The 1,080,702-nt window shown below is 48.1% G+C and overlaps 1 protein-coding gene across 2 annotated transcripts; it reads left to right on the forward strand.

The window, feature by feature from the left end:
• Nucleotides 1-18,881: 18,881 nt before the first annotated feature.
• Nucleotides 18,882-945,658, forward strand: RASA1 (RAS p21 protein activator 1). 2 transcript variants are annotated; one of them, XM_086960861.1, is made up of 26 exons: nucleotides 18,882-19,523; nucleotides 92,730-92,882; nucleotides 110,041-110,176; nucleotides 117,699-117,769; nucleotides 123,920-124,037; nucleotides 151,662-151,693; nucleotides 179,643-179,695; nucleotides 197,182-197,332; nucleotides 216,619-216,697; nucleotides 240,216-240,336; nucleotides 264,360-264,516; nucleotides 275,097-275,184; nucleotides 301,060-301,137; nucleotides 351,468-351,625; nucleotides 372,921-372,997; nucleotides 432,274-432,446; nucleotides 518,865-519,024; nucleotides 547,703-547,845; nucleotides 586,248-586,363; nucleotides 592,256-592,342; nucleotides 677,338-677,405; nucleotides 716,582-716,670; nucleotides 743,234-743,281; nucleotides 844,170-844,247; nucleotides 887,148-887,282; nucleotides 944,455-945,643. In XM_086960861.1, the coding sequence occupies exons 1-26, from the start codon at nucleotides 19,273-19,275 to the stop codon at nucleotides 944,536-944,538; spliced, it is 2,904 nt and encodes a 967-aa protein (XP_086816987.1). In that variant the 5' UTR covers nucleotides 18,882-19,272; the 3' UTR covers nucleotides 944,539-945,643. The 2 variants fall into 2 exon arrangements, with proteins under 2 accessions (XP_086816987.1, XP_086816988.1); XM_086960862.1 differs by lacking the exon at nucleotides 743,234-743,281 and having other exon boundaries at nucleotides 944,455-945,658.
• Nucleotides 945,659-1,080,702: the final 135,044 nt, after the last annotated feature.

Raw genomic sequence — 1,080,702 nt, forward strand, 5'->3', positions numbered from 1 at the left:
CAAATAATAGTGAAGAATGAAATTAAAATTTAACAGTCCGGACTCCTGGAGGCATTGCAGCAGAAGTGCGGGTGTCAAAGATTAAGAAGCAGCACGCTGGGTAGCATGACTACCCTCTAGCGCAGTGTGATATGGTCGACATGTTTCAGCTTAAGGGCATCTCGCCCAGCTTTCTTCAGGACCGGTGACAAAAAATCAGCTACTACAACTACATACAAGGTGTGTAAATGATGAATAATAAACCTGTACTGACAAAGTTACTTCTATATCGAGAGTAAGAATACTTAAGTGTCCTCTGCAGGGAGAGAAATGAATCTTCTTCCTGTTAACAAACAAAAGACACTGTATCAGACAACACCAAGTTAAACACACACAACACGGCGCACACACATAGAAACCGTGCAGGCACACATACATGAAAAATACGATTTTTACATGAAACTAAAGCATATATGCTTGATCCCACCGAGGCATTTCCTCAGCGTGATACTCACCCAGCTTTGTGTGGGTGACGACCTCACCTCACCCGGCAACCGCTCGGGAGGAAGAGGCCCCGCTCTGTAGTGTAAAAATAGAAGACTCAGTAAGCACTAAACTTTACCGTGTCTTAGCCAAATGACTTTACACTGAGACCCAACAGACGTGTGATAGTGACTCTCCTACCATGCCTACCACTGACAGTGCCCAGGGCGCGTAAATCTCGCATATTTAATGACATTCAAGGAATAGTAATAATACCCCAACTGTTTTTATGGAATGAGACCTGTAGATGACCATGGCCTATTAGCAAACAAGGCGCAAGGGTGCTAGTAAAATATCTAAACCTGTGCCTATAACTGGCTGCCTGGAAAGTATCCCATGTGTCCAGTATTAGATTGTAGGGGAAACAAGAAAATAGCCTCCCCATCCCAGCGCAGAGTCTGTGACAAATACAGGGCTCTCTCTGAACCCAAAATTCACAATCCCCTTAACACAAAACCTAGATCCTAGTAAAGTAAAAAAGCAAGGTACTGGGCATCCGGGCGTCTCACCTCTCCGTCGGTACCTCGATACTGTTGGCGAGCGGAAGTGGAGGCGAGTTTAGGAAAACGCCCTCCCTCCTAAAATAGCCTCGCTGCACAAAGCATTAACCCTCTGTTATCGAGCGGCTAGGCAGGGTCGCGCAATAATTCCGACCAGTTCCTCTATTCGGGAGCGCATGCGCGGAGAGATGCGACGCATTACTCTCTCGCGCATGCGCATTCGTCTGAAACTCAAACGACCTTGTTGCAGACATCGCGTTCTAAACTACCCACTGGCTCACAAGAATCCATAATGATGGTTCTATTACTGTATGGGTTGGTTTAGCGAGTCAGAAAATTATTTTATTTGGCATAAATGAAACTGGGGGACACAGTCGTGTGTCCTTGAAGGAGGCACTAGTCCTCGAACATAAAACCGGCAGAATACTCCACTAAGGGTTCGGCCAATGTAAAAGGTTTTATATTTGTTGGGAGTGTGAAATGTGAGCGCACATTATACCGCTCTAAAATCAAATACTGCCAGACAAAATTTGTCGAGGTCATCTTTCATTCACATGAAAGCATGTAATAGATATATGTAAAGAGACCTATATGGGGGAGTTTCTCTTCAGATAACATGAAGGGTTATTTTTATTTAAATTTAAACATCGATGGATGGGATGTTATTATCCTGGGGTGTACAGTGGGGGCAGACAGAAGATCACACACACAATTAGGTTGGGTGAGCTGGAAGGAGTAAACTATACAGCGTTTACATCCTGATTAAGTAGACCCGCAACTGAAAAGTTGCACTAGATACTATAAACAAAAAGGGTGTGTGGGGGTCAAGGGGAAAGTTTTATGACCTGTCTGCTCACTCCCCAATATCAAGATGCAAAACACACAAGAGCAGATCAAGTCAGAGAAAATGTGTGCCTACAACAGTAGCCGTGTGGTACTGGTGGTGCATGCGTGAGACAAGGGTTGCCAGAGCCATTGACTGGAAGTCGAGGGAGGCTGACACAATTCCCATCAGACCACCCATGTGGTGGAGTTTACGTCATGTGGGAAATGTTGATCATGCCATCCCAAGACCGACCATGTAGTGCCGGTGCAGGAATGGATGTAAAAAGTATCATCGTAGACATGCATCCTAAAGTGATGAAAATGAAAAAAGTGCAGTGCTCAAATAATAGTGAAGAATGAAATTAAAATTTAACAGTCCGGACTCCTGGAGGCATTGCAGCAGAAGTGCGGGTGTCAAAGATTAAGAAGCAGCACGCTGGGTAGCATGACTACCCTCTAGCGCAGTGTGATATGGTCGACATGTTTCAGCTTGAGGGCATCTCGCCCAGCTTTCTTCAGGACCGGTGACAAAAAATCAGCTACTACAACTACATACAAGGTGTGTAAATGATGAATAATAAACCTGTACTGACAAAGTTACTTCTATATCGAGAGTAAGAATACTTAAGTGTGCTCTGCAGGGAGAGAAATGAATCTTCTTCCTGTTAACAAACAAAAGACACTGTATCAGACAACACCAAGTTAAACACACACAACACGGCGCACACACATAGAAACCGTGCAGGCACACATACATGAAAAATACGATTTTTACATGAAACTAAAGCATATATGCTTGATCCCACCGAGGCATTTCCTCAGCGTGATACTCACCCAGCTTTGTGTGGGTGACGACCTCACCTCACCCGGCAACCGCTCGGGAGGAAGAGGCCCCGCTCTGTAGTGTAAAAATAGAAGACTCAGTAAGCACTAAACTTTACCGTGTCTTAGCCAAATGACTTTACACTGAGACCCAACAGACGTGTGATAGTGACTCTCCTACCATGCCTACCACTGACAGTGCCCAGGGCGCGTAAATCTCGCATATTTAATGACATTCAAGGAATAGTAATAATACCCCAACTGTTTTTATGGAATGAGACCTGTAGATGACCATGGCCTATTAGCAAACAAGGCGCAAGGGTGCTAGTAAAATATCTAAACCTGTGCCTATAACTGGCTGCCTGGAAAGTATCCCATGTGTCCAGTATTAGATTGTAGGGGAAACAAGAAAATAGCCTCCCCATCCCAGCGCAGAGTCTGTGACAAATACAGGGCTCTCTCTGAACCCAAAATTCACAATCCCCTTAACACAAAACCTAGATCCTAGTAAAGTAAAAAAGCAAGGTACTGGGCATCCGGGCGTCTCACCTCACCGTCGGTACCTCGATACTGTTGGCGAGCGGAAGTGGAGGCGAGTTTAGGAAAACGCCCTCCCTCCTAAAATAGCCTCGCTGCACAAAGCATTAACCCTCTGTTATCGAGCGGCTAGGCAGGGTCGCGCAATAATTCCGACCAGTTCCTCTATTCGGGAGCGCATGCGCGGAGAGATGCGACGCATTACTCTCTCGCGCATGCGCATTCGTCTGAAACTCAAACGACCTTGTTGCAGACATCGCGTTCTAAACTACCCACTGGCTCACAAGAATCCATAATGATGGTTCTATTACTGTATGGGTTGGTTTAGCGAGTCAGAAAATTATTTTATTTGGCATAAATGAAACTGGGGGACACAGTCGTGTGTCCTTGAAGGAGGCACTAGTCCTCGAACATAAAACCGGCAGAATACTCCACTAAGGGTTCGGCCAATGTAAAAGGTTTTATATTTGTTGGGAGTGTGAAATGTGAGCGCACATTATACCGCTCTAAAATCAAATACTGCCAGACAAAATTTGTCGAGGTCATCTTTCATTCACATGAAAGCATGTAATAGATATATGTAAAGAGACCTATATGGGGGAGTTTCTCTTCAGATAACATGAAGGGTTATTTTTATTTAAATTTAAACATCGATGGATGGGATGTTATTATCCTGGGGTGTACAGTGGGGGCAGACAGAAGATCACACACACAATTAGGTTGGGTGAGCTGGAAGGAGTAAACTATACAGCGTTTACATCCTGATTAAGTAGACCCGCAACTGAAAAGTTGCACTAGATACTATAAACAAAAAGGGTGTGTGGGGGTCAAGGGGAAAGTTTTATGACCTGTCTGCTCACTCCCCAATATCAAGATGCAAAACACACAAGAGCAGATCAAGTCAGAGAAAATGTGTGCCTACAACAGTAGCCGTGTGGTACTGGTGGTGCATGCGTGAGACAAGGGTTGCCAGAGCCATTGACTGGAAGTCGAGGGAGGCTGACACAATTCCCATCAGACCACCCATGTGGTGGAGTTTACGTCATGTGGGAAATGTTGATCATGCCATCCCAAGACCGACCATGTAGTGCCGGTGCAGGAATGGATGTAAAAAGTATCATCGTAGACATGCATCCTAAAGTGATGAAAATGAAAAAAGTGCAGTGCTCAAATAATAGTGAAGAATGAAATTAAAATTTAACAGTCCGGACTCCTGGAGGCATTGCAGCAGAAGTGCGGGTGTCAAAGATTAAGAAGCAGCACGCTGGGTAGCATGACTACCCTCTAGCGCAGTGTGATATGGTCGACATGTTTCAGCTTAAGGGCATCTCGCCCAGCTTTCTTCAGGACCGGTGACAAAAAATCAGCTACTACAACTACATACAAGGTGTGTAAATGATGAATAATAAACCTGTACTGACAAAGTTACTTCTATATCGAGAGTAAGAATACTTAAGTGTCCTCTGCAGGGAGAGAAATGAATCTTCTTCCTGTTAACAAACAAAAGACACAGTATCAGACAACACCAAGTTAAACACACACAACACGGCGCACACACATAGAAACCGTGCAGGCACACATACATGAAAAATACGATTTTTACATGAAACTAAAGCATATATGCTTGATCCCACCGAGGCATTTCCTCAGCGTGATACTCACCCAGCTTTGTGTGGGTGACGACCTCACCTCACCCGGCAACCGCTCGGGAGGAAGAGGCCCCGCTCTGTAGTGTAAAAATAGAAGACTCAGTAAGCACTAAACTTTACCCAGCGTGCTGCTTCTTAATCTTTGACACCCGCACTTCTGCTGCAATGCCTCCAGGAGTCCGGACTGTTAAATTTTAATTTCATTCTTCACTATTATTTGAGCACTGCACTTTTTTCATTTTCATCACTTTAGGATGCATGTCTACGATGATACTTTTTACATCCATTCCTGCACCGGCACTACATGGTCGGTCTTGGGATGGCATGATCAACATTTCCCACATGACGTAAACTCCACCACATGGGTGGTCTGATGGGAATTGTGTCAGCCTCCCTCGACTTCCAGTCAATGGCTCTGGCAACCCTTGTCTCACGCATGCACCACCAGTACCACACGGCTACTGTTGTAGGCACACATTTTCTCTGACTTGATCTGCTCTTGTGTGTTTTGCATCTTGATATTGGGGAGTGAGCAGACAGGTCATAAAACTTTCCCCTTGACCCCCACACACCCTTTTTGTTTATAGTATCTAGTGCAACTTTTCAGTTGCGGGTCTACTTAATCAGGATGTAAACGCTGTATAGTTTACTCCTTCCAGCTCACCCAACCTAATTGTGTGTGTGATCTTCTGTCTGCCCCCACTGTACACCCCAGGATAATAACATCCCATCCATCGATGTTTAAATTTAAATAAAAATAACCCTTCATGTTATCTGAAGAGAAACTCCCCCATATAGGTCTCTTTACATATATCTATTACATGCTTTCATGTGAATGAAAGATGACCTCGACAAATTTTGTCTGGCAGTATTTGATTTTAGAGCGGTATAATGTGCGCTCACATTTCACACTCCCAACAAATATAAAACCTTTTACATTGGCCGAACCCTTAGTGGAGTATTCTGCCGGTTTTATGTTCGAGGACTAGTGCCTCCTTCAAGGACACACGACTGTGTCCCCCAGTTTCATTTATGCCAAATAAAATAATTTTCTGACTCGCTAAACCAACCCATACAGTAATAGAACCATCATTATGGATTCTTGTGAGCCAGTGGGTAGTTTAGAACGCGATGTCTGCAACAAGGTCGTTTGAGTTTCAGACGAATGCGCATGCGCGAGAGAGTAATGCGTCGCATCTCTCCGCGCATGCGCTCCCGAATAGAGGAACTGGTCGGAATTATTGCGCGACCCTGCCTAGCCGCTCGATAACAGAGGGTTAATGCTTTGTGCAGCGAGGCTATTTTAGGAGGGAGGGCGTTTTCCTAAACTCGCCTCCACTTCCGCTCGCCAACAGTATCGAGGTACCGACGGAGAGGTGAGACGCCCGGATGCCCAGTACCTTGCTTTTTTACTTTACTAGGATCTAGGTTTTGTGTTAAGGGGATTGTGAATTTTGGGTTCAGAGAGAGCCCTGTATTTGTCACAGACTCTGCGCTGGGATGGGGAGGCTATTTTCTTGTTTCCCCTACAATCTAATACTGGACACATGGGATACTTTCCAGGCAGCCAGTTATAGGCACAGGTTTAGATATTTTACTAGCACCCTTGCGCCTTGTTTGCTAATAGGCCATGGTCATCTACAGGTCTCATTCCATAAAAACAGTTGGGGTATTATTACTATTCCTTGAATGTCATTAAATATGCGAGATTTACGCGCCCTGGGCACTGTCAGTGGTAGGCATGGTAGGAGAGTCACTATCACACGTCTGTTGGGTCTCAGTGTAAAGTCATTTGGCTAAGACACGGTAAAGTTTAGTGCTTACTGAGTCTTCTATTTTTACACTACAGAGCGGGGCCTCTTCCTCCCGAGCGGTTGCCGGGTGAGGTGAGGTCGTCACCCACACAAAGCTGGGTGAGTATCACGCTGAGGAAATGCCTCGGTGGGATCAAGCATATATGCTTTAGTTTCATGTAAAAATCGTATTTTTCATGTATGTGTGCCTGCACGGTTTCTATGTGTGTGCGCCGTGTTGTGTGTGTTTAACTTGGTGTTGTCTGATACAGTGTCTTTTGTTTGTTAACAGGAAGAAGATTCATTTCTCTCCCTGCAGAGGACACTTAAGTATTCTTACTCTCGATATAGAAGTAACTTTGTCAGTACAGGTTTATTATTCATCATTTACACACCTTGTATGTAGTTGTAGTAGCTGATTTTTTGTCACCGGTCCTGAAGAAAGCTGGGCGAGATGCCCTCAAGCTGAAACATGTCGACCATATCACACTGCGCTAGAGGGTAGTCATGCTACCCAGCGTGCTGCTTCTTAATCTTTGACACCCGCACTTCTGCTGCAATGCCTCCAGGAGTCCGGACTGTTAAATTTTAATTTCATTCTTCACTATTATTTGAGCACTGCACTTTTTTCATTTTCATCACTTTAGGATGCATGTCTACGATGATACTTTTTACATCCATTCCTGCACCGGCACTACATGGTCGGTCTTGGGATGGCATGATCAACATTTCCCACATGACGTAAACTCCACCACATGGGTGGTCTGATGGGAATTGTGTCAGCCTCCCTCGACTTCCAGTCAATGGCTCTGGCAACCCTTGTCTCACGCATGCACCACCAGTACCACACGGCTACTGTTGTAGGCACACATTTTCTCTGACTTGATCTGCTCTTGTGTGTTTTGCATCTTGATATTTGGGAGTGAGCAGACAGGTCATAAAACTTTCCCCTTGACCCCCACACACCCTTTTTGTTTATAGTATCTAGTGCAACTTTTCAGTTGCGGGTCTACTTAATCAGGATGTAAACGCTGTATAGTTTACTCCTTCCAGCTCACCCAACCTAATTGTGTGTGTGATCTTCTGTCTGCCCCCACTGTACACCCCAGGATAATAACATCCCATCCATCGATGTTTAAATTTAAATAAAAATAACCCTTCATGTTATCTGAAGAGAAACTCCCCCATATAGGTCTCTTTACATATATCTATTACATGCTTTCATGTGAATGAAAGATGACCTCGACAAATTTTGTCTGGCAGTATTTGATTTTAGAGCGGTATAATGTGCGCTCACATTTCACACTCCCAACAAATATAAAACCTTTTACATTGGCCGAACCCTTAGTGGAGTATTCTGCCGGTTTTATGTTCGAGGACTAGTGCCTCCTTCAAGGACACACGACTGTGTCCCCCAGTTTCATTTATGCCAAATAAAATAATTTTCTGACTCGCTAAACCAACCCATACAGTAATAGAACCATCATTATGGATTCTTGTGAGCCAGTGGGTAGTTTAGAACGCGATGTCTGCAACAAGGTCGTTTGAGTTTCAGACGAATGCGCATGCGCGAGAGAGTAATGCGTCGCATCTCTCCGCGCATGCGCTCCCGAATAGAGGAACTGGTCGGAATTATTGCGCGACCCTGCCTAGCCGCTCGATAACAGAGGGTTAATGCTTTGTGCAGCGAGGCTATTTTAGGAGGGAGGGCGTTTTCCTAAACTCGCCTCCACTTCCGCTCGCCAACAGTATCGAGGTACCGACGGAGAGGTGAGACGCCCGGATGCCCAGTACCTTGCTTTTTTACTTTACTAGGATCTAGGTTTTGTGTTAAGGGGATTGTGAATTTTGGGTTCAGAGAGAGCCCTGTATTTATCACAGACTCTGCGCTGGGATGGGGAGGCTATTTTCTTGTTTCCCCTACAATCTAATACTGGACACATGGGATACTTTCCAGGCAGCCAGTTATAGGCACAGGTTTAGATATTTTACTAGCACCCTTGCGTCTTGTAAGCTAATAGGCCATGGTCATCTACAGGTCTCATTCCATAAAAACAGTTGGGGTATTATTACTATTCCTTGAATGTCATTAAATATGCGAGATTTACGCGCCCTGGGCACTGTCAGTGGTAGGCATGGTAGGAGAGTCACTATCACACGTCTGTTGGGTCTCAGTGTAAAGTCATTTGGCTAAGACACGGTAAAGTTTAGTGCTTACTGAGTCTTCTATTTTTACACTACAGAGCGGGGCCTCTTCCTCCCGAGCGGTTGCCGGGTGAGGTGAGGTCGTCACCCACACAAAGCTGGGTGAGTATCACGCTGAGGAAATGCCTCGGTGGGATCAAGCATATATGCTTTAGTTTCATGTAAAAATCGTATTTTTCATGTATGTGTGCCTGCACGGTTTCTATGTGTGTGCGCCGTGTTGTGTGTGTTTAACTTGGTGTTGTCTGATACAGTGTCTTTTGTTTGTTAACAGGAAGAAGATTCATTTCTCTCCCTGCAGAGGACACTTAAGTATTCTTACTCTCGATATAGAAGTAACTTTGTCAGTACAGGTTTATTATTCATCATTTACACACCTTGTATGTAGTTGTAGTAGCTGATTTTTTGTCACCGGTCCTGAAGAAAGCTGGGCGAGATGCCCTTAAGCTGAAACATGTCGACCATATCACACTGCGCTAGAGGGTAGTCATGCTACCCAGCGTGCTGCTTCTTAATCTTTGACACCCGCACTTCTGCTGCAATGCCTCCAGGAGTCCGGACTGTTAAATTTTAATTTCATTCTTCACTATTATTTGAGCACTGCACTTTTTTCATTTTCATCACTTTAGGATGCATGTCTACGATGATACTTTTTACATCCATTCCTGCACCGGCACTACATGGTCGGTCTTGGGATGGCATGATCAACATTTCCCACATGGACGTAAACTCCACCACATGGGTGGTCTGATGGGAATTGTGTCAGCCTCCCTCGACTTCCAGTCAATGGCTCTGGCAACCCTTGTCTCACGCATGCACCACCAGTACCACACGGCTACTGTTGTAGGCACACATTTTCTCTGACTTGATCTGCTCTTGTGTGTTTTGCATCTTGATATTGGGGAGTGAGCAGACAGGTCATAAAACTTTCCCCTTGACCCCCACACACCCTTTTTGTTTATAATAAAGGAAGTAGAGTACCCTGTTCCCAATGTGTGCTGTATGGTGTTACCAGTGTATGCCTTTAGGGCACATGTGGGTTGGTGGGCAACTGGGTGAAAAGAGGTACCTCAGTTTCCAGAGTTGTGAAATTGGTGCAGAGCAGAACTTTGTCACATGAGGATGCATGGGTGAGTACCCCGTGGTATTAGAAATTTGGAAGGACTGCTAGCCTGTAACATGAGGATACGTGTGGGGGCTACCTCCTAGTGTGTGACAGTAGGGAAGAGTAGTACCCCATAACAAGCAGGAAGTGTAGAACCCAGCGTGTTGTGACCTGAGGCCGGACGTTATTCTTCGTTGGACTCTGGGACCAATAGTCACTGTGTAAGAATAGGTTTCAACAGGTGCATGGCACTGGAGGGAGAGTATGTTACTGTGAGGTTTACTGTGTCTTTGTTTTCACCTATATGTTCTCTGGATCCGTCATTTATTTCAACTAGGAGGAGATGTGTGACGGCATTGACTTGTCTGGTCATTGAGAGGGAGGAGTCTAGGATGAATCCCAGGTTGCGAGCATGGTCCGTTGGTTTGGGTGCGCTGCCAAGGGCCGGTGGCCACCATGAGTCGTCCCATGCTGAGGGGGATGATCCTAGGATGAGGACTTCCGTCTTGTCTGAATTCAGTTTTAGGCGGCTCTTCTTCATCCACTCGGCTACGTCTTTCATCCCTTCGTGTAGGTTGGTTTTGGCGGTGTTTGGGTCTTTTGTGAGGGAGAGGATCAGCTGTGTGTCGTCAGCGTAGGAGATGATGTTAAGGTTGAGCTGGCGTGCGATGGAAGCGAGGGGGCTCATGTAGACGTTGAAGAGGGTGGGGCTCAGGGATGATCCTTGTGGTACTCCACAGATGACTTTGGTGGCCTCTGATCTGAAGGGGGGGGGGGGGGAGGCGGACTCTCTGGGTTCTTCCGGCGAGGAACGAGATGATCCAGTCCAGTGCTTTTTCTTGTATTCAGACATTGCTGAGGCGTTGTACAAGGGTGCTATGGCAGACCGTGTCAAATGCTGCAGAGAGGTCCAGGAGGATTAGGGCAGCTGTTTCCCCGTTGTCGAGTAGTGTTCGGAGGTCGTCTGTGGCTGCGATGAGGGCGGTCTCGGTGCTGTGTTTGGCTCGGAAGCCGGATTGTGAGGGGTCGAGGGAGCTGTTAGACTCGAGGAAGGCGGCGAGCTGGTTGTTGACAGTCTTCTCTATGACTTTGGCAGGGAATGGGAGGAGCGAGATGGGGTGGTAGTTCTTAAGTTCGGTGGGGTCTGCTGTAGGTTTCTTCAGGAGGGCATTGAGTTCGGCATGTTTCCAGCTTTCCGGGAAGGTAGCGTTGTAGAGGGAGCAGTTGATGATATTTCGGAGTTGGGGTGCGATGATGGAGTCGGCCTTGTTGAAGATGTGGTGGGGCATGGGTCGGTTGGTGATTCGGAGTGGCTGGAGTTCATCAAGCGGATGGTGTCTTCGGTGCTGATCGGGGACCAGGCACAGAGGGTGGTGGTGGGGGTCTTCAGTTCGGTGGTGAGGGCAGTGAGTTGTTCGCCGAAGCTGTTATGTATGTCAGCGATCTTACTGTGGAAGAACGAGGCTAGAGAGTCGCAGAGGTCTTAAGAGGGAGTGATGTCGTTGGTGCCGGCGCTGGGGTTGGTAAGCTCTTTGACAATGCTGAAGAGTTCCTTGCTGTTGTGGGCGTTGTTGTCGAGTCGATCCTTGAATGCTGATTTCTTGGTGGATCGGATCAGTTGGTGGTGTTTGCGGGTGGCGTCCTTGAGGGCGGTCATGTTGTCTGTGGTAGGGTTTTTTCGCCAGGCTTTCTCGAGGGTGCGGCATTTTTGGGGGGAGTTTTTGAGGTCGTCATTGAACCAGTTGGCTCTTTTGCTTCCTGGCTTGTTGTGATGGTTTTTCAAGGGTGCTAATTCGTCAGCGCAGCGGGTGAGCCATTGTGCGAAATTGATGGCTGCATGGTTTGGGTCCGATACTCTGGCGGGGAGGTTTTGGTTTAGCGATGTGGTGAGCTGGTCGATGGTAATTTTGTTCCAGTTTCTGCGGGGGACTTGTTGTGGGTGGTGGTGTGTCGTGGTTTTTCTGAAGTTGAAGTGGACGCAGCTGTGGTCCGTCCAGTGGAGTCCTGTGGCGTGATTGAAGGAGATGTGCTTGCTGGAGGAGAAGATTGCATTGAGCGTGTGTCCGGCATAATGGGTGGAGGTGTTTACCAGTTGTTGAGTCCGAGATTGGCGAGGTTGTCCAGAAGGGTGGTGGTGTTGCTATAGTTGTTCTTTTCCAGGTGGAAGTTTAGGTCCCCAAGGAGAATGTAGTCCTCGGAAGGGAGGGCGTGTGGGCTGATAAAGTCAGTGATGTCTTCGCAGAATTGTGTGCGGGGTCCTGGGGGTCTGTAGACGAGGGTGCCTCTAAGTGTTGTCTTGGGGTCGGTGTGAATCTGGGAGTGAAGATGTTCGGCGGCTGTGAGGGTGTCGTCGGTGCTGGTCGTGATGCGGATGGAGTTCTTGTGGATGATGGCGATGCCTCCTCCTGTTTGGTTGATGCGGTCCCTTCGGATGATCTTGTAACCGTCCAGGATGGCTATGGTGATGTCCGGCGCTGATGAGGCGTTCATCCAGGTTTCTGTAAGAAAGGCGACGTCCGGCGATGTGGTATCAAGTAGGTTCCATAGTTCAATGGCGTGTCTGTGGACCGAGCGGGTGTTGAGCAGGATGCACTTCAGGTGGTTGTTGGTTGGGCTCTGTTTGGTGTTTGTGGTTGCAGTGTGGGTTCTGATGCAGCAGAACTTGCAGGATTGGCAGGTGAAGGGTCCATGGGCGCGTCCTGGGGTGGCTTGGTGGCAGTCGGGGAGTCGGCCGGTGTTGAGTGCAGTGAGGGTTGCGGCGTCGTATGTTAGGCGGGTGGAGTGGTTATTGCGTGGGCCAGGGGGTCTGGCGCTGGGCGCGGTCCAGGAGCGGACACACTACCCTTTGGCGCGCCTTCGGCGCGCATAGGGCGCGCCCGCTGCGCGTGAACGCTGCACGTTTGCCACTTTGCCATAAGCAGAGCGTGGTGGGGGGCGGAGCGAGGGAGGAGCAGCTGGGAGGCGGGAGCGGGGTGGGTAGGAGCGGTGATGCAGGAGGGGACGGGGGTTGGGTTGAGCAGCGGCAGGGAACGGGGTGGAGGGGCACAACAAATGGTGTCAGAGGATGAAAGCGAAACTGACCAGAGAGTCACAGCGGCTAGCGGTGGCGGCAGCAAACAGGGGGCACGACTATATTAAACCAGAGCACACGAACACAGGCACAACAGTCAAAATTGGCGCAAAACTGAAAATAGATTAAATGAATTTTTTTCAATAAATAAGTGCACAAGACCGGATCCTTGGCGGCGATTATCAGGGGCACAGCAGCTCAGGGGCACACCGGAGACACAGCGTCACAGCAGCTCAGGGGCACACCGGAGACACAGCGGCAGGGGTCAGGCACGAGGCGGTGTGTATGCTGTGAGAATGTGTTGATGCATGGAATGTTGCTATCTCTGTGAACCCTGGGGGTTGATTATAGTTGGGTGGAGAATTGAGCCCCAACTGGATCTACCAGCTGTTGCTGTAACCTATGGGTCTAATATGAAATAAAGAACTTAACTCTTACCTCAGTTGCTTCAGTCTCTTTTGTGAAGTCCATCTCCCCCAATTACAACTGCTGTGTCCACTCTTCTCTTCAGTGTACGGTTCTTCACCGTCCAGCCATAGGAATGAAGGCAGTACACTTCCACTCTCTAGTGGAAGTCCTCTTCATCTTGTGCCATGCTACACCATGGACATCTAAAATGGACCCCACTGACCCAGTACTAACACACATCAACAGAAACAGTCCTACAACCATACATGTGCTACACATGCAATGTACACACACTTGACATGTAGAAGGGATGTCAGTGCCAGATTCTGGGTTTCATATCACAGCAAAATGTTACACAAGGAAAATGTCTGGTCACTGTATAGATTCAAGACAAGGTATGCAGCTACTACTGCTCAAAGTAATGGATCCTGGGCATAGGCAGTAGTTTACTACCTACTTTGAGAACAGGCTTGATGTGCCCCCTTCATGTCATAGGACAGGTACCCATTTCAGGGACAAGCCAATGCCTGTGTGTACATACTTCAAGCCTGACACCAGGGCCAAAATAAAACTCAGGATAACAGTTTCACGTGCAATCAGGCACTCAGGGCAGGCATATATGTCTGTTCGCCATTCAGAGAACTTCCTGTCTCAACAGGTGGTCAACTTGATGTGTTTGCTCCAGTTGTCATACTGATGGGGTGGGATCTGTGAGGACCTGTTATAATTTAGTGGATTCAAGCCAAACTTGCCGCTGAATGCTCCGAGAAGGTCTGGATGAAATTCATCAGAACACTCATAAGAAGTACCCAATTAAAAGGGGTTTATTACACTCGTGCCCAAGAGTGGCACGATCAGCCTGATCATGACCAATGATCATGATCACGACCAACCATCCCTCTCTCTCACTGGTTGATCAATTGCGAGAATTACGCTCAATAATTAGGGCTTTCAACAAGCAATTTGCTACAAGAAATGTAAATGATAAGCATATCTAAAAAGTTGGTGTGGGAGCCATACCCCAATTATAGCTTGAACTCCAATATTTTATACACCCAATTTTTGCCTTGCGGTTCAGCTCTGCAATCTCTTGTTGATCTAGCAGTAAGAGACTACACTCCTCATCAATAAAACATTAATTTAGCAGAGTAAAGATCATGGTTAGGTCATATTGGCAAATTAAAAACAACCATGTAATAAATTTACGTTTTTTAGCACTAACCCAACTTTTAAGGTAAAAAAAATATTTTTGCTTGCTTCCTCGATAACTGCAGTCCGGAAATATACAACATAATAATATGATATATTTACTCAAACAATAGCTCATAGAATTATGTTCTTTGCACGCCTGCATGGTAGCGCCCAGTGGAAATCTTTAAAAACAATACATTAGGTACACAATGGAAAGCTTCATTCACAATACATGCTTTATAATACAATCGTCCCCTTTTATGTAATAACATTGTATGCACCACCGAAACTATGAGGAGAGATGAATCGCAGTTGGTTACTGTTAGAACTGGCTATTTCTGGTAGGCTAAGGCTGACGCCAAAGCCAGGCAGAAACCACCATTCTAGTCAGGGCAAGGAAGTCACACGCCAAGATAACCTCTGCTCACCCCCTTGGTAGCTTGGCACAAGCAGTAAGGCTAAACTCGGAGGCAATGTGTAAAGCATTTGCGCCAGCGCACAACAGCAACAACATACTAGGCACACCACAGAAGAGACTCCACACAAGGTTATTATAAAAATAACTTTTGTATTGTAAAAACACATCAGATAAAATCACACATATACATGGTGCCAACTGGCACGGGCAATATTCACAGGGATTATGTACACAAGACAGGGCCACAAGGGCCACTGTCATATTCAGATATAGCACTTCTAGATAAAATGTAGAATATAAAATCACTTCTAGAATGAAATAGTAAAACATAAAATGGTAATCACAAAGATAACAACCAGTAACCACTGGTAACAGGAACCAGGACCTTACTAGGACCACCTGTACTAAGAAAGAAGAACCACCTAAGTATCACACAGCATTAGGGGTCTAAGAAAGAATACATTACTCATGATGCAATAAACCTACATTCAGAGGAGTAGAAAAGACAACCACCTAAGTATCACTCAGCATTTAGGGGTCTAGGAAAAGGACACATTACCCATGATGCAATAACCTACATTCAGAGGAGTAAGAATAGAGCACATGATGCAATAAACTACATTCAGGGGTGCAGCGCAAGAAGACACATGATGACTAACCATTCAGAGGTGCAGCGCATGGAAAGGAAGACACATGATGCAGTAACACATTCAGAGGTGTTAAGAATAGGGCACATGATGCAATAAAATACATTCAGGGGTGCAGCGCAAGAAGACACATGATGACTAAACATTCAGAGGTGCAGCGCATGGAAAGGAAGACACATGATGCAGTAACACATTCAGAGGTGTTAAGAATAGGGCACATGATGCAATAAAATACATTCAGGGGTGCAGCGCAGACTCCCATAAGCCACCACCTGTGGCAGTCCCTAGGCCAAGGGCCTTGTTGGGGCTCAGACGCCCTGAGTCTCAGTGTCAGGGTTGCGCTGCCATGCAGCGCCAGTCTTAAAGTTCAAAAAGCCTAAACGTGGCAGGTGCCCACTAAGTGCTGGGCACCTGGAGAACAAAAGAACTGCGCCAGGGCCCTCACTGGCCCTTAGGAGCAAACTGCGCCCAGGCTGGAGCCTCACAGGCTCTAGAACACATACACTGTGCACGTTGGAGCCACACAGGCTCTGGCCAACACTGGTCAAACGTTGGAGCCACACAGGCTCTTAAAAACACATATGGCCCCTCTGGGCCACACAGGCTCTCTCAAAGCGTTGGGGCGACCCACTGCCAAACGGGGCCGCCCTGACTCTCCATTCACTTCATGGAATGCCCCCAGCGCCTCTCAGGGCGCGAAATACACACACGAATGGGGCGGGGAGCCTCTCCGGGCTCCGTGCACGTTGGGGCGACCCACTGCCAACCGGGGCCGCCCATGAAGCCTTCATGGCTTCCTTCTGGCACTCTTCGTAACGTTGGGGCGGCCCACTGCCATCTGGGGCCGCCCTTGAAGCCTTCGTGGCTTCTCTCTCGAGCGCGAGCTCGCGCTACTGCGGGGGAGGGGCGGACACCGACATCGCGTCCCGGCGCCCCTCCCCTGCTCTGCCCCACTCCAGCCCAGACTCACCGGGGCTCTCGTTGCTGCCGGTCTTCCTCCTGCAGCAGGGCTCCCTCGCATCCCGGGAGCCCTGCGATCCGGCCGCCATGCTGCCTCCTCTCTCTCGCCGGGGAGCCTCGCGGTGGGGGCAGGCACCGACAAATGTGCCTCGCGCCCCCTCCGCTTCCGTCCTCAGGCCGCTCCTCTCGCTGCAGGGCTCCCTCCGCTCACGGGAGCCCTGCAGACCAGCCGCCATCACTCGTCCTCCTTCTCTCCCCCGGGCAGCTTCTCTCCTCTCGGGCTGCGGGGGCGGGACTTCCGGCCGGCCGCGCTGGGATTGGCCGGCCGGCCATCCACTTCCGGGTCGCTGCGGGCAGCGCAGCGGCCCTTCTCCTTTAGGCAGGCAGGCGGGGAGGCATTTTAAAAGATCGGCAATACCGGCGTGGGCAGCCGAAGTTTAAATAAAGTAACAAATAAGCGAGGTGGGCACTCGCCAGGCTGGCAAAGCGCTCCTCAGCGCTAGAATCAAAAATAAAGCGCTCGAAAGCGCTATGGGCAATAAAGCGCTCCCAAAGCGCTAGAATAAAAAGTAAAAAGGGTCCTTCCAGCAATGCAGCTCCACCATGCTGCACAAAGGTCCAGAGAGTCCCAGGGGGCAAAGCAAAGTCCCCCCCATCAGCCCAGCAAGGCAGAGGGGTCCCCCAGGAGTCCAGGAAAGTCCATCAGGTGCCCAGGGGCTGGGCAGAGCCAGGGATTCCCCTTAGCTCCAGCAGCAGCAGCCCCTGGCAGATTCAAGTTGAGAACAAGAACAATTTGGAAGGGGATACAACCCCTTTTTATACAGTGCAAAACCTTTGAAGTTCTTTGAAGTCCTTTGAAGCAGGCAGTGTGAGAACCAGCTGGACTGGTTTAGAGGGAAGTCCCCTTCAGTATCAGGGACAGAGGTGTCAGTCGCCCAGCGGGAGGTGGAGCCAGCTTTGTAGTTACACAGGAACAGCCCTTCACTATCAGGTGCCATCTCCTCCCACTTCCCTGGCAGCAGATGCTGCCTTTCATCCATGGGCTGACTTCAGACAACCTCCTGGGCTCTCCAGCCCCTGTCATCCTCAAACCAGACAGTCAATCCACAAGCAGGCCCATGCACTCTGGGCCAGGCTCACCAGCCAATCACACGCTAGCACCAACTTGCACAAATATGCCAACTTCCAAAAGTAGGACTTCTAGACTAGACACAGCCATGTCGCATACATCATTTTGCGGCATTCATTCTCACGAGTTCTCTCATACCAAACTCGCCCCTGCACTCCCCACGCATCAGGAACTACCATGGGCATACATATTCCCCATTCATTCCTATGGGAGGGCAGGTCACTCACCATTCATCCACAGAGAGCTCAAGCACTTTACACTGTACCACAGTGAAAAAGTGCGCAGAGGCCTAAAATCACAAATACCAGGTTCCATAAATAGGCTAGGAAAACGCAAAAAGTCTAGGGGTGAACCTGCCTAATGGGCCGGGTCCAACAGTTACTGATTGGGTAGAGGGGAATGAGCAGTAGCAAGATGGTCAGAACACCAGACACTTGAAATAAATGGTGTCCCGTCCGAAAATGTAGTCTAACTATTCAACATTATTAATCAAACGTCTGAACAAAATAATTCAAAATTGTTTGAAGTGCAACATCATTAATTCACCGGTTACTACTACATTCAATATTAAAATTAGTAATTTGCATACTGACCCAAAATTGCACGTCAGAAAAACTTTAACATAGGCACAAAACTCAAAGTGCCACAAATGTCGTTACTGGCATAAACATACAACCTTATACAGAAATGAACAATTAACCAAACAGATGCGTACCAGACGTCAACATCAGCCAATCGCGTTGATTAAGAGGTTTGAATGAAAGGAGGGATTCCAGCTAGTCATAAATCTGTAAAATACCTATTTTAAGTTGCTTTGAAAACGTAATACTCGTTTACGGGTCAGTAAAGACCGCGATGCCATCCCTCCATGAGGTCACGAGGGGAGCTGGCAAGAGGCGCAACAAAAAGGGACATTATCGGGCGTGCCACGGCCCGATTTGTGGAATTCGGCTGACAGGGAAGAAGCCTAAGACGGGAAGCAAAGCGTGGCGCAATTGTCACGATACTCATTCCGAGCTGGACGTCGGCAGGGTCAGAACTCAGGGCACCTACCGATACCCTGCAATGGAAAGTCTTAGCACTCCCGCTCTTCAAGTCCGGACATGAAGGGAATGGGAAGAGCCCTCTTTTTCAACGGGGAAGGCAGTCTGCAGATAGAACCTATGAACCGCCCCCCACCCCGCCCCCGGCAGCGAATCCAGCTGAGAGGAGAGGCGGCCCGCTGTGACCGCGGCGGCTGGGACAGTGCACGCACAGCTAGTAGCCAGAAGGAGGCGTGCTCGCGACAGGCTGGGGAGCGCGCGCACAGGTTCCAGGCAGCCAGAGAGGCCTGGCGCGCACCGCCTCCCTGTGCCGTGTCGCGCGCCGTGGGTCTCGTCCCCTTTTCCTCTTCCGTTTGGAAGACTCCGCTCCTGGTAGTGCCCCCCGCCCAGTGTGTGCACCGCGGGGCCCGTTTCCTACGCTGGGGGCCTGCAACCGCCGCTCCCTGCGATGTCGGCGGAGGCTGGCGGGGATGCGCCCCCGGTCTGGGGGAAGCTGCCGGTGTTGCAGCCGCTCTCGCCACCTTCTTCGCCAGCGGGAGATGATCCTATCGGTCCTTCCCCTGAAGCCGGGCCCGCCTTCCCACCACTGCCTCCTCCACCCGGAGCCTCCGGAGCTGCAGAGGAGCCGGACTCTCTAGACGGGCCGGAGTACGAGGAGGAAGAGGTGGAGATTCCGCTGACCGCTCCGGCGCCTAACCAGTGAGTACCGATTCGGGGGTTATGGCAGATCTCCCGGTGCTTTTGACCCTTATGCTGCCCGCCCTGTGAACGGGAACATGCTTGTCTGTTTCAGCACGGCAGAGTTGCAGATCCATATGGGCTTTGTGTGGACAACTTAAACACCTTCTGGTATTAGCTCGCCTCTCAGAAGTGTTGGTGAGAAGAGGGCGTACTGCCCTCTGAGCCCAGGGTTCGGCCCGATCCTGCCCAAACTTTGGGCAGGATCGGGCCGTCAAGTTCCCGTCAAGTTCCAAAACCGTGCCGGGTGTAATGTTTGCGGGAACGTGTGGTGTGTATGCGGCCTCCCCAGCGAGCTGTCACTGTCAGATCTGATCGCGGGCTCTGGGGTGGAGAGCAGTGATTGATGGTGCACTCTGGGACCGAGGAGCTGTCCTAGTGAATTGACAGCAGGTGTCCAAATGACGAACAACGTATTTTTTTGCCGTACAGTTGTGTAGCGAGCTTTATGATGTACTTTTCATTAGTGAAGATGCTTACTAATTTGCTCAGTGCGTTGGAAAACATTCGTTGGTCTCTCATTTATGTGAAACTATTTTCCAGGGCGATAATACTCGGGACACTGTAAACAAGATTTTTTTGACTAATCAAATTCGCGAAGGTTGATGTTCTCACGATGTCCACGTGTTGTTCTTATTCTATGGTTAGTGGCAAGTGTACAGGAATTATAGGCAATACCGTTGCTCTTGTTAGAGAGGTGCAGAGAGTGAGATGTTATAAAGCTGCGAACTTTTGCTGAGAATTGAAAGGGCCTGAGTACTGCACAACGTCGCCAAGCTGTGTCGAGCACTAAAAATTAGTCCTAACCATTCCCATTTCATTATTGAATTTTATCTATACTAACACAGCATCGTATAATTCACATCTTATCTTCCAACTTAATGTCGCTCACCACCACACACAAAAAAGTGTGATAAGCAATGGAATGCACCATTTGAGAATATTAGGATTTATTTCAACCCATCGACTCCTATTGAAAATACCAAGCAAAACATTTCCTTGGTACCGCCCACCAATATTTTATTGCTAACAAGCGAGTCACCTTGTAGCCAAAAATATATTGACCAGAGATCATGTAGTTCCCAAACTGAACTGGGGTCCGCGGACCCCCAGGCCAGGGGTCCTTGACACAATCCTAGGGGGTCCGCAGACAGCAGTCTTAAAAGCGCTGCAAAGTTCCTTGTATGATCAGCAGTTTTTGGGCAGCAATAAAAGTGTCAAGATAAATCTGGTGATTAATGTACCTGCTGTAGAGAGATGGGGTTTTTGTCCAGTGGCAGCTTTGACTCATCTTAGTTAGTGCTGATAGTTAATATGCCAGTGCAAAGATTGTCCACCACGCTTTTTTTTAAAACCATTATTTTGTTTTGTGCATAGCTCAGTGGGTACCTGCTTTTGCCACAGATATTGTTTTATTATTGTGCAGTTTAAAAGTTCCAATCGTAGTCTAGCACAGTGAGCTATGAACTGCCATCAAAGAGCTGCATGCAAACTGCATGGTACAAGTCAGTAAGTTAAGCTTTTTCCCAGGCTTTCATTTTCTCGATGCTGCAAATAAAAGGTTTGTTACAGTACAAATAAATCCTTATTAGTAAAGTCAACTCTAACCCCTATGTTATGTTCTGAATCCTGAGTTTGTGCTTCTCCAGACCAAGCACTCTTAAAAAAGGCCCACTAGAATGGATGACATGTGAATCCTACACCTTGTAGTCCCCTTTGCCTTATGTAGCATTTTCTATTCAATGATTTACACACATATGATTAATTGTCTCTGATCTTAACTATGAACTGTGATTTTTTTTTTTTACCTTGTTATGGTCATACAATTGGTCGAATACATTTTACTTACTAATTGTCTGTGTATGTATTTGATGTAAAGTGCTCTGACAACCTGTGGTATGAGAGATACTATTACAAAAATTAAATACTAGTGACTGGGGCTATGGAGAGATGAGAGACACTGTGGGAGGGTAGTAGTGAGGGAATTACTGATGATTGGCAATTATTGAAGATTGACAAAAGATTGTTGTATCCTGGTGCATAGTAAGGTCATTGTTTACTATGCTTTAAAAGCTAATACCATTTAATATATAATGACAAATGTGTTGTAAAGTGCACCATTTCCCCCCAAATGTTTTTGGGGAAAGCCCCACTAAAAGCAGCCTTTGTAGTGGTCAGGCTCACTTGTTGTACTTTGTGTGCACTGTACGGGGACTGGTCTGACAACATTTGCCAGAGCAGCTTTAGGTTTCCAATTCACCCATGGCAGGAGCCTCGGGCTGCGAAATAAAACCTAACGATGAAAGCTAGTTGTGGGGTGCAGCACCAACCTTCCCAATAGGATTTTTCAATTTTTGCAAATATTTCTAATATAAAAATACTAAAATTTTTAGTATGTCAAGTTTAGTCTTTGTTTGATGTGCACATGTGTGTTTTTTTCCCCCTTCGAATTACAGTTTTAATGTTTGAGATTTAAATCATACAAATTGCTTGGGTCCACTGCTTCCAGTAGTGACTCAAAGGGGGTCCTCAGGAGTGAAAAGTTTGGGAACCACATAATTTTCCCTTTTCTGTAGGTCCATTGCACTTTTCTGACTGTGTATGTAGTTGACAAATTATAACTAACAAGCTCTATGTTTCTGTTTGTTTATAGAATCTTTTTTTTTCTAGTTATCCATACATTACATTCAATTATTTCCTTTTGTCTTTTTTATTTTGTGGAAAGCATATCTTGACGAGATAGCTAATTGAGTTTTTTAATTTTGTTTAAAGAAAGCGGGTGCTTTGTTATGAAAGATCTAATGATCTATGCACGTTGAATTGAATGCTTTTCTCTACATACAGCTAGAGTAACCTCTTCACTGATTGCAAGATCTATTCTCACGGGGAGCTTTTGTGACTACCCACATTTTAAAGTCACTGGGGTCTTTTCATCAAGAAGCATGGTAATCCAAATTAGGTGTATTTGCATAGATCAGTTTGCAAATAATCAAAGAAGGTGCAGTTTGAATTTACAGGACATCATCAGAATATAGTAGAAGCATTATCATTTAGGTGGGAAGCCTTTCTAGAACATACTGGGTTTGAATAACATATGCCATTGCAATGCGAGCTCCATCTACACAATGGGTACATCACAATCTGCAGTGCAAGCATCCTTGGCACAGGCATGCACACAAAAAATTAAATTGTATTGAGTCGGTAGAGTAAGAGCATGCTTCTCTCTTAGAGACATGACGGGTACAGTCTGACCGGTTTCTCAGACACCTGCACATCAGGTACAACATCAACACAGGGGTTATGGAAATAGGAACAGCTTTTCAAAATCCATTACAGTCCTACCTACGATTTACATGGTCCCAAAAATACACAAGGACGTACAAAAACCATCATTCTGTCCAATTGTGTCCACAAGAGGCAGTATCCACCAACCAATCAGACAATTACAAGATAAATACCTGCAACCAAGCGTCACGAAAATGAGAACATACGTTGAGGGCACTACCGACTTCTTAAACAAATTACGAACCCTTACACTTACACCGGAAGAACCAATCTTACTGTGCACTATGGATGTCAGAGCGTTATACACTTCCATATCCCATAAAGAAGGGATTGAATCCTTTGAATATGCACTGCTACAAACTGAGCTAGACATGGAAATGAAAGTATTTTTCATGGTACTTCTATGTTTCACTCTATTCCATAGTTATTTTAAATGGAAGGAACAATACTTTTTGCAACAATCTGGAACCTCCATGGGAAATTCGACAGCTCCAGCCTATGCAAATCTTTTTATGGAAAGATATGAGGAATAACACATCCTATCACAGCAACCATGGAAAACGCACACAAAACTCATTTTAAGATACATTGATGATGTGTTAATACTATGCAGTGGATCAAAAACAACCTTAATAGAAGCAATCGCAGATCTCAACAAGAAAGATGACCGAATCCAATTTACATCAGAAATACACGCATCAAAAATTGCCTATTCTGGATGTGGAGATCACAAGAACCAACACAGGTTTCAATACAGATATATACAGTAAACCTACGGACCGTAATAACCTCCTACACTACCACAGCTTCCATCAGGAAAGCCTAAAAAAACATTTACCGTACTCACAAATGTTGCGGGTGAAAATAATTGCATCATCACCAGAAATAGCAAACAACCGAATTGTGGAAATGGAAACCAGATTTCAACAAAGAGGGTACCCTCAGGATGTATTAAACCAAGCTAAAACGCAATGTGCACAGAAGACCGGAAATAAACTCCTGGAGAAAACACCCAAAAAAGAAAATACCAGGGTAGTCATAGTCTCTAAATATTCCACCAAAAGCAAAGCATTCAAGAATATCATTAAACGACATTGGTCTATACTGGCACAAGAACAAGAATTCAATCACATTTTTATGGAGGAACCAATTTTTGCATACCAAAGAGTGAGTAACTTGGGAGAAATACTAAAGCCTAAAACCTTAAAAAGAGATGATACATACCACAAAACAATACCTTGCTGTAATTGCAGCAATTGTAATAATGTTATAAGAGGAGCGATCATTACCCATCCAAGGAAAGGACACACAATTAAATTGAAAGTATCAGCCGCATGTGACACTATGAACGTTGTGTATCTTCTAAAATGTCCCTGCGGTCAAGGTTATGTTGGTAAAACAGAACAAAAAGTTAAGACCAGAATCAATGCACATAAATCAAACATACGCAACAGAATGACTAAATCATTGGTAGCAAGTCATTTCATGGAAGCGTCACACATCAGTCAACTCAGATTCACGGTACAAGAGAGAGTACCAAAAACGGAAGGAAAAGACAACAACAAACTATTGTTGCAAAGAGAGAATTATAGGATTTATAGACTAGAAACCCTCAAACCGTTGGGGGTGAATGACAGAGTGGAATATAGTTGTTACCTATAACCATGTATTCATTTACGCTTTAGAACTTTTTTCCTACATGCCCCTGAGAGATCTCCCTTGTAAATAGGAAATTAATAATTTATAGCTTTTTTTCATACAGCAGTTAATGGAAGTAGTGATTTGTTTTGTGTCATAACATAATTTGTTGTTCAACACAAGATTGATTTATAAACTGCAGACACCTATAATTGAGGGATCACTATGTTTACTATGGAATTCTAATATGGCACTCGCAGAGTGGCTGTAATCTAGTCTTTACATAATTTTTACCACTCGCGACATAACAGACTTCAACATGCCCCCCACTGTCTAGTCCATTTATTATTTCACCATTCACAAACAGGCATCTACTCATTGCATGGGACTTTTGCAAGCAGCAACATTCTACCACGAACATTGTGAAAGGCACACAACTCCAAGTAAGTTAAAGCGCATCCAATTGAATTTTATTAAGGCTAAAGCTAAGCGGTGTCTCACTGCGTTCTACATGAGCACGTTTAACCTTGATACACGGCACCGCCATTAACCTGAATCATAGCGAGGTCACTGCCACATTAAATATAACGTAAGCCGCTTAGAGTCCGAATACAGATTATGCACCGCAGCACTATCACAGACACCCCGAGCAGCTCACCATGTTGGCAAAACGTTTAGAAGCCTGTAACCAACCGCGTTATAATAGTAAACACAATGGAACACCAAGGTTAATACCCATTTGGTTCTAAATCACCTTGCCACTGTTTTCGGTCACTTTTGATCACACCATAACTTCATTTTTATGGAACAGTCTCACATTACCTATTAGAAAATTACCGTTCTAGTAACAAATCTTATGCTTTCTCATGTACTAAAATTATACATTTATTTTTAGACACATGGGGGTCCATTACGATGTCGGGCGGATCGCCACCGCCATGGTGACGGTGGCAATCCGCCCAACATAAATGCCCGCACGCCACCCTTTTCCCCCCGCCACATTGCAATGGCGGGGGAGACCGCAGCGGAGGCAAGCACCGCCGCCACCGGGGCGGAAAAGGGTTCATATGGTGGCGGTGTCTATCAGACACCGCCAGCCATATTTGGATGGGCGTCTGCAGTTGCTTTGCCACCACGGAAAGGCAGGCAGACTTCATTCTGCGGGCCCGTGCGGGCCCCCGGAGTGAAGGAGAGTAGGGGGTGAACACGGGGGGGGGGGTACCTGTGGTACCCCCCTTCATTTGCATTTACAAAGCGGCAGGCACCACGCAGTGCCTGCCGCTTTGTAAATGCAAATGCTTACATGCATTTTAGCATTGTGGCGGGCGTTGCAGAGAGCACCACCCGCCACAATGCTAAAAATACAGGATGTGCCCGCCACTGTGGCGGGCACATCCTAATACCCCCCACGGGACCCCCGCCCTTATGGCGGGCGGTCCCTATTACCACGAGGATGGCGGACAGGCAAAGTCCGCCCGCCATCCTGAGGCCCATGGTCTCTGACGAAGGCTTGTAATAGCCGAAATGTATTGGATCAATCAATAACATGTATTTGGATAATGAAGGCATTTGAAATAAAGTGAATAACAACTCTAACTACGAAAAGAAATGAATAAATAACAAGCATTTACAATGCAATAGGTTTCACATTGACGTGAGTTTGAGCTATTGACATTGCAAATAACAATGCCTTTTATTTTTTTTTAAACAGTATTTACAATGTTAACAGCTCAGACTTGTGTCAATGCGAGACCTATTGCATTGCAAATGCTTGTTTTCATTGGAGTCTAAATGAGCATCTTAATCTGTAGCTGCACAATTATTCTGACCTAATTAGCTTGAATGGGGGTGGGGCAGGTGGCGGTCTGCTCTCTGGGCGAACCACAACCAGGTGTGTTCTGTGCTGGAACAGGGGCACGTCAGCGGCAGCCCCGATAATTCACAGGGACATAGTTATCCGTGTAGCAGGTGCAGTGACGCCGGGGCAGACTTTAGAAAGAGCCACAGTCACCGTAAAAAGGAACTTGTTGCAGGAAGTGGAGTGAGGCGCTGCTTCCAACTTCCGGTCACACATTTCTCCGGCCCCTGTACGCCCGCCCCCCACCCTGGGGCACCCAAGGGCCGTGCGGGGTGTTATGGTGCCTTTTGAAAGGTTGTTTTATATCCTACAAATATGCCTTTTTTTTCTTCTTTTTTTTTTTTTACATAACCACGTTATTGTAAATATAAAAACACTAATCAGAGGAGCCCTCGCATCAAAATCTCCCAGAACCATTTGTGGAAAAATAGATGCCCGTGATGCCTTCACCTGTGGTATTCTCCTTTGAATCGCTAAACTCGCCCCATTTAACGTAAAAGAAATACGGGAGCACAAACCTCTATCAAAGCAGGCGGGGAGGTCGGATTGACATGGTGTTCATCTAACAATGTGTCCACTGTATGGTCAGGTGAAGTGTAATAAATGAGTAAAATGACAACTCAACGGGCGCCGAAAAAGTCTGCATTCTTTGAAACCCAAGAAGGTAGCACCTGGAAAACAAACGGATTTAAAGAGAAAAAAATGTGAGGGGAGGCACTAAAACTCAGCGCACAATACCGGTCTCATGGAGAGGTAGAGATTAGGCCGGTTGGTTTCGGACTGTAGTTTCAGCGTCCCACGGAGATGAGGTTGGCACAGGGGATAGCGGGCGAGGCCCGGCTGCTGCCAAGCACCCTGGGGTAGAAAGGAGCCCGGGCACCGGGAGAGACAAGGCCACGGGTGGTGCCAAGGGCACCCAGTGTCCGCGGGAAAGAAGAGTGAACTTATTTTGCGGCGACTGTTGCAGTGCTCCAGATTTACTACCGGATTTCTAGAGTATGGTTGGAGTTCAGGAGTGCAACTAAAGCAAAGCACTATATGTGCATTGGGTTCGGGGGGGGGATTTCTTCATACATGACTTATATGTAACACCGAATCACTACATCTATCTATCATTTCGATAAACTATATTTATCTGACAGGATCGCAGCTCTCCGCGCACTGTGAACACCAGGTCACTTTTACCAATATAAAGCGCAACTTTTATCCAACGCGAAAGTGCTTTATTAGCTGTGAAGGATGAAAGACTGAACCTACCCCGCCTGTATTCCAACCAGTGGTCGGTCATACGCAAAGACAGATGCCCCACACTAGACTCATGCCCCACCAAGCAATATGTCCATAAGTGACCTGTGTGTTATACTGCTCACTCGGGAAACTCTTCAAGAAGCAGGGACAAATCTGCGTAATTGCTCTGCAGTGAATCAAGTGCCGGTTGGCGGCAGTACAGCCAATGGCAAGGTTAGGATGCGTAACCGAAACCACGGTTGTAGCGCAGGAGAGGCGTTGCCGTGCGCGTGCACATTGGCTGTCCCTGCGCAAGCTGTGATGAGAAGACACGCCGAGCCGAGGTAGGGGATGTGTGTGTGTGTGTAAGCGCCGGGCGATTCTGTATGCATGCATGTGTGTGTGTGTGTGTGTGTGTGTGTGTGTGTGTGCATGCATGTATGTGTGTATGCGCGGCTGCGGGGGGGGGTGGGTGGGGGGTTCTCTATGTGAGTGCGTGTGTGTATGCGCGGCGGGGGGGGGTCTGTCTGTCTGTATGTTTGTGCGTGTGTGTGAGTCTGCTTCCAAGGAGCCATGGGAGACAGGAAGCGCGCGTGACCTGATCACTTGTCTCCTGTCTCCCATGACTCCTTGAAAGCAGAAACGATCACAATAGAGTTTCGCAGCGACGATCGCTTTGCAATCGGTTCGCAGTGCGAAACCTTAAAGGGGGGGGGGTACCGCCCAAAAAAGCAGGCAGTGTAAGGGCACAGTGTTTGTTCTCGATTGACGTGACAAACATGAAAAGGAAGTCAAAGATCACACTTACTAACAAATAAGCAAGAAAATTAGATTGACAAGGCAACAAATAAGCAACAACAATAAGCAATGGACCCCTTTAAGTTAATACTATGTTTGGCAATAGACAGAGGACCCCCACAGAATTCTATCATCAGAAACCCCAAGGATTATATTGAATTGTCCAGGAAATTCGACCAGCCCAACAAGAATCCATGCCCAGTGCACTTGGAGACAGGCAACAAAATGCTAGAACGTTACAGGTCACCTGGAATAAACTTGAAGCTTGTAAATTCTTGCAAAATACCAAACTATGAAAACAAAAGCCACTGCCAAACATACGTATCCAAACACTGATATAAAACCCATAAGATAGAATTTGCCAAACGTCACCAGGGATACGTTGAGAAACTTTTTTTGCACTATTGTGTCACTAACAAAGGCCTTCCGAAAACATACGTAAAGCCAAGGAATAAAGACAGATAATGAGAAACTTCACTGTTCTAGCTTCTATGCCGAAGACTGCTGAGGATGGAGGGATATAGATATGATTGAGATAGCGCATAAAATATAGAACACAAATTAGCTCGAACTTAAAATCACTCCCTTCCATCGAGTAGAGCCTTTATAGTTGTGTAAAGCGTTTTTGGTTCTACTGCTGGAAAGTTGTTGCATGCACTTGGTAAACTCTCCAACAACAATCACTTTACTCTCCGAGCTACAACAGATCTGGTCTCGTACTGCAACCTTGATTTCAAAAAGCCCTTGTACACCAGTGAATGGATTTCTGAAACATAGTAAATTGTATCTATATTCAAGCAAAGGAAGCATCCTTGGAATGGGATATACAACAGATAAATACTGACACACTAGTCATCTGTAGAAACATGTATGGTAATGGTATCCGAGAAGCTTAGCGCATACAACTGTACTGGACACCTATACCTCGCAATCACTAATAATGTAATACTAAAAAGGTCTGGGTACGTTATACTTATACTAATAACCTCTATGGGTGTGCTGCTCCACAAAGCAGTTATGTATTGCTGCCTAAATGTTTGAAAAATGTTATCAGGCACGAACGTGATGCATATTATCCTATACACATAAGAAGCTGCTAATGTTTAGTATGGTCCTAAACATACGCTACTTGCTTTGGTAAAGGTCTTTTGGGCCTCTGTTTTTGCCTATGAGCCAAATGGTATTATTGTTGAAAACCTTAGTTGTCTCGCTTATTAGGGTAAATGACAATATCCACTAATGTTATGTAAGAGAAAATCTAGACTATGCAGCAAGGGCACTAAATAAACATCCTTCCTTGTTTGTATAACAAGTGTGTCTCCTATGGGAGTGTTTTCCTCGGCAACCTAAATATGGCATAAATAGACCACTCAATGTTCTGATTAAGTGACAGACACCAACTACCTATGGTTCTACGTCAGACCGAATTTAAGGACTGATTTAGATGATCTTCCAAATGTTCAGAAAGACAATCTCCTTAATGAGCATCACTCCCACAATTCATCAGTAGAAGTAGTAATGTGTTTCTTGAAGCAGCGCCTTGTTAAAATTACTTTAAAAGTTTAAACAGGACTGATTTCTTATGTAGCAACGGTACAGATTCACAGTGACAGACCTACCTTCCAAGAAAGAGCCTTTCCATGACAATAATAAAGAAAACTGTAAAACGGTGAAATAGGCGAGACTGTTTTATGGACCAAGGGCTGTAGAAAGCAGAAGACCGTTTTAGTGCTTTCACCGTTTAAAGCAAAAGAGCAAAAAACAGTAGGCGGGATGTGAGGGCAAGGTGGCACTCTTTGGAGTCAGGTGGTAATCTTTTAAGCCCTGCCATGACAACATATCCGTCAATAGCGTGTGAAGCTTAAAAGTCATAACGGGAAAATGTCAGGTTTTACGCAGCAACATTTGTATACATTCACTACTGCAGGTAAGCATTGGAAGCAGCTGGTTAAATCATTTTGAGGATCTGGACATCACATTCTCTTGGACAGAACGGTGCCGTCTACACGAAAAAAGATCGCCATATTGCTGTAAGAAAAAAACAAACCAAAGAGTACTAGTAGTGACGGAGCCTTGAGCTGCCCAGAAACCCTGGCAGCAACGGAAAGAGTGAGTAGGTCTTCAGTGCATGACTTGCACACTGGAGGTTTACTGAAGAAAGCGGCTAGTCTCCGCTGCTGTCAAGCAGTTAAGTTAGCACAGGAAACTTACCCTTTAAGTCAGCACTTCAGAAGTCAATGGGGATAGTTTCTTAATTGGACTCGTCTTTTCTTTGCCCGAGTACATATTAGTTTACCAATTATCGTCAATGGTTATGAGTTTGCCACAACACCGGTAAGACTCCGATCGCAAAAGTAGCAATTTGGTATAACATGTTCTCGTGTATTAATCACTGTACATTCCAGAGCCTGTGGGGCCCAATGTTCCATGTTCACTTTGTTCCTTTCTCAACATTTTCAAATCTCCTCAAGAAGCAGGGACAAAGCTGCGTAATTGCTCTGCAGCGAATCAAGTGCCGGTTGGCGGCAGTACAGCCAATGGCAAGGTTAGGCCGCGAAACCGAAACCACGGTTGTAGCGCAGGAGACACCGTCGCCGTGCGCGTGCACGTTGGCTGTCCCTGCGCAAGCTGTAATGAGAAGACACGCCGAGCCGAGGTAGGGGATGTGTGTGTGTAAGCGCCGGGGGGGGGGGTTCTTTATGTATGTGTGTGTGTGTGTGTGTGCATGTGTGCATGCGTCTGTGTATGCGTGGCTGCGGGGGGGTTGGGGGTGTTCTCTATGTGTGTGTGTGCGGCGGCGGGGTGGGTCTCTCTGTCTGTATGTGTGTGTGTGTGTGTGTGCGTGCGTGTGTGCGTGCGTGCATGAGTCTGCTTCCAAGGAGCTATGGGAGACGGGAAGCGCGTGTGACCTGATCCGTTTACGCGCGCGTGCACATCAATTGTCTTCTGTCTCCCATGACTCCTTGAAAGCAGAAACGATCACAATAAAGTTTCGCAGCGACGATCGGTTCGCGATCGGTTCGCAGTGCGAAACCTAAAAAAACACTGAACTAAATGAATGGATTAGTGGATGATTCATTACAACTTTTGTAGTAACAATCAAGGATTGAAACATTACAGCCCCTATCCGGGACACAGCAGTGACCAGGGGACGTTCCCCAATTCAGGGGCACGCATTCGAAAATTCTTTCCGTGAAGGCCACTACAGCACCTTCCTACCTTTTCGCTACCTCCTCCCTCCAAAGAGGAGGAGAGACTTCCCTTTTAGACCCAAAAAGAGCGTTGTTCTACCTTGATCGTACTAAAGAGTTCCGGGTGGACAATCAACTCGTAGTACCCAAGAAATAAAAGGCTGTGCAGAAATGGACCATCTCAAGATAAATAGTGCTTTGCATTAAGGTCTGCTATGCATTGGTCAAAAAGCTGACCCACCTCCTAGGAGGCATTGCTTGGGTATCTATTCTAAGGTAAGGAATCTTTGGCTAGAAGGCTCTATCGGTTGAACAAATTACTTACCTTCCGTAATGCCTTGTCTGGTAGAGATTCTGTCTAGCCACAGATTCCGAGGTTCCGAGGCTGTCATAGGTTCTTTCCTACTATGGCTTAGCAAATATGGCCAAGTACACCCCTTTCTGCACTTGATTCTCTCTAGTAACGAGAGCGAGCAGTCAGAGGCGTGTCAGAGTGGTTAGTATGAGGGTTACTCATGCTGCAGAATCAATACCAATGCCAGCAGTGCAATAAGATCAGTGTCCTGCCCTGTGTTTCTCTTGGCAGAAGACAATGTACTCTATTGCACAGAAAACATAGAACTCCACTACATATTTAATAATGCACATGGATAAGTCTGTGGTTTCAGGAACCTCTGCCAACATGATGATAGAGACACTACCATCCCTCTGGCCTCAGCACACTTTGCATCAACCCCCTCTGCTACCTCACTCTGCACCTCTATTCCACCTCTTCCTTCACATAAATCAGTGGAAAGAAGCAACGCCAACACTCCTTCCTTTACTCGCACTGCACGGACACCATCTACCGCAAGCAGCACCTCTCGGGACCTTAACAGATCCCCCTCTGCACCTTCCACTCCGGAAGAACATCGACCCCCCCCCCCCCCAATCCCTCAGAACTGAGGAAAGAAGCAAACATTCCATCTCCTTATCATGTACTACAATGACACCCTCAGCGTCTTTAAAACCTCACAGCACGTCTAGGGACCCCACTACCTCCACCACTGTCCACTCTTCTCTGGAAGATGATCAAACACATCCCTCACCTAGAACCAATGATCGAGGTAACAACTCTCTCTCCTTAGCACACTCTACTCCGATATCCTCATCATTCTCTCGCAACACCTCTCGGGACCCTACTACTATTACCCCCACCACCCTTCCCTCTCCTGAAGAACACTGACCGCGTCTTGCACCCAGATCCAGGTAAAGAACAATTAAAAATTTGCCCTCATTAGTACGCACTGCACTACCTTCCTCAACTAGAACTACTATGAGAACCAACATTAATACTACACTACACCCTTTATCCTCTCTTCCCCACAACATCAAGAGACGGAACAAGACTGTCTCATGACCTCATACGGCACCTCTAGAAACCTTCAAAATGCACCTCCACAACTCAAAAGAATTCCCGACAAGGATAAGAACCCATGGTTCAGTGAAGCCCTGAATGAGGAGAAACGCAAACTCAGATCAACTGAACGGAAATGGAGGCAACCCAAACCCCCAGGCTGAAACTACTCTAAAAAGCAAGAACATCATACAATAAAAGTATTCTAAAATCAAAAAAAGACTTCTTCAAATCAGAACTAGAGAATGCTAAAAATAGACCAAAAAAACTCTTCGAAATTCTGAATCAACAATCGAACAAATTGTCCAAATCTTCAATCCTAACATCAACCACACAGCTAAGTAGTGACGAATTTTCCACATTCTTCACAGCAAAAACAAATTCCCTCCAACTTGAACTCAATATGGCAGCAAGCAACGTAGATATCCCAAAGATCAGTCAAACCTCTAACCTGGTGCAACTTAAGCGATCTCTACCCAAAAATAACTCTCACTGGTCCAACTTCAAATGTTATATCACCAAAATTCTAACAACCACTAAACTCAACAACCACTTTAATAACCCTGTCCCAGCAAAGTGCCAACCCTGTCCCAGCAAAGTGCCTACCCCACATCTCTCATATCATATCCCCTCTCTGGACCAAGAACATTAATGCCTCGCTATCACAAGGTCACATCCCTGACTGCCTAAAATCTGGTCAAGTTAGGCCTATCCTAAAAAAAACGACAGCTAGCAACTCTGACCTCAACAACTTCCGACGAATAACAAACATTCCCTTGCTAGAAAAAAAGGCCTTTGAATAAATGTGTTCAGCAACAACTGAATTTACACATCACAAACTTCAATTTATTGAACATCCACCAATCGGGCTTTAGACCTGGCCATAGCACTGAAACCGCCATCCTACATATAGTAGACCACTCTCTATTAGCTCTTGACCGCAATGAAACATGCTTGATAGTCTTGCTCGATCTCTCATCAGCCTTTGATACGGTCAACCATGACAAACTTCTAAGAAGACTAGAGGACAGAATGGGGTTCTCTGGCACAGTCCTTCTATGGTTAAAATCCTTTCTGGAAAGTAAAACACAATCGTTCCTGACCGACAAGATCCTTTCTCTTTCTTCACCTAACCTACTAGGAGTACCACAAGGCTCTACCTTGTCACCCACACTATTCAACTTATATGTCGAACCACTAACTGATCTAATACAGCAGGCGAACATCTCCTACCACATGTACGTGGACGACACTCAACTTTACATTAAAACACCTCCCTTGAAGAGATAAAGTTAATGAATCTAGCTCTCGAAAAAACCGTACAGTGGCTAACGTCCAACTTCCTCAAACTAAACTCACTAAAAAGTGAATTTCTTTTAACCTCTCCCCCAAATAACTCTCAAGAAAAAAAGGAATGGACCAAAATGATCACTGCCTTAAATTGCCTGCCAACGTTGGTAGACTCCACAATATCTCTTGGAATCACTCTGGATAAGAACCTTAACATGCAAGCGCACATTAACTTGATGGCTAAAAATGCCTGCTTTCACCTCCACTATCTGAGAAAAATGAAGCCATTTATCGAGATCCCTGACCTCAAATCTGCAATTCAGGCCTTAGTCATTTCAAGGCTGGAGTACGGGTGTTCCACCCTCACAGGGCTTCCCAAAATCTCTACCGCACCCCTAAAAGCCTGTCTCGGCGCCACAGCAAGACTCATTACAGGATCAAGAACATTTGACCACATATCGCCACACCTGAAGGCACTCAACTGGCTACCCTATGAAGCTCGTATTCACTTAAAGATTGCTTGCATTACTCACAAGGTGCTACACCACAACACCCCACAGTTCCCAGCCCAAAAACTCAGACTATCTGCCGGAAACAGACATTCTAGGAACACAGATAATCTACTCCTGAAACCCACATGGTTCAACAAAACTAAAACCTCCAACAGAGCATTTTCGGGAGCGGTGCCAAGAATTTGAAACTCTCTTCCGCCATTCATCTGAAAAATCGCCTCGACCCTTCTCTTCAAAAAGGAAGCTAAAGCTTTCCTGAAAAGCAAATTCCTCCCAAAAAATCTGCATAAATACGATGCCGGCTTCAACTTTTAAATCGTCTATACTCTTCCTCTTATGACTTCTAGAAGATAATGACTTGCACAAGCTCTAATTGACTCCTTATCACGGAGCGGTTATCTACCCTACCTTTATCCACCAAACTTTATGATGTTTTTTGATGTCTTATTTTGCGTTTTCTGATGTCTTATTTTGCATTGTTACTATTTCTTTTGTTATCAAATGTACTTTTCATTCCTTGCTCACTATGTAAAGCGCTCTGTTACCCTACACTTGGGCCTGGTTCGCGCTGTAGAAAACTTTACAAATAAAATAAATAAAATCAGGATACACATCCACCTGGCCCTTTGTGCCCCACCCCTTTCTTCTCTGGTTGGCCCCCTTCTGGTTCAGAGTTCGAGATAAGGTTTGTAGTTGCAGCTCATGCTTCTCCCCTCTACACCATGTTTGGTCCCAGCACCCTTCCACTCGGGCATGCGTCTGCTCAGTTTCTCATCCAGTTCTTAGGAGCAGCACTGGGTTGCGTGCGGTCCACCTTCGGCAGCAGGATCACAACGGTTGCAGTAAACTTCCAGGTAGTACACAGTAGTCTTCCAGGGAACTGCGCAGCAGCTAGCCCCGCAGTGCATCATGGCAGAAGCAGAGATTTCTGTGGGAGCACTCTCTTCTGGGCGGCAGGCTGTAAATCACGGCTCACTCTGGTGGGTATTTGGTTTTCTGGTGCTTCTTCTTGGGTGCGATGGCCACACACATGCAGAGGATTCTAGGCATAGTAAACACCAGGCGCTGTCTCCAACACACAGTGCTTCAGGCGGTGACCATGAATCTTTCTGAAGTGCCAGCCTGGCACCTCTCTGGTCTAGTAGTCTTCTGGACTGGTCTTGACCCAACTACACCTTTGCAATACCATGGTCATGTAGCCCATTTGTGGGGCACTCAGCCCACCAGCAGGTGCTTATCCTTTTTTCAGTTGAGCCTACAACATGGGCACACCGCTCCCGGTCCCGTGGCAGCTACAAGGGTGATAAATGACTGAGATCACACTGCCTGATCCGGTAATACTGCAGTACCTTCTGTGCTCTTGCTAAGTGAGTCATTGCCAGTCAGACTGCACACCAGGGTCAATTACAGCAGTCTCTTCCATGATGAGCTCCTCCTGCACGGTTGGCACTTCCTTACCTCGCTCACTGGCAGGATGCCTTGGCACCTAGAATAGTCCAGTAATTCTTCCTTCAGATCTGACTCCAGGTGGTGCTACCTCACCTCTGGGGAGTTGGCTGTCAGAACAACACCAACCCTTGGCTGGGTAGTAGTCCCTGAGTACTCTGCAGGGTACCCCCTCCTCGGTAGACGAGAACACAACAGGAAGCAACAATGGGTCTTGGGCTCCCATCTTTCCACTGATTCCTTAGACACAGGATGTGTATTGCAGGTCTGCTTCCTAGGATCTGGTTTGTGTGAGTACCCGTTTCATGTGCTCTAGCTAGTACATTTTCATAGCCTGGTCTTTGTCTACATTGCTGATATTCCCAGTGGTACAGGTGGAGTGCCCACCACAGAAGTGCGCAAAGGTGTGAGCAGGCTGCACAGAACTATGTACGATCCCTTTCTCATAGATATCGGGGAGAGCGAGACCAGATCCTGTGTCCCTTAAAAGAACTCAGTTTTGACCTCTATTGCCAATAGAATAGTGTCCCATTCTGTTAATGCCACAGCGATCATCAATTTCTTAACATCCTCTAGCAAGGTTTTAAGATCTGGCACGTTTCTGGGCTTCCCTTTCATTGCTATATTTCTTTTGGCTAGTACCAGTGCCGGGTCAAGGTACCTACAGGTGTGCCTGTTGGTTTTTGGTCTATGCATTTGACCTAGTATACTGGTCTGACTTTCTTGTGCCAAATGCTTCCCTGATAATTCTGTAAGTACTGATTGAAGCCACTCCATAACTGAATTGTGTATTGATCCCACATGCCCAACCATATGGTGGATGTCTGCCTGTGGGGCCAGCCATTGCAGGCAATGGTTGACTAAGGCTGGGTATATCTTTGCAATCGCTATAGATGTTCAGTGTGTTTGGTGCAGGTAGTTAATAAGAGTAATTTAAGTCTGGGCTTCCTTGTGGCTTTTTTAGTGTATGTCAGGATGTCTGCCTATTACCTTACCACTTATCTGATCCTCTTTTCCCATTTAAGGTTAATAGTATATATATTAGAGTAGAAATAAAGGGATGAAGCATTATAGAGTGTGGACATTTCCTGCCTCCTTGTACCAAAAGTGAGCAGTAACCTAACCGCTTCAGAGCTAGAGGATTCAATATCGTCTTACCCCAAAGTTCCTCTTGTCCCATAGAGCACTGCATCATGATTGTAATGAAGTGCCCCTGTTCCAGACGTCCTTGAGAGAGCCATATGTGTGAAGTGTTACATTGTCGTATAAAGCTCCCATACTCAATATTCGTACCTCAGTCCATGGTTGAGTGTTGTCTTACTTAACACCTTACATACAGTAAGCCGTCATAGAAGGATCTCTGGAGCATAGGCAGTCTGCACTCACAATTGATCGGACTGCCTGATCACTTACGCATAAAAGTTTCAGTACTCTCATAAATAGTTAAATGATGTATAACTTTATTTTACTAAAGTATCGCTGTTTTTTTATGAACATATCTTAAAAGAAGGTACTTACGAACCAACCCTGTAGTTGCACGGGCCATATGTTAAGATCATGTAGTGCTTGGGTGGGTGGTTTTTTGGTGGTTTTTAGGTTGAGCTTTCGGGACCTGTTCTATATACTTTAGTGTATACTTTTTTGTGGGCTTAAAGCCTGCCCACTGCTTTTTATTTGATTGTTCACTGTACTTGCTTGTTAGGGGTCAATTCTTCCTCATTGTACCTCCTTTTTGCCTTTTGTTTTCTACCAAGGAACAGAAACCATGTCCTGTATCATTACGTTTTGGTTGTCTATCTGTTTGGGGGACTATTTTTTTGTTTCTTTCCTGCTCATGTTACACCTCAGGTGCATGTTCAGCTCGGTTTGTTGCATCTTCCCTTCCGCCAACTCCTTCCCCTGTTGTTAGTGCCATCATTTCCGGAACCCCATCTCTGTTGCTTGTTTTAAATTTTCATTTCATTACATCGAGTGCATGAGGTATTCCAGCCCCTCCCACTCTCCCTTATGCCTGGTGCTCCTGTCCCCGCCCCTGACCTACGCCATGTTAATTGTTTACATGATTAGGCAGTGATATTACTTCCTCTTTGCAGATAGATGTTTCTGCTTCTTGCATGTTCGATCTCAACAACTGGTGAGTGGTGCCCTAACTCGTGGGGCCGGGTGCAGGAGATGGGCTGCGGCGATTGGGGCAGCGGCGATTGGGGCAGCGCACATATTCATGGGACTCACCCTGCAGCGTGAGATAGAGGAATTTCCTAGCTCCTGGAATGTTCCAGATGTGGAATTGCTGCTGCCTAGAGTACTCAGCTAGCTTGTGCACACTTCATGCTTCGACTAGATTTGTTTTCCAGGGCTGAGGGGGTTGTGTGTTTGAGTTAACTCCCCATGCTCTGTACCTCTAATAAAGAGTTGCTCGAACATCTGCTTTTCTAGTTAGGGCTGGGTTAGTTAATGCTCTTCGCTGACATCTGTTGTGGTCTGCGGATCACAAGTTTGAATCCTTGCAGGGCCATCCCTAAGGGGTCGGTAACATAACTAGCTTTGTATTTGGGAATAGTTCAAGTTTACAGTGCTTGTTTCACTTAGCACTGCCTCATACCTTGTCCCGTGATGCGTTGCATAAAGGCTTCAGGTAAACGCTGCTGCTCACTGTCCCTCATATATTCTATCCTTCCGTTCGCCCCAGGACCGTCTTAATTATATCCCTTCATCCCTGGTCACACAGGTACCCTTCCCACCACTAAAGAGCTCTCATATTTTCAGCAACCACCACTCTCATCCCCAGCTCTAGTGTGATTGAAGAGTGTATTTGTAAGGCACACTTTACCGTAACCGGTCTCCAGGCGAAGATGCTGCGCCCTTAGGTCAGCCTTTTAGCAACCACGCTTCAGCAGTTTCATTAAATGGTCCATTGAGTAAGTGAGCGTCCAGGTGGGGGCTGGTAGGACAGTCAGCATTTCATTTTGCGATATGGCCGCTGTTCATGCTCTGTTCATCAACTGTTTAGATATTGGCATACGAGTGCTAGGTATTATGGAGCTACAGGCTCACAACTGGATTGTCCTGAAATCTTGGATGGGACAAGTCACAAAATTGCACTTGTAAACTACATTTCTGGTAGATCAACAGGATATACTACTATTTTTTAAAATGTATTGTTTTTGCTTTCTTTAAAAAAAAAAAATAAGTTAACTTAACTGGGAAAGAAAGCGTTCTTAGCTACATGTAAACATGTGTACAAAAAAATAAAGAATTACCAACGATACAAAAGTAAAGGCAGTCATTAAATGGTATGCCTTTTGAGTTGATGGCACATGTTTTTGAAGTACATTGTCAGGATAGATGATGAAAAGTAGTGATTGAAGGGCTAACGACGGAAAACGGTTATTTTAATCCTTTTTCGCATTGGTATGATTTGCAGTGCTTTCCATGATTTGCAGAGAGATCATCCACTTTAACCAATAGCACCATGCCCTCCAAAATGTTCTTACCTTTGTGTTTTAGAGGCAAAAATGCCCCTTCCTTGTTCCTTGAGTGCGAATGTAAAATTTCCTAGCAATTGTAAAGTACATTTTCAGTTCTATTAAGAACCTTGGGTGAGGATTAGGCATAAACATTTGTCTTTATTTCACACCAGCAGCTTCAAATAACCAACAATAAACTACATTTCCCATATCCCATAGGGAAATTAACCAAACACTACAGTCAATCAGCATCCATGAAGCCTTTTTTTTTATTTTTATTTAGGCGATTTGTTAAGCGCTCAAATACCCGTGGGTGTCTCGGCGCTGAGTGAATGAACTAGTCCATGAGGAGTTATTGCGTGAACAGCCAGGATTTTATCTGTCTGCGGAAAGAAAGAAGAGATGTAGAGGTTTTGATGTGAGGTGGAAGACTGTTCCATAGTTTAGTGGTGGTAACTATGAAGGATCTGTCTCCCCAGGAGACTTTCTTAGTCCTGGGGACCTGCACGAGACCAGCGGTTGAGGATCGAAGGGATCTAGCAGGTTTGTACGGGCAAAATGAATCTTTCAGAAACGCTGGACCTTGAGCGTGAATTGCCTTGTAAGCAATGCAGAGAGCTTTAAACTTCTCTTCTTTACAGGCAGCCAATGAAGCTCTCGAAGTGTGCCAGATATGGAGGCATACTTGGGGCATCCGGTAATCAATCTGGCCGCAGCATTCTGCACCAGTTGTAATTTCTTTAAAACACCTTCTTGAGCATTGACTAGCAGACCATTGCAGTAGTCAATGCGGGCCATGACAAGTGCGCTGATCAGAGTTCTTGCCATATTCATGGGAAGATAGGGTAGAAGTTTTTTTATCATTCTCAAGGTATAGAATGAGGAGGATACTACCGCATTGACGTGGTGCATGAAGGTGAGTTTGGTGTCCAGTATAACTCCGAGATTTCTTGCCTTGGTCACTGGGGGAGGGGGTGGTCCTAGGGCGTCAGGCCACCATGTGGGAGACCAGGCAGGGGAGAGATTGCCAAACAACATCACCTCCGTTTTATCGGAGTTCAGTTTCAAGCAATTTCTGGCCATCCAATTACTTATTGCCAGCATTCCCAGATTAAAGTTGGAGGCCACTTCATCTACATTTTTGTTTATGGCTAAGACAATCTGGGTGTCGTCGGCGTAGGATGTAACCGCCAGGTGATGGATTTTTATGATCCTCGCTAAGTCTGAAACATAAATGTTAAATAGTGTGGGACTTAGCGAGGATCCCTGGGGAACACCACAAGGAAGAGTGAAAGGAGGTGAGTTGAAATTGCCGAAGGCAACGGATTGAACTCGATCGGTAAGGAATGAGGCAATAAGGTCTTTCGCCGCACCTGTGATGCCTGCCGCTTTGACACGGTCGATCAAGGTGGAGTGATCGACCGTGTCAAAGGCTGCAGATATGTCCAGTAAAATGAGCACTGCTGATCCTCCATTATCGAGAGACTTCCTAATTTCCTCTGTGGCTTTAATGAGAGCAGTTTCCGTCCCGTGTCCCCTCTGGAAGCCAAATTGTGTTTCATCCAGACAGTTGTTTTGATCTATAAAGTCAGAGATTTGCGTGTTCATAATTTTTTCCACAATTTTGGCGGGGAGCGGGAGGCAAGCAATTGGACGATAATTAGCGACTATCATCGGATCAAGTGAGCTTTTCTTGATAGGTGGTTTGACGATGGCTTTTTTCCAGATGGAGGGAAAAGTAGTGGACAAGAACATGGCATTAAAAATTTCAGTAAGTTTAGGGCCTATAATTTCAGGGAAGCTTTTGAGAATGGAGGGGGGGGGCATGGATCTTCCGGAGATCCGTAGTTCGTGGTACATAAGAGATGAGATACCAGCTCTGAGGAGATCTGAGTAAATTCCTGGAAGGAACCAGAAGGGCTTGTTCGAGGGGGGCTAGTACAGTTCCGGGCCAATGGAATATGGGCATTAGAAACGGAGTGAGAATGTCCAGTGCCACTAGCATGCGCTTTAAATTGGGAGAAAATGTCAGTGACTTTTTTTTGGAAATGATTTGCCAAAGAGTTACATAATTCTTGGGTGTATGTGATAGGGGTGGTTGCTGCTTGTCCAGAGAGACGCGTCACTACCTGGAAAAGTTTTTTGGTCGAGTCTTGTGCAAGATTGATTTGATTGCTATAGAAGTTACTTCTCTCCTTGATGATTAATTGCTTGTAATTAAACAACATAATTTTATAGAGGGCTTTTTGCTCGGAGTCGTAGTCACGTCTCCATTTGCGTTCTTGGCGCCTACATTGTTGTCTTTCCTGTCTGAGAGTGTCATTGAACCAGGGTGAGGACTTAATGGTTCTATTGGAGGATTGTTTCTTTAGTGGGACTGTCAGATTGACAGTGTTTTGTATCCAATTAGTATAGTTATTGGCACCTAGTTCAGGGTCAGTCGCAGTGGGTGGCAGGGAGGTTAAAAGTGAGGACTGAGAAGCAGGAATGTCGATACTTTTCCAAGCTCTAAATTGTTTCAAGGGTAGGGGAGTGTTAACTCGCGGGGGAGTAGGTTGTAGTGAAAAATCAAAAAGGATAGCAAAATGGTCCGTCCAGGTGAAGGGAAGGAGATCCTTTATCACTAGAGATTTCTCGCTAGAAAAAAGACCATCCAGGAGATGGCCCGCAGTATGCGAGGATCCGGTGACCAGTTGTGGGAGTCCTATAGCATCTAATTCAGATAGCAGGGCTGTGGTATCGGGATTATCCAGCAGCTCAAGGTAGAAGTTAAAATCACCCAGACTGGTGTACTGGCTTTCACCTGCCAGTGGTTCTAAAAGCATGGGTAAATTAGCGAGGAAAGGACTGCGAGGTCCAGGGGGGGCGGTAGATGAGTATACCTTTGAAAGGGGGCGCGTTTGGAACAGAGATAGTAAAAGTCAATGCTTCGCAGCATGGGGAGGGAATAATTTCTGTTCGTACTGTTAGGTTTCCACGGTATATGATGGCTAGTCCGCCTCCTTTTTTTGGAGGTGGTCTGTCCAATCTGACATTTGAGTATCCTTCAGGGGTAGCTGTAGCGAAATCGGGTCCGCAGGAGAGATCGCCCCACGTTTCGGTAATGAAGAGGAGGTCGATATTGTGGATCTCAATGAAATTAGAGATCTCATATTTGTGCTTAGGGAGGGAGCGTACATTTATAAGTGCAGCTATACATGGTTTAGGTAGTACATTTTTGTTTGTGGTCGTTGTTGGTAAGAGTCGGTAATTATTAGTGATGAAGGAGCATTTAGGGCAAGTGTAAGGAAGATGGAATGGCTGTTTAGCCAAATTGAGACGCTGGCATTGATGGGAAGTGGTATTTAGCGAATGTAGATAGTCGGAGTTGTACTTGGTGGTAGTTGCTGGGTTAGTAGTGGTAAAACGGGCAGGGGGGTGGCCCTGGGCCCGGTCCAGGCGCGGACGGGTGCAGACGGGCTTGCCTTAGGCGCGCCTTTGGCGCGCTGACGGCGCGCCCGCTGCGCGGCCGAGGGTTGCACATATTATATAGGGGAGGCGAGGGGGCGTGTCTAGAGCGGTGGGCGTCGCCTATGAAGAGGTGAAGCAGTTTCCTGTTTGTTCCTCTTTCTCCACACGACAGCTGCCGTTTAGATTAACTTCTCCTTTACTCCATCTTCTGCTCATTTCCTAAAAGATAAATCGCAAGTTGTAATAACACTGTAGTAACCCAGGCATCATTATTAATGTTTTCTCAACATGTATGAACATATTGTAAGATGTGTTTACCTTACTTTACAACGAGGAATGTCGCCACTTACAAATCCCATCCAATGTGGAGGGGAACACCTCACCAAGGGTGTGTAGGTGGGATAATCCTCACCTCCGAGTTCTTAATAGAGTTGAAACTTTCCTGTACAATTGCTAGGAAATTTGTCATTCTATAGAACCAGAGGCGAGGATTATGCCGTTTTAAAGCTTACTTAACAGCAAAGAGGCACCGTCCACAACAGTTTTGAATACAACTTCTTGAATGTGGACTCCAAGGACCAGTCCGTAGCATTTATAATGCCCTCCAGTCTGGCCCCGTCCAATAAGAAGCTGCACTAACTACCCTCTGGACCTACCCCCTCTAAAATTGAGCAAAGATGGCACCCAGTGGACTATGAGACCCCTCCCGGAGACCAGGAGATGTGAACCGCGAGGCCGCTGGTCTCCACTTGGGTGCCCGGTAGCGCACCCCCCCCCCCCCCTACCCTTTCCATAGGTTGGTGTGGCGCAGCCTGAGGCTTCGCATTGACGCAGAGGCAGGTTGGCACCATATCCACCCCTCTGGCATGATCCCGGCGGAGGACTGCGACGGCCTCGCAGGTGGTTGCGAGAGCGGAGACAGCGTGTTGACCCTCACTCCATTATCAGAGGTGCTGCTCCAGCCTCCGGCGCCTATGCCGAGATTGCAGTCCGAGTGAGTTGGACAACATGGCGGCGCCTCATTCTTGAAACAGCCCGGACAAAGGGTCCTTCCCTCAGAGATTCTGAAATCGAGATGGCGGCCCCAACAAGGTGGCTGGGATGGCGGCTGGAACTGGCATCACACGGGGAAGCGGTGGCTCTACAAAAGTCCGGTGAGTGCAGGGCGGCAAGGATGTGGCAAGGACGCATACCGTTGGTTTTTCTGCAACAGAGCTGCTGAGGAGAGTGTGGTTTCTGGGCAGAGACACTGAAGCCGGGCCGAAAGGGGGCATTGCCCCCAGGCAGTCGGAAGACCACAGCGCCAGATTGTAGCCAACCCCCATCATCCGCACCTCTCCTCAGCTGCACAGGGATTTGGAAGGCTGATCCCGCTGCGTATGAATCTAAAAGAGGAACCGCTGACAGAGCGCAATCTGGGTCTAAACCACAACAGAAAAGAAAAGAAAGTCAAATAAAGCAAAAATATACAATTCTTAACTTGCATAAACTGAGAGGAAAGAAATTATACTCATCAGCTGCTGGAACAGGGAAGAAAGAGAAAAAACCCTACCTCTGCTTAAGGACTCTGGTTGGTTTTAGTGTTTGGTTTATTTCCCTATGGGATATGGGAAATGTCATTTATGTTGGTTATTTGAAGCTGCTGGAGTGAAACAAAAAAAGTGTATGGATAATTCTTGCCTCCAGTCCTGACGGAGAATTGCGAGCTAAAGCCTACTCTCTTATTCTGATACTGCTCATACTCATTCTTGTGTGGCCGAGACAACCAGCCAGTGGTTTATAGGTCATTTAGCCAATCAATTCAGAGAAACATAGCAACCATTTTTAGGTCGCGCCTGCAAGCAGCGCATTTGCACTGTCGTTTGCCAACCTATCGAGTAAAAAAAAAAAAAAAAAGTTTAAAAAGGAGCTTTCAGCTTGCCCATTACTTACCATTTGTAGACCTCATTATCACTCTTCTTTGCTGCCTTTTAATTTGGCAGCACTCCCTAGCCCACCTCCTTTTGTTTCTGTGGTGCGTGGGCCAAGTATAGATTGATTCGTAATAATTAGTGTCTGTCCACTACTCACGGTCTGATTGAGGTACCATTTCTTCTTTTTTTGACATTTTTATATAGCGCAAAGTTGATCAGACGTGAAGGTATTGGAGCGCATTACATGAGCACCAGTTACATTTCACAAGTTTACTTTCATTTTGTTTTAGGCATGGGAAGATTCCGTGATTTGGCCAGAATCCCAGGATGTTGAGCTGGCCCCATCCCTTGTTTTACCTTTAGATGTTTGTAGTGTTCTTCCAATGATTACAATACACCAAGGTAAGTTAACCTTTTAGTCAGTCTTGGCACAGCAGCAAGACCACTTGAGCAGATCTTTCTCCAGCTCTGCCTCCAAACACTGCTCTTCGAATTCTCTTCATATTCAAACTTTTTACCATGTCATAGTACATCATGGCAGGGAACAAGAACGTTCTGCTGTAAATATCATGCATCCCACTTCAAAAGTATTACTCCTGCCTAATACTTTTAGCAACAAAATATATTTGGAACCATTAAAAACTTGAACATAGGTTAAGTAAATGAACTACTTCATATATATACATAATCTTTTACATCCCCAATTGTTTTTACTCAATGAAGACTTCAAACAACCATATTCTAAAATCAAGAACATATTTGGGAAACAAAATCTTCCAAATAAGTGGGTTACCTAATATTACGACCTGACTTATTGCATTTGCTCACACCCTCCATCCTTCTGTTGGCCTCCAGTTTATCTCCACCCTGTTCCCTCTGAAAAGATTCCTCATACTCATGGACATCCAATTCTTCCCTGTCCTCTATCCAATCATACATCTTTTTGCACACTTCACAATTTTCTTCTCCCACAGTATTCCTACATTTCACCATCCTACCCTTTCCAGTCACATCCATCAGTCAGTCTAGCTAAATAGCAATAAATCTTCACTTCCGATGTAGTAGAAAATCTGCTTTCACCTTTCTTTATTTTACCCATTTTGTTCCACACGGACTATCTCCTCAACTTCCATTTGCACTCGTTTTACAACAAAGTTTCCATCTTGATAGTCATTGTATTTCTTTTTAGAGTTTTCAGTATTACCCTTCACCATGTCCAATGGCCATTTGGCTCATCTGGACTCCATCATCCAAACTTAGATGTCCTTGGTGAAAGGAACTCACCCGCACATTATGATGAAACTACTATAACTCGTAAATGTGGGAGTTGGGATACATTCAGACCATTTTCTTAACCTCCAACATCCACTCTTTACTTTTATGTACAGCCTTCTGAAGTGTACCCTAATGACCAGGTTACATTTTTCTTCTTCTCCATTACCCTCCGGGTGATAAACTAACACAAAACATTGGTAAATACCTTTAAGACCGACACATTTCTTCAGGTCTATTGATGTAAATTGTGCCCAATTATCAGTCATGATGGATTTTGGTAGACCTTACCTTAAAAGAACTTCATCCAAAAACATCACGATACTAGACTCATTAGGACACTCTGCAAATTAAATTTCCGGCCACTTTGAAAAATAGCCACTACGACATACACGGACGCACCATACTCATTCACCCCTGGCCCGATAATATCCACTCTACTGATATCCCATGCCATCCTAGGACACTTCAATGGACACACGGGTGACTTTAGTAGTGTTTGGGACTTAGCATCTGGACATTCTTTCACTATACGCTCTATCCTAAAGTCCTTACTGCCCACCAATAACTTTCTTTTATTCATTCTTTCCAATGCCATAACCTTCATGACAGAATTCCACAATTCTTTTCTTCACTTATTGTGGAACCGTTCTCTCATACATTTTGTCCAGCTGGGTCAGAGGTGAAGGAGACTGAGCAGGAAGCTGGGCTGCTCATGAGTAGGCATTCTTCTTACCTGGGTACTTGTAACTCCTTCATCCACATGATTCGTACACAATCCTCTCCTGTTAGACCACCTACATCCATTTTAAATTCTGCTGACCTGGAGGTCTCTTACTTCATCTGGGCCTCATAGTCTCCCAGCCAGCCTGTTCGCTTTGTGGATCGGTGCAGCCATATCTTGAACTGTTTGTGCCCATAAACCTGCCGTCATTTTAGCAAAACATTTTACAAAGCTTTTGTTCATCTGGTGATTTAATGACCATTTGGCAATGAGCATTAGCAAAAAACATTAGGTGTTGCCTATGCAGAATCTATTGGCAACCTTATTTTTAGCCATGTTGTACTGTAGCCCAACATGGATGAAAGTTTATAATGAAACAAAAAAAGCGATACAACACAGCCATCGCTGGATGAGCCATAGAGCTTTCATTTCTTTCTCCTTTTAGTCTTATTGCACGCTTCTGTACAACATGGCTAAAAACATTAACAAATCCAGTAGATTCCATATTTGGGAAACCTGTTAGCTTTGCCAATGATTGATAAATTCTCTTGCCAGTTCCATTGCTCTGGCCATATGAGTGAGAAAGGAGTATACTTCCATCAACTCCTCATGCCCCTGACAAGTAATGGTGTGGGTCTCGAGGAGACAGACAGTGACGTCTAGACCATCATGATTTCTTTTAATGTCATATACATCACTGAAAAATGTAATGTTTTAATTTTATCATCTGTGAAAGTCCAAAGAAACAATAATCCCATAAAAGTAAATGTCATGGGCATCGAGGGTTGAGTAAAACAGGTGTCTGACAGCTTTTTTTAATATATTTGATGCTCTAGAAATTGTGCTATGATAACCTTTAGAGTTCCGACAGTAGTCATCTTTAGCTATATTGAGGACACCACGTATCCAGTTCTTTGAGAAAGTAAAATAATTGGTACATAGTGAGTGGACTTTGTGTCAGACCCATCCATTTTTTGGCTTTCAAGTGTTTTTTTTTATTGCTTGAATGGTCAGCCATCAATGCAATAATATTTTGTGGATGTTACATTGTCCCATTCGTGTTCCCTAAACACATTGAAACCTGTTCATGCGTGGGGTCTCCACACTTGAGCACACATATGGGTTGGCCTCAGCCTAGCACCTGCTCTATGTGAGGGAGGATGAATGCAATCTGTGGGTCAAAAAATTATAAAACATCTGAAAATCCCCACAGTCCACACAGTTTTCCAGCCAAGCCATGTAAATGAAGTTCAGGCTCTATTGACGGTTTTCTTCAACTGCACATATGTTGAAAATACATGGTCGTGTAGGTTTCTATAAGGATTCTGCAATGACATGGGGGTCAAATAAGTTGCAACATTTCTGCTTAACTTCTTTTTCTGAAACTGGTCACTTGCAATGCATTGCGGCATTATACATTTTGGAGGCTGCATCCGCCATTAAGCAGCTATTTTAGTTCATCAAAATAGATTCAATTTGCGCAGCCAGTAATTGCAAGACAGCACAAGCATAATCATTGAAGACCTTCTCATGGCTAAATCGGATATGGTCCTAGAGACCACAGGTGAAAGACTCCAATTTTGATTACCGGTACTACCATGAGCCCTATTAGCAGTTTCTGACTGATGAATGTGGACCCTCAATAGGTAACTTTCCAGACCAGGGCGGATCATTAGTCCATGTGAGAAAGCAATAAGTCTGAAAACCACAAACTAGTTTATCATACCGCTGTACAGACCTTCCTTTTATACAGGACTAGCTTTAACAGTTGCATCCAGTCTTTTGTTTAATGTATTTACACTTTCTGTTAGTCTGAATATTGACCAATAGCTGCCCAAAAACCTAATGAATGGAATTAAAGGTGTTAGAAATGTGGGTCTCTAGTTGGCAAGGGTTTGCACCTTTGTCTAAATCAGGACCCTTCTTCCTAGTCAGGATAAGGGAGTTACATTCCTAAAATAACCCCTGCTCCCCCCCTTGGTAGCTAGGCGTGAACTGTCAGGCTTATCTTAGGGGCAGTTGGTAAAGCATTTGCACATAACCAACAGTAATACAGTGTAAGCACTACAAACGGACACCACACCAGTTTAGAAAAATATCCAATTTTTTTATATACTTAAGACAAGACCGAAAACGATAAAAATCCACCATACAGTACTTAAAAATCTTCAGTTATCAAAATAACCTTGAAAAACAGTTCTTTGATGTCGATGGCTCTGTCTGGGGCTATCACTGCGTCGTGAGCACATAAATCCAAATAGTTCTGGCTGACCACGGTGTCGCGGGCCAGCTACGATGCCGGGAAGATCCGCAAACAGTACCTTTTAGAAATGCAGGGCGTCGGCGACCTCTCCTTGAGCTTCTGAAAGCACGGCGTCCGCAGGCTTCTGTTCCGGAGGTCGGTGTAGGAGTCATTGGGGACCTCTAAGTCACACACTTTGCAGGTCGAACTCCACTTTGTTGAAGTCAGGAGCGCTGGCGTTGGCAGGCGTCGGGTGCTGTGGTGGGAAGTGCAGCGGTGCGACGTGCGGTGCCATCCGGTTGCGGTGCGAGCAGCGGCTTGGTGGCGGCGTCAGATGACGTCGTTGGTGAGACCAGAGTTGGGGTGCGAAATGGATGCGGTGCTCATCACAGTGCTGGCAGGTCGCGGTGCAGGCAGCGTCGTCGTCTTTGCTGAGGCAATGTCGTCGGCTGATTAACTGGAGTCGATAGCACTGGTGTCGGTAGACCATGGTTGCGGTGCGGGATGAGGGCGGTGCGTCGTGTAACTTTACGAGCGGTGCCCCCGAGGCACGGTGCAAGCACCGGCACCGATTTTGGTGTGGAGCGGCATCGTCGGGGATACCAATGTGTCATTGTGAAGCGAGGCGGTGCCGAGTACGGTGCCCACAGGTCACGGTGCGAGCAGGCGTCGGTCAGACCAGTGTCGCACTGCGGCCATACTGTGCGGTGCTGTCCGGACACTGAGTTGGCAGCGGCGTCGTGGATGGCTTCGGATTGCTTTTTCTTCTGTTGCAGCACAAAATACACAGTCACCTATGCGAGCTTGAAGTCTTTGCTGTTCCTGAGACTTCTTGAACAGGGGGCAAGCTCTACCTCAAGCACTTGGAGAAACTCACAAAAGTAGATTGCAGAAAATTCAGTCCATTCTTTTCACTGCCCAAGACAGAAGCAGCCAGTGCAGGCCAACACAGCAAAGCACACAGCAAAGTGGTAGTTCCTCCTCACAGCTTTTCCAGCTCTTCGTCTTGGCAGTCTTCTTAGTCAAAAGGAGTTCTAAAGTTCTGGGGTTTGGACCCCAATATTTATACCAACAAATCCTTTGTTCTCTGAAGGCAGAGAGTGTCTGTACCCAGCCCGAACCAGTTATGTCCTCCCTAGTGCAGCTTCCTGGCAGGAGGCGGAGACTGCATTGTTGAAAGAAGACCTGGCCCAGGTAGCTGAAAGGAAAACTCCTCCCCTACTCTCTATTCTATTAGGCTCAGGCAAGTGATCGGAAATCTCCTCCCCCATGCTCGCTATTCAATGCAGGGCCTATTCAGCCCAGCCCTGACCTATCAGACTGCTGGAGCCAAGGCCCTCTCCAGCCCCTGTCACTCACAAACCAGACATGGAATACACAAACCTAGCAGAGGCATACTGGAAGGTTAGGCAAGAACATTCCTACTTTCTAAAAGTGATATTTTCAAACACAGAATGTAAAAATCACCCTCACTAAAAGATGTATTTTAACATTCTGAGTTCAGGCATACTAAACTCATGTTTCTACCTTGTTCCCTGGGTCAGTTACGATTATAAGATGTTATAATCAAACTGCCCATTCTGGCCTATGGGAACAGGTAGCCTTGCAATAGTGAATTTCAGCCAATTATGTTTTTCACTATCTGGACATGCCACACACACCTGGGCATGTCCTACCTTTCACATACAATGCACCCTCCCCACAGAGGTCCCTTGGGCCTACCTTCGGGGTGACTAACATGTAGAGAAGGGAAGGTTTAGTGACTGGCAAGTGGGTGCACTTGCCTAGTCGACATGGCAGTCCCAGTCTGCACACAGGCTCTGCAATGGCAGGCCCGAGTTACATTTACGGGCTGTTTGTGTGGGTGGCACAATCCAGGTCTTCAGCCCACCAGTGGCATTTGATTCACAGGCCCTGGCACACTCAAGCCTCATTACTAGGGACGGACACATGAATCAAACAAGCCAATTATGCTGCGGGGGCCTGGCCACCTCGGACATTTTATCCTATTATCAGGTGGCGCACCTGCTGGTGCTTAACGACTGGTGGTATGGGGATCGGGGTGACCCGACCTATGCCCTGGAACGGTACTTGATGGACCCGGACATAATCCACACCATTCTTTACTCGGCGGCTATCAGGAAACGGCTCCCCATGGTCACTCAGGTGGTCTTTCGGGTGTGGCGCGCTGCTTTGCGCCGCATGGGGTGGTGGAACAAATTGACGAGGGAGACCCCGCTGTGGCAGAACGGACGTCTCCCGGCGCTGGCGTCCCTACAGGGATTCACGGGCTGGGACGATATTGGCATCTCCACGCTCGGCCACATCATGAGGGGCACCCCCCTTAAGTCTTTCCAGATGTTGAGGGAGGAATATGCCATGCCCAAAACCCAATTCTTTAAATATCTGCAGCTGCGTCATGCACTATCTCCCTCTCTGGTGGGCTTGGAATCTCTGCCCGAGTTTAGCCCCCTGGAGGCCAGGGTGTTTATGGGGGAACTGGAGGAAAAGAAAATTTCCAATATATACCAGACCCTGGTCACGCACTGCTCCTCCTCCCTAGATGGACTGCATGCTGCATGGGAGAGAGATATTGGAGCTCCCGAAGAGGAGGACTGGAGGGAGGCCCTGGAGGCCCCTAGGGGGGCGGCCATTGCGATGCGCCTCCGCTTTATTCAGTTTAAATACTTACATAGGGCCTACTTTACCAGAGAGCGGCTGTGGAAAGCAGGTTTGATTGCCTCCCCTGAGTGCTTGAGGTGTGGACGGAGGTTGGGACGTTTGTTCATACTGTGTGGTCATGTGCGAACCTGGCCAGATACTGGATGGGTGTCTGGGACTGCTTGGCTGAGGTTCTGGGCTGGGACCTTCCCCGATCACCGCAACTCGGCTTGCTGCATGTTATGGAACAGGTGGGAGGTAACATATACAAGCGTCACCTACTGGTCCTAGGCCTTACTGTGGCTAAACGGGATATTGCCAGGGCCTGGAAAGACCCCAGGGCCCCCTTATTGGAAGTTTGGAGACGGGGGTTGGACTTTTGCATGGGACTGGAGCCCCCGATCTTTGAGGCCAGGGGATGCCCCCGGAAACATTTTAGATATGGAAAAGATGGGCGGATTACAGGGGACTGTGGCTGGAACCACCGTTGGCCCAAGACACTGGAGAGGATCTTTAACAGCTGTACCCTGGGCGACAGGGAGTGCACACACTTGGTATTATCATGCTTTATGCCTTGAGATTAACAGACACTGTGTAGGGGACGGGGTGGGGCCGGGGGGGGGGGAGGGGGCAGGGAGTTGGGGGTTGGGGGGGTCGGGTAATTAATATAATACTGCTTGTACTGAATGTATACCCTTTTCATGCTTAAGCTCATTGGTCCTGCGTTGTGATGCGGGACGATGTCCCTCCATTTTGTGTTTTGTCAGTACTTGAATAGAATTTTGTTCTGAAAAAAAAACAAGCCAATTATGGAAACACCAATCCATAACACATTTTACCACAGGAGCACTTGCATGTTACCACTGTTCAGCAGTGAGAAAGGTGCGCAGAAACACTACACCAGCAAAAACCGGGAGGTCAGAAAGCAAAACTCTCAGGGGAAACACGACAAAAGATGCAAAGTCTAACACAAGATGACAAGATTTATTTTTTAAAGAAAAAACCTAGAGCTTGGGAAGCCCTACATCCCATTTAGGCAAATAATCGTATGAAATGTAAAACGTCCACAGCAGTGAAATTATTAGGCAAAGAAAAATCCAATGCTTTTTTCATCCAGGATGGTAAGAGTGTCCCAGCATGAATGCTTCATTTAATTGAATGCTGGAGACAGAATGAGGAGCACTAAGGGGATTGCCCTGATCCGTGTCCCATCGGTGGTCATTCAGTGTGGAAATGGTGACTGATTCTGTTCCGAGTTTGATCAGAAGCCAGCTTGAAACTTTTCAAACTGAGGACTACAGTTGAAGCGCTACTGTTCTTTTCTACAACTGGCAAATGTAAGAAATACTGGATTGCCTCCCATTCCATTCGTTCAAAACCTTTATTCTATCTTACACATAAGATCATAAAAGTATTCACAGTCACAGTTTAAGAAAAGATATAGATAAAGATAGCAAAAGTCCTGATACTTAAAAATGTGCTGACATCCAATTTGGTTAAAATCCATTTAATCTATATACATACACAACTACAATAAGAGTTGATAACCAGTCCTAAATCGTCTTATGAGCCAACCTACTTCCTCTTTTTCAAACATGCCCATATAAACAATGCTAGCGAGAAACACACAAGAATTCTGCAAGGATTTGAAAAAAAGCAAGACAGAATTTGAAATTGTAAAGCTTACAAATCGGTACAATAAAATTATGTCTTCGCTGGCGGTAAACACCACAAAAGAATAAAAGATGATCATTTTGTGGGGATAACTTGTCACACGGACACGGGGAAAGATCGGAATGTTTATATTTCTTCCCTGGATATCCTACCATCAGTGGCATCAAATTTAGGCGAAATCTCAATAAAATATATTTGTGATGTGGCAATGTAACATCAGCCTCCCATTTGTGAACCCGAAGAATCCAGGCCTAATTTCCTAAATAATGGTTGAACAAATGCCCTTTTAAGATTCAGTTGAAATGTGTTTACTTTAGTACGTCGCCTGATGTATGACTGATATGCCTAGATGTGTGTCTCTGTCACTATGCTACTGGAACCAAGCTGCACCCAACATAAAAACCCTAAATATGGTGAAACCGATCTTGAGTTGCTTGCGTTTTAGTGCGGAGAGGCCTTTGCTTGGTAATTAGGGCTGAACTGTACCTACTGGAGCAGAACCAAGGCTGGTTTATATATGGCTGGGTCTAAGCTGAGGTAGCATGGATTGCCAAAGAACGATGGACTGGGATGCAGCCTGAGTAATTACCAGTGCCTCAGATTAGTTCAGGCAGTCCACCCATCACTTTTTTTAATTTACTTTTAAGATTGTGTGGCACTGCTTCGTGCCCTGGCGACTAGGTGGTACATCTAATCACTTGCTCAACCATTGACAGTGTCCATAAAGTGGATTACTTTGAAGAGATCTGTGTTTGCACTTATTTTTTATTACCACTTTTTAGTAAAATTTTCTCTTTCTCAAAAATTCAGTAAATACTTTCAAAATCTTACATATATACAGTCCCAAAGAACGTCATTTGGCTTCTATAATCACATCAGGGTGCAACATCCCAATCAGACGGTAGATGTAGTATGAATTCAAGGATGTTCATTGATTCACAGACAACAGGTTACAAACAATTTAATCAACTATATAAGAACGTCCACTGTCCTCCTCTCTCCCCCCCCCCCCCCCCCCCCCATCCGTCCCTGGAGAGAAGTATTGCTTGCTAGATCATAGTCTTAAACTGTGTGGGCAAGCTCCTCCTGTGATCCACTTAAGGATCAAAGTTACTTTGATTTTTTATTTGGGCTATCATGTTATGACAGATGTAGTTGTAGGGGGCACCTATGCTTCATCAATGGAGTGGTTGATCGTCTGGGTCCGGTCCTGAGGTTATGCTAGGTGCAAAAGCGGGCTGAGAGCGTTGTGCCAGGTATGCTCCAACCCCCCTCCCGAGACCCATGGTGCAGTTAGCGCCATATTCTAAAGTGCAGAAACACTCCTAAACCAGGAGTATTTTTGGAATGAGCAACCTGCTCTCCCCCCCCCCCTTTTTTTATGCACTTTATTACATTTTTTATTTTTTCACTTTCACGCCCCCAGGTTAGGGTGGACGATTATAGAGTCCATACCGCCTGGGTATAAACTAGTCCTGATGAATGCCGAGGTAAATTTTAGCCACTGTAAAGGCAGAAACATGTTGACTGACTAACTTTAATTCTGAATTAACCAATCCATTACCTTTGGCAAAAAAATTCAGACACATAACCCCTTTTAATCGTGTCCTAGGGATCAATCATTAAAATATTTTTGCAGATACCCTTTAGGCACTTTTACTTTTATACCTCACTGCACGCCCTTTTCACACAACCAGCTCCGCAGTCTTCTGGCGTCGTAGCACACCAAAGAGGCACTCGGCCTCTTTTGGTGGGTTCCTATGATGAAGCATGACACTGACTAGTTCGGTGTGTGAGGGCTTTCTTATCCACCCAAAGTGGGTGTGTGATTCCCCAGTTGCATCGCTCCGTCTCTGTGGCTTTTTGAGACCTATTTAACCTCTCTTTTTTTGTTTATACGTGGTTGCATTATAGTCATGCTTTTCAGGAGGCGTATCCTTCATCAAAGGACTAGCGGTATAGTTTATTCAAGGCATCCTATTAGCATCGTCTCTACCCTCTTTGTCTATATGGGATTAATCCTGATTTTTTTTTTTCATTTTTTTTCAGAAGCCTTTACTTTTTTCCCTTCTGAGTGCTCTACTTTCTATATGTGCCCAATGTGCCCAATATAATGCCTCTCACTTCTACTTCCAACTATAGAATGTGAGTGGGTACATTTGCCTTGTATTTCATTGTAATTGTCCTTTTGGCCAACAACAATGCTGAGGTTGTAAACTTAAAGGCCACTGTTTTTCTTGGGTCTCGTCTGTATCCCCAACAAACTATTCTCTGCTTCACATCCATTTATCCCAGTGACATATTCGAGGTTCTAATAACTTCAGTCCCCTAGTTCTTTAGTGTCTGACAATCCCATTAGCACCTATCTTTATGAGTGCTGAAATGTCCTTATTAATCTGCAATGTTTTTTTCTGTGAAATATGTGAAAAGCTAGTAGTCTAGCTACTGTAAGCATTCTGTATTTACTTTCAATGTTGTAGCACAGTAATCTTGGGTCAAGGTCACAATTTGAATTTATCTCCAAAATAGCCAACCCATGGGGTGGTGCTTTATATATGTAGGGTTTGGAATTCACTACTTGAAGTACAACAAGTCCAGGCAACTGAGCGGTTTTCTAGATAAACTTGGGAAAATATCAATTTGAGGTTTCCTAGGATGACTGCATTGTTGATGTGTTCTGTTTATTCCACAACCAAGTCAAATGGTGTACACTGTACCTGGAGATTCATATAGCAGTAGGAAATAACAGGTTTCTGTTTAAAAGTAGGATCCAATTCATAACAGGGTTCATATGCAGAGGTCTGCTATTTTCACACAATTCTTGTATTGTCTGCTGCCACAATTTTAGAATTAGTCTTGCAAACGAGATTAATTAAATAATAGGCTTGTAATTGTCTCTAATTAGTCTTTGTAATGTTTCAAAACTAGGACAATCAGAGCCTCTTTAAGAGATCCAGACATGTTTCTGTCTGAAACACACTGATCAAGAGGTCATTGAAATGCAAAATTAAAATCTAGCTAGATTTCATTCTAGTTGTGTGACTTTGAGGAATTAACAATTTTAGTTCTTATCGCGGTGCTGTTCAATAAAAATCCATCTCAGTTTTGTTAGGTTTTTAGAAAATTCGATTTAGACAGAAACAATCACTCGTAGAGGGCATTTTCATATATTTGTTTTGGGAAGCATGAAAATATTAGAGCTCCAAAGTTATAGCTTACAAAGAAGGTATCGGCTCATCATTGATCTAACACAAATAAAAGCAATGTGTCATGATTTCTTTTTAAATAGGTTGGCAACAATTTCATGAGTTTTATTTGCAACAGCAGATTTATTGGGTTTACCATTGGTCATAAATACATGCTGTTCTTTTCTTAAGAATGGAGTTAAAACAATGTTTACATTTTTAAAAGGAGACTAAATTAATTTTTTAAAGTATATTTTATTTATTGATTTTCCAATGTCATTAACATCTACACAACTGTTATACACATCAGTTTTCAGTTACATGTACATAATAAGCACTGTGTATTGCAGCCAATGGAGGAGCTTTGGGGAAGGAAGAGTAAAGAGCTAAAGAGCGCAATGACCGCAATATTTTCCTTAATTTTATGGATTTGTGGTATGGTGCTTAGCGAAGGCTGTAGACCCCCTTACGGCTCCTCTTTCTGAGGTTCTTCTGTCTTTGGCCCAGCAGGGCTCTGCTCTGGGCACTATCAAAGGTTATCTTTCTGCTGTTTCTGCCTTTCTGAGGCTTCCTGATCAGTCTTCTCTTTTTAAGTCCCCGGTTGTTAATCGTTTCACCAAAGGCATTACACACATGTTTCCTCCAGTGCCTTTTTATAATACTTCAGTGGGACTTGAATCTTGTCTTGACTTTTCTGATGTGTGCTCCCTTTGAGCCTCTTCATAACTGTCCTTTGCGTCTTTTTACTCTCAAGACTGCTTTCCCGGTTGCGATCACCTATACCAGAAGAGTGAGTGAGCTCCATGCTCTTTCTTCCAAACCTCCTTTACTTTCTGTTCATCCGGACAAGGTGGTTTTAAGGACCCGTCCTTCTTTCTTGCCAAAGGTTGTTACGCCTTTTCACATCGGGCAGACCACCTTCTTTCCGCCTCTGCATCTTTCCATGGAGGAGGAGAGGCTCCACCGTCTGGACCCAAAACGTGCGCTTGCTTTCTATCTGCAGCGTGCACAACAGTTCTGGGAGAAAGATCAATTCTTTGTTGGTTACGTGGGCGCCAAGAAAGGTCGGCTGTGCACAAACAAACCATTTCTCAGTGGGTTGTTTTGTGCATCAAAGCATGTTACTCCTTGGCAAAGAAGGAACCTCCTGTGGGGCTGCATGCCCATTCGACCAGGGCGACTGCAGCCACTTCTGCCTTGGGACGCGGTGTTCCCTTGCAGGACATTGGTCAGACAACTACGTGGGCTTCGCTGCACACATTTACCAAGCACTACTGCCATGACAGTCCGGTCCGGAGAGACTGCTTCTTTGGACGCTCTGTGCTCCGTGACTTTTTGGTGTAATCTTTTTCGCAGACCCACCACCGGGGTTGGTATTGCTGGGGTATCTATTCTAAGGTAAGGAATCTATCAATAACTGTCTCTTTCAGATGCACAAGTTACTACTTGTGTAACGATATATCTGTAAGAGACATTAGTTAGTGATAGATTCCTTACCGCCCCACCCATCCACCCCTTTCTGCGAGCCGATTACTAGGGTTAAGGTAATCCCCTTTTAGGGCCCTAGTTTTATGCACCAATGGTCAGTTTCTTGCATGGCTCTGCGTTTCGGCGCGGAAAGTCGTGTTCAGAACTGACGTCGGCGCGCATGGGTGGTGCCTAAGTAGTCTCCATGACGTCATTCTGGCGCGTACCACGCCAGTGACGGACGCGGAGCCGCATGACGCCACCTACCGGCGCGCCGGGGTACTGCTAAGCAGAAAACTTTCCGGATCCAGTCTGACGCCTAGGGAATATTCTAAGGTAAGGAATCTATCACTAACTAATGTCACTTACAGATATATCGTTTCACAAGTAGTAACTTGCCCATTTAGATGTGTAACTTCGATCACAATGCACTATGACTTCTAGAATGTTAATAATCATCAACGCCTATCTAAAGTGGATTAAATACTAAATTTAAATTGTCTCACTTAGTAAGAGAGTGATAATTTTTTCATATACATTTTTTATTTAATTTTTTTAGCCATAAGTACGATGATTGTCAAAAATTAAAAAAGAGCAAGAAAAAAAACTATCTTAACATTTACTAAGATTAAGACAATTATTAATAGGATAAGAGACTGGAGGTAGAGGAACTAAAAGAAAAAGAAAGAAAAAAATTGCAGTGATTAATACTGCTAGATTTCAGCAGTGAACCAAAAAAAATAAGTGAACAACTAAACCCATTCTAAACTAGACCAAACCCATTTGAGCCTACACAATGCGCGGGGGCTTCTGGCCTTAGCCAGGGCTAGATCAGATTCAAACATCTGTCTGAGCAATGCCCAAAACTCTTAAACATTGGGACTAATAGGGTTTATCCTTGACCTAGCGATTCAAAGACGGGCAATAGCAATAGAAAAGAAGCCCTCTTGGAGTTGATGACCTCATGCTTAAGGCTAAGAAGGATTTTTTTTCAGTGAGTTGGAACTGGCGGCTAAGTTGCTCTGCTAATATAGTACAAACATCTCTCCAGTATGTCCTAAGCATTGGACAGTCCAAAAACATATGCTTTAAGTCTGCAGTATATAAACTATATTTAGGGCAATGCGACTTACTAGAGGATCGAGATGTTGTCCACTTAGAGGCACTCAGGTGTGTAATAAAGCATAAAAACAGTCTAATGTTATTGCAATTTTAGATTCATGGAATAAAATGCTCATCTAAAGTATCGAGTGACTCTTGCACTTCGTCTGCCGTAATATCAGTATTCACAAGCCAACTTAGTTTAACAGATATGCGCAAGTTACATCAAGAACTGATGCAATAATTTTCTGATATAATACACCAATGGCTTTTCCTCTCTTGTAAATATGGAGGAGTCCCCAGCGCCATCACTACGTTACAAAAAGTGACGTACTGGTGGCGCAGGGGGCTTGTAAATCTGCCCCATAAGTGCTTAGTTATTGGCAGAGCGATACAATAAGAACATAGTGCTGAATGGCTGATTCACGGACTGCATGAGACTGACAGGAGGTATCGTAGGCTGCTAGAGATTTGTAGAGATTTTGCACAGAATATTGTACGTGTACTTGTGTTGGTGCCTAGGTCATTCTATAAGAACATCACTAGTAACTAGAATGATGACTGTGCTGCAAACAGAGTGCTCAGATAATTTATAAGTGCTCGGTATTGTCTCAGGGCCTGAGTCATTTTGCAAGTGCATAGACAGTGACTGGGTTCCTAGAGTGCTAGTAGTTGACAGCAGGATAAGTTTATAAGCGCTTATGTTTCAGCAGAGTTATCAGATAAGGACATGCTTCTGTCAGGATGATTATAGGAGTGGATACAGACTCAGTGTGATTCCAGACCAGCATTACTATTACCTGGACTTTTGCAGGAATGACTCAGTAGTCTGCAAGGGTTTAAGGGACCGCATACATTGTGCACATTTGACAGTAACACTGCTTGTCTAAATGCTGGAGTCATTTTGCAAGTGCATAGACAGTGACTGGGTTCATAGAGTGCTAATAATTGAAAGCAGGATAAGTTTATAAGCACTTATGTTTCAGCAGAGTGATTTAGATAAGGACATGCTTCTGTCCGGATGATTGTAGGAGTGGACACAGACTCACAGTATGATTCCAGACACGCATGACTATTACTTGGACTTTTGCAGGACTGACTCAGTAGTCTGCAAGGAGTTAAGGGACCGCATATATTGTGCACATTTGACTGTACCACTGCTTGTCTCAATGCCTGCGTCATTCTGCAAGCGCATAGAGAGTGACTATGTTCCTAGAGTGCTAGTAGTTGACAGCAGGATACATTTATTATGACTTATGTTTCAGCAGAGGGATTAGATAAGGACATACTTTTGTCAGGATGATTGTAGGAGTGGACACAGACTCACAGTATGATTCCAGACACTCATGACTATTACCTGTCCTTTTGCAGGACTGACTCCGTAGTCTGCAAGGGGTTAGGGGACCGCATATATTGTGTACATTTGACTGTACCACTGCTTGTCTCAATGCCGAGTCATTCTGCAAGTGCATAGACAGTGACTGGGTTCCTAGAGTGCTAGTAGTTGACAGCAGGATGAGTTGATAAGCACGTATGTTTCAGCAGAGTGGTTAGAAAGGACATGCTTCTATCAGGATAATTGTAGGAGTGGACAGAGCTGCCTTAGATCCATAGAACAGGTCAGCAGAGCTGCTTTAGAGCCAGAGAACCAGGTCAGGAGAGTTGTTGTAGAGCCAGAGACCCAGGTCAGCAGAGCTGCTGTAGAAGCAGAGAACCAGGCCAGCAGATCTGCTTTAGAGTCATAGAACCAGGTCAGCAGAGCTGCTGTAAAGCCAGAGAAACCAAGTCAGCACAGCTGCTTTAGAGCCACAGAACCAGGTCAGCAGAGCCGTGGTAGAGCCAGACAACCAGGTCAGCAGAGCTGCTCTAGAACCAGAGACCCAGGTCGGCAGAGCTGCTCTAGAGCCAGGGACCCAGGTCAGCAGAGCTGCTTTAGAGCCATAGAACCAGGTCAGCAGAGCTGCTTTAGATCCAGAGAACCAGGTCAGTAGAGCTGCTTTAGAGCCAGAGAACCAGGTCATCAGAGCTGCTATAGAGCCTAAGAACCAGATCATCAGAGCTGCTCTAGAGCCGGAGAACCAGGTAAGCAGAGCTGCTTTAGAGGGAGAGAACCAGTTCAGCAGAGCTGCTTTAGAGCCAGAGACCAAGGTCAGCAGAGCTACTGTAGAGCCAGAGAAACCAGGTCAGTAGAGGTGCTTTAGAGCGCTAGAACCTGGTCAGTAGAGCTGCTTTAGAGCCAAGGGACCAGGTCAGCAGTGCTGCTCCAGACCCAGAGAACCAGGTCAGCAGAGCTGCTTTAGACCCAGAGAACCAGGTAAGCAGAGCTGCTTTAGACCCAGAGAACCAGGTCAGCAGAGCTGCTCTAGACCCAGAGAACTAAGTCAGCAGAGCTGCTCTAGAGCCTAGGAACCAGGTCAGCAGAGCTGCTCTAGAGCCTAGGAACCAGGTCAGGAGAGCTGCTCTAGAGCCTAGGAACCAGGTCAGCAGAGCTGCTCTAGAGCCTAGGAACCAGGTCAGCAGAGCTGCTCTAGAGCCTAGGAACCAGGTCAGCAGAGCTGCTCTAGAGCCTAGGAACCAGGTCAGCAGAGCTGCTCTAGAGCCTAGGAACCAGGTCAGCAGAGCTGCTCTAGAGCCTAGGAACCAGGTCAGCAGAGTTGCTCTAGAGCCTAGGAACCAGGTCAGCAGAGCTGCTCTAGAGCCTAGGAACCAGGTCAGCAGAGCTGCTGTAGAGCCTAGGAACCAGGTCAGCAGAGCTGCTGTAGAGCCTAGGAACCAGGTCAGCAGAGCTGCTGTAGAGCCTAGGAACCAGGTCAGCAGAGCTGCTCTAGAGCCTAGGAACCAGGATAGCAGAGCTGCGCTAGAGCTAGAGAACCAAGTCAGCAGAGCTGCTGTAGAGCCAGAGAAACCAGGTCAGTAGAGCTGCTCCCGAGGGAGAGAACCAGGCCAGCAGAGCTGCTCTAGAGGGAGAGAACTAGGTCAGCAGAGCGGCTCTCGAGCCAGAGAATCAGATCAGCAGAGCTGCTCTATAGCCTTAGAACTAGGTCAGCAGAGCTGCTGTAGAGCCAGAGAAACCAGGTCAGCAGAGCTGCTTTAGAGCCAGAGAACCAGGTCAGCAGAGCTGCTTTAGAGACCAGAGAACCAGGTCAGCAGAGCTGCTTTAAAGCCAGAGAACCATGTCAGCAGAGCTGCTCTAGCTGACACTGACTGACTGACTGACTGACTGACTGACTGACTGACTGACTGACTGACTGACTGACTGACACTGACTGACTGACTGACACTGCTTGACTGACTGGCACTGCTTGACTGACTGGCACTGCTTGACTGACTGGCACTGCTTGACTGACTGACACTGCTTGACTGACTGGCACTGCTTGACTGACTGGCACTGCTTGACTGACTGGCACTGCTTGACTGACTGGCACTGCTTGACTGACTGGCACTGCTTGACTGACTGGCACTGACTGACACTGACTGACTGACACTGACTGACTGACACTGACTGACTGACACTGACTGACACTGACTGACACTGATTGACTGACACTGACTGACACTGATTGACTGACACTGACTGGCACTGACTGACACTGATTGACTGACGCTAATTGACTCACTCTACTACTCACTCTCTACTACTCACTCTCTACTACTCACTCTCTACTACTCTCTCTACTACTCTCTCTACTACTCTCTCTACTACTCTCTCTACTACTCTCTCTACTACTCTACACTACTCTACTACTTACTCTACTACTTACTCTACTACTCACTCTACTAGTCACTCTACTACTCGCTCTCTACTACTCTCTACAACTCACTCTCTACTATCTACTACTCTCTACGACTCACTCTCTACGACTCACTCTCTACGACTCACTCTCTACGACTCACTCTCTACGACTCACTCTCTACGACTCACTCTCTACGACTCACTCTCTACGACTCACTCTCTACGACTCACTCTCTACGACTCTCTCTACACTACTACTCTCTCTACTACTCTCTCTAAGCTACTACTCACTCTACTTCTCACTCTACTACTCTCTCTACTACTCTCTCTACTACTCTCTCTCTACTACTCTCTCTACTACTCTCTCTACTACTCTCTCTACTACTCTCTCTACGACTCGCTCTCTACGACTCGCTCTCTACGACTCGCTCTCTACGACTCGCTCTCTACGACTCGCTCTCTACGACTCGCTCTCTACGACTCGCTCTCTACGACTCGCTCTCTACGACTCGCTCTCTACGACTCGCTCTCTACGACTCACTCTACACTACTACTCACTCTACTACTCTCTACTACTCACTCTACTATTCACTCTCTACTACTCTCTACTACTCACTCTCTACTACTCTCTACTACTCACTCTCTACTACTCTCTCTACTACTCTCTCTACTACTCTCTCTCTACTACTCACTCTCTACTACTCACTCTACTACTCTCTACTACACGCTCTCTACCACATGCTCTCTACTACACGTTCTCTACTACACGCTCTCTACTACTTGCTCTCTACCACTAACTCTCTATTACTCGCTCTCTACTACTCTCTATTACACACTCTCTACTAATTTACTACTCTCTACTTTTCTCTCTCTCTCTCTCTCTACTACTCTCTCTCTACTACTCTCTCTCTACTACTCACTCTCTACTACTCACTCTCTACTACTCACTCTCTGGTACTCACTCTCCACTGCTCTCTCTGGTACTCACCCTCTACTACTCACTCTACTACTCACTCCTCTACTCGCTCTCTACTACTCACTCTCTACTACTCACTCTCAGTGGCGGCTGGTGTCATTTGAAAGTGGCGGGGCGTAAAAAAACTGTCGTACTTCACTTTGGCTTATTAAGGGCCTGCCCGCCTGCTTACAGCAAGAACTTAACTGCATTTGTTAAGGGCGGTGTAGTGTCTAATTAAAGGACTGTCAATGTGCCGCATTTCACAGCAAAAGCGGGCCAGTGCACCACAAAAACCTACAAAGCAGGCCAGAGCCCCCCCCCCCGCAAGCTAAAAGTAATCACAAGTTGTTTGAGCCTCCGCCAAGTAAGAAGGAACCCTCTGTCTCGAGTCTCTTCCCGACGCGCGTGCTGGGACCTACTGTGGTGCTGCCTTCCAAGGCCGCTCACCATCCACTTCTCTCCAGATCGCTTCTTTAGGCAAGGGGAGCACCAGCCCTCTGCCCCTGCCAATCATTGCCCCCTCCAGAATCAGAATTGTAGCTTCAGCACACCGACACAGCCCCCCTGGCTCCAGAGTCGCTCCCTCCATGCCAGCCACCTTCTCCAAGGGCAGCCGCCAGTTCTCGCTCGGGTTTCCAGGTGAGGTGACCTCTGCAATCGCAGCAGCGGGGCAAGGCTAGCTCGGGGGTGACCCGCTCCATCTTCTCAGCCACACTCAGTCGCAGCCGGCATTACGGGGGGGGGGGGGGGGTGAAAAGGGATAAGTCGCGCCGCGGATGGGATGGGGCGGGAGGGGCTTAAGGGAAAAAAAGATATCACATAAAGTAAACTTACCGTCCAGGAGACTCCCGACTCCCGTCCTGGTTTTCAATTCCTACAGTGCACATCACGTCATCAGGAAGGCGGCAGGCAGCCTCCCTCCCCTCCACCGCAGCCTTGTGATTGATTAGGCCGCTGCCCCACCAGCGTCATTTTCTCTCTGTATACTGCAGTATTCAGAGAGAAAGGGGTGAGTGGGCGGTGTTACTCGAGGGCAGGGGTGTGTGGCTTGCCCACTGTTGTTCATACTGTCTGTTTGGGCGGCCTCAGGCTGCCCAAACTGACAGTATTAACAACAGTGGGCAAGCCACTTCCCCCTGCCCTCGAGGAACACCGCCCACTCTCAACCAGGAAATTATGCGTTCTCACCGTGCTAGAAGGCAGAAACAAATGGTAGTTATTACCATTTGTTTCTGCCTTCTCGCACTGCGAGAAAGCAGCGGGGCTGCGCCCAAACGCCCATATAGAGGAGACGCCACTGCTCACTATGCCACTCACTCTCTACTACTCACTCTTACTCACTCTCTGCTTCTCTCTACTACTCTCTCTACTCTCTATTACTCACTCTGTACTTTACCTCTCTCTACTACTTTCTACCTCTCTACCTCTACCTCTCTAGCCTCTCTACGTCTCTCTACATGCACACATATGCACATTATGCATTTATATATATATGTATGTGTCAGACCCCCCAGGATATAGCGGCATGGATTAGCAAATTTAGCGGCACAAATATGGAAATTTAGCGGCACAAATATGGAAATCTAGCAGCATTTTTGTGGCACTTTATTTTACTCATAATCATTCATTCTCAGCCTTAAATCAATGGAAACTGTTTTAGCAGAGTAGTCCGCTTTGAAATAGGCAACCTGTGATATGGAACAGAGGAAGCAGCCCACCAGTGAAGGCTGTTATCCCTTGGAAATGCAATCCTCCATTTGCTTTAGTATAGGTTCTGAGAAGCCCAACAAAGATGGCCTGGTAGCATCCCATGGGAAATGGCATTCCAGAAGCTACCTTAGTGAAATTAAATATTTGCCTAAGATCAAACAATGTGCGATGTTACAGCCAGCTCGGAAAGCCAAGGTCAGGCAGCCCAGGCCAGGGCCTTTCGAATGTAAGCGGCTGGACAACTTCTGAAGGTCCCCCAACCAGGGCCGTTCTGGGAAAGCAAACTAGTCCTGGCAATTATGTCTGATTGGCCGGGGGTGAAGAATGGCTGGTAAGAAACACTGCTGCTGTGTTTTTGTTCCAGGGGAGCCGATATTGCAGCATTGCTGCAAAACCGGCCCCAGTAACAAAAACTGCATTCACTGATCCAAAACCGGCCCCCACTCTCCTGGCCTACCGGGAAACCATCATATGCCCGCTACAGCCAGTCCCTTACAGGCATCTATTTCACCTTATCTGAAAACCCCCCCACTGGTTGTGCAACTGCAGCTGTGACCAAAAATGCAGGAATGAAAACAATGCTTTCCTTGCATCATAAATACAGTATGCTACTCTGAAAAATTCAGTACAAAAGGGGGTGGTGATGGACGGAGCATCTGAATCAATCAAACACTCACACCCAGTCAAAAGATCTGGGTTTAATCCATCACCGTTCTTTAGCCCACTCTGCCACCCCAGTTCAGACATGGCTCTATGCAAATCAGTCTGACCCTGTGCCTCATGGGAACAGTCCATCCCGAACTGCCAGGTCATGTCTTCCCTGGACCGGAAACAAGCTTCCGAGGACCGGTTTCTGGCATTCCAGCCGTCTTCAGCCCGGCTTGCTTGAATCCAGTGGCAAAGTGAGCAAGGGACTCGGGTCTGAGCATACCCTGCCACAATTATGGCGGCCAAAAGCGGTAAAAAAGGGGGTGGTGATGGACGGAGCTTCTGAATCAATCAAACACTCACACCCAGTCAAAAGATCTGGGTTTAATCCATCACCGTTCTTAAGCCCACTCTGCCACTCCAGTTCAGACATGGCTATATGCAAATCAGTCTGACCCTGTGTCTCATGGGAACAGTCCAGCCCGAACTGCCAAGTCATCCATAGAATTTTGGAAAATCATTAAAAGTACAGAGTTTATCACAAATAGTGTAAAACAGCAGTCAGCTAAGCATGAACAGTTCTATTTATTAGATTGTCCAAGAGAGGTGCATCAACAGAACATTGTAATTTCAGACCAATGCATCGTCAGGAGGGCTTATTTCATGAACAGTAAATAGAAGTAGTTATCGAAGTTCAGATCTTATAAGGCGATTTAACAATCCCACACCCACTAGAGGGGCATATTGAACAATTCCTTTCATTGACGATTCTAACATTACGCTAATAGTCAAGACATAAGGCAATACCAGTGCATACTCAAACAAAAAGAATTCCTTTCTGTGTGTTTCAATTTATGTACTAGCATATATTTTGCACAGCATCATTTGTTTAGACCAATTTCATCACCATAACCCCATACAGTATATTTAAATCACAACATAAAATTGTATGTCTCTAAGTAGTTTTTTATTAAAAAATGTTTTTCTTATAGTGTGTGAGCAATTCATTTAAAACAAATCATACATATTTTTCAAAACAACATATTAAACAAATTTCCTAAATTTCACAATAAATCAATACATGTTTCTCAATACATCACCTTCCTCAGGTGTTCTATAAAAACGAAGCACCGAAACGCGTCGACACACAGATTTTTAAATGTATAATTATGTTTTTAAAATGATGTATTGAGAAACATGTATTGATTTATTGTGAAATTTAGGAAATTTGTTTAATATGTTGTTTTGAAAAATATGTATGATTTGTTTTTAATGAATTGCTTACACTCACTATAAGAACTTTTTTTTTAATAAACTACTTAGAGACATACATTTTTATGTTGTGATTTAAATATACTGTATGGGGTTATGAGGATGAAATTGGTCTAAACAAATGATGCTGTGCAAAATATATGCTAGTACATAAATTGAAACACACAGAAAGGAATCATTTTTGTTTGATTGTGACATTTCCCGGTCCTTTCTGGGTTTATTTGGGAAAACCATCTCTCTTCATAGCAGTACCAGTGCATACGACAAATCATGGGCAGGCTGGACCACACTGATCCAACAATTTAAGGTGTCTGCATATAAACACCAGCAGTGACAGTCTATGAACAGGTATGTGGTTGTATCCTAACTGTGCCAACTGGTCCAACTGCCAAAGCTCACCTAATTTAACAGATGACCAGCTTCTGAATATACCAGCTTTGTGCTAGGATGTTAAACTTCTTATTAGCCTCAACTGATTTTGGACACCACTACCTGCATTTCCCAAACACCAGCATGCGACTGCTTTTACATACCCTGGGCAACTTTAAGACACTGATTCCCAGTTAGAGAGTGGGAGTCAAAACCCACCCATTCCTATGCTTGTCACCATGCAGTGTTCGTAAATAGCCATAATAAGAGATTAGGACCCCCCACCCCCAACGATGGATCTCACTGGAAGAGAAGCCATTAAACTGCTGAAGAGTGCCAAGCCTCCATCAAAACAGGTATGCTCCTTTGATGTGTGAACTGTAACAGTTCAATCTTTTTTTGAGTTACTCTGTGTACTTGGATATGAGCCTGGAGAGCATGCTGCAGATCCCAGACGAGAAGTCCAGTCATGCGAGACATGCAGTGACCTCATTCAGACAGACAAGCCATTAGAGGTTAAACATTATTGTGCTGTGTGCGGAAAGCTACAAGGTGACATAATCAAGTTACTCAACTTGATGTAAAGAGTTTCTGCATACTAGGACACTCCACATGCATTCTGCAGGAAGTGACGTCAATGAGACACGGCTGTCCACCTGTATTGGACATTGCAGCAACATTAACTTCTGAAATAGTTTTTAAAAAATGCCGATTTCGCGGGCACTTCTGTAAAAATTGCAGCATTTTTACAAAAGTGCTGATTTTGCTGCAAATCGCGAAATCCTGGAGGGTCTGGTGTGTGTGTGTGTGTGTGTGTGTGTGTGTGTGTATATATATATATATATAATTGCTGTTGGAGCAAGACCAAGTTGCGCAACCCTCCTGGGTTGCCAAATGGGCAAGGGATAGGTCACTATCCCTGTTTACATGGTTCAGCACTGGCACTTTAATACAAGCAAATATTTGTACATTGTAACGTGACATTGGATTGTAATACTTGAGTAAGCTAGCTCCAACTGTAATGAATGAACTAGATACACTAAGGCTATCTCAGCGAATGTGGAATACACTGCCATTTTTGCACAATGTATTTTTTAGCATAATATTTATTTATTTATGCATTATAAATTATTATCATGGACTTTTTATATATTGTCTTTTTAGAATTTTAACATATTTATATGTTATATATTTGATGCATTGGTGTAAATAATTGCTTCGCTGTACAGATACGTGTAGTAATATCCCTTCTTTTAAAAGAAGTGTCATTTACATAGGAAGATGCTGCTAGCTCACCGTTACACAAACTTTTAACACGCATTTAGGCGGTTATAAATGTACATCGTTACTTAATTGTTATTTTAAATATTTGTGTTCAGATGCCCTGTACATAAATGCTGCCAAGAGTTACAAATAGCCCATAGACAGCGCCCAATTGTATGCACATGTAAAACACCTCACATTGGTAGTCTACTTTCTATGTCTATGTATAGATCACGTGGTGTCACTGTGAATTGAAAAAAATGAGTGTGTGCCTTATTTAAATGAAAAAACACTGCATGTCCGTCATGTGATCAAGGGCAGACTCTGCCCGAAACGCGTCATGCCAAATCTAAACTGCAAAATGGTTGAATAAACGCCTGCTGTGACACTCTGCAATTCGTGTGGTGGTCCGTATTTTCTGTGGGTTCATCCTGGAAACAGAATTTGATCCATATATATATATATGTGTGTGTATATATATATCTAGGGGACCTCTGGATTGAAGAGGAATTAATTCCCCAACTTAAAACGCGCCACGTGTTTGCATACACGTCACCTCAGGCCCCGCCCCCTTCCTTCACTATAGAGCAAAATATTCCTCTAAAATCACCCGAATTACGAATTCCGATTTACTCACCTGTTATTAGGAGAGACCTCAGTGCTGCATCTTTCAGCCCACTACTGATCCTGAAAAGTAATTCTAACCATACTTATAGTAACCTGAATTTCCTTCCGTAGGTTAACATTGACTGGTTTAACTTGGAAATTCTTCTAAGTGTTGAGTTTTGGAACTTTAAAATATTCCTCTAAAATCAGCTGAACTACGAATTCCGATTTACTCACCTATTATCAGGAGAGACCTCAGTGCTGCATCTTTCAGCCCAGTACTGATCCTGAAAAGTAATTTTAACCGTACTTACCAGTAACTTGAATTTCCTTCCATAGGATATCATTGCCTGCTATATAAAATATATATAAATTAAAAATATATAAAATACAGAAAAAAACAAATATTACAATTTCAATATTTTTTAAACATTTTTTTCAATTTATATTAAAAATATGTAATGAAATTTAAAAAATAAAATATCTAAAAATAAATACTTTAAAACAATCTAGTAAATCTGTATTAAAAAATATAACAATTAATACATTCTTAAATTATCATTTACAAAACCTTTGAAATTCAATAAAAAAACATAGGTTTCAGCCACCTAATAGTTAGGAATTAGCATTTAAAAAACCTTAGAAATTCACTGAAAAAACCATAGGTTTCAGCCATGTTATAGTTAGCAATTAGCATTTAAAAAAACCTTAGAAATTCACTGAAAAAACCATAAGTTTCACACATGTTATAGTTAGCTGGACATTTCACTCATACAAACCATTGAAATTCTCCCGTTATAGTTAGTTCAGCTAACTATAACTCGCGCGCCCGCAATGCACTGCTGATGACGTCACATATTACATCACTCATGACATGGTCAGTGACATCACTGATGACATCACTGATGACATCTCAAATGACATCCCTGAAGCCATCACTGATGACATCATCCTTGTGAAAGAGTGGCAGACCTCCTCTCACCGTAATATAACCTTTCATACACACATTCAAAAATACACTGAAATTTTCAAAAAAAGAGATCCCAATACCAGTTACAACAACCTATTCAGTAATTCCAACCTCTACATACGCATCCACTCATTCACTAACAGTTCTATATAGTCACTCAATTTCAATTTATAATCTTTATTCGGTTCTTAAAAAGACACCATAAAAGCACAGATACAAAATACACACATAAAAATGTCTTTAAAGAAAGACATCAATAAATTTTCCATAAAAAGGGTATAAATGTTAAAATTATTTTACACTCTAGCAGAATACGGGAATCGTTAAATAAGATGTTCGTGCAATTTAAATTTAAATCGTCATGGGAGCAGGCAGATGTTGGGGGTCAATTTTCTCTGGTATTTCTTAGTCTTATTGCTACACGGATAAAGTTTATGGTGCAAAAGAGAGTGTATGCATCCTCCGCTTCCTGTAGGAATCTCAGAGCCAATCTTGCATGTTTGAATTTTAAGTCTTTCAAGATCCCCACCAGGAACTTGCGTCTTGGCATGGTATAAAATGGGCACAATAAAACAAAATGAAGGGTATCCTGCGGATCATACTTGTACTCACTCATCATATGTACTCATACACCTATACATCCTGTTACACACCGATATTCATCCATAGTTACTCACACATGCAAATAAACTATGAAACATCCATTTATTTGCATATACAGCTATACACACACCACTACACTTCTACAGAAACGTACACATACTTACTCTCTTAAACAATCACTTATAGAAACACATACTTTTTTATACAGGAACTCTTCCAATCTCTCTCTCACATATTCTCACTTATATATATCAATACTCGTTTCGAAAAACTTTATTTCGGTCGAAAAGTATACACAAATTAACAGAATAACAAACAAATATGAGCAATTCATACAATTGTAGAGAGCACTCTATTGAATATTACAGATGCGAGTTATAACTCATAGTACTCGATTTTACATTCTGCATGATGGGCCCTTTGCTTAGGAGATTGTGTACTTACTTCCCTGTCTGCCACCTGTACTCCCTCTTGTGAGAAAGCTAGAGGTCTGGGACACGATGAGTTGATGCGGTGTCCCATGGAACTCAATATGGAAACCTGTCACGGTTTGCAACATCCAAGCAGTCCTTGTAATTGCGGCCCAGTTGGGCCAGAACCATTGCAGTCTTCCCCCCTACCTCTGGGAGGAAACGAGGGATACTCCTTACCGGTGGATCCACCAAGTGCATTGTTGGCTCCTCTGAAGTTGTCTTTTCCCCCACGCCCTCTGCCGTGGCCTCTCAAGGGATAAAACCCTTTGAATTTCAGCTGGTCTTGCCATTGCATGTATTGCTTGGTCTGGAGCTTGTGGTGGTTGGAGTTGTAAGGACAGCCGGAGGAGTGCCCCTAACCTCTGCTGGCCCGCCAAAAATGTTGCTGGCCTAAAACCTTCTTAATGTACTGTTGGGCCTTATTTATGAAGGAGATGGTATTAACAAAACGAGACAGTTCTTTTATAAATAGTTCTCCAAAGAGACCCCTGTTTGCCACATGGAGGCCAGCTCGCCAAGTCTGGGCTCAGTCTTGATCAACAAAGAGCGGAGCGCTTACGCCCTGTTGATAATGCGCAATTCGCTTTGCCAAGAAAACATAGGGCTCTCTGCTCCCATCTCGAGAGGATCGTGGTATCTAGCAAGTGGCCTGTCTCTTTGGCATAGATACACCTGTGTTGTTGTTTTATTGGGTGATTGACCTATACAATTTGCTCTCCATACTTGTATGTACTATATTTGTTTGCGTTTTGGATGGTAGTATTGTGGATATTTTTCTTTTTTTTTTTTTACCCGGGTGGACACCTTGCATTAAAATATTCTTGATGTACAGGCAGGAGACTAGTTGAATCGGAAAATGTCGCTTGAAGAGAGATTTTTTGTGCAAACTAGTTTCCCAAATGGATGTTTTTATATATGACTCGCTCAGTTTAAAAACATAAATAAACTGTTACACAAAATTGTGTAATGTGAATCTGGGTAACAAGAAATTCTGGTATTTCATGAATTACACTGGCATAGTTAAAATTGTACCCAGGGTTAACTGCAATACATTTGTAATTATGTATTTCAGTTTTCATACTTTAGGGGCCTTTGTTCAGATTGGACTGTTTTATCCGCTGCAAGAAATAACTTTTTTAGGTCTGGCGTAGATGCAACCTTTAGGCCTCAGTAACCTCATGTTCTCTTATTTAAAAAAATCCTTAAATGAATACATAAAGGAACTTTTGGCCAGCCCTCTTCATCCATTGGTCTATTCAAATGGTATTCGGAATTTGCTTCCACCTCTGCAACATACTGCATGGGGCTGTGTTAATCCATTGGTTGTATTTCACTGTGAGTGGCAGCATTTGGCCAATTTGCATGAGTACAGTTGCATGAAAGTAGTTCCTATTGATCCCAGGGCTGCCTGGTTATGTCTGCTTTTATTTGTGCTTTTTTTGCCAGCTTAATCTTATTGTAGAAAAAAGGTTTACCCTGAGCACATAATAACAATAAGGTTCAAGGTAGAATCTTCACACATTGTTCTGAAAAGTTCATATTATTTATTTCAATTAATTCTTGCAATATCTGCACAGCTTGTCATAGTATAGTACATCACAAATTGGCTTTTTATCACAATTCTTCATAAGAAGCAGCCTTCTCAAAAAGCAGTCGACACGTGTTTTGTCGTGTGCCCTTAAGCACAAAAAACGTATTCAGGGCTGCAGAAACCCAATAAATATTATATACAAAATTAATATTAATTTGTACCTTTTTCCTATTTTTATATATTAAGCAAAGCGGTCATCTGTATTAGAAATTAGTGAATTTCTTCACCCAGTGATAGAGAATAGCATTATGTAAAATGAGAGCAGAAACACATTATAACCAAGGAAAGAATAGGAGAAATACTGTGGAGGAATCAACTTATTAACATAACCCAAAGTAAGATCAATAAATCAACTATGCTAAGGTTAGTTAATCACCCAAGCTAATATAATTAAAGTAAAGTAATTAACATTACCTGATAAATTGATGTAACGCTCCGCAAATAATGATCAAAAGAAAGTAAGATGTGTCTCCAATACTTATGAGATAAGACCTAACCCGTTACCTACAGCTTGAACTGCTAATTATACAATGGATCCTAAACTGAAAATTGACGTATATAATGTACCTTCACACTTGCTAAATCACTCTTTGCAAGTGAAGATTAGTCTAGCTGCATCAAGTTCCGTATTCCACTTCCAAAAATAAATTAGAAGAAATGTAAAGTTACCGAGTATACGTATACTAAGCACTCTAAGTACTACCCAACATGGACTGTTAGAAATACCTGTCAGTGTGCAGCAATTATCTTAACACGTCAGGGTTAAATATCTTGCCTTAACGTGATAACAGTCCATTCCAGAAACATTAGCTGCTTGTTATGTTGCAGTGCCCATGTTCCTGCAGAAGAATAGGCTCATTGACCGCTTCCACCTGTAATGTTTAAGTCGCGCTTAATAGACAGCACATGATCTGTCTATTACTAGAATTATTGTTAACTTGCAATGGGCTTAGTCCGCTCATTATCCATTGCTTTTTAGGTTGGCTTCATTGTCACTCTTATCTGTTTGCTTCTTGTTAGCTTGTGTGGGCGTTCCTTCCTCTTCTTGTGTTTGTCCAGCCCCTGGAGCATGGATGCATTACTGCTGTCCTTCCACTGCTCATTTTTCAGGCTCTACTATTTTCCTTTCGTTTAAGCACTTCTTGATAGCTGGAAAATACACTCACTGTCTCCCTTTTGAGCTTCTCTTCTCCCCTGCTTGCTCTGTTAGTGCTCTCTTGCCACTTTGCTTCTCCATTGTCTACTCCCATTGCTCTCTCGCCAGTTTGCTCCCTACCCCCTCCCCTCCAGTGCTCCACGTGCTCACTCTTCCCTATGTCTGCATATCCTCGGAAACATCTGTGTTGCTTTGTTTCACCTGCGCCCTATGTGTGGCTTCCCCTGTGGACAGATGTAGACGAATTTGCCTTTAGTGAGCTTTTCATACACATTTGATATGGCAGTGGTGTGCCAAATACACTCTTCTAAAGTGAGTCTCTGTGTAGCTTGGATTCTATGGTCCCCAGCTGGCAGACACATTTCACCAGCAAAAAACTCTAGACTCCTCCCTAGCAAATCTAGTAGTTTAAAAGAGGCAATACCTGCCTTAGGGCCAATATATTATCCATAACGGGTGAAGTAAGCCTCATACATTTATTTATGGGAGGCGGCAATATGGAGGTTTTATTCAGGAGTCTGATATTGCTTCATAGTTTCAGATGTTTGACTTTGATACAACACGGAAAGACAGTTTAGTTACTGAATTCTAGAACTCTCGTCTTGTACACAGATGATGCAAGTGTTCTAATCAAACAGGAAAATCAATGCACTGACTAATTATACGTTGCCTGCAATTCTTTCAGAAATACTATTTGATATTCAAATAAATTACTACAATTTATGTGCCAAAAAAGTTTAATTCCATGCAAAAAAAGACAAAAACGGTTGTAGTTGGGAAAACAAGAAGAAATTGTATTTTCTGGAGGAAGGATCTTTAGTTAAGGCAAATCAAAATGTGATTGCCTTGATCTCTCTTTCTATGCTAAAAAGATATCTCCCACTATAACCAAAATGTTTGTACTGAATTTATATGACTCAACAGTAGGATGCTTGGGTTTGGTGGGAGCAATGGTTTAAAGTAGACATCTCATAAAGGATAAAGTAACTTATCCAGTCTCTTCTTTTCATAATTGTTGTGAATTAAATCATGTGTTACTCTTCACCTGCTTCATATAAATGGAAGGCAATATATTGGTCTTCATTGGGTTTCACATTTTCCAAAATTATTAGCTACATAACTGAATTAGTGTTATATAATGAAATGGATAAAAATCAATCTGTTCCTAGGGGTGAAGGGTATTCACCCTAGGCTCCTTATTGACCTTTTTCAGAAAATACTAGACCAATTCCATTACTGCAGCACATAGTCGGCTCCTGAACTTTTCATTCACTTTAGTGATACACAGTGGGTCTAGGCGGATTCTCCAAGAGCAGAATCTGATTACCAAATAAATTGCCACTGAATGTGTTTGCTTGTAATGCCCATGACCTGCACGAATACCAACATTAAAATCTATGACTTCAGTTAAAAAAAATGTATATTTTATTGTATGGGGATTTTCCTATTTTCGCTAGTGAAAAGCACAGTTGTGTTGCATGATATTTGAACCCTTCCCCTCTGTCTATTGCTCAATTACACAATTCTTCATTGTCGTCATAAGGATGTTGGGAGCTCAAGTCAGGACATATTTTGGGTGCTCCTGTTCAGGACAAATTTGCATTTTATCAATAATTTCTCGCTAAGTCAAGTCCACCTGATATCTAACTGTACTGCTTTATATGTAAAAATTTCAGAAACCGAATTACACAAAACAGCAGAAACTTTACACATCCAAAGTATATATGGCAGTGTATAGGTTTTGATCCCCCACTAGTATACGTGGCTCACTCGCTGATTCCAAAGAAGAGTAACAGTGCAGTGATGTGTTACATGAAGGGCAAAATTTAATTAAGCGGCTGTTTCATCCACCTAATTGGTCGATGTTCAACCTCCCAGCAGCATTCTGGCAGCTCATGCCACTGTTTATGGGTGTCACTCAGGAGGCAAAACCAAAGGGGATGATGGATGGAGTATTTAACATTGCAAGCACTCACCCCCTGTCAACTGATCCGGGTTTAATCCATCATCATTCTTTAGCTCACTTCGCCACCCCAATTCAGACATGGCCATTGCAAATCAGTCTGACCCTGTGCCTCATGAGAACAGTCCCGCCCGAACTGCAAAGCCATGTTTTCCCTGGACCGGAAACAAGCATTCTGGGACCGGTTTCTGGCTAATCAGCCGTCATCGGCCAGGCTAGCTTGAATCCAGTGGCATAGTTTGCAAGGGACCCACATCTTGGCATACCTTGCCAACTTGGGGCAAACAAAACAAAACCAAAGGGGATGATGGATGGAGTGTTGAACATTGCAAGCAGTCAACTGATCTGGGTTTAATCCATCATTATTCTTTTGCTCACCAGGCCACCCCAGTTCAGACAGGGCCATATGCAAATCAGTCTGACCCTGTGCCTCATGGGAACAGGCCAGCCCGAACTGCCGATTTGCATCCCTTGAAACCCATACTATATCTCTTAAGGAAAGAATCACATGTCTTACTACCTACTTCCTAATGTTAAATGAGATAAAATAATTACAAGTATTGGCAGATATTGAACATTAGCCGTATTTATTTACAGAGACCATTATTTCTTTTTAAGCTGTCAAAAAAATCTTGTAGATATATTAGTCCTTACCAGGCCAAAGAATAATGCCTTTCCAAATCTATATCTACCAGCTAGGGTTTACTACCTATTCCTGGACATTTTCCATGTGGCCAATGCAATATTTGCCCTTTAACAATTCAAACATAAGTACTAGACTTTGGTCCACCACATACTTGGCAGCTGAGTGATCAAATCAAATGTAACGCAACAAGTTTACATGCTCAGGTAAACTCCAAAACATCAGCTTGACAACACTCCAGATCAAAGTAGAAGTCAATCAACATTATAGGACTATGTTGTAAACTCATCACAAGCCAGCTAACCATTAATTTTCTGAAAAAAGGAAATACAGTTAATTATGTCAAATATGTGGTACTAGACACACTACATGATGGACAAAACATACAGTCAAGACTTTTTGGAAAAGAACAGTCCTGGATTTACAAACGCCAGACACTTATCAGTGGATTAAATGTTGCTATCCCATGGTCCCTACTGACAGACAAACCACATTCTTGGGGACTTTTCTACTGTAACAGATGATTACCATATAATACTGCTCTTGCATTAATCGCTCCATAGTGATGCTCATCCGCGCTGAAATGAGATTTGTATTGTTGCAGAAGGGGATAACTGCAGTTACGGAGGTGCATCCTATTTGTAATATGTGGGCTAGCTAGATGCATTGTAATCATTTGTTTAAAAGTTTAACATCATGCCTTGACAATGAAAAAGAATATGGAGAGTATGGCACCATGCCGCCATAATGATTCCTTCAAATAAACGGATGCCACTATGTTCAACATTTTGGGGCAAGAAGACTTAAATTCATAAGGCACACAGGCCTGTGCAGTCTCCAGATACAGTGGGTACTAGACATTCACTCCAATAGAAATGAGATATTAATCTATGGCCAATTTTTGTGTGATGACCAAACATAACTACTTGCAGTGTGACCTAAAACATCTGGTCCCTACATCCCATGGGGCCCTGACCAACTACTGCTAGGATAAGCTGACGGCCCTTCTCGACGGTCGACCGTGGCTGAATGTATTAGTATGAAAGAATGCATGTACGTTTTATCTTCTCTCTGAATATCTTCAGCACTTTTTATGAGTGGCATGAACACTGGCACTTGCTGAAATTTGTTTTCTCTGTTTTCTTAACACTTTGCATGATACGAGCTAAGCCTTAGAATGCTCTTTCGTCTGCCCCGGCCTGTATGTCCGGACGCCAGATGACTGAGGTGCGCGGTGCCGAGGCCAACAGCGACAGCCTGTCGGGGGAGAGAAGGCGTTTCCGTCTGTCTTGTTCTATATCCTGTTGCTTTTACCACGGAAAAAAATGCTGCTCTTTCACTAAATACTTTAACTTTAGGGGCAGCAGTGTGTCTGTAGCGGTGTAAAAACAAGCTTCCAAAACGCATCTCCCTGTTTTTAATGCACTTCCAACTCAGCTGAGGCTGTAGCCACACTTTAGTGTACGCCTTTTAGAGATTACTCTCCACTACCAGAGGCCTCTCTCAAGCAGGGAGGTTCTGCTCTTGGTGTCGTGCTTGCTTAGATTTAGTGAACTTTTCTGTTCGTTGCTCTGCATGTGGTTGCGTTTTGGGCGCTGTTGCCCGTTTCTAAATGTGGTGCTTGTGATTTCAAAATCGTTAATACTAAATGAAATGAGGAAAGCATTAACACCGCAGCTTTCTGAAAATATGCTCTCGGGTTGGCCCGATGTTTCTTTCATATTTGAAATAGAATGGAAGCGGGATTATTTGGATCACTAGTGAATTCAAATTTCGGTTCCAAACTTTAGTATATAACCTGCTTGCGCGTTTGCCATTTATAATTGAGAGAAAAGAATGAAAACGCACCCATTTCACCAGCATTTTAGAATAGGGCTTTAACAGAGGCGCAACTAGAGCGAAATTTCGGGGGGGGCGGGGGGCTCAGAAAAAATTTCGGGCGGGGCTTAACCTTTAATCAGTAGGCAGAGTGGAGCTGCAGGGGCTCTTAGAAGGGGTGAAACAACTGCAAGGCCTAATTAACATTCAAATGGTCTTTTAAAGACCTGTGAAACGTTCGGGTGCGGCCCTGTGTGTCTGTCTCATCCTGGGGTGCCACACACGACGGGGGGGGGGGGGGGGGGGGTAATATTTGCTTAAGCAGTATTTTCCACTGTTGATAGACCCTCGAAAAGACTAATATGGTTCTCTTTTCAGAAGCAGCAGCTTTAGGTGCAGCAGTATAACTTTGCATGAGCTTTCTTGGGGTCCCTGATTATGTGAAGTGAGCCCAGTTAGTAATATTTTTAGTAGATAACCCAACATTAAGTGGAGGGATGGAGCAATGACTCTTTTCAAGAGCAAGCTTTGTGGGCAATTTGTAGCGATATAAATAGATTTGAAGGGACCAATCAAATGCCATTGGGTTGTCTTGCATAACTGCTAGAAAGGGCCTCTTTTTGCATGATAACCCCCATTTTTTTGTGGACTGGAACTGCTGTTTTTGACTCTGCTCAAGGGTACTAATAATCCGGTCTCAGTACATGTTCTCTAACCCCTGAAACATTTAAAATTGGATAACTCCTAGTTAGCATATTTGACTTTCCTATAACACCACACTACATGGTTCCCAAAACATGACTCCAGGCCTGCTACTGTACCCAGACTGCTTGTAGTTTAAAACCTACAGCTAGACCTGTCAAAATGAAAACTTAATCACAGGAGAAAACCTTCCTTTTAAATATTAATAAGTAACCCCTATGTAGGCTTTGTTGCCCAAACGGTAGGGGGCATGGTATTTAAAAGTAAGGTATGTAGAATTTAGAGTTAACATGTCCTTACAATGATTAGCACCTAAAAGCTACTTTCATTGCCCAATTTTCAATTGTCAACGCAAATACAAAGAGCAACACCATGGCACAATGCAATGAGCAATTATGAAAGTTTCAAGGTGTACAGAGCCCGCGACATTTCAATCCCATTTAACTTGATACCGGGATCTTCATCGGGACATAGATTATATGCCTGAGACTAACGCCTGTAAAACAGTTCTGAATGTCCAAAAATAGAGAACCCGGATATTAACTAGTCCAGTCCGACACACCTGTGAGTGCTGGAGTAGCTGGGGGGTTCCAGAGGGAACAGATCTCCTTTGTTACTTTACGAATGCTATGCCAGATACTAGGCAAGTGCTGGCAACAAATCTATTTTGATTTTAGACATGTTCTCTGCATCCGGGCCCTGTATTTTTTCTCCCCCCTAATCTTAGAGGTCGCTGCTCGTGTTTTTGGCTGTCAGCTTTGCATTTGCCAGCAGGGCAGCTGTCAAGTATGGCGTTTTTTTGGGGGGGAGGAGGGGACATGTTAATATCCTCCACTGTAGGGCAATGTGGTGCTTCAAAAATGTTGAGTCGCTTGGGCAAGGCCTAGAAGGCAACTAATACCCAATCCTGGGCATAATCAGGAAGTTGGGTGCAATATATACCTGCCCCTCCCAAAGGCACTAAAAAATCCTGCGCCTTTTGTGCAAGGTGGCTGGAGTAAAAATTACATATGCTCCCTGGAGCAAGAGAAGGGCACAATGTACCTTGTGACCTTGAAAAGATGTGTGGGCCTAACCAGTCTCCCATTCTTTCGACAGGTGTGGGTGCACTAAATAACCCCCAGCCCTTGGAAAAAGGAGAGGGACTAGATAGTCCACACCAGGCAAACGATAACAAATAACCCTGTACTTGGGAAACACAGAGGGCTACAAAATGCCTTTCCCAGACTGCTTGGCATTGTGGGTGGGGCACTAAATGAATCCCCCTCTACAGCCCCCTCCTGGGGAATGTTGCACAGTATTTTTAGGTCTCCCAGCGCCAGCGCATGCGCTGCAAGAAATTTAGTGAGTGGCTTTTGAAAGTGCTACCAGAGCCTTTTGCTGGCCTCAAGCTTGCGGTCACGTGCGCGTGCACGCATGCAGCCACCATGTGGGTTTCTGTCAAGGCTCATTAAGCCTTGCGTATCTTGCACTCCCTCCTTCTTCCTCTTTTCTTAAGGCTGTAACGCAATGAGGCTCGAGAATACTTCTGAGGGAGGCAGGGGGCAACATGTGTGGGCATGGTTGCCTTTGTGGCCGATCGGGGTCAGACTCTCTCTTCCTTACTGCCCAGAGAAGACGCAGACAATGTCCTCTTCTGTAGTAGGGGATCTCTGTGTATAGTCATAATTTAGTGAATAGTCCCGCCCATGTGCGTGGACCCCGGCAATCAAAAATAATCTCTTAAGTTGTCAAATCATGCAGAAACTGCAAAGACACTTAAGAGAGAATTTAAAGACAAATAATGCAGCCTATATCCACAGGCTACACTGTCCAGTACTTCAACTAGAAATTCCACCAAATAACACCACACACAGCACAGCCTGCCCAGTTTCTACCATAGAGAAACTTGCCTCCACCAGTAAAAGACTCTGGAATGATAGAGAAGAAGGCATGGACAGACAAGCCCAATAGGCTGCCATTATGTGGCTTAAAATAGGATACTGTGCCTTTGAGAGAACTTTCCAGAACTTCTCCCAGTATCCCAGAATGCATAGCAGGTCCCTCTACTTTCAGTTCTTTTTTCCGGCTCCTGCTAACAGGACCCTGGCATTGAGCTCTCCCTTGTTTCAAGGGTTTATTGGATATTTTGGCACTTTTGTGTTTTAAAAGTGTTTCAGTTTACTTTCTTGGTGTTCTCTCTCTCTTTTGTGTGCTGGTTCAGGCGTTTTGGGCTCTAAAATGCCTGGTCTTTTTGATAAGTGTCCAGCATGTGGGAGGAAGAAGGCCAAGAGTGATCCACACGACGTCTGCATCGTCTGCCTCCCTGAAGATCATGTCCCTGAAGATTGTGTCATCTGCCAGCAGTTCACTGCTCGGACTCTGAGGGACAGGATGAAGATTAGGCTCTCAGGCCTTGAGGAGAGACGTCTGCAGGCTGCAGGTGGGTCAGGGCAGGCTGGGATGGTTCCCTCTGCCTCTGCTGAGGCCTCTGGGGGGCTCCCCAGAGGCAGGAAGTCCAGCAAACGGCCCCGGTCTCCGTCGACGTCGATTGCATCGACGACGACGTCGAGAGGGATGACGGCGGTGTGTTCCCCTTCTCCCCGGGGCTCCGGGTCGAGACGGCGTGACGGCTCGACGTCGAAGGGCCTGGAGAGGTCGCCGTCGAAGCCACCGTCGACGTCATCATTGACGTCCAAGTCTTCCTATCGACGTCGGAGACGAAGTGACAAGCATCGGCGCTCGCCGTCGAAGCGACACCCCCGATCGCCGTCGAAGCACAGGTCGACGTCGAGGGGCTCCTCTACGTCGAGGGCATCAAGACGGAAGCATCGACGCTTGTCGTCAAGGACAGAACATTCGACGTCGCGGAGGCGGCGTACGACGTCACGGAGGAAGAGGTCGACATCGCGGGGACGGCGTTCGACGTCGAGGAAGAGGAGGTCGACGTCGCGGAGGCGGCATTTGACGCCGGAGTCGCGGAGGCGACGTTCGACGCCGGAAAAGCGACGCTCGGCGTCGAGAAGGAAGAGGTCGGCATCTAGGAGTCGTTCTGCCTCTCCAAAATGGCGCAAGAAGGATTCTGGTCCCAGAAGTCAGACTGCTTCTAGTGGAGGACGCAAGCGGAAGCGATCACCTGCTGATGGGGCTGGATCTCACCCCCCTTCGCCTAAGGAGTCGCCGGGCTCGGTGTACTCAGAGGTGTACACGCCATCTCGGCCTAGGTCGCCACCTCCGCCGGTACCTAAGGAGGATCCTCCCCCCAACCCTCCGCTTCCTTCAGGCGACCCTCCGCCTCCAGTTCCTCCGCATGGGCCCGTCCCTCGGTCGGTGGTCCCTCCGCCGAGGTCCACTTCATTGCCTTCTCTGCCTGTACCTCCTAAGGGGACCCCGAAACCTAAACCCCGAGAGGAACCAAGGAAGACCCCACCACGGAAACCGGTGGAGCGGCCACGGGCTAGCAGGTCTCGCTCTCGCTCTGGGAGGAGGGAGAGATCGCGACACAGATCGTCCACGCGGTCGAGACGCCGCCATAGGAGGCGCGACACTCGCTCTCGCACAAGGTCCTCTGGTACCAGGGACTATTCTCCGACCTTGTCGGGGTCACCAGACAAGAGGCTGTCCCCGATTGATGACCTGGTGGCGTTCCATGATGTCCTTTTAAGGGGCGCTGCGAAGTTGGGCATCTCCTTGACGGTGCCTACCCCTAAGACTTCAGTCATTTTTGAGACATTGCATCAGAAACACCTGTCTCGTCCACTCCTGCCTCTGGTGCCGGGCCTGGAGGAACCGGCTATGGCCCTTTTTCTCACCCCTGCGTTGACGAAGGCGGCTCCATCGAGGTTGCTGAAGAAGTACCGGGCTCCCGATTCGGACCCGGCCTTTCTGAGGGCGGAATCCCCTCCGGACTCTGTAATTGTGACGGCGGCCCGCAAACAACATGCCACCACCCAGTCATCCACGGTTCCCCCGGATAAGGAGTCCAGATGGATGGATTCGGCAGGGAGGAAAGTGTTTGGAACATCGGCTTCCTCCATGAAGGCTGCGAGTGCCACGGCGCTGTTGGGCCGCTACGACCTCGCCCTCTGGGACTCCCTCGAGCAGTTTGCGGAGCACTTACCTCGCGAGAAGCGCGAGGACTTCCAAGAAGTGCTGAATGAAGGGATGCTGGTGGCGAACCAGATCATCAGCGCTGCAGCGGACTCTTCCCTGTTGGCAGCTCATGGGTTTTGCCATGGCGTTAATCAACGACGTCACGCCTGGCTCCGTCTTACGTCCCTGAAACCGGACGCACAGCAGAGGGTAGCCAACCTGCCATTCTCCGGCGAGACCCTCTTCGGGAAGCATGCGGACGATGAGATGGCCCGCATGAAGGCGGAGGCCGAGACGCTCACGGCTGTGGGCCTGGAGAAGCCTAAAGATACAAAGAAGTCGTACCGCCCGTTCCAACAGCGGTTCGGTGGCAAGGCTTCGGGACAGTCGCAACATCAACAACAGTTCCGTAAGCCGTTCCAGAAGCGCCAGAAGGGCAGAGGAGGCCAGCAGTCGGCTCCGGCGCCCAAGGGCCAGGCTGGGTCTAGGCCCTAGGAACCTACTTCCCCCGGATCTGTTACCCACTCCGGTAGAGGGAAGCATTTAATTTTTTCTGGCAGAGTGGAGAAAAATTATTTAGGATAAGTGGGTGCTGAATATTGTTTGCAATGGATACAGTCTTCGGTTCACGAGCCCGCCTCCGGCGATCCCTCCAGTCAGCTCGCAGTTTCAGCTGCGCGAGCTCCAGGCGGAGGCCGACATCCTGTTACGGAAACGGGCGATAGAAGACGTGCCTCTGTCCCAGAGAGGAAGAGGCCTGTACTCCCGGTTCTTCCTGGTTCGCAAGCAGGACAAAAACGAGTTCAGGCCCATTCTGGACTTGCGACAGGCAAACAAATGGATTCGCAGGGAAAAGTTTCGCATGCTGTCGTTGCATCAGATTTATCCTCAGTTGCAACAGGGAGACTGGCTGTGTGCTATAGACCTACAGTATGCTTACTTCCATGTGCCCATTGCACACAAACACAGGAAGTTCCTGCGGTTCCAAGTCGGCGCCAATCATTATCAATACACAGTACTCCCATTCGGACTGAAGTCTGCGCCAAGAACATTCTCGAAGTGCATGGCGGTGGCAGCAGCACACCTGAGGAAGAACAAGGTGTTTGTCTACCCGTATCTGGACGATTGGTTGATCAAGGCATCCTCCTTCTCGGAAGCTCGAGCACACTTCCAGAAGATGTGCGTTCTCTTGAACAAGCTGGGGTTGCACATCAACATGGTCAAGTCTGTCCTGACTCCGGTCCAATGCATACAGTACTTGGGAGCCTCCATCAACACGCTGTCAGCAAGCGTGTCTCCTTCGGAAGAGCGACGATTATCTCTCCTTCGGAAGGCCCAGGCTCTTATGACAACTCCATCTACAACAGTGAGGACGGTGTCTTCTCTACTGGGATCGATGGCCTCTTGTATCTTCCTGACGCCACACGCACGGCTACACATGAGACCGCTGCAGGAGTGCTTGGAAGACCAGTGGGATCAGAGGACAGGATCTTGGGACGACAAGATACGACTGTCTCTGCATGCTCTTCAGTCTCTGAAGTGGTGGTGTTCGGCGGAGAATCTCCTGAGAGGGGTTCCCTTCCACAAGGGCATTCCCTCGCAGACTGTCGTGACGGATGCTTCTCTCCTGGGATGGGGAGCGCATTCCGGGAACCTACAGATTCAAGGAACGTGGTCACTGATGGAGGCCACGCATCACATCAATTTCCTGGAACTCAGAGCTGTTCACTTGGCACTGAAGGCTTTTCTTCCGTCCTTCCAGACCAACTCCCTGCTTGTACAGACGGACAATACCACCACAATGTACTACCTCAACAAGCAGGGGGGCTCGAGATCACGCACTCTGTCACAGGAGATCTGGCACTGGCTCCTAGCCAGAGGACTGACGATAACGGCTACCCATCTGCCAGGTGTGCAGAATGTTCAGGCAGACGCACTGAGCAGGCTGGTTCAGGAAAACCACGAATGGGTCATAAACGACGAAGTACTAGGAGAAGTCTTCGCAAGGTGGGGAACTCCAGACGTAGATTTGTTCGCCACCGCCGAAAACAGCAAGTGCAGAGACTTCGCCTCCAGGTACTACCAGCAGGGGACGCTGGGGAATGCGTTATGGATCGACTGGACAACTAGCTTTCTGTACGCCTTTCCTCCCGTTCCCCTGATTCCGGCGGTGCTCATCAAGCTGGCCCGGTCCAGGGCTCGGATGATACTCATTGCCCCGGAGTGGCCCAGGCAGTGGTGGTACACGGACCACTTCACCGGTCTCTCCTTCCTCACATTCGGCTGCCGTGCAGGCCGGACCTTCTCACGAAGTTCGGGGGACGGATGTTACACCCCAACCTCTCGTTTTTGAGTTTGGCGGCATGGCTCCTGAGATAGTGCAATATGGCCATCTGAATCTGCCTGAGGATTGCAAGGACATACTGAAGGAGTCTAAGAGGCCTTCCACTCGAACTTCATATGCTTACAAGTGGAAGAGGTTTTGTATCTGGTGCCAGTCTAAGAACCATGACCCTACGACCTGTAAGGAAGATGTCATCCTTCCTTACCTTTTACATTTGGCGCAGTCTGGCCTTAATGTTCATTCCATTAAGGTTCATCTAGCTGCATTGACTGCCTACAGGAAATGCCCTTCACAGACTTCCTTTTTCCAGATCCCTGTGATCAAAGATTTTCTGGAAGGATTGAAGAAAGTATTCCCTCCTGTCAGGCTTCCTTCGCCTTCATGGGAATTGAATGTGGTGCTGTCCAGATTGATGAAGGTTCCTTTTGAACCTATTCATAAGGCTTCGTTGCAGCACCTGTCCTGGAAGGCGGCGTTCCTCGTGGCCATTACATCGGCCCGCAGGGTGAGTGAAATTCAGGCGTTGTTGTACTGAACCTCATACTGTATTTCATGCTGCTAAGGTTGTTATGCGTACTCACCCTAAATTTCTTCCCAAGGTTATTTCTGATTTTCATGTCAACCAGACCATAACTTTGCCTAAGTTTTTTCAGAACCCTTCATCTCCAGCGGAAAGGTCTCTCCATTCCCTGGATGTTAGGAGGGTGTTGACATTTTATCTGGATAAAACCAAAGATATTCGTAGGTCTGACCAATTGTTCATTAATTATGGATCAGTCAGGACGGGTCTTGCTACCTCTAAGCAGTCCATCTCTAGGTGGATTGTGTCCTGTATACAATTATGTTACCAAAAGGCTAATAAGACCTTAGGAGGTAAGCCTAAGGCTCATTCCACCAGGGGCAAAGCTGCCACGACGGCTTTGCTCCGTAACGTGCCAATTGCTGAAATCTGCAAGGCAGCCACTTGGAAGTCGGTTCATACCTTTGCTAAGCATTACTGCCTGGACACTGACGCCAGGGCAGACGCTCAGGTTGGGCAGGCTTCGCTGCGGAACTTGTTCGCAAAGTAGTAGCGTTATTTTCTTTCTCCACCGCCGCTTTGGTGTGGGGATGGGCTTGCCATTCTATTCACTAGATTATGACTATACACAGAGAGATCCCCTACTACAGAAGGAGTAGTTTCTGTCCTGTAACTCCAGTTCTGTAGTAGGGGTATCTCTGTTATAGTCATAAGCGCCCGCCCTCCTCCCCCGTGGAGATATTTCTTCATGTAAGGAATGCGACAGGTCTGGCGGGCTTAGCCTTCAAAAAGAACTGAAAGTAGAGGGACCTGCTATGCATTCTGGGATACTGGGAGAAGTTCTGGAAAGTTCTCTTAAAGGCACAGTATCCTATTTTAAGCCACATAATGGCAGCCTATGGGGCTTGTCTGTCCATGCCTTCTTCTCTATCATTCCAGAGTCTTTTACTGGTGGAGGCAAGTTTCTCTATGGTAGAAACTGGGCAGGCTGTGCTGTGTGTGGTGTTATTTGGTGGAATTTCTAGTTGAAGTACTGGACAGTGTAGCCTGTGGATATAGGCTGCATTATTTGTCTTTAAATTCTCTCTTAAGTGTCTTTGCAGTTTCTGCATGATTTGACAACTTAAGAGATTATTTTTGATTGCCGGGGTCCACGCACATGGGCGGGACTATTCACTAGATTATGACTATAACAGAGATACCCCTACTACAGAACTGGAGTTACAGGACAGAAACTACTCCTTCTTTTCTGTGCTGGCAGCTGACCCCCTCTTCCTATTATTCCCTCTCTTACTGTTTTGCTCCTCACTTACTGAAAACCGTGACTTGAAGAAACGGTTCACAACCTCTTTCCTTCTTTCATTCAGTTGCTTACCTGTGAAATGGATTCAAAAAAGAAAATAACTCTTGCGGGAAATGCCCCTTTTCTGACGTTTTTCTATTCCAAAGTGCAGCCTCTGGATGGAGAGAAATAAAAGGTTTTAAACATGAAAAATAAATACATGAATAAATAAAGCAAGACAGAGTGGTTGCAAAGTGGCCACATTGGTTTTATTCACATCCAAACACATCAGCCTCACTTTACAGACTTTGCAGTGAAGTGCTACTTTTCTTTTCTCATCTTTCTTTGGACAGCATTGTTGTCCCCATGTGGGGAAGTGCACCATTCCTGGATGTATTGCAATACCTGGTTGATGGGTGGATTAGAAAACAAAATGTGTACCTCCTGTGTTTATGGATTTGGTCTTTTTAAACCATACTGTTTACGTTTATTTAAGGATATAAGCAATGGACATTGAAACTGTTCCCTTCAGGGCCCTGTAGTCATGTCCTTAACTTTTCAGGTAAAACCACTTGCTGATTTCTGAATAGTGAGTGAGACATCGTTCAGGTAACCATGTTGTTTCTGCTTAAATTTCACATGCTTTACTTAATCTTGCACTCCCTCCTTCTCTCTCTTTTCTTAAGGCTGTAACGCAATGAGGCTCGAATACTTCTGAGGGGGCAACATGTGTGAGCGTGGTTGCTTTTGTGGACGATCAGGGACGAGCAGAGAAGGAAAAGGACTCTGTCTCTTCCTTACTGCCCAGAGAAGACACAGACAATGTCCTCTTCTTTTCTGTGCTGGCAGCTGCCAACCCCCCTTCCTAATATTCCCTCTCTTTCTGTCTTGCTCCTCACTTACTGAAAACCTTGACTTGAAGAAATGGTTCACAACCTCTCTTTTCTTCTTTTATGTAGTTGCTTCCCTGTGAAATGGTTCCAAAACGACAAGCATTGGCATAGCCAATAGGTCTCGCTTTTGTGACTTTATAAATATTTTGTTATGCAGCACAATATCCTTGGTGCATCAACATCAACTGTTGCATGGCTAAACACTTTTAGGGTCCCAAAGGCGAGACCTATTGGCTATGCCAATGCTTGTTATCTCTTGTTCCTGAACTCCACTAGCGATTCAGAAATGGTGCTGAACTTCAGTACTCCATAAAATGGTTGCAAACACAGAGAGGCATGTACCTTAGAAAGGTGCTTTGAGCAGTTGGAAACCTATAAGTGGAACAGCTGTCTCGGTAATCAATCTCTCACAAATGAGAGTCTAGGAGTGCTGTTAGAGCTGGCAGCCCTGTTTGCAAATTCAAGTCAGCAGAGGTCCCGATTTATGAAGGAGGAGAACAAGCCATCCACCACCACCCTTAGATTCACTTCATCCCTCCCAATGGCAACACCTTATTTTTCCAGTATCCTTTTGAGAGCTCAGTTTCTATAAACAGGCCTGTAAATCTTGTTCTTATCCCATCACATTTGCTGTGCATGCAGAGACCGAGGTCAAATGTAAAGCTATGCCTTCTAGGGGGCATGGTGTTTATTTGGCTTACAGATGACTTCTAAGTAAGAGCTTTTATAGGAAAGAGGAATTCAGATTGCTCTTCTCATGGAGTAAGGATGTCCTGGTTCTTTATATGGCTGTCCAGTTAGATAAGAACGCTTGTCCTTCAGTAAATCAGTCATTTATAAAGCGCACTACATACTCGCGAGGGTCTCAAGGCGCTTGGGGGGGTGGGGGGGGGGGGGGGGCAGGCCCGCTACTGGTCGAACAGCCAGGTCTTGAGTATCCCCCTGAAGGTCAGCAGGTCTTGGGTCTGTCGTAGGCTCAGTGGGAGGGAGTTCCATGTCTTCGCGGCGAGGTGGGAGAAGTATCTCCCGCCGGAGGTTGTTCTTCGGATGCGTGGGATGGTGGCGAGTGAGAGCTCGGTGGAGCGTAGCTGGCGGTTGGGGATGTAGAAGGAAAGTCGTCTGTTGAGGTAGGCTGGGCCGGTCTTGTTAAATCTAGGGTAAGTCATTTTCTGAGTGGTGTTGGTTTAAAAAAATAAACACACTACTTTATTCTATGTTATAGGAGCACTCAAGCCCTAAAGTTGAGCTGGAAGGCCACACTTCATCAACTTGGTGTGCTCCTCTGCCCAAGTTACAACTGATTCAGAAAAGGGGGTGGTGATGAACAGAGTGTCTGAATTAAGCAGACCACTCTTACCCAGTCCAAAGATCAGGGCTTGATCCATCACCGTTATTTATCTCACTGCACCATCCCAGTTCAGAACCTGGCTATATGCAAATCAGTCTGTCCCTGGCCCAGTGCATCATGGGAACAGGGCAGACTAAACTACCAAGCCAATCCTTCACTAGAAAGGAGACAAGCTACCGGGGACCGGTTTCTGGCATTTCAGCCGTCGTAGGCCCGGCTTGCTTGAATCCTGATGGTGCAGTGAGAGAGGGACTCATGTCTGAGTATACCCTGCCACACCTATAGTGGCCAAAAATGATTCAGAAAAGGGGGTGGTGATGAACAGAGTGTCTGAATTAAGCAGACCACTCTTACCCAGTCCAAAGATCAGGGCTTGATCCATCACCGTTACCGTAAGAGTGGTCTGCTTAATTCAGACACTCTGTTCATCACCACCCCCTTGGTTTGCCCTGTTCCCATCATGCACTGGGACAGGAACAAACTAATTTGCATGTAGCCAGGTTCTGAGCTGGGATGGTGCAGTGAGCTAAAAAACGGTGATGGATCAAGCCCTGATCTTTGGACTGGGTAAGAGTGGTCTGCTTAATTCAGACACTCTGTTCATCACCACCCCCTTTTCTGAATCATTTTGTCCACCATAAGCGTGGAAGGGTATACTCAGATGTGAGTCCCTTGCTCATTGCACCATCAGGATTCAAGCAAGCCGGGCCGACGACGGCTGAAATGCCAGAAACCGGTCCCCGGAAGCTTGTTTCCTTCCCAGTTTAAGAATTGGCTTGGTAGTTTGGTTTGCCCTGTTCCCATCATGCACTGGGACAGGAACAGACTAATTTGCATGTAGCCAGGTTCTGAGGTGGGATGGTGCAGTGAGCTAAAAAACGGTGATGGATCAAGCCCTGATCTTTGGACTGGGTAAGAGTGGTCTGCTTAATTCAGACACTCTGTTCATCACCACCCCCTTTTCTGAATCCTTTTGTCCACCATAAGCGTGGAAGGGTATACTCAGATGTGAGTCCCTTGCTCATTTCACCATCAGGATTCAAGCAAGCCGGGCCGACGACGGCTGAAATGCCAGAAACCGGTCCCCGGAAGCTTGTTTCCTTCCCAGTTTAAGAATTGGCTTGCTAGTTTGGTTTGCCCTGTTCCCATCATGCACTGGGACAGGAACAGACTAATTTGCATGTAGCCAGGTTCTGAGCTGGGATGGTGCAGTGAGCTAAAAAACGGTGATGGATCAAGCCCTGATCTTTGGACTGGGTAAGAGTGGTCTGCTTAATTCAGACACTCTGTTCATCACCACCCCCTTTTCTGAATCAAGTTACAACTAAGGCTGAATTGCCATCATTTCAATAACGTGCTCTGAAGTTCTCATTCTCGATTGTCTCTATCTGTATTGCTAATCTTGGTTGAAGTCCTTACTGCCGAACCGCTAGTTTCATTTTGAGAGACCGTTATTTGTAAAGAATTTGCCATTAATACATTTAAATAGACCATGCATAGAAATATCATTTGTCTTGTAAACAAAAAAAACCTAAAAACCCTTTATTTGGAGTTTTGTTCCAGTCTATGCTGATTTATTCTGTGATCGCAAACTTAGTCATTGGGATATTTTGATGCTGTTCGGATTTTTTTTTCTTTTTTCTTTTAGTCTACTTGAGGATTTCACCACTGTGGACTATTCTGAGAATACTTGCTAGGATGTATACACTTTTCAGAATAACTTAGTGGTAAAGTGCAGTAAATTCTATTTTTCTGCAAGCCCCATGCATTTGTCAAATCAACAGCTGATCACATAGGTGTATTTAGTACTATAAAGTTATTGGTATTAAAGTAGCTTGTTTAAAAGATTTCAAGACTTGAGAATCCATTTTTTTTAAAAAAAAGTGTTTTTATTTGCATTTAGGTCAAACATAAGGGTATGTACTGATAAACATAAGGCTCATAGAGCAGGGCACAGTCCATATCAACTATATTTTGTGGCACATGACAGGTAAAAGGGCCAAAACTCCAAAAACCCTCCTCCAAACCATGATCATCGGCCAGTTTTCCTAGCTAAGACCCAGGGATAGAGGCCACTGGAGGCCAATCCCTATAGACCCCATTCTTCACTCTAAAATAAGTCCCCTTTCATGTTTTGCTAGCGGCCCAATATGTCTTATTTATCTGTTTCTTAACAGATTCTCCTATTTAACAAATCCCAGTTGTAGTTAGCTTAATATACATTTGAGTTTCCTACTAATGTTTAAAAAGTAACGAAATATAATACGCTTTCGTAGTTTTAGTGACTCTATGATACTGATACTGACTCTATGCCCTGTGTCTCTGTCTGATTGATTTTGTGTGTTGTACTTAGTTTTGGAACTTAAGATTCATAATCTTCTAGTAGAGTTCATCATATACCCATGTGTTTCATGTCTCATATTTTTTCTTTCAGGTGGTATCATGGAAAACTGGATAGAACAATTGCAGAAGAGCGTCTGCGTCAAGCTGAAGTACCTGGCAGTTACCTAATTAGGGAGAGTGATCGGAGACCTGGATCATTTGTGCTATCTTTCCTTAGCAACACAAATGTTGTGAATCATTTTAGGTATGTAGACTTCTTCCATTAGACTTAAATTACTGTATTAAACTCTGGTTTACATTTATTTTAATAAACTTAGAATATAAGATTTAAAACCTCACTGATAACATGAAATTGATTTATAGTTTAATTGTGTTTATTGTTGAAAGAAAAGTCAGCGTTGGCATTCTCCAGAGGAAAAGTTGGACAGAATTCCAATGTTGAAGTAACCCTGTTCCCCACTTACCCGTATTGATATGTTTAACAACACATTCACTTAACACGTCATGAGTCCCTTTCAAGGAGGATTTCCTGGCTTCAATGCGGTTTGTAGCACTTTACATCTTCCTTAGTCCTCTTAATCAATTATTCCCCTTGGGTAAATAAGGCTTTCCCCTTATCTAACCGTCGTTGTCAACTCACCAGTGTAGCCCATGAAGTGTGGCGCTATCTGATTAACACTAACTCTTACTTTTAACTCGATTTCCATTTTAGAGTAGGGAGAGGGGTAGCCCAATATTTCTTCCCTGCACCCTGTAAACTGTTTGATCTTTGATACACAGGGAGTAGAGCACCAGAATGTGCTGGTTGTGTGTGTGTGTGTGATACGTTATTCTCTCCTTTTTGTACCACAGCCGGGGTGAACGTTAAAAATGAGCTAGCAGGTTCAGCATCCCCCCTGAGTGCTCATTCACCATCCACGGCTCACATCCACTTCATAGGAATAAAGTGCTTTGCCACTGCGTCAAGCCACGTGCTCAGGACCGCTTGCAGCCGCCATCTTGCCAACCTACGTGGGAAGGGACTCTCCAGTTAATCTGGTTGCTTGCCCCTACATTGCTGAGTATGGCAGTCACCTTAAAAAAGTGGCATCTCCCTGCCCCTTATTCAAGCTGCCTTTACGTGTGCCACTAGCTCTTTCCACAGATATACGGCTCAGAGAATAGGGTTGTCTCCGAGTTTACAAGACCATGCTCATCTCGGTACTTGGTCAGTTTTGCCCCAGTTTCTATTTTTTATCCCAGGAATGATACTCCTCAGCCCAAATTTTAAAGTACATAACTCCAGTCCTCTCAGCAACCGGGTTGTACCACATGACATTCACTGTTCGGATTCACTCTGCAAGGGTACATTCTTGGCCGCCCAGTAACGTTACAGTGAAGCATTTGTATGAATAACAAAGCTGAAAAAAGTTTTCTAATCATTTTTGTTGAGATTTTACAATAAAAGGACCTTAACACGGGAATAGGCCATCTCAAATACACTTTATTCATTAAAACTAGTTAGTGTTGCATGAATAGCCTATTTCTATGAAAAACAAGATGTAGAAAAAAATCCCCGGTCACCCATCATCACTCCCTGTTTCTTAGAGCGCTTGGTAATTCTTGCAAAGTTGTTATACTTTTAACTGATAAGGTTTGTTTAGGGAGAAGCTCACCAGACTTTTGAGTCTCTCCTACCCTTCCCTGCTGCAACATTACTCCCTGCCACCCACCCCATTCAGACTCTTGCAGTCCTCTCCATCTGTTGGAAGGTGGGTTATAGGGAGTGGTAGGTAGGCACCTAACACCAGTAATAAGGCCACCATCAAGGTACTGGGTCCTAAATAGGGTCTCTATAAATTCGTCCCTAGCTCAACCCTTGGTAGCTGACACAGAGCTTAAAGGCTTAACTTAAGGGACAGGAATGTAAAGCATTTAAAAACACCAAGACAGTGAATAAGTAAGACACAACACACAGTGAAAATCCCACATCAATTTATATAAAAATAGGAAATATTTTTATCTTTAAAATGCCACCAACACCATGAAAATCCACTGTAAGGACCCGGAGATATGAATTTCTAAAGAGGAAACACTTTCTAGTGCTTAGAAACCAATAGTGGCACCTCTGGACTTCTGGTCGCTCTTGACCGGTGCAAAGTCAAAGTTTGAGACTGGCAGTGGTGTAGCCCTGCTCGTATACCCCACACCATATGCTTTTGTCAAAATTTTACCATTAGACGTAGACATTTTTCTGGAGCTTTTTTAGCCGGGGGCCCTCGCTGCTCTTCACCATTCCAGATTCAGTTAGGGTTTGCCGGCTTGACTTTCAGGGAGCTCCCGGTCAAAATCTGGAAGTCGGACCTCCGGAGAGCTTCAGTGGGACGAACCTGTAAACTAAGCCTACTCGTGCTGGAAGGTGGGCGGTTTGGATTCCACAGTCAGGTTGGCAACCTCCTGGAGCTTTATCCCAAAAGTTTCCCAAACTTTCTTAAACTTTTGGAGGTCCTTCTTGAAGGCCTCCTGGTGGGTTCAAGTGTCTGAAACACAAACCCAATAGTGCAGCAGGCACAGTCTTCACCAGGCGTGCTTTTGGGTGCCGATCAGAATTCCTGCAGGACAATCCTCCTCCTTCTTGTAGTTTCAGGCACCAGACCTGCGAGGCTCTTCACCTCTCACATATGTATCCATTGTTCTCTGGCGACAAACAGTGGAGCACCCCTGTCCAGTGAGGTGCAGGGCAGCACCTCAAAGCATGACAGTTTCCTCCAAAGTGTAGCATGCTCTCTAATTGCCAGCTGCAATTAAAAAAAGAACCAGGCTGCAAACATCTTAACCTACAGAATGGCATCCAGTGTGCAGTCTGAATTAAAGTTCAAAAGGGGGCTTCTGAAAAGCTTGGAGAACTGGGGGTTTATATCTGGCAGACGTTTGGGTAAAAGCAGGGGATGGCAGGTTAAAGGGAAAAGCTTCCATTGGTAAAAGGAGACGGGAAGATGATGTGCAGAACCTGGAAGGATGGAGAGATGTGAGGTAATCATGAGGTGAGCATGAAGCAAATACGATTAGGGGGCAGGTGACTAATGCAAAACAGGTATAACCTAGCAAGCAGGGAAAGCAAAAGAAAGTAGGATGAGGGAAATATCCCTCATAAGAACTCAAAACCACCCCTTAGGAATGGGAGGAATAGAATATTTTTTTTTTTTTTTTTTTTAGTAAAATCCCTCATTACCACAAGAAAATGAGGCGGTACAATATTCAAGGTCAAATCCTAGCGAGGACCCGATTAGAAATATGTTTGAGGGCTTTATGTAGAAAGTACTTAAGATAGCAGTGTGTGACCAGGTAGGTGTCCTAAGAATACAGTCTAGTCTGTAATCTGCAAAGAAGGCATTGGAGGCCATAGATCTTCTTGTTGAGTGAGCACAAAAGCAAGTGTTGATGCCTGTGGTAGACAAGGTAAGCGTGACCCAATGTGTCGGGCTAGCAAAGGAGGCTGTGTTATGAGGACTTCTCAGGGAGAGTATCCAAATTAGAGTATATCTCGTTTAGCATGCAAATTGCCCCTTACTGCATTTACAGTCTGCCGACTTGATGTCTACGCCAGGTACTTGTGCGACTGCTGAAGTCAGAGTATTAGTCCTGCTGTCTATAAAACGTATCATCTCATTCGACTATATGCAAACATTCGTTTTTGAAATAATTGTCATAATTGATTTGTGTACAACTTTGTATGTATGGATGCAGTGTGTATGCAGTTAGCACTGGTGTGTAGGTTCTGGAAGACTTAATAGAGCCATTGTAACAGGTTCTCCTACCTGTGGTAATTCTCCATTGAACTAAAATGCATGTTCCTGATTGCTTATCCGAATTGCAAGGCCTTAATATGGTTTGTGTTATACAGGAGGGTATATTGGTTTATATTACTGAAGACTTTTATTTTTTAAATGATAAAGTTTCTGGTGTTCGCACCAGAAGTATTTTCTTTTGGAGTATGGAGGATGAGCCGTTGGCATCCTCCTCACTGAAGTCACCCTGCAGTAAAGCTGCAGAGGTGAGTTTCATACCCACTTACTAGTTTACTTTCTTTTTGGTGTGATGCCACTTTTACACTCTTAATTGTAGCATGTAAATCTTTGAATAATTCAGCTAGAGACCTATAGTTACAGGTAAGTATGTTTTTTTCCCTACTTAACCATTTAATACTGTTCCCTTACCAATCAGCTGTCTTCAATCTTTCTTTCATTGTAAATTTGTGTTTGAAATCTGTGTTAGATTTCCTTGCTTGTCTGAGTTTGAATACGTGTAGAATAAGTGTACAAACTGATTCATTGGGTACCTGTTATGCCAGTTGTTTTTGCTGTGAAGCTGCCTGTGGACATCTAGTTCAAGGTATTGCATTCTGGTACCCTCTGAAGTAATCAGGGTTCCCAAGGCCTACATGCTCCGAAGATAACCCACTTACACTCAAGAACTGTTGGCACGGAAACTGTAAAAGGCAAAGAACAAGTTTATTAAGACCCCATGGGGTGGTGGTACACTCAAACAACACCCTTCGGTAATGCAAGAGGTATCACACCGAACACCGGTGTGACCCCGATTTATATACAGTTTTGGGGCAATAAAAGATAGGCGGCACAAGTTAGAACACATTTTAAGGACATATATGGTCATGTTTTGGAATACTGCCAGCTCATTGGAGGGGGCACAACTCCGCTGGTCAGTTTGGCGCACATTCCTAAGGGCTTACTGGTCAGTTGGAACTGCGCATGTGCAGCTTGACCAGTACTAAAAATAGCCTGTTGCTGGGCAGACTGAAGTGGTCAGTGGAACGGACAACGGACTAAAGGGCACGCCGGCCACGAGGCCGCTTATGGTCTAAGATGGCCGCCGCAACATTCAAAATGGCGTTTTCATATATAGCCAAGTTAAAGGAGGACAACGTGTAGGTTCAGCTAATCGCTAACGCGGCCATGCCAATTACGACAGACGACCCTTTTAGCGTTTAGCTGAATCTACTTCATAGTGAACATAATCAGGATGCTCGTCCTCTATGTCTATTAACATGATTTGTGTTACTTCTTTATGAAGCATCATTTTGTCATGAGCAAGAGCTCGTCTTGATGGTATGCAAGCTGATAGGCACATAGAACATAAGGCTGGGCCACATTGAATACATAGGCATATAAAAAATATTGCTCCCACAATTGTACATAGAATCGTCAACAGTTTCCAACCCCAGGTAGCAAGCATGGACCAGAACCATCCTGAAAGTGTCCAAGTTCCATTGTCCGGGTGTATCTCAGCTGCAATCTTGTGCAGCTTGGATATGGCATCATAAACAGATGGAGAATTGTCCGGAATGTATACACAGCAGCTGCTTCCGATGATTCTACATGCCCCCCCCACGATCAGCCAAAACTACATCCAACACCATCCTGTTTTGGAGCGTAACAATCCTAGAAATCTGTAGTTCCTCAGTGATGTTTCCCAAGGCAATGGCAGTGTCATTTGCTACAGCCTCAACAACACGTGTCAGTCGTCTTATTTTCCGGCTGTTCAGTGCAGCCCCCACGAAGGAGAATAGTCCCAAATTACAGTCCACATATTGTTGCAAGGCAGTATCGGTCTGGTCAATGTCATCCAGAACAATAGTCCGCTTAACCCTATTCAGGACGAAATCATGATATAAAGTATAATCATTGTGATACATTGGTGGGGCAATGAATACAGGAGGTAGTACAAACGATACATAGCACGTGCCCAACCATCCCAATGGAAGCTGATGATAACCCTTCGTTCCACAAATAAAATAAGTATTCCGTGATGCTACAAATGAGATGCCATTCGGGCTATCAAAAGTGAGAGTAGTGTTACATTCGCTTTTCCCTACTGCAATCGAACCCTTGTTTCTAATGCACAAATCGGCTTTAGTAGCAATAACATTAATAACATGTGCGCTGGATACATTAACATTTCTCTGGTTGCTGTACACACGTGGGGCAGACACATTATCAGGCCTGTACTCCTCCCATTCAAATAGAGTACCCTCAGCCCGCGGAAACCCATCCTTGTCATGGGTGCATACTTTGTTCAAACGGAAAAGCACCCCCCCTTTGGTTGGCCATCTCCAGGTAAAGAGGAGGGTGTACCAGGCGTTGCATGATCCATTGTGCGAAAACGGGAGTGGAATAAGTGGGGTGCCCCCTCTTTTCTGGTGCCCTGGCAACATCCCACACACCCAGCAATTTGAGGTATTGGTCATATTATGTGTGTGATGCAGAATCTGAATGAAGCTGTTATTCAGATAAGTTTGCCGATGCCGTTCTTCGTGATAGGGTAATGTAAAGTGAAAATGTTCAGAGGGAGCCGGGGTAGTCGGCAGCAAATGTTCACGTACAGGCACCACAAGTTCAACTACCCAGGCTATTACAGCTATCACCACAATAGTCAGGACAAAGAGAAAGGCACCCAATACTTTTTTGTCTCGTGATGCCGTTGATGCCATAGTTCAGGAATGTTCGTGCAAAGTCTTAAATAACACAAATTGTTCACAAAGTCTCAGATACACATGCGTGTATACCTAAAAAAGAAAAATGCGGTGCTGAACTCCGAGGTAGCCGTTGTTTTCTTCTCCGGGCCAAGACGGGTGTCGCTACACTGGCAGAACTGATCCCCCCCCCTTGGAATTCCCGGTTTCCGTTTCACAAACCTGGAGCGGTAACCAACCAGTCATTAAAAATACAAAAAATCTTCTTATCGAGGACGCAAGTTGTAGCGCTCTCGTCCGGCAACAGCGTGGTCCGGGAAGGCTCCCTCAACTTCGGCCGACGTCACAGCTGGGCTCTTTTCTTTCTCCAAAATCTCCTTGTAGTCGGTCAGCACAGCAGGAGTCACCAGATCCGGAGAGACACGGCGGCAGTGTGTCGAATGCACCCACCGCTTCCTGTTGGTCACTCGTACAGCGGTTCGGGTTGCAAGGAGGACCTGTTCGGGGCCCTTCCACCTGGGCTCCAGACTGCTTGCTCTCTCAAACGACCGAATCATGACGTGGTCCCCAGGACGGAGATCATGGCCCTCTCCAGTAGAGTTGTCAGGGAGCGCTTCTCGAACCTGTTGATGAATAGAGAGTGAATCATTTGTTAATCGTGCCAAATAGTCGTTCATCATAACACAAGGCACATCATGTATTAGTCGCGGCTTAGGCACCCCCCAGATGTTCATGGGGCGCCCAAACACCACCTCATAGGGTGTAAGGCCAGTTCGTGAATGGGGTACTGATCTAAGGGAGAGCAGTGCTAGCGGCAAAGCGTCTGGCCACTTCAACGATGTAGACGCCACAATTTTGGCCAGCTTAAGTTTCAACGTAGCATTGTACCGCTCAACCAGACCTGCCGACTGAGGGTGGAATACAGCATGGAACTTTTGCTGAATCCCTAACCCCTTCAGTACATACTCCACAATCTTTCCAACAAAATGAGGCCCATTATCGCTCCACAGAAATTTGCAAACTCCAAAGCGAGGAAAGAATTCCTTAAGCATCACCTTAGCTGTTGTCAAAGCCGTATTGTCTTTCGTGGGGAAGGCCTCAACCCATTTGCTAAAGGCACATACCACCACTAGGACATACTTCAGGTTGTTGCAGCGCTCGAGTTGGATGTAATCCATTTGGAGTACCTCAAATGGTGCAGAAGGTGGAACGAACCCTCCTTTCGGAGTATGGGTCCCCTTTTCCGGGATTATGTTGTAAACAAACCAGGCAGGTCTGCACTACTCTCTTCGCAGTATTAGCAATCTCAGGATGTTCCCAAACTCGTGTTAACAGTCGAGTGATTGCAAGAGCTCCGACATACGCCAGTCCATGTGTCATCTGGACCATTGTCTGCAAGTAAGCCGCAGGCAATTTCCATTTCTCCATGTCTTTGCTTCTCCAACAACCCTCGTCATCTAGTACCCCATCTGCTGCCCATGCCGCAAGTTCAGATTCAGTAGCTGATTTTTGAATATCCAATATTTCTGCTCTAGCATCACTCCATCGCTCAGCCTGCGATTGTACCACGTACATGGGGGAGCTAGTTCGGGACATAGCCGTTTGTCTTGCTATACTGTCTGCAAAGGCATTTCCTTGACCCACTTTATCCGTGATCTTTTTGTGAGCACTGCATTTTACTATCGCTACTTTCTTTGGGCCAAGCAACGCATTTAAGAGATCACGCACTAGCTCTCCGTGCATAATGTGTTCTCCGTGAGATGTCAAAAACCCACGCTCTCTCCAGAGTAGCCCAAAGTCATGTGCTACTCCGAAGGCATATCGGCTGTCTGTGTATATGTTCACACATAGGCCAACACTCAGTTCGCAGGCTCTTGTTAAAGCTATCAGCTCTGCTGCCTGAGCCGATTTCTGTGGTATCCTAGCTGTTTCTACCACTGTCTTAAGTGTCGTGATCGCATAGGCTGCGGAAGTCGTACCATCTGGCAGCCTTACACACGATCCATCAACCCACAGTTCCCCATCCACATCTGGAAGTGGCACATCCTGTAAGTCGACACGACCCTTTGTCTGTTCTTCGGTCAGGAAAACACAATCGTGATGTTTTTCTTCCTGACCCACCTCGGCCGGATAGGGCAATAAAGTGGCAGGGTTCAGAGTAGCGCATCTTTTCAGTGTAATATGTGGCGCCAAAAGTGTCAGCTCATATCCTGTTAGCCGTGCACTCGTGAGGTATTGGGTCTTTGTTTGGTTTAGCAGAGCATCTACTGCGTGAGGAACTAACACCAGCAGTTTGTGCGATAACACTATTCCCTCACTCTGTCGTATGGCAACTGCTGTTGCTGCTACCGCTCGAAAACACCCAGGCAATCCTCGCGCTACAGGATCCAGAATGGCAGAGAAGTATGCACATGGTCTCTGCTTATCCCCGTGTAATTGCACTAACACTGACAACGCGCACCCATCATTCTCGTGCACGTACAATGTGAAAAGTTTCGTGTAGTCTGGTGTACCTAACACGGGTGCGGAACAAAGGGCCTGCCTCAACTGTTAAAAAGCCCTCTGACATTCATCTGTCCATTCTAGGGGCATTGGTGTAGCTTTGGACAATAACGCTAGCAAGGGTTTTATGATGTGTGAAAAACCCATGATCCACTGTCTGCAAAAGGACGTCAACCCTATGAAGGCACGTACGTCTCTCTGCGTGCGGGGGACTGGTGTGTCTAAAATCGCTTGAATTCGATTAGATGTTAATGCACGCCCCTCCTTAGACAACAGATGACCGAGGTAGGTCACCTGAGGTCTACAGTATTGAAGCTTTTTCTTCGAAACCTTATGATTGTTCTGTGCCAAAAAGGAAAGCAACACAAGTGTACTTTGTTCACATTGTGCATAAGAGTCAGCAGCAAGCAGAAGGTCATCCACGTACTGGATGAGAGCAACGCCAGACTGCAACTGAAAGGAATCTAGCTGCCTTTTCAAAGCCTGGCTGTAGATGCTAGGACTTTCAGTATAACCTTGGGGAACACGACAAAATCTATACGATTTATTATTTAGCGTAAAGCCAAACAGGTATCTGCTATCAGGATGAACAGGGATGGAAAAGAACGCATTCTTTAAATCAATTACGCTAAACGTGGTGGCCGTGGGTGGTACCAATGTAAGCAAGGTCGTAATATCGGACACCACCGGGTATTGGGGAATGACAATTTTGTTGATCTCTCGCAAGTCAATAATAAAGCAATAGACTTTGTCGTCAGTATCTCTCTTAAGAATCGGAAGAATAGGACTGTTGCAAACATTATAAGGGACCTCCTCCACAACCCCTGCAGAAATTAAATCCTGAACAATATGTGTCAATGCAATTTCACCTTCCCTCGAAATCTTATACTGTGGCACTCGTGGTAGAGGGGCCCCCTCCTTAACAGTAATGTGTATTGGTGGAATACGCATCTCTCCCACATCCGTATCTGAGGTCGCCCATAACGTGTGCGGTAGAGAGGCCAAAGCTGAAATATCTGAGATGGCGTAAAACCTGTCGGGATCAGGATAATTGTCATTCAGGATAACCCGCACTCCCTCAGGAGCGCAACGTATTGTAGCTCGAAAATATTTAAGCAAATCAATACCCAGGATATTATCCGGTGTATGGGGTGATAACAAAAATTGACCAAAACTAAAGTATTTGTCAAGACATAGTGCAAGGGGCTTGGACAATGGGCTGGGGGAGGGTGTGCCATCAAACCCTACACATGTAATCATTTCGCCAGACAGGGGAGCCCTCGGAACCAAGTTTTTCGACAAAGCGCTACGTGTAGCTCCTGTGTCAACTAGAAATTGATCAGTAAAACCCAGAATACCCGCTGTTACATATGGACCCTGCTGATCTACCGGCACTTCAACTGATTCCTTACCCCATCCTACGCAGTCCTATGCATGCACATAATCCTGATGCTCCACATTTTCACCCTCCGAAATCTGATATTGATTCCGCCTATCAAACGTGTTTCGTTAATCCTGGCCACGGCCCCTCTCCTCAACCCTTCCACGATCACTTCCGCCACCTCTCGCTCCCGTATAACCTCCTCTCGACCTTCCTCCTCCTCGACCACGCTGACTACGTTGCTCACGAAGTACCGGACAATCTTCGGCCCAATGCCCAAACTCCTTACAATAAGCACACTGATCCTCCGCTATGTCCGTACGACCATACGACGTATTCCCTCCACCTCGTCTACCTCTATCATTCCCTCTACCCTGTGTTCCCCGAACCTGCGCCAACATCACCTTCGTTTTCAATTCCTTCGCCTTTTTCTCTACACTTTCTTTAGCCTCCAATTCCTGCCGCTCATAGTACTGAGCCATAGTTAACAAAGACGCTGGGGTCGCCGTGGCCCAGGAACTTTCACTCGACTTCAATCGTTTTGCAATCTCCGGTAGGAGATTAGCCACATACTTATCTACAAACAGATGCCGACCCGTATCGTCTGTTAAAGATTGACCACTGTAATCATGGAATGCCTCCTCAAAGCGTGTAAAGAAATCTGAGACCGTTTCATCGGGTTTCTGTTTGCACGACGTTAGCATAGTCCAATCGATCTTTTTAGAGGGAACAAGCGTCTTTAATTTAATCAAGATAGCTGCCGGAAGATCTAGAATTAACTGACAAGGCTTACATGCCGGTTCCCTATCTAAATCGGCAGCATTTATTTCTTTCCATGTGCCCCCCAATATTGTTTCATCATTATTTTTACGAATCTGCCTCCACATATCAGGTGGTAAAATTAACCCAAAGAACAAATCTATATCCACAAGAGTCATCACACAAGACGAAATAGCCCCTTCCACTCCTTCATAAAATGCCGCCGGATTTTTCCGAAGATCAGGTAGAGAATTTTTCAATGCCATAACATCTGCTCTATTCCAAGGCGTGTATACCCAGTTATATCCAAAATACCCTTTCGCATCCTTTGACAATTTATCATCATCTGTACCTTCCCCTTTCGGTGGAACATACAAGGGCGCGGCTTCACGCATAGGCATAACATGCAATGCAAAACTCTTATCTGAACCCCGGAGAGAACACTCCTTAATCTGCCCATTATTCTCCGATTCGGACTCCTTTTGCCTCCTTTTCCGCTCCTCCCGCAATCTGGTTGTCTCGTCTCGCAGCTGGATCAGTTGCTTGAATAGGTCGTCAACATCTGCAAGATCAAATACACCTTTAACCAAATTCTCACGATACACTGACAACGATTTAGGTTCTAACACGTCTGAAAGTTCACGATACGCGGCAACAACTTCATCCGCCAAACTAGACAGAAAATACATTAATTCAAGATCCGACCACCCCCTTTTCTCCGCAAGCAACTCATCCTGAGAAACACATTTCTTATTCACTTTACGAGCCCAACTGCGTAAATGTGCGGACCTCTCCGTAGTAAACCTGAGAGCAGATACCCCCTTCTGTTCCGACTTATCCTGTCCATCATCCTCCGAATCTGCAGCTGGTGCCGTCGGCGAAACGTACGGAGGCGGTGACCGATCTAACAATGAAAAATCATCAATGTCATTATTAAGGACAGGATAAAGCGGTCGGCGAATAGGAAATTGACCAGTCGTTTGCAATTTACGCTCCCGTTCCTCCCTCTCTTTCTTCTCCTGAGCCTCCTTTTCCTCAAGCTGTAAAGCCTTATCCCGAGCAGCCTTGCGCTGCTCTTTGTCCGCCAAGGCAACTTCACGCTTCATACGCTCACGCACCGCTTTCTCCCACATTCGCACACAATCAAACATGTTTTGTCTATACCTGCGTTGAAACAAACATTGCTCTACAAACTGTACTTTACGTAAATCGAATGACCCATGTAGAGGCCATTGCAATTCAGGATCGGCCTTTGTGTACTTATGCCATAATTTACTGTACATAATAGGGGGAAGGCCAAGTTTGATGTACATCTCACGATTTGGTGTTCCCTCTGGGGGAGCCGGCTGTGCTTCCGCTAACCTAATTGTGGTACCCTCTCCAAGACAGCACATCCCTCGGAGTGTGCTGAAAACAGGCATGTTCAAAAAGTATCACAAAAGCGTGACACCGTACAAAATGGCACTTACAGTACTTCACACAACTGTGCCGCTCAGAGGAAAAAAACAAAGTTAGAGAAACATCTCTACATGCCTGCCTATGTGAAGTGCACTACACATATAAGTTCAAAGATCACAAAATCACAATGTTAGCTAACTCAAATCAAAACGTAAATCGTAGGACTTCGGCAAGCGTCCGAGGACTACCTTACCGATCACAAATCATAGAACTTCAGTAAGCGTCCGAAGACTACCTTACCGAACACAAATCTTACCCAAATTCTCAAATGTCCAGATTCCAACTGCCAAGGTCTTGTAAGCCAAATCAGCCAAACGGCACTTTCTCAGCAACGCAGACACTCGAGAACTCAGTCGGAGACCGGCGCCACCTGGAAGGTCAGATCGGAAGGAAAGGAAGAAACACCGTGGCAGCCAAGACTCGGGTCACTCGTGGCAGCGCGCGTCCATGGCGAGTTTCCCAGCCTTCGTCACGACCTCTCCTTCGGGCATCCGAGTCGCCGATGAGTCCCTTCGTGGTCGCCAATTTGAAGTAATCCGGGTTCCCAAGGCCTACATGCTCCGAAGATAACCCACTTACACTCAAGAACTGTTGGCACGGAAACTGTAAAAGGCAAAGAACAAGTTTATTAAGACCCCATGGGGTGGTGGTACACTCAAACAACACCCTTCGGTAATGCAAGAGGTATCACACCGAACACCGGTGTGACCCCGATTTATATACAGTTTTGGGGCAATAAAAGATAGGCGGCACAAGTTAGAACACATTTTAAGGACATATATGGTCATGTTTTGGAATACTGCCAGCTCATTGGAGGGGGCACAACTCCGCTGGTCAGTTTGGCGCACATTCCTAAGGGCTTACTGGTCAGTTGGAACTGCGCATGTGCAGCTTGACCAGTACTAAAAATAGCCTGTTGCTGGGCAGACTGAAGTGGTCAGTGGAACGGACAACGGACTAAAGGGCACGCCGGCCACGAGGCCGCTTATGGTCTAAGATGGCCGCCGCAACATTCAAAATGGCGTTTTCATATATAGCCAAGTTAAAGGAGGACAACGTGTAGGTTCAGCTAATCGCTAACGCGGCCATGCCAATTACGACACCTCTATGGATAGAAGTTGCTAGACTCTGTCGCTTGAGAGACAAATGTTGGTTTTCCATGGACATAGAGGCACTTGGAGCCCGCCCATTGCTTACCTTTGGTTGGCTTTCCTTTGGTTGGCTTTCCTTGTCACTTTCATTTGCCTGCCCCTTAGTTTGGTCCCAAATTCTCAACCTTTTGGTTGCAACCCCCCCCCCCCCCCCCAATCCCCCCCAACCCATGGAGTATTGCTTCTTTGACATTTGTGTAGTCGCTTTGTGTCTGTGCTCAATGATAATGAACTACATTTTACTTTAAGCGCTCACAGAGTGCATGTGTTTTAGACTTGTCTCCCTCATGTACTTCTCTCCCCCTTGTGCTACCAGTCCCTGCCCCATACCTGTTGCGCTTGCCCGTTTACTTTGTAGGAAGGTAGATACCTGACTATGGTTACCCCCAACTTTTTTGCCTGGTGTTTTGCTGGTTTTCCGACTTAGTTGGCCTGGGGCCCTGCCAATCAGGACCCCAGGCCTACTGCTCTCTCTCTAAAATGGATTCCATGTCCCTTAGATACATTTCCAATTGGTACTGGGCCACCTTATCAGACCCTGTAACTCCGGGCATAGGTGTACCCAGGGCCTACCAGGGGCTGAAGCATGTATTGTGCCACCCCTGGATGGCCATCTAAATCTGACACAACTGGCTGCACGACAGCGGGGGCAAGGTGGTGTAATCACCCTTTGCTTTAGATATAGTATACCTATATCTAACCCTAAAAATGGACACACAGATTCCTATCAGTCACTCCTATGGCAGGCCTTGACAATCCTGAAGGCAGAGTGCTTGGAATCGTGTGAAATGGTGCTCTGGCATGAGCTGAGCCCGTTTGCAGCTTGCGGAACCAAGTCCTAATAGCTGTTCCATGATAACGCATACCATATACTCTTAAGTGCATTATAATCCTCGCGGTTAAATGCTATCTTTGGTATTGCTTTATCAAAACATGTCGAGTAAGGTGTCATACGAATTGGAATACTAACCCCTCGCCAACACTGGCGACTGGGTTAGCATTCCACCCTTCTAGAGGGACACGACATGTATGTAACTGTGAACCCCGGTTAAAGTTAACTGAAGCCTCCGCTCCACAAAATGGATGCTGCCACCACAGACACAAGTCTGACCTCCTGCTGCTGGGAGTCCTTCCAGCGAGGAGAGCTTGGACAAAGGGTTTCCTGTCCGGGGCGGTGCTAGCACCATCCCAGACAGGGTTTTGTGTATCCGGGGTAGGCAGGGCTTTACAGGAAGGTGACTGCAAGTGGCACCCCGATGCTCACTTCGCATCTGCCGGCTAGAACCAGTTCCAGGGGCACACCAGCCCCTGGCCTGGGGAAAGTCCGGCATGGGAGAGGGGTGTAACCACCCCCCTTCCTGGTCCCACCCCTAGGGCAGGACCTAGTCGCGTACCCACCCCTTTCTTTAGGATAAAGGCAGGAGCGGGGACCCTTCCAAATTAGATCATCTTTGAATCAAGAAACTACTTTCTACGAAAGGAACTCTCGACTTCTTCTCAAGATTTCTCCCTTGTGGCTAAGGAGTAGTCACCCTGCATCCGCAGGCACCATCTAAGAACTCTGCGGTTTGCTGCACGTCCTTCCTCAGGAATCCGACCGACCAGCACGACGAGCCCCGGCTTCCCTGGCACCTCTGACCTCCACCTACCTCTACAACTAAGCTGAGAACCGTAGGTGCGACGAGACCTCGAGGGACCGGCCATCATCAGAACTGCACGACTTCTATCCAGCACGACCGCCGAGGGATCCTCTGGTGAGTGCTTTGGGGTCCGAGAAGCCCCGACCCTGAGCAGCTTCAGCACCGAAGTCCAGCCTCCCAGCATCTCCACGATCTGCGTGGGGCCCTTCTGCTTTTTGGCTGCTCACCGCGTTGTTTGGCTACTAGCCCGCTGGCTTGTGGCCTTCTTAACGACGCCCGACGACATCACTGCTGCTGGTCTGGTTGCTCCAGACTGGCCCTTGCTCCCTTCCAAAAGAGGAGCAACCCGGACCCTCCTGGTCCACTCCAGACGCCATTTTAGGTCCACCGCGTGGGCTTGAATTTGCCAAGACTTGTTGCCCCAATCCTGGGTCCAGCGACGTCGACAGCATCATCCATCGTGGGACAGCTCGCACCTCCATCCTGGTCGCCGACAACGCCTCCTGGTCCGTGAGACTGCAGAGCCCAGCGTCGCCCACTCACCTAGTCAAGGTGACTACCATCCGGTGCCCTCCTGGTGCCACCTGACTACTGGCTAGTAGTCACGAACTTGGTCCCCTCTGCTTTCAGGTGTCATCCATCTTCGATCCAGGCTTGGATCACTTGAACTATCTTCACTGGTCGCCTGCCAGCAACTCCTTTTCTTCAGGCTCCTGGTTCATCTACGAGGATTCCCGACGTCTTTTGAGACATATGCAGCTGCAGCCCCTGGGCTAGGTAACTTCGGCATTTCGGTGCCCCAGCATAACCTCACTATCCAAGGGTCAGGATCCACTGTCGTTTTCGACCTACCTTATCGGGTTCGCCCGAGAACACTAACTTTGCCTTTACTAGCTCCCATAGACTTTGTCCCGCATCCGGCGTGAGAGTGCACACTCTGCACCCGAGTCCCCTAGGCCTCCTACTAGTAATCTGAAGGTTCAGTAACGTAGTCCTAGCGATTCCAAAGCCTATTAGTACAGTACTTACCTGCTAGTAATTTCGCATTCCACTTTTAGAGTATATGGTTATTCGTGCCCCTCGGGCATTTGTGTAAATTGTGCAACTTAAAGTATTTTCGTAAGAGTTTTGTTGTGTGCTTAGTACCCTGTCCTCATAAAGAGTACAGGGCTGTTGTGATCTAAATAAATACACTGTTTATTTTCATAACACTTGTGTGGTGTCCTTTCACTTGGTGTTCAAGGGGTATATGTGATGGTATAACAGCTGGCTTAACACGCCCTCTAGAGTTTAGCCCGAAGACCTCTCGTATCCACGCTACTAGGATAGCTGGTCTATAAGGTTGACTTACAACCAATCACCATAAGGGTTGTTTGGACTGATACAAAGTGCTCACTAGAATAGTGAACTTTATATATCAGGCCAACTTCTCACATACTTCTCCATATTGTATCTGCTCTGCATCCGCTGTTTGTTGCTGCCTTGTTCTGGTGCCCTTCCCCCATGTTGCTTACATCCCTGTTGCTTCCACCCCCCACACCAGCTTTAAAGATGTTTTTTTTTAAATACTTTTGTTTTGCTTTTAGTTACTGATCCTACTTGGATTGATGACTAAAATTAAAAAAAAGTGGCCCTATCACATTGTAGGTAGGCAAATGCGTGTGTGCACATACAAGATGATGCAGGTGACGGCTCAAACATTTGTTTTTGTTTTACTTGGCCATGCTGCACAACGTCGAGGATGTTGTGCAGCGTGGCTAAAAAACATTGGCAAAGCGAGTACGTCACAAAGGTGAGATCTTGTGGCTTTGTCAACGCTTGATTTATATGTGAGGCAGCGTAGTGCCAGGAGCTATTTTAAACGCTAAGGAATCTGCCCTCATCTTATTTCCTGGTCACACGAGAATATTTATAACACAAAAGGGAATAAAAAGGTGATATTGACTTTTTTCTTCAATACATTGTCATACCAAAATGCAGTTGCAGGGCGATGGATTAGTAACGGGGTATGTTTTATTAAATGTTAATTTTTTTTCATATAGGATAATCGCCATGTGTGGTGATTATTACATTGGAGGTCGACGTTTTTCTTCACTGTCGGATCTGATAGGCTATTACAGTCACGTCTCTTGTTTGCTAAAAGGCGAGAAGCTTCTTCACCCTGTACCACCACCTGAGGTAAATAATGCAAACCTGATGTTGACTAGTACCAAATAGATACTGTTAAGCATTATTTGTTTTGTAATTGTACATGCGGATTTGGATGCTTCGTCCTCTAATTTTAAATCTCAGTGAAAAGGATTTCGCTAGTAGCTTGTTTGCTATCAGTGCATGAGCTTTTAAGCTTTGACCAGGGCTGACTATTATTTTACCACAGGAACGTTTTCAGACATTGCCTCTTCTCTTTATCTGTTGTTCATAATCTGTCTCGAATCCATTCTGAGCTTTGGGTTTTTGAACTTTTTAAAAACTTTTTTAGCTTGTTCCCATTTAGCCCACAATGATTTATTTTCATTTATCAAAACAATGTTCTAAACCTAATAGAATACCTTTTTTAACAAAACCCCCGCAAAGTGGTGGTAATGATTGCTATTCCTTATTCAGTGATGCTCCATTCATTGAGCTCCAAATGAGAGGGGCCCTGACAGGATCCACTGCGATTTAATCCTTTGACCTCCAAGTTACACATAGAGTTCTACAGTTGATGTGTTTGTCCACAGAAATAACCCTGTGAATTTCTACAATTTTCTTTAGATTTGTCCTCTGTGGAGTTGTTTGAAGCTGATCCCAAAAATTACCTTTTGCATGCAATCAAGAAAAATCTCACAACTTTATTGTTCATGAGAAGAAGTACATATACCACTTAGCATAAGTTTAAAAAGCAGTCCGCTATGCTGGCATTGCATTAGAGGTACAGAACAAAACTCAGAAACCCACCTTGCAGTTTATGCCGCAGTGAGTTAACGGTCATATCAGCAGCAGTATGCAGAATACCCCCCTCCTAACCTCTGTGGTGAAAATTGATAATTTTTCTTCGTCAGCAAATTTCTTTGCAATTTTATTTAGGGAGAATATAGCGTTGAAGGCATTACAATGCTTTAGAGTGAGAACCATTACACAAAATGATACAGAAAGATAACAAAACTACACCAAGAAGTAGATTAGGCAGATAAATTAGAGGGATTATCAGCAGAGAGCAATTAAACCACAGAATGAAAATGTCTCTGAAACAGGAGAACTTTCATTTCCCCAGAATTGGATTTTTCATACATTTACATTCTTGAATCGTTCTGGTCATCGACATGGGAGTCCCACTATAATACAAAACAAAAACAGTAGTTCCATATATAAAATATAACTCTAACACTGTAAAAATAACTTTAAATATCCCATTCACAAAAAGACCACACCCGGGGAGGATAATATCCTTCACAGTTCTTCTGCAAGTTGTGTAAAAAAAGTCCCCGGTTCCAGCTCTATCAATTCACTGATACGTGGTATTTGCAACGTTTTACTTAAGGCACTGTCTGATGTCTACAAAAAAGGCCATTTAAAATTTTGGGGAACCTGTTTCATAAAGAGGCTTTGTTCTGAGGGCCTTGATAAAGAATATATTTATTGCATTTATCCTAACCAGGAAGCCAAAATTTGTAAAATGTCTTGAACTTTCTAACCCAAAACTCTCAAAGGACCGAGAGGGATGACTTTCTCAGCTCCATCAGTCCGAATCCAAAGGATCCATCCTTTTAGGAGAAATCTGATGATGCCTCAAAATAAAACAGAAACACCATATGAGAGATGTCTTGATTTTCCAAAAGCACACAGGCCATCATGTACCTTTAAAGAACCCCAAAAATGGTTCAGATGAAAAATAGAGATGACCATCCTCTAGCTGATGAAAGAATTATAATTGGAAAACTGATACACTTGAGAAGTAATTTTTTCAATATCCTAATTACGGAATGTTTTTTTTTTATTTTAAACCTTTTTTATTGATAACACAAGCAGCCAATAGTTAATAAAAAAAAAGAAAAACAAAAGAAGTATAAACAAAAATGCATTTGATCAGTACATATTATCTTTTGAATTTCTTCGTAATACAGAGAGTAATACATAAAAAGAAAAGAAGAAAAAAGACATCAAATAATCAGAGCAGATTCATATATCAACTAAAAGACAAATAATAACATATCAAGGTGGACAAAACCCTTAATTAAATCAATTCATATTTGAACAAGTAAAAAGACATCCCCCATATTCTGTCAATTTTCTTAAGTGCTTTATCACCCCTTTTCCTAGCTAAAGATAATTCCATATCATATATCTCCTTCACCAAAAACCACCATTCGTTCACATGAGGTGGTTGGTCCGAGATCCATGCCCTTGCAATAACCAATCTTGCGCATGATAACAAAATAAAAACAACATCTCGAAATGTGGAAATAGTAGGTTGGATACCAAGAAGAATCATTTCAGGTCGTAATGATGTGTCAATTAATAATTTCTGTTTCAGAATGTTTTCTAAGCTCTCCCAGAATGAAACCAAAACCGGACATGAAACAATCATGTGTTCCAGATCAGCAGCCTGTAGTTGACATTTTGGGCATTTCATACGATCATTGTGAACATTATTAGAAGACCATTTACAAAATTGTTGCGGGGTGTAATAAAGCTGACAGATGGTCTTATAAGCTTGGAGTTTTAAACTGGTTGAATGGACTAAAGTATCAATATTATTTAAAAATGAAAAAATGTTTGATGAAATACCGGTCGTAAATTTTAAGGTCCATTTCTGAGCCAATTTAGGGCAATCATCTATCTTATATTGACTGAAACATTTATACCCTAGGCTGATCATAGCTTTGTTCTTACCGCCTCCTCCATACATACATATCCAAAAATCTGAATCTAAGATCTTTTTAAGCTTTAGTTTTCCGATAAGAAAATCTCGGATTTGTATGTATTTAAAGTACGCATGCCCCGGTAGTTTATATAGTATCCTAAGTGTTTCAAACTCTAACAAGCCAGAGGAGCCGTATAAATCGCCCAGTTTAGTTATGCCTAAATTGGACCAGATCCTACACCCCAAGTCATTAAAAATACCTGGTAAACCCAAATTGTTCCAGAGAGTTAAATCAGGGTGAAAAATTGACGTTTTGTTGAGTACCAGTATTATATTCCATATATTTATTATACGGAATGAGCTCAAATTCAGCTACACTCGCACTCTGTCCCCCTGTATTTGTAAACGAGGTCCAACAGGTCCTTGAAGCTGTGTACATGTGTTACTGAACGACTTCTAAGAGGATTTAATGATATGTTCCTACATTATAAAAAAATGGTTAGTTAAAAAAAATCATTTTATTGAACAAACCAACATATAAACAACCCATAGTTGCACTTAATAATGATTCTTTACATCATCATCAGTTCCAGGTCAAACATACAATATTACACATCACAAGAGGGTGGAATCGCTGCTCCCTCAGTTGGTTTGCGCTGTTCTACTGTTGGGCTCCTTCAACTGTGCCTATGCGTATCAAAGATCTATATTTATCCCATGGACACCATATCTTCTCCCATTTTTTGGGGCACCCCCTGCTCTGGTAGACAGATTTTTCAGCCAGGCAGCACCAGTCTAGATCCTGCTTCCAGTTGATGAGTCCTGCAGGCCCGTGCCCACCGAAGTCTGGTTATGTTGCGCTTCGCCATGCCAGTGCTAGCCATGTTTTTGTGTGAGATGGCCATCTGATTTCGCCTGTGATGCCCACAAGTGCCAACGAGCGTCCAGGGGTATTTATGTACCTAGCACTTCAGATATCACTCCAGTAATGTGAGTCCAATATCTTTGTATTGCAGGGCATTCCCAAATAATGTGGAAGTAAGTGCCTATCTCGCCTCATGTCCTCATGCAGTGATCCGAGTCTTACCAGCCAAGTCTGTGATGGAGCATCCGTGGGGTGTAGGATCTATGCAGGACTCGCAACTGAACCAGTCTAAATCTTGCCTGTATGGCAAAATCCCTAGGGCTCTGAATTGCTTCTTGCCACTCATCATCCTCTAAATCCCAGGTCAGTTTCCCAGTCGGCTCTGAGGGAGAGGAGGGGATCTGGGAGCATGGGATTGAGTAATAGTCAGTCCTCTAGGGGAGAGCACTCCGGTATGGTAACTCCTTCTGATATGTAGCGGCGTATAGCATGTCTGAATTGTATGTAGCAAAAGTGTTCCGTATCGGCCAGTTGATATTTAGTCTTAAGTTCTTCAAAGGTTAGCATTTTCCCACCCGCCATGTGTCTCCAATAGTGTCTAGGCCTATCAAGCTCCAATTACAGAATCCCTGCAGGCGCCCTACGTCGCCCAGTCATTAATGGATAGTTAAAGTGCTTGAATGATGTGTTTGGAATTGGATAGCCCTGATGATGTCTGTTGATGAAACACATGTTGTCTATACCACACAACTGAATAGTTGGCTAGACCAAAGCAACAGAATGGATATTGCGAAGCAACTTAATAAAGAATAATCAGGGTATTGACAGGGTTTGGATCCTTTGTACATGGACTACAATGTGTACTGTGTGCTTAAGGGCATCAGTTTAATTTAAAACCCTTTTGATTTATATGGAGTATATATAAGAAGCAACCAGCACGTGTTTTGTAAACCTGGACTTTTTCAAGGCTCCAAAACCATATACCTCAATTACGTTTTGGAATGTTTGAACCTATTCAGTGTACATACCCAACCTTGTTTTAGTGTGCCATCAATCATAGAGATGCAACAAAGAAACAATGTTCTGAGAGGTAAGAGTCAGTAGACAATTAAAACATGCATGCACATAGCATTACTTGGAAAGAAATAAGGAGAATACTCGCTGTTATGACAAAAGATAGTTACTCATCTTTATATTGTAACATTAGTTCCATGGTAGGATGTATACAGTTGAAGACAGCACTGCATAAATTGAATTGGTGACAACCATATAAAACTTGGTGCATAAAAGTGTACAAAGTGCAAGTGGCGCGCAAGTGAAAGTGAACAGCGTTGGTGGCGCACTGTGCATAAGGTGCAAATTATTTACAGTGAGTGGCTCAGAGGCGCATGTGACCGTGTGATATCACAGTAGGCAAGGTTCTTTAAATTAATTGTAGAGCCACAAGGGAGAAGTGCGCCTATTGTTTAGGCTGTTAGGTCGACGGCGTTTCGATCCGGGTTAGTTCGGATCGTCATCAGGACTTGGTTGTCTGAGTTGGGGAGTGCTGGAGTGGGATCCGGATAATGCGAATCCTCTTTTTAGCTAGTGTCCTCGAAAAGGAGGCCATGGCAACTTATGGAACCCCAATCAAGGATCGTCTGCGGGCTGCAGGAGGGCACTTAATTAATCTGTGCCCCGGTCGGCCGTGTGGTTCAGCCGTTTTCAAGTGCGTACGCTGAGTTAATCGGCGTGCGCAGCGCTTCTGTGTAGGAAGACGCCGAAGTTGCCACAGCCTCCTTTTAGAGGACACTAGCTTCGAGGGTAGTATGTGATGAAAGGGGCATTTAATGTAGCCTTCAATGTCTTTTTCTGCGTCATAGGGTGCTCCTCGTATCCTTATGTTAGATCAATGTGACCTGTCTTTGAGATCCTCCAGGTGGACCTGAAGGTCCATGTTCTGGTCTACGAGTTCCAGAATTTCTCTCTGAAATAAGTCCAACTCCTCCTGCGTCACCGGCACCTTCCAATGAGGATACCGTAGTCCCAATTCATGAATGTCTCATTGCATATCTTTAAGATCTTTTGAAGTATCTTCCCATAGACAAGCAATGTCATGTCGGAAATAGATCCTACATAAAAGTTTTGGTGAGCAGAGCCCTGTGGTAGCCTTTGTGGGAAGGGGTTGCGACTATCTCCTCCATCAGCAAACTCCTCCATGTGCATTTCCTGTTTTTCATTGTCCGCCTTATCTTTGGGAGTCTTTATTGTGCTTGTGGGAGGCCATCATTTCTTGAGATGATCAGCAAGGCTTGCTCTTCAGCCTCAGGCGATCGAGTATGACCTCACTCGTGCTCTTGCAGCTGGAGGCTCACACACATCCCTTCTCTATAAAGCTGGTCTTCAGGGTGCAGTTGTGTTGTAATGGCTATAACTACTCTTCGTGTGGATTTTAGACAAAGGCTGACCATAATGCAAACTGGTCTAAACTCCGTGAGTGTTTGTGGGGAAAACAATCTCAGGCCTGGGCCCTGTCTCTGACACCTCAGAAAGGTTGATCATGGCTTTGTGTTGTCTACAGGAAGGCCCTATGTAGTGTACACTTGTGTATGCCCACCGGTACAGTACGCGGTCTGCTCTCTTACAGTATTTGTCCTGGCCACTGATGGCTACAGCAGGCAGTGGCAAGTTTGTCTATATGGTCAGTTCATGCCTCTGCCTGCACGCAAGTCTCCTCAGCTGGCTCTGCTCAATTTGGCCTGCTGTAGTGCTTGTTTTAGTTCACTCACCAGGGTAGGTCTCAGTCTCTTTTAAATTAAACCTGGCTGCTGTGTAATCGCAGGGACATCTGGGGAGAGTCCATTTCTGCTTTTGTGCAAGCCGGGGCCAGCCTACTCCCATTCTCGGCTAGCAGGTGGCATACATCTTCTCTCCGCTCAGCTCACGTTGATCTAATGTCTCGGCTGTACCCAGAAGCCAGTGAACAGCTCCACTGCATCTTGATGCTCTTTTCATGATTAGGGTATCCTCTGCCTCTGGTGCCACAATCATTTACGGGCTGGGGACACGCTTTCTCCTGAGTCTGCCATAGAGCGGGAGGAAGAAACTTTCTCTGTCGCCATCTTGGCCACACCCCAATTGTATTTATTTTGAATAGTTTTGGTGTATAAGCGAAGTCCAAGGCCGAGGTGGAGCAATTCTTGTCTGTAAAAAATGGTAGTAGCAGAGTTCATCTTGGGTGTTGGAAACCTGTATTCATCTTGGATCTCTGCAAAGCTCTTTCTTCTCTAGTCGAAACACTGACTCTGTGTGGTGTCCCACCTATCAGTAAAGAATATGGTCCAGAGAGGAATGCCTCCTGCTACAGAACCATGTCATTGGGGGTGGGGGTGGGTTGGGGGGGATGTAGTCAACCCTTCTATCACACATAGATTCTGATTAAGCTCCTTGAAACCAGAGGTGATAGATAATTCCCAACTTGCTAAAAAATAACTTTTAAGGAGAACTGGAAATTGTCAATGAAGGTCAAAATAAAGGTAAAGGGTATAAGGATTAGTGGGAGATGAAGCCCTTACATACATGCACACATGCACACATACATACATACATGCATACATTTATTTATTGCTGTTGAAGGGTGGTCTGTTCCCACTAATTACCCCCAGAGGACCACCTTTATTGTAGACTCATCCAGCATTAACCCATTAGGCATGCACATTTGAATTATAGAAGCTCCTATAAGTGTGTAATTTTGAGTAGAAAGTGTTGACGTTTAAATATACTGTTGCTCACAATATAATTAGAATCTGATCTGTGTTTCAATTATGTTGCGGCAACACAGCAGTGTTTGGTGACTCTGCTTTTGAATGTAGCCTGCATCCATTTTTGCATATCTAGCTGTTTCACTGTGTGCTTATTTTTTATTTAACTGTCTGAAAGTTGGTCTTCATCTACAATTAACTGATTATGACCCTCATCCTTTTTTTGTCTTTTCTATTTTTGTTTATTCTTAGCCAGTAGAAGATCGACAGAGAGTGCGAGCCATTTTGCCATATACTAAAGTACCAGAGACCGATGAGATAAGGTACTGGTTACTAAATTACAGCACAAATTATACATGTGTTTCATATATAATGTTAATCATACATATTAATATCACAAAATATGTAGTAAATTGTGTTTTTATGAATTCATGTTCCCTCTATTTTGGGATTTTTGTTCAAATAAAAAAAATAAAAATTACAGCACAAATTATACATGTGTTTCATATATAATGTTAATCATACATATTAATATCACAAAATATGTAGTAAATTGTGTTTTTATGAATTCATGTTCCCTCTATTTTGGGATTTTTGTTCAAATAAAAAAAATAAAAAGGGGGAGTGGCTATCAGCCGTGTAAGATGGCCACTGCTGCCTAGAGCTCTGTGAGCCCGGGTGATTTCCCCGATTAATCCGTCAACTAATCCTGAATCCACAGGATGGCACACAGTGGAATGCTGACCCGCCACGCTCCCGACGTGGTTTGAATCGCTCCGGAGTGCTGTGAGTGGTGTGGAGACGGAGCGCGATCGGCAGCGGACACGGGGCCTGTGGGCAGAGCTGTGACCGGGACCTCGAGTGAATCTAGAACCCAAAGGCAGGTGAGCGGAGGAAGACCCGGAGGCGGCGGGGGACCGGCGTAGTTGCAGCGGACCCACCGCCTGCATAACACCCTTTGCGCACCACAGTGCAAATACAATATAAAGCCCGCGACTAATCTCCCAGTGCTGGGGGAGGCAGAAAGGACGCGGCTCGCGAGCGCTGGACAGTGCGGAAAGCACATGCAGAGCCTACACGGGCCCAACACCCGAAACTACAGTGTGCGCAGGGGGCATTACAAGAGACTGAGGTGTAGCCCACCAACAGCAATTCAATACTTCTCGGCGAGTGCTCCTCCCTCCCCCCCTTCCCCCCCGCAGCGTACAGAGGCAAGCACGGAAAGACTCTCCTCGCCGCCCTGCGATATCGCTGAGGGACACAACTTGCGGCGGGAATGATAGCACACCGCTCACTGGGCTGGCGTGAACGGAGGGAAACCTGGAAGGCTGCGAGTGCAGGTAATCAAACGACGGGCAACAGCGACGTCTACCGCCCATGCAAGGCAGCAACATAACTGGGTGTGATAGCCGCAATGGGGGGCAGAGGCCCAAGAACTCAGTCAACCGATAGGTTGGATAAAAAAGCATACTTCAAGAACACTGAGTGCTTGCAAAAGGAAGGGGCGCACGCTACTGGCCTGGTTACAGGTAAATCAAACGCTCCAGATGAAGTCACCCTTAAAGATGTGATGGCGGCTTTAAACAAGGTGCAATCCTCCATTGGCTTGATATCAACAGACCTCTCCCTGATAAGGGCGGACTTTTCCAAAATGACTGGATAGGCTGGTGAAGGTGGAAAAGACTACGGCTGACCTCACCACTAACACAACTACTTTACAACGGCAAGTGAAGCGCCTAGAAGCGGACAATAAACTGATCTTGGCAAAACTGGACGACCAAGAAGGGCGTTCGAGGCGCAACAATGTACGCCTAGTGGGAGTGCCGGAGAAGGCGGGCGGGCCAGCACTGGACCTATTTGTAGAAGACCTTATCAAGACCCAACTGCAGCCCCGGGGACTGTCCAGTTTTTTCTCGGTGGAAAGGGCGCATCGGGTGCCAGGCCGCGCCCAGGGGCTCCCCCTCGACCTATACTAGTGCGGATTTTCAACTTTCGCGACCGCGCGCCTAGAAGCGGACAATAAACTGATCTTGGCAAAACTGGACGACCAAGAAGGGCGTTCGAGACGCAACAATGTACGCCTAGTGGGAGTGCCGGAGAAGGCGGGCGGGCCAGCACTGGACCTATTTGTAGAAGACCTTATCAAGACCCAACTGCAGCCCCGGGGACTGTCCAGTTTTTTCCTCGGTGGAAAGGGCGCATCGGGTGCCAGGCCGCGCCCAGGGGCTCCCCCTCGACCTATACTAGTGCAGATTTTCAACTTTCGCGACCGCGACGCCATCCTGCAGGCAGCAAGAATCGCACCCCCAATATGGATCGATAATGGAGTGGTTCCGTTCTATCCGGATTACACGGCGGAGGTCACCAAGCAAAGACGTAGTTTTATGGAGGTGAAAAAGGAACTGCGCACAAGAGAACTCAAATACTCCATGCTTTTCCCGGCAAAACTACGAGTAGAAGCAGAGGGGAAGGCATGTTTTTTTTTGCTACACCCGAGGACGCACAGGAATGGTTGGATGGATGGCGAACTGCTCCAGAGCACGTGGTAAGAACCAGGAACGTAGACTGACCGACTCGCAACTGTCCGGGACCAGAGAGCAAAGCGAAATTGAGGACTGACTTCACACGGAACTCCAGTCATTGAGGTTGGGTAGCCTCTCATGTGCGCTGTAAACCTACCACTTTAAACAGCTCCTCTAATGATATTCAATCGGTAATGCTCACTTTCCCCTCTAAATTAAGATTTGTCATTATTAATGTCTATTCGTGGCCAGCAAGCCTGGCGCAGGAATCCAAAACCCTTGAGGAACTAAACTTTTTTTATTCCGATGGTGCCACTCAACTCGAGACTGATAGTCGGGGGAGACTTAAATTGTCACTTTGAACCCCTTCTAGGCACCTACGATCTGATCATTAATGAGGAGGACTTACAGTGGGCCATCCCTGATCCACAAGCCCATCCAGTTAAGACATGGTCTCCTCTAGTACTCCAAATTAATGCTATCCTCTTAAACCACTCCCTGAGGGCTTGTAACAGTCGCACACCTTCGGATAGGCTGGGCAAACCCACATTTAACAGAACCGGCCAGGCCTCTCTTATAGATTACATTTTGGTAGAGTGTAGGTCATGTTATAGGGTTTTGGACTTCGAGGTAATCTCAAATGCCGATAGTGACCATAATGCCCTGATATTATCCCTGAAGGTCCCGGATTCAGGTATTCTCCCTGCTATCAGGTCTCCCTTGGATGTTAGGCTAACCCTCACCAGTAACAGGAGAAGAATTAAGTGGGGGGTAATTAAACAAACACCGGAGAAGCTGGGAACATTATATGAAATGGTTATACCAACTTTGCAGGAACTCTGCAGCGATCCTGTTAATTGGGATAATCCAGCCCTTATCCAGTTGGTCGCAACACTCCACAAGAAGCTGACCGATCACTTAGCCGACATTCTAAACCGGATTGGCCGCCCAAAAAAAACTTACATTGTAACCCACATGTGGTTCAATGAAAGCTGCCGTAAGGCCAAACGTGCGCTACTAGCGGCCATTTAAGGGAAAACAAGCCTCTAACTAAAACCATGAGGGCTCAATACAAAGAAGCCGTTTGTAGTGCTTAACTGTCCTGGGAAGAAAATAAATGGACAGACATTATAAAACTGCCCTTTTGAGCCGGGACATAAAAACATTTTGGGCCATAGTCCGAACTGGTAGTAATGAGGGTAATCTTTTGGGTGAACCAAATATACCAGCAGATTTGCGGGCTGACCATTTTCGGGCACTGTATGCAATAGATTTTGATCAGGACACATACCCTTGTCCAGAGAGCAGTTGCGTAGAGGACCTACCTGTTTTAGTTTCCAGACAGTTCACTGAGGTGGGTAATGGGATAACTCTACGTGAGGTCATTTCAGCGATAGAAAATTTACCAGCAGGAAAAGAACCCGGTTTAGATAAGTTGCCAGGGAATCTATTTCGGGAGGAACCAACTATCTGGGGTCCATATTTGTGGGTGCTATTTAGTTCTATCGTGAACGGCATGCCTATCCCCGATACCTGGACAGGGTCAGAAATCATCCCAATTTTCAAAAAGGGCTCCCCACTACTCCCTGCAAACTATACACTGATCAGTTTGATCGTTGTCACACAAAAACTCTTTGCATGGGTAATATTAGATCGGATACAGGGTTGGCTGGAAGTGAATGACATCAGCCCCTATCAAGCCGGATTCAGGAAAAATACCTCTACTGTGGACCAAATATTTAGATTCCAACTAATTTCTTGGAAGACTGTATCAATAGAGGGTGACAGCCTCTATCTGATCTTTGTGGACCTGAAAATGGCTTTTGATATGGTGCCCAGAACCAAACTCTGGGGGGGTCCTAAGCGATGTAGGGATTCCTACTTATTTGTTCAACCTGCTCCTCAAGCTGCACAATGCCACCTATGCCCAAGTAAGATGTGGAAGGGGGGGAGAATTAACCAACAGGCTCCCAGTTGACAGAGGTGTGAGACAGGGCTGCGTGCTTGCACCAACCCTGTTCTCCCTCTTTGTCAACGCACTCATCCCACTACTTACAGAGGTTGAGGATAATGACGCCCCCAAGTTAGCAAACCTAAAGGTTCCAGCATTGATGTTTGCTCTGACGATACTCTTTTGTTGTCCAAGTCGCCGATGGGTATCCAGAGGATATTGGACAGGTTTGCCTTATCCTGTAATAACAGGGGTCTGGTGATTAACCCCACCAAAACCAAGTTCATGATAGTCAATCCGCCTAAGAAAACACGCCCTAACCCTCAATTAAATGATAGCATAGGAAAGGGTTTCTGTGTTTGACTATCTAGGCGTCAACCTTACAGAAGACCTGGAGTGGGCGACCCAGATAGCCAAAGCCAAGCTTAAGTTAGCCCAGATCGCTGGGGGCATAGCTAAAATGGCAAGGGAATCGACAACTAAACCCATTGGTCCGCGATGGAGATGTATAGGGCGCAAGCGAGGGGAGCTAAGTTGTATGGGGCGGAACTTTGGGGGCACTGTTCTCCCGCTTCTTTAACAGCAGTGGAGAATAGCTTCCTTAGACAAATTGTGGGATTTCCAGCTAGTACCCCGCTAATACTCTTGCGGCTAGATCTTGGCATTGCCCCGATTGAAGATGAGGTCGCTCTAAGACCCCTAACCTTTTGGCGCAGGTTGTGGGCGACCCCTGAATTAGCAACATTGCTAGCAGAAACCAAAGAGCTATTATCCTACCCTGGGCTATTGAAAAAAGTTCCTTGGTTTGCACATGTAAAGCGCGAAAGTGTAAGGTTAGGCAAACCAACTCTGTGGAGTAGTCCAGTGGAGATTAGCCGTTTGGTTCCCCGAGCTTTATTACCAAGGATCTATCAAACCCAAATGTTTGAGGCCATCCTGTCAAATCCGAAACTAGGTGCCTTAACGACTCAGTTCCTCGCTGTGAAGCACAACTAAAACTTGAATCCTTCTTGGACGATATTCTACCACAAGTAGCAAGGAAATTGTATGTGCAGTTCAGATATAGTACCTTACCCCTACGGGCTTTTACAGGGAAATGGACTGTGCAGTCTGAACTTGGGTGCCCAGCGTGTAATAGCTAAGAGGAGTCTGAACTTCATGTTTTATTTTTCTGCCCGGGTACCAGGCAGCAAGGCGGTGTTGGCTTATACAACTCTGCTGGAACGTGGGGTTTGAGCATTGTAGGGAGGCTTTTCGAGTTTTAAAGTATGACACCTCCAAGCCCATTGTTTTTGCTGTTTCTCGATTTTTAAACACAATGGGGCTTCCTTGAAAAGGAAAAACAATTAAAAATTGCCAATCAAATTGCACTATTAAGATAAGTGTCTGGTATGTGACTATCATATTGTCTGGTATGGAATACAGGGATACAGTTTTTTTTCTCCTTTTTTAAAAAAGTTTTTATATGAATGTGTTTTAACATAATCTGGTAGTTTTAATTATTTTTGTGAAATATTGCTGTTATCTCTTCTCCACTGAGCATACTCAGACTAAATGAATTGATTTGCTCCTGGTATTTATGCTCATGCAATGTGTTTTTCTCCCTTTCCTCTGCTACGTCTACGCTGTATTGTCTTGGTGAAATTGTTACGCTTTTATGTGCTGGTAACTAATTTCTTCTAGAATTTGATGTCTTTGCATTGTTTGGTCCGCTCAATTTTTATATTCACTGTTTTTCTGTTTTTGTATACTTTTATGGTCCTAGTGACCGAAATAAAGGTTTTTGAACGAACGGAGCATGTTTATGCTGTGGAGTTGTGATCCACTATAGTAAGTAGTGCACCTCAGTGCTGGAGTGAGAAATGTGTACCACTAACTAATGACAAAATGAACCAACCAAAGCTCTTTAATATTAGGTTTTCACTGATCTTTAATGTGAAGGTTTTTAACGTGCATGATTCAACTGCAACCTAAAATTAATGTCTTGATGATTATTACAGCTTCCTGAAAGGAGACATGTTTATTGTGCATAATGAATTGGAAGATGGTTGGATGTGGGTTACCAATTTACGAACAGATGAGCAAGGACTTATTGTTGATGACCTGGTGGAAGTAGTGGTAAGTAACGTTTTATTATTAATTGTGAAGAACACATGCAAATGCAGCAAGAAGTGGGCACAAACATGTTGAATTGCGTAAAAATGATTATGTACTGATATTATAGAGTGGAGTCTAGATACACATTTTTTTTTAACTTTGTTCATACATGAGAGCAAACCTGAGTAAAAGATGGCTTTGTACAATTGGTGAGAATGCCTTTGAGGTTCTTATTTTGGGTCTTGAATTTATTGGAGGATTAGGGTAACTTTTATTGTTGCAGGCATTTTCTAGGCCCATTGCTCCTGCAGATGTATCTGATAATGCAAGTGTACGTGAGGTAACTTAGGGTGGCCAAAGGGATGTTGTTGATAGTTACATTAGTGATATTGAGCTGTGGCAAGGAAGAGTTCACGCTGTTGAATGAATAGACCTCTCAAACCTTCTCCTCCTTACCTGTAGAATAACTTCATGATTCACAGTGTTTCAGGTGTAGCCACAGAGTGATTTAACATGGGTGGCATTTTAGAAGAGTTAGGTGTCTCTAGTCAAGGATGCATGACCTGTTTGGACTGAATCACCCTAGACCATATTGCAGAGACATATGTATTCTTTTCCTTCTAGAGAAAGCAGACTATGCAAATGTTTTCAAATTTGTCCTTTGCTTCTGTTTATATCTTGGGTACTGAAGGTCAGTAAGACTTGTAGTTTCTATTAAAGTTTCTTGTTTGTGAGGAAGAAGGCATGTGAATTGACGCTGATCCTGGACCCCAGGGAACTCAGTAGGTTCCTCAGAAAACAGTCCTTTTGGAGGGTCACCTTGCAAGAGGTTCTTCTGTTGCAGCAGGGAGGTAAATTCCTCAGCTCCCGGGACCTACTGGACACCTGCTTCCACTTTTGTGACACTCAGTGTTTGAAACTTTGTAGTAGTATAGAATTACCAGGTCAGAGCCCTCCCTTTTGACCTGAAATCCACCCACAGCTATTCACGAACTATGCCACCCGTAGAATTATTTTGTTAAGGACATGGCCACTAGGTATTTCCACAACTGGACGATTGTCGTGTGAAGGCTGCTTCAGTAGAGGAAGCATAGACTCCTTCACAGCATGCAGCCATCTTTTTCATCGGCTGGGCCCAGACAGTTAAAGTTTGAAAATTGTCCACAGATCCAGGTACACAACTCCAATTCCCCATGCTCTAATTACTATATACTTTTACAGATTCCAGCACGGGTTGCCTATTTATCGTAATCTTTTCTTGTTGTGCCTTTGTTTGAAAGCAAGGTCTGTATGGAATGACAGAAGTGTTGATCATTTTTATTCAGATTTAACAACTGATGTTCTTAATATTTGTAGGTGAATGTGTAACCATTTGACCACAAACTGTGCTGATAAACATGTGCAGCTTTATTTTCTTCCTCTTAAGTTTATATTTATTTAGTTTTGTGCATGGAATGCACATCTATGCTGTGGTGGTGTGGTCCACTATAGTATGTTTAACGCCTTAGCTGCGGATGTTATTTCGGCGCAGTGCTGGGCGTTCTAAAGAGTGGGCGGGGCTGTGTCGGCCGTTGAACTTTTGCAACACCAGCCAGGTAGTGCTCCGAACGTTCGGCGGCCGAGGGCAGAGGTGAACAGAACAGATAACTTTATGTTTGAGGCATGTGGGCTGCTGAATTCATATCTTTGCATAGATCGCCGCCTAGTGTTGGGTCCGGATGATAGCACCTTGTTGTCTTGGAAGAGTCTTCGAAGTATCACGAGATAGGTGACTCCTCTCTTGGACTACAGTGCGCATGGGCATCCACTCCATCCTCAGATTGTTTTTGTCCGCCATTGTATTCGGATGTTATTTCCTCTACTCAAAATCTGAATCGAAACTGACTGCTTTCTAAGGCCAAAAGGCCTTCGAACTCGACGGTATTGTTCTCGCTCGGTACCTTCTCGACTCCATCCAACTTTCATCTCGATCCGGTCGTCGACGCAGGCTGTTGGGCCTTATCGACGCCACGTGCGACTTCCGTCGATGGAAAGGAGTCCATTCAAAAGGTGCCCACAATGCCACTCAAAGTTCCCTCATACTGACAAACATACAGTATGCAACAAGTGTTTGTCACCTGAACACTAGGAAGAAGATTGCCAGGCGTGTGCCCAATTTCGATTCAAGAAAACAATCCGGAATCGACGAGCGGCCAGGCGAGAAATGCGGAAGTCGGCACCGGAACCGGAGAATATCTTCGAGGACAACCAAGATTTCCCCGAAGCCGCCGACTCTGATATCGAGATCGTGACTGCTGAGGACCAATCGGGCTCCGATGACCAGATCACGCCGGGGCAAACTGTTAGTACTCAGCCCCCCACTCCACTCCGCCCAATAGAGAAGGCTCCGCTCGAAGCATTGCCGAAAGGCCTTAGCCCAGATCGAGATATTCCTTCGGAGACCCCACCATCGGTTCCAAAGAAGAAACACACGCCTTCCAGTAGCCCGGGTCCAAAAAAAGACATCGATCCAAAAACAGTTCCCCAGCCAAAGGTCGTCGAACCGAAAATACTGGTCGAACCAAAGGGCGCAGACCCAAAGAAGGTGGTCCAACCAAGGGTCATCGACTCGAAAATCAAGGTCGTCGATCCAAAGGGCGCACACCCGAAGAAGGTTGTCGACCCCAAACAGCCCTCTGCACCAAAAACGTTGGCACCGAAGACTGTTGTCGAGCCCAAAAAGCTCTTGACGCCTAAAAGCTCGGCACCGAAGAACGTCGTCGAGCCCAAAAAACCATTGGAACCACAAACATCGGTACCGAAGAAGATCGCCAAGCCTCACAAGGTAGTCGATCCGAAAGAAACAGACGAGCCAAAAAAGGCTGCCGATCACACAAAGAAGATAATCGAACCGAAAAAACAACTTGCTTCGGTAAAAAAAGTACAGAAACAGCGGTCGATCCAAAACCCCTCGCCGACCCTAAAAAGGGCGCCGAGCCAAAAAACGACTTAAAAAATACAGAAGGTATCGAACCTAAGTAGGCTACCAAACCAAAAATCGTCTGTCGAGCCCAAAGAAGCTCCAACACCGAAGGCCTTAGAGCCACAGACTCCAAAGAAAGTCCATAAACCAAAGCCTTCGACGCCAAAGCCACGGACTGTTGAGGAAGAACTATTCCATCCAGATCCAGTGACTGAAGAGCAAGCCAAATTATATATTGACCCGGAAACAAGACACGTGGTAGTTTACCACCGAAAGAAGAGACCTTTTCCACAAGACACTCCTTCTCCTGTCCCTCCAAAGAAAAAAGACTTTAGTACATCTCCCTGAAGACCTTTCACTCCTCCTCCTTTTCTTCCAAATATGCCTTTTGTACCTTACTCTCCCACACATTCAGATTACAGTGAGGGAGAGGAGATGGGGGGGAAAATCCTAATTACACTTAAGAATGACCAGGGGATCCTGATCCACAAGATAATACATGGGATGACCAAAATGATACTGATGATCAACAGCCCATCCCAGATCTTTCCCCATACCCTACAAAGCCGCCGCCTACAGACGACAAAATCATGTTTAATCAGATTCTAGATAGGGCAGCTAAATATCACAAAATAGATATGCACACTGACCCTACAGAGGATGATTTCTTATTTGACACTTTCTCCACCGCAGAGAAAAACGTCAAAACTCTCCCTATGCTTAAAGGGGTCCTCAAGCACGCCTCAGATATCTTTAAAGATCCTGCTAGGGCGCGAGTGCTCAATCCAAGGATTGAGAAAAAATAGAAGGCAGCACCAGCAGACCCCACTTATATTAAGCAACAGTTGCCTTTAGATTCTCTAGTTGCTGCAAATGCTCGTAAGAGAGCTAACTCCCAGACTACAGGAGATGCTCCACCTCCTGATAAGGAATCTAAAATCCTAGAAGCCTTGGGAAAAAGAGTAGCTTCACAGGCAGCAAATTCATGGAGAATTGCTAATACACAAGCCCTATTAGCTAGATAAGATAGAGCACACTACGGCCAGCTCGAAGCTCTAATGCAACACCTACCTGAACCCTTTAAGGCACAAGCCAATGACCTCTTGAAGGCAAATTCATAACCAATGCCTCCATTAAATGTGCCCTAGACCAAGCTGATACAGCCGCCAGGTCTATCAACACCAGCTTACTGCTACGCAGGCATGCGTGGTTCCGCATATCTGGTTTCAAGAATGAGGTGCAATCCACCATCCTCAATCAACCAGTGAACCAGGACTTCCTGTTTGGCCCTGCAGTTGACACCATTTTAGATAAAATGAAAAAGGACACAAACTGCCAAGTCAATGGGGGCGCTTCAGTTCCAACATCGGGGTTCCTTTTGTCGCTCCTCATACAGAGGTGCCGGAAGAGGTAACATCGTAAGGCTCCTCTACCTTCGAATCCTATTCCCAGAGCACTTTTAACGAAGGCTCCAATAGAGGAGGTTACAAGGGAAACAATAATAAGGGAAGGGGACGTGGAGGCAATAACACCAGAGCCTCCACTGCCAACAAACAGTGACTTCACAACACTTCCTCCAGACCATATAACACCAGTTGGAGGCAGAATCACACAGTTCCTACCTGTCTGGAACGCAATTACCACAGACAGGTGGGTGAGACAAATTATCCAGTATGGTTATTGCCTGGAACTCACTTCTACTCCACCCAATATTCCACCCAAACACCGTCCTATGTCCAAAGATCACATAGCACTGCTACAGCAAGAGGTCCAATCCATGCTACAAAAGGGCGCCATAGAGCCAGTCCCTTCTCAACATCAAGGAACAGGAGTATATTCTCTATACTTCCTAATTCCCAAAAAGGATGTGTCGCTCAGACCCATATTAGACCTCAGACCTCTGAACCAATACATACTATCAGAGCACTTTCATATGATAAATCTACAACAAGTACTCCCGCTGCTCCAGCAAGGCGACTTCCTTGCCACATTAGATCTCAAAGACGCATACTTTCACATACTATACACCCAGCTCACAGGGAATACCTCAGGTTCACAATAGAAGGGCAACACTATCAATTCAAAGTTCTCCCCTTGGAAGTAACTACAGCCCCAAGGGTGTTTACAAAGTGTCTAGCCGTAGTGGCAGCACACCTCAGGAGGCAACACATCCATGTGTTTCCCTATCTCGACGACTGCCTTATAAAAGCCAAATCGTACGCCCAATGTGCAAGTCACACGTCTCAAACACTCCATCTGCTCCACAGTCTGGGATTTTTCATAAATTACCCAAAATCTCATCTGCGCCGGAGGGACTCAGCAACAGTGGCTGTGACAATTCCCAGCCTTTCCTGGACACGTGAAAAGTTGACACGGTGTCCTACAGAGTGGTGCCGGTACATGCACCCTCAAGGTCCTGATTGTTTTGAAAAGACGGAGAATAGATAACCCCTCTTATGCCCTGATGAAATTGCTGAAATTCGGAGCGATGAAACATGTCGGCTTGAGGATATAATTCATTATGGTATACAAGTAACCATTTGCCTCGACATTACCAGCGAGGCCAAACAAGTTTGTGCTCTACATCTCATCTATCACCCGCCTGGTGACAATCTCATATTCACCCAACAACTCATGGACATGATCACTTCCAATGCCGGTCGGCAGACCACCCAAGTCTACCTGGGTGACTTCAATCTCCACTGGAACGACCAGAAAGACACAGTGGTAAACAGTCTCAAAACTTTCCTTAATGCACTTGACCTCACCCAAATATGCGATAGACCAACACAAGACAAAGGCGCGATACTTGATCTCATCATTGCCAAAGAGAATTCTACACAACTGGAGACGATTCTACCCTGCGACTGGTCAGATCACCACATTATCACCTTCTATATCAATGAAAAAGTTAAACCTAACCCGACTCAACCAATCAAATCCAAAATATGGAAAAGGGACATGAAGAACCTCAACGCCTCTACTCTGCCTCCCCACATCGGCAATCTGCTCCTTCCCCCTTCAGGTGCCGCGGATGTTCAATCACTGACTGACCACTACCTTGAATCTATGAATACATTAGTCAATGAAGTCGCCCCACTGCAACTGAAGAGAGTCTCCACCAAAACTTCCAACCCCTGGTATGACGACAGACTCAATGACGATAGGCGTTCGATGCGAATGGCAGAGCGCACTTGGAGAGCGGACCCCTCAGCACTGCACCTCAAAAGGCTCAAAAACAAGAGAAATGCCTACTTCAGGATAATAAAGCGCACAAAATTGGACTTCTTCAGCCGCCAATTGGACCAAGCAAAAAACAGGCCAAGAAAACTCTTCGAACTAATCAAAACCCAAACAAAAGCACAACCCCTACAATCAAGTAGCACAACAAGCGACACCCCACACTGTGAAGACTTCTCTGCTTTCTTTAAGCTAAAGACTGACAACATAAGAAATGACCTCATCATGGATGTAAGCCGATTCCCCAACCACACAAGAATGGCTAACACTCAACCTAAAAACATGGCTTCCTGGCAGTACTTCGATACCTACTCGGAAGAAACAATACACAAACTGCTCTGCACCTTGAAGCCCTCTAACCACCACACAGACCCTCTACCTGCTAATCCTGTAAAAGACCTCATCCCCCTGCTCCTCCCTCTCTGGACCAAAATCATCAACTGCTCCCTGCAACAAGGCCTCATTCCGGACTCCCTCAAGGTGGGGCAAGTCACTTCTATACTCAAGAAACCTACAGCTGATCCGACTGACCTAAACAATTACCGACCCATCACCAATATTCCCACCCTGGCCAAACTGCTGGAGAAATGTGTCCAACTCCAACTAACAAGACACATTGACCAATTTGACCTCCTCAATTCTCATCAATCAGGATTCAGAGCGAAACATAGCACGGAAACAGCTATGACACACATAATTGATGACGCCCTCCAAATTCTTGACCGCAATGAGTCCTGTCTCCTCATCCTTCTTGACCTCTCGTCAGCATTTGACACGGTCAAACATGAGAACCTGCTGGAACTGCTAAGCACTAGAATGGGTCTATCGGGAACGGTTCTCAAATGGTTTTCGTCCTTCCTTCACAACCGATCTCAGAAGTTCAAGATCGATAATGTGCTATCTGCACCTGTGCCTGCGGATCTAGGTGTTCCACAAGGATCCTCCCTCTCCCCCACTTTGTTCAACCTCGTCATGGAACCGCTCGCCACCTTGCTCCAAGCTTCTAATGTCCAATTCCATATGTACGCCGACGACACACAACTGTACCTAAAGCTTCAATCTCCGGAAGATATCAAACATCTGAACTCCACGCTTATTAACACTCAATCTTGGCTAGCCGATAATCACCTCAAACTAAATGCTCTGAAAACGGAGTTCCTTCTCATCTCACCCCCGGCGAAAATTTCCACCACCCAAACATGGCTCAACAACCTAACAGCACTTAATGTCCAACCCACCATCGTGGACTCAGCAAAAGCTCTAGGCATCACACTGGACGCCAAGCTCAACATGCAGCAACACATCAGCAAAGCCACAAAAGCAGCTAATTTCCAAATAAACACACTGAGGAAAATCAAACCCTTCCTTCCAACTGAAGACTTTCGAACTGCTGTACAAGCGTTAGTCATCCCTCGAATCGACTACGGAATTGTGACCCTCAGTGGACTCCCGCTATCCACAACAGCACCCTTAAGAGCCTCCCTGAACGCTGCCGCAAGACTCATTACTGGCTCAAGAAAACATTCGCATATTTCCCCAGATTTAAAGTCCCTAAAATGGCTGCCGTTTGAAGCCAGAATACAACTAAAAATTGCAGTTATGACACACGCGGCCGTGCACCACAATGCACCCAACTACCTCGCTCAAAAATTGTCCATATCAGGAGGTTCGAGGTCCAATAGAAGCTCAAAAAATCTACTCCTGAAACCCCGTAGATTCAGGAAAGAGAAAACCTACAAGCGCTCCTTCTCAGGAATGGCACCCAGGATCTGGAATGCGCTCCCGCCTGAAACTAGGCGTATCTCCTCCGCTGCACTCTTCAAGAAAGAGGTGAAAACCATCCTTCTGGCCAAGATCTCCTGAACCTTATAGGTAGTGGTTCAGAGACTCTACATTGCCTGGTATCAATGCTCACCTTGTCCTTTGGCATTATACCTCTACCTGATGGTGACACTACTTCGCCTCTTTCGTCCTACCGACCAATATATGAGACACATTGGGTCACAGATTCACCCTCCCGATGCCCTCACTCAGTGCGCTCTCTACACTAAAACACTGTTATAAGCTTGCCACACACCCAAGGTGTACCTGAACACCTATATAATGTGATCCATGACTTGTGCAGTTTTATTACCTGTTCACCTGACTGTATATTGATTTGTTTATGTATGTTGTTTTATTATTATCCTTCATGTTAGTGACTACTACATTGCTCCCATTACCACTGTTCTTTCCTACTGCCCCTACCCTGCCATTGTGAAGCGCTCTGATATCTGTAAGGATCTTGTTCGCGCTATATAAAACTTTGAATAAAATAAAAAAAAAAAAAAAAAAAATTAGCAGGGTTTGCTGCAACAGAATAAAAACGAAAAGCAAGCAAAGCCCGGTCACACACATTTTTTGTTGGTTGGATAGGGGTCTGTTTGTGTGTTTTTGTACACAACATCTTGGTATCATTGTTTATATGTCTGTCAGTATTGTGTTTTCACCACTATTCTCACGTTTGGACGATTACTTTATTCTGTGCACTTCTGTCTTTTCATATAGAGAGAGTGGCCGATGATGAGAAGTGGGTATACCGGTAATTGCTAACCGGGAACCCCCTCGGGTGGTGCTACCGTGAGGTACTCTCTCTATTTTCCACACCTTTTTTTGGGGTGAGTTGTATGTGGACCTGTGTGATTTTTTTTATTGAATTATTACACATCTTGACCTGAGGATTAGTGTTATTTGACACATCCTGGGAAGTTATATTGATAATCAGTCCCTGTCGCGTGGTCTTATATATAGATGTGCTTTTGTTTAGGTGAGGCCTCAATTGATTGACTACTGTGTGAGTGGGGGGCAGCCTCTCCTATTCCCCTCCCCTCTACCCCTTGAGAGAGGTTAGTGGAGGTCTGCTGGAAGTCTGCAGGGGGGAAGGCAACCTCACCAGAACTGCAAGTGTCCTGCAGTGGTCAGTTTATTAGTTTGCTAGTTATGCTGCCGGCAATACTACCGACCTGCGTGCCTTGTCTGTATGTATCTTTTCTTAAGACTCTAGGGGTTCCGATCAGCAGAGGCTTCCCCCACAGTTCTCCCTCAGCCCGGTTATTAGATTTTAGTAGTGCGAGTTCGCTGTTAAGTCAGCTGAAGCAGTGAAAAATTAAAAGGAATTTTAAGGCAATTGTGGCAGTTGAAACGGTTGTAGCCCCAACCCTCTTTCTGCATACAAGGCTAGGCTGGGCTAGACAAAGTTTTTTATCTCGCAGGGTGCTAAGACGCACTCTGAAGGTGAGCCACACTGCCACATGCTCACCACTGCCTCATGCCACATGCTCACCGCTGCCACCCACTACCTGCTTCTCACCACTGTATTGCAGCCGGGGGGTAGAACTCCGCCTTCACTCCCTGGAAACCCCCCTGGAGACTGCCTTGAACTGCTGCGGGCCTCTGCAGGATGCTGCGGTGCTGTAAACCCCCTATAAAACTGCCCGTCATCCGGGTCGCGGGCTGTGAGGCGGCCGAGGCTGGGAGGCTGCCGTTGGGTGCTCGAAGTGGCCGAGTGCTCTGGACTCTGGGTGACTTTTAGTACAAATGCCGGGCCGAGCCTCGGGAACCTCCGAAAGCCTTGCCTCTCCTCTATGCATTTCCTCTCCAAATGGTTGCAGCGGCGGTCAGGCGAAAAACCAGAACTGGAACAACCTGGTGTTGTGGGTCCTGGTGTTCACTCTCCAGAATGATATAAAATCCATGAAGGACGGTGCAGCCGGCGCTCACGCGCTGCTGTATGGCATGAGCCCGGTGCACTGGGGGACGGGGCCTCCCCTTGAAACCCTCCTCCCCGGGGTCAGCTGCAGTTTAGTCCCCGCTCCAGCAGCTTGCTGCTTCTGTACGGCACGCGCCAGGGGTGGCAAGAAACGGCACCTCCCCGTAAAACCCTCCTCCCCGGACTCAGCTGCGGGCGCCGGGCGTGAGTGAGTTTGGTCCCCGCTTCAGCAGCGTGCTGCTCCGTACACCTGCGCTGCTGCAGTGAAGGGAGAGCTCCGCTTCCACCAAAGCCCACGGGCGGAGGGTGGGTGCGTCCGGGGCATAGACAGGAAATAGCTGACAGCCAGAGACGTCAAGTGTGGACAAGGGGATGGGACTGGGTCAGCTTTGCTGTCTTTCATATATTCACATGCAACCCAGACGACCACTTGCTTCTTACCCTCCCCTGTTGACATACCGTTCTTCCCCCATCCGAGGCGCACTAATTTATATGTATCATTTAAACTTCTGAACTCTGGTGCCATGTATGGGAAATAGTGCTCCGCACATCCACCTCATTGACTAAGGTGTCAGTTGTTTCTAATGTGGTAGTTGTGCTACTAAACCATTATGTTTGCTGAATATCCTTGTTAATTCTTCTGGGGTGGAAGTGATTCTTGCAATTATTGATTTGCGTAGTAGCATCTTAACTTAGGTTAGGTAGGAGAGAAACATACATTTGGCAATAATAGTAATATAAACCAATGAGTGCAATTTGACAGCAGAGTAGCTTGTTGGATTCTTATAGTTTCTTCAAAGAGCCACACCCGAACATGTTTTTCGCCACTTTGTTTCACGCAAGCATTGGACTTTTTCAAGGTATACAAGGAAAAGAACAGAGAACTCCTTTTGACTGTGCCGAGGTAGTGTGCCAACCAAATGGGGTCGGACAGCTGTTTGCACATCACTTGATGATCCACTAACGAAAAATTATGCTATTAGAAATGAAAGGGAACATGGTGCTATTTGTGATAAGTGAAAACTCTTGATGTGAGAATGTTGCTAAATCAAGTATATAGTGTTTGTTGTATGGTAAGCAATAACTTACTGGTTGGATAAACAAATTGATGTTTTTATGTTTAATATTAGTATTATCTCTCGGAAGTGAATTTGGGGCTCATGGATCTTAAAGGCTGTTATCATAATAGCAGCTGTGTTGTTGACACTCTACATTATGATACAGGTCTGCCCAGTCTGCTGTGCATCCCTTGTCTCCTACTGCTTACGCTCTATGCACCGTGGCCATAAGCCAAGCCATGAGCCAGGGCAACAGGCAGTGACTGAGATGCCTGCCATGGGTATGAATCTGTTGGCTTGCAGGGTATATTGATTTGGTATCAGATTTGGGAGATGTTGAAGCCATCTTTTTCTTTGATACCAAATGTAGTAGCTTCAGGCCTGTTAACTTAGCCTACATCTAAAAACCTCCATCTTGGGAAGTTTTGCCCTTTCACCGTCTGAGAAATGCTGTCCTTGCATTTCTCTACGCCCAGACGAGATACGGGACACACCGCTTGCACAATACATTTTATCAGCAATAACAGATTTCGCAATATTACTCATCGCCTTACTTATGTCACAGTTTGTATGGAAATATACCTGGCCATTGCAGCTCGCATTTTGATTGACTGACCCCAATACTGCCCATTCAGATCACATGGTTAGCTACAGTATGTGTGCATCAGATGTATCAAACCTTACAAGGAGATTTCTTGTTACAGATCTTTGTCCATTGGCTGTGGGAATCATGGTGGACTGTACTACGTATAATACTTCTTGCTACGTGTCATATGGGTGGTCTTGTGGTTTGAGTCTATAAAGTATACCAAGCACATTAAATCTTTGGACATTCATGCTTCTATGCTGATTGTCACCGTGCTGCACGTTAATTTGCTATTTGTTCTGCTAATAAATCTACCATCTTCTGTGCTGAAAAAGAGCTGTGGTTGTGTTATCTCTCTATCATTTATTATTCCTTATATTACAGATTTCACTTCTACAGTGTCTGAGTGGGATGTTTCTTATAAGCCTCGCAGCCTGGTTCTGAATTGTTTGCAGCTTTCTGTACAGATAGTCTGGTTGGCCCAGATATAAACTATTAGCATAGTCTAATTGGGATGTCACTAGGGAGTTTTTCTGCACTCTATGGGTAGTAGGTGGAGGAATTTACGCAGAGCCTTTAGTTTCCAGAAAGAAGTGGGAGAGGCATGTCTTATTTGGGATTTACACAACAGAGTGTTGTCGATTTTAAAACCCAAGTTTCTTGCTGAGGTAACAGGGCAAGGGGGGGGGGGGGGATTAAGCACCGAAGGCCACCAGAGGTCGGATCTGGGGGGCGTAGGTTGGTTAAAGAAAAGAACTTGGGTTTTATCGGCATTCAGCCGTTGACAGTTGGTAGTCATCCAGGTGGAGATGTCAATCAGGCAATGCTTAAATTTGGAGAACGCTTCCTCTGAGTGGTCTTTAAAAGAAAACATCAGCTGAGTGTCATCAGCATATGAGATGACACTCACATCATGTTGTTCGATGAGTGGAGCTAAGGGAGTAAGATAAATATTAAAAAGGGTGGGGCTGAGGGCCGACCCCTGAGGGACTCCGCCGATCAGAGGGCGGGGAGATGAAACAAACGGTTGTAGGAAGGACTGACGCCATGCTAAAACTGTCCCTGAAATCCCTAGTTGTCTTAGTCTGTTAAGAAGAATCTTGTGGGCCCTGTGTCAAAAGCTGCTGACCAGTCAAGCAGCACCAACATTGCACAGCAGCCCTTGTCCAAGGTTTCTCAAATAGTTTCCGTTACTTCCAGGAGTGCAGTCTCAGTGCTGTAACCATCCAGACTGTGTATCATGCAACAGCTTGTTGGTTTCCAGGAAATTCGATAACCGTTTTTGTACCTCCTTTTCAAGAACCTTGGCTGGGACAGGCAGATGGGATATAAGTCTAAAAAAAATGTTAATGGTGGGGTCTGCGTTTTCTTTTTTTAGAATGGGTTGGATAAGGGCTGTTTTCCACATATCCGGATAAATGCCTGTTTCCAGTGAGGCACTCCAGAGTATATTTAATGAGGGGTTGAGCAGGTGGGCCAGTTTATTGAACTGTTTGGCCGGGAGGGGATCCAAGGGAGAGCCAGATTTGATTTGCTGCAGTAAGTTAAGTGAGTTTTCAGGGCTGAGTGGGTCGAAAACTGACCAAGTTACTGAATGAGGGGAATGAGGTGATGTCGAGATTTCATTCACCGTAAATGAGGTATAAATATCCTCAATTTTTTCTTGGAAAAAAACTTGATAGGTTTTCACAAAGGGCCTCTGATGGAGTAATGTTACTCTTCATAGTTTCCTGTCTCATGAAGCTTTGGACAATTTTGAAAACTTCCTTCGAGGTGTTATTAGATGCTTTTATTTTAGTAGCTATGTAATCTTTTATAGCTATGTGCTTCAATTTGTGAAATTGGTTCACCGCTTTTCTGTAAATATTTTTGGTTTCAGCAAAGTAGTTTTTTTGCCATAATCGTTCGAGTCGTTTACATTTGCTTTTTTCGGTTTGGAGCTGCTGTGTGAACCACGGTGCCGAGGGTTTTTGTCTGGCTCTTTTAGTGGTTTTCATAGGGGCCATGGTGTCCAGAGCCCTGGTAACCCAATGATTAAAGGTTGTGGCATCCTTGTTTGGATCACCTGTAAATAACATTGGTGTATTAAGAAGTACTGGGCCAATAGATTCAGAAGTAACATTCCGCCCGTTTCGTCAGACTTCCGCTTGTTATCCCTGTTGTCCAGGTTTATAGTGAAAGTGAGATTGAATGGAACCAGATGGTGTCTCACCATGCCAGGGGGATGGGTTTTTCTACTGATAGAGTAGGGATGTTCGTGAAGACAATATCCAGTGTGTGTCTGGCTGTATGAGTGGGGCCCGTAACCAATTGGTTAAGATTAAGACCGTTGAGGTAGTCTTATTAATTGGGAGGCGTGGGGACAATGAGCATTATTTATATGAATGTTGAAGTCCCCTAGGACCAGGTAATTTGCGTATTTCAGGGAATGATCAGCGATGAATTCGCATATATTCCATAACTCAGTTGGTTTAGAGTCAGGTGGTCTATAGATCAAGGTTCCTGAAATGTTAAGTATGGGTGAGATGGTAATCTTAAAAAACACGGCTTCCAGTGACTCTTTGGTCTCAATCCTTTTGTGTAATATATACCAATCTTTTTGAATTATTATGGCTAGTCCTCCTCCTAGCCTGTTGCCTTCGCGGTTTTCAGTAACAATTTTATAACTGTCAGGGATGGCCAGATTAATGGGTGAAGTACTCTCCCTTAGCCAGGTTTTAGTTGGGAAGACCAAATCCCAGGTTTTGGTCTCTAGGAGTAGCCAAATATCGTCAGCATGCCTGGGGAGTGACCTGCAGTTAATCAAGCAGGCTTTAATAGGTATAGCAGTCGAATTTCTATTTGTTTTAAAGTTTGAGGTAGCAGATGTTTCTGATGGTTTACATGTATTGCTTAGGGTATCCTTGAAAGTAAAAGAGCAGTTGTTACATTGAGGGATTTGGCCATCGCAGTTATGAGCAAAAGTGATAGGGTCTATACAGGTGGGGTTATTGCAGCCTTGGAGACGGTATGCCAGGATTTGTTCCCTCGTTGGTCCTAGTCCGGAGGCTGGCTGCCTATGGGCAGCATGGCTGGCGCTGGACGCGGTCCGGACGCGGACGGGCGCAGACGGGCTTGCCTTTGGCGCGCCAGTGGCGTGTCCGATGGCCCATGTGTTAATGAAGGGGGGATCCGGAAGTGCTTCAGCCCCTTCCCCGCCTCTATGGTAGCAGCTGAAGAGTTTGGCCCCGCTCTCCACTCAAACGGCTCCACCCAAAGTCCAGTTGAAGAAAGAACTCGGATTAAGGGCTGTGCAACTGAGCAGGTAAAGGAGTCTTGGGGGGATAGTGGCTGTGCCGAACCTTGCCATGTTTAGTATCGAACATTCTAAAATCATACCCCAACACCGTTGGCACCCTCATGTTCATTGCCAGAATATTGAATAATAGGGATTGGGACGCACTTTTGCAGGTGGTGCCCCACCATGGAGAACTGTGTATAGAGAATGCAACAATTAGCTTCTTCCCAGCCTTCACCCTGCAAGTTCAGAGCTTTGAGGCAGTGAAAGGAGCTCTACAGGAAAAAGCCATTAACTATATGATGCTCTACCCTGCCAGGCTGAGGATCATTAGTGACTGCAAAACACAGCATTTCGACACTCCTCAAGAAGCCTGGGAGTGAGTGAAGGGATGGCATTCAGCAGATTGAAAGGGTACTAAGAATAAGGGAACCTGAAGACCAGAGGCAGGGGCTTCCCTCCGGCGGACTGACTCTCCTGAAGGCCGTCGATCCCCGGAGTAAAGGGCGGATACGTGAGGAAATCATACGAGCATGTGTTAATTTACCTGTATATTCTGATTATCTTGATTTGTGAGTTGAATGGTCTCTCGTTACACACATGAGTCGAGGAGGGGGGCTGGGTTCAGGGAAAGGGGACTACGGTCTCTGTACAATTCCCCAAAGTAATGTGTTGGTTATAGACTACTTTAACGCAATCCTTATTGAAGGAGATGCTGCTATTTGTTGTTAGGCCAATCTCCCTCCTCAATGTGGAGCCTAAAGTGCTAGCCAAGGTGCTGGCGACTAGGCTGAGAGGGGTTATTACGACCATAATACACCCGGATCGGGCTTCATGCCCTTCCGTAGTACCCGGCTTAATCTCCGATGTCCTGAGCCAAACCAAGCCAACCTTCTCAGAGAAGGCAGTAGTGAGGGCCATCGAGGCTACGATGACTTTCAACAGCATCCAATAAAACTACATTTTTGCTGTATTACCTAAGATGGGCTTTGGACCAACCTTTTCGTAGGTGGATTAGGCTACTGTAATGGAGTAACGTCTCGGTGTTCCCCTTGGGTAGAGGGACTCACCAAGGCTGCCCTTCGTGCTAGCTCTAGAGCTGTTTGAAACATGGATACGTGGGGACACCGTAGCCAGGGAAATGCCAATGACTCGCGGGTGGGAGGAGCGCAAATCGCTTTATGCGGAGGACGTGCTCCTCAGCGTCACACTCCCATAGAGATCGGCTAGCCTACTGCGCCTTTTATGTGCAGAATTGTGAGATCATTCAGGATACTGAATCAATTGGTCCAAATATGTGGTTTTTCCACTCATGGCGGAGTTGCCCCGACTGCCGTCATATTGTGATGCTCTAGTAGTAGGTGACTGGTTTCGATATCTGGGTATTCATATCACCTGGGTTCCTGCAGGCGTATCTTCGACTGAACATGCATCCTCAATTCGAGCTATTGCTAGATGACGTGGCCCACTGGCATAATCTACCCCTCACACAGTCAGGGAGGGGAGAGCTATATAAAATTAACCTTCCACTTCTTCTATACGTATAGCAAAATATGCCATTTTGCCCCCTGGGAAAGATATTTCAAAGGCTGGACTAGGAGGTACGATCACTACTATGGCAGTGATCTGCCCCTCGTATAGTTTTGCGCATAGTTCAGAGTGGTGTGTATAAAGGATGTCTCGGAGTCCCAGATGTCCAACTCGATTATTGGGCAGCACAGTTGACCGTGATTAATGACTAGGTGTTTGCAGATCTACAGGAGCCCGCACATAGGTTAGAGAGAGATGCGATGGGACACAGGAACTTCAAATCTATTCTCTATCAGCAGAGAAGGGAAACCACAATCCGTCCCCGAGCATACCCGCTTGGTGGTCAGAGCCTGGCGGGAGACACTATACTACCTGGTCTGGTATAACAGCCTGACAGAAATAAGGGTATATCACTGGTCTATAAGAAACTACTAAATAACTCCACAGATGTGATACTATCTCTGCGTCAGAAATGGACAGACAACCTGGGGGACATATAGGTTGAAGAGTGGGTCGAGGCATTGCAGAGCCCAAGGGAAATTGCCATTATAACTAAATTTAGCTTGATTCAGCTACAGATCTTGCACAGGTCCTATTACTCCTGAAACGTCCTCGTCAAAATAGGCAAAGTATTGTCACCTCTGTGTCTACGGGGATGCGGTCAGAAAGCAAATTGTTTCATATACTATGGGCGTGCCCGCTTATTCAGTCATTTTTGGACCGAATCATAGAGGAGCTGGTTCAAGTCCTGTCTGAGGAGGTCCCAATGAATGCAGAAGACCAACTTCTGAAAGTATCTGGGGAAAAACCTAGATCCTGGTATCCTCGCATATGGGTGACCTTAACCTTGGGGGTGGCGAATAGAAACGTTGCCAAGGCGCGCAGGGAAAGTGATAGCCTTCTTTATTAGGGGAGTGGATGTCAGACATGGGCTGGTGTCAGAATGCGGAACAAGTGGTGTACCAAGGGTGCCCTAAAAAGTGGGAAAAAGTATGAGGGGGCCTGGAAGGACTTTAAAGGGGTGCAGTGCTCCAGCTGTTTTAGATAGTTATCAGAGTATTCACCCGTCCGACGTTACAGACCCCCATTGCGGCGGATCCTGAATCGATACTAACAAGATCGGCCCACGAGCTTCATTCGGGACCCGGGTAACAATTGACTACCCTTTAAACGGTCCCCACTTGCCTCAACCACCTTAATTTGGACGGCAGGACCTGTTTCCCTATTGATACATTAATCGGTCCTTGCAAAGGTGTTTTAATAGACGACCTTGCTATTTTTCTTGACACTAAGGCATATAATTATAAGTCCTGATGATGATCCCATACTAACAGGGATCGAAACGTTGTCGACATTTTACACTTGATGATTTTTTACATTGTATTGATAAGATCACGTAAAGTGTATTTTTACCATCGTCTGTCAAAATTTAAGCATTTACAGACTGCCCTGTTCTTTTTCTGTTTGCCTTATATGTATGTCATATGTGATAGTAGGACACAGGATGTGTCCCGCTTGGCAATTGTTTTTCATCTCTTTTGTCACATATATATAAATATTTATACTATTAAATCCTGTCCGGCTGGACAGTAAAAATATATATTTCAATTTTGGTCTATATTCATTCCGACTTCATATATTTTTGCTAATGTTTGGGACTACTGTCTTTTGAAACATTAGATAGTTATCCAGCACAATAGGTTTGGTGGGCATTTGGAACTGGGGCCCTGGGCCTGATAAGTGCTAAAAACAGAATGACTAAATGTGAAGGACATTTGATGAATACCTCCTGATTGTTATGCTGCTATGTATGTAACTTGAAAACGCGCCTATGACCTGTACAAACTGTATGATGCAAAATCAATAAAAAACAATAGGTTTCCTGTCATAGGAAGGGGTGACCACCTCCCAGACAATACTTTCTGTATTGGGCTGGGGCGCTTGCCAGCACCACCAGACTGCTTTGAAGGACACATTTGGTGCCCTCCTTGCATACTCCAATTTAGAGCCAGTTCAGGGAGCCCTTGGCTCCCGCTCTGGCGCAAAACTGGACAAAGGACATGGGAGTATCCTCCCCTCTGTCCAGGCCCTCATCTGGGAGGGACCCCTGAGTCGTCCTAACCCCATTCTTAGGGTATAAAAGGGCTTACCTGTGGGTGGGTCCTCAGATATGTCGTGGGACAAGATTCAAGCCTGAAAATATGTCATATGTGCTTCTTCCAGGATCTTCAACAGACATGGGGGCCATCAAGGACACACAAAGTAATCTCCCTTGGAGTGAAGGAGTCACTCCCCTGCATCTGCAGGCACCGCACAAAGCTGACCGGTCTGCTGCTCCTGAATTCCTACGGACATCAAAAGGCTCAGCAACACAGGTGGTGATACTGCAACTCCTCAAGGCCTGACCTGTCCTCTCTGCAATGCTGAGGCCAGTATCACTCGTCGGAACCACTGGGACTAAAAATCTTTGCACACCTATCTAACTTGTTGTTGCCAAGGCTTGTTGGGCTTTTGGCTCTGCACTCCAGAGATATTTGGGCTACAAAAAGCTCCGGCCTCCAGCAGCTCTTGCTGCCAAGATCTTCGTCCTCACCGCATATCGGGCCTACATCTTTAGTGAACTGCTAGAGGTCCTCTTGCGTCTCCTGTGCCTTTGGCCGGAGGACCCTCTTGAGTGTCTTCTCTTCCTTCAGTGGGCTCCCTGTCTTGCTCAGGGCCTGGTCTGACTCTCCTGCACTTGGTAAGTCTCTCGGACCTTGCTGGTCCCATCGTCTCTCTGTCTGTTGCTGCTGCCAAGGCTTATTGGTGCTCCCGCCGGGCACAAGCCCCTGGTTCTCGACTTCAGACGTGGGACAGCTCGTGCATGGCTCCTGGTCTTCCTTGGCGTCTCCTGGTCCTCACAGCTGTGGCTACAACGTCATTGTCATCACTCCTGCATCTTCTCTCTTCGGTAGGCATTATTCTTCCGTGCCTCCTGGTCACCTCGAGTGCCATAGACTCTGTCCCCTCTGCTTGCAGGTTCTTCTCTTCAAGAATCCACCCTTTGATTCCCCCGAATTCTTGCACTGTCTTCGACAGCGGGATCTTTACTGAAGCCCCCCATCGTGGTCTACGGCTGTGTCCGATGTCACTTCGCACCTATGCACCTGGCTTCCCTAGTGTAGGTATCCTGGGGTCTCCACGGGTGGGGTGACTCTCCAACCTTCTGTCTTCCACTGGGTTTCTTCAGGGTCCACTGGGAAGGGTCCTTCTCCAAAACTGCAACTGCTACTTTTCTGTTGACTTGTATTGAGTATTCAGCTGTGTTTTCACTCTGCACACAGCCTCCGTGGGATTCCTGGTACATAACTTGGGTGGTTCTTTGTGTACCCAGCTTTTCTGAGTCTCCTGGTCCAAGTCTCGACTTTGGTCGCAGTTTGCATTCTACTTTCTTAGCATATGGTTTGATTTCCCCTGGAGACCACTGTGTATTGTGCTTACTTACCTCTTGCAAGTCCAGTATTATGGTGTATTTGTGTTGATATCTCTGAGCAGGAGATATACCAATGTGTTAGAGAGTGTTGTGTAATAAATAGACCTATTTTTATAACCACATTGTGTGGTTTTTTCTTGTTTAACCTACACTACATGATTTGATCTGGAAAAAAAGCGGATTAACACTCCTTCTGGACTAAGCCTGAAGGCTGCTCTCCACAGCTACCACTTGGAGGGCTTTTCTATGACTGTCTAAGACCACAAAAATCCCCATAAGGGCTGTCTGGATCAGTGCACAGTGCTTCACGTAAAGTGTGCACCATAGCTAAGCCAGCCTCCTACAGTCTTGCAATCCTATAAGGCATGGAGAATGGAGAGGTAATATTTTAGACTATTGTGGTCAAGTTATCAGTGTCCCTAAATTAAAATATTCTGATATTGCCTGGCCTCTGATAAATGGGATTTTGTTGTTTTCAATGTAGGTGGTGAGGTCATGAAGGTTTGTCTGCTCCATCTAGATTGAAAACAATAAAATCCAGATAACACTGTACAGAAAAGAAACTCAAGCCTATTACATCCAACTACCATCATTCAGCAATTCGGAGTGAGAAATGCTAAGAATTAGACAAAATTGCTCTCAGGAGGACAACTACAGAGAGAAAATTAGGAAACTGAACAACTAGTTGGAGCAATGGGGTTAGGAATATCTATGCTTAACAAAATTTCAAAAGAAACTCATAAAACCCTTTGCAGAACGTTAATTACAGAAACAAGACAACAACCTAAATCTCAGTACAAAATGGTCAATGCTCTAAATGACGATGAACTAACCTTTCGGGTTGGCTCTTTTCTGAAGGCGGCGGTGCGCACTCGTAACTCAATGTGCCCCAGCTGAATTATAGCACTTTACTTCATCGTTTTTAACCTGAATGTTATATGTTTTTAATAATTTGTTTCATTATTAGTTTGTGCACTGTATTACTGGAGGTCCAATTTTAATCTTAATTTTAGTGGATATCTCAACTGTTTTTGTGTCTCTGTACTTTTATGGATATGCACTTTTAACCGAATAAAGTGTATATTGATTGATTGATTGACTTCTCAGTACAAAATGACTTTAGGCTTCTAACAAAATATCACAATGGCCATTACCAAATTTGACGAATACTGCAAAAGCACTAGCATCTACTAATCAGTAATTCCTCCATCAATGACAGCATTCCAAAAGAGCCTTGAATGGGCTTTTGGGGCAGAACTATGAACCTGAAACAAATGCTTGGCAATCAGTGATTTGGGCAAAAGGAAGGAAACATGATCGTTACTTGATAAACTCGCCATGACTGTTTAATTTGTAAACAGAGACCAAACAAAAAATGGTATTTGCACCCAATAAAAATTCCGGAACGCCAATAAAACAGGGGATCAACTGCAATCACACCTATGTTGTGTATATCAAACTCTGTCATGTTCCAAAATCTATGTAGGCAGTATGACAAGGTAACTAAAAACAAGAATCTAAGAACACGCTCGACATATACATATACATAAAATGTGTTCTGGAATCCCGTTCACCGTGCACTCTCTCAAATTTCATGAATCCAGCTGATAATTCACAATCTTTAGATTAGAATATATCACACAACACTGTGGAAAGCAAATACATGCTCCAACTGGACACAGTCAGTCATGGATTCATCAAGGATGCTGGAATGCATTTGTGGCACAGATAGCTTTCATCAATATTGTAGTGATTGATGATTTGCAGTAACCTACAATTATCAACATCAGTTCTTTCTGAACTCTCATTCTCCAGTATTGAATCTTTCAAAGATTCACATGCTTGTATCTTCCCCGTCGTCATGGGGGAATCTCACGGTAACAAAATGACTATAGCAGTATCATAGAGTAAAACACTGCATGGAAACTCTCAAAGGGTACCATAATATTTGGCTCCCAAACCTCCTCATTATTTGGACCAAATCTAAGCCAATCAGCTGCAAGCCCTGACATCACACTCCCCAGCAGAGCCATCATACCTCCAACTGCCTTTGTATGAAGAGCAGTCTCCCTGAGCTCTGCTCAGTTTATTCCTGTGAACTTTTCACCTTTCTCAACTAAAAGTTTTCTTGCTACTGGATTGAGGTACTGTGCTATTTCCTGTACCTACAATGGCTGAAAGCTCTAAAAAGAGGCTTTTCAGGCCCTGCAGATCCTGTGGAAAACCTAGACTATACTCTGAGGATCCACATAAGGACTGCTTCTACTGTCTCCACCCTAAGCATGTCCCTAAAGACTACAAGCATTGTAGAACCTTCTCAGCTAAAACCTTGAGGGACAGGGAGGCACTTTTATTATTATGGCTTCAAAAGAAGAAAGCCACTACAGATTCGGACTCTGAAGAAGTTGATCCTCAGACTCCCAAGAAAAGAAAGTCATCTGCACCTAACGAGAAAATGATTGCTAAAAAGCAAAAAACCAAAGAAAGAGAGGCTTCTTCACCTTCTTTGCCTCAAACACCGTTGAAAAGATCCTCTGTTTCTAGGGAGGTGTCATCTGCTCCTTCATCCAAGGTAGGAGTATCTCCAGCTGTAATTCCTGTCAAAACGTCGACACCGTTGACGATGAGTTCGTCGACGACTATTTCGACGACCGCTACGTCGACGACGAAGACAACACCGTCGATGAAGGGTTCGGCGTCGATCTCGTCGACTGGAAGATCAACGTCGACGACCGCGCCGTCGACGATAATCTCGTCGACGCCATCTGCGACGACGGCACGATTGGAGCCAACGACATTGTTGACGATAATCCGAAATTGGTCGACGAGGGGAACTTCGTCGGCGGGAGACTCGTCGACGACACATTTTAAGTCTCGGAAGACAGTCATCCATTACTCTGAAGTCCTTTCACTCGTCGACGGCGAAGAAATCTACTGACTTTACCATTTGGACCAAGGTTTCACCGTTGTCACCTTCAACTCTGCAGGAAATGCAGTCGGAGGATGAGGAATCTGGAGTAGCTTATGGTCCATCACAGCTGCAGACAAGACACTGATGATGAGGAGTACCAGGAAGTTTTTTCTTTCCATGATCATCCAGTGACAGAAAAGAGATATGAGTCTTTTCAACAGTCTTACGACTATGAGGAAGAAGTACAGCAGGAGGTGAGAGAGGAAACTGTTTCAATGTCAATTCCCCTTGGTAACAGATCTTCGCCATCTGATAAACGCTTACTATCGTCGTTTCCCAGAGGCTAACACTCCTGCCTCAAAGTCTGTAAGAAGTCCTGTTCAGGTTCAAAAGGCTCAGCCTCCACCTCTACCTACGCCATCAACTCAAAAAATGCGTTCCCCTCCTATTGTTACCATCAGAGATGATCTAATAGAAAGTGATGGAGATCAACCAGAGGAAGGTGAACTCCTTCAAGAAAGCCCAGTTGGGACTGAACGGGATGAATAAGTTATCCCTACTACGCCATCTCCATCGTCGTCTCCAGCAACTTCTCCTCATCAAGATATTGGGGGATTCCATGATATCATGGAGAAGGCCTCAAAAAGGTTTGAGCTCCCGCTTTCAGTCAAAGAAGCAGAGTGTTTTCTTTACGATTTTAAAGAAGAATCACTAAAATCCGTCCGGTCAATCCCAATTATAGATTTCATTTGGGAAGAAGGGTTAAAATTGATGAAGAACCCAGCCTCCATCGCAGCCTAGGTGCCGAGGATAGAAAAAAAGTATCGGGCACCTGAATCCTCTCCAGCGTGTTTAATTGGGCATCCACCGCCGGAATCTGTGGTGATGCAGGCAGTGCAATGCAATTTGAAAAATCCGATCTCAACAACTGCAGCTCCTCCGGATAAGGAAGGAAGACGCATGGATGGAGCGGGGAAGCCTTTTACTGTGCAGCGTTTAGGGCTGCAAATGCCTTAGCTCCCCTCAGTAGATACAATCGCCAAATGTGGTCGGATATAGCTCCTTTATTGTCACATTTGCCAGAAGATAAAAAGAAGAGGCAGCCACCATAATCCAGGATGGCTCCAGAGCGGCTTCTGAGTCCATCGATATAGCAATGGATATGTCTTCGCTTTCTTTTCGAAAGATGGCAGCAGCTGTCAAAAGATAATACTGGAGAACCATAGTGTACAGGTAAGTAACTGGTTTTTTAAGCAACCTTCTAAACGACATTCAGCCACGTACTGCCATCAAACAGAAGCCCGCACACCTCTCTCGAATCAGTCATCTCACCATGATAGGTCAAATGGAAGTAGAATGTTTTTGTTCATTGGCTATCAAGTTGACATCTCAGTTTCCTTGGTGCTGATACAGTTGTTTTCACTAGACGAACAGTGGCCAGGCATTGCCAATGGTCTTTACACATTGATATCTTCAGTCACTTTACTTTGCAATTTCATACACATATGCTACCCTCTTTGAAAGCACATACAAAAAGATATTTCTGTGTGGTTTATTGTACAATATTTGCAGTTATATTTTGTATTCATCTGACTAACTATGGCATTGTTTTATCTACTGCTCAAAAAATGTACAAACATATGATACTATATACACCGGATCGGTAATGATCAAACCATGCTTATGTACTGCAACTTCTTGAGTCACTTTATCTTCACATACATATGTTCCTATCTGGGAGAAAACATTGAAGGTATGTTCCTGACTGAAACACTGAATATATATATAATATATGTATTTACATACATCTCTCTCTTGGTGAATAGGCTCACCACACACAGAGAAACGGACACTTCGAACTCGACTCCCTGCAGGCTGGAATAGTTGCTTAAATTATTTATTCTTCCATCAGCGCAAAAGAACGAGATGACGCGTTTCGGCCAACAAGGTAGCCTTGCTCTAATAGGTGCCATGGTAAGATTAACACCGCAAAAGTATATACATATATATATTTTTGCGGTGTTAATCTTACCATGACACCTATTAGAAATGTCTGCCAGAGTACATTTAGTTCTCCCACTTGCTAAATGCTCTCTATACTAATTAATTCTTAACTAATAAAATTGTTATATATATGTCTTGTGAAGCAACAATAACTAATATGTAGTGTCGCACCACAATGTTTTAACTCCTATTGAACTGCCATGTTCAATTTATCTCATTTTTCTTATTAAAATGTCAGTTCATCTTGTATATTATCGAAGCATTCAAAAACCCTGTACACTATCTGGGTGAATATTCCCAAGGATTTTGGTAACGCATTTCATACTCTCATTAGAGCATGTTATGATAAACATCACACTGTTACGCAAGTCACTTGGGTTTTTCCCTTACACAACATGACCGCCATACGTGGAATAAATTATAGCACACCTATTAAAAAATTCAAATATAGTTAGAACATATATCCCTGCAGCTAGGTTAATATATTTAAATCTAACCGGTTGGCACCCGTTCAAGATTTTAACATGCTTTTAAACTACTGCACACTGACACACTAAAACTACAATATGGCTGCCATTCTAACTCTAAGCATCACAGGTCTCTTTGTACTTCTGGTGGTTGCCACAACTGTGTCACTTTAAAAGAATACTTTCAATCCGTCTCCCTCTGATCACCTTTACTGACAGTCCTTGGATTTGTCTCTGCAGAAGACCACAGACTGAAGGAGACTGACACAGACACCACTCAGAACTAACGATTTAAATGTGATTTCTCTGTCTCCCCATAGTTTAGTCTTTTCCTTTCAAGCCCACATACCGTGGTTCGGTGTATTCTCAGACTCCTCCTTACCCTAACTGCTTTGCATTCATATCACTGACTCACTATTTTTTCTCTTTTAAATAAACTGTCAGAAACCCAACTTTAAGGTCACATGGTGTCTTTGATTGATTTCACTGTTTCAACATTAACATAGAGACTTAGAATGTGATTATGTGAGGACTACTTTCTAAGACTTATGACCTGATCTTCACTAAAGCTTCCTGACTGCTACCCCAGTCCTACCACATAGGACAACAGGCCCTTTGTCAAATACATGGTGTACTTTTGGCTTCAAACTGATTATGAACCATTGACTTACAATCGCAATGGGCAGTTACTTATGGGTCTGTCTAACCCCGTTAAATACTTTCCAGCTACCAAATAACCCCGTTAAATACTTTCCAGCTACCAAATAATTCTGTATGCATACTCAAATATTTATACTGCCATTATATATTACGAGTTTGACTCCACATTAAGATGGATACTCCGAACATCAGAATCCAAGCAATATCAGCATCTTTGATCTAGGGACACTGTGAACCTGACGTTCTGATCACGATAGTCTGATACATGCTATCCCGATTTTCCATGCCTTAGAAGATTGCAAGACCCTGCTAATTGATCCCTCTTTAAAATTTCCCAGATGTAACATCCGTGTAACTGCAATTCCTCCTACTTCACTTTCCAAGAGCTAATACCATCATTTGGCATAAACAAAAATCATCAGTTCATCCAACCACTATTTTATTGCTTTTCACTCAAGTACTAAATGCTTGGTTTGGTGGCAACATTCTCACTTCATTAGTCTTTACTCTACATAAGTAGCCCAGTGTGTCCTTTCATTTCTAGTGGTATAATTTCACGTTTTCAGTGCATCACCAAGTTATTTGCACAGAGATGTCTGAGCCGATTTGGTTGAGATACATGTTCTGTACGATCGAAAGGAGTTCTCTGTTCTTTCCCTTGTATGTCTATTTTTTATGTATAACAAATGTTTTGCAGGCTTGAAAAAGCTCCACCACTGCATACCACAAAGTGGTGAAAAAAATTGAGCCCTTTGCTCAAAGAAACATGAATAAAAAAATTCTAGAGGCAACTACCGTCCTACTGTACTCATTAATTTACAACATTTAGGTTTCTCTTCTACCTGACCTGAGTTAGATGCTACTATGTAAGTCAATAAGTTAAAACATACCCCCGCCCCTAGCTAATACTTTGAAACTTAACTCATGAGTGAGGGGTAATGCCCATCAAGGTGTGCTAGGTGATGCATAAAACATGCCACTCCTAAATAAGTCAATTGATAGAATCTCTGGGACCAAAGGCCTCTCATTTACCTGATCTTGCCATTGTAATGAACTAACTCTTGGGGGATTTACAGGCTGACTATATGAAAGGAAAGCAGGTAAGCATGCAAATCCATGAGAAATACTAATACTGGAGATGCGTACGTTCCAGGTGAGTAACTAATTTCATCCTCCATTTTGAAAGCAAGGGAGAATGGCTGTTAATGTCATTGTGTTGGCAAAGTCTAGCATAGCACTTATGCAGAGGTAAGGATAGAAAGGTTTTGATCTACAGTGGTTGCATATAAGTCATAAGCTGATGTAGTCTTTTTGTTGGCCCAAAAGAAAAACATGACACACTCCTATGTAACAGTGACCGGTCCTTGCACCAGCAGGTGTCAGGGGGCAAGTGTCTAGAGGTAGGCTTTTTTCATATGTCTGGAAATACCACCTTCGGGGGTGCCAATCATCCTAAACAAATGACCACTACCCATTGAAAGAATCCACAAGATATTGACACATTCGATGACTTAACACGGTCAGAAGTGCCCAATTATCCATCCCCCTATTTCATCGCAGAATGGCATTGCCTTAAACCTGAAATGATAAGGCCACATGAAAGTCTCATAATACAATGCTTCATTCATGTATTTAGAGAGAAGTGCTCCTGCGTAGAATTACTCAACGTTTGGCAGTAACAGAACATGCATTTAATCAGCAATTCTTTACTTTTTCTTGTCTTTTAATAGGGAAGGGAAGAAGATCCACATGAGGGCAAAATGTAAGTTACTTTACTACATTATGAGCAGTTATAGTCTTCCACATTACCATTTGCTTGCTGTAATCATTATTGTTAGAAGTTTGCATTTCAGTCCTACTGTTCTAATATATGGATAGTGCACTGTTCTTACCTCCTACCTGTCCTGTTCATGAGACTATCTGTGCATACTAAGCATGGCTCTTCCTCTTCTCATGCACACTCCATTAGGGATGTCCTCCATCTGTTGTTTTTTATTATTATTATTTTATTTTTTAAGCTTCACCCTGTTATTTACTGCTATGTAAACTTGCCTATTTAGGGCTGGTTCATCGGTCTCCCCTGCCCTTACATATTCTGATAAAGGGTGCAGATGCCCTTACTTCTAGATATTCCTTTGCCCTTTAAGACCTTTCATCCAACATTTTCCCTAGGAGCATTTCTCATTGCTACTCTATGACTAAGGTTCTCTCTTCCTCCTAGATTTTTGGTCTGTCTGATGTTGGTGTCCCTGTTGAGTGGGTGTACACCCTGTAGAGCAAGTAAGGGGGCTACACTCTTTGATAACCCCTGCTCAACCCTGTGGTAACGTAGCACGAGCAGCTAGGCTTATCTCGGAGGCAGTGTGTAAAGCATTTATGATCATGCACAGTAACACAGTGAAGGACACTACAAAGGGACACCACACAAGTAGTTATAAAAAAATAAGTATCTTTATATATAGACTTAACACAAGACCAATAACGGTAAGAAGCCACAGGACTGAAAAAAGGGGGATACTCTTGAAAAGCTGGAAAAAGAGTTCAAAGTGTTCAAATAGGGGTTCAGTTCAAAGCAGGGGTCTCTGCGAACCTTCAAATTACAAAGTAGCTGGATTTCGTTGCAAAACAAGCAAAATGTCGCAAACGAGCTGTAGCGATGATTTTCCCCACGCTAGGCCAGCGATGCGTTAAATCCTTGCCACAAGGGAGGATGATGCGCTGGTCTGCGGGTGCGTGCGGGACGAAGCAACAGATTTTTTCACGCTAGGCCAGCGATGTGTTGAATCCTTTCCGCGAGGGAGGATGATGTGCTGATCCTGTTGCATGTGCAATCTTGTTGCGACGAAAGAAAATGGAGCCCAGCATGGGAGCGACGATCCGGTTGAGATGCAAGGAAAATGGCGGATGCACGGCGCCCGCTCTGCTATGATCTCGATGTGATGATCCGGGGTTAGCGAGCCTTCGACAAGCCCGCAAACGTGCGATGCGATATCTCTGGCGTTAGCGAGCACTTTGTGGCCCGCAAGCATGCGATGCGATGATCTTCGGTTTGCGTGCGCTTGGCGGCAGCAGCGTGATTATTTTTCCTGCGCTCTTCAGCTGTGGCGGCTCGCAAACGACGTTAGCAAGGATTTTCAGCACTCTTCTCTGTAGTAGAACTAGAGGCCCTGGAACTCACACGAGTTTCACCTGCAGATAGAAATCCCCGCTGGGAGGAATCAGGAGGCTGGTGGGGGGAGTCAGATGTGTCTGTGACTCCAGCAGGAGGCTAGCTCTCTTCTAGCCCTTGGGTGATTGCATAGCAAAATATAAGTCTCTCAAACGTCCTTTTCCCTCTTCTTCCAAGTTCAAGGGGAATTACTCCAGGCCAATCCAAGAAACAGCACACAAGCACAAGGATAGTCCTCTCTTGCAGATTCCTTCAGTAACACGGATAGAGGTTCTTCTTGACATCAAGGAGCAATACAAAAATCAGGGGTTTGGGCATAGATATTTATACCCCAAAAGTCTTTGTTCTCAAACGTCTCTAGTCACTGAACCCAGCCAGAACCAGTTCTGCTCGGGCTTGGAGCACTTTGTTTACCAGGCTGCATTCTTCCTTTCAGAAAGAGGGTGTCTGCCATCAGACTCACAGTAGGAGGTGGAGCCAGCATTCACCTTGCCAGGCACAGCCCTATTCAGGTCAAGGAGCTACCCCTCCCCAGTACTCAATACAGATCTCTATTCAACCCAGGTCTGACTCGGCCTGCCTTGCCCCTCTAAACCCAGACAGCCAATACACATAACAACAGAGCACACTGGAGGCTTAGGCAAGAAAATACCTACTTTCTAAAGTGGTATTTTCAAACACAGAATGTTAAAACCAACTTCACTAAAAGATGTATTTTATCATTTTGAGTTCAGGCATACCCCCCCCCCCCCACCCCCCCCAAGTGAAATGTGGGGAGAACTACCCATCTCCTTGGGGGCTCTCTTCACTAAGGCAGAGAAAATGGACAGACCATCAGCATTGGCGTGTTCTGTGCCAGGGCGGTGTTCCACTGTGAAATCCATACCCTGTAGGGAAATGGACCACCTCAACAACTTGGGATTCTCACCCCTCCTCTGCCATCTGAGGGGCCTGTGGTCTGTCTGAACCCGGAAGTGAGTCCCAAACCGGTATGGTCTCAGCTTCTTCAGTGCCCAGACCACAGCAAATGCCTCCCGCTCAATTGCACTCCACCTCTGTTCCCGGGGAAGTAACCTCCTACTGATGAAGGTTACAGGTTGGTCTAGTCCTTCCTCATTGATTTGTGACCGAACAGCCACCACCCCATGCTCTGAAGCGTCTGGCTGGACAAGAAATTCCTTAGCAAAATTGGGCGCTTGGGGGACGGGTGCTGTACACATGGCAGTCTTGATGGCATCAAAATCTTTCTGACAAGTGTCAGTCCAACGACAAGAGGGTCCTTCCGTGCACTCTGTCTTTGACTTGTGTTACAAACTGTATCTCTTTTTCAACTAACGGTGCTACACCATCCTGTTTCCTTGTCTCGAGAAGCCCTCAACAACTTGCAATTAATGTGGTGCAGAAAATTCTGTTCCCAAAGGATGTGTGCACTTCACAAAAACGTAAATCTTTCATCGAGTGTTCAAATCACAATCGATTCAATTGTTTCTTCTTTGACAGTGATTTTTATTCCATCTTAATTCATCACTTCATTCGATTTCCATATTCCATATTCCCAAAATAAGATGTATCTGTGTTCAATCAACAGAAAATTACATTACCCAATGCATTTTGGGTCAAAAACGTGACCCTTCCTCAGGGGTCTGAAAAAAGAAGAAAGACATGGGAAACTTTGAACTAGTCGCTACATTGATTCTAAGTCCTTTTTTACAAAAACAATGTCCAAACAATTACCAGCATCATTCGGTCTGGACCTACAAACCTTTGACAGCATGTTGAATCGACTTCATCAAGCTAGTTCACATACATACAAAAAAGCATTCTACTTTTGCAAAGAAACCGTTAATTCTATCTTCTAGCTGAACGCTAAAGACGCGATGATTGTGGCCACTTACTTAGAGGTGTAATTATCTGTCCCCCTCGTAAGTGAAGTTGGATACGACATCGCAGTCAATGGAGCGATCCCTGATAACACATCACTTTGAGGGAGTTGAGATAGAGCATATCACCCATATATTAGATTTGGGAGATAGTATTACATGGGTTATGGCGAAACCTCAAATTGGTTGACTTGAGGATCACGGTATCTTTAATATAGACCACCACGATCTTTTATGAAAAATTGAGGTTTTTAATGTCAGTAGTATATCACAGCAATAAAGATTTCATGAAGTTGTTGAAAAAACACGAGCGGATCATGTGACTCGCATAACCAAGGCAGTCTGCACACTAGAATGAGTTCCCACGCACCACCCGATTGGCTAAATCTTCTGATCACGTGTTTTTATCGTAAACACTGCCATCGTGTATTAAACTAAAAAAGACCGTATTCAGTTTAATTGCTGGTAAGCAGGACAACTTCAATCCATAGGTTGCTTTTAAGACCATACATCTCATGAGAACAGAGATGAGTTAGTGTTAACAGACTAAGGGGAGGACAATCACGTGACCCACTCCACCAATCCAATTCCCCCACATATAAAAGTAATAATGGCTGTCAGAGGTGTACTTGAATTTTCACTTGAATTCTCAACAGACTGGGACTCACAGGAATAACGAGGGAAACAGATAATTACACTCTAAGTAAGTGGCCACAATCATCGCGTCTTTAGCGTTCAGCTAGAAGATAGAATTAACGGTTTATTTGCAAAAGTAGAATTTTTTTGTATACATGTGAACTAGCTTGATGAAGTCGATTCGACATGCTGTCAAAGGTTTGTGGGTTCAGACCAAATGATGCTGGTAATTGTTTGGACATTGTTTTTGTAAAAAAGGACTTCGAATCAATGTAGAGACTAGCTCAAAGTTTCCAGTTTCTTTCTTCTTTTTTTCAGACCCCTGAGGAAGGGTCACGTTTTTGACCCGAAATGCATTGGGTAATGTAATTTTCTGGTGATTGAATACGGATACATCTTATTTTTGGAATATGGAATATGGAAATCGAATGAAGTGATGAATTAAGATGGAATAAAAATCACTGTCAAAGAAGAAACAATTGAATCGATTGTGATCTGAACACTCGATGAAACATTTATGTTTTTGTAAAGTGCACACATCCTTTGGGAACAGAATTTTCTGCACCACATTAATTGCAAGGTGTCAGTCCAATTCACAATCTTTGGCTGGTTCTTGGAAGTCAGCTCAGTCAAGGTGGCAACAATGTTGCCATACCACTTGACAAACCTCCTGTAATAACCCCTGAGACCTAGGAAGGCTCTCACCTGGGTCTGGGTCCTGGGGGGCTCCCATGCCAGGATGGTTTCAATCTTAGGCTGTAGGGGTGCCACCTGGCCACTCCCAACCTGGTGTCCCAAATATACCACAGAACTCTGCCAAATCTGGTACCTCACAGGCCTTGATTGTGAGGCCTGCTCTGCGCAGCGCCATTAATACTTCCCAGAGGTAGCGCATGTGGTCCTCCCAGGAGGAACTAAACACTGCAATGTCATCCAGGTAGGCGGCACTGAAATCCTCCAGCCCAGCCAACACCTGGTTGACCAAACTCTGAAAGGTGGCAGGGGCATTCTTCATTCCAAAGGGCATCACCCGGAACTGGTAGTGCCCATCTGGTGTGGAGAATGCTGACCTCTTTGGACCCATCTGTTAAAGCAATCTGCCAGTACCCAGACGTTAGATCAAACGTGCTGAGGTCCCAGGCAGCCCCCAACCGATCTATGAGCTCATCAGCTCTGGGGATGGGGTGCGCGTCGGTCTTCGTGACCGAATTGAGACCTCGGTAGTCCACACAGAATCTGAATTCAGGGGTGGCACCAGGCGCGGCAGCTTTTGGTAACAAGATCACAGGGCTGGACCATGGGTAGCTAGAGGACTGAATCACCCCTAGGGCAAACATTTTGGAGACCTCCTCCTTAATGTAGGCCCTGACCCGGTCAGTCACTCGGTAAGCCTTGTGCTTGACAGGAGGACTGTCTCCTGTGTCCTCATCATGAACGCACCACTCAGTGGCACCAGGCACCAGGGAAAACAAATCAGATAATTGCCCCAACAGCTGGTGACAATCTCTCTGCTGCTCAGGGGTCAGTGTGGTGGAGAGGACTACACCCTCTACTGACTAATCCTTCTCTCCTGCACACAGGAGGTCAGGAAGAGGCTCACTCTCCTCCCCCATCCCAGCATCTGTGGCAAGAAGCATGCCCACTTCAGACCTCGCAAAGTGGGGCTTCAAGCGATTCACATGCAGGACCGCAAGGGGTTCCTGAGAGACTGAAAGTCCACCAAGTAGGTATCTGGACTTTTGCGCTCCACCACCTCAAAGGGACCGGTCCAGTTATCTTGGAGCGCACCAGGCTCCACAGGGGCCAGTGTTCGAGGCATGTGGGCTGCTGAATTCATATCTGTGCATAGATCGCCGCCTAGTGTTGGGTCCGGATGATCGCACATTGTTGTCCTGGAAGAGTCTTCGAAGTATCACGAGATAGGTGGCTCCTCCCCTGGACTACAGTGCGCATGGGCATCGACTCCATCCTCAGATTGTTTTTTTCCGCCATTGGGTTCGGATGCATATTGGTTCACTCAAGTCGGAATCGATATAAAAGTTTTCTTAAGGCCAAAAGGCCTTTAGTTTTTCGTCGGTATAGTCTTGCGTTCGGTGCCCAGTTCTTTCCAGCTCAGTTCCAAGCCGGATATCCAGGAGACCCGCGTGCTTTTCGACGCTGAAGGCCCGGTCGACGCCAGAGGCCTTATCGATGAACCATCATGGAACAGAGCCCGTTCAAGAGATGTCCCGTGTGCAACTCCAAGTATCCCCACATCGACGTCCACCCGGTGTGCAACAAGTGTCTGTCGCCGGATCATGATGAAGCCAGCTGCATGGCTTGTTCCCGTTTTCGTTCCAAGAAGACACTTCTGCATCGACGTGCTGCGCGCAAGGAAGCCCAGCAGACTGCACCGGAGCCTGTGGACATCTTCGATGCTGGGGATGATGAAGGAGCAGACCGGGAGGTTCGAGAGAACCTGTTGAATCCCGCGTCGGAGGTCGACTCCAACTACGACGCGGATGTTGAAATGCTCGAAGCGGAAGAAGTCGTCGACGAGGTAGGAGACGACGACGGGGCCTATGGGTCCATGGAAGATAGCTCAAGCGAGGAGCTAGGCACACAAACTGACATTGGGGCCGAAATGCTTTATAAGGCTCAGGTCGAGGGATCGCCACAAGGCCTTACCCAAGATCTTCCAATACGTTTTACGGCCCCGCCTTCGGGCTCGGCTTCGGACATATCTAAGGAGCCGCAAACTGCGAAATCGAAGCAAAGTGAAAGCTCCGGAATCGACGCAAGCAAAAGCACTGCTGACTACATCGAAACCAAAAGTGCGTATTGCTTTGGTCGGCTCGAAGTCCTCGGACCTGTCGGCACCAACGAAGCAGAAGAGCGTTATCGACTCGAAGAAACCGCTCAAGGGCGTCGAGACGAAGTCTAGCACGCCGAAGGCAAAGGTCAGGGCAGTCGACCCGAACAAATCGGCGCCGAAGACAGTCGACACCGTCAAAGGACTCGGTGATCCGAAGGTTCTCGAGCCTCTGCGTCGACAAGACAAGGCCAAGAGCGGAACAACCCCCGAGTCCACGCCTGGTGGTGCATCGAAGGATTCCGTCGAGTCGACGCAGCCGTCCGCCTCATTCTCGAAGCAGGTGGCAGACTCCCTGAAGCGCATCAAGGACAAGGACAAGGCCTCTAGTGTCGGGCCAAAAGATCCTCCACCTTCGAAGCCTGCCGATAAACCTCAGAAGACGTCGACGCCCATCCACTTCATGCTGCCGCCGAGAGTGGTGCCGAAGGCTTTTGCCCCTGAAATGGCCGCTGACGTGCCCAAGATGGTGTCCTCGGTGCCGAAGTCAACAACTGTGGTCCCGGCCATAAAGCATCGACAATCCTTGTTGGAAGAGCAATAGGAACAGTTTATCGATGCCGAGACAGGCAGACTTTCTCTTTATAAACGGAAAATCGCCCCGGAACAGCCAATGGATTCCTATAAAATTCCACTGAAGAAGAAAAAGGATTCTACTTCATCACCTGTTCTTGTATAACCTGTATCTCCACGTTGCCATGATGTCTCACCCACTTATTCAGATGTGGACACTGGGGAAGGTGATAATGATGAATACAGCTATCCTGTGGACACTGATCCAGATGATACAAATAAACCCTGGGCAGATGCTGCTGACCCAGGTGATCCTCACTCTACCCCAGACACTCAAGTGTATGCTGTAAAAACGTCACCTACTGAGGATTCGGCCCTCATTGAAAGGGCTGCTAAGAATCATGACTTCCAGCTCCATGCTGACCCCATTGAAGTAGTCTTTTTTTTTTTCCACCTTTTCCACCTCAGAGAGGACTGTCAAGACTCTGCCTATGTTGAAGGGTGTCTTGAAGCATGCTGGGGAAATCTTTAAGGAGCCTACAAGAGCCAGGGTGATAAACCCCAGAATTGAAAAGAAGTACAAACCGGCGCCTGGAGACCCTACTTACATTAAGGGACAGTTGCCATTGGACTCTCTTGTTGTTTCTAATGCCCGGAAGAGGGCTAATTCACAAACAATGGGTGATGCTCCTCCCCCCAGATAAGGAATCTAAGGTGTTTGAGGCATCAGGGAAAAGGGTGACCGCTCAAGCGGCCAATATCTGGCGCATTTCAAACACTCAGGCACTTCTAGCCAGGTATGACAGGGCCCATCACGACACACTTGAGACCCTGATACAGCACCTACCAGATGAATATAAGGAGGCAGCTGAGATGCTCATCCAAGAAAGGAAGCTCATATCAAATGCTTCTATCAAATGTGCACTGGATGCAGCAGACACCGCGGCCAGAGCTGTTAACACTAGTGTCATGCTGAGACGACATGCCTGGCTCAGAATCTCCGGGTTCAAGCCAGAGATACAGAGATACAGACCACCATTCTAAATCAGACAGTAAACCCTGATCATCTATTTGGCCCAGAGGTGGACACCACCTTCGAAAAAATCAAGAAAGACACTGAGACTGCAAAGTCTATGGGGGCTCTACAGTCGCAGCTGTTCAGGGGTGGTTCTTTTCGTCGCTCAAGCAATAGAGGTGTTTCCAGAGGCCAGCTTTCCCAAAACACACAGTACTATAAAGGCGGCGCGAAGATCACATACACCAAGCAAAGTAGAGGTGGATATCGTGGAAACAGCGCCAAGGGCAGAGGTCGTGGAAACAACAACTCCAGATCCTCCGCCACTAACAAACAGTGACGCCTTGTCACTGCCCCCGACCACGCTACACCTGTCGGGGGGAGACTTCAACAGTTCCTGCCAGTCTGGAAGTCCATCAGCACAGACAGGTGGGTCGCAGAACTTATCCAGTAGGGTTATTCTCTGGAGTTAATTTCCACTCCACCCAACATACCCCCAAGACACCGTCCTATGTCCGCCGAGCATTTGCACTTATTGCAGCAGGAGGTACTCGTCATACTGCAAAAAGGGGCGATCGAGCTCGTGCCTGTGGAAGAAAGAGACACAGGAGTTTACTCACTGTACTTCTTGATACCAAAAAAGTTCGGGTCCCTCAGACCCATACTGGACCTCAGACCCCTCAATCAGTACATTCTGTCGGAGCACTTTCACATGCTAACACTGCAGCAAGTCCTACCGTTGCTCAGTCAGTGGGATTTTCTCGCAACTTTAGATCTAAAGGATGCGTATTTTCCTATTCCGCTGCACCCGTCACACAAAAAATACCACGGCACCCAGGGTGTTTACAAAGTGCCTGGCGACGGTGGCGGCACACCTAAGGAGACAGAACATTTACGTCTACCCTTATCTTGACGACTGGCTAATCCAGGCAAAGTCAGCCCAGCAGTGTGCCGCCCACATGTCCCACATCATTCACCTTCTTCACGTTCTGGGATTCTCACTGAATTACCCAAAGTCCCACCTGCAACCCGCCCACATACGGCAGTAGCTGGGTGCGACGATAAACACTCTGGCAGCCACAGCACAGCCAAATTCAGTGACGGTCAGCAGCATTCAATCGCTGATATAGAAATTCAGACCTCAACACTCGCTTCCAGCACGAGTGTTCATGCAGTTGATAGGCATGATGGCCTCCTGCATCTCCATAGTCCCGCACGCGAGACTACATATGCATCCGCTTCAGGAGTGCTTAGCACATCAGTGGACTCAGGCTCACGGACAGTTGAAAGACCTAGTGTTGGTAACCGGTCGTGCATACAACTCTCTGCATTGGTGGAATCCACAAAACCTTTGCAAGGGACGACCGTTCCAGGAGCCTGTGCCACAGATCATTCGGACGACGGACGCTTCTCTCCAGGGTTGGGGAGCTCATGTACTCCACTACACAGTGCAGGGACTATGGACACCACAGCAAAGGAAGATGCACATCAATGTTCTAGAACTGATGGCTATCTTCATGGCAATGAAAGCATTCAAGGTACATCTGTGCAACAAGGTCGTGTTGATCAGGACGGACAACATGACAGCCTTGTACTACATCCAGAAGCAGGGAGGTACACACTCTCCACAGTTGTCTCATCTTGGTCATAGCATGTGGAAGTGGGCCATTCAAAGGAATATCTTCCTCATGGCGGAACACCTCCCGGGCAAGGACAATCAGATGGCGGACCTGCTCAGCAGGTAGAGCCACCAAATGCACGAGTGGGAGATACATCCATCAGTACTCCACCCGTACTTCCTAAGGTGGGGTCATCCAGAGATGGACCTGTTCGCCACAAAGGAAAACGCCAAATGCCGAAGCTTTGCCGCCAGGTTTCCACACCCACAGTCGCAGGGCAATGAGATATGGATGAACTGGTCAGGCAAATTTGCGTACGCTTTTCCCCCAGCACCTCTAATACCGCTGGTGGCACGCAAGCTGAAGCAACACTCGATGACTCTCATCCTGGTTGCTCCGACGTGGGAACGCCAACCATGGTACACCACGTTTCTGGAACTATCCGTGGTACCGCATCAAAGGCTGCGCCTCACACCCCTGCTTTTGACGCAGAGCCATGGCGACATTCAGCATCCAGATCCGCAACAGCTCAACCTGGCGATCTGGCTCCTGAGGTCTTAGTTTGGCTACCTCAACTTACCTCCTGACTGTATGGCCATAATCAGGGAGGCAAGGAAGCCCACCACCAGAGCATGCTATGCGGCGAAATGGAAGCGGTTTGTCATTTATTGTGCAGACCACAACATTAAACCGCTGGACGCATCTATTCAAAACATCATTTGTTATCTCTTACATCTGTACAAATGCAATCTGGCCAACTTCCATTCGTATACATTTATCCGCAATGACGGCTTATCTCCAAAACAGGCAGCACCTCTCCCTTTTCAGGGTGCCCGCCATCAAAGCCTTTCTGGATGTACTCAAACGAGTCATTCCTCAGCGGACCCCACCAGCTCCCGAATGGAACCTAAATGTGGTCCTCACCAGGCTGATGGGTCCCCCTTTCGAGCCACTGCATTCATGCGAGATTCAGTTCTTAACATGGAAAGTGGCTATCCTGATAGCGATTACGTCACTACGACGAGTTAGTGAACTCCAGGCACTAACTATCAAAGAGCCATTTATTCAAATTCATTCCAACAGGGTGGTGCTTCGCACTAACCCTAAGTTCCTTCCTAAGGTAGTTTCTCAGTTCCATATCAACCAGATTATAGAACTACCTGTGTTCTTCCAAAATCCAGAGTCAGTTGCGGAGAAAATGCTCCACACGCTTGACGTCAAGAGGGCCTTAATGTACTACATTGATAGGACCAAAGATTTTCGAAAGACGAAACAACTATTTGTTGCCTTTCCGCCACAACACAAAGGCAACACCATTTCCAAGGCTGGTATAGCTAGGTGGATCGTTAAGTGTATTCAGATCTGCTATCAGAAAGCCAAGCGCACTCTAACCATTCCACCGCGGGCCCACTCCACCCGGAAGTTGGGGGCCTCCATGGCTTTCCTTGGAAATATTCCTTTGGAAGACATATGTAGAGCAGCCACATGGTCTACCACACACACATTTACAAAACACTACTGTGTTGATGTGCACTCCAAACAGCAGGCAGCTGTAGGGCAGGCTGTTCTAAAAACACTTTTCCAAACTGCTGCAGCTGGCTCAGGCGGCCGCCGTTAATGGAGGGACTGCTATGTATTCTATGCACAGATATGAATTCAGCAGCCCACATGCCTTGAACCGAATATGCTACTTACCAGTATGCATCTGTTCTTGGCATGTAGGGCTGCTGACATTCATATCGCCTGCCCTCCTCCCCGGCGCCTGTAGCGGCTGCAGCATTCACACATACTTCTGGCATGGTCATCATTCACAGAGTTTCACTCCATCTTTGCCCCAATGGCTAAAAACAATCTGAGGATGGAGTCGATGCCCATGCGCACTGTAGTCCAGGGGAGGAGCCACCTATCTCGTGATACTTCGAAGACTCTTCCAGGACAACAATGTGCGATCATCCGCACCCAACACTAGGCGGCGATCTATGCACAGATATGAATGTCAGCAGCCCTACATGCCAAGAACAGATGCATACTGGTAAGTAGCATATTCGACCCAAACCTTCTGACCAGGTTGAAACTCGACCAGAGTGGTGTTCTGGTCGTGCCAGCTTTTCCTTTCCTTCTGGCTGGCTTCCAGATTTGCCTCAGCAATTTTCCTGAAACGCTGAGTCTGGTTCCTGAAGGCCAAGATGAGGTTGAATACATCTTGTGGAGGTTTCCTGGGAGATTGCTCCCAGCCTTCCTTGACCAGACTCAGAGGCCCTCTTACCGAATGGCCATAGAGCAGTTCAAAGGGACTGAACCCTAAGGACTTCTGTGGCACCTCACAGCAGGCAAACAACAAGCATGGCAAGATGACTTCCCACTTACGCCTCAGGGGCTCCTCTTGGCCCATAATCATGCCCTTCAAGGTCCAGTTGAACCTTTCAACCAGACAATTTTTTTGGGGGTGGTAAGGAGTGGTGAACTTATAAGTTACCCCACACTCCCTCCACAGAGACTTCATGTCCTGGGAGATACAATTGGTCCCACTGTCAGACACCACCTCTCTGGGGAACCCCACACTGGAGAAAATCCCCATCAGTGCACGTCCCACCACGGGGGCTGTCACCGTCCTGAGTGGGATGGCTTCGGGGTACCGGGTGTCATGGTCCACCAGGACCAGGATAAACCTGTTGCCCATGGCTGTCCTGGGATCCAGAGGCTCCACAATGCCAATTCCCACTCGCTCGAATGGGGTACTACAACTGGAAAGGGTTGTAATGGGGCCTTGATCTTCCCCCCCACTCTTCCCACTTGCCTGGCAAGTCTCACATGTCCTGCAATGAGTGTCTGAACTCTTACGCATCGGGGGCCAGTAAAAGTGGGTGACCAGCCTTTCAAAGGTCTTGGTCTGCCCCAGATTTCCTGCCCTGCCAATGGAATGTCATGAGCCAACCCCAGTAGGAAGGCTCTAAAGCATGCGGGCACCACCAGCACACAGGCTGACCCCAGCTCAGCAGCCTTAGGCTCGCTATACAGGAGACCGTTCTCCCAATAAATCAGATGTGAACCAGACTGGTCACCTGCTGCCTGGGCTGCAGCCTGTTGTTGCATACCCTCAAGAGAAGGGCAAACTCTTTGCTGCTCACAAAACTCCTCCCTGGTGGGTCCTCCTTCCTGCTGCCAATGGGTCAGCTCAGGCAGGTCCCCCAGCTTGGCACTCAGCTCCCCGGTAGGCTCCAGGGCATCCCCCTCGGGTTCTGCTCCAGGGGGCCGGCTTCCCACGCCCCCTGCCCTTTCTCTCTAAGGCAGGGATCTGGGCCATACTCTCAGGTCCAAGATCCTTCTCAACACCCTCCTTGGCTGCCATTAACTTCGTAGAAGCACACGCCCACTCAGGCAGACCCAACATTTGCAAGTGAGCTCTCCTCTCCACCATAGCCCACGGGGAGTTCTCTAAATCATTGCCCAACAGACAGTCTACAGGCATGGCGGGCCTCACAACTACCTGAAGAGTTCCTGAGACACCCCACCCCCCCCCCCTCAAAGGGAACCTGAGCCACCTTACATTGGCTCTCTGAGTTGTCTGCTGACACTACAGGGTAGAATGCATGAGGGACAACCTGCTCTTTGGACACCGACTGGGAGCTGACAGCAGTTACACTGGCTCCTGTGTCCCTCAGAGCCTTCACTCTATGGCCATTGATGGTCACCCACTGCCTGTACTACTTAGTGTTTTCAGGCAGTGCAGGTTTAGGGACCATCTCAAAGTCTCGCAATGAAACAAGGGTCAATTCTACGGGGTCCCACCCCTCTGGTGGACCCATCTCTTCCTCCCCCAGGGCTACACTAGCAAGCTGGCGGGGTGGTGCACGGGTTGGTGCGGGGTGGTCCCTCAGGGGACACTGGGGATCAAAATACCGCTAACCCGCTTGGCCACACTTATAGCAAGTAAGGGGCCCCCTCTGAACAGGCCTACAAGTCGGGGGGGGCATTGACCTCTGGTCTTGGGGATGCTGGTACACCACTGCTTGGTTCCCTTGGGGATTACTTTGGGGCCCTCTCGGAAACTCCCTTGGTTTACCCCTGTCCACCCCACTTCTCTGCTGGGGACCCTGCCCACCTTTGGCAAAATCTCCCATCGGACCCTTGCGAACCCGGGTGCTCACCCAGCGGTCCGCCTCCTCTGCAAGCTTCCTAGGGTTAGTTAGCTTGCAATCAATCAGGTGCTGGCGTAGCTCAGGATAACAGTTACTACATAAATGCTCCCAAGCAATCAAATCGTACAGTTGCTCAAAAGTTTCTACTTTCCTACCTTATACCCAGCGCTCCATTGCTCTGCAAAAAAAAGACACATATTCAACCCGCATGGTACCCTCTTACTTCTTCACTAACAAAACGCCCCCACAATCCAGCTCCCCAATCCTTCTCAGGGACCCGGTGGGACACCATGCCTAATTCATATACTGCAAACCACTGTCCAATATCTTCACTCTTGTTGTAGAAAATAGAAACCTTCCCAGGGGTCCCACTGATACTTGGTCCTTTTAAACCAACAAAGAAGAAATTGGCACAGAATCTGAAATACAAAAACAATACATTTATTGACCTCAGATGAGGGAGACTACGTTACACAGAAGCCTAAGCAACTGTATGAGGCAGTCTAAGGAGTACAGAAAACAGGGGCTTTACATATGCTTACGGTTACATAGTCCGCATAAGACCAAGGGGCAGTCCTGGCTCATGTAAGCATGCAAAATGCCTAAGATGGGCATGCAAGATCTGCTTGCTCAACAAAGTGGGAGGAGAGTTACTTCTCCATACAGCAGCAAAAATAGCCTGACAGTTATACTAGAGAAGCAGGTGCATTCTACTAGCTAGGCCCTTCTGAGCGTGTGCGAAGGTGGAAGATGCTAAATATAGTTTGTTTCTAGGCAGATTACAAGAGCAGTCAACACTGAGGGAGGACAGAGCACATGGCGAGCATGTGGCAGCACATGGCAAACAAGATGGCTGCCAGAATTAGAAAATGGCTTTCAGCTCATGCTAACAAATCCCTGCAATATTTAACAGGTAGTCCTTTTAGCATGAGCTAAAGACATTCCTATGATCCAGTAGGAACATTAGACAAGATTTGCACATTAATTTTCATAAATTTATCAGTATCCTAATTCATTGCTAGGTGGGTATTTTCCATTCTAAACATTTCATTAAGCGGGTATATATAAAGTATAAGCATGAATACAAAGGGAACAAAGCATTAGGTCATAATTAACATACACAGTAGGAGAGAGTAATGACCACTATTACAAACAGACTTATAATTTTTTTTAGTCCTAAGCAAAAGCAAATTCTAAAACCATCTTGTCCATTTTCCTTTTATGAGGGCTAGAACATCAATCATATCTGGGACCAGGAGGACCACACAGGGCCATAAGAATTAGATCGAAGAGCTGCAAAGGGCTGCTCCTCCTCAAAAATGGGACGACTAAAGGGGTACATTGTTAACAAGAAAAAGAAGTCCTTGGGGGAATTGAAGCCGCTGTAACATGTCTGGATTAACATGGTGCAAGAGTGGCATGGCAGGGGCAAAGGGCGGGAGTTTCCGCGCCTGTCTCCCCAGTTCTCTCCAGGCATGCACAGTACATTGCACTGAGTCGATTTTCCCCTTTTCAAAGACAGTACTATTGTTAACAAGCATTACTTTAAGCGGTAGTGGATCGACTGCAACTGCCTCAACCGCAACGTGAGGGACGTAATCTGGGGCCTCCTGCCAGTAATAGGCATAGTTTGCTTGTGCACAGAGATAGTACAACTTAACCGCATCGCTGCTGCGGTGATATTTCCCCTACGCGGCTTTTTTCGAAAAGCCGCGTTAGATGACGAGCTCAGCTCGTCATCCGCACACGCCCCCCGTGGCTGATGACGAGCTGAGCTCGTCATCAGCATCGAAGGGGTTAAAATCTTGGGCTGTAAATCTACCCATATCGTATGGTAATGTCAGTTGTGCCCACTTTACTCCCACTTTCTTCCCTCACCAGGTTAGGGTGATGAGTAATGTGCAAAGTGTAGTGAAGAAGTGCTGCGTTATTCTAATGGGGATATTTAAAAACAGGTATACAAATTTCGGCAGCACAATCATTTTAATCAATTCTATTCTATCCGCAAGGGCCAGAGGTAGCTTAATCCACTTAGACACCTGATCTTCAAATTTCGTGATTGCTGCGCCATAATTGGACCGGATACCCTCTTGTGGGTCCCTCCTGATACAGACTCCCAGATATTTCACCAAGTCACCCCCCCATTCCAGCGGGTACCCCAGATCCATGTGTGTCATGCAATCAGTGAGCGGAAGAATGATCGATTTATCCCAGTTAATACCTATCCGGAAAGCCACTCAAAGCGGATATATTCACATATTAGCTGTTCAAGATGTGTAGTGGGATCGCGAACATACAAGACCATATCATCGGCATACATCAGGACCGCCAGGGGGCGCTGATAAAAGCGCAGTGCCGCTGACACAGTTGACGCAAGATGTAGGCTATGGGCTCAAAAATCACGGAAAAAAAGAGGGGCGACAAGGAGCAACCCTGCCTAGTGCCTCGCCTTATCGAGAAGGGATCCAATATTTGTCCATTTATGTGTATTCTCGCAATTGGGTTTCTGTACAATAACTTTATCCAATTAGTTTATATAAAAGGCACCCCATGAGATGTAGGACCGCAAACAGATATTGCCATGCAACGGAGTCTAATTCCTTGGCAGCGTCCAGCAGGACCTCCACCGCAGGCAATATAGGCTCCAGGAGATGTAGCACCATGAATAGCGTTCTAAGATTATACGAAGTGGGGCGCATGGGCACAAAACCGGACTGGTCCGGAAGGACCATCACCGGCCGGCTCAGCGAACCCAAACCAAGCCGCCAACAACCTCACGAGGTGGATCAGCAACTGCGCAGACGACCTTGCCCCACTGAAGACCCCTCCCAGCAGACCCGGCAGCAAGAAAGCATCCTGGTTCACCGACGAACTCAAGAACTCCAAGAAGAACTGCCGAGCCCTCGAGAAAACCTGGCGCAGAGACCCGACACCAGACAACATGACCACCCTCAAGCTCGCCACTCAAAAACACCACCAACTGATCCACGCCACCAAGAAAACCGCATTCAAGGAACGACTGGACAACAACGCCCACAACAGCAAGGAACTCTTCAACATCATCAAAGAGCTCTCCAATCCCAGTGCCGGAAACAACATCACTCCATCGAAAGACCTATGCAACTCGCTCGCCTCGTTCTTCCACAGCAAGATCGCAGACATACACAACAGCTTCAGCACACAACCGACGCATCCTACGACCACACCAACGCCCCCCACCACCACCCTCCGCGCCTGGACCCCGATCAACACCGAAGACACCCTCCGCACGATGAACTCCATCCACTCCGGATCACCAACCGACCCCTGCCCCCACCACATCTTCAACAAGGCTGACTCCGTCATCGCACCCCACCTACGGGACATCATCAACGCCTCCTTCGACACCGCAACCTTCCCTGAGAGCTGGAAGCACGCCAAACTCAGCGCCCTACTGAAGAAACCATCAGCAGACCCCACCGACCTCAAAAACTACCGCCCCATCTCGCTCCTCCCGTTTCCTGCCAAAGTCATCGAGAAGACCGTCAACAGACAGCTGGCCGCCTTCCTCAAGACGAATGGATCCCTCGACCACTCGCAGTCCGGCTTCCGGGCAAACCACAGTACCGAGACCGCCCTCATCGTAGCCACCGACGACATCCGAATCCTGCTCGACAACGGGGAAACAGTGGTCCTCATCCTCCTGGACCTCTCCGCGGCATTCGACGCGGTCTGCCACCGCACCCTAGTGCAGTGCCTCAACAACATCGGAATCCAGGAGAAGGCACTGGAATGGATCACCGGATGGACACAGAGAGTCCGCCTCCCCCCGTTCAGATCAGGAGCCACCGATGTCATCTGCGGCGTGCCACAAGGATCATCACTCAGCCCCACGCTGTTCAACATCTACATGAGCCCCCTCGCAGCCATCGCACGCCAACACAACCTCAACATCATCTCCTACGCCGACGACACCCAGCTGATCCTCTCCCTCACCAACGACCCCGCCACCGCCAGAACCAACCTACACGAAGGGATGAAAGACGTAGCCGAGTGGATGATGAACAGCCGCCTGAAACTGAACTCAGATAAGACGGAAGTCCTCATCTTGGGATCTACACCCTCCGCCTGGGATGACTCCGGGTGGCCCCCCTGCCCTGGGCAGAGCACCTAAACCTACAGACCACGCACGCAACCTGGGCTTCATCCTGGACTCCTCCCTCTCCATGACCAGACAAGTCAACGCCGTCTCCTCGTCATGCTTCAACATCCTACGCAAGCTACGTAAGATCTTCAGGTGGATCCCCACTGAAACCAGGAAGACGGTCACTCAGGCCCTCGTCACCAGCCGACTGGACTACGGCAACTCCCTCTACGCCGGAACCACTGCAAAACTCCAGAAAAGGCTCCAGCGCATTCAGAACGCCTGAGCACGACTCATCCTGGACATCCCCCGACACAGCCACATCTCCGCACACCTGAGAAACCTGCACTGGCTCCCCGTCAGCAAGAGAATCACGTTCCGACTCCTCGCCCACGCACACAAAGCTCTCCACAACCAGGGCCCAAGATACCTCAACGACCGCCTGAACTTCTACACTCCCACCCGCCAGCTCCGATCGACCACCCACGCCCTCGCGGCCGTCCCCCGCATCCGAAGAGCCACAACGGGAGGAAGATCCTTCTCCTACCTGGCCGCCAAGACGTGGAACTCCCTCCCCACCCACCTCCGCCTGACCCAAGACCACCTCGCCTTCAGGAAGCAACTCAAGACCTGGCTGTTCGAGCAGTAGCGGACCCCCCTAGCCCAAGCGCCTTGAGACCCTCCGGGTGAGTAGCGCGCTATACAAATACAATGATTGATTGATTGATATGGGCCCATACAGTTTTATCAGCCCAGTCTGGGTATAGCAACGCTACAGGCACATAATCTCCAGCTATGTGAAAGGAGAAAAGAGTTTTGTTGCTTACCACTACCAATGCCACCTAATCGGCCCCGTCGAGCCTTCCCACCCGATACAGCCAGGCAAGCTGACCAATCAAACGCGCCTGCCGAGAGTCTTGTAGTACACTATTACCTTTCTCAACACAAGCATGGCCCCGCGGATCAGAGGCCTAGGCAAAGTATTAGGTTCTCACCCATCACTGCTCTTGTAGACCTGCCGTCTGCCACACAGCATGGTCAGCACAGGAAGAGAAGGCATCAGTCCTCATTGTCTGCATCGTCACCTGTCGAGTGCGAAGCCGCCTGACGCTCAATCTGACAGACAAACTGCATAGCGTCTTTGGGCGAGGAATAAATCTTAACTTTATCCTGGTGCTGAATCCTCAAGTGTGCTGAATACAGCATTGCATACTGTATTTTCTACGCCTGGAGTTTTTTCTTTGCCGGATGAAACTCTTGCCGCGCTTGCTGCATTGCGGCCGTGAAATCCGGAAACAGCGCAGCCTTCACCCCTTGGTAGATAGCAGTGCCCTTTTCTCTTGCCAACCGCAGCGCAGTATCTCGGTCGCGATAATTTAGACGCTTGGCTATGATAGGGCGCGGCGGGGCGCCAGGCACTGGTTTCGCTGCCAGAGATCTATGCGCCCGCTCCACGATCAGCACATTGGAGAAGTGTTCTGCGCCCTATATGTCCTTTAATATAGCTTCAGCATACAGCTCCAGCTTGCCTGTGTTGGTCGTTTCGGGCACTATTGTGATGCGAAGGTTGTTGCGCTCGGAGCAAGCTTCAAGGTCCTTGTTCTTTGCCTGGGTGACTGCAAGGAGCTTTTCCATTTGTGCACTAGACTCAGCTACAGCCCCCACCCGGTCTTCTGTAGTGGAGATACGCTGCTCCGCCTCCTTGATGCGTGAGCCATGCCGATCAAGTTTTGCCGCCATAGTGGCCATACGCAAATTGAGATTATCTGTTTTGCTGTCAATGGCCTGTAGACTATGCTGCATGGCAAGCATCATGAGGTCTAGTGTACTGCTGGTACTGGGTTCAAGCTCCGGTTCAGTATCCGACGCAGTTGTTGAGTGTGTTTTGGTGAGGCGTTTGGTTTCAAACAAAAGCTTTGGCTGCTGCTTGTCTGGCTTACCCATTTTCACACTATCAGTTCAAGCACCCCACCAGCGCGGAGCTTAGGCTGCCAATGTAGTGCAGTGAGCACTTTCCTCGGTGCGCTCTTCAGGCTATTCAGTAGATCATGGCCTCCTGTTGTGCCCAATGATGCACGCCTTCAGTGACCATCTCTGCCTTCGAGGCACACAATGAACTGTCCTCCTATGAAGCCAAGTCAATCAAATGCCTCCTGCCAGCGCTATATCACCAAGCCTTGTAGTGATGTTACACAATAGTGTCAAGGCTGTAGTACTGGCCACCTACCAGCGGAGTCACACCAGCAGCTATGATGTGCAATGTGCAGCGTCAGTATAGGCAGGAGAAAACAATCACCGATAGCGTAGTTGGCACCAGACACAGCAAAGGGCACTGCAGCTATGATTTGCCCAAGACTTACAAAGGGGCCATTTAAGTGCAACTGCCTGCCTCACAATTGCGTAGTTTATCGAAGCCCGACTTCCACTGCCGTATTTCAGCTGCTCTTCATCCAGCACCCTGCTGCAGTTCCCTCTCTGTCCCTGACATAGGAGCGCAGTGCACTCAACACCAGGGGGCCGCTGGGGTCTAGAAGTAATAGAGAGACTTCCGTGTTATTGCCGCCTCAATCGGAGCTCCTCTCTGCAACACCGGCATGGCACGTCTCCGGTCTGCAGCCCAGCTGTGCCACTCTCCGACCGGCACCGCACGCATAATCTGCCGCCAGTAACCCACACCAGTGCCAGCCCAAGAGCAACCACGCGGCCAGCACAGCCGCACCAACGACCGCCTCACCTTCAGCGCGATACCTGGTCAGGCGTGCGACAGTCAGCAGGATTATCTCCAGTGCCACCAATGGTCTCTCCGCGTCTTCCACTCCTGCATCAGAGGTACGAGGGTCCACCCCCAGCCACAGGACCACAATGTATTCAAGTCGCTCAGGGCTCAGCTGTCCCTGTTGCGTTCTGTCTCGTCCTCAATCCGCCATGTTGTGTCAGCCATGAGTGTCACACAAAAAAAAAACCAGCAAGATGAGCTTCAAAGGCAGATCCAGTTAAATGAATGTAATCCTTGCGTGTAGGCAGGTCACAGCGTGTGTTCTCTGGATGGTGAGGAGTATGCCGCATTTTGACGGATGAAAGCTTCGACTGGCTGAGCAGCACTAAAGTGCGACCATTTTGCGTCTGGGTCTCTAGCGCCACTTCTGTCCTTTTTGCAGATGATTAGAACTCACTTCATCCATCTCCTCCACTTTTCTACATTAAGCTCCATTGAGCTATCACGCACATTCTTCCATGTCTCTTGTTCCTTTGACTTAATCTCATACATATTCCTGAATGTAAATGGTATGATTTTCGTGGGTGGTGTCTGCGTTTAATGCCTCCTGTTAGCTGCATCCCTTAGTTAATCCCCTTGCTCTTCCACGTAACCTGACCAAAACCATAGTCTTTGTTCTGGAAATAGCCATTCTATGTCACCTAGCTGGATACACTTTTTTTTTTTAGCAGAACACCTTTGTTTTTCAGGGGAATATCTTATTGGATTGAGTGGAATCCCATGGCATGTTAAAAACCCAATGTGAACTGGCAGAACAAAACAATAGAGTAAAAGTATGCTGTCGGCAGGCATGGTGTAAAAAAACACAACACACTGAGCAGGCAGCAGCAGGGGTATGCAGTGAGAAAGGTGCTGCCACATGGAGTGTGGTGGTAAGATTTGTCTGCGGAGCCTAGAAGAGGAAATTGCACCAAGCCCCCATTCTCTGTTTTACTTTGTTCCCTAGATGAGACCAATAGGTTGTTTATAGAGTCACTTAGTAGGGCATAAATATAGTCCCACAATTCATAAGATCTATATCTGAAAGAAACAGGTTAGTATTAGATTCCTTACATTAGAATATCCTCAGGCGTCAGACTGGATCCGGAAACATTTGCGTAGCAGTACCCTTGCGCGTCGGTAGGCGTCGTCTGCGGCTCCGCGTCCATCGTCGGCGTCGTTGGCGCCAGGATGACGTCGCCGGAGTACTTAGACGCCGCCCTCGCGTGCAGACATCAGTTCTTTTTCCCGCGCCAGCAAGCGCCGATCCTGAAAAAGTGGTACCCTTAGTCAATTTTTGACTAAACTTTTTCGATCATTTTTGATCTTTCTTCGAACGACTTAAACGGTGCCGGTAGGGATGCCTGGGTTCAAATCCTACGTCGACGGCAGCCGACTGATGTCGGTTACCGACCCCCATTGTCGGTATCTACATTGCCTGGGGCCTGACCACGATGACAAGTTGTGCCCCGACTGCCGGGCATTGATGTCGAAGGCTAGGCGGGAGCGGTCCCGCAAGCGCCTTGAGCTCCGGAAGTCGGCCCGCGCCATTCGAGGTCCCGGTCCGGAAGGAGGTCGAGGGACCGGTCGTGGGGCCGAAGTCATCACAGCTCGGAGAGTCGTCACCACTCCTCTGGCTCCAAGTCCTCAGGTAAGAGGCACAAGAAGTCAAAGAAGCGACGTCGCTCTTCTGACTCCCCCCGACGCTCGCGGGTTCGTACGACACCGCCCAGGCGACTCCGCCGGAGCCGCAGGCTTCGCGGCCTGCTCCATACTCGCCATTGTCTGGGCAGAACGTCTGGTGTCACGGCGCCTTCCGGCCCCGCGGTCCTGACTGGGAGCCCAAGTGAGCCGGGTGCTTCGGCCCCGGCGCAGATGGGTGCTTCGGCCCCGGCGCAGATGGGTGCTTCGGCCCCGGCGCAGATGGGTGCTTCGGCCCCGGCGCAGATGGGTGCTTCGGCCCCGGCGACGATGGGTGCTTCGGCCCCGGCGACATTGGCTACTTCGGTCCCGACGCCGCAGGGCCCGCTGTATCCGGTTCCGAATCTGGCACGTCGCCGCTCGACCTTACGACCTCGCCAGCGCCGGCCCCTAGGGTGTCGCCCCGACGCCGTCCCCTGACTACGCCGTCCCCGGACGACGTGGTCCCCGGTCCACTCCTCGACCCGGTTCCAACGCCGGAGCGGCACCGCTCGACGCCTCATTCGATGTTGAGAGAAGAATTTTTCTTCTATGATCCGGCCCCATCATTTGACCCTGAGTACCAGGAGATGGGTGGCGAGGCGAATTGGGAGGGGGTCTGAGGACCCTCTGGCACGTGAGTGCCAGTCATATCAGGACTGGGCAGATGAGCTAGGGGATGCCAGTGGTTTGGACACTTCGCCAGACACTGCTTTTGTTTCCCCTCCTACCATGGCTACGGAGGAGGGGGCTGTCTATAGAATGGTGTGGACGCGGGAGGCCAAGGCCTTATCCCTTGAACTCCCCGTCGCTGCCGTGAGGACTAACCTCCTCACTGAGGTCCTTAAACCGCAAGCAAGCTTTTCGGAGCTTCTGTTGCCGTTTAATGAGGCCTTCTTTGACGTTCTTTTGGGCACTTGGTCCAGGCCTGCTACAGGTCCCCCTGTAGAAAGGAACGTGGCCAGACGCCACCGCCTGGCTCCGGGCGACCCTTGCTTCCTGTCCACCCACCCCACTCCCCACAGCCTGGTCATACAGGACTCTAACTCCCAGACCGCATTCCCGACGGCTCCCCCCGATCGGGAATCCAAGAGGTACGAACAGTATGGTAAGAAGATGTTCTCCTCACTGAGTTTGGGGCTGCGGTCAGTTAACACCGCGTGCCTCTTGGGCCGTTATTCCCACTCTGTGGGACACGGTCGCGAACGTGCTGCCACAATGTCCGAAGGAGGTCCGGACTAAACTCGCCCAAGCCCTTGCGGAGGGTCGAGATGCAGCACAGTATTCCATCCGGCGTGGACTGGATACAACGGACTCACTAGGCAGGGCGATGGCAACGACGGTGACGATTCGTCGCCACGCCTGGCTGAGGTCCGCCTACTTTTTGGCTGATGTCCAAAACACCCTTATGGACATGCCGTTTGATGGCTGTCGCCTCTTTGGTGACAAGGCAGACAGTGCGCTTGAGCGCTTTAAGGACTCCAGGGCTACGGCCAAGTCCTTGGGCCTGTCGGCCCGCGCCAGCAAACTGCTGCCTTTTGCTCCTTTCGTGGCCAATGATGTGGAGCTCCCACACGTCCTGCCAGCCACAGGCCACATACATCCAGCGCGGTGGCGGACGTGGTAACCGCCGTGGCGGTGCCCGGGGACAACGGCGAGGCCAGTCGACATCCACCCCAGCAGCATCCGCCTCAAAGCCCTCCTAGTCCGACCTTTCAGGCCCATGTGACTCCAGTGGGGGTCAGGGTTCGCCATCACCTCCTCCACTGGCGCACTGTCATGTCGGACAGGTGGGTGCTGCAAATCGTCCGAAGGGGCTGCTCCCTCCCCTTCGAGGCGAACCCTCCAGCCATGCCACCGTAGTACCACCGCATGTAAGGGGATCACTTGAATCTTCTGCGAGAGGAAGTTACGGCCCTCTTGGCCAGGGGGGCCATCGAGCGTGTTCCTGGGCCAGAAGTAGGGTGTGGTTGCTACTCCCACTACTTTCTGGTTCCCAAGAAGGGCAAAGGGGGCCTACGCCCTATCTTGGACCTGGGGAACGTCAATTGCTTCCTCCGGAAGAAGTTCAAGATGCTGACACTTTCTCAGGTCTTAGCTTCCCTAGAACCGGGAGACTGGATGGTAGCGTTGGATTTGCAGGATGCTTATTTTCACATCCCCGTCCTGGCGGCCCACCGGCGCTACCTGCGGTTCACAGTAAGCCACGAGCATTTTCAGTTTACCGTGCTCCCCTTCGGCCTTACCAGCACCCCACGGGTGTTCACGAAAGTGATGGCAGTGGTCGCAGCTCATCTGCGCAGGTTAGGGGTTTCAGTCTTCCACTACCTCGATGACTGGTTGTTGAAGGCGGGCTCACCCCAGACAGTCGTCAGCCACCTCCAGACTACGGCCTACCTCGTGCACCTGCTGGGGTTCTCCATCAATGTGCCGAAGTCACACCTGTGTACCTATCAGAAGCTCCTCTTCATCGGAGCGGTTCTAGACTCGCCGCAGTTTCGGGTTTATCCTCCCGAACAGTGGGTTCGGGATATTCAGGCTCTGATTCCGATCTTTCAGCCGTTATCCCGAGTCTCGGTCAAGTTGACGCTGTTGCTTCTGGGGCTGATGGCCCCCTGCATCTTTCTGGTGCATCACGCCAGGTGGCGGATGCGGGCTCTGCCGTGGTACCTAAAGTTTCAGTGGGCCCAGCATCAGGGCAGCCTGTCCGACCATGTCTTGATCTCGGAGGGCACTGCAAGACAGTTGCAGTAGTGGCTCACGGACCGCGACTGGGTCAGCGGCAGATCCTTCTTTCTACCCCAACCGGAGCACGTAATTGTGACGGATGCCTCTCTCCAGGGCTGGGGGGGCCACATGGGAGAGGCGGAGATCAGAGGCCTCTGCTCTCAGGTGGAGTCCCGGCTCCACTTCAACCTTCTGGAGCTGCGGGCGATCCGACTTGCACTGAAGGCATTCCTCCCCTCTGTCCGGGGGAGTGTAGTGCAGGTGTTCACGGACAACACCACCGCCATGTGGTACTGCAACAAACAGGGCGGGGTGGGGTTGTGGAATCTATGCCAGGAGGCTCTGCGCCTCTGGCAGTGGCTGGAACATCAGGGCGTGACCCTAGTGGTTCAACGCCTGGCAGTTTCTCTGAACGCCAAGGCGGACGAACTCAGACGTCTGTGCATGATGGATCACAAATGGGGTCTGAACTCGGATGTGGCGCAAGGCCTCTTTCAGCAGTGGGGAGAGCCTTGGTTAGAGCTATTCGCCACAGAAGAGAACGCGCAATGTCATCAGTTCTGCGCGTTGGAATTTCCAAGGCGGCACTCGCTCAGAGACTCTTTTCGTCGCGAGTGGAGCTGCGGTCTGTTGTACGCCTTTCCGCCTATACCACTTCTGCCCAGAGTGCTGAGGAAGATCAGGCGCGACCGGGCCCAAGTCATCCTTGTGGCTCTGGACTGGGAACGAAGATACTGGTATCCCGATCTACTCAGCATGTCGATCGATCCCCCGAATCGCCTGCCTCTTCAGGAGGACCTTCTGTCGCAGCAGCAGGGGACGGTCCTCCACCCGAACCTGTCCAGTCTCCACTTACGTGCGTGGAGATTTAGCGGCGGCAGTTGAGGCCATTTGACTTGCCTCCTGAAGTCTGTAATGTGATTCTGGCAGCCAAGCGTCCCTCCACAAAATCGGTATACGCCTGCAGGTGGAACAAATTTGTGGCATGGTGCACAGCAAAGGCTGTGGATCCCCTTTCTGCCCCTCTTTCGGAGGTTCTCCTCTTTCTTCTTTCTCTTGCCCAGCAGGGCTCTGCTCTGGGCACTCTGAAAGGCTACCTCTCCACCTTCTTAAGGCTCCCTGATCAGCCCTCGTTGTTCAAGTCCCCAGTTGTAAATAGGTTTTTGAAGGGCATCACTCATATGTTCCCGCCTGTTCCTTTCGTGATGCCTCAGTGGGACTTGAACCTTGTTCTGACTTTTCTGATGTGCACTCCCTTCGAGCCACTTCATAACTGTTCTCTTCTTCTCCTTACTCTTAAGACTGCATTCCTGGTTGCCATCACCTCTGCCAGGAGAGTGAGTGAGCTCCAGGCCCTTTATTCTCAACCTCCTTTCCTTTCTGTCCATCAGGACAAAGTTGTGTTGCGGACGCGACCCTCTTTCTCGCCCAAGGTAGTCACTGCCTTCCACATCGGGCAGTCCATCACCATGCCCACCTTCTTTCAGCCTCTGCATCCCTCGAAAGAGGAAGAGAGGCTCCACCGTCTGGACCCAAAACGTGCGCTCTCATTCTATCTGGATCGCACACGCCAGTTCCGGGTGGATGACCAACTCTTTGTTGGTTACGTGGGCGCTAAGAAGGGTCGGGCGGTGCACAAGCAGACCATTTCTCGATGGATCGTCTTGTGCATCAATGCTTGTTACTCTCTGGCTAGAAAGGAGCCTCCTGTGGGGCTATGTGCCCATTCCACTTGGGCAACAGCGGCTACTACTGCCCTGGGTCGGGGAGTCCCCTTGCAGGACATCCGTCAGGCAGCTACGTGGGCCTATCTGCACACGTTCGCATGACACTACTGCCTGGACAGCCTAGTCCGGAGAGATCGCTTTTTCGGCCGTTCCGTTCCCCAGGACTTTCTGGTGTGATCATTGGTTCGCAGACCCACCACCGGAGTTGGTATTGCTGGGGTATCTATTCTCTAAGGTAAGGAATCTAATACTAACCCGTTTCTTTCAGATGCACAAGTTACTTACCTTCGGTAACGATATATCTGTAAGAAACCGTAGTTAGTATTAGATTCCTTACCGCCCCACCCATCCTCCTCGTTCTGCAAACTGATATCTAGGGTTAAGGTTCACACCTTTCAGGGCCCTAGTTTCTTGGCACCAGTGTTGGTTTTTATCATGGCTCTGCATTTCTGGCACGGAAAAGCTGTGAATAAGAACTGACGTCAGCGCGCGAGGGCGGCGTCTAAGTATTTCGGCGACGTCATCCCGACGCAGGCGACGGACGCGAAGCCGTAGACGATGCCTACCGACGCGCAAGGGTACTGCTACGCAAAGGATTCCGGATCCAGTCTGACGCCTGGGGATATTCTAAGGTAAGGAATCTAATACTAACTACTGTTTATTACAGATATATTATTACCGAAGTTAAGTAACTTGTGCTTCTGCGTTCCTGACATGGGACTGTTCTCTTGTTTATACTGCTTTGCGACTTTCATATCCTGTAGCATATTGTGTATCACTTCAATTAATTCTATGTAGGCTCTTTCAGAGATGAGTAGTGTAAGACAACTGAGATGAGAAATTGTTAGTGTTTCCTAATTGTACTTTTTTCTTTAAGATGGTTTCATGGGAAGATCTCCAAAGATGATGCATACACTCTGCTGATGACAGGTATTGTATCTTTGCCATACTAAGTGCGTGCCTTGTTTTTTGTTTTGTTGATATCACTCTCCACAATGGCGTCTCAACACTCTAGGACCGATTTTTTTTCAGTTTCACTATGAAAATGAAATAAGTATAATTTCTTTGTCTTGAAGTGTGCAAACTCAAGCTATGCTTTCTTGCACCATTTATGGGTGGTTTACATGCAGTGAATATCCGAGTATTTAGTAGTTGCTGCTGACATTGACTTGTGCTCTGCAATCTCCCGCATGATGGCACCATCTTTAGATTTCAGGAAAATACAATCCGGTGTTTACAATGAAAAGGACAGGCTTGAAGAGTTTGCTTCCTGAATCAAGACCATGTTTTTGTGATCGATGTCTGAATGGTGGTTGTCAAAATGCTTGAATTTTTAGAAAGTTTTGAAATTTCAACAGCTTTTGAAGCAGTTACCTATGGAAGATACTCGTTGTAATTTACAGATGCAGTTAAGGAATTGGATGAGCCCGAAAACTATATTGATAAGCCAAAAATTATACTCTATTTGAATGCCTCTCATTAGACTTCCAAAATAAGGCGAAAATATCCCCAAAAAAACGCCCGTTCTGTATCTGAGGAAGCATTGCAGTGTTTCAAGGGCCCTCAAGAGTACCAACATTGAAACCGACTTGAAAAAGAATGAGACTTCTGATTAAGAGTTACCCACCCACAAGACTCTAAAGGGAGGAAGGCTCTCAATGTCAGAGGGTTGGACACATATCAGTACGAAATTGACCACAGACAAGAACTCAAAGCCATCTTAACTTCTCCCCAGAAGGCCAGAAACTATTGAACAGTTGATTGTTCCAGATAAATATTAAGGAAGAGCTGCACATTGTCTGGGAAGGTTTATGAGTGGCATTCCCTCCGGTTGTCAATCAGTCATTTGTAAAGTGCGTGACTGCCTCGCCAATAGCGTCTTGGCGCTTAAAAGCGGAACAGAACCGACCACTCAAATCTACACTTGATTAGTGAGCCAGGCTTTAACTTTTTCCTGAAACAGTGCTCAGACTCCGCCATGGGAAGATGGATAGGCAAGGTAGACCTGCCACCCACTACGAACCTTGGCCAACTGCGGAAAAGCGCATAAGTTGAAGGTGGTTGGATCTTGGGGATCTCTCCTGTTGGTACCGGCCTCTCTATTTCTCAGGTATCTCTGACTTTTGCCCCCATTGGTTCTGAAAGCCAATGCCAGGGCCTTAAACGCAACCCTCCTGGCAATAGAATGCCAATGAAGCTGCTACAAATGAGGTGAGATGTGTTGACGGAAGGGGACTCGTCGGATCAGTCTGGCCGCCGCATTCTGTATGATTTGAAGTCTGATTCCGGTAAGCAGGAAGACCCAGATAAAGGCGGTTGGAGTAATCCAAACTCCATGTCACAAGAGCGTGTATTATGTTTTTTCAGGTCTCTTCCGGGAGCAGATGCAATAGCTTTCAGACTTCTTTTAACTTCAGAAATCAGGATAATGAGAACTGCCAGATTTGGTTAGCAAAGACAAGGTCAAATCAAACATGATCCCTAAATGTATAGCCGGAGCGGCCGGAACCGGCGGTGAGTTCAGCTAGTTGGGCCCACAGGCTGGAGGGGGAGGAGCCAGCCATCCGACTGAAGAGCACCTCAGTTTTGTCCATGTTATACATACAAAAATCACACCACATATAATTCTGAAAATCAGTGTGCAGCAGCATACATTTTTACATTGAGATTTATTTTGTAGTGGAATCTTACAATTAGCAATGCTCCTGAAGCAATTTTCCATGCTGGCACATTCAATTGAAAATATTTTATTTAGACATTCAAGTTCATTAAAGTACCAAAAACGTGCATAGATAAAAAATAAAATTTAAATATGGTCAACTGATAGGAGATAGTACTTTATACATTCCAATCATTTTGATTACTTTATACATTCCAATCATTTTGTAAAAGGGTTTTAAAAAAAGCAGGTGAGAGTCATGGCATACTAAATTTGTCAACAAGTCACTTCTAGCTTGGGTAGATAACAATGGTTAGAGTAGTTATTTGCCCAAAACGCCTTATAAGCACAGATTACTAGAGTGGGTACATATGTAAGATGCAGTCAACTTTGACCTTAGACTTCGATATCATAGCTTAAACTGTGACAAACTAAGATTTTTTTAAGACAACCTATACGCCAACATGTTTCATTGCCCGCAAGACTTTTGGCAATTTCTTCAGGGCCAAGTGTGTTTGTCACTGCCTCGAAATTGGACACACCATTCATAAAGACGTTATTCAGCCACGGCTTCTCCTACCGGCTGTAAGGTCCAATTGAAAATTAGGTAACTCCTTGTGTGAGTCTGCCTTTCACAAACGGCGCCCCTTTTGTTCAGTCACTATCTGTATCCGTCGGAGCTGCTCCGACGGATACAGATAGTATAATAAGGTCTTTATGAATGGTGTGTCCAATTTCGAGGCAGTGACCAAAACACTTGGCCCTGAAGAAATTGCCAAAAGTCTTGCAGGCAATGAAACATGTTGGCGTATAGGTAATGGTATGCATGTGCAGCAACCAGCCGTACCTTTTTTTTTAATAAAAACTTTATTGTGCAAAACAAAAGAATTACACAGATGGGCCTACAACCACAGGGGCTGGCCGCTAGTGTTTGTCGAGTAAATATGCAGTGAACAAGGCAGCAGCTGACCTCGGTAGGTCCAGCAGAAGTTCAGGATACAATTTCGGCAACACAGAATGTATGCAGGATACAAAATTTTTAACGTTTTTGTAAAGGAACAAAGAAAAAACAAGAGAATAAACAACTCAAGGCGAAAAACATTATATAAGAAGTCGAGCTCAGACACTGGGGACCTACCATAACGGATAGGGAATCAGAAGGACGTTGGAGAGAACCAATGGGGGGGAGGCAGTGGGGAAGTCAGGACAATCGGATAAGGAATATGGTAATCAAGGAACCTCAGAGGTCAGGGGGACAGAGAAACGTCTGGGATATCTATGAGGGGGGTCGTACAGATGTTTCCTCTGTACGCGTTCCACTGGCCCCAAATTGTACTCCATGCCCTAGGCTTGCCCCTAGCCAAATATACCGTCTTCTCCCTGAACATGCACCAATCCATGTTCTCCCTCCACGACGACACAGTGGGAGGCCGTTGGGAACCCCAAAGCTGTGCAATGTCCCTTTTGGCAATCATGTTCCCAAGTGCCGCCCACCGGGTCTGGGCAACGTTGTAGTCATTCGGCTCCCACACATTCAACAAACATCTTCGAGCCTCAGGCAACAGAGCGACCCCAGTGACACATTCCATCACAGCGTGCGCGCGGCGCCAATACGCAGCGACCTCTCGGCACTCCCAGAGGATGTGAAGGAAAGTGGCACTCATTCCACAACCGCGCCTACACAACCCATCCAACGAAAAACCCATGGCAACCGAACGAGGACCAGTGACATACACGCGGTGAAGAATTTTAAGCTGGACAAGGCGGAGACGGGCCGGAATGGCAACCTCTTTAGGGGAGGATAGTGCAGACTGCCAGTCTTCGTCGTCCAACTCAAACCCGTCCCCAGTCCAGGTCTCCCTGAGACGCACAAGGAGATCTGCCCGATTGTTGATCAACTTTTTATAGATCAAGGAAATCGTACTATCGGGCAGATGACCATCAAGTATACGGTCCTCAAGCGGGGAAGATTCAGGGACCATGGTACCGGCCGCGAAGACCGACAGTAAAGCATGACGCACCTGTGCATATCTGAAGAACTCTCGCTCACTCAACTCATATTCACTCTGAAGCTCTGCAAACGATTTCACCGCACCTTTCACCCAAAGATCACCCACTCTGCTAAGTCCAATCGTGTCCCAGTTCTCAAAACCATTCGTCGTCCAGAGGCATCCCAATCGTTCCGAAGCAAACAAAGGGGTCGCTTGCGTCAATCGATCATTCCACCCCATAGCCACATTAGCATCCATCCATACACGCGCTGCAATTTTAGTGGGTCCCGTGAGGTTCCTTCCCGACGTCCGAGAGTAGAGTACTCTGTTAAAGTCGCCACCGGGCAACAGGTATTTATCCATGGCATACGCTGGATTCGGCCCAGGTGCGTATGCAGCATGGTTAATGGCGGACAGCTGGGAGGCCCAATAATACCTCCTGATGTCCGGGAGTGTGATACCCCCGTCATATCAGGGGAGGGTGAGTTTTGAAAGAGCAATGCGCGCTCGACCGTCCCAAACAAGTCCGCTGTAGTCCCTCCACCTCCCGAAAATAGCTCGCTGGAATAATGTCAAAGGAGTTCTGGAGTGCGTAGAGAAATCGGGGTAAGGACATCATTTTAAACAGCGCCGCTCGACCAAGTGGGGACAGCGGAAATCTATGCCAACGGGCCACGTCAAGCTTCAAGCGCCGGAGAGGAGGAAGGAGATTATGCTCTTAACGGGCAGCCGAGTCCAACGATACGTAAACCCCTAAATATTTGAAGCCAGAGTGAGAAACTTGAATGGGGAAAATGGTAGGCAAGGGAGGAAGACCACCGGAGATGACAGATACACACGACTTGGACCAGTTGATAATCAACCCGGAGTTCTTGCCAAAGGAAGTTAGGACGTCAAAGAGGACGTTGAGGGACTTGCGAGGGGAGGTAAGATACAGAAGAATGTCATCTGCGTACAACGACACCCGGTCTTCAAAGTCAGGGGTTCAACAAATGCCCTTTATCGAGGGTTCCCATCTGAGCTAGGCCGCGAGCGGCTCCAGGGCATGAGCAAAGAGCAGGGGGGACAGCGGACACCCCTGTCTAGTGCCCCTCCCGAGAGCGAAGGACTGGGAGACCCTACCATTAACAGCCACCTGAGCCAGCGGATCCGCATATAAAAGCCTCACCCAACTAATGAATCCCGCACCGAAGCCAAACTTTTCAAGAGTGGCCCAGAGGTACGGCCACTCTATCGTATCAAAGGCCATCGTGGCGTCTAATGAAGCCAAGATGGCCGGTTCGGACAGAAGCGCCGCCCTCGCAAGAACGCCATGAAGGCGACGCAGGTTTAAAGCAGTGTTCCGGTGCGGGATGAAGTCAGATTGATCCGGATGGATCAGGTCACAAATAACAGTGAGGAGGCGGTTGGCAAGAACCTTAGCGAGAATTTTAGGCTCAGCGTTTAGTAAGGAGATGGGCCTGTATGAGGCACAACAGTCACGAGGTTTGCCCTCCTTGGGAATTACCACTATAGTGGCCAGGCGCTGATCAATAGGGAGAAAGCCAAGATCACGTGACTCCGTAAACATATCCCGAAGATATGGTGCAACCTTGTCCGGGCGAAGTTTGTATAATTCAATGGGCAGGCCGATTGGCCCCATGGCCTTGCCGGAACGGAGGGAACGAATGGCGATCGCTATCTCGTCGACCGACAACGATGCCTCCATGCTCTCCCGATCCTCTTCAGACAGGCAGGGCAGCGCGATGTCTCTCAACAAAAAACGAGTCATCCTCGTCCCTGTCGGACACCGGGGAGTAGACCACACGAAAATAGTCAGCAAAACATTCCACAATCTCACCAGGGTCAGTCACCTCCACACCATCAGGATTCTGAATCACAGGGACAACACGATTCGCTCTCTCCTTCTTATCGAGCCATGCAATCAGCTTACTCGCCTTGTCACCAACGTCATACAATCTGCCTTGCTGTTCTCTGTACATAGTTTTGGCAGCCTCTGTCACAAGGGATTTATAATCAAACTGTTTCAAGCTAAGGGCGTGGAGTTTGTCCCGGGTGACACCCGTGTCCAGGTCATCTTCTAAATCCAATATTTCAGCCTCCAGACTCTCGACCTCCCCATCCCTCGCTTTCTTAGTCTCTGCTATTAAGGATAGGGCGTGTCCGCAAATAACAGCCTTAAGGCTTCCCACACGGACAACGAGCATGAAACAGACCCCTCATTATCCAGGAAGGTGTGGTCAAGTGACTTCGTGAGGCTGGCGCAGGTCTTGGGGTTGCGCAAATGCCAGGGGTTGATAGGGGCGACCCGTCCCGCAGTATGTAGATCCATATCAAAAAGAAGCAAAACAGGAGAATGATCGGAGATACCCCGGGCCAAGTGGCTAATTTCCCCAATGTAGGAGGACTGGACAGCGGGCATAAGGAAGTAGTCTAGCCTGGAGAGACTCCCATGAGCGCCGGAGTGAAAGGTGTAGTGACGTAACGTCTGGTGCATTAGCCTTCAACAATCCACCAGACCAAAGGTATCCAGGAACCCACCGAGCCACAAATGAGACGCGGGAAGGTTCCTGGGGGGGTGACGATCCAAATCGCCGGAAAGTACCGAATTGAAGTCCCCGCCCACAAGGAGATGACCATCAGGGAGCCCCAGCATCAGCCGACCAACATCTGAGAAAGTAGAGGTCTGGAGGCCCGGGGGTACATAGACAGAAACCAAAGAGAGAGTCTTACCCTCCCACCTACCAGTGAGGGCGTCGTAGCGCCCTCTGTCGTCAAGAGTGACATTATCGATCTCAAGAGGGAGGGAAGCCCGGATAAAAATACCCACACCCCTAGAACCAGTGGTGAATCCGAAATGTGCAACCAATCGGTAACCCCATCTATTCATCGCGTGACACACATTGCCAACTGGCTGCGTCTCCTGCAGGAGTACCACATCAGGGGACAAACGTCGTAAATATTGCAGAACACCACCCCGTTTTATGCGATCACCCAAACCATTGACATTCCAAGATATACGTTTCAGCCCATTACCCCCCATTCCCAAACATGTTGCATGGGGTTCCCCATGAAGAGCAGGACCTCAAAATCAGAGAAAGAACCAATACGCCGCCTTGAGAGAGAAAAACACAAACACCGAATACACCCCCACCCCCCAACTAGAACCCGTTACAACTCCCCCCTCCCTGCACTCCTGCAGAAGACTTAGAAGCCACCCCAAAATGCAGTGTGCCTGTCGCCCTAACAATCCCATTCTACAAGAAGACCCCGGAGGAGGAAAGAGGCCCGTCCCCACCCACCTCCCAAATGTGGACTACTACAGGGCAACATAAACAAGAAAGATAGTACCCAGCTGAGCAAAGTCCAATGTTCAGAAATCAGGGACCGAAGAGTCACTTGTGCGTAGGCTCACCACCCTCGGCACCGCTAGGGTGCTCCGTACGATCGCCTCGGCCCGGCAGGAAATCCAACCAGTCACTCACAATGTCCGGTTGATCAAAAAAGAAGGTCCGTTCCTCATATTCCACTTGAAGCCTGGTAGGGAAAAGCATGGCGTACTACAGGCCCAGGTCCCGGAGACGTCTCTTCACTCCAAGAAAGCCCATCCTTTGTCTTTGCACAAGTTGCGTGAAGTCCGGGAAAAAGTTAATCGAGGAGTTTTCAAATTTCACCGGGCCATGCACTCTCGATGCCTGCAATATCGCCTCACGGTCTCTAAAATGAAAAAGTCTCGCAATGATAGGCCTCGGAGGGGCGCCCGGCTTGGGTTGACCGCCTGGGACTCTGTGTGCACGCTCGACTGCGAAGAATTTACTCAAGCCAGAAGGGGCAAGATGGGTGAGGATCAGATCCTCGACCAGGAGATCCACCGAATGAGTCTCGGGGTTTTCTGGGACCCCAATGACGCAGATGTTATTGCGTCTTGCCCTGTTCTCATAATCCTCCAGCCGATGGGACATTTGGTCATTCACCAATTTTAGATTTCCTAGTTCGGTTTGGAGTTCCGCCACATCGGCCGTGAGGCTGGAGGTCTTCAGATCGAGTGATTTGACCCTTTCGTTCGTTTTAGACAGGTCGGCCCTGATCAGAGTGACATCCACGGCAACCGTGTCAATTTTGCTAGCCAGGGCCTTGTACTGCTGGCCGATGGTCTCCCGCATGCCGGTGATGGCGCCCATAATGTCCTGCAGGGACAACTCAGCAGGAGCAGAAGGGTCATCTCGGGCGTCCTCCGGGGTACGACTGGAAAGCCCAGGGGAGCCTTTGGCTTGGGTATACCGATCCATAACATTTGTCTGGACCGGTCCACCACGAAGAGACGTCTTGGTTTTCCGCCTCTCTGCGTCACCCCTGCCCACCATACTGGAAACTACTCCCCGGAGGGGCCCACACGACCTGGTGAAAATGGCCGCCGACAGTCCGGGTGCCAACAAAACTACAAGAGCTGGCTCGTATGACCAAGAAAAAGTCACGATGTAATCCAAAAGGGATGAAATGAGGAGACGGTTCGAACACTGAGTGGGGGCCGGACTGGTCCCCAGCCGGGCGAAACGGTCTCTCAATCAGAGCATGCGATCCGGAAACGAAAGCGAAAGTAGAGATGCGGCCACCAGGGAGGCCCCACTGCCGTTGTTGTTCAACTCCGTCCCGGATCCGCAAGTAGCCAAGACCCCGGCACAGCCTCCAGGTGGGCCAGAAAAGTTCAAAGTGCAATAACTTCGGTCGCCGATGTCCGATTTCAATTCTGAGAAGAGTGATGGACTCAGCTGAGGTTCATCTTCGAAGAAATCAGAATATCATCAGGATCAATTGCGAGGAGTGGCGAGGGTCCGGGGAGCTCTGTGCTCACGCGACCATCTTGGATGCCCGCTAAGCTCCTCCCTCCCAGCCTTACCTTTTTAATGTGATAGTTCTCACGAAGTCAGGAATAAAAGTTGCAGTAGCATGTTACCTATCATTTTTATTACACTTTTTTTGATACTTTACACCCTTTTCACTGCACGTTTTTGTTTGGACACATTCTTTTATTTTTTGAGTCATGACCGCCTATGCGTGAACGCGTGACTTGCTATCCCAAATATATAGGAGAGAAATTTGTTTATAAAAAGTAAATTGTAACATACAGTCCACGTTTACGTTAAAAACAGAAATAATTGCCATAGGGAACTCGGTCAATTTGTTGTTGAAGCCCAAAGTGTGGAGCAAAATTTCCACACAGTGACCATCACGAGGTCTGTAACCTGTGCTTATCGCCAGAACACAACAAATCCAGCTGCACAGCCTGTGCATCCTTTCAATCGAAAATGACCATTCGAGATCGGAGGGCCCGTCGACGCGAAATGCAGAGATCAGCTCCGGAACCGGTGGATATCTTCGACGAAGGTCCATGCGTCCCAGAAGATGATTCCGATGATCTCCAGATCGTATCCGAGGCAGATGACTCCGATGACTCCATACCTTCAGGTCAACGCGTGAGTACCACTGCCCCTACCTCAGTCCAAACACCAAAATCAAAGGCAAAGGTCAACACTCGGCCTGCGGGGCCCAGTCGAGACCGAAAAAACACTTCGAAAGCCCCGCCATCGAGCCCAGCTCCAAAGAAAATAATGAAGCTTTCCGGTAGCTCCATACCGAGCAGACCGCATGTGCCGATACCACCTGCTCCCTCAGCACCGAAACAAAAAGACCTGGTTCCGTAAGACACTCCAAAACCGTCGACTCCGAGAGACAAAGCGGCTCCGAAAACAACAAAGACTGTTTCCGATGCCCCGAAAACAGCTTCCACAGCGAAGCTGATACCCTCCATGCCGAAACAGACAAAGCCTGCCAATGCTTCCAAGTCCACGAAACAGGCTTCGGCTCCAAAAACAATATCTTCAGTGCCGAAATCTTCGCCAAAGGACTCAACATCAGCTCCTAAAGCTAAAGACAAGCAATAAACCGCTTCGGAACTGAAAAAACGGCGCCGAAGGCTGTGCCTCAAGAAGAGGAGCTTTTCCAACCAGATCCTTTACAAAAAAGGATTTACATTGATCCAGAAACAGGACATGTTTCCACTACACCGCACAGGAAGAGGAAGTCCGATACAGCACCTACACCTCCAGTGCCTGTCAAGAAGAAGGATTCTGCCACATCTCCTATGCACCCTTCTTCTCCTGTATCTCCTTCTCCTCCTCTTCCTTTAAACATTTCACCTCAAAATTCTCCTTCTCATTCTCCACCACCTACACCACCTCAGGATGTTCATGATGATGAGTATAGCATGGGGGGAGGGAGAGACCCAGATGACCCTTTTCCCTACCCAACAGGTTCACCAGACTGGGAGTATCCAAACCCACAAAATGTACCAGATATTCCTGACCCACATACTTATCCATCTAAACCTTCTCCTCCAGAAGACAATATTGGGTTTGGACACTTAATTAATAGGACTGCCATCTATTACAATGTCACTATGCATTCAGATGAGGCAGAGGAAGATTTTGTATTACACTTTTGAACACTCCCTAAAATCTGTGCAAATACTGCCAATGATTAAAGGAGTCATTAAGCATGCACCAGAAGTGTTTAAAGATCCTGTACGAGCTAGAATCATAAACCCAAGGATAGAGAAAAAGTAAAGACCAACTCCAGTGGGACCCTGCCTACATTAAAGGACAGCTACCCTTCGATTCTCTAATAGTTTCAAACGCTAGAAAAGAGCAAATTACCAAACATCAGGCGAAGCACCACCTCCTGATAACGAATCAAAGATAATAGACGCTTTAGGGAAAAGAATAGCTGCCCAAGCTAGCAATACATGGCACATTGCTAACACACAGGCCCTCCTTGCAAGATGAGACGGGTCTCACTATGATCAGTTAGAGAAGCTCTTACAACATCACCTGATCAATATAAGGCACAAGCAAATGACCTCATACAAGAGGGTAAGCTTATATCAAATGCCTCTATTAAATGCGCACTTGATGTAGCAGACACTGCATCCAGAGCAATAAACACCAGTGTCCTCCTTAGACGTCATGCGTCACTACGCATTTCAGGATTTAAGCAAGAAGTGCAAACTACTATCTTAAATCAACCATTCAACCAACAACAATTGTTTGGTCCAGAGGTAGACACAGCACTTGAAAAAATGAAGAAAGACACTGACACAGCTAAGTCAATGGGAGCTCTGCAGTCCACTCAAGCACGAGGCTCCTTTCGTCGCTCTTTCTACAGAGGAGGCTCCAAACAAGTTGGAGCAGACAATTCAGCTTCCTTTAAGACAAATACACAAACATCCTCCAATAGAGGATACTTTAGAGGAGGCTGCAGAGGCAACAACAACAAGGGAAGAGGTCGAGGTAATAACAATCAAACCTCCTCCACCACTAAAGAGTGACTTCCTTCAGCTCCCCCAACAGCTTTCTACTCCTGTAGGAGGGAGATGAACACAGTTCCTACCTGTCTGGAATTCCATTACAACAGACAAGTGGGCAAGACAGATTATCCAGTATAGTTACTGCCTAGAGCTTACAGCTACGCCTCCACATTTACCACACAGACAGGGTCCAATGTCCACAGAACATCTAACACTGCTCCAACAAGTGGTACTCTCATTGCTACAAAAAGACGCAATAGAGTTAGTTCCATTGCAAAATCAAGGAACAGGGGTTTACTCACTCTATTTCCTGATACCGAAGAAGGACGGGACACTAAGACCAATTCTAGACCAAAGGCCTCTCAATGTGTATATACACTCAGATCATTTTCACATGATCACTTTACAACAAGTGCTCCCACTTCTGCAACAAGGCGATTTCCTCACCAGACTAGACCTCAAAGACGCCTACTTCCACATTCCTATACATCCTTCTCACAGGAAGTATCTCAGATTTGTACTACAAGGACAACACTATCAGTTCAAAGTCCTTCCATTCGGGGTCACAACTGCACCACGAGTGTTTACGAAGTGCCTAGCAGTAGTAGCAGCACATCTCAGAAGACAACATATGCACGTCTTCTCATACTTAGACGATTGGCTCATAAAAACCAAGTCAGTCAAGCAGTGTGTCCTACACACATCTCAAACAATTCAAACACTGCACAACTTGGGGTTTACAATCAACGACACCAAGTCACACCTTCAGCCCTCTTGTGTACATAAATACCTAGGGGCTGCCATAAACACCAATACAGCTCTAGCTTATTCCAGTCCAGCCAGGATACAGAGCATTCAAGCCTTAGTCACAAAGTTTCAAAACCAACACACTCTCCCAGCCAGAGTGTTCATGCAACAAATAGGCATGATGGCATCTTGCATTTTTATTGTACCATATGCAAGACTGCAAATGGGCCCATTGCAGGAATGCCTAGCACATCAAGACTGGACTACGGGAATGGCCTATATGCCGGACCTAGGACAAAAATCATAGCCAAATTACGACGTCTGCAGAACGGAGCAGCCAGGCTGGTTCTAGGCATACCCAAGTTTGAACCAATCAGCCACAAAGTAAAAACCCTGCATTGGCTGCCAATTGCAAAAAGGGTGCAATTCAAATCACTGTACCTGGCCTACAAGGCACTTCAGGGAACAGGATCACATTTCCTGAAGTAACATCTAAAACAATATGAACCAACCAGACTTCTTAGATCCGGCCAACTGAAGCTCATTAGGGTCCCAAAATTCAGACGAACTAGTTTGGGTGGAAGAAGCTTCCTGGTACATGCAGCGCGAACCTGGAATCAGCTGCCTTTTGCTATAAAAATCAGCCCATCCTTGAAATCCTTCAGAAAGGAAGCAAAAACCTGGTTGTTTTCTGCACAGCTCTAGCTACCATTCTCGAGAGCCGGGGGTCTGTCATAGCGCCAAGCCGCCTTTGGGCATTCGCGCGCTTTACAAGTTGACAAATCAAATCAAAATCAAATCAGTGGAATCAGTCTCAAGGACAACTTACAGACCTGGTGTTGGTGGACAGCCGCACACATCGGTCTCTGCAGTGGTGGAACACCAAAAACTTGTCCAGAGGGTGGTCGCTCCTCCAACCTGTTCCACAAATAGTACTGACAACAGACGCATCCCTCACAGGATGGGGAGCCCATCTGCACCACCATACAACTCAAGGAAAATGGACTGCTCAACAAAAAGTGCTTCACATCAATCACCGAAAGCTGCTAGCAATATTCCTAGCACTGAAAATCTTCCAAGTACACGTACAGAACAAAGCTAGTCTTGATCCGCACAGACAACATGACAGCCATGTACTACATTCAAAAACAAGGAGGCACACATTCCCTGCAACTTTCCCAGCTCGCTCAGAACATTTGGAGATGGGCCATTCCACAAAACATATATCTGTTTGCAGAACACCTTCCAGGAGTTCACAATCAGATAACAGATCTGATAAGTCGACAGACGCAACAGATTCACGAATGGGAACTACATCTGCAAGTTCTTCTACCATTCTTTCACAAGTGGGGTCATCCAGACATAGATCTGTTTGCCACACACGAAAACGCAAAATGCCCATCCTTCGCTGCCAGGTTTTCACACCGGCTGTCTAAGGGCAATGCGATATGGATGAACTGGTCAGACAGATTTGCGTACGCTTTGCCGCCAATACCTCTAATACCACTAGTAGTACGCAAGCTGAGACAGTAGTCTCTCAAACTCATCCTAGTAGCGCCAACCGTGGTTCACCACACTGCTGGAACTCTCTCTAGTTCCACACCAAAGACTGTCTGACACCATCCATGCTAACGCAGAACCATGGAGACATCAGACATCCAGATCCAAGTCAACTGAATCTGGCCATCTGGCTCCTGAAGTCTTCGAGTTTGGTTACCTTAACCTGCCACCAGACTGTATGGTTATCATTAAAGAAGCCAGAAGGCCTACTATTAGAGCTTGCAATGCTGCAAAATGGAAGAGATTTACCATTTACTGCACTAATAATCAAATTGATCCTCTAGATGCTTCCATCCAGAATATCATCTGCTACCTTCTCCATCTACAAAGATGTAATCTAGCATATTCATCTATACGTTTACATCTTGCAGCCATTGCAGCATATCTACAAAACAGACCACATAGGTTATTATTTAGAATACCTGCAATTAAAGCTTTTATGGAAGGATTAAAGAGAATCATTCCTCGTAGGTTACCACCCTCTCCAAAGTGGAACCTAAACATTGTACTTACAAGGCTCATGGGGCCCCCTTTTGTTACCTTTACATGAGTGTGAACTGCAATTTCTCACATGGAAAACAACTTTCCTTATTGCTATTACCTCTCTTAGGAGAATTAGTGAAATTCAAGCTTTCACTATACAAGAACCAATTTTTACAATTACAATGTAACAAAGTCGTAAAAAGAGCTGTTCTCTATTACGTTGATAGGATCAAATTGTTTCATAAAACAAAACAACTGTTTGTAGCTTTCTCTCCACCACATAAAGGCAACCCCATCTCTAAAGCAGGAATTGCAAGGTGGATTGTAAAATGTATACAGATATGCTATCACAAAGCAAAACGTACATTAACAGTTCCTCCTAGAGCGCATTCCACACGCAAACTAGGAGCCTCCATCGCTTTCTTGGGGAACATTCCCCTAGAAGACATCTGCAAGGCAGCAACATGGTCTACAACATACACCTTCACTAAACACTATTGTGTTGATGTGCAAGCTGCAGTAGGCCAAGCTGTCCTCTAAACTCTCTTTCAAACTACTGCAACAGATACAGGTGACCACCGCAAGGGGAGACACTGCTTTACAATCAATGCACAGTGTAAGATCTGCAGCTCATATGCCTCAAACAGAAAATGCTACTTACCAGTATACATCTGTTCTTGACATGTAGAGCTGCAGATTCTTACATGCCCTCCAGCCTCCCCGGGGCCTGTATCTGTTCCAGTTCTATCTTCATTAGATATACACGCATAGACATCCCTTCTTTATTTCTACTGACTCCATCATTTCCTATTGTGGCGAAAAACAATCGAAGGATGGAGCTGATGCCCATGCGCACTATCGTCTAAGGGAGGTGTCACCTATCTGGTGAGTACAAAGTTTCATCCAAGACGACAACAACATCCAATCACCCAAGCCCAACACCAGGTGGAGATCTAATGCACAGTGTAAGAACAGATGCATACTGGTAAGTAGCATTTTCCTTCACTCACATATTGCTTTGATTGTTGTGGGGTGGTTGCAGTCCAGCTGGTTTTCTGTCTCGAGTTGGCACATTGAATCCGTAGTGATAGAGGGTCTAGAAAACCTAAATTTGAGTTTAGAGCAATCCAGAAAAAGTATCAGAGGACTCCTCGTTGGGACGTTTTAAATGTATCAGAGTTCCAACGCAATTTTTGGGGCTGTTGACCCCTGCCAAACAGGGTTTGCACCAGTTCTGGCAGTTAGAGGCCTTTGCAGGGGTCTGGATTAAAGACACCCTGGTCTTTTTGAGGTTGTGGGCCTCACAGGCAGTGTGCCGGCCAGCGAAGACATTAGTGTTCCAACTCCTTCCTCCCCTGCTACAATGGCTAATAAACTGCTTTAGCTTGCTTTTAGTGGTAAATGCCCAACCTGCGGGAACTGGATTCAGTTTTCCTCCCGGGTTGGCAATCCATCCTGTCTGCCAGATGAGTCTTAAAGATTGTTCAAAATGGCTATGCCCTGCCTTTATTTTCTCCCCAGCCACTATTCCTCGTACACCAGAACGGATTTTGGACAACCATCTGTCCATCCTATTACAGAAAGTCCGTCTGCTGCTTTCCAGAAGTGTCATTGAGAGGGTCCGGGGTTTCAGAAGAGGCGTGGACTATTGCTTTCACTGTTTCCTCATCCTCTCCAACTTTCAGCTGAATTAAATGTGGATGGCCTTGTTCTTCCCCCTCTCCTTGTGGACTTTATACTTTTGGTCTGTTCTGTAGCTCCCTGAGGAAGGTGGTACCATATTTTGGTCTTGCACCGAAATGCGCATTGGTGCCACTTCAACCTGAATGTGAACTAGAAGAGCTCACTGTATTTGTCATTGCAAAATAATCGTGAAATGAATAAAATTGCCCTGTTTAATAGAACGGTAATTCTTTATATCGTTAGAAACAAAATCAGTGAAGAGCATTAAATGATACATTTATTAATTGAAGTTGTATACAAAATTATGGCCTGGTTCCACTTTTGTACTGTTTTTAATGGTCTGTAATGTGAATGAGTAAGAATGATTGAAGTATGACTGGCACAATTTTGAATATGGATATAACGTTTTAGCACAAGTGGAATGTTGGCTGGCCTGTGAAATATTATATATTTGTTCTATGTATTTTGTCTTATTTGGTTTGTGAAGCCTATATTCACGTTAAATATGTATATGATCTGTAGAAGGCTTTTCAATAGAGTTGAATTATGTTCAAGAAATCAGTCTAAAGTCCAACATTGATACCCGCATCAGAACTAGTTAGGAAGACTGATTATGCCTACTTTTAGTTTAAACTGAAATTACTAATGTATCCTGGAATAATCATCACATAAACTGTGAAGTCAGTTAACAACACTAACCTGAAAATAGTCTGTGATCACATAACAAGACTTTCAGCTTTTTTGAGGGTTTAGATCTAATGGTCCGAGCTGGGATAAATACAATCATGAACATCAGCCCATATTTCAAAATGTTAATTTTCTTTCAAAATGTCACCCTCCTTTGTAAAATCTTTTTTTTAAAAATTATATATATGTAATAGAAAATGTAATGAAAGACTTCACTTGGTATCTGGAAAATAAAAGTCTGATTTGGAATTCCTCTATGACAAATGGTGCCTTGGATTTCCGCAACAGAATAAACTCCTTAATAATTCATATGTATATGTTGTTAAACGCAGCAGCAACTAAGAAACTCAACTACAGTTCTTTGAAACATTTATGTTGTTCTCTTGTTAAGATCATCCTCATACTTAATGGTTATTGCATTTTGATGTTCTCTTAACACATTTACGCATGGGGCTCGTCAATATTGGGAACGAAAACACCAGGAACTGTGAACGGAGAAGTTGTAGGATCAATGGTGTTCATTGAATAAGTTTAGCTATTTCATCTTTTTGTGCAAAAGGTATTATATAGCTTACTGAATTACTAAGATACAATGAAAAAGTGTACTAGTGGCCAAAGATTTTTTGTTACACAAGGATAAGTGGGGTGGCACTAAAAATCATATGATATACGCCCACTAATCAGCAGTGGGTAATCCATATTGTGCAGTGGTATGAACTGAAATTGTATGCATCTTTGGTCATTTGAGTTCATTGACACCTGGGCTCCAAAGCTTATGCACCAAGTGTTAATAGACTGGGAAATACTTAGGGGGTTATGATGAAAATGTCCACAGCTTCCACTGTAATCTGAATATTTTGTTACTATTAACCATCTTGACATCAAGTTTGATTCTATACTTTACAGACGTTAGATCAAAGATAACATTCAGAGGACTATGCAATTTAAACAAGTTCATGTGGTCATCTTTAGAAAGCATTGAGTATTTAAATGTGTAAGTGAGTTTAGGACTTTGGCCTATATGGTTAATGATTAATTGCTCAAATTGTTAATATTAGTTGTCAGTTGAAAAAAAACAAGCAGATCACAAATATGGTATTAATTAATCTCAAGTATATCAAAGTTAATTTTGTTTTGCCTGTAACTTCAGAAACTGAAGCTAATGCCAGATTAAATTGTAATGTCACATTTGTATTGGTCTCAACAGGATTGTCTTATTTGCTTTTTCTAATGTTTTGTGTAGTTCGACAAGCAGGCACTTTCCTTGTGAGGCCATCTGATAATACTCCTGGTGACTACTCCTTGTACTTCAGAACCACAACAAACATTCAAAGGTTTAAAATATGTCCTACACCAAACAATCAGTTCATGATGGGAGGCAGATACTACAAAAGGTAATTAGTGATTAGTTATATATTAAACAACTGCAACTAAAATCAAAACATTTATTTTATTATTAACATAATATTGCAATTAACTTGACAGCCTTTTTCAAAATCTCATGAAATCTCATAAAAAGAAAATTCTATTGAATATATTTTCACAGTTTGAATCAGATTGAATAAGGGTACTGTCTGTTTCATTGCTATATTAATTACATAATACATAGGTTACTGTCTGTACACAATGCTTTGTCTTGTGTGTTTGTTATGGCAGTGCAGCGACTTAGATTTATTTATTTTGACTTTTTAGATCGCATTTCATATCGCTTACAAATCTGTACAGTTTGAAATAAAAGTCGATGATTGTGGAGTAGTCCAATAGTCTATTGGTGATCCCTGTTTGAGCTTCTAAATCATTACCACCAATTCTGTTTTATATCCAACTCTTTTCAACAGAGGATGAATTGTATTATACTAACACTAATCATTTATTGGTGACTCTTCATCATTAAAGCAATTATAATTGTGATAGAAGGAATGCTTGAATTAATCTCAACCACTTGTGATCACTTTTGCTGTATTTCAGTTCATGTCCTGTTCGTTTGTGCTGGACCCATTTTCTTTGGAGTGAAGTTGATTTGCATATAGCTGCCCTCTGCCTAGAGTGGTAAACTGGGCGAAAAACAAACTCCAAATACCTAATATGTATTTGAATAAAAAAATTAAAATATTTAACTAAAACTAGGGTATATGTTTTAAAGTATTGCAGATAAAAAATCAAGTTGACGATGCTTTATGATTATTAATCCACATTTCACAGAGACCTGTTGTCATAAAGACAGGCCCACGCCCCCCTGTCCTTTGTCATTGTAGTACTAAAAGTGAAGGAAAATCTGATCATTGCAATTTTAAACTATGCTCTTTGTTTCTCCTTGCAGAGAAAAAATAAATCCACAATCTCTCCATACTACCAACTGCCTGCCAATTTTGCCAAACATGTTAGAGGGTTGTATACATGTGCCTTTTCTGCGTGGCCATCTTGTACTTTTCTCCTTTTTCTAGACCCTATATTCTTGTTCGCTTGAGACCTCTGCACTGTACCCCCGATAACCAGTAGTAAAGTGCCTGTGCTCCTCTTTTGAACATGGTCGAATTGGCATATTCCTAATTGGTACATTTAACTTCCCATTAGGTCCCTAATAGACGGTACAGAATGTACCCAGGGCCTTTAAGTTAAATATCACTAGAGCACTGCAGCAGCTATTTTGCTCTCCACCTAAGTGAGATTGTAAAATATGACTTCAAGACTACCAGTGTAGACTGATTGTAGCAATGTTAGAATATTGCAATTTGACTTGTTGAAATAAACTCATTTGACAATTTAAACCCTCCATTTTAAAATATAATAAGTCATCCCTAAGTAGACCTTCTAGTCCACAAGGCAGGGTGCATGGCATTTAAAGGTAGGACATGTAGAAACCTAATGTTAATGTACTTACAATGACTAGCACCCAAAAGATATTTTCACTGCAGCAGGCAACCAAAACCAGAGTGCAGAGTAAATTCCTTATACTATATGGAATGGGACGAGCTACAAAAATAATGAACAAACCATTTTTTAATTGTTATTCAAATTCAATTCAGTGGTGAAGTTGAATGTTCAATAAATAGTAAGGAAAAGTTACTTTTAGAAAGTTCTCTTTCCCAGCCTGAAGTTCCTAGAGGCTAAATTTGCATTTGCTCTCTGACTTCTGCAGAGCAGTAATTTGCATCTGAATAGGCGTGAAAAAGGGATGATGTGTCTCCCGGTAGCAAACAATAGGCTGAACTGAATGGGCAGAAATTACTATTCTGGACCTGGTTGAATGTGCAAGGTGGAACTGAACACCCTTTTTGCTATTACTGTGTCAAATGCTATTTGTGTGTCAAACCATCCTTATAGGACGGCTGCTTGTTACATATAACATCACGGACTCGATAATTCTCGCTCCGGTGCCTACTCGACTCACGGGTTCACACTCTGCGACTCTGGGCAATAGCTTGCTTAATCTCCACATCGGCCCCTCGCGGCAGGATGCCTGGCTTTCACCTTGTGGATACCCTGCCGGGGTTATCTCACAGGGGAATAACAGGACGGGTTCCCTAAGCAAGCGCTTAGATGCCTGCGATGTGGGTGGTTTGCGCTATATAAATACTTGTACATTTACATTTACATTTGTGGGCACACTTTAAAGGAAGGGTAACTGAATGCTAAAGCAATTCTTTTGTGTCCAATGTTTGCAGAAGGACCTACTTTGTCCCATCAAACTTACGTCTCTAGGTTTCTATAAATATATAAAAATGGGGGTGCACTAGAAAGGAAGGGAAAAAGGATGCCAAAACAGTTCTTCCGAATCCGCTGTTTGGTTCCTGGAAAACTCTCCTTTTTTCTACCAGACTTCTGCCTCTGGTTTAGTGGGGGTACAGTGACATTCCCTAAACTAGAAATTTATGTTAGATGTGGGAGGATACTAAGATTACCGTAGTACATCTCGCAACCGCACCCCCAGCCTAAGAGCCTATGATTAGTGTTGTCAAACACTTCAGCCGTCTTGAAAATGGGTAGGGTTGGACCCAAGTCTTTTACTCCATTGGTTAGGCTGTGCTCGGGAGTCACTAGCACCCACTAGCCCTTATAAGGCATACATGTGGCATCTCCTGGTCCCTGATTCAGAAAACTGTTTGACCTGAAGAAGTTTGGAAGAGGGTTGAGCCTGCTGTCTGCAACCTGATAAAAGCCCTGAATGACAAGTATCACGCCATTCATGATGAACTTAACATTTGAGTTCCATGTGTCACACGAGTTGTGTGTGTAGCACATATACTCTTCACCACATTCTTTTCTTTCTTCAGTGAGGCATTTTTCTTCAGTTCTGTCTCTGATCTCCAGCGATGGTTTTACCAAGAGTTAAAATAGCAACCATCAACAAAGTCTTGGTAAATTGACCTACAAAACTCAACATACCCATTCCAACTACTCCCGCCAAAGACTTCAGTTATCTTCAAAACCAATAATCATTGTTCCTCTGCAAGGTCCTTGCTTTCCTTTCTCCCTGGTCTGTTGACACCCGCTACGGAGCTGTTCTAGATGCCAGCCTAATTGAAGTGTACCCTAGTGTGCATGTGGAAGAAATATAAACTACCAGAACAAGGCCCCTTGTTCCGATGGAAATCCACCCTTGAATTTTATTATTGTCTATGCTGTGACTTAATACCATCCCATCTCTCTTTTGTCCACCATACCTCCTGAAAATGGAGAGTAAAAAAACTGGGCATAGTGGGAGAAAGTTCTGTGGCTTGTCTGGGACTTTCAAGAAGACTGCGAGTGCTACTGTCCTTTTCAGGTGTTATGAAAGAACCCTCTGGGAGATTCTCCAACACTTTAAAGAAATAAGGACATGCAGGATTTTCAAGAAGTGTTACATGAGGGGATGATGGTAGACCTAAGTGATTAGTGTTAGTGCTCATAGCTGCAACCTACTGGCTTGAAACCATAGGTACAGAATATAATCTTAAAGATACTGTTCTCTGGAACTACTGTTTGAAGTCCAAGACTATGAAAAGATGCAGCCCCCTAAAAGCTGAATTGAATAACCTCAGAGCAGTGGAATTTGATGAAAGGAAGCAGCACAGGTAACCCTATGGCTGGTGTAACACACAACAGAGGGTTTAAGCCCCTCTTTGGCCTCAATTATACCATCAAAAGCAACAACATCTGAAGGCCTTCCAGCCTCATAAGTCGATGTAATAGAGAGGCAGCCATCAAACACCAGCTGCTGCAGACACCCCTGCTACCTAACCATGTTGTGTTCACTACTTCTTTGGGGGGGGAACTTCTCCTCCATCAATTCCACTCAAGAAAACTTTAGTATAGTCGAGTTACTCCAACCTGAGGCTAACACCATTTAGCATTTTGAACTTAGAAATGGTTACATTATTCCCAAAAGGGAAATGAAATGTACTCTTGTTTCTTTCTGATTTGAATGACGGGACTAAAGCAAGAATAATGACCTATTTGCAACCCAATATCAGCAAACAAATATGGCATTCACTGTGTGCCATAGATTCCCAGACATCCCTATCATACAGAAACCTTGCAGATTGTAAAGATTCCTGGTGGGCAGTGTGAACTGTTAATACAAAGGTCTTCCTTTTGATCTCCAGTCAACCCCAAAAACCTTTTCAGAAAGCTTAATGGTAGTTGCTACACATTTTAGGAAGATAAACATTTTCCTGAACTCATACATTTTATAACCTATTTTTTTCATTTTTAGTTGCATTAACATTCCAGCATCAAGAAATAGTCACAGTATAATACAGTGTGCAGCCGAGTAAACACATCCACAAGGAATATGGTATTTATAAGCAGACCGAGGTCAATGATGCAGCCTCAAAAAGAAGCAGAGCTCACAAGGCAACCAATATAATGCCCCCCCCCCCCCCCCCCTCCCCTGCCACTCCTTCCCCCTCCCGGGGTCATATGCAGCCTAGATTTCAGGGTCAGTGGTGTCTACCTCATTCAAGAAGGCATCATCTGGGGTTGCAAATCTTTCTCCCAAGGCCGTCCATGTGGCTAGCTTTGTGTCTCTTCTACTTTTCATGTGTAGTTTCCTCCACTAGAGACTTCTTACGTACAGTTCAATGCCAGTGTTCTTCTGAGGGGGTGCATGGACCCATCCACGTGACAGCCACCCTACAGCTGGCCAGCACTGATGCCAGCTGCAGATATTTGTATGCCATTTTGAGACAATGAGGATTGCTAATGTTCACTATCTGACAAACTGTGAGGTGAGAACGCCCACAATGACATAGTCACATGGGGTCTGTGGGCACCTCCAGGCCATATGCATGAAGTTAGCCCCAGTAAGTCCGCAGCACAAGCTTGCATCCGAATGAGTACGAGTCATCCGGTGGAGCATCGGGGGCATCATATAACTGCGATGGAGGAAGTTATAATGGAACATTGCTAGATACAGTTTTGATAAGGGTACCAACACAAGTCCAGCTAGCATCCTCTAGGGCAGAGGTCTTCAAACTGTGGGGCATGCCCTCCAGGGGAGCGTGGAAACATCTCTGGGGGAGTGCTAGCACCACAGAAAGATTTCCCCTTTACATAATTCATTCCAATGTCTGAAGCACATTTAGTGCCGTATATTCTGGAGAATCGTGGCCTTCACAAACAGGACTCTCTTCGATTGGAGGCAGCAGTCAGAGCAAATAATAACTATGTGGAGGTTTCGACTTTGACATTCCTTTAATCCGAGAAAAAGCAGCTTAAAGGCAGGAAATGGCAGCGAATTGCACTTCCATACAAAATGAAACTTAACAACATATGCTGCTTTGCAGGGATAGCGGTACTTCTTCCCTGCCCTTCACCTTTCTTGCTGGTGCCTTTTGGCATCCTTGCTGCTGCCTTTTACATCGGTTCATTGCACTGCTGTCTAGACATTTGAAGCTACTCGTAGATCAAGTTTAAACATTTTCCTGCAATATAATTTCCTTATCCCCCCCATCTCCGCACTACTTCTGTTTTTTTACCACTGCCAAACCAAAATTTAGTTTTGCCTCACAGCACTTGTACAAACATTATCACTCAACATGCGTTCACGCTGTCAATCAAGCAAACATTCTTTCACACATAAATACACACACACACACATGTAGGGCATGCAACAGTTCAACGGACTGTACACGTACTTGAAATAGGGAAAGGTTCACGTAACTTGGGTGGGTTTAAACACCACCAGAAGGGAAAGGAATATTAGTGACTCAGAATATAATATCCAGAAACTTTACCACTTGTTGGTACTTTCAGATTGCAGCCACTGAGTCAATCCAGTTCTACAAATTATGGGTCGCATCGAAGGGTACAATTCTGGAGTTCCCTCCGTCGACCTTCTCAAGTTCTGGGAGATTCCTTCTTTGCTGGGATTCTTTCTAAAAGACAGAGGAACACCATGATAACCAGACAAAAAGGAACCATTAGATAAACATAAACTGAAAAAAATAGAGCGCTCTGAGGTCTAAACAGGGCATAGCTGTGCTGTTCAAATGCTGATGACCTAATGGCCTTGCAGTTTGTGGTCAAGAGGTCCCAGTTGAGTCTTAGCTAAAATCCAGGACTCGCAGAGATAACAGCAGTTTGGCCTCCACAAATCTGCTGTGATGCAGTTTGAGGCATAATTTGACCATTTGTCATAGTATTTTCCATAACAATAAGGCATTTTCAGGCCATTTGTTGCAGTTTTGCACCCCTTTCTGTTGATTTGTGATAGTGCTGTCAAGAAGCTTCCTGCACAACCTTAATGTAGATCCGGCCCATTAAACACTGATAGTTGCTGTGTTTTCCTATCACAGCTCTAGTCATAGAGGCGATTTTCGTTGCCTGCCCCAGGGCCCATGGAATCTATACTGCTTTTGCATGGTAATACAAAATAAACATATATGGCAGTGAGAATTTCAATTGATTGAGATGTATCTTCAGTGCAAAGACTCTGCCTCAAGAATGATGTGCTTGCCAGGTATGCCAACATTCTGCTTGTTCGCTGTATCAGGCTGCATGGTTTTAGATGTGGTACTGAAAGATGGGGGTACATGCACTGACCTTGTGGTGGTTCTCTCTAAAAGAAAGTGTTTGAGGCATGTGAGCTGTAGATCACATGCTTTGCATACCCTAATGATGGGTCCAGATGTTTGCAAGTTGTTGTTCTTCGAAGAAGTCTTTCCAGTCACAAGGTAGGTGACTCCTACTTTCGGTGATAGTGTACATGGGCATCGACTCCATTCTTAGATTTTTTTCCACCGTCTGATTTGGAAGTGTATTGCTGCGCTCCGGTTCGAAACCCTTCTCCGGGGTCCCCTCTACCCTTGACGGTATTTTTCTCGTACATGTATCCCACTTCTCTGCGTATTGCATTGATCTTCTATTTCGATCAGAAAACTTGTGGAAGGCAGTCGGACCTCACAATGTTAGTCCACCTCGTAGTTGATGGAACAGACTCCATTCAAATTCTGTCCTCAGTGCCACTTGAAGTATCCGCACACTGACACACCAAGTGTGCAACTTGTGCTTATCTCCGGAGGACAACAAACAGAGCTTCAACACATGTAAATCTATCCATCTTCAGAAAAAGCTCAGCGATCGTCTGGCTCAACATCATGAAATGTAGAGCCAAAACATTGAATCCACGCCGGACATCTTCAGAGAAGGTTCTGAGCAGGAAGATTACGATGCGCAAGGGGCCAAAGAAGAAAAGGAAGAACTTGTATCTGTTTCGGGATCGGACTCAGACATGGAAGTTAACGTGCCACAAGGTCAACGCATCGTGAGTACAGAATGCCCCTTACACCAAACATCTATTCAGCCCAAGCAAAAGGCTCCGGTCCCACCTCAGCCTTTGGGCCACGGTTGGCACTGAGAAGATGTTTCCAATGCCCCGCCTTCTGGCTCGGCACCGAAACATGCACCAAAGCCTTCCAGCTTGGGATCGAGTTGGCCAAAGTCGGGCACCGAACCGAAACCTTTGGGCTCGAAACCAAAAACCGCTTTGGAGCTGAAACATTTGACACCACAACCGGCTTCTGAATTTAAACCTTCGGCACCAAAAACAACTCCGGCACCGAAAAGTTCATGTCCGAAACATCAAAATGCTCCTCTGCAGCAGGAAGACATGTTTCGAAGTCCCACCACCGAAATCCATCCCCAAACAGAAAGAACTCTATGTTCCACCAAGTTGCCTCAAAAACATAAATCAGAAACAGAGGACACTTATCATATTCCTTTGAAGAGGAAGCATGTTGGTGCTAACCCTTCTCCTCCTCCTCCTCCATCACCTCCTTCCCCACAGTTACATCAATTACTTATTAGACCAACTAACTCTCCTCAACAACCTTCAGATGAGGATGATGGGAATGGAGGGGATGATCCTTTGCCAGCAGATACCTGGAAGGACTATAACACTGATTCACCCACAGATAACGATCCAGACCTTTCCCCTACAAAGTCTTCCCCTCCTGATGACAATGTGTGGTACATAGAATTACTATCTAGAGCTGCAGAGTATCATGAGGTACAATTACATGAAGAATCCCTAGAAGAGGACTTCTTATTTGTAACCCTTAGTAGCTCACAAAGGTCCACTCACACTCTCCCCATGCTCATTGGCGTAGTGAGACATGCAGACCATATACTTGGAGATCCTGGTAGGGCTTGCGAATTCACCCCCAGGATAGACAAAAAGTACAAACCTGCACCATCATATCCAGTTTTATTAAAGGACAGTTACCACTGAACTCTTTAGTGGTTTCTAATGCCCATAAATGGGCCGATTCACAATTTCAGGCGACGCCGACCTCCAGTCAAAGAGTCCAAACTGATAGACGCCTCCGGTAAAAGGGTAGCTGCCCAAGCAGCAAATCACTGGCGTATTACCAACACACAGGCCCTTCTAGCCAGGTATCATTGGGCACATTGGGACAAAATGGAGCAGTTGCTCCAATTTCTACCAGATGAGCATAAGGCTAAAGCTCAAGACCTAGTCCACGAGGGAAAGCTCATCTCAAATTCATCAATGAAGTGTGTTTTAGACGCTGCTGACACTGCAGGTAGAGCAATCAATACTAGCGTGCTATTAAGGGGGAATGCATGGTTAAGGATCATTGGATTCAAACCTGAACTCCAGCATTCCATTATAAAACACACAATTCGATAAAGAGCATTTCTTTGGAACTGTAGTAGATACGTCCTTGGAAAAGATGAAAAAGGATACAGAAGTAGCTTTATAGTCTCCTTTTAATCGTGGCTCCTTTCGTCCTTTTAATCGTGGAGGGTCCAAAATCCTATCTTCAGACACTACTGCTGCGCCCTACAAAGGCAACAATCAAGCCTCCTCCTCCAGAGGCTTCTTTAGAGGAGGGTACAGAGGTAACAATAGCAAGGGTAGAGGTAGAGGTTCTACACCACGTACCTCCCCCTCTCCTAGCAAACAGTGACTTACCTTCACTTCTCCCTGATCATCTATCACCTGTTGGGGGACGCCTTTTGCAATTCCTCTCCATCTGGCGATCCCGAACTACAGACAAATGGGTGATAGAAATTATCCAACATGGTTATAGCCTGGAGCTTACCACCAATCCTCTAAGCATTCTGCCACGTTCCCACAAAATGTCACCAGAACATTTACATCTACTTCAGCAAGACTTCTAGTCTCTCCTGTCCAAAGGAGCCGTAGAACCTGTGCTGTAATAACATTAAGAAACAGGTGTGTACTCCCTGTTCTTACACATACCCAAAAAGGACAGCTTCCTCAGACCTGTTCTAGACCTCGGAGAACTAAACCTCTGACAAATACTGTCAGAGCATTTCCACATGGTAACACTTCAACAAGTGCTCCCCTTTTACAGCAGGGCAAATTATGTCCACTCTAGACTTAAGACGCATAATTCCACATTACAATTCATCCTGCTCACTGCAAATACCTCAGATTCATCATAGCGGGCAGCATTACCAATTCAAAGTACTTCCGTTTGGAGTCACCACCGCTTCCAGAGTATTTACCAAATGTCTAGCAGTTGTCGCAGCACATCTAAGAAGACAAGTCTGCCCATACCTGGACGACTGGCTCATCAAAGCCAGCAATTACCAAATGTGTTTCAAACAGACTCAAGCTACTATATACTTACTTTACCAACTAGGGTTTCCAGTAAATGCATTAAAGTCTCATCACAGCCTTCCAACACACAAACGTAGTTAGGACCCACAATAAATGCTCAAGCTCTAGCATCTCCCAATGCAGCCAGCATTCATAATATTCAGTCCATTCTCACTCAATTTCAACCCAACCACTCAATACCAGCAAAAGTATTCATGCAACTACTAGGAATGATGGCGTCTTGCATTTTGATTGTTCCCCATGCAAGACTTCACATGCGTCCCCCTAAAGAAAGAGCTTTGTAGGCAATGTGAGGAGCTTGAGGGTGACTCTCTTGTTGACCAGGAGCCAGTGGAGTTGTTGGAGGTGTTGCTTGATGTGGCTGCGGCGGGGCTGTCGAGGACCAGTCTGGCAATGGCGTTTCAAATGTCCTGTAGTTTCTTGAATTGTTTCTACATGACGCTGGTGTAGAGTGCGCTGCCATAGTGGAGTTTGCTGGTGATCAGTGTGCGTGTGTGTCTTTCTGGATTTTGTGGGTATCGTTCTGAGGGTCTTTCGAAGCAGGCAGAGTGTTTTGAAGCAGGCTGAGCAAACTGTGTTGATTTGGTGGTTCATTGTCAGCAGTGAGTCCATTATGATGCCAAGGTTGCATGCGTGGTCTGTAGAGGTACAAGGTGGGTCCCAGATCGACTGATCACCAGGAATCGTCCTAGGCTGAAAGGGTGGGGTCCAAGATGAATACTTTGGTCTTGTCAGAGTGGAGCTTGAGGCATCTGTGTTTCATCCAGGTGGCGACGGTATTCATTCCTCCGTGAAAGTTGGTTATGGTGGTTGTTTGTTAGTTGGAGAGGGATACGCTGGGTGTCATTGACATAGGAGACATGTTGAGTATGTGCCTTCTGACGATGTCTGGGAGAGGGACCATGTAGACGTTGAAGAGGGTGGGGCTCAGGGAGGAACCCTGGGGCACTCAGCAGCATATATCTCTAGCTTCTGAGAGGAACGAGGGTAGTCTAACTCGCTGTGTCTGGCTGATGAGGAAGGAAGTGGTTCCAGTCCAGTATCTCGTGATTAGGGTGCGATGGGAGACAATGTCAAAAGCGACCGATAGGCCCAGTAGAATGAGGGCTGGGGATCTTTCCCCGGTCCAGGAGCGAGCGGATGTTTGTACTGTAGCTCTTGCAATATGGACATATCCATTTCTCGTAAAAATGGCAAGAGCATTGTGAAGAGGCACAATGTCCATACACCAGAACATCTTATACAACCAAATGAAAGAGGTTCTGCAACTAGTGTTTCCAGAAAAACATTGAACAGCCTGAATAGATAAACATAAGTGGAATAATAACTTATTGGGTAATCAATGTTAATGCGGGTAGGAGCTGAATCGGTCTGTTTGCTGACACATTAATTAGGGAGATAGGACTTCTAGGGACTTCAATAAAGTAGAAAGAAGGCTTGTTAAGTCTAGGGCCTCATTGTCTTGGTACAGTAGTCCTTGGGAGGCAACAATGCTTCATTGGCTTGTTGAATTAAGCATCCAGATCATCTTATCTTGGAAGTCTGCTCTTGAATCAGTGAGGCAATGCTTGAGATGAATTCATTCATATGAGAGCGCCTATTCAGGGTGGTATCACACCTGTCAAATTTCTTGTGGCTTTATTAAATAGCACAAATGTTAGAAGTGAGAAAAGCTTTTTAATTTACTTTGAAAAATTCTGGAATATTTTTTGGGGATTTGTTCCTAATAACTACTACAACATTTCAACAAACTGAATGAATTTACACTAGCTCAGCTTGCTGTTATTATTTTTTTGTTTTTTAGTGCAGTGGAAAACAAACCTTTCCGCAAGCTAAAATGGTAAATGCTACTTTTAGTTCTTCCCAAGTAATGTTGACCCATCTCTCTTCTGATCCCATTAATCAACCGTTAGTATTAAATCTTTTTATTGAAAAATAGGCTCCAACACAAAGCAGAAAGTGTCCAGCATACAAAGCATAAACAGTGATATCCAGGCCAGTAGCGGTATCATCAGGACAGAGCCATACAGGAAGCCCACATTGCCAAAAAGACTCCTGAGACATTCGATAGATCAGCCAAACCAGGACTGTTATTCGAAGAGCCATAACAAGGAACATCCCCACCCCGACCAACCCCCTGCCTACCCACCCCCAATCCTCGTTCCAGGTCCCACTCCCCACACCATTCATGCATCCAGTCATTCCAATCTAGATCAAGCATCAGTTTGTGATAGTCGCAGCAACAGCAGGTATCGGCGGCATGTCACCTCTCTGAATTCCGTGGCCAAAAAAGACAAGAAGGGCTGCCACAACCCCGCATACTTAGCCCCTTCCCCCGCTTTAACTAAGGACAGTTTTTCCATACCCAGGACTGGCCAAAGCCGACCCAGCCAATCCTGAAAAGTAGGGACATGTGAGGTGCGCCATAAGGCCAGCATGTTCTAGACGGCGGAGCCCAGCGCTATTGCAATTAGTCGGCCTCTACGCTCTCTCAAGGGGAAGGTGATAGCATTGGGGAGTCCTAGAAGAACATAGGCCGGTAATTTTGGGATGGCGGTTTCGAAATGTGCATCTATTTCATCGAGGACCAATTTCCATTAACCCTGAATGTGCGTACAATCCCACAGGAGGTGTGTCAGTGTGCCTTTCTCACCGCAGCCCCGCCAGCAGGAAGCGTCCCTGGTGTGATCCATCTCTTGCAACCGTTCAGGCGTGTAGTACCAGTACGTCACCAGCTTAGTGAAAGTGTCCGTCAGCCCATATGATAGGCAGAATGTCTGGCCCGGTAACAAATGTCCTCCCATTCCTTGTTGCTCAAGTCCCGTCCCAGCTCCCTCTCCACGCGCGACTTCCCTGAGTTTTAGACACGGGAATTTCGCTCCAGTAACATGCTATAGAGATCTGAAATGAGTCGCCTGTCCATTGTTCGTGTAATGAGCCAGTATTTATACCGGTTAAGCTTCCGATCAGCCCCCTCCCAAACCTGGGGGTTGAGCGCCCAATGACGCACCTGTAAGTAGCGAAGTCGCTCTGTTTCTTGCAGGCCATAGTCCCAACGCAAGCACTCGAAGGGTGCCACTCCCTCGCCAGAGTAGATGTGAAATAAAGATAGACAGCCTGCCGGGCGCCAATGAGTTGATCACCCGGACGTCTCTACCGGGTCCGAAGTCTGGATTGTCCAATAGGGGCGTCAATGGAGACGGAAAAGTTGTTAAGTTGTGCCTGACACTAGTCTGATCCTACACCTCCAGCGGGATTCTGGTAATATAAGATGCATATAGGTTAGGAGGTCGGTGCTGTCTACGGAGGAAGGGGACTTCCTGAAGCGGGCCGCCCGCCACCGCTTGATCCTGGAAAAGCAAGTGCCGCTCCGACTCCCACTTATTCCATTCCACCAGGGTCCGAAGCTGTGACGCCTGGTAGTATAGCAGCAAGTCAGGCAGCCCCAGTCCCCCTTTCTCGGGGGGGGGAAAGCATTGCTAGCTGCAGCTTCATCCTAGGGCTCCTCCCGTTCCAGATAAACTGCGCGAGTTCTGACTGGGTTTGGCGGATCCAGCCCTCTGGGGGGGGTCGAAGCGGAACAGCCCGGAAGATGTACAAAACTTGGAGAACAATGGTCATGTTCACCGCTGCTACCCGCCCCAGCCAGGAAAGTGAGAGATGCTGCCATCGCCCCAGCTCTGTGCTGAGGGTTCGGCGGAGGTTGGCATAGCTGATATGCACCGTATCATGCAGGGTTGCCACCATTTGTATCCCCAGGTACGGGACCGCCTCCGATGACCAGCGGAAGGGGAAACACTTTTCCAGGGAGGCGCGTGTCTGTTTTTCCAGGGAGAGGTCAAGAGCCAGCGATTTTGCCATATTAACTTTAAAGCCTGATGCCCCTGCAAACGCGTCTAGGATCTCGACGTTGGCGGGCAACAAATCTCTTGGAGCGGCCAGAGAGAGGAGTACATCGTCAGAATATAAGCTGATTGTATGGACGTACGCCCCAAATTTGATCCCCTGCACTCTAGGGTCCATGGTTCCATGTATAGCGCAAAAAGTAAAGGGAAGAGTGGGCACCCCTGCCGGGTCCCGCGTTTGATGGGAAAACGAGGCGACGAGCATCCATTAATGCGCACCGTCGCCGTGGGGAAAGTATAACAATTCAACACCCATGTGCGAAATATGGCTCCCAAGCCCGCTTTTATCAGCACTTGTTCCAGGTACGGCTAATGGACCCGGTCAAATGCCTTTTCGGCGTCAATCGCCAGCATCATGTATTCACCTGGCAATCTCGTGGCCCGTTCAATCAGGTGGATCCCTCTCTTAGTATTATAGGCAGTCTGTCGCTCGGGGATAAAATCCGCCTGGTCCGGGTCGACCAGTCCCTGCATAAGCGGCGCCAGCCGGACCGCAAGAATGAGATCTAAGTTAAGGAGGGATGTGGGTAGTCTTGCATTGCGTACGGTCTTTCCCCGGTTTAGGGATAACCGAGATAGTGGCATCCATCAAATCTCTCGGGCTAGCACCTGGGTCTGAGAACGAATTAAAAAGAGCGGTCCGCAGCGGGGCCAGTTGGTAGCAGAAGGTTTTGTAAAAAATTGTGATAAAGCCACCCGGGCCCGGTGCCGTAGCTAATTTGAGGCGTGATATCGCGGATATCACCTCCTCTGGACGGATCGCACCGTCCAGCAGTTCTGACTGTTCCGCTGACAGGACTGGAAGAACGTCAGACTTTAAAAAGGCCTCACTATCCGCGGGATCGAGCCGGGCCCCGGCATATAATGAGGTGTAAAAATCGCTAAAGGCATTCGCTATGTCCCTGTCCCCGGACACTGCATCCCTCCGGCGTGGTTATCTCCTGCACCGCTTGTCGCTGTTGCAGTTCTCTGAGCGCCCGCCCCAGCAGGCGCCCGCACCAGTCTCGGCCCGTGTAATACATGTGCCGCACCCTCAGGGCAGCGTATTCGGCCCGATCTTGGTCTAACGCCGCTAGCTGTTGGCGCGCCAGACGCAGCTGTCTCCAGACCCGTGGTGCCCCTGTCCGCTGATGTATCCTTTTCAGTTCGCGGGTTCGCGCCGATAGTTCCTCCCGCTTGCTCGCCCGTTCCACATTTTCTGCCGGCGAGAGCACTATAAACTCACCCCGTAGTACCGCCTTGAGTGACGCCCAGCGTGTTGCCAGGGAAGTGTCAGCGGGTTGATTGTGTGCTAGATAATCGGTTATGGCCCCCTTAAAGCAACGTATCGCGCAGTCTCCAGCAGCGCAGTGTGCGGGTGAGGGGTGGGAAGGAGAACACCACCGAGAGCGGCGCATGGTCCGAAAGTGCCATTGCCCCTATATCTGCCTGAGACGCCAGCGCCGTAAGGGAAGTAGATGTCAATAGATAGTCCAGTCGTGCATACGTCTTGTGAGCGTTAGAGAAGTATGTGTAGTCTCTGACTCCTGGATGTAAGCTCCGCCAGAGGTCAGTCTTCCCCAATTCTTTCATTCTACCATGCCCTCCCTCCGATAGGGTGCCTGACTGCGAGGAGCGTTGCGCCGACCTATCCAAAAGGTTATCAAAGACTAAATTGAAGTCGCCCCCAACTACGACGTGTCTATCGAGTGATGTGGCTGCCTCGCTAAGCGCTTCGTGAAAAAACTTCTCTTGTACCTCATTAGGTGCCTAGACAGAGCTGACTTTGAAAGTGTCGTTTCCTAGTGAGAACCTGTAAGAAAGCAGCCGCCCCTTAATTTCAGCTCCCTTCTTTAGGACCTACCCTTGAAATGCTGGGCCACCAATATGGCCACTCCTGCTGTCTTCGTGGGGGCAGAAGAAAATAATTGCGTTGAAAAGTGGCGAGATTTCAACCTGTCGCAATCTTTGGGCAACAGATGTGTCTCCTGGAGAAGGCAAATATCTGCTTTCGAGTTCTCCAGGAGCGACAAGACCGCCCTGCGCTTTACTGGGTTGTTAAGGCCCCGCACATTCAAAGTGAGGAGGCGTAGTTCAATCATCGGCATAGCCAACCTTCGACCCTCTAAGCTCTGCAACTCTGTTCACTGCCAGGCCTGCAGCCCGTCCCCCCCCTGTCTCTGGCAAAGCCTCCATCGCCCGCCTCTCCCATGCACAACTGCCAGCCACCTGTAAAGTTTCCCCATCACACGCAGTCAACCATACTCGGACCTGGAAACCCCCCCACCCCAACAGTGCTACCACTAAAAACTCGCACCATCCCCTGATCTCGAACTCCCATCTCCCACCCCGTACCCTCCCTAACCCAAACTCTGGACCCCCAAGTGTTCAGTTTAGTCCCGGGCCAGTCACTACCTTGTTCAGGCCCGTGGTATAAGTCAGTAAAGGGATACGTGACACTGGCGACCCCAGTGGCCCCCGCCCAGCCCCCTCAGACCTGCATTGTGATAGAGCTAAGAGGAGAAAGACCCCCCCCCCCCACCCCTTTTCAATGAAACGCATCAATCCGACATAGCTGTGTCTTTGGACACCTCTTGGATGGCCGCCGCCTGTTCCTGGGCCATTGTCGTCGGATCCGGCCTGAGTGACACCTTGGGCGACCATCTGCGTCGCACCCGCTGCCATCCATCCACTGAGGAACGTGGAGATCTCCCCTGCGGGGACCCCCCACTTCTTCGCTTCCTGTCGAAGTCTCGGCCATTTCAATACCCAACAAGGCACACGTGTCTCGTAATGACCGGAGCTGTTGCAGGGCACCATTCCACTTGAAGACAAGCCGGAAGGGGTGACCCCAAGAATATGGAATCCCCTTGATGTGTAGGTACTCTGTTAATCACCACCCCCTTTTCTGAATATTTTTTGGCCACTATAGGTGTGGCAGGGTATACTCAGACATGAGTCCCTTGCTCACTGCACCATCAGGATTCAAGCAAGCCGGGCCGACGACGGCTGAAATGCCAGAAACCGGTCCCCGGAAGCTTGTCTCCTTTCTGGTGAAGAATTGGCTTGGTAGTTTGGTCTGCCCTGTTCCCATGATGGACTGGGCCAGGGACAGACTAATTTGCATATAGCCAGGTTCTGAGCTGGGATGGTGCAGTGAGCTAAATAACGGTGATGGATCAAGCCCTGATCTTTGGGCTGGGTAAGAGTGGTCTGCTTAATTCAGACACTCTGTTCATCACCACCCCCTTTTCTGAATCGTGTAGGTATGTAGTGGCAATTTTGAAGGCCTTCCTCTTCTGCAGGGTGATGGCTGAGCGGTCTTGATATAATGCCACTTGGTGCCCTTGATATCGGAGAGGTTGTTTCAGGCGTGCCTCCTTCATTATGCGTTCCTTCAACGGAAAGTCAGGTAGGAACGCTAGGATATCCGCGGGGAGAGCGGGCGCTCTGCGTGCCAAGCCCACCCTGAGCGCCCTGTCAATGCGGGTTACGAAATTTTCTCCTTCCCAAAGGATCTCTCGGAACAGGCCCTGCAGAAAAAGGGTGACATTATCCACTTCCGCCTATGTTATTTCTTCTGGAATGGTTTTCGAGGTCAGCCGCGTGTGCCTGTAAGTCCACTTGTTGTTCCTGGAGGCGTAGCTCTTCTTGCTGTAGGTGTTCCACTTCCTTGCTTCTGGTCTGGTCCGCAACTTCCACTGCGGCTACCCGTTCCCCTAAGCCGTCCACATCACGGCGGAGCTCACAATACTCGCCCACCATGTCCTGTTTCAAAGTTTGGAAGTCCTCCCGCAAGGAGTTGAATAAGGATTCCAGGAATGCTTTAGTTATGGGGGCTCCCTCATCTTCCTGCCCTACAGTGTCTTTCGCTACTGCCGGGGCCGACGGGCTCTTCTCCCCTTTAGGGGTCCCTTTCATCAGCATGTCCGTTATTGTGCGGCCACCCCTGGGTGGCCCCGCCGACATGGCGGACCAAGCACTGTGTCCCTGAGTATCTCGCTGTGGGATGGCTCCAGAAGAGGTGCGATGTTACCAGCCCGCACCCACGTTGGGTCCGCCACTGCCACATGGGCCAATCGCCTCCACAAGTATCACACACCACAGTACCACGCCGAACAGTAGAGATCTCAGGCTCGGCTGACTAGGCCCCAATCATTCTAGGTCTTCTAGGAACTCCACCACTCCCGGCCCCTAACTCTCCTCACGGCCTGGTCACCAAGGGGAGTGGGTATCTGCAGACTTTGGATCTCAGCTCCCGGGCAGGGACCCCCCTGGCCGCGTGCTCTCTGAGGGCTTGCGGTTGTGCCGCTGTGCCACACCTGGCCATGACAATCCGGCTGCTTCCCTGAAGAAGGGCTCGGGACTTAGGCTGTGGATGGGCCCCTGATACCGTCCGGGCCCCTCGACACTTGTTGGTGGGTGCTCCAGAGAAACCCCCGGCGCTGCTGATCGCTCCCTGCCAGTCCCAGTAGGCCACCGCAGGCGTGAGGAGGCCCCCCTGCTGCACTGTGCTGGGCCTCGCGGCTGTAGGGTAACAACCACGAACCAGTCTCCCAGGGGCAGGCCTCAAAGCCTGGGTTTCGATTTTCAAGAGAGGCCCGCCGATCCCGGCCGGCCTCACTCTTCTGGCGGCGTTGTCCTCGTCCCGCTCCTCTCCGGTCTCCGCGGGATACTGTAAGCTAGGGAGACCCCCGGGAGCACTCTGTTCCTGACCTCGGGGCGCTGGGTGCCTTCGCCACCGTCACCCCTCCAGGGTTAGGCCCCGAAGCCTGGTCCTCGATTTTCACGCTCCCGCGGTCAACTCCAACTCCGACCGCGAGCGCTCGCCCCACCGCTCACCTCTCCTCCAAGGGCAGCCATCCTATGTGCTCGGCAAACCACCGCACTCCGGACCCATGTAGCCCCCGCTGTCTCCGCTCCTGCCAGCCGGAGGGGATAGGTGCTGTACTCCCCGGGGCCGAGTCACCCAGGCAGCGCGGTGCACGGGCAGAGTCTGCGTCGCTGGAGGCAGAGTGCCACGCCGTGCAACTGCAGCAGTCCCTCCTGCACAGGCGAGTCGTGCTCTGAGACCCCCGACGTGCGGGCCTCAGGAATCTTTGTCTGGGGGGGTTTAGAATCTATTTATGGGTCAAAACTGGGTCCGGGAGCCTCACAAACCTGCGTCCATCGCAGTCGCCATCTTGCCCACGCCCCTAATCAACCGTTTTAAATGGTAAAAATATATTGCTCTAGCTGGATGCATCAGACATCACTCAAATCTAATGCCCATTTATTAAATGGTGCTAAAGTTACCATCGCCGCTGCGTGAGACACAAAATACATTATGAAACTGCACCTGTAATAATGTTTTCACAGATATTTCTCCATTGCTGAGATTTTTCAAAGTTTAAGCGTCTTATGAAGATCCCGTTTTGAAGAAATGACACTTCAGACTATTTTAATAATTAACTGTAGAGGATTGTATTTGGGACCCATTTATTTCCATTTCCATATAGGTTTCTGATGGAAATGAATGAGATTAAAGAGTGACTACTACTACTAATGCTACCTTTTTATATGCCTCTAAAGTGTGAGAGTCCAATGCCCATGTTTGTGCTAACATTCAGTAGAGAACAACACATTTTTGCAAAGAACAAGATTTACTCAAGAATGCTAGTAGATATGTTTTCTTTTTCACAACAGTATTTCTTTTTCATAACAGTATTGACGACATCATTGAGCACTACAGAAAAGAACAAATTGTAGAAGGATATTTCCTTAAGGATCCCATACCCAAGCAGGTAATTCATTGAAATACTGTTTGCTCATGTATATGAAAGTAACTTTCTTAAATAATTAGCAGAGTCAACTTGATTAGATGAAATTCACTAGATTTCTATTTTTATTTCAGGCCCTTCATTATGTTTAAGCCAACTTAATCGGATGATTTCAAGGTTCAAAACTAACTGCATCGTTCTTGCAGAGTTTTAAAACCATTATTTTTCTGCAGCGCACCAGTGTCTACAGGAAAAGTTTTGATACTGGGTTAACTAGTTTATGGAGCGGTTTTTGAAACAATTATAGGTATAAATTAAAAGGGTTCTCATCTACATTCAGAACCCAAAGATCTTAACTAACAGATTTATACTTTTCAAGTACCATATAGTATTTTTGCCATTTAATAGGCAGGTTTAGTATATTCCTGCTTGGCACAAGCTGTTTTCCGATGGTAGATGCTGCAGTAGCTCCTCCACCAAGGCTTCCCATGTGCAACTCGTTGTTTTAGAGGGTGAACTCCATCTCTAATCTACTAAAAAAGAATCCCTTCTAGATGGCTACGTCCTGGACTTTGAGTGAGGTTTCAACACCAGTGATAATTCTTCATCTACCCTGTGTTTTCCAAAGTCCTTTGTGTTGAGTGTTTTAAATTCTATGATTTTGAGCTTCATGTTGTCAACTATGAGCAAAGATGCTATGTTACGTATTTGGAGAAAAAACTGTCTGGGTGTGAGACTGGGTCTTACAGGGGCACAGTAGGATCAATAGGGCCATTCCGCCCTTTCGGTTAAAAATGACCCTCGGACCCTTTAAGCTAGAGATCAGCACTTCCCAGTCTTCCCATGGAGTGCAGTAAGGCAGACTGTCACTCTGTTGCTTTACCTTTTGTTTGACATCTCATGGCAACTGCAACATCATTTACTCCAGTATTGGAGCTTTCATAGATTCACATGCCTGAATCATTCCCAGTCGTCGAGACGGAGTCTCCGGTACATAAAAAAGCAATGCTTAGTAGTATAGCAAACTGAAAAGAGGCCTAGGCCCATTTCCTTTTTGCAACCCATAACCTTTGTTATGTAAAGGAGACCAAACTTCTCCCTGAACCAATCAGAGCTCCTCACCCTCTACAACACTCCTGAGAGAACCTCTTGCCTCTCAGATTTTCTATCGCACGTTGTGCTAGGGAGTCTCCTTTGAGCTCTGCTCAAACTCTACAGTTTTCTACTTCAATTTGGATTGGATTTCATTGTTCAACTGATTTGGTAATTTTGATTACTGCCTACTTGTTCATCATCTCCTGAGAATGGCTGACAAGGGGAAAACGTTTTATTTAGAGCCTGTGCCACCTGTTCTAGGAAAAGGCTCTATACAGACTACCCTCATAAGGATTGCATCTACTGCCTTTATCCAGACCATCAAGCAAAGGATTGTAAGGTATGTCGTACCTTTTCAAATAAAACACTGAGGGATCGTGAAGGAAGGGTTTTACTATGGCTTTAAAAACTAAAGACCAGGAAACAAGTCCAGTCCAGTGACAGTGATGAGGTATCTACAACGTCTAGGAGATATCGGAAAAGAAGCAGATCTCGTCATCCTCATACCTCAGGGGAATGACCTGAGAAGGCCCTTAAAAAGACCACTCTAGGGTCTTTTGGGTGCAGTCCCTCTAAATCTCCTTCAGGCAAAGAAAAGTAGAGCAAGGGTCATGCTTCAGGGGTAAAACATACAAAGAGGACAAGCTCTGAGCCCTCAAAATCACCCCTAAAGTCAAACATTCCTTCAAGAAGCCGGCCTCTACACCTCCTGAGGTAAAATTGGAAAAATCTGCGTCGTCGATGGGAGCGCCGACGAGGAAAATGGCATCGCCGTCAACGAAAACCGAGGTAAAACTTACTTCTAAAGCGATATCTCGGTCGACGCAGTGTCGACGGCGTGATCTTTGACAACGACGGCATCGACAGCTACGATCACTTCATCGTCTGGATCGTCTACGACAACAACAACAACTGGATCGTCGACGGTGCAGGAGAGTAGGGTCTGCTTCCTATGGTCACCCCCACTTTTTGCTTTTGCTTTACTGGTTTTCGACTTAAATGTGGCTGTGGGCCTGCTAATCAGACCCACAGCCCAGATGCACTCTCTCTAAATTTACCATGTACTCTAGGTACATCCACAATAAGGGAATTGGTTCACCTTGTCAGCCCCTGTAGAAGTGTACCATAGGTACTCAGGGCATAGGTGTAACCAAGGCCTACCAGGGGCTGCAGCATGTATTATGCCACCCCTGGCTGGCCACTCAAATAGACACAACTGGCTGATCACTCAGCTGGGGCAAGGTCGTGTAACCACCCTTTGCTTAGGTGTAGTATTCCTATACCTACTTACATATAGACACATAGTAACCTATAAGTCACTCCTATGGCAGGCCTTAACAATCCTTGAGGCATAGTGCTTGGTTATGTGTGAGATGGTGCTCTAGCATGAGCTGAGCCTGTCTGCAGCTTCCTGAACCATGTCCTTATTGCTGTTCTATGATATTGCCATACCATATACTCTTAAGTGCATTATGAACCTCGCGGTTAAATGCTAACTTTGGTTTGGCTTTATCCAAACATGTCGTGTAAGGTGTCATACGCTTTGGAATACTACCCCCTCACCAATTCTGGTGATGGGTGTAGCATTCCACCCTTCCAGAGGGAGAAGACATGTTAGTTCTGACTATCCCGGTTAAAGTTAACCGGAGCCCCAGCTTCACAAAATGGATGCTGCCGCCACGGACACAAGTCTGACCTCCTGCTGCTGGGAGTCCTTCCAGTAACAGAGGTTTGGACAATGGGTTTCCTGCTTGGGGAGGGGCGAGCACCACCCCAGACAGGAGGATGTGTATTGGGACAGGGAGGGCTGAATAGATTGAGACACTGCCTGGAGCACACTAGGTGCTTCATGCATACCCCAGTTCAAATCGGTTGCTGGGGCAATCCAGCCCCAGCTCTGGCGCGAAACTGGACAATGGAAAGGGGGTGTAACCACCCCCCTTCCTGCTCCCACCCATAGGAGGGACCTAATGAGCAAACCAGCCCCCTTTAGTTGTATAAAGGTAGGAGCTGACCCAGGAGACTTTAGATTAATCCTGAAATCGATTTGAACCGAAACTCTGGACCCTTCGACATTCACCTGAGCTGAAGACTGAAGAATCTCCCTTGTGGCCAAGGAGTGACCACCCTGGGCAACCAGGCACCATCCAGCAACTCAACGGCTTGCTTTGTCCCCGTTCCCACCGGACCCCGAGCACAGAGCCTGACAAGACCTAGACTCCCGGACCTCTCTGACCCCACTGCACGACTCCAGCACAGCTGAGCCCCGTGGAAGGCGTCGGAACCCGTGGAACCGGGCAACTTGGAAAGTCGTCAACTTGCTAACAGCGCAGCTCCTGAGGCATCCTCTAAGCTGTGCACTGGGGACTGAGACACCCCGACACCGAGCTCCACCTGCACCGAAGACCAGCCCTCCACACTCCACGAGATCTGCGTGGGGCCCTTCTGCTGGTGTTCTACTTGACGCGTTGTCCGGTTGCTGGTCAGTTGGCTAGTAGCCCTGTGGCGACAATCCTTTTACAAATCCATCGCTGGTCTGGTTGCTCCAGACTGGCCCTTGGTTCCCTGAAAAGGTGAAGTACCTCAGACCCTCCTGGTCTGCACCAGAAGCTCTTTGTGTATCCTGCGTGGGTTGCCTTTGCTTAGGCTTGTTGGCTCCGATCTTGAAGCCGACCCCTCCATCTGCGAGAACCTTCGTGGAACAGCTCCTCTCCAGCACCTGGTCGTCCTCAACGCCTCCTGGTCCGCGTGGCTGCAACAAGCTTCACGACAGCACCCGATTGCTCCTCGACGACGTCTGGTTCCTTCCTGGTTCCACCTGGTCACTGGCTAGTGACCCAGACTCTGTCCCCTCTGCTTTCAGGTCCTTCCTCCTGGTCGCCTGCAGCATCTTCTTCCAAGGCTCCATAGGAAACTACGAGAAAACCCGACACACTTTGACACCTATGCACCCACAGCCCGTGGGTGAGGTAATGCGAGTACTTCGGTGCTCCTGTAGGGATTGACTATCCTAGTGTCTAGTTTTGTTAGTTGTGTAATCCTAGTTAGACTGGAAGTGTCCTAAAACTTCATTACTTACCCTTTTTAAGTTCCTATTGACTTTCTATTGACTCTTGCGTGAGTGTACTGACACTGCACGCGCCGCCTGTGGGCCTTCTACTCCTAACCTAAGGGTCAGATAGTGTAGCCTCAGCGATTCCCTAGGCCTCTTCTTTTCCCAAGTCGTGGTTCTTATACCACTTACCTAGTATATGGTTTTACGCGCCCCTAGGGCCTAACTGTAAATTGTGCTATTTAAAGTATTTCTAAGCGTAACTTATGTGCTTTTGCCTCTGATCTCATAAAGAGTTCAGAGGAGTGTGTTAGTGAATAAATACATATATATTTTATATATATCCTGTGTGGTGTCCTTTCATCTGGTATTCAAGGGGTTGCATATGGTAAAACAGTTGGCTTTACACGCCCCCAAGAGTCTTTTAGCCTAAGACTGTTCTGTCCACGCTACCTCTAGGATAGCTGGTCCATAAGGTTGACTTTATAACCATCACCATAAGGGTTGTTTGGACTGGTGCAATGTGTTCACTAGAATAGTGAACATCATATACCAGGCCAGCTTCTCACATTGGTGTGCAGCGGTTGGGATTAGAGCTTGCTGTGGTTTTACCACTTGTAATCTTGAGATATCATTTGAAAGATCACATAGGTACCTGTAGGTACATATAAAACAAGTTTCAGTATACTTAAGTTCTACTGAACTTAGTTGTTGTAGGACAAGGGCCTAGCACACCCTGACTACAACTCCTAGAGAGGTTCTATAGAAAAACATATAGTGTAAGTAGGTGCAACACCTCCACCTCACTAGAAACCATGTCTCAGACAATAAACCACGGTGGTTCACTGACTGTAGAGGTAGATCTCTTGAGGACTGCTTGAAGATATGAAGCCTTAGCCTTTCCAGAGTTGAGACAATTGTGCACCTCCAGAAGGCTAAAACAGGGTTCAAACCCTACCCTCAAATTCCTGATTGAGTTATTAGAAGAGAATGATGCTCAACAGTAACCTAAGACAGGTGATTCAGGTAGCGCAGATGAAGTCTTTCCCTCCTCAGATGGTAACACTGATACTCCAGTACCAGATTAGGAAGAAGAAGAAGATGAGTCTGATCCTGAGGTAAACAGCCAGGTCACAGTCAGAAGACTTAGCCAGGCTAATTTAAGCACACATGGGAGTCAGTATGGGCAGCCCTCATACAGACCCCTACGTGGGCTTAACCAGAGGCAGAGAAGAGGGAGGTCCCACTCTGGGGACTCTTTCCACTCACAGGCCTCAAATGGCTCTCATGGTTCTGTTCAAAGAGGGATGACCTCACCTCAGAGAAGGGAACATGAGGCCAAAATGAGAGAAGCTGCTCTTAGGATTGAAAGACTTGAGGTTGCCCTGCCCAAAGAGAAGCTTGTTCGTGCTAAAGAGCATAGAGCGAGTGGGTTAGAACCCACTGGTGGCAGCAATATCCCTAAGGATCAAGATAGGTCCTATGAGAATAGACACCTAAGCAAGATTGTGCCCCCCTACAAAGAAGGGGATGACATCCACAAATGGATTACTGCTTTGGAGAGGGCCTGCAAAGTGCAGCAGGTACCCCAAAGTCAGTGGGCAGCAATCTTATGGCTCTCCTTTTCTGAAAAAGGTAGAGATAAGCTCCTCACAGTTAGTGATGGGGATGCTAACAACTACTCTGTCCTGAAGAGTGCTCTGATTGATGGGTATGGCCTAACCACTGAACAGTATAGGTTGATGTTCAGAGATACCCAGAAGAGACAGACTCAGGAATGGACTGATTTTGTTGATTGGCCACTAAGGCTCTGGAAGGCTGGTTATTGGGAAGTGAAGTTAAGGACTATACAGAATTGTATAATTTGATCATGAGAGAGCAAATACTTAATTGTCATAACCAGTTATTGCATCAATACCTGATTGACTCTGATCTCTCCCCAAGAATCAGGAAAGAAGGTAGACAAATGGGTCAGAACCAGGATTAAGCAGAAAAACCAGAACCAAGTGGGTGATCAGAAAAAGGCAGACCAGAAGGGTAATGAGCAGAAACCAAAAGACCAGAAGTCTTCACCAGGTCCCCAAAAGGCACAGGGGGAGGGTGGCTCCAAAAAGAACAAACAGAAACAAGAAGGCCAAAAGAAGCCCTGGTGTGGATACTGTAAATCAGTCTCTCACTGGTGTAGTGAGTGCACCAAGAAGGGCACAGCACCAACCACAATTACCCCTAAGGCAACTGTTCCCCCTAGTCCAGCTGTTAGTGGTGGTTCCCAGCAAAAGGTTGTAGTAGGGTTGACCCTGGGAACTGAGATGGACTCTAGCCTAGTCAGAGTACCAACTCGGGCTGTTCTTGTCTGTGATGGGGACATAGCCATGTCCTCTACTGTAAGTCCCAGTAATCTGAGCAAGTACAGGCAAACGCCTTTAATTAATGACAAGATGGCTCAGGCCTACAGGGACACATGTGCCAGTGTCACCATGGTGACACCTAACTTTGTGGACCCTGAACAGATCATACTAGGTGAGAAGTACCTAGTGACCAATGCTAGCAATCCCACTACCTCCCACAGTGTGGCAGTTGTTAACTTCTCCTGGGGAGGGGTAACTGGCCTCAAGAAAGTTGTTGAGAGTTCAGAGCTTCCAATAGCGTGTCTGTTGGGAAATGATCTTGAAGCCTCAGTTTGGGCTGAGGTGGAGTATAGGACCCAGGCAGAAATGCTGGGGATATCAGCACATGTCCTTGCTGTGACCAGGTCACAGGCCAAAAAGTGCTTACCTGAACAAGTGCTGGATCTTGGAACAATAGACCAGACACTACCCAAGAGAAAGAGCAGGAGGGTTAAGGCAGTGCCTTCCACCCTGCCTCAGGTTGAGGATCAGCCCTCCCAGGAGGATGATTTTGAGATGCAAGAGGGAACTGTCCTAGAAGAACTTGAGCCTGATCAGGTTGAGTTTCTTGGGACAGGGGGACCCTCAAGAGCAGATCTGAGGCAGGCACAGTTCGATTGTTCCTCTCTTGAACCCCTCAGACAGCAGGCTGCTGCTGAGGCTGCTGGGAATGCTCAAGGTACCCATAAAGTGTATTGGGATGATGGGGTCCTTTATTCAGAGGCTAGAGACCCCAAGCCAGGTGCTTCCAGGAGGTTGGTCATACCTCTGCAATTTAGGGGCTTCCTTCTTACCTTGGCCCATGATATTCCCTTAGCAGGACACCTGGGCCAGAACAAGACTTGGGACAGGCTTGTCCTTCACTTTCCCTGGCCCCATATGTCAGAAGATGCAAAGGAGTTTTGTCGCTCCTGTGTTACCTGCCAAGCCAGTGGCAAATCAGGTGGCACAACAAAGGCCCCCCCACATACCACTACCTGTGGTGGGGGTACCCTTTTTAAAGAGTGGGGATAGACATTGTAGGACTAATGGACCCCAAACAGCATCTGGGCACAGATTTATACTGGTGGTAGTGGATCATGCCCCCAGGTATCCAGAGGCTATTCCCCTGAGGACCACAACTGCTCCTGTTGTGGCAAGGGCCCTACTTGGAGTTTTCTCCGGAGTGGGATTTCCAAAGGAGGTTGTTTCAGACAGAGGTGCAAACTTCATGTCAGGATATTTGACTGCAATGTGGAAGGACTGTGGTGTCAACTATATGTTCACCACCCCCTATCACCGTCAGTGAAATGGGCTTGTGGAGAGATTCAACAAGACCCTCAGAGGGATGATAAAAGGGTTATCTGAAAAGCTGAGGCGAAGATGGGGCATCCTTTTACCCTGCCTTCTGTTTGCTTACAGAGAGGTCCCACAAAAGGGGGTTTGCTACAGCCCTTCTGAGCTTTTGTTTGGGCATCCTGTGAGGGGACCTCTATGTCTTGTGAAGGAAGGATGGGAGTTACTTCTCAAAAAGCCTAAGCATGACATAGTGGACTTAGTACTTGGTCTCCGCTCCAGGATGGCTGAGTACATGGAGAAAGCTTCCAAAAACCTTGAGGCCAGCCAAGAATTACAAAAAGCTTGGCATGACCAAAAGGCTGTACTGACTGTGTACCACCCAGGATAGAAGGTATGGGTGTTGGAGCCAGTGGCCCCAGCAGCACTCCAGGACAAATGGTCTGGACTCCATACAATAGTTGAACAGAAGGGAGAAGTCACCTACTTGGTGGACCTTGGGACTCCCAGAAGCCCCCACATGGTGCTTCATGTCAACAGATTTAAAGCATTTGTCGACAGGGCAAACATGGGCTTGCTCATGGCTACAGATGAGGGGCAGGAGGAAGAGATTGACCCTCTCCCAGACCTGCTTACTCAAAACCCTGATGATGGCTCAGTGGATGGTGTGGTCTTTTCAGACAGCCTCTCTGACCATCAGCAACAGGATTGTAGACAAGTTCTGCAGTCCTTCAGACATTAGTTTTCTCTGACCCCAAGTCAAACAAGCTGGTGCACCCATGAGGTGGACACTGGTGACAGTCTGCCTGTCAAGAGTAAGATCTACAGGCAACCTGACCATGTCAGGGACTGCATAAGGACAGAGGTCCAAAAGATGTTGGAGCTGGGAGTTATTGAACCCTCAGAGATCCCTTGGGCCAGTCCAGTAGTCCTGGTGCCAAAACCTCACACCCAAGATGGTAAGAGAGATGAGGTTTTGTGTGGACTACAAGGGTCTCAATGCTGTCACTAGGACAGATGCCCACCCCATCCCCAGGGCAGATGAGCTCATTGATAGATTGGGTTCTGCCAAGTTCTTGAGTACATTTGACCTGACAGCAGGCTACTGGCAAATCAGATTAGCTGAGGATGCAAAAGCCAAGACAGCATTTTCGACCCCAGGAGGACATCATCAATTTGTGGTAATGCCCTTTGGTTTGAAGAATGCACCTGCCATTTTCCAAAGGTTGGTGAATTAAGTTCCCACAGGACTGGAAGACTATTGTGCAGCTTATCTAGATGATATTGCTGTCTTTAGCTCCTCCTGGGAGGACACCTGGTCCACTTGTGGAATGTTTTAAAGGCTCTGCAAAAGGCAGGCCTCACTATCAACACTGGAGAGTAAGATCCAGACCATCAGAGACTGGACTCCTCCAACCACCCAGACACAGGTCAGAGGTTTCTTGAGCCTGTCTGGGTACTACAGGAAGTTTGTGAAAAACTATGGGTCCATTGTGACACCACAGAATGACCTCACTTCCAAAAAGATGCCAAACAAAGTTCAGTGTAAAGTTAGCTGTCAAAAGGCATTTGATGACCTGAAGCAGGCCATGTGTACTGCCCCTATTCTGAAAAGTCCAGATTACTCCAAAGAGTTCATTGTCCAAACAGATGCTTCTGAGTTGGGTGTGGGAGCTGTACTTTCACAACTGAATATAGATGGTCAAGACCAGCCCATTGCTTTCATAAGCAGAAGGCTGACCCCTAGAGAGAAACGTTGGTCAGCTATAGAGAGGGATGCCTTTGCTGTGGTTTGGGCCCTGAAGAAGCTGAGGCCATACTTGTTTGGCACTCACTTCAAGATTCAGATAGACCACAAGCCCCTCCTATGGTTAAATCAGATGAAGGGTGAAAACCCCAAACTTCTTAGATGGTCCATTTCCCTACAGGGAATGGACTTTACATTGGAACATAGACCTGGGACTGACCATGCCAATGCAGATGGACTCTCCAGATATTTCCACTTAGAACATGAAGACTCAACTGGTCAAGGCTAGATATATATATATATATATATATATATATATATATATATATATATATATATTCTACAATACACAAACATTGACCAGGTTGTATCGGGTGTCCACTGTAACATATTTATGGATGCAGCTCCCCACAATAACAGCAAGAAATTTAAGCAAGAGAAGACGGGCCTAGGCATCCTCCCGATCTATGTCTGTAGGTTCGAGTTCCAGCGGCTTACATATATCACCGCGATAGGCATTCCAGGTTCCTCAGATCTTGACCCATTTGCGGGGATGCCCCCTGGATACATACACTGACTTCACACGAAACATACACCAGTCAAGATCTTCCATCAACTCCCTTACCCGAGGTGCCAGAGAGGCACCCCAAAGCTGCGCTATATTTCTTTTAGCAATTACACACGCGAGAGCCACCCAGACCTTACCATGGCTTGGCAGGTCCGTAGGCTCCCACACATTCAACAAGCATCTCCTAGCCTCCAGCTTGACATTCACTCCCCATACTTCACTCATTTTTGTGTGTATCTTAGTCCAGAAGTCGCGAACCCTCTCACACTCCCACAATATATGCAGTAACGTTCCAGGCAGCCCACACCCTCTTCGGCAGTCAGCAGACCCAGCCAGGCCCATCCTCTGCAATCCCGGAACCGTGACATAGGAGCCATGTAAGATTCTAAGTTGGACCAAGCAGAGCCTCCTAGGGACCGCCACTTTCTTGGGGGACGCCACCGCCTCCCTCCAGTCCTCTTCGTCCAGAACAAAGCCATCAGCAACCCACTGTCCACGCAGCACCACCAAGGGGTCCTCAGTAGGGTTGATCAACTTGCTATACGTTAAGGAGATCGCCCTGGTGGGTACTAGACCATCAAGTAAACGATCCTCCAGTGGAGATGCCACTGGAAGCGTCTCACCTCTGGGGACAACGGCGCTCAAAGCATGACTGATCTGAAGATATCTAAACCGTTCTGTCTCATTCAGCTGATGTTTAGCCTGCAATTCCTCAAATGTCAGCACCCTGCCCTTACCCTATATATCACAAACCTGGGTTATACCGATGATGTCCCAACGATCAAACCCCTTGGTTTTCCAGAGCATCCACAACATCTCAGAACTCCACAAGGGAGTAGCCAATGTCAAGCGACCAGCCTATTTGAGGTCTCGGTTGGCCTCATGCCATACTCTTATAGAGATCGAGGGAGACCCCACCAACGGGAACCGATCACGCTTTGCGTAAAGAACGCGGGTGTACTCTCCCCCCGGCACTTGTCAAGGTTAGTTTAATGTCCCTAAGTTTGGGGGGGGGGGATTGTGTAGGAGAGTAGGGTCTGCTTCCTATGGTCACCCCACTTTTTGTTTGCTTTTGCTTTACTGGTTTTCGACTTAGATGTGGCTGTGGGCCTGCTAATCAGACCCACAGCCCAGATGCACTCTCTCTAAATTTACCATGTACTCTAGGTACATGGTAAATGGTTAATCTTTATTTCAGATCATTTTCAGTGTAGAGTTAATTGTTTTCTCTTTGTATTTTTCCCTAAGAGGTATGTTTTTTGCTTATGTTTTCTTATTTGTTTTTGTATTGGATTTATATTATTCTAATTTTTTATGTGCAGTGTTAGGGAAAATGTGATGGAATGTTCTGTGAACGCTACTGTCATGTTCCACTTCTTGGTTGTAATGAGGTCAGAGTAAAGAATGTTCAGTTTTTGGAATATTCATAATTGGGAATTGTCAGTTGGGAGGAGATTGCGAAGGAGAGGACTTCTGGCGGTCTGTGCGGCAGGTCTTTCTACTTGTAACTTAAGAAGAAATAAAGTACCTACCTTATTCTGCCTCTCTCTTCCTTTGAAGACTGCTACAGAATGTAGTCTCTTTTGCGTTTTGGAGTTCCCGGAAGGCTAGCTCCTAGACGCAGTCATTCTAGCGTGTAGCTCCGGACTCCTGTACCTATTCCCTCCTCTACCTTTCCTGCCCAGAGTTCTGAAGAATATCATGCACAACCAGGACCAAGTCCTCCCAGTTACTCAGGACTGGGCCTGGCGAATGTGGTACCCTTAACTACTGGGCATGACACCTGTCCTCCTATCAGGCGACCCTTCTGTTGCAGCATCAGGGCAGAGTCCTGCACCCCAGTCTTCACAGTCTACACCTCCATGCATGGAGATTGAGCAGCAACATCTAACTGATTTGACCTCCCTTCAGAAGTCATGGATATTCTCCTAGCGGCCAGGTGTCCATCTACAACATCTTTGTATGCTGGATGTGGGATAACTTTTGTTGCCTGGTTTAGTTCCCACCATACAGTCCATTTGCAGGCGAAGTTGTCTGATATTTTGCTTTTTATGGTGTCTTTAGCGGAGCATGGACTTGGTGTGGGTGCTCTTATAGGTTATTTGTCTGGCTTTCTGGCCTTTATGCGTAAGCCAAATCAACCATTGTTATGTAAATTACCAGTTGTAATGCATTTTGTTAAGCTGTAGTTCACATGTTCTCACCCAAACCCTCTGTAATGCTCCAGTGGGACCTAATTTGTTTTTCATATTTCCTATGTGCACCCCATTTGACACTATTCTCCTTTTAAAAATGTAGCAAAATCGCGGCCAGGTTCGATTCCCGGCGCGGCAGGTTTCTGGACCAGGGTCAGCGGACTCGATAATTCTCTCGCCTCGGTGCCCACTCTGATCAGCGATCACACTCGGCAACTCTGGGCATTAGCTTGCCTCATCTTCACTAACGGCCCCACCAGACCGCCGGGGATGCCTGGTCTCACCCTAGAGATACCCATTAAGGGACCATCTCTCAGGGAAGCCAGGAAGGGTTTCGCAGCGGTCGAAGCGCCTTGGGACCCTACGGGTAAGTAGTGCGCTATATAAATGCCTATACATATACATAGAGGAAAGCCTAGTGGCTAAAATTTTGGAATACAGCTTACTGTCAGCGTTTATAGAGATATTGTAGCAAAAATGTAGCAAAATCGCGGCCAGGTATGAACCCGTGCTGAAAGGGAGAAACTACTGAGGTCGGGGATGACCCAGCTTTTGCCCCGACACATACTTTCAGCATATATTTCTTCAGAATAGGAAGGAAAGTTCAAAAAAATGTCAACGGGATCCCGTCGGGACCTTCTGCTTTTCCTAAAGATGAAATTGCCTGGTCTAATTACTGCTCTGTGTACTCCAACTCTAAGACTTCCCTCTGTGTATCAGTAAGTTTGGAGAACTCTTGATTGCCCAAAAACGCAGCTACTTAGTCTTCTGTATCAAATGAGTCCTCACTAGAATAGAGTTGAGAGTAGAACTCTATGAATGATTCCAAAATTTTACCTGGTTCCGTATGTATAAGGCCATTGGCATCCTGTATTGCGTCTCCCTTCCTGGCCGCAGCTTTCTGCCTTAATCGTTTGGCTAATAATCGGCCAGATTTTTCCCCGGCTTCCAACAAATTAGAGCGAAAAATCGCAATTTGGGCTGCTAATTTCTCAGCGTAGCTCTCATAAATTTTCATTCTCTGAATAGCGAGATCTCGCACCCTCTGTTCGAATTCTACAGGGTTAGAGTTTGAAGTTTTCATCAGCGCCAGCTCTAAATCACACAATTTGGTCATCTCAGATTCTTGTTTGGCCCTAATACGCCGTTGTTTGTTTATAGTATAGCTTAGCATTTCACCCTGCACTCCGGCCTTAAATGCATCCCAGACTACAGCTTGGGACCATCCACGCCGTTCTGGTGAGGCGACCGAGGAAACTTTTCCAGGTTCATGACTTTGGAACCTACAAACGACTGTGGGAGGAGGAAGCGACATGACTTCCCTCACCAGAAATTCTAAGCACCGGAGCGTGAGACGCCACCTATAGGGGATTCCATATTATCCTTATCATGAGGTTTGTTGAAGAATTTAGAACCATCAAAAATGAAAACTAATCCATCCATACTCAATACCAAGGACAAGTAGAAAACTCAACCGTCAGGAACAAGAGATATAAACTCTGTTTATGAAATTTGGAGGATCCGTGTGTGCCCCTCCGGTGTAAACTCTAGTCACCCTGAAGAAACTCCCTGGTAGGGAGTGAAACGCGTTGGCTGATTTGGTTGTAAAGTACACGGTGACTACTTTTAAAAGAATGAACAATAATAAATAAAGAACTTTTCTATATACACAGTGACAATCTTTCTGGACTTTTTTTCTTGTGCGCCCCCATAGAAAGCCAAACAAAGCATCCCAGACTATACCTAATTCAGCAGAACCAGCATTGAACTAAAAAAAGTCTGGGATCCATTTGGCCATATGCTGACGAAATCCCAAATCAAGCAATAACTGACGATCGAAGGTCCATGAGCTCCTGGTATTAGACAACAGAGAGATATCGGCTGTAAGTTAAAAAATAACCGGGTTATGATCAGATATAATTTTAGGATGAATATCAATTTTGGCCTCAGTTAACAGGTGTACTGGGGCAAAAAAATGATCAATACGAACATGTTTTTGATGAGGGGCTGAGAAAAAAGTAAAACCAGGGATGGCGGAGCACTTAAAACTCCATACATCTACAAGCCCAAATTCGTTCATGATACCCTTTATTGATTTAAACATTTTTGGCTTTCTACCTGTATACGTGGAATTAAGACGGAAATCAACATCTCTGGGTAAATGCAGATTTAAATCTCCACAGATCACAGGTGGAGAGGGCCATTGAGCAAGATCAATACTAATCAGATTAAGGATCTCAGGATCATCTAAATTGGGGGCATATATGGTACACGGGTTAAAAGAAAAATGACCAATCTTAATTTCCACAATTGCCCACCTTCCATATGGATCAGCTATAGCACGTTTGCACTCACCCCACCCCAGTTTTTTTAAAATTGCGACCCCTTTAGTAGTTGTGCCCTGGCGAGTGCAAATCAGGGTTTCGAAGCATAAATCTTTCAGGCGCATCCTGTTGTTCCATACTATGTGATTTTCTTGAATACATAGTATCTGTACCCCCATACTCTTAAGAATCTGTGCCGTCACCCCCCTTTTCTTTCTGTCATTCAGTCCACATACGTTCCAGGAGCAAATAGAACATTTAGCCATTATCAAAAAGGAAGTTGACATTCTGTGTACACCATTCATTGTTACAGCTACTCAACGGCAATCTCAAAAATATAGTAAATTAAACTTTCTGTCCCTGCGGTTCCTTGCCCCCCACCCCTACCCCACCCAAGAACAACCCTCCCAACCCACCCTACCCAAGCACCCCCCGCAACCCACCGCTGTGAGGCAAAGGGACTGAAAAGTCCCTATTGAGGATAAACAAAAAAAAAAACCAGACCAATAAGAGATATAAGAGATATACGTCAGCCTTATATCTGAGAAAGAAAGGGAAAAAATGAAGAAAAGCCCAAAAAAACAAATGTACACTCCGGCGGAGCATCCCGACTCACAAGGCTATTACAAGGGCAGCACAAAAAAAATACTACACGCCCTTAAAGAGAGTCTAGAAATGCCTTAGCCTTTATTTCGGAAGTGAAAAACATAGTTTTATCTTTGGTGATAACCTTCAGTTTGGCTGGATTTAATAAATAAACCTGGGCTCCCTTACTTTGAAAAGTCGGGATAAGTTGCCACCTGACAGTAGTCGGGTCTAACAAAAAATTCGCAACCTTTTGCCTTCCGTTTGCGATCTGGACAAGCCAGGACGTATAAATGCTCGCGTAAGAGAAAATTGTTGAGGCAAATAAGAATAGCCCGAGGTTTGTTTTCGGCACCCCCAGCCTCCTTCCGAATCTGAAAAGGAAATCTATGAGCTATTTGAAGCTCCCTCCCCCTCTTTTAACTCAGGGAAAGCTTCACCACAGAGATCTAATACAAATTGTCGTATATCTATCCCCTCAACCCTTCCGGGATCCCCAAAATACGGAGATTATTCCTTCTCGCACTGTTCTCCATATAACAAAGCTTCCAATTAATATCATCACGCAGAGTATGTAATGCAACAACATCAGCTTAACAAGAACAAAATTCATCTTCTATAATTGAAATCCTATTTTCGGCCTCTGCAACTCTAGTAGATAGTTCAGAATTGGATTTAGCGATGCGACGAACAGAGTTCTCTAATTTTCAAACTGCTCCATGAATGCGAAGGCTCTCTGCCTTCGTCTCCTCACGATGAGTCATGATTTCCTGATAGACTGTCAAAAGAGAGACATTGCTAGAAGCATCGTCATTTGAGGGCAGATTACCCCCCACATCAAAACTATCAGCCATAGTTGTGCGTTGCTCGACAGGCACTTGTGTTGTTGAGGAGTTACCCAACCCTGGAGCAGTTAGAACAGTATTTTCCCCATTGGGAGATCTAGCAATCTCAAGTTCCGCAGTTGCTCCCTCTCCCTCTCCCCCCTCCCCATCAGAGACCAGTGACACATCTGACCTAGAATAAAATTTCCCTCTTGAGTCACATGATTCAGCATCATTCAATATATCTTTGTCCACGGAGGGATCGGGTAATTTAGGTATTGCAGGAAAAGACATTGTGTCACTGTCCAAGACAGCAGAGCTAGATGACTCGAGAGTTATACAAGGTGAACAGCGGAGGGGGATTCTGAAGTGAGGTGACTATAACCGCTCCAATATTTGGCTGAGTGGCTGACGTCGACACTGGGTTCTTGTCTTCCCTTAACGGAGTCTTTTTCTTCCACTTATTAAAAATAGCCGGGATTGTTACCAGTTGCAGTTGCGGGGGCTCCTCAGAAACTGGCACATTCAGAACACCAACAGACGAAACTAGAGGAAGCCTTCCCCTGTTGTAAAAGTGCCGGCCAATAATAGAATACCAAATTAGGGACAGCCCACCCATCCCTCTCCTGTGGAAGTGTGAGAAATTGTAGAGATCGCTGTGTCTTAGAGAAATTAGATCTAATTTTTTTAATATTACTTCTTCAATCTCTAGGGGAATAGAACCAAACAGGTACAATATCTTCGAGAGAATGACCATTTTAAGAATATTACATCTCCCTATTATCAACAAGTGCAGCTTGTCCATACGTCTTAAATCAGTACTGAGCTTACTTAGAAGGGGATCCAGATTAATGGCCCATATGGAATCCACCTTGCAATTTATCCTATATCCCACATACGTAGCCTTATCCGTCCTTCGGACGTCTGTAAGATTAATATTCTTAGAACAAACAAAATCTGTGTTTTCTCTTTATTCAGGAGATACCCTGAGTTCGTTCCATATTCCCCTGCTAGAATTTCGACCGATGACATCGCACTCTCTGGGTCCGATGTTACTATGGCAGTATCGTCTGCGTATGCCAGCACTGTTGTGCCATACCCACTGACACATACAGATTTTATTGTTTGACTTTGCAGGATCTGGTTAATAAATGGGCCAATATACAGGGAAAACAAGATTGGGGAGCAAGGACAGCCCTATCCTGTCCCTCTAACTACCTCTATTTTACCAGACTTTTTATCCATCATTTGAAGCCTGACATACAATTTATGATACATTGTCCTAATAGCAGTTATAAAGCGTGAGACAAATCAGTTTTTTTGCACCAGAATTACTTATAGGTACTGCCATGACACCTCATCAAAGGATTTCTCGGCGTTAAGGAGGATCATAGCCATCCGGTCACCTCTTACTTCCGCTATATCGATCAACATACATACATACATTCACATACAAGGATATAACGCGTCTTATGTGATCCGTAGTTCCTCTACCTGGTAAAAATCCATGTTGCCATGGATTTGCTAGATGAGCTATGATCCTCCCACACCGGACAACCAAAATTTTAGAACAGAGTTTCGCAGTGGCATTTATTAGGGGAATTGGTTAGTAAGATGTGGGGTTTTCCAATGGCTTGCCTTTCTTTGGAAAGAGGACTATACCTGTACCTTGCCAAGATTGAGGAGGGATCACAATTTGTTGTACACCCAAGAACAGATACAAAAGTAAACGTGCTAGCTTGGACAGCAGCACTTAATATAATTTGAGAGGAATTTTATCAGGGCCTGGAGACTTCCCTGAAGCTATCAGGTGCAGAGCATCTATGACTTCCTTCAATGCGATGTAAGCCTCCAACTCCCGACGTACCACTGGATCAATCATTCCCATCTCCTCCCTCACACTTTCTTCACCCCCCTCAGAGGTAGAACAGAGGGGGGTCCTCTTGATACAGTTCTTTATAGAATCTTTCGGGTCAGTTACATACAGACCGCCTTTCTTTTTAATTTTAATAATATTGTTCTTGGCTGTGTTATATCTTGTGCGTAATGCTCAAAACCTTCATGCTGACTCTCTATATTCATAATTTTCATTTGATGTGCTTGGAATCCTTCAGCAATTCTCTTACTATAATAGCTATAGTCATCGCAACATCTAATTGTAGCTGTTTTAAGGTCGAGCATCAGCGTGCATGCAAGACCTGGTGTAATCAATAAAAGGACTGTATTCCTGCCTCCTAATTACCCGTTGGTGCACTCCAGCTTCGCTCTTGTTTCGTTCCTGTAGCCGATAGCTCACTTACTCTCCAGGCTGAGGAGCACTGGTAAAGTACAGTGTAAGTACTCTTATTTAATAAATGTTCCTTCCTGCATACTTCTTTTTGCTTTCCAGGTCACCCGTTTCACGATGCTAACAATGCTTGTTCTGTTTGGTGGCGGGAATGTTCGTTTCATGCATTTTAAGAGCATTAACATTTCTGTAAAGTTCCGGGTGGGCATCAATGTTCATCTTATTCTTTTTTCCGCAGTTGGAAGATAATTTTTTAAATATCAGAATGCATGGCGATGTGCCTCGCTTTTTGAGGGTTTCTGCTTGTTTTCCCCTTAAAAAGAAGAGTTTTACTGCACTCGGAAGAGGCGAGCGTGTGCTGCCTGTCGTGTTGGGATCTGGGTTTCGAAGGCTCTCCCATGCCAGTCCTCACCCCCCTCACCCCCAAAAGGAGAATGGAAAAATTGCTCGTTGGGAGCATAATTAAGCTATCTATACCTCCCTCTCTTCTGTTTCCACAATCTTCAATATTGCATTTTTTTCATTGCTGTAAAGGGGAAGCACTGGATCATATATTTTCCTACTTGCGTGTGGAGTGTTAATTTCTAAATTAGGTGTGTTTTTCCACCTCTCGTATGCATATTTTATTTGTTTTATGAAAGAGGAGCGTGGGGGAGACGTGCAAGACACGCTCATTAGCTTTTCCCTATGTCGTGTGCACTACTCACTGCAAGTCTCCCTGGGTTGCACCCCCCTTGAGGGGTGGGGGACGGGACTCGGTCTGGGGTCTGTTATCTGTCTTTTTCCGCAGTCTTCTGTTTAATACATTTTCCTCTAACACTGAAAGATAACAGAATCCGCTTTTGCCAGCTCGTTTCAAAATTCTCATTGTGAAGTGTCACAGTTTCTATATACACCGGCACCCGCTCTCACTTTATTGCTTGTTCTTTTTTTACCCTGTACTTAGTTTTTAGGGCTGTGTAACGGGATGCAGCCCTTACTATCATTTGATCCTTTCATAGCAGCATGCAACCCACGCTTTAAAGTTTACTTACTCCGCGCCCACTTTCACTTTTAGATACTAAGTGCAGCGTCCGGTGCCTTACCTGGTTATATTAAGGTAAAGTCTGATAAGTACCTTTGTGATCGCTGTGCTGTGTTACTTCCTCTGCCTGAACCGAGAGAAGCTCTGCAGCAACACACACACAGCAGAACACCTCCTATCATTCACAGCACTCTTCCAGATCACCCAAAACCATTCAGCATGGCACGCAGAATGTTCAGTTCCTGAGCACTATACAGCAGCATTTTTTTCATTCCCTTGGCAAGGTTAGCCCACCTTTTTTCTTTTAACAATCTTTATTAAGAACAACTAGATGAACAGTTGCTGTACCCATTAGGAGAGCCGAGAGTAACCCATCGTTTGATCTTAATATCTGTACAATATTATGCTCGGCCGGTTCGGTTTTGACCGAAGACAAGGAATTTTATATCACTTGAAATACACTAATCAGGGCTAGAACTATCTTCCCTAAGTGCAATACCCAACTTTGATTTCCTGCTATTAAAAACGTTGATGATTTACCGGTCTAAATTGTTCTTTTAAAAACCCTATATAATGTCGTGAGTGAAACAGCTGATTCAGAAAAGGGGGTGGTGGTGAAGCAGCCGGCAGATATTTTGTCTGAAATTGTTACACTCACTATATCTGTGGTGCAGCTGCATTTTGGCTATTTTTCGTCATTACAGTTTCTCATTAAACTAAGCTAGGGTTTTATTTTGCCCTTTTCTGCTACAGAAACCATATTATTTTTTAAGATAATCGCCAGGTTCACATTGACAGTGAGTTTAGTGCATCCTTCAGATTCCTGTAAAGGGCATGTTCTTAACAATACTTCCCAGACTGGTAATCCGTTTCCTTTTCACAAGACAATATACATTTTAAAAAAGATAAAAACTTTTTATTTTGAACTATGACCTTCGCAGTGCAGGTCTCTCTCGTATTCACGGTTACAGAACTACACAACATGCTGACTCTGAATTAAAGCCCAGGTCTCTTTTGTTCACATTCAGCAACTTAGCCACAAGGCTCTATTTCATCACAACTTAGGTTCTCCCTTACTTCGAACTCCACCAGGTTCTGAATAAGGTTCACAGGCTAGTCTCCAGCCTGCATTGTGTTCTCTAAAGACCACTGGAAGTCATAAGAGACCCTGGCATAGAGAACTGAATGCAAAACTCTCGCATTTGCAAGAGTTTGAGCTATTGGCATTGTAAATGACAATGCCTTTTATTTATCTGTTTTGAAAACCTGCAAGGGGTATGTAAACACGCACTTTGTACATATAGTCGTTGCATAAGAAAATCAAGGTTGTCAGTAACTGCACCGCTTTTACTGCCAGTCTTGCTTCTCATGACTATGACTAGTAGTACAAAGCTCAAGTTTACACAGGTTTTCAAAACAGATAAATAAAATGCATTGTCATTTACAATGCCAATAGCTCAAACTCTTGCAAATGCGAGACCTATTGCATTCAGTTCTCGCCAGAAAGGGCGAGTAGGCCCTAAAAAATGCTCATCCTGATTAAATCTGGTTTGCCATAGCCAGTGGGAAACTGCATTTTTCGACCCCTGGATCACTATTTCCTGAATGTGTGACATTTGAAATTCTGTTTACAGAGAACCAGAGACTCATGCTTTTCAGAAACAGCTAATTGCCTTTAGCCAGTCTAATAAAGGACAGCCACTAGCAAAGCATGGTATAGTCAGATATATCCCTGCAAGCGTTCCTTCAGCCTCTCAAAAGTCAGCCACCCACACAACAAGGCAGTGACAGAAAATTCCATACAAAGCAAGATTATGACGGCAGTAGTCTGTGCTGGAGTTCCATTACAAGAGATCTGCTGTCTCACCTCTTATAAAAATCTATCACACCAAGCACCATTGCCTGGATGTGAGGCCACATGAGGCCTAGCTGTGCTTCAGAACCTATTTAAGTAAAGTGAGGATTACCCACCTCCATTGATGTGTTATTGCTATCCTCTGCTGATTTAGGCATGATAATCTGTGAAAGATCCAGTTTTGTAGAAGAAAATGTTTTCTATCTGTATCTATAGCTCTCCATCGTATTTATCTTCCCTAGGTAAGGTTCACTTGTTCTCTGAGTTTATAGAGCCCTACTCCCTTGCCCATAAATGCATGTGCCACCAACGCTGAGCTATCTTGGCCTCTATTGGATGTTGCCATTGGAGCAGTCCCCTCATTGTCTGGGGTTTGCCAGTTTACAGTGAGGTGAAAGCACAAATAAAAACTCTTGAATTTTTGTACATACAGGTTTGTACTGTACAGGTATTTATATTGTTACTGGGACTCCCGGACCAACGATAAGGATTGATTCAAGCATGGGTACTTTTGATTCGCTTATATTACATTGTTGCTTTTGCTTACCGTAAACTTTATGAAAACCCACCATACTTATTACCAGACTCCAAGAATTTGGGACAATATTACTCTAGTTGTTCAAGGATTTTTTTTTCTGTTTGAGAAAGGATACTCGGGTGGGAACGTTTATTAGCAATATTCTTTTAAGACATCTTTAATTGTTGACAACTGAGAAACAACAGTACAAATTAAAGAAACAAAAGAACTACTGCCAGCCCCAGATATTTGACATGGAGTAACAGGTTATCGTAGCTCCAACCCACAGAAAAAAACATGTATCCTGTCCAAGCACTCTCCTCTCATGGTACCGCAGGTGCCGCAACACTGAAGACAGGGAGTAAATGCACCTCTTCCTCTGAGGAAGCATCCACTGACGACCTCCCCTCTCCCCTGTCTCACAAACCTAGTCAGCAACGCCTACCAAGCCTGCAAGTCCTCCTCCACCTTCTCATTATGTCGACATTTCCTGAGGTGTACTTCTTCCACAACCGCCCACTCATTCACATCCCTTACCCAGCCGTCCCCACTGGGCCCAGCCTGCCCCATCCAGGCAATTGCAATTCGCCCCTTCATTGGCAACCACAGCAAGAATTTAAATTTGAGTTTTTTGCCTTTATGCCATTTGACATTCCCCAACAGACAAAGAAATGGGTCCATCACTATTGTAGCCCCAAAGACTGGGGCCAGCCGCATCACAATAGACGCCCAAAAGGAGTTGACCAGGGGACAGTACCATGCAGGATGCAATAAAGATGCCACCTTAGCCTGACAACAGTGGCAACCATTAAACCTACTGGAATCTATCCTGTGAAGCAGCACTGGTGTGATATATGTGTGGTGCAAGAATGTTGAAACGGACCAGTTTAAATCGTGCATTACAAGATACAGTCTGGACCATGGCACAGGACCTATTCCATTGAACATGCTCCAGGGGTAACCTTAGTTACTCATCTCAATCAACCCTAGCTGGGAACAGGATTCTGGGTCTGTCAGCCGTCCTGCCCCTATATAAATTTGAAACTAAGTGCCTCCCCCATTCCCTCCCATCTCCAACAACCCTCAAAGCAAAAGTGAAGCAAATGGAGAAGCCGGGAATGTGAGCCATATTTCTCGAGTTATGGCAGCTATACTGGCAATGGTAAAACATTGCCCGTTTCCGATTCCAAAGACGACCTGCGCCGCCTTAAAGGTGATAAAGTCCTCATTTTGATAGAAGTCTCCAAGAGTCTTGCATCTGTCCCCGACCAAGCAGTAGCATCTACCGACTCATCAAGTGTATGAAAGGCTGATAGGTCCAAAAATTTAAACTCCAGCACTACCATGACTGCTCAGTCTCAAGGGGACGCAGTGTGTCTGATGAGGTACAATACGGGCGCCATATCCTGCCCACCACCAACCCAAATCAGCGTCATAAGAAGAGAGTGCAATCTGTTAGTAATATTATTAACTGCGTTCCAGGGGCATTGCAACTATGGCTGTTATATATTACCAAGTAGCTGCTTTTTACATTGACACAGCATTCTTTTTACATTACTGCTACCAATCATGCCTGATGCACGGAGGGGATGACAGCTAGTAATCTTGCATATGGTCACTATGTAACATTGTCTGCTGTGGTTATTATTCAGTATAATTATAGAAGGCTTTTTCTGTATAGCTTTCACCCAGTGTAGTTAGTTTTTTTCTCTTTTGTGACCTTTACTTTAGAACTAGGCATTAAAGTGTAACAATGTTGAATCTAAACTGTGTTGCTCTTAACAGAAGTATTTTTTTGTTTTACCAGCATCAAGAACAAGTGCTCAATGATTCAGTGGACGGAAAAGAAATTTACAATACCATCCGCAGAAAAACAAAAGATGCTTTTTATAAAAACATTGTAAAAAAGGGATATCTGTTAAAAAAAAGTAAGAATTTTGTTCATGAAAACGTTCCAACTATAACCCGATTTCATGTAACTTTTTATTTACAATGAAATGTAAAGTCTGTTTTTCTGTGACCTGTTTTGTTGCACATAAGATATGGTGCCTTAGAATTTCAGATGGACAAGTACAGAATTGGTCTACGCTGGCATACATGAACACGGTCAAAGGGATTTCTTTTTGAACAACCGTCAATGTGCAAATTAGATTTTTTGACTCTCAAAAATTGAAAACCTTCCATAACAGAGTATGTATTTAATGTTTTACAAAGCATAAGTGTAGGTTGCAGGATATATCTGGAGAGATCATCAGCGTGTCTGAGATGGGAGTGCGATGAGGAAAAAGATGCTTAGCTATCCATTTTGCTTTGCTTTTATTTCTTGTGAATAGATTAATGGATGCAGGATTTAATAAATGGCCAGCGGCTGATGAGTTAGTGGAAGATTTAGGTGAATGGCTAATACCATCCAATATCTATATGGTTGGGTGATATCTATCTTCGTATGGGTTAACCTGCAAACTTTAAAGGTTTTGGGATTCACAGTGGGGTCTATTTGATTTATTTTATACTGTGCATTTGCTTCTTTTTTTAATTTTGAAATGGAGAAAAGAAAAACAATAACCATTAAGAGCAATAAGCAGGCTAAGCCTGAGGTGCGTTCAGGTCAAACTTTACTGAACTATTTAACAGGAGCCATGGGTGCCATCGAACAACAGATCTTGACTGTAGAAGAGTCATTAAGCATACGTAACCCAGTCCTGGTCGGGGCACAGTAATGGACATTATGCCCCAGACGTGTGTTGCCCCATACCCAGATGTTCCCCAGCGTAGCTTAAATGGCTGCATTGTAGATACCTCTGGGCATATCTTAGGTAGTGATCAAGAATATGGTACCCAACTACCCCGAAAGCGTGCAAGAAACCCAGATAAGTCATCTAATATAACAGAGGTTAAAGGTTTACTGGTTAGGGCAACCCCTGAAAAGCATGAAAAAAGGCTATTAAAAAAACCATGTCCCTTGTGCCACAAAAAGTTGAAAGCAGAAAAAAACTGACTGATAGCGCCAGTACTAGTACTCAGAATGAGATTGTCAGGATAAAAGCTAAATTAGACTCACTGGACACCTTTCTTAGAGGTACATTAGACAACTTAACGTGCAGAGTCGGACAAATAGAAGTATTATTAAAATGCTTACCGAAAGCTCAGACCCGGGCACAGGATCAAAAGAGGCGCCTAGGAGTTACCAAGTACAGTGTGAAAGTAGCTTGGGCCAGCATGCCACTCTCCTTATCCCAGACCGTAGTAAGGACCCGATGTGTGTTCCTCTGAAAAGAGCTGAGAAACAACAATCACGAGGCCCATGCTAACTTAACCTCCTTAGTTCCATTAAATCTCCCTCACCGTTCAAGTCTTAACCATAATAACGCTAGCTCCCCGAATAAAAATAAAGCTGAGTGGCTTAAAACATATCTTGATTTACCATCAGACACCACACCCTATGTAGTGGTGCTAGCTAATTTACCTATACTGCAGGTGGGGGAGCTAGAGTCATGGGAGAGTCTTGGGAATAGATCATTACACTGGTTGGGTTCTAGAACTGACCTAACCTAGAGATTATTTGAAGAATTTAAGATGGTCAGGAGGGTTACGTGGGTAGGGAGAGGCCGAAAGAGCTGGAATGGGGATTGTGTGGTATTGACGTTTAAAACACTACAATTATGAGGCCATTGGGATATTTCTATCAACCACCGTGTAACAATACTGGTACTAATTTTAAGGAATCTCAATCACTGGGCCTTAGACACCATTTTACGGTGCCCACTTTTAATCGTTTTGAGACTTTTAATAACCTTGACCTAGTTGACTGACTACGAATGGGGGAACAACAGCACTCAGTAATAACTAGTAGTGCGGATATGTTGCATATTGCATGTCCACTGGGATCATTATTTAATAATTAAACTACTCAACATGGCTCCGCCATGACAGAAATTGTAGAGACTGGTAATTATACGGCACATACCAGCACATTGGAACCCATTATTCCCCCTCCTCAGCAAACTAACTCAACCAATTCTATCATTGGAAGGAATAAAGATCATGGAAGAGAACAGGGGGATATTTGTCAGCTATTGTTTTGTAACGTAGCAGGCTTAAAATCTAAGGTGTCAAATGATTTATGGATTGAGTTTGTGAGAAATTTTTATATCATTAGCCTACAGGAAACGTTGGTGACAGACCCTATTCATATAAGTGGATATAAAACCTTTCGCAACCCAGCTATTAAATCTTCGCATGGAAGAGCTAGTTGAATTTTTATAATAATGCAACTCATGAGATGATTAAAGAAATTTTAAAATCTTTAAGTTACCATTTACATAATTTACATGCGCGCATAAAGAAGAAGGTCCTCATTGTTTGGGGTGTGGATTTTAATTATCCCTTATGTAAATATTCTAACAATGAGGTATGTGGTCTGACTTTCGAAAAAGACGCCAGTTTCGCCCATTTTCCACACATTTCGTATGGCGATTTACTTAATGATATTATGTTTGTTTGATTTAGGATTTGTTAATCATCTGTGTTTGCCTATGGTTCCTTTCAGCCCTACTTTTAAAGGCCGAGGCACATTTTCTACGATGGATTTTATAATATCCTCAAGTAGATATTCTTCACATGTTAAAAACTTCAAGACTCATGAGATTGCTCTAGCGATCATTTTCCTCTAAGTGTAGATGTGATGCTGTATTGACAGGGTGTTAATTCTAGAATTAATTCAGCCGATATTGTCGACAATGTTGATTTTAGTAGACAAAATGGATATGCACTTAGATGGGCTAATGTGGACACTGAGGAATTTATTACTAAAACTGTGGAGAATTGTAAAAACATGCTCCTAGTGTGTCTGGATGAAAATTCATCCAGACAAGAAATTATGGATACTTTTTTGGCCATTTCTAAGTATATAAAAAAAGTCACTGTTTGTAGAAGCGAAGAGGAAACCCACTATTAAACTAGGGAGGTTGATACTGCTTGCACAAAGGCATACACTCAACTTAAACTCTCTATTCACGCTATAGTGAAAAACAAGGAACACATTAGAGAGGCTAGAAGAAATTATAATCTTGAATTTAAATCAAGAAAGAGTGCCTTAAAGGAGGAAGCTTGGCGTGCACTGCACGACGCTTCTGAAATTCGTGATTCTTCTGCCTTTTGGAAGGTTGTGAATGCCTCCTTCTTAGCTGACAAAGATATAGCATCCATTGAGATCTCCATTCTGGAAACAGAATGGATAAAACATTACTCTAAACTATATACCAACCCTGTATCAGATGACCAGGGAATCACACATAACATGGGCGTTAAAGCATTAGAACTTTCTCTAGACTTCACACTTAGTGAAGTTACTGCGGCAATTAATTGAAGTTTGGGTGGCAAGGCCCCTAGGCATGACGGTATTCCTGTTGATCTTTTTAAATCAAATGTCGCCTTAAGTGGACCACTTTGGCACAGGTTTTTAATGCATGCACTCAACGCAGCTTCCTACCAACTTGGTACGAATTTGTTATTGTCCCCATTTTTAAACAAGCATTTACAATGCAATAGGTCTCGGGTTAATTAAGTTTGAGCTATTGGCATTGCTAAATATTGCAACACCAACTGCAACAAAAGTCTATAATTTGTAGGCCAAAAAAAGTGTATTTCTTTTTGTAGCAATGGTGGCATGCTGCTCTTTAGATGAATATGTTTAAAAGTAAAGTGCGCCATACTGCGATTGCTGTGCAGTGACGAATAGTTATGTGTGCCTGGTGAAAGTATGCATTGATGGCTGGAGGAGTGTACCTGCTGAAAACGTGCACCGCCTACAGCACCACTTAACCCCAAACGCGTACAGCACCACACTACCTGCAACGTCTGCAGCACCGCTCAACCCGCAACACTAACAGCACCGCTCAACCCGCAATGCCTACAGCACCACTCAATCCCCACCGCCTACATCACCACTCAATCCCCACCGCCTACATCACCACTCAACCCACAACGGCTACATCACCACTCAACCCGCAACGCCTACATCACCACTCAACCCGCAACGCCTACATCACCACTTAACCCGCAACGCTTTCATCACCTTCAATCCCCCACCGCGTACAGCACCACTCAATCCCCACCGCGTACAGCACCACTCAACCCGCGACGCCTACATCACCACTCAATCCCCGCCGCCTACAGCACCAGTCAACCTGCAAAGCCTACAGCACCACTCAACCTGCAACGCCTTCATCACCACTCAACCCGTACTCCTACAGCACCACTCAATCCCCACCGCGTACAGCAACACTCAATCCGCAACACCTACAGCACCACTCAATCCCCACCGCCTACAGCACCACCCAACCCGCAACGCCTACATCACCACTCAACGCCTACATCACCACTCAACCCGCAACGCCTACAGCATCACTCAATCCCCACTGCATACATCACCACTCACACCGCAACGCCTACATCACCACTCGATCCCCACTGCGTACAGCACCACTCAATCCCCTCGCGTACAGCACCATTCAACCCACAATGCCTACATTACCACTTCACCCGCAACGCCTACATCACCACTCAACCCGCAACGCCTACAGCACCACTCAACCCTCACCGCGTACAGCACCATTCAACCCACGCCGCCTACTTCACCACTCAACCCGCAACTCCTACAGCACCACTCAATCCACACCGTGTGCAGAACCACTCAACCCGCAATGCCTAGAGCAACACTCAACCCGCAACGCCTACATTACCACTCAACCCACAACGCCTTAAGCACCACTCAATCCCCACCGCGTACAGCACCACTCAACCCGCAACGCCTACATCGCCACTCAACCCGCAACACCTACATCGCCACTCAATCCCCACCGCGTACACCACCACTCAACCCACAACGCCTACATCACCACTCAACCCGCAACGCCTACATTACCACTCAACCCGGAACGCCTACAGCACCACTCAACCCGCAATGCCTACAGCACCACTCAACCCGCAATGCCTGCAGCAGCACTCAACCCGCAACACCTAGAGCACCACTCAGCCCGCAACGCCTACAGCACCACTCAGCCCGCAACGCCTACAGCACCACTCAGCCCGCAACGCCTACAGCACCACTCAGCCCGCAACGCCTACAGCACCACTCAATCCCCACCGCGTACATCACCACTCAACCCGCAACGCCTACATCACCACTCAACCCACAACCACTACAGCACCACTCAACCCGCAAAGCCTACAGCACCACTCAACCCGCAAGGGCTACAGCACCCTGTTTTATGACTGTGCGTGCCTCTTTGGCACTGAGACAGATCGTTGTTTTGTGTCTGCCTTTCTGTCTCCCCCCCTCTTCCATGACACTTTGATCCTGCCTGCCTATGTCACTGAGTCACATTTTTGTCATGTGGTCAGTGTGTCCATGACTGTCTGATGTTGTCTGCTTTGACTGTTGTTGTGTGTCTTTCTTTCTATATTCTGGTCTTTTCTCTGTGTGCCTTTGTCTGCCCCTGCCTGTGTTGCTGAGTCAGATTGTTGTGTGTCTGACTTTGTCTTCCTGCCTCTTCTATTGCACTCTACCCACCTCGTACAAAAGAGGGGCCTATCACTCTCCCATATCTCACAAATAGTCATAGGTTTTGAGTGGAATGGGCCCCTCTGAAGGACTTGGGGGCCCCTTAAGGGTAGGGAACACCCCCTCACCCGTTCTGCTGCAGCTGCAGGGGCCTGTGCTACATCCATGGGTCAGAAGAGTGAGGTGTGGACAAGAAATAAAAAATAACAACAAAAAAAAAGAATAGGCCTACAGGAGGACAGGCAGGAGAGGGGAGTAAGAGTTGCAGGAGCATCTAGTAAATGAAAAAGAGAGACTTCAGGTGAAGCCTGGAGCAGGAGAAAGGTAGTGGCGGATTTTGAGGTGAGACATTAAGTGAGAAGCTAAAGGGGGAGGGTGGCCATAGAAGGTGAGCTGACATAAATAGGTAGAGCCGCAGGAGGAATCATGAAAAGAAGTGAAAGCTGCTAGAGAAATAAGAGTGTAAATGGGACGCTGCAAGAGAAGAACAAGGGATAAAGAAGATAGGCTATAGATGGGAGGACGTGGGAGCTGCAGATGGCGAAAGTGAAAATGGGGAGTGAACAGTGGTTGGAGATGTGAGAGGGAAAACATCAGTGGAGGAAGAGTAAGAGGGAAAGTTACAGCTGTTAAATTTGAGAGGGGGAAGTGAAACGTGAGTAAAGGTGTGAGAGGACTAAAGGAGTAGCAGAAGGAGAGGTAAGACGGTGAATGGCTGCAGGAACAAAGTGTCAGGAAGAAAAGAGAATAGGTGAAAAGGCGAGAGGGAGACTAAAAGCTGAAGTCTGCGGTGGGAAGGAAAAGGGAACACAAAAGAAGAATCCATTTATGTAGTTACAAATATTAAGGAATATAAGGTCCCTGTAAGTATCAAAAGGCTTGATAGAATTTTTATAAAGCGGAAACAATGGTTTAGGGGACAACAGTCACCAAGTAAAGAAAGGTCAGCAGTAAAGTGCGGCACATTAACGAACAGAAGGGATGATCATATTGTAAACCAGGAGGCTGGCGCAAGCAGTCCCGGTGGGCCCGCGATTAACCTGACTCAGGCCTGATTACCGGAGGAATGCCCAACAGTGTGTTACCTGGCGCCAGAACGAGGCTCCTCCGAGCATTTGGAAAGCAGTAACCCGCACCACCTCGGTCCTGTAGCCTGTTCAGCGTGACACCAGGCGCAGTAGCAATACTAGAAAACATTCCCTCATGACCTATCTAATTGTGGTTCACCAACATTGTTTATATTTTGCAATTTTATTCAAACACAACAACAGGACTAGTTTATAACATTTCTTCAGTATATTTTTATTTCCTCATTATTTCTTTTTTCATTTTCAATTACTTTCTTATAAACTATTTGTATCCATTATATCAGTGATACATATATTATTTCATACAAAATTCATATTAAAAAAAGTGCAAAAAGTTTCATAACAAAATGTCCCCTTGGCTATAAAAACCTATCAATATTAACCCAATTCCACTCACTCAATATCATTCATTCCAATTCATACCCTTTTACACACACCATACATATGTAGTATCTGAACAAATCTTTATTTGTACGGCAAAAAGTTCTCTACCTATGAACCATGAGTTATTACATTTAGTTCCACGCAGGGTCGACGCGCGTTTCGGTGGGTTATCCACCACCTTCCTCAGGACCTATGCAGATACACACATTCCACGTAAACCAGATGCCAGGGGATCTTCTATTTTTCTCTCTAATGCCATAAAGTGATGGTTCCTGTGAGATCAATCTTTTCTCAATGGTAGTTAACCGTGGGAAACTTTCAATAATTCCTTTTTTCCAAATATAGAAATTGCAATCCGATATATTCTTATCGTTTCACAATGGATTCCATTTTCTATTGGGAAGTGATTGTTCCTTGGATATCACTGCTGCAACCTGCGGCGAAATCCTTCTCCTCATCCGGCGTATCCGCAACCCTCTACTTTCAAATGACTAAAAAGCGGTAGCAGCTGAGACTTGGAAGCGCGGTGGAGGTTCCTGGCGATGCCTCACGTTTCCTTCTCCGGACACTGCTTCCTCCTTGGGACGAGCCCTCTCGTAGCCAGGCAACGCCTTGGGAGGGAGCCAATCCCAGCGCGGCCTCCCCCTGGCGTTTGGGATGATGCGCGCAAGGCTCCCGAAGCTCCTGGGCTGCGGCAGTGCTTACGGGGGCAGAGTTTACTACATTTAAACCCCGGGAAAGCGGCGGTAATTATGAGGGAACAATTGTTTAGCTGGAACACGGACCCAGGGCGGTGATTTCTACAGTGCTTTCAATGCACTCGACCCCGGGCCCGCAAAGGAGATTCCTGGACCAATTCAGCCCCCACGCTCAGCTGGGTGGGAAAAAAAAGCTTGCGAGTGGTGCGTTTGTGCGTGTCAAGCTCCTGCCCAACCCACACACTGCAGGAATGAGGAATAGTCCAGTCCACTTCCCCGACTCACCAGCCACTCACTAGATGATACATATGAGTAAGCTAATGACCCAGAAAAGGGGGTGGAAAATCAGAAGGCACCCAAACCTTCCACCCATGTACTATGCTGTAAGATGAACACCCGTCTCCTCCTTCTGCACCTGCATAAACAGTGAAACAAAAAGTACACCTTATGGTAATTTCTCAGTCCCCAATCCGACCTCTGAGGCATATGACCATATCCACTACACACCACTTCACATACACTTACCAGAAGATAATGCAGGTTTTGTTTTCGGGGAGTTGTCAGTCCAGAGTTTCACTGACCCAAGATAACCTCTCTTGGGTGAATTTAAATACAGGACTGATCGTTTTGTATGGGTGTGTGGTTTGGGCGATTAATGTGCTTGCAGGGTAAAAAACACACCTTAATTCCAGGCATGTGCAAAAAACCCCTGTCAAACGTGGGATCGGAAATGGAGCTAGGGAACTCCAGGGGACATGAACTCTTCCGCTTTACTGTGCTCAAGAGAAAAAACCCAGCCGGGTTTTTCTCGCGGAATGGCCGGAATCGTCACTTCCGCCTAAAACGAGGCGGACCGGTTAAACAATAACAAGAAGTCTCGCGCCTCTCCGCGCGTACTAGCGGTTCTCTCACCGCGTCTCCGTAATAGGAGCGAGACGCGAAACCGGCCACAACTAAACAGGAGCCCCTGAAAGTTGGTGACGAGTGTCACAAAAATAAGGTTTCTAAAAAGGGACGGGACACTAAAACTAAAGGACGCTAACTAATCTCTAACTACAATGGACACACAAGAAGGAAAAGGGGCGGTCAGGCAAGGGAAAATACAAAAACGAAGCACCAGGACAGGGAACTAAGCAAGGATAAGGGATAAAAAAGAAAGGGGAATTCTCCAATGTCTCTCCACGAGCCCGTGAAAAGACAACAGCAGCCAACAGGAAACACAGGAGCCAGGATGCAGGAACCCACAGGTAGCAATAACAAGCATTGACATAAGGGTAGGACTCCTTTTTATGCTACTAGTGTGTCATGTGATGGTCTAGGACATGGTCAGCAAAAGAGGACTGGGGACCGGATCCTAACAGTGCGCTCCACAGCAAGCATATGTATTCAATTATCGCGGCCGTAAAGACATATGGCCTCTGGTGCGTGTAACAGACACCAATAGGCCATGGGCGGAGCTACGCGACCGCCCATGGCGTGTTCTGTTTTAAAAGTACACGCAGGCAAAGGCCAATGAAAATGGACCTAGAAAATAAAACGCACGAGCTGCGTGGAATTTCCAGGTCCATTTTCAAAACTCCCAGAAAAGGACTCTGGCTGCGCGCCACTGCTGCGCAGTGTACGCTAGGCCCGAAACCTAAAAAGGGAAACTGGGCAGATCCTGCGTGTTACCGCCTGATCTCATTGTTGGATTCAACAGTTAAGATCATAGGGCGGGTCCTTTTAGACAGAATGCTGGTATGGGCAGAGGAAGAGGATATTATAAGTGACCTCCAGTACTGGTTCTGGAAGCGACTCAGCACAGTGGAGCCGGGCCTTAACGTACATATTTTATTGGACAAATATACTAGGGCGAAAAAGGGAAAACTTTTTATGATTTTTGGTGATTTAACAGCTGCCTTTGACTGCGTTATTCAGGATAAGATGTGGTCAATTTTAGAAGGTATTGGGAGTGGATGTTGTAGTAATTGCATTCCTAAGGCAGCTCTATTCAGGGGCAAAGGCCAAGGTCTATTATAGGTTGGGGGGAGAGTGCACTAATCACTTTAGGGTGAGGAGAGGTGTGAGACAAGGATGCGTCCTTGCCCCATTTCTTTTCACCCTAACTTAGAATCTATTTTAATTAAGGAGTGCATTAAGGAGGGCATTTTAATTACGGACTGCACTCCTGTATGCAGATGACGCGGTTTTAATGGCCCGCACACCGCTTGGTCTCCAAAGGGTTGCTAACTCCTTATTAATTTTATGTTGAATTTAAGGCTCACGATCAATTGCACCAAAACTTTTACTATGTATAGCGGGTGTTGATCAAACATGAGGAAAAAATCTCTCTATCTAAATTCTAGGCCAATGGAGTGCATAAACACATCTTCATATTTAGGAATATTATTCGATAGGACAGGATCATGGTCTTAGGAAGTTGAAACTAGATGCCTGCCGTTTATTAAATCTCTAATGGCATTAGCTAATTATAGCCTTAAATTAGGAAGACGCCCACCGGTAGAACTCCTACATTTCTACAGGGCCAAATGTGTGGCAATAGCCATCTAAGGTGCAGGCATATGGGACTATGCCGATGTAAATACATTACAGATTGCGGAAAATAGATTTTTCATGTATCTTCTGGCCTTACCAGAATGTACTTCAAATTAGAATTGTCATCAGGAATTGGGTATGCCATTTTTGGAGGATATTAAGATCCAACCTGCCATCCTTTGGCATAGAGTCTGGACTTCAGAAGAAACTGGTATTAACTGCTTTTCATTGGCAGATGCATTAGGGAATGATGGTTTGAAACAAATAAGATTGTTGAAATATGTCAAAATGTTCATTTTAAAATTATGATACCCGGAATATTTTACTGAGCCCCCAATAATGTGCAGTGTACCAAGAGAAGCCCTTAAAGCAATCTGCATGCGTTTCTTGGGTGAAATCAGAGCTGTTACTGAAATGAGTAAACTCACGGTTCAAACTCACCGTCTAATTTTACTGACTCCAGCCATATATATCTCTAGTAGATAATGATTTTGACTGTTTCCTGCTAGTACGTTTTAGAATGAAATTTTATATAGATTCCTAAGCTTCCCTGAAGTAAATGATTGGTCGAGAATTCTGAGTAAATGTCCATGCGATGACATCTCTGTACAATCAACCATTCATATTATGTTTTTTTGTAAATACTATATTACACCAAGAAAGAAATGGATCATCCCAATTTTAAAGAATTTTTAACTTGAACAGTGCCGACCTGCATTTATAGCTTTGCAATTTTTAGAAAGTGAATTTGTTATTGCATCCGTTACTGCTTTTCCCCCAAAAAATTTTACGTTTCGGAAAACAATTTTTATGTGAATTGTATTTATTTTTATGTGAGACAGAAATTATTTTTTTATTATGACTGTACTGTGCTTTTATGGTTGTCTTTCTAAAGTAACTGAATAAAGAATTTGACTTGACATATGTCAAATTATACTTGTTGCAGTGTTTGAAACGGAGAAAACTAAATTGTGGGTGTAATTTTACATTCAGAAGAATCTAGTAGTGTACTAGTAATGAGCGTTTGAAGCATGTGCTGCTTTAGATCACATACTGTGCACATACCTACCATCTAGTGTTTGCCTTGTAAGTTACAGGTTTTCTTATAAGAAGGTTTCAGTTTTGAAACAACTTGTGATCTCTTCCAGAACCAACAGTGCACCAGCACATAGATTGCACTGCAGATTGTTTTTTTTCTGCCATTTGTTTTTGATGTATCTTCATCTGCTCCAAGGCATACATGCTGCTAAAGCTGAGACACCAGTACCACTAAGCAAATAAAAACCTTTTACGCCCGTCAACTGCATTGTATCTGAATCATATCAAGACTTTTGGGGCAGTCCTTATGACAAGGACTTGTGAGCAGAAAGGTATGGAGAACATGCCATTTAAATTGTGCCTTATCTGCAATAAGTTCCCATGTTCAGACGAGCATTCGGTCTGTAATTCTGCCTCTCAGAGAACCGCAATGAGTCTGCCTTTCAGCATCAAAAAAAGATCTTCCAGCACCAATGGAATAGACGGTGGGCACATTTTAAGATGCAGCATCCAGACAGGGTGTTGAGGCGGTTGGCGAACGGGATGGGGTCTGTGGTAGTCTAGATGCATGTGGGGAGTCGAGTCCAGAATATGTACCCTTCAGGAACTTTGGCTACTGAGATCATTCATCTCCAGGGCTTGCATCGATACCTCCACCCAGATTAAAGACTGCACCTAGGGTTTCCGAAACATCACACACAGACGATCTTCCCTCCAAGGCTTTACCTCGAGCTGAGCCTCCTCAGCAGGGAAAATAACTGCATCCAGAGAGCTATTCCTTGAGCCCACAACTTCATTCAAAATGGACTCCATATTTGACGTTGCCAACTGAAACTTCTCCTTTGTCCTCCTTGAAAAGCATGTTTACCACTGAAGGCTCCTTAAGCTGCAGAACCCCTTCCTCAATGTGGCGATGCCTCGAACAGAAATGTAATCAAAGACATCTTTGAGGCCGGCACTCAGTGTTCCCTTTTCTGTTGAAGAACAAGGTGATCAGTCTCACATACGACAAAGAAACTCTATATTAATTTGTCCCCAGCCACATACGTTTATGGTCTGTCAGCTGGGCAACCCCACACAAAAAATGTTCTCACCGTAGGAGGTAATTCTGGCAGAATTTGGGTATTTCACTATTCCAAAAAGCCCATGGATTCCACACCACCACAAGCACCGTCACCCATGAATTAATCATACCCCAACCAAGTCCATTCACACAGATTCAGACCCAAAACCCATCAAATATCAGACAAACCAATTAGAGGATCCTATGCTCACGGACAATGGAAGGAAAATTGGCATGATAATTGGGATCCTACTGATGACCATTCTTTGGAGCTATATACCATTAAGCCCATCCTGCCCAATGACGTCACTGTCTATCACATGGACATCCAGCAAGCAGCAGACCTCCTCAAAGTAAAACTTCACTTGGAGGAAGACTTGCTTATTGAGACACTCTCAAAAACAGAATTGTCTTTCCATTATTTGCCCATGTTTAAAAGCATGGTACAATTCCCTGCAGAGAATTTAAGGATCCCATGCCACATACATTGTTCTGCCCAGATTGAAGAAGGGTCTATTGCGCAAGTTTCTATCTACATTTGCACACATGTTTACTGGACACTTTTGTGGTACACATGACATTTAGGATGGCATTGGTGCTATGTACTGGAGATATCCTGTTACCTGTTAAAGAGAGCAAGAAAATAATTGCTGCTTATAGATGTGGGGGCAATCACACAATGACAAATTCCCAACTCGGTGGACCTTAAGTTCAGGTATGCCAGATACCAGTAGGAAGAGGTGGAGGAGCTCATCAAGTGCCTTCCTGACCCTTATAAGAAGTAAGAAAAAGCAATTCAACAGGATGTTAAGACAATTTCTAATGCTAACATCGGGTGTGACCTTCATACCGCAGATACGCCCTCCCGCGAGACCAACACGGTTTTCCTCCTCTGCCATGCTTAGCTAAAAGTGGCTTCCGTACAGAGGTGCAGCAGTGCCTCATTGTCTTGTTCTTCGATAGTGAAAACCTCTTTGAGCTACTGGTTGACTCTATGCTGGAGAAAACCAATAAGGACACAGAAGCTGCAAAGGTATGGGGTGCTCTCAATACTCCATGAAAATGGTAATAAAAATGCAAGTGGTGCCTAATGCGAAGGCCTCTCAGACTCCAAGCACTGCCCTTCTGCACATCTCCTCTGACCAGTCCATACCTGTCGGGCAAGTCGTCAGATTATGCCTTCCTCAGTAGAAGGATATAACCTCAGGACAAGGAGATATTCACGCTCCACATTTGTCAGCACTACCGCAGATAGTTAGGCATTGCACCATTTGTCACCATGTTCACCTCTTAGCTGGACACCTCCAGAAGTGGACAACAACTTAACGGAGTTGCTCAGCTGGACTTACCAGCAAAAGCATGAATGGGAAAAACACACCTAGGTGCCTCAGCAATACTTCCACCATTGTAATGGACCTCTTTGCAGCAAAAAAGAATGCAAAATGCCAGAGCTACTCCGCTATATGCCCACACTAAGAACCCATTACCAGTGCACTATAAATCAGTTGTTCAGGTATGTTTGCTTACTCTTTTTCTCGACCACATGTAATTCCTTATGCAAGCAGGAAGATGCTGCCAGATGAGGGTAATCCTCATACTTCTTATGTGAGCGAGGAAGCCATGGTACTTGCTGTTTCTAGAGATGTCTATCCATCTCCATGCAAAGTTTCTGCTGTGCCCAGGCATTCTTGCTCAGTGCCATTGTCTGTTGCATCACCACAATTTCATAGCAATTAATCTTGCAGTTTGGGACCTGAAAGAATTTAGTGCAATCCCACTTTGAGGAGTGCATGGCAAAAGAGTTGGAAGCCCACAACTCCAGCATCCTATGTGGCTAAACGGAAATATTAGCTAATTTCCATAACATTCTTCCCATATAGGCAAAATTGTATTTGTTGCAAACATCTGTTACTGCTTGCAAGCCACCCCCTTATGAAGCTGTTTACAGCTTTAGCATGTAATCTACATCGGCAAATGCAGCAGATGGAAAAAATTACTTGTAACAATCGGGTTACAGCTTGTAATGCTGTATATTTATAAGTACCCTTTCTCGGATGTGAGCTCAAAGTGAGACATTTAGCAATTAACTTTCTAGATACTGTTTTCTTGGCCTGCATTCATTTTTCTCTGACAGTACAGACAATTTGCTACATTACATCTCTACACCTACTTACTCTTGTCCTTGAGGAAAAACGCAATCTAAGGTGCTGTCTGTGTACTGTTATTTTGTGGGTTTTGATGGTGGTCTCGTAAGTCACCAACACTGAAAACTCTTCTACATAGAGAAGGCAACTTTCAACAATTTAAAATATCCACACAACAATAGCTGTCAGATGTGTGCACAACATCTTGTTACCAGTCTGGTAAGGTAACAAGATGTGGAATAAAGAGTGCCACCCAAACATACAATTAAAAACCTAAATTAAAATTGTAATAAAAAAAAGAAAAATACATAAACCTTCCACCCAAACTGCCAGAACTCCACCTGGCCAATTCTTCAATATCCTGGTTGACCAGGTTAAGTGACACAGTCCTCAAAGCTACATTTCCTGGAGTCTGACAGTTCAGGATCCTATGGGTTGCTATAGTTTTTACAAATACAAAATGGACATGCCAACCAGTGCTCACTACATTGGTCCCAAAGTACCTTTTTATCTCCAGGAGCCTGATGTTGAAATGTAGATGTCACTTTCAGTTTTTCAGGGGTCCCCATGGGGCCAATGGTATCCACAGAAATCGCTTGCCCAAGTGGACAATGTAATTTTGGGTTAGGTCATAGCTGTGACTAGAAATAACCGTCCTTCTAGAGCTGTGGGGGCTAGGAAGGTATTTCTGACTGAATTAAGGCAAATTAAGCAGCTTGTCAATCCAGATGATGCTCTTGGTACTTCCTGCTTCCTACTAGGTAGTTGAGTTATGGAGAGCTCATGTCTTCTGGGTCTTCCAGTCTGCTAGGGCGTGTGTGCATTTTCTTGGGGATCAAGTAACTTTCCCTGGGAGGTTCAGTACATCTGTTGGTCAGATATGTAAGCTTGCCTTATTTCCCCAAGTAACAAGAGCAAGGCAACTTTGCAGACTTCAAATTCTGGACGAGGGGTAACATCCACCCGAGATTGTATCCCTGGTTCGATTTCTCTCTCATGTATGTTTCTTTTTTATTTTTATTTACGGGAAGTATAAATCCCTGAGCAAGTCCACCATTTTGTGGGAAATCGTTTGGTCACTTATTAACTTAAAAAACGGCACAAACATTGCTTTATCATTCATTGAACAAGCATACCCCCAAGTGTACTGGCCCTACCTTCCTTGGGTGGCCAAGGGCACGTAAATACTGAATGGGTTGCCGGGAGCCAATCAAAACTTTTTTTAGACTTTCAGTTGGTCAAGGGCAGCCAAACAGAATTGCTGAACACGCTGCTCTTTCAGAGATTCTGATTGAGGGCCATCAACGTTTCAGAACGAGTCTCCATGGTTAGACCCGTCTGATAGCCTAATAAAAGCCCACTTAGACTAATAGTGGCCTTCTGTCAATTCCTGGGACAGTTTTGAGGTTCGGTTAAGGCGGGCATTCCGAACGCAAGTAGTATTTTCCTCCTTTTTTTTTGGGGTACTTTGATCTGCTTTGTAGGTGAAATAAAGAGAATCATTGTGCTCAGCTTGTTGTCCAGACTTTGCTGACTTCAAAGCCCAGATTCTCTAGTCTGACTTTGTCAGTGAACTGCTTCCCTTCCTGCACAGCTCCTTCTTGTAACTGCTTCCCCTGGACCTTACAGGACTGTGTGCTCGAGGTCCTCCTCCACTCGAGGGCACCAGCCTACACCTCATCCCCGGTGGTCCAGTAGAGAGCATCTCTGCTTGGCTGCTTCTCTGCCCTCTGTCTCTCTGACTTCTGCATTTTTCTCCTCTGATATATTTTTCCTTCTTTTCATCTTTTCTGCTTTTGTCACTTTTTAAATTTTTTTTGTCTCTTTTCACTTTTTGTGCCTTTTTCCTTCTGTGTTCTTGCTGCTACTCATCCCCCGAAGCCCGCCCCCTTCTGCAACACTTTTCTGCTTTTCTGCCTCCCAATTGTCCAGCCCTCCCTCGCACACTACTTAATGGCACCCGCTGCATGGTGAAAGAAGCAATCTCACTGACCTTGTCAGTGAACTACTTCCCTTCCAGCACAGCTCCGCCTGGTAGCTGCTCCCCCTGACCCTTGCAGGTCTGTGTGTTCGAGGCCCTCCTCCACCTGCAGACACCCGCCTGTGCCTCATCCATGGTGATCCATTGGGGAACATCTGTGCTCTGCTGCTGCTCTGGCTCTCTGCTTTCCGCATTTTTGTCCTCTGATCTCTTTTTGTCCTTCCTTTCATCTTTTCTGCTTTTTGTAACTTTTTTGTCACTTTTGTCTCTTTTTACTTTTTAGGTTTTTTGCCTTCAGAGGCCTGCCCCCCGCCACTTTCCCGCTTCCCCACCTCCCAGCTGTCCAGCTCTCGCCCTCTTACTCCCTGCTGCTGCTTGTCCCCTGCGGCCCGCCCCCGCCAGCGCCACTTTACTGCTTTCCCAGCTGTCCAGCCCTCCCCCTCCTAATACATAATTGCGCCCGCGCCAATGGCAAACCGTCTGCACCTGTCCATACCTGGACCGCGCCCACCCATTGGACCTTGGTTCTCTGGCCATCCACCGGTACGATGCCATCACTCTCCACACCCTCAACAATGGACACCAATCCACCTGCCACCTTCCGTCGCTGAAGAACTCCAAAGGCCAGTTCATCTGCGGCACCTGCAATTGCACCTTTACCTTCTTCCACATACCAGACCTACTGACCGCACAACCCTCAAAAGCCGGGCCTGATCACCTCAGATGTAACCTACTCAACACCCACTCCCTCTAAAGACACGCTATGGAGATCTTGGACCTGCTTGACTGCACCTCCACTGACTTTGCCTTCTTCACAGAAACCTGGATAAACTCCAGTTCAGCCCTGGACATCGCAAGAACAATCCCCTACAGATACAAAATCATCCACAAGGACTGCATCAACTGACATGGAGGAGGCATCATCATCGTATACAAAGACGCCCTCCATCTCACAACCACCTTTGACGACCACTCACCCTACATGGAGCATCTCCGCTTCCAGAACGAGATCAATGCGAACACCAGCCTCCAAAACACCATTGTGTACAGACTTCCCGGACCCCGCCTCACCCCTTCAGTGGAGCCATAGCCAACTTCATTGGTCACCACTCTCTCACCTCAAAGGACTACTACCTCCAAGGCAATCTCAATTTCCACCTGGACAACCTAAAGACCGCAACACCTTATCCCTACTGGAGAACCTCACCATCGGACTCGATGTCGCAACACCAGCCCACTCAGCAGGACACATACTTGACCCCATCTTCTCCGCAAGCACCACCATCTCAGTCAGCCACACCTCTGAGCCACACTGGACCGACCTCCACTGCGCCCACTTCTCCTTCACCAAACCCACCATATGCCAATACAGAGATCCTCGCAGAATCCGGACCAAGGTCAACAAATGCCAGTTCAACACCTCCCTCAGCAAGACCCCACCATAGATATGCACGGACGCCAACACCTAAACACGCAGCCTGCACTGCTGGATCTCTGACTGCGCCAGCAGAGTTGCTCCCCTCAAGAAACCATTAGGCAAGAGGCCCTCAAAGAAAGCCATTTTCTTCTGCCCTCCAAAAGTGAAGGCGCACATGCAGATGGCTCAAGAAAAGATGGAGGAGCAGCAAGATCACAACATACCACGCAGCCTTCAAATCCGCTGTCACTACACACCACTGCCTCATCAGAAGAACAAAGAAAGCAGCCATTGAGGAACACATCAATGCACACAACAAAGAACTGCTTGTCCTAGTCAACGAATTCCCCAAACCCAGCACAGAAAAAGACACCCCTCCAGCGTCCTAAGACCTCTGCAGCAAACTTGCAAACGTATTCTCACGCAAGATCAAGGAGATCTACGACAACTTTGCAACACAAGACCCTCCCACCCCACCCTAAACCACCGCGCCCAATGGCTCCAGCAGACCGTGACCAACTGGACTACCCTCACCTCTGACAACACCTCCAGGATAATGAATAGCATCCACTCCAGAGCCCCCTTGTATCACTGCCCTCACCACATTTTCAGCAGAGCTCGCACCTCCATTGCACCCAAACTCTGCTGCACCAATTGCTCCATCTGGTCCACAACTTTCCTGGAAGACTGGAAGCACGTAGAGATTAACCCCCTGATGAAGAAACCTTCTGCCGACCCGACGGACCTCAAGAACTACTGATCCATCTCTCTGCACCCCTTCCCAGCCAAAGTCATTGAGAAAGCCATCAACGCCCAACTCTCGAGTTCGTCGAAACAAGCAACATCCTGGGCCTCTCACAATCGGGCTACAAAAGCAACCACAGCACTGAGGCCGCTCTCCATGCCACTACAGATGACATCCGCACCCTTCTCGACCAAGGCAAGACTGCATCCGTCATCCTCCTGGACCTCTCGGGCTCCTTCAACAGTTTCCCGTCGCACCCTCTGCGTAAGACTCCACAATGCCTGATCCGCTCCTTCCTTATTGTCCGAACGCTGAGAGCCTGACTTCCACCCTTCAAATCTGAACCTACAGAGATCAGCTGCTTAATGTCTCAGGAATCCTCTCTGAGCCCATCCCTCTTCAACATCTACATGGCCCCGCTTGCAGCCATTATCAGAAGCCACGGACTCAGCATAGTCTCCTACGCTGACGACACCCAGCTGATTCTCTCGATCACAGACGAACCCACTGCCGTCAAGAGCAACTTCTGTGACGGAATGAAGGCAGTCGCCACCTAGATGAAGGACAGCTGCCTCAAGCTTAACTCGGACAAGACCAAAGTCCTCATCTTGGGCTCCTCCCCCTTTGCTTGGGACAGAGCTTGGTGGCCTGCAGTGCTCGAAATCCCCTCCATTCCCACAGTCCATGCATGAAACCTCTGCATCATCCTGGACTCCTCGCTCTCAATGAACCGCCTAATCCATGCCACCTAGTCCTCCTGCTGTCACACGCTCCGCCTCCTTCGTAAGATCTTCATGGGGATCCCCATTGAGTCCAGGAAATCAGTCACCCATGCACTAGTCAGCAGCAGACTCGACCACGGTAACACTCCACGCCGGCAACACCCAAAAACCGAAAATAAAACTTCAGACCATCCAGAATACCGCTACGTGACTCATCCTGAACATCCCACGCCGCAACCACATCACCAGCCACCTGAGAGACCTTTACTGGCTATCTGTCAGTAAAAGAATCACTTTCAAGCTTCTCATGCACACCTACAAAGCCATCCACAACGCTGGACGTGTGTACCTCAACCTCTTACTCTCCTTCTGCACTTCCACAAGTCATCTCTGCTCGGCCCAACTGGACCACGCCACCATCCCACAAATCCGCAAGATCACGGCTGGAGGAAGATCCTTCTACCTCGCTGTTTAGAGCTAGAACTCCCTGCCACTGCACCTCAGGCAATTTCCATCGCTGCTGCAATTCAGGAAGAATCTCCAGACCTGACTCTTCGACTGAACCACAAACCCTGTGCCCCCCAAAGCGCCCCACCTCCCCCGAACGCCTTGAGACCCTCATGGGTGAGTAGAGGCTCATGAAGATTCGGATTGATTGATTGACTAGTTCAGACTGGTCCAGGTGTGATGTGCTAAGGCCTCAGACTGAGTTATGAATCTATTACCATAACCACGGGAGTTGAGCAGTGCTTAATTTGAGCCGGTGCTAAGCACGGCACTTAATTGGCTTAAGGTGCTCGGTACCGGCACCTAATTGTCAACACTATACAGAGAACAGTCTACCACATGGTGGCGCTGCTAATCTAATTTAGAAATGAACAGAATAACAGTTGTTTAGGAATACAATATACATTAAAATTGCTAATGATCTTTAGCTTTGGGGACTTGGAATAATCTGAACTGTCGTATTTACACCCGAGAGATGGTTAAGAGTTGTTTTGGCAGCGATGACCAGGGCGATGTGGAGTGCATGTTGCGGTGGCCTCCTGGTGAGAGTCCTGGCACTTAATATTTTACAAATTAAGCACTGGCAATAAGCATGGTGCCTGAAATGTGGGTGTTACACCCAGGTCAGGATAAACCTACTCCAGACAAGGAATGGGCTATATATCTCAGCTCCCCCTCCCCCCTTTCAGGTACAGATACGTTTTGGTAGTGGGACAGGAAACGTGTCAGTGCTCAAAGGGATACAATTATGAAGGCCTGCTCCTAGACTGTAATCTTGCTGCTACTACTGTCAGTCAAAGAATACCAGTGATACCGCCATCATAATGCTATTAGAATGGTGAGTATTTTTCCCTCATAGTTGCTCCTTTCAGTAAGGCAAAAGAGCTTGCTGGTTCACCATGCCATGGGGACGTTCTCGAACTCCTCGTGTAAATGTTGTACCTGAAAATACTCGCCCAAAGTGAAGGGCCATTTCCACAAACTACATACAAATGCCCCAAAATAGCTGGGATTTTTCCCTCTGCTTTTGTGCATTTAAAACTATTTCTGTTCAAACCACCACAATTTTGATAGCCATCCCACACAGAAGGAACAGTTTTGGAAATTATGTGGAAATAGGGTGTATTATATGGTGTGGTTGTGCGACCTTACCTCGTGATACACTTACCAAAACCTTAGCACCCTTAGGCTTAGTTTCTCAAACCTTCAGCTTAACCCCGAGTAGCTGTAGCTCTAACCAGCAAGGCTTACACAAAGGAACAAGTGGAAAGCATTTAAACAGCACCAAAACAATTGAAGACGAAATCGACAAGACGCCAAAGAAATCCAACAACAGTTTATAAAAAATAGACTGTATTTTTTTGAATTTTTAGACACTACAATGAAAAAGATCAACCGGAGGATTCCAGGAATATAGAATTTACAAGATATAGTAAATCTGAGCCTTTCAATCAATTGCGAGCAATGATTGTCAAATTAAACGAATTGGACTCTTAAAACCTTTTGAAGCAGAAGGTTTATGGTAGCTGTAATGTGGTTATGTAGAGTCACTCCAGGTGACCAACTCTAGTAGGAGCTAGTCAGGGGGACCAGGAAGGTCCTCAGAAACGGATACCATAGCAGGTAAAAACAGTCTACATTCAGTTTCAAGGCACTTCTATCTGATGCAGGGCCTCCCTATGGAAGAGGCCCTGATGCAAGGGATGAGGTATGTTGAAGATGCTCAAAGGATGCTGTTGATGGGGATGTTGCTGTGACTACTACTCAGTCCAAGACAGGGTTGATGTTGTCCTGCTAACAGGATTGACGTCCCTCAAAGTACTCTTGGTGCTGGCAGAAGTTCAGACGCCACTGGCCTACCAGTCCCCTAGTATCCGGGCCACTGGCCTATCCTTCCTGGGTGGATAACTCATCCACTGGAGGTCCCAGCTGTTCTCCAACGACACTACTGAGCTCAGTGAACTCTGGTGCAACTGTGTGCAGCATGTCCTGACCCTTAGTTCTGCATGTCCAAAGCGGGATGAAGACTGTGGGCTACCAATTGCCCCAGCCGGCTTTTCCTGCTTTTGTGCTGTGAACAGGAAGCCAGCTAGCACTTGGAGTCTCTTGGATTGGTCAAGGCTCTGGAGATGACTTCTCCCTGGGCAAGACACGGAATGCCCAGTCGCTCTCCTTTGCTAGCCAGCAGGTGTAGTCCACAATAGTGCAGCCTCTCTTTGCCGGCTCCACAGTGCAGCAGGGCAGTTCTCCCTTGGTCCTTCTTCTAGTTTGGGTTGCCATGGGTGTCCTGTTTAGGCTAAGAAAGTGCCCTCAGGGCATGATGTGGTGGTTAGCCAATAGGCTGCCATGTTCCATCGCACCTAATGACAACTTCCTGTGATTGCACCCTTATACCCACATCCAATATGGCAGGATCCCTCTCTCGATGTATGGCACTCCTCAGCCCAACCCTGAGGTGTGGCTACCAAGGGAACTATCCCCCTTGTAAAACAAGTTGGGCACCTGGTTTGCCCTCTCCTGGCTCTAAGGCCAGCCTGCCTGCCTAAATAATGGAGCAGCCTCTCTCCCAAGTGTTACACATTTACTCTTCAAAGACGGCTTCTCCCTTGAAGCTCACGTTTTGGGCCAACACCTATGTGGCTTATTGCAGACGGGAGGTAACATGTCCTCCAGGGCAGGCTCCCATTGTTTCCTTTCCTGGGAGTTGTTAGCTCGTCTCCCCAGGAGGGCAGAGCGCTGTCTCAGTGACGGGGCCCTCGTGTGCAATTAGTTTGTGCTTGGGAGACTAAAGGCAACAAAGTGGCAACTTTGCTAAAGTTGTACACTGTAACCTGTTACATTAATTTCGACCTGAGAATCAAGTTGAGCTTAATGTAACAAGTTTGATACAATAGATGACCCACTATGGTCTCACTGTTCCACATTTAGTACAACTGAGGGGTCAGCATGTAGCTCAGTACTTGCCAATGGGGCGACCAGGTTTTTCCAAAGTAAAAAGGGCATTTTTACGATTTCACTATCAGAACAATAAAAATACATGTTCTGTCCATGAGATATGTTGCACCCTGCCTTAGGACTCACTAGGTCTTCCAGAGGCGTGACTTACACATATGCCAGGGGAAAGTTTGGCTTTGCCATTACTTGAAATGGCAAAGTCGGACTAACAGTTTAAATTGCTTTTCCAGTCTGCAAATTGCAGGCTTGGGGTCTCGTTTTACTCGCATCACACCCAGGGTGGCACAACCAGTGCTGCAGTCTCTGGGGTGACCCTCTAACTTACAGGTCCTGGGAACTGTTTACTAGTGACTTATAGGTTAGTTAGCTTAGCCTGTTGCGTATGAGCTAATTCATCAGACCTGCTTAAGGGTAAGGGCACAAGTACCGACGTCTGTTTAGCAGGCCTCACTGCACACTCTGAATCGAAAAACCAACAGCATCAGTCCAAAAACGTGGGGGTAACCATACTAAAAGAAGCATTTCCTTTTAGAAATCGAATCTCTTGAGCTTCCCTAAATTGTCTCTCCAGTCTTGCCAGTTCTAGTGCCTGTTAAGACTTCCCAGTTGGTAATGTTGAAGGTCCGCAGCTGTGCAATAGGGACACTATCTACTACAAATGTTATGGGGTGGTGGAACGTAGGGAAGGCTGATATTCTGTTAGTTCTATCCTTTAAATTTGGCTGTTTTTGCATGAGATCACTTGAACACAGTTTTGATTCAACCTCAATAAAATAGAATTTAATGAAAATATGCACAACTTTCTAAGCATTACTTAACAATGGTAAGTAACATTTCCTATTGTTAGTCAAAAGTCATGTACGATTAAAAAGAAAATATATATATATATATATATATATATATATATATATATATATTCAGTAACAGCGTGCTTGTATTTGCCACCTAGAAAACGTCCTAGTCTAGGATAGAGTCGAGCAGAATTTAACCAGTGCGGTCTTGAGATCTAGTCAATGACAGTGCTACAAGTAATATTCAGCTGAATAATAGTTGGCTTCCAGGCTCGATTTATTTTTTACCATGGTGTTTTTAATTTCTGGTTCTCCGTAGGCAAAGGCAAAAGATGGAAACACTTATATTTCATCCTAGAAGGAAATGATGCACAGCTTATTTTTTTTGAAAGTGAAAAACGTGCTACCAAACCCAAAGGGCTGATAGATCTATCAGTTTGTTCTGTTCATGGTGTCCATGACAGTCTATTTTCCAGGTAAGAGATTTCTACCTTTCTGTTTTCAGTTATGCTGTTTGTACCTTATACTGAGCAAAATTCATTGTTTTCCTAAATAATTTCTGTGACTAAAAATATTGTAATTTACAAACAAATGTGAAACCTTCTCTCCCCAATGGCTCTGGGTATCCGACAAATGACAAAACATACCGTTCCCTGAAATCATTATAACCAGTGAGTCTCTAATTACGTGAGCCATGTCCATGCCTTTGTAGAGTCTCCAGGGTTTAGCTTTAGTTAATTGTTTCGATGTACAGCAGTGCACCGATCAGGATGGACCAGTGATCTTATGAAATGCTTAAACATACCCGCAAACATGTTATCAGTTGTGTAGGCCGGTAGATTATATAAAGAAATATGAATATATGTTTGGCAAGACTTTGACTGCTGTTGCTATGAAGTCACTGTTGACTTCCATTTTTCTTGTTTCAAGTATTTTCGGAATTGCGTTTCAGGGCTTTATTCTTTTCTTATGATGCTATGTCAGCTTCATCCCACATGCTATTGATTCCTTGAATTCACTTTCAACCACAAATACTCTTGGGAATTGGTTGATGATGGCCAGCAAGAGCTGTAGATAACCAATGCATTCTTCATAGAGAACTTTATTATGTATTTATTTCATAATTTTATATAACCTTCTTGCACTGTGAAGTAGGGGTGCTTTACAATAGACTCCCGAACAATAGCGATCGTCTTACATAAACTAATGAAAAATGTATGAACAAGCAGATTCTCAGTAAATGAAAGTAAGGTAATGTCATGCAACAAGAGAACTTGGGGGCTGATGGGTGATAGCAAAGGTAAAGAAGAAAGCAAACTGAGTAAATAAAAAGCAAAGGAAAAAGCTCTGGTGGGTGGTATAAATGGTGAGGGAGGAAGATGGGGCGAGAGAAGACCAGGGTAACTGAGTTGACAAGCTGGAGAGGAAGTGCAAACGAACTATGAGATCGTGGTTGAGGTTGATCGGTAGGAGGAATGTGTCAGAGGGAGTCCTGGAGGTTCCCTAGAGCGACAATTGTGAGAAAAGGTAAGAGTTTCACAGGTTTATGTGGGGAGAGAGAGCATTATGGTGGGGTGGGGAAAGAACCGCATGTTTCATTTATAGAAGAGTGAGGTGCACAACTAATAATCACGATTGGGCTTTGTTGGAACTGGGGTCACCAGTCCCCTAGGGTAGCATGGCACGAGCGGGTAGGCATCCGAAAGCTTATGTGTAAAGCGACCATACAGCACACGCAACCACTGAGTCAGAAACATGAGCACGCAATTAGGGACGCCACTCCAGTGAGCTTGTGTAAAAACTCAAGTTAACTTTATTAAGATAGAGCAGGATCAGGGTATTAGGAATTCATCATAAAATTAGCTTATTAGCTTTCCATTAAAGTACATGTGTGAGAACATTTGGCAATAAATACTGGATGAATAAATAATAAATATTAAATATTAAATAACCACAGGCCTGACCTTGGCCTGGTTTCTCATCATCACCTGTAAGAAATACATTATAAGGTCATGAATACAACACTGCGTTAAGTACCAATCTTCATTTCCTCAGGTAAGCGAAGAGCATCTCCATAACAGTAACCTCTCTCCGTGGTAGGAATAAGCAGTGCATTAAGTAATGAGAAAACATTTCACTAAAGGTGTAACATCCTATTAGCCTCAGCATTAAACTCCTCTTCCTCTATTAGGGGTAAAACTTAGGAAGGCATAAATGACGTATCATAAATAACTGTAGGTCAGAGTTATCATTCTTCTTACGCCTATGAAGAACTTCCTGTGAAGTCAACGTAAAACAGTTCATTAGGCCAGTATTACCTATCTTATCAAGTAAGAATTTCCTTCAATCAGGGTAGCCTTTCTCTTAGCAGAAGTAAACATTTAATAATAGATCAACCATTTCATGCCTCAGACCTGCACATTCCATTGGGCCTATGCAGAGCATTCCCATAAATAAGGCAGTAATAAATAGGCCTATTGTAATATGTGCATTTCCTTAGGGCACTTCCAAAATTACTACAGCCTTAACTCCTTATGAATTTCATTTAGAGCACAAACACTGCATTTCTCAGCAATAACATTTCCAGAAACGCAAGAATAAACATTGCCTCAAATGAGGGTAAACCATTCAATTGGCAGAAGCAACCCCTTCCTTAACCCGGAATGACATTTCAGCGGATAAGGGTAACCATTCCTTATTCAGTGCCCAACATTTCAATAATCCCAAAATAAGTCAGGCTTCAAGCATTAATGAGCATTACCTGGGATTAAATTACAACCTTTTCTTAGGCATAAAACAGTTTGGCCCCGCAACAGTACTCTTTTAGAACCTGTCTAAGGCAGAGGGGAGCAACCAGTCCCCTAACGTGGAGTTAACTCGACTCACTTAAATCCCACAGGGGCCTCCCGGGGTTCTAGCCTAGACTCAGTGTGCATTTCATTAAAGGAATCAGTGTTCCCCTCCTCAGCACCAACCATTCCCTTAAGCAAGGATAACCATGGTATAGGGCAAGTACATTTCATCTATAAGCAGTGCACCCCTCATTATTCAGGTCTAAACATTCCATTAATTAGGCATCACCATTTTTGTAGGAATAAGCACTGCATTTGAGATCAATAGTTCTTCAAAGATAGCCATTTCATCAGTCAGGGGTTCGCTTATAAACACCATGCCTGGGCAGGAGTAATCCGTGCCATTACAGATAAACCAAAACTCTGGCCAGCCCCTAACCATGTACAGGGCTCTAATAAGCATTAAACTACACCCCAGACTGGGGTTAGCCTTTTCAGTGTGGCCCTCATAGTGTTTTAAGGGGCCCAATTCGGGCTCACGGGGCCCAGTCTTAGTTCTCCCGGGGGGAGGGGGGAGCACAGGACCTCACCGAGTCCTCCGCCCTCCCTCAGGCTTTACCTGTCGTCTTCGGCTCCCGCGGGGGCCCTTGCGAAAATGTGCAGCCGATCCGGATGAGGAGGGGGGCTCGCGCTTCTCTGCGGTCCTCCTCATAGATATCAGGTACCTCAGGGGCCTGCGCTTGTAAGTGGGGGCGCGGGAGCTCTTTCCGAGCCCCCTCTCGGGTGTCTCACTCGGTCCTGGGTCTTCCTCGGTGGTGGAAGGGCTCGGGGACCAATCCGCAAGCTCCAAAGAAGGGGCGCGCCCGCGGCCGCCGATGGCAGCGCGGCTTGCAGGGCGTCCCGGTCCTTCCCCAATCGCCGTCAACCAAAGCCGTGACGCAGTCGATGACCCCCACACCACGTGACAGGGGAGATGCCGGCTTCGGGCCTAACGAGGCCTACATGGGGGTTGCGGCGGCCCTCTCCTCATACTGGGGGCCGCCGAGGAGACTCTTCACTCTTCGGCCGGGCTGCGGCGGTGAAAGCGGCTCTGGGGTGCGCCGAGGAACGGCGTCTTCTCGGTCCCAGCACACAGCAGCGGGAATCGGGACAGCGCCCACAGGTGCCCGGGCTACAGCAGTAAGTCCCCACTCCCAATCAGCTCTCCTCAGGGCTCCAACAGTCTCGTGTGCTCCAGCGCTGTGGGGGGGGTTCTAAGCAAAAGCTCTCTGGTAGATAACCACACCTTGGCTAGCGCCATGTAGGGCGCAAAAGCAATCTAGGCAATAGCGCTTCGGGATTCCAGCGCTTGAAGGCACAACAGCAGTCTCAGGCAGAGTCAGCGCTCATCAGGGCAAAAGCGCTTCAGGCAGGAATAGCGCCCAGGAGCTTCTTGGTGCTGTAAGAGGATAGCGCTTCTCACGGGGGCACACCGCGCAGAGGCTTCGGCGCTAGGAAGGCCACAGCAATTCTTGGTACCTGAGGGATGTAGCGCTTCTCAGGGCACAGCCATTCCAGCAGTTTACAGCGCTGGGCAGTTTCAGCAATAGCGCTTAGGGCAATAAGCTGGGTACAGCGCTTCACAGCCACAGTCTCTATTTGTAGCATTCTGTGGAAAAAGGACAGCGCTTCTCAGCAGGTTCCACAGGACAGGTCACACCACAGTGGTAAACCAGAATAAGGGATTCCAGGTGGCGTCAGGGGGCGCGGGGAGCGACAAGGCGCCAGTTCCTGGTTAATTTCTTAATAGTTCTGTGGTGATCTTGTTTCTTCTTGGCGCAGCTGTTTCTTGCGCCCTTGTAAGTTCCAGTTGCTTGGTTTCTTGTTCCTTGAAGGGGGGATAAAGTAGTGGCTGGTGCTCCAAGTTCTTCTCAGCCAATCCCTTCAAGTGGTCCCTGGGGGTTCCCTTCCGCGGGGTTAGGTCAGTGGGGGGGGGAACAGGATACCTCAACACTTGTAAAGCAGCACACTAGGCCCTGTCATTCCAGCATCATAAGACCCTGCCCTGACCCCCACTGCCTATCCTCCTGCGTAGGTACTTCCCCAGGTCTTCTCCTCAGCTTCTCCCTCCTCAGGAAAGTTCCCTCCCTTTCCTTTTATAGTGCCAGTTGACAGTTGGTAGTGGCAGTTGGTGTCACCTCACCTCTCCCGGAAGGTTCCAGAGGCTTACAGGAAGTTCCACCATTCTACCTGTGGACAGGCTGGCAGGCTAAGATGGATACATTGCCTGAGGGTTCCAGCCAGCCCCTGGCTACTAGAATGCGCCCTCTAAACCACGCTGCTACAGCAGTGGTCTGTGGCAGCCATATTAGGGGTAGGAAGTACCTGTATTTTAATACTAGTTTTAAACTTCACAGGGCATTCTCCACCACCCAAGGCCTATACAGTGTTGTTTCAATAGGGGCATTCTAAATTAACAGGGGATAAAAAGCGAAAAATTTTGGGGAAAGGGCCAAGTCTCACACATCTCCCCCCCCAGCCAAAAGCCAGGGTAGACTGATCATTCCCTTGACGGGCTTCCCTGCTTGGGGCGGAAAAAGGTGGACGCAGGCCCAATACCACCATGACATCCTCGCTAATCCAACCACCCCACTGGTGTTCCTAGTGGGATGCGGCCAGGACAGACCTCCAATCCAGATGTCTCTGGCCCTTACTCTCTCTCAGAGTGGGGGGCAGTCGCCCCAGGCCCGTGGTACCTTTTTCCACTCTCCTCCTCAACCTAGGGTCTAAACCCTTAAGTTGAATTGGTGACAGGGGCGAGACCTACCTCTCCCTGCACCCCCTCCCAGGGTTCCGCACCCTCCCTCCTGGTTGACACATCGGGACAGCCTAGTCTCCCAACCTGGGGTTCTCTTAAAGAACACTCCAGGCCCAGTGACCACAGCTGGGGCACCTCGGGACACCCCTGGGAGTCACAACCGGGGGAACTCTGAATACAGAGATTCCTCCCGCCAGGTCAGGCAACCCCTGAACCTGGCCACCCAACCCAGGATCTTAACCCCGTGGCTGGACCTGTGCCAGAGGAGAGTCCTTCCTCCCTCTGCACCCCCTTCCAGGGTTCCGCACCCTCCTCCCCGGATAGGTACCCCTGGAAGTCACAACCGGAGGAACTCTGAATACAGAGATTCCTCCCGCCAGGTCAGGCAACCCCTGAACCTGGCCACCCAACCCAGGATCTTAACCCCGTGGCTGGACCGGTGCCAGAGGAGAGTCCTTCCTCCCTCTGCACCCCCTTCCAGGGTTCCGCACCCTCCTCCCCGGATAGGTACCCCTGGAAGTCACTCTGGTAGGGTCCTCAGTTACCGGTACCCCACCCTCCAGGTCAGGCAATTCCTGATCCTGAAACCCCAGTCCAGGTCCTACACTCTGTGACTGGTCTAAACTCCGAACCTCGGGTACGCTGCCACCATTGGAAGCACCTGGTACACATAATTCCAAGGCCTTCAGCTCTAACTCTTCTAGCTGAAGCCTGTGCACCAGCTTCCTCTCATCCATTGCAAGGCTCTCACTCTCCCTCTCATGCTCTCATCTTAGACGACGCACACCCCCAGTTACTCTACTCCCTGCCCCAGAACATCCTCCCGGTAGCACATTGTCAGACACAACAATTTTGAGTAGGCCTGGGTCTTCTGGTGTGCCCGCCTCCCTGGGTGTGACCTGCCCCTCCTGTTCCCCATCCCCTCTCCCCTCTGGGTGGGCTCCTACCCGTGCCCCCAAAGTGGTACGGAGTTCCTTCTTTCTGGTTCTCCGCCCAACAGGCACCCCCATCCCCTGACAAAACTCAATTATGCCAGGTGGGGACTCAGATAAATCTGGGAAAAGATACCAGGACGTGGGTGACAGGATTAGGTCTAACAGATCTTGATACACTCTACAGACTAGACAATGGAGGGGTCAATTACTTTGGCTTACACACAATAATTGTGCAGCCCAATTGCTGTGCACCCTGTCCCAATGGAGGGTGCTGCATGGTCACAAGTCCTGGATCCCACCGCTCGACACCAATATGTTGGAACTGGGGTCACCAGTCCCCTAGGGTAGCATGGCACGAGCGGGTAGGCATCCGAAAGCTTATGTGTAAAGCGACCATACAGCACACGCAACCACTGAGTCAGAAACATGAGCACGCAATTAGGGACGCCACTCCAGTGAGCTTGTGTAAAAACTCAAGTTAACTTTATTAAGATAGAGCAGGATCAGGGTATTAGGAATTCATCATAAAATTAGCTTATTAGCTTTCCATTAAAGTACATGTGTGAGAACATTTGGCAATAAATACTGGATGAATAAATAATAAATATTAAATATTAAATAACCACAGGCCTGACCTTGGCCTGGTTTCTCATCATCACCTGTAAGAAATACATTATAAGGTCATGAATACAACACTGCGTTAAGTACCAATCTTCATTTCCTCAGGTAAGCGAAGAGCATCTCCATAACAGTAACCTCTCTCCGTGGTAGGAATAAGCAGTGCATTAAGTAATGAGAAAACATTTCACTAAAGGTGTAACATCCTATTAGCCTCAGCATTAAGCTCCTCTTCCTCTATTAGGGGTAAAACTTAGGAAGGCATAAATGACGTATCATAAATAACTGTAGGTCAGAGTTATCATTCTTCTTACGCCTATGAAGAACTTCCTGTGAAGTCAACGTAAAACAGTTCATTAGGCCAGTATTACCTATCTTATCAAGTAAGAATTTCCTTCAATCAGGGTAGCCTTTCTCTTAGCAGAAGTAAACATTTAATAATAGATCAACCATTTCATGCCTCAGACCTGCACATTCCATTGGGCCTATGCAGAGCATTCCCATAAATAAGGCAGTAATAAATAGGCCTATTGTAATATGTGCATTTCCTTAGGGCACTTCCAAAATTACTACAGCCTTAACTCCTTATGAATTTCATTTAGAGCACAAACACTGCATTTCTCAGCAATAACATTTCCAGAAACGCAAGAATAAACATTGCCTCAAATGAGGGTAAACCATTCAATTGGCAGAAGCAACCCCTTCCTTAACCCGGAATGACATTTCAGCGGATAAGGGTAACCATTCCTTATTCAGTGCCCAACATTTCAATAATCCCAAAATAAGTCAGGCTTCAAGCATTAATGAGCATTACCTGGGATTAAATTACAACCTTTTCTTAGGCATAAAACAGTTTGGCCCCGCAACAGTACTCTTTTAGAACCTGTCTAAGGCAGAGGGGAGCAACCAGTCCCCTAACGTGGAGTTAACTCGACTCACTTAAATCCCACAGGGGCCTCCCGGGGTTCTAGCCTAGACTCAGTGTGATTTCATTAAAGGAATCAGTGTTCCCCTCCTCAGCACTAACCATTCCCTTAAGCAAGGATAACCATGGTATAGGGCAAGTACATTTCATCTATAAGCAGTGCACCCCTCATTATTCAGGTCTAAACATTCCATTAATTAGGCATCACCATTTTTGTAGGAATAAGCACTGCATTTGAGATCAATAGTTCTTCAAAGATAGCCATTTCATCAGTCAGGGGTTCGCTTATAAACACCATGCCTGGGCAGGAGTAATCCGTGCCATTACAGATAAACCAAAACTCTGGCCAGCCCCTAACCATGTACAGGGCTCTAATAAGCATTAAACTACACCCCAGACAGGGGTTAGCCTTTTCAGTGTGGCCCTCATAGTGTTTTAAGGGGCCCAATTCGGGCTCACGGGGCCCAGTCTTAGTTCTCCCGGGGGGAGGGGGGAGCACAGGACCTCACCGAGTCCTCCGCCCTCCCTCAGGCTTTACCTGTCGTCTTCGGCTCCTGCGGGGGCCCTTGCGAAGATGTGCTGCCGATCCGGATGAGGAGGGGGGCTCGCGCTTCTCTGCGGTCCTCCTCATAGATATCAGGTACCTCAGGGGCCTGCGCTTGTAAGTGGGGGCGCGGGAGCTCTTTCCGAGCCCCCTCTCGGGTGTCTCACTCGGTCCCGGGTCTTCCTCGGTGGTGGAAGGGCTCGGGGACCAATCCACAAGCTCCAAAGAAGGGGCGCGCCCGCGGCCGCCGATGGCAGCGCGGCTTGCAGGGCGTCCCGGTCCTTCCCCAATCGCCGTCAACCAAAGCCGTGACGCAGTCGATGACCCCCACACCACGTGACAGGGGAGATGCCGGCTTCGGGCCTAACGAGGCCTACATGGGGGTTGCGGCGGCCCTCTCCTCATACTGGGGGCCGCCGAGGAGACTCTTCACTCTTCGGCCGGGCTGCGGCGGTTAAAGCGGCTCTGGGGTGCGCCGAGGAACGGCGTCTTCTCGGTCCCAGCACACAGCAGCGGGAATCGGGACAGCGCCCACAGGTGCCCGGGCTACAGCAGTAAGTCCCCACTCCCAATCAGCTCTCCTCAGGGCTCCAACAGTCTCGTGTGCTCCAGCGCTGTGGGGGGGGTTCTAAGCAAAAGCTCTCTGGTAGATAACCACACCTTGGTTAGCGCCACGTAGGGCGCAAAAGCAATCTAGGCAATAGCGCTTCGGGATTCCAGCGCTTGAAGGCACAACAGCAGTCTCAAACAGAGTCAGCGCTCATCAGGGCAAAAGCGCTTCAGGCAGGAATAGCGCCCAGGAGCTTCTTGGCGCTGTAAGAGGATAGCGCTTCTCACGGGGGCACAACGCGCAGAGGCTTCGGCGCTAGGAAGGCCACAGCAATTCTTGGTACCTGAGGGATGTAGCGCTTCTCAGGGCACAGCCATTCCAGCAGTTTACAGCGCTGGGCAGTTGCAGCAATAGCGCTTAGGGCAATAAGCTGGGTACAGCGCTTCACAGCCACAGTCTCTATTTGTAGCACTCTGTGGAAAAAGGACAGCGCTTCTCAGCAGGTTCCACAGGACAGGTCACACCACAGTGGTAAACCAGAATAAGGGATTCCAGGTGGCGTCAGGGGGCGCGGGGAGCGACAAGGCGCCAGTTCCTGGTTAATTTCTTAATAGTTCTGTGGTGATCTTGTTTCTTCTTGGCGCAGCTGTTTCCTGCGCCCTTGTAAGTTCCAGTTGCTTGGTTTCTTGTTCCTTGAAGGGGGGATAAATTAGTGGCTGGTGCTCCAAGTTCTTCTCAGCCAATCCCTTCAAGTGGTCCCTGGGGGTTCCCTTCCGCGGGGTTAGGTCAGTGGGGGGGGGGGAACAGGATACCTCAACACTTGTAAAGCAGCACACTAGGCCCTGTCATTCCAGCATCATAAGACCCTGCCCTGACCCCCACTGCCTATCCTCCTGCGTAGGTACTTCCCCAGGTCTTCTCCTCAGCTTCTCCCTCCTCAGGAAAGTTCCCTCCCTTTCCTTTTATAGTGCCAGTTGACAGTTGGTAGTGGCAGTTGGTGTCACCTCACCTCTCCCGGAAGGTTCCAGAGGCTTCCAGGAGGTTCCACCATTCTACCTGTGGACAGGCTGGCAGGCTAAGATGGATACATTGCCTGAGGGTTCCAGCCAGCCCCTGGCTACTAGAATGCGCCCTCTAAACCACGCTGCTACAGCAGTGGTCTGTGGCAGCCATATTAGGGGTAGGAAGTACCTGTATTTTAATACTAGTTTTAAACTTCACAGGGCATTCTCCACCACCCAAGGCCTATACAGTGTTGTTTCAATAGGGGCATTCTAAATTAACAGGGGATAAAAAGCGAAAAATTTTGGGGAAAGGGCCAAGTCTCACAGACTTGAAGAAGCAGAAAGGGACAGTAGATGAGAGCAGACAACTGAAGACAAAGCACAATAGACCGCAAGGGTAGAGTGAGGATAGAGAGGGCAAGGGAGTAGAATAGAGCGGTAAGGCTAGCACATCCAGAGTGAAGAGAAAAGAACAGACCAAAAGAACAACATAGGCAGGATGACAGGACGATGAGAGCATAAGGAGTGGAGATGATTGCAGATAGGCATTTAGGACTTTTGAGATAAGAGCAGTCCGAAGAGGTGTCTCTTTAGATTTTAACAGAATGATATTGTTAGAGGCTGTTCTGACGTAATCTGTTGTGAATTGCACGCACTGCCACGTTCTAATTTTGTTTTCAGTTGAGAATGTATTTGTGAAAAATTACACACAGCCCTCTTAAAGCTCCCTGAATGCATTTTAACCTTGATACTTGAACAAATGTTCCGCAATATGGCATGTTCTCTTACAATTGTGCTAATTAAACCATTTATTTTGTTGATAAAAAGTGCATTAACAATATTTGATTATCATGTTTTTACGTAAAACTTTTTTCTTTCTTTGTTTTAAAGGCCAAACTGTTTTCAGATAGTAGTTCAGCACTTTAGTGAAGAACATTACATCTTTTACTTTGCAGGAGAAACTCCAGAACAAGCCCAGGTGAGAAACTTTGTCACTACATTCAGAGTAAGCTATTGATTTAATTTGACGTATTCCTGATCTGTTCTCGCATGCCAAAATGTCAAGCAAAATTGATGTCTTTGTGTATGCTCTTAAAATTGTATTTATTTGGTCTAACTGGGACAATTGAACAATTGATGCCACTGCTTTTTTTATAGTAATGTTTGATTGTGTGTCTCAGCTGCATTCTACTGCAGTTGCTGGCCACACCAACAATTTAGGCCAGTTCAATTACAAATAAATGGGTCAGCTGTGAAAAGGATTGCTGCTTTTGCTACGGTTTAACTACAGAAAGCAACACTGACTAGAATGTTGAATTGCCTTTCATAAATAATTTTGTGAAGGGATGTGGATCAGCTTCTATAGGCCATCCTCTTTCCATCTCATTAGAAACATAGTTTTCCCGAAAAAGGAAGTGCCAGTATACTCCAACAAGTGTATAGTTGATCACATTAACTGGTACTGTACCAGAAGGCATGGGATTTCAGTGGAATTGGTTGGTTAGAGTTGCTTATCTCCAGTAAATCACCATGAGTGTATTAGTAGTCTTGGTAATAGTCCAGAGTATCTTCAGATTGTTCAAATTCATAGTATTGACCATCGGTAGAAGGCGAGTGCCAAAGACTTGCCTTTCTTATTTTCAGTGCTGCTATTAAAAGGGGTTTTAGTGGTATTTCCAGATTCCCCTTTTTACAACATTTTGCCCATTTAGCCCATGAATATGCTTTGCTAAGCAAGCTGATGGATTTAAACCTTGTATCATACCATTTAACTCTCCCAATCCAACATTAACCTTATTATCCCGTGACAAAGATGCATATTTTTGTTATCTCCTGTATTATCTGTGTTTTTGTAACTAGGTTGATTAAGAGGAGTAGTTCTGTGACCTTTCCCATCTAGTAAGGTGACATTCCCAGTCTTAGAATCCTAGGTTAAAGATGTTATATGTCATACAGAGCATATTTTCACTGTTCTATGATTTTATTTTTGTGTTTAGTTGGAATAAGCCAGGCCTATAGTTCATCCTGTTCTGTAGTGTGGGCAGGGTCTTGTTACGCACATGAAGTTAGCATATGCTTATTAGAAGTTTAAACGCCATTTTACCTTTTTGCACACAACACTGCATATAACTGTTGTTGTACGTTAGGCTGCGTGAAATACTTCACATGAGAATGGCTTTTTATCAGCATCTCTAGACTTACATCGTGACTCTAGTCTGCACACTGAGTTCTAAAGCCTACAAGGTCATCATAACAAAGTAGCTGTTGTTCGAGCTGATCGACTCACGTTCTAGCCTTAACATATATGCAGCGGCAAGCCAACGTGATTCTGGCACCTTTAATATCACACTGTAAGCATGATTTGAGGCACTTGGAAGAAGCCTGTTTTATCAGCGAGACAGAGAGCTTTTGCAGATCCCGATGCGATTCACACCTGCTGATCATGGAGGTATGGGGTGCCCCAAACAAGCCTAAGAGACTTTCTATATTTTATAAAATATAGTTCCTAGCTAGGGAGGGTGATTTACTAGGTGCTATAGGACCTATTTTCACCATCATTGTAATATGATTTCTCCCTTTGTTTTATGGAATTGTAACAATGCTGATCATTTTATTTCCAATCATATATCTGCTTCTGTTAGCAAAGACACTGCATCTTAGAGCACGTTGTTAAAATAAATATTTTAATTTTGCCCGTGTCTCTATTTACTCCTGTTGTGGACTGGTATGAGAGTATAATGAAAGAGTGTTCTTGCTTCCCACCATTCCTGAGTATAACCAAAGTCGCATGTTCTGAGTTGTCTAATCATTGGTTCCTTTGCTACAGGACGAAGAGCTAATGTGACACTGATGCTTTGTTAGACTCTGCAATGTACTACGAAAATGGTCAAAGTAAACCTCTTTGTTTCGTGTTCCTTAGAACTAGGAAAATGTATGCCCGTCCCTGCTGCCATATGTCCCTCTCAAAAGAAGGGGCATTGCTGTGCACCATGATAACATAAGGTAGCTTTTGAGGCACTGCCATCATAGCAGAACATATTAGCAAACAAATCTCTGAAAGATGACATCAGAAACATTTTGATATTTCTGAAGGCATGTGTGATAACCGACATTTAGATGGGAATTGTCCTGAAAGTGAAAAGCATAATGTATGCCTTGTATGCATCTCTCCGATGCTGACGACAATACTTTTTTTATTTATCCTCTTTCTGAACTTGGTATTAGGTTGTCCTCTTCTTCTGGTACCATGCAACTTGGAATAGATTCTAATGTCTGCTACCATGCTGTAAATTTTCCTTCCTGCACTCCCAAATAAAGTAGACTGCAACTCCATGTGTGGCTAAAATCCTTGTTTAGGGCTGCTCACTAACTTGACAGCATTTACCTTTCACTCATCCCAGGATTCATACTGGATCCGGATACGTTTGCAGTAACTCTTTCACACTGGTTGGGGGTGCCCTTTTTTGCTCTTTCAACACAGGTTTGGAGCTCTCTTTGTAAAATTCTCTTCAGCGTTTTCTTTTTCTTTAACATGTTGGTAGCAGTGCTAAAATATCTCCCTCCCAAACGTTAAGTGTTTTAGCCCTCTAAGGATTGTGATAGCCAGATGTTGATCACTGACATGACATATGCTGGGGTTAAAGCATGAATCTAAGTCCTGTAAGTCATTTTTTAGCATGCACCCCATGGCCTTAAAAGACAGGAAGGCAAATCTGTTCATGGCCAAGGCCTGGGACGGTCACTGTGCCATATGCTTGTCCCGTCTCCTATCAAGCTCTCCAGAGTTGCTCTTCTAGACATCCTCCAAAAAATTAAAATGCAACCATAAGAAAGAGGTGACATGGTGACTCCTCCAAACGGTGCTTGCTACGAGGTTTCAGAAGCTCTCCAATGCCAGGTGTTTGATCTTTGGACCCCGAACCTTTCAAAGTCAAATGCATGGCTCTAGCAGGGCCATTGGACTTGGCACTGATGCACACTCCTTCTGTCCCTCAGGAGCCAGCTCTAGGACCACAGGCCTAACTTGAATTCACTACTCCGGTGTTTGAATGCAATGCCCGACATTTTCAGAAGGGCCATGATCCTCCTTGGGCCGCCTTCGTTCCATATGGGACCTCTACCAACAGCACATTTTCTGATACAGAAGCCAGTGCCAACTGCCTCTTTCAAAGCACTGTTTATGGCATCACTTTTGCTGGCTCGGAGTCAAACGACTCCTGTACATAGACTGGACCAAACTTGCCCTTCACCTGACTCCCTATTAGTAAAGTCTCATAGAGAGGCTCAACGATTGTTAAAAGAGCAGTAAAGTAGGGAGTCAAGTCACTACATAGAGACAATCCATAATCTTTATTGAAGTGACTTGAACCCAGTGGAAGATGTCAGACATGACACAGATACTAGTGACACTGTGCAATCTTGCCACCTCATTCATAGTAATCTGTAACGGATGTTGGAGTTAAGAGAGTAAAGTAGTCACTGTGGTCTGCTTGCGATCAATCACACCACACCACATTAGTGACTGACTGCAGTCAGATTCTTGGAGCAGGAGCATGGATATGTGAATGTCCACGAAAAAGTCAGTCTTTGAAGTGTGTCAGTTTCTCTGGAACTGGGAAAATATCAGGATCATGGAGGAATTATTGTGCATTTAGGTAATAACTCTTGGACAGGTGTTTAGTAATATGATGCAAGAAAAGGCCACGATGTGAAGGTGATCTGTGGTGTATTTTCGTTGTATGTTCATGTTGGAAATTGGCACACCCCTCAAAAAAAGTTGATGAGTTTGTATTTGAGACGTTCTCTTATGAAGCTGTGTGTAATTTCCTTTTTATCCTTTTGCGATTTTACAATTTACAAAGAAAAGAAAAGATGTGGGCGCCACACCAAATATTTCTGTACCAACACTAAGCGGATTGACTCTGGGCAATAGACTTTTATATTCTAGTACCAAGAGGCACACATGATTCCTGAGATTCTGATTTGGCAGTGAGAATTACCTGTATAAAGTCCTTATTCTGATGTCAATACCTCAAATTTCATCAGAGTGATAGGTAAGGATCTTTATCTAGTCTTCTCTTACTCTTTGTCTCCTCATTCCCAGCTGCTGCTAAGTCTGGGTCTATATATCAAATAAGACACATCCTATCTGGTTCAAAGCAAAACCATTCAATACATAGACGCAGTCATGTGTGGAAAAAATGTGTTTTCATAATGGGACTTGATATGTGTCTGTCACAAGACCCCATTTCGTCCCACATTCAAACAACCTTCCACTTTTGTGGATTCAGTGGTGAATGACAGATTACACACAACCTTTAAATTAATGGCTAGATCAAAGATGTCAGAAGAAGGAAGATTGTGAGAATTAGAGCTTGAGGAACACAACACTGTTTTGTCTCCATCGTTGAGTGGTTGCAAGAATAACATTTTGCGAGGAGTTCCTTTCTATCCACCCATATAGAAAATCTGATAGAGACGTCTAGCCACAGATTCCTTAATTTAGAATAACCCCAGACATCAGACTGGATCTGAAAAATTTTGCGAAGCAGCGCCTTTGCATGTCTGGGGGGTGGGGGTGGGGGGGGGGGGGCTGTAACGTCAGCGGAGCCATATATGCCCCGCCCCGGCGCACCAACATCAGTTTTCTTCTTTTCAGAGTCACAACATGGTTCCTGGGAATCAGTAGTTCCTGGCCAATTTTTGGGCCTTCTTGGCACAGTTGGTGTCATACCGGAACAGTGCGCATTGCCCTCCCGGTTCAAAGCCTGTGAGGCCTGTGCGCGTCAGATGTCTGGCACTGACCCCCACCTTATTTGCATGTGTTGACAGTGCGGCGACTGTCAACAGATGAAGCCGAAGTCCCTACGGGAACGCCGTATGAAGCTGTTGGCCGCACGTCTGTCCAGCCCAGCCTCTTCTCGTCACCGCTCTCCCTCTCCATAGGGGGCTCATTCCAGAGGCTGCTCCCGCGACCGGCGCCCTAAAAAAGGTAAGCAAAGTCACAAACGTCTACTGATGTCTCCCTCTACTAGGCGTGCCTCTGTGGCCCATTCCTCTCATAAGGGGTCAGCTAAGGGCGCCCGGAGGTCACCTCCTCCATACCCTTCTTTTCCAGGAGTTGGAGCGACGCTCGCCCAAATGGAAGCCCACTCCGGGGCTGTTCAGGGCCTACTTGAAGTCCCCCTCTCTCGCTGGCATGCCTTCGGGCCCCACAGAGGCGAAGGGTACTCAGGCTTGGCCCTCTTGGTGGATCCTTCCCCGACCAGGGCTGTGTGCACCGACTCCGACTTCGGAACCGAGGCGATGACGTTGGGCCGTTGCCCAGACCATCCTGGTTGCTCTAGCACACTCCACCAGTCAAGTCTTTTGGGCCTATAGGTTCAGTTCTACTTCTTGCGAGGTACTCAACTCCCTTTTCACACATTTTGTTTTACTGGGTGTGTTTTTGTTCCATATCGGCCCCTGCTGGGCAGGGGTCAGTATCCTGCTACCTTCGCATCCTTACAGGAGCAGGTTCAACAGTGTTTTACGCTATTCGAGTTGTTTCGCTGGGACTAGCTCTGACTTCTTGTCAACACGTTGGATCCTGCGGATCCTTCATGCCCCTTTGCTCGTCTTGTTTCCAAGTTTGGCATTTTATACTCAGGCACCAGCGTTCTGGCTTGGTGTTTTCCTGCTCTCATACCCTCTACATATAGGGGTTTTTGTGCTATTCTGGATGGGCTGTGGTGCCCTAGCCTCCCTTTATTCCCACTCTCTTCAGAGCATAGGGGTCTGGTGGTTGGCTGCACTGTAATTTCTGTCCCCACTGTGTTTCGCCTTTGGTTGGCGACACTCCTTTGGGGATGTTATTGACGACTAGGTTCTCTCTGGACCTTAGTGGGGTTCAGTCGCAGTCCCGCCTCCTCTAGGGTATGGCTTTGGTATTAATTAATGAATGAATTAATTAATATTTGAGCTTGTAAAGCGCACTGCTACCCGTAGGTTTCCTGGCGCTGTATAACGCTGGGGAACCCGTCCTGTCTTTCCCTGGGAGTCCCCAAGGTGGAGCCAGGCATCCCCGGTGTTGATGGGGCCGTTGCTGAGATTAGGCAAGCTAATGCCCAGAGTTGCCGAGTGGGACCCCTGGTTAGAGTAGGCACCGAAGCGAGAATTATCGAGTCCGCTGACCCAAGTCCACGACCCTGCCGCGTCGGGAATTGAACCCTGGTCCCGGCCGACTTCTGCTCCCGGGTCTGCCACCTCTAACCAGTGAGCCACACCACTCCACACATTTGGTATCAATTCTAAGTTAAGGAATCTGCGGCAAGACGTCTCTATCAGATGAACAAGTTACTTACCTTCGGTAACGATTTATCTAGTAGAGACATAGTCTAGTCCAGTTTCCTTACCACCCGCCCGTCCTCCCCGTCCTGCGACAACCGTTTCAGTTTGGGCTTCTTGTCTTCGCCTCCCTTTGGGTGGCTTTATTCCTCTGCAGGATGACGTCGTCCTCACTCCGACTCACACGCCTACATTCTGTTTCGTGGCTCTGTTCTACCCATCCATGTGATTGGACGGGATGCTCATATGCCATGTGTCCTTTACAACCCCTACCCTGGGTTGTCCGATGAGTCTAAATTCTTCTACCCCCCACCCTTCCCTTCTATCTTCTTCAACCGCTTGAGGTCTCTTGCCTCCCCTGCACTCTAGCTGTTGCAGTCTCTGACAATGCTGCATTCGGTAGGTACCTTATTCGGATCGAAAGTGTCCTTTTGGGTGAAGCCTTCATGTAGCTTGTCCTTACTCCTGGGTTCTGGACTAGTTGTCCTTCTCGGTCATATATTGTGGTTGCAGCCTTTTTGCCAGCTGCTGTGATGGTTCACCAAGGAGCTATTGCTCAATGGTAAGTCTTGTGCCTCTGGTGGCACAGGCTCACACAGGCCAAGGTTTCAAATCCTGCCTTTGCTCAGGATCTTCTTCTGCCTCCGGGGGAGGTATTGGACTTAACAATTGTGAGGGGTCCCCCCAGAGTGGTGCTCTCTTCTTTTCCCTCCCTCAGTTTGCAATGTACGGTGTCTGGCACTGTTCTTCTATGGTGATGTTTTTCAGCATGCCTTGTTTTTTTCTTTTTCTGCACACTGTTCCCGTATTTTCACAGTTTTTGGTGGCGACGAAAACTGAAGTTGGCGTGCCGGGGCGAGCATATATGGCTCAGCTGACGTCCCGTCCATGGACAACGTCAGGGCAGAGCTGTACGGCGCCATACCCCGGTGCGCAGAGTTGCTGCTACGCAAAAGTTTTCGGATCCAGTCTGTAATGCCTGGGGAGAAGTTAAGGAATCTGCAGCTAGACTATGTCTCTACCAGATACATTGTTACCGAAGGTAAGTAACTTGTTCAACAGTTGTAACAGATTACTTCCCTAGAACCGTGTTGCCCAAGTGGGTGATCTGACAGCACAAGACAATTTGCCTACCTAAAAACAATTTCTTATCAACATGTAGGAGATGGAGCACTGCATGTTACCCTGCTGATGATACTCAGCATAGTTTCCTGCCGATAGCTGACAATACAACCATGTATTTATTGAGCAAAGTAGGAAGAATGCAGCTCCGAATTATTTCCAAGGAAGTGCATAGCATCCGGCAATTTCTGCTACAAAGTTTGCCCAAGTCTGCCCAAAGTTTCAAGTCTTTCATATGATCTTGTCCACCCTCTTATTCATCTTCTGGCTGATACTTGCTTGAGAGTCTACTCCCACCTGACGTGCCTTTATTTCCAGTTGTTTCCACCACCTTCAAAATCCAAGAATTTCAGACACTTTAAGTATAAATACTTGGTGGGACAAATTCTTCTCCAGAGTCTCCAAGAGTGTTGTCCTTAACGTTTGTTTTTCTGGCATACCTCATGGTTGTACTCCATTGAACAAATGTGCAAATCATCGATTGTGCTGCAGGTCACTTTTGACTTTATCGACGTCAGAGCTGGGATGTCGTGTCATGGGCTACACCCTTTTGAGTTTGAATGGTAGTGTATTTTGTATATTGTTTACACATTGCTTTTTCACTTTTACCTCTGTGACAAGACTGCTTAGGAGGTGTTCCCAGTAAAAGTGTGTCCTAGACTGGGTTCCTTTTCCCTAATTATATCTGGGGTCATGCATCAGCCATGTATATTGTGTGTGTTGTCATTGGTCAACGGTGGGTCAGTTGATCTCTATTTTTGTGAATGCTGGTGAGCGGAGGTCTTTTTGTTGAGATGGTTATGTCCACTTAAGACATACCAGGCAGAAATGACATCCTTGGTGTTCTCCCTACAGCATGCATTTATGGTGTGTGAGGAGGTTTCCAACCCCTTTCCGTTTTCTAGAGTAGGATTCTCCTGCCTTGGATAGCACTTACCCATCCCCCTGTTTACTTTGTTTTTGTCATCTCCTGCGGCAGGGAGATTATATGCAAGAGCAAATCTGTGACCAAAACATATTACCCCTAGACAGAACCGGCTTGATCATGACTTTGAGCACAGTAGTATGCAAAATTGATCCAGCAACAGAAATTGAATACTTCAACTGGATTGGAGGAAACTACAGACTTGCAAAGCTTACCAACTCTGTTTTTAGGTCAAGCATTTGAGACCTCTTGTATATACCTTAGTATATACTTATATTTGTATAGACTTCTATGTGAATGTACTTTGTGGACTCTGGAGATCAACCCTAAGACTCTCTTCTTCTGCGTAGGGACTTTTTTCTCTTCCACTGCCTCTATTTAATTGTCTTAAGAGAAAAGGACCAGTAGAGGTCAGTAAAATACCAGAATTGCTTTCTGATGAGGGACTTTCTTTTTGCGATTTTTTTTCTGGCAACTGCCTCTATTTAACTTGCTTGATCGAAAACGACCAGCAGTGGTCAGTAAAATACTAGAACCACTTTAGCATTCTCTAGATTCCAGTCCATAGAAATTGTCTACCATGAGCACCCGTAGACAATATGTTTTTCAAATCTTGTATTTTAAGTGATATGACCACCAAAGGCCCTGGTTTTATATTAAAGGCAATATTTCTCTCCGTGTGTTCCCATACCTGGCGTGTCACACAGTTTGGTGCTTACTTTCCCTCCATGTTCAAGAACGTAGATGTTTCAGCACCCAGGCTAACGTGCTGCATAGCTAAATACATATAAAGTCTCAAAGGCAAAACCAATTGCTTTCAAATGCTTGTTGGTACTGGCATCCCAGAGGGCTGTAACTACTGGTGCCCTCAGGCCCTACTAAATGTTTTCTTGTCATCTTGTCGCTGAGTTTGGCCTGTGCACTAGTGCAAGAACACACCAGCCAGGAGTGAAACCTCTTTGGTTGCCATCTTCTCTCCTGTTATTGGTTGAATTGTGTGAAGTCTTCTGAGTTGCTTTACGGTGTGACTTGGGAAGAGACTGAGTTTCTGGTAATATTTCAAACTGCTGGTTCCTCACCTTTTGAATATTTCCAGGTGTCTGACTAGTTTTGGAATGTTTCAAAGCAATTAAATATTCATTCTGGCTGGTGAAAACATCGGATTCGGCTATGACCTCATACTGCCTACAGTTGTCATTACACAGAGCTGCAAGTAGATGCCATTTCTGCATGCTGACGTCAATTCCTTCCTGCACCCTTTGACGTGGATACACCCCCTAAAACCAGAAGCTTTAAACTGTGCTGAAGGCGTCAGGTGTCAATCACATATCCGCATGTTTATGTACAACTCAATTATTTATTTATTTTTGTTTAAATTTCGTTATTTGCTTTTATATATTGTTGATACAGAATTCACTTGGTATAAGATACAAAATATATGATGAGATCAGACAAGTAGGGTCCGTACATGTTTAACGTAATAGGGCATGGCAACTAGGCTGTTAGGTGTGCACTTAGTTTCTCAGTACGTAGGCAATCATTACAATATGGCGTTTATGCCCAACAACAATGATAAGTATCGTCTATTTCTGCTATTCGCTATGTCCCAACAGAATCATGAGTTGATCTGGCCTCTGTGGCGTGGGTGGAACCGCACAATCTTTATTACAGGAGATAGTGCAATGCAAATTTCACATGAAAATAAACATTGCAACAAACCAACACACTATGATGGTTTTAGGTTATTAATGCTGCTTGTACCATGCAAGTACCAGTCTCTCAGTCACAAGCCCCCTCCAATCTGCTTTTCCATCGTTTAGTGATTGGTTATTTAGCTACAATAAGGCCTACATCTATGAAACTGGTGGTGACTTTGTGCTTCTTGGATCTGGGGAATAAGCCATTCCTCTCATGTATGCAATTGGGGTCTATCAGTGTAGGCTGCCAGTGCGGCTGTCATCTCCTGCCAGTACAGTTGTATCGAAGGGCAGGACCACAACATATGCAATAAACTTGTGCCCACCTACACGCATCGCGGGCAAGCGGAGTTGGTTAATTGGAAGTAGCTGTTTTGTTTGCCTGAGGAGAAGTACTCTCTGTGCGTGATGTATGTCTGAATTACTCGAAATTTGGCGTTTCATGGTATCTTTGTGGGGCTGGCCAGAATCCTGTCCCATTCGCCATCCGTCCATGGAGTTCCCCTCTCGTCTTCCCACCGCGTGTGCTGGGACGTCAGTGATTGTATGGTGTGGGTTAGCAGAGCCTCCGTCAGCCAATGTATAATTTGACTTCCGTTGCCCATTACAATCAAGTACTGGATCAGCAGGTGCATTTCTGGCTCAGTGGTCATGTCTTCCCATGATATTGTAAGTGATCGAATGATTGAATTAAGTAGTAGGTTATGGTCTGCTGGTAAGTCCTACTCGCATGACCGATTGTCAAAAGGTATCAAAGCACCGTCAGCGTATAATCGCCAATTGTGTGAATTCCAGATTTGTGCCAGTGTAAAAGCGCACCTTTGGAGGTACCAGTTTTATTTCTCTGGGTCCCCAAAAGGAGTAGCGCTGGGGAGTATGGAATTTTACTCCGGTTAAGATATATGCTGCGTTTGTAACAATGAATAGCTATGGCCAGGTAGGTTGGAGATTGGTTAGGGGGTCGAGTCATTGGATGAAACAGATGGCAATTCTGGGAGTGTGACCATGGCTGTCGTGTTGAGGCTGTGTCGGGCAAATTAAGACCGGCAAGCCATTTCGTAACCCACTGAAGCTGTGCTGCTAAATAATAGAGTTTCCATATTTGGAACGACTAGCCCGCCCTTGTCTTGGGGTGCATATATAATTTCCAGAGCACTATTCTATGACTACCTGAACTTATACACTCTTGCTCACAAAATATTTTATTTGTGACATAGATGGGGAGGTTGGAGAAATCGTACAGGAGCCTAGGCAATATTACCATTTTGGTCAAGGCAATTCTGCCCATCACATACAATGGTAACGTTTTGCAAAATTTTACTTGCGACCTGATGGAAGATTGCCCTCCAAGATATCGGGAGGACTAGGGTAGATAAAAATGCCTAGGTATCTGAAGGTGGCAGATTGCCAGTTAAGAAGTGAGTTATTTATGAGAAACTCGGGGTAAAGGGTCTCACTTCTGAAGGGGTAAAGACACAATTTAGTCCAGTTTACCTTCAGGCCAGCTGTCGCGTCAAATTTTCCTAAGGTTTCTGCTATGAGGCTTGGTATACGATATAGATTCCTGAGATATAATAGGAGATTGTCCACATACAGCAAAACCACATGTAAAGTCTCACATTTGAATACACCAGTCTCCACCCCATCATGAAATTGTGTTGGCAGTGGCTCCATAGCCAGCGAGAAGAGCAGTAGGTACAGGGGGCATCCCTGCTTGGTGCTTCTGTCGATGGCTATGCTTTCCGATGTTGTACTTCCTGAAGGAAGGATCCGGCACGCTAGGTTTTCTTACTTTGGAACCCCCCGTTTTTCCTTTTAGGCTATCAAATTATGAGCCCTGTCCCTCAAGACAGCATTGTAAACTTCCCAGAAGCTAACTCTGGAGAGTAAAGTACCTTTGTTTCCAGCAAAATATTACTCTGTATCTTCCCTAAGATCCCTCTCTACCTCTCTATCTTGTAGATCCCAGGTGTTCAGTTCCCAAACTTTTTTTCCATTATAATTAGGAGGGGGAATGATCTGGTAATTTCCCGGCTAAATGTTCAGCATGAGCTACCTCCCCACTTCACCTGCAGGTACAAACACATACTCTAGACTAGAATAAGCTCTGTGTGCCCCAGAAAATACAGAAAATAGGAGTATTTGCTATCTCGTGGGTGTTTACATTGCCCGAGGTTAGACAACCCTAGTGTGGTCAGAATCGGAGCCAAGGGAGTGCTGTGTGGAGCAGCAGCAGCAGATGCTCCAGCTCTGTCAAGTACTGCTAGCATTACATTACATTGTTTAACTCCCCATCTACTATATATAATGAGGAGTACACCTCCAAAAGGATGTCGATGGCCTTGGCAAGAGTGGGGGCCTCTATTCAAGGAGTGACGTAGACCCTTACCCGGTTAACCTCCCTGCGTCCTCAGATACCTGTTACTCCCACATATCTGCCCCCGGGGCCATTCCAGCTTTTGGTCACCCTAAAGGGGGATTTTTTAAAATAAAAATTTCCACTCCTCGAGACTTGGAGGTGTATCCTTCGTGTGTTAGGGTAATGTACGTACTCCACCTCAGGAATGTGTTCCCCGCAAGTGTGTCTCCTGTAGCATAACTATGTCTTGTTGCATCCATTTAATATATTGGGCCACCAAAGCGTGCTTAATCTTATTCCCCTGGCCATTACTATTCCATATCTGGACTAAGAGGCCTGTTTTTATTTTGTTTATTTATTTGAAAAGTTTTATATGGTGCTGGCTAGATCCTGGGGTATCAGAGCGCTTTACATGAGCAGAAGCAATTAAGGAAAACAGTTGATTCCTAGAATCACACAGACGGACAAGAAGAATACATAGTAAGTTAAAAAGGGGCCAAAAAGCAATTTACATGAAATAGAGGCAATCCAGAAGAGCGATTTTACAAGGTAACAAAAACGCAAGAAAAAACAAGAGAGGTACTCAAAGTCTATGAAGTGAAGAACTGACAGGACCAGATTGTGTCCAATGTGAGTGTTCAGATCAGACCGTTGATCTTGAGCACATGACACTATTATGTCGTAGAGGTGAGGAAAGGAAGATACAGGGTCTAGAAAGTTAGAACAAAGTACCCATCCGCCCACTCATCAGTGGAATTTCGTCATCTGGGTTGGTGAAAAGAAAGGTGTCCTTTGGGCTCCTCCTCAGGGAGAGTCTGAGGTAGCCTAATATTGGACCCTTAAGAACAACATCCAACCAACAGAGGATAGTGTGTGAGTGGAAGGGGCAAACAAAATTGCAGTGCTCAGAAAAGAAAAGGAAACTAATCCTAGTGATTAAAAATACCTACTTTGATGACATAAGAAAACTTTATTCGGTGTGACCATCAAAGTGGTATCGTTAAAAACAGTATGCTGATAGCATGTAAGGAATTGCTATCTATCACGTATGTTAATTGGTCGACATGTTTCAGCCTATACCGGCTTTCTTCAGGACCTATGATATGCTACTGCAACATATACTTATCGTGAGTTGGGACTTGATTATGACCAATCTCCAACAAATGAAGGTGTATCTCCTCCTGTGCACAAAAATGTGGGAAACAAAAAACACAGTGTTAAATACATACAAACTTTGTAGTGTTAACCTCACCCTCTTGAAATGCAAAGAAAACATAATCTTCACTCACCCCAATTGTGGGGAGAGAGAACCTCACCTCGCCTGGCAACAGCTCAGGTTGGAAGGAGGCCACGCACTAAAAAATAAGTGCGAAAATAGGAATTAATAGCGCAGTAACTGAATAAGTCCTGCGTTTTGTTTTAGACTTTTACAAACAGTGACACCAACAGGCATAAGGAAGCGGCTGGATTAAGAAGCTGATGTGAAATTCATCTCTGAGAATTGCATCAAACCCACTAATATGTCAAGGTTGTGCTACCAGTAGAATTATTCAAAGAGGGCCAAAAAACGCAGTGCTATATTGTTAGCGTTAAGTTAAATCAAAGGGAGTTGGAGTCTCCCTGTTTAGAGCCCTCCCAGGAAAAAGCGTAGCATGGAGCGCTAAAGAACTCACCTCTCCGTCGTTACCTCGGGTAGAATCCTGAGCCGAGGGGGAGGTGACTAGCTCGTTGAGAATAGCTGTTAATAACAGCCGGTGGCGGACCTGAGAGAGAACTCTCAGTGTGCGCGCTGCTATAGGTTGTAAGAAATCAGCCAATGGTAGCGGTGCAAGCTGAGCCTGCAAGAGCGCGGACCTCTTTGCGCGTTCTCATTGGTTGGAAGTTAAACCAATGCCAGCGGATGAAGGCTTATGTGCGGAACTGTACAAAGTACGTACCGCTAACCTTCTATAAGTCATTCATGGTAATTACAAATCTATTCAAGAAAAGGACCTCATCTGAGGACTGTAGACAAAGTATTCGCATGGAGAACGTGTGCCGCCCATTAGCTCTAAGTGTGTCAGGAAGTTGTCTGAATGGGTTATAACACAAGGTGCGTGATTGGTGAGCTTGCAGCCAATCACGCACTGTTTGATAGATAAAAACAGTTTGTTTTGTTTACTTTTCGTGGTGCAAGAGTAGTGTGTTACAGATCAGGTCCGCCCTCAATTATAGCTCCGCAATTGCAGAGAAATGATAGAAAACAAATTAATGCCGATCTGCACTACATGTTTACACCGAGTAGTGTGTAACAAAAGAAGTTGTCGTGTATAGCAGGCCGTATCCGAGTGTAAACAAATGAATAAACAGATCGACCGGCATGTTGCAACCGAGTCGTGTGTAACAAAGGGAAGGCAGTATATTGGAGGTTTGTCCAATTTTGTGTACAATCCCTAGGCTACGGCTGCGTGTAACAGTAATGGTGGGCGAGGTTATGTTTGCATGGTGCCAATTCGAAACGGAACGTTAACTCTGTGGACCAGAGAGAACGGACCTGGATACTGACAACCTCCCCCGACAATTGAAAAATCCTATGTGGGACCAATCAGGTGGAGATGGTGTGCACCCATGTCTGAGATGTTAGCCCAAAGTGACCAAAAAACCAAGGTGAACTGTAAACATAATGATGTTAAGTTGGATGCTCACAGTTGCATCCAGGGTATATCATCGTTTAGCCCTTGTGTGTCGCTTCGCAGTTTGTAGACCCACCTTTGCTCTTTCCTCAGAAGGAACAATGAAATGTCTGTGATGTGACTGGGTATGTGTGGTTGTTCCAAGATTAACCACCTCAGTTCATCAGGATGGTGTTTTTTCTCCAGAAAATGTGAGGTAAGGCGGGTAGCCTGTTTTGTGCGTCTGATAGTGCTTTTGTGCTCTTGGATGCGCAGTTTGATTTTTCTTGCTGTCATCCCTATGTACCTTAAGCCACAAGGACAGGTGATTTGGTAGATGACTCTGTCACTATTACAGTTAGTGTGACGTTTAAGTTTCCAGGGTGTAGTGGTGCCAATATCAACTTCCAGGATTTTACTGGTTTGGGCACACACTGAGCAGTTGCCACAAGGATAATGGCCCTGCACTGGAGGAAGATTCCACAGGTTAGAAGTGGATTCTGCAATTACATCACGAGGCCGTTAATCTTGGAACAACCACACATACCCAGTCACATCACAGACATTTCATTGTTCCTTCTGAGGAAAGAGCAAAGGTGGGTCTACAAACTGCGAAGCGACACACAAGGGCTAAACGATGATATACCCTGGATGCAACTGTGAGCATCCAACTTAACATCATTATGTTTACAGTTCACCTTGGTTTTTTGGTCACTTTGGGCTAACATCTCAGACATGGGTGCACACCATCTCCACCTGATTGGTCCCACATAGGATTTTTCAATTGTCGGGGGAGGTTGTCAGTATCCAGGTCCGTTCTCTCTGGTCCACAGAGTTAACGTTCCGTTTCGAATTGGCACCATGCAAACATAACCTCGCCCACCATTACTGTTACACGCAGCCGTAGCCTAGGGATTGTACACAAAATTGGACAAACCTCCAATATACTGCCTTCCCTTTGTTACACACGACTCGGTTGCAACATGCCGGTCGATCTGTTTATTCATTTGTTTACACTCGGATACGGCCTGCTATACACGACAACTTCTTTTGTTACACACTACTCGGTGTAAACATGTAGTGCAGATCGGCATTAATTTGTTTTCTATCATTTCTCTGCAATTGCGGAGCTATAATTGAGGGCGGACCTGATCTGTAACACACTACTCTTGCACCACGAAAAGTAAACAAAACAAACTGTTTTTATCTATCAAACAGTGCGTGATTGGCTGCAAGCTCACCAATCACGCACCTTGTGTTATAACCCATTCAGACAACTTCCTGACACACTTAGAGCTAATGGGCGGCACACGTTCTCCATGCGAATACTTTGTCTACAGTCCTCAGATGAGGTCCTTTTCTTGAATAGATTTGTAATTACCATGAATGACTTATAGAAGGTTAGCGGTACGTACTTTGTACAGTTCCGCACATAAGCCTTCATCCGCTGGCATTGGTTTAACTTCCAACCAATGAGAACGCGCAAAGAGGTCCGCGCTCTTGCAGGCTCAGCTTGCACCGCTACGATTGGCTGATTTCTTACAACCTATAGCAGCGCGCACACAGAGTTCTCTCTCAGGTCCGCCACCGGCTGTTATTAACAGCTATTCTCAACGAGCTAGTCACCTCCCCCTCGGCTCAGGATTCTACCCGAGGTAACGACGGAGAGGTGAGTTCTTTAGCGCTCCATGCTACGCTTTTTCCTGGGAGGGCTCTAAACAGGGAGACTCCAACTCCCTTTGATTTAACTTAACGCTAACAATATAGCACGGCGTTTTTTGGCCCTCTTTGAATAATTCTACTGGTAGCACAACCTTGACATATTAGTGGGTTTGATGCAATTCTCAGAGATGAATTTCACATCAGCTTCTTAATCCAGCCGCTTCCTTATGCCTGTTGGTGTCACTGTTTGTAAAAGCCTAAAACAAAACGCAGGACTTATTCAGTTACTGCGCTATTAATTCCTATTTTCGCACTTATTTTTTAGTGCGTGGCCTCCTTCCAACCTGAGCTGTTGCCAGGCGAGGTGAGGTTCTCTCTCCCCACAATTGGGGTGAGTGAAGATTATGTTTTCTTTGCATTTCAAGAGGGTGAGGTTAACACTACAAAGTTTGTATGTATTTAACACTGTTTTTTGTTTCCCACATTTTTGTGCACAGGAGGAGATACACCTTCATTTGTTGGAGATTGGTCATAATCAAGTCCCAACTCACGATAAGTATATGTTGCAGTAGCATATCATAGGTCCTGAAGAAAGCCGGTATAGGCTGAAACATGTCGGCCAATTAACATACGTGATAGATAGCAATTCCTTACATGCTATCAGCATACTGTTTTTAACGATACCACTTTGATGGTCACACCGAATAAAGTTTTCTTATGTCATCAAAGTAGGTATTTTTAATCACTAGGATTAGTTTCCTTTTCTTTTCTTTTCTTTTCTGAGCACTGCAATTTTGTTTGCCCCTTCCACTCACACACTATCCTCTGTTGGTTGGATGTTGTTCTTAAGGGTCCAATATTAGGCTACCTCAGACTCTCCCTGAGGAGGAGCCCAAAGGACACCTTTCTTTTCACCAACCCAGATGACGAAATTCCACTGATGAGTGGGCGGATGGGTACTTTGTTCTAACTTTCTAGACCCTGTATCTTCCTTTCCTCACCTCTACGACATAATAGTGTCATGTGCTCAAGATCAACGGTCTGATCTGAACACTCACATTGGACACAATCTGGTCCTGTCAGTTCTTCACTTCATAGACTTTGAGTACCTCTCTTGTTTTTTGTAGCAGTAGTTGGGGGACAAGGTACTCTCATTGTCTATAAACTAACTCCCCTAGGACCCCCCAGTACTCTGTTTTATTTTTGAACAAAAACGCAAGTACAGCTCGCAGTTAAGTAAAGGGAGGGAACAAAATTTCTGGGCGGTAATGAGGGAGAGAGATTAAAGGAAGACATGAGGGGTAGGGATAGGAAACTGGGTGGGTAAAAAAGGGGGTAGGGTAAGAGTGAAGAGGGTGATATGTAAAAAAAAAAAAAAAATGGAGTGACGTGAGAGTCAGGAAGTAAATAAAGGAAAACCAAAGTAGGGGAAGCAGAATGTAAGGTCAGAGGTGAGGTTATGGACCCCAGTGTTTGTTTAGAAGGTGATGTTTCAGGTCTTTTTTAAAGCAGAGGTAGGAGGGTTTACAGCGCAGGCCCCTAGGGCGAGCATTCTAGATATTTGGGGCATTCCCAGAGAAGGATTGAGATTGGGTGGTTTTCTTGTTTAACAGTAGGTAGACGAGAAGGAGTGCATTAGTGCTTCTGATCGGTCTGGAGCAGCCTACTTTATTGAGTTTGTTTGTAAGGTACAACGGGGTTTGTTGGTAAAGAGCTTTGTACGTAATGCATGCAGTCTTCCTTCAACGGGTAGCCATTTGAGGGCTGGGGTAATGTGGGTAAATCGTTTACAGTCCGTGATGAGCCTGGCCGCTAGGTTGAGCACAAATCTAAGGGGGGCTAGGTGAACTTTTTGGGGTTCCGGTGAGGATAGCATTACCATAATCAAGTTTCGAGAGGACTAGTGATTGAACAACCCATTTGAAGTCAGCATATGGAATGAAGGGTTTGATTTTCTTGAGATGACGGAGAGTGAGACGAGCTCCTTTAGCCGAGTTTTTTATGTAGTCATTAAGATTTAGGTTTTTGTCAATAGTGAAACCAAGTGATTTCACGAAGTTGGATAAGGAGAGCGAGCAATTGAGGGCATTAAGATCCGTGATCCAGCCTTGGATAGGGAGCTGGTTGTTGTTTGGAGAAAAGAGAATGATTTCAGTTTTGTTAGGGTTCTGTTTGAGATGATTGCTCAGGGTATTGTTAAGATGAAGTACATCAGAGTGGGATCTAATCTTATAGTAGAGTTGGTTGTCATCAGCATAGAGATGATAGTTTATTCCATCTTGCTTCAGAATGAGGGTAAGGGGTTCCATAAAGAGGTTGGAGAGAATAGAGCCCGAGGGATGCCCAGGGAGACAGGTGTAGGATGAGAGAGATAGTCATTGATTTTGATTTGTTGTGTTCTGTGTTGGAGGTAAAAGTCGAACCATTTGAGGACTAGACCATTAAGGCCAAAGCGGTCTTTAAGCGAATTATTTAAGGAAGAATGGTAAACTGTATTGAAGGCAGCAGAGCGGTCGAGGAGTATAAGTAGGCAGGTCTCACCATTGTCAAGGGAGCAGTGGATGTCATCCACTATGAATAGCATGGCGATTTTTGTACTGCAGCCTTTTCTGAAGCCGGATTGCAAGGAGTCAAGTAAGTTGAAATTGCCTCTGTGTTTGTCAAATTGAAGCAGAGCACATTTTTCTAGGGCTTTAGAAAGAAGTGGGAGGTTCGAGATAGGGCTGAGATTATTAGGGTCATTGGGGTCTGCAGTGAGGTTTTCAAGAATGGGAGTCGTTTGTCCCGAGTTGGAGGGAGTCAGGGACACATCACGTGACAAGGGAGGTATTAATCATATTAGTCCAGTGAGGGGCAATTATGTGGTTTAGATTTTTTTTTTTCACAACCGTATTTATTGAGAGTTCAAGCATGATTTGGTACAGCCCTCCACAGTCAGGAGGAGACTGTCAGCAACCGACAAATAGAAAGCATAGCAATGAACCCAGAATTTTAGATAACATACCCTAATCCCCTCCCCAAAAACGCCCTACAACACCCCCCCTCAACTACCCACCCCTTATCCCACCCTAACCCAGTGCACGTGTTCACAGTGTAGCAATAGGAGACGGAAAGCAAAGGAGGCGTCAGCCAGCTGCCTAAGGTGTGGGGTCCGCATCAGGGGGCAGCACATCATCTACAGCAGCCAGGGGATCGAGGGCCAGACCCCTGTAGTCCGCCCATCGTTTCCAAATTTTATAGTGTTTCCGGGGACACCCTCTGGCTTCAAAAACAGGTAGTTCCAGGCCCATAAGAAAGTCCAGGCCCGCTTTCCATGCACTGAGGGGGGGTCACGCTCGCTCTTCCAGGCCTGGGCCAGGTCTCGCTTGGCCACCACTAATCCCAATAGCAGCAAATGACGTTTATAGGCGTTGCCCCCAACATTCTCCAGTACATGAAGGAGACCCAGTCTTGGGGTACGGGGCAGGTCCCACCCCAACACCTCCGATAGGCAGCTCCAAACCCCCGCCCAAAATCTGGTCAGCCTTCCACAGGACCACACTGTATGGAGAAGCGTCCCTCTTTCAACACCGCACCTCAGACACTCCGGAGCGGCATAAAGACCCGCCTGCCACAGCCGCTCCCTAGTATAATAAGCCCTGTGAAGGTATTTGAACTGAATGAATCTAAGACGGACGGCTATAGCAGCACCCCGGGGGGATTCAAGGGCCTCGCGCCAGTCATCATCATCCAAGGGGCCAACATCATTTTCCCAGGAGGCCTTCAATGTTGAGAGAGAAGGGGAACAGTGCGTTACCAAGGAGCGGTATATCTGAGAGACCTTCTTGTCGCCCATGAACAGTTTTGCCTCGATGGGACTGAAGTCGGGGAGTTGCTCCAAGTCCACCAGGCTAGGGCCGAGGGCATGGCGGAACTGAAGGTACCGAAAAAATTGGGACTTAGGCATATTGAATTCAGAGCTAAGGTCTTGAAAGGATTTAAGTGTAGTTCCAGCGAGAACGTGGCCGAGGGACGAAATCCCAATCGCGTCCCAGCCGCCAAACCCGGACAGGGAAGCCAGCGCCGGAAGTAGGCCATTATGCCACAACGGTGTCTTGGCCGTCAGCCTGCCCCACCACCCCATACGATGCAAAGCCTGCCGCCAGACCGCAAAGACCACCTGAGTGACCCTCGGCAACACCCTCCTCCGTCTGGCCGAGTATAGCAACGTGTGAAGTGTGGCACCACCCATCAATAAATGTTCCAGAGCATATGCCGGATCACTACGGTCCCCATACCACCATTCGTTGAGCACCAGGAGATGAGAGGCCTGGTAATATGACAATATATCTGCGGACGCCAAGCCGCCACAGTATGTAGAGAGAAAGCAAGTACGTAGCGCCACCCTAGAGGCACCTCCGGCCCACAGGAACCTACCCAGCACCGAGTTGACACTACGGAACCATCGCGGGTCGATTCTGTGTGGATGATTCTGCAGTTGGTAGAGGAGGCGAGGCAGGGCCACCATTTTGAAAATGGCCGACCGACCATTGATATTAAGGGGCATACGCGTCCAGGCCTTAATGTCCATCTGGACCCTGTCCCACACCGGCTGGATATTTCGATCCCACGCCACCGTGGCCGAGGCCGAGAGAAAGACACCCAAGTATTTCATGCCATCTACCGCCACCTGAAGGGACGCAGCCCACGGGTAGCGCACTGAGTCACTCCCCAATACCCACAGAGTTGACTTGCGCGGGTTAAGAAAGAGTCCCGACGACTGACCAAACTCATGCATTATCTCAAGAACGCGAGGGCCCGTACGATGCAGATCGGTCATAAAGAAGAGCACGTCGTCGGCATATAGAGCTATACGGTCCGAGTGGTCCGCCCCCCACACAAAGCCCCGATAGAGCGCGTCCTAGCGCACTCGGGCGGCCATGGGTTCCATAGCCAACGCGAAAAGGTACGGGGAGAGGGGGCATCCCATGTGGTTTAGATTTTATTTTTTTCTTCACAACGAATTTTATTAAGTGATTAAGCAGCATAAGACACGTGGCTCCCCACAGTCAGGAGATCACCACCAAGCATCATGACACATTTACATCACCAGTATTCGGTTCAATCAATGAAAGGAGAAGCAGGTCTTAAGAATAAAAACAAACAAACCCCCCTCCCCTCTCCCGCCACCCATCCACCCACACCTCCAACCAACCCGCTACCCACCCCTTATCCCTCCCTAACCCCCTGCACGTGAGAGTAGCAAGTATTGTACATTTTGGTTATAGTGTGTTCGGCATGACACAGTTCTTTAGGCCTATGCGACATCCTCCTCCTACAGTTCTTCCTCAAGTTCCACTGGGGGATCCAGTTCCAACCCCCTATAATCCGCCCACCGCTTCCAGATCTTAAAGTGTTTACGGGGGCATCCTCTCGCTTCAAACACCGGGCGTTCCAATCCCATAAAATAATCCAATCCAGCCTTCCATGCACACAGGGGGGGGGGGGCTCGTACTCCCTTCCATGCCCGGGCTAGGTCCCTTTTGGCCACAACCAGACCCAATAACAATAAGTGGCGTTTTTATATGTTCCCACCGACACCCTCCAGTACATGAAGCAACCCTAGCCGAGGGGTGCGGGGAAGATCCCAGCCCAGTACCTCCGACAGGCAACTCCATACGCCCCTCCAGAAACCAGTCAATCTAGCACACAAGCATACAGTATGTAGCAGCGTACCCGTTGCAGCCCCACAGCGCAAACACTCCGGGGACCCAATCAATCCCGCCTTCCACAGCCGCTCGCGGGTGTAATAGGCTCTGTGCAGATACTTAAATTGAATGAGCCGAAGCCGCATCGCAATAGCAGTCCCTCGCGGGGACTCCAGGGCTTCCCTCCAATCATCCTCATCAAGGGGACCGACATCTGCCTCCCAGGTCTCCCTGAGGGGAAGTAGGGTGGATGAGCAGTGAGTGACCAGTGTCTGATAAATTCGAGAGACTTTCTTGTCACCAAGGTCCCCCATAAAGATCTTAGCTTCTATCGGGCTAAATTCCGGAAGCGACTCCATGTCAGCGATGCTGGGCGCGAACTCATGGCGAAGTTGTAGGTATCGAAAAAACTGGGTCCATGGCATGTGGAACTCAGTGCTGAGCTCTTGGAACGATTTGAGTGTGACCCCGGTTAGGACATGACCCAACGCCGAGATCCCAATTGCGTCCCAGCTATCAAACCCCGCAAGGGAGGCCAGTTCGGGGAGCAACCCGTTGTTCCACAACGGGGTCTCTGCCGTCAGTTTAGCCCACCAGCCCATGCGACGCAGCGCTTGTCGCCACACCACAAAAACAATTCTCGTGACACACGGCAATGTCCGCCGCAGCCTAGCAGAGTATAGGATCATGTGTAGTGCGTTGTCCCCCATCAGCGAACGCTCCAGGGCATACGCCGGGTCGCCTCTGTCTCCATACCACCACTCATTAAGCACCAATAATTGGGAGGCTTGATAATAGGATAATAAGTCCGATGTGGCAAGACCACCACAGTATGTGGACAGGAAGCGTGTCCGCAGCGCCACCCTGACTGCCCCTTCGGCCCATAGGAATCGGTTCAAGACTGAGTTGACCTGTTGAAACCACCGGGGACTAATTAGGTGGGGATAGCTTTGCAATTGGTATAGCAGACGTGGGAGCGCAACCATTTTGAATATTGCGGACCTACCAAAAATTGTTAGGGGCATCCGAGACCACGTTTTCACGTCCGTTTGAACCCTCTCCCAAACTGGTACTATATTACGCTCCCAGGCAATGTCCACTGACTCCGAGAGAAATACCCCTAAATACTTCAAACCTCCGGTCGCGACCTGCAGTCCCGACACCCAGGGGTCCTCCACAACACCGCCTCCCAACACCCACAGAGTGGACTTGCGTGGGTTCAGACAAAGGCCGAAAATCCGCATGATTTCCAACACTAGGGGCCCGGAGCGACGCAGATCCATGAGAAAGAATAGGACGTCGTCAGCATATAATGCAATTCTGTCCGTGAGGTTTCCGCTCCACACAAAGATGTGGTTTAGATTTTGACAAGGTTAGAAGGGAGAGGGTTTTGGTCTGTGAGGTCGGCTTTAGTTTAGCAATGATATTAAAGACTTCGAGCTCAGTAATAGCATGGAAATGATGCCAGGAGGCATTATTTCTCAGCTGTTGAGTTGGAAAGGGTGTCATTGGGAGTCTTTGAAACGGGTAGGTGAGTGGGTTGATTAGGTGGTGGCGTAGTAGACAAGGAAGGTATGTCTATGGCAACAGCATATTGGTGGATGGGCGGGACTTGAGTTAGATGGGAGGATTGATCTATTTTGGCGATTTTGTCTGAGAGGAAGTTCGCAATTTCCACACATCTCTGTTGAAACCATCAGCTCTGGAGGGGCAGAAGATGTTTGTTTTCTAACCATGTTAAACAATTCTTTGGGCCTATTTTTGGCACGGTCCAGTTGAGCTCGAAAGAGGGTTGCCTTTTCTTTGAAAATGTGCTTCTTCAGTTGATCTTGCAGATCCGGGGAGGGCGAGATGAGAGGGAGAGTGGTGTTGTCTCCATGTTCTTTCTGCCAGTCTGAGTGAACGTGTTTCGTTATTGAGATCAGGATAGAACTAAGATTTGGATGGAATTTTTCTTTGTTGCTTTCTTTGTGGCCTTAATTTTGTACTTTCCAAGTGTATTCAGAGAATACCATGATTTTGTGTCATACTGAATTTCTCCTTTGTTGCGTACTGCTCGGAGGATCCTGTCATAATCCAGGAAATTGTGGAATCTCGCTGTTATGGGTTGAGGTGAATCTCCTGGGAGTGGCCTGCCACCCAAGGTTTGTTTGCCCTTTTTTTCACAAAGCAGGCGAATAATTGATCAGAAGGGAGAGTGTCTTTCAGACATTTTGTCAAGAACGTACCCATATTGACACCCTCAACCCCCTCTGAAAAGCCAACAAAGCGAAAATTATTTCTTCTTGCACTATTTTAAGCTTTTCAAGGGGCCACACCACATCCTTGTTAGGGGCCCTAAGCCCCCCTAGACCTTTTTTAAGGTATGAGATAATGTTCTCCACCTCAGAGAGCCTGTTCCCTGCCACAGTCACCTTCTCAGAGATATTACATAAGTCTTGGTGCAAAAGGGAGACCACTGAGCGTAGCAATTCTGATAGCCCTGTTGCTTTATGCATGAAGATAGAGACTGCATTTGTACATAGTGCGAAAGAGACCTTGTACATGATAGTCAGGGCATTGTGATAATGTTGCGCGGAACTGGATGTGTAAACAAGTTTAGATTCAGATAAACTAATCCAACATTGTCGCTCAAGCAATATGTGCAAAAGGTTACTGCTGTAAAATAGGACAAAGTAAGAAAGGAGCTGCTTCGCTCCATGGGCCTAACCCGGAAACATAGCACTATCTTCCACTCCGTCAATTCATGGGATGACTGGATCGCCTGTAGTAGATAGTGTTATCGGGCATAGTATGTGGGTCCTTCGAGAGAGTCACAACCTTGGTTTAGCCATCTATCCCTGTCTAGGGTGTTGAGTCTTTGTCTATGGCCATCACTCTGGCTGACTTATAGACTTACCAGTGATATAAGAAGGCCGGCTGAGAGTCAACAAGCGGGTATCTGAGGGTGGGGTTCAATACCCAAGACACACTCCCCTCTCCTTCATCCACTGCACCAGCCACGTCCAGGAAGAGGCGCCGCAAGTCTTGGCTTTGCGAAGAAAGGATGTACCTTTCATCAGCTAACCTTGCTTTAAGAAGTAAAAACTAATACTATACAACTGGTGGTGATAGGCCGTCAACACAAGGAGGCTATCTGCATGTTGTAAGAGTTATTGCAGTGCCTTGTCTGTCCTTAAAAAAGCTTAAAATCTTGCCTACCTGGACTATGAACTTTTGTGAAAAGTTGAATTTCTTGTTTGAGTGACTGCTCCTGGAAGACTACTCTGTTGCATGTATCTTAGCATTTCTTTCCAGTGTTAATAATAACATGCAGACAAACCATGCTCCTATAAAAAGCTGTTGATACTTTAATGCTGTAATTTTTAATATTGTCTTTATCATTTTAAAGAGAAGAAATAATACTTCATTGTTTCTTAATTTAGGATTGGATGAAAAGTTTACAGACGTTTTGTAATTTACGGAAGACCGCTCAAGCAGCATCTAGCAAGCGTCTTCGGCAGGTAAAAAATTGTGCACTATCTTTTTCTCTTTTCTTACTAGCTATTCTGTTTAATAATAATACGAATATGCAAGTTTGTAGAGCGCCTGGTTACACTAGGCTAGTGTGTCCCCACGCTGAGGTATCGTCCACCAAGAGGCTGGCTGCCAACGCCCTCCCCACCCCCCGTTTCAAAACCTTGCCACTCATAAGCTATTCAGTGAGGCCTGGGGAGGAGTTTAAGTGGGGAAAAGGAAGGTTTTGAAGTTTTTGCGGAAAACCGTCTCTGAGGCCTCCTGCCGAAGGTACCCTGGGAGTTTGTTCCACTGTTGAGCCGCCAGAAAATAGAAGGAACGGCCGCCCATTCTAGCCCTCCTGATAGCGGGAATCTTGACCTGCCCCATTCCGCAGGATCTCAGTTGGCGTGAAGGGGTATACGCGGTCAGAAGGTTATGTAGATAAGTGGGCCCCTTCCTGTGTAGAATCCTATGGCTTACACATAGAGCCTTGAACAGGATTCGCTCCTTAATTGGCAGCCAGTGCAGGCAGCCAGGGCCCTTCTGGAGGAGGCTCTCTTGGGTAGCATCGGAACCATGCGGGCCGCTGTGTTTTGGATATGCTGCAGCCTCTGTATGCAGTTTACATTAGCATCCAGGTAAAGGACATTTCCATATTCCAGCCTAGAGGTTACCAAAGCATTGGCAATGGTTTTCCTCACTGTAGTGGGCAGCAGGTCCAGTGTCTTACGGAGAGCACGCAAGACTCCAAAACATGTGCCTGCCACCCGCCTTGTATGGTGCTCGAACGAGAACTTGGGGTCAAGCCACACCCATAGGTTCTTGACCTGTTCACTAGGCTCAGGGGTCGGGCCACCACTTTGTGGCCACCAAGCTGATGTCCAGACAGAGGGAGCTTTACCAACCACCAACACCTCCGTCTTGCTTCCGTTCAGTTTGAGGCAGTTGTTGGCCATCCATACTGCTAGTTCCTGCATGCATGAGTTGAAGTTGCAGGCTGCCCTATTGTCTTCCTGCGCAAGGGATACAACCAATTCCGTGTCATCGGCGTGCGACATGACTTTGACGCCAAACTTCCCGGCAATCTCTGCCACCGGAGTGACATAAAGATTGAATAGCGTTGGACTCAGGGTAGATCCTTGGGGCACCCCCTGTTTCAGCCCGATGCTCTTCGACAAATAGGGTCCCTGAGCTACCTGAAAACTGCGGTCACGCAGGAAAGATTCCATCCATTCCAGAGCTTTGCCACCCACTCCTCCCCTTCTTAGACATTGTACCAACGTATAATGTGCCACCGTGTCGAAGGCGGCACTCAGATATAATAAAATTAAGGACGCAGTCTGTCCCTCATCAACGTGCTTTCTAATAGTCTCGGTGGAAAGGAGCTGGGCTGATATGATAGAGTACAGTGCTCGGAAACCGGACTGGGTGGGATGAAGAAGGCCATGTTTGTAAATATGAGCCATTAACTGGTTGTTCACTACTTTCTCTGCAATTTTTGAGAGATATGGAAGTAAGGAGATCGGCCGATTTTGCTTGCCTTTTGGACGCTTTGGCTGCCCAGGGTGCGCAGCTATCTAGTGCCTCCCTAATAGGCCTGTCTGAGGCTTTGCAGGCCGAGTCAATCTCCTCTCCGCCTGGGGGTCCACCCTGAAGGAGTGCTTTGTTGAAGTTCCCTTGTGAGAAACTCGCCCATCTCCTGTGTTTTGTCCTATGTTCTGCTGTCTTTTGAACTTTTAGAGCCTCCATCTGCGCCTTAAAAGGATCAGAAAGTGATCCGACCAGGGAACCGGATGCGGCTGCTCCATCTCTATCGCGTCCCAGTTTGCAAAGATTGGATCGAGTAAGTGGCCTAGTAAATGAGTGGGAAGGTCTGATTTGAGTGTCATCTGAAATGCTGCCAGTTCTTGGCAGATCTCTTGGACCTCGGCCTCGGCCACATCATCGAAGTGTAGGTTCAGGTCGCCTAATAAAAGCAGTTTCGTATATCTCATTGCTGGCTGGACCAGATGCTCAATCAGGCTGGGAGCAAACTGTGTGGGAGATCCAGGTGGTCTATACACCAGAAGCCCTTTTATGATGTCGTTTTTAGATACCGTTATGGTAAAGAACCCTGCTTCGCTGTCCGTGATGTTAGCGGGCTCAAGGGTGCACTGTATAGTGTGCCTATGAATTATTGCAATACCCCGCCTCTCCCAATGGATCTATCCACCCTCGCTATGCCATAATCATTGGGGAGGGCTTCCAGGATGTCGGGGGCTGCATCCTCGTTTAGCCATGTTTCTGTGAGGAACAGGACATCAATCAGTTCATCAGTTAGTAGGTCATAGATGTCCCGTCTGTGCTTCCGAATGGACCGACAGTTGATCATAGCTCTGCTCAGACTCTCTTGGCTCTAACTGTGGGCTAAACGTAAAGGAGCAGTATTGCATTTCCTGCTGTTACTGTCCGTCCTTAAACTGTGCCTGCACTCCTTTCCCATCCTGGCGGCGATTGTATAAAGCTGCTGAGAGCTGTAGCGCACATCTGACTGATCCGGCAGGGGTTCTGGCCCCTGGCCCCGGTGGGGCGCGGACAGGCCCAGACGGGCTTGCCTTTGGCGCGCCATCGGCGCGCCCACCCGCTGCCTGTACGCTGTGGGATGTGCTTTAAATAGGGAACTTCCCTATCCCACTAGAGATCTGACTGCCGCTCTGCCCTGGGACCCCAGAAGTGCTCCGCCCCTCTTCCCAGCCCTCCGTAGAATCGGCACAAAATCGCCGCGACAGACCAGGTCGTGGAGGGACTGACACTCAGGGTCAACACGGCCGCAGAAGGTAACTGGCTTCACATACAGCCCCCTGCAGATTAGTGCCAGAGTAACAGTGCAGATACAAAAAGTTAAAAACGCCTACACATTTAAAAACCGCTTCAATGCGGTAAAAGGGTCAGAATTAGATGTGTGTAGAGAGCGTTTACTTTTACCAGCTTCGTGTGATACCACCCATGCAGGTTTAATAGGAAATTATTTTGATTAGATAAGCTTGGCACTAATGATATGAGCCTGGATAAACTTTTGGTAAAATCCACTATTAACCTTGTAAGTACTCTTCTTGGATGTCATGGAGTAAAAAATTATTTGATTAATCTTGATGATTTCAAAAGCAGTTACTGGCCCCGTGGAAATGACAACCCAGCAGGCTCACATCAGGTTCGATGTATTTCTCCTGGAGATGCCACCTGATGAAAACGGCTGGAATCTACAGGGGAACTACAGGTAGTGTGACAAATGACCCGGAGAAGCAGGTCAGGGATTACAGATTCAACCCCCCCCTATTTCCCCTCCCAAGAATTCCTCCTACCTCAGCATACCCTTAGGGTCCCACACATAGCTCGACCTCCCTAAAGTTACAAATATTCTTGAATTTGCCAACTATACATGGGGGGTCAGAATTACCAGGTACAGGAAAGGCACTCCGAAAGAGGCTAAGACCTTCAAGTTTTTGGGCAACTTATATCTGCGATTCTGAATTTGCATCTACTCATTTTCTGTGTAAACCTCCTCTGTACTGTGTAAGTGTGGGTGAAATGATTTGTAGAGCCTGCTTTTGTACTGTGGTTGTGAAGCAAGCATTAATCGTATAAAAGTTAATTCACATGAAATGCTTTGTAGGACATTTGGGTCTTGCTTCTTGCTACTTAAAATCTTGGCTATCAAAGTGTTATCTTGCATTTTGGAGACAGTGGATAACCGCACAAGGTTAAGGGCCTTGTCCTGGTCCAATATACTCTATGGCAGTGTGACTATATTTGTGTAGTGATATTCTATGACTCTGTGTAGTGATATTTTATATCTGGAATTTGTGTTCCTGTGACATATTCTATAGAACCTGCTTCTCCTGGCTACTTGTACTCTGTATCCTTGTAATCTCAGGTCTTCTTGCTCTGTTTTCTATCATTTATATTATGTTTTTTGTGTTCTTAATCTGGCACTTCTTGACAGGGTGACTCATTGCCAGAGTTTCTGTGATTCTGTGTTCCCTCTTTCACTATTCCAAAGGTAAATCTCTCAGCAAAATGTTGATGTACTGCATCATTAACCCTGCAACCGGTGGGCATGAGCTGCAGAACCAAGATTGTGTTTGGAATTTAGTTCACAGAAATGTGTAGTTAATCCTTATCTGTTGTACATTCACATGCGTGAATCTTTACCAGTCACTAGGCTGACAGTCCCATAATTTTGAAATCTTAATATTAAACGTCATTGCATGCCCGTAGGCAAACTATAGTGTTTCTTTATTAATACAATAATTCACCTTATTGAAAACTTCCCAAATTTCAACCAATGAGGTAAATATGCTGCTAATTAAACACTCCACATATACTAGAGGCGCTATAGGTCAGATTTTGACACTCTTGTGTGAGTAAGGATCGAGTCCAGATGGTGGGAAGAGGGACAGCTGCATGTAAATCTGTGAAAGCCATCAATGCTGGAAAAATGTAATTACAGGTAGGAATTGTTTTCTTCTCTAGCAGTAGCTCCCATAGATTCACATGCTTGGTTGAGATTGTTGTACAGTGCTATACATAACAGCTAGATGTAGGTGAGTAACTCACCTTACTGAAATAAGCATCACAAGACTGCATGTCCAAGTACCAATTCTCTTGTAACATGTCACCTAGTAACTAATGCAGTGCTCGAAAAGGGCCCTCTGCTGTGGGGTGCAACTGTTTCAGCAAAGGTCCTGGTAATTTGCACTCTGACCATCCCTTTGAAAATATACTTGGCTTTGGCGTATCAAAAGGTAATGAAAGCTGAGATCCATCTTGCAGTGCTCTATTTGGATAGTGGGTGCTGTTTTCCAGGTGTACCAAAAGAAGAAAACAGCAAACCAAAAAAGTGTTTGAAAGCCTGAATTCCCTTTTTCTCTCAATATAGAATTTTAGACAACTGTAAACATTTTTTGTTATTGTAGAGACCCCAAATATATTGACATTCCAACTACATTGCCAATGCTACATCTCCCAGGTAAGCTTTACATTTGATTTACCATTACACTTTCTACCATTACATTCTCAATTTCTTTTAATATTAAGTTTACATTGTTGTTTTAAATGCTTTTATTAGGTCAAGTCTAGGCAGCGCTTGCGCTGTCTCTTCGAGTCCTGCTGTATTCACTCTGTGTGCTTACAGCCTTCCCCCTGCTTCTGATTGGCGTTTGCCAGTGTCATTAAAAAATCATTGTCTCTAAGAGGCTAATGCTTGTTGCGTGTCCCACCTTTATTCAAAAGTAAACTTCCAAGGAATATCGCTGCAGGACTTGTATGCTTAAACTTTTGTCATACAATTGTCTTTGTCACTTTTTTTCTGGGCAAAACAAACACTTCAAAGTGTTAATGTTTTGTTGTTTCCATCTCAGCACTGCACCCGTTTCATGAGCGCTGCGCTTTAATCACTTGTTTTGTCGCTTGATTTAGTATTATTTTTAAGCTGACCAATGCAGCTACCTGTGTCAAATTCATGGACACTGCAGCACCCTCCACTTTTATTTGCCCCCTTGGTGATGACTAGGGCCAGTGGCTCCTTCTCGGCCGCCATGACAGAAATGTTCAGTTACGTAAATAACTTAATCAACCCCTATGGTGGAGCCTCTGTCGATTTACTGAGGGATATAAGATGAACGTCAGCAAAATCCATTTGGTTGAAGGAAATCTGAGCTGAAGGGAGAGGGGCACGAGCCGCTGCTTGTGAGTTTCTTTTTTTTAAATTGTGTTCGAGGCATGTGGGCTGCTGAATTCATATCTGTGCATAGATCGCCGCCTAGTGTTGGGTCCGGATGATTGCTCATTGTTGTCCTGGAAGAATCTTCGAAGTATCACGAGATAGGTGGCTCCTCCCCTGGACTACAGTGCGCATGGGCATCGACTCCATCCTCAGATTGTTTTTTTCCGCCATTGGGTTCGGATGTCTATTTGTTAACTCAAGTTCGGAATCGATAATAAACTTTCTCTTTGGCCAAAAGGCCTTTAGTTATTGTCGGTATTGTCTTGCGATCGGTACCAGTACTTGTTCCTGCTCTGTCCCGAGCCGGACATCAAGAGGAGCCGCGTGGCTTTTCGACACTGAAGGCCCGGTCAACGCCAGAGGCCTTAGCGAAGATCCATCATGGAACGGAGCCCGTTTAAGAGATGCCCAATTTGCAACTCCAAGTATCCTCACATCGACGTCCACCCGGTGTGCAACAAGTGCCTGTCTCCGGATCACGATGAAGCCAGCTGTATTGCTTGTTCTCGGTTCCGCTCCAAGAAGACGATTCGCCTTCGACGCGCTGCGCAGATGGAGGCCCAGCAGACGGCACCTGACCCGGTGAACATCTTCGATGCCGAGGAAGATGAGGGAGTCGAGCAGGAAGATCAGGAGAACCTGTCTGATCCAGCTTCGGAGATCGACTCCAGTTACGACGCAGATGTAGAAATGTTCGATACTGAAGACGTCGTCGACGAGGTAGGAGACGACGATGAGGCCTTCGCGGCCATGGAAGATAGCTCGAGCGAGGAGCTAGGCCCAACCGTTGGTACGGGGGCCGTAACTAAAACACTGGATAAGGCTCAGGTCGAGGGATCGCCACATGGCCTTACCCAAGATCGTACACTTGGTTCTACAGCCCCGCCTCAAGACCCGGCTACGGACATTTATAACGAGCCATCGGTTGACCGATCGAAATCAAGACCGAAAGCATCGGTGTCTACACAACCGAAAGCGCTGGACGCTAAATCAAAACCAAAAGTACGTATCGCTTTGGGCGGTTCGAAGACCTCTGAACCATCGGCACCGACAAAGCAGAAGAGTGTTATCGACCCGGTGAGGTCGCTAAAGGGTGTCGAGCCGAAGACCGGGTCACCGAAGAAACTGGTCAAGGAACTCGACCCGAAGAAGTCTGAGCCGAAGGCCGTCGACACAGACAAAGGACTCGGAACTCAGAAGGTTCTCGATCCTAAGCGTCGAGCCGACAAAGCTCGTAGCAGTACAGGCCTCGAGTCCACACCCAGTGGTGGCTCGAAGGAACCCGTCGAGTCAACACAGCCATCCGCCTCCTTTTCAAAGCAGGTGTTGGATTCGCTGAAACGTATTAAAGAGAAGGCTACTACTGTCGGACCAAAGGCTACTCCGCTCCCGAAGTCGGTCAGTAAACCTCCAAAACCGTCGGCACCCATCCAGTTCACACTACCGCCGAAAGTGGTGCCTAAGGCCTTCGCCCCGAGGACGGCCGTCGGAGCGACCAAGAAGGTGTCCGTGGGGCCGAAACCTACAACTGAGGAGGTGGCCACCAAGCATCGACAGCCTCCGCCTGAAGATCAGTCGAGGCAATTCATCGACGCCGAGACGGGTAGATTTTCTATGTTCAAACGAAAGATCACCCCTGAACAGCCTATGGAATCATATAGAATTCCATTGAAGAAAAAGAGGGATTCTGCTACTTCACCTCTTCTCTATGAACCTATAGCACCACATGGACAAGACACTGCCCCTATCTCACCCACATACTCAGATGTGGAGGCAGGGGAGGGTGACAATGAGGAGTACAGCTATCCTGTAGACACTGATCCTGAAGATCACGCTGAACCCTGGACAGACGCTGCTGACCCAGGAGATCCACAAACTGCCCCAGACAGTCATGTCTATGCTGTTAAAACCTCGCCTACTGAAGACACGGCTGCGTTTAATGCACTTATTAAAAGGGCAGCAAAAAATCATGATGTCCAGCTCCATGCTGACCCTGTGGACGAGGATTTTTTGTTTGACACCTTCTCAACCTCAGAAAGAACTGTCAAGACTCTGCCAATGCTAAAGGGTGTCCTAAAACATGCTGGGGACATTTTTAAGGAGACCACAAGGGCAAGGGTGATAAACCCCTGAATTGAGAAAAAATGCAAACCGGCACCTGGAGACCCTACGTTTATCAAGGGGCAGTTGCCGTTGGACTCTGGTTGTTTCCAATGCCCGGAAGAGGGCGAACTTGCAAACAACGGGTGATGCTCCTCCCCCTGACAAGGAATCTAAAGTGTTAGAAGCATCAGGGAAAAGGGTGGCAGCTCAAGCGGCCAATATCTGGCGCATCTCCAACACACAGGCACTCTTAGCCAGATATGACAAGGCTCATTATGATACACTTGAAACCCTAATACAACACTTGCCAGATGCATATAAGGAGGCAGCAGAGATGCTAATACAGGAGGGGAAGCTTATATCAAACGCATCTATCAAGTGTGCACTGGACGCAGCAGACACCGCGGCCAGGGCAATTAACACTAGTGTGATGTTACGGCGACATGCCTGGCTTAGAATCTCCGGTTTCAAGCCAGAGATACAAACCACCATACTGAATCAACCTGTTAACCCTGATCACTTATTTGGCCCAGAGGTGGACACCACCTTAGAAAAAATCAAGAAGGACACTGAGACTGCAAAGTCTATGGGGGCTCTACAGTCGCAGCAGTTCAGGGGTGGTTCCTTTCGTCGCTCCAACAATAGAGGAACTTCCAGAGGCCAGCTGTCCCAGCAGACACAATATAGTAAAGGAGGCCCGCAAACCACCTACACCAAACAAAGTAGGGGTGGCTATCGTGGAAACAGCACCAAGGGCAGAGGTCGTGGTAACAACAGCTCCCGATCCTCCGCCACTAACAGACAGTGACGTCTTGTCACTGCCCCCCCGACCATTCCACACCGGTCGGGGGGAGACCTCAACAGTTCCTGCCGGTCTGGAAATCCATCACCACAGACAGGTGGGTGAGGCAACTTATCCAGTACGGTTATTGTCTGGAGTTAACATCCACTCCACCCAACATACCCCCAAGACACCGTCCTATGTCAACAGAGCATTTGCAATTATTGCAGCAGGAGGTAGTCGTCATGCTGCAAAAAGGAGCCATAGAGCTCGTGCCCGTGGAAAAAAAAGGTACAGGGGTGTACTCGCTGTACTTCTTGATCCCAAAAAAGGACGGGTCCCTCAGACCCATACTGGACTTCAGACCCTTAAACCAGTACATTCTATCAGAACACTTTCACATGCTCACATTACAGCAGGTTCTACCGTTACTCAGTCAGGGAGATTTCCTCGCAACACTAGATCTGAAGGATGCATATTTCCATATACCGCTACACCTGTCACACAGAAAATACCTCAGGTTCACCATTCAGAATCAGCATTATCAGTTCAAGGTCCTCCCTTTCTGAGTGACTACGGCGCCCAGGGTGTTTACCAAGTGCCTGGCGGCAGTGGCTGCACACCTACGGAGACAGAACGTTCACGTCTACCCTTAGCTGGACGACTGGCTTATCCAGGCGAAGTCGGCCCAGCAGTGTGCCGACCACATGTCCCACACCATTCACCTTCTTCATGATCTGGGGTTCTCACTAAATTATCCAAAGTCCCACCTTCAGCCCGCTCACCTACGGCAGTATCTGGGCGCGACAATAGATACTCTGGCAGCCAAAGCACAGCCAAATTCAGTGAGGGTCAACAGCATGCAATTGCTGATACAACAATTCAAACCACAACACTCGCTTCCAGCACGAGTGTTCATGCAGTGGATAGGCATGATGGCCTCCTGCATCTTCATAGTCCCGCACGCGAGACTACACATGCGTCCGCTTCAGGAGTGCTTAGCACGTCAGTGGAATCAGGCTCACGGACAGTTGAAAGACCTAGTGTTGGTGACGGGTCGCGCATACAACTCTCTGCATTGGTGGAATCCACAAAACCTTTGCAGGGCCGACCGTTCCAGGAGCCTGTGCCACAGATTATACTGACGACGGACGCATCTCTCCAGGGATGGGGAGCTCATGTACTCCCCTACACACCGTGCAGGGACTATGGACAGCACAGCAGAAAAAGATGCATATCAACCTTCTGGAACTGATGGCTATCTTCATGGCAATGAAAGCATTCAAAGTACATTTGTGCAACAAGGTAGTGTTGATCCGAACGGACAACATGACGGCCATGTACTACATACAAAAGCAGGGAGGTACACACTCTCCACAGTGGTCTCATCTGGCTCAGAGCATGTGGAAGTGGGCCATTCAGAGGAACATCTTCCTCATGGCAGAACACCTCCCAGGCAAAGACAATCAGATGGCGGACCTGCTCAGCAGGCACAGCCACCAGATGCACGAGTGGGAGATACATCCATCAGTACTCCAACCGTACTTCCAGCAGTGGGGTCATCCAGAGATAGAGCTGTTTGCCACAAGGGAAAACGCAAAATGCCAAAGCTTTGCCGCCGGGTTCCCACACCCACAGTCGCAGGGAAATGCGATATGGATGAACTGGTCAGGCATATTTGCGTACGCTTTTCCCCCAGCACCGCTAATACCGCTAGTGGCACGCAAACTGAAGCAACACTCGATGACTCTCATCCTGGTTGCTCTGACGTGGGCACGCCAACCATGGTACACCACGTTTCTAGAACTCTCCGTGGTACCGCATCAAAGGCTGCACCTCATGCCCAGGCTTTTGATGCAGAGCCATGTCGACATTCAGCATCCAGATCCGCAACAGCTCAACCTGGCGATCTGGCTCCTGATGTCTTAGAATTTGGCTACCTCAACCTGCCTCCTGACTGTATGGATATCATAAGGGAGGCAAGAAAGCCCACCACTAGAGCATGTTATGCGGCAAAATGGAAGCGGTTTGACATTTATTGTGCCAACAACAACATTAATCCGCTAGATGCATCTACTCACAACATCATCTGTTATCTGTTACATCTATACAAATGCAATCTGGCCTATGCTTCAATTTGTATACATTTATCCGCAATAGCAGCTTATCTCCAAAAAGGCAGCATCACTCACTTTTCAGAGTGCCTGCCATCAAAGCTTTTCTGGAGGGACTCAAACGGGTTATTCCTCCCCGACACCCACCAGCACCTGTATGGAACCTGAATGTGGTCCTTACCAGACTGATGGGACCACCTTTTGAGCCTCTACATTCATGCGAGATACAATTCTTTTTTTGAAACCTTTATTGTGCAAATGCAGCAAACAAATACGGGCCCACAACCACCTGGCCGGCCGCGAAACATTTAAAGCACTGTTGCAAACTATACGATGACTCAGTAGCACGTCAATACCAATAAGCAATCGATCAGAGTTACACTGGACCCAATCGTACTACCGAGAGACAGGAGAAATGAAGGTACATTTTTTAAATTTTTTTCAAGGCATTTTAAAAAAAATATATAAACAAGAAGAGCCATAGTCCAGTCAATCCCACTACAGCGCGAGTGTGCAACGATCAGCAGGTGAATCCCATGAGACAAAGGGAAAGTTATAATTGGAGTAGCGGCATTACGAAATACACATCAGGATATTTAAGCACACATTATGTCTTATGCCGGTCAGCGCCCACCTCGCATCAAACCAAACTACAGACCCAAATACAGAAATAAGACGAGAAAAGAAGTTGGAAAGAAGAAAGAATTAAGGCCCATAGAAACGAAAACGGACAAAATAAATCCCCCCCCCCCACCCCCCACCCTGCACGCATGTGCAGAGGCTACGGCCTACCCCCCCCTAGCAGTGTGCCTGTCGCCCATAAAGAGTACCCGAAATATAGAAACAGAGACATAGGAAAGGAAGAAAAGAAGAAGAACTTCGTATAAAGCCGGAGGAGGGCCAAATCTACATATTCCCGGTTTTCCCCGCCATGCATTCAACCTCCACCCCATAAACAAGGATTAATGATATCAAACCTCAATTACAGCATTAAATGGGGAGAGACAGCACGTTTCGCACAGTCAAACGTATCGTAGAAGCGTTCCAACCCGAGTCCCCGCCAGCCAATCAGTCACGGATCATGAAAAGGAATCGCTCAGCCCTGGCCAGATCGTGAAAATCCCCTTAAATATGGCATCCGAGGAGGGCCCGATCCAAACAAAGCAGGAGAACAAAATGGCCACCATCGGTAAAGAAGAGAGAGGTGAAGACAAAATGGACGTCTCCAGTCACCAGTAGAGCCGCAGGCACACAGGATGAGCACCCCCAAATGCATGAGATGGTACCCAGTCCATCGCAGGGAGAAAAAAGCTTGCGAGGCAGCAGGTACAAAGGGGTCTAATGTCTGCAGGAGCGGCGTTTGAAACAACAGTAGCAACCTCGCAGACAGAGTCTCAATCCTCGGCGAAAATGGAAACAATGTAGCACCACTGAAGCTAGCGGGCGGCCGTTCACGGGCACCGTGGCAGCTAGGGACAGTCCGCTTCTCCCTGCACTCACGCGGCAACATGGTATCCCCCTCAGAGACTGACAAAGGTAGTCCAGTACAGCGCTGGGAACTGGCCGGTCTCGACCGCTCCGACATGAGCGCAACATCATCGAGCTGCTCGCCCAGCTCACAGGAGAGTGCACGCCATTCAATCTGTAACTCGGCAAGTGCAGCCAGAATGGCCCCGCAGGTTGGCTCCGGCTGCAGGTACAGTAGCTCCTCAGCCCGAGATGATCCACAGAGTCCAGCACACTATCAGGCAGGGTGGCACAGTCGTGATGCGAGGTAGCACTCTCCGTCCCAGGGGAGGCAGCCGCCATTTCTCCCTCGTCGGGAGATGCACAAAGAGAAGGGGGCGAGATCGGCACTGAAAGGTTGCCGTCCAGGCCGCCGTTGCAGGCATAACACACTGTCACAGAGCGATTCTCAGGGGAGGCCATTGCTGCTCCGTCTCAAGGCGGGGGCGAACTCGGAGGCGGCCCGCAAGTATCGGGCAATCACCAAGATGGGGTCGGCTCAGCTCAGTCCCAGCGCCGCACAGGGGAAGAAACCGCAGCGGGCTCCCACGTCTCCAATGCGAGCAGACCGCATGGAGCGAGGCTCTGGGGTGCTGTGAGCAGGATCTCGTCCGACTCCTCCTGTGACGGCGGCGCGGAACAGAGCACCAGGTCTCCTCGGGCTCAGCAGACTGTTGCCGATCCAGCGGCTTCCGGCGGCGAAGAACGACACGGGTCCCGGAGCCAGGGCTATGGAGGCCACCCAACAACTCCGACGATATCTCCTGCAATCCGGCAGGCAGAGACCTCGGAGGAACACGGACAATGTCAGCGCGATTATATCATCGTCCCGCTGCGGCTCAAACACAGGAAAGAAGGCAGGATGTCGGTGCGGGATGCACAGGCTTGCGGAGCCGGGAATCTAAACGTCCGTTCAGGTCGCCATCTTGGCTCCTCCTCTCGAGATACAATTCTTGATGTGGAAAGGGGCTTTCCTAATAGCAATCACATCGCTACGACGAGTTAGTGAACTTAGGGCACTAATTATCCAGGAGCCATTCATACAGATTCACTCCAACAGGGTGGTACTACGCACTAACCCTAAGTTACTGCCTAAAGTGGTTTCACAGTTCCATATGAATCAAACTATAGAACTGCCAGTGTTCTTCCAGAATCCAGATTCAGTGGCAGAGAAAATGCTCCACACACTAGATGTCAAGAGAGCTCTAATGTACTACATAGATAGGACAAAAGATTTTAGAAAGACAAAATAAGTTTGTTGCCCTTTCACCACAACACAAAGGCAACCCCATTTCAAAAGCAGGTATAGCCAGGTAGATCGTTAAGTGCATACAGATTTGCTATCAAAAGGCTAAGCGCACATTAACGGTTCCCCCAAGAGCTCACTCAACACGTAAGTTGGGGGCATCCATGGCTTTCCTTGGAAACATTCCTTTAGAGGAAATCTGTAGAGCAGCCACATGGTCTACCTTACACACTACAAAACACTACTGCGTAGATGTGCACTCCAAACAGCAGGCAGCTGTAGGGCAGGCTGTTCTAAAAACACTTTTTCATACTGCTGCAGCTGGCACGGGCAGCCGCCGCTAATAGAGAGACTGCTATATATTCTATGCACAGATATGAATTCAGCAGCCCACATGCCTCGAACCGAATATGCTACTTACCAGTATGCATCTGTTCTTGGCATGTAGGGCTGCTGACATTCATATCGCCCGCCCTCCTCCCCGGCGCCTGTAGCGGCTGCAGCCCTCAGAATTACTCTTAGCATGGTCATCACTTACTGTACTACACTCCATATCTGCCACAATGGCGAAAAACAATCTGAGGATGGAGAGGATGCCCATGCGCACTGTAGTCCAGGGGAGGAGCCACCTATCTCGTGATACTTCGAAGACTCTTCCAGGACAACAATGTGCAATCATCTGGACCCAACACTAGGCAGCGATCTATGCACAGATATGAATGTCAGCAGCCCTACATGCCAAGAACAGATGCATACTGGTAAGTAGCATATTCGTTTCGAAACCTCTTTGATTGAGGTTGTAGTGTGATGTTCGGGGATTGTAAAATTAGGTTTATTTCCCGACAATGAATGTGTTTGTGTCTGAAACCATGTGGTCCCTTTAGTGACCCTCTTAGTGGTTGCCTCTGAGGTGCTTGTCTCTACATTCTCTTAGTTGGTCTGGCACTGGTGTCAGTAACAATGCCTCGGGTGCCCCGCCTGCCTTTTTCTTTAATGGATATTTTACTTTGACAGGTATCAGTCTCATGGTGTCCACTGTACCTCTACATGCTCATTTGTTTCAAGCTTCTGTCACTTTCTCCCCAGTTGGCTCTTATCATTGTTGGTAATCTTCTTTTAATGATTTTGTATTTTCCACTGTTTCTCTACGGTGTCATTGACACTGTCATTCTGGATGTCTTTCTCTGAAGTTAGTGTGCCTGTAATTTTTGGTAGCTGTAATAGTGTCACTTTGGTGTTTGTTTCTGGCGACGGTGCTACTGTACTTCTTTGGGTCGTAGCTGCTGTTTCTCATTGCTACTCACTGTGCACACTTAGTTGTCCCTCTGTCTGTCAAGCTGCACCTCCCACTTTCTCTTATGGTGTCCCTCTGTCTTCTCGCTTTAGTTTTTCAGCAGGTGTTGTTTTGCAATTAAAGGAAGAGCTCCAAATTTGCTTTTGCACATTTTCCAAGTAACTTTAAGGTTTAAAATAAGGTATCAGCAGTATATTTCCATTTTGTGAATTTTAAATCGGTTTTGAGGTGTTTTATTTGCTGATTTTTTTAAAAGTGTTTAATCAATGTGTTGGTTAGTTTTTAAAGCGTTGGAGTTGTGGATATTTAATAGCTCATGCTTTAACGTGCCACTGTTGTATCTTATGTCACTAACACTCTTTTTTTGTCCTTATCTTGTATAAAAACACTTCCAGATAATACAAGTTCAGACTACCAGTTGTAACACAAAAACAACTTTAAATAAGTACTTCTCAATGCAGTACTATAATGTGCCCATTAGTGCCAACGCTTTATTGTTCAAGAAATACCATTTATTAAATTGTGAAGATATTTTATCCTATTTTCATTAAATTGCCTGAAACTATTTTCATTAAATAGCCTGGAAGCCCAACCTTCGGTGTCTGGCCGTTCAACAGTGGCACGTGAAGTAACAATAGATGTTATAGCCCCCAGGATAATGTGCTGCATGGCCAAATGCTTAGAAAGTCCCAAAGGAAAGACCTATTGGCTATGCCAATGCTTGCTAAAATTGATTTAGGTTAATTGAAAATGTATTTGTTTTATGTTTTTAATTTTGAAATATTTTTAATTTTATTTTGTTAGTGTGTGTGTGTGTATATATATATATGTATATGTGTGTATATATATATATATATGTATATATATATGTATATATATATGTATATGTTTAAATATTTATAATGAATACTTTTAACAGCAGAGTCCCCACCTTCTAAATGTTCCCCAAGCATTAGCCAGGATCTGCAAAACTCAAAAACAGTATTCCTGCAAACTGTTAGGTGGCATACAGTTGCCAACCATGCTGACTGACGTTAGTTCCTTTCTCTGCGTGCCTTTAGAGGTGGATCGGAACACTACTTCTTTGTCTATGATGGCATATTCTTAACTTTCTTTCCAAAATCTGATAGTGTGCCAGGGCAATTTCTCCTAAAACAACATGGTTTACACATTGTAGGGACAGTTGCATGTAGATGTCTATGATAGATGTTTGCAAGGTATATCTTTGGGACTTGCATGACTCCAGGACGTGCAGCGACTGCTCCCAGATGAACCTTAAGGCCTGATGTATTCGCATAGCGAAGTACTACTTCACTAAACATGCAAGATTCCATTCTGTGACCGGTCAAGGATGAAAGTAAGGTACCATTTGCGGTTCTGAAGTCCTTTCCTCTGCAGATCTTCAGCATGGTTGAAGTGTTCGGGTAAGTCTAAGAAGAAGTTTAAGAAATCCAAGCAAGAGTCAACCTCTTTCTGCCAGTTTTGGTGTCCAGGTGCTGTAGTGGTCCTAAGGGGAATTGCCTCTGGGTACCTGGTGGCATGATCCACTATCACTAGGATAAACCTTTGCCCAGATGCAGTTTGGGGATCCATTGGTCCAACAATGTCAATCCCTACTCTTTCAAAGGGAACCCCCACCACAGGTAGTGGTATAAAAGGGGCCTTTGTGGTGCCACCTGCTTTACCTCTGGATTGGCAGGTTACACTGGAGCGACAAAACTCCTTGGTGTCTTCAGACATGTGGGGCCAGTAAAAGTGAGGGACAATCCTGTCCCAAGACTTGTTCTGGCCCAGGTGTCCTGTTAAGGGAAATCATGGGCTAGTGTCAAAAGTAAACCCCTGAATGCCAAAGGTATGACCAACCTCCTGGCTGCACCAGGCTTGGGGACTCTACTTTCTGAATACAGGAGCCCTTCATCCCAATAGCTTCTATGGGTGCCACTAGGATTCCCAGCTGCCTCAGCAGCAGCTTGCTGTCTTAGGGGTTCAAGGGAAGCAGATCTGCCCTGGAAGGGCCCCCTGTCCCTAAGAACTCAACTTGATCAGGTTCAGGCTCCTCTGGGACAGGTCCTTCTTCAGGCTTACAATCCGCTTCCTCAGAAGGCTGATCCTCACTCTGAGTCAGGGGGAAAACCTACTGCCCCTTTTCTTGGTAGGCAACTGGTCCATTATTCCAGAATCCAGTGCCTGTCCAGCGTGAGACTTTTTGACCTGTGACCTAGTCACTGCAAGGACATGTGCTGAGATTCCTAACATTTCTGCATGGGTCCTATACTCCACTTCAGACCAGGCTGAAGTCTATAGGTCATTGCCAAGCAAACATTCTACAGGGAGGTCTGCACTGATCACGACCTTCTTAAAGCCAGTTACCCCTCCCCTGGAGATATTAACAACTGCCATACTATGGGTGGTACTGACGTTGCTAGCATTGATCACTTGGTAAGTCTCACCAAGTATGACTTGTCCAGGGTCCACAAAGTCTGGTATCACCATGGTGACACTGGCATCTGTGTCCCTGTAGGCCTCAGCCTTTTTCTCATTTATTAAAAGTGTTTGTCTGTACTTGCCCAGATTAATAGGGCTCACAGAGGACGTCATGTCCATGCCTCCATCATAGATCAAAACAGCTTGAGTTGGTACTCTGACTAGGCCAAAGTCCATCTCAGATCCCAGGGTTAACCCTACTACAACCTTCTGGTGGGGACCACCACTTCTAGCTGTACTTAGGGAACAGTTGCCTTAGGGGCAATGGTGGCTGGAGCTGTCTACTTTTTGGTGCAATCACTAGTCCATTGACTATTAACCTTACAAACTTTGCACCTTGGTATTCTTTGGCCTTCTTTCTTCTTAGATTGAGGACCCCCACCATTAGAAGCTTTTTCGGTACCTTGTGAAGGCTTCTGGTCTTTACCTTTCCCCCCACCCTTTTGGTCTTGCTTCTTTTGGTCACCACCTTGGTTCTGTACCATCTGCTTCACCCTGGTTCTGGCCCATTTGTCTGCCTTCTTTCCCAATTCTTGGGGAGAGGTCAGATCAGAGTCAACCAAGTGGTAATGCAACAGCTGGTTCTGACAGTTATTAAGAATCTGTTCTCTCATGATTAGTTTATACAATACTGTATAGTCACACACTTTACTGCCCAGCAACCAGCCCTCCGGAGCCTTAGTAGCCCAAGCTACAAAATCAACCCACTCCTGAGTTTGTGCCTTTTTGGTTATCTCTGAACTGCAACCTGTACTGTTCAGGGGTTAGGCCAACCCCATCTATCTTCTGAATGATCCACAGGCACCTTGTCCAATTGGGATAGGTTTGAAAGTTGGAAAACATGAGGAAGCAGAGCAACTGGTTGTGGACTGGATGTAGGGGCAGCCAGCACCCCTGGCTGTGTTAGATCTACTAGCTTGCAACTGCATTAAGAATTGCAAACTGCCAACTTGTGTCTACTGTCTAAATGACCTCAAGTGCACTGATTCACAGACTTCCTGGCTGCAAATGTCAAACGGGTACAGAGAATGGTGCGGAATGCAGTGGCGCATATGTTCCTAAAGCCCCCAAGGTGTTCATCAATATTGAGTCATCTTAAGACTGTTACACTGGCAGCCTGTGTATACGCGCATTCAGTTTGAATCTCTGCCTCTGGTACATAGTATATATATGTCCTGAGGTCTTCCCAAAATACTTGAGACAATGCTGTTAGAAATCTGAACTCTACTAAAGCAAGCTTGTTTCAGCTTCACAATTTTAGATTGAAGAGAATGGGAGGTAAAGCTGTTTTTTATTTGGCAGCTAAATTATCGAATAACCTTTCCCTACCATTGCTGGGGTTGGATAATGAATTTATATTTAGGAAAACTGTTAAAAACATGGTTGTTTTCCTCTCAATAGTTTGATGATGGGTGAAATATCATACTGTTCTTTTCTTGTTAAGCTCTGAGATGCCCTTTCAGGCAGCTGTTTGCGGTATACACATGTAATTCATAAATTTGTTCACATATCCAGTTCCCTGTTTGAGGTATGCAAATTTCATCATTCATTCAAAAACATATCCAGTTCCCTGAAGGACTCTCTGGATAACAAAAGTGGGAGTTTAGAAATATAATAAAGCGGTCAGAGAAGAGGACCATTTTTGCTACTCTCTATATTACAGACAAATGCACACGTTTCCAAAACTTTGGCTGGGACCTTAGGAAGCTCACAGTTTTGGTCAGGTTATCCTCTTCTATGTCCACTTCAGCATGTTACATAATAAACCCTAAATAGTGAAGGGTCTTGTGCTCCTACTTATTCTTTCCCCATCATATAGTGGGATGCCAAGTTATATTCCTTTAATCTCATTCTGGCCGCTGTTGGTTCTATGTCTAGGACAAACAACACCTGACCTCGCAGTATTCATACCAATATATAAAACCTAAAAGCATTTATAATTGTTCTCTGTCAAAGTAGTAAGCCTAATGTGATATGTAATATCTGTCATGTGAATTAAAACATTTGCCACTGTTTCTTTTTCATTAGGAAAAAGGTCACAAACACTCCACTTTTTGGTGCGTTTTTGTTTACATGGCTGGCCCAGGTGTCCTGTTAAGGGAAATCATGGGCTAGTGTCAAAAGTAAACCCCTGAATGCCAAATGTATGACCAACCTCCTGGCTGCACCAGGCTTGGGGACTCTACTTTCTGAATACAGGAGCCCTTCATCCCAATAGCTTCTATGGGTGCCACTAGGATTCCCAGCTGCCTCAGCAGCAGCTTGCTGTCTTAGGGGTTCAAGGGAAGCAGATCTGCCCTGGAAGGGCCCCCTGTCCCTAAGAACTCAACTTGATCAGGTTCAGGCTCCTCTGGGACAGGTCCTTCTTCAGGCTTACAATCCGCTTCCTCAGAAGGCTGATCCTCACTCTGAGTCAGGGGGAAAACCTACTGCCCCTTTTCTTGGTAGGCAACTGGTCCATTATTCCAGAATCCAGTGCCTGTCCAGCGTGAGACTTTTTGACCTGTGACCTAGTCACTGCAAGGACATGTGCTGAGATTCCTAACATTTCTGCATGGGTCCTATACTCCACTTCAGACCAGGCTGAAGTCTATAGGTCATTGCCAAGCAAACATTCTACAGGGAGGTCTGCACTGATCACGACCTTCTTAAAGCCAGTTAACCCTCCCCTGGAGATATTAACAACTGCCATGCTATGGGAGGTACTGACGTTGCTAGCATTGATCACTTGGTAAGTCTCACCAAGTATGACTTGTCCAGGGTCCACAAAGTCTGGTATCACCATGGTGACACTGGCATCTGTGTCCCTGTAGGCCTCAGCCTTTTTCTCATTTATTAAAAGTGTTTGTCTGTACTTGCCCAGATTAATAGGGCTCACAGAGGACGTCATGTCCATGCCTCCATCACAGATCAAAACAGCTTGAGTTGGTACTCTGACTAGGCCAGAGTCCATCTCAGATCCCAGGGTTAACCCTACTACAACCTTCTTCTGGGGACCACCACTTGTAGCTGTACTTAGGGAACAGTTGCCTTAGGGGCAATGGTGGCTGGAGCTGTCTACTTTTTGGTGCAATCACTAGTCCATTGACTATTAACCTTACAAACTTTGCACCTTGGTTTTCTTTGGCCTTCTTTCTTTTTAGATTGAGGACCCCCACCATTAGAAGCTTTTTCGGTACCTTGTGAAGGCTTCTGGTCTTTACCTTTCCCCCCACCCTTTTGGTCTTGCTTCTTTTGGTCACCACCTTGGTTCTGTACCATCTGCTTCACCCTGGTTCTGGCCCATTTGTCTGCCTTCTTTCCCAATTCTTGGGGAGAGGTCAGATCAGAGTCAACCAAGTGCTAATGCAACAGCTGGTTCTGACAGTTATTAAGAATCTGTTCTCTCATGATTAGTTTATACAATACTGTATAGTCACACACTTTACTGCCCAGCAACCAGCCCTCCGGAGCCTTAGTAGCCCAAGCTACAAAATCAACCCACTCCTGAGTTTGTGCCTTTTTGGTTATCTCTGAACTGCAACCTGTACTGTTCAGGGGTTAGGCCAACCCCATCTATCTTCTGAATGATCCACAGGCACCTTGTCCAATTGGGATAGGTTTGAAAGTTGGAAAACATGAGGAAGCAGAGCAACTGGTTGTGGACTGGATGTAGGGGCAGCCAGCACCCCTGGCTGTGTTAGATCTACTAGCTTGCAACTGCATTAAGAATTGCAAACTGCCAACTTGTGTCTACTGTCTAAATGACCTCAAGTGCACTGATTCACAGACTTCCTGGCTGCAAATGTCAAACGGGTACAGAGAATGGTGCGGAATGCAGTGGCGCATATGTTCCTAAAGCCCCCAAGGTGTTCATCAATATTGAGTCATCTTAAGACTGTTACACTGGCAGCCTGTGTATACGCGCATTCAGTTTGAATCTCTGCCTCTGGTACATAGTATATATATGTCCTGAGGTCTTCCCAAAATACTTGAGACAATGCTGTTAGAAATCTGAACTCTACTAAAGCAAGCTTGTTTCAGCTTCACAATTTTAGATTGAAGAGAATGGGAGGTAAAGCTGTTTTTTATTTGGCAGCTAAATTATCGAATAACCTTTCCCTACCATTGCTGGGGTTGGATAATGAATTTATATTTAGGAAAACTGTTAAAAACATGGTTGTTTTCCTCTCAATAGTTTGATGATGGGTGAAATATCATACTGTTCTTTTCTTGTTAAGCTCTGAGATGCCCTTTCAGGCAGCTGTTTGCGGTATACACATGTAATTCATAAATTTGTTCACATATCCAGTTCCCTGTTTGAGGTATGCAAATTTCATCATTCATTCAAAAACATATCCAGTTCCCTGAAGGACTCTCTGGATAACAAAAGTGGGAGTTTAGAAATATAATAAAGCGGTCAGAGAAGAGGACCATTTTTGCTACTCTCTATATTACAGACAAATGCACACGTTTCCAAAACTTTGGCTGGGACCTTAGGAAGCTCACAGTTTTGGTCAGGTTATCCTCTTCTATGTCCACTTCAGCATGTTACATAATAAACCCTAAATAGTGAAGGGTCTTGTGCTCCTACTTATTCTTTCCCCATCATATAGTGGGATGCCAAGTTATATTCCTTTAATCTCATTCTGGCCGCTGTTGGTTCTATGTCTAGGACAAACAACACCTGACCTCGCAGTATTCATACCAATATATAAAACCTAAAAGCATTTATAATTGTTCTCTGTCAAAGTAGTAAGCCTAATGTGATATGTAATATCTGTCATGTGAATTAAAACATTTGCCACTGTTTCTTTTTCATTAGGAAAAAGGTCACAAACACTCCACTTTTTGGTGCGTTTTTGTTTACATGGCTGGCCCAGGTGTCCTGTTAAGGGAAATCATGGGCTAGTGTCAAAAGTAAACCCCTGAATGCCAAATGTATGACCAACCTCCTGGCTGCACCAGGCTTGGGGACTCTACTTTCTGAATACAGGAGCCCTTCATCCCAATAGCTTCTATGGGTGCCACTAGGATTCCCAGCTGCCTCAGCAGCAGCTTGCTGTCTTAGGGGTTCAAGGGAAGCAGATCTGCCCTGGAAGGGCCCCCTGTCCCTAAGAACTCAACTTGATCAGGTTCAGGCTCCTCTGGGACAGGTCCTTCTTCAGGCTTACAATCCGCTTCCTCAGAAGGCTGATCCTCACTCTGAGTCAGGGGGAAAACCTACTGCCCCTTTTCTTGGTAGGCAACTGGTCCATTATTCCAGAATCCAGTGCCTGTCCAGCGTGAGACTTTTTGACCTGTGACCTAGTCACTGCAAGGACATGTGCTGAGATTCCTAACATTTCTGCATGGGTCCTATACTCCACTTCAGACCAGGCTGAAGTCTATAGGTCATTGCCAAGCAAACATTCTACAGGGAGGTCTGCACTGATCACGACCTTCTTAAAGCCAGTTAACCCTCCCCTGGAGATATTAACAACTGCCATGCTATGGGAGGTACTGACGTTGCTAGCATTGATCACTTGGTAAGTCTCACCAAGTATGACTTGTCCAGGGTCCACAAAGTCTGGTATCACCATGGTGACACTGGCATCTGTGTCCCTGTAGGCCTCAGCCTTTTTCTCATTTATTAAAAGTGTTTGTCTGTACTTGCCCAGATTAATAGGGCTCACAGAGGACGTCATGTCCATGCCTCCATCACAGATCAAAACAGCTTGAGTTGGTACTCTGACTAGGCCAGAGTCCATCTCAGATCCCAGGGTTAACCCTACTACAACCTTCTTCTGGGGACCACCACTTGTAGCTGTACTTAGGGAACAGTTGCCTTAGGGGCAATGGTGGCTGGAGCTGTCTACTTTTTGGTGCAATCACTAGTCCATTGACTATTAACCTTACAAACTTTGCACCTTGGTTTTCTTTGGCCTTCTTTCTTTTTAGATTGAGGACCCCCACCATTAGAAGCTTTTTCGGTACCTTGTGAAGGCTTCTGGTCTTTACCTTTCCCCCCACCCTTTTGGTCTTGCTTCTTTTGGTCACCACCTTGGTTCTGTACCATCTGCTTCACCCTGGTTCTGGCCCATTTGTCTGCCTTCTTTCCCAATTCTTGGGGAGAGGTCAGATCAGAGTCAACCAAGTGCTAATGCAACAGCTGGTTCTGACAGTTATTAAGAATCTGTTCTCTCATGATTAGTTTATACAATACTGTATAGTCACACACTTTACTGCCCAGCAACCAGCCCTCCGGAGCCTTAGTAGCCCAAGCTACAAAATCAACCCACTCCTGAGTTTGTGCCTTTTTGGTTATCTCTGAACTGCAACCTGTACTGTTCAGGGGTTAGGCCAACCCCATCTATCTTCTGAATGATCCACAGGCACCTTGTCCAATTGGGATAGGTTTGAAAGTTGGAAAACATGAGGAAGCAGAGCAACTGGTTGTGGACTGGATGTAGGGGCAGCCAGCACCCCTGGCTGTGTTAGATCTACTAGCTTGCAACTGCATTAAGAATTGCAAACTGCCAACTTGTGTCTACTGTCTAAATGACCTCAAGTGCACTGATTCACAGACTTCCTGGCTGCAAATGTCAAACGGGTACAGAGAATGGTGCGGAATGCAGTGGCGCATATGTTCCTAAAGCCCCCAAGGTGTTCATCAATATTGAGTCATCTTAAGACTGTTACACTGGCAGTCTGTGTATACGCGCATTCAGTTTGAATCTCTGCCTCTGGTACATAGTATATATATGTCCTGAGGTCTTCCCAAAATACTTGAGACAATGCTGTTAGAAATCTGAACTCTACTAAAGCAAGCTTGTTTCAGCTTCACAATTTTAGATTGAAGAGAATGGGAGGTAAAGCTGTTTTTTATTTGGCAGCTAAATTATCGAATAACCTTTCCCTACCATTGCTGGGGTTGGATAATGAATTTATATTTAGGAAAACTGTTAAAAACATGGTTGTTTTCCTCTCAATAGTTTGATGATGGGTGAAATATCATACTGTTCTTTTCTTGTTTAGCTCTGAGATGCCCTTTCAGGCAGCTGTTTGCGGTATACACATGTAATTCATAAATTTGTTCACATATCCAGTTCCCTGTTTGAGGTATGCAAATTTCATCATTCATTCAAAAACATATCCAGTTCCCTGAAGGACTCTCTGGATAACAAAAGTGGGAGTTTAGAAATATAATAAAGCGGTCAGAGAAGAGGACCATTTTTGCTACTCTCTATATTACAGACAAATGCACACGTTTCCAAAACTTTGGCTGGGACCTTAGGAAGCTCACAGTTTTGGTCAGGTTATCCTCTTCTATGTCCACTTCAGCATGTTACATAATAAACCCTAAATAGTGAAGGGTCTTGTGCTCCTACTTATTCTTTCCCCATCATATAGTGGGATGCCAAGTTATATTCCTTTAATCTCATTCTGGCCGCTGTTGGTTCTATGTCTAGGACAAACAACACCTGACCTCGCAGTATTCATACCAATATATAAAACCTAAAAGCATTTATAATTGTTCTCTGTCAAAGTAGTAAGCCTAATGTGATATGTAATATCTGTCATGTGAATTAAAACATTTGCCACTGTTTCTTTTTCATTAGGAAAAAGGTCACAAACACTCCACTTTTTGGTGCGTTTTTGTTTACATGGCTGGCCCAGGTGTCCTGTTAAGGGAAATCATGGGCTAGTGTCAAAAGTAAACCCCTGAATGCCAAATGTATGACCAACCTCCTGGCTGCACCAGGCTTGGGGACTCTACTTTCTGAATACAGGAGCCCTTCATCCCAATAGCTTCTATGGGTGCCACTAGGATTCCCAGCTGCCTCAGCAGCAGCTTGCTGTCTTAGGGGTTCAAGGGAAGCAGATCTGCCCTGGAAGGGCCCCCTGTCCCTAAGAACTCAACTTGATCAGGTTCAGGCTCCTCTGGGACAGGTCCTTCTTCAGGCTTACAATCCGCTTCCTCAGAAGGCTGATCCTCACTCTGAGTCAGGGGGAAAACCTACTGCCCCTTTTCTTGGTAGGCAACTGGTCCATTATTCCAGAATCCAGTGCCTGTCCAGCGTGAGACTTTTTGACCTGTGACCTAGTCACTGCAAGGACATGTGCTGAGATTCCTAACATTTCTGCATGGGTCCTATACTCCACTTCAGACCAGGCTGAAGTCTATAGGTCATTGCCAAGCAAACATTCTACAGGGAGGTCTGCACTGATCACGACCTTCTTAAAGCCAGTTAACCCTCCCCTGGAGATATTAACAACTGCCATGCTATGGGAGGTACTGACGTTGCTAGCATTGATCACTTGGTAAGTCTCACCAAGTATGACTTGTCCAGGGTCCACAAAGTCTGGTATCACCATGGTGACACTGGCATCTGTGTCCCTGTAGGCCTCAGCCTTTTTCTCATTTATTAAAAGTGTTTGTCTGTACTTGCCCAGATTAATAGGGCTCACAGAGGACGTCATGTCCATGCCTCCATCACAGATCAAAACAGCTTGAGTTGGTACTCTGACTAGGCCAGAGTCCATCTCAGATCCCAGGGTTAACCCTACTACAACCTTCTTCTGGGGACCACCACTTGTAGCTGTACTTAGGGAACAGTTGCCTTAGGGGCAATGGTGGCTGGAGCTGTCTACTTTTTGGTGCAATCACTAGTCCATTGACTATTAACCTTACAAACTTTGCACCTTGGTTTTCTTTGGCCTTCTTTCTTTTTAGATTGAGGACCCCCACCATTAGAAGCTTTTTCGGTACCTTGTGAAGGCTTCTGGTCTTTACCTTTCCCCCCACCCTTTTGGTCTTGCTTCTTTTGGTCACCACCTTGGTTCTGTACCATCTGCTTCACCCTGGTTCTGGCCCATTTGTCTGCCTTCTTTCCCAATTCTTGGGGAGAGGTCAGATCAGAGTCAACCAAGTGCTAATGCAACAGCTGGTTCTGACAGTTATTAAGAATCTGTTCTCTCATGATTAGTTTATACAATACTGTATAGTCACACACTTTACTGCCCAGCAACCAGCCCTCCGGAGCCTTAGTAGCCCAAGCTACAAAATCAACCCACTCCTGAGTTTGTGCCTTTTTGGTTATCTCTGAACTGCAACCTGTACTGTTCAGGGGTTAGGCCAACCCCATCTATCTTCTGAATGATCCACAGGCACCTTGTCCAATTGGGATAGGTTTGAAAGTTGGAAAACATGAGGAAGCAGAGCAACTGGTTGTGGACTGGATGTAGGGGCAGCCAGCACCCCTGGCTGTGTTAGATCTACTAGCTTGCAACTGCATTAAGAATTGCAAACTGCCAACTTGTGTCTACTGTCTAAATGACCTCAAGTGCACTGATTCACAGACTTCCTGGCTGCAAATGTCAAACGGGTACAGAGAATGGTGCGGAATGCAGTGGCGCATATGTTCCTAAAGCCCCCAAGGTGTTCATCAATATTGAGTCATCTTAAGACTGTTACACTGGCAGTCTGTGTATACGCGCATTCAGTTTGAATCTCTGCCTCTGGTACATAGTATATATATGTCCTGAGGTCTTCCCAAAATACTTGAGACAATGCTGTTAGAAATCTGAACTCTACTAAAGCAAGCTTGTTTCAGCTTCACAATTTTAGATTGAAGAGAATGGGAGGTAAAGCTGTTTTTTATTTGGCAGCTAAATTATCGAATAACCTTTCCCTACCATTGCTGGGGTTGGATAATGAATTTATATTTAGGAAAACTGTTAAAAACATGGTTGTTTTCCTCTCAATAGTTTGATGATGGGTGAAATATCATACTGTTCTTTTCTTGTTTAGCTCTGAGATGCCCTTTCAGGCAGCTGTTTGCGGTATACACATGTAATTCATAAATTTGTTCACATATCCAGTTCCCTGTTTGAGGTATGCAAATTTCATCATTCATTCAAAAACATATCCAGTTCCCTGAAGGACTCTCTGGATAACAAAAGTGGGAGTTTAGAAATATAATAAAGCGGTCAGAGAAGAGGACCATTTTTGCTACTCTCTATATTACAGACAAATGCACACGTTTCCAAAACTTTGGCTGGGACCTTAGGAAGCTCACAGTTTTGGTCAGGTTATCCTCTTCTATGTCCACTTCAGCATGTTACATAATAAACCCTAAATAGTGAAGGGTCTTGTGCTCCTACTTATTCTTTCCCCATCATATAGTGGGATGCCAAGTTATATTCCTTTAATCTCATTCTGGCCGCTGTTGGTTCTATGTCTAGGACAAACAACACCTGACCTCGCAGTATTCATACCAATATATAAAACCTAAAAGCATTTATAATTGTTCTCTGTCAAAGTAGTAAGCCTAATGTGATATGTAATATCTGTCATGTGAATTAAAACATTTGCCACTGTTTCTTTTTCATTAGGAAAAAGGTCACAAACACTCCACTTTTTGGTGCGTTTTTGTTTACATGGCTGGCCCAGGTGTCCTGTTAAGGGAAATCATGGGCTAGTGTCAAAAGTAAACCCCTGAATGCCAAATGTATGACCAACCTCCTGGCTGCACCAGGCTTGGGGACTCTACTTTCTGAATACAGGAGCCCTTCAGCAGCAGCTTGCTGTCTTAGGGGTTCAAGGGAAGCAGATCTGCCCTGGAAGGGCCCCCTGTCCCTAAGAACTCAACCTGATCAGGTTCAGGCTCCTCTGGGACAGGTCCTTCTTCAGGCTTACAATCCGCTTCCTCAGAAGGCTGATCCTCACTCTGAGTCAGGGGGAAAACCTACTGCCCCTTTTCTTGGTAGGCAACTGGTCCATTATTCCAGAATCCAGTGCCTGTCCAGCGTGAGACTTTTTGACATGTGACCTAGTCACTGCAAGGACATGTGCTGAGATTCCTAACATTTCTGCATGGGTCCTATACTCCACTTCAGACCAGGCTGAAGTCTATAGGTCATTGCCAAGCAAACATTCTACAGGGAGGTCTGCACTGATCACGACCTTCTTAAAGCCAGTTAACCCTCCCCTGGAGATATTAACAACTGCCATGCTATGGGAAGTACTGACGTTGCTAGCATTGATCACTTGGTAAGTCTCACCAAGTATGACTTGTCCAGGGTCCACAAAGTCTGGTATCACCATGGTGACACTGGCATCTGTGTCCCTGTAGGCCTCAGCCTTTTTCTCATTTATTAAAAGTGTTTGTCTGTACTTGCCCAGATTAATAGGGCTCACAGAGGACGTCATGTCCATGCCTCCATCACAGATCAAAACAGCTTGAGTTGGTACTCTGACTAGGCCAGAGTCCATCTCAGATCCCAGGGTTAACCCTACTACAACCTTCTTCTGGGGACCACCACTTGTAGCTGTACTTAGGGAACAGTTGCCTTAGGGGCAATGGTGGCTGGAGCTGTCTACTTTTTGGTGCAATCACTAGTCCATTGACTATTACCCTTACAAACTTTGCACCTTGGTTTTCTTTGGCCTTCTTTCTTTTTAGATTGAGGACCCCCACCATTAGAAGCTTTTTCGGTACCTTGTGAAGGCTTCTGGTCTTTACCTTTCCCCCCACCCTTTTGGTCTTGCTTCTTTTGGTCACCACCTTGGTTCTGTACCATCTGCTTCACCCTGGTTCTGGCCCATTTGTCTGCCTTCTTTCCCAATTCTTGGGGAGAGGTCAGATCAGAGTCAACCAAGTGCTAATGCAACATCTGGTTCTGACAGTTATTAAGAATCTGTTCTCTCATGATTAGTTTATACAATACTGTATAGTCACACACTTTACTGCCCAGCAACCAGCCCTCCGGAGCCTTAGTAGCACAATCTACAAAATCAACCCACTCCTGAGTCTGTGCCTTTTTGGTTATCTCTGAACTGCAACCTGTACTGTTCAGGGGTTAGGCCAACCCCATCTATCTTCTGAATGATCCACAGGCACCTTGTCCAATTGGGATAGGTTTGAAAGTTGGAAAACATGAGGAAGCAGAGCAACTGGTTGTGGACTGGATGTAGGGGCAGCCAGCACCCCTGGCTGTGTTAGATCTACTAGCTTGCAACTGCATTAAGAATTGCAAACTGCCAACTTGTGTCTACTGTCTAAATGACCTCAAGTGCACTGATTCACAGACTTCCTGGCTGCAAATGTCAAACGGGTACAGAGAATGATGACACCTATTCAGAAGAATATGATGATGATGATTGTGAATCATAAAATTGTTTATGCTCACTCATGACATACATTGCCTATGTAAGATGTAACAGCTATTATTATTTAAACTTGTAAGTGAAAATATTGCATATAATTTATATCTGGATCTGTCCTTTCTTAAACTGAATGGTGCCAAGACAGAAATTATGATACTTGGCCATGCTGGCCCCATGAATTTAGATCTCAGGTGACCTAGCTGTCTTGGCCCTCCTCCTGCACCAAAGAAACAAATTAAGAGTTTGGGTATATGGTTCGACGTGAACCTTAATTTGACAGTTCAAGCACGTAAATTTGCCGCTAACTGTTATGGTCTGCTTAGATCGATAAGGAAGATTCTGCCTCTTCTCCTGTTTGAAGCTAGGCGCATGCTGGTCCAAGCCCTTATTCTATCGCGGCTAGACTATGCGAATGCAGTCTACGTGGACGTGCCACAAGAAACGACTAAGATCTTACAGACTGTTCAGAACTGCGCTGCACGTCTCTTAATGAATGTTCCTAAACTTAACTCGGCTAAGTTAGCGCTTCGCCGGTTGCATTGGCTTCTGATTTAAGGCTATGCGCATTGTCTATAAGTCCATGCCCCCCTTCTAATTCAGCCCATGGTGCAATTATATTGCACCACTCGGGCACTTAGATCTAATAATAAACAACTTCTGCTAGTCCCTAGGATTAGGCTGTCGCGGATGGAAGGTCGACAATTCACTTACAACGCTGCAAAATCTTGGAACCAGCTTCCGGACCATATTCGCCTGGAACATAACTACCTCTGGTTCAGGAAGCAGTTGAAAACTTTTCTTTTTCAATGAACAGTTGTGAATGTTAAGGTGTCACAGGAATGCGCTATACAAGTGTGTAATCTTTAATTCATATCAATATATAAGGAATACAATTAAGTGTTATTCCTATTTTAACTACTATTTTGTTATTAATACAATTAATCATCATAATTATTTTTAAATAATATTGAATTTAACAAATCTGGTGGTTTCAGATTTATTTTTCCACATATTATGATGGATTTGTATGCTATTTATCAAAAAATGAAAAACGTTATGTTTTTCAGCTATGGTTGCTAAACCAAAAATATCAGATACAAGGCAAAGAGTGATGACTTGCTATTACATATTTTCCATCTCTAGGCATCCATACCTTGCATGCAAATCATGTTAGAACCCATCCCCCTGAATGGTACCAACTGCCTAAATTTGGGGCCCTGGCTCATGGCATAAAACCCTCATTAAAACGTTATAATGACTTGTCAAATTTCTTTGAGGATAAAGTTGGAAAACTTCAATCTGGCTGTGATTTGAAAAACCAAGAATATAAGGAGTGGCAACTTCCTTTAATTACGGTGTAGAAAAAAACCCAATACTATTTTGTCTAGTTTTGAAGAAGTTCGCCTACCGCAATCTGAAGAAGTCCTTGGAGAATGTAACCCATATCCTCGGCGGATCCCTGTACGCCGAGGGAGTTGGCTAAAGCTATTGAGGTCCTTAATCCTGTGTTCAATCTGATGTTTAATAACACTCTGCCTACAGTGACTGTGCCATCAATCTGAGAACAGGCTATGGTCAAATAGTTACTGAAAAGACCATCTGCTAACCTGGAGGTATTAGCCTATTTCCTTACTACCAGCTTTATCCAAGATGCTGGAGAAATTAGTGAATGTTCAGCTGTCTGAATACTTTGAAATGGTACGACTCTTACATAACTCAGGGTTCAGACCTAAATTTAGCATGGAATCTGCTCTGCTAGATGTTTCAGAATACTTAAAGATCACCTTCGATAGAGGTTTAAATACTGTTTTCGTTCTTTTAGATTTTTCTGCAGCGTTTTATACATTATGCCATATTCTTCTTCAGAGATTGGCGTAGGTGATAGTCTGCGGCCAGGCATTGAAATGTTTTCAATCCTTTATGTGCTAGTTATTATCTGTGTTGGTATCTCAGTAGTCCTTAGAAAACATAGAGCGTAAGTATGGGGTTCCTCATGGCTCCTCCCTGAACCAGATGCTTTTTAAGGTGTAGATCACCCACTTAGCTCTGTAATTGAATCCTTCAGGATCTAAACAGTGTCTTATGTGGACGATATGCAGCTCATCTTATCAGTGAATAGAGCTTCATCTGGCATTTCAGAAGAAACCTTCATAATCTGTTTATCACAGGTCATGAGGTGGCTGCAACAGAGTTTCTCGAATTGTAATTCAGAGAAGACAGAGAATTTGGTCCTCAGGAAAGCAAATAATTCTACCTTTTATGAATGGTGGCCAGAAATGATACCAACCCCAAACACCCCACCCCAGCAAATGTGGTAAAAAACATTAGGGGGAAATGTGACAATAAGTTGTCAATCCACTGGCAAATTATTAACACGAAGGGGTAAGTGCTTTGCCTTACTACAAATCCTGAAAACATTTCTTGATCTCTTACCTCATCACTATGCATACTAACTAGGACAACAGTCTCTCTGTTTTTTTAGGACTTAGATCAATAGGCTGCAGGTAGTGCGGAATGCAGTGGCGCATATGTTCCTAAAGCCCCCAAGGTGTTCATCAATATTGAGTCATCTTAAGACTGTTACACTGGCAGTCTGTGTATACGCGCATTCAGTTTGAATCTCTGCCTCTGGTACATAGTATATATATGTCCTGAGGTCTTCCCAAAATACTTGAGACAATGCTGTTAGAAATCTGAACTCTACTAAAGCAAGCTTGTTTCAGCTTCACAATTTTAGATTGAAGAGAATGGGAGGTAAAGCTGTTTTTTATTTGGCAGCTAAATTATCGAATAACCTTTCCCTACCATTGCTGGGGTTGGATAATGAATTTATATTTAGGAAAACTGTTAAAAACATGGTTGTTTTCCTCTCAATAGTTTGATGATGGGTGAAATATCATACTGTTCTTTTCTTGTTTAGCTCTGAGATGCCCTTTCAGGCAGCTGTTTGCGGTATACACATGTAATTCATAAATTTGTTCACATATCCAGTTCCCTGTTTGAGGTATGCAAATTTCATCATTCATTCAAAAACATATCCAGTTCCCTGAAGGACTCTCTGGATAACAAAAGTGGGAGTTTAGAAATATAATAAAGCGGTCAGAGAAGAGGACCATTTTTGCTACTCTCTATATTACAGACAAATGCACACGTTTCCAAAACTTTGGCTGGGACCTTAGGAAGCTCACAGTTTTGGTCAGGTTATCCTCTTCTATGTCCACTTCAGCATGTTACATAATAAACCCTAAATAGTGAAGGGTCTTGTGCTCCTACTTATTCTTTCCCCATCATATAGTGGGATGCCAAGTTATATTCCTTTAATCTCATTCTGGCCGCTGTTGGTTCTATGTCTAGGACAAACAACACCTGACCTCGCAGTATTCATACCAATATATAAAACCTAAAAGCATTTATAATTGTTCTCTGTCAAAGTAGTAAGCCTAATGTGATATGTAATATCTGTCATGTGAATTAAAACATTTGCCACTGTTTCTTTTTCATTAGGAAAAAGGTCACAAACACTCCACTTTTTGGTGCGTTTTGGTTTACATGGCTGTTGTCCTAGTTATGAAGTGTGGTACTGAAGATAACTTGTAAATTTCAATGGTTTTCAAGGTCAAATTGGTAGCCATAACTGCACTTTTTAGGAGTATATCTGAGGTTTCTTTAAGCATGCGTTGAGTTGTTATAACAAACTCAACCATAACTTCTCTTTAACCTTTGTTCTTTTTCAATGATATTCATATGTTTGTGTGTTGTATCTTTATGCTGTAATGTACTTTTTATTACAATTACCTTCCTCAGGAACGATAATAAGTAGCATATTACTCTATCTGTATTTCCATATATGGTTGATACCATGTTATTTTATGTGTATTATTTCAAAACTTAATTACTTAAGCAGTCTAGCACAATCTTAGTGCATAGGTATCCATTGTGAGTTAGTGATGATCTGGGGCATGTTCATGGTACGGTCAATGACCTAGAAGATGAAGCTCTACTATGGCAAAAATATTGTGTCTTGTTGTTGCACTGTCGCTATAACCAATAGAATCGGCATGCAGTATTACTCTTGCTCCATTTAACATGTTTCTTGTATGTGTCTTTTCATGTTTAGTTATATATTTTTGTATGTCTTTTTTTGCAATATATCCTAATTGGTTTATGTACAAACAAGTAAACACCAAAAGGGGGTTCCGCGATATAACTTGTAAGCATGCCCATTGCAACATTGAACTCACCATCTGTACCTATTGTCAGGGCATCGTAACAAGATAGAGAGTATCAAGCTGACATATGCACACAATGGACTACATAACACAATGTTGAGATCCAATATGAACAATAAACAGGTGTCAGTAGAAGGAAAGAAGGAAGGCAAGGAGCAAAGAATGGGCTGTATTCAAATGGGGGCGTGAGAAAAGGAAGGGATGGGTAGGAAGGAAGGGAGGAATAGGAAAAGAGAGGGCTAGGGTGAAAAGCCAATTATGCTACAGATAAATATCAACAGCAATTGGTGCCCAGTATTAAGCATATGCAGTATCGAAAAGGGATGCAACCACAGTCCCCAAAAGGTATTGGGAATTACATTCATCTACAAGAGTTAGGAGAACTAAGGAGCTGCCACCCAAATCCTGAGACATACTTTGTACGGTAGAAGAAAATAGTATGGTTTTACAGTAACACAACAATCAGAACATCAAATACTAGATTATACCCTGCAGGAGAACCTGCATCTTGGCAAAGTATTTTGCGCTCACGGAGGGTGGTGGACGCAGAGTCCTGTACTCCTCTCTGGGAGTGAGCTAATACGCTAATAACTGATAAGAGCTTTAAAAGAATGAGATGCCCACGGCCTAAGAGGAGGGTTGGACTAGAGTTCCATATCTGTAAGAATATCGACAAATGATTGAGCACTTTTTCTGTGGCCTATTTTGAGGATGCCACCAAGTTTCAGTGAGCCATTCATTCAAATCTGCATTTGGTGCCTTCCTCCAGTCTCTTATGACATGTCCTGAAAGCCATCAAGACTGTTGCCAAATATCCCTTCCTATTGTTGGATAATCTCACTTATTCAGAAATATCATGTTAAAAGGCCAGTTAGTCGGAAGGCCTGACCATCAGATTGAAGGGCTCCAGTTGCATGTCTCACATATTGGTCAGTAGTTTGTGATGTTTCGTTAACAGCAATTTTGTTTTTAGTGTGGTAAGCCTGCCCCGTTTAACCTTAGTGGCTTCCAATGCCAGTTATGTTAGTATTTGTTAAGTGAAATTTTAGACAAGCTTACCCAACATAAATGGTGTAAGTTGAAAATAGAGAGGCCCATTCGTCCTCATGATAATCGATTCAAAGAGTAGCCTGCAAGTAGATTTTTTGACCACTGGGAGCAGTTTTGAAAAAAAAGGTAGTTTATGAGAACTCCATAGAAGCTGGACACTACTTTCATAAATATCATCAATGTTTTAGAGCTATTTAGGTCCTCATTAATATCGAAGGCAGTATTTATTGCCCCTGATAAATACCAATGCTGCGGGGTCCTTTATTTATCAGGTACAATAACACCTCCTACAATTTGATGGGGGGGGTAACATGCAGATTTTTGTGTTTACTACACCAAAATCTGCATGATTTTGTAAATACTGTATGTTTCCCGTGTTACATTTCTGCCTAAATTTAACAAAGGTTGCGTATTTAGCACATCTGATAATTATCGGATATGTTTGATGCCTTCAAAATAGTAATTCTGACCAACAGCTTTAACAGGAGTTTACACATGGGTCAGAATATTAGGTAGAATTCGTATTCAGGCCCTTACAGTTGAGGCATTCTGGCAGCGCAATCGAAGGGGGACTCAAGCTAAGTGATAGGCAGTGTGTAAAGTTGTCAGTAACTCCAAAAGTCTCTGGTATGGATACAGATTCAGCTCGGAAAGTGTTGAAGGGTTTGAGTGTACTATGCCAACAGTTGTTGATCTCCAACACTGTTAGTGTGTGAGGGAACAATGCCCCCTCAAAAAACAACACACTTCAAGGTACGGCATGACTGCAGTAAGCAGATGTTGTTCATGAACCTATGATTTGTGTTTTTAGTGCCTGGGCTTTCGGGTGTGACTCCTAAGTTGTGTGACAAGTGTTTCCTCTTGCACCTATAGGTGATCTGAGGGCAGGAGGCTAGCCTGTTCATCACCAAGCACAAGAGATTGTGGTTGAAGCACAGGTTTCTCTGCCCAGCTAAACCATGGGTCTGATCCTGCAAACAATGTGCTTCCTGCGCAAAGTCTTTGAGTAAGTCATTGTCCAAATGCCCCAAAACTTAAGTGGGTCCTGACTCCATCCTACCGTTGTAGTTCAGAAAAGAAGACATAAGGGTTTCAACATGAACATCGCTGCCTGTTGAAGTTCCCGCTTCCTGAAATTATTTTTCGGGTGATCCCAGTGTTCCCTAGGTTGTCGTAGAACCTGCGGCAGATGGCTGCCTTTAAGGAGGCCAGCTGCAAGTTTTTGATGTGATTCTGGCACTCTCTGACCCGCCTTCAGGCCCATAGAACTATAGGGACCTCTATTGAGATTGATGCTGACAAGTCCATCTCGATATACTGTTTGCCCATACTAGCTCCGGTGCAGTCTACAACACTGGCTCCAAGATTCTCGCCAGTTACCTCCACACCGGCACAGATACAGACTCCACCAGTGGAGAGCCCAGTACTAACACCCATGTCAGACCCCCATTTAAATCTGCCTGAGCTCAACCAATGTCACACTACAAGATTACAAAAGCTTGACCAGTTGTTTTAGAAGCAGACTCTCCCCTGGGGCTTTTAGGTGAAAGCAACTACCAGCTCAGGCTCTACTCTTTTTGGCTCTTATCCTGACCCTATCCAGAAAAGCAAATAGGGCCCCTGCGGACCCCTTATTACACTGTTGAGGACCACGAAGGGGAAGAACTATTCCCCCTGCAACTATAACCAACCCGCCCACTATCATGATGATGTACTATTCTTGGATTTACAAAATGCCAGTGTGCTAGACATCTCAGAAGCAGAGCTTCACTTGCTATTTGTGCCACCACCAGAGGAAAGTGCCTTGTCTGCAGGGTGGTCCATAAAGCATCTGAGTTGCTAGATCTGCAGCTTCCCTCCATTGAGACAGAAATCAATGTTTTGACAGAAGTTCTCCAACCAGGGCCAACTTCACCTGAGCCCTTGCTTCCATTTAATGAACCCCTCACTGACCAGAAGCCTGCGACATAGACCTCACCCACAGCCCAGAAACATAGATTTGCTTCCAGTGATATGCCTTCCTAAACAAACACCCTTTCACCTGACAGTCTTATTGTGCAAGCTTCTACTAGCAAGGTCAATTCTTATGTCTTCCTGAACAACCCTCGGAATCAGGATTACAAAAGAATTGAGACATTTGGTAAGTGAATGTTTGCTTCAGCAAGCTTGGCCCTTAATATGGAAATTCAGTTTGTTTATTGGGCAGGAACATACATGCTCTGTAGTACATGGACAGCGACATCTTGCTGATTGTCCTGAAGGATCTCAGAGCTTCTTTGGTTCAGGTAGGCAGGATGCAATGAAGTATGTAAGCTGTGCTGCTGTGAGTACTACTGAGTGTATAAGCAGGGCTATGGTCCCCAGTGTTGTGCTTAGAAGGCATGCATGAAGTGGACTATATTATCTGAAAGAGACTGTAGGTATAGATTCCTTACCTTAGAATTACCCCCAGGCGTCAGACTGGATCTCGAGAATTTTTTTCGTAGCGGTACCCATGCGCATCGGTAGGTGGGGTCGGTCGTCTCTACGTCTGTTGTCCTGGTCGCCGGGAAGACATCACGGTGTCTACTTAGACACCGCTCCTGCGCGCTGACGTCTGTTCATAATTTTTCCACGCCCGATCCGGAGAGAGAGTGCCCCTTAGTCAACGCCTTTTTCGAGTATTCGACTCCAGGGGCACGAGGGATGTCCCATTGTCGAACCGGCTTCAAGCCTTGTGACTCCTGTCACAAGTTGATGTCAGTCATCGATCCGCACCTAGTGTGCCTTTGGTGCCTGGAGCGTTACCATGATCCAAAGTTGTGCTCCGACTGCTGGGCCCCATCGAGAGGAAGGTCGCGGGAGCGGTCGTGGAGTGATCTGTATTCCTCCTTGAAGTTTTCGCTCTCATCCGGTAAGTCGAGGCACAAGAAGAAGGTGAAGAAGCATAGTCACTCTTCGCCTTCTCCCCATCCATCGGCCCATGCGACACCGGAACCGGAGCTTCTGTTTTCTCCGGCTCCATCGTCAGAGCTCACTGGGACGGCTCCGTGCTTCACTCCCTTTCCTGGAGTCTTAGCGTTCCTTGCCCAACTTTGTGCCTTTAACGAAGCGCTCCATAGCATTCTTGGGCAGCCCAACTCTGATTGGGTGCCTGCGGGCCCTGCAGACTTGACTGGGTGCCCTGGGTCTCTGGTGCCTCCAGCTTCGGCGCTGGAGGGCCCCCGTGGATCCATGCCTGGATCAGCACCGGTCGACCTCACTGTACCTTCCCTCGCGGCGATTCCAACGACGACGCCCCCAACCAGCATCCACCCCAGCCTCACCTCCAACTCCACCATCCGACGTCGGTACCGGCTCCGGAGGCTACTTTTCTACTGCTGTTCATTCCTGGAGTTCCCTATCGCCCTGAGTGACAGCCAGAGGAGGGTGGGGGGGCGGGATCAGTTGACCCTCTAGCAGACCAACTTGGAGAGCCGGACTGTCATGAAGAGTTGGGTGATGACAGTGATCTGAATACTTCCCCACACCTTGGTATGCTTTCTCCTTCTACTGTGGCTACGAAGGAGGGGGCTTCCTACTCTGTGGTGTTGGTTGCGTAGGGCGGCTGAGGCCTTGGCCTCTAGCTTCCTACGGTGGCTGTCAGGACTAACCTCAAAACTGAGGTGCTTCAGCCGGCAGCAGCCTCTTCGGAGCCCCTGCTGCCTTTTAATGAGGCTCTCACTGACATCCTTCTGGGCACTTGGTCCAAGCCCTGCACAGGGGCTACTGGGACAGGATGATTGCCTGACACCACCGCCTGGCACCGGGTGACTCACTTTTCCTCTCCTAACACCCTACCCCTGAGAGCTTGATGGTCCAAAGCCTCATCCTCAAAAGGTGCATTCCCTACTGCTTCCCCAGATAGCGAATCCAAGAAGCAGGGCCATCTTGGGAAGAAGATGTTTTCTTCCGCCAGCTAAGGACTGCATTCGGTGAACACCGCATGTCTCTTGGGCCGTTATACACACACTGTGTGGGATACAGTTGCACAAGTGGTGCCACAGTGCCCGGAGGAGGCCTGGGCCGTGTTCACATGCGCTGTTGCTGAGGGTTGAGACGCAGCTAAGTTTACCATCCGGTATGGGCTTTATACCACCGACTCGCTGGATTGGACAGTTTCCACGTTGGTAGCCCTGCGGCTCTACACCTGGCTGAGAATGCCTAGCTTCTCTGGGGATGTCCAATCCACACTTTTGGACATGCGCTTTGATGGCCGTTGCCTGTTTATTTACAAGGCGGACAACGTGCTCGAGCGCTTCAAGGACTCTAGGGCCCTGGCCAGATCTTTGAGCTTCGTAGCAACTTCTCGCCCCATGCAGTCTGCCTATTGCCCCTTCGTGGCTACATAAGAGTGCCCCACCACTTTCCGCCTTGAGCCACAGGGCCGTGCAAGCTACCCACCCTATGCATGGCCGAGGACGTGTGGATCCAGCGTCTGCGTCTGGAGGCCAGTGGGTTGGTCAGTCAACCAATGCCCCCTTGCAGCAGCCTCCAAACCTTCCTAGTTTGATTTATCAGGGCCACCAGTTGCCAGTGGGTGGCATGACCCGCCATCACCTCTCCCACTGGCACAACATCACATCGGAAAGGGGGGTTTGGCAAATAGTCCAAAGGGGCTACTCCCACTTCTTCAAAACTACCCCTCCCTCCATGCCACAAACCCTCCATCGCAGGTTGGAGGATCACCTGGCCCTCTCTGTCAGAAAGTTACTGCTCTATTGGTCAAAGGAGCGATGTACGAGTCCCTGTGCAAGAAGTAGATTGTGGTTGCTACTCCCATTACTTCCTGGTACCCAGGAAGGACAAAAGCCTACGTCCTATCTTAAACCTCAGGGACGTCAACCACTTCCTTTGAAAGGAGTTGTTCGAAATGTTAACCTTGGCTCATGTCCTATCTGCCCTTGACCCTGGAAACTGGATGCTAGCATTGGACTTGCAGGACGCTTATTTTCACATCCCCGTCTAGCCTGCCCACCGAAGTTACCTACGGTTCACGGTAGGCAACAAACAGTTTCAGTTTACTGTGCTCCCCTTTGGCCTTACAAGCGCCCCTCGGGTGTTCACGAAAGTGATGGCGGTGGTCTCCGCTCATCTTCGCAGGTCAGGGGTTTCAGTCTTCCCCTATCTTGACGACTGGCTGTTGAAGGCAGGCTTGCCCCAGGCTTTCGTCTCCCACCTCAAGACAATGGCGGATCTCCTACATTCACTGGGGTTCACTATCAACGTGCCGAAGTCGCACCTGATTCCCTCTCAGAAGCTCCATTTCATCAGGGCAGTTCTGGATACAGTGGTTTTTCGGGCATATCCTCCAGAACAGCGAGTCTGGGATATTCGGGCTATGATACAGATGTTTCAACCTCTGTCCCGGATTTCGGTGAGTGATTCTGAGGTTGCTGGGCCTCATGGCCTCCTGCTGGTAGCTCATGCCAGAAGGCATATGCAGGGTCTGCAGTGGGACCTTAAATTCCAGTGGGCGCAGCATCAAGGCAATCTGTCCGATGTCGTCCAGATCTCGGAGGGGACTGCGAGTCAGTTGCACTGGTGGCTAACGAACTAGGATAGGTTCGGCGGCAGATCCCTCTCCCTTCCCCAACCAGAGCTCACAGTGGTAACAGATGCGTCTCTCCTGGGATGGGGCAGCTACATGGGAGAGGCAGAGATCAGGGGTCTTTGGTCCCAGGCGGAGTCCAGGCTCCACATCAACCTTTTAGAACTCCGGGCGATTCGTCTCGCACTGAAGGCATTCCTTTTTTCTGCCTAAGGAAGAGTAGTGCAGGTGGTCACAGACGACACCACCGCCATGTGGTACTACAACAAACAGGGGGGTGGGGTCGTGGACCCTATGTCAAGAGGCTCTGCACATTCGAACATGGCTGGAACATCAGGGCATATCCCTGGTGATTCACAACCTGGTGGGTTCCCTGAACGCTAGGGCGGACAAACTCAGCAGCCGGTGGATGATGGATCACAAATGGCATCTTCACTCGGAGGTTGTGCAAGGTCTCTTTCAGCAGTGGGGAGAGCCTTGGTTTGATCTATTTGCCACCTAAGAGAACGCGCAATGTCAGCAATTCTGAGCGTTGGAGTTTCCAAGGCGGTACTCGCTTGACAACGCCTTTAGTCGCGATTGGAATTGCAGCCTCCTGTACGCCTTTCTACCTGTACCACTTCTAACCAAAGTGCTGAAGAAGATCAAGCGTGACCGGGCCCAAGTCATTCTTGTGGCTCCGGACTGGGCACGTAGAGTCTGGTACCCTGAGCTCTTGAGCATGGCCATTGATCCTCAGATCAGACTTCCCCTTCAGGAGGATCTGCTGTTGCAGCAGCAGGGGGCGGTTCTCCACCTGAACCTGCCCAGCCTCCCCCTCCTTGCCTGGAGATTGAGCGGCGACAGTTGACATCTTTCGACCTTCTTCCCGGAGTCTGTAACGTCCTCTTGGCAGCCAGGCGGCCCTCCATTAACACGGTATACGTCTGTAGATGGAACAAATTTGTGGCATGGTGTACAGCAAAGGCTGTGGATCCCCATTTGCCACCCTTTTAGAGGTTCTCCTCTTGAGTCTTTCTTTGGCCCAGCAGGGCTCTGCTCTGTGCACTCTTAACGGCTATATTTCGGCCTTTGTTCGCCTTCCTGATCAGCCTTCTCTTTTCAAGTCCCGTAATGTAACCAGATTTCTGAAAGGCGTTACTCATCTCTTTCCTCCTCCTCCTCCTTTCGTAATGCCCCAGTGGGACTTGAATCTTGTATTTACTTATCTTACTTGTGCTTCCTTTGAGCCACTAAATAATTGTCCTCTTCGTCTTTTTTAGGTCTCGCCTAGACGAAAGCAAAACCAAAGCTTTTGCTGTCTAGGGCGAGATAACTTATGTTATCACTTTTGGGGGAATGTGGACAGCAGACTGTCACGCGCTTCTCCTGCCGGAGATTTGACCTCGTGGGCGCGCACGCCCATCCCGGCGCCGTGCATGTCCCCTACCAAAGATTCCCTGAACACACACATACACACATGCACACGCAGGCAGGAAGGCACACATACACACGCGCGCACCCCCCCTACTTCCCCCCACCGCACACACACACACCTACACGCACACACACATACAGAGCCCCCCCCCCCCCGCCGCCGCATACATACAAGCCCCCCCCACCCCCCGGCCGCCGCCACCGCATACATACAAGCGCCCCAGCCCCACTTACCGCCATTCTAAACTCTTGCAGCCTCCGCGGGGCTCTCCCACGGGCATGGGAGCCCCGCGTCACCAGCACTGCTTCTCTCCGTGGGCGCGTGCGCGGGCTTCCGAAGACGGAAGTCCCGCCCCATGGAAGGTTTTGGTTTCAGTCCTAGCAACTTGCCTTTAAACCCGATCTTTAATTTATTATTGAAATATATATTTATGGACAAAGTTAATTCCTCGTTGCCCATGCTGTAACCTCGAGCTGTTGACACATTTTAATCAAGACACCCGTATTACTCTTATAATTTATTTCCAGTGCAACTGCGTTAGAATGCCGTTGTTTTTCCGAACATGATGACGCGTTCTGAAATTCAAAGCGCTTCTAACCGTTAAACCAAAAAAATCTATTTCTCCACTCAATTTCGCCCGCAAACCCTACAGTAATCATTCTTGCAGCGAACTGACCCTTCCTAACGGCCATTTAGAGGCGCTAGAGGGCACGAGGAGTTGTGTTGATACATGTGTGTCTGCGGTGATAGTGCCTGCTGCCAACAAATACAGCAGCTGCCGCCTCCTGCGGTCCTGGCGTTGTACCGCTGACCTGGGAGATTGAAACACCAACTTGTTGCATTCCTTGTAGGTTTGCATGTCCCCTCGTCCTTGCTTCCCCAGTTCGCCTTTGATCTCACCCTTGCTCGGGAGCCGCTTCTCTCCCAGGTGCATGTGATGCGTGGTGCAGCCGCCGCCGCAAAGTGTGCGGAAAGTGTGTTCTTCCGGCGCGCGCCTCCTCCCGGTGACGTGCAGTCTGGAGCGTAATGGGAGACGCACCGCACCGATGCAGCTCGCCGTGCCCCCGCCGCTGCCGAGCCGAAGGGCCCCTCTAACCCCAGCATAAGCCGTGCGGGGCGAGGTGGCACGCCCGGGGCCAGGAGAGGGACCCCCAGGATGCCATTGCGCACGTCGGCGAGTACACGCGCCGGGGGAGGGGGGGGGGCGTCTGGTTCACACGCATGGCTGGCGCGCCTCAGTGCTGCACTTTAACCTCTACGGGCTCCGGAGCGCCTGCTTGGTACTCGAGGGGTTAAGGGCTTCCGTCTGGAGGTGCCCGAGCTGCAGAAAGCGAAGGGACAGGCTCGAACAAGAGCAGAGCCAGGCGGACTTTTTCTGAGTGAAACTGTGCCCCGGCGGCGCCTGCTTCAGTGCGGACCTGTCGGCATGTCCGGCACCCCCACGGGTCCTTAAAGCACATCCACCGCAAGGGGCAGGCGTCGAGTGTCTGTGTGGAAACAGGTGTCGCGCAGCCTTGCTGGCCTGGCTGTGTTGACAGAAACCGTAACGCGACGTGCACTACAATTTCTAGCAGTGCACGTCTGTTTACTGTGCGGGAGCACCCAGCATCCTCGGCTGCAGAGGGCACCTGTGGCGGCCCGGCAGGCTTCAAAAAATCACATGATTGTTTAGGGCTTGTAATGCTCAACAACCGCCCAGGGTCCAGGTTCGATGCGCAGCGCAGAGCACCGCAAACGATAGAAGACAAATAAAACAAGCATAAAAGGTCAGAGGCATACAGTAGACAGGCATGAGGGTGAAATGAGCGGTAACCACAGCCAAGTGGGGGTTAGGGGGCAGCGCAGAGTCCTCACAAAAGGTCATAAGGCAGTCTTGGCAAATGCGCAGTGGAAGGGGAAAACTGATCCATCACTGGACTTATTATTTTTGAAAAATTTCCATTCCCTAAATCTCATTTGAGCCCAACCCATTCCATTTGGGTATATCGATGAATTCTCAGTAAACTGCTGTCCCTCTGTCTGACACTAACAGCAATTCGCCCTGAACGTCCTCCTGGAGTGGACAAGGAATGGACAAACACGCCACACGATTCAAGATCATTGAAAAGCACACGTATTCTTTCAGTCTCCGTGGGGTATTCAATTTGCATCTTGGAGCGCTAGTTTTCGAAATGCCATTAGGTGTTCTTAATTGGTGTCAAATTATGTCTCCTTGTTTCAATAAATATTTTTATTTGGCTAGTAACATTTCACAATTTTTGCTGTTTACCTTTACTTTAATGTCCAAAACAGCCCCATATTGCAGCAGTTGGGTTAAAAACAGTTATAATGGGTAAACTGGAATTCGTGCCAGGGATGTTGAAGTGAACACTGAATGTGCTATTTTCTATACTTGTGTTTTCATCCTGTTGTTGTTGCGTAATGTGTTTCTGCGTTGCACCTTGTTGGCATCTGCAATAATCTTCTTATCAGGGTGGGGCAGGCTGCTCTTGAAGTAGCAGTGCAGACTTCCTGTTCTAGCTGATCTCCGTGAAGTTTTCCACAAAGTTACTGGGATGGCTATGCCTGATTTCTGTCACCGTATACTTGTGTAGTTCTGTTTTTGTTGAGTGCCCACACCACTATTATATGCTTCAAACCACTGGGGTGGAGGTAGGGAACAGAAGAGGGAGGAAACAGCTGGAGAAACCCGCAAGAGGCTCAGATTGTTCAGGATCCGTAGGCAAGCCAGGAATGCCTGCAAGGGTATGGAATGTCATTCATCACAGAATATTCACATTACAACCGTTATTAATCATAGCAGGCAACATATCCTGTCACCCAGTATTTCACTCAGTATTTCAAGCCTCCCTCCCATCACTTCTTTTGTTTTCCTTAGTGTGATGCCTTCGATGCAACGGGTATCCTCACACATGGATCTCGTGCTCACTGTGCTGTTTGGCTCGAGCTGCACCCCACTGATGAGGCCTAAGTAGGCTGAAACCGCTCTAGGGTGTCTTGTATTCCCTTTCAGAGGGGATCTGGCCTATCAGTCAGGCTGGACTTTTCCTACGGGAGGAGGAGCAAGGCTGATTTGCATATGGCTGGATTCTGTTTGAGGTGGCACTGTGGGCAAAATAACAATGTAGTGGAATGCAGCCCGAGTAGTTACCAGTTACTGAAAGTAATTCAGTCATTCCGCCCACCTTTCCCCCCCTCAGTGTCTCACAGTAATGCTGTCATACATTCTGTTCATTTATTGTCTTCAGTTTATGTACATGAAACCAATGGAACCAGCTATGAAAATATATTTTGGTAAAAGGAATGCGTTTAGGCTGGTGATATGTTACTTGCAGAGGCTGCTATAGTGCACCTTTCATGCAATATGTAGGGCGTATAGTCTCAGACACCTTACCATGAACCAGTGGTCATTTGACACATCGAAAAAGCCACATTCAGTTTGGTTCTTTTTGGGAGCTTCACGTGCAACCAGAGTTGCTAATCGTGCTGGACTATCAGGCAGTCGGGGTAAAAGCCTTGCGCTTGGACCGGAAAGGATTTAACTTTTTTATTTCTGGATTTGGAACAAGTGAAGAAAAAGATCGTTTTGTTCTCAGGCATTCAAGTAATACTGAAGTAAAATGTTTTAATTGGTAACTCTCACAGTTTCCTAATCTGAGTGATGGAAAGTAAATGTTTGCGCTGGAAATTGTCCACGTCTGCATTCCAGGAAGAACTTGAGGTTTGTAGTGGCAAAAGTTCACAACTAGTTCAAGGAGGCCTCTTCCAGTCTAAGCATGGCTACTCAGCTATTTGCCATATAAACATCAGTCCTACAATGTAGAACCATGCGTCGGTGTCTCCACGTGATAGTGCTAGGTGTATGTGCGCTACAAGTGACCACATACATAGTAACTGTACAGTTTAGATACATTTTGGGACCAATTCAGAATATCCAACAAAAATTGCAACAATTAAATTGGTAATTTATTTTTATTCCTATGTAATTTCTGACTTTTTGCTAATTCACAAATAATTCCATTGAATGGGGCTGCTAAATAAAAAAAAATATTTAATATCATTCTTCTATTCTCTAGTACAGACATTGTTTATGCTACCCAGCCTTTTTACTTCACTCGCACCATGTCTACAACCTGAACTGGCAACTCAATCAGATCTTCAGTGTTGTGGGAAACAGGGAAGACACTATGGGTGTGCAGCAAGTTGCAACCCTTCCCTAAGAGTAATATTTTTTGTGTGTCACATGCTTCAAAACTACTGGGAAGTCTGTGCATTGCCCTTCCAAATGTTTCATCTAGCTTTACCCTTTAAAAACCTCCAAGGTACCCTTGACAAATTTTGCTGATAGTCCTCAGAGAAGAAAAGAGACCGCAGTTCAAAACCCAACCAGCAGAAGAGAGACCGCAATAGAGGCTGCCACTGCAGCCATGCACAACCATAGGATGGTGCTTGCATTGCTGCAGCTCATTTGTTGCATTCCTCCCAATGCATGTTATTTACAAAAGTTTAAGCTATTGCCATTATAAATTACAATAACTGTTATTTAAGTATTAATTATTTAAAAAAATTAAAAGCCATTGTTATTTGTAATATCAATACATCTTAGTCACGTAAATACAAAACATGTTGCATACAAAATGCTATAGGTGTCACATTTGCAAAAGTTAAAAGTATTGGCATTGTAAATGACAAAGCTATTAATTTCGCTATTTTCAAAACCAACACATAAATAAAAAATGTGTCCTTTACAAGACCAATAGCTCAAACTTTCCTAATGCGAGACCTATTGCATTGCAAATGCTTGTTCTTAAAGACTGTATTCTTGCTTGCCATCACCTCTGCTCGCAGGGTGAGTGAGCTTCAGGGTCTATCTTCCCAGCCTCCCTTTCTTATTGTTCGTCCAGACAAAGTGATCCTTCGCACTAGACCCTCTTTTCTGCCATGTTTACCTCTTTCCTCATAGGTCAGACCATCACATTGCCCACCTTCCTCCCGCCTACGCACCCGTCCAAAGAGGAGAAACTCCACCATCTGGACCCAAAACGTGCGCTGTACTGCTATTTTGATCGCACTGAAGAATTCTGGGTGGATGATAAACTCTTCGTGGGTTATGTAGGCACTAAGGAAAGGCTGGGCTGTGCACAAACGTAGCATCTCTCAGTGGATTGTCCTATGCATCAAGATCTGTTATTTTTTGGTGAAAAAGGAACCTCTGGTAGGACTGCGTGCTCATTCCTCCAGGGCAACGGCAGCCACTACTGCTTTGGGACGTGGAGGCCAGCTGGCTAACATCTGCCAGGCAGCCATGTGGGCATCCCTGCACACGTTCACTAGACATTACGGCCATTTTGTTCTCCAGGACTTTCTGATGTGAACTTAGTTCGCAGACCCACCACAGTGGTAATTATTGCTGGTGTATCTATTCTAAGGTAAGGAATCTATAACTACTGTCTCTTTCAGATGAACAAGTTACTTTCCTACGGTACAATGTATCTACAAGGGACATATGTTATTATAGATTTCTTCATGCCTCACCCATCTTCCCCATTCTGCAAACTGACTTCTAGGGATAGGGACTCCCTTCTAGGGCCCTAGTTATGTGCACCAGAGGTCAGTGTCTTGCATGGCTCTGCTCTTCTGGTGTGGAAAGTAGTGTCAGAACTGACTTCAGCGTGCAGGGGCGGCGTCTAAGTGGACACCGCAACATCATCCCAGCGACCACGACGACGGACGCGGAGTCGACCGACGCCACCTACCGACAGGGGTACTGCTACAAAAAGATTTCTCCGGATCCAGTCTGACAGCTTGGGGTAATTCTAAGGTAAGGAATCTATAACTACATATGTCTCTTACAGATAAATTGTTGCCGAAAGTTAATAACTTGTTCATCTGGAAATGTGCAAACATCCTTAATGGATATGTACTTTGTTGGGTTCAGTCTTTTCGTGGGAAAAGCCAAGTCTGCATAATAAAAACTTGGACAGTCAAGCCAACGCATAATCTCTGGGGTTATAGACGCCAGGAAGACCATTATACTTGCAGGACACCTGTTTCCATACAGCCATCCTGTAGATTCACATGCGTTACCTGCTGTTCAGTGTGGCCAGTAACACCTTCAATTTGCCATGCTCCCTTTTCGCTTTACCTCCGTTCTTCAGATAATCACAAAACTGGTGGCAGTGGTCACGGCTCAGCTTTAGGACTACGCATGTCTTGGGGGAAATGGCTCCAAATCTGTAGTGGTGGCTGTCAAATGCCATTCTGATCCACAAGTGGATGCTTTGCTTTCCTCACCCAGAACTGCCCCTGTTGTGACACACATGCTACTGCTAACTTGAGGTCATACTAGGAAAGGTGGTTATCGGTTACCTTTGAGCTCCGGTTGAGAACCCGCTACACAACAACCTGCTGGAACTTTGTTGATACGCTTAGCCATCAAAGCCACCCTTCAAAAGAGAGGCTAGTGCAACCTCTCACAGACGACAACAATGCTGTGTGGTACTAGAGAAAGCAGGGCAGCCTGAGATCGCCCATCACCTGACCAGATCACAGAATGCCAGATCGAACGAAATGAGCAGGTGTCTTGATGATCCCAGGGTGGTGAAGGATGTCTTCCAACACTGGGGGGGGGATGGGGGGGGATGGGGGGGGGGGTCGACCTGGCTAGATTCACTTGCCATTGTCAGGAATGTGCAATATCTGTAATTTTGTGCGTTGTTTACTGTAGGACACTCAATAGTATATTTTCTACTTGAAATGTAGCAATGGACTAATGTACAACTACTAACCGATACCTCTACTGCCTCGGGGTATGGAGATCAGCAAAGACCTGGCCCAAGTCACCTTGATTGCCAGACTGGTCCAATAGTCTGTGGTAACCAGAGCATCTGAGCCTTTGCCCTCTGATCGAGCTTCTGTTTCAGAAGGACTTCATGTCCTAGCTGTAGAGTAGGGTCTTGCATCCATATCTCCACAACTTAGCTCTTAATGCGTGGAGATTAAGCAGCGAAAATTAAATATGTTTAAATTGCAGATCAATGTTGTGGATGTTAAACTTGCTGCCTGACGCCTGTCCTCAAAGTCCATCTATACTGTGTGCTGGGGACAAATGTGTTGAATAGTTTAGTGCCCAAAACTCTGCCCTCCTTACAAGCAACACTTTCAAATGTTGTTTTGTTTGTTCTCTCCTTAAACCAGCAAGGACTTGCAGTAGGTACAGTGTAAGGTTACTTATCTTCCCTTTAAGCCTTTCTGTTTTACTGGGTAATCTATCCTTGTTTAAGTCACCAGTTATCTGTTTAAAAAGGTTTTGAAATGTATGTTTCATTCCAAACCATTGTGATTTCCCAATAGGAGCTTAAGCTGGCTTTTCCTTATATGCGTGCCTCTTGCGCCTATTCACAGCTACCCCTTCAGGATCTAAACGCTGAAATAGTCCTCCTTATCACCATTGTTGTCATACGCTTTTGGTTTAACCACTCCGCACTTTCTTGTGTTGAGGACCCGGTGGCTTTCCTTTTTAATATCATGATGAACTTCCATGTTGACCAGTCAATTATCTTGCCTACATTTTATGCCTTATCTCATCCTCTGAAAGGGGAGGATAGGCTCCATTGTCTTAAGCCAAAGAGGGCGTAGAACTTCTACTTCAACCAGACGAAAAATCATCAATTAGAACCATCTCCTCTTCAGATTCTCGTGAACAAAAAAGGAGTGTGTATTAAGCAGCCCTCTATGGCCCGAGCCCCTGTTCCATCTGGGCAAAGGCTGCTACAATGGCATTGGCATGAGGAGCACCTGTTCTCTATATCAGTTAGGCTACACGTAGACGTATGTACATACATTCACTAGCACTACTGCCTTGACAGCCAAGTCCGATGAGAAGTTTACATCTCTTGCTCAATTTTGCAAGACTATTTGGTCTTAGTCCACTCCCCACACCTCTATCTTTGATAGGTATTGCTTTGGTATGTCTTCTAAAGGGATCTCCAGTTAGAAGTGCCTCTCAGAAGTACAAGTTACTTCAGCAGTACCAAAGGTAAGTTGTGAGAGAATTTTTTTTTTAAGAGGGAAAGTTCTTTCCTTTCTTTATTATACATTTTGTCTGTAGAAGTTACATTTTTGAAGCACTTTCCAATAAGTTATAGAGCAAGCAATGACCCTCAACTGCAGTCAGAATATTCATATTTTCATAATGTGACCACTGATACAGTAGGCAGTGCTTTAGCTAAAATTGTTAAAGCTGCTCCTGCAGTAGGATTTGATTGCATATAGAATATTTAGGTTTTGCTAAGCTTTGCTGATTAAGTTCCTAATTAAAGAAAGGGAATTGGTAGGGATTTGTCAAGAGGTGTTTGGTTGTCTAGCTGGAGGAAAGAAAATTAAATGTAATCTAGCCCTCCTGGATTAAATCCATCTTTTGAGTGCATCTTTGAGATGACCTCTTCTGCCTGTAAAGTATGATTTTTTTATAGGCACTAAATCATTTTACTGTAAAAGTACCCAAACATATAAATGTATGATTTATATGCTGTATAAAATGTGTGCATTGCTACTTTCTCTTTGTTTGTGTGAAATAAGAGAGAACAAGTATTCAGTAAGAAATTTAATAAATGTTTGAGCTCATAAAATGTTTTTTTACCTCTTAGGTTAGCAGTCTGTCATTACACGTTGAAGAAGCACACAAGCTCCCAGTAAAACACTTTACTAGTCCATATTGTAACATCTACTTGAACAGCTTACCTGTAGCGAAAACACATGCCAGGGAAGGGCAGAACCCTGTATGGTCCGAAGATTTCTTTTTCGAGTATGTGCCTTTACTTTTTGTTTCATTATTGTCTATGAGCTAAGTGTTTAAGTCTCTGCACAAGTTTTGTATTGCATTAGTCTGTTGAGCTTTTTAATTAATCCACCTATTTCCTTCAGTTGTTTACATGTTATCATTTAAAAAAATGTTGTGATTTTACTCTCACCAGTGAACGTAATACATGTTGCAAAAACTATATTTACATGTCATCTCTCATTTTTTTATGTAATAGATATTCTGGAGAACAAGAGTTTGGAGTGGTTAATGAGAGTTTAATTTGCAAGTTATTTTTTTATTTAATGTATTGTTGGTTTAATTAGCCTTTAAATCAGAATTGTACATATGTGAATAGGTTAGATAACATTGTGCACAAGTCCAAAAAAGGGTGCAAATACAGTGATCAGCATATGCAGTGAGAGCTTGTGACACGAACTATTCAATAGAGTTATACAATTAGTTCATGGTTTAACCCTTCTTGTATAGGATGCCAATCGGCACATCTGGATGACCAAGCTGATTAGTGATTCAAGGAACATCTGGTGATAACCATTGACCAATGATTGCTTTTGGTCTTCACAGTATTGCTAAATATCACCACTGAAAGAGTATTCTCTAGCAAAACCAAGATGAGAGTCCCAGAAATGGCCTACTGGAAAGGAACAAGAACACAACCAAATGTCTCGGATTAGTGCAACAGGCAACCAGTAATTTGTGATTAAGCGAGTCTGCAACAAGATTTGTTGATGGGTAGAATCGCCAAAAGATCCCCCCAAAATCTTTCAAAAATCCTGATTGGCATTTTCTGGAAATTGCTGCTCGTTTTTTAATCCACACTGGTACCTAGGAGACTGCTGTCAAAACGTTACAACCTCATTTCTCTTGTGTGAACTGATTGGTAGTATAGTTCATTTGTTCTTGTGCCTATTTCATTTTACCTCACTAAAGCATCAGTGATGATTTTACCTCCCAGGGGCATCAGGTATGAGTTATGCAGTAGTGGCAAAAGGATGCCTCCCCATCCTCTTTGCAGTTGCTATTGTAATTGGGCCCATGCACCCTTCAGTGTTACAATGGTATTAAATCTGTGGTCAATATATTCACCTTAGATGCAGAACACCTTAATTGCAAAGTGCTGCCGTTCTGGATAAGTCCATGGACATATCAAGGAAGGAATCAACCACCAACTGTTCTTGGTCCAACATGGAATATCAGGAATCCATGTCTGCTTTCTGTGTTTGCCAGTCTATTGAAGCAGAGTTGACCAATTAGTCCCACACACACATATGCTCTATGTTCAAGGTAATCACTACTCGACTCATTTTTCTATTTCAGAGAGCAAATGTGGAGTCTGCAGACCAGTTGTACCCAGAACAGTTTGAGCCCCTTAAGCAGTGTCACACCGACCCTTGCTGTGTGGAACATTAGAGTGACTGTCCACTCCTCTCAGAAGTCTGTGTAGTAGTATGCACATATCAGTGATGTCAAATGTAATACTTTTCCTCAAGTGATGCTCTAGAAGTCTATTGACTGGCCATTCATTTTCTTATCTAGAGTAGTTGTCCTCCCTCTCGTGAGGGACAGTAGAGGTAGCTTATGTTGGGTAGCTCACTGCATTGAGGTTTATGATTAATATTTTTCATGCGTTGGGTCAGCCTGAACTTTTGGTGTATGATAGTTGAGTATAGCTCTACATTTATGGAGGAAAGAAACATCAAGCACTGGAGGACGTCCTTATGTAATCTCCTGCATATGGAATTGCGGAATGATCAAAGCTCAAAAATAGTTTACATTTGGTGAATGCCCACAGATTACTATGGGAGAATGTGATGGAAGAAATGTTATGGTCATGTAGGAGCACAGCACACACTACTAGATGCGGTCCGTGGAAGTAATGAGAGGAAGCAAAACGAAACAAACGAGAACAAAGTTATGGGTGTATAAGGATGATTTGTATGAAATGATTGATATGAAGAGGTTTAAAGAACGAGTTGAAAAGAAAAGAGTACAAGAATTGCACAGTGCTAGAGAAGATGCTTTGTCAATAAGACATTTCATGTGGGTGTAAAAGGAACACCTGTTTAGTCTTAGCCTATAGGTGCCAGTAAAGTGGGTAGAAAGTGACCTTTTAAAGGACATTTCTTTATGGACTAAAGTTAAACTTGTAAAGGTACAAGCAGATAGAGAGTGGGAGGTAGAAGATTTAAAAGAACTGCGGCGAAATTGTGGGTCTGAGAGGACATTGATTCAAAGAATGAATTCTGAAAGAATACATTTTGCAATAAAGTTTATCATTTAATAACCCATAGTATCTGTCATTTACATTTTATGTCCTTTTTCACATATAGAACTTTTGTGTTTTCTTTTACATTTTCTTTTGTGCATTCCATTTTCTTTCTACTTGTTACTTGCTTGCTATTGTTTGTTAGATTCCATGTACAGGAAAGGGCTGTGTTTTATGCAGTATATGTGACACAATTGGAATTTATAATGTAGAAAATGTTGCTAAATGATCCTGGCCTGAGTCAAGGGCAGCTAGATTTGTAGGGAGAAAGAGCTGATACAGACAAGTAAAGTTTACCTTGAATTGAATACCTTTTTTATCTATTTTGTTTGTGAATACTTTCTATGGAAAATCGAGGCTCCGCAAAGTGAAGTGTTGAGAAGTGTCACAGGCAGTCTATAGCTGAGAGAGAATTGGTGATTCCAGTGAAATAGAAAGAGATGTTCATGTCTTATGCCCAAGGAGTCTGGGCACATCCAAGGAGGAATAATAAGTGGAATTATAAAGTAACCCTGTCCCACTGTTTACCCTGGTCTTGGGCATGATCAGCCTCAGTAACTGCAGAAGAAATCCCCCCAAAATATGCCATGCCATTCTGCACATGTACACCATAGGCAGACAGGCAGTAATTATGCACATGTAGGTTATTTTTCTGAGTAGATATGAAAACTTGATGTTCGAGGCATATGAGCTGCAGATACTACACTTAGTGTTAGATCGCCACCTGGTGTTGGGCTCGGATGATTGCATGTTGTCTTCTTGGAAGAAGTGTCGGTAGTCACGAGATAGGTGACTCCTCCCTTGGACGATAGTGCGCATGGGCATCGGCTCCATCCTTAGATTGTTTTTTTCCGCCACTGGGTTCGGATGAAAGTTTTCTGCTTCGACTAGAAATAGACTTTTCAAGTACTTTGAAGCGCAAAAAAAGTACTAAAACTTACCAAACTACATTAGATATCAACTAACATCGTTTCGACTCCATCAGCTTGATTCCGGTCGTCGATGCGGGCCGTTGGGCCTATCCACGCCGTGAGGCCTACACCTCATGGAAAGGGCGCCATTCAAGAGATGCCCCGAGTGTGGAGCAAAGTTTCCACACAGTGACCACCACGAGGTCTGCAATCTGTGCTTTTCGCCAGAACACGACGAATCCAGCTGTACAGCCTGCACGTCCTTTCGATCCAAGAAAACCATCCGAGATCTGAGGGCCCGTTGACACGACGTGCAGAAATCAGCTCAAGAACTGGTGGATGTCTTCGACGAGGAGGTTCCGCTCGTTCCCGAAGAAGATTCCGATGATCTCCAAATCGTATCAGAGGCAGATGACTCCATACCATCGGGTCAGCGCGTGAGTACTACTGCCCCTGCATCACACACAGCACCCAGATCGAAGGTAAAGGTCAACACTCCGCCTCCGGGGCCCAGTCGCAACCGAAAAACAATTTTGACAGCCCCGCCATCGAGCCTGGCTCCGAAGAAAGTCAGTAAGCCTTCCGGTAGCTCGGTACCGAGCAAGCCACATGTGCCGATCCCACAAGCTCCCTCGGCATTGAAATCGAAAGAAGTCTCGGCTCCGAAACCGTCGACTTCTAAAGACAAAGGTATGAAGCCAGCGTCCAACGCCTTGAAGCCGACGAGACCAGATTCCACTCCGAAGCAATCGTCTTCGGCGCCAAAACCGAAAAGGCCTGATTCCGACGCATCCAAGCCCTCGAAACAGCCTACAACACCGAAAACCACACCTTCAGTGTCAATCAATCAATCAATCAGTGACACTTATAGAGCGCGCTACATACCCGTAGGGTCTCCAGGCGCTGGGGGGGGGGGGGGGGGTGCTGCTACTGCTCGAACAGCCAGGTCTTCAGCTTCTTCCTTTTCTTCCTGTGTCAAACTATGCCAAAGGACATTGTAACACCTCCTAAGGCTAAAGACAGACAGCAACCTCATCCGGAACCAAAAAAATCGGTGCCGACAAAGGTTATACAAGGAGAAGACCTTTTCCAATCAGATCCTCTGCAAAAGAAGATCTACATTGACCCAAAGACAGGTCATATATCCACTACACCACACAAGAAGAGGAAGGCAGATGCAACATCCACACCTGTAGTTCCTGCCAAGACAAAGGGCTCTGCCACATCTCCTATGCACCCTTCTTCTCCTATACTTCCTTCTCCTTCATCCCCTGTTCCTCTTAACAATTCACCACAGATATCTCCTCCACATTCTCCTCTTTTATCTTCACACTCCTCAAAATGATGATGAGTATAGATTAGGGAGAGAGATAGACACAGATGAGCCTTTCCCATACCCTATAGATGATACAGACTGGGAGTATCCAAACCCACAGGATGTGCCAGATATTCCTGACCTACAGTCATACCCATCAAAACCTTCTCCCCCAGAAGATAATATTGGTTTTGGTCACCTGTTGAACAGAGCTGTCATTTACCATGGGGTCACTATTCATTCTGATGAGGCAGAGGAAGATTTTCTATTAGACACATTTGAACAATCGCTAAGGTCTGTTCAAATTCTTCCCATAATTAAAGGGGTCATCAAACATGCTCCAGAGATATTCAAGGACCCTGTACGTACTAGGATCCTAAACCCTAGAATTGAGAAAAAATATAGGCCTGCACCTGCAGATCCAGCCTACATTATAGGACAACTACCATTAGATTCACTAGTTGTGTCAAATGCTAGGAAAAGGGCAAACTCACAAACTTCAGGTGAGGCACCCCCACCTGACAAAGAATCCAAGGTAATAGATGCTTCAGGCAAAAGAATAGCTGCTCAAGCTACCAACATATGGCGTATACCTAACACACAAGCCCTCCTTTCACAAATATGATAGGGCTCATTATGATCAGTTAGAGAAACTACTACAACATCTACCTGACCAATATAAGGAACAGGCAAACAACCTTATACAAGAAGGCAAGCTAATTCATAATGCCTCAATCAAGTGCGCACTAGATGTAGCAGACACTGCATCTAGAGCACTAAATACTAGTGTCGTACTTAGGAGACATGCGTGGCTACTCATTTCAGGTTTTAAACAGGAAGTGCAAACTACCATTTTAAATCAACCATTTAATCAAAACCAATTGTTTGGACCAGAAGTAGACACAGCACTTGAAAAGATGAAGAAGGATACAGACACTGCCAAATCTATGGGAGCTTTACAGTCCACACAAGCTAAAAGTTCCTTTCGTTGCTCCTTCTACAGAGGAGGCTCCAAACAAACAGGTGCAGACAATACTACATCCTTCAAATCTAACACACAAACATCCTCTAACAAGTGATATTTTAGAGGAGGATATAGAGGGAATAACAACAAAGGAAGAGGTCGGGGTAACAACAATAATCGAACCTCTTCCACCACAAAACAGTAACTTCCCTCTGCTCCCCCAACAGCATTCCACTCCTCTGGGAGAGCAGATTAACACAATTCCTGCCTGTCTGGAACTCCATCATCACAATAGACAAGTGGGTAAGACAGATTATCCAGTATGGATACTGCCTAGAAATTACAGCAACCCCTCCACACATACCACCCAGGCAATATCCAATGTCTACAGAACACCTTTCTCTGCTCAAACAAGAAGTTCTGTCACTTCTACAAAAGGACGCTATACAATAGTTCCTTTACAAGAACACTGTACTTTCTAATTCCCAAGAAGGACGGGACACTAAGACCAATTCTCGACCTCAGGCCCCTCAGTCATTACATATAATCAGATCATTTTCATATGATCACTTTACAAGTGCTCCCACTGCTGCAACAAGGCGATTTCCTTACAACACTAGACCTAAAGGACGCTTACTTCCACATTACTATACATCCTGCTCACAGAAAGTATCTAAGGTTTGTGCTGGAAGGACAACATTATCAGTTCAGAGTCTTTCCATTCGGAATGACAACGGCACCACGAGTATTCACAAAGTGCCTAGCAGTAGTAGCAGCACATCTCAGGAGACAACAAATAAATGTCTTCCCTTAACTAGACGATTGGCTCATAAAAGCCAAGTCCTTCAGTCAGTGTGTCCAACACACTCATCAGACAATTCAAAAATTGCACGACTTAGGGTTCACAATCAATTACACCAAGTCGAACCTGCAACCCTCTCATATATATCAGTATCTAGGGGCTACAATAAACACGTCTACAGCTCTAGCGTATCCCAGTCCAGCAAGGATACAGAACAGTCAAGCCTTAGTCACAGCCTTTCAACACCAACAATCTCTGCAAGCCAGAGTGTTCATGAGACTAATAGGCATGATGGCATCTTGCATCTTCATAGTACCGTATGCAAGACTTCAAATGCGTCCGTTACAGGAATGTCTAGCACAACAGTGGAACCAGGCTCAAGGTCAACTAACAGATCTGGTGTTGGTAGACAGCCGCACACATCGCTCTCTGCAGTGGTGGAACACCAAAAACTTGACAAAGGGGCGGCCGTTCCTCGAACCTGTTCCACAACTAGTGCTCACAGCAGACTCATCTCTCACAGGATGGGTAGCCCATCTCCTACATCATACAACTCAAGGACAATGGAACAGTCAACAAAAATGGTACTATATCAACCATCTAGAGTTGTTAGCAATATTCTTAGCACTCAAAACAAGTACAGGTACAAAACAAAGTGGTCTTAATTCGGACGGACAACATGACAGCCATGTAATATATACAAAATAAGGTGGGGGGGACACACTCTCTACAACTGTCCCAGCTCGCACAGAACATTTGGAGATGGGCCATTCCACAAAACATATATCTGTTGGCAGAGCACCTTCCAGGAGTTCACAATCAGATAGCAGATCTGTTGAGTCGGCAGGCACAACAAATTCACGAATGGGAACTACATCCGCAAGTTCTTCAACCATTCTTCCACAAGTGGGGTCAGCCAGACATAGATCTCTTCGCCACACACAAAAACGCAAAATGCCCAACCTTCGCCGCCAGGTTTTCACACCCGCTGTCCAAGGGCAATGCGATATGGATGAACTGGTCAGGCAGATTTGCGTACGCTTTTCCGCCACTACCAGTAATACTATTAGTAGTACGCAAGCTCAGACAACAGTCTCTCAAATTAATCCTGGTAGTTCCCACATGGGCACGCCAACCGTGGTTCACCACACTGCTAGAATTCTCTCTAGTTCCACACCAAAAGTTACGACTGACTCCATTTCTGCTAACTCAGAACCATGGAGACATCCGACATCCAGACCCAAATCAACTGAATTTGGCAATCTGACTCCTGAAGTCTTAGAGTTTGGTTTTTAATCTACCACCAGACTGTATGAATATCATTAAAGAGGCCAGGAGACCTACTACCAGAGCTTGTTATGCTGCTAAATGGAAGAGATTTTCCATTTATTGCAACAATAACCAAATTGATCCCCTGGATGCTTCCATACAGAATATCATTTGCTACCTTTTACATTTACAAAGGTGTAACTTGGCATATTCATCCATACGCCTGCACCTTGCAGCAATTGCTGCATATTTACAAAACAGACAATATCTGTCTCTTTTCAGAGTACCTGCAATTAAAGCATTTATGGGAGGATTAAAAAGAATCATCCCACCCAGGTTGCCACCTTCTCCAGTGTGGAACCTAAACGTTATTCTTACAAGACTCATGGGACCCCCTTTTGATCCTTTACATAAATGTGAACTGCAATTCCTCACGTGGAAAACAGCTTTCCTTATTGCTATTACCTCTCTTAGAAGAGTAAGTGAGATACACGCTTTCTCAATACAAGAACCATTTTTACAATTACATCGTAACAAAGTGGTTTTAAGAACAAATCCAAAATTCCTTCCAAAAGTCATTACTTCTTTTCATTTAAACCAATCTGTAGAGTTACTTGTGTTTTTCCGAAACCCAGACTCTGTAGCAGAAAGGGATTTACACACATTATATGTTAAAAGAGCTCTCCTCTACTATATAGATAGAACTACGTTTTTTCGAAAAACAAAACAACTGTTTGTGTCTTTCTCTCCACCGCATAAAGGCAACCCCTTTTCTAAAGGTGGAATTGCAAGATGGATGGTAAAATGTATACAAATATGCTATCAAAAAGCAAAACGTACATTAACAGTTCCTCCTAGAGCGCACTCCACACGCAAACTAGGAGCCTCTATGGCTTTCTTAGGAAACATCCCCCTAGAGGACATATGCAAGGCGGCAACATGGTCTACAACACACACCTTCACTAAACACTACTGTGTTGATGTGCAAGCCAAGCAGCAAGCTGCAGCAGGCCAAGCTATCCTTAAAACTCTCTTTCAAACTACTGCAACAGATACAGGTGACCACCGCTAGGGGGGACACTGCTGCACAATCGATGCTAAGTGTAGTATCTGTAGCTCATATGCCTCGAACAGAAAATGCTACTTACCAGTATGCATCTGTTCTTGGCATGTAGAGCTGCAGATTACTACACGCCCTCCCGCCTCCCCGGGACCTGTATCTTTTCCAGTTTATCTTACTTAGATGCACATGCATGAACATCCTTTTCTTTACTTCCCATCATGGCGAAAAATAATCTAAGGATGGAGCCGATGCCCATGCGCACTATCGTCCAAGGGAGGAGTCACCTATCCCGTGACTACAAATACTTCTTCCAAGACAACAACAACATGCAATCATCCAAGCCCAACACCAGGTGGTGATCTAATGCTAAGTGTAGTAATCTGCAGCTCTACATGCCAAGAACTGATGCATACTGGTAAGTAGCATTTTCCTTTAAGAGTAGACTCTGCCTTAGTCATCAGCAAGGTGCAGTTTGCATTAGATTCAACTTCCTTGAGTTATCAGACACGAAGAACCTTTTCCTGAACGTTTTCATGAGTTAACTGTGGCTCTGGGATTGCCAAACATTTGCACCTTTCATATCAACTGTAGTAATCTGGTATGGTGGAGTGGTTGAATCTAGACTTTGAATTGGTAATAAAGAAAATAGTTGAGAATGCATAGGTCCCTGATATTTGTGATGATTGAACTAATAGACCAAGGACCAGTACTGTACTGTAGGTGTATAACTCATGAATTCCTGTTTGACTATGAAATACCCTTGTGGTGGAAATGTAACTTACTACTGGAGGACAGGTGTTCCATTGAGTGGTAGTTTACCAATGAAGGCAATGCTTTCTGAATACCTTGCAGCATATCCTCCTAGATATTAGAAGAGGAGTAGTGGTTGAATGTGAACAGAAGAAACAACCTCCGTTTGTGTTTATATATGCATATTACTGTTAACTGTTCTCAGTACCTAACTTACACTGATAGTTGTGTTTTTTTGAAACTGCCAAATGGACATTGATGATATAGAGTGTTATTCACTGTATTACACTGTATCTGAACCCCGCTGCCATCTGGAGACTGCCTTGACTGCTTCATCCCATTCCTTTGAGACAGTGGAGTTCCCTAAAGGGGTAATGTTGGAGTGTTAGTGTTGTGGTCTAGGGACATCGGTGGTAAATTACATTGACTACCTCAATAACAACGGTATTCCATTGCCGCAGAACAGGTGATTACCCTACGAAATCAAAGTTAGCATTTGCCTCGCTGTTCAAGAAATATACAATGTAAAATAGGAAGGGAATAGGTTGAGGTGCATTTAGTGGGAAAAGGAAAGGCCAGAAAAGTGTGTAAAGAAAAGAAAACGCACACATGCACCACGATTTACAAGGGATTGTCATGAAAGATCTGAAAGGAGGAACAAAAATTAGATGAAACACTACCCTATGTGTGGTTTTTGCTGGAACTATTCTTTTTATTAACTAACTTTATACCTATACTAAAGCTTCACAGCTGTTTTTGATGATATGCAAGATCCAATGAAAGACAAATTCTCCAATAAACAGGGTCCTAACACCATTGTACACAATAGCGAGTCATGCTACAGTTGTTCCACAGTCTAGGAAAGAGAGGTAGTGGTTCTCCAGCATTAGATCTTTCATAGATTGGAATGCTTGAATTGTTCACCATTGTTTAGGTGGGAGTTCTACAGTAACATTACACTAATAGCATGAGAACACAACCAGTCTGAAATGCCTTCTACCAGTATTACTTTAGTAGCACAATCTGCTTATTTGAAAAGACCCACTTTCGCAGTCCAGACCTCTTCAAAGAGACTTTTCTCTAAAAAAAAAAAAGTTCTCCTACAATAGACAGAACATGTCACCTGCTAAACGCTCAGGATTCAAACCCCATAAGGGCTATGTGAATACGATGTTGGATACCATGAGGGTTGCTTCTGGTGTCTAAGTTCAGTCATGACTCTCAGACCTGCGAGTCGTGGCAGAGTATGCATATGAAGGCCATTAAAATGAGGGAGACCAAACATTTTATGGTCTCATCCAAGAATGACAGGTAGGGCAGATGCAGGTTGAGGCCTCAGTCAACGATGAGGCATCAAGGTCATGAATGTTGAGATCTCCCCACTGTAAACATAAGAAAAAGAGAGGACATAATAGTAGGAGGAAAGAGAGGCAAGTCTCCGGGAAGTTGCTCTACCCGTCAGGTTTCTCTTTGGTGCTGGTGTGGTGCAGCCATTTTCAGTAGTGTCGTCTATGGTCCTGGGCCAAGCCCTGACTCCAGTGACCAGGATGCAGAAGTATCCTGGCACCCAGTTCGTATCCAGCACTATACCTGAATGCCATGCATGAGCGGGTAAGGCTGGCAGTGGTCCCCTCTAGACCCCGTCTTGACCCATGGGTTCCTTTGGATTGCCCTTCAGTTTTCTGCTGGCAGGTTATTCCATTACGCTGTTTGAATCATTCGTGCCACTGGTGCTGTTAGCTCCATTGGTGCTCTCAATGGTGTAGACACTGACTCCAGCCAAGTCTTTGCCGCCATTGAACCCGGATTTAGCCTGGATGCCATTGGCGTCAGCAAAATAATTCAATGTTACAGCCTTCGGAGCACATTCAGGTCGAGAAGAGTGACACAGTGCCTTCTAGAAGAACAACATTATAAGGATAAAAAAACTACTCCTTATATTACCTCTTTGGTACAGATGTGGACTAGGATGCCCCTGGAGATCCCTGTGAAAATTCATGAGGAGCTTCTAGAGCTGGCGGAGGCCAATGGGCTCAACACCTCAGCTGAGTTGGAGTTTTTGGACCCATTGGACACCCTCTACCCAAGTTTAGCCATCTACCATATCATCTTTAGAAGTACACAAGAAACATTGGGCTTATCCTTGGTGTTAGATATTGGATTTCCGGTTAGCAGAGGTATGCACCTTGTCCAAGCAGGAACTACAATCCTAGTCGGGGGTAAGTAAGATGAACACCCTAAATTAACCTATGCTCACTGTTTGGTAGCTTGCCATAAAGCATTCAGGTATAACTTAAGAGGCAATGTGGAAAGTATTAGTGCAACACTGGAAACAGTAAAACAGTGAAAACACAACACAAAAACATAACATTCCTGGTTAGAAAAATAAAGCTTACTTTAATGTACAAAACAAGACAAAAATGACAAACATCCAATAGTTAAGACAGGAGTTATAAAGTTTAAAAGAATAAACTGAAATGTAGTGTTTAAAAGCATAAAGCGCCAATTGGGCTATCTGGTCGTGCTAGACTGGATCCAGTCCAAAAGTTCAGGCCAACTGCGATTTTCTACATGGGCCAATCTTGTCCTGCTGTAAAGCACCTTACTGTGTCTTTGGCGAGGGCCTGATGCGTGAAGCACAGTAGACAATAGGTTGCTGTTGATCCCTTCGAATATAGGTGATACGTCCGTTCTGAGCAGCAAAAACCGGGAGATGCATCAATTTCGAACCACAAGATGTAGGTGATGCATCATTGTCGAGCCACGCAAGTCAAGGATATGTCGGGAACTGGAGGTGATGCTCTGCGCAGTCGACGATGTGATGTCATGTCTTCGGTCCTTGAAGCCGCTTCAAGGGAGATGCACCGGTTCCGAGCCTCGCAGCAACAGGGATGGGTGGATTTTTACTGGAGCAACACCGTATACCCACTTCCAATGACCCAAGAGTGGGTGGGCACCACTTGGCAGGGCAAGACTCTCAGATGGTAGAGTCCAGTTGCTGTAGGTGGATGGTTGTAAGTCTTTGATGTCCCTGAGACTTCAAAATAGGAGGCAAGCCGACAACCCCCTTGAGTCACTTTGGTTCTGTGTTGGATAGGTACAGGTCCAGCCCTTCTTAATCCCATGCAAGAGGGCAGCAGGTCATGCCAGCAGAGCAGGAGTCCAGCACATTAGCAGTCCAGCAGTGTGTGAGAAAGTGCCCTCTTTCTGCATGGTATGCCCCCACATTTTGCTGAATTGCTGATGTTCTTTGACTGAGTGTGCCCTGGGCTCCTGCTAATCAGGTGCCCAGGGCCTATGTTCCTTCCCTAATATTGCATTGAAGCCTAACCCCAATTGGCATCTCTGGCCACATGTCAGCCCCTAGTAAATGGTACCACAGGTACCCAGGGCACTGTGACCAGAGAAGGCCTCTAAGGGCTGTAGCACTTATTGTGCCACCCTTAGAGGTCCTGTACCCTGACACTCACACACTGCCTTTGCAGGCTACGTGTCTGCAGAACAAAGTGAAGAGTCGACATACCTGTGTGCCATGTGCACAAAACCACTGCTCTGGCATAGATCAGTCACCCCTCTAGCAGGGCGCACTATGCCAGTGGTGAGGGTACAGGTGCATGAGCCCTGTACCCCTACAGTGCCCAAGTCAATTTTTGGGCATTGTAAGTGCAGAGCTGCCATTAAGAGTACATGGTGCTGGGAGTTTGTCATTACGAACTCCACAACACCTTAATGGCTACACTGAAAACTGGGAAGTTTGGTATCAAACTTCTCAGCACATTAAACCCACACTGATGCCATTGTGGGATTTAATGTAAAATGCACAAAAGAGGGCATCTTAGAGTTGTCCCCTGAAATTCGACCAACATCTAGTGGCCCGACTTAGTGGCTGCTTAGGCTGCCACCAACAGACATGTTTCAGGACCCCTGGGTCGAGAGCCTGCTGCTCTTGGGGGCCTGAAACAATGCACATCCTCGGACGAGGTGCCAAGCCTCCTCTCCCAGGTTGGGCAGGGTTCACGAAGGTAAAGCTTCAAAGGCATGCCTTCTTTGTGAGTCTCCCCAGACCATTTTCTGCTTTCAGCAACTGGTCCTCACTGGTTCTCCCCCTCCCCCCCTCACCCCCCTCCCCCCCAATTTGGGCAGGAGAGCAGGCGGGAAAAACAAATGAGGGAAAGAGGTGTGCCCACCTCTGCCAACCCCACCCCTCAGGTGGGGGAGGCGAGGTGAAGCACAACTCTGAGGCCCTGCTATCTTGAGGATGGGGCGACCCAACCAACCAGGGACAGGCTCCTGCCCCCCTTCCATTGGAGGGTTGCACGATATGTTATGTATCCACCCTTGGGAAGAGACCCATTGGTCCCCGCCCTTTTTCTACCTGTGAAATTCCTTAATATAGTAATTAGGGGGCACCCTGAACCTTGCTTCCTGAGATCCAGAAACGGCATGAAGAAAAGAAGGACTTAACAGCCGTGCAGCCAGCCAACAAGAGGAAGATGCCCAGTGACTTGGCCCCAGCCCTACAGGCCTGTCTCCCCTCAAACCTGCTCCTGCGAAATCCTGGTGTCCTGCAGCCAGCAACCTTGAAAACCCCGGAGGACCTGCCTGCCTTCACTTCCAAAGACTGCTTCTCCCGTGAACACCGGATTTGTTCATCTGCAACCTATGGCAGCAGCCAGAGACCGCGAATCCAGCCTACTCTGCACCTGCCGAATCCGCCCGAGCTTGAGTGGAAAAACACCACGAGGAGGTCACCCTGGCGATCCTAACCCGAGATCCTGAGACCCCTGACCTGCCGCAAGGCTCCAGCCGACACCTACAGTCTAAATCCAGAAGAACCCCCTAACCGCAACCAGGAGCTGGTAAGAAGATCCGACCTCAAAAGGCACCCCTGCACCCGACGCCCCATGGCCTTGTGTGCCCAAACCAACTGTGCCTAACCAACTCTTAACTTCGCAACTTACCTCCCTAAGTGTTGGTCGCACCCAGAAGTCCTTAGTCTCCCTGCCTGCAGTGCTTTTGCAAACCGGAGGTTTGCCATAGAAAACAGGGTGCCCGACATTGAAACAGCACTCTGCACCCTGCCGCCCCAGTGCTGCCGAGGGTGCACCATTTGTGCTACTTTGTTTCCCCATTTGCCCTGACTGAAACCCTAGGAGCTTTGCTCCCACAACCCAGTGGCCTGCTTGCCAGCAGCCACCAACCGGAGGCCTCCTATCCCCTTTGGATAACATTGGGCCTCAACACTTTGCACTCGGCCGCCCTAGAGCTATAGAATGATCCATTGAAATCTTCCTTGTCGGATACCTTATAGATCACACTTTCATTGGCACAAAAAGGATGTGGCATGTGTACGGAGAAGGGGTATTTTGCAGCCTTGTTGACCTTTTTTTCTGCCTCCCAGACCAGCTGTCCTTTTTTCAAATACCCCTGTTATGCTGAGGGTTTAAGGGTCTAATCAACATCATGATTCCCTTTCTTATGCTTCTGCTAGACTCAAGTAGCTGTTCCTTACATCTTCTGACCCTGAAGGTGAATTTGCTTGGGAATCTATTTGAGGTGAGGAATCTACAGGTAGAAGTATCTATCAGCATAAAAAGTGATTTCATTTATTTGGTAACAATGTTTCTGGTGTATACTATAATCTACCTGCAGATAGCTCACCTATCACACCCACCACCTTGTTTTTTTAATATTACACTTCTTAAACTGTTGCACTATGTTCACATAACAAAAGAGTACCAGAGGGTCTAACAAGAAAGTAGGTTAATAGTGTGTGCAGCCATTCAACAAAAACCTGTAATCTTTCTAACTGACCTATATAAGATGGTAATCAATGACACCCTAATAGATGGTCAAAGATACCCACCAGTCACCACTCGGAACCGCCCTTCATCATTTGGGATTCCTTAAAGACCATCTACTCAGATGTGCTATTCTCAGCAAGAAGGAGACCATAATGTTAATAGATCCCTTCGACTGAAATAACAGGTAGTATGGCGTACCACTTCTCTAAACTAATGAGTGGTAAAATGTAAGATGACTAGTGGGGTGCAGTGCAGAAAACTACGTGAAAAAATAATAAAGTAAAGAGTGTGTTAAAATTGGATGAGGGAGTACAGAACACATTTTATTCGGGTGGTACTCACTTCACCAATGTTAAAAAATTTGTTAAGACAGTTTAAAGAATTAGCTGTCTAGAAATCGAACCAGGTCGACATGTTTCAGCAATTGGTGAGACGCCGGCTTCGAAGTACCGACGGACAGAGCGGTGCTTCACTCTACTCCTGAGCCACTGCCAGGTGGGGTGAGGTCGTCACTTCTTACAAGTTATGTGAATTACATGACCTGTAAGAAACTGACACGACTCTTCACCTAGAAACTGCAGGTGACCTCAGTACTTGTCTTTAAATCTAGTTTCTTATGGTCTTTTTTCACTTATTATTTCTTTTATGACTGCAGTAGCATACATTTGTTGTAAGGTCCTGAAGAAAGCAAGGACAACCTTGTCCACCAATACCAAGGTTTAGTAGTTTACTCTCTATATTTCCTGATCCCCAAAAAGGACGGATCATTAACCCTTTCGATGCTCATGACGAGCTCAGCTCGTCATGATGCACAGTTGAGCTGTGCTGATGACGAGCTGAGCTCGTCATGACACCAGCAAAATGGCAATTTCCAGCACAGGGGGGGAAAACGCCTGGCAGCCAAGGTGTTAAGACCAATTTAGGATCTCAGAGAGTTAAACCAGTACATACTGTCAAAACATTTCCATATGGTAACGCTTCAACAGGTTTTCCCACTTCTACAGAAAGGCGATTTTATGTCCACACTAGACTTTAAAAAACGCATATTTTCACATTCCTAATAATCCAGCTCATCGCAAATATCTCAGATTTGGGATGGCAGGCAAACACTATCAGTTGGAAGTACTCCCATTCGGAGTAACTACTGCTCCCAGAGTGTTTACAAAATGTCTAGCAGTAGTGACAGCTCATCTCAGGAGACACCAAATTCATGTTTTCGGTACCTAGACGACTGGCTCATCAAAGCCAGCACAAACTAAAAGTGTTTACAACACACTCAGACCATGTTACACCTACTCCTCCAATTTGGTTTAACGGCCAAAGTCTCCTAAAGATAAACAGCGAGCAGGCATCTTTTAGACCTTCTTGGCATATAGAGACGCAGGGATCGAAAAAAACGACCGCTTAGAACAGGCTCCGCACCAAGAAGGTCTCAAAGATGCCTGCTCCCTGTTTATCTAGCCTAAATTATTGAAGCAGAGAGATCCATCCATCACCGTATTTCTAACTGGCAGGAGACTTTAGGAAAGCTTTTCTAAATATACCGACATGCTGCGATACTAGATAAGGGAACGGAAGCGGCCTTTGTTAATGCTACATTTTAAAACGAACAACCGAGAAACTTTAGGATATCGCTACATACGTAATCCCCCCTTTTTTTTGGAATCTGATTCTTCGAGACCAGGACCTCTGTGTTCTCTCGTCTTCCTACAGTATTATTCATCTATCTACACAGAGATCTACATATGTGTGCAAATTACTTCCTCACTGTGACCACCGGTATCTAGCTGGACTCTGCCTTGCTCTTTGCTTTTGATTTGCTGTATTAAGAAGCTGTCTGCCCAGAAAGTTTTGAAATTGGGATTCCTCTATTCACTTTGATAGTCTTGAGGGACCTGTATGGCTGCAATAAACTAAACGACTGGCGCCCTGATGAAGGAGTTCCCCACTGTGGCATTTCCGAAACGCGCGTCGGCGACTGATGAGAGTCTGGGTGTTTTTTTGCTTAGTTGTTGATACTTACATGAATGTTTTGCTGTATGAGTATGACTGCTATGTTCTTGCGTGGATGAATGAGTCTGCAGAAATGTTTTTAATGTTCCTTTGAGTTCTGGGCTAACGCTATATCTATTATACATGTTGTGTGATTCACTGAAATTATGAACTTTTTATAAGTAAAAATGAAAATAAAATAATTTTAAAGATTATCAGCTTTTCTGTGGGCAATTGTTAATTTCGGAACCTACTGGTCCGTTTTAGTTTTGGGAACCTCCCTTTCATGTTGTTACTTATAATTACTTCCCTGGTGGGTTGTTCCCCTCCTGTATCCTTCTCTTAGGTTCTGGTTCAGGGTCCCTCTTCTGTTTTTGTATATGGACCCCCTGTACAACCACTTCCTGTGGAGAGTGGGTATAATCCAGGCCCTAGGTTCTTAGTTTCACCAAATTCAAAATGGTGAAACCCTTTCTCGGCTGTCCAGTTCAGGAGGCCCACCTTAGGAGTGTGCCCAGCCTGGAAGTGCAACATGCCTGACTAATTTCCTGCCTAATGGGCCCTAGGTCTGGGGGGAAGCCACAGTCGCATATCAAAGGCAGCAGAGGCTTTGAAGCCTCTGGCCTTGATATGCTGAATAACTAGCCATCATGCTAGAGGAAGTGTGAACACCTTCCTACTGAGCTTGCAATTGTTGTAGCCTCTGAAAGCTTGGGCTCTCACTTACATGAGGTCAGAAACTTGTATGTGGTTGCAGGCTGTATGATACCAGTCAGCCAGCACACTAGAGGACTAGTAGGTGTTTCCGGGGGCACCTCTAAGGTGCCCTCTGGGTGCATGTCAAAATAAGTCTGATTTATTAAAACAAGATTTTTGATACCAAACAACATTATTTTCAGTTCAGCCATTATGTAGTTGGGTAACTCGTAATGACCAGTGCCCAGTACATGCCTTTAACATGGCTGCCTGATCACTTGCTATGCCCTAGTAATGGCACTAAGTATCACAGGGGCATACCTGCTCATGCAGATATGCCCTCTCATGTATTATAATGCATTCTGCCTTCGGGCTCTAAGGCATTGCTGTAGGGGTGACTTACATATAAGACCAGTAGCGGTCAGCATGATTCACGGGTGGGGAGTGGCGGGGGTCGCGCGGGGGTGTAATTTTATATTTAAAAAAAACTTTCCTTCTGCGGTCAGGTCCCGCGTTGTATCGGAAGCAGCCACAGGCAGCCTCCCTTCCCTAAGCCAATCACAACGCTGTAATGGCAGCTTTGTGATTGGCTGGGGCGCCCAAGGCACAGGCGTCTATGGGAAGGCTGTTTTCTCCATGCAAGCTGCGTGCATCTTACATGGAAAAAAGGGAGAGTGTGCATGGCTGGTTTGGTCGGCCCTGGGGCCGACCAAGCAGTCAGCGCCCACAGCATTGGGTTAGCCACTCCTCTCCGACCCGCCCTCCCGCCTTCAACCAAACCATTCTTCTGCTTTCTCACAGTGTGAGAAGAAGAAACATCAAATGGTATTTATACCATTTGATGTTTTTGCTTCTCGCAGAGCGAGAAAGCAGTGGGGTGATGCTCCTCCGCCCACATGGGGGACCCACCCCTGTATAAGACATGCAGTGTATTTGGGCATTGCACACAGGTAGTGTGCAGTGTTGTTTTTTTCAGAACGGCTTGTGCCCTCACATCTCCTGCAGTGGCACTCTGTATCCTGATTTTGTGGGAAGATGTCCCTTTGAGTGGCATAATGCTGCAGCCCATTGAGGCCCTCTTTAGTACCCATGCTCTAGTTACCATAGGTACCATTTATCAGGTACTTGACAGGGTGCTAAAGTCCTTGTCACTTGGTTTACAGTTGAACACATGTTGCAGTTTTTAGGGAAAGAGCACTAGCACAGAGTTCTCTTTAGCAGGGACGCATTGCACATCCAGTCAAGAACATAAGTAACAGTGGGCAAAAAGTGGGGGTGGCCATGTAAAAAAAAAAGGGGCATCTTCCTACAATAATCTCTTCAAACATTGGTGTCCCAGGGAATTTGTTTGCTCTATGCCTCCTACCCTAAACTGCCCCACCCATTTTACTAGTTGCCCCAGCAGCGGCTCTGTTCAAGCTGCAAAGTCATCTACAGAGGATTCTTCATGTCCTGCTACATCAAGCAGTTGTTGGCAGTGGCAGAGGGAGGCAACTCGCTGCTACTGATTACTACCTCATTGAACAGCTTGGTCTTCAGTGAGTCACCTCGTTATACTTGGTGGGCTACCTGTTTTGAGAGGACATAATGGAACCATGTACAACTGTTTCCGGTGGCTTAATTTTGCTGAGGTTCTGGAAGTGGATGTTTTAAATATATATATATATATATATATATAGTTTTTTACAGAGTTTTATATAGTGCGAACTTGACCCAAATCGAGTATCAGAGCGCTTTACATAGTGCCAGTTGCGTTACACGAGGACACATTCATTTTTTTTGTTAGACATGGGGAGTTTAAGTGATTTGCCCAGAATCACAGGATGTTCAGCGTCGTTGCCGAGACTAGAACCCAGTTCCCCAGATTCGAGGACGACCGCCCTACTCCAGCTTCAACACTGAGCAGGGCCCTTTGAGCATGAGATTCAACCCTTGCTGGCAACTTATTTATCCCAACCAACTAGCTCAGCAGACCTCACTAGTCTTTTTTCCAGGAGGGATAATGTGACTTGAAGCACATATTGGGTTTAGGCGCTAAAGGTTTATTGCATTGCAAAAGGTCATTTAAGATTTGCTTTTCCTGCCAACTTTGTGTCATATCATTTGGACATCATAAGTATTTTATGAAGTTCATCAATTCAGACTTCAGAAAGTCAACCAATTTAATTATACAATTCACAGAGTTATGCTGGTTTATTTTAATAAAATCCAAACTACATAGTAGTAGGTACATGTTTTATCCTACGTCCTAAAGTTGTCTCATCAGCCAAGGGATAGCAGGCCAGACATTTTCCCAGGCACCAGCTTTCTAAAGTAAGAGTGCTATGAGTTTTGACGGTTGTCAAATGTACCTTTTTTATGCAGATGAAAGTGACAGTTTTCTTATGTTATGGTTGCCACCTTACTGGTCAGGTTTATACACTTGTGTTACCTGGCTGTATAAATGTAATGCAACTCTTCTCCAAATGCAGAGAGGACATTCTATGTTTGGCACTATGTGATGATTGGGAATGTTTTTTCCGCATACTCTCAATGAGAAATGTTACGCAGTCTCAGATATTATCTTTCTATTCAGCTTAAGATTTTTCAATTTCTTAGTACTCTTTACCAAGAGATATAAGGGCAGACAATGTAATAGATCATTTTGAGAACCCCTACTGGAATTCTATCCCCTGGGTTTGTCCTCACTCTTGTTAATATCCCTCATCCAAATTATTTATGACCGTCTGTATTATGATTGATCCTTCTATGTTTGTGGAATTCAAATCGATATCATGGTGGATAGTTACTTGTATGTTTCCACTGTTGCTGAATATAATTGCCTGTTCAGTTTTTATTTTACTCCTCTTTCAGAAAAGTGTGTAGTTATTGGCCAGTCAAACCCTTTTTTGTTTCCGTAAAGAATTGAACAAATGTTTTCTTTTCAAATTTTCATAGATTTATTTTTCATTTTTTTCTGGGTATCTAAGGGGTAGTTGAAATCGAGTTTTTATTTAGTCTTCCTGGAAGTAGGTTGGGTGGAATTAATTTATTGGATTGCATTTTGATGGAGATTTTCTTCAGAGTATTCATCGATGCTTATTGGTGCCTTATTGCAGTGATATATTTTTTTATACTTTTGCATTTTTCTATACTATTGTATTAAGCCTGCTCAACAGTGCCTTGAAACATTACTGCAAGGTTTACGCGCAACCACAGCTATATAAATATAATGAGGTTCACTTCTTATCTCCATCCATAAACCTGTACTACTCTGTAAAATTGTTATGACTTAGTGGCGTAAAAGGACATTTGAATAAATGTAAGGGAGAAGAGTATTAGCAACTGATCTCCATTCTAAATGTTTATAATGTTTGCGATGCTAGAAAATCCGAACAGTTGAAATAAGTATTCTGCATTATTTGAGAAAAAAAGATTTATGGCAGTATGCTCTTCTGTCTTTCTCTAGTGACCTCTCCGCTGATTTCAACAGATTTGAAATAAGTCTTAGCAACAAAACCAAAAGAAACAAAGATCCCGATCTGCGTAAGTATTGGTACCTTAAAGATTTCCTAAAATCATGTTTTTTTAATTAGTTGGCTTTTGTAGGAGTTTGGGAGGGAAGCTTAATAGACTCATGATGAAAGGTTTGGAAAGTGCTGATTTTCATAATTTAAGGGGCGCCTCTAGACTTTAAAAAAAAAATCTTGGACGACAACAAATCCGCATAAAAAAACAAGCTTGTAAATGTAGCTGCTTCCAGATTGACTTAAGTATAATAACTAAGCTTTGAACACCCTTAGATTTCCTTTAATGATTCACCCACGGCAAAACCCCTAAGCTGTATAAGCCTTTTTTAAGACCAGTATATGCTTACCAGTTTTCATTATCCTGAATGTTCTTTCAGCACTAGTTGATGATATTTTATGGAGAGCCATGTGTGGATTACTAAAGAAACCCATTCTATCATTGAGCCCATCTGAAGTCGACATAACAGGGACTTATTGTACTTCACTTATTTCAAATATTTTCTAAGCCTCATTAGAGTGCCTCCTTCCCACGCCAATAGATGCAAAAATTATGGATGGCAATTCAAGTGTGAGGTAATAAGCATTTCTTTAGGAATGTTGATAAGTGGAATATATGTAGATAGGTAATACATCTTAATATATACTATGTGCCTAAACTGGCACATTATCTATCATGGGCATCCGTATCCACTGTATGTGGTGATTGATGCACTGCCAGTCAAAAATAAGGTGTCCGGGTTGTCACTAAATGGTAAGTATCTAAATATTGGAACTGAAATTTTCGAAACATTTGAAATATTTGAATTTGAAAGAAATCATTTGATAGAGACTACTGACCGCAGATTCCTTAACGTAGAATGTCCCCCAGGCGTGAGACTGGACCCGGAAAACTTTCTTGCCCAGCATCTCTGAGCGCCGGCGATAGTTGCCACGCGACTCTGCCCGATGTTCGCCACGGGCGTGACATCAGCGAGGTCACAAAAGCCCCACCCGGTCCCCGGATGTCAGTTTTCTTCTTTTGCGCGCTCAAGAACCGGGGACTGCGTCTCCGACATCGTCCTTCTCCCAGGCTGCAAGAGCATTGCTCACCTGTTGGTAAGTGTTGCAGTTTGTCCCCGAGGGCCGGTCCCCAGCCTTTTGGGGGCATGGGTTCTCCGCGGGTGGTGCGGCCCTCACGCCGCCACCCTAGCCGCCGTTTCTTAGCGCGGGGGGAGACCAGAGCCCAGATGGAGGCCTATGCGGCAGCCTTGCAGGCCTCGTTGGCTCCTCCGTCTCCTCCTGGGATGTCTGTGGATCCCTCGCTGCGTGCAGGGACTTCTGCTGCGTCGCCGGCGGCTCCAGCGCCGACAGGTTCGGCTCCAGGTTTGCAGGATGTTGTGCCGTCGGGGTGCGACCCTTCGGGGTTCCCTCCTTTGGACCACTGCGCCTCTGCCTCGTTGCAAACCCCTGCGGTGTCGCACTAGGTTGCCAGGGCTAAGGGCGTGTCCCCCTCTGTCCTCTGGGCTATACGGCAGCCTTGTCCGAGGCCAAGGTGGCATCGCTCGGGTGCCGGCGGTTGCTGGCCCTGGCGGCACTGCAGGGGCCGGCTAGGGGTCGGGTCATGTCCTTGAGCCCCCCTAGTCTCTCCTCGCAGGCGGCTGCCTTGGTGGGGGTCGGGATGACACCTTTACACCGCCGTTCCTTAGCCGCTCCGGCCCAACAGCGGTCCCCTGCGTCACGCGTTGTGGCGGAGGTCGTTCCGGTGTCACCTTCGGCGCCGGTCGCCATTGACCTGCCCCCAGACTCTTAGGCGGCAGGCCAGCGTCGGGTTGTTGATTCGTCTTCGGACGACCCCTCCTTCCCAGAGGTTCGGCGGTTGATGGTTTCAGTTTCTCTGGAGATGGGTCGCCGCGTCGTGTCTTTTTCCCCGGTGTTGTCTAAGGGTGGTCCTCGCCGTCGCCGTGACCACAGTCTTTGCCTCCGGTTCCCCATTCCTCGGTCCCTTTCCCCCCTTTCTGGACTCGGCCTTTCCTTCCTCCAGTGGGACTGGTGGGACCTTAGCTTGCAGCCATCGCCCACAGAAGAACTGCTTTCCCCACCTCGGGGTCCCACGGAGGCTTGTGCTGCCTTTGCTCGGGCTGTTTCCACGGCAGCGGGAATCTAGCGCATGGGCGATCCGGCTGCCCATTTCCCCACGGATCATCTTCTGGAGGTCCTCCATCAAGGTTCTGGTGGTCGGGAGCTGCTCTCCCCTTCGAGGCTTCGCTCCACATTTCGCTTTTGGGGGCTTGGGGGCGGCCCGCCACGAGGACCAGGTGCCCCAACACCTTCACCGCCACAGCCCTGCGCCACATGATCCCGTCTGTCTTCCCCTCCACCCCTTTACCAGGGGCCCGCTTTTGCAGACTGCATTTCCCTCTCTGCCATGGGGAGGGGGCTTGCCTTGGTTCTACCTCTTCTCCTTGGAGTCTGTGGGTAGCTCTTCTTTCTTGGGCTCCTCTGCTTTGCCTATGCCTCTGGGACTTCTGGTGGAGATCCTTGGTACTTTGACGGGGCTCTGAGTTCTCTGGCCTCCCTTCGCCTTGTCCTTGTTCCCTCCTACTGGGGGAGGGCGGGCGACTCTTGCTCATCTTCCTGCATCCCCTCTGGGACTGGTGGTCTTCTAGATGAGGGGGCTCTTTTTGCCTGGGGGGGCAGGGCTCTGTTCCCTGTCCACTTGACTCATCCCCTCGGGCCCTAAGTTGAGTCCAGGCTGGTGGGTCCTTTCAAAGACCCTCTTTCCCTTTGGGTATGGCTAGGGTATCTATTATACGTTAAGGAATCTGCGACTAGTCGTCTCTATCAGATATACAAGTTACTTACCTTTGGTAACGATGTATCTGGTAGAGACGGTTCTAGCTGCAGATTCCGTCACGACCCACCCTTCCTCCCCGTTTCTGTGAGGACCTTCTGCTTGGGTTTCTGTAGTTGCCTCCCTCTGGGTACCTTGTCTTCTGTGGCTATCCTCTTCGTATTCTTCCGGTCAGGCTCACTCCAGCTGGTTTCTGTTCAGCGTGGGGGCCTACCTTGCTCTTTTCCTCTGTTGTTGGGGATTCTGATCCCCACATGGTCTTCGTCGAGGGTTTTTTTTTTTACCTGTCCTTGGCCTTTTGTTTCCTTCAGATGGCACTGTGGTCCGCGGATGGATTCCCTGTTCTTGACTCCTCCTCCTTTCAGGAGGTATGCCCTTCTTTGGCAAGGTGATCTGGGGTTGGGTTACTTTTGCTCCTCTGTCCCGTGGTTGTGACCCTTCCCCTTGTGGTTGTAGTTGCGGACTTTCTTCATCTTTTTCTCTCTCTCTCCTTTTCTGTTGAGGCGCTTTCACATGCTTGTGCCTTCAGGATGGCTCTAGCCTTGGCTTGCCGGGTGGTTCCACTGAGTGGTGCTTGGCGCTTTCTTGCTATGGCCCTGCTGCTCTGGCCTTCTGGTGGCTTGCTGCCACCCGGTGTTTTCGCCTTGACTTGCGCAAGTTGTCCTTAGTGTGGTGCTCTGCTTCTTTTCTGCTCTGGCCGGCTGTTGTCGCCTTCTGGTGCCTTTGGACCATCGAGTGGTGTCCCTCGCCTTTTATTTCGCTCCATTTGTTCTCTGGTTTTCGCACACTGTTCCCATGCTCTCCTCAGTTTTGTTGTGATGTCTCCGCGTTGTGGCGCGGAAAAGTTCTCCAAAGCAAACTGACGTCAGCGCGCTGGGGTGGGGCTTATGTGACCTCGCTGACGTCACGCCAGCAAGCAGAGATGCTATGCATGAAAGTGTTCCGTGTCCAGTCTCACGCCTGGGGGATATTCTACGTTAAGGAATCTTCGGCTAGAATCGTCTGTGCCAGATACAACTTGTACTTCCATTCTTGAAAGCAGAGAGAAATGTTGCCCCAAAAGTCTAAAATGGCAGTAGACTTCCAGTTACATGGTTCTTGTGCTTTCTCTCCCGTTAAACGACCAACACTGGACATTTCCCACCTGATTTGATAAATGCTCATCACATTCTCAGCAGAGTAACAAAGATCTTTAAGACCATTTAGGGCACTCTTGTTACGTTGAGACAAGTGACATTAACACCCTATCCCTTATGCAAGGGGTAACGTGCAGGCCTGCCAGTACTTTGAAAAACGAGAATATCTCCTCCATTCTCCCCCAGTCCTTGATTCCTGTATCTGATATAGACTTCTAGCCACAGATTCCTTACCATAGAATTTTCCCCTTACGATATTTTTCGTGAGCATTGCCTCTGCAGGCCAGCGGGTGGTGGTGTTTGGCTCCATGTGACGTTGTCGGCGCCATAAGTGATGTGCGCAGTGCCTAAATAGGTGTCACCCTAGCACGCTGACATCAGTTCTTTTCTTTCCGTACCAGTCCCTGCAGATCTTGAGAGAGCTACCCCTGTCATTTTTTGACTGTCTTTTTTTCTCTCTACTTTTGGTCAACATTTTGTGAGATTGATCTCCTGGTTTTGCAGGGAAGTCTATAAGGAAGGCTGGCTTCAAGCTCTGCGGCGCCTGTCACTACACCTTCTGCTTCAGGTGCCTTGAGTTTGACCACAACACCAAGACCTGCGTCAATTGCTGGGCCGTTGTGAGAAAGTGCCATCTTTCTTGATTGATATGGCCCCTCTTTTTGCTGAATTGCTGATGTGCTTTGAGTTTCTCCTGGGCTCCTGCCAACCAGGTGCCCAGGGCCTGTGTTCCTTCCCTAAAACTGTGTTAAAACTGAAACCCAATTGGCATCTCTGCCCGCCTGTTAGCCCCTGGTAAATGGTACCCTTTGTACCCAGGGCCTTGTGACCAGAGAAGACCCCGAAGGGCTGAAGCACGCATTATGTATGTATGTATGTGTGTTCTTATATAGCTCTCGACTTACCCTAGGGCATCTCGGCGCTTGCCTTGGGAACCCGTCCTGGCTTTTCCCTGTGAGATAACCCGTACTGGGCATCTCCAAGGTGAAAGCCAGGCATCCCGCCGCGGGGGGGCCGTTGTGCCACCCTTAGGGCCACTGTACCCTGACACCCACACCCTGCCTTTGCAGGCTGTGTTTCTTGGTGCAGAACTAAACAAAGAGTCGACATGGCACACATCCCTGTGTGCCATGCCCCCAAACACACTGCCCTGGCATCCATCAGTCACCCCTCTAGCTGGGTGCACTATGCCAGTGGTGTGGGCACAGGTGCATGAGCCCTGTGCCCCTACTGTACCCAGGGCCATTCCTGTGCACTGTTCGTGCACTGCTGCCGTTAAGAGTATATGGTGCTGGGAGGTTGTCAGTACGAACTCCTCAGCACCATGATGGCTTCACTGAAGACTGAGGAGTATGATATCAAACTTTTCAGCACATTAAACCCACACTGATGCCAGTGTGGGATTTAATGCCAAATTCACGACAGAGGGCAACTTAGAGTTACCCCTTGAACCTAACCTACAATCCACGTCTGGGCTGAGAGGCTGCCTAGGCTGCCACACAGCAGACATGTTGCTGGACCCCTGGGTAGAGAGCCATCCGCTCTCCTGGACCTGCAACAATGCACGTCCTGGACGAGGTGCTAGGTCTCCCCCCCAGGATGGGCAGGGGAAGCTTCAAAGGCATGCCGCCTTTGTGAGCTTCTCCAGGCCACTTGCTGTACTCAGCAACTGGCCCCCACTGGTTCTGACCCCCACTCTGGCAGGAAGACTGGCGGAAAACCCTACGTTAGTAAAGGGGGTGTGCCAGCCTGTGCCAACTCCACCCCTCAAGTGGGAGAGGCGAGGTAAAGCACAACCCTGGGCTCCGGCCATCTTGAGGATTGGGATCCCTGCCCAATCAGAGATAGGCTCCTGCCCCCTTCCCACAGGAGAGGAGAAGGATAGGGGGTGTACTCACCCCAGGACAGGGACCCATTGGTCCCTGCCCTTACTCTACCTGTAGCGCCCCTAAATTTAGTATTTAGGGGCACCCTGAACCTTCCTTCCTCAGATCCCGATTTGAAAACAAGAAAGAAGATCAAGATGCAGAAGACCTGCTGTGCAGCTGCTAAAAAGATGACAACACCAACTGACTTGGCCCCAGACCTACAGGCCTGTTGATCCTTGAACCTGCTCCTGCTAAATCCTGGCGTCTCCTGCAGACAGCAACCTTGAAAACCCCGGAGGACCTGCCTGCCTTGAACATAAAGACTGTGACTCCTATGAGCAGTGGTTCTGCTCAAACAGCAATACCCTGGTTCCAGGCAAGAACCACGAATCCAGCACACTCTGCACCCGCCGAGCCCAGCCTGTGCCTGAGTGGACAAAGACCCTGAGGACATCCCCCGGCGATTGTGACCTGGAATCTAGTGCCCAAATACCCTCCTCGACGACCCAGACGACCCCTGCAGCCTCACAGCAAGGGACCCTACAACCGCAACCAGCCGAGGGTAATCTACTTCCCCATTTTCCCTAAGCAAGTGACCAGGAGCCAGCTCCCAAAGCTGTGTGGCCTGCTTGCCAGCAGCCACCAACCAAAGCCCCCCTGCCACCCATAGGCTGACATTGGGCCTAACTCTCTCTGCACCCGGCTGCCCCTGTGCCGCTGAGGGTGTAACAACTGTACCTACCTGACCCCGGGAGACCCCTGAGTCTATGCCCATAACCTTAACACTTCCATTCTAGTGCTTACCCAAAAGCAGATAACTCACTTTCCTTCCATAGACTAACATTGACTAGTTTCACTTGGAAATTCTGGTGTAAACTTAAATTTTTTAATCTAAAATCAGCCGAATCACGAAAACGAAAATACTCACCTGTTATCAGGAGAGATCCCAGTGCTGGATCTTGGTGCCCAGCACTGACCCTGAAAAGTAATTCTAACTGTACTTACCGGTAACTTGAATTTCCTTCCATAGGATAACAATGCCTGGTTTTTGCTGAAAAAGTTTAGATTTTTTAAACTTAAAAATATTCGTTAAAAATCGCCTGTAGGACATAAATGCATTCTTTCAATTGGTTACAGGAGTTGCACCAGTGCTGGATCCAGGACCCAACACTGAGTAAGAAAAAAAGCGACAACACTACTTACCTGCTAAGTGAACTTCCTCCCATAGCATAACATTGGTGATTTTATGTGAAAAGTTTTTAGTGTCAACTTTGAAAATACAATAATATTCCTTAAAAATCACAACTGTAACCAAAACGCTTTTACACAACTGTATACAGGAGATATCCCATGACTGAATCTATGATCCAGTCCTGTGGTTAGAAAAGTAATCCATTAAGTAATTAATTGCTTTTAACTAGAAATTCCCATTGAGCTCAATGTCATATTGTGTTTGGAATTATGTTGCCTATTACAACAACTGTAACTATTGTAATCAAAATTTGAAAAGTATTTAAAGTAACTCATTCTGAGAAAGTATATTTTGATACCCATTGTTGGTTCTAAAATAAAACAACTATATATATATTTTACAAACCATTGGCCTGGAGTTCAGTTCTTGAGTGTGTGAGACCATTTGCTGACTGAGGGTGTAAAACAAATCCTCTACACTGTCCTCTGATACTGCCTTACTGCTCGACCAAACTACCACTTTAGCGAGTAAGGTTTTATTAAACTTTATCCTCTGCCAAACCTCCTGGGACTGTGGACTCTGTGCACACTGTACCTTACTTTGGTCCAGTATATAAAGAGCCACTTTCTTACAAGGGACCCAAGTCATTCTTGTGATGCTGGACTTGGCTCGGAGAGTTGGATATCCCGCGCTGTTGAACATGGCCATCGGTCAGGCTGCCCCTTCGGGAGGATCTTGTGTCGCAGCAGCAGGTAAGGGTTCTATACTCGAACCGGTCAACGGTCCGCCTTCATGCATGGATATTGAGTGGCGACAGTTGACCGCTTTAGACTTTCCACCCAAAGTCTGCAATGTTCTTTTAGCAGACCCACGTTACCTCCACCATGATAGTATATGCTGGCCATTGGAATACATTTGTGGCATGGTGTGCTGAGAAATAGATTGATCCTTTATCTGTCGCCCTTTCTCAGGTTTTGTTGTTTATCCTTACCTTTGCCCAGGAGAGCTCTGCACTCGGCATCTTAACGCGTTAGTTATCTGCCATTTCCGCTTTCCTGCGACTGCCAGATCAACCTTTCCTCCTCAAGTCCCCTATTGTAAATAGGTTCCTTTATGGTCTCCAACATGTTTATTCAGAGTCCATTTGTAATGTCTGAATGGGACCTTAATTTTTCTTTTCTGATGTGCGCCCCTTTTACGCTCTTCATACCTGCACCCTTAGGCTCCTTACCATCAAGACAGTATTCTTAGTGAAAAGTTAATCTGCCAGCAGGGTCGGCGATCTGCAGGCGCTGTCATCTCATCCTACATATGTGTCTTTCTTCTCAGACAAGCTAGTCCTTAGGACTTGCGTATCCTTCTTGCCAAAAGTAGTCTCCCCTCTTCACGTAGGCCAGTCCTCACTTTGCCTACGGTTTACGCCCTGCCTCATCCCTCTAAAGAAAAGGAGACACTCCACCGACTGGACCCATAAGAAGCATTGTCCTTCCACCTGGACCTCGCAAACTTTTCCAGGTGTACGATGAACTCTACGAGGGATATGTCAAAGCCAAGAAAGAAAATGCTGTGCAAAAGAGAACCATCTCCGGATGGATCATGCTTTGCATCCAGCTACTCATTGGCCGAGAAGCAATGTGCATGCTCATTCCACCACAGCAAAGGCTGCGACCACTGTGTTAGCACAAGAAGTTTCGGTCCTGGACATCTGCCAGGCAGAAGCATGAGCATCGCTGCCTACATTCACCAAACAGTACTGCCTGGACAATCTTATAGAGACGTCTAGCCGCATATTGCTTACCTTTGAACTTCCAGGCATCAGGCTGGAGCCGGAAGATTTTTCATACCAGTACCCTGCCCGCCGGTAGGTGGCATCAGTTGACGCCGCTTGACGTTGGCGGCGTGTTCGTCATTACATCCGCTTCGTCAATATAAACGCGACTCCGGTGCTCTGACATCAGTTCTTTTCTTTCCACGCCAGTCAGTGCTGTTCCGTTGAAGAGAGCTACACCTCTGTCATTTTTGACACTTTTTTCGACTTTTGTTGACTCTGGCGCGTTAGGATGTTAAGTAAGACCCCCTCAGTGTTCAAACTGTGCAGCACCTGTCACTACGCCAGGTCGGTTACAGACCCCCATTTGGTTTTGTCTGTGGTGTCTGGAATGCGACCACGACTCCAAGTCGTGCTCCGACTGGCAGGCCATGGCGCCGAAGGCTTTGAGAGAGCGATCCCTAAAGCTTCTTGCGGCCCGGCATCCAGCACCGCAAAGGTTGCCTCACCGGTCTCTATCTCGGTCGAGAGGAAGGTCCGAGCACCGCAATGGCGATTCAAAGTCCTCTTCATCTAAGTCAGGTAAGAGGCACCACAAAAAGCACAAGAAGTTTGTGCCACCCGTCTCATGAGGAGGAACCTCGGCGCTCAAGGCCCTGCTTCGCGTTTCCCTTCCTTTCCGGGGCTGGGAGCGAACCCTGCCCAACTTAAGGAATCTTCAGACACCATGTGTGTCATATTTGGGCTGCCTGACCCTGCCAGCGAGCCTTTGGGCCCGCAGGCTCAGATGATGGAGGGCCCCCTGTGGTTCTCGCGCTGGCGGCTCGGGCCCCGGCTCCATAGCCTCCAGGCAGACCATTTCCCGGGTCAGGACCAATGCCGGTCGCACCTCCCTAGCGACCTTCCCCTGCGTTGTGTCCGACGCTCTTGGCGCCGGCGGTGCCTCCTGATCCTCATTTGCAACGACACATAGCCGGTCCACCGACGCCAAGACCAGCGCTGAGAGAGCCGTACGGTTCCATGTTGTTTTTTCTGCCCTAATCTGAAGGGGCAGGAATGGAGGAAGAGGATTGGGAGGGTGAGCCGGACCCCTTAGAAATTCCACCTAAGCCGGACCTGGGACTGATATGAGGAATTGGGTGACGCCAGTGGTCTGTACACCTCCCCAGATTCTGGCATGTTTTCCCCTCCTACCCTGGCTACGGAGGAGGGAGCAACTTTTGCCATGGTGATGTGTGGAGAAGTGGAGTTCCTTGACCTACAGCTTTCCACTGTGGCGATCAAGACTAATGTCTTGACAGAGGTCCTGCAGCCTGGGGTTTCGAGCTCGGAACCCCTACTGCCTTTCAATGAGGCTATGACAGAGGTCCTTCTGGGGACATGGCCCAAACCAGCACAGAAGCTCATGTGAATAGGACGATCGCCTGCCGCCATGGCCCGAACCGAGGGACCCACTTTTCTTAACCCCCTCAAGCTTGGTAGTCCAAGAATCTACGTCCCCCGGCGCATTCCCTTCTGTACCCCTGGACAGGGAATCCAAGTGGCTGGAAAACTTTGAGAAGAAGATTTTCTCTTCTGCCAGCCTAGTGCTGCAGTTTGTAGGAAGGTGGATATCTGACTATGGTTGCCCCCAACTTTTTGCCTAGTGTTTTGCTGGTTTTCGACACAGTTGGCCTGGGATCCTGCTATTCAGGACCCCAGGCTTCCTGCTCTCTCTGTTAAAATTGACATCCATGTACTTTAGGTGCATTTACCAATTGGTATTGGGTCACTCTTGTAAGTCCTAGTACAGTGTACCATAGGCACCCAGGACATAAGTGAACCCAAGGCCTACCAGGGGCTGCAACATGTATTATTCCACCCCTGGCTGTAATTTTACCCCTGGCTGGCCATGCAAATCTGACACAACTGGCTCATCAATCAGCTGGGGCAAGGTGGTCTAATCACCCTTTGCTTTAGCTATAGTATACCTATATCTAAACCTAAAATGGACACATATACTCCTATAAGTCACTCCTATGGCAGGCCTTAACAATCCTGGAGGCAGAGTGCTTGGAATTATGTGAGATGGTGCTCTAGCATGGGCTGAGCCTGTCTGTAGCTTTCGGAACCAAGTCCTTTAGCTGTTTCCATAATAACGCTATACCATATACTCTTAAGTGCATTATAATCCTCGCGGTTATTGCTAACTTTGTCATAGCATTATCAAAACATGTCGAGTAAGGTGTCATACGAATTGGAATACTACCCCCTCGCCAATTCTGGCGACGGGGGTAGCATTCCACCCTTTTAGAGGGACACGACATGCATGTAACTGTGAACCCCGGTTAAGCCTCAGCATCACAAAATGGATGCTGCCACCACAGACACAAGTCTGACCTCCTGCTGCTGGGAGTCCATCCAGCGAGGGAGGCCTGGACAAAGGGTTTCCTGCCTTGGGAGGTGCTAGCACCACCCCAGATAGGATTTTGTGTATTGGGTAGGACAGGCCTGAAAGGAATGAGACATGCCTGGGGCACACAAGGTGCCCTGTGCATACACCGGCTCAAACCAGTTGCTGGGGCACTCCAGCCCCAGCTCTTGTGCGAAACCGGACAAAGGATAGGGGGTGTAACACCCCCCTTCCTGGTCCCACCCATAGGAGGGACCTAGTGATAGTACAGCCCCCTTTAGGAGAATAAAGGTAGGAGCTGGTCCCATTCCAAATTAGATTAATCCTGACTTGAAACTTTACAAGAAGAAACTCTGGACTTCAACGTTCTGCTCCACAGAAGACTGAAGAAATCTCCCTTGTGGCCAAGGAGTGACCACCCTGCACAAGCAGGCACCATGAAGCGTCCCAGCGGTTCACTTTGTCGTCTTCCCTGGTGGATCCAGACTTCAGAGCCCGGCGAGACCCGGACTTCCAGACCTCTCCGACCTCAACTCACATCTGCAGCACAGCTGAGATCCGTAGGTGCGACGAGACACGTGGGACCGGCCATCTTGAAGAAACTGCACTTCGCTTCCAGCACGACTTCAGAGGCATCCTCGACGAAGTGCGTTGGGGATTGAGAAGCCCCAGCCCCGAGCAGCTCCTGCACAGAAGATCAGCCCTCCAGCATCCAGGAGATCTGCGTGGGGCCCTTTTGCTTGATTGCTGCTCGACGCGTTGTCTGGTCACTTGCCGGCTGGCTAGTGGCCTCCTAGACGACGATCCTTGAAATCTACACCGCTGGTCTGGTTGCTCTAGACTGGCCCTTGCTTCCCTGCAAAGGAGAAGCACCCCGGACCCTCCTGGTCCTCACCAGATGCCTTTTCCACTCACCGCGTGGGTTGCCTTTGCCAAGGCCTGTTGACTCTGAATCCGGAACCAACACCGCCGACAGCGAGAGCCTGCGTGGGACAGCTCGTGCCTCCATCCTGGTCGTCGAAGATATCTCCTGGTCCACATGGCTGCAGAGTCAAGCGTCCACTCTTCAACTGATCGCGACAACAGTATCTGGTTCCTTCCTGGTTCCACTCCAGTCACTGGCTAGTGACTTTGAACATTGTCCCCTCTGCTTTCAGGTCTTCATCTTCCTTGATCCACCCTTGGATCACTCCGGACAGCTTCCTCCTGGTCGCCTGCAGCTTCTTTCCTCAAGGCTCCATAGACTTCAACGCGGAAACCCGACACACTTTGACACCTATGCACCCGCAGCCCGTGGGTGAGGTAACAAGAGCATTTCTGTGCTCAAGGATAGATTGACTCTCCTAGTGTCCAGATTTCCAGTCGTTTTAGTCCTAGCTAGTCGGAACTGTCTATTACTTACCTTTTCGTAATTTGTACTGTCCATTGACTTTGTTACGCATCTCATGTGTCAGTTCACACTCTGCACACGCGTCCCGTGGGCCTCCTATTACTTACCTAAGGTTAGGGTAGCGTAGGCCCAGCGATCCTACAGCCTCTGGACAGCTCTATTCCTTCTATCGACTTCCTTATACCACTTGTTTAGTATATGGTTTGTTGCGCCCCTAGGGCAACATTGTAACTTGTGCAACTTAAACATATTTTTCTTAAAAGTCTTGTCATGTGCTTAGCCCTCTGATCTCATAAAGAGTTCAGAGGTGTTTGTTAGTTAATAAATATCTTGTTTATTTTCATAACTACCTGTGTGGTGTCCTTTCATTTGGTATTCAAGGGGTTATATGTGGTAAAACAGCTGGCTTCACATGCCAAAAGAGTTTAGCCGAAGACTGCTTTGTCCATGCTACCATTAGGATAGCTGGTCTATAAGGTTGACTTTACAACCAATCACCATAAGGGTTGTTTAAACTGATACAAGGTGATCACTAGAATTAGTGAGCATCATATATCAGGCCAACTTCTCACACGATTGATAAACACCTCATGCCTCATAGAGTGTTATTACGATTCTCTATGGGATACAGTTGCGCAGGTGCTGCCCAGAGTCTCGGAGGAGGACCAGACTCTGCTCTTCCAAACTTTATCAGATGGGAGAGACGCAGCTAAGTTCGCCATCTGATGTGGCTTGGACACAACGTCCTCGATAGGTAGAGCGATTTCCACAACGGTGGCAGTTCGTCGCCTTGCCTTGCTGAGAACACCTATTTTTTTTTTGGGATGTCCTAGCCAAACTCACGGACATGCCCTTGAGCGCTTGAAGGACTCGCTGGCCAAGTCCTTGGGCTGCACTACTGCCCCCAGGGCTTCATCCAGCTTTCATTCCTTTCGTGGCTACGGAAGGGGCTACCAGCCTCACTAACCCTATTCTGGCCGGATGGCCCCTGAGTTCAGCAACCTCTGCGGGGCTGTGGACGCGGCTCAAAACCGGCCTCATGGGTCCGGGTACCAGAAATCGAGCCAAGTTGCCATCTTGTCCGCAAAACCTTCCTAGTAAAATGTTCCAGGAACACTCTCTGCCAGTTGGTGGCATAATACGCCATCATTTCCACCACTGGCAAACCATCACAGCGGCTAGGTGGGTGCTGCAAATAGTCCGAAGGGGCTACTCCCTCCCCTTCGAGACTACACCTTCTTCTATGCCTCCAGCATACGATCGGCTGACGGAGGATCACTTTGCCTTACTCCGCGAGGAAGTCAATGCTCTCTTGGCCAAGGGAGCTATAAAGAGGGTTCCCGAGCTCGAAGTAGGCAGTGGTTGCTACTCCCGCTTATTCCTGGTCCCCAAGGAGGACAGAGGCCTTTGTCCTATCCTAAATCTCAAACCCCTAAATTTTTTACTCAAGAAGGAAAAATTCTAAATGCTCACCCTTGCTCAGGTCCTGTCTGCCCTGGACCCAGGAGAGTGGATTGGACTTGCAGGATGCATTCTTTCATGTCCCCATCCTGTCTAACCATTATCTCTACCTGCGGTTTACGGTGGGTCATGAGCACTTTCAGTTCACTGTGCTCCCCTTTGGCCTCACCAGTGTCCCTTAGGTGTTCACGAAAGTGATGGCTTTGGTCGCAGCTCATCTGCGGAGATCTGGGTCTTCCCCAGTCTCGACGACTGGTTGTTGAAGGCAGGCTCGCCCCAAGCATTAGTCTCCCACGTCCAGACGACAATGAATCTTTTGCATTTGCTGGGGTTAACCATCAACATGCAGTAGTCACTCCTGACTCCCTCTGTCACTTCTTTTTATTTGGGGCAGTTCTAGACACGTTGCAGTTTTGAGCCTATCCTCACGAACGGGGAGTCCAAGATATTCAGGCTATGATACTGATGTTTCAACCTCTATCCTGGGTTCTGGTGAGGCTGAGGCTGTTGGGCCTTATGGCCTCCTGCTTCCTGCTAGTGACCCATGCAAGGTGGTACATGCTGGCTCTGCAGTGTTACTTGAAGTTCCAATGGGCACATCATCGAGTAAATCTTGCCCACCTGGTCCAGATTTCAGAGGGAGCTGCAAAAGATCTGCAGTGGTGGCTGAGAGACCGCGAGTGGTTCAACGACGGACCCTTCTCCCTTCCCCACCCAAATCTCACAGTAGTGACGGACGTGCCTCTTTCTGGGCTGAGGTGGCCATCTGAGGGAGGTGGAGATCAGAGGACTCTGGTTATGAATGGCATCTCCATTCGTAGGTGACTCAAGGTCTCTTTCTGCAGTGGGAGCGCCTTGGTTAGTCGCCTCCGAAGAGAATGTGCAATGTCAGCTGTTGTGCGCATTGGAGTTTCCCAGGATTAACTCTCTCTGCGACGCCTTTTCACCAAGAGTGGAGTTGCGGCCTTATGTACGCTTTTCCGTCTGTACCACCTCTACCCAGAGTGCTGAAGAAGATCAATCGCGACCGGGTCCAAGTCATTCTTGTGGCTCCGGACAGGGCACATCAAGTCTGGTACCCCTCGATTCGCCGATTAGACTGCCTCTTCTGGAAGATCGTCTGTCAAAGCAGCAAGGGACGGTCCTCCACCCGAACGTGTCCAGCCTCAACCTCCTTGTGAGGAGATTGAGCGGCGACAGTTGACAGCTATCGACCTTCCTCCCGAAGTCTGTAATGTCATCTTGGCAGCAGGAGTCCCTCCACTAAAACGGTATACGGCTGTACATGGAACAGATTTGTGCAAAAGATGTGGATCCCCTTTCTGTACCTCTTTCAGAGGTTCTCCTCTTCATTCTATCTTTGCCCAGCAGGGCTCTGCTCTGCGCACCCTTAAAGGCTATATTTCGGCCTTTCTTCCCCTTCATTATCACCCTTTTCTTTTTAAGACCTCTATTGTAAATAGGTTCCTGACAGGCATTACTCATCTCTTTCCTCCTCCTCCTTTCATATTTCCCCAATGGGACTTCATGTCCTTACTTATTTTATGTGTGCTCCCTTCATGCCACTTTATAATTGTCCTCTTCTTCTTACTTTAAAGACTGCTTTCCTGCTCACCATCACCTCTGGCCGCAGGGTGATTGAGCTTTAGGCTCTGTCCTCCAAGCCTCCTTTTCTTGCTGTTCATCCGGACAAAGTGGTCCTTCGCACTAGGTTCTCCTTTCTGCCCAAAGTGGTTACCTCTTTCCACATAGGTCAGACCATCACAATGCCCACCTTCTTCCCGCCTCCACACCTTTCCAAAGAGAAGGAGAGACTCCACTGTCTGCACCCAATACGTGCGCTGTCCTTCTACCTTGACCGCACTAAAGACTTCCGGATGAACGATGAACTCTTCATGGATTATATTGGCTCCAAGAAATGTCGGGCCGCGCACAAACGTACCGTCTTTCGATGGGTTGTCCTATGTATCAAGCTTTGCTAGTCTTTGGCTAAAAAAGAAACCTCCAGTAGAACTGCGCACCCACTCTACCAGGGCGTTGGCAGCCACTACTGCATTGGGACGTGGAGTTCTGTTGGTTGACATCTGCCAGTCAGTCACGTAGGCATCTCTGCAAACGTAAACCAAACATTACTGCCCTGACTGCCAAGTCCGGAGTGACTGCTTCTTCGGCCGTTCTTTTCTCCAGGACTTCCTGGTGTGAACTTATTTCCCAGACCCTCCACCGGGTTTGGCATTGCTGGGGTATCTATTCTAAGGTATGGAATCTATAACTACAGTTTCTTTGAGAAGAACAAGTTTTGCAGAGTGACTCTTTCTGGATTCACAATGCTGTGCATTATTCCGCCTTTTAGTGGTTAGGTCCGGAATTGTAGTCTTTTTTTTTTTTCGTAGCCCAGGTGGGCGTTGACAAACCACCATTTGGTGTACTTCGAGACGTCGACATGCTTCCTCCAGAAGCTCCCACCTTTGGTCACCATCTTCAGATTATTTTTTCCCCTGTTGGGTCTGGATCGTTGCCGAAGAGTTCCAGAGTTTTCGGAAGAGGATTCAAGAAAGTCGTAAAAAAGCAACGAAAATCAAGTTTTCAGCTACACCGGACTACAGGTCACGTACCGGGACAACGAGGGAGAAGGTTTCCGACAAAGACCTCAACGTTCTACAGAGAATGCCCTCACAGGGGGCTCCCTGAGCGCGTGGATGGACAAAACACAGTTCAAGTTTTGCACCAATTGCCACCACAAATACGCCCATAAGGGCCAGCATCCAGTCTGCAACCTCTGCCTGCTGCTCGACCACAGCAGCAAAGACCGCAACGCATGCTCAGCATTTACACTCAAGACCCTCAGAGTAAGGGAGAGGCAGAGAAGGGCGAACCACAACATGCAGGGGCAGGGACCACCTCCATCACTACGAGACTTGGGCCTCTCCAGTGGAGAAGAGGACAACATTGCTGAAGGACCGGAAGATTGCACGGTCGTCGAGGTCCATAAGAAGACATCAAAGGAGGTAAGTGAGTCGTCGACCCCTACACACTTGAGCGACACTCGAAAGGGTGAAGCTAAAGCCCCGAGCGACACTCGTAAAAGTGAAGCTAAGTCCTCGAAGGGAGCTTTGCCGCGGAAACACTCTACAAAGGCAACAGCAACCAAGCGGATACTTTGAAAAGAACTCCCAATCAGCAAAAGCCCTCGAAAAACCAAGATCGTCTAAGGTTGCCTTTGGAACGGACACCTCTGCTAAGACCTATCCTGGATCTAAGGTTCCTAAACAAATTCATAACAACTTAAAGATTGAAGATGACTTCCCTACAAGAGGTAATACCAGAAATACAGCAAGGGGATTCCATGCCTACTATAGATTTAAAGGACGCTTACTTACACATCCCCATCAACCACAAACGTCTACTAAGGTTTGTGATCAACCAAAGTCACTACCAGTTCACAGTACTGTAATTCGGATTTAAATCCGCACCAAGGTTGTTTACAAAATGCCTAGCAGCTGTCGCAGCACACCTACGAAGGCAAGGAATACACGTATGCCCCTATCTTGACGACTGGCTCGTAAAGGCAAGTTTGTACAGCCAATGCAAACTTCACATCCAGCAGGTCATACTAACGCTGACACCATTGGGTTTCTCGATCCATTGGGAGAAATAGTCATCAGAACCAGAGCAAATCAAGATATTCTTAGGGGCAGGGATCGACATCATACAGGTCAAAGTATTCCCCAGCAGGAAGAGAACATTGGCGATACTGAATGAAACACGTCATTACTGCAAGGGGCAAGTTCTGACAGTGAAGACGGTGAGCAAGCTGATGGGAATGATGGCATCGTGCATTCATCTAGTCCAAAATATCCGACTGCATATGAGGCCATTCCAGTAATGGATACAGCAGCAATGGTCACAGGCAACTGGGAGTTGGGAAAATCTAGTGTTGTCACACATGCAGTGCATCAGGAAATAGCATGGTGGAACAAATAAAACATATCATAGGGAAACCCATTTACACATCCAACTCCAACAGTGACCATCACGACGGACGCCTCCCAGCTGGGGTGGGGTGAGCACATGAACAAGCTCAAGGTGTGGGGGATATGGTCGCAACAGGATGCGGTCAAGCACATCAATTACTTGGAACTAAAAACAGTGTTCCTAGCCTTAAAAGCATTTCAAAAGGAACTTTACGGAAACAGGGTGTTGATACAAACAGACAACACCACAACCATGTTCTACATCAACAAATAAGGAGGAACACAATCAGTAGCACTGTCGGGGGTAGCAAAGGAAGGATGGACATGGGCCATTACACTGAGGATAGACGTACTAGCAATACATCTCCCAGGGAAGGACAATGTGGAAGCAGACAGACTCAGCAGGCAGAGGTCAGCATCCCACAAATGAGAGATGAACCAACAGGCATTACAGAAAATATTCCGGTAGTGGGATACACCACAAATGCACAAGTTACTTACCTTCGGTAACGATATATCTGTAAGAAACAGTAGTTAGTATTAGATTCCTTACCTTAGAATATCCCCAGGCGTCAGACTGGATCCGGAAAACTTGGTGGAGCAGTACCCCTGCGCCTCGGTAGGCGTCGCCTGCTGCTCCGCGTCCGTCGTCGGCGCCGGGATGACGTCGACGGAGTACTTAGACGCCGCCCTCGCGCGCTGACGTCAGTTCTTATACACAGCTTTTCCGCAGAGCCATGATAAAAACCAACACTGGTGCCATGAAAACTAGGGCCCTGAAAGGGTAATAACCTTAACCCTAGATATCTTTTCGTAGAACTGGGAGGATGGGCGGTAAGGAATCTAATACTAACTACTGTTTCTTACAGATATATTGTTACCGTAGGTAAGTAACTTGTGCATGTGAAAGAAACAGGTTAGTATTAGATTCTTTACCTTAGAATAGATACCCCAGCAATACCAACCCCAGTGGAGGGTCTGCGAAATAATGATCACACCAGAAAGTCCTGGTGAACGGAACGGCCGAAAAAGTCATCTCTCCGGATTTGGCTGTCCAGGCAGTAGTGTCTTGTGAACGTGTGCAGCGAGGCCCACGTAGCTGCCTGACAGATGTCCTGTAAGGGGACTCCCCGACCCAGGGCAGTAGTAGCCGCCATGGCCCGAGTGGAATGGGCACGTAGCCCCACAGGAGGCTCCTTTCTAGCCAGAGAGTAACAAGCCTTGATGCATAAGACGACCCATCGAGAAATGGTTCGTTTGTGCACCGCCCATCCCTTCTTAGTGCCCACGTAACCAACAAAGAGTTGGTCATCCACCCGGAACTGGCGTGTGCGATCCAGATAGAAAGAGAGCACACCTTTTGGGTCCAGACGGTGGAGCCTCTCTTCCTCTTTCGAGGGATGCGGAAAGAAGGTGGGCAAGGTGATGGACTGCCTGATGTGGAAGGCTGTGACTACCTTGGGCAGGAAAGAGGGGTGCGTCCGCAACACAACTTTGTCCGGATGGACAGAAAGGAAAGGAGGTTGAGAAGAAAGAGCCTGGAGCTCACTCACTCTCCTGGCAGAGGTGATGGCAACCAGGAATGCAGTCTTAAGAGTAAGGAGACGAAGAGGACAGTTATGCAGTGGCTCGAAGGGAGCACACATCAGATAAGTCAGAACAAGGTTCAAGTCCCACTGAGGCATCACGAATGGAACAGGAGGGAACATATGAGTGATACCCTTCAAAAACCTATTTACCACTGGGGACTTGAACAAAGAGGGCTGATCAGGGAGCCTTAAGAAGGCGGAAATGGCAGAGAGGTAGCCCTTTAGAGTGCCCAGAGCAGAGCCCTGCTGGGCAAGAGAAAGAAGAAAGAGGAGAACCTCTGAAAGAGGGGCAGAAAGGGTATCCACAGCCTTTGCTGTGCACCATGCCACAAATTTGCTCCACCTGCAGGCGTATACCTATTTTGTGGAGGGACACCTGGATGCCAGAATCACATTACAGACTTCAGGAGGCAAGACAAATGGCCTCAGCTGCCGCGGCTCAATCTCCACGCATGTAAGTGTAGACTGGACAGGTTCGGGTGGAGGACCGTCCCCTGCTGCTGCGACAGAAGGTCCTCCTGAAGAGGCAGACAAATCGGGGGATCAACAGACATGCTGAGTAGCTCGGGATAGCAGTATCTTCGTGCCCAGTCCAGAGCCACAAGGATGACTTGGGCCCGGTTGCGTCTGATCTTCTTCAGCACTCTGGGCAGAAGTGGTATAGGCGGAAAGGCGTACAACAGACCGCAGCTTAACTCGTGACGAAAAGCGTCTCAGAGCGAGTGCCGCCTTGGAAATTCCAACGCGCAGAACTGACGACATTGCGCGTTCTTTTCTGTGGCGAATAGATCTAACCAAGGCTCTCCCCACTGCTGAAAGAGGCCTTGCGCCACGTCAGAGTTCAGACACCATTCGTGATCCATCATGCACTGACGGCTGAGTTCGTCCGCCCCTACGTTCAGGGAACCTGCCAGGTGTTGAACCACCGGCGTCACGCTCTGATGTTCCAGCCATTGCCAGAAGCGCAGAGCCTCCCAGCATAGGGTCCACGGCCCCACCCCGCCCTGTTTGTTGCAGTACCACATGACGGTGGTGTTGTCCGTCAACACCTGCACTACACTCCCCCGGACAGAGGGGAGGAATGCTTTCAATGCAAGTCGGAACGCCCGCAGCTCCAGAAGGTTGATGTGGAGCCGGGACTCCGCCGGAGACCAGAGGCCTCTGATCTCCGCCTGTCCCATGTGGCTCCCCCCAGCCCTGGTGGGACGCGTCTGTCATAACTACGTGCTCCGGTTGGGGTAGGGAGAGGGATCTGCCGCTGACCCAATCGTGGTCCGTGAGCCACCACTGCAACTGTCTTGCAGTGACCTCCGAGATCAAGACATGGTCGGACAAGTTGCCCTGATGCTGGGCCCACTGAAACTTCAGGTGCCACTGCATAGCCCGCATCCGCCACCTGGTGTGATGCACCAGAAGGATGCAGGAGGCCAATAGCCCCAGAAGCCGCAGCGTCAACCTGACCGAGACTCGGGATAACGGCTGAAAGATCAGAACCGGAGTCTCAATATCCTGAACCCGTTGTTCGGGAGGATAAACCCGAAACTGCGCAGAGTCTAGAACCGCTCTGATGAAAAGGAGCTATTGAGAGGGACACAGGTTTGACTTCGGCACATTGATGGAGAACCCCAGCAGGTTCAGGAGGTCGGCCGTAATCTGGAGGTGGCTGACGACTGTCTGGGGCGAGCCCGCCTTCAACAACCAGTTGTCGAGGTAGGGGAAGACTGAAACCCCTAACCTGTGCAGATGTGCTGCGACCACTGCCATCACTTTTGTGAACACTTGGGGGGCGCTGGTAAGGCCGAAGGGGAGCACGGCAAACTGAAAGTGCTCGTGGCCTACCGTGAACCGCAGGTAACGCCGGTGGGCCGGCAGGACGGGGATGTGATAATATGCGTCCTGCAAGTCCAATGCTTCCATCCAGTCTCCCGGGTCCAGGGCAGCTAAGACCCGAGCCAAAGTCAGCATCTTGAACTTCTCCTTCCAGAGGAAGCCGTTGACGTTCCTTAGGTCCAAGATAGGGCGTAGGCCCCCTTTGCCCTTCTTGGGAACCAGAAAGTAGTGGGAGTAACAACCACACCCTACTTCCGGCCCAGGAACGCGCTCGATGGCCCCCTTGGCCAAGAGGGCCGAAACTTCCTCTTGAAGAAGTTGCAAGTGATCACCTGACACGCGGTGGTACTGCGGTGGCATGGCTGGAGGGGTCGCCTCGAAGGGGAGGGAGTAGCCCCTTCGGACGATTTCCAGCACCCACCTGTCCGATGTGATTGTGCGCCAGTGGAGGAGGTGATGGCGAACCCTGCCCCCCACTGGCGTTAAATGGGCCTGAAAGCTCGGACTAGGAAGGTTTTGAGGCGGATCCTGCAGGGGTGGATATGGACTGGCCACGCCGTTGTCCCCTGTTACCGCCGCGACAGTAACCACGTCCGCCACCGTGCTGAATGTTAGTCTGCGGCCCATGGATGGCAGGACGTGTGGGAGCACCCCTTCGTGGCCACGAAAGGAGCGCTGGGCAGAAGATTGCGGACGCGGGCCGACTGGTCCAAGGACTTGGCGAAGCCCTGGAGTCCTTGAAGCGTTAATGCGCATGATCTGCCTTGCCACCAAAGAGGTGGCTGCCATCAAACGGCATGCCCATAAGGGTGTTTTGGACATCGGCTGAAAAGTTGGCGGACCTCAGCCAGGCGTGGCGGCGAACCACCACAGACGTGGAAATTGCTCTTCCTAGCGAGTCTGTGGTATACAGTCCACATCGTACAGAGTATCGCGCTGCATCTCTTCCCTACGCGAGGGCTTGAACGATCTTCGCCCGGGGACCTTGCGGCGCCGGGACCGAAGTCGTCGACAGCGCCGGGGCCTAAGCACCATACGCCGCCGGGGCCGAAGCACCCGGTACAAAAAGGGGTGGTGATGGACGGAGCATCTGAATCCATCAAATACTCACACCCAGTCAAAATATCTGGGTTTAATCCATCACCGTTCTGTAGCCGAAGCACCCGGCCCGCTTTGGGCTCCCAGTAGGGGGCGCTTGGCCCGAAGGCGCCGCGGAATCCGACGGAGGAGAGAGCAACCTCCTGGCTAGGAGGAAAGCCTCCATCTCCTCCGGCGTCGCGTTCTGCCCAGAGACTGGCGGGTATGGAGCAGGCCGTGACGCCTGCGGCTCCGGTGGAGTCGGGTGCGCGGTGACACCCGAACCCCCGGCCGCGTTGTGCGAGCATTAGGGGGAGTCAGAAGAGCGATGTCGCCTCTTCGACTTCTTGTGCCTCTTACCTGAGGACTTGGAGTCCGACGAGTGGTGTTGACTCGCTGAGCTATGATGACTCCGGCACCGCGACTGGTCCCACGACCTCCTTCCGGACCGGGACCTCGAGCGGCGCGGGGATGACTGCCGGAGCTCGAGGCGCTTACGGGACCGCTCCCGCCTAGCCTTTGACTTCAAAGCCCGACAGTTGGGGCACGACTTGTCATCGTGATCGGGCCCCAGGCAATGTAGGCAGCGGCGATGGGGGTCGGTAACCGACATCAGTCGGCACAGGGCTTGAACCCGGGCATCCCTACCGGCACCGATGGAGTCATAGACTCGAAACGGATCCAAAAAGGATCGAAAAAGTTTAGTCAAAAAGTGACTAACGGGTACCACTTTCTCCGGTCCTGCGCTTGCTGGCGCGGAAAAAAGAACTGACGTCAGCGCGCGAGGTCGGCGTCTAAGTACTCCGACGTCATCCCGGCGCCAACGACGCCGACGAGGGGCGCGTAGCCGCAGACGACGCCTACCGATGCGCAGGGGTACTGCTACGCAAAATTTTCCGGATCCAGTCAGTCGCCTGGGGATACTCTAAGGTAAGGAATCTAATACTAACCTGTTTCTTTCAGATAGACTTATTTGCAACACACCGAAATGCAAAATGCTAACACTTCGCATCCAGACAACCAAACCATCAGTCACAAGGGAATGCGCTATGGATAAGTTGGTCATACTCATTTTCATACACTTTTCCCCCCGATACCACCGATACACAGGGTACTCAACAAGTGCAAGATCAGCAACATGTTACTGATACTAATAGCACCTCAGTGGGCCAAACAGTCATGGTTCTCACAAATAGTGGAGATGGCTCAAGCACCAGCACACAGATTTCCAAAAAGAAGGGACCTGTTAACAATCCAGAACGGAAGGGTGCTACACCCAGAGCCAGAGAGCCTCAGTCTGGTGGCATGGCTCCTGAGGACCTAGAGTTTGCACACCTCAAAGTACCGGCGAGCACAATGGCAGTGCTCAGAGAGGCGAGAAGACCTACCACAAGGAAATGCTACTTAGCAAAATGGAAAAGATTCTCTGAATGGTTCTTCAGGGAGAAACTGCAAAGGAAAATTACAAAGGAGTCAACAGTACTAAAATACTTAACACATCCACTGCAAAGTAAACTAAGCTACACATCCCTAAGGGTACCCTTAGCGGCAATATTGGCTGACACAAGAGGAGAAACAGGGAAAAGTTTCTTCTTCTCCCAAGTAGTAAAAAGATTTCTAGAAGGAGCAAAGAGAATCGCACCTCCAAACAGAATGCAAGCACTGGCATGGAACCTCAACGTAGTGCTAACTCAACTGATGAAAGCACCATTTGAGCCAATGCACAAGGCTAAACTCCACATGCTCACGGCCTTCTAAGTGGCTATCGCATCACTGCAAAGAATAAGTGAGTTGCAGGTGCTAACACTTCAAGAGCCCTACTTGCAGATACACAGTGATAGGATTGTAATGAGAAAAGATCCACACGTCATGTCGAAGGTGGTGTCACGGTTCCACATCAACAATTGTGGCACCATCTCACAATCTTATAATGGAGCATCATCTGTCCTTTCTCTGCAAGGAAGTCACAACTCTCTTGGCCAAGGCAGCCTTAGAGAGGGTGCCAATGCCAGAAGTGTGTTGTGGTTGCTATAACCGCTTATTTTCTGGTTCCCAAAATGGCTGGAGGCCTTAATTGTATTCTAGACCTGTGACCTCTCAACTACTCCCTCAAGAAGGAGCAGTTCAGAATGCTCACATGAGCTCAGGTACTGTCTGCTCTTGACCCAGGAGACTCAATGGTAGCGTTGGACTTGCTGGGCCCTTATTTCCACCTTCCATTCCTGTCTGCCCACCGGTGTTACTTGCGGTTTACAGTTGGCCAAGAGCATTTTCAGCTTACTGTGCACTCTTTTGGTCTTACCAGGACCCTTTTGGTGTTGACCAAGCTGATAGCGGTGGTAGCAGTGCACCTGCGGAGATCAGGGGTGCTAGTATCCCCCTATCGCGATGACTGGCGGACTCACCCCAGGATTTCGTCTCCGGTGAGCCTCCTGCACTCGCTGTTGGTTCACTATCAACTTGTCGAAGTCACAGCTGACTCCCTCTCAGACACTCCCTTTCATTGGAGCTGTTCTGGACACAGTGCAGTTTTGAGCTTATCCTGGATTTGCTGCTCAGGAGGATATTCATCCTTGGGAGGATGTTCTGTCACAGCAGCAGCGGAGAGTCCTCCACCAGATCCTGTCCACACTCTGCCTTCTTGCCTGGTGATTGAGCGGCGGCAGTAAACAGCTTTCTTCCTTCCTCTTGAAGTCTGAAGCACCAATATGGCGTCGCGCCACCAAGACAGTATATGTTTGCTGTTGGGAAAAAAATTATGGCACGGTGTGTAGAAAGAGACCTTGATTCCCCTTCCGTCTTCTCTCTGAAGTTCTACGTCCCATTGTTTTCCTTGCCAGGCAAGGCTTTGCTTTCTGGGCTATTTTTCTACTCTTTTTACTTTGTTGTGGTTTCCTGACCAACCCTCCCTTTTCAGATCCCCTATTGCACATAGGGTTCTGAAAGGACTTGTTCATCTTTTCCCTCCTTCATCATTTATCATGCCTTAGTGGGACCTTAATCTGGTCTTAGCGTTCTTGATCTGCGCTTCTTTCGAGTCTCTCCAATATTGTCCCTTCAGGCTTCTTACGATTAAAAAAGCTTTCATTGTGACTATTACATCTGTCAGAAGAGTGGGTGGGCTGCAGGCCTTGTCACCCAAGCTGCCTTACCTCTCAATCTATGCAGACAAACTGGTACTTCGCTAAAGAATCTCCTTTCTCCTAAACGTGGTCACTACATTTCACGTAGGCCAGTCCATCACACTGCCTACATTTTACGCTTCACCACATCCCTCAGAAAAAAATGAGCGACTCCACCATCTGCACCCAAAAAGAGCGTTGTTTTTTTTTTAACTTGACTGCACATGAAATATCCAGGTGGAGGACCAACTCTCTGTGCGGTATGTTGGTGTGAAGAAAGATTGGCCTGTGCAGAAGTAAACAATCCCCAAAGCTCATTCCACCTAACTAAAAGTGGGACTACTGCTTTAGCCTGTGGAGTTCCAGTCCTGGATATCTGCCAGGCAGCACGCAGGCTTTCCCTGCTCGCGTTCACCAGATTTTAGTATTGTAGGACTGTCAAGCGGTGATAGAGTAATATGCACCTCATGACAGTCCTATAATGTTATTCATTAGTGTTTCCATCATTCTTCCTTCTCCAAATTTAAAACCAATTATAGCTGTCATTGTGATACTTGGTGAGTAATCCATTAGCTATTTGTATTATTATTATTATTATTATTATTATAGTTTTGTAGAGCGCATAGTAACCCGGAAGCATCCCAGCGCTGAGACCAGGACAGTCAAGCAGGTGGATTGTCATGGGGAAGGGGGATCAGGGGAAGAGGTGCGTTTTCAGTAGTTTCCTGAACCGGAGGTGATCTGATTCCATCCTTAGTTTACGGGGGAGGGTGTTCCAAAGGCAGGCTGCGTTCACGGAGAATCGCCGTCCGCCTGTGCGCGCCTTTTTCACTCTGTGAACTGTGATGAGGTGTTCGTGTTCAGAGCGGATGGTTCTTGTAGCCTTGTAAGGCCTGATAACGTTTTTAAGGATGGCGTGGGGCTTTATCCTGCAGGAGTTTATGGGCCAGACAGAGAGCCTTAAATTAACTCTTTCTCTTACTGGGAGCCAATGCAGGTGCTTAAGAGCTGGTTTGGCCGAGGATCTAGCCGGAGTGTTGGTGAGGAGCCGGGCTGCGGCGTTCTGAATCCTCTGTAATTTATTGAAGGTGGCTTTGGGGGCTCCCAGGTAGATGGCATTGCTGTAATCCAGCCTAGATAGAATGAGGCCTTGGATAAGCAATCTCTGGGAGATGGGAGGGAGTAAGGGCAGGATTTTCCTGACTGATCTAAGGAGCCCGAAACAAATCCCAGCGTTTTTTTTGGCTTGGGTTTTGAAGGACAGGTCTTTCTCTAGCCAGATTCCCAGGCTCTTGATCTCGGTTTTGGGGACCGGGGGTTCACCCAGACAGTAGGGCCAGATGTTAGGGGGAAGGGAGAGCCCTTTTTGACCAAGGAGCAAGATTTCCGTCTTGGACCCATTGAGTTTCTCTGGGTGTCGTCCGCGTAGCTGATGATTTTCACTCCGAACGGGGTGACTACCTCCTCCCATGGGGACATGTAGACATTAAATAATGTCGGGCTTAGTGAAGAGCCCTGCGGCACTCCGCATTGGAGGGGGACTGCTGGGGAGCGGATGTCGTTCTCCCAGACCTGGAAGGAGCGATGGTTTAAGAATGATGCGAACCAGGTCAGGGCAGTGCCCTCCACACCGATGTCTGAGTCGCTGGATTAGTACCCAGTGGTTGACAGTGTCAAAGGCCTCACTGAGGTCCAGGAGGATCACTGCCACTGATCCTCCTGCGTCCAGAATGCATCTGGTCTCCTCCACTGCAGCCAGGAGGGCGGTGTCCGTGCCCTGACCCAGGTGGAATCCAGTTTGCGAGCTTCTGAGCAGGTTTTAGACTCCAGAAACTGGGAGAGCTTTTTATTGACTATTTTTTCAGTGATTTTACTAATTCCGGGGAGGAGGGAGATTGGCCTGTAGTTGGCCAAATCCAGAGGGTCTAGTAGAGGTTTTTTAAGGAGGGCCTTGACAACAGCCGTTTTCCAGCTGGGGGTACCTTTCCCTGAAGTAAAGGCGAATTGATGAGGTCAGTTAGAGGGGGAACGATCGTAGGATCCACTTTTTTGAGGATGCGCAAGGGCACCGGGTCGCTAGGGGAACCACTTTTGATTGTGGCGAGCGTAGTCGAGACCTCTTCAATGGTTACCGGGCCGAGGGTGTTTAGGTGGATGGTGGTTGGGTCGGATTTGAAGCAACCCTCATAGTTGAAACTGTGGTCGACTGGGGGTAGAGAGGCGAGAATTTTCTAAATTTTCTCGTCAAAGTATTTAGCCAGCTTGTGGCATTTATCCTCAGAGGTGTCGGGATCTGGGAGTTTCTCTGGCCGAGGGTCCGGGACTTTGAGTAGTTCTTTTAAGATGATGAAGGTTTCTCTGGCGGAGCAGGAGGAGTTTTTTATTCTTTCATCAAAGAATTGGCTTTTGGTATTGCGTAGCGCAAGTTTATAATTTCTTAGGGAGGCGCGGAAGGCAGCTTTTTTGGCTGTGGATTTGTCCTTCCTCCATGAGCGCTCTGTCCTTTTGCACTCCTTACGTAATAGGTTAAGCTCAGGAGTGTACCAGGGGGCCGGGTTCACTCTTTTGGCTCGTTTCAAGGTACTTGTTTTGGGGAGGAGACCGTCCAGTGAATGAGTGAGCCAGGAGTTAAACTGCATATCCGCAGTAACTGGGTCACGAGCCGGGGGTGGGGGGGGGGGGGGGGGATTGACCATGAGCGTAGAAGCCCATTCTTCCGGCGAGAGTTTGTGCCAGCGTCTATCGGTGACCCGGGTTTTGGACGGTTGGGGTGGTGGGACAAAGAGATGCCAGTCGATAGGAATCAAGAAATGGTCTGTCCATGGTAGGGGGAGGGGAGTACATTTCCATACTCACTCGGCCTTGTACTAGCATGGAGGTTGTCTACTTTCCCTGAATTACCTTTAGAGCACAGATGTTATTTTTCTCGTTTTATTTGACCAATAGGGTTAAACTTACCTCCTCCTTGTTGGGGTACTCCCAAGATTTTACAAAGAAACTTTCAAAAACTCTTCTCTGTGACTTTCCACCTGGCAATAATGCTTTAGGAGCTCTCAATTAACTAAATGATAGCTTGTGCTTCACTATACTAGCACCATAATAACACATTACTGCAATTCTATGAAATCGATTATTTGTGTGTGAATTTGCAAGTCACTCCTACAGCAGGGCTTAAAGCCGTAAGGTAGGGTGCATTACATTACATGTGAGGGCACATCTTCAAGAGCAGATATGCCCCTGTGTTGTCTAGTTCAATTGCTACATATTACAGGTGATCAGGGAGTCATTTTAAGTACATGTACTGGGCACTAATCATTACGAGTTACCCAGCTACTTAATCACTTCATTGAAAATAATGGTGTGCCAGTATCTGATTTGTCCTGACATGCTCTCAGATGGCACCTTAGAGGTGCCCCCTAATCCTACTAGTCTCTTAGTGTGCTGGCCATCTGGTATCATCCAGCCTGCCACCACAGACAGGTTTCTGACCATATGCAGGTGGGAGCCCACGCTCTCTGAGGTCAGAAACAATGCCTGCTCTGGAGAAAGGTGTTCACACCTCCACCAGCAGGTTGTATAGTGTTTTAGCATGTCAAGGCCAGAGGTTTCATAGCCTCTGCTGCCGCTGCCATGTGAAACTGGATTCCCCCCAGACTTGGGAATGCCACCCCCTGCCCTGTGGCCTGTTTGGCACCAGGGCAGGTGGGAAACGTTGCTAGTCAGGAGGTGTGCTCACTTTCAGGCCAGTCATTCCCCTAAGGTGGCCTACCTGAAGTGAACAACAAAGGATGGTTTTTCGGGAAACTAGGAACCGTGGGTCAGGTTTATGCCCACTCTTCGCAGGAAGTGGTCATAGAGAGGGTGTAGTCACCCCAGGAGTAAGTTGCCAATTGGCTACTACCCTGCACTCCTCTTAATGCCCCTAAATTCAGTATTTAGTATTGACACCAGGAACTCCGAATCATCTACTAGGAACAGAAGAAGGACAAATAAGAGCCAAAAACACAAGAATTGTGTACCAGCTCTGGAATATTGGCTCCAAACCCTGACTGCTTGCTGGTGTCCCGACTATTGCAAGCACCTCATGCGTCCAGCAGATGTGCCCCCACCCAAAGCCTTGGAGGGCCAGCCAGCACTTTGCCAACTAGTTAATATCTCCCTTGAAGTGGAGTGTATCTGCCCAGTACACCGTTCTGTTGACAACCCGGTCCACCTGGCCCACTGTTGAAGCAGCACTAGAAGGACTTTGTTGCTCCCAGAGGTCAGCCTATCTCCCTAGTAATTGTCGAGCTTCTAGACCCTTCAGGGGCCACCCAGCCAGTGCCTAATTTGTAATACAATAAGTGCTTGGGCATAATGTTTTGCTCATAAGTCTGTGGCCGATGCTACGTATACTAGAGCGACGAATACCAGGAATGCGTCGTCTTGATTCCTTCTCATAACCCTTTCATCGACCACTGGTCTCTGGCCTATATTTCACTCTTGCAGGTTATTTTTCATCCCCGTTTTCTTCTTCTTTCATTGTTTTTCCATCTTTCTCTTACCCCCTTAACTGCTGGGCCTTTCCCCCCCCCCCGTGCTGAGCCGTTTTTTGGTAGTTCACACTTAAGCCTCTTAACCTTTTGACCACATGAGGTATCCATGCCAAGTTTGCGTCCTTTTCTTCCTTCTTTTTTTTATTTTTTTAATAAATTATTCATTGTTCAGTACATAACATATATAGCAATTGTAAATCATACATAGATCAACGATCAAAGTGCTGTAGAGACGTTGCAAATTCCATAAAGAATCAAAAATAGATATCATCTAAAACACAATTTCAAAACAACATCTCCATATGTTGTAGCATGGGCTGCTAAATTTTTACCCCTAATTGTTTTTTCTTCAGCGATTTAATACAATACAAATTAAATTCAAGATTAAACACATTATAAAACTTTGCTCGCCACATTTCATATGATGGCGCCTCTGGTTTCAGCCACATCGAAGCAATACATAGTCGAGCAACGGCCATGGCCATAGAAATAAAATATCGAAATGGATAGCAAGTCTGCGTAGTTTCCCTGTCCTCGCACACCCCTAATAGCATCGTCTGTCTAGATATAGAGACATTACCACTCGTCGTTTGAAACAGAAATTGTGCAATACATAAAAACATTTGTCTCAACGCAATACAATCAAAAAGTATATGCACACTATCTGTTACATCCGACTGACACCTAAAACATTTTCCATCATGAACACCACCCCACGTAATCAATTTAGCAGGTTTATGGTATAGATTAAACAAGGTTTTATGATGTTGGGTGCGTAAATTTGCCATCAATATAGCTTTGCTAGCCATATCAATCGATTCTTGCACAAATAAACCAGAATTGCCAAATCTATCCCTCCACTTCTTATCTTGAACCTCTATATTGTCACGCTGCATTGCCAACAATAGATCATACAGAATCCCGATCTTAGCCCTTTTAATCAAAGCTTCTAGAAGTTCATTAGTTAGAATAGGTAGATTTCTACAGTGTTTATAAATAAAGTCCTGTATCTGTAAATATTTTTAAAAAATCATTCTTAGATATTGAGAATTGTGCGACTAGTTTCACAAAAGAAGCCATTGCCTCAGCACTATAGATATCCCCAAGGCGGTGAATCCCCCTATCCCTCCATGTTGTCATCTTTGTATCCCAAAAAATCAACTGGAATATTTCTGTGGATTCTAAAGGCGTATAATAACAAATCTGGTTTATTGACATGATTTTACGCGTCCATTTCCAAGCTTTATATGCTGCAAGTACAGTTTTAAATAGTGTTCTTTTAAAATAACTTGGTTCAAAAAACTTAAGCAAGACTTCTCGCACCTGGACTCCTAATAGCATCTGATAAATGTTTGGGGATTCAAAGAACATTGTTTCTCCCCAATAACCAAATATTTCATATTTTGCAAAAAGCAAACCAAGTTGTAAGAAGCAAAATTCGGCACTCCCCACCCTCCTCGTGCCGATGGTAACATCATATATTTTGAAGCATGCGGGCCTTCATCCAGCCCCAAATAAACCTATCTGCAACCGATTCCAACTGCATTAATTGTACTCGTGTCGGCTCCAGCGGTACCGCCGAAAATAGTAAAGCGCCCTGGGGAGTATACACATCTTTAAAACATTCCGTCGACCAACCATTGATAAATGTAGGCATTCCACCTGTTCCAACTGTCTTTTAACTGATCCTAGTATATCGGCCCTGTTTACATCGACTATCTCCTGGAGTGACATCCTAATTTTAATTCCCAAGTACCTTGCTTCTTGTGTCACACGCGCCTTTCCAGGGCAAAGCCCTTCGGTACAAACGACCTGGGTTTTTGAGATGTTTAACTTATATCCAGCAGCCTTCCTAAACTGCTGGGTCAAATGCTCAATCTCTCTTAGTGCTTGCTCTGGGTCCGATGATACCACCGCTATGTCATCAACGTAGGCGAGAACACGCACTTGATTCTGGCTCACTACAATTGACTGTATCCCATTGGTGGTCTCCAGTATTTGCAGCAATGGATCAATATAAATGGCAAAAAGTAAAGGCGAACATGGGCATCCTTGCTGTGTGCCCCTGGTTATATATACAAAAGATGATTCTTGCCCTATTGTAAAAATCTTATCCCACGCGCGTTTATACATAGTCTGTAATGCGAGCAAAAACTTGGGGCCCAAACCCCATCTTAGGCATTGTAGCCCATAGACATGCCCATGATACACGGTCAAATGCTTTTTCAGCATCTAAAAAAATTATGCCTATGTTTTCTTGTAGTGAAGTGGCATAGTCCAGCAACGCTATAACCCTATGCAGATGGTTGACCGTGCTCCTGCCAGGTAGGAAACCATGCTGATGCCGAGATACCAGTGGTGGAAGGACTTGCACTAGTCTAGTTGCAAGTACACTTTGGCATCTGCATTTATTAATGATATAGGTCTATATGACCCAGGAAGTCTGGGGGACTTATCTTTATTTTTAAAAACCACTATATTTGCGTCATCCCAAGATGGAGGGAGATTTTCACATTGAGCCGAATGTAAAAGTAGCAAGCATATCATCCTTTACAATAGGAAAAAGCATCCGATAAACCTCCAAAGGAAGTTTATCCGGTCCAGCTGCTTTACCTAGCGCTAAGTTATCTAATGCTGTCTGTAATTCTTGCATAGAAATTGGAGCTTCCAGCTCTTCTCTTTCAGTAGGCCCTAGCTCTGATAGGTTAAATTCACGAAGTTATTGCTCAATCTGATCCTGAGCAACAGGATCTTGAGTATATAATTCTTTATAGTATGAATGGAATACCTCCATTATATCTTCCATAATCTTGGCTGTACCCCCTCTATCATTCTCCAAGACTTCAATTCGTTGAGATGCCTGCCTACCCTGCAGTCTTTAAGCTAGACATCTACCTGTTGTTTCTCCATATTCGTATCTTTCAGCTTTATGTATTTTGAACTGGGTTGCTATTTCTTGACTCCAGACACCATTAATCCTAGCCTTACTACAAGTTACTTTAGTTTGTGCAGTTTGACTGTCCATATTGGCACTGATCACTGAGATAAGCTCACACTCGGCCTTTCTTAAATCCTCAAGTAAATCCATTATTAATGCTTTCGGTTTCTTCTGTTTAACCCAGCCATAACTAAAAGTTTCAACCCTTAGTCCGGCTTTAAAAGAGTCCCAGATTATTGGTTGGGTAGCTGTTCCTCTACTATATTCTAAAAACCTCGTAGCCCAAAGTTGGATATGGCATATATATTCATCGTCGCTTACAAGCTTTTTACTAAATGTAAATGATCGCTGTTCTCTCCTAATGTTAAAGCGAGCCAAATCCATAACCACAGGGCCATGGTCCGACGTAATACGGGGCATTACCTGCATCTTTGCACCAACAGTTAAAAATCGGGGTAAAAAAATATAGTCTAACCTAACAAACTTATTATGTGAAGAAGAGTAAAGCGTATACCCTGAATCTCCATGATTCACCACCGTCCACCCATCCACAAGACCATGTTGCTGTAGCAGCTGATGCAGAGCCCTTAATACTTTCGGCTTACGACCTTTGTAGTCAGCAAATTGAGCTTCCCATATCTGAGAATCCCCATGTATATTAAAATCCCCCAATAATAACATAGGGTCCCCCACAAAGCTAACTCAACATTCAAAGACTCCAAGATCTCTGCTTCATCTAAGTTGGACCCATACACTGTACAAATTGTAATCTTCGTGTTCCCTATAATACACTGGGTGATCGCCCATCTCCCTAAGTTATCCACCCTCTCTCTACCAGTACTGATTACAGCCCGACGCCCCAGAATTGCCACCCCCCTATTCATAGTAGATTGTCTAGATGCCGATAGTAATGTAAATCCCAACTCCGATAATATCCTACGATTGGACGAAGGAATATGCGATTCCTATAAACAAAGAATGTCGGGCGTAATTAACCGCAGCTCAGCAATCACGCGTTTCCTCTTGTATATATTATTCAGCCCTCAAACATTAAATGAACATAAACGTAGACTCCTATCTGTCATTAAAGCTTATATATCGCTGGCCATTACCATACAGAAAAAAAACAGATATATTCAGAAATTCCTACAGCACATACTTTGAACTGACATTTTACCCTTTTTACCCTTTGACAAATGCCTACCCAACCCACTACACCACAAGTGTCCCTCTAAACCCCCCTTCCCCCACCCAACACAACTCCCCCTCCCAACCTGCACGTGACCCTCCCCCTTAAATGAGGCAATAGGGCCATCGCCCTTGTGATGCCCGGTGAATGGCTTGCTTGGTGCTCGGCCCTTCTGTGATCTTAAATATACAAGACTAGAGACATCAAAACAACAAGAAGATTAGTGCACATAACCACAAATTAAAATGTCTCATTACAGGTGTAAAGCATCCATGCCTATACACTAGTCCTTCAAGCCAAAGAGTGAAGATGTTCTTTAGCAGCAGCTTCAGACGTAAAGAATCATGTCCAGCCTTCATTAACTGTCTTTAGAGTAGCTGGTTGCAATAGAAAAACTTGCAGGCCCTTTGTTTGAAACGGGTCGATCAGCTGTTGTAACTGCCATCTCTTTTCGACTGTGGAGAGGCGTCCTTTTCTTCCAACATCATGGGGATTCTAAAGGTGCCCAAGGTTTGTGAATTTCCCTAGAGGGGACCCAGAAATTAACTAAAATACATCTATTTTTTTTTTAGTGGGGAGAATGGGGGAAAAAAGGGCTACAGATGAAAGTATCTGTTTTTTTCCCTGCAAATGGTATCAACAAAGGGGTTGTGGTGCTGAAATAACCATTTTCTCAGCTTGTAGAACAAGCATACTTTTGTCAGAAAATCAATTTTTTTTACACAGGTTTGGTATTTTTCAGGAACATAGCTTATTTATGGTATTTTTTGTGCCTTCCAGTTAATGGTAAAAATGGGTATGAAAGCAATGATGTATCCTGGAAAGCTGTACATTTCTGAAAAGTAGACAACATAAATTCAGCAAGGGACATTTGTGTAGATCCTTCAAGGTTTTTGTATAGAAACTAACAGTTGAAAATAGTAAGAAAATCTTTAATGTATAGTTAATTAAAACTGTTACAATATTCCAAAACATAAAATGCATTTCCTTCACGTGCTATAATGCATTAGGTATAAACTGTTGATACCACATTTTTTTAAAAACATGTTTTTATTTTTTTTAAAACCATGGCAAACTTGCTGGGTTATGACTGTTATCATATTGTCCTTTCAATAAATTCTCAAAATTGATTACAAAAATTGGATTATTTGACAAATGAATTGTGGATCAGAACCAAGAGTAATTTGCTGAATTTTAACTGTAACCTATATTATCCTTTCAATAGATTCTCAAAATTGTTTACAAATTTGATTATTTGGCAAATGAATTGTGGATCAACGGAGTCCAAAGCTTTTAGTATTGCTGAGCGACAGGTGCGAATGTCTTTTTTATTAAACTTCCTCCTGAGTAAACTCCGGCGATCGCACTCGAACACCGGGCAGATGCATATCCGGTGTATAAAATCTTAAACTGCTACGCCACATAGGTTACAATCCTTTGGGCCCGGGGTCCTCCAATCAGGTTGATCGGCATTTGTGGGCAATTTCCCCATACGCAGCTTCATGTACTTTGATTTTAGATTGGGGGGGGAGAAGCAAGGCCTAGGTAAGCTGCTGGCTCCAGCCTTGTATACGATTGTAAAATCATCCATGCGTGTGCACGTCGTCTTAGCGTTGTTTTTTCTTCAATCAATGAGTGCGAGTTGGCTGCTTTTTTCAGTTGAAAATAGAAAAAATTGAAAGTGAGTTAAAAGAAAACTGCCATTTGTGCCAACGTTTTCACCTGTAACTTCTACTAAGTATGACAGATGTTTGAAAGCAATATACTGTTACATCCGCTGGACTCTTCTGGTTGTGGGGATATGTAGGACTTGTAGGTTCACCAAGAACCCGAGGAACCCAGAGCTAATAACTGAGCAGCGTCTGGCAGTGGTTTTGTATTGTGCACCGGGTATATAGCAGTTATTTTGGGAAACTATAATCAGGGAAAAATCAGTATGAAAGTCACCTATGTATTTCTGAAATGAGAACAAAAAATAGAGTTTAGCAACTGTAGCTATTTGCTCATCTCCGAAATTGTGGGTTCCCATACCAGCATGTGAATTATAGGTCATTTTTCAAATTTGGAAGGCAGAAATGCATTTAAAGTCAGTAGGTAATAATAGTTGGTCTACAATGTTATGTTCCCTCAAGTCTCCCGATAAAAATGGTACTTCACTTGTGTGGGTAGGTGTAGTGCCCGCGACAGGAAACAACCCAAAATGCAATGTGGACACAACACATTTTCACAGTGAAAACTGACCCTTTTTTGCAAATTACCTAGCTGTAGATTTTGATCTTTAACTCTGCCGGCACCTAGAGAAACCAGACAAACGTATACATTTTTGAAAACTAGACACCTAGGGGAATCCAGGATGGGATGACTTGTCTGGCTCTCACCAGGTTCTGTTACCCAGAATCCCTTGCAAACACATTTTCCTCATATTTCTGTGGTGGAAAGTTCTGGAATCTGCATGGATCCACAAACTTCCACCCACACCAAATTCCCCAAAGTCTTCTGAGAAATATGGTACCTCACTTGTGTGGGAAGGCCTAGTGCCCGTGACACTAAACGACCCAAAAGGCAATGTGGACACACATGATTTTTATCGGGAGACCTGGGGGAAAGCTGGGTGGTAGAAAATGCGTGCCAGGCCGGTGATCCCACAACTTTTCCACACAAAAGTGTGTGGGAAAAGTGATTTTTTTTAAGCTAATTTTGAAGTTTGTAGGGAATGTTGGGTTAAAAAGACCAGTGAGAGCCGCGCAAGGTAGTCACCAATGAACTTCCCTCCTTGTCTACTACTCAAAAATGTGAAGGTTTGCCTAGATGACGACTGAGCTAGGACCCCGCCCCAACGAAAGAACAGCTCCCAAAAACCAGATCAACTCACAGGTCACTGAGGAGGAGGAGGCCGAAGCCACGCCAAGAACCTCCGGATGGCCGAGTATGCCAGGGCATGGAACAAAAGAGTGCCATCGAAGGGAAAATCCACCAGCCGTTCCCGCACATTTTCCGGGAACACACTGTCCCGAAGCCAAGCATGGCGGCGAAGGGCAACTGAAAAAGACTTGGCACAACCAAGCACCTCCGAGATGTCCAGAGCGAAGAATAAATGCCGCCAGCTCCCGGCCATCTAACGCATGGTGCCGCAAGTCAACACCAGCACCCTCCTGGGAAGCTGCAGATCCAAGGGACTCCGCCGCGTACCACAAGCAAGAGGTGGCCCTAGCCAACACACAGTGTTAAGGGCCCGCAGAGCCGCACTGGTCTAAGCAAAGATATTGCGACCCGAAGAGTCCAACCAGCGAGCCTCCGGTGAAGGTGGAGACAACAGCGACGGCAGGGAGGGGCAGGCAGTCCGCAAAAGGGTGCCACTGGCAGAGGGGTGGAGGGAAAGACACGCATGGTCTCGCAGCGCTGGAAGGTGACGGCGGAGAAGGTGTTGGGGCACCGGATCCCCCGTGGCGGGGCGCCCACAAGTCCCCATTAAAGAAGAATGGAGCGAACCCTCAAAGGGAAGACACAGCTCCCTCCCAACAGAGCCCTGGTGAAGAACCTCCAAAAGATGATTCGCGGGGAAATGGGCAGCCGGATCAATCCATGCGCAAAATTCCCACAGCCGTGGAAATAGCACGAGTGAAGGCCGCACCCACCTCCGTAGGGCCCCACAGCGGGGAAAGCAGCTCCTCTGTGGGAGATGGTTGCAAGCTAAGGCGGCCATCCCCTAAGCCAAGCGGAGTAGGGAAGGGCCAGGCCCGGAAAGGAGAAAGAGGCGCCGGGGAGTTGGGGACCTGTGGTTCTTCCAGCGAAATCCGCGGCCGTAGCAACGGCGAGGAGACGTCCTTCGATGACGTTGGGGAAAAAGCCGCGGCGTGGCGACCCCCATGGTGGCGCCAAGGCCGACTCGACCTCCGGCGAGGCAGCGGCCTGCGTGGAGGGACAAGAGGGACCCGGGAAGTGACAGTCCCCTGCCAGCCTCAACCCATGAGAGGACGAGAGGGGCCCACCGACCCCTGTGGCGCCGCCAGGGCCGACTCTACCTCCGACGAGGCAGCCGCCTGCGTGGAGGGTCGTGAGGGACCTGGGGAGGGATAAGGGGTCCCCCGCCAGCCTCGACCCATGATGGGATGAGAGGTGTCCGCCTAATCCTGTGGCACCGCCAGGGCCAGCAGCTGCCGGCACGCCATCCCCCGGGCCTCACACAGAATCGCCACCCGTCCAATGAGCCGAGAGGGGCTCGTGATGCAACCCGAGCCCGGCGACCTCCCGCGACACCACCGGGACTCCCGCAGGAGTTTGCAGCGAAGCCGGAGCGCCGTGGTCCAAAGGAGGGACCCGCGAAGGGCCGCACCACATCCTTCGAGCCTGGATACAGACCAGTTGGCGCCAGGGCCGAAGCTGCCGGCGACGCCGCGGAGGGCCCCACACAGCGCAAGGGATCTGCCGCCGTCCCAGAAGGGGAAGGAGGAGGAGAAGCCAGTGAGGCCTGCAAAGCTGCGGCATATGTCTCCATCTGGGCTCTCAATGCCCCCTCACCTGGAAACAGTGGATAGGGGTATCATACACGGGCCCGCATCACCCGCAGAGAGCCCACACCCCCAACAGGCCGGAAACCAGCCCTCCGGGACAAACTGCGACACTTACCAACAGGGTAGCAACGTTCTTGCAGCACAGGAGAGGGGTGAGGATGATGACGGCTGCTTTGAAAACCTTCCGCAGAAGCTGATCAAAGTGACGAAGCCGATCTGGACATGCGGGCCGAGAGAAGTTTCATCCGGCGTTCCCGCCGCGACTTCAGCTTCAACCGTTAGCACGCCTCGCAATCAGTGGAGCCGTGATCCTCCCCCAAGCACTGTATGAATGTACTTTAAGCCCACATATGACAACCACTTCATTACATTTGCTATCACTGCTGCAGGCCCTCCAGTACACGATCAGTTCAGCACGTGATAAATAACTCGCGGCTCCTGCAGCGAAGGTCAGTCTCTCTGAGTGAATTATCTGACTGCACTAATGATTAAGCTCTAAACAACACAGCGTAGCAGCTGAAATGTCAAATCTCTGCATTGCGAAACCGTGAATGGCCGAGATCTAAATTCCTTCGAATTCAGTTACACTTATGAATTAACCAGGGAGCAGCTGCGCCGGCCACTGCTTCAAGCAGCGTTGTTCAGAGACAGGAACGATTTTCAGCAGTGGTACAGTCCATGAAAGTCCAGCCTTATCATTCGAGCTGCGAACAAACGCTTGTAGGTCATGAACAGAGATAAACAGATTTTAACATCAATTATATTGAATTTGCATGGAGGCTGCCTGCTCCCCAGACCGAGGCAGATGTTATATTCGGGGGCTCCCTGCGTATTGGAGAGCTCGCAAAGGACTGTCTGCCAATACACTGTAGAGCGACGTGTTAGATCTTTAAACCCCTTTCTCTCATGCCTGGACTAAGTGGAACTCGCTCTGTGCAATGGCAACTGATATAACAATACCAGGGGAGCTACAGGCTTAGTGCGTGTACTTGAGCATGAAAAAATAATCTTGTTCTTTGTGGTTCACCATTGACAAGTTATTGTTCTTAGTGTGGAAAGTACAAGGATGTTTCTGGACTCTTTAAATAAACAAGCGCACGCGCGTCGCGCAGCAGCAGGGAGAGAGGAGGGGGCCAGCGCCAGTTTCCCTTGCGGGGCGAGCAGGAACCATTTATCCAAAGCTTGCTCTCGCAAGGGAATCGGCAAAGGTGCACGCGTTGCCATTGAAGGCAATGCAACGTGTGCACCTTTTTGGCTGAAAAGGCGAATCAATTGCTAAAGGTCTCCTTCCTATGCAGCGCATGCGCAGCCGAGACCTAAAAACGATCTCTGCTCACATATGGTGCGAAGATAGTGGGGTTAACCAAACCGTGAGAGTAGACCAGTAGGATAGCAATGTTGGTTTATGCACTACCCCCATTTTAAGCGTGAGTCCCAAAAATATCTTCGACTCCCCTAAAGAAGTGGGAGTCCACTTGCGTGCTCTAGAATGATGCCCAAGAGTACCTTGATGCTCACTCAGAAATTGTTCGGCACACAACTTTGTTTGCTGCACAATTTTGTCAAGGAAGTCAACTTCCAAAAAGAGATGGACGTAGTCAATTGGCAAAAAATTTGCTGTATCGACTTTACATCTAGCATCACCAGTGAAAAGCGGAATTTGGGACTTAACTAAATTGGGAGGCTGCCAAGACAGCGCTCCGTCTGTGCTTGTGGCCGCATGTTCCTGCGCTCTGGGTTGCTCTAACCTGCTACTGGTGTCCTGCTGCACAGACTGTGCTGGCAAAGGGACAGCACAACTGACATTGTCTCCTTCAGAAGCGCTGGAAGATGAGTCGTCAGATGGAACTGCGCCAACTGAAAAATCACTCTGAGATTCGGCTCCATTGTTCTCTCCCTCAGATGCTGTCTCAGTCTCTGATACTGCCTCAAAGCTGGACTCCAGAACCAGACTTAGTGCCTAGGCATCATTCATCCAACAATATGCAATCTCTGCTAGTGTCTAAAACTATCCTTTTAAAACACTATCCTATGTAGAATGCAGATAAATTGTTGGTTTCAAAGTGTAGATGGGTGTGTGAGTGAGTGAAGTGTTTTAACAGTCTCCTTTGCAAAATCCTTACGCTCTCCAAAAACACTAAGAAAGAGAGAAAAGAGACACAGTATTACTTTACCTTGCACATACCCATAATCACAGCCTTTAGCGCTTGTGAAAGCCAGTGCAACAGTAATGTTGGCGCCCTCCCATAACTTTCAATAAATATATGTTATCCAGCGCCAAGATGCCTACGGGTGAAGGTGTGCTTTACATTTGCACACTATGACCTCCTTTGATTCCCTCACTACCATCCAGCAAACATGCCCCTCATCTCTCTATATCCCCTCTCTCAAATACATTTCATCTGTTTCAAAGTGATTCTAATGCGTGGCTTTACTAATCCACTTAGCTATCCACATAAGACCGATCTGATCTTTCCAGCATGCCCTCTCTGCATTACTCTATGGTGCCAAAACTGCCTATCTCTAAGGAAAAGAAAATTATATATATCTCATGTGATCAAGCCTCTGGCTAGAGGCGAAACCTGTCATGTGGGCTTGCTGGGTGTTATTCTATTTTACGGAATAAAACACTAATTACGCACCAGAAATTGGGTCTGACTTATTCGTTCTTTAAATCAGTCCAAGCAGTGTGACTGGGATGCAGAAGCGTCGGACGGAGTGAAAGGAAATATATATATGTATATGTACATAGATACATATATATCTTTCTCTGTAGATGACTTGTGTATACATAGGTGTTCAAGGCATATGAACTGCTGATCTTTCACTGTGCATCAGATCGCCACCTGGTATTGGGCTCTGATTGCATGTTGTTGTCGTCTTAGAAGAAGTCTTTGTAGTCACGAGATAGGTGACTCCGCCCTTGGACGATAGTGAGCATGGGCATCAGCTCCATCCTTAGATTGTTTTTTTCCGCCACTGGGTTCGGATACGACTTTTCGAAGACTTCGACGCGCAAAACTTTCTACAAACAAACTTTAACTTCTATATACATGGACTCAACCTCATCACTTCGATTCCGGTCGTCGACGCGGGCCGTCGGGCCTACACCTCATGGAAAGGACACCATTCAAAAGATGCCCCGGGTGCGGAGCAAAATTTCCACACAGCGACCATCACGAGGTGTGTAACCTGTGTTTATCACCTGAACACGACGAGTAGAGGTGCACAGCTTGTGCGTCCTTTAGATCCATGAAGACCATTTGAGATTGGAGTGCCCGTCGACACGACATGCAGAGATCAGCTCCGGAACCGGTGGATATCTTAGATGAAGGTTCATGTGTCCCGAGGAAGATTCTGATGATCTCCAGATCGTATCTGAGGCAGACAACTCCCTACCATCAGGTCAATGCGTGAGTACAACTGCCCCTACCCTATCCCAACCACCTAAACCAAAGGCTAAGGTCAAAACTCCGCCTTCGGGCCCAGCTGAGACTGAGACATTGCTTCGAAAGCCCCGCCATCGAGCCCGGCTCCGAAGAAAATATTAAAGCCTTCCGGTAGCTCCATACCGAGCAAACTACATGTGCCGATACGACCAGCTCCCTCAGCACCGAAACTGAAAGAAGTCCCGGTTCCGAAAAAGACCCAGAAACAGTCGAGTCCTAAAGACCATACGGCACTGAAACCAATGAAATCTGCTTCCACCCCAAACTCTTCTGTGCCGAAACCCACAAAACCTGTTTCCGATGCCCCCAAGCCCTCGAACCAGGCCTCGACTCCGAAAACAATACCTTTGGTGCCGAAAAGTACACCACAGGACTTTAAAACAACTCCTAAGGCTAAAGACAAACAAAAACCAGGCCTGGAACCGAAAAAATGGGCACCGAAAACAATTTCTGAAGAAGAGCTTTTCAGACCTGATCCTCTGCAAAAGAGGATATACATAGACCCAGAAACAGGACATGTTTCCACCACACCACACAGGAAGAGTAAGCCAGATACAGCACCTACACCTCCAGTGCCTGTCAAAAAGGACTCTGCCACATCTCCTATGCACCCTTCTTCTCCTGTATCTCCCTCTCCTGCTCTCCCTTTAAACATTTCACCTCAAAATTCTGCTCTTCATTTTCCACAATAATACCTCCTCAGGATGCTGATGATGATCAGTATAGCATGGGTGGAGGAAAAAACCCAAAGGACCCTTTTCCCTACCCAACAGGTTCACCAGACTGGGAGTATCCAAACCCACAGGGTATACCAGATATTCCTCACCCACATATATATCCATCTAAACATTCTCCTCCAGAAGACAATATTGGGTTTGGACACTTGATTAATATTCCCATCTTATATTGCCATCTATCACAATGTCACCGTGCATTCAGATGAGGCAGAAGAGGATTTTTACACTTTTGAACATTCCCTAAAATCTGTGCAGATGCTGCCAATGATTAAAGGAGTTATTAAATATGCCCCAGAAGTGTTTAAAAATCCTGTACGGGCTAGAATCATAAAACCAGGGATAGAAAAAAAGTACAGAGCAGCTCCTGGGGATCCTACTTACATTAAGGGACAGCTACCCTTAGACTCCCTAGTAATTTCAAGCGCTAGGAAAAGAGCAGACTCACAAACATCAGGAGAAGCACCACCTCCTGATAAAGAATCCAAAATCATAGATGCTTCAAGAAAAAGAATAGCTGCCCAAGCTAGTAATGCATGGAGCATTGCTAACACACAGGACCTCCTAGCAAGATATGACAGGGCTCATTATGATCAGCTAGAGAAGCTATCACAACATCTACCTGATCAATATAATGCACAAGCAAATGACCTCATACAAGAGGGTAAGCTTATATCTAATGCCTCTATTAAATGCGCACTAGATGTAGCAGACACTGCATCCAGGGCAATAAACACCAGTGTTGTTCTTAGACGTCACGTGTGGCTACGCATTTCAGGATTTAAGCAAGAGGTACAGACTACTATCTTAAATCAACCATTCAACCAACAGCAGTTGTTTGGTCCAGAAGTAGACACAGCTCTTGAAAAAATGAAAAAAGACACTGATACAGCCAAGTCTATGGGAGCTTTGCAGTCCACCCAAGCAAAAGGCTCCTTTCGTCGCTCCTTTTACAGAGGAGGCTCCAAACAAGCTGGAGCAGAAATACAGCTTCCTTTAAAACTAATACACAAGCATCCTCTAATAAAGGATACTTTAGAGGGGGCTACAGAGGTAATAACAATAAGGGAAGAGGTCGAGGTAACAACAACACTCGATCCTCTTCCACCACTAAACAGTGACTTCCTTCAGCTCCCCAACAGCATACCACTCCTGTAGGGGGGAGATTAACACAGTTCCTACCTGTCTGGAATTCCATCACAACAGACAAGTGGGTAAGACAGATTATCCAGTATGGTTACTGCCTAGAGCTTACAGCTACCCCTCCAAATATACCACCCAGACAGCGTCCAATGCCCACAGAACATCTAACGCTGCTCCAACAAGAGGTTCTCTCATTGCTAAAAACAGATGCACTAGAGCTAGTTCCATTGCAACATCAAGGAACTGGGGTCTACTCAGTCTACTTCCTAATATTCAAAAAGGATTGGATACTAAGACCAATTCTTGATTTTAGGCCTCTCAATCTGTATATTCACTAAGATCATTTTCACATGATCTCTTTACAACAAGTGCTCCCACTGCTGCAACAAGGCGATTTCTTCACTACACTAGACCTCAAAGACGCCTACTTTCACATTCCCATACATCCTTCTCACAGGAAGTATCTCAGGTGTGTGCTAGAAGGACAACACTATCAATTCAAAGTCCTTCCATTCGGGGTAACAACAGCACCAAGAGTGTGCACAAAGTGCTTAGCAGTAGTAGCAGCACATCTCAGAAGACAACCGATCCATGTCTTCCCATACATAGACGATTGGCTCATAAAGGCCAAGTCATTCAACTAGTGTGTTCAACACACATCTCACACAATTCAGACCCTGCACAACTTGGGGTTTACAATAAACCACACCAAGTCACATCTACAGCCTTCTCATGTACATCATTACCTAGGGGCTACCATAAACACTGATACAGCTCTAGCTTATCCCAGTACAGCCAGGATACAGAGCATTCAAGCCTTAATCACAAGGTTTCAAAACCAACACTCTCTCCAGTTCATGCAACTAAAAGGCATGATGGCATCTTGCATTTTTATTATACCATATGCAAGACTGCAAATGCGTCCATTGCAGGAATGTCTTGCACATCCGTGCAATCAGGCACAAGGACAACTGACAGACCTGTTGTTGGTGGACAGCTGCACAAAACATTTGGAGATGGGCCGTGGAATGACCCATCTCCAAATGTTTTGTTGAAAAGATATATCTGCTTGCAGAACACCTTCTAGAGGTTCACAACCAGATAGCCGATCTGTTAAGTCGACAGACGCAACAGATTCACGAATGGGAACTACATCTGCATGTTATTCAACTATTCTTTCACAAGTGGAGTCATCCAGACATAGACCTGTTTGCCACACACGAAAACGCCAAATGCCCAACCTTCGCCGCCAGGTTTCCACTCCTGTTGTCCAAGGGCAATGCAAAGTGGATGAACTGGTCAGTCAGATTTGCGTACGCTTTTCCGCCAACCCCACTAATAACACTAGTGGAACGCAAGCTCAGACAACAGTCTCTCAAACTGTTCCTGGTAGCTCCCACATGGGCTCGCCAACCGTGGTTCACCACACTGCTAGAACTCTTCTTTAGTTCCACACCAAAGACTGCCTCTGTCACCATCAATGCTAACGCAGAACCATGGAGACATCAGGCATCCAGATCCAAGTCAACTGTGTGAGAAGTTGGCCTGATATGCAGTGCTCACTATTCTAGTGATCACTATGTATCAGTCCAAACGACCCTTATTGATGATTGGTTGTAAGTCAACCTTATAGACCAGCTATCTTAGTAGCGTGGACAAGAGCAGTCTTTAGGCTAAACTCTAGAGGGCGTGTTAAGCCAGCTGTTATACCATCACATATACCCCTTGAACACCAAGTGAAAGGACACCACACAAGTTGTTATGAAAATAAAAGGATATTTATTTAGAACACAACAACCCTGGACTCTTTATGAGGTCAGGGTGCTAAGCACAATACAAAGCTCTTAAAGAATTTCTGAAAGTCGCACAATTTACACAAATGCCCGAGGGGCACGGAAAACCATATACTACAAAAGTGGAATGCGAAATACTAGCAGGTAAGTAACTAGTCTCAAAGGCTTTAGGATCGCTAGGACTGGACTACTGAACCTTCAGATTACGAGCAGGAGGCCTAGGGAGATCGGGTGCAGAGTGTGCACTCTCACGCGGGATGCGGGACAAAGTCTATGGATGCTAGATTTCGTAAAGTTAGTGTTATCGGACGAATCCGACTAGATAGAGCTGAAACGAAAAAGGATCTGGACACTTAGATAGTTAAGCTATGCTGGAGCACCGAAATGCTCAGGTTACCTAGCCCAGGGGCTGCGGCTGCATAGGGCTGAAAAGACGTCGGGATTCCTCGTTGCAGTCTATGGAGCCTGTAAGAAGAAGTTGCTGGCAGGCGACCAGTGATGAAGTTCGATGTGATCCAAGCCTGGATCGATGATGGAGGATACCTGTAAGCAGAGGGGACCAAGTTCTGAATCACTAGCCAGTGATGAGATGGGCACCAGGATGGCACCGGATGAAGTCACCTCGACCAGGTGAGTGGGCAACGCTGGGCTCTGCAGTCTCACGGACCAGGAGGCGTTGTCGGCGACCAGGATGGAGGTGAGAGCTGTACCACGAAGGTATCTGCTGTCGGCGATGCTGGACCCCGGATTGGGGCAACAACTCTTGGCAAATGCAAGCCCACGCGGTGGACTCAAAATGGCGTCTGGAGTGGACCAGGAGGGGCCGGGGTGCTCCTCTGTTGGAGGGGAGCAAGGGCCAGCCTGGAGCAACCAGACCAGCGATGGAAGTTTCATAGTTCGTTGTCAAGAGGGCTACAAGCCAGCAGGCAAGTGGCCGGACAACGCGGTGAGCAGCAAAGAGCAGAAGGGTCCCACGCAGATCTCGTAGATGCTGGGGGGCTGGACTTCGGTGCTGGAGCTGCTCAGGGTTAGGGCTTCTCAAACCCCAAAGCACTCACTCGAGGATCCCTTGGCGGTCGTGCTGGATAAGCGTAGTGCAGTTCTGAAGATGGCCGGTCCCTCGAGGTCTCGTCACACCCACGAATCTCAGCTGGGCTGATGATGCAGGCAGAGGTCAGAGGAGCCAGGGAAGCCGGGTCTCGTCGTGCTGGTCGGTCGGATTCCGGAGGAAGGACGTGCAGCAAACCGCAGGTTACTTAGGTGGTGCCCGCAGATGCAGGGTCACTACTCCTTAGTCACAAGGGAGAAATCTTGAGAAGAAGTCTTGAGTTCCTTTCATAGAAAGTAGTTTCAGGATTCAAAGATGATCTAATTTGGAAGGGTCCCCGCTCCCACCTTTATACTAAAGAAAGGGGCTGGTACGGGACTAGGTCCTGCCCATGGGTGAGACCAGGAAGGGGGGGTGGTTACACCCCTCTCCCATGCCGGACTTTCCCCAGCTCAGGGGCTGGTGTGCCCCTGGAACTGGTTCTAGCCGGCCTATGCGTAGTGAGCACCGGGGTGCCACTTGCAGTCACCTTCCTATTCAGCCCTGCCTACCCAGGATACACAAAACCCTGTCTGGGATGGTGCTAGCACCGCCCCTGACAGGAAACCCTTTGTCCAAGCTCTCCTCGCTGGAAGGACTCCCAGCAGCAGGAGGTCAGACTTGTGTCTGTGGTGGCAGCATCCATTTTGTGATGCTGAGGCTCGAGTTAACTTTAACCGGGGTTCACAGTTACATACATGTCGTGTCCCTCTAGAAGGGTGGAATGCTAACCCCGTCGCCAGAATTGGCGAGGGGTTAGTATTCCAATTCGTATGACACCTTACTCGACATGTTTTGATAAAGCGATACCAGAGTTGGCATATAACCGCGAGGATTATAATGCACTTAAGAGTATATGGTATGCGTTATCATGGAACAGCTATTTTGACTTGGTTCCGCAAGCTGCAAACGGGCTCAGCTCGTGCCAGGACACCATCTCACACGATTCCAAGCACTCTGCCTTCAGGATTGTTAAGGCCTGCCATAGGAGTGACTGATAGGAATACGAGTGTCCATTTTAGGGTTAGATAAAGGTATACTATATCTACAGCAAGGGGTGATTACACCACCTTGCCCTAGCTGTCGTGCAGCCAGTTGTGTCAGATTTAGATGGCCAGCCAGGGGTGGCATAATACATGCTGCAGCCCCTGGTAGGCCCTAGGTACACCTATGCCCTGAGTTACAGGGTCTGATAAGGTGGCCCAGTACCAATTGGTAAATGCACCTAAGGTACATGGAATCCATTTTACAGAGAGAGCAGTAGGCCTGGGGCCCTGAATAGCAGGGTCCCAGGTCAACTAAGTCGGAAAACCAGCAAAACACCAGGCAGAAAGTTGGGGGCAACCATAGTCCGGTATCCACCCTCCTACAAACTGAATCTGGCGATCTGGCTCCTGAAGTCTTAGAGTTTGGTTACCTTAACCTGCCACCAGACTGCATGAATATCATTAAAGAAGCCAGAAGACCTACTACTAGAGCTTGCTATGCTGCAAAATGGAAGAGATTTGCCATTTACTGCACTAACAATCAAATTGATCCTCTAGATGCTTTCATCCAAAAATCATCTGTTACCTTCTCCATTTACAAAGATGTAATCTAGCATATTCATCTATACGTTTCCATCTTGCAGCCATTGCAGCATATCTACAAAAGAGACAACATATGTTGTTATTTAGAATACCTGCAATCAAAGCTTTTATGGAAGGATTAAAGAGAATCATTCCTCCTAGGTTACCACCATCTCCAGTGTGAAACCTAAACATTGTGCTTACAAGGCTCATGGGGCCCCCTTTTGAACCTTTACATAAGTGTGAACTGCAATTTCTCACATGGAGAACAGCTTTCCTTGTTGCTATTATCGCTCTTAAAAGAGTTAGTGAGATTCAAGCTTTCACTATATAAGAACCATTTTTACAATTACACCGTAACAAGGTGGTTCTACTGACTAATCCTAAATTCCTTCCTAAAGTAATTACTCCTTTTCTTTTAAATCAATCAGTAGAATTACCAGTGTTTTTTTCAAAATCCAGACTCTGTAGCAGAAAGAGCTCTACACACACTAGATGTAAAAAGAGTTCTTCTTTATTACATTGATAAGACCAAATCCTTTCGTAAAAACAAAGCAACTGTGTAGTGATCACGCCGCACTGGTATGATGTAAACCAAGTAGGTTTATTCACAGGTTGGATAACAAGTAGTGAAAGTCTTCATCAAGTAATCATAACAGGTATATAAGTCCTGTAGGTGTTAAATCGCAGCCCCACCAGGAGCAGCCTGCTAGCTGCTCAGCCCCTCTCACCAACTGTCACTCCTCATCCAATCACCCAGGCATTCTACACAAGGCCCACACACCAACATTCCACTCAGAACATACACACAGGCTGAGCAGCTAGGGAAAGGGAAACATAGGAGAAATACCATGACATGATGATACTACAAACTGTTTGTATTTTTCTCTCCACCACATAAAGGCAACCCCATTTCTAAATCGGGAATTGCAAGGTGGATTGTTAAATGTATACACATATGCAAATACGCACATTAACAGTTCCTCCTAGAGCGCACTCCACGCAAACTAGAAGCCTCCATGGCTTTCTTAGGGAACATTCCCCTATAAGACATCTGCAAGGCAGCAACATGGTCTACAACACACACCTTCACTAAACACTATCATGTTGAAGTGCAAACCAAGCAGCAAGCTGCAGTAGGCCAAGCTGTCCTCAAAACCCTCTTTCAAACTTACTGCAACAGATACAGGTGGCCACCCCTCGGGAAACACTGCTGTACAATCGATGCACAGTGTAAGATCTGCAGCTCGTATGCCTCAAACGGAAAATGCTACTTACCAGTATGCATCTGTTCTTGGCATGTAGAGCTACAGATTCTTACACGCCCTCTCGCCTACCCGGTGCCTGTATCTGTTCCAGTTCTATCTTAATTAGATATACACGCATGGACATCCCTTCTTTATTTCTACGAACTCCATCATTTCCCAACATAGCGAAAAACAATCTAAGGATGGAGCCAATGTCCATGTGCACTATCGTCCAAGGGAGGAGTCACCTATCTCGTGACTACAAAGACTTCTTCCAAGATGACAACAACATGCAATCATCCGAGCCCAACACCAGGTGACGATCTAATGCATCGTGTAAGAATCTGCAGCTCTACATGCCAAGAACAGATGCATACTGGTAAGTAGCATTTTCCTTCTATATACACATATATATGTATACCAACAGTCTTTCTTGTCCAAAAGCATCCAGAAACAAGAAGGCAGGCCCAGAGATAGTGCAAAGGTCGGGTTTATTCAATGAATGCCCGCACCACCGCCATATATGTATACATGCATGCACATTTATCATCTACAGAGAGAAAGAGACTCTATCACATACTGGCGGTCCATAGGAAAATAATTCTATTTCCAATAACTTTGGCGCCGGTTGATGAATCTTTCCGCTCCTATCCTGAAAGTTTCGGGGTGATTCAGCAAGCAAACCGAGAAAAAAGGGGGTCCCCCAGCCCCGGGGACCGCAACCCCCCCGGGCTTTCTGAAATTAATGGCGGGTGGGGCTCATAGCCCCCTCAGCCCCGCGGACCACCATCCCCAAGGGCTTCAACAAAACATGGGTGGGAGGGCTCAAAGGCCCCTCCAAGCCCCGTGGACCGCCACCCCCGAGGCTTTAAGAATATTTTTGCGGGTGCTTACCACCACCCCCAGGGCTTCTCCTTGATTTAAAGTTAAAAAACCTGTGTGGGGGTTTAAGCCCCCGCCACACGCCCCTGGTACCGCCATCTCCCCAGAGCTCTAAATATTAAAATAGGGGGGGTCTGTGACTGACCCCCTCCCCAGCCCTGGGGACCACCACCTCCCCAGGGCTTTGGAAATGTTGGGAGGGGCCCGTGTGGCCTCCCTCCTGGAGCCCTTGATAGCCCTGGGGACAGCCACCCCCCAGGGCCGGCTCCTGCAGTGTCCTGGGGTGCCCACCCAGAGACACAGTTTGTTTGTTCGCGGCTCCCGCCCTGCCATAGCAAACTTGGTTTGGTTTTTGAAAGAGAGAGCAGAGAAACCTGCTCTCTCTTTCAAAATGGAAACCAAATTGCTTTTCCACATGGGGAGGAGCTGCATCTTAGTAGCTCCCCATGTGGAAAAGCAAAGCCAGCTCCCACGGTCACGCGGGGAACCGGCGGGACCGTGGGAGGATTTGGGCCCCCCCCGTCCCCAATGGAAAGGGCCAGCCCCGAGGAATGGGGTCCCCGGGGCTACAAGTGGACCAGGAGGGAGGCAACGCTGCCCCCCTCCCCAAAATGTTATTAAAATTATATATTATTTTTTTAAAAGGCCTGCCCCGGGGGCTGGGGTCCCAAGGGCCATAAGTGGCCCGAGGAGGGGGGCAGCGCAGCCCCCCTCCAAAAGAATGAACATTTTAAAAAAAGGCCATGCCCCGGGGGATGGGGTCCCCGGGCCGACTAAGACCTGGGAGGGGGGCCATGTGGCCCATAAAATGTTTTTTATTAAAAAAATTGGGGGGCAGTCCCTGTGGGTTGGGGTTTCCAGGGTCAAGAAATTAGAAAAGGAAGGGGGGCCACACAGCCCCCCTTCTTAAAAAAATAAAATAAATAAAAGACCAGCAGTGCCCCAGAGGTCACGCCCCCTCCTTGCAGCACTCTGCAAACGCGCCAGGGGGCGCGCTTGCAGATAGGAAACAAATTCCCCTTGAATGCTGGGTGTCCCTGGGGGCCAACTAGCCCAACAGATATCTCTAGGGAGCTGCGTGGCAGACAGGTGTTCTGAGGCCATGCCCCTTTTACACCTCTATAGGGGCGTGGCCTCTGAACACCTCTCTGCTATGGAGCTCTCTGCTTTTCAAAGTACAAGGGGACCCAACGGGTAGCTAAGTACCATGGGTATAACTACGTTATAAGGAAACAAGGGTTACTTAGCGTATTTGAGATTAAAACTGATGTAGTATAGGAACACAATGGAAGCTATACGAAAAAACAAATTTCCAAACCCAGCCGGGAAAGGAGTTTATTTTCTGGAGGCAATATCCAATCTTACAATATAAACAGTATAACTTGACACAAGCCTGTGCCGTACAAACCAGAAGGGAAGAAACAAGGATAGCGTAAAAGTGAAAGGGGTGTTTTTCAGGCAAAGGAAAAAGAGCAAGGACAGGGTACTGTAAAGAGTTAACAATTAATCACAGTATCGCCTGAGAGTTGGGTGTACACAGTCACAAATGAAAATAATCTAGGTGTGACCCCACTCATGGGTGTCGACGTTTCGATCCCTTAGCTCAAATAAATACATGGGATCATCATCAGGACTTTTGTAATAGACAAAAACATGCCTGAATGTAGTCAATAACGCCTCAATGAGGTCTAGAGCATAATCTGTAATGGTAAAGCGTCCTTCACTTCAAGATGTGGTACTGGCTCACGTGGATAACGCGATTGAGAGCCTTAATGGGGGATCCGGTGGAAGGTTCTTGCGGTACCAAGTACCTCGAAGTCCGTTTTCAACTGCGGAGGGTAGCAGCTCTTAGTTCACTTTGTATGTGAACACGAATCCGTTTTTAGTAATGCAGGCTGCGATGGCCGTGCATGTCGGCGCGTCTCTCGTGGGCTGCTCGGTCGGTGCCTGATGCTTAGGCTAAGCATCAGGCACCGACCGAGCAGCCCACGAGAGACGCGCCCGCATTCAGACGTGCGTCACTACCGCTACATTGTTGGCTTCCGACATGCACGGCCATCGCAGCCTGCATTACTAAAAACGGATTCGTGTTCACATACAAAGTGAACTAAGAGCTGCTACCCTCCGCAGTTGAAAACGGACTTCGAGGTACTTGGTACCGCAAGAACCTTCCACCGGATCCCCCATTAAGGCTCTCAATCGCGTTATCCACGTGAGCCAGTACCACATCTTGAAGTGAAGGACGCTTTACCATTACAGATTATGCTCTAGACCTCATTGAGGCGTTATTGACTACATTCAGGCATGTTTTTGTCTATTACAAAAGTCCTGATGATGATCCCATGTATTTATTTGAGCTAAGGGATCGAAACGTCGACACCCATGAGTGGGGTCACACCTAGATTATTTTCATTTGTGACTGTGTACACCCAACTCTCAGGCGATACTGTGATTAATTGTTAACTCTTTACAGTACCCTGTCCTTGCTCTTTTTCCTTTGCCTGAAAAACACCCCTTTCACTTTTACGCTATCCTTGTTTCTTCCCTTCTGGTTTGTACGGCACAGGCTTGTGTCAAGTTATACTGTTTATATTGTAAGATTGGATATTGCCTCCAGAAAATAAACTCCTTTCCCGGCTGGGTTTGGAAATTTGTTTTTTCGTATAGCTTCCATTGTGTTCCTATACTACATCAGTTTTAATCTCAAATACGCTAAGTAACCCTTGTTTCCTTATAATGGAGCTCTCTGGCACATACTGGAGGTACCTGGTGGGCTAGTTGGCACTCAGGATTGAGGAGGAATTAATTTTCCAACTTAAAACGCGCCACAGGGCGTTTTTGCCGACATTTCATCTCAGGCCAGGCCCCCTTCCTTCACCATTGTGCAAACACGCCCGTGGGGAGTTGTAAGTTAGGGAATTCATTTTCTTTCTATACTGAGGGTCCCAGAGGGCCAACTAGCCCAACAGATATCTCCAGTATGCGCCAGGGAGCTGTGTTGCAGACAGGTGTTCAGAGGCCATGCAGCTCTGTGGTGCTTACTGGAGGTACCTAGTGGGCTAGTTTGACCCTAGGGACCCTTAGGATTCAAGGGGACTTAATCTCTCAAATTATAACAGCCACAGGGCGCGTTTACACAGTGGTGAAGAGAGGGGACGGGGCCTGAGGTGACGTGTTCAAACACGCCCTGTGGTGCGTTTTAAGTTGGGCAAATAATTCCCTTTCAATCCTGAGGGACCCTGGGGGACAACTAGCCAAACAGGGGCTTCCAGTAAGCGCCACTGTGCTGCGCTGCGCTTCAGAGAGGTGGTGCTGGCCCTGCCTCTTTTTACACCTCTCTGCAATGGCTGGAGGTACCTAGTGGGCTAAATTGCCCCTAGGCACCCTCAGGATTCAAGGGGATTTTATCTCCCAACTTAAAACGGCCACAGGCCGTGTTTACACAGTGGAGAAGGGAGGGGACGGGGACGTGGCCTGAGGTGACGTGTGCAAACACGCCCTATGGCGCGTTTAAAGTTGGGGAAATAATTCCCCTTCAATCCTGAGTGCCCCTGGGGCTATCTAGACCACCAGGTGCTTCCGGTAAGCGCCACTGCGCTGCGTTGCAGAGAGGTGGTCCAGGCCGTGCCACTTTTTACACCTCTCTGCAACGCAGCTCTGTGGCGCTTACTAGAGGTACCTAGTGGGCTAGTCGGACCCTAGGGACCCTCAGGATTGAAATGAATTTAATCTCCCAACTTAATACGCCCACAGGACGTGTTTACACAGTGGTGAAGGAAGGGGACAGGGCCTGATGTGACGTGTGCAAACACGCTCTGTTTCAGCAAGCAGGCCGAGAACAAAGGGGGTCCCCCAGCACCTGGGACTGCCACCCTCCCCCCTGTGCAGGTGCTTCCAGTAAGCGCCACTACGCTGCGTGTCAGAGGTGGTCCAGGCCGTGCAACTTTTTACACCTCTCTGCAACGCAGCTCTGTGGTGCTAACTGGAGATACCTCGTGGGATAGTTGTACCCAAGGGACACTCAGGATTCAAGGGGACTTGATCCACTAAATTAAAACGGCCACAGAGCATGTTTGCACACGTCAGCTCAGCCACCCCCCCCCCCCCCCCCTCCCTTCACTAGTGTGCAAACGCACCCTGTGGCGCGTTTTAAGAGGTAGTTTTAATCCCCCTGCCCTATAATATACTAGGGGCTTACAGAGGAGGTCCTGCTAATAAAAGGGGTACCCGAACGCATAGTGTTCCCTAGTGTACGTAGGTGTTTTAACTGTTTTCTAAGTGTCTTTTAGCATAGCACTGGCTCTAGGACTGGTAAGTCTGTCAGTTACCACCAGTACCCATCTGAAAAAGTTGAGGGTACAGGATGATTTTGCAACAAGGCCTCTTTCTGCTCCTCCCTTTGTTCTTACTGCATGTCTTCCTTCTTCCTGCACTTTTCTTAGTCTTTGATAACTTCTTTTGCTTCTTTCTGCATTTCTTTTTCTGCTTTGTGTTTTTTTTCTTTCTTCACATGTCCTACCTCTGTAAGTATAGATAGAAACTAGCATTTAAAATACCTTAGAAATTAACGTGCCTGAAACCATAGGTTGCAGGCATGTTATAGTTGCAAATTAGCATTAAAAAAACATTGAAATTCACTGAAAAAAATAGGTTTCAAGCACGTTATAGTTAGAAACTAGCATATAAAAAAAACCATAGAAATTCACTGAAAAAACCATAGGTTTCAGGGGCGTTCTAGTTAGTTGGACATTTCGCTCTTACAAAACCATTGAAATTCCCCCGTTATAGTTAGTTTCTATTTTTGAGTGTGTGTATCAAAGGTTATATTAGGGTGAGAGGAGGTCTGCCACTCTATCACAAGGATGATGTCATCAGTGATGTCATTTGAGATGTCATCAGTGATGTCATGAGTGCTGTCACTAACCATGTCATGAGTGATATAATATGTGACATCATCAGCAGTGCATTGCGGGCGAGCGAGTTATAGTTGGCTGAACTAACTATAACGGGGGAATTTCAATGGTTTTGTATGAGCAAAATGTCCAACTAACTATAACGCCCCTGAAACCTATGGTTTTTTCACTGAAAAAAAAATAGTTATATAGATATCTATATATCTTTCTCTATTTTTGTATAGTTATGGCTACCATGGGGGCCGATTGTGTCCCCAGCGGAGATCACATGACTATAAACAGGGGGGCAGGCCACAGAGCAGGGGGACGACCCCCCTGTCAATATTGCCGCAATTTTAATTTTACAAATTTCCCATAAATAATTTCATATTTTGGGGGGGTGATCGAGCCCCCCAGGGAAAGTCAAAGTATTTTTTTTTATAATTGCCTTTGGGGAGGGTGGCGACCCATTCCCACGAGGGTAGACCACCCCCAAAGACATCCCTGGTTTCTAGTGGGGCCAAGAAACCTTTTCAAACGATCTCGTTTGAAAGGGGAGACTCTCCCCATTCAAACAAGGCCTCCCTGAAAGCTGGAGAGGCCATTTTAGTCATCGTAGTCAAGCACAGCCTTACCTACTGCTGACCTCGGTTCCGGTGGAGAAAATAGTGACATCAGAGTGCCTCGCAGCACACGGACGTCACAGATGGACAGGAGGGAGGTGCTGGGGAGACGCGGAAAGTCTTCTGTGTCTCCCCCAGGGGAAATGTTAGAAAAAATAATCTCTTGTGCTTTGCACTGGAGGATTGAATGGGGCCCTCCCTGGTGATGGCCAATTTACGTGCGCCGCACCAGGGAGGTAGTGCTTGCACCAAACAGGTTACTCATTTGCATTTTTCTCTCTTGCTCTGGGTGAAAATCCGATGAGCGAAAATAAGTGCTGGTCCCCAAAACCTGTTGCGGGTTGGCCTAACCTACAGTAACCAGCCCAATTAAGTGCTGTCCACAGCACAAATACCCTGGGTACTGGAGCCCTTTCAGCAGCCAAGGCTTGTTAAGTGTCCTGTCCGGTCACCGACCCTGCCAAGACTCGCCTAACGAAGAGGCACGTCAGGATTACCGAAGCCAGCACCGAGAGTGGCCCTGTTCTGTTTTTTCCCCATTACCATGTTAACCCCAAGAAGTGAGACCCTTGAATGCAAGCAACCCGCCGGACAAAACAACTCTGCACGGAGCCCCACAGCCCAAGTTCGAGCCAACTGAAAGTGCCTCCTTGCTCCTGACAGACCCTCCATAGCCGAACCTCCTTTGGGTTCTGCTGGACTTGTCCCCAAGTCCCCACTTGCAGCCTTTTTCTTGTTACTGGTTTCTTCATTGACTTTACCATGTAGCGCTTGAGCCAACCATCGCGAGCAGCACCTCTGCACCCGGGCACACTAGGTCAGGTTAAAACAAACATCTAGAGGTTCTATGGCCTTTGATCCCTAAGCACCTTAAGTCCAGTAGATCAATCCTAACAACCGTTTGCAAGTATATCTATGCAGTGTGTGCCTCTCCTGTAGGATAACATTACCACGTGCAAGGCTCATGCCTCAAATTTAACAGCATTTGCTATTCTACTGTTTTTGTGTAAAAAAACTCAGTAAGTACTTACCTGATTCCGAGGATATTGGTGTCTAATTTAATATAAAAATCTGTGCTATATTTATAAATTGCTCTCAAATTTCTTCTTGAATGTTTGTCTTGTTTGACTCTGAGTGTACAACAAAGGCTCAACATCCTCCTCTGATACGCCTAAAGCTGCTCGACCACACTACCACAAAATAAAGCTCTTTGGGATTGTTAAAGCAGGCCCCTGTAAACCACTGAGGTACGCCTGCACTTTCTGCACAGTATACCTCATTTTGGTACACCATATAGAAAGCCAGTTTTCTACAGTCCTCACATGTATATAATGCACCATCTTAGGGCTGTAATACCTGCTGTAGGGGTGACTTATATATGAGAATTTGAATTTGAATTTAAAAATATTTCTAGAGCGCACGTACACCCAGCGGTTTCATGGCGCTATGCAGTACTACAAGACCCAAGGAACAGAAAGACTAGGGAGCCAAGGGGGCAAATTAAGAGGGGAAGGCCTGAATAAAAAGAAAAGTTTTAAGGGCTTTGCGGAAAAGGGAGTACTGCGAGCAGGATCTCAAGTGGATCGGGAGGGAATTCCAGAAGGCAGGTGCCAAAGTAGAAAACTTAGATCCACCCCATTTTTTTCGTTTAAAGCTGGGAACCACGAGAAGTTGTTGGGTGGCTGAGCGCAACTCTCTAGACGGGTTGTAAGCGAGAATTGCAGAACCGATGAGTGCAGGGGCTGAGCCAGACCGGGCGTTGAATATAATACAGCCCAGCTTGAACAGGGCATGTTGCTGTACGGGGAGCCAATGTAAGGATTTAAGAAAGGGTGACTTATATATGAGAATTGCATTGTGCTTGGGCATTGCACACAGAATGTGTGCAATGTTGTTTTCAGAAGGGCTTGTGCACTCCCACACATCCTGGAGTGGCAGTCTGCATGCAGTTTTTTGTGGTTCCATGTGGGTGGCATAATGCATGCTGAAGCCCATAAGGACCCTCTGTAGTACCCATGCCCTCGGTACAATAGGTACCATTTACCAGACACTTCAAGAGTGCTAAAGTCCTTGCCAATTGGGGTACTAATGAGCATGCTGTAGTTTTTAGGGAAAAGGCACTGGCACTAGGGCCTGTTTAGCAGGAACAGAGAAGCCCACCCTTGGTTTGCCAGGAGGGGACTCCTCAACACTGCCTTCAGCCTCTTTGTGGAGCCCACCCTCATGGCGAGTGACTCTCCGGAGAAAAACCTAATGCTATGAGACACCTCTGCACCCATTGGCCCAGGCCTGAGTGGAAGTGGGCCAAAGGTGTCCCCATCTTCCAGAGCATCATGAGATCTCATATCCTCTGTTGGTTCAAACTGACTAGCCTCCCAATCCAAACCCGCAACCTCTTTTCAACCAGACCGATCCCTGTTGACTAACATTGGGCACCCAAGGCTGTATGGCACCTCTGCAACCGGCCGCAACAGTGCCAGCGTGTATGACCCCTTGGTGCTGCCTTTCCCTCCACTCACCTTAAGTCCAAGAGATTGGTTCCATAAGTCACTGTGAAATAGCTGTATGTATTATTTGTTTTTCCTCCATAGGATAACATTGCCAACTCTGGAAATTGCCAGATCGACTTTTGTGAACTGAACGTTTTTCTATCTTGAAACGTACTTACCTGATTGTAATGATTTTGGTGCCAAATATTATGTAAAGATACATTTTATTTTTATAAATTGGTGTGGGCCTTCTTATTGAGTGCATCATTTATTGACGTATTTGTGTATTGCAGATGCCTAACACTCTCTGATAAGCCTTAGGCTGCTCGACCACCCCACCCCTTAAAAGAGCACCTTGGGATTGCTCAATCAAGCCCCTGTCTACTTCTAAGGGATACTTTGACTCTTTGCACAGTATTCCTCTTATTGGTATACTATATAAAGATCCAGCTTCCTACTAAAACCTATTAGAGTTGTTTGTGCAGAAAACACAATGTTTTTCGTAATTTCATATAATACATTTTGGCATTCACAAGCTTTATCTGTTCTTCTAAATGCCCTGCTTGTTTTTTTTTTCCCAAAGTATTTATGCGATGCCAGTTAAGTCGACTGCAGAAAGGACATGCAACAGATGAGTGGTTTCAGCTCAGTTCCCACATACCATTAAAAGGTATAGAACCAGGTTCCTTGCGTGTCAGAGCACGATATTCTATGGAGAAAATCATGCCAGAAGAAGAGTACAGTGAGTTTAAAGAGGTATTTAATTGCCTTGCCAGTTTTAGTTTTGTGTTTAATGAAAAGCTTAAAATATGATAGCATATTTGTTGTGCTCTTTTCCTAAAGTGATATATGTGTAGCTAATTTCTAATGACCCAAAAATATGTTGAATGTTTTCTCTTGGTAAATATATGGGGAATGTACAAAATGGTTGTTTTCATCCTATTTTTTTTACAACAGCATTGATCGCTTCAATGTCTGCCAAATTCAATACTGAAATATTAAAAGCTCAGGGGAGACTCTGGTTGCTAGGATTCATTATTGAATGCTGAAAACAATAAAAAGAAGACAGTATAGAACATGGCAACATACATACAAATGTCTTCAAAGGTGATATTAGTGAGGGCTTTGAGTAGTTTGGATTTTTGAACTAAGCTGACTGAGATCTGATTGTTATAAACACCAGGTGAAGATAAAGACTGACATAAAAACATGAATGTACCTCCGATTGATGAAATTTGTGATTTCTCTGACAACAAGGATGTTCTTTAACTAAATTGTTTTATAGCCTGTCAGTATTTGTAGGCAACCTTTTGCATGATCATAAGGGCCAGCACCATGTTTCAATCTTGGTTCTCTGGGTTCATGAGTTCCTCTAGTATCTTGGATTTTTTTTAAAGTCATTTATTACAAGTATCTTTATAGAATGGGTGTAGCTGCTGGGGCAGGGCAGTACATTTTAGAAATAAGTTATAGTTTACAGTTTATAGGTTACAGTAGTTGTGTTCTACAGGAGAGCTTGTGGTGCTCAACGGGGGTTGCTGGGCCCAAGTTCGCTCATTGGTAGCCCTTACCTTTTTGCTTTTAAAATCGCCAAGGAGCGCTTTAGACCACGCCACCTCACATCCCCGATGATGGGCTATAAAGCCTGCCTGTCAGTACATTCGTGCAGCCGAACGAGACGGAATCTGACATCGTTTGATTTCCTTGTAGGCACTACTGTGTTGGGAGTGCCTGACTCCCGCATCCTGCTTTCACCACCATTTTTAAAGGGCGGTTTTTAGATCTCGCCTGAGCCAGCTCATGCTCTGCTCTGGGAGACATTTAGTAGTGGGCTTTGAAAAGTCCTACCACATGCTTTTTGCTGGCATGGAGCGTGCGGTTACGCCCACATGCACGAGCGGAGGCGCCATCACGCACGCACCACACGAGTCCTTTTTTTTTTCTTTTAGCACTCGCACATATCTCCCGCTTCTCCTCCTCCCCCAGCACATATCTCTTCTCGCGGCCACTCACTCGTGCACGTCCAATGCTTGTTTTCTTTTTTGCTAAGCACATTATATGTGCCTTTTTTATTACTCGCTCTTGTGTGCTTCTCACCCGCCTTCAAGTATCTGCCCACCCTTGTTGCTTTCCTTTCACCCACACCTCAGTATCTTCCGTACCCCTCGTGGCCCTTCTACTACATTGATCTAACTTGTTTTTTGGTCCATCCACTAATTTTTTCTAACTTTTTTTTCTATGGCCTGGCAGCTTCCATTTGCTGCTGGGCTCTAACAAATGCTTTTGTGTGACTCAAATGCTCCCTTGCCCCCTGCCCACACTAATTTGCTTCACCACACCACCTGTACCTCTGCTCCTCCACCCACTCATAGGCTTTTATTTTTTTCATCTTTTTGGAGAGTCGCGCAACTGCCATTTACTGACGGGCGCTCTGCTAAATGAAAAGGTCTTCTACATACTGTTTGTTTAATTATTTGGCAATCTAAATTCTGTCAGCCATGTTGGTAAATGAAAAAAAATAAAAAATGGGCCTATCCTCAGTTGCATGCATGCATGGTGATGCTTGTGCGCGCCTACAGAATGACGGGACAGTCAACACCAGCTGTTTCCTCTTGCCTTTTTTGCATTTGTATTTTTTTTATTTTTTGCCGATGCTCGCTCGCATCACTGCCAAGCATTGGCATAGCCAACAGGTTTGGGTTGACATCTATAGGCTTTGAGAATGTTGGTCTAATTTTGCTTCTCAAGTCATGCGTTTAAAATAGAGGCACATCCAACATGCCAACGCTTTGAACAGGGAAATGGGAAATTTTGGAAAAAAATCTGGGACATTTATTTTCCCCATTGCATTTTATTGAAGCAGAGGCAGTTTTAGGCAGGAGACATTTCAAACAAAGCCATTTATTGCTTCAAAAACCTGGAGTATCCCGCCTGAATCCGGTACGTTAATATGTATGTACGCCCTCCACAGAAATAGTTTACATTTTTGGATTCAAGATGAATGTTTGGTTACTTTATTTTGCTGTAGTACTACTACTATGCTAAAAGAGCAGCAACGCTTACTGTTTTTTTGTAGTTTTATATAGCCTGAACTCGCCCAGAAGGTATTCGAGCGCCTTACATGTGCACCAGTTACATTACACAAGGACACCATTTTTTGTAGGAACAGGAGATTATGGGCTAGATGTAGGTAATCACAATTTACCGATTCTTAAATACCGAATTTTACCGATTTGGTATTTAAGAATCGGTAAATGTGATGTAGGTAATAAATCGGTAAAATTTACAGATTCTGTAATATTCCTAGAGGCCCATAGGAATGAATGGGAAGCCATTCACTAATACTGATTCGGTAAATACCGAATCAGTAATTGCGGGAGCATATTCAAGAGTGGCAAGGTGCCACATTGACCCCTGAATCGTGCATTTGTGCACGTGGCGCACATACATGCCTTAAGGCCTTGTATGTCTGCCACATGGCACTTTTAAAAAAGCAACTAATTGCTTTTTTAAAGGTATTCGGTATTTACCACCAACTTGTAGTTGGTGGTATATAACGAATCCTTAAAGCAAAAGTGCACTCACTTCATAGGTTTTAAGGATTCAGTAATTTACAGATTACTTAAAATAAGGAATCAGTATTTTACTGATTCCTTAAAATAACGAATCGGTAAATTACAGAATCCTTATTTAGAGCTTCCTACTTTGGAAAGGGCTAAATACAGGTCGGTAACGGAAAATCACTGATTTTTGGCCGTTACCGACCGGTATTAAGCTACCTACATCTGGCCCTAAGTGATTTGCCCAGAATCACAGGATGTTGAGCCAAGGCCGAGACTCAAACCGGGTTACTTAGTTCCATATTCGGCAGCTCTGGTTGATACGCCATATACTCTCGCTTTATTGGCCCCATGTGGGTATTATCAGTAGTTAATGTAAATCGATCCGTGGTCAAACATAGGGCCTCACAGACTACAAGGGAGATGAGCCAGTTTTTCCCAGACAAATGTCTCACCTTAGTGTATCCTTGTGTGATATCCTGAGTGTCTCAGCAAATCCGAAAGTGCCCCCCTCCTTTTTTTTGCATTCAAAGAGCCTAGGCTTGTGTTGTGATTTAATTGGAAAAGGGCCGATGCCACGTTGTTGCAAAGTACGTGCTCTTTCCATTTAGTTGATATGCACAGCGTCCCTTTGTAGTGCAAATGTTTGAACACCTGCGTGTATATATCTGCCTGCATCAAGGCGATTGCATCTGTGAAACGCATTTGCCATAATGCTCTTCAATCTCTTCCACTTTATGGGGTATGAACTGTCTCTGAAGTGCTTCTGCGTCACATACCGTTTTATGGGTGCATGGAAAACACGACCCCTCCTTTGAATGCCTGTTACAGATGCTTGTTTGTCTTGTCCTGTTTTTTGTGTGTGAAGAGACAAAGCAGGGCCTCACATGATTGATGGCCACAAGAGCTGCAGAAGGAAATGATTCCCCAACAATCCTGTAACTGAAGAATTTCCAACAGCTGATTAGAAGCCACCTGCGAAGGAGATTCTGTTTCATCTGTATATATTTCGAATACTAATCTCTGCGGGTGGGAATGTGTTATGTGGAGCACTGAAAAAGTACACTTGTATAAAAGTTTTAATTTAAGACGACTCGTATATTGTACGCCCTAGGTCTGATAATGCATGCGTATCTCACTGTAAAACAAACCGCATCGACAAAAGACAAGCGAAAACAGTAAGAAGCAAGTTACAAGTTAACTGGAAAATAAGGAAAACAGACTCTGGTCTCGGGGGTGACCCGGGGTTAGCAAATCTCCCTACAGCCCCTGCAAGAGCTTATTTGGTGCATGCACGAAAATAAACAAGAATTAGCATAGCCAGTAGGTCTCGCCTTTGGGACCTTATAAGTGTTTATCCATGCAACACTTGCTGTTGTTGCACCAAGGTTATTGTGCTGGATAATTAAACCCTTAAAAGGTCCCAGGCGAGACCTATTGGCTATGCCAATGCTTGTTATGTATATGGTTTACTTTTTCTCCCTTTTACTTTAGTTGTGCTTTGTTTTACCAGTAGTTGTGCTCCACAGGGGAGCTTGTTCTGCACAGAAGGGGTTGCTGGACCCCAGTTCGCTCTGCGGTTCCCCTTCGTTATTACTTTGAAAACATGCCGAGGAGCAATTTAGACTACGCCCCCTTCACACCCCGATACTGGGATATAAAGCCGACCTGTCCTTGCATCTGCTCCGCTGGCTAGCCTGAGGCGCGTTCTTACCACACTCAGCACCAGCCCCCTGCAACTTTTACTGCTGATCCGGGGATTACAATTTGTTATTCAAGGTATACATTACTTCGCATTAACCTTCTAGGTGAGACCTGTGCTGGCCCTTGGCTAAATCCACAACCATATGAAAATTTCCTAAAATGTTATCTGTGATCTATCAATTACCAATTTTCCTATAAGACACCTTGTCCACATACACTGAAGCACAATGCCGCCAGTAAACTAGGTCTCAGGTACCACGGCGCCCTTATTAAGGCCAGTTCCCTAATTAAAAGCACACCAGAATGTGTCAAGTTCATGGAGACAAGAGACTCAGTGTCTTGATCTGGCCTTCATTACCGAAACATGGGCTGATGCAGCATCAGACCCGGACTTAATCTGGACCTTACCATCGGGCTTCAGGATCTTTAGACCAGACCGTGTAGCAAAAAGGGGTGGCAGACTCCCAGTTATCTTTTGTGACCATTTCAAAACTTCCTTTAAAGCCCTCCCTGATGCTGAGAACTGTTAGGCTCTGATATTTAACATAAAACGAAGTAGTAATTATTTGTTTGATGGATTCCTACTCTGTTGCCCACCTGGACTCAGAGCCATGTTTAACCAGTCTATCGGTAGCGTGGTAGAACTGAAAGCCAACCTATCGGATTTTACTATTCTTGGAGATTTTAACTAACATCTGAAAAATCCATTAGACAACGACTCGATCAACTTGATAGACGTTATGGCTAGTACAGGCCTTACTCCGGTTGTACAGGGTTCCACACATTACGCAGGCAACCTTCTCAATGAAATCTTCACGGATAACCCACAGTCTAAATGGCTGTTTTCCCTCCCTTTGGCCTAGTCAGACCATAAGGCGGTCATGTTTGAGATAGGGGAAGTGCCTGGTGAGTTGGAAGTCAACCGGCCCACTGGACTCACTGTCTGATGCCCCTGACACACTGTTAAAGCTGAACAGCTAAGCTCTTCTCTTGCTCACACGATACCTGAGATTCCATCGGATGCTGATACTGCCATTGATAACTACCATCAATGGGTGTAATCTTCATTAAATCGGCCAGTTCCAGCCAAAAGCCATCACAACCACAAGACTAATCTCTCAGAACCTTAGACTTAAAAAACAGGAATGTAGGAGACTAGAAGGAAAATGGAGGCTGGACTACAAGACGGTAGACAAAGAAATCTACAAAACCTCCATTCAAGCTTACAAAAAACTAATCCAAGCGGGAAAAGTTTGCTATTTATTACTAAAATAGAAGCTGCAAAAACTCACTAAAGGAATTGTTAGCAACTGTTAAGAAACTTTCTAAGCTTAGAGAGGCCACAGTTGTGTATTAAACTGGCATTGTTCTTCCAAGATAAGGTTAAATCTGTATATGACTCTTTTTTTGGTTGCAAGCCTGACCAAACTATTAACCAGGAAAGGTCCTCCCAAAATGGGAGTGCAAGCATTTTATATAACTTTTCTGCACTGGCTACAGATCAGATGCTAGAGCTCTTAAAAAAGTCATATCTGGCTCCCCACAGGACCCATGCTCCCCTACCCCATCATGAAAAATGCATGTGGTACCCTCTGTCCTTCCACTCCTGAAAAAACCTAGATACTAGTGACCCTAATAACTATGGGCTGATCTCTTGTCTATCATTCACTGCCAAAATCATGGAAAAATGGTCAATCGGGTATTGACAACTTTTATAAATGATAACCAGATCCTAGCCCTAACCCAGTTTGGGATTTGGAGCCATCATAGCACTGAGCTTGCACTAATCACTGCCACTGAGGAAATCAGGCAGACTACAGATTGTGGGGGCTACACAGCCTTGATCTTATATGATCTCTCTGGTGTGTTTGATAGTCAGTGTTGTAGTTGACCAGCTTGACACAATTGGAATCAAAGACAAGGCCCTGGACTTTTTAACAATTTTATTAACGGAGCAATTTCAAACAGTGACTATAGGTGCCTTTTGGTCGCCATCTTTCTCCACGCCCTGCGGGGTTCCTCATGGGGTCGTCCTTGAGTCCTACTCTATTTAATTTGTATGTCACCCCGATCCCCAATCCCATGGCTTTGCTCTGGCTTCCTATGCCGGCGGTACTCAGATCATTGTGTCAGTAGCAGGCAACCCGGACTCCACGGCAGCCATATTTCATGACTGCATGCTTCATATAGGCAATTGGATGCAGAATAACTGCCTGAAGTTAAATTCTTCAAAAACGCGGGTCCAACGATACACCCCAATAAGATATCTTCGCTCTTCTACCAGTGGACATCATGTGCTCCCCCAATTTAAAAGAGCCAATTGGGGTGGGAAGAGCTTCATAACCTGCATGGCGAGGCTGTGGAATTTTCTCCCTCTAAGAACCAATTACATTTATTGGAATTTAGGAAAAGTCTAAAAACCTGGCTTTTCAATAAGTATCCCTCATCTTCTTGATGGCATTAATGTGTTCTCTTAGCTCGCTCAGCGACCCGATACTGCCGGGTAGTAGCCTCGCTTTAGAAATGTTACGTTGGAGGCATATGAGCTGTAGATCATATACTTCTGCATAGATAGACATCTGGTGTTGGGCTTGAATGTTTCCACTTTGTTTTTGTCTTGGAAGAAGTCTTTGAAGTTACAGGGTAGGTGACTCCTCCTTAGGAAGATAGTGTGCATGGGCATCGACTCCAACTCCAGATAGTTTTTTTCCGTCATCGTGTTTGGATGTGATTTGCTGCCTCTGGGTCGACATCGGTTTTGAACCCCCCCTTCGACGCTCAATTCCTCTCCACTCGACGATATTGTCTCTATCGCATTTCCCTTTCAACGCGCATTTTTAAAAACAAACTCCTCGATCTTTGACGCAAGCTGTTGGACCTATCCATGCCGACCATGCCTGCAGTCAATGGAAAGGACTCCCTTTAAAAAATGCCCTGGGTGTGATGCTAAGCTCCCACACACGGACTTGCACGAGGTTTGTAATCTCTGCCTCTCCCCGGAGCACAATGACAGGAACTGCGAGGCATGTGCAATGTTCAGGCCGAAGAAAACCATCCGTGATCGTCAGGTTCAAATCACAAAATGTCTTGCGGAAGCAGCTCGATTCCGGACATCATCGGAGCAGATTACAATGTTCAGCCGGAGCAACAAGGTGATGAAGAAGACATCTCTGTCTCCAAGGCTGACGACTCAGACGTCGAAGAGGAGACAATCACCCCGGCGCAGCGGTCCCTGAGTACCGAATCTACTCTCCCAAAACCCAAATCTAAGGCTCCGGCTGTGCCCTCTGGTCAACACCGGCAAAATGTTTCAGATGACCCGCACTCGGTCCTGGCTATGAAACCTAAAGACAAGCCTTCTGGCTCTGGCTCGAGCCTGCCCCATTCCGGTGCTGAAAAATCACCTTCGGCACCGAAGCGGAAGAACAAAGATGTGCCCAGCCCTGCTAAACTGGCACTGAAGACCGCCCCAACGCCGAAAACCTTGGCGTCGAAACATACCAAAGACAAACAGTCTGAACCTAAAAATTTGTCGGAACCAAAAAAATAGTCAGAGCCGAAATAATCGTCGGAGCCGAAAAAAGTCTCGGAGCCACAAACTCCTATAAAAACGAAGGAGTCCAAGCAAAAAGCCTCAGGAACTCAGTCCAAAGAACATTCTGCCCCAAAATCTTCGACACCGAAAAAAGACATTTTACCCACACAGTCTCTACCTGACTTTTTGGAACCAAAACAAAAAACCCTTTTTATCGATCCAGTGAGTGGCAGTCGTCGCCAAACCTCCAAAAAAGAAAACTGGACACTTCAGAGGAACCTGAAATACATTTGAAGCGAACGTAGATGAGTACTAACACCTCCCCACCACCTTCTCCTCCTCCAGCTGATCCAAATCTTTCAATTTCTCCACCACACTCCCCACACATACTTTTTCACCTCAAACACCAGATAATGAGGATACCGATGGGGGTGGGAATATAGATCTAAATGGGGATGATAATGATGAACTTACCATTCCACAGGAAGTAGGACCTTGGGATGACTACAACACCGATCCCGACCCACATAATAACCCGGACCTCTATCCATCTAGGCCTACACCACCTGATGGCAATATTGGGTTTGCGCAACTAATCAATAAGGCTGCAGAATACCACGGGGTACAGTTACATTTTGATCTCATAGAGGAAGATTTTTTACTCAAAACTTTTGCACCCTCGCAAAAATCCACCCACACCCTGCCAGTGCTAAAGGGCATGCTCAAACAAGCTCCAGAAGTGTTTAAAGCCTCTATCAGGGCCAGAATTCTCAACACCAGGGTAGACAAAAAGTATAAGGCAGCTCTCAATGACCCAATTTACATTAAAGGTCAAGTCCCTTTATATTCTCTTGTAGTGTCTAATTCACGCAAGAGGGCAAACCTGCAAAGTACAGGCGACCGCCCCCCCCCCCCCCCTCCCTCCCGATAAGGAGTCCAAACTAATAGATGCATCTGGTAAACATATTGCGTCACAGGCTGCGAATCATTGGCGGATTCCCAATGCCCAAGCTTTATTGGCCAGGTACGACAGGGCACACTATGATGAGCTAGAAAAGCTCATGCAAAACCTTCCTGACCAGTACAAACAAACAAGCCAACGACCTTATACAACAGGGGAAATTGATCACAAACACCTCAATTAAATGTGCGCTCGACGCAGCTGATACTGCATCTCGTGCCATTAACACTAGTGTTTTGTTGCGCAGGCACGCTTTGCTCAGGGTCTCCGGATTCAAACAAGAGCTGCAATCGGCTCTTCTTAATCAGCCCTTTGATCAAGAGCATCTTTTCGGGCCCTCAGTTGACACATCTTTAGAGGTTCTTTTCGCCGCTCCTTCTACAGGGCTGGCTCTAAAACCATTGGCTCAGAACATCCCTCTTCTTCCTATAAGAGCTCCACTCAAACGACCTCCAAAGAATACTTTTGCGGAGGCTACAGAGACAACAATGGTAAGGGAAGAGGTCGCAGCAACAATAACTGCAACTCCTCTACCACCAAACAGTGACTTTGCTGCACTTCCCCCTGATCATCCCACTCCTGTCGGGGGACGTCTCTCACAGTTCTTACCTGTCTGGAATTCAATTACAACAGACAAGTGGTTAAGACAAATTATCCAGTATGATTATTGCCTGGAACTCACCTCTAGTCCCCCAGGCAAGACAACTTCCAATGTCCTCGGAACATCTGACACTTCTCAAACAAGAGGTTCTGTCTCTATTACAAAAACATGCAATAGAACCAGTCCCCTTGCCTCATCAAGGCACAGGGGTTTACTCCTACTTCCTAATTCCAAAAAAGGACGTCTCTCTCAGACCCATATTGGACTTCAGACCCCTAAACCTCTACATTCAGTCGGATCACTTACACAGGTGCTCCCACTGCTTCAACTGGTCGACTTTCTCTCCACTCTGGACTTAAAGGATGCCTACTTTCATATTCCCATTCACCCCGCTCACAGGAAATATCTCAGGTTTGTCATAGACTGACAACCCTACCAATTCAAAGTCCTCCTATTTGGGGTAACTACAGCACCCAAAGTCTCTTCACCAAGTGTCTAGCAGTAGTTGTGGCCCACTTACGAATGCAGCACATTCATGTCTTCCCTTATCTGGATGACTGGCTCATAAAGCCAGGTCACACAGCAACTTTGTGCAACACACACACACACAAAACAACACAACTGCTTCACGACTTGGGATTCAAGGTAAACCTCACCAAATCCCACCTCCAACCTTTCAGCATACAACAATATCTAGGGGCAACCATAGACACTTCAAAAGCTCTAGCATACCCCAGCCCAGTCAGGATATCCGCCATACAAGCTCAATTGACAACATTTCAGCCTCAACACTCACTGCCAGCTTGAGTGTTCATGCAGATATTCGGGAAGATGGCCTCTTGCATTTTCATCGTCCCTTATGCAAGACTCCAAACGCATCCCTTACAGGAGTGTTTGGCATGTCAGTGGAACCAGGCTTAATGCCAGCTAAAAATTCTGGTGTTGGTAGACGACCACACCCATCGCTCTCTGGTGGAACACACAAAACCTTTCCAAAGGGCGACGTTCCTCGACCCAGTTCCTTAGATAGTGCTAACAGCAGACTCATCACTCACCGGCTGAGGAGCTCATCTTCAAACCCATACCATTCAGGGCATATGGATCCCTCAACAGAAACAATTCCACATAAATTACCTGGAATTGTTGGGGATCTTCCGAGCGTTAAAATCTTTTCAACTCCACCTCGTAGGCAAAGCTGTCCTGGTTCATACAGACAACATGACCGCAATGTATTACATAAAAAAACGAGGTGGGGGGGGGGCGGGGACAGGGGGACACTCTCTCCAGGTTTCACACCTAGCTCAAAGCATATGGGGATGGGCCATGCCTCAGAACATATATCTCCTTGCAAAACACCTACGAGGAGTACACCATCAGATTGCAGATCTGCTCAGTCGTCAGAGACAGCTGACCCACAAATGGGAACTTCATCCTCTAGTTCTGCTTCCATTCATTTAAAGGTGGGGTCACCTAGAAATAGACCTGTTCGCCACTCACCAAAACGCAAAATCCCCAAGCTTCGCATCTAGGTATCATCACCCGTTGTCCTAAGGCAATGCGCTATGGATGAACTGGTCAGGCAAGTTAGCTTAAGCTTTTCCGCCTCTCCCACTCATTCCACGAGTGGTTCAGAAGCTCAAACTGCATTCCCTCACAAAGATCCTCATTGCTCCCACATGGGCCCGTCAGCCATGGTTCATAACCCTCTTGGAACTATCAGTAGCTCCTCATCAAACGTTACGCCTCTCACCCAAGCTTCTCACTCAGAACCATGGAGAGATAAGACATCCAGATCCCAGTCAACTCAACCTTGCGATCTGGCACCTGAAATCTTAGTTTGGCTACCTCAATCTCCTGCCAGACTACATGAACATCATTAAAGAGGCTAGACGTCCTACCACTAGAGCTTGCTATGCTGCAAAATCGAAAAGATGTGTAGTTTATTGTTCAAACAACCAAATCAACCCACTAGATACTTCTATTCAAAACATCATCTGTTACCTCTGGCATCTACAACAATGTAACCTAGCTTATACATCCATTAGACTACATCTCGCTGCCATATCAACTTATCTTCAAAACAGACAACACTTGTCTTTGTTTAGAGTACCAGCTATCAAAGATTTTATAGAAGGACTTAAAAGAATAATTCCACCTAGAGTTCCACCCGCTCCAGTATGAAACTCAAATGCGGTCTTTACCAGACTCATGGGTACCCCATTTGAACCTATGCATAAATGCAAATTACAATTTCTCACCTGGAAAGTTGCTTTCCTCATTGCCATCACCTCTCTCAGAAAAGTCAGTAAACTTCAGGCATTAACCATACAAGAACCATTTCTACAAATTTACCATAACAAGCTGGTTCCTACCTAAAGTCTTGTCTGCTTCCCTCCTTAACCAGTCTGTAGAACTCCCAGTTTTTTCCCTCTTCCAGACTCAGTAGCAGAACAAGCTCTTCACAATGTGAAAAGAGCGATACTTTACTACATTGAAAGAAGAAAATCCTTTAGAAAGACTAAACAACTTTTTGTGTCTTCCTCCCACCTCATAAGGGCAAACCTATATCAAAAACAGGAATTCCAAATATTCTATGCTAAAGCCAAACGTACATAAACCATTCCCCTAGAGCTCATTCCACATGTGAACTTGGGGCATCTATAGCATTGTTAAGGAGCATTCCCCTAGATGACATCTGTAAAGTAGAAACTTTGTCTACACCACACACGTTCACAACACTATTGTGTAGACCTGCAAGCAAAACAATAGGCTAGTGTGGGCCAGGCTGTATCTGAAAGAGACACGTTAGTGATAGATTCCTTACCTTAGAATTACCCCCAGGCGTCAGACTGGATCCGGAAAGTTTTCGTCAGCAGTACCCCTCCGCGTAGGAAGGTGGCGTCATGCGGCTCCGTGTCCGTCGTAGGCGTCATGATCCCCGGGATGACGTTGCAGCAGCTACTTACACTCCGCCCTCGTGTGTTGACGTCAGTTTTTTTTCTGCACCAGCAAGCGCAGATCCGGAGAGAGCGGTACCCCAGTCAATTTTTGACTGAGTTAAGTCAGACATTTGTCTCTGTTCTTTTGAGTCTTTGACTCCTGGTGTATAGGGATACTCAGTTTCAAGTCTTGCGAGGCCTGTCCCCGCACGATGTCGGTGACGGACACGTACCAAGAGTGTCTCTACTGCCTGGGACGCGACCACGACTCTGCGTCGTGCTCCGACTGACTGGCCATGGCTCCGAAAACTTTGGGGAGCGGTCCCGAAAGTGACTAGAGGCCCGGGAGTTGGCTCTGTGCCGTTCAAGATCCCGGCCCCGTGGGAGGTCGAGGGACCGGTTGCAGAGCCGCCACCATCGTTTGACTAAGTCTTCGCACTCAGGGTCAGGTAAGACAAAGCATAAGAAGTTGAAGAAGCGACGTCGCTCTACATCTTCGCCTAGCCTGTCATGCGACACGGCTAAGGGTGCGGTTGGTGCCACCTCTGCGGCTCCGGAGGAGCCTACGCAGTTGCCGACGGCCTAGCCGCCCCTCCCAAGTTCATCGGCGACTCTGGCCCAGCTGCAGGAATTCCTGTCAGCCATGGTCTGCCTCTTTGGCCTGTCTGGCCCCGCCGACGCGCCTTTGGGTCCTGCGGGTCCGACTGGGGATCCTCACCCTTCTTCGTCGACGTCTCTGGCCTGACGTCGTTGACGGCTCCGGTCTCTGCGCCGCAAGAACCCCATGGATCTTTGCATGGATCCCAGCCGATGTCTGTTGACCTCGTACGACCTCCATTGACGTCTACGGCACTTCGGCCAGCTCCCCAGCTGATGTCGTCCCCGGCTTCCGCCCCGACTTGGAGACGGTGCCGGAAAGGTGTCGATTTATGCCGATTCCGATGCCGATGGCGAATTTCTGTCACTTTCTGAAGACCCTCTCGTAGCCCGACGTGAGTTAGACCCGGACTGAGAAGAGGATTTGGAGGACGCAGGTGAACTGGATTCTCTAGAACCTGGCACACTGTCTCCTCCTACCGTGGCTACGGAGGAGGGTGGTACTTATTAAGAGGTATTGAATAGGGTGGCTGAGGTTCTCCACCTCGAGCTCCCTACTATGGCCTTCAGGACTAACCTCCTGACAGAAGTGCTTCGGCCGGCGGATTCCTCTGCAGAACTACTGTTGCCCTTCAATGATGCACTTACGGACGTTCTTTTGGGCACCTGGTCCAGGCCCAACACAGGGGCTCCTGTGGATAGGAACATGGCCTGATGCCATCGCCCGACCCAGGCAACCCCATTTTCCTCTCCCAACACCCTACCCCTGAGAGTTTGGTTGTCCAAGCCTCTGTGCCCACAAGCCCATTCTCTTCTGCACAGTTTGGGAAGAAGATTTTCTCTTCCGCCAGTTCAGGGCTACGGTTTGTGAAAACTGCATGCCTCTTGAGCCGTTTTTACCTCTCTGTGTGGGATACGGTGGTGCAGGTGCTGGCTCAGTGTCCGTAGGAGGCCCGGATAGTGCTCTCCCAAGCTATTGCTGAGGGGAGTGATGCAGCTAAGTTCACAGTTCGTTGTGGCCTTAACACCGCCGACTGGCTGTGCAGAGAGATTTCCACAACAGTTGCGAAACACTGTCACGCCTGGCTGATGACGACTGGCTTTTCTGAGGATGTCCAGAACACTCTGATGGACATGCCTTTTGATGGCACTCTCCTTTTTGTCGACAAGGCAGCCAGTGCGTTGGAGCGTTTAAAGGACTCGCGGGCTACGGCCAAGTCCTTGGGCCTTTCGGCCAAGCGCACTCCTTTGGCTTCTGCTTTTTGCTCCTTAGGTGGCCAAGGAAGGGGCACCCAAACACATTTGTTTCAAAGCCACAAGCCTGCGAAGCAACAGTCTCAGCGGCGCAACCGCGGATGTGGGACCCGCTGAGGTGGATCACGGAACTAGCGGGTGGGTCAGTCCACCACCACTCCTGCCACCACTGCCTTCAAACCTTCCCAGTCTGGTGTTTCAGGCCCACCAAACTCCAGTGGGTGGCAGGATTCGCCATCACCTCCCCCACTGGCGCACCATCACTTCGGACAGGTGGATTTTACAGATGGTCCGAAGGGGTTACTGCCTCCCCTTCGAGTCTACCCCTCCAGCCATGCCACTTCAGTACCACCGCATGTCTGGGGATCACTTGGCACTTCTCCAGCAGGAAGTTACGGCCCTCTTGGCCAAGGGGGCCATTGAGCGTGTTCCGACGCCAGAAGTAGGTTGTGGTTCCTTTTCCCACTACTTTCTCGTGGACAAGGCCTGCGTCCTAACTTAGACCTCCGGCAAGTCAATCGCTTCCCCTGCAAATTGAAGTTCAAGATGCTCACTCTAGCTCAGGTCTCGTCTGCCCTAGACCCGCATGACTGGATGGTAGCGTTGGACTTGCAGGACGCTTTTTTCATATCTTTGTCCTGCCGGCCCACCCGCGATACCTGTGGTTCACGGTAGTCCACGAGCACTTTCAGTTCTCCGTAGTCCCCTTTGGCCTTACCAGCGCCTGTTCATGAAAGTAATGGCGTGGTCGCAGCTCATCTGCGCAGATCAGGGGTTTCAGTCTTCCCCTATCTCCCCACGACTGGCTGTTAAAGGCAGACTCGCCCCAGGCAGTCGTCTCCCACCTCCAGACTACAGCCGACCTCCTGCATTTGCTGGGGTTCTCCATCAACGTGCCAAAGTCGCACCTGGTTCCCTCTCAGAAGCTTCTCTTTATCAGAGCAATTCTGGACACGCGCAGGCTCTGCATCTCTGGACATGGCTGAAACGTCAAGGCATGGCCTTGGTGGTTCAACACTTGCAGGTTCTTTGAACGCCAGAGCGGACAAACTCAGCTGCAGGTGCATAATGGATCACGAGTGGCATCTTCACTCGGAGGTGGAGCACAGTCTCTTTCAGCAGTGGGTAGAGACTTGGTTAGATCTATTCGCCATGGAAGAGAACGCGCAATGTCAACAGTTCTGCGCGTTGGGATTTCCAAGTCGGCACTCGCTCTGCGCCGCTTTTCGTCACGAGTGGAGTTGCGGTCTATTGTACGCCTTTCCGCCTATACCACTTCTACCCAGAGTGCTGAAGAAGATATGGCGCGACCAGGCCCAAGTCATTCTTGTGGCCCCGGACTGGGCTTCAAGAGTTTGATATGCCGAGCTACTCAATATGAGCGTGGATCTCCCAATCCAACTGCGTCTTCGGGAGGGTCTTTTGACGCAGCCACAGGGGACGGTCCGCCACTCGAACATGTCCAGCCTCTACCTCTTTACGTGGAGATTGAGCGGTGACAGTTGATTCCATTTGACTTACCTCATGAAGTCTGTGATACCATTCTTGCAGCCAGGCGTCCCTCCACTAAATCTGTATACCCCTCCAGGTGGAACAAATTTGTGGCATGGTACACAGCAAGGGCTGTGTATCCCCTTTCTGCCCCTCTTTCAGAAGTCCTTTTGTTCCTTCTTTCTTTACCTCCGCTCTGGGCACCATTAAGGGCTACCTTTCAGTAATTTCGGCCATTCTCAGGCTCCCTGATCAGCCCTCTCTTTTTCTCAAAAGGCATTACTCATCTTTTCCCTCCTATACCCTTTGTGATGCCACAGTGGGACTTGAATCTGGTTCTTACCTATTTGATGTGCACTCCCTTTGAGCCGCTGCACAACTGTCCTCTTTGTTTATTAACTTTGAATACTTCTTTCCTGGTTGCAGTCACCTCCCCAAAGCGCGTGAGTGAGCTCTAGGCTCTTTCCTGTAAACCACCTTTTCTGTCTGTTCATCGGGACGCGGTTGTGCTTCGCACGCATCCTTCCTTCTTGCCAAAGGTTTTTACTACCTTCCACATCGGGCAAACTATCACTTTGCCCACTTTCTTCCCATCTCCGCATCCTTCCCGAGAGGAAGATAGGCTCCACTGTCTGGGCCCAAAACGTGCGCTCTCATTTGATCTGAATCGCACACAACATTACCGGGTGGATGACCAGTTCTCTGTTGGCTACCTAGACGCCAAGAAAGGTCGAGCTGTACACAAGAGAACTATCTCCCGCTGGGTCGTCTTGTGTATAAAAGCCTATAATTTTCTGGCTAAAAAGGAACCTCCAGTGGGGTTGCACGCCCATTCTACCAGGGCAAAAGCAGCTACTACTGCATTGGGACGTGATGTCCCCCTGCAAGACATCTGTCAGGCGGCCACCTGGGCCTCGCTGCACACTTTCACTAAGCATTATTGCCTTGACATTCAAGTCCGGAGAGACTGCTTCCTTAGCCATTCTGTTCTACGTGACTTTCTGATGTGATCTTGGTTCACAGACTCACCACCGGTGTTGGTATTGCTGGGGTATCTATTCTATTGTAAGGAATCTATCACTATCTTGTCTCTTTCAAATGCACAAGTTACTTAGCTTCGGTAACGATATATCTGTAAGAGACTTCAGTTAGTGATACATTCCTTACTCCCCGTTCTGCAAACTGATTTTTAGGAATAAAGTCATCCCTTTCCGGGCCCTAGTTTCAATGCACCTGTGGTCAGTATTTCGCATGGCTCTTGCACAGAACTGACGTAGGCACGCGATGGTGGCATCTAAGTAGCTGCTTTAAAGATCATGACGCCTACGACGGACGTGGAGCCGCACAAAGCCACCTTCCTACGTGCAGGTGTACTGCTGACGAAAACTTTACGGATCCAGTCTGATGCCTGGGGGTAATTCTAAGGTAAGGAATCTATCACTAACTAATGTCTCTTACAGATATATCATTACCAAAGGTAAGTAGCTTGTGCATTAAGAGCACTTTTTCAAATCACTGCAACAGATACAGGTAGCCAGCGCTAAGGAGAAAACTGCTGTATAGTCTATGCATAAGTATACGATCTACAGCTCATTTGCCTCAAACGGAAAATGCTACTTCCAGTGTGCATCTGGTCTTGACATGTAGAGCTGTAGATTTGTATACGCCCACCCGCCTCCGTGGATACCTCTGTCTGTTCCAGTACTATCTTACTTAGATACATTGCACATGAACATCTTTTCTAATTCTTACTAACTCCATCATAACCGATATAATTAATCGAATAAAGTGGATTAACTTGACTATCATAACCCTCCTTGGCAAAAACAATCTGAAGATGGAGTTGATGCCCATGCGCACTATCGTCCTCATGACTACCTTGTGACTACAAAGAATTCTTCCAAGACAAAAACAAAGTGCAAACATCTGAGCCCAACACCAGATGGCGATCTATGCACAAGTATAGGAATATACAGCTCTACATGCCAAGAACCGATGCATACTGGGAAGTATAATTTTCCTTTCATTTCATTTAGTTATCCATGAAGTTAGATGGCAGTGGGGCAGAATAGCTTTAGGCAATAACAGAGGGCTAAATGTATGTGTATGTTAAGCTTTTTCAAACCAATTAGTAGATAAACTAAACCCAAATCTGTTGGTGACAAAACATCATATTTGACTTCAGTCTCCTGAAATGTGTGTTGTTGGTGTTGTCACCTCCTTTGGGTGCATTTCACAGTTGAACAAAAAACATGCTGTCAGAGGTGCTTGAAGGGTGAAGAATCACTTGCAATTCTAAGTATTTTTAATCTTCCACCTCTTTGTCCATCTCCGCTTTTGTTCACAGGCTTGTATATCACTTTTATGTATTCTCCTCCTAGATTAGAAACATGGGCACATTGTAATGTTTGAGACTATTATATTAAAACTCAAGAAGTGTGTCAGGGTAAGTCTTTGATAATATTTTTTTTACTGACTTTTGTACAGAACTGTGACTTGCTTCTAGTGGTCTGTAGTCCTACAAAAAAAAAACTAGATTTGCCTTGTAAGTCTTGTTAACCTTTATTTTCTGGATTCTAGTTTTCATTACAGTATAAGAAAAGAAAAAGGCAGTTTCAGACACTATCAATTCAAAAGTACGATACAGGATATAGCTGTGTCTTCAGTGTGAGGATATGTGGTTTATTATATCTATCCAGTACCTTTAATGAAGCATCTACAAAGTTAACTCAGGCTTGTGTTTCCCCCTTGTATGTTGTCCTAAGCTCCTGTCTGTATTCTTCAGGTGTGAGTCCAAAGAGTTTTACAAGTGTGCCTTCATAGATGGGAAGAATTTTGATACCTCATCATCTAGTGTTAGCAATCTATCCCTGACAAGTACTGGCACTAACTCTCAGAGCAGTCTCCACAGTGTTGAGTACACACCTTCTTCATCCTAAGAGCTCTCACATAGGATGTTGGCCATTTGCTTATTTTATGCCCTGAACATAGCTAGGAACACTCCCTTTGTGCAAACCGATCTCTTGGGCACCCCATCAGATACCTCAGGCACTTTGTTGCTGCCACCATTCTCCTTGGGGCTCATGCCCAAACTGGCCCTCCTTGCTTCCAAGTCGACTTTCTTGTCTTCTAGGGCCAGGGCTTTCTTCTCCAGCTCCAGGGTTGCTACTGCTTCCCGAAGGGATGGCCTGCTGCTGATGGTGCTCCCGACACTGACCTGTCTAGAGGGCACTTTGGTCCTGGTGCTGTGGGTAATGATTTTGTCCCCTTCATCGCCTTCCCCACTGCTTTGTAGTATCTCCCTTTCCAACACTGGTGGACCTTTGTGGGCTCCCTCCCAAGCCCTGAAACGTATCCACTGTATGAAACTGACAAACACAAGTTCTGAATCATACCACTATGCAGCATTGTAAGGAAATGTGGTTTATAATATGCTGTGGTTTTGAAACCTACCGTGAAATAATCTAATAACTTTGTCTTGGGTCCATTCAGGCTTGTTTGTCAAACCTTAGCTCAACCCTGGTTAGCTGTGACTATGAGCAGTCAGGCTTTTACAAAGTAGCACATGTAAAACATGTAAACAGTACCAAACCAATTGGAGAAGAAAGAGATATGACTCATGAAATCTGACACCAATTTAAAAAAATAGACTATTTTTTATAAATTATTAGATAGCAAAAAGATAAAGATCCACCTGGGCGTTGCAGGGATGTAATTGCTTGAAGAAACAGTAAAACACAACTTTTCTCTTAGCCACGTACAAGCTTTGGCAAATTCAACAATTTGACTCTTGGAAATATTTTCAAGAAAACTTTGGTTAAAGTGGAATGCAGTCACTTCCAGTTACTTTAGGTGACTAACTCTGGCAGGAAGCAGGTCAGTATACCTAACAAAGTGCCAAAGAACAGTTACCTCCAAGAAGAGACAGCCTGTGGTCCATTTCCAGGGATAATGGCAACTTGTCATGGTCTTCTATGGAGTGGTGCTGATACAAGGGATACATGATGCTGAAGGATGCTGTGCCATTAACGGGAGATTTCCTGGGGCTACTCCTTGCTCCATAGTCCTGGTAGGGCAACTTTGTCCACAAGGGCCCATGTCCCTCGAAGACCTGTTTGGTCCAGCAAAAGTCCAAATGCTACTGAAGTACTGGGCTTTCGACACAACAAAATCACAGGTTTCCTTCTGGCAATAGTTCTCATTCTGGGCATCCAAACTATACTCTAATGATTCCTGGGAACTTATGCAAGTATATTTCTGTGTCCTTAATGCACAAAGTTATGTATATATGTGCAAAATGTGGAATGTTTTATTATTGGCCTAGATTCTCTGGTCTTTCTAGTCCCGAGGAGACCTCTAATATAATTGGCTGAAACGCTTCAACCTCTTGATTGAAGGAGTCCAATAAACTCAAATGAGCCCTGAATAGTGCAGTCGTAAACATAACTCTTATGAGGCGGTTGCCTTAAGACTCACTTTATTTTGTCACTACCTCCCAGTGGGATGCAAGCTGGATTGATTAGCACCCACTTTGGGCTTAGCAATAACAAGTACGCAAGGAGATTGTTAGACCTGGCACCTTGGCGTGAGTCTCCCTTCCACTTTTTGCTGATGTGCCTCCGATGTTTTGCTGGTTTTCCGATACTCAGGGCACTGCGCCACGGCTGATCCGTGCCGCAGTGCAAGTGCTCCCTACGGTAAATTGTACATACGATTGGTATCCATGATTGGTGCATTGGATTTACTGTTAGTCCCTAGTAAAGCGCACGAGAGAGTGCCGGGGCTTGTAGATGCCAATACTGCTGGTGGGCCTGCAGCGCTGGTTGCGCCACCCACCGAAGCAGCCGTAAAGATGTGTCTGGGAACTGCGACCGCAGAACCCGCGTGCGGTCTCGTACTGTCACGCTAGCTGGGCAAGTGTCCCCACTTGCCAGCACCGACCCTTCCCTTGACTGCATATTAGTCACCCCTATGGTAGGCCTACGGGCAGGGTGCGTTGTAGGTGCAAGGTAGGACAAGCCCTGATGTGCGTGGCATGTCCTAGTAGTGACTTACAACGAAGACCGTATTTCACTACTGAAGGCTACCTGCTCCATTAGGCCAGACTGAGCTGCGAGGGTTATTACACCCTATAATCCCCGCAGGCTCAAGGAGCATGGTAGTGAGTCATGTTTAGTATGCCTGAACTCAGGATAAGGAGATATTTCTTGTAGTCAAGTTTATTTCAGTATCCTGGGTTTGCAAATGCTACTTTTAGAAAGTTAGCATTTGCTTGCTTAACCATTTCAGCCGCCTCTGCTGGTGTGTATCTGACTGTCTGGGATGTGTGAGTGACAGGGCTGGAGGGATGACAGGTGGTGAATGCGCAGATTACACCTTAGTGGGAGGTAGGAGTGCCTCTTGACTCGAGCTGTCACTGTGCTCGACCTCCACAATGCTGGCTCCACCCTCCTGGGGAGCGGCGGATGACTCTGCCGGCACCTGGCCCAGGAAGGGCGAAGCCCCCATCAACAAGGTACTGTGGCCACTCCTGTCCGGACAATGCTGGCTCCACCTCCTGTGGGGCGTCTGATGCGCCTGCCCCTCACACTGAAAGCAGAAGCCGGAGTACACCCGCGGGGGTACTCCAGAACTGAGAGTGGCTGCGCAAAGGCCCCCCTGGCCTGCGAGAACAAAAGAATTGGCCTATAAAAGACGGAGCCCTGCTCCTTGAAAATTAGATCCGGTTTGGGCCACAGAAAGACTCTGCCCTACGAGAAGGACCGTGAGAGACAAGGAAGGGTGCTGACTCTTGCCTGTGTCTGGTGCCTTGCTGCTGAAGGAGAGGAAGACAATAAGACTACGAAAAGACTTTTTGTGCTACTTGTGCCAAACTCTGCAAAGAGATCTCCAAGGGCTTGCAACTGAACTTGCCCCCTGACCAGCGTCCCAGGACCAGTGGACGCTACCCCCTTGGAAGAAAGCGACTGCGGGTGCTGACCATCGCCGCGGCACTGACGAAGGAATCTCCTCTAAGGCATCAACGACCTCCCGACCACCGTGACCGGGGCCCAAAGCAACAGCGGAAGCAAAGGGAGGACCAGCCGCCGCTGGCCCGAACACCGTGACCGCAACTGCACCGGGAGCCCGAGAGCAAAGCAAAGGAGGACCCGTCCGGTCCGAGCTATCGAGGTGACTGCATAGCGAGCAGTCACTCACCTGCAAGGACGGACAGTTGCCCTACGAGAATCCGCAAGGTCGGTAAGCCTGCCCGACAGCCCAGCTGTGAGCCCACAGCTGCACCGACATTTGGCTGGGTACGTCCTGCACTTGGGGACCGTACTGCCACTTGTCACCACCACATAGCCGCCGCCTCCAGGGTCGGAGCGGACGACGAGGAAAGGACCCTGCCGCCACAGAACACCGCTGCCCCGGACGACCAGTGACCTGCTCGGCCGAAGAGCCGCAACGATCAGCGACCCCGGGAAGGCAACGCGACGTGGGACAGATCCCTTGGAAGCCGCCGGCTCCACAAGAACTTTGAATAACACCGGCCTACGGGCCTCAAGAGAACTTCCATAAGAACTGTGGTAACCCGAATTAAGTAACTTGCAACCGTCTTCATAAAGTTATTGACTGTATTCACAAGCCTGCTTAAAATCTATATAAAGATATATATTTTTACAAGAATACAGTCTGGTCTCGTTGTGTGGTGGGTTGGTTGTAAAGGTGTACTGTTGCAAGTGTTTAACCCTATGTGCCCCAAAGATTAGCCTACGACTGCTTAAGCCACACTACCTAGAGGGTAAGCAGAGGTTGTCTGGAAGGTAACCCTCAGCCCTGACGAGGAAGAGAGAGTCCCTGCTTGTCGCTAGTGCTGCACTGCGCCAACTAGAGCCTCCCCCTTCCTACAGAGATAAAAAACGTTTATCTGAAAGAGACACGTTAGTGATAGATTCCTTACCTTAGAATATCTCCAGGCATCAGACAGGATCCGGGAAGTTTTGTTAGCAGTACCCGTGTGTCAGTAGGTGGCGTTGTGCGGCTACGCGTCCGTCGCTGGTGTCGTATGCACCGAGATGACGTCACGGAGACTACTTAGGTGCCACCCATGCGCGCTGACGTCATTTCTGACTTTTTACGCGCCAGTAAGAGCAGATCCGGTTAGAGCAGTTACCCTAGTTACTTTTTGACTACCTTTTTTGGGACATTTTCTCTTGTTGGTCTTCTCTGGTGTGTAGGGATGCCCAAGTTTTAAGTCCTGTGGGGACTGCCGTCGCAAAATGTCGGTGGCGGACCCCCACGACGTCTGTCTCTAGTGCCTGGAGCGCGACCACGACTCCCGGTTCTGTCTGGACTATGATGCCATGGCCCAGAAGGCCTTGAGGGAGCGGCGCCGGAAGTGGTTTGAAGTTCAGCACTCATCCCAGCACCGCTGCCGGTCCAGCGGCCGCTCTCGTGAACGCTCTCAGGGCCATCATCACCCCTCCTCGGGCTCCAAGTCTTCACCTTCGGATTCAGGTAAGAGACGACACAAAAAGAAGTCGAAGAAGCGTTGTCGCTCTCCGACGTCCCCCCTTGCGGATGAGGGGGACAGGGGTTCCGCCCCTGCGGCTCCTTCGGAGCCTGGGAGTCCCGCAGCCTACCTCCCTTACACAGGTACGTCGGCGGCTCCCGCACAGGTGCAAGAGTTTCTTGCTGCCATGGACCGCCTGTTTAGGCCTCGGGCTCCTGCGGTTGTGTTTTTGGGCCCCGCAGTCCCCTTTCGGGATCCTGCAGGGCCGTCGACACCACCATCGGCTCCGGCCCCGGCGCCAAGAGGTCCTACACTGACGGTTCTGGCCCCGTCTCCGCCTGTGGCGTCGCGGTGGATGCCGTTGGTTCTGCCTCGGCCCCGGTTCTCGGACGGTATTGTCCCTGCTTGGGATCCGAATTGGGACATGGCGCCAGTTCAGTCCCAGCCGGCGCCGTTCCCGGCGGAGTTTCCAACGCCATGCGTTCCTCCACTGGTCCCTACCCCGCCGCCGCGGTCGGCACCACACACGGCAGAGGCTGAAGACGATTGAGAGGGGTCCGAGGATCCTCTTGCTTGTCATTGCGTCTCCGAGCAGGATTGGGTAGACGACTTGGAGGAGGCTGGCGGCCTCGACGTCTCCTCTGACCCAGGGTTTGCCTCTCCACCGTCCCCTATGGAGGAAGGTGCCTCGTATACAGTTGTGCTCCGTCTGGCAGCTAAGGTCCTTAACTTTGATCTCCCTGCTGTGGCCCTGAAAATTAATCTACTCACTGATGTGCTCCAGTTGGCGTCCACTTCATCGGAGCCTCTGCTGCCGTTCAATGACGCCCTCACTGATGTCTTGTTTGGCATTTGGTCATGGCTGGCCACAGGGGTGCTTGTGGATAAGAACATCGCCAGGCGTCATCGACAGCCGCCGGGTGATCCTGCCTTTCTGACAACTCATCCTACACCCGAGAGCCTGGTCATTCAAACTTCGACGTCCCAGAGTGCCTTTCCCACGGCACCGCCGGATAAGGACTCTAAGAAACTGGAGCAGTTCGGCAAGCGGTTGTTCTTGTCGGCTAGCCTGGGGCTGCGTTCGGTGAACACCGCCTGTCCATTGGACCACTATTCCCACGCGGTGTGGGATACTGTTGCTGAGGTGTTGCCCCAGAGTCCTGAAGAGGTCGGACGGATGTGCTGTCCCAGGCCGTGGCCGAGGGTAAGGGCGCAGCTAAATTTGCCATTTGTTGTGGCTTAGATACCGCGGACTCTCTCTGTAGGGTGATTTCCACGACTGTGGCACTTCGTCGCCCCGCCTTGTTGAGATCTACTGTGTTCTCCCCGGAGGTCCAGAGCTCGCTCATGGACATGCCCTTCGATGCCACTCGCCTGTTTGGTGATAAGGTCGACAGTGCGCTTAAGTGTTTTAAGGACTCTCGAGCTACAGCCAAGTCCTTGGGCCTTTCCGCCACACACACGGCCACGGTTAGCTTTCACTCCTTTCGTGGCCAGGGAAGGGGCGCCCCTACCCGGTCGTTCAGTCAAAAGCCTGCGCAGAACCAAACTCAGCGTGGGTGTGGGCTTGGTGGCCACCGGGGCAGCTCCGGGGGCCAGCGTGAAAGCCAGTCACCTCCGCCCCTCGACTTTTGCTTCAGAGCCTTCCTAGTCTGAGCTTCGGGGCGCACCCTACACCTGTGGGTGGCAGGATTCGTCATCACCTTCCCCATTTGCGTTCTGTCACTTCCGACAGGTGGGTGCTGCAACTCATCCGGAGAGGTTACACCCTCCCCTTTAAGTCTATCCCCCTTACCCCCTCCTGCCATGCAATCTCAGTTCCACCGTATGTCGGGGGATCACTTTGCGCTTCTCCAGCAGGAAGTTAGGGCCCTATCGGACAAAGGGGCCATCAAGCGCGTTCCTGGGCCAGAAGTAGGGCGTGGTTGTTATTCCCACTACTTTCTAGTCCCCAAGAAGGACAAGGGGGGCTTGCTCCCCATCTTGAACCTCGGGTACATCAATCGCTTCCTCCGGAAGGAGAAGTTCAAGATGTTGACTGTGGTCTTGGCTGCCCTCGACCCCGGAGACTGGATGCTAGCGTTTGACTTGCAGGACGCTTATTTTCACATCCCCGTCCTGCCGGCGTTACCTGCGGTTCACGGTGGGCCAGAAGCAGTTTGTTTGCCGTGCTCCCCTTCGGCCTTACCAGCGCCCCACAGGTGTTCACCAAAGTGATGGCTGTGGTCTCAGCTCATCTGCGCAGGTCAGGGTTGTCAGTCTTCCCCTACCTTGACGACTGGTTGTTGAAGGCGGGCTCACCCCAGGCAGTTGTCACCCACCTCCAGACTACGGCCGATCTCCTACATTTGCTGGGGTTTTCTATTAATGTGCCGAAGTCGCACCTGAGTCCTTCTCAGAAGCTCCCCTTCATCGGAGCGCTTCTGGATTTGACGCAGTTTCGGGTTTATCCTGCCGAACAGCAAGTCTGGGATATTCGGGCTAGGATTCCAATCTTTCAGCCTCTATCTCTGGTTTCGGGCAGGATGACCATTTGGCTCCTGGGCGTGATGGCCTCCTGCATCCTGCTAGTATGACATGCCAGATGGCATATGCGGGATCTCCAGTGGGACCTGAAGTTCCAGCGGGCACAGCATCAGGGCAACCTGTCTGATCACGTCCAGATCTCGGAGAGGGCACTGCACGATAATTGCAGTGGTGGCTCACGAATCGCGATTGGGTCAATGACAGATCCCTCTCCCTTCCCCAACCGAAGCGCACAGTTGTGACGGATGCGTCCCTCCTGGGATGGGGTGGCCACTTGGGAGAGGAAGAGATCAGAGGCCTATGGTCTCCGGCGGAGTCCAGACTCCATATCAACCTTTTGGAACTTCGGGCGATCCGACGTGCACTGAAGGCATTCCTTCCCTCTGTCCGGGGAAGTGTGGTTCAGGTGTTCATGGACAACACCACCGACATGTGGTACTGCAACAAACAGGGCGGGGTGGGGTCGTGGAACCTATGTCAGGAGGCTCTGCGCCTCTTGGCATGGCTGGAACATCAAGGCATTTTCTTGGTGGTTCAACACCTGGCAGATTCTCTGAACGCCATGGTGGATGAACTCAGCAGCTGGTGCTTGATGGATCACGAATGACGTCTGAACTCTGACGTGGCGCAAGATCTCTTTCTGCAGTGGGGAGAGCCTTGGTTAGATCTATTCGCCACCGAAGAGAACACGCAATGTCAGCAGTTCATGTCATAAGTTCTGCGTGTTGGAATTTCCAAGGCAGCACTCGCTCGCCGACGCTTTTCGAGTTGCGGTCTATTTTACACCTTTCCGCCTATACCACTTCTGCCCAGAGTGCTGAAGAAGATTCGACGCGACCGGGCCCAAGTCATTATTGTGGCTACAGATTGGGCACAAAGATACTGGTATCCCGAGCTACTGAGCATGGCGATCGATCCCCCAATCCGTTTGCCTCTTCCGGAGGATCTTCTGTCCCAGCAGCAGGGGACGTTCCTCCAACCAAACCTGCCCAACCTTCACCTCCATGCGTGGAGTTTGAGCGGCGACAGTTGACAGCTTTCAATCTTCCTCCCAAAGTCTCTGATGTCATTCTGGCAGCCAGGCGTCCCGCCACAAAAACGGTATACGCCTGCAGGTAGAACAAGTTTGTGGCATGGTGCACAGCAAAGTCTGTGGATCCCCTTCCTGCCCCTCTTTCAGAAGTCCTTCTGTTCCTTCTTTCTTTTGCCTTTTTACGGCTTCCTGATCAGCCTTCTCTTTTTAAGTCCCTGGTTGTTAACCGTTTTCTGAAAGGCATTATGCACAAGTTTCCTCCTGTGCTGTTCATCATGCCTCAATGGGACTTAAATCTTGTCTTGACTTATCTGATGTGCGCTCACTTCGAACCTCTTCATAACTGTCCTTTGCGTCTTCTCACTCTCAAGAAGGTTTTACCTGGTAGCTATCACCTCTGCCAGAAGAGTGAGTGAGCTCCAGGCTCTTTCTTCTAAACCTCCTTTCCGTTCATCCGGACAAAGTGGTTCTGAGGGCCCGTCCTTCTTTCTTGCCAAAGGTTGTCACGCCCTTTCACACCAGGCAGACCATCACTTGGCCCACCTTCTTTCCGCCTCCTTACAAAGAGGAAGAGAGGCTCCACCGTCTGGGCCCAAAACGTGCGCTCGTCTTCTACCTTAGAACAGAACAGTTCCGGGTGGATGACCAGCTCTTTGTTGGCTACATGGGCGCCAAAAAAGGTTGGGCCGTGGACAAACGGACCATCTCTCGGTGGGTCATTCTCTGCATCAAGGCCTGTTACTCGTTGGCTAAGAGCCTCCTGGGACTGCGTGCCCATTCCACCAAGGCAACAGCAGCCACTACTGCCTTGGTACGAGGCGTTCCCTTGCATGACATGTGTCAGGCTGCTTCGTGGATCTCGCTGCACACGTTTACCAAGCATTACTGCCTTTACAGTCAAGTCTGGATAGATGACTTTTTTGTCCATTCTGTTCTTGTGTCTTTCTGGTGTAATCTTATTCGCAGACCCACCACCGGGGTTGGTATTGCTGGGGTATCTATTTTAAGGTAAGGAATCTATCACTGTGTGTCTTTCAGATGCTCAAGTTACTGCGTGTGTAACAATATATCTGTAAGAGACATTAGTTAGTGATAGATTCCTTACCTCCCCACCCATTCTCCCCGTTCTGCGAACTGATTACTATGGATAAGGACATCCCTTTCAGGACCCTAGTTTCTTGGCATCAGTGGTCAGTTTCTTGCAGGGCTCTGCGTTCCTGGCTCGGAAAGTCATGTGCAGAACTGACGTCAGCATGCATGGGTGGCGCCTAAGAAGTCTCCGTGGCGTCATCTTGCTGCGTACGACGCCACCTACTGACGTGCAGGTGTACTGCTAAATAAAACTTTCTGGATCCAGTCTGACGCCAGGGGATATTCTAAGGTACGGAATCTATCACTAAGTAATGTCTCTTACAGATATATCGATAAACAAGTAGTAACTTGTGCGATAATGAACTTTCCTGTACCTTGCACATACTTGTACTGATGTGATAAGTGATGATTTTTTTAATGTTGTAATTTGTGTTGTTGTCCTATTATTCTTTTGTCCAGATTCCTATAAAGATGATGGAATGTTAACAGATATACAGACAAGCTTATGTAATTGATAACGGAATTGTTGCTTGATTGAGTCGATATCCCAGTGGAAATGATTTATTTAATTGTGGTATGACTCTTGTTTTATTACTCTTTCCCTACGGTGAACCAACCCTTTTTCATATCTTGAGGGGGTGCTTGAAATCAGTCTGACTCCAGCCCGTTTAATGTTGTCCTCAAATCTGCAGTTCCTACTGAAAAGTGGGAACTTAATCACAATCTGGCTGGCATTGAAAGCCTTTCTACGCTTAATTAAGGTAAGGTGAGTGTTCACCAAGAACCACCACTGCCATGTGACTGCAGCTAACAGGGCACGGTGGGGCATGGACCCTCTGTCAAGAGTCCCTTGCCTCGGGGCAAGGCTGGAACAGCAGGGATTATCCCTGGAGGATCAACACCTAGCTGGTTCTCTGAGCAACAGGAGGTACTAACTCTGCCGAAGATACTCAACTGATCATGAACGGCGTCTCCATCCTGAGGTGGGGCAAGGCCTCTTTCAAAAGTGGGAAGTGCCTTTATTAGATTTGGTTGCCACCCCCAGAGAACACTCAATGTCTGCAGTTTTGCATGCTGGAGTTTTGCAGCGTGAATCTTTCTGGATTCACTATGCAGTGCATTATTCCGCGATCTGGTGGTTGGGTCCGGATTCGTAGTCTTTTTTCTCTCTTTTTTTTTTTTTTTTTTGTAGCCCAGGTGGGCGTCGACGTCCCACCATTTGGTGCACCTTTGTGACGTCGGCACGCTTCCTGCGGAAGCTCCCACCCTTGGGGCGCCATCTTCAGATTCTTTTTTCCGCCGTTGGGTGTGGATCGTCGCATGAAGCTCCGGAGAAGTTTCAGGAGAAAAGAAGGAAATGCACCAAGTTTTTGAGGAAAAAGGACCGAGGGAAGTCGGAGAAGAAGACCTCCTAGAGCCAGAACGAAGAAAGAGGAGAAAACCTTGTGATACTCGACGGCCAAGGAGAAAGCGCGTGCAGGGGGCCCCCTGAGCGAGCACATGGACAACACCCCATTCAAGTTCTGCCGTAATTGCCACCACAAGTACGCGCAGAAGGACCAGCATCCGGTCTGCAACCTGTGCCTGCCGATCGACCACTCTAGCGAGGATTGCAACGCCTGTTCAATCTTCACGCCGAAGACTCTGAGAGTTCGAGAGAGACAGAGGGTGGCCCACCACACGATGCAAGGGAAAGGGACCACGCCGACCCTCTACCAGCTGGGTGCCTCCTCCGACGAAGAGGAGAACATCGCCGAGGGACCAGATGACTTCACGGTCGTAGAGACCGATGTGAGACCTTCAAAAAAGGTAGGAGAGTCTACGACCCCGAAAACCCAGACAGGGCCGAGAAAGCCTGAGGGAGAACCCCGAAAAGCAGAGGCTAAGTCCTAGAAAGGAGCGCCGGTGACGAAAGTTTCGACGTCCGAAGCCGCATCCTCCGAAAGGCCCAGCGGATCCTTCGAAAAGGACTCCCAGATGGCAAAGACCAGCGAAAAGCAAAGGTCGTCGAGCCAGGCCCTCGAGAAGGGACCCTCGAGCGAGAAGACGCTCAGAACGGCCTCGACGTCGAAGGTACAGTCGAAGAGACCTGCCGAAAAGCTCGACGCCGAGCAAGCGGCAGAGATGGAGAAAAAGAGAAGAAGGCTCGAGGCCGAAATGGAGAGTATGCTCCAGAGGAAGAGAGTCTTCGAGGAAACAATGAAGAACTATACGATTCCCTCGAAGACCTACTCGACTCCCTCGAAGACCGCTGCGACCGCCGAAGAGGTAGAGGTGCAGCAGGACTTCGAAGCCGAGGAGCCGCCGAAAACTTCAAACCCCAAAGATGAGGGAGAAGAGGAGGATTTCTACCGCTCGGAAGGAGATTACCTCCGCGAGAGCTACTACTCAGAATCCTCGGCGTCGCTAGAGGAAGAATGGCAGGATCTCGAGGCCGATAACCCCGAGGAACCTGTGGAGACATACCCTTCGAGGCCTTCGCCGCCAGACGACATCGGGGCTTACTATGAGGTCGTTAAGAAGGCTGCAGCAGTCTACAATGTGAAGTTGGAGGAGGAACAGACAAAGGCTGACTTCCTGCTAGAGACTTTGCTCCCCTCACGGACGAAAAGCAGCTTCCTGCCCATGCTGAAGAGCGTCACGGCCCAAGGGACTGAAGCCTTCAAGGAACCGGCCACATGCAGGTCAGTGACCCCGAGGACGGAGAAGAAATACAAGTTATTCTCCGAGGACCCCCCTTATATCCAGGGCACCGTGGCAGCTGACTCCATAATCGCGGCAACGGCCAGAAGAAGGGCCAACGTGCCAACCACATCTGGGCCACCACCTGATAAGGAAAGCAGGAGGATGGACCTCACTGGAAGGAAAATTGAAAGAAATGCCGCTATGCATTGGAGGATGGCAAACTCCAATGCACTCCTGAATAGACACCAATATCAGCACTGGGATGAGATGAGCCAGTTGCTGAAACACATGCCTGAGGAGTACAGGCAGAGGGCAGCCCACCTCGTGGAGGGGGGAAAGGACATAGCAAACGCATGCCTGAAGACAGCCCTGGATGGGGCAGAAACATCTAGCAGGCTGATGGCCATAGGCATCACTGAGAGAAGGCAAGCCTGGCTCAGAATATCAGGCTTCAAGGCAGAAGTGCAAAATAACATCCTGAACACCCCCTTCGACGGGGAGACGCTGTTCGGGGCATCAGTAGACGTCAAACTGGCTCAGCTGAAGAAGGACAATGAGACAGCCAAATCGATGGGAGCCCTACAATTCAGGGGGATGCGGAGCGGCACCCCCACAAGGAGGCCAAATGGTAGAGGGGGAAACCAGCAATCACATTCGCAACAGTCGCACCACCATGGTCAACAGAGTGACAATCAATGGCACCAGGGTAAACAGAGGCAGAATTGGAACTCCCAGAATAGGGGCCAGTCCTTTCGAGGGAGAGGAAACGGACGGGGCCAGAGACGGAGAGGGGGTGATCAACCCCCCCAAAAGTGACTCCGTGAAGAAGGAGGCGCTCACCCACCCAAAGCCTCAGGGGGGAGAGCACCAACAGCTAAGGGGAGGCTCACACGGACATGGCTCAAGCGAACACACAACACCAGTAGGGGGAAGGTTGAGATTTTTTCTACACGAATGGAGAAAAATAACCACAGACAAGTGGATACTAAACATTATACAGCACGGATACTGCATAGAGTTGGAAAGATATCCACCAAGCAGAAAGCCCAAGAGAAGGGGTCACAAGGGTAAAGAACTGCAGTTGCTCCAAGAGGAAGCTCAAGAACTGCTCCTCAAAGAGGCCATAGAACAAGTCCCGCACAGAGAACGGAACAAGGGGGTGTACTCAAACTACTTCCTAGTACCAAAGGCGGACGAAAGCCTAAGACCCATCTTGGACCTACGGTTCCTGAACACCTACGTAAAAACTCAAAAGTTCAAGATGACTTCCCTGCAAGAGGTCATCCCACAAATAAGGCCCGGGGACTACTTGTCCACGATAGACCTAAAAGACGCATACCTGCACATCCCCATGAACAGGAAACACAAACACATGTTAAGATTCAAGGTGAACAAAGACCACTACCAGTTCACAACCCTGGCTTTCGGGCTCAAGTCAGCGCCAAGGGTCTTTACCAAATGCCTCGCGGCGGTGGCCGCACACCTACGAAGGGAGGGTATACACGTGTACCCCTACCTGGACGACTGGCTCGTGAAAGCAAGCTCTTACACGAGATGCAAAGCTCACGCAGAACAGGTCACAAGAACGCTCACAAACCTGGGCTTCTCCATCCACTGGAGAAAGTGCTCCATGGACCCAGAACAAGTGAAAATCTTCCTGGGAGCCCTGATCAACACGGTCGAATGCAGAGTGACACCCAGCGAGAAGAGAACACTCAGCCTGCTGAGGGAGAAACGTCACTACCAGAAGGGGCAAGTTCTGACAGTGAGGACGGTGAGCAAGATCTTGGGGATGATGACGTCATGCATCCACCTGGTCCCCAATGTTCGGCTAAAGATGAGACCACTACAGGAGTGGCTGCAACAGCAATGGTCACAAGCAGAAGGAAGTTGGGAAGATCTAGTGGTTGTTACGCACAATGTGCAGGAGGAGATGAAATGGTGGACGAAGGAGAATATAACGATGGGGAAGCCTCTAACGCCACCGGACCCAACTGTGACCATCACCACAGACGCATCCCAGAAAGGATGGGGCGCACACATGAACAGGCTCAGAGTGAGGGGTCTGTGGAACCCAGGAGATGCAGTCAAGCACATCAACTACCTGGAACTGAAAACAGTGTTGCTGGCCCTCAAGGCCTTCCAAAAGCACCTTTACAACAAAAGGGTGATGATACAGACAGACAACACCACAAAGATGTTTTACATCAACAAGCAAGGGGGGACTCAGTCATTCCCTCTGTCGAGCTTGGCTCAAGAAATATGGAGATGGGCGATCCCACTCAGGATAGACCTGCTTGCCATACACCTGCCAGGGAAGGACAATGTGGAAGCGGATTGGCTCAGCAGGCAAGCATCGGTGTCCCACGAATGGGAACTGAACAACCAAGAGACAGAGAACCTGTTCAGGAGGTGGGGCACACCAACAATAGACCTGTTTGCAACACGCCAGAATGCAAAATGCCAACACTTTGCATCGAGGGAACAGGAACCAATGTCCCATGGGAATGCCTTATGGATAAGCTGGTCAAAGAAATTTGCCTACGCTTTTCCACCGACGCCACTGATCCCCAGAGTCCTGAACAAGTGCAGCTCGAGCAGCATGACTCTCATCCTGGTGGCTCCCCAATGGGCGAGGCAGACTTGGTACTCTCAGATTATGGAGATGTCGCAGGGCAGAGCACACAAGTTCCCAAAAAGAAGAGACCTTCTCTCCATGGAAGGGGGACAAGTTCTACGCCCAGAACCAGAAAGCCTCTGCCTGTCAGCGTGGCTCCTGAGGACTTAGAGTTCGCACATCTAAAACTACCAGAGAGCACACTTCGGGTGCTGAGAGAAGCAAGGAGACCCAGCACGCAGAAGTGCTATGGGGAGAAATGGAAGAGGTTCACGCAGTGGTGCCACAGGAAAAACCTGGAGAGAAAACGGACTAGAGAGTCAACAGTACTCAGATACCTCACGCACCTGATCAAAGCTAAACTAAGCTCGTCCTCGCTGAGGGTTCACCTGGCAGCGATTGTGGCATACACAAGAGGAGAAACAGGAAGAAGTTTCTTCACTTCCAGAGTAGTGAAAAGGTTCTTGGAAGGAGCGAAGAGAATAGCGCCACCCAAGAGGATGCCGCCGCCGGCATGGAACTTGAACGTGGTACTGACGGAACTCATGAAGCCACCGTTTGAACCCATCCATAAAGCGTCACTACAAATGCTGACAATGAGGACAGCCTTTCTAGTAGCAATAACATCGCTACGCAGAGTGAGCGAGCTACAAGCTTTGACGCTGCAAGAACCGTACATACAAATACAGTGACAGGGTTGTGATGAGGACAGACCCGCATTTCATGCCCAAGGTAGTATCTAAATTCCACATGAACCAAAGTATCCAGATACCTAGCTTCTTCCAGAAGCCCACGTCAAACGCAGAGAGGGCGCTCCACACTCTGGACGGAAGGCGGGCAGTAATGCACTATATAGAAAGGACGAAAGAACACAGGAAGACGAAACAATTCCTTGTGTCCTTTGCAAGGAGTCTCCTGGGTAGACCAGTGACTAAGAACACCATAGCAAGATGGATTGCCAAAACAATACAGCTCTGCCACATGCAAGCTGGTGAAGAGCTCACGGAGGGGCCACGAGCCCACTCAACCAGAAAGAAAGGGGCAACGATCGCCTTCCTGGCAAACACGCCCATCCAAGACATATGCCTGGCGGCAACATGGGCTTCAGTGCACACTTTCACTAAACACTATTGCGTAGATGTGCTGATGAACAAGGAAGCACAAGTGGGCCAAAGAGTGCTTCAACATATCTTTAACAACCAACGCTCATCTTCCACCCAGCCGCCACATGAGTGACAAAACCGCTACGAAATCTATGCACAGCATAGTGAATCCAGAAAGATTCACGCTGCAAAACGAATAGTTTCTTACCTGTCGGTGTAGTTTTGCAGCTGGAAGATCTTTCTGGATTCACTAGCGAACCCACCCACCTCCGCCAGAAAGATGAGGCTGGAGAAGGTGGAAGGACATGGAGTAAGATAGGAACGTTTAACAAAGACAAATATACGTGAAGAAGTTTACGTTGAAGGAAAGTTTAATACACATAGCCATGGATTCACCACAAAAGAGAAAAGAAAAAAGAATCCGAAGATGGCGCCCAAGGGTGGGAGCTTCCGCAGGAAGCGTGCCGACGTCACAAAGGTGCACCAAATGGTGGGACGTCGACGCCCACCTGGGCTACAAAACAAATGAGAAAAAAGACTACGAATCCGGACCCAACCACCAGATCGCGGAATAATGCACAGCATAGTGAATCCAGAAAGATCTTCAAGCTGCAAAACTACACCGACAGGTAAGAAACTATTCGTTTCCAAGGCGGTTCTCACTCTGAGACACTTTTTGTTTCGAGTGAAGCTCAGGCCTCCTGTACGCCTTTCCACTTAAAACACTCCTACTCAGAGTTCTCAAGAACATTGGGCCCAAGTCATCCTTGTGACTACGGACTGGGTTCGGAGAAATTGGTGTCCCGAGCTGTCGAGTATGGCCATCGGCCCTCCAATGTAGAGACTTGGCAGCGACAGCTGATAGCTTTTGACCTTCCGTCCGAAGTCTGCAATGTTATCTTGGCAGCCAGGCATCCCTCTACCAGGCAGTATATGGCTGCCATTGGTGCACGTTTGTGGCATTGTGTGCTGAGAGACAGGTCGACCCTCTTCTGATTACCTCTCTCATGTCTTTCTCTTTATTTTTTCCCTTGCACAGCATTGCTCTGCTTTAGGCATCTGAAAGGGCTATCTTTCTGCCTCCTCATCCTTTTTGTGATTGCCAGCCATTTTTGTTCAAATTTCCTGTTGTACATAGGTTTTTGGAAGGTCTGCAGCATGTTTCCACCTTCACCCTTCATTATGCCTCAGTGGGATTTTAATCTAGTACTCAACTTTCTAATGTGCGCACCCTTTGAGCCACTGAACAGCTGTCTCCCCAGATCCTTACCATCAATACGGCCTTCCTAGTGGCTATAACATCTTACCAGAGGGTCAGTGAGCTTCAGGCTTTGTCATCGAACCCTTCGTTCCTCAACATCTTCCCATACAAGCTTGTTCCTCAAACTAGGGCCTCCTTCCTGCTGAAAGTTGTCACCGACGGAATGTGCCCTGTAGTAAACTCTACTACACAGTAGCCAAGAGGCAATCCTTTGAGGCCTCCTCCGCTCAGTCCCCCAGAGCCAAGTCTGGGACAATTGCGTTAGCACAGGGAGTCCCGGTCCAGGACTTCTGTTAGGAAGCAACATGGGCGCCCTTGCTCACATTCACAAAACACTACTGCCTGTACAGTCGGGTCCGTTGGGGACGGGCACTTGGCCTGTATGATCATGCAAGACATTTTGGTTCGAAATTGTTTCGCAGACCCAGCTCCGGGGAGGTATTGTTTGGGTATCTATTCTAAGGTAAGGAATCTGCAGCAGAACTCTGTCACATGAACAAGTTATTACTTTTGGTAACTCCTTATCAGTTAGAGCCTCTATCCAGCCGCAGATTCCGAACCGACCCACTCATCCACCCTACCTTGTGAATTCATTTCTAAGGAGAGGGTTTTTCCCCTTCAGGACTGTATTTTTCCACACCAGTGTTCTTCGTGGCTCCGCGCTCCTGGCATGGAAAGTCTGGAAAAGAACCTACGACCGCATCCTGGGTGGCGACTATATTGGCACTGTACATGTTCACTTATGGTTCCCATGATGCCACTTGGAGCTGAACGACGCGGCCTACCGTCGCGCAGGTTTACTGCTCACAAAAACTTTCTGGCTCCAGTTTGACACTTGGAGATAATTCTGAGGTAAGGAAACTGCGGCTAGATAGTCTCTACCAGAAAAGGCATTACCGAAGGCAAATAACTTGTTTTTTAGGACCTTAAAAACATAAAACCACAGGTCCAACCGTTGAATATATTGCACTCTGCCCTTAGGGCTCAGTAGGCCTGCTCTGGGGTGACTTACAAACATTAACAAGCGTTGGCAAAGCTAATAGTGTGCGGCAATCCAAGAGCTATATGCAAAGTCAATGCTAATGCCTATAGTGGTTGTCAATAGTAATGGCACATCAGTGCTGCCATGCGCACCAGGGATGTTGTCCTGTGTGAGTTGCATGCCTCACGGAGCCCTTACATGCTCTGAAACATGTTTTAACACAAGCCTCCCTTTCACATTTCACATGGCAACAAAATATTTGAGTTGCTGTTTGTTTCTAGTTTTTAGAAGTGAAAGGTGATAGGAATGAAATTATAAAAAAAGTGAGCGGGCATTAAAAAGTCTAGCTCGAACCTACACTCTGAGCAGTTGAACTGCTTCTTCCAACGAGAGCATGCAGAACAGCAACCTAGGGGGAAATGTTAATACAGTGAAAAGAATATGATGGAAGAACACAGCAGAGAGAATCGAGTAGTGCTGCTTGGGTGACTGCCAGGTACGCAATCTGTGGTGGTTCTATTCATAGACTTTAAATTAAAGGATACTGTTAAACATTGCGTTGAAAGGCCTCCTCTAGCAGCTGCATTCAATTTGTGTTTCAATTTCTCAATGCCTTTCTTGTTTATTAGCTGGACCTCCGAAGTCAAGATTAAAACAAATATACTGGATAAAGATATCTAGCCACAGATTCCTTCCCTTTGAATTTTCCTAGGCTTCAGACTTGCTCCATAAGATATTCTGTGTGCAGTACTTCTGCACGCTGGTAAATGGTATTGGTCAGCTCCATGTGGAGTTGTCATCTGCGCCGGAAGTGACGCCTGCATCCCCAAAGTTGTCATCTGCGCCGGAAGTGACGCCTGCATCACCAAATAGACGCCACCTCAGCGCACTGACATCATTTCTTTTCTTTCTGTGCCAGCCAGCACTTGTCCAAGAGAAGAGCTAACTATCTGTCAGTTTGAGACATTTTGTTGTTCTTTTTTGAGGTTTCCTCCTGGTGTGGCCAGTTTTTCGGAAAGGGAGACCAGTTTTTAACCCTGTGGGGCCTGTCTCCGGGCCATGCTGGTAATGGACTCCTGTGTTTGTGGTGCTTGGAACTCGACCACCACTCCAAGTAGTGCTCTGACTGCCGGGTCATGGCACTGAAGGCTTTGAGGGAGTGGCCCCTGAAGCTGCTGGTGGCCTTGCAGGTGACTCCACAGAAGTCACAGTCCCGCTCAAGAGGAAGCTCTCTGGACCGTTTCAGGAATATGAAGCCCTCTTCACCCACTCCCCTTGAGACACCTAGTTCTGCCATTCAAACAATAATGACCTGGTCCACTTAGGCAATATATACTATCCAATCAATGTATCTCTAGTTGCAATATTTTAACAACACCCTCCCCTTCTTTTTTTGAAACCTTGGGGTAGAGAGTACAGTGTTGTCATTTCAAAATTAAACGGCCTCCATCCCTTTTAAGACAGTCAAGAAAAAATTCACCAACAACATGGTGTTTGGTGACAAAAAATGTGAGAAAGCGAGATGACCCCTCACGGGCGCACCACCAACGGGAAACCTGGTAGGTACTCACCAGTGTTGCCCTGTTATCATCACAGGTGGGATCTCGGCAATGGAGACCGAGTTAAGAGAAGGCTTGAGAGTATTCATGTTAACTGGTGGAGGTAACGCACATGGTCTTTTGAAAATCGGTAAGGAGAGGGGGGGAGCCCTAAATGCAACTAGGCTACAACAGCATTGTTGGGTTAGTGGAACGCGTTGATATACGCTAGCAATACACGTTTTTTATATGTCCTTGTTTTTAGTTACGAAACGAGACCTGAGACAACCCACTAAAAGGGTTGAGTCTAGATCTTAATCGCAACCTCATGGCCGGTAGGAGTTACCTTGGCTGTGTAAGGGTAAATATGGAGCGATGTGACGTTTTTCTGTACATTTGGTGTACTATGCTTTGTTATACATAATTTTGTATGGGCATGTGGCAAAGGAATTTGAATTTCTGTTTGTTTTCTGACAGTCATGAAAAATGGTGTGTCCAGCATTTGATGCAGTGGTAAAATTACTAGCCCTGAAGAAATTGCCCAAAAATGTACAAGGCAATGAAACATTTTGGCATATGGTAGTAGGATATATATAATTGATATCCAGTTCCTGCTTTTTTAATTGATAGGCTGCACTAAGAAGGAGAATAAAGATTGCATACGTGTGTAGACCCTATCTCGTCGCATTACACTGTTTGTTTTGTTTTGTGTGTGTTGCACTTCGATTCACTGCACTATAAATTGCACTTTATAATGCACTTACACGTTGTTTTGGACACTTTACCTTAAAGCTTGATGACCGCTGATGATAACAGGGCAACACTGGTGAGTACCTCCCAGGTTTCCCGTTGGTGGTGCGCCCGTAAGGGGTCATCTCGCTTTCTCACATTTTTTGTCACCAAACACCGTGTTGTTGGTTGTTGATGAATTTTTTCTTGACTGTCTTAAAAGGGATGGAGGCCGTTTAATTTTGGCATGACAACACTGTACTCTCTACCCCAAGGTTTCAAAAAAAGAAGGGGAGGGTGTTGTTAAAATATTGCAACCAGAGATACATTGATTAAATAGTATATATTGCCTAAGTGGACCAGGTCATTATTGTTTGATTGACTTTGAGTGGAGGGGGACCTGGGTCCTTTTCTTCCCTCTATGCTCCTCATTGTGTACACACCTATTTCCGCGCCAGCGGCTCCGGCCCTGGCTCCAATGGGCCCCCATGGATCCAGTCATGGATCTGGACTGGTGCCAGTTGTGCCACTCTGACGTTCCTCGTGCACCCCCTGCGTGCCAGCCCCGTTCTAACATCCGACGACATGGAGCCGGAAGTGCATCACTGATGCAGATTCCAGTGCCAACAGAACCCCTGCATCCTAGATTGGAGCCTGAGCCCTATTCTGAAGGGCTAGGCCTCTGGGAGGGATATGAGGGGGTGATGCCAGCAGACTGGGCATGTCTCCAGATTCCGGCATTCTTTCTACCCCCTGCAGTGGCTACGGAGGACGGAGCTGTATATGAATGGTGGTACAGAGGGCGGCTGAGGACCTCGACCTTCAGTTGCCCTCAGTGTGACAGAGGTACTGCAACTGGAAGTCTACTACATTGAACCCCTACTCCAATGAATAGGATAATTGCCCACCGTCCAACTCCATGGGACCCAGATTTCCTCAGCCAGCACCCTACCCCAGAGAGGTTGGTGGTGCCAATCATCCACTTCCCGTCGTGCGTTCTCTGCCACTCCTTGGACAGGGATGCCTAGAGATTGGATAGCTTGGGAAAGAAAGCACTTAAAGTACTCGCGGACTACGACCCAGTCCATGGGCCTCTCGCTGCCCCATGTAATCTCCAGTCTGCCTTTCGTGGCCACGGGGTGTTCTTCAACAGCACCAACCTTATCCCAGCGGTCACACAAGCTTAATTTCTCTGCATGGACGGGGCGCTGTTCCTACCGGCCTCTGGAGTCAGGTAGCCAGCGGTCTGGTCCAGCCACCACAACCCTGCAGCTTACAAACCCTTCTAATCTCGCCTTTTTAAATCATGGGTTTCCAGTTGGTGACAGGGTCCTCCCCTTCGAGACTACTGCTCCCCCCATTTCTCCATTTTATGAACTGCTGACAGAGTATCATCTGTCACTGCTCCAGGAGTAAGTCATGGTTATCTTTGCCCAAGGAACTATAGAGGGAGTGCTGGTGCCAGAAGTAGGTTGTGGTGTCTATTCCTGCTACTTTCTGGTCCCGAAAAAATACAAGAGCCTTCGTCCTAATCCTTGATCTCTGAGCCATCAACGTTTGCCTCAAAAAGGAGAAATTCAGGATGCTCACATTGGCGCAGATTTTGTCTGCCTTGGACCCACGAAACTGGATGGTAGCATTAGACTTTCAGGATTCCTAGTTTCACAATCCTTGTCTTGCCTTCACATCATCGTTACCTAGAGTTAACGGTAGGCCATGAGCATTTTCAGTTCACCATACTCCCCTTTGGTCTTAAAACTACCAGCTCCCATTGGGTGCCCACCAAGGTGTTGGTGGTGGTCACAGCAGATCTGCACAGATTAGGGATGGTAGTCTTCCTCTATCTTGATGACTTGCTGCTGAAGGCAGGCTCACCCCATGCTTTCGTCTCTGACCTCCACGCTACAGCGGACCGCTTGCATTCACTGGGGTTCACTATTACCATACCGAAGTCACACCATACTCCTGCTCAGATGCTTCCTTCCAAGTTGCAAATCCCCAATATTCAGGATATGATACCGATGTTTCAACCTCTATGCTGGATTTCTATTAGACTTATTGAGGCTGATGGACCTCATGACCTCATACATCCTGCTGATGACACATGCCAGATGGCATATGCGGTCTCTTCAGGGTGAGACCTGAAGTTCCAGTGGGTGCAGCATCAAAGGAATCCTTCTGGCATGATCCAGACCCCGGAGGGAACTGCAAAGGACCTGCAGTGGTGGTTAACAAACCACAATTGGATCCGAGGCAGACCCTCTTCCTTCCACAACCAGATTTCACAGTACTGACATATGCCTCACTCTTGGGATGGGGCAGCCATCTTGGAAAGATGGAGATCAGAGGACTCTGGTTTCCGGCAGAATCAGTCGGTTAGAGCTTCGAGTGAGATGACTGGCATTGAAAGCCTTTCTGCTCTCCTTCAAGGGAAGGCTGGTACAACTTCACGGACAACATCATCCCCATGTGGTACTGCAACAAACCGGGCCGGGTTGTAGACACTTTGTCAAGCGGCCCTGACTCTGGGGACACGGCTGGAAAAGCAGGGCATTTCCCTGGTGGTTCAAGACCTGGCAGGTTCCCTGAAAGCAAAGGCGGACTAACTCAGCCGTCGATGCCTAACGGATCACAAATGCGAGGTGGCGCAATGTCCCTTTGAGAAGTGGAGAGAGCCTTGGTTAGCTCTGTTCACCTCTGCCAAGAACGCGCTAAGTCAGCAGTTCGCACACTGGAGTTTCCAAGGCAGCTTGCGCTCGGAGATGCTTTTCGAGCTTGTGAACATGAGCATTGATCCTCCTATCAGGCTGGCACTTCAGGAGGCTCTCCCGTCGCAGTAGTGGAGGGTCCTCCACCCGAACCTGTCAACTCTTCGCCTTCTTGCATGGAGATTGAGCAGCGGCAGTTGATCGCTTTTGACCTTCCTCCCGATGTCTGTAATATTATTCTGTCAGCCAGGCGTCTCTCCACCAAGACGGTATATGCCTGCAAAAGAAAGTTTGTCATACTGTATAGAAATCTATTGACCCTCTTTCTCCATCCCTTTCTCATATTTTACATTTTATTTTGTCTCTTGACCAGCAGAGCTGTCCTCTGGGCACTCTGAAAGGGTATTTTTCTGCCTTCTTGCGGCTGCCTGACCAACCCTCCTTATTTAAATTTCTCATTGTAAATAGATTTCGAAAAAGTCTTGTGCATATGTTCCCACTTTCATTATGCCTCAGTGGGACCTTAATTTGGTTCTCACATTTCTGATTTGTGCTCCTTTCAAGCCTTTACATAATTGTTCCATCAGGCTGCTCACTATCTAAAAAGCCTTTCTTGTGGTGATTCGGCCAGGAGGGTGAGTGAGCAGCAGGCATTATCATCCAAGCCTCCCTTCCTATCAGTTTTCCTAACAAGCTGGTGCTTCGTGCTAGAGCCTCTTTCCTGCCAAAATTGGTAATTCCATTTCTTGTGGGACAATCTGTTACCTTTTCCACTTTTTATGCTCCTCCACATTCATCTAAAGAAGAGGAGGAGCGACTCCTCAGGCTGGACCCCAAAAATGACTGTTATTCTACCTTGACTGCACACGAGTTCTTTGTAGGGTATGTTGGTGCGAAGAAAGGTCGGGCGGTGCAGAAACTGACTATCTCTCCATGGGTGGTTCTCTGTGTCAAGACCTGCTACGCACTAGCAAAGAAGCAGCCTCCAGAAGGCTTAAGAGCTCATTCTACCAGAGCCAAGGCTGCGGCCACTGCTTTAGCCCGTGAAGTTCCAGTCCTGCACATCTGTCCCACAGCAACGTGGGCTTCCCTGCACATGTTTACCAACCATTACTGCCTGGACGGTCAGGTTCTGCAGGTATGGGCACTTGGCTCGTTCGGTCCTGCAGGACCTCTCAGTCTAAATGTGTCTGCAGACAAATCTCCGGGAATGCTATTTCTTGGGTATCTTTTGAAAAGTAAGAGGTTTGCAGCTAGATGGATCAACTGAGGAACGAGTTAATTACCTTCGTCAATGCCTTATCTGGTAGAGGCCATATCTAGCCACAGGTTCCTTACCAGCCCACCCATCCTCCCCACGGATAGATTTCTTGGATCAGGGCTGATCCCTTTCAGGGTCCTAGTTTTTCAGGGTCCTAGTTTTGGCCATGTAATGGACGCCATCCTTCTCCTTTTCTAACGAAGCCAGATACGCTGCTCGCTTGCATCTTTTTCCGCTGGAGGACTTCATTCGCAAGGCTTTGGTGAACCCGTGGCTGTGTTTCTAGTGGTTGTCGCCTTATTTTGCTCCGCTTCGATTTGGGCACCAGACTTCTCAAGCCCGTTTGACTGCTTGTGTATACCGCCCACTCTGATTGACTCGTGGAACCTTATTCACTGAAGCGACCCAGGAGCTGCTGTATTTAGTTTGCTTCAGCCGGGGATCACTTTGTTTCAGTTGCTTGAATTTTCTACTTCTGGATGGTATTTGGCTTGAGCCCTTTTCTTCAAGTATTTGGGCCACCTACTCTCCAGGCTGCCTAAAACTTCATACTACGCTGTTTGCTATTTAGTTTTCATCTGGATTTCATCTCAGGCATTGCGGTTACCTGATTTACTTGTGGATAGAACGTCCTGACTTGGAAGTTATCTTACTCTGGTATCCGTGCCGGTCTCTGGACTATTGGCACTATTTTGAAACAATGCTGTTTTCCTTGTGCTGTTTGTGTTAAAAGAAATCTTTGTACATTCCTTTTTCTTTTGTTCTCCCCACTTGTGTTCTTGAATTACAGAGAATTGTATTTTCAGTGCCCTGAGGAAGGTGTTGGCTACTAGTTAGCCTTGACACCGAAACGCGCGTCGGCACCGTGCAGGATTGAGACTCTTGGACAAGGACTTCTAGTTAATGCCCAGGCCTTATTGTCCACCCACATTACTCGGTTGTGGTCTCGGTCCTCGCTTTTTTGTACATATGTATATATCTTTATTGTATAAATGCTGGATGTAAGTTGGTTTGACTGAGTGAGTAGACTGGTGATTGTGAGTTTTGCTTGTGTATGTCAGATATTTATTTTCTATTTTCTGATATCTCTGTTAGTGGGGACTAAATATTTTGATTTGTCTATGTCAAAAAATTATCAAAAAACTATTTTGTGGCTTCTAGATTTCTCCTGTTCAGCACAGTATATTATTGAGATCTGCATTTTCTTTTGATCTGTCTATACATTGTATTATTGGTTTATTCTAGTATATTGATTGCATCTTTAATACATTTTGTCTTATTTGCATCTTTTTTTTTCCTTTGTGTATATTCTGTACCACACTCTCTCTTGGGTCATAGGGTATTGTTGTGTTCTATCATTTCTGAGACGTTTCTATGCTCTATTACTATCAGAAGGCAGGTTACACCCTTCCCTTGCTATTATGAGGTTAAGCTTTTCTTCCTAGTTTGGACACACCAGTGTCTGTGCACTTTATGGCTCCACGCCTCTGGCAAGGTGGTGCTTATGTAGGTGACTCAGACGTCACTTCAAGCGTTGATGCAACGCGGGCCGACAAATGCCACATACTGGCACGCAGGGGTACTACTTGCAAAAAGTCTTTCGGATCCAGTCTGGCGCCTGGGGAAATTGAAAGGTAAGGAATCGGTGGTTAGATAGGTCTCTACCAGGTAAGACTTTACCGTAGGTATTTAACTTTTCTTTATTGACAGGCTTTATAAAGCCAACGAGGCAGGCTTGGCCCAGGCTTGTGATGTAGAAAGGACCTGCTGTGGGTGGCGAAAGGTGGTCTCAGTCGTGACACAGAGTAGAACGGATCTCCAAGAAGGCCGCCTGCCTATAAATCACACCGCTGATAAGCATTGTGGAATCAGTCGTTGGAAGTTACGGTGTGAGGAAGTGTTCAATGTTTGTAAGCTGGACAGTGAGGGTGGACATGCAGTTTAAGAATAGTTGCAGGGAAACAGCTTCATTTAACTTTTACTATCAATTTAATTCCGTACTTTTGCACTGCGTGAACTAGGGTGCAGAGGGCACAAAGTGTACAAAAAATGTCCTGTTGAGGCAGCGCATGCACTTTCTAGCCGAGACCTAAAAAGGAAGACTTGGACTTTGCCATGGCTTGCAATTGCAAAGTTGAGTTAACAGTGTAAAATTGGTATTGCAGGCAGCAATTACTGACTGGGAGCCATGCTCTTGCCTTGTCACACTTGTAGTGGCATTTATAGTCTGCAAGACACACTTTAACTTGCAGGCTCTAGGTACCCCTGCACCATATTCTAGGGATGTACACGGATGTCGAGTTATGCGAATTGGGGATATGTCAATTTAACATGCAAGGCAGGTGGACACCACAGCAAAAGTTACTACATATCAATCATCTGGAGTTACTAGCCATATTCCTAGCATTGAAAGCTTTCCAAAAGCAAGTATCAATCAAAAGCTGTGTTAGTCCGCACGAACAACATGACTGCCATGTATTACATACAGAAACAGGGCGGGACACACTCCCTGCAACTCACTCAGCTAGCGCAGAACATATGGCGGTGGGCTATACCTCAAAACATTTTCCTCTTAGCCCAGCATGTTCCAGGAGTGCAAAACACCATAGCAGATCTGCTAAGTCGTCAGACATAACAAATCCACGAGTGGGAACTTCATCCGCAAGTACTTCAACCATTCATTCAGATGTAGGGACAACCTCAGATAGACCTCTTTGCCACCCGCGAAAACGCCAAATGCCCATGCTTCGCTGCCAGATATCCACACCCACTGTCCAAAGGTAATGCGATATGGATGAACTGGTCAGGCAAATTTGTGTGCGCTTTTTCGCCTCTACCGCTCATGCCACTAGTAGTACGCAAACTACAGCAGCATTCTCTAACCCTCATCCTAGTTGCTCCAACGTGGGCCAGACACCCGTGGTACACCACACTGCTACAATGGTCTGTAGTGCCACACCAAAAGCTATACCTATCTCCACGCCTTTTAACCCAGAACCGTGGAGAGATCAGACACTCGGACCCAGCTCAACTCAACCTTGCGATCTGGCTCCTGAAATCCTAGAATTCGGATATCTTAACCTTGCTCCTGACTTTATGAACGTCATAAAAGAAGCAGCCAAGTGGAAACGCTTTATAATATATTGTCATAATAACAATATTAATCCTCTAGACCCGTCTATTCAACACATCATAGCATACATATTACATCTTCAAAAATGTACCTTAGCCTACACGTCTATTAGACTGCATCTTGCTGCCATAGCAGCATATCTACAGAACAGACCGCATCGATGTCTGTTCAGAGTGCCTTCTATTAAAGCTTTCATGGAAGGCCTCAAGTGAATAATTCCTCCCAGGCTACCACCTTCACCAGTGTGGAATTTAAACATCGTTCTCACACGGCTAATGGAACCTCCCTTCGGACCTTTACATAAATGTGAACTGCAATTTTTAACATGGAAGGTTGCGTTCCTGGTAGCTGTTACTTCACTACGGAGAGTTGGTGAACTACAAGCACTAATCCAAAATTCCTTCCCAAAGTCATTTCTCCCTTCCACCTCAATCAATCTGTGGAACTTCCCGTTTTCTTCTCTCAGCCACAAACAGTAGCAGAAAGAGCTCTTCATACCCTAGATGCCGAAAAGCATTGTTATACTACATTGAGAGAACACAACCCTTTCGTAAGACCAAACAACTTTTTGTGTCTTTCTCACCACCACACCAGGGCAACCCTATATCAAAATCTGGGTTAGCTCGGTGGATTGTTAAATGCATACAAATTTGCTATCACAAAGCTAAACGTACGTTATCTGTTCCTCCTAAAGCTCTACAAGGAAAATGGGGGCTTCAATGGCATTTTTAGGGAACATTCCCTTAGATGACATCTGCAAAGCAGCTACATGGTCTACACTGCACACTGTCACAAAACACTATTGTGTAGATGTGCAAACTAAACAACAAGCTAATGTGGGCCAGGCTGTTCTTAAAACACTATTTCAAGCTACTGCAATGGATAGGGGTGGTCGCCGCTAAGATTGGGTACTGCTATACAATCTATGCACAATGTGTAATCTGCAGCTCATGTGCCTAGAACGGAAAATGCTACTTACCAGTATGCATCTGTTCTTGGCATGTAGAGCTGCAGAGTTACACACGCCCACCCGCCTCCCTGGCTACCCTTATCTGTTCCAGTATTATCTTAATTAGATACAGCTTACATGGACATCCTTCCTTTTCTTGCAAAGCTCCATCATTTTCTTAATGGCGAAAAACAATCTGAGGATGGAGCCGATGCCCATGCGCAATGTTGTCCAAAGGAGGAGTCACCTATCTCATGACTTCCAAAGAACTTTTCAGGACAAAAACAAACTGCAAACATCCGGGCCCAACACTAGGTGTCGATCTATGCACAGTTTGTACCCCTGCAGCTCTACATGCCAAGAATAGATGCCTACTGGTAAGTAGCATTTTCTTTCTTGCTTTCTTTCCTTCTTTCCTTCATTCTTTCATTCTTTCATTCTTTCTGTCTTTCCTTCTTTCTGTCTTTCCTTCCTCTGGTATATGGCTCCTGCCGTTCTACCTGTCATTTTTAAACCGGCATGGTGAAGCGCCATTCTGGCATTTTTAGGATATCTACCATCCCGTTATTTCTGCTCTTCCGAGCTGCTTATGTTGCTGTCTGGCTGTTCCGCCACAGCCTTCCCCCTTTCTCTGTCACTCTGTTGCCGGATCGGATGCTTGATGCTTTCTGTTGCCCTGTCGCAGACCCATCTCCCCTTTGGGGTATGGCTGTGGTGTCTATTCTAAGTTAAGAATCTGCGGCTAGATGTCTCTATCAGATATACGAGTCGCTTACCTTCGGTAATGATGTATCTAGTAGAGATGTTGTCTAGCTGCAGATTTCTTAACGCCCACCCAGCCTCCCCGTTCTGCGAGGACCTTGCCGAGTGGTGTTCTCCACTGGCCTCTTCAGTTGCCATTGGGTTATCTCTCACGGGAGTTCAGTTTGTTGCACCCCTCTGAGTGTTTCCATATACAGTTAGCTTCTGCTGAGGGGCTTTTTCCTGAAATACGGTGCCTTTCCTTCACGAGGAGATTCGTTTTCCTCTCCAGTTACCTTCCCTTCCTTCCGTCTTCTCTATTGACTCAGGGTCCTGGTCTCCTCTTAGTCGTCCTCTTCGGGGGTAGGTTGTGCTCTGTTTTCAACCTTCGTTTTTATAGCGGAAGGGCCAGTCTTTTCATACCTCCCTATGGCGGACTGTTGTTCTTCTATGCTCCGTTCTTAATAAACTGCACAGTTCTACATGGCAATATCAGTCTGTTTCGGTTTGTTGAGATGTTCTTCCCTTGTTGCACTCGGGGAAGGGTCTTGGCTTAGCTTGCGGGGCTCTTTCTCACAGCTTTTCACTTAAATGTAGGCAGTGTCTAATTCTGTCTTTTATGATGGTGTCTTCCACCGTCCTCCTTCTTTGTTCACTGATTTTTCAACCTTCGCACACTGTTCCCATACTTTCACAGTTTTATGTTGGTGGCTCTGTGTTGTGCTGCGGAAAAGTTTCTCCAAAGAAAATGAACAGCGCGCCGGGACTGACTTATTTGACCTCGCTGATGTCACGTACATGTTCGACGTCAGGGCGTGGTTGTGTGGCGCCGCCCCCGGCGCGGAGAGGTGCTGCTGCAAAACATTTTTGGATCCAGTCTGACGCCTGGGGATATTCTAAGTTAAGGAATCTGCGGCTAGACAACGTCTCTACCAGATACATCGTTACCAAAGGTAAGTAACTCGTACTTTTATCAACGTGCCAAAGTCACACGACTGCTTCACAACACCTCCCCTTCATTAGAGCTATCCTGGACACAGTGCTATTCCACGGTTTTCTGATGCTTGGAGTCCAGGACATTCTGGCTATATTACCAAATTTTCAGTCATTGCCCTGGGTCTCAGTAAGAGTGGCGCTGAGGCTTCTTTGCCTTCTGGCCTCCTGCATCCTGCTTGTGGACAACGCCAGGTGGCACATGCAGGCTCTGCTGTGAGATATGAAGTTTCAGTGGGCTCAGCACCAAGGGAACCTTACAGATTCCATCCAGGTGTTAGCGGAAACTTTAAAAGACCTCAGTGGTGGTTTCTATACCTCAGTTGGACTGCTGTCTAACCACTCTCCCAACCTCACCTGGAGCTAGCTGGTGTGCGGATGCACTGTTGCTGGGATGGTGAGGTCATCTACAAGAGGTGAAGATCAGAGTACTCTAGACTCTGTGGAAGCCGATCTCTCATCAACTTGTTGAAGCTGCAGGTGATACACTTAGTACTAAAAGCATTCCTCCAGTTCATGAAATTAGACCTTTGGAGATGTATATAGCGCAGCTCATCACCCGTGAGGGTATCCAAGCGATGTTCATGGGCATGGGGATATTAAGTGGTTTGCCCAGAATCACCGGATGTTGCACTGAGACCCGAACCTTGATCCCCATCTCTGCTGGCCACTGCCCCACATCAACTGGTAATGGGTGCATGTTAGACGGGGACCCGGAGGGTCGGCCGAGGACAGGGGGAGAGGCCTCCGGTGAGGGCCGTCTCCAGCGATCGTACAGACAAGTAACTTCCCCCCCACAGATGGACACCACACAAGGATGAGGTCAACACTCTTTATATACGATTCTTGAAGCAAGGTTATCAACGGTACAGTGAGATCGGGGCACGAGGGTCCACTCAATTCTAGTCTCTGAGGGGGAAAAGGTAGCGGGACAGTCTTTGTACCGGTCTGGTACGGTGGTGGCAAGATCGGTAGCTCACAATCCTCGAGTTCGGAGTTCTGGAAGGTCGGGCCGCGGCAGCGCCGGCAGGCTAGGATGATAAGTCTTGTTTGAGAAGGGCCGCGGCAGGGCCAGCAGGCAAGGCGATGGTTCACTCAAGGATGGGCCGCGGCAGCGCCAGCAGGTCCCGACGACGATGTAGGTTGCAGAGGGCCGCGGCAGCGCCAGCAGGCAAGAGCGATGGTTCACAAGGATGGGCCGCGGCAGCGCCAGCAGGTCCCGACGAAGGTGTAGGTTGCAGAGGGCCGCGGCAGCGCCAGCAGGCAGGAACGATGATTCACAAGGCAGGGCTGTGGCTGCGCCAGCAGTCCGTCAAGGATGAGTTCTTCAAGGTGTCTCTCGACTCCAGGATACAACTGCCTTCCTGCTCTGGAGCTGCCCCAGTTATAGGTCTGGCCTCCTTTGATGTCCGGACCCTCGCTCTTGGAGGTCGGGAGGTCCGGGATGAGGGAGTCCAGACACCCAGCAGGGGGGTGGAGCCAGCGCCCGGGGAGGCTGGGGGCGATCGGCACCTGGCGGGGGAGAGCCATCGACACTCCGTTCTCCCATTGACCTGCCAAGTGGTCTCTTCACCTCCTGGGTGGATGGTGGTGCCTCGATGTCGGGGCCTGGCCAGGCCCAGGGTTGGGGTCGAGCTGAGGCCACGCGGCCTCGTGGTGCAGTGTCCAAGATGGCGGCTGGGCCGGGGCAATGCTGCTGACGGTGGCCCGGGCCGGCCGATGTCGGGGTGTTCGGGAGCAGGCGTCCCGTTGGGGACGGGTTGCGGTTGCTTCTGTGGGTTGCCGGGGTCGTTCTTCTGGTGATTCCGGGAGAGCCGGTGTTCGGTCCTTATTATGCGGGGAGGGAGCGGCCCTTTCACGAGGCCTGTCCAACATGCGTCCTCCCCAGCTGAAGGCAGGGAGAGTCACCCATCTTCTTGGGTACTCTCTTCGCCGAGGCGGAAAAAGCGTGACAGGCCGTCCGCGTTGGCGTGGTCTTGGCCAGGGCGATGCTCCACAGTGAAGTCCATCCCCTGCAAGGAGATGGACCATCGCAACAGTTTTGGGTTCTCCCCCCGCATCTGCATCAGCCATTGCAGGGGTCTATGGTCTGTTTGTACCCTGAAATGGGTACCGAAGAGGTAGGGCCGGAGTTTCTTGAGGGCCCATACCACTGCGAAGGCCTCCTGTTCGATGGTGCTCCAGCGCTGCTCTCGGGCCAGCAGGCGTCGGCTGATGAAGGCCACTGGTTGATCGACTCCCTCGGCGTTGAGTTGAGAGAGCACTGCCCCAACGCCATGATCCGAGGCGTCCGTCTGGACGATGAATTCTCGGCTAGTCGGGGGCCTGGAGTACGGGGGCGGTGCACATGGCGGCCTTCAACTTCTCGAAGGCCGCTTGACAGTCCGGAGTCCAGTTGACGGTTTGGGGGTTTTTCTTGGATGTGAGCTCTGTGAGGGGCCCCACAATGCTGCCATAGTCCTTTACAAACCGCCGGTAGTATCCGGTGAGCCCTAGGAAGGCTCGGACCTCGGTTTGGGTGACAGGAGGTTGCCAGGACTGGATGGCAGCGATCTTGAGCTGAAGGGGGGCCACCAGACCGCTCCCCACTTGGTGTCCGAGATAGGTCACGGACCCCTGGCCAACCTGACATTTGCTGGCTTTGATGGTGAGGCCGGCCTGCTGGAGGGCGTGCAGGACTTCTCGGAGGTGGTGAAAGTGGTCTGCCCAGTGACGACTGTACACAGCGATATCGTCCAGGTAGGCGGCGCTGAATTCTTCGAGGCCCACCAGTACCTGGTTCACGAGGCGTTGGAAGGTCGCTGGAGCGTTTTTCATGCCGAATGGCATCACTTTGAAGTGGTAGTGGCCATCCGGGGTAGAGAAGGCGGATCGTTCTTGGGCCCTGGGGGTGAGGCCGATCTGCCAGTAGCCTGCTGTTAGATCGAAGATGCTCAGATAGCAGGCAGCCCCCATGCGGTCAGCCAGTTCATCCGCCCGGGGTATGGGGTGAGCGTCGGTTCGGGTAACAGCGTTCAGGCCCCGATAGTCTACACAGAACCGGAGCTCGGGGGCGACGCCCGGGGCGGCAGCCTTGGGGACCAGTACGACTGGGCTGGCCCAGGGGCTGTCGGATGGCTCGATCACTCCTAGGGCCAGCATTTTAGAGACTTCGTCCTGGATGCAAGTGCGCACCCGATCTGGCACTCGGTACGCCCTGTGTATAATAGGTGGACTATCCCCAGTGTCCACGTCGTGAAGGCACCAGGAGGTGACCCCTGGGGTGAGGGAGAACAGGTTCGCAAATTGTAGCAGGAGAGGCCGACAGTCTTGGCGTTGTTCCGGGGACAAGGCCTCGGAGAGTCTGACCCCTTCCACTGAGCCATCTTTTTCACGGGTCCTCAGTAGGTCAGGGAGGGGCTCGGAGTCTTCTTCTGTTCCACTATCTGTTGCCATTAGTAGGCTGAGCTCCGAGCGTACGAAGTGGGGTTTGAGTCTGTTGGCGTGGAGGACTCGGAGTGGGTTCCGGGGGGATTCCATGTCTATTACGTAGGTGACAGGGCCCTTGCGCTCTATCACCTTGAAGGGTCCTGTCCATTTGTCCTGCAGGGCACACGGTTCGACTGGAGACATCACCCATACTTGCTGGCCTGGTTCGAACTCGATGGAGGAGGCATGTTGATCGTACCATTTCTTCATGTCCTCCTGACTGGCCTCAAGGTTGGCTTTGGCGAGTTCCCTGAATCGCCGGGTCTGGTTGCGGAGGGTCAGGAGATACTTATAGACGTCCGGAGGGGTCTTCTGGGGGGCCATCTCCCATCCTTCCTTGACCAGGCTGAGGGGGCCCCGGACGGGGTGTCCGTACAGGAGCTCGAAGGGGCTGAAGCCGATGGATTTCTGGGGAACTTCTCGATAGGCACGGGAGCAGCACGTCCCATTGGCGGCGTAGGGGCTCTTCCAGGCCCATGATCATCCCCTTGAGAGTGTGGTTAAACCGCTCGACCAGTCCGTTTCCTTGCGGGTGATAAGGGGTCGTGAACCGGTAGGTGACCCCGCACTGCTGCCAGAGAGACCTCATGTACTTTGAGATAAAGTTTGTGCCCCTGTCGCTGACGACCTCCCGGGGGAAGCCCACTCGAGAGAAGATCCCCATTAGGGCTTGGCCTACCACGGGTGCTGTCACGGTCCAAAGAGGGATGGCCTCGGGATACCGGGTGGCGTGGTCCACCAGGACTAGGATGAACCGGTGCCCCTGGGCCGTTCGGGGGTCATGGGGCCCCCCCAATGTCTATTCCCACCCGTTCGAACGGGGTGGTGACGACGGGAAAGGGTTGCAAGGGTGCTTTGATCTTTCGGCCGCTCTTCCTGCTGGCCTGGCAGGTGATGAGTTACAATGGGGTGCACCCTAAGAACTCTCTGACCTGGGTCAGTAAAGGTAGGTACAATAGCAATGGTCAGAGTCTATCGATTCACTGTAACATCAAATGTTAAACAAGCAATTAATCAGGTATGGAACAAAAAATTGTTACACCCAAAGTGTGCCACTATTTTTATTCATTACTTTAGCACAATATTAATCGAGTACCCAGCTCAAATCAATGGGTACCTAGGTTTAAGAAGTATCAATACATTCAAACATAGAAAATACGTCATTCAATTACGTCATTGAATCGTATAAATGCCTGCGGGCATTGCTCTCATATAAATATAACACTTTAGAGCTTCATGTGGAGGAGAAAACAAACATTTTTTCGCCAAATATTAACATTTGCGAGGCGCTCAAAGTGATGGAAACAGGGAAACAGTTAGGTGGGATAGGTGTGATGGGAAAGAAGTGAGGACTAGGTAAAGGTGGTTGTGACTTTGAAACAATCACAGTGGTATAAAATAGGCCCTTTACAGTCTGTATTTCGATCTGTAGTTCCAATATGCTCATATACATAGAATCCGTTTTATTCCGTTAATTAGTCCTGTGATTAGAGAATGGATATAGTCTGGTCTACGTTTCGACCCCCTGGTTAAAGGGTAGATTCTGTCCTCATGCTGGGGTCTTCTTCAGGACAAGGAGAAACCGGAGCGCCTATGGATAATAATTCTTAATGAGTGTATCATGTTGTAAAGGGGCTCAATAGCACACTAAAGGAACTTGTCAAGGTTGAAGATTGCTTACTTTATTAGAGGCCCTTGGGTGGCCATTGTGGTGGGACCGTCATGGGTTCCTTTCTTTTCAAGTGGTGATCCCGCAATCATCTGAAAGGGTCGTATTAATTACTATCAGAGGCCGTTTTGGCGTGTGCACGCGTTAATTATCTAGAAATCCTAACGGGGTACTTACTGGGATAGAAGGCCTTCCATCCAAACGGTTGTTTCTTATCTTTCAATGGTCACATCTAGACCGACGTTTGTGCGGTAATGAATCACGCACCCCACGCGGTTCTAGAGGGGAATGAAAGAAAAATAGCCTGGTATTAATGGCAAGTGCCTTGGCAATTGGGATGCACAATGTTATGCCAATGGTGGTAATTATACAATATCTACCCATTTATAAAGTCAATGGGGAACCCCATAGGTTGTACATAAAAGCGCTGAAAAACAGCGTTAGTCATGAAATAGTCAATGTGAAGCAAAGTTACGACCGCCGCGGTCATGTAATCATGAAAAATGGGGACCGAGTGGTGTCTCCGTATTCACTGTTACAGCGGCGAGGGTTGAGTGTACAACCCGGGTCCTAGGATAGCTCACCGTTAGATTGGACAGATGTTGATTCCTACACGATGCTTCATCCTCGCTCGAAGGGCCGTGTGTGATCGGCCGCGAGGTGCAGCCGCCGGATACTTCCTAGGGGCTCGTCTGAGTCTAACCAATCAGAGGGCACTAACGTTAGGGAGCGTGTGGAAACCTCTGCTGCTTTCTGATTGTGTAAGGGACTATCCGAAGGGATAGGTCAATGGTGCTTGTGTCGTCCTTTTTTAAGGGACAGGGTGTCGGTTGCTGGTCTAGGATAGTTGTGCTTAAACGGTATTAGAGTGTTAAGCCACACAGAGTATTTAGGGTACATTTGCACATAGAGATTCCTGAATACTGTTTACTGAAGTGAAACAAGGCATCACCTCGCTAGGATGCATGTTCCTTAGTGGACTAATTAAATGCTTATAGGAGTGGTATTGTCAGATGCGTTGTACAGTAGGTGTCTTAGGCAAGAGACATGAAAAAGTGAAACATGGCATCACCTCGCTAGGATGCAGGTGGGGCAGGCCCGGCAGTGGTTGGAGACATCATTTCGCATTTTGGGCCAGTAAAAGTGTGTTACTAGGCGGTTGTATGTATTTTCTTGTCCCAAGTGTCCAGCAAGAGGGACATTGTGCGCTAAGTTCAAAAGGAAGTCTCTGAAGCGGAGGGGCACCACCAGCACCCAACTGGCCCCCAGCTCAGCAATTCTTTGCTCGCTGTAGAGCAGGTCATTGTCCCAATAAATCCAGTGGGCCCCTGCGGTGTCTCCTGCGCTCTGGGCGAGGGCTTGCTGCCGGAGTCCCTCGAGGGAGGGACAGGTCTTCTGTTCCTGTCGGAATTGTTCCTGGGTGGGACCACCCTCTTGACGCCACTGGGCCAGTTCGGGAAGGTCCTGGAGTTGAACGGGCCCTTCGTCGTTTTGTTCTGGGGGATTGGTGCTTAGGGCGTCTGCCTCCGGGATGATCGGGGGAGGAGGTTCTGGCCACTCGGGTTCTTCGGGACGGGAGATGGCGCGGGCGGCCATGGACCGGGTCGTTATGCAGGCCCATTCAGGGAGGCCCAACATCCTCAGGTGCTCTCTTCTTTCAACGGCGGCCCAGGGGGAACTTTCGAGGTCGTTTCCCAGGAGGCAGTCCACTGGGGCATCATCGCGGACAGTCACCTTCAGCATACCGGACACTCCTCCCCACTCGAAGGGGACGCAGGCCATCCGACACAGGCTCTCTGAGTTGTCGGCTGATCGGACGGGGCAAAGGACGTTTGGCAAGATCTGCTCCGGGGTTACCAGATGACAGCGGACTGCCGTCACACTGGCCTCGGTGTCGCGTAGGGCTTCCGCCTTGCGCCCATTTATGTTTACCCACTGGCTGTATTTCCTCGTGTTGGCGGGTAGGGGAGCCCGCGGAATCATGTCTATTTCCCTTAGGCAAACCAGGGACATGGCGGCTGGTTCCCACTCGGGCTGTTCCTGTTCGTATTCTTCGTAATCCTCTGGGGCTTGCTCTTCTCCCAGGGCGGCGGCAGCGACCTGGCGGGGTATAGGACTCTGGTTCTTTGGGCAATTAGGGTCGTTTGCATAGTGGCCAGTCCGCTGGCACCGGTGGCAAGTAACGTTGGCTCGGAACCCTGGACGCATTGGGGGGTTTCCCCTGCCGGCCGGGGGCGGGGTGTTGCTGGCGGGAGCCGCCGGGACGGCATCTCTGCCCCGACCCTGGCCTCCTCCTCCTCGGGGGCGATGGGGACCTTGGTTGGTTCTGTTTGGCTCGCTTCAGGCAACTCGAGTGCTTTCCCAACGGTCAGCTTCGGCGGCGAGTTGCCGAGGTTCAGTTAGTTTACTGTCGAGGAGGTGCTGCCTGAGCTCGACGAAGCAATTGTTGGAGAGGTGCTCCCACACAATGAGGTTAAAGAGTTGTTCGTAGGTGGTTACCTGGCTGCCCTTGATCCACCCCTCGAATGCTCGGCTGAAAAAGTTCACGTACTCCACCCAAGTTGTACCCGGGATCCGTTTGCAGTCACGGAACCGCTGGCGGTACATCTCTGGCGTGAGTCCGTATCGAGTGAGGAGGGCGGCCTTCATGTGGTCGTAGGAGGTCATCTGATGGTCCGGGAGTTGCAGCAGGGCGTCGCGCCCTTCGTTGACGAACCTCCCCCATAACCCGGCTCCCCAGTCACTTCGAACAATCCGGTGGGAGGTCATGGCTATCTCGTAGGCTTTGAACCATTGCTGGATATCGTCGTTCCGATAATATTCTCTGACGACATCCTTGGGGATGTGGACTTTAGGGTCTGTAGTGCCAGGAGTGTTCGGGCGCTCGGGCACCCCGAGATCTTTATTCTGCTTCCGCAGCTCTATTTCTGCTAGATTGCGCTCATGTTCGTAGGCCAGTTTTTTCTCTTCTAACTCCCTCTGTTTTTGCTTCTCTTCCCGCTCCTCTCGGAGCCGCAAGTGTTCCAATGTTATCTTTTGTTCCGCCAACTTCAGTTCTCCGTCCAACCGAAGTCGTGCCAGCTCTAATTCATGGAGTCTGCTTTTCTCTCGTTCTCGGATCTCCTCCGGGGAGAGACCCGATCTCCTTCCTTCTGTCGGAGTGGTGCTCGTTTCTGGCGCCTCGAGGTTTTGGTTTTGGGGTACGGTCGTATCTGTCTCTGCCCAAGATTCTAGGGCCTTTTTGAAGTCTTCTTTTGTGCTCAGTCCTGTGGTAGCAATGCCTAGTTCTATGCAAAATTGTTTTAGCTCTCTGTGGTTGTACTCTTCTAGTTTCTCCATCTGGAATTTTTCTGTGGATCCGCTCTCTTTTGTTGTCATTGTGTTTGGGTCGTGGGGTGAGTTACTCTCTGTACGATTACGCGTTGGTTCGGATCCCACCGCTGCCACCAATGTTAGACGGGGACCCGGAGGGTCGGCTGAGGACAGGGGGAGAGGCCTCCGGTGAGGGCCGTCTCCAGCAATCGTACAGACAAGTAACTTCCCCCCCACAGATGGACACCACACAAGGATGAGGTCAACACTCTTTATATACGATTCTTGAAGCAAGGTTATCAACGGTACAGTGAGATCGGGACACGAGGGTCCACTCAATTCTAGTCTCTAAGGGGGAAAAGGTAGCGGGACAGTCTTTGTACCGGTCTGGTACGGTGGTGGCAAGATGGGTAGCTCACAATCCTCGAGCTCGGAGTTCTGGAAGGTCGGGCCACGGCAGCGCCGGCAGGCTAGGATGATAAGTCTCGTTTGAGAAGGGCCGCGGCAGGGCCAGCAGGCAAGGCGATGGTTCACTCAAGGATGGGCCGCGGCAGCGCCAGACGAAGGTGTAGGTTGCAGAGGGCCGCGGCAGCGCCAGCAGGCAGGAGCGATGGTTCACAAGGATGGGCCGCGGCAGCGCCAGCAGGTCCCGACGACGATGTAGGTTGCAGAGGGCCGCGGCAGCGCCAGCAGGCAGGAACGATGATTCACAAGGCAGGGCTGTGGCAGCGCCAGCAGTCCGTCAAGGATGAGTTCTTCAAGGTGTCTCTCGACTCCAGGATACAACTGCCTTCCTGCTCTGGAGCTGCCCCAGTTATAGGTCTGGCCTCCTTTGATGTCCGGACCCTCGCTCTTGGAGGTCGGGAGGTCCGGGATGAGGGAGTCCAGACACCCAGCAGGGGGGTGGAGCCAGCGCCCGGGGAGGCTGGGGGCGATCGGCACCTGGCGGGGGAGAGCCATCGACACTCCGTTCTCCCATTGACCTGCCAAGTGGTCTCTTCACCTCCTGGGTGGATGGTGGTGCCTCGATGTCGGGGCCTGGCCAGGCCCAGGGTTGGGGTCGAGCTGAGGCCACGCGGCCTCGTGGTGCAGTGTCCAAGATGGCGGCTGGGCCGGGGCAATGCTGCTGACGGTGGCCCGGGCCGGCCGATGTCGGGGTGTTCGGGAGCAGGCGTCCCTTTGGGGACGGGTTGCGGGTTGCTTCTGTGGGTTGCCGGGGTGGTTCTTCTGGTGACACCAGGAGAGCCGGTGTTCGGTCCTTATTATGCGGGGAGGGAGCGGCCCTTTCACGAGGCCTGTCCAACAGTGCAGGTTGTCACAGAAAACACTACCCCATGTGGTACTGCAACAAACAGGCTCGAGTATGATTGTGGGACCTGTGCCAGGAGGCTTTGCAACTTTGGAAGATGCTTAATCGCCAGGGCAACTTCCTGATAGTGTAACCCCTGGCAGGATCCTTGAATTCCAGGATGAACCCACTCACCCAAGGTTGCCTAGTGGATATCAAAAACAAGTTGATGGATGGAATGCCTGAATTAATCTCAGCCACTGACAACTTCTCAGGCCGCATTCCAGTCCATTGTTTTTCACCCTCCATGCCACTGGGCCGCCTTATGCCAGTGAGTACTGACTCTGCTCCTCATGCGAACAGTCTGTCCCAAACTGCTAGGTGAAGTCCCATCCAGAAAGGACCAAAAGCAGATCAGTTTCGCCCTACTTGGGGTGCATCAGTTGGGATTGTACTTTGAGAACTGTGGTACAGTGAGCATGGGACCCACATCTGACATACCCATCTCACTTAGGGCTTCAACTTCAACAACAAGGTAATCGTTGGAATGGTTGACTTCTACTCAGCTATTGGCAATCGATTGAGCTGCCAAGGGTCCCTTCACTAAAACAGCTTATGCAGGATGCTCGGAGAAGTTTATTGTCTGGTGTTCCTCCTGAAATGTCTAGTCTCTACATGCCCAGTTTTCTGACATACATTTGTTTTGTCTTTCATTAGCCCAGCACGGTGTTGCTGAGGCAATGGTTAAAGAATGTTTATTGGCACTTTCTGCCTTCCTACATTTACCTGAACAACCATCTTTATTCATATCACCTGTTGTGATGCTTTTTTTGATAGGGTGGACACATAGGTTCGTTCCAACGCCATTTGTGATGCTTCAGTGGGGCCTTCATTTTGTTCATAGTTCTCCCTTGCCTTTCCCATTTCAACCAGTACAAAGCTGCTCTTTCTGCCTCTTTAAGTTGAAGATGGCATTCCTTATGGCAATCACGTCAGTTCGGTGCATGAGTGAATTACAGCACTGTGTCCTGTAGCCATACACCACAACCTTCCTAAACATTTCATTCATGACAAATGTAAATCTGTATTAATACAAGGACATATATCATGGGTGCAGTTTCGTGACTTTAACATTTGAGACCCTAATTTGAGTTAACAAAGACCTTTTGTTTTTATTAAATTGCTATCTCTTCCTATCTGTGAGCTGGGTTCATTGTGTGTGACAGCATTCTTCTTTTTTACTGCGTAGTTTTGTTCAGTGCCAGGAATTTCTATGGCAATGTGGCCTTAATGAGACCAAATACTAGCTGTATTGTAAGAACGCACTGGCAAACAGCACCACGCCTACCTGATAATCCCAAGGTAGAGAAAGGAGTGTGAGAAGTTAGCCTCATATATGATGCTCACTAATTCTAGTAATCACCTTGTATCTGAAAGAGACACATTAATGATAGATTCCTTACCTTAGAATATCCACAGGTGTCGGACTGGATCCGGATATTTTTGCGTAGCAATACCCCTGCGCGTCGGTAGGCGTCGTCCGCGGCTCCGCGTCCGTCGTTCGCGCCGGAATGACGTCGTCGGAGTACTTAGACGCCGCCCATGCGCGCTGACGTCAGTTCTTCTTTTTTCTGCGCCAGCTAGCGCAGATCCGGAGAAGCTCTACCCCTAATCATTTTTTGACAAAACTTTTTGATCTTTTTGATCATTTCTTTCTTCGAGTCTTCGACTCTATCGGTGACGGTAGGGATGCCAGGGTTCAAACACTGTTCGAAGTGCTACCGACTGATGTCGGTTACGGACCCCCATCGCCGGTGCCTGAAGTGTTTAGGCCACACCACGACGACCGCACCTGCTCAGACTTCCGGGCCCTGACGTCTAAAGCTAGGCGGGAGCGGTCCTGCAAGCGACTCGAGCTCCGGCAGTCGGCCCCGCGCCGTTCCAGGTCCCGTCCCACGGGAGGTCGAGGGACCGGTCGTGGAGTCTGAGTCAACGCAGCTCCGGGAGTGGCCATTGGTTGTCGGGATCCAAGTCCTCAGGTAAGAGGCATGACAGGTCGGAGAGACGTCATCGCTCCTCCGACCCACTCAGACGCTCGCACGATGCGGCCTGGGGTTCGGGCCCACGCGGCTCTGAGGGAGTCGCAAGCGTCGCCGCCTGCCCCACACCTTCGGGTCCCTGGGCACGGTGCGACGCCGGAGGAGATCGAGCGGTACCTCATGGCCATGACTTCCCTCCCTCCTCAGTCGGGTTCCATGGAGCCTCTGGGCCCAACGGTCCCGGCTGGAGACCCTAGCGGGTCGGGCGCTTCGGCCCCGACGCCGCCTGCGACTTCGGTCGCGGCGCCGCAGGACCTCACAGGATCCGCTTCCAGATCCGGGTCGTCGCCGGTCGACCTCACGACCTCACCGACGCCGGCCCCACGGGTGTCGCCCCCAGCGCCCACTGTGGACACCGTTCCAATGTTCCCTTTGGTCCGACTGTGGCGCCGGAACGGCGCCGCTTCCGACGGCCTTTGGAGATTTTTATTTCCATGAGGAGGCCCCGTCTGTTAATCCTGTTTTGCAGGAAGCGGGTGACAAGGGAGATTGGGAGGGGTCTGAGGACCCTCTGGCACTGGAGTGCCAGTCTCAACAGGACTGGACATATGAGCTTGGGGAGGCCAGTGGTATTGACACTTCGCCAGACCCTGGATTTGTCTCCCCTCCGACCATGGCTTCGGAGGAGTGGTCTACTTGTAGTGTAGTGTTGACGAGGGCGGCCAAGGCCTTAAACCTTGAGCTCCCTGTCGCGGCCGTGAGGACTAACCTCCTCACTGAGGTCCTCAAACCGCAGACAAGCTCCAGCGAGCCTCTGCTGCCGTTCAATGAGGCCTTATGTGACGTTCTTTTGGGCACTTGGCCCAAGCCCGCCACAGGTCCGCCTGTGAATAGGAACGTGGCCAGACGCTACCGCCCGGCCCTGGGCGACCCCTGCTTTTTGTCCACCCATCCCACCCCCGAGAGCCTGGTTATCCAGGCCTCCACTTCCCAGACCGCATTCCCATCGGCTCCGCTCGATCGGGAATCCAAGAGATATGAGCAGTTCGGGAAGAAGGTGTTCTCGTCCCTAAGCTTAGGGCTGCGGTCTGTCAATACCGCCTGTCTTTTGGGCCGCTACACCCACACCCTGTGGGACGCGGTCGCGGACGTGCTACCACAATGTCCGGAGGAGGTCCGGGCTAAACTCGCCCAAACCCTTGTGTAGGGCTGAGATGCAGCGCGATATTCCATCCGGTGTGGGCTGGATACCAAGGACTCACTGGGCAGGGCGATGGCAACGACAGTGGCAGTTTCGGTGCAACGCCTGGTTGAGGTCCGCCAACTTTTCGGCCGATGTCCAGGCCACACTTCTGGACATGCCGTTTGATGGCGGTCGCCTCTTTGGCGACAAGGCAGACCATGCGCTTGAGCGTTTTAATGACTCCAGGGCTACGGCCAAGTCCTTAGGCCTCTCGGCCACACGCCAGCAATCGGGTGCCTTTCGCTTCTTTCGTGGCCAAGGAAGGGGCGCCCCCACACGTGTTGCCAGCCACGCGCCGCAGAATGTTCAACAGTGCAGTGGTGGCCTTGGAAACCGCTGTGGCGGCGGTCGGGGACAACAGCGAGGCCAGGCCACACCTCCCTCCGCAGCACCCGCCTCAAAACCTTCCGAGTTTTCAGGCTCATGTGACGCTGGTGGGAGGCAGGGTTCGCCTTCACCTCTCCCAATGGCGCACTATCACGCCGGACAGGTGGGTGCTGCAAATCGTCCGAACAGGCTACTCCCTCCCCTTCGTGGCGACCCCTCCAGCCATGCCACCGCAATTCCACCCCGTGTCGGGGGATCACTTGCAACTTCTGCAAGAGAAAGTCACGGCCCTCTTGGCCAAGGGGGCCATCGAGCGCGTTCCTGGGCCGGAAGTAGGGTGTGGTTGTTACTCACACTACTTTCTGGTACCCAAGAAGGGCAAAGGGGGCCTACGCCCTATCTTGGACCTGCGGAACGTCAACGGCTTCCTCCGGAAGGAGAAGTTGAAGATGCTGACTTTGACTCGGGTCTTAGCTGCCCTAGACCCTGGAGACTAGCTGGTAGCGTTGGACTTGCAGGATGCTTATTTTCATATCCCCGTCCTGCCTGCCCACCGGCGTTACCTGCGGTTCACGGTAGGCCACGAGCACTTTCAGTTTACCGTGCTCCCCTACGGCCTTACCAGCGCCCCACGGGTGTTCACGAAGGTGATGGCGGTGGTCGCAGCTCATCTGCGCAGGTTAGGGGTGTCAGTCTTCCCCTACCTCGACGACTGGTTGTTGAAGGCGGGCTCGCCCCAGACAGTAGTCAGCCACCTCCAGACAACGGTGAAGGACTGGGTTCTTTAAGACCCAGCGGTGCCAGGGGACAACACCTGAAACCTTCGTGGGTAACCTGCTCCGGCGTACGAATGACAGAGACACGGGACACTTCCTTCGGCGTCAAAGATTCAAGGTTTATTTGCTGCAGGGAAACACAGAAATCACGGAAGAACAACGAGTGTAGTTCGGGGAGACTGCTTCGAATTGGTTCTGTGGATCGCTCCTTTTATACAAAATTCTCCCATAGGTTTACATAGCACACAAAGGTTTACAACCCGGTTCCCACAATTATCCCCGAGAGGGGTCGCTTTGGTCACTTTGATACTCATAAGGTCCAGAACATAAGTGCGGAAACATTTGGCGGTTCCCAACTGTAAAAACCCATCTTCCCACCATTAGTACATTCCAATCAGCAGTAAAACAGATCGAAAAAAGGAACAAGGACAGGTGCAGAGGAAGATGGAAACAGTGGGGAGATTGGAAAGGGTGTAAAAGGGGAGGTATCGGGAAACACGAACTACAGGCATCAAAGGGACGTGCCTAATGAGATGCACGGCTGAGACAATAAACCGGCACGGCGAGATGAGCCTCGAGCGGGGCCATCTGCCTTACAGTATCATCCCCCTCATCATAAAGACACTTACAAAGGACATGTGTCTTCCACAAATATCTTGGGAGCCCCAGGGTCGCGAAGCGGACAACGTCCGTTCGCTGGCTACTTGAGGGCAAGAGACAAAATGGATGCCGTATCTAAGATGGAACCCGTGGGTACAGATGAAAAACCCACATAACAAACGAACGGTTTAAGTTAGCACAGCGAAACTGCGCACACTTACTAAACTCGTCATTTGCGGTTCGTAGATACCAGACTCGACCATATTCGTGCGAGTCGAAAACATCACTTACAATTGCCACGGAACGTCAGACGCTCCTTTTGCCCTCATGTAGGCAAGCACTAGTCGGAATCATACTCGATATTCATCAGACCATCTAGATGTTGCTGTAGCATAGCCCTGTCCAACCGAGTTCCATTGGCAACAGGCGGCTGTCTCATACACGTTGTAGCGCAGAGGCCACATAAGGCAGGACCGCACTGCACACAAAGGCAACACGTGAACAGGAACGCCACAACGACTCCGATGACCATCAGAATCTTCCAACCCCAAGTCGACATCAGGCCCCAAAACCACCCAAGTAGCGTCCAATCCCCTACATCCACGTGTATGGATTCAGAGATCTTATGCAACTTTGAGATGGCTTGATAAACAGTCGGAGCGTTATCAGGAATGAAAATACAGCAGCTCGAATGGATCACCTTACATACCCCACCTTGATCTGCTAAGATCACGTCTAAAACCATACGGTTTTGTAACGTCATAAGTCTATCCGCCTGAAGTTCTGTGGTGATATTACCAAGGGCACTGGCAGTAATATTAGCTGTCGATTCTACCACTCGAGTCAATTGTCTTAGGTTCCTACTATTAACCATAGGTCCCCAAAACGGGAGGAAACCCTTGAAAAAGTCTCCTGCCTCTTGACCGGCAGTATCCTCTTCGCTAATTACGCCTCTCACAACTCTAGTCTTGTGATAATCTGCATCTACAGTAAACGTCGGAGGCAACAAGTTTGCGATAAAACATGAGCCCATGAAGTCAGAGGGCAACCATGCATACGCACGATCATGACAGACAAAGTAGGTACCCTTGGCAGCCAGAAACACAGGGGACGAGATCATCGGCAGCATGTAATTTTCAGTGCAAGCACTCTCTCCAAGTCGGGCTTTCGATCTTCGGCCACGACCCATTAGACAAAAATTACCGATGTGGGGTACGACCCATATCGGAGGCGAGCTTTTAAGCTGTTTATCACTCGTGAGCGCACTGTACTCGACCTTACTCAGGACCCTATAGGCTTGTACCTCTTCCACTGGAATGAGCGACGGCTCATAGATATCTCTATCTAAGTCTTCTATCGCTATAGACAAAGGCTTATAGTACGAGCCAGGGCCAAGGTAGAGAGAACGTGGCTCTCGATTGGGTTGAGAATCTAATGCGCTTCGAAACATTGTTTGAAATGCTTGAGCAGACCCTTGGGAACTATACGGTAACACCAGATATGGAATTCCCTTATCCGTGGTATGTGGCATCAACCCACACACCCAACAATTCGTAGTGTTAACCACTAACTGATGCTGGTGAAGGAGCTGAATAAAGGAATTGTTGCGGAATTCTGCACGTCTAGCCTGTTCGTGTTCGGGTAAGAAGTGAAAAGAATGGGAAGATGCAACAGTGGTAGATTTAGGATTAGGGGTAGGAGTAGGTATGGCAGGAGATAAGAAACAAGACATCATGTAATACACCCCACCCGCCAATAATGCAGAAACAGTGAAAAGCAATACGAATATTTGGAACATAAAACATTTGGTACGACTAAGTTGTTGCAACTTGAACCTTTGCGCCTGAGCTTCTTCCAAGTCCATCAGCTTCGAAAATGCCATCCCCTACGACCGTCCGCAACGTTTCTTGACGCACTTCGTTCTGTGTAGCAGTAGTCAATCCCTAGGAGTTCCCAGGAACCGACGGTCTTTAACCTAGCGTCAAGACCTACTAACCAGAAGGAAGTACACGCGCGGCCCTACGGCCTTTATTCACAATTATGTGTATGCAAAGTGTCTCTCAGCTGTGGAAGCAAAAATATGAGGAACAAAACTCAATGTATATATACAAGAATAATTACAATGATACGAGTGTTCAAACTGATCGTGGAAAACGAGATAATGCAATTGTCAAGGGACAGAACAGGATCTTTTATTAGTCTTTAGTGCTGGATGGCAAAAAGTATCGGGTTTTCCCAGGACGTGTCTGCTCGTCAAACAAAGGATCCGTTGAAGAGACAGCGTTCTGTTGATCAGTTGAATGTTCTGGTCTTGAGTCTTTTGATGACAAATGTTCAACAGTGTCTTTCTGCTGCACTGAGGATTCTCCGACAGGTTGTGCGTCGCTGAAAGGTACAAACGCCGGCAATCCTTCGGTTTCAGTTGATGCAATGCCTCTCCTCACCCACGAGTCTGCCGGCAACGGAATAGGGACTTTTTTGGTATGGGTGGCATGCACCCAGTTTTTCCGACCCTCTAGACGAACAGCAGTTCTCGTGGCAAGGAGGACCTGGAAGGGTCCAGTGAATCTTGGCTCCAAATTCTTCTTGCGCGAAAAATTGCGCGTCACCACCCAGTCTCCGGGCTGGAGCTGGTGGCCTGGACCCTCCGTCTGCGTCGGCAATGCTTCGTAAACCTGTTGGTGAATTAACCTCAGTTTAGCAGTCAAGTCATGGAGATAATCGATCAACATTGGATACTCAAGATCACAGAACACACCCGGTCTAGGGACCCCCCAAACATTTGCAGGACGACCGAACACTATTTCATAGGGGCTGAGCCCTACTCGGGAGTGTACAGTTGCCCTGGTTGACAGTAATGCTAAGGGTAAAGCGTCAGGCCACGAGAGACCAGTCGTAGCCTGAATCTTCGCTAGCTTTAGTTTAAGGGTGCCGTTATACCCTTCAACCAAACCAGCTGACTGGGGATGATTGGCGCTATGGAATTTTTGATTAATTCCAAGGCCCTTACACACACTCTTCATCACACTCCCCACAAACTCACTTCCGTTATCCGACCATACAATCCGAGGCATTCCATACCGAGGAAAGTATTCCTTCAGTAGGATTTTTGCAGTTGACAAAGCAGTGTTGTCCTTAAGAGGGTAGGCTTCGATCCATCGGGAGAACGCGCAAACCACAACTAAAACGTATTTCAGGTTATTGCATCGCTCCATATGGATGAAGTCTAATTGGATCACCTCAAAGGGACATGAAGGGGGAGCAAAACTACCAGGAGGAGTTGGGGTTCCCTTACCAGGATTATACAACATACATACCATACAATTCTTAACCAAGCGTTCAGCACACTTCGTGATACCATCGTTCTTCCACACAGGAGACAGCAACTTGCAAATACCTTTCGCGCTAATATGTGCTAACCCATGTGCCATTGTCACAACAGCCAGCACATACGCATCAGGCAACATCCATCTTTTCTGATCTGATAAATCAATCCAACAACCATTTACGTCCAACTTTCCCGTACTTTCTTTCCACTTCGCCTTTTCAGTCTCGGTGGCCTCATTCTGAATTGCTTTCACACTCTCGATAGTGTCCTCACACATACTCGATTCTGTAGGCCACCTAACCGAACTCGTCACATACATTCGAGTGCTAAGGTTCCGGGCAGTCTCCTTAGCAGTCTCATCCGCAAACGCATTACCACGACCAACATCATCCGTCACCTTGCGATGCGCACTACATTTAACAATCGCTACCTGCTTAGGCAACGTAAGTGCATCCAAAAGATCATTCACAAGCTGACCATGCTGAATCTTAGTACCATGCGATGTCAGAAAACCTCTCTCTCTCCACAACCGTCCAAAGCTATGCGCGACGCCAAAAGCGTATTGGCTGTCGGTAAACACATTCACACGTTTCCCTTTCGCTAACACACACGCTCTAGTTAGAGCGATCAGTTCTGCAGCTTGGGCAGAATTCTGATTTAATCGTGCAGTCTCAACAACAGTATTCAACGTTACAACAGCATACGCAGTAGTCACATCGCCATTCGGTAATTTAAAACATGAACCATCCACATACAGCGTTCCATCTGGGTCTTCCAAAGGAGTGTTTGTAAGGTCCACTCGACCTTTTGTTTCTTCCTCTGTCCTCAAATAACAGTCGTGTTCTGTTATTTCGTCTGACTCTGAGCTAATTGGTAACAAAGTCGCCGGATTCAGAACATTGCAACGTTTTATCTGAATATGACTTGCCAGCAGCGTCAGCTCGTACCCAGACAATCTCGCACTCGTCAAGTGCTGGGTTTTCGTACGATTTAAAAGAGTGTCGACTGCATGCGGAACCATCACCGTAAGCATATTATCCATGACCAATCCTGCTGATTGTCGGATGGACACCGCAGCTGCCGTTGTTGCTCTCAAACAACTCGGCAATGCTCTAGCTACCGGGTCCAAGGTCGAGGAAAAATATGCACATGGACGTTGCTTACCACCAAAAGGTTGCGTTAAGACACTCAACGCACAACCTTCCATCTCGTGAACATATAATGTAAACGGCTTGCTATAGTCAGGAGTACCTAACACAGGAGCCGAACACAAGGAGTCACGTAATTCAGAAAAACTTTTCTGACATTCTTCCGTCCATGGTAAAGGAGTTGAAACATCCTTGCACGTGAGAGCCACCAATGGTTTCGCTAGCAATGAAAAATTTGGAATCCATTGCCTGCAATACGACGTGATACCTAGAAAGGCACGCACATCTCTTTGGGTTGTTGGCACAGCCATTCGCGCAATTGCTGCAATTCTCTCTGGGGTCAACCGCCTTCCCTCCTTTGACAATAAGTGACCTAGATAGGTTACTTCTTGACAACAATATTGGAGTTTAGAAGGTGACACCTTGTGATTTAACTCGCAGAGATGTTGCAGCAGCGATACCGTAGCAATTTTGCAAATGTCCTGAGTATCTGCAGCTACCAATAAGTCGTCGACATATTGGATTAAGGCCGCACCAGCCGGCAGTGAAAATGCATCCAGTTGACCCTTCAAGGCTTGACTATAAATCGATGGACTTTCACAGTAGCCCTGAGGAGCGCGTTTGAACCGGAAGCTGCGTCCACCAAGAGAGAAACCGAAAAGGTCTCTGCTCTCTTCTGCAATGGGAATGCTGAAGAACGCATTCTTCAAATCAATCACCGAAAACCAAGATGCAGAAGCTGGAATCAGAATCAGTAGTGCCGTGATGTCCGGCACAACGGGGAACTGAGGAATCACAATTTTATTCACCTCCCGTAAATCGATAACAAAACGATAAACAGGTGGTTTCGAAGGATCAGTACGTTTAAGAATGGGCAGTACAGGGCTGTTGCACACGTTTCCCCGCGTTTCCTCAATAACGTCTTTCTCGATCAAATCATAGATGATCGCTAACAATGCTCGTTCACCATCAAGAGAGATACGATACTGGGGAATACGTGGCAATCGCACATTAGATTTCAACTGAACAACATAAGGGGAGATGTCAAGCAGGCCCACGTCATTGGGACCTGTTGCCCACAAAGATGCAGGAAGAGAACTCAATTCCGGTGGAAGCTTATCGAGAGACAAGTACATAGGAGAGACGACCCTCTCTCCTAAAGTAAGCTTTACACCCGCAGGAGAACAATACAGAGTTGCATACAAACGTTTAAGCAAATCCAGGCCCAAAAGATTTTCACCACAGCCCGTGGTCAAAATCAACGGAGCTTCTAGCTCACGAGGCCCAATAGTAAGGGGCAGAGGGCGCGAAACTGGATTGCTAACGGGGGCGCCAGAGAATCCAACGGAAACATTTGTTAAGCCAGACAAAGGTGCGCCAGGGAGTTTCGAATGCTTTATGAAACTTTTCGCTGCACCAGTGTCCAACAGAAAAGGCTCAACGACGCCCGATGTAGCAACTGCGACGTAAGGCCCTCTCTGATCAACCGGAACTGATACCACTCCCTCTCCTTGTCTATGGCTGTCCTAGTAATTACTGTCGTCAGTTCCCTGATCGACGTAATAATCATCTACATTGTACTGCGCAGATCGTCCTTGCGATGATCCACGTTGATCAAAACAATTATCGGAAGTTGATGAGGTATCTGAACGGTCATTCTGAGCACCACGACCCCTACCGCGTGATGTCTGCTGTGAACCACCACGACCTCCTCTGGATGAATTACCGCTATTACGATCGTTTAGAACAGGACAATTGAATTTGATATGACCCTCCTGTCTACAATAGGCACATTGATTGTACCCTAACGAAGATCTTTGGGAAGAGGAGTCATTTCGAGATTGTGATCGAGTCGATTGTGGCTGCGATCTATTTTGTTGCGAAGCATTCTGATTCGAACGTGGAGGATAGGCCTGCTGTAACAACACTTTAGTTTTGAGTTCTTTCGTCTTTTTATCAGCACGGTCGTTCTCCTCTTTCTCTCTATTCTCATAATATTGTGCTGTGGCCAATATCTGAGCTGAGGTAGAAACGGCCCACACACTTTCTGAATTCTTCAATTTATTGCTCAAATCGGGCAATAAGTTTGAAACAAATTTGTCTACGAACAACCGCTGACCACCCTCAGTACCCATATCCTGACCACTATGGTCGATGAATGCCTCCTCGAACCTCGTAAAGAAGTCGGAGACACTCTCGTCCTTCTTCTGTCTACAAGCTGACAATTTGTCCCAATTTACTCTCATAGCTGGCATAAGAGTTTTCATAAGCGTAATTATTCTCTGGGGAAGAGCAGCAATCAACTGCTCGGGTTTAGCACCACCAATTTGTCGACCATCCGCCGCTACAATGGCAGCCCAATCACCACCTAATTCGTTTGCGTGATTTTCCTGACGAATCTTAGCCCATACCGGTTGCGGTACAACATTACCAAACAGCATGTCAATATCAGCAAGATTCATTACCGTAGCATCTACGAGCTGCGATAATTCCTTGTAATACCCTGTAGGATTTTTGCGAGGGTCAGGCAATGATTGCTTCACCTGCAATACTTCTGAGCGTTTCCATGGGAGATGTATCCATACTCTCTGAAAGAACGGCAAGATCGGTGGAGCAGCGTTAGGATTACCTGGCATCCATACTGGTGGAACTTCAAGCATAGGAAATTGACCAGACTCATCTGGCTGTCTTTCAACATCTTCAACAAAGAGGGCTTGAGGTATAGGAGTGGGACGGAAAGATAGCAACCGCTCAACAGCACGTCGAACATTGGTATCCACTATCAGTCCAGTCGAGAACTGAAGCTGTAGGTCAGACAAAGCAGTCAGCACCTCGTCAGGTGCATCGGCCGATATCTGATCACGAAGAACCTTAGACATTTCTTCGAACACGAATCTTTGGGTTGGTATATTGAATTGACAGAACGTATCGAGTACAACACGTGGTGGATTTCTAAGAGGATGTGTCATCCAACCCATCGCCATATTATATAGAGAAGCGCGTTCCCTGTTACCAGGAAGCTGACTACGTCTTTGAGGACCATCTGAACCAGCAGACCCAAGAACAGGTCCGAGAGAATGAAAGAAGCTAGCCGCAAGAGGAGAAGTACGACTACGAGTAGAGGGAGAAGTATAGGACACAGGACTAACAAGCGAAGGAGTGGAGACAGAAGCAACAGCAGGAGTTAACAGAGCAGGAGCAGTAGCGGGAGCAGGAGTATGTGGAAGCGGAGGGGCAGTAGGGATAGCAACAGACAGAGGAGCAGGAACAGTTGGAAGAACGGGTGCAGGTTGAGGAACAGGTGGAGGAAGAATAGGTGGAAGAATAGGTACAGGGGGAACCACAGGAGCTGCGGTACCCTGTACATACGGAGGGGGCGACTTCATAAGATAAGACATTAAAGGATCCTCAACTGCTTCTTCCTTCTTTCCGACTCCGTAGGCAAAGCAGGATAGCATTTATCTATGGTCATACGCTGTAGTCTATCAAACACTTCCTTTTCCTTAACCTCCTTATCACGCTGAAATTGCTCTGCTTTCTTTACAATGGTAGCAACACCATCTCTCTGATTTCATTTAGTCTGTCTGATTTCTTTCTGTCGGGCTTCTTTACGCCACAACCGAAAGGCATCAAACATGGCCGGCCTCGACTTTTTCTCGAACAATTTAGCCTCTAAGTTATCTAAGATCGGGGTCTCAAAGCTACCATGGGGTGGCCAACTAAGGACACCATCCTTCTTAGTATAGCGAATCCAATAATCATTAAAAGTAATCGGGCCTAGCCCATGTTTGCTGTACAGTTCATAAGTCGGAGTTCCAACCGGAGGTATCGGACACGAGTCCTCCAGTCGGGAATCCGCACCACAACGTCTGAAACAACTAAACAAAGTACTACGACCAGGCATCTTGCACACTAGCCGAGTTTCACAAACGTCAAGGGTTACGGGATTTACCAAGTCCCAGCAAAAAGCGAAAACCCTCGGTTTTTGGCGGCTGCAGTCGTCAAACAACACAACAAAGTACCAAGAACCACAAATGCAATGGAACCATGCAACCACTAAGCAACCACAACCAAGAACTCTGGGAGCGACCCACAAATACTTAACTCAAAGATCGATGGCGTCACCAGGAAGGCCCGTCAGTCGTCTCGCTCTACCAAGGTCTACGCCAGGCGCCAAAACAGGTCTACAGTCAGGGCAGCAGTCCGTCGCAGCCGTCAGGAGGCGGGAATCTTCGCGGGAAAAGTCTTCGGGCCACTTGTTTCGACAACAGGATCGATGAAGCGGAGTGCACCTTCCCTCGGAGATTTCACACGAAGTTCCTCACGATCGTCGGGCTTGGACCGGTACCACTGATGCAGCCCTACGTTGAGCGCCAACTGAAGGACTGGGTTCTTTAAGACCCAGCGGTGCCAGGGGACAACACCTGAAACCTTCGTGGGTAACCTGCTCCGGCGTACGAATGACAGAGACACGGGACACTTCCTTCGGCGTCAAAGATTCAAGGTTTATTTGCTGCAGGGAAACACAGAAATCACGGAAGTACAACAAGTGTAGTTCGGGGAGACTGCTTCGAATTGGTTCTGTGGATCGCTCCTTTTATACAAAATTCTCCCATAGGTTTACATAGCACACAAAGGTTTACAACCCGGTTCCCACAATTATCCCCGAGAGGGGTCGCTTTGGTCACTTTGATACTCATAAGGTCCGGAACATAAGTGCGGAAACATTTGGCGGTTCCCAACTGTAAAAACCCATCTTCCCACCATTAGTACATTCCAATCAGCAGTAAAACAGATCGAAAAAAGGAACAAGGACAGGTGCAGAGGAAGATGGAAACAGTGGGGAGATTGGAAAGGGTGTAAAAGGGGAGGTATCGGGAAACACGAACTACAGGCATCAAAGGGACGTGCCTAATGAGATGCACGGCTGAGACAATAAACCGGCACGGCGAGATGAGCCTCGAGCTGGGCCATCTGCCTTACAGTATCATCCCCCTCATCATAAAGACACTTACAAAGGACATGTGTCTTCCGCAAATATCTTGGGAGCCCCAGGGTCGCGAAGCGGACAACGTCCGTTCGCTGGCTACTTGAGGGCAAGAGACAAAATGGATGCCGTATCTAAGATGGAACCCGTGGGTACAGATGAAAAACCCACATAACAAACGAACAGTTTAAGTTAGCACAGCGAAACTGCGCACACTTACTAAACTCGTCATTTGCGGTTCGTAGATACCAGACTCGACCATATTCGTGCGAGTCGAAAACATCACTTACAATTGTCACGGAACCTCAACGGCCGACCTCCTGCACTTGCTGGGGTTCTCCATCAACGTGCTGAAGTCGCACCTGTGTCCCTCTCAGAAGCTCCTCTTCATCGGAGCGGTTCTCGACTCTGCGCAGTTTCGGGTTTACCCACCCGAGCAGCGGGTTCGGGATATACAGGCTCTGATTCCAATCTTCCAGCCTTTATCCCGGGTCTCGGTCAGGTTGACGCTGCGGCTTCTGGGGCTGATGGCTTCCTGCATCCTTCTGGTGCTTCACGCTCGGTGGCGGATGCAGGCTCTGCAGTGGGAACTGAAGTTTCAGTGGGCCCAGCTTCAGGGCAACTTGTCCGATCATGTCTTGATCTCAAAGGGCACTGCGAGACAACTGCAGTGGTGGCTCACGGACCGCGATTGGGTCAGTGGCAGATACGTCTCCCTACCCCACCCGGAGCACGTGGTTGTGACTGACGCGTCCCTCCAGGGCTGGGGAGGCCACATGGGGGAGGCGGAGATCAGAGGCCTCTGGTCCCCGACGGAGTCCCGGCTCCATATCAACCTTTTGGAGCTGCGGGCGATTCGTCTAGCACTGAAGGCATTCCTCCCCTCTGTACGGGGGAGTGTAGTGCAGGTGTTCACGGACAACACCACCGCCAGGTGGTACTGCAACAAACAGGGCGGGGTGGGGTCGTGGACCCTATGCCAGGAGGCTCTGCGCCTCTGGCAGTGGCTGGAACATCAGGGCATGACCCTGGTGGTTCAACACCTGGCAGGCTCTCTGAATGCCAGGGCGGATGAACTCAGCCGTCGATGCATGATGGATCACGAATGGCGTCTGAATTCGGACGTGGCGCAAGGCCTCTTTCAGCAATGGGGAGAGCCTTGGTTAGATCTCTTCGCCACAGAAGAGAACGCGCAATGTCATCAGTACTGCGCGTTGGAATTTCCAAGGAGGCACTCGCTCGGAGACGCTTTTCGTCGCGAATGGAGTTGCGGTCTATTGTACGCCTTTCCACCTATACCACTTCTGCCCAGAGTGCTGATGAAAATCAGGCGCGACCGGGCCCAGGTTATCCTTGTGGCTCCGGACTGGGCACGAGGATACTGGTATCCCGAGCTACTCAGCATGTCGATCCCCCGATTCGTCAGCCTCTTTGGGAGGACCTTCTGTTGCAGCAGCAGGGGACGGTTCTGCACCCGAACCTGTCCATTCTCCACCTACAAGCTTGGAGATTGAGCGGCAGCAGTTGAGGCCATTTGACTTGCCTCCCGAAGTCTGTGATATCATTCTGGCAGTCAGGCGTCCCTTCACAAAGTCGGTATACGCCTGCAGGTGGAACAGATTTGTGGCATGGTGCACAGCAAAGGCTGTGGACCCACTCTCTGCACCCCTTTCTGAGGTTCTCCTCTTTCTTCTTTCTCTTGCCCAGCAGGGCTCTGCACTGGGCACTCTCAAGGGGTACCTTTCTGCCCTTTCCGCCTTCTTACGGCTACCTCATCAGCCTTCCTTCTTCAAGTCCCTCATTGTAAATAGGTTTTTGAAGGGCATGACACACATGTTCCCTCCTGTTCCCTTCGTGATGCCCCAGTGGGACTTGAATCTTGTGCTTACTTACCTCGTGTGTGCTCCCCTTGAGCCGCTCCATAATTGTCCTCTCAGTCTTCTTACTCTGAAGACTGCTTTCCTGGTTGCCATCACCTCTGCCAGGAGAGTGAGTGAGCTCCAGGCTCTTTCTTCTACACCTCCTTTCCTCTCTGTTCATCCGGACAAGGTTGTGTTGTGAACAAGACTTCCTTCTTGCCCAAGGTTGTCACAGCCTTCCACATCGGGCAGTCCATTACTTTGCCCACCTTCTTTCCGCCTCCGCATCCCTCGAAAGAGAGGCTCCACCGTCTGGACCCAAAATGTGCGCTCTCTTGTTATCTAGATCGCACACGCCAGTTCCGGGTGGATGACCAACTCTTCGTTGGTTACGTGGGCGCTAAGAAGGGAAAGGCGGTGCACAAGAGGACCATCTCCCGGTGGATCATCTTGTGTATCCAGGCATGTTACTCCATGGCCAAAAAGGAGCCCCCTGCTGGATTGCGGGCTCATTCTACTCGGGCCACGGCGACTACAACTGCTCTGGGCCGAGGAGTGCCCTTGCAGGGCATTTGCCAGGCAGCTACGTGGGCCTCGCTGCACACGTTTGCAAGACACTACTGCCTGGACAGCCAAGTCCGGAGGGATGGCTTCTTTGGCCGTTCCGTCCTCCAGGACTTTCTGGTGTGATTATTGGTTCGCAGACCCACCACCCGGGTTGGTATTGCTGGGGTATCTATTTTAAGGTAAGGAATCTATCACTAACGTGTCTCTTTCAGATGCACAAGTTACTACTTGTGTAACGATATAACTGTAAGACACATTAGTTAGTGATAGATTCCTTACCGACCCACCCATCCTCCCCGTTCTGCGAACCGATATCTAGGGTTAAATTCTTCCCCTTTCAGGGCCCTAGTTTCATGGCACCAGTGTTGGTTCTATCATGGCTGTGCGTATCTGGTGCGGAAAAGCTGTGTATCAGAACTGACGTCAGCACGCATGGGCGGCGTCTAAGTACTCCGACGTCATTCCGGCGCTAACGACGCCGACGACGGATGCGGAGCTACGGACGACGCCTACCGAAGCGCAGGGGTATTGCTATGCAAAAATTTCCGGATCCAGTCTGATGCCTGGGGATATTCTAAGGTAAGGAATCTATCACTAACTAATGTCTCTTACAGATATATCGTTACACAAGTAGTAACTTGTGCGTTAGTGTTAGATTCCTTACCGCCCCACCCATCCTTCCCGTTCTGCGAACCGATATCTAGGGTTAAGGTTCTTCCCTTTGAGGGCCCTAGTTTCATGGCAGCAGTGTTGGTTTTTATCATGGCTCTGCGTTCCTGGCGCGGAAAAGCTGTGTATAAGAACTGACGTCAGCGTGCGAGGGCGGCGACTAAGTACTCCTACGACGTCATCCCGGCACTGACGACGGACACGGAGCCGCAGACAACGCCTACCGACGTGCAGGGGTACTGCTACGCAAAACTTTCCGGATCCAGTCTGACGCCTGGGGATATTCTAAGGTTAGGAATCCAACACTAACTACTGTTTCTTACAGATATATCGTTACCGAAGGTAAGTAACTTGTGCAACAGGTGCTAAGCTACCTACCACTGGTATATCCCTAGTGACTTGCCTGCCAGGGAAGTGAAACCACCTGTAATAGAAAGAACAATTAAAAAAAACATCAGTCCTGATGGTTTGCAGTGTGAATCATAGGACGTCGTACGCAATTTGCTTGAATGTTGATTAAAAACACTTTGTTTCAATGTGGTGTCACAAAGTATAGTGCTCACTTGAAAACCACAGTGTAACTTCAGAAACACAGGGAAACATATAAAACACCATGCAAAACGTGGGAACTCTCCACCCCAAACACGTGAGTGTATTGCGAACTCACCTAAAGTGGTATGTAGGTTGGCCTCGTCTGGTGCAGCGGATTAAAAGACACCCCTAAAGTGGTGTCACTGTGGTAAAAGGAGGAGGTTTGAAACATACAGAGAAAGCGATCAGCAATCAAGATTCTGGAGGCTCTGCACTGGTTAAAACAGGAGCACTGTGGGGAGAGCCATTTCCTCCCAGGGAGTACACAAGAGCAACCGAGTGGTTAAACAGAAAGCCCGCTATGTCTTTGTACAGTAGTACCCCATAATGACACTTCGCCAGCATGCCTGGTACTAGGAGCGCGGTATCAGCGCTGCCTATATTACACTACTAATGTTGAAAAGGCCAGGTCAGTCACTAAAGGGACCCGCTCCCATTACAGGTTGATTAGACCAGTGTCAAGTACTTCTGAACAAACGCACACAACCATGCGATCGTGGTATTACCACAGTGAAACTGCATGTGGCAATCAGGGATTCAAGGCGGCATACTACTTGAGCGTCACGCGTCCAGTCGAGACCCCAGCATACATCCAGAAGTTTGTATGGAACCCGTATTGCGACCTACCCGATCCGCTGCACTGTCAGGAAGGTACCGGAGCCTGGCAGCGCGCGGCATTATATATCTTGCACAGTAGCAGGAATCACTGGCATGGCCATAGTGGGGATGTGGTCTCGTGACTAGACAGTGACAAAGGTTGGAAGGCATATCACCAAAGCAAAAAAACGCGGCGGCCATCTTGGAGTGTAGCAAGACACGCCCCCCCCCCCTGACAGAAACTGCACATAAGGGATTCAGCATCAGCGACGCGCGACTGAAGCTTTGCTAGTCCTGTTACTGCCGGCTGCGCTCTGCGCTGTGTGTTGTTTTCTATGCTTTTAAACTCATTATTTGCATTCTGTGAACTAATTTAAATACCTGGCACTTGCTGTTGGAAGTTGTCTTGATCCTTACTGCGCCGCACGCCTCCCGCTCCAACCCCGGTCCACCGCAGCTGATAGCTGTTTGAGTGGAGGGCGGAGCGGTAGAGCGAGACATGCCCCCCTCTTCCTTGCAGGGTATTAAATTGGCCCCATGTCAAGAATGCACAGCGGGCGTGCCAAAGGCAAGCCCGTCTGCGCCTGTCCGCTCCCGGTCGGGCCCGGGGCCATGGACTATGGCCAAATTATAAGTTATTCACCCGGCAAGCTGAGATCACAAAGAGCATCGGTGAAATTATGTCCTCCCTTGGACCCCACTATCCATAGTCTCATTCTAACTAATGGTATTTCATTATCCAAGATAGACCACGCTCTTCCCACCACGCCTGTCTAACACCCTCTTGTAGCTACTAAGACCATAGCAAACCGTCCTCCGCCTCCTTTACCTTAACATGCGTTCCCTGGCAAAACACCAACTTGACATCTTCCTGCTGCTTACCTCGGATAAACTGGATATCCTTCTGATCACCGAAACCTGATAACCCTGGATTCTTTACCTGACATCCTAGCAGCCCTCCCCTCCGACTTCTACTTCTTGTTGGTTAATCGGACGCCTGGGAAAGCGGGAGGAGGGGTCGCTGCCATAATTAACAAAAACTTAAAATATACCACCATGACCTCCCTCATTCTCCCGAGGTAGACAATATGGTCATACAACTTGACATGGATATAGGTTCCTTGGTGCTCTGTTCTCATGTACCGTCCCCCTCAGGCAATGCCTACCTTCCCTACTTCCCTAAGTGAACAAATGGCCACACTTGTGATAAACTACGCAAAGGTGCTCCTGATCGGGGACCTGAACTATTGGTTCAATTATGTCTCTGGGGGACCTCCTGCAGCTGAACTATCCGAACTTTTATCCAATCTGAACCTAGTCCAGCATCTACACAACCCCACTCGTGAAAAGGGACATATTCTGGATCACTTTGGTCTAACACTATTTCACTCTACACTCCCCTAATCTCCCCATTCATCTGGTCAGATCATCACTTGATACAATTCACAAATACTACCAGTGGCTATAAAAAGTCTACCCCCTCAGCGGTGTGTGTAACCAGGAAGTGGAAATCCTTAATCAAATTGGATTTCATCAATACTTTGGAGAACTCTGTACCCATTTTTTGTTGGGACGTCAACTCCATGGAGGGAAAAGTCAGAGTGGCTACTATCAGCTAGCAATACTCATACCCCAATTGTTACATTCTCCCATGCTCGCCACTCAGAGGCCCACAAATGGTTTACCACTGACCTCAAAAAACAAAAACTCGAGTTGCGCCAAATCGAGAGAAAATGGAGATTAAGATACTCAATCGAAGACAGGGAACAATTTTCCACCGCCCGTAGAGAGTATAAAAAAAGCCATCCTGTCCACTAAAGCAGCTTACTTCGCTACAAAATTACTCAATGCCCACAACAAATCCAAGCAAATCTTTAAAATAGTGAATGATTTATGTAATGACGCCAGAACCTCGCCTATTCAGACCCCTCTCAAGAACTCTAATTCCCTGAATGATTTTTTCCTGGACAAAATCTCTTCCATTAAAGGTAGTCTCCCCAATACCATCAACTGAGAACCATTGGATGATATTTCTAGCAACCAATGCATATTAGATACCCTTCAACCCATTTGTCCTAAAACACTATCAGAACTTATGACGCGTGTCCAATCAGGATCCACCAATGACTGCTGTCCTCCGCACGTCTTAAAAGAGATATTTACCATCTTGCCTCAGAGCGTGCTTCCTTTTCTTAATAAATCACTTGCCCAAGGCAAGGTTCCCAGTGCCTTTAAGCATGCAACGGTAGTTCCCCCTTATCATAAAAACAGGGGCTGATCCTAGCAACCCTGTCAACTCCCACCCTATCTCTCTCCTCCCTTTCCTGGCAAAAATACTAGAGTCCCATCTAGCCCGGTGTGTGTCTAGCTTCATTGACCGCTCGGATTATCTAGGGCCAAACAAAGCTGGCTACCGCCCGGCGCATTCAATGGAGGCTGTGATCCTTGTAGTCTTGGACACTCTTAGAGCAAACGCAGATATTGGCTTCCATCAAGCTCTGGTGCTTTTGGACTTGTCGGCCGCGTTTGACACGGTCGCCCACAAAATCCAGTTGAACCGTGTCGAGCAGGCGGGCCTGCGTGATCCTGCACTCGGCTGCGTCGAATCCTTCCTTGCCGACCGCACTCAAGCAGTAAGGCTGGGAAATTTTACCGCCCCCAAGCTTACCTCCACCTATGGGGACCCACAGTGTTCCTCTCTGTCCCCGCTGCTTTTCAACTTATATTTAAGCCCTTTGATTCACTCATTAAGAAACAGAAACCTCACCATTTTTAACTAGGCTGATGATCTTCAGATCATATTTCCACTTGGCTCCCCTAATGCTGCAATTGAGTTCCAGTCAACCATGCTTCACATCCAGCACTGCATGGATGTGAACCACCTGAAACTCAACCCCGGCAAGACGGAGTTGGTTCTGCCTGGGAAAAGTGAGAATAGCTGGGGAACGCATTTCTGGCCGGTAGAACTTGGGCCTCCCCCCACCCCCTCTTCCTCGGTGAAAAGCCTAGGGGTCATCGTCAACGCCGATCTCTCGCTTCGTGGACAGGTGGCAGCAGTGATCTTCTCCAGCGGCCACCAACTACGGAAAATTAGGAAAATCGCTCACATATACATACACATACAACCTGTGGTTTAAAGGTTATGTTTTTCTTGGTACCATACAAAGTTGGAAACATGCAGTTTCCACAGCTAAGAAGTAGTATGCAATGCCAAACGAAATATCTAGAAAGGCTTTATAAGCTGCAGCATACTAATACAGTAAGAGTTGGGAGTTTCACAGAAGTCCAGAATTCCTCCTAGCTTCTACTGAAAACAAGTAAAGGAAAGTGCCTGTAAATACATCTGCTCCTACACAGACATTTTCTCTGCCAGCTTGATGAATTATCCCTGATATTAGACACCCTAGATAGAACCACACAACTGTCAACAAATGCTAAAGGCAAAAACGACTGGATAGGGTTAACCTTACCACTTGCAACATGCACTATCATAGAATCTATGGGGGAAGCAACTTGACACAACTCTATCACACTCACAAACAGTGTCAGAAACGTAATACCAACCACCTCTCCATAGAGTCCACAAACCAGCAATTGAATTATCAAGACTACTACACAGGCATGAATACCCACAAAAGAAAAGGCAGAAAAGTTGTTGCATATTAAAATATACTCAATTAACACTTGCTTGGCCACCAATCAAACCTTTGTGGAGAAGTGTGGCTCACGGTGTAGAGCAGGCAGACCCAGAAGCTGAGGTCAGACCCGGGACCAGGATTCAATTCCCGACGCGGCAGGGTCTTGAGCTCAAATGTCCACGGACTCGATAATTCTCGCTTCGGTGCCCGCTCTAATCATGGGTTCTCACTCTGCAACTCTGGGCATTAAGCTTGCTTAATCTCCACAACGGCCCCCTGCGGCGGGATGCCTGGCTTTCACCTTGGGGATGCCCTGTAGGGGCTATCTCACAGGGAAAAGCCAGGACGGGTTCCCAAGGCAAGCGCCGGGAAACCTCCGGGTAGCTGTGCGCTCAATAAATGCAATAATAATAATAATAACCTTAATAGACCACAACTGTATTACTCAAGACAAACAAGTGGTTATGTTTCTAATAGCCCAACAAAGCTATCATTTTTTCTGGGTTTCCTCTCTGGAAGGATAGGTTTTTTTCTTCTGGAACATTTTGCTACTGTTTTCTACATGACTACTAAATAACTGCAGGTTCATGTATCCTTGAATCAGTTACCCAAATCTTAAAATTATTGCTGCAGAAAATGCCGGACCTAAGTAAGGCCTCCTCCCCCAACCCTGAACAATCCGCACCGGAGGGGGAATTTAAAGCCACTAGAAGCGAACCAGTTAGGAAAAATGAAATACACCCTACGGGTTCTCATGAGGAGACGCCTCATACTGCAGCATCTAACTGTATCAAGCATATAGTCCTGGAGATCGAGGAGGAGGATAAAGTCTTGCCCGACCTCAAACCGGCTCAGGAGTTATTTCCCATCTTTGCCCCGGATGGCGGAAAAGATCTCCTGGCCGACAACCCCGAGGTCACTGTAGAAAAGAGAAAATACGGTAAACAAATAACTACCAAAGCCAGCAAGAGGAAACCAGTTCGCAAGTATAGAAAGAAGAAGCAACGGAGGATCATTTTTCAAAAATGTATAGAGGCAAGGGGGAATGAAACAAGGAATGGGGAACCCTCATCTACTTCCTTAAAAGGGGACATGGAGGTGAACCTAACCACATCAACATCTGTGGAGGAGGAAAATGATCAAGGCAGCTTGCCTTCTCAAGAGGATTTTCCACAAATTGGGGACTCTTTACCCGGCTCTCCTGCTCGGAGTGCATTAGGAGGACTACTCGCTCAGCCATCCGGGACCTTAAACCCTTTTGCCCCTCCCTTTGTGGTAACAGTTGACTCTGTAAATGCTCGCCCCCCGGCCTGCCCTAAAGCAAGTATGTCTAAGGCACCTGCGGATGTGCGTATACTAGATTTTGTGCCATTATTTGATACTGACCTCTTACTTAATAGAGCTTGGCTCCTTAAGCGTTTTAGCGAGGTTGAATGTCTCTATCATATTCAGTCTAGAGACATCGAACTGGTGACTCTGTTGGGAGGTAGTCGGGTGTTGAGCATTCGGGTGAAATTCTTTTCCCCTATTATAACAAATCTGATACTTGAACAGGCTGAAAATTTTCAACGCTTAGGCATTGATATTCTCCCTATCGCCACCCCCGGCAAGCCAAATTCTGTTGATAATCTGGGGTTGAGAGATGGTGAGCTAAATGGGGTAACCTCTCCTCTGCGAGACCTGAAAATCTGGGTCTCCAGGGGAAAACGCTCAGTATCACACGTGATGCCTCTCCCACCTGTTGAGAATTCCACACTTAATGACGACCGGTGGAATTGGCTTCATAGTGCATTATCCAAGAAAAATAAGGATAATCCCAAATTGTTCCAACATCTTTAACCCAGCCTTAAACATAATCTCTTGGAACGCGGCCGGATTTCATTGCAGCCCGGAGAAAATGACCTTTTTATCCACTCTGGAGCCTGATATACTGTGTATCCAGGAAACATGGTGCATAGATAGGTTAACGCCTTTAAATGATTTCTTTATTTTGGAAGTCCCGGCTGCGCCCTCTAAGAAAGGGCATGCCAGGGGGGGGCTTGCCTGTTTACTATCAAATAAGTTTCAATGGAGATTTTCCCACTATATCGATCCCAGCAGACTTTTTCACACAATTACATTGGAAAATATGTTTTATGATAATGTAAAATATTCTATGGTAATTTTTAATGTGTATATTCCGCCTGAGGAATGTTTTAACGATAAACTGCAGCGGGTTCTCCAGTATATGGATAAGGTAAAAAATTCACCTCCTTTCCCGGTAATTCTGCTTATTGGGGATTTGAATAGCAAAGTCTCAAATGCTAGTCTAGAACTCTTCAGGGATAAACCTAAGGAGGAAGCATATTGCATCCCCCAGACGCTTTTTCCTGAAAATTTAAGAACAAATAAAAGGGGGAAGATTCTGTTAAAAGAACTTGCGATCGGGGATGGCATTATTTTAAACGGAAGATTTCATTCTGACGTCCCCGCAAATTACACCCATAAATCCCCCTTCGGATCTTCAATTTTGGACTATGCTATCGCCAGCTATAGTCTGTTTCCCCAGATTCTTGATCTAAAGATCATACCCACGACCCTGAGCGACCATAGCATTTTATTATTATCTATTTCGTTAAAGTCTTTGAATACGGCATCCTGGTCGCTTAACGGCAAGGAGGTTACCTTCCACCCAACATCTGGAAGATGCTTCTGGAATAATGCCGCCATTAATGGGGTGCAGGAGTTAGTGACGGATACCCTCAGGGAAATAGAAGAGTGGCACGGAAATGAAATAGTTCGTTTTGAGGAATTCATGCAAAAGATTTTATCGAATGTCAAAAAAATTGTCCCCCCTAGGAAAAAAGGAGAGGCAGTTCCTCTGACCCTCCGTAATTTGAATAGGGATATAAACAAACTAATCCGTGCACAGTACATTGAAAGGGTACCTGAACGTGGGAAGGATATCGCCAGGTTAAGAAGAAAGAGAAGCAGACTTAAGTTAAAAATTAAAAAGGACAGGGAGGATGAAGTATGGATTAAACTAAGGGAATCTGCGGCGCAGGGTAACATTAAAGATTTCTGGGCAATAATCGGGAAAGGATGTGGTACGCGCCACTCCCCTTCTCCCATAGCTATACCTGAAGACCTATGGTCTTCCCATATTAGAGAATTATACGCAGGGAATGAGCCCACAGGTGGGGATCTCTTTACGCACGCTGACCCTGATGACTCGGTCTTCTTTCCCTCTGAGAAGGAAATCGAGTTCGCCATAAAAAATATGCGACCATCTGGGGCGATGGGACCGGATGAGCTCCCGATGACGGTCCTAAAACAAGACCCTTTAATCTGGAGCAAAATCCTGTACCCCCTGTTTAGGGCATGCCATCAGTCCAAATGTGTCCCTGCATCGTGGAGAGGAAGCATTCTGGTCCCCATCTTTAAAAAGGGGGCTAGGGACAGCCCCAGTAATTATCGTATGATTGCGCTCCTCGACTCTATCGGAAAGGTATTTGCAAAATGCCTCCTGAGTTCTCTCTCTGATTGGGTCGAGGAGCACAATATTTTGCCACTGGAACAGACTGGTTTCCGTAGGGAACATGGCACTCTGGACAACCTGACTGCCCTTCAGATTATTACGGATAAATATGTCCAGGTGAGGGGGGGTGTTGTTTATGCCGCCTTTATTGATTTCTCCACAGCGTTCGATAAAGTAGATCGGAGAACGCTGTGGAGAAAATTGGCGATGCTGGGTGTCCCCACGCCCCTGCTGGAATTGGTGCGGGCTCTGCACACAGAGACCTGGTGCAGGGTCTTAATGGGGGGGCGAAAGGGGGCTTTCAGCCAAAATACCAGCTCAGAATGGCCTGAAACAGGGTTGCCTATTGGCGCCCCTGCTGTTCTCCCTGTATACATCGGACCTCCCTGAGGCTGTGTCCCACAGTGAGGGGATCGCACCAATGCTAGGAGGAATGCCAATAGCCTGTCTGATGTATGCCGATGATGTGTTATTGCTTGACTTAACTCCTGTGGGTCTGGCAAATCGGCTTCAGGCTCTTCAGGACTTTGCTGGGGAGCATTTCATGAAGATCAATACTAATAAAAGTAAAGTGATGTGTATTGCCGGCAAGAAGAAATGTCGCTCGACAAATTTTAGTTGGGCCATTGGAGGGCATAGATTGGAGGTCGTAACCAGTTATACTTTTCTGGGGAAAATATTCTCGGCCAATATGAGCGAGAATCTTCATATAGAGCATTGCTCCCGCAAAGCTCTTGCCCATGGCAATGGGTTAAAGTCCCTATACCTGGCAACGGGGAAAAGACATTTTTCTAGCCTTCTGGAAGTATTCAGAGCTAAAATCCCCGCTACCATCCTGTATGGTATAGAAATAATAGAGATTAAGTACTGGGACTTTTGCCACAAGGTTGAGGGAAAACTCCTGAGATCCCTCTCGACGCTTAATAATGCCTGCCAACTGGCCGCCTGTAGGCTGGATTTTGGACTCAGGAGTGCCTGGGTTCAGGGGCTGTACGCCTTAATAAGGTGGGTAGCCAGTTTGGCCAGAGCAAGAGAGGGAACCCTGCGAGTCTTACTCAAAAATGAGCTTTTGGGCAATTTTAAGGAGTTCTCCAAACTTGTTAGTAACTTTAGAGGGGCTGTGAAAATCCTTAGACTGGATGAAAGCGCTCTTTTCTCCTACTCTCCCACGCAGTTAAAGCAGGTCCTCAAGGAGGCTTCGTGGGAGTATTGTTTTCTATCTGATAAAAAAACAGTTAGTGGTAAAAGGAATGTGGAGCTGCTCATCTCATCCTATAGGATGAAACAGCCCCAACCGTATGCCCTGTGGAACTTACCACATGGGGTACGTAGGTTCTGGTTTCTATTACGTTACGACTTAATCCCTCTTAACGTGCTGCTGTCCAAATGGCATGGCACTTCTCCGCTGTGCAACTTATGTAAATTGAATATCCAGGACTGCATGCATGTACTGTTGATTTGTCCTATGCTACGTAGTTTGCGTAATCGATGGCTTAAAGTAATTTGTCTACGCCTCAGCATTGTCACTTTACAAGATTTTCTTCATGCACTTTACTGCCCACCTAATGAAATGTTTTGCGCCTATGTTTTTAACTTTTTTAAAGGATTTTTAGCTATTTATTAAATTTTCTGGAAGACGGTGCTGGCCTGGCCCTGTGGGACTGATGGTTTGCAGTGTACCTATTATGGCTTGAATACTATGTTTTTAAGTTTGTAATTCTTAATATCGATTCTGTTGTTTTGTATGTACATGTTTATGTGGCCCTCTTTGAGAGCCAAAACATAATAAATAAATTTGAAATTTGCAGGTTCATGTGTCTAACATTGGAATCTTCTTACAGATCCTCAATCTGCAGACGCATGCAAGGAGGTATCCAAACATTCTGCCACTAGAGTCTAACCAAACACTGTGTTGAAGCAAAGTGCTGCTCATGAGCATCAATGGCAGATGCTAAGCCAAGTTTTACAGAGACTCAGTTGCATCTTTTCTTCTATGACATTCCTTTTGCAGTAACTGTTTTCAATACATTAGTAACCTTAACATGTTTTCTATCTTATCACAGCTTATACTACAAAAGGATCTGCATGTTGTCTATGCCTTATCACATGTATGCGGACAGGACCGAACATTACTGGCTACCATTTTATTGAGGATCTTTTTGCACGAAAATCAAGAATCACTGCTGCTTCGAACACTAAATGATAGAGAAATAAGCATGGAAGGTGCAGTATTTTTACAGAATGTTAAAAATATATATATAATTTTCTGATCATATTAAATGTTCATGAAGCTTGACAGGTATGGCTATGGCTATACCAAGATCACTTTTTCGTCCAGTTGATAAGAAATGGAAATAGTATCATAACAAATGGAATTATTTCCTCTGTGTAGATGTTATCCAAGCATATAATGAAACATGAAGAATAAAAACTACCTTGAAGATCAACATCTTGCTTCTAATTAAAGTTTGTAGATCATACCTAAACGACTTATCTTGGTGTTTTAGTATCGGAGTTGTACTTAGTGTTGTGAATTGCTGAATGCAGAGAGCAGTGCTGAAACTTGTGTTGGTAATTTGAGTGTCTCTCAAAATCCTTCTCATATAGTGTCTGTACTTAGACTGCTGGTATGTGGAAAAGGAGGAAGAACAGTGATGGGAGGGATAGGGAAGAGTTTCAGAGCTCCCATTCTTTAGAGTATACAGGCTGCCTCCGGAATCTGACATCAAGGAGGTGCAGGTGCAGACCCATCTCAAACAACATTATCCGCTCCGGAGGGATGTCGACTGCACCTGGTTGGGATCTTGTGTGCGGGATTCTCTGAAAGGCTGGGTTTCTGAATGCCCTATGTCTTTGTATCTACATGGTCTTCATGCCCTTCTCTGTGTGTTTGTGCTCTTGGTCAACCGCTTTGTGTCTCCCTCTGATGTGTATAGGGTGTGGGTTAGATTGAGAGGGGCACCTTTGCATTTCTCTCGCTCTCGCGTAGCCCCACTTGTATATAGGGTTCTCCTCTATGTATAGCCCTCTGGTTGTATATCCCAGCACTAGTCTCTAAGGTCCCTGACCATCCCTCCTGTATGTGTGTGTCGGTTTCAGACGTTGTTCTAGGAGTAACACATTTTATTCAAATACAAATGTACATTCGAAGAAACAGGAAAAATGCTTGTTTAAAATTCTCTGACTGGTGGGTTTTAGCTGTTCTCAACCATCCATGGAATTCTAAATCATCAGCATGGACTTGAGTCAGTACCTTTTAAAGGGGAAGGAAAAACTATCCCAGTAATTAAGTTGAGTTTATTAGTAGATGGATGTGAGAAAGTGCCCTCTTTCTTGCATGGTATGCCCCAACTTTTTGCTAAATTGCTGATGTTCTTTGACTGAGTGTGCACTGGGCTCCTGCTAATCAGGTACCCAGGGACTATGTTCCTTCCCTAAAACTGCATTGAAGCCTAATCCCAATTGGCATCTCTGGCCACATGTCAGCCCCTGGTAAATAGTACCACAGGTACCCAGGGCACTCTGACCAGAGAAGGCCTATAAGAGTTGCAGCACTCATTGTGCCACCCTTGGAGGTCCTGTACCCTGACACTCCCAAGCTGCCGTTGCTGGCTGAGTGTCTTGGTGCAGAACAAAGTGAAGAGTCGACATGGCACACATCCCTGTGTGCCATGCCCACAAACCACTGCCCTGGCATACATCAGTCACCCCTCTAGCTGGTTGCCCTATGCCAATGATGAGGATACAGGTGCATGAGCCCTGTACCCCTACAGTGCCCAAGTCCATTCCTGGGCACTGTAAGTGCAGTGCTGCCATTAAAAGTATATGGTGCTGGGAGTTTGTCATCACGACCTCCACAATACAATAATGACTACACTGAAGACTGGGAAGTTTGGTATTAAAATTCTCAACACATTAAACCCACACTGATGCCAGTGTTCGATTTAATGTAAAATGCACCATAGAGGGCATCCTAGAGATGCCCCCTGAAACTCGACCAACTCCTAGTGACCTGACTGAGTGACTTCTTAGGCTGCCACCAACAGACATGTTTCTGAACCCCTGGGTCGAGAGCTTGCTGCTCTCGGGGACCTGAAACAATGCACATCCTGGCACGAGCTACCAAGCCTTCTCCCCCACGATGGACTGGGTTCACGAAGGAGAAGATTCAAAGGCATGCCGCCTTTGTGCGCCTCTGCAGACCATTTGCTGCTTTCAGCAACTGGTCCCCACTGGTTCTACCCCCCAGTTTGGGCAGGAGAACTGGCGGGAAAATCAAGTGAGGAAGAGGGATGTGCCCACCTCTGTCACCTCCACCCTTCAGGTGGGGGAGGCAAGGTGAAGCACAACCTCGAGTCCCCGTCATCTTGAGGATGGGGGGACCCAGCCAACCAGGGACAGGCTCCTGCCCCTCTCCCACGGCAGAGTGGCAGGATAGGGGGGTGTACCCACCCCAGGGAAGGGACCCATTAGTCCTTGCCCTTTACCTACCTGTAAAGCCCCTAAATCTAGTATTGAGGGGGCACCCTGAACCTTGCTTCCTCAGATCCAGACAAGAAAGAAGATAAGAAGGACTGATAAGCCATGCAGAGCTAACAAGAGGACAACGCCCACTGACTTGGCCCCAGCTGTACCGGCCTGTCTCCCCCTCGAACCTGCTCCTGTGAACTCCTGGTGTGTCCTGCAGCCAGCAACCTCAAGAAGCACTGAGGACCTGCCTGCCTTCACTTCTAAAGACTGCATCTCCTGTGAACACCGGATTTGTTCAAACTGCAGCTTCTGGCACCAACCATAGACCGCAAATCCAGTCCACTCTGCACCCGCTGAGCCTGGCCTGAGCTCGAGTGGAAAAACACCACGAGGAGGTTCCCCCGGCGATCCTGACCGAGATCCGGGGACCCCTGACCTGCTTCAAGCCTCCAGCCGATGCCTGCAGCCTAAATCCAGAAGGCCCCCCTAACCGTGACCAGGAGCTGGTAAGAAGATCCGCACCCGAAGATCTGCACCCGACGCCCCACGGCATTGTGTGCCCAAACCGAAGATGCCTAACCAACCCTTAACTTCCCAACTTACCTCTCCAAGTGGTGGTCGCTCCCAGAAGTCCTTTGTCTCCCTGCCTGCAGTGCTTTTGCAAATGGGAGGTTCTCCATAGAAAACAGGGCACTCAATGTCGAAACAGCACACTGAACCCTGCCACCCCAGTGCTGCCAAGGGTGCACCTTTTGTGCTACTTTGTTTCCCTATTTACCCTGACCTTAACCCTAGGAGCATTGCTCCCACAACCCAGTGGCCTGCTTGCCAGCAGCCACCAAACGGAGGGCCCCTATCCCCCCTTGGATAACATTGGGCCTCAACACTCTGCACCCGGCTGCCCTAGTGCCAATGAGGGTGCAACAACAGTGCATCACTGACCCTGGGAGACCCCCGAGTCTACCCCCAGAACCTTAACTCCCACAGTTGATTACTCACCTGTGAACCGTTTCCTGTTTTCCCACCATAGGATAACATTGACACTTTTTCTCCAAAAAGTTTCACAGTGAGGAGTTTTGAAATCAAAAAATATTGTTTAAAAATCGTACAAATTAACAAAACTTATTTACTTACCTGTTTGCAGGAAACATCCCAGTGCTGCATCTATGTATCCAGCACTGAGTTAGAAAAGTATCGTGAAAAGTAACTTGCCTGCAATTTACTGGAAAAGCCTATTCATTTCAATGACTGCTCCAAAAAGTTTTTAAGTGTGCAGTTTTGAAATCTAAAAATATTCTTTAAAAATCATGCGACACATTTTACAGCATTTTACCAATAACCGCCATGGCTCGGGTTTGCGGTACTACCTTGGTAGATGTAGTTCATCTTCCTCTTAAACGTTGACCCTCCCCCCCCCCCCCCCCCCCAGCCCCCCCCCCCCCTCGCTCTGCAGGTGACTTCACAAACCCTGCGTTTCTAGGAGTATAAATTGCAAAGAGATTGGCATTCTTGTCTACATTTTTACTTCAAAGGCCTGAGCACAGTGTGGAAACAAAAGTAATTAATCCGGGAGAGAGAATGGTAAGTGAACCAGGAAGAGGCTCTATGCATGGTTTAAGAAAAAAATGCATGGCTGCTTTAATTAAGTCACTAGTTAACTAATCTGGGCCAAGCCTATATCTACTTCTACAAATGTTTGTGAAGACCCGTTGCATGTTTTAAGGCAGAAATGCTAAATTTTCACTGCCCATTGACTTAAATTGTATTGAAAGATCTGTTGTATAAGGGTGCAGTAAAAAAAAAAAAAAATGAACAATTGTAAAGAAGCAATGGTACATTCTTTTTCAACTCTACACACGTGCCTTTGAAATCCCTAAAAATATTTAAATTAAGATGTAGAAATAACCCAAAGCTAAATCATGACCATAACTAGGGTTTACACTCTTTAGGCTATAAAGGTCACAGGAATCATTTTCCAGCTAGTTAGACCTTTTGTCCATTATTTCACATGAAGATAAGGTTTTTAGTATGAGACGGTGTGTTGAAGAGGGTTGTATGTGTGCATTGCTGTAGCATCCTCTTTAAAGGCTTTGCACTTATTAAGGTGTCATCTATGTTCTTGTGATTATTTTCACTAGTTGAAACTAGGCTCTATTTACTCCCCAATTGCAGTCAAAGCTGCCTACTGCTCTTCAAAACTGAAAGAGACCATAGTTCTAGATTTCTTACCTTAGAATTATTCCCAGGCATCAGACGGGATCCGGAGACATTTTTTCTTAGGAGAACCCCTGCACATTGGTAGGTGGCGCCAGTCATTTCCAGGTTCGTCATCCGCGTCGTGGTCAGTGGGATGACATTGCAGCGTCTACTTAAACGCCGCCCCTGCACACTTACATCAGTTCTTTCTTTTTTCGTGCCAGCCAGCGTAGATTCGGAGAGAGCGTGCCCCTTAGTCACTTTTTGACTAAAACGTCTTCTACTTTTGTGGACATCTTTTTCAAGTCACTTCGACTTCTAGTGCCTGGAGCACGATCATCACCCTAAATCGTGTTCCGACTGTCAGGTCATGAACCCGAAATCTTTGCGAGTGCGGCCCCAAAAGCTTCTGGAGGCCCAGCAGTCGGCTCTGCGCTGCTTGAGGTCCCGGTCGAGAGGAAGGTCTCTGGACTGGTCGCGGAGCCATCACCATTTGTCATCAAAATCTTCACACTCCTCAGGTAAGTCGAAGCACAGGAAGAAGGCGAAGAAGCATTGTCACCTTCTCCCCATCTGTCAGCCAACGCTACGCAGGAACCAGAGAGTCCTCGCTCTCCGGCTCCGCCTTCGGAGCCTGCTTCTGGGACTTAAACCGTCGACTTGATAACACGGGCAAGCGTTTTTCATCCATTGCTAGCCTTCTGGTTCGCGCCGCCAATGCTTTGGCAATATTGGGACGATATGATCGCCAGTTATGGTGCGATATAGCTCCATATTTGGAACAACTTCCACCAGAGTCAGGGCTGGAAGCCAAGAAAACTTTACAAGAAGGTGAAGCGGTCTCCATGGAGATAATAGACTGTACCATGGACATTGCCACAACGTCCTTTCGGGCTTTGGCAGGAGCGGCAGTGTTGAGACGCCAAGGATGGCTAAAGGCGACTTGGTTTAGGCCAGAAATCCAAAACAAGGTCCTTGATCTACCTTTTGATGGCGAGGCCCTCTTCGGTAAATTGATCGACGATACTCTTCAAGAGATCAAAAAAGACACGGAAACAGCTAGATCGCTGGGAACCCTCCAGTACCGCAAAACTCCTTTTAGAGGGGCAAGAGGCAGAGGAGGTGCTTACAGAGGCTCATACCAACAACAGCGCTATTCTTCGAACAGCTCTGGATACCAGCCTAACTGCCAGTCATACCAACAGAAACAGGGCCAGTCTTCTGGTTACTCACGGCCTTACAACAAAGGCAAGCAGGCTGCCCGTGGACGGGACTCGTCCAAACGCCAATAGCGGCCTCCTGGCTCTGCCTACTGTTCCCTCCTCCAAGAGATCATCAGTTGGAGGCAGGGTGTCAAAATTCCTTCAGAACTGGTCCCAAATTACCGTTGGGTGCTCAACATCATCAGACGAGGACATACTTTGGAGTTTATGGAAGTCCCTCCACCCAGTCCCCCGACAACCATTCCATCAAAACATCTGCATCTACTAAGACTCGAGGTACAATAAATGCTCCGCAAAGGGGCGATAGAGCCGGTTCCCTCCATCCAACAGGGCTAAGGTTTCTATTCCAGGTTCTTCCTGGTGAGAAAGACCTCAGGGAGTTAAATGCCTATCTCATCTCCTTATCCTTCCGGATGGTGTCCCTACAGGACGTTTTGAAGATGGTCAACCCGGAGGATTTCATGGCCACACTCGATCTGGAGGATGCGTACTTCCATGTCCCGATTCACCCAGCGCACAGAAGGTTCCTTCGCTTCACAGTAGCCAAGAGCCAATTTCAGTTCAGAGTTCTGCCGTTCGGCCTTCGCTCTGCCCCAAGAATTTTTACGAAGGTGCTGGCACCTGTAGCAGCATTTCTGCGAAAGAACCACTTCCAGGTCTTCCCTTACCTGGACGATTGGTTACTAAAGGCCCCGACCAGAGCATTAGCGCAGGACGCAGTGCAGGCCTGCACCAATCTGTTCCAAAATCTGGGTCTCACCTTGAACACAGAGAAATCCACGCTGGTGCCATCACGGACAGCGCGGTTCCTGGGAGCAGTGTTGGATTCGCAGCTCTCAAAGGCATTTCCTACTCGAGAGAGGATACAAAAACTGCAACGATTAGCACGAGGCCTTCAAGGAAAAAAGTGTCTTTCTGTACGCAGCTACAAGTCGCTGCTGGGGGTGATGTCATCATGTATTCCCCTGATTCCGAACTGCAGACTGCGGATGCGCCCCCTGCAGGAGCAACTGGACCTCCAGTGGCAGCAAGTGCACGTATCGTTCGACGACAAAGTGGTTGTCACTCGAGAGATGAAAGAGGCAGTGCTTTGGTGGTCCATCAACAAAATTTATGCCAAGGTCTATCCTTCGCAAGCGTTCCATCACCTCACATACTGACAACGGATGCGTCATTGGAGGGATGGAGAGCAGTGATGCAGGACCTGCAGATCAGCGGCCATTGGTCTCCAAGCGACCAAAAGCTACACATCAACCTGTTGGAGCTGAGAGCGATCAGACTAGCTCTTCAAGCATTTCTTCCGCAACTCCAGGGTTCACAAGTGCTAGTGAGGACGGACAACACCACGCTATGCATTATGTGAACAAGGAAGGAGGAACGAGGTCACTCCTCTTGTCGCGAGAGGCTCAACAGATTCTGGAATGGACAATTCTTCACGGAATTTCTCTAAAGGCAGAGCACTTACCAGGAGTGCTAAACGAGGGCGCCGACAGGCTGAGCAGGCTCACCAGGCTCACCTCAGTCAGTCACGAGTGGGAGCTGAAACAACGGGTTCTAGATCTGCTCTTTCAAACATGGGGCACACCAGAAGTGGACCTCTTTGCGACGCCAACCAACAGGAAGTGCCGAGCCTACGCCAGCAGGTTCCACCATCAAGGCTCATTGGGCAATGCCCTATCAATAGCCTGGACGGGGAGGTTTCTCTATGCGTTTCCACCGATTCCCCTGATTCCTCGCCTCATCAGGAAAATGAGGACGGAACCATGCAAGCTAATCCTTATAGCCCCGGCATGGCCAAGACAATTTTGGTACACCGAGCTCCATCTGCTATCTCTAGTTCCTCCGATAGGGCTGGAGGATGTTCCGGATCTCCTGACAATGTCCGAAGGACAAGTTTGGCATCCAGACCCAAGATCATTACACCTGACTGCATGGCTCCTGACCAGCGAGAATACATGAATGTTCCTCTTTCCAAGGAGATCAAAGACATCCTTTCCCAGGCAAGGGGGCCGTCCACGAACAAAACATACAGACTGAAGTGGAAAAGATTCTGTATTTGGTGTAAAAAAGAAAAGATTGATCCTTTCACGTCAAAACCTCATCAACTCCTGCCTTACCTGCTCTCGCTAGCTAAGTCTAATCTGTCCCATTCTACAATCAAGGTTCATTTAGCAGCGATTTCGAGATTCAGAAGATCTGATTCTGGTCCTTCGTTATGGTCTTCAAGAATTGTCAAACAATTCCTCAAAGGCCTGTTCAGGGTCTATCCGCCAGTGCGATCTCCTCCTCCAACGTGGCATTTAAACTTAGTCCTGGCTCAACTAATGAAGGGACCTTTTGAGCCGATTCACCGCTCAGACCTAAAATACTTGTCATGGAAGCTAGCTTTACTCTTGGCCATCACATCGGCAAGGCGAGTGGGGGAGATGCAGCCCCTTACTATCCAGGAACCGTTTTTGCAGTTCAAAAAGAACACTACCATCTTGCGGACAAACCCAAGGTTCATTCCCAAAGTTCCTACTGACTTTCACCTAAATGAGCCTGTGATCCTAAAGACATTTTTTCCGCAACCAGTCACTCCAGCGGAAAAGACATTGCACACTCTGGATTTGCAACGATGTCTAAAATTCTACATAGACCGAACCAAAGATTTAGAAAGTCGTCGCAATTGTTCATTGCCTTCGGCGGTCCAAACAAAGGTCTCCCTCTGTCCAAACAGGGGATCTCGAGATGGATTTCGAGTGCTATTCTGCATTGCCACAAGATAGCAGGAAAACCTCTGGTGGGCAGGATCCGTGCTCACTCAACAAGATCAGTGGCATCTTCTACGGCCCTCTTTGCGGGGGTACATATCAAAGACATTTGCAGGGCTGCTACCTGGAGCAGGGTGCACACGTTCACTAAGCATTATTGCTTAGAGTCATTGCAGCAGGATGATGCGGCAGTGGGCCAGGCTGTCCTGAGAAACCTCTTCAAGTGATTGGTGAGCTTTCCTTTCTATCCCACCTTCCATGGGTAACACATTTTGTACTGTTCTTTCTAATGTTATGATGTACTTCTTTACAAAATGGGTTTATGGTGTTTACTGCTTGCTATTCTGATACAAAGCATGGGAATCTATGAAAGTTCCAATACTGGGGCAAGAAAACAAGTTACTTACCTGTAACTTTGGTTCCCCAGTATTGGTAACTTTCATAGATTCCCATGCGCCCACCCACCTCCCCGGGGAAAGCTCAGTCTGATATGTTACAAAAGGGAATGAGGCCTTTCCTTTCTCTTTTGTACCTACTACTATGGTATTTTTTATTACCGAGACTCCCAGTCCGACAACGGGGAAAGATACAAAGCATGGGAATCTATGAAAGTTACCAATACTGGGGAACCAAAGTTACAGGTAAGTAACTTGTTTTCTTCTGGCTGTCATCCTGACAAAGTAGTCCTCTGTACTCTGCCTTCTTTTCTGCCCAAAGTGGTTACTTCCTTCCTCATAGGTCAGACCATCACATTGCCCACCTTCTTCCCCTTCTAAAGAGGAGGAGACACTCCACCGTCTGGACCCAAAGCATGCGCTGTTTTTCTACCATGACCGCACAAAAGACTTCCAGGTGGACATCAACTCAAGTGTAACGAGGACAAGTCGGAGATCCTCCTGTATGGCCAATTCCCGGTGGGATTCAGGGATTCCATCTGGCCCATTGGACTGCCCTGCCCACCTGGAAACTGTGGAGTTGCTAAGAACCTTGGGATTTGGTTTGGTGCTGACCTGTGCTTCCGAGACCAGATCTCGAGACTGGCGGGAACCTGTTATGGGACCCTGATCACCCTCCGGAAGTTCTTTCCTCTTCTCCCCCAGGAAGCGAAGGAAACAGTGGCTAGAGCACTCATCTTGTCGCGCCTGGATTACGCTAATGCACTTTACGTGGGCGCTCCTGATTTCCTGCTCCGCAGATTGCAGGTAGTCCAGAACGCGACAGTGAGGCTCCTATTCAACATCCCCAAATGCCATAGTGTACGAAGACAACTGGCGGATCTTCATTGGCTTCCAGTTGCTCTTAGAGTGCGCTTCAAGGTCCTAACACTGGCCTTTAAGGCCTTACATGGTCCTTGCCCACCATACCTCAGTGCCAGGTTTGCCTTCTATCATCCCCCGCGACAATTGAGATCGGCCTCTCTCAGACATCTGAAAGAGACACGTTAGTGATAGATTCCTTACCTTAGAATATCCCCAGGCGTCAGACTGGATCCGGAAATTTTTGCGTAGCAATACCCCTGCGCGCTGGTAGGCGTCGTCTGCGGCTCCGCGTCCGTCGTCGGCGTCGTGAGCGCCGGGATGACGTCGTCGGAGTATATAGACGGCGCCCATGCGCGCTGACGTCAGTTCTTCTTTTTTCCGCGCCAGCTAGCGCAGATCCGGAAGAAGCTCTACCCCAGTCACTTTTTGACTGAAAACTTTTTTGATCTTTTTGATCCTCTATTTAGTCGATTCTCGACTATCGGTGCCAGGGATGCCCGGGTTCAAGCCTTGCTCGAAGTGCGGCCGACTCATGTCGGTCACGGACCCCCATCGCCGGTGCCTGAAGTGCTTAGGCCTCGACCACGACGATCGAACCTGCTCCGACTGCCGGGCCCTGACGTCGAAGGCTAGGCGGGAGCGGTCCCGCAAGCGTCTCGAGCTGAGGCAGTCGGCCCCGCGCCGCTCCAGGTCCCGGTCCCGGTCCCACGGGAGGTCGAGGGACAGGTCGCGAGGTCGGAGTCATCGACGTTCCGGGAGTGGACACCGATCGTCTGGTTCCAAGTCCTCAGGTAAGAGGCATGAGAGGTCGGAGCGACACCATCGATCCTCCGACCCGCCCCGTCGCTCGCACGATGCGACCGGGGACTCGGGCGACACCGCCCACGCGGCTCCGCGGGAGTCGCAAGCGTCGCCGCCTGCCCCACACCTTCGGGTCCCTGGGCACGGCGCGTCGCAGGAGGAGGTCGAGAGGTACCTCATGGCCATGAGGGCCCTCCCTCCTCAGTCGGTTCCCGTGGCGCCTTCGGGCCGATCGGCTCCGTCTGGAGGTCCTTCCGGGTCGGGCGCTTCGGCCCCGACGACGTCGGGTGCTTCGGCCCCGGCGCCGCTGGCGACTTCGGTCCCGGCGCCGCGCGACCTCGCTGGATCCGGCTCCGGATCCGGGACCTCGCCGGTCGACCTTACGACCTCGCCGGCGCCGTCCCTTCAGGTGTCGTCCCCGGCAGCCGATGTGGTTGCCGACCCCAATGCTTCCTACGGTCCTACTCAGGAGTCGGAGGGGCGCCGCTGGGCGCCGATTCCGTCGGCCTTCGGAGAGTTCTATCTCCATGAGGAGGCCCTGGCTGTTAATCCTGGTCTCCAGGAGCCAGGTGACGAGGAGCAATGGGAGGGGTCCGGCGACCCTCTGGCACGTGATTGCCAGTCGAATCAGGACTGGACATATGAGCTTGGGGAGGCCAGTGGTATTGACACCTCGCCAGACACTGGATTTACGTCGCCCCCGACTGTGGCTTCGGAGGCGGGTTCTGCTTACAGTGTAGTGTTGACGAAGGCAGCTAAGGCCTTAAACCTTCAGCTCCCCGTCGCGGCCGTGAGGACTAATCTCCTCACTGAGGTCCTCAAACAGCAGTCCGGCTCCGCGGAGCCCCTCCTGCCGTTCAACGAGGCCTTGTGTGACGTTCTTCTGGGCACTTGGTCCAAGCCCGCCACAGGCCCCCCTGTGGACAGGAACGTGGCCAGACGCTACCGCCCGGCACCGGGCGACCCTTGCTTTTTGTCCACCCACCCCACCCCCGAGAGTCTGGTCATCCAGGCCTCCAACTCCCAGACCGCATTCCCGTCGGCCCCGCCCGACAGGGAATCCAAGAGATATGAGCAGTTCGGGAAGAAGGTCTTCTCGTCTGTGAGCCTAGGGCTACGGTCAGTGAACACCAACTGTCTCTTGGGCCGCTACACCCACACTCTGTGGGACACGGTTGCGGAGGTGCTGCCACAATGCCCTGAGGAGGTCAGGGCTAAACTCAGCCAAACCCTTGCGGACGGCCGAGATGCGGCACGTTTTTCTATCCGGTGTGGGCTGGATACCACGGACTCACTGGGCAGGGCGATGGCAACGACGGTGGCGGTTCGACGCCACGCCTGGTTGAGGTCCGCCAACTTCTCGGCCGATGTCCAGGCCACCCTCCTGGACATGCCGTTTGATGGCCGTCGCCTCTTCGGCGACAAGGCAGACCATGCGCTGGAACGTTTCAAGGACTCCAGGGCCACGGCCAAGTCCTTGGGCCTTACGGCCCCACGCCAGCAATCGGGTGCCTTTCGCTCCTTTCGTGGCCACGGAAGGGGCGCCCCACCACGGACCGCCAGCCACACGCCGCAAAATATCCAGCAGCGCGGTGGCGGACGTGGGAACCGCCGCGGCGGTGGTCGGGGTCAGCGGCGAGGCCAGTCCACACCTCCCTCAGCAGCCCCTGCCTCAAAACCTTCCTAGTCCGAGTTTTCAGGCCCATGTGACGCCTGTGGGAGGCAGGGTTCGCCATCACCTCTCCCACTGGCATACAGTCACTTCGGACAGGTGGGTGCTGCAAATTGTCCGAAGGGGTTTCTCCCTCCCCTTCGAGTCTTCCCCTCCATCCATGCCACCTCAATACCACCGTGTGTCGGGGGATCACTTGCAACTTCTGCAAGAGGAAGTTTCGGCCCTCTTGGCCAAGAGGGCCATCGAGCGCGTTCCTGGGCCAGAAGTAGGACGTGGCTGTTACTCCCACTACTTTCTGGTACCCAAGAAGGGCAAAGGGGGCCTACGCCCTATCTTGGATCTGCGGAACGTCAACGGCTTCCTCCGGACGGAGAAGTTCAAGATGCTCACTTTGGCTCAGGTCCTGGCTGCCCTGGACCCAGGAGACTGGATGGTAGCGTTGGACTTGCAGGACGCCTATTTCCACATCCCTGTCCTGCCGGCCCACCGGCGTTACCTGCGGTTCACGGTAGGCCTAGAGCACTTTCAGTTTACCGTGCTCCCCTTCGGCCTTACCAGCGCCCCACGGGTGTTCACGAAGGTAATGGCGGTGGTCGCAGCCCATCTGCGCAGGCAAGGGGTGTCAGTCTTCCCCTACCTCGACGACTGGTTGTTGAAGGCGGGCTCGCCCCAGACAGTCGTCACCCACCTCCAGACTACGGCCGACCTCCTGCACTTGCTGGGGTTCTCCATCAATGTGCCGAAGTCACACCTGTGTCCCTCTCAGAAGCTCCTTTTCATCGGAGCGGTTCTCGACTCGGCGCAGTTTCGGGTTTACCCACCCGAGCAGCGGGTTCGGGATATTCAGGCTCTGATTCCTGTCTTCAGACCGTTATCCCGGGTCTCGGTCAGGTTGACGCTGCGGCTTCTGGGACTGATGGCCTCCTGCATCCTTCTGGTGCGTCACGCCAGGTGGCGGATGCGGGCTCTGCAGTGGGACCTGAAGTTTCAGTGGGCCCAGCATCAGGGCAACCTGTCCGATCATGTCCTGATCTCGGAGGGCACTGCGAAGCAACTGCAGTGGTGGCTCACGGACCGCGACTGGGTCAGTGGCAGACCCCTCTCTCTGCCCCAGCCGGAGCACGTAGTTGTGACGGACGCGTCCCTCCAAGGCTGGGGAGGCCACATGGGAGAGGCGGAGATCAGAGGCCTCTGGTCTCCGGCGGAGTCCCGGCTCCACATCAACCTTCTGGAGCTGCGGGCGATTCGTCTTGCACTGAAGGCATTCCTCCCCTCTGTCAGGGGGAGCGTGGTGCAAGTGTTCACCGACAACACCACCGCCATGTGGTACTGCAACAAACAGGGCGGTGTGGGGTCGTGGACCCTTTGCCAGGAGGCTCTGCGCCTCTGGCAGTGGCTGGAACATCAGGGCGTGACCCTGGTGGTTCAACACCTGGCAGGCTCTCTGAATGCCAGGGCGGACGAACTCAGCCGCCGGTGCATGATGGATCACGAATGGCGTCTGAACTCGGACGTGGCGCAAGGTCTCTTTCGACAGTGGGGAGAGCCTTGGTTAGATCTATTCGCCACAGAAGAGAACGCGCAATGTCAGCAGTTCTGCGCGTTGGAGTTTCCAAGGCGGCACTCGCTCGGAGACGCTTTTCGTCGCGAGTGGAGCTGCGGTCTGTTGTACGCCTTTCCGCCTATACCACTTCTGCCCAGAGTGCTGAAGAAGATCAGGCGCGACCGGGCCCAGGTCGTCCTTGTGGCTCCGGACTGGGCACGAAGATACTGGTATCCCGAGCTACTCAGCATGTCAGTCGATCCCCCGATTCGTCTGCCTCTTCGGGAGGACCTTCTGTCGCAGCAGCAGGGGACGGTCCTGCACCCGAACCTGTCCAGTCTCCACCTACAAGCTTGGAGATTGAGCGGCGGCAGTTGAGGCCATTTGACTTGCCTCCCGAAGTCTGTGATATCATTCTGGCAGCCAGGCGTCCCTCCACGAAGTCGGTATACGCCTGCCGGTGGAATAGATTTGTGGCATGGTGCGCAGCAAAGGCTGTGGATCCCCTCTCTGCACCCCTTTCGGAAGTGCTGCTCTTTCTTCTTTCCCTTGCCCAGCAGGGCTCTTCTCTGGGCACTCTTAAAGGGTACCTTTCTGCTCTTTCAGCCTTCTTGAGGCTACCAGATCAGCCTTCTTTATTCAAGTCCCCTATTGTGAGTAGATTTCTGAAGGGCATCACGCACATGTTCCCTCCTGTTCCCTTCGTGATGCCCCAGTGGGACTTGAATCTTGTTCTCACCTATCTGATGTGTGCTCCCTTTGAGCCACTTCATAACTGCCCTCTTCGTCTCCTTACTCTAAAGACGGCCTTCCTGATTGCCATCACCTCTGCCAGGAGGGTGAGTGAGCTCCAGGCTCTTTCTTCTTCTCCACCTTTCCTGTCTGTTCATCCTGATAAGGTGGTGTTGCGTACACGACCTTCCTTTCTGCCCAAGGTTGTCACGGCCTTCCACATCGGGCAGTCCATCACCTTGCCCACCTTCTTTCCGCCTCCGCATCCCTCGAAAGAGGAGGAGAGGCTCCACCGTCTGGATCCAAAACGTGCGCTCTCCTACTACCTAGACCGCACTCGCCAATTCCGGGTGGATGACCAACTCTTCGTTGGTTACGTGGGCGCGAAGAAGGGAAAGGCTGTACACAAGAGGACCATCTCCAGGTGGATCATCTTGTGAATCCAAGCATGCTACTCCATGGCAAGGAAGGAGCCCCCGGCTGGATTGCGGGCTCACTCCACTCGGGCCACGGCAACGACAACTGCCCTGGGCCGCGGTGTCCCCCTGCAGGACATCTGTCAGGCAGCCACGTGGGCCTCGCTGCACACGTTCGCAAGACACTACTGCCTGGACAGTCAAGTCCGGAGGGATGGCTTCTTTGGCCGTTCCGTCCTCCAGGACTTTCTGGTGTGATATTGGTTCGCAGACCCACCACCGGGGTTGGTATTGCTGGGGTATCTATTCTAAGGTAAGGAATCTATCACTAACGTGTCTCTTTCAGATGCACAAGTTACTACTTGTGTAACGATATATCTGTAAGAGACATTAGTTAGTGATAGATTCCTTACCGCCCTCCCATCCTCCCCGTTCTGCGAACCGATATTTAGGGTTAAGGTCATCCCCTTTCAGGGCCCTAGTTTCATGGCACCAGTGTTAGTTCTATCATGGCTCTGCGTATCTGGCGCGGAAAAGCTGTGTTATCAGAACTGACGTCAGCGCGCATGGACGCCGTCTATATACTCCGACGACGTCATCCCGGCGCTCACGACGCCGACGACGGACGCGGAGCCGCAGACGACGCCTACCAGCGCGCAGGGGTATTGCTACGCAAAAATTTCCGGATCCAGTCTGACGCCTGGGGATATTCTAAGGTAAGGAATCTATCACTAACTAATGTCTCTTACAGATATATCGTTACACAAGTAGTAACTTGTGCATTTGGTCACTCCGAGATTTAAGAGAGCTCGTCTGGGAGGAAAATCCATGACGGTCATAGCCGCACAGCTATGGAATAGCCTCCCTGACCATTTGAGACACACGACTAACCTCACTTATTTTAAAAAACATCTTAAGACTCACTTATTCAAGCAATTTATGTAAATGCACATCTTCTCTCCTGTTATGTTATCCCTTTGTTACTTTCTGACACTGAATCCCTTTTTCGCGCCAGGACAGTCTTGACTAGCAGTGCGCGCTACAAGAAATATATAACATAACATAACATAACATAACTCTAATTGGGTTATGTGGGCGCTAAGAAAGGGTGGGCAGTGCACAAACATGCCATCTCTTTATGGGTTGTCCTATGTGTCAAGATCTGTTATTCTTTGGCTATAAAGGAAATTCCAGTGGGACTGCCGACTACCAGGGCGACGGCAGCCACTACTGCTTTGGGACGCGGAGTTCCCTTACTTGACATCTGTCAGAGAGCCACGTGGGCATCCTTGCACACGTTTACCAAGCATTACTGCCTGGACAGCCAAGTCCGGAGAGACTGCTTTTTCTGCCGTTCTGTTCTGCAGGACTTCTTGGTGTGAACTTAGTTCGCAGACCCTTCTCCAGGGTTGGCATTGCTGGGGTATCAATTCTAAGGTAAGGAATCTTTAACTACGGTCTCTTTCAGATGAACAAGTTACTTACCTTTGGTAACGATGTATCTGTAAGAGTCATTAGTAGTTATAGATTCCTTACCGCCCCACCCATCCTTCCCATTCTGCGAGCTGACTTTTAGAGATAGGGACTGCCTTACAGGGCCCTAGTTATGTGCACCAGTGGTCATTATCTTGCATGTCTCTCTGCTTCTGGCGTGGAAAGTCGTGTCAGAACGGACGTCAGCACGCAGGGACGGCCTCTAAGTAGACACTTCGTCATCCCGGCGACCACAACGTCGACGACTATTGGGGAGTCGACTGCCGCCACCTACCGACGCGCAGGGGTACTGCTAAGAAAAAATTTCTCTGGATCCAGTATGACGCCTGGGGGTAATTCTAAGGTTGGGAATCTATAACTACTAATGTCTCTTACAGATACAATATTACCGAATGTAAGTAACTTGTTCACTAGGCTGTATGGAACCTAATTGCTGCAGTTACGTGTCATTTTACCTGAATTTTTGGAAAGACGAAGGTCTATTTGTCTCTTTTATGTAAAATCAATGCACTTGCTTAAATGCAATCATAGCCCTCCTCACTTGTGTATGTAGTCAGGGCACAGCTTCATATGTGTTTTTGACGGATATATCTTCGTGCAAATCACCACCTCCAGGTTTCAGACTACTCCTGAAAGCTATTTCCTAGCAATGACTCTCAAACACTTGCAGGTGATGACAATTGGATCCACCTGCAACTCCTGATGTGATTTCATTGTTGTACATTGGGTGCCAACCGACGCACTGGTATCAGTGTCTGTTTTCCTGTGCCTCATTGACGTGATCTAGATGTGCCTTTTCACATTCCCAGTTGTTCCACACAACTAGGTTAGGTGACTCCTCAATGTTCTTCAAGCCTTACAGATGGTGCCACGAGAAAAATGTCCCTTTCAGACCCCCATGATGACGTTTATGGTGTCTGGAGTTGGGACATGATGCCGCAGCCCTGGACTCCTGTGCCCACATGCTTAAGAAGGCTATTGGGGAGTAGAATGGCAATTTATTTTTGACTAAGGCTCCCAGTGTGACTCCCAAATGGATCCCATTCTTCCAAAGGTAAATCACCTTCCAGGGAACATTCTCCTAAGATCGTGTTGCAATCAGTTTCATCCTCTGGACTGTTTCAGAGTGTCACCAGTTTCTTTTTTGATGTCGTAGGACCCCCTTCCCAATGCCCACCCCCACCCTGTTTTCCCCACCTTTACCCACTCACCCTACCATCCTCGCCCCCTCACTCCATCGGCCCCACCACCACCCCCTCAGCCCATCCCTACCCACTCTTACTCAATCCCTCCCCACCCTTGCTCAATTCCTCCCCACCCTTGCTCAATCCCTCCCCACCCTTGCTCAATCCCTCCCCACCCTTGCCCAAACCCTCCCCACCCTTGCCCAAACCCTCCCCACCCTTGCCCCATCCCTTCACTCCCACCATACCTAAAAAGATGAGAGAGGAGTTCACTGGTCGCTGTGGCTTTTCATGATGGCTTTGCAGCCCTCTGGACTATTCCCCAAAGTGAGGTTGGTTCCCCTGGGCTTGGCAACTCTGGCCGTTCCAACCTGGATTCTCTCCGCCACAGGCTCTGATACCTAACATGATGTAAAAATGTCCAGTGTGGCATCTCCCCATTCACTCAAGCACTTCTTTGGTGCTGCTTTTTAAGTCAATAGTGGTGGTACTCCTAGAACCTGTGCTGACCAAGGAGTCTATACCAGAGAGTATCATCTGTGTGACGAAGGAGGTGGTCAGGACACATTTTATTGATGAACCATATTGATAGCACCTACCTAGGGCCAAAAAGTTTGCCTGTTTGGATGAGAGTTTCATTTCTGATTAAGGTGTCTTTGAATAAGGACTACAGTTGCACATACTGTGGATGAGCATCTCCTGTGACCAAAAAATACTGATATCCCCACTTATTTGGACTTGCAAAATGCCTGTAAACTAGATATTTTACCATTAGGGGACAGTTCCTATCCCTCTGGCCATGCTTCAGAGAAGGTTTTATATATTACAACTGTTGCTTGGCAGCCGAGGGAGGTCATCGGAGAATCTGACTGAAGTATTTCTCTGCAGATTCTGCTGAGGCATTACTCCTGTGTAGTGAGGCTCTCCAAGACTCTGGCTGATGGATGCATGAAATAAACCTTTTCATGCTTATATGTTTTCCATTGGATTTGCGTGTGATGTCCAGGCTACGCTCATGGACAGTGCCCTTTGTCGAAGAGCAGTCATTTGAAAGGCTACTTGTTGAGAAGACCAACTCATCCTTGGAATGTTTTGTGAGCTGCAGAGCTAAAGCGAACACCTAAGGTCTAGTTCTTGTTCATGAGAATTTCAGCAACGGATTCAGACTTTGTGATTCTCAGCAATGGCAATCAACTCCGCCCGTCCAAAGGCCACAGCAAATGTATTGCTTCTTTTGCTGGAGAGGTGGACTAGAAGGCAGCAGCAGATCAGGTCACTGTCCTTTACGGCCTCTGCCACCTCCAATTCTCTTGAATCCGCCCCTTTATCACATTACCTTCTGTTGAATGGGGTGAGGGAAGTCACCTGTTTTGTCACTCAGTGAAAAGTTATCAGCGCAGGCCACTGAGTGCCCCAGCTGATTTTCTGAGGCCATGTCCTTACCTTTCTAGCCACCTTACCCGACTACTCCCCTCTTCCTTCTGAGCATGCTGCATACTCATGTCTCAAAGAGACCAAGACTTCACATGCGTTCCCTTCAATCCACGAGTTCGAACTTCATCCCCAGAGTCTTCCCTCCTACTTTCAGAAATGGGGATTTCCTCACATAGACATGTTCGCCACAGCTCAAAATGCAAAATGCCCAAGCTTCGCCTCCAGGTTCCCACACCTGCTCTCCAAAGGCAATGCCCTATGGAAGAACTGGTCAGGGATATTTGCCCATGCTTTTCCCCCTCTCCCACTCATTCCGTTGGTTGTTAGGAAGCTCAGCCAAACAACCCTCAAACTGATTCTTATAGCTCCCAATTGTTTCACCACTCTGCTGGAGCTCTCAGTAGTTCCACACCAAAAACTGCATTTCAACTCCAGTCTCCTCATTCAGAGCTATGGAGAAATCAGGCATCCAAATCGCAAAGAAATCATCCTAGCGCTTTGGCTCCTGAAGTCATAGCGTTTGAATATTTAAAATTACCACCAGACTGTATGAATATCTAAAGGAGGCTAGAAAACCTACAACTAGGGCATGTTATGCACAAAATGGAAATGGCGGTTTGTTATCTATTGTAGCAATACTAATATCAATCCCCTGATACTTCAGTGCAAAACATCATCTGTTATCTTTTAAACTTACAGCAATCCACACTAGCCTACACCTCCATTCGCTTGCATCTAGCCGCAGTACCTGCATACTTTAAAAACACATAACACTTATCTCTGTTGATGGTACCAGTGATTAAGGCTTTCATGGAATGATTAAAGAGAATGATACCATCCAGAGTTCCACTTGCACCAGTATGGAACTTAAAAATAGTCCATACAAGGCTAATGGGTCCACCTTTTGAACCAGTGCTCAAGTGTCAATTACAATTCCTCTCATGGAAGGTTGCTTTTCCCATTGCAATCACTTCACTAAGAAAAGATGTTGAACTTCAGGCACTAACTATAAAAAAAAAAACCTTTCAGCTTCACAAAGACTAAGTGGTTCTTTGAACCAATCCCAAATTTCTTTAAGTAGTTTCTGCTTTTCATATCAATCAATCAGTTGAGTTACCTGTGTCCTATACTCAATATGATTCTGTAGCAGAACAAGCTCTACACAAACTAGATGTTAGAAGAGCTCTACTATTTTATGTCGAGAGAACAAAAGATTTTCGTAAAACAAAACAGCTTTGTTGCTTTTTCGCCACCACTGAAGGGCAATCTTATTTCAAAATCAGGCATTGCAAGATGGATCGTGAAATGTATCCAAACATGTTATTTAAAAGCTAAAACAACATTGCCTATACCACCTACAGTGCATTCCAACCGCAAAATAGGGGCTACCATGGACTTCTTAGGGAATATTCCCCTAGCTGACATCTGTAAGGCAGCAACATGGTCTACACCGCACACATTCACCAAGCACTATTGTGTAGATGTGTCAGTGAGGCAACAATCTGATATAGGCCAGGCAGTACTTAAAACACTTTTTCAAACAACTGCAACAACTTCAGGTTACCCACCGCTTTGGGAGTATACTGCTGTATAGTCTATGCAATTTAGAAAAGGGGGTGGTGATGAACAGAGTGTCTGAATTAAGCAGACCACTCTTACCCAGTCCAAAGATCAGGGCTTGATCCATCACCGTTATTTAGCTCACTGCACCATCCCAGCTCAGAACCTGGCTATGTGCAAATCAGTCTGTCCCTGGCCCAGTGCATCATGGGAACAGGGCAGACTAAACTACCAAGCCAAATCTTCACCAGAAAGGAGACAAGCTACTGGGGACCGGTTTCTGGAATTTCAGCCGTCGTCGGCCCCGCTTGCTTGACTCCTGATGGTGCAGTAAGCAAGGGACTCATGTCTGAAACCGGTCCCCGGAAGCTTGTTTCCTTCCCCGTATAAGAATTGGCTTGGTAGTTTGGTCTGCCCTGTTCCCATGATGCACTGGGCCAGGGACAGACTAATTTGCATGTAGCCAGGTTCTGAGCTGGGATGGTGCAGTGAGCTAAAAAACGGTGATGGATCAAGCCCTGATCTTTGGACTGGGTAGGAGTGTTCAGCTTAATTCAGATACTCTGTCCATCACCACCCCCTTTTCTGAATCGTTTTGTCCACCATAAGCGTGGAAGGGTATACTCAGATGTGAGTCCCTTGCTCACTGCACCATCAGGATTCAAGCAAGCCGGGCCGAAGACGGCTGAAATGCCAGAAACCGGTCCCAGGAAGCTTGTTTCCTTCCCAGTATAAGAATTGGCTTGGTAGTTTGGTCTGCCCTGTTACCATGATGCACTGGGCCAGGGACAGACTAATTTGCATGTAGCCAGGTTCTGAGCTGGGATGGTGCAGTGAGCTAAAAAACGGTGATGGATCAAGCCCTGATCTTTGGACTGGGTAGGAGTGTTCTGCTTAATTCAGATACTCTGTCCGTCACCACAACCCCCTTTTCTGAATCGTATAGTCTATGCAAAGCATGTGATCTACAGTTCACATTTCTCGAACAGATAATGTTACTTACCCAGTAAGCATCTGTTCTTGGCATGCAGAGCTGTAGATACACGTTCGCCCACCACCTCCCCGGGTACCTATACTGTTGCAGTTTCTTAACTTACATACATACGCATGGATATCTCTATTCTACACTTACTAACTCCAGTCTCACCCTCTGCGGGAAAACAATCTAACAGAGGATCCGATGCCCATGCGCACTATCACCGAAGGGAGGAGGCACCTACCTCGTGATTGGAAAGACTGATTTGAAGAAAAGCAACTTGCATACATCCGGACCCAACACTAGATGGCAGGAGTATGCAAAGCATGTGCAGCTACAGCTCTACATGCCAAGAACAGATGCTTGCCTGGTAAGTAACATTATCCTTTTATGGGTGTTTTCTCATATGATTTTGGACGAATCACAGTGATGCAGAAGTATATTAATCATAACCAGTCAGTGAATCTCGATTTTATAGTTTAAGAAAAGTGCCAGTTATTGAGAAAACCCCAAGAGTTTGACGCTCACTTTGTACTGTATGGAAAGACACAGATCCATTATTAGCACACCTAGGCTGTTATTGTATACCCTGATGTGAGAAAGTGCCCTCTTTCTTGCATGGTATACCCCACTTTTTGCTGAATTGCTGATGTGCTTTGACTGAGTGTGCCCTGGGCTCCTACCAATCAGGTACCCAGGGCCTGTGTTCCTTCCATAAAACTGCATTGAAGCCTAAACCCAATTGGCATCTCTGGCCACAGGTCAGCCCCTGGTAAATGGTACCACAGGTACCCAGGGCGCTGTGACCAGAGAAGGGCTGCAGCACTTATTGTGCCACCCTTAGAGGCCATGTACCCTGACACTCGCACACTGCCTTCACAAGTACCAGCAGCCCAACTGAACTGGCTTTCTTGGACCTGAACATCAAAGCAGACCAAGACGGCTTAACAATCACCACTTTTTACAAACCTATAGCAAGGAACTCCCTCCTCAGATTTGATAGCTTCCACCCAACCGACTCCCAGTAACCTGACTGAGTGGCTGCCTAGGCTGCCACCACCAGTTTCTGGACCCCTGGGTCAAGAACTTGGTGCTCTCGGGTGCCTGAAAAAATGCACATCCTGGGACGAGGTGCCAAGCCTCCTCCCCCAGGATGGGCAGGGTTCACGAAGGAGAAGCTTCGAAGACATACTGCCTTTGTGTAAATGTAAATGTACATGTACATGTATTTATATAGCGCAAACCACCCACATCGCAGGCATCTAAGCGCTTGCTTAGAGAACCCGTCCTGGTATTCCCCTGTGAGATAACCCCGGCAGGGTATCCACAAGGTGAAAGCCAGGCATCCCGCCGCGAGGGGCCGTTGTGGAGATTAAGCAAGCTATTGCCCAGAGTCGCAGAGTGTGAACCCGTGAGTCGAGTAGGCACCGGAGCGAGAATTATCGAGTCCGTGGAATTATTGAGCCCAAGCCCCGTCGAGGCGGGGAATTGAACCCTGGTCCAGGGCCGATCTCAGCTTCCGGGTCTGCCGCCTCTAACCCCTGAGCCACACTTCTCCACACCATTTGCTGCTTTCAGCAACTGGTCCCCACTGGTTCTACCCCCCACTTTAAGCAGGAGACCCGGGGGGAAAAACAAAGTGAGGAAGAGAGGTGTGCCCACCTCTGCCAACTCCAGCCCTAAGGTGGGGGAGGCCAGGTGAAGAACAAGCTCGAGTCCCTGCCATCTTTAGGATGGAGGGACATGCTCCTGCCCCCTCCCACTGGAGAGTGGCAGAATAGGGGGTGTATCCACCCCAGGGATGGGAACCATAGGCCCCTGTTCATTACCTACCTGTAACATCCCTAAATTTTGTATTTAGGGGCACTCTGAACCTTCCTTCCTCAGATCCAGCAACTACAAGAAAAGAAGGACGAGAAGCCGTGCAGAGCTAACAAGAGGACGACGCCCGCTGACTTGGCCCCAACCCTACTGGCCTGTCTCCCCTCGAACCTGCTCCTGCAAAACCCCAGCGTGTCCAATGGCCATCAACCTCAAAAACCCAAGAGGACCTGCCTGCATTCACTTTCCAAGCTGTTTCTCCCGTAAACACCAGATTTGTTCAAACTGCAGCTTCTGGTACCAGCCAGGAACTGCGAATCCAGCCCACTCTGCACCTGCCGATCCCGGCCCGAGCTTGAGTGGAAAACACCACAAGGAGGTCCCCCCGGCGTTCCTAACCTGAGATTCGGCAACCCCTGGCCTGCCTCAAGCCTCCAGATGATGCCCGCAGCCTCAACCCAGAGGTCCCCCCGCCCCTACCGTTGTGAGAAGGTGGCCTGATATGCAGTGCTCACTATTCTAGTGAACACTATGTATCAGTCCAGCAACCCTTATTGATGATTGGTTGTAAGTCAACCTTATAGACCAGCTATCCTAGTAGCATGGATACGAGCAGTCTAAGGCTAAAGACTCGAGAGGGCGTGTTAAGCCAGCTGTTATACCACACATATACCCCTTGAACACCAAGTGAAAGGACACCACACAAGTGTTATGAAAATAAACAGTGTATTTATTAAAATCACAACAGCCCTGTACTCTTTATGAGGACAGGGTACTAAGCACAAAACAAAACTCTTACGAAAATACTTAAGTTAGCACAGTATATACAAATGCCCGAGGGGCACGGAAAACCATATACTCTGAAAGTGGAATGCGAAATTACTAGCAGGTAAGTACAGTACTAATAGGCTTTGGAATCGCTAGGTCTTGACTATAGAATCTTCAGATTACTTCTAGGAGGCCTAGGGGACTCGGGTGCAGAGTGTGCACTCTCACGCGTGATGCGGGACAAAGTCTATGGTAGCTAGATTTCACAGAGTTAGTGTTCTCGGGCGAACCCGACCTGGTAGGAGGAAAACGAAAGTGGATTCTGACCCTTGGATAGTGAGGCTATGCTGGGGCACCGAAATGCCGAAGTTACCTAGCCCAGGGGCTGCAGCTGCATATGTCTCAAAAGACGTCGGGAATCCTCGTAGACGGACCAGGAGCCTGGAAGAAAGATGCTGGCAGGCGACTAGTGAAGAGAGTTCGAAGTGATCCAAGCCTGGATCTTGAAGATGGATGACACCTGAAAGCAGAGGGGACCAAGTTCGAGACTACTAGCCAGTAGTCAGTGGGCACCAGGAGGGCACCGGATGGTAGCCACCTCGACTAGGTGAGTGGGTGACGCTGTGCTCGCAGATCTCACGGACCAGGAGGCGTTGTCGGCGACCAGGATGGAGGAGCGAGCTGTCCCACGATGGATGAAGCTGTCGGCGTCGCTGGACCCAGGATTGGGCAACAAAGCCTTGGCAAATTCAAGCCCACGCGGTGGACTCAAAATGGCGTCTGGAGGGGACCAGGAGGGTCCGGGGTGCCTCTCTTGATGAAGGAAGCAAGGGCCAGTCTGGAGCAACCAGACCAGCAGCAGTGATGTCGTCGGGCGTCGTGAAGAAGGCCACAAGCCAGCCGGCTAGTAGCCACACAGCGCGGTGAGCAGGCAAAAGCAGAAGGGCCCCACGCAGATCGTGGAGATGCTGGAGGGCTGATCTTCGGTGCTGGAGCTGCTCAGGTTGGGGCTTCTCGGACCCCAAAGCACTCACCAGTGGAGCACACGGTGGGCTTGTTGCAAAGAAGTCGTGCAGTCTTGGCGATTGTCGGTCCCTCGAGGTCTCGTCGCACTCACGGTTCTCAGCTTGGCTGTAGAGGTGAGTAGAGGTCAGAGGTGCCAGTGAAGCCGGGTCTCGTCGAGCTGGGCAGTCGGATTCCGGAGGAAGGACTTGCAGCAGACCGCAGTGTTTCTTAGGATGGTGCCTGCGGATGCAGGGTGACTACTCCTTAGCCACAAGGGAGAATCTTGAAGAAGGAAATCTTGATGTCCTTTCGCAGAAAGTCTTGTCTTGATTCCAAAGATGATCTAATTTGAACAGGGGGCCCGCTCCCATCTTTATACTAAAAAAGGGGGCTGACCCGGTGACTAGGTCCTGCCTATGGGTGGGACTAGGAGGGGGGTGGTTACACCCCTCTGCCATGCCGGACTTTCCCCAGGCCAGGGGCTGGTGTGCCCCTGGAACTGGTTCTGACCGGCCTATGCGTAGTGAGCACCGGGGTGCCACTCAGCAGTCACCTTCCTGTAAAGCCCTGCCTACCCAGGATACACAAAACCCTGTCTGGGACGGTGCTAGCACCGCCCTCGACCGGAAACCCTTTGTCCAGGCTCCCCTCGCTGGAAGGACTCCCAGCTGCAGGGGGTCAGACTCGTGTCTGTGGTGGCAGCATCCATTTTGTGGAGCTGAGGCTTCGTTTAACTTTAACCGGGGTTCACAGTTACATACATGTCGTGTCCCTCTAAAAGGGTGGAATGCTAACCCCGTCGCCAGAATTGGCGAGGGGTTAGTATTCCAATTCGTATGACACCTTACTCGACATGTTTTGATAAAGCAATACCAAAGATAGCATTTAACCGCGAGGATTATAATGCACTTAAGTGTATATGGTATGCGATATCATGGAACAGCTATTAGGACTTGGTTCCGCAAGCTGCAGACAGGCTCAGCTCATGCCAGAGCACCATCTCACATGATTCCAAGCACTCTGCCTTCAGGATTGTCAAGGCCTGCCATAGGAGTGACTGATAGGAATCTGTGTGTCCATTTTAGGGTTAGATATAGGTATACTATATCTACAGCAAAGGGTGATTACACGACTTTGCCCCAGCTGTCATGCAGCCAGTTGTGTCAAATTTAGGAGGCCAGCCAGGGGTGGCATAATACATGCTTCAGCCCCTGGTAGGCCCTGGGTACACCTATGCCCTGAGTTACAGGGTCTGATAAGGTGGCCCAGTACCAATTGGTAAATGCACCTAAGGTACATGGAATCCATTTTACAGAGAGAGCAGTAGGCCTGGGGTCCCGATTGGCAGGGCCCCAGGTCGACTATGTCAAAAACCAGCTAAAACACAGGGCAAAAAGTTGGGGGCAACCATAGTCAGGAGGTACCTTCCTACAACCGTAACCAGAGCGGGTAAAAAAATCCGACATCCAAAGGCACCACTTCACCCAACGCCCCACAGCCTTGTGTGCCGAACTCAGCGGTGCCTAACCATCCCTCTACATCCCAACTTACCCCTTCGAAGTGGTGGTCACTCCTGGAAGATCCTCGTCCCTGAGCCTGCAGTGTTTCTTTGTCCAGGAGAATCTCCATTGAAATCAACAGGGCACCCAACCTCAAAACAGCACCCTGCACCTGGACGCCCTAGTGCCGCTGAGGGTGCCCCTTTTGTGCTAACTGTGTCCCCAACTTGCCCTGAGCTTAACCCTAGGAGCTTTGCTCCCACAACCCCGTAGCCTGCTAGCCAGCAGCCACCAACCGGACCTCCCCTATGCTCCATAGGATAACATTGGGCCTCAACACTCTGCACCCGGCCGCTCTTGTGCTGCTGAGGGTGCAACAACAGTGCATCACTGTCCCTGGGAGACCGCTGAGTCTAACCCCAGAACCCTAACTCAAAAGACTGATTACTTACCTCGAAACCGATAACTAATTTTTCCTCATAGGATAACATTGACACTTTTTCTCCCAAAAAGTTTCTAAGTGTCGTCTTTTGACAACTGCAAATATTCCTTAAAAATCAGCCGAATAACAAAAACTAATTTTTCTCAACTGTTTTCAGGAAATGTTCCAGTGCTGAATCTAGGATCCAGCACTGAATAAGAAAAAGTATTGATAACATAAGTTACCTGCTAAGTAGATTTCCTCCCATAGGCTAACATTGATGGTTCTATGTGAAAAGGTTACGTGTCAACTTTTGAAATACAATAATATAAGTTAAAAATCGTACCTTTAACCAAAACGCATTTACTCACCTGTTTTCAGGAAATTTCCCAGCACTGAATCTAGGATCCAATCCAATGTTAGCAAAAGTAATCTGAAAATGAACTGCATTTTACTTAAAAAAAAAACATTCAAATAAATGTACTATACCTGCAATGTGTTGCAAATGGCTTACTTAAAACTGTAAGCAAAATCAGTACAAGGTACACTGCAATTTTGAACTGTGTTCATACAAGTAATTTACTACTGAAAAATATTTGTATGCTTACCTGTACCAGGCTTGCTTTGTTCTAGAAATAAAACAACAGTATATTTTTGTATACAAACAATTGGTCTAGAGTTCTTGAGTGCATGGATTCATTTGCTCACTGAGTGTGTACATCAAATGCTGTACACTGTCCTCTGATACTGCCTTACTGCTCGACCAAGCTACCACTTTAGAGAGTAAGGTTCTATCTAACTTTAACCTCTGCCTACCCTCTGGAGACCCTTGGACTGTATACACACTGTACCTCACTTCGGTGCAGTATGTATGGAGCCAGTTTCTTACACCTGGTTAGCGGGCAGAAGTTAAGTTTGATGAGTGGTGTTTGAAATGTGGTCAGTAATTATGCGTGAATGATGTGTTAGTGGTAAAAACAAAGTTCGTAAAAATAATAAAGTTGGTGATAGTTGTTTGTTTAAAAGAGTGTGTTTAGCCTAGCTGAGGAAGTGTTTTAGTGAGTTTTTATGACTAAGCTTTAGCTGTGGTTCGTATGACTAGTAATATATGGCACGGTTTTATAGTGATTTGTGAAATTTCCTTTGCATTGCTGCAGGTTTATAACTAAGATTACTGTGTTATTTCAGTGATAAACATAATTGCCTAGAGAGAGTTATCTGTTGTGTTCAGAGCATGTGTTCTTGGCTTATGATGCTCTGACTGCAAGCAGCTGACACACCAATGTTGAACTTGCAGAAGTCGAAAAGAGACCGACCCTTTCTTGGTCGTTTGCCTGGGGACATCTTTGCTCTACTCCAGCAAGTATTTACTGTATTGTGTATCTGATATCCCTTATCGGAAATTCCTGCATGTTCGCTGCTTTATCACAATCTGTACACGCTAGAAAAAGAAGGAAAAAACGTAGGGATATTCAAATCTCAGAGAATTTCTACTTTTTACACATTTGTCACAATTTCTAGTTATGCAACAACAGCAAAAAAATTAATTGGTAAGGCGCTTAGCTTAAACACGGTTTCCGGTTAATTCTGTTATTGACAGCTAACCTAATTTAGGTAAAAGAAAAGATACATAATTTGCGTACACTAAAATATTTTTTTTTTATTTTCTAGATGAAGCCACAACATTATTTCGTGCTACTACATTGGCAAGCACCCTTATGGAACAATATATGAAAGCTACAGCCACACCTTTTGTTCAACATGCTCTGAAGGACTCTATTTTAAAGATCATGGAAAGTAAACAATCGTGTGAGGTGAGATATCCTGTTGGTTTGTGCGAGTAGTATACCTAGATAATGATTCAAATCTGATTGATTGTCTGTTCTGTGTTTTGTAGTGATATGCATGACCATTTATTGGATAATAATTTCACAGAACTGTACTATTTGTACATCGAACATTATCTAGCTTTACTTGGGTCTTTACCAGATAATTTTCTTTATTTTCCTTTGGCGATTTTTTATAAATGGATGATAAATGTTAAAGTATTTACTTTTTATTGCTTATGTTTTTTCAAAGATGCTATTTCAGTTTTGAGATAACTTGTTATACCTACCCGTGAAACCATCCATGTGCCGGACAGTTTTATTACATAAGATTGTTTTATTTCTGCCCATACCTTAGATTGTTTTATAGGTCTCGCCGACTCAGCGCGCATGTACTGCATAGGAGACATTTAGCCGTCGTTAGATCTTTTTCGAAGCACATATTCGTGCTTGTGGCGGCATTCACCTTGCAGAGTGCGCAGCGGTGTGCCACAAGTATGTGCTTAAAAAAAAATATCAGACTGCGCGTGCATGCACACGCGCACGCACCACTCCCGGGCCAGTAAACACATAATTATAGTACTCCTCCTCTGCCGCGGCTCCTGTCTGCATCCTTCTCCCTCACACATGCACGCACCACTCCCGGGCCAGTAAACACATAATTATAGTACTCCTCCTCTTCCACAGCTCCTCTCTGCGTCCTTCTCCCCCGCACGCATCATTTCTGTGCCTCCCCCCCGCCCCCCCTCACTCTTGGTTCTGAACCTCGCTCTGCACCGAGTGGGGAGCCCAAGACCCGGCCCACTTAAAGCCCTGCCAACCTCGCTTTCTCCTGCTGCACTGCTCCACTCTCGCTCTGCACCTCTAGTTCCTTCTTTCTAATTCCGTAGCCCCTCCTCTTCGCCTGCATGTGATCTCTGCTGGGCGGCTACGCTCCGTTCCTCTGCACCTGACAGAAGACAGGAAGCAGTACTGTTCTGTTGCTACCGCCTCCGGGGGGAATTTGTTGTCCTTAGCTACCAGTGTTTACAGACAGGGAGATCTAGCCCAGTGTTAGTGCTGCCGGCCTCGGAGATGCGGGAACTCTCCGGCCCACGGGCCCTGCTGCTGCCCCACAGCCCAGGCCTCATTCTGCTTCTCTTCTACCATCTCTGCTTGGGCTCTGGCAGCACAGCTGTGCCGCCTGCATCACAGCGTAAGGACATGGGTGGGCAGGGCACCGGGTAATCAAAGGACTGGGCACAGCTGTAGTTCATTGAAGTAGTGCATGTGGGTTATTCAGGCACTTGTCGTCTTATTCCCGCACACCGTCAGTGTTCGAGCGGCATTCCTTGTGGTGCCTGTAGGACTTTATTTATTTTTATTTATTTATGAAGCTTATAAAGCGCACGGCTACCCCCAACGGGGGTGTCCCGGCGCTGTAGACTGCAGACTAGAAAAGGAAAGGGCAATTATGAGGTAGAGAATAGCCAGGTCTTCAATCGGCTACGAAAAAGAGGTTCAGAAGGAGTGAACCTAAGATCTAGAGGAAGGCTGTTCCAGAGTTTGGCCGTCATTACAGTGAAAGCTCTACCGCCCATTCTGGAGCGGCGGAACCGAGGGACTGTGTGAAGACGTAGATTGTTAGACCGCAGAGATCTGACCGATTGGGAGAGTACAAGTCTCTTTCGCAAGTATCACGGGCCTGACCCATTAAGGGCTCGAAAAGCAAGAGTCAGCATCTTAAACTGGATGCGCCTGGAGACGGGGAGCCAATGCAACTTTTTACGATAGGATGCAACCGACTGACGGTAGGGGATATTACCAATCAGCCTCGCCGCCGCGTTCTGAACGATCTGTAGACGTTCAATTTGATACAAAGGGGCCCCGGCATAGAGACTGTTGGCATAATCCAAATGTGATGTTATTAGGGCGTGGGTGACCGTTCTTCGGGCATCCACAGGAAGGTACGGAAAGATCTTTCTCATCATGCGCAATTTCCCGAAGCAGGCTGCCGTAACCTTGTTTATTTGGGCTTTACAAGAGAGAACATCATCAAATTGGAAGCCTAAATTGCAAACTGTTTGGACAGGGCAGGGAGGAGGATTAAGCACGGTCGGCCACCTCAAAATGGAAGGTATAGTGTTTTTTTGATTAAAAAATAAGACCTCCGTCTTATCGGTGTTGAGCCTAAGGTGGTTAGAGGTCATCCAGGAACATATGTCGCCAAGACAGTGGCGGAAACTGGCGAAGCTGGAGTCAGAGTGATCTCTAAAAGAAAACACTAGCTGTGTATCATCAGCATAAGAGATCACTCTGATCCCCCAGGACTCCACCACCTTAGCCAATGGGGCAAGATACACATTGAAAAACAGTGGGCTCAACGCAGAGCCCTGCGGCACGCCACAGACCAGGGGTTTACTCTCAGATTCAAAAGGTTTGAGAAGAACCCTCTGCGTTCGTCCTTTAAGAAAGGAACCGATCCAAGACAGAGCGGAGCCACCCAATCCAATCTGCCTTAGGCGATCCAATAGTATCACATGGGACACCATATCAAAAGCGGCGGATAGGTCGAAGAGGACCAACATGGCCTCCTCGCCCCTATCCACACACTCTCGAATAGTCTCAGAGACCTCTAGGAGCGCCGTCTCAGTACTGAAACCAGTTCTGAAAACCGACTGAGAATCGTGTAGCAGAGAATTGGTTTCCAGGTAGTCTGCAAGTTGTAGCTGCACGGCCTTTTCCAAGACCTTCGCTGGTTTAGGGAGAAGGGAGATGGGGCGGTAATTACGAAATTGCGCCGGATCCGCATCCACCTTCTTCAGGATGGGGACTAGCATGGCCTCCTTCCAAGCAGTCGGAAATTGGCCCGAATGCAGTGAGGAGTTCCAGATTGAAATGAGTGGTTCGGTCAGAAGGGGAGCTAGGCTACCCATGACCTTGGGCTGGACCGGGTCTAAAGGGGAACCGGATTTACACTGAGTGAGCAGCTTAAATGCAGACTCAGTAGTAAGATCTTTAAAAGCCACCAATGACGATGTTATATGGTTCTTGTTCTTGGCAATGGGATGGGTTAGAACAGGTGTCAGAGCAGATGGAAAGGAGGACGTCATTTTCTCAATTTTGTCTTGAAAATACTCAGACAAACCGTTACATAAGGCCTGGCTAGAGAAGTTCTGGGGTGTCATAGCGGGAGGCTTAACAAAGTCGTTTACAATATTAAAAATACTTTTTGCCGAGTTCTCTGCATTTTTGATTTGTAAGGCGAAGAAGTCTCTCATTGTGGACCTTTTTAATTTGATAAAAAATTTTAAAGCAGATTTGTAGATACTTTTGGCCTCTGGGTCATAAGTGTGTTGCCATCAGCGTTCTAATTTTTTACAGTGGCTTTTTTCCTCACGCAGGGCTGGAGAAAACCATGTTAATCACTGTATAATTTATTTAGCGCTTCACTCTTCTGTCGAAGCCACGAAGCGTCCCTTTGCATGGTTGAACGCAAGTATGAAGTTAAGTTCCTTTGACTATAGTTGGCGGACACCATTGATGAGCCAGCTGGCTGTTGGAGTTCTTTACTAAACCTCTGATCTAAACCGCATAATTCAGTGACTTTCAATGAGGACAGGCGCTTCTGCTACTTTTAGGAAGTAATCGGTCACTACTCACTAACAATGCTGTGGGTCAGTGCTCTCAAAGCCAAGAGGTCCCACTGGCATACTACATTGAAGAAGAGATTAAACGCATTGTTAGGGGTAGTAAACACTATAAATGTAATTACAATTAAAAAAAATCTTCCATTGCAAATGACGTTTCCATATTCTTAAACCCCCTACAACTATTGGGTTTGTCCTGAGATGCCCCAGGGCCGAGTATAACACTCTTTCACATGACGTTCTGTGCCCCTTGTTAGTTGTTAGACTGATATTGACATGACAACATTAAACTTCAATGATGGAATGATTAATGGAACAGAAAGATTACTGTGTAGCAAGGAACGCCAAGCCTACTTCCCTATGTTTCTAAATTGTCAGCAATGCATCTCCTTGTCCAAGTTATACCAACCTATTATAACAAGCATTGGCATAGCCAATTCTCGCCTCTGGGACCTTATATGTATTTAGTTATGCAGCACAATATCATTGGTACAACAGCATCAACTGTTGCATGGCTAAACACTTATAAGGTCCCAAAGGCGAGACCTATTGGCTATGCCAATGCTTGTTCTGATAGAGACTTCTAGTCACAGATTCCTCATCTTTTGAATGCTCCCTGGAGGCCGAAACTTAATCTTTGCCCATTGTACCTCTTTGTTCCAGAAGGTGGCACCATGTGACTCTACACTGACACTATGCAAGCGCCACTCCTGCCCGCTGACATCAGTTCCTTTCTTTCTGTGCTTAAGAAATTGCAGCTTTAGTTATGCTCCCTTTGCACCGTTTCTACTATCCTGATGAAACGCATGGGCGACACCAACAGTCCTGTTCCCGATGTCAGACAACTCCATAGCTGATTCTTAAGATGGTCCCAGCACAACTCGAGTTTCCAGGGCCTTCAGACACATGGTGTCAGATCGAAGAGTTCCACACTGCTGTGCTCCGACTCTTTAGTTCTCTTCTTCTTCCCTCTGGTACGCCTTTGGGTCCAAGGAGCTGAGAGCCCTTCCATCTGATTTACTGCCAGCTGGTTTGCCTTCTGCACCACCTGGTCTCTGTGAGCCACTTCTGCTCCAGTCCCGATGCTGCCCCTGACGACCACGCCAGATCCAGGTACATTGACCCTGATGCAGGCCTTGCCAGACAAAAAGGTGGCCTGGAATGTCCTCTCCAATGTCGACTTCGACCGACGTCACAACTGAATCTGAGTGAAGTTTCTGCACTTACTTACCACAAGGCAGGCAACATTCTTTACACTCCCTTTTTGGGATAGACTGATAATGATTGCATCCAGGATAATGAGTTTAGTCAGCCTTATCTCAAAGATAATTGGTATGATTGCTTGCAAGAGGCTAGTGGACAACGTACTTGCCCTGAGACAGTCTTTTTTCTCTCCTCCTAGCCTGCACACATAAGAATTTGCCTCCTGTGCCAAGGCTATTCTTAGCACGGATGAATTTCTGGGCCTTTACCTCCCCAAAATGGAGGTAAAAGCAAACGTCTTTACTGTAGTCCTGCAGCCTGGCCTGGCTGCTTCCGAGACTCTGCTTCCCTTCAGTGAAGCCTTGGGGAATACTCACCTAGTGGCCTGGGCTAAGCCTTCTTTTGGTTCTCCAGTTAACCAGCAGACTACTAGCTGCAACCATCCTGCCCCTGACTACCCACCCTTTATGTCACAGCACCCCTCTCCGGAGAGCATTGTGGTGCCAGCTTTTATGAGCCAGACCAACCCCAACAATATCCCCACCACTTACCCTGACAGGGAATCACACAGAATGGAGACTTTCATGGAACGCTTATCCTCCTCAGCTATTTTGGCACTGCGATCAATCAACACCTTCTGTTTGTTGGGCAGCTATACACACTCCCTTTGAGACTCAGTGGCACAAGTCCTACCCGATGACCATCTCCCAGTTCTTTCGCAGGTGATTCACGATGGTCATGATGCGGTTCACAATTTGTTGTGGCTTAGATGCCACCTACTCCTTTGGGTGGGCTATAGGCACCATTTTTGCCGTTTGTTGCTATGTATAGCTGTGTTCATCTGGGTTCTCTGTGACATCCAGTGAACATACCACTCGATCAGACTCGCTTGTTCAGGACAAGACAGAGTCTGTCCTTGAACATTTCAAGGAGAGAACAGCTACCGTTCGCTGTCTGGGTCTCTAAACCCATATTCTCCATGCAACAATTCCAGCATTTCTTTTGTGGCCTTGACGAGGTATTCCCTACTGCGAGTCTGTTTTACACCAGCAGGAAATCCAGCAGTTTCGCTGAAGAAGTAGATTTGCCCACTGCCCCCTCTGACACAATCAGCATGCTGCTCCGTGTACCAGCCTCACTCCTACACCACCTCACTTGCCATACCGCTTTAATGTACCCTTACAGAATCACAACCACCCATTGGGAGGCAGAATCCATTGATTCTAGCTGGATTGGCAAGCGACCATGTTGGGCTGGTGGGATCTGCTGATTGTCCGCAATTGTTATGCCATACCCTTTCTTTCTATCGTGTCGCACCTTCCACCATCAATCCAGCAACTGACTAAAGATTATCTCTCCATTTTGCTGCAGGAAGTGCAAGCCTCTTCAGCCAAGGGGGCTGTTGAGAGAGTGCGAGCACCAGAAGTAGGGCATGGTTGTCATTACTGCTACTTTCTGGTGCCAAGAAGGACTTAACATCTTCAGCCTATCCTAGATCTGCGCCCTATAAATGCCTTCCTCTGGAAGGAGAAGTTCAAAATGCTCGTCCTGGCCTATATCTTGTTTGCCCTCGACCCTGGAGACTAGACTGTGGCGTTAGACCTGCAGGATGCTTATTTCCATATTACCATCCTGTTGGCCCATCAGCACTACCTGTGGTTCGTGATGCTTCCCTTTAGTCTAACCTGTGCCCCTTGAGTGTTCACGAAAGTGATGACTGTTGCGACAGCACACCTTAGGAGGCCAGGGAGCCAGTCTTTCCTTACATCGATGACAGTCTGTTGAAGGCAGGCTTGCCCCAGGAAGTTGTCACCTACGTCCAGACTATGGCGAATTAATGTGCCAATTTAATTCCTGACTCCTCCTCAGATGTTCCCCTTTATGTGAACCATTCTGGACATGGTTCAGTTTTGTGCCTTTCCCCTAGAAATGGTGTCCAGGACATTCAGGCTTTGATTTCGATCTTTTAGCCTCAGTTCTGGATTTCATTAAGCTCAACTTTGAGGCTGTTGTGACTGATCAATTCCTGCATCTTGGTCGAGCATGCCAGGTGGCATATGCGAGCTGTGCAGTGGGATTTAAAATACCAGTGGACCTTACATCAAGGGGACCTCCCTGACCATATTCCAGTTTGAGGAGACTGTAAAAAATATACAGTGGTGGTTACTTGTTGGGCTCTTCTTTCCATTCTTTGAACGTCCGGAATCTTCATACGTCAAGAGAATGGAAAAGAATCTAGAGATAGATTAGATAGTTAAATAGCAAAGCAGATAAATAAAAGGCATTGTCATTTACAATGCCAATCGCTTAAACTTTTGCAAATGTGAGACCTATTGCATTGCAAATGATTGTTTTTTATAATATTTGTTATTAGTTATTCTTGTGTATATTTTGTTTGTTCATGCTGTTTTTCCACTGTGTAAAGATGAGATGTGTTGGGTTCTTCTTTCCATTCTCTGAACATCCAGAATCTTAGTACGTCAAGAGAATGGAAAAGAATCTAGAAAGAGGGGGATTCTGGGGCAGTTAGAAGATCTTTATCTTTAAAGCAGTCTGTTTTATTTCCGTCCTTTTGATCTTACAATAAATCCAATTTATTCACTTTACCTGCGTATGATCTTCCTTACACTGGCGACGGGCTACCAGTCTACAGGACCAAGACTTCCACGCATGCGATGGTTGTTGCCGAGGATGCTTCCTCCATTCACGTTGGCCCCGAGTAGTGCAGTTGCTGTTATGCAGCACTAATTTGTGTGAAATTCTTCGCCATCGAGGATTCCCTGAGGCAACATTTTATATTTTCCTTAAACTGCAGTATCCAAGCCTGCTATGACGTCAGTCTTCAAACCATGAGTTGGTTATTCAGTGTGTACGCGTTCTCTGCATGCGCTAATCCCTCACGCGCGGAATATTACCAAGCTGCACCACATGTTTGTCGTTGCCAAGCAGCATCTCACGTCGTTGTGCAACATAAAGCGGCCATTTTGAATATCCTCCTCAATCATTGGCATCCATGGTAACGCATAACAACGTATTTCCAACACAGTGATACGCACACCAGCCACTGTCACAGATATTTTTCCAATGTTTAATGTGCTTGTCAAACGGTGACCCGCTCACCTTTTCACAACGGTTGGCATAATTTCATCGTAATAATTTAATAATTAAACAGACTTTCTTCCAAGTGCGGGTCATGGTGACACGCACACCTTGTCATCACGTTATTTACACGTGCAGCGTCCAGCAGCCATCTTTAAATCGGGCATTTTCCATAGCCTGCAACGTTATTAACTTCATAACCCAGCATTTTTGCTGGTGCATCTTTGGTGATCAGCACACCATTTTACAATCAATAAAACGGTCTGCTTCATTTCTCTAAGTGCTTGTTAATCGGTGACACACACATCCTTACAGTGTGTATCATATATTCATTTTGTAATTCACACTAACATTCTGTTCGTTTTCATTTTGCACTGTCTTTACAACTTATTTAGCAAGCATTGTTCATCGTTTTATTCCAACAATAATTTTATTCATTCCCCATTTCATTGTTTATCTCGGTGATTTGCACACCACGACTTAATATATTTTGCATTAATTTTATCATCCACCATGTATCAAGCTATTTTTCCACCAGCACCTTTCATAACCAATCCGACTTCTCCAGAAATAAACAGGGAAAAATGGAAAGAAGGATTCAAAACATATCTTGAAACTATTGATGGAGAATCTATTTTTTCCAAAAAGAAATATGCAGTTCTCAGACATTGTCTAGGCACAGAAGGCCGAAATATATTAAAACATGTTCCCAAGGACACGGTCCTACTGAGTGATGGTGATAATGTTATCAATAAATATGTTACGGCCATCAAAGCATTAGACAATCGCTTCAAAGCTTGCAAGAATGTAACTATGGAGAGACATACATTTTACAAGAGAATTCGATTACAAGGTGAATCAGCTTCTACTTACGTTGGCGCTTTGCATATTCTTGCTTCTTCTAGCGATTACAAAGCATTTGAAGAAGAAATGATCAAAGATCAATTAGTTGAAAAGACCAACAACAAAAAAGTTCAAGAAGCTCTACTCTCCAAGCCCAGTCTAACCTTACAAAAAGTTTTAGATATTGCCACAGGATTTAAAGCACCAATTCATACATGGAACAGATGTCTGTAACTGATACCAAGAGCCAAAATGTGTGCACAATTAAATCAAAATACAAAAAATCCAGTGATTCCAAGTCCAAAATGAATCTGGATAAGAAACAATCTAAACGACTTCTGGAAAAATACCAATGTGTTACAGATGTGGCATTACTAATCATTACGCCAATGCTCCATCATGCCCCACCATTGGAAAAATATGTACCAAATGTTCAATCGTCACTTTGCTACTGTTTGCAATTCAAAAGGAAATAGACCATTTTAGAAAATACACAATGTTGAACCTTTAACAGAGCATAATGCTTCATCCAGTGAAGATGATGAAATTTTCATTATTGTTGACATGGATTGCTCCAATGGTATTTGGGGTGTAAATTCTCAAGGGTTTATACGACCCCTGTGTACTATTGTTGTAAATGGTGTAAATGTACAAATGTTGGCAGATTCTGGGTCTCTGGAAAAAATATTTTTCCGAACAAACACTTAATCGTTCTTGTGAACGCCCCATTGGTTATGGTGGTAAACCCATCAATGTTGTTGGTGAGTTTAATGTGAATATAGAATTCATAGATAGTAAATCCAAGGGTATTTTTGTAACGAAAGACAAAGCATGTCTTCTTGGATGGGGAAATCAAGGCAATCTTGGTATCATTCTTGATCCCAACAATTCTCAACAGGTGAAATTAAGGAAAGACCTTTTCCAGGTCCAAAATATCCAACCGAGTTCCTGGGAAGTATAATATATCCAGAAGTGTTCAAGAAAGAGTTGGGTCTTTTCAAAGGTTTTAAGCACATGATTAAATTAACACACAATGCCCTATTAATAGTACACAAGGTTAGAAGAGTGCCTCTAGCTTTACAAACAGATCTTAAAAAAAGAGTTGGATAGATTGTGTTCGAGTGATGTAATCAAACCTATTCAATCCTCCGATTGGGTGTCTCCTATTCTTGCTAGAAAAGCTAATGGCAATTTACGCATGTGTGTAGACTTGAGAGATCTAAACAAAAATATTTGGATAGATCAACACCCTCTTCCCAATATCACGCAGATGACTTCTTCTCTCAAAGGTGCCAAGTTCTTCAGTTTACTTGATATGTAATCTGCGAATCATCAAATTGAATTACATATGGAGTCTTGGCACCTTACTGCCTTTATTACTTCTGAAGGACTTTTTCAGTTTAAGCGCATGCCTTTTCGGACTTGCCTCTGCGTCTGCCGTTTTTCATAGGGTAGTCGAGAGCATTTTCAAAGGAATGCCTGGAGTCATGGCCCTCCAGGGTGATGTTCTGGTGTTTGGTGAGGACCAAAGTCAGCATAATAATCATCTGTTCTAAGCTTTATATTTGTTAAGGTCCAAGGGTGTTACCCTTGGCATTGACAAATATAAACTTAATTGTACTACTATAGATTATTTAGGTTATATGTTATCGGCTAATGGCGTACAACCCAAACACAGCATTGTCAAGGCCATAGAGGATGTCAAAATTCCCAGTGACAAAGACTAATTAAGGTCCTTATCTGAAAGAGACACGTTAGTGATAGGTTCCTTACCTTAGAATATCCCAAGGCGTCAGACTGGATCCGGAAACTTTTAAGTAGCAGTACCCTTGCATGTCGGTAGGCGTCGTCGGAGTACTTAGACGCCGCCTCCGCGTGCTGACGTCAGTTCTTCTTTTTTCCGCGCCAGCAAGCGCAGATCTGGAAAAAGCAGTAACCCTAGTCAATTTTTGACTAACTTTTTTGGGATCATTTTGATCATTTTTTGAAGTCTTGCGACTCCGATCGGTGCCATAGGGATGCCTGGTTTCAAGCACTGTGAAGATTGCGACCGCACAATGTTGGTCACGGATCCTCACCACCTGTGTCTAACTTGTCTAGGCATCAACCACGACGACAAGGCCTGCTCCGACTGCCGGGCCCTCTCTTCGAAAGCCAGGCGGGAGCGGTCCCGCAAGCGACTCAAACTCCGGCAGTCGGCCCCGCGCCGCGTGAGGTCCCGGTCCCTCGGGAGATCGAGGGACAGGTCGCGGGGACAGGTCGTGGGGACGGAGCCACCAGAGCTCCGGGAGTCGGCACCACTCCTCCGGGTCGAAGTCGTCGTTGGGTAAGAAGCACAAGAAGTCGAAGAGGCGTCATCGCTCTTCTGACTCCCCCCCGCCCCCGACGCTCGCGCGATGCGGCCGGGGGTTCGGGTGACACCGCCCACTCCTTCGGAGTGGCGGGCGTCGCGTCCAGCCCCACACCCTCCGGTCCCTGGGCGAGACGCGACGCCGGAGGAGATCGAGCGCTTCCTCATGGCCATGAGGTCCCTTTCTCCTCCGACGGGCTCCGCGGCGCCTTCGGGCCCAGCGGACCAGTCTGGGGCCTCTAGCGGGTAGGGGGCTTCGGCCCCTAGCGGGTCGGGGGCTTCGGCCCCGCCGCCGCCGACGCCTTTGGGCCCGGCGCAGCAGGACCCCACAGTCCCGACACCGCCGGCGCCTTCGGGCCCGGCGCCGCGAGGTCAAGCGGTCCTGACGGCGCCTTCGGGTCCGGTACCGAGGGACCCCACTGGACCTTCTTCAGGTTCTGCATCGTCACCGGTGGACCTTACCACCCCCCGGCGTCGGTCCGTCAGGTGTCGCCTCCGGCGCCGTCCCCGATCCCTCCTTTGCTCCGGTTCTGACGTCGGAACGGCGCTGCTGGGCACCGCTTTCGACGCCGTTTGGAGATTTTCACTTCTACGAACCGGCCCCATTGATTGACAACCCTGAGTATCAGGAGATGGGTGATATGGAGGATTGGGAGGGGTCTGAGGACCCTCTGACCGACGAGTGTCAGTCTCAAGAGGACTGGGCAGGAGACCTTGGGGAGGCCAGTGGCCTGGACACCTCTCCAGACACTGGTTTTGTCTCCCCTCCTACCGTGGCTTCGGAGGAGGGGGCAACCTATAGTGTGGTGTTGATGAGGGCTGCCAAGGCCTTGGGCCTTGAGCTCCCCGTGTTAAAAAGGGTTTCAAAGACAACCGGTAACCAAAGACCCTTTTATGTTGCCCGGCGGTATCGCCTCTATGACCCACCAATATTAATCAATGAAGAAGCAGGTGCTGGAGACTGGAAGGCGGGAAACGAGGATTTTATTCTCTCCGGAGGAGAACACATCAATTCAGACAGCAAGTATCGTCACGAGGTGCTCTAACCACATCTCTGAGGCCGGGCCTCTTATACTAGAGTTTACGACCTTTATTGCACATAACACATTCTCGTAATATTTTAATACTTGAAAGAACATCCTCGGAATCTCCCCTCCAGACCCGTTCCCACATACATTTACAGTTGGATTCCCCACCCCGGTCACAACAGGTGATGGTGGTCGCACAGCAGGGCATTCCGCCGATTCACGGAATGCGTGGGGTTGATCGGATCTCATGGGGTGGGGGCTTTGATCGGTTCGGGGGTCTTTTGATGGGGAGGGGAAGCTTCCTACTGTACGGGGTAATAAACAGTATCCGCAGGGTCAGGTGGCAGCCTGGGAACGAGGAAGACAAACGGGGACACAGGAAAAGGGGGTTTGCATCAAAAGGGTTTGAGGCCATGAAAGGAATGAAGGGAGGTGTCGCGCTGGGAACAGGATGGGATTCAGTGGTGGAGCTGCGCTGAAGAGGGGTTTATGACCCAAAGCATGAGAGAGCGGGGGGGTTGTCAGCGTGCGGGGGAATGCTTGCGAGGTTAAGAGAGAGAGAGACGCGCTGGCTATTAGTGAGGGGCAGGGAGGCCATGGTGCTCAAAATGGCTGCCGTTTACGCGCACGAATGGGCCTGGAAAGGGGCAAGATGGCGCCGATAATGTTCACCAAGTTTGTATTTATTTTTCACAGTCCTCCCTTTAACATTTCCAAGACATCTTGCTGGCCTATTTCCTATCTACCCCTATATGCAGTGATCATAAGTAAGGGAGAGGGGGCTTGGGTGAAAGAACTGTACGTAAACATCACATTATAAACATCATATTGAAAAATCTCATCAGTCAGTAGGCGGGTTCATTGTTAAGTTGGTTGCAGGAAAAAGTCATCGTAATGCAATATCAGACTAGAATCACGTAGCGAGGGTGTTGGGTACAGATCATAGAATAAGAACTGGTAAATTATCATATAAATAAGTCCTTTTTGTATACGGTGGGTGCATAGTCAGTCCAATGGTGATTTGGGAGAGAAAGGAGATACAGTAAAAATATCAGAGTTCTTCGTTGTCCTTTTGTCGTCTTCTGTCGGCACTGTTTGAACACCTGGATTACCTATCAACAGAAATGTTCATGTGGATCGAGCCGTTGGGGGTAATTGTGAGATCAGTTCGTTTCTTGAGTCTCTGTGGTGGGCATTTCCTGTTGCTTCCATCATCTTCCAAGGTGCTTGGTAGCGGGCAGAACCACAGACTTTGTTTATCTTTTCTTCGGGGGCGACCCTTGGTGGAGTTCTAGGTCACCGTTCTGGGATTTAACACAGTTCGTGGTCTACTTAGTCGGAGCTCCCTCCCTTTTGACGTAGGGAGTACTCTTCTCTGGGTAGCTCAGTAGGATTTGGAGGAACTTGGGAGTTCGGGTGGAAAGGTGCGGGTGTGAACAGTCCTTATGGTAGGTCGGAGGAAGAGGGGATGGAGCAAGGCCAAGTCGGGAACAGATCAGGGGGGGGGGCGGAGAGTTTTGCGTCAGGCGAGTCCGAGACCATGTTCAGAGAGCGGGGGCTTTTTGGCACACGTTGATCATAGAGCAGGGGCTTCAGGTCAGCCCTTTCCTTAGCTTTGTTTGAAACAGTGCCCCGTCCTGCGACTCCTTACTGCCGTGGTCTCGCCTTGGCCTCCGTTGCTGACGTTCCACAATCCGCAGTCAGGCCGCGTGCTCCCACATCCGGTCTCTTTCTCCTCCGACAGCGATATCCTTAAATGAGTGTTGAAAAGACAGTCTTTAGAGATTTTGCAGAAAGAGGTAATTACATGAATCTACTTTCTTTCCCAACACCAAGCGACTAGCGTAAGCACTCGCTACATTTGAGATTTTTGCGGCTTACGTATAAACAATTGATGATGGGTTTGCTGGATTCCTTGCAACTTCCTTTTGTTGGCTAATTCTTTGACGCTTTGATGATTATTACGTTCATTTGTCATATGTCTATTATAGTAGATGTCAGTTCTTCTGGCAGAGACCCATTTCTCTAGTACGAGTCTTGCAAGGCTAGGCTAGTCTTCAGGGCCTTGTATTTTACAAAAAAGTGTAACGTGCTAGTCACCATAGTCTGATAGGCATCCTTCTGAGAGGTGAACATAGGCTAAACAAATCTGCATTACATAAAAACATTTTATTTTCAACCATGCCTACTGCAACAAGTTCTTTCGTTTTTCAATCTAATTTTCAACTTTGCACACATCCTTCTAACTTTCTATATAAATCCTCGCAACCTGGTTACTACAAAAACTCGGGAGGGGTGGTTTGAAACAATTATTAAACTTATTCTCGGGGAAGGAGGGATCTTATGGGAAACAATTAGGGACACAGTGAATTAGAGCAGGGGGGCGTTTTTCAAGTTCTCGTTCAGGGTGGCTGATATCGAAACTGGGGACATTTTGGGTAGATGGGGGTGTCTCGATCATTTCTTACAGCTTGGGGTACGGAGACAATTTTCAATGGGGATGGTCGCATCACCACAGACACATTTTTATCATAGGAGCCACTGACAAAGAGTTCCCTGAGAGTGGGTCAAATTTAGGGAACCTTAGTCGTCTTACCTGTCCCTTTCCTATCGGCCAATTTAAATTTCATCCATATTTTAGTAGAAAAGGAGAGGTAGTAACGTGGTACCAATACAATTTTATTTAGGACAGATTTGCACAAATACTTGTGGTATTTGGGGCCAATCAGGAGGTGCACCAGGTTCGCCAATTAGGTGCCAGTTGCTAGGAAGAGGGAAAGTGTGGAGGGGTGGAAGAGTGAGTGAGAGAAAGAGAGAGAGAGAGAGAGAGAGAGAGAGAGAGAGAGAGAGAGAGAGAGAGACAATAGGCCGAACAGTACACGTGTGACATAGAGAATGACCGTGTATTGTTTGGGCTATTCAGTGCGTTACCCAACGTTAGACGTTTCGGGTCTGTGTTAGGAGGTGGGAAGCATGCGGTTTTGGGACAGAAAAGCGTTAGATTTGGTAAAAAGGTCGTGAGAGCGTCCTTGTTGTGCCATTTTGTAGCGCTAGTCCGTCTTCATGCATCGGGCGTGACGTGGTTCCAGATCCCTTATGATACTCTAATCGGGATTCTAATGTAACCTGCAGAGGGAAAAAGGGGGAGAAAAAAAGGGGGGGGGTAGGGGGACAACATTCGAACACATCAAATGTAAGGGCACGAAAATCCTTTACTTACCACATAATCGTACTTGTCTCTTCGGGATATAATCCCTTAGGGTTCTGGTTTCTTAAAGTCATGGGGGCAGGCAATGTGATAGGTGGTTCATGGGGAGGTTCGAGGATGGCGTTAAGGATCGTGTGTAGTAAAAACGCTAAAAAGAGGAATCAGAGGTGCCTAGCGCGAGGTACCCGGTTTCGTAGATGTATCCGGTCATCGGGGTCCCAAAATCATTCCCAAAGCTGTGATGTTCTTAAGGCATACCAGTTCTTTGTTCAACCCTGTACCTTAGTACCTTCGACCACCATATCCTTATAGCAATTTATCAATCACACCATTTTACTTTACCCATTCTCTGAAGTCGAGGTCCTTCTTCATAAGCAGCGTATCATACCTTCGTTTTGACCATCAACCCAGGGCCGAACAACCATTTCTCGGATAACCTTAAAAAGAGAGCAGAACAGTTGCGCACAGAAAAACCCTCCCACCGATACCCGTATTTACAAAAGTACGCGGAGCCTATCCATAGCTTCTAAGACTTTTATTTGTAGAGTTATTCAGTACGTAAAAGGTGAGAGCGCAATTCATATTTTGGCCTGACATGTCGTTGATGGAAGCACATACAGTAGGGGGTTATTTTGTAGTACAAGAACATGTAAAAAGGTCTAATTAATTATTTGTAAGTAACCAAAAACATTTCATTGCGTGACGAAGGAATCAGGGGCATTTCAGTTCATAGATGGAAACACAGTCAAGCTCATCGTAATCACATATCCTAAATGCAAAACCGCGGGCGTGCATCATGAGCGACGTTATGTATCAGTTACAACAAATATCAAAAATAAATTGTTCATTGAAATCAACATTTTTACAGAACCTCTTCTTAAATGTTTGCCAAGTGCACCCTCCTCCCTTTAACATTGAGTGCGCAATGGTTCATATATATACATATATATCTTAGTACATCAAGTTTCATTAGCTAAGGAACACCATGAGGCACCCGTAAGTTCCATTGATACCAGCGCCATTTTGGGCGAGGCCGGTTTAGTCCGGAAGTAGCATCAGGGGCAAAATATCCCCGACAATTGGCGGTTGGACCAGAGTCCCTTTCGGTAGTCCAAAAGAAAACTGTGCTAACAAAAGGGGCTGGTGGTGTGGACCGTCAATCAAGAGAGGGAGGGGGTAGAGTCTCTCTTACCGGGTCATGTTGATGTTCAGCCGGAACTTGTTCAAGTTCGTTAGCCCATAATGTTCCTGGGTGGTTCAGACGGAAGCTGATGCAGACACGAGGGCACCGCCATCTTGTTGCTGTGCCGTGGTTATTTCATTTGAGATCAATGCAACTGTTCCTCACCGGAAGCCTGAAGGGGCCGAGGGCTCTTGGGACTTTGGTAGAATCTTCAAAGTCGAGGGGATGTTTTGTCGATGGTGGGGGCTTGCGCCCAGGTGGGCAAGCGCCCGAGTTGCAATTTCGGACAAAGTTACTCCAGCGGCCTAGACCCGCCTTTTAAGGGCCCAGACGCCATTTTGAGGCCCTGCAGCAACCTTTGCCGTATCCATCAGGAGCGGAGGAAAACTTCTTGTGATGGCGAAAAACAGAGCATCATGCGGTTGGAGCAGGACATTTTGGCTCGGGGCGCCAGGGTGCAGCAGTGGAGCCTTCATCTGGGGAGGTGAGGGAGGCTCACCGTGCCGTCTTCCTCTCCCGGTGCATCCTACGCCGTCTCTTGGAATCAGGGGCGCACATGATGACCACCCTACACCCCTGATTCCGACTCTTGGGGGACCACTGTACATCCGGTACTCCGTAAATATGCCCGTCGGACATTGTATGTCCTGTCCTACGCAAGTATACCAGCCGGGTCTTGTATGTCCTGTACTGAGAAAGTATACCAGTCGGGCATTATATGTCCTGTGTTACGGAAATATACCAGCCGGACATTATATTTCCTGTGCAGCGTAGGTATATGGCCGTCGCCCGGCTGGAGGACGTCGGCGTCGGGCCAGGGCAGGGAAGCCTCCTACCTGTGGAGGTGGAAGAGGCTCGTCCGCGTCGCCTCTTCCTCCCTGCCCACCCTGCATCCGTTCGATGGAGGAATTCGTGATGGCCGGACCAGGAGATATGAGGGAGGGGGTCACCTTCATCCGCCTCCTCCCTACTCGCGGTCCGGGGGACGCCATCCCTGGAAGGGCAATATGGGAAGACCATTTCATTGCCCGCTGTGTGGGGTCTCCAGTACCTTCTCGCCAGCAATCTCTTTTTGGGCTCATGGTTGCTGGCAGGCCCCGCCCCACACGTGCTATGTGTTTCGGATGGGCGGGACCATCGAACTGTTACGTTTCGAGGACTTCCGGAGTGAGCATAACATGTTTTGTATTTTTCCTATTAGTCAAGTTTGCTTTTTAGAGAGTTCTACTAGTTATTCTATTTACTGTTGGTTGTGTGTTTTACCGTAATTAAATCCTAAGTTATATAATAGACGCTTGGCTTTCTTGAATCTTTTCTCTAACGGGGGGTTGTTTACACTGACCTGCAGTTGTGTTTGTTTTTCAGAGTGGGGGAGCAACAGAGAGCAATCAGTCCCAGAATTCTAACATGTCGTTAAAATTGGTCTGACGAAATCTGTGCCACCGAACATAATCGAACGGGGTGGTCCTGTCTGTTCTGTCTGCACTAGTCTGATTGGTTTTTATCTCACGTCTTTTTCCTTTCTGTCGGTCCGTCCTTTCTGTCACCCCTCCATTCTTACCTATGCTTTGCAGAGTCGGGCATTGGGCTTTCCAGTGTCCAAGACATTTACAGAAAGCACATTGGTTTTGTTTTAAATCTGTCCGTCCTGTGCGTAATGTCGGGGGATTACCTTCAGGTCGTTGTGTTCCGGGGTTGGCTTGTCGGCACATCCCCTTACACCGTTCGCTTTTCATGTCTACTCCTCGGGGCTGTGCCATCGCTGGCCCTTCCCTTTGCCTACTAGACGTTTGGAGGTTTGTCCGTCGTGTCCCTTCACCTTTTCTAAATTCGTCGCTTTCCCTTCGTTGTGTGGCTTCTTTGCGCCACATACCGAGACTATCGAGCATAATAGGTGTTGTTTCATTTCTACGAAGGGCTATTTCCACCGTTTCTATTTTGTCAAGATCAAAGGATCCTCTCAGTGGCCACTGTCTTTCTCGATCCTCTTTCGTATATTTATGCCACAGCTCACTGTAGGCTATAGCGATTAATCCATGCTTCATGAACATGTCCTTATTAGGGGTGCCTTCCAGCGGAGCCGGATGGTTCATCTCTAATAATCGGTCCGGGTAAAACAGGCTACTGACCAGTGGGGAGAAGACAGGCATGACGGATCACAATGGGATAATAGTCAGCACTACCTATCTTATCACTGCGCGCAAAGACTAGACAGAATATTTCTATTCTACGTTGTTTGCACGTAGTGAATACCTCATGAACCAATTCTGAGCAATCGATCAACGTTAGGTCAAAAATAAAAAATCAATATGGTCAATGGGGAGAATAAGTAGGCTCGCAAAGGTTCGCGTCACCTACCCTTTCACTATCTGCAAAGAGGGGACCTAATCTTCCCTGTTTTCAGACAGAGAATCTCCAGAAAACAATCTATAACAGTTAATCAATGTTAGGTCAAAAATAAAAAATCAATATGGTCAATGGGGAGAATAAGTAGGCTCGCAAAGGTTCGCGTCACCTACCCTTTCACTATCTGCAAAGAGGGGACCTAATCTTCCCTGTTTGTAGACAGAGAATCTCCAGAAAACGATCTATAACAGTTAATCAATGGGGGGGGGGGGGGGGCAATTGTTCAATGGGGAGGGGGAAAATAGGTCCGGCGGGTGCGTACCTATCCTTCGCTGTTTATAAAGGGAGAGCCTGTTGTTTCTCCGTTTGCAGACAGCGAATGTCCAATAAATTAACAAAGAGTAATACTAGTATTTTCACAACAATTATCAATTACTTCCAATTATCTATCACTATCGCAATTTCGTCGTGTTTACACGACCTTACCCGGACCGCATGGACAGTTTCTCGTCTTCCGAATCCAGCGCCCGATCGTCCTCTTCTCTTCGTACTTCTCGTGGCACTCCTGATGGTTCCCAGTCAGGACCGCAGATCACTCGAGAGAGGTCTGTTCGGAACCAGTGAAGTTCGGATGATCGGCTGTCAGACAAGGGTCTATCGGACAGGGTACCTTCCGATCGTTGCAGTCGTTCACTCTGTCGTCAGGACCTCTCCCACTGGATCCACGAGTCGCTGATGGGCCCCACGTTTGGGACGCCAATTGTTAAAAAGGGTTTCAAAGACAACCGGTAACCAAAGACCCTTTTATGTTGCCCGGCGGTATCGCCTCTATGACCCACCAATATTAATCAATGAAGAAGCAGGCGCTGGAGACTGGAAGGCGGGAAACGAGGATTTTATTCTCTCCGGAGGAGAACACATCAATTCAGACAGCAAGTATCGTCACGAGGTGCTCTAACCACATCTCTGAGGCCGGGCCTCTTATACTAGAGTTTACGACCTTTATTGCACATAACACATTCTCGTAATATTTTAATACTTGAAAGAACATCCTCGGAATCTCCCCTCCAGACCCGTTCCCACATACATTTACAGTTGGATTCCCCACCCCGGTCACAACAGGTGATGGTGGTCGCACAGCAGGGCATTCCGCCGATTCACGGAATGCGTGGGGTTGATCGGATCTCATGGGGTGGGGGCTTTGATCGGTTCGGGGGTCTTTTGATGGGGAGGGGAAGCTTCCTACTGTACGGGGTAATAAACAGTATCCGCAGGGTCAGGTGGCAGCCTGGGAACGAGGAAGACAAACGGGGACACAGGAAAAGGGGGTTTGCATCAAAAGGGTTTGAGGCCATGAAAGGAATGAAGGGAGGTGTCGCGCTGGGAACAGGATGGGATTCAGTGGTGGAGCTGCGCTGAAGAGGGGTTTATGACCCAAAGCATGAGAGAGCGGGGGGGTTGTCAGCGTGCGGGGGAATGCTTGCGAGGTTAAGAGAGAGAGAGACGCGCTGGCTATTAGTGAGGGGCAGGGAGGCCATGGTGCTCAAAATGGCTGCCGTTTACGCGCACGAATGGGCCTGGAAAGGGGCAAGATGGCGCCGATAATGTTCACCAAGTTTGTATTTATTTTTCACACCCGTCGCGGCCGTGAGGACTAACCTCCTCACTGTGGTCCTTAAACCGCAGTCAAGCTCAGCTGAGCCTCTGCTGCCCTTTAATGAGGCCTTGACCGACGTACTTTTGGGCACTTGGTCCAAGCCCGCTACGGGTTCGCCCGTAGAAAAGAAGGTGGCCAGACGCCACCGCCCGGCCCCGGGCGACCCATGTTTCCTGTCCACCCACCCAACCCCCAAGAGTCTGGTCATCCAGGCCTCCAATTCCCAGACCGCATTCCCGTCGGCTCCGCCGGACAGGGAATCCAAGAGATACGAGCAGTACGGGAAAAAGATCTTCTCCTCCCTTAGTCTGGGACTGCGGTCTTCCAACACCGCATGCCTCTTGGGCCGCTACACCCACTCTCTGTGGGAGACGGTTGCGGAAGTGCTGCCAGAGTGTCCGTTGGAGGTACGGGCCAAACTCGGCCAAGCCCTTGTAGAAGGTCGGAATGCAGCCAAATATTCCATCCGGTGTGGGCTGGATACCACCGACTCACTAGGTAGAGCGATGGCAACGATGGTGGCGGTTAGACGACACGCCTGGTTGAGGTCAGCCAACTTCTCGGCAGATGTCCAAAACACTCTGATGGACATGCCGTTTGATGGCCGTCGCCTTTTTGGCAACAAGGCAGACCACGCGCTTGAGCGCTTTAAGGACTCCAGGGCTACGGCCAAGTCCTTGGGCCTCTCGGCCCCGCGCCAGCAAATGGGTGCCTTTCGCTCCTTTCGTGGCCAGGGAAGGGGCGCCCCCACACGTGCCGCCAACCACACGCCGCAGACTAACATCCAGCGTTGTGGCGGCCGTGGAAATCGTTGTGGAGGCGGTCAGGGACAACGGCGAGGCCAGTCCACACCTTCCCCCGCAGCATCCGCCTCTAAACCCTCCTAGTCCGTGCTTCTCGGCCCATGTGACGCCAGTGGGGGGCAGGGTTTGCCATCACCACTCTCACTGGCGCACTGTCACTTAAAACAGGTGGGTGCTGCAGATCGTCCGGAGGGGCTACTCCCTCCCCTTCCAGACGACCCCTCAAGCCATGCCACCGCAACACCACCGCGTATCGGGGAATCACTTGCGGCTTCTGCAGGAGGAAGTTTCGGCCCTCTTGGCCAAGGGGGCCATCGAGGGCATTCCTGGGCCAGAAGTAGGACGTGGTTGCTACTCCCACTACTTTCTGGTACCCAAGAAGGGCAAAGGGGGCCTACGCCCTATCTTGGACCTACGGAACGTCAACGGCTTCCTCCGGAAGGAAGGAGAAGTTCAAGATGCTGACTCTGGCTCAGGTTTTAGCTGCCCTGGACCCTGGAGACTGGATGGTAGCGTTGGACTTGCAGGGTGCTTATTTCCACATCCCCGTCCTGCCGGCCCACCGGCGCTACCTGCGGTTCACGGTAGGCCACAAGCACTTACAGTTTACCGTGCTCCCCTTCGGCCTTACCAGCGCCCCACGGGTGTTCACGAAGGTGATGGCGGTGGTCGCAGCTCATCTGCGCAGGCTAGGAGTTTCAGTCTTCTCCTACCTCGACGACTGGTTGTTGAAGGCGGGCTCGCCCCAAACAGTCGTCAACCACCTCCAGACTACGGCAGACCTCTTGCACCAGCTGGGATTCTCCATCAATGTGCCGAAGTCACACCTGTGTCCCTCTCAGAAGCTCCTTTTCATCGGAGCGGTTCTCGACTCGGCGCAGTTTCGGGTTTACCCACCCGAACAGCGGGTTCGGGATATACAGGCTCTGATTCCAATCTTCCAGCCTTTGTCCCGAGTTTCGGTCAGGTTGACGCTGCGGCTTCTGGGGCTGATGGCTTCCTGCATCCTTCTGTTGCATCACGCCCGGTGGCGGATGCGGGCTCTGCAGTGGGCCCAGCATCAGGGCAACCTGTCCGACCATGTCCTGATCTCGGAGGGCACTGCGAGACAGCTGCAGTGGTGGCTCGCGGACCGCGATTGGGTCAGCGGCAGATCCCTCTCCCTTCCCCAACCGGAGCACGTAGTTGTGACGGACGCGTCCCTCCAGGGGCTCGGGAGGCCACATGGGAGAGACGGAGAACGGAGGCCTCTGGTCTCCGGCGGAGTCCCGGCTCCATATCAACCTTTTGAGCTGCAGGCGATTCGTCTAGCACTAAAGGCATTCCTCCCCTCTGTCGGAGGGAGTGTAGTGCAGGTGTTCACGGACAACACCACCGCCATGTGGTACTGCAACAAACAGGGCGGGGTGGGGTCGTAGACCCTCTTCCAGGAGGCTCTGCGCCTCTGGCAATGGCTGCAACATCAGGGCGTGACTCTGGTGGTTCAACACCTGGCAGGTTCTATGAACGCCAGGGCGGACGAACTCAGCCTCCGGTGCATGATGGATCACGAATGGCATCTGAACTCGGACGTGGCGCAAGGTCTCTTTCGGCAGTGGGAAGAGCCTTAGTTTGATCTATTCGCCCCCGAAGAGAACGCGCAATGTCATCAGTTCTGGGCGTTGGAATTTCCAAGGCGGCACTTGCTCGGAGACGCTTTTTGTCGCGAGTGGAGTTGCGTTCTGTTGTACGCCTTTCCGCCTATACCACTTCTGCCCAGAGTGCTGAAGAAGATCAGGCGCGACCGGGCACAAGTCATCCTTGTGGCTCCGGACTGGGCACGAAGGTACTGGTATCCCGAGCTACTCAGTATGTCAGTCGATCCCCCGGTTCGTCTGCCTCTTCAGGAGAAACTTCTGTCGCAGCAGCAGGGGACGGTCCTCCACCCGAACCTGTCCAGTCTCCACCTCCATGCTTGGAGATTGAGCGGCGACAGTTGAGGCCATTTGACTTGCCTCCTGAAGTCTGCAACATCATTCTGGCAGCCAGGCGTCCCTCCACAAAGTCGGTATACGCATGCAGGTAGAACAGATTTGTGGCATGGTGCACAGCAAAGGCTGTGGATCCCCTCAATGCCCCTCTTTCTGAGGTTCTTCTCTTTCTTCTTTCTCTTGCCCAGCAGGGCTCTGCTCTGGGCACTATCAAAGGCTACCTTTCTGCTCTTTCAGCCTTTCTGAGGCTGCCTGATCAACTTTCTTTGTTCAAGTCCCCTATCGTTAATCGATTCCGGAAAGGCATCACACATACGTTCCCTCCTGTTCTTTCTTGATGCCTCAGTGGGACTTGAACCTGGTTCTTACATTTCTGATGTGCGCTCCCTTTGAGCCACTTCACAACTGTCCTCTTCGCCTTCTCACTTTGAAGACTGCCTTCCTGGTAGCTATCACCTCTGCCAGGAGAGTGAGTGAGCTCCAGGCTCTATCCTGTAAACCTCCTTTCCTTTCAGTCCATCCGGACAAAGTTGTGTTGCGGACAAGGCCCTCTTTCCTACCCAAGGTAGTCACGGCCTTCCACATTGGGCAATCTATTACCTTGCCTACCTTCTTTCCGCCTCCGCATCCCTCGAGAGAGGAAGAGAGGCTCCACCGTCTGGACCCAAAACGTGCGCTCTCGTTTTATCTGGACCGCACACGCCAGTTCCGGGTGGATGACCAACTCTTTGTTGGTTACGCGGGGGCTAAGAAGGGGAAAGCTTTGCACAAGCGGACCATCTCGCGGTGGATTATCTTGTGTATCCAGGCGTGTTACTCATTGGCAAAGAAGGAACCCCATGTTGGGCTTAGGGCTCATTCCACTCGAGCCACAGCTACTAAGACTGCCTTGGGCCGAGGTGTGCCCTTGCAGGACATTTTGCCAGGTAGCTACGTGGGCCTCGCTGCACACGTTTGCAAGACACTATTGCCTGGACAGCCAAGTCCGGAGGGATGGCTTCTTTGGCCGTTCCGTCCTCCAGGACTTTCTGGTGTGATTATTGGTTCGCAGACCCACCACCACGGGGTTGGTATTGCTGGGGTATCTATTCTAAGGTAAGGAATCTATCACTAACGTGTCTCTTTCAGATGCATAAGTTACTACTTGTGTAACGATATATCTGTAAGAGACATTAGTTAGTGATAGATTCCTTACCGACCCACCCATCCTCCCCATTCTGCGAACCGATATCTAGGGTTAAGGTCATCCCCTTTCAGGGCCCTAGTTTCATGGCACCAGTGTTGGTTTTTAGCATAGCTCTGCGTTTCTGGCGCGGAAAAACTGTGTCTAAGAACTGACGGCAGCACGCGAAGGCGGCGTCTAAGTACTCCGACCATGACATCACGGCGCCCACGTCGCCGACGACGGACGCGAAGCCGCAGACGACGCCTACCGACGCGCAAGGGTACTGCTACGCAAAAGTTTCCAGATCCAGTCTGACGCCTGGGGATATGCTAAGGTAAGGAATCTATCACTAACTAATGTCTCTTACAGATATATCGTTACACAAGTAGTAACTTGTGCTATGGGTGTTAATTGAATTTTATTCTCGTTTATACCCAATTGTGCTTCAAAAACTTTCAATATTGGGTCTCTTCTTAAGAAGAATGTCAGTTTTTTTTGGAATGACCTGTTCATAACTAAAGGGGGAGGAAAAGCCACACCCAGAATTGCAAGATGGCAGTTCAGAATTACGGAACATAATTTTAGTATTGAATATGCACCTGGCAAAAGAAATCTACTTGCTGATTGTTTGTCCAGATTACCCTCAGACAATGACAATTTTGTTGAAATGAGTGATACACATGATGATTTTGAATTAGTGTGTTCTATTCTTGATCAATCTATGGATGTTATTTTTGAGAAAGAATGGAGAGGCTTCCTAAAGTGATCAAGAGTTTAAGGAAATTTTCAGATTATTATCCCAAGGATGGCCTCATAACATTAATGAAGACAGTTGTGCATACAAATACAAACATGTTTCAATGAATTATCCTTAGCAAATGGTTGGTTGTACAGGTCGCCAGGTCAGAAACCATGAGAAACAAAGTTCTTACTCTTGCTCATGAGGGTCATATAGGTAGATGGCAATGAAGAGAAGAATAAGAGAGAAAGTTTGGTGGCCAGCCTTAGACAAACAGGTGGAGTATTTTTTCAGGGATTGTATGGAATGTGTCACCAGTGATAAATCACAAGTAACTTGTAATTCCCCTATTGAAGCCATTGAAATTCCAAATAAACCATGGTTTAAAATTGCTGTGGATATCATTGGTCCTTTGTATTTATCTAGTAATTTACCTGAGTAGGGCATTGTTCTTGTGGATTTTTATAGTCGTTGGCCAGAAGTCAAGTGGGTAAAAACCGTTGACTCTACTTGTATCATTACATTTCTCAAATCTCTTTTTGCTAGGGAAGGTGTCCCCAAAGAAATCCTCACTAATAACTGACCTCAATTCATTTAAACTCAATTTGAGAATTTCTTGCATTCTGTAGGTATTAGGCATGTCAAAACCTCCTTGTACCATCCAAGGAGTAATGGCCTTGTGGAACGCTTTAACAGGGCCATAACAAAATGTGCAGTTGGCCAAAGCTAGTAGCTTAAATTGCAAGGCAGAAATTGAAAAGCTTCTTTGGGCTGTTCACATTACTTCCAATGCGGATACTAATGTATCTCCATTTGTACTATTGAGAGGTCGCATTCCTTCCTCTAAGCTTTTGAGAAGATGGATGGTTGACAAGGGATTTGTATTACCCAAGGATAAAATTGATAACGTAGGAAGGAATTTTGTTGACGCACAACATAAATATGATCAGTCAAAACCTGTTTCTAATTATTTGAATGTTTGTGTTGGGGACATGGTGAGGGTTAAGTGTTCTAGGATTTTACCCAAAGGGTAAAATCCACATTTTCTGTTCCTAAAAAAGTTGTAAAAATTAACAAAGGCACTGTCAAATTGGATGACGGCGAATGGTGGAATAAGGACAAGATAGCTCTGTCAAAATCAAATAAAAGTTGTTTTATTAATGTTAATAATGATGACAATTCTAGTTGCCGTTCTCCTTCCTCCAGGGTCATTAAACTGTCCTCTAAGCTTCATGATTACATTTTGAAATAATTGTACACGTTTATTTTTCATATCATTTGTTATTGGTTAATCTTGTATATATCTTATGTTATTCGGTCTCGCCTGGCGACGCAGCGCGAAAGCGCTGTCGCTAGCGAGATCTATTGTCGCGGACTTGCCTCCCAAGGGAGACAGGAGATGGGCACGTGCAGGCCGGACTGGAAATGTGAAAGCGCACGTTCACCACGTACAGTCATGCGATGTGCCCATCTGCTGTCCCCCTTCCGTCCTCGGTTCATCCCCACTCACTGGGGGGACTCTACGCTGCTGATCTGCTCACCTGGCTCTCTCACTCGTCAGTCTCGGCAGCCGGCAGGGCTCTCCACGAGCACGGAAGCCCCGCTAGCCCCGCTAGCCCACACGGGAGCTTGCGGCTGGCTTCACGGGCATAGGAGCGCGGGGTAGGCTTCCGTCTGCTTCCTGTCTTTTTGCGGCCCCGCCCCCGTCCCAACACAGGTTGCCTGGCTTCCTGTCCGAGCCGGGCTGCGGCAGTGAGTGCCTCAATACGGCGGCTGCAATATGGGGTAGGCTTCCGTTCCAAATTAAAGATGTTGAATGTGAATACTTAATTTGCAGATTGTGAATGTCTGCACCTTGGTAGTTAGCCTATGTTCAGCCATTGTGCTTTTTTGCCGCTTTGGTGAAACCCACTGGGGGGAGTTAGCACTTTACAATAAATAATTAAATAAATTCCCAGCCAGTCAAGAAACAATGGGACCATTTGCTTTGCATGTTCTTGACCATTTAATTTATATGTCGCTCTGACAGTCTGTCTTTCCTTTCCACAACATTTTCTATGATTGTGTATAGCCCCCTTCCGGCTTCTGTCCGCAGACTCCCGCCTTCTAGAATCTACCCTTTGCCTTCGGCTTTAGGACCATCAAAGTCTCAGCCTGGGACCGGAACTGGTAACAGGTTCGCTTACTGTGCTGAGCTACTGAGGGTAGCGCCGGGAGGAGTGGCTGGGGGCGGGTACGTGGTGTCATACGCACTGCCAGTGATAGCCACAGCATGCACTGCCAGTTGTAGGGAGGTTTGAAAGAAGGGCGTAGAGCTGTGTACCTTATATAAAGCCACAGTGCAAGTTATGGACCAACATGTGTTTACTGCTATAAATCGCGGCATTTGGAAAAAATAATCAGCTTGAAGGAAAAATTCATTTCTAAGCATCTTTAGCAGTACTGCCTATTTATTATTCAGCGAGATCCTCCCCATTATATCCAACTACTTATTTCCTCCGGTGTTATCACAGCTCGCTAAGGATGGTGTTTCACTCTCGAAACTTGCCAGTGGTCGAATAAAATACTCGCTCTGTGTACCATCTCGCTCTCTTGTCTTGCAAAATGCTTCTATGTATTTCTCTGAAGCTACAAGTCACTGCTAACAAACTACTCTCCTGTGCAAACTCGTTCTTACTGAAATCCAATCATGCCTTTATCTCTATAGCCAAACTCTACTTTTGAGAAACTGCTTCAAAATCTTTCCTTACGCCCCTCTCTTGCTCCAAAGTGTGTTAGATTGTGCCATAGGTAATCGTGAATCTACCAAATAAACCTAATTATGCTGTATAATTTGGCACAATTTGTGATCGTATTTCTTCATTATTTTTGTCATATTTACTCATGGTTACCGCGCTGGCACAGTATCAGTTTAACTGGGTGGCATAACCCACGCTTGGAAATTGTCTCCGGCTGTTTTTGACTCTCATCCTCCTTGCGTCCAAATCTCCCAGTAAGTGTCAGTGGGGTGGGGTGAGGGGGCTCGCCGTTTGGTGGACTGAGTCCTTTAACTCGAATGGGTTAGAGAATTGAGTCCACAGTCTAAAAAGTCTGAGGACTCGAATCAGGACTGCTGAAAACAAGAGCATGCATATTTGTTTACTGTGTTGCTAACACGACCCTGCTCTTAAACAGCGAACACAGTTTTTTTCCCAGTCTGATTTAATAATGTATTTATTTCAAGTGATTTATATTTACAATGTGTTCCCCCTTAAGCCTTGCCAAAAGTCCCTGCTCTGGAGCCCAGGTCCGGAAGTCTTTTGTTTAAAACTATAAATGACATTGAGCCTGTCGTACTGTTTGCACACTAGTAACGTGTTTTCTTAAATGTGACATCAAAGAGGCAGACGCCCTCCGACACACACTTCCTAAGTGATAAATGGCTCTGCAAAACTGGAGTAGTCGAGTCAAAGAATCTTTATTCGGTGATTAAAAAACACCATAAAAGCACACTCATATTTACATGTTAAAAGGGTTCTTTGTACAGTGAATTAACAAAACATAAATACAACAATATAGCCATATTTAACACTTAAAAGTTAAAGTAAAAACATTTCAGTCTTCTCCTCTAGTAAGCCTTAAACGAAGTGCTACCTTGATAAAGTTCATAATACTACACAGTGTTAGGGGTTCCTTTACTTTACTTTACTTTAAAAAACATTTATAACGCGCACTATCACCATCGGTTTCTTGGCGCTCAGCTTTCCTCAGCTTTCTGTAAGAATACAAGTGCCTCCCTAGCGTGGAGCAAATTAGCATTTTTCAAAATATTTACAAGGTATCTGCGTCTGGGCATTGAGTAAAAGGGGCAGAGTAAAACAAAATGAAGGGAGTCCTGCGGAGACCTGTTGTCGCAGCCGCAGGGCCCCTTCTGTTCTATTGATGTAGCAAACCCCGCTGGTGATGCCAACATAAATGGGAGAAGGTTCAATCTGAAACGGCACATCAGGAACCTATCCTGTGCATTGTACATGAGGAACAAGTATGGCTCCATACCTTCCACGCTCTTCACTAGGTGATGGGCCCTCACTGTCTTTTTGCACCCTTCAGCCTCATCTCTGCGTAGGTTTTTCCGCTCTAGAAAAATTCTCCCTACATGCAGTTTATTCTGGGCTACAATAGTTACAGGATGAGTAAAGAGGTTCCCAAAACCTAGCTCCTCCAGGGTATTCTTCACATAAAGGAGCCAGGGGATGCGCATACACTTGTCCCTTTTTAGGCAGTCCGATAAGATTTCTCTACTAAGTGTCGCATCAGGATTGTACCAGATTTTTAACCAAGCGATAATAGGCCTCAATTTTATCACATCTTCTATATATGGTCTCCCTAGCTCCCTATGGGCAATCAAACCAGCAGTACTTTGTGGTACCCTCAAAAGTGATTTCAGATATTTATTTTCTTCACGTTGGATACTAGTGGTATTGACAAAGCCCCATACTTCTGCCCCGTAAATTATCTTGGAGCATGATACTGAGCTGTACAGATTTATCACCTGTTCCGGGGACCATCTTCCTAGCCTCCCGCCATAGCTAGCAATTGCCCCGTTAGATGCAATCATTTTACCACAACGTTCCTCCACCAGGGTATCAAACCGCAGGGCACCATCAAATGTTACACCACGGTATGGAAACGTTTTGACCTCTTCCACAATGTGGCTCCCTATTTTGTATGTAAATTTAGAGGTGGTTTTTTTCCCCGCCAGGAGCACATAGGATTTACTCAGATTTACAGAAAGGTCCAAGGCACTCATGAACCTAACAAAACCATCAATCAGGATTTGTAGGCTCCTTGGTGTCCGTGCGATCAGTACCGCGTCATCTGCATAAAGCAGAACAGGAATATGACGCGACCCAACCCTTGGGCAATCTGCCTTCAGACCTAACAGAAACTGCTCCAAATTATTAATATAAAGGGAAAACAAAAAGGGAGCAAGAATGCAGCCTTGTCGGACTCCACTCTTACAGGGAAAAGAACTGGTCAGCCCCCCCTCCCTATTAAAGCGGACTTTGGCGGTGGTGTCACTGTGCAGTTCCCTCAATATATTAATTAGACCGCTCTCTATCCCCATACTAAGCATCATGCCCCACAATTTTTCCCTATTGACGTGATCGAATGCTGCTGCCAGATCCATGAAACCCATGTAGATGGATTCATCACTAGCCATGGTATACTTGGCAGTCAGCATATAAAGGTTCAGGCACTGGTCACTAGTGGACCTCCCTGCCCTAAATCCGTATTGAGTGTCCGAGAAGATGTTTTTTTCCTCGGTCCACTCGGACAGTCTATTAAGAATTGCCCTCCCCAAAAGTTTTGCTGACACATCAATCAGGGAGATCGGGCGGTAGCACTTTGGGTCATCCCTGTTGCCCTTTTTGAAAATCGGCACAATTACTGCCGTGGACCAAGACGGGGGCAGGCCACAGATGATAGCAGTATTAATAACCCTTGTCATTAGGGGAGCCCAGAGTTCGATGTTACTCAAAAACAGATCAGGGGGGATTCCATCAGGCCCCGGAGCTTTATTTTTGGTCAGGCCCTCAATCCCTGCAATGATCTCCTTAATGGAGAATTCTACCAGTGGAGCCTCAGTTGGAATGGCCTGTAGGTCTACAGTAGAACCAGGCTCATGATTGTACAGGCCCCTATAGTGGTTGACCCACTGCTCTGGGAGATTGTTGGCCCCTATATCCGGGGTATCTTTTTCCTGAAAAGTTGGGTTATTAATTATTTTCCAGAAACCTGCTAGGTCCTTTCTTTCCCCCGCTTCTCGTAAATCTGCCCACGCTTCCGCCTGCAAGGCGAGTTTCCTCCTCTTAATTTCCTTTTTATAAATTTCTCTGCACACCTTGACTTTGTGGGGGACCCTTGGTTTAGTTTTGAGGCAGCTTTTCAGCTCCCTCAAAGCTTTGGAGCAGTCTTTGTCGAACCATCGGGGATTCCCGTGGTTCTTAAATGGGACACTAGTCTTTAGCAAACCATCGACCAGATTAGCGATCTGGTCGAAAGCTTCCATTATCCTCGGTCCGCGGACTTCTGTGTCCAAACAATCATTAATAGCAAGTTTGCCTGCGTCCACCAGGCCCTTGTAGAACTTTTCTCCGTCTATTTTAGCCCATTTTAGTCTCCTGCCCTGGTCTGTTGCTCTCTCAGTGAAGGTGCGTTGAACTCTAATACTTAGACCCACCATATACTGCAGCTCCAAGACAAGAGGGTTATGGTCACTAAAGCCACTCCATTCGATCCCTACACTAGTTGTCTTATTAATTAAGGACCTTGAGACCAGAATGTAATCTATGAAGGAAGAGCATCCTCTACCCTTAAATGTGGGGGGGAGTGTGCCATCCTCCTGCATCCCTACCATATTAATGGTGTGTTCAAGGTCATATTTAAACCGTAACATTCTGAAAGCTGAGCCCAACGGCGTATGAGAGAAATGCGGTCCCTTCTCCATAGGGCATCGGGACCAATCTGTGCTTATTTGGACCAGTACCGGGCACAAGTGGCAATTATAATCTCCCATAACCACCAACCCATGTGACTGCCCATTTTTTTGGCCTGTTATGAACTGGCCCAACCTATTATCTAATTCAGTAACAAGAGAGATGTTAGATCCCGCTATCTCGTTGTTATAAAGGTTTACTGCAACAAATCTAAGACCTTTCCCAGTGAACCTGACTGCCTGAATCCTGTGGGAATTCCAATCAAGGCAAGTGTAACTTCCCGGAAGGCTCAGATCTGTATAAATAGCTAAACCTCCCATGGCTCTCCCTGATCTTGATTTTTGAGCAGGTACAAAAAAACACTTATACCCTTGCAGATGGAAATTATTCTCCTGGGCCCAGGTCTCCTGCAGACAAATTACATGGAATTTTCTGATATAGTCAAGCCACTCTGTTATTAAATTTCCCAGCCAGGCCAGCTATATTCTATGAGATGATTTTTAGTGCCTAACCCCCCTGGACCAATCCTCCCTGTGACCCACCCAGTGATTCTCGCACTTGTTTTCCCAATTCCGGTCCCTGTGCGTCCCCTATACATGTAATATCTACAACCCTAGGTTCATCCAGCACATAACTCCGGGCGCAACTTGATGACTTTTGTTTTGCCTCGGGGCTGTGCTTCTCCCACTCAGCATTTGGAACCCCTCTACCCCCTATACCCCATATGCCATTATCTCTTTGTCAATCTATCCCCTCAAGACCATCCAGGCAGTGGAACCGATTGAATGTGTGGAAGGGTGGCTCTGGGCGGCTAAATAATGGCCTGGGATTGAACTCGTGATGAAGCTTCGACCCACCCTTTCCCAGTTGTCATATGAACGGGTCACGTGTACAGGGGCTGGGATGGGGGGAAAGAAAAAAGACACATGAAGTGTTTGAATTGTTGTTACCTGTGATCTGTTCTTTCCCTGGCATATGTGAGCAACTGTTCCAGCATCCCTGAAGCTCACCAATATGCAATCCCCTATGATGGATTTGCGTGTTCTCCCTATCCAAGGCACCCTTCTGACCATTATGATCTCATTGCTTAAGTGTACGGGTAAGGGTCTATTCAAATTTAGCCACTTAATCACCCTGCTTTTCAGAGCACAGAAATCCTCGGCTTCACCTGCCTCTAGTGGTGGGACGCCCGCCATGACTACTGTAAAGTCATTCGCCTCTGGTGGTAAATTAGGTCTACGTGGCCTGGGGGGGAAGCTTCATTAGTGGAGTGGGTGCAACACTATCTGTGGGCTGTACCGGGGGAACAGCATTTGCAGGGGGTATAGGTCCTATGGGGTTAGGTGGCTTATTTGGGGCAGGGTTATTCCTCTGGGTTTGTGGTGGGGCGGCCGCAGTTGCAACCTGTAAGGGAGCAAGATGCGTAACACTTTTTGGAGCTGTTGGGGTGGCAATAGGTTTAGGAGCCCTCTCATGAGAATTGGCCGGATTTTTCATAGTGCTTAGTGTAGCCTCAAGAATGGTTAGTCTGATTTCCACTTTTTTGATGCTTTCACTAATTGGTAACAAAAGTGACCTAAGCAGGAATTCCAAATTACCCAGCGGAGCAACAGAGAGGGGGGCATTAACAATGTTGCTAGCCGTCTCTTTAGTCAGGGCGGGGGCCACACCATCCTGTGCAGCGGGTTTAGAATGTAAGTCAGCCACCGTTGTCACAGTTGATATGGAGGGTTTAGATGACTTCCCAAAATCAGAATGAGGGATCTTTGGTTTGTTTTTAGCCTGGGCACCCCTCGACTTCCTCCTACGTTTATTTGGTGGGGGCCCAAAAACCCCTTGTGCTACAGCTATTTTAGGTTTGGCTTTCCTAGACTTTGATGCTGGGGGCGGTTGAGAAATTAAGTCAATCGTCCCCCTACTTGGGCTTGTGCTACTCACTGGGGTTGAGCTCATAAGTACCACTGGGGGCGTTTTTGTAACATCCCTAAGCAGGATCGGACCATCTTCATTTAGTGTCAAGTCTTCGCTAGGTGTGGGAGGATAATCTCCTAGAGGTCTACCTTTCAAGTTATCTATAGAGCGTCTCAGCTCAGCTCTGAGCCGGCTTAATGTATTCTCCTTGTCCCCATCTTCCCCCGCCCGAGGAAAGTAATTCTCTAAGGTCATGTTTTTTGTTCCTGCCTGCCTTATGGGGGTACTTTCCCTTACCGGGGACGGCATGGTATCTTAGAGTGTGATGATAGCTATGGGGCAATTTATCAGCTTGTTGTGCTAGGGACTTGGTGGCAAACAGCAGAACCAAGAGGGTAGGCCCAGCCCGGCCTACTCCGGCCTATGACGGCCACAGACGGCCCCGCCCTTGTCCCGGGCTTCTCCCGGCGCCCTCCCGCGCAGCGGGATCCTAGTGCGAAAATAAAAGAGAAGGAGGTGGGGCGGGGGCGTGGCAGTCAGGGAGAGCGACCCAGGTGTTGTGGGTTGACCTCACGCAGGGGCTCCTGGGAGTTGGAGTCCCTGCGGGTCCGCTCGCAGCCCTGTACTTGCCTGCCAAAGCCCAGAGTCCGGTGTCCAAGATCAGAGCCCCTCTATGCTCAAGGCGCCTCTCTCCACACGGCAAAACTGGAGTATTTTAGGGGTCTAAAGACTCTTACCCAGGTTTGGGATCAAGGAAAATGGCCCCCATTTCGCAGACCACAGTCCTCCGGTATTGTCAGCATTCCTAAAAATAAGCAAACCGAAAGTACACTCTGGTCTTGTATATTTGGGATGGTAATCGCTGAATGCCTGGCTTCGCCAATGCTTGTTTTCAGCATTGTGATTGTGTCTTTTTAGGTGGAGCCTCCCATGAGGACAGGCCCTTTTACTTCTGTTGTTACACGGTATGTCTTAGTCTTTAAGCACTTATTTCTTTAATGAGTTTCTCCTTCTGCAGGCACCACATGCTTTCCTGCGTCATTTAGAGCGCCATGCTCGCTTTCACTTTCCGAGCAGCTAGGACAATGGAGGCTGCTTCTTTGAATAGGTCTTGCATTTGCAAGAGTTTGAGCTATTGGCATTGTAAGTGCCTTTTATTTAATAGTTAAATAGCAAAGCAGATAAATAAAAGGCATTGTCATTTACAATGCCAATCGCTTAAACGTTTGCAAATGTGAGACCTATTGCATTGCAAATGCTTGTTTTTTATATTATTTGTTATTAGTTATTCTTGTGTATATTTTGTTTGTTCATGCTGTTTAAGGTGAGAGATGTGTTGGGTTCTTCTTTCTATTCTCTGAACATCCAGAATCTTCGTACGTCAAGAGAATGGAAAAGAATCTAGAGAGAGGGGGATTCTGGGGCAGTTGGAAGATCTTTATTTTTGAAGCAGACTGTTTTATTTCTGTCCTGTTGATCTAACAATAAATCCAATTCATTCACTTTACCTGCATATGATCTTCCTTACATTACTCAACCATGAAACCCCTGTCCTTAACCCATCCAGAGCTGACCGTGATGACAGATGTGTCAGTTCTGGTCTCCGCGCAGATCCAGATTGAACACCAGGGTAGACAAACTTGGTTATCAGCACCTAGCGGATCACAAGTGGCAGCTACACCCAGAGGTAGCACAAGTTCTCTTCAGCGAATGGGGCTGCTTGAAATGTTCACTACCTCTGAGAACGAGCAATGTCAGCAACTCTGTGCGTTTGAGTTTCCCAGGCATTTTTCACTCAGAAACACTTTCTGCCTCGAGTGGAACTCGGGACTCCTGTAGGAAAGTGCCTTTTAGACATGGTTGCCCCCACTTTTTGCCTACTGGTACTGATGTTCTTGATTGGAAGTTCATTTGTTCCCTGTTATTCAGGCCCCAGTGCCAGTGCTCATTTCCTAAAAACTACACAAATGTTAATTGTAACCCATTTATAAAGGACTTTAGAACCCCTGTAAGACCCTGGTAAGTAGTAATCCTGATACCCAGGGCATGGGTACCAAAGAGGGTCCCTAAGGGCTGCACGCACAGACTGCATGAAGACTGCCATTGCAGGCTGCGTGAAATGGAGCCAGCAATTCTGAAAACAGATTGCAAACACCCTGTGTGCATTGCCCACACATACTGTATGTACTATATGTAAGTCACGCTTACAGCAGGCATTTAGAGCCCTAAGGCAGTGTGCATTATATTACATGTGAGAGCACATCTGCAAGGGCAGATGTGCCCCTGTGATGCCTAGTTCCATTACTAGTCTTTGCAAAGGTTCGGTAAGCCATTCGTAGTACATGAACTGGGCACTGGTCATAATGAGTTACCCAGCAACATGATGGCTTCACTGAAAGTAATGGTGTTTGGTATCAAACACCTTGTTCTAATAAATCTGTACTGATGCCAGTTACAGATTTATGAAGGCATGCACCCAAAAGAGGGTACCTTAGAGGTGCACTCTATAAACCTACTTGTCTCTTAGTGAGGTGTCTGACTGGTTTAGTCCAGCCTGCCACTGCCGATGAGTTTCTGACTGCTCAGAGTGAGAGCCCATGCTGTCAGAGGCCAGGAACAATGTCTGCCCGTGGAAGGAATCCACATCTTCTCCAGCGGGGGATGGCTGGTGAATTTAGCATATAATGACCAGAGGCTTCAAAGCCTCTGCTGCCTTTGATATGCGACAACGGCTTCCCCCTAAACCTTGGGAACGCCACCCTGTGCCCCCTGGGGCCCATTTCGCACCAGAGCAGGCAGTAAATTAGATATTCAGGAGACAGGTTTCACTTACAGGCTATTCACACCCCAGAGGGACTACCTGAAGTGGACAGCCAGAGTAGAACCCTTCACCATCTAGTTTGTGGTGAAACTAGAGAATACTGGGTCAGGGTTATGCCCACTCTCCACAGGAATTGGTCATATGGGGTGTGTAGTCACACTCACTACTGGTAACCCATTGGCTACTACCATATGCTCCTGTAAAAAATGCCCCTAAATTGTGTATTTAGGGGTTCTCCTGACACCGGAGCAAAAGATTGGTCTACCAGGAAACAAAAAAAAGGACAAATTAGAGCAGTCACTGTGAGAACAGAGGACCCGCACCAAACTTGGTGCAAAATCCTGCCTGGTTTCCGGTATCTCAACAATTGAAAATACCCTACTTGTCCAAAAGCTGTGCATCCTCCCCAGCACTTTGAAGACTGTCCAGCACTTCACCAACCATCTAGCATATCCCTTGAGGTGAGGAACCATTCCCCATCGCAGGCAGCAACCGCACTTGTCCGGAACACCGTGTTGTTGGCCATCAGGCCCACAAAGGGAGCTGCACGTCGGTGGCCCTTTATGGTCTAGGTGGTCAGCCCTGTCTCTCTACAAAGTTTTGAGATGCTTAACCCTCAAGGAGCTCCCCTGCATCAATACTCTGAGTACTATGGCACTGAAATCAATCAAGACTAGTTTGTGTCCAGTCCGCACTTCACCAACGTGGAAACCGAACTGCACGTCGAGGGACTTTAAGACCGACAAGACCCATGACGAGAGAGGCCCTTCTGTCTTGTTCCACCCCACTCAACCCCCTGCCCCCACACATGCAAACACACACAGGTGACCCGGGAACCGTGACAGTCTCAAACAAAAGTGGCCAGCCAGCCAAACATCTCTGCACCCGTACCCCAAATCCTGGGTTCCCTTGGTCTGGGGGTTAGCATGATCTGAACTTCCCCTTTGGGTTCCCCTGGACATGTGCCTAAGTACCCCCTTGCAGCCTTTTTTTTTCTGGTACTGTTGACTTTACTGGTGTAGCGCTCGAGGCTACCATCCCGACCAGCATCTCTGCACCCGGACTCCCTAGGGCAGGTAAACCCAAACTGCTGGTGGTTCTTCGGACATTGATCCATAAGCACCTCAAATTCAAAAGGGCAACTCCATACTTCGACTGCATTATATCTTTGCTGTGTATGTTTTTCCTCCTATAGGATAACATTACTGCGTTTGAGGCTCATACCTTGAAAACTGTATTCTGACCATTTTTACTGGTTTCTTGTAAAATCGATAACTCCTAAAGTATTTACCTGATTCTGAAGATTTTAGTGTCTAAATTAATTTACAAATCTGTTATGTTTCTAATTGTGTCTCTGATTTCTTCTTGAGTATCTCATTTATTGACTGTGTGTGTACAACAAATGCTTTCCACTCCTCTATGACAAGCCTAAACTGCTCGACCACACCACCACAAATAGAGTTCTTGGATTATTAATGTAAGCCCTACAAACCAATGAGGGTTGTCTGGACTCTTTTCATGGTGTGCCCTTACATTGGCACAACTACATAAAAAGACAGCTTCCCACAAACATGGTTTTTAGAGAGTGAGGTGTTCTTAGGGTGAACCAAACCCACCAGGAGGAGTGTTGCAGATTTTCAGGGCACTCACTCTTTCTGCAATTGCTGTATTAACCCCTTCGAAGCTAATGACGAGCTGGGCTCGTCATGGCGCTTACCTGCCGTGCGCGGATGACAAGGCCAGCTCGTCATGAATTATGGTGATTTTGGTTTTTCAGCGCAGGACGGGAAAACGCCTAGAGCCATGTGGTTAAAGCAGTTTCTAGTATCCTCATCCATCTTGAAGTTCTTCTGTATTGTTATACACTAGAGATAGTAGGACTAAGTATGCATGCAACCCTTTTAAATTGTAATTACCCATAATGACTAAATTGTTTTATTTTCGTATACTTTTTAGCTAAATCCTTCAAAATTGGAAAAAAATGAAGATGTGAACACTAACTTGGTGCACCTGCTGAACACACTTTCTGAATTAGTAGAGAAAATTTTCATGGCTTCTGAAATTCTGCCTCAGTAAGTTAATTTTCATATTCACATGATGCAGCAATTTCTGTAGAAAAGGGTTTTGTGATAGAGAGTTATGAAATGTAAGTTAAATATATTTGAATGTCATAGGAGTATGGCTCACCACTAGTACTAAATATCTGTTTATCCTGCTACATAGTCATTTACTGACTGTCTGATTGCTTTCCAGAATAGTTTATTTAATCTTTAACTAATATTTAATAAATGTATGCAATGGTGCTCATTTAAGAACATAAGGAAACAAACACCTTGGTTTTGAGACCCAAGCTTCTGAACAAAATATGACCTAGTCTTTTTTTGTCTAATATTTGGATGTATACCTCACTCCCTTAGTATTCTTGGCAGAAGAACCTGGTGGAAAGGTGCTGGCTTATGCAGACAACACTCAACTGCTTTTTTCCTGGAGCAAGGGAACCGAGCCCAAAGTGTCCCTATTCAAGAGATGCCTTACCGCTGTCTTCTACTGGCTAGCCAAAGCGCAACTCAAATTCAATGAAAAGAAGACAGAAATCCTCTTTTTTGAGACGTTTCCCTCTGACTTTGTTTAGTAACGATGTCCGTAGCCAGGATGTAATTCTAAGTAGTTTTATTGAGTTTAGTTACAGGTAGATGAATTGTAGAGATGCAGCCCCACTAGGTGCAGTCTGCCTGCTGCTCAGCCCATACACCAACTGTCACACTCAAGCATCCAGGCACCCAAACATTTTATTCAAGACCATCACACCAACATTCCAAGCATCACATTCACACTGGCTGAGCAGCTATAGAGGAAGTAACCAAATAAGTATAATACATATGACTACATATCCTCCTTTCTTCTACAACACAAAAATAGAAACTTTAAATCAGAAAAGGTAAAAAAAAAAGAGAACCCAAGCAATAAAAATGAACAACAGTAAAAGCAAGGAAAGTGAAATGGAAAGAGAATTCTGAGAAAATATGCAAGAGATGTACAAGAAGTACAAGAACAAGAAGAATAAACAATGTAGAGGAGATGCAAGGACAAATATACTTATATATATCACCCACCCATCATTCTCCTATAAATAAATAAAAACAGTAGAAATGGGCAACGGACCCCGGAACTGTTTTTCCCAAAATACAGGTGAATAAATGGACCAGAAACAACATGGAACATCAATACTCAACATCAGCCAGAGAAAATAGAAGGGAAAGAAAATAAAGAATATTGACTGCTCACCACGCAGCCCAAAATGCCTAAAGGCAGACATCCACGAGTGTACACAATAGTGTACACAAACAATTGTACACATGGGACTGGTACCCGTTAGAACCCCCTACTTAAAGGTTAGTAGTTAGAGCAGAACAGCATAACGCATGGGACTAATACCCATAACAACCTCTATGTGAAAGTTAGAAACGTTAACGGGACAATAGAATCCCTATTTAGAGGTTAAAAATGTGCACACAAAAAATAGATGGGACTCCTTCCCATTAGAAACCTTGTGTGGAGGATAGAAACGTGCACAGAGCAGAAAACCACATGGGGACTCGTACCTCTTAGAAACTGTGTAAGAGACTGACACCCACTACAACCTGTATAGATGGGAGTAACACCTACAAACTGTGTTGAATGGGGCTCAAACCCACAAAAAAGTGAAAACTGTAGAATAGAACTAACACCCACTACAAAAACAATGGTACTTGTACCCATTAGAACTAAGTAGATCGGACCAAAAAAACCTACTACAGGCTGCGTAGATGGGACTGAAACCCACTACTAAAACAAAGTGTGAAGCACAAGGTGACTACACCCATGAACTAAGAAGACAACGTTGAAAGAGACTAAAACACATCAAAATAGAAAAGGGAGAGACGCCCCTAAGCACCCCTCTAGTAAGTGTAAAGTCAAACTGTCTATGTCTCTTGTATTACATTACTTTCAACTGAACTATCGCTGGTGAGCGATCTCTCACCCAAGTAGTACTACCATGACAATACTCTGGTCTTGTTGGCCCCAATAAGCATGTAATAAAAGTCATAATACATTAAAAACAAATTGGAAACATACATAGTCTCAAATCTTGAATATAAAATAAAGATGAGTGTGCTCTGCATTGATCTTTAGGCATCTTAGTTTGTATCTACGAAGAATGAGGATCCTGAGAGTAGGGAAACTAACATGACTTTGAAGATTAAAGCAGTACCTGATATCGCTCTGCTAGAAAATGCGAGCGTGGAGATATAGTGAAACTTCACCTCACAGAATATTCAGAACTTGTAATATATTGCTATATGTTTTCACAATAAAGTTCTAAGAAGCTGTATAACCCTTGTGGAATTCAGCCGCCTCTTCACGATGAAGGAAAGCTAACTCCGAACAGTAATGGCCGAATTTGCTTCATGCGTTCTGGAATACACGTAGACTGCCAACCTCAGAACCCACACCACTGGATACGCTTGAAAACAATGTCATTGTGTCCCATCTCATATGACAAACTAACAAACTCACCAAAGCCTAAAGACGCTGGTGACACATGACATGTGGTTTGTGCCCTTCCTCCAATCATAAGATGGTTGCACACATTTGACACTGTGCCGGATGGCACTGGCGTTGCCGTGCAGCAAACCATCCCAAAACAGCAACAGAATAACAGATGCATCACAGGAGAGACTTCACGCGAGTCCGCATGAAGGTGAGTTTGCATGTACATTACTTCCTGGAAAACGTCACACAGCAGATGGATGCTGCACCGAGTAAAACACATCACTAAAGAGTCTTCAATACCCCCTTGTGATTCACAGTAAGATGTACGCACTAAGGTACAAATTTAAACTGCACCAAGCGGGCCTTCATAGAAAAGTAAATAAATTGAATAAACTCATTGCACCGTGCGAGTTTGAAGAATATTACATGCACCTTGAAACACTTTCCCCATTGTCCTTGTTCTGATATGCTGTCAGTTACATTGGCAAAGATTGAACAGCGAAATACAACATGCACCTTTAAACGCTTGCCACATAGTCTTTGTTTTTATTATTATTATTATTTTTTAACAAACTTCATTAATTTTCACAGATGTTACATGGGGGCATTATGGCATCAAACTGTTGAGCTGTGTCATAATCTTTATTCGCCACCGAAGAGAACGCGCAATATCATCAGTTTTGCGCGTTGGAATTTCCAAGGCAACACTCCCTCGGAGACGCTTTTCATCGCGAGTGGAGATGCGGTCTGTTGTATGCCTTTCCGCCTATACCACTTCTGCCCAGAGTGCTGAAGAAGACCCGGCGCGACCGGGTCCAAGTCATCCTTGTGGCCCTTGACTTGGCATGAAGATACTCGTATCCCAAGCTACTCGGCATGTCAGTCTATCTCCCGATTTGTCTGCCTCTTCAGGAGGACCTTCTGTCACAGCAGCAAGGGACGGTCCTCCACCCGAACCTGTCCAGCCTCCACCTACATGCGTGGAGATTTAGCGGCAACAGTTGAGGCCATTTGACTTGCCTCATGAAGTCTGTGATGTGATTCTGGCAGCCAGGCGTCCCTCCACAAAATAGGTATGCTCCTGCAGGTGGAATACATTTGTGGCATGGTGCACAGCAAAGGCTGTGGATCCACTCTCTCCCCCCCCTATCAGAGGTTCTCCTCTTTCTTCTTTCTCTTGCCCAGCAGGGCTCTGCTCTGGGCACTATCAAAGGCTACCTCACTGCCATTTCAGCCTTCTTGAGGCTTCCTCATCAGCCTTCTCTTTTCAAGTTCCCAGTTGTAAATAGGTTGTTGAAAGGCATCACTCACATGTTTCCTCCTGTTCCTTTTGTGATGCCTCAGTGGGACTTGAACCTTGCTCTAACCTATTTGACGTGCGCTCCTTTCGAGCCACTTCATAATTGCCCTCTTCGTCTTATGACTCTTAGACTGCATTCCTGGTTGCCATCACCTCTGCCAGGAGAGTGAGTGAGCTCCAGGCTCTATTTTCTAAACCTCCTTTCCTCTCTGTCCATCCAGACAAAGTTGTCTTGAGAACTCGTCCTTCCTTCCTGCCCAAGGTGGTTGCAGCCTTTCACATCGGGCAGTCCATCATCTTGCCCACCTTCTTTCCGCCTCCGTATCCCTCGAAAGAGGAAGAGAGGCTCCACCGTCTGACTCCAAAACGTGCGCTATCCTTTTATCTAGACCGCACACACCAGTTCCGGGTGGACGACCAGCTCTTTGTTGGTTACGTGGGTGCTAAGAAGGGACGGGCGGTGCACAAATGGACCATCTCCTGTGGGTCATTTTGTGCATCAAGGTCTGTTACTCTTTGGCTAAGAAGGAGCCTCCTGTGGAGCTACGCGCCCATTCCACTCGGGACACGGCGGCTACTACTGCCCTGGGTCGGGGAGTCCCCTTGCAGGACATCTGTCAGGCGGCTACGTGTGCCTCGCTGCACACGTTTGCTAAGCACTACTGCCTGGACAGTCAAGTCCGGAGAGATGGCTTTTTCGTGTGATCTTGGTTCGCTGACCCACCACCGGGGTAGTGATGCTGGGGTATCTATTTTAAGGTAAGGAATCTAACACTAACCTGTTTCTTTCAGATGCACAAGTTACTTACCTTTGGTAACGATATATCTGTAAAACAGTAGTTAGTGTTAGATTCCTTACCGCCCCACCCATCCTCCCCGCTCTGCGAACCGATATCTAGGGTTAAGGTATTCCCCTTTGAGGGCCCTAGTTTCATGGCACCAGTGTTGGTCTCTGGCATGTCTCTGCATTCCTGGCACAGAAAGCTTTATACAAGAACTGACGTCAGCGCGCAAGGGCGGCGTCTAAGTGCTCCGACGTCATCCCAGCGATCACGACGCCGACGACGGACGTGGAACAGCAGACTACGATTACCGACGCGCAGGGGTACTGCTACGCGAAACTTTCCGGATCCAGTCTGGCGCCTGGGGATATTCTAAGGTAATGAATCTAACACTAACTACTGTTTCTTACAGATATATCGTTACTGAAGGTAAGTAACTTGTGCTTTTATACTGACACATAGTGTCATGTCAGGGCAGCCTTTCATTTTAGATACTGTGGACAAAATGGGAAATAGTTGCTGCAGAAACTGATTGAAGGCTTTGGTTAAAATCTACAAACAATAGAATTATCCATTAGTGAGAAATGAGGCACCAGTAATCAGATACATTTGGATAGGGAGGAGAAATGCAGTGGGTTGAGGGTAACAGAAATGCTTTCTCTACCTGAAACTGCAGATGGATATTGCCAACCTAAAGTGGTCCACGCACATTTTAGAATTATCTGAGTGATGGTTTTCTATTTAATTCACACTTTTTTAGAAAATACATAGTAAAATGAGATGACCCTCCTCTAGAGATGGGGATTGGAGCAGTTGTCTGTTTAATTTTTTTATATAATGGGTATGACAACAGTGTTTTCATTGAGAAATATTGCAACAACAGAGTTGCTGTGAGGATCTAATTTTAGAGATTTCAGCAGTCTGGTGTCTAACGTTCGACCTTATTTCTGCATTGCTGAATTCCTAAATTCCTAGGCAGTGCGATAAAGCATCTCAAACAAGTCTGCTTTCTGAGAGACATCCGTGTTAAGAAATATCACCACAGATTCCACTTTGGATGCCGTTGATGATGTAAACGCTTTCACATTTGCCCCCAAACTGTAGAGAGACTGTGTCAAAGGTACGATGGCAAGTCATTTTCATGATCCCCAGTCCTGATTAACATTGAGATGAGGTTCACAAAGTCATTTAGGGATAAAAGCTGTTGACGAGGTCCTGTTTCACTTTACATTGTGAAAGTTGAGAAGAACTGAAAACATGTTGAAACTCAGTGTGATTAGTAGATAAGTAGTGGTTATTGTTATGCTGTTGCCCATTTTTTCATTAACATAATTGGATCCTTTCAACAGGACACTGAGGTACATATATGGATGTTTACAGAAATCAGTTCAGCAAAAGTGGCCATCCAATACTACAATGAGAACAAGAGTTGTAAGGTATGCCTCTGGTCTTTGAGTACATTAACAGTTATAATGGAAATTTGTTACAATGCATTTCTAATCGTTCCCAATGTCCAAAAATGCTTCACCATATCATGAAAACGTCTCCAGCTGGACACAGGTAACGTTACAATGTCTCTGCTCCAGAGCTTTATATGTGTCTCTACCAAATGTCACTGTTAATGGGCTTTTTTGGGCACTACGGACTGAAAGATCTGGAGGTTGCCCTGTTCCTTATAGTTGCGAATCAGATAGAGACATCTAGACGCAGATGCCTTACCTTTTGAGTTTCCCAGGCATCAGACTGGATCCGGAAGATTTTTCTTCGAGCAATACCCTGCCCGCCAGTAGGTGACGAAGCTAGGCTCTGTGTGACTGTGGCGGCTTCCGCACCATGGTGACATCTGCATCACCTATATAGGCGCCACCTTGTTGTGCTAACGTCAGTTCTTTTCTTTCTGTGCCAGTCGTGCACTGATCTGGGAAGAGAGCTACCCTCTGTCACTTTTTGACAGGACTTTTTGACTTTATGTTGACTCTTTCTTGGTGCTTAGGAAGACCATGTCTAAGAAGACTTAATGGTTGAAACCGTAAAGCGCCTGTCACTGCTCCATGTCAGTGACGGACCCACATTAGCGTTGCCTATGGAGTCTTGAGTGCGACTGCGACTTGAAGCCATGCTCCAACTGCTGGGGCCATGTCTCCGAAGGCTTTGAGGGAGTGGTCCCTAAAACTACTTGCAGCCCAGCAGGCAACACTGCATCGTTCGACTCCTTGGTGATCATTGTTCTGGTCGAGAGGAAGGTCCCGTCACCACTCCAGGCCCCAAGTCGTTTTAGTTCCACTCAAAATAGTCTGGACATTCAGGTAAGAGGCATAAACTAAAAGTCAAATCATGCTTTGACTTTTCCCCGTCTGTCGGTTGACGCAATGGTGGAACCTCGGCGTTCAAGACTTCCTTTTTTGGATCCTGCGCCTGGGTCAGCTCCGGGCCTCCCCTCTTTTCCGGGGGCCAGAGCAACCACCACTAAAATAAAATAATTTTATGAGGCCATGCATCTTATTTTTGAGCGGCCTGACCCCTCCGGCTCCGCCTCCTTGCGTCTTCAATCCGCTTCCGAAAATCATTCATTCAAAATGATTTTCGGAAGCGGATTGAAGACACTGACCCGCACAGTGACCTAATTCGGCACTCACAACGAAGAGGAAGTGTCTACCTCTTCTGACTGGGGTGAGGACTCCGCCCCTCCCCCAATATCTGTGGATACAGTACATAATTGCAGAAACCGCATTATACACTCAAACAAGAAAGGGTTGTATAATCTGAATAGGATTAACAATACAGCCGCAGATGCACACGTGGATTGTGGCAATATGATACATCTGTGAGACACCATAAGATGCCTTGCTTGGAATATTAATTACCCTGACTACCCTGATCTCCACATGGGAGGTTGACATCACTGATACAGAAGCTGCCCCGTCATCCTGAAGAAGAGCCGCAAGCTGAGGCTCCCACTAATCCCCAGGCACTAAGCCGGGTCGAAACATCGACGCCCCCCTCTTGGACCACGCATAGCCCCAATCTGTAAAAACGTGCCAAAAAAAGAAATTCTTGATGAAAATGTACTATGTGGTAATAGTATTTGTGGCCAAGACACGCTTGACTGGAATTAGTGAACCACTCCATGTTTCTCTATGGGTTTAAAATGTCACATATTTTTGCTCTTTTTCACTCACCCCTCTAATTCTTGAGCACCTCTCTTTTTGCACGTTCTTTTGAGCATCCTCTCTGTGTACCTAAAGTGACCAGAATTGATTTTGAAAAAAGATAAGACTATTGGAAGTTGGTAGAATAAAACTGTTTATTCTGCACTATGACGATCTGGGTTGTTGCATTTTTAGTCTAAATGTTTGTATTGAATACTTTGAGCAAGTGAGGTAAGCTTACATCTAGGAACTTATAATTATAAGCTTGATTAAATCAAAAAACCATCTCCGATCAGGGACCATTGTTTTTGATACCGTACTACACCCAGGTCCAGGATTATTGTGGGTCACCCCATTTTGATAAAGGCTTCATTTGTGAATAGGCTTAGTAGTCCCTCCTGTGTACTACCTTCTCTGCATTTGTAACCTCACATAACGGCTGGACTTTCACTGGTGTTGTTACATAGTCTGCTTTATAAGTCGGTGAGCATTATATATTTTTTGGCGTTTCCCAGCTCTGACAATCTGTTGCCTCGCGCTCGCACCCCCTCCCTCCCGTCATTGCTGCACTTAATCTTCCCAGTGTCGTGCCCACACCACCACCACCTCCCAACCTCCCTGCTTTAGCATTCCTCATTTTGTTTTCATTACATTGTCATGCAAACTTTTAACGTGATGCTTATTTAACAAGCAATGCACTTTCTTTTGCTTGCAGCTTGGGCGCAGCATCTACCCAATCCACAAATCAAGGAAAGGGTGCAGTACCATAGGGTGTAACTAGGTGTCCCTATGGACTTATAAAAAGATCTCTATTAGCAACATGAGGCACTGCACCCACAGGGACACCTAGTAACTGCATGTGCTACTGCACCCTTTCCTTGCACGTGCATTTGCTTTTTTAGGTCGAGTATTAGCGCTGACCTGTTGCATCTCTCAGTGGGGCTTTGGCAAACCCACCAATTGCCATTGGCTGTTAGCTGCGGCATTCAGAAATGTAGGCTTCTTATTGATCTATTACTTCAACTTTCCCTCCTTTGTGTGGCTCCTTCCTCCCATGGTTATTTCACTAAGGCTTTCTTTTGGTTGTCCCTCAGGAGTCGTCACTCCTTGCCACTCCCCCTCTGCCTTCAGGGTTCCTCCTAGTTGTCTCACTGTCGCAGTTCCTGCTTGATATAGATTTTTGGGGGGGTTTATAGGCATTCCTACCATCTTTTTAGTGACGATCGTCATGTACTTTTGTTTTTGTTTGTTCACTAATCTCCTGGGATGGCAGGCAGCGTGTCGGTCCACCGGTTTTGATCACAGTAGTGAGTGGACCCTTTTTAACATCTCATCAGCAGCGGTGCGTCCATTGGGGCGTAGGGGCGTAGCCCCACTAGCCTCATGGTCCCACCGTCGCGGCTGCAAGGACACATATTGCATGAATGCAATAAATAATCATGATTTCATAAGCGGCTCTGAACACGCCGCCACCAGGAATCCGGGCAGCACCCGATTTATCCTGAATGCGCTGCGCGCAGCTTGAGAGACGTCACACTACTAGCCCACTGCAGCAGCAAACAGCGCAAGTGAAGCTTGGAGCGGGAACTAGCCCGAGCATGCGCTTATAAAGGTTCCCCTTAGAGAGAGCGACAGGGGATGCTGATTAAACCGGGCCGCAGCACCCGGCGTTACAAAGGGCGACTGGGGCGAGGAGTCGGTGTGACCCCCTAGCCAATCCTGGCGCTGCATGCAGCGCCAGGATTGGCTGGTCCACCCGTGCAGCAGGGCCGGCAATCCATTATTGGATGCCGCGCGTGATTGGTGTGGCACACTGCTTCATCCGCACTGCAATGGCCAATCACTGTGTGACTTCATGTGAAGCCATGCAGTGATTGGCCATGGCGCTGTGAGCCTGCTTGTGAGGTCAGTCCCTGCTACTCTCTCCTCCTCTCCTCTGTAGCCTAGCCTGTAGTGACTCGCCTCGTGCGCAGATCGTGACTCCTGCTGCCTGAGGCGCCACGACTTTATGAAAGTTTCTGTGCTGAGTTGACTGTGTGCCTGCCTGTCACTGTTATCGTGACTCGTCACGTGCTCTGCCTGCGACTGCGCCTACTACTACACTACCAGGTAAGGCCACAGCACATATCAGTGCATTTAACTCAGCGTCGGTTATTAGTAGGCGACGGCCAGGGCCTACTACTGCCCTTGTACCATTAATTTAGCGCTCTGGCTCCTTCATAGTCGGGGCCTCATTTCAGTGCGGATCTGGGTTGCCATCTTCTGCTGCGCGTGCTGTGCCTGCTCAGCCGAGGTTGTTTAAACTGCTAGTAATGAGCATGTAGGTTGATTGTGCGGTGTTGTGAGTGTACCCCCTTGCTTTGCGTTTCCCGTTGTGCAGAGTGGCAGCGGGGGCTTTCCCTGAGGCAGCTCAGCATCCGACCACAGACCCCACCCCAGCGGGGCCCGCACACAGACACCATCATGTGCCATTCAGAGCCAGCGGGTCCGGCTGGCCAGCTGCGCTCCGCCGACTACATGCCCGCCCCCACCCCGCTGAGGGCATCGCCGCTGGAATCTGCAAGCCGTACCCGCTGAAACGCAGTTCTTCTGTCACAGGCGGGCCCCCCAGTGCCTGGCATGAGTCTTTGGCCTACGAGAGGCGCGTTCAGATGCTATAGCTACTTTAACATGTGTATTTGTAAAGCGCACACTTACCCAAGGGTATCTTGGCGCTGGATAACAGATGTTTATTGCTACCCAATTCAATTATACACATTTTATCGATCTCTGAAGGATGAAAGGCTGAGTGGACCGGCTGGGATTTGAAACAGTGACCATGAGGTCTAACACATGCCTCTACAGTGGGCGCATTAGTCATTTAAGCCACCAGACCTGGCAAAAGAAAACACATGCCACCAGTGCCAGATACGCACACATAGTGCTGTTTACCCTGGAAGTTGGTCTGGCACAGGCTGACCCGCCACTGCAGAAAAACTGTGAAAAGTGCTATCCGTATTTATAACACGTTACACTTGATTTAAAGAGTGAAGGGCAACAAAAACATGCTCAAAACCAAAAAAGTTTTAACACCCCAGAAAGTGAGTATTTTGGAATAGTCTCCATTATAGCAGAGGTGCCCATAATAGATCCAGGAGGGCTCGGTTCACAAAATGTATTAAAATGATGGACGGGGTGTTTCTCCTTAATGTACATTTCCAGACATGTGCTTGGAAGGCCGCCCCAGGCATACTCCTGGGAAGGTCATGTGACTTTTCCTGCGAGACCCTACTTCTGTTGCGTGGAGTTCTACAGAGCTGAGAGAGGCCCACATAGGGGGGGAGAGACTTTCTCTGTACAACTACATACTGGCATTTCTCTGTGTGGGAAATAGTGTTAACTGAGCAGAAATGTCTTCCCAAACCCACCCACTGAACCTGAGGGTGATCCCTTCTCTTACCACTCCGTAAGGGAAGTTACTCCTGCCCTGTGCTGAAGTAAATTTACAACCCTTGTGGATATGTTGTACTGTAGAAGGGCCAGAATTGTGAGGATACTGCTACCCCAGCAGAACATTAGGTGAGTTTATTTAGCTTACTTTCTACACCTACACCGGCTACCATGCGTGGGCTTAGTCTACCACTTTCGCCAAGTCACATAAACACTCTTTCTGTGACTGAGCTACTCCCCCTTTTTTTCGTGGTACCTATTGTACTGGCATGGCCAAAGCAGCGCCTGATGGGCTCCTGACCCTCATGTGGTTCCATTGTAGTAGAAGGTGGCTCCATGGTCTTGTTGTCTTCCAGTGTTTCCTTTGATGGTCAGCCTACTTCTCTGTCCTAGTCACTCTAGTTCAATCTATGAACACATGACATTGCTCGTCTTACCCCCCCTACACACCAACTCTGGATCTGTGTGTTGACCGATTCCAGGCTGTCAAGCTTGAGAACTTCACGGCGCCCAAACTCTCCACCACCTGCGGCGTCCCGCAGGGCTCGTCATTGTCACCCCTCCTGTTCAATCTGTACCTCAAACCACTGCTGTACTCGTTAAAAAACAGGAAGGTTACAATATACAACTATGCGGACGACTTGCAGCTTATATTCCCACTAAACTCCACAGACTCCGCTGAAGAATTTCAGGCCACTATGTTGCACATCCAAGGGTGGATGGAGACGAACCATCTAAAACTTAACCCCAGAAAGACCGAGCTGGTACTCCCGGGTAAAAGTGCAATCAGCTGGGGTCCTTATTTTTGGCCGCCATCGCCCCCGTCCCCTTCCCCATCAGTAAAAAGCCCCGGGATCACTCTTAACATCGATCTCTCATTAAAAAGTCAGGTGGGAACTGTGATCTCTTCATGCTTCTTCCAGCTACGGAAGATAAAGAAAATTGCTCATCTGCTCACGCACTCTGCCCTCATTCAGGTGGTAATTGCTTTGGTCCTCTCCCGCTTAGACTTTTCTAACTCCATTTATCTAGGCATCCCCTTGGCTCTCTCCAACCGCTTGCAGATTGTGCAAAATCAAGCGGCCAGACTAATATTTAAATGCAATGGCAGGAGCTCGGCGAAACCACTGCTGGCCACTCTTCATTGGCTAACCATTGGGTAACCTTCAAAGTAGGCTGCCTGGCCTTTAAGGCTCTTCATGGAAAAAGCCCCAAGTTTATAAACCACCTCATAAACAAACATGAACCGACTTGTAATCTCCGCTCTGCCCACCTGTCCCTCCTCACCCTGCCCCTCTTTAAAAAGAAATGCCTCGGCGGATGCCGATTTGCTTATTTGGCCCCAAAGATCTGGAACTCGTTTCCCTTATCACTCCCAAGTTGCACTAATCTAATGGAATTCAGGGGTGCACTGAAAACCTGGTTGTTCAGCAAGCAAACCATCTTGCCTCTTCTCTAGCGCATTGAAACCTCAGGGTGCCCGTGCGCTTTACAAATCACGAATAACATAACATAACGCACCAACTCTGAATCTATGTTTAATATTATTTACTGCTTCTAGACTCCAGGGTCCACTTTTCCTAAGGTGGTGCAGCGTCCCAAAATGCCATGATTATTCTATTTTCACACACTAAACCAACAGCAATTTAACACCCACCTCAGTACTGTAACCCCCAGTAGGTGCTAATGACCACATAAACGGAGAAGGTGGTTCCAAAGTAGTGTCCCTCTATGCCCAGATCTCTCTATGATCCCTCTCTGACATTTGGGCAAGTGACGTCTTACATTAATGTGGTAGCAGTACCCCTCTCTGAGACTCTGTCAATACTTGCATCCCTACCTTCTGCTCTCTGATGGGCTTTCAGTATTCTCCAGTGACAACCTATTCTAAGGTGGACACACTGTCCGTCATAGACTCAACGCATCACACCACCTGATTAGTCAGATTTGTCTATGTGTGTTTCTATGATATGTGATTTGTCCTGGTGTCCCACACTTTCTATGCACTTTGTCACCAGGGGGGCTGCAATTATCCAGTTCTCGTCAATCAGGATGTATGTAGGGCTAGAATAGAATGACTTGGAGCTAGAAATGTTCTTATGGTTGTGAGAAACGGTGCATAGTAGAGACAGAGCCCATTGGTAGAGTGTAGAGGCACTTACCTCAGATACCCACACTGTCTAAATTGAACAGCCATCATGCTGGGAGAGAGAATGCGTAATGAGGGCAAGCTGACTGGGTGTGCAAGACAATCTTCAAAGTGCTTAGTAACCAATCCTTGGCATTAGGTTAAAATTGTCTGGTTACAGATGACTCTCTTAATCCCCTGTGGTCCTGTATATCAGCACCACACACTGTTTTGATTTATGGCCACACTATATGACTATTAAGCAACCAGTGGTAAAAAATAGAACCTTCCATTAGCACTACCAGCACTTTTCAGTTTTTGTTCCAGAAGAAGCTATCTGTTGACAGATACCCCTTGTTTACCATGTCGGAATGGTTACTTGTGACTTTATGCCCATGGTGAAGCCATTCTGAATCACGATCAGAGTAGCAGAATGCGAGGTGGCTAGTGTTCACTTGGTCAAAGGCTTTGGAGGTTACAATCTGGAATGTGAGTCCACCCCCACCCGTACCTACTTGGGTAAGATACAGGAAGAAACGTACACTCAAACCACACCACATTTATTTACTGTGCAGGGATACCCAGAGGATTTTAGCAGCGAATAGTTACCACAGAGAAGTAACCTCACCCCTTTCAAACGTGATGTTCATCAGCCAGACATAAGACCGAGCTTGTAATATAGACCAGGATCCTCCAAAGTCAGTCCTGGGAGGTCGGATGCATGCCAGATTTTGTAGCATATCCCCATTTAGATAAATGTAGTTATCTTTCAAATCTGGCATGGATCCAGCCCTCAAGGACCAACTTTGGAGAACCTTGGTATAGACCGCTGACTTCAAACTGGTGGCCGAGTTAACAAAATTTACTATCTGCACATTACCGTTATCATGAGGATCTCTTTACCTACCGTCCAGAAGCCAGGATCACGGAGCTGTTTGCACACCAGATGTGCGTAAATGACATGTTTTACTAGTGGGAATTTGTGAATCACAAACGATACATTTGCACTGGTTAATGTTTTCACACATGTGCACAGTAAATATCAGTATGATATCAATGTAAGTGAATTTCTTCACAGGGTTGAGTAGTGAACGGTTTTACAGGGGTGGAGGTCCTTGCAAAATGAGGTAAATTACTAAACACAAGTTTGCGGCCATTCAGAACCCATTTGTAGGTAGTTTCCCACCTTGAAAATAGAATCAGATTTACTCCTGTCAAGGAGTTGAGTAAACTGGAGTAAACACGTTTTCTGGGTGAGAAAGGGGAGGAACATGTTGAAATTGCTAGAAGTGGTATTAAATAAATGGTTTTCATGTGGGCTAGATGTAAAACAAAATATCTGAAAGAGACACGTTAGTGATAGATTCCTTACCTTAGAATATCCCCAGGCGTCAGACTGGATCCGGAAAAATTTGCGTAGCAGTACCCTTGCGCGTCGGTAGGCGTCGTCTGCGGCTCCGCGTCCGTCGTCGGCGCCGTGGGCGCCGTGATGACGTCGTCGGAGTACTTAGACGCCGCCTCCGCGTGCTGACGTCAGTTCTTCTTTTTTCCGCGCCAGCCAGCGCAGATCTGGAGAGAGCAGTTCGACTCCGACGGTGCCGTTAGGGATGCCCGGATTCAAGCATTGCGACGAGTGCGACCGTACCATGTCGGTCACGGATCCCCACCGCCTGTGCCTGATGTGTTGGGCCTCGACCATGACGACGAGGCCTGCTCAGACTGTCGGGCCCTTTCGAGGAAGGCCAGGCGGGAGCGGTCCCGCAGGCGACTCGAAATCCGCTAGTTCACCCCGCGCCGTGTGAGGTCCCGGTCCCACGGGAGGTCGAGGGACAGGTCGCGGGGACGGAACCGTCACAGCTCCGGGAGTCGGCGCCACTCCTCCGGGTCCAAGTCGTCAGGTAAGAAGCATAGGAAGTCGAAGAGACATCATCGCTCTTCTGACTCTCCCCGGCGCTCGCGTGATGCGGCCGGGGGTTCGGGTGACACCGCCCACGCAGCTCCTAGGGAGTCGCGGGTGCCGCGTTCGGCCCCATACCCCCCGGTCCCAGGGCTGAACACGACACCGGAGGAGATCGAGCGTTTACACATGGCCATGAGGTCCCTTTCTCCTCCGACGGGTTCCGCGGCGCCTTCGGGCCCAGCGAACCCATCTGGGGGCCCTAGCGGGTCGGGGGCTACAACCCTGACGCCGTCGGGTGCTTCGGCCTCCACGCCGCCGGCGCCGCAGGGCCCCACTATCCCGACACCGCCGGTGCCCTCGGGCCCGGCGCCGCAGGGTACAGCGGCCTCGGCGTCGTCGGCGCCTTCGGGCCTGGCGCCGCAGGGCGCTGCTGGACCCTCCTCGGGCGATGGATTGTCACCGGTGGACCTTACGACCCCCCCGGCGTCGGTCCGTGTGGTGTCCCCTCCGGCGTCGTCCTCGGGCGGCGCCGTCCCCGATACCTCCTCTCAATCGGTTCCGACGTCGGGACGACGCCTATCGGCGCCGATCTCAACGCCGTGTGGAGTCTTTAGTTTCTATGAACCGTCCTCATTCCATTACGACCCTGAATCTCAGGAGATGGGGGAAGAGGAGTATTGGGAGGGGTCTGAGGACCCTCTGGCAAGGGAATGCCAGTCTAACATGGACTGGACAGGAGACCTTGGGGAGGCCAGTGGCCTGGACACCACTCCAGACACTGGATTTGTCTCTCCTCTCACCGTGGCTTCGGAGGAGGGTGCTACTTATGGTGTGGTGTTGATGAGGGCTGCCAAGGCCTTGGGCCTTGAGCTCCCCGTCGCGGCCGTGAGGACTAACCTCCTCACTGAGGTCCTTAAGCCGCAGTCATGTTCCATGGAGCCTCTGCTGCCGTTTAATGAGGCCTTGATGGACGTTCTTTGGGGCACTTGGTCCAGGCCCGCTACAGGTTCGCCTGTAGATAGGAACGTGGCCAGACGCCACCGCCCGGCCCCGGGCGACCCATGTTTCCTGTCCACCCACCCCAGCCCCGAGAGTCTGGTTATCCAGGCCTCTAACTCCCAGACCGCCTTCCCGCCGGCCCCGCCGAACAGGGAGTCCAAGAGGTACGAGAACTATGGCAAGAAGGTCTTCTCGTCCCTTAGCTTGGGACTGCAGTCTTCCAACACCGCATGCCTCTTGGGCCGTTACACCCACTCTCTGTGGGAAACGGTGGCGGAAGTGCTGCCAGAGTGTCCGTTGGAGGTACGGGCCAAACTCGGCCAAGCCCTAGTGGAGGGCCGGGACGCAGCAAAGTATTCAATCAGGTGCGGACTGGATACTACTGACTCGCTGGGCAGAGCGATGGCTACGACGGTGGCGATACGACGCCACGCCTGGCTGAGATCCGCCAACTTCTCGGCAGACGTCCAAAATACACTCATGGACATGCCGTTCGATGGCCGTCGCCTCTTTGGCGACAAGGCAGACCACGCGCTTGAGTGCTTTAAGGACTCCAGGGCTACGGCCAAGTCCTTGGGCCTCTCGGCCCCGCGCCAGGAAATGGGTGTCTTTCGCTCCTTTCGTGGCCAAGGAAGGGGCGCCCCCACACGTGCTGCCAGCCACTCGCCGCAAACTGTCGTCCAGAGCGGCTGTGGCTGTGGAAACCGCCGTGGAGGCGGTTGGGGAAACAAGCGGAGCCAGTCCACACCTGCCCCCGCAGCATCCGCCTCTAAACCCTCCTAGTCCGTGCTTTTCGGCCCATGTGACGCCAGTGGGAGGCAGGGTTCGCCATCACCACTCTCACTGGCGCACAGTCACTTCGGACAGGTGGGTGCTGCAGATCATCCGAAGGGGCTACTCCCTCCCCTTCGAGATGACCCCTCAAGCCATGCCACCGCAACACCACCGCGTATCGGGGGATCACTTGCGGCTCCTGCAGGAGGAAGTTTCGGCCCTCTTGGCCAAGGGGGCCATCGAGCGCGTTCCTGGGCCAGAAGTAGGTCGTGGTTGCTACTCCCACTACTTCCTGGTACCCAAGAAGGGCAAAGGGGGCCTACGCCCTATCTTGGATCTGAGGAACGTCAACGGCTTCCTCCGGAAGGAGAAGTTCAAAATGCTGACACTGGCTCAGGTCTTGGCAGCCCTAGACCCAGGAGACCGGATGGTAGCGTTGGACTTGCAGGACGCATATTTCCACATCCCCGTCCTGCCGGCCCACCGGCGTTACCTGCGATTCACGGTAGGCCTCGAGCACTTTCAGTTTACCGTGCTCCCCTTCGGCCTTACCAGAGCCCCACGGGTGTTCACGAAGGTGATGGCGGTGGTCGCAGCTCATCTGCGCAGGTTAGGGGTCTCAGTCTTCCCCTACCTAGACGACTGGTTGTTGAAGGCGGGCTCGCCCCAGGCAGTCGTCAGCCACCTCCAGACTACGGCGGATCTCCTGCACCTGCTGGGATTTTCCATCAATGTGCCAAAGTCACACCTGTGCCCCTCTCAGAAGCTCCTTTTCATCGGAGCGGTTCTCGACTCGGCGCAGTTTCGGGTTTACCCGCCCGAACAGCGGGTTCGGGATATACAGGCTCTGATTCCGATCTTCGGGCCGTTATCTCGGGTTTCGGTCAGGTTGACGCTGCGGCTTCTGGGCCTGATGGCCTCCTGCATCCTTCTGGTGCATCACGCACGGTGGCGGATTCGGGCTCTGCAGTGGGACCTGAAGTTTCAGTGGGCCCAGCACCGGGGCAACCTGTCCGACCATGTCCTGATCTCGGAGGGCACTGCGAGACAGCTGCAGTGGTGGCTCACGGACCGCGATTGGGTCAACGGCAGATCCCTCTCCCTTCCCCAACCGGAGCACGTAGTTGTGACGGACGCGTCCCTCCAAGGCTGGGGAGGCCACTTGGGAGAGGCGGAGATCAGAGGACTCTGGTCTCCGGCGGAGTCCCGGCTCCATATCAATCTGTTGGAGCTGCGGGCGATTCGTCTGGCACTGAAAGCATTCCTCCCGTCTGTCCGAGGGAGTGCAGTGCAGGTGTTCACGGACAACACCACCGCCATGTGGTACTGCAACAAACAGGGCGGAGTGGGGTCGTGGACCCTTTGCCAGGAGGCTCTGCGTCTCTGGCAATGGCTGGAACATCAGGGCGTGACTCTGGTGGTTCAACACCTGGCAGGTTCTCTGAACACCAGGGCGGACGAACTCAGCCGTCGGTGCTCTATGGATCACGAATGGCGTCTGAACTCGGACGTGGCGCAAGGCCTCTTTCTGCGATGGGGAGAGCCTTGGTTAGATCTATTCGCCACCGAAGAGAACGCGCAATGTCATCAGTTCTGTGCGTTGGAATTTCCAAGGCGGCACTCGCTCGGAGACGCTTTTCGTCGCGAGTGGAGCTGCGGTCTGTTGTACGCCTTTCCTCCTACACCTCTTCTGCCCAGAGTGCTGAAGAAGATCAAGCGCGACCGGGCACAAGTCATCCTTGTGGCTCCGGACTGGGCACGAAGGTACTGGTATCCCGAGATACTCAGTATGTCAATCGATCCCCCGGTTCGTCTGCCTCTTCAGGAGGACCTTCTGTTGCAGCAGCAGGGGACGGTCCTCCACCCGAACCTGTCCAGTCTCCACCTCCAGTCTCGCAACATCATTCTGGCAGCCAGGCGTCCCTCCACAACGACGGTATACGCCTGCAGGTGGAACAGATTTGTGGCATGGTGCACAGCAAAGGCTGTGGATCCCCTCAATGCCCCTCTCTCTGAGGTTCTTCTCTTCCTTCTTTCTCTTGCCCAGCAGGGCTCTGCTCTGGGCACTATCAAGGGCTATCTTTCGGCTCTTTCAGCCTTTCTGAGGCTGCCTGACCAACCTTCTTTGTTCAAGTCCCCTATCGTAAATCGATTCCTGAAGGGCATCACTCATACCTTTCCTCCTGTTCCCTTCGTGATGCCTCAGTGGGACTTGAACCTGGTTCTAATATTTCTGATGTGCGCTCCCTTTGAGCCACTTCACAACTGTCCTCTTCGCCTTCTTTCTTTGAAGACTGCCTTCCTGGTAGCCATCACCTCTGCCAGGAGAGTGAGTGAGCTCCAGGCTCTCTCTTGTAAGCCTCCTTTCCTTTCAGTCCATCCGGACAAGGTTGTTTTGAGGACTAGGCCCTCCTTCTTGCCTAAGGTGGTCACGGCCTTCCACATTGGGCAGTCCATCACATTGCCCACCTTCTTTCCGCCTCCGCACCCCTCGAGAGAGGAGGAGAGGCTCCACCGTCTGGACCCAAAATGTGCGCTCTCGGTTTATCTGGATCGCACACTCCAGTTCCGGGTGGATGATCAACTCTTTGTTGGGTACGCGGGCGCTAAGAAAGGGAAAGCGGTGCACAAACGGACCATCTCTCGATGGATTATCATGTGCATCCAGGCTTGTTACTCCTTGGCTAAGAAGGAACCCCCTGTTGGGCTGAGGGCTCATTCCACTCGAGCCACGGCCACTACAACTGCCTTGGGCCGAGGTGTGCCCTTGCAGGACATTTGCCAGGCAGCTACGTGGGCCTCGTTGCACACGTTTGCTAGGCACTACTGCCTGGACAGTCAAGTCCGGAGGGACGGCTACTTCGGCCGTTCCGTTCTTCAGAACTTTCTGGTGTAAATATTGGTTCGCAGACCCACCACCACGGGGATGGTATTGCTGGGGTATCTATTCTAAGGTAAGGAATCTATCACTAACGTGTCTCTTTCAGATGCACAAGTTACTACTTGTGTAACGATATATCTGTAAGAGACATTAGTTAGTGATAGATTCCTTACCGACCCACCCATCCTCCCCATTCTGCGAACCGATATCTAGGGTTAAGGTCATCCCCATTCAGGGCCCTAGTTTCTTGGCACCAGTGTCGGTTTTTGTCATGGCTCTGCGCTTCTGGCGCGGAAAAGCTGTGGCTAAGAACTGACGTCAGCACGCGGAGGCGGCGTGGCGTCTAAGTACTCCGACGTCATCACGGCGCCCACGACGCCGACGACGGACGCGGAGCCGCAGACGACGGCTACCGACGCGCAAGGGTACTGCTACGCAAAACTTTCCGGATCCAGTCTGACGCCTGGGGATATTCTAAGGTAAGGAATCGATCACTAACTAATGTCTCTTACAGATATATCGTTACACAAGTAGTAACTTGTGCAGCAATTACATTGATGCAATTTATCGTAAGTATTTAGAAAAATGCATGTTATATTACTGAATGTGTAAATATTTATTCATGTGAGTACTCAGCTTCTGGGCCTTATACCTGGAATTCTTTGTGAGTTCCAAGAAAGTCAGGAATATGTCACAAACTTAAGAGTAACGTTGCAGGGGTGATACTTTGTGAATCAGCAAAAACCTCTATGGTCAGCAATAGCAATCTGCTGTAATATGTCACACAACATTATAGATGAGTAACTGGTAATAATGGGGATACAGCATGCAGCAGAATTTGTGGAACAATTTAATCATAGCTGTTTCTTATAAGGTGGAAAACATTGAAAAAGCAGGTCCTTCAGGGATTTTGTTATAAGTCCAAAGATGCATGCTAGCATTTTTCATACCTTCCTGTTCTGACTTTGCATCAATATTGACCAACCGGCAGAAATGTTGTTTTTGCACTGGTCGGTGATATGATATGATATGAATTGGCTTTTATAGAGCGCAGCTTACACTCCATGGAGCATCTTGGCGCTAGTCATCACGTGTCACAGAGGAGAAAGAGAGAGAGCAACCTAAACAGACCAGGGGAGGGGGGAGAGGGGTGAGGTTGGGGTGTACAGAGTGAAATTAAATTAACGCTAGGCAGAGTGTATCAGTGGCCTTGAAAATCCATGTTTTGAGGGCTTTTCGAAATAGGTTCTCTGAATGGATCAGACGCATCTGGGGTGGGAGCTTGTTCCAGGCTCTGGCTCCTAGTACTCCGATGGATTTTCCACCTTTTGTGGTTAGTCTGAATTTGGGAACTGTCAATAGGTTTAGGTTGGATGATCTGAGTGACCGGGAGGGAATATATCTTCCAAACCTTTGAGCTAGGTATGTGGGGCCCAACTGGTGGAAAGCTCTGAAAGTGATGAGCAGGATTTTGAAAAGCACTCTCTTGTGGATGGGTAACCAATGCAGGGTTTTAAGTGCTGTTGAGGCAGATGATTTCCTGGGTAGTCTTAGCACTAGGCGGGCGGCAGCGTTCTGCACCATCTGCAATTTGTGCAGAACAGCTTTGTTGGAACCTGCATAGATGCTATTACAATAATCTAGACGGGATGTGATGAGGGCCACTGCTACCGTCTTTCTGGCTGTCACGGGGAGAAAATCAAAGAACCTTCTGAGGCCTTTGATGATGTTGAAGCAGGACCCTGCCACAGTACCTGCTTGTTGTTTGAAGGATAGGGCTTCGTCAAACCTTATCCCGAGGTTGCGGGCCGACGTGATGGTGTTGGGTGGGACTTCGGCGTCTTGGGGCCACCATTTATTAGGGGAGAAGAGGTTGTTTTGGCCAAAAGGGAGGATTTCAGTTTTGCCTGAATTGCATTTAAGGTGATGAGTTCTCATCCATTCAAAGGTTGCAGTGAGACAGTCTCTCAGATTTTCTTCTGCTTTAGTTGAGTTGTTGTCCAATACCAGGATGAGCTGTGTGTCATCCGCGTAGGATATCGTACTGATGTTAAAGGATGTGATGAGTTCAATCAGAGGGGTCATATAAAGGTTGAAGAGAACCGGGCTCAGGCTTGAGCCTTGTGGTACTCCTGTTTTTAGTGTTTTTTCATCTGAGCAGTGGCTTCCTAGTATGATGACTTGTTTCCTATTGCTTAGGAAGTTTTTCAGCCATTTGAAGGCAGTTCCTGCTAGCCCCGATTCTGCCAGGCCGCCAATTAATACGGGGTGTGAGACCGTATCAAAGGCCGCCGACAGATCGAGCAGGATCAGGACGGCCTTTTTTCCTTGATCCAGTGCCATCTTAAGTGACTCCACTGTATGTAGAAGGGCCGACTCCGTGGAGTGTTTTGCCCTGAAGCCTGCCTGGTTGGGATGTAGGAGGTGGTTTTCTTCCAGATGTTTAGTAAGCTGTTTGTTTACTGCTGCCTCAGTAAGTTTGAACAGCAGTGGAAGCAGCGAAATTGGGCGAAGGTTGGAGAGCGTGGTGGGATCAGCTAGGGGCTTTTTCTGCAGTGGTTTTACAGCAGCAAGCTTCCATTCAGATGGGATGGCGGCCGTGGCCAGAGAGGAGTTTATGATGGAATTTATAGTTGGATTGACCGTGTCTACCAAAGTGTGGTACAGAAGTGGGGGGCACGGGTCGAAAGGGGAGCCTGATTTGCTGGAGAGAATGGCTTGTTGAGTTTCGTCGAGGCTGATCGGCGTAAAGTTTTTTAGCTGAGGTTTGTTGTTGATTAGTCCTAAGTTATCATACGGGGGGGGTTCTGGAGAAACTGGGAAGTCTTTGGTGAGGTTCAGTATTTTCTGTTCGAAGTAGTTTGCTATGGAGTTACAGAGTGCCAATGAAGGCGGTATTTCTTGCCTGAGGATTCTGGGGTTCATGAACTCATCAACTATTTTGAAGATTTCCTTCTGTTTGTTGTTGGACTGATTGATGCCTTCTAGGAAATGGTCTTTTTTGGCGCTTTTTATCATAGAATGATATTGTTTCCCAGCGGTTTTATAGGCAAGAACTTCCATTGTGTCATAGTTATGGCGCCATTTCTTTTCAAGGGTTCTGACTTCTGTACGTTTGATTTTTAGAGCAGGGGTGAACCAGGGTGCCGACTTTTTATTCCGTTTTTTCCTTACTGGTGGTTTTCAAGGTCCTGACAATGTTGGTTTAATTACCCCAGCATGGATTTTAAGCTTTATTCTAAGGTTTATTTAGGCATTAATGGTAATGTAACGAAACTGGTGCTCATGTAAAGCGCTCTGATACCCGATGTCTCGGGTCATGTTCGCTATATAAAACAAAAAATAGAAACATCAGTTGTTGACCTATATATGTAGGTGCGTTGGCAGTCTGGCAGAGCTAGCCTATGTTTGTGGTCCCAGTAGTGAAATAGCAGCAGGCGGCAGCACAGAAGGTTAATGTGCCTGCTGCAAAAAACATGTACCTGATGCAACTTCTTCTACTCTTAGAGCTGAGATTTTCATGAAAGTCTTACAGTCTGAATTCAGCACCTGAGCGTAATAGGACGGAATGTATGAAGCTCTGTGGTTATACCGAATAAGCAGCTACCTATGTTATGCCATCTATTAATGTAATAACTGCACTTTCACTATTGCTTTATTAACCTTCCTGCTTTCTCAAATTTGCTCGAAAATGCACGATTTTTCTTCTCTTTTTTCAAAATTTTCGTGGGGGGGGGGGGGTAACCCCCTCAAACCCCCCTATTGGGGTTCCCGCTCGCTACGCTCGCTCGCGCCCCACCGCTTTCAAATGTCATCACACGCCCCTACATCTCATTAACTCCGGCTCTCAACAACTCAGACACTGTTCTTTGGGCACTTGGAGCACATTCTCTTATCTCCAGACAAACCAACCCCCACTCAGAGCACTACCTGCTTTCCCAGCCCCAGCGGCACCCCTCCCCGCATACTGCGCTAAACTCCTTCTAAGCATCATAGGAGCCCAGGACATGACTGAGGAAAAAGCTTGATTAGACTTGACTTCTAAACCTGTTTTACGTGCAAATTATAATAGTTAGGTCATAATTTTTTATGCATCTTTTGTAGCAAACATATCGCTATCCGATTTTGTTGCCAGCTATCACACCTGAAGTTGATTGGCCCTGGCAGAGAGCGCGATTCCCGGTTATGGTTCGAGGTCAGTGTGGGAGGGGCGAGGGTGGCGCGTCCCATTATCGTACAGCTTAGCTGTCTTCTGAGGGGTGTCTGCAACCCTTCCAGTGATGCCTGTTTTCTGCATCACTTTATCAACTTATGTGAACGGATAAGTAAGTAAGAGAATGTGCTTTGTTCCTCCTAGTTATAAATGCAGCCTTTTGTAAAGTGGAAGGTACACCTCATTAAAAAAATATTGTATTTTACGCTATGTACTTGCCTTTTGTAAAGCACTTTCAGGCCTGACGAAGCACTTACTCTCGTGCAGTCCTCACGAGTTGTGGCAGAGTCCTGTTACTGTCCCACAGTGTGTAGTTTCTGAAAGTGTTACTGGCTGCCCTGCACAAAAGTACCAGTTCTGTCGCCTTAGGAGCAGTGTAGACCTTAGAAAACGGTATGTCTTACACATCACCTCTCCGGCGGGATGGTGCTAATCTAGACTCTATCCATTAAGTGATCGGTGTGCGAGCCTGGACTCTAGCCCTGAAGTGATCGGCATGGCTGAGTTAGCCAGCGCCCTTCCTTCCCTTAGGCGTATGGCGCGCACAGCAACAAAGAGCAGTGGCCACCTCTCCTGCACCACGCTTGACCGCCCCCTTCCACAGGAATGGTGCAGTCTCCAAAGTGCTAAAACAAACATCTCCCCAGGAAGCTCTTGGGCAGCCAAGAGGTACAGTACAGAGGAGATATTAGTGGCAGTGTGTATAAAAGAGAGAGATGGGTGTTCTTGCCAGCTCCGTCTCTGACATCTCGTGTGATCTGTGAGCCTGACACCTTTGCATTTGCAGTCATCCAAAATGCTGTTTTTGTTTCTTGTATGCCCACAAATGCTTCTCTTTTATAATTATCTTCCATCTCAGTTATAAAACACCATGCGCAGTTTCAGAACCACAACTACTGCATGTTAATACGACGTAGGAAAGAGAAGCTCCTTCTCCTAAAATCAGAAAGGTGGTTGGGCGAGCACTGATTACCGCCAACTGCTTTTGTGTGGGGAGGGGGTAAAAAAAGGCAGTGTTTCATTTTCGAAAGTAGCGGCGGTTGTCTGTCCTTGGCCGCAGACCTCTTCCTCCTCTGTGGATAAAAAGCAGTAACCGAAGGAGCTAAATGCCCTTTGAAGCGTCAGCTGTCTGTCTCCTCTCATGCCTCCTGTTTGTAGGATTCTTAATATTTCTGTAACCTTCTTCCAGGCACCTGTTTCTAGTTGACGTGTACATACATGCAGGAAATCAACTGCACAGCGGCGTTAATACATCTCCTCTCACGAAAGACCAAGGGATCAACTGTCAAAGGGCAACTCTAAATTAAGAAGTACCTATTTTATCTCTAGAGTGGGGGCTTTCTCCAGGGAGGGGTACGACTTCAACAAGTGAAAAACAAAAGATCCAATTTTTCTAATTGGGATATAAGATGTTGCCTCATCGCTGTGATAACCTTTTGCACTTGCAAACTGTACTTGCACTTCAGTGTTGATGCAAATTTGGGTCACTCTATCTACACCTGGCTGTCCAAGGGAGCACCTCCAGCGTTTCCGATTTTATAGAATATTAAAGGATTTAGTAGACCTACATTCAGGGCTGACTGCACAGCAAGTGGGTAGTGCCTGCATTGTAAGTATTGATGCAGAACAGCCAAAAGCTCCTGCATATTAAAATCCCAAACTAGGGACTGGATATGGCCTTCGGTAGTGACGACACACACGTAGGGATAGGACCCTCCTTTTAGCATTGATGCCAGATTAATGGACCAAGCCTATATTTAATTCTGATATTAAGGGAAGCATACATGGTCCCAGAACTGACCACACACAAAGTTGTAGTGCTTGCATTTCAATATCATTGACCCATTAAATGGCATCCCCTCGCATGGGGTTGTAGATGAACTTTATAGTTGATAACATACAAGTATCATTCCTAAGTGTATTCTATCACTAAAGACTCATTAAGTCCAGCACTTGCTTTAAAGTGCTAAGGAATTAATGAACTTCAGTATTTATGGTTCTGAGAAGTTGGCCTGGTATATGGTGTTTACTATTCTAGTGATCACCTTGCACCAGTCCAAACAACCCTTATGGTGATGGTTGTAAGTCAATCTTATAGACCAGCTATCCTAGTGGTAGCGTGGACAGAACAGTCTTAGGCTAAAAGACTCTAGAGGGCATGTAAACCCAGCTGTTTTACCAAATGTAACCCCTTTAATATCAAATGAAAGGACACCACACAGGATATATATATAAAATATATATATGTATTAATTTCTAACACACTCCTCTGAACTCTTTATGAGGTCAGAGGCAAAAGCACATAACAAGACACTCCGTTATTATACGTTAAGTTGCATAATTTACGGTTAGGCCCTAGGGGTAAAGCAAACCATAAACTAAGAAAGTGGTATAAGTTCCACGTCACGAGAAAAGGAAAGGCCTAGGGCCTAATGAATCGCTGGGGCTAAACTGTCTTAACAATAGTTTAGAAGTAGGAGGCCCACAGGCGGCGCGTGCAGTGTCTTTACACACACGCGGGATTCAATGCAAAGTCAATAGGAACTTAGAAGTTAGATTTAGGACACTTACGGTTTGGCTAGGAGGAAACAACTAGAGACTTAGACACTTGGATAGTCAATACCCTTGGGAGGACCGAAGTACTCGCGCTACCTCACCCACGGACGGCGGGTGCATAGGTGTGAAGATGTGTTGGGTTTCGTTGTTGAAGCCTATGGAGACCTGAAGGAAGATGCTGCAAGCGACCAGGAGGAAGATGTCCGGGTGGATCGAGGATGAAGAGGACCTGAAAGCAGAGGGGACAGAGTCTGGGTCACTAACCAGTGACCGGGTGGAACCAGGAAGGAACCAGACGACGTCGAGGAGCAATCAGGTGCTGTCTTGAAGCTTGTCTTGGCATCCACGTGGACCAGGAGGCGTCGGCGATGACCAGGTGCTGGAGACGGGCTGTCCCACGAAGGATCTCGCAGATGATGGGGTCGACCTCCGGATTGGGAGTCGACAAGCCTTGGTAAAGGCAACCCACGCAGGATCCAACAAAGGCTTCTGGTGCAGACCAGTGAGGTCTGGGGTGCTTCACCTTTGCAGGGAAGCAAGGGCCAGTCTGGAGCAACCAGACCAGCGATGTGGTTCAAAGGGATTGTCGTCACAGAGGCTACTAGCCAACGGGCCAGCAACCGGACAACGCGTCGAGCAGAACAAAAGCAGAAGGGCCCCACGCAGAACTCGTGGAGTGTGGGGGGCTGATCTTCGTTGCAGATGGAGCTCGGGATCGGGGCTTCTCAATCCCCAGTGCACAGCTTCGAGGGTGCTTCATGAGCTGCACAGGTAGCAAGTTGCAGGCTTTTCAAGATGTCCGGTCCCACGTGTCTCGTCGCCTCCACGGATCTCAGCTGTGCTGCAGTCGTGAAGAGAGGTTCAGAGAGGTCTGGAGGTCTGGGTCTTGTCAGGCTCTGTGCTCGGGTTACAGCGGGAACATCGACAAAGCAAGCCGTTGATATGCAAGATGGTGCCTGGTTTCCCAGGGTGGTCACTCCTTGGCCTCAAGGGAGATTCTTCAGTCTTCAGCTTCAGCAGAATGTCGAAGGTCCAGAGTTTCGTTTAGAGTTTGTCAGGATCAAATCTAAAGTTTCAGGACTCAGCTCCTACCTTTATACAACTAAAAGGGGCTGGATTATTGACTAGGTCCCTCCTGTGGGTGGGACCCGGAAGGGGGGGTGGTTACACCCCCTTTCCTTTGTCCAGTTTCGCGCCAGACCTGGGGCTGGAGTGCCCCAGCAACCGGTTTAAACTGGGGTATGCATGGAGCACCTAGTGTGCACCAGGCAGTGTCTCACACCTCCCCAGGCAGCAAAACTATTGTCCAAACCTCCGTGACTGGAAGGACTCCCAGCAGCAGGAGGTCAGACTTGTGTCGGTGGCAGCACCGTCCATTTTGTAACGCTGGGGCTCTGGTTAACTTTAACCGGGATAGTCAGCAACACCATGTCTTCTCCCTCTAGAAGGGTGGAATGCTACCCCCGTCGCCAAAATTGGCGAGGGGGTAGTATTCCGAAGCGTATGACACCTTACACACATTTAGATAAAGCCAAACTAAAGTTAGCATTAACCGCGAGGATTATAATGCACTTAAGAGTATATGGTATGGCGATATCATAGAACAGCTATAAGGACATGGTTCCGAAAGCTGCAGACAGGCTCAGCTCATGCTAGAGTACCATCTCGCACATAACCAAGCACTCTGCCTCCAGGATTGTTAAGGCCTGCCATAGGAGTGACTTATAGGTTACTATGTGTCTATATATAAGTAGGTATAAGAATACTATACCTAAGCAAGGGGTGATCACACAACCTTGTCCCAGCTGTGTGACCAGCCAGTTGTGTCTATTTGAGTGGCCAGCCTGGGGTGGCATAATACATGCTGCAGCCCCTGGTAGGCCTTGGTTACACCTATGCCCCGAGTACCTAGGGTACACTTCTACAGGGGCTGACAAGGTGAACCAATTCCCATTTGTGGATGTACCTAGAGTACATGGTGTCAATTTAGAGAGAGTGCATCTGTGCTGTGGGTCTGATTATCAGGCCCACAGCCAAATCTAAGTCGAAAACCAGTAAAGCAAAGCAAAAAGTGGGGGTGACCATAGGAAGCAGACCCTACTCTCCTACAATGGTATCCTCATTTCACTTTTAATGCAGTCATATCTTTTGTGCCTCCACTACTATGCTTTCTCAGTAATGTTTCAGACACTCCTCAAAATCAGATGTGCACCACTGCTGTGGTTTGTGCTTGATATTGACCCCTGATCGTTAGGCGTGTCCTTTTGCTTATCTTTACGGCAAAACTGCGTAGTTCCTACGAGCGTACTTCTGTGTGATTCCATCTGTCCGTTCTGGCTGAACTGCAGATTGCCTTCTGGAACTTACGGTTCAATTTTAGGCATCCGAATCCTGGCCTGAAAGTGCTGATTGTTAAAATGTCATGACAGGCCGCCACATAATTCCACACCACACAATTCAATGCCTCACAATTCCACAACTAACTAATCAAATCCAACCCCTATAATTTCACTACACACCACATACATACACTCCATACCACATAGGTAAAAGATATTGCCATTTACAATGCCAACAGCTCTAACACAAACAGATGCGAGACTGATTACATTTCCAGTGCTTGTTCTTTCCTGTGTTTGACCTTGTGGTTTGGCGATGGCTCGCGCATTTGCAATTAACACACGGAGCGCAATAATTGCTAGGGAAAAAATTATTTGCGATGCAATTACTTGAGCATGGCTGAAAGTTTGGGCCATTGGCGTTGCATTATTATTAGCAATGCAATTAGCTCAAACTTTCAGCCATGTGAGACCTATTGCATTGCAAATGCTTGTTCTTCGTAGGTTGCAGGTATCTCGGGATCAAGGTCCGGGATGTCCCTAAATACTTAATTTAGGGGTGGTACTGGTACTGGCACGTAGTAGCCAACAGGCTACTTACCTTTTAGGGTGACTACACCCTTAGTATGCCCCTCCCTGTGGGTGAGGAGAGGGGCATTCCCTAATACTATTGGCTAAAATCCTTCGACCCAACATGGAGGATTTTCCAAGGAGGGGGTCACTGCTGCTCGGGACACCTTAGGGGTGGTCCTGTTGAGAGGCGACACACCTTTCCTGACTACTAATTTTTCCGCCGACCTTGCCACCAAAAGTGGTCTTTGGTCAAGGGAGTGGGCAGCTCCACTAGCTGGAGAGGCCCTGGCTAGCATTACAAAGGGCCGGAAGCATTTGAGGCTCACCTCCCAGAGAACTGTTCCTGCTTGGGGGTAGGTGAGAAGCACCTACACCCCAAGCAGGCTTTTTGTTCCTGACCCAAGAGGGCACAAGGGCATCTGAAAGAGACACGTTAGTGATAGATTCCTTACCTTAGAATATTCCCCAGGAGTCCGACTGGATCCAGAAAGTTTTCTGCTTAGCAGTACCCCTGAGTGCCGGTAGGTGGCGTCGTGCGGCTCCGCGTCCGTCACTGGCGTCGTAAGCGCCGGGATGACGTCACGGAGACTACTTAGGCGCCACCCATGCACGCAGTTCTTTCTTTTTCTGCGCCGAAAGCTCCGATCCGGATTGACCACGTACCTCAGTAATTTTTTGGGGACTACTTTTTGAGACTTTTTGTCTCCTGGTGCACGTAGGGATGCCCGTCTTTAAGTCTTGTCAAGAACGCTCCTCCACGAAGCCTGTGCAGGGCCAGCCTCAGCGCGGCCCGGATGTGGCTTCCGCAGGGGCGGGTCTGGTAACCAACAAGAGGGTCAGTCCACCGCCACCCCCGCTGTTTTCATCTCTATGCCTTCCTAATCCGAGCTTCAGGAAACACCCCGCGCCGGTAGGAGGCAGGGTTCGTCACCACCTCCACCACTGGCACGAAATAACATCGGACAAGTGGGTGCTGCAGATAATCTGCCAAGGTTACTCGCTCCCCTTTCTGTCCTCCCCTCTGACCATGCCACCTCGGTACCACCGCATGTCGGTGGATCATTTGGCTCTTCTCCGTCAGGAAGTCACGGCCCTCCTGGCCAAGGGGGCCATCGAGTGCGTTCCCGGTCAGGAAGTAGGGGTGGTTGTTATTCCCACTACTTTCTGGTCCCCAAGAAGGAGAAAGCGGGCTTGCGACCCATCTTGGACCTCCGGGACGTCAATCGCTTCCTCCGGAAAGAAAAGTTCAAGATGCTGACTCTGGCTCAGGTCCTAACTGCCCTGGACCCTGGAGACTGAATGGTAGCGTTGGACTTGCAGGACGCATATTTTCATATTCCCATCCTGCCGACCCACCTGCGTTGCCTGCGAGTCACGGTAGGCCAAGAGCATTTTCAGTTTTCTGTGCTCCTCTTCGGCCTTACTAGTGCTCCTCGGGTGTTCACGAAGGTGATAGCGGTCATCGCAGCTCATCTGTGCAGGTTAGGGGGTTGTCAGTCTTCCCCTACCTCGACGACTGGCTGTTGAAGGCGGGCTCGCCCCAGGCAGTTGTCGCCCACCTCCAGACTATGGCCATTCTTGTGCATTTGCTGGGGTTCTCCATCAATGTGCCGAAGTCGCACCTGAGTCCCTCTCAGAAGCTCCCTTTCATCAGAGAGGTTCTGGATTTGACGCTGTTTCGGTTTTATCCTCCAGAGCAGCGAGTCCGGGATAGTTAGGTTATGATTCCGATCTTTCTGCCTCTATCCTGGGTTTCAGTCAGGATGACCCTCTGGCTCCTGGGCCTGATGGCCTCCTGCATCCTGCTGGTGACACATGCCAGATGGCATATGCGTGCTCTGCAGAGGGACCTGAAATTCCAGTGGGCACAGCATCAGGGCAACCTGTCCGATCATGTCCAGATCTCGACGGGCGCTGCACGACAGTTGCAGTGGTGGCTCACGAATCGCGATTGGGTCAGTGGCAGATCCCTCTCCCTTCCCCAACCGGAGCACACAGTGGTGACGGATACGTCCCTCCTGGGATGGGGAGGCCCCATGCGAGAGGCAAAGATCAGAGGCCTCTGGTCTCCGGCGGAGTCCCAACTCCATATCATCCTTCTGGAGCTGTGGGCGATCCGGCTTGCACTGAAGGCATTCCTTCCCTCTCTCTGGGGAAGTGTAGGGCAAGTGTTCACGGACGACACCATCACCATGTGGTATTGCAACAACCAGGGCGGGGTGGGGTCGTGGACCCTATGTCAGGAGGCTCTGCACCTCTGGACATGGCTGGAACGTGAAAATCTGGCAGGTTCTCTGAACACCAGAGCGGACAAACTCAGGCGCCGGTGCATGGTTGATAACCAATGGCGTCTGAACTCAGACGTGGCGCAAGGTCTCTTTCTGCAGTGGGGAGAGCCCTGGTTAGATCTATTCGCCACCGAAGAGAACGCGCAATGTCATCAGTTCTGCGCGTTGGGATTTTCAAGGCGGCGCTCGCTCGGAGACTCTTTTCGCCGCGAGTGGAGCTGCGGTCTGTTGTATGCCTTTCCGCCTATACCACTTCTACCCAAAGTGCTGAAGAAGATTAGGCGCGATCCGCCCAAGTCATTCTTGTGGCTCCGGACTGGGCTCGAACAGTGTGGTATCCCGAGCTACTAAGTATAAGCATCGATCTCCCGATCCGTCTGCCTCTTCGGGAGGATCTTCTGTTGTAGCAGCAGGGGACGATTCCTCCACCTGAACCTGTGCAGCCTCCACCTCCTTGCATGGAGATTGAGCGGCGACAGTTGACACCTTTCGATCTTCCTCCCGAAGTCTGCAATGTCATTCTGGCATCTAGGCCTCCCTCCTCCAAAACGGTATACGCCTGCAGGTGGAACAGATTTGTGGCATGGTGCGCAGCAAAGGCTGTGGATCCCCTTTTTGCCCGTTTCTGAGGTTCTTCTGTTCCTTCTCTCTTTGGGGTTGCAGGGCTCTGCTCTGGGCACTCTCAAAGGTTATCTTTCAGCCATCTCAGCCTTTCTGCGGCTTCCAGATCAGCCTTCTCTTTTTAAGGCCCCGGCTGTTACCCGTTTTTTTAAGGGCATTAACGCATACGTTTCCACCCTTACCCGTTCATAATGCCTCAGTGGGACTTAAATCTTGTCTTGACTTTTCTGATGTGCGCTCCCTATGAGCCCCTTCATAACTGTCCCTTACTTCTTCCCACTCTAAAGACGGCCTTCCTGATTGCTATCAACTCTCCCAGTAGAGTTGTGAGCTCCAGGCCCTTTCTTCTAAACCTCCTTTCCTTTCTGTTCATCCAGACAAGGTGGTGTTAAGGACCCGTCCTTCTTTTTTGCCAAAGGTTGTCACGCCCTTCCACATTGGGCAGACCATCACTTTGCCCACCTTCTTTCCGCCTCCCCATCCTTCAAGGGAAGAGGAGAGGCTCCACCGTCTGAACCCAAAACGTGCGCTCGCATTCTATCTGCAGCGTACACAGCAGTTCCGGGTGGATGATAAGCTTTTCATTGGTTACGTGGGCGCCCAAAAATGTTGTGCTGTGTACAAACAGACCATCTCCCGGTGGGTTGTTCTGTGCATTAAAGCATGTTACTCCTTGGCCAAGAAGGATCCTCCTGTGGGGCTGCATGCCCATTCGACCAGGGTGACTGCAACCACTACTGCCTTCGGACGTGGCCATCCCTTGCAGGATATTTGTCAGGCAGCTACCTGGGCCTCGCTACACACGTTTACCAAACACTACTGCCTTGACAGCTTCTTTGGCCGTTCTGTGCTCCGTGACTTTTTGGTGTAATCTTGTTCGCAGACCCACCACCGGGGTTGCTATTGCTGGGATATCTATTCTAAGTTAAGGAATCTATGTTGTCTCTTTGTCTTGTCTCTTTCAGATGCACAAGTTACTACTTGTGTAACGATATATCTGTAAGAGACATTAGTTATTGATAGATTCCTTACCGCCCCACCCACCCTCCCCGTTCTGCGAACCGATTACTAGGGTTAAGGTCATCCGGTTTTAGGACCCTAGTTTTACGCACCAATGGTCAGTATCTTGTATGGCTCTGCGTTCCTGGCTTACGACGCCAGAGACGGAAGCGGACCCGCACGACGCCACCTACAGGCGCTCAGGGGTACTGCTAAGCAGAAAACTTTCCGGATCCAGTCTGACGCCTGGGGAATATTCTAAGGTAAGGAATCTATCACTAACTAAAGTCTCTTACAGATATATCATTAAACACAAGTAGTAACTTGTGCTTCAACCTCAGGTGGTCAAAAGCATCTGTGTGTGTGGCAGGCTGGTGCATACCAGTCAGCTGGACACAAGGGAGTTTGTCGTTTTTCATGGGCAATCTCTAAGATACCCTCTGAGTGCATTTTGTAAACAGACTAGAAACTGGCATCAGTGTGGGTTTATTATGCTGAGAAGTTTAATACCAAACTTCTTAGCATTCAATAAAGCCTTAATGGGGCTGTGAAGTTCGTGATGACAAGCTCTCAGTCCAGGTACTTAATATTGCTGCACTGCACTTACAATGTCTAAGAATGGACTCTGACACTGTAGGGAAATATTGCTTATGCAGCTATGCCCTCACCTGTGGTATAGTGCACCCTGCCTTAGTGCTGTGAAGCCTTCTAGAGGGGTGCCTTATCTGTGCCACAGGCAGTGTTTGTGGACATGACACATGTGTGCCATGTCGGCTCTTACGTTTTGCCTGCACCAGAACACACAGTTTACAATGGCAGTGTATATGCGTTGGCTGAAGGGTGTCTGAGGGTGGCACAATACATGCTGCAGCCCATAGAGACCCTCTCTAGCTGCAAGGCACTTTCTTACAGCGCAGCATCAGGGAAATCTCTCTGACATGGTCCAGATCTCTGAGGTAGTTCACGAATAATGATTGGGTCAGATGCAGACGCCTCTCCCTTCCCCAACCAGATCTCACAGTAGTGACAGATGCATCACTCCTGGGATAGGGCAGCCATCTGAGAGAGGTGAAAATCAGTGAACTCTGGTCTCCGGCGGAATCCGGACTCCACATCAACCGGTTGGAGCTCCGAGTGATCAGTGTGGCGTTGAAAGCCCTTCTACCCTTGTAGGAAGGTAGGATCTGCTTTCATGGTTACACCCACTCTTTGCTTGGTGTCAATGTGTTTTTGACCTAGTCTGCTGGGATTCTACTAATCAGGAACCCAGCAACTGTGCTTTCTCCTCTAAAATTGATATGGTAATTACTTTGGTACCTCCACAATTGCCTACTGCTGTGCCCTTGTTACTGCCTAGTATATGGCAGTAAGGTACACAGGACATAGGTATGCCTGGGGTCTTCCATGAGCTACAGCATGTATTGTGCCACCCATGGGAGTCCACTTAAACTGTGACTATAGACCTGCCGTTGCAGCCTGTGTGAGTTGGTGCTTGCACTTCTCATGACAGATATAAGTTTCCTTAGATCTGAGGTCACTACACTTCAAACCTATAAGTCACACCTATGGCAGGCCCTTCAGTCCTGACGGCAGGGTGCTTCTTTGCAAGTGTGAGGATGCCCCTGCATGAGCAGGACACACCTACAAACCCGGTAGTCGATTCACCAGGCTTTGTAAGTGCAGTCAAACATTTTTAGACCTATATTGGACATCAGTCATCACAAGATGTCTAACTATATAGTGGCTGCACCGAACCTGGACATGTTTGGTATCAAACGTGTTGGAATCTTACCCCAACACAGATACCATTGTTGAAAGTATGATCCCATATACTGGGGGGCTCATTCAGGGTCTGCAAGCAAGCTAGTGCTGCTGCTGACCACAGACATGATTCTGCCCTCCTGCTGCTGAGCCAGGCTTGGGCCAGGGGAAGGTAGGTCAATAGGTTTCCGGTCACCTGGAGGTGTGACCACCTCCCAGACAGGACGTTGTATTTTGGGCTGGGTGGGGGCACTAGCCATTGCCACCAGACTGTTTTGAAGGGCCATTTGTTGCCCTACTTGCATACTCCATTTTCAGCCAGTTCAGGGAGCCCTTGGCTCCCACTCTGGTATGAAACTGGAAAAAGGACATGGGAGTATCCTCCCCTCTGTCCAGCACCTCCTCTGGGAGGGATCCCCGAGTTGTTCCAACCCTTTTCTTAGGGTACTAAACAGCTTACCTGTGGGTGGGTCCTTAGATTCGTCGTGGGACAAGACTCAACCCCGAAACTGCATTATTCTTCAATAATCTTGACACTTGGACGTCGTTGAACTTCAACTGGATCCAAGACTGAGCAAGGAAGATTCCTGCTGCTCCTGGTCTCCCTGTTCTTCAAGTCTTTGTCGATTGTGTTCTTGCTTCCAGGTTCTTCAGCAGACCTGTGGGTATCAAGGACACCTGATGAAATCACCCTTGGAGTGAAGGAGTTACTCCCTGCATCTGCAGGCACGGCAAAAAATCCGGCCTTTCTGCTGCTCCTGTCGTCCTACGGACTTCCCAAGTCTGCGCAACACAGGTGGTGGTTCTGCACTCCCTCAAGGCCTGACCTGCCCTTTCTGCAACTTTGAGGCCAGTATCCGTCATTGGAACCGCTGGCACTAACCCCTGTGCACCTAGTCGACTTGCCCACTGTCAATGTTTGTTGAGTCTTCACTCCAGAGATCTTTGCGCTACAAGAAGTTCCAGCACCGCTTCCCTCCAACATTAACTTCCTCACTGCATCCTCTGCACCGTGGACCTTCATCTTGGGTAAGCTGCTCCAGGTCCTCTTGCGACTCCTGTGCCTTCAGCCTGTGGGTCCTCTTGAGGGTCTTCTCTTGCTTCAGTGGGCTCCCCTGCTTGCTCGGGCCTGTTCTGACTTTCCTGCTGTTGGAGACCCCCTTGGACCTTGCTGGTCCCAACGTTGCTCCTTTTTTGTCTTCCACGCTAGTTGCGGCTAACAAGGCTTGTTGGGACACTGACCACCGAGTCACAGACATCGGACATTGGACTGCTCGTGCACAGCTCTTGGTCTTTCTCAGCGGCGCCTGGTCCCCACAGCTGCAGCAACAAGGACCCCATCGACTTTTTAGAACCTCCAGACATCAGTGGGCATTGTATCTCCTGGTCACCTTCAAGTGGCATAGACTCTCTCCCATCCACTGGTGGGGTGGCTCTCCAACCTTCTTTCTTGTAAAGTGTTTCTTCGGGGTCCTCTGGGAGGGGTCCTTCTTCAAAACTGCAACTTCTCCATTGACTTCCATTGGGCACTGAGCTGTTTTTCCACTGTGCACACAGCCTACATGGTGTTCCTGGGTACTAACCTTGGGTGGTTCCTTTTGTCCCCGGCTCCTCTTGGTCTTCTGGTCCAAGTCCCATTCTCCATTGCAGTTCACATTCCAATTTCTAAGTATATGGTTTGGTCTCCCCCTGGAGACAACAGTTTTTGTGCTACCTACCGGATTGCTTTTGAAGTATTCTTGTCTATTGTGTTGATATCTCCGGGTAGGAGATAAACCAATGTGATAGTGTGTTGTAATAAATAGACTTATTCTTCTATACACTATGTGGTCTCCTTTAATCTAATCTACACTACAGATTAAGCTGGTAAAAGAAGGTGCCTAACACCCCTTCAAGATAAGCCTAAGGGCTGCTCTCCACAGCTACCTCTTTGAGAGTTCTCTATGCTTATCAAAGACCACTAAAATCACCATAAGCGTTGCATGGATTAATGCAAGTTGCACCACATGAAATAGCCAGCCTCCTGTAACCCGCCATCAAGGGAAGGCTAGTGCAGGTGTTCTTGGACAATGTTCCTGCCATGTGGTACTACAACATGCAGGGTGGGTGGGGTCAAGAGGCGCTGCATCTCTGGACATGGCTGGAACAGCTGGGCATATCCCTCGTGGTTTAACAACTGGCAGGTTTAACAACTGGCAGCCTCTGAATACCAAGGCGAACAAACTCAGCCTTTGATGCCTAGTGGATCACAAATGGCGACTCCATCCAGAGGTGGGGCAAGGTCCCTTTCAACAGTGGGAAGAGCCTTTGTTAGATCTGTTCGCCTCTGCCAGGAGTTTTGTGTACTGGAGTTTCGAAGGCGCCTCTTGCTCTTAGATGCTTTTCGTTTCATTTGGAGCTTAGGCCTCGCCTTGCCACCATTACCACTCCTGCCCAGAGTTCTCAAGAAGATCAGAAATGGCCAGGCCCAAGTCATCCTTGTGGCTCTGGATTGGGCACAGAGAGTTTGGTATCCCCAGCTCCTGCAAATGAACATTGATCCTCTGATCAGGCTGCCCCTCCGGGAGGATCTTCTGTAGCAGCAGCAGGAGAGAGTTCTCCACCCAAACCTGTCAACTCTACGCATTCTTTTGTGGAGATTGTTCGGCGACAGTTGACAGCTTTTGACCTTTCTTCCTAAGTTTGCAATATTAATCTGCCTGCCATGCGTCCTTCCACTAAGATGGTATACCTCTCCCGGTGGGAAAAAACTGTTAATATATTCTTCAGAAAAGTCTATCAACCCTTTATCTGCTTCCATTTCCTATGTTATACTTTTTATTTTGACCCTCACTCACTAGGACTCTGCTTTGGGCACCCTGAAAGGGTATTCATCTGCTTGGTCTACTTTCTCAAGGCTGCCAGACCAACCCTCATTGAAATCACCCATTTTTGAAAGATTCCTAAAAGGCCTTGTACATATGTTTCCACTTTACCCCTACATTAATCCTTAGTGGGCCCCTAATTTGATTCTCACCTTCCTCATGTCTGAGCCTCTGCCCAAATGCCCCCTCCAGCTGCTCACAATGAAAACAGCCTTTTAGTGGTAATCACTTCTTCCAGGAATGTGAGCAAGCTACACGCTCTATCGTCCATGCCCCCCTTCTTGACTATATTCCCTCCAAGTTGGTGCTTCACAAGATCCTCTTTCCTCCCTAGAGTCCGCAGGGACAGGTACTTGGCCCGTTCGGTCCATCAAGACCTTTTTGTTAAAAATTTGCCCGCAGTCCACCTCCGGGGATTGTATTGCTTGGGTATCTATTGCTGGGTATCTATTTAAAGATAAGGAATCTGCAGCTAGATGTCTTTATCAGAAATACAAGTTATTTACCTTTGGTAATGCCTTATGTGGTATAGGCAGTATATAGCCGCAGATTCCTTACCGGCCCACACATCCTCCCCACCCTGTGGACAAGTATCTGAAAGAAAAAGGTTAGTGTTAGATTCCTTACCTTAGAATATCCCCAGGCTTCAGTCTGGATCCGGAAAGTTTTGCATAGCAGTATCCCTGCGTGTCGGTGGGCGCCGTCTGCGGCTCCGAATCCGGAGGCGTCGGGATGACGTCATCGGAGTACATAGACGCCGCCCTCGCGCGCTGAAGTCAGTTCTTCTTTTTTCCGCGCCAGCAAGCGCAGATCCGGAAAAAGCAGTACTTCTTAGTCACTTTTTGACTAACTTTTTCGATCCTTTTTGGATCCCTTTTTCGAGTCGGTAGACTCTCGGTGCCGATAGGGATGCCCGGGTTCAAACCTTGTGCCGATTGTAACCGCCTGATGTCGGCTACCGACCCCCACCGTGTGTGCTTTTATTGCCTTGGGGCAGACCACGACCACCAGTCGTGCCCGACTGCCGGGCCTTGACGTCGAAGGCTAGGCGGGAGCGGTCCCGTAAGCGCCTCAAGCTGCGGCAGTCATCGCAGCTCGGCAAGTCGACACCATTCGTCGGGCTCCAAGTCCTCAGGTAAATGGCACAAGAAGTCGAAGAGACGACTTCGTCCTTCCGACTCCCCCGACGCTCGCGCGATGCGGCCAGGGGTTCGAGCGACACCACTGACGCGGCTCCGCCGGAGCCGCAGGCGCTTCGACCAGCTCCATACCCGCCTGTCTCTGGGCTGAACGCGATGCCGGAGGAGATAGATGCCTTTCTCATGGCCATGAGGTCACTCTCTCCGCCGTCGGGTCCCGCTGTGGCGTCTTCGGGCCACGCGGCCCCGACTGGGGACCCAAGCGGGCTGGGGGCTTCAGCCCCGGCGCCGTTGGCGACTACGGTCCCGACGCCGCAGGGCCCCACTGGGTCCGGGTCTGGGTCGCCACTCGTTGACCTTACGACCCCGCCGCCGGCGCCGACCCCCAGGGTGTCGCCCTCAACGAGGTCCCTGGACGACGACGTCCCAGGTCCCCCCCCCCCTCGGTCAGGTTCTGGTGTCAGACCGGCGTTGCTCGTCGCAGAGAGAAGAGCAATTCTTCTATGATCCGGCCCCATCCTTTGCACCTGACTATCAGGAGATGGGAGACGAAGAGGATTGGGAGGGGTCTGAGGACCCTCTGGCACTTTAGTGCCAGTCGTATCAGGACTGGGCAGTTGAGCTAGGGGAGGCCAGTGGTCTGGACACTTCGCTCGACACTGGATTTGTCTCCCCTCCTACCGTGTTGACGAGGGCGGCCAAGGCCTTGGCTCTTGAGCTCCCCGTCGCGGCCGTGAGGACTAACCTCCTCACCGAGGTCCTTAAACTGCAGGCAAGCTCTTCGGACCCTCTACTACTGTTTAATAAGGCCCTTACTGACGTTCTGTTGGGCACCTGGTCCAGGCCCGCTACAGGCCCCCCTGTAGATCGGAACGTGGCCACACGCCACCGCCCGGCCCCGGGTGACCCTAGATTCCAGTCGAGCCACCCCACGCCCGAGAGCCTGGTTATCGAGGCCTCTAACTCCCAGACCGCATTCCCGACTGCTCCACCTGATCGGGAATCCAAAAGGTATGAGCAGTTAGTTTGGGGTTGCGGTCGGTCAACACCGCTTGCCTTTTGGGCCGTTATACCCACACTCTGTGGGACAAGGTCGCGGACGTGCTGCCAAATTGCCCGGAGGAGGCCCGGGTAAAACTCGCGCAAGCCCTTGCGGAAGGGCGAGATGCAGCACACTACTCTATTCGATGTGGGCTGGATACCACAGACTCGCTGGGCTGGGCGATTTCCACGACGGTGGCGGTTCGCTGCCACGCCTGGCTGAGTTCCGCCAACTTTTCGGCTGATGTCCAGAACTTCCTCATGGACATACCGTTTGATGGCCGTCACCTCTTTGGCGACTAGGCAGACAGTGCTCTTGAGCGTTTCAAGGACTCCAGGGCTACGGCCAAGTCCTTGGGCCTGTCGGGCCAGTGCCAGCAAACTTCTGCCTTTCGCTCCTTTCGTGGCCAAGGAAGGGGAGCCCCTTCACGTCCTCCCAGACACGGACCGCAGACTACCATCCAGCGCGGTGGCGGACGTGATAACCACCGTAGCGGTGCCAGGGGACAGTTGTGAGACCAGTCCACATCCACCCATGCAGCATCCGCCTCAAAGCCTTCCTAGTCCGAGCTTTCAGGCCCATTTGACGCCTGTCGGGGGTATGGTACGTCATCACCTCCTCCACTGGCGCATCATCACATCGGACAGGTGGGTGCTGCAAATCGTCCGAAGGGGCTACTCCCTCCCCTTCGAGGCGACCCCTCCAGCCATGCCACCGCAGTACCAACGCTTGTCCGGGGGATCACTTGCAACTTCTGCAAGTGGAAGTTATGGCCCTCTTGGCCAAGGGGGCCATTGAGCGCGTTCCTGGGCCAGAAGTAGCGTGTGGTTGTTACTCCCACTACATTCTGGTTCCCAAGAAGGGCAAAGGGGGCCTACACCCTATCTTGGACCTGCGGAACATCAACCGCTTCCTCCGGAAGGAAAAGTTCAAGATGCTGACTTTGGCTCAGGTCTTAGCTGCCCTAGACCCCGGAGACTGGATGGTAGCGTGGGACTTGCAGGACGCATATTTTCACATCCCCGTCCTGCCGGCCCACCAGCGTTACCTGTGGTTCACGGTAGGCTACGAGCACTTTCAGTTTATCGTGCTCCCCTTCGGCCTTACCAGCGCCCCACGGGTGTTCACGAAAGTAATGGCGGTGGTCGCAGCTCATCTGCACAGATTAGGGGTGTCAGTCTTCCTCTATCTCGATGACTGGTTGTTGAAGGCGGGCTCGCCCCAGACAGTCGTCAGCCACCTCCAGACTACGGCCATCCTCCTGCACCTGCTGGGGTTCTCCATCAATGTGCCGAAGTCACACCTGTGTCCCTCTCAGAAGCTCCTCTTCATCGGAACGGTTCTGGATTCGGCGCAGTTTCAGGTTTATTCTCCCGAACAGCGGGTTCGGGATAGTCAGGCTCTGATTCCGATCTTTCAGCCTTTATATCGAGTCTCGGTCAGGTTGACGCTGCGGCTTCTGGGGCTGATGGCCTCCTGTATCCTTCTGGTGCATCACGCCAGATGGCGGATGCGGGCTCTACAGTGGGACCTGAAGTTTCAGTGGGCCCTGCATCAGGGCAGCCTGTCCGACCACGTCCTGATCTCGAGGGCACTGCGAGACAGTTGCAATGGTGGCTCACAGACCGCGATTGGGTCAGCGGCAGATCCCTCACCCTACCCCAACCGAAGCCCGTAGTGGTGATGGATGCGTCCCTCCTGGGCTGGGGGGGCCACATGGGAGAGGCGGAGATCATAGGCCTCTTGTCTCCGGCGGAGTCCCGGCTCCATATCAACCTTCTGGAGCTGCGGGCGATCCGCCATGTGGTACTGCAACAAACAGGGCTGGGTGGGGTCGTGGACCCTTTGCCAAGAGGCTCTGCGCCTCTGGCAGTGGCTGGAACACCAGGGCATCACTCTGGTGGTTCGACACCTGGATGGTTCCCTGAGCCCCAGGGCGAACAAACTCAGCCGCCGGTGCATGATGGATCACGAATGGCGTCTGAACTCGAACGTGGCGCAAGGCCTCTTTCAGCAGTGGGGAGAGCCTTAGTTAGATCTATTTGCCACCGAAGAGAATGCGCAATGTCATCAGTTCTGCACGTTGGAATTTCCAAGGCGGCACTCGCTCTGAGACGCTTTTCGTCGCAAGTGGAGCTGCGGTCTATTGTACGCCTTTCCGCCTATACCACTTTTGCCTAGAGTGCTGAAGAAGATCAGGCCCAAGTCATCCTTGTGGCTCCGGTCTGGGCACGAAGATACTGGTTTGATCTATTCGCCCCCGAAGAGAACGCGCAATGTCATCAGTTCTGGGCGTTGGAATTTCCAAGGCGGCACTTGCTCGGAGACGCTTTTTGTCGCGAGTGGAGTTGCGGTCTGTTGTACGCCTTTCCGCCTATACCACTTCTGCCCAGAGTGCTGAAGAAGATCAGGCGCGACCGGGCACAAGTCATCCTTGTGGCTCCGGACTGGGCACGAAGGTACTGGTATCCCGAGCTACTCAGTATGTCAGTCGATCCCCCGATTCGTCTGCCTCTTCAGGAGGACCTTCTGTCGCAGCAGCAGGGGACTGTCCTCCACCAGAACCTGTCCAGTCTTGTCCTCATGCGTGGAGATTGAGCAGCGACGGTTGAGGCCATTTGACTTGCCTCCTGAAGTCTGTGATGTCATTCTGGCAGCCAGGCGTCCCTCCACAAAATTGGTATACGCATGCAGGTGGAACAAATTTGTGGCGTGGTGCACAGCAAAGGCTGTGGATCCCCTTTCTCCCCCCCTTCAGAGATTCTCCTCTTTCTTCTTTCTCTCGCCCAGCAGGGCTCTGCTCTGGGCATTATCAAAGGCTACCTCTCAGCCATTTCAGCCTTCTTGAGGCTTCCTGATCAGCCTTCTCTTTTCAAGTTCCTTGTTGTAAATAGATTCTTGAAGGGCATCACTCACATGTTTCCTCCTGTTCCTTTCGTGATGCCTCAGTGGGACTTGAACCTTGTTCTGACTTATTTGATGTGCGCTCCTTTCGAGTCACTTCACAATAGCCCTCTTCGTCTTCTAAATCTTAAGACTGCATTCCTAGTTGACTTCACCTCTGCCAGGAGAGTGAGTGAGCTCCAGGATCTATCTTCTCAACCTCCTTTCCTCTCTGTCCATCCGGACAAAGCTGTCTTGAGAACGCGTACCTCTTTCCTGCCTAAAGTAGTCACAGCCTTCCACATCGGGCAGTCCATCACCTTACCCACCTTCTTTCCGCCTCCGCATCCCTCGAAAGAGGAAGAGAGGCTCCACCGTCTGGATCCAAAACGTGCGCTCTCATTCTATCTGGACCGCACACGCCATTTCCGGGTGGACGACCAGCTCTTTGTTGGTTACGTGGGCTCTAAGAAGGGACGGGCGGTGCACAAACGAACCATTTCTCGGTGGGTCGTTTTGTGCATAAAGGCTTGTTATTCACTGGCTAAAAAGGAGCCTCCTATGGGGCTGCGTGCCCATTCCACTCGGGCCACGGCGGCTACTACTGCCCTGGGTCGGGGATTCTACTTGCAGGACATCTGTCAGGCAGCTTCGTGGGCCTCGCTGACAACGTTCGCTAGACACTATTGCCTAGACAGCCAAGTACGGAGAGATGGCTTTTTCGGCCGTTCTGTTCTCCAGGACTTTCTGGTGTGATCATTGGTTCGCAGACCCACCACCGGGGTTGGTATTGCTGGGGTATCTATTCTAAGGTAAGGAATCTAACACTAACCTGTTTCTTTCAGATGCAAAAGTTACTTACCTTCGGTAACGATATATCTGTAAGAAACAGTAGTTAGTGTTGGATTCCTTACCGCCTCACCCATCCTCCCCGTTCTGCGAACCGATATCTAGGGTTAAGGTTCTTCCCTTTGAGGGCCCTAGTTTCATGGCACCAGTGTTGTTTTTTATCATAGCTCTGCGTTTCTGGCACGGAAAAGCTGTGTATAAGAACTGACGTCAGCGCGCGAGGGCGGCGTCTAAGTACTCAGACGATGTCCTCCCGACGACGGACGCGGAGCCGCAGACGCGCCTACCGACACGCAGGGGTACTGCTTCGCGAAACTTTCCGGATCCAGTCTGACGCCTGGGGATATTCTAAGGTAAGGAATCTAACACTAACTACTGTTTTTACAGATATATTGTTACCGAAGGTAAGTAACTTGTGCTTCTAGGGGCAAGGTTGTTCCCATTCAGGGCCCTAGTTTTTCAAACACATCAGTTTCTGTACTCTTCATGGCTCTGTTTTTCTGGTGTGGAAAGTTGTGCAAAGTAATTGTAATCAATTTGCCGAGGTGGCGCCTATATAGGCAGCGCGAACATCACTACGGCGCCAACAAAATCACACAAAGCAGACCGCTATCAGGGGGAGCTGACTGATGTCACCTACCAGAGCGCAGGAATATTGCTCGAAGAAAAATACACAGGATCCAGTCTGATGACTGGGAAATCCAAAGGTAAGGAATCTGCAGCTAGATACTATGTCTTCTAGATAGAGCTTTGCTGGAGGTAAGTAACTTGTCTTTTTTGCACTTCATTTGGAGACCATTCACCGCCTACGTAGGGCTGCATACACTGCCCCAAATGCAATCCTAATTTATCTGTCTCTGTCCCCAGTGACTGCTATGTCAATCTTCGTCAACAGATACATCTAAATATTGCCAGGAGAGGAGGCAATGCTGTTTATGGCGCACTATCAAGGTTTCTATCTCCCTTCCTAGTATTGAGGGCAAGGCACAAGGTGAACCTGTCAAGTTTCTGCGAAAATCTCACAAGACTAAGCAGCAATGATGCCACATGTCATACTAACTCGATCATATTTGCAGCGTAAGGACTCAGATTTGCAACGCAGTGAAGAATGTTTACCCCAGTATTGGAACTTTCACAGATTCCCATGGTTTGTATCATTCCCCGTCATCGGAATGGGAGTCTCAGTAACAAAAATACCTTGGCTGTAGGTACAAAAGACAAAGGAAAAAGACCTAGGCCTCATTCCCTTTTGTAACATATCAGCCAATCAGAAGTGCCTCACCCCTTAGAACCTTCCTGAAGGAACCTCAGATTTTCTACCGCACGTTGTGTGGGAGTCTCCTGTGAGCTCTGCTCAACTTCTACTTTTCTAAGGAATTACTTTGGATATTTTCTTCAGAATCTTTTAGATTCTCTTCAGGATTACTGACTACCTTCCAGGATGAGTGAAATGGAGAAGAAAAAAGCCCTTTTCAAGCCTTTTTCCACCTGTGGCAAGAAAAGGCTTTTTGTGGAGGATAGGCATAAAGACTGCATCTATTGCCTCTATCCTGACCACCAGGCTGCTGACTGCAAGATCTGTCGCACCTTCTCAACCAAGACCCTCCGGGACCGTGAGGGTAGACTCTTGACATGGCTCCAGAAGCTGAAGTCCATGAAGGATACTGTCTCTAGTGACAGTGAGGATGCAGCGTCGATGTCTTCATCAAGAATGTGAGTGAAGAGGGGTAGGGTTTCTCCTTCCCCTTCTGTGGAAAGACCTTCTAAGGCCTCTAAAAAGACTCCCAGTGAGTCTGAGAGCCTAGGTCCCAGCAAATCTCCTCACAGAAGTGAAAAGGATAAAGTAGGACCTGTTACGCCTTCAAAAGGTGAGAAGACTGCCCCAGCCTTCAAAAAACCTTCTTCTCAATCTTCTGAGAGGAGCTCTAAGTCCTCAACGACGGAGGTTCCGTCGACGAAAAAATCGGCGTCGAAGTTGATATCGTCGACTGTGGCGTCGACGGGCGTTTCGTCGACGAAGGTACCATCGACGGCAGGTACGTCAGCGTCAACGGAGAAGGCGCCGACGACGAAGACTCTGCCGATGAAGGCGCCGTCGACGAAGGTTACAGTGTTACCGACGACGATGGTGAGACGTCGACGGTGGTGTTGACGATGACGTCGACGACAGTCTCGTCGACGAGGGCATCGACGACGACGACTCTGGCGATGACGACGGCTGGTGTGCCCACAGTTTCCTCGTCGACTACTTCGACGACCCCGATCTCGTCGACGCATGTACAGCCGTCGACGATGGAACCGTTTACGATATTATCCTCTGAGAAAAGGATTACCATTTCTGTGACGAGAATCACGCCGGAGATGACTTCTCCGAGGAGTGTATCCCCCCTTCCACCAACTATGCTTTTTCAAGAAGGGGAGTCAGAGGATGAGGACCAGGATGCTTACAATTATGTACCAGGAGACGGACTCTGAGGGTGAATACGTCCTGGAGGAGAGTGGTCATCATCAAACGGCCCAGTCGCAACATCATTCAGGCCAAGATATGGTGACGGTGCTATCTTCTTTTCTCCAAGATTTGCATAACATGCTGCAAGACTATAAATCTAGGGCGAATAGGCCACTTCATGTCCCGGCAGCATCAGCTACACCGGCAGTATTTTCGCCCTCACCAGTGACGCCATCTCTACATGCTCAAATTTCACCTCAGCCTCAGACATCCTTCCAACAGGATTCCTCCGGGCTGCAGGAGGTCCATGATGATTCCTCGGATGGGGACCAGCAGTCGGATCATGACTCTATTCCGAATACTGAATATGACTAGTTCAGTTCAGAAAACTTTATTCGGTTATATTTCATAACCATAAAAGTACATAAAATCACATTAAAATTTTACAGTCATCAAACATCAGTTAACAATCAATTTAGGAAAAGTGAGAAAAGTTAAACAATCTATACAAAATATTTATACACAAGCAAAAGTCATATTATCATCATCTTACGCAGATAAAATACACTTTTAAGAAACGCCACCACGGAAGAAACAGTAAAAATATCTTCAAGGGTCTGTATGGCCAGAAATGCAGGACGACACTGTCTCAAATTCATATATTTTAAAATTGGCATAATCCATCTCTTTCTAGATATCACGTAAAATCTACAAAAAAATAAGATATGAATGTCCGATTGATCAGAGACATTGTCGTAAGGGCATGTATATGACTAATATATCATTGCGGATCCTGCTTCACCAGTCCCAGATCCGGCGGATTCCCCGCCAGCGGACATCGGGGGTTTTCATCAGTTGATGGAGAGAGCAGCGGGCAGATTCAAATTGGCCATGCCTAAGGTTACTACTGATTTAGGAAATCGACAAGGTCCATCCCTATTGTGGATCATTTGTGGAAGGAGGACCTTAAGGCCATGAAGAACCCGGCGACGGTGGTCCCTGTGCCACCGCGACTGGACAAGAAATACAAGGCACCCGATGAGGGTCCCGCAGCCTTGACGGGTCATCCAAGACCAGATTCCGTTATCTCGCAGGCAGCGCAGAGAAAATCCCGTAACCCCTCTGCTCCCTTAACAGCTCCCTTAACAGCTCCACCGGACAAAAAAGGGCGGAGATTGGACAATGCGGGGACGAGGTTCTCTTCATGGCGAGTTTACTAGTACGGGCCGTTAATGCCCTGGCGATCTTGGGGTATAAGACCGCCAGCTTTGGTGCGATATCGCATCGTACATTGAGCAGCTGCCTGCGGAGTCTACATCTGAAGCAAAGAAGATCCTGCAGGAGGGAGAAGCGACTTCAATGGAAATCATTGACTGTGCAATCGATATTGCAACCACAGCGTTTCGATCCCTGGCTGGGGCGGCAGTCCTCCGCCGCCTAGGATGGCTCAAAGCGACTTGGTTCCAACATGAGATCCAGAACAAGGTCCTTGATCTTCTTTTGATGGTGAGGCATTGTTTGGGAAACTCATCGATGATACCCTTCAAGAAATAAAGAAGGATACGGAGACTGCCAGGTCCTTAGGGACCCTTCAATACCGTAAGTCTCCCTTTAAAGGAGCCAGAGGCAGAGGTGGTACCTATAGAGGATCCTTCACACAACAGCGCTACTCCTCCACGGGCTCAGGTTCCCAGCAATACCAGCAGCCCTATCAACAACGCCAGGGCCAGTCGACAAACTACTCCAGGTCTTACAACAAGGGAGAACAGGCTGGACGAGGACGGGACAAGTCCAAGTGCCAATAGTGGCCTACTGGCTCTTCCTACTGGACCCTACTTCAAGAAATCATCAGTTGGAGGCAGGTTCAGCAAATACCTTCAAAACTGGTCCAAAATAACATCGGACCGTTGGGTGCTCAACATCATTCGGAAAGGGCATACTTTGGAATTCACGCAAGTCCCTCCACCCGAGCCCCCGGCAGCCATTCCGTCGAAACACCAGCGTCTCCTGTGACTCGAAGTCCAACAGATGCTACGGAAGGGAGCGTTAGAGCCGGTTCCCTCAAACTAAAGGGGACAAGGATTTTATTCCAGGTTCTTCCTGGTGAGGAAAACGTTAGAAAAATGGCTCCCTATTTTAGACCTCAGGGAGCTAAACACCTATCTCATCTCCCTATCTTTCCGGATGGTCTCTCTCCAGGACATCTTGAAGCTCATCAATCCAGGAGATTTCATGGCCTCGCTCGATCTCGAGGATGCGTATTTCCATGTTCCGATCCACCCAGCACACAGAAGGTTTCTGCGATTCACAGTAGCCAAGAGCCATTTTCAATTCAGGGTTTTACCCTTTGGACTCTTCCCCTACCTGGACGACTGGTTGCTGAAAGCTCCGTCCAGGGAGGCAGCGCTAGAGGCTGTTCAAGCTTGTACGAATCTGTTCCAGAATCTATGCCTCACTCTAAACAACGAGAAGTCCTCTCTGATCCCGTCAAAAAAGACTTGCTTCCTGGGGGCCCTCTTGGATTCAAACCTCTCAAGAGCCTTCCCTACTCTGGAAAGGAGGGAAAAATTACAGACCTTGGCTCGAGACTTACGGGCAAGAAGGTGTCTTTCTGTACGCCAATACTAATACCTACTGGGGGTGATTTCATCGAGCATTCCACTGATTCCCCATTGCAGACTCAGAATGTGTCCTCTGCAGGAAGAACTGGACAACCAGTGGCAACAGGTCCACGGTTCATTCGAGGACATAGTGACGGTCGCTCCGAGGATGAAAGACGCAACCTTATGGTGGGCGGATCAAAACAACTTGTCCCAAGGTCTATCCTTCGTAAGCGACCCGTCCCCACATGTAGTGACAACGGACGCGTTGTTGGAGGGTTGGGGAGCAGTGATGCAAGACCTACATGTCAGCGGGCATTGGTCGCCCCAGGAGAAAAATCTCCACATCAACCTTTTAGAACTAAGGGCGATAAGACTGGCTCTGCAAGCTTTTCTTCCTCGCCTAGACGGTTCGCAAGTGCTTATAAGGACGGACAACACCACGGCCATGCACTATGTGAACAAGGAAGGAGGAACCAGATCTCGTCCTTTGTCGCAAGAAGCTCAACAGCTCTGGGAATGGACGATGTAGGAGAGTAGGGTCTGCAATCCTATGATCACCCCAGATTTTCTGCTTTTTGCTTCACTGGTTTACGTCTTCTCTGGCTGTGGGCCTGCTAATCAGACCCACAGCCTTGCTGTTCTCTCACTAAATTGACACGTGTACCTTAGGGGCATTTACCAATTGGTACTGGGCCATCTTATCAGACCCTGTAACTCAGGGCATAGGTGTACCCAGGGCCTACCAGGGGCTGCAGCATGTATTATGCCACCCCTGGCTGGCCATCTAAATCTGACACAACTGGCTGCACGACAGCTGGGGCAAGGTGGTGTAATCACCCCTTGCTGTAGATATAGTATACCTATATCTAACCCTAAAATGGACACTTGTATTCCTATCAGTCACTCCTATGGCAGGCCTTAACAATCCTGAAGGCAGAGTGCTTGGAATCCTGTGAGATGGTGCTCTGGCATGAGCTGAGCCCGTTTGCAGCTTGCGGAACCAAGTCCTAATAGCTGTTCCATGATAACGCATACCATATACTCTTAAGTGCATTATAATCCTCGCGGTTATATGCCAACTCTGGTATCGCTTTATCAAAACATGTCGAGTAAGGTGTCATACAAATTGGAATACTAACCCTTCGCCAATTCTGGCGACGGGGTTAGCATTCCACCCTTCTAGAGGGACACGACATGTATGTAACTGTGAACCCCGGTTAAAGTTAACTCGAGCCTCAGCATCACAAAATGGATGCTGCCACCACAGACACAAGTCTGACCTCCTGCTGCTGGGAGTCCTTCCAGCGAGGAGAGCTTGGACAAAGGGTTTCCTGTCAGGGGCGGTGCTAGCACCATCCCAGACAGGGTTTTGTGTGTCCTGGGTAGACGTGTCAATTTAGTGAGAGAACAGCAAGGCTGTGGGTCTGATTAGCAGGCCCACAGCCAGAGAAGTTGTAAACCAGTGAAGCAAAAAAAGCAAAACTCTGGGGTGATCATAGGATTGCAGACCCTACTCTCCTACATGACCCCCCCCCCCCCAAACTTTGGGTCAATAAACTAACCTTGACCAGGTGAGTCTTCTTGCTCTAAGTGGAAATACCTGGAGAGCCCATCTGCATTGCCATAATCAGTGCCAGGTCTATGCTCCACTGTAAAATCCATCCCCTGTAGGGAAATGGACCACCTAAGCAGTTTGGGGTTTTCACCCTTCATCTGATTTAGCCACAAGAGGGGCTTATGGTCGGTCTGAATCTTGAAATGAGTGCCAAACAAGTATGGCCTCAGTTTCTTCAGGGCCCAAACCACAGCAAAGGCCTCCCTCTCAATAGCTGACCAATTTTTCTCTCTGGGGGTCAGCCTTCTGCTTATAAAAGCAATGGGCTGGTCAAGGCCCATCAAAATTCAGCTGAGATAGAACAGCTCCCACACCCAACTCAGAAGCATCTGTTTGGACAATGAATGGTTTGGAGTAGTCTGGACTCTTTAGGATAGGTGCTGTGCACATGGCCTGCTTTAGGTCATCGAATGCTTTTTGACAGCCTGCTGTCCACTGAACTTTCTTTGGCATCTTTTTACTTGTCACGTCATTAAGTGGAGTCACAATTGATGCATAATTTCTGACAAATTTCCTGTAATAACCAGTCTGGCCCAAGAAAGCTCAAACCTGAGTCTGGGTGGTTGGAGGAGCCCAGTCCCTGATGGACTGTATTTTGCTCTCCAGTGGCTGAACTTGGCCTCCACCTACAAGGTGGCCCAAGTATACAACCTGTGTCTGCCCCATCTGGCACTTTGTAGCCTTGATAGTGAGACCTGCTTTCTGCAGTGCCTCTAACACTTTCCTCAGGTGGACCATGTGATCCTCCCAGGTGGAACTAAAGACAGCTATATCATCAAGATATGCTGCACAGAGGTCATCCAGCCCAGTGAGAATTTGATTCACCAGCCTTTGGAAGGTGGCAGGTGCATTTTTCAGGCCAAAGGGCATTACCACAAATTGATAATGTCCACCAGGGGTTGAAAATGCTGTCTTGGGCTTGGCATCCTCAGCTAACCTGATTTGCCAATACCCAGCTGTCAGGTCAAATGTACTTAAGTAGTTGGCAGAAGCCAATCTATCTATAAGTTCATCTGCCCTTGGTATTGGGTGGGCATCATCAGTCTTAGTGACTGCATTGAGGCCTCTGTAGTCTACGCAAAACCTCATCTCTTTCTTACCACCCTGGGTGTGAGGCTTTGGCACTAGAACTACTGGACAAGCCCAATGGCTATCTGAGGGCTCAATGACTCCCAGCTCCAACATTTTCTGCACTTCTGTCTTAATGCAGTCTCTAACATGATCAGGCTGCCTGTAGATTTTACTCTTGACTGGCAGGCTGTCACCAGTGTCAACCTCATGGGTACACCAATTGGTTTGACTGGGTGTCAGAGAGAATATATGTCTGAAGGATTTAAGAACCTGTTTACAATCCTTCTGTTGATGGTCAGAGAGGCTGCCACAAAAGACAACACCATCTACTGATCCATCATCAGGATTCTGAGTGAGCAGGTCTGGGAGAGGGTCACTCTCTTCCTCCTGTCCCTCATCTGTGGCCATGAGCAAGCTCATGTCCTTCCTGTCAACATATGCTTTGAGCCTGTTCACATGGAGCACCCTGTGGGGGCTCCTGGGAGTTCCAAGGTCCACCAGGTAGGTGACCTCTCCCTTTTGCTCAAGGATTGTGTGGGGCCCAGACCATTTGTCTCTGAGTGCTGCTGGGGCCACTGGCTCCAACACCCACACCTTCTGTCCAGGCTTGTACACAGTCAGGACAGCCTTTTGGTCATGCCAAGCTTTTTGGAGTTCTTGGCTAGCCTCAAGGTTTTTGGAAACCTTTTCCATGTACTGAGCCATCCTGGAGCGGAGACCAAATACATAGTCCACTATGTTGGTTGCAGGCTTTTTGAGAGGTCTCTCCCATCCTTCCTTCACCAAACACAGGGGTCCTCTCACAGGATGCCCATACAGAAGTTCAAAAGGGCTGAAGCCAACCCCCTTCTGTGGGACCTCTCTGTAAGCAAACAAAAGGCAGGGTTTCAGGACATCCCATCTACGCCTGTGCTTTTCAGGTAGTCCATGAATCATCCCTTTTAGGGTCCTGTTGAACCTTTCAACAAGCCCATTGCATTGTGGGTGATAGGGTGTAGTGAACTTGTAGTTGACACCACATTCCTTCCACATAGCAGTCAAATATCCTGACATGAAGTTTGCACCTCTGTCAGAGACAACCTCCTTAGGGAAGCCCACTCTGGAGAACACTCCAACTAGGGCTCTTGCCACAACAGTTGCTGTAGTGGTCCTAAGGGGAATAGCTTCTGGATAACTGGTGGCACGGTCCACCACCACCAGTATAAATTTGTGCCCTGCGGCTGTCTCTGGTTCCATTGGACCAACAATGTCAATCCCCACTCTTTCAAAGAGCACCCCCACCACAGGCATTGGTATAAGGGGGGCCTTTGTTGTGCCACCTGACTTACCACTGGCTTGGCAAGTGACACAGGAGCGACAAAACTCCTTGGTATCTTCATTCATGTGAGGCCAGTGAAAGTGTGAGACAATTCTGTCCCAAGTCTTATTCTGGCCTAAGTGTCCTGCATGGGCCAAGGTGAGAAGGAAACCTCTCAGAGACAAGGGGATGACCAGCCTCCTGGTTGCACCAGGTTTGGGGTCTCTTGACTCGGAGTACAGGAGTCCATCTTCCCAGTATACCTTGTGGCCACCTGTGGCGTTCCCTGCAGCCTCAGCAGCAGCCTGCTGTCTGAGGGGTTCAAGAGAAGGGCAGGCTAACTGTTCCTTCCCCAGGTCTTCTCTGGAGGGTCCCCCTGAACCCAGAAACTCCACCTGATCAGGTTCAAGTTCTTTAGGCTCAGTTTCTCTCAGCTCTTTGAGGTCAGCCTCCTCTGAGACTTGATCCTCAACCTGGGGGAAGGCAATGCCTTAACCCTCCTGCTCTTCTTCTTGGAAGGTGTCTGGTCCATTGTTCCAGGATCCAGCACCTGTTCAGTGGGGCATCTTCTGGCCTGTGACCTAGTCACAGCAAGCACATGTGCTGGCAAGCCTAACATTTCCATGTGAGTCCTCTGCTCCACTTCTGACCATAGGGATGACTCCAAATCATTGCCCAACAAACATTCAACTGGTAGGTCTGAACTAACAACAACCTTCTTTTGGCCACTTACCCCTCCCCAGGAGAAATCAACAATTGCCATACTATGGTGGGTAGTGACATTGCTGGCATTGGTCACTAGGTACTCTGGACCTAGCATGATATGTCCAGGGTCCACAAAGTTAGGTGTCACCATTGTGACACTGGCACAAGTGTCCCTGTAGGCCTGAGCCATCTTGCCATTGATAAAAGGTGTCTGTCTGTATTTGCCCAAAGTATTGGGACTGGCATCAGGGGATATATCCACATCCCCTGTACAGACAAGGACAGCCTGAGTGAGTGTGCCAACTAAGTTGTCATACCCCTCAGAACCCAAGGTTAACCCAACTAATCCCTTGGGAGGTGCACTACCACTGCTGACTGTACTAGGGGGTGCAGGTGCCTTAGGGGCTGCAGTGACAGGAGTTTGCCCTCCTTTCTTGGTGCACTCACTAAACCAGTGAGTTTTACTTTTGCAGTATTGGCACCACCTTTTAGACTGGCCTTCTTGAGTCTTCTTCTTCTGGGAAGCCTGACCCCCACCCTCTTTGGTTTGTTGGGGACCTGTCGAAGACTTCTGGTCATTTTGTTCACCTTTGGTATTATTACCCTTCTGGTCTGCTTTCTTCTGACCACCCTGGTTCTGGCCCTGGTTCTGCTTGACCCTTGTTCTGACCCATCTGTCTGCCTTCTTTCCCAATTCTTGGGGAGAGGTCAGATCTGAGTCAACAAGGTGCTGATGCAACAACTGGTTCTGACAATTGTTTAAAATCTGTTCCCTCATGATCAGATTGTACAATCCTGTGTAATCAGTAACTTTACTTCCCAGTAACTAGCCTTCCAAAGCCTTAGTGACACAATCAACAAAGTCAGTCCAATCCTGAGCTTGAGTTTTCTGGGTATCCCTGAACAGCAACCTGTACTGCTCAGTGGTTAGGCCAAACCCATCTCTCAGTGTATTTTTCAGGACTTGGTAATTGTTAGCATCCTCAGCTCTAGTAGTGAGGAGCTTATCTCTACCTTTGCCTTCAAAGGAGAGCCACAAGACAGCTGCCCACTGACTCTGGGGGACGCACTGGACAGTGCAGGCCCTCTCCAAAGCAGTTATCCATTTGTGGATATCATCCCCTTGTTTAAAGGGGGGCACTATCTTACTCAGGTGTCTAGTGTCTAAACTCCTGTCCTTTTCTCTAGGTAAAATGCTGCCACCAGTGAGATCTAGCCCACTTAACTTTTGCTCTCTAGCAAAGGCAAGCCTCTCTTTGGCCAGGGCAAGTTCTTCCCTTTCAATCCTCAGATTGGCTTCCCTCATCTTAGCTTCATGCTCCCTTCTCTTCGGGGATGACATCCCTCTATGAGAAGAGGTCTGAGAGCCATTGGTTCGAATGGATCTGTTAGAGCCTCTGGATAGAGACCTAACTCGTCCATTCCCAATGTTAAGTCTGCCTGAGAGTGGCCCTGGGGTCCCCCAAATCCATTCTCATGCCTACTTAAGTTGGTCCTAGTGAGTCTACTGACTTCTACCTGACCTTTGTCTGCCTCATCCTCTGATAACTCCTCTTCCTCCTCCTCCTCCTCTGCATCATCTGCTGCCTGGAGGTGGCGGTCAGGGTCCCCAGTGGTTCCCTCTAAGGGGGCATATTCCCATCTGGATTAGAAGAATCTGGGTTAGCAGTTCTCCTCGCATCATAAGTCTCTAAGAGACCAATCAGAAAGGGAATGGTAGGGTTAGAACCCTGTTTTAGCTTTCTGGAGGTACACAATTGTCTCATCTCCTGGAAGCTAAGAGCTGCATATCTGGACATGACCTGTGGAGGGTCAACTGACACCAGGGGAGACTCTGAGTTTCCTCCTTTGTCTGACATGCTTTTCTAGTGTGGTGTAAGTGATGCACCTACCTACACGATTTGTTTGCCTACTGATCCCTTGCTAAGAGTTGTAGTCATGGTGTGCTAGGCCCTGTTGAACTACAACAGCTGGTTCAGTAGAACTCCGAGTATTCTAAGCTAAGTTATATGTACCTTAATACTTATGTGATCTTTCACAATGATATTCTTAGGATACGTGTGGTAAAACAGCAAGCTCAAATCCCAACCGCTGCTCACCAATGTGAGAAGTTGGCCTGATATGCAGTGCTCACTATTCTAGTGATCACTATGTATCAGTCCAAACAACCCTTATTGATGATTGGTTGTAAGTCAACCGATAGACCAGCTATCCTAGTAGCATGGACAAGAGCATTCTTTAGGCTAGACTCTAGAGGGCGTGTTAAACCAGCTGTTATACCATCACATATACCCCTTGAACACCAAGTGAAAGGACACCACACAAGTTGTTATGAAAATAAAAGTGTATTTATTTAGAACACAACAACCCTGGACTCTTTATGAAATATCTTTCGTGGAAATTCTCTCCTCCTTGCTCTCACGTCAGCTAGGCGTGTTGGAGAATTACAGGCTTTGACCATCCAAGAACCTTTCCTTCAATTCAAGAGAAACACTGTGATCATGATAACTAATCCTAGGTTCATGCCTAAGGTTCCCTCGGATTTCCACTTGAATGAACCGGTCATTCTGAAGGCGTTCTTCCCTCAACCTTCTACGCCAGCAGAAAGAGCATTGCATTTGTTGGATGTGCAACGATGCTTGAAATTCTATTTAGAACGTACTAAAGGTTTTCGAAAATCTTCACAACTATTTGTCGCCTTCGGAGGTCCTGGTAAGGGCCTTCCGCTATCCAAACAGGGTGTTTCGAGATGGATCACAAGTGCCATTCTACATTGTCACAAGGCTGCAGGAAAACCTTTAACTGGAAAGATCCGAGCACATTCCACAAGATCTGTGGCTTCTTCAACAGCCCTCTTCGCGGGGGTGCAGATTAAAGACATTTGCAGAGCTGCTACCTGGAGCAGCGTTCACACCTTTACCAAGCATTACTGCTTGGAATCTCTGCAACAAGATGATGCGGCAGTAGGACAGGCTGTCCTGAGGAACCTCTTCCACTGATGGTGAGCTTTCCTTTCTTTCCCACCTTCCGTCTATCACATTTTGTATCTTATGTCATGTTGCCTATTGCTATAATTTATGATGCAAAATGTGATTATCTTGCCAACTGCTTGCTACTCTGATACAAGGCATGGGAATCTATGAAAGTTCCAATACTGGGGTAAGAAAGCAAGTTACTTACCTGTAACTTTAGTTCCCCAGTATTGGTAACTAGTGATCACTAGAATAGTGAGCACTGCATATCAGGCCAACTTCTCACAGTGTGGTCTACATGTTTCAGCCAGGCCTTATTGAATTTAAAACTGGCTTTCCTCAGGACCAAGTGAGTATGTGTGTAAGGTGCAAAAAACTAAATTATAGTGTTTGTGTTTTTGTTATGTGTCGCACTCGCTAAGGTGCGATTACATGTAAGAGGGGGATTCCCTCTAGTTTTGCTACATATAACAAAGACAAAGACAAACGTACTAAGGAGAGTCATTTTAGTATAGGGAGAAAAGTATAATCACATTTTTTGGCCGACTTATAAGGTGGGTGAACGGCCTATATGCGGCTATGGTGTGGTCATATTTGGCCTGCGTTGGTTTTTAATAATAACCGATTTTTGTGGTGAGCTAGGACAGCGGATAGTGGCATTTGTGAGGTACAATTGAGTATTGGTAGGTATCCTCACACTGGCTGTTTGCTGTCAAAGGCTTCCTTGGGTCACCTGGCAGAGATAGAGACCCTAGGATAAGGATAGTGAAACTAGTGGTTTACATCCAACCTGTAGGGAGAAAAGAGATTGCTTACCCCAGATGTGGTGGTAATGTGGTTTACTCACGGAATTCCCGGTCTAGATCCTCCTTGGACCTATCGTCCTTCTGCGGTGCCCGCATAATCCGCACTCCACCGCGTCTAACAGCCTTTTTTATTGCTAACAGTGGCCCAGTCATTAAAATTATCTACTTACCCTCGGGTACTGGGACCTACTGTATAGCTTTTAACTTCACTTTCCCACTCACGACACGGCACTCTCAGCAATTACACCAGCTCCGCAGTAATCTGGCGTTGAACCACACCCGGGACACATTCGGTGTCACTGAGGTGGGCCCGATGATGAAGCATGCCACCAACTAGGTTGGTGGGTGAGGGCTTCATGAACAAACTAACAGGTTTGCCAGCCAGCGTACTTCTTTGAGTCCCCCTCCCCCCCCCATAACCATAGCTAGTCCTATTTTGATCTTTACATAGAGATACATTATGGACCATCAGTAAGTCCCCTCGCTATATTTTTCTTGACCTTTAGAGCACTTTGCCTACCTTTTCATATCAATCTGACATTAGACCTCTAAAATGATGTAGAAACTCTGACTGCTGTGATTTACAACAATTTCATGCTCATTGAGTTGTAATACGGTTTTCATGTATTATACATTCTAGTCCTGAGGAAGTCTGTGGCTTACACCACACAAAGACGAAACACGTGTTGGCGGCTAGGACTGTTCTTTTGGAGAAGTTTTATGAAATAAAAGAAGATTAAGAAGACCCTCTCGACTTTGATTTATTAAGGACTCTAATTTATGGTGAAACAAGCTCAGGATATACTTCTTCTTTTGGTCTGAATGGTATAGTTGCTATACCATCTGGTAAACGGTGGATGGCTGTTGCCTTATCTTTTGAGCTACAGATATCTTGATTGGTTTAACTGCTGCACAACTCTGCACAGTTGTTACCCAGCCATCCTTTCTGTGTAGTAAAGGTATTGTACTGCCATTACATGTTGTTCTAGCTTGTGCTATTGGCTCCTCTCAGTAATAAATCGAAGTTGCAGGTATCTCTTTGGCATCAGTCGACTCCAGTCTAGCTCCAAGCTCTTTAACCCCTTCCACTCTGATGACGAGCCCAGCTCGTCATGTAACATGGGTTTTTTAAAATCTCAGCATAGGTGCTGAATTCAAATAGCGCGCATGAGGTTAAAACTCCATAAAAACCCTCAGCCCCTGTGCTCATTCTGCGCCTCCACACTTGAGGCATATAAACATTCTGATGCACAGCCTGACGGTCCGCTTACACATTATAGTCCAGTGTTGTTCTCTAAAGAGGTACAAACTACATTAATTGATCTTACTTAGAAAGGAAGGAAAAGGCAAGTGTGTGAGAAGAAAAAGAACTGTCTTCCAAGAAGATTTTTCAGTTTGACTTTTGAAACATTTAATAGAGCATACATTATGAAAGGTGATCTCTATAAGTTTCCACCATTCTTAGGAGGGTAATGCTGATGATTTGGAATTACACATTAACAGTGTTTTTCACATTTCCCAGATCAAAGCGGATAGACCTTCCGAAGATTCTTCTGTTGCTGTAGTTATTTCCTGGGCTGCAAAGTCCCTTAAAATTACTCCGTTGCCCTCCAAAACAAGATTTAATATCTTTATGGAGTTCTGTGGATGGCGGTACAAAATTATCTATTCTGCCTTTAAATGAGCCCTTCTTAGAGCAGACACCTTTTATATTCCTTAAACAGTCCTCATCTTCTGCCAGAAGCAGGGAGGTAGCTAACAAGCAGGATACTCGTCCCAAAGAATCCAATATTTTGGAAGGTCTAGCCAACATCAAAAAAGGCTAACAGTGTGTAGAACTTGTCGATTAATTCTTTCCAAAATGAGCTTTGCCCTACCCTCCAATAGTAAACAAAAGAAATGTAAATTTCTGGGGTGGGAAGTCTGAGGAAGCTCGCTCATCATTCTAGGAAGGCGGCATGCCTATTTTCAAGTTTGCAGTTAGTTTTATTATATGGGATAGTGGCACTAGCTACCACTCGGCGATAGCTACCAGATGTTTAAGGGTGGGTTGAGACATTGAAGAACTTGCGTCACCCTGGTTTCAACATAGCATATATAGTAACTTAGTAATGCGACCCTGGGATAGTCCTGTGTGTCACATCTGGATGCACTTCACAGGCCAGACAACCCTGGTTTACCTCTCTCCTCAGCCTCTCCCTGGTGCCCCACGACAACCTGCCGGACCTTCTCATGCAGAGCTAGGGCACACTCGGATACCTGAATCTCAAGCAGCTAAGTCTTGTGATTTTGCTTGTAAGGTCTTAGAATTTGGCTAACCTTAGTTTACCTCCAGAGTGTATGGTCATCCTCAGTGAAGAATGCAGGCCTACAAGAGCCTGATATGCAGCTAAATGGAAAAGAGTTGTGCACTATAGCAGTCTCAGGCACATCAACCCTCTCAAGGCAGCAATCAAAGAGATTTTCTGTTATCTGCTTCGTCTCCAAAAGTCATGCCTTGTTGTACCTCTATTAGACTTTACTTGGCCGCCATTGCTGACTACCTTCAGAACAGGGAACACTTCACTTTTCACTGTCCCAGTCATTAAAGCATTCATGGAGGGACTGAAAATATTAATTCCTCCCAGGGTGCTACGTACCGTTGTGTGGAATCTCACTATAGTTCTCACCAGACTTATGGGCCCTCCTCTTGAATCATTTCACTCCTACAATTTACTATAGCTTTACAGGAAGGTAGCCATTCTGGTGACCATCACCTCCCTTGGGTGTGTGAGTGAACTTCACGAGCTAAGCTGTCAATGCCTCCTTCATCCAAGTTCATGCAGATAGGGTAGTCTTTAGGACAGACCCCAAATTTCTTTCCAAAGTGGTCTCTTCTTTCCACCTCAATCAAACTATCAAACTCCCAGTTTTCTTTCCACATCCAGAGTCAGTGACAGAGAGGGCTTTTCACACACTGGCCCTCTTATATTACCTTGACCAAACAAAATCTTTCTGTAAGACATAATAACTCTGTCTTTTTTTCAAACCCACATAGGAGTTGTGCTCTCTCTAAAGTGGGAATAGAACATTGGTTGGTCAATTGTTTCCAGATGTGTTATTCAGAAGCCAAACAGTCTTTGCCTCTCCCTCCCAGATCTCAATCTATTTGCAAAAAGCGAGCCTCTATGGCTTTTTTTAGGCAAAATCCATAGAGCTGACATCTAGAAAGCAGCTACCTAGTCCAAACCCCACAATTTCACCAAGCATTACTGTTTGGATGTCTTAGCACGTCAGCAAACTAACGTTGGCCAAGATGCACCCCAAACACTCTGTGCTCTGGCTAGCCACACCTTATGGGAGAACTGCTTGATGGTCTATACACAGCATGTCTGTTTATAGCTACACATGCCACAAACAGAAAATGTTGTTTACCCTGTAAGCATCTGTTTGTGACATGTTGTGCTGTAGATTCACATGCTCCCACTCTACTCCGCAGAAGACTCTGGTTGTAGCTGAGGCCTTTCTTTGTTCGCTTGTTGCTCGGTCATCTTATTCTGAATCTCTCTTCGCCCCATTCCTATCCTCACCCTTCATGCGGAGAAATAATCTAGCAATGGAGCTCATGCGCATTACCAGTAATAGGTTAAGTCATCATACCTCGTGACTTGAAGACTTCGAAGCAAAACAAGTTGCTCACGTCCAAGCCCAACAGGCAGGAGTATTCACTGCATGTGAGACTACTGCATTACATGCCACAAACAGATGCTTACAGGGTAAGTAACATTTTCCTTTCTGCTGATTTCTGAAAGCAGACTTTTTTTAGTTGCCTTACCTTAACACTAAAAATCCTTCTTGACCAACAGATGAGCATCCCAGCAGGAGATGTGGCACAGATGGAGTGTCTTATTTCTCAGAGGCTTGTAGGATTTCTTTTTTTTCAAAGAATGGTGTGGTGTTTGTAAGCACTGTATAAGGGTTGCTCTTGGCCTCTTTGATTCTCAAGATCGCAAAATAGTAAGAAATAAAAAAGGCTCTGTGATCTATGCCAGTCAAGTGGTACGCTTTGTTTTATGCATATGTTTTTGTAGACCACCTGCCGTGCACGATCATTCTATCCAGTGGTACATTTGAAATAATAATATTTTTCTTCAAAGATTTCCTTCTGTTCCCGGGTGCCACAAATGACTTGTCACTACGTCACCAAAACTCTGTGCTCTTCGACACAGACAGCACCTTACATTTTTTATTTCTTCAACTGGTTTCAGACCAGTTCGGGAAGTATTTATTGGAAACTGTTCACAACTCGATACCTCAACAACAGAGCAGCAGAAAACGATTGAAATCAGCACTGGAGCTACAGAACAGGACTAAAATACTTTCTGAACTGCACAAGGTGGAACAACTGGTTTTGGATGGATGCCCAAAGACAGCAGGGCTGTGGAAAATCATTACTGCCTCGAAGATCCGTGGGCAGATCATTTAAGAATGACTTAGGTTAGGTCATGGAAACATGCCATTTAAATTCTACCCTGATTGTGAAACACATTTTCCTTGGTCTCTCTAACAGCTAGTGTGATTTATCAAAAGTGCACAGAAAAGGTAAATGCACAGGATGTCAGACGTCTCACTACTAAAAGACTATTTGGTACTGAGGTGAAAGAAGGTGGACACTCTGCACGGTTATGGAACAAGAAGATTCTGCAAAGTCTTTGTCAGGTGCAGAGATATATTTTGTAGACTACAACTCCAGGACAATATAATGACACAACATTATCATGGTGCTTGAGAAGCAGAGCTAATTACCAACCTTTCTAGATGTTGCTTACTCCAGAGGGTAATGTTCTCTAAAACCCTTCTGCACACACACACATTACTGTCTAGGACTAAGACCTTATCTGCAGAGGCCGAAGTTCAGAAAACAGATTGATCTTCAAAGGATTGGCCCTTTAAGGAGCCTCGACTTCAAGAAAAGGGCCAAACTAAAATGGTGGACTGTAGATTAATGACTTGAAAAATGGGTTTGACTTCAGGAGACAGTGTCTCATAAGATATTTTTGGGGCACTGAGGGCTCTCAGGCCAAAATCACATCACAATGAAAACAAAGTTGTAAAAGCGGTTCTAGTCAAAAGACAAAGGCCTTTTGAGTTGGTGGGCGTGGCCAAGACGCGGTTCAAGATGGCCGCGCAGCATTGAAGCGCCGCACGCCATCCCAGCACAGCAGATATCCCCCATATAGACAGCCATGACTGGCGCGTCTTAGATGCTGCCAGATCCCTGTGAGCCTGGCGCTACCCTCCTGCCTCTTTATCGCTGTGATCTGAGAGACGCGGCCTGGGGTGGGCGAATCAGGCCTGGAGGAAATCGTGGCCTAAGGTCCAGCTGGATCTCTGGGACGAGTGGCCCCAACAACCACGCCTCAACGGCCTGAGGTGGGAGCCCGGTGGTGAGTGGGACGACCGCAAGTGATTCCTCTGTACGCAGCCTAGCAGGCGATCGACAATTGGTGCGACCTGCTCACGGCCTTCTCCCTCCCACACTGAGCGACCACCATCCTCCACCCATCGGCCCTGAGGTGACAGAGCACGCAGACGAGCCCCGGCTAAGACTGCCCGAACAACAGAGATCGGCTGGAGGGGGTAAAGCATGGAGCGACATGCTGCTCACCGAGCCTGCCTACGGCTCTGAGCACGGGCCGATCTAAGCCATCAGATCGGCGAATTTAGCCTGCCAACAAGCCCCCACCATTTCTTCCAGTACCGGCCCTCTTCAGTGTGGTGGCCTCCTCTAGCCCTCCTCCTTGACACAGCGACCTGCATCACCGGCCTGAGGCCCGCCCAGAACATCACGCCCATCGCTTGGTGTCGCCCACCTGCGGCAAGGCACTACATGGAGATCTGCAAACGCTGTGGGTCATCGCCAGCCCGCGTCTCTCACCTTCATCCTTGGGCAACACAACTGTGAGTACCCCTGAGGGGGATCCACTACTGCGCTGCTTTCACTGCCAGGGTGACATTTACATTCCATTGCTCGCTCCTGGAGGGGCGCTTCCCTACTTTACACTCATCTGGGGCTGGCTGACCCCCCCTATCAACTGCGACACCATAACTGGGCATTCATCTTGCAGCTTGCGCCAGATCCTCCCATTGCTACCTCCTTGGTGTCATTGCATCACGGCATGGCCCACAAAGACACCAAACAGAAGATGCTTCCTTTCGAAAAACTTACCAACACAGCCCCAGAAAGTAGCACCAGGATGGCAGAGGGCAGGCAAGGCGTAGACCGACCAGACGACTCCTCGGCCCAATCCACAGTGTTGCTGCAGGAACTGAAGGCGAGCTTTCGGGCCCTGGATGGCCAATTTGACGCACTTGACAAGAGCCTTGCTGACATGGGGGCGAAAATTCAGGTACAGGATTGACCCGGATGTCGCGGAGGCCCTCATATCTGACATCGAGGATGACAACGCCCAATCCTGCCAGGGGCTAGAACGTATGGAACGTATTAATAAATATGTGGCCATTAAAAATGAAGATCTTGAAGCGCACAGTAGGCGCAATAATAATTGCATTTTGGGGGTTCCGGAATCCACTGCCTCTGGCCATTTGGACACCTTTGTAGAACCCCTCTCAGCTGACATGTTCAGTAGAGACTCCTTCACACGAGGCTTTGTGGTAGAACGTGCTCACCGCTCATTTGGGCCCTGGCCCAATCCAGGATATCCTCCAAGGCTCATCATTGTGCGAGTCATGAACTACCGGGACCGTGACACTGCACTGCACCTGGCGAGGGAGTGTGAAGACTCCATCTGGCAGGGTTCCAAGATTTCTCTGTATCCTGACTTCACGGTCATGGTGCAGGACACCCGCCGCAAATACACAGGTGTCAAATCTACCCTCAAGAACCTTGATTTGAAATATGCCATGTTATATCCGGCTAGAATGAGAGTGGATGTAAATGGCAAGACCCACATATTTGATAATCCAACAGAAGTGCAGGAATTTTGCCAAGCATACAGACGGAACAATCAGGCTGTTGCTAATGGTGTTCATCCCTTCCTGTCACACAGTGGGTCCGATGCCAGAGTGGAACTCTTCTCAGGTACTGGGTCTGGCTGATTCCATCAAACATCTTTCCTTTCATGGTAATGTAACTGTTTTGGATAATGTTATTAACTTGTGTGAAATAATTCAAATGGCTGGGTAGCTTGTGTGGTGTTGCCACCCCCTTTTGGTGTACACCTTGGCTTAGTTTTCTATTTTACGGGTGTACCACTTCCGGGTTCTCTTCAATCCACTGTCAAGTCGATTGTTATTTTGCATACTGTTTTAATTTTTGGGTAGACCTTGCTTTTCTGGGTGGGTGGGGGGCGGGGACAATTACTTTGGCATAAATGTTATTGGATTTTCATGAGACTGTTCACTGTCACCGTTAACATGTACCCGCCATTTCATTCATTTATCATGAACATTGAGTTCTTACATGGCCCAGTTAGGTAATATGGCAGTTCCCTCTGGCCTCTTTAATTTCCAGGAACGTTCAGGGCCTCAATGATAACTGCAAGAAACGGCACGTCCTACACTATTTACTCCGATATAAAATTGATATAGCTTTCCTATAGGAGATGCATTTGCCCCACTCAGACACCACTTATTTCGCGTCCAGCTGCGGTACACATAGATACTTTGCCAACTATAGTAACTATGCTAGAGGTACAGCCATTCTCATACACAAAAGGCTTCCCTTCAGCCCCTGCTCGATGGTAGGTGTTAACGAGGGATGATCACCATTGCAGCAGGGTTGTTACTAGGGCATAAGGCTCTAGTGTGTGTTTACGTCCCGAGTACTGATTCCCCTGAGTTTTTTCACTCTCTCTATACGCTCAACTCACAAAATCGGGCCCTGTGTTTTTTCTTGCGAGGGGTGATTTCGATTTGCTTCCCGACACTGTTAGACAGTGCCTCCACCTCCCCGACTCCAAACCTTGTGCGCGCCGAGCACTATTCGAGCTTTGCGAACAATATCCTTACTAGACATCTGGCGCGCTCGAAATGCCACCCACACAGAACACACGTATTATGTAGGCCAATACAGCACATGGACGAGGATTGACTATTGGTTGATTTCCCCAGGCATCTCCAGTTGGTTTCACTCCCTCAACACTTCCAAGGACATATTCTGACCACTCCCCCGTTCCGCTGCACCTTGATGTCCCCTGATCTGAAGGGTTTGAATGTCAATGGCGTTTCCCCAGCTGCTCCCTTCTTGATGACTTCCTTAATAATGAAGTGCGGTAAACCATTGAAGAATATTTCTCCATCAACACTGGTTCGGTAGACACCTGGGCGGTCCTGTGGGAGGGATTCAAGACATACATAAGGGGTGTCTGTAGCGCCAAACACGCTGGTGTGCTCAAAGACATGCGCAACATGTTGTGCCGCATAGAGCGAGACCTGGCTGTGCTTGACGCAGTTATCGGGCGACCCCGATCCGGAGTCGGAAAAGCAAAGTCTCACCCTTCTCGCGGACTACAGAGAAACGGCAGAACGAGAAATTCTCTTTCTGGGCAAATACCAAACCACTAGGCGGTACGGCGGAGGGGAAAGGCCAGGCAGTGTACTAGCCCAGATTCTTCGTCCCCCGTATAGTAAGGCCTACATTACGGAACTCTTTTCTCCCGCTAACAAAGTACTTTCCACCACTTCAGATATTCATGACAAATTTCTTGCCTATTTCAAAGCCCTTTACACATCCAAAATAGGGAGTGCTCCCACAGCCCAAGAAGCCTATTTATCGGAAATTGCATTAGTGTACCTTGAAAAACACATGCAAGACTTCCTAGCGGAACCAATTTCCAAAGCTGATGTACTTGCAGCCATCGAAGCCCTTTGATCCTCCTCTGCCCCTGGGTTGGATGGCTTCACAGGTGATTTCTACAAAAATTACAAAGATCTTTTGGCACAACAACTCATTGAGGTGTACACAGAGGCCCTAGAAACACAGATCCTCCCTACAACCCTGCGCTAATATTCTCCTCCCTAAACCTGCCAAGGACCCACGTCTATGTGGGTCATATAGACCCCTGTCTTTATTAAATCTGGACTATAAAATCCTGGCCAAAATTGTCGCCATGCTCTTCTCTCAGTTGATGGAGTTCATCATCTCACCAGCTCAATCTGGTTTTGTTTCCCACAGATCCACGTGGTTCAATCTTCGGACTCTCTTCTCTGTCCTTCATAGAATCAATCCAGATATCCTGGCTGCGGCCATCCTACTTGACACGGAGAAGGCATTTGACTCCCCGAAGTGGCCTTTTTGTGTCCGTTTGGGAATGCCAATGGGTTTTATTGCTACTACTGCATTGCTCTACTGCTGCCCTGTAGTGCGACTCCGGCTAAACGGCACGCTCTCGCGCTCCTCGTTGTCTCGAGGTACGCGGCAGGGCTGCCATTTTTCAGCCCTTTTATTCATCCTGGCTATGGATCATCTAATTCGTCATTTTCAAGAAAAACATTTGCAACGAGGCCCGCAATTCATCACAGGCCCTCTTCTAGTTTCGCTCTATGCGGACAACTCTGTTCTCTATGTGAGAGAGATTAATCTAGAGCCTCTCATACAAGAAATAATCTGATTTAGGTGTTATTTGGGTCTCAGCATTAACTGGCATATGTCGGTGATTTTCCCCTTAACCTCCAGCACCAAGCCATAGGAATGTGAATTCCCACTGGAGTGGTGTTCGGATTCTGTTAAATATTTAGGTATTCACATCCATCTGGACACAGCCTTGATTATACGCCTAAACTACCGAAAAGCTATCAGCACCTTAGAGGCACAAATAGAGCGATGGCTGAGACTACCGCTATCCATTGCTGGCAGAGTGGCGATTCTTAAGATGGTGGCCCTACCCAAGTTTTGATATCTTTTTGATAATATTCCTTTACCCCTTCCCAATAGCCTCTTCCTGATGTTACGATCCCTTCTTATTAGATTAGTGTGGGGGGGCAACAACCTTGAGTTCGGTGGCAGGTACTTACTCTTCCCTACAAGAGAGGGGGATACGGATTGCCAGAATTACTTATATTATTTGATTGCCCAATGCAACTATGCCTATGCATGGTATCACCCTGATGCCAGGATTCCGTTCCTCCGTCTGGAGTCTGATTTTGTCCTTCCTGAGAAATTATCAACAGTCCTACCCAGGGGCATTCCCAAAGATCCCAGAGACATTCAGACTGTATCTACAACCAGTTAGGCTTGGGAGAAACTGAGGCTCCGCAATGCTCGCTGGTTGCCAATAAATGGGGAAAGGATTGTGCAGCGCACATTAACTAAATTTGACATTACCAAAATAGGGGACCTTTATCCCGATAGCCAGGCCTTCTCTTTATAAGACGCTGACCGCTTCCCAGATGCCACGTTCATGGATAGCTTTGTGCTAAATCTGATACGCTCGGCTCTACGCGCCATGCTGCCTGGTTTTCCAATAGAACCTGACTCATTTGAACCTTTGTCCCTTGTTATAGAAAGCGAACAATCCGTTCACATCGTCTCCAAACTATATAAAGCATGCTCAGGTATCATCCCAGTAAATGATGACAGACTTCGCAGATAATGGGAGTAGGACCTTGGCCATCCAATCACTGATGATCAATGGGCCTACTGCCCTGCGGTCACGAGAAACATTTCCCTTAACAGTAGGAACAAACTGCTGCATTTCAAGTTTTTGCGCATAATGTACATTACACCGGCCAAATCCCACAGACTAAATCAGTCCAGACCCCACAATTGCCGCAAAGTGCGCAGCCCCCTATGCCGATTTCGCACACCTCACTTTCACCTGCTCACTCCTACAGCCCTATTGGGAGTCAGTACACAAGACACTGGGCGAAATGATCGGTCTTTCCCTGGTCCCCATTCCTGAAGTGGCTCTGCTAGGCTATGTTGTCAGTTTTCCCAAAAAGGTGCGAAAATTTGCAGCTTTAAGTTTATTGGCCAAAAGAGAGATTGCAATCCATTAGGGGCGCAGATCAGTCCCCACATTGCAGAGTTGGATGGGCAGTCTGGCATCATGCAACACAAAATTCTGAGATATACTCCACCACTTTACCTACTTCTTCTCGCCCCAGAGGCATATGGGGTCCATTCAGGGCATATGTGGAGTTGCATAGGCAGCCCTCTCCTACACAATTGGAGCAAGGTATAGTCCCGACTGGAGTGGGTTGATTGGACCATTGCTTTTCAACATAATTGATATTAGGTCAAATGTATGCTTCCAGTAATGATGATTATTATGCTTGTCTTTGTTCCTGTGTTTGAGTTGCCGGGTGGGCTGGACGGTGCCTGGGCAGTGGATGTGATTTCCTACATTGTGGGGCTGACCGTGATTCTGGGACTTTGCTTTTTGATGTCAGGCGGGACTACTTGGTTATCAAGCCATTTCACACACTTGTGCATCCTTGCATTTGTATTGCTGCATGTGTGAAAAGAGACAGTGAACAACTGTTTCAATTGTTTATGTATGAAAATCCATATAATGTTTTTTAAAAAGTCTTTTGCGTTGAGTAGGACTCACACATAAAAAAAACCTTGATGTATGACAAAGGAGACAACACCAGATGACAAAAAAGAAATCTACAAATTGGTCCGAAGACAGGGCATAGTATGTAAGCCACCAAAAAGTTAAGCAAGATGTTCATCCTTGCAATCTTACAAAAGGAAGCTTATGGTTGAGGAGGATATTTCTCTAGTAATCCGGGATTTCCCAATGCTAAAGCAGACATGGACATTTAGGGCACCTTCTAGCGGGGCATCACATAAGGCCCCACGTTCAGAAACCTAGTGGGTTCTTGAACTAAAGCACTCACCCCACAAGCCTTTACCTGAACTGGATAATTTATGGAACAATTACCACATCAGTTCTGGGGCAAATGAACAACTAGAAGTACATCTAGTTCTGATAGATACATCTTCCCTAAGATTCCTCACTTTGTCAGACTGGATCAGGAAAAATGTTTCCCCAGCAATAACTCTTCAGTTGGATCCTTGTAATCTCAGCCTCTGCTCCACCCTCATAGGATGTGACAACATTATAGAGTATAAAATGGCAACAACCAACTTGCTGGTATTCCTGTTTTCCTGCAACACAATAACTGGATTATGGAGTTCTTCTTGGTGATTCCTGGACGTAATTCCTCCAATTTTTAATGAAGGTTAGATCAAATATCTCCTCCTAAGTTTTTCAGGGTTTAGATGTTGTTGCAGGTGCTGCTAGAAGTTCTTGTTGACCCACATTCTTCTGCATGCGGTGTCTTTGATTCAAGCGCGGCCTCTCTGCCTGTTACTCCTGTTCCCAAAAGCACCTAAATGTCAACCAGGAGCTGGAGGCCAGGTTTTTATTGCCACGGTCCTAAGGCATACACAAATGTGTTTACTCCAGATACGTCCACCTACATGTTACAATCTTCCCTCAAAAAAACAAATACTCTTACTCTCTCCTGGGAGTCTTGTATCCAGACCCGACACTGGACTCTTTCGCATTGCCAGAGCTGATTCCGACTTTAAAACAGTAGATTATGGATGATTGTGGACTCCCACTCATAGGCTGATCCTGTATAGGTCAAGGCCTTTCAACTGGGTCTCTTTAGAATAGCCATGTTACACTCTCGGTCACTACCCAAAGGTGGACCCTGTCCTGTGGGTTTGGTGGCTCTGACTCCAATGCTAACCAACTGCTTGCCCCCACAGTTTCCCTCTTTAGCTTTTGAAGTCTACCGAAGAACAGCCAAATCATATCAGAGAAAATATAGTGTATTTTGATGATAAACCCATGGCACAGCCCCTTCCAATGGCCCAAAGGTTTGGTCAGATGGAAAACTCTTTGGCTACCACTCTAATGTTCTTGAAATGCAGATTATGTCAAGCACGCACAAAGTGATGGGAGGAATGCTTGCAATACCGCTAACCACTGGTAATCGCTGGAGGTAGGATTCCAACCGATTGTTCTTTTGCCCAACATACCACCTCAGTTTGGACCAAGCCATATGAAAATCATTCAAGAACCTACTCCGATAGGAACAGGACAGCTCAAACTGCCAGACCATGTCATCCCTCAACTCGAACACAAGCACCCAAGGCCATTTTTGCCCTGATTGGGGCTACTCAGTCAGGTGTAGCTTGGTTTCTTTGGCACAATGAGCACGATCCATGTCTCAGCACCCATTTGCCACTTAGGGCGGTGCATCTAACTCACAAAAGGTGATGGGAGGGACGCTTACAATAATTCTAACCACTGGCAATTGCTCAGGAAAGCATTCCAACTATCTGTTTTTTGGCTCACCGTGCAACCTCAATTTGCACCCGCCCATATGTATATCTTTCTTGAACCTGATCTAATAGAAACAGTCCAGCCTGAACTTCAAGCCAGGTCCTCCCTGAACTGAAACACAAACAGCCCTTGACTGGTTTTGTCCTGGTTGGGGTTGATCAGACGGGATTCTGGATGATTGTTGAGTTCTCGTCAGGAAAGCTATTTTGCAGTCTGCCACTACTCCAGGGTGAACCCATTCATGTGGGTTTGGCGGCTCTGACCCTAATTCCACCCAACTCCGTGCCCCCACAGACTCTCACCTTTACATTTACAAATAAGTAATTGCCTTCCACAGTGCTGTGTGCTCAGTGCTACCTGTGATGCCAGTGCTGCCTCTGGGGCCACTCTTGGTTCTGCTCTTCAAGTTGTTTTAAATCCTTAGTACAACCCCTTCCCATGGCCCAAAGATTTGCCCACTAGGAAGATCTCTTTAGCTCTCACTCTGATGTTTTTCACATGCCTGATAAAGGTTAAACATAGTTTACAACAATATCTGATAGAGACTACTAGCCGCAGATTCCTGAACGTAGAATTATCCCCAGGCGTGAGACTGGATCGGAAAATGTTATTTGCCACAGCATCCCTGCGTGCCGGGTGCCGTACCACGTGACTCCGCCCTGACGTCGTCTGTGAGCATGACGTCAGCGAGGTCACATAAGCCCCACCCCGGCGCGCTGACGTCAGTTTCCTTCTTTTCCGTGTTGAACGCGGATCCGGATCGTGTCTCTGACCTATTTTCAGGCCTTCTTTTCACGCTTTTGTGTTGAGGAAAAGTGTGCAAATGCCTTCGGGCTTCAAGACATGTACTACTTGTAAGCATCAGATGTCGGCGACGGACACTCACCCTATTTGTATGTGGTGTTTGGGTGAGCGCCATGATTCGACGGACTGAGACGCTTGCCAGCATCTGAAGCCGAAGTCACGGCGGGAGCGCCGGATGAAACTACTTTCGGCCCACTTGTCCAGATCGGTGTCGTCACTGCGTCCGTCCCCTACCTCAGAAGGGTCCAGGAACCGCTGATTCAGCCTACGCATCGTCCTTCACGCGGCCCCATGGGCGTCGCTCGCCCACTGGTAAGTCTTACAGCTAGTCACCGAGGCCTGGTCCCCGTTCTGCAGAGGGCGCGGGTTCAACTCGGGACATGCGGGCTCGCTTGTCGCCACCCTACCCGCCGTTTCCTGGCGTCGGGGCAACTAGGACCCAAATGGAGGCCTATGCCACGGCTCGGCAGGCTTCCTTGGCCCAGCCTCCTCTTCATGAGAAGTTTGCGGATCCCATGCCACCTTCCCATGTGGGCCTTCCACAGAGTCGCCGGCGGCTTCTACCCCAGTGCTGACGAGTTCGGGTTCAGGTTTTGGGGGTATGTTGTTGTCGAGGTGCGGCCCTACGGGGTTCCCCACTTTGACCCTAGGCGTCTCTGCGTCGCAGCCAACCCAGAGGGGGTCCTTGTGGTGTTGCAGGAGGTCGCCGGGACTCACTGTTCATCCCAGAGTCCCCCTCGGTCCTCTGGGCAGGCGGCTGCCTTACCGGAGGCCGAGCAAACCCCTATCTGAAAGAAACACGTTAGTGTTAGATTCCTTACCTTAGAATATCCCCAGGCGTCAGTCTGGATCCGGAAACTTTTGCGTAGCAGTACCCCTGCGCGTCGGTAGGCGTCGTCTGCAGGCGTCCCCTGCGGCTCCGCGTCCGTCGTCGGCGTCGTGCGCCGTGATGACGTCGCTGGAGTACATAGACGCCGCCTCCGCGCGCTGACGTCAGTTCTTCTTTTTTCCGCGCCAGTGGACGCAGATCTGAAGAGCAGTACTCCGGTCTTTGACCAAGTTTTTCGATTGTTTTTTTCTCTATTGTGCCTGATAGGATGCCTGGGTTTAACAATTGCGATGACTGTGAGCGCACGATGTCGGTCACAGACCATCACCGCCTCTGCCTCCGGTGTCTGGGCCGCGACCACGACGTGGATTCCTGCGTCGACTGCCGGGCCCTTACCAACAAGGCTAGGCGGGAGCGGTCCCGCAAGCTACTGGAGCTCCGGGTGTCGGCCCCACGTCGGGACCGGGAGCGGTCCCGGTCCGGCCGGAGGTCGAGAGAGCGTTCAAGGGAGCGGTCGCGGAGCCGCGCCGGGCGCTCCGGAAGTCGACACCACTCGTCAGGCTCGTCAGGTAGGAAGCACAAGAAGTCGGGGCGTCGTCATCGTACCCCCGACTCCCCCCGACGCTCGCGCGATGCGGCCGGGGGCTCGGGTGACCCCAACCCCGCGGCTCCGCGAGAGTCGCCGGCGCGGCCTGCCTCATACCCTCCGGTCCCTGGGCATGGCGCGACGCCTGAGGAGATCGAGGCGTTCCTCATGGCCATGAGGGCGCTCGCTTCTCCGACGGGGCCTACGGTGCCTTCGGGCCCAGTGCTGCCGTCTGGGGGCCCTGGCGGTTCGGGTGTCCCTGCCTCGGCGCCGTCGGGTGCTCCGGCCCCGGCGCCGCCGACGGCTCCGACCCCGGCGCCGCAGGAGCCTTCGGGATCGGCGCCGGCTGGTCTTCCGGCCTCCCCGGCGCCGTTGCCATCGGGGTTACCCCCGACGCCGCCCCCGCGCGGCGCCGGTTCTCCACTGCCGGTTCCGGCCGGCGGTGGGGTTCCGGCGCCGGCTCCGGGCGGCGCCGTCCCCTTACCTTCTCCGACGCCGGACGCGGCGATGGGGCCCATGAACCCCGAGGAGCCGGTCTTCATCATTGACTCCGAATACGGAGAGGATGAGGAGTGCGGTGAAGGTTGGGAGGGGTCCGAGGACCCTCTGGCTCGCGAGTGCCAGTATGACCCGGACTGGACAGGTGACTTGGGGGATGCCAGTGGTTTGGACGACTCTCCTAACCCTGGTTTGATCTCTCCTCCTTCCGTGGCATCGGTGGAGGGAGCTGCCTATTCTGTGGTGCTGATGAGGGCTGCCAAGGCCTTAAACCTTGAGCTCCCCGTCGCGGCCGTGAGGCCTAACATCCTCACCGAGGTCTTCAAACCGCAGTCATGCCCACTGGAGCCACTGCTGCCGTTTAATGAAGCCTTGTCTGACGTTCTGTTGGGCACGTGGTCCAGGCCCGCTTCAGGTGCGCCTGTTGATCGGAACGTGGCCAGGCGCCACCGTCCTTGTCCGGACGACCCCAAGTACCTGTCTACCCACCCCACTCCTGAGAGTCTGGTGATCCAGGCCTCGACCTCCCAGTCCGCATTCCCGTCGGCCCCGCCCGACCGGGAATCCAAGAGGTATGACCAGTTTGGCAAAAAGGTCTTCTCGTCCATTAGTTTGGGCCTGCGGTCTTGCAACACCGCCTGCCTCTTGGGCCGCTACACCCACTCTGTGTGGGATACGGTCGCGGAGCTGCTGCCAGAATGCCCCATGGAGGTGCGGGCAAAACTCGGTCAGGCTGTGGCTGAGGGCCGAGATGCAGCGAAATATTCAATTCGGTGTGGTCTTGATACGACCGACTCGCTGGGCAGAGCTATGTCTACGACGGTGGCGATTCGTCGCCACGCCTGGCTGAGATCCGCCAATTTTTCGGCTGATGTCCAGAATACACTGATGGACATGCCGTTTGATGGCTGTCACCTGTTCGGTGACAAAGCGGACCACGCGCTGGAACGCTTCAAGGACTCCAGGGTCACGGCCAAGTCCTTGGGTCTCTCGACCCAGCGTCAGCAACCGGGTTCGTTTCGCCCCTTTCGTGGCCAAGGAAGGGGCGCCCCCACACGTGCTGCCAGCCACGCGCCGCAACAATCCTTTCAACGCGGTGGCGGCCGTGGAAACCGCCGTGGTGGCGGTCGGGGACAACGGCGGGGTCAGACCACACCCTCCCCCGCAGCATCTACCCCAAAATCCTCCTAGTCCGTGCTTTCGGCCCCATGTGACGCCAGTGGGTGGCAGGGTTCGCCATCACCACGCTCACTGGCGCACAATCACTTCGGACAGGTGGGTGCTGCAAATTGTCCGAAGGGGCTACTCCCTCCCCTTCGAGACCTCTCCTCCAGCCATGCCACCGCAGAACCACCGTGTGTCGGGGGACCACTTGACACTTCTGCAGGAGGAAGTTACGGCCCTCTTGGCCAAGGGGGCCATCGAGCGCGTTCCTGGGCCAGAAGTAGGGCGTGGTTGTTATTCCCACTACTTTCTGGTGCCCAAGGACAAGGGGGGCCTACGTCCTATCTTGGATCTAAGGAACGTCAACGGCTTCCTCCGGAAGGAGAAGTTCAAGATGTTGACGTTAGCTCAGGTCTTGGCTGCTCTAGACCTGCAAGACTGGATGGTAGCGTTGGACTTGCAGGACGCCTATTTTCACATCCCCGTCCTGCCGGCCCACCGGCGTTACCTGCGGTTCACGGTAGGCCAGGAGCACTTTCAGTTTATCGTGCTCCCCTTCGGCCTTACCAGCGCCCCACGGGTGTTCACAAAGGTGATGGCGGTGGTCGCAGCCCATCTGCGCAGGTTAGGGGTTTCAGTCTTCCCCTACCTAGACGACTGGTTGTTGAAGGCGGGCTCGCCCCAGACAGTCGTCCACCACCTTCAGATGACGGCAGACCTCTTGCACGACCTGGGGTTCTCCATCAACGTGCCGAAATCACACCTGTGTCCCTCTCAAAAGCTCCTTTTCATCGGAGCGGTTCTGGACTCGGCGCAGTTTCGGGTTTATCCTCCGGAACGGCGGGTTCGGGATATTCAGGCTTTGATTCCCATCTTTCAGCCGCTATCCCGAGTCTCGGTCAGGTTGACGCTGCGGCTGCTGGGACTGATGGCTTCCTGCATCCTTCTGGTGCATCATGCCAGGTGGCGGATGCGGGCTCTGCAGTGGGACCTGAAGTTTCAGTGGGCCCAGCATCAGGGCAACTTGTCCGACCACGTCTTGATCTCGGAGGGCACTGCGAGACAACTGCAGTGGTGGCTTACGGACCGCGATTGGGTCAGGGGCAAGTCCCTCTCCCTTCCCCAACCGGAGCACGTTGTCGTGACGGACGCGTCCCTCCTGGGCTGGGGTGGCCACTTGGGAGAGGCAGAGATCAGAGGCATCTGGTCTCCGGCGGAGTCCCGGCTCCATATCAATCTGTTGGAGCTGCGGGCGATTCGTCTGGCACTGAAGGCATTCCTCCCCTTTGTCAACGGGAGTGTAGTGCAGGTGTTCACCGACAACACCACCGCCATGTGGTACTGCAACAAACAGGGCGGAGTGGGGTCGTGGACCCTTTGCCAGGAGGCTCTGCGCCTCTGGCAATGGCTGGAACGTCAGGGCGTGACTCTGACGGTTCAACACCTGGCAGGTTCTCTGAACGCCAGGGCGGACGAACTCAGCCGTCGGTGCTCGATGGATCACGAATGGCGTCTGAACTCGGACGTGGTGCAAGGCATCTTTCGGCAATGGGGAGAGCCTTGGTTAGATCTATTCGCCACAGAAGAGAACGCGCAATGTCATCAGTTCTGCGCGTTGGAGTTTCCAAGACGGCACTCGCACGGCGACGCCTTTCGGCGCGAGTGGAGTTGCGGTCTGTTATACGCCTTTCCGCCTATACCACTTCTGCCCAGAGTGCTGAAGAAGATCAGGCGCGACCGGGCCCAAGTTATCCTTGTGGCTCCGGACTGGGCTCGAAGGTACTGGTATCCCGAGCTACTCAGCATGTCAGTCGGTCCCCCGATCCGCCTGCCTCTTCAGGAGGACCTTCTGTCGCAGCAGCAGGGGACGGTCCTCCACCCGAACCTGTCCAGTCTCCACCTCCATGCTTGGAGATTGAGCGGCGGCAGTTGAGGCCATTTGACTTGCCTCCTGAAGTCTGTGATGTTATTCTGGCAGCCAGGCGTCCCTCCACTAAGTCGGTATACGCCTGTCGGTGGAACAGATTTGTGGCATGGTGCACAGCAAAGGCTGTGGATCCTCTCTCTGCCCCTCTTTCGGAGGTTCTTCTGTTTCTTCTTTCTCTTGCCCAGCAGGGCTCTGCTCTGGGCACTATCAAGGGCTACCTTTCTGCCCTTTCAGCCTTTTTGAGGCTTCCTGATCAGCCTTCTTTGTTCAAATCCCCGATTGTAACTCGGTTCTTAAAAGGCATCACTCACATGTTTCCACCTGTTCCGTTTGTGATGCCTCAGTGGGATTTGAACCTGGTTCTGACCTTCCTGATGTGTGCTCCCTTTGAGCCCCTTCATTCTTGTCCTCTCCGTCTCCTGACTTCAAAGACGGCTTTCCTGGTTGCCATCACCTCTGCCAGGAGAGTGAGTGAGCTCCAGGCTCTTTCTGTCCAACCTCCTTTCCTGTCCATTCATCCTGACAAGGTGGTTCTGAGGACTAGACCTTCTTTCCTGCCCGAGGTTGTTTCGGCCTTTCACATTGGGCAGTCCATCACCCTCCCTTCCTTCTTCCTGCCTCCGCATCCTTCAAAGGATGAAGAGCGGCTCCACCGTCTGGACCCAAAACGTGCGCTTTCATTCTACATGGATCGCACACGCCAGTTCCGGGTGGATGACCAACTGTTTGTTGGCTACGTGGGTGCGAAGAAGGGACGGGCGGTTTGTAAGCGAACCATCTCTCGATGGGTCGTCCTCTGCATCAAAGCGTGCTACTCTTTGGCTCGGAAGGAGCCTCCTGTTGGGCTGAGGGCCCATTCCACTCGGGCCACGGCGGCTACTACTGCCCTGGGCCGGGGAGTCCCCTTGCAGGACATTTGCCAAGCGGCTACGTGGGCCTCGCTGCACACCTTTGCGAGGCACTACTGCCTGGACAGTCAAGTCCGGAGGGATGGCTTCTTTGGCCGTTCTGTCCTCCAGGACTTTCTGGTGTAGTTTTGTATTGGTTCGCAGACCCACCACCGGGGTTGGTATTGCTGGGGTATGTATTCTAAGGTAAGGAATCTAACACTAACGTGTTTCTTTCAGATGAACAAGTTACTTACCTTCGGTAACGATATATCTGTAAGAAACATTAGTTAGTGTTAGATTCCTTACCGAACCCACCCATCCTCCCCGTTCTGCGAACTGATACCTAGGGTTAAGGTCATCCCTTTCAGGGCCCTAGTTTGTACATGGCACCAGTGTTGGTTCTCTCATGGCTCTGCGTCTCCTGGCGCGTAAAAGCTGTGTGCAAAGAACTGACGTCAGCGCGCGGAGGCGGCGTCTATGTACTCCAGCGACGTCATCACGGCGCACGACGCCGACGACGGACGCGGAGCCGCAGGGGACGCCTGCAGACGACGCCTACCGACGCGCAGGGGTACTGCTACGCAAAAGTTTCCGGATCCAGACTGACGCCTGGGGATATTCTAAGGTAAGGAATCTAACACTAACTAATGTTTCTTACAGATATATCGTTACCAAAGGTAAGTAACTTGTTCTTTTGGTGCCGACGGCTGTCCTCCTCGGCCCTGGCAGCGCCGCGGGTGGTGGCTCGGGTCCGGGGTGCCTCCCAAGGTCCCTCTCTGCCCTCTACGAAGGTGACTGTCTTGTCGGAGGTCGAGTCGGCGCTTTTTCTGCGCCGTTCTTTAGCCTCCCCGGCTCAGACCCCGCCCCATTCTCCTAGGACGCAAGTGGTGGTTGACTCAGCACCACGATGTCCGCTCCAGCGCCGGTCGACGTCGCACAAGCGCCTGTGGCAGACTCCACAGCGCCGTTGTAGTCGTCGGGTCATCGACTCGTCTCCAGAAGTGTGTCATCTCCTTGTCCATCTCTGTGTCACTGCTTTTTCCCCGGCATCTTCCAGGGCGGGCTCTTCGTCATCCCCGCAGTCACAGCCCCCGGACCCTCTTTTCCGCAACTCGCTGTTGGTTGCTCCGCAGGCTTCTCCACCTTCCCCGGAGGTCCCTCAGGCCCCCCATTCATCCGTGGATCTTCCGCCATTCAGGGGCTGGCCGTTCCTTCCTCCAGCTGGACTCTGGTATGGACGACTTAATTTACAGCCGTCACCCCAGGAGGAATTGCTCTCTCCCCCACGACGCCCTACGGAGGCGAGTGCAGCCTTTGTCTGAGCCATTTCCACGGCCACTGGCATTTTGCAAATGGGAGTACAGTCACCCCAATCCCATACGGACCATTTGTTAGAAGTTCTCCACCAGGGCTCTTGTGGAAGGGAACTGCTGCTTCCATTCGAAGCTACGCTTCACAATTCTCTTCTAGGGGGGTCCTGCCACCGGTGATCCGGTGCCTCAGTCGCTCCTTCACCGCCACCGTCCTGCTCCGCACAACCCAGTCTGCCTTTCTTTCCACCCTTCTACCCAGGGCCCTCTTCTGCAGACTGCTTTTCCTTCCTTGCCTTTGGTGTTGTTTCCTCCGTCAAGGGAGGCCCAGTGGTTGGATTAATGGGGGCGTAACATCTTCGCTTCCTCTAGTGCTTCTTTGCGAGCGCTCAACACACTTTGGGTATTGGCCAGGACTAACTCCAGCTTGTGGGATTCTATGGAGTCCATTCTGTCTCGCGCCTCCCACGAAGGTGTCCACGCTGATCTATGGCACCATGTGTTGGATGGCCGGGAGTTGGCTGCGTTTATTCTCCATTTGACCTTGGATTTTTCTGATGCTCGCGGCCACGCTATGGCAAATTCCGTGGCTCTCCGCCGCCATGCTTGGTTGCGGGATGACGTTTTTCCAGAGAATATTTGGGAGTGTGTGGTTGACCGGCCTTTTGATGGGGTTCTTTTGTTTAACACCCGCGCGGACTCCGTCATTCATCAGTTCCTTGCGGGGCTCCGTCCTCCTACCCCTCTGTAAGCTTGGCTTGTCGGTCCTCCGGTGCTTTATGGGAGGCGTTATCCCACCCTTTTTTTGGGAGCCTAGTGTTTAGGTTGGCCCCTCTGTACTGTTGGCTGCTAGTACAGCCTTTTTTGGCTTTTTTGGGGGGGGGGGGGGGGGGGGTTTGGCTGTTGGTAGAACCTTAAGGGTCCTCAGGTTGGGCCATCTGTGTATTTTTTGGCTGATTGGTAAGCCGTCTGTGGTACTCCCGCAGGTCCTTTATGTTCTTGTACTCTGCTGTGGGATTTTTTCCCTAAGACGTGTTCCCATGTTTTCTTTGGGATGTGTCATACCCTAAGAGGGGTACTTGTAGCTATTGTATAGCTCTGTCCTAAGCTGTGAGGGTGTGAACACCCTTATTCAGGTTCCTCGCCTTTCCTGGCATCACTGTATACCACAGGTGCGTTCTCTTGGCGTAGCTTGCGCTGTTCCAGGTTCTGTCATTCTCAGTATCCGCTACATCGCTAGACCGACTTTGGCATGCAGTCTACTGCATCGCGTTGGCGTGTTTCTTCCTTCTTGTCCGTGTTTCAGCCTGGTCCTCTGTCTTGTTTTCCAGGGGGGCTAGGATTCTCCTAGTATTTTCCTGTGCTCTGGTTGACGGCTTAGGTCCGTCCTACGTATTTCTCCTCTTTCTCTTCTGGATGGTCCCACTCCGTGGTCTGTTTGTGTCTCTGGAACGGTCCACCTTTGGGGGTTGTTCTGGATTTCCCTGGCCTCTGCCTACGTCTTGCGCTTGGTCTGTTCTGGGCGCACTGCTTCATGGTATTCGCCAGCTGAGGGCTGCATACGCCTGCTCATTGTGGTCCACCGCCATGGACCTTGGCATGTACTCTTGTGCTCCTGCCTTTTGTTCTTCTAGTGCTTTGCACGGCTGTGTCTTTCTTTTCACGCCTACGCTTCTTAGCTGTGGAGCCGTTCCTGCCTTGTCCGCTGCCTCGAAGCTGATGCCTGTTCAGCTGTCTCCTTCGCTCTGTGTGTGTTCTCCTGCGGCGGGCTCTGGCTCTGTTTCTACCTCTTCTCCGTGGAGTTTGAGGTGGTTCTTTTCTTCCTTGGTACTCCTCTGACACTGTCTGTCCCTCCGTGGTTTTTCTGGCGGATGTCCCTTGTACCTTGGATGGGCTTGGGGTATCCTGGTCTTCCCTTCGTCTGGTTCTTGCTTACTTCTGCTTGGTGGGTACTAGGCTGCCCTTCTTGTCCCCATGACACATCCCCTGCTGGGGGCCTGTGTTTCTTCCTAACTGGAGAGGTTCTCTTGCAGGCCCTCCTCCCCTCTGTGTATGGCTTGGGTATCTATTCTACGTTAAGGAATCTGCGGCTAGCAGTCTCTTTCAGATGTACAAGTTACGTACCTTCAGTAACAATGTATCTGGTAGAGACAATTCTAGCCTCCGATTCCTTCACGACCCGCATTTCCTCCCCGTTCTGTGAGGTCCTTTAGCTTGGTTTTCTGCACTCTCCTCCCTCCGGGTGGCTTGTCTTCTGCGAGTGTCCTCTTTCACTTCCTCCCTGACGTGATGCTTTGTTCTGTTTAATTGTTCCACCCCTTCCTTGCTGATACAAGGTCGGTTGGTTCGTTTGTACTTCTGCATCCCTACACCCTGTTTTTTCAAGTTTGGGGGCCTACTTTTACTCTTCTTCCCTTTTAATTACTTGCGGTTTCTGATTCCTCTGCAGTCCTCTGAGTTGGGGTCTTATGGCTGTCCTCAACCTCTAGCTCCTTCCAGGGGATACGGGCCTCCTTGATAGGGTTGTCTTGGAGTAATTTGCCGTTACTCATCTGTTCCGGACTTGATGTCCTTTACTGTTGTGGATGGTGATTGCAGAACTGCTATCGCTGTTCCTTCCCTTTCGTTCCCTACCTTTTTCTGTTTTCACTGCTTTTTCGCACACTGTTCCCATACTCTCCACAATTTTGTTAGTGATGGCCCGCGTTGTGGCGCGGAAAAGTTCTCTGAAGAAAACTGACGTTGGCGCGCCGGGGTGGGGCTTATGTGACCTCGCTGATGTCACACTCACGAACGACGTTAGGGCGGAGTCACGTGATACTACCCCTGGCGCACAGGGATGCTGTGGCAAAGAACATTTTCCGGATCCAGTCCCATGCCTGGGGATAATTCCACGTTACGGAATCTGCGGCTAGAATTGCCTCTACAAGATACATCATTACCGAAGGTAAGTAACTTGTACGTTTACACAACACACGTCTTTACAACAACTGCTTTGTTACATCGCATGCCATTACAATGCAGGTCGTAATGACTTATAAATAAAGGGGTTTCTGCATCTGTTCTGAGTACATCGAGCTAATTGGAGTTTGTTTCTCTGCATAAGTGGCTATTCTTCTGTAATTATTGTTTATCACCTCTGCATTTCTTTCGCACCGCTTGGCGTCGGGTGGTAGATTTTTTCTTTCCACTTTGTGATACTTTACCTCACAATTTTCACATTAACTCCCACCTGATTTAGCACTGCTTTTCATTTTGTAAACAATCCTTTCTTCTTTATTTAAAAGCTTGGTGCAGGCACTATTGCACATATTCACACATCAGATTCTATTGGTGAACGACTTTAAGGATGATTCATTACAAATATACTGTTTTTGATGAATGAGGTCCTTCCTATAGTTGTAAATAAGTTCATTTATTGATGGTTTTCAGCACCCCTGAAGAAGGGATTGTATATCCCGAAATGCATTGGGACTGTTTTTGAGAGAAGATGGATTTTGTCCACATATGGAATATTGGAAATATTATGTGCAAACATTGTATATGTTGTCACTGAAGCGAATTCATGTAATATTGATTGTGATTTTTACAAATCATGATTGTGCAACAGCGGAGATGGACCCGCAGTGAACTAAAAGAATATAATGCAATTGTACTAATCAATGTGTTTGAAAGTACATATATATTGGTTCAATTTTGTGTGAATTTGTTTTAACAAATCATCAAGCTTTGAGGCTAGGTGTGTAGTGAATTGTCACACTTGCAATACAGTCATTAGCTTACATGAAGCAGGCAACCCCATTCCTGACCTGCACGCTAAACGTACAGCAGTATTGACAAGCAATTTGGTAAACAGTTGAGCTCCATATAACTGTGTATAAACTGAGGTGTGCGCAACAACCCATTTCATGGCAAAGCAATAACATCCCACAGAGGGGTCCCATAGATAGTCCAGGAGGGCTATGACCTACATTTTCTACTGATCCGCCTCCTATTCTAGCTACATCATAGCGGCTTTTGGAGGACCATTAGTCCATTTTACTGAAGAAGGTCCAAGCTGTTTTGGAGAAAGAAATCATAGGGATGGCCTCAGAAATTGGAACTGGGCCAGCTGAAACTTTAGTCTGTCATACATGTATAATAAAGGCACCCAGACACCATAATGTACACATGTTTGTAGATAAGGAGGAGGATTATTTCCACATTAAGCCTCTATCCAAAATGTAAGTTACCGCAGAGTGCTTGCGTATTCTTAAGACCATGCTGACGTGTTCTACAATGAACCTTAAGACCCTGGTTAAACCTAGAGTAGCTATACCATAGGTAAAAACATTTTTTTTTTATAAATAGCCCTGTAACCACCTGACGCTCTTTTCACGCACATGGCATGTAAAAGTGTTCTTATTTAGGGGACTCACAATCTTAAAAAAAGAGAGCAAAAACATTGACTCTGCCAAAGAGTGAGACATTCAGCCCTGCAACGCAAAATCGCATTCCCAGCTTAATAGCCAGGTACAACAAATATCAATTGCAGGAGATGCAGGCATGGCTGCAACGCCTCCCAGAGGCACTCAAAAAGAGGGCAAAGAATATTATTTAGGAAGTGAAATTTATTTCCAATACCAGTATCTAATGTGCCCTTGATATGAGTGTCCCGAAATCTAGGCAAGTAAATACAAGCGCCTAGTTGTATTGCCCTGTGTGGTTCATGGGTCTCGGGATTCTGTCCTGAGATTTAGCAGGTCCTAAGAGGTCTTCTATCGGATGGACATCACCTATTTGGACAATCAATGAACAAGATGCTTAAAACATTAAAAAAGGATACTGATACCCCGAAAGCCATGGGTATACCATAGCATCAGCAGCAAAAAGTGGGGATCTTTAGACCATAAACCCACACTAAATCCAAAGCAGCGTCCATTGTTCCTAAACAGTACAAACCTCCGCTGGATTTTTACATAACCAGGCAGCTAGTCAAAGGGGGACAGTACTCTAGAGACTGCTCCAGAGACACTAGAGGTTCCCAGGGTAGACCCACATCGACCAACAAGCAGTGACACGTTTGTTGTACCCCTAACCAACCAGCACCTGTCTGGGAAAGGTGGGGATATACCTCTCCTTAGGGGGCAGATGACCTCAGATCAGGTCAGGCCTTTCCTCATTGCCCACGACTAAATGTATGACGGAATTCCGCATGTGTTGTTCACGCATGCCTTAGGAACTCAGTCATTTGAACATGTGTTTAGCATGCATTTGTTCTGCACGCAAGTTGTTTTAATGACTTGCCTTTGGGAGTGCTCTGAATATTGGAATATGTAATTTACTATTCCAACTCCAGCCTGCACAACAGTAGGGAAGGCGTTGGACTTTAATTCCTATACCACTCCACCATTGCGCCCCCTAAAGCAAGTCATTGTAACAACTTGCATGCAGAATAATTGCATGCTGAAGTAGCATTTATAATGTTGCTGGTGCTGTGAAGGAACAGCGTGATTCCGGCTTAATCCTAAAGGATGCTATCCCCCCGACAACTACTACCCCAACCACACAACATCAGCAAAGAACACCTCAAGCTGTTGATGGAGGCCATACACACATTATTTCTCAAAGGAGCAGTAGAAATCAAACCTGCATGTGGAAGGAGACAAGGCGTTGAATACTCTGTGTACTTCTCCATCCGTAAGAATTATTAAACTTGCAGCAGTGTGGGAGACTGCATGGCATTCCTAGAACTCAGGATGCCTACTTCCACATTCCAATACATCAGGCTCACCACCAGATGCTCAGGTTTGTGGATTTCATTACTAATTCCAAATACTACTTTTCGGAGGGCCATAAGCTACTAGAATGCTCACAAATATCTACCAGTGATATTAGCATTTCTTTGGTGAGTTTGCATTCACGTCTTTCTGTACCTGAATGACAGGCTAGTAAAGGGAACAAGTCATGCACAATGCCTCACCCACATTCAACAAACTGCCTTACTCCTTCACGGATTACAGTTGGTCAATATGGAAATAATGTTCACCACACTTGTAATCAAATCAGGCTGTCCCAGAAGCCACACTAAATGCCATTGTAGGCAGTGCTCACTCCAGCAACTAAAGTGATGACATTTCAAAGGGTGCTTAACCTTTGCTAGATTTCACGTCTCATAACAGTGAGTTTGATAATGAAACTCTTGGGAATGATGATGTCCTGTATTGCCTTAGTCCAGAACTCAAGGTTACACATGCACCTGCTCCAGAAATTCTTCTCTAAACACTGGTCACAGGAAACTGAGGAGATGTAGTGTTGGTGGAGCCCTATCTTCAGCACAAACTGAAGTGATGGAAAAAGAACAATTGAGCAGGTCGTTTCTTGATCCACAATACTGGTAACTTTCAATACAGATGTGTCTCATGGGAGGGGGAGCTCCCTGGGCAATCTCACAGTCCAGAGTCTGTAGTCGCTACAAGAGTGCTTCAAATGGGAGCTTCATCATCAAATTCTCCTTCCATACTTTCAAGGATGAGGATTCCCACACATAGATCTGTTCGCCACAACGGACAACTCAAAATGCCCTAACTTCGCCACTATGCCCTATGAATGAATTGGTCAGGGATATTTGCCTACCCTTTTCTGCCTCTCCCTCTCCTTTCATTTCTGGTTCGGAGGCTCAGGCAAACATTCATCACACTGATTCTAGTGGCTCCCACTTAGGTCTGTCAACCGTGGTTCACCACACTCTTGGAACTATCAGTGGTTCCACAGCAAAAGATGCATCTGAATTCCAGCCATCTCACGCAGAAACATGGAGAAGTCAGACAACCAAACTCCAAGGAGCTCAATCTAGTGATTTGGCTCCTGAAGTCTTAGAGTTTGGTATGACCATTCTTAAGGAAGCAAGAAAGCCTACTACCAGAGCATGTTATGCAGCAAAATGGAAAACAGTTTTATATTGTACCATTAACAATTTTGATCCACTAGATGCCTCTTATCAAAATATCATTGGTTACCTTTTGCATCTACAGCATGCGGGTCTAGCCTACACTTCCATTCAATTGCATCTTGCGGCAGTAGCTGCATATTTGCAAAACAGGCAACATCTATCTTTGTTCAAAGTTCCAGTAATTAAAGCTTTATGGAGGCCCTTAAAAGAGTAATACCACACAGTGTACCTCCTGCATCTAAACATTGTGCTTACATGGCTCATAGGTCCACTTTTTGAGCCATTACACAACTGTCCATTACAGTTTCTTTCATAGAAAGTTGCCTTCCTCATTGCGATCACTTCATTGAGGAGAGTTGGTGAGCTACAAGCATTAACCTTAGAAGAAGCATTCTTTCAACTTCATAAAGATAGAATAGTTCTTCGCACCAACCCAAAATTCCTTCCCAAAGTGGCTTTTGCTTTTCATAGCAACCAGTCAGTTGAGTTACCGGAGTTCTTTCCTCAACCTGATTTTGTAGCAGAAACAGCTCTTCATATTCTTGATGTCAGAAGAGCATTATTGTATATATTGTATATATTGAAAAGACAAAGGATTTTTGTGAGACAAAGCAACTGTTTGTTGCATTTTCTACATCTCACAAAGGCAATCCTTTCTCTCAATCTGGTATTGCCAGATGGATTGTTAAATGCATTCAAACCTGATATACTAAAATAACTTTATCTATACCTCCTAGAGCACATTCCACTCATAAAATAGGAGCGTCTATGGCCTTTGTAGGTACCAGTTCATTTTCCAGTGGTACCACTCCCGTTGGGAGGGTGCAGAACTCTGGAAGGGGGTGCGAAGGTTGGGAGAGCCCGCCTCTGACCCCGGTGCAACCTGAGGGGTTAAACCCTAGGTTGGAAGAATGGCGTTCTAAGGGTACCTCTCAAAGGAGAAGGAACCCTAGGAGGAGAGGTAGGGGGAGGAGAGACTCCCCTGTGACTCCTGGTCAGCCTGAGGGTGTAGACCCTAGGCTGGAGAACAAGTGGCCGTCTGGCCCTGTCCTACAGACAGGAAGAGTGGAGAATGGTTACTATGTACCAGGGGTTACTACCCCCCACTCTCTGTGAATAGGCAGGGACCAGTGGTACCTGGGTGGCCTAGGGCCTGGTCTTGGCCGCGGACAGCTTGGGAGTACCAGTGGGGTAGCCCAGTTGTTCCAGACAGTGTTTTTAGAAGGAATCCCATGGGTTCACCATGGCGTAGAACAGGAGGGTGTCCCTGCAGTTGGGGGCCCGCGTCCGTGTTCTATCGCCCCAGCAGGGAAGCCCATCACAGTGGTGATTGGTCTACCCTGTGTTTTGTCTGAAAGGGGGTTGTGTTGGACTTGGCCCTTCTGGCAGGTTCACCCCTGAACTTTTTGCTTTTAATAGTGACCTGGTGTTAGTGATTTTAGGCTTCTGAGCAATTTACCACGGTGTCCCAGGGTAAAGTGCGTGCGTGTAGTAAGGTTGGCCTGCCCTCCCATAGGAATGCATGGGGAATGTATGTGTCCCTGGTAGTTCCTGATGCGTGGGGAGTGCAGGTGCGAGTTTGGTATGTGCGGACTGGTGTGATTAAATGCTGCGCGATGATGTGGGTGTCATGATTGTGTCTAGTGTGGAAGGGCCACTTCTAGAAGTTGGCCTGTTTGTGTAAATTATGTGAATTGGCTGTCTGGCTCGTGATTGGCTGGAGCTGGCTAGTGAGCCTTGCTCCATGAGTCATGATGGGTCTGCCCCGGTGGTGAATGGAGAGATCTGCATGAGTGATGTGAGGGAGGAGTGCACCTGGGACCTGAATAGGGCTGGGATTTCCCCACACAATGCTGGCTCCGCCCCCTGTGGTGTGTCTAATGTCCCTAGCCTGGCCAGTGAATGGAAAGGGTGGCTGAGCACAACAGAGTGCTCCAAAACCAGTTGCATCTGGTTTTACTTTTACCCTGCACCTAAGGACAAAGAAAACCTGTGTATAAGAAGGGGCTGTGACCCCATGTAAAAGGTTTTTCTTCCTGATCCTATCCTAAGGGGGGCGCCTGCTGCTGCTGGGCGCCAGGAGGACTGCCACTGGGGCTGCCTCTCTGCCTGGAGGGCCCTGTGAGCTGGCACCTGGGCTCAGCCTTTGCCCCCCACCTCCTAAAGAACTTTGCTGGACTTTGGCTAGGACTCTGCCTCTAAAAGTCCCAGGGGAGCGCTATTTCCTGAGTGCTGGGAGCACTCCTACTTGTATCTGCAGCCCGGAGCTGCTTTTGCCTACCTCGAGGGATTCCCCGGCATGGGGATCCCCCTTTGCGCCTCCAAGCGGCTGCCCACGCCGCATATTTGCCGATTTTTTTGAGTGCCTCTTGACGGGTGCCCACCCAGTTTTATTTATTTATTTAACAGGTGCTCACCCTACTTATTTGTCCATTTGAAAGGGACCCTACCCCTCGCCTGAGTAAAATCATCGCTGCCGGCCAAGGGATCCTCTGTGAGGCACTGTGCCCGCCTCCACACCCCAGGGCCGCGCTGCCATTGGCTGCCTGCAGCCCAACGACCCGGAAGCGTTTTTGCAGAGAACCGGAAGCCGACGGGAGCCCACCCCGCGCTCCGGTGAACAAAGGAGGTGAGGGAAAGCATCCTTGGTGCCGAGGGAGGATGGGAGCCCACCCCGCCTCCCAGGATGTCCCCACCCCATGAGCAAAGCCAGCGCGACCGGAGGAGCCGGGAGAGAGAAGCGGAGGTGGGGGCTTGAGGCACGTCGCTGGTGCCAGCCCTCGTCGCCTCCCAGCCCCGTGCAGCCGCCAGCAGAGTCCAGGAGAAAGAGACAGGAGTCTGCGAGGGAGTCCCTGGTGAGTGGGACGTGCCCTCATCTCCGGTCCCTGTCTCCCCTAGCGGTCCCGCAGTGCAGCGGACCGCTCCAACTCTGTACAGGGGCATTGCTTTGTTTGAGAGCCCCGAGGCTCCTGGGGGCATTAAGGCATTCCCAGTCCCCAGAGGCGGGGCTCCAGCATTTGGGGCCATTTTGTGTCAGAGCCTGCGAGGCTCCTGGGGGCACCTTAGTATTTCGAGTCCCCCGAGCGGGACTCCAACGCAGTTGGCAGCCTCTTCTAAGAGCCCACGAGAGGCTCAGGGCACATTCTTAATTAGAGCCCGAGAGGCTCCTGGGCATAATTGTATCTTGAGTCCCCCGAGAGGAACTCGAAGGGGCCATCTTTATTAAGAGCCCACGAGAGGCTCAGGGCACATTGGCTAATTCCGAGTCCCAAGAGCGGGACTCCCACAGTAACGGGGGCATTTGTTTCAATCCTGAGAGAGGCAACCTTTCATTCAGAGAGCCCAGAGGAGATCCCCAGCTGCCCAGCACTTAGTGGGCAGCTGCTTCCTTTAGGCTTGCCCCTTTGCGCAATCTCCTTTGGCTGCCCGCGCATCCTGCCCTGACTTTGCTGGACACAGGGCGTTGTAGCCTCTGAGAGGCTAGTTGGCCTGGTGACAGTTTATGTGTTTATGCCCTATGTGATCTTTGCGCAAAATGTGATACCTGCCTAATGTAATTTCTGCATCATGTTTAATGTTTTATACCTCTGAATGTATGTGATGCTTAGGGGGTTGTTTTTCCTAGTATAGGTATACTAGTAAGTTCATGGTTCCCTGCGTGATATTTTCCTAAGGTGGTTAGGGTTGCGTAGGTGGTACTTACCTTTTACCAGTGATTACTGGTTGTGTGCTACATTTGTTATTGGTGCTACAGTTAGTATATGTTCTATGTCCTAAGTGCTAATTCTACCAAGTGCTAGTTCTAAAAGTGCATATTCCTGACAGTGGTCCATGTGGCCCTGTCCCATGTATATATTCCCCTGTAAATTCTGCCCGTGCCTCTGGCACATTGTAAAGTGTGTGTTTCTTATCTAATGTGTTTGGTATAATACAAAGGCTATTTTTATATATAAACTTGTGTGGAGTTTTCTTTGTGGTGGGCCTTGGGTGTTGTTGCTGGGTGCGCGCGCAAACACTAAACCTACATTGCCTCCGGGATAAGCCTTACTGCTCGCGTCACGTTACCTAGAGGGTGAGCAGGGGTTATCTTTGGCGTGTGGCTCCCTTGCCCTGACTAGAGTGGTGGTTTCTGCCTGGCTTTGGCGCAAGCCCTTAGCCAACCGGAAATCGCCATTTCTAACACTCTTCTAATTCCAGAAGCTCTACATCTATATTTGTTGAAAATGGCAAGATCATAGTGTGCTCTTTATTTGAGTGGAATAAAATGTGTGCACCCACGGGATTGAGGCTGCATAGAATCTCTAAGTACTTTCACATAGGATTACTTTTCCCCAACTACTCCTGGCTTATGGCAACTTGAATTGTTTTTAACATTTTCCTGGCATGGAAGGAGTGCAAAGAGATGGCTTCTCGATATGGTACACCAGCTGTGCAACACCTCTGGTAGCACTGAAAGCTTTTTGTATCCAGCAATATGAGGAAGTGCCAAGTTAAAGGAGGCCAATGTGTACGGAGCTAGGTAAACACAGGCTCCAATGAGATCTGACTGTTAACCACTGCTTCCTGATAAAGAAAGCTTGGGCTTGTAGCTCAAAACACGAAGTGTGGTTTGCAATGAAAGTGTGACAGCGTTTGCAGATAACTCCTCCCACCCCAACCACCATTGGTGCCTTATCCACTTCAGCACGGCTACCTGATGTCGTCCCTTATGTAGACCGCTTCTCTGTAGTTCAAAAGGAAAGAGACTGAAGGCTGCGGGCTTTGGGCATGACTACCTAGCCAAAAGCAAAGAGTAATGTGTCACAAAATAAGACATTTTGTGAGCTATTCTTATGTGTTCTTGCAGCAAAAGGCATCTGAGATTTTAGATTGTTTTGAATACGTGCTTTTCCTTTTCTCTAACTCTTCCCTGCTTCTGGTCCCTTCAAACGTATAGGGAGCTCAAAAGAAGTTTTTAAATAAGAAACCAGTGCAGTTCAATAAGCTCAAGAGCTGGGAACGTTAAGTTTAATTAATGTCCCACTTCAGTATAATGGTAGTCGGGTGTTTAGTTTGCATGAGCAGTGTTAATGTTTTTTTGTAGTAGTAACTATAAATGTTTAAACCTAAAATGTTGAAATAATATGGTGGTTCTTTGTAGAGTGACCATGTTTTAATGCTTGTCTCTAGATGACTCGTGTTGTATACAAGCCAACAGTGAAAGAAAATGTTAAAATATTTAATTATGGTTTAAAATGCGATTTTCTGTTCCCCTCTGAATATACATGTTCTTTTTGTCTACAGTGGTTTTGTTTTTTTACGATTGATTTGTCCTGCAATCTTGAACCCACGAATGTTCAATATTATCTCGGGTGAGTAGACATCTAGTTTTAAAAGGTTTCTTTAAATGAGTTTTGTTGTAAGTGGTTGGAAATGTATGCAGTCATGTGTAAACGTTTTTTTGGGCATCATTCATGGTCATTTATCCGGGTATGAATGTAATTATTGAATTAGCACTATCCCAGCTATGTTAATTCTGTGAAGTGAGTAGAGAAACAGTGAAGTTAAATACGTCATTTTAATTCTGCCAAGCACTATTTTTGGCATTCTGCTTTTTTTGTTTTTTTTTTTTGGTCCTCATCCTTCAAGAGACGAAAAGAGATTTGGCCCGCACTAATCCAACTACCAGTACTAATCTGTATGTTCTAGCGTGCTCAACAAACTTCCTGTACTGGAAAGCTAGGACACTTGAAACTTTATGCACAACACAAAACGGTTCAAGAGCTTATTCATTGATGTATTCAAAGGACCAAGTTCAGATTTTTTCGCATATCAAGACGCTCCCAGCATGCTCTGCCTGATTTATTCTGACAGTTCTTATCTAACTTAATATTATACATTACTCTAGCAAGCCATTTTTTTTAAAGTCTGGGATAGCAACAGGGTCTGCTTCTTACATCTCGGCCTCCTAGTTAGGAGCAGCATATAAATCAGTACCCCTGTATCTGATCAACTAAGTTAGTTATCCTCATCCATTATATTAACAAATAATGGTGTAAATAGCCAAAGAAATAAGGGAGTCATTGGTGTGTTCAGATATTTTTCCCATTTTATCACCTCGCCATCCTCGATCAGTAGACCCCACTTTACTATACCTCCCAACTCAAGGTGAAATCTCAAATATTCCTTCAGTACTTCCAGTGTTCCAGGAGAGTCCCAAATAAGTGCCAACATACCATAGTAATTATTTAACCAAGACAAGGGAACCCAAGGCGCAATATGCTAAGGACCATGGGTAAGTACTATTATATTTCAAAGACAAAGGTCCTTAGACAGAAAAACATTAAAGGAAAATGAATATAGACCCAATGGAACTATTTTTTTTGAGGAAATGTCCAGCCGGACAGTTTATTACCTTGATAAAAAAAATAGTCACAAAACAATGAACCACAGCGTGTGATAGAAGCGGGACACCAGCCGATGTCCGACTAACACACTGAGAGAGCACAAACAGGGGGGAAGTAGTAGGCAATAGAAGGTCATCTGATTATTGTAAATCATATAACAGACAATCCATAACATACACATATGCATGACAAGTATATATCAACTATGCATTTAGTGCATTTAGGTTGACGACGTTTCGAACCACAAACAATATCGGTTCATCCTCAGGACAAAGAATAATTGCCTAAAGAGTACACATTTGCAGTAGTCCCACGATGGGATGAGACTAAAAGGGATTCAGCCCAAGAAACAATATGCAACAGTATTCAAGGAGAGTATGCAGGGGTTGACTGAGTGAAATCGACAGGGAAGATGCCCTAGTTTTTGAGTTCTGGCAATGCAGTAAGCAGGTCCGCAATGGGGTTCCTTGCAGGCACGAAAATACAGGGTCTGACAAGGATAAGAAAGCCCTCTTTAAACGGTGTGCAACCTGCTCTAAGAAGAGACTTTGTGGTCGACAAGCACACGGATTGCATTTACTGTCTGTACCCAAACCATAAGGCAGTAGACTGACTGTAAGATATGCCGGACCTTCTCAACAATAAGTTTGCGAGACCGTGAGGGGCGTCTCTTGACCTGGCTCCAGAAGCTTAAGTCAAGGAAGGAGAAGTCTCCAGTGATAGTGATGAGCCCCTTCTGCTTCATCTTATAGGAGGTCTGTGAAAAAGGGTAGGTCTTCTCCTTTACCTTCTAAGGACCGTCCAAGTAAAGCCTTTGAAGAGACCTCTCATAGGTCTGTAAGGCGCAGTCCTAGCAAATCTGATCACCGAGGTGTAAAAGGGAGGGAAGGACTATCAGCAGGAGTGACATCAGAGAGAAAGTCCAGCTCACTTCCTCCATCTTCTCCGGCAGCTCCAAAAGCCTTCTTCTGTCCCTTCTGATCGCAAACCTGTGAAAAAAATTCATTTTTCGACTACGCTGTTACGACTCAGTCGACAAAGATTTCTGAGATACAGTCAAAGTCCTCATCTCTTTCAGATCTGACTCCGTCAACGACCTCGTCGAAGGTGATGTCCTTGTCTTTGCCTACGCTGCATGGTTTAGCGTTGATGGCATCGACGCCGGTTGTGGGATCCGCAGTGGTGTGGTGCTCTGTCGTCGACTATGACATCGATTACTTCTACATTAATAAGGATGACGACGGCTGTGGTGACAAAGACAACCACGTCTACTACGACGATGGCAGCATCTGCTGCAATGGTGACGACAATCTCAACAATGGTGCCATGGATGGCGTTCATGTCTTCGTCGACGACCCTTACATCATCGTAGATGAGGGAAAAGCGCCACATTACCCCTGGGATGACTTCCCCCAGGAGGGTGACACCTCTAGCACCTGCACTCCTTCTTGAAGAGGAGGGATCTGAGGAGGATGACAGGCTGTATGGGTATGCGAATAGCCCATCTCAATTGCATGTTAAGTGCCAGGACACAGACTCTGAGGAAGAATACATGGAGGAGCAGCAGTATGATCCTCCCTTGGGTTATCAAGAGGTCTACCAGCAACAGATGGTCTCTATGCCTACCTCCCTACTAACAGACTTGCAATTTATGCTTTCGGACTATAAACGGAGATTCCCAACACAATCTCCGGCTCCTGTTGGGGTGCCAGTTACAGCTGTTCCACCTGCACTGCCTTCTACCCTTCAATTGCCACTACCTCCACCACTGCCCGTGGCTCCCAATACACTGCCAATCGTCCCTCTCATCCAAGATGATACCTCTGATGAGGACCAGGGCAATGTCACTCTTCCAGATCCAGACACAGAGTGGAATGACTATATCATTCATGATCCGGCTTCGCCTTCACCAGCTTCAGTGGATTCTCCCCATGGAGACATAGGGGGTTTCCATGATTTGATGGAAAGGGCTGCTAAGAGGTTCGAACTACCCATGCCCATCACTACAAAGAACCTTACAGAAAGTCAGTTCGGACCATTCCTATAATTGGTCATGTCTGGGACGAGGATCTAAAGGTGATGAGAAGTCCAGCCACGGTGCTTCCAGTACTGCCTCGCCTTAAAAAGAAATATAAAGCCCCTGAGGATAGCTCGGTCTGCCTGGTCAGTCTGCCTAAACCAGACTCTGTCATCTCCCAGGCAGCTCAAAGAAAGTCCAAAATCGTTCAGCTCCGCTTATAACCGCTCCAGATAAAGAGGGCAGACGCCTGGATAACGCTGGCAAGAGGTTTTCCTCCATGCCCAACCTGATGGTCCGGGCGGCAAACGCCTTAGCAATACTTGGTCGCTATGATCGTCCGATGTGGTGTGACTTTTCCCCCTATCTGGATCAATTGCCGGAAGATGCGAGAGTGGAGGCGAAAAAGATTCTTCAGGAGGGAGAGAGAACCTCCTCAGAGGTCATTGACTGTGCAATGGACATTGCAACAACTGTGTTCCACTACCTAGCAAGCGCTGCTTTCCTTCGTCTCCAAGGCTGGCTTCGTTCTACATGGTTTCGTCCAGATTTCCGAAACAAGATCTTGGATCGTCCCTTCAATGGGGAGGCACTCTTTGGGAAGCACATTGATTTTGCGCTCCAGGACATTAAAAAGACACGGAGACCGCAAAATCCGTGGGGACTCTGCAATACCGCAAGGTCCCGTTTCGAGAGGCCGAGGCCTTCCTCCCTACAGAGGAGGATACCAGCAACAACTGTATTCTTCATATGCATCAGCCTCTCAATCTTACTGCCTGCAATATAACCGGCGGCAGGGTCAATCATCCTCTTTCTCTAGATCTAACAACAGAGGATGACAAGGACGCCAGGGGAAGGACTCCTCTAAGCGTCAATAGCAGATTGCTGGCTCCAACTACTGTTCCTTCTCTACCTGTAACACCAGTGGGGGGCAGAATCTCACATTACTTCCACAACTGGCAGCAAATAACATTGGATCGTTGGGTTCTGAATATCATTCAATACCCCCTCGTGCCACCGAGTCAAAACATCTTTGTCTTCTACGATTAGAAGTCCATCAAATGCTCCTGAAAGGGGAGATTGAGCCGGTTCCTCTCTCTCAACAGGGAGAGGGTTTCTACTCCTAATTCTTCCTAGTTTGGAAGACCTTAGAGAAGTGGCACCCTATTCTAGATCTGAGGTAGCTCAACACCTATCTCATTAAACAGTTGTTTCAAATGGTGTCCTTGCAGGACATCCTTTGACTCCTCAACTCAGGAGAATACATGGCGACATTAGATCTAGAGGACGCATACTTTCATGTACCCATCCATCCAGCTCACAGGAAGTTCCTTCGCTTCACAGTAGCCAAGAGCCACTTTCAGTTCAAGGTCCTACCATTTGGAATCAGATCTGCTCCGCGGATCTTTACAAAAGTACTAGCTCACGTGGCAGCTTTTCTGTGAAAGCATCAGGTTTTCCCTTACCTGGAAGACTGGTTGTTAAAGGCTCCTTCCAAGCATGTGGCAGAGGAAGCAGCCGCAACGTGCACACACCTTTTCGACAATCTGGGTCTTACTCTCAACACGGAAAAGTCGACTCTGTGCACATCCAGAACAGCCCGGTTTTTGGGGGGCATTCTGGACACGTCCCTCAACAAAGCCTTTCCGTCCTGGAGAGACCAGAAAAGCTGATGGTCATGGCCCGTCTACTTGGAAGAAGGCAGTCACTTTCAGTTTGCCTCCACAAGTCCCTCCTAGGGTCCATTTCTTCCTGCATTCCTCTGATTCCTCACTGCAGGTTACGGATGCGCCCTCTCCAGGAGGAGCTAGACTTGCAGTGGCACCAAGTGGACCGGTCCTTCGAGGACAAGATCTTCGTTATCGTGTCCATGAGGGACGCCGCATCATGGTGGACGAGCTGTAGTGTAGTTCCTATTTTCCCAATAGGCTCTGCGCATTGGAATAACATAAACAGCAGTGTAGACGTAGGACTGAGGTCATCTAGGTCTCTACTGACTATTTTAAACTTAATTTAGGTTTGCGCCAGCTAGCTCAGAGATCACTGGAAACTTTCTTGAATGAAGAGGAATGGATAACCTTCCCTGGCTCAGACAAGAAGGGATTCAGTTTCCGACAACCGCATAAACATGACAACTTTGCTCCCTCAGAATAAGAGTATATCTCTAGAGTCGTGTGAAAACAATAGACCGATATTTCACTCAGTCAGCAGTGCATACTTAGTTTCACCAGAGTGCAGAGAAATAGAGAGACTGGCGTTTTCAATAAAAAGGTGTTATTTATTGAGCAGTCTTCTTTCTCATGCAAGAGAAATGAATTGCCACAATTGCAATACTTAAAGTAAAGTAGAGTGCGTACAGTAGAAGTAGTATTATGAAATAATACTGTAAAAGCATTGATACAGTTTCTTAGCCATATGATACTTTAAAATTGATAAAATATATATACATACATAAATACATTGACTAAAAGGTTCAACTGGTGCTTCTAACTACGCCTACCCCGGTGTACTTGACCTAAGCCTAATACGTGGGAAGGGACAAATAAGTAACGATGTTAAGTTAAGTTGGTTAAGATAATTTTGCCAAGAATCTGCATCAAGAATTCTCTTAAGGGTTTAGTCAGCTCCGTACCTTGGTAATAGAATGTGGGAGGTCTGGTATCTCTTTCCTCAGGACTCGATATTCCAGCAAATTGCAAGGGTAGGCTGGAAACACCGGAGCTGGATTTTCTCGGCTGGAGAATAAGACAGCGCCTCTCTCAGTGCGTCAAACAGGAGGGGCGGCTTCCGTGGGCACTCGCATCAGCGGGGCTCTCGGGCAAGTAGATGGCCGCTCTGCTCCAAACCACCGTGTGTTTGCTTAAGGCAACTGTTGGTATTTTATACCTGAAAGGTGCCGGGTTTGACGTAAGGTTGGACATAAGACGTCAGCAAGAACTAACAGTTCTTGCAGGACTTTAGGAGTTCTTGTTCAAATCACAACAAAAGCAGGGGTGGTTTTCCCGGGCTGCTGGAGGCTTGGTTTGTTTAAAGAACGCGTTGTGCTTTCTCGGAGTCGATGGGAGTAGCCGTGCTGTGCTTTGGATTGCATGGGCTATTACTGAATATGAATCTGATTCTTATGCCTTTGTCGGGACATTATTGATTATAACCTCACAAGGGCATAAATCAGGAATATCGAATTAGGGTCCTAGATAAGAACACAACACCCACTCCACAAATTGATGTCCATCATTACTAAAACTAAGCAATATTAAACATTCAAAGGTGCATGTGTTTTTTTCCGACCCACCCCTAAATACATATTTCGCATTTGAAATGGTATACGGTAAATACACGAAAATGAGTATTTGTACTGTACGCTTTTCAAGCAGTGTTATCATTCAGAGAAATGCATATATATATATATCAGCTGAACGAATTGCAAAAATTACACATGAAATGGCTCTAAATACAGAAAAGAAGGTCGAGACCATTTCATCACATATTTATACAAATTTCTGTATATGTGCTAGAGGCTGAGGTAAAATATTGTCTCTAGTATCCTAAAATAGAAGCTCTGTTCTCTAATAATAGTTCTACTTTAAGCAGAGTACCATGTGCCAAAAAAAGTTAATATTTTGAAAATATGAGCAAAAATAATTTCGCTTTCAGGGGGAAAGTTCCAAATATTTTCTGTAGCTTTGTTTATCAAAAACTGAAGGCCGAATTCACAGTTCAGGGAACGCTTTGGGCTCATTGTTTTTATTAGGAGTTATTCTCGTTGACTGGAGAGAACATTATCTCAGACATACCCGCAAAAAATTGGTCTACCACATCAGGTGAAATTTCGACCAAGTATGAAAATGATTCAACTGTGCAGTTCTCTGCGTGAGTGCTATCATCGATGGTTGGATCAGCAATGCTCACAGAAGGCTGTACCTGTTCGGTGCTGCTTTCCTCTCTTACCTCACCACCACATACTCGTAGTGGTGAAGTCTCAACGAATGCCGTCATCAGAATCAGTAGCCGCTGGGGACAACACGATGCATGAGTCGTTACCGGACCTAGCAAAGTATCGATATCCATTGGTACTGCTGATTGTAGTGTAAGACAGATGTCCAACACACATTCCTCTCCTCATAGCAGACATCGAAGCACAGGTATGATGCAATCTTGCCGGATCGGTCTGAATGAAAGAAACCAGGTTGTACTTAGATCTCTTAGCCGGGCCAATCCAAGGACCTTAGTGATACTGTCTGGGTATTGTATTGCTAGGATCGTTTCTTCCATCGTTGCTAGAGTCTTGCCTGTGGATTGGCTTGCCATATCGGTGCAGAAGAAGCAAAGAAAATAAAATTCCTGCCACGAGTCCCAAGATTAAGGGTAGGCCGTCAAAGACAGAATGGACAAAATTCGGGAAGATGCCCAGAACTGTTCCAAATGGTGTTAACAGTCCCGAAAAAATTGTCTTAAATACATGTGTGATGCCACCGGTATCAGACATGTTTAAGATTTGGCTTAACTCTTCTACGAAATGTACGGGGCAATTTGTTGATAAAAGGGTATGTATCTCTGCTGTTGTCCTTGCAACTTGCAGATCATATGTTTCTTTTGATGACATTAGAGGCACAGTTGTTTGTAAAAGAATAGACTTCATTCTGCTTAAAGTATCAATTCAATGGGAAGAGATATTCAACCGAGGCCATAACGCAGCCCCCATATCTGGATTGCTGTGTGGATACAATACTTTGCATACAGCAAACGGCCCTGGAAGTTACAGTTGTCAGATAGGCTTTTCCTGGCAGCATGCCACAACAGCTGTGGTCACTTATTAAAATGTAACTACCATTAGAAAGTGGTCTAAAAAATGGCTCTATCTGTTTTGCAGGCTTGCCATGCAGGTGACATGAAAGGTTATTTGAAGACCCTTTGCAGACTCCATGCAAATTAATTCCTTGACGCAGAAGTGTACTGCTTAATGATTTTTTACAATTTTTACCACTAAGAAATACCTCTGTTTCCTTCATTATAATATCTGTGTGTATAAGGTAAATCCCAGGTTGATTTGATGTATTCTTTACCCAACCTTTCATACTGGCCTGCTGGTATATACTCTTTACAGTAGTTAAACTGGAAAGTTGTTATCGGAATTGTAATCGTTCCATGTATTATACATTCAATGACAGGTCTTTCTGACATTGTCAATGGTAATCTCTCAAGTTTTTCAATGCTCAGGATTGTATAATCTGCTCCTTTTTGTGCCAAACTGATTTGTTTATCAGTAAGGTTAAAGAGACCGAATAATGACGTTGTGTTGATTAAACGCCATGGTTCGTAGCCTGAACGCAGATTTTGCAACGTCTATCCAAGCTGTACAATAGAACGTAATTGAGACTGACCATGTTGTAGCATTAGTAAGTCCTTCTCTATTATATCAAAGGCAGACGATACAATACTGTCCAGTAAATATATTCTGGAAGACAGTCGTTAACCCATTGTCCACAACAGAAAGTGATTTTTCCAAATTAATACGATCAATTTCTCGTATTTTTTCTGCTGTCTCAATTTGCATTACTTTCCATGCTTCGTTGTATGCAGCGTATATACCGGCCGCTATGAAACGTTTTTGACGCTGTTAGCGTGGTCCCATTAAGAAATCACGCAAGTCAGCACCGTCTTTAAGTAAAGTCAAGTGTTGCTTAATTTCAGCCAGTGTGGATTTCTGTAGCTACTCAAGGCATAGTTTCCCTACACTGTATGTTGTAACTATCTCTGGATGTTGTCTCTGGGAATATCTAGGGTCTGGTCTGGTCATTTTGAACCCCTGTGTTTTGTTCAGGAATCTATCTTGACAGTTATTCGTGTCTGTTGGCCAGATCAACCACTTTTTCCAATCAGTATGTGTTCTGTTTTGGTATAAAATATTAGAAACGTCTATCTCCACATCAGTAGTGCTGTCACTATCAGGCATGGGTTTTGGAATAGACGGTGTGTTCATGTCTTTTATCTTAGCAAGGCCAAGACAAGTAGTTTGTTGAATTGTCATTCAAGAAAATAATTTGTTCTGGGATCATGCAGGCCCTAAACAGTGCTTCTAGGCCTTGTACTTGCCAATCTTTGGAACCCCGGATTGTTTTTATTTCAATGGTGTTTTTCCAAATTTCGAAACCTAATGTAGACATTTTGTCATAAAAATTTTCTGAATAAATCAATTTAGTATTTGTCAACATTGTTTTCATTTTTATTCTATTTGACATTTTAAAATAAAACGTTCTTGGGTCACAGTTAAGTCCTGAGAAATATTGGAATTTATCAGAAAACTTTTTTGAATTGCCTTTTGGTGGAGTAGGACAGTGTTCCCACTGGTTAAAAGATAAAACATTTCTAGGCTGAGCACTTTTATGCAAATAGTGATCACCATAATGGTTGTAACAGTAAAGCTCTTCATAGTTGGACCAACCCTTCAAGTAATCTTGTTCTGTAAATTTTGCTGACATTACTAAATCTGACATCATATTATTAATGTTTTCAAAGTCCCAGTCATCGGAGAAGGTACTCTAGGTGTTACAAAATCACTTAATGAAATGTTGAGCTGGTGGGGATACTTTAAAAGCTCGACCGGGCCCAAAATGTCATATTCAGTTCTGTCCCATGCTACCTCACCGGGTATTGGAATGGCTGTGATGTTTACTGATGACAGTTCTCTTTTCTCGATGTGAAAAGATGTGTGTGGCTTTAGGACTAAGTTGATGTTCTGACTTGCTGTGTCCATTGTACTATATTTTCCTTCAATGAATCTTCCCAAACATATAACCATGATGAGCCAAAGCAGGAGGAAAAGTACACCTAACATAATCCAAAATTCAATCCAAGGTGAAATTAGGTTAGTCTTTTTTAGTTGTTGGAAAAGTTCAATTACTTTGTTTTTAAAACTTTGTGTTGGAGGCGTTTCTTTATGTTCGCTTGGATCTTCAGAGAAATTGTCGAAGTTGATGAAGTAGCCTGATGCAGTTCTGTCAATTGTTGGAATTGCTTCCGGATTTCCATTTGCTTTTGCATTTTTCTTTGTTTCATTAGAATAGTCTGAGGCTACATTATTGTAGATTAGTGTTTCTTGACTAACTGTTATTATTTGGGTTTCAAGAGGCACCAGTTCCATGGCATTATTGCACAGTCCTTTTTTATTAATTGCTGATTTCTCCAATTTGATTAGTCTCTCAGCATGAGCCTCTTGGATTGTAGCAAACTTTGGTATTCTGCTATTTCTTGGGAGTCCACTGGGCCTACTACTTATTATTGGCCACATGATTGTGGTTTTACCAGGTCGATGGATACAACTCGGTTCTCCTTTTTACCAGCATGGGGCGGTAGTACTACTGATCTTGTTCCGTTGATAGCTAAGACAGGTACTGCCTTTCTGTATGAAGGCCCAAATTCCTTCTTTACCGCGATCTTTTCTCTAACCAGATCCCCAACCTTTGGAATCCAGACAGGTCTTGCTGGGGCAGGTGGTTTTTCTTCAGTGGATGTCGACTGTTGTTTCAACTTTGTTACTCAGGTTTTTTCTTTTTTCATTTAGATCCTGTGAAATAGCCAAACGATCTTTGATATCAAAGCTTTTTTCTTCTACCACTGAAGTGTGACTATCTAAGTCCTGAATAAGCATTCTAGTTCCGAACAATAGTTCGTATGGAGTGAGACCTTTTAGAGAGTTTCTTGACAGATTATTAAGACTACGTTGGACACTTGTTAAATGTTTGACCCACCCATCACCCGAACCTAATACCCTCGCCGTTATAGATTGCATTAAGTCCCGTTTTTTTCTTTCCACAACCGCATTTACCTCAGGATGGAAGGGAGAAGAATACCGCATTGCGATGCCCATACTGTTCATGGCCTCTTTGTAAGCTCGAGAGCAAAACGCAGTACCCTGATCAGAATGTAGCATGCCAATTGCGTATGTGCCGATAAAGACTCGCAAATCTTTTATAACAGTTCTGGCGTCAGCCGAGTTCTGGGGTCTACATTTTTAAGTGAATTCAGTCTTAATTATTATGGGGATGCATTTCTCCGACTGGATTTCTGCGATATAGATAGCCTGATGCTATCTAATAGTGGTATCTGGGCTACAGGCTGGGGCGGTTCACAACTGCGATCTCTGTTGCAGTCCTTGCAATTCTTTGCAAAATAGTAGATATCTACGCTCATTCCCGGCCACCAGTACTCCGATTGTAGTTCCATCAGAGATTTCAGGATCTCTTGGTGCCTCAGACCCAACCCCATATGTGCTTCTTGTAGTAAGAAGATTCTCCGGTTCGTGTTTGGAATTACCCTATCCCCCACTCCAGGGATTAGAGCAAACGGAACGAAGTTTGCATCAATTATGTATGTATTACTGAGTGGATAGTTGAGAGGTAATGCTGCATGCCTTTTAATGAGGCTTTTACTGCCAGCATGGTTTCCCCATCTATGTGTTTTTTGAGCGCTTTTCGGTGGCTACGGAAGCCGGTTGAACCGCTTCCGCTGTGGCTGTGTTAGCCAATGAATTCCCTGCAACGTGAACGTCATCACGTCGATGACTCAATGCGTGTATCACGTGAGTCCTTTGTAGTTCTTTCTGTAAAAGAACTGCCTGTTCCTAAAGCCTTTTATGCTTTATTGTAGCACCTGTGTCATCTTTGTAACCGTTTTTGATCCATGTCTGCATGTCATTGTTATAGGATTTGATGCAGAAATACGAATCGCACACTATTAGTGTGGGGAATTCGCGATCGGCATTTTCAAGCGCCATCTTTAAAGTTCTTATTTCAGCTCGCTGAGCTGAACACTTCCTGAGTGATTCAGTTTTGGTAATCATTGGTTTGAATTTACCAGAGCGCCAGCGACCTTTAACAATCGCGCACACTGAATCATAGGATTTATTTTCAACATCATAGTGTTGTGCGAATCTGTCCATATAGATTACGCAGGTATATTTTTCTACAGGCAGAATTTCAGCTGGCAGAGGATATTCGCGTTCATATACTAGATCATCTAGTTTTTTCAGTTTTGGGTCAAAATAGTATTTCACGTCTTCTGTAGCAAAATAATTTTCCCATTCTATCTATTTTGGATCTAATACTCCTTTAACCAGGTTATGAGGACTTGTTAATGCCTCAAGGGCTGATTCTGCAGAAAAAACTGCTTTTCTAATGCCTTGGGCTAGGGCTCTTTCTTTAGCTACAGCAGTTCTGACCGCAGTTAGAATTTTCTCTGTGGAGCTGAATTTCATTTCAGCTTCAGTGTACAAATGTGATTTTTAAGCTATAGGTACAGTTTCTCCCTCATTAGAGGTCAGGTATGTGAATCCGCATCTTCCTGGGATGACTTGGATTACAAGATTGCGTGTGTTCTCACGTGTTTGTAATTTTGTTTTAGTTACATGTCTGTTTGTAGTGATCTCAACATTTCTGTGTGTTTCTGAGTCCTATTGGTTTGTTTGAAATCTGGTTTTATTAATTCATAGAGAGGTTTAACCCTCTCAGCATAATTTAGAATGTATGTTCTTCCGAAATTCAGGAACCCTAGTAGTGATGGTAAATTCTTCAGCGTTTTTGGTGCTTGGAGTATAGCACATTTCTGTAAGAAATTGTCTGCCAGGCTTTTGCCTTCACTTGATAATTCATAACCTAAAAATAGGACAGTTAGATGGGAAATTCGTGACTTTTTAAAGTTGAATTTGTAACCCTCTGAGGCGAGTCCAAGTATTATGGTGTTCACCCTTTTTAAGTGAGTCTCCAAGTCATCGTCTGTGAGATAGATGTCATCAACATATGATAATGCTTCATGATCATATATTTGTAGTAACTCTGTTACCCTTGCTGAGAATAATCCCGGGCTATTGTTGAATCCCTGTGGGAGTCGACAAAATTGTTTTTGCGACCCAAATATTGAGAAAGCGGTCAAATACCTGCTTTCTGGTGCAATGTTTTGACAGAAGAATCCATTAGAGATGTCTAATGTTGTTTTATATTTTTTGCGCACAATGGTATTCATTAGTGCTGCACTATGTGAGTTTTGTACTGCAAATGTTTTACAACAGGAGTTAAGGTGTCTGTAGTCCAAAACCGGATGATATGAATTGTCTGGCTTGGATACAGGAAACAAAGGATTGTTTATTTGAGAGGTGCATGTTTCGATCACCCCTTGATATTCAAGTTGATCTAAGATCTCCATGACTTGTTTTTTAGCTTCTTGTTTAACTGGATACTGCCTTTGTGCAGTGGGCTGATTTTTTTAACTGGATCTTGTGGTGAGGTGAGTCCTCATCCCATCCTACATGATTTTTTTTACAAAGCAGGAGCTTGGGCTACTGCCCATTTTCTTGCATAAGTATATTTTTTATGAATCGTGATATGATTTGAGAAGGCAGGCTTAATCATTTCTTCGCCATAAGGGCACTCCCTGACAAACTCTGGTGGCCAGTCTTTTTCAGCTAACAGAATGTCATAGCCTTTTGAAAGTTTTTCCCAAAAGAGACTTTTTATTTTCCTGGTTTTATCTCCCTCTATACGTAATGTTATTTCATATAGCTTATGGGGCACACTAACCTGTGTGTCTGCAGTTTACACTTGAATGTATTCATTCGTGTCCACTGTCTCCAGAAGATTCATCAAGGTCTTGTGAGCTATGGTCACTTCTGCTCCGCTATCTAGCATTGTCTGTGCCCACTCTCCGTTTTTCAGCTGTGTCCTCAGTATCCTCAGCATGTTTAATCTTAATACTTGCTACCTTCTTTCTGGGAAATAGTAATTTTTTACTTTGATGAGCAGGTTCCGTGTCTTTGGACTTGGCGTGCTCTTCTCTGTGTTCTGACCGTCCTCTTCTTTCGATTTCTGTGAGGAAGATAGAGAAAGATTCAGTGAGAAGGATCTAGAGGGACGTGTATCAACATCTTGATATCTGTCCTGTTTTCTTATTTTATCCCCATCTCTAAGGTTGTATCTCTTTTCAGAGGGTTCCCTTTGGGGAGACTTGTCTTCTCAGCCTGGAGATCTCTCTCTACGCTGAGGCGACCTTCCTCTGGACTGGAAACGTTTTTCCCTGGGAATGGTTTATTACCTTCCCAACTCTTTTTTGGAGTTTTTAAATTATTTTTAATAAATGTTTTTTTCAGGATTTTCAGTTAGTTGGGGTTTTATCGGTTTCCCACCCAAACTATCTCTTCCTAGCTCTTCATAGAATATTTCTATAATTCTGGCAAGTTCCAATGGTTGGGCTGCTATATCTGTTTCTTTCAATTTCTGGCGAATCGCCACTGATGCTGCTTCACCTTTTATGTTGGCTAATAATATAGCCGAGACCAGCTTGAAGTCTTTTAGTAATTTCATACCCAGAGTTAAAGCTGGTTCTGGACTGTATTCGTTTTGAATCTGTCTTAGTACATCTGGTATTACCGCCATAGATGGGACACCGTGTGTTTTTGTGTAGATGGAAGCCAAGACTGTGCCCCAAGTGTCACAGTCCTCCACATGTGGTGCGATCCCCATTGGGAGACAGATAGAATTCTGTGTTTATCAGTAGGCGTAGTATCAGGAAATACTGCCTCTATTTGAGTAATTTTCTGTGCTAACCAGAATGGAATTTGTTCCCGTTTTATGGGTACTTTACCAAGACATGATTGTATGTTCTGTGGTGTGATTTTGTTTATGGTCCCGTGGTGGGAGGTCTGCTGTGGAATGTTAAATGTCGGTTGGATTATTGAGGTCCGCATGACATATTGGACTAATTGTCTATGTATTTTAATTAAGAGTTTTAGCTGAGCTAAAAGTTCAGGAACTGACATTTTATCAATGTCTGGATGTGGTGTGTAGCTGGCTAGAACCGGCCACGTTGCTCCTGGTCTACCTAGTGGACCGAGCCTGGTGATGTGATCATTATGTTTTAGGGCGCCTTTAAACCAGAGCAGGTGCTCTTGGTATTTTAGTGGGATTTCAATCTCCTCGAAAGGAGTGTATTCATCCAGATGTTCCTCTATTTTGTAATAGTGGAAGTCTTTTGTCGTAGCGTGTGCTGCTGGAAAATGTATCCATGAATAGAATACCTCTGTCTGCCGATATTCATGTGCCTCTTATCACGAATATCACTGTACCACCTCGTGCTGTCAGTCCATTTTCTATAAGTTTAAGAGTTATAGTTCTTCTTACATTGACCGGAATGAGTATTGCATCCGGTTCAGTTTCATGGAGACTTGTGTCTTCCTCTAAGAGTCGAGCTGCTATTCTTGCTCGCTCCCTTTCTTCGTCACATTCTGTCATTTGAACTGACTGAAAGTTTTCTGTTGCAGATCGAGTTTCAAGGGAACAAAGATTAGGTGCACAATATTTTGGAACACTGTATCCTTCAACGTTGATCAAAACCAGAAACTAATACATAGGATTCTCATCCTACTAAGTTCCGGCAGATATTAACCTTTCACCCACTCCAGACGTCTATTGGAGTTTTTACGGGAAAAGGGTTCTGTTGTGAAAAAGCACGACTGAGTTACTCTATTGTCTTGCGTTAGATTATCGCCTTACCATACGTTGGGCGCCATGTAGTGTAGTTCCTATTTTCCCAATAGGCTCTGCGCATTGGAAAAACATAAACAGCAGTGTAGACGTAGGACTCGGGTCATTTAGGTCTCTACTGCCTTTGTTAAACTTAATTTAGGTTTGCGCCAGCTAGCTCAGAGGTCACTGGAAACTTTCTTGAATGAAGAGGGATGGATAACCTTCCCTGGCTCAGACAAGAAGAGATTCAGTTTCAGACAACCGCATAAACATGACAACTTTGCTCCCTCAAAATAAGAGTATATCTCTAGAGTCGTGTGAAAACAATTGACAGATATTTCACTCAGTCAGCAGTGCATACTTAGTTTCACCAGAGTGCAGAGAAATAGAGAGACTGGCGTTTTCAATAAAAAGGTGTTATTTATTGAGCAGTTTTCTTTCTCATGCAAGAGAAATGAATTGCCACAATTGCAATACTTAAAGTAAAGTAGAGAGCGTACAGTAGAAGTAGTATTATGAAATAATACTGTAAAAGCATTGATACGGTTTCTTAGCCATATGATACTTTAAAATGGATAAAATATGTACATACATAAATACATTGACTAAAAGGCTCAATTGATGCTTCTAACTATGCCTACCCCGGTGTACCTGACCTAAGCCTAATACGTGGAAAGGGACAAGTAAGTAGCGATGTTAAGTTGGTTAAGATAATTTTGCCAAGAATCTGCATCAAGAATTATCTTAAGGGTTTAGTCAGCTCCGTACCTTGGTAATAGAATGTGGGAGGTCTGGTATCTCTTTCCTCAGGAGTCGATATTCCAGCAACCGCAAGGGTAGTCTGGAAACACCGGAGCTGGATTTTCTCGGCTGGAGAAAAAGACAGCGTCTCTCTCAGTGCGTCAAACAGGAGGGGCGGCTTCTGTGGGCATTCGCATCAGCTGGGCTCTCGGTCAAGTAGATGGCCGCTCTGCTCCTAACCACCGTGTGTTTGCTTAAGGCAACTGTTGGTATTTTATACCTGAAAGGTGCCGGGTTTGACGTAAGGTTGGACGCAAGACGTCACCAAGAACTAACAGTTCTTGCAGGACTTCAGGAGTTCTTGTTCAAATCAAAACAAAAGCAGGGGGGGTTTTCCCGGGCTGCTGGAGGCTTGGTTTGTTTAAAGAACGCGTTGTGCTTTCTAGGAGTCGATGGGAGTAGCCGTGCTGTGCTTTGGATTGCATGGGCTATTACTGAATATGTTTGATTCTTATGCCTTTGTCAGGACATTATTGATTATAACCTCACAAGGGCATAAATCGGGAATATCGAATTAGGGTCCTAGATAAGAACACGACAGAGCGAGGAAAACATTTCTCAGGACCTCTCCTTCAGGGTCACCCCACCTTCTCAAATAATAACCACGGACACCTTGCTGGAGGGCTGGGGTGCGGTCTTGCAAGACCTTCACGTAAGTTGCCATTGGCTACCCCAACATAGTTTTCTGCATTTCAATCTGCTGGCGCTCAGAGCGATTCGCCTAGCCGTACAGGCTTTCCTCCCGCGAATAGAGAAGTCTACAGTCCTGGTACAAGAGGGCGGTACCAGGTCTCGTCTTTTGTCAAAAGAAGCTCAGACAGTCTGGCAATGAGCGATCCAGCATGGGATATCTCTAAAAGCGGAGCATCTGATGGGTGTTCTCAGCGTGACGTGGACACTCTGAGCAGGCTGAAATCTGTCAGCCACAAATGGGAATTGGACCAGTCCACTCGGGAGCAGGTTTTTCGCCTGTTGGGCAGGCCGTCCATAGACCTTTATGCCACGCCAGAGAACAAGAAATGTCGATTCTATGCAAGCCGGCATCACTATCCAGGATCATTGGGGAATGCACTTTTGATGGCCTGGTCAGGTGCCTTTGTCTACGCTTTTCCACCCATACCTCTGATCCCCAGACTTATCAGGAACAGTGGTGGTGCGTCCGTTGGGGCGTTGCCCCACTAGCCATGGACGACCGCACTGCCAACAACATGGATTTAAAAAATGATTTTGTATGTAAAATAATTGAGTGCACCACTGACTCAGGCAGCGCGCTACCGTCCCCGGGACAAGCTCAACAGAATCAGGCAGACACATAAGGAAGTGGGCCGTGGGGGGGCGGGGCTGCGGCAGAGAGTGACAGACAGCGCACAGGCAGGCAGCTAGAGCAGAATAGCAGTCCAAGTAACTCATGTGCGGGCCAGTCAAAATATTGAGGACTCGACTCCTGGATTTCACATGCGCAGTGTGTACTACAGTAACTGTAGTACACACTGCGCATGTGAAATCCAGGAGTCCTCAATATTTTGACTGGCCCGCGCATGCGTAGTTGCGTATAGTGGTCCCCCCACCCATAACACTCAGAGTCTTAAGCAGGGACCCGGGGCACCGGTCTCATTATGGGAAGATACGTATCCTGCTCGTAGCCAATCCTGGCACAGTGGCGCTCTTAATGCTGCGCCAGGATTGACTGCTGCAGCAGGATGGTGCCGCACGTGGGTGTTGACTGCTCTGCTGAGGGCCTCACTGAATGGCCAATCACATATGGCTATATCCAGCCATGTCGAGGTGATTGGCCATTACCGCGCGTGGCGCACCACTGCCCAACAACAACTAGGCTTAGGGTAAAGTGAAAGTAGAAGTAGTCAGAGTAGAGAGTCTGTCTGAGAGAGTCACGAAGGAGAGTGGCTCGTCGTCGTGACGGACTCGTCGTCGTTGTGTGCCAGCCTACGGACGGTCCGGACCGCCTGGTGCTTTTGTGTGCAACTGTGCACTGAACAGTACTGTGTAGTCTGCGACTGCTGCAACTCTGCGTCGGTCGGAAGACAAGAAGTCTGTCAACATCACACGGTCACCGGCACCGCGACCGCAACACCGTGTCCACGGTCCACGTAAGTTTTTGACTGTGCGAGGCGGTGGCCTCCTTTGACATCTGACCTCTCTGCCATCCGTACTGTGTGAATGTCAGGCTGTTTCATGTCAAGAGTCTTTCATGTGCCAAATAACTTAATAGGGAGATTGCCATGGGTTAGAGCCGTGGGAGTGGGTATTATCGGAAAAGATGTATTAATTCCGCCTTCAGGGGGGTATTTCTGTATTATTAATTGTTCGGACTGCATATGTTGGGAGTGCGCACGCCTTTCGAAGGAGGAGGCTGAAGGTCAGCACCCTTCTCCCAGGCAGGTTTTTCAGGGCATTGTGACCCCAAATGAATACACTAGACTCTCGAGCAGTCTGAATTTCCAGCGGTTTTACAATATTCCAGGTGTTGTCTGCGTGAGGCCTGCGTGAGGCCTGCCTCTTCTCTGTCGTTCGTTCCTAGTCAGTGCCAGGCCTCATCTGCCAAATGCCACAATCGGATCCACAATCCCGGATTGGGGATTGGCTTTTGACTGATGAGGCCTTTTCAATATTATGCAATTTTCACTCAAATGTGCAGCACGTATCGTTTTATTACTGCAGTGTGTTTGTGGAATAGGTGCACGTGTTAGAAGATTCTTCTTTATTTATTAATTGGCTGTCTTATCTAGCGCAAGCATGACCCAGTAGGCCTGGGCTGAGCACTGGATGTAGATATCTGTGAAAATACATGACGGTAGACTCACCTGTGAGCGCCTGTCTGAGTTGCCACCCGGAGTCTGTGAGAGCTACAGGGGCATGTGAGGGGAGGTGTGCGTGATGGGGGCTCTCAGGGTGTACACAACGGGGTACCTAAGAGAGAGGCCCAACAAAAGGGCCATCTGTGAGTGGGAGCGTGGGGGTGTCTGGGGTGTTAAAAAGAAGATGGCTCTGAGATGTGGGAGGTGAGTGGTGCACTCGAGAGAGAATTCGTCTGGGTGGCTGAGACAGATGGACTGGGCCTTAATACTGCTCTCTAAAGTGTGCAATACAATAATAATCAGGATTTGGTAGCCCCTCTGGGCCCTGGTGCCACTGCTGCACAAACTAAAGCTGCACCCTGTTGAGTGGAGTTCACGAGATGGGATTTCTTTGCGTGAAAATGTACCATTTGCCCACTCTTTTTTCAAACTTTTCTCGTTGGGCGGGGGGAGCCCCGTGGTGGTTCAGGCTTGCTCGCTCGCCATAGTGAAGTACGACACTTGGTTTACGCTCACCACTTTCAAATGTCACCATCCGCCACTGATCAGGAAGCTCAAGGTACAGCCTTGCAAGATGATTTTGATAGCTCCTGCGTGGCCCAGCCAATTTTGGTTCACAGGGCTGCATCTCCTCTCCCTGGATCGTCCACTTCCTTTGCAGCCGATTCCTTCGCTGCTGACAATGTCCCAGGGCCAAATCTGGCACCCGGATCCTCGATCCCTGCAGTTATCGGCATGGCTCTTGAGCACCAAGAATTTCTCGGTTTGACCCTTTCGGCAGAACATAGAGACGTACTTTCTCAGGCACGGACTCCAAGTACCAACAAAACCTACCGGCTAAAGTGGAAGCGTTTCTGCCATTGGTGCCAGCAGGAGGGCATTAATCCTCTTTCTTCTGCACAGCATGAAGTTCTTCCTAACATTCTTTCGTTAGCGAAAGCAGGGCTGGCTCACTCATCCATCAAAGTTCATCTTGCCGCCATTTCTCGCTTCAGACGCACATCTTCTGGTCCTTCCCTCTAGTAAGCAAGGATAATTAAGCAGTTTCTCAATGGCCTTTTTAGATTTTTCCCTCCAGTCAAGTCTCCGCCGCCTCTTTGGCACCTTAATTTGGTTCTGGCCCAGCTCATGAAGCATCCCTTTGAGCCTATTCATAGGGCGGACTTGAAATTCCTCCACTGAAAGGTGGCTCTTCTTCTAGCCTTACCGTCAGCCAGGAGAGTAGGTGAATTACAGGCACTGACCATTAGGAAACCTTTTCTCCAATTTAGAGAGGGGGCAGTGATACTCCATGCCAACCCAAAGTTCATAACAAAAGTGCCTTCAGATTTTCATTTGAATGACCAGCCCTACTCAAAAAATGTTTCCCTCAACCTACTACTCCAGTGGAGAAAGCACTTCACTCACTGGACATTCAGTGGGGCTTGAAGTTCTATCTTCAACATACTAAGGACATCAGGAAGTCACCTTAGCTCTTTGTGGCTTTCAGCGCCCCTCGTAAGGGTTTTCCCCTTTCCAAGCAGGGTATTGCTTGTTGGATTACCAGCGCTATCCAGTATGTCTCCAAGCAGAGGGTAAGCCCCTTGAAGGTCGGGTCCGTGCTTTCTTCTTTGACAGCCCTCTTTGCCGGAGTTCCTATACGGGACATCTGCAGAGCAGCAACCTGGTGCAGTACTCATACATTTACAAGACATTACTGCCTGGATTCTTCAACAAAGAGTGACACAGCAGTGGGCCAGGCATTCCTGAGGAACCTCTTTAATAAAGTGGTGAGCTTTTCCCTTTCAACCCTCCTTCCATCTTTCTGTTTTAGCTCTTTGCACATTTTTGAAGTTCATTTGCTTGTTTCTTCCTTTTTCCTTATGTTTACAAATGTGTTTATTTACCATTGACTTTCTGACTTTAGTGTATTGGCTACTTCTCTTTTCTAGCTTACACCTATTAATGTCTCATGGCTTTTGGTTTTAATAATTAATGATAGATAAATAAGGAATCAAGGTTAAAACAATATACTCATAATTACTAGCTACTTGGATTCAAGCATGGGAATATATCAAAGTTCCAATACTGGAGTAAGAAAACACTTACTTGCCTGTAACTTTGGTTCTCCAGTATTGGAAACTTTCATAGATTCCCATGCGACTCACCTCCTCCCATGGGAAAGCTCGACCTTCAGCATCTTCGGTTATATGGTTACACAACAGCTACGAAAATCTGAGGGTCTGAGGTTCTCTCAGGAAGGTTCTAGAGGGTGAGGCTAATCTGATTGGTTGTTCATTTTATTTGGGCTCTTTTACAAAAAGAGGTGGATATGTTACAAAACTAGAATGGGCCTAGGACTTGTTTCTTTTTTAGGTCTCACCTTGGCAGCTGCATGCGCTGTCTCAGCGAGACGTAAAGTAATCTGTATGTTGGCTTAAACTCCGTGTAATTTGTTTTTCCGCTTGCGATTGGTTAACCTGTGGCATTGCTATTGTGATCTTGCTTTATGTTGGCTGTTGATCCTTTGTTACTCACCAGCAGCTCCACCACTCCACCGCTAGGTCTGAGCCCATCCCCGTGCAGGGTTCGATCCACCTACCCGCCCGGTTGCCTCTGCCTCCCGGTATCCTCCAGTGCTCCCCTTCTGTTGGTAACTGCTTGCTTCGGTGTCTGAAATACTGTTTCCTGTGTATTGCTGTGCTCTTCTGATTCCGATCACTGTATTTTTGATGCGTCGTGTTATCCCCACCTTCTGCTGCCTTGTACCCTCATTGTGTGTATTTTTTGGCCCGTTTCCTGCCGCTGCTGCCCCTGTGGCCCGACACAAATGCTCCCGCCTCCGCTCCCGCCCCCCTGCCTCCACTCCCACCCCCTCCCCTCCTTATGGCGACTGTGCCGCTGGCGTGCCACGGCAAGCCCATCTGCGCCTTTCCGTGCCTGGACCGTGCTCAGCGCCAGACCCCCTGGTCCCAGTGAACACCCCACCGACCGCCGCCACTACACCGCCAGCACCCTCCACGCATTTAACACTGGACGATCGCACACCTGCTTCCTGGCTGCCCCCAAGCACACCAAAGGACCCTTCACCTGTCGGAGCTGCAGCTTCACCAGCCTCCGAGCCGCCAAACCGCCAACCACGACAGATTGCAACCACCTCAGATGCATATTACTAAACACGCGCTCCGCACGCAAACATGCCATCTAACTCTGGGGCCTGCACAACACCTCCTCCCCGGACGTCGCCTTCCTGACAGAGACCTGGATAAACGCCTCCACTGCACCCAACATCGCCATAGCCATCCCGAGCGGCTACAAAATCACCCGCAGGGACCTCACCATCGGAGTAGGAGGTGGAATCACCATCGTCGACAAGAACACCCTCAGGGTCTCAACCAGCACCGAGAACACCCTCAAACCGCCGAACACCTGCACTTCCAGATCCACACCGACCCCAACACCACCCTCAAAGGAACTCTCGTCTACAGACAACCTGGACCCCGGCCTCAGTTCAGGGACTGCATCGCGACTTCTTCAGCAAGCACGCCCTTGTCTCCACAGATTACATCCTCCTCGGAGACCGGAGACCTGAACTTCCACCTTGAGAACAACAACGACACCAACTCCACCACCCTATTGACAATCTCGCCAACCTCTGACTCAGACAGCTCGTCACAACGCCCACACACTCTGCCGGCCATGTGCTTGACCCCATCTTCTCCGCTAGCTCCCATGTCACCTTCAACCACACCACCGAACTCCACTGGACCGACCATCGCTGCATCCACTTCACATTCCGGAAATGCACCACCGCACTCAACAGATCCCCTGCCGCAGCTGGAGCAAAGTCACCGAAGACCAGCTAAACACCACCCTCGCCTGAAGCCCACCCACCGACATCGCCGCCCACAACCTCAGGCGATGGATCGACGACTGCGCCAACACTCTTGCACCGATCAAGAAACCCTCCAACAGACGCATTAACAAGAAAGCCAGCGGGTTCACCTCTGACCTCCAGCCCTCCAAGCAAACCTACCTAAAGCTAGAGAAGAAATGGCAACGCGAACAGACACCGGACAGCTACGCAGCCCACAAGAACGCCATCCGCGGACACCATCACCTCATCAGATCCACCTAAAGGGCCTCCTTCAAGAACCGCCTCGAGAACAACGAGCACAACAGCAAAGAGCTCTTCAACATCATGAAGGAACTCTCCAACCCCAGCTCCAACACCAACGACATCCCACCATCGCAAGACCTGTGCAACTTCCTTGCGACCTTCTTACATCGCAAGATCGCAGATATCCAAGACAGCTTCAACAACCAAGCCGACCCGACAGCCACCGACACCTCATACCCCACGGCCACCACCTGCATCGATCTCCTTTTCACCTGGACCAACATAAACGACGATGACACCATCAAAATCATGAACACCATCCACTCCGGCTCTCAGTCAGACCCTTGCCCACACCACATCTTCAACAAAGCTAGAGCCACCATCGCACCCCATCTTCGCAGGGCCATCAACATCTCCTTCGAGACCGCAACCTTCCCGGAAAGCTGGAAGCACGCCGAGATCAACGCCTTACTCAAGAAACCCAAGACGGATCCGAAAGACCTCAAGAACTTCCGGCCCATCTCCCTGCTCCCGTTCCCGGCGAAGGTCATCGAGAAGACCATCAACGGACAACTGACCCGCTACCTCGAGGAGAACAAAATTCTGGACCCATCCCAGTCCGAGTTCCGCAGCAACCACAGAACTGAAACTGCCCTCATCGCCGCCACTGATGACATCAGTGCCCTGATGGACAACTGCGAAACCACGGCCCTCATCCTCCTGGACCTATCAGCCGCCTTCGACACTGTCTGCCACCACACCCTACACACATGCCTTCAGAACGCAGGGATATGAGACAAGTCTCTGGAATGGACCACCTCCTTCCTCTCCGGCAGAACCCAGAGTGTCCGCCTTCCCCCTTTCCGGTCCACAGCCTCCGAGATCATCTGCGGCGTACCCCACAGATCATCCCTCAGCCTAACATTGTTCAACACGTACATGGCACCGCTCGCCCATGTCGCCCGACTGTACAACCTCAACATAATCTCTTACGCTGACGACCTCCAGCTGATCCTCTCCCTCAGAAAGGACCCCCTCACTGCCAAATCCAACCTCCACGAAGGATTGAAGGCCGTTGCCGAGTGGATGAAGAACAGCTGTCTGAAGCTGAACTTGGACAAGACGGAGGTCCTCATCCTCGGCTCCACCTCCTCAGCCTGGAACAACTCCTGGTGACCAACCGCACTGGGAGCAGAACCGACACCCACAGATCACGCATGCAACCGGGGATTCATCCTCGACTCATCGTTCTCCATAACCAAGCAAGTCAACGCCTTCTCATCCTCCTGCTTCAACACCCTCCGCATGCTCTGCAAGATCTACAGGTGGATTCCTACTGGAACAAGAAGAACGGTCATTCAGGCCCTCGTCAGCAGCATGCAGGACTACGGAAACACCCTCTACACAGGAGCCTCGGCTAAACTTCTGAAACGACTTCAACGCATACAGAACGCCTCTGCACACCTGATCCTCGACATCCCTCGCCAGAGCCAAATCACACCACACCTGAGAGACCTGCACTGGCTTCCCGTCAACAAAAGAATCACCTTCAAGCTCCTCACCCACGCTCACAAGGCACTCCACAACACAAGACCGGCATACCTCAACAGACTACTCCCCTTCTACACCGCGAACCACCTGCTCCCCTCCTCCGACCTCGCCCTCGCCACTGTCCCCCGCATTCGAAGAGCGACCACCGGCGGCAGATCATTCTCCCACCTTGCCGCCAAGACCTGGAACACCCTCCCCATCCTCCTACAGCAGACCCAGGACCTACTAACTTTAAGGAGGTTACTCAAGACCTGGCTATTTGAGCAGTTGCAGCACCTCCTCCTCTCCCCACGGGCGAGTAGTGCGCTTTACAATTGTTCTGATTGATTTGGTAACTTCTGTGTAGTCCCAGAGCAGCGGTGCCTAACTACAGTATCTGAAAGAGACACTTTACTGATAGATTCCTTACCTTAGAATATCCCCATCCGTCAGACTGGATCCGGAAAGGTTTTCGGCAGCAGGACTCCTATGCATTGGTAGGTTGCGTTGTGCGACTCCGCGTCCGTTGCTGGCGTTGTAAGCGCAGAGATGATGTCACGGAGACTACTTAGGTGCCACCCATGCGCGCTGACGTCCGTTCTTTCTTTTTCCGCGCCAGCAAGCACAGATCCGATTAGAACATGTACCCTAGTCACTTTTTGACTAACTTTTTTTTGGACTTTTGTCTCTACTTCTTTGAGTCTTTGACTCCTGGTGCCACGTAGGGATGCCTGGGTTTAAATCCTGTGGTGCCTGCCGCCTACGATGTTGGTGGCCGACCCCCATGACGTCCGTCTCTACTGTCTGGAGCGCGACCATTACTCCAGGTAATGTTCCGACTGTCTAGCCATGGGTCCGAAGGCTTTGCGGGGAGCGGTCCCGAAATCTGCTGGAGGCACGGCAGTCGTCTCCGCGCCGTTCGAGGTCCAGGGGTCACTCGAGGGACCGACCACAGAGCCATCATCATCGCTCCTCGGGGTCCAAGTCTTCACCCTAGGAATTGGGTAAGAGACGTTACAAGAAAAAGTCGATGAAGCGTGTACGCCCTCCGACCTCCCCCTGTCGGTCTCCGGACCAGGGGGTTAGGGGTCCTACCCCCACGGCTCCATTGGAGCCTAAGAGTCCCGCGGCCTACCCGCCCTACCCGGGTCCGGCGGTGACTCCGGCCCAGGTGCAAGAGTTTCTCCCTATTGAGGACCCTTGCTTTCCACCAGTGCCGCCAGCGGCTCCGGCACTGCAAGGTCCTCCGCTGGCAGGTCTGGCGGCGCCCCTGCGGCGCCGTTCCCGGTGCCGCAATGGGTTCCGTTCGTCCCACCTCCTCCCTTTCCTGAGTTTCCGGGCAATTTTGCTCCAGCTTGAGACCCTAAATGGGACATGGAGCCGGATCAGTGCCGTTGGAGCATTTGTTTTCCCCTGTGCCTCCCCCCCACTGCAGCCTGTGCCTCGGGCCATGGAGGAGGGGCATGATTGGGAGGTGTCGGAAGACCCTCTCACATGAGTGGGCGGAGGGCTCAGAGGATGCAGGTGGCCTTGACCTCTCCTCTGAGCCTGGGTGTGTGTCTCCTCCCGCTGTCATGGAGGAAGGCGACACATACATTGTGGTACTCCGTAGAGCAGCTGAGGCTCTTGACCTTGGTCTGCCTACTTTTACCCTCAGTACGAACCCAAGTCCCCAAGAAGGAGAAAGAGGGTCTGCGCCCCATCTTGGACCTCTGGAACGTCAATCGCTTCCTCCAGAAGGAGAAGTTCAAGATGTTGACTCTGGCTCAGGTCTTGGCTGCCCTCGACCCTGGAGACTAGATGGTAGCATTGGACTTGCAGGGTGCATATTTTCACATCCCCGTCCTGCCGACCCACCGGCGTTACCTGCGGTTCATGGTAGACGAGGAGCATTTTCAGTTTGCCGTGCTCCCCTTCAGCCTTACCAGCGCCCCTTGGGTGTTCACGAAAGTGATGGCGGTGGTCATAGCTCATCTGCGCAGGTCAGGGGTGTCAGTCTTCCCCTACCTCGACGACTGGTTTTCGAAGACGGGCTCACCCCAGGCAGTCGTCACCCATCTTCAGACTACGGCCGACCTCCTGCATTTGCCGGGGTTCTCCATCAACGTGCCGAAGTCACACCTGAGTCCCTCTCAGAAGCTCCCCTCCATCGGAGCGGTTCTGGATTCAATGCAGTTTCGGGTTTATCTTCCCGAGCAGCGAGTCCAGAATATTCATGCTAACATTCCGATCTTTTAGCCTCTATCCCGGGTTTTAGTCAGGATGACCCTCCAGCTCCTGGGCCTGATGGACTTTTCCATTCTGCTAGTGCAACATGCCAGGTGGCATATGCGTGCTCTGCAGTGGGACCTGAAGTTCCAGTGGGCACTGCATCAGGGCAACCTGTCCGATCATATCCAGATCTCGGAGTGCACTGCACGACAATTGCTCACGAATCACGATTGGGTCAGTGGCAGAGCCCCCTCCCTTCCCCCACCGGAGCACACAGTGGTGATGGATGCGTCCCTCCTGGGATGGGGCGGCCACTTGAGAGAGGCGGAGATCAGAGGCCTCTGGTCTCCGGCAGAGTCCAGGCTTCATATCAATCTTTTGGAGCTTTCACCCGAACCAGTCCACTCGCTGCCTTCTTGCGTGGTAATTGAGCAGCTGCAGTTGACAGCTTTTGATCTTCCTCCTGAAGTCTGTAATGCTATTCTGCCAGCTAGGAATTCTTCCACAAAGACAGTTTATGCCTGCTGATGAAAAACGTTTGTATCATATTGTGCATAAAGGTTTATTGACCCTCTTTCTACCTCCCTTTCTGATATTGAACTTTCTATTTTGACCCTCACCCAGCAGGATTCTGGGCACTCTGAAAAGGTATTTTTCTGCTTTGTCTACCTTCTTACGGCTGCCTGACCAACCCTCCTTTTTAAAATCTCTGATTGTAAATAGGTTTTTAAAAGGTCTTGTACATATGTTCCCACCTTCACTTTATTATGACTCAGTGGGACCTTAATATGGTTCTCACATTTCTGTCACCTTGCCCACTTTCTACGCTCTTACACATCCTGCTAAAGAAGAAGAGCGACTCCAACGTTTGGACCCAAAAAGTGTGTTGTCTTTCTACCTTGACCGCGCACAAGAATTCCAGGTGGACAGCCAACTCTTCGTTGGGTGCGTGGTTAAAAAATAAAGTCGGGCAGTGCAGAAACTGACCATTACTCAATGTGTCGTTCTATGCATCAAGATCTGCTACACGCTGGCAGAGAAGCAGACTCCTGAAGGTGTATGAACTCATTTCACTAGAGCTAAGGCTGCGACCACTGTGTTAGCCCAGGGAGATCCAGTCCTGGATATCTGTCAGGCAGCAACGTGGGCGTCCCTGCACACGTTTAACATGTTTGCCAAGGCTTACTGCCTGGACATTCTGGTCCACAGGGATGGGCACTTGGGTCGTTCGATCCTGCAGGACTTTGTAGTCTACATTTTCCGCAGGCCCACCTCTGGGGATGGTATTGCTTGGGTATCTGTTCAAAGGTAAAGAATCTGCGGATAGCTGTCTGTATCATATAAACAAGTTACTTGCAGTTGGTAACGCCTTTTCTGGTAGAGATAATATCTGCTGATTCCTTACCGACTGACCCACCCATCCTCCCTGTGCTGCGAACCGATTTCTAGCATCACAGCGAATCTGTTCCAGGGCCATATTTTGAACACACCAATTTCAATGCACTTCATGGCTCTGTGCTTCTGGCGCGGAAAGTTGTGAAAAGTAATTAAAGTTAGCATGCCTTGGTGGCACCTATATCGGTGATGTCGACGTTACATCTGGTGCGGACTCCACAGATTTCAATGCGGAGCCGACCAACACCATCTACTGGGGCGCAGGGGTACATTTTTTAATGAAAAATTTCAAATTCAGTCTGACTCCTGGGGAAATTCAAAAGTAAAGTATCTACGACTAGCTATTGTCTCTACCAGATAATGCGTTACCGAATATAAGTTGATTGCTATTTTAGTCCAGGTTCCTGTATCCATCATCGCATTTTGACCGCTGATCCTTGAAGGTCTCCTCAGGGTTTGACCTGGTAAAAACATCTTTAGTTGTGTCATGTCCTTTAGGCTAGTCCTATCGTGTATACTCCTTTTTTACATACATTATCCCATCCACACGACAGTAATGGTTATGAACAGGTGACCTTTTACCCAATAGCTTGCTCTGATCTCTAATACATTAGGCTCTCAGTACGCTATCATAATCCCTGTACCTGACATACATAAACATGTCCTCAGGCACAGTATAATTATTCTGTATAAGGGTCACCACTTTTTTGCATCCTTGGCCAATAGCAAGCTGTGCATGATCACAATTGTTTTGTAAAACATTTATGATTGTTTTCAAAACATTTGATTGTTTTCAAAACATTTATGATGGTTTTCAAAACATATTGAATCTAGAAGAAACCCTGGAGTGACCACTCTAGTATATAAGACCACTATTCCCCCTGCAGATGAGAGGAGAATACCTTCCAAGCTGACCTGGGATCCTGCATGCTGAATCTTCGACACTCAACTGTCTGACATCTCTTGCGGGTGTCATCCTCAAAGCAGAGGCCGGGTCCTTCATTCTCAACCATCAGGTTGTTGCAGGGATTCTGCATGAACCCAGAAGTATGCGCAGGAATATGGGACCTTGGTGTACAGGGACTGGGTCTTCCTACCACCTTAGTACACAGGACCGACTAGCCATAGTGTCTCACTTGCTCTCCTACTCACTCACAGACAAAACAAATGATTAGACACCCCAGAACACAACCCTCCCAGATCTAATCGCGGTAACAAGACACACCCTTTTGCTCACACACTTGCTCTTGTCCACAGTAGAACCTGACAGAGATACAAAACAGTTTAAAATATTTATTTTAACTAATGTGTCCTAACATGCAAAATACGTGCCACAAAAAGCAGGAAAATGCATAGTACAAATATAGTCAGCATAGCAGATAGTCCATATATCATGAAGGGAGATGTCATCGTGAAAAAGACTATAATGCATTACCTCCCTTCCCTTGCTAAGAAGTATTTTTATATAATAGAAGATCTCTGGGCTTTGTCAGCAGACCCCATACCTTAGCCTGTAGACGTTAGATCTACATCATAGGTCTTGTCTCGCTCTTCTTCCTGGGAAGATCCCTCCCCAAGTGTGTGCTACCTATTCATGTATTCTAATCAAACCCAAGTACATTTGTCCAAACAAACAGCTGCATCTGTATGTTTTGTCTAAGGGCTAAGGTCTGCCAGAACAAAATAACAAGGGGCATTGTTGTTAGACCTTGTACATAATGTTTAGTCAAAATCCCAGGAACATGCAGCGAGTAAACACAGCGATGAGTTCTCATGTGAAATCAGTCATTAAAATATCGCAAAAAATAAAGACGTGTAGTAACTTGTTCAAAAGCAGAATGCAAGCTGCCATATGCTCATGCTAACTTAGTGAAAAAACAACAATGTCCCCATGGGCTATTTGACAAGGTGAGGGTGATGGTTTTTCCCTACTAGAAAGTTCAATATCAGAAAGGGAGGTAGAAAGAGGGTCAATAAACTTTTTCCTTAGGGGTTTCTTGGCTACATACACATGCATGCTACACATATAGATCTAGGTTAGGTACATTTAGGCAAATGACTTAGGGCACTCATTTTAGGAATATGCAGGTGCTACTGTTTTTATCTGAACTGCTTATGTTCTTCTTATTAGCACTATGGTAGAAAGGTATCTACAGTTTAATATATTGGTACTAGCAATCTCTTTCTTATTCTTTTGTCTTTTGATTGCTGCAGCAAATATGTTTTACTCAAGACTGACGCTGGACCAATAAATACTTATTGAAATGTCCTAATCGCCCTCCTGTGTGTTTTCGGAGAATAAGTGAGCACCAGTGACTGCGTGAAAAGTACTGTACTGTTTTCCACAATCCCTGAGGAATCAGGGTTGTCATGTTCAGTGGTTGTCAGAAACTACCTAGACCACTGTAAAATACAGGGGGGTGGTAGTGGCACTGTAGAGCTAGCTGGTCTAAGGGCTGACATATAATGTGGGGGGTGTCCGGAAGCAGTCTGGACACCAAGCCCTCAGTTTAGGTCATTCAAACACGCAGGTCCTGGGGATTCCTAGGAACTACACAGTAGTTGTTGAAGTTCCAAAGGAAAAAACCTGAAGGTCGTGAAGACCATAAAAGCAACTTTTCAGTTTTCCTTACAATTGAATTGCTGTCATATTTTTGCTGATGTAATGTGAACTACTTTCCCGGGATGGTTATGCAGTAAAAGCAATTTTCAAATTCTTGAACATTCTACTCCTAATTGTAGCCCTGGTTTGTATTAGATTCCCCGACCGGCTGTTGGAAGCTAACAGTCACTCTCCCAATGTTCTTACTCTGCCTCACTCTTGAAAATGGAGAAGGGAGACTCCATCGGCCAGACCTTAAAGAACTTTGAGCTTTTACATCATTCGTCCAAGACCATCTTGTGGACAATCAGCTCTTTGTGGCGTTCTCTAGGGCAAAGAAAGGCAAGACAGTGAAGAAAAAGAAAAGACTTTGTCATGGGCGGATTATCTTCTGCATGATGCACTGACCAAGAAGCAGCCTCCAGAACTGAGGGCCCTTTCCACGAAGGACTAGACTGCTCCCACTGTGTTGGCACGTGGTGTGCCTATTCTTGACATTTATCAAGCAGCTATGAGTCAGACCGATTCACAGCCAGGCCCAAAGGAATGGGAGATGTGCATGTTCTGCGTTTCTTTTCAATTTGAGCCATTCCACAGACACACCTCTACTTTGGTCTCTATTCACAATGTGAGTAATTTGCAGATAGTAGTATCTATCAGAATAATAATTTACTTGCCTTCTCTAACACACGTTCTGATGCATAATTGATATAATCTCAGATTCCTTACTACCATCCTGCCTCAACATTCTGTGGAATTGTCTCTTTTTACATCTAAAAACCTCCCAAACTGAGGAACTGCACACTGGGACCTTTGATTATTTTTGGGTGAGGGCAGTGGCGGAATCAAGAAGGAAACTGACATCAAAGTGCTGAGGTGGTTTGCTTGTATGCAATTCTTTTTTTTTTTTTTTAACAGTTTTTATTTTTCTATGTCAACAAAGGCACATTCCATATTACACAAATACCTTTACACATTTTACAGTGATTTACTTATTTTCAAATTTTCAAAGTTTCCTTATACATGCTTTAGATTTAAGACGTCTAAACCGTGAGTTAGTCGGCCTCATACCATTAATAGGAAGAACACAAAAGAAGAAAAATACAGAAGAAAAAAAAAATGAACAAAACCCTAGCCAAGCATATCCTATTATAGGGAATCATTAATTGGCAATCCGCCCAGGCTTTTCCCCAACCACCCCCTAGTCAGCTTGTCTTTGCTTCTCTTTCCATTCACTTAAAGGCTCCCATATTCTCCTCCCCAGACTTCTTCCTCTCCTTCCTTTCCGAGCGTAGATATTTTCCTCTATCTTTTGGGCATACAGCGTGGCCGCCAACCATTCTTGGAATTTAGGGGGATTTTTATTTAACCAGGCCCGAGCTATCGTCAATCTGTACACTGCCATTATTACAAACAAAAATTCTACATATTGTTCCTGACCCTGTTCAGCCACTCCTAACATAATCCAAGATGTTGTAAGCCGAATCACAATTCCCAATGAATTTTGTAAGAATCTCTCTATCTCCATAATCAGTGAGTGTAACTGTGGACATGTTGCAAAGATGTGAATACTATCAGCTTCTAGCTCATTACAAAGGGGGCAGTTTATTCCTGTATTTCCACCCCATTTTGCTATTTTCTCAGGCGTATGATAGAGGAAGTATAGTGTTTTGTAATGCTGGGACTGCAAAGGGGCAGCACTTAAGATTGTGCATCCTAAATTTAAGGATTCTGAGAATAGGTTACGATTAACCCCCAATTTGTCTGCCCACTTCGTGCTATATTTCTCTGAATCGTCCTGCTTTTCTTTCAGCAAGGCTGCATAAAAAGACCTAATTGTGCAATCCCCTGACAACCTAATTTTTTCCATTATTTCTATCTTGTTAAAGCCTGCTGGCCCTCCAGTTTTATTCTTTAGGAAGCTTCTGATTTGTAAGTACTTAAAGAAACCCCTATTGCCTATACCAAATGCCTCTCTTAGGTCTGCGAATTGCTTAAAACCTTCCTGATCAAGTAAGTCCCCAATTTGTGTAATACCACTCGCTGCCCAATCTAGCATGGTTTGATCAGAAAAAATTTCCCCCGGGAATGATCTATTATTATACAGCAGGACGTATCTATTATATCTACCCATTTTGACTTTCTTTAAAAAAGCGTTCCATATCGTAACTGCCGCCCTAACAGTTTTAAACCTAGTTCTTTTAAAATAACAGAAGTCAGTACATTTTAGAAAACAATTACAGGCATTTGGCCCTAATACAACAGTATAGATCTTTGTAGACATTTCTTGTATTCTTACATCGTCAGCGTTCCCCCCAATTAGTCCTTGTATATATTGCAAGACAGTAACCATATAGTATAAACGAAAATCAGGTGCACCCCATCCCCCCTTTTCCCTAGGTAGTGTCATAAATCTGTAAGCCCTCCGTGTTTTTCCATGTGCCCAAATAAACCTATTGCAAATGGCTTCTATATTGCTAAACCAGCTGGATTCAAATAGCAGGGGTATGGCCCTGAAGAAATATAAAAACTTAGGAAAAATCATCATCTTAATAATGTTTGTGCATCCCACCAACGATAAGTGTAAATTATTCAATTTTTCCAGATCCCTTTTTACAGTAGCCAACAGGGGATCTAAATTGCTTTTAACGATATTATCTATATTTGCTGTAATTCGCACCCCTAAATAAGTTGCTGCTTCCACCACTCTATCATCACTGCATATCACCCACTGGTTTTTAACAATCTGGGTTTTGGTGCTATTCAGGCTGTACCCCGAGAATTGTCCAAATCGCCCCGCTTCAGCTTCAATTGTTCTAATAGCTACTATAGGTTGTGCAGTCAAGACAGCCACATCGTCAGCATACGCTAACGTTTTGAATCTACATCCATTCAAAACTAATGGCGGGATTTGATTGTTAGCTTCTAATTTTCGTATGTAGGGGTCAAGATATAAAGCAAAGAGCAGGGGGGAGGAGGGGCACCCCTGCCTTGTCCCTCTGTGTATTTTAACTGCAGTTGATTGCCCTCTGTTGATCTTTATTTTGGCAGTCGGATTGATGTACAAAGTCTGTAGGGCCTTTACAAATCCGGCCCCTATACCATTCCACCTCAGAACTTCCCATAAGTATTTCCAAGAAACCCTGTCGAATGCTTTTTCAGCATCTAAAAACAGAGCAGCCGTAGGATCTTTTAGGATGTCTGCTGCATCAAATACCGTAATTACTTGCCTAGTGTGTTGAGTCGTTCCCTTTCCTGGAATAAAACCGTGCTGTGAGGGAGCTACCAGTGTTTCTATTACCCTTGATAACCTTTTTGCCAGAATTTTGGAGAACACCTTGACATCTGCGTTCATCAAAGTAATGGGACGGTAAGACCCCGGAATATCTGTAGGTTTGCCTTTCTTAGGAATCACAATAATGTCTGCCCCTCCCCATGACTCTGGAACTGACTCACCCCTTTGTGCTAATAGCATCACGTTAAACATTTCTTCCAGAAGTACTGGCTGAAAAGCTCTATAAAATTCTACTGGCAGCTGATCCGGGCCAGCTGCTTTCCCAGATGGCAGGTCCCTCAGGGCCTCGACCAGTTCGTTCAGCTGCAGTGTCTCTTCCAGACTATTTTTGTCGTGCTCTCCTAGCACCTGAGGTTCTATCTCACTTAGGTAAGTTCTTATATCTTCCTCATTCTCCTGGCCGTCCTGTGCGTAAAGTTCCGTGTAGAACTGCCTAAAGACCTCCCTAACCTGCTCATCTTCCTTAACTATACCCCCCTGAGAGTTCTTGATTTCCTTAATATCAGCCAGTCCCTCCCTTTGCCTGGCTCGTACAGCCAGTATGTGTCCTACTCGTTCGCTAAGTTCATAAGCCTTTTCTTTATTTGCCATAAATTTCTCCACTGTCTTTTTCGCCATCCCATCCAGGGCTTCCGATTTAAGGGCAACTATTTTCAATAAGATCTGGTCAATAGGGGAGTGTGAGGATATGGCTAACATAAGTGCTTCTTCTGCTTCCCTAACTAATTTAATATCTTCTTCAGCTTTTGCTTTTGATTCTCTCTGAGTCTTAATGACGAAACTCAGAGTCTCCCCTCTTATACTAGCTTTAAAAGCATCCCACACTATCCCTGGTGTTGAGGTGCCCTTATTTATCTCCCAAAATTCCTTAATCCATTTGCTCATTCTATCCTTATAGCCCTGATCTTGTAATAGTGTTCTGTCAAAGGTCCACTGTCTCAGCTCTTTATTCCTCTTTTGCCTAATTATTACTGATAATACTAATGGATTGTGGTCTGATATAATCCTCGGTTCTCTGTCTACCTTTGCTCTGTCCATCAGGCATCTCGAAATTAAAAAGTAGTCCAGCCTAACCAGTGTTTGGTGGGGGGCTGAGAAATAGGTGCTCCCATCTAGATTTGGATGACATTTTATCCATGGGTCTTCTAACGAATTATTCCTTACCATATCTGCTAAGGCTCTGTGGGTCTTTTTCTTCCTTCCTGAGTATTTCCTACCAGGATCTAAGAAGCTACTATCTACATCATGTATATTCAGATCCCCACATAGTATGATGGGTTCTGGCCATTGTGCTAATTCAGTGTCTAGATGTTGAAAAATCTCCGGATCATCTCCTGTAGATCCATAAACCGAGACAATCGTAATAGTTTCCCCCCTAAACACTAGTTCAACTATAGCCCATCTGCCCCACTGATCTTCCTTCTTTCTTTTTACCTGCGTGTCATACCTCTTACCTAAAATGGCCACCCCCCTCGTTCTAGTATTTTGCTTGGTTTTCGCTAATACATTAAAACCCAATTGTTCTAGTAGGTACGCCTTAGTATCCTCAATATGTGTCTCCTGAAGGCACACTAAATCCGTATTCAGTGATTTTAGGAGGGCAGTAGTTTTAAGCCTTTTATTTAAATCATTTAATCCACATATATTTATCGAGACTATCCTACAAGTCATTATAGTTCAGGTTTTTCCCTCTCCTATTTCCTGCATTCAATTGCTTCGTTATTTCCTTACCTTCAGATTTTAATACATAGCTATAATATAGCTTATCCATCCAATCTTCCTTTACACTACTACTTGTATTGTGCTTGTACTTGTGCACCTAAGTGTCTAACTTCCCCCTCCCAACCCCCCCCCCCCCCTCCCTCCCACTGTCTCCCTCCCCTCTGGTTCCCACCCCCCCCCCTTACCACAGGCAAATAGGTCTATCCGACCTATATGTGGCCCCTGTAGTCTGCAGAGTCGCTACTCTCTCCCACCCCGTTATCACACCTAACAACTACTCTAAGCACATTTAATTGCTGTTACTTTCTTACGGAGTTTTTGGTGGACTAGCTGTCGGGGATTTTGACGGGGTTCTAGGTCTGTTCTCTTTTCTTCGTCTGTCTAGATCCGATATCTCTTCAAGATACTCCCCTGCTTTTATCTCCGATGTGAACATCCTTGTGTACCCCTTCCTTATTACTTTCAGCCTTGCCGGGAATAACAGATAAGCTTCTGCACCTTGCTTTTGGAAGGGAGTTATCATTTGCCTCAGCTTCCACCTTCTTTCCACGGTGACATGGCAGAAATCAGGCCTGGCAAAGAAGGTATTTCCATCAACAGTCTTTCTAGCATCAGGTCTAGCCTTATCAATTATTTCTTGCCTTGCTAAGTAGTTCCCTAGAAAGACCAACATAGCTCTTGGCAATGCCTTCTCTTGCCCCCCACGATTTTTCTTTGTGAACATAGGATATCTATGGGCCCTCTGTACTTCGATTTCCCACTGCCATTTTGAGTCTGGAAAAGCTTCTGTCAATATTTTTATCACATACCCTCTCGGGTCCTGTCCCTCCCGCCCTTCCTCCAGTCCCAAAAGTCTTACGTTGTTTCGTCTTTGGCGGTTTTCAAAGTCTTCCAACTTCCATTGCAGGTCCTCACCAACTTTTCTTGGTCTGCCTTAAAAGTTTTCCAATCTGTCACCTCGTCTTCCACTCTGCTAGTTCTTTCTTCCACTTGGGTTACTCTTACTTCAACCTCTTCCTGTTTTCTGCTTACTCTTCTAAGAGAGACTTGTAACTTCTTTGTGTCTCTTTTTGCTCTCCTACTTTCTGCTCTAGCCTCAGAGTGCATCTGCTTCAGAGTTCCGAATAACATTTCCAGCGTCACATTTTGCGGTTTCCCTGTTTCCCCATTTTCACCCTCATTCTGATCTCTTTCCTGATATGTCTCTGATGTTGCAGAATAGTCCCATGACAATTTCTTATTCATGCTGCTTCTAGACCCTCTTCCTTCTTTTCTTATTCCAGCTCTCTTTTTCTTCCTAGTCGTTTGGTCCCTAGAGCCTTTACTTGTATCAGAATCTAATGACTGATCCGTGCTGGTTCCCTCTTCCTCGTTTTCTGGCCCGCTAATATCTGTGGTATCAGAGCCCTCATTGACTGAAAAGAACTCAGGTGAGCCTCCCCTGGCGCCTCTGTCATCTCTTCCTCCTCTACCATTCTCCTGGCCATATACAGGGTCTTGCTGGTCCCTTAGGCTCTGTGTACTTCCCCAGCTTGGATCAATGTGCAGTAAAGTTTTAGTGCTTAAACCAAGTTCAACATTTCTCAATGCGTCTAACATTTGGCTATTATTGCGCTTTTCAAGCTGTTCCAGCGCATTACCTTTTGAGCTAGCGTCCTCCTCGCTCGTCTTTTCACCCTCTGCGCTCTCCTCCGCTTGCTGCGTGCTGTTTCCTGCAGCCTTCCGTGGTTGCCCAGCAACCGGGCCCTCGACGCTTTGCGTCCTCGCGGTTTGCTGCTGTGCTGTGCTTCCGGCATCTGCATCGAGCCCGTTTGTCAAGTTCGGAGATCCCGTCTCAGTCTGCCCTGGTAATGAATCGCCACTCGCTGCACCGGGCTGCCGGGGATCAGGCGCTTGTACCTGAACGAGCGGGAGTGACTTTGCTGTAAATGATTCCGGTAATGTAGATTGCCGCATTTGTTCCTTTGTTGTGAGCGCTTGTGCTCGCTGGCGTTTTGCTTCCGTCTCTGAGACTATCTCTCTCGCAGCTTTGCTCGCTGTGAGTCGGATCTCAGGCTTTGCTTCAACCTTCTTCTCCTGTTTCTCCGTTTTTTTTAGCGAGGTTATTTTAGCGGGACGGTTAATCTGCTCCGACTGTTTCTTAACAGTGTTGACTGGTATCTTTGGAATCGCGCCCTCCTTTACTGCTTGGGCTTTAATGATGATTTATCCTTGTCCTTGTCCATTTTGCTTCTCTGTGACATCTTGCGAGCTACTTTAGAAGCAGAAATTACTTTTCTCCAGTAACCAAGAAAAGCTGCCCCTCTATTAGCAGAAGTTGTCCAGCGAAAGCCTGCTGTAAATCGGGACAGCACACCAGCCAGCATCCACATCCCCGTGTCTCCGTATTCACCGTATTCACCAACCGGTTTCCATCTAGGGTGGGAGAGAGAGGAACTAGCGACTGTCCTCTACAGAGCTACAGCGGCCATCTTGCCACAGAGCAGCCGGACCGCTTGTATGCAATTCTAATGTCCCTTCTGAGGCAGAACACAGTCAATACAGAGCAGCATGGTGCCATGATTGCTGTTTAAATCTATGGATCCAGTCTGGCCCTTGAGGGTATTGTAAAAGTGAAGAATCAGCTGTTAGAGTATCCACCAGAAAGAGCTATACCGAAGGTAACGAAATTGTTTTTTGGGACAGTAAAAAAGTATATTTGCAAGTATATTTGCAGCCATCGTTATAGTGTAGATGTATATTCCATCTTGTGTGCCCAATAGTCCTTAGTCATTACGTAGTATCATATTTTTACTGACATTGTGAGTTTTCTCAAAGCACAACCAATGGAGATATAATTTGAGTTGTTTTTTTATTTTACTTTTTTCACTACTAAAGTACCCCAAGTGGCAACTATGGGTTTTATTAATGAAATAGAATAAATTGAAAACATCAAACAACTGTCTATGAACCTAAGAGGTATTCTCTGGCCACTAACAGTGCATTGCTGCAAGTCTCAGAAAGTTTGATATTTTTTTTCTCCCTAACCTTTTGTTGTATAGTTGCTTTGTTCAAATGCAAATGTTATAAGGGAGAAAGACAGTACAGAAAACTGAAGAGCAGAACCCCTAAAGATGACAAATTTGAGACGTTTTCTTTTAGATTCTCCATCTCCTATTGCTGTAAGAACACTGACGCTGGTCGCCAAGTCGCTACAGAATTTAGCTAATTTGGTCGAATTTGGAGCAAAGGTAAGTGAATAATGAACATACATTACAAATGTTTGTTAATTTCAGACTGTGACAGATAACAAGAATATAGAACTAGTTTTTATTTTTGTTCCTGAGCTATGAAATAAAGGGTGCTTTTTTGCAAAATCACATTCAATAGAACTCACTATGCCCTGGTTTTCTTTTTTGTTGTTAGAAAAACCTGTAACACAAGCTATTCAATGGAAGCACACTTTTAGCACAGCAAATATCATTACCCATTAATACAAAATGCTATGATAGGAAGTGTGGGACATTGTAATTGTCCAGCTGTGATGTTGTCCTATTTTCATTTACATTTGATACTTATATTATCTATGTTTTGACTTTTGTTCTCTGACATAGAAAGCTATGTTTTACATACATAGATTATGCTTGGCAGTAGATAGTGGTTGCTGGTTGAAGATAAGAAAATGGCAAATATGTTTTATAATAGGATTTCTGGTGCTTGCACATACATGGTTTCATGTTTAATCATATGTCTTGCTGCTCATCCTCAGAGTAGCTATAAGGGATGGGCTGGCACCTGCTGTGGTGCACTTATCACCTCTTGTACCTTTTAGTACACCCATTTTGGTGAATTGTGGTACCATTTGTTAATTTGGTCCTCGGCATGGTGGCCAGCATGCCTAGGCACCACTCCTGTGCCTTGTCATCAGGCCAAAAACCTCGGGGTGATGTTTGACGCTGACCTGTCATTTACTCCCCAGATTGTTCGAGTGGTTGGGGTGTGCTTTGAAATCCTTAAGAGCCTGCGGAAGATTTTGGACCGGCTCCCCGATGGTGCTAGGCGGACGCTGGTGCACGCCCTCGTAACCTCGCGACTAGATTACGCCAACCTCCTCTATCTGGGGGCCACGGTCAGAAGTCTGAATCGCCTTCAGGTGCTACAGAACGCCGCAGCCCGACTGGTGCTGATCCTCCCCAGAAGAACAGCCTCGAAAGCTGCCTTGGAGGCTCTCCACTGGCTCCCAGTTAGGGAAAGGATCACCTTTAAGGCGTTATGCACGTTTCATCGCATCATTGGGGGAAAGGCGCCCAGTCCCTTACTGAGCCTTATCACACCGTACAGACCTAAGCGGATGCTCAGATCCACTGTTACTGGCTTGGTAGCTATCCCCAAAATTAACAAAGCGCGCATGGGGGGCAGATCTTTCAGGCACCTTGCAGCCAAGAGTTGGAACATGCTCCCGTTAGAGCTGCGTCTGGAACCCTCAGAGGTTAAGTTCCGAAGAGCTCTCAAAACCCACTTGTTCCGTTCAATACTTGTGTAGCTGAATCTAGCCAGGCCTCTTCATTGTCTCTCACCATAGCGCGGGGACACACCGGTGCGCGTAACCAGGTGCTTTAGAAATTTCCATAATAATAATAATAATAATAATAAAAGATACTTTGGTTCCCCAAATACTAAAATGTGTTTGCTGTATATTTGTTTAATCTTGACAACATCTAAACACAAAGACTGAAGGGTGAGATTTAACCCTTCTTTAGCAATTTGTCATCATGTTTAATGCCTGCAATAGCCTAACAAGGTCTGCAGCATTCCTTCTGGACTAGGGGTTCTATTTTAAAACAACATTGACTACTTTCCTAGTTTAGTGTCTGGCTAAGTGTGAGTGTATGCATACAGAGAACTCTGTTGAATTGGTGCTGTACTTATTAAAACCAGCCATAGGTAGGATCAACTAATGCTGGTATCCCTTTTCTGCAACCTTATGTTCAGCCCCACCTAATTTAGAATAGAGCTTCTTTGTGAGGGCTGTCTATCAACTTGACTGTAGTCCTCATTGGCTCATATTTTCAGGTTGTCTGTGTATCCCCTGCTTGTTTTGCATCTCTCTGCTGCTTGTCTATGCAGACCCCATAGTGAGGCATTTGATAGAGACTACTAGCTGCAGATTCCTTAACGTCAGGGCGGAGTCATGTGGTACTTCATATAAGTAACTACCCTCCAAAGCACAATCCCTTGTGTGCTCTACAACACTGCTGCTGTCCTCTCTACCCTTTTCAGCATGGTCTTGACTTGACCTCATCAAAGTGGCAAAGTAAGAAAGTAAAGGCTTTTTTTGATGATATACCCTTGAAAGAGGTCTGTTCCTGGGGTGCAAAGTTTTGCCTAGAACGTTTCGGATCCAACTCTGGTGCATGTCATGTCTGCGGGCGCACAGAAGATGACTCAGAGGCCAATAATCCCCTACTGTCTTGCAATATGGATGATTTACATGGAATTTAAAAAATACAAGGGGTTTGAGCTCTCCTCCTTCCCTGCTTGCATGCTTGTGTAGGGAGGTTTTTTTTGTTAATCTTGGTGGTATGACAGGCATTGGACACATAGGAGCTTATCTTGCCCTCTGCAGAGGCCAAAATTAATAACTTAACAGACATCCAGCAGCCCTCTTCCGCACTTTTAGACCCTCTGCTACCCTATAACAAAGAACATTTGAACTTGCATTGCCTGCCCCGGGAAAAGCCATCTTGTGCTGGGTAATCCACAGAAAATTTCCAGACTACACAGGTCTTTCCTATGTGATCTTGTGTAACACCCTTCACCTGAGTATAGTGGTTTATTCCTCCTCAGCAGAACTGAACCCAGTTAATTTTATCCCCGCCACACCTGAGTGAAAGTCTAAAGATGATGGACTCTGAAAGTCTTTCCATCTGCACAGCAAAGGCTACATGCCTCCAGGTCGATATTCATGTATCTCCTAACCAGCCTTCTCTCTATAGGCCATCAGTAGAGGCATTCTTTCTAACAGGTCTCTCCTACAAGTCTGTTTATTGTTCCTCATTGGGAACTGGATCTTGTGTGGATTTTTTTTTCTATTGGCATTCCTATTTGAGCTGATGCACAGTTGTCTTGTTCAACATCTCACTTTGAAACCTGTCTAATTTGTAGTGACTTCAGCCCGCATGATTGGTGACCTGAAGGCGCTTTTGTTCTGACCACAATTTACAGTATTCTACCAGGATAAATTGGTTCTTTGCCCTAGCCAACATTGGGAACTGCTTTTCACCGAGGGCAGTCCATCACTCTTCTATATTTCTTTCCCTCTCCTCATTGGCTACATAGATTGGACCCTAGGCATGTGGTGTCCTGTTTTTTACATTGACCATACTCAAAAAGACAGAGTGGATGATGTTTTCTTTGCAGGAGCCAAGAAAGGTGAAATGGTGAACAAACAAACCATTTTACATTGGGTCATTCGGTATTAAGGTCTTCCATACCGTGGCCAAGAATGACCCTCTGAAGAGTGTTCATGCTCACTCCTCTAGGGACATGGGGATTCATATTGCTCTATCCAGAGGGTTACCAGTAATCTGCTGTACAGCCCACATAATCATCCTTGCATACCTTCGACAAACCACTACTGCCTTCTAGCTCAAGCACAAAGAGATGGGTAATTTGCCCTGCTGGTGTTGCGTGATTTGCTGGCTTAATCTAGCCTACTCAGTCCCATCTCTATCACAGTATTGATACGGTAGTCATTAATAAGTTGATGAATGTGTAGCAATATATATATACTACAGCATAAAAAGTTACTCAACTTTGGTAAAGACATTTCTGGTGGATACATAAACTTTCCCTACACTTCTAATTATCCTTTCTCTCTATGAGTTAGTTCTTTAGGTAGTAAAATCTCAAGAAATGCAACCATGTTAAGTGCTGCATTTAATGTCATTAATTTATATAGCGCATCTCTGCTCCAACAGAGCTTACCAGCGCTGCTACAGCAAAAGACAAGAGATCAAGCACTAGTAGTTAAAAGAAGCATGTTTTAAAAAGTTTCTTAAACTACTTGTAGGAAGGACAAATTCCCGCTTAAGAAGAAGGCAGTTTCAGAGCTTTGGTCCTAGAAAGGCAAAAGAACAACCCCCTTACCTTGCCAATTTGTAGTGGGGGAGGGGTCATGGCTCTGCCAAAAGATCTTTCTGGACAGTAGGGATGGACCAGCTTGCTAAGAAATTGAGGGTCAGACTCTGTCACAACTTTATACATGTACCTAAGAGACTTGAACTTGATTCGCATATCGTTGGGGAGCTAGTGAAGCTCCAAGATGGTGGAAGCACTGTGCGCAGTCAATAAAAAACATAATTTTCAAATGCATTAAAGCTCTCAAATCAGAAAATGTCCTGTCCATGCACATGCCCCTCGCTATGTCTACTTTTGGAGTCGACTTCAAAATTGAAATATGTGTAAGGTGCATTGAAATTGTGTATACCTGATAGAGACTACTAGCCGCAGATTCCGTAACGTATAATTATCCCCAGGCATGAGACTGGACCCGGAAAACTCTTTGCCACAGCATCCCCGCACGCGGGGGGGACGGCATCACGCGACTCCGCCCAGGCGTTGTTTGCGTACGTGACGTCAGCGAGGTCACATAAGTCCCACCCTGGCGCGCCTACGTCAGTTTTTTCCTTTTCCGCGTGCAACGCGGATCCGGTCTCTGTTAGGGCCCCTTTTTCTTCCTCATTGTGGTATGCTTTGGTGGAACAGTGTGCGAATGCCTGTGGGCTTCAAGACTTGCACGTCGTGTGGGCTTCTTATGTCGGCGACGGACCCTCACCTCATCTGCATGTGGTATTTTGGGGAAGATCACGGCACCACTGATTGTGAGGCATGCCAACAGTTGAATCTGAAGTCGCGGCGGGAGCGTCGGATGAAACTACTCTCGGCGTGTCTCTCAAGGTCGGCTTCATCCCCTCGATCAGCCTCGGCAGACGGTTTCAGAAGCAGTCGTCGTCGGTGCCCTCATCCCTCTCTGATGTCGCAAGAGCGTCGCTCCCTGGTGGGTAAGTGTCGCACCTTGTCCCCGGGGGCTAGTGTACGGCCTGCCGGGGGCGTGGGCTCTCCACAGGTGATGCGGCCCGCGTGTCATCCTCCTATCCACCGTTTCCCAGTGAAGGGGTGTCGAGAGTCCAGATAGAGACATATGCTTCAGCTTTGCAGGGCTCGCTGGCGTCGCCTCCTTCCCCTCCTGGGACGTCAGCAGATCCCTGGCATTGCGCGGGGCCCTCCACGGCGTCGCTGGCCTCGGCGCCGACTGGCTCAGCTCCAGGCTTGGAGGATGTGGTGCTGTTAGGGTGCGGCCCTTCGGGGGTCCCTTCTTCGGACCATGGCACCTCTGCCTCACAGCAAACTCCCGTTGGAGTCTCTGTGGTGTTGTGGGAGGTCGCCGGTGCTATGGTCGCATCCCCGAGCCCCACTCTACCATCTGGACAGGCGGCGGCCTTATCCACGGCTGAGCTGATGCCGGGCGGCGCCACAGAGGTTGGTGGACCCCCCTCCGTCACATTCTGGGCCGTGACTCGCTCTGGGTCGATGCTGGACGGGGACCTCCTCTTGTCCCTCCACTCAGGCGGCTGCCTCGTCGGAGGGCGAGCCGGAGGTTGAATCGTCCCTGGCAGCGCCGCATTCTCTCCTCTTCTCACATCCCTCTTGGGGTCGGTGGTGTTCTGCTTGTGGGGGTTCCCCCTCCTTGCCTGGGAGGCAGGGCTCTTCGCCCTGTCCATGGGACTAGTCCCCTGTGGGCTTTACTGTTGTGTCCATTCTTGTGGGGGCCTTCCGCAGACCCTTCTTCCCTGTGGGTATGGCTAGGGTATCTAGTCTATGTTAAGGAATCTACGGCTAGTGGTCTTCATCAGATGTATGAGTTACCTACCTTCGGTCATGATGTATCTGGTAGAGACAATTTTAGCCGCAGATTCCTTCACGGCCCGCCCTTCTTCCTCGTTCTGCAAGGACCCTGTGGCTTGTCCTTCTGCACTCTTCTCCTGGTGGATGGCTATGATGAGTGTGTGCATTCTTTCGCTCTTTGACAAGACGTTGTCTTGCTTTTTGTTCCTTCCTCCTCTTGGCTCTGTAGAGGCTGGATCGATAGGTACTCCTGTGCTCCTCTGCTCTGGTTGCTCCAGGATTGAGGCTGGCCTTCCTTCATCCCTCCTTGCCTTCCCTCTTGTTTCTGAAGGTCCTGCCCCTCTGCTACCCTCTCAGTTTGAGTCATTTAGCCGTGCCCTGCCCTGGCTCCTTTGAGGGAGGTTGTCGCACTCTGTGCTGGAGTTGCCTTGGAGGTCTGTCATCCCCTGTTTGCCTTGGAACTGGCTCCCCTTCATGGGTCTTAGTCGAGATTGTACGACTGCTACATGTTGTCATGCCATTTTGCATATGTTCCTTGTCTTAAGGGGGGTACTGTTTTCATGACTGGCAGGGTGGCTGTTCAGGGCTGTGCTCTGTTCTTTCTTCTTTCCCTGCTTTTGGGTACTGCAGTGTTGGCAATGCTCCTTATGGTGTACTTCGTCACCATTCCCTTTTCTTTTCCATTTTTCCGCTGTTTCGCACACTGTTCCCATTCTTCCACAGTTTCTCTGCTGGCTTCGCGTTGTGGCACGGAAAAGCCCCCCGAAGAAAACTGACGTAGGCACGCCAGGGTGGGACTTATGTGACCTCGCTGATGTCACGTACGCGGACACCGCCTGGGCGGAGTCGCGTGATGCCGACCCCCGGGCACGCGGGGATGCTGTGGCAAAGAGTTTTCCGGGTCCAGTCTCGCCTGAGGATAATTCTACGTTTAGGAATCTGCGGCTAGAATCGTCTCTACCAGATAGTAACTCGTACGTTAATGCACATGTGAATCTCAAGTGTGTGTGTGTGTGTGTATATATATATATATATATATATATATATATATATCTATATCGAGAGAGTGAGAGATATCTTCCCTGTATTATGAATCTCCTATAATGAACACATGTACATTCATCAATTCCAGACAAAGCCTGACTTACTCTTGAAAACATTGTGAATAGGCTCCAACACTTTAATTATGTATATTTGGCTAATTAAGTTCCAAACGTCCACCCAACTATCTCTACGCAATTGAACAGGGCTCGTGGAAGGTGTAGGACAGAACACACAAAACATTAAACACAAATTAGCTACTATTTAACACAAAACAGCTTGGATTTCCTTCAAAGTTTACTGGATTTGAAGAAGAAACATATTTCAAAATGTTGTAAAGTAGCTACTTTGTGCATGCTGTTATAAGCGCCTATTTTGCATTTGTCCCCACTATTGTTCTAAATGGTGACAGATAACATAACGAAGCCACAAGCAGACAGTGCGATTTGCAAGAATGGCAGAATGTGTGCAAGTGAAAAAGCCAGGATTTGAATTTTCATCTTCCAATGTGCACTCTATTCCGATGTACGCTTAATCATGCTGCCTCTATTCCATCGCTCTTGACCCATTGCAACCCTATTATTCTCTGGTGTCAATGGCAGAGAACCTTAGTTCTGCAATCACCAGCTGATATCCAGAAAGGTTTGGGGATGGGGTTGAAGGCAAATCAGTCAATAAAGGCTAAAACGATAGAGGGGAAGTCAATTACCATTTTAAGCTAAGATATTCGTAAACTTTCTATGAGCTGGAATAGGAAAAACAGTGGGCACATACTGATTCCTTAGACTTTAAATTACACGAGCTGATAAATGCCAGTATTCTGGCTCTCAATTACAGTACAGAGGATGGGGATCTGGGGGTTAGAGGATGGGGATCTGGGGTTAGAGAAGGGGGAGTAGAGTGAAGAGGTGCCAAACTCTGATCAGGATAAAGAAAGTGCCCTTTTGGACCCACTTTGGTTCTCCCTTATTTTAGCGTATTACACGTATCTGAAAGAGACTATTAGTTATAGATTCCTCACCTTATAATTATCCCCAGGCGTCAGACTGGATCCGGAGAATTTTTTCCTCAGCATTACCCCTGCATATCGGTAGTTGGCGTCTGTCAACTCTGCGTCTGACGTCGTGGTCACTGGGATGACGTCACAGTGCCTACTTAGACGCCGCCCCTGCACGCTGATGTCCTTAATTTTTTTCCGCTTCAGCCTTGCGCATATCCCAAGAGAGAGCTTGCCCCTTATTCTCTTTTTGACTACACTTTTTCTACTTTTGTTGACTTCTTTTCCGACTCTTCGAACTTCTAGTGCGTGAGGGATGTCCCATCGTCGGACGGGCTTCAAACCCTGAAAGGTCTGTCACAAACTGATGTCTGTGACGGACCTGCAACCCGTGTGCCTCTGTTGCCTAGAGCGTGACCACGACCCGAAGTCGGGCTCCAACTGTCTGGCCATGAATCCAAAGCCTTTGCGGGAGCGGTCCCGAACGCTTCTGGAGGCCTGACAGTCGGCTCGGCGTCACTCCTGGTCTCACTCGAGGGGAAGGTTTCCAGACCGGTTGCGGAGCCCCCACACCTCGTCCAAGTCTTCGCACTCCTCAGGTAAGTTGAATACAATAAGAAGCACCATTGCTCTTCACCTTCTCCCCGTCGGTCGGCTGACACAACGTCGGACCCTTAGCGTCGCCGCTCTAAGGCTCTGTCTCCTGTGCCTAGCCCAGGGTTGACCCCGCTTCTCCTCCCGTTTCCGGGAGCCTGAGCGTTGTCTGTCTAGCTTCGTACTTTCTACGAAGCCCTGCATTAAATCTTTGCGCAGACTGACTCCGCTGGCACCACCGTGGGCCCTCGGAGTCGGTCGGGTGCCCTGGGCCTTCAATCCCAGTGGCTTTGCCACCGGCGTCGGCCATGCCCCCTGCCGACGCCATCCTCATCCCCGAGATGGACCTGGAGCCGACTGATGTCGAATCTGATGCCAAAGGGTACTTTTGTTCCCTTGTTCATCCCAGGTGTTCCCTATCGCCCTGAAGGTGGTGATGATGATTAGGAGGGGACCCTATGGCAGACCATCTGAAAGAACCGGAGAGAGGAATTGAGTGACGCCAATGGTATGGACACTACAACCAGACCTTGGCATTCTTTCTCCTGCTACCATGGCTACGGAGGAGGGAGCGTCCCATGCTGTGGTAGTGCATAGGGCAGCGGAGGCCTTGGGCCTAGAGCTCCCTACAGTGGCAGTCAGGACTAATCTCCTGATGGAGGTGCTTCAACCTGCAGCAACGTCCTCCGAACCCCACTTGCCCTTCAATGAAGCCCTCACGGTTGTCCTTCTGGGCACTTGGTCCAAGCCCAGCCCAGGGGCTCCTGTGGAATGGACTATTGCCCGCCGCCACCGCCCAGCCCTGGGCGATCCCAATTTCCTCACCCTTCACCCGAGAGCTTGGTGGTCCTTCCTCTTCTTCCAAAGGCGCATTCCCTTGTGCCCCTCCAGACAGGGAATCCAAGAAGCTGGATCATCTTGGAAAGCGAATGTTCTCTTCCTCCAGCTTGGCACTGCGGTCCGTGAATACTGCGAGCCTCTTGTGTCGATACTCCCATACACTCTGGGATATGGTTGCGCAAGTGCTGCCTCAGTGCCCGGAGGAGGTCCGGGCTGTTCTCTCCCAAGCCGTGGCAGATGGGAGAGATGCAGTAAAATTCACGATTCCCTGTGGACTGGATACCACCGACTCACTGAGAAGAACAATTGCTGTGTCGGTAGACATTAGGCGCTACACCTGGTTGAGAAGGTCTGGTTTTTCGGGGGATGTTCTAGTGACCTTGCTGGACATGCCCTTGGATGGCTTCGCCGTTTTGGTGACAAGGTAGACTCTGCACTGGAGCCCTTTAAAGATTCTCGAGCTACGGCCAGATCCTTAGGTCTTGTTGCGTTCTCCCGTCCACCACAGTCTGCCTTTCGCCCCTTTCGTAGCTACGGAAGGGGCACCCCACCTTGTCCAGCCCAGTCTAGTCACCGGTCCACGAAAGCTGCCCAGCTTTTGTGTGATCGCAGACATGGGACCCCGCGACGCGGGTCTGGGAACGAGCAGGCAGGATAGTCCACCCTCTTCCCCTCTGCAGCAGCCTTTAAACCCTCCTAGTCTGACCTTTCAGGTCCATCAGCGGCCAGTGGGTGGCAGGATTCCCACTGGCAATCCATCACGTCAGACAGGTGGGGTTTGCAGATCGTCCGTAGTGACTACTCCTCCCCTTTCGAGACGACCCCTCCCTCCATGCCACCGTCTCTTGACCACATGTAGGAGGATCATTTGGCCCTTTTCCGCTTGGAAGTTTCAGCTCTCTTGGCCAAGGGAGCTATCGAAAGGGTCCCTGCACCAGATGTAGATCGTGGTTGATATTCCCGCTACTTTCGGGTGCCCAAGAAGGACAAGGACAAGGGCCTGTGTCCTATCCTAGACCTCAGGGCCCTCAACCGCTTCCTCTGTTAAGGAGAAGTTCAAAATGTTCACATTGGCTCAGGTCCTGTCTGCCCTCTACCCTGGAGACTGGATGGCAGTGCTGGACTTGCAGTAACCCTATTTCCATATCTCTATCCTGCCAGCCCACAGACGCCACCTACGTTCATGGTAGGCCCCAAGCATTTTCAGTTCACCATGCTCCCCTTTGGCTTACCAGTGCCCCTCAGGTGTTCACCAAGGTAATGTCAGTCGTCTGCGCAGATCAGGGGGTCCAGTCTTCCCCTAACTCGACGACTGGCTGTTGAAGGTGGGTTGCCCCAGGCTGTCATCGCCCACCTCGAGACTACGGCGGACCGCCTGCATTCTCAGGGGTTAACCATCAATGTGCCGAAGTCACACCTGACTCCCTCTCAGTCGCTCCTTTTCATCACAGCTGTTATGGACACAGTGCAGTTTCTGGCCTGTCCTCCCAAGCAGCGAGTCTGGTATATTCGGGCTATGATACCGATGTTTCAGCCTCTTTCCCAGATTTCGGTGAGAATGGCCATGAGACTGCTGGGACTCATGGCCTCCTGCATCCTGCTGGTGGATCATGCCAGGTAGCATAAGCGGGCTCTGCAGTGGGACCTGACTTTCCAGTGGGCGCAGCATCAGCCAAATCTTTCAGACTACGTCCAGATCTCGGAGGGATATGCTCAACAACTGCAGAGGTGGTTAACGAACCAGGATTGGTTCAGAGGCAGATCCATCTCACTTCCCCAACCAGACCTCACCTTGGTGACTGATGCATCACGTGTGGGATAAGGCAGCCATCAAAGGAGTGTGGTCTCCGGCGGAGTCTGGGCTCCATATCAACCTGTTGGAGCTCCTGGCGATAAGCCTGGCACCCAAGGCATTCCTTCCCTTCTTCAATGGGAAGGCAGTGCAGGTGTTCACGGACAACACCACCACCATGTGGTACTGCATCAAACAAGGCGGGTTTGTGGACCCTGTGTCAATAGGCTCTTCACCTTTGGACATGGCTGGAACACCAGGGTGGGCAAACTCAGCTGCCGGTGTTTGGTGGATCACAAATTGTATCTTCACTCGAAGATGGTCCAAGGTCTCTTTCAGCAGTGGGGAGAGCCTTAGTTAGATCTCTTCACCACCAACGATAATGCGCAATGTCAGCAATTCTGCATGTTGGAATTTCCAAAGCGGCACTCGCTCGGCGATGGTTTTCGGCGTAAGTGGAACTGCGATCTCCTTTAAGCCTTTCCGCCTGTACTACTTCTACCCCAAGTGCTGAAGAAGATCAAGCGAGAGCGGGCTCAAGTCATGTCCTGAGAATGGGTATTAATCCTCCGATCAGACTGCCCCTTCGGAAGGATCTTCTGGGGAACCAGGGAACGGTTCTCCACCCGAACATGTACAGCCTCCACCTCCTTGCATGGAGATTGAGCGGCGACAGTTGACAGTTATGACCTTCTACCCGAAGTTTGTAATGTCATCTTGGCAGCCAGGCATCCCTTCACTAAGTCAGTGGACGCCTGTCGATGGAACACGTTTGTTGCATGGTGCACAGCAAAGGCTGTGGATCCCCTCTGTGCCCCTCTTTCCGAGGTTTTTTTGTTCCTTCTCTCTTTGGCCCAGCAGGGTCTGGGCACTCTTAGAGGCTATCTGGCAGCCATTTCTGCTTTTCTTCGGGTACCAGATCAGCCCTCTTTGTTCAAGTTCCCTATTGTAAGCAGGTTCTTTAAAGGCATTATTCATCTCTTTCCTTCATCTCCTTTCATAATGCCTCAGTGGGACTTGAACCATGTCTTGACTTACCTTATGTTTCTCCCTTTGCGCCTCTTCACAACTGTCTTCTTAGGCTTATAACTCTGTAGACTATTTTTCTTGATGCCATCACCTCTGCTCACAGAGTGAGTGAGCTTCAGGCTCTTTCTTCTAAGACCCGTTTCTTCTTGGTGCATCCAGACAAGTGATGCTTCGAACGAGACCCTTGTTCCTACCTAAAGTTGTCACTCCTTTTCACATCACTCTGCCCTCCTTTTTCCTGCCCCTGCACTCTTCCAAGGAGGAGAGACTCCACTGATTGGACCCGAAATGTGCGCTGTCTTTCTACCTTGACCGCACGAAGGATTTCCGGTTTGACTATCAACTCTTTGTTGACTATGTGGATGCCAAGAAAGGTTGGGCTGTGCAAAAGCGTACCGTCTGTATATGGCTTGTCTTTTGTATAAAGATTTGTTACACTTTAGCTAAAATGGAACCTCCAGTGGGGCTGCAAGCTCATTCCACTAGAGCTACGGCAGCAACTACTGCTTTGTCACGTTGAGTCCCACTCCGTGATATCTGCCAGGTGGCCACGTGAGCTTCTATGCACACGTTCACCAGACATTACTGCCTGGAAGTCAAGCCAGAGGCAACAACTACTTTGCCCTTTCTGTCCTCCATGACTTTCTGGTCCCCAAAAAGTGGAGTCAAGACAGGGGAGTTGGCATCTCCACTATTTGAAGAGGCCTAGGTCACATAAAAAAGGCGGCAATGCCTTTGAAGCTTCCCGCCCTGGAAAGCAATTGGGGGAGCTGTGAACACCACTGCCCACAGCAGGCATTGTTATCAGCCTCTCAGAGGGATTGCTTTCACCTCAGGAGGTCATAAAATAGTTTAGGGACACTGGCAGGTTGGTCGAAAACAGTCAGTCAACACACTAGTAGTCGGTAGGTTTTCAGGGGGCACCTCTAGGTTGCCCTATGGGTGCATTTTTCAATAGATCTAACACGGGCATCAGTGTGGGTTTATTAAGACAAGATGTTTGATGCCAAAAATCTGGGGGTATGGTGTCCCGATCATGTAGCCCGGGAACTTGTAATCATGAGTGTCCAGCCCATCTAATTAGTAAGGCTTACCTGTGCACTTGTGGTATCAATCAGTACCTGTGGGCTGCAGAGGAGGAGCTCCGCTACTCCAAGGGAGGCTGGCAGTCTACCCCAAAGCTGTGGTAGATCTTCATTTTGCAGGATGAGTCACTCTGTCGCAATTGTCGAGGGAGCTGTGAGCAGGCAGGGTTTGGAGCTGAAATTTTACAGTGCTTCTGCAGTTCTCGTCAGGCAGTGACTCTTCTTTGTCCTTCTGCTCCTAATCTGTAGAAGCAGAGTTCTTAGGTTCAGGAGATCCACCTAAATAATTAATTTAGGGGTGTTACAGGGAGTGACCGGTAGTAGCCAAAGGGTTACCTACCTTTAGGGTGTCTACACCCTCTATATGACCACTTCCTGTGAGAACTGGCCATAACCATGACCCTAGAAAGCTAATTCCATCAAAAACAAAGATGGAGGAATTTGAAAAGGTGGTGCCCACATCAGCTAGTCCACTTTAGGGGTGGTGCTAGCTTGGGAAGAAGATTGTATCTTTCACTAGCCTGGCTCTGCAGTCCGTGAGCACAGCGTGCCTTTTGGACCGTTACTCCCATGGTTTTTGGGATCTGGTTGAGCAGGTGCTGCCAATGGGCAAGGAGGCGGCCCAGGACATACTCTCCTAGGCTGTTGAAGACAGTAGAGATGCAGGCATGTTCATGATCAGATTTGGACTGTATACCACTGACAAAATGAGCAGAGGGCTTTCCTCAGCAGTGGCCTTATGGCGCTACACGTAGCTGACAACTGGCTTTTCAGGGGATGTCCATGCCTCGTTTGTGGACATGCCTTGTAATGGTTCCCGTCTCTTTGAATACAAGGCAGATTAAGCGCTGGAGCGCTTTAAGGACACCAGGCCTGGGTTCAAATTCTGGTGCCTTTCCTTGGCCCCTCATCACCCCAAATCTGCCTTTCGCTCCATTTATGATCATGTAAGTGGCTTCCAGCCACTTCTGTACCCATCCATCCACTGTGGCACACAAGCTTCCCACCCTCTGCGTGGCCAAGGACGCAGTACCCACAGTCTTGTGGGTAGGGCAGCCAGATGTTTGCCCAACCCACCCCCTCAACTCCTGGCAGCAGCAGCCTCCAAATCCTTATAATGTACCCTCTTAACATCATTGGCACCCAGTGGGAGGCAGGTTGCACCATCACCTGCCCTACTGGAGGTCTATAACATCAGACCGATGGGTTCATCTACGGAGATCAGGAGTTCCAGTCTTCCCCTTGCTTGATGACTGTCTGGTGAAGGCTGTGGTCTCCCATCGCCAGACAACGGTGGACATTCTGCATTCTCTTGGGTTCACTATCAACGTGCCGCCTGACTCTCTCTCAGACATCCCTTTAATCAGAGCTGTTCTGGACATTGTGCAGTTTGGGGCTTATCCTCCCGAATGGCAAGTTCAGGATATTTAGGGCATGATTCTGATATTCCAACCTCTGTCCTGGATTTCACTGAGACTGGCTCTGAAGCTGCTGGGCCTTCTACGTCCTGCTTGTCACACATGCCCGCTGACATATGCAGGCTCTGCAGTGAGACCTGCAGTGCCAGTGGGTGCAGCATCAGGGGAATCTCTCTGTGGTAATTAACCAACCGCGATTGGGTCAGGAACAGACCCCTCTCCCTTTCCCAACCAGATCTCCCAGTGGTGTCTGAAGCATCACTCCTGGGATGGGGTGGCCATCTGGGGGAAGTGGAGATCAGAGGTCTCTGGTCTCCGGCAAAATCCAGACTCCACATCAACCTTTTGGAGCACCAGGCAATCCGGCTGTCATTGAAAGCCTTTCTACTCTCCATCAAAGAAAGGCTTTTGCAAGTGTGACGTACAACACTACCTCCATGTGGTACTGCAACATATAGTGTGGGGTGGGGTTGTGGTGTCAAGAGGCTTTGCATCTCTGGACATGAATGGAACAGCAGGGTATATCCCGGGTGGTTCAACAATGGCCATGCGGATGAAATCAGCCGAAGATGCCTAGCGGATCACAAATGGTGTTTCCATTGGGGGGTGGTGCAAGGTCTCTTTCTCAGCGGCGCGAGTCTTGGTTAGATATGTTTGCCACCACTGAGAGCGCACAATGTCAGCAGTTCTGTGCACTGGAGTTTTCAAGGCGGCTCTCGCTCTGAGATGCTTTTTTTCTAGAGTGGAGTTCAGACCTCCTGTGCACCTTTCCGCCCTTACCACTCCTGCCCGGAGTTCTGAAGATCAGGGGTGCCTGGGCCCAAGTCATTGTTGTGGCTCCTGACTAAGCGCGGAGAGTTTGGTATCCTGAGCTGCGGAGCATGGCCATTGGTCCCTTGATCAGGCTTCCCTGTGGGAGAATAGTCTGTCGCAGAAGCAGGGAAGGGTTCTCCACCCGTACCTGTCAATGCTCTGCTGTCTTGCATGAACATTGAGTGGGGACAGTTGACAGCTTTCGTGCTTCTTTCCAAAGTCTGGTCTATTATCTTGGCAGCCAGGCGTCCATCCACCAAAATCGTATACGCCTACAGTTGGGGCAAGTTTTTAGCATGGTGTGCAGAAAAATCGATTGACCCTCTTTCTCCTCCTCTTCCACATGTTCTAATAGTTATTCTTTTCCTTGCCTAGCAGGGCTCTGTTCTGGACACCATAAAGGGCAACCTTTCTGCTAAATAATTATTTCTGTGGTTGCCTAACCAGTTATCCCTCTTCATATCCCCTATTATACATAGGCTCTTTAAAAGTTTGCAACATTCATTTCCTCCTTTTCCATTCAACATGCCTCACTAAGACCTTTAATCTAGTCCTAATGTTCCTGATGTTCTCTCCCTTTGAGCCCTTGCACAATTGTCCTCCCAGGCTCCTTACCAATAAGACAGTCTTCCTGGTGGCAATAGCATCTGCCCAGAAAGTCAGCAAGCTTCTAGGTTTGTGATCCAAGGCTCATTACTCAAACATCTACCCAGGCAAGCTGGTTCTACGAACTAGAGCTTCCTTTCTGCCGAAATACGTCACTCCCTTTCATGTAGGCCTGTCCATCACCCTGCCTACATATTACGCTCCGCCACATCCCTCTAAAGAAGAGGCGCTACTCCTTGTTTTCAAACTCATTCCTAAATCATTCATTGTACGCTGATAATGCATGTCATTACAATCATTACCGGGTTACAGAGAGGGCCATTTATCTACTTGAAGCACAAAAATGTCCTGTATCTTGTAAGTGTATGTTTGTGACTCATTGTAGCCCTAACCCTTGTAAATACGTTTTAAGACATTAGTTTCCCCACTGATTTGTGTGAAGTATTGTAAAATGCTACTGCAACTTTCTTTTACATTGTCAAGAGTATCCATGCACTTGCTCTTATAACCAAATTTGTTCCAGTGTTTTTTTTTATTTTACAAAATTTTATTATGTGCATTGCTAAGTGTCCAGGACAAAGAATTTCATTGAAATGAAGCTTTTGAATTCTAAAGAAAGACCTTTTATTTTTTTTATCTTGTCCTCCAAATATCCATCATTTTTGCATTCACATATAATTTCACCAACAAAGGGCAAAGCATTTCGCTGCTGTCATTTTCTGCCAAACTAGGGCTAAATGCTTTATGTACAAAATCCTGTGTTGAATATACATCTTTCATATGAAAATCCTCACCTCTGTGTGCATCTCTCCTGCCCAGGAAGTTTCCCCGTTGGCCTTTTAAGAATGCCTAATCTTCCTTCCTTTGGTGAAGTTAATTTGAAATATCATTTTGATCAGGCAAGCTCTCCAGTGGCCTTTCTCTATTACAGCCCAGTCCCTGAATCCCCAGTAGTGTTTATCTTTTTTTTTAAAAAGGCATCTACTGTTCATTTGTCACCTATGTGCGTCTGAGCAGTGTAATTGTATTTCTCGTTATGCCGCAGATAAGACTTCCTTACTCCTTGCGGTCATCAATGATTTTTGATTAATTCTCGACCTATGATAGTCCCATATACATTTAAGCATGGTTATATAGGGATACTGGTGAGATTTTAAGAAAAGTGTAAAGACTGTGGCGAATGCTCATCTTTATTACTGTTATCTTGCCCAAACAAAAGATGAATATTTTCTTCCTATTGCCGTAGCCATTAGTTATCTTCGGGTAAGAGAAATGGGAACTGGCCGAGCATTTTGTCTGCCATATGCTGAGGCCTTTCACAGCATCTGCTGCTCGGTGAATTGCAAATACACACATTTTTTCATCAATTTTTAAAACTTTTTATGTTGGGTTTGACCCTTACATTGGGACAAACCTACTTAGACCTTGAGCTCTGGTGTAGAACTTGTTTTCAGCGCCTCCTGGTGTAAATCATTTATCTGAAAGAGACACGTTAGTGATAGATTCCTTACCTTAGAATATCCCCAAGCGTTAGACTGGATCCCGAATGTTTTGCTTAGCAGTACCCCTATGCGTCACTAGGTGGCGTCTTGCTGCTCAACTTCCATCACTGGCGTCGCAAGCGCCGACATGACGTCACGGAGAATACGTAGGCGCCACCCATGCACGCTGACGTCAGTTCTTTATTTTTCTGCACCAGCAAGCGCAGATCCAGCTTGTGCACGTACAAGAATTTTGTCTCCCCCCTTTTTTCTCATGGTGCATGTAGGGATGCCTGGCTTTAACTCCTATGGGGCCTGCCGCCGTAATATGTCGGTGGCGAACGCCTGTGCAGAACCAGCCTAAGCGCAGCCGTGGTTGCGGCTTCCGCAAAGGCGTATCTGGAAATCAGCGTGCGGGTCAATCCCCCTCCATACCCCGCTGCTCCTTCCTCCAAACCTTCCTATTCCAAGTTTCGTGGAGCACCCCACGCCGGTGGGTGTCAGGATTCGCCACCACCTCCCCCACTGGCGCTATATCACATCGGACAAGTGGGTGCTGCAGATAATCCGCAAGGTCCTCCCCTCCAGCCATGTCACCTCAGTGCCACCACATGTCGAGGGATCATTTGCATCTTCTCCAACCGGTCACTGTCCTCTTGGCCAAGGGGGCCATTAAGTGCGTTCCCGGGCAGGAAGTAGGGGGTTCTTTTTATTCCCAATACTTTCTGGTCCTCAAGAAGTACAAGGGGGGTTTGCGCCCATCTTGGACCTCCGGGACGTCAATCGCTTCCTCCGGAAGGAGAAATTCAAAATGCTGACTCTGGCTCAGGTCCTGGCTGCCCTCGACCCTGGAGACTAGATGGTAGCGTTGGACTTGCAGGACGCTTATTTTTACATCCCCGTCCTGCCGACCCACCGACGTTACCTACGTTTCACGGTAGGCCAGGAGCATTTTCAGTTTGCCGTGCTCCCCTTCGGCCTTACCAGCGCCCCTCGGGTGTTCACGAAAGTGATGGCAGTGGTCGCACCCCAAACAGTCGTCAGCCACCTTCAGACTACAGCCGACCTCCTGCATTGGCTGGGGTTCTCCATCAATGTGCCAAAGTCGCACCTGAGTCCCTCTCAGAAGCTCCCCTTCATCGGAGCGGTTCTGGATTTGACGCTGTTTCGGGTTTTTCCCCCCTAGCAGGGAGTCCGGGATATTCAGGCTATGATTCCGATCTTTCGGCCTCTTTCCCTGGTTTGTCAGGTTGACTCTCCAGCTTCTGGGCCTGATGGCCTCCTGCATCCTGCTGGTGACACATGTCAGATGGCATATGCAGGCTCTGCAGTGGGAAGTGAAGTTCCAGTGGGTGCAACATCAGGGCAACCTGTCCGATCATCTCCAGATCTCGGAGGGCACTGCTCAACAATTGCAGTGGTGGCTCGCGAATCGAGATTGGGTCAAGGTCAGATCCCTCTCCCTTCCCCAACCGAAGCACACAGTGGTGATGGATGTGTCCCTCCTCGGATGGGGAGACCACTCGGGAGAGCAGGAAATCAGAAGCCTCTGGTCTCCGGCGGAGTCCCTGCTCTATATCAACCTTTTGGAGATTCAGGTGATCTGACTTGCACTGAAAGTATTCCTTCCCTCAATCCGGGGAAGTGTGGTGCAGGTGTTCACGGACAACACCACCACCATGTGGTTTTGCAACAAACGAGGCGGGTGGGGTCCTGGACCCTATGTAAGGAGGCACTGCGCCTCTGGACATGGCTGGAACATCAAGACATTACCTTGGTGGTTCAACACCTGGTAGGTTCTCAGAACGCCAGGGCGGACGAACTCCGCCGCTGGTGCTTGATGGATCAGGAATGGCGTCTGGAATCGGACGTGGCGCAAGGTTTAATTGCCACCGAAGAGAACGCGCAATGTCATCAGTTTTGCGCGTTGGAATTTCCAAGGCGGCACTCGCTCAGCTACGCCTTTCATCGTCGGTGGAGTTGCGGCCCTTTATACGCCTTTCCACCTATACCACTTCTGCCCAGAATGCTCAAGAAGATCAGGCGCGACCGGGCCCAAGTCATCCTTGTGGCTCCAGATTGGGCTCGAAGATACTGGTATCCCGAGCTACTCAGCATGGCGGGCGGTCCCCCGATCCGTCTGCCTCTTTGGGAGGATCTTCTTTCGCAGCAGCAGGGGACGGTCCTTCACCCAAAACTGTTCAGCCTCCACCTCCATGCGTGGAGATTGAGCAGCGACGTTGACAGCTTTCGACCTTCCTCCCAAAGACTGTGATGTTATTTTGACAGCCAGGCGTCCCTCCACTAAAACGGTATACGCCTGCAGGTTGAACAAATTTGTGGCATGGTCGTCTGTTCCTCCTTTCCTTGTCCCAGCAGGGTTCTGCTCTGGGCACTATCAAAGGTTATCTTTCGGCCATCTCCGCCTTTCTACGGTTTCCAGATCAGCCTTCTCGTTTTAAGTCCCCTGTTGTTAACCGTTTCCTCAAAGGCATTATGCATACGTTTCCACCCGTACCTTTCATAATGCCTCATTGGTACTTGAATCTAGTCTTGACCTTTCTGATGTGTGCTCCCTATGAGCCCCTTCATAATTGTCCCTTACGTCTTCTCCCTCTCAAGACAGCTTTCCTGGTAGCTATCACCTCTGCCAGAAGGGTGAGTGAGCTCCAGGCGATCTCTTCTAAACCTCCTTTCCACCCTGTTTATCCAGACAAGGTGGTTCTGAGGACCCGTCCTTCTTTTTTGCCAAAGGTTGTCACGCCCTTCCACATCAGGCAGACCATCACTTTGCCCACTGTCTGGACCGAAAACGGGCGCTTGCTTTCTATCTCCAGCATATGCAACAGTTCTGGGTGGATGACCAGCTCTTTGTTGGATACGTGGGTGTCGAAAAAGGTTGGGCCGTGCACAAACGGACCATCTCTCGGTTGGTCGTTCTCTGCATCAAGGCCTGTTACTCTTTGGCTAAGAAAGAGCCTCCTCTGGGGCTGTGTGCCCATTCCACCAGGGCAAGCCAGCCACTACTGCCTTGGGACGCGGCGTTCCCTTGCAGGACATTTGTCAGGCAGCCACGTGGGCCTCGCTGCACACATTTACCAAGCACTACTGCCTTGACAATCACGTCCGGAGACACGGCTTCTTTGGCCGTTCTGTGCACCGTGACTTTCTGGTGTCATTTTGTTCGCAGACCCACCACCTGGGTTGGTATTGCTGGGGTATCTATTCTAAGGTAAGGAATCTATCACTAACGTGTCTCTTTCAGATGCCAAGTTACTACTTGTGTAACGATATATCAGTAAGAGACATTAGTTAGTGATCGATTCCTTACCGCCCCACCCATCCTCCCTGTTCTGCGAACTGACTACTAGGGTTAAGGTCATCCCTTTCAGGGCCCTAGTTTTATGCACCATTGGTCAGTATCTTGCATGGCTCTGCGTTCCTGGCGCGGAAAGTTGTGTACAGAACTGACATCAGCGCACATGGTGTGTTACTCTTACAACGCATCTTTTACAACGTAATGCTGTTACAATGCAGCTATTACATCGCAAATACCATTACAATGCATGCCATTACAACGCATGGCATTACATAGCAGATGCTATTACAACGCATACCATTACATCGTAAGTATTGGTAAGTATTTAATTTTTTATTTTTATTTTATTTTATATTTTATAATTGATTTATTTATTATTAATTATAAAAAAATATTTATTTCGTTTTTAAATATTATAAATTAAATATATTAATTTAAGTATTTTTTTAAATAAGTATGAGTATAGGAGTATATGTTTTGGGGTACTGATGTATATGTTTTGGGGTGTTTGGGTATTTTTAGGTTTTAGGGCAGTGTTTGGGTTTTGGGGTACAGGGGTGTTTTTAGGTTTTAGGGCAGGGTTTGGGTTTTGGGGTACAGGGGTGTTTTTAGGTTTTAGGGCAGGGTTTGGGTTTTGGGGTACAGGGGTGTTTTTAGGTTTTAGGGCAGGGTTTGGGTTTTGGGGTACAGGGGTGTTTTTAGGTTTTAGGGCAGGGTTTGGGTTTTGGGGTACAGGGGTGTTTTTAGGTTTTAGGGCAGTGTTTGGGTTTTGGGGTACAGGGGTGTTTTTAGGTTTTAGGGTAGGGTTTGGGTTTTGGGGTACAGGGGTGTTTTTAGGTTTTAGGGCAGGGTTTGGGTTTTGGGGTACAGGGGTGTTTTTAGGTTTTAGGGCAGGGTTTGGGTTTTGGGGTACAGGGGTGTTTTTAGGTTTTAGGGTAGGGTTTGGGTTTTGGGGTACAGGGGTGTTTTTAGGTTTTAGGGCAGGGTTTGGGTTTTGGGGTACAGGGGTGTTTTTAGGTTTTAGGGCAGTGTTTGGGTTTTGGGGTACAGGGGTGTTTTTAGGTTTTAGGGCAGTGTTTGGGTTTTGGGGTACAGGGGTGTTTTTAGGTTTTAGGGCAGGGTTTGGGTTTTGGGGTACAGGGGTGTTTTTAGGTTTTAGGGCAGTGTTTGGGTTTTGGGGTACAGGGGTGTTTTTAGGTTTTAGGGTAGGGTTTGGGTTTTGGGGTACAGGGGTGTTTTTAGGTTTTAGGGCAGGGTTTGGGTTTTGGGATAATTAAAATATATTTACCATTTTAAAATTGATTAATATATATTTAATAAATTAAATTAATTATTTTACACTAATTACATTTTTTAATTAAATTAAATGAATTACTATTTTTAATAAAATTACATTTATTAAATAGATATTATTTATTAAATAGATATTATTTAATTAAATTAATTTAATGACAATTTTAAAATGTCTTTTAATTAAATTATTTTAAATAAATTAATTACAATAAACTAAATAACATTTTTAAAAAAAGCTATACTTACCTATACTTACGATGTAATGCCATGCGTTGTAATAGCATTTGCGATGTAATGCCATGCATTGTAATGACATCCGTTGTAATGTATCCCGCGTTGTAAAATCTGCGTTGTAACGGAACGCGTTGTAATACATCGCGTTGTACTGACACCAATCCGCGCACATGGGTGGAGCCTAAGTAGTCTCCGTGACGTCATCTCGGCACTTGCGAAACCAGTGACGGATGCGGAGCCCCAGGATGCCACCTACTGACGCTTAGGGATACTGCTAAGCAAAACTTTCCGGATCCAGTCGGACGCCTGGGGATATTCTAAGGTAAGGAATCTATCAGTAGCTAATGTCTCTTACAGATAGATTATTACACAACTTGTGCAATTTGCTTATTTTTTCCAATTTTAATACCCAGGGTTCAATAAAGCAAAACAGAGAGGGAACAGTGTACATCCCTCCCTTTTTCCTGTGTTTTCAGTCAGATCCGATTTCAGAATATCTGTGAACTAGATATTGACGGCTGGGATTTACAATTGATCTATTGCAAGTCTACTCATATGGTTCCCTATTTATTTATTTATTTATTACAATATAATTAAGGACAGAACACTAGTCACAATCAAATAGCTGAAATAGCAATTAGCACTGCAGATTTTCCCACGCTTTTTGCCTAGTTTGTTGTTTGGACTGTTCTCTAGTATCATAGGACTACTGCTTATGAACATCCTCAGTTTGTTTAGGGTCTCTTCTCACGTAACCGTTCCAAGTGCATTGAACTATCTGAAAGTGACTTATATCTGCAGATTCCAAAACTTTGAATTTCCCCAGGCGTCAGACTAGCTCCGGAATATATTTCACGAACAGTACCTCTGTGTGCCAGTAGGTGGCTTCGGTCAGCTCCGTGTATCGTTGTCGGCACCGGAAGTGACGTCCGTCTCACCCACATAGGCAAAAGACACACACATGATGGACATAATACAGAACAAATCAGTCACCCCCAGAGAAGAGATCTGGGCTCAAATTAATCTATTTTTTTGCTCACCAAGCCACCCCAGTTTAGATCCAGCCATATACAAATCATTATTCACCCTGCTTCTCATGGGAACAGTCCAGCCCGAACTGCCAAGCCAGGTCCTCCCTGAACCAAAAACTGGCATCCTGGGACCGGTTTTGGAGTATCACCCCTCATCAGCCAGGCTAGCTTGGATCTAGTGGTACAATGACCCCGGGACTCACGTCTGGGCATAACTGGCGCACTTAGGACAAAACAGCAAAAGACACATAAGTGATAGACTGGAATGGCATAGTGTGAAAACAGACAACGGATTTAAGCCCAGATCTCTTTACTGGGTGTGAATGTTTGACATTGTCTCGGCAATCCATCCATCAATTGTTGTTTTTGCATTTGTCACCCTAAGTGGGAAGGGTATACCTAAATGTGGGGCCTGTGCTCACCATGCCACTGGAGTCATGCTAGCCTGGCTGATGAGCGGAGATACCCTGCGACAGGTCCAGGATGCTTGTTTGTGGTCTAGGAAGGACCTGGTCTGGCAGTACGAGCTGGACTGTTCTCATGGGGAGCAGTCTCAAGACCGAATTCCATATGGTTGTGTCTAATCTGAAATGGCATAGTGTGCAAAAACCAATGGACTTAGTCCCAGATCACTGTGCTGGGTGTGAATGTTGGACAATGTTTCATCATTCCGTCCATCAACTGTTGTTTTTGCACCTATATAGGCGCCACCTCGTGTGCTGAGATCAGTTCTTTTCTTTCGGCGCCAGCCAAGACCCAAGAGAAGAGCTACACCTCTGTCTGTTTTTGACATGTGTTTTTCAACATTTTTCCTCAACACCAACAAGTCAAGAAAATCTCGGCTATGGCCCTGATGTTCAAGGCTCAACCCTAGATCCAGGTGAGTGTGACTCTGAGACTTATTGGCCTAGTAGATCCTAATTGTCAGCTATGGCAGGTGATATATGCAAGCCTTTTAATAGAAGCTGAAATCCCAATGGGCCCAGCATCAATATTGCCTTTCCGACACCATCCAGGTCTCAAAGGAAGCTGCTCAAGGTCTGCAGTGGTGGCGGACTGGTCACAATTTGTCATATGGCAGTCCACTTTCTCTCCCCACCCAGAGCTGACACTGTTGACAGATGCAATACTACTGGGTTTGGTGGTGCGTGGGGGCTACCTGGGGAAGTGGAGATCAGAGAACTCTGATCTCCAGAAGATCGGCTCCTTATCAGCCTTCTGGAGCAGTGTAACATTAATCTGACCCTGACGGCCTTCCAGCCAGCCATCCATCAAGAGGAAGCTGGTGCGGGTTCCCACGAACCTATGTTACTTCAACAAGCAGCATGTAGTGGGACCCAGTGCAAGGAGGCTTTGTGCCTCTGGAGTGTCTGAGTATCTTTCAGGATGTCACCTATCTGAATCCTAAAGTGACGGAACTGAGCAGATGTCATCTGATCAATCACAAGTGGCTTCTACATCAGATCCTGAGATGGCCAGATCAAGCCAAGAGATTTTGGTACCCCGAACTCCTGAGCATGGGCATCTGTTCTCTGATCAGGCTACCACTTCGGGAGAACCTCCGTCGGTGGAGATTGAGTAGCAGCAATTTACTGTAAACAGTTTTCTGCCTAAATTGGTGAATGTCATCCTCACTGCGAGACACCCCTTAACAAAATCTATTTATGCTGAGTAATGGAACAAAATTGTAACTTTGTGTGGTGCCTGGGACACTGACCCGTGACAGACAAATCTGCCAGACATCATTTTGTTTTTGTCTTTAGCATAACAAGACCTTGCAATGGGCATTATGAAAGGTTATTTGTCTTTTCAGCCTTTCAACCTATGCTGGGACAACCACCCTTGTTCAAATCACTTGTTGTGAGAACATTTATTAAAGGTTTGATGTAAGTTCACTCGAAAGCCATTCGAGATGCTGCAGCAGGTCCTTAACTTTTACTTGACATTAATCTTGTGTACTCCTTTTGAACGTATGCATAGCGTCTCCCTTCTTCCCCTTACTTTGCAGATTGTCTTCCTCATTACAATTACGGGCACTTGTTGTATGAATTAACTGCAGGCAAGGTTGGTGCAACTACTCTACATAATTTTTTCCTGGCAAATTGGTGCTAAGGACTCGGATGGCCGCCTTACCAAACATTGTGACTCACTTCCACTTTGGGCAATCCATCCTTATACCAGCGTTCTAAGCTCCCCTCACTCCCCTCAGGTATCCAGTATCGCATTCACACTTTTTGTTTTTTTGTGAATATTAGTATAACTGATATTGGCACAGACTGAAACTGTTGTCCTGTGATTATGCTCTAGTGATAAGACAATCTCCCAAAATGTGTGACGAAACCTGCGACAGCATGAGAGTCTCCCCTCGCCAGAGAATTGCTACTAAATATGCATTGCAAAAATGTTTTAAATGATTTTTTTTTTAAAGTGAGTTATTAATTTCAAGATCATAATCCTTATGTGGTTCCTAGACTACTTCGTTATTCTTTGACATTAGAGGAATATTACTAGAAGTATGACTTCACATTTGTCCTAAAGGGATGGAAAGAAAAGTACTAATAAAGCCAAGTAGGTCTAGTGTTGACCAGTAACCTTTTAAATTTGTCAGTGCTTGTTTTGTTTTTCCATGCTTTTTTCCCAAACATTATGTTTGGAGAAGCTACCAAGTCCCCATCAATTAAAAAGCTAAAATTGATTTATTTTGGTCTCGAAAGGCATACATTGCCATATTAGTCTCTGGCACTTCAGGAAACTATTTTTGTGGATGTGCTCCTCACAGTGAGCTTAGCCCATGGCTAAAGTTAGCTGACCCATTTCTCTGCTCTGTATTTTGAACGACACAATAACAGGTGAAAAGATGAAGGGGGGGGGGGGACATATTGTAGTAGTCGGCTTAAAACAAAATGTAAGTGTGGGAACCATACTTTTGTATGTATTTTCTCCCAAACCGCCGGATTAGAAATAAATTATAAGTAACTTGTTGTGATTTGAGAAATAAAAATAGTTTTAGTAATGTTAAATGTATTGCACATCATTATTTTTATACTGTTTTGCTGTGAGACTTGCTGAGTTCTAAAATCTAAAGATCCATGGAGGGCGAAATAATGCAGTGGTTCTCTCTTCTGCCTTGTGAAATCAGATGTCAGTTTTAATTGCATTCTGAACACGTGGAGTGAAGCACTTTCATCATGAACAGATTATGAAACATTCATGTGCATGATGTAGGATGTAAAGAATGTCCTACATGTTTTAGAACTGTTGATAACCTCTCTGTGCATGTGAATTGTAAAACATAATCTAACAACAATTCCTTTTATTCTGATTGGCACTGGAGGGCCGGGATGATGATGTGCCCCAGTCCTGCATTTTTATCTCCGAAGCTGTAAGACCAAGTTTTTTTATACTTTTTAATTGGTGACTGCTTATGCACTTAACGTCGCATGATCTTCATTTCATTGTACGTGTAGTGCATCGTTTGTGTTCTTCTTGTGCCACGATCACCCGAGCCAAAACCGACGGTGATTTACATTTGCTGTGCTTTTCATTAGTCTGAAAATATTTATTATGTCATGATCGTGTGAAAATGAGAATACTATCTTTTTGGACTGTATGCCCAATATGTAGCTATCTTGCCCAGAGAAACTTAATTTGTAGATGCTGCTGCATCCGTTCTCTTCCAAAAGCCACATTGTAGGGACCACAAACACCCACTCTGTGTTTTTTAAACTATATACAAATCTGTTCAAAAAAAGAATATCCGCTAGAAGGACGTATCCTTTCTGTATGTTTTAGTTCCTCTGCTCATGCTTGACCATCTAATTGACTCAAATCACTGGTACCTAAAGTGTGTGCACAGTGACATATAAGAACAAACTGTTGTTTCTCATATGATGCACACTACATGCAAATGTAATTTAAAATGTGTACATTTCATATCAGTTTTATATTTTCTTCAGTCACTCATATTGCCACTGTTTTGCTAGCTGGGTGGCACTGCTTTTGTTTTTATTATTTTTCAGAAAACTTTCTTGTTTTGTATTTTGCACCTACGTCCTTTATTGATTTTGTTTTTAATTATGAATTTTCTGGGGAAATGCAAAGTTGAAATCACAACCAACAATAATAAAACATATTACTTCATACAACAGCCCCACAGAGTAGCAGCATAGTTAGACAGCAGTACAAAATCATGACATGTCCTGCCTCCCCACTCCCCCCAAAATTGAATCAACCCATCCTTGCATAAAAATGTATATATTGAACCCAGGCTATGTAGCGAAAGGGCTCCACCTCCACTCTGCAACCACCGCAAAGTATATTAAATTATATCAGCGAGTCAAGCTTACCAATGTTCTTTACAAAATCTGGGAGACGTCCCCAGAAATCACTCTGTCTGAAGGTGGGCGGAAGCTACTCAGCATATGCCTCAACTAGCATATGCCTCAACTCAGCATATGCCTTCCACCATCCCTTGAAAATCAGGGAGCTTATGCATCCCCATATCTGATAGAGACTTCTAGCTGCAGATTCCTTAACCTTGAATCTCCTAGGCATCAGGCTGGATCTGGAAACCTTTTCTGAGCAATACCTCTTGCGTGCGATGTCGGTTGGCTACATTCGGCTTCGCGTGACGTTGTTGGCGTCGGTTATGACGTCGCTCTGCCTATATAGGAGCCACTGAGTCGTGCGGATGTCTGTTCTTTTCTTTCCGCACCAGTTAAGTGCCGATCTGGGAAGACCTCCCCCTCTTCCGCTTTTTGGCAGGTTTTTTCTAGACTTTTGTCGATATTTTTGGATTTGTCTTCGTGTGCGAGGGATGTCCTCGAGAGAGACCGGTTTCCAACCATGCAGGACTTGTTTCCTGCATGATGTCGGTCACCAATCCCTACTGCGTATGTCTGTGGTGTCTTGAACGCGACCACAATAGGAGATCTTGTTCAGACTGTCTGGCGATGGCCCCTAAGACCTTGTGGTAGCGAGCAATAAATGGCTTGCAGCCCGGCAGTCGGTACCATCAAGCGAGACCCGAGGAGGTCACGGTCCTCTTAGAAGATGTGGTCGTGGGACCACTCACCGAGCCCTAAGTCATCCTCCTCTCATTCGAGGTCCTCTGGACACTCTGGGTGAGGCACAAGAAGAAGAAGACCAAGCGGACTTCAACTTAACCTCAACTGGCGTGTGTCATTGAGAAAGGTAGGGACACCGACGTTCTAGGCACAGTTCTGCGAAGCTGGAGCCAGAGTTGACTTCGCGCCTTCCACCCTTTACGGGAGCTGGAGCGACTTGCGCTCAAATTAAAGAGTATTACAAGGTCATGTGCCGCGTATTTGAGCGGAATGACCATGTTGGTGAGCCTTCAGGGTTGGATGGGGCCCCATTGGGTTGGACGCCTTTTTCTCCGGCAATGGCGCCGGTGGGGCCTCAGGAATCCGATCATGGATCCGGATCTATGCCCGTCATCCAAACGCAACCTTCCCTGGCGTTGAATTCGAAATCGGTGCCGATGACGTCGCCGATGCCCATCGGTGGCGCAAGCCCCATCCTCATCCCCGATGACACGGAGCTGGAACGGCGTCTAGCAACGTCGATTACGACGTTGACAGAACCCTGGGGTTTTATGTTATCTCCAGAGTACTTTGTGGACGTGCTGGGCTCAGGAGAGGAATGGGAGGAATCCCGAGACCCTCTTGAGAACCAGGATGTCTCTGAGGAGACAATGGACTGGTATGGGGAACTTGGGGAAACCAGTGGTTTGGATACTTCCCCAGACACTCGCATGCTCTCTCCGCCTACAGTGGCTATGGAAGAAGGGGCTGTGAGAAGTTGGCCTGATATGTAGTGCTCACTATTCTAGTGATCACTGTGTATCATTCCAAACGACCCTTATTGATGATTGGTTGTAAGTCAACCGTTAGACCAGCTATCCTAGTAGCATGGACAAGAGCAGTCTTTAGGCTAGAGGGCATGTTAAGCCAGCTGTTATACCATCACATATACCCCTTGAACACCAAGTGAAAGGACACCACACAAGTTGTTATGAAAATAAAGTATATTTATTTAGAACACAACAGCCCTGGACTCTTTATGAGGACAGGGCGTTAAGCACAATACAAAGCTCTTAGGAAAATACTCAGTCGCACAATTTACACAAATGCCCGAGGGGCACGAAAAACCATATACTCTAAAAGTGGAATGCGAAATTACTAGCAGGTAAGTACTACTCTAATAGACTTTAGGATCGCTAGGACTTGACTACTGAACCTTCAGATTACTAGCAGGAGGCCTAGGGGGATCGGGTGCAGAGTGTGCACTCTCACGCGGGATGCGGGACAAAGTCTATGGATGCTAGATTTCGTAAAGTTAGTGTTATCGGACGAATCTGACTAGGTAGAGCTAAAACGAAAAAGGATCTGGACCCTTGGATAGTGAGGCTATGCTGGAGCACCGAAATGCTGAGGTTACCTAGCCCAGGGGCTGCGGCTGCATAGGTCTGGAAAGACGTCGGGAATCCTCGTTGCAGTCTATGGAGCCTGAAAGAAGAAGTTGCTGGCAGGCGACCAGTGAAGAGATTCGGATGGATCCAAGCCTGGATCGAAGATGGAGGACACCTGTAAGCAGAGGGGACCAAGTCCTGAATCACTAGCCAGTGATCAGATGGGCACCAGGATGGCACCGGATTGAGTCACCTCGACCAGGTGAGTGGGCGACGCTGGGCCCTGCAGTCTCACGGACCAGGAGGCGTTGTCGGCGACCAGGATGGAGGTGCGAGCTGTCCTACGATGGTATCTGCTGTCGACGTCGCTGGACCCAGGATTGGGGCAACAAGTCTTGGCAAATGCAAGCCCACGCGGTGGACTTCAAATGGCGTCTGGAGTGGACCAGGAGGGTCCGGGGTGCTCCTCTGTTGAAGGGGAGCAAGGGCCAGTCTGGAGCAACCAGACCAGCGGTGTTCTCGTCGTGGTGCGTCGTCAAGAGGGCCACAAGCCAGCAGGCAAGTAGCCGGACAACGCGGTGAGCAGCAAAGTGCAGAAGGGCCCCACGCAGGTCTGGTGGATGCTGGGGGGCTGGACTTCGGTGCTGGAGCTGCTCAGGGTTAGGGCTTCTTGAACCCCAAAGCACTCACTCGAGGATCCCTCGGCGGTCGTGCTGGATAAGCGTCGTGCAGTTCTGAAGATGGCCAGTCCCTCGAGGTCTCGTCACACCCACGGATCTCAGCTGAGCTGACGATGTAGGTAGAGGTCAGAGGTGCCAGGGAAGCCGGGTCTCGTCGTGCTGGTCAGTCGGATTCCGGAGGAAGGACGTGCAGCAAACCGCAGTGTTCTTAGATGGTGCCTGCGGGTGCAGGGTGACTACTCCTTAGTCACAAGGGAGAAATCTTGAGAAGAAGCCGAGAGTTCCTTTCGTAGAAAGTAGTTTCAGGATTCAAAGATGATCTCATTTGCAAGGGGGCCCGCTCCTATCTTTATACTAGGAAAAGGGGCTGGCACGCGACTAGGTCCTGCCCATGGGTGGGACCAGGAAGGGGGGTGGTTACACCCCTCTCCCATGCCAGACTTTCCCCAGCTCAGGGGCTGGTGTGCCCCTGGAACTGGTTCTAGCCGGCAGATGCATAGTGAGCACCGGGGTGCCACTTGCAGTCACCTTCCTCTAAAGCCCTGCCTACCCAGGATACACAAAACCCTGTCTGGGATGGTGCTAGCACCGCCCCTGACAGGAAACCCTTTGTCCAAGCCTCCCTCGCTGGAAGGACTCCCAGCAGCAGGGGGTCAGACTTGTATCTGTGGTGGCAGCATCCATTTTGTGATGCTGAGGCTTGAGTCAACTTTAACCGGGGTTCACAGTTACATACATGTCGTGTCCCTCTAGAAGGGTGGAATGCTAACCCCGTCGCCAGAATTGGCGAGGGGTTAGTATTCCAATTCGTATGACACCTTACTCGACATGTTTTGATAAAGCGATACCAAAGATAGCAAATAACCGCGAGGATTATAATGCACTTAAGAGTATATGGTACGCGTTATCATAGAACAGCTATTAGGACTTGGTTTCGCAAGCTGCAGACGGGCTCGGCTCATGCCAGAGCACCAGCTCACACGATTCCAAGCACTCTGCCTTCAGGATTGTCAAGGCCTGCCATAGGAGTGACTGATAGGAATCTATGTGTCAATTTTAGGGTTAGATATAGGTATACTATATCTAAAGCAAAGGGTTATTACACCACCTTGCCCCAGCTGTCGTGCAGCCAGTTGTGTCAGATTTAGATGGCCAGCCAGGGGTGGCATAATACATGCTGCAGCCCCTGGTAGGCCCTGGGTACACCTATGCCCTGAGTTACAGGGTCTGATAAGGTGGCCCAGTACCAATTGGATATGTACCTAAGGTACATGGAATCCATTTTACAGAGAGAGCAGTAGGCCTGGGGTCCTGATTGGCAGGGTCCCAGGCCAACTATGTCAAAAACCAGCTAAAACACAGGGCAAAAAGTTGGGGGCAACCATAGTCAGGATCTACCTTCCTACAGGTGCGTCCTATGCCATGGTGGTTAAGAGGACAGCTAAAGGTGCTTGGACTGGAGTTGTCCTCAGTGCAGGTCAGGACTAATCTCCTTACCAAAGTGCTTCAGCCTGGGGCTTCCACTTCTGAACCCTTATTGTCCTTTAATAAGGCACTTACATGCATCCTTTTTGGAACATGGTCCAAGCTTAGCACAGGGGCTCCTGTCAATAGGACGATTGCACGCCACCATCGCCCAGCTCCGGGCGACCCAAAGTTCCTCAGCCAACACCCCACCCCAGAAAGTTTGGTGGTGGGGGCCTCTATATCCCAAGGTGCATTCCCTTCCACCCCTGCGGATAGGCAATCCAAGAGACTGGACTCATTTGGGAAGATGATGTTTTCTTCCTCCAGTCTGGCATTGCATTCAGTGAATACTGCATGCTTATTGGGCTGTTTCTCCCACTCTCTTTGAGAGACGGTTGGAGACGGTTGCGCATGTGCTGCCACAAGTCCGGGAGGATGCCCGGGCTGTGCTCTCCCAAGCGGTCAAGGACGGAAGGGATACAGCAAAATTCCCTATACGGTTTGGTTTGGACACAACCAATTCACTGGGCAGATCGATTTTAACGACTGTGGCCCTGAGACACCACGCCTGGCTTCTCTGGGATGTCCAAGCCAATTTGATGGACATGCCCTTTGATGAAACCTGACTTTTTGGAGAAAAGGCAGACTCAGCCCTAGTTACGTTCAAGGACTCTCAAGCTACGGCCAGATACTTGGGTCTCTCCTCGCGGCCAGTCTTCCTTTCGCCCTTTTTGTGGTAACGGAAGGGGTTTCCAGCCACGTCGACCCTATCCTAGCCTACCTGCTCAGACTAGCAAAGCTGTGCGTGGACGTGGACGCGGTACATTCTGTCCTCGGAAAGGAGGCCAGAACTCGTCTACTACACAGACCCTGGCAGCCGCAGCCTCCCAGTACTCCTAGGCTGATTCTGCAGGATCACACTAGTCCAGTGTGTGGGAGAATTCATAATCTCCCCCCTAGAGCTCTTTAACAACAGACAAGTGGGTTTGGCAGATCGTCTAGGAGGGCTATTCTCTTCCTTTCCTTTCTTTTCCTCCTCCTATTCCGCTAATTCAGGAACGGCTGGCGGAGGATCATTTAAAGTTGCTCCAAGAGCAAGTTACAGCTCTTTTGGCCAAAGGAACTATAGAGAGGGTCACAGTTTCAGAAGTAGGCAGTGGCTGTTATTCCCTCTACTTTCTGATTCCCAAAAAAAACCAAGAAGCTATGTCCGTTTTGGATCTTCGGACTGTCAATCTCTTCCTCAAAAAGTAGAAATTCAGAATGCTCACTTTCACTCAGGTCTCGTCTGCCCTAGACCAAGAAGACTGGATGGTAGCGTTGGACCTGCAGGATCTCTTTTTTCCCATCCTGCCGGGCCACAGGCGTTACCAGCCTTTCAAGCTAGCCCTCGAGCACTTTCAGTTTGCCGTGCTCCCCTTCTGTCTTACCAATGCCACTCTGGTGTTTACCAAGTTGATGGCGGTGGTTGCAGCTCACCTGGACAGGTAGGGGTGTCAGTCTTCCCCTACCTCGGCGACTGGCTGTTGAAGGCAACTTCGCCCCAGGCAGTAGTCTCCCAACTTCCGACTCCAGTTAACACTCTGCATTCGCTGGGGTTCTCTTTGAACGTGCCGAAGTCACACCTGACTCCTTCTCAGACTCTCCGTTTCATCGGAGCTGTTCTGGACACAGTGCAGTTTCGGTTTTATCCTCCCGAGCAGTAAGTCCAGGATATTCAGGTTATGATTCTGATGTTTCAGCCTCTATCTTTGATTTCAGTGAAGTTGACTCGGAGGTTGTTGGGTCTCATGGCCTTCTGCATCCTATTGGTAAGACATGTAAGATGGCGTATGCGGGCTCTGCAGTGGGACTTGAAGTTCCAATGGGCACATCATCGGGGAAATCTCACCGACGCTGTTCAGATCTCTGAAGGTAATGCAAAGGATATGCAGTGGTGGTTAACGAACCGCAATTTGGTCAATGGCAGACCTCTCTCCCTTACCAAACCAGATTTCACAGTTGTGACGGATGCTTCACTTCTGGAATGGGACAGCCACATGGGAGAGGTGAAGATCAGGGGTCACTGGTCTCCGGCTGAGACAGGGTTCCACATAAACCTGTTGGAGCTTAGAGCGATTCAGTTGGCATTGAAAGCATTTCTTCCCTCTGTCAAGGGGAAGCTAGTGCAGGTGTTCACGGACAACACCACCACCATGTGGTACTTCAACAAGCGGGGTGGGGTTGTGGATCCTTTGTCGAGAAGCCCTTCGTCTCTTGACATGGCTGGAACAGCAGGGCATTTCCCTGTTGGTTCAACACCTGGCAGAATCTCTGAACGCCAGGGTGGATGATCTCAGCCATCGATGCCTTCAGGATCACGAATGGCATCTCCAGTCTGAGTTTACGCAAGGCCCCTTTAGCAGTGGGGAGAACGCTTGGTTTGATTTGTTCGCCTCCTAAGAGAACGCACAATGTCAGCAGTACTGCGCACTGGTGTGTCCAAGGAGGCTATCACTCGGCGACGCGCTTCTTCGCGATTGGTGTTCAGGCCTGTTGTACGCTTTTCCACCCATACCACTCCTGCCCAGGGTTCTGAAGAAGATCTGGAGCGACTGAGCCCAAGCCATTCTTGTGGCACCAAACTGGGCGAGGAGAGTCTGGTATCCAGAGCTTCTGAGCTTGAGTATCGATCCTCCGATCAGGCTGCCCCTCCGGGAGGATCTTCTGTCGCGGCAGCAGGGGAGGGTTCTCTACCCGAACCTGCCAACTCTGCTCCTCAATGTGTGGAGATTGAGCAACGACAGTTGATAGCTGTTGACCTTCCTCCTGAAGTCTGTAACGTTATTCTGGCGGCCAGGCGGCCCTCCACTAAGACGGTATAGGCCTGCCATTGGCAGAAATGTGCCTTATATTGTACAGAAAGGTCCATTGACCCTCTTTCTGTTTCTCTTTCTACTGTCCTTTGATTCATTCTAACTCTTGACCAGCAAGGTTCTGCTTTGTGAACTCTCAAGGGTTAACTCTGTCTGCCTTTTTGGGGCTGCCAGACCAGCCCTCTCTCTTTAAATCTCCTATTGTAAATAGATTTATGTAAGGCCTGGCTCACTTATTTCCACCCACGCTCTTTGTTATGCCACAGTCAGTGGGACCTTAATTTGGTCCTCCTGATGTGCGAGCCTTTGCACAATTGTCGCTTCCGGCTGTTGACCATCAACACTTCGGCCCGGAGGGTGAGGGAATTGCAGGCATTATCCAGCTCCCCTCCTTATCTTATGTCCTTTCCGGACAAGGTGGTGCTTCGCACCAGGGCATCATTCTTACCAAAGGTGGTGACCTCATTTCATCTGAGTCAGTCCATTACTTTGTCCACCTTCTTTGCCCACCTACATCCCTTTAAGGGAGAGGAGCGTCTCCACCGACTGGACCCAAAAAGAGCCTTGTCATTCTACCTTGACCACACAAAAGAGTTCCGGGTGGATGACCAGCTTTTTGTGGGCCAAGTGGGACTAGGAAGAGAAGGGCAGTGCAGAAAAAGACCATCTCTCCAGGGTCGTTTTCAGCATTTAAATCTGCTACGCCCTGGCGAAGAAGCAGCCCCCTGAGGGCGTAAGGGCCCATTACACCATGGGAAAGGCTGCGACTATGGCCTTGGCTGGGGTGTCCCAGTCCAAGACATCTGTCAGTCAGCAATGTGGGCATCATTGCACACATTGGCAGAACACTATTGCCTTGATGGTCTAGTGCGCAGGGATGGGCACTTTGCTCATTCAGCCCTGCAAGATTTCTTAGTTTAAATCATGAGACCATAACCCACCACCGGGATGGTATGGCTCGGGTATCTGATTCAAAGGTAAGGAATCTGCAGCTAGAAATCTCCATCAGATGAACAAGATACTTACCTTCTGTAACGCATTACCTGGGTGAGACACTCTATCTAGCTGCAGATTCCTTACAGCCCCATCCATGCCTCCCCGCTTTGCGGACTGATGTGGTAGGACTAGGGTTGTTTCCACTTTCAGGGCCCTAGTTTTACACACTACTTCATCAGTTTCTTTGTGGCTCTGCGCTTTTGGCGTGGAAAATACAAAAAGTACTGACGTCTGTGCTCCTGGGTGGCGCCTATATAGGCACTGCGACGTCATAACCGATGCTGCCGATGACGTAAATCGGAGCCGAATGGAGCCACCCAACATCGCGCGCAAGGGGTATTGCTCAGAAATTTTTTCCGGATACAGCCTGATGCCTGGGAAATTCAAAGGTAAGGAATCTGCAGCTAGATAGTCTCTACCAGATAATGCCTTACCGAAGGTAAGTACCTTGGTCTTTAATGCAACCCGTCTCCGACCTAGGACAGAGGCCATGGCCTGCAACGTCCGATATTGTTTCGGGACATCCAGCACCCACGCCCAGTAAAAGTAACAGATGGGTGATAGAGGCCACAGTATCTGCCATGAGTTCCAGGGCCCAAGTCACTTGAGAGCAAAATGCCACAGTTTTGGGACACAACCATGCAAGATGAAGAAAGTCTGCATCAGTGGCGGCGCATTCATGGCAGGTAGAATCAAATGACCATCCAAGTTCTGTCTTGCTCACTGGTGTGTGATATGCCCTATGCAGATATTTGTAATGGATCAAACTATGTTTCCCTTTAGGAGAAATATCTTTGGTGACAGCGCAGCAAAAGGACCATTGTTTATCAGTAATGTCAATGCCCAAATTTGCAAACCACTAACTACGGCCGTGCCATTCTGGTTCAGACGTACCTTTGGAGAACCAAGTATACATAAGAGTTATAATATGTTTACCCAAGGAGTTCGCCAACAAACATGACAGGGGCTCCCATTCTGCCGGGGAGCTGGAAAATCAGCAAGCAACCTTCTTAAGATGTGTTTAATATTGTAATAGCAGAGCATATCTACCATAAGAGAGGAATATGAGCTAACAAAATCTTCCACAGGGAGGAAGCTGCTATTAGGGAACAAGTCTTCCATGTGTTTGAGCTGTGTATTCTGCAACACAAATAGGAGTGCCAGCTGACACACTAATATAGGGATATCGATAATGAGCGATCTCAGCTTGCCGCCCAAGCCAATGGCGCTCCTCATTAAGTTCAGCCATCCGAGTGTGCGCCCAGCTCAAGCATTTGACCGTATTGGATCCCTCTCTCAGGGTAGGGCGATCGGGCCGTAGAGCTATACTTAGATGGGTCCGGATCAGTCAGTCCACATTCTAGATCTACGCGAGGCGCTCAGTAAATATTACAAATCCAATGATGAGCAAACTGGGCTTGGGCAGCTGAACAGTACAGCTCAGAATTCGGTGCTCCAAACCCTTGTAATAATGCTTTTGTAATTTCTAATTTCTGTAAATCTCCCATCAGTAAAATGTTTAGTACTCCTAGATAGGTGGCATGCGGGTCAGAATGGAATCCTTCACTAGAAGATGTTATTTCTGTTTTTACCTCACCATGAGTTGAACCTGAATTTTAAAACCATTTTCCGGAGTCTCCCAAGTATTCTTTTGTTTTTCTCCCCACTATCTCTTGTCATACATAATTTTGTGCTCAAATGCTATGCAAGTCTTCACACTTAAGCGTACCGACGCAGGCCTTCGGCCCCACCTATCACTATTAAATGCATCCAAAGTGTGAAAATGTAAAGTCTACAGTATACTTTAAGTAAAATAGGAGAGTCTAGATCAGGCTTCCTCGTGACAACCCCTCTTGGGTTTCCCATGTCAGCAAGTGTAAGATGACGGAATGTAAGAGAATCTATCAGGTCTTCTTAGTCTAGTTGTAGTTGGGACCAGAAAAATGAGTAGTCACAATTTGTACGCTATAAACAGCCTTCACAGTCAACCATCAGTGGGTGAAACTATCGCAATAGTGCCAATTCTGATATGTAGCTTGCCCCTACTTACTCCGGTATCCCACCTTCAAACACCAGAGATAATAATTGCACCTTCTTTGTTCCTGTTGTTGCCAGCTGTAACCTTGTACCTTGCATCCTTGGAATTCATTCTTGAGGCTTGGCGAAGACCGATAACAGGTACTTTGCAAAGAGAATTCATCTACTAAGATGCTGTCAAGAAAGGAGTTCTTCCTGAGAGTTCAAACTGTATATGAAATAGGTTTAGAGGTGTGGCCCTCCTGAAGTCTTTGGATGTTTGCGATGAGCCTGATACATATATTTCTAATAGATATTGCAGATTTATCACATTTAGAAAATCTGCAGGCACCAGAAAGGATCTGTAACATTTTCCTGTGCACCAGTACAGCATTGTACGGCTCTGCGTCAACTTTACTCTGTGCCAGAAATGACTGGAGCCACATATAGGTGCCTCCTCGGCATGATGACGTTAGTTCCTTTCTTTACGCACCTTTGTATGTGGATCCTGAGCTATCTCCTACTATTTTTTCTCGTCCTTTGACGAGTTTTTAGTTTTCTCGAATTCTTGCAAGTGTACTAGGGAACATGTCCCCTTCTGAGACTTCAGGGATTAAGCCTTTGTTTGGATTGCCGCAGATATGTCTGGTGCTTGGGCCATTATTCCAAGTTGTGCAAGCTGTGTGTCCTGACGCACTGGAAGGGATTCCAGAGAGGGTAAGCCAAACTCTGTTGTTGAGCAACATTGGAAGTTGCATAAAAGCCGCTCCCACTTAGTTAAGGACATGGACATGGACACAATCCTAGTCCTGGGGCTGGTTTAGCAACAGGTTTTAGTCAAGGCCCAAGTTTTCAGGTAAGTAAAAATCTAAGAAAAACACAAGTAGCCCAGTCCAGAGTTGGCCTTGCCACTCTTCACCTGAGAAGTAGCAAGGACGTCAAAATGCTGCATAGTCGCGCTCCCGATCGGCCACCAAGGAACTGACTCTCCAGAATTTGCAGGTCTGTTGTCGAGCCCACAACAGGTTGAGGAATCATTGCCAAATTGGCACAAACCTTTCAAGCTGTCCAGGTTGCTGTCTGAACTGACTGCTTAGGCAGAGCAACCGGAACTAGCATGGTGCTCTGGCACAGCGCATAGATGAGATCCACAAGATTCTCAAGCAGTGTTCCAGCATTGCTCTTTGGATAAGCCATTTTATGGGTCTTGCCTTTTCTGCGAGAAAGCTGACTCTGCCCTTGAACGATTTTAAGAGAGTAGGACCAATGCACACTCCCTCGGTCTCTCCACACACACCAGGACGTATCCCCAACAATTTTGCCCATTTTGAGGCATTGTCGGACTCCTTCATCGGCAGGCAGCATCCAATCCCGCCACTTCAATAGCAACCACCGATCCTTTCACGGTCGGAGATCCAGCAGACAACGTCCAGCACCACTGGACCAGCAGACCTCCCCAGTCTCCTCCTCCACCTGCATCATCCTCAAAGCTGCTTACTTCCGCAAGACCACCCTGTAGGATCAGTTATCTTCCACACGGATGGCAGGCAACATCATCTGGCAGATGGGTCCAACAAATTGTCCAATGGGCCTCTGTGCTGCTATTCCATGCTGTCCCGCACCCATATGTCAGTGGCTTTTGGAGGACCATTGGTCCATTTTGTTGCAGGAACTTTGTAGAAAGGAGCCATAATGAGAGTCCCGGTCTCTGAGATAGGAACTAGGTATTACTCCTTTTTGGACTTGGCACTTTCTGCAGGGTCATCCCCAAACATTTTGTCTTCACCATTCTTTTGTTGGCTTTTAGGACTCTGCACACTTTACCTCTTCTAACTAGTGCTAAAGCGCTTGTGAGCTCTCCTTAAAACATTGGCAGATTTAATTTACTTTGAAGTCCCTAGTAAAGACGCACTACCTAGGCCCAGGGCCTGTAAATTAAACGCTATTTGGCGCTGCACCACTGGGTCTATAACCAACTACCAAATTGCGGACCTCCACACATACCCTCAACACTCCTATCACACCTACAGCGGGCATTAACACCCCGCTCACCGCTGACAGCACAGTTCCCACCCATAACACACCTAACTTAGTCCAGCACCAGAACAACACGCATTCCGACAATTCCCCCCCTTTATCCCCCCCCACTCTCAGTCCTCATTACCCTCCAACCAACTTCGCAGAACATACCCACTCTCTTAATTTAACTCCCCCCCCCCCTCAACAGGACCATCTCCAATCCCACTTCCCCTCCTACTCTCAGCCCCCACTACCCTCCTTACACCCCACCACGGCTACCAGTCTCCTAACCTTCACCTTGTCCCCCCCGCCTACCACCAATGCCCCCACCCATAACATCAACTTCCTCCCTACCTCATCCACACCCCTCCCGTCCAAAACCTCTCGCATCCCTAACCCCATCCCGCACACCAACACAACGCAGACCTGCTCGAACACCAGCCCGCCCTCCCACCTGCACACGAATCCCCTGGCTAGCCATTCACCCCTGACTGCCACTCCCACCCCCACCACCTACCCTACGATGGAATACATCACGGCCACCCTCACTCAGATCAAAGAAGACATTCACGCCATCAAATAACTACTCTCCACACGCCCCATACACCGCCCACCCTCCTCCACCCCCCCTCCCAAATTGTCTCCTACTCCGCCGGCGGACCCCCACCCTCATCACGCCCCACACCAGGCGTCAATCCCTGCTCATAGGCGCAGCAACTGCCCTCGTCCCCCGCATCGCCCCTGCAACCCCTCACACATCTACACCTCCCCGCCAAACTTGTCCCCCACCCCTCCGAATAACTCTCGCACCCAGCTATCCCCCAATCTCACATCAATCCCAGCTCTTAATCGCAACAACCGCCCTCGCCGCACCCACAACTCTTCTTCTGACCTCGACACACTCACCCTTCTCCGCTCCTATGACCCAGTCCCCCAAACTCACACAAGCACCCCACACCGCAACATTCCCACGATACACCCAAATCCCCTTAGACCACCCACACTAAACAGCAGATTCTCCATCCCCAATAACCTTAGAAAAGTCCCTCTCTCGCTAGAACCATCTAACACCCTCTACACACCCCGTCTCAAGTGCGCTCTTCTCAACTGCAGATCGGCCACGAAACACTCGGCAGCCATTGCTGATCTCCTCTTATCGCGGGACCTTGACCTAATCATCCTGACTGAAACATGGCTAACTGAATATTCGACACCCATAATGGACATTCTGGTTCCTCCCAACTACCACATTATCAGGCTCGACAGAACAGGCCAAATAGGTGGCGGAATCGCATGCATATACAGGAACAACCTCTCTGTTCAGAAAGTCAATTCTACATCCCTACCATCACCAACATCCTGGGAATACATCTGCCTCGACATTATTAGTGAGGGCAAACCGATATGCTCTCTTCACAGCATTTACCACCCACCCAGGGACAACCTCACCTTTTCCCAACAAATCATGGATATGATCTCAACCAATTCCGGACGCCAGCTCACCCAAATATACCTTGGTGACTTCAACCTCCATTGGAACGACCGCAACGACGCGGTGGTAAATAGTCTTAAAAATTTCCTCGATGCCCTTAACCTCACCCAAATATGCAACAGCCCGACCCACGTGAAAGGCTCTACCATCGACCTGATCATCTCCAAAGAGGACTCTATCCAACTCGAATCCATCCAACCCTGTGACTGGTCAGATCATCATATTATCACATTCTTTATCAACGAAAAAGTCAAAGCCAACCCGGCGCAACTCTCCAAGCCCAAAGTCTGGAAAAGAGACACGAAAAAGCTCAACCCAGGCTCTCTGCCCCCTAACAGTTGCAATCTCCTACTCCCTCCTGCAGGCGCCTCGGACGTCCAAACTCTGACGGACCACTATCTCAACACTATGACCTCTATAATTAATGAGGCTGCACCTATGCAGCTAAAAAGAGTCTCTACTAAAATCTCCAAACCATGGTACGACGGGAGTCTCAACGAAGATAGAAGAGACATGCGAATGGCAGAACGGACCTGGAGATCAGCCCCCTCCGCAATGCACCTAAAGGAGTTGAAGAAAAAGAGAAACGCCTACTTCAGGAAAATAAAACGCTCAAAATCGGACTTCTTCAGCCTCCAACTTAACCAAGCAAAAAACCGCCCGAGAAAACTGTTTGAGCTAATCAAATCGCAATCCAAGGAACAACCACAACCACTCAACACTGGTCGTGAGGCACCCTCCTGTGAAGACTTCGCTGCTTTCTTTATCCAAAAAACTGACAAAATAAAAAGCGATCTCCTCATTGACGCAAGCCTCTACTCCAAACCCAAATGCCTAGCACCCTCTGAACCAAAAAACAATGCTACATGGTCAACCTTTGACACATACTCGGAAGAAGAAATTGGCAAATTACTCAGCACCCTGAAACCATCCAATCACCTCACGGACCCCCTCCCTGCCTTCGCAGTAAAAGACTTTACCCCTTTGCTTCTCCCTCTCCGGACTAAAATCATCAACAGCTCTCTCCAACAAGGAAACATACCTGACTCCCTCAAGGTTGGTCAGGTCACACCTCTACTAAAGAAACCAACAGCCGACCCCTCTGACCTCAACAATTACCGTCCCATCACCAATATCCCCACTCTCGCCAAACTGCTGGAAAAATGCGCACAACTACAATTGACTAAACACATTGAGCAATTCGATCTCCTCAACCCTCACCAGTCAGGCTTCCGAGCAGGACACAGCACAGAAACTGCTATGACTCACATAATTGACGACGCACTTCAAATGCTAGACCAAAACGACACCTGCCTCCTCATCCTTCTTGATCTCTCCTCAGCATTCGACACCGTTAAACATGAGAATCTACTAGAACTACTAAACACAAGAATGGGCTTATCTGGAACTGTCCTCAAATGGTTCACTTCCTTTCTGCACAACAGGTCGCAGAAATTCAAGAGCAACAACCTGATGTCCTCGCCAATACCTGTAACGCTAGGCGTCCCCCAAGGATCCTCTCTATCCCCAACTTTGTTCAACCTAGTCATGGAACCTCTCACCACCTTGCTACAAGCATCCAATGTACACTTTCACATGTACGCCGATGACACCCAACTTTACCTCAAATTACAATCACCCAACGACATCCTGCTCCTGAACTCAACGATCAGATGCACCCAATCCTGGCTTGCCGACAATCACCTCAAACTCAATGCCCTGAAAACAGAGTTCCTTCTGATCTCACCTCCAGCGAAGATATCCACCACCCAACATTGGCTTAAACTCCTAACCGCACTCAATGTCCAACCCACCATCGTGGACTCCGCAAAATCTTTAGGCATAACACTCGACACCAATCTCAGCATGCAGCAACATATCAGCCAGGCAACAAAGGGAGCGAACTTCCAGATCAATACTCTGAGGAAACTTAAACCCTACCTCCCAGCCAAAGACTTCCAAACTGCGGTACAAGCACTAGTCATCCCACGAATTGAATACGGCAGCACCGCCCTCTGCGGACTCCACTAACTACAACCGCACCACTAAAAGCGTCTCTAAATGCTGCAGCGAGACTCATCACTGGGTCAAAAAAGCACTCCCACATTACCCCTGACTTGAAGTCCCTGAATTGGCTGCCTTTTGAAGCCAGAATACATCTGAAAATCGCTTGCATGACACACAAGGCGGTACACCTAAACTCACCCGGCTACCTTGCTCAGAAATTGACAATCTCTGGGGGAATCAGAAACACGAGAGGCACAAACAATCTTCTGCTGAAACCTCGAAGATTCCGGAAGGAAAAAACATACAAGCGCTCCTTCTCAGGAATGGCGCCAAGGATTTGGAACTCACTCCCTCCCGAAACCAGGCTTATCTCCTCCACTACACTCTTTAAAAAAGAAGTAAAAGCTATCCTTATGGCTAAATACACTTGATCTACTATCTCGAACCCTATTAACACCCTGCACTGATCTGTATTACTTGCTTGACCCCTTTACTTATTTGTATGAGTTGTCTTATCACTCACATGATTGGCTTTGCAGCCACCTATTTGTATTATTTGTACTGTATGATCTACTGATTTACCTATTTGACTTTGTTCCCTCATGTACCCTTCTGTACTGTATGATCTATTGATTTACCTATTTGACTTTGTTCCCTCATGTACCCTTCTATGTAAAGCGCTCTGATATCTGCGAAGATCTTGTTCGCGCTATATAAAACTTTGAGAATAAATAAATAAATAAAATAAATGTCCCTTTAAACATGTCAGGTCTGCCATTGCAGCCTGTATGTGCAGTATCTGAAAGAAACAGGTTAGTATTAGATTCCTTACCTTAGAATACCCACAGGCGTCAGACTGGATCCAGAAAATTTTGCGTAGCAGTACCACTGCGCATCGGTAGCCGTCTTCTGCGGCTCCGCGTCCGTCGTTGGCGCCGGGATGACGTCGTCGGAGTACTTGGACGCCACCCTCGCTCGCTGACGTCAGTTCTTCTTTTTTCCGCGCCAGCAAGCGCAGGTCCGGTAAAGTGGTACCCTTTAGTCAATTTTTGACTAAACTTTTTGGATCTTTTTGATCTGTTTTTCGAGTCGAACGACTCCGGTGCCGGTAGGGATGCCCGGGTTCAAGCCCTGCGTCGACTGCAACCGACTGATGTCGGTTACCGACCCCCATCGCCGGTGTCTTCTTGCCTGGGGCCCGACCACGATGACAAGTCGTGCCCCGACTGCTGGGCCTTGACATCGAAGGCTAGGCTGGAGCTGTCCCGCAAGCGCATCGAGCACCGGCTCAGCCCGCGCCGTTCGAGGTCCGGAAGGAGGTCGAGGGACCGGTCGCGGGGCCAGAGTCATCCTAGCTCCGGGAGTCGTCACCATTCCTCGGACTCCAAGTCCTTTGGTAAGAGGCACAAGAAGTCGAAGAGGCGTCATCGCTCTTCTGACTCCCCCCGACGCTCGCGCGACGCGACAGGGGGTTCGGGCGACACCGCCCACACGGCTCTGCAGGAGCCGCAAGTGTCGCGGCCTGCTCCATACCCGCCGGTCCCTGGGCAGAACGCGACACCGGGGGAGATCGAGGCCTTCCTCATGGCCATGAGGTTGCTCACACCTCCGTCGGGTTCCGCGGCGCCTTCGGGCCAAGCGGCCCGACTGGGTCCCCAAGCAGGCCGGGTGCTTCGGCCCCGGCACCGTCGGGTTCTTCGGCCCCGGCCCCAGCACCGTCGGGTGCTTCGGCCCCGGCACTGTCGGTGACTTCGGTCCCGACGCCGCAGGGTCCCGCTGGATCCGGATCTGGGTCGTCGCCGGTCGACCTTACGAACTCGCCGGCCCCCAGGGTGTTGCCCCAGACAACGTCGTCCCTGGTCCTACCCTAGATTCGGTTCCGGCGCCTTATTCGACACCGCTAGGAGATTTTTTACTTCTATGACCCGGCCCCATCCTTTGACCCTGAGTATCAGGAGATGGGTGGCGAGGAGGATTGGGAGGGGTCTGAGGACCCTCTGGCACGTGAGTGCCAGCCTTATCAGGACTGGGCAGGTGAGCTTGGGGATGCCAGTGGTCTGGACACTTCGGGTTTTGTCTCCCCTCCTACCGTGGCTACGGAGGAGGGGGCTGCCTATAGTGTGGTGTTGACATGGGCGGCCAAGGCCTTATCCCTTGAACTCCCCGTCGCGGCCGTGAGGACTAACCTCCTCACTGAGGTCCTTAAATCGCAGGCAAGCTCCTCGGAGCCTCTGCTGGCGTTTAATGAGGTCTTATCTGACGTTCTTTTGGGCACCTGGTCCAGGCCCGCTATAGGTACCCCGGTAGATAGGAACATAGCCAGACACCACCGCCCGGCTCCGGGAGACCCTTGCTTCCTGTCCACCCACCCCACCCCCGAGAGCCTAGTCATACAGGCCTCTAACTCACAGACCGCATTCCTGACGGCTTCCCCCTATCGGGAATCCAAGAGGTACTAACAGTATGGCAAGAAGATGCTCTCCTCACTAAGTTTGGGGTTGCGGTCCGTTAACACCGCGTGCCTCTTGGGCCGTTATACCCACTCTCTGTGGGACACGGTCGCGGCCGTGCTGCCAAAATGTCCGGAGGAGGCCCGGACTAAACTCGCCCAAGCCGTTGCAGAGGGTCGAGATGCGGCACGGTATTTCATCCAGTGTGGACTGGATACAACGGACTCGCTAGGTAGGGCGATGGCAACGACGGTGGCGATTCGTCGCCACGCCTGGCTGAGGTCTGCCAACTTTTCGGCTGATGTACAAAACACACTTATGGACATGCCGTTTGATGGCCTTCGCCTCTTTGGCGACAAGGCAGACAGTGCGCTTGAGCTCTTTAAGGACTCCAGGGCTACGGCCAAGTCATTGGGCCTGTCGGCCCGTGCCAGCAACCTGCTGCCTTTTGCTCCTTTCGTGGCCAAGGAAGGGGGTGCCCCGACACGTCCTGCCAGCCACGGGCCGCAGACTAACATTCAGCGCGGTGGCGGACGTGGTAACCGCCATGGCGGTGTCCGGGAACAATGGCGTCCAGTCCACATCCCCCCCCCTCCTCCCGCAGCATCCTCCTCAAAGCCTTCCTAGTCCGAGCTTTCAGGCCCACATGACGCCAGTGGGGGACAGAGTTCGCCATCACCTCCTTCACTGCCGCAACATCACTTCGGACAGGTGGGTGCTGCAAATCGTCCGAAGGGGCTACTCCCTCCACTTTGAGGCGACCCCTCTAGCCATGCCACCGCAGTGCCACCGTGTATCGGGGGATCACTTGAATCTTCTGCGAGAGGAAGTTGCGGCCCCCTCGAGCGCGTTCCTGGGCCAGAAGTAGGATGTGGTTGTTACTCCCACTACTTTCTGGTTCCCAACAAGGGCAAATGCGGCCTATGCCCTATCTTGGACCTGCGGAACGTCAACGGCTTCCTCCGGAAGGAGAAGTTAAAGATGCTGATTTTGGCTCAGCTCTTAGCTGCCCTGGACCCGGGAGACTGGATGGTAGCATTGGACTTTCAGGACGCTTATTCTCCCATCCCCGTCCTGCCGACCCACCGGCGTTACCTGCGGTTCATGGTAGGCCACGAGCACTTTCAGTTTACTGTGCTCCCCTGCGGCCCTACTTCACGAAAGTGATAGCGGTGGTCGCAGCTCATCTGCGCAGGTTAGGGGTTTCAGTATTCCCCTGGTTGTTGAAGGCGGGCTCGCCCCAGACAGTCGTCAGCCACCTCCGACCTCCTGCACCTGCTGGGGTTCTCCATCAATGTGCCGAAGTCACATCTGTGTCCCTCTCAGAAGCTCCTCTTCATCGGAGCGGTTCTAGACTCTGCGCAGTTTTGGGTTTATCCTCCCGAACAGCGGGTTCGGGATATTCAGGCTCTGATTCCGATCTTTCAGCATTTATCCCGAGTCTCGGTCAGGTTGACGCTGCGACTTCTGGGGCTGATGACCACCTGCATCCTTCAGGTGCATCACGCCAGGTAGCGGATGCGGGCTCTGCAGTGAGACCTGGAGTTTCAGTGGGCCTAGCATCAGGGCAACTTGTCTAGATCTCGGAGTGCACTGCAAGATAGTTGCAGTGGTGGCGCACGGACCGCGATTGAGTCAGCGGCAGATCCCTCTCCCTACCCCAACCGGAGCACGTAGTTGTGATGGACGCGTCCCTCCAGGGATGGGGGTGCCACATGGGAGAGGCGGAGATCAGAGGCATCTGGTCCCCGGCGGAGTCCCGGCTCCACATCAACCTTCTGGAGCTGCGGGCGATCCGGCTTGCACTGAAGGCATTCCTCCCCTCTGTCCGGGGGAGTGTATTGCAGGTGTTCACGGACAACACCACCGCCATGTGGTACTGCAACAAACAGGGCGGGGTGGGGTCGTGGACCCTATGCCAGGAGGCTCTGCGCCTCTGGCAGTGGCTGGAACATCAGGGCGTGACCCTGGTGGTTCAACACCTGGCAGGTCCCCTGAACGCCAGGGCGGACGAACTCAGCCGTCTGTGCATGATGGATCACGAATGGCGGACGTGGAGCAAGGCCTCTTTCAGCAGTGGGGAGAGCATTGGTTAGATCTATTTGCCACAGAAGAGAACGCGGTTCTATCCGCTCTGGATCCAGAAGATCTCCAGAACACCTGTTTCTATATCTTCAGCCTGCAGGCCCAAAGGTGCTACAGTTGAGGAGCATTTTCACTTTTCAGTGCACTCCTCGAGTGTTTACAAAAGTGACAGTGGTCAGGGGCGAACATCTACTGAGTTTGGGGTTATCAGTATTCTTGTACCTTGATGACTGGCTGTTGAAGGTGAGCTTACCAATTTCAGTCATGGACCACCTTCAGATGACAGTGAACCTCCTGACATCAGTGTCTGCCATTCATTGGAGCAATCCAGGACCAAGTAGTGTTTAGGATTTTCTCTCTGCCGCAACGAGTCCAGGGCTTAACAATTATATTCTAGATGTTTTTAAGATCTTGGTCAAAGTGAGAGAAGGTCTTAGGCCTCTTAGCCTCCAGCTCATCAGGTATGCCTGGTAGCACATGCAAACTCGAAAATGGAATTTGAAGCTCCAGTGGTCCCATTATGAAGGCAATCTGACTGATGTTATCCACGCCTTGGTGAAGGCGGCTCAAGAATTTCAATAGTGGATGTTGGTTCAGTGGCAGGCCCCTCTGTCTTTCATACTGAGTGTTGATGGTGGTGACCAATGTGTCACTGCTGGATTAGGGAAGCCATCTAGAGGAGTTTTACATCTGTTGGGTGTGTAGGTCTTCCTGCCATCCATCAAGTTAAGAATGGTGCAGGTTCTTACGTACAACATCAACACCATGTGATACTGCAACCAGTGGGATTGAGTGGGGTCCTGTGTAGGAGACTCTGAACCTCTAGAGGCGCCTGGAATGTCAGGCATTTTCCTGATCATGCGCCACCAAGCAGAGTCCATGAATGCTGGAGCAAGTAAACTGAGCAGGCAGTGTCTAGCAGATTATGTGTGATGTCTTCTTCCAGGGGTGGTGCAGGGGGCCTTCTAAAATTGGGGAGAACCCTGGCTAGACATTTTTGCTACCTACAAGAACTCAGTGCTGAAGGCTTTGCACGTTGAAGTGTCCACAAAAACCCTGGTAATGTGCATTCTGGCTGGAATAGAACAAATGACTCCTGTATGCTTTCACATCCCTGCCTTGAGTTCTGAAAAAGATGAAGAATGACTCATCTCAGTGGCTCTAAATGGGCCAGGAGAGTGTGGTACCCAGACCTTATGGACATGAGCATCTGTCATCCAGTCAAGTTTACAATTTATAAAGACAACCTGTCTCATCAACGGGACAAAGTAGTCTTCCTGCGCAAACCACACCTACATGCGTGGAGATTGAGCATCAGCACCCTTCCTCATGCAGTCTGCCAACTAATGTGATGGATGTCCTCCTTGCTGCCAGGCTACCTTCTGCAAAATACATTTATTCCGGGCACTGCCTGTGGCTTTCCCAAGACTGACCTTTTACAAGCAATGCTGTCAGATGTCCTTTTGTTTGTTTTGTTTTCAGCCCAGCGTGGTCTTGCAATACAGCTTATTTGTAAGCTTTATTGTCCTTTCTACATTTGCTGGACCAACCATCCTTGTTTATTCTGTCTGTTGTGATGAGATTTCTTAAAGGTTTGACACATGTTTCTGTCTAAATTCTATGTAATGCCAAAGTGGGACCTTAACTTTGGCGTGATGTCTTTTCATGTGTACACTCTTCGAGGGGTTGCATAGTTGCTAGCTACATCTCCTGATTTAAAAGACTCTTCCTTAATTCAATTCAATTATCTTTATTCGGTTAGTATTTTATAACCGTAAAAGATAAACAAGCATTTGCAATGCAATAGGTCTCCCATTTTCAAGAGTTAGAGCTCTTGGCGTTGAAAATAACAATTTTTTTAACCTTTTTTTTTATGCAATGGAGTGATGTTTGCATAGCGCTATTTCCATTCGTATGACCTTGCAGTGCTGGAGAAACAGAAAATGGAAAATAGTTTGAGGGGGCGAAGACCAGAGCAGTTTGCATTCTGAAAAAAAAAATACCATCATGCAAGAAACAGCAAACACTCATAGGGAATGAAAGATTAAGTAAAGCATGTGAAATGTAAGCAGGAACAACATCGTTTTTTATTTTTTTATTTCAAACCTTTATTGAAAAAAAATTGCCATTCCAAGTTACAGAGAAGTACCAAATTATAGCACCATGCACCTATACACAGAGAATGTTGATAAGGTTGTTCCAGTATATAAAAACACAACAAAAGCTGCATTGCGTCACATATGTTAACAAAGACAGCAGAGTACAGAACATTAACTGGAAGGAGGAGCCAGATTAGTAGCAGAAGATGCAGGCCCAAGCAAAGGGAGAGGGATAGAGAGAGTGGACTGCTGACCAGCACCGGCGGCCGCCGCTGTTGAAGTGCCGGCAGGGAGCGCGGGAGAGGGCATGTGGTTTGTGAGGGTGCGGGCAAGGAGATATGACACCAAGGGAACCCATATGTCAAGTGGACGAGATCTGGCAGGCATAAGATCCCAGAATTCGGACAATAAGGTTTGGCAGCGTGAGGCGTCCTCAAGTCATTGAGCAAACTTGGGTGCCGGTTTGCGACCCCAGCACATGGAAACCCTGGACCCTGGCGTGGAAGGACCAGCAGCATAGCAGTCAAGCGACGAGAGGCATCCTGGCAGAACTTGACAAAACCTAAGAGGCAGAGCGGGGGGGGTCAGGCTGAACCGTAGAGGAGGTGATCTAGGAAATGGTGGCACAGACCTCTCACCAGTAGTCAGAGCCAGGCGAGGTGTGAGAAGTCTGCAGCAGGGGCGGAACAACGCAGGCATCTGTCGCTGGAGATGAGCACCAGCCTGTGTAAGTGAACGGGAGTTCGATAGTGCAAATATTTCAAATGGATGAGGCCCAGGCAGTAATTGGGGGACAAATGCGTGGTTTGGTTACAGCAATAAAGCCAATCAGGCTGGGAGATCTCAATACCCTGGTCTGCCCTCCACGCCACTCGCGTGCGCTCGGCAGAGACAGAGGAAGCCTCAAGCGAGAGGCCATAAAGCCTGGTCACCAGCTTCCGAGGAGAAGAGGACGAATACAGGAAGTCAAGAGCAGCAATTGAGGGGGAGGCTGAGGGAACTAGGGGTCTAACTCCCTGCAGATCGCCCGAAGCTGATAAAAAAGTAAGGTGTCCATAGGACCGGAATTGTCTGCGAGCGAGGAAAAAGTGTTCCCTTGGTAAAGATCCGCCAGCGTGTTCAGCCCTAAGCGGGAGGCGTGTTTTGTCATACCAGAGGGCTGAATAGGAGGGAAAGCAGAATGACGAACAATTGGCATCGTTTGCTGAGAGTAGGGGGGCGCCGGAAAAGCGGCGAAGTCCCTCCCAGGACCAGCGTAAGGTCCCAACCATGTCAACCTCCATGCGTGAGAGTGGGGCCGGAGAGAACAAGGCAGTCTAGAGCGGCCACGGGGCAGCCAAATCCGCCTCCACAGCAACATGCGGCTGAAAAGGAGCAGGGTGAAGGCCGAAATGTAGGAATCTGGCCTGAGCACAGAGTGCGTAGAGTTTAAAGTTGGGAGCCCCAAGACTGCCGCGCTTCATCGAAAGGGTGAGGGTGTAATAAGCAATCTTGGGCTGTCTCCCGGCCCAAGTGAGCGAGATGAGCAGCGAACGGACCCTGCGGAAAAAATGAAGGAACAACATAGTTAATGAGGTCCCCACCATCTTTGACTGTTACTTTTTAAATTAAAATGGGCAAGTATGCCATGCACTGAGAAGACCCAAAATGTTGAATATGAAGAAAAAAGAAATGAATATTAGTAAAAGGTGTTCGGTACAAGGCTATCAAGCTACTTAGACAGCAGGTCGATAAAATCACAGGGGTCCCTCACCACATATTGAGGGGTATCATTATTTATGACATCACCAAAGCTTCTAAAGTCATGCGTTAACATTGCAAAAGTAACACTGACTATGCAAATGTTTGACATTGCGCTATATATGTGTAAACAATAAAACAATGCTTCAGAACACTAGCAACTAAGAAATCACCTGAAAGCACTTAAATCATTTTGGAGGGTGAACTTTGTATCTGTAACTTAAAAGAAGCTGGTGATCTATTTGGCTGAACGTCAATCAACACACGATTTACTAGTGTCATTAATTTGCCTGCCGTAGAGATTTAATCCCCCTATATATGTCATGCGAAAGTCATCTAGCAACTGAAAACGGAGCTGCAATACACTATAGATGCATTTTTTATAGTATCAGTGATACCAGTAAATGCATTCCATCAGCCCAAACATTAACCAAATCGTTCATCTCATTATACAATTCCAGTCAAGGTTGCGTCTGCAGTCCGTGCCAAGATTTAACGCAGAGGTGAACTAAGAAAGGAACATTGGCTGCCTGGATTCTTCTACAACAGAGGCAGGCAGCCCGTCCATAGCATGCAAGCTACAGAAATCCTGAGAGAAGCACCAGCCACAATTGTAATTTATTTGTCCTCCATCGTGCAAAGCAATATTTTAAAAGAAACTGAAACCATAGCTGCTGTGGATTTACTCCCTAAACAAACTTTTTACTCCTTGTCACAAATACAGTGCATCACAGCTCTGCATAATAACACGTAAACACCTACATTCCAGTAAGAACACTTACACGTTAAACAAGGATTGAAAATGTATCTGTAAGAGACACGTTAGTGATAGATTCCTTACCTTAGAATAATCCCCAGGCATCGGACTGGATCCAGAAAGTTTTGTTTAGCAGTACCCCAGCGCGTTGGTAGGTGGCGTCGTGTGGCTCCGCGTCCGTCACTGGCGTCGTGAGTGCAGAGATGACGTCATGGAGACTACTTAGGCGCCACCATGCGTGCTTACATCAGTTTTTTCTTTTTCCGCGCGGAAAGCGCAGATCCGGATTGAGCACATACCTCAGTCATTTTTTGACTACTTTTAGTCTCCCCTCTTGTCTCCTGGTGCCTGTAGGGATGCCCGGCTTTAAGTCTTGTGGGTCGTGCTGCCGTAATATGTCGATGGCGGACCCCCACGAGGTGTGCCTCTACTGCCTGGAGACCAATCATGACTCCCGGGACTGTCGAGCCATGGCCCGAAGGCCTTGCGGGAGCGGCGCTGGAAGTTGCTGGAGGTCCTGCACTCCTCTCACCGCCGCTCCGGGTCTAGAGGCCGTTCACGGTACCGGAGCCTTCGCTCTTTGGACTCGAAGTCTTCACCTTCAGATTCCGGTTAGTGACGCCATAAAAAGAAGTCGAAGAAGCGTGTTCCTTCTCGAACGTCCCCCTTCGTTCCCTAGAGACCGATGAGGGGGACAGGTGCTCTGCCCCTGCGGTTCCTCTGGAGCCAGGGAGTCCCGCGGCCTACCCGCTATACCCGGGTCCATCGGCGACTCTCGAACAGATGCAAGAGTTTCTTGCTGCCATGGACCGCCTATTTAGGCCCCGGGCTCCCGCCGGCGCGTCGTCGGGCCCCGCGGTCCCGTGTCCAGATCTTGTGGGCCCGGTGGCTCCGCCACCGGCGCCAGCCCCACAGGTTCCTGCGCCTCTGGTGCCACGAGGTGCAGTGGTTTTGGCTCAGGCCCCGCCGCTGCCCTTGCTTCCGGCACCCCCAAAGATGCTGCACTGGGTGCGGTTTATCCTTCCCCGGTTCTCGGACCATTTCGTTCTAACCTGGGATCCGCATTGCGATACGGCTTGGCCCCGGCCGGCGCCGTTTTCAGCGCAGCTCCCGATGCCACTCGGCCTCTCTCCGGCCCTGCCGCGGCAGCCGGCTCCCTCCACTCCGGAGCCGTACGAGGACTGGGATGGCTCAGAGGACCCCCTTGCCCGGGAATGTGACTCCAAGCAGGTTTGGGTGGAGACCTTCAAGATGCGGGTGAGCTTGATGTGTCTTCTGACCCGAGTTTGCCTCTCCTCTGCCTACTATGAAGGAGGGCGCTTCCTACACCATGGTGCTGCGGAGGCTCTCCATCTCGACCTCCCTACGGTGGCCCTTTAGACCAACCTCTCTTACGGAGGTGCTCCAGGCGGCGTCTACGTAATCGGAGCCGCTGCTCCCTTTCAATGAGGCTCTCACCGAAGTCCTCTTGGGTACTTGGTTGCGACCGGCCTCGAGGGCGCCGGTGGATAAAAACGTCGCCAGGCGTCATCGCCCGGCGCCTGGTGACCCCGCCTTCTTGACTACTTACCCCACACCTGAGAGCCTGGTCATTCAAGCCTCGACGTCACAGAGTGCCTTTCCCACGGCTCCGCCGGATAAGGACTCTAAAAGGCTAGACCAATTCCGCAAGAGGTTGTTCTCCTCAGCCAGCTTGGCGTTGCGGTCGGTTAACACCGCCTGCTTATTGGGCCGTTACTCCCGTGCATTGTGGGATTCGGTAGCTGAGGTCTTGCCTCAGTGTTCTGAGGAGGTCCAGGCTGTCCTTTCCCAAGCGATTGTGGAAGGCAAGGATACAGCGAAGTTTGCCATCAGGTGTGGTTTGGACACCGCTGATTCATTGGGCAGGGTAATTTCCACGACTGTGGTGTTGCGGCGCCACGCCTGGTTGCGTTCCAGTGTTCTCACCCGATGTCCAGAGCTCGCTCATGGACATGCCCTTTGATGGCTCCCGCCTCTTTGGCGATAAGGCCGACAATGCCCTGGAGTGTTTTAAAGATTCTGGGGCCACGGCCAAGTCTTTGGCTCTTTCCACGAAGAACACTACCACGCTGGTTTTGTTCCTTTTGTGGCCAGGGCAGGGGCACCGAGGCACGCTCTTCCAGCAAGCCTGTGCAGAACCATCCTAAGCGTGGTTGCAGCTGTGGATACCGCAGGGGTGGGTCTGGTAACCAGCTTCTGGGTCAGTCCACTTCCACCCCCGCTGCTTCCGCCTCTAAGCCTTCCTAATCCGAGCTTCAGGGAGCTCCCCACGCCGGTGGGTGGCAGGATCCGCCACCTCCTCCACCACTGGGGCAACATTACATCAGACAAGTGGGTGCTGCAGATAATAGGCCACGATTATGCACTCCCCTTTCTGTCCTCCCCTCCGGCCATGCCGCCTCGGCACCACCGCATGTCGGGGGATCATTTGGCTCTTCTCCATCAACAAGTCTCGGCCCTCCTGGCCAAGGGGGCCATTGAGCGCGTTCCTGGGCCAGAAGTAGGACGTGGTTGTTATTCCCATTACTTTCTGGTCCCCAAGAAGGACAAGGGGGACCTGCGGCCCATCTTGGACCTCCGGAACGTCAATCGCTTCCTCCGGAAGGAGAAGTTCAAGATGCTGACTCTGACTCAGGTCCTGTCTGCTCTGGACCCTGGAGACTGGATGGTGGCGTTGGACTTGCAGGACGCATATTTTCACATCCCCGTCCTGCCTGCCCACCGGCGCTACCTGCGGTTCACAGTAGGCCAGGAGCATTTTCAGTTTGCCGTGCTCCCCTTCGGCCTTACCAGTGCCCCTCAGGTGTTCACAAAGTTGATGGTGGTGGTCGCTGCTCATCTGCGCAGGTTAGGGGTGTCAGTCTTCCCCTACCTCGACGACCGGAAGTTGAAGGCAGGCTCGCCCCAGGCATTCGTCACCCATCTCCAGACTACGGCTGACCTCCTGCATTTGCTGGGTTTCCCCATCAATGTGGCGAAATCGCACCCGAGTCTTTCTCAGAAGCTCCCCTTCATCGGAGCGGTTCTGGATTCAACGCTGTTTCGGGTTTATCCTACCGAACAGCGAGTCCGGTATATTCAGGCTATGATTCCGATCTTTCGGCCTCGATCCCGGGTTTGTCAGGATGACCCTCTGGCTCCTGGGCCTGATGGCCTCCTGCATCCTGTTGGTGCAACATGCCAGATGGCGTATGCGGGCTCTGCAGTGGGACCTGAAGTTCCAGTGGGCACAGCATCAGGGTAACCTGTCCGATCATGTCCAGATCTCGGAGGGCACTGCGCGACATTTGCAGTGGTGGCTCACAAATGGGTCAATGGCATATCCCTCTCCCTTCCCCAACCGGAGCGCACAGTGGTGACAGATGTGTCCCTCCTGGGATGAGGAGGCCACTTGGGAGAGGCAGAAATCAGAGCCCTCTGGTCACTGTTCTCTGTTGCTGAACTCTGCTATTCTCAGCCCAGGTTTCTTAAATTACTCTTGACTCCACAACTGCTACCTCTGGCCCCAGCTCCCTTGTGTCTCTCTCTCTCTATTCTGCAATTCAGTTGTAAACCTGATGTAGCGAATATAGACCCTCCACCCTCACCAATGATTCATAGACCCCTTTACATTTGAAGTTGTGTTTGTATTTATATATCTGAAAGAAACACGTTGGTGTTAGATTCCTTACCTTAGAATATCCCCAGGCGTCAGTCTGGATCCAGAAACTTTTGCGTAGCAGTACCCCTGTGCGTCGGTAGGCGTCGTCTGCAGGCGTCCCCTGCGGCTCTGCGTCCGTCGTCTGCGTCGTGCGCCGTGATGACGTCTCTGGAGTATATAGACGCCGCCTCCGCGCGCTGACGTCAGTTCTTCTTTTTTCCGCGCCAGCAAGCGCCGATCCGAAGAGCAGTACTCCGGTCTTTTGACCAACTTTGTTCAACTCTATTACTCTTTTTTGTGCCTGGTAGGATGCCCGGTTTTAAGATTTGTGACGGGTGTGACCGCACGATGTCGGTCACGGACCATCACCGACTCTGTCTCCGGTGCCTGGGCCCCGACCACGACGTGGACGCCTGCGTCGACTGCCGGGCCCTCACTAACAAGGCTAGACGGGAGCGGTCCCGCAAGCTGCTTGAGCTCCGGGTGTTGGCCCCGCGTCAGGAGAGGTCTCGGTCCGGCCGGAGGTCCAGGAAGCGTTCGAGGGAGCGGTCGCGGAGCCGCGCCGAGCGCTCCGGAAGTCGTCACCATTCGTCGGGCTCATCAGGTAAGAAACACAAGAAGTCGGGGCGTCGTCATCGTACCCCCGACTCCCCCCGACGCTTGCGTCGCGATGCGGCCGGGGGTTCGGGTGACCCCAACTCCGCGTGAGTCGCCGGCGCGGCCTGCCCCATACCTTCCGGTCCCTGGGCACGGTGCGACGCTTGAGGAGATTGAGGCGTTCCTCATGGCCATGAGGGCGCTCAGTTCTCCGACGGGGCCTACGGCGCCTTCGGGCCCAGTGCTGCCGTCCGGAGGCCCTGGCGGGTCGGGTGTCCCTGGCTCGACGCCATCGGGTGCTCCGGGCCCGGTGCCGCCGACGGCTCCGACCCCGGTGCCGCAAGGGCCTTCGGGGTCGACGCCGGCTGGCCTGCCGGCTGGTTCGGCGCCGATTCCATCGGGGTTGCCCCCGACGCCGCCCCCGCGCGGCGCCGGTTCTCCTGTGCCGGCTTCGGCCGGCGCCGGGGGTCCGGTGCCGGCTCCGGGCGGCGCCGGCCCCATGCCCTCCCCGAATCCGGACGCGGAGTCGGATCTGTGAACCCCGAGGAGCCGGTCTACATCGTTGACTCCGAGTATGGAGAAGATGAAGAATACGGGGAAGGTTGGCAGGGGTCTGAAGACCCTCTGTCACGCTAGTGCCAGTATGACCCGGACTGGACAGGTGATTTGGAGGATGCCAGTGGTCTGGACGATTCTCCTAACCCTGGTTTTGTCTCTCCTCCTTCTGTGGAGTCGGTGGAGGGAGCTGCATACTCAGTGGTGCTGATGAGGGCTGCCAAGGCCTTACACCTTGAGCTCCCCGTCGCGGCCGTGAGGCCTAACATCCTCACTGAGGTCTTCAAACCGCAGTCATGCCCACAGGAGCCTCTGCTGCCGTTTAACGAAGCCTTGTCAGACGTTCTGTTGGGCACGTGGTCCAGGCCCGCTTCAGGTTCGCCTGTTGATCGGAACGTGGCCAGGCGCCACCGTCCTTGTCCGGACGACCCCAAATTCCTGTCCGCCCACCCCACTCCCCAGAGTCTGGTGATCCAGGCCTCTACCTCCCAGTCCGCATTCCCGTCGGCCCCGCCCGACCGGGAATCCAAGAGGTATGACTAATATGGCAAGAAGGTCTTCTCGTCCCTGAGTCTGGGACTGCGGTCTTGCAACACCGCATGCCTCTTGGGCCGCTACACCCACTCTGTGTGGGACACGGTCGCGGAAGTGCTGCCAGAATGCCCCATGGAGGTGCGGGCGAAGCTCGGCAAGGCTGTGGCTGAGGACCGAGACGCAGCTAAATATTCAATACGGTGTGGTCTTGATACGACCGACTCGCTGGGCAGAGCTATGTCAACGACGGTGGCGATTCGTCGCCACGCCTGGCTGAGATCCGCCAACTTTTCAGCCGATGTCCAAAATGCCTTGATGGACATGCCGTTCGATGGCTGTCGCCTCTTTGGTGACAAGGCGGACCACGCGCTGGAACGCTTCAAGGATTCCAGGGTCACGGCCAAGTCCTTGGGTCTTTCGACCCAGCGCCAGCAAACGGGTTTGTTTCGCTCCTTTCGTGGCCAAGGAAGGGGCGTCCCCACACGTGCTGCCAGCCACGCACCGCAACAATCCTTTCAACGCGGTGGCGGCCGTGGAAACCGCCGTGGCGGCGGTCGGGGTCAACGGCGGGGTCAGACCACACCTCCTCCCGCAGCATCTGCCTCCAAATCCTCCTAGTCCGTGCTTTCGGCCCCATGTGACGCCAGTGGGTGGCAGGGTTCGCCATCACCACGCTCACTGGCGCACAATCACGTCGGACAGGTGGGTGCTGCAACTCGTCCGAAGGGGCTACTCCCTCCCCTTCGAGACCACTCCTCCAGCCATGCCACCGCAGAACCACCGTGTGTCGGGGGACCACTTGACACTTCTGCAGGAGGAAATTACGGCCCTCTTGGCCAAGGGGGCCATCGAGCGCGTTCCTGGGCCAGAAGTAGGGCGTGGTTGCTATTCCCACTACTTTCTGGTACCCAAGAAGGACAAGGGGGGCCTACGTCCTATCTTGGATCTAAGGAACGTCAACGGCTTCCTCCGGAAGGAGAAGTTCAAGATGTTAAGGTTAGCTCAGGTCTTGGCTGCTCTAGACCCACAAGACTGGATGGTAGCGTTGGACTTGCAGGATGCCTACTTTCACATCCCCGTCCTGCCGGCCCACCGGCGTTACCTGCGGTTCACGGTAGGCCAGGAGCACTTTCAGTTTATCGTGCTTCCCTTCGGCCTTACCAGCGCCCCACGGGTGTTCACAAAGGTGATGGCGGTGGTCGCAGCCCATCTGCGCAGGTTGGGGGTTTCAGTCTTCCCCTACCTAGACGACTGGTTGTTGAAGGCGGGCTCGCCCCAGACAGTCGTCCACCACCTTCAGATGACGGCAGACCTCTTGCACGACCTGGGGTTCTCCATCAATGTGCCGAAATCACACCTGTGTCCCTCTCAAAAGCTCCTTTTCATCGGAGCGGTTCTGGACTCGGCGCAGTTTCGGGTTTATCCTCCGGAACGGCGGGTCCGGGATATACAGGCTTTGATTCCCATCTTTCAGCCGCTATCCCGGGTTTCGGTCAGGTTGACGCTGCGGCTGCTGGGACTGATGGCTTCCTGCATCCTTCTGGTGCATCACGCCCGGTGGCGGATGCGGGCTCTGCAGTGGGACCTGAAGTTTCAGTGGGCCCAGCATCAGGGCAACTTGTCCGACCACGTCTTGATCTCGGAGGGCACTGCGAGACAACTGCAGTGGTGGCTTACGGACCGCGATTGGGTCAGAGGCAGATCCCTCTCCCTTCCCCAACCGGAGCACGTTGTCGTGACGGACGCGTCCCTCCAGGGCTGGGGTGGCCACTTGGGAGAGGCGGAGATCAGAGGCATCTGGTCTCCGGCGGAGTCCCGGCTCCATATCAACCTGTTGGAGCTGCGGGCGATTCGTCTAGCACTGAAAGCATTCCTCCCCTTTGTCAACGGGAGTGTAGTGCAGGTGTTCACCGACAACACCACCGCCATGTGGTACTGCAACAAACAGGGCGGAGTGGGGTCGTGGACCCTTTGCCAGGAGGCTCTGCGCCTCTGGCAGTGGCTGGAACGTCAGGGCGTGACCTTGACGGTTCAACACCTGGCGGGCTCTCTGAACGCCAGGGCGGACGAACTCAGCCGTCGGTGCTCGATGGACCACGAATGGCGTCTGAACTCGGACGTGGCGCAAGGCATCTTTCTGCAATGGGGAGAGCCTTGGTTAGATCTATTCGCCACAGAAGAGAACGCGCAATGTCATCAGTTCTGCGCGTTGGAGTTTCCAAGACGGCACTCGCACGGCGACGCCTTTCGGCGCGAGTGGAGTTGCGGTCTGTTATACGCCTTTCCGCCTATACCACTTCTGCCCAGAGTGCTGAAGAAGATCAGGCGCGACCGGGCCCAAGTTATCCTTGTGGCTCCGGACTGGGCTCGAAGGTACTGGTATCCCGAGCTACTCAGCATGTCAGTCGGTCCCCCGATCCGCCTGCCTCTTCAGGAGGACCTTCTGTCGCAGCAGCAGGGGACGGTCCTCCACCCGAACCTGTCCAGTCTCCACCTCCATGCTTGGAGATTGAGCGGCGGCAGTTGAGGCCATTTGACTTGCCTCCTGAAGTCTGTGATGTAATTCTGGCAGCCAGGCGTCCCTCCACAAAGTCGGTATACGCCTGTCGGTGGAACAGATTTGTGGCATGGTGCACAGCAAAGGCTGTGGATCCTCTTTCTGCCCCTCTTTCAGAGGTTCTTCTGTTTCTTCTTTCTCTTGCCCAGCAGGGCTCTGCTCTGGGCACTATCAAGGGTTACCTTTCTGCCCTTTCAGCCTTTCTGAGGCTTCCTGATCAGCCTTCTTTGTTCAAGTCCCCGATTGTAACGAGATTCTTGAAGGGCATCACACACATGTATCCACCTGTTCCGTTTGTGATGCCTCAGTGGGACTTGAACCTGGTTCTTACCTTTCTGATGTGTGCTCCCTTTGAGCCCCTTCATTCTTGCCCTCTTCGTCTCCTGACTTTGAAGACGGCTTTCCTGGTTGCCATCACCTCTGCCAGGAGAGTGAGTGAGCTCCAGGCTCTTTCTGTCCAACCTCCTTTTCTGTCCATTCATCCTGACAAGGTGGTTCTGAGGACTAGACCTTCTTTCCTGCCCAAAGTAGTTTCTGCTTTTCACATCGGGCAGTCCATCACCCTCCCTTCCTTCTTCCCGCCTCCGCATCCTTCAAAGGATGAAGAGCGGCTCCATCGTCTGGACCCAAAACGTGCGCTTTCATTTTATGTGGATCGCACATGCCAGTTCCGGGTGGATGACCAACTGTTTGTTGGCTACGTGGGTGCGAAGAAGGGACGGGCGGTGTGTAAACGCACCATCTCTCGGTGGGTCGTTTTGTGCATCAAAGCGTGCTACTCTTTGGCTCGGAAGGAGCCTCCTGTTGGGCTGAGGGCCCATTCCACTCGGGCCACGGCGGCTACTACTGCCCTGGGCCGGGGAGTCCCTTTGCAGGACATTTGCCAGGCAGCTACGTGGGCCTCGCTGCACACCTTTGCGAGGCACTACTGCCTGGACAGTCAAGTCCGGAGGGATGGCTTCTTTGGCCGTTCTGTCCTCCAGGACTTTCTGGTGTAGGAATGTATTGGTTCGCAGACCCACCACCGGGGTTGGTATTGCTGGGGTATCTATTCTAAGGTAAGGAATCTAACACTAACGTGTTTCTTTCAGATGAACAAGTTACTTACCTTCGGTAACGATATATCTGTAAGAAACATTAGTTAGTGTTAGATTCCTTACCGAACCCACCCATCCTCCCCGTTCTGCGAACTGATACCTAGGGTTAAGGACATCCCTTTCAGGGCCCTAGTTGCAATGGCACCAGTGTTAGTTCTCTCATGGCTCTGCGTTTTCTGGCGCGGAAAAGCTGTGTACAAAGAACTGACGTCAGCGCGCGGAGGCGGCGTCTATATACTCCAGCGACGTCATCACGGCGCACGACGACGGACGCGGAGCCGCAGGGGACGCCTGCAGACGACGCCTACCGACGCGCAGGGGTACTGCTACGCAAAAGTTTCCGGATCCAGACTGACGCCTGGGGATATTCTAAGGTAAGGAATCTAACACTAACTAATGTTTCTTACAGATATATCGTTACCGAAGGTAAGTAACTTGTTCATTGGGATTTCTCATGATGAACATCATTGCTCCCTGGCCCTCTTACTCTTTGTCCCTTGCTTGTACAGTGAGTGAGCTCTCCTGTGTCCTGCATCAAGGTAGATTCCTATGGTGCGGCAAAGGTTCCTGTATCTGAGCAGGGATAAGTGCAAGAGTATTATTCTGTGTGATAATGAGCTTTGCACTCGTACATCGCTGTTAATGCTGGTGGAATAATTCTAGGTACATTACCTGCCTCTGCTGTCCATTGTAGTTCACTTTCATTAATAGTATGAAACACTTGGTTCCAGGAAAGCACTGTTTTCTTTTTTGCCATCCCATTCACTACATATTCACCTTTAATCATTTACTCCCTCTTCACCATTTTGTCTCAATTCCCATCATCCTTTATTTTCCACTCATTCTTCATTTATCAATCAGCTCTCTTCGTCAGTTGCTGTCCATTCAATAGCCACCTCCACTCACCCTCCATATCCCATTTAGCTTTCATTCACCGTCCAGTGTTGAGCATTCACCACATGCTCTATTCTCTATTTCTTCATCCATTAACATTAACCAACCCTCCTTCACTCTGTAGTATCGGTCATTTCCGAGCCAATAGTCAACAGTCATTAACAAATATATGCCACTTTGTTCATCTGCTGTCCATTATCCATATACGTACCCATTGATTCATCCATGCACCCACATCCGTACAACCTTTGACTCTCATTCACTGAATCTCTAAACTACACACCTGCATACAAAATTGTAAGTCGGTGTTCTTACAATCTGATAGAGACATCTAGTCCCAGATTCCTTAACTTAGAATATCCCCAAGCGTTAACTGGGCCCAGAGAATCTTCAGCAGCACCTCTGCGGGCCTGGGAACGGCGTAGCATGGCTCCGTCCTGACGTCGTCCTGACGTCGTCCACGGATATGACATCAATGGAGCCATATAAGTCCCTCCTGGTGTGCTGACGTCACTTTCCCTCTTTTCCTCTGGTCTGTTTTTGATTTCCAGCCTTATCGATCCCTTTTAGCGTCCGGGAACAGTGTGTGATGCCTAAGGGATTCAAGTTGTACGGTGCAGATATCAGCGAAGGATCCAGACAAGATCTGCTTGTAGTGCTTGGGAGAGCACCACGACTCAGAGGATGGTTATTTTCTGTCCCTCTGGGGAATTGTCCTATATTTAATACTCTCACTTTGTCGCTCTTCCTACTGTTGTAGGACATCCCCTCTGGTGAGACTCACAAGATTGACGTGGCTCTCTCCTAGGACTTATGAGTTGTGGTCTACGGTTGGTCCATAGTTCTCTTCTGCCTCTATGAATGCAGACTTCTCCAGAGTATGTTGGGTTTCTGTAACACCTGACTCACCCTGGCATGTTCTTTCATCTTTTCGCTGTGCTCTTTTTGCTTACGTTGCCTGTTTTCGCCTTATGCAAGTTTCCCTTGTGGGCATGTTGTCCTGTTCCGTTCCAGCCCAGTTTCTTTCCGTTTTCTGCCCTCCTCTGGGATACCCTGAAGAACACAGTTGACTGCAACGTGGTTGCTGCGCTAATTCTGTTTGATCTCTCGGCTGCCTTGGACACAGGTGACCATGACACTCTACTACAAAGACTCAACGAAGCGGGCATAAAGGGGACTACTCTCGACTGGATCACGTCAGAATTAATGTCATCCATACCCCTCCTTTCTCGTCCAAATTGTACTTCACGAAAGCAGGGGTCCCTCTAGGCTCTATTATCTCACCCATTATTTTCAACAGCTACATGAAGTCATTACTGGCACTGATCAATCAGTCTCACCTCACATACTTTAACTATGCAGATGACACGCAAACACTCCTTCAACTGCAATGCCCCAAAGACATTGGAAACACACCAATTTTCAGTTTCTCAGAGCTGTGGATCAATGGATGACATGGAGCCATCTCAAAATGAATGCTTCCAAAACTTAAATTTTCACGTGCGGTGATTGGAAACATTACGACCCAGTCGCCGCGTCGCCTGGTGATCTGGGAACACCGCCTAAAATATCAAAGGAAGTAAGAAACCTCGGAATGACTATGGACTCCAAGCTATCAATGAATGAATGCTCAAGTGAACAAACTTGCAAGATCAACCTTTGTTACTATACAAACTCTGTGACTAATCTTCCCCCATTTGGGATTTCTACACAAGGTCCAGGCTACTATTCCCTAGTTTTGTCCAAATAGCCTCTACCACGGATCACCTTTAACGACCATGAAAAGACCACAACGGATTCAGAACTCGGCTGCCAGACTACTCCTACATATAAAACCGCAAGACCATATCTCCCCTGCTTTGAAAGCCCTGCATTGGTTACCGGTGGCCAGAAGATCCACGTTCAAGCTGCTTTGTATCTCACTCAAAGCAATACATGGAACAGGACCGCTCTTCATCAGGAATAAAATCACCAAACATATTCAACAAAGGAACCTCCGATCTAGAGTGGCACCTCGCCTCAAAATCCCAAGATACGAGAAAAAAAACAATGGGCGGCAAATCATTCTCTTTTCAAGCATTCAAACTATGGAACTCTTTACCCCCCCCCAACATAAGATCCACGGATAACCACCTTATCTTCAGAAAATTACTCCAGAATTGGCTCTTCCCCACATACCCACCATACGAAAACGGATGGACATATACAGCATATTTCTACGTGTATAAGCAATAATTTCTACTATAGATATGTACCTATATATGTGTATTGCTTTGTATAAACATTTAGAATACTTATGTTTAAAAACTTATTATACATAGATATTCATTAGTTCTGCTTAGGAAATGTACATATTACTGATAGTTACATTATTCTATGTTTTTAACATATATATAAGTGACTGCATAAATAAGTAAATCTTTTAATCATAATCTACAATTGCTTCACTATTGATCTGCAATATATATATATATATATATATATATATATATATATATATATATATATATATATATATATATATATATTTTACAGAGGAAAGGTTAAATAAAGAACACCTACCTGCCAAATCCGCTGGGTCCGTGTATCTCATTTCGCCTGCCTGGGAAGTGAAGAGATCATGCTTACTTGAGAGAGAGATATATATATATATATTTGTTTGTTTTTTTTTGTCTGCCAGGGGAGCAGAATGAAATAAAATAATTTTCTATACTACTATAATAAAGGAAGAACTTTCAGCCTTTGAGGCGGGTAAACTCGGGAACCACAGCGCCAATCCACACACCCGATACACCATTGGAATCGTCAGGGTGTGTAGATGGTTATAGGCTATATACATTTAAAAAAAAAGTTATTTAAAAAATTTACAGTAAAAAAAAAGTAGTCCCTCCGAAGTAGCACCGGCCGCGACGTGCGTGCTCACGTCAGGAGCGCGGGGAGGAGCGGCGTCCAGGAGCGCAACAAGGAGCGGCGGACATGGAACGGGGGAGGAGCGGTGACGTGAGGAGCAGCAGACAGGCCAGCGGCGGTGCGAGCAGCGGACAGGCTGGAGGAGCAGCGGCTGAGATAAGGGAGCGGCGGCTGAGATAAGGGAGCGGCGGACATGGCGCGGGGAAGGAGCAGTGACGTGAGGAGCAGCAGACAGGCCAGCGGCGGTGCGAGCAGCGGACAGGCGGGAGGAGCGACGGCTGAGGTAAGGGGACCCATGTCGGGGCAGGCGGGGGCCGGGCGGGGGCCCGGGCTGCTGGACAATGTCGGGGCGGGCGGGGGTCGGGGAAGCCTGTTGCTCCCGGACAAGGTCGGGACGGGCTGCTAGTTTAATTATAATTGGACGATTGCGCCACACTTTGTTGCGTTGTTCACTTGGCGGTTGTAAATATATATATATATATATATATATATATATATATATATATCGCCACAAAAACAAGGCTCCTGCCTTAGTAAAAATGACAAAAAGCAGACCCGAATTCTGTGCTTCACTCAGAGTGCTTTATTTTTTAAGCCAGCCGTCATAACTCGTTTCGCTTCCAACGAAGCTTGATCACATGGCAAGTTGCATTAGGCGGTGACCAGTATTTAAAGTGCTAGTGCAAGGATTAGGGAGAGCCAAACAATGAACAACATAGAAAACATACTTCCTGGTAGCTATAAAGACCTGCGAATTAATGCAAGATCTAATCAGGCTAATATAAAATGAATAAATATGAGAAAATCATTCACAATTCATAATATTAGTACAGTTTTAAAAAAATCACATTTTAGATTTATAAAAAACACGTGTATCTGCAGAATCATGTATATATATATATATATATATATCACTCGTTCCGCTTCCAGACACTTTCTGGAGTCTCGCCAGCCGGCAAGGAGACACGGACACGGACCAATTAGGTGCTGAAGTTCTTTATTCGCAGAGAATAGTCAAAGACGTTTCGGCTCAACGGAGCCTTGTATAGTAAAAGGTCAACGGATTTGCCGTACATGCTGAGACAGCTTGCTCCATTAACACAGCAGGATTGGGAAGCTTATTCTGTCCCAAACATAAAACGTGACTGTGCATTAAAACACGTTTAATATGTTATCGAGTGACGCACTCAAAACCAGGGAAGCAACAGCGGAGGCACGATTTGAAAGCCTTTCAACAAACATTCCTAGAGTTAATGAGGCGACACCAATCACTACTAATAGTGACGCTAAGACTTTGCTTAAGAGTTTGGAGAAATTACTGAGAAGTGAACTCGCCAAGTGGTGGGATAAGAAATCTCTTGAAAAATACCGGGATGCAAACAGAGTTCCCAGGGGCTTAAGAATCCTCACTGTCCCAACATATGAAAACCCCGACCCTCAGATGCTACAAGAATGGGCGGACAACAGCCTACAAAGTTCTATGAACATGGTCAACATCCTAATTAAATACGCTGAATCAGACCGTGATAAACTGTTAGTGGAAATTGACAAAACACAAGCACTGTTGGAGGCAACTGGAGAAACAGACTTCATTGCTAAGAGCAAAGCGGAGATTGATATCCGCATCAAGAAACTGGAGGACAGCATAATAGAGCGCAAAGTCACTAAATTCGCGAGGGATAAAAACGACTACGCTACTGGAAGGATATGTACCTTCTCAAGAAAATACGACAACTTGAAGCGCAAAGCGTTATCTAACAGTGGCAAAGCACCAAGCGGAAAAACAGTTACAATCAATCAAGGCTCTGGCATACCAATCGACAACAGTGATACACTATCAATCAACTCACTAACCTCCAATAGTGAAGACGAGGGTGCTTCGACATCTGCCATTCTAGACCCTGACAAAAACTATACAGTAGTAGAGGAACTGGGTTTTGTAAACGAGGACCGGCGCTACTCCCTGCGCTCCCGGAATCCTCAGAATCAAGCCGGCAATCAGTCAGCCAGCGCAGGCGCTCAAGGCGGAGGCACCACAAAAAGAAATACCTCGCAGGTAAAAACAAACAAGAACTGGCGCAGATAACTTGCACGGTGGACAATACCGTCATCAACTTATCAGACACTGTTCTCACTAAGGCGGAGGAACAGCTTCTGTCTCTGGGTCTTTCATTCTGCCCGCCTAATAAATTTTCTTACAACCAAACCCGGATTGATCTGTACAAGTTTGTGAGAAAGATCAAACTCATCAAATACTTCAAATTGGAGGCAAAACGCAAACAAAGTGGGGCAACTGAAACTCTTCCTAACATGGCACCACAACTCCAGGTACAAGACAATGCAGGCTTGCAAGACCTATATGACTTAGCATTTGAGGGCACATCTCAAACCACGCCTACTGTCAGTCAAGTGTTCAATGTGAACCGAACAGTGACGACGCCATTCAAACCCAAGTCAACATTTTTTCCCCTCATGCCTCGTGATGCTGTAGACATCTTCAGTGACCGTGTTATCATTGAACTTAAAGCTTTAAACAGGTCAATCATGATGCAACGTAAACAACTCAAATATAATGATCAACAATACAATTTGCTCATCAATAAACTTCAATCTGACAATAATGTGATTGTCAAAAGTGCTGACAAAGGTGGCAACACTGTTCTTTGGAAAACTACGGATTACATTGCGGAAGCACAAAGACACTTATCTGACTCTACCTGCTACACCCTATCATCACAATTTGCCATGGTTCAGAATCACAACCAAATACGCAAACAGTTGAGTTCCTGGAAAAGACTTAATCTCCTAACCAAGGATGAATGTAACTTTCTGTCTAAAGACCATCCAGTGACACCCTACCTATACTTTTTGCCTAAAGTTCACAAACTTGTTACTCCCACGCCTGGTCGACCCATCATATCGGCCATTGGGAGCATGACGGAAAACATCTCTAAATATGTAGACTTCTTTCTCCAGCCCCATGTGGCGAGTCTCCCTTCTTTTTTAAAAGACACTACAGATTTCTTGACCAAGATTGGGAATGTTAATTGGTGTAATGATTATCTGTTTTTGATTCTAGACATCGAATCCCTTTACACCTCAATCAATCATCAGCACGGTGTAAACGCATGTCAGTATTATCTTAACACACGTGCCATTTGTTTCAGGGAACATAATTCCATGTTGATTGCCATGATCAAACTTTGCCTGACTTCCAACTTTTTCCGCTTCAAAAACAACACTTATCAGCAATTGCGTGGTGTGGCTATGGGCTCGTGCTTTTCCCCCAGCTACACATGTCTTCATGTGGGTTGGTGGGAGGAGCACGAGCTCAGAGCCACACACGCACACTGGTCGTCATGTATCGCGCATTACTGGCGTTACATTGACGATATTTGCATCATCTGGAAGGGCACCCAAGACCAAGCCCTTTCGTTCGTATCTGACTGCAATGCCAACACCTTAAATCTGAAATTCACTGCCAACCTTAGCAGTTCAGAAGCGGAATTTTTGGATGTGCATTTGTTCATCAGGGACAACACCCTCATGACCAAACTGCATCGTAAGAGTACTGCTGGGAATTCCATCTTGCACGCACGTAGCTCCCATCCAGCTCATACCATCCGTAGTATCCCCTTTGGTGAATTTATTCGTATTCACAGAATCTGCAGCGACCCTGACTCCTTGGCAACATGCCTCGAGGATTCCAAACAACGTTTCCTGCAAAGAGGGTACTCCAGAGCCATACTTGATCAAGCTTTGGCTAAAGCTTCATCAATAGACAGGATTACACTACTCAAGCCCAATGAGCCACATACTGTGAACACCAAAAACAACATAGATGACTCTCAACGTACTGTCAGGCTCATAACCACTTTCAGCTCACAGGAGCGAAAAATTAGGCGCATCATTGGCACGGAATGGCCTATCATTCTGACGGATCCCATTTTGGGTCCAATGCTAAGTGAAACACCTACCATCACGTTCAGACGTGCGCCATCCATGCGCGATGCTCTTGATAGGATAGCACCTGAAAACCCTCCCAAACCTACTAAGACCACCAAAATGGGCTTCTTTAAATGCAGTTCCTGCCGTGCCTGTAATTTTGCCACAAATGCCAGTCACTATGTCACAGCATTCAGCAACACGCCCATTCCTATCAAAGAACACCTCACATGTAGATCTGAGTTTGTGGTTTACAAGCTCAGGTGTACATGTAATCTGGAGTACATAGGCAGTACCAAGTTGCCTGTTCATCAGAGAATATTGCAGCATATAAGGGCCATCGTCAACAGTGACAGCAATTACCCAGTGGCTAGGCATTTTGGAGCAGTCCATAATAAGAAACTTAAGGACCTTCAATACACAGTCCTTTGTTCAGTGCCTCAACCCAGCCGTGGTGGGGACCGTGAAAAACTGCTGAGACAGCGAGAATCTCAACTCATTCTGTCCCTCGACACCAAAGCCCCCAACGGGCTTAATTTGAGTGAGGATCTGAAAAGTTTCTTGTAAAACATTATATATAGTCCTACTTGGCGTTTTGGTCTCTGTCGATTTTTTCCTTTTTTCCTTTTTTCCTTCTCTTGTTCAGTCATGGTGTCAACTATTGTGTCTGGCTTATTGCCAGGTGTTTGATATGGCACCTACCCTTAAGTCATGTCTCTTTATTTTTGCTTTGACTAGGATTCATGCCATTTTTTTGAATATATCCATGTCGCCGCTGAATTTACTATGTGCTCTGCTGTTTTCCCTTTGACCTTTTATTCTTACACATTTGTGGTTGGGCTCTTGTATCTTTTATAATTTTTTCACTTTTTTAATTTATTGTGTTTTCCCTATCCTCAGCAATTTATTGCTTTACATCTTCCTTGCAGTATTTAACTTGTACCACCGTATTCTGCTTTCTATTGTGATGACGTTTTCTCTGATTTTGAGAATGTTGGCATTGTTGGATTTTTCAGGCACTATGTCTTGATTTTTTTCTTGCGTTCTTTAACTTTTTGGTTGGCCGCTAACATTTTTGCAAAGCATAATGTAGGCACTATGTCGTGACACATGCAATGTTGCTTTCTTATTTGTTTTAACAGCCAGCTATCTTTTACTTCCATTGAACGCTTTTTTGATCCATGTTGGTATTTTACAATACACTATTTACAAATTGCCTTTATCACTGCTTTAAATGTGCAATCATGCGTGGTACATGTTGCTGTTCATGTTTTTAATTCAGGCACTGTTTCTTTATTTCCTCTTTTACTTTTGGGCGTGTTTTCCCAATCAAGCCCCTCCCCACACTTTGTATATATTCCTTCACTTTTTCTGAGTGCATTTGTGTGAACAAGCTCCCTAGTGGAGTGAAACGCGTTACTTCTAAATAAACGTTTAAACCTGCTACTCACTTGAGTTTGGATCGTTTGTGAAGCTTTACACCTGGCTGTCTGCCGTGGCGCTTTGAGGTCTGCACCCTGCTGCTGCCTGTCATCCACTGACAGGTTGGGATATATATATATATATATATATATATATATATATATATATATATATATATATATATATATATATATATATCCGCAAAAACAAGGCTCCTGCCTTAGTAAAAATGACAAAAAGCAGACCCGAATTCTGTGCTTCACTCAGAGTGCTTTATTTTTTAAGCCAGCCGTCATAACTCGTTTCGCTTCCAACGAAGCTTGATCACATGGCAAGTTGCATTAGGCGGTGACCAGTATTTAAAGTGCTAGTGCAAGGGTTAAGCAGAGCCAAACAATGAACAACATAGAAAACATACTTCCTGGTAGCTATAAAGACCTGCGAATTAATGCAAGATCTAATCAGGCTAATATAAAATGAATAAATATGAGAAAATCATTCACAATTCATAATATTAGTACAGTTTTAAAAAAATCACATTTTAGATTTATAAAAAACACGTGTATCTGCAGAATCATGTGTATATATATATATATATATATATCACTCGTTCCGCTTCCAGACACTTTCTGGAGTCTCGCCAGCCGGCAAGGAGACACGGGCACAGACCAATTAGGTGCTGAAGTTCTTTATTCGCAGAGAATAGTCAAAGACGTTTCGGCTCAACGGAGCCTTGTATAGTAAAAGGTCAACATATCTCGCAATAATTTGAGTAGACTATCTACAGTGTGCAAAATGGGGCTAGATAAATAATAGATTCAATTCATTATTTATAAAATTGATGCATATCAATAAATAAGCCTAATAAAACTTAGACATATAAATACATTGCATGAAACATTGGCTATGTATTAAAATATGTACATGATAATACCATCTCAATGACACATTAAGAAGCTTAAGATAAAGATTAAATATCTTAAATAAATTGATAAATACAAATAAACAATTGTATTAAATACCAAATAAAATTGTTGTACAATTCATTTCCTATTACTATCTAGCTAGCCTTGGTAATATCATTCCTTTTTTATACCATTGCTACTGATGAAATTTCAGTTAGTACATTATCTTCAAGGAGAATACATCATTGACTTTCACATAGTTAAAATTTACACAGTTTTACAGCTTATTAAAAAAGAGGTCTGTTATCATCTAGCAGTTAGCCTAAACATGTATGCAAATCTTCAATGACGTTTGTAGGAGAGTAGGGTCTGCAATCCTATGATCACCCAGATTTTTTGCTTTTGTTTCACTGGTTTACGACTTTCTCTGGCTGTGGGCCTGCTAATCAGACCCACAGCCTGGCTGTTCTCTTTCTAAATTACGAGATGTACCCTAGGTGCATTTACCAATTGGTACTGGGCCACCTTATCAGACCCCGTAACACAGGGCATAGGTGTACCCAGGGCCGCCAGGGGCTGCAGCATGTATTATGCCACCCCTGGCTGGCCTCCTAAAATTTGACACAACTGGCTGCACGACAGCTGGGGCGAAGTCGTGTAAGCACCCTTCGCTTTAGGTATAGTAGTTCTATATCTAACCATACAATGGACACCCGAGTTCCTATCAGTCACTCCTATGGCAGGCCTTAACAATCCTGAAGGCAGAGTGCGTGGGCTCGTGTGAGCTAGGTTCAGGCCCGAGCCGAGCCCGGTTGCAGCTTGCGGAATCAAGACCCAATGGCTGTTCCATGATAACGCGTACCATATCGGTAACTTCGGTGTCGCGTTATCAAGGCATGTCGAGTAAGGTGTCATACGAATCGGGGTGCTGCCCTCTCACCAATACTGGCGATGAGGTTAGCATTCCACCCTTCTAGAGGGACACGACATGTACGTAACTGTGAACCCCGGTTAAAGTTAACTAAAGCCTCAGCTCCACAAAATGGGTGCTGCCACCACAGACACGAGTCTGACCTCCTGCTGCTGGGAGTCCTTCCAGCGAGGAGAGCTTGGACAAAGGGTTTCCTGTCGAGGGCGATGTTCGCACCGTCCCAGACGGGGTTTGTGTATTCTGGGTAGGTAGGGCTTTTGCGAGAAGGTGACTGCGGAGTGGCACCCCGGTGCTCACTACGCATCTGCCGGTTAGAACCAGTTCCAGGGGCGACAGCCCTGGCCTGGGGAAAGTCCGGCAGGGGAGAGGGGTGTAACTACCCCCCTTCCTGGTCCCACCCTTAGGGCAGGACCTAGTCATGTACCCACCCCTTTCTTTAGAATAAAGGCCGGAGCGGGGACCCTTCCAAATTAGATCATCTTTGAATCAAGAATACTTTCTACGAAAGGACTTCAAGACTCTTCTCAAGATTTCTCCCTTGTGACTAAGGAGTAGTCACCCTGCGTCAGCGGGCACCATCTAAGAACTCTGCGGTTTGCTGCAAGTCCTTCCTCAAGGATCCGACGGCCCAGCTCGACGAGAACCGGCTTCCCTGGCACCTCTGACCTCTACCCACGTCATCAGCCCAGCTGTGATCTGTGGGTGCGACGAGACCTCGAGGGACCGGCCATCATCAGAACCTGCACGCTCTTAAACCAGCACGACCATCGAGGTAACTCTCTGGTGAGTGCTCTGGGGTCCGAGAAGCCCCGACCCTGAGCCGCTCCAGCACCGAAGTGCAGTCTCCCAGCATCTCCACGATCTGCGTGGGGCCCTTCTGCTCGCTGCTCAGCACGTTGTCTGGTCACTAGCCGCTGGCTTGTACCCGTCCTTGACGACGACCGACAAACCACTCTGCTGGTCTGGTTGCTCCAGACTGGCCCTTGCTTCCATCTTTGCGAGAAGCACCCCGGACCCTCCTGGTCCACTCAAGACGCCATCTTAGGCCTCCACGTGGCCCTGAGATTTGCCAAGGCTTGTTGCCCCATCCTGGGCCCAGCGACGCCGACAGCATCATCCTTCGTGGGACAGCTCGCACCTCCACCGTGGTCGCCGACAACGCCTCCTGGTCCGTGAGACTGCAGAGCCTAGCGTCGCCCACTCACCTAGTCGAGGTGACGGCCAACCGGTGCCCTCCTGGTACCCTCTGACTACTGGCTAGTAGTACGAACTTGGTCCCCTCTGCTTTCAGGTATCAACAATCTCTGATCCAGGCTTGGATCTCTACGAACTATTCATCACTGGTCGCCGGCCAGCAACTCCTTTTCTTCCGGCTCCTGGCTCGTCAGCGAAGACCCCGACGCCTGTAAGACTTGTGCAGCCGCAGCCCTCGTGGCTAGGTAACTCGGCATTTCGGTGCCTGCATAGCCTCTTTACTCTAGGGTCCCGAGTCCCTCGCTTCCGACTTGCCTTATCGGGTCCGCCCGAGACCTTAAACTTTCCGTGTCCTCGGACACTTGTTTTAATTGTGCACTTGAAGTATTTTCCTAAGAGATTTGGTTTGTGCTTAGTACCCTGTCCTCATAAAGAGTACAGGGCTGTTGTGATTCTTAATAAATATACTGTTTATTTTCATAACACTTGTGTGGTGTCCTTTCACTGGGTGTTCAAGGGGTACATGTGTGGTAAACAGCTGGCTTAACACGCCCTCTCGAGTCTTTAGCCTTAGACTGCTCGTATCCACGCTACTAGGATAGCTGGTCTATAGGTTGACTTACAACCAAACACCATAAGGGTCGTTGGAACGATACATAGCGGTCGCTAGAATAGCGAACGTTGCATATCGGGCCAACTTCTCACATTGGTGAGCAGCGGTTGGGATTTGAGCTTGCTGTTGTTTTACCACACGTATCCTAAGAATATCTTGTTGAAAGATCGCACAAGTACTATTAGTACATATAACTAAAGCTTAGAATACTCTGAGTTCTACTGAACCAGCTGTTGTAGCTCCTCAAGGCTTAGCACACCTTGGCTACAACTCTTAGCAAGGGAACAGTAGGTAAACACGTAGTGTAGGTAGGTGCATCACTTACACCACACTAGAAGCAGTATGTCGGACAAAGGAGGAAACTCTGGGTCTCCCCTTGTGTCAGTTGACCCTCCACAGGTCATCCCTTCAGGATATACTGTGCTGAACTTCAAGGAGTTACGACAGCTGTGTCACTCCAGGAAGATCAAGCAGGGGTCTAACCCCACAACGTCCTTTCTGATTGGTCTCTTGGAGACTTATGATGCCAGAAGGGCTGAGAAACTTCTTAGCTCTTCTAATCCAGAAGGAGACATGCCTCCCCTCGAGGGAACCAGAGACGATCCTGACCTCATCCACCTCGCAACTGAGAACGAAGATGTGGAGGATGATGAGGATGAGGATCCCTCTGGGGATGAGGCAGATAAGGGACAGGTAGAAGTCGTCAGACTAAGCAGGTCCAACTTAAGCAAACATGATAGCGGTACTGGGGGACCCCTGGGGCCACTATCAGGTCAGCTTAACATTGGGAATGGACGAGCCCGATCTCTGTCAAGAGACTCTGGCAGATCCCTTCAAACCAATGGCTCTCGCAACTCTTCTCAGAGAGGGATGACGTCCCCTCAGCGGAGAGTGTACGAAGCTAAGGAAAGGGCAGCTAATCTGAGGATTGAAAGGGAAGAACTTGCCCTGGCCAAAGAAAGGCTTGCCTTTGCGAGAGAGCAACAGTTAAGTGGGGCAGTCCCCACTGGTGGCAGCAATGTACCTAGCAATAGGGAAAAGAGTTTCGATACGAAACACCTTGGTAAGATAGTGCCCCCCTTTAAACAAGGGGACGACATCGACAAATGGATAACTGCTTTGGAGAGGGCCTGCACTGTGCAGGGTGTTCCCCAGAGTCAGTGGGCAGCTATCTTGTGGCTCTCCTTTGAAGGTAAAGGAAGAGACAAGCTCCTCACCACAAGGGTGGAGGATGCGAACGATTACCAAATCTTGAAAAATACACTCGTTGAAGGGTTCGGCCTAACCACTGAGCAGTACAGGGTGCTGTTCAGGGATACCCAGAAAACGCAGTCTCAAGATTGGTCTGACTTTGTCGATTGTGCCACTAAGGCTTTTGAGGGCTGGTTGCTGGGCAGTAAGGTTACTGATTACAAAGGATTGTATAATTTGATGATGAGAGAACAAATTTTAAACAATTGTCAGAACCAGTTGTTGCATCAGCATCTTGTCGACTCGGATCTGACCTCTCCCCAAGAATTGGGAAAGAAGGCAGACAGATGGGTTCGTACGAGTGTTAAACAGAACCAGGGCCAGAATCAAGGTGGTCAGAAGAAAGCAGACCAGAAGGGTAAAGATTCTAAGGGGGAACAAAATGACCAGAAGTCTTCGACAGGTCCCCAACAACCCAAAGAGGGTGGGGGTCAGGCTCCCCAAAAGAAGAAAGAAGGCCAATCCAAAAGATGGTGCCAGTACTGTAAAAGTAAATCTCACTGGTTTAGTGAGTGCACCAAGAAAGGAGGAGGGCAGACTCCTGCCACTGCAGCCCCTAAGGCACCTGTGCCCCCTAGTACAGTCAGCAGTGGTAGTGCGCCTCCCAAGGGTTTAGTAGGGTTAACCCTGGGTTCTGAGGGGCGTGACAACTTAGTTGGCACACTCACTCAGGCTGTCCTTGTCAGTACAGGGGACGCGGACGTGTCCCCTGACGTAAGTCCCAATACCCTGGGCAAATACCGACAGACGCCTTTCATAAATGGAAAGATGGCTCAGGCCTATAGGGACACTTGTGCCAGCGTCACCATGGTGACGCCTAACTTTGTGGACCCTGGACAGATCATGCCAGGTACAGAATTCCTGGTGACCAATGCAAGCAATGTCACTACCAATCACAGTATGGCAATTGTAGCTTTCTCCTGGGGAGGGGTAACTGGCCAAAAGAAGGTTGTAGTTAGTCCAGACCTCCCAGTGGATTGTTTGTTGGGCAATGATTTGGAGTCGTCACAATGGTCAGAAGTGGAGCACCGGACTCACATGGAAATGTTAGGGTTGCCAGCACATGTGTTCGCTGTGACTAGGTCACAGGTCAGGAAATGCCCCACTGAACAGGTGCTGGATCCTGGAACAACGGACCAGACACCTCCCAAGAAAAAGAGCGGTAGGGTTAAGGCTGCGCCTTCCCCCTTGCCCCAGGTCGTGGATCAAGTCTCAGAGGAGGCTGACCTACAGGAATTGAGGGAAACTGAGCCTAGGGAGTTCGAACTTGATCAAGTTGAATTCTTGGGTTCAGGGGGACCCTCAAGGGAGGACCTGGGGAAGGACCAGTTAGACTGCCCTTCTCTTGAACCCCTCAGACAGCAGGCTGCTGCTGAGGCTGCTGGGAACGCCACAGGTACCCACAAGGTATACTGGGAAGATGGACTCCTGTACACTGAGTCAAGAGACCCCAAGCCTGGCATTACCAGGAGGCTGGTTGTACCCTTGTCTCAGCGTGGTTTCCTACTTACCTTGGCCCACGAGATTCCCTTAGCAGGTCACTTAGGCCAGACGAAAACGTGGGACAGGCTTGTCTCACACTTTCACTGGCCTCATATGAACGAAGATACCAAGGAGTTTTGCCGCTCCTGTGTCACTTGCCAAGCCAGTGGTAAGTCAGGTGGCACGACAAAGGCCCCCCTTATACCAATGCCTGTGGTGGGGGTGCCCTTTGAACGGGTGGGGATCGACATCGTCGGTCCCATGGAACCACCAACAGCATCAGGGCACAAGTTTATACTGGTGGTAGTGGATCATGCCACCAGGTATCCTGAAGCTATTCCCCTTAGGACCACTACAGCACCTGTTGTGGCAAGAGCCCTAGTTGGAGTATTCTCCAGAGTGGGCTTCCCTAAGGAGGTCGTCTCCGACAGAGGTGCAAACTTTATATCTGAAAGAGACACGTTAGTGATAGATTCCTTACCTTAGAATATCCCCAGGCGTCAGACTGGATCCGGAAATTTTTGCGTAGCAATACCCCTGCGCGCTGGTAGGCGTCGTCTGCGGCTCCGCGTCCGTCGTCGGCGTCGTGAGCGCCGGGATGACGTCGTCGGAGTATATAGACGGCGCCCATGCGCGCTGACGTCAGTTCTTCTTTTTTCCGCGCCAGCTAGCGCAGATCCGGAAGAAGCTCTACCCCCAGTCACTTTTTGACTGAAAACTTTTTTGATCTTTTTGATCCTCTATTTAGTCGATTCTCGACTATCGGTGCCAGGGATGCCCGGGTTCAAGCCTTGCTCGAAGTGCGGCCGACTCATGTCGGTCACGGACCCCCATCGCCGGTGCCTGAAGTGCTTAGGCCTCGACCACGACGATCGAACCTGCTCCGACTGCCGGGCCCTGACGTCGAAGGCTAGGCGGGAGCGGTCCCGCAAGCGTCTCGAGCTGAGGCAGTCGGCCCCGCGCCGCTCCAGGTCCCGGTCCCGGTCCCACGGGAGGTCGAGGGACAGGTCGCGAGGTCGGAGTCATCGACGTTCCGGGAGTGGACACCGATCGTCTGGTTCCAAGTCCTCAGGTAAGAGGCATGAGAGGTCGGAGCGACACCATCGATCCTCCGACCCGCCCCGTCGCTCGCACGATGCGACCGGGGACTCGGGCGACACCGCCCACGCGGCTCCGCGGGAGTCGCAAGCGTCGCCGCCTGCCCCACACCTTCGGGTCCCTGGGCACGGCGCGTCGCAGGAGGAGGTCGAGAGGTACCTCATGGCCATGAGGGCCCTCCCTCCTCAGTCGGTTCCCGTGGCGCCTTCGGGCCGATCGGCTCCGTCTGGAGGTCCTTCCGGGTCGGGCGCTTCGGCCCCGACGACGTCGGGTGCTTCGGTCCCGGCGCCGCGCGACCTCGCTGGATCCGGCTCCGGATCCGGGACCTCGCCGGTCGACCTTACGACCTCGCCGGCGCCGTCCCTTCAGGTGTCGTCCCCGGCAGCCGATGTGGTTGCCGACCCCAATGCTTCCTACGGTCCTACTCAGGAGTCGGAGGGGCGCCGCTGGGCGCCGATTCCGTCGGCCTTCGGAGAGTTCTATCTCCATGAGGAGGCCCTGGCTGTTAATCCTGGTCTCCAGGAGCCAGGTGACGAGGAGCAATGGGAGGGGTCCGAGGACCCTCTGGCACGTGATTGCCAGTCGAATCAGGACTGGACATATGAGCTTGGGGAGGCCAGTGGTATTGACACCTCGCCAGACACTGGATTTACGTCGCCCCCGACTGTGGCTTCGGAGGCGGGTTCTGCTTACAGTGTAGTGTTGACGAAGGCAGCTAAGGCCTTAAACCTTCAGCTCCCCGTCGCGGCCGTGAGGACTAATCTCCTCACTGAGGTCCTCAAACAGCAGTCCGGCTCCGCGGAGCCCCTCCTGCCGTTCAACGAGGCCTTGTGTGACGTTCTTCTGGGCACTTGGTCCAAGCCCGCCACAGGCCCCCCTGTGGACAGGAACGTGGCCAGACGCTACCGCCCGGCACCGGGCGACCCTTGCTTTTTGTCCACCCACCCCACCCCGAGAGTCTGGTCATCCAGGCCTCCAACTCCCAGACCGCATTCCCGTCGGCCCCGCCCGACAGGGAATCCAAGAGATATGAGCAGTTCGGGAAGAAGGTCTTCTCGTCTGTGAGCCTAGGGCTACGGTCAGTGAACACCAACTGTCTCTTGGGCCGCTACACCCACACTCTGTGGGACACGGTTGCGGAGGTGCTGCCACAATGCCCTGAGGAGGTCAGGGCTAAACTCAGCCAAACCCTTGCGGACGGCCGAGATGCGGCACGTTTTTCTATCCGGTGTGGGCTGGATACCACGGACTCACTGGGCAGGGCGATGGCAACGACGGTGGCGGTTCGACGCCACGCCTGGTTGAGGTCCGCCAACTTCTCGGCCGATGTCCAGGCCACCCTCCTGGACATGCCGTTTGATGGCCGTCGCCTCTTCGGCGACAAGGCAGACCATGCGCTGGAACGTTTCAAGGACTCCAGGGCCACGGCCAAGTCCTTGGGCCTTACGGCCCCACGCCAGCAATCGGGTGCCTTTCGCTCCTTTCGTGGCCACGGAAGGGGCGCCCCACCACGGACCGCCAGCCACACGCCGCAAAATATCCAGCAGCGCGGTGGCGGACGTGGGAACCGCCGCGGCGGTGGTCGGGGTCAGCGGCGAGGCCAGTCCACACCTCCCTCAGCAGCCCCTGCCTCAAAACCTTCCTAGTCCGAGTTTTCAGGCCCATGTGACGCCTGTGGGAGGCAGGGTTCGCCATCACCTCTCCCACTGGCATACAGTCACTTCGGACAGGTGGGTGCTGCAAATTGTCCGAAGGGGTTTCTCCCTCCCCTTCGAGTCTTCCCCTCCATCCATGCCACCTCAATACCACCGTGTGTCGGGGGATCACTTGCAACTTCTGCAAGAGGAAGTTTCGGCCCTCTTGGCCAAGCGGGCCATCGAGCGCGTTCCTGGGCCAGAAGTAGGACGTGGCTGTTACTCCCACTACTTTCTGGTACCCAAGAAGGGCAAAGGGGGCCTACGCCCTATCTTGGATCTGCGGAACGTCAACGGCTTCCTCCGGACGGAGAAGTTCAAGATGCTCACTTTGGCTCAGGTCCTGGCTGCCCTGGACCCAGGAGACTGGATGGTAGCGTTGGACTTGCAGGACGCCTATTTCCACATCCCCGTCCTGCCGGCCCACCGGCGTTACCTGCGGTTCACGGTAGGCCTAGAGCACTTTCAGTTTACCGTGCTCCCCTTCGGCCTTACCAGCGCCCCACGGGTGTTCACGAAGGTGATGGCGGTGGTCGCAGCCCATCTGCGCAGGCAAGGGGTGTCAGTCTTCCCCTACCTCGACGACTGGTTGTTGAAGGCGGGCTCGCCCCAGACAGTCGTCACCCACCTCCAGACTACGGCCGACCTCCTGCACTTGCTGGGGTTCTCCATCAATGTGCCGAAGTCACACCTGTGTCCCTCTCAGAAGCTCCTTTTCATCGGAGCGGTTCTCGACTCGGCGCAGTTTCGGGTTTACCCACCCGAGCAGCGGGTTCGGGATATTCAGGCTCTGATTCCTGTCTTCAGACCGTTATCCCGGGTCTCGGTCAGGTTGACGCTGCGGCTTCTGGGACTGATGGCCTCCTGCATCCTTCTGGTGCGTCACGCCAGGTGGCGGATGCGGGCTCTGCAGTGGGACCTGAAGTTTCAGTGGACCCAGCATCAGGGCAACCTGTCCGATCATGTCCTGATCTCGGAGGGCACTGCGAAGCAACTGCAGTGGTGGCTCACGGACCGCGACTGGGTCAGTGGCAGACCCCTCTCTCTGCCCCAGCCGGAGCACGTAGTTGTGACGGACGCGTCCCTCCAAGGCTGGGGAGGCCACATGGGAGAGGCGGAGATCAGAGGCCTCTGGTCTCCGGCGGAGTCCCGGCTCCACATCAACCTTCTGGAGCTGCGGGCGATTCGTCTTGCACTGAAGGCATTCCTCCCCTCTGTCAGGGGGAGCGTGGTGCAAGTGTTCACCGACAACACCACCGCCATGTGGTACTGCAACAAACAGGGCGGTGTGGGGTCGTGGACCCTTTGCCAGGAGGCTCTGCGCCTCTGGCAGTGGCTGGAACATCAGGGCGTGACCCTGGTGGTTCAACACCTGGCAGGCTCTCTGAATGCCAGGGCGGACGAACTCAGCCGCCGGTGCATGATGGATCACGAATGGCGTCTGAACTCGGACGTGGCGCAAGGTCTCTTTCGACAGTGGGGAGAGCCTTGGTTAGATCTATTCGCCACAGAAGAGAACGCGCAATGTCAGCAGTTCTGCGCGTTGGAGTTTCCAAGGCGGCACTCGCTCGGAGACGCTTTTCGTCGCGAGTGGAGCTGCGGTCTGTTGTACGCCTTTCCGCCTATACCACTTCTGCCCAGAGTGCTGAAGAAGATCAGGCGCGACCGGGCCCAGGTCGTCCTTGTGGCTCCGGACTGGGCACGAAGATACTGGTATCCCGAGCTACTCAGCATGTCAGTCGATCCCCCGATTCGTCTGCCTCTTCGGGAGGACCTTCTGTCGCAGCAGCAGGGGACGGTCCTGCACCCGAACCTGCCCAGTCTCCACCTACAAGCTTGGAGATTGAGCGGCGGCAGTTGAGGCCATTTGACTTGCCTCCCGAAGTCTGTGATATCATTCTGGCAGCCAGGCGTCCCTCCACGAAGTCGGTATACGCCTGCCGGTGGAATAGATTTGTGGCATGGTGCGCAGCAAAGGCTGTGGATCCCCTCTCTGCACCCCTTTCGGAAGTGCTGCTCTTTCTTCTTTCCCTTGCCCAGCAGGGCTCTGCTCTGGGCACTCTTAAAGGGTACCTTTCTGCTCTTTCAGCCTTCTTGAGGCTACCAGATCAGCCTTCTTTATTCAAGTCCCCTATTGTGAGTAGATTTCTGAAGGGCATCACGCACATGTTCCCTCCTGTTCCCTTCGTGATGCCCCAGTGGGACTTGAATCTTGTTCTCACCTATCTGATGTGTGCTCCCTTTGAGCCACTTCATAACTGCCCTCTTCGTCTCCTTACTCTAAAGACGGCCTTCCTGATTGCCATCACCTCTGCCAGGAGGGTGAGTGAGCTCCAGGCTCTTTCTTCTTCTCCACCTTTCCTGTCTGTTCATCCTGATAAGGTGGTGTTGCGTACACGACCTTCCTTTCTGCCCAAGGTTGTCACGGCCTTCCACATCGGGCAGTCCATCACCTTGCCCACCTTCTTTCCGCCTCCGCATCCCTCGAAAGAGGAGGAGAGGCTCCACCGTCTGGATCCAAAACGTGCGCTCTCCTACTACCTAGACCGCACTCGCCAATTCCGGGTGGATGACCAACTCTTCGTTGGTTACGTGGGCGCGAAGAAGGGAAAGGCTGTACACAAGAGGACCATCTCCAGGTGGATCATCTTGTGCATCCAAGCATGCTACTCCATGGCGAGGAAGGAGCCCCCGGCTGGATTGCGGGCTCACTCCACTCGGGCCACGGCAACGACAACTGCCCTGGGCCGCGGTGTCCCCCTGCAGGACATCTGTCAGGCAGCCACGTGGGCCTCGCTGCACACGTTCGCAAGACACTACTGCCTGGACAGTCAAGTCCGGAGGGATGGCTTCTTTGGCCGTTCCGTCCTCCAGGACTTTCTGGTGTGATATTGGTTCGCAGACCCACCACCGGGGTTGGTATTGCTGGGGTATCTATTCTAAGGTAAGGAATCTATCACTAACGTGTCTCTTTCAGATGCACAAGTTACTACTTGTGTAACGATATATCTGTAAGAGACATTAGTTAGTGATAGATTCCTTACCGCCCTCCCATCCTCCCCGTTCTGCGAACCGATATTTAGGGTTAAGGTCATCCCCTTTCAGGGCCCTAGTTTCATGGCACCAGTGTTAGTTCTATCATGGCTCTGCGTATCTGGCGCGGAAAAGCTGTGTTATCAGAACTGACGTCAGCGCGCATGGGCGCCGTCTATATACTCCGACGACGTCATCCCGGCGCTCACGACGCCGACGACGGACGCGGAGCCGCAGACGACTCCTACCAGCGCGCAGGGGTATTGCTACGCAAAAATTTCCGGATCCAGTCTGACGCCTGGGGATATTCTAAGGTAAGGAATCTATCACTAACTAATGTCTCTTACAGATATATCGTTACACAAGTAGTAACTTGTGCGTCGAGCTACTTAACTGCTATGTGGAAGGAATGTGGTGTCAACTACAAGTTCACTACACCCTATCATCCACAATGCAATGGGCTTGTTGAGAGATTCAACAGGACCCTTAAAGGGATGATTCATGGACTACCTGAAAAGCTTCGGCGTAGATGGGACGTCCTGATCCCCTGCCTTTTATTCGCTTACAGAGAAGTCCCACAGAAGGGGGTTGGCTACAGCCCTTTTGAACTTTTGTACGGGCATCCTGTGAGAGGACCCCTATGTTTGGTGAAGGAAGGATGGGAGAGACCTCTCAAAAAGCCTGCAGCCAACATAGTGGACTATGTGCTTGGCCTCCGCTCGCGGATGGCTGAATACATGGAGAAGGCATCTGAAAACCTTAAGGCCAGCCAAGAACTCCAAAAAGCTTGGCATGACCAAAAGGCTGTCTTGACTGTTTACCAGCCCGGACAGAAGGTGTGGGTGTTGGAGCCAGTGGCCCCAGCAGCACTCAATGACAAATGGTCCGGGCCCCACACCATCCTGGAGAAAAAGGGAGAGGTCACCTACCTGGTCGACCTGGGAACTCCCCGGAGCCCCCACAGGGTGCTTCATGTCAACAGGCTAAAAGCATATGTCGACAGGAAGGACATGAGTTTGCTCATGGCCCTAGATGAGGGACAGGAAGAAGAGAGTGACCCTCTCCCCGACCTGCTCACTCAGAATCCTGACGATGGATCGGTAGATGGTGTTGTCTTTTGTGGCAGCCTCTCCGAACAGCAGCAGAGCGACTGTAAACAGGTTCTTCAGTCGTTCCGACATATGTTTTCTCTAACACCCAGCCAGACCGATTGGTGCACCCATGAGGTTGACACTGGTGACAGCTTGCCCGTTAAGAGTAAAATCTACAGGCAGCCTGATCACGTTAGAGACTGCATCAAGAGTGAAGTGCAGAAAATGTTGGAACTGGGAGTCATTGAACCCTCGGATAGCCCTTGGGCTAGTCCTGTAGTTCTAGTGCCGAAACCTCACACCCAGGGTGGTAAGAGAGAGATGAGGTTCTGCGTAGACTACAGGGGTCTCAATGCAGTCACTAAGACTGACGCCCACCCAATACCAAGGGCAGACGAGCTTATTGATAGGCTGGCTTCGGCCAACTACTTAAGTACGTTTGACCTGACAGCTGGGTATTGGCCAATCAGGTTAGCTGAGGACGCCAAGCCTAAAACCGCATTTTCAACCCCTGGTGGGCATTATCAGTTCGTGGTGATGCCCTTTGGTCTGAAAAATGCACCTGCCACCTTCCAAAGGTTGGTGAATCAAGTCCTTACTGGGCTGGACGACTTCTGTGCGGCATATCTTGACGATATTGCTGTCTTTAGCTCCACCTGGGAGGATCACCTGGTCCACCTGCGGAAAGCGTTAGAGGCTCTGCAAGCAGCAGGCCTCACTATCAAGGCCACCAAGTGCCAGATAGGGCAGACACAGGTTGTATACCTGGGCCACCTTGTAGGTGGAGGCCAGGTTCAGCCACTGGAGAGCAAGATACAGTCAATCAGGGACTGGGCTCCTCCAACCACCCAGACTCAGGTTCGAGCTTTCTTGGGCCTGACTGGATACTACCGGAAGTTTGTCAGGAACTATGGTTCCATCGTGACACCATTAAACGAACTGACAAGCAAGAAAATGCCAAAAAAGGTTCAGTGGACAGCGAGCTGTCAAAAAGCATTCGATGACCTAAAGCAGGCCATGTGCACGGCGCCTATCCTCAAGAGTCCGGACTACTCCAAACCATTCATTGTCCAAACAGATGCTTCTGAGTTGGGTGTGGGAGCTGTTCTTTCTCAGCTGAATTTTGATGGTCAAGACCAGCCCGTTGCTTTTATAAGCAGAAGGCTGACCCCTAGAGAAAAGAATTGGTCAGCTATTGAGAGGGAGGCCTTTGCTGTGGTTTGGGCCCTGAAGAAGCTGAGGCCATACTTGTTTGGCACTCACTTCAAGATTCAGACCGACCATAAGCCCCTCTTATGGCTAAATCAGATGAAGGGTGAAAACCCCAAACTGCTTAGGTGGTCCATTTCCCTACAGGGGATGGACTTTACAGTGGAACATAGACCTGGTACTGATCATGGCAATGCCGATGGGCTCTCCAGATATTTCCACTTAGAACAAGAAGACTCACCTGGTCAAGGTTATCTTAGTGTTCCGACGTTTGGGGGGGGGGTCATGTAGGAGAGTAGGGTCTGCAATCCTATGATCACCCAGATTTTTTGCTTTTGTTTCACTGGTTTACGACTTTCTCTGGCTGTGGGCCTGCTAATCAGACCCACAGCCTGGCTGTTCTCTTTCTAAATTACGAGATGTACCCTAGGTGCATTTACCAATTGGTACTGGGCCACCTTATCAGACCCCGTAACACAGGGCATAGGTGTACCCAGGGCCGCCAGGGGCTGCAGCATGTATTATGCCACCCCTGGCTGGCCTCCTAAAATTTGACACAACTGGCTGCACGACAGCTGGGGCGAAGTCGTGTAAGCACCCTTCGCTTTAGGTATAGTAGTTCTATATCTAACCATACAATGGACACCCGAGTTCCTATCAGTCACTCCTATGGCAGGCCTTAACAATCCTGAAGGCAGAGTGCGTGGGCTCGTGTGAGCTAGGTTCAGGCCCGAGCCGAGCCCGGTTGCAGCTTGCGGAATCAAGACCCAATGGCTGTTCCATGATAACGCGTACCATATCGGTAACTTCGGTGTCGCGTTATCAAGGCATGTCGAGTAAGGTGTCATACGAATCGGGGTGCTGCCCTCTCACCAATACTGGCGATGAGGTTAGCATTCCACCCTTCTAGAGGGACACGACATGTACGTAACTGTGAACCCCGGTTAAAGTTAACTAAAGCCTCAGCTCCACAAAATGGGTGCTGCCACCACAGACACGAGTCTGACCTCCTGCTGCTGGGAGTCCTTCCAGCGAGGAGAGCTTGGACAAAGGGTTTCCTGTCGAGGGCGATGTTCGCACCGTCCCAGACGGGGTTTGTGTATTCTGGGTAGGTAGGGCTTTTGCGAGAAGGTGACTGCGGAGTGGCACCCCGGTGCTCACTACGCATCTGCCGGTTAGAACCAGTTCCAGGGGCGACAGCCCTGGCCTGGGGAAAGTCCGGCAGGGGAGAGGGGTGTAACTACCCCCCTTCCTGGTCCCACCCTTAGGGCAGGACCTAGTCATGTACCCACCCCTTTCTTTAGAATAAAGGCCGGAGCGGGGACCCTTCCAAATTAGATCATCTTTGAATCAAGAATACTTTCTACGAAAGGACTTCAAGACTCTTCTCAAGATTTCTCCCTTGTGACTAAGGAGTAGTCACCCTGCGTCAGCGGGCACCATCTAAGAACTCTGCGGTTTGCTGCAAGTCCTTCCTCAAGGATCCGACGGCCCAGCTCGACGAGAACCGGCTTCCCTGGCACCTCTGACCTCTACCCACGTCATCAGCCCAGCTGTGATCTGTGGGTGCGACGAGACCTCGAGGGACCGGCCATCATCAGAACCTGCACGCTCTTAAACCAGCACGACCATCGAGGTAACTCTCTGGTGAGTGCTCTGGGGTCCGAGAAGCCCCGACCCTGAGCCGCTCCAGCACCGAAGTGCAGTCTCCCAGCATCTCCACGATCTGCGTGGGGCCCTTCTGCTCGCTGCTCAGCACGTTGTCTGGTCACTAGCCGCTGGCTTGTACCCGTCCTTGACGACGACCGACAAACCACTCTGCTGGTCTGGTTGCTCCAGACTGGCCCTTGCTTCCATCTTTGCGAGAAGCACCCCGGACCCTCCTGGTCCACTCAAGACGCCATCTTAGGCCTCCACGTGGCCCTGAGATTTGCCAAGGCTTGTTGCCCCATCCTGGGCCCAGCGACGCCGACAGCATCATCCTTCGTGGGACAGCTCGCACCTCCACCGTGGTCGCCGACAACGCCTCCTGGTCCGTGAGACTGCAGAGCCTAGCGTCGCCCACTCACCTAGTCGAGGTGACGGCCAACCGGTGCCCTCCTGGTACCCTCTGACTACTGGCTAGTAGTACGAACTTGGTCCCCTCTGCTTTCAGGTATCAACAATCTCTGATCCAGGCTTGGATCTCTACGAACTATTCATCACTGGTCGCCGGCCAGCAACTCCTTTTCTTCCGGCTCCTGGCTCGTCAGCGAAGACCCCGACGCCTGTAAGACTTGTGCAGCCGCAGCCCTCGTGGCTAGGTAACTCGGCATTTCGGTGCCTGCATAGCCTCTTTACTCTAGGGTCCCGAGTCCCTCGCTTCCGACTTGCCTTATCGGGTCCGCCCGAGACCTTAAACTTTCCGTGTCCTCGGACACTTGTTTTAATTGTGCACTTGAAGTATTTTCCTAAGAGATTTGGTTTGTGCTTAGTACCCTGTCCTCATAAAGAGTACAGGGCTGTTGTGATTCTTAATAAATATACTGTTTATTTTCATAACACTTGTGTGGTGTCCTTTCACTGGGTGTTCAAGGGGTACATGTGTGGTAAACAGCTGGCTTAACACGCCCTCTCGAGTCTTTAGCCTTAGACTGCTCGTATCCACGCTACTAGGATAGCTGGTCTATAGGTTGACTTACAACCAAACACCATAAGGGTCGTTGGAACGATACATAGCGGTCGCTAGAATAGCGAACGTTGCATATCGGGCCAACTTCTCACAACGTTCAGACGTCCTGATGTTTTGGAGTCTAACTGCAGTATATATCTGGTTTCTAACCTTTGCAACTTTGCTTCTCTATAACCACCTCGCCTGCTCGGTGGGACACTGTCAATAACAAAGTATTTAAGCTCTGTATTGTTAGACTTGTGTGTCTCTCAGAAGTGGCGTGCAACCGAATAAGTATTATCCTGATTGCTGATAGCTCTTAAGTGCTGAAGGATTCGTTTGTGCACTTGCAGTTTGGTGCTGCCTATGTATTGAAGGCTACAAGGGCACTCCAATACATAGACAGCATATTCCATCCTACATGTTAGAAATTTCTGTATTGCAAAGGCTTTGCTGCTGAAGGGAGTTACATGTGTATTCTTGTTGACTCCATGTACACATGCCTTACATGTTCGGCATTTAAAACATCCCTTGTTAGTTTGGAGCCAACTGGTCTTTTCTATCACCTCTGGACTGGTATTGACTAGTGTGTCCCTCATAGACGGTGATTTGCTGTATGTAATAGAAACCCTCTATGGTAACAGGGGTCCTATCACCGTATCATTCAATTCAAGCGGCCAACTTTTTTTGGATAATCTTTTGTACTTGACTGTGCTGGTTGCTGTATCTTGTTATCATTCTGAATGTATTCTTGGAATCTTTATTGCTCTCTGTGAAAGTATTGGATTTTACTGTGTTTAGTAAAGAATCGCTGGTAGGAATCATGGATTTAGATATAGCTATAGAAATGGTTTGTTGACTATAACCTTTTTCTAAGAATCTTTTCTGTTTGCGCTATTTTGAGGTCAGTCTCATTACTGCATATGCTATGTAGCCGCAGCAACTCCCCATACAGTATGCTTTCTAGAGGATGTCGTGGGTGTGCGATAGTCGCATGTAGAGTAGTTTTACCAGCTGTGGCCTTGCGGTATAGTTTGCTTTCTAGTTTGTTTTGTTTAACATAGATCTGCATGTCGAGAAAATTAACAGACTTGGCACTTATAGTTGCTGTGAAATGGAGATTTAGATGATTGATATTTAGTGCTTCCACAAATGTTGAAGCCTCCTGTTGTGTACCTCGCCATACAACAAATAGATTATCTATAAATCCTAGCCATTTCTGCACATGATTTGTCATTTGATGGCTGAATGTGCATGTGAGGGCCAGTTCTTCCCAGTAGCCCATAGGGAGACATATGTATAAATAATTTAATGTACAACACTTGAAAGCCAGAGTTTATTTAATGCATCTTTAATCTATATATACTACCTCTATATACCTTCTATGTACTTATGGATCTATATCTTTATTTTTTTTTATCCATATATTTATTACTTTTACTTATGTATTACTTTGCTTCTAATTCAGCATATCCAATGCACTACCCTATTGTTCACCCTATACCGCTCCCAATATATCCTCTAGCTCAACTCGGACTCATCTCAAACCTTTCTACTACTCTTTCCAGTGCACTACCCTTTCCCAACCTATACCACTATCAATATATCCATTACCTCCATTCTCTCAATCATTCCAAACCCCATACTACTACTATGAGCCCCAAAATATCTGTTTCAAGGCTCATCCCTACTCCACCCCTCCCTGCATCATCTCATACCTCTTTTTACTATTACTATCCCCAAAACAGGCCTTTCTAAACCCTCCCTCTGACTCTTCCCCTCATTCTACTGCTAAGAGCTCAAAAATAACAAAACAAAAACTCTACATCCTTCCCTTCTATCCTTCCGCTATCCTTTTCAATCCAAATAACAGACTAACATGTCGACCACTCAAATTAATTTTATATTTCACTATAATATTTCGCTATACTAATTCACCACTAATCCTTTATCGGTTCTGGAGTAGCTACTCGCCGAAAAAGCACTTCAACACCCCATCAAGGGTCGGAAGCTCTATATAAATGCAAACCCTTTTCCCCTTCTCTATCCCTCCACTATCCTTCTCAATTCAAATAACTGACTAACATATCCACCACTCAAATCATTGTCATACTTTCACTATACTAATTGCCCGAAAAGCGCTTTAACAACGCATCAGGGGTAGCAAGCGCTATATAAATACAATTACAAATACCTCGATGCAGCTTTGTGGCCTTTGTAAACATGGCTCTCCTTTTTTGACACAGCTGGACAATAAAGTGCTTGTTATTTTGCTGCCCCAAGACTTTAAGTACTTTTATAGTTATGTAACACAGTTTACTATTTGTCAACTCCCATGCTTTTATATAATTCATTTAAATGATGTGATATTACTTTTCTTTACCATGTGGAAGCTCACTCTTCTGAGATGCTCCATCACAAATGCAGTGCTTCTTGTCCAATCCCTGCTACCAGCCTTAAATGAAAGCAGTTAGTGGACAGAACATTCAGACTGTAGCTTTTAGTACAGTTCACTTGGACCACATGCTTCCCTGTCTAATTTCTTTAAATGCTTCTAACTTCTTGCTTAATCACTGCGTAAATACAGTGTCACTGCATCACAGTGAAAATAAAGTGATAAATGGTGACAGGCATGAAAGAGGTAATGTGATTATACATAAGGGATCGGCCTCCTCTAAATTAGGCCCTAGCTTGCAGTGAAGACTTTGATTTGTCAGTACTGTCTTATGAAGTATCGGAGTTGGACACCTCTACACTGCCCTTTGGAGTAAGCCTTATCTGCTTGTTGTTGCTATCATTGGTGAGTCAGCTGTACAAAGGAAGTAACTTCGCTTTTGAATGGAATGAAATAGCATCTTAGGTCTCCCAATCATCATATCTTTACTCTGCTATCTGGAAATATTAGGCGTGCTAAGCCTACGAACCCGCTTCATTAAGGTAATGAGCGATAAAAAATAAAATTAACAAGTGAGAAATTCACTGAGGTGGACAATCAACCAACCAACTTCCACACCTACATGTGGTGTGAAAGTTTAATCATAGAACTAGGAGACTTCTAATCCTAGCTTTGTTTTGCCCAAGTATTCTATTCAGATTCCTCAGCACAGAGGCATTTTTTGGGGGGGTGAGAGCAGTTCCTTAGCATCTGAATCTCTCACACTCCAGTTGTTGTATAGTGAGCTAGATAAAAAATGCCGAACCAGAAGCCCTTTTTTTTTTAAATCCTAACTTGTATCTTGATAAATTGTTTGCTCTTTCGTTTGTACCCAGGAGGGGTCCAATGCTCAGCCTCGAAGTCGCTAAACTTTGAGTAAATGGGAAAGTTAGGGACCTTAAAATAAAGAACCCTAGACAGCAATCTTGCTTGTTACTCCTACTTAACCAAATCGTCATGGCTAAATAATGCTGTTTTCACCTTATCTGTCATTACGTAAGATTGTATGAACAGGTACGATGCTGAAAATGAGTTCCTGGTACATTGCTAAATGACATACAATATATTCCTATGTCAGGCCCACAATGTGGTTCATTCATACAGGATTATAATTGAATCATACTTTCATGGCTCAATGGGAACTGGTTGATGGACATAACGTCATGGACCTCCACTGTCCCTGATTATTTATATACCATAACACAATTGAGTCTTAAATTCTGGTTGTGCTCTTGCATTATAAAGCTTATGAAGCTGTGTGAAAATAAACAAGCTTCTGTTATTTGCAGAAAAGAATCCTTTGTGGCAGACATTGCAATTACTCAGATTATTTCTGGTACAAGTCTCCAGCATCTCTATGAACTCAGTTTACCTAATATTGAACTCAAGGTGTTCTTGAAGATTATTTGTGCAGAACAGCCTATGAATCACTAAATTTGATTACAGGTAACATGTAAATGCATGCTTGCCTGTTTGACATCCTTCTGACTGTCTTTGTTAAGTTGAGCCGCCAGCAGCCCTGTGTTCCCTTCCACCAAAGGGCCGGATACTAAGGTCTTTCAGGCCAGAAGTGGTCCTGAGGCCTTATACTGAGTGTCCCTGGTTCATGGCATTGCCTGGGGGCTGGCATCAATTTGTTTTTTCATACCTTACTGCGGCAAACAAGCCTTTTCTGCGTAGTCACACCAGATTCTCCACCTTTTTCTGGGCCCTCTTTCTGCTGTTATTAGGACTCCATGGGGGTGTGACACCGTAATCAGCTTCACAGTGTGTGTGCTATTTGCTTTGTCTAATGAAACAACTGCTCTTTATGAGACTGTGCGTCGCCTGCTGACGTGTGAATAAGATGCAAATATCTGCCCATGTTGAGCCCAAAAGACTACAATTTTCTCAATCCGACGCCTGTGCCCCACTTGAAGCCTTACGCCTTCGGGGCTTCATGGCCCCCACGACATGGGGTGGTGCAGGTCTTTAGTAGGATGGCCGCAAAACATATCAGCTCAGTGGGGAATGTCCATTTCCCTGAGTAGCACTAGATGTGATTAAAAGCTTTATTTATAATCTCTCCTTGGAAAATACAACTTAATTTTCAGATTCTGAGTTATTGGTGAAATCAGACTTTTGATAACATAAGGAGAACAACAACTTTGTAAACATTTACAACTGAGAGAAACACACAGTGATAGATTCCTTACCTTAGAATTACCCCCAGGCGTCAGACTGGATCCAAAACGTTTTCGTCAGCAGTTCCCATGCGCGTTGGCAGGTGGCGTTGTGCTGCTCCGCGTCAATTGTTGGCGTTGTGGTAGCCAAGATGACGTTGCAGGCGCTACTTAGACACCGCCCACGCGCCCTGATGTCAGTTCTTTTATTTTCCGCTCCAGAAAGCGCAGGTACCCCCAGTCACTTTTTGACTGACTTTTGGTCTCTGTTTTTTCATCGAATCTTCGACTCCTGGTGCACTTAGGATGCCTGGTTTTAAGTCCTGCGAGGACTGTCACCCCATGATGTTGGTTCCCCACCACACCGAGTGTTTCTTTTCTGCATGGATCGCGACCACGACCCCAAGTCCTGCCCGTCCATGGCGCTGAAGTCTTTGTGGGAGCGGTCCCGAAAGCTGCTGGAGGCTCGGCAGTCGGCTCCATGCCGTTTGAGGTCTCGGTCCCGTGGGAGGTCGAGGGACCATGCGCGGAATCATTATCATCGATCCTCTGGATCTAAATCTTCGCACTCGGGGTCTAGTAAAGCAAAGCACAAGAAGTCGAAGAAACGTCATCGTTCTCCGACTTCCCCTCACCGGTCGCGCGACACGGATGAGGGTGCGGGTGGTGCCTCCCCAGTGGCTCCGGGGGAGCCAGTTGTGTTGCCGCCGGTCTATCCGCCCTTTCTGGGTCCGTCTGCAACCCCGGCCCAGATACAGGAGTTCCTGTTGGCCATGGTTCGCCTCTTTGGGCCTGCAGGAGTTCAGCTGGTGTGCCTTGGGCCCCCTCAGTCCCGGCTGGGGGTCCTCACGTTCCATCGGCGGCAGCTCCCGCCCCGGCGTCGCTGCTGGCTCCGGCCCCAGCACCATAGGACCTCCATGGATACGTGCTTGGATCCCGGTCGAAGTCGGTTGACCTCATAACACCTCTACCGACGTCGACCCCACCGGCAGCTCTTCCGACGTCGCCCGCTCCTCTGGACGACGTCGACCCCGGTTTAAACCTCAAAGGGGACGCAGCATCATGCTCCCTACTGTGGCCATCAGGACTAACTTCCTGACAGAAGTGCTTCAGCCAGCAGCTACTTCTGCGGAGCCGCTGCTCCCCTTCAACGAAGCACTTTCTGATGTTCATTTGGGCACCTGGTCCAGGCCCACCACAGGGGCTCCTGTGGATAGGAACGTGGCCCGACGCCATCGCCCGTCTCCGGGTGACCCCATTTTCCTCTCCCAACACCCCACCCGAGAGCTTGGTTGTCCAAGCCTCTGCTTCCCCGACCCGCTTCCCTTCCGCACCACCGGATAGGGAATCCAAGGAACTGGATCAGTACGGAAAGAAGATTTTCTCTGCCAGTTCTGCGCTGCGGTCCGTCAACACTGCATGCCTCTTGGCCCGTTATTCCCACTCTCTGTGGGATGCGGTGGCGCCAGTGCTGCCACAGTGTCTGGAGGAGGCCCGGACAGCTCTCGCCCAGGCTGTTGCTGAGGGGAGAGACGCAGCTAAGTTCATGATTTATTGTGGCCTAGACACCGCCGACTCACTGGGCAGATCGATTGCAACGACGGTTGCGGTTTCGACTCCACGCCTGGTTGAGGAAAACGGGATTTTCAGGGGATGTCCAAAACACACTTATGTCTTTTGATGACCATCGCCTCTTCGGCGACATAGTCTGAACATTCTGGTCCATCAAACGCCAGTGGGCGGCAGGCTTCGCCATCACCTCCCCCACTGGCGCACTATCACAGACAGGTGGGTTTTCGAGAGAGTCCTGAGGGGCTACTCCCCTGCGAGACTACCCCTCCAGCCATGCCACCTCGGTACCACCCCATGTCAGGCGGTTTTTCAGGCCCATCAAACGCCAGTGTGCAGCAGGATTCACCATCACCTCCCCCACTGGCGCACCATCACTATGGACAGGTGGGTTTTACAAATAGTCTGAAGGGGCTACTCCCTCCTCTTCAAGACTACCCCTCCAGCCATGCCACCCCAGTACCACTGCATGTCGGGAAATCACTTGGCACTTCTTCATCAGGAAGTTGCGGCCCTCTTGGCCAAGGGAGCCAACGAGCGCGTTCCGATGCCAGAAGTAGGTCGTGGTTGCTATTCCCACTACTTTCTGGGACCCAAGAAAGACAAGGGCCTGCATCCCATCTTAGACCTCCGGAACGTCACTCGCTTCCCCCGCAAAGAGAAGTTCAAGATGCTCGCTCTGGCTCATGTCTTGTCTGCTCTCGATTCACAACACTGGATGGTAGCACTGGATTTGCAGGATGCTTATTTCCACATCCCAGTCCCACGGGCCCACTGGCGTTCACTGCTGTTCACGGTAGACCACAAGCATTTTCAGTTCACCCTGCTCCCTTTTGGCCTTACCAGCGCCCCTCGGGGTTCACGAAAGTGATGGCAGTGGTCCCAGCTCATCTGCGCAGTTTCTGGGTTTCAGTCTTCCCCTATCTCGATGACTGGTTGTTGAAGGCGGGTACGCCCCAGACAGTTGTCTCCCACTTCCAGACTACGGTCGACCTCCTGCATTTGCTGGGGCTTTCAATCAACATGCCGAAGTCGCACCTGATTCCCTCTCAGAAGCTCCTCTTTATCGGAGCTGTTCTGGACACATCGCGGTTTCGGGTCTATCCTCCCAAACAGCGATCTTTCAGCCCTTGTCCAGGGTTTCAATCAGAGGGAATCTGAGGCTGCTGTGCCTCATTGCCTCCTGTATCCTGTTGATCGATCATGCCAGATGGCCTATGCGTGCTCTGCAGTGGGACCTGAAGTTCCAGTGGGCGCAGCATCAGGGGAACCGGTCCGATCACGTCCAGATCTCAGAGGGCACTGCACGACAGTTGAAGTGGTGGCTCATGAACCGGCATTGGGTCGACAATAGAACCCTCTCCCTTCCCTAACCGGAGTTTACAATGGTGATGGATGCGTCCCTTCTGGGATTCGGCGGCTACATGGGGAGGTGGAGATTAGAGGCCTCTGGTCTCCAGCGGAGTCCAAGCTCCATATCAACCTTCTGGAGCTTCGGGCGATCCGGCTTGCACTGAAAGCATTCCTTGCCTTTGTCAAGGGGAGAGTAGTGCAGGTATTCACAGACAACACCACCGCCATGTGGTCCTGCAGCAAACAGGGCAGGGTGGGTCGTGGACCTTATGTCAGGAGGCTCTACTTCTCTGGACATGGCTGGAACATCAAGGCGTTTACCTGGTCGTTCAACACCTGGCAGGCTCTCTGAACGCCAGGGCGGACAAACTCAGCCGCAGGTGCATGATGGATCCCGAATGGCGTCTTCAATCGGAGAGGGTAAAAGGCCTCTTTCAGCAGTAGGGAGAGCCTTGGTTAGATCTATTCGCCACCGAAGAGAACGCGCAGTGTCATCAGTTCTGCGCGTTGGAATTTCCAAGGCGGCACTCGCTCGGAGACCCAAAGCGTGCGCTCTCATTTTATATCAACCGCACACAACAGTTCCAGGTGGATGACCAACTCTTTGTTGGCTACGTTGGCACCAAGAAAGGTTGGGCGGTACACAAGAGGACTATCTCCCGCTGGGTCGTCTTGTGTATCAAAGCCTGTTACTCGTTGGCTAAAAAGGAACCTCTGGCTGAGCTGCGTGCTCATTCCACCAGAGCTACTGCAGCCACTACTACATTGGGACGTGGTGTTCCTCTGCAAGACATCTGTTAGGCAGCTACGTGGGCCTCGTTGCACACTTTTATTAAGCACTACTGCCTAGGCGGCCAGGTGGAGAGATGGCTTCTTTGGCCGTTCTGTTTTCCATGACTTTCTGGTGTGATCTTGGTTCTGTATCTGTAAGAAACATTAGTAGTGATAGATTCCTTACCTCCCCACCCATCCTCCCTGTCTGCGAACTAATTTCTAGGGTTAAGGTCATCGCTTTCAGGGCCCTAGTTTCAACGCACCAGTGGTCAGTTTCTTGCATGCCTTTGTGTTACTGGCGTGGAAAGTCGTGTACAGAACTGACATCCGCGCTCGTGGGCGGTGTCTAAGTAACGCCTGCGACATCATCTCTGCGACCACAATGCCAACTACGGACACGGAGCCGCACGATGCCACCTACCGCCGCGCAGGGGTACTGCTGACGAAAACTTTCCGGATCCAGTCTGACACCTGGGGGTAATTCTAAGGTAAGGAATCTATCACTAGTAATGTTTCTTACAGATACCAAGTAACTTGTTCAACTGGGCCCAAGTTATCTTAGTGGCCCTTGATTGGGCAAGGAGAGTTTGGTATCCCGAACTCGAGCATGAGCACCTGTCCTCCGATCTGGCTGCCCCTTTAGGAGGATCTCCTGTTGCAGAAGGGCAGGGCTCTGCACCCGAACCTGTCCAACAGTTGAGAGTGTTTGACGTCCCTCCCGAAGTGCATGATGTCATGTGGCAACCAAGTGCCCCTCGACTAAATGATTTACACTTCCCGATGGGACTAATTTGGATTGGTGTGTAACCAAATCTATGAACCCTTTGTCTGCAGCCTTGCCTGTAGTTCCCCGAGGTCTCAAGAGCTCATTCCACCAGAGCTAAAGCTGTGGCCACTTCTGTGTTAGATAGAGAAGTCCCAGTACTGGACATCTGTCTGGCGGCCACATGGGCATCACTGCACACATTTGCCAATCACTACTGCCTAGATAGTCAGGCCTAGAGAGATCGGCAATTTGCCAGTCTGGTCCTCTTGGCCTTTTCAGTATGAATGGTCTGCAGATCCCGCCTCCGGGGAGAGACTGCTTTGGTATCTAACCTAACGTAAGGAATCTGCGGCTAGGAATCTCTAGCAGACGAATAAGTTACTCACCTTCTGTAACAGCTTATCTGATACTGTCTAGCCGCAGATTCCTTACCGACCATCCTATCCTCCCCGTTCTGTGTACTGTTTAAAATTCCCAACTGCAGACATCCTTCAGGACTTCACCTGACACACTGGTCATTGCTTCTCATCTTGGCTATGTGCTTCTGGTGTGGGATACACGTTAGTGATAGATTCATTACCTTAGAATGTCCCTAGGCGTCAGACTGGATCCAGAAAGTTTTGCTAGCAGTACCCCTGCGCGTCAGTAGGTGGCGTCCTGCGGCTCAACGTCTGTCGCTGGCGTTGTAAGCGCCAATATAACATCATGGAGACTATTTGGGCACCACTCATGCGCGCTGACATCAGTTCCTAATTTTTCCGCTCCAGCAAGCGGAGATCCGGATAGAGCATGTACCTTAGTCACTTTTTGGCTACTCTTTTGAGACTTTTGTCTCCCCTTTTTAGGTCTCACCTGTCAATGCGCATGCGCATTGAGCTTGCGAGACTATGGGGGCTTAAACAGACTTTAACCAACTTGCAAGTCGATGGCGATTCCTTGCAGTGCCCGTGAAATTCAAGCTCAATGCGCATGCGCATTGACATTAAAAGCGCGTGCACATGCCCCCAGCCGCCTGCCTTGCATGTCTTTTCCCTCAGCCGCACTCCTCCCACACCCCCGCTCCGCCCCCTCCCCTGCCTGCTGTGTCGCATTTCTTCAGGGCACCTCCCCTCATCAGTTCCCCAGCAGCATCTGTTCCCCAGCCTGCCAAGGGCAGCTCTTCCTGCTCCGCCCTCTCCCCACTCTCTCTCCCCTCACAACGCTCCTCCCGCTCCGCCCCCTCCCCACTCTCTCTCCCAGCACTCTAGCACTGCTTGTCTTCCGTGAAACTGTCTGTTCTGCCTCGAGCGGAAGGAGGCTCAAGACGCAGCTTGCCTCTTGTGTCATACACCTATGCATCACCGCTTACAGTGCGGCTTCTTTGGTTGCAAGTCGCCTCCAGCACAGCCCCTGCCCGATAGCTTTGAGTCTCTCCTACCCATCTGTTGGCGGAAGCCTCTGCTCTCCACACCGATTCCTCTCACAGAACGGGGCATGTTTCCGAGGGCGGCCATAACAAGGATGCTCCGCCAGCAGCTCTTCCCCTCCCCACTCTCTCTCCCAGCACACCTCCCCCTCGCTCCGCCCCTTGCGCTCCGCCCCCTGCCTCCCCAGCCGCCAGCATTCCACACTGACACAGCCTGCCGAGAGCAGCAGTTTTTCCTGCTCCGCCCTCTCCCCACTCTCTCTCCCCTCACGACGCTCTTCCCGCTCCGCCCCCTCCCCCCAGCACTCTAGCATACAGCACGGAATTCAGGCATCAGCTGGACATGCGGAAAATTGCCCAGATTCTTATAGCGCATCTTGTAGAGATGGCATAAACTGCTCGGTAAAGAAAGAAAGTTACACACTATTTTGTTCTGCAGCTCTTCCCGCTCCGCCCCTTGCTCTCCGCCACCTGCCTCCCCAGCCGCCAGCACCTCCCCTCATCCGTTCCCCAGCAGCATCTGTTCCCCAGCCTGCCGACTCTTAGTCGATCAGCCTATAATCCACTTTACAGCAACACATCGCCCATAACAAGGATGCTCCGCCAGCAGCTCTTCCCCTCTCCACTCTCTCTCCCAGCACACCTCCCCCGCCCCTTGTTTAAAGCTTGAAAATACATCCCGCCTCGCCTCCCCCTTGCTTCCCTCCCCCCGGCTTCTTCCCACCGTCCTCCCTTTGCCTGAGGACATCACGAGAGCCGCTAACCCTCCTCCAGGAGCCAGATGATGAGGGAGGAGACGCACAACTGGGGACCTCTCCTGCTGGCACACGAACAACGTCACCTTCTTCACTCTTCAGCACACCAGCCATATTTTTGGGGGACTAGCCAGACTTGTTAAAGTTGAGCTATATGTACTGTGAAGCCAATGCAGACAGCGGCAAAGTGGCTTTGAACGAAACTCAAGTCACTCTCACTAGGGTCCGCAAGGCTTTAATGTCGAGAAAGAGTGCACGCTCTAAGAGCTGAAAATTGCATAAACTGCTCGGTAAAGAAAGAAAGTTACACACTATTTTGTTCTGCAGCTCTTCCCGCTCCGCCCCTTGCTCTCCGCCACCTGCCTCCCCAGCCGCCAGCACCTCCCCTCATCCGTTCCACAGCAGCATCTGTTCCCCAGCCTGTCGACTCTTAGTCGATCAGCCTATAATCCACTTTACAGCAACACATCGCCCATAACAAGGATGCTCCGCCAGCAGCTCTTCCCCTCCCCACTCTCTCTCCCAGCACACCTCCCCCCCGCCCCTTGTTTAAAGCTTGAAAATACATCCCGCCCGTCCTCCCCCTTCCTTCCCTCCCCCCGGCTTCTTCCCACCCTCCTCCCTTTGCCTGAGGACATCACGAGAGCCGCTAACCCTCCTCCAGGAGCCAGATGATGAGGGAGGAGACGCACAACTGCGGACCTCTCCTGCTGGCACACGAACAACGTCACCTTCTTCACTCTTCAGCACACCAGCCATATTTTTGGGGGACTAGCCAGAGTTGAAGTTGAGCTATATGTACTGTGAAGCCAATGCAGACAGCGGCAAAGTGGCAAAGTGGCTTTGAACGAAACTCAATTCACTCTCACTAGGGTCCGCAAGGCTTTAATGTCGAGAAAGAGTGCACGCTCTAAGAGCTGAAAAAGTGGGACAACGTTCGCGTTCACTCAAATTCTGTGATGCTTCTATCCACAGCTCGAAAAGTTATTTATAAAGAAAGAGACATCTCTCACTTTCCTCTCGTTCCTGCCAGCTGTCACTCCCACATTCCATATCCTCCATACTTTTACTTTTGAATCATTATGTTGCCCTCCTTCTCCGTAACTCATTCTTTCTCCCGACTTTTCTTCCCTTTACTCCTTTGTTATCTACTCCCAACGTACTTCTCTCTTCTAATTTCATTTAATAGGTCGAGCCTGGTCAGCCCATGCACTGCTATGCAAGGTGTGCTGTTTTGGAGTATGGACTTGAAGCCCTGCCCACTCTCTCCCCACCACCACATCCACCACCACCACATCCACCACCACCACATCCACCACCACCGCATCCACCACCACATCCACCACCGCTACATCCACCACATCCACCACCACCACATCCACCACCGCCACATCCACCACCGCCACATCCACCACCACCACCACATCCACCACCACCACCACATCCACCACCACCACCACATCCACCATCACCACCACTTTACCACCGCATCCACCACCACCACATTCACCATCACATCCACATCCACCGCCACATCCACCACCGCATCCACCACCACATCCACCACCAACACATCCACCACCGCCACATCCACCACCGCCACATCCACCACTGCCACATCCACCACTGCCACATCCACCACCACATCCACCACCACCACATCCACCACCACCACCACATCCACCACCACCACCACATCCACCGCATCCACATCCACCACCACATCCACCACCACATCCACCACCGCATCCACCACCACCACCACATTCACCACCGCATCCACCACCACCACCACATCCACCACCGCATCCACCACCACAACATCCACCAGCACATCCGCCACCTCATCCACCACCGCATCCACCACCACCACATCCACCGCATCCACATCCACCACCACATCCACCACCGCATCCACCACCACCACCACATCCACCACCACCACATCCACCAGCACATCCGCCACCTCATCCACCACCGCATCCACCACCACCACATCCACCACCAGCACTTCCACCACCACATCCACCAACACTTTCACCACATCCACCACCACCACCACATCCACCACCACATCCACCCCCACATCCACCACCACATCCACCACCACCACCACCACATCCACCACCACCATATCCCCCAGATCCACCACCACCACATCTATATGTGTGTGGCTCTGTGTGTGTGTAGGTGCAAATGCAATGTTCTTGGATTTTTGTCACAATAAAATACACTGAACATAATCTCCACAAAAGTTATTTACAAACGTTTAAGCTATTGCCATTATAAATTAAATAAATTATTTAAGTATTAATTATTTACAAAAATTAAAAGCCATTGTTATTTGTAATATCAATACATCTAAGTCACGTAAATACAAAACATGTTGCATTACAAATGCTATAGGTGTCACATTTGCAAAAGTTATAACTATTGGCATTGTAAATGACAAAGCTATTAATTTAGCTATTTTCAAAAACAACACATAAATAAAAAAAACATTTACAAGACCAATAGCTCCAACTTTTCTAATGCGAGACCTATTGCATTTCCAATGCTTGTTTCTCCTGGTGCTGGCTTTAAGTCCTATGGGGCCTGCCGTCGCAATATGTAGGTTGCGGACCCCCATGATGTTTGCCTCTAATGCCTGGAGACAGACACGACTCTAGGGCTTGTCGGGACTGTCGGGCTATGGCCTGACGGGCTTGAGGGAGCAGTGTGGAAAGCTACTGGAGGTCCAGACTCATCCCGACGCCGCTCTGAGTCCCGGGACCGCTCGCGGGCCGCAGTAGTCGCTCCTCGGGCTCCAAGTCTTCGCCCTCGGATTCCGGTAAGCGATGACATAAAAAGTCGAAAAAGCATGTTCGCTCTCCGACGTCCCCCCGTCGCTCCCTGAAGGCGGACGAGGTGGTCAGGGGTTCTGCCCCTGGGGCTCCCTTTGAGTCTGGGAGTCACGCGGTCTACCCACCTTTCCCGGGTCTGTCGGCGACTTTCCGAACAGGTGCAAGAGTTACTTGCCACCATGGACTGCCTTTTTAGGCCTCGGACTCCTGCCCGGCACGCCTTCGGGCCCCGTGTCCAAATCCTGTTGGCCCGCCGGCGCCGCCTGCGGATCCAGCCTCGGCGCCACAGGATCCTATGCCGTTGGCTCCAGCCTGTGCGCCATGGGGTCCGGCAATTTCGGCTCCGGCGCCGCCCTTGGCGCCACAGTGGGTGCCGTTCATTCCGCCCTTGCCCCGGTTCCAGGACCATTTCATTCCTGCCTGGAATCCGCATTGGGAGATGGCCCGGGCCGGCGCCGTTTCCGACGCTGTTCGTCCCTCCTCCGCCGCTGCACCAGCTCCTCCGGCAATGGAGGTGAAGGATGATTGGGAAGGGTCCGAGGACCCTCTTGCCCGTCAGTTTGACTCTGAGCAGGACTTGGTGGACGATCTGGAGGATGCGAGTGACCTCGATGTCTCTTCTGACCCGGGGTTTGCCTCTCCTCCGCCCACGATGGAGGAGGGCGCCTCCTACACTTTGGTGCTCCGTCGGCCTACTGAGGTCCTCAACCTAGACCTTCCTACAGTGGCCCTCAAGACTAACCTCCTCTCATTGGTGTTCCAGACAGTGTCTACCTCGTCGAGCCACTGCTTCCCTTCACCGACGTCCTGTTTGCTACATGGTCGCGGCCAGCCCCAGGGGCCCCTCTGGATAAGAATGTCGCCAGGCGTAACTGCCCGGCACCTGGTAACCCTGACTTCCTCACCACCCATCCGACACCTGAGAGTCTGGTTATCCAAGCCTTGACGTCGCAGAGTGCTTTTCCATGGCTCCGCCGGATAAGGACTCTAAGAAGCTTGAACAGTTCGGTAAGCGGTTGTTCTCCTCGGCCAGCTTGGGGCTGCAGTCAGTGAACACCGCCTGCTTATTAGGCCGCTACTCCAGCAGGAAGTCACAGCCCTTTTGGCCAAGGGGTTCATCAAGTGCGTTCCTGGGTCGGAAGTAGGAAGTGGTTGTTATTCCCGTTACTTTCTGGTCCCCAAGAAAGACATTGGGGGCCTGCGCCCCATCTTGGACCTTCGGAACGTCAATCGCTTCCTCTTGAAGGATAAATTCAAGATTCTGACTCTGGCTCAGGTCCTGGCTGCCCTCGACCCTGGATACTAGATGGTAGCTTTGAACTTGCAGGACGCATATTTTCACATCCCCGTCCTGCCGGCCCACCTACGTTACCTGCGGTTCACGGTAGGCCCAGAGCATTTTCAGTTTGCTGTGCTCCCTTCGGCCTTTCCAGTGCCCCTTGTGTATTCACGAAAGTAATGGCGGTGGTCGCAGCTCATCTGCGCAGGTCAGGGGTGTCAGTCTTCCCCTACCTCGACGCCTGGTTGTTGAAGATGGGCTAGCCACAGGCAGTTGTCACCCACCTCCAGACCTCGGCCGAGGTCCTGCATTTGCTGGGGTTCTCAATCAATGTGCCAAAGTCGCACCTGAGTCCCTCTCAGAAGCTCCCCTTCCTCTGAGCGGTTCTGAATTCAACGCAGTTTCGGGTCTCAAGGTGAGAAGATGCAGAGGACAGTTCCGGGTGGATGACCAGCTCTTTGTTGGCTACGGGGGCGCAAAAAAAGGTCGGCCGTGCTCAAATGGACCATCTCTCGGTGGGTCATTATCTGCATCAAGGCCTGTTACTTGTTGGCTAAGTAGGAGCCGCCTGCGTGCCTATTCCACTAGGACAACTGCAGCAACTACTGCCTTGGGACGCGGTGTTGCCTTGCAGGACATTTGTCAGGCAGCTACGTGGGCCTCGATGCACATGTTTACTAAGCACTACTGCCTTGACAGTCAAGTCTGGAGGGACGGTTTCTATGGCCGTTCTGTTCTCCGTGACTTTCTGGTGTAATCTTACTTGCAGACCCACCACCGGGGTTGGTATTGCTGGGGTATATATTCTAAGGTAAGGAATCTATCACTAACGTGTCGCTTTCAGATGCACAAGTTACTACTTGTGTAACGATATATCTATAAGAGACATAAGTTAGTGATAGATTCCTCACCGCCACACCCACCTTCCTCGTTCTGCGAACTGATTACTAGGGTTAAGGAGATCCCTTTCAGGGCCCTAGTTTCATGGCACGGGTTGTCAGTTTCTAGCATGGCTCTGTGTCCCTGGCGCGAAAGGTTGTGTACAGAACTGACGTCAGCGTGCATGGGTGGCACCTAAGTAGTCTCCGTGACGTCATCTCTGCGCTTACGAGGCCAGCGATGGCTGTGGAGCCGCAGGACAACACCTACTGACACGCAGGGGGTACTGCTAGCAAAACTTTCTGGTTCCAGTCTGACGCCTGCGAAATATTCTAAGGTAAGGAATCTGCTGCTAGATAGTCTCTACCAGACAAGGCGTTACCGAAAGAGAGTAGCTTGTTTAACTCCACACATTTACAAAGCAGTACTGCGTGGATAGCCAGGTCTGGTAGGAAGGGCATTTTGCCGGTCTGTCGTAAGGGATTCATAGTATGAGACATTTCACAAGCCTACCACCTGATATCTAGCCACAGGTTGAGGAATATGCTGTTAGAAGAATCCATAAGAAGAAAGAGTTACTTTCCTTAACAAATGCTCTTTCGGGTGGATACTCTAACCGCAGATTCCTCACTGACCCACCCCCCTCCCCGTTTTGTGGAATGGGCCCATCAAGTCCCTGCTAATAAGATTTAAATCTATAGATCTGCACACTGGCACAATCTGATAATTGAAGGTTCTGCGTCCAATATTGCCACACATATGGAACTGGTGTCTAGTAGGGGCCCTGATGTCGCACCTGAGGCAAGAAACACCTGATGCAGAACCTCACGAAACCAATTACCAGTGCACAAGGGAATTGCTAAGAAAATTCTCTGGTTCCAGTCTGGTGTTGTGTGTTCCCTATATAGCCCATTATCGTTTTCACTATTTTAGCCTAATTATGCATCTTGTAAACCACTTTTGCTTTGCACACAGTACCAAATATCACACTTGTTTTTGTGCAACATTGTATTCACACATAATCAGCACGTTTTTGTATTTTGTTCTTTTCCTGGGATTTATTTGGACCATCCCATACAAGGTCAAACAACATTGCTCTTTGTTATTCTCTGTGGTCAGATACTAGCACCTAGACATAATAGAGAAACCCAGATGCTGTTTTTGAACACACGTGTTGTCATGTAACCCTGGAAGTGTTGTTTTGAAAACATACAGAAGGACGGAAGGGCTCTGTCAGCTTCTATGTAGAGCAGCCATCTATGTATGCCAAGGTATGGGGTTTGCCACTACTCCCAGAAATCTATAATATAACACTTTTCTTCAATAGTACGGGTGGGTTGAGGCAAATGTCAGCTAATATGACAGGGCTTTTCACTATATATGGCCTGTTAATCCTGCTAATGACACTACTGACCTACATACTTTATCTGAAAGAAACACGTTAGTGATAGATTCCTTACCTTAGAATATCCCCAGGCGTCAGACTGGATCCGGAAACTTTTGTGTTGCAATACCTCTGCACGTCGATAGTCGTCGTCCACGTCGTTAGCACCGGAATGACGTCACCAGAGTACTTAGACGCCGCCCTCGCGCGCTGACGTCAGTTCTTCTTTTTTCTGCGCCAGCTAGCGCAGATCCGGAGAAGCTCTACCCCTTAGTCACTTTTTGACTAAACTGTTTTGATCATTTGATCTGTTTTTCTCGAGTCGTTCGAATCCTATGGTGCCGGTAGGGATGCCCGGGTTCAAACCCTGCTCCAAGTGCAGCCGACTGATGTAGGTTACCGACCCCCATCGCCGGTGTCTTCAGTGTCTAGGCCTCGACCACGACGACCAAACCTGCTCCGACTGTCGGGCCCTGACGTCTAAGGCTAGGCGGGAGCGGTCCCGCAAGCGACTTGAGCTCCGGCAGTCGGCCCTGCGCCGTTCAAGGTCCCGGTCCCACAGGAGGTCGAGGGACCGGTTGCGGGGTCAGAGCCCTCGTAGTTCCGAGAGTCTGCATCGGTCTTTGGGATCAATGTCCTCAGGTAAGAGGCATGAAAGGTCGGAAAGGCATCATCGCTCTTCCGACCCACCCCGACGCTCGCGCGACGCGGCCTGGGTTTCGGGTGACACCACCCACGCGGCTCCGACGGAGTCGCGGGCGACGCAGCCTGCCCCACACCTTCCAGTCCCTGAGTACGATGCAACGCCAGAGGAGATCAAGCGAGACCTCATGGCCATGAGGTCTCTCCCTCCTTCGCCACGCTCCGTGGCTCCTTTGGACCCAGCGGCCCCGGCTGGGGGGCCTAGCGGGTCGGATGCTTCGGCTCCGATGCCGTCGGGTGCTCGGGCCCCGGCGCCGTCGGGTGCTCCGGCGACTTCGGCCCCGGCACCGCAGGCCCCCACTGGATCCGGTTCCGGATCCGGTTTGTCGCCGGTCAACCTCAGGACCTCACCGATGCTGGCCCCAAGGGTGTCACCCCCGGCGTCGACTACGGGCGACTCTGTCCCCGATCCTGCTCTCGATTCGGTTCCGGCGCCACTGGGCGCCTCTCTCGACGTCGTATTGAGACTTTTACTTCCACGAACCGGCCCCATCCTTTGAACCTGAATTTCAGGTGATGGGTGACGAGGGAGATTGGGAGGGGTCTGTGGACCCTCTGGCACAGGAGTGCCAGTCTCAACAGGACTGGACATGTGAGCCAGTGGACTGGACACTACGCCAGACACTGGTTTTGTCTCCCCTCCAACCGTGGCTATGGTGGAGGGGGCTGCCTACAGTGTAGTGTTGACGCGGGTGGCCAAGGCATTGGGCCTAGGGCTCCCCGTTGCGGCCGTGAGGACTAACCTCCTCACTGAGGTCCTTAAACCTCAGGGAAGCTCGGCTGAGCCTCTGCTGCCGTTTAATGAGGCCTTGTGTGACGTTGTTTTGGGCACTTGGTCCAAGTCCGCTACAGATCAGCCTGTAGATAGGAACGTGGCCAGATGATACCGCCCGGCTCCGGGCGACCCTTGCTTCTTGTCCACCCACCCCACCCCCGAGAGCCTGGATATCCAGGCCTCTATTTCCCAGACCGCATTCCCGACGGCTCCGCCCGATCGGGAATCCAAGAGGTACGAGCAATTCGGTAAGAAGGTGTTCTCGTCCCTGATTTTGGGACTGCGTCAGTCAATACTGCATGCCTCTTGGGCCGCTACACCCACACTCTGTGGGACACGGTCGCGGACGTGCTGCCACAATGTCCGGAGGAGGCCCGGACTAAACTCGCCCAAGCCCTTGCGGAGGGTCGAGATGCGGCACGCTATTCCAACCGGTGTGGGCTGGATACCACGGACTCACTGGGCAGAGCGATGGCAACGACGGCGGCAGTTCGACGCCACGCCTGGATGAGGACCGCCAACTTTTCGGCTGATGTCCAGGCCACCCTTCTGGACATGCCGTTTGATGGCCGTCGCCTCTTTGGGGACAAGGCAGACCATGCGCTTGAGTGTTTTTAAGGGCTCCAGGGCTACGGCCAAGTCCTTGGGCCTCCCGGCCCCACGCCAGCAAACGGGTGCCTTTCGCTCCTTTCGTGGCCAAGGAAGGGGCACTCCCACACGTGCTGCCAGCCACGCACCGCAGGCTAATACACAGCGCGGTGGCGGCCGTGGAAACCGCCGTGGCGGCGGTCGGGGACAACGCGAGGCCAGTCCAGGCCTTCCTCTGCAGCAAAACCCTCCTAGTCCGTGCTTTCAGGCCCATGTGATGCCAGTGGGTGGCAGGGTTCGCCATCACCACTTCCACTGGCGCACTGTCACGTCGGACATGTGGGTGCTGCAAATCGTCCGAAGGGGCTACTCCCTCCCCTTTGAGGCGACCCCTCCAGCCATGCCACCGCAATACCACCCCATGTCGGGGGATCACTTGTGTAGGAAGGTGGATATCGGACTATGGTTGCCCCCAACTTTTTGCCTAGTGTTTTGCTGGTTTTCGACTTAGTTGGCCTGGGATGCTGCTATTCAGGACCCCAGGCTTCCTGCTCTCTCTGTTAAAATGGACTCCATGTACCTTAGGTACACATCTAATTGGTATTGGTTCACTCTTGTAAGTCCTTGTACAGTGTAGCATAGGTACCCAGGGCATAGGTGAACCCAAGGCCTACCAGGGGCTGCAGCATGTATTATGCCACCCCTGGCTGGCCATCCAAATCTGACAAAACTGGCTGATCAATCAGCTGGGGCAAGGTGGTGTAATCACCCTTTGCTTTAGATATAGTATACCTATATCTAAACCTAGAATGGACACATATCCTACTATAAGTCACTCCTATGGCAGGCCTTAACAATCCTGGAGGCAGAGTGCTTGGAATTAAGAGATAGTGCTCTGGCATGAGCTGAGCCTGTCTGCAGCTTTCGGAACCAAGTCCTTTAGCTGTTTCCATGATAACGCTATACCATATACTCTTAAGTGCATTATAATCCTCGCGGTTATTGCTAACTTTGGCATAGCATTATCAAAACATGTTGAGTAAGGTGTCATACGAATTGGAATACTACCCCCTCGCCAATTCTTGCGACGGGAGTAGCATTCCACCCTTTTAGAGGGACACAACATGTATGTAACTGTGAACCCCAGTTAAAGTTACCTCGAGCCTCAGCATCACAAAATGGATGCTGCCGCCACAGACGCAAGTCTGACCTCCTGCTGCTGTGAGTCCTTCCAGCGAGGGAGGCCTGGACAAAGGGTTTCCTGCCTTGGGAGGTGCTAGCACCTTCCCAGACAGGATTTTCTGTATTAGGTAGGACAGGCCTGAAAGAAATGAGACATGCCTGGGGCACACAAGGTGCCCTGTGCATACGCCGGTTCAAACCAGTTGCTGGGGCACTCCAGACCCAGCTCTGGCGCGAAACCGGACAAAGGATAGGGGGTTTAACCACCCCCCTTCCTGGTCCCACCCATGGGAGGGACCTAGTCACAGTACAGCCCCCTTTAGGAGAATAAAGGTAGGAGCTGGTCCTATTCCAAATTAGATTATCCTGAATTTAATCTACAAGAGGAAACTCTGGACTTCGACGTTCTGCTCCACAGAAGACTGAAGAAATCTCCCTTGTGGCCAAGAAGTGATCATCCTGCACAAGCAGGCACCATCAAGCGTTCCAGCGGTTCACTTTGTCGTCTTCCCGAGTGGATCCAGACTTCAGAGCCTGACGAGACCCAGACTTCCAGACCTCTCCAGCCTCAACCTACATCTGCAGCACAGCTGAGATCCGTGGGTGCGACGAGACACGTGGGACCGGCCATCTTGAAGAAACTGCACTTCGCTTCCAGCACGACTTCTGAGGTATCCTCAACGAAGTGCTTTGGGGATTGAGAAGCCCCAGCCCCGAGCAGCACCTACACAGAAGATCAGCCCTCCAGCATCCACGATATCTGCGTGGGGCCCTTTTGCTTGATTGCTGCTTGACGCGACGTCTGGTCACTTGCCGGCTGGCTAGTGGCCTCCTAGACGACGATCCACGACATCAACACTGCTAGTCTGGTTGCTCCAGACTGGCCCTCGCTTCCTTCTAAAAGAGAAGTACCCCGGACCCTCCTGGTCCGCACCAGAAGCCTTTTCCACTCACCGCGTGGGTTGCCTTTGCCAAGGCCTGTTGACGCGGAATCCGGAACCAGCACCGCCGACAGCGAGAGCCTGCGTGGGACAGCTCGTGCCTCCATCCTGGTCGTCGAAGACACCTCCTGGTCCACGTGGCTGCAGAGTTAAGCGTCCACTCTTCACCGGATTGCGACAGCAGCATCTGGTTCCTTCCTGGTTCCACTCCAGTCACTGGCTAGTTACTGTGAACATTGTCCCCTCTGCTTTCAGGTATCCATCTTCCTTGATCCACCCCTGGATCCATCCGGACAGCTTCCTCCTGGTCGCCTGCAGCATCTTTTCTTCAAGGCTCCATTGACTTCAATGCAGAAACCCGACGCACTTTCACATCTAGGCACCCGCAGCCCGTGGGTGAGGTAACGAGAGCATTTCGGTGCTCAAGGGTAGATTGACTCTCCTAGTGTCCAGTTTCACAGTCGTTTTAGTCCTAACTAGTCAGAACTGTCCGTACTTACCTTTTTCGAAAACTGTACTGTCCATTGACTTTGTTAGGCATCTCGCGTGTGAGTTCACACTCTGCACACGCGTTCCGTGGGCCTCCTATTACTTACCTAAAGTTAGGGTAGTGTAGTCCCAGCGATCCTACAGCCTCTGGACAGCTCCATTCCTTCTATCGACTTCCTTATACCACTTGTTTAGTATATGGTTTGTTGCGCCCCTAGGGCAACATTGTAACTCGTGCAACTTAACGTATTTTTCTTAAGAGTCCTCTTGTGCTTAGCCCTCTGACCTCATAAAGAGTTCAGAGGTGTATGTTAGTTAATAAATATATTGTTTATTTTCATAACTACCTGTGTGGTTTCCTTTCATTTGGTATTCAAGGGGTGATATGTGGTAAAACAGCTGGCTTCACATGCCAAAAGAGTTTAGCCTAAGACTGCTATGTCCATGCTACCATTAGGATAGCTGGTCTATAAGGTTGACTTACAACCAATCACCATAAGGGTTGTTTGGACTGATACAAGGTGATCACTAGAACTAGTGAGCATCATATATCAGGCCAACTTCTCACAACTTGCAACATCTGCAAGAGGAAGTTACGTCCCTCTTGGCCAAGGGGGCCATCAAGCGCGTTCCTGGGCCAGAAGTAGGGTGTGGTTGTTACTCCCACTTCTTTCTGGTACCCAAGAAGGGCAAAGGTGGTCTGCGCCCTATCTTGGACCTACGGAACGTCAACGGCTTCCTCCTGAAGAAGTAGTTAGAAATGCTGACATTGGCTCAGGTCTTAGCTGCCCTGGACCCAGGAGACTGAATGGTAGCGTTGGACTTCCAGGACGCTTATTTCCACATTCCCGCCCTGCCGGCGCTACCTGCGGTTCATGGTAGGCCACGAGCACTTTCAGTTTACAGTGCTTCCCTTCGGCCTTACCAGCGCCCCACGGGTTATCACGAAAGTGATGGCGGTGGTCGCAGCTCATCTGCGCTGGTTAGGGGTTTCAGTCTTCCCCTACCTCGACCACTGGTTGTTGAAGGCGGGCTCGCCCCAGACAGTCAGCCACCTTCAGACAATGGCGGACCTCCTGCACCACCTGGGGTTTTCCATCAATGTGCCGAAGTCACACCTGTGCCCCTCTCAGAAGCTCCTCTTCATCTGAGCGGTCCTCGAGACTGCGCAATTTCGGGTTTATCCTCCCAAACAGCAGGTCCGGGATATTCAGGATTCCAATCTTTCTGCCTTTATCCCGGGTCTCGTCAGGTTGACGCTGCGGCTTCTGGGGCTGATGGCCTCCTGCATCCTTCTGGTGCATCACGCCAGGTGGTGGATACGGGCTCTGCAGTGGGACCTGAAGTTTCAGTGGGCCCAGCATCAGGGCAACCTGTCCGACCATGTCATGATCTCGGAGGGCACTGCGAGACAGCTGCAGTGGTGGCTCACTGACCACGATTGGGTCAGCGGCAGGTCCCTCTCCCTTCCCCAACCGGAGCATGTAGTTGTGACGGACGCATCCCTCCAAGGCTGGGGAGGCCACATGGGAGAGGCGGAGATCAGAGGCCTCTGGTCTCCGGCGGAATCCCGGCTCCATGTCAACCTTCTGAAGCTGCGGGCGATTCGTCTAGCACTGAAGGCATTCCTCCCCTCTTCCCGGGGGAGTGTATTGCAGGTATTCACGGACAACACCACCTCCATGTGGCACTGCAACAAACAGGGCGGGGTGGGGTTGTGGACCCTATGCCAGGAGGCTCTGCACCTCTGCAGTGGCTGGAACATCAGGGCAAGACCCTGGTGGTTCAACACCTGGCAGGTTCTCTGAATGCCAGGGCGGAAGAGCTCAGCCGAAGGTGCATGATGGATCACGGATGGCGTCTGAACTCGGACGTGGCGCAAGGCCTCTTTTTGCAGTGGGGAGAGCCTTGGTTAGGTCTATTTGCCACCGAAGAGAACGCGCAATGTCATCAGTTCAGCGCATTGGAATTTCGAATGCTGCACTCGCTTGGGGGCGCTTTTCGTCGCGAGTGGAGTTGCGGTCTGTTGTTCGCCTTTCCGCCTTTACCACTTCTGCCCAGAGTGCTGAAGAAAATCAAGCGTGACCGGGCCCACGTCATCCTTGTGGATCCGGACTGGGGGCGAAGGTACTGGTGTCCCGAGCTACGTCAGTTGATTCCCCGATTCGTCTGCCTCTTCAGGAGGACCTTCTGTCGCAGCAGTAGGGGACGGTCCTCCACCCGAACCTGTCCAGTCTCCACCTCCATGCTTGTAGATTGAGCGGCGACAGTTGAGGCCATTTGACTTGCCTCCTGAAGTCTGTAATGTCATTCTGGCAGCCAGGCGTCCCTCCACTAAGTCGGTATACGCCTGCAGGTGGAACAGATTTGTGGCATGGTGCACATCAAAGGCTGTGGATCCTCTCAATGCCCCTCTTTCTGAGGTTCTCCTCTTTCTTCTTCCTCTTGCCCAGCAGGGCTCTGCTCTGGGCACTTTCAAGGGCTACCTGTCTGCCCTTTCAGCCTTCTTAAGGCTACCTGATCAGCCTTCTTTGTTCAAGTCCCCCATTGTAAACAGATTCTTAAAGGGCATCACTTATATGTTCCCTCCTGGTACTTTTGTGATGCCCCAGTGGGACTTTAACCTTGTTCTAACTTACTTGATGTGCGCTCCCTTTGAGCCGCTTCATCACTGTCCTCTCCGTCTTCTTACACTTAAGACTGCTTTCCTGGTGGCAATCACCTCTGCCATTAGAGTGAGTGAGCTCCAGGCTCTTTCCTCTAAACATCCTTTCCTTTCTGTCCATCCGGACAAGGTTGTGTTGCGGACAAAACCCTCTTTCCTGCCCATGGTAGTCACAGCCTTCCACATCGGGCAGTCCATCACCTTGCCCACCTTCTTTCTGCCTCCCTCGAAAGAGGAAGAGAGGCTCCACCGTCTGGACCCAAAACGTGCGCTCTCTTACTATCTGGATCGCACACACCAGTTCCGGGTGGATGACCAACTGTTTGTTGGTTACGTGGGCGCTAATAAAGGACGGGCAGTGCACAAGCCGACCATCTCTTGGTGGATCGTGTTATGCATCCAAGCGTGTTACTCTTTGACTAAGAAGGAACCTCCTGTTGGGCTGAGGGCCCACTCCACTCTGGCCACGGCGACTACTACTGCCCTGGGCCGAGGAGTCCCCTTGCAGGACATTTGTCAGGCAGCTACGTGAGCCTCGCTGCACACGTTCGCAAGACACTACTGCCTGGACAGCCAAGTCCGGAGGGATGGCTTTTTTTGCCGTTCCGTCCTCCAGGACTTTCTGGTGTGACTATTGGTTTTCAGACCCACCACCGGGGTTGGTATTGCTGGGGTATCTATTCTAAGGTAAATAATCTATCACTAACGTGTCTCTTTCAGATGCACAAGGTACTACTTGTGTAACGATATATCTGTAAGAGACATTAGTTAGTGATAGATTACTTACCGACCCACCCATCCTCCCCGTTCTGCGAACCGATATCAAGGGTTAAGGTCATCCCCTTTCAGGGCCCTAGTTTCATGGCACCAGTGTTGGTTCTATCATGGCTCTGCCTATCTGGCGTGGAAAAGCTGTCTATAAGAACTGACGTCAGCACGCGAGGTCACTCCGGCGCTAACGACGCTGACGATGGACGTGGAGCCGCGGACGACGCCTACCGACACGCAGGGGTATTGCTACGCAAAAGTTTCCGGATCCAGTCTGACGCCTGGGGATATTCTAAGGTAAGGAATCTATCACTAACTAATGTCTCTTACAGATGTATCGTTACACAAGTAGTAACTTGTGCTTCTGGTTGTGCTGCACTTATTGCATATTAAAACACAATAGTTTTGATAAATATTGTAATCTTCCTTTATGTCTCTTTTCTATTTATTGTGGACAAGTATGAGTGAGAGAACGAAAGGGGATGACCTGCTACCGCGATCCCTGAGAGGGTTGTGTTCTGGGGTGCCAAATCACTTGGCTTTCTTGGAGGATTAGAGGGCAAGTGAGGTACTAAACCCTAGTTTGATTTGGGCCCATAGGTACTGATGGTGTAGGGTTACTCAGTCCCTAAATACTGATGTTCTATGAGCCCAAGCATAATTCAGTTTCTGAGCAGAATCCCTGCAACACTGGGGACTTCTATAAGGTGATGAATCTGTGGGTATTCAACGAAAAGGGCATTACCAATGAAAAGTAACTGATTGCGGTAACTTGAGCAACGACGCACCAAAACAGCGAGGTGAGTGGCGCAGAGGCAGTAAATCGGGTTGGGAGCTGGTGGTCCTTTCCACCTTCTATTTCCCCTCCGAGGCCTGCCGACGTCCTGTAGGGATACACGGCGGGAAAGCAGAGTATAGGGACTAGCCTGGATTGAAGACACGGCGCAGTGGAGACTTCTCGGTGGTGGCGCTCGGCTGGGCGATGTGAGCGGTGTGAGAAGTTGGCCTGATATATGATGCTCACTAGTTCTAGTGATCACCTTGTATCAGTACAAACAACCCTTATGGTGATTGGTTGTAAGTCAACCTTATAGACCAGCTATCCTAATGGTAGCATGGACAAAGCAGTCTTAGGCTAAACTCTTTTGGCATGTGAAACCAGCTGTTTTACCAAATATAACCCCTTGAATACCAAATGAAAGGACACCACACAGGTTGTTATGAAAATAAACATTATATTCATTACTAACAAACACCTCTGAACTCTTTATGAGATCAGAGGGCTAAGCACATGACAAGACTCTTAAGGAAAATACGTTAAGTTGCACAAATTACAATGGTGCCCTACAGGCACGACAAACCATATACTAAGTAAATGATCTAAGGAAATCGATAGAAGGAATGGAGCTGTCCAGAGGCTGTAGGTTCGCTGGGACTACACTACCCTAACCTTAGGTAAGGGGCAGGTGGCCCACGGGACACTTGTGCAGAGTGTGAACTCACACGCGAGATGCGTAACAAAGTCAATGGACACTACAATTTACGAAAAGGTAAGTAATAGACAGTTCCGACTAGTTAAGACTAAAACGACTGGATACCTGGACACTAGGAGAGTCAATCTACCCTTGAGCACCGGATGCTCTCGTTACCTCACCCACGGGCTGCGGGCGCATAGGTGTGAAAGTGTGTCGGGTTTCCGCGTTGAAGTCAATGGAGCCTCGAAGAAAAGATGCTGCAGGCGACCATGAGGAAGATGTCCAGAGTGATCCAAGGGTGGATCAAGGAAGATGGAGACCTAAAAGCAGAGGGGACAATGTTCACAGTCACTAGCCAGTGACTGGAGTGGAACCAGGAAGGAACCAGATGCTGTTGTCGCGATCAGGTGAAGAGTGGACGCTTGACTCTGCAGCCACGTGGACCAGGAGGTGTCTTCGACGACCAGGATAGAGGCACGAGCTGTCCCACGCAGGCTCTCGCTGTCGGCTGTGTTTGTTCCGGATTCGGCGTCAACAGGCCTTGGCAAAGGCAACCCTCGCGGTGAGTGGAAAAGGTGTCTGGTGCGGACCAGGAGGGTCCGGGGTGCTTCTCCTTTGCAGGGAAGCAAGGGCCAGTCTGGAGCAACCAGACCAGCGGTGTAGATGCCGTGGATCGTCGTCTAGGAGGCCACTAGCCAGCCGGCAAGTGACCAGACAACGCGTCGAGCAGCGATCAAGCAAAAGGGCCCCACGCAGATCTCGTTCAATCCCCAAAGCACTTTCTCGAGGATGCCTCTGAAGTCGTGCTGGAAGCGAAGTGCAGTTTCTTCAAGATGGCCGGTCCCACGTGTCTCATCGCACCCACGGATCTCAGCTGTGCTGCAGATGTAGGAGAGGTCGGAGAGGTCTGGGAGTCCGGATCTCGTCGGGCTCTGAAGTCTGGTTCCGGCAGGAAGGACGACAAAGTGAACCGCTAGGACGCTTGATGGTGCCTGCTTGTGTAGGGTGGTCACTCCTTGGCCACAAGGGAGATTTCTTCAGTCTTCTCTGGAGCAGAACGTCGAAGTCCAGAGTTTCTTCTTGTAAAGTTGTTCAGGATTAATCTAATCTGGAATGGGACCAGCTCCTACCTTTATTCTCCTAAAGGGGGCTGTACTGCGACTAGGTCCCTCCTCTGGGTGGGACCAGGGAGGGGGGTGGTTACACCCCCTATCCTTGGTCGGGTTTCGCGCCAGTGTCCCAGTAACTAGTTTGAACCGGGGTATGCATAGGGACACCTTGTGTGCCCCAGGCATGTCTCATTCCTTTCAGCCTGTCCTACCTAATACACAAAATCCTGTCTGGGGTGGTGCTATCACCTCACAAGGCAGGAAACCCTTTGTCCAGGCCTCCCTCGCTAGAAGGACTCCGAGCACCAGGAGGTCAGACTTGTGTCTGTGGTGGCAGCATCCATTTTGTGATGCTGACGCTCGAGTTACCTTTAACCAGGGTTCACAGTTACATACATGTCGTGTCCCTCTAGAAGGGTGGAATGCTATCCCCGTCGCCAGAATTGGAGAGGGGGTAGTATTCCAATTCGTTTGACACCTTACTCGACATGTTTTGTTAATGCTATGCCAAAGTTAGCAATAACCGCGAGGATTATAATGCACTTAAGAGTATATGGTATAGCGTTAACATGGAAACAGCTAAAGGACTTGGTTCCGAAAGCTGCAGACAGGCTCAGCTCATGCTAGAGCACCATCTCACATAATTCCAAGCACTCTGCCTCCAGGATTGTTAAGGCCTGCCATAGGAGTGACTTATAGGAGTATATGTGTCCATTTTAGGGTTAGATATAGGTTTACTATATCTAAAGCAAAGGGTGATTACACCACCTTGCCCCATCTGTGTTAGCAGCCAGTTGTGTCAGTTTTGGATGGCCAGCCAGGGGTGGCATAATACATGCTACAGCCCCTGGTAGGCCTTGGGTGCACTTATGCCCTGGGTACCTATGGTACACTGTACAAGGACTTTCAAGAGTGACCCAATATCAATTAGATATGTACCTAAGGTACATGGAGTCCATTTTAACAGAGAGAGCAGGAAGCCTGGGGTCCTGGATAGCAGAATCCCAGGCCAACTATGTCGAAAACCAGCAAAACGCTAGGCAAAAAGTTGGGGGCAACCATAGTCAGATACAGTGTACCATAGGTACGCAGGGCATAAGTGCACCCAAGGCCTACCAGGGGCTGCAGCATGTATTGTGCCACCCCTGGCTGGCCATCTAAACAGACACAACTGGCTGGTAACACAGCTGGGGCAAGGTGGTGAAATCACCCTTTGCTTTACATAAAGTATACCTAACCCTAAAATGGACACATATACTCCTATAAGTCACTCCTATGGCAGGCCTTAATACTCCTGGAGGCAGAGTGCTTGGAATTATGTGAGATGGTGCTCTAGCATGAGCTGAGCCTGTCTGCAGCTTTCGGAACCAAGTCCTTTAGCTGTTTCCATGATTACGCTATACCATATACTCTTAAGTGCATTATAATCCCCGCGGTTATTGCTAACTTTGGCACAGCATTATCAAAACTTGTCGAGTAAGGTGTCATACGAATTGGAATACTACCCCCTCGCCAGTTCTGGCGACGGGGGTAGCATTCCACCCTTTTAGAGGGACACGACATGTATGTAACTGAGAACCCCGGTTAAAGTTAACTCGAGCCTCAGCATCACAAAATGGATGCTGCCACCACAGACACAAGTCTGACCTCCTGCTGCTGTTAGGCCTTCCAGCAAGGGAGGCCTGGACAAAGGGTTTCCTGCCTTGGGAGGTGCTAGCACCACCCCAGACAGGATTTTGTGTATTGAGGTAGGACAGGCTGAAAGGAATGAGACATGCCTGTGGCACACAAGGTGTCCCTGTGCAGTTGCTGGGGCACTCCAGCCCCAGCTCTGGCGCGAAACCGGACAAAGGTTAGTGGGTGTAACCACCCATGGAGGGACCTAGTCACAGTACAGCCCCCTTTAGGAGAATAAAGGTATGAGCTGGTCCCATTCCAAATTAGATTAATCCTGATTTGAAACTACAAAGAAGAAACTATGGACTTCGACGTTCTGCTCCACAGAAGACTGAAGAAAATCTCCCTTGTGGCCAAGGAGTGACCACCCTGCACAAGCAGGCACCATCAAGCGTCCTAGCGGTTCACTTTGTCGTCCCTTCTGCCTTGAACCAGACTTCAGAGCCCGACGAGACCCGGACTTCCAGACCTCTCCGACCTCTAACTACGTCTGCAGCACAGCTGAGATCCGTGGGTGCGAAGAGACACCTGGGACCATCCATCTTGGAGAAACTGCGCTTCGCTTACAGCACGACTTCTTCAGAGGCATCCTTGAGAAAGTGCTTTGGGGATTGAGAAGCCCCAGCCCCGAGCAGCTCCTGCACAGAAGATCCGCCCTCCAGCATCCACGAGATGTGCTTGGGGCCCTTTTGCTTGATTGCTGCTCCACACGTTGTCTGGTCACTTGCCGGCTGGCTAGTGGCCTCCTAGACAACGATCCACGAAATCTACACAGCTGGTCTGGTTGCTCCAGACTGGTCCTTGCTTCCTTCCAAAAGAGAAGCACCCCGGACCCTCCTGGTCCGCACCAGACGCCATCTCCACTCACCACGTGGGTTGCCTTTGCCAAGGCCTGTTGACTCCGGATCCGACACCGCCGACAGCGAGAGCCTGCGTGGGACAGCTTGTGCCTCCATCCTGGTTGTCGAAGACACCTCCTGGTCCACGTGGCTGCAGAGTCAAGCGTCCACTCTTAACCTGATCGCGACAACAGCATCTGGTTCCATCCTGGTTCCACTCCGATCACTGGCTAGTGACTTTGAACATTCTCCCTTCTGTTTTCAGGTCTCCATCTTCCTTGATCCACCCTTGGATCGCTCCGGACATCTTCCTCCTGTTTGTCTGCAGCATCTTTCTTCAAGGCTCCATTGACTTCAACGCGGAAACCCGACACACTTTCAAACCTATGCACCCGCAGCCCGTGGGTGAGGTAACAAGAGCATTTCGGTGCTCGAGGGTAGATTGACTCTTCTAGTGTCCAGGTATCCTGTTGTTTTCGTCCTAACTAGTCGGAACTGTCTTTTACTTACCTTTTCGTAATTTGTAGTGTCCATTGACTTTGTCCCGCATCTCGTGTGTGAGTTCACACTCTGCACACGCGTCCCGTGGGCCTCCTGCTCCTTACCTAAGGTTAGGGTAGTGTAGTCCCAGCGATCCTACAGCCTCTGGACATCTTCATTTCCTCTATCGATTTCCTTATACCATTTACTTAGTATATGGTTTGTCGTGCCCCTAGGGCACCATTGTAATTTGTGCAACTTATCGTATTTTTCTTAAGAGTCTTGTCATGTGCTTATCCCTCTGATCTCATAAAGAGTTGAGGTTTTTTGTTAGTAATAAATATCTTGTTTATTTTCATTACAACCTGTGTGGTGTCCTTTCATTTGGTATTCAAGGGGTTATATGTGGTAAAACAGCTGGCTTCACATGCCAAAAGAGTTTAGCTTTGTCCATGCTACCATTAGGATAGCTGGTCTATAAGGTTGACTTACAACCAATTACCATAAGGGTTGTTTGGACTGATACAAGATGATCACTAGAACTAGTCAGCATCATATATCAGGCTAACTTCTCACATGGGGAGGACTGCTGAGGCGGCTCAAAACGCAGTGACGCAGATGATGGCCTACTGTGAGACAGACCGCCTGGCTGTGGTGAAGACTAGGGCACGGTGCGACAAAAACGGTGGTTACACGGAGGTGAAAGACGATGTCCATAGTCTTAAGGCAACAGCGGATTACTGCCTGGTGAGGAGTAGAGATCACAGGCTTGGTCACTACCAGGTGGACATTCTGTGCGTGGCAGATGACCATAGCACCAGTACCCAAGCTTGAGATTGATTGGACTTCGTTACGGGCAGGCTTAAGGGCAAAGTTTTAGATGCTGGCCTGGTAGCAGGGGGGCGGGTGGTGGGGGGGAATCTAATGACAGAGCTCGGCACCGGGTACTTCCACCACCGACCCTACTGAGTCCCACTCTGAGAAACTGGACTTAATACTGAAGGAAATCAGGGACTCCAAGAAGATAATGGAACAGCATATAGGAGCCCTCACGACCGGCCTTACTCTACTGCGGGCACATCATGGGAAGGTCGCTGAAACTGTGAGGGATCACGAGAAGGCATTGACATGCATTGACCCCCAACTCAAGGAACAGGCGACGCAAATAAAACAACTGCAACACCATGTCACTGGACTCCAGGACCGGATTGAGGATGCGGAGGGACGCAACCGTCGAAATAACGTTCGAGTTATTGGACTGCCGGAACGAAGCGAAGGTGCGAGACCAGCGGATTTTATGGAAGCATGGTTCAGAGAGCATGTCGCCCCTGAAGGTCTATCCCCATATTTCTGCGTGGAGAGGGCGCACCGGATCCCAACTGGCGCAACAAAAGTGGGGGACCCTCCACGCCCCTTGATTGTCAAAATCCTGAATTACAGGGACAGAGACATGCTACTCCAAAAAGCAAGGGAAAAGACGAACATACAATTTGAAAATCAGCCGATCTCATTGTACCCGGACTACACAATCCTTGTTCAACGCAAGCGGACCTCTTTCCAAGCAGTGAAGAAAAAACTACGGGCGGCCCAACTCAAATATGCCCTATTGTTACCAGCCAGGTTCAAAGTCATGCACAATAAGAAATCTTATTTCTTTGACAGCCCCAATAATGTGGACGAATGGCTCGAGGTAATGGACTTGGAACATAGTGAGGAGAGACTGTCTGGCTCGGTGAGACACAGCCCCGTACAATCACAACAGCTACCCCGAGTCTGGGGAGGAGGCTCGAAGAACTCTGCAAGACTAGGTCCGACTCCGGCCCAGAAAATGACGGACAGAGCGGAGGCGCTAGCAGTCGCTGGATACTTCCTAGAGGATAATACAAAGATTTTGACAGACTCGGAAGGCAGTACCATACACTTGGACTCAGAACATAGCATTACTTTTCTTCCCACAGCGACGTCCCAAATAGGGGATGGCCTGTTTGACAACTGAGGGACAGTCATGAACTTTTCCCGCACTAGGCTCACACAGGGCTGACTGCTTGAGCACGGACATGATATCAAACGTTAGAAAGTATTCTTTTTTCTTGAACTGGTTGAATTTTGCATTTAACAATGTATATGATGCTGGTATTATGACCCTTTTTTGTTATGTTTTTCCATTAATTGCACTTTGATAGGTAATCTAGACCAGTAAGATTCCACAAGTCCATAACTAATCCCATGTAATCGTAGTCAGAATACTATAACCGCCCACTGGTCTCAAACACAGAAACCTTTACTATAAAACGCACCAATGAGTATAACTTGAGGTAAACCCATCCTCCCCTAACCCCCCCACTCCCGGGCCCAGTAGAGCCACTGGAGCTATACACCTATACAGACAACAGTATGGTTGGCTGCGCTTACCCTCTACAAAGCGCTCGCGCTGTTCTATGGTTCTTGTATGTTTTAGTTTTTGTTTTGATTCAGCACTGTTTGTTGGCTGTGCCGTATATGGTTAGTTTGCAAGGGATGGGAATTTCCTTGTGTGCACGTACTCATGGGCTCCGCACTGCACGGAGAACAACATGAGTAGAAATATATGTCTCATAAACAAACCAGCTTAGGCTCATACAACCTGTTGACCTGGAATGTACGTGTGATAGGAGCCTTGAACAAATGACACACAGTACACGCCTACCTTCTTAGGAGAAGGGCGCATAATGTGTTTTTACAGGAGTCCCATCTGATGGAGGCAGTGACAGTGAAAACTCTGAAAAAATGGGGAGACTGAGTGTATACCATTAATTATTCGGCCTTTGCTAGAGGGGCGACCATCTGGATCCGCCATGGAGTCCCATTTGTGGAAGTTTATCGACACATAGATGATTAGGGGCGATATATACTTTTGAAGGGCACTTTAAATGATCTACCCGTAATCCTTGGTTATATATATGCACCACTAATTATTCGGCCTTGGATAGAGGGGGGCGACCATCTGGATCCGCCATGGAGTCCTGTTTGTGGAAGTTGATCAACACATAGATTATCAGTAGCGATATATACTTTTGAAGGGGACTGTAAGTGGTCTACCCGTAATCCTTGGTTATATATATATGCACCAAATTTCGATCAAGACAAATTTTTCTCAGATTTTTGCAGAGCCCTGACGGGGTGGGATGCCATTCCCTGGATCCTAGGGGAAGACTGCAATGCGGTCCTAGACATAGAATTAGACAGATCCTATCCTCCATTACACAGGGTCAGTACACACAAACAGGCTCAACTTCTGAACACTTGGATGCGGGGCTGGGGTCCATAGATGCATGGCAGACAGATCCTATCCTCCATTACACAGGGTCAGTACACACAAACAGGCTCAACTTCTGAACACTTGGATGCGGGGCTGGGGTCCATAGATGCATGGCGAATGCTCCATCCTACACACAAGGAATATTCTTTTTATTCCCCAGTCCATCAGCTTCATACCAGGCTTGATAGATTTCTTTGCTCCCACACAATAGCTGGACAAATACATCAATCGCCCTATCTAGCCAAAACATTCTCAGATCACAATCTCCTGGAAGTTACTCTGACGTGGGGCATGGTCCTGACCCCTGTACCGACTTGGAAACTGGCCCCCGTCCTAGAGGATGCCCCCTTTCGGACCACATTTTTAGACACCCTTAACAACTACTTCACAGACAACTGGAATACTGCCTCCTCCAACCTCATAGACTGGAATGTGTTCAAAGTGGTGGTTCGAGGCTCTGCAGTTCGTGCTACTGTAGGGGCGTGCCAGGAAGCACACAAAAGACTTATAGACACAGAGACACTGATGACAGGGCTAGAACCAGCCGCAGTGACAGATGATGAAAAACGGGCATCTCTCCAGGAGGCTTGTATTAAACATGTGGAGACTCTGGAAACACTTAGACTTATGCATTACTGGGCTTATACACAACTGAAACACACGGACGCCGACAAATCCGGAACATTACTAGCTCGAATACTAAGGGATAACTTAGGAATGCCTTTGGTCACCTGTATCTGTTCACCACAGAAGGGACGGATTCATACTCCAATAGAGATTAATGAAGCTTTTTGTAATCACCTCAGTACTCTGTATGCGGCACCAACGCATATAGACGATGGCCTAATAGATGCCTTCTTCGACGGCTTGCAGTTCCCCAAGATCACAGAGGCTATGCGGAAAAGCCTTTCAGGTCCCATCCCCCAACATGAAATAAGAGCAGCAATCAAAGGCCTTAACTGCAATAAAGCCCCGGGCCTAGATGGCCTGCCCATTGAATTTCATGCGACATACTCGGAGGTTTTAACACCTAAACTAGAGGAGTTATAGAAGACTGCTTGGGAAGCCGGAAAACTACAGCAATCCACGATGCAAGTTATGGTGGTTTCACTCCCCAAGCCAGGACAAGAGAGCACTAAGATGTCCAACTATAGACTGCTATCGTTACTGGCTACCAAATATAAAATCCTTAGTAAGGCCCTAGCCAACCACCTGGTCCCTGCTCTCCCCACTCATATACACAGTGATCAATGCGGGTTTCTCCCTGCATGTAGCACTTCACTCAATACTACGAGACTCCATCATATAATGAGGGCCATTCCCAGTGAGTATGACAGGGCGGAATGTCTAGTGTTAGATCTACTTCAGGCATTTGACTCCATAACGTGGGAGTACATGTTTGCAGCCCTGTTGCGTTTTGGTGTACCCCAAGATTTCCTACGGTGGATACGTCTACTCTATGCTGAACCTACTGCAAGGGCACGTACCGGAAGGTATATCTCCCCAGAATACGCAGTACGCAGAGGTATTAGGCAGGGGTGCCCATTTTCCCGTCTCCTGTTTGTGCTTGCGTTAGAACCGCTACCCATAGCTTTGAGGCTGTCATCTGGAGCTTTGGGAATTCCCATACAGGATGATACACACCTTGTCTCAATATATGCAGACGACATCCTCATATATGTGCGTGACTTGGAGAGCGAGGAGAACCTGCTCCCTGACGTCTTCTCCGCCTTTGAGACTATATCAGGGCTGGCAATTAACGTAGGAAAGTCTCATGCCTTTTATTTCTAAGAGGGTCTTCGTCCAGATGTAATCCAATTCGGTACCTATCCCATATACCTAACCCATTTAAGTATTTGGGCATTCACATGTACAGGACTCCTTTGGACCAACTAGAAAGTAATTTAATGAAGGCCATCGCTTCGCTGCGCCCTAGCATTTCCTTTTGGACATTCTTGCCGCTGTCCGTGATAGGGAGGATAGCCATCTCCAAGGTGGTGATTCTACCACGTCTAGTGTACTTCTTTGTCAATCTGCCACATTTCGCATTCTAGACACAATCTTGTTGGAATTTTTATGGGGCAGAGGCAGGCGCACAGTAAGTCTCAAGAAATTGCAGTGGGCATCGAACAGAGGAGGGCTGGGAGTCCCTGATTTCCGAGCATATTATTACGCATCCCAATTGCAATGGCTGTCTTTCTAGACGGCAGGCAGGAACTTACAAGAAATAAACTATAATGCACAGGCTCTAGAAAGGGGTACACTACATAGTAGGCTTCTCCCAAGGGCGAAACCACCCTCAGATGGCCCACAGCTGTTAAAAACGGCACTGCAATGCTGGAAAAAGGCCCTACAGTACACATCGACCACGATTCCATACGTGTCTAATATCCCACTACTGGGGCTGCCAGTCATGAGTGGTAGACTTACAATGGCAAGGTTACAGGATTGGATAGAGGCAGGAGTGACAGGTGGGTTCATTCTTCGGGGATGTGTACTCCTGATACATTCGTGAGGACCACTGGAGCCCCTGACCGCTTTTACTTGCTACATGCAATGATAGTGCATTACATCAGGACGACATGGGCACCCCATCGTAGCCACCCTCCACAACTTGACCTGCTTTATTACATGGGGAGGGGTGGATACCTAGTTAAGTGGCTATATACCGGCATCCGAACAAAGGCCTCCATCTGCCTTACGGACTTCCGTGGTAAATGGACAGAAACTACAGATATGGTAATCACAGATAAAGCTTGGGAAAGCATTTTAGAACACCCCAAGCGGGTCTCCCGAAATGCCAAACTTAAGTTTATACAGTATATGGTTCTCCACAGAGCGTATTTAACCCTGAAGCGGATACAATGTATGTTCCTGGAGGCCCAGAACTACTGCCCGAGATGTAGGGAGGAGGAGGCTGGCTTTGTTCATATGTTATGGTCTTGCCCACACCTTGTGGGAATATTGGGGACACATTTGTAATATGCTGGGAGAAATCACACATCTCAAAATGACAGACAACATATAAGAGAGCCAATTGGGCCTACGCAAGCACACCACAGCCCAGAAGGTTCACCTGCGTTTTCTAGACATAGCGTTCATATTGGCGATCAGAGCAATTATAATGAGATGGAAATCCCCAAGGAGCCCCCCACTGCATATATGGAGAAAGGAGGTAATCACATGGGGCAGCTCGGAGAGCACGGAGAGCACAGCACTTAGACGAGAGGAGGTGAGGGGGTTGAGAAAACAAACGTCCCATCTCCATGGAATGGGACATTATGTTAGAAGAATTCACACAATTGGATATCCCACTTACATTTCTTGATCCATTCTCCTGATTCCATACACCATTTGTCACATAGCCAACGACAATTAGGGTAGACCACGGGGAAAGGCCCCTAGTACACCAGAGGTATAGGTTGGAATCCATAATCTCTAAAGGATATGAGGTGGAATAGGTGGCGGCACACGGACAGACCGGGGAGGGGGAGGGAGGGGGTAGTTAACTCAGTTTAGGGATTAAAAGTACAAATATGACAAGGTATTTTGGAGACATTAATAATTAATGACTAATTTCACATATTACATTTATTGCATTATAATTTTTATGCTGTGTAAATGATGGTTACAGAGATTGAAGTATATATATTTCCTTACGGAAAAAGATGGGTTAATGCTACACCAAAATGAAAATGCCATGAACATTTGGTATAATGGAATGTACTCTTAATATTGGCTCAATAAAGTTTGTTTAAAAAAAAACCAATGAAAAGTCACTTGTTTTTCTGGTGGATACATAATCTTCCTGTAGATTCTCTCTGCTCTTCCTCCTCCCCTGAGGAGTTAGTACTGTTACTGATTCGATTCCAAGGTATGCAAACATGGTACGTGCTATATTTGTCAGTGTTGTTGCAATCTTCATTACTTTCCATATAACTCATTGGATATAATGATTTATGATGCATTGTGCTGGTCATTATGTCCAGAGGTGGAGTCCCAACTCATGTGGCATCGAGCTGTGTGGTGGATATATTGCTGGTAATTAACAAGTTATTTACCTTCGGTAATGATGTTTATGTAAGAGACCTACATTAGTTAGAGATTACTTACCTTAGAATTACCTCCAGGCATCAGACTGGATCCGGAGAATTTTTCTGTAGCAGTACCCATGTTCCTTGGTAGGTGGCGTCGGTCGCCTTGGGGTCTTGGTCGCGGGATGACTATCCAGTATCTACTTAGACACTGACGTCAGTTCTGACATGACTTTCCACACCAGAAGCACAGAGTCATGCAAGACACTGACCACTGGTGCACAAAACTAGGGCCCTGGAAGGAAGTCACTATCCCTAGAAGTCAGTTCGCAGAACGGGGAGGAACGGTGGGGCGATAAGGAATCTATAACAAATGTATGTGTCTTACAGATGCATCATTACCAAAGGTAAGTAACTTGTTCATCTGAAAGAGACCATTAGTTATAGATTTCTTACCTTAGAAAAGATACCCCAGCAATGCCAATCCCGGAGGTGGTTCTGCAAACTAAGTTCACATCAGAAAGTCCTGGAGAACAGAACGGCCAAAAAGCAGTCTCTCCGGACTTGGCTATGCAGGCAGTAATTGCTGTGAACGTGTGCATGGATGCCTACGTGGCTGCCTGGCAGATGTCAATCAACGGCACTCCATGTCCCAAAGCTGTAGAGACTGCCATCGCCCTGATAGAGTGGGCACGCAGTCCTACTAAAGGTTCCTTTTCGCAAAAGAATAGCAGAATTAGATGCATTTGCTAATACATTTTTTTTATTCTTTTCCGGCTATCTTATTGACAAGGTATTTTTTCCAACATTTAAGTGATGGAAAAGAAAACGTTAGTTTTATATATTTAATATAGCCTTGCTATGTGGTATTTGACTCATTTTGCAAGTTCTACTTTAAAGGGAGGTAACTATATATTCTGTAATGGTTTTGCAAGTGATGTATCTGTGTATTAAATACACTGGAGCTGAAAATCGCTACATGCATTTCAAATTGATGAATATCAACTCAGCATATATAGCTCAATTTTAAAGTTTAGCAAATCAGTATATTTGTTGCTTATGCTGTAACAACCACCAGCAACATTAAGTTATGCAGATCTTCGACTGTAACATTAATTAAGCATTAATGCCATCTCAGCAAACCTATATGAATCTCAATTTAAGACGTTTTCTGCACTAAAATTTAATGTAAGCATTATGACTCGTATGTTATTTTTACGTTTTAGGAACCCTACATGGAAGGAGTGAATCCATTCATTAAACATAATAGACATCGAATGATAATGTTTTTAGATGAACTTGGGGTAAGTTATTTTCATCTATTTCCTTACAACTTTCACTATCGTAATTATATATATTTGTTTTTAATTCTAACCAACTGTACTATGTTGTGTGATTGACCAAGATTTAAATTAGAAATACATACATTCTGAAACAGAATGGTGCATTCTTGTCTCTGCACCTAGATAATTAACTCGGATAAATTGACCTACTGTGCATGTTGTCCTGCAGACACCCGACCATGTGCTCTCTTACTATGGTGCATAGCATATCTGAAAGAAACAGGTTAGTGTTAGATTCCTTACCTTAGAATATCCCCAGGAGTCTGACTGGATCCGGAAAGTTTTCGTCAGCAGTACCCCTGCGCGTCGTCTGCAAGTCAGCGTCAGTCGTCGGCGTCGTGATCGCCAGGATGACGTCGTCTGTGCCTGTACTGCCTCGGGGGCAACCATGATGACAAGTCGTGCCCCGACTGCTGGGCCTTGACCTCGAAGGCTAGACGGGAGCGGTCCCGTAAGCTGCTCGAGCTCCGGCAGTCGGCTCCGCGACGCTCGAGGTCTCGGTCGAAGAGGAAGTCGAGGGTCTGGTCGCGGAGCCGCAGTTATCGCCACTCGACGAGTCCCCACCACTCGTCGGGCTCCAAGTCCTCACGTATGTCGAGGCATTCGAAAAAGAAGTCGAAGAGGCGTCATCGCTCTTTTGACTCCCTCCGACGCTCGCGCAACGCGGCCGGTGGTTCGGGCGACACTGCCCACGCGGCATCGGAGCCGCAGGTGCTGCTTCCAGCTCCATACCCGCCGGTCCCTGGGCTGCACGTAACGCCGGAGGAGATCAGTGCTTTCCTCAGGGCCATGAGGTCGCACTTCCCTCCGTCGGAACCTGCTGAGGCGCCTTCGGGCCCCGCGGGTCCGACTGGGAGCCCTGGCGCCGTCGTCTACTCCGGTCCCGATGCTGCAGGGCCCGCAGGATCCAGGACTGAATCCGGTTAGTTTCCAGTTGACCTTACGACTCGGGTGTCGCTCCCGGCGCAGTCCTCGGACGACGTCGACCCCAGTTTAAGCCCCGGTCCAGGTCCTGCTTCGGACTGGCGCCCCTCGGCGCAGTCTCCGGCGTCGATGGGTGAGGCCTTCACCTACGACCCGGCTCCATCATATTTGCCTGCTTATCAGGAGATGGATGAGGAGGACTATGAGGGGTCTGAGGAGGAGGACTGGGAGGTGTCTGAGGACCCCCTGGCACAGCAGTGCCAGTTGAGCCAGGACTGAGCAGAAGAGCTGGGGGATACCAGTAGTCTGGACACTTCGCCCGACACTGGATTCGTCTCTCCTCCCTCCGTGGCTTCGGAGGAGGGGGCTGCTTACAGCTTGGTGTTGAACAGGGCGGCCAAGGACTTGGCTTTTGAGCTCCCTGTCGCTGCCGTGAGGACTAACCTCCTCACTGAGGTGCTCAAACCGCAGGCAAGCTCCTCGGAGCCTCTACTGCCGTTTAACGAAGCCCTCACCGACGTTCTGATGGGCACCTGGTCCAAGCCCACCACAGGCCTCCCTGAGGATCGGAACGTGGCCTGACGCCACCGCCCGGCTCCGGGCGACCCCTGCTTTCTGTCCGTTTACCCCACCCCTGAGACCCTGGTCATCCAGGCCTCTACATCCCAGACCGCATTCCCGATCGGGAATCCAAACGGTATGATCAGTTTGGGAAGAAACTGTTCTCCTTGCTGAATTTGGGGCTGCGGTCTGTCAACACCGCCTGCCTTATGGCCCGTTACACCCACTCTTTTTGGGATACCGTTGCAGAGGTGCTGCCGCAGTGCCCGGAGGAGGCCCGGACACGGCTCGCCCAAGCCTTGGCGGAAGGTCGGGATGCAGCACGCTACTCGATCCGGTGTGGACTTGACACCACGGACTCGCTGGGTAGAGTGATTGCAACGACGGTGGCGGTTCGCCGCCACGCCTGGTTGAGGTCGTCAACATTTCGGGGGATGTCCAAGCCACGCTCATGGACATGCCCTTCGATGGCTGTCGCCTCTTTGGCGACAAAGCGGACAGTCCGCAGGAGCGTTTCAAGAACTACAGGGCTACGGCCAAGTCCTTGGGCCTAGGCCAACGCCAGCAAAAATCCGCTTTTCGCCTCTTTCGTGGCCAAGGAAGGGCGCCCGCACACGTCCAGCCAGCCACAGGCTGCAGAACCAGTCTTAACGCGGACGTGGTTACCGCCGTGCCGGTCCCGGGGGACAACCGCAGGGTCAGTCCACATCCGCTCCCTCCTCATCTGCCTCTAAGCCTTCCTAGTCCGGCTTATCAGGCCCATTTGACGCCAGTGGGGGGCAGGGTTCGCCATCACCTCCTCTTCGGACAGGTGGGCGCTACAAATCGTCCGAAGGGGCTACTCCCTCCACTTCAAGGCGACCCCTCCAGCCATGCCACCGCAGTATCACCGCATGTGGGGGATCACTTGCAACTTCTGCAGAAGGAAGTTACGGCCCTCTTGGCCAAGGGGGTCATCAAACGCATTTCTGGGCCAGAAGTAGGACGTGGTTGCTATTCCCACTACTTTCTGGTACCCAAGAAGGGCAAAGGGGTCCTACGCCCTATCTTGGACCTACGGAGCGTCAACAGCTTCCTCCGGAGGAAGAAGTTCAAGAGGCTGACTTTGGCTCAGGTCCTAGCTGGACCTGGACCCAGGAGACTGGATGGTAGCATTAGACTTGCAGGACGCGTATTTCCACATCCCCGTCCTGCCGGCCCACTGGCGCTACCTGCGGTTCACGGTAGGCCACAAGCACTTTCAGTTTACCTTGCTCCCCTTCGGCCTTACCAACGCCCCTCGGGTGTTCACGAATGTGATGTCTTTGGTCGCATCTCATTTGCGCACATCAGGGGTTTCAGTCTTCCCCTATCTCGACGATTGGTTGTTGAAGGCGGGCTCACCCCAAACAGTCGTCTCCCACCTCCAGACTACGGCCGACCTCCTGCACACGCTGAGGTTCTCCATCAATGTGCCAAAGTCACACCCGTGCCCCTCTCAGAAACTCCTTTTTATCGGAGTTGTTCTGGACTCAGCGCAGTTTCAGGTTTTCCCCCGAGCAGTGGGTTCGGGATATTCCGGCTCTGATTCTGATCTTTCAGCCTTTATCCCGAGTCTCGTCAGGTTGACGGTGCGGCTTCTGGGGCTGATGGCCTCCTGCATCCTTCTGGTGCATCACGCCAGGTGGCGGATGCGGGCTCTGCAGTGGGACCTGAAGTTTCACTGGGCCCAGCATCCGGGCAACCTGTCCGACCATGTCATGATCTTGGAGGGCACTGCGAGACAACTGCAGTGGTGGCTCACGGACCGCGATTGGGTCAGCGGCATATCCCTCTCCCTTCCCCAGCCGGAGCACGTAGTTGTGACGGACGCGTCCCTCCAGGGCTGGGGAGGCCACATGGAGAGGCGGAGATCCGAGGTCTCTGGTCTCCGGAGTCCCAGCTCCATATCAACCTTCTGGAGCTGGGGGAGATTAGTCTAGCACTGAAGGCATTCCTCCCCTCTGTCCGGGGGAGTGTACTGCAGGTGTTCACGGACAACACCACCGCCATGTGGTACTGCAACAAACAGGGCGGGGTGGGGTCGTGGAACCTTTGCCAGGAGGCTCTGCACCTCTGGCAGTGGCTGGCACATCAGGGCGTGACCCTGGTGGTTCAACACCTGGCAGGTTCTCTGAACGCCAGGGCAGACGAGCTCAGCCGAAGGTGCATGACGGATCACGAATGACGTCTGAACTCGGACGTGGCGTGTAGGAGAGTAGGGTCTGCAATCCTATGATCACCCAGATTTTTTGCTTTTGTTTCACTGGTTTACGACTTTCTCTGGCTGTGGGCCTGCTAATCAGACCCACAGCCTGGCTGTTCTCTTTCTAAATTACGATATGTACCCTAGGTGCATTTACCAATTGGTACTGGGCCACCTTATCAGACCCTGTAACTCAGGGCATAGGTGTACCCAGGGCCGCCAGGGGCTGCAGCATGTATTATGCCACCTCGGGCTGGCCTCCTAAATTTGACACAACTGGCTGCATGACAGCTGGGGCGAAGTCGTGTAATCACACTTTGCTTTAGATATAGTAGCCCTATATCTAACCATACAATGGACACTCGAGTTCCTATCAGTCACTCCTATGGCAGGCCTTGACAATCCTGAAGGCAGAGTGCATAGGCTCGTATGAACTAGGCTCTGGCCCGAGCCGAGCCCGGTTGCAGCTTGCGGAACCAAGATCCAATGGCTGTTCCATGGTAACGCGTACCACATCGGTAACTTCGGTGTCGCGTTATCAAGACATGTCGAGTAAGGTGTCATACGAATCGGGATGCTGCCCTCTCACCAACTCTGGCGACGAGGTTAGCATTCCGCCCTTCTAAAGGGACACGACATGTACGTAACTGTGAACCCCGGTTAAAGTTAACTAAAGCCTCAGCTCCACAAAATGGATGCTGCCACCACAGACACGAGTCTGACCTCCTGCTGCTGGGAGTCCTTCCAGCGAGGAGCGCTTGGACAAAGGGTTTCCTGTCGAGGGCGGTGTTCGCACCGTCCCAGACAGGGTTTGTGTATTCTGGGTAGGTAGGGCTTTTGCGAGAAGGTGACTGCGGAGTGGCACCCCGGTGCTCACTACGCATCTGCCGGTCAGAACCAGTTCCAGGGGCGCCAGCCCTGGCCTGGGGAAAGTCCGGCAGGGGAGAGGGGTGTAACTACCCCCCTTCCTGGTCCCACCCTTAGGGCAGGACCTAGTCATGTACCCACCCCTTTCTTTAGAATAAAGGTCGGAGCGGGGACCCTTCCAAATTAGATCATCTTTGAATCAAGAACTACTTTCTACGAAAGGACATTCAAGACTCTTCCCAAGATTTCTCCCTTGTGACTAAGGAGTAGTCACCCCGCATCAGCGGGCACCATCTAAGAACTCTGCGGTTTGCTGTAAGTCCTTCCTCAAGGAATCAGACGGCCCAGCTCGACGAGAACCGGCTTCCCTGGCACCTCTGACCTCTACCCACGTCATCAGCTCAGCTGTGATCTGTGGGTGCGACGAGACCTCGAGGGACCGGCCATCATCAGAACCTGCACGCTCTTAACCAGCACGACCTTCGAAGCAATTCCCTGGTGAGTGCTCTGGGGTCCGAGAAGCCCCGACCCTGAGCCGCTCCAGCACCGAAGTGCAGTCCCCCAGCATCTCCACGATCTGCGTGGGGCCCTTCTGCTCGCTGCTCAGCACGTTGTCTGGTCACTAGCCGCTGGCTTGTGCCCTTCCTTGACGACGACCGACAAACAACTCTGCTGGTCTGGTTGCTCCAGACTGGCCCTTGCTTCCATCTTTGCGAGAAGCACCCCGGACCCTCCTGGTCCACTCAAGACGCCATCTTAGGCCCACCACGTGGCCCTGAGATCTGCCAAGGCTTGTTGCCCCATCCTGGGCCCAGCGACGCCGACAGCATCATCCTTCGTGGGACAGCTCGCACCTCCACCGTGGACGCCGACAACGCCTCCTGGTCCGTGAGACTGCAGAGCCTAGCGTCGCCCACTCACCTGGTCGAGGTGACGGCCAACCGGTGCCCTCCTGGTACCCTCTGACTACTGGCTAGTAGTACGAACTTGGTCCCCTCTGCTTTCAGGTATCAACAATCTCTGATCCAGGCTTGGATCTCTACGAACTATTCATCACTGGTCGCCGGCCAGCAACTCCTTTTCTTCCGGCTCCTGGCTCGTCAGCGAAGACCCCGACGCCTGTAAGACTTGTGCAGCCGCAGCCCTCGTGGCTAGGTAACTCGGCATTTCGGTGTCTGCATAGCCTCTTTACTCTAGGGTCCCGAGTCCCTCGCTTCCGACTTGCCTTATCGGGTCCGCCCGAGACCTTAAACTTTCCGTGTCCTCGGACACTTGTTTTAATTGTGCACTTGAAGTATTTTCCTAAGAGATTTGGTTTGTGCTTAGTACCCTGTACTCATAAAGAGTCCAGGGCTGTTGTGAATCTTAATAAATATCCTGTTTATTTTCATAACACTTGTGTGGTGTCCTTTCACTGGGTGTTCAAGGGGTACATGTGTGGTAAACAGCTGGCTTAACGCGCCCTCTCGAGTCTTTAGCCTTAGACTGCTCGTATCCACGCTACTAGGATAGCTGGTCTATAGGTTGACTTACAACCAAACACCATAAGGGTCGTTGGAACGATACATAGCGGTCGCTAGAATAGCGAACGTTGCATATCGGGCCAACTTCTCACATTGGTGAGCAGCGGTTGGGATTTGAGCTTGCTGTTGTTTTACCACACGTATCCTAAGAATATCTTGTTGAAAGATCACACAAGTACTGTTAGTACATATAACTAAAGCTTAGAATACTCTGAGTTCTACTGAACCAGCTGTTGTAGCTCCTCAAGGCTTAGCACACCTTGGCTGCAACTCTTAGCAAGGGAACAGTAGGTAAACACGTAGTGTAGGTAGGTGCATCACTTACACCACACTAGAAACAGTATGTCGGACAAAGGAGGAAACTCTGAGTCTCCCCTTGTGTCAGTTGACCCTCCACAGGTCATCCCTTCAAGATATACTGTGCTGAGCTTCAAGGAGTTAAGACAGGTGTGTCACTCCCGGAAGATCAAGCAGGGGTCTAACCCCACCACGTCCTTTCTGATTGGTCTCTTGGAGACTTATGATGCCAGAAAAGCTGAGACCCGTCTTAGCTCTTCTAATCCAGAAGGAGACATGCCTCCCCTCGAGGGAACCAGAGACGATCCTGACCTCATCCACCTCGCAACTGAGAACGAAGGTGTGGAGGATGATGAGGATGAGGATCCCTCTGGGGATGAGGCAGATAAGGGACAGGTAGAAGTCGTTAGACTAAGCAGGTCCAACTTAAGCAAACATGATAGTGGTACTGGGGGACCCCCGGCGCTACTGTCAGGTCCGCTTAACATTGGGAATGGACGAGCCCGATCTCTGTCGAGAGACTCTGGCGGATCCCTTCAAACCAATGGCTCTCGCAACTCTTCGCAAAGAGGGATGACGTCCCCTCAGCGGAGAGTGTACGAAGCTAAGGAAAGGGCAGCTAATCTGAGGATCGAAAGGGAAGAACTTGCCCTGGCCAAAGAAAGGCTTGCCTTTGCGAGAGAGCAACAGTTAAGTGGGGTAGTCCCCACTGGTGGCAGCAATGTACCTAGCAATAGGGAAAAGAGTTTCGATACGAAACACCTTGGTAAGATAGTGCCCCCCTTTAAACAAGGGGACGACATCCACAAATGGATTACTGCTTTGGAGAGGGCCTGCACGGTGCAAGGTGTTCCCCAGAGTCAGTGGGCAGCTATCTTGTGGCTCTCCTTTGAAGGTAAAGGAAGAGACAAGCTCCTCACCACAAGGGTGGAGGATGCGAACGATTACCAAGTCTTGAAAAATACACTCGTTGAAGGGTTCGGCCTAACCACTGAGCAGTAGAGGGTGCTGTTCAGGGATACCCAGAAAACGCAGTCTCAAGATTGGTCTGACTTTGTCGATTGTGCCACTAAGGCTTTTGAGGGCTGGTTGCTGGGCAGTAAGGTTACTGATTACAAAGGATTGTATAATTTGATGATGAGAGAACAAATTTTAAACAATTGTCAGAACCAGTTGTTGCATCAGCATCTTGTCGACTCGGATCTGACCTCTCCCCAAGAATTGGGAAAGAAGGCAGACAGATGGGTTCGTGCGAGAGTTAAACAGAACCAGGGCCAGAGTCAAGGTGGTCAGAAGAAAGCAGACCAGAAGGGTAAAGATTCTAAGGGGGAACAAAATGACCAGAAGTCTTCGACAGGTCCCCAACAACCCAAAGAGGGTGGGGGTCAGGCTCCCCAAAAGAAGAAAGAAGGCCAATCCAAAAGATGGTGCCAGTACTGTAAAAGTAAATCTCACTGGTTTAGTGAGTGCACCAAGAAAGGAGGAGGGCAGACTCCTGCCACTGCAGCCCCTAAGGCACCTGTGCCCCCTAGTACAGTCAGCAGTGGTAGTGCGCCTCCCAAGGGTTTAGTAGGGTTAACCCTGGGTTCTGAGGGGCGTGACAACTTAGTTGGCACACTCACTCAGGCTGTCCTTGTCAGTACAGGGGACGCGGACGTGTCCCCTGACATAAGTCCCAATACCTTGGGCAAATACAGACAGACGCCTTTCATAAATGGAAAGATGGCTCAGGCCTATAGGGACACTTGTGCCAGCGTCACCATGGTGACGCCTAACTTTGTGGACCCTGGACAGATCATGCCAGGTACAGAATTCCTGGTGACCAATGCAAGCAATGTCACTACCAATCACAGTATGGCAATTGTAGCTTTCTCCTGGGGAGGGGTAACTGGCCAAAAGAAGGTTGTAGTTAGTCCAGACCTCCCAGTGGATTGTTTGTTGGGCAATGATTTGGAGTCGTCACAATGGTCAGAAGTGGAGCACCGGACTCACATGGAAATGTTAGGTTTGCCAGCACATGTGTTCGCTGTGACCAGGTCACAGGTCAGGAAATGCCCCACTGAACAGGTGCTGGATCCTGGAACAACGGACCAGACACCTCCCAAGAAAAAGAGCAGTAGGGTTAAGGCTGCGCCTTCCCCCTTGCCCCAGGTCGTGGATCAAGTCTCAGAGGAGGCTGACCTACAGGAATTGAGGGAAACTGAGCCTAGGGAGTTCGAACTTGAACAAGTTGAATTCTTGGGTTCAGGGGGACCCTCAAGGGAAGACCTGGGGAAGGACCAGTTAGACTGCCCTTCTCTTGAACCCCTCAGACAGCAGGCTGCTGCTGAGGCTGCTGGGAACGCCACAGGTACCCACAAGGTATACTGGGAAGATGGACTCCTGTACACTGAGTCAAGAGACCCCCAAGCCTGGCATGACCAGGAGGCTGGTTGTACCCTTGTCTCAGCGTGGTTTCCTACTTACCTTGGCCCACGAGATTTCCTTAGCAGGCCACTTGGGCCAGACGAAAACGTGGGACAGGCTTGTCTCACACTTTCACTGGCCTCATATGAACGAAGATACCAAGGAGTTTTGCCGCTCCTGTGTCACTTGCCAAGCCAGAGGGTAAGTCAGGTGGCACGACAAAGGCCCCCCTTATACCAATGCCTGTGGTGGGGGTGCCCTTTGAACGGGTGGGGATCGACATCGTCGGTCCCATGGAACCACCAACAGCATCAGGGCACAAGTTTATACTGGTGGTAGTGGATCATGCCACCAGGTATCCTGAAGCTATTCCCCTTAGGACCACTACAGCACCTGTTGTGGCAAGAGCCCTAGTTGGAGTATTCTCCAGAGTGGGCTTCCCTAAGGAGGTCGTCTCCGACAGAGGTGCAAACTTTATGTCGAGCTACTTAACTGCTATGTGGAAGGAATGTGGTGTCAACTACAAGTTCACTACACCCTATCATCCACAATGCAATGGGCTTGTTGAGAGATTCAACAGGACCCTTAAAGGGATGATTCATGGACTACCTGAAAAGCTTCGGCGTAGATGGGACGTCCTGATCCCCTGCCTCTTGTTCGCCTACAGAGAAGTCCCACAGAAGGGGGTTGGTTACAGCCCTTTTGAACTTTTGTACGGGCATCCTGTAAGAGGACCCCTGTGTTTGGTGAAGGAAGGATGGGAGAGACCTCTCAAAAAGCCTGCAGCCAACATAGTGGACTATGTGCTTGGCCTCCGCACGCGGATGGCTGAATACATGGAGAAGGCATCTGAAAACCTTAAGGCCAGCCAAGAACTCCAAAAAGCTTGGCATGACCAAAAGGCTGTCTTGACTGTTTACCAGCCCGGACAGAAGGTGTGGGTGTTGGAGCCGGTGGCCCCAGCAGCACTCAAGGACAAATGGTCCGGGCCCTACACCATCCTGGAGAAAAAGGGAGAGGTCACCTACCTGGTCGACCTGGGAACTCCCCGGAGCCCCCACAGGGTGCTTCATGTCAACAGGCTCAAGGCATATGTCGACAGGAAGGACATGAGTTTGCTCATGGCCCTAGATGAGGGACAGGAAGAAGAGAGTGACCCTCTCCCCGACCTGCTCACTCAGAATCCTGACGATGGATCGGTAGATGGTGTTGTCTTTTGTGGCAGCCTCTCCGAACATCAACAGAGCGACTGTAAACAGGTTCTTCAGTCGTTCAGACATATGTTTTCTCTAACACCCAGTCAGACCGATTGGTGCACCCATGAGGTTGACACTGGTGACAGCTTGCCCGTTAAGAGTAAAATCTACCGGCAGCCTGATCACGTTAGAGACTGCATCAAGAGTGAAGTGCAGAAAATGTTGGAGCTGGGAGTCATTGAACCCTCGGATAGCCCTTGGGCTAGTCCCGTAGTTCTAGTGCCGAAACCTCACACCCAGGGTGGTAAGAGAGAGATGAGGTTTTGCGTAGACTACAGGGGTCTCAATGCAGTCACTAAGACTGACGCCCACCCAATACCAAGGGCAGACGAGCTTATCGATAGATTGGCTTCGGCCAACTACTTAAGTACGTTTGACCTGACAGCTGGGTATTGGCAAATCAGGTTAGCTGAGGACGCCAAGCCTAAAACCGCATTTTCAACCCCTGGTGGGCATTATCAGTTCGTGGTGATGCCCTTTGGTCTGAAAAATGCACCTGCCACCTTCCAAAGGTTGGTGAATCAAGTCCTTACTGGGCTGGATGACTTCTGTGCGGCGTATCTTGACGATATTGCTGTCTTTAGCTCCACCTGGGAGGATCACCTGGTCCACCTGCGGAAAGCGTTAGAGGCTCTGCAAGCAGCAGGCCTCACTATCAAGGCCACCAAGTGCCAGATAGGGCAGACACAGGTTGTATACCTGGGCCACCTTGTAGGTGGAGGCCAGGTTCAGCCACTGGAGAGCAAGATACAGTCAATCAGGGACTGGGCTCCTCCAACCACCCAGACTCAGGTTCGAGCTTTCTTGGGCCTGACTGGTTACTATAGGAAGTTTGTCAGGAACTATGGTTCCATCGTGACACCATTAAACGAACTGACAAGCAAGAAAATGCCAAAAAAGGTTCAGTGGACAGTGAGCTGTCAAAAAGCATTCGATGACCTAAAGCAGGCCATGTGCACGGCGCCTATCCTCAAGAGTCCGGACTACTCCAAACCATTCATTGTCCAAACAGATGCTTCTGAGTTGGGTGTGGGAGCTGTTCTTTCTCAACTGAATTTTGATGGTCAAGACCAGCCCATTGCTTTTATAAGCAGAAGGCTGACCCCTAGAGAGAAGAATTGGTCATCTATTGAGAGGGAGGCCTTTGCTGTGGTTTGGGCCCTGAAGAAGCTGAGGCCATACTTGTTTGGCACTCACTTAAAGATTCAGACCGACCATAAGCCCCTCTTGTGGCTAAATCAGATGAAGGGTGAAAACCCCAAACTGCTAAGGTGGTCCATTTCCCTACAGGGGATGGACTTTACAGTGGAACATAGACCTGGTACTGATCATGGCAATGCCGATGGGCTCTCCAGATATTTCCACTTAGAACGAGAAGACTCACCTGGTCAAGGTTAGCTTATTGTTCCGACGTTTGGGGGGGGGTCATGTAGGAGAGTAGGGTCTGCAATCCTATGATCACCCAGATTTTTTGCTTTTGTTTCACTGGTTTACGACTTTCTCTGGCTGTGGGCCTGCTAATCAGACCCACAGCCTGGCTGTTCTCTTTCTAAATTACGATATGTACCCTAGGTGCATTTACCAATTGGTACTGGGCCACCTTATCAGACCCTGTAACTCAGGGCATAGGTGTACCCAGGGCCGCCAGGGGCTGCAGCATGTATTATGCCACCTCGGGCTGGCCTCCTAAATTTGACACAACTGGCTGCATGACAACTGGGGCGAAGTCGTGTAATCACACTTTGCTTTAGATATAGTAGCCCTATATCTAACCATACAATGGACACTCGAGTTCCTATCAGTCACTCCTATGGCAGGCCTTGACAATCCTGAAGGCAGAGTGCATGGGCTCGTATGAACTAGACTCTGGCCCGAGCCGAGCCCGGTTGCAGCTTGCGGAACCAAGATCCAATGGCTGTTCCATGGTAACGCGTACCACATCGGTAACTTCGGTGTCGCGTTATCAAGACATGTCGAGTAAGGTGTCATACGAATCGGGATGCTGCCCTCTCACCAACTCTGGCGACGAGGTTAGCATTCCGCCCTTCTAAAGGGACACGACATGTACGTAACTGTGAACCCCGGTTAAAGTTAACTAAAGCCTCAGCTCCACAAAATGGATGCTGCCACCACAGACACGAGTCTGACCTCCTGCTGCTGGGAGTCCTTCCAGCGAGGAGCGCTTGGACAAAGGGTTTCCTGTCGAGGGCGGTGTTTGCACCGTCCCAGACAGGGTTTGTGTATTCTGGGTAGGTAGGGCTTTTGCGAGAAGGTGACTGCGGAGTGGCACCCCGGTGCTCACTACGCATCTGCCGGTCAGAACCAGTTCCAGGGGCGCCAGCCCTGGCCTGGGGAAAGTCCGGCAGGGGAGAGGGGTGTAACTACCCCCCTTCCTGGTCCCACCCTTAGGGCAGGACCTAGTCATGTACCCACTCCTTTCTTTAGAATAAAGGTCGGAGCGGGGACCCTTCCAAATTAGATCATCTTTGAATCAAGAACTACTTTCTACGAAAGGACATTCAAGACTCTTCCCAAGATTTCTCCCTTGTGACTAAGGAGTAGTCACCCCGCATCAGCGGGCACCATCTAAGAACTCTGCAGTTTGCTGTAAGTCCTTCCTCAAGGAATCCGACGGCCCAGCTCGACGAGAACCGGCTTCCCTGGCACCTCTGACCTCTACCCACGTCATCAGCTCAGCTGTGATCTGTGGGTGCGACGAGACCTCGAGGGACCGGCCATCATCAGAACCTGCACGCTCTTAACCAGCACGACCTTCGAAGCAATTCCCTGGTGAGTGCTCTGGGGTCCGAGAAGCCCCGACCCTGAGCCGCTCCAGCACCGAAGTGCAGTCCCCCAGCATCTCCACGATCTGCGTGGGGCCCTTCTGCTCGCTGCTCAGCACGTTGTCTGGTCACTAGCCGCTGGCTTGTGCCCTTCCTTGACGACGACCGACAAACAACTCTGCTGGTCTGGTTGCTCCAGACTGGCCCTTGCTTCCATCTTTGCGAGAAGCACCCCGGACCCTCCTGGTCCACTCAAGACGCCATCTTAGGCCCACCACGTGGCCCTGAGATCTGCCAAGGCTTGTTGCCCCATCCTGGGCCCAGCGACGCCGACAGCATCATCCTTCGTGGGACAGCTCGCACCTCCACCGTGGACGCCGACAACGCCTCCTGGTCCGTGAGACTGCAGAGCCTAGCGTCGCCCACTCACCTGGTCGAGGTGACGGCCAACCGGTGCCCTCCTGGTACCCTCTGACTACTGGCTAGTAGTACGAACTTGGTCCCCTCTGCTTTCAGGTATCAACAATCTCTGATCCAGGCTTGGATCTCTACGAACTATTCATCACTGGTCGCCGGCCAGCAACTCCTTTTCTTCCGGCTCCTGGCTCGTCAGCGAAGACCCCGACGCCTGTAAGACTTGTGCAGCCGCAGCCCTCGTGGCTAGGTAACTCGGCATTTCGGTGCCTGCATAGCCTCTTTACTCTAGGGTCCCGAGTCCCTCGCTTCCGACTTGCCTTATCGGGTCCGCCCGAGACCTTAAACTTTCCGTGTCCTCGGACACTTGTTTTAATTGTGCACTTGAAGTATTTTCCTAAGAGATTTGGTTTGTGCTTAGTACCCTGTCCTCATAAAGAGTCCAGGGCTGTTGTGAATCTTAATAAATATCCTGTTTATTTTCATAACACTTGTGCGGTGTCCTTTCACTGGGTGTTCAAGGGGTACATGTGTGGTAAACAGCTGGCTTAACGCGCCCTCTCGAGTCTTTAGCCTTAGACTGCTCGTATCCACGCTACTAGGATAGCTGGTCTATAGGTTGACTTACAACCAAACACCATAAGGGTCGTTGGAACGATACATAGCGGTCGCTAGAATAGCGAACGTTGCATATCGGGCCAACTTCTCACATGGCGCAAGGCCTCTTTCTGCAGTGGGGAGAGCCTTGGTTAGATCTATTCGCCACCGAAGAGAACGCGCAATGTCATCCGTTCTGCGCGTTGGAATTTCCAAGGCGGCACTCGCTCGGGGACGCTTTTCGTCACGAGTGGAGTTGCGGTCTGTTGTACGCCTTTCCGCCTATACCACTTCTGCCCAGAGTGCTGAAGAAAATCAAGCGCGACCGGGCCCAAGTCATCCTTGTGGCCCCGGACGGTCCTCCACCCGAACCTGTCCAGTCCCCACCTCCATGCTTGGAGATTGAGCGGCGACAGTTGAATCCATTTGACTTGCCTCCTGAAGTCTGTAATGTCATTCTTGCAGCCAGGCATCCCTCCACAAAGTCGGTATACGCCTGCAGGTGGAACAGATTTGTGGCATGGTGCACAGCAAAGGCTGTGGATCCTCTCAATGCCCCTCTTTCTGTGGTTCTACTCTTCCTTCCTTCTCTTGCCCAGCAGGGCTCTGCTCTGGGCACTATCAAGGGCTACCTTTCTGCCCTTTCAGCCTTCTTAAGGCTACCTGATCAGCCTTCTTTGGTCAAGTCCCCCATTGTAAACAGATTCTTAATGGGCATCACTCATATGTTCCCTCCTGTTCCTTTCGTGATGCCCCAGTGGGACTTGAACCTGGTTCTAACTTACTTTATGTGCGCGGTTCAAACTTACTTGATGTGCGCTCCGTTTGAGCCCCTTCATAACTGTCCTCTACGTCTTCTTACACTTAAGACTGCTTTCCTGGTTTCCATCACCTCTGCCAGGAGAGTGAATGAACTCCAGGCTCTTTCCTCTAAACCTCATTTCCTTTCTGTCCATCTGGACAAGGTTGTGTTGCATACAAAACCCTCTTTCCTGCCCAAGGTAGTCGCAGCCTTCCACATCGGGCAGTCCATCACCTTGCCCACCTTCTTTCCGCCTCCGCATCCCTCGAAAGAGGAAGAGAGGCTCCACCGTCTGGACCCAAAACGTGCGCTCTCTTACTGTCTGGATCGCTCACGCCAGTTCCGGGTGGATGACCAACTCTTTGTTGGTTACGTGGGCGCTAAGAAAGGACGGGTGGTGCACAAGCGGACCATCTCTCAGTGGATTGTGTTGTGTATCCAAGCGTGTTACTCCTTGGCTAAGGAGGAACCTTCTGTTAGGCTGAGGGCCCACTCCACTCGGGCCACGGCGACTACTACTGCCCTGGGCCGAGGAGTCCCCTTGCAGGACATTTGTCAGGCCGCTACGTTCGCCTCGCTGCACACGTTCGCAAGACACTACTGCATGGACAGCCAAGTCCGGGGGGATGGCTTCTTTGGCCGTTCCGTCCTCCAGGACTTTCTGGTGTGATTATTGGTTCGCAGACCCACCACCGGGGTTGGTATTGCTGGGGTATCTATTCTACGGTAAGGAATCGACCCACCCATCCTCCCGTTCTGCGAACCGATATCTAGGGTTAAGGTCATCCCCTTTCAGGGCCCAAGTTTCATGGCACCAGTGTTGGTTTTTATCATGGCTCTGCGTTTCTGGCACGGAAAAGCTGTGTATAAGAACTGACAGCGCGCGGAGACGGCGACTAAGTACTCCGATGACGTCATCACGACGACGGACGCGGAGCCGCGGACGACGCCTACCGACTCACATGGGTACTGCTACGCAAAAAAATTCTGGATCCAGTCTGACGCCTGGGGATATTCTAAGGTAAGGAATCTATCACTAACTAATGTCTCTTACAGATATATTGTTACATAAGTAGTTACTTGTGCCTCTGTAGTTTGAATAATTATGTTGCATTGTTCTTAAATGAAGATTGTAGCGTTCTGGGTTAAGTCTGGTGCCTGGTGGATATTCAGAACGTGAGATGTCTGTGGAAATATATAGTTTTAACCAGAAATATCGGTGCATAAGGTAAGTATCTTTTCTTTAGGCATTCGCTTTTAGAAGATACTATTTCCTACTCAGATCCTTTATCTGTGAAAAAAGCCTAGCCAGTGGCATACCACAGAAACATTTCTCAGTGGTGGAAGGTTCCATCTATGTCTGTGTTGCAATCATGTTGCATAGTGCAGTCATATCCTGGCATAACTCCCTCATATTGTTTTGAAAGTTTTATTTAGCTCATTTGCACCATGAATTAATGGTATGCTTTACCTAAGAAACCAATATAGACTATGATCTATATATCCATCCGAGCACCATTTACTAGCCATCAGTCGATTAAACAGATGCTGTTGTGTTGGAGAAGGCTCAGTGCATTTTGGAATGCTGTCATTCAGCAACATGTAGGGGTTGGTTGGGATGCTTCAATATAGTTTAAATGTTCGCTAAAAAGTGTGTTTTTGGAGCCTCCTGAAAGACAGATGGTAAAGTTGGGTAACGGCTGAGCAGTGAGTGAGTTACAGAGATAAGTAGGTTGTCCGGTGTTGGTCTGTTTCATGGCTTGGGGTCCTGAATTAGCGAGTCCTGATATGCCGTGAGCCTTCTCAGGCATTCAGACTGTATTGGCTAAGTTAATATTGCTGTGGATAGATTCGTATGGATGGCATTATGTTTTAATTTGGCCTTGCCTCTAGGCATGACCAGTGAAGTTCTTGTAGGTTTAGGGAGGTATGATTGAACATTTTCATGTTCGAGAATAGTGTTTTGGCGGAGTGAAAAACAGCCTTGATCGGGACAAGAGAGCAATTGGAATTCCTAACTGAAAAGGGTTTCCTAAAGCCAGACAGGAGATGAGCAGGGCATGAGCTACTGCCTTTAACTAGTTGATCGGTAGCACATTATTTTTTTCTTCAGTTAATTTAAATAGATATTTCCTGATTTGAGACAGTTTGTTTGTTTAGTTATTGTGTAAGTCTGTGGTCCAGCATGGCACCTAATAATTCTACTAGCAGTGATAGATGCGGGAGAAGTTTTCTGCTTTTAATACCTAAAGATGTGTCTGGTCAATTGTGCTTTTAGATTGTGGGTTTATGAAAAAGATATTCCGATTTTTGTGGGTTTAACATCAGACAATTGACCATCATTCAAAGACGCAGTTTTGATGAATTAGTGTTCAAGAGCGATGATGTTATGAATGGACAATATTTTAGGTAGAGTTGCATACTATCCATGTGTTGATGAATATTGACTTGTGAGTCCGGCAGGTATTTGCTTAGGGTTTCTACATATGCATTGAACATAGCCGGAATAGTATAGATCCTTGCAGGACTACCCATATCAGAGGAGAAGCATTTGATTCTATACCAACATAGGAGAGTGAGAAGTATTACAAGGGGTTCTCTCACATTCCAAAGTCAAGCAAAATAGTCAACTACAGTAAACTCTCCAGGACTTTTTTTTTATTTTCTCTCTCTCTAAATCTCTCTAACATTAAACCACCCTAGGGTTTTTATATACTCCAGCAGTGCCCTGAGGGCTCTCAACCCAAACATAACTGACCAATCTTGCTGTATTTATTTACCTGAACACGGGCTCTCCCACATCTCGACGCTCTGCACAGGCGGCAATGTTAAAATTCCTGAATTGACATCATCCTACTGTGGCAGGGCTGACTAGAAAACAGATAAATTCTAGTCAAGGAACTGCCTGGAACTGTGTCCTGATCAATGCAAGATCTCTGGTTAAGCACAGTATTGAATGTGCCTCCTCTTTGGAAAATGAAGGTATAAAGATAGCTTTTGTTACTGAGACCTGGACGGATTACTCCTCAGGGCCAGACCTGGTGAAAGCCACACCACCTGACTATATCTGCTATTCACTCAGCAGAGCTCAGAAAAAAGGAGGTGGTCTAGCAGTCATACATCACAACACCATCACATCATCCTTTAATCCACTAATAAATGAGGAATGTCAAGCTCTGGAGTTCTGCCATCAGAGTTCTCATCGAGATTCCTTTAGAGGCTCCCTTATCTACAGGCCCCCAGGCCCAAGAAAACATTTGATATCCCAAGTTGGCAACATTTTAGAAATTGGGCTTAACACTTCCTTATTTACAATATTAGGCGATTTTTATTTCCATCTAGAGGCAGACCTTGACCCAGATACAGCCAACCTTCTGGATCTTATGTTAGGTGGAAATCTAGAAGAATTGGTTTCAGGAGCCACGCATCAAGCAGGTCATACTCTTGATGGGATCTTTTCCAATAACCCCTTACTCTCTTACACAAATGTACTCCCTCTCACATGAACTGATCACTCAGCAGTACTCTTTAAGCTTACCATACTTAATCACTCGGGTACTAAACCCTCTAATGAATACGTTGAATCTAGAGCCTGGAAAAGCATAGTAACGGAGGATTTACACACCCTCCTATTAACTACTGACACCATCTCCCATTAACCTGGATCACTCTACCAAAGCCTACTCTAAGTGGCTTGAAGTGGCAGGGAATACGCTAGCCCCCCTATAAACAGTTTGCCTCCATTGAACACGACCTTCAGCACCTTGGTACTCACAGGAGCTCAAAGACAACTCATATATGTAAACATCTTGAAAGAATTAGGAGAAAGGGATACAAGGACAAAGATAAAAAGGAATATAAAGTAAGTTTAGCTCAATATAAACAGCTGCTGCAAAACACTAAACAAAAATACTATACGGACAAGATCCATGAGGCCAAAAATTCACCCAAAACACTCGTCAAAACAGTGAATTCCCTTGCCCACCCCAGCTATCCCAGCCAGCCAAGACCTATGCAATAAAATAGCCAAGTTCTTCTATGACAAAGTTAACGTCATCTTCTCTACATTTTCAGATTCATCCAATGGAATGACATCTGGCCCCGCCACCTGCCCTGGGACAGACTCTTATAAAAAACCTAATCTCGAAATTACCAGTTTTAGCCCTCTCTCTGAAGGGGACACTTACAATCTTCTGGTTAAGACTAAATTGGGTTCCCCCTACGACCCATGCCCAATAGATGTATTAAAACTAGCGGGATACACTGTGGCATGCAAACTCACTTCCATCTTTAACCTTATGTATAAAGAAGAATACTTTCCAAGGGAATGGAAACAGGCTTCCATTCTGCCACTACTAAAAAAACTAATTTGGATTCTAACGATCCAAACAACTTCAGGCCCACATCCAGACTTCCTCTCCCAGCAAAATTAATAGAGAAAGATAAGAATAATCAACGTAACCAGTTTCTTAAATTTGCTCAGGCACTTGACCCCACCCAATACAGATTTAGAGAAGGCCATAGTACGGAAACGGCTCATATCAAGTCTATTGGAGAAATCAGAGCTACTCTAGATCAAGTAGGCAGGTCCGCCCTGATCATGTTGGACCTGTCTGCAGCATTTGCTACGGTTCACTTGTAGTAATGGTGGACCGATTAGATGAGATAGGAGTTAAGGGCAATGCCCAAAAACTTTTAAAATCCTTTCTCTTAGAAAGAACCCAAACTGTCAAATTAGACAAATTTGAGACGGATGCCTTCTATCTACCATGTGGAGTTCCGCAAGGATCTTCATTGAGCCCGACACTCTTTAACATTTACTTGTCCTCTCTTGCTTCCCTTGTTGAATCCTACGGTTTTAATTTAAAATCATACGCCCCGACACCCAAATCATAGCAACTATTCAACCAGAACGACCACAAGACACCGCGGCCAAATTTCACGACTGTATGTACGTGATAGGAAACTGGATGGCACAAAACTGCTTGAATTTAAATTCCAGTAAGACCGAGGTTGTGCTATTTGGGAACAACCCAGCTTTCTGCGCACCCAACTGCTAGCCGAACTCACTGGGACTACTGCCAGTCCCGACCAGGAAGGTGAAAAACCTGGGAATTTGGATCGATGACACTCTTAGTTTCAAGGACCAGGTGAACTCAGTGGCATCTTCTACCTTGTTCACCCTTAGATCCTGCAAACAAATCATGCCTCTAATTCCTAAAGAAGCACAGCAAATGGTAGTAACTGAATTAGGAATGTCTAAACTGGACTATTATAACAGACTCTACCTCAAGCTACAAGAAGGCCTAATGAATAAATTACAGATTCTCCAGAACGCAGCTGCCAGACTAATTACTGGAACTCCTACATATGCATCTATCACAGTTTCAATCGGAAGACTACACTGGCTGCCTATTAGGTTAGGGTACCAAGTTCAAAGCACTGCATGGAACAGGACCAGAATTCCAAAAACAACATTTCCGATGGTACTCACCTAAAAGATCACTCCAATCTTCGGATGCCAAATTGGTAGTTACGCCCCGGACTAAAAAAGCCAATTGGGGCAGAAGTTTTATCATTCAGAAAGGAGCTGCCTCCCAACTCATATCTTACATAAATGACAAACAACTGGTTCCAATCATGTATCTGAAAGAAACAGGTTAGTATTAGATTCCTTACCTTAGAATACCCCCAGGCATCCATCTGGATATGGAAATGTTTGCGTAGCAGTACCCCAGCGCGTCTGTAGGCGGTGTCTGCGGCTCCGCGTCCGTTGTCGGCGTCGTTGGCGCCGGGATGACGTTGCTGGAGTACTTAGACGCAGCCCTCGCGCTCTGACGTCAGTTCTTCTTTTTTCCACGCCAGCAAGCGCCGATCCAGAAAAAGTGGTACCCTTAGTCATTTTTTGACTAAACTTTTTCAATCTTTTTGATCTGTTTTTCGAGTCGAATGACTCCCATCGGTGCCGGTAGGGATGCCTGGGTTCAAACCCTGTGCCAAATGCAACCAACTGATGTTGGTTACTGACCCCCATCGCCGGTGCTTGCATTGCCTGGGGCCCGACCATGATGACAAGTCGTGCCCCGACTGTCGGGCCTTGACGTCGAAGGCTAGGCGGGAGCAGTCCCGTAAGCGCCTCGAGCTCCGGCAGTCGGCCCTGCGCTGGTCGAGGTCCGGAAGGAGGTCAAGGGACCGGTCGCGGAGTCATCACAGCTCGGCGAGTCGACACCACTCGTCGGTCTCCAAGTCCTCAGGTAAGAGGCACTAGAAGTCGAAGAGGCGACACCGCTCTTCTGACTCCCCCCGACACGCGCACGACACGGCTGGGGGTTCGGGCGGCACCGCCCACGCGGCTCCGCTGGAGCCGCAGGCGTCGCGACCTGCTCCATACCCGCCGGTCTCTGGGCAGAACGCAACGCCGGAGGAGATCGATGCCGTCCTCATGGACATGAGGTTGCTCACTCCTCCGTCGGGTTCTGCGACGCCTTTGGGCCCCGCGGTCCCGACTGGGAGCCCAAGGGGGCCGGGTGCTTCGGTCCTGGCGCTGTCTGCGACTTCGGTCCCGACGCCGCAGGGCCCCACTGGATCCGGTTCCGGATCATGGTCGCCGCTGGTCGACCTTACAACCCCGCCAGCGTCGCCCCCTAGGGTCCCCGGACGACGTCGTCCACGATACCCCCTGTGAGAAGTTGGCCTGATATATGATGCTCACTAGTTCTAGTGATCACCTTGTATCAGTCCAAACAACCCTTATGGTGATTGGTTGTAAGTCAACTTTATAGACCAGCTATCCTAATGGTAGCATGGACAAAGCTAAACTCTTTTGGCATGTGAAGCCAGCTGTTTTACCACATATTACCCCTTGAATACCTAATGAAAGGACACCACACAGGTAGTTATGAAAATAAACAAGATATTTATTAATTAACAAACACCTCTGAACTCTTTATGAGATCAGAGGGCTAAGCACATGACAAGACTCTTAAGAAAAATACGTTAAGTTGCACAAGTTACAATGTTGCCCTAGGGGCGCAACAAACCATATACTAAGTACATGGTTTAAGAAAGTCGATTAAAGGAATGGAGCTATCCAGAGGCCGTAGGATCACTGGGACTACACTACCCTAACTTTAGGTAAGTAATAGGAGGCCCACGGAATGCGTGTGCAGAGTGTGAACTCATACGTGAGATGCGTAACAACGTCTATGGACAGTACAGTTCAAGGAAAAGGTGAGTATGGACAATCCTGACTAGTTAGGACTAAAACGACTGTGGAACTGGACACTAGGAGAGCCAATCTACCCTTGAGCACCGAAATGCTCTTGTTACCTCACCCACGGGCTGCGGGTGCATAGGTGCGAAATCGTGTCGGGGTTCTGCGTTGAAGTCTATGGAGCCTGAAAGAAAAGATGCTGCAGGCGACAAGGAAGAAGATGTCCGGTGTGATCCAAGGGTGGATCAAAGATGCTGAAGACCTGAAAGCAGAGGGAACAATGTTCAAAGTCACTAGCCAGTGACTGGAGTGGAACCAGGAATGGAACCAGAGGCTGTCGCCGCGATCAGGTGAAGAGTGGACGCTTGACTCTGCAGCCACGTGGACCAGGTGGTGTCTTCGATGACCAGGATGGAGGCACGAGCTGTCCCACGCAGGCTCTCGCTGTCGGCGGTGTCGGATCTGGATTTGGAGTCAACAGGCCTTGGCAAAGGCAACCCACGCGGTGAGTGGAAAATACGTCTGGTGGGACTAGGAGGGTCCGGGATGCCTCTCTTTTGGAAGGAAGCAAGGGCCAGTCTGGAGCAACCAGACCAGCGGTGTTGATGCCGTGGATCGTCGTCTAGGAGGCCACTAGCCAGCCGGCAAGTGACCAGACAACGCGTCGAGCAGTAAACAAGCAGAAGGGCCCCACGCAGATCTCGTGGATGCTGGAGGGCAGGTCTTCGGTGCAGGAGCTGCTTGGGGCTGGGGCTTCTCAGTCCCCAAAGCACTTGATCGAGGATACCTCAGAAGTCGTGCTGGAAGCGAAGTGCAGTTTCTCCAAGATGGCCGGTCCCACGTGTCTCGTCGCACCCACGGATCTCAGCTGTGCTGCAGATGTAGGTAGAGGTCGGAGAGGTCTGGGAATGCAGGTCTCGTCGGGCTCTGAAGTCTGTATCCTCGAGGGAAGACGACAAAGTGAAGCCGCTGGACGCTGATGGTGCCTGCTTGTGCAGGGTGGACACTCCTTGCCCACAAGGGAGATTTCTTCAGTCTTCTGTGTAGAAAGTCGAAGTCCAGAGTTTCTTCTTGCTGAATTTCAGTTCAAGATTAATCTGATTTGGAATGGGACCAGCTCCTACCTTTATCCTGCTAAAGTTGGCTGTACTATCACTAGGTCCCTCCTATGGGTGGGACCATTAAGGGGGGTGGTTACACCCCCTATCCTTTGTCCGGTGTCGCGCCAGAGCTGGGGCTGGAGTGCCCCAGCAACTGGTTTGAACCGGTGTATGCCGCAGGCATGTCTCATTCCTTTCAGCCCGGTCCTACCCAATACACAAAATCCTGTCTGGGGTGGTGCTAGCACCTCCCAAGGCAGGAAACCCTTTGTCCAAGCCTCCCTCGCTAGAAGGACTCCCAGCAGCAGGAGGTCAGACTTGTGTCTGTGGTGGCAGCATCCATTTTGTGATGCTGAGGCTCGAGTTAACTTTAACCGGGGTTCACAGTTAGGTACATGTCGTGTCCCTCTAGAAGGGTGGAATGCTACCCCCGTTGCCAGAATTGGCGAGGGGGTAGTATTCCAACTCGTATGACACCTTACTCAACATGTTTTGATAATGCTATGCCAAAGTTAACAATAACCGCAAGGTTATAATGCACTTAAGAGTATATGGTATAGCGTTATCACGGAAACAGCTAAAGGACTTGGTCCGAAAGCTGTAGACAGGCTCAGCTCATGCCAGAGCACTATCTCACATAATTCCAAGCACTCTGCCTCCAGGATTGTTAAGGCCTGCCATAGGAGTGACTTATAGGGGTATATGTGTCCATTTTAGGTTTAGATATAGGTATACTATATCTAAAGCAAAGGGTGATTACACCACTTTGCCCCAGCTGATTGATCAGCCAGTTGTCATATTTGGATGGCCAGCCAGGGGTGGCATATTGCATGCTGCAGCCCCTGGTAGGCCTTGGGTTCACTAATGCCCTGGGTACCTATGGTACACTGTACAATGACTTACAAGAGTGACCCAATACCAATTGGTAAATGCACCTAAAGTACATGGATGTCAATTTAGAGAGAGAACAGCTAGGCTGTGGGTCTGATTAGCAGGCCCACAGCCAGGGAAAGTCGTAAACCAGTAAAGCAAAAAGCAAAAATCTGGGGTGACCATAGGATTGCAGACCCTACACTCCTACACCCCCTCAATCCGGTTCCGACGTCGGAGCGGCGTCGCTCGACGCCGCATTCGACGTCGAGAGAAGAAAATTTCTTCTATGATCCGGCCCCATCATTTGAACCTGAATACCAGGAGATGGGAGACGAGGCGGATTGGGAGGGGTCTGAGGACCCTCTGGCACGGGAGTGCCAATCTTTTCAGGACTGGGCAGGTGAGCTAGGGGAGGCCATTGGTTTGGACACTTCGCCCGACACTGGATTTGTCTCCCCTCCTACAGTGGCTACGGAGGAGGGGTTTGCCTATAGTGTGGTGTTGACGCGGCCGGCCAAGGCCTTGGCTCTTGAGCTCCCCGTCGCAGCCATGAGGACTAACCTCCTCACTGAGGTCCTTAAACCGCAAGCAAGCTCTTCTGAGCCTCTGCTGCTGTTTAATGAGGCCTGGACTGAAGTTCTTTTGGGCACTTGATCCAGACCCGCTACAGGTCCCCCTGTAGATAGGAACGTGGTCAGACGCCACTGCCCGCACCGGGCGACCCTTGCTTCCTGTCCACCCACCCCACCCTCGAGAGCCTGGTCATCCAGGCCTCTAACTCCCAGACCGCATTCACGACAGCCCCACCTGATCGGGAATCGCAAAGGTACGAACAGTATGGTAAAAAGATGTTCTCCTCACTGAGTTTGGGGTTGCGGTCAGTTAACACTGCGTGCCTTTTGCGCCGTTATACTCACTCTCTGTGGGACACGGTCGCGGACGTGCTGCCAGAATGTCCGGAGGATGCCCGGACTAAACTCGCCCAAGCCCTTGTGGAGGGTCGAGATGCAGCACTGTATTCCATACGATGTGGGCTAGATACAACGGACTCGCTAGGCAAGGCGATTGCAACAACGGTGGCGGTTTGCCCCCACGCCTGGCTGAGGTCCGCCAACTTTTCGGCTGATGTCCAGAACACCCTTATGTACATGCCTTTTGATTGCCGTCGCCTTCTTGGCGACAAGGCCGACAGTGCGCTTGAGCACTTTGAGGACTTCAGGGCTACGGCCAAGTTCTTGGGCCTGTCAGCCCCACGCTAGCAAACTGCTGCCTTTCGTGGCCAAGGAAGGGGCACCCCCAGACGTCCTGCCAGCCACGGGCCGCAGACTAACATCCAGCGCAGTGGCGGACGTTGTAACCACTGTGGCGGTGCCAGGGGACAACGGCGAGGCCAGTCCACATCCACCCCCGCAGCATCCGCCTCAAAGCCTTCCTAGTCCGAGCTTTCAGGCCCATTTGACGCCAGTGGGGGGCAGGGTTCACCATCACCTCCTCCACTGGCGCACCATCACATCGGACCGGTGGGTGCTGCAAATCGTCCGAAGGGGCTTCTCCCTCCCCTTCGAGGCGACCCCTCCAGCCATGCCACCGCAGTACCACCGTGTGTCGGGGGATCACTTGCAACTTCTGCAAGAGGAAGTATCGGCCCTATTGGCCAAGGGGGCCATCAAGCCCGTTCATGGGCCAGAAGTAGGGTGTGGTTGTTACTCCCACTATTTTCTGGTTCCCAAGAAGGGCAAAGGGGGCCTACGCCCTATCTTGGACCTGCGGAACGTCAACGGCTTCCTCCGGAAGGAGAAGTTCAAGATGCTGACTCTGGCTCAGGTCTTAGCTGCCCTGGACCCGGGAGACTGGTTGGTAGCGTTGGACTTGCAGGACACTTATTTTCACATTCCCTTCCTGCCGGCTCACCGGCGTTACCTGCGGTTCACGGTAGGCCACAAGCACTTTCAGTTCACCGTGCTCCCCTTCGGCCATACAAGCGCCCCACGGGTGTTCACGAAAGTGATGGCGGTGGTCGCAGCTCATCTGCGCAGGTTAGGGGTTTCAGTCTTCCCCTACCTCGACGACTGGTTGTTGAAGGCGGGCTCGCCCCAGTCGTCAGCCAACTCCAGACTACGGCCGCCCTCCTGCACCTGCTGGGGTTCTCCATCAATGTTCCTAAGTCACACCTGTGTACCTATCAGAAGCTCCTCTTCATCGGAGCAGTTCTAGACTCGGCGCAGTTTCGGGTTTATCCTCCCGAAAAACGGGTTCGGGATATTCAGGCTCTGATTCCGATCTTTCAACCTTTATCCCGAGTCTAGGTCAGGTTGACGCTGCAGCTTCTGGGGCTGAAGGCCTCCGGCATCTTTCTGGTGCATCACGCGGGCTCTGCAGTGGGACCTGAAGTTTCAGGGGGCCCAGCATCAGGGCAACTTGTCCGATCACCTCTTGATCTCGGAGGGCACTGCAAGAGAGTTGCAGTGGTGGCTCACGGACCGCAATTGGGTCAGCGGCCGATCTCTCTCCCTACCCCAACCAGAGCACGTGGTTGTGACCGCTGCATCCCTCCGGGGCTGGGGGGGCCACATGGGAGAGGCGAAGATCAGAGGCCTCTGGTCTCCGGCGGAGTCCCGGCTCCACATCATCCTTCTGGAGCTTCGGGCGATCCGGCCTGCACTGAAAGCATTACTCCCCTCTGTCCGGGGGAGTGTAGTGCAGGTGTTCACTGACAACACCACCGCCATGTGGTACTCCAACAAACAGGACGGGGTGGGGTTGTGGACCCTATGCCAGGAGGCTCATCGCCTCTGGCAGTGGCTGGAACATCAGGGCGTGACCCTGGTGGTTCAACACCTTGCAGGTTCCCTGAATGCCAGGGCTGACTAACTCAGCCGTCGGTGCATGATGGTTCACGAATGGCTTCTGAACTCTGACATGGCGCAAGGCCTCTTTCAGCAGTGGGGAGAGCCTTGGTTAGATCTATTCGCCACAGAAGAGAACGCATGTCATCAGTTCTGCGCGTTGGAATTTCCATGGCGGCACTCGCTCAGAGACGCTTTTTGTCGCGAGTGGAGTTGCGGTCTGTTGTACACCTTTCCGCCTATACCACTTCTGCCCGAGTGCTGAAGAAGATCAGACGCAACCGGGCCCAAGTCATCATTGTGGCTCCGGACTGGGCACGAAGATACTGGTATCCTGAGCTACTCAGCATGTCAGTCGATCCCCCGATTCGTCTGCCTCTTCAGGAGGACCTTCTGTCGCAGCAGCAGGGGACGGTTCTCCACCCGAATCTGTCCAGTCTCCACCTCCATGCGTGGAGATTGAGCAGCGACAGTTGAGGCCATTTGACTTGCCTCCTGAAGTCTGTGATGTGATTCTGGTAGCCAGGTGTCCCTCCACAAAATCGGTAAACGCCTGCCTGCAGGTGGAACAAATTTGTGGCATGGTGCACAGCATAGGCTGTGGATACACTCACTGCCCCCCTTTCAGAGGTTCTCCTCTTTCTTCTTTCTCTTGCCCAGCAGGGCTCTGCTCTGGGCCCTATCAAAGGCTTTCTCTCTGCCATTTCAGCCTTCTTGAGGCTTTCTGATCAACCTTCTCTTTTCAAGTCCCCTGTTGTAAATAGATTCTTGAAAGGCATCACACACGTTTCCTCCTGTTCCTTTCGTGATGCCTCAGTGGGACTTGAATCTTGTATTGACTTATCTGATGTGCGCAATCTACAAATAGAGCATTTGAGATTATTAAAGTCATCTGGACTTTTTGCATGGTGTGCCCTTACATTGGCAACACTACATAAAAAAACCTGTTTCCTACAAACACCCCTCAAATAGGAGGAATAAGTGGAGGCATACAGCTGCCCCCTCCATTTCCTCTTCAGCCTCTGTGCCTTGGGTTCTGTGAGATGTATGTCTTAAAGGAGAGCAGTTCCCACCCAGTAGCATCTAAGGTAGGTATGGACCCAGTAACGCTTCATATAGGGCAGAAGGTCCCCCAAGTGACCCCTTGCCTTCCCGCAGGCAACCCTCCCCCCCACCACCTCCTCCCATCAAGCCCCCTGACCGGTGTATCTGATAGAGACTTCTGGATGCAGATTCCTTACCTTTGAATTTCCCAGGCATCATCCTGGATTTAGAAACTTATGCTGAGCAATACCCCTTGCGTGCCACGTCGGGTGGCTCCATTCGGCTTTGAGTGACATCAGCAGCGTCTGTTATGTCGCAGTGCCTATATAGGCACCACCAAGGCACGCAGATGCCGATTTTTTTTCTTTCCATGCCAGTTAAGTGCTGATCTGAGAAGCGCTACCCCTCTGCTGCTTTTTAGCAGGCCTATTCTCAACTTATGTTAAAATGTTGGGATTTGCCTTCATGTGCGAGGGATGTCTTCAAGGAAGACCGGTTTCAAACCATCCGGGACTTGTTCCCGCATGATGTCGGTCACCGATCCCCATCGCGTATATTTGTGGTGTTGTGAACGCAACCACAATACGAGGTCGTGTTCAGACTGTCGTGTGAGGTCACGGCCCGTTCGAAGAAGAGTTTGCAGGACCACTCATGGAGCCCTAAGTCCTCTTCCTCCCATTCGAGGTCCTCTGGGCACTCCGCGATAAGGCACAAGAAGAAAAAGAAGACCAAGCTGACTTCATCTTCACCGCAACTGACGTCTGTCGTTGAGAAAGGTAAGGAGCACTGATGCTCTAGGCACGGTTCTGCGGAGCCGGAGCCAGAGTCGACTTTGTGCATTCCACCCTTTCCAAGAGCCGGAACGACACCCGCTTAAAAAAGAGTTTTACAAGGCCATGAGCCTCGTATTTTAGCAGAACGACTCTGCTTGTGAGCCCTTGGGCCCTATGGGGTTGGATGGGGCCCTATCCGGTTCGACCGGTCGGCTCCAGCCACGGCGCCGTTTGGGCCTCAGGGATCCTATCCCGGATCCGGGTCGACACCGGCCATGCCAACGCGACCTTCCCCTATGTCGAAATTGGTGCCACACTACTCCAGTGAGTGGGAGAATTTGCCATCATCCCCTCGCTGGAGATCTATAATAGACTAGTGGATCTTGCAGATCGTCGAGGAGAGCTATTGTCTTCTTTACCTTCGTTTTCCTCTTACTATTCTGCCAAGTCAGGAATGGCTGGCGGAGGATCATTTAAAGTTGCTCCAAGAGGAAGTTGCAGCTCTGTTGGCAAAGGAGCTATAAAAAGGGTCCCAGTTTCAGAAGTTGGCAGTGACTGTTATTCCCTCTACTTTCTAATTCCGAAGAAGAACAAGGGACAACAGCCCATTTTGGATCTTTGGACCGTCAATCTCTTCCTTGAAAAGGAAATTAAAAAATGCTCACTTACCTCAGGTCTTGTCTTCCCTTGACCAAATGGACCGGATGGTAGCCATGGACCTGCAGGATGCCTATTTTCACATTCCCATCCTGCATTAACTGCGGTTCAAGGTAGGCCACGAGCACTGTCTTTTTACCATGCTCCCCTTTGGTCTTATCAGTGCCCCTCGGGTGTTCACCAAGGTGATGGTGGTGGTTGCAGCTCAACTGCGCAGTTTAGGGGTGTCAGTCTTCCCCTAACTCGATGACTGGCTGTTGAAGGCAGCTTCCCTCCAGGCAGTTGTCTCCCACCTTCATACTTCGGTGAACCTTCTGCATTCGCTGGGGTTCTCTTTAAACGTGCCGAAGTCACACCTGACTCCTTCTCTGATGTTCCGTTTTATCGGGCTGTTCTGGACAAACTGCAGTTTCAGTCTTAACCTCCTGAGCAGCGAGTCTGGGATTTTTAGGCTATGATTCCGATATTTCAGCCTCTATCCTGGATTTCGGGGTTGACTTTGAGACTGTTTGGTCTCATGGCCTCCTACATCCTGTTGGTATGACGTGCAAGATGGCTTATGCAGACTCCTCAGTGAGACTTGAAGTTCCAATGGACACAGCATCAGTGTAATCTTACTGATGTGGTTCAGATCTCAGAAGGAACTACAAAGAATCTGTAGTGTGGTTAATGAACCGTGATTGGGTCTACGGCAGACCTCTCTCCCTTCCCTAACTAGATTTCATGGTCGTGACGGATGCGTCACTTCTGGGAAGTGATGGCCACATGGTAGAGGTGGAAATCAGTGGTCACTGGTCTCTGGCGGAGACGGGGCTCCACATAAACTTGCTGGAACTCTGAGCGATTCAGTTGGCTTTGAAAGCATTTCTTCCATCTGTCAAGGGGGAGTTAGTGCAGGTGTTCACTGACAACACCACCGCCATGTGGTAATGCAACAAGCAGGGCGGGGTGTGGTCTTGGATCCTCTGTCGAGAGGCCCTGTGTCTCTGGACATGTCTGGAACCGCAGGGCATTTTCTTGGTGGTTCAACACCTGGCAGGTTCTCAGAACGCCAGGGCTGACGATCCCAGCCATCGATGCCTCCCGTATCATGAATGGCGTCTCCAGTCCGAGGTGACACAAGGTCTCTTCCAGCAGTGTGGAAAACCTTGGTTAGATTTATTCGCCTTCAAAGAGAACACGCAATGTCAGCAGTACTGCCTGCTGGAATATTCAGGGCGGCTATCGCTTGGCGACGTGTTTTGTCGCAAGTGGAGCTCAGGCCTGTCGTAGGCCCATACCACTCCTGCCCAGTGTTCTGAAGAAGATCAGGAGCGACTAGGCCCAAGTCATTGCACCGGACTGGGCAAGGAGAGTCTGGTATCCAGAGCTTCTGAGCATGAGTATCGATTCTCATATCAGGCTGCCCCTTCGGAAGGATTTTCTGTAGCAGGGGAGGGTTCTCCACCCGAACCTGTCAACTCTGCACCTCCATGCGTGGAGATTGAGCGGCGACAGTTGATAGCTTTTGATCTTCCTCCCGAAGTCTGTAACGTTATTCTGGCTGCCAGGCGGCCCTCCACTAAGACGGTATAAGCCTGTATTATACTGTACAGAAATTTCTCTTGACCCTCTTTCTGCTTCTACCTACTGTCCTCTTATTCATTCTAATGCTTGCCCAGAAGGGTTCTGCTTTGGGAACTCTCAAGGGTTACCTCTCTTCTCTGTCAGCCTTTTTGTGGCTGCCAGATCAGCCTTCTCTCTTTAAATCTCCTATTGTGAATAGATTCCACTGGGGCGACGGCAGGCACTACTGCTTTGGGACGAGGAGTCCCTCTGAATGACATTTGTCAGGCAGCTATGTGGACATCGCTGCACACATTTACAAAACACTACTGCCTGGACAGCCAAGTCCGGAGAGACAGCTTCTTTGGCCGTTCTGTTCTGCAGGACTTTCTGGAGTTAGCTTGGTTCGCAGACCCACCTCCGGGTTTTGGTATTGCTGGGGTATCTATTCTAAGGTAAGGAATCGAAAACTGTTTCTTTCAGATGAACAAGTTACTTACCTACAGTAATGATATTTTAGCCCACTTTATTCTAGTTTACCCCATCCCACTCCAAATTCCACTGCAATCTATCCAACTCCTCCCGACTCTAATCTAGCCCACTCCACTCCAATCTAGCCCACTCCATCACGGTCTACCCCACTTCAATCTACCCCACTCCACTCTTCAACACTCCATTCCAATCGACCCAAATCTACCCCACTCCACTCAAATATACCCCAACCCATTCCACCCACTCCAATCTACTCCACCCAATCTACCCTACCTCGTTCTACCCCTCCCCATCTTCCCCTATGTACTCATTTCCACCCTAGCCCACTCCAATTCACTTCACCCCAGTCCAATCCAATCCAACCCACTCCACTCCAGTCCAATCCAACCCACTCCACTCTACCCCAATCCAATCCAACCCACTCCACTCTACCCCATTCCAAACTACCCCACTCCAATCATACCTCTTCAGTCTACCGCACTCCAATCTATTCCACTCAATTCCAGTCTATCTTACTGTAATCCACCCACTCTACCCTACTCAAGCTTAATCGACCCCACTCCAATCTACCCCACTGCAACCCAGTCTACCCCCTCCAATCTACCTCATTCCATTCCAGTCTACCCCGCTCCACCCTAAACTATCCTATTCCAGTCTACCCCATCCAATCCACCATACTCCAATTTACTGCACTCCAATCTACCCCACCCTAACCTGATTTACCCCATCCACCCCACCCATCCCAATCTACCCTACGCCTTTCTATCAAACTCCATTACAATCTTCCCCACTTCACTCCAATCTACCGTACTTCACTCCAATATACCCTGCTCTACACTATCCCACTACTATCTAACTCCAATCGGCCCCACTCCACCCTAATCTACCCAGTCCAGTCTACTGCTCTCTACTCCTATCTATCCCACTCTCCCTCACTCCAATCTACACCATTCCAATCTGCTGCACTCCACTCTTCTGCAGTCTAACCCACTCCACTCCAATGTACCCCAATATATCCCACTCTACTCCACCCCATTCTATCCCAATCTACTCCACTTCACCCCAGTCTGCCCCAGTTCAGTCTACCCCAATGAACTCAACTCTGCCCTGCTCCACTCCCATTCTACCCTACTTTAATCCACTCATTCTTCCCCACTCCAATCTACTGACCCCACTCCAATCTACCCAATTCCACTCCAGTATACTCCACTCCAATCCACTGCACCCTACCCCAATCTACCTTACTCCACCCCAATATATCCCATTCCACCCGATCTACCCTGCTCCGATATACCCCACTCCAATCTACCTCTCTAATATACCTCTCTAATATACCTCTCTAATCTACCCCTCTAATCTACCCCTCATCCAATCTACCACATGCCATCCCACTCTACCCCAATCCATTCTACCCCCACTCTACGCCAATCTGGCCCTCTCCGCCCAAACCCAACCTACCCCACTCCACCACAACCCAACCCATGCCACTAACTTTTAGCCATGCTGAACGCCAGTCTCATTTGTGTACATAATGCCTAAAACACATTGCCCAAACCAACAGCTCTCTCATAGGCAAGACCTATTGTATTTGTCAATGCTTGTTCCTGATGTCAAAGAGGCTGCTCATAGTAGAGCCTGCAAATAGTAAGAGTGTGGCACAGGATACCTTTTCTAGATATGCCCCAGAATTACTGCAACAAAAATGGCAAATGCATATAGTACAGTCACAGACAAGGTACCTCTTGTAGAAATGTGATGCATGTTTTTTATTCAAGATAATTTTGATGGTTCAAAAAAAGAAATTGGTGTCAGCACATACTTGAATCTCGACAAACTCTAATTGGTTTAGGTGGAACAAATGTTCACAGCTTTGCAGCAAATGGATTCAGTAGTTTTCTTCATCTACATAATAACCTCTATTCCTCTTGCATAATCTGGAAGCTCACTGGTGTTATTTAAAAGTAAGTGGCTAGCTTTAGCAATTCAGAGTATTTCATTTCACTGTTATATCAGCACTTTGAGTGTTTAACAAAGTAATAGTCGTGGTTAACTGCAGACTTAAAGAAGACTTCGGGCATACACTAGTACAGGCAGCTAGCTATTGAAAGAATAATCACAGGCAGCAGGGTATGCCTCACATAACAGACCTGCATCTCTGTGTTACAGATCGTATCAGAGGGTGGCTGGCTATTGGGACCAGGAATTATCACCAGTGAGCAAGTGCCACAGGCTCTACTGCACTGGTTGACCATCAAGCCTCAAGCTACAAAAAACGCTGTAAGGAATACTTTACATTGTACCTACCACCGTGCATTGCCTGGGGGACACTGTAACCGGCTTCTAAGTAGTGTGAAGCTCCACCATCTCAAGTTCTGTTACACTGATTCTTGAGGGAGTCCTAACTGGTCCAATGAGATAGTGAACTATTTCAAAGTGGATCTTGGACACAGTACTCTGGTCACCCAGCTGTGTAACTAAAGAAAGGATAGAGAGGGTAAAGACAATTACCAAATATTGGCATTGTTTTCCCTTGCAAATAGTAGGAAGGAATGTGCTGTGCACATGAGAATCGAAATTTGCCTAGCTTACGTAACGGTAAGTTTCAATTCTATTAAGGACACGGAGGCGAGGATTATGCTATATCTTCCTTCGCTTTATTAACATAAAGAAACCACAGCAGCTCAGGAAAAGATATAATAAGAACAAAAAATGCTTTAAACATAAAGCATTGACGTAATGTTCAACAAAAAGTCAACAACTCCCAAGAGTCTCTTTGCATATAATAATAGTCCATAGTCCTTCGTCTCTGTCCATCATCACTATATAACCGGACTTCCCATCATCTTCCTCCTCTTTCTTCGCGCAGATCACGCTTAAGCCTCATTGGTCCTGTTTAGCACCGTCGTTGCCTGCCAAAAAAGGAACAGCATCAGCGAGGTGGCCCAGGAAAATTGCGACAACAAGGCGAGGAGCATTCAGTGAACAACACAGTACCGACAACGTAAAGGAAAACGCTTTACTTACTGCAATACGGGTGGGTAGAGACACCACCGTAGTCCGGGTGGGATAATCCTCGCCTCCGTGTCCTTAATAGAATTGAAACTTACCGTTACGTAAGCTAGGCAAATTTCGATTCTATGTCAGGACCGGAGGCTTCAGATTATGCTAGTTTAAAGCTTACTTACCACCAACTGAGCCAAATCCACCACCGGCTTAAAATAAAACCTCTTGAAGGTGGAATCCGAGGACCAGTCCGCCGCTCGCATAAGGTCCTCCAGACGAGCACCCACCGAGAATGCCTTAGAGGCCATGGCCCCCCTGGCGGAGTGTGCTCCAAAGAGAGAAGTATTGATGCCCGCTTCCTGCATGACCCAACGCACCCACCGAGCAATAGTGGGAGAGGAGACAGCTTTGTGTGGCTTCCGCAGGGCAATCAACAACTGACGCTCGCCCGGAGGGCGCAGATCCAAGGTCAGCTCCTCATATGCTTTGAGGCATTGCACGACACACAACTTAGGAGTGTCAGTAAAGGCTGGATAGGAAATGGAACGCGACGACGTCTTAGTGCGTCGGCCCACCGTAAAGGTAACCCCATCCGGGGAGAAAAAGCGTGCAGAAACATCCAGCGCGCGCACGTCCGAGACGCGCCTACAAGAGACCAGACATAACAACATGGCTAATTTCGCCGAGAGCTCCTTAAGAGACAGATAAGAATTCGCTGGCCACGACAGGAACAGATTCAGAACCAAATTGACGTCCCAAAGGACGGAGTACCTGGGTTCTGGCGGCAGTGCGAGGCGAACCGCTCGCAGAAGCCGGCACACAAAAGGGTGTTCCCCCACCGGATGGCCCTCGATGTTATCGTGGCCCGCAGAAATCGCCGACCGGATAGCATTGATCGTCCTATACGCTAAACCCTCGTCGGCCAAATGAGCCAGGAAATTCAGCACAGGAACAAGGCCGGCGACCATGGGATCCAAATCCCTTCGTAAACACCAACGCATCCACTTAAGCCAAGCGGATCTGTAACGCTTCGTCGTACTATCGGCCCATGCTTTGGAGAGCAAGTGCGCAGCTGACCCCGAAAGGCCCGGGAGCGTCCAGCGTCTCCTGAGAGCCTCCACGCCACGAGGCGGAGAGTGTTCTGCATGACGAGAGGGTGAGGTTCCTGATCCGGGCTCGTCAGGAGCAGAGGAAACAGGGGGAGTAGGATTGGAAAATCCCAAGAAAGTTCCAGAAGAACCGGAAACCATACTTGAGACCTCCACAGCGGTGTAACCAGCACCAGTTCCGCACCCTGGCGGCGTATTTGGGCCGCTGTTCGCATGATCATGGAGAACGGGGGAAACGCAAACGGCTGTTCCCGACTCCAATCCTGCAAGAACGCGTCCGTGGCCTCCGCCAGAGGGTCCGGCCTCCAGCTGTAGAACCGCGGCAGCTGGTGGTCGAGACGGGACGCGAAGAGGTCCACCGAGAAGGGGCCCCAAAGGGAGTGTAGCCACCGGAAGACTCCCGGATCCAGTTTCCACTGGCTGGCATCCCTGAGATGCCGAGAGTGCCAATCCGCTACCTGATTGCACTGGCCTGGCAGATACTCCGCCGTCACCGCAATGTGACGAGACAGGCAATAATCCCAGAAGTCCTTCGCTAAGTCCGCCAAGGCGCGGGACCGAGGACCTCCTAGGTGGTTCACATACCGGACCGCCGAAATATTGTCCATCCGTAGCAGGACACAAGCCTTCACCGAATCTTTGGTCCAACAGCGAACCGCGAAGGAGCCCGCAAGGAGCTCCAAACAATTGATATGCAATTGTTGTTCTTCTGACGACCAGGCGCCGCCGGTGGAAAAATCCCCGCACCGGGCGCCCCAGCCCGACCTGCTGGCGTCTGACTCTATGATCAAGTCCGGAGCCGACCCGAAGATCGCTCGCCCATTCCATGCCTCCATGTGAGACAGCCACCATGACATCTCCTCCTTCACCTCGTCCGTGAGGGGGACCCACTGATCGTAACACATCCCACGGCGCAAATGCTGCGCCTTCAGGCGTTGAAGAGCCCTGTAGTGCAGCGGGCCTGGGAAAATCGCCTGGATGGAGGACGATAGAAGACCCACCACCTTGGCGACATGGCGCAGTGACGTACGATCCCTCGCGATCGTCTGCCGAAGCAGGTGTCGTATCTTTGCGACCTTCCGACCCGGTAGGCTCAAGACCGCCTGTACCGAGTCCACCACGAAACCTAAAAAGGTGATCTGCTGAGTGGGAACCAAAACCGACTTGGAGCCGTTGATGACGAACCCCAGTCTCTGAAGCAGGCCGACAGCTTGACGCAGCTGTCCCGCCAGAACCTCTGGGCACTGCCCCATGAGGAGGATGTCGTCTAAGTATACTATCATACGGACCCCCTGACTTCTGAGAAACTCCACTACCGGGTGGAGGACCTTCGTGAAGCACCACGGGGCCGAAGAAAGACCGAACGGCAGGGCGGTGAATTCGAACACCTTGCCGTCCCACAGGAATTGTAGGAAACGACGATGAGGGGGGTGGATGGGAACGACCAAGTAGGCATCCTTGAGATCCAGTCGCACCATCCAATCCCGAGGGAGGAGCACGTCCCGAAGGAGGTGGATCCCCTCCATCTTGAAGTGACGGTAGACCAACCACCCATTGAACTCCTTGAGATTGATCACAGGCCTCTTGCCCCCATCTGTCTTGTCTACCAAGAAGACGTTGCTGAGGAACCCACGTGGGTGGCGCGTTGATAGACGGATGGCTCCCTTGCGCAGCAAGTCTGAGACCTCTTCGTCTATCAAGCGCGCGTCGGAATCTGCAAAAACCATAGGGCGCGGGGGCCTCACCTGAGTTGGCTGGTCGTAAAACTCTATATGGAAACCTCTCACAGTTTGCAAAACCCAAGCATCGGCAGTGAGCAATTCCCACTCCCCGTAAAAGCTTGCCAGTCGCCCCCCAATCGGCACTTGATCTAAGCAAAGTACACTTACCGGGGGCATTTCCTTGTCCGGAGTTCTTCTTGAACCCTCTGCCACCATAGCGTTGTCCCCTGGTGGGGTAGAAGTTGGTGTAGTTGGCCGAGGTCTGGTACTGACCTCTTCCGGAGCCTTGTCCACGGTTGTTGGTCTGCTGACCACGGCCGATCGCGCGGCCCCTGCCGCGACCGGCCCCTCCAGAAAAACGCTGGTGGAACACCCTCTTGATGCTGGACTGGGCCTTGTCCAGCGACGTGAACGTATTCACGAACTTTCCCAGCTCGCGGATGAAAGGCTCACCGAAGAGGCCACCCTGGGCCACGGCACCTGCCTCCGACGAGGCCAGGTCCCCCAGCTTCGGATCCAGCTTGATAAGGAGCGAACGCCGCCTCTCCGTGGATAGGGCACAGTTGGCGTTGCCCAAAAATACGATCACCCTCTGGGCCCAGTTGGAGAGCACCTCCGGTGAAATGGCGGTGCCATTCGCTCGGGCCTCCTCCGCCATATCGAGGATCTTCGTGGCGGGCCCGACCGCATCCAACAGCTTGTCCTGGCAGGCCCGCCAGGACCGGTCGATCCCCTTCCTGGGGTCCTTCATGAATTTCGCCAGGAAGGTGGCCATCTTGGGGTCCAATTCTGGTGTCATGGCCACTTTCCCTTCCAGTGTAGGCCGAGGGCATTCCCCGCGCAAGCAACCCCTCGCCTCCTTCTCCAGGGGCTTGCGCAGTCTGCCCGCGACAAACTTCGCCACCGTCTCCCCCGGGGCCCAGGCCGCGGAACGGGGGTGGACGATCTCGTCCGGGTCCAGCATGCCCGACTCGTCTCGGGGCATCTCCTTCGCTGAAGGTGCCGGAAGCCAAGAACGGGTCGACTCCCCGTCGTCATCCGTGTCCGGAGAGTCGTAGATCGGGGAGGCGGGCGCAGTAGACACGTCGCCCGAAGTGCCAGGGTCCACCAAGGGCGCCGGAGGCACCGCCGTCGCCTTAGCCAGGAAGGCGTCGCGAAGTCGCTCGAAAGCGCCCTTGTCCACGCCTTGGGCCTCCGATGAAGGTCCCTCACCACGGGGTCTCTTCGGAGCGGGTGGCAACCCGCCGGACGTCCCCAGGAGTTCGGGGGACGGAGGCACCTGTGCCGCTGCCAGCTTCGCACACTCCTCCACGATGCGGGCAGAAAGGCGGTCCTCCATGGGCCCTACCACCTCCGTCACGCAACGATAGATGGAGTTGTCCACCGCCTGATAAAACTCATCATCCTGCAGATAGGGGCAGGCCTCCTCCTCGTACTCCCCTTCCATCTCGGAACCAAGGGGCAAATGCGGGGCACCCAAGAGGGCGGCAACCGAGAAAGTTCTCGAATGTGGGCAGGCCCAGCGGCTGCGATCACGTTTTGGGCCAGCTGACGTGGCAGGTGGGCTGCACCAACCCCCAAGCGCGCAGACCCTCCTCGCCGGGACCGGGTCTACGTACCCCTCAAGCGCGCTAGGCCACACACGGGAAAGAGGTGCACAGATCTCGCCCGAGGGCGATTCACGCGGTCAGAACCGCTATACAGACCCCAGAGGGCGTCAAATTGGTAAAGTACAGACCCGGATCACCAGGTGTCAGAGGGGTACGCGAGGGTCCGCCCCTGCGCAAGCAGACCCCACGGCGTGGCTCCTCGCACTGCGGAGGCGCGCCGGAGGGTCGGCGAGACGACAGGCCGCCCCCTTGCGGTCTATGTACACACCGCACACAAGTGGGAATAAAGTCGCGTAGGAACGATAGAACGTTCCCGCAACCGGGGACTCTGAAAGGGAATAAACCATGCAAGGAGTCCCCAAAGACCGCACACAAGACAATCAATCACAATAAAAAGAAGTCGAAATAGAAAAGCACTTATCTGGCTGCGGGAGCAGCGAAGAAAGAGGAGGAAGATGATGGGAAGTCCGGTTATATAGTGATGATGGACAGAGACGAAGGACTATGGACTATTATTATATGCAAAGAGACTCTTGGGAGTTGTTGATTTTTTGTTGAACATTACGTCAATGCTTTATGTTTAAAGCATTTTTTGTTCTTATTATATCTTTTCCTGAGCTGCTGTGGTTTCTTTATGTTAATAAAGCGAAGGAAGATATAGCATAATCTGAAGCCTCCGGTCCTGACATAGAATACCCAAGCCATACCATATATGAACAAATGTGCTGGTATGGGATCAGTAAAGTTAATTAGAGATGCGATCGACATATGCTTTTGGACAGTAATGATAGGTATTACCATTGATCAGCTGATTTTACTGGAAGGAGCTGTCCACTATGAGCATATACTGTCCTCGAAGACCAGTATCTTGAGTTATTCCTGTATGTGCCCAAGGTTATCAGAATTTCGAAGAAATCCCTGTGTATAGCTTTAAGATTTGTTCTGCCACCTCATCCATCTAAGAAAGAGAGGAGGCTGCACGTATGTCTTTTGGGCATTCTTAAGGTTCTGTTTAAACTACCATGGACACATAGCCTTTGACCAGTTTACCACCATCGACCACCCTTTGGTAGTTCCTAGCAGTCATTTTTCCCAATTTCAAAAGACAATGGTAACTTTGGTGTGTATTGTAGTTGCAGAAGAAATGCTACCATAATTGTTGTCCAGTTATAGCAAAACGGAGCCTGTATGTGGAATAAGTGGGTTCACTCCCGTCCCTGGTGTGCATTTGTGACAACATGTAAAGCAGAATTCCATGGTGGTAGCAGCATATGTGCTTTAGATAACGCATAATTAGCATTCTCCTGCAATCTGGTTTTGGGCTTGGACCTTTGCAAGTTGTTTTTGTTCGAAGATGTCCCTTGAGTAGAGATGTGGCGTTACTCCTCCTCTTGATGCAAATTTCTCTTGGACACTGACTCCATGTTTTTTTTTTTTTTCTGATCATGCTCGGATGTGTACAGAAAGGTCTCAGAGTTCACCTTTTCAGTAACATGTTTTTCATCAGGTCTGTTAAGTTACCTTTCTTTCATATTGTGTGAGATGCAACCAAGCTCCAGTACCATTGTCGCCCTGATGAGATGGCACCAACAGACTGACGTCACCAAGGGCCCCATGCACAACGGCCTCCTGCCCTTATCCCCTGGCAGACCACCAGAATGTGCAGTCGCAGCCTGCACAATGACCACGATAATGCATCTTGCCTCACCTTTTGATCCAAAAGACCTTCTAGTATTGAAGGGAAAGGCATTGGGCATTGGATGGTGCAGCAGCAGACCACTCTAGTCACCACAGACATCTTTGGTGAATAGTACCCCTTTGTGCAACTGTTTGCGAGTCCAGGGATGGTGTCGTCGAGCAGTGCGGAGAACAACAGATGCAGAATTCTTATCCAACACCAAGTGCTGGCCATCAAATGAAGACCAAACCCAGGACCACGAGTATAGCTTCAGCCTCTGAGGCCTACATTACCAAGCGGGAGGCACACAGTAATTCCCATGCAAAGCGGTTCACCACTAGCAAGGGAGTTGGATTTGAGCATGGGCGCCAAGGCAAGCCAGGGCCCCTGCCAACTTCAGACTTGAATAAGTATTGGCAACTTAGAGACCAGTTCACCGCCCTACCAAAAGTGTTAATATTGTTTATATTTTGAACAACTGTTGCCCGCCTCTGATAACCAGCTGCCAAATGGCCATTAATTAAATGCATTCAAACACAATCGAGAAGCAACAAAGCAGAGTACATATACAAAAGGTTGTACATAGAACATCAAGAGGAAATGAAACCAGAAAATCCTGTGGTTGATTCTGTGTATCTTTAATCAATTTCTTCTTTACAGAATACAGATAAGTGCAGCCAACAGGTTTCAGCTGCTGGGAGTCTGTTCGCATATCGCAAACGCAGAATGCTGGTGGTTGGAATACTCTTTGCTGAATGCGGCCCCTATAGGGATTGACATCATTTCCTACTTAAATGGCATAAAGATCTGTTCTCTTGCATACCCGCACCGGACTTGATTACTGCTACAAGAGCTTTGATTAAATACTTTTGTGTCAATTGCAACACCATGTCTGCTCTCTCCTGCGTGCTCGATCTGACACAGGATCTTGCCGTGAGGAAGCCTGTAACCAGACGAAACTCATTGGCTGCACTTATGCATATTCAGTGAAGAAGTAATTGATTAAGATACACAACTAAAGGATTTTCTAGTTTCATTTCTTTTCATGTTCTTTGTACTAATTTGTGTAAATGTACTCTGCTTTGTTGCCTCTCGATTGTGTAATAACTTTGCAGCCTGGCAAGCTTCGAGTCTGGTACGTTCCAAGGGCACTGAACACTGAATGTCCTTGCTAACAGCTCCATTGGCACCCAAGATTCTGTAGCTGAAGCCAATTTCCATTGATGCCCGAGACAAAAACCTCACCGCTTCGATCCTGGAGAGGTTCCAACAGGAACTGGATGCCAGACAAAAGCACCTGTTTATCCACCCACTCACAGGCAAAATTATGGCAAAATCCCCACCACCTCTGGAGCCTTTTTCTTGAAAGGAGGAAACAAGGTTCGAGCAGGAACCGGCTACCAAGATTCCTTCTTCAGAGCTGGCACCAATTAAGTGCCGGGACAGAGCCACCAGTCCTTTTTCTTTGCCACACGTCCTCTTTCTTTGCCACACGTCCTCTTCCTTTGCCACATGTCCTCTTCCACACATGCTCCTCCTTTGCCGCACAGCCCACTTACCACTTCCACCACCACTCCAGAGCCTTTCTACCATCATGCCCATGCACACCTCCCCCACTGACTCAAGATTCACTGAAAAAGTCCCCCTCTTTCATATTCAAACCCAGGTAGCCCCAATAGGCTGTTTGCCTTGGATCAGATTATCAGCACACTAAAGAATATCACAGACCTAAAAGCTAACAATTTCAACCCGAAAGTGCCAATCCTAGCTCTGCCTTTCTGATTCCCATAGAAACTATCAGACACCATTTGTCTGTGTTAATCTAATTGTTTGAACAAAAAGCAAGAATCTTTACCTTTAAGATGGCTGTTGATATTTTGTGGAGAGGTTTCTCTTTAAAAATATTTTTCGAGACCCTGCACATATGTGGGGTTTTTCTGTGTTTAGGAATTCAAGAAAAATGTCCAATATGCTGAACCAGCACCTTTATCCTCTTTAATGACAATATAGCAACTGATAGTAGTAAAACCTACAAAACAAATCAAAGGCCATGATAACATTTGACGCTGTAAGGATAGAGCTAGACTCAGTGAAATGAAAATTACTGGTAAGTAATCTGCTCAAGAAGTACTGCATATCCTTTTATGCTTCTTTTCTTTTATTATGTTCTGTCCACCACATTAAATAGGGGAGTTGAAGAAAGAAGTAATAGAAATGACCTTCGTGCGGTTTATTTTCCTTCATCCTCCTCAAACGTCCCACATACTTATAATGATCTGCTGTACTTCAGTCTTTCTTGGCGTGTGTAAACCTCTCACAAACAAAGGTTGAGGTTTTTGCAACCCCAGGAGTTAAGTTGGAGTTCTGACAAAAGAGTGCCATGCTGGTGCAGTAGTCCTCTTTTCAAAATTGACCTGCTGTAGTGGAGTTCCAAGTCTGTAGAGAGGAAAGGAGCGGAGCTTATTTTTAAGATATAAAGATAATGTGTTATTGCTCATTCACTAAAGACTAGGAGTTGTAATATTTATTATTATTTTTTAAAGAATGTACCGGAGCTTCCAGACACTACAGAACCTACACGAACTGACTTACCCCGCGATCTAGCAGCTTTGCACGAAATGTGTGTTACATATTCAGATGACCTTCGGACACTCAGCAATGAACGAGGCGCACAGCAGGTGAGACTGCCATGTTTTATTGAACCGAAATACAGTGGACAGTTTATTTTCACATAATAACCACCAATGGAACATTTTCCTTTTTAGTTCTCGGCGTCAACGCGCGGAAGCGCGTCTCCGCCGAGATCTTTTGTCAGCGACTATCATTCCCAGGAGACAGTCCTGGCCACGCGCATCCTTCCAGGCGATTTGTAACTGGAACGCGCGCTGTGGCCAGGCGCTGTCTCCTGGGAAGCGCAAGCACCACACACGCATGCGCATACACACACACACGCGCCCATGCACGCACGCACATACATACATACAGAGACACCACCCCTGACTCAAACACACACGCGCGCACACACACAAGTGCACCGAGGCCCCCCCCCTCCCCCTCCCCCGCCGTCACCGTCGCACACATACATACACACACACACACACACACGAGCATACACACACACACACACGTGCACCTACCTTACCTCAGCACGCGGCGCCCAACCTCCTGCTGGCGCGGCCCCGGGGCTCTACACCGCTCACAGGAGCCCCGGGCCGCGAGACGCTACGACTCCGCCTGCCTCCTCTTCCGGTGTGAACGTGGCCCCGCCCCCGTCACAGGCGACCGTGCCTGACTTCCGGGGCGGCCGCGCAAGAAAACTGCAAACAGGTTGGGCTTAAGCAGGGCTTTCACTTATCTGCCCCCACACCAAAAAAAAATTAAAAAATTGCAGCCACAATAATTTATTTTAGACATTTACTAACTATATTAATTCATGGAAAACGTATGGCCTATTGGGAATTTCTCTTTAAAAACTTATCGGGATTTTTTTTCTTTAAAACCCTTGAGCATTTTGCGTCACATTAAAATGCGTTAAGGTATTTCTCCAGCACATTTAATGCTTTTGTCCATGTGAAACAAGGGCTTCTGTGTTTTCCCACGTTCTGCACCACGTGTGCCAGTTAGTTTAGGGGTGAATTTAAAACGGCGTTGAGCGTGGGAAAGGCATGGCGAATATTCACATAGCCGTGACCCTTTGTGGCGTGTCCAACACAAGCCCAGGAGATCGGGATGCAGGCTGCATTTTAACGCTGTCCACTAAAGGCACATACAACCAACCTGTTGTGCGAGTGGCCTTTTATGTTTAAAGTTTGGACTAGATCCGCCCCCGGGCCTGCTGTGCTCGACACCCCACCCATAGTGCCTCAGGACCTCTGCACACTTCAATTTATACTTATTTTAGCGTTTTGCAATCATGCTGAAGTCGAACTCATAGCTACAATGGAAGCATTTGGCCCGACGAAAAAGTACGTCTGCTCTGTGCAGTTTGTATGCAACATGCGCAGTTAATTGAGGGGGTGGGTGGGGGGCGAGGGGAACGGTGGATAAGTGGTGAGTGCAGAGTGGTGAGTGCAGAGTGGTGAGTGCAGAGTGGTGAGTGCAGAGTGGTGAGTGCAGAGTGGTGAGTGCAGAGTGGTGAGTGCAGAGTGGTGAGTGCAGAGTGGTGAGTGCAGAGTGGTGAGTGCAGAGTGGTGAGTGCAGAGTGGTGAGTGCAGAGTGGTGAGTGCAGAGTGGTGAGTGCAGAGTGGTGAGTGCAGAGTGGTGAGTGCCGAGTGGTGAGTGCCGAGTGGTGAGTGCCGAGTGGTGAGTGCCGAGTGGTGAGTGCCGAGTGGTGAGGGCAGAGTGGTGAGGGCAGAGTGGTGAGGGCAGAGTGGTGAGGGCAGAGTGGTGAGGGCGCAGAGTGGTGAGGGCGCAGAGTGGTGAGGGCGCAGAGTGGTGAGGGCGCAGAGTGGTGAGGGCGCAGAGTGGTGAGGGCGCAGAGTGGTGAGTGCGCAGAGCATTGTGTGCTGTTGAGTGCAGAGTGCTGTGTATTGGCAATGTTAATGACAATGCCCATTTATTTTTGATTTAAAGAAAAAAAATGTCATGAGCAATGCCAATAGCTCTACCTTTAATGATGCCGAGACCATTGCATTGCAAATGCTTGTTGTAACATTAGTAAAATCACAAACACAAATATGCCAGGAAAGCAGTTGTCCGCACCCTACAGCAAATACAAATGTGCAAATATGTTCTGTATTTTTTCCTCACATATAGAAGTTCAGAGACCCCTCAGGATACAATTTGGAATAGAACATCTAGTGGAAGATTTTGTATTCAAGCTCTAGTATGTGGGAGGGGTAGAATAATGTCCTTGAATATGGGTCACCAACAAAGAAACATCTGAAAATTGAAGATTCAGACACCATCTAAAAGTAGCAAAACAAATTCATGAATGCTGATCTATGGAGTAACTAGAAATAATTCTCGCGAATCCTGTCATTTTGGTAATAGATAAAACCACGAGGTAAGCCACTGCTCTCAGGATGTTACATTCAGTTCATGGAAGCTTAAGTGTCTGCTGAAACACATTAAAGTGTCATCAGGATTTGTATTGCAATATAGAATTTCTGTAGCATTTTTCTTCCTCATGGCGTCCTTCCAAACAGCTAGATGTCTGATGGAGATTACTTACTTTTGAACTTTCAGGCATCAGGCTGGATCCGAAAGATTTTTGATAGCAGTATCCCTGCGTGCCAATAGGTGGCGTTAGTCGACTCCACATGACGTTGCAAGCGTCTGGTTCGTTGTCGTGATGTCCGCATCCCCTACGTAGGCGCCGTCCTGGCGCGCTGACATCAGTTCTTTTCTTTCTTATTTTATTTTGGAAGTTTTATATAGCGCAAACTTGACCCAGGTGGGTATCAGCGCACTTTACAATTTGGACGGGAATTACAAGAGTATACATAATGCAACAAAAAAGTCGTGCAACATAGTTAAGTATGTGGGTTACAGGCCATGGAAAAGAAAATTCGATAATCTTCGCTACAAAAATGAGCATGGCAGACGAGTACTGTGATTCAAAGGTGTCCAACAATCTTATTGTCAGTCAGGTGGTATTCAATGAGCAGTGGGCCAGAGCTGATTAAGGCAGAAACGTAGCCATTGGGACTTTTTTTAAAGGTAGTCGTCGAAGAAATTCGTCAGATTTCCGGAGGAAGAGAATTCAAGATCTTTGGAGCAGCGCCTGATAAGGCTCTGAGACTTGTTCTCATTTTGTGAAAGATCTGTGGTTTTAAGAGCCCTGAGCTTGCACTTCTTGACTGTCTGCAACCTCCAGACAGTTCTAGGTTTTTACCAGATACGTGGGAGTCTTGAGATGTAGGGATTTGTGAGTCATGCAGGCTATCTTTAGCTGTATTCTGACCTCGTATGGCAGCCAGTGTAGGGATTTGAGGCTAGGGATGATGTGCTTGTTTCTCATTGAACCAGTGAGCAGTCTAGCTGCAGTATTAATGAAGGCTTTTAGAGGGGCCAAGCTATATTTGGGAGGTCCACAGACCTTGGAACTACCATAGAGTAGGCTAGGCAGCACCAGAGCATGCATTGCCATCTTGAGGTCCTCTTGTCCAGGGAAAGGTTTTAGATTCCTTAGGGTGTTCATCTGGTGTTTAGCCCCCTGCTTAAATTGCTAATACGATTCTGCATGTTCAGGTGCTTATCCAGTGTGATTTGAGGGATTTTGCAGAGTCGAGAACCTTCCTTCCCTTCCGGAGGAATTGCGTCCGGAGCTTTTTTCAATTTTTTCAATACGCTCCTCCCTGGATACCACAGACTCTGTGGGCCGTGCTCTTGCACGGTCGGTGGCTTTGCGCCGCCATGCCTGGATTCGCGACAGTCGATTCCCTGATAATATTCGGGAGAGCCTCCAAGACATGCCGTTTAACGGAACAGACCTTTTGGGTCCCACGCAGACTCTGCGATTTCCAGGCTTCTGTTAGGGCTACTGTAATTCTGCCGTGTCACTAACTGACTTTATTCTTGGTTGTGGGTCTTCCTTAAGAGCCTGGGTTTTATCAGAGACAGGTTGGTGTCTCTGTATGGCCTGTATAGCTGTATGGCTGATTGTTTTTGTTTTCAGTCCTCTAACTGTCTGTTTCGCCAAGAGGACCCCCCTTCTTGCCAGGGGTTGACCCTTGCCCTTTGTGGAGTATTGGCTGGTATTATTTTATTATGGGTTTCCCTCTGGGATACATATACCCCTTTACTGCTTCCCGCAGGGTCACATCACTCAGTTGTCTGTGTTGCTTCCACTCCTGGTCCAGGTCTATGCTATGTAGTATCTACCTCGCATGGCCTGGTATCATGCTTTTTGTCACATGGTCCGGTTCTTGGACGTCAGCCTGTTCTGGGTTGTCCTCGCCGGTAAGGAGTTGCCGTGGGCCTCTGTTATACGATTGTTATGGCCTTTTGGCTTATTCGCCTGCAGTTCTCTCCACATCTCAGCTGCTTCCACGCAGGGATTTCTACGTTCTGCTGGCATTCTTAATGTGGCGAACTCGTGTAGCCGGTTCTCCTTGAACTCCGCTCTTCCTGACTTCTAGGACCCGTGAGTTGGTCCTGAGTACTCCCTTGTTAGGCTCGCCTTTTCTTCTAATTGTCCTGCGAGGGGACTACGCTCTCTACCGGACCGGAGGCAGACGCTGCTTATAGCCTGGACTAGTTCCACTTTCTGTATACATGCAGGTACTTTTGAGCGTACCCTAGTCCCTGGGTTTGGCTGGGTTTCGGCATCTTCTTGAGGCTGTTTCTGCATCATGATCTTCCTAATGGCTTGTACGGGCTTTCCTGCCTTGGACGTGGCACTGTCCTCTTACATCACCAGCTCTTCTCTGGCGTTTGTGGCCCGTTGCCTTCTTGCTATTGTGCGCATCTCAGCTGTTCTTGCGGTCTTTCTTCCTGGTGCTCTTCTGTTATGGTGCTACAGGCATCCTCTGGCCACGTATGAGCGTCCTTCTGGTCGTGTATGGGCATCCTTTCAATGCTCTCACACATGCAGGGGTGGTACGCGCTCTCTCCACCATACCACTTACCAGTCTTTTGGGCCCATAGGTTCAGTTCCACTTCTTGCGAGGTGCTGAATCCCCTTATCACGCCAGTCTCATTACTGGGTGTGTTTTTGTTCCATATCGGCCCTTGCTAGGCAGGGGTCAGTATCCTGCTGCCTACGTATATTTACAGGATCAGGTTCAACAGTGTTTTACGCTGTTAGAGTTGTTTAGCTGGGGATAGCTCTGACTTCTTGTCGACACCTTGGATCCTGCAGATCCTTCATGCCCATTTGCTTGTCTTCTTTCGAAGTTTGGCATTTTTTTCTCTCAGGCACCCGCGTTCTGACTTAGTGTTTTCCTTCTCTCATCCCCTTCTCTCATCCCCTCTACATATAGGGGTTTTCGTGTTATTCTGGATGGGCTGTGGTGCCATAGCCTGTGAGAAGTTGGCCTGATATGCAGTGCTCACTATTCTAGTGATCACTATGTATCAGTCCAAATAACCCTTATTGATGATTGGTTGTAAGTCAACCGTAGACCAGCTATCCTAGTAGCATGGACAAGAGCAGTCTTTAGGCTAGACTCTAGAGGGCGTGTTAAGCCAGCTGTTATACCATCACATATACCCCTTGAACACCAAGTGAAAGGACACCACACAAGTTGTTATGAAAATAATGTATATTTATTTAGAACACAACAGCCCTGGACTCTTTATGAGGACAGGGCGCTAAGCACAATACAAAGCTCTTAGGAAAATACGCAAAGTCGCACAATTTACACAAATGCCCGAGGGGCACGAAAAACCATATACTCTAAAAGTGGAATGCGAAATTACTAGCTGGTAAGTACTACTCTAATAGGCTTTGGGATCGCTAGGACTTGACTACTGAACCTTCAGATTACTAGCAGGAGGCCTAGGGAGATCGGGTGCAGAGTGTGCACTCTCACGCGGGATGCGGGACAAAGTCTATGGATGCTAGATTTCGTAACGTTAGTGTTATCGGATGAATCCGACTAGATATAGCTGAAACGAAAAAGGATCTGGACTTTTGGATAGCAAAGCTATGCTGGAGCACCGAAATGCTGAGTTTACCTAGCCCAGGGGCTGCGGATGCATAGGTCTGGAAAGACGTCGGAAATCCTTGTTGCAGTCTATGGAGCCTGAAAGAAGAAGTTGCTGGCAGGCGACCAGTGAAGAGATTCGGAGGGATCCAAGCCTGGATCGAAGATGGAAGACACCTGTAAGCAGAGGGGACCAAGTTCTGAATCACTAGCCAGTGATTAGATGGGCACCAGGATGGCACCGGATGGAGTCACCCGACCAGGTGAGTGGGCGACGCTGGGCTCTGCAGTCTCACGGACCAGGAGGCGTTGTCGGCGACCAGGATGGAGGTGCGAGCTGTCCCACAATGGTATCTGCTGTCGACGTCGCTGGGCCCAGGATTGGGGCAACAAGTCTTGGCAAATGCAAGCCCACGCGGTGGACTTAAAATGGTGTCTGGAGTGGACCAGGAGGGTCCGGGGTGCTCCTCTGTTGGAGGGGAGCAAGGGCCAGTCTTGAGCAACCAGACCAGCGGTGTCGTCGTGGAGCGTCGTCAAGAGGGCCACAAGCCAGCAGGCAAGTAGCCGGACAACGCGGTGAGCAGCAAAGAGCAGAAGGGCCCCACGCAGATCTGGTGGATGCTGGGGGGCTGGACTTCGGTGCTGGAGCGGCTCAGGGTTAGGGCTTCTCGAACCCCAAAGCACTCCCTCGAGGATCCCTCGGCGGTCGTGCTGGATAAGCGTCGTGCAGTTCTGAAGATGGCCGGTCCCTCGAGGTCTCGTCACACCCACGGATCTCAACTGGGCTGATGATGTAGGTAGAGGTCAGAGGTGCCAGGGAAGCCAGGTCTCGTTGTGCTGGTCGGTCGGATTCCTGAGGAAGGACGTGCAGCAAACCGCAGTGTTCTTAGATGGTGCCTGCGGGTGCAGGGTGACTACTCCTTAGTCACAAGGGAGAAATCTTGAGAAGAAGTCGAGAGTTCCTTTCGTAGAAAGTAGTTTCAGGATTCAAAGATGATCTAATTTGGAAGGGGGCCCGCTCCTATCTTTATACTAGGAAAAGGGGCTGGCACGCGACTAGGTCCTGCCCATGGGTGGGACCAGGAAGGGGGGTAGTTACACCCCTCTCCCATGCCGGACCTTCCCCAGCTCAGGGGCTGGTGTGCCCCTGGAACTGGTTCTAGCCGGCAGATGCATAGTGAGCACCGGGGTGCCACTTGCAGTCACCTTCCTCTAAAGCCCTGCCTACCCAGGATACACAAAACCCTGTCTGGGATGGTGCTAGCACCGCCCCTGACAGGAAACCCTTTGTCCAAGCCTCCCTCGCTGGAAGGACTCCCAGCAGCAGGAGGTCAGACTTGTGTCTGTGGTGGCAGCATCCATTTTGTGATGCTGAGGCTCGAGTTAACTTTAACCGGGGTTCTCAGTTACATACATGTCGTGTCCCTCTAGAAGGGTGGAATGCTAACCTTGTCGCCAGAATTGGCGAGGGGTTAGTATTCCAATTCGTATGACACCTTACTCGACATGTTTTGATAAAGCGATACCAAAAATAGCAAATAACCGCGAGGATTATAATGCACTTAAGAGTATATGGTACGCGTTATCATAAAACAGCTATTAGGACTTGGTTCCGCAAGCTGCAGACGGGCTCAGCTCATGCCAGAGCACCATCTCACATGATTCCACGCACTCTGCCTTCAGGATTGTTAAGGCCTGCCATAGGAGTGACTGATTGGAATCTAGGTGTCTATTTTAGGGTTAGATATAGGTATACTATATCTACAGCAAAGGGTGATTACACCACTTTGCCCCAGCTGTCGTGCAGCCAGTTGTGTCCGATTTAGATGGCCAGCCAGGGGTGGCATAATACATGCTGCAGCCCCTGGTAGGCCCTGGGTACACCTATGCCCTGAGTTACAGGGTCTGATAAGGTGGCCCAGTACCAATTAGTATATGCACCTAAGGTACATGAAATCCATTTTACAGAGATAGCAGTAGGCCTGGGGCCCTGAATAGCAGGGTCCCAGGTCAACTAAGTCGGACAACCAGCAAAACACCAGGCAAAAAGTTGGGGGCAAACATAGTCAGGTATCCACCCTCCTACATAGCCTCCCCTTGATTCCCGCTCTCTTCAGGGCATAGGGGTCTGGTGGTTGGCTGCGCTGTCATTTTTGTCCCCACTGTGTTTTGCCCTTTAGTTGGCGACACTCTTTTGGTCATGTTATTGATGGCTAGGTTCTCTCTGGACCTTAGTGGGTTCAATCGCAGTCCCGCCTCCTCTGGGGGTATTGCTTTGGTATCTATTCTAAGTTAAGGAATCTGCGGCTAGACGTCTCTATCAGATGAACAAGTAACTTACCTTCGGTAACGAGGTATCTGGTAGAGAAATAGTCTAGCCGCAGATTCTTTAACGCCCGATGTGAGTCTAAATCCTTCTACCTCCCCCGTCCTTCCCTACTATCTTCTTCAACCGCTTGAGGTCTCTTGCCTCCCCTGCACTCTAGCGGTTGCAGTCTCTGACAAAGCTGCATTCAGTAGGTCCCTTATTCGGATCTGACATCTCCATTTGGGTGACACCTTATGGTAGTCTGTCCTTACTCCTGGGTTCTGGACGGGTTGTCCTTCACTGTTGTATATTGTGGATGCAGCCTTTCTGTCGGCTGCTGTGACGGTTCATCAAGGAGCTATTGCTCAGTGGTAAGTCTTGTGCCTCTGGTGGCACAAGCTCACACAGGCCAAGGGTTTGAATACTGCCTCTGCTCTGCATCTTTTTCTACCTCCGGGGGAGGTTTTGGACTTAACAATTGCGGGGGTCCCTCTCAGAGTGGTGCCCTATTCTTTTCCCTCCCTCAGTTTACATTATACGGTGCATGGCACTGTCCTTCTATGGTGATGTTTTTCACCATACCTTGTTTTTTTCTTTTTCCGCCTACTGTTCCCATATTTCACAGTTTTAGGAGGTGGCTTCACGTTCTGACACGGAAAATTCTTCTGTTGGCGCGCCGGGACGGGGCATATATGGCTCCGCTAATGTCATGTCTATGGACGACTTCAGGGCGCCGCCCCCCGGCACGCAGAGGTACTGCTACACAAAAATTTTCCAGACCAGTCTGAAGCCTGGGGATATTCTAAGTTAAGGAATCTGTGGCTAGACTATGTCTCTACCAGATACCTCGTTACCGAAGGTAGGTAACTTGTTCATTGCCCACCGTCACTGCCTTGCACCAAGCGACCCAGCTTTCCTCTCCGCCCATTACCACCCCACAGAGCTCGGTGGTCCAAGCATCCACTTCCCGTGGCACGTTCCATTCTGCACCCCCGGACAAGGAATCCAAAATGCTGGAAAGTTTTGGTAAGATTTTTTCTTCCATCAGCCTAGCATTGTGGTTGGTAAACACAGCATGACTCTTGGACCATTATTCCCATTCGCTGTGGGATACGGTTGCTGCCAAGAGTCTCGGTGGAGGACCGGGCTCTCCTCTCCCAAGCTGTTTTAGACGGAAGAGTTGCAGAAAAGTTTGCCTTACGATGTGGCTTAGACACAACAGACTCGCTAGGCAGAGCGAGTTCCTCGAATGTGACTGTTAGGCGCAACGCTTGGCTAAGGATGTCTGGCTTTTTGGGGGATATCCAAGCTAACCTTACGGACATGCCCTTTGATGGCTCACATCGCTTCAGAGACCAGGCAGATGCAGCGCTTGAGCGCTTTAAGGACTTGCGGGCAACGACCAAGTCCCTAGGTCTTATCACATCATCCCGGCCTGCCTGCGCCTTTCGCAGCTACAGAAGGAGTTACAACCACCCCAACCCTATTCCAACCAGAGCCCAGTAACCTCTCCGGGCTGTGGATGCGGTTAGCCTGACCTCGTGGGTTGGCTGGCCAGAAGTAGTGTCAAGTCACAAACCCCCTCCTCCACCGCAAAACCTTCCTTATCTGATCCCTCCAAATCATGGATGTTCAGTTGGTGGTAGGATACGTCATCACCTCCTCCAGGTGCAAGATATCACCTTGGACAGGTGGGCGTTGCAGAGTTGAGTAGTCCCAAGGGACTACTCTCTCCCTTTCGAGACTACCCCTCCCTCCATCCATTCAACATACGATCGGCTGATGGTGGATCGCCTTGCCTTACTCCACGAGGAGCTATAGAGAAGGTTCCTGGGCCAGAAATAGGCTGTGGGTGCTATTCTCGCTATTTTATGGTTCCAAAAAAGGACCAAGGCCTTCATCCTATCCTTAACCCCAGGGCCCTCAACTACTTCCTCAAAAGGAGAAGTTCAAGATGCTCTTCCTTGCTCAGGTCCTGTCTGCCCTGGATCCGGAAACCTGGATGGTCGCGTTGGACTTGCAGGACCTCTATTTCTATATCCCAGACCTGCCTACCCATCGCTGCTGCCTGCAGTTTACGGTGGGCAATGAACACTTTCAGTTTACTGTGCTCCTCTTCTGCTTCACTCGTGCCCCTCAGGTGTTCACCAAGGTGATGACATTGGTCACAGCCCATTTGCGGAGATCAGCAGTTCCAGTCTTCCCCTTATCTTGACGACTGGTTGTTGAAGGTGGGCTTGTCCCAAGAAGTTATCTCTCACTTCCAGATTACGGCAAACCTCCTGCCTTTACTGGGGCTTACAGTGGCCATCAGGACTAACCTGACAGAAGTGCTTCAACCGGCGGCTACCTCTGCGGAGCCACTGCTGCCCTTTAATGATGCACTGTCGGACGTTCTTTTGGGTACCTGGTCCAGGCCCAACACAGGGGCTCGTGTGGATAGGAACGTGGCCTGACTGTATCGCCCAGCTGACCCCCTTTTTCTCTCCCAACACCCCACTCCTGAGAGCTTGGTTGCCCAAGCCTCTACGTCCCAAAGCGCCTTCCCTACCACACCTCCGGTTAGGGAATCCAAGAGACTGGAACAGTTTGGGAAGAAGATTTTTTCTTCCGCCAGTTCAGGGCTGCGGTCTATGAACACTGCATGCCTCTTGGGCCGTTATTCCCACTCTGTGTGGGATACGGTGGCGCAGGTGCTGCCTAAGTGTCCGGTGGAGGCCCGGACAGTGCTCTCAAAAGCTATTGCTGAAGAGAGAGATGCGGCAAAGATCACAATACGATGTGGCCTTGACACCGCCGACTTGCTGGGCAGGGCGATTCCTACGCCAGTGACGCTCCGCTGTCACTTCAGGCTGAAGACTACTCGCTTCTCGGGCAATGTCCAGAACACCCTGATGGATATGCCCTTTTATAGCATTCGCCTTTTTGGCAGCAAGGCTGACAGTGCGTTGGAGCGCTTTAAGGACTTGCGGGCTACGCCCAAGTCTTTGGACCTTTCGGCCACTCATCCTCCTCCGCCTTTTGCTTTGCGCTCCTTTCATGGCCACGGAAAGGGCGCCCCAACACTTTCGCTTCAGAGCCACAGGCTGCAGCAGCTACAGTCTCAGCACACGTGGGACCTGCAGGGGTGGGTCAGTCCACCTCCACCCCGGCCACCACTGCCTCCAAACTTTCCTAGTCTGGTTTTTCAGGCGAGACTAGGAACTATCTGTGAGCGTGGAGGCGGATCGCCTGAGCCTCAGCGTTGAGCGGTATCTGCCTATTTTATCTGAATCTGTGACTGAAACCTTGGCAAGCTGATGCCCGAGTTGAAACTTTAGTGCCCTGCCTGTCCTGAAAGAAAGAGAATCTCAGGAACGTGTTGTTCAGAAGCCATCTTAAATTAACGCGGAGGTGAGTGAATATATTGCATCTTTTGAGGCTTCTCTCTCAGTGCCTCCTCTGCTGTACCGAGTTGTGGCGTCTTACTTTTTTTTCTTGCCCCGGGTGTCCTGTCCCACCCCTTATTGTCCACTTTCGCCCTGATGAAGGTGTAGCCCCGGCTGGGCAACACACCGAAACGCTTATTGGTGTTGTTCGTGAGGGGGCAGCTGGATCGCATCTACCCCTACCCCCACCACTATGATGACTTGCTCCATACTGTCACCTGACCATCTTTTGGCGTTTTTGTGCTGTTTTTATTACAGAGTGTGATATGAATTGTGTGATTGAGGTATGGGTCAGTTTGGTGAATCTTGGGAGTGTCTGAAGGAATTAATGTTTTTTATGGTATAGGAGTGTGGGACCTGATGCATTGGAGCTGTGTTATTGGATTCTGATATTCCACTATTACAATTATGATTATTTAATCATTGCTAATATGTCTGTTAAAGATTTTATAATAGAGTTATATATTTTGTAATTCTTGATGTAATTGATTTTGTCCTGCACTTGATTTGCTCCGGTGGTAGTGCGCCTATTGAAGGACCTCGTTTTGGGGCCTAGTCTGAAGATTTGGGGCAGGTAAACTTTTTGCCTTTGGCGGTTTTTCAGGCCCATCAAACGCCAGTGTGCAGCAGGATTCACCATCACCTCCCCCACTGGCGCACCATCACTATGGACAGGTGGGTTTTACAAATAGTCTGAAGGGGCTACTCCCTCCTCTTCAAGACTACCCCTCCAGCCATGCCACCCCAGTACCACTGCATGTCGGGAAATCACTTGGCACTTCTTCAACAGGAAGTTGTGGCCCTCTTGGCCAAGGGGGCCATCGAGCGCGTTTCTGTGCCAGAAGTAGGTTGTGGTTGTTATTCCCACTACTTTCTGGTGCCCAAGAAGGACAAGGGCCTGCGTCCCATCTCAGACCTCCGGAATGTCAATTGCTTCCTCTGGAAGGAGAAGTTCAAGATGTTAACTCTGGCTCAGGTCTTGTCTGCCCTCGACCCTGGTGACTGGATGGTAGCATTGGACCTACAGGACGTATATTTCCATATTCCTGTCCTGCCGGTCCACCGGCGTTACCTACGTTTCACGGTAGGCAACAAGCACTTTCAGGTTACTGTGCTCCCCTTTGGCCTTACCAGCGCTCCTCCGGTGTTCACGAAAGTGATGGTGGTGGTCCCAACTCATCTGCACAGATCAGGGGTTTCAGTCTTCCCCTATCTCGACGACTGGCTGTAGAATGAGGGCTCCCCCAGGTAGTTGTCTCCCACCTCCAGACTACGGCCGACCTCCTGCATTGGCTGGGGTTCTCCATCAATGTGCCGAAGTCGCACCTGATTCCCTCTCAGAAGCTCCTCTTCAGCAGAGCGTTCCTGGACATGACGCGGTTTCGGGTCTATCCTCCTGAGCACCGAGTCCAGGATATTCGGCCTATCATTCCGATCCTTCAGCCTCTATCCCGGTTTTGGGTCAGAATGACTCTGAAGCTGCTGGGCCTCATGGCCTCCTGCATCCTGCTGGTCGATCATGCCAGGTGGCATATGCAGGCTCTGCAGTGGGACCTGAAGTTCCGGTGGGTGCAGCATCGGGGGAATCTGTCCGAATGCGTTCAGTACTCTGTGGGCACTGCACAACTATTGCAGTGGTGGCTCACAAATCTGAAAGAGACACGTTTGTGATAGTTTCCTTACCTTAGAATATCCCCAGGCGTCAGACTGGATCTGGAAATTTTTGCGTAGCAGTACCCTTGCGCGTCAGTAGACGTCGTCTGCGGCTCCGCGCCCTTCGTCGGCGTCATGGGCGCCGTGATGACGTCGACCGAGTACTTAAATGCCGTCTCCGCGTGCTGACGTCAGTTCTTCTTTTTTCCGCGCCAGTAGGCGCAGATCTGGAAAAAGCAGTAACCCTTAGTCAATTTTTGGCTAATTTTTGGATCTCTTTTGATCATATCTCGAAGTCTTATGACTCCGATCGGTGCCATAGGGATGCCCGGATTCAAGCACTGCGAGGATTGCGACCGCACGATGTCGGTTACGGATCCTCACCACCTGTGCCTAACTTGTCTAGGCGTGGACCACGACGACAAGGCCTGCTCCGACTGCCGGGCCCTCTCTTCGAAAGCCAGGTGGGAGCGGTCCCGCAGGCGACTCGAACTCCGGCAGTCGGCCCACGCCGCGAGAGGTCCCGGTCCCACGGGAGGTCGAGGGACAGGTCGCGGGCCCGGAGCCACCACAGCTCCGAGAGTAGGCACCAATCCTCCGGGTCGAAGTAGTCGTCAGGTAAGAAACACAAGAAGTCGAATAGGCATCATCGCTCTACTGACTCCCCCCGACGCTCGCGCGACGCAGCCGGGGGTTCGGGTGACACCGCCCACGCGGCTCCTCCGGAGTCGCGGGCGTCGCGGCCTGCTCCACCCCCTCCGGTCCCTGGGCAAGAGGCGACGCCGGGGGAGATCGAGCGCTTCCTCATGGCCATGAGGAACCTCTCTTCCCCGACGGGTTCCGCGGCGCCTTCGGGCCCAGCGGACCTGTCTGGGGCCCCTAGCGGGTCGGGGGCTTCGGCCCCGCCGCCGCCGCAGGGCCCCACGTTCCCGACGGCGCCTTCGGGCCCGGCGCCGCAGGGCCCAACGGTTACGGCGCTGCAGAAGCCCACTGGACCCGCTCCGGGATCTGGGTTGTCGCCGGTGGACCTTATGACCTCCAGCCCCCCCGCCCCACCCCGGCGTCAGTCCGTCAGGTGTCGCCTCCGGCGCCGTCCTCGGGCGGCGCCGTCCCCGATGCCTCCTTAATTCCGGCTCGAAAGGCGCCACTGGGAGGACTGGACAGGGGAACTTGGGGAGGCCAGTGGTCTGGACACCTCTCCAGACACTGGTTTTGTCTCTCCCCCTACCGTGGCTTCGCAGTTTCGGGTTTACCCGCCCGAACAGCGGGTTCGGGATACACAAGCTCTCATCCCAATCTTCCAGCCTTTATCCCGAGTCTCGGTCAGGTTGACGCTGCGGCTTCTGGGGCTGATGGCTTCCTGCATCCTTCTGGTGCATCACGCCTGTTGGCGGATGCGGGCTCTGCAATGGGACCTGATGTTTCAGTGGGCCCAGCATCAGGGCAACCTGTCCGACCATGTCCTGATCTCGGAGGGCACTGCTAGACAGCTGCAGTGGTGGCTCACGGACCGCGATTGGGTCAGTGGCAGATCCCTCTCCCTTCCCCAACCGGAGCACGTAGTTGTGACGGACGCGTCCCTCCAGGGCTGGGGAGGCCACATGGGAGAGGCGGAGATCAGAGGCCTCTGGTCTCCGGCGGAGTCTCGGCTCCATATCCACCTTTTGGAGCTCCGGGCGATTCGTCTAGCACTGAAGGCATTCCTCCCCTCTGTCCGAGGGAGTGCAGTGCAGGTGTTCACGGACAACACCACCGCCATGTGGTACAGCAACAAGCGGGGGGTGGGGTGGTGGACCCTATGCCAGGAGGCTCTGCGCCTCTGGCAATGGCTGGATTATCAGGGCGTGACCCTGGTGGTTCAACACCTGGCAGGTTCTCTGAATACGAGGGCGGACGAACTCAGCCGCCGGTGCATGATGGATCACGAATGGCGTCTGAACTCGGACGTGGCGCACGGTCTCTTTCTGCAGTGGGGAGAGTCTTGGTTAGATCTATTCGCCACCGAAGAGAACGCGCAATGTCATCATTTCTGCGCGTTGGAATTTCCAAAGTGGTACTCACTCAGAGACGCTTTTCGTCGCGAGTGGAGTTGCAGTCTGTTGTACGCCTTTCCACCTATACCACTTCTGCCCAGAGTGCTGAAGAAGATCAGGCGCGACTGGGCACAAGTCATCCTTGTGGCTCCGGACTGGGCACGAAGGTACTGGTATCCCGAGCTACTCAGTATGTCAGTCGATCACCCGGTTCGTCTGCCTCTTCAGGAGGACCTTCTATCGCAGCAGCAGGGGACGGTCCTCCACCCGAACCTGTCCAGTCTCCACCTCCATGGTTGGAGATTGAGCGGCGACAGTTGAGGCCATTTGACTTGCCTCCTGAAGTCTGTAACATCATTCTGGCAGCCAGGCGTCCCACCACAAAGTCGGTATACGCCTGCAGGTGGAACAGATTTGTGGCATGGTGCACAGCAAAGGCTGTGGATCCTCTCTCTGCCCCTCTTTCTGAGGTTCTTCTCTTTCTTCTTTCTCTTGCCCAGCAGGGCTCTGCTCTGAGCACCATCAAGGGCTACCTTTCTGCTCTTTCAGCCTTTTTGAGGCTGCCTGATCAACCTTCTTTGTTCAAGTCCCCTATTGTCCCCAAGTCCCCTATTGTTAACGTTCCCTCCTGTGCCCTTTGTGATGCCTCAGTGGGACTTGAACTTGGTTCTTACTTTTCTGATGTGCGCTCCCTTTGAGCCACTTCACAACTGTCCTCTTCGCCTTCTCACTTTGAAGACTGCCTTCCTGGTAGCCATCACCTCTGCCAGGAGAGTGAGTGAGCTCCAGGCTCTATCCTGTAAACCTCCTTTCCTTTCGGTCCATCCGGACAAGGTTGTGTTGAGAACACGGCCCTCTTTTCTACCCAAGGTAGTCACGGCCTTTCACATCGGGCAATCTATCACCTTGCCCACCTTCTTTCCGCCTCCGCATCCCTCGAGAGAGGAAGAGAGGCTCCTCCGTCTGGACCCAAAAAGTGCGCTCTCGTTCTATCTGGATCGCACACGCCAGTTCCGGGTGGATGACCAACTCTTTGTTGGTTACGTGGGTGCTAAGAAGTGGAAAGCGGTGCACAAGCGGACCATCTCGCGGTGGATCATCTTGTGTATCCAGGAGTGTTACTCCTTGGCTAAAAAGGAACCTCCTGTTGGGCTGAGGGCTCATTCCACTCGGGCCACAGCGACTACAACTGCCTTGGACCGAGGAGTGCCCTTGCAGGACATTTGCCAGGCGGCTACGTGGGCCTCGCTGCACACATTTGCAAGACACTATTGCCTGGACAGCCAAGTCCGGAGGGATGACTTCTTTGGCCGTTCCGTCCTCCAGGACTTTCTGGTGTGATTATTGGTTCGCAGACCCACCACCGGGGTTGGTATTGCTGGGGTATCTATTCTAAGGTAAGGAATCTATCACTAACGTGTCTCTTTCAGATGCACAAGTTACTACTTGTGTAACGATATATCTGTAAGAGACATTAGTTAGTGATAGCTTCCTAACCGACCGACCCATCCTCCCCGTTCTGCGAACCAATATCTAGGGTTAAGGTCATCCCCTTTCAGGGCCCTAGTTTCAAGGCACCAGTGTTAGTTTTTAGCATAGCTCTGCGTTTCTGGCGCGGAAAAGCTGTGTCTAAGAACTGACGTCAGCACGCGGAGGCGGCGTCTAAGTACTCCGACGACGTCATCACGGCGCCCACGACGCCGACGACGCACACATTCACAAAACACTATTGTGTAGATGTGCAAACCAAGCAATAAGCTAATGTGGGCCAGGCTGTTCTCGAAACAGTATTCCAAACTACTGCAACAGATAGGGGTGGTCGCTGCTAAGAGTGGGTACTGCTATACAATCTATGCACAGTGTGCAATCTGCAGCTCATATGCCTCGAATGGAAAATACTACTTACCAGTATGCATCTGTTCTTGGCATGTAGAGCTGCAGAGTTGCACACGCCCACCCGCCTCCCCGGCTACCCTTGTCTGTTCCAGTTTTATCATAATTAGATACAAATTACATGGGCATCCTTCCTTCTTCTTGCAAAGCTCCATCATTTCCCTAATGACAAAAAACAGTCTGGGGATGGAGCCAATGCCCATGCGCAATGTGGTCAAAAGGAGGAGTCACCTATCTCATGACTTCCAAAGAACTTTTCAGGACAACAACAAACTGCAAACATTTGGGCCCAACACTAGGTGGCCATCTATGCACTGTGTGGGTGCCGTTTACCCCTCCCCTGGATCCGGGGACCATTTTGTTCCGGCATGGGACCCGCATTGCGAGGTGGCGCCGTTCTCTGTGCCATTCCCGATGCCGTTCGTCCATACTCCGGCTCTGCCGCCGTCACCCCCCCCTCTACGCCAGAGGTGGACGAAGATTGGGAAGGGTCCGAGGACTCTCTTGCCCGGCAATATGACTCCAAGCAAGATTGGGTGGATGACTTGGAGGATGCAGGCGATCTCGATGTCTCCTCTGACCCAGGGTTCGCCTCTCCCCCGCCTACGATGGAAGAAGGTGCCTCCTACACACTGGTACTCCGTCGGGCCGCATACAATGGAAGAAGGTCAACCTCGACCTCCCCACAGTGGCCCTCAAGACCAAACTCCTCACTGAGGTGCTCCAGACGGCGTTTGCTTCGTTGGAGCCGTTGCTTCCCTTCAATGACGCCCTTACCGATGTCCTCTTGGGCACTTGGTCGAGGCTGGCCACAGGGGCCCAGTGGATAAAACGTCGCCAGGCGCCACCGACCTGCGCCCGGTGACCCTGCCTTTTTGACCACTCACCCTACCCTACGCATGAGAGCCTGGGCATTCAGGCCTCGACGTCACCGAGTGCTTTTACTATGGCCTGCCGGATAAGGACTCTAAAAGACTGAACCAGTTTGGGAAGCGGATGTTCTCTTCGGCCAGCTTAGGGCTGCGGTCGGTGAACACCGCCTGCCTGTTGGGCCGCTACTCCCATGCAGTGTGGGATGTCGTTGCTCAAGTGTGGCCTCAGTGTCCTGAGGAGGTGCAGGCTGTCCTTTCTCAGGGTAAGGATGCGGCTAAGTTCGCAATTCAGTGTGGGTTAGACACTGCTGACTCATTGGGCAGGGCGATTTCTACGACTGTGGCGTTGCGGTGGCACGCCTGGTTGCGTTCAACTGGGTTTTCGCCCGATGTCCAGAGCTCACTCATGGACGTGCCTTTTGATGGCACCCGCCTGTTTAGCGACAAGGCTGACCGTGCCCTGGAGCGCTTTAAGAACTCGCGGGCTACGGCCAAGTCGCTAGGTTTTTCTACTAAGAGCTCGGCCTCTCATGGTTTTCGTTCCTTCCCAAGGCTTTAGAGGCAGCCAGGCACGCCCATCCACCAAGCCTGTGCAGAACCAGCCCCAGTGCGGCTGTGGTTTCTGCAGGGGCGGGTCGGGGTACCCGTGTGCAGGTCCCTCCACCTCCACCCCCTCTGCTTCTGCCTCCAAACCTTCCTAATCTGAGCTTCGGGGAGCACCCCACGCCTGTGGGGGGCAGGATCCGCCACCACCTCCTCCACTGGCGTGAGACAAGATACATCAGACAAGTGGGTGCTGCAGATAATCTGCTGTGGTTACTCCCTTCCCTTTCAGGCCTCCCCTTCAGCCATCCTACCTCGGTGCCACCGCATGTTGGGGATCACTTAGTTCTTCTCCGACAGGAAGTCACGGCCCTCCTGGCCAAGGGGGCCATCGAGTGCGTTCCTGGGTCGTAAGTAGGGAGTGGTTGTTATTCGGACTACTTTCTGGTTCCCAAAAAGGACAAAGGGGTCTGGATCCTATCTTGGACCTCCGGGACATAAATCGCTGCCTCCGGAAGGAGAAGTTGAAGATGCGGAATTTGGCTCAGTTCTTAGCTGCCCTCGACCCCGGAGACTGGATGGTAGCGTTGGACTTGCAGGATGCATATTTTCACATCCCCGTCCTGCCAGCTCACCGGTGTTACCTGCGGTTCACAGTAGACCAGGAGCATTTTCAGTTCACCGTGCTCCCCTTCGGCCTTACCAGCGCCCCTCCGGTGTTCAAAAAAGTGATGCCGGTGGTCGCAGCTCATCTGCGCAGGTCAGGGGTGTCAGTCTTGCCCTACCTCGATGACAAGTTGTTGAAGGCGGGCTTCCCCGAGGCAGTCGTCACCCACCTTTAGACTACGGCCGACCTCCTGCATTAGCTGGGGTTCTCCATCAATGTGCCGAAGTTGCACCGGAGTCCCTCTCAGAAGCTCCCCTTCATCGCAGCAGTTCTGGATTTGAGGTTTATGCTCCCGAGCAGTGAGTCCGGGATATTCAGGCTGTGATTCCGATTTTTCAGCCTCTGTCCTGGGTTTCAGTCAGGATGACCCTCTGGCTCCTGGGCCTGATGGCCTCCTGCATCCTGCTAGTGCAACATGCCAAATGGCATATGCGGGCTCTGCAGTGGGCCCTGAAGTTCCAGTGGGCACAGCATCAGGGCAACCTGTCCGTTCATGTCCAGATCTCGGAGTGCACTGCACGAATCTTGCAGTGGTGGGTCACGAATCTCGATTGGGTCAATGGCAGATCCCTCTCCCTTCCCCAACCGAAGCGCACAGTGGTGATGGATGCGTCCCTCCTGGGATGGGGCGGCCACATGGGAGAGGCGGAGATCAGAGGCCTCTGGTCTCCGGCGGAGTCCCGGCTCAATATCAACCTTCTTGAGCTGAGGGCGATCTGACTTGCACTCAAGGCCTTCCTTCCCTTTCTGCAGGGAGGTGTGGTGCAGGTGTTCTCGGACTTCAGCACCGCCATGTGGGATTGCAACAAACAGGACGGGGTGGGGTGGTGGACCCTGTTTCAGGAGGCTCTGCGCCTCTGGACGTGGCTGGAACAGCAAGGCATTACCTTGGTGGTTCACTACCTGGCAGGTTCTCTGAACGCCAGGGCGAACGAACTCAGTCAGTCAGTCAATTTTCTTTATTCGATTATTTAAAATCATAAAAGAGCAAGCATTGTTACATAACATGGTTACAATACAATTTCATTGAAGCACAAAACAATTTAACAAATCTAAAACATTCAATCAATATTATAAAAACAGATAGGCTGCAATGCAACATACATAAATATCTAAAAAAGCTAAAAAGAAGGGTTTATTGAGCACAATTCATTTAGGAAAATGGAGAAGAGAGGAAATTCATTTGTCAAGGATAAAGTGCCTGTGCCTTGTGCGGTGCTTATTTAGACGTGCACCTGCAACCAAAAAACTAGCCACTGAAAAAGCTACTTGTACATTGGGGAGGAGCTGCAAAAACAACAGGGCTGGTTTAACCTGGATGAAGCCCTGGTGACGTAAAATAGGGAGCAGATAACTTTTCCTAAACTCGGTGTAATGTCCGCAGAACATAATAAAGTGCATCGTGTCCTGTATCGAGAAGTGATCACAGTCGCATGGATCGGCATCCTCACGTCGCGACCAAGATTTGAAGTTACCCAGTACAAAATGAATTAAGTCAAAACGGAATCTCGTTAAGAGAAAGCGATGATAGGAATTTGTAGAAAAAAGGAGATAAGGTTCCATTCCTGGAGCTAAGGAGAGCATACAATGTTTCCTCACCATAATCTTTTTTAGCTCTACTTCTTCCCTTTCCATGGCATATAAATTTGTCAGGGTGTTTTTGACTGATTTTATATCGCCAAAAGTTATCCCCTCTGGGGAAGAGAAGAGCTCCGGACGGCCTGCCAAGGTAAGCTGCATTTTAACGTATCTTAACCAAGGAATGTAGAGGGCTCTATCCAGGGCTAAACAATCTTTTAAGATGGTATGATTTAAAGTAAGCTCCTGATTGAGCCATGTTTTTATCCAGCCAATCACTGGGGCTAGTTTTAATAAATCTGAGATATAGCCCACACCTAACTCTGTATGTAATGCAAAGGTCGAAGTTGATTGGGGGACAGAGAGCAAGGATCTCAAAAATTTATTCTCTACAATCTGTATTTTAGCTGGGCTGGTATATCCCCAGATTACCGAGCCATACTGGGCAACTGACAAACACTTGGAATTATAAACTTTAATGATGCTTTCCATGGGGCGGGCACCCAGCTTTTTGGCAAAACCCAGCAGCCCTGCGGCCGCTCTAGCGACAGCGCTGCTTTTGACCAGAAGCTGAGGGCCCCAAGTGCCCCTGTCGTCGAAAGTGACTCCTAAATATGGAAAGGAGGAAACTCTCTTAACCTCCTTTCCTGCACAAGAAAAAGTTAGTAACTTTCTTTTCCTTCCTGCGGGTCCAGCGATCATTACATGTGATTTGTCTGTATTAATTTTCATGTCCAAAGATGACATAAAAGCCCTGAAGGATGCAAGAAGTTTATTTAGCGCAACTCCGGAGCGTGCCAGAAGGACAGCGTCGTCCGCGTACAGGAGTACAGGAATCTTTGTCTCCCCTGCACGCGGAATATCGCTGTGGGCTGTTATCATTACTGCCTCTAGGTCATTGATGTATAAAGTGAAGAGGAGGGGAGCAAGTATGCACCCTTGCCTGACCCCCCTCTCCGACTTAAAGTGACAAGTGCATCTTCCTTCCCGAGTAACTCTGACTGAGGTCATAAGGTCCTTGTGTAGCTCAGCCAGGTATTCGACCAAAGGGGGGTCGAGACCCATGGCCAAAAGGATCCTCCACAGCTTTGCCCTGTTGACCAGGTCAAAAGCTGATGACAGGTCCATAAAGGCCATGTATAAAGACCCCTCCCTGCCGATTACATACTTGTTTAAAATTAATTCTAAATTTAGGCACTGATCTAACGTTCCTCTTTTGGATCTAAAACCATATTGTGCATTAGATAAAATACCCTTACTTTCTAAAATAAGGGTCAGTCTTGATAATAGGACTCTGCCCGTAATTTTTACACTCGAGTCAATAAGAGAAATTGGCCTATAACAAGCCGGATCTGTCCTCTGACCCTTCTTAAAAATTGGCACTATGGTTGAGTTTGCCCAGCTAGAGGGGAAAATAAATTCCCGTGTAGCATTAAAAACATTAGTTAAAATTTTTGAGCTAAAATCAGGGGCACTCTTGAAAAAGTCTGCCGGGACCCCATCTGGACCTGGTGCCTTTTTACAGAGTGTATCGTTGATAGCTTTTTTCACCTCTTCCTGAGTAAAAGGAGAGATGGGATTTGGCGTTAGAGAAAGAGGAAGTACCCGTTCTATGATCGTGTCATTGTGACGATAAATATTACTAAAATGTGTCACCCATTGCTCATCTGGGATGGTACAATCCGCTCTTTGATGATCTAACCCTACAAAGTACGGGTGATTTATTACTGCCCAAAATTTAGCACTATCTTTCTGTATCTCAGGCAGTAACAGGTTATTCCAAGCTTCATCTTTTATCTCGGATTTCCTCTTTCTAATAGCCAAATTATATTTTTTCCTTAGAGATGCTACCAATACTCTGTTTCTAGGTTTGTTTTTTAAGGCTTTAAGTAGAGTTGAATGAGCCTTAGAACAGTTTGTATCGAACCATTTGGGGCCCATTGTCTTATTGGATTTAACCTTCACAGTCAGATCTAGATTGACTTGTTGACAAATAGTGCTAAAGGCCTCAACCAGAGTAGTGCTAGAATTTTTGTTGTCTAAACATATGGCAACTTCACCTTCTACCTTGGCCAGTGTATCTTGTAAGAAGGTTATAGGGGTAACTTTGTCCCATTTAAGCCTTCGATTTTGATCTCTCAGCGCAAGGTCTGTTGCACAAAAATTATCAGGCGTTCTATTACCCAAAACTCCCTGTGCTAAAACCTCTAAAATTACGGGATTGTGATCGCTAAAAACAGAAATTAAGACTTTACAAACAAATACATCAGATAAAAGTCTAAGAGATACAAAAATGTAATCAATAATTGTGCCTCGGTCCTTGCCCTCATAAGTCGGTAACCGTGAGTCATTTGAGCAAGTATAAAATTCATGGAGGTTGAAGGTAGCCAAAAACAGTTCCAGAGCCTCGCCACTAGGTGTGTGTTCAAAATGCGGCGTGGAAGAATATAGAAAAGATTCCTCTGTTTCTCTTTGGCAACCCGCCTGGCAAGGGTGAATATTAAAATCTCCCATGAGGATCACCTCATACCCATAAGAACTATTTGTATCGTAAGTCGATAAGAGGTCCTCTAGGGATGCTAAATGCTCGGTAGGAAATTGACTGGCTGGCGAATTATAAAAATTAATGAGTAAAATAGGATGGGAGTTTGATGAGCTCAATTCCACCATTAAACAATTTTTAGTATTAGACTTAATATGCCTCGCTTTTCCTTTTACATCAAGTGAAATATATAAAGCCAACCCACCCCTTGCTCTTCCTGCTTTACTGGGGTCTGCAGGTACATAAAAATGGGAGTAACCATCTATAGGCAGACACACTGATGTTTCCCAAGTTTCCTGGAATGCAAGGATATCATAATTTCTGATTAGGTCCAGCCAGTTCTTATCTTTAAATTTAGCTCTAAGCCCAGCGATGTTCCAGCTCATAATTCTTCGAACCTCAACACTTACTGAAGAATGAGCTAAAGGGCCAGGAGCTGGCTGTAAACCTTCTGAGTTATTTTCTCCGGCTGGCAAAAGTCAATCATTTTGGTCCATAAATGAAAGTGGCGCAAAACGATTAAAAAGTTCAAGTGGCTGTGTGACAGGGTTAAACGTTGGGGGTTGATGACGATGAACTGAGGCGTTGTTCCTTAGGTCTTGTCCCCATCTAAAGTGAGAATCCCAGTTGGTATCCCACCCTGGGGCGGGAGTCCTTGGGAAAGAGATGTTCTGCTGCTCTCCATAAAAAAATTTCAAAGTAAGGGGAACCACAGTGCCTCTTCTTCGTTGGGGAGGAAAAATATTTGTAAGAATATTGGGAAGAACGTCCGGGTTTGAGAAGCTCACTGCCACACAATCCCCTTTAAATTTTTTTGGCCGGTTTCCCAGCCAAGGAACCCTGGTTGCAGATTTAATCACACTTGCAAGATGGTGTTTCCCACCTGGTGCTAGTCGCATATTGCTAGTTAACCAGTGTAGGGCTTTACTGCAGAGTGAAGTTGAAGTTTCAGCTATGCCCCCTACTAATGGGGGTACGTTTGCGAGGACCAAGACCACGGGTGTGGCCTCAACAATAAATTGCAAGGGATCCGTGGAATGAGTTTGAGCTTGCACTTGTATTTGTGCAGGAGGAATGTTAAGCGAAGGAGTTGGGTCTGATGTGGAGCATGCTGGTATGGAGCCCTCAAGTGCTACTGATGGTGTTTGTTGCATTGGATTTGGCCCAAGCAGTTCCATTTCATCTCCAACATCCGTGTTACTTCCTGCTTCAGCTCCTCTAGGATTATTATCCAGATGAGTAATTAACGTAGTAAATTTCTCAATACCACTTGCAACTGTATTTTGGAGTGCACCCAACTTCTTGACCTCTGCTTGCAGTTTATCGATCTTGGATATAAGAGGTTTGACAATGATATTGATTTTCATCTCAATGAGATCAGCGATTTTGTCGAGTAGGGCTTCCTCGGAGGAACAGATAGGGTGTTCCTCAACAAGAGACATTTGTTTATGCTTTGGAGTGGTTGCCCTCTTCCGCTTAGTCCCTGAGCGTAAACCCCCCCGCTTGGAAGGATTCTTTGTGCATTGACGTTTAGGTCTACCAGCGTGTCCAATAAGGGATTGATCTAGGACGGAGACCTGTGACTGTGTATCTTGCTCTGGGTCGTGATCAATGTCAGTATCTATGTTAACATCAATAGGCAAGCCTTCAAGAGCCGGAATTGCATTCTCCGGGGATCCCGGTATAACTTGGGGTGTAAAATCAGCTGTAGAGTCTACAGTATGAATGTCCTGTGTTAATGTACCATCAAGCAGGATTGAAGCGGATGTAGGTGGTGATGGGCATAGCAAGTCAGGTGATAGGCTCAGCCCCAAGGACTCCCTCCTTTGCATGTTAATTTTCTGAACAGTCTGGACCATGTAGTTGTTTATCTTATTTTGTTGCACTGCTACAGGTTTTTTAGACATTGCTCAGACTGTATAATATATGTGGGTGATGTGCACTTAACTTACTTGAGGGACGAATGATGTCTTCGCACTTGCAGAGTTTCTGGCCCTGCACCTGCCTCCTCCTGCCGATGAGGGCCGTAGAGGGCCCGCCCTTTGCCCGGGCTTCGCCCCGGGCGTCCCGCTCGCGTCCCGCGACGCGGGTCTTCCTCGACCTTTATTTCCCCTGTTGGCGCTCTCCTGGCGCGTGTGCGTCACCCAAGACGCGCCGCCGCGTGGCCTGCCGGGAGCTGTAGTCCCCCGGAGCGGCGGCGCGGAGTCAAGTGCCTTCCTGACTCTTGGCGGTGGCGGCGATTCAGCAGGGTGGCTTTGCTGCAGGTAAGTGACTCTCGGCGGTGGCGGCGTGTGCAGAATGTGTCCCCCGCTCTACCGGTCTTCCTCGACCTTTATTTCCCCTGTTGGCGCTCTCCTGGCGCGTGTGCGTCACCCAAGACGCGCCGCCGCGTGGCCTGCCGGGAGATGTAGTCCCCCGGAGCGGCGGCGCGGAGTCAAGTGCCTTCCTGACTCTTGGCGGTGGCGGCGATTCAGCAGGGTGGCTTTGCTGCAGGTAAGTGACTCTCGGCGGTGGCGGCGTGTGCAGAATGTGTCCCTTGGTTCGCAGACCCACCACCAGGGTTGGTATTGCTGGGGTATCTATTCTAAGGTAAGGAATCTAACACTAACCTGATTCTTTCAGATGCACAAGTTACTTACCTTTGGTAACGATATATCTGTAAGAAACAGTAGTTAGTGTTAGATTCCTTACCACCCCACCCATCCTCCCCGTTCTGTGAACCGAAATCTAGGTTTAAGGTATCTCCCTTTGAGTGCCCTAGTTTCATGGCACCAGTGTCGGTTTCTATCATGTCTCTGCGTTCCTGGCGCGGAAAGCTATCTACAGAACTGACGTCAGTGCGGGAGGGCGGCGTCTAAGTACTCCGACGTCATCCCGGCGATCATGCCGACGGATGCGGAGCGCGCATTCGACGCCTACCGACGCACAAGGGTACTGCTGACAAAAACTTTCCGGATCCAGCCTGACACCTGGATATATTCTAAGGTAAGGAATCTAACACTAACTACTGTTTCTTACAGATATATCGTTACTGAAGGTAAGTAACTTGTGCGTTAGTTATAGATTCCTTAGCGCCCCACCCATCCTCTCCATTCTGCGAACTGATTTCTATGGTTAAGGACATCCTTTCAGGGCCCTAGTTTTATGCACCAATGGTCAGTCTTGCATAGCTCTGCGTTTCTGGCGCGGAAAGTCATGTTCAGAACTGAAGTCAGCGCGCAAGGTTGGCATCTAAGTAGCTGCCGCAACATCATCCCAGCGACCACAACACAACGGACTTTGAGCCTACCGACGCCACCTTCCAATACATAGAGGTACTGCAGTCGAAAAAACTTTCCAGTTACATTCTGACGCCTGGGGTAATTCTAAGGTTAGTAATCTATAACTAATGAATGTTTCTAACAGATATATTGTTACTGAAGGTAAGTAACTTGTGCATTAGCTCCTAAGGTTGTTAACTGGGGACATGAGGGCAACGGATCACTCTGGAGGTCCTAAAGCTTCCCTTGCAAAGCGGAGTGCCACAGGCTCCAAATGTCAAGGTCTATTACTGGCGGCACATCTACAACTCAACATACCATGGTTCCAGGAGGGGTAATCTGATCCTGGCGCTGGGATATTGGCTTTCATTGCCTGGCCCTAGAAGCTCATGGCAATGCCTCTGGCAACACGACCGAGCAGGGCGAATCTACCAGAACAAATTTGTACACTATTATATATCTCGGAGCACACAATGGGGTGGGAAAATGAGTATATATACGTGCACCAGTTGCTTCCCTGGTGTACTGGTATTTTTTTCACGTGTGCTGGTTTGGCGGCAGTCCTCCAGAAGGCATTAAGGGTTACTTGAACCAGACTACTGCGCATGGGGGAGAGCACAAACTTATCATACAACTAAATGCCCTGCTCTTACAAAGCACAGCCACTTGTATTAAGACACTGAAAACACAATGGCTAGGCGATATTGGTGAGGGTTTGAGTGAGCGTGAATGGGACTCCGTGTTAGGCAATTGCAGAAAGATGACTGGTAATGCATGTTTAAAATTAATACATTACAAGTGTGTCCAACTTTTTGGCCTGGTGACCAGAACTAAACCCACTAAATATGCAGAAAAGGTGTTGGAGCTGGGTGTAACGGTGGCGAAGAAATCCATAGCATTATGATGGATGACTAACTAACCAACCAACCACCCACTAGGAAACGGTGGCTTTGGGAATTAGCAAGATGTGTAGCAGCGGATTGCGTGGCAATACATAGACTAGTGTACAGTAGGGCTGGTCAATGGGGTAGAATGGAGTTGGATCATGTGGAGGCTCACCTTCAGGAGGAACTGGAGGAAACCATTGTGAAGCAGGAAGCAGGTCCTGAAAAGGATTGATGTGATTATGGCTGGGGATTTACGAGGGGTGTGACAACTTAGCGTGAACGCATTTATGTGCTGTTTGTACAGCCTATTTACATTGCCTGCATGCCATGTACTGTTTTTTATTTTGTTTGGTTTTTGGCGTGGTATGTATGAGGGGACTTCCTTCTCTCTCTGGGTCTGTGGGGGTGGTGGAATGGTTGAAGCGTTACTGAAATGAATTGTTCTTTGCCTGCAATAAACAATTTTAAAAAAGTAACTTTTTTTACACAGCATCCAAAATTACATCGAAGAGCCTTTTTTTCTTTTCTTTTTTGAGTAGCCTACTGTTGTTCACAGCTTCTACACTGGCACAAAAACAGGCTACCTAGCATCGTGCACAACATTTGCATCATTGTGCAGAGTTTTCTGTGTGCTGGGAAGTATGGGTTCTGTTGAAAACATTCATACCCTTTAGGTACAAGTTCCTATGCCTATATACATTTTTAAACACTCTCCAGATTGAATGTGTGCTATATAGTAAAGAACATATGCAATTTTTGGAGAAATGAAACATCTCATTGTTAGATCCTGGTTCAAGGAGTCATTCATTTTTAATGCAAAGCCCAGTCTGACTATCTTAGTTGGCCAGACTTTGCATCTGATAGAGACTACTAGCCTCAGATTCCTTAACGTAGAATTATCCCCAGGCGTGAGACTGGATCTGGAAAATCTTTTGCCCAGCATCCCTGCGCACCGGGGGGGGGTTGCATCTCGCGACTCTGCCCTGACGTATGTGACGTTAGCGACGTCACATAAGTCCCACCTACGTCAGTTTTGTAACTTTTCTGCATGCAACACGGATCCGGATCGTGCTCCTGACCCTCATCCGCCGTTTCCCTGTGTGGGGGCGTCTAGAGCCCAGATGGAGACATATGCGGCGGCCTTGAAGGCCTCGCTTACTTCTCCTCCTCCTCCTTCCCCTCCTGGGATGTCTGCGGATCCCTTGCCTTGTGCGGGGCCCTGCCCGGCCCACGCCGTTGGCTCCGGCGTCAACTGGCTCGGATCTATGTTTGGAGGATGTGTTGCCGTTGGGGTGCGGCCCTTCGGGCGTCCCTCCTTGGACCAAGGCGCGTCTGCTTTGCCGCAAACTCCTGCAGGAGTCCCTGTGGTGTCAGGGGAAGTTGCCGGGGCCCCCCTTGGCCCTCGGGACAGGTGGTGGCCTCGTCCGAGGTGACGCCGCTTAGGCGCGGTACAAAAGGGGGTGGTGATGGACGGAGCATCTGAATCAATCAAACACTCACACCCAGTCAAAAAACCTGGGTTTAATCCATCACCCTTCTTTAGCCCTCTCTGCCACCCCATTTGAGACATGGCTATATGCAAATCAGTCTCATGGGAACAGTCCAGCCTGAACTGCCAAGCTATGTCTTCCCTGGACCGGAAACAACCTTCAGAGGACCGCTTTCTGGCATTCCAGCCGTCTTCAGCCCGCCTTGCGTGAATCCAGTGGCAAAGTGAGCAAGGGACTCAGGTCTGAGCATACCCTGCCACCTGGCGTCACGTACCGAGGCTGGCGAGGGACCCCTCGTCCCTCTCGGGTCCCTCTCGTTCCTCCACGCAGGCGGCTGCCTCGTCGGAGGTCGGGTCGGCGCCGCTCCGTTACCGCCCAGGCTCCGGCCCAGCCCCGGTCTCGTGCGCTGTGGCGGAGGTCGTACCGGCGTCACTCCTGGCGTCGGACGATGACGTTCTGCCTCAGATTACGCCAGGCTGATGTCAGGTCGTTGACTCTTCTTTGGACGACTCCTCTTCTCCTGAGGTTCAGCGCTTGCTGGTTTCATCCTCGCCGTAGAAGGGCTGCCGTGTCGTGACTTTTTCCCCGACGTCGTCTAAGGATGACTTCTCGCCGCGGTCTTCGCCGGAGGCGCCGCAGGTCCCTCACTCCTCGGTCCCTCTTTCTCCTTTCCGGTCCTGGCCTTTCCTTCCTCCCGTTGGCTTGGGGGGCGGCCGCCTTAGCTTGCAGCTGTCGCCTACTGTGGAGATGATTTCTCCTCCATGGGGCCCTACGGTGGCTGGTGCCTCCTTTGCGCGCGCTGTTTCCTCAGCTGTGGAAATTTTGCGCATGGGTGATCCAGCTGCCCATTTCCCAGCGGATCATCTTCTGGAGGTCCTCCATCAGGGTGCTGGTGGTAGTGAGCTGCTGCTTCTCTTCGAGGATTCGCTCCATTCTTCTCTTCTGGGGGCTTGGGGCCGCCCCGCCACAGGGGACCCGGTGCCCCAACACGTTCTGCACCGCCACCATCCGGCGCCGCGTGATCCTGTGTGTCTTTCTCTCCACCCTTCTTCCAAAGGGGCCCACTTTTGCCGAATGCCTTCCCCTCTTTGCCGCCACTGTTGTCTCCCCCGTTGTGGGAGGCCCGTTGACTTGACTCCTGGGGGCACAATATGTTCTCCTCCACCGTTGCATCTCTGGGGGCCCTTAACACGCTGTGTGTTTTGGCTAGGGCCACTTCTTTCTTGTGTGACTCGGCGGAGTCCCTTATGTCTGCCGCTTCTCAGGTGGGTGCCTGCGTTGATCTGCTGTACCATATGTTGGATGGCCGGGAGCTGGCGGCGTTTATTCTTCGCTCCGCACTGGACATCTCAGAGGTGCTTGGTCATGCCATGGCTTCTTCGGTCGCACTGTCAGCATGTCTGGCTTCGGGGCAGTGTGTTGCCAGAAAACGTTTGTGAACGGCTGGTGGGCCTTCCTTTCGATGGCGCTCTTTTGTTCCACGCCCCTGCGGACTCGGCTGTTCAAAGGTTCTTGGTGGGGCTTTGGCCTCCCCTCCTCCTCTCCCTCAGTGACCTGGGAGTTGATCTTGATTTTGTGAGGTGTTCTCCTGTTGGGGCGTGTCGCCCTCTGTGTGATAGTGTGCATTCAAGTCCCTTGATTAGGGCTATGGTGCTGTTGGCTGCTGGCCGGCCCTTTTTTGGATTGTGATTTTGTTGGCTTTTGCTGAGCCATGTTGGCCCCGAGATTAGGCCTTGTGTTGTTCTTCTTGGCTGATTGGCAAGCCGTCTGCGGGTTCTCCGTAGGTCCTTTCTGTTTTTTCCCCTGCGGTGGAAAGTCTTTCCTAAGAGGGTTCCCATTATTGGGATGTAACATGCCCTATGTGGGGTTCTGGTAGCTATTATATAGCTCTGTCATGTGCTGGAGAGGTGTGGTCGCCTTCGTGCCTCTGCTCTCCGTGGCATCACAGTATGTCGCTGGTGCGTTCCTCTTGCTGATGGATTTGGAATGGCTCACGCTGCTCCCCGATCTGTCCTTCTCTGGGGTAGCTGCGTTGTTGTCCTGGTCTGTCTTGCTGTCTGCGGTCTGGCGTCATAGCTCTGCTTGGTTCCGCTTCTTTGTGATTGGGCCATGTGTGTGGACTTCTCCTTTGGGGGGTGTCCGGGGCCTTCTTTGTCTTCCTGGCTTCTGTCTTCGGCTGGCGTCTGGCTTGTCCTGGATGCACTGTTCTGTGCGTTGTCCGCAGCGGACTGTGCCTGTGGTGCCTACCTGATGCTCTTTTGTGTCTTTGTGCCTTCTGGCTCTTTGGCCGGACGGTCGTCCGTGCATTGTCCGTTGCTTGAGGCTGGGGTATGTCGACTCTCTTCCAATGGGCCCTGTCTTCAGTTCTCCCTCTCCTCCTGGGGAGTTTCTTGAGTTTCTTGTGACTCCTCTGGCGCTGTCTGTCCCTGCAGGGTATTGGGCGGTTTCCCCTGGGTGACCTCAGTCTCCCCGTCTGCCACGCCTGCCTTATTGCCAAAGGCACCGTTCTGTGTTGTCGATTGCCTTCACTCTACCTCTTTTCCTTGGAGTCTCTAGGTTGCTCTTGTTCCTAGGTACCCATCTTCATTGCTGGGGCCTTGGGCTCCTGGTGGAGATTCTTGATACCTTGTATGGATGTGAGGCGCTTTTGCCTCGCTCTCATTTCTCCTGCTTGCTGCTGGGGGGGACAGGATTTTTTCCCTGCCCGTTGACCTCGTCCCCTGTGGACTCTCTATTGTGTCCAGGCTGGTGAGGTCCTCTCACAGTCCCTCATCCCCCATGGGTATGGCTAAGGTTTCTATTCTACGTTAAGAAATCTGCGGCTAGTAGTCTCTATCAGATGTACGAGTTACTTACCTTCGGTAACGGTGTATCTGGTAGAGACGATTCTAGCCGCAGATTCCTTAACAACCTGACCTTCCTCCCTGAGGACCTTTTGCTTGGTCTTCTGCACTTGTCTGCCCGTGGGTGACTATGTCTTCTGTGAGTGCATTCTTTCAATCTTTTTTGGCAGAATGTTGTCTGATTCCTCCCTTTTGGTCATTGGAGGATAGGTTATGGGTGCTTCTGTGCCCTTACGCTGTGGTTGTTCTAGGTTGGGGCTACCTTCACCCCCCTCCTCCCCCCCCCTTCCCTCTTCTACCCCTTTCCCTTTCAGTGCTAGGGTCCCTTTTAGTGCTAGGGGTTCTGGCCCCTATGCTTCTCTGCTGCCCTCTGGGTTGGGGTCTTTTGGCCGGGCCTCTGTCCTTGTTCCTTATGGGGGATGTCACATTCTGTGCTGGGGCTGTTCTGGGGTTTGTCGTTCCTTGTTTGTCCCGGACTGGTTCCCCTTCATTGTTATTGATTGGGGTTGTGGTCCTGCTACACATTATCATTAAATTTTTTCATATGTTCTTGTCTCTAGGGGGGGCTATTTCCATACTGGCAGGGTTACTGATCAGAACAGTGCTCTGTTCTTTATTCTTTTCCCTGCCCTTAAGTGCTGCAGTGTCTGGCACTGCCTCTTATGGTGTTGTTCCTCACCATTTCTTTTCTATGTTTCTGCTCTTTCGCACACTGTTCCTATACTGTTCCCATACTGTCACAGTTTTGTCTGATGGCTCTGCGTTGTGGGGAGGAAAAGTTCTCAGAAGAATTCTGACGAAGGCGTGCCGGGGTGAAACTTATGTGACCTCGCTGACGTCACGTGCGCGGACGTCAGGGCGGAGTCGCGTGATGCTTGCGCGTAGGGATGCTGGGCAAAAGATTTTTTGGATCCAGTCTCACGCCTTGAGATAATTCTACGTTAAGGAATCTGCGGCTAGAAACGTCACTACCAGATACACTGTTACCGAACTTAAGTAACTCGTACGTCAAAAACAGTGGGTGCTTGCGCTGATCCACCCAGGTAATGATCCCTTGGCCCAAAATGTTACAAAGCAGCACAATGTGCTATTTGCCCTGGGAAGAAGGCAGCTTTCCAGTGCAAAATACATTTTGTGCTGACAAGAAACTACCCTTGCTAGAGTTTGCACTGTTTTAAATGACTTCGCCCCGGCACAAACCCTTGGTAAATCTGGCAGTGTGGCTATTTAATAGAAACATATTGAGCACCACATCGAAAACAAAGGTAAAGTGCCTTATGCAACTGTCGTAAATGCAGAGTAGGAACACAGTCTCCAGACTGCTAATAAAAAAGAGATGCACGTACATACATTAAGCACACTTTTCTGTCTTCAAAGTCCCAATAGCTAGCTTTATTTATTTATTTATTGAGTTTTATTTAGCGCTGGCAAGACCCGGATGTATCAGAGCGTGCTTCATGAGGAACATGGTTACAAAGTTACATCAGTTTCCGGAGTTTAGTTACAGAAATTACAAGGGTACAAAAGCATAGCATAAACATGAGGAAAAAATAGGCAAGGGGATAGAAGAATAGGTGAGAGAGGGAAGGAATAGGGGAGGTAGGGGAGAATAATGGAGGAAAGAGGTGGGGGAGGGTATAGGAGGCACAACAGGGAGATGAGGAAAAAGTGTCCAACATCGGCTGGGTAGGTGACGGCCGAGGGGTGAACAAGAGCCAAACTCCTTTATAGCTGCGTGGGACAGCTCCACCGGTCATCGTCCAAAGGTTGCTTGGGCACTGCAGTACATACAAAAAGGTATTAGTTTCCGCCTAGGGGGGCATAATCCAAAAAGAGCCATTGAGTGCGCCAGTCATGGGGTACGGTGCTGTGCTCCCCGCCGTAATGGGGTAAAAACCCAGGCCTCCGCTGCGTGGGACTCCCTTGTCGCTGTGGACTCTCTCAGAGGAGTCTCTGAGACTCCAGGGTATAAATTAGGGAGTCCTTTGGAAAGGGGCACACTCAAAGTTGCCATTATTAGAAAATTGGTGTGTCAGATGTCTCCAGAGGCGGCCATTTTGACTTAATTTCGCTTCAGTAGATCGGACTAGCTGGTTCGGCCATTTTGATTCTACGTGTTGACCTTCGAGACAGGGAATTAACAATGAGACACTCCTTCCAAGGTAGCCCGTGTAAGATGATCCCTGTAAGAGAAATGTAGTCACTGGCATATTAAATCTAGCACCAGTCTTTCAGAGTCTCTGAAGTTCTAAGACAAATATGAATATATAATTTGCCGCACATCCAGCAGGACTTCTTCACCCTCTCGCGAGCCTCACTGGACCCCCAGGCGCCATGTTCTTTCTAACAGATACAGCTGTGGTCAAAAATTCCCCAGGGCTCAGCACACAACTCCCCCGCTCCGCCCCTGTAAAAGTAATATATATAAAAAGTGTATACAATTTATTTCACATGAAAAATTTAAAACATTTTAGATTTGTGGCAAACAAATTCAGCATGAATACATGAATACACAATATTTAAAAAACACCCAAAAAATGTAAATATAAACAGTATAGGGAGAGAGTATATGGAAGAAACGATTCCTATTGGCATAAAGAGAGAAGCAAAAGTCAACACGGGATCAGTTCTGATCAATATTTCAACTCTCCATCAGAATCATTGTAGGAGAGTAGGGTCTGCAATCCTATGGTCACCCCAGATTTTTGCTTTTTGCTTCACGGGTTTACGACTTTCCCTGGCTGTGGCCCTGCTAATCAGACCCACAGCCTAGCTGTTCTCTCTCTAAATTGACATCCATGTACCTTAGGTGCATTTACCAATTGGTATTGGGTCGCTCTTGTAAGTCCTTGTACAGTGTACCTTAGGTACCCAGGGCATAAGTGAACCCAAGGCCTACCAGGGGCTGCAGCATGTATTATGCCACCCTTGGCTGGCCCTCCAAATTTGACACAACTGGCTGATCAATCAGCTAGGGCAAGGTGGTGTAATCACCCTTTGCTTTAGATATAGTATACCTATATCTAACCCTAAAAATGGACACAAGTAAGAAAATGCCAAAGAAAGTTCAGTGGACAGTTAGCTGTCAAAAGGCATTTGATGACCCTAAAGCAGGCCATGTGCACTGCACCTATTCTCAAGAGTCCAGACTACTCCAAACCTTTCATTGTCCAAACAGATGTTTCTGAGTTGGGTATTGGAGCTGTTATATCTCAACTGAATATTGATGGACATGACCAGCCCATTGCTTTTATAAGTAGGAGGCTGACCCCTAGAGAGAAACGTTGGTCAGCTATTGAGAGGGAGGCCTTTGCTGTGGTTTGGGCCCTGAAGAAGTTGAGGCCATACTTGTTTGGAACTCACTTCAAGATTTAGACAGACCATAAGCCCCTCTTGTGGCTAAATCAGATGAAGGGTGAAAACCCTAAACTTCTTAGGTGGTCCATTTCCCTACAGGGGATGGACTTTACAGTGGAGCACAGACCAGGGACTGACCGTGGCAATGCAGATGGTCTCTCCAGGTATTTCCACTTAGAACAGGAAGACTTACCTGGTCAAGGTTAGTTTAATGTCCCTAAGTTTGGGGGGGGGGGGGTATGTAGGAGAGTAGGGTGTGCAATCCTATGGTCACCACAGATTTTTGCTTTTTGCTTCACTGGTTTACAACTTTCCCTGGCTGTGGGCCTGCTAATCAGGCCCACAGCCTAGCTGTTCTCTCTCTAAATTGATATTTACCATTACTTTTCTGATAGGTCTCTTAGAGACATATGATGCAAGAAGGGCTTCTAATCCAGGCCCATCTGATCTTACAGAAGGAAACATACCCCCAGTAGAGGAGGACTCTAATCTCCCTGAGACTGAAGAAGTAGAGGAAGATGGAGACTCATCTGATGGCGAGGTGAATCATGGTCAGGTTAGAATCAGCAGACTGACCAGGGCCATCTTAAGCATGCATGAGAATGGAACTGGGGGACCCCCAGACCCATTCTCAAGCAGGCCTAACCTTGGGAATAGATGAATTAGGTCTCACTCCAGAGGCTCTAACAGGTCTACTCACACCCATGTCTCTCAGGCATCTTCTTAGAGAGGGATGACATCCCCTCAGAGAAGAGAGCATGAAGCTAAGATGAGGGAAGTGCATCTGAGGATTGAGAGGGAAGAACTTGCCCTTGCCAAAGAAAAACTTGCCTTTGCCAGAGAGCAGAAATTGAGTGGATTAGATTCCACTGGTGGCAGCGACATATCCCTAAAGATAAAGACAGGAGTTTTGATAACAGAAACCTGAGTAAAATAGTGCCCCCCTTTAAGGTAGGGGATGACATCCACAAATGGATGACTGCTTTGGAGAGAGCCTGCAAAGTACAGCAGGTACCCCAGAGTCAGTGGGCAGCTATATTGTGGCTCTCCTTTGAAGGTAAAGGAAGAGAAAAGCTCCTCACTGTTAGAGATGAGGATGCTAATGATTACCAAGTCCTGAAAAGTGACTTTATTGATGGGTTTGGCCTAACAACTGAACAGTACAGGTTAATGTTCTTATACACCCAGAAAACTCAGGCTCAGGATTGGACTGACTTTGTTGATTGTGCCACTAAGGCTTTTGAAGGCTGGTTACTGGGAAGTAAAGTTACTGATTACACAGGGTTGTATAATCTAATTATGAGAGAGCAAATCTTAAATAATTGTCAGAACCAGTTGTTGCATCAGCACTTGATTGACTCAGATCTGACCTCTCCCCAAGAATTGGGAAAGAAGGCAGACAGATGGGTCAGGACAAGGGTCAAGCAGCAGAACCAGAACCAGGGTGGTGGCCAGAAGAAAGCAGACCAAAAGGGTAATCAAGAGAATAAGCAAAATGACCAGAAGTCTATAACGGGGCCCCAACGGTCTAAGGAGGGTGGGTCCCAGAATTCCCAAAAGAAGAAGAATGAAGGTCAAAGAAAACCATGGTGCCATTACTGTAAAAGTAAAACTCACTGGTTTAGTGAGTGCACCAAGAAAGGCACAGCTCCTACCACTACTGCCCCTAAGGCACCTGCACCCCCTAGTACAGTTAGTAGTGGTAGTGCACCCCCCAAGGCTATAGTTGGGTTAACCCTGGGAACTGAGGTGGATTCTGACTTAGTCAGAATACCCACTCAGGCTGTTCTTGTTTGTACTGGGGACATGGATATGACCCCTACTATAAGTCCCAGTACACTGGGCAAGTAAAGGCAAACACCTTTGATCAATGGAAAAATGGCGCAGGCCTACAGGGACACTTGTGCCAGTGTCACTATGGTGACACCTAACTTTGTGGACCCTGACCAGGTAATACTAGGTTCAGACTACCTAGTGACCAATGCTAGCAATGTCACTACCAACCATAGTATGGCACTTGTTAATTTCTCCTGGGGAGGGGTAAGTGGCCTCAAAAGGGTTGTAGTTAGTTCAGACCTGGAAAAACTACCGTAGATTGGGGGTTTGTAGGGATGTTTTATAGACCACTCAATGTGCGTTCCCAAATATAAGCTAAACACTAAATTGCACACCTGTAGTCTCAAAAATATGTATGTGAAAACATGTGCTACGTTACCTCTCTCAAAACGGACGTAGTACTACAAGTGAAATATGACTGGGGGAGACATCCCTTAAGGATAAGAACCCTCACTCACCCAAGGGTGACATGCTTCATCTTATGGGTCCTCCTTACCAGTGTAGAAAACCTAGTCAATACTGGGAGCTACTACTCCGGTGTTTAAGGGAGGAGCTCAGAGATGTTTTTAGAAGTAGGGATGGTAATCTCATATGTGAGGGAGTTGGTGTAGTGAGGTATGCAGTGCTGTGTGAAGGATATGTGAGTGAAATTAAAACTATCTAAGTGGATACACTATAGTACTTTATTATTTTGTTCCGCTTGACAGGGTTAAAAAAGAAACAGCACAGTGGTATGGATATGGAACCACTGTCACTTAATGGTCAACATGTTTCAGCCTATTGATCCACACAGTATCATCTGCCTTCTTCAGGACCATATCAAAAAATCTGAAACTGCTGCGGCGATAATGCGTGACAACAAAGTAATTCTAATGAAATAAAGTGATTTTTATATACTCCACCGGTATTCCTGCCTTTTATTTGTTGATCAGGTCATACCCAGGTATCTAGAAAAAACACACAAGTAGCAAACAGAAGGAAAAAGAGAGAGACACACATACACATTTTTTAGTTTACATATGTATTTTACAACAAACTGAGTTGGTTCGTCGCTGATTGCTAGTGTAATAATGCTTTCAACTAGTATGGACTTTCCCTCAATAGTAGGAAAATCCTGCCTCCCCTCTACCTGGCTGGCTGCTCTGGGAGGAGGCCCGCACTACAGGGAGAAAATGTAGGTGTCTGATAGAGCACACCATAAAAAACTTCCAAAACTAAATACTACAGAAAAAACAGGGCCACAGAGTTACTCTTAAGTGCACTTAGTACTGCCCCATGATGTATACTGAATTATAAGAAATTCAGAGTTTAAATGCTGAGGGAAACTCAAACTATATCAAAGCAAAGAGACCCTTTCAAAGTGTTCCATCTCATCAAGAGCCCTTAATAAGGAGGTACAACAGAGTTCAGGGAGTAGTTAAAGTCTCAGCAGTCTTACCTGTCTGTCGGTACCTCGTTGCTCGGTAGAGCTAGCCTCGGGAGGTACCGATCGGCAGGAAGACTCGTTCTATAAATACTGCATTGTTGATAGACGGCAGCTGTGTGCATGGGGTCCTACCGTCTAAAGCCGTCTTCAGCCTTACCTGAATCGGTACTGCGCATGCGTCAGGGACGTGTGGTGAAGTCCCGCGCAAGCGTTTTACAAGAAACCGGACACTGGTGCTTATTTACCAATCTGCGCATGTGACGGGAAGCGCAACTAAAGACCTGCGCATGCCCAGCTTATCAACATACGGGAACGCCGTAATTTGCAAGTCTTGACGCCTTAAACCAGTCTGGATATTATATAGACAAGGCGTGCACCGTAAAGACCATAACAGAGAGACTCGGTAAGATCACCAGTCAAAGAAAGAAAAACGTATTCCGAGGAAACAGTGGCCCTCATACCTCTTACATTACAGATACACATAGAGCATTATGCAAGGTACTCTAGTGTGTGTAATGATCGTTTTTACTGAGTCAGTGAGATGGAGATCGATATGATTATCTCACGTAAGACATAACAAGTGAATCATAAACCTCTAAGATATACGTGGTGTCTAAAGTATTGTTAGCTGCAGGACATGGTAATGACCATATACTGTGGAGAGTAGTCTATACGGTTAAAAGTAAATCTAAGTATATACACACAAATGTGGGTGATGTGGAAGGTAAGATTGTATACATATATCTCACTCTCAAAATATCAACCCAATGATGTAGTTGAAGATCGCTAGAACAGCCATTCAGTCATGTCTTCATATTGACACCCAGGGTATATCATCATTAAGACCTAGGGTGTCTGTTTTCAATTTATACACCCACTGTTGTTCTCTACGAAATAGGAATTTTGTGAGGTCTGTCAAATGTGGAGGTATCCATGGTTTTTCCAAAACCACCCAATGTAAATCAGTGTCCTGATGTCCTTTGTCAATGAAATGATTGGTCAATTTAGTTGACCGTTTGCCACATCTAATAGTGCTTTTGTGCTCTTGGATGCGAATCTTAATTCTCCTAGTGGAATTTCTTATAATTCAGTATACATCATGGGGCAGTACTAAGTGCACTTAAGAGTAACTCTGTGGCCCTGTTTTTTCTGTAGTATTTAGTTTTGGAAGTTTTTTATGGTGTACTCTATCCGACACCTACATTTTCTCCCTGTAGTGTGGGGCCTCCTCCCAGAGCAGCCAGCCAGGTAGAGGTGAGGCAGGATTTTCCTACTATTGAGGGTAAGTCCATACTAGTTGAAAGCATTATTACACTTGCAATCTAGCGACGAACCAACTCAGTTTGTTGTAAAATACATATGTAAACTAAACAATGTGTATGTGTGTCTCTCTCTTTTTCCTTCTGTTTGCTACTTGTGTTTTTTCTCGATACCTGGGTATGACCTGATCAACAAATAAAAGGCAGGAATACCGGTGTAGTATATAAAAATCACTTTATTTCATTAGAATTACTTTGTTGTCACGCATTATCGCAGCAGCAGTTTCACATTTTTTGATCTGGTCCTGAAGAAAGCCGATGATAATGTGTGGATCAATAGGCTGAAACATGTTGACCATTAAGTGACAGTGGTTCCATATCCATACCACTGTGCTGTTTCTTTTTTAACCCTGTCAAGCAGAACACAATAATAAAGTACTATAGTGTATCCACTTAGTTTTAATTTCACTCACCTATCTTTCACACAGCGCTGCATACCTCACTACACCAACTCCCTCACATATGGGCTTACCATCCTTACTTCTAAAAAACATCTCTGAGCTCCTCCCTTAAACACTGGAGTAGTAGCTCCCAGTGTTGACTAGGTTTTCTACACTGGTAAGGAGGACCCATATGATGAAGCATGTCACCCTTGTGTGAGTGAGGGTTCTTATCCTTAAGGGATGTCTCCCCCAGTCATATTTCACTTGTAGTACTACGTCGGTTTTGAGAGAGGTAACTTAGCACATGTTTTCACATACATATGTTTGAGACTACAGGTGTGCAATTTAGTGTTTATTTAGTTCAGACCTCCCAGTGGACTGTCTGTTGGGCAATGATTTGGAATCCTCCTTATGGTCAGATGTGGAGTATAGGACTCATGTGGAAATGTTAGGTTTGTCAGCACATGTCCTTGCTGTGGCCAGGTCACAGGCCAAGAAATGCTGGATCCTGGAACAATGGACCAGACACTTCCCAAGAGAAAGAGCAGTAGGGTTAAGGCAGTGCCTTCCCCCCTGCCTCAAGGTGAGGATCAGCCCTCTCAGGAGGCTGACCCAAAGCCCCCAGAAGGAACTGTCCTAGAAGAGCTTGAGCCTGAACAGGTTGAGTTTCTTGGGGCAGAGGGACCTTCCAGGGCAGACTTGAGGCAGGCACAGTTAGACTGTTTCTCTCTTGAACCCCTCAGACAGCAGGCTGCTGCTGAGGCTGCAGGGAATGCTACAGGTACCCACAAGGTGTACTGGGATGATGGACTCCTATACTCTGAGGCAAGAGACCCCAAGCCTGGTGCTACCAGGAGGCTGGTTATCCCCTTGTCTCTAAGAGGTTTCCTTCTTACCTTAGCCCATGAGATTCCCCTTGCATGTCACTTAGGCCAGAACAAGACTTGGGACAGGCTTGTCCCTCACTTTCACTGGCCTCATATGTCTGAAGACACAAAAAAGTTTTGTCGCTCATGTGTCACCTGCCAAGCCAGTGGCAAATCATGTGGCACAACAAAGGCCCCCTTATACCACTACCTGTGGTGGGGGCTCCCTTTGGAAAGAGTGGGGGTTGACATTGTTGGACCAATGGACCCCCCAACAGCATCTGAGCACAGATTTATACTGGTGGTAGTGGATCATGCCACCAGGTACCCAGAAGCTATTCCCCTCAGGACCACTACAGTCCTGTTGTGGCCAGGGCCCTACTTGGAGTTTTCTCCAGAGTGGGGTTTCCTAAGGAGGTTGTCTCTGACAGAGGTGCAAACTTTATGTCAGGATACTTGACTGCAATGTGGAAGGAGTGTGGAGTGAACTACACATTCACCACCCGCTATCACCCACAGTGCAATGGCTTTTGAGCTTCTATTTGGGCATCCTGTAAGAGGACCCCTATGTCTTGTGAAGGAAGGAAGGATGGGAGTTACCTCTCAAAAAGCCTAAGCAAGACATAGTGGACTATGTACGTAGTCTCCGCTCCAGGATGGCAGAGTACATGGAGAAGGCATCTAAAAACCTTGAGGCCAGCCAAGCACTGCAAAAAGCTTGGCATGACCAAAAGGCTGTCCTTACTGTTTACCAGCCTGGGCAGAAGGTGTGGGTGTTGGAGCCAGTGGCCCCAGCAGCTCTCCAAGACAAATGGTCTGGACCCCATACTATCATTGAACAAAAGGGAGAGGTCACCTACCTGGTGGACCTTGGAACTCCCAGGAGCCCTCACAGAGTACTTCATGTGAACAGGCTCAAGGCATTTGTTGACAGGGAAGACATGGGTTTGCTCATGGCTACAGATGAGGGACAGGAGGAAGAGAGTGACCCTCTCCCAGACCTGCTCACTCAGAACCCTGATGATGGGTCAGTAGATGGTGTAGTCTTTTCTGACAGCCTCTCTGAACATCAGCAAAAGGATTGCAAGCAAGTTCTTCAATCCTTTAGACAAATGTTCTCTCTGACACCCAGTCAGACAAACTGGTGCACCCATGAGGTGGACACTGGTGACAGTCTGCCTATAAAGAGTAAAATCTACAGGCAACCTGACCACGTCAGGGACTGCATAAAACAAGAAGTACAAAAGATGTTGGAATTGGGAGTCATTGAACCCTCAGAGAGCCCTTGGGCTAGTCCTGTAGTTCTAGTGCCTAAACCTCACACCCAGGATGGTAAGAGAGAGATGAGGTTTTGTGTAGACTACAGGGGTCTCAATGCCTTCACTAAGACAAATGCCCATCCAATACCAAGAGCAGATGAACTCATAGATAAATTGGCTTCTGCCAAATTCTTGAGTACATTTGACCTGACAGCTGGTTATTGGCAAATCAGGTTAGCTGAGGATGCCAAGGCCAAAACAGCATTTTCTACTCCAGGAGGACATTACCAGTTTGTGGTGATGCCCTTTGGTTTGAAAAATGCACCTGCCTTTTTCAAAGGTTGGTGAACCAAGTTCTCACTGGGCTGGATGACTTCTGTGCAGCATATCTAGATGATATTGCTGTCTTTAGCTCCACCTGGGAGGATCACCTGATCCACCTGAGGAACGTTTTGGAGGCCCTGCAAAAGGCAGGCCTCACTATCAAGGCTACTAAGTGCCAGATAGGGCAGAGTCAGGTTGTGTACCTGGGCCACCTTGTAGGTGGAGGCCAGGTTCAACCATTGGAGAGCAAGATACAGGCCATAAAGGACTGGGCTCCTCCAACCACCCAGACACAGGTCAGAGCTTTCTTGGGCCTGTCTGGTTACTACAGGAAATTTGTCAAATATTATGGGACAATTGTGACTCCTCTTAATGACCTGACAAGTAGGAAAATGCCAAAGAAAGTTCAGTGGACAGTTAGCTGTCAAAAGGCATTCGATGACCTAAAGCAGGACATGTGCACTGCACTTATTCACAAGAGTCCAGACTACTCCAAACCTTTCATTGTCCAAACAGATGGTTCTGAGTTGGGTGTGGGAGCTGTTCTATCTCAACTGAATATTGATGGTCATGACCAGCCCATTGCTTTTATAAGTAAGAGGCTGACCCCTAGAGAGAAACGTTGGTCAGCTATTGAGAGGGAGGCCTTTGCTGTGGTTTGGGCCCTGAAGAAGTTGAGGCCATACTTGTTTGGAACTCACTTCAAGATTCAGACAGACCATAAGCCCCTCTTGTGGCTAAATCAGATGACGGGTGAAAACCCCAAACTTCTTATGTGCTCCATTTCCCTACAGGGGATGGACTTTACAGTGGAGCACAGACCAGGGACTGACCATATGGCAATGCAGATGGTCTCTCCAGGTATTTCCACTTAGAACAGGAAGACTCACCTGGTCAAGGTTAGTTTAATGTCCCTAAGTTTGGGGGGGTTATGTAGGAGAGTAGGGTGTGCAATCCTATGGTCACCCCAGATTTTTGCTTTTTGCTTCACTGGTTTACGACTTTCCCTGGCTGTGGGCCTGCTAATCAGGCCCATAGCCTAGCTGTTCTCTCTCTAAATTGACATCCATGTACCTTAGGTGCATTTACCCATTGGTATTGGGTCGCTCTTGTAAGTCCTTGTACAGTGTACCATAGGTACCCAGGGCATAAGTGAACCCAAGGCCTACCAGGGGCTGCAGCATGTATTATGCCATCCCTGGCTGGCCCTCCAAATCTGACACAACTGGCTGATCAATCAGCTGGGGCAAGGTGGTGTAATCACCCTTTGCTTTAGATAAAGTATACATATATCTAACCCTAAAAATGGACACATATACTCCTATAAGTCACTCCTTAACAATCCTGGAGTCAGAGTGCTTGGAATTATGTGAGATAGTGCTCTGACATGAGCTGAGCCTGTCTACAGCTTTCGGAACCAAGTCCTTTAGCTGTTTCCATGATAACGCTATACCATATACTCTTAAGTGCATTATAATCCTCGCGGTTATTGCTAACTTTGGCATAGCATTATCAAAACATGTCGAGTAAGGTGTCATACGAATTGGAATACTACCCCTTCCCCAATTCTGGTGACGGGGGTAGCATTCCAACCATTTAGAGGGACACGACATGTACCTAACTGTGAACCCCGGTTAAAGTTAACCCGAGCCTCAGCATCACAAAATGGATGCTGCCACCACAGACACAAGTCTGACCTCCTGCTGCTGGGAGTCCTTCTAGCGAGGGAGGCTTGGACAAAGGGTTTCCTGCCTTGGAAGGTGCTAGCACCACCCCAGACAGGATTTTGTGTATTGGGTAGGACAGGGCTGAAAGGAATGAGACATGCCTGGGGCACACAAGGTGTCCCTGTGCATACACCGGTCTAAACCAGTTTCTGGGGCTCTCCAGCCCCAGCTCTGGCGCAAGACCGGACAAAGGATAGGGGGTGTAACCACCCCCCTTCCTGGTCCCACCCATAGGAGGGTGTGGAGCAGGCCGCGACGCTTGCGACTCCCGCAGGGCCCCACGGTCCCGACGCCACCGGCGCCTGTGGGCCCGGCACCGCAGGGCCCAACAGTTCCGAAGACGCCGGCGCCTGTGGGCCCGGTGCCGCAGGACCCCACTGGACCCGCTTCGGGATCTGGGTCGTTGCCGGTGGACCTTACGACCCCTCCGCCCCTCCCTGGTGTCGGTCCGTCAGGTGTCGCCTCCGGCGCCGTCCTCGGGCAGCGCCGTCCCCGATGCCTCCTTCATTCCGGTTCCGACGTCGGAACGGCGACGCTGGGCGCCGCTTTCGACGGCGCTTGGGGAGTTTTACTTCAATAAACCGGCCCCATTAATTGAAACCCCTGAATATCAGGAGATGGGTGATGAGGAGGATTGGGAGGGGTCTGAAGACCCTCTGACCCGAGAGTGTCAGTCTCAGGAGGACTGGACAGGGGAACTTGGGGAGGCCGGTGGTCTGGACACCTCTCCAGACAGTGGTTTTGTGTCTCCTCCTACCGTGGCTTCGGAGGAGGGGGGCAACCTATAGTGTGGTGTTGATGAGGGCTGCCAAGGCCTTGGGCCTTGAGCTCCCCGTCGCGGCCATGAGGACTAACCTCCTCACTGAGGTCCTTAAACCGCAGTCAAGCTCGGCCGAGCCTCTTCTGCCCTTTAATGAGGCCTTGACCGACGTTCTTTTGGGCACTTGGTCCAGGCCCGCTACGGGTTCGCCCGTAGATAGGAACGTGGCCAGACGCCACCGCCCGGTCCTGGGCGACCCATGTTTCCTGTCCACCCACCCCACCCCTGAGAGCCTGGCCATCCAGGCATCCTGTTCCCAGACCGCATTCCCGTCGGCTCCGCCGGACAGGGAATCCAAGAGGTAAGAGCAGTACGGCAAAAAGATCTTCTCTTCCCTTAGTCTGGGACTGCGGTCTTCCAACACCGCATGCCTCTTGGGCCGCTACACCCACTCTCTGTGGGAGACTGTTGCGGAAGTGCTGCCAGAGTGTCCTTTGGAGGTACGGGCCAAACTCGGCAAAGCCCTTGTGGAGGGCCGAGATGCAGCCAAATATTCTGTCCGGTGTGGGCTGGATACCACTGACTCACTAGGTAGAGCGATGGCAACGACGGTGGCGGTTAGACACCACGCCGGGTTGAGGTCCGCCAACTTTTCGGCCCATGTTCAAAATACACTGATGGACATGCCGTTTGATGGCCGTCGCCTTTTTGGCGACAAGGCAGACCATGCGCTTGAGCGCTTTAAGGACTCCAGGGCTACAGCCAAGTCTTTGGGCCTCTTGGCCCCGCGCCAGCAAGCGGGTGCCTTTCGCTCCTTTCGTGGCCAAGGAAGGGGGGGCCCCCCACATGCTGCCAGCCACATGCCGCAGACTAACTTCCAGCGCATTGGCGGCCGTGGAAATCGCCGTGGAGGCGGTCGGGGACAACGGCGAGGCCAGTCCACACCTTCCCCCGCAACATCCGCCTCTAAACCCTCCTAGTCCGTGCTTCTCGGCCCATGTGACGCCAGTGGGGGGCAGGGTTCGCCATCACCACTCTCACTGGCGCACTGTCACTTCGGACAGGTGGGTGCTGCAGATCGTCCGGAGGAGCTACTCCCTCCCCTTCGAGACGACCCCTCAAGCCATGCCACTGCAACACCACCGCGTATCGGGGGATCATTTACGGCTTCTGCAGGAGGCAGTTACGGCCGTCTTGGCCAAGGGGGCCATCGAGCGCGTTCCTGGGCCAGAAGTAGGACATGGTTGCTCCTCCCACAACTTTCTGGTACCCAAGAAGGGCAAAGGGGGCTTACGCCCTATCTTGGACCTACGGAACGTCAACGGCTTCCTCCGGAAGGAGAAGTTCAAAATGCTGACTCTGGCTCAGGTCTTAGCTGCCCTGTACCCAGGAGACTGGATGGTAGCGTTGGACTTGCAGGACGCCTATTTCCACATCCCCGTCCTGCCGGCCCACCAGCGCTACCTGCGGTTCACGGTAGGCCACCAGCACTTTCGGTTTACCGTGCTCCCCTTCGGCCTTACCAGCGCCCCACGGGTGTTCACGAAGGTGATGGCGGTGGTCGCAGCTCATCTGCGCAGGTTAGGGGTTTCAGTCTTCCCCTACCTAGACGACTGGTTGTTGAAGGCGGGCTCGCCCCAGACAGTTGTCAGCCACCTCCAGACGACGGCAGGCCTCTTGCACCAGCTGGGGTTCTCCATCAATGTGCCAAAGTCACACCTGTGCCCCTCTCAGAAGCTCCTTTTCATTGGAGCAGTTCTCGACTCGGCGCAGTTTCGGGTTTACCCGCCCGAACAGCGGGTTCGGGAAATACAGGCTCTCATCCCAATCTTCCAGCCTTTATCCCGAGTCTCGGTCAGGTTGACGCTGCGGCTTCTGGGGCTGATGGCTTCCTGCATCCTTCTGGTGCATCACGCCCGTTGGCGGATGCGGGCTCTGCAGTGGGACCTGAAGTTTCAGTGGGCCCAGCATCAGGGCAACCTGTCAGACCATGTCCTGATCTCGGGGGGTACTGCGAGACAGCTGCAGTGGTGGCTCACGGACCGCGATTGGGTCAGTGGCAGATCCCTCTCCCTTCCCCAACCGGAGCACGTAGTTGTGACGGACGCGTCCCTCCAGGGCTGGGGAGGCCACATGGGAGAGGCAGAGATCAGAGGCCTCTGGTCTCCGGCGGAGTCCCGGCTCCATATCAACCTTTTGGAGCTGCGGGCGATTCGTCTAGCACTGAAGGCATTCCTCCCCTCTCTCCGCGGGAGTGCAGTGCAGGTGTTCACGGACAACACCACCGCCATGTGGTACTGCAACAAACAGGGCAGGGTGGGGTCGTGGACGCCATGCCAGGAGGCTCTGCGACTCTGGCATTGGCTGGAACATCAGGGCGTGACCCTGGTGGTTCAACACCTGGCAGGTTCTCTGAAAGCCAGGGCGGACGAACTCAGCCGCCGGTGCATGATGGATCACGAATGGTGTCTGAACTCGGACGTGGCGCAAGGTCTCTTTCTGCTGTGGGGAGAGCCTTGGTTAGATCTATTCGCCACCAAGCGAACGCGCAATGTCATCAATTCTGCACGTTGGAATTTCCAAGGCAGCACTCGCTCGGAGACGCTTTTCATCGCGAGTGAAGTTTCGGTCTGTTGTACGCCTTTCCGCCTATACCACTTCTGCCCACAGTGCTGAAGAAGGTCAGGTGCGACTGGCACAAGTCATCCTTGTGGTTCCGGACTGGGCACAAAGATACTGGTATCCTGAGCTACTCTGCATGTCAGTCGATCCCCCGATTCGTCTACCTCTTCAGGATGACCTTCTGTCGCAGCAGCAGGAGACGGTCCTCCACCGAACCTGTCCAGTCTCCACCTACATGCGTGGACATTGAGCAGCGGCAGTTGAGGCCATTTGACTTGCCTTCTGAAGTTTGCGAAGTGATTCTGGCTGTGAAAAGTTGGCCTGATATATGATGCTCACTAGTTCTAGTGATCACCTTGTATCAGTCCAAACAACCCTTATGGTGATTGGTTGTAAGTCAACCTTATAGACCAGCTATCCTAATGGTAGCATGGACAAAGCAGTCTTAGGCTAAACTCTTTTGGCATGTGAAGTCAGCTGTTTTACCACATATAACCCCTTGAATTCCAAATGAAAGGACACCACACAGGTAATTATGAAAATAAACAAGATATTTATTAACCCTTTCGCTGCGGCGGCTATTTCGCCGCAGCGCTAAAGGGGCGGGGCGGCCGCCGCATGCTGGTGACAGAACCGCTTCGTCACCAGCTACAGTTGAGCGGTGCTGGTGACGGAGCGGTTCCGTCATGGCCCGCCCCGCTCATTAAAACTGCCGCGCAGGCGCGAAATCAGCGCCGCGCAGGCGCGAAATCAGCGCCGCGCAGGCGCGGCGGCCGGGCCATGACGGAACCGCTCCGTCATCAGCACAGCTCAACTGTAGCTGATGACGGAACGGTTCCGTCATCAGCAGGGGAGGGGTTAACTAACAAACACCTCTGAACTCTTTATGAGATCAGAGGGCTAAGCACATGACAAGACTCTTAAGAAAAGTTAAGTTGCACAAGTTACAATGTTGCCCTAGGGGCGCAACAAACCATATACTAAGTAAATGGTATAAGGAAGTCGATTAAAGGAATGGAGCTGTCCAGAGGCCGTAGGATCACTGGGACTATACTACCCTAACTTTAGGTAAGTAATAGGAGGCCCACGGAACGCGTGTGCAAAGTGTGAACTAACACGCGAGATGCGTAACAACGTCTATGGACAGTACAGTTCAAGTAAAAGGTGAGTACGGACAATCCGGACTAGTTAGGACTGAAACGACTGTGGAACTGGACACTAGGAGAGTCAATCTACCCTTGAGCACTGAAATGCTCGTGTTACCTCACCCACAGGCTGCAGGAGCATAGGTGAGAAGTCGTGTCGGGTTCCGGCGTTGAAGTCTATGGAGCATGGAAGAAAAGATGCTGCAGGCGACCACGAGGAAGATGTCCGGTGTGATCCAAGGGTGGATCAGTGAAGAGGAGGACCTGAAAGCAGAGGGGACAATGTTCAAAGTCACTAGCCAGTGACGAGTGGAACCAGTAGTGGAACCAGATGTCGTCGTCGCGATCAGGTGAGAGTGGACGCTTGTCTCTGCAGCCCCGTGGACCAGGTGGTGTCTTCGACGACCAAGATGGAGGCACGAGCTGTCCCACGCAGGCTCTCGCTGTCGGCGGTGTCGGATCCAGATTTGGAGTCAACAGGCCTTGGCAAAGGCAACCCACGCGGTGAGTGGAAACGGCGTCTGGAGTGGACCAGGAGGGTCCGGGGTGCTTCTCCTTTGCAGGGAGGCAGGGGCCAGTCTGGAGCAACCAGACCAGCGGATTGGATTTCAAGGTTCGTCGTCTAGGAGGTCACTAGCCAGCCGGCAAGTGACGAGACAACGCGTCGAACAACAAACAGGCAGAAAGGCCCCACGCAGATCTCGTGGATGCTGGAGGGCTGGTCTTCCGTGCAGGAGCTGCTCGGGTCGGGGCTTCTCAGTCCCCGAAGCACTTCGTCGAGGTTACCTCAGAAGTCATGCTGGAGCGAAGTGCTGCTTCTTTCAAGATGGCCGGTCCCACGTGTCTCGTCGCACCCACGGATCTCAGCTGTGCTGCAGATGTAGGTAGAGGTCTGGGAATCCGGGTCTCGTCGGGCTCTGAAGTCTGGATCCTCGAGGGAAGACGACAAAAGGAAGCCGCTGGACGCTGATGGTGCCTGCTTGTGCAGGGTGGACACTCCTTGCCCACAAGGGAGATTTCTTCAGTCTTCTTGGCAGAAAGTCGAAGTCCAGAGTTTCTTCTTGTAGAGTTTCAGTTCAGGATTAATCTAACTTGGAATGGGACCCGCTCCTACCTTTATCCTGCTAAAGGGGGCTGTACTACGACTAGGTCCCGCCTATGGGTGGGACCAGGAAGGGGGGTGGTTACACCCCCTATCCTTTGTCCGGTATTGCACCAGAGCTGGGGCTGGAGAGCCCCAGGAACTGGTTTAGACCAGTGTATGCACAGGGACACCTTGTGTGCCCAAGGCATGTCTCATTCCTTTCAGCCCTGTCCTACCCAATACACAAAATCCTGTCTGGGGTGGTGCTAGCACCTCCCAAGGCAGGAAACCATTTGTCCAAGCCTCCCTCGCTGGAAGGACTCCCGGCAGCAGGAGGTCAGACTTGTGTCTGTGGTGGCAGCATCCATTTTGTGATGCTGAGGCTCGGGTTAACTTAGACCGTGGTTCACAGTTAGGTACATGTCGTGTCCCTCTAGAAGGGTGGAATGCTACCCACGTCGCCAGAATTACTTACTCGACATGTTTTGATAATGCTATGCCAAAGTTAGCAATAACCGTGAGGTTATAATGCACTTAAGAGTATACGGTATAGCGCTATCATGGAAACAGCTAAAGGACTTGGTTCCGAAAGCTGCGGACAGGCTCAGCTCGTGCCAGAGCACTATCTCCCATAATTCCAAGCACTCTGCCTCCAGGATTGTTAAGGCCTGCCATAGGAGTGACTTATAGGAGTATATGTGTCCATTTTAGGTTTAGATATAGATATACTATATCTAAAGCAAAGGGTGATTACACCACCTTGCCCCAGCTGATTGATCAGCCAGTTGGGTCAGATTTGGAGGGCCAGCCAGGGGTGGCATAATACATGCTGCAGCCCCTGGTAGGCCTTGGGTTCACTTATGCCCTGGGTACCTATGGTACACTGTCTTTAGGGGGGTAGTGAGTGTGTTAACAACAGTTGTTTATATCATTAGGCTGAATCCTTGCTCATATAGATTGAGTCAAAAGTTCATTGTTGTGTAGAAAAAGGCTCTTTATTGATTTTAGTAAAAACATGAACAGCCGACACGAGTTTCGCCCCCTGTGACGATTCGCGCCAGGGCTTTTTCAAGGCTATTTACAATTCAATTTGCTCATTGCAATTCTTCATCATTATTCGCACTGCTTTCCAACAAAAGTCCGGTTTTTCAAAATATGGATTTGTAAGGGGAAATCCCTAAGTTTCGTAGTCGGGAGCCTGCAGTTCATTCCTTCCGCACACGCGAAAGCGGAAGGAATGAACTGCAGGCTCCCGACTACGAAACTTGCCAGGCAGCTACGTGGGCCTCGCTGCACACTTTTACTAGACACTACTGCCTGGACAGCCAAGTCCGGAGAGATGGCTTTTTCGGCCGTTCCGTTCTCCGGGACTTTCAGGTGTGATCTTGGTTTGCAGACCCACCCCGGAGTTGGTATTGCTGGGGTATCTATTCTAAGGTAAGGAATCTAACACTTTCTTTCAGATGCACAAATTACTTTCCTACGGTAATGATATATCTGTAAGAAACAGTAGTTAGTGTTAGATTCCTTACCGCCCCACCCATCCTCCCCGTTCTGCGAACAGATATCTAGGGTTAAGGACATCCCTTTCGGGGCCCTAGTTTCATGGCACCAGTGTCGGCTTCTATCATGGCTCTACGTTCCTGGCGCGAACTGACGTCTGCGCGCAAGGGCGGCGTCTAGGTACTCTGACGACGTCATCCCGGCGATCACGACACCGACAACGGACGCGGAGCCGCAGACTACGCCTAGCGACGCGCAGGGGTACTGCTGACAAAAGCTTTCCGGATCCAGTCTGACGCCTGGGGATATTCGAAGGTAAGGAATCTAACACTTATTTATTTATTGAGCTTATAGAGCCCGACAGCTACCCAAAAAGGTTTTCCCGGTGCTGGATAGGCAGTGTGCTAGGGAGCCAACGTTTCCCACGTTACTGGAGTATTACTGATTGAAAAGCCAGGTCTTAATGGCTCTGTGAAATCGGACAAAGCTGGTTTCCGTACGGATACTCAAGGGGAGAGAGTTCCAAAGTGTGGTGCCTAGAAATGCAAAGGACCTACCTCCCATTCTCGCAAGTCTAAATTTGGGCACGTTGAAGTAGCCTTGGGATGAGGATCGGAGGCAACGTGAAGGAGTGTAGGTATGGACAAGGGATTGCAGGTACCGGGGGGCAGTACTACATTTGATTTTATACATGTAGCTCAGGTTTTAAACTTGACACGACTCTCCACCCTGAGCCAATGTAATTCACGGAGGTGCCCTGAAATGTGATCAGTTCTGTGACTTTTACATAGCAGTCTTGCGGCTGCGTTTTGAACTAGCTGTAGGCGTCTTGTCTCTGCCTTGTTAGCCCCAAGGTAAAGGACATTTCCGTTGTCCAGCCGAGAAGTTATAAGGGCATTGACCACAAACTTCTGGGTGTCGCAGGGCAGCATCTAGATAATTTTCTTTAGCCATCGCAGAATAGTAAAGCAAATGGCCGACACCGTGTTCACCTGATGCTGCATAGTTAAAGCGTTGTCAATGGTAAGCCCCAAATTGCGAACATGGGAGGGAGGGTACCCATCTCCGAAGGCCAGTGTTTGGAGCTCCATAGGTCATGTTTTTGACCTAGAATTGAGACTTCGGTTTTGCCTCCATTCAATTTAAGCAAATTGTCATTCATCCAGTTGGCTATTTTCCTTAGGCCTGACTGCAGGAGGAAAGTGGAACCCTTTTAGGATTAGAGAGGGAGAATGCAATCTGGGAGTCGTCGGCATAGGTGAAAAGAGTAAGACCTTCATGTTCAGCAATGTGGGCCAACGATATTACATATAGGTTGAACAGAAGGGGGATGAGTACCGAGCTCTGGGGTACTCCATAGGGAGACGCATACATTTTGGAAGTAGCTGTGTTAGAAAAGATTTGAAATGTGCGGTGAGTGAGAAATGAAGACAGCCAGCACAAAGCAGGGCCGCCGATGCCCATCAAGGTAAGTGACTTTATGAGTATGGTGTGAGAAATAGTATCAAATGCTGCGCTGAGATCAAGTAGAATCAGCACAACTGTGTCTCCTCTGTCTAAAAGATGGCGTAGGTTTTCTGTAACTCCCAACAGAGTTGTTTCGGTGGAGAAACCAGGACGGAAGCCAGATTGGGAAGGGTGAAGTATGTGGTTGGCCTCGTTGAACTGGGCAAGATGGGAGTGAATGTGCCTCCAAGATCTTGGAGAAGGCAGGCAGAAGACTACTGTTAACTACTAACTACTGTTTCTTACAGATAGATCGTTACCGACTGTAAGTAAACTTGTGCTTTAAGAGAGTGCCTTCTATACCGTCAAGGTTCTTAATGTAAGACCGGTTTCTTTACCGTTCTTGTTGTTTTCTAGCGATGCTCTTCGGCATTTATTATTCTCTTTCTCTTGAGCCTGGACTTTTTGGACTTTTGCCCTTGGTCCCATTGCATTCCCTTTGGTGCTGCCTCTTAACTGGTTCTGTATATTTTTCTTACGGTCTTATAGCTTTCTGCTCCCTAAGGGCTTCCCATATTGTTTCTTGGAGATCAGGCCTCTCAGTGAGCATTTTGCTTCACCTATCATTTTTGGATTGTCTGGTCCCTCTCTATCTTTTGGACCGGCTTCTCCTCTTTGGGGATCTTTGGTGAAGTCCGTTTGCATCCCTCCTCCAAGGATGGTATTGCTTGGGCATCTGATTCTAAGATAAGGCTAGATGTCTCTATCAGATGGACAAGTTTCCTACCTTCAGTACCTTCTTGTCTAGTAGCAACAGGATCTAGCCACAGATTCCTTGTCGACCTACCCACCCATCCTCTCTCTGCAAACTGAGGGCTCTGTTTTTGCGTAGATCCCCTTTTTGTATATTACTACTACTGCTGTACGTTCGTTCTGTAGTTCTTGTTACAAGATTTGTCTTTTTTTGGCACAGTTTCAAGAGACTGTTTCTCTAAGGGGCACCACGTTGTTGACACGAAAAGAGTCACAAAAGAAAGTGATGTCAGCTTGTCAGGGGAGGGCTTATATGGATTCCTTTGTAGTCTTAGTCTGGGTACAACGATACGGAGTCGCTGAACGCCGTCTATCGATGCACAGAGGTACTGCTGGGAACGTTTCTCGATCCAGTATGGTGCCTAACGAGGATTCTAAGAATAGGAATCTGCGGCTAAATCCTGTCTCTACCGGATAAGGTGTCACCGAAGGTAAGTAACTTGTCCAACATGTCTTTTGTATTTTTTCATTAAGAAAGTGGCTGATGGCATTGCATTTGCCCATGAAGTGTGGGTTAGTAGTGTCAGGCAGGATGTTGATACAGTACTCAATTGTTTTTAGTGTTTTGCTTCAACTAGCTGCTGTATTGGTGGTGTTGGTATCCTAGTTGAATTTAGTTGATGTGATGAGATGTCGGTGTGCTGCACAGAAGGACTTCAGTAATGTGAAGTTGCCAGGAGTTCTGCTTTTCTTCCATTTTCTTTTCTGTCTGAAGATGAAGGGTTTGTTATCAGCAAGGTCTTTGAAGTACCAAAATACTAAAGGGCTTTGCTTAATTTTTTTTAATTTTAGCCGGTAGGCACATGTTCACATGGTTTTCCAGAAATACATTGAAGTTGTTTAGAACATTGTTGACATCCGACATGGAAGTGGCAGGGTGAAAAATGAGTTCAAGCTCTGTGTTGGTGTGGAAAAGTCTTTGAATGATTTTATGGTATATTGCTCTCTTTTGTGTTGACCTCAATTTGTTGGTTAGACACTGAACAAAGTCATGGGGATTGGAGGTGGTCCGCCTGGTCTTAGAGTATGGAAGGGTTTATTGGATGATTGAGAAGATGCAGTCCAGGATTTGGCCTTTGGAGTGTATTGATCAGATGACCTGCTCTTCTACGTTGCTGGTTTCAGTGAGGTTCAGGATGGTGTATGCCTTCTCCCTGCTACAGTTGTATAGGACGTTGAAGACGCTGCAAATGGTGGTATGGGTTCTTAGATGAGGTGGTGAGGAGTTTTGAAACTTTGACTATGAAGCTGCTGTTTTGTCCAGGGGGCCTGCAGAAATTGATAATTGTATAGCGCACCACTCACCCGCAAGGGTCTCAAGGCGCTTGTACGAATACCGCTGTGGAGCCCATCCTGGCTTTCCCTGTGAGGCGTCCACTCCTGGGCATCCCCAAGGTGGAGTCCAGGCATCCTTAGCGTTGTGGGGGCCATGGTGGAGATTAAGTAAGCTATTGCCCAGAGTTGCAGAGTGGGACTCCATGATTGGAATAGGCACGAGGCGAGAATTATCAGGTCTGTGGAATTTTGAGCCCAAGACCCGCCGAGGCGGGGAATTGAACCCGGGTCCCGGGCTAGACCTCTGCATCAGGGTCTGCCGCTCTAACCATTGAGCCACACTTCTCCACTAAGGATGTAGAGGATGTGAGTGATAATGGACAGAACAACGAGAGTATGAAGTAGCATGTGAAGATCTTCATGAAATTGCATGTTGCCTAATTGCCTATGGTAAAGGACAAGGAAGACTTGTGGATGAAAAGTGGCCTCTTTCCTTCTTATAAGCATGGTCTTTCACATTGGACGTTGTGGTAATGAAGAAAGTAGAAGGACTTCTAGAATGTATCAAACCATGTTTCTTTGAACAGTGCATCAATGTTGTGACAGGTGATGAGTTGTGTGATTTCTTGAGTACTGCAGAGCATGCATTTATGAGCACGATTTGGTGCTTTTGTTTGATACTTTGAGAGTGTTTTATTTTAGTGGGATGTGTATGAGGTTGGGTCGGTGTTGTAAGGCTGCAATGTGAGTGTGTGGTCTAGGATATGTGGGGATGAGCAATTTATGATATGGGGTGAGTCACATGATTGAACCTTAACCTGGAATATGCTTGCAGAGGTAGGATTGAAGCAAGTTCTCTAACCAAAATGCCCTTCCTAGACCTAACATGCCAAGTCAGATGCCCTTGTCTATGTCCACAATTTGCTGGTGATGCACCATTAGTGTGTCTGAAAAATTTACTGAAGTAGAAGGTAAGAAGTGACGTCACTTTCTGTTGAGATGGATGCCTGGACCAGCTGCAATATCACTTGTTTTGAATGCTGGGAGAGCACCTAAAATAGTTTTTAAATTTCTTTTGTTGTGGCAGTATAACTGTGTGATGATTTTATGGAGTCTTAATACTGAACGTACACCTTTGACAAGCCAACAGAAGTCTAATTAGAGGTTTACAGTGGCAACATATTTGCATCCAGAGATATTGATATTTTTGGACCGCTATGTCCTTTAGATTATTCATAAAGAAATGTATGCTGTTATTCTTCCCCATTTGCAGCCACTGTCCCACACTCTCCTTAAGCCCCTTCCTTTCTAAAAGGCAAGAGCTTAAGGATGAAATAATGGCTGTCACTTTTGGCTGAAGGAGCAATAGTGGCCCACTTTTCCAGATACAGAGGGTCTTCAGAATTATGCAATGGCAATCACTTGTGGCCCAAGGCTCAATAAAGGGTTACTCTTCCTGAAAGAGAACAATTATACCACATGCAATACTTTTAAGTGCTTTCAAAATAAGGGGATATAGGACTAGTCCTGGACCTTCACTATCTGGACGAATTTGTGAAGAAGTTATAATTCAAAAGAGTCACCATACTACAGATATTGCAGACTGTAGACTAGCAAGACCAGATGATGTCTACACCTGCAATGTGCATCAGTCCATGTGCCAATGCAGTTGAATCACAGAATGCTTAACCCTCTTCAGAGTGGGATCCAGGAATTATGCAAATGTCATGGCATTAGTGGTAGCTAATCTTCACAGGACAAAAGATGTTGACTTCGTCCTGGAGAAATTTGTGATGTTGTTCAATTTATTTGCCCTACACAGTCCTATTTAATCCCAAGTAAGGCGTATAGAGGTCAAAGAAAATCATAACTACTTTGCATTTTACTGGATAGTCTCACAGTGTCCTTTTGAAACATATATGAGCCAGAATACTTTCGGATTCGTATCTAAATACTTTTTAATTCTTTGATTGCTCCAATTTTCTCGGAATTATTTTGCGATAGCTGTATTGTGGGCCATAGCATAATATCATCTGCATTATAATGTTTTTGTGCAATACATTCATTAATGTTTTTTCTTCATATTTCTACTTTAACTACTGTTTTGTTTTTGGCAGCATGTACTTAAGAAGCTCCTGGCAATTACAGAACTTCTTCAGCAAAAGCAAAATCAGTATTCAGCTTCAAACAACATCAGGTAGCAGCTTGTCAACCAGAATTTGCATTGATCCAGCATCCTGATCCCTGGAGTTTACGCAATATTTTGTCTTGCCAAAAACAGCACATGCTATCATCAGTGTGGTGTGCACAATGGAGAAGGAAAATACTCAGCCGTGAAAAATTGCAACAACGGTTTATGAGCTATTTGTGCAGGATACATGCACTTTTTCTTCTTGGAACCAATTTTCATGGACCTCTGAGCCTTGGTGTACTGAACACACACACAAACAGTATGCTGTGACTAATCCTGGAACTTAGTTAAACATTTTCATTGTATCTTATTGCCAAAGTTTTTGCTTCAATGCAAGAAAGAAGTCAACTGACAGACAAAAGAAACTCGCAGAGCTTTTTGAGAGTCAACTATAACTGGATTACAAACTGTTTTTATACTGTAATTTTAAAATAGTGACATTATTAGTACCGCTGAAGACTGTTTCGACCAATTTCATTTGTAGTTACATCTTCCCAACAGACCTTATATGCAAGACCATTCTTTGTTGTACACAGATATACACATGTATAGGTATATCTATACATATATAGTGGTCTGTGTAGATACATACATATTTATGAATGTTTGCATCTGTGTGTGTATATATATATATATATATATATATACATACATACACATAGACACACACCTACATTACTGCTGGAATAGTGTTTCATAAGAATGTCGACTGGGTCTTATCGACTATATTTTTTATTGTGACACTGATTTGTTTAAATAATTATGCATCAACGACTATGTATTCAGATAAATCCTAAAGCTTTTGTATAGTATTGACAGTTGTAAAAAATAATTTTCAGTAATATTGTTGATAGTTATACTAGGCATGCTCATGTTCATTAAACCATTTTGTAAAATAACAGCTGGTGTAACTTAATCCATTGTTAATGTATGGCATTGTCTTGTCAAGCAAAATGTCAATACTTATTTTGACTGCTTAATATAATTTTCGTAATTTCTCAATGTGTTGTACTTTCAAGGCAATCCCATATTTTTTAAAAACCAATGTCAATATTAATTAAACTGTGAATTTTTTTATCCTAATCCCAAAAGGAATAAAAAATGTTTGATCTGTGAATTTCAATAACAAAAAATGTGGTGTTTGAAAGCTTGTTAGAGGCGGATAACCCCTTCAAAGGTAAAGAAAGAACACTATGATTGGATAGGAAATGAAGAAAAAGAGATCTGCAGAAACCCACAATTGGCAAAACCTAGATTTGTATATTGTGTGCATATGGTATTTCAGTAGCGGGGAAAGTAGCCAAAAGGCAGCAGAGCATTGTACAGGATCAAAGATGAGCATAAGGTCAATGAGTGACCGGGGGGTTTTAGCTGGTTTTAAATGATTAATGAATATTAATTTGGTATTCTTTAAATAGGTGATTCTTTAACTCTTTCCAAAACTGGAGCACCATTGTGGAAATCCTACTGGATGTAGGGAGGTTTTTCCACCCCCTTGGCACATAGATAGAAGAAGCCTGTTACCTTGTGGTTTTTTTTACACTCCGTATGTGCATTCTGATGGTATCCAGGCTATGGGTGTTCTGAGAACCACCAGAGATGGTGAGTATGCCTGTAAGATAAGCAAGGGTGCTGCTTGTGATAGCTATATAAACGATGCATCTGGTTTACAAAATGATGTGGGCTGGTAGGAGAAGCCAATGCAGTTCTATCAGGATGGGAATGATGTGATCATATTTCCAGAGGGCCTGGATGAGCTATGTTGTGGCTTGTAGGATGCCCTTAAGAAGTGCAACTATGGAGTCTAGTAGATCATGAAGCAGTGCATTATCGCCATCCAGATGCAAGAGTAAGAGGGCTTGAACAGCAGTTCTGAAGTCGCTTTCTAGAATAAATATTGTCACTTTCTTTAGACGAGAAAGCTGCTACCAGGTCAACTTTGTTTTTTTTGGGGAAGTATTTTCCTTGAGGTTGAAGTTGAGGGTGAATCCAAGAGACTTGGAATTTTTGTAAAAGGTAGGGTTCGAAGATCTCAAGGTTCATGTTATTGAGACAGATGTGTCCTGTTTCTTCTTCCAAATAACAGGAATTCTGTCTTGGTTCAACTGACCTTCAGGTAGGTGCTTGAGACACATCTGGATGATGAGGGGGCAGTGATTAAGGATTTGAATGCCTGAAGTAGCAAGACGTTCAAGTAGAGTTGCTCAATTGTGAATCTAGATACTCTTATCTGTGAGAAGAATACCACGCAGCTTCAAGATATTTTGAAGTACACTTTCTGTGTGCACGATAAATCTGTGCGGCAAGCAGTCTTTTTCGATGTATCACCAGGGCCTGTCAAGTTAATTTTGGCACCTTAACTGGAAAACAACAACCCCCCACAACGCTATCCACTAACAGTGGTGTCAGGATGTTTAATATACATATGTAGTAGGACATGCATATTCTTCAGGTGCCAGTTTTTCTTATGTATTGCTGTACCAGGTTGTAGAGTTCCGTTGACTATCCTTAATCACCTACTATCCAGTGGTGTGACATCTTGTGCAGATATCATTGATTTTGGCCGCATTTATGTTAGTTTGTAACAGGGATGTATAATTCGATGAACAAATATACTTGTCCAAGGAACAGAATGCTTCAGAAATCTACTTTTATTGTAAAAATAAAATCAACTTGTCCCTTTTGGGGCAATGCAGTAGTGTGACAAGTTATGCCAGAAATATCAGTATATCAAAACTCCGATATGAACCTTTCTGATTATGACAGGGCATACATTGTGTTAGATTTGGGGTCTCTAGTTGGCACAGGTAGGTACTTGTGACAAATAGGGACCCTTGCCTCTAGTCAGGATAAGGGGATTACACTCCTAAAATAACCCCTGCTCACCCCCTTGGTAGCTTGGCACAAGCAGACAGGCTTATCTCGAAGTCCGTGTGTTAAGCATTTGTGACCACATACAGTGACCCAGTGACAACACTACCGATGGACACGACACAAGGTTTTATATAAAAAATAAGTATACTTTTATATAGTTACCACAAGACCATAAACGACAAAAATACACAATACTTTTACTTTAAGATGGTAGATTTAGCTTAGTTCAGTTCCGTTATTAAGATGCAACACTTTGCGCTAATGTACCTTAGGTTGCGTTGCGCTTCCACAACAAGCAATGTCGCAGCGAGGGAAATGTGGCAAAATTCAGGTGCAAAGAAATAAAGACATGAAGATCTTCCAGATGCGGCATGCTTCTCGGGGATGCGAGAAGTTCTCAGTTCAATGCTTGGACTGCAGCGGCAACACCCTTGTTCCGCAATGCGACGGCAGCAGATCTACTTGCGACACTCTTCTCCCACGATGTGTCGGCGACATCCCCAATGTGACGGCGGCACGCTTCTCGGGGATACAAGGCACTTTTCTTTGATGCGGTGCAGTGCGACAGTTCCAGCGGCGATACCCTCCCTTGGAGTTGATACGGCAGGCACGGCGACACGCTCCGACCTCGTTGCAAGATTCTTCTCTTGATGCGGTGCAATGCGACAGATACAGCGGCAACACCCTCCTTCGGAGTTGCGACGGCAGCAGCAGCAATGGCAACATGCTTCCTCTTCGTTGCAGCACACTTCTCTCCGATGCGGTGTAGTACGACAGTTCAGGCGGCGACACCAACCTTCTGAGTTTTGGCGGCAGGCAAAGCGACGGCGACACACTTCTTCTAGAATGCATCACGCTTCCAGCTCCTTGTGACACGCAGTTCCTCAGAAGGCCCCAAAACAGCAGCAGGCACTTCCACAAAACTCTGGGGAGCTGGGGGTGAAGTCTGTTGTCCCTGAGACTTCAGCAGGAGGCAAGCTCTTTCCCAAACCCTTGGAGATCCTTCACAAGTTGAAAGCAAAGTACACAAAGTTCCCTTCTCCTTCCTTTGGCAGTAAGGCAACCAATGCAGGCCAATCTCCCAAGCAGCACTTCAGCTTGGGAATAGTCTCTCCTCAGTTTCTTCAGGTTCCTCTCCTCAGTAATGGTTTCTTCTTGAAGTCCAAAGTGATTCATTTTATGGGATCAGGGTCCCAATATTTATACCCCAAAATCATTTGTTCTGTGAGGGGAGAGGAGCCTTTGCCCAGTGCAAACCAGTTCTGAAGCACTCAGTTTACCAGACTTCTCCTTTCCTTTCACAGTGCAGGGCAGGCACATCAGACGCCCCACAGGAGGTGGAGCCATCATTGTGGAAGGCAAGTACAGTCCTGGAGCACTTTGTTTACAGGACTCCTCTTCTTTCAGTGTGCAGAGCAGAGACATCAGCCGCTCCCCAGGAGGTGGAGCCAGCATTGTGGAAGGCAGGTACAGCCCTATTCCAGGTTCAGGTGCAGCTCCTTCCTCCCAGGTAGATGCAGATCTCTCTATTCACCACTGGGCTGACTCATCCTGTCTTTTGGAATCCCCCAACCCTGTCACTCACAAAACCAGACAAAGGAATACACAACCTAGCAGAGGCACGTTTGAATGGTTAGACAAGCAAATACCTACTTTCTAAAAGTGGTATTTGCAAACACAGAATGTTAAAACCAACCTCACTAAAAGATGTATTTTATCATTCTGAGTTCAGGCACACTAAACTCGAATTTCTACCATATTCTCTTAGACAGTTAGGATTATAAACATAATAATCTAACAGCCTATTCTGGCCTATGGAGAACAGGTAGCCTTGCAATAGTGAAAAACAAAAATGGCTGTAATTCACTATTAGGACAAGCCACACACATCAGGGCTTGTCCTCCCTTATACTTACAATGCACACTGCCCTTGGGCCTACCATAGGGGTGACTGATATGAGGAAAAGGGAAGGTGTAGGGATTGGCAAGTGGGTGCACTTGCCCAGTCAGCATGACAATACCAGACTGCACGCAGGCTCTGCAATGGCAGACCTTAGACACATTTTACAAGGCTGCTTCTGTGGGTGGCACAACCAGTGCTGCAGGCCCACCAGCAGCATTTGGATGTACAAGCCTTGTGCACACTCAGTGCACTGTACTAGGGTCTAACAAGTAAACCAAATAGCAAAACATGGAACCACTGATTAATACATCAATTTACAATAGGGAACACTTGCACTGTGGCACTGGACAGCAGTGGCACAGTGCGCAAAGCATCTAACACCAGCAAAAACACATGAGCAACAGCAAAAACGGAAGGGAGACCCACGCCAATGGTGCCAGGTCTAACACGTGTCCCCTCCAGCTGAAATGTGGGGAGAACTACCCTTACTCATGGGAGTTCTCTTCACTAAGGCGGGAAAATCTGGACAGACCATCAGCGTTGGCGTGTTCTGTACCACAGCGGTGTTCCAATGTAAAGTCCATACCCTGTAAGGAAATGGACCACCTCAACATCTTTAGATTCTCACCCCTCATCTGCATCAACCATCTGAGGGGCCTGTGGTCTGTCTGAAACCGGAAGTGAGTCCCAAACAGGTATGGTCTCCGCTTCTTCAGTGCCCAGACCACAGCAAATACCTCACGCTCAATAGCACTCCACCTCTATTCCTGTGGAAGTAACTTTCTACTGATAAAGGCTACAGGTTGATCTAGGCCCTCCTCATTCATCTGTGATAGAATAGCCCCCACACCATGTTCTGAAGCGTCGTTATTTGAACGATAAACTCTCTTGAGAAGTTGGGTGCCAGGAGCACGGGCACCGTGCACATGGCAGCTTTCAGGGCCCTTAAAAGCTTTCTGACAGGTGTCAGTCCAGATCACCTTCTTGGGTTGCTTCCTGGAAGTCAGCGCTGTCAATGGTGCAACAATGTTGCCATACCCCTTGACAAACCTCTTGTAATACCCTGTGAGACCTAAAAAGGCTTTCAATTCTGTCTGGGTTTTGGGTGGCTCCCAAGCCAGGGTGGTTTCAATCTTGGGTGTAGGGGGCACCACCTGGCCGCTCCCAACTTGGTGTCCCAAGTACACCACGGAAACCTTCCTGATCTGGCACTTACTCGCCTTGATCGTGAGGCCTGCCTTCTGCAGCGCCATTCACACTTCCCAGAAGTGGCGCAGATGTTCCTCCCAAGTGACACTGAACACTGCGATGTCATCCACGTAGGCGGCAATGAACTCATCCAGTCCAACCAACACCTGGTTGACCAACCTCTGAAAGGTGGCGGGGCATTCTTCATCCCAAAGGGCATAACACAGAACTGGAAATGCCCATCTGGTGTAGAGAATGCCGACCTCTCCTTTGCCCTATCAGTCAAGGCGATCTGCCAGTACCCAGACGTTAAGTCAAACGTGCTGAGGTACCGTGCAGCCCCTAGCCGATCAATGAGCTCATCAGCTCTGGGGATGGGGTATGAGTCAGTGACTAAATTTAACCCTCTGTAGTCAACACAGACCGGAATTCGGGTGTGGCACCCAGCGCTGCAGCCTTCGGGACCAAGACCACTGGGCTGGCCCAAGGACTGCTGGAGGACTCAATCACCCCTAGCGCAAGCATCTTTGAGACCTCTTCTTTGATGCAAGCCCTCACCCTGTCAGTTTCCCTGTACGTTTTGTACTTCACAGGTAAGCTGTCTCCTGTGTCCACATCATGGACGCACCAATCTGTGACACCAGGAACTAGGGAGAACAGATCAGAAAACTGTCCCAGCAACTGGCGGCAGTCATTCTGTTGCTCACGGGTCAGGGTGGAAGAGAGGTTAACACCATCCACTGACCCATCTTGCTCTGAGGCTGACAGGAGGTCAGGAAGAGGCTCAGTCTTCTCCTTCATCCCATCATCTTTTGCCAAGAGCATTCCCACTTCAGACCTCTCCAAGTGGGGCTCCACAACCTCAAATTGTCCGGTCCACTTATCCTGGAGCGCACAAGGCTCCACGGGGGCCTTGACCCCTACTTTCTGGCCAGGTTGAAGCTCTACCAGATTGGCATCCTGGTCATATCAGCGCTTCTCCTGGCTGGCTTCCAGATTCACCTCAGTGAGTTGCCTGAAACGCCTAGTCTGGTTCCTGAAGGCCAGCATGTAGCTATATATCCTGGGGAGGTTTCCTGGGAGATTGCTCCCAGCCTTCTTTAACCAGACTCCGAGGTCCTCTGACCAGGTGTCCATAGAGAAGCTCATAGGGGCTGAACCATAGAGATTTCTGTGGCACCTCCCGGTATGCAAACAGGCATGGTATGAGGACGTCCCACTTACGCCTCATGGGTTCCTCGAGACCCATTATCATGCCCTTTAGGGTCCGGTTGAACCTTTCAGCCAACCCATTTCCTTGAGGGTGGTAAGGAGTGGTAAACCTATAAGTCACACCACACTCCTGCCAAAGGGACTTCCTTTATACTTGGAAAAGAAGTTGGTCCCCCGGTCTGACACTACCTCGCGAGGGAATCCTACTCGTGAGAAAATTCCCATCAGTGCTCCTCCCACCACGGGGGCCGTCACTGTCCTCAGAGGTATGGCTACCGGGTGGCATGGTCCACCAAGACTAGGATGAACCTGTTGCCCATGACTGTCTTGGGATCCAGTGACCCCACAATGTCAATCCCCACCCGCTCAAAGGGGGTACTGACCACAGGGAATGGCTAGAGAGGAGCCCTTCTTTTCTTTCAGTGTGCAGGGCAGAGACATCAGCTGCTCCCCAGGAGGTGGAGCCAGCATTGTGGAAGGCAGGCACGGCCCTATTCATGGTTCAGGTGCAGCTCCTCCCTCCCATCTAGATGCAGATCTCTCTATTCGCCACTGGGCTGACTCATCCTGTCTCTTGGAATCCCCCAGCCCTGTCACTCACAAAACCAGAGTGGTATTTGCAAACACAAAAAACAACCTCACTAAAAGATGTATTTTATCATTCGGAGTTCAGGCATACTAAACTCGGATTTCTACTATGTTCTCTGAGACAGTTAGGATTATAAACATATAATAATCTAACAGCCCATTCTGGCCTATGGAAAACAGGTAGTCTTGCAATAGTGAAAAACGAAAATGGCTGTAATTCACTATTAGAACATTCCACACACATCAAGGCTTGTCCTACCTTATGCTTACAATGCACCCTGCCCTTGGGCCTACCATAGGGGTGACTGATATGACGGTTTAGGGACTGGCAAGTGGGTGCACTTGCCAAGTCTGCATGACAGTACCAGACTGCATGCAGGCTCTGCAATGGCAGACCTTAGACACATTTTACAAGGTTGTTTCTGTGGGTGACACAACCAGTGCTGCAGGCCTACCAGCAGCATTTGGATTTACAAGCCGTGTGCACACTCAGTGCACTGTACTAGCGTCTGACAAGTAAACCAAATAGCCAAACACAGTGCCCAAAGCATCTAACACCAGCAAAAACACATGAGGCAACAGCAAAAATGGAAGGGAGACCCACGCCAATGATGCCAGGCCTAACACATTGTATTATTGTTTGGATTCTAGCATGGTTCAAATTTTGCTACCTTTCTGTAAACCTATAAATTGGGGCTGTAAATATATGTGGTGAAGCAGTTAATGCATCATAAGTCTGTGCACACTGACAAAAGTACATGTTTAAAAGTATTCATCAACTTCTAACCAATATCTTCCTGCTTTAGAAAAGGTTGGAAATTTACTTCAGACAAAGGGAGGAATAAGCATGTTTTCATGGTGGGAAATAAGAAAATTAGCGAAAGCAGAATTTAGTCCAGTATTGAAACTTTAATAGATTCACATGCTTGACTCATTCCCCGTCATCAAGATAAGAGTCCCCGGTTCATTTAAACAATAATGTCCCAAAAGACATAGAACCTAAAAGCCTAAGGCCTCATCATTTAGTAACATACCTGTGTCCTTATTTAAAAATGGACCAAACTTAGAAAACAACCAATCAGATGACACCACCCTGTAGAACCTTCCTGAGAGAAGCTCCAGTCCTTCAGATTTTCTACCTCACGCCGTGCTAGGGAGTCTCCACTGAACTGTGCTCTGTTTTTTCCCTCACAAGTCTTAGGAATTACCTTTCTACAGGTTTTTTTCTACTTTTTTGACTGCAGATATATACATTATACAGATCACTGTATCTGTTTTTGGGCGGAGTAAACCAACGTTTCCATGTCACAAACCCCTTAAAAGGAATTCTTCAGGCCCTGTGGCACCTGTAGGAAGAGACTACATATTGATAATCCACATAAGGATTGCCTTTTGTGTCTACACAGACCCACAAATTGCAAGGTATGCCGCATGTCTTTTACCAAGACCTTTTATTGTGGCTGCAGAGTCTTAAAGACGGAAATGATCCAGTTTCTTATGAGGAGAGTGATGTTTCTTCAAGAGCCTCCTCTAAAACACCGGAAAAAAAAGGCAGCTGGATGACTCAGAAGGTCATTCTTCTCACAACCTCCAAAAAAGACTCACAAAATGTCTTCAGAAGGTTCTCAAAAACATGGGGCCCCTTCTAAGTGTTACCACTAGGTCCACATGCATGGTGTGCTCTCTTGATACCGTTTACTCACTCCTATAAGATATGTTGTGCTGGTTACATAACTGAATCTGGAATGTGTCTTTCCTTACCTTTGCATTTCTTTTTTTCTGTTTCTAAAACCTGTTTTGTTTTCATTACCTGCCTTCTTCCATTTCCTTACTTCTTGCTTGCTATGCGTGCGGTCACGTAAGATCGTGGCTTATCCCTTCCAGGTCTTATCACGTGATACGAAAGTGATGCACAAAAAGTTTGTTCTCCGTTGCCCTGGTGCTTGGCTTTATTTTTCTCTCAAATCGGGAGAAGGTATCCTGCTTGGCCGGTTCACACCTTGCACGTAGGTGCTTGGCGTCCGTGAGGTTCTTCCCGCTGCAGTCCTTCCTTCGGCCCGATTCTAGATCATGGATCGCGGATCTTACCCCATCATTGCCTACTGGTGTTTTCACCGATTACAGGAGCATTTCTGCAAAACCCACAAACTTTGGGACCTTCACCAAATTGAGTAACAGACCTCCTTCTCGCTGCTTTCTCGTCGGGTCGTCCAGCACCTCTTATGTTCTATGTATTCTATATTTCTTGCCCTGTTCATCATATGAAAAGTACAGTGCCTATAGATATTTAGGTGTAGTTTTTTGTAGGTTTTTCACCCTTATTTCACTGCTATTTGTGATTACTGGTACTCCTAACCGGATGTTTGGTGACTTTCCTTTGAGTCCTTCCTACCCTCCCAAGCTAAAATTAGTACACCATTCACGTTTTTTCTACAAATTTGGAGATGCATTGCTATGACTGTTAATAGGAATTCCGGCAAGCATATTTTCCTGCTCTCCTACACTGGACATAAGGGAAGTGGGGATCGTTTTTCTTGCTTTTTTCAACTCTGTGAGTGCCCTTCTTTGGCCTGGAAAGGGGTCCCCGATTAGCTTAGACAGGATAATAGACTTCCTTTTGTTGGGTATCTCTTCCACTTACCTGTTTTTTCTGTGTGATTGAGTTTTATAGAGAATGGTGTTCCTTGGAATCCTTGTCAGAAGCACGTAGTTCACCAGGACAGTATCAGCTTCTTGGAGGGAACTCAGTTGTATTTTAAGATTGACTGCCTTCTCCCTGAATGGTTCCTTTTTACCTTCTTTTTCCCTCAAGACAAATCGATCATGCTGCTTATTCAGCGTGGAGGGTTGGTCTGGAAGTGAGGAGTGAGGTGAGGAGTGTATTATTATTATTATTATTATTAATCGGGTTTTGTAGAGCGCAAACAACCCGGAGGCCTCGTAGCGCTAAGTACCGTCATACTAAAGGGGAAGAGATTAAATGAACAGATAAGTTTTCAGATCCTTCCGAAATTTTAAAAGGCTAGGTTCACTGCGAAGGGAGGTGGGCAGAGAGTTCCATTCTTTCGCGGCATTCCAGGAGAAGGAGCGTCCGCCCCATCTGGTCCGTCTGATTTTGCTGAGTGTAGGAGAGTAGGGTCTGCAATCCTATGATCACCCCAGATTTTTGCTTTTTGCTTCACTGGTTTACGACTTCTCTGGCTGTGGGCCTGCTAATCAGACCCACAGCCTTGCTGTTCTCTCACTAAATTGACACGTGTACCTTAGGTGCATTTACCAATTGGTACTGGGCCACCTTATCAGACCCTGTAACTCAGGGCATAGGTGTACCCAGGGCCTACCAGGGGCTGCAGCATGTATTATGCCACCCCTGGCTGGCCATCTAAATCTGACACAACTGGCTGCACGACAGCTGGGGCAAGGTGGTGTAAACACCCTTTGCTTTAGATATAGAATACCTATATCTAACCCTAAAATGGACACCTGTATTGCTATCAGTCATGCAGGCCTTGACAATCCTGAAGGCAGAGTGCTTGGAATCGTGTGAGATGGTGCTCTGGCATGAGCTGAGCCCGTTTGCAGCTTGCGGAACCAAGTCCTAATAGCTGTTCCATGATAACGCATACCATATACTCTTAAGTGCATTATAATCCTCGCGGTTAAATGCCAACTCTGGTATCGCTTTATCAAAACATGTCAAGTAAGGTGTCATACGAATTGGAATACTAACCCCTCGCCAATTCTGGCGACAGGGTTAGCATTCCACCCTTCTAGAGGGACACGACATGTATGTAACTGTGAACCCCGGTTAAAGTTAACTCAAGCCTCAGCATCACAAAATGGATGCTGCCACCACAGACACAAGTCTGGCCCCCTGCAGCTGGGAGTCCTTCCAGCGAGGGGAGCTTGGACAAAGGGTTTCCTGTCAGGGGCGGTGCTAGCACCATCCCAGACAGGGTTTTGTGTATCCTGGGTAGGCAGGGCTTTAGAGGAAGGTGACTGCAAGTAGCACCCCGGTGCTCACTATGCATCTGCCGGCTAGAACCAGTTCCAGGGACACACCAGCCCCTGAGCTGGGGAAAGTCCGGCATGGGAGAGGGGTGTAACCACCCCCCTTCCTGGTCCCACCCCTGGGCAGGGTCTAGTCGCGTGCCAGCCCCTTTTCCTAGTATAAAGATAGGAGCGGGCCCCCTTCCAAATTAGATCATCTTTGAATCCTGAAACTACTTTCTACGAAAGGAACTCTCGACTTCTTCTCAAGATTTCTCCCTTGTGACTAAGGAGTAGTCACCCTGCATCCGCAGGCACCATCCAAGAACACTGCGGTTTGCTGCGCGTCCTTCCTCCGGAATCCGACTGACCAGCACGACGAGACCCGGCTTCCCTCTCACCTCTGACGTCTACCCACATCGTCAGCTCAGCTGAGATCCGTGGGTGCGACGAGACCTCGAAGGACCGGCCATCTTCATGACTGCACGACTCTTGCCCAGCACGACCGCCGAGAGATCCTCGAGTGAGTGCTTTGGGGTCCGAGAAGCCCTGACCCTGAGCAGCTCCAGCACCGAAGTTCAGCCCTCCAGCATCCACCAGATCTGCGTGGGGCCCTTCTGCTCTTTGCTGCTCACCGCGTTGTCTGGCTACTAGCCGGCTGGCTTGTGGCCTTCCCGACGACGACCGACGACATCAACACCGCTGGTCTGGTTGCTCCAGACTGGCCCTTGCTCCCCTCCAGAAGAGGAGCACCCCGGACCCTCCTTGTCCACTCCAGACGCCATTTGAAGTCCACCGCGTGGGCTTGAATTTGCCAAGATTTGGTGCCCCAATCCTGGGTCCAGCGACGTCGACAACAGCAACCATCGTGGGACAGCTCGCACCTCCATCCTGGTCGCCGACAACGCCTCCTGGTCCGTGAGACTCCAGAGCCCAGCGTCGCCCACTCACCTGGTCGAGGTGGTGACTCCATCCGGTGCCATCCTGGTGCCCATCTAATCACTGGCTAGTGATTCAGAACTTGGTCCCCTCTGCTTACAGGTGTCTTCCATCTCCGATCCAGGCTTGGATCCATCCGAACTTCATCACTGGTCGCCTGCCAGCAACTTCTTCTTTCAGGCTCCATAGACTGCAACGAGGATTCCCGACGTCTTTTCAGACCTATGCAGCCGCAGCCCCTGGGCTAGGTAACTTAGGCATTTTGGTGCCCCAGCATAGCCTCACTATCCAAGGGTCCAGATCCTTCTTCGTTTTCAGCCTAACTAGTCGGATTTGTCCGATATCACTAACTTTGCAATTTCTAGCATCCATAGACTTTGTCCCGCATCCCGCGTGAGAGTGCACACTCTGCACCCGAGTCCCCTAGGCCTCCTGCTAGTAATCTGAAGGTTCAGTAGTCCAGTCCTAGCGATTCCAAACCCTATGAGATTAGTACTTACCTGCTAGTAATTTCGCATTCCACTTTTAGAGTATATGGTTTTTCGTGCCCCTCGGGCATTTGTGTAAATTGTGCAACTTAAAGTATTTTCGTAAGAGTTTTGTTGTGTGCTTAGTACCCTGTCCTAGTAAAGAGTACAGGGCTGTTGTGATCTAAATAAATACACTGTTTATTTTCATAACACTTGTGTGGTGTCCTTTCACTTGGTGTTCAAGGGGTATATGTGATGGTATAACAGCTGGCTTAACACGCCCTCTAGAGTCTAGCCTAAAGACTGCTCTTGTCCATGCTACTAGGATAGCTGGTCTATCGGTTGACTTACAACCAATCATCAATAAGGGTTGTTTGGACTGATACAAAGTGCTCACTAGAATAGTGAACATTATATATATCAGGCCAACTTCTCACATTGGTGAGCAGCGGTTGGGATTTGAGCTTGCTGTTGTTTTACCACACGTATCCTAAAAATATCATTGTGAAAGATCACATAAGTACTTAGGTACATATAACCTAGCTTAGAATACTCTGAGTTCTACTGAACCAGCTGTTGTAGTTCAACAAGGCTTAGCACACCTTGATTACAACTCCTAGCAAGGGATCAGTAGGCAAACAAATAGTATAGGTAGGTGCATCACTTACACCACACTAGAAGCATGTCTAACCACGGAGAGTCTTCAGAGACCCCTCTTGTGTTTGTGGACCCTCCACAGGTCCCTTCCAGATATGCTGCTCTTAGCTTCCAGGAGATGAGACAAGTGTGTACCTCCAGGAAGCTAAAACAGGGTTCTAACCCTACCATTCCTTTTCTGATTGGTCTCTTAGAGACTTATGATGCTAGGAGGGCTGCTAACACAGATCCTTCTCATCCAGATGGGAACATGCCTCCCCTAGAGGGAACCACTGGTGACCCTGACCGCCACCTCCAGGCAGCAGATGATGCTGAGGAGGAGGAAGAGGAGTTATCAGGGGATGAGGCAGACAAAGGTCAGGTAGAAGTCAGTAGACTCACTAGGACCAACTTAAGTAGGCATGAGAATGGATTTGGGGGACCCCCAGGGCCACTCTCAGGCAGACTTAACATTGGGAATGGACGAGATAGGTCTCTATCCAGAGGCTCTAACAGATCCATTCGAACCAATGGCTCTCAGACCTCTTCTCATAGAGGGATGTCATCCCCTAAGAGAAGGGAGCATGAAGCTAAGATGAGGGAAGCCAATCTGAGGATTGAAAGGGAAGAACTTGCCCTGGCGAAAAGAAAGGCTTGCCTTTGCTAGAGAGCAAATGTTAAGTGGGTTAGATCTCACTGGTGGCAGCATTCTCCCAAGAGAAAAAGACAGGAGTTTAGACACTAGACACCTGAGTAAGATAGTGCCCCCCCTTTAAACAAGGGGATGATATCCACAAATGGATAACTGCTTTGGAGAGGGCCTGCACTGTCCAGTGCGTCCCCCAGAGTCAGTGGGCAGCTGTCTTGTGGCTCTCCTTTGAAGGCAAAGGTAGAGATAAGCTCCTCACTACTAGAGCTGAGGATGCTAACAATTACCAAGTCCTGAAAAGTACACTGATAGATGGGTTTGGCCTAACCACTGAGCAGTACAGGTTGCTGTTCAGGGATACCCAGAAAACTCAAGCTCAGGATTGGACTGACTTTGTTGATTGTGTCACTAAGGCTTTGGAAGGCTAGTTACTGGGAAGTAAAGTTACTGATTACACAGGATTGTATAATCTAATTATGAGAGAGCAAATCTTAAATAATTGTCAGAACCAGTTGTTGCATCAGCACTTGATTGACTCAGATCTGACCTCTCCCCAAGAATTGGGAAAGAAGACAGACAGATGGGTCAGGACAAGGGTCAAGCAGCAGAACCAGAACCAGGGTGGTGGCCAGAAGAAAGCAGACCAAAAGGGTAATCAAGAGAATAAGCAAAATGACCAGAAGTCTTCAACAGGGCCCCAACAATCTAAGGAGGGTGGGTCCCAGAATTCCCAAAAGAAGACGAATGATGGTCAAAGAAAACCATGGTGCCAATACTGTAAAAGTAAATCTCACTGGTTTAGTGAGTGCACCAAGAAAGGCACAGCTCCTACCACTACTGCCCCTAAGGCACCTGCACCCCCTAGTACAGTTAGTAGTGGTAGTGCACCCCCCAAGGCTATAGTTGGGTTAACCCTGGTAACTGAGGTGGATTCTGACTTAGTCAGAATACCCACTCAGGCTGTTCTTGTTTGTACTGGGGACATGGATATGACCCCTACTATAAGTCCCAGTACACTGGGCAAGAACAGGCAAACACCTTTGATCAATGGAAAAATGGCTCAGGCCTACAGGGACACTTGTGCCAGTGTCACTATGGTGACACCTAACTTTGTGGACCCTGAACAGGTAATACTAGGTTCAGACTACCTAGTGACCAATGCTAGCAATGTCACTACCAATCACAGTATGGCAGTTGGTAATTTCTCCTGGGGAGGGGTGACTGGCCTCAAAAGGGTTGTAGTTAGTTCAGACCTCCCAGTGGATTGTCTGTTGGGCAATGATTTGGAATCCTCCTTATGGTCAGATGTGGAGTATAGGACTCATATGGAAATGTTAGGTTTGTCAGCACATGTCCTTGCTGTGACTAGGTCACAGGCCAAAAAATGCCCAGCTGAACAAGTGCTGGATCCTGGAACAATGGACCAGACACTTCCCAAGAGAAAGAGCAGTAGGGTTAAGGCAGTGCCTTTCCCCCTACCTCAAGGTGAGGATCAGCCCTCTCAGGAGGCTGACCCAAAGACCCGGAAGGAACTGTCCCAGAAGAGCTTGAACCTGAACAGGTTGAGTTTCTTGGGCCAGAGGGACCTTCCAGGGCAGACTTGAGGCAGGCACAGTTAGACTGTTCCTCTCTTGAACCCCTCAGAAAGCAGGCTGCTGCTGAGGCTGCAGGGAATGCTACAGGTACCCACAAGGTGTACTGGAATGATAGACTCCTATACTCTGAAGCAAGAGACCTCAAGCCTGGTGCTACCAGGAGGCTGGTTATCCCCTTGTCTCTGAGAGGTTTCCTTCTTACCTTAGCCCATGAGATTCCCCTTGCAGGTCACTTAGGCCAGAACAAGACTCGGGAAAGACTTGTACCACACTTTCACTGGCCTCATATGTCTGAAGACACAAAAGAGTGTTGTCGCTCATGTGTCACCTGCCAAGCCAGTGGCAAATCGGGTGGCACCACAAAGGCCCCCCTTATACCACTATCTGTGGTGGGGGTGCCCTTTGAAAGAGTGGGGATTGATATTGTTGGACCAATGGACCCCCCTACAGCATCTGGGCACAGATTTATACTGGTAGTAGTGGATCATGCCACCAGGTACCCAGAAGCTATTCCCCGTAGGACCACTACAGCTCCTGTTGTGGCCAGGGCCCTACTTGGAGTTTTCTCCAGAGTGGGGTTTCCTAAGGAGGTTGTCTCTGACAGAGGTGCAAACTTTGTCAGGATACTTGACTGCAATGTGGAAGGAGTGTGGTGTCAATTACAAATTCATCACCCCCTATCATCCACAGTGCAATGGGCTTGTGGAGAGATTCAACAAGACCCTAAAAGGGATGATAAAAGGGTTACCAGAAAAGCTTAGGCGAAGATGGGACATCCTTTTACCCTGCCTTCTGTTTGCTTACAGAGAGGTCCCACAGAAGGGGGTTGGCTACAGCCCTTTTGAGCTTCTATTTGGGCATCCTGTAGGAGGACCCCTATGTCTTGTGAAGGAAGGATGGGAGTTACCTCTCAAAAAGCCTAAGCTTGACATAGTGGACTATGTACTTGGTCTCCGCTCCAGGATGGCAGAGTACATGTAGAAGGCATCTAAAAACCTTGAGGCCAGCCAAGAACTGCAAAAAGCTTGGCATGACCAAAATGTTGTCCTTACTGTTTACCAGCCTGGACAGAAGGTGTGGGTGTTGGAGCCAGTGGGTCCAACAGCTCTCCAAGACAAATGGTCTTGACCCCATACCATCATTGAACAAAAGGGAGAGGTCACCTACCTGGTGGACCTTGGAACTCCCAGGAGCCCTCACAGAGTACTTCATGTGAACAAGCTTAAGGCATTTGTTGACAGGGAGGACATGGGCCTGCTCATGGCCACAGATGAGGGACAGGAGGAAGAGAGTGACCCTCTCCCAGACCTGCTCACTCAGAACCCTGATGATGGGTCAGTAGATGGTGTAGTCTTTTCTGACAGCCTCTCTGAACATCAGCAAAAGGATTGCAAACAAGTTATTCAGTCCTTTAGACAAATGTTCTCTCTGACACCCAGTCAGACGAACTGGTGCACCCATGAGGTGGACACTGGTGACAGTCTGCCTATAAAGAGTAAAATCTACAGCAAACCTGACCATGTCAGGGACTGCATAAAACAAGAAGTACAAACGATGTTGGAATTGGGAGTCATTCAACCCTCAGAGAGCCCTTGGGCTAGTCCTGTAGTTCTAGTGCCTAAACCGCACACCCAGTATGGTAAGCGAGAGATGAGGTTTTGTGTAGACTACAGGGGTCTCAATGCTGTCACTAAGACAGATGCCCATCCAATACCAAGAGCAGATGAACTCATAGATAAATTGGCTTCTGCCAAATTCTTGAGTACATTTGACCTGACAGCTGGTTATTGGCAAATCAGGTTAGCTGAGGATGCCAAGGCCAAAACAGCATTTTCTACCCCAGGAGATCATTACCAATTTGTGGTGATGCCCTTTGGTTTGAAAAATGCACCTGCCACTTGGGCTGGATGACTTCTGTCCAGCATATCTAGATGATATTGCTCTCTTAAGCTCCACCTGGGAGGATCACCTGATCCACCTGAGGAAAGTTGTGGATGTCCTGCAAAAGGCAGGCCTCACTATCAAGGCTACTAAGTGCCAGACAGGGCAGAGTCAGGTTGTGTACCTGGGCCACCTTGTGGGTGGAGGCCAAGTTCAACCATTGGAGAGCAAGATACAGGCCATAAAGGACTGGGCTCCTCCAACCACCCAGACACAGGTCAGAGCCTGTCTGGTTACTACAGGAAATTTGTCAGAAATTATGGGACAATTTTAATGACCTGACAAGTAAGAAAATGCCAAAGAAAGTTCAGTGGACAGTTAGCTGTCAAAAGACATTTGATGACCTAAAGCAGGCCATGTGCACTGCACCTATTCTCAAGAGTCCAGACTACTCCAAACCTTTCATTGTCCAAACAGATGCTTCTGAGTTAGGTGTGGGAGCTGTTCTATCTCAACTGAATATTGATGGTCATGTTCAGCCCATTGCTTTTATAAGTAGATGGCTGACCCCTAGAGAGAAACGCTGGTCCGCTATTTAGAGGGAGGCCTTTGCTGTGGTTTGGGCCCTGAAGAAGTTGAGGCCATACTTGTTTGGAACTCACTTCAAGATTCAGACAGACCATAAGCCCCTCTTGTGGCTAAATCAGATGAAGGGTGAAAACCCCAAACTTCTAGGTGGTCCATTTCCCTACAGGGGATGGACTTTACAGTGGAGCACAGACCAGGGACTGACCATGGCAATGCAGGTATTTCCATTTAGAACAAGAAGACTCAACTGGTCAAGGTTAGTTTAATGTCCCTAAGTTTGGGGGGGGGGTAATGTGGGAGAGTAGGGTCTGCAATCCTATGGTCACCCCAGATTTTTGCTTTTTGCTTCACTGGTTTACGACTTTCCCTGGCTGTGGGCCTGCTAATCAGACCCACAGCCTAGCTGTTCTCTCTCTAAATTGACCTCCATGTACCTTAGGTGCATTTACCAATTGGTATTGGGTCACTCTTGTAAGTCCTTGTACAGTGTACCATCGGTACCCAGGGCATAAGTGAACCCAAGGCCTATCGGGCTGCAGCATTTATTATGCCACCCCTGGCTGGCCATCAAAATCTGTCACAACTGGCTGATCAATCAGCTGGGGCAAGGTGGTGTAATCACCCTTTGCTTTAGATATAGTATACCTATATCTAAACCTAAAATGGACACATATACTCCTATAAGTCACTCCTATGGCAGGCCTTAACAATCCTGGAGGCAGAGTGCTTGGAATTATGTGAGATAGTGCTCTGGCATGAGCTGAGCCTGTCTACAGCTTTCGGAACCAAGTCCTTTAGCTGTTTCCATGATAACGCTATACCATATACTCTTAAGTGCATTATAACCTCACGGTTATTGCTAACTTTGGCATAGCATTATCAAAACATGTCGAGTAAGGTGTCATACGAATTGGAATACTACCCCCTCACCAATTCTGGCGACCGGGGTAGCATTCCAGCCCTTCTAAAGGGACACGACATGTACCTAACTGTGAACCCCGGTTAAAGTTAACTCGAGCCTCAGCATCACAAAATGGATGCTGCCACCACAGACACAAGTCTGACCTGCTGCTGGGAGTCCTTCCAGCGAGGGAGGCTTGGACAAAGGGTTTCCTGCCTTGAGAGGTGCTAGCACCACCCCAGACAGGATTTTGTGTATTGGGTAGGACCGGGCTGAAAGGAATGAGACATGCCTGGGGCACACAAGGTGCCCTGTGCATACACCGGTTCAAACCAGTTGCTGGGGCACTCCAGCTACAGCTCTGGCGATACACCGGACAAAGGATAGGGGGTGTAACCACCCCCCTTCCTGGTCCCACCCATAGGAGGGACCTAGTGATAGTACAGCCCCCTTTAGCAGGATAAAGGTAGGAGCTGGTCCCATTCCAAATCAGATTGATCCTGAACTGAAATTCTGCAAGAAGAAACTCTGGACTTCGACTTTCTACAAAGAAGACTGAAGAAATCTCCCTTGTGGGCAAGGAGTGTCCACCCTGCACAAGCAGGCACCATCAGCGTCCAGCGGCTTCACTTTGTCGTCTTCCCTCGAGGATCCAGACTTCAGAGCCCGACGAGACCCGGATTCCCAGACCTCTCCGACCTCTACGTACATCTGCAGCACAGCTGAGATCCGTGGGTGCAACGAGACACGTGGGACCGGCCATCTTGAAGAAACTGCACTTCGCTTCCAGCACGACTTCTGAGGTATCCTCGACCAAGTGCTTTGGGGACTGAGAAGCCCCAGCCCCGAGCAGCTCCTGCACCGAAGACCAGCCCTCCAGCATCCATGAGATCTGCGTGGGGCCCTTCTGCCTGTTTGCTGCTCGACGCGTTGTCTGGTCACTTGCCGGCTGGCTGGTGGCCTCCTAGACGACGATCCACGACATCAACACCAGACTGGCCCTTGCTTCCTTCCAAAAGAGAGGCATCCCGGACCCTCCTGGTCCGCACCAGACGTCTTTTCCACTCACCGCGTGGGTTGCCTTTGCCAAGGCCTGTTGACTCCAAATCCGGATCCGACACCGCCGACAGCGAGAGCCTGCATGGGACAGCTCGTGCCTCCATCCTGGTCGTCGAAGACACCACCTGGTCCACGTAGCTGCAGAGTCAAGCGTCCACTCCTCTGGTTCCATTCCTGGTTCCACTCCAGTCACTGGCTAGTGACTTTGAACATTGTCCCCTCTGCTTTCAGGTCTTCAGCATCTCTGACCCACCCTTGGATCACACCGGACATCTTCCTCCTGGTCGCCTGCAGCATCTTTTCTTTCAGGCTCCATAGACTTCAACACAAAAACCCGACACGACTTCGCACCTATGCACCCGCAGCCCGTGGGTGAGGTAACGAGCATTTCGGTGCTCAAGGGTAGATTGACTCTCCTAGTGTCCAGTTTCACAGTCGTTTTAGTCCTAACTAGTCAGGATTGTCCGTACTCACCTTTTTCTTGAACTGTACTGTCCATAGACGACGTTACGCATCTCGCGTGTGAGTTCACACTCTGCACACACGTTCCGTGGGCCTCCTATTACTTACCTAAAGTTAGGATATGTGAGAAGTTGGCCTGATATGCAGTGCTCACTATTCTAGTGATCACTATGTATCAGTCCAAACAACCCTTATTGATGATTGGTTGTAAGTCAACCGATAGACCAGCTATCCTAGTAGCATGGACAAGAGCAGTCTTTAGGCTAGACTCTAGAGGGCATGTTAAGCCAGCTGTTATACCATCACATATACCCCTTGAACACCAAGTGAAAGGACACCACACAAGTTGTTATGAAAATAAAGTATATTTATTTAGAACACAACAGCCCTGGACTCTTTATGAGGACAGGGCGCTAAGCACAATACAAAGCTCTTAGGAAAATACGCAAAGTTGCACAATTTACACAAATGCCCGAGGGGCACGGAAAACCATATACTACAAAAGTGGAATGCAAAATTACTAGCAGGTAAGTACTGGACTAATAGGCTTTGGAATCGCTAGGACTACTTTACTGAACCTTCAGATTACTAGTAGGAGGCCTAGGGGACTCGGGTGCAGAGTGTGCACTCTCACGCGGGATGCGGGACAAAGTCTATGGAGGCAAGTAAAAGCAAAGTTAAGGATATCAGACGAATCCGACTTGTTAGGCTGAAAACGAAAAAGGATCTGGAAGACCCTTGGATAGTGAGGCTATGCTGGGGCACTGAAATGCCGAAGTTACCTAGCCCAGGGGCTGCGGCTGCATAGGTCTGAAAAGACGTCGGGAATCCTCGTTGCAGTCTATGGAGCCTGAAAGAAGAAGTTGCTGGCAGGCGACCAGTGAAGATTGTTCGGTGGATCCAAGCCTGGATCGAAGATGGAAGACACCAGTAAGCAGAGGGGACCAAGTTCTGAATCACTAGCCAGTGATTAGATGGGCACCAGGATGGCACCGGATGGAGTCACCTCGACCAGGTGAGTGGGCGACGCTGGGCTCTGCAGTCTCACGGACCAGGAGGCGTTGTCGGCGACCAGGATGGAGGTGCGAGCTGTCCCACGATGGTTGCTGCTGTCGACTTCGCTGGACCCAGGATTGGGGCAACAAGTCTTGGCAAATTCAAGCCCACGCGGTGGACCTAAAATGGCGTCTGGAGTGGACCAGGAGGGTCCGGGGTGCTCCTCTTTTGGAAGGGAGCAAGGGCCAGTCTGGAGCAACCAGACCAGCAGTGTTGTTGTCGTCGGTCGTCGTCTGGAAGGCCACAAGCCAGCGGGCTAGTAGCCAGACAACGCGGTGAGCAGCAAAAAGCAGATGGGCCCCACGCAGATCTTGTGGATGCTGGGGGGCTGGACTTCGGTGCTGGAGCTGCTCAGGGTCAGGGCTTCTCGGACCCCAAAGCACTCACCAGAGGATCCCTCGGCGGTCGTGCTGGATAGAAGTCGTGCAGTTCTGATGATGGCCGGTCCCTCGAGGTCTCGTCTCACCTACGGTTCTCAGCTTGGCTGTAGAGGTAGGTAGAGGTCAGAGGTGCCAGGGAAGCCGGGTCTCGTCATGCTGGTCGGTCGGATTCCGGAGGAAGGCCGTGCAGCAAACCGCAGTGTTCTTAGATGGTGCCTGCGGATGCAGGGTGACTACTCCTTAGTCACAAGGGAGAAATCTTGAGAAGAAGTCGAGAGTTCCTTTCGTAGAAAGTAGTTTCTTGATTCAAAGATGATCTAATTTGGAAGGTTCCCCGCTCCTGCCTTTATCCTAAAGAAAGGGGAGGGTACGCGACTAGGTCCTGCCCTAGGGGTGGGACCAGGAAGGGGGGTGGTTACACCCCTCTCCCATGCCGGACTTTCCCCAGCTCAGGGGCTGGTGTGCCCCTGGAACTGGTTCTAGCCGGCAGATGCGTAGAGAGCACCGGGGTGCCTCTTGCAGTCACCTTCCTGTAAAGCCCTGCCTACCCAGGATACACAAAACCCTGTCTGGGATGGTGCTAGCACCGCCCCTGACAGGAAACCCTTTGTCCAAGCTCCCCTCGTTGGAAGGACTCCCAGCTGCAGGGGGTCAGACTTGTGTCTGTGGTGGCAGCATCCATTTTGTGATGCTGAGGCTCGAGTTAACTTTAACCGGGGTTCACAGTTACATACATGTCGTGTCCCTCTAGAAGGGTGGAATGCTAACCCCGTCGCCAGAATTGGTGAGGGGTTAGTATTCCAATTCGTATGACACCTTACTCGACATGTTTTGATAAAGCGATACCAAAGATAGCATTTAACCGCAAGGATTATAATGCACTTAAGAGTATATGGTACGCGTTATCATGGAACAGCTATTAGGACTTGGTTCCGCAAGCTGCAAACGGGCTCAGCTCATGCCAGAGCACCATCTCACACGATTCCAAGCACTCTGCCTTCAGGATTGTCAAGGCCTGCCATAGGAGTGACTGATAGGGATCTGTGTGTCCATTTTAGGGTTAGATATAGGTATACTATATCTAAAGCAAAGGGTGATTACACCACCTTGCCCCAGCTGTCGTGCAGCCAGTTGTGTCAGATTTAGATGGCCAGCCAGGGGTGGCATAATACATGCTTCAGCCCCTGGTAGGCCCTGGGTACACCTATGCCCTGAGTTACAGGGTCTGATAAGGTGGCCCAGTACCAATTGGATAATGCACCTAAGGTACACGTGTCAATTTAGGGAGAGAACAGCAAGGCTGTGGGTCTGATTAGCAGGCCCACAGCCAGAGAAGTCGTAAACCAGTGAAGCAAAAAGCAAAAATCTGGGGTGATCATAGGATTGCAGACCCTACTCTCCTACAGGATAGTGTAGTCCCAGCGATCCTACAGCCTCTGGACAGCTCCATTCCTTTAATCGACTTCCTTATACCATTTACTTAGTATATGGTTTGTTGCGCCCCATGGTAACATTGTAACTTGTGCAACTTAACGTATTTTTCTTAAGAGTCTTGTCATGTGCTTAGCCCTCTGTTCTCATAAAGAGTTCAGAGGTGTTTGTTAGTTAATAAAGATCTTGTTTATTTTCATAACTACCTGTGTGGTGTCCTTTCATTTGGTATTCAAGGGGTTATATGTGGTAAAACAGCTGGCTTCACATGCCAAAAGAGTTTAGCCTAAGACTGCTTTGTCCATTCTACCATTAGGATAGCTGGTCTATAAGGTTGACTTACAACCAATCACCATAAGGGTTGTTTCGACTGATACAAGGTGATCACTAGAACTAGTGAGCATCATATATCAGGCCAACTTCTCACAACCTGGCTCCGTCATTCCTGCCTGTTTATCAGGACACGGATAAAGGGGAGAACGGGGAGGGGTCTGAGGACCCTCTGGCACAGCAGTGCCAGCTGAGTCAGGACTGGGCAGACGAGCTACGGGGGGGTGCCAGTGGCCTTGACACTTTGCCTGACACTGGCTTCAACTTTTATCCATCCGTGGCTACGGAGGAGGGTGCTACATGTGGTGTGGTGTTGCTCAGGGCAGCCAAGGCCTTGGCTCTTGAGCTCCCTGCAGCCGTGAGGACTAATCTCCTCACCGAGGTGCTTCAACCACCAGTAAGCTCTTCGGATCCTCTGCTGCCATTCAATGAGGACCTCACCGACGTTCTGATGGGCACTTGGTCCAAGCCCTCCACAGTGCCCCCTGTGAATCAGAGCGTGGTCCGACACCACTGCCCAGCTCCGTCGACCCCTGTTTTCTGTCCGTACACCCCACCCCCGAGAGCCTGGTGATCCAGGCCTCCAAGTCCCAGACCGCATTCCCTTCTGCTCCTCCAGATCGGGAATCCAAAAGGCTTCACCAGTTTGGGAAGAAACTGTTCTCCTCAGTTAGCCTGGGGTTGCGGTCCAGCAACACCGCTTGCCTTCTGGGCTGTAACACCCACTCTTTGTGGGATACGGTTACGGACGGGCTGCCCCAGTGCCTGGAGGAGGCCCATGCACAGCTTGCCCAAGCTCTTGTTGGGGGGCGGGACGCAGCAAGTTATTTCATCAGATGTGGACATGATACCACGGACTCGATGGGCAGAGCGATTTCCACGACAGTGGGGATCCGTCGCCATGCCTGGCTGAGGTCTGCCAATTTTTAGGGGGATATCCAGTCCACGCTCATGGACATGTCCTTCGATGGCCGTCTCCTTTTTGGTGACAAAGCAGACAGTGCGCTTGAGCATATCTGAAAGAAACAGGTTAGTATTAGATTCCTTACCTTAGAATATCCCCAGGCGTCAGACTGGATCCGGAAACTTTTGCGTATCAGTACCCTTGCACGTCAGTAGGATTCGTCTGCGGCTCCAGGTCCGTCATGGGCGCCGGGATGACTTCGCCAGAGTACTTAGACGCCGCCCTCGCGCGCTGACGTCAGTTCTTCTTTTTTCCGCTCCAGCAAGCGCCAATCCGGAAAAAGATGTACCCTTAGTCATTTTTTTAGTAACTTTTTTGATCCTTTTTGATCATCTTTCGAAGTCTCTCGTCTCCGACGGTGCCGGTAGGGATGCCCGGGTTCAAGCCCTGCGTCGATTGCAGCCGACTGATGTCGGTTACCAACCCCCCATCGCTGGTGCCTTCACTGTCTGGGCCCGGACCACGACGACAAGTCCTGCTCCGACTACCAGGCCCTGACGTCCAAAGCTAGACGGGAGCGGTCCTACAAGCGACTCGAGCTCCGGCAGTCAGCCCCGCGCCGCTCGAGGTCCCGGTCCGGAAGGAGGTTGAGGGACCGGTCGCGGGGCCGGAGTCACCACTGTTCCGGGAGTCGTCATCAGTCTTCGGGCTCAAAGTCCTCAGGTAAGAGGCACAAGAAGTCAAAGAGGCGACATCGCCCTTCTGACTCCCCACCCCGCCCCCCGACGCTCGTGCAACGCGGCTGGGGGTTCGGGCACCACCGCCGGAGCCGCAGGCATCGTGGCCTGCTCCATACCCGCCGGTCCCTTGGCAGAATGCGACGCCGGAGATCGAGGCCTTCCTCATGGCCATGAGGTCGCTCACTCCTCCGTCTAGTTCTGCGGCGCCTTCAGCCCAAGCGGCCCGAGTGGGCTAAAGAACGGTTATGGATTAAACCCAGATCTTTTGACTGGGCGGGAGTGTTTGAATGATTCAGATGCTCCGTCCATCACCACCCCCTTTTGTACCGCTTTTGGCCGCCATAAGTGTGGCAGGGTATGCTCAGACGTTAGTCCTTTGCTTACTTTGCCACTGGATTCAAGCAAGCCGGGCTGAAGACGGCTGGAATGCCAGAAACTGGTCCTAGGAAACTTGTTTCCGGTCCAGGGAAGGCATGGCTTGTCAGTTCGGGCTGGACTGTTCCCTTGAGGCACCGGGTCAGACTGATTTGCATATAGCCATGTCTGAACTGGGGTGGCAGAGTGGACTGAAGAACGGTGATGGATTAAACCCAGATCTTTTGACTGGGTGTGAGTGTTTGATTGATTCAGATGCTCCGTCCATCACCACCCCCTTTTGTACCGACTGGCTCCCCAAGCGGGCCGGATTCTTCGGCCCCGGCGCCGTCGGGTGTTTCGGCCCCAGTGCTGTCGGCCACTTCGATCCCGACGCCGCAGGGCCCCGCCGGATCCGGATGCGGGTCGTCGCCGGTCGACCTCACGACCTCGCCGGCACCGGCCCCCAGGGTGTCGCCCCCGGCGCAATCCCAGGACGATGACGTCCCCGGTCCTACCCTCGATTCGGGTCCGGCGTCGGAGCGGCGCCGTATTCAACGTCTCTAGGAGATTTCTACTTCTACGACCCGGACCCATCCTTTGAACCTAAGTATCAGGAGATGGGTGGCAAGGAGGATTGGGAGGGGTCCAAGGACCCTCTGGCACGTGAGTGCCAGTCTTCTCAGGACTGGGCAGGTGAGCTAGGGGAGGCCAGTGGTCTGGACACTTTGCCCGACACTGGTTTTGTCTCCCCTCCTACCATGGCTACGGAGGAGGGGGCTGCCTATAGTGTGGTGCTGACACGGGCTGCCAAGGCCTTGGGCCTTGAGCTCCCCGTTGCGGTGGTGAGGACTAACCTCCTCACTCAGGTCCTTAAACCGCAGGCAAGCTCGGCTGAGCCTCTGCTGCCGATTAATGAGTACTTGTCAGACGTTCTTCTGGGCACTTGGTCCAAGCCAGCTACAGGTCCGCCTGTAGATCGGAACGTGGCCAGGCGCCACTGCCCGGCTCCGGGCGACCCTTGTTTCCTGTCCACCCGCCCCACGCCCGAGAGCCTGGTCATCCAGGCCTCTAACTCCCAGACCGCATTCCTGATGGCTCCCCGATCGGGAATCCAAGAGGTACGAACAGTATGGTAAGAAGATGTTCTCCTCACTGAGTTTGGGGTTGCAGTCAGTTAACACTGCGTGCCTCTTGGGCCGTTATACCCACTCTCTGTGGGACTCGGTCGGGGCCATGCTGCCACAATGTCCGGAGGGGGTCCGCTTAAACTCACCCAAGCCCTTGTGGAGGGTCGAGATGCGGCACGGTATTCCATCCGGTGTGGGCTGGATACCACGGACTCGCTGGGCAGGGCGATGGCAACGACGGTGGCGATTCATCATCACGCCTGGCTGAGATCCGCCAACTTTTCAGCTGATGTCCAGAACACCCTCATGGACATGCCGTTTGATGACCGTCACCTCTTTGGCGACAAGGCAGACAGTGCACTTGAGCGCTTTAAGGACTCCAGGGCTACGGCCAAATCCTTGAGCCTCTCAGCCCCGCGCCAGCAAACTGTTGCCTTTCGCTCCTTTCGTGGCCAACGAAGGGGCGCCCCCACATGTCCTGCCAGCCACGGCCCGCAGACTAACACCTAGCGCGGTGGCGGACGTGGTAACCGCCGTGGTGGCGGTCGGGGACAACGGCGAGGTCAGTCCACACCTACCCCTGCAGCATCTGCCTCGAAACCCTCCTAGTCCGAGCTTTCAGGCCCATGTGATGCCAGTGGGGGTTAGGGTTCGCCCTCACCTCCTCCACTGGCGCACCGTCACATTGTACAGGTGGGTACTGCAAATCGTCCTAAGGGGCTACTCCATCCCCTTCGAGGTGACCCCGCGTGTCGGGGGTCACTTGAGTCTTCTGCGAGAGGAAGTTACGGCCCTCTTGGCCAAGGGGGCTATCGAGCGCGTTCCTGGGCCAGAAGTAGGGTGTGGTTGTTACTCCCACTACTTTCAGGTTCCCAAGAAGCAAAGGGCAAAGAGGGCCTATGCCCTATCTTGGACCTGCGGAACGTCAACAACTTCCTCCGGAAGGAGAAGTTCAAGATGCTGACTCTGGCTCAGGTCTTAGCTGCCCTGGACCCGGGAGACTGGATGGTAGAGTTGAACTTGCAGGACGCATATTTTCACATCCCCGTCCTGCCAGCCCACCGGCGTTACCTGCGGTTCACTGTAGGCTACGAAAACTTTCAGTTTACCGGGCTCCCCTTCAGCTTTACCAGCGCCCCACGGTGTTCACGAAAGTGATGGCCGTGATCGCAGCTCATCTGCGCAGGTTGGGGGTTTCAGTCTTCCCCTACCTCGACGACTGGTTGTTGAAGGCGGGCTCGCACCAGACAGTCAGCCACCTCCAGACTACGGCCGACCTCCTGCACCTGCTGGGGTTCTCCATCAATGTGCCAAAGTCGCGACTGTGTCCCTCTCAGGAGCTCCTCTTCATCGGAGCGGTTCTACACTCGGCGCAGTTTCGTGTTTATCCTCCCGAACAGCGGGTTTGGGATATTCAGTCTCTGATTCTGATCTTTCAGCCGTTATCCCGAGTCTCGGTCAGGTTGACGCTGCGGCTTCTGGGGCTGATGGCCTCCTGCATCCTTCTGGTGCATCACGCCCGGTGGCGGATGCGGGCTCTGCAGTGGGACCTGAAGTTTCAGTGGGCCCAGCATCAGGGCAACTTGTCCGACCATGTCTTGATCTCGGAGGGCACTGCAAGACAGTTGCAGTGGTGGCTCACAGACCGCGATTGGGTCAGCAGCAGATCCCTCTCCCTACCCCAACCAGAGCACGTACTTGTGACGGACGCGTCCCTACAGGGCTGGGGCGGCCACATGGGAGAGGCGGAGATCAGAGGCCTCTGCTCTCCGGCGGAGTCCCGGCTCCACATCAATCTTCTGGAGCTGTGGGCGATCCGGCTTGCACTGAAGGCATTCCTCCCCTCTGTCGAGGGGAGTGTAGTGCAGGTGTTCACGAACAACACCACCGCCATGTGGTACTCCAACAAACAGGGTAGGTTGGGGTCGTGGACCCTATGCCAGGAGGCTCTGCGCCTTTGGCAGTGGCTGGAACATCAGGGCGTGACCCTGGTGGTTCAACACCTGGCAGGATCCCTGAACACCAGGGCGGACAAACTCAGCCGTCGGGGCATAATGGATCAAGAATGGTGTCTGAACTCGGACATGGCGCAAGGCCTCTTTCAGCAGTGGGGAGAGTCTTGGTTAGATCTATTTGCCACAGAAGAGAACGTGCAATGTCATCAGTTCTGCACGTTGGAATTTCCAAGGCGGCACTCGCTCTGAGACTCTTTTCGTCGCGAGTGGAGCTGAGGTCTGTTGTGCGCCTTTCCGCTAATACCACTTCTGCCCAGAGTGCTGAAGAAGATCAGATGCGACCGGGCCCAAGTTATCCTTGTGGCTCCAGACTGGGCACGAAGATACTGATATCCTGAGCTACTCGGCATGTCTGTCGATATCCTGATTCATCTGCCTCTTCAGGAGGACCTTCTGTCGCAGCAGCAGGGGACGGTCCTCCACCCAAACCTGTCCAGTCTCCACTTACATGCATGGAGATTGAACGGCGGCAGTTGAGGCCATTTGACTTGCCTCCTGAAGTTTGTAATGTGATTCTGGCAGCAAGGTGTCCCTCCACAAAATCGGTATACGCCTGCAGGTGGAACACATTTGTGGCATGGTGCAGAGCAAAGGCTGTGGATCCCCTTTCTGCCCCTCTTTCAGAGGTTCTCCTCTTTCTTCTCTCTCTCTTGCCCAGCAGGGCGCTGCTCTTGGCACTATCAAGGGCTATTTCCGCCTTCTTAAGGCTCCTTGATCAGATCTTTGTTCAAGTCCCCAGTTGTAAATAGGTTTTTGAAGGGCATCACTCATATGTTTCTTCCTGTTCCTTTCGTGATGCCTCAGTGGGACTTGAACCTTGTTCTGACCTATCTGATGTGCTCTCCTTTCGAGCCTCTTCATAACTGTCCTCTTCGTCTCCTTACTCTGATTCCTGGTTGCCATCACCTCTGCCAGGAGGGTGAGTGAGCTCCAGGCTCTTTCCTCTAAACCTCCCTTCCTTTCTGTCCATCCAGACAAGGTTGTGTTGCAGACGTGACCCTCTTTTCTGCCCAAAGTAGTCACAGCCTTCCACATCGGGCAGTCCATCACCTTGCCCACCTTCTTTCCTCCTCTGCATCCCTCGAAAGAGGAAGAGAGGCTCCACCGTCTGGACCCAAAACGTGTGCTCTCATTCTATTTGGATCGCACACGCCAGTTCCGGGTGGATGACCAACTCTCTGTTGGTTACGTGGGCGCTAAGAAAGGTTGGGCGGTGCACAAAAGGACCATCTCTCGGTGGGTCGTGTTGTGCATCAAGGTATGCTACTTGTAGGAAGGTGGATATCGGACTATGGTTACCCCCAACTTTTTGCCTTGTGTTTTGCTGGTTTTTCGACGTAGTTGACCTGGGACCCTGCTATTCAGGGCCCCAGGCCTACTGCTCTCTCTGTAAAATGGATTCCATGTACCTTAGGTACATATCTAATTGGATACTGAGTCACCTTATCAGTCCCTGTACAGTGTACCTTAGGTACCCATGGCATAGGTGTTCCCAGGGCCTACCAGGGGCTGCAGCATCTATTATGCCACCCCTGGCTGGCCATCTAAATCTGACACAACTGGCTCCACGACAGCTGGGGCAAGGTGGTGTAATCACCCTTTGCTTTAGATATAGTAGTCCTATATCTAACCCTAAAATGGACACATGTTTTCCTATCAGTCACTCCTATGGCAGGCCTTATCAATCCTGAAGGCAGAGTGCTTGGAATTATGAGAGATGGTGCTCTGGCATGAGCTGAGCCCGTTTGCAGCTTGCGGAACCAAGTCCTAATAGCTGTTCCATGATAACGCGTACCATATACTCTTAAGTGCATTATAATCCTTGCGGTTATTTGCCAACTTTGGTATCGCTTTATCAAAACATGTCGAGTAAGGTGTCATACAAATTGGAATACTAAACCCTCGCCAATTCTGGCGACGGGGTTAGCATTCCACCCTTCTAGAGGGACACGACATGTATGTAACTATGAACCCCGGTTAAAGCTAACTCGAGCCTCAGCATCACAAAATGGATGCTGCCACCACAGACACAAGTCTGACCTCCTGCTGCTGGGAGTCCTTCCAGCGAGGAGAGCTTGGACAAAGGGTTTCCTGTCAGGGGCGGTGCTAGCACCATCCCAGACAGGGTTTTGTGTATCCCAGGTAGGTAGGGCTGAGAGGAAGGTGACTGCAAGTGGCACCCCGGTGCTCACTGTGCATATGCCAGCTTGAACCAGTTCCAGGGGCACACCAGCCCCTGAGCTGGGGAAAGTCCGGACAAGGGAGCGGAGTGTAACCACCCCCTTCCTGGTCCCACCCATGGGCAGGACCTAGTCGCGTGCCAGCCCCTTTCTTTAGTATAAAGGTAGGAGCGGGCCCCCTTCCCAAATTAGATAATTCTGAATCTTGACTACTTTCCACGAAAGGACTCTTGACTATTTCTGAAGACTCTCCCTTGTGGCTAAGGAGTAGCCACCCTGCACCAGCGGGCACCATCTAAGCGCTTGCGGTTTGCTGCACGTCCATCCTCCGGATCAAGACTGCCCAGCTCGACGAGACCCAGATTCCCTGGCATCTCTGACCTCTACCTGCATCATCAGCCCAGCTGAGATTCGTGGGTGTGACGAGACCTGAAGGGACCGGCCATCTTCAAAACTGCACGACGCTTATCCAGCACTACCGCCGAGGGATCCTCGAGTGAGTGCTTTGGGGTTTGAGAAGCCCTAACCCTGAGCAGCTCCTGCACCGAAGTCCAGCCCCCCAGCATCCACGAGATCTGCGTGGGGCCCTTCTGCTCATTGCTGCTCACTGCGTTGTCCGGCCACTTGCCTGCTGGCTTGTAGCCCTCCTGACGACGAACCACGATGATTGCATCGCTGGTCTGGTTGCTCCAGACTGGCCCTAGCTCCCCTCCAACAGAGGAGCACCCCGGACCCTCCTGGTCCACTCCAGACGCTATCTTGACTCCACCGCATGGGCTTGCCTTTGCCAAGGCTTGTTGCTCCAATCCTGGTTTCAGCAGCGCCAACAGCAGACACCTTTGTGGGACAGCTCGCACCTCCATCCTGGTCGCCGACAACGCCTCCTGGTCCGAGAGACACAGAGTCCAGCGTCGCCCACTCACCTGGTCGAGGTGACTTCATCCGGTGCCATCCTGGTGCCCACCTAATCACTGGCTAGTGATTAAGAACTGAGTCCCCTCTGCTTTCAGGTCGTCTCCATCATCGATCCAGGCTTGGATCACATCGAACTTCATCACTGGTCGCCTGCCAGCAACTTCTTCTTTCAGGCTCCATAGACTGTAACGAGGATTCCCGGCGTCTTTTGAACCCTATGCAGCCGCAGCCCCTGGGCTAGGTAACCTGAGCATTTCGGTGCTCCAACGTAGGTTCACTATCTAAGTGTCCAGATCCTTATTCGTTTTCAGCCTATCTAGTCGGATTCGTCCGATAACTGTAACTTTACGAATACTAGTATCCATAGACTTTGTCCCGCATCCCGCGTGAGAGTGCACACTCTGCACCCGATCTCCCTAGGCCTCCTGCTCCTAACCTTAGGGTTCAGTAGTGTAGTCCTAGCGATCCTGAAGCCTCTGGATCTTGTTACTTACCTGCTAGTATTTCGCATTCCACTTTTGTAGTATATGGTTTTTCGTGCCCCTCGGGCATTTGTGTAAATTGTGCAACTTAAAGTATTTTCTTAAGAGTTTTGTTGTGTGCTTAGCTCCCTGACTCATAAAGAGATCAGGGTAGACTTGTTATAAATAAATATCCTTTTATTTTCATAACAACTTGTGTGGTGTCCTGTCACTTGGTGTTCAAGGGGTATATGTGATGTTATAACAGCTGGCTTAACACGCCCTCTAGAGTTTAGCCTAAAGACTGCTCTTGTCCATGCTACTAGGATAGCTGGTCTATAAGGTTGACATACAACCAATCATCAATAAGGGTCGTTTGGTATGATACACAGTGATCACTAGAATAGTGAGCACTATATATCAGGCCAACTTCTCACACTACTCTTTGGCTAAAAAGGAGCCACCTGTTGGGCTGCGTGCCCATTCCACTCAGGCCACGGCGGCTACTACTGCCCTAGCTCGGGGAGTCCCCTTGCAGGACATCAGTCAGGCAGGTACGTGGGCCTCGCTGCACACGTTTGCAAGACACTACTGCCTGGACAGCCAAGTCCGGAAAGATGGCTTTTTCAGCCGTTCCGTTCTCCAGAACTTTCTGGTGTGATTATTGGTTCGCAGACCAACCACCGGGGTTGGTATTGCTGGGGTATTTATTCTAAGGTAAGGAATCTAATACTAACCTGTTTCTTCCAGATGCACAAGTTACTTACCTTCGGTAACGATATATCTGTAAGAAACAGTAGTTAGTATTAGATTTCTTACTGCCCACCCATCCTCCCCGTTCTGCAAACCGATATCTAGGGTTAAGGTCAGCCCTGCTCAGGGCCCAAGTTTCATGGCACCAGTGTTGGTTTTTATCATGGCTCTGCGTTTCTAGTGCCGAAAAGCTGTGTATAAGAACTGACGTCAGCGCGCAAGGGTGGCGTCTAAGTACTCTGGCGACGTCATCCCAGCACTATCGACGCCGACGACGGACGCGAAGCTGCAGATGGCGCCTACCGACACGCAAGGGTACTGCTACGCAGAAGTTTACGGATCCAGACTAACGCCTGGGGATATTCTAAGTTAAGAAATCCAATACTAACTACTGTTTCTTACAGATATATTTTTACTGAAGATAAGTAACTTGTGCAATTCGCCAAACGGCAACCACCTGGAGCTGCCTACAAGAAGTCCTCTTTCAGAGGTAAAACAGGATGACAAAACAAAGATACTAACCTTCACCAATAACCTTTCAATACTGCTGTTTCTCCAATTCTAATCTACTGTTACCTGCAGAATTGGGATCAAATTACAACAGATCGATGGGTCTTGGACCTAGTACAAGTTGGTCATCCTCTGGAATTCATAACACCACCTGTAACTCCTCCACAATCTCTTGTCCACAAGCATTTACACCTGTTAGTGATCGTTTTCATGTTTCAAAAGTAAGCATTCCATTTCACCAGAGGGGGAAAGTATTTTAGTCCTGTTTCTTCTTGGTCCACTAAAAGTCAAAGCGGAGCCCAATTCTGGATTTGAGAAGTCTAAACAAATTCTTCAAGAAACAGTTGTTCCACATTATCACCACCCAGGATGTGTTGTAGCTTCTCAACCGTAACAACTACATGGTGTTCTTATACCTTCAGTCTGCAGATTTCCACATACCCATACGCAAGAAACACAAAAGGTTTCTCAGACTTGCGGTGGTCGGTAGACACTACCAAGTTAGAGTATTGCTTTTTGGGCTCAAACCAGGCCCTCGCAATTTTTACGAAAATGCTTAGTGCCAGTATGAGGCATATCTTAGCCAACATCATCACCAAATGTTTCCATACCTTAAGGACTGGCTAGTCAAGGCTCCTACCTACAAGGCTGCAAGAGCATCAACCAAGGTCTGTCTGCGCCTCTTCTGCCAACTAGGCCTCATCATATATCCAGAAAAATCAGTCCTCCAACTCTCCCGGCAACTACCTTTTTGAGGAGCCAAACTGGATACTACCTTAGATAAGGCTTATCCAACAAAGGTTAATAACTATGGCGAACTGCATACAAAAAAAGAAAGTTTCTCACCGTACACCTTGAAAAATCTCTCCTGATACATGGGGCGCTGGGCCGTGTAGAGACACTAGAGGAAGAGGCGATACTACTTGCTGTTGACGCCAAAATGCCATTTGATACAATAGCGTGGGAGTATTTGTTTGAAGTTCTTGCCCGCATCGGGTTTGGACCCAAGTATATTGGGTGGGTCAAATTGTTATACACACAACCTATGGCCCATATTTCAGTAAACAACCATCGCTCCGCTCCTTCCCCCCCTGTGTCGGGGCACAAGACAGGGATGCCCGTTGTCGCCACTCTTCTTTGCCATGGTCCTTGAGCCTCTGGCGGTTTGGATCAGGGAGGACCCAGGAATTAGGGGTATAGCAGATAACCTGAACTTGGGGAGAGCAGAGGTGTTGTAAACCCTCCAGCGTTAGCAGCTATACCGAGGTTCTTCATGGGCCTCTCTGCCTGCAATTCGGCTGACAAAAGCTCATTATTAATGCTGGAATACAGCTTCCATAGAAGGAGAGGCAGGGAAAACATCAGCTGGGGAAATAGATCAGGGAAAGAAGAAGGAATGTTGGCAGAGAGGGTGAAAAGAAGGAAGTGTGGATGAATGAGCTGATGGATGAATCAGTGGGTGAAAGAATGGGTAAATGATAGGAGGATGGAGACAGGTGAAAGGATGGCACAGAAAAGGGATGCATGAGTGAGTGGATAGGTGGATGGACGGGTGAAAGGATGACAGAGTGAAGGGATGCATGGGCGAATGGATAGGTGGATGAACAGGTGAAAGGGTGGGAGAGTAAAAGGATGGATAGGTGGATGGACAGGTGAAAGCATGGCAGAGTAAAGGGATGGATGGATGGATGGATGAGTGGGTGAAAAGATGAGTTATGGATGGTGATGGATGATAAATGGCTGGATGGATTGCAAAGTGAATGGTTGGATAGAGTGGATGGATTGATGGATGGAAGGTTGGATGGATGGATGAGTTGAATGGATGCCATTGTGGGTGGGTGGATAGATGGTGGAGTAAATGGAAGGCAGAATGAATGGTTGGCAGAGTGGATTGATGATTTGCAGAGTGGATGAATGGGTGATTGGATAGCAGAGTGGATGATTGATGGAAAAATGGCAGTGTGGATGGAAGGTACATTAGTTGGCTGGAAGAGCTGATTGGATGGATATGGATATATGGATAGATGGATAAGTGGATGCATGGCAGAGTGGATGGATGGATGGAAGAATTGATGGATAAATGGCAGTGGAAGGGTGGATAGATAGCACTGTGGATAGATGTTGGGATGGATCAATGGAAGAGTGTCTGGTTGGATAGATCTCAGAGTGGATAGATGGGTGGCAGACGATGAATGGATGGATGGATTGCTGAGTGGGCGGATGGCAAAACCTATGTATGGATAGATGGGTGAATGGATGACTGAGTAGGTGGATGTTTGGTGGTATTAGAACTTTAGTTCAAAGTGAGGGGCTATTCAAATTTGCTGGCAACTCCCTTGGGTGAGAGACTGATACTACGCTACTACGAAGAATTAAGTGTGGAAAATGTTGTACGTGGCCCAGTTTGTAGAATCATATTAGGGCACGCCCTGGGACAGTAGAGATAAAATGCCTCAACCCTAAGGATTGTGACCCTGTAGCATGCATGCCCTGTGGCCTCCTTAAGGGGTGACATTCACCCCACAGTTTGAGTCACAGGATTCATTACCAAACTGAAGTGGGAGTACTCATTGTTAATTTTAGGTAATATTCCGCTTATGTCTAGATATGCATGATACATATACTACATACACACATGGGGGACATATTTACAAGCCCTATCACCACAGGAACGTCACTTTTTACAAAGTTCCTGTGGCGATAGGGGCTTCACCTTATTTACAAGGCAGCGTTAAGCCACTTAATGTGGCTTAACGCTGCTTTGTAAATTAGACTCCTTTCACTCTATGCTTAGCGTGAAAGGGGAGGGCAATGTGTGTTGCTGTGGGCAATCCACCGCAACACTCATTGATTCTGACGCTGTCCGTTATTTACAAGGGAGGCGTAAATAGGAGGCAGCGCCAGAATTAAGACCAGGAAAAACCTGATATTACCATGGCGCAACAAGGAGAAATGTTTCATATTTTCCTCGTTTTTATGTGTGCTGCGTTGTGCAGCACACATGAAAACAGCAAAAGGCCAATGATTGTTTATGTACAGGAAGGTACATAACAATAATTTTCTATCAATGCTGTTTTGCAACTTCTATGTGTGCTGCATTAAGCATTAGACATACAAGTTACAAAATGGCATTTAACCCCTTCACTGCGGTGGCTATTCCGCCTCAGTTTGAGTTTGAGTTTAAGGAATTTGTAGAGCGTGCATACACCATGCGGTTTCTTGGCGCTGTGTGAATACTGCTACTCAGGGGGCAGAAAGGCTGAAGGATACGGCAAATTTAAGAGGGGAAGGCTTGGGTGAAAAGAAAGGTTTTGAGGCCTTTACGGAATAGGGGGTACTGGGAACAGGATCGCAAATGGAGTGGGAGAGAATTCCAAAAGGCGGGAGCCGTGGTAGAAAATTTGGAACCTCCCCACTTTTTCCGTTTGAAGCGAGGGACCACAAGGAGTTGATGGGTAGCAGAGCGCAGGTCTCTAGGTGGAATGTAGTCTTGAATGGCTGTACTAATGAAAGACGGGGCAGAGCCAGTCCGGGCTTTGAAGATGGTGCAGCCAAGCTTGCATAGGGCACGTTGCCGGACAGGGAGCCAGTGAAGGGATATAAGAAGGGGTGTGACATGTTGTGATTTAGGTAGATTAAAAACCAGACGAGCGGTCTGGTTTTGAACCAGTTGGAGACGCCTCACGAGGTACGCAAGCATGCCGTGATAGAGGGCATTGCCATAGTCCAGGCGAGACGTCACCATGGCCAGGAGTATTAGTTTGAGGACGGCTGAAGAGAAAAATCGTGAAACTTTACGTATTGTCCTGAGGGAGAGGAAGGCTGAGGATACGACAGCACTGACTTGAGAGTGGAGGGAGAGTTGATTATTGATTTTGAACCCAAGAGTCTTGACGGAGGAAACTGGAGTGGGTGGGGAACCTAAAGAGGGGGGCCAGAAGGAAGAGGACCAAGGACTGGAGCAACCACCCGTCAACACCAATTCCGTTTTGTCGGGGTTGAGTTTCAGGTGGTTGAAGTTCATGCAGTCCTGGATAAAAGTCATGATGAACTGAAAATTAGATATTGACTCGGGGGGAGGAAGAGAGAGAGAAGATAAGCTGGAGATCGTCCGCATAGTTGTACACAGAGACCTCCAGCTGCTGCAAAGCAAAAATAAGGGGGGCAATGTAAAGGTTGAATAACAGAGGGGACAAAGAGGATCCTTGGGGGACCCCGCACTGGACTGGACAAAAGTCAGCTGAGTACTCACCCAGGCGGACCGCTTGAGTGCGACCACTCAAGAAGGAGGATAGCCATAGCAGGGCAGTCCCTCCGGTTCCCGCCGCCTCGACACGTGAAAGTAAGATGGCATGGTCCACTGTGTCGAATGCAGCGGAGAGATCAAGGAGGACCAGGGCCTGGGGCTGACTAGTATCCATGCCCTCTCTGAGGTTGTCCAGGACAGATATAATTACTGACTCAGTTGAATGTGCAGGGCGGACACCAGCCTGCCTGGGAGCCAAGACACTGTTTCTTTCCACAAATGAACTCAAGGTTATGACAACATGACATTCCAGTACCTTTGCCAGGAAAGGTAGGAGAGAGATGGGGCGGTAGTTGGCTGGGTCCGAAGAATCCGCCCCAGGTTTTTTTAAAATAGGAACGATCACTGCCGATTTGAGTGATGGAGTGACAGTACCCTGGGATAACGAGCTGTTAAGAAACGTAAGGGGCGGTGAGGAGCAATAGGAGTAGATCTGCTTCAAGATGTATGCAGGGCAGGGATCCAGGGGGGAGCCGGATTTAACCAGCGGAAGAATGGAGGAGAGAGAATCAGTCGTGGGGGGGGGGGATGGAATCAAGACGTGCTGCAGCTTGGGGGCAGCAAGGGTCAGTGAAGGAGGAGATGGGGGAGGGATCTTAGCTTTGATCGTGCTAATTTTGTCGAGGAAAAAGGAGTTAAGGGAATCGCAGAGTGATTGTGAAGGAGAGGGTTTAAGTGAGGCTCTATCAGAATAGGCGAGGTCTTGAACGATGGAAAATATTTCTCTAGGCCGGTTCTCCGCGAGCTGAATTTTAGATGAAAAATAAGTCTTCTTAGTTTCCAGAATGGATTTCTTGTATTGTGCTAGGAGAGTGGTATAGCGAATTCTAGAAGTAGGGCAGTAATCCCGCCTCCAAAGGCGTTCCGCTTGGCGGAGATTAAGTTTTTGAGTCTTCAGGTCGTTGGAAAACCATCGGTTAGCATCTTTGGGGTGTTCGGACGAGATACGCTTCAGAGGGGCAATGGAGTCGCAGCCAGCCCGCAGCCAGCTGATGATGGATTCAGCTTGCCCAGAAGATGGCATCCCTGAAAGGTCGGGGCTGGATGAGGAGAGTGTGGCAGATGGGGCCGCTACGTCAACGCGGTTCCATGATAGTGCCCAGACGTTTTTGGCGGGGGTGGATTTGGGGAATGAGAGGAGGGATAGAGAAAAAGTGATCAGAGAGTGATCTGACCAAACACAGGGAGAAATAGAAAGTGAGGTGACCGGACAGTCTCGGTGCCAGATTTGGTCAAGGATATGTCCCAACCTGTGCGTAGGGGCATGGACAGCAGAAGTGAAATTGAGCGACTGGCGGGAGTCTGAAAACTCTTTGGAAGTAGCACATTCCGCGGGGTCAGAGGGCCAAAAGTTGAAGTCTCCCAGGACAACGATGGAGGAGTGGTTGACTACCAAGGTAGCCATCAGGTCTTGGAAACTTGGGAGAAACGTTTGAGGGGAAGAGGGGGGGTCGGTAAATAAGGACACACGTGAGTGGGGGAGTCAGGGCAACTAAACAGTCTGATGAACCCAGGGAAGAGAAGGCTAAAGGTTGAAACGTGATTTCTTTACGGGCAATCAGGGCAACCCCTCCACCTGGCTTTCCGGAAGAACGATCAGCTCGGATTGCGTAATAAGATGGGGGGAGTATTGCCAATAGGGAGGGGAGAGAGCTATCCGAGAACCAAGTCTCAGTAAGGAATAGCAGGTCAGGTTTATGAGATTCCAGTAGCATAAAAAGGTTGAGCTGATGTTTGACTGCCGATCTAGTATTGAGATACATTGCAGATACAACTGTAGGGGAAGGGCCAGTGGGAGGCGGGACGGAAGGGCGACTAGTCCGAGGCAAGGACAAGGAACTGGTGTGGAATGGGGTTTGAGAAGTAAGGAGGCCAAGACTGGTAATTCGGGTTAAAGTGGTATCAGCTAATGGCCACTTGCCTTGAAGATCGGTCAGTTGCGTGCGGGAATATTGAATGGGAGAGGCAGAGTGACTAGCCTCGGTCGGCTGCGGACGGGCGCAGACGGGCTTTCCTTAGGCACGCCTTCGGCACGCAAACGGCACGCCCGCTGCGCTTGTCCGCTGCGCTTCCGGGAGAAGCACATTTTTATGGGAGGGTGAGTGGGTGAGCGGTGGGCGTGGCCTCCAAAGGGGGCGTGGCCTGTGGTTCGAGCGGGGCGCTGAAACAGCGTTCCACGCCTTCTAGTGGCGTTGATTAGCCCGCTAGCAAATCAAAGTGACTGGGGGTGAGTGAGATTAAAATCAAATGTAGCACAACAAACAGTTTTTAAAAAGACAACAGTCTCCCGGCTTTCCACCTCAGGAGTAGCGCATTTACAAATGGTGACGCTCGTATTCAGCGTCTCATTTGTAGCTATGGGCGGTGGGCGTGGCCTCCAAAGGGGGCGTGGCCTGTGGTTCGAGCGGGGCGCTGAAACAGCGTTCCACGCCTTCTAGTGGCGTCGATTAGCCCGCTAGCAAAGCAAAGTGACTGGGGGTGAGTGAGATTAAAATCAAATGTAGCACAACAAACAGTTTTTAAAAAGACAACAGTCTCCCGGCTTTCCGCCTCAGGAGTAGCGCATTTACAAATGGTGACGCTCGTATTCAGCGTCTCATTTGTAGCTATGGGCGGTGGGCGTGGCCTCCAAAGGGGGTGTGGCCTGTGGTTCGAGCGGGGCGCTGAAACAGCGTTCCACGCCTTCTAGTGGCGTCGATTAGCCCGCTAGCAAAGCAAAGTGACTGGGGGTGAGTGAGATTAAAATCGAATGTAGCACAACAAACAGTTTTTAAAAAGACAACAGTCTCCCGGCTTTCCGCCTCAGGAGTAGCGCATTTACAAATGGTGACGCTCGTATTCAGCGTCTCATTTGTAGCTATGGGCGGTGGGCGTGGCCTCCAAAGGGGGCGTGGCCTGTGGTTCGAGCCGGGCGCTGAAACAGCGTTCCACGCCTTCTAGTGGCGTCGATTAGCCCGCTAGCAAAGGAAAGTGACTGCGGGTGAGTGAGATTAAAATCAAATGTAGCACAACAAACAGTTTTTAAAAAGACAACAGTCTCCCGGCTTTCCGCCTTAGGAGTAGCGCAGTGCTAGAGGGGCGGGGCGGCGGCGGGGCGGCCGCGCGGCGGCCGCATGCTGGTGACGGAACAGCTCCGTCATCAGCCGCGGTTGGGCTCTGCTCATGACGGAGCGGTTCTGTCATGGCCCCGCCCGCTCAATAGAATGCGCAGGCGCAAAATCAGCGCCGCGCAGGCACGGCGGCCGGGCCATGACGGAACCGCTCCGTCATCAGCACAGCGCCACCGCAGCTGATGATGGAGCGGTTCCGTCATCAGCATAGAAAGGGTTAAAGATTGTTTATGTGTGTGAGAAGTTGGCCTGATATATGATGTTCACTAGTTCTAGTGACCACATTGTACCAGTCCAAACAACCCTTATGGTGATTGGTTGTAAGTCAACCTTATAGACCAGCTATCCTAGTAGCGTGGACAAAAGCAGTCTTTAGGCTAAACTCTTTATGGCATGTGAAGCCAGCTGTTTTACCACATATAACCTTTGAATACCAAATGAAAAGGACACCACACACGTAGTTATGAAAATAAACAGTTATTTATTAACTAACATACACCTCTGAACTCTTTATGAGGTCAGAGGGCTAAGCACATGACAAACTCTTAGGAAAAATACGTTTAAGTTGCACGATTTACAATGGTGCCCTAGGGGCACGACAAACCACATACTAAGTAAGTGGAATGTGAAAGTCAATTAAAGGAATGGAGCTGTCCAGAGGTTGTAGGATCGCTGGGACCACGCTATACTAACTTGAGGTAAGTAATAGGAGGCCCACGGAACGCGTGTGCAGAGTGTGAACTCACACGCGAGATGCGTACAAACGTCTATGGACAGTACAGTTTAAAGAAAAGGTGAGTACGGACGTTCCTGACTAGATAGGACTGAAACGACAATGGAACTGACACTAGGATAGTCAAGCTACCCTTGAGCACCGAAATGCTCGAGTTACCTCACCCCCAGGCTGCGGGTGCATAGGTGCGAAGTCGTGTCGGGTTTCCGCGTCGAAGTCTATGGAGCCTTGAAGAAAGATGCTGCAGGCGACCAGGAGGAAGATGTCCGGTGCAATCCAAGGGTGGATTGGTGAAGAGAGGAACCTGAAAGCAGAGGGGACAATGTTCAAAGTCACTAGCCAGTGACTGGAGTGGAACCAGGAGTGGAACCAGATGTCATCGTCGCGATCAGGTGAGAGTGGACGCTTGTCTCTGCAGCCATGTGGACCAGGTGGTGTCTTCGACGACCAGGATGGAGGCACGAGCCGTCCCACGTAGGCTCTCGCTGTCGGCGGTGTCGTCTCCGGATTTGGGTTCAACAGGCCTTGGCAAAGGCAACCCACGCGGTGAGTGGAAACGGCGTCTGGAGTAGACCAGGAGGGTCCGGGGTGCTCCTCTTTTGGAAGGGAGCAAGGGCCAGCCTGGAGCAACCAGACCAGCAGTAAAGTTGTCGGTGTTCTTCATCTAGGAGGTCACTAGCCAGCCGGCAAGTGACCAGACAACGCGTCAAGCAGCAAACAGGCAGAAGGGCCCCACGCAGATCTCGTGGATGCTGGAGGGCTTATCTTCGATGCAGGAGCTGCTCGGGGTCGGGGCTTCTCAGTCCCCAAAGCACTTGAACGAGGATGCCTCGGAAGTCGTGCTGGAGCGAAGTGCTGCTTCTTTCAAGATGGCCGGTCCCACGTGTCTCGTCGCACCCACGGGTCTCAGCTCGGCTGCAGATGTGGGTTGAGGTCGGAGAGGTCTGGGAATCCGGGTCTCGTCGGGCTCTGAAGTCTGGATCCTTTGCAGGAAGACGACAAAGGGAAGTCGCGGTACGCTGATGGTGCCTGCAGATGCAGGGTGGACACTCCTTGCCCACAAGGGAGATTCCTTCTGTCTTCTGTGGAGCAGAACGTCGAGGTCCAGAGTTTCTTCTTGTGAAGTTGATCAGGATAATCTAATTTGGAATGGGACCAGCTCCTACCTTTATTCAGCTAAAGGGGGTGCACTACGACTAGGTCCCTCCTCTGGGTGGGACCAGGAAGGTGGGTGGTTACAACCCCTTTCCTTTGTCCGGTCCTGCACCAGCTCTGGGGCTGGGGTGCCCCATGAACTGGTTTGGACCAGCATATGCACAGGGACACCTTGTGTGCCCCAGGCATGTCTCATTCCTTTCAGCCCTGTCCTACCTAATACACAAAATCCTGTCTCGGGTGGTGCTAGCACCTCCCAAGGCAGGAAACCCTTTGTCCAAGCCTCCCTCGCTGGAAGGACTCCCAGCAGCAGGAGGTCAGACTTGTGTCTGTGGTGGCAGCATCCATTTTGTGATGCTGAGGCTCGAGTTAACTTTAACCTGGGTTCACAGTTACATCCATGTCGTGTCCCTCTAAAAGGGTGGAATGCTAACCCCGTCGCCAGAATTGGCGAGGGGTTAGTATTCCAATTCGTATGGCACCTTACTCGACATGTTTTGATAATGCGATACCAAAGTTAGCAAATAACCGCGAGGATTATAATGCACTTAAGAGTATATGGTATGCGTTATCATGGAACAGCTATTAGGACTTGGTTCCGCAAGCTGCAAACGGGCTCAGCTCATGCCAGAGCACCATCTCACATAATTCCAAGAACTCTGCCTTCAGGATTGTTAAGGCCTGCCATAGGAGTGACTGATAGGAATATATGCGTCCATTTTAGGGTTAGATATAGAGATACTATATCTAAAGCAAAGGGTGATTACACCACCTTGCCCCAGCTGTCGTGCAGCCAGTTGTGTCAGATTTGGATGGCCAGCCAGGGGTGGCATAACACATGCTTCAGCCCCTGGTAGGCCCTGGGTACACCTATGCCCTGGATACCTAAGGTATGCTGTACAGGGACTGATAAGGTGGCCCAGTACCAATTGGTAAATGCACCTAAGGTACATGCTTGGCAATTTAGAGAGAGAACAGCTAGGCTGTGGGTCTGATTAGCAGGCCCACAGCCAGGGAAAGTCGTAAACCAGTGAAGCAAAAAGCAAAAATCGGGGGTGACCATAGGATTGCAGACCCCACTCTCCTACATAACTGTAGTATTAGCGTTCATGAAAGCAGTCAGGATTGAAGTTTCAAAGTTAAGTTTATTCTGCTCAGGAGTAATACAGTGACATCAGTGAGCAGCAGGCATCAACTGACAAACAGTCCAAATTCTAAAACAAACCCCAGAATGTCCATAACACAGTGTTCTACCTACAAGTGCCTGGGAGGCACAAAACAGAATACTACATTATCCTCTTTCCTACAAAACAAAAGGAAGGAAAAACTCAAAGAAAAAGAGGAGAGGAAAATATACGAAGAAAAGAGAACAGGGGAGAAAAAGAAAAGGAAAATAGCAAAACAAAGGAACAAAACCAAACAAGCAAAAGTAACGGAAAACAGGGAGCTAGAGAACTACCTGAACCTGGCAGGAATCTTACACACTCTCAAACTCCTGCGAAGTTCTGGCAAAAAGCTATCATCATCACAACTGTTATTTCTATTAACAGTATCAGAACAAGAACTAGACAAAAGGTTATTAGAGTCAACGTTCTCGCCATTGACTTTAACAACTTTACAAATATTCCACCAATTCTTGTTGTTAACCCGCACAGCATTACCAGCAAACCTTATCGACAACTAAAGGTTCGGAGAATTTACTTCTTCCCTTGGTAACATGAACAGGATTCTTAATACGAACAACATCACCAGCACAAATATTATGAGAAACAGCCCTTTTTCTTTCATCAAAATAAAGTTTTTGCTTTGCTTGTGCTCCAGTAACATTGTCCCTCACAAACCCATCAATGCCATCCATAACATTCATTTTGACCCATTTAAACATCCAACCCGGGCAAATTTTGGTAGATGGTTTTCTCCCTCTTAGAAGATCAAAAACAGACACTCCAGTTGACGAATGTACAGTGGTGCGATAGAACCATAACATGGAACGAACAGCATTCTCAACTACACACTTGCTAGCAATAGCCCATTGTACACAATTATTTAACACTCGGTTCATTCTCTCAACAAGGCCATTGGGCTGGGGGTGATAGAAAGAACTCTTCTTGTGAGTAACACCACCTTGTCTTAGAAAACACTCAAATTCAGAACTAACGAACTGTACGCCATTGTCCGTCATGACAAACAAAGGAAAACCTTCCCTCAGAAAAATATCTTTAAAAAAAAAAATAACATTAGCTGAGGAAGGTTCACTGATAAAACGAATCTCCGGCCATTTGGAGTAATACTCAATGGCAGCAATGGCAAAACGTGAAGAAGAAGGTAAGAGATTGAATGGACCAACTAAATCAACGCCAATCCTCTCCCACGCTCTCTCAGGGAGTTGAATAGGCTCCAAAGGAGGTGTTCTCACCTTGTGACTCTTGTCGGAGGATTTACAAATAACGCAACCATCAACTAAACTGTCAACACACACATCCATTTGCGGCCACCAAAACACATCTCTCAACCTACGTTTAGTGAACGTTTTCCCTAAATGTCCTTCATGCGCACCATCAATAAGACGTTTCCTTAAACTTTCAGGAGGTATAAGCCTTCCACACCGCAGAAGAATACCATCCTCAACTGTGAGCTCATCGGCAAATTTAACAAAGGTCTGAAATTTTCCAGAAACATTCTTTTCCCTGGGCCAACCAGATTTCAAATAATTGATGACCTGAACAAGTACTTTGTCTTTCAACAACTCCCTTCTCCACTCAACTTCATTAACAGCACACATTCCCTCAAGATCTAAAGCAGCAACAAAACAATCTTCCTGATCATCTTCCTTCTCAAAGTCAGAATCATTACCAGTAATAGGAAAACGTGAGAAGTAATCCGCTCTGACATTCTTCATTCCAGGTAAATAGACAATGTCAAAATTGTACTGAAGTAACTTTGTAGACAACCTAGCAATCCTTGGAGTATGCTCCTTAATCTTCTCACCAGATAAAATAGAGACCAAAGGACTATGATCCGTACGTATTACAAAATGACTAACCCAGAGAAAAGAGTTGAATTTCCTCACTGCCCACCAGCAAGCCAAAAGCTCTTTCTCAATGACAGAGAAGTTCATCTCAGCCCCACGCAAAACTCTCGAAGCATACGCAATGGTGTTGTCAACCTGACCACTCTTTTGAGTGAGCACAGCACCGAGACCAAAACCACTAGCATCCACAGTCACAACACATTCCATATTTGGATCAAAAGGCTTAAGAATACTGTCACTCACAAACTGAGACTTAATCCATTGAAAAATTTCTTGACAGTTTTTGTCCCATATAAATGGTACATTCTTCTTTAACATGTTAGTTAGTGGCTGAACTCTTGATGCATAATCGTTGATAAATCTAGAGTAAAATTCACTGAGACCAATGAATGACTTTAAACCAGATTTATCAACTGGAGGAGAAGCATCTACAATGGCTCTTACCAAACCAGGACGTGGTTCCACCCCATTGTGCGAGACCACGTGTCCAAGAAATTCCATTTTCTCCTTTAAGAAAACACATTTTTCACTTTTAAGTACAATACCTTTGTCCTCCATAATTTCCAAAAGTTGATTCAATGAATTGTCATGATCCTCTTTGTTTTTGCCAAAAATTAAAACATCGTCCTGGAAAACAATTACCCCAGTAGTATCTTTAAACATTTGACTCATTAGCCTTTGAAAAACTGCTGCCGCCGACGCGATACCGAACGGCATTCTGCAGTACTGAAAACTACCAAAAGGAGAAACGAATGCAGTCAAATGTTTAGAAGATTGACTCAACACTACCTGATGGTATGCGGAAGCTAAATCCAATTTTGTGAACCATCTTGCACCTCTAGTAAGAGACAACAAATCTGTAATTTTTGGCAAAGGGTGTAAGTCAATCCAGATGTTTTTATTGAGGCTGCGCAAATCAACACAAACGCACAAATCCCCATTCCTTTTCCTGGCGACAACAAGAGGAGACAACCACAAAGATGACTCAATTGGTTCAATGACTCCTTTCTTGAACAACTCGATCAATTCCATTTCTAGACTATCCCTCACACTAAAAGGGACACTCCGGACTTTATGCTTAATTGGGATGGCTCCATCTTTCACTCTAATCTCTTGATTAAAATCTTTGATCATTCCAAGCCCCTTCCCAAAAACAGTAGAATACTTGAAAGCTAATTTTTCAATATAGTCATCAGATTCAACTACAGCTAAATTTTCAATACAGTGGTCAGATTCTGCTACACTAACCTGTTCTTTGGTGCATGGTCTTAGAATCATCTGAAATAAACCCTGGTGGAACCAACCCAAAATGTTCAACCCTTTAATTGAAACATATATTTTTCCAAACATTTTCCTACCCCTGAATTGTAGGATATCTTCAAAATATCCAAGTAAAGCTATTCTGCGTCCTTCATAGGAAACAGGGGCTCTATCAGGTGGTTCAAGTTTCCTCTCAGGCCAAGTTTCATCAAATAATTCTTGGGTGATCATCGTTACTCTTGCGCCTGAGTCTACTTACAAAGAAATTACTTTGTCACCCACACCGAAATCTTCATAAGGGTCAACCCAATCGGAAGGGTCCCCAGTGATGACTCCATCTTCCCGTACTACTACAACCATTTTTCTAAGGTCGTCTTGAAGGCTGTTAATAGGATCTGAATTTTCCTGTACTACTACAGCCATCTCCCTAAGGTCGTCTTCGATGCTGTTAATCGGATCTGGACCCTTTCCTGTATTATCATAAAACTCTGAAACATTTCCTACCCCAGTTACATTGCTCTGACCCTGAGATTTGTTTATAAAGGTCGAATTTCCCTGCCTAAAATTGACAGATTTTTGCAAAATGACCATATTTCCCACAATTGCGGCAAGTAGAATTCCTTGCAGGACAGAATTTGTTATTCTTATTATGTGAAAGATTTCCACATCTATAGCAAATGTCACTTCTAGAAAATGAATTTCTTTCAAAACGTTGGGAACTAGGAAAACTGTTCTTCTCGAAACGCTGTTGACCAGGGACTGATTTGTTTTCCTTGACCTCTTTAGCTCTAACTATGGAAATTGTCTCTTCACTTTTCTTCTCAAGTTCTTTAACTTCCTTCTTTGACAACTCAATGCTTTTGGCTGTACGGATAGTCTCCTCAAGAGTGGGATTTCCTAAGGTAAGTAATTTTTGTTGGATTGACTTGTCAGTGCATTTACATATATATTGATCTCTGATTAATTGTTCTCTGAAGCCCTCAAACTTGCATTCCGCACTCAACTGCCTTAGACTGGATACGTAGGTCTCAACATCCTCTCCTGGCATCTGTTCTCTCTTGAAGAACTTGTGTCTAATTACAACAAGACTAGGTTTGACATCAAATCTCAATTCCAGTCTCAACCTTGCCTCAACAAATTCATCAACGTCTTCTTCTGTGTTGTTCCTTATTAAAGGAGGCAAATGTTTATAAATTTCTCTTCCTTCAAAACCTAATGAGTGCAATAATATGCATTTCTTTCTCTCTGCGCGATATCTTGACGCGCCTATTGCACCCAAATAAGTTTCAAATGCGTCAAACCATTTTCTCCAAATTATAGGCGGATTTCCTGGTGTCTCCAGAAAAGGAGGAGGAGGTGAAACTGACCGCATAACGCGCCAATTAAATGTTTGATACAGAGATCCAATCCCACAACATAAATTTGTTTTGTCGCTGTACTAAAATGAATTTACATTTTTGGATAATCCCCAAAAAAAATTAAGATATTCAGTGGTTTAAAATAGATAAACTATTCCCAAACTGAGGAACAGTACAATAGTTGCATAAAGTACTTTGAATGAGCTAGTATGAAAATGCTCTTTAGTCGTGTGGAACCACTGACAATGTTCGTGTGCCTAATAATTTGTCAGTTGTTGATGAAAACGAAGAGTAGATAGCACAGATTATGAGTTTGTATTCAGAGTTGCCAAGGTGAAGCGTGTATAAAGACGGGTCTGAAATGCCTGACAACTGGGAAGAACAGATAGCGTAGCTATCGTTGCTGTGGTAACAGCGTTGTTACTCAAGGTAAAGTCTTTAAAATGGCCGACTGTAACGTTAATTGCATGAAGTCACGCTGTCAACCACACGCATTCTTTTTCCAACCAGGAAATGTGTTGGTAGTCAGATTGACATAAAATGGCCGACTGTAACGTCAATTGCATGGAGTCACGCTGCCAACCACACGTATCTTCCCTTTTGCCAATCACGGTTAGCGTTCACGAGTGTAAAACTGTTATTTTTCTCTTGCGCTTGCCAGTGAACACGCAATGTCTCTCACACGCTAGAAACGGAGCAGGGCACTTATCTGAATTCCTTTATCGTCCCCTGGTCTTTCAATGTGGCTAACAGCTGATCTCCGTTTCCTCAGTTTGCAGAACACGTAATCGAGGTGGATCGAGGTAAGTTCGGGTTCTTTAATTTCTCCTGAGCATCGTCGCCAACAATTTTGTAGTATTAGCGTTCATGGAAGCAGTCAGGATTGAAGTTTCAAAGTTAAGTTTATTCTGCTCAGGAGTAATACAGCGACATCAGTGAGCAGCAGGCATCAATTGACAAACAGTCCACATTCTAAAACAAACCCCAGAATGTCCATAACACAGTGTTCTACCTACAAGTGCCTGGGAGGCACAAAACAGAATACTACAATAACCCCCCTTCCCCAAACTTAGGGACATTAAACTAACCTTGACCAGGTGAGTCTTCTTGTTCTAAGTGGAACTACCTGGAGAGACCATCTGCATTACCATAGTCAGTCCATGGTCGATGCTCCACTGTAAAGTCCATCCCCTGTAGGGAAATGGACCACCTAAGAAGTTTGGGGTTTTCACCCTTCATTTGATTTAGCCATAAGAGGGGCTTATGGTCGGTCTGAATCTTGAAGTGAGTGCCAAACAAGTATGGCCTCAGCTTCTTCAGGGCCCAAACCACAGCAAAGGCCTACCTCTCAATAGCTGACCAACGTTTCTCTCTAGGGATCAGCCTTCTACTTATAAAAGCAATGGGCTGGTCATGACCATCAATATTCAGTTGAGATAGAACAGCTTCCACACCCAACTCAGAAGCATCTGTTTGGACAATGAATGGCTTGGAGTAGTCTGGACTCTTGAGAATAGGTGCAGTGCACATGGCCTGCTTTAGGTCATTGAATGCCTTCTGACAGCTAACTGTCCACTGAACTTTCTTTGGCATTTTCTTACTTGTCAGGTCATTAAGTGGAGTGACAATGGTTCCATAATTTCTGACAAATTTCCTATAGTAACCAGACAGGCCCAGGAAAGCTCTGACCTGTGTCTGGGTGGTTGGAGGAGCCCAGTCCTTTATGGCCTGTATCTTGCTCTCCAAAGGTTGAACTTGGCCTCCACCTACAAGGTGGCCCAAGTATACAACTTGACTCTGCCCTATCTGGCACTTTGTAGCCTTAATAGTGAGGCCTACAAAACTTCCCTCAGGTGGATCAGGTGACCCTCCCAGGTGGAGCTAAAGACAGCAATATCATCTAGATATGCTGCACAGAAGTCATCCAGCCCAGAGAGAACTTGGTTCACCAACCTTTGAAAAGTGGCAGGTGCATTTTTCAAAACCAAAGGGCATCACCACAAACTGGTAATGACCTCCTGGGGTAGAAAATGCTGTTTTGGCCTTGGCATCCTCAGCTAACCTGATTTGCCAATAACCAGCTGTCAGGTCAAATGTACTCAAGAACTTGGCAGAAGCCAATCTGTCAATGAGTTCATCTGCTCTTGGTATTGGATGGGCATCTGTCTTAGTGACAGCATTGAGACCCCTGTAGTCTACACAAAACCTCATCTCTCTCTTACCATCTTGGGTGTGAGGTTTAGGCACTAGAACTACAGGACTAGCCCAAGGGCTCTCTGAGGGTTCAATGACTCCCAATTCCAACATTTTCTGTACTTCTTGTTTGATACAGTCCCTGACGTGGTCAGATTGCCTGTAGATTTTACTCTTTATAGGCAGACTGTCACCAGTGTCCACCTCATGGGTGCACCAGTTTGTCAGAGAGAACATTTGTCTGAAGGATTGAAGAACCTGTTTACAATCCTCTTGTTGATGCTCAGAGAGGCTGTCAGAAAAGACTACACCATCTACTGACCCATCATCAGGGTTCTGAGTGAGCAGGTCGGGGAGAGGGTCACTCTCTTCCTCCTGTCCCTCATCTGTAGCCATGAGCTAGCCAATGTCTTCCCTGTTGACAAATGCCTTGAGCCTGTTCACATGAAGTACTCTGTGAAGACTCCTGGGAGTTCCAAGGTCTACCAGATAGGTGACCTCTCCCTTCTGTTCAATGATGGTATGGGGTCCAGACCATTTGTCTTGGAGAGCTGCTGGGGCCACTGGCTCCAACACCCACACATTCTGTCCTGGGTGATACACAGTCAGGACAGCCTTTTGGTCATGCCAAGCTTTTTGGAGTTCTTGGCTGGCCTCCAGGTTTTTAGAAGCCTTTTCCATGTACTCTGCCATCCTGGAGCGGAGACCAAGTACATAGTCCACTATGTCTTGCTTAGGCTTTTTGAGAGGTCTCTCCCATCCTTCCTTCACAAGACACAGGGGTCCTCTTACAGGATGCCCAAACAGAAGTTCAAAAGGGCTGTAGCCAACCCCCTTCTGTGGGACCTCTCTGTAAGCAAACAAAAGGCAGGGTAAAAGGATGTCCCATCTTCGCCTAAGCTTTTCAGGTAACCCTTTTATCATCCCTTTGAGGGTCTTGTTGAATCTCTCAACAAGCCCATTGCACTGTGGGTGATAGGGGGTGGTGAATTTGTAATTGACACCACACTCCTTCCACATTGCAGTCAAGTATCCTGACATAAAGTCTGCACCTCTGTCAGAGACAACCTCCTTAGGAAACCCCACTCTGGTAAAAACTGATAGTAGGGCCTTGGCCACAACAGGAGCTGTAGTGGTCCTAAGGGGAATAGCTTCTGGATACCTGGTGGCATCATCCACTACCACCAGTATAAATCTGTGCCCAGATGCTGTTGGGGGGTCCATTGGTCCAACAATGTCAATCCCCACTCTTTCAAAGGATACCCCCACCACAGGTAGTGGTATAAGGGGGGCCTTTGTTGTGCCACCTGATTTGCCACTGGCTTGACAGGTGACACATGAGCGACAACACTCTTTAGTGTCTTCAGACATATGAGGCCAGTGAAAGTGTGGGGCAAGCCTGTCCCAAGTCTTGTTCTGGCCTAAGTGACCTGCAAGGGGAATTTCATGGGCCAAGGTGAGAAGGAAACCTCTCAGAGACAAGGGGATGACCAGCCTCCTGGTAGCACCAGGTTTGGGGTCTCTTGCCTCAGAGTAAAGGAGTCCATCATCCCAGTACACTGTATGGGCACCTGTGGCATTCCCTGCAGCCTCAGCAGCAGCCTGCTGCCTGAGGGGTTCAAGAGATGAACAGTCTAATTGTGCTTGTCTCAAGTCTGCCCTGGAAGGTCCCCCTGTCCCAAGAAACTCAACCTGTTCAGGCTCAAGTTCTTCTAGGACAGTTCCTTCTGGGGTCTTTGGGTCAGTCTCCTGTGAGAGCTGATCCTCACCTTGAGGCAAGGGGGAAGGCACTGCCTTAACCCTACTGTTCTTACTCTTGGTTAGTGTCTGGTCCATTGTTCCAGGATCCAGCACTAGTTCAGCTTGGCATTTCTTGGCCTATGACCTAGTCACAGCAAGGACATGTGCTGACAAACCTAACATCTCCACATGAGTCCTATACTCCACATCTGACCATAGGGAGGATTCCAAATCATTGCCCAAAAGACAGTCCACTGGGAGGTCTGAACTAACAACAACCCTTTTGAGGCCATTTACCCCTCCCCAGGAGAAATTAACAAGTGCCGTACTATGGGTGGTAGTGACATTGATAGCGTTGGTTACTAGGTAGTCTGAACCTAGTATTACCTGATCAGGGTCCACAAAGTTGGGTGTCACCACAGTGACACTGGCACAAGTGTCCCTGTAGGCCTGAGCCAAATTTCCATTGATTAAAGGCGTCTGCCTTTACTTGCCCAGAGTACTGGGACTTATTGTAGGGGTCAAATCCATGTCCCCAGTACAAACAAGACCAGCCTGGGTAGGTACCCTGACTAAGTCAGAGCCTGCCTCAGATACCAATGTCAACACCACTATAGCCTAAGGGGGAACACTACCACTACTAACTGAACTAGGGGTTGCATGTGCCTTAGGGGCAGTAGTGGTAGGAGCTGGGCCTTTCTTGGTGCACTCACTAAACCAGTGAGTATTACTTTTACAGTATTGGCACCATGGTTTCTTCTGACCATTATTCTTCTTCTTTTGGGAATTCTGGGACCTACCCTCCTTAGATTGTTGGGGCCCTGTTGAAGACTTCTGGTCATTTTGCTTATTCTCATTACCCTTCTGGTCTGCTTTCTTCTTGCCACCACCCTGGTTCTGGCTCTGCTGCTTGACTCTTGTCCTGACCCATCTGTCTGCCTTCTTTCCCAATTCTTGGGGAGAGGTCAGATCTGAGTCAATAAGGTGCTGATGCAACAACTGATTTTGACAATTACTTAAGATCTGTTCTCTCATAATTAGATTATACAATCCTGTGTAATCAGTAACTTTACTTCCCAGTAACCAGCCTTCAAAAGCCTTAGTGGCACAATCAACAAAGTCAGCCCAATCCTGAGACTGAATTTTCTGGGTGTCTCTGAACAGCAACCTGTACTGCTCAGTTGTTAAGCCAAACCCATCAATCAGTGTATTTTTCAGGACTTGGTAATTGTTAGCATCCTCAGCTCTAGTAGTGAGGAGCTTATCTCTACCTTTACCTTCAAAGGAGAGCCACAGTATAGCTGCCCACTGACTCTGGGGGATGCACTGGACAGTGCAGGCCCTCTCCAAAGCAGTCATCCATTTGTGGATGTCATCCCCTTGTTTAAAGGGGGGCACTATTTTACTCAGGTGTCTAGTATCAAAACTCCTGTCCTTATCTCTAGGGATAATGCTGCCACCAGTAGGGTCTGCCCCACTCAATTTCTGCTCTCTGGCAAAGGCAAGTCTTTCTTGGCAAGGGCAAGTTCTTCCTTCTCAATCCTCAGATTGACTTCCCTCATCTTAGCTTCATGCTCTCTTCTCTGAGGGGATGTCATCCCTCTCTGAGAAGATGCCTGAGAGACATGGGTATGAATAGATCTGTTAGAGCTTCTGGAGTGAGACCTAACTTGTCTATTCCCAATGTTAAGCCTGCCTGAGAGTGGGCCTGGGGGACCCCCAGTTCCATTCTCATGTATGCTTAAGTTGGTCCTGGTGAGCCTACTGACTACTACCTGACCTTTGTCTGCCTCATCCCATGACAACTCCTGTTCCTCTTCACTGTCTGCTCCATGGAGGTTGAGGTCAGGGTCCCCAAGGGTTCCCTCTAAGGGGGGCATGCTCCCATCTGGATTAGAGGGGCCTGTGTTAGAAGCCCTTCTGGCATCATATGTCTCTAAGAGACCTATCAGAAAAGGAGTGATAGGGTTAGAACCCTGTTTTAGTTTCCTGGAGGTACACAATTGTCTCATCTCCTGGAAGCTAAGGGCTGCATATCTGGAAGTGACCTGTGGAGGGTCAACAACCACAAGGGGAGTCTCAGAAGACTCTCCATGGGTAGACATGCTTCTAGTGAGGTGTAAGTGATGCACTTACCTACACTATGGGTTTACCTACTGATCCCTTGCTAAGAGTTGTAGTCAGGGTGTGCTACTCCCTTTCTACTACAACAGCTGGTTCAGTAGAACTCAGAGTATTTCTAAGCTTGTTATATGTACCTAGGGTACCTTATGTGATTTTTTCAAATGATATCTCAGATTATATTTGGTAAAAACAACAGCAAGCTCAAATCCCAACCGCTGCACACCAATGTGAGACGTTGGCCTGATATATGATGTTCACTAGTTCTAGTGACCACCTTGTATCCGTCCAAACAACACTTATGGTGATTGGTTGTAAGTCAACCTTATAGACCAGCTATCCTAGTAGCGTGGACAAAAGCAGTCTTTAGGCTAAACTCTTTATGGCATGTGAAGCCAGCTGTTTTACCACATATAACCTTTGAATACCAAATGAAAAGGACACCACACAGGTAGTTATGAAAATAAACAGTTATTTATTAACTAACATACACCTCTGAACTCTTTATGAGGTCAGAGGGCTAAGCACATGACAAACTCTTAGGAAAAATACGTTTAAGTTGCACGATTTACAATGGTGCCCTAGGGGCACGACAAACCATATACTAAGTAAGTGGAATGTGAAAGTCAATTAAAGGAATGGAGCTGTCCAGAATTTGTAGGATCGCTGGGACAACGCTATACTAACTTGAGGTAAGTAATAGGAGGCCCACGGAACGTGTGTGCAGAGTGTGAACTCACACGCGAGATGCGTACAAACGTCTATGGACAGTACAGTTTAAAGAAAAGGTGAGTACGGACGTTCCTGACTAGATAGGACTGAAACGACAATGGAACTGGACACTAGGATAGTCAAGCTACCCTTGAGCACCAAAATGCTCGAGTTACCTCACCCACAGGCTGCGGGTGCATAGGTGCGAAGTTGTGTCGGGTTTCCGCGTCGAAGTCTATGGAGCCTTGAAGAAAGATGCTGCAGGCGACCAGGAGGAAGATGTCCGGTGCAATCCAAGGGTGGATTGGTGAAGAGAGGAACCTGAAAGCAGAGGGGACAATGTTCAAAGTCACTAGCCAGTGACTGGAGTGGAACCAGGAGTGGAACCAGATGTCGTCGTCGCGATCAGGTGAGAGTGGACGCTTGTCTCTGCAGCCACGTGGACCAGGTGGTGTCTTCGATGACCAGGATGGAGGCACGAGCTGTCCCACGCAGGCTCTCGCTGTCAGCGGTGTCGTCTCCGGATTCGGGTTTAACAGGCCTTGGCAAAGGCAACCCACGCGGTGAGTGGAAACGGCGTCTGGAGTGGACCAGGAGGGTCCGGGGTGCTCCTCTTTTGGAAGGGAGCAAGGGCCAGCCTGGAGCAACCAGACCAGCAGTAAAGTTGTCGGTGTTCGTCATCTAGGAAGTCACTAGCCAGCCGGCAAGTGAGCAGACAACGCGTCAAGCAGAAAACAGGCAGAAGGGCCGCACGCAGATCTCGTGGATGCTGGAGGGCTGATCTTCGATGCAGGAGCTGCTCGGGTCGGGGCTTCTCAGTCCCCAAAGCACTTGAACGAGGATGCCTCGGAAGTCGTGCTGGAGCGAAGTGCTGCTTCTTTCAAGATGGCCGGTCCCACGTGCCTCGTCGCACCCACGGGTCTCAGCTCGGCTGCAGATGTGGGTTGAGGTCGGAGAGGTCTGGGAATCCAGGTCTCGTCGGGCTCTGAAGTCTAGATCCTTTGCAGGAAGACGACAAAGGGAAGTCGCGGTACGCTGATGGTGCCTGCAGATGCAGGGTGGACACTCCTTGCCCACAAGGGAGATTCCTTCTGTCTTCTGTGGAGCAGAACGTCGAGGTCCAGAGTTTCTTCTTGTGAAGTTGATCAGGATAATCTAATTTGGAATGGGACCAGCTCCTACCTTTATTCAGCTAAAGGGGGCTGCACTACGACTAGGTCCCTCCTCTGGATGGGACCAGGAAGGGGGGTGGTTACACCCCCTTTCCTTTGTCTGGTCCTGCGCCAGCTCTGGGGCTGGGGTGCCCCAGGAACTGGTTTGGACCGGCATATGCACAGGGACACCTTGTGTGCCCCAGGCATGTCTCATTCCTTTCAGCCCTGTCCTACCTAATACACAAAATCCTGTCTGGGGTGGTGCTAGCACCTCCCAAGGCAGGAAACCCTTTGTCCAAGCCTCCCTCGCTGGAAGGACTCCCAGCAGCAGGAGGTCAGACTTGTGTCTGTGGTGGCAGCATCCATTTTGTGATGCTGAAGCTCGAGTTAACTTTAACCAGGGTTCACAGTTATATCCATGTCGTGTCCCTCTAAAACGGTGGAATGCTAACCCCGTCGCCAGAATTGGCGAGGGGTTAGTATTCCAATTCGTATGACACCTTACTCGGCATGTTTTGATAATATGATACCAAAGTTAGCAAATAACCGCGAGGATTATAATGCACTTAAGAGTATATGGTACGCGCTATCATGGAACAGCTATTAGGACTTGGTTCCGCAAGCTGCAAACGGGCTCAGCTCATGCCAGAGCACCATCTCACATAATTCCAAGCACTCTGCCTTCAGGATTGTTAAGGCCTGCCATAGGAGTGACTGATAGGAATATATGCGTCCATTTTAGGGTTAGATATAGAGATACTATATCTAAAGCAAAGGGTGATTACACCACCTTGCCCCAGCTGTCGTGCAGCCAGTTGTGTCAGATTTGGATGGCCAGCCAGGGGTGGCATAATACATGCTTCAGCCCCTGGTAGGCCCTGGGTACACCTATGCCCTGGATACCTAAGGTATGCTGTACAGGGACTGATAAGGTGGCCCAGTACCAATTGGTAAATGCACCTAAGGTACATGCTTGGCAATTTAGAGAGAGAACAGCTAGGCTGTGGGTCTGATTAGCAGGCCCACAGTCAGGGAAAGTCGTAAACCAGTGAAGCAAAAAGCAAAAATCGGGGGTGACCATAGGATTGCAGACCCTACTCTCCTACAATGTGCAGGAATGGTGACCTTCCTGCAAATAAACAATATTCCCCTGCGTTCAGAAACACTTGCACTATGGTGCAAGGGTGCCTGCTTTGGCGCTAGGTTGCTGCTAAGTGTAGCGCCACCTCAGGGAGAAACGCAGGGCTGCACCATATTCTTGTAAATATGGTTCAGCCCTGCGTTTCTGAAGTGACGGAGTAAGGCGTTAAGCCAGGAAGGATAGCATCTCACTCTGCCACTTCCCCTGTAAATATGCCCCATAGTCCAGCTAAAACCTCCTTGAAAAGAATAAAGATGGAGATTTATCGGACGCTCCATAATTGGTTTCTAAAACAGTGTATTAAATATTTTTTTGTTTGTAAAAGCTTTTATTCAACAATTTGTCATAAAGCCAACACATATAAAATACATACATAATCATAATTTTAAAAAGTAAATTACATTTGACAAAACATTCATAGTACAATAAAGTGCAATATGTGCAGGTCCCAGACCATCATCACAAATTATTTGCAGTTTTAGGGTGATGCATTACTAGTTCACTATTTATAATCATACAATCGAGCGTTCTTCAGTTTAATTACAAGACCAGTTATTAAAAAAACAGCTAAATACAGTTTATAAATAATTAAAAATGCCAGCAGTTAAAACACACTTATATTCTATGTTTTCAGTCCACATTTCTTTCTAATCAAGCAGACACTATGGAGATACCTGCTCACTCCAAATGTTATCAACCTGGTGGTTGAAGATCTAAGTAACCTTTCAGCCTCTTTATACGAACGTGTGCCCAGATTTTTACAAAGGGGTCTAATCCATTTCGTACGTTTTAATTTGTATAACGGGCAAAAAAAGAGGATATGGGCCTCGACTTCTTTTTGTTTCAAATCACACAATTTGCAAAAAGGGTCATTTCCTTTGGAGTTTCCCCACCGACAAGTGTTTGCGTTTATCTGTAAAACCCCATATCTATATTGTAGATATACGGTTTTAGCCAGGGGTGGTTCAACTTCATCCATAAATTGTTCAAATATGGGGGTGTCCTTAAATTCCAAAAACTTGTGTGTTAAAGAGCCAGTGGCACGTTCATATGCGTTGATGTTCACGTAATTCCAGTAAGCAGATTTTACTTGTTCTTTACAGATAGTTAGCGAGGTGATTGACGTGACTGGGGTTTTCCAGAAGTGTGAAAGACCTATTTTTATAAGCCAAATGGATATATGTCTCAGCCACTTGATTGAATTAAAAGTGTCCAGTTCCCTAATTTCCAACAAACCCGCTCTGTCGTCAGCGAGTTCCGGGGTAGACCATGGGGCATATTACCAAGCAATAGCGATAATTATCGCTATTGCTTGGTTAGAGACAAAAATTTACCGCAGCGCTGCGGCGATTTTTACCGCAAATAAACCTTGGTATTACCAAGGTTTAACGCAAATGCGGTAAAAATCGCCGCAAAGCATGAATATCGCTGAAAAGTCAGCGATATTCATGCATTAGCGAGCTAATGCTCTTAGCCATGTTATCCACCTCCCATTGGATAACATGGCTAAGAACTGCTCAGGGCAGGTGTTAGCTTTTGGAGATATTCCCGCTTAGCGCGAATATCTCCAAAAGTTGGTAATAGGAGATAGCGATGTTAGCGACTGTTTTCAGTCTCTAACATCTTGGCACGCCCACTTTGCATCTCATTAGTGATAAATATCACTGATATGCAAAGTGGGGCCCAAGATGGTCGCTATCTCCTACTAGCTGTCGCTAACTGGTGTTAGCGACAGCTAGGTAATAGGGAGATAATTTTATCTCCGCTTTCTTGGCTTTTAAAGCCAAAAAAGCAGAGATAAACCCCCTTGATAATATGCCCCCATAATCTTACCCAATAAAGCAATGGCCTCAACCAACACAGATGATCTGTACGTTTTAGACTAATATCTAGATAAACAGGCACTAAAGGCGTTCTTGCTGGTAATTTTAGTAGGCGTCTAAAGAACGCATTCTCGTTAGTATCAAATGTTTTATTTGAATAAGGCCCCCAAATCTCGGCCCCATACAAGGCGGCAGATTGCGCTTTGGCTTTAAACACATCAATCGCGGGAGTTATAGCTTTTGTGGTACTCCCTCCATGGATTTTTAAGATGGGGAGAGAGTTGCGTTTAAGTGTTAGCCTACTTTTTTCTAATTGATTTATCCAAGACATTTTACTGTCAAGCCTGATACCCAGATAGTCAAAAAATTCCACGTACTCTAATTTAGTGTTATTTAGGGCCAGGTTCTTCTTAAAAGTTTTAGGGGGATTAATGGCCATGTACTTGGTTTTAGATGAATTAATTTCTAACCCCTTTAGCTCGCAGTAACTATGGAATTCGTTTATTAAATTTTGCAAACCTTTAGGTGTTTGTGATATTAAAATGGTGTCATCCGCAAATAACAATGCTGTAATTGCCTCATTACACAGTTTGGGGGAATCATGATTACATTGTGCCAGGTAAAGGGGGATATCATTTACAAATAGGGAGAAAAGGGTTGGAGCCAACACGCACCCTTTTCGTACCCCCCTTTTTACTGGTATGGCTTGGGTGAGTTCTCAATCAATCAATCAATCATAGGCATTTGTAGAGCGCTCTACTTACCCGGAGGGTCTCAAGGCGCTAGGGGGGGGGGGGGGGTGCTGCTGCTACCCAACAGCCAGGTCTTGAGCTTCTTCCTGAAGGTGAGGTGGTCTTGGGTCAGGCGCAGGTCGGGAGGGAGGGAGTTCCAGGTCTTGGCGGCCAGGTAGGAGAAGGACCTTCCTCCTGTTGTCGTTCTTCGGATGCGGGGGACGGCGGCGAGGGCGTGACTGGCTGATCGGAGGTGTCGTTTGGGAGCGTAGAAGTTGATGCGGTTGTTGAGGTAGCTCGGGCCTTGGTCGTGAAGAGCTTTGTGTGCGTGGGTAAGGAGACGGAAGGTGATTCTCTTGTTGACCGGGAGCCAGTGCAGGTCTTTTAGGTGTCCGGAGATGTGGCTGTGTCGTGGGATGTCGAGGATGAGTCTGGCTGAGGCGTTCTGGATCCGTTGGAGTCTCTTCTGGAGCTTGGCAGTGGTTCCGGCATAGAGGGCGTTGCCGTAGTCCAGTCGGCTGGTGACGAGTGCCTGGGTGACAGTCTTCCTGGTCTCGGTGGGGATCCACCGGAAGATCTTCCGTAGCATGCGCAGGGTGTTGAAGCATGACGAGGAGACAGCGTTGACTTGCTTGGTCATGGAGAGGGAGGAGTCCAGGATGAATTTGGGTGCGGTGCCCAGGGCGGGGGGCCACCAGGAGTCGTCCCAGGCGGAGGGCGAGGATCCCAGGATGAGGACTTCCGTCTTGTTCGAGTTCAGCTTCAGGCGGCAGGTCTTTTAGGTGTCCGGAGATGTGGCTGTGTCGTGGGATGTCGAGGATGAGTCTGGCTGAGGCGTTCTGGATCCGTTGGAGTCTCTTCTGGAGCTTGGCAGTGGTTCCGGCATAGAGGGCGTTGCCGTAGTCCAGTCGGCTGGTGACGAGTGCCTGGGTGACAGTCTTCCTGGTCTCGGTGGGGATCCACCGGAAGATCTTCCGTAGCATGCGCAGGGTGTTGAAGCATGACGAGGAGACAGCGTTGACTTGCTTGGTCATGGAGAGGGAGGAGTCCAGGATGAATTTGGGTGCGGTGCCCAGGGCGGGGGGCCACCAGGAGTCGTCCCAGGCGGAGGGCGAGGATCCCAGGATGAGGACTTCCGTCTTGTTCGAGTTCAGCTTCAGGCGGCTGGTCGACATCCACTCGGCTACCTCTTTCATTCCTTCGTGAAGGTTGGCTCTGGCGGCGGCGGGGTTGTTGGTCAGGGAGAGGATCAGCTGGGTATCGTCGGCGTGGGAGATGATGTTGAGGTTGTGTTGGCGTGCGATGGCCGCGAGGGGGCTCATGTAGACGTTGAAGAGGGTTGGGCTCAGCGAGGATCCTTGAGGGACGCCGCAGATGACTTCGGTGGCCTCTGACTTGTACGGTGGTAGACGGACTCTCTGTGTTCTTCCGTTGAGGAAGGAGATGATCCATTCCAGCGCCTTCTCCTGGATTCCGACGTTGCTGAGGCGCTGCACTAGGGTGTGGTGGCAGACGGTGTCGAAGGCCGCGGAGAGGTCTAGTAGGATGAGGGCCGCTGTTTCTCCGTTGTCCATCAGGGTTCGGATGTCATCGGTGGCAGCGAGGAGGGCGGTCTCGGTGCGGTGGTTGGCTCGGAAGCCAGACTGTGAGGGGTCGAGGGATCCGTTCGTCTCGAGGAAGGCGGCCAGCTGCTTGTTGACGGTCTTCTCGATGACTTTGGCTGGGAACGGGAGCAGCGAGATGGGGCGGTAATTCTTGAGTTCGGTGGGGTCCGCTGTTGGTTTCTTGAGTAGAGCGCTGAGTTCGGCATGCTTCCAGCTCTCAGGGAAGGTGGCGGTGGTGAAGGAGGTGTTGATGATGTCCCGCAGGTAGGGTGCGATGACGGCATCGGCCTTGTTGAAGACGTGGTGAGGGCAGGGGTCGGTCGGAGATCCGGAGTGGATGGAGTTCATCATGCGGACGGTTTCTTCGGTGCAGATCGGAGTCCAGGCGCGGAGGGTGGTGGTGGGGGGCGGTGGTTCGGTCGAGTTGGACGTGGCGTTCGTCGGTTGGGTGTTGAAGCTGTTGTGTATGTCCGCGATCTTGTTGTGGAAGTAGGAGGCGAGGGAGTTGCAGAGTTCTTGCGATGGGGTGATGTCGTTGTTTCCGGCGTTGGGGTTGGAGAGCTCTTTCACGATGTTGAAGAGTTCCTTGCTGTTGTGTGCGTTGTTAACCAACCGGTCCTTGAATGCAGTTTTCTTGGTGTCGCGGATCAGTTGGTGATGCTTCCGGGTGGCAAGCTTGAGGGTGGTCATGTTGTCCGGTGTTGGCTCCCTTCTCCAGGCTTTCTCGAGGGCTCGGCAGTTCTTCTTGGAGCTCTTGAGTTCGTCGGTGAACCACGGGGCCTTCTTGCTGCCGGGTCTGCTGGGCGGGGTCCTCAGTGGGGCGAGTTCGTCCGCGCAGTTGCTGATCCACTTCGTGAGGTTGTCGGCGGCCTGGCTGGGGTTCGCTGAGCTGGCGGGAGGGTGCTGGCTCAGGGAAGCGGCGAGCTGGTCGGCTGTGATCTTGCTCCAGCTTCTGCGGGCGACCTGTTGCTGGTGGTGGTGGGTCGTCGTTCTTCTGAAGGTGAAGTGGACGCAGCTGTGGTCCGTCCAGTGGAGTCCTGTGGCGTGGCTGAAGGCGATGTCTTTGCTGGATGAGAAGACGGCGTCGAGTGTGTGTCCGGCGAGGTGGGTGGGGGTGGTCACCAGTTGCTTTAGTCCGAGGTTGGCGAGGTTGTCGAGCAGGGTGGTGGTGTTGCGGTCGTTGTTGTTCTCCAGGTGGAAGTTGAGGTCCCCCAGGAGGATGTAGTCAGCGGAGGGGAGGGCATGCGGGCTGACGAAGTCGGCGATGTCCTCGCTGAATTGGGTGCGTGGTCCCGGGGGTCGGTAGATCAGGGTGCCTCTGAGGGTGGTCTTCGGGTCGGTGTGGATCTGGAAGTGTAGGTGTTCGACGGTAGTCAGGATGTCGTCGGTGTAGGTCGTGATGCGGATGGTGTCCCTGTGGATGATGGTGATGCCTCCTCCTATCTGGTTGGCGGTGCGGTCCCTCCGGGTGATCTTGTAGCCCTCTGGGATGGCGATGACGATGTCGGGTGCTGAGGAGGCGTTCATCCAGGTCTCCGTGAGGAAGGCAACGTCAGGAGCAGTGGTGTCGATGAAGTTCCAGAGTTCGATGGCGTGTCTGTGGACTGAGCAGGTGTTGAGCAGGATGCACTTGAGGTGGTTGCTGCTGGTGTTCGTCTTGGCGGGTGCTGGTGCGAGGCAGGTCCGGATGCAGGTGAACTTGCAGGCGGTACAGCAGAAGGGTCCGTGGGAGCGTCTCGGGGTGGCACGGTAGCATCCCGGGACTCGTCCGCCGTTGAGTGCGATGAGGGTGGCGGCGTCGTACGTCCGGCGGGTGGGCTGGGAACTGCGGGGGCCAGGGGTCCTGGCACTGGGCGCGGTCCAGGCACGGACGGGCGCAGACGGGCTTACCTTTGGCGCACCTTCGGCGCTCAGTCGGTGCTCCCGCTGGGCGCGTCCGCTGCGCGGTCGCTGAGGGGGCGTCATCAGAGGGGAGCAGGGAGGACGGGTCCGCTGGGAGGCAGGAAGGGGTTAACCAATCGTGTGGCGGGGGGGCGGGGCCGCAGGCAGGAGGCGCGGGAACGGGACCGCCAGAGCGGGCGGCCCAGCGGCGGCTGGGGCGCTGCTGGCGGCGTCGGCGAAGGAACTCTGTCAGCAGGTAGTCAGGGCTGCAGTGGCAGGCGCGGAGAGGAGCAGGGGGGCGACCAGGCCAGAGGCGCAGTGGTCGCTCCCTAGAAGCAGGCGAGGTCCCCTTAAGAGGGGAGCAGGGAGGGCGGGTCCGCTGGGAGGCGGGAAGGGGTTAACCAATCGTGTGGCGGGGCGGGGCCGCAGGCAGGAGGCGCGGGAACGGGACCGGCAGAGCGGGCGGCCCAGCGGCGGCTGGGGCGCTGCTGGCGGCGTCGGCAAAGGAACTCTGTCAGTAGGTAGTCAGGGCTGCAGTGGCAGGCGCAGAGAGGAGCAGGGGGGCGACCAGGCCAGAGGCGCAGTGGTCGCTCCCTAGAAGCAGGCGAGGTCCCCTTAAGAGGGGAGCAGGGAGGGCGGGTCCGCTGGGAGGCGGGAAGGGGTTAACCAATCGTGTGGCGGGGGGGCGGGGCCGCAGGCAGGAGGCGCGGGAACGGGACCGGCAGAGCGGGCGGCCCAGCGGCGGCTGGGGCGCTGCTGGCGGCGTCGGCGAAGGAACTCTGTCAGCAGGTAGTCAGGGCTGCAGTGGCAGGCGCGGAGAGGAGCAGGGGGGCGACCAGGCCAGAGGCGCAGTGGTCGCTCTGGTTCTCCATTTCTTCCCCACCTTACTATAGCAAAATTATCAGTATGAAGCTTTATAAGATTAACCAGCAATTCATCCGGGACACCCATCTTCCTTAAAGTATCCCATAATAGGGAACGGGGGACAAGATCAAACGCTGAGCGTAAATCCATGAATGCTACATATATGCTACACTTCTTTATTTGGATATATTTCCAGCAGATGCACATAAACCTGTACACCTGGTCCACAGTGCTTGTCTTAATTCTAAATCCTGCTTGATATTTTGAGAGGATTTTGGATTCCTCTATCCAAGTTAAAAGTCGATTTAAAATATGTCTGGCAAAATTTTTTTGTAAAATGTCAATTAAACTAATTGGTCTGTAATTACCTGGATTATAGCGGTCCCCTTTTTTGTAAATAGTAACTATTTCTGCCCCCTTCCATGTTTCGGGGATCGGAGTTCCCAACAGGATGGAGTTACACAGAAAGTTTATATAGGGGCACCATACTTCGATGTTATGAGTAAATAGATCCCCAGGTAATTTGTCCGGGCCTGGTGCCTTGCCCGCCTTGATTGCCTTTATTGCACACAAAGGGCCCGATGTAGGTGGCAAATTCCGGTCAGAAACGGCCGAAATCGGCCGTTTCCGACCGGTATTTGGCACTTTGAGATGTAGGGGGCCAGTATTTACCTATTCGGTATATTTACCGAATCGGTAAATTTACAGAATCTGTAAAATACCGAATCGGTATTTTTACCGATTCGGTATCTTCCAGATGTAGGTGGGACTCTTCTGAGTCCCACAGGCCTTTCAGATTCGGTATTTTAACACCCAATCCCATTGGGTGTTAAAATACCGAATCCAGGTGTGCATGCACATGTGTGCATGCACACCTATGCCATGTGACAGACAGACATGCCCTTAGGGCATGTCTGTGTGCCACATGGCACACAAGCCAGTATTGGGGGTGCTGGAGGGTGTCAAAGTGACACCCCCTGCACCCTTGCTGGAATCGGTATTTACCGATTCGGTAAATACCGAATTGGTAATGCCCATTGATTCCTATGGGCTTCAAGGCCCATAGGAATCAATGGGGGATACCAAATCGGTATTTACAGAATCGGTAAATACCGAATCTTACAGATTCGTTATTTACCGAATCTGAAATACCTACATCTCCCCCCCTCTAATTTACCACTTCATAAATACCGAATCGGTATGATTCAGTATTTATGAAGTGGTAAATATAGATTTACCTACATCGGGCCCATAGTCTCTTCAGTGCTAAATTTAAGTGGATTAGTACACCGGGGGAGAGATCCAAGATAATTTCGCTCTGGGGACACCCCAACCAGATTATATAGTTTTACAAAGTGATCAAACCAAATTTTTTCATCCAGGAAAAAATCCCTATTGGAGCTACCCGTTTTATTATTTTTGGCTATCAAGCTCCAAAAGGTACATTGGTCATGCTTCCTAGCAGCATTTAAAAGATCTTCCCAGATCGAATCACCCCATTCCTTTTTTGCTTTACACAGGAGTCTTTTATATTCATGTCTACACTCTCTAACCCTCGTCTGATCCTTGGATTTCACGGCATTAATTAGATTACTTTTGGCTAGACGACACTGTTTATTATACCATGGTGTCTCTAGTTCTAATTGCCGTCTTACATTATCTTTATTATTACTACAAGTTTTGCTCAGAAGGGGGATTAATGACTCTACTAAGTGGTAATGCATTTTAAGAACTTCATGAGATCCCAACCTCAAGTTATCATATAAGGGGATGATGTCTGAGAAGGTATTATAAATACCCAAGAGCGTGTCTTGTTTTGCTAGGATATGTGGCCATTTTATTGCTTTCCTGTTATTAGAAACATCGACCTCGGCCACCTCCCTGTTAGGTTCGGTCTCGCCATCAGATGTAAAAAATGGTTCCGGTAACATCCCCAATTGTAAGGGAAAGTGGTCACTTTCTGGTCTGTTCACGACCTTAAAGGCCAACAACAGATACCATAGGTTGGTTGTAATCAACATAAAGTCAATCAATGATTTAGATGGCCCCTTACTATATGTATAATTTGCTGGTTTATCTGGATCTAATCGCCCGTTACATGCCCTTAGATCATTTGATACAGTCAGTTCATAGATCTGCATAGCTGCCACTGAGCTTTTTACTAGTTTTACGCTGTCTAGGGGAGGGATGTCATGGGCCCTGTCTTCATTTTCTAACAAATTTTCAAGCCCCAGTACGGGCTCGAATTGGCAGTTAAAATCCCCGCCTATGATTATTTTAGAGTCTGGCTCTAGGTTACACAAATACGAGCTAAGTTGCTTTACAACCGTTGATTCCTTATTTTGGGGGTTTGGTCTATTATAAATATTTATCAAATAGACATCGCCCATGTTTTTCGTGGCTATCTTAACCCCAAGCAAATCGTTAGAAACAAGGTACAAAGGCGATACAACAACATTCAGGGATATTCTTATCCAAATTAATAAACCCCCTGAGGGTCTACCTCTTACTGATGCAATCACCCCACAATGAAATGCTTTATAACCAAGTCTATGCACCATGTTAATTGCCCAAGTTTCCTGTAGGAGTATGATATCATGCTCCTCCAAGAAAGAACTCCAGTTCCTGTCGCAGAGGTTTCTAGACAACCCTGCGATATTCCATGACAGGATTTTTGTGTCTCGTTTTAGGTTACATTGTACTGGGTTACCGGGGTGATTATTGCATGTATTTGGTATTTCCCCCTCATTGGGGGCCTCCAAAAGCTCGTTTCCGCGTACCAAATCTTCGGGCTCATTATTTAACGTTAATAACATATTTTGGTCCTGGAGAATGCAGGAATCAGCTGTTTCCCTTCTTTGATGGTCACCCAGGGTGCTGTCAGACAAAATTCCAGCCCGTATGATTTCGACTGACTCAGTTACAGAGGGCATTACACAGGTACCTGAGTTTAATGTTCCACATGATTCCCGTAGGTGCACACTAGACGTAGGGGAAAAAGATCCGTTAGATCCAAAGTCTTTTGTTTGTCAATGACCCCACCATGACCAATTTTTGTCCATGTCCATATTCTGTGGATATATTCTGCCAACAGGAGTCGGGGGATCAAAGAATGAGAATCTATTATTCATCAAACTTGGCTGTAATGGAACTCTATTGCCTTGATTCCATTGCATTGGGTAAAAATAACTAAGGTCACAGGTTCCGATTCCTAGACTACCTCTTCGCGGTTGTTGGCTGTACACGAGCTGTGCGACTGAGGGATCTTTAAAATTAACCAAAATGCAATCCCCTTCAATATCTTTCGGCCTAATACCCAGCCAACTGACTCTTCGGACTTGGATGACCTGGCAATTGACAGTGTATGGTAGAGGTCTATTTTCTCTCAGCCAATATAAGGTCTTGTTTTTTAATTCATCGTAGGACTCCCTTTTGTTAGGTTTCAGAGGAGGGACGCCAGTAAGCACTACCACATATGGTTAACATCCCGGTGGGAGGTGTGCGTTTGGAACCTTTTTCGGCGCTGAATTGCCTGTATTGCAGTCAGATGTTTGAATATTGTTGTTAGGGCCACAGTTAGATGTGGAGACTGTGGTTCCTATCCCATCCGTGGGCTTTGAAGGCGCCGAGGTTTGAGAAGTGGTAGTATTGATTACCTGTTTAACTTTGCGTGGTGCAGGCTTTGGGGGAGCAGCCAATTGAATTCCTCCATTGTTTGGTTGCACTTTGGGAGGCTCCACTCGTGATCCTCCCAATACAGCATTAGTCCTACTTTGGTCTGTCACCTTGTCTTTCCTAGGTGGTCGAGTTTGTTGCGCTGGTTTAAAAAGCGTTGGGCTCGATTCCATCCTTACGGTATCTGCTCCAATCTTGGAATGAAGTTTAACCAGTGATTTTAGGGCAAAAAAATTATCCAAAGAAGTTTGCTCGAATTTATCCAAGCGCTCCGATAGCCCTTTCAGTCTTTCAGTTACCAGTTGCAATAAGGTTTTCATAAGAGATTGGATCTGTTCAATCAGCGAGTTGGCTGCTGGTGGATCTTTAGGGCAATTTGCTAGTTCAATGTCCGGGGCAGGACTAGCAGAGACATTTAATAAGTCACCCTCTTGTTGTTCACTTGATTCTATCCCAATGTTCGTAGAATCAGTATCTAGGGATTTACAGTAGGCTCCCCCATTCATATAGTTTTTTCGAATTCTCTTTAGAGCCTTTAATCTATAGGCTTTGCGTGGGGTAACCAGTCTCTTCCTTTTTACTGCAACCCTTCTAGTTTTTGGCGGGGGGGATAGTAAGGCTTGTCCTGTTGGAATATCATGTATCGTTATTACAGGCAAAGCCGATGGAGCAGGCACTGTGATGGCAGGACAATTTCTTATGTCAGTATTACCTGCAGTTTTGTTTATGGGTGCTGGTTCAGAAACAATTTCAAAAAGGTCACTATGTGATCTCAGGTCAACGAAACAGGGTTGCAAGTCGCTAGGGATTAAAGGGTTTAAGGATTCTGATGGAATAATGTTTGTTGGGGATTTGGCCTGCACAAGTGTCCCCAGGGAAGAGCGCTTATGTGCCAAATATTCTCGTGATAGCCTGCGTTCTGCTAGGATGATTTCCTTCTCTACAACAGAAACGGCACGAGTTATGAAATTATCCATGATCCATAGCGTAGAATTTCCCCCTTTCCGTGAACATCTACCTGAACGGGTAGCCATTGGGGAATATGCAGACATGAAGATCGTGACAACAAAGTGATCAGTACTGTATAGCCCAGCAAAGCAATCCTCTGGTTTACCTGTGTTGTTAGAGGGGTGGCCCGTTCCGGCCCCTTCTGGCCCCGGACGGCCACAGACGGCCCGCCCTTTGCCCGGGCTTCGCCCGGCATCCCGCTTGCGTCCCACAAGGCGGGCTCTCGTCTGATGTGATAGGATGGGCAGTGGTGGGCGGGGCACGCAGGGGGGCGCTGACCGGATGTTACGTGGTCAAGCAGGGACTCCTGGGATAGTGAGTCCCTGCCGCGCTACTCCCTTGCAGCCTCCACAGGTGTTCTGCACTCTCGACAATCACGGCAGCCAGGCGGGAGCAAACAGCGTTGGTGGGTCCTCCCACGAAGCGGCTTCCGCGGAGCTGGAGCGGCGAGCAGCTGAAGGTAATGGGGACAGAGCAGCAGATAGTCTCCCACGGCGTCTCAGTATTCAGCAAAGGGTTAAATATTAGAATTGAAAACACAAATAAAGAAGCCCCCATCAACAGGAAACTATGTGGCACTTAAAGCATTTCTCGAAGGTAAGTTCATTGAATGGTGGTTGAGGAACAGAAGTACGATTTCCTTTCCTGCGCTAAACTTGTTTAGCGTTGGAAATAACAGGAAAGTAATGCAAAGCAGCATATGCAGTGCTCTGCATTATTTAGGCCGATGGGGCATACCATGGGTGGAGCATGGGTGTTCCCATGCAACCACCTAAGGTTTTGCACGCTAAACCAAATCTACTAAACAAAGTAAACAGGGTTTAGCCTGTATGTGTGCTACACTGTACAACACACTTACGAAGTGGGAAAAGGCTTCAAGTTAGTCTAGGTGCATGGCAGCTGAGTTCACCGCCGGCCGCAAGGGAGAGGTGAGGAGAGTGCCTTATTTTAGTAAATTTGGTGCTCTCCTCCTCTCTCCTTTACACGCAACGCCGCATTGCGGCTGCTACAGTGCGCTACGTGAAAGAATTGTAAATCTCCCCCTCTGAATCAACCAATGTGCCACACCACAGTTCGTACACTGGCGCTTGTTTGTTATTTACAGGTGTCCTCTGAATATTGAATAACCCTTTAAGTGCTGCCGTCGGCCAACGGTCGTCACGAGCACTACCTTGCCAGTGCTGCGCACGACCGTTGGCCCACGGGTCAGCATTCGTTATTCAAACGTTCAGCACTGGACGCTGAACGTTCGATGCTCGGAAGGTGATAAAAGCTGTCGTTTGTGTGATTATAGCAAAGGAAACAGTGGCGGTTCCTCCGCAGTGGCAGAGGAGCCCCCCTACCTCGCGCAGTCAGCAGAGGAAAAGTAAAATGCTGCTCTAGCATTGTTTTGTTTTTCGTTTGGCAGCTTGTCTTTGGAGGGGCAGGGGAGGAGGAGTGCTCAAGTGTGTTTGACTGGCCGTCTCAGGCCAACCAAAGCGCACTTAGATTTCTCCGGGCGGGCTGAAGAAACACCCACAGACTTCCTGGTCTGAGCAGGGTGTCATTTCCTCCCGCTCAGACAAATCCCTGCGCTGCTCTGCAGCACAGGGAATGGCTGGGAGTCTGTCCCAGGATCTGCTGGGACCCAGGAAATGGCCAGCAGGAGCAACGCGACACTGGAGGTGGCCGGCGACGTCTGATATGTTTTTTCTAATTATTATTAATCCCCCCTCCTTCCCCGCGATCTCTCTACCACCCTTTGTTAATGGCGGCCGCCACTGAAAGGAAATATAAGCCTCTGGCGCAGGTAAACATTGACAGCATCCTACATGACTGCAAACCACGTTAAATGAAGATTTGAACTTCAAAAAGGACATATTTATCAGCAATGAAAAGGAGAGAGTAAAAGAACAATGTTTAAGGGATGCAGGTGTTCATGTTTACTGTTGTGCTTTATTGCAGCATGCTTTCTAAGCCAACCCATATAAGCAATCAGGCACTCGGTGAAGCTTTGTAAACATACATTATGAGAGCCATCGTGCTGTGTGTGGCGGGTGAGCGGGCATGTAGGGGTGTGTGTGTTTGTGTGTTGCTTTCCTTTTTCTCTTTCTCACTTCAGATCTTCCTTCCCACAGCATCTTTGCATTATCTCTCTTATCGTTTGGCCACCATGAACATCTGTGCTGTGAGCAATACAGAACCAGTGTAGCAGAATGGAGCTTTGCGGGGGCGGCCGACCGGAGGGAGGCTTGCCCCCACCTGGGGTGTTTTGGGGCCCTGGGAGGGAGGGAGGGGGGGGGCTTTGACAGGCAGGAGATGGGAGCGAGGCTGTCTTGGGCTGGTTGGGCTGGTTGGGTGGAATTGGGCTCTAGCTGGGCTAGTTTTAGGCTTCTTGGGCTGGTTGGTGTATTTAACCGGCCATGTCAGGTCACTGTCCACCATTTTATGGACAGTGATACAGCAGCCGGGGTTTAGGCAGGAGCGTTGTTGTTGTGGTGTCTTTTGGGGCGATTGAGGGGCTGTGGTGCGCTTTTGTCGAGGTAGTGAGGGCTCGTGTTAGCTACCTGTAGCGGAGAGGCTGTGGAGCATCGGCGGTGCGAGGAGGAGCCCGGTGTTTGTGGCAGGGACCGGGCGTTTTGTGGAGCAGCATGGCGGCCAACGCGACATCGGATCCTCGGGTGAGGGAGGCCTTGCGCCTCCTTGAAGATGCCGGCCATATGGATCTCGTCAGGAGCGACGTCCGGGTAAGGCCCCCGCGGCGCGCTGCCAATGGCGCCGCGGCGGCAGTCATTGCCTGTGAACCGCCAAGGTCGCGGACGAGGCGAAAGGAGGGTTTGGGGAGGTGGGGCGACAAGACGAGGGGCGGCGGCCAGCGGAGGAGCGCGGCGGTGGTGTCGGGGGGAGAAGGCAAGCAGGAACAAGCGCAAAGGCGCGAGGAAGGAGGCACTGGTGTTTGTGGGGGGAGGCGGGGGGCCGGTAATGCGTCCAATGAGGCTGGGAGTGGAGGGATTTTGGGGGTGGTGGAGAATGGCGCACTGACTGAGGTAGGGGCAGGGGGGGTGGGGCGTCGGGGGCCAGAGGGGCTGCCTGGGGTAAATGCTGAAGGGGGAGGGGGTCCGGGGGGGTGCCTGACGGGTGGACGCAGCGGTTGGTACGGGGTGGGAGGGATGGGGTGATGGGGGGCCCAGGAGTAGAGGGGGGGTAGGTGGTGAAGGACAGCCGGGGGGAGGGGTCGCCGCTATTGATTGAGGAGTCAAAGGTGGAAGGGGTGCAGAGAGAGAGCTGGACTGGGGGTCGTCGTCGGGTGGGGAGGGTGGCGTGGTGGGGCCCAGCAGACCGCCGTCGCTGAGGGGGGCGCGGGCAGACAGGTGCTGGGAGTTGGGAAGTGGCGGAGGGGTGTGGGGAGCGGAGGGGGGGTGGGTTTGGTGGTGGTGGCTTCGAGGAGGCGCGGGCGCTCAGGAGCTGGGGAGGGGGTCCGAGGGGGTGTGGGGCCTGTGGGGGGACAAGCGCGGGGGGTAGGTGGGGAAGTGCGGGGGGACGGTGAGGAATGGGGGGCAATGGGGGTAGGTTTGGGGGGCGGCCAGCGAGGTGGGGAGGGCATTCCGCAGCGTGGGTTGGGGGTTCAGGGGTGGCGAGTTTTCCCAAGCATGCTGGACTTCCCCACTTTTTTCTTGGCAGGAGCAGTTGGCTGGGTGCTTGGGTGAGCAGCATGCGGCTCCAACCCACCGAGGGGATGGGGCGGCTCAGCCTTGTAAGAGCGGTCGCTCTCCACCGAGGGTCACCTCTCAAGAGCGCGTCGGATAGCAGGGGGGTAGGTCCCCGCCAGCCCCATCCCGAAGGGTCAAGACGGCCGCCGGGGTCCGGGGATGGAGTGTGAATGTCCCTGAACATGCGGATTACCAGGATGAGTGCGGGCGGAGAGAGAGTGTAGATTTGGGGGCCTTGATGAGGACATGTAGGGAGAAGGAGGGGCTTAGCAGGATGACTACGGGGGCCAGGCAAGGCAGTGGGGGGACGGATTGGACAGAAGGGACCTGGAGTCGGAGGAGGAGGGGGAGATTCGGGAGGGGGTGGGGGAGAGGAGTAATGCTGTTGAAAGTGTATTACAGGTACGCCCCGGCAGACAGCGCCGAGAGTGATGGCCCCCCCAGCGGAAATGGTTAGGTGGCGGAATCCAGTGCGGACGCCAGCCTTGACGCCAGGTAAGGATGGTGGCAGAGTGGGGCGTGGCTTGGGCACGCCTCATGGAGGCCAGGTGTCAGTGGGTACGGATGCACGGGGGGAGGACTTGGTGAGGTTGGTGAAGGGCAGGTATGTGACGGATGCCGGGGTGGGTAAGGAGAAAGAAAGGGCGGGTTTGGATACAGCGTCGGCGAGTGCCGGGACAGGGGGGGGTTGGTGTAGCGACGGGGGGGGGGGTTGCGATGAGTGGCGCGGGGTCAAAGGAAAGTTGTGTCGTGCCGGTACAGAAGCTCCCGTATATGGGGGTGGCAGAGCCGCTGGGGGCACATTTGTCCTTGGCGACCAAGGAAAAGATTTGGAAAGGGGAATATGTGGAAATCTTGAAATTGCTCCACAGGGAGCTGATGGCTAAGGAGGGTTCAAAGGAGGAAGAGCAGGAGCTAGCCAGGCATCCCAAGGTGCCCGTGACCATCGAGAATTGGTCGGCGGCTTTTCTGATATACGCCAGTGTATGTTGTGAGAAGTACCCGGATCGGTCAGTCGCCTTATTCAAATATATGGATGTGGTACGGTGGGCCCACGTAACCTATGGAGGGTATGCTTGGTCTCATTATGATGAGGAGTTCCGGGCCCGCATGGCGTCCGATCCGGAGGCCAAGTGGGGGGAGCTTGATGTGGATCTGTACCAGCATTAGTGGTGCGAAGTTTGGACGCACCATTTACACGGGCAGCGGCCTTCCGCCTGCGCCGACCCCCTTTTCGGCCCGTCCCACCCGTGGGGGGGTTGGGCCTGGGGACACCACCGGTCAAAACACAGTCGAGGCCTGCTGGGACTTTAATAAAGGCTCCTGTACCAGGCAGGTTTGCCGTTTCCGACACAAATGTTCCAAATGCGGGAAGAGACACCAGTGGTGCAATGCTGGGGGGTCGGGGGGGGACCCACACAGGGGCAGCAGCAAGCGACGGCTCCGGCAGGTGGGAGGGGGCGGCAGCCGAGGGGGGGCCGATAACTTGGTCAAAGGCGCATACACCGGTTAGGCTAGATCAAATGGAGCCTCTGTTGGCGGCCTATCCGCGGGCGGACGATGCGGCCGTGCTGCGCTGGGGTTTCAGGGAGGGTTTTCGATTGGGGTACGAGGGTCCGCGGATCACTCGGAGGGCTGACAACCTGAAGTCCGTGAACGCACACAGAGGCATCGTCCGGGAGAAGCTGTCAAGAAGGTAAAGGAGGGAAGGATGATAGGCCCCTTTCCGGAGCCGCCCCTGCCTGACTTGATCATTTCCCCGATTGGGGTTGTTCCCGAAAAAAGATCCGGGACAATTTCGCTTGATTCAGCACCTGTCGTGGCCGGAGGGTGCGTCGGTGAATGACTACATTTCGGCGGACCTAGCGTCGGTGTCGTACTCGTCCGTTGACAGCGGCGAGGCAGGGTGCAATTATGGCAAAATGTGACATCAAATCGGCATTTCGGTTGCTGCTGGTACATCCAGCGGATCACCAATTGTTGGGGATCCAGCTCGACGGGTTCATCTTTGTAGACAAAGCGCTTCCCATGGGGTGCTCGGTTTCCTGTGCATTGTTCGAGAGGTTCAGTTCCTTCTTGCAGTGGGCTTTTTCCTGGCGCACAGACTCAGAGGCAGTGACACATTACCTGGATGACTTCTTCCTGGTGGGACGGCCCTGGTCGACGGACTGCCAGCGGCAGCTGGATGGTTGTACGGCCCTTACGGGCTACCTGGGGGTTCCCTTGGCACCAGAGAAGACACAGGGTCCCAGCACTGTGCTGTCCTTTCTCGGTTCAGAGCTCGACTCAGCGGCCATGGAAGCACGCCTACCGGGCGACAAGCGGGCATTGATGGTGGCAATGGTGGGAGACATGCTGGCGAAGAGGAAGGTGGCGGTGACGGAGGTGCAGGTTTTGCTGGGCCACTTGAATTTCGCGTGCCTTGTAGTGCTAGCAGGGCAGACGTTTTGCTGTGGATTGGGGCTGGCGCTGTCCGGTCTGACGCTGCCGCATCATCATGTGCGCCTGTCGGCGGGAGCGAAGGAGGACTTGCGCATGTGGTTGGCTTTCCTGGGGCGCTTCAATGGGGTGCCCATGGTGCCGCCGGAGGACTGGGAGTGGGACGTCACGATGTCGTCGGATGCGGCGGGAGTCGGCAACTTTGGCATATACTGGTTGGGGCGCTGGTGCGCGGAGCAGTGGCTGGATCACTGCCAGGCGGGGGGGAGGAGCATTGCCTTCCTTGAATTGTTTCCCTTGGTGGTGGCCGTCACGGTGTGGGCGCAGGACTTGCCGCACAAGCGTGTTTTTTTCCGTGTGGACAATATGTCGGTGGTGCAGGTGGTGAACAGGCAGTCCGCTAGGGATCCGCAGGTGTTGAAGTTGATGCGCGTTTTCCTGTTGAAGTGCTTGGAACATGACATTCTTTTTCAAGCCCGGCACGAGCCGGGGGTGGACAATGACATTGCGGATGCTTTGTCTCATGCACAGTGGAGGAGGTTCCATGGGCTAGCCACAGAGGCGGACGAGGTCAAGACGCCGGTGCCAGCGGAGCATTGGTCCGTGGAAGACCGCGGGTCAATCAATTGGTGAAGGCGTCGGTGGCAGCGTCCACCTGGAAGGCGTATGAGCAGGCATGGCAGGAGTTTCTGCGCTTCGGAGCGGTAAGGCAAGGGGACAGGTGGCGGCAGGAGGAACAAGTCGTAAAGTTTATGCTCGGTTTGATGGACAGAGGGCTGTCGTGGGTGACGATTGCAGGGAAAATGTCGGCGGTGGCGTTCATGGGGAAGCTGTGGTAGGGCTATGAAACGTCGGCGGGGAAATTGGGGGCGCGTCTCTAGGATGGATGGGAGAGGGAAAAGGGGGAACGGGTGCGTCAGTGGCGGCCGATTACGGAAGGGATGCTGAAGGAGTTGGTGCGGCATTTACCGTCGGTTTGTAGGGATCAGGTAGAGACGGTGCTGTTTTGCACACTGATGTCGTGGATGTTCTTTGGAGCGTTCCGGGTGTCGGAGCTGGTGGGGTTAAAGGGGGGTCCGGGGGTGCTGTGCGGGGACGTGGACGTGCAAGGCCGGGTAGTGGCAGTGCGCTTGCGGCGCTCAAAGACTGATCAGCGTGGGGAGGGTACTTGGGTGGTGCTGGGGCCTGGGGGGGTCAGCGGCGGTGTGCCCAGCAGGATGGGGGAGGCGACTGGCATGGGGTAAGACACAGGGAGATGTGAAAGTTTTTGGACGGGGAGGGGCCGGTAGAGTGACGGCGGCTCAGGTGTTGTGGGTCCTGCGGCACGCCCTACGGTCTATGGGTGAGACCCGAAGGAGTTCGGGATGCATTTCTTTCGCATTGGGGCGGCGACGGAGGGGGCGCGGCGGGGTTGGGGTAAAGAGGAGATCAAACGGCTGGGGTGCTGGAAATCAGACTGTTACAGGACTTATGTCAGGATGCGGGGGTAAGCATGGAGTGAGAATGGAACTGTTTTGCCCTCCGCTTACATGTGTGTCTTTGCAGGTGCGGTGGCGGGGCCAACTGCTGCGGCGATGAGCATTTACATTGTGGGCCATTCCTTTGTTAAAAGAGCGGAGAGGGTCGAATGGGACAAGCACAGGAACCTCATTTTGGAGCTAGATGACCAGTTGTTTCGTTGTCATTGGCGGGGAAAAGGGGGCATGCGCTGGCACGAATCGATGCCGGCTTTGAACAATGTTGTGCGGGGGGGGAGTTGCAGTGTAAGGGATTAGCGCTGGTGAAGCAGATGAAGCGGGACATGTTGGAGATAAGGAGGCAGTGGGCGGGGTGTCATGTCATTTGGTCGGAGTTTGTCCCTAGGCGTTGCTGGAGGGGAGCGGAGAGGTCGGCGGCTATTTACAGGACAAGGAGGAAAATTAACAGGGAGATGCGGGGGTTTTGTGATAAAGAGGGTTTGGGTAGGATGGAGCACCTGGAGCTGAGGTATGGCGCCGTCTATTTCTTTAGGGAGGACGGTGCACATTTGTCCCGGTATTGTAGTGTAGTTCCTATTTTCCCAATAGGCTCTGCGCATTGGAATAACATAAACGGCAGTGTAGACGTAGGACTGAGGTCATCTACGTCTCTACTGACTATGCTAAACTTAATTTAGGTTTGCGCCAGCTAGCTCAGAGGTCACTGGAAACTTTCTTGAATGAAGAGGGATGGATAACCTTCCCTGGCTCAGACAAGAAGGGATTCAGTTTCCGACAACCGCATAAACATGACAACTTTGCTCCCTCAGAATAAGAGTATATCTCTAGAGTCGTGTGAAAACAATAGACAGATATTTCACTCAGTCAGCAGTGCATACTTAGTTTCACCACAGTGCAGAGAAATAGATTGATGGGCGTTTTCAATAAAAAGGTATTATTTATTGAGCAGTCTTCTTTCTCATACAAGAGATGTGAATTGCCACAATTGCAATACTTAGAGTAAAGTAAAGTGCGTACAGTAAAAGTAGTATTACGAAATAATACTGTAAAAGCATTGATACGGTTTCTTAGCCATATGGTACTTTAAAATGGATAAAATATATACATACACAAATATATTGACTAAAATGCTCAACTGGTGCTTCTAACTAAGCCTACCCCGGTGTACCTAAGCCTAATACTCGGGAAGGGACAAGTAAGTAGTGATGTTAAGTTAAGTTGGTTAAGATAGTTTTACCAAGAATCTGCATCAAGAATTCTCCTAAGGGTTTAGTCAGCTCCGTACCTTGGTATTAGAATGTGGGAGGTCTGGTATCTCTTTCCTCAGGACTCGATATTCCAGCAACCCGCAAGGGTAGGCTGGAAACACCGGAGCTGGATTTTCTCGGCTGGAGAAAAAGACAGCGTCTCTCTCAGTGCGTCAAAGAGGAGGGGCGGCTTCCGCGGGCACTCGCATCAGCTGGGCTCTCGGGCAAATAGATGGCCGCTCTGCTCCAAACCACTGTGTGTTTGCTTAAGGCAACTGTTGGTATTTTATACCTGAAAGGTGCCGGGTTTGACGTAAGGCTTGGTTTGTTTAAAGAACGCGTTGTGCTTTCTAGGAGTCGATGGGAGTAGCCGTGCTGTGCTTTGGATTGCATGGGCTATTATTGAAAATGAATCTGATTCTTATGCCGTTGTCAGGACATTATTGATTATAACCTCACAAGGGCAAAAATCGGGAATATGGAATCAGGGTCCTAGATAAGAACACAACAGTATGGGATGGAGTTATACATTGTGCAGCTGAAGGAGGTGGTGGACTGGGCTATTCGAGTGTGTAGGTATCCGAGGGTGCAGGGGTTCGGGGGGGGGGGGTCGAAAGCCGTAATGGGGCTTTCGAGTGGCGCTTTTTCCTAGTCTGGGGGGGGGTCAGGATAGGAGGACTGAGGTTTCCTGGGCAGATGGGGAGTGTACGTATGACAAGTATTTAACCAGTTAGGCAGGCATTATGCTGGTTGCATTTATGTGTATGCTTAGTATTTGTTGGGTACACCTGCTTCCAATAAAGCGGGCTTTGTCACACCTTATTTGGTCTCCAGTTGGTCTGTGTCCCCCCCCCCCTCTCCCGATGGGCCCCAAAGATGAAATAAGGCGCAAGCGGTACATATCGACATTGATTTGTGCTGGGGAAGGGCTAGGGGCAACATTTATGCAAAAGTCACCTTGCTGCACTGCGTCACTGGGAAAGGGCAGGAATGAGCCTTATTTAAGGCAATATGGAACATTCCTGTCCTTTCCCCAGGGCTGGTGCACAATGTGCTGCCTAGCGCCAACGAAGGCATCCTTGCACCATGGTGCAAAGGTGCCTGCGTAGAATGCAGTATTATTTTGGTGCAGGAAGAGGCACCTTACTGCACAAAAACAATCCTGTAAGGAGTTATCCCTCTATGTATTCTGCAGAATGCAGTACACATAGATGAAAAAACAAGGAGAAATATAGACATTTCTCCTCGTTACGCCTCTCCTGGGGAGGCATATTTTTGGCGCATTCTCAGGTTTACCTGTTCTAGTAAATCTAGAAATGTGTCAAAATCCATGGATGTTGCATGAGAATACCCAAGCAACACTCATGGAAACGCCTCCCTGATGCAGAGTTATGCAACGCAGCGACTTGCGCTGCATTACATTACTTAAGATTTATGAAGCCATGCAAGGTGGCCTTGAATTGCTTCAAAAAATCTCATTTTTGTTTTGCGTCTCACTCGCAGTGCTTTGCTTGGTACAAGAGCGACGTAAAAGGGGGTAATAAATATGACCCCAAATGCCTTTTTATTCCTAGAAAAAAGTGATGTAGATTGTTTTATTTTTTTAGGAGACACAGTCGGTGATAGGTGTACCTCCTGCCTGATGTGGCCTCGGTATCTGCATGGTAAAGACATATTAGCATCTTTATTTGCTGAACTGCATGCATAGTTATTTCTTCCAAATTTCTATTGTCACAAGATCCTTAGGGGACGGAGAAGGTTTTCCTGCCTACTTATTTTATGTCTATCAAATGGCATTTGAACTTGGTAGTGGTGTGTCTTACTGGTAGTTCTTTCTCGCCCAGGCATTTCCCTTTCCTCAAGCTTTATTTTAAGTCTGTTTTCCTGGTGGATATTACATCAGCCAGGCACTGCTGTCTTGGGCAGACCTTTATTGTATGTTGCTTGGAGTTAAAGATTTGGTATAACATTTTCCCAAGATGCAATAAATCCACATCTGATAAGATGTTATCACTGCCTTTTTTTCATCTCACTGTTCCAAGCTGAAGAAAAGGTTGCAGTCATTGGACCAAATGCACTCTTTAAGCTACTTAAATAAAGAGGTACAAAGAGTAAAAGTCAATGAAAATTTTTTCATGTGCTTCCATGGTGCAAATTAAGGGGCATATTTACAAGGAGCTAGCGCCCTCGCACCGTCAATTTGTAGAGGCCTGCGTCACATTACACCAACGCCAGGTATAATGTATGCAGGACAGGCGTTCCCACGTTAAAATCCACGTAGAACTGATGCAGTGAAATGTACAACTTTTCATTGCGTCACTCTACGACATGACTGCATCAAAATCCCTACACCTTCTCAAACCAGTCGTAAGGATTGACGCAGGGCTTTTAACATGGGACTTGCCTCTGTGTTCTGATGCTTTGCTGGAGTTGCCTCAGTCTTATGACCAACTCCAGCAGTGCGTCACTTTAGGGCAAAAAGATTCATCAGAATTTCTGATGCATCCGTGAGTCCTTGCGCCATGGAGCACTGTAGTGTAAACCCAGTGCACCCATGGCGTCCTTAGGGGATTTCCGGCAGGCGCACGAAACTGGAGGATCAATCCCGATGTGCCAGTTCTTGTAAATATGCCCCCCCAAGTCTAAAAACACACCATTTCTAAATACTGGCTGGAATTAGGTGTCAGGACTCCTTTCCAAGGATCAGAACTGCTACTTATACTCTGCTCTTGGAGACCTATCAAGCTGCCACTTGGACGTCTATGCAGATTTGGATGCAAGGCTGGAGCCACAGTTTGGTAGGGTGTTGGAAATGTCATTTCTGCACAGTAATCCCCAAACCTTTTGCCTTCCTCCTCCTATTTTTCTGACCCACTTTTTGTGGACTTCAGGATATTGGGTACTTTACCCCTGCTAACTAGTGCTAAAGTGAATATGCTCTGTACTCACAACATGGTAACATTGGCTGATCCACAATTGGCATTTTTTTATTTACTTCTAAGTCCCTAGTAAAGTGCATAATATGTGCCCAGGGCCTGTAAATTAAATGCTACTAGTGGGCCTTCAGCACTGATTGTGCCATCTACTCAGTAGCAGTGGCGGTGCGTCCATAGGGGGCGTTGGGGCGTTGCCCCACTAGCCATGGACGACCCCGTCACTGCCAAAACATGCATAAATAAGAAAAGTTTTAAAACCGATTGTTAAGTAAATCTAAGCGCACTGACTCGGCGCTGGCCCGGGAAAAGCCCGACAGAATCGGGCATTGCTTCGAAAGTGGGCCGTGAGGGGCGGGGCTGCGGCAGAGTGAGTGGCTGTCAGAGCGCACCGTCAGGCAGGCAGCCAGAGCACTATATGAGAGCAGCAGGGTGACTGCGCATATGACAGCCAGGAGTATTCCGAATGTAGACTGGCCTGCGCATGCGTAGTACCTGTTAGACCTTCCCCCCCCAGCCCCCTATAGCCCTGAGACACAGGAAGGGACCCGGGGCCCCGGTCTCATTACGGGCAGATTTTATCCTGCTCGAGGGCCAATCCTGGTGCAGCGGCGCTGTTAAGGCTGCGCCAGGATTGGCTGAATTAGTCAGTGTGAGAGCGCGTGACTCAGTCCAGTCCTGACTCGTCGTCATCGTCGTGACCACACCAGTTGTTTTGCTCCTACAGCCTAGCCTACTGCGGACCCGGACGGCGCAATTATATTGCACTGACTCAGGCCTGGGTAATAATTTTATAATGCTTCTCTTTCTTAGTCTTCTTTATAAATGCCAATTCCCTCCTTTTCTGTGTGTCGTGACTGCACTCGTGCCTCTCGTTCTCTCCCTGCGGCCCTGCCCACTCACAATCACTCTTCAAACTCCGAGCAGCTACACCGAGTGTAACAGCAGGTATTAATCGGAAAGGTAGTGGAACGGTGGGATGAAAGACCGAGCCCTCATCCTTTCATAAACAGAGACGTTGCTGCTTGGTTTTCAGATTGAAACAGGGGTTTTGCGCGGATTGCCAGTCAGTGCCTCACACAGCCGATAGAAGTGCTCCGTTCGAATTGCTCAGTGGGTTGAGTGCTCTACTCTGCAACATGTGATGTCCAACAGGTCACTAGATGGAATCAGAGAAAGGCCGACTAAGCTTGCCATCCTTCAGAGGATGACAAATGAATATAATTAAATGGAATGATAGTAACATTTATTGCCTATAGCGCTTAGTAGCAGAGATAATGGCGGCATCTTGATTCCCACTAACCATAAGCCCACCCCCAGATCTGGTTTGCTGCTTTGTTCATGGTGGTACCAAGCCTTATAGGTGCACTGAGAGCATTGAGATAAATCACGTTTTTACAGTTAACTCGCTTTTTTATGACGGTGGGTGGAAAGTCACGTGCCTACCGGAATGGTAGAGTGTGTTTGCTCTCTTTAGATGAAAAACAAACCCATGGAAATAGTTTTGTTTTATAAATAGATTTCCCAGCCATCTGAGGCTTTGTGGGGCAGTTGCGAGAGACTGCGAGCATTCTCCTGTGGCGTGTTTTCGGTATTGAGATTACCATAAAGGTAAAAAGAATTTCAGATTGGTTATTATTGTGCCATTGTGTATACATTTTCGGTATGATTTTTAAGTGAGCGCTGTTTTTCACTTTTTACAGAGTCATTCCTTAAAATTATCGCTTTTGTGGATAGAGATTTTTTGCTCAGCACATACAAGTTTATCTGTACCCGTTGGGTAGATGGTGAGTGTTCATCCCTCCTTAAAAACTGATCGCATGTGTTTGGACTACTGGTAGCACAGCAAACACAATGTTATACCACGATATACATCGCACTGTTTGTCATTTTCAGGTACTCATTCATATGCTGGCAACCTAAATTTGGTAGAACTAAGTTATCGCCTGCAGGCGTTTTCAACTATATTGCAACCCTGAGTCATAGGCAGCTGCTATCGTGACAAAATTGTGACAGTGAACTCACTAATCATACCAAAGGTGCGCTATGTTTTCCAAGCGATTTTGAGTTTTGTTTTGAGCACATAACACGTTTAAATTTTTAGAAAGAACACATCCTTACAGTCACTTTTGATTTTACATTTCGCACTTGGGTGATGATATTGTTTACTTGGTTGATGTTTTTTATGTATTCAGTACTGGTGATTAAGGCGGATATTTGACCAGCAGTAAGCACATGAGGATGTTTGGCGCCTTGGCCATTATAATGATCGTGCATAGATTTTTAGCAAAATATGTATCTGGATTAGCAAATGTACATAATGTAACATGTTGTTCTATATATATTTTTTCATTAGTACCCCCGAAGAAGGGAGTCTCTCCCGAAATGCATTGGGCCTCAAACAAGAAGCAGTTGTAATGTGTATTGTGTTATATGCAGAAACGTGCATCATTTATCAGTTTTTGAAAATATCTGCAGAATATTGAACGATGACATTTCTTAGTTTGTTTTATATTTGCAATCACAAGAAGAACTTTTGCTTCATAATTTAAACATGAATTGATGTTTTTGAAAATAAGTGTGTCGTTTTGTTTATCATTTCTTGAATACTAGTAGCAATGAAAAATAACACTGTTTAAAATCTAGTACAATACTTTAGTTTCAGGCAGTGCACCTGGTATACCAGTGGTTTTCCACTAGCAGATGAATATTGATTGGGGCTGGCTGCCCATAAACCAGGGAGCACGCAATCAGTTGATTAAGTAGAATTAGCAATTGTTTCATGAGTAAACTTAAAAGGGTGTGCACCTCCTGACATTATCACAGTTGCAGCATTCCCATTCAGCGAGGTCCTGTCCATTGAAGTCTGCTGTCCGCACTGCTCGATGCACGTGCACCTGGCGCGCTGTTGGCGGGAGGGGAGGGGTTTTAATTGCTCAGTAGGGAAGAGTAAGGCATGCAGTTAGCATGGGTTTCATCGCGCGCGATCCATATTGTCTATTCCATTTCCAGTTTGTACCCAGCCCCCCCCCCCTCCGCCTCACCCACTCCGCAGAAGAGGAGTAAGCATGGCGAGGGCGCAAGTTATAGTCACGTGCAATACCTAGCTGTTGTATTTTAGTGGGTTTTTTAAAGTTTAAAACGTTACGTTACTGCAAAGTGTTGGATGCTGAGGAGAACTCCGTGAGGGTGGACGGATAGGTTAGGCCCCGCTCCGGAGGAAGCACAGCTTTACAGAAGTTATGGATTATCGGCAGCGTGAGGAAGGCATGGAGGTCCGGAGGAAGGAGAACGGATGGCGGGGGCCAGGTAGGCGAGGTGAAGAGGGCGGACTGGAGATCCTGACGGGGGGGAGGGGGTGGGTGTCCGTATACCCATGCAGGCAGGGTTTTGGTGGGACAGTGGTGTTTTAGGGAGATGTTCTTATTGGCTAGGTTTCATGCTACCCCTTAAGGCGACATGGCAGGGCACAAACATTGTAAATGCAACTCCTCCACATTAGAGGTGTCTTTTATTTACTATTGCAATATTTCGCGATTGTGCTATTCTTTTTAGAACGTGGTTGAGCCTCAAGGGTGACAGTAGATGGGTACACAAAATGAGAAGGTTACTATTAGGCTCATAGTAAGAGGCGAGGGGGAAGGGGTCTGTGCAGCATGAATTGCAGGACTTGGGCCAAATTAGGGTACCTTTTTCTGGGAAGCCAGTTCCTTGGAGAACGCAGGCTGCAGACTTTTCCAGAGGTGACAGAAGCCATGATCCAAAAAGTGTATGTTCCTGCAGTGACCACAGCACCCAGGAGGACAGAGAGTGCTCAGCTCCCCCGTTCCTGGTGGGGGGGGGGGGGGGGGGGGGCAGCTCAGAAACACAATCCACTTCAAGTTGTATTTATTCTTCAACCGCACTGACAAAAGAAGCCGAGACTTGCAAAGGTGCTAACTTAGTTATTTTTCATTGCGCACAATTCCTCTCTAGTATGTAACATTCAGTTGTCTGGACAGATTAATCGAGGACCAGTGCAGTGACCCTCTTAAAAGACTCATCTCCCATTCTGTGACTTTTTTCATGGCAAAGGCAGTTTAGGCACACGCACACGGTTGGTTGCGTCTCCAGGGTGTCAGATTTTAACCAAACCACTCAATTTGATCTAATGTCTTTCAATTGAGCAGGACCTCTTTATATCAACCAAATAAGTGTTTTTTGCTCGCAGATTGTAAAATGGCGGGAGCAGATTGTAATTCGATCGCCTGTGCCAAGAAGAGCCTCTCGGTGCAGAGTGACATGATGAATCTTATTGCCTGGTCAGGGCGAACTCCGTACCTCTAGAATGAGACGTCGGTGCCACAAGGGCGATTTAGACACCTGGGTCTAATAATCACTGCAAGAAAAAAAATGCAAGCCAGAAATGTTTCCGAGGGGGTGTATTGGCTGCCTGTATACCACTGTTAATCACTGTTCCATCCGCAGTGGCAGGAAGGAGTGATATATGGGGTCATGTTGAGGCGGTAGATAGTAGGAATACAGGATGCAGGCATATTTGGGGTGGGAGGGTGACATCGTTGGCCCTGCTACCTGGGGCTCCTCCTTCATTTTGGCACTTGTGATGCTGATCACCATTCCTCGACCTCTCCTCTATGAGCAGGGTGACACGCTCGATCTGCAAACTGACACAACCACTTCATCACAATGCACGTCCATGTTTGTGAGTATAGTTGTAGGCTGCATTAAAGGGCTCTTGCTGAGGTGGATGCACCTGGTAGTCAGGAGTGTTGAAGAGCTCACTGTGGTGGGGGAGGTAGTGTTCAAAATTCCTGGATTTCATGAAAATAATCATCTCTTTGACGCTTCAATTAGGTTTGTTGAAGTTTTTTCTAATGTTTTTTGAGTAATCCCACCTCGTAAAACACAAACGTAATCCTAATACAAGATCATAGATTATACTTTAGGACTTTCACGGTAAGAAATCAACATTTCATCCAACGGGACAGAATGCTTACGCTTTTTATTTGGCAGCCTTGTGTCAGTAAATAATGCTTCCTTTTCCTCAGGGAATTTCTATATGATTAGAGTTGCAAATTTCTTATCTCCCTTCTCCTATCTCATATCTGTACTGAATTTCTCTTCAGCCCAAGTTATTAACCAATAGTTTGAAAATGTTACATTTTAGCTCCATAATAATATTATGTAATTTCAAAGGCTTTCTGTATTTCTCCATGGTATATCCATGTCTATGCTCATTAATCAGCTCATCAGATGACAAATAATTGTGGCAAAACTCAAAAAATCTCTTGCGAGCTATTCGCTGTAATTGTACAAATATGCAACGATTTCTGGAATCACCCGCTTTGCTTTTATTTTATTTTTTTATTGTTGGTATTTTTCTTTTAAATCTGCATGGTTAATTTGTTTTGATGTATTTTGCTGGATATATTTGGATTTAGTATTTTTTTTTACTTAGGTCTTGGCTGCCATTTTGGGTGCAATGTATAAATTGTAGTTAGCAAACCAGCTGGTGTTTTTGCACACCTTCTGGTTTGCGTCCTGAGTCACATTATTTGATGGAACATAGGTCCTGATTAGTTACATCACAACATCTAAATTAGCCGTAGGTGGTAAAACCTACTGCCTCGTTCATATATATGAGGCAGGAAGCAGTTTGCGACCCCCTCAGAATGCCTGTGACTCTAGGTCTGAGAGGGACCGCAGACTTCATTCCCTGCATTTGTAATCCCCACTAGAATAAAAAAAAAAAAAAAAGTATAATCTGTACCTTTAAAGGGACTGAGAGGCAGATTTACCGATTTCTCACGTATCACAGTGCAGCAGCCGCAAATGTTGCGCTGCGCTGCATGATGAGAGACCATGAGAGCACCAACTTTACTGAAATATGGCACTCCCCTCGGCCTCCCCTCTCCCTAGGGCATGTGCTGAAATTCGCTGCCGTGCCCACAGAGACACCTTTGCACCACAGTTCAAGGGTGCCTCCGTTAGTCAAGCATAGGTTTTGTACTGGAAGGATTCTCTTCCAGTACTAAATACTATGCTTAGACTTATTTTAAGCATTTTCCCACATGCAAAATAAAGGAGAAAAAAGGCATTTCTTCTTTATAGCGCCTGGTAGAAGGGTGCACTATTTTCTAACGCTGTCACTTTCTGTAGTAATTTGGATTTAGTGTCAAAAACCATGGGGGAGGGAGTGTTCATGGGTGTGCCCATGTACCACCCATGGTACACCCCCTTGGCGCGAAGTAATGCAATGCTGGTTTCACATTATTTCCAGCACTAAACAAGTTTAGCGCTAAAAAGAAAATCAGACTCAAAGATTTTGATCTGATTTGCGTAACTTCTGTGACACACACACAGCATCAAATCTTAGTAAATCTGCCCCTGAGTGATTTAATAATGCTTGAGACGCTTTAAGAAAAATACAGTCAGCAAGCAAGGAATGAAATAGGAGGGCATGCAGTGTGCCCTGCAGCTTCCACTGCTCCAGATGGGACACCTGCCGGACACCTGCCACTATTAACAACGTGGAAGCTGTCCCCATGAGTCCCACAGTGCATCTGAGTTACCATCTCATGTCGGGTGTCGGACACCAGTCAGTGTTTTTTGACTGCAGATGCAGTCTGCGTTCTTCTCTGGAAAATACCTCTAAAGTGCTGTGTCCTCTGTACCCCTGTGCACACTTTTGGTGGCCATGTCATCGTAATGTTCAGGTCGGAATACCTCATTTGCAGTCTGGAGTCGACTTTTAGAAGCCTTATATGGTGAATCCTATTCTGGAGATTCACATAATCCTGTTTTTCTGATCCCAGATTTGATTAGGGAATTTATAGAATTTTTTATTCCAAGTTTTACATTTATTTATTGAATATTTCACTTAACATTCTCCCCTTACCTCACATCAACTGTGAAATCTGCAGTCATTTTTGTGCTTTCCCACTTTTTTTGCAGCGGTTTGCCAGGTTTTTTTTAGGAGTAATTTAAATATGCTGATTAGCTTGAAAAGTTAATTCACAAGGAAAAGGTGTTCACTACGTTTGCATGGGATTTTCCTGCTCAAGTTTTTAATGAGCTTTTGCTAGCATTCACAATTGTAACTTTGAAGCAAATTTAAAACTAAAACTGCCGCTGTGTAACAACTCATGACTGTGTACGTTACTAAGGTGTGCATATCATTCATAGGTTTCAATTTGGAAAAGATTTTTGATCAGGTGTGAAATATACAGACATAACTTACCACTTTTTACAGATGCAATTCAGACTTACACCTGGAAAATGTTGTGTGACCATTGCATTGCTCCATAAGTTTAGTCGATAGGAACTGTTTTGTCACTTTTGCCTATCCCGAAGAAATCGATACTGCAAGAAAATGAGTGTTTTTGTGCTCACGTTTTATTTATTTATGGCACATGTGATGTGAGGCTTAGCTATGTCGCACAGTGTGATCTAGGGCAACATTACGCTGGTGGCGGTGCTGTTTTGTTTTGTATGTTATCACATTAGCAGCACAGACCTGTATCATTAAAGCGGCCTTTTCTCGCGTAGCCTGGCACCGTCTTGCCCGAGGAAAGCGTTGGCACAGAGATCACTTTCTAATTTTGGAGAGCAAACATGTCATGTGTGTGCTGGTGGTGTGCCAGTGGAAGCAGAAATAGACACTGTGTCTATTTTTGCTTCCACTGGCACACCACCAGCACTTGGACAGAAAACGAAAGAGGGAATCCTGTTTCCTGTGGTAGAACGGGCACACCCCTCCTTACTATAAGGAAGAAAGGCAAGCCGCCACTGTGCACTGGTGCGGAAACCTCAAACAGCGCGTGCAGAGCAGAGTTGCTCCTCACGGCCTCTGTTACTTGTAAATAGAATTGTGCAGTTATGAAGCGCTGTGGTTATACTGAAAAGCAGCTACCTATGTTATATGAAAGCTCTTTAATAATGTAATACCTACACTTTCACAATAGCTTTATTAACCTTCCTGCTTTCTCGAATTTGCTTGAAAATGCACCATTTTTCCACTATTTTTTCAAAATTTTCTCGGGGGGAAATCCCCCCGAACCCTCCTTAGGGGGTTCGGGCTCGCTCGCTACGCTCGCTGCGGTGCAGTATGATTATCACTTTCTGCCCCACCACTTTCAAATGTCACCAGCCGCCACTGCTCAGTAGCCTTTTAAACACAGCTCAGGCCTGCCATTGCAGAGCATGTGTGTGCAATTTTAAACTGTCCTTTCGTCTTGCCAAGTTGAACCACTTGCCAGGCCCAAACCTTCCCTTTTATTACATATAAGTCACCCCTAGTATAGCCCCTAGGCAGCCCACCGAGGGGTAGGGTGCAGTGTATTTAAAAAGTAGGACATGTACTTTTGAGTTTTACTTGTCTTGGTAGTAAAACACTGCAAATTTATTTCCACTACTGCAAGGCCTATCTCTCCCATATGTTAACATTGGGATTGCCATAAAACGTCTTAAGTGTAACTTAAAGTTTGGTTTTTCTGGACTCACAATGTTAAAACGCACATTTTGGTAAAGTTGGTTTTTAAATTGCAGGTCTGAAAAAGCCACTTTTAGAAAGATAACAACAAAACGAAACAAATGCCAGTACTGAGCACTACTCCTTGGACTATTTGATATCCAGACAGATGAAACTAAACATATAGGTCCACACTCTTTAAAGTGCCATTAATCATTTTATTTGGCAAACAGTTTTAAGATTGCTTATGAAAAACACTCCATATACATACAAAATGTATATTTACAAAAAAGACAGACTTAATAGTAATCCATGAATCACAGAGACACCAACAAACACTCAATGCATACCTTCAATCCGGCAAACATACTCAACTAGCACTTACAATTAACCCTCACAAGATCCGTCCGCCAAACAAGGTAGGGCCAGACCTAACTGAAAAAACTTTAAGGTGGCCACAGACCAGGAAGGCCTACTACAACGACAAGAGTCAAACAACCAAACAATTCAACTACAATCTCACAAAGGTGCAAACCTAAATCAAGACTTCCAAAGTCTACAGTGTACAGTAATTATTTACAGTGCAGCAGTGGACGACCTAAATAATCACATAGGTTTGTTTGACAAAACAACAACAAACAGGTCGACGGTTTCGAACCCAACAGGTAACAGGGTTCTCATCAGGACCACAGAGTTCTAAAACAAAGAAAGAAGCACAAATTCTTATTTAGAAAGCATCCACATCCAATGAGTGAACAACACACAGACACCGGTGCATGCCGCCTACCCTAGTGACTAGGCAGACCCAATCTGCTAAGTCAGAAATGAAGCGACAGAGAGTGTCTGAAAAAGAACAAATATAGAAACAAAAACAGTCTTATACCAATTATTCTTAAGAACATTTGTCCTATCTAGTCATGCTGGAAAAAGTCTTAAGTCACTGATGGACCAACTTACAGAAAATGTCTCATGCGTGTCTCCCCAATTGGTTGAACTGTTGAAGAGAGATCCCAGATAGACCTGCCGGGTAATGACACATGTATTGGTGCCAAGTAGTACTCTACTCTGAGGAAGGTGTCCTAAAGGACCAGCAGACGCGGCTTACCTTATCAAGGCTTGATTTCCAAGTGAAACATGCGATCTTCCATCGTTATATCCAACTTTCACCTTAAGCTAAAGAAAATAAAAAAAATGTTGAATGGCTTCAATGTCCCTGTGCATTCGTTGGCATATCAATTTTAAACGCAGTTGTTTCACAGTAATCACCTTAACAACCGTCTCCGTGTGTGCACACAGTCCGTTCGTGTCCCTTAATTTCGGTGTCTGACGAGATATCCCGCAATGCTTACTGGGAGATTTCGGGTAGCTAGGAAATGAGGGGGCATATTATCAAGGGGGTTTATCTACGCTTTTTTGGCTTTAAAAGCCAAGAAAGCGGAGATAAAATTATCTCCCTTTTACCTAGCTGCCGCTAACACCAGTTAGCGACAGCTAGTAGGAGATAGCGACCATCTTGGGCCCCACTTTGCATGTCAGTGATATTTATCACTAATGAGATGCAAAGTGGGCGTGCCAAGATGTTAGAGACTGAAAACAGTCGCTAACATCGCTATCTCCTATTACCAACTTTTGGAGATATTCGCGCTAAGCGGGAATATCTCCAAAAGCTAACACCTGCCCTGAGCAGTTCTTAGCCATGTTATCCAATGGGAGGTGGATAACATGGCTAAGAGCATTAGCTCGCTAATGCATGAATATCGCTGACTTTTCAGCGATATTCATGCTTTGCGGCGATTTTTACCGCATTTGCGTTAAACCTTGGTAATACCAAGGTTTATTTGCGGTAAAAATCGCCGCAGCGCTGCGGTAAATGTTTGTCTCTAACCAAGCAATAGCGATAATTATCGCTATTGCTTGGTAATATGCCCCGAAGTCTTTAACATCCCTATTGACGCTAAATCTTTATTGACAACTTAAACGTCCGACATTAACTAGCCCGTTTGCTGTATATATGCGTACACTTTACTTAAAGCATATGCTGTTCAGGACAATGTTCCATGCTTACTGTGCATATTTTACCACTCCGCATCACTAGGCTTTTATGAACAACCGTAGTGCAACAAACATTGAACTTATTGAAAAAAATACATTTGCTAACAAGCGCATCCCGCCTTACGCCTATACCAAAGTGATGGTATAAATCTTATATATACATCAATTTTACTGACAACACCAACAGAGACCATATTTTAAGGATGGGGTATTTCAAAATAGGTCTTAAAATGAAATTTTTAAGAACAAAGGGTGTATCCACAGCCCAATGTCAACTGAGGGCAGTCCTAGAAAAACAGTAGCCTAGGTCACAAAGTCGCCTCTTGCAACGTGATACTCATGACGCGCCCTCTCAACCTGAAAGCAAAAAACGACGTGACTTATTGCAGTCTAAATATTTCAGAGACTTCCTTAAGTCCATGGATTGCTGTATTAGATTTCAGAATTAATAGAGCCTCTCGTTGTGCTAACCTGGCCTCTGTATCACCTCCCTGGGTGTCTACCTCAATTTTTGATATTACTGTCCATTTCAGGTCTCTTTCTAAGTGACCTTTTGATTTCCAATGGTTTACCAGTGGAGCGTTCTCAATATTTCTCCTGATCCTTGACTTATGTTGCATCACTCTTTGCCAAATTTCCTGGCTGGTTTTTCCCACATATAATTTGGGGCAAGGGCAAAGGATTCCATACACCAAATGTTTTGATTTGCAGTTTGTAAAAGTTTCATGTCTCCAGTTAATTCCTTCATGCGAAAATAATACTCCTTCCAATGTCTGATCGCAACAAGAACATGACCCACATTTATGGTGACCCATCACAGAGGCGAAACCCATCATGCTTCTAAGAGTCACTCTGTCAGGTTTAGGTAACTCTGCACGTATAATATGGTTGGCGATGCTTTTCTCCTTTTTGAATGCAAAAAGCGGGGCCTGCATCAATGCTTTATCTAGATTTTGGTTGATAATTTTCTTTAACTGGTGAGCATTTGGGCAGAATGTCGTAACACATATTAGCCTCTCCATTTGTGGTTTCACTTTTTTCTCCTGTAATGTCTCTCTAGGCACCCACGATGCAACGCATTCATAATTTTTAGGTCTCGACCTCTGCCCGTGCCTTGCGCATTGCAGATGTCGAGACATATAGAGAGTGCAACAGGAAAGCTGAACAAGAGCAACGTCTCTGTTTATGAAAGGATGAGGGCTCGGTCTTTCATCCCACCGTTCCACTACCTTTCCGATTAATACCTGCTGTTACACTCGGTGTAGCTGCTCGGAGTTTGAAGAGTGATTGTGAGTGGGCAGGGCCGCAGGGAGAGAACGAGAGGCACGAGTGCAGTCACGACACACAGAAAAGGAGGGAATTGGCATTTATAAAGAAGACTAAGAAAGAGAAGCATTATAAAATTATTACCCAGGCCTGAGTCAGTGCAATATAATTGCGCCGTCCGGGTCCGCAGTAGGCTAGGCTGTAGGAGCAAAACAACTGGTGTGGTCACGACGATGACGACGAGTCAGGACTGGACTGAGTCACGCGCTCTCACACTGACTAATTCAGCCAATCCTGGCGCAGCCTTAACAGCGCCGCTGCACCAGGATTGGCCCTCGAGCAGGATAAAATCTGCCCGTAATGAGACCGGGGCCCCGGGTCCCTTCCTGTGTCTCAGGGCTATAGGGGGCTGGGGGGGGAAGGTCTAACAGGTACTACGCATGCGCAGGCCAGTCTACATTCGGAATACTCCTGGCTGTCATATGCGCAGTCACCCTGCTGCTCTCATATAGTGCTCTGGCTGCCTGCCTGACGGTGCGCTCTGACAGCCACTCACTCTGCCGCAGCCCCGCCCCTCACGGCCCACTTTCGAAGCAATGCCCGATTCTGTCGGGCTTTTCCCGGGCCAGCGCCGAGTCAGTGCGCTTAGATTTACTTAACAATCGGTTTTAAAACTTTTCTTATTTATGCATGTTTTGGCAGTGACGGGGTCGTCCATGGCTAGTGGGGCAACGCCCCAACGCCCCCTATGGACGCACCGCCACTGGCAGTCACCCTGCTGCTCTCATATAGTGCTCTGGCTGCCTGCCTGACGGTGCGCTCTGACAGCCACTCACTCTGCCGCAGCCCCGCCCCTCACGGCCCACTTTCGAAGCAATGCCCGATTCTGTCGGGCTTTTCCCGGGCCAGCGCCGAGTCAGTGCGCTTAGATTTACTTAACAATCGGTTTTAAAACTTTTCTTATTTATGCATGTTTTGGCAGTGACGGGGTCGTCCATGGCTAGTGGGGCAACGCCCCAACGCCCCCTATGGACGCACCGCCACTGAAGAGGGCTTTGGCAGGCGGATTACGTAGAGTGCATGTGCCCATGCACGCGCTTGCCATTTGCTCCCGAGCCCCCTCGCATCATCGCATCAGACCCGCCACAGCAATGCCGAGAGCTTCCGACATCAAAGGAATGCTCTCCCCCACCCCCCTCTGCGCAATGCCAGAGCTTGTACTTCGAGAGGCATGACATTTCACACCAGCCACTTTACGCGCTCCGCAGAATCAGCCCTCCTCCCAGCGCTGCTGTTACATGCTCCCAGGGAAGCTGCTAAAGCTATGTTTTCAAAGAAAATATGCAATTTACTTGGCAGTTCTAGGAATAAACTTCATATTTCATTGGCCGTGCTGCAGACACAAATCTCATCAGCGGCCTTGGTATTTTTCCTAGGAACAGACCACAATTACTTTTTCTGCCCTTTTCACCCTGGCATGTCCTACTGTTGTTTTTTGTGTGTGGGTTTACACATCACTGAAACCCATCCATGCATCCATTGTTTAAAAACAACTCTTGCTTGGGCGAGCTGAGACCGGACTGGCACTAACTTTTGAAAGGGCATGCCACTTAAAAGAACTTTATTTTTATTGAATTTTGTATGATCTGGCTGGAAAAAAGCTGCAGCTTCTGAACTTTACTCGCCCCAGAATTCTAATGTGCTGTTGCTGTGTGGCAAAAGTAATGCAGGGGTGATCTGAAGGTAAATGTGCCTCGAGCTCCAGAAAACTTCCCATAAACGTCGATTCACTAGAATGCCTGGTTTAGTGGCATTGACGTCACAAGACCTACAGTGACATCACAAGGTGGATCGAAGGCCATTAGAGGCCTGCTAACCTGCAGCCTTCATGCTTGCCTGTTAGTGCCTGTCGATGCTACACCCTAGACGAGGAAATAGGGTTATTCTCCTCTCCTCCCCTGCCTGGCAAGCAACTCCCGAATTTTGGACGACAATCCTATACCATAGCTATTATGCAGTCACTACTTAATAATGTCCCCCTGTAATGTCCGAACCGAACAAAACAAATAACTGCTGAGAGAACTGAATGTCTACACACCTTGCAATGCCTTCCCCGTGTGCTTCAATTCCACAGAACGATTCTCCATCCAATATCCCCTACTGGGTGAAATATGCAATTCACAACACTATTGCACATGAGGCGCAACTTCTGGCAACATCATGTACACAATGATTTCCATCTCACGTTATGCTAACACATCACCCCTCAGTAACAATACACATGCCGTCAACCAGTTGAAAACTGTACACCTCGGCAAAAGGAGACAAACAGCAATATTCTATCTACACATCCACTGAGATAAGGCGCCACACACATCTGTAACAGTATCTGAAAACTTCTAATGTAATCCTTCACTAGACAGTACATTTGTGTATCCCAACTTTGCCAGTGCTCGCACTGGAATGTCTCACACATACATCATTATACTTGGGTGTAACCCTGCCCTGTGTTCCTGGCTGTATATGAAACTTGTATCCTGACTTTTTGTGTATCCAGTGGCCTACGCCTGTCCATGGTAACATAAGGTCAACTATCTGTTCTGTGACCTACAGGGGCGCACCAGATCTGCCCTCATGGTGGGAATAGGGCTTGTGTCCAGTACTTGCGTAAGTCACATCAGCAATTATAGCAGCATACTCGCTTGCTCCCCTGCCCCCCCAACTCCCATCCGCCTCGCACACCACATCAAAGGCTGCTGCTCCCCCGCCCACCCACCCCTCTAATTGCCTTCCATGGTTGAGTGCCCTCCATTGTCTCTAAACTTTAAATCCTATGCTGGATATCAAAACGTCTCAATCCCCCCACCCCTGTTATACTTTCCAGCCCTCAAAAAGGATTTTGTGTCCAGAACGCAATTTCTACAATGGTCCTCGCGCAGAAGTTATTTGTGCAGCTCAAGGTTAGATTTCCCAGTTAACTGCTATGTGGCACCATTAAACTGTGCACAATACAAACTAGCACATTGAAAAAGAGAAACTACATTTCCTAACAACCATTTTGCTTTATGTATTTTTTTATTTTACAGAGCTTTATATAGTGCGAACTTCACCCGAATCTGGTATCAGAACGCTTTACATAGCACTGTTGGCATTACATGAGGACACAATCATTTTTGTTAGGTATGGGGAGATTAAGTGATTTGCCCAGAGTCACAGGATGGTCAGCGTCATTGTCGAGACTCGAACCAAGTTCCCCAGCAACATCAAGATGCAATTGGAAAAGTGCGCACTATACAATGGCTGTCACATTAATTGAAAAGACAATGGTTAATAGTGGCTGGAGACGCTACTCTAGTGGAATTGGCAAAATTATGCGCACTGTAACTGAATTAGGGCGCAGAGTGCGCCTGACGGCCGTGCGGCCGTTACAATATACCACTGACACACAATCTGTGCAGTCACACTCCAGCATGCTTAATGGCTGTTGTTGAACTACAAGCCGAGCTTCCCTTCTAGATAATGACCCTGCCGGACTTTCGCTGATCACTTTCAAATGCTGGTCTATGCCACTTTCTCTCCAGTGTCTGCTGTGGCTTCTTGTGGGATAGGAAAACTTCCTTCAAAGTACAGGCAACACAACATCTAAGAAATATGTGGTGTCTTTCTAGAGAGGAAATGCCAAAGTATGAACCTGCATTTCTTTGCCAATTAAGGGCAGAGATCTCCACGCACACACACCACCAGACGTCAGGGCACACTTTCTCCGGACACAAATACCACCAGCCGTCAGTGCACACTTTCACTGGACACAAACACCACCAGCCATCAGTGCACACTTTCACCGGACACAAACACCACCAGCCATCAGTGCACACTTTCACCGGACATAAACACCACCAGCCATCAGTGCATGCTTCCACCAGGCACACAGCACCAGCCGTCAATGCACGCTTTCACCAGGCACACACACACCACCAGCCGTCAGTGCACGTTTTCACCAAGCACACACACCATCAGCCGTCAGTGCACGCTTTCACTGGACACAAACACCACCAGCCATCAGTGCACACTTTCACCGGACACAAACACCACCAGCCATCAGTGCATGCTTCCACCAGGCACATAGCACCAGCCGTCAGTGCACGCTTTCACCAGGCACACACACACCACCAGCCGTCACTGCACGCTTTCACCAGGCACACACACCACCAGCCATCAGTGCACGCTTTCACCAGGCACACACCCCACCAGCCGTCATTGCACACTTTCACCAGACATACACACCACCAGCCATCAGTGCACGCTTTCACCAGGCATACACACCACCAGCCGTCAGTGCACACTTTCACCAGGCACAGACACCACCAGCCATCTGTGCATGCTTTCACCAGGCACACACCACCAGATGTCAGTGCACGCTTCCACCAGGCACACACCACCAGACATCAGTGCACACTTTCACCAGGCGGACACACACCACCAGATGTCAGTGCACACTTTCACCAGGCACACACCACCAGCCATCAGTGCCCGCTTTCACCAGGCACACACACCATCAGTCGTCAGTGCACGCTTTCACCAGGCACACAGCGCCAGTCGTCAGTGCACGCTTTCACCAGGCACACACACACCACCAGCCGTCAGTGCACGTTTTCACCAGGCACACACACCACCAGCCGTCAGTGCACGTTTTCACCAGGCACACACACCATCAGCCGTCAGTGCACGCTTTCACTAGGCACACACACCACCAGCGGTCAGTGCATGCTTTCAACATGCATGCACACCACCGGCCGTCAGTGCACACTTTCACCAGGCACAGACACCATCAGTCGTCAGTGCACGCTTTCACCGATGCATGCTGCACACTACCGCACGACTCACACTGCTGCACTCCACACACTGCTGCACGCCTCACACTGCTGCACGCCTCACACTGCTGCACGCCTCACACTGCTGCACGCCACACACTGCTGCACGCCTCACACTGCTGCACGCCTCACACTGCTGCACGCCTCACACTGCTGCATTACTCACACTGCTGCATTACTCACACTGCTGCACGCCTCACACTGCTGCACGCCTCACACTGCTGCATTACTCACACTTTTGCATGCTGCACACTGCTGCACGCCTCACTCTGCTGCACGCTGCATACTGCTGCACGCCTCACACTGCTGCATGCTGCACACTGCTGCACCCTGCACACTGCTGCACCCTGCACACTGCTGCACGCATCACACTGCTGCACGCATCACCCTGCGGCACGCATCACACACCTGCATGCTGCACACTGCTGCATTACTCACTCTGCTGCAAGACACACTGCTGCATGCCTCACACTGCTGTACGCCTCACATTGCTGCACGCCTCACGCCTCACACTGCTGCACGCCTCACACTGCTGCTGGCCACACACTGCTGCACGCCACACACTGCTGCACGCCACACACTGCTGCACGCCTCACACTGCTGCACGCCTCACACTGCTACACGCCTCACACTGCTGCACGCCTCAAACTGCTGCAGGCCTCACACTGCTGCACGCCGCTCACTGCTGCATTACTCACACTGCTGCATTACTCACACTGCTGCATGCTGCACACTACCGCATGCCTCACACTGCTGCATGCTGCACACTGCTGCAGTACGCACACTGCTGCACGCTGACAACTGCACCTGAATAGGGCTGTGACTGTCCCCACACAAAGAGCTTCATATTCCCCTGTAGTCCGTCTGGAGCCAGGGAAGGAAGGGCAGGGACCTTATGAGGATCTAGGGCCTCTTTTGTTGTCTCTTCCCACTTCAAAGACACATTTTGGCATAAGTACTGGAACTCTGACACCCCCAAACTAGTTGTCTTTGGGGTTCCCGAGGAGACTCTTCGACTAAGAGAAGCTACTCTGCCAGGAGGGACTGCCACTGCTCTGCCGTGTTGGCCTGCTACCTCTCTAGTGAGGAAGGAAGTACCCTACCCTCTATAGGCAATCCTTCTAAGTGTTCTCCAAGGGTGTGATGGCTTGCATCCGTTTTTTTCTCGGAGGTCCCCGAGACATCAAGGACCTTGTGTTCTTTTTTTCATTACTGCCTTTTAGTGGTACGCTCCACACTACATGAGCATGCATTGTCATTATCGAACAAGACTTGAGTGCAGTGCTTCATTTGAGCCCTGCACTGCACTCACTGTAATGGGATTGCCTCGTACATGACTGAGGGGCCCAAGCCCTCCTGTTTCCACAACCATTTGCACAGCTCTTAATTTCCAGGATCAGTGTGCCCCAAGGCGCAGCCACGCCGAAGGAGCCAGAGGGTATCACCAAGGCGTTGCCCGGGTGATCTTGCAGCAAAAGCAGCCAGTCCTTGTCACGTGGCACAGCTTCTGAGGGCGCCACGGACACTGCTGAAGCCTCCTCCCATGTTGGAGTACACCAACAAGAGAGTACGCTGCATCCGGAGTCCCCAAGGTGCCGATGCAGCCATCAACCAGGGGGCAGATGTTGCCAGTCTGCCCCCCAGCACGAGAGGCCACAGTAGTGTGAGATGTGCTCCTGCAGCTCTGGTCAATGAACCAGATACAGTGTCTCGTGGGCCACAATCACCACTTGGCACCGTTCTCGGGCCTCCCTGTCCCGTAACTGCATCACAACATGTGCCACACTGCAGAGCCTGGGGCACCCGAGTTCTCTTTGAAGTCACACACTACCACTGCTAGTCCGGGTACATTGTTTTGCTATGAGCAACAAGTTCGGTGACAACCCCTCATCCCATTTCACCTTTTTTGCTTGGTCATCTCAAGTAACCTGAATCGGACCCGAGTGGCCCCAGCTTTGCCCCTAAAACACAAAGGGCAGGTCGGGCGGGGGGGGGGGGGGGGGGGGGGGGGGGGGGGGTATTTACTTTTGGCGACATTCCTGTTTCTTCCTTCTGAAGCGGAGGCGGCTGTTGTACAAATTACTGTATCTCTCTTAAAAGGAGCACCAGCATTTTGTTTTCCTGAACACTACTAATTTTGGGAGCACATTGCTTTACTATCAGACACCACTCTAAGCACTAGCACTGCTAGCTTGTCCACAGATTACCCAATCACTCGCCCACTAAAAGTAATTTACAACTGAACAGATTGTAAAAAACAATACAGAAAGACTTCTTATTGATCCTAGTTATTTAAAATTGCATATCTCTTGAATTACTACTTGGGATTCTGTCATTTTGGTCTTACTTTACCCAGATTAATAATCTTTATTTTTCTAACACTGTGTTGAGTCTTTTTTAGCGTGTTTCCAGTGACAGAGGGCCATATGTATCAAGCCTTTTGTGATTCGAATTTCGGCCTTTGCGAATCGCAAACAGCCTTTTTGCATGTTTTGGGATGTATGAAACATTCCCAAAATAAGGAATTGCAAACTTGTGCGATTCCTTATTTTGCCATAGCATTTAGGGAATCGCAATTTTGCGATTCCTTAAATGCTATAAATGTAGCATTTTTGGCTAGCGAATTTTGTTTAAGGAATCGCAAATTACCACCAACTTGTAGTTGGTGGTAATTTGCAATTTCTTGTAAATATGCACAATTGTGCATTTGTGAGGATGGCATATGATGCACATACACGTTCATTGGGCATGTATGTGCGTCGAATGCACACTCATGTAATTTACAGGGGTGCAGCAGGGTGTCCTTGAGACACCCCTGCACCCTTGCAAAAATTCTCAAATTGCGATTAGCAAATTGCGAATTTGCAATTTGAGAATTATTTGGAAATCATTCCTATGGGCCTCCTGGCCCTTAGGAATGCATTGGAAATTATTCCTTAATTGCGAATTCGCAAAATGCGAATTCGCAATTAAGGAAGCTTAAGGAATCGCTAATAAAAAGCGATTTTCTTCATACTGACCATTTTGCGATTCCTAAATAGCGATTCCTTAAAAATCGCTATTTAGGAATCGCAAAACGGAACTATGATACATATGGCCCTCTATGTGTATGTGAGTTGTACAAATACTTTACACATGGCCTCTAATGATAAAGCTGACTGCTCTGCACAGGTTATCTTTGGTGTGTAACTTACTAGCCCTTACTAGCCCTGACTAGAGTGGTGGGTTCTGCCTGGCTTATGTGCATACCATAACAAAACTGAAACCCCACTTCTAGCATAGGGTAATTTCCAAAATCTATTGGAATTTCATGTTTATGTTGTAAAGTCACTGATCCTGAATGTTTGTTGATTTGGAAGACTTTCTAAGATGAGAAATCTGCATGAGGATGTGGGCATTCTTTGGACAAATTACTTATCTTTTATAATGTTCTTTTGAGCGAATACTTATTTTTTCTGCATATTATTTATCTCTCTATCTCTCGCTCACTTCTTCTGAGTTGATTTTCTCTGGCTGATTCTGTTGGGTTACCTCACTTTTGTTCCTCTTTCTGTGGAAAAAGTCAAACATGGCAGGACTGCTGTCATCAACTGGAAGTGGCTACGTCACTTACAGGAATGGTGTCATTAAGCCCAGGCCAGAGCTCAAGTGATTTTTTTTGCGTTTTTTCCATTGGGCTTTGTGTGAGTCTTTCTAAAAAACAGCACGCAATTGGGCAAAGGCGGGTGCATGTCCCACCTTTCCCAGGAAATGTATCCGCCCATGGCCTATGGCCTGCGGTTACGAGCAGGGGTGCCATTTGTTCGGGTCATGTCACCATCTCTTTTTAATTAGCGCGTTCGCTGTGCTGCTGTGCTCACTCGCCCCCCTCTTCTCTCTCGCGCCATTGTTTTTAACCAACCCTCCCTTCACATCCCACATGCACACGCACAGCCCTGCCAATGCTCTGTTTGCAATGAGAAACTTGTGCATTCGCTGTCATGCTAGGCCCATTGCTGTTGACTTGTAGAAGGAGGAAGGCAGCAGAATCGTGTTTTGACAGTGGCTGGCCGAGGAAGAGGTAGAGAGGCCCCTGCTTACACACACAGCTCCTGATTTTCTCTACTGTGCTCGCTTTCTGATTTGGTACTGGCATTATATAATGCAATCTTAACTTTAAGGCAAGTGTCCTATTAATCTTATGTTTGACCTCACAACCGCAGTTTCGAACCCCAGCGTGTCTGCTCAGCCTTTCATCCTATTAGAGGCAAACAGACTCATTGACATTCATTTTGTTGGCAATAAACATCTGTTACTCTGCACCAAGATGCAGCATACTCCAGCCCCGGCTTCACGTGCACACTGGGAAAACTCACTTTCGCCTCCTTTCGATTCGGCTCCTGATTTTATCTACTGTGTTCGCTTTCTGATTTGGTACTGGCATTATATAATGCAATCTTAACTTTAAGGCAAGCACCCTATTAATCTTATGTTTGACCTCACAACCGCAGGTTTGAACCCCAGCGCGTCTGCTCAGCCTTTCATCCTACTAGAGGCAGACGGACTAAGTAACATTCATTTGGTTGGCAATAAACATCTGTTACTCTGCACCAAGATGCAATGTACTCCGCCCTGCCTTCACTTGCACACTGGGATAACTCACTTTCACCTCCTATCAATTCGGCTCCTGATTTTCTATACTGTGCTCGCTTTCTGATTTGGTACTGGCATTAAATAATAGGAGCCAGCAGGGGCAGCGCGCAGGCTACCATCTGTTTCGGGTCCGGTTTCATTTCCAGACCATGCCGCTTTCATTAGAAGGTGTGTCCCCTCCACTCCACCTCCACCTCTAAAACACAAAGGAACAGAAACGAAATTTCAGCGGAATCATCAGCACTGTCTAATGAGCAGGCCTTTGCCAACAAGCTTACCCTGGATGGCAACAAGCAGCTGCTACACTAGTTAAAGCTCCTTAAAGACCACTCATGTCTTGGGGAGGAAGGTAATGATTCTCGTGGGGTTTTAGTAAATAGCTACATTGTGATGCTTAACGATTTGTTGACCAGATGATCATGCTTCTGGTTAAACAAAACAGTAGAACGTTAGCAATCAGCATTTTACCCTAACTGTTGTGGAGAAAAAACAAACATCTACAAAAGGTAGGCACAACGTAACTCTACAGAGTGCATCTTTTTGCTCCCCCACCTCAGAAATCTGCAAGCACTTCTCCTTTCATTCCTTTTTATTCTTTGCATTATGTAGCTCGAATGAAGGTATCAAAGCACTTTACAAAAGTACTAGTTCCATTACAGAAATCTGCCCGGTAGGTGATAATGTGCTCCATGGCTAAACACTTATAAGGTCCCAAAGCCGAGGCCTATTTGCTATGCCAATGCTTGTTTTCTATTTGGCATCGGTGAGGAGCACTGCAAAAAGAATACTGGCTCCAGACTGATACCTTGGGAGTTTCTAAGAAAAGGTGTTTGCAACTAAGCTGTAATTTGTAAGCGTTTGCAGGAACATCACAATTACATCAGGAATAATGTTATGGATGTTAAGGAAAGAAAAACTTTTTGCATATAAAATGAGTCATTAGACTATACTCATTTACTCACTGTCCATTTACAGCTAATCAAGTCAACCCCTTATTTAATAATGTGTTTATCTGTGTAATATGTTAGATAAAGTGGTGCATACTTTTAAGAAATTCGGTTGTCTTTTGGACCAATGATAAAATAAATAAAAGAATGCTATCATATGACTTCTTCTGAAATACTCAGGAAAAATTCCTGTTAATGACCGCCATGGTGGGGAACATTTACTTAGCTTTAAAGCAGATAACTTGCTTGACATACAAGGTACTTACTTCAGTAAAGCTTTATCTAGTAGAAACTCTATGTAGCAACAGATTCCTTACCTTAGACTAGTCCTCGGTGTCAGACTGACTCTGGAAATTTTTGAGGCGTAAGCCAGCACGATGGTAGGTGGGGTAGTTTAGTTCTGCGGCCAGCGGCGTCTATGCCTGAAATTACATGCACGATACCTATGTTGGAGCCACCCCAGCACGGAGACGTCTGCTTCTTTTTCTGACTTTCCAGACCAGGAGCACAGAGCCACGAACAATGCTAGCCTACTGGTGTGTATTGCTAAGGCCCTCAGAAAGGTGACCCTACTGAATCAGTTAGCACAGCAAGAAGGATGGGAGTGTCGGTAAGGAATCTGCGGCTAGAAGAGTCTCTACCATATAATGTGTTAGCGAAGGTATGTAGCTTGTTCATCTGATAGAGCCTTCTAGTTTTGAAGGAGCCTGTACATCAATGATTAAATGCTTGCCCTTTGTGAATAATACACACTAGGAAGAATACAGTTTAAGACGTTTGAATATCTGTGACTGCAACACTGAGAAAACTTTACTCGACTTTGGGCATAAATCTTGTGGCGTGCTCAAGTACCGATTTATATTGTATAGACTATGTCCTCCTTGAGGAACATTTTGGTGGCATTTCCTCCCCCAGTAGCACAATTTTACTGTTTATCTACAGTTGATTGTGATAGCAAATTGCCATTGAAGAAATATTTGTGACATTTGGGTTTGTTTGTGTCAACAGTAACCAGCCACTGATCTTTGTTTATATTCAACATGTCTTTATGCCTCGAACTTGAAAAGTTAAAATATCAAATCCTGGACCTCTTCTACGTCCTTTGGCATGTGCAAGTAACGGTAAGAAGTTTTGTTGTTATTCTACCTACTATCCTTCCCTACTGTGATGGATTTTGAGATCAGATTCTCCTGGGTGGTAGGAACTGGCACAACAGGTTATAGCGGTCCTGTAATTACTATTAACCCAGGATGAGATAAGCACTTGTGTGGTCAGTATTCATCAAGTGTGCTTAATAACAAACATTCCACATTTTCAACATGAAAATAAGGCATAACATGCAGAACGTATATAGTACACATAATTCAGCATGTTGTGACTTTCTGGGCCTTATGTTCCCTGATAAATGTTTCCAGTTTTGGCCTGCCAGACTCTATCAATGGAACATTTTCCGAAGTTTGTTATCGCACAACTCCTAATGACCATCCCTGGCTAATGTATGTATAAGAATCTGACTTTAGCCTTGAACTTGTAATTAGGGCTCTACTTCTGACCTTTTGACCTTACTAAGGACTCTTTCCTAGCCTTCTGTGGGGTATATTCTCAAGGATCTATTGCAGAGTTAACGGCACCTTATCACAGTCAAAGTGGCGATAAAAACATCGCCCTATTCACATGCTGGTGCGAACAGCCCATATCACCAGTTTACCTGCGATAGCAGTCGCAAAAAACATCGCCACAGATGACCCCCACAACTATCGCTAATGAGATGCAGAGTAGGCATTCCGGTGCCAAAAGCCGCAACAAAGCCACTCCGCAACATTCCCAACAACCCGCATGATTGGCGAAAAGAACCCAAAACAGGCGAGAAGGCGCGTTAGAAGTAAGAAATTAACACCTGCTCCGACCTGGTGTAAAGTCGGACGACAACCTGCACCAGACAAGGGAGCCCAGCCCAGAGCCACACATGAAGAACAACAGATGCCATGGAGCTATTGATCATGCAGCTCGAAGCCCCAACAAGGGCCACAACACCCACCTCCACCACCCCCAGGTCTCCCCCCACTCCCCCCAACATGCCAAACAACATGCCCAACCACCAGACACGTCAGCACTACTCACTGTGGAAAACTGGGCTAGCCATGTACATGAGCCATCAACGGCATGGCACCTCAGCAACTAATCAGCAGAATTTGGGGAGAGGAGGGAACCGGGCATGTGCGAAGGAGGGTATGTGACCGATGAATGAGACTGCACACAATACCAAGTGGGGTGTGGATGTGATGGCAGACCACACACATATCAATGTCGACATACACCGCTGGTGGTGGTAGTGTTGTGGACAATGGAGACAACCATGTCACCCCAGCCAGTGGGGGAGCTCACGGAAATGTAGCTTGTTATGTCCCCCCTGTAAGCGTGTGCGGAGTGGACTCGCCCGTCGTACGCCAGGCTAGCGTAGGGGTATGAATAATATGCATGTAGCCCTGGGCATGGTACCCTTCCGGAATGACCAACATCTCTGCCAAGGCGACGCATCTCACCCAGCCACAAGGCTGATGCCATCGCCGTGAGCAGTGTTGCCTGCGATCCTGTGCGCCTGCTGCACCTCTGGCCGCTGGTCCCCAAACCCATCTTGCCCGCCCCTGCACACGCAGGCCTCATTGCTTACCTGCTGACACCAGCGTGTGTCGAAGAGGGCACACCACATGAAGATACAACCTCCAAGCCCGAGGTCCGCGACTTGGCAAACTGCTACCACCATCACGGCCTCCGCGACACAGGACCGCAGTACCCCTTCCTCATCGGCGTACTCCACCGGCATACACAGCTGACAAGTAGGTAACACATTTGGAACTGAGTCTTGATTACATCATGGCAGAGAAAATTATTTATGGCTGAGTGTATGTCACTATAGTCCCTTCGATGTGGTGCCACCAAGCCTGTGCAAAGGACTCAAACCAAACTTGTTTGTGGGCCCTTGCTGACTGCGGTCGACATAACTTTCCTGTACAGTGGTCCTGCAGGCCTCACACCAATCCAATGCAGTCCGTATCAGGCAGGACACAGCATCGTCGCTGACTAAACACCCGCTCAGCTCTGGTGCCACTACCTCCGTCAGCCTGAAGTCTATTCCACATGCCATTCCAACGTTGTGTGTTAGAGATGTAGGAGGAGATGGCTAGACAGCGGTTGACCCGCGCGGACCACTGCCTCTGGTCTACACTGCGGTCAACTAGGTCACACTTTTGGAACTGAGTCTTGCTCTCCTCATGGCAGAGGACATGTCATTGTACGGGCCTCATCGCAAACTGCATCTCCTTACAGCTATGGTGATACTAAGCATGTGCCCCGAAATCCATGGACACTCTCTGGTGGAACTTTGGTGGCATCAGAGTCCACGGGCTGGGGGTTGTCTTCATCATCATGTAGCTGATACTGATATGGTGGAAAAGAGGAGTCTGTAGCATTTAACTCTGCGATTTGCCTTTTTCTGCTCGCTTCTGCCCTCTGCCTCATGCCTCATGCCCTGGAAGCACCCATTCCACTGTCCCACATAACCCTCTGCAACATTCTCCTTGGACATCGACGAGGACCTGCTCAGCTCACGTGGCCCAACCTCAGTGCAGCACAAGTCACTGTCCCATGGCGATGTGCCTGTGCCGGTCACAGTACATTCGGGGCCACTAAGTCTGTGCAGCTGAAGTCAGTGACCCTTGCTGTTCATACCTTGTACTGCTGTTTGTCTGTAAGCTGTTGTGGTTGTTGCCAGCACCAACCAACCCTTGAGGGATGGCTTACACTACCCAAAACCCATCCAGCACAGGCGTCACTGGACATGTAACCCTGGCAATGAAAGGGGCCGGGCGCACGTGCCAGCTCCACTTACTCACTCAGTGTGTCTGTGTGGTCATTATGTATGCATGACGGACCGGGGCCATTCCACATTACATTGTGCTGTGTACAGCGGGCGCAACCATGCCACCGCAGGCGGTGGTGTAGACCTGGGACATGTAACTGTGTTGTATCTCCATGTGAGCGTAAGCAGGGTGGACAGACGTACGACAGTGCTGGGAAGGGGCGTGGCTCCTCCACACATGGATCTGGGTGTGGTTAGATGTAGGCCTTGCCAAAGATGTGGCTCATGCATGTGCCTATGTTGTAGTGTCTGTGCCACCCGTCCCGCAATCAACAATGTTGCTATGCGGCATGCCCCCGGTGTGTGTGCACGGCCAAAGCGGTACATGGGGGAGGGCATGCCCACTCAGGGTCAGGGATCACACATGCCAAAAGTTGTGTGTGTCGCTATTAGCGCAGCATGAGCAAATGATTTACCCTCAACTGCATGTCGAGTTCAGCCAGGCAGGTGCTCTACGTCTGTGTCAGCCCTGTCCTTACAATGGGCCTACACATACGTGGCTGGCCACCTTCTGCGCACATCATCACTGTGTCGTAGTCAGGCTTGTGGACATGCGCAGACAGGCATGACAATGGTGTGCCGTATGGGTGCAAGTGATGCAACTGCGCTGTGCACACTAGTGAATAGGCTGGGGTGAGGGAGGTGCAGCAGTGAGGCCACGTAAGACACATTGATGCCGCTCATTTGCCATAAACAGTGCACGTCAAACAGGAATCACTGAGTCACACATATCACACACCAATGAGCCAGTGAGCCTGCCCACACATCATGCAGTATGTAGTCTTGACTTCTGTCTTTCTGCACTGTCACAGGTGACCAAGGATATACACTCCACGCTTGGATGATGACACCCCTCTGAGCCCCCAAACACACAAGCCCAGAGGAAGTACAATTTGGCCCACAAAAGCACCAGGTACTGAGAAAGAGGGGTCCCAGTGTATAGTCATCAATTGCCACAATTTAATAAAAATAGAATGACAGTAAATGAAGCTACACCGTTTTTATTCACAATGTAGGTGTATATTGAATATCATATCTTGAAAAAAACACAAACGAACCAGGAGCATAATGGAGCACTGAAAAGTGTTGAAGTCACGTTTCAGGTGCCTGGACGCCACAGGTGGAGGGCTCCTGTACAGCCCAGACATCGTGTGCAAGATGAACGTTGCATGTTGTGCGTTGCACAACATATGTGTACGTAGCAAAACATCACGAAGATGAGGCAGGTGGACCACATCCCACTGCAGCCGCAGCAGGAATAGCCTTAGGGACTACATCATTGACAATTTCTTCTCTGGTTGAATAATGGGACACTACGATGACTGACCACAGGCACAGCATGTGCAAATAAATGCATTATGAAACACATTCCCTGCGTGCAAGTCACTCATCTGTACAGGTTCTTCACTCAGACAAGTGTGGGTGAGACGTGCTGAGATTTTTGGAATTTGTTGATAGATGGTGGGTGTGTCACCTCTGTGCAGTGAGGCTGTTTAGGGTGTCACGTATTCAAACTGCCAGTTCTGTGTGTCACAGTTGTTACGGTATCCCACTTTTCAGCGTTTCACATATGTCCCAATTCATTCCATTTTGGCTGTCATGTGTTGCCTACAGGTAACAACAGGGCTTCTTTTGGGCTCTGATATGTGCTGCCATGATGCAGGGATGCACCCTGTGACTCAAGTCCCATGACAAGGGCGACATGTACGTAAGGTGGAGCCACTGCCCCTACATTAGTCCATGCTTTCATTCTTGTTTGATCATGGACATGGCACATCTGTGTGCAGGGGGTGTTGATTGTCCCTCTGCAATTTGAAGAGGAGATGCAGTTTCACAGTGTGTTCCATGTATGTTTCCGCATTGGTGCAGGTTACATACTGAATTCATGTCAATGTACATAGTGGCTGTTTGTGTGGAAATGCCTATCTGATGAGGGACAATGGTCATTTGTTCTGCGTCACAGCTGTGGGGGTGGGCTCATATGTTGTCATCTCACTGTTTTTTTACAGACCTGTCACTGGTTTTCACGCGTTTTGGGTCCCGTTTGGCATCATCGCAGCTTTTTATGCGTTCTTGTTTCACATTCTTGCAGCTTTGCGTTGTTTTTAACGCGGTCATTTGACACGTTAAGCTAATTTTGCAATAGTTATCACACGTTCTTGAGAATATCCCCCTCTGTTTTTTAAAGGATACCTGAGCAAAGATCTCACTTCACTATTCCTCAGTTTATGCCATTTGTAGTACTGTTTTTTCAATACTGTTTTTTATTATTAATTTGCACCTTAACTTGGTGCTGAAAGTTCACATACATCTCGGTCATGAAAGTGATACACTCAGGTTCACAGGAATTCCTCAAAAGGAATAACATTTTCGAGGTGCCCATTATTTTTTCTGAAAAAGTCATTGTTGCGATGGAAAATTTTGGGTTGCTTATGTTCCAGTTCAGGGAGACCTGAACTGACAGTTTGAGCTATTTGAACAGGGTCAAGTCTGATTTGCAGATGTCTGGGTCCAAATTGAGGTGGCATGGGAAGCAAAAGAATGATGGATTGGAATGCTACCCGAGCAATTGCCAGTGGTTAAACTTGTTGCAAACATTCCTCCCATCATCTTTTGTGTCTTTGATGTAACACCTAAGTGGCAATGGAATGTCCAGACATGGGCCCTTTGCTCACTGTGCCATTGAAATCAAGCTACACCGAACTGATAAGCCCTAATCAGAACGAACCCGGTCTTGGGTTGCTTGTGATCAGGTTTAGGGAGGACCTGGCCTGGCAGTTCAGGCTGGAATGTTGGAGCAGGGTCAAGACGTATTTGCATACAGCTGGGTCCAAACAGAGGTGGCATTTTGAGCAAAGGGACAATGGGTTGGAATGGTACCCCGAGTGATTGCCAGTGGTTAGGCTTGTTGCAAGCATTTCTCCCATTAGTTTTTGCATGTTTGAGATGGAAAGTGCACTAAGTGGCTCTGTGCAAATGTGCTGATCTGCACTGGGTTTTTTCCCTGTGGGATTTTGTCAATTCTCCGCCAGTGATGTCGAAACTAGGAAAGATAGCCGAAGGTTCCATCGTTAATGGACTGAGACCCCAGAGCTGTGGCCTGTGTTCCAAGTGGATCCAAAGTACGCTCCTTACAGGCTATGAACAGTGCTTTTTCTTGATGGTATTTTCAGTGTTGCTGCATGATATGTTGGGACAGTGCAGACATTTATCCATGTCCACTTCAGGGGAAGATACCTACTCCCTATTTGTACAACATATATATATGAAGGGTATGTAAACATCTGAGTACGTGAAATTAGAGCATGTGGTCTGTGTGCACACCCAATAGGGTGCAGGATATAATCAATTTTTACTCTGAGTTTGTGGCAAAATAAAACAATGGAGGGCTTAATGTGGAGCTTCACAGGTTTCTATTAACCTGGAAATCGAAATGTGCCTAACAATGTGAAGGTAAGCTTCAGTTCTATTAGGGACACAGATTCAGATTGAACCTTTTATTGTTTAAGTTATTTAAAACCCTAACAATATACCAATAAAACTAAGTGAGAAATACCAACTTAATATTAAGGACACAGAGGCGAGGATAATGCTTATTCTTCCTTTTCTTTAATAACTATTTTTTCAACAGCAACAATTTGTAACTTTCCAGAAAAAAACAATTTTCCATAAACACTAGGGAACACCCACATAATCAAAGTCCTTATTTTGCATCCATGGTTCAGGATCACGTATAGTACTTCCTCACTGCCTGGACCCCCTCTTTCCCAGCGCAAGTCACACCATCGTCTTCAGTCCTGTTTCGACCCATCGTTCCATGAAAAGATACAACATGTCAGAACTGATGCAGATGGAAAATCCGCAAACACAGGATGACTGAAACACACTTCTATTACACAGAGACTATGATAATCATGGCACCTTTATAATCTGTTACAGAAGGCTGAGTGAAACAGCATTAGGTACCATGATACGGGGAGGGTACGCATCAAAATGATCACTGGGTAGGATAATCCTTGCCTCCGTGTCCTTTATCGAACTGAAACTTACCTTCATATTGTTACGTAAATTTCGATTCTATGTCAGGACTGGAGGTGAGGATTATGTTAATTCAAAGCTTACTTACCTCCAATTCTGCCACCTCCACCACTGGGTTAAAATAATATCTCTTGAATGTGGAATCTGAGAACCAGTCAGCTGCATGCAGCAAATCCTCCAAGAGCGCCCCCAAGCAAAAAGCCTTGGAAGCCATAGGTCCTCTGGTGGTGGAATGCACTGCGTGTCGATACCTGCCTCTTGCATGACCCAGCAGACTCACCTAGCTATGGTGGGAGATGACACAGCCGGTTTTCTTAACGCAATGACAATCTGTATTTTGCCAGGGTGGCGGATTTCCTGGTTTAAATCCTTGTATGCTTTTAGGCAACGTACCATGCAAAGTTTGGGGTCATCTGGGAACGCGGGGTACTTGATAGTACGGGTGTGGGTCTTAGTACTGTGGGAGACCATAAAGACAACCCCTTCTGGGGAAAAAACAGTTGCGGAGATGTCTAAGGCTCTCACATCCGAGACTCATCGACACAAGATCAAAAAAAGCAACATAGCCAGCTTAGCCAACAGCTCCTTAACTCCATGGCTGCTATGCGTTTTCCCCCTCTGTGCTGCAAATTCTTCTTTTTCATTGTTTTATGACGAGCTGGGCTCGTCATCAGTGTTTGAGGAGGCTACACCATGACGAGCCCAGCTCGTCATGAGTGTGGAAGGGGTTAAGAGACAAGTACCTGTTTGGTTGCCATAACACAGAGATTTAGGACTAGGTTCACATCCCATAGAATTGTATAGCGCAGTTCTGGCGGAAGTAAGAGCCGGATTCCGTGCAACAACTTACACACAAAGGGATGCTTGCCCCACAGAAATTGCTGATCTGACTGTGTTGATTGAGTGACAGGCCATTCCCTCCAACAGTAAGGCCGGGCAGGAAATTCAACACCTGGACTAAGTCAGCGACCACGGGATCCAGACTCAGTCACAGACACCGATGAACCCATTGCGTTACTGCAGAGGGACAGCGTTTGGTGGTGGTGGACGCCCATGCCTTGGCCAAGAGGCACTCATCCTGTCGTGAAAAGCCTGGGAGTGACCAATGCTGGCTGTAATCCGCCACACCATCAACTGGAGGGAGCCCTCTGAGATCAGGTAATGTGGATTCTGGCTGGGATTTCATAGAAAGTGTGGAAGCAGGGGGAGTTGTAGTGGAGAATTCCAAGATAGTTCCAGAAGAACTGGAAACCAGGCTTGCGATCTCCACAGAAGTATCACCAGGACCACCTCCGCTGCCTGCCTGCAGACCTGGGCTGATGACCGGGTGATCATCGAGAATGGGGGAAAGGCACAGCCCCATTCCCGGCTACAATCCTGGAAAAACGCATCCGTGGCCACCGCCTGCGGATCCGGCCTCCAACTGAAGAACCGGGGAAGCTAGTGATCGAGGCGAGATGCAAACAGATTGATTGATAACAGGCACCACCAGTCCGAGAGCCACTGGAAGACCTGAGGGTCCAGATTCCACAGGCTGTCCCAGAAGGTATTCCACTGTGATGGCAATGTGATGTTCCAGGCAGAAGTTATAGAACTCCTTCGCCAAATCCACCAGGACTCAAGACCTGGTACCCCCTTCCCAACTTCCCCCACGTTTGGTTCATATATCTCACCGCTGAGACATTGTCCATTTTTAGCAGGATACTCGACTGAACCGTGTCCTTGGTCCAACAGTGGACAGTGAATAACCCTGCAAGGAGTTCCAGCCACTTTATGTGCAGGCCTTGTTCTTCTAATGACCAACTTCCTCCTGTGGAGAACTCCCCACACCAGGTGCCCCAGCCTGACCTGCTGCCATCTGATTCGATGACCAAGTCGAGAACAGAACAGAATATTGCCTGACCGTTCCAAGCCTCCATGTGGTTCAGCCAGCACGCAATTTCCTCTCTCGCCTCCTCCGTGAGGGGCACATTTGGGCGTATGTCAATCCCCTTCACAGGTGTAATGCCCGGCAAAATGGCCTCGTAAAATGGCTTGGATGGAGGAGGAAAGAAGACCGACCAGGCGGGCTATATGTTGGAGAGAGGTTCGTGTCCTGGCCAACATTTGGCACAATTTGTGCCGGATCTTGCCCATCTTCCGAGCAGGCAGCCAGAAAGAAGCATATGCAGAGTCCACCACAAACCCAAGGAAGTTCACCTTATGAGAGGGGAAGGGACTGGATTTTGACTATCACACACCCCATGCCTTGAAGGAGGTCGACCGAGGTTTGGAGCTGCGCCACTGACTTTCTGGGGCATTGAGCCATAAGCAATATGTCTTCTAGGTACATGTAAGAAAGTGCCCTCTTTTTGCATGGTTGCCCCCACTTTTTGCTAAAGTGCAGATGTACTTTGACTGAGTGTGACTTGGGGTCCTGCCTAACCAGGGCCTATGTTCTTTACCTAAAACTGCATTAAGAAAAAACCCAATTGCCACTCTCTGACCACAGGTCAGCCCCTTGTAAATGATACAATAGGTACCAAGGGCTTTGCTCCCACAACCTTGTGGCCTGCTCATGGGCAGCCACCAACCGGAGGTCCCCACTGCCCCATTGGATATCATTGGGCCTCAGAACTCTGCACCCGGCCTCCCTAGTGCCACTGAGGATGTTTTGAGAGTGCATCCTTGACCGTGGAGAAACATTGGTTGTAACCCCAGAATACCAACTCCCACAACAAAGTACTTAACTGTTAACCGATAACTCTATTTCTCTCCATAGGAATACATTGCCTTTGTTCCTTGAAAATGTTTCTAAGTGTGGAGTTGGTTTTGTATTGACCTTTAAAAACAACGGCAAAGAACGAATAATTGTTTACTTACCTTTTCTCTAGGAAATGTCCCAGTGTGATATCTAGGTGTATCACGCTGAGTAGAAAAAGTAATCCAGAAATAAATCTGAAAAGTAACTCAAAGTAATCTAACAGCAATCTAACAGTAATTTCCACTGTATTGAAAGCATTTATAAACCTGTAACAAAGTTGTTTTCATTCAGTTTGCTTGTATTGTCCAACCTGCCTTGAAAATTATCAAATACACTTAGCAGTGCCAGACTTGCTTGGTTCTTTGAAATAAATACAACTAAATAATATTTTAAAACAAATCAATTTGGTTTGAGTTCAGTCTTTGAGTGTGTGACATCATTTGCTGATTGAGAGTGTACAACAAATGCTTAACTCTACCCTTTGATAAAGCTTTACTGCTCGCCCGCTATACCACAGATAGAGAGTAAGGTGCTATCTACTTTTACCTCTGCCTACCTTTGGGGTTCCACTGGACTCTGCTCATTATACCTCAATTTGGTATAGTATATACAGAGCCAGCTTACTACAGTACATGATTAGGCGAATGCCCTGTGCTCTGAGAAATGTGATCGCCGGTCTGAGGACCTTGGTAAAGCACCATGGCGCCGACGACAGACCGAAGGGGAGATTGGTGAAGTTAAAGATCTGGCTGTGCCACCTGTACTGCAGAAACCTGCGGTGTGGCAGAGAGATTGGAATGGACAAGTAGGCGTCCTTTAGGTCAAGCTGCACCATCCAATCCACTGGGAGTATGTCCCTGAGGAGGTGGATCCCCTCCAGAGTGAAGTGGAGATATACAAAACACATGTTGAAATCCCTGAGGTTGATAACCGGGCGATGCCGCTGTCGGATTGGTCTATCAAAAAGAAGTTGCTCAGGAAACCATCGGGATGGAGAACCGAAGGAAAGAATGCCCCTTTGTGCATAAGTGCTAAAACCTCCTTGTCGATAAGCACTGCATCGTTTGCGGTGAAGCAAATGGGCATGGGGTGCGCAACCTAGAGAGGGTGGTTGTAGAACTCTATCTGAAAGCCCTGCACCATCTGCAAAACCCAGGTATCCAAGGTGATGGAAGCCCACACTGCAGGAAATCTTGCCTAGCCCCACCTCCATCTGGAAATGAGCAGAGGGAGTAATACTCACTGTTGGAAGTGGCCCCTCCGGTTTGTCCTCTGTATCCGCCGCGACCTTTGAAGCGTTGGCCCTGAGTGGGGTAGAAGATGGTGAAGCACGTACTAGTTTGATATTGGCGTCGCCTGGAGCCTTGTCCATGGGGGGGTATGGGGGACTGAGCGGCCACTTGGAAAACCCGAGGGGTAAAGATTTGTTTAATGCTGGACTGTGCATTATCTAGGGAGGGAAAGGTCACCACAAACTTCCCTAGCTCTCTGACGAAGGGGTCCCCGAAGAGACCTCCCTGTACCAGTGCTCCTCCCTCTTAGGAGGCCAGATTGCCTAACTTGCTGTCGAGATTAATGAGCAAGGATTGGCGGCGCTCTGTAGAGAAAGCGCAATTGGCGTTGTCAATAAAAATTATAATGCGCTGTGCCCAGTTTAAGAGCACCTCTGGGGAAATTAGGGACCCTGAGACCTTGGCTTCCTCTGCTATAATTAAGATCTTGTGGTAACAAACTTCAGGAGGATATCCATAAACCCAGTTGAGACCTGGGTGAATAGTATATAGCGAACAACAGTGTCTCAACGCGTATTATTTAGTTGACAGTTATAAAGAATTATGCACATACCATGTTGCAAGGAAGTGGGAAAAAAGGAGACAAGAAACAAAGGAACAGTGAATGCAAATTTTTTTTTTTCTTTTTCATAAATTTGATCAAAAAGTCAAAACAACAACACTTTGTTACATTAAATGTCATGTAACCTGTACAAAACTGTGCACAAGTGCTTATGAGGAAGGTGAACGGCGCAAGTGACATGTGAAGGGTAATATACAGCGGGAAACAGCTCAGAACAGAGCAATAATATATCAAGTGAACTCATCAGTTCCCATACATGAATACATAATGAACACAAATAATTTTTGGGGAACCACAAGGATGGTGCCTGGTTACTAATTTTACAAAGGTGCTTGCTTTGGAGGTGTATGTATGTACAACAAGCAGGGTATCGCGCTAGGTTAGTGCGGGAGAATAGCTGCGACCCAGGGAGGGTCAGAGGTAATGAGAAGTAGGCCTCACAAGACTTGGCCTGAGAGAAGAGGCCCGGTGCGAGCTCAGGCTGCCGAGGTCCAACAAGGTATGTTGCACCCAGTAAATCTATAAATTCCACAGCGGTGTGCGTTCAGAAATGCAAGTTTTGGATCCTTACAGGCAAGACTTAATGGCCAGTAAAGAGCCCATACAGCGCGGGCATATGTTTGGCGTCTCTGGACTCATGCCGGCGCCATATGGGCTCTTTACTGGCCATTGAGTTTGGCTGGCTCCAGCAGTGCGTACTCCTGCTGTGAGGAGATGACGAGACGCGCTGCCCAGAGCCAGGGAGCCAAGCAGAGCTATGCCCTATAGAGGGTGCAGCATGCACCGCCTGTGTTGGCAAACTGGCCCTGCCGCGAGTGGAGCGCGAATATGGTCCAGCGGCCGGTCGTGGCTCTGCAAAAGAGGGCACAAAGTCACAAATCACCACCCGAGGCGGAAAAACCGACATGATCCGTTACCAACAGTAGACACCACGCTCAGAAAACCACCATGGGACCCTGAGTGAACAACGAAACCCCAAAGAGACAGGATGAGAACGTAACTGGCTGCGGAGCAGCGAAGAAAGTGGGTTCCAAGCAGTGGGGAAGGACTATACAAAATCCTGAGCCGTGGACATTAAAGAAGGACTTTGATTATGTAGATGTTCCCTAGTGTTTATGGGAATCTGGAAGGTTAAAAATGGCTGCTGTTGCAAAAAATGTTATTAAAACGAAGGAAGAATAAGCATAATCCTCGCCTCTGGTTCAGACATTCCCCCACATGCATCAACCTATTTAGGAAGTGCAAACGGTGCGAATCGGTAAATTCGGCTGTTTGCACTTCCTAAATAAGTTTTTGGGATGCATCATGCATTTTTGTGAAATTCGCTATTTTTAGCGATTTCCAAAAATGCGATTGCTTTTAAGGAATTGCAAATTTGCGATTCCTTAAAAGCAAATCATGATTGTTTTTCTAATTGCGAATTAGCAATTAGGAGGTGCAAATTACCACGAGGTTGAACCTCGTGGTAATTTGCGAAAAGTTTTGAAAATGCTCAAAAATGCATTTTTTAAACTTTCATGTTTCAGACATACATTTCTGGGGTGCAGGGGGGGGGGGGGGGTCAAAAAGAAAATCGCAATTTGTTAAAGCCTTCCCATTGATCCCTATGGGCATTTTGGCCCATAGGAATCAATGGGAATTGCAAATTCGCACTTTGGAATTCGCATAATATTTGCGATTTGGTAAAAATTGCGATTTTTACCAAAACGCAAATATTTTGCGAAAATATGCATGCATCCCATTTTGCTAATTCCAAATTGCGATTCCCTATTTTTCGCAATTTGGAATTCGCAAAAAGCCGGGATGATGCATGTGGCCGATAGAATCCACTTTTTCCATTTCTTTCCCTTCTGCCCTATGTGTAGGTGGAAGTGTCAGGATTTCATCTTTTCTAGCTTCTGCTGTGTTTCTGTCAGAGGGCTCCCAACTTACCATTTTGCTGCATTTTTTTACTTCATCCAAGTGATATGTGGCTTTTTATCTGTGTCTTCATTCAGATCATGCATGAGCCAGTGAGAAGCAGAACAGGAGATGCCTCTATTGTCTATAACCTTGTCATGCGCTATGGAGTGTGTTGTAAAGAAGTGTGATACTAGGCCAGGTGATGTAGACCATGATCACAGCTTTATTCATCAGATAGGATCCAAGTTATGCCTCATACTATGCCCCACCAGGAGCAGCCTCCTTGCTGCTCAGCCATTCCACACCAACTGATTCCTTCTTCCAATCAAACACACTCAACATTCTGATGACATCACATGGACTGAGCACCAAGGCAAAGCCCAACAACAGAGAGATGCATTATTCACTTACTAGATTACAACACATCCCGCCTCATCAAAATTGTAAAAATACAAGCATGCAAGATCATAGCACATACTTGCAATATGACTGACAATAAAAAAATGTGCGGTGGTGGACATACACGCATACAAAAAGTAAACAAGCTTCAAAAATAACATAACACTTCAAGAATAACATCAAAGGTCAAGAACATTGTCAAACACCACATCCCATCCCATCTCGAAAAGATGAGAGAAACACAAAACACATTAATAAAAATACATAGGCAACTAGTCCAATATGTAATGCGGACTGCAACAGTCCAGCCAGCGGTTAATTCACACCAGCTGACCCCTCATCAGGGGAACACAAATAAAATTACACCACAGAACATACAGTCATGTCTTGGTAAAACACCCGTAAAACGGGAACAAATTCCTTTCTGGTTAGCCCAGAAAATCACTCAAATAGAGGCAGTATTTCCTGATACTACCCCTATAGAGAAACACAGAATCTTGACCATCTGCCTTCCTATGGGAATCGCACCACACGTGGAGGACTGCGACACTTGGGGTACAGTCTTTGCTTCCATTTACACAAAAACACACGGTGTTCCGTCTATGGCGGTAATACCAGACGTGCTAAAACAGATTCAAAATGAATTCGGTCCAGAACCCGCTTTAAATCTAGGTATGAAATTACTGAAAGACTTCAAGCAGGTCACGGCTATATTATTAGCCAATGTAAAGGGAGAAGCAGCATCTGTGGCGATTCGCCAGAAGTTGAAGGAAACAGATATAAAAGATCCTGTTGAGCTTGCAAAAATCATAGAAAAATGCTATGAAGAATTAGGTAGAGACAGCTTGGGTGGGAAACCAGTTAAGCCCCAACTGCTCGAAAATCCTGAAAAATTATTTATTAAAAATAATTTAAACACTCCTAAAAAGAGCTGGGATGGAAATAAACAATCCAGTCCCAAGGAAAAAGTTTTTCAGTCCAGAGGAAGGTCTCCTCGACGGAGGGAAAGAACTCCGACTCGAGAACGCCAGTCTCCCCAACGGGAGCCCTCTGAGAAAAGATATAACCTTAGAAATAGGGATAATATAAAAAAACCTGATAGATATCAAAGTATTGATACACGTCCCTCTCGATCTTTTCCACAGAATTCGGAAAGAAGAGGACGGTCAGACCCAGGAGAGCACACCAAGTCCAAAGACAAGGAACCTGCTCAAAATAAGAAATCTCAATTTCAGAAAAAGAAGGTAGCCAGTATTAGAGTAATCAACCATGCCGAGAATACTGAGGACACAGTTGAAAAACGGGGAGTGGGCATTGACAATGTTGGACAGTGCAGCAGAAATCAGTATAGCGCGCAAGAACTTGATGAGTCATCTGGAGACAGTGGACACGAATGAATACATTCAGGTTGAAACTGCCGACACCAGACTTAGCGAGCCCCATAAAATATACGAAATAACATTGCGTATGGAGGGTGATAAGACTAGGAAAATTAAGGGTCTATTTTGGGATAAGCTCTCAAAAGGCTATGATATTCTGTTAGCTGAAAAAGATTGGCCCCCGGAGTTTGTCAGGGAGTGCCCTCGTGGCGAAGAAGTGATTATGCCTGCCTTCTCGAATCACATACCGATTCACAAAAAATACACATATGCAAGGAAATGGGCTGTAGCCCAGGCACCTGCATTGTATAAAAATCATGTAGGATGGGATGAGGATTCTCCGCCTCACAAAATCCAACTAAAAAGTGAACCAACTGCCCAACGGCAGTATCCCATAAAGCAAGAAGCTAAAAAACAGGTCAGGGAGATCTTAGATCAACTTGAGTACCAGGGGGTGATTGAAACATGCACCTCTCAAATGAACAATCCTTTGTTTCCTGTCTCCAAGCCAGACAATTCATATCGTCTAGTTTTGGACTACAGACATCTTAATACATGTTGCAAAACTTTTGCAGTACAAAACTCGCATAGTGCAGCCCTAATGAATAATATAGTTAGGAAAAAATATAAAACGACATTAGACATTTCTAATGGTTTCTTTTGTCAAAACATTGCACCAGAAAGCAGATACTTGACCGCTTTCTCCGCATTTGGGTCACAGAAAAAATTCTGTCGTCTCCCACAAGGGTTCAAGAACAGCCCAGGACTATTCTCAGCTAGGGTAACAGAGTTACTACAAATCTATGATGATGAAGCATTATCTTACGTAGATGATATTTATCTCACAGACGACGACTTGGATACTCACTTGAAAAGAGTGAACACCATTATACTTGGGTTCGCAGCAGAGGGTTACAAATTCAACTTTAAAAAGTCTCGAATTGCCCATCTGACAGTACTGTTTTTAGGGTACGAATTATCAAGTGAAGGGAAAAGCCTAGCGGACAACTTCTTAGAGAAGTGCGCTGTACTCCAAGCTCCAAAAACGCTGAAGAATTTACAATCCATTCTAGGTTTTCTGAATTTCGGAAGAACTTACATCCTAAATTACGCAGAGAGGGTTAAACCTCTCTACGAACTAATTAAACCTGATTTAAAACAAATCAATTGGACTCAAAAACACACAGAAATTTTGAGATCACTGCAAACAGACATGTTAGCAAAAACAAAATTAGATACACGTGACAACACGATCGATCTTGTAATCCGAGTCATCCCAGGAAGATGCGGATTCACGTACCTAACCTCTAATGAGGGAGAAAAGGTACCTATTTCAATTAAATCTCACTTGTACACACAAGCAGAAAAAACATTCAGTCACACAGAAAGAACTGTGAACGCAGTGCAAATCGCATTAGCAAATGAAAGAGAACTAGCACACGGCAAACGGATTAATATCCTTACAGCGGAATCCGCCTTCGAAGCGCTATTCAGCCCAGTAAACCTGCCTACAGTGTCACTGGATCCGAAATGGATACAGTGCATAGATTCTCTAGGAGCGGAAGACGTGAAATACTATTTTGCCCCGCAATACAAAGAACTGAATGATTTAGAATATGAAGAAGAATATCCTCTGCCAATCGAAATCCTGCCTCTCCCACAATACGCATGTATAATCTATACAGATAGCTTTGTACAGCATTTCAATGTAGAGAGTAAATCCTACAATGCAGCATGTGCGATCATTAAAGGTCGTTGGCTGTGCGGTAAATTCAGACCGAAAGTAACAAAAACTGAATCAGTAAAGTACTGTTCGGTTCAAAGAACTGAAATCAGGTCTTTAAAGATGGCGCTAGAAAATGCAGAACGCGAATTCCCCACACTTATAGTGTGCGATTCTCATTTTTGCGTCAATTCTTACAACAACAAACTGCAGAGTTGGATCTAAAACGACTACAAAGATGACACAGGTGCCACAATAAAGCATAAAAAGCTCTGGAACGAGGTAGCTCTTTTACACAAAGAACTACAAAAGACTCACGTGATTCACGCACAGAGTCTTCAGCGTGATGGCGTTCACGTTGCAGGGAATTCATTGGCTAATACAGCCAAAGCGGAAGCAACTAACCCGGCTTCCGTAGCCACAGAAAAGCGTACAGATAAGTACATAGACGGGGAAACCATGCTGGCAGTAAAAACGACCGTAAAAGGCGACTGTGCAGCACTACCCGTAAACTATCCACTCAATTATGCATACATAATCGATGCAAACTCCGTTCCTTTTGCTCGAATCCCTGGAGTGGGGGATAGAGTAATTCCAAACATGAACAGGAGAATATTTTTAATAGCAGACGCACACATGGGTTTGGGTCTAAGGCACAGAGAGATCAAGGAATCACTGACTGAATTACAATCAGTATTCTGGTGGCCGGGAATGAGTGTAGAACACCAAATATATGCAAACAACTGTGAAAACTGCAATAGGGATCGCAGTAGCGAACCTTGCTACCGGCTACCAGTCAGAAAGAGCGTAACGCTGCCTACACCCCATCCTGCGTCCTATTAATAGTTAAGACGAAATACACTTAAAATAATGAGGCCTCCAGCGCTCGGCTGACGCTAGAACGGTTATAAAAGATTTGCGAGTCTTTATCGGCACATACGCAATTACCACGTTCCATTCTGACCAGGGTCCTGCTTTCAGCTCTCGAGCTTATAGGGAGGCCATGGCCAGCATGGGAATTGGGTTGCGGTATTCTTGTCCGTCGCATCCCGAAGGGAATAGTGTGGTAGAAAGAAAAAACCGTGACATAAAGCAATCTATAACAGCGAAGGTATTAGGTTCAGGCGCTGGGTGGGTCAAACATTTAATAAGTGTCCAGACTAGTCTTAACAACATGCCAAGAAATTCTCTAAAAGGTTTCAGCCCATACGAACTATTGTTCGGAATAAGAATGCGCGTTCAGGACCTCGATAGTCAGATGTCAGTGGTACAAGAAGAAACAAAGCAGTTTGAAGTAAAAGACCGTTTGGCTGTTTTACAGGAACTGAATGAAACAAGAAAATCATTAAGCAACATAAAGTTAAAGCAACAGCCAAATACCACTGACGAGGCACCACCCGCAACAGCCCCAGCAAGGCCTGTCTGGATTCCAAAGATTGGGGATCTAGTCAGAGAAAAGATCGCGGTTAAGAAGGAATTTGGGCCTTCTTACAGAAAAGCAGTACCTGTCTTGGCAGTCACCGGAACAAGATCAGTTGTGCTACCGCCCCTTGCTGGTAAAAAGGAGAACAGAATCGTGTCTATCGATCTGGTAAAACCACAAGCATGTGGCCTATAATCAACAGTAGGCCCAGTGGACTCCCAAGAAACAACAGAATACCCAAACTTGCAACAATCCAAGAGGTTCAAACTGAAAGACTAATCACATTCGATCAGCCTGCAGTGCACAATGAAGGACTATGCAATAATGCCATGGAACTCGTGCCTCTTGAAACACAGATTGAAACAGTTCATCAAGAAACAACACCAGTCTACACTAATGTGGCATCAGAAAGTGCTACCGAGAGACAGATTGAAAGAACAATCCCACCAATTGACAGAACTGCCTCTGGTTATTTCATCAACTTCGACAACTTCTCTGAAGATTTAAACGACCCAGAAGTGATGCCAGAAACAAAAAAGTATTCTAAAGAAAATACAACCGGACTCCTTCAACAAATCAAAGAACTATATCTGGATTCACCGTTGATTGAGCATTGGATTATCACAGGGGTATTCATACTCCTACTCTGCCTAATTTTAGTTTTAATTTTAGGGAAGTTCATTACAATTGAATGGACACAGCAAGTCAGAACATCAACCTAGTCCTGAAACCACACAGATCATCCCACGTGAAGAAAAGAGAACTGTCAACAGTAAATGTCACAGCAATTCCAATACCTGGTGGGGTAGTATGGGAGAAAACAGACTATGAGATCTATGGTCCGGTCGAAATCCTGAAGTATCCTCATCAACTAAAGGTTTCCTTAAGTGACTTTGTTACACCTAGTACATTCTCTGATGATTGGGACGTTAACAGTATCAATGACATGATGTCTGATTTAGTAATGTCAGCTAGATTCACAGATCATGATTATTTACAAGGTTCATCTAGTTATGAGCAGTTATTCTGTTACACCCACTATGGGGATCATTACTTGCATAAATCTGCACAGCCTAGAAATGTTTTTATGTATAATCAATGGGAACATTGTTCTACACCACCTAAAAGCAGTTCTAAAGCATTTTTTGAGAAATTCAAATATTTTTCAGGGTTTAACACCAGTGATGCAGAAACGTTTTATTATAAACTGTTAGATAAAACAGGAATGAAAACAATGCTGACAAATTCTAAATTGATATATTCAGAAGCATTTTATGACAAAATGATGACATTTGGTTTTGATTATTGGAAAAATAATATTGAAACAAAATCAATTTGGGGTACAAAAGATTGGCAGGTGCAAGGCATAGAAGCACTGTTTAGAACCTGCATGATACCAGAACAAATGTTATTTTTAAATGACACTGTACACCAAACATCTTGTCTTGGCCTAGCCAAGAACAAAGACCTTAAAACACCGTCTATACCAAAGCCAATAGCTGAGAATACAACTGCAGATAATGAGTTAGACGTGTCACAAATTTTACATTTCAACAGAACAAATCCTGATTGGAATAGGTGGTTAATCTGGCCTACAGACACAAATAGCTGTCAAGATAGGTTCCTGAATAAAACACAGGGTTTAAAAATGACCAGATTAGACTCTAGATATTCCCAGAGACAACATCCAGGAATTATAACAATATACAGTGTAGGTAAACTCTGCCTAGAATGGCTAACTTCATCCACACTGGCTGAAATTAAGCAACACTTGTCTTTATTAAAAGATGGTGCTGATTTGCGCGATTTCATTCTTGGACCACGCAAACAGCGTCAAAAGCGTTTCATAGCGACCAGCATCTATGCTGCTTAAAACGAGGCTTGGAAAGTAAAGCAAATTGAAACTGCTGAAAAGATACGAGAAATTGATCGTATTAATTTGGAAAAATCACTTTCTGTGGTAGACAATGGGTTAATGACTCTGTCTTCCAGAATATATTCTTTGGACAATATTGTATCCTCTGCCTTTGATGTGATAGACAGAGATTTTCTAATGTTACAACATGGCCAGTCTCAATTACGCTCTATTATAGAACTAGGCTGGACGCTGCAAAATCTTCGTTCAGGCTATGTGCCTTGGCGTCTGATAAACACAACGTCATTATTTTCCATTTTTAACCTTACTGATAAACAGATCAGTTTGGCACAGAAAGGAGCAGACTATACAATCTTGAGCATCGAGAAACTCGAGAGATTACCATTGACAATGTCAGAGAGTCCTGTCATTGAATGGATAATACACGGAATTATCACAATTCCGATAACAACTTTCCGCTTTAAAAAATGCCTTGAATACATACCTGCTGGCCAGTATGAACAATTGGGTAAGGGATATGTTAAATCCGAATGGAAATTACCATACACTCATTCTTGCTATAGTGACAGCGACAAAAATGTATTTCTTAGTGGTGACAACTGTAAACACTCACTAAGCGGTATACTTTTGTGTCAGGGTATTAATTTACACGGAGCATGTGATGGCAATTCAAACAACCTTTCATGCCACCAGCTAGTCACACCTGCAACTCAGATAGAGCCCTTCTTTATGCAACTCGCAAACGGGAGTTACATTCTAAGAACGGATCACAGGTGCTGTGGCCTCGCGCCCGGACTAAGTTATCTAGTAGAAGTAACGTCCATGGTCAAATGTTGTATGCAAGCATTGTTCCCGAGCGGGCCTCCAGACACAGTGACTCCCCTCTGGCCTCGTCTGAATCTCTATTCTATACGAATTGATACATTAAGCAAAATGAAATCTGTGCTTTTACAGACAACAGTGCCTATAACGTCATCTAAAGAGACGTATGATCTTCTAGTCGCAAGGACGGCTACTGAGGTCCATGACCTTTTATCAACAAATTGCCCCGTGCATTTCGTACAAATGCTCGACCAACTCCTTAACATGTCTAGTGCTACAAGCATCCCAGGCATATTCAAGACAGTCTTTACGGGACTGCTAACACCCTTCCAGGCAATTTTGGGAATCTTTCCTAATTTTGTGCACTCCATCTTTGGTGGTATTCCACTATTTTTTGGACTCATCGCAGGGATTCTATTTTTGACCCTTCTGCTACGTTATGGCAAACCTCGGCTCAGACATAGCTCCCATGGGAATGGAAGAAACAATCCTAGCAATGCGCTACAGGGACAGGATAACTAACGTCCTCGGATTGGCCAGGCTGAGAGATCTAAACATGACCTGGTTCCTTTCATTCAGACCGATATGGCAAAATTGCATTTTACCTGTGCTACGGTGTATGCTTTGCGGCGAGGAATGCGTGTTGGACATCTGTCTTTCACTTCCATCAGCAGTACCAATGGACGTCGATACTTTGCTAAGTCCACTAACGGCTCACGCATTGTGTTGTCCCCAGCGGCTACCGATCCTGATGACGGCATTCGTGGAGACTCCTGTACTACAGCCAAGTGGTAACAGTGGAGCGAGTGACAAAAGCAACATCATCCAGGTACAACGTTCTGTGAGCATTGCTGATCCTGCATTCGATGACAGCAATCATTCTCACACCTGCCAAATTTCAGCGCTATCTAATTTGGTTGAACTATCACCTGATTTTGTAGACCAATTCTTTGCGAGCCTGTCTGATACGATGTTCTCACCCACAGAGAAACAATAACTTTTGAAAAGCTTTCCGAAACACGGCGTTCCCATGAACTCTGAATTCGGCCTTCAGTTTTGATCAACATAAAACTGCCAGGAGCTTTGGTAAACTGATTTTTCTTTGAATTGGACAATTTTTTAAAATATTGACCCTCCCTTTTTGGCACGAACAATTCTTTGCTTAACGTAAAAAATATTCTTAGAGAACAGAAGCTTCACACTTCTATTTCTAAAACACATCTAGAGACATAACAACATTACACCAGCCTCTAGCACACATGTTATTACAATGCATTTTTATGTGATGATTTATCTCGCATTTCTTCTGTCAGAGATACTTCATGTGTAATTCTTTTGCATAATCGTTCATTGACTTCATATGCAATACCTTTTGAATGATTACTATGCTTTTAAAAAAAACGTACAGTACCTAAATTCCATGTATTACAAGTACGCCTATTTCGAATGCATTTATGTATTTTGGGGTGGGCTATGTTACACAATGTTACACATACATCTAATTGCTTAGTTTTAGTAATTTTGATGGACATGAATTCGTGGAGTGGGTGTCATGTGCTTATCTAGGTTCCTGATCGATACTGTGACCTTATGCCCCTATTCGGCTATAAAGCCCTTTATTCCCTATATTGGCATAACCGTTCAAGTGCGATTTTCTGTAAAGTCATCTCTGGCCTCACACGAGCAGAGCCACAGAGCCACATTCCAGCATGACTCTCTGCTACTTCCTTTGCGACCAATTAGTGCAATGACAGAGCAGCAGTCACTATCTGATATTCCTAGATAACACTCCGAGTTCTTCAACAAGATAAAAACTTAGCAAACCTGGAAATCCCCGCTTGCTATGTTTTGATTAGTAATAGAACTCTAATGAGCAACTGATAGCTGCCACTTCCTAGTGACATCTTTAATTGACGTCTTATGTCCAGCAAACTTGCGTCAAACCCGGCACCTGTCAGGTATAAATATTACCAACGTTGCCTTAAGCAATACGAAGCTGTGAGCTGTGAGAGCGAAGCTAACTGCTGTTGAGCGTTGCCTGTCGCTGCAGCCTGCTATCCTGTGGTGGTGAAGCTACTGATTACCATTATCGCCGCTACAGCGCGAACTATGGTGCAGTACGCTTGAGGAGCCGTGCAGCCGTCCTCTGCGAAGACATCCAGCCCAGCTGCCCGCGGACGCTGTCACCCCTCCTTCCTCGACGCGCTGAGAGAAGCCGCTGCCTTTCTCGTGCAGAGAAATCCAGTCCCGGCGCTTCCAGTTTACCCTCGCAGGTGACTGGGATATCGAGAGAGACCCCTGAAGGAGATACCAATCCTCCATCATTCTATTCAGAGGTATGGTGTTGACTAAACCCTTAGACGAGAATTCTTGAAACAAACCTTGGCAAAACCAACTTAACTTAAGCTACTTACTTACTCCCCCTTCTCACGTGTTAGGCTTAGGTCAGGCACACTGGGGTAGGCGTAGTTAGAAGCACCAGTTGAGTATGTTAGCCTAATGTATATATGACTGTATATATGTTTTATTACTTTTAAACCATTGTATGGCTAAGAAACCATATCAATGCTTTTACAGTTCTATTTCGCTATTCTTATCTTACTGTACGTACTTTTTATAATAACAGTTATTGCAATTGTGGCAATACATTTCTCTTGTACGAGAAGAAAGACTGTTCAATAAATGTTAACCCTTTATTGATAAACGCCCGTCTCTCTATTCTCTACATACTGTGAAAGTAAACTGCACTAGACTGACTGAGTGAAATCTATGTCTATTGTTTCACACGACCCTAGAGATCGACTCTTGATCTGAGGAGCAAAGTTGTCATGTTGCACGGTTGTTGGAAAGCTGAATCCCTTCTTGTCTGTGCCAAGGAAGCTGATCACTTCCTATGCAGAGAAGAAAGTTTCCAGTGACCTCTGAGCTAGTTGGTAACACAACCCAATTAAGTTTAGCATAGTCAGTGGAGGCCTGGAATATAAGCAGTTCCACGTCGATACTACTGTTTATGTTATTCCAATGCGCAGGGCCTAGTGGGAAACTAGGAACTACACTACAAAATGATATAGTCCCCCTGGGGTAGAAAAGGTAGTTTTATTCTTATCTTGTTTTCTAAGGGGTACTTGTCAGTACCCTTTACACAAATCAACGGTACTTATTCAATTTGGCCTCCCCCAACCGTTCTACCTTTTCATCAAGCCTCAGGAAAGGGTAGGTGTTGAATAGAGAGAGTTTGTTAACTTCTCTGAAGTCGATATAGAATCTGACTGACCCGTCTAGTTTTGGAACTAGCATGATAGGAGAGTTCCATTCGCTATTTGAAGGTTCAATAACCCTCAAATGGAGCATCTGTTGAACTTCTTATTCAGTGACCCCTCTCCTAGCCTCGGGTATGCGATAAGGTCGTAATCTGGCTTTCTTTGTGTATGGCGTGTTCAAACAAGGTAGTTTTTCCTGGTAATAAGGAAAAAAACATCCTGAAGAGAGTGGAAATGTTAGACTAACTCCTGCTTCACATTGGGGGTCAATACTTTGTACGTATAGAGGTCGATGTTGTTTAGCTACTCCTCTTATCACTGAGATAGTCCCTTCCCATTTCTTCAATAAACTGACATGGTATATTTGGGAGGTTTTCTTCATGGGCTCTAGTTCAATTCGATTGATTACAGGAGTTACTTTTTCAACAATCAGGTAGGGGCCTTGCCACTAGCCCAGTAATTTGTGATCACAAGAGCCCATCATTAGGAGAACATGGTTTCCTATGTAAAAAGACCTTGCCTTAGTCTTTTTATCATATTGTTTCTTCTGTATTTCTTGTGCTTGTTCGAAGTTAGATTTAACATATTCAAATAATGATTTAGTTCCATCCTTTTCTTTCTCCCACTCCTACATGGCCATATCCAACAAGGTTCAGGGTTGCCGACCATACAGAAGTTCGAAGGGAAAATAGCCAGTACTTTTTGTTCTTTACATCTGATGGCAAATAAGGCAAGGGGAAGCTTGTCTTCCCACTTCCTGGTCTCCAATGCCAGCAAATATTTTAGTGTGGTCTTGACTAGACCGTCTGTTTGGGGATGATAAGCGGCAGTCTTGGAACAATACAGCGATCTTATGAGACTCACTTCCATTGGCTCCTCCTTTTGTGGGCAATATGGCCAAACATACCACATTGATAGCACTGCGGTCCTGGAGAAGGTGTTCTTGTAATTCCTGGGCCCTACTGAATGTGTTAGTTTTTTCTACTGCTATTTCCAAAGTTAGCTGGGTGTGTTGTCAGACTCATTATTCTATGGGCAGATGGAGGGAAGCAAGATATTGTTCCAGATATATTTTGTTCATAATGTCTTTCTTGGGATCCATGAGAGGCTTTAACCCATGGTCTGTCATGTCTTGTATTTGGTAGTAGCCCGTGGGGTTTATTGAAGACTTTCTTGGACCTGTCGGAGTTTTATTCTGTACATTTCATCATCAATTACCAGACGCTCTAGGATGCTCCTCTTAATATCGATATATGGGGTGGTCCTGTGTAGATTCGCAGCCAGATAAGCAGCTTGTACGTCACCTGATAATAGAGGACCCAAATCTTTTTTTTTATATATAGCGCGAACCAGACCCGAGACATCGGGTATCAGAGTACTTTACATGAGTACCAGTTGCGTTACAGACAGACACATTAATTTTTGTTAGGCACAGTGAGATTAAGTGATTTGCCCAGAATCACAGGATGTTGAGCGTCGTTTCAGAGACTCGAACCCGGTTCCCCAGCATCGAGGTCGACTGCTCTAGCCAACATACTCCCCCCACTCTTCTGCAGGCCATGCTGCAGCCATGGCCATTCTTTCGAAATTGCAGAAAAAGAAATCGGGTTCCTCCCTACTAACGTATTTTTGCTTGATGACTAAAGGAAGGGTGGAATGGCCCAGTTGCTACCATTTTGTCAAGCCAATCAAAAGTTGACAGTCAGAACTGTCATGTGCCTACTGGGTATGATGGCTTCATGCATTGCCGTAGTGCCACATGCATGCCTATACATGCTTCCGCTACAGGAATGACTAGCATAAAGTGGTATCAGTCACAGGGTCAGCTAAAGGATCTAGTGTTGATAGATAGCCGCACTCATTGCTTTCTGCAGTGGTGGAACACAAACAACCTGTTAAACGGTTGCCTTTTCTAGACTCTGTCCCCCACACCATCCTGACAACAGATGCGTCATTGACTGGATGGGATGCTCACTTACAGAATCTCACAGTCCAGAGTCTCTGAGACACTAAACACCAGGGTTTCCACATCAACTACCTAGAGCTTCAAGTTGTTCACCCAGCATTGAAAGCATTCACACCTCACTTGAACTGCAAGGTTGTCTTGGTCCGGACGGACGGACGGACAATATGACAAAAACGTACTATTTACAAAAACAGGGAGGGGCACATTCACTACAGTTATCACGCCTGTCTCAGACCATTTAGCTCTACATCACAGCATTCATCTGTTAGCGGAACACCTCCTGGGAACAGACAACAATTTTGCCGACCTCCACAGCAGAATGCACCAAGACTACGAGTGAGAACTCCACCCTTCCATCTCCTCCTCCCCCCTTACTTCCACAAGTCGGGATTTCCACAAGAAGTTCTGTTCGCAACTGCGGGCAATGCAAAATGCCCATACTTTGCGCCCAGGTTCTCACACCCCCTATCCAAGTGCAATGCTCATGGATTGACTGGTCAAGGATATTTACTTACACTTTTACGCCTCTCCTTCTTCTGTTTCTGTTTTGGAAGCTCAGACCAAGATCTCTTACACTCCTAATAGTGGCTTCCACATAGGCCAGACAGCCCTAGTTCACAACACTACTCGAACTATCAGTAGTTCCCCACGAGAAGCTTACTCTCAACCTGGGCTTTCTCACTCAGAACCATGGAGAAATTAGGCACCCAAACCCCAAGAAACTCAACCTGGCAATATGCCTCCTGAGGTCAATGAAATTGGTTATCTCAATATCCCATCTGACTGTATGACTATTCTCAAAGAAGCTTCCAAGCCTACCTCTAAACCATGCTTTGCAGCTAAATGGGAAAGATTTGTCCGTTACTGTCCTAATAAGAATATCAATCCATTTACTGCTACAATGTTAAACCTTGTTTGTTAATAGATGAATGTTGTGATGTAGAGCTAAATGGTCTAAGACAGGTGTGATAACTGTAGTCCCCCCCCATGTTTTTGTAAATGGTACACGGTTGTCATATTGTCTGTCTGGAATAAGACAACCTTGCTGATCAGGTGAGGTGTGAATGCTTTCAATGCTAGGTGAACAGCTTGACTCTCTAGATAGCTGGTGTGGAGAACCTGGTGTTTGGTGTCTCAGACTCTGTATTGTGAGATTCTGTAAGTGAGCACCCTATCCTGTTAGTGATGCATTTGTTGTCAGGATGATGTGGGGGACAGGGTCTAGAAAAGGCCACCGCTTTAACAGGTTGGTTGCGTTCCACCACTGCAGAAGGCGATGAGTGCGTCTGTCTATCAACTCTATATTCTTTAGCTGACACTGTGGCTCAGACCATTGTTGTGCTAGACATTCCAGTAGCAAAAGCATGTAGTGCATGGGGCACTATGGAGATGTATGAGGCCATCATACCCAGTAGGCACATGACAGTTCTGTCAACTGTTGATTGGCTTGGAAAAATGGTAGTAGCGTTTTGAAATGTTAGATTCTTGCTGGATTGAGATAGGCTAATCCCACTTGTGTGTTCAGGATAGTCCCAAGATACGGTTGAACATTTAAAGGCTGAAGAGAAGATGTTTAGACATTGATGGGGAAGCCAAGTTGATGGAACAGGTCTATGGTATTTTGAGTGTGTTGCTGGCAGAGAGAAAGAGTGCTGGCTTTGATAAGCCAGTCGACAAGATACAGGAAGACATAGATGTTTTGTCTGCGTAAATGTGCTGCTACCATTCCTAGGCATTTGGTGAATACTGGAGGTGCAGTAGTCTTCCTGAATGAGAGGACCTTGAAATTGTAATGTTTACCTGCTATCACAAATCTGATGTATTATAGGAATGTGCAAGTATGCAACCTTTAAGGCTAGGGCTGACAGAAAGTTGCCTTGCTAGAGAAGTGGAATCATGTCTTGGAGTGTGACCATATGGAAATTCTCTGACATGTAATTATTTAAGGGCAGTATATCTAAGACTAGTCACAAAGATTCATCCTTTTTGGGATTGGGAAGTGCAGGGAGTATACGCCTTATCCCTAATGTTGAAGAGGGATGGATTCCATAGCTCCTTTGAGCAAGAGAGCTTGAAGTTCCTGTTTGAGTAAAGTTTGGTGCTCCGGAGAGAGTCTGAGTTTGAGTTACAATGTTTGGAAGTGTGGTAAGGAGCTCCAGACATTAACTATGTTGGATAACACCCACTGGTCTGAAGTTATTGATTGCCATGTGGCCAGAAAATCCTGTGCATTCTTCCCCTGAAAGGTGTTGAGTGTGGAGGGAGGGGAGAGGGGAGAGGGAGGAGATGGAAGTCATTGCTTTGTGGTGGGTTCAGCTCCACATGGGGGAAGCACCTTTTTGTATACCTTTGGCATTGCCTCTATAGTAATCCTCAGGAGAGAAGTAGTGAACCTGGCCATGTTGGTATGAGTTAGAGGCATCTGAGGAAGTGATGTTTGAACCTGCTTTGTAGGTGGAGCACCCGTAGACTTGGCAGTCTCTCTATCCTTTTTATTTTTTGCAGGGCCAGGTCAACTTGGGAGTTGAAAAGATGTTCTTCATCGAAAGGTACATTTGATAGACTTTGTTAGACTTCTGGCTTAAATCCAGATATGCAGAGCCAAGCGTGGTGCCGCAGCAAGATGCTAGAATTGATCCCACTAGCGGTGGTATCTGCTGAATCCCAGGCACAACTCACAGATGTGTTTGAGATGAGCTTGCCGTCGGAGCTAAGGAACGGACTCCTTTTTTTTATGCTTCTCTGGGAGATAGTGTAGGAGTTCCTCCATTTTGTCCCAGTGGGCACAGTCATACTTAACAAGTAAATACATTGAGTTGGCAATACACCAATGGTTGGTGCATTGAGCTGCCACCCTTCTACCAGAGGCGTCAATGAGTTTGGTTTTCTTCTCAGGAGGTGGTGCATTACTGGTAGCTTGGGAATTAGCTTGCTTGGAAGCGTTAGTAACTACAAGCAAGTCAGGGGGAATTTGTCCCCTGATGTAGATGGGCTCGATGGAGAGGCTTTATATTTTTCATCCAACCTGGGAGAGATAATTCTGGCTCTAGAAGGATCTTTAAAGATGTCATCTCTATGATGTAGCACACCCTTAAGCATAGGTGGTAGAGAGTGTTACAAAAAGTAAGGCCTCTTCCAGAAGTTCCTTTTATAGCTCGACCTCATAAAAAGTAGCTGCTCTACCAATGAGCTCCTGGTACAATTTGGAATCATCAGGAGGAGATGGATGAGAGGGTTCTAGGTCTGGACCATTGTTCCCTGGAGAGTCTAGATCATATGCGGACCAGAGGTCAGTTGGGGTTGGTGGTGTACTAAAAGTGTCATCCCAGACCCACCTGTGTAAGAGTGTGGAGACCCTCGAGGTGTTATGTCTAAGGGATTTTCATCAGATTATGTTGAAGAATGTGATTGTGTTAAGGGACTGAAGACCATGTCTGCTTTCTTCCTCTGTTTGGCCAGGACCGGTGTATCAATAACCTTTTCGAAAGAGAGGTGTCTCTTCGATGGTGGTGGAGCCAGAACCTATAGTTTCAAAAGAACGCGCCATATATGGGGCTGGATATGTACTTGCGGTTAACGAGCATCCCGTTTATCTTGCAATCTGTTGAGAACAGGTGCCACAGACTTTCCAGGATCTGGTTTCAGAGCCCGTTTTGAAGGTTTTGCAGCTGGGAGTGTTTCTGTTTCAGCACTGACGTCCGGTCGGAGCTGACCGTTGGAGAGGGACAATATCTATGGTTTAAGCTGTTGTTTTGGTGTTGAGCCTGAGGGCGGGATGTCAGAATCAGTCTTTTGGTGCCGACCATAGCCTACAGGCAGTGGTGATCCAAAGCCCTTTTTTTTCAATAGGAACAGAGTGTCTTAGGTTGCTTGAGATGGGGCTGAGGGACAAGGGCTACCATACTCATGGATTGTTGAGCTGGCGAAATGTCCTGCAACTCCATTTCGAGCTTTAGGTCAGAGCAGGAAGTGCCTTCCATGGAGAACGCCTCTTCATCCGCTACGGATGGTCGGGTCAGTTCTTCCTCCTCCTCGAGATCTTGATGTCTGAAAATGTCAGAGGTTTCTTCAATACTGCACCGCAGCATTTCACACTGACGCGCCTGACAGTCTCTAAGAGTCTTTTTCAAACTGAAAGATCAACAGGCCTCGCAACCCTCCTCCCGGTGTTCCAGTGAAACACACAGGTACAGACCAGGTGGAGTAAGGTTCAGGAGTATTTTGCGTGGCAGCTTGGGCAGAAATGGAAAGGCATGCGTCCCATCAGCAGCAGGGCACCCCCTGGTGAACCTGGTGTAGATTAAAATATATGCCCCAAAAGGCCTTGCCCTTAAGAGCCCCAGTTGAAGAGCACCGATTCAAAGCGCAATAACGTTTTCTTTATCACAATACGCAAGATGGAATATGAGATCGGAAACCATGCCCACAAGGGTAAGCACGAACCAAACAGAGCACTGTATGGGTCTCGAGCGAGGGTGCAGGTCCACATGCCCGAACACGATGGCAGAAATAAAACAATCAAACAATGGAGTCTATGCCCATGTGCATTATCACCAAGAGAAGTAATTGCTTAACCTCATGACTAAAGACTTCGAAGAAAAACAACTTGCACACATCTGAACCCAACACTAGATGGCATGAGTATGCAAAGCATGTGCATCTACAGCCACACACGCTTCTACCATAATGTTCAGGACTCATATGTTGTCCTTAACACCATCAGTGCTGCAGCAATTGCCCTTCTGTGCTGGCTCTCATTTATTCCCATTGTTTGTGACGAGCTCAGCTCGTCATGAGCACACGAGCAGTGTACTGCATGACGAGCTGAGCTCGTCATGAGCATCGAAGGGGATAAAAAGTGTCAGTAGGGTGCCTTCTGTGGGACAAAATAAGTAAAAACAAATCTTTTGTTTCTTTCTGTGAAGTAGTGCCGCCTAATCAAGGATAGGTATATAGTAAGTGGGAAATAAAGGAAGAAAGGTAGCAATAACAGCAGAGATAGGTTTGATATCAATATTACATTCATGTGAGATCAGAAAAGTGTGTACCTTGCAATGTTTTGAGTAGCCTAACTAAAGATAGTACTTGTTTTCAAATAAAATCAGGGACGGTGATATCTCAATGAAGGGCAAATGTAAACCAGGTAAACTGAGA

This window comes from Lissotriton vulgaris, chromosome 3_1 (genome assembly GCF_964263255.1).
Source record: "Lissotriton vulgaris chromosome 3_1, aLisVul1.2, whole genome shotgun sequence".
Taxonomy (NCBI): domain Eukaryota; kingdom Metazoa; phylum Chordata; class Amphibia; order Caudata; family Salamandridae; genus Lissotriton; species Lissotriton vulgaris.

Excerpts from the sequence above, each read along its gene's own strand:
- RASA1 (XM_086960861.1), top strand. The coding sequence starts at position 19,273 with ATGTCGGCGGAGGCTGGCGGGGATGCGCCCCCGGTCTGGGGGAAGCTG. Across the intron at positions 151,694-179,642 it reads GATCCACATGAGGGCAAAAT|ATGGTTTCATGGGAAGATCT; the intron begins GTAAGTTACTTT and ends TTTTTCTTTAAG. Across the intron at positions 677,406-716,581 it reads AATGTTCAATATTATCTCGG|ATTCTCCATCTCCTATTGCT; the intron begins GTGAGTAGACAT and ends GTTTTCTTTTAG.